Here is an 818243-nt window from a genome sequence, read left to right as displayed (position 1 = left end):
TGAATATTTTTGTTTCTTATTCTTGCATACACATACATGCCAACATTTTAGAAGAGGAAAGTTGGAGATATGTAGAAAAGAAATTGGCAGAATACATTTCCCCATTGGCTTGTATTGAAGCAGAGGCAATTTCAGGCTGGAGACAGTCAAAATAAAGCACTATTTTGATGCAAAAATCAGGAGTCTCCTGCCTGAGTCGAGTATATTGGCATGTATGCATACAGGAGAACATTTTGTAAAAGGAAAGCCAAGCGGGAGATGTACGAAAAAAATAATCAGGGGAATGTATTTCCCCCTTAGACTTATATGGATGCAGAGATAATTTTAGGTGGGAGACAGCATAAATAAAGCCATTTTGGAATTTTTTTTAAACGCAGGGAGATACGTTATTTGCCCAGATTGTCCCAAACAATTACAACAAGCATTGGCATAGCCAATAGGTCTTGCCTTTGGGACCTTATAAGTGTTTAGTTATCCAGCACAATATCCTTGGTGCAACAACATCAACTGTTGCATGGCTAAACACTTATAAGGTCCCAAAGGCAAGACCTATTGGCTATGCCAATGCTTGTTTAAAAGGTATTTGGTTCACCAATGGTGGGCATTTTTATTTTGGACTATTGTTTGTCCCTGTCCGACCCTCAGAGTAAGGTAGTGGTCTTTTAGAAGAGCTGAGGTTGGTGGGATTTCATATAGAAGCATGCAAAGATTTGTAGGTGAAGCCTTTGGGGTGTGGTGAGGTGATTGAGGAGGTGTTCTCGAGGCAGCACCCCCGGGGGTGTACTGCATATGCTCCTAAACAGTTATAAATTAATCTGGTGTTTGGTGCAGGTTTGAAACCTCTTATAGAATTTTGTTGGTAGAAACATTTGATCACTTTCTTCTGGGCAGAAGCACTGGCGTCCTCATGAACTACTGCAGTAGATTCTGGAATTAAAATGGAACCCGCCACTGCAGGGCTGGACATAGCTAAACTAATGGAGTCCATCCAGCCTGAGCCATAACCAGAGTTTTAGGCATCTGTATGACACCAAAACTTCGCACTGGGAGGGAGTCGGTGCATCCGAGTTAGCCTGCAGCCACAAGCATGTGCTCGGCTCAATAAACCCACTGGCCAGACACAAGCATTAGCTAGTGATGTTAATGTATCCAGGTCTGGATCACAGTTTGCACATTAGTATAGCTCAGGTGACGTCCAGAAACAATGCATCTGGGGCAACATAAAAGCCTCTGAAGAAGTGGTAAGGCCTTGGACTTCTTTTCCACGATGAAGGAAGGGGAAGGAGTATTTCAGCCAATGCCTTTCTTGCTGAGGGAGTGGGGGTACAGCAGAGTCTGGGTCATTCCCCCCTGCCCTTGAAAAATTTCTCAGGAGGGTGACAGCTTGTCCCCTTTCATGTTTTATCAGCCTTCTCTCTTCACAAGGCCCAGAGACCTCCAGAGGGTTCCACCAAGGAGACCCTTTTTTCACAACTTTACCGTCGTAAAAAATAGAGGTAGGAGGCCCCAGCCCAGGAGAAACCGGAGAGACTCCACACTTTGTGGTCGATTTTCCAGCTAAATTGCTAAACCAGAGGAAATTCCAGGGCGCCGGCTCAGCTTCAAACAACTGTTTATAACATGTAATAAAACGTTTTACGGCCAGAGCCCTTCCCACCCATTTGTTCCCCCTTGGCTACATTCCAGGCATTTTGTGAGGGGAAGTTGCCACCAATATGACAGCTAACACCACTTTTTGCGCCCCCAGGCTACAGGCCTAGGAATGGTGGTCATTACACTTTATGGGCCACAGAGATCTATTCATGTGGTGCGAGCAGCTCTCTTAGAAGGGGCTTCATGGGCCCAGTATGTATTCAGTGCACAGAAGGGATGAGAGCCCGGGACATTGGTGTAGAAAAGAAGCAAAGGTCCCAGTCCGACTGTGGCACACAGCTTTTAGGCTTCGGGCTACATATGTTCAAAACCCCCACTGCTGGTAACGAGAACTCCAAAAAGGCATAACCCCAGACAAAAGGAAGGCGTCCGGAGAAAAACAACCAAATAAGAGAAAGCCGGCGAGGGGCCTCAGTCGACAAGTCATCGACTGTTCAAGTAGGGGAGTCCAGCTCTAATTCAGCGTCCAGCCACGTGTATTACTTGTGTGATCCTGGGCAAATTCTCATTGCCTAGGTTTCCTTGCTTTTAACAACCGGCATTAAATGCTTGTATGAGACATCGTACTGTTACAGAGAAAAGGAGGATAGAGTCCAAGCACCAAAAAAATGGAAGTTGGGGGAGGGGGAAACAACGGGAACAGCATGGACAGAAAGGACGAGATCACAACTGTGAAGGGCCAGCTCCTCCACTTTCTTTCTCACTTGGGAAACTGAAGCAGGAAAGGCGGTAAAGAGCAAGAAGAGGCGGAGGGGCAGCAGAGAGCCACGCCTCTCAAACATCCGCCCGCCACCCTCAGCAGAAACACAACCCAAAACCCGGTGCCACTTACACTGCAGGCTTGCAGGCTGTGGCCATCCGAAGGGGTCGAAGCCGCCGAAGCAGGGGCTGAGCCGGGCCTTGCGCAGAATGTAGGCACCCGGGTTGGTGACATCGTAGAGCGTGTGCGGCGCCAGCATCAAGGCCTCCATGCAGTCGTACATGGTGGGGCTGTGGATGGGCTCTCTGGAGGCGTCGGTTAGCCGACCTCCGCTCTCGTTTCCCCGGTCCTTTTATCAGTCGCCCACCTCCTCCTCCTGCTGCCCCTCTGTTTAGTACTGAAGATTACCTTTTGTAAGAGTCACAACCCTTGGGCCCGGGGTGTGGTCTAAGGCTGGAAAGGGGAGGGTAGGGGCTGATTCCAAACAGGCTGCGGGTATGCAAGGGGCGGACCAGAAACTGTAGGCCGTCCCTCCACATGCACCTGGGCGGAGCTTAGGGCTGGCCGTCGCCCTGCCTCCTGTGCCCAGGACGCTGACGGAGTGGGCCAGACCCTCCTTTCACATAGGCTGTATGTTAACAGAGGCGGGCTGATCAGCCCCCACCTTCACTAGAGCCCGGAGAATCTGATCTAACTCCGCCTCCACATAACCCAGCCTACCGCCCATTGGAACAAGTGGGAGGGGTGGGGGAGTGCGGCCGAGAGCACACACAGCGTTTCCCTTGGGGGAGCGAGCAGGGGCACCATCTGTTTGAAAGTTAATTACAAACAGATGGTTTCAAAGCTCGCTCCCGTAAGGGATTCGCGAAACGTGCACGCGTTGTCATTGAAAGCAATGCAATGCGTGCACGTTTTTGGCCGAAAAACGGAATCGATTCCTAAAGGTCTCCTCCCATGTAACGCATGCGCACTGCGTAGGCGAGACCTAAAAAGCGGCAAGCAGAAGAACTTGCACACACCAGTTAAAAATTGGGAGTCTCCCGCCAGAATCGGGTCTATTGTAATTTATAAGTGCTTTAAACGGGCAGTTACTGTCCGGTATTGAGTACCTGCACTTCTTTAATTTGAAAAGGAGAGTACCTGCACCTATCAGCACTACCACCATACATTTATTGGGAGACAGCCCTTCAAATGAGAAAACAGGTACACTAGATAATAAGTACCTGCATTTCTATATTTCCATTTAAAGCACTGCCTAGCAGTAGCACTTATGAATTCTGACTCCGGAACATAAATGCCAATAGACTCAGGCAGGAGACTCATGATTTTTGGAGGGGGGGGGGGAGTTCAAGCTGTGCTGCCTGCCGCTTTTTGTAGTTTGGGACAATCTGAGCAAATCACAAAATCTCTCTGTGCCGGAAAAAAAATATGAATATGACCCTGTGTAATGTAAGTGGTCCTCATGGAAAGCACCCTAATAATACCTTTGGGTCAAGCTTGCGCTACATAAAACTGCAGAAATAAAAATAAATAAAAAATAAAACAATTTACAGACCATTTTGCTCTTTTAGCCATTGCTTCAGGATCACAGTTCCCCTAATTTTACTTATGCCCGTCAACTGCTGGGCATGATTGGGGGCATTGCATGCTTTGCATCTGGGGTGGCAACCTGTTTTCTTTTTTAAAGGCAGGACCAGGATATTAATGTCCCAACAAATAAAAACAATACAATGACTAAAAGCAGGTATTTTCCCCCCTTTTTCAATACATACTTAAATAGTAAAATATAGGAAGAAAGCCCTTTAAAATGGTTTTAAAACTGCCTTATTAAGCCATGACTGATAATGAAAAAGTAAACAAAGACAGAAATACTGGTGATATTTTACAAGTTCTATGTACATGGCATATCCGGCTCTTAAAACAGAATTGTAAAACGTGAAGAAATGGATGGTATTTTGCTACGGAAAAGGCAGAAACCCTATTTGTTCAAATACAACCATCATGTCACACACACACATATACAGCAGAGCTGTCTTATTCTGATTAAAATCTGGACATGTAGGATTCATAAATCTTTGTACAACGCTCTTCACTGAAGAGCACAACATGAAACAACATTTCCATAAATGAGCTGGGAACCAGGGCAAGTCTGTTTTTATAAGTTTCTATTGAAAAGATGAACCCCAGAACTCAACTGGTAACACCCATACAGTACCTCTGTGCCAAACCACCCATGCATTTTCTTTTCTCTCACCATTATTATTATTATTATTATTAATTCACATGTGATAGAGCGCATGGCTACCCTTAGGCATCCCAGCGCTAGCGGCAGCAAGTGAAGGAGAACAATCTCAAGGCGGGTTCTGAAAGAGCCATGTTTTTAGTTGCTTCCGAAATGAGAGATGATGGGTTAATCAACGGAGACCAGTTGGGAGCGGGTTCCATAGTCTTGTCGCATTGTAGGCGAACATACGGCCTCCGGCTCGTGCTCTTTTGATTTTAGGTACTGTTGCCAGGAACAAATTAGCTGAGGGACGGTGAAAGGCCATATGGGCGAGATTGATTTTAGGGCCAATCCCCCATAGGGTTTTGTGCGCTATGCATATTGATTTGAACATTATGCATTCCTTTATTGGTAGCCAGTGCAATAATTTCAGCGCCGGCTTAGCAGACTGTGATCTGGGGATGATGTGCAGCAGCCTGGCTGCACAGTTCTGCACCACCTGCAGTTTTCTGGTGGTGGCCTTCGAGGGGGCCCAGGTAGAGAGAGTTTCCATAGTCTAGCCGGGACAACACTAATGCCTGTACCATGATCCTACGTGCGGTTACAGGAAGCAGTGGGAGAATTTTCCGCATTTGTCTGATGATGCCGTAACAAGAGGCTGCTAATTGTACTGCTTGGTTGTCAAATTTAAGTGACCTATCCAGCCATACTCCCAGGATTTTAATCCTTACTTTGGGTTTTGGAGACAGGCCAAGACATTTGGGTCAACTCAGTGCGGGAGTAGTGATGGAATAATTACCAAGGATTATTAGCTCCGTCTTGTCTCCATTGAGCTTGAGACACTACTGGTCCATCCAAGTGGCCACCGTTCCCAAACATGATTCCAAGTTGGTTGGCGCCTTCTTTGGGTGGCTTAAAGCTACCACTAGCTGTTTGTCATCTGCATAGGTCACAATCTGGATCCCATATGGCAGGACTATCTCAGCAAGGGGCCTTAAATAAACATTAAAAAGGGTGGGGCTCAATGAGGAGCCCTGTGGGACTCCACATGTGAGTGGTACCCTTCTTAAGGTGTGGTTGCCTTCAAAGACCTGATATGATCTATCTTTTAAAAATAATTTGATCCAGGTGAGGGCTTTGCCTGACACTCCCACCATTTTGAGTCTGTCAGAAAGGATATTGTAGTTGACTGTATCAAATGCGGAGCTCAGGTCACACAAGATGATCGCCACAGTGCCTCCCTGATCAAGGATTTTCCGTGATTCCTCCACAACTGCTAACAAGGCAGTTTCTGTGCCATGGTTAGGTCGGAAGCCTGTCTGGGGAAGTATGTAAAACCGAGTGGAATTCCAGGTACTCAGAGAGGATTCTGTTTACATGTTTCTCTAAGATTTTACTGGTCATGGGGCGGAGCGAGACTGGCCGATAGTTGCTCCACAGTTCAGGGTTAAGGTTGTTTTTATTTATAGTTCTCTTACCATGGCATGTTTCCATGACCTGGGCACTTGGCCGGAGATTATGGAAGAGTTTAGTACTTCCAATAGCACAGGTAGTATGACGTACTCCCCCTTGCGCAACATTTGCAGAGGTGCTGCATCAAGGGGGGATCCTGATTGGATTTTAGTGAAAATTTGGGATAGAGTAGCTGCGTCTATAGTGGAAAAGTCTTCTAGATGTGTGGAGCTGCCCCCCGAAGTTTCTACTTCTATGTCCAGGTTCTCGGGGTCAGAAGCGTGGGGAAACGTGTTGTAAATATCCAAAATTGTATTATTAAAAAATTCTGCTAGATCCTTGCAACGTTGCGGTGCAGATTCTGTAGGTAATTCAGGTGAGGGGCAGTTTGTCAGTTTTTTCGCGATTCAGAAGATTTCCCTTGGAGCGTTGGCTGCCACTGTGATTTTCTCCTCATAGTATTGTGCCTGTGCTCTCTTTGTTTCTGCCAGATACATTTTGATTGCTTCTCTAAATTTCAGTTTTTTTTCTAAGCTGTATTCTTTCCTCCAGGCTCTCTCTCTAGTTTTTACATTTTTGTTTAAGTTCTCGTACTTTAGGGGTGTACCACGGTGATCGCTTGTCCTTAGGCCTTTTTGACTCCATTTGTGTGGTATAAAGGAGTCCAGGGAAGATTCAATCCATAGATTACAATTATCAGAGGCTATACTGGGGTCAGGGTCTTCTAGAGGTTTAGAATTCAGTAAAGTTGTGGACCAACCCTCAGACAAAAGTTTCGCCCACGCTCGGTTCCAGCTCTTTGAAGGTTGCCTGTTAGTACTTGGAGTTGGCGACTTCCAGTGCATCGGGATTATAAAGTGGTCCGACCATGGCATTGGAGAGGGACTGTCTACTGAGAGCTTATCATCATTTGAGAATACTGGATCTAGGATGTGGCCCTTATCGTGCGTTGGGCTCATGACTTTTTGTATTAGTTGTATGGCTTTTAAATTTTATATAAGGCTCAGAGGCTCAGAGCCTCATATTTGCTAGGGTCCTCTAAGTGCAAGTTAAGGTCGCCTAGAATAGTAAAGTTAGGTGTGGTACTTGCAAGTGTTGCCGCAGTATCTGTAAGGGATTCTAGAAACCTCCCACATGGGCCCGGGGGGCGATAGATCAGAATTCCTGATAATTAACAGGTGGGGGAAAAGGTGAGTGAGAATGCCATGCTTTTGCAGTCTTGTATGATATCGGCCTCAATGCACCCCTTCACATGATCCTTAAAAATAACGGCAATCCCACCACCTTTCCGTAACACCCTATCTTTCCTTAGCATGTGATTACCAGGGGGTAGTGCTTGTACCACATCAGGCTCGGCGTCTTTATGCAGCCACGTTTCTGTCAGAAACAGAGCATCTGGCTGTTCTCCACTCAGGAGTAAGTTGATTTCTGGGATATGTTTTGGCAAGGACCTACAATTGAGGAGAAACAGTTTGAGCTCTGTCGCACTCTGCGTTATGGCATACTGCTGCGGGGCGTAACCTAAATTAAAGGGGCAGTTGGAACAAGATCTGGGCCCACTGAGTAAATTAATAGAGTGCCTGCATATGTCTTTGTGGGATGTGCGCAGTGCATACAACTGGGACGCTGAGTATCTTAAGAAATCTTTTGTTGGGACAGCGGTCCTGGCCCCTGGGCCGGCACGAACGGGCACAGACTGGCGCAGACAGGCTTGCCTTTGGCGCGCCCACTGCGCACGTCCGCTGCGCGTCCGCGCTGCCATGCGACTGAAGTAGTCAGTGGCTCCGCCTGTCTGACCTGTGCCCCGCCTCCTCTCGCCGTCTCTCTCCACACAACCGGAACTTTTCGTGGTGGACCAGGGATTGGCGCGAACTGCATGAAACGGAGCATTTACTGAAGGTGATTAATGCCTTAAAATGCCTTTAAAATTAACAGCCCCTTTTAGGTCAACGTTAAAATATGCTAAAACACTTCACAGCCGATTTAAAAGAATTGCCTAAAGTGCTCTGTGCCGAAAGGAGCGTGTGCTCTGTGCAAAAGTTGCAGCGTGACTGTACTCAGCGTGCTTGCTTGTCGCATGAAGCTTCAAAGAACTGCATCAGGTCCAGCCATAAAGTGTACTACACGCATCCTATAGATTTGTTAATTAACCTACTGCACACATTTATATTTCTTTCAGTTAGCAGACAACCCGGCAAGAAGGTTTTTATTTTCTTTAGCGCTGTCTTTCTTTTCAGCTTACATGTGCCCCTCCTTTCTTTTCAGACCAGTTAACTCAGTGTGAGCATTAACCGTTTGGGAACAGCTGTTTTCAATGAAAGCCCTAAACATTATGAACAGATGTAGCACCAAGGTGCCTAAGTTCACAAAATGTTTGGTGGGACCCAGTTCATATGATCAATTCCATGGGAAGACGAGAAACCCAGCTTGTCCGCCTGGATGCCTCTACTCACAAGCATGATAGCAATACCTCTGGAATGAAAGAAATTAAATAAGCAACATATTTATGAATTTTGTGTAGCACCAGACAACCCCTCCTTTAATGCCCAAGCTTGTTATCCCTTGAATTCTGAACGCAGGGACTAAGTCGTAATGAACATAAAAGGGGGGAACCATTGGCATAGGCAATGTCCATCAATGGCACTTTATCACTGTCACATCCTTATTGTGACTTCCATTACACCAAGAGGTGAAGTAAAAACATACCAATGTATATGTAAATATACAGTTTACAGAACATGTATTAACATATAAACCACATGCAGGGGTCCAAGACCCTTACGTTCTTGTTTGGTTTTTATTTGTGCCCTGTAAAAGGCTTAATCACTATTTGCATTCTAACAAGTAAACTAGATTGTACCCCAAACTGAAAAGAACCTAGTTAAGTTGCTTTACTAATGTAAATCACATATTATTTTTTTATTTATAGAGTTTTATATAGTGCGAACTTGACCCGAATAGGGTATCAGAGCGCTTTACATAGCACCAGTTGCATTACATGAGGATACGTTCATTTTTTTTTTGATTGTTAGGCACGGAGAGATTAAGTGATTTGCCCAGTATCACAGGATGTTCAGCGTTATTACCGAGACTCGAACCCAGTTTCCCACATTGGAAGTCGACTACCCCAGCCGTTAGGCCAACTCCTAATGAGGAGCTGACATTATAAATAAATCAAAATGACATTTCAAAACAAGGGTCACAATTGTTTGGTGCATTTAAAAGGCAGTTTTTCAAAAAGTAAAGAATATGTTTTGCCTTAATTCTTATAATGCTTGGGTGCTAAAGCCATCAGAAATGAGAGACGGGTTTGAATTGCGGCCTCATATGTCTCTAACACCTCACCTCAATCCTCTTTAAAAATACCGAGCACTCTTTCACACCTTGTCTTTCTGAAAAAACTTGCCTGACAATAACATAAGAAATGCATACGTTCAGCCAGTAAACAATGTGAATGTCCTGGCCCAACCATTGTGCTCTTGTCACAAATCATTGGTGGGCCCAAGCCTCATAAGACATTATGACTTGGCTCCAAAGTCTGGGATTGCACAGCGCCACGCCGCCCCCCTCCTTTCACCTTCACAGACCTGCTCCGGTAAGGTGGTGGCCCCTGGGCACAGCAAAACACACAAGATGATGGACGGAATGATGCACATTGGCAAAACATTCACCCCCAGTCACAGATCTGGGTTTAATCCATGTTGTTTTGCTCACCACGCCACCCCAGTTCAGACATGGCCATATGCAAATCAGTCTTGACCCTGTGCCTCATGGGAACAGTCCAGCCCGAACTGCCAAGCCATATCTTCCCTGGACCGGAATCAAGCATCCTAGGACCGGTTTCGGGGTTTCACCCCTCTTCAGCCAGGATAGCTTGACTCCAGTGGCGCAGTGAACACGGGACCCACGTCTGGGCATCCCCTTCCCACATAGAGCGAACAGCAAAACACACAAGATGATGGACGGAATGATGCACATTGGCAAAACATTCACCCCCAGTCACAGATCTGGGTTTAATCCATGTTGTTTTGCTCACCACGCCACCCCAGTTCAGACATGGCCATATGCAAATCAGTCTTGACCCTGTGCCTCATGGGAACAGTCCAGCCCGAACTGCCAAGCCATATCTTCCCTGGACCGGAATCAAGCATCCTAGGACCGGTTTCGGGGTTTCACCCCTCTTCAGCCAGGATAGCTTGACTCCAGTGGCGTAGTGAGCACGGGACCCACGTCTGGGCATACCCTTCCCACATAGGGCGAACAGCAAAACACACAAGATGATGGACGGAATGATGCATGTTGGCAAAACATTCACAGCCACCCGAAGCATTTTATTTTAAACTTGGGGAGGTGGTGGTCCCCGGCAGGACCGGTTGACTGAAGCAAGCACCGGGCATTGTCCCGGTGGGACGGAAGGGTGTGGGCCGGTTTTGGACCAGTGGGGACCGTTTTTGATACAAGGGGGAAGAGTTTTGCAGCAGTGCTGCAATTTCGGACCCCAGTACCAAAAGCAGCAGCAGAGTTTTCCACGTGCACCCTACCTCTGCGGTGGTCCATGTGGACCCCCAAGCATTTAATATGTAGCCTCAGGAAAGTGGTGGTCCCCGGGGCCTGGGGGTCCGTCCGGCCCCCGCGCTTATTAATATAATTAGCCCTGGGAAGCTGGTGGTCCCTGGGGCATTTTTAAGACCATGGAGGGGGGCCCCATGTGCCCCTTCTATTTTTTTTATAATCCCCGCATTCCCCGGGACCTGGCCCACCCGGTGGCTACAATTAAAACAAGTGCGCTTTTTAAAAAATTCACGGCGATATTTGAAAATATTTTGCAAATATCTACATGATTAAAAAAGAAAATGCTTTCAGGCCAAGGCAGGGTTCCAGGGGAACCCCAAGGCATGGGGGTCAGGGTAACTACTAACCTGCCCCCTTTTCTTTTCTTTCCTGTTTTTTTGTGAGACTCGGCTGAAGCCGAGTCCCAGGATGGCTGCCAACACTTCCTGGTTGAAGTGTCGGCAGCCAATCAAAGCTCTGTATTTCCCTGCACAACCTATTATTATTCGTGAAGTTGTCACAATCACAGATTTCCTTAAATTTCTCAACAACTGCTGAACATATTTACACCAAATAACAAAAAGCACAACCTGTGAACCCAAAGCTAGCTTTCTGCCAAATTTGGTGTCATTCTGTCCAGCGGTTCGGGCTGCAGTCGTCTCTAAAGCTCCTATGGGAATTAAAATAGGAAACTCACTATTTTAGACCACACCCCTTTTTCTCTGCGCACTTTGGGAAACTTTTGTGAAGATACGTCAAATGGCGCCAAAGATATAGGCAAGTCAGAATGCGCTTTTTCTGTGTAAACATGGTACTAACTATAACTACACACTGGCAACCACCAGTAGGTAGTAATGATATCAGGCTGAAAATTACAATGTAAAATAATAGACATTCACATCAATATTTACAGAAACAAAATATGATACTTATACTTCATTCCGTATACATACAATGATTTACAAACACAGTAAAATCCTATTATTTTCATTCCCACACATTGTTAAAAATCAAGTGAAAATTCTTTTATCACTCATACCAATCGTATCCCTCTTCAAGACCTCACATATTTTGACATCCTGATCTTTTTTATTGTTGTTTCTCTTCAGTACATTATACAGTATAATATAAAAAGTAGTAATGGATCTATGCAAATAATTGACACAGAATTTCAAAGGTTCTGTTGGTTAACCCCATATTCTTCAGGACCTTACCAAATTTAAAATTTACTGAGAACAATTGCATTCCCACTACAGAATCTAATTAAACATATCTCACTATGGTGCAAATCTCCTCCCCCGTTTTCATGCTTGTGGGACTCAGGCAAATTTATTGGTACAAGCATAGGCTTGGCAGAAGTGTAGGCACTAGTAATTATCCCAAAGATTGGCCCATAGCTCCGTCCAATTCCCTTTCGGCACAACAATTTAATTCTGGCAAAGATTAGCACTAACAGCAACTGTTTCCCTCTGCTCACGTTCAGGCACAATCTTACAGTTTGTGCAGACACAGTACAGCTTAAATATTCAGTGATACTGGTGAATTCCAAGTATGGGCCAGTGTGATCATCGTCTTCTCACACTTGAGCTTCACACCAGGATGGGCGATCACTGATCGTGGTCTAGCGTCCCTCAGGATCACAGGCGCTGTGCAACACACTCAGTAGGCTTGTCGTTGGTTCTGGCCTTTGGGCTAACACAGGTAGGCTTTCTTCTTTGGTAGTTTGATCCTTTGGGGTCAGTGACGGTAGACACTTCTCTTTGGCAGTTGTGGCCCTGGAGGCCGATGTAGGCAAACATTCATTTTCTGCAGCTGAGGCCGAACCAACAGTTCCTCTTCACTTTTAGTTTATTGACAGTTTGATGTTGTGCCTAAAAAGGCAATACAAATAATTCATGCACACACATAATACAGAAAAGCACAAATTGTATTTAAAAGCTTATACTTTTACAATAATCTTTTTGTTGCTAAAATAGTTTACCAGCCTCATATTAGCATTAAAATCAACAACTATTCAGTTTATCCACTACTCTTCCATATCTAAAAGCATTAAAATCTCTCCTGTTTCCTGTCCATAATAAAACAACACACTTGCCACTGGAGTTTTCATTCAATCTTAATTCCATTCAAGGTTAACATTAACTTTGTGCAAATTACAATCCACTTGGGTGCAAACTGGAGCAATTGTATCATGGATACGAGTATTTTTATCTCTTAGGCAAGTAAGCAAACTGAACATTAGATAAACGATTCATCAAGTGCAAAGAGCAATTTCTTATATTAAAAGATATTTAAAGGGTAAATACAGGAGGAGTTATAATTCAGCAATCATCTCCAGACCATACGCCCTTAGTTAAAGCAGACATTACAAATATCCATACCAAAGATAATCACTTATGGATGTGCAAAAAATGCTTTTTCATTTATGCAAAATAAGACTGCAAAGTGCATGGTGCAATTATACCCAATACTATTAAGAAGAATTACCTTTCCACCCAATTACCTTGTATATAGATAAAAAATGGTGACTTCCGTATACTCATTCCATATCCCTAAAGCAGCAAGACAACAGACAAGAATTTCACTACTGCATATCTGAGTTGATCTGAATGTCGGTAGCAACAACGTTCTTCTACTAACTGCAAAACTATGGCAAATTCTAAGTAAATGCAAAAAGGTCCGGGGTACCCTTAGCCAGAAGGGACATTAGCTTCATCCAACCCGACTTGCTGAACCAGCTTCCATCGTATGAAAGCTGGTACCTGCCCCAATATAACCTTCAGTGTCCACCTCCTTATGTGGGTACTCTTTATATTCCGTGGGTAAGGTTGAATATGCCCCCCATACCTTACCTTAGGTGACAGATTGTCTTTCTTACACACGTCTTCTAAGTCCCTCCACCTAGAACCCTCCTTTACCAAATTCTCTACAGTTTGCTTCTGCTGTGTAAAAGACAACCCCTTGAGTTCCTCCCCTACTCCACCATCTAGCAATACCTTAATATCCAATACGTTAGTCACCAACCTGTCGGCATACTTCTCCTGCAGGCTGGATTTTATAATTTGCCTTAAAGAACTCTCATCCGTTCTAAGACCGAGCCAATAATTAATGAGCCATTGCCTGTACATTAGTTACGCCCAATTCAAGCCTCAGAGCACTGTTTACAGTCCCTCTAGGTAGGACCAACCATTTCTTAAAAACATTCATTTCAATGGTTTGCATTCTTCTTGCGTATCTTACAGGCAACACCTCGGACCCATACAGCCGCATTCTAGCAATTTTTGTATTATATCTCTCTAAGCACTTCAGTGGCTTTATGGCCCAATGCAACATCCATCCTAAATAATACGTCTGCGATGGCCTTAACCCTCCCCTTCTGTGTATCTCTAGCCGGCGAAAAATTAAGTTTATATCTGAAAAGGGGCCAAGATAGCGATATTCTTTTATCTCTTCTACTGGGACACCATTTAGCAACCACTTAGGCCTTCCCTTCTGTTGTAATAACCATTTCCTTAGTCTTGGCCCTATTTATTAAAAAAAAATTAGAAATGCTTTACTCAGCTAATGCTTCCAATTGTCTCTGCAGGCCAACCAACAATATATCCAACAAAACCGTACCATCAGCATTTTTTGGTGGAAATAGTCGGACTGTACTTAATCCTACCACGGCGTCTGCTATGTATCAACAAGCCACCCCCGGAAGCCTGAAGCAAAGCGGGCTGATGTCCGAAGATGCTGCATCGTGGAATCTTGGGGTATATAGAGCGAGATGATGTTGATGGTTTTGCCCTCCCACTGTCCTGTGAGCACCACATATCTACTATGGGAGTCAGGCCAGGTATTTTGTATGATAAATAGGAGGGATCTACGCATAAGGATGCCCACCCCCTCGGATCCTCATGTGCATCCTGCATGGCCAACCATTTTATAACCCCATCAAATCTAAGGCACTGTAGGTGTTCCACTTTAAGTATGTATCCAGTAATAGGACTACGTCAGGTGATTGTCTCTTAAGGTCAACACCACCCCTATTTTGATTCTATCTCCCAACCCCTTGATGTTCCAGGAGAGGATCTTGAAACTAAACTGAGTGCTGAAACTTTTCAAACACTCACCCCCAGTCACAGATCTGGGTTGAATCCATCATCATTCTTTAGCTCACTTTGCCACCCCAGTTCAGACACAGCTATATGCAAATCAGTCTTGACCCTGTGCCTCATGGGAACAGTCCAGCCAGAACTGCCAAGCCATGTCTTCTCTGGACCGGAAGCAAGCATCCTGGGACCGGTTTCGGGCTAACAACCCTCTTCAGCCAGGCTAGCTTGAATCCAGTGGCAAAGTGAGCAAGGGACCCACATCTGGGCATACCCTGCCAACTTAGGGCGAACAAAGCAAACACAAGGAGATGATGGCCGGAGTGGTGAAACTTTTCAAATACTGACCCCCAGTCACAGATCTGGGTTGAATCCATCATCATTGTTTAGCTCACTTTGCCACCCCAGTTTAGACCCAGCTATATGCTGTGCCTCATGGGAACAGTCCAGCCTGAACTGCCAAGCCATGTCTTCCCTGGACCGGAAACAAGCAACCTGGGACCGGTTTCGGGCTAACAGCTCTCTTCAGCCAGGCTAGCTTGAATCCAGTGGCAAAGTAAGCAAGGGGCCCACGTCTGGGCATACCCTGCCAACTTAGGGCGAACAAAGCAAACACAAGGAGATGATGGACGGAGTGCTGAAACTTTGGAAGCCATGAGTAGTTGATAGCAAGAGATCGTGGAGGCAGCCCGTGGGTGAACCCCCTGGGGTTGTGCAATAAGCAGTAGATGGAAGTAATGCCTTCTAGAGGTCATTGAGATCTGTTTGTGTGGGATGTAGCAAAGTCCCCCGAGTGATGGGGGCAGCCAGTTGATGTAATGTTGATATGGTCTTTCCGAGCTGCTGCTGTGTAGATGTGAGAACATCACCACAACACTGATATGACAAAAAATTAACGAAATGTTCAACACAAACCCCAATAACATACAATTTTCCTGCACACCAGTACGACGGACCCAAAACTGTCTGCCCCCCCAACTTTGAGAAGTGCCTGTCCTCCAAATACATAAAACAAACTAAAGGAGGCTGTCGATCGCACAATAATGCCAACCACCTGCCCTCCCCACATGCAAAAAGACGTAATGTTACCACTGATATTGTCAACATTTGAAGAGTTCCAGTCCCAAGTTGTGAACTATATCGTGCAATCAGGCAGAGAGTTAGTGCCCCCGCTGTCTCAGTGTCATCTCCGGACAATCTGGGGGAACAAGGAATAGGTTATGAGCTGTCCCAGCCCCTCAGTGTCAAGCAATATCCTCCGGGAAGCCCAGGAGAGATTCTCACTCCTGGTCAGGTCATTTTGTCGTCTCTAGCTGGCAGTGTCCTATGGCCCATCTATAGTCCAAGGGCCAGTCTGTTTTTTTTGGTCAGGAAAGGGGTCCTGCACCCCCAACCACTCTCCAGACATCCAACCAGTCACAAACTTCCTCCGGGCGGTAAAATACCAGGTTTTATCATCTGCCACTACCCGTAATTTAGCCAGGAATATGATGGAAGTACTTTATTTCACGGTCCCTCAGTGCTTTTTTGACGTCAAGAAAGGATTAACGTAGTTATTGCACTCAGAGTGTAAAATCCAGGAATAAGGTGACAGAGGAATTGTTGAATTTGACTGGTGGAGCACTGCGAGCGGCTTGTAGAATAACGTCTCAATCACGGTAGTTAAAGATGCATGTTATTATAGAGCACAGTGGTGCACCCAGTCTTGGTGGAGCACCAGGAATTCTGGCCACGCTCCACAGAAAAGTATTTTGAGAGGCCGCAAGGCTGCAACTGAGAACAAGGTTTTAAACAAAGAAATCAACTACTGGCCCCTCCGAACGCCAAGGGACTCCTATTATGTGGACATTGTTTCACCTTGACTGCCCCTCAAAATCTTCTAGCTTGGCTTTGGGGCAATGGTGATAGCACGCAACTCCTTGACATGGTTTTTCAAAGCTTGAGCGTCCGCCTGCAGGGTGGTGAGCGATTCCTCTGCCTCCCTGGCACGGGCACCCATGTTGCAGAGATCCACACGCATTAGAGTAACCTATGTGGAGACTTGTGTCTATTTTACATTTGAGGGTCGTGCAAATTTTGTGTACCACCACCATTACATCTGTGGGGGTGGGAGTCTCTGATGTCAGAGGGGCTTGGGCATCAGGAGTCTAATGGTCCTCTGCCATTGGTGCTGAAGGGTTCTATCGCCTGGGTATATTTGTTCAATTTGGTTCGATGGACAGTACAGCTTTCCTTCATGCTAGCCATTGCTAGTGGGTCACCTTGCACACCTCCACGCCGCTTCTGTCCACGTTGATAGAAGGTAGTTCAGTACTTACTGCCGCCTGCCAACTGAGGCCTGTCTCAAACAGACTATCTAAGAGGCACCCTGCACTGTGACCCACTCATGAGAATTCAGTAGCCACATGTGAATGGCGGCTCAATGAAAGGAAGCAGATGCTTGTTCTTGCCAGCCCCTCCATAGGAGGATCATCGCTCTACAAGAGTCGTCCCTGCCCCTCCATGTCACATTACAGCATTGCTCATAGATGACGGCTGCCCAGCAAAGGGAGTATGTATAATTTACATGCGTCATCACAACGACAGGTGCTGTGTATGGGGGACAGCAAGGGAAGAGTTGAGCCACTGCGTCAGGGTGCCTCGAGTACGTCCGCAAGGCAGGCGGCGTGCCGCACTGCTCATGTGCCCGAGGAGCCAAAAGGGTTGTGCCGTGAAGTCTATTGCAGGGGGGAACACATACTCTCTCACCTCCGGTGTGATGCCCGACGATCACCAGTCCTGCAGTTAAAGCCCAAGGCCTCATCGGACCTTTTCCAGAGCACCTCTCCCTCTGCTTCAGTCCAATGGGGATATAAGCGGCAGGTGACGGGAGCCGCTTCAGAAAGAGGCCAACTTCCTCTGCGCCTGGTCACGCCCCTCTTGTCCATAAATTCTTAATCCTTCAGGACCCAAAGAATAAAATAATATGTATTTTTTCTTTCGGATGCCAATTTGTCCTCAAACTTATTAGTCGCGATGCAGTTTAAAAAATACTCGTTCCATTGTAGCCATGGTATAGAAGGTTCACCTGGACTGCACAAAAATTATTTAAGAGGTTTTACCATAATATTAGTCATGTTAGAAGTGGAGTGTTGCTTTGACTTCCTTCACCACTTCTCTTAAGGTGCCAATGTAAAGATAATACAACACTCAGTCTGGAACATACTAGTACAGAATTAATACAATACTAGCTTACTCAATTCCTTTCAATTATGTAGTTTAACCTGACTTATGATGTGCAACCATAATCGCTTGTCACTGGTGACTTTAGCTTAAATATTGTTACAAATTATTAGCATTAAAGGTATTAACATTAAAAACGTAAAATTGTTAACTATAAGGAGTGTGAGTAATTGAATCACTGCGTATTCTCCACATTGAACGCTTAAGATATTTACTTATGCTTTAAGGTGACTGAATCACCAAGTATTATCCCCAAGTTTTGCTTTAAGGTGTGTGAATCACCAAGTGTTATCTGTACCGAATACTCAAGGTGAGTGGATCACCGCTCGGTACACTGTTACTCACTGAGCCTCTGTTGCACTGTGCCCTTGTTACTCCCGCTACCTCCAGTATGGCGGTTGATGCCTTTCAAAGCACAGCGTGTGCGCTCACCGCTGTTACCTGCCTCAGCATGAAATAGTACATGAAATGGCATTTTCCATTTAGATGGTGTTAGACATTCTGGAGATAGTCTCAGTATCTGCTGACAATGTGACAATCCTTGAATGGGAATGGGAGCCTCGTAGGCTTGAGAAGCAGGATCCAAGTGGAGCAGCAGGTGATTCAAGAGGGGATACAAATGGAGACGGGCCAAGGGGAGGACATGCAGTGTAGAGGCAATCTCCCCTCTGACCCCGCAGCCAGAGCTGGGCAGACACCTGAGACTGGGACAGTACCCTAGAGAGATGCTGAAAAAAAGTCAATTGTCTTTCGGGAGTGTAGTGCTAGAGGCACTCCTATGTTTTGAAACCACGTGATGACCTTTGACTACCAATGTTTTAATTGACTTTCGGCATTTTATTTTATCCTAGCTTGAATGTCCTGCATGTGCACGTTTCCTTGAAGATTTCTTTAGTATCTCTTTGTAGTTTTAGAGTGGGATCTTTCACAAAGTAGAACAGCCTTGCCAGGAACAGAACGTGTGGGATGTGCATGAAAGAGAGAGAGAAGAGAAGAGAGAGAGTGAATAGAGAGAGAGAGAGAGAGAGGAATGTACTTTTTGGTCTCGAAGTGCAGTGCTATAAGCAGTGGTGCTCAAATGTGCATTTTGTTGTACATTGGGAGATGAAGTGTGCAGTGTTATAGGTGGTGGTGCACAAATGTGCATTTAGTTGTACATTGGGAAGTATTATGAAGTTCTTACTATTGGCTTTGACATGCCCTCATTTCATCTTGAATTCTGACTCTGTCTTGCTTGAGCTTTTTGTGCGCACAGGCAGGCCCCAGATTACTCAGGTTGTTTAGGGTATTCACCTTCAAGGTTGTTTTAGGCTTTGTGAGCTTCGCTGGGATAGAGTGTGGGGAGTGTGGGATTGTTGTTGCCAGAGAAATGTGCGTAATGTACAGCTCTGTCTCGGAGTCAAAATACAGGCGCCTGGCCAGCTTCTGTCTTTACCTTGACACAGATCAGTACAGTCAGCTCGGTTTTTCGTAACAGAAAAAGGGGGCGAGATTTCTAGAACCTTCGCCTCAGTGTGGGTAAAGGTATTAAAGGCGTGGGGTCTTGGTACCCAGATGGGAGTTCACTTGTGGGGCAAGACGTGTCATCACAAGGGAACTTGGATCCCGATCAAGAATCCTGCCTGGGCTGTCAAATGGCTCCTTCAGCTTGAGTTGGCAAGGATGTCGAGTGAACGATTGGTGAGATGTTTTGTTTTTGAGTATTGACTTTGTGATGTGTGGGTGAGGTTGTGTGCATATCCAAGTCTCCAGTCGCTATAATCATCTAATGTATTTAGTGTATATATCTTTCTGATTTCTTGCTGGACATCCAGTGTTATCTGCTTGAGTTTCATATCATATTATCATCTGCCTGCATTTAATATTATTATCCATGCATTACTTATAAGTGTGATATTATTGCTTGCACATATATGTACATATATCTACATATATATCTCTATATACATTTGAATGTTGTTCATTTGACATCTGGGAAAGTCTTTTTGTTAGAGCGTGTTGCATAAATAAAAGCCCATGCCTTATTCTGAGAACTGTGTTTGATGTGTTTCATTTTATAAAAGTGAAATCCTTTCCCAGGTGGTGTTTTGTTTTTATTGCTTTATCGTGTTTGAGTCTCCGTGTGGGAGGGCGGTATTTTCTATTACCTGGGAGTGCGAAGCAATACAGGGAGATAGGATCACCAACCCCATATCTGTCTAGAAGAGGGCCCGAGGAACTTCAAAGTCTGTGAGGGCCAAAGGGAGGACTTCCTGTGGTTTATTAGGAACGCAAAAGAATCCAGCAGATGACAGACCTGATGCACATCCTCCGATGCCTGAGAGAAAGGAGAAACAACCAGCCAATCATCACGGCAAGGCTACACCTGAATTCCTCAAGAATGGAGACTACCCTCCGGGGGGGGGGGGGGGGGGGCAACAAGAGCATGGAAAGTGCAGAAACTGCTGATCTGCAGGATGGATGGGAACATGCAGGTAAGCGTCCCTCAGGCCGAGGGAGGCGAGGAAGCATCCATAATGCACCAGCTGAAGGATCAACTGCAAGGTTACCATCTTGAAATTACCATGAGGATCCAACACGGGCAGAAGTCTGTGGTGTCCTTCTTTGAAACCAGAGAAGCCGAACACCCTCCAGCAAAGCTGCCCGCTTCTTAGGATTCCATGAAAGAGGAGTCTCCTTGAAAAAGATGCAAACTCGATCTGGTTAATGGAGGTCACCGTCTGAAATGCCCAGACATCAGAAAGACCCTTCAAGTGGTGACAATAGAAGCAAAGGCGACCTCCAACTATAAAAGGCAGATAGTCATTGTTTTGGAGAAGGAGCAGAGGAGGTACCAGTGGAATGAGACCAAGACTTGTTACCTTCAGGTGCCCCCAGCCACGATCCCTCCCATGAAAGGGGTGGTGAGCATCCCTGGTCTGAGGAAAAGCAAAAGTGTAGCAATACTCAAAACCCCTACCATGAGAGAGAGGGAGAACGGGAGCCACCAGCTTCCGATTTTCGCCGACTGCTTACCAGCTCGTCGAGCTGGGGGCCAAACACCTTTGAACCTTCAAATGGCAATTTCAGCAGAAGGACAGACTTCTGAAAGGCCTCCGTCTTTCAAGTCTGCATCCAGATATAGCGATGTGCCGCAGTGGAAGCCCCTGACTCCGCAGCAGCCAAACACAAGTTATCGAAGGCGATGTCGGACAAGTTGTGAACCTGGACCTCCATCAGAGCCAACAGAGAGGAGGCATCCCCCACCCTCACTTAACTGAAGAGTCAGAGCCTGGAAATCCTTCAAAAGGGATAGAACCATATAATTGGTATAGGCCCTAGTCTTGAAGGAAAAGTTGGAAGCGGCGTAAAACCATTTCAAAGCACTTTCCATATTCTAGTCAACAGGGTAGGAAGAAAGGGCATCATCCGAAAGAACCATGCCCTGGGAAAAAAGCCAGCCATCAGATTATCCACCTTGACAGACTGTGAAAATTATTCGGAATACCCTTTCAAAGCATAACGTTTTCCCAAAAAGCGAAGGAATGCAGATTTATCAATGTCCCAGCATTCATGGGCAAGCACCTTGCGGACTGCACTGTGCAAAGTCAGAGTCTGTATCAGGCTGGTGGTACTGTGTACAAAGAATTGTCCTCCAAGACGTGTGCCACAGGAGAAGGAAAACCCAGATAGCCCCTGACATGGGCAAACAGTTCAGAGAGTTCAGCCCGCTGCACAAAGCGACCCCTCAGTCCTTCCTCCTCATAAGGGTCATCCAAGTCTGCCAGGGGATTAGGTCTAGGAACCTTGACAGGAGGACCTTTAGCCTCCCTAGCCCTGAACACTGCCTTCACAGTCTCATTAATCGAGAGGCACAGTGCATCCATTTTCGGAACCCCCGCATCAGACCTGTTTCTAAGGAAACAAAGTCTCATAGCCCCCAACCTCTCGCAGGAGCCGCCGGCATTCAGGAAGCGACCATACACCTAAAAGCAGGACATTCAGATGTGAGCTTCAACAAAGAAAAATGTGGAAGCAAGAATGAACATCAACAACAGCGGGGGCCGAAACGGGTGTAAAGACGCTCCGCGCCATAACCCACAGTGTGAACCAACACACGGTAAGCTGGGCGGTCAGGTTCCATGATGAAGAGCAATCGCTAGTGCAAATCACGGTAGGCAAAAGCAAACTTACCTGACCTCGCTAGGCAACTGTTCTGCAGCCACAAAAAGAAAAGAACAGGCTGACATGGTGACTAATCCCCCTTTATGCATGCTGGGTAGGCAGCGCCATATTGGGGGAAGTATTTGACCTCTGCTAGGTAATAGATTTCTGTGGAACAGACAAGCTGCTCCTTTGTAAGGAATGGGACTGGAAGACGGATGAGAAGGTAATATCATTTTCCAAACTTGAGCCCTCCACTCCTTCTCATCCCTGCTTTCCTCAGCTGCTGAAGTTGCTACACCAGCCTGTGCTAGTACTCCACCAACAAAGGAGATCCTCAAGGCAGCCAAGCAATCCCTGTACAGCTGCCGCCACAGTCTGCGTCCAACTGCCTGCTGAGTCGCGAATCAGTTCCTGCGTATCATCAGCCTTCACTGGAAAAGAGTAATCTTGAACCGCTAGCACAGAGGGTAAGAGAGGAACCAGCCATTAGTACCTTTGTGGTACAGGGGCCTTCTAAGCAGACGACCTAATAATATATTCCACCAATGAAAAAGAATATCTTTGCAACTCTGAATGCTTGGTTAAGGACTTAAAGGCAATATCGGGATATTCAATTAATCAGGATAAAATAGGAATTATGGTTTGGAATCAAAATTGGCAAAATAAATTGATGAAAAAAGAATTGAGGTATTTGGGAATCTTGATAAATCATAATCTGGACATAATAACAAAAAAAAAACTTGAAGAGTGTCAATTGAGATAAATAAAACACAAACTATGGCAGAACCTATTCCTCAGGAGCTATGGCTCTACTGCTGCAATCAGACCAAACGCCTCTCCCCCAACTACCTCCTGCGGCTTGTACATTTTAAATATTTGTACAGGCTCTATGCTCTCTTGCGTCACTACATAAGATGGGCCTACTCAAAAGTGACAGATGTGTACGTTGCTCTGCTCCCGGTGCAGACTTTGCCCACTTGGCCTGGTTATGCCGCAGGGCTCCGCCTTCTGGCAGGGAGTATGCGCAGCCATAAGCGACATTCCACTTGTACACATCATTCCCTACCCCCTGGTATGCCTCCTAGGGTACGTAAAACATGTCTCAGACGTTAGCTGTAAACTTACCGCGATGCTTCTGGTGCTTGCTAAGCGCAGGGTCTCCATCCACTGGGGGCATAACCCAGCGACCATGGTAAAAAAAACTGTTTGGATGATGCAGCTCACTGTCAGACTCTGCTGGGTGAATTTTAGGATTTGATACCGGCAGCCAGAAGACCCCCTGACATAGGGGCCCCTTTCACCTCTTACCTGCTGCGTTTAGCTATCCCCAGACGATCCACCAATGTGGACCCCCATCACCGACACGCAAAACACCAGAGACAATGCCTCAGATAGCCCCCCTCATCGAGCCTGCCTATTCGTGAATCTCTTAATGTGCCCTAAACACCACCTCTAAAAGCTGGATTATGTATTGTGCTTTTTAGGTCTGTCATTCTTTTCCACTGTGTAAACATTTTAGTGTAAATGTGACTGCATTAATGCTGCAATGACAACCTGTACCATATTGTGATCAGAACCTATCTTTGACTATTTATGGTAGAGTTAACTTGATTAAAGCGAACATTCATCCGAGGCTAACATTGCTATTTAACTGTATTCCCTTAGTATTATTTGGAAAAATAGCTAATTCATAAGATACAAGGTAACATCAATACCTTTGTATGTGCCACCAAAGGGACAAGGATATCTTGAAAGAAACTTAGAAGGGGGGGGGGGGTCTGCAGCTGTCAGACGTTCAGCTATACTGCATGGCATTCCAATTCAAGTCACCCAGGTTCCTTTTAAACACTCTTGAAGAGGAGGATGTGACAAACAAAGACTGGATGTTCAGGATATGTTAGGGGCCCATGGGAGTGAGAATGAATAACTCTACAAGTATTTTAAAAAGGTGCAGTTGAAGGTTTTAAAGTTGGAAGCAATCCTATAATTAAGGTTTCAGGAGAAGGGGTCAAAACTGTACTACTCTGCATTTGCACCTATTTGGGACTCATCCAGGACACCAGAATGTCTGAGGGATGGGTTGTGTCTTCCATTTAAGATAGCAAGTGTTGGAAACAAACAGTTTAAAAAAAAAAAGATAACGGGGTTTGGAAGATGGCGCAATGTGTTAGATGGTAACATATTCAAATAGTGGGATTACTTGAATGAGGAATCGGGTGCAAGCTGTCTAAATGTAAGTGTCTTCAATTACTATCTTGGCCAACAGCAAATTAATGTGAACTGCAAAACCCTTCTGACACTGAGTCAAGTTTTCATCTCAAGAAGATAAATAAGCAAGATGAGGAATCAATGATGTTGCTGCCTCACATAATCTGGGGCGGATGCTTGCTGAGCGACAGGTAGGAGAATTTATGGCAAGTATCTTTTGATATTTTCTAAGACATTGTGAATCCTACTGCACTTAAAAGGTACAATTTGTTTGTTTACTGTATACTGGCCATCTTGGACCCCTTATAAGCTCTCAAGGATAGCTGCCGTAAAGGAACCTTGGTGCAAGAAATGCAGAGCGGATGATTTTCATATGTTTGCAGTATTCTTTAAAGATGTTTTGTGATAATGTAAGTACTGAACTCTGTTATTGAGGTAAGTCCCTTACTCACTATATTCAGAGTGCTACAAGAAGAGGTGGTGGAAGTGAAGAATAAAAAGTGGCGAAAGCTTGTTTTCTACATAATACTGATAGATAGGCGTACAATCTGTAGGAACTAGATCAACCCCTCTCCACTGAATATACTGAATGGGTGGCACAGGTAAGTCAACATGTATGCTGGACTCATAATGTTTTGGTAAAAAGAAAATGGCTAACTTATGGTTCCCCGATTCAGTGGTTCTGCTCTAGACATGAATGGGTCCGATGATTCTAAAACCTTATAAGATCTGCCACCTTGGGTTGAGAAATACAAAAACAACAGTTGATGGACAGAATGCAGAACAATGTCATACATTCACCCCAGTACAGAGAGCTGGGCCTAAATCCATCGTTTTTTTGCTCACCATGCCATTCCAGTTTGAACCCAGCTATATGCAAATCAGTCTTGACCCTGTGCCACATGGGAGCAGTCCAGCCTGAACTGCCAAGCCAGGTCCGCCCTGGACTGAAAACAAGCATCCTAGGACCGGTTTCGGGGTGTCACCCCTTTTCAACCAGGATAGCTTGATTCCAGTGGCATGGAGAGCACGGGACCCACGTCTGGGCATACCCGTCCCACTCGGGGTGATAAATGCAAAAACAACAGTTGATGGAAAGAATGCAAAACAATGTCATACATTCACCCCAGTACAGAGATCTGGGCCTAAATCTATCGTTTTTTTGCTCACCATGCCATTCTAGTTTGAACCCAGCCATATGCAAATCAGTCTTGACCCTGTGCGTAGCACTTTTCACCCTATGTGGGATGGGTATGCCCAGACGTGGGTCCCTTGCTCACTGTGCCACTGGATTCAAGCTAGCATGGCTGAAGAAGGGTGACATACCCTGAAATCGGTCCCAGGATGCTTGTTTCTGGTCCAGGGAGGACCTGGTTTGGCAGTTTGGTCTGGACTGTGCCCATGAGGCACAGGATCAAGACTGATTTGCATATGGCTGGGTCTAAACTGGGGTGGCATGGTGAGCAAAAGAACGATGGATTTAACACAGTTCTCTTGACTGGGGATGAATGTATGATTCATTCAGCATTCCATCCATCATTTGTTTGCGTACCACCCTGGGTTGAGAAAAGCAGAGTAAGAAAGTCCAAAAACTCATTTGACAAAAGCGTGGGTCTAGGCGTTGGTACCGGTTAGGAAGTACAGATCGTTAACATGATAATGAGGACTATACCAGGAAAAAAATTGGTGTAGTGACATGAAGATACGGAAGGTGGCTGATGCTTTTAAATCTCTATGTGCACCAACCTCTTTAAAACTGGTTTTAGATGTGTAATAAAGAATTATATATTATCTACTGGCGGTCGCCAGTAGATAGTTATAGTTAGGATCGTGTTTCCATCGGTTTACGAATCCTCACGAAATTTTTAAAACTAATGGGGCGCTCCGCTCAGCTACTACCCTGAAAGTCTCGGGGTGATTCGTCAAGCTGGGGCCGAGAAAAAAGGGGGGTCCCAAAACGCGTTTTCCCCATGCATTTTTCCATAGGACCTTTAGTCGAAGGTACAGCCCGAACGGCTGAACAGAATTACTTGAAATTTGGCAGAGAGGTAGTCCTCAGGTCAGGGAAGTGCCTTTTGCAGGTCTGGTGTCAATCTGTTCAGTAGTTCCTGAGAAAATAACATTTAAAAGCATATAAATATCTATAAGCGCGTACCGTGCGCGCACCGTAACGTGCGCGAAATTCTGATTGGTTGTTACATGTCTGTAAACATTCGAATCGGTCGAAATCAGGAAGTGTCGGCCGCCATTTTGTCTGTCACACTGAAAAGGAAAGGTGGAGAACGTGAAAAGGGGGCAGGGTAGGGAGTTCCTGACCCCCTAGCGTTTGTCAGGGGGTCACAGTGGGACCCCGAAGGGCCAAAAAAAAGATTTTAATATTTTTAAAAAATTCGCGAGGTGCACGCACCGTGCGCGCATGGCAAAAAATGTTTTTAAAAAAAGATGTCAAAAAGAAGATTAAGTGTTTAGATATTAGGTGGCTCTAAAAAGAGCCGTTGTGTGTTTTTGGTACCTACAAGTAAGTACCGATGCAGAGTCTACAGTTCAAGAGGAAGACTCTGTTCCCTTCATCATTGAAATGTACACCGCCTCCTCTATAAATGCCTTGCATGTTGTAACGCAAGTTGTTGTGGTATATAGAACCCATACCATAGTCTCTGAGGAAAGCAGAAACAGACTTATTGACGTGCTTTCTTGCTTTGTCAATCTGCGGACAATGTTGGTTGGACCAGTTCCACTTTTGCCTTTGGCATATATTAGAATATACAAAGGCAGTTTGTGGAAAAAGTGACATCAATTGCACAAAGGTGTCCTTAATAAGCATTTCCAGACCTACCCCAGTTAAAGTGCCTAGGTCATTTCCACCACAGTGCACAATAATAAGGTTAGGCTGTGGGAGATGTAGAAAGGTTTTCACCAAAGGCATTAATTGGTGCCACTTTAACCCTCTTTGACCAATCCATTTAATGTCTACATTTGGCAAAGCAAGATCTTTCACAATACCTCTTTTTTCTGCAAACTTTTCACTCCAGAAGACATAGCTGTGACCTATAATCCACACTGTGAACATCTTCCAAGGAGATCTGGATGCACTCAGAAGGTGTCTTTCAGTAGAATGGCAATATGAAAAGAAAGATAGTTGTAAAATGGAGGCTTACATACTTTTTTTAAAATAAAAAGAAATCATTGGCTGTTTCAGACCATTCAACAGTAAAAACTAGGCTGTATGTTTAAATTTTTAAAAGCATGTTTTGTATTGGTTCAGAAAAATGTGTTCCCACAGAACATTAGTTTGGATTTGCTGTTAGGTTTGAAAAGTCAAGCACTCTTGCTCTTTGGATTTGAAACATCGTGTGCTGAACTTCTGACCTCTCTGCTCACACCAGTGTTCCATGACCTGTTGCTATGGTAGCAGGCAGAAGTCATGTTGGGGGAAGGGATCATTTGGAAAGGGTTGAAATTTGCAACCAATAGAAATGTGTGATTCCATTTGAAAAAATGTGGGAAACACTGTGATTTGAAGTTAACATGTATATGTGTGAAAAAAGAGAGGGAAACATTGCCATTTACTGGTTCTGCTGAGAGGTGTACAGTTCAGAGATTCTGGCTCTGATAATCTGCTGTGTGAGTGGCACATTTCTTTCTCAACTAACTACTTTTAAAAGGTGAGTTATGAATTAATTTGAGAGGGGATGTATGTGGTGTAGTTGGATATAAATAATAGAAATGTGATTCTTCTTTTAAAGTTTTCACCATAAGTTAAGGTGTACTGGTATCAGCCAGAAATACTGTTTTGTGCCTAGAATCACACCATGAGTCTGTCTGTACACAGGAATTCTTCTCAGAGATTTAATTCGTGTTGCTCTTGCTCTGTTAGCCTTGCACTCGCAGGAAAGGGACAGCTTGTTTTCAAGAACTGTGATGGTTAGCATTCAGCAGAAATCACTTTCTCACAAATGAGAGGCAAATGCTAACACATTTGAAATTAGCATGCTACATTTTCCTACCACTTTAAAAGTTGTGTTTTACATTTTATGTTAAGGAAGATATTTAAGTGCCTTGAACTTGAAAGATATTATGAAGTATGTCTAAACCATAAGTTAAGGTGTACTGGTATCACCCAGAAATACTGTTTTGTGCCTAGAATCACAACATGAGTCTGTCTGTACACAGGAATTCTTCTCAGAGATTTAATTCGTGTTGCTCTTGCTCTGTTAGCCTTGCACTCGCAGGAAAGGGGCAGATTGTTTTCAAGAACTGTGATGGTTAGCATTCGGCAGAAATCACTTTCTCACAAATGAGAGGCAAATGCTAACACATTTGAAATTAGCATGGTACATTTTCCTTCCACTTTTAAAGTTGTGTTTTACATTTTATGTAAAGGAAGATATTTAAGTGCCTTGAACTTGAAAGATATTATGGAGTATGTCTTCACCATAAGTTAAGGTGTACTGGTATCACCCAGGGAAACTGTTTTGTGCCTAGAATCACACCATGAGTCTGTGTGCACACAGGAATTCTTCTCAGAGATTTAATCCGTGTTGCTCTTGCTCTGTTAGACTTGCACTCGCAGGAAAGGGGCAGCTTGTTTTCTTGAACTGTGATGGTTAGCATTTAGCAGAAATCACTTTCTCACAAATGAGAGGCAAATGCTAACACATTTGAAATTAGCATGGTACATTTTCCTTCCACTTTTAAAGTTGTGTTTTACATTTTATGTTAAGGAAGATATTTAACTGCCTTGAACATGTCAGATATTATGGAGTATGTCTTCACCATAAGTTAAGGTGTACTGGTATCACCCAGGAATACTGTTTTGTGCCTAGAATCACATCATGAGTCTGTGTGCACACAGGAATTCTTCTCAGAGATTTAATCTGTGTTGTTCTTGCTCTGTTAGACTTGCACTCTCAGGAAAGGGGCAGCTTGTTTTCTGGAACTGTGATGGTTAGCATTTACCAGAAATCACTTTCTCACAAATGAGAGGCAAATGCTAACACATTTGAAATTAGCATGGTACATTTTCCTTCCACTTTTTAAATTGTGTTTTACATTTTATGTAAAGGAAGATATTTAAGTGCCTTGAACATGTCAGATATTATGGAGTATGTCTTCACCATAAGTTAATGTGTACTGGTATCACCCAGGGATACTGTTTTGTGCCTAGAATCACACCATGAGTCTGTGTGCACACAGGAATTCTTCTCAGAGATTTAATCCGTGTTGCTCTTGCTCTGTTAGACTTGCACTCGCAGGAAAGGGACAGCTTGTTTTCAAGAACTGTGATGGTTAGCATTCAGCAGAAATCACTTTCTCACAAATGAGAGGCAAATGCTAACACATTTGAAATTAGCATGGTACATTTTCCTTCCACTCCCGCAATGGGTGAGGTAGTTTTTACATGTTCAAAACTCCAATTAACCTTTACTACACATGTACTCTTACATACATGTCTGCAGTCTTCATGCAGTTGTGCAAGCGTCCATGCAGATCTGTGTTGCACCTGACAATACACGGTCTCCAGAAGCACGCTCTTAGCACACAGACAGGTGCTTCTCCTGCACTCTCATGCTTACTATTCAGCTCTGTGTGGTATTTCAGACAGCAGTGTGTAATGCTAACACATTCAACGTCACCAAGGCTCATTTCCTTTGCTCTACTCTAATCACTCACCCTGTAACACATGCTGATGGTCTCAAGTAGCTGTTAGGACATGTGCTCTTTTCTGCCTCTCTAAAATATAAGGAAAATGTGTCAGGCTGCCATAGTAATTATCACTTGCCCTTCCACAGTAGTAAATGTGCTTTGAAATTGCAAAACCAAAATCGTTTTTTGCCTAGAATCACACCATGAGTCTGTGTGCAAACAGGAACTGATGTTAGAGATTTAATACGTGTTGGTATTGTTCTGTCAGACTTGCAGTTGTAGGAAAGGGACAGGTCATATGATAGGATTTGAAAAGCTCAAACAAAACAAAAAAAAATCGTAATGTATTAAAATTACATAAAGGTATTTTTTTTTTAGTTTCTTTCAGGTATTGCTGAACAACAGTGAAATTAATTAAAGATGCCTATAAAGTCAAGAAAGAGAAAAGAACAGCAACAACATCTATATTTGAAGAAAACTGGACCAAAAAAAATAGTTGAAGAACATCATGTTGGAAAAAAGAAAAAGTCTTCTGGTAAGCAGACTAAGCAATTTTTTGTTAAATATCTTCAAACAAAGAAAAAATGTTAAAAATATATCCACTGCAAATAGTGTTTCAAGTACAAAACAACAACAGAGTCGACAGAAAATACTAAAATCCAATGTAGAATCAGAAGTAAGAAAGAGTGACTTAACACGAAAAATAGATTTTAAAAACATTTGTCAAAAAATGTTTCAGACAAGAGTGATGTGAAAAAATATAAGAAGAAAACCAAATTTTATAAAAAAAAGAAATATATTGAAACAATTGTTGCTAAGGCTTTGGAAATAAAACGAAAACTATTCATTTTAATTTTGAACAGGATGCGTAGATTAGAAAAATTAGTCAAAGCAATGAAGTCACAAAGCAAAAGGAAAAGAGTAGTGAAAAAAATTACTTTTGTAAAGTGTTCTTAGGAGAATGGAAGCATAGTTCAAGTACTGAACCATTTTTTAATGAAGAGAGTTATCTTCAAAGTAATAGTTTATTGCATGCAGTTGACACCAATGGTCGAGCTTATGAAGTTAAAGATGGTTGTGTAATGGAAAAGGAGAAAATGGTTCCAAGAAATGAGGAAGAAGTGTTAGCTGATGAGGTTATGGGGAGACGTCCTAAAGCCCCAGTGTACACTTGGAATTGTAGTAGTATTTGCACTGTGCAACAGGAATCTATTGATAAATTACGTGACTTCCTAAGAGAATATAGTAAAAAGAGTGTTAAACAGAAGATTAAGGTGCTTCAAAGACTAGACCCATGCAGAGTGAGAGAGAATACTGGTTTGCAAGGACATTCTCTTGCTTGTTTATCTAGGAAAGTTTGCCAAAGTGTTTTTCACCATTTTAGGATGCCGGCTGTTCATCATACTGAAATGAGAAAGTTTGTGAGGACATTGTATTTTGCTAAAAGTCCAGCACTAAAGTTAAATGAGTTGAATAGTGCTCTGTTCCGTGGATCTGTATCAGATGTAGTGAAGGTTACTGATGATATTCAGTTTTGTTACTTTGGTCCAGAGCAAGAAAGTGCAGGAAATGACAGTTATTGAGGAAAATGTGGAAGAGAATGTAGAACTCACTGTTAGTAAAAATGTTGAAGATGAAATGACAAAATTTGCTATCATCTCTAATGAAAGACCAAATATTACTTGTATTTGTTGCCGGAGAAGCCATTATAAAATTCAAACAAGGAATGTTGATCTCTATAAAAAAAGTGAAAATGAAGATAATTATAAGTGGAAGGATTTTGCAACATATATATTTCTGGAAAATAGTTTTGATTTGGGTGAAGATCAGCGTATTTGTAAATACTGTTATAACAAGTTAGAAGAAAATTGAATGCCAGCTAGAGCTGTACATAATAATTTAGAATTGGTTGATATTCCTGCAGAACTTTCTGATTTAAATACGTATGAGTCTATACTCATTCAATGTGTCCATCCTTTTCAGACCATAGTGCGTATGGAGCCCAAAACAGGTAAATTACCTCCTTCGGATTTACCAAGAGGTTTAAAAGGAAGAGTTGTCTATTTGCCATTGGATTTGAAAAAAAAATATGGAAACAATTGATGCAGATAGATTGGAAACTGAACCATTAGTTATTGTGGTTAATGGAGTACCAACAAAGAATAAGAAAATTTGGCAGGAGCTGGTAGATGTACGAAAAGTACAAAGAGCAAATTTATATTTGAAAAGAAATAATAAATGGTATGAAACAATTTATATGGATGAGGATGAAGAAGTTTTACTAGCAGACTCAGGAATACCAGCTGGGCAAATTGAAAAAGTGGATAAGTCAAAAGAAGAAGAAATTTATGAACATTTCAGCATACATCCTCTTCATTCTAAAGAAGTTATGGGAAACACTATTGATCTGTTTCAGATGAAAAAAGCACAAGGAAGTCCCGTGAGTGTATGGGAGGAGAGCTTGGAAGCTTGTTGTTTTCCCCTGCTGTTTCCTACAGGAAAAGGTGGACGATATGATGAACGTCCAGTACAGATTCCTGCTTCTGAGTATCGGACTACAAGGTTATATGCAGAAGATCCAAGATTTCGTCAAAAAATTCCTTATTTGTTCCATCTTTTATTTGAAAGTGACTTGTCTGCACTATCTTATGCAGTAAATCACATTTTAAAAACTGGAGTACATCTACATAATGTGTCTGCAAAGGATTTTATGAACAAAGTGCAACAGCGAGATGATCATTTGGAATCTCAATTGATAAATTTGATGGCTTGTCAGCGAGGAACTAATGAATATTGGTACCAACGCCATGGAGAATTGAAATGTATGTTACGGAATTTAGGAACTCCTACATGGTTCCTTACCCTAAGCTGTGCTGAGTACGCTTGGGATGATTTACTGGATTTTCTTCGAGAGGCAAATTCAAATATTGAAAACATCCAATACAAGACAGCAGGAGAATTGTGCTCATTGGATCCGGTTAATGTTTGCAGATATTTCAATCATAGATTTGAGGCTATGATGTCCTTCATCTGCAATAAAAAAAATCCACCTCTTGGAGAAGTTGCGGATTTCTTTTGGAGAAAAGAGTACCAAGCAAGAGGTGCTCCTCATATTCATATGCTGTTGTGGATCAAGGATGCCCCAACATTTGGAACAGATTCTGATGATGCAGTTTTATCTTTCATTGAAGAATATGCAACATATGCTATACCTAAAAGCACAGAAGAAAAAAACTTAAAAGAGCAAGTTTTACGTTTCCAAAGTCATCGGTGTGGAAAATACTGTCGACGAAAGTACAAGAGTAAAGATAAATTCAACACAAAATGTCGATTTGGATTTCCACGACCAGTTCTTTCAAAAGGAAGAGTAAACAGTTTTATGTCAGCTGCGCGACATACTATTACAAGAAAATCGCCTAAGAATACCTACAACCTAAGAAGAAAAGAAGAGTCAAAATATATAAATGACTACAACCCAGTCATTTTATCCATGTGGAATGCTAACATGGATATACAGTATGTAGCTGACAATTCTATTACTGTTGCTCGGTATGTCACATCTTACATCACTAAATCTGAGAAAACAGAATTGAAAGAAATGTGGGAAGAGATTTCTCACGAGAAGACTGTCAGTAAAAAGCTATACAGTTTCAGTTTAAAGATGTTATCGCATCGAGAAATTGGATCCTACGAATGCTCAGATAGGTTATCATCTGCAAGTCTGTACTCCAAATCCAGAAGAATAATTTGGGTAAGTTTAGGCCTTGCAGGAATGAGAAATCGGGTACAGAAATCTGTTCGAGAAATTGAATATTTAGCAGAGTACGAACCTGAAAGTACAGACATTTTAAGAACAAACATGTTGGACACATATTACCCACAAAGAAGTCATCATCTTGAGAACATGTGTCTATATGAAGTGCTGCAGAACTACATTTATAAACGGAATACCACAGAAGACATCAACAATGGAAAATATAAAGTCACTGGTGAGGAAGGATGTTTGGTAAAACAAACAAAAGGAAGTTTGATTAATCACCGGAAGCTGAGTTGCGACACTACTGACAAAAAGGAATTTTACTACTTGGCACTTTTACAGCTGTTTAAACCATGGCGTTCAGAGGACGAACTACTTGGAGATTTTCAGAGCTATGAAGATTCCTTTAATGCTTGCAAAGATAGCATAGAATGCAGTACTTTCTCAACTTATGTTCAAATGTTAAATGAAGAAATTGAACAAGAAGCAACAATTGCAGCTGAAGTAGCTAGAGACAGTTCTCAAGACAGTCAAAGTTCTGGGACGTTCAGTCAAGATCCTCTAGGACAATCAATCGTAGAAAATGAAGCTGCAATAGCTATGACTGAAGTCGAAACAGCTATGAATCAAGCTCAGGAAGATTTTATAAACTTACCAAATATGGAACAACAACTGAATGATGAACAACAACAAATTTATGAGGAAGTCAGAAAAAAAATTGATCACGGATTACTACATGAAAATAAAGAGTGCTCATGCACATCGTTTGAACCAATCAGAATGTATGTGAGTGGACAAGCCGGAACTGGAAAAAGTTTCTTGATTAAAGTAATTAGAAGCTATCTACAGCAAAAAACAGATTCAACTTTGTCTTGTGTTGTTACTGCTCCAACTGGGTTAGCAGCATATAACATAAAAGGAATTACCCTCCATCGTTTGCTAATGTTACCAGTAGAGCACGAGAACAAAATACAATACCACAAGCTAACAGGAGAAGCATGTTTTGAAGATGCAAGAGTATTGAAAAAAATTAAAGTTCTCATCATTGATGAGGTAAGCATGGTATCAAACTTAATGCTTGCCTTTGTGCATTTAAGAATGCAGCAAATTCTAAAGACAAACTATGACGTGCTATTTGGAGGAAAACATGTTATAGTTTTTGGGGATCTTCTGCAGCTCACTCCAGTTAAAGGACAACCAGTATTTCAAACCCTTACACATGAAGACACGAAAAAGTCATTAGGAAGTATAGGTAATGTGAATATTTGGACATACTTTGAGTATAAAGAACTCATTATCAATATGCGGCAAGCCAATGATGAGGATTATGCAAGTATTCTCAAAGATATCAGAATTGGACTACTCACAGAACATGGCAGAAAAGCTTTACAGAGTCGATTGCTATGTAATGTGTTTCCAACAGAACAAATAGTTCCAGAGAAAATATACAAGAATATTGCTGAAAAAAATACTGTAATCTGCTTAATGCCAACACTACATGAATGCTCTATATTCAATCAAGAACTTTTGAAATTGGAAAATGAAGAGATTGTCAAACTGGAAGAAGTGGATAAAATACAACATGAAGGAATAACTATTATATTGACAAGCAAATTGACAAGTAAATTGGATTCTCTAGAGAAAAACATCTCAAACAGCCGGTTTAGAAAATAATCTTTATGTATGAACTGTCGAGTAATTTTAAGACGTAATTTAGATGTAGAGAAAGGTTTAGTGAACGGAGCTATGGGTAAAGTTGTGGGTTTTGTTAATTACCAGAAAAAAGTTGGAATTGAATTTTTAAAAATAAAATTTGATCAGATTGAAGAGGTTAAAGACATTTGTCGTTGTTCAGTTTGATTCTTGCTTGTGAAAGACTTATATGTACGTAGGAAGCAGTTTCCGTTTTCTCTAGCATATGCTGTAACTATTCACAAATCTCAAGGATTAACTGTAGATAGTGCATTTGTAAACATTGGATCTACTGTGTTTAAAGAAGGTATGGCATATGTTGCTTTGTCACGCGTGAAAAAAATATCTGGTTTATTCATGATAGACTTTGATGACTCAAAAATTAGTGCTGATGCAAACTGTGTAAAGGAGTATAATAGATTAAGAAGAAGCTATGCTCCTCATTTAGGTCAGTATCCTGTGTTTGAAAAACGTGTTTGTCGGAAAAGGAGATTTGAGAATATCTGTAATGAGGATGTACAGAAGAGAAAACAAAAAGAGAGTGATGTGACTGCAAGCAAAAAGAAAAAGGACAGTGTTGAAGAGGTTGTTGGTTGTCATTTTGAAAATAGCTCTGGTGCCAACTGCTACGCAAATGTAGTGCTGAATGTTGTATTTTATCTTCAAATTTTGCAAGAGCAGATAATACTAAATCATGAAAAAAGATTCTGTTCTCTGCTGAGTCTCCTTTATGAGAAGCTGAGTAATGATAAAACTAAAATAGAAAGTGCTTCTGATGTTAGAAATCTTTTAGATGAATGTTCTGGATGTACACAGTTTACACAAGATGTCCAGCAAGATGCACAGGAATTCTTGATGTATATGCTTATGGTACTGGAAGATGAAGGGGTAGAAATAGAAAATATATTAGGTGTCTCATATAAATGGGAACATTGTTGTGAAAACTGTATGAACACATGCAGCAGTAATGTTTATTCTGAAAGATTCATATATTTAACATTACCAGAGAGTAAATCAGTGACTTTTAGTAAATTAGGTAAAGATGCCAATCACAACATGGAATGTTCTCAATGGAAATCAGACATGTTATCAAAGTTATTTCGTTATTTTTAAATAAATATGGACAGTATGTAATTTTAATGATGCAACGTTGTAGAGCAGATGGAACTAAAATGGAAACTTTACTAAAGAAGTTTGTAAGAAATCAATTATCGATATCAGGTAAAACTTTTGTTGCAGTTGCAATTATTTTTCATGATGGACCTTCTATAACTTCTGGTCATTACACAGTTTATCTTAAATGTGAAAAAGGATGGACACTGTGTAATGATTCTCAATTGATTTTCAAGCAACGTTTGCCTTATGATTTACCAAATTGTTACTTAATTTTTCTAAAACCAAAATTTTAGATACAAATTCCAGCATCTGAAGAAACCATTATTTCAATTTTATAGGATTAACATTGGATATTTCACTTACAAAGGATTTTAAAATTACCATTTGGCCTCATGGAAAGGTAAAGGTAACAATTGTGGACTTGTTTGACAGATATTATTTTGGTGTACGTGCTTAAGCAGCAAGATTTACACACGTTATTTATTGCAAATAGTTATTGTTCGAGATTCAGGGCTTTTTTTAAACAATCTTTGAGATTGTTTTTTTTTTTTTTGCCCGCTGTTAAATGATGAAAACAATTGATATCACTATTTTCAGTGAAATTCAATACATTCTGAAAACAGCAAAAAAAGGGCAAAAAAATTGCTTTGTTAAATATGAAAAAACATGTACTGCTTAAGAAAATGTATTGTTGAATATTAATACTTTTTTTCTTTTTTTCAGATCATGAAAGAAAATTTAGGAAATGTAATCCATTTTACTTGCAATTTAAAAAAAACATTTAAAAATGTGTTTAAATTTAAAACAAAGGTGGAGAACATGGAAAGGGGGCATGGTAGAGACTTCCTGACCGCCTAGTCTTTGTCAGGGAGTCACTGAAGGATCACAAAGGGTGAAAAAAACGATTAATTTAAAAAAAAAAAAAAGTGCGCGCACGGTAAAAAAAAACGAAAAATACATTTTAAAAACAAGTTTTTGTGTTTTGATATTAGGTGGCTCTAAAAAGAGCCCTTGTGTTAATGTAGGGACAGAGGAACAGAAAAACGAACAAATGAAAAAACTATGGCCGGGTGCATGAGTGCTGCTCTAACTTTCTCTCAATGAGATCAATACTGGTTTCACCAAGAGAAATAAGAGTATGACAGTCAACGCACCGTGTATACAGCCTCCGAAAAGCAGGGCGTATATCCAGAGGTAAAGAAGTAGGTGAAGGCGCCACCGCAGAGGAAGTACTCGGCTGAGCTGCCAATGATGTGCTCGGCTGAGCTTCTGCGGATGTGCTCGGCTGAGCTGCTTGTGAGTTTTCACTAGCAGCTCGAGCAAAAGACACAGGATGTTGTCCTTCAACATGCCTCAACATCGTGTGAATACTAAAAGAGTATTTCTTATTAGCATTTCCACGTGATAAGGTCCGCTTGCAAATAATGGAGGTGACTTTGGGAGCATTTACCTTCTTCTGCCCCTCTGGAAAAGTGAAAAACTGCCATATGAAAGAGTCTTTCTGCTTCCTCTGTCTCTGTGGCACAAGAGTCTCCTGATCACCACTAGAAGATGGCTGCTGCTCTGCCATTGTATCTCAAAAACAGATCAGCTCCTTCTCCCAGAGAATCAGAAGTAATAATGAGGGGAGTGGGTGTGGTATTGGAAGAATCTGGAACTGAAAGTAATAGGAACCAATGAAAAGTGTTGTTTCCTAATCACATGACTTGCCTGGGTGTGGTGTTGGAAGACTCTGGAAATGAAAGTACTATGAACCATTGAAAAGTGTTCTTTCTTAATCACATAACTTACCGTGCGCGCACGGCGCATGCGTGGAGCACGTGCGCATGCGCGAACGTACTACGCACGCATGCGCGAACTTAGTACGCGCGCATGCACAAACGTTCCGCGCATGCGCAAATTTACCGTGCGTAGTACGCGCGCATGCGTAAACGTAGTGCGCGGAGCACGCACGACGTACGCAGGCGCACACGAACAACGTACGCATGCGTACGTAGTGCACGCACCGAACGCGTAACGAAGCACGCGCGCATGCACGAACGTACCGCGCGGAGTACACGCGACGTACGTATGCGTACGTACGCATGCGTACAAGAACAACGTACGCATGCGTACATAGTGCACGCACCGAGCGCGTACGAAGCATGCGTGCATGCGCACCGCGCGGAGTACGCATGACGTACGCATGCGTACGTTGAGAATGTATGTACGCGCACAGCACCGAGCGCGTACGATGACGTAGCAATCACCGTGCACGCACCGAGCGCGCACGGTAAAAACACATCAAAAAAAAAAAGATTTAAAGTGTTTATACGTTAATAGAAGATATTAACTATGCTGTTCAACTTTATCAAAAAAAAATTTTTTAAAAGCAGTGCCATTCCAAATTAAAGGATAGAGGTAATCTATAACTATATACATAGGTAACTTTTTATAAAAGAAATGTATAAAAAATATATTAAAAAATACATAAATTAGCATTAAAAAAACCTTTGAAATTCACTGAAAAAACCAAAGGCTTCACATACGTTATAGTTAGGAATTAACATTTAAAAAACCTTGCAAATTCACTGAAAAAAACATAGGTTTCACACACGTTATAATTAGCTGGAAATTTCACTCGTATAAAACCATTGAAATTCCACCGTTATAGTTAGTTCAGCTAACTATAACTCGCGCGCCCGCAATCCACTGCTGATGACGTCACATATTACATCACTCATGACATGGTCAGCGACATCACTGATAACATCTCAAATGACATCACTGATGACATCTCAAATGACATCAGTGATGACGTCATCCATGTGATAAATTAGTGCATCTTCTCACACCCTAATATAACCTTTGATACACCGACTCAAAATTTCAGAAGGCCATTTTGACAACCATAGATAATCCAAAACCAATAACTACTCACCCTTCACTCATTGACTTTTAGGTCTACATACATGTAAACTCACTCACCTCTACGGTCACTCATACTTACAATCACTCTGTGCATTTATACACATATATAGACACTCACACACCGCCAAACATCCATTGAGGTACTGACACATCTAGTCAGTCATGCAAATAATTAATCACAGTAAAATTTACTCACCTATTTAGTTAAAAACACTCAAGTTCACTTACTCATAAAAATACTAACAAATTATGTGTCTTCCTGCAGAAAAACAAACAGCACATGACACAGATATCCTTGCACTATGGCATATACAGCCACTCCCAAAATCACACACTCTCACATATAGATAGTTATATACTCTTACACACATATACACTGCGTTTCACATATGTAGTTACTGACACATGTACAACTGAGATATACATTCAATCACTAACACACCCATACATACACTCACCCAACCATACAGTGCATCACAGATGCACTCTTAAAACCATGCACCCAATGAATCACCCACTCACACATCTAGTCACAGAGTCACACACACCTTACCCACACAAACACTCAGGCACCCATACAGATACTCAGACAACCAATCAATTAGCCATATAGACAATCATATAGCTATTCACAAAGCAATGCAGCCACTTATACACCAACACACAGACACATACAGACATTCACACAGTTTAGTCACTAGTCTGCAGTAAGATACATTTATTGACTCACTTATAGTCAGTTATGCACCTAGAAAATCATCCTTTCACACACTTGTACACCCACTTATTTTTCAACAGGCCTTTCCCTATATATATTAAACATATTAAAACTGTTCAGAAACACATACTCACAATGATGACGTCATCAGTGATGTCATTTGAGATGTCATCAGTGATGTCATCTGTGATGTCACTGACCATGTCATGAGTGATGTAATATGTGACGTCATCAGCAGTGGATTGCGGGCGCGCGAGTTATAGTTAGCTGAACTAACTATAACGGTGGAATTTCGATGGTTTTGTACGAGTGAAATTTCCAGCTAACTATAACGTGTGTGAAACCTATGGTTTTTTCAGTGAATTTGCAAGGTTTTTTAAAGGCTAATTCCTAACTATAACGTTTGTGAAACCTATGGTTTTTTCAGTGAATATATATATATATATATATATACCCTTAGGTGTAATACAATTTAGGTGCAAGCAGCTTTGGGGACACGCTCTAACTTTGGACCTACGTTCGCCAAAGATCAGGTGTTTGGCTGTTTTCAATATGTATTTGTTAATATGGAACCCCATACATGTGATTAGCATTTTAGAGTGTTCCTCCTATCCTCTTCCTTGCTTGACCCCCGCCGTATTTTAACATTATTTTACTATTTGCACTTTTCTCACTTCTTGATTAGCTTTAGGATCTTTTACATAGGCTATTGGCTTTAACAGCAATGTCGGGTCTTACATATAGGTTTTATCGTTAGATACTATTTTAACATCTGTTGAAATGTTGCAATGAATTCTGATTGTGCACTATTTAAGGACATCAATTATGGTCTGTAACACAATTACCATATGTATACATATGCATTTGCTTGCACTTTGCACTATTATTGCGTATTTTGCACATTTGCATTTTGTTGCACCTTGGTGGCACTATTTGCACTTTATATATCAGGATTTGCACCTACAATTTGCGTATTTGCACAATCTACAATTGCACCTTAAACCTTTGAAAACCACCATGTATTTACAAGGTTGGGATTTTTCCGTGAACAAGGAAAGATAGTTATAATTAGGTATATCTAATGATATAACTATGAAATGTCCCAGACCCATGTTGTTACAATTACTAATGTATTTGTATATGTCATATGTTCTTCATCACCCAAAAATTATTTTGTTTGTTATATAGACCAATTTATTTTTTCTATGTCTATCGTCACAAGCATCACGAGATTATAGAGTGCTCTCAAAATATAAAAGCTAATGAATCGGCAGTTACTTCATGTGATCAAGGCCATCTGGTGGCCGAAACGCGTAATGGCGTGCTGTGTGGGTGCTGATTGTCATTAAAAACCTGTGAAGCACGAGTTGGTGTCCGTGTGCTTCTTCCTCGCCGTTTGGAGGTGGGAGACAGCCTGTTGGATTTCATATATATATATATATATATATCCACACAAGTCAGTTGCTCCTTCCGGAATTGCCGGGACCCAAGAAAGGTGGCGCACATCCCGGCGGAGCACGCCGATAACAACAATATCCAAAACCACAAACAAAATATATCGTGCGCTCTCAGCAAGAAACAGGCGAACAACCAGGTAGCGAAGTCCAAGTGTTTAATTCACACAACGCGTTTCGGCGACAAGCCTTGTTCACGTGTGAAAGTGCACGTAAAAGCAGCCATTAAATAAAGTTTTCAAGAGTTGATACTAGTGGTAGTCACAATCAACAAAGGACTCACAGCAAGGGTTACATAGCTGTATACATATCAGCCATCTTGGAACGGTTAGCATAGATGAGAAATATCGTGAGGAATATCTTCCTAGATGGATACGAAACATAAATGAACATATATGCACAGTATGAACCCGCATGTATTAAGTCTGAAAACACAAATGAATATATCATGATACCAAAGTTGGTAGTCAGTACATTTTAAAATAGAATTCATAATGCAGTCGTAGCACAGCGGTTCAAATAAATGTTGATAATAGGCAAGTGCACCAATTAATAAACTTCATGTGAGGATACTAAAACAAAAGAAATGTGCCTCAAGTGAGGTGTCAGCCACAAGAGAAATAGCCCATGATGAGTCTCAAACTAGGCTCATGTTGCCATCAAGAATAGATGAGTACTAGTAACAAAACATAGTGTATAGCCAAGGCAGTGCAACTGACAAAAATCTCTATGTAGTATCCAGGTCTACGTGCAAGTGCCCCGAAAATCTACATCCATGCTATTATCTCAGATAGACAAGTCATATAAATGGCCGTAAAAATTACTGTTCTGGTTGTGGTGGCTCGCAAAGTGGCGTGCTATAGGGTACTGTTTATCGCCATGCTTGTAGAGCAATTGAACCTACACGTGTTAACACTTTAGGAGTACAAGGCTTCTACACATGCAGGAAATGTAAAGCATGCAAACACAGCAAAAACTGTAAAGAATGTATGCTTTCTCCGTTTGACAAACCATATAAGATCCTAAAACATACCACATGTAATACTGATTTTGTAGTATATGCTCTATTTTGTCCGTGCAATAAAGTATATATAGGGAGTACGATTCATAAATCTAAGATCAGAATCTTAGAACATCTACGCGCCATCAAGCATGGCGATAAACAGTACCCTATAGCACGCCACTTTGCGAGCCACCACAACCAGAACAGTGATTTACTGAGTTTTTGTGTTCTTGATTCAGTAAAGGCAAATGAAAGAGGAGGCAATAGAGTTCAAGATCTGAGACGCCTTGAATCTAAACTCATTATTCAGTATAGAACTCTGGCACCTATTGGACACAATTGCGATGAAGAATTAGCTGTACACTTAGGATGATTGTGAAATGTATACAGTTAAAATGTTCAAGTGTTTCGGGGAATTCATTAAGTCCGATTGAGGACTAGCTGTTTTGAATTCTAGAATTTTAGGCAAAAAAAAGTTTTTAATATTGTTGTTTTAGTGTACAAAGTCAGGTTTTTTGTATTAAGTGGTCAGTTTGAGTGAATGTCTATTGATATCTCTGTTTTTTTCTTTCAATTGTAGATGCAAAGAATTGTGGCTAACGATGAGGAAACGCAAGAGAACTAAAGTATCTTATCTAGCCCACTGGGGCAGAATTCTTGAGTGTTCCCATAATCATGTGGCTGTTTTTGGATATGCACTTTATCTTCGCCCACTGGGGTGTTATAAGATTAGTCAAAAATTCTAATGTTATGTAATTGATTGCCACATTATTGTTCACTCCAAATATGCTATTTATTGTCTCGAGTTTTGTTATATGAACACGCATCATGACAAGATGTAATCAACAAATACTTGTTTAAAGTTTTATTGAAAAAACAGAGCAATGCAATGAAATACCGCAAAGTATGTTTTCACTTTCTATTATTTTGAAACCACGTGATTGTTTTAAATACTTCCTGATTTTTGCACACTTTACTCATGAGCAAGGGATTGCTATCCCGAAACGCGTAGAGTCGGTCGTTTGGTCAATGCTCCAATAAAGGACTATTTTTGAAGCTCAAGAGTTGTCCGTGGCTGCTGTGTGTTTCGAGTATGAAGGAATAACAGCGTTTGGTATATATATATATATATATATATATATATATATATATATATATATATATATATATATATATATATATATATATACATATATATATATATATATATATTTATTTATAATTTTTAATTACCCTATTTAAAACCAGTTTTAAAGAGGAGCAGCAGGATATATATAATATACATCTTCTGCTGGCGGTCACCAGTAGGTAGCTATAGTTGGAACCAAAGTTTCCACAGGAAATGCATTTTTTTTTGCCAATAACTTTGGCGCCGCTGGACGAATGTTAACAATTTTTTCACAATACCTCCCCCTTTTTTGTTCAGCTACTATATTGAAAGTTTTGGAGTGATCCGTCAAGTGGGGGCCGAGGAAAAAATGTGGGGTCCAAAACGCGTTTTCCCCATGTTATGTTTATGGGGATTTTTCTTTTCTTCAACACAACTACAGCTTGAACCACTTACACCAAATTTGGCAGAAAGCTAGATGTTGGTCCAGAAAGCGTGCATTTTGTGATTTGGTATAAATCGGTTCAGTAGTTTTCGAGATGTTTAAGTTAAAAAAAATATACATATCTGGGACTCGAGTCCTTGCAGTGGACTTGCGTATCCAAACAAAATTTGATTGTTGCCAACACTTCAACCAGAAAGTGTTGGCAGCCATCTTGGCACTTAGCTTGAAGCTGAGTTCCACAAAAAAAGTTAAAAAAACAAAAAGGGTCATGGTAGGAATACCCTGACTACCAGATATGGTGGGGGGAGGGGTCCCATGGGGACCCTGCTGGGGATTAAAAGCTTTTTTTATTTGAATTTTGCTGCATTCTCATGGGTAGACCCGCAGCTCGGCGGCAACATTAAAATAAAAAAGACTTGCGGGCTGCGGCGCTTCTTTTTCATTCAGTCTCAGGGGGGGACAAATCCTGGAGGCAGTTTTTATAATAATGCTGAAGAGGCCTAAATGGCCCCCCAACTGCCCTGGGGAGCGTCACTTCCCCAGGGTTTTGTGTAATAAAGAAAGCGAGGGGGACCCGCGCAGCCTCGGGGACTGCCACCTACCTGGGGCTTTGTGTAATAAAGAAAGTGACATCCCCGGGGCTTTCAATTTCAATAATGCGGGGTGGGATTGCTGAGAGGTCTTCGAAGGCCCTGCCCCCTCTTTCTATCACTCTGCAAATGCGCCTCCTGGCGCACTACTGGTTGGGAAATGAATTTGACTTTCTCCTGAAGGTATCCGGACTAAAGTGGACTTTCTTCCACAACCAGTAGTGTTTCAGGAGGTGTGTTTGCACAGTGGTGGAGAAAGGTGGTGCGGTCTCTGACAACCTCTTAGCAATCTACATGAGATGTAGTTGTCCCCAAGGAACCTCAGGAGTAAAGGGGGGCTTCATCCCCCAACCAGTAGTGCACCAGGAGGCCTGTTTTGCTTTTTGGTGGGAAAAGGGGGCAATGCCTCCGAAGACCTTTCAGCAATTCCGGTGTGTGGGACTTACTGGAGGTAATAGGTGGGCTTTTTGGCCCCCAAGGATCCTCAGCAGCCAAGGGGACTTCATTCGTCAACCAGTAGTGGGCTATTAGTCATGCTTGCAGAGTTGTGGAGATAGGGGGCGTGGCCTCCAAAGACCTCTCAGCAATCGTGCTGTGTGGGACTTTCTGGAGGTAACAGGAAGAGTTGTTGACCCCTAAGGACACATACTTGGGGGCCACTGATGTTGTCAGTGATGTCATCAGTTATGTCATCAGGGATGTCACTGACCATGTCATGAGTGATGTAATATGTGAGGTCATAAGCAGTGCATTGCGGGTGTGAGTTATAGTTAGCTCAGCTAACTATAACTGCTGAATTTCACTGGTTTTGTACAAGTGAAACCTGAGCCTAACTATAACATCCCTGTAACCATTGTTTTTATATTATTTATATATATATATATATATTCACTAAAAAAAACATATGTTTCAGTGGCGTTATAGTTAGCTGGACATTTCCCTCATACAAAACCCTAGGAATTCCCCTGTTCTAGTTAGTTCAGCTAACTATAACTCGCGCCCCCGCAATGCACTTCTGATGACGTCACATATTACATCACTCATGACATGGTCAGTGACATCACTGATGACATCTCAAATGACATCACTGATGACATCACTGATGACGTCATCCAGTGACTGTGTGTTTCTGTAAAGTTTAAATATGTTTTATATATTTATAGTGAAAGGCCTATGGAAGAATGAGTGGGTGTATAAGTGTGTGAATGGGTGATTTTCTAGGTGCGTAAGTGAGTCATTAAATGTATCTTACTGCAGACTAGTGACTAAACTGTGTGAATGTCTGTATGTGTCTGTGTGTTGGTGTATAAGTGGCTGCATGGTTTTGTGAATAGCTATATGAGTGTCTATATGTGTTATTGATTGGTTGTCGGAGTATCTCTATGGGTGCCTGAGTGTTTGTGTCGGTAGGGTGTGTGTGACTCTGTGCATAGATGTGTGAGTGGGTGATTCAGTGGGTGCATGGTTTTAAGAGTGCATCTGTGATGGACTGTATGGTTGGGTGACTGTATGTAAGGGTGTGTTAGTGATTGAATGTATATCTCAGTTGTACATGTGTCAGTAACTACATATGTGAAACGCAGTGTATATGTGTGTAAGAGTATATAACTATCTATATGTGAGAGTGTGTAATTTTGGGAGTGGTTGTATGGATGAGTGAGTGCTTGTATCAGTAATTGTATAAGAGCGTCAGAATTTGTTAGTATTTTTATGAGTAAGTGAACTTGAGTGTGTTTAACTGTATAGGTGAGTAAATTGGACTGTGATTAATTATTTGCATGACTGACTAGATGTGTCAGTACCTCAATGGATGATTGGTGGTGTGTGAGTGTCTATATAGGTGTATAAATGCATATGATAGTCCTGTACAGAGTGACTGTAAGTATGAGTTACTGTACAGGTGAGTGAGTGGATATGTATGTAGACCTAAGAGTCAATGAGTGGGTGTGTAGTTATGGTTTTCAAAATGGCCGTCTGAAATTTTGAGTCAGTGTATCAAAGCTTATGTTAGGGTGTGTGGGTGCACTAATTTATCACATGGATGACGTCATCAGTGATGTCATCCGTGATGTCATTTGAGATGTCATCAGTGATGTCATGAGTGATGTCACTGACCATGTCATGAGTGATGTAATATGTGACGTCATCAGCAGTGCATTGCGGGGGTGCGAGTTATAGTTAGCAGAACTAACTATAACAGGGGAATTTCTAGGGTTTTGTACGAGGGAAATGTCCAGCTAACTATAACGCCCCTGAAACCTATGGTTTTGTTAGTGAATTTCTAAGGTTTTTTAAATACCAATTCCTAACTATAACGCCCCTGAAACCTTTGGTTTTTTCAGTGAATTTCAAAGGTTTTTTAAATGCCAATTCCTAACTATAACGTGCATGAAACCTATGGTTTTTTCAGTGAATTTCAAAGGTTTTTTAAATGCTAATTCCTAACTATAACTTATCTCTAAAGATATCTTGTTTAATGATTTTCATTGGATTTCTATATTTGCCAAATTCAGTGTGTCAATTACATTAATTATGTTTTTTTTAAATTCTTTTTTATCACCATTTTTTAAATTTATTTTTTTAATTAATCCTTTTAAAAACTTAAAAAATATTATTTGTTTTTATTGGGGTTTTCAAACATATTTTTTTATATTTTTCAAAATATTTCTTTATATGTTCAAAACTTTATTTTATACATGTGCGTCTATGACGCGGTAGGTGCACGGATCCCGCGAAATATTTAACATTTAAAAAAACATATATATATATATATGTATTTCATGTGAATATTAATTGAAGACAAACTCTAAGCTAGTCTTAAAACTAATATATTTTTACATCTAATCCTATATTTTTTTTAAATTCAATTTTGCGGATGCGCGCTGGGTGCGTGCTGCCTATGCGCAGGGTGCGCGGATCCCATGTGACCTGCAAAAAAAGAGATATGATTGGTTCATTACACTTCCTGTTCTAACTATTGGAAGACCACACCCAATTCAATCATTCTTCTTTGACCTTCTTTGGAGGAGCATCTCTTTGCAGAGGAGAAGATTTTTTAGACTAAGTTCACACTTAGCTCTAACTTTTTTCAACTAAAAATGGCTTCAGGGCAGCAGGCATCACCTGCATCTCCTCATACATCTGAGGATGAATTTTTGGAGGAGGCACCACGCAAAGAACGTTTTTCTTCAGTGGTGTGGAAATGTTTTACTTTTCCCGAGGGGCAGAATAAGACCAATGCCACCTTGGTCACATGCAAGATTTGCAAAAGAGTGCTATCGCGAGGGGATCCTAACAAGAAATACTCGTGCGGCACGGCTAGTATGATGAAGCACCTAAGGACCCTTCATCCAAACAATCTTGCACGAGAAGAGTGTAAACGGATGAGAAACACTCCTGCTCCTGCTCCTGCGCCTTCCACCTCATTGCAGCCAAGCACTTCAAGAGTGCATCCATCAGCCCAAAACTTGGACATCCGTCCTCAATTTCAATTTTTAAAAGTGCTCTGCACTAAGTGCAATGCGACTTTGTGCTAGGGTGAGCAGTCGATCGATCTGATCTGCCGCCGGCAAGAAAGTCACATTTGCTAGGTTATTTTTTTTTTATTGTTCCCTGAGGTTCATTGTTTGGTTCCTCCTGTTTTGTGTTTTGTTTTTTTTTTTTTTTTTAAATCCAAAAAAATCACAAAATTGTTGGGAACTAACTTTCCTGGTTTAAAAAAAGAGCTAAATTTCTTTGTTAGTGTGTGAAAGTTTAGATGAATGTTTGTGTAGTATGTAATTGACTGAATGAATGCATTAGTAGCGTATGGTGAATGTATAAGTGCAGAATTATGAGGAAGTGCTGCAGCATCACACAGTAACCTCTTTAACTGCAGTGTGCTGTAGTACTTCCAAAGCACAGGGATGCAACATATGTACATAAATATGTTGCAAATCTATGCTTCTTTCTGCATGGCTGCTTACACTGAAGCCATGTGGTGACACAGACACCCTTGCACCATAGGGCAAGGATATCTGTGTCATGTGCTGTTTGTTTTTGTGCAGGAAGACACACCTTCCTGCACAAAAACATTCAGTAAAGGCATTTTTCTCTCTCAATGTATGCTGAGCATTGTAGCATGCATTGAAGATATAAAAATGTGGAGAAATGAAAACAATTCTCCTTGTTGTGCTTTCCGACACCAATTTTAGAATGGTGCAGCATTCACAATCATATCGAGATTTATGATTTCTGATAAATCTAGACATGTGTCTTGTTCTATGAGTATTCAGTGCAATCATGCACAACAACACTTATAGAACACCCTTTCAACGCAAAGTGGTGTGCATAATGAGGTTGTATTTACATGGAGTATAAAAAGTGCACAGAGTGCCTTTTCCTCTCTTTGTAAATATGAAAGAGTGTCTTGCACAATAACTATGTTACAAAAAGTGACATATTTCCAGTTTTAAAATTCCTTGCGAATGATGGAAGGTAAGCACAGAGTTTTGTCTGCAAAGATGTCCAGAGAAGAATGATTGAAATGATTGTGGTCCTTCAATAGGTACAATGGGAAATATTATGAACTCCTCAAATCTCTTTCTTTGCAGGTGACATGATATCTGATTATGGTCAGATTTCAAAACTACATAGGTATAAACCGAGTGTTTTTAGAAACGTGTTTCAACTTTGTAGCTTCTTGCAGAACTCATTCTGCATATTGAGACTTAGTAAAACTTACCTTTACAGTAATAGGAAAAAAAAATGGTATACATTTTTTTCAGATTTTCATTGCAATCTAAATTCATATAAATTGCTTATTTTAAAATTTGGATATGTGAAAGAAAAGGAAAAAAAAATTATAACATGTAGCAATACTTTTTCTACAACACAGCATAATTTCCACAAAGTAATTTGTTTGCCTTTTTTGCTGTTCTCAGAATATATTGAATTTCACTAAAAATAGTGATTTCAATTGCACTCATCACTTAACAGCGGGTAAAAAAAAACAATCAGAAAGATTGTTAAAAAAAAACAACATGCTATTCTCAGCAAAATACCACAAGATACAAATCACAGATATATAAAATGCTTACGGCTAACAAAATTTTATAAGTTTAACTTACAAAAACTGTAAATGTTGCCGCTTTAAATATTCACCGAATCTGAGGATACATTTTTGGAGAAGGCACCACGCCCACAACGTTTTTCTTCAGTGGTGTGGAAATTTGTTACTTTTCCCCGAGGGGCAAACAAAGACCAATGCCACCTTGGTCACGTGCAATATTTGCGAAAGAGTTCTGTCGCGAGGGGATCCTAAAAAGAAATACTCGTACGGCACGGCAAATATGATGAAACAACTAAGGACCCTTCATCCGAACAATCTTGCACGAGAAGAGTGCAAACGGATGAGAAACACTCCTGCTCCTTTCTGAGATTCTTTTCTTTTTCTTTTTTTTCTGGCATGATTTCTCTATTTTTACGTTGAAAAACAGTATCTGTAAAATAGAATCACAAATAAATGTATATTAATAACTTTCAAATTTATACTATTCCATTACTGTACAAACACATTTTATATAAAAACTGACTAAGAAACTATAGCCCTGAACCACAAGTGTGACGATGGTTAAAAGTCTACATGCATAGTGCATACTACTTTGAAGCAGTTCATGCCCTAAAGCCTACCTCACTAAAAGACTACATGCTAACTGACTGAATGATTACAGTACTATAAGGAGACACACTGGGTGAGTGACAGGGTGTTTGCTACAAGTGTATGAATACTGATTGGGGAATTGAAGGTGTGAAAGACAACTGTGTAGGTGATTAGAGGACTGCATCCATAGTGAATAGGCATTTGAAGCAGTCTATGTGCTAAGGCCTGGCTCACTGCATGAGTAGTTGGGTACTGACGGAATGATTAGAGTACAGCAAGGAGAGTGCCTGGGTGAATTTATAAGTGTTTGGCTTTTGACACAGTGAATGGATTAGTACTTGGTACTGAATGGGTCACTAGAGGAGTGCAAAGGGAGTGACAGGATGTTTGCTGGACTGTATGGATACTGACTAGGGACTTGAAGGTGTGAAAGACAAGTGTATAGTATGTTAGAAGACTACATGCATACTGCATAGACATTTGAAGCAGTCTATGTGGTAATGTATGGTTCACAACATGAGTACTTGGAAACTGACTAAATCATCAGACTACTGCTAGTACAGTGCCTGGGTAAAACTTTTAAATTTTCAGTTCTGGCACAGTGAAGAGAATAGTACATGGTACTGCACTTCAGTGTCAAACCCTGACTCATTTTATCAATGCATAAGCAAAGAATAGTTTCTAAAGCTACTACAACTTGACAACATGACCGGTTTTAAAACAGTTATCTGTCAGCAAATACATAATGTTACCAAATGCTTCTATCACGATCCTTACCCAAATGCACACAGACTCACAGTGTGATTTTAGACAAGCAACACTATCCTAGGAGTTTACCAAAACTCATTCACTAGTCTAGAAGAGGTAAGGGTACTGCACACAATCTACATATATAAGTACAGCACATTAGTGTCAAAACATGACTCATTTAATCAACGCATAAGCAAAGACTGGCTTCTAATGCTACTAAAACTTGACAACATGACAGGTTTTAAAAGAGTTATCTGCCAGAAAATACACGATGTTACCAAATGCTTCTCTCACAGTGGTTCCCAAATGCACACAGACTCACAGTGTGATTCTAGACAACAACCACTATACCTAGGAGTTAACCAAAAATCATTCACTACTGTGGAAGTGGTAAGGGAACTGCACACAATCTACATATTTCAGGACTGCACTTTTGTGTCAAAGCCTGACTCATTTAATCAACGCATAAGCAAAGACTGGCTTCTAATGCTACTAAAACTTGACAACATGACAGGTTTTAAAACAGTTATCTGTCAGCAAATACACAATGTTACCAAATGCTTCTCTCACAGTGGTTCCCAAATGCACACAGACTCACAGTGTGATTCTAGACAAGCACCACTATCCCTAGGAGTTTACCAAAACTCATTCACTACAGTGGAAGTGATAAGGGAACTGCACACAATCTACATATTTCAGGACTGCACTTTTGTGTCAAAGCCTGACTCATTTAATCAAAGCATAAGCAAAAACTGCCTTCTAATGCTACTAAAACTTGACAACAAGACAGGTTTTAAAACAGTTATCTGTCAGCAAATACACGATGTTACCAAATACTTCTCTCACAGTGGTTCCCAAATGCACACAGACTCACAGTGTGATTCTAGACAAGCAACACTATCCCTAGCAGCTTACAAAAACTCATTCACTACTGTGCAAGTGGTAAGGAGACTACACACAATCTACATATTAAAGTACAGCACATTAGTGTCAAAGCATGACTTATTTTTATCAATGCATAAGCAAAGACTGGCTTCTAATGCTACTAAAACTTGACAACATGACAGGTTTTAAAACAGTTATCTGTCAGCAAATACACAATGTTACCAAATGCTTCTCTCACAGTGGTTCCCAAATGCACACATACTCACTGTGTGCTTCTAGAAAAACAACACTATCCCTTGCACTATACCAAAACACATTTCTTCATCTAGAAGGAGTACTACATTTTAGTATAGAAACATAACTCATTTCACAAATTCATAAACAATGACTGGTTTCTAATTCTACCAAAATATAAAAACAGCACAGATATCTGTCTACAAACACATGAAAAATACAAATGCTTACCACAGAATGGTTTCTACATGCACACACACTGTCAATAAGATTGTAGAGAAAGAAGTACTCCCTACACTTTAGCAGGAGAAATACATTAGTCTGATTAAAATCAAAATAGTCTACATACATCCCCTCACAATTAAATAACTCCCCTTTCAAGTTGTTTTGTAGATTAAGAAGAATATCAGTCACACACCAGATTTTCTTCTACAGAATCTCTGCACTGTGCAGCTCTCAGCAGAAACAAAGAATGGCAAAGTTTCCCTTTCATTTTCCACACATATACATGTAAACATCAAATCACAATCCTTCACACATAAACTCAAAAGCAAACACACATTTCTATTGGTTAAACATTTCAACCCTTTCCAAATGAAATACATTTCAACCCTTCCCCCAATCTGCCTTCTGCCTGTTACCATAGAAACAGGTCATGGAACACTGTACTGAGCACACAGGTCACAAGTTCAGCACACAATGTTGCTAACCAAGACCGCAAGTGTGCTTGACTTTTCAACATATCAGCTTATCATATATAATGTTCCTTACAATCAGTTTTTGTTAACCAATAAGAATCATGCGTTTAAAAAACAGAAATATACACCCTACCTTTCAGTGTAGAAAGTTGTCATACAACCAATGATTTCTTGTCTTTTTTCAATTTTTTTTCCCTTGGATCCGCGCACCCAACGCGAGAGGATCCAGGCACCAAACGCGATAGGATGCGCGTACCCTGCGCGCATTTCACCGTTTTTTATTTTTTAAAGGGGTCCCCAGGGGGTCCTTCTGGGACCCCCTAAGCACCTCTAGAGGGTCAGAGTAGTTCCACTCTGCCTCCTTTATATGTTTTACACACTTATTCTCCTTGCTTCTTCAGCCTCGCTTCTACCGAGGCAGAAAATGACCGCCAACAGTTCCTGGTTTCGAATGTAGACAGACACTCGACAGCCAATTAGCATTCAGCGCGCGATTGGGAGGGTGCGCGCTCGATTCAGGGAGGGTGCGCTTACGGTGCGGGTAGGGTCCGCGGATCCTCCCCGGCCATAGATATCACTAACTTTTTTACCCTAATTTTCTCAGGAACTAATGAACAGATTCACACCATTTATGCAAAAGGCACGAGTCTGAACTGAGGACTACCTCTTTGCCAAATTTGGTGTCATTCTGTTCAGTGGTTCGGGCTGTAGTTGCGACAACAGATCCTATGGGAAATTGCATGGGGAAAACGTGTTTTGGGACGCCCCTTTTTTCTCGGCCCCCGCTTTACGAATCACCACGAAAGTTTCAGGGTAGGAGCGGAGCGGAGCTGGCCAAAAGTTTGGAAAATTTTGCGGGGATTCATCAACTAGCGCCAGACTTATTGGGAATAGAATGTTGCGGATTTCCTATGGAAAATAGGTCCTAACTATAACTATCTACTGGCGACTGCCAGTAGATAATGTATATATATATTCCTTCTCCACTTTTTGCTGACTGCAACCATGGGTTCAAGAGTGCATGTGGAAACAGCTGTATGGGTAGGTAAGTGTGTGTATGGGTGTGTTGGTGAGTGAATGGATGTATCAATGGTACATGTCCAAGTAACTATGTAAAAGGCAGTGTATGTGAAAGTTGAAGTATATAAATGACTATATGTGAGAGTCAGTGATTGTCAGAGTGGCTGTATGGATGAGTGTGTAGTTGTATCAGTGATTGTAGAAGAGAGTAAGTATGCATTTGTTTCTGTTTGAATAAGTGATGTGGTGTGTGTATAACTGTATAGGTCAGTAAATAGAAGTGTAATTGATTCTTTGCATGACTGACTAGTTGTGCGGTTAACTCTGGATGAGTGGTGGTGTGTGAGTGTCTGTATAGGTGTAAGAGTGCTTATGATAGTGTTGTATGGATGAGTCACTGCATGTATGAATGGCTGTATGGGTGAATGAGTGGATATGTTTGGAAACCTAGGAATCAGTGAAAGCGTATGTAGTAACTAGTATTGGTGTGTCGATTGTTTCGAAAATGTTAGTCTGTATTTTACAGTGGGTGTATCAAAGGTTATATTAGAGTGTGAGGAGGTGCATCAGATTTGCACGTGGATGATGTCATCAGTGATGTCACTGACCATGTCACGAGTGATGTAATATGTGATGTCATCAGCAGCGTATTGCAGGGGCGCGAGTTATAGTTAGCTGAACTAACTATAACGGGGGAATTTCTCTGTACGAGTGAAATGTCCAACTAACTATAACGTGCCTGAAACCTATGGTTTTCTCAGTGTATTTCTAAGGTTTTTTAAATGCTAATTTCTAACTATAACATGCCTGAAACCTATGTTTTTTTCAGTGAATTTCAAATATTTTTTAAATGCTAATTTCGAATTATAATGTTCATTAAACCTGTTTTTTTCAGTAATTTAGATTTTTTGTGATATTTTGTAACTTTAATATCTAAAAAATAGTTTTTGTAATTTTTTTTATTTGTTTTTTTGATAAACAAATTTTTTTTTGTTTTACAAAAAGGGTGCACCAGCCACAATTTTTTTTGTTTGTTAATTAAATAATATGTCTTCTGTTTTCTTAAATATTAATATATTTTTTTTTTGAGAAAAAAGTAGTCGCGCACCTCACCCATTGTGTAGCTATCTTGGTGGGTGTGCGGATTCAAACCGTCATATTGGTAAAGTCATGAACGATGCGCATTTCAGCCAGCCCACTCCGCTTACGCTTACAGGGAGGGAACTACAACGCAACATGTACCAGGTCTTCCTTATAGTGATCTCCTGATCACAGGTCTAGTTGTCAGCATGCCACAGCCACTCCCTCATGGCTGCTTTACACCCACACCACACCCATGCAGCAGAGGCATCCCAAGACATGTGACCCTACCAATTAAAAGGGCCGGGCGCACGTGTTTGACGCCATTTCCACTCTCTATCTGGGTGTATCAGTGTGCTTATTATGTTGGTGGCAGCCGAGACAGTTTGACCGACACAGGCCTCCCGCAATGTCGCGATGACTTGAGGTGCACAGAGTTGGTGGCAGTCAAGGCATTTTGGCCGACACAGGCCTCCCACCATGTGGCGATGACTTGAGCTGCACTGAGTTAGTGCCACCAGAGCTGAGTGGGTGTACAGCTTGCGATGATGCGTGGCCTCGATAGGCTATCCTTGTAATCAAGACCCGATTTGAATTGTGAGGTCGGCTGGACCGCGTGTATGCCAAAGGCAGCTGGCTGTACAGATATCACTCCTCGGCGCGGTGCAGCAGGATGTGCTGGGAGCCTGTGCTGCGGAATCCAGTGACGGCTGAGGAGGTTGCTCCGGCACGTAGTGGGCCCTCTTGGAGACACGCCAGTGGCAGCAGGTGAGCATTGAGGTCTGGGTGTGCAGGGTCTGGCTGTCCTCGCTGGGCGCCGGACTGGTCTGGAGACCAGGGCTGGGATGCTTGCATAAGATGTAGGAATCATGCACACTGCCTGAGAAGTTTGCGACAACATTAGTGTAGAGGCCCCAGTGGTCCAGTTTTGCCTGCACATTATTGGAATGCATGTGGTTTCTGTTGTGGTGATTTTGTGCAGTGTTGGCAGGGGGGCACAAGTAGTACATGTGTGCAGTCAGTTGCTCCCAACACGTGCAGGAAGGCCGCTATGGCGTTGTTCCCTTGGTTGGTCTCCAGCTATTTCTGCGCAGTGTAGGTAAAGTGAACATGCAGATGTATCAAGCTGAAACGAACCCTGATGCTTACAGGTGTGATAAATCCTGCATAATGAGACCGTAACAGAAGTTTGTGTAGTTGTAACGTTCCTTTTCTTTACTACGAAGGTTACGACCACACAAGCTTCTGTTACGGTCATTTTGTGCAGGATTTATCATACCTGTAAGTATTCCGGTTTGTCGAAGTACAATACATTGTACCATATTACGTTTGTGACCATACTAACGCTTGACCATTGTCTTTATTTATCCAACAGGTTTCTGAATACGGAGTTTGGGGATTTTTAGGATGATCTAAAATTATTTGAGCCACAAGTTGATGTTCCCCATTGGCAATGTCACTCGTTGTTTGATGTTTTGTATTGTTACTTTATATTTTTCTAATAAAGTACTGTTTTTCTACTACTGTTGACTACTAGACTTCATGACCAGGCACATCCCCATTTCAGTGACTACAATCTTGGATCGGGAGCTTAGAGGCGGCAAACAACGGCTGAGGTTGGGTTTGGATGTGCAGGAATACTATGAATTGGGACAAGCGGGTGGTGCGAATGCAGGGGCCCTACGTTGCTTTTGTAGACATGCATCCAAGATGTGTGAGGAAGTTTAATAGAGCGGGCTGTAAGACTCCTCCGACTCTCGCAGTTGTTAGTTGAAAGATTCCAGAGGCCAACAGGTGCAGCACAGCCAGCAGCTTTATCTGCGTAACGATGTTGATTGTCTGCTGTGTTGGTACCGTCAGCCTGTGGACAACGTCGCAGTGTGCACCAACTTGAGAATGGGCGATAATTCTTTCGACACTTTTGCTGCACTAAACTGCCGATAACTCGTCGATAATTCCCAACTGTTGGGTTATAGGGTGACTCTAAAATGAGCCCTTGTGTTTATTAGGACTTTGTTGTAGCTACATGCGAATCACAAGAAAAAAGATGAAAAAACAAGAAAGTGGGCAGGGTACAAACACCCTCACCCCCTAGGCCTGCTCAGGGGATCCCACAAAAAGCCCCAGGGCCCTAAAAATATTATTATTTTTTTTTTAAAAGCAGCTGGGTGCACAAATCCGGATGAAAAAATATTTAAAAAACGATCGGGTGTATTCTCAAGAACTTATCGCTGAGTTATCGGCATTTTACCGCAGCAAAAGAATTATCATCCCATTCTCCACCTAGTGAAAACTGCCAATATCGCCAGTTTTCCAGCGATAGATTGGGCAAAAAAACATCGCCACCAATGAGAGCGACAACTAACGCTAATGATATACAGAATAGGCGTTCCCGTGCAAAAAACCACGAAAACACCACTTCCCGATATTGTCAACGACCAGCGAAATCTGTGAAGCGATCCGAAATCAGGCGATAAGCCGCGTTAGCAGTAGGAATTTTACATCTGCCTTCTACTGGTGTAAAGCAGGACGACTACCTACAGTGTAAAAGGGAGCCCAGCCCAGAACCACATCTGAAGACCAACACATGTCATAGAGCTACTGATCATGCAGCTCCGACACCCAAGAAGGCCACAACACCCACCGCCACCACCCCTAGGACCTCCCCCTCGGACCACCCCCCCCCTACTACCACCAAGGCAGCGCAGAACAGAACAGCAAACCTTCCCAAAACGGCATAGCCCTTCAGCCACACAATAGCTGAATGCTGGTAGACGTGGGAACGAAGTATTTGTGAAGGATGCAAGTCACCCATCAATAACAATGCACCTCATGCCAAGTGTAGTGGTAATGTGCTGGACAGACCTCACTATGCAGAGCACAGACCTCTCCATATGTACATATACTGCTGGTGCTTGTAGTGTTGTGGACAGTGCACGCAACCATGTTACCTCAGGCAGTGGGGAAGCTCTTGGTCATGTAACTGTGTCGCCCCCCCCCCCCTGTAAGAGGAACCAGAAGCGGAGTGGGCTGGTCCAACGTACGCCACTCCAGCGTAGAAGTGTGAATAAATTGGCCGGGGCTCTGGGCGTGGTTCACTTTTGTGAAGACCAACGCGTCTGCCAGAGCAGCGACCCTCACCCTGCCACGAGGCCGCCGCCATGACCGCGGGCTTCTTCGACACAGGCCCACTGCGAACCCAGCGGCACAGCACCACAGAGTTATGTCTGTACAGACTACTGCCTTCGATGTACACTGCAGACAGCAGGGCTCACAATTCAGAGCGATTCCGAATTGCAGATGACGCAGTCCAGTAGGCAAGAGACATTGCTCCCAGTGCGGCCTGCCCGGACCACACATTATCGCAGGCTGCGCACACGCTCAATGCTTCAGCAGGTACCACTAACACTGTGCACCATAAGTCATCGCCACGTAGCCTTATTAAGGCAGAATTCATTAGACAAAAGACATTGCTTCCAGTGCGGCTGCCTGGACCACGCGTCATCGCAGGCTGCGCACACGCTGACTTCTTCCTGTGCCCCTAACTGTGCAGCTCAACTTTATGCCACGTGCCTGTGGCCCCTTGCTGACCACTGTCTCCGGCATATACTGCAGTGAGCAGTGCTCACAACTCAAATTCCGTCTTGATTCATTAATTTCAGAGTCCAGTAGGCAATTAACATTCACATTTCCTTCACATTTCGACAACGTATTCCATACATATTTCATCTTTTGTTCCATACACCCACGCTGCGGTCAGCAGAGCTCACAATTCTAATTCAGTCTTGATTTATTAATTGCAGAGAGAATTGTACTCTATGTCCTCGGATTTTGTCAAGAGGAAGTGACAGAAAGCATTCATCGATGTCTCCGCTGACTACTGCCTTCCATCTACACTGCGGACAGCAGGGCTCACAATACAGATCGAGTCGCGATTGCAGATGACGCAGTCCAGTAGTCAAGAGACATTGCTCCCTGTGCGGCCCGCCCGCACCACGCATCATCGCAGGCTGGGCACACGCTGAATGTTTCTGATGCCCCTACCTCAGTGCACCACAACTCATGGACCCTTTATGATAGAATCCTTTGTGTATTATTTCAGATCTGGTGCCCCTACCTCAGTGCACCACAAATCATGGACCCTTTACGATAGAATCTTGTGTGTGGTATTTCACATCTAGTGCCCCTACCTTAGTGCAGCACAAGTTATGGACACTTTATGATTGAATCTGTGTGTGATCCGATGATTACTGTTGTACTTGTTGCCAGCACCAACCATTCCCTGAGGGCTGGCTTACACTCACCCACACGCATCCAGCACAGACGTCACTGGACATGTGACCCTGGTAATAAAAAGGGGCCGAGCGTGCCCTTACCCAGTTCCACTATCTATCTAACTATGTCCGTGTGTTCATTATGTATGCATGTTGCCCCTGGAACCTACCACATTACATTGTGCTGTGGACAGCGCACGCAACCATGTTACCTCTGGCAGTGGGGAAGACTTCGGTTGTGTAACTTTGTCTGGGTCATTGTATAAGTACATGTGTATAGACTGGATCATTAGAGTACTGCAAGGAGAGTGTATAGTGAATTTATAATTGTGGATTTGCGGAGTCATTGGATAAGTACATATGTTGGCGGAGCCTAACCCCCAAGCACGAGCTTTCCTCTAATTGGCTGCCCTCCATGTGCCAAAAACTGAAATTTGGGCTTTGCATGGCCCTGTATTGCTACAGCTGCAACACTCCACTGAATGTGCAATAAACATTTATATCCACACAGATGTGTCATGTTCACGATCTTTCATGTGTGGAAGTATGGATGAATGTAGGGTCAGTGATTCCTCCTACCTTCCATGTTGGCCATGTTGTGGGACTTGGGTCACTGGGTGACATATTGGCGCTTGCGGCCCGGGTGGCGGCAGCACTACAACAGGGTCACCCGCATCAGTTGATTCCTTATACAGCCCAGGACGGAACCACGCCCAGAGCTCCGGAGTCATTCTTCATAGCCTAACGCAGGACTGGCATAAGGCAGACCAGCCCACTCCGCTTACGCTTACAGGGAGGGACGACAACGCTCTGTGGCCCACGTTTTCATTGTAGTGATCTGCTGATCACAGGTCTAGTTGTCAGTAAGCCACAGCCACTCCCTCACGGCTGGTTTACACCCACAACACACCCATCAAGCACAGGTGTTACAGGACATGTGACCCTGCCAAAAAAAAGGACGGGGCGCACGTGCTCCACGTCATTTCCATTTCAGACTTGGTGGCACCGGATGCACTGCGGCCGGCACAGGCACACCGCCACGGGACGGTGACTTTCGGTGCACTGAGGTAGGGGCACCATAAGTGCTGAGCGGGTGTGCAGCCTGCGATGATGGCCCGTCCCGGCGGTCCGGACAGCTCAGCTTTTGTGTGCCCTGCTGGACCGCAGTGTAGGCCTGAGCCATTGGACAGCGGGGGCCTAACGCCAGGTGGCGTGGCCTCGCTGGTCACAGAGTTAGTGGCACCGCAAGGGCTGAGCAGGTGTGCAACCTGTGATGATGGCGGGTGCACTGTTATGTCCTCTGCCATGGCAAAATCGAGACACAGCACCAAATGTGAGACCTGGTGGCCTGCGGAGCGGGGCTGCATGATGTGGAGGGTGCCCTGTCCGCGGGCTTTGGGATTGCAGCGGCACGTGGTGGGCCCTCTTTTCTACATGCAGGTGGCAGAAGGTGAGCAGTGAAGCCTGGGTGCGCTGGGACGGGCAGACACCTCTGGGCGGTGGGAGTGGATGGATGGTGTGCAGTAGCCTGTGTGCGCAGGGGGGGGGGACAGCGATGAAGGCGTGTGCAGTTGTACTCTGCCATTACTGATTCTATACTATGTTTCAGATGAGTGAGCTTGAGGGCTGCAGTATGTCCCGGCACGTGGTTGTAGACACACCAGTGGCGGAAAGGTGAGCAGTGACGCCTGGGTGCGCAGGGGCGGGCAGTCAACTCTGGGCGGTGGAAGTGGATGGTGTGCAGCAGCCTGGGTGCGCAGGGACGGGACAGCGATGAAGGCGTGTGCAGTCATATGTACTCTGCCATTACTGATTCTATACTATGTTTCAGATGAGTGAGCTTGAGGGCTGCAGTGTGTCCCGGCACATGGTTGGAGACACACCGGTGGCGGATATGGGAGCTGTGAGGGTTTTGTCCACAGTGTCGGAACTCACTCTCCCTCTCCATCTCTTCCTTTTTCTCTCTCTCTCTCACTCTTTCTCTCTCTGTTCCTCTCTCACACTCTTTCTCTTCCTCTCTCTCTCTTAATCTCTTTCTCTCTCTCTCTTTTTCTCTCTCTCTCTCTCACTTTTTCGTTTGATGGGCGCATAACACACAATCTTATCTTACTTTTTGTCTTGCAGGCTGTGATTCACAGATTGTCAAGGGATGACATGCCATGGCTGTACCTACCTTTATTTTGTTGTTTAGTGTAAATAAAATGTTTTATATGTAAATCCATAGATAACTGTCATTCTCATTTGTCCAACCTCACATGCATCTTGATTGTTATAATTGTGCGACATCAGCAGGGGGGGTCACGACTACAAACGTTTTTTTTTTTAAAGGTTTATTTTCATAAATGTTTTTTAAAGGGGAAGGGGGCCGCATGGCCCTCCTCCATGCCACTTCTGGCCCCGGGGACCCCATCCCCCGGGGCCTGGCCTCTCTGTTGGGGACCGTGAGGGGAGCCCCAATGCCTCCACGGTCCCACCAGCTCCTGCGGAAGCCAGCATTGCTTTTGGACAACGGGAGCTGCTAACATGCAGCTTCCCTTGCCCAAAAGCAATTCTCCTTTCCTTTATGGAAGCGAGAAGAGGTTTTCCTCCTCTCGCTTCAACGAAGCAAACCAGGGTTTGCTATCACTGGGTGGAAACCATGATCCCGCCTTGTCATAGCAAACGGCAATGCCCCGGGGGCGCACACCCCGGGACATTGCAGGAGCCGGCCCTGGGGGGGTGGCGGTCCCAAGGGCCATCAAGCACTCCAGGGGGTGGACCGCGCAGCCCCCCTCCCTCTATTTTCAAAGTCCCGGGGAGGAGGTAGTCCCCGGGGCTTCAGGGAGCCCACGAGGCCCACCCTGCATATTTATTAAAAGCCCCAGGGGGTGGCGGTCCCCGGGACTTGGGTGGCCTTGGAGGCCCTCCAACAATTACAAAACAAGCCCCGGCGAGGTGGCAGTCCCTAATTTACATGGGAGGTGGCAGTCCCTGAGGCTGCGGAGGCCCCGCAGGCCCCCGCAATATAATTATAGGATTGCCACCGGAACCTGGTCCACCCTGGGGCTCATTTAAATGAAGTGGGGGAGCCCCCGCTTCTTTTTTATTTTTTCGTCCGGATTCGTGCACCCAGCGCGCATTCTGACTTTTTTTTTTTATTTTAAAAAAAAAATGTTGGCCTGGGGGTCCTTGTGGGCCCCTGTGAGCAGGACTAGGGGGTCAGGGTGTTTCTACCCTGCCTCCTTTTCTTTTTAATCTTTTTCTGACTGTTTTCTTGTAACTCGGTTCTACCGAGTCACAAGATGGCTGCCAACACTTCCTGGTTTGGAGTGTTGGCAGCCAATCACAGTGAAGCTCGTGGTCGTGGCACCCAATCACAGTGAAGCGAGTGGTCGGGAGGGTGCGCGAACCCACCGCTTCCCCAGATATCGAAAATTTTATTTTTTTAATTTCTCAGCAACTACTGGACGGATTTACACCATTTAAAAAAAATGTTGCTTTCTGAATCAAGCACTACCTTTTTGCCAAATTTGGTGTAATTCTGTTCAGCAGTTCGGGCTGTAGCCTGTAATAAAATTTCCTATGGAAATTAACATGAAGAAAACACTTTTTGGGACCCCCCTTTTTTCTCAGCCCCCGCTGGACGAATCACCTCCAAACTTTCAGGATGGGAGCTGACCTGGATAGACCTTATTTTGTTTTTTTTAGAATTTTGCAAACATTCGTCAAACGACGCTAAAGTTAGTAGCAAATCACAAAATGATTTTCCTATGAAAACTAGGTTCCAACTATAACTACCTACTGGCGACACTCTCTCTCTCTCTCTAGAAAAGTGTGGGAACTGTGATCCTGAGTAAAACAAAGGCGGGGTCGGTGATGTGGCTATTAAGCACAAAATATTCTATAAGTAGTCACCTTCAAGTAATTGCATATACAGCATAATCTACACACCTTTAATGAAAATAAAGGCAACTTAAATTTCTTGGTGGGAAATGCATTTTACTTGTTGGAAAGATCAGTTGGTGAATGTGATCACTTCGGAGGTCTCTGCGTGTTGGGCCATATATTAATGTCCTTAACTTAACTGATGAAAACACATTTGGATTTCAGTACAATTAATAGAAAAAAGTTAAGGTAAACTATGTCCGTGATTTAGTTCCTGTTTACATTTCACCGATTTTACTTAATTGTGCATTACTGGTGGGGTGGCACACTACGGGAGTCACAGAAATGTGGTTATTGTCTTTAAGCCACGCCCTGATTTTATAGGGCAATGGCACTTTTGGAGTCCCTCCACTTTTTTCATCCCACTTAAAGACCTGGGAGCAGGGACCCTGGAGAAAATTATTGCTTCTTCTTTAGCTGCCTCTCCCTTCTCTCACTTCACGGTAGAGGAGACCCTCTTTTTTGCCATTTATTGAGCAGCAACTTGACTGTCCAGGAAAGGTTGATTGTTAGATAAAAACTATGGGAACTGTTTTGATAAAATTAATAAAGCTTGGGAAGTCATTCCCCTGCCCACTTCGAACTTGATTAGACGTAATGGACATGATTTCCAAAAGTTGGCTCAGCACAGACTGAATTCTGACATGATTTTGCCTAATGTATTCGCTTGCTCCCCAAAAATCAATAGAAGAGATTAGCCCTATGACTTTAATATTTGAATGTACTGCTAGGATTCTTATAATTTGTGATTTCCAAACCAGGATTACATTAGGTTTGGCGTCACTAGGACCACCATTTAGCAAGGACTGGTTTTCCTTTAACTGTTATTATTGATGCAGCACAATTATAAACATCATAATACACAACATATTGGTAAATTGAAAACATAAAAAGCTGAAAGTGCACATTGCACACGTTAGACACAGTGACACATGAAAAAGAAACAAGTGTAGTAGAAGCACTGTAAAAGCGAGATTTTAAACGAGGTATTAAGAAAACACATACAAATTAACACTGACACATAAATGGGTAGTATAAATGAATTTCTAATGCATATGTTGCTTATTAACGTAGATTGATGGAATTTTTGATGTTAAAGTGAAGTGGCCTAGTGAATCAAATGCTTTCTGTTGTAAATGCACCATTTAGACAAGTTGGTGCAGATTTGTGTAGAAAGTAGATATGATTTCGAAAACTTGCAAAATGATATTTGTGAACATGTAGATCATGAAAACCTGCAAAAAATGTTTATAGCATACAGTTATAAAATTACGTTTATATCAATGTTGTGAAATTTTGAGGTAGTAGGGTATTTCTAACGTTATCTATTTTTGTGTAATAATACTTGGTGAACATTTATATAATATTATTTTGGAATAATTATACTTGATTATATTTATTTTTTGATTTAAAGTACATTTCATATAAATGTGCAATTCTAACTTAAAGGCCTCCTCGAAATTATTTTTCTCCAGTACTGACCTTTCTGCTGATTTAATACAAGGGGTCATTTTCTACAAGTGAAATGTTGCTTTATGTGTTCTGTACATGTGTTCTCCCTGACATTCCTGAATGTTTCAACGTTCATAGTGAAATATTCTCGTGGGAATAGAATTTCAGCTATTGCAATAAGTCGCAACTTTGTATTTCTTTTCTACCAATGTTAGGCCTGTGAGGACTCACAAATGTCTATTTTTTATGACTAGCATGGGAGACCAGCTTGATGTTTCAACCATCTCAGGTGACATGATACGAATATAGACATGTGATGGTCTTTTGATGGTGGTGTGATGCCACGCACTGGACATTGCTAAAAACTTTATAAAAGAAGAAACTTCAAACGAGGGGCACCGAACGCCATATTTTTTCTTTCCCCATGTGGAAGGATGATATGCTGATCGATCTTTTACTTTGGACTGTCTGTCGGTGCTAAAATTGGTAGCTGATGGGCTGAGACCACTTTTCTGAACCACTTCTATTTTTCAATTTTCCATTTTATCTTTAACTCTAAGGTAATGGACTCACCCATAATGGACTTTAAGTCTGAACCTTTTCCCTTTGTTTGTAGGACCTGAGCTGTTAAAAATTGTAACCATCCTTCTGCCTTAAATGGTAGCGGGACTCTGCAACTATGCAAACTGAATTTTTATAACTACTCGATAAGTATTTGCCTAAATGTTTGGTGCTTTAACCCCTTGCATGCCCGCCCCTTTCCCCGCCCAGTGCCGCGCTTTTTATTAGCGGGCGGAGTTCATGACGAGCTGGACTCGTCATGGGCACAGCGCCACCGCAGCCCATGACGAGTCCAGCTCGTCATGGGCACTGAAGGGGTTAATGTAAGCTGTCTGTTCTTAACCGAAGTCCTTAGGAAATTGTTTATTTTAATTAATTTTGAATCTTTAATACAAAAATCAAATTAATTATCAGTCTGAATCCGTTATTGGGTCTTGCCAGTTCCTTCTTTTAAACTGCGCTATGGTTATGATGTTTTAGTTGCTTTGTAGGGAGAAACAGCGAGCCTTTACCGAACACCAAGTTCTGCTTCTCTTATTTTGTGTCGCAATAGCAGAGCTATTGGTTTGTATGATCTTAGTTTGACTCAACTTCTTCAGGAGGTTGGGTCTTCACGTTGTGATTTTTTTATTTCTATAGCATGGTTTTGAGGGTGGTGTACCTAAATTTGCTTTCTAATTTGTGAGTTGCCTGTCCATTAACGGTCCTCATTGCACAGCTAATGTGGAGTTTGGACACCCTAATTTTCACCCCTCCTATTGGAGGAGAAAGGTTAATCAGAGAGTCATTGCCTCTGTGGTAAATGAAAGATTTGTGGTTTGGAAAATCTTAAGGGCCCGGTGCGATTAGAATAGTAAGGAGAGTAACTATAACCAGGAGAAGCGTCACCCCACTCAAATGCCCCCCCCCAAGCCCCGCAGATGAAAAATAAAATCTTAATTTATTACTATTTTATTTTTCATCCTCCCGTCCTGAACCGAGTGTCAGGACAAAGAAGGGCCTACTGAGTGGCAGCAGGGAGGAGTGGTAGGCAGAGGGGTGGCTGTGCACTGTTTAAAGCGTGCATGTCTCTTTTGCCAAACAGACATGCGCACTTTAAACCTGTCCACTCAGCTGTCTTAAAACAGCTGAATTGAGAGCAGGAGCAAGCCTCAAATGTGCTGGGGAGCGGCGAGAGAGGCCACTCCCTGCAATAAGGTCGCTGCTCTCCTGCTGTTAAACAGCATCAACCAATCAATCAGGGATTCGTGAAGTACACTTCTCACCCATGACGGTCTCAAGGTGCGGGGGGATAGCATGTGAGCAGCGCCAAGATTGGGCCAGGGAGTTTGCTGGTGCCCGCTCAGCAGTCGAGGAAAGCAGAGGTCTGGAGCAGAGATGGTATCCGGTAAGTATTTTAATTTTTTTTTGTGCACACCCTCTCTCCCCCCGAAGATGCCAGCAGCCACTGGGCACAACCTAAATTTGTGACCACACTTCCTCGTTCCCCTGCCCACTTCGAACTCGATTGGGCGTAATGGACGTGCTGTCAAAAAACCAGCACAGCGCAGACTAAATTCTGACATGATTTTACCCCAAAAATTAATTGAAGAGATTAGCCCTATGACTTTAATACCTGAACGTACTAGAACCGTTATTATAATATGTGATGTCCAAGGGGTGTGAGTGGGCCCTAACAACTGGTGGACACTTCAAAATTTTCGAACATACGTGACAAGAATTTTCAATTCTATTAAGGACACGGAGGCGAGGATTATGCTTCTCTTTTCTTTACTAGGAAAAAACTCAGCAGCCAATCAGATTACAGTAAGAGAAAAATAAACTACAATACCCATGAATACACTGGGTATCACCTGACAACCATAGAGAGTCCCTCTATAAAAGGTCCATTAGAGAATACCAAATCCTCTTTCTTTGTTAAGCAGAACAGGTAGAATGAAGAACAGTCCAACATTTGTGAAGAACTTGGAAATTAAAGCAGCTTGATCCTTGAAACAGCAGTCCAACAGGCTGGAAACAGAAGGCTTGATGCGTGCATCATCAGAAAAATACGGAACCTGCAGGTATCCATAAGACAGTCCATGGAGGCAGAGTAACATGCCTTACTTAGGATCCGAACCTGAAAGGAAATATAGAGTCGTACTACACCATTCCCTCATGGTAGAAAATTACAGTAAAGGGGAGGGAAAAGAAGGAATTTATCCATAATACAAATATACAGTAAAAGCAGACGATATAAACAACCATATGAAACAGTACTGGGTGGGATAATCCTCACCTCCGTGTCCTTAATAGAATTGAAAATTCTTGTCACGTATGTTCGCAAATTTTGAATTCTATGTCAGGACCGGAAGCTCTGATTATGCTTGTTCAAAGCTGTGCCACCACCACAGATGCAATATTCACAATTGGTTTATAATAAAGTTTTAAACATAGAATCAGTTGACCAATCAGCGGCTTTCATAATATCCATTAAACTAACTCCCATAGAAAAAGCCTTGGAAGCCATAGCTCCACGAGCTGTGTGCGCACCAAATTTTGTAACATCAATTCCTGCCTCACCCATGAGCCATCTCACCCATCTTGCCAGTGTAGCTGAGGTGACCGGGTGAAAAGGTTTTTGCAAAGCAATCAACAACTAACCATGCATATCCTGTCGAAATTCAGCAGTACTTACCTCATAATCCTTAATACATTGAACTACACAAAGTTTAGGATTATTAGGAAAACTCGGGTAAGTAATAGAGGTAGTATTACACTAAGTGCGTCTGGATATGGCAAAAGTAACACCTTCTGGTGAAAATCTACGACATGCAAGATCCAGAGCACGGATATCCGAAACGCGTTTACAAGAAACCAAACATAACAACATAGTCAATTTTGCCGAAAGCTGTTTGCGGGACAGATTATTATTGGAGGGCCAGGCTTCCAAGAATCGTAAAACAGTAGAAACATCCCATAAATCAACATATTTAGGGCAAGGCGGTTTTACCAACCTAATACCCCTGAGTAATTTGCACACTAAGGGATGCTCACCCACAGGTTTGTCATTGATGGTAATATGGACAGCCGAAATGGCGGATCGAAAATTATTAACCGTTCTATAAGCAAGACCGGAAGAAGCAATTGACGCAAGAAAATTCACAATTAAAGAGATATCTGCTGAAGCGGGATCCACCTCCCGTTGATCGCACCAACTACACCATCGTTTCCAGGCTGCGGAATAACCTTTGTGTGTGTTGGGAGACCAAGCCTTGCTGATAAATTTGATAGTGTCTCGCAAAAGGCCTGGGATTTTCCAGCGGTCCCCGAAACACGCCAGGCCACAAGAAGAAGTTGACCCGATTCTATCAGTGGATGCGGGTTGTTGAAAGGGTCCAGCAACAGATTCCAACGCTGGGGAAGAAGGAGCGGCACTGCACAAATCATCTCCAGAAGAACCGGGAACCAAGCCTGAGCCCTCCAAAGAGGAGTGATCAGAATCAATTCCGACTGATAATGTTTCGTGCGAGCCAATGTAGTGGAGGCGGAACTACAGGTACATACATTGCTATGTTAGCATAAGCGTCTTGGGAATTAAAACGCCATCTTGCTGCTTTTGCACACGACACTGTAGATAGATGTTATTATATGAAAACTGCTTGCTTGCCTTTTCTTCACATGAGAACGGTCTGTTGTTTGCATCCCTAGACGTGCACCGCGACCTTGGTCTGAACATTGTGTGCAGAAGCAGTCAGGGTCAACAAACAATGTATGCTTTTGAATTCAGGTTGATCGGCCCACGCTCTAGCCATAACACGCACACAGCTGCAAATATCTGAAACTCGAACGCTTTTAATATTGCAGTTTGCATGCATGAGACACACACTTTGGAGAAGACTTTTTCCAGACACAGAGCAAAGCTGATCCTGTGATGTGATTCACCTAAGCTGATATTTAGGGTATGGGTTTCCCCATTCAAACCTAAGAGACCTTCTATTAGTTTAATAATACTAGCTTACTAGTGAAGGGAGGGTGGTTGTATTCCACTATCATTTGTAATATGATTTCTCCCTTCATTTTCTATGGTATTGTAACAATGCTGATGGTTTCCTTTTTAATCATTTGTCTGCTTATGTTAGCCAAGGTACTGCATCTTAGGACACGTAGTTTATAAAATAAACATTTTAAACTTTACTGTGTCTCTGATTACTCTTGTTGTGGACTGATATGAGAATAATAACGAACAAGTATTTCTAATTCCCACCATTCCTGAGAGTACTCTAAGTCGCTTGTTCTGGGTTGTCTAATCATTGGTAGCTTCGAGATGATACGGAGAACGAATGAGACACTGATGCTAGTCGGATAGGGGTTCTAGGTACTGAGGTGAGTTTTTGGTACAGCGCAATTCACTGAGGTCCTGGTTTCCTGCGCATAGTTCTGTGCATGAGCAGAATCCCTGCAACTCCAAGACCCTGGGGATCATCACGAACGGGGGAAAGGCATAACACAGATGAGATGGCCAGTCCTGCAGAAATGTATCTGTGGCCAGAGCTTCCGGATCCAGGCGCCAACTGAAAAACATTGGAAGTTGCCTGTTGAGTCGAGAGGCAAAGAGATCTATCTGACACTGACCCCAAACCCGAGTGAGAGACTTGAAGACACAAGGATGAAGCCTCCAATCGTTGAAATCTCTGAGATGACGAGAGTTCCAATCGGCAATCAGATTGTTGCACCCCGGAAGATATTCCACAACCACTGAGATTTGTCTCTGAAGACAAAAGTGCCAGAAATCCTTGGTGATCTCTGCCAGGATCTTGGACCTCGTGCCCCCTAATTTGTTGACATACCGAACCGCTGACACATTGTCCATGCGGAGAAGAATGCAACAATTCGTCATGTGCGGTGAAAGACAACGAATCGCAAATGATCCTGCCAGAAGTTCCAGACAATTTATATGGAGAGATAATTCGTCCTGGGACCACCGGCCCCCCGTGGCTACCGATCCCCACCGACTGGCATCGGACTATCACCACTTCCGGAGTCTTTCCGAATAGGGCTCGACTATTCCAAGACTCCATGTGTTCTAACCACCACAACATCTCCCACCTCGCCTCTTCCAAAAGAGGGATTTGATCTGAATACTTGAGGCCTTTCTGGAGATGGCGGATTTTGAGTCGTTCAAGTGCTCGGTAATGGAGAGGACCCGGGAATATTGCCTAAATTGAGGAAGCTAGTAAGCCAACTATCCGGGCTACCGATCTCAATGACACAATCTGTTTGTGTAAAATCAATCTCAATTCCCTCTTGATAGATCTGATCTTTTGATTGGGTAAGAGGAGCTGGCAACTGAGGTAATTGACCAGAAAACCCAGGAACTCTATCGATTGAGACGGGATGAACACTGACTTCTGAGGATTCACTAGAAATCTGAGCGACTGTAAAAGATGTATTGACCATTCCAAATGAGTCATTAGTAGACTAGGGCAATGGGCCATGATGAGAATGTTGTCCAAGTAAATTATCAGACGAACACCCGGGCTCTCAGAGACTCCACGACAGGCCTCAGAAGTTTCGCGAAGCACCAAGGTGCTGACGAGAGGCCGAAAGGGAGAACCCTGTACTCGAACCAGGCTCCCTGCCATTGGAACTGTAGAAACCGACGATGAGGACCGAAAATGGGGATTGACAGATACGCATCCTTCAGGTCTAGACGGACCATCCAGTCCCCTTCCTGAAGAAGATCCCGAAGAAGATGGATGCCCTCCAGCTTGAAGTGGCAATAAACGACCCAGCCATTGAAGTCTTTGAGGTTGAGAACCAGTCTCGATCCGCCCCCCTTCTTCTGAACCAGAAAGACATTGCTGGAGAAACCTTGAGGATGATGGGTGGTCCGAACAATGGCTCCTTTGTTCAGAAGAGAATCTATTTCCGCGGAAATGACAGCTTGATCTTGAAGGGAAAAAACTAGGGGCAATGGAGGATGACTGACTGGGAAAACTGAAGAACTCTATCTTGTAACCCATCACGGTGTCTAACACCCATGCATCGTTCGAGATCAGTTGCCAACTGGGAAGAAAAAATTGAATCCTGCCCCCCAACACAACCTCCGAAGCTGTTAGTAAGCTCACCTGAAGCTGAGGAATCAGGATGTCCTCCTTGATTGCCATCATAACGTCCCTTCCTGAACCTGTTGCGGGCTCTGCGACTGGGATATAAGTTGAAGGTGTTATGATATCCGGAGTCTTGATAACCTCCACGATAGGACTGGGAACCACGCTGGACACCCTGAGTATTATCGCGGACGATCGATCGTCCTCTATATCGTCCGGCCCGTTCAAAAACCGGACAGAAAGCTCACCTAAGGGATGACTGAACCTTGTCCAGACCGCTAAAAGTGGCAACAAATTTGGTCAGTTCTTTAAGAAAAGGTTGCCCAAACAATAAACCCTGAGTCAAAGGGCAAGATTCGGAAGATGACAATTCCGCTAATTTTGGGTCCAACTTTAAAGGAATAGAACGTCTACGTTCACAAGACATGGCACAGTTGGCATTGCCCAAAATACAGACGGCTCTCTGAGCCCACTCAATCAGTTCATCAGTAGCGATGGCAGAAGATGATTCCTTAGCCCGAAATCCCAATTCCAAAATTTTTGTAAGGGGGCCCAGCAAGTCTAATAACTTGTCCTAGCAAGAACGCCATGCTCTATCAATTCCCTTTTTGGGATCCTTAGCATACTTTTTCAGATAGGTCATCATGGATGGATCTACCTCTGGCGTGTCTGCCAATTTATCAGCGAGATCTGGTTGCGGACATTCAGAACGCAGACGCGTCCGTACATCTTTATCAAAAGGTTGGCGAATATGAGCCTGAACATATTCCGCAACCTCCGCGGACGGGAGCCAAGCAGAAGAATTAGGATGCACAATGTCCTTAGGATCAAAAGTCAGAAGGTGAGGATGCGTGGGTGCATCAACAAAATGCTCTTTACGAGCCTTCTTAGCAGGAGGAGGAGAATCGTCATGGTCAGAAGACGTGCCAGAAGACGTATCCCCATCATCCACCTGGCAAGAAGGAGAACCTGCCGTAGCTTTGGAAGAATGAACATAAGAATGGTCATGGGAGAGAGCCTTGGCCAACTTTTGCAAAATCATATTTGTGAGGATTCGCAGCCTTCGCAGAAGAAGAACCCGGCAACCAGCCCTGTTGTACAGCATAAGAACATAAATGGCGCTTCAAAGGGTGAATAGCGCGGACCAGCTCTTTAATAATAGATTATTGGACACCCACATCAAGTGCCTCGACCAACTTTTGTTCCACGGACCCAGAGGCCCCTTATTCATAGTAATATTCCTCCTCGTCGTCAGCCATAATAACACTGAAAGTGTAATAATGCCCACAGGAGGAAGGAAAAACAGTAACCAAACGTAATGCCGAACGGCAAAATAAGGGGGGAGTGAAAATACCCCAGGCAAGCCAAAAAACACAGATATAGAGGAACTGTGAATTAATGCATTACATGTGGAGGGAGAGGTTGTCAAGAAACCACTCTAGGCAAAGCCTATGCAACAATTATACAGCCCAAATCCTTAAACGGTAATTCGGGCGTCAATAGGGGCATGAACTAGGCTGTGGGCAAAATGAGCATTAAAAGCGCTGCTCCCGCGCTCCAAATTCAAAGAAAACCGGCAAAATACGCCGTGTAGACAAGCAAAATGGCCCCCGCGCATGCGCAGTAACGGCCGCCTAGTCAACAGTGAAAGAGGACAGCACGATACACAGACGCGTGTCCTCAAGCCCCGCTCTCCCGCTCCACAAGCTGAATTGAAGGCGCGGCCCAAAACACCCGAACCAGGGCGGTGCCAAACGCTCCTAAACGGAAAGGAAAAACGGCGAATGCACCGCAGAAACACACAAGTGCAAAGCGATACCAGCACCACGCAGCGAAGCAAAGAAACAGCTATTAACACAGCAGGCAGGAAAGCGACAGCAGTACAATGGATAAAATCATCAACAAAGGAAGTAAAAATGGGAAAGCACTTAACTGGCTGCAGAGCAGCAAAGAAAGAGGATGTGGTATTCTCTAATGGACCTTTTATAGAGTGACTCTCTATGGTTGTCAGGTGATACCCAGTGTATTCATGGGTATTGTAGTTTATTTTTCTCTTACTGTAATCTGATTGGCTGCTGAGTTTTTTCCTAGTAAAGAAAAGAGAAGCATAATCGGAGCCTCCGGTCCTGACATAGAATTGGAGGGGGAATGCTATCAAATGTGACTCAATGTGTTTGCAAAATGAAAGTGTCATGCCAACTAACTCTCTGTACACCAATGTGTGCCAAGCACTAAATATGGACATTGCAAGACAACTGTATTTATGTTTCCTACAACGCGTATTGTACGTTCATATGTTATTATGTACTGTGCATTGCCTTCTTTTTCATGTGAAAACTTAATAAAAACATTTTTTTTTTTTAATAATATGTGATTTCCAAACCAGAATTACAATAGGTTTGGCGTCATCAAGACAACCATTTAGCAATGGTTGGTTTTCTTTAACTGTTATTATCATCAGGAGCAGGAGTTCAGTCTGTTTAATGAATGTGTAACTAGATTACTGCTCCCACAATGCATTAGTTTCTTGAATGAACATATCAAATTTGAAGCACACGGTTGCCATGGCACAGAGTTACCTGCTGCTAGAACAGTGATACTCTTTAGTGAGGCCCTTTACATTTAGAAGTGGCTCCCTATTCAACAGCATGCTGCTGTTTACTCAACTCAGCACCAACATTACAAATATGTAAAATGAAAATTCAAGCATTTATTTTAATAGAATGGAAGATTTAAAAAAAGAAAGGAACTAGGGTGTCCTGAAGCGCCTAACATTAGGAAGACATCTTGCGAAAAACTTGTAAAAGCACAGATAAATTCTCTTCAAATTCAAAAAGCGTATTTAATAAACATGCAGAACTGTCTTAGCACATCAGATTATAATAGAGCATTGATAAGTATTGTTTAAAAAAAAAAATCAGTTTTCAAACATGGATTTAGAAACATTAATGCTTTCACCCACCCTGACAACAATGCTAATAGTGAACTAAGAGGCAAGTCTGTTGTTAAATGCACCCTGTGGGAGTATGCATGGACAACATAATAATTTATTAAATCAACCCAAGAGAAGGTTTCGTACAGCGCACATCTCGACGTCATGCATTTAAGGTCCTCTTATATGTGATAATGAAGCAAATGGAGGGAAAGTGAAATAAAACAATTGCCCAGGACCACACAATTTGGTCAAGTAGGTAAGCCGGGTTGATTCCGGGTTTTCTGGTTTCACATTTTACAATTGAGCCACTAGATGTGATAGCTTTGCTTTACCCCTCCTTCCCGACCGCCATCCTACTGGCATCAATGCGGCAAACGGTCACACCGCAGACCAAAAGTTTTGGCACCTGGGAAAATGTTTGCTCGCACCCATGTACTAGATCGACTAACTGTCCCCCGTGCCGCACATGTGAGACTGAAAATCTTCGCTGTCATTTCTTCGTTTGCTATAGTCTTCAGTCCCATGATTCCCACGATTACGGCAACTTCAGAGCATGAAGTACCAAGCTGCTTACACCAACCCCGTAGGAGGACACATTTTCTACTGTTAGTGGAAAAGATTGAAGATAGTGGATTAGTCAGTACAATGCTTATATTTCTATTGACTATGGAGTTCTCCTTGTTCATTGGCGGTTAAGCCTCGGGGACTGTACCACAGCTTGGTATTGGCTGTCAAAATACTTGCCAGTGCTGTCATTGGCTATAGTGTCTTGGGCATTGCACGTTCCCTGGCACAAAATTATGGCTGATGTATGTCCTAAGAAAGGGATACCTGATTGTTTTCGGTGTGATTTTACCTGTTCCCGGGCCTGAGGCATCAGGGTATCATTGGTGACTCTGATGATATGTATTTGCGCTGGTAAGTATTCTCTTCATTAAGACGCCCTAGGTCTTGCGGGTCTCATACTCTGTGCAGCAGCTCTGGAGGTGCTTTCTACCCCCGAGAGCCATCCGGGCTGTTTTCTCACCACGGCGCGTTGCCTCCTGCGGGCCCTCAGTCCCTCCCTCCCGAGCACCTTGTGTGCGCAGGGATCAGGCCGACTGGTCACCTCCGGCTCCAACAACCCACGTAGGGTGCAGTGCCGCTGCCTGGACCCGCTAAGAGGGTGGTGAGTGTCACGCTTAGGGCAGTCAGACACCTTCGTCTCCCTTCCCTCTGCAGTTTGGAGTCCCTCAGGCTTCGCTCTCAAGCCTCAGTGGTGGACGGAGCTGGGCTGCCACCCTCACACCTACCCTACCTCGAAGCTTCAATGGACTTGGTTTAAAGCCCACTCCGAGGGGCAAGAAGCCAGCGCGCAGGTGCTAACTATCGGGGATTATTTGGGATGCATTGTAAATGAGAGAGTGTTTACACCTTCTTGTTAGCAACAACACGTTTTCGCTTGTTAAAGTGCCCCTGTTTGCCTCAGTTAATAAACACTGAGTCTGGGAAAATAAATTCACTTAGTGGTCTTTGCTACTTTCAGAATTCTTATTGATTACGAAGTAAAATGTAAACGCCGGCATCATTTAGATTGGGATGGAATGGCCCATGTAAACGCCAATATTTGTTTGCCAGGCCCTGCTGATTGCTCACATGATACCAGTATAGTGTGTTAGGAATTCGAAGAAGAGAATCACTTTTGGTAATCAAGCTACGAAGGATCTGTGAGTGTGATTGCTTTAGTGCTCGGTTTTGCCACCGATAGCATGTCTGTGGTGATCCCCGTGCTACTGTTTCAATCTGGCTCGCTGTATCTTTTTAAACCCCCTGGGTCTCCACGTGAAAAAAATCATGTTTTAGGGGAGTTGTAGGCATCGCGGCTTTAATTTCACTGAAAGACCTGATAACCGTGACTTGTAACCGAAAAGCCCAAAATTGGGGACATGCCTCTTTGACCAGGAAATGGCTAATAACCCTGGAGCAGCGGCACAGCAGCCGAGGGAGTTTCTGTCCCATTTTAGAAAATATTTTGTGTGGGAAAGCTGTCTTCATGGGGAGATTTTTGGGAGGGTAGTGGTTGAGCAGGGTGATACCACATGCAACTGTTTTGTTTCACACGTTTTGTTGTTTTCCTTTCCCAAGGAAACAGGCATCAGCAGCTGTAAACAGTGGTAGCCATTGTCCAAAGTAGCAGCCCACTTCATGTAGTCCACTCATTCCTTAGACTTGGGATACAGGCATTCATCATGCATATGTAACTGCTTGATATGTTTATTAATAAAACATACACAAGTCGAAGGAAATGGCTAAACTATTCATTCTCCCTTACAAGTTCATCCAACTTTTCAGTTCAAACAGAAATGTCAGGTTTGACGAGCATTTTAATGCCAAAGGACCCCTTTCACAGTGTTATATAGGATAACTTTGATGGATGTAATTTAAGTCTTATGCTTCTTGACTACAGTATGTGCATGATTGTCTAAGTGTTCTTGCTGGTGTACAACGTTTCAGGCCACGTGTTACAAGTAAGCACATGCTGTGTCATAACGTATGGCACACTATCAGTTTATTAAATGTCGTTCCCTTATTGTGCTGTTGTTGGATATTACTCGTTAGAATAGACCATGTGTACTCGAAACATTTTCCCAGGGGCCACAAAGTTTGGTCTGTGATGTGATGGAGGGCAACATTAATGCCAGCAGGGTTGGAGAAATCTGCAATAAGGTTGGTTTAGGGGAAGCGGAGCACATACTTCTATGTCTAAATTGCACAGTGTGAAACCAAAAAGTTGCCATTAATCCCGGATTCTTCACTTAACGAAATTGTGTGAACCTAGGCAATTTTTTATTTAACTCTCCCTCCTTTTTCATTATCACATACGAGGATCTCAAAATACATCACTTCAGGATGTGTGCTGTACACACCTTCTCCTGTGTTTGATGTAATAAATCATAGTGTTGTTCATGTACAATATAAACCCAGTCTACTCAGAGTGCACACGATAACTGACTTGCCCCATAGTTCACTGTTGGCATTGTTGTCAAAGGGCGAGGGGTCAGAGGTAGAGAATTAAAGCTTTTAAATTCATATTTGAAAATCATCATTTAAAAAAAAACCACTTCTGAATGCACTGATATAATCTGATGTACTACGACGAAACAGTTCTGTATGTTTATGATGTACACTTTTAGAATTTTGAACAGACTTTATCGTATTTTTATGCTTTTGCTGCAAGATGCCTTTAAAAATAAAGGTGTTTCTAATTTTGAGCAGTGCAGGATACCCTAGTTATTTATAACCTTTAATAAATGCTTGCTTGTTTAACATCTTTTAATGTTCATCAAGTCAGTGCTGCTGTTGACCAGGATGCCGCATGTAAAGGCCAGTGGCCCCTGGGCCGTACTTTGAGTATCACTGGTATAGGTAACTGGGAATTGCTTAGTGTACTAATGGTTAATGTTGGTTAATTTGAGAGTAAAATAAGTTATATCTATGTAAAGCTGTTTGTTATGTCAATGAATTGGCGTGCAAAAGGGCTTTCCTGCCTTTTTCCGTTGTGCTGAGTGGCCAATTGTCCAGTATATAGCCAATAAAGCGTAGATTTCTGGAGGAATATTTCTTTAAACATATAATGCAGTGTTGTGTGCTTGGGGTGGTGCTATGTTTAAGATAACATTTTCTGAATATCTGTATTGGTGTATTATGGAAGAATAAAGTTGGCCGCCCATTGCCAAGTATATTGTTATGGTACTCTGTTACTTACTTTAAACTATCAAAATTATGTCTTGTGTTCTATTTCGAAGTTGAAATGTTTTGCTTAGTATGTACTGCTGAATGGAATGGAAAGGGCTATTAGATGCCTGATGATAGCTAATTTGAAGGCGAGTTGGGTGTGTGTTGGCATGTTGTATTTTATACGGACTGGGTAGTTTGTATGGTGCATTTCGATTTGGTCAAACATAATGCTGTGTTTCAGGCATCTAAAAAATGCCAGTAGATAGTTGGGTGCTTTAGTGACAAGCAGGACAAGACAAATAGTAAATAAGACAAAGAGAAAATTCCCCTGCTCTGGACTCCAGGCACATTAACCACTACTTTGGTGTAACCATTGCGGCCTTCATTCTTGGGAGGTGTAGGCAGTAATTCCCCATGCAGTAGAACACATCTGCAGTGGCACTGTTTTCCTGCCAGCAGCCCCTTTTCACAAGACACCACTGGCCCGAACTGCAGTAGTTTCACTTGGTGCATACAACGCCAAACAGCTCTACATCTTCTCATACTGTCCAGACTCCATCCCACCTTCATCAGCTGCTTCTGACAAACACAGCAGCAGATGAGGTGGGGTTGAGCAATGTGTTTCTCTATAAGGCCGGGTCCAGGCCTTTGTTGGATTGTCCTTTTCTGGTTCTGAAATTTGGGGTAACATTTGTGTGCTCCTGAACAGCCTTCGACTGCTTGCCCTCGCTATCATGAGAGTCAAGTACAGACAGGGCTGTACTTGGCCCAGTTTGCCGAGACATAGTAGGATGGACACTAGTGGCAAATAACCTCAGCCGCCATGATGGGAGCACTTAAACCCCCAGTGGTGACTGCTGCTTTACAGGGGTTAGGAAATGGAAGAAAAAATCACTTACCTGCAGGCTGGCCACTGCCTCTCCTCCGTCCTTCTGTTCGGTCGCCGAAGTAGGAAGCACACAGGCCCCCAGACTCCCCTAGCCATTCACGACTCTGCAGTCACCACAGTGTCGTGGCGCTCAGACAGGGACTGGGAGCCTGTGCATGTTCTCCACCCAGGCTGTGCAATACAGCCGTGTGGAAAACATGCTAATTGCACATGATTGTTGGCTAGCCCAAGATGGCCAGCCATACTGTCATGCGCACTTAAGAGTGTGTCCACCACTCCTCCCTCTGCTCTGGGCAGCCCAGCCCTGCACCTAGAACTGAGCCAGTTTAGAAAATAAAATGATAATTACATTGCATTATTAGCATTTTATTTTTCCTTTTTGTACTGCTCTCACAGCAGTGGGGAAACACTCCTCCACTGTAAACCACTGGGTGTTCTGAGGCACCATGCTTCCCCTGCCACACCTGAACAGTCCCATCACGGCTCTTAGCTTCAGCGTGACATGGCTTTTGTCTGCTTGTTCACCACACCACTCCCTGTGGCAAGTTGCCTGCCTACCCAAAAATACACAGCATAGTGTAATGTTGATATTATTTGTTCATGAATAGTGCAGATAGACCTGGGGGTGAGAGGGTTCATCATAGCACTAGTCACCCCTGGTTTGCTCTCTTGGGTTGTTAGACTTCTCTGGGTGCTCTGCAGACAAGCTTGGCTTCTCCTTCTGGACAACCTTTCCTCCTGCAGGGCTTGGTAAGGAAGCTGTCTGCTTCCCGTTCTCTGTAGGGAGGCATACTTCCAAACTGTTTAGGCGGACCCTCAGGTCCTCTAACAGAAAGTTTTGTTGGCAGGTGATGTCCCCTCACTTCTGGGAAAATGTCACTGGGTAAGGAATCAGATAGCTGGTTGCACAACAGCTTTTCGAGTAGCCTGCGAAGAACCACTGTCTTGGTCAAGGAGAACTTTGGACTGCAACAAAGGAGGGTGATTTAGATCCCACTACAATACACATTTTCCAGACCGAGCTTCTGGATTCACTGTTTAAGACGTAATTACTGGTTTGGGTTTGTTCTTTCAAATGTCAATTCTAGGGTGCTCTCCAGTCGTAGCCTTTGTGCATAGTTATGCTGCGCACAGCAGGTAGCAGTGAGGCTGACTCCATGGAGTATCAAAAACATAGTCACAATGAAGTGAGAGTTCTGTGTGCTTGTCTGTCATCAACCTTTTTGAGTAGTAAGACGAGATTGACAAAAGAGCAGGCCTCACTTAGAAACTTTCTCACCTTGAACAACAGAAACTGCAGTCTACTCCTCAACCCTACCATCAATTAAATGGCACTATTGAGAGAAAAACCTAATGAGCAGCCCCTTTCTAAGAAGATCTCCATTGAATTTCTAAAGGTTACCCCGTCTTGATCTCAATACTCCAGCCACAGGAATGAAGGCAATGCACTTCAACTGTCTGACGAAGCTGTCCTCATCCTCTATTTTATGCCATAATAAACCAGTAGCACTAAAACGAATCTCGCTGTCCCCGGTACTCTGACTCCCGGAGCACACAGAATCTTACTAACAAACATATGCTGCAGTGAGTCTACATACTCACATTATAGGATGTCCGGGCTGCATTCTGGGCTTCCCATCACAGAGGAACTTCACACGAGAGGGGGGTCATTATATGGCACTCTCACTGACACAAGAAAAGGGTCAAGTGACACTGTAAGCTTGAAAAACATGGCACACTGCCACAATTGCTTCATATGATAAATCTAGGGAATGCCTTGTAGTCCACTGCCTACTATGAAGGCAAACTTGGCGTGCCCCTCCAGTCACAGAACAAGTCCTTAACATCACATTTTCAGAGACGGGAGTAGGCCTCTGTACACTTGTTAGATTAGCGCGTCACCACGGCCAACAAAAGTCGGGATACCAAGTTCACTTGCAATCAGGCACTTGAGGAAGGAGTATTGACCCATTTACCATATAGTGAATATTCCTGCCCCAGCACTCTGCCTCTGTGGAAACCTGTAATTGACAACTAAAGTAGAATGATAGACTGTGTGGGAAGCAGTTGATCACTCATACCCTCCTGTTTCTTTTGCCTCGCTGCTTTTGTTGAGAGTGGATCCTCCAGCTGGGAGCAGGATACCCCCTTTGTGTACTGTGTAAATTATCAATTGAGGATGTTTGTAAAAACCACAGGCGCTATCATTTAGTTTTCTGAATGTTGTTATGGAATTGGTAACTTTTGTAGTCTGCATTAAGCTAAAGAATGAATGAGTGTTTCAAAAGCCCTGTTCCTTTTCTTGATAACTAGTAGTGGCTTGGGAATGACCTCAGGGTAACAATGATATGCTAATCTGTGACTGATAAAGTCTATATTGTAGCAAGTGTTAAGTGACTTCCTGTCTAGTAAGATGTCTTTAAATGTGTTCCTAGGGGCGTGGCCAAGATGGCGAGGTGAGCGGTCGCACTCTCCGCGAGCTCCCGCACCCTTTGGCCCCTGAACCGCTCGTTTCTGCAGGATCTCCCCCCGTTCTGCTGGAAACGGGCATGGTAGCAGTGGAGGGCGGACGACGGCACCTTCACGGCTCGTTGTGGGCCGCATAAGTCCAGCCAGGACCCAGAGACACGGCGGAGGCCGGGAACGGCGCTGGGACGGAGCCGAGACCTGCGGCCTAGCGGGGCGACCCGTGTAGTGCAGCCGGGGTGAGGACTGGGACCGCACCACGCAAAGCCCATCCGCATGGTGGTATCGCCTGCACTTGAGTCGCGGGGAGAGCCGCGCCGTGAAGAGGCTCGAGGAAGCGGCTGGAGGCGGGACGAGACGCATCCCTGAGCTGGGCCGGACGGGCGGCCTGTAGCGGAGCACCCTTACGTCCGTGCACGAGCCAGTGCGGAGAGGGGTCCAGCAGCGACCCGGGTGCAAGTGGGGGCCGACGGCCGGGAGGCTCTAGGTTTCGACCCCCTTAACAGCGCGGACGGCGAGACGGCCGATCCGGGGAAGGGAAGACCCCGGGGACACCTGGGCCAGCGTGGGATGACGGCGCTGCCGCTGGGGTGGAACGCCGAGGCCGCCCGCTGACATCACTGCTGTGGAGACACGACGGAGGGACTAGTCGAGGACGGAGGAAGGCCCCAGTGCCCCGTGGGGTGAAGGCGGTGCGGCGGAACCTGGTGGCTCGACTCGGACGAGGGGACTGGTGGAGGCCATGTGCCCAGCAGCGGAGGGGACGGGTCCCCCAGAGGACGAGTGGCGGAGAGGCCCCGCAGCGCACGGAAGTGACCGCGCCTGGTAAGGGCTGAGACGCTGCCGGGGTGGCCTGGCAGGGGGAGAGGGAACCCTAGACCCTTGCGGAGCCCCTGCAATAAGGAGAGTGGTCACTCCTTTCATCAGCGCTCTCGCCGAGAGCGGCTTGCAGAGCGGAACCCCCGAGCTAGAGGGGGCCTCGCGGCGAGGCTTCGCCCCCAGAGGAGTGAGGGAGTTACGACCGGAAGGGTGGACATCCCTGAAACGGCGGAGACTAGCGGGCCTGGTGCGGGGGAGGCGAGCACGGGCCGAAGGAAAGTGGCATAGGCTAGCGGGACCCCAGAACATGTGACTGCACGGCGCCCAACTGACCTGCACGGACTGGCGACGTGGAAGCGGGGGTACGGCGCCAGGGATTGGAGCGGGGCACTGCGACGGCTGGCGGACCTGTGTTCTCCCCGCGATGGCAAGTGGCAGAAGCGGTAAGAAGGGGGATCGTACCCTCCCCGAGATGCTCAGCAAGAACCACCAGAGGTCGGAGAAGGGGCAGCCATCGCCGAGCTCTTCCGGGGGCTCACGGACCGCACATGACGTGGAACCGCCGGTCACTAGATCCTTTCTGGAGTCCCTTTTCAGCTCCCTCAGAGATGACTTTCAAACATTGAAACAGAAAGTGGCCGGTGAGGTGCGGGAGGTGCGGAGAGAGGTGGATGGCCTGGGGGAACGGGTGGCCACTGTGGAGGGCGCAAGCCAACGGAGAGACGAAGAAATCGAACAGCTACAGCAGGAGGTGCTGCGCCTCCGGGACCAACAGCTAGATCTCCAGGCACACAACGAGGACCTTGAAAACAGGTCCCTGAGGAACAACATTCGGGTCCGGGGAGTGCCGTCTTCGGAGGAGGGGGCCGATGTGGCAGGCTACCTACAGGCCATGTTCAGGGAGATCCTGGGGGAGTCGGAGGACTTATCTGTTCGGATAGACAGAGCACACAGGGTGGGGCCGCCGAGACGGGCGTCGGCCCTGCCGCCGGACATTCTGGCCTTCCTCCCGGATTTCCCGTTTAAAGAGCGCATATTGGCTGAGGCACGGAAGCGACGGTCTCTGACCTTTCGCGGCCACCCTGTCGCTTTATTCCAGGACTTATCGGCAATTACCCTACAGAAACGTAAGGCCTTCAAGATTGCCACGGACGTCTTGAGGGAACACGAGACACCCTATGCCTGGGGTCACCCTTTCCGTCTTATCTTCCGGTGGAACGGTGCCATGCATCAAATGCGCTCATTGCAAGAGACATGTGGGGTCCTAGGCATTACCGCAAAGGAGGAAGAGGGGTCTACGCCGTGCCAGGGGCGCTCGACTAGAGATGGCTGGCAGAGAGTGGCGAGGCGGCGCTCCCGCGGGCGGGCCGGGAGGCCGGACTCTTCTACCGTCAGAGCCGGCATGGAAGACGCGTTGCTCGAGGTCGCCAGGGACGCTGCCAACAGTGACACTGCAGTGACGGCATAAGAACACTCCGGGGGGAGATCATCACAGCCTACATCATCTTGCAGGTTTGGGAGATCGGGGGGAAGTGGGGTGGGTCGCGGGGAGGGGACAGTGGCTGGACGTCCACTCAGGTACTTTACCACGGACTTGTCCCTCTGGGACTCGACTGGGACTATGGTTTGTGAGCGTTTGGGGTTGGGTGTGGGGAGGAGGGTACAAGGGGTTCAAGGGTTGTTGGTATTTCGTTGGGGTGGGTTTGTGGGGGTTAGGGGACCGGTTAGAGGGTGCGGGATGGGGGGTGGTCTGGGAGCGAGATCCGGGGGTTGGGGGGGGGAACCGGGAGGGGAGGGAGGGACGTCCAGTGCATCGCAGGGGTACTGGCCGCTGCGGCGGCCTCTTTGAGACGGCATCCGAGCACGCGGAGGCTCAGCACTACCTTCTTTGTCACCCACTATGCCACCCACCACTCTTAAGATCGTGACCCTGAATGTTAGGGGTCTCAATAACCCGCTTAAACGGCGAGCGGTGTTGTCTTTACTGGAGAGCACCCAAGCAGATATTTGCCTCCTCCAGGAGACCCACCTGGTGCCTCGGGACTACCACCGACTGCGCTCCCACAAATTCCCGATACAATTCTTTTCCTCTTGCAACACTAAGATGGCGGGGGTGGCGATTCTGGTGGCCGGGCGTTTTCGGGGGGAGGTCCTCCACAAGCACGCAGAACAAAGAGGCCGGTTGCTGGTGTACAGATTTCGAGTCGGGGGGCTTCCTTTCACGGTAGGGTCCCTGTACAGCCCCAACGAACAACAGGAGCGCTTTCTCTGCTCGGCGTTGGTGGATGTCGCGGCAACGCAGGACAGACATATTGTCCTCGGAGGCGACTTCAACATGGTCTTTGATTCCGCACTCGACAGGTCAGCGACTCGCTTTCCACAGACGGGGAATTCTCGGCCGGGTGTCGGGCGCGCCTGGCGGAGCTGGGCCTCCACGATCTATGGCGTTATATGCATCCCACGGATAGGGACTATTCATATTACTCCCACGCACATAAAACCTATGCGAGGTTGGACCATCTCCTGGTCACGGGCCCGGTGCGTGCGCTTACCGCCGCGACAGAGATAGGGGTGATTTCCCTATCTGATCACGCCCCGGTCTCCGCTGAGCTTTGCCTGCCACCGATTACCTGTCCGCCCAGGGTCTGGCGTTTGCGGGACACCTTATTACATAGGAGGGAGGTGGTCAAGCGGGTCGCGGACGCGATTCGGGACTACTTAGCCCATGATGACAACTCCGAGACCTCCCGGGCGACCCAATGGGCTGCCTTGAAGGCTGAACTGCGGGGGGAAATGATAGCGATCTCCGCGGCCGACAACCGAGACCGACGGCAAAAGAGGGACGAACTCACCCAACGGGTTAGCGAACTTTAACACATGCGTAGTAGAACAGGGGCCCCCCGTATCTGGCGGCAACTCAAGGAGGCGAGGAAGCTCCTGGCGGCGCTGGACATGGATCGGGCGGAGTACGCTGCGTTGCGCTTGCGCCACGCCTATTACACGGGGGGGAGACAGGTGCGGCCGGTTGCTGGCGAATAGACTCAGAGTGGCGCGACCGCGGCAGCTAGTGAAGGCGATTTCTGACCCCACGGGGGTAGAGGTCTCGGAAGATGCTGATATAGCGGAGACCTTTCGCACGTTCTATGCGAACCTCTATGCGGGGGAGCCCCCGGATGTGCCAGCGATGGCGGCGTACCTGGATTCGGTTTCGCTCCCCTGCTTGGCGCCTTCACAGGCGGAGCACTTAGACAGGGACATTCGTGTTGAGGAGGTTATCTCCGCTATAGCTAATCTTAAGCATGGCAAAGCCCCGGGGCCGGACGGCTACACATCCCTTTTTTATAAAACATTCTGTGCAACGTTAGCCCCGCTCCTCACGCGCCTCTTCAACTCGTTCTCCGCGCCCGGTGCCATCCCCCCGGACCTGCTGCGAGCCTCTCTCTCGGTTATCCCCAAGCCAGGGAAGGACAGGGTGCAATGCGGTTCGTACAGGCCAATATCACTGCTGAATATAGACCTCAAGCTATACACCGGGATCCTAGCGGCCTGATTGGCCCCACACCTACCGAGCCTTATTGACCCGGACCAGGCGGGCTTCGTCCCGGGACGGCAGACAGTGGACAATACCAAAAGAATAGTTCACTTGCTGGAAAAGGCGTCGCGGATTCCCGGGGAGAGGATGTTGCTCCTGGTGGACGCTGAGAAGGCGTTCGACCGTGTCCACTGGCCTTATCTGGAGCGGGTGTTGCTGAAGGTGGGTATAGGGGATACATTCCGCACTATGATTCTCAATTGCTACAAATCCCCGACGGCGACGGTGTGAGTGAATGGATATAACTCTAGGAGTTTTGACATCGAGAGGGGAACGAGGCAGGGATGCCCGCTGTCACCTCTGCTCTTCGCCCTATATATGGAGCCTTTTGCCCAGAGGATACGCGACAACCCAGCAGTAAAGGGGGTGAAGTTTGGGGGCTTTACCCATGCCGTCAGCCTTTATGCTGATGACGTCATATTGTCACTGGAGGATCCGCTCTCTGCCGCACCAGCGTGTATCGAGGAGTTGAACTCCTTTGCCACGGTCGCGGGCTTCAAGATGAACATGGGGAAGTCAGTGGCCTTAGATGTGTCTCTCGCGCCCGCTACCAAGACCTACCTGCAGGGTCGTTTCCCAATGCTCTGGTCGACTGATCTGGTTCACCCTCACTTGTCTGGAAATACTTTTTGACTTTTCTTTGTGACGGTGGTGGTTGTTGGAGGGCTGCTGTTGTCTCTAACGTCTGAGGGGATTAGGACCACAATTTTCTGGATATAATACCAGTAGTAGAAGACATACAAGTATTGTCTCGAAGTCTTGTGGGTCCTTAACACTGGTAAAAATCAGATCCCTCTATAGTGCCTAACCCTATTTGATTTATTTATTCACAAGGAATGGGAACAGGTCGCATATAGGGCTAGACACTCGGCTTATCATATGGGGTTGACTGAAACGTTCACCAAAGTGTCAACATATTGGTACTACACACCGGAGCGGATACACGACATGGACCGCAGCAAAGATAGCTCCTGCTGGCGGGGTTGCGGGCAGGTGGGCACGCTGACGCACATCCTCTGGGGCTGTCCGCTTCTGGCCTCCTACTGGACGGCGGTGATAGATGATATTGACTCCCACTTTGACACTGAGTTGCCGCGCTTCCCAGCGTACATACTACTGGGCCTCCCGAACGGATTGATGTACCCATTACGCTCCCGCAGGGGTCGGCAGATAGCCATCTCGTTGGGGTCGGCGATGCAGAACATACTTACACACTGGCGCTCCCCTACACTACCCACGATCACGGGCTGGCTTCATAGGTTATGGCATGTACTGGGTATGGAGAAACTGTCGCTTACAGTGGCGGGGGACGCGGAGCAGTTCAACGACCTTTGGCAGCCGTTCCGGTCCCTGTTGGTTACTGAATTCAGGGAGCAGACCTGCCCGAGATATCTCCGCCTCTTGCGGCTCACGACGCCGGAGATGTAAGCCTCCTGTGGGGACACGTGCTGGGGGGCCTGCCTGGGGGGGAGACGGGAGGGGGCGGGGTGGCACAGACCCATGCACTGGACGAGGGGAGGGCGGGGGGGTTGGGGAGGAGGGGGGGTGTGTTTTGATTTTGCATCGCCCCTTACCGCTGAGTGTTATAGCGGACTAGGGTCTTGTCTGAGTACTCACTGGAGGGTCTCCCTCCTGGACTATGGCGGTGCTGCTCTGTTGGGAGATGTTATTTGGTTTGTCTGTCTTAGCACTATGGGCCCTGCCAATCCAATACCTTACTTTTCTCAGTCACGGCGATTCTACGCACACCTGGCCTTAGATCAGTGCTATAAGGGACGGTCCCTTGACGAATTATAATGTACCTGAAGCGAATGCGGGGATGTTTACTTGTGTGTTTGTGTTGACAAAAAACAATAAAACGATTTAAACTTAAATGTGTTCCTATTCAGGTGCTCCTGACTACAATTTGTACGCAAATTGTACTGAGACAGGGGCTCTTTTTCTTGTATTTTCAGATAAGGTTTGCAGAAGTAACCACCTCTCAAATGAGTAGGAATTGGGCTGTATAAGGCATTGGGTTAACGGGTATTGCAGTTTAATGGAATGTAGGCAATCACATTAAAGGAATATTACAATAAATACCAGAACACTATTGGGTGGGCAGATGACTTACCGTTTTTATAAAATTTTAATTACTTGCCCTAGAAATAAGTCACTAGACTTGTTTTGTTGCCCTTTTCTTGGCAAAACATGAAGCAGTTTAGTGGCTTCTACGAGGAAATCTGTATTTTTGTTTTAAACTGTGGTTATGGCGGCAGCAGAGATGACGTAAGTGTTCCATGCTGTTTAGCTAATCATCTTATATTGGACTTTGGTTTCATTCTGTCAAGAGTCATCTTCACTGACCTATCAGTTGCAAAGAAGACATCCTGCCGCATCAAAAGTGTGCTTGCACGTTTATTAGCAAAGGAAGCCTAAGAAGACAAGCCGCAAAGATATTTAGCTGTGTAAAGCAATAATTCTAGCAAGACAAATGTAAATTGTAATTGTCTTTTGTAGATTAAATTCTGTGTGTGGTTCCAAATCACAGGCAAACCTTCTTTCCAGACATTAATAGACAATTACAGTCATGGGCAGCAGTAAAATCATATAAAACAGTTACTCTTGGGTAGTCGCCATGGGAAGCATGTTGAGGTTTATTTAGAGCTATCTTGCACCATGCCACTTATTTGGAAAAGTGATGGGAGTTTTTTTCTAAGCACTTATTATTTAACTCTATTTTATTTTTAATTGCAGTTTGCAGTAACGTTACACCAACACATTCCAGCAAAAGTCAGGTCACAGACGTTCATAAATCTAGACACACAGCATCTATATTATTTGATGTTTTTCAACTGCTACATAAATAGTTAGGCTTATTTAGTTGTTCCACACATTTGTACGTCTCTGAAGGTCGGTTTCAAGATATGCTCTTGGGTTCCTATATATCCTTTGAGTTGGCTTTGCGCGGCAGTAGTGTTGCATATGTTTCTAGTTGGTCAATTACAATAAGTTAGTTTTTTTTAAATCCAGTTTGCTGTTTTTGGAGTGGGACCTATTCCCAGGCATATAGCCACTCTTCTTTTAGCAAGTAGCAACGATAGTGCAACAAGTTTCCTACTTGATTTAGTGAAATACACTTAAACCTTGTTTAAAAGTTGCTTCATATTTTCAATAATGGTGCAAGGCATCTGATGCTTTAAATTCCACGGTTATGCAGTTTTGTCCTTTATTTCTTATGTGCAGTAGCAACTGGTGATACACATTATGCTCAGAAATGGTTAATCTCTTTGAAAGAGTAGTAATCTTTGAACACTAGCTCTTTTGAGGTGTGCATTGGATCTCCTTCCAGTAGTGTACTGCAGTTCAAATAGAGAGAATGTTATATTGGTGCACCATGAAAATACTATTGGTATAAGCAGATCCGACTTGTATTTTGTCTGCTGGTCTACTCTAGTGTTGTGCCCAAGACCACCCAGTGCAGTTTCTAGTGCTCGGGTGTGAGCGACTGGTCTCTTACATTGTCAATCAACGTGGATCACTTCCCACCCCACATCTGTGCATAGTTGTTGGTCGGGTACTGACTACAACATTCATCCACTATTTGGATTCATCCATCGTAAACTAATGTGTATGTTTTGTACAAGAAGCAGTATGCCACTCAGGCGATCGCTAGTGCAGTACCAAGAACCCACACACCAGACTTCTGGTTTGCTACCTTAACCCTAAAAACGCTGATTAATCATACTAATTAAAATACAACACTGACGACATAAAATCTGGGTACCATAACACTTGAAAATTAACCATCTAACATAAACTATTGAAACCCTCACAAACCTAATGCAAAGTACTCAAAGACCTGCAATTTTAATCTAAAACAAGCATTAGCAATGCAATAGGATTCGCATTGAAACAAGACCTATTGCATTGCAAACGGTAGTCATCATGGACAATGGGAGGGAGGGCGGGGAGGCATGGACAACGGGTGTGCGGGGGAAGGGAGGAGAAGGCACGGACAACGGGAGGGAGGGGGGAGTAGAGGAGGCAGTAGGCGAACCCGTTTAAAGAAAATGGCGCTCACAGTCTAAATAACACATACTGTGTAACACTCAAAGTAAAGGGGCCAGTAGCCATGGGAGGATACAAATGACGACTTGACCCTAACAAGGAGGGTCTAACAAGCCTATAAACCAATCCTAAGGCAGCATTTACGAAGGACAAAGACACAAGTCAATGAAAAATATGGGCGGGGAAGTGGGCGGGGCCTCCCGTACCTACTGAACTACAGCAGATCTTCACCAGAGCAGCGCTTGCACGCTGACTCAAGGCTCGACCTAAATGGTGATTAAGTATAGATTTAGAAATATGAAAGTATGAGATGTGTCTATGGAACAAAGGAAGAGTTCCCAAGACTGACTTTACCCACTTTGAGGTTTACCTCGAAGTTTGTCACAGTGATGTGTTATTTTTAATTTAGGTTCTCCAGCAGTCTGAATCACAAAGAGGCACACAATTATCTGCAAGTTCTCTACCGATTGGCTATAGGAAGTTATGATTTAGGCTCTATGAGCCCATGAAATTGATTTTCGGGGTGGTCTCGCCAGCTCAGACCAGAACCTAATTTTTTAAATTTTTCCCACCGAAGAATTTTACAAATCATCATCAATCCAGAGCTGCAGCTCAAATAGACATTTTCCTACATAAACGACTTTATCTGAATCACGGTTATTGTTGGTGTACATTTGTCACACTAGGTCCTGACTTCAATCAATCCTACTTAAAAGAAGAAATATTAAGGTTGAACCCTAACTCAACATGTTAGACGCCACCACTCCGCTTAGAGCAACCTTATGGAAACAACCAAAGTTGTACCTGACAGATATGTATAGCATATAATAGATGTATCTAGTGGCTGGTTTTATGATCCCTAAACTGAGTGATCTGCATATTAAACGTTCATCGCATATCTGTAGTCAAAAAACAACATTGCTATATTGCAGTTGGTGACCTCTTCTATCTAGCAAGATGTCTTAAACTGAATAGTTTGTTGGGTAGTGTTGAACTTCGAGAACGGTTAGTGAGATCGCATTCACCTTTAACCGAGAATGTCTGTTTTTCAGTTGACTTGCTTTTGTAACATGTGCTTGTAGTAGTTCCTAGTCCAGTATTACGGATAGGTAATAGTTTGATTACAATGCGAGCCCTCGCGCAGTCCAACTAAGTCTGCCTGTAAGAGTTATATGGTGTTGAACTTTGACCAAAAATTGTAAATGTGTTGCCCAATGGAGGGGCGATAATGAAAAGAGTTGGGTGCCACGATTAAAAAGACTGCGTGTCTGGTGTCCTGGTGTGTCTCTCCTTTGCGACTGCTGTCTATTAAAAGTGTGGAAAAGTGTAGGATTCCATGCTACTTAGTTTTTGCTTTTGCCGGACGTCTAATCTACCACCAGCTTTTTGCCACTGTATCATGAAAATTTTAACTTTGTATCTAAATTTCTTGCTAGCCATTTAGATAAAGGAGCAACTATGCAAGGAAAACGAACGCCAAAATAGCCTTTAGTTTTTGGTTAACTGTATGCCAGCATTTTATAATAACATAGGGGAATACATTAAACTCGTACATGGTGGCACTAAAGTGTAACTGCTGAACTAAGAGCAGGCATAATATCTTAACGTTTATTTATTAGTGCTGGTGCTTTTTCTTGCGGTGAAAGTCACTTGCAAACTCTGACTCTTGAATTAAGTGGTGGTCACGGATATTTTTATTTTTACATCTACAATGTGAAATCCCCTGAAAGCTAGGCATAATGAAGTTTATAAGATGCGAGCATGAACATAGACACATAAAAGTAGTAACAATACTAAAATGACGGTGTAGTAGATTGAAGGTGTTCCTGTGCAGGTGAAGCATTATAAGAACGTCACCTTGCTCTATTTCTTGAAACTTTACAGGTGTGTGGGATAAAAATTAGTTATAGAAAAGTTATTTTTTTTATTTTTATTTTTGCATTGTCAAATTCCAAAAAGCAGCATGCACGTGCGCAAACTGTGACAAAACAGGATAATATACAGGATACAAGTTTTTATCCCATCTCCCCTTGCTTCAGCTTGTACATAAACAGCTAGTCGCGCAGAGCAATGTAAAGCATTCACAGTTCAGGCGTATTGATGTGCATTCAGAGGTCCTGTAGACATTACAATCATTTAAAGGAGCCAAGTACACAGGGATATATACCAAGTCATGGCGTTCCAGCAGGTATGCAGTCAATGGTGACCAAAAATCCTTGAGTCTGGACGCCTCTGGCAGCTCTTCAGTATCTATGTCCATTTGTTCTTTACAGTACACCAGGTCTTTGATCCAACTGACCAGAGTTGGCACAGTTTTACCCCCCCAATGCATTGCGACCGCACCTTTTATGAACAGGGTGGAGATAGCAACTATGCATCTATTGCTGGGTTTTAACTGCCTTACCAATTTCAACAAACAGATTTCTAGCTTACATTCATTCCATTATCATATCTGATAGTACATGAGTAACTTTCAGCCAAAAAGTATGAATAGCATCACATCTCCAAGCCAGGTGTACAAAGTTTGCACCCTCAGCTCCACATCTGACACACTTTGCATCCTCCCCTAGGCCAAACCGGAACAATTGTTTGGGAGTATAGTACAATTGATGCAGGTATTTAAAATGTATTATGCAGAGGTTGCAGTTGGTGGTCAGTCTCCCAGTCAATGCACAGCACGCCACCCAATCCTCCCATGACATGGGGACCACCAGCTCAGTATCCATTTCTCAAGGGATGGAGAGCTAGTCACATCACTTTCTCGCTGGGATGCACAGTATAATTTAGTTATCAGCCCCTTGCCATCGCCAACAGTCAACACCAGTTGCAATGCTTCCAATATCTTCGGTTCTTGGGGGAATTCAGGGTACGAAGCTCTAACTGCCATTTTTAATCTGGTGTATGTGAATGAGTTGTGGAAATGTTAATGTTGACAATGAAAAAATGTTGGAGCACCATGACAAATTCCCACCCTATTTACCTAAAGAAAAGCACTTTCAGTCTGAAAATAGCTGTTTACCGCTCCAGTTTTTTTAGTATGGTTAAAAAAAGGCAAAAGTAAAACAATACAATGAAAAAAAACACCTACTGCAGACACAAAAGGAAGCCATTGTATTTCATTCTCTTATCAATAAACCTTAGTGTTTGTTGACCTAGACCCAAAGTTAATAACAAGCATTTACAATGCAATGGTCTCGGCATTATTAAAGGTATTGGCATTGCTCATGACATTATTTTTGTTTGTTTTTGTTTTTAAAACATTTAAAGAAACGGCATTGTTATTTACAATGTCAATAGCACCGGACAGTGCAATGCAGCGAAGGCAGAAGCGAGAGTTGGTGCCATCGTGGGACGCAGGATTTACACCATCCTCAAACTCGAGGATGTTGAACAGGGAGTAAAGTAAACACCAGCGCGTGCCTCTCCTACCGGGCATGATAGCAGAGTTTTCCCAAGGCACAGCAGCTGGGCCGGGAGCTCTGGTTGGTCCATTTCCGTAGCACGCCCTGGCCATGCCCCGGGGTCATGCCTGGATCACCCTCACAGCTTGAGGCCGCACTAGGAGCTGAGATGAGCCCGCTCTACACCCACGAACATCTCCATGGGGGGGGGTGGTGCTCATGTGCCTTGAAGACCACCCTAGCCAGACCTCAGGGAGGTGCCTGACTGACTTAAACAGACATTCAGATACATCCAAACAAGTGGGGCCTTCGAGGGGCGAGCAGGATTGGACAGAGTCAATCACACGTCACCCTCATCTGGCATGTGACATGGTCTCCCGGCCCTTCTGGCCTCCTGCTAGCTTCCCAATGAGATGCTCCTTTCCTGGGAGATACCTTTCCATGTATTTGTTGTTGTCTGCGGTGGTGGTGTTGGGGGGGGAGGGGGACGGGGGGGAGGGGGCTGTATTGCCCCCAATGCACAGCGAGGTAGAGAGCACTCCGTGAAATCGATATGTGCCTTCTGTCCATACGGATAATGTGTGTACCGGGACCATCAATATGGAAATGTACACCCCATCCGACCCTCCGTCGTTATATTCTTATGAATTTGACCCATTTTATTATTCGCTAATACTGTTCATAACAAGTCCACATAGTTTCAAATTTGCGTCGCTTTCACTGAAATAAATTTAAAACCACGGACTTCCAGTAAAGGAACAGGCTGGGATTTTAAATGCATTCTTTGTGGTGCCTAGATATGAGTGTACTGAGGGCCTCTAGGCATTACAGAATACTCACAAAGAATAGCGCCAAGACACCACATGGGCTGTATATCGCCACAGACTTCAATTTCTGGGTCGTGTACGAGCTCCAAGATTCTGCCAGAGCCCACCACTTTGCCAACTCCCAGGCGTGCCCACCTACGGATAAATCTCGGCGCTGCGTACCGCGTGATGGAGATTAGCGCCCAGGAGCAGGGAGACCCCCGGTCCTAGCACAGCCGCTGGGATTGCCTGTTTAAGCCCTACAGTTTATTAGAAAATCCTTTAACCCACCGACTATTCCTCCCCGGGGAAAGCGTCATCCGCTCAGGCTCGGGTCAGCAGACTGTTAAAGGGGTGGGGGCAGAAATTGAAGCGGCGACGGCGAAAGCCTCAGGCGTTGGACATTGTAAGGACGGGTTAATGACCGGTTCCCAGCTAAGAATCCACCGGTAAGGTTGCGTGGCCGCTCCTAGCGAGAGGGGGGCTGTGGCGCACAGGGGCTGTGGAGAACAGCCTTTGCAGAAAGTACTGCACCGTGGGCAGGAGGGGGAGGCATGGGATGAGAGACGGGGGCATCCTCGCTATGGTCCCCCGGGGGAGGGGCTGGAGAGGAGCTACTGTAAACAGCACAGCGTTGCCACACTATGTGGTACCCAGAGAAAAGGGTCAAGGGGAGGAGAAGCGCAGACTAACAGCATCGCTGTCTGGTCTCCAGAAGGAGAGTCTGTAAAGACCGGAGAAGGGGGTGGGGGGTGTTGCAGGAAATCCCGAGGGGCGGGGGCACGGACAAAACCAGCCCCAGGCAGCAGAACAACTTCATTGTGCTTCCACGGAGAAGGGCAGGAAAACCTCGGCGCAGGGGCGGAAACTGGGGTACAGAGGTCATTCTGAGGAGCCCACAGCAGGGGGAGAGGAAGCCATGAACACCGCCGCCTTTCTCCGAGGCGAAGCAGAAATGCCTCGGAGAAAGGCAGCGGCGGTTTCGAATTCGGGGGCGTGTTTTTCTTTACTCTCCTCTTGCCATTGGCTGGAGGAGATAATTAGAAAAGTTGCAAAAAACACGCCCCCGAATCCGAAAAGGACGGGGCCTGTTCGGAGTGACGAACCTCTTCTCCAATGGCTGGCCAGCATTCAAGAGGCCAGCCAATGGAGAAGAGGGGAGAAGAGGGACGGGTTCAAGCCCCTCTTCTCCAAGTCATTATCTCTCGCGAGCGAGACTGCGCAAGCGCAGCCTTCGCTAGCCGAGACCTAAAAACGAGACTTTTAAGCAACTTGCTGTGTAATAGGTGAAAGGTCCTAAATACTAGACGAGTAGATATACCAAAGACCAGTTCCTATGATTACCCCACACTGCTCACAGGGCCTGGATTATTGACCAGATCCTGCGGCCAACTTCCTCTCTGTATGGCATTTGGCCGTGCACAGCACAGTTTGTACACTAGCGTCAAGGTGGCTGCTTTACCTGATCCTATCCCAGTCTACAAACACAAAAATAATATATTCCTACTAACCTAACATTGCGTAAAAATACAACTGACAGTCAAGAGACCCGTTGTTATATAGCGCGAATGAGCTGAGGAATGGTTTAACTTTAGTGAGTGCATGGATGAAAGAAGAAATACTCAATTGTTTTATAGACAAGACCTATTGGCTTTTGCCAGGGTTTGTTTAGATGCACATTAATGTTCAAGCTTCCTACAATTTCATGTAATCTTAAGCATTGCTGGAGTATTAGTTATAGCAGTACTTCAATATTAAAGTTGTTTTCAACTATTCTTAGTTTTTCTGTCCTCCATGGTGGTTTCTCAGATGCATTCATGGCAAAGATGATACTCTTACAGCCGTTACTACCATTGGAAAGGGAAGTTGGAATTTTGAAATGCTTCTTTTAATCTCCCTAACCTTTAATAAATTACCCAAATGCTGGAATATTACAGTTAATCTTTACAAAAAGAAATTTCTACAAAAGGGATAGTAAAACGATTTGAACAATCGTGTGCGTGTTTAACCTTTATATTGCATGGATGCTGAGCAGCAGTGCTCTGTTGTACTACTTTGGACCAATGTAGGTGATTTGAGTTTGTGTACCTATAATAGGGAAAGCGGCAGTGGTGCTTTTTAGGTCTCGCCGAGCGTTGCTGCGCATATGCGCAGTTCGCTCGGCGAGATTTATTGCTAATGAGGAGTTTCAGTAGAGGACTGGAATCCCCGCCCCTCATTTCCATTGGCCGGCGTCACCGTTTATGCAAAACGGTGGCCTGCCAATGGAAATGAGGGTTTTCGGTTGCCGCCTTTTGGCTTGTGATCCGGACTGGGTCGCCTGCTTCACGGCTGTCGTGAAGCACTTTCTTATCTTTATGGGGCCATGTGTTTAAACACATGGCCCCGTAAAGACAAGAGATCCCCATGCTCTGGCTGCAGCGCGATCCTCTTTCACTTTCGGGACCGCGCTTGTTATGTATATAGCTGTCGCCACACCCTGCGTTTCATTTTCACTGAAAACTAAGGAATGCATTTTGAAAGCAACTTGAGCAAGAAGAATAAACATCCCTGAACGGTCGCATCAGCGCGCTCCACCCACTCGCAGCCAGAGGAAGCCGATGTGTAGAGGCTCCGTATATATGTCTGTGAATCTTGTGAAACGTTAAACAACAAGTGTCTCAGCATCACTGACAAGCGTGTCATCAACCCGACACTGTGCGCCAGTTTAACAACACAAGTCTCTAGCTCTGGGTCATGGTCCCTTCCGCCCAGTGGAACTGTTGTGTGCGGGTCTCTGCTGATCATTGCTGTGTTTATTGCGCTACAGCCCTCGCCACACCTTGCCTTTGTGATGCCTGAGTGCTTGTGGAATGGAATGGGATGGCCTTGTGTACGCTTGTGGAGTATGTCTCAATCCACACAGGTCCGTGTTGCACTGGAGGGGTGCGGTGCACTGTGCACACAACCCGTGGCCTTGCTTGCCACCTACTTGTACTTATGATGTAGAATGCCAGCCAGGTGAGTGTGCGCACATTGCTGCTGTTCACAGCGAGTGTGGCTCTCCACACACATTCTGACAGAGCGTGTGTGCACAAGATGCCTTGATGTGTGGATGAGTTGGTGACTCGTGTGTGTGTGACGTGACACAATAGTGCCTTGGAGAGGCTTTCTCCACACGCCGCTTTGCAGACTCACATTTGTGCCTTGGGTGTGGTCCGTGTGTGAAGAACAGTGCCTTGGAGAAAGGCTCTCTTCATGCACAACCGCGTGCGTTTGGGCTGTGCAGACAATAGCGCCAAATACACGGTCTTGCTTCCACATGCGTGTTTCGTATGTGTACACATGTTCCCTGAATTTTGACTTTCTCTACGCACTGTCACACTGATCCCGTGCACAGTCGCACACAAAGGTAATTTGGAGGAAGTTTCTCTTCACTTCCAGCCTGTCAGTATGTTTGAGGTATAGAATGTGTTATCGGTGTGCATCGTGTGACGCAGTGGTATGTGCTACTAGCCAGGCACTAACTTGCTGGTTCATGTGTGTCTTTTCTGCACACACAATGTTGTCGTGGAATGTGTAGCTCTGAATGGACAGCCTAACTGTGAGCTGATGGGGTGCACCCTTTGGCGTCTTGGAACAGGCTCTCTTCACGCACTGATTTGCTGTTGTGTGTTTGTAGCCAGTGCGCACCTATGGCGCTGTCAGTTAATTGCATTTTTTTTATTTAGTGCAAACTCGATATGTAGGTATTGCAGCGCTTTGCACACCACATACGTTACAGATGAAAACATTTGTTTTTGGTAGGTGTGCGGGCATTGTTATTCCTGATGACTGTGTGGGCGGAGTCAAGGCTGCTCTCCTTAGGTCCGTGACTCTGGTTGCCGTGGAGCTAATGACGCCGTGCCATGTTGGTGCAGGGACGATGGCCAAGCAGGTTCTTGTCCTGTCCGAGGCAGCTGCCTTGGTGCAGGTGCTAGAGGTACGGCCCTCAGAGCTGTTGCATTTTTCTGTAGAAGCTCTCCGGGGCATGACCCAGGGTGAACCGGAGGCACAGAGCTGTAGGGTAGTGGTAGATGGTATGCCATTGCTGTATGTGTGCGTGGTGCCTGTCTGCAGTGTGTGTTTGGAGTGCCTGTCTGCGGTGTGTGTGGGTGCGTGCGGTGACTGTCTGCAGTGTGAGTGCGTGCGCATCAAGTAATTAGTATTAACTGAACAGACACAAATGAAATAAAATAAAAATACATTTTAAATGCATCTTTATTGCTCAATCACGTTCTAAACTCCAGCATAGGTATTTTGGGGTGCTGCAGCTCCACCTGAACCCTAATTCCAGTGCCTATATCTGGATCATGTTAAAAATAATACTCCAAATATTTCTTCTGCAAAAAGCATAGATTCTCTCAAAACTCTGCTCCTGAAAGTGTCGAGATTCACTCACAGCTATGCTCATGTGTGGAAGAGAAAAGTGTGTGACTGGATATCTACTCACAGTATCTCTTGTAGAGGCATAGGATGCCCATTCCCACAGGCACATAGCTCACAAATAAAAATCTGCATGTTCTTTTATTGCTACATTAAAACCAAGATAACTCATTTTTTGTCTATAAAATATCCCATTAGATACTGTTCATCTTCCAAGTCCTTCTTTCGATCTGCTCCTATTTTGTTTCTTTTTCTTGGTTTGTTTTTCTCTGTTTCTGCCGGTCTCCTCAGTCTCCATAGCTCCTGTCTCTCATACCTTTGTTCTACCCAGGAACTACATATGTACCCTAACTCCACTCTGGCCTCCCAGCTCATTTTCCTCCCATGTTATGCCCATTTTTTCTCTATTTTTACTTTCACTGAATCTCTCATAGTCTCCCGCTTTTCTGTTGCAACTGTTTTGTGCCTGACCTCGCTCTGTTGCTTTCTCTTTCTGACAGTTTTCCTATTTGTCACTCATGCTTTTTCTATGCTCATTTTATCCACTTAACTTTCAACATCTTTCTGTTTTCCGGTGGCCTTTGCTCTTCATTTTTCTCCAATGTCGAACTGTACATATTTATGTATTTGAATGTATACAGGGCAAACGTAGCTAGAAAGCAACGCAGCGCCGTACAAGAGGCAATAGGCTAATTCTGAATCATGCACATAAAGAATTTCAGTAGGGACAAATAAATGCAGATCAATGGGACGTTGCTTTAGATGAGGCGAATGGGCCTCAGAAGCTCCTCACTGCTGATGTTGGGTGTGTTGCTCCTAGGACAGGTGGTTGCTATTTTCCCGGCGCCAGATAATCAGAAGCATCCGGTCTCCATCCTCTAGGTCTAGGAACAGATCATGGGCTCAGCGAGGGAACGGCGTCCGAAGTATGTTTAGACAAGCATTTGCAATACGATAGGTCTCACATTTGCGAGAGTTTAAGCTATAGGATTGTAAATGGCAATGCCTTTTATTTACGTTTTAAAACTCAAAACATAAATAAAAGGCATTGTTATTTACAATGCCAATAGCTCAAACTCATGTGAATGCGAGACCTATTGCATTGCAAATGCTTGTTTGTGTGGTCTAGTCAGGCTTTTGAAGGCTTCTGTTCATTGACTAATGAGATGCTCCTTGAAGAGGGGTGCCTTCAATGTCTTTTTAAAAATGTTTTCTTCACACTGCAAATACTATTAAGAGAACGGAATTTCCAAATAAGGCGTTATATCATCCAGGAAATGTTATGCCAAACTTAAGAAATATCTTCCACTATTCAATGGGGATTTCTTTTGAGCCATCTGTTCTTTTTGTAAGATGTTTAAACTAGAGACAAGTGCATGTTGTATGCATATTTATTTAGTGTTAGGCAGCCCCGTGGGTCTTAGGAGCCTTTCTGAGTAGTGAGTGTTTCTGAGAAGTCAGCAGATGGTCTTTTTTTTGGAGTCCTTTACACTCAGAGTATGCCTTTAAGTTCAATTGAGGTATTGCAGTACCCACAATTAAGGCACTAATATATTCCTGGTCTACAAACAGTCAGTGTGCTACAAGTAGTGGCCATGCTTTTGAAACATAATAGAAAAGTTATTATAGGCCCTAAAACGAAGGATACTTTTTGGTGGAGTATTTATATTGCAAAGGCATGCGTATTCCGAACTGAATTTGGCTCTTGACATAACAGGAGCAGCAACTTTAGATGGCTAACCTAAATAGACATGATAAATGGTCTTGTTTTTGTGTTTTTAACACCCATGTACTGCTGTGATGTGCATCATTTCTTAAAGGTATAAGTACCATACCATTAATGTTCTTTCTAGGAAATGGGGGTAATTTATTGTGCGTTCAGCCTTATAAATCTCATTTGGATCATAACTCAACAGGCCTCTCTGTTGTGTACTTTGCTAAAAAAGATTGATCATTGTATAGTGTGGGCGCATTGGGTTGAGAAATGGACTTGCATTTTTAAGATTAATTTTCCCGTATTCAATTATGGAAAGTAGTGTGTATTTCAAAGTACTACTATTGCGAGAATGTGTCTTACAGTTGAGTTGCTAAAAGATCACACATTTCAGAAAACTCACTGGTTTAAAATTATGTAATTGGTGGACAGGAGCTAAACGTCCATGCCATAATCAAGCCTAAGGAAACATGAGTTCCCTTGGTGAAAGAGATGATGATCTGTTGCAGAAATTAAGTGAATTTTTTATTGTGTATCCGTATGACTCCTATTAAGCTATTGTGTTTATTCTTAGCAGCTCACAACATAGTACTTTTGCAGTTAAGGGACATTATAGCAAGACATTGCTGGACACTAGGATCAGAATGAAAACATGGGTGACCAATCTGTAGTGAACCGATTACCCTTGCCTCCAGCTAAGGTAAAGAGGTAAAGCTCTAATACTGCCATAGTATCTGAAATATTCACATAATCTGTTAAAAAATAATTTATTTCTAAACCCAAACTGCAGGGCTGCTATACATCAACGCATTTTCTTGGAGTTTTCAGACAGCCAATACAGATCTAATTGAAGAGGTTGTTGCATGTGTATATTTTTATGGCAACAGTTGCTGTGGAGAAATGAATGTAGCTCCTGGCAGCAGTGTGTTGTAAGACGACCAAGCTCATAAGTGCTTTAAGCAGAATCTAAAATTATCACAGTTCTTGGTTACAAAGATTCTTACGACCAGGGACCAGTAATTTGGATTTAAGCGCAGGCCCTTTATTGAAATTTATTCAAATACGTTTGAAATTATTTGAATTTTTTTTGTTTTGTGTAAACCAAGTACAGTGGGGTGAAAAGTGTGTGTTTTAATTCAGTTGTATCTATAAGTATACTTATATTGATACTTTGTTTCTGTCGTAGAAGATAAATGGAGCTATTTGAAAGTTAATTATTTATAGAGAACATGTATTATTTGTGCTGCAGAAGGTAGTACAACAGATACAAACTAATTAAACCTAAATTTATTTTTATGCTTCTGTTGACTGAAAAGAAACGTCTTCAAGTTATTACATAAGGTCAGCACAGAAGAGTGAGTGTAGCTCCAGTAGAAATGTGTTACACTCTTGCTGTTCAGGAAAAACTTTCTGCAAAAGTGGCAGTTATAACCTTAGCAACGTAGAGCAAAAACTAGCAAGTAGAACTTAAAAGCCATGGAAGAAGGATCATTAACATGGACTACATGATGGATCATTACAGGTGCCTTGAAGAGAACTCTTCTCTTTTTAGGTAAATAGCATAGATCTACCTGGTTGGGAGAAAGATCATCCCTGCATAACGTCCCTGTAATGCTGTGCAGTGGAGATTTACACCAATAGGAGCCGGCTCCTGAGCTTTTCTGTAAGGACCATATAGCTGGAGTTAACTTAGTTGAGTCATGATTGCATCATGGCCAACAGTACTGAAGCATGGTAATCAGGGGCAATATAGGTTACATCAGTTTGTTTTGCCAGATGCAAATGCTAGCAACTTTGTAAATATGATACTTGAGGGGGAGAGATCTCTGTATACGCTTCTGGATTGCATAGTTGTTTTAGGGGTGGTAGTGGGGGGCATTTACCTCAGACTAGCTAGCAGAAGTGAACAACACTGAGTGAAGAAGCTGGGCCAATAACGTCATAAAGACATTGAACAAAAGGAAGAGGACTGAGCCCCAATTATAGGCCTTTCTCTCTGCTCCTGCTGGCTCTTATCTGTTTGTTTTTCCTAGTGCTCTTCTGTTTTCCCTCTATTTCCCTTCTGCTCCCCTCATTCCGCCTATTCGCCACGCTCTTGTATCTCCTGCCTATCCTTCCCTCACCTGTGCGCCCCTTGTCCCCAAGCCTGTGACTGCTCATAAGTGGTGGTAGTACTGGATATGTTTTTTTCCGTTTTAGAGAAACAAAAGGCGGGCTCTGTAGAAGGCTTCATTGCCTTCAATACCATTCTTTTTGTTTCTATTCCAAAAGAAGGTTAGACGGCAAGGAAAACTCAATTTTAGTCTTTCCTTTCTTTCTGTGTTGTAGAAAAAAAAAAGGAAGACTATAATGAAAGCTCTCATGCCATCAGATCTTTATGTGAAAGAGAAATAAAAACCGGATGGTATCATGGTCTAGGGCACCTTCAATGCAGTTAAGCTTTTGTTTTTGTCTTTTTTTTAGTGTTCTTGTTAGACATGCATCAACACATTAAACCCTGATCTTTTGGTTAGGCAAATGTTTAAATCTTTATCATCGATTTTATAATGAGCCTCTTGGTACTACCAGGTGTGGTAGAATTAGTGTTTTTACTTTAAAACTCATTCTGATTAGACTTGTTAAATTAACATCTTCCTTTTTGTGAAAAGGTATTGCCAGTTCCCTTATGGATAGGAATTTGTTTGAATGGAAATCACCAGATGCTTAGCTCATACATATACTTTGCTACTCGTGCATCAGTACCTCATTCTCTTTCTTCTCATAAGTTCTTAGGGCTATTCTCAGCTTTTCAAAGTGCGTATTTGCTCGTCCCCTCCCAAATACGTGATTTTGTATAGCATGACTTGTGCGTCCACTAACTGATGTTGATTCTTGTTCAATGATGTTATCCTCTCAAAATGAACTGGGAAGAGTTGAGAAATGCTAGTGTTCCAAATTTCGATAAGACTGTTAGCCTGACTGATGTTATATACTTGTGATATTCAATTCTGTAATATTACTATAGCTTCTAATGCAGAGAAGGGCCAGCATGTAACGTTCCTGTGTTAAGGTGGGAGAATGATTCCCACTTTTCATTGTGCTGCAGAAATATACTCCTTCCTTTACACAAATCATATTATGGTGGCACAATTCTATTTATGTTCTTCTCTGTCTCTTAAATTGTTAACTGGACCCTGCAAACTTTGTTTCCTCGATCTGTGAGTATGCAAAGTGTGGTTGTATGAGTGTACGAAAGCAAAAAATGTACAGTATTGAACATTTTAAAACCCCTCTAGCCACAAATCCTTAACTATGTAGTTGGTAATATTGTTTTTTAGCGATGCAGAGGTAACGCTTTATGGCAACAAGATGGCAATCGGTGTTTTTGCTGGATTTGGAATTCTTGTTTTCCCAGTATTATGTGGTATAGAAGACTATTGTATGGCTGCGAAACGCTTCACTTCATAGTGATTTTAGAGCTTTGGTGTAATTTACCCTAATGAATTTAAGATCACTCCTTAGATGTTAATAGTCCTTTGTGGAATGGAAGTTGAGAGCATTAGCTGTTTATTTTTGGATGTTGGTCAACTCGCTCTTACTGCAAACTGTAGCACGAATGAGTTATCTAAAACCTGCGTTTTACAGAAAATCCTTTTGTTTGTTGTCCTTTGATCTTCTTGCACATTTAATTGCTTGAGTGTGGTGGACAACCCATTAACGTCAACCAAACTACCTTTACAATGCTGTGGACATTAGAGGGTTGTCCACTGTTCTTGAAACACTAGATTTATTCTTTTACAATCAAAGTCTGGCTGCTCGCATCCAGAGTTTTTGTAAATTATTTTGCCGTTAGGATCACTGAGCAGATAATAAATGCAGACCTTGCAAATGGTGCGGTCTGATTTCAGCACCGATTAACACAGGAGAGGCAGTGTTGGAAAGGGGCCAATGTCCCCTTTCCAGAACTGTTTATCCTTAGTGGATCCTTGCTTGCATGGTTTCTAGTTTAATGTGTTCCGTTCTTCACATTCCAGAGGTTTCCATCACAGAAATGTGAGGAAAATACTTGATTTTTATATAAAGTTATAATGGTTTGCAGGGCATGTGGTTAAGAAAACATCCTGGGATCTATGCAAAGCACAACACCCTGGACTCCCCAGTGTATCTCATTAAAAAAAACATGTGTGATTTTTGTAGGTTTCTCTGGGTGGCAGCCGATCCCAGGCTCAAATACTGCATCTCATCCCATCACTAAAACAGGTAATTAAAAAAGATGTTTTTTGCAATAAATGTTGATGTCTTCATGTTGTCCGTTGGGGCTTTTTGTGTCCTTGCAACTAGGCGGAACCACGCAAATGGAGTAGCGGTCTAATACGGAGAAGTGGGGAAACAAAGACGAGAATAACATTTGTTGTTATTGGTTGAATTCCAATTATTGTCTTACACATGTAAGCCTGTGTGCAAGAAGTCACATTTTGAACTATGTTGAGTATCGTTCACAAAATCGATATTTTTCCTAAGTTATATGTTACATAGCCATTAAACTAAATGTGAATTTTCAAAAGATGACACATTTATTCATATTAGCAGCCTATCTTCTAGACAGCCAACACTTGTTTTGCGGTGTTCCATTCATGACCTCTTCTTTAGGGCAAAGATTTCAAACCATGTTAATTCTATTTATTTTAGTGTCCCTTTCAGAATGTCGCATGTAAATTCCTAACGATAAGCAAGCGCCTTTCCATCACAGTAAATGAATGAGCCCAAACTTAACCATGCGCTCCTTCTAATTAAACTATTTCCTATCTCCATTGTTTTATTAAGCTTCCAATCTGAGATATGTCAGTCACAGTTTGAATTCAGCATAACTGTTTGAAATATACACTCACATACCACCATGATAGAATATTGGAGGAATTTGAAACCGTTAAGTTGATTTTTGTGTGTTTGATTAACATGCTACTGAAACACACAAGTTACAGTGACTAATTCTGGACTCTTGTGATCATGAATGAAATTATGGTATAGTGAGTGAATATTTCAGTCATGCTGAATCCAAACGGTGACTGATAGATCTCAGAATATTTGAATTCACTTAACATAAATAATTTAACTTGCAGCATACTGTGTATTATATCACAAATACATGTCTTTTTCATCACTTTTAGGGCCTTGCATTGTTAAGGCACGTAGTTGGGTAATTAAGCCCTAACTGAAATCTGCTGCTCGCTGGCTCTGATTGTATACTGTAGGGACCCCCCTTCCACAGCCCATTTCCTTTAAATGTCTTACTATGTTCTCAAGATAAGTCTCTATATTAGTGGTTGAAATCTGGACTCAGAAAGACCTCTGCCAAGGATTTCTTGTTTTTGGCATTTTTCCTTGTCCCCCATCCCTCCTTGTGCCACTGTCTTCCTATCCATGCTTGTACAATGCTACCACTCTTTGTGAGCATGTCACTGGAGAAGTAAGTGCAACTAGTCAAATGTGTTGGGTCTCTTGATTGTCCATCCTAGGATCTTCTTGTATACATACTGTATTAAATCATTCTTTGCCCATTCTATTCATATTGACTGTAACTGTATTTTCGAAGTGCTTTGTGTGGTTCTAACCCTATTCACGGATGGTGCTACTTGTGATATTTGTACCATCAAACCATGAGTCCGATTTCATGTATCATGCCAATGCATGACTTTATCATGGTTCTGTGTGTAGAGATGGATGGAGAGTTGTCTCCTTTTGTAAATGGCCATCTCTGAACCGCTTCTATTTGTTTTCTTCTCATCTTAAACTTTGCTCTTTTTGCTGTATACTGTCAGACTAGGGGTCCTCTCCCTCCATGACTGAGCATGTGATTTTGCCTAATAGTATTACCAGGCTATGCTCACATTTGCCAGTTTGAGTGACTTAACTTATAGCCGTTTATTTATGGGAGCTCTGTCTGCAGAAACAACCTTTTTGACTGACTTGTTCACCAAAGATCCTAAGACACTCTTAAAATTTACCTCAGAGTACACATCTGGAAAACTTTTTATGACTCATTACTGTGTGTTATGGATTCAAGTTTCAGAAAGCAACTGACAATGCATTCATTCAGACTATTGGACCGCAGCCCATAGATTTTAGTCGGGGTACAACGCAGTACATGTAGAGACAGCTTCAGTGAGTTGCTAAAGGAAGGGACGCCAAAGCCCCAAAGAGCAGTTTTCTTGACAGACCTGCCCAGATGTTTTAACAGGGCCATGTGTCTGTTAGATCCTGGCTTGGACCACAATTATGACATATTTTTCTGCTAAAACAAACGCTACTCCCTGGTCTGAGTGACTTCTTGTGATTGCCACAAGTCAGGCACCTCTGGTATTGTTTGTTTTTGATTCACGGCTACCCTCTGAGGTCTTACCTTTTATTTGCCCGACTTGGGAAATCTCTCTGCTTTGTCAGGTGACTCTAAGCTTTGCCATTATTTTCAGCAGGTTATCTTTGATTAAATGGAATTGGATCGGGGTTAGACTGTGGTGTGTCCACATGGAGCTATTGTTGGATTTTAGTGACCAAATTGGGGAAAACAATCAAGATTACGTGACTGTCGTGTTTAGAGCCAGGTGTTTAATTTTTAGCCCTTAATGACTTAAGTCTGCCCAGTTACCTTTTGAACGTCTTCCACGAATAGCCTTATATCTGTTCCTTTCTAATGGGTACTTCTAACTACAGATTCCTCACCTTGTGAATCTCGCCAGGATCTAGACTGTAACTTGAAGCAGGACACATCACTTGATCAGCTACATAGAGTTTATCGTCTCACTCCATGATGGACTCCGCTGCATCAGGGGGCATTTATCGAAGGACTTAGACATATGCTTGGTTTCAAGGCACCAAAAAGAGACATTGTGTGGGTCTATGACTTTAATATGTTTGCTGTATGCGTTGCATGATGTAAACCCTATTATTTTGAGCTGTGACACCCCTGCACACTATCAAGTTGAGTAAAAAAAAACTGAAAATAGTAGCAATGAAGTTCTGGGTCTGTGAACTGCACTGAAAAAAAGAATCAACCTAGGCTTTCATGGGTGATGTCTATTTATTGATCAATATCCACAGGCAGTACAGCATTACAGTGAAGGTGATCGTGCAACCTACTGTTAAGGGTTACTGTATCCTTCTGATGCTTGTTGAGATTTACAAAGAGAGGACTCTGCACTTGGTAATGTATATATTAGAAAGACCATTACTGACAAAGTATCTAATACATCGGACTTGGGAGGGCACTGCCATTCAGGCATTGCTTACGTTTCCACAAAATAAGCATCAGAAAAGAACCTCTGTGTAAAATGATTTCAGTCAGCATAAAATCTTGTATAATTCTGCCCAGGGATGAACTGAGAAAATATTTAACAAATAATCTTTTAAGTGCTTAAAGGTACTCAATCTAGAAAGTGAAGGATTCCAGACTGTGTTTAGGAAAAGTGGATGCTCATGCAGACAGTCAACTTTAACATTTACCAACATACCAACAAGGGAAGACTTCGGACAGACAGCCTTAATTTGCAACTGCAAATTATTTATATAATTTCAACGAAGCACACTTTCATTTACCTGTGTCAGCCTTTAAAAAAAGTTCTTAACCAGAAGTGTATATAACATTTCAAAGTGTACCTGCTAAACGCAAGACCTGATTGCACCTAGATTGCAATTTATCCTACGTCCTGAGCTAGTAGACCCAATAAGAAGCCGTTTAGGCACAAATGTCTTTCTTCAAATCCTTTTATGCACATACGCAGGTTGGGATTTTGAGGGGATTTTCTGCGTCGTTAGCTATGCATTTCAAAATCTACACATCAGTAGCGTGTATGTGAAAAAGCATGTTGCATGGACTGATGATGGCAAATACTTTCAATGACTAAAGAAAAAGGGCTGATCCTTCTGTGTTCCTACAGATAATGTTAGGTTTTTGGCTGGAAGGGGAATAACGTCTTGTTGTGCTGAGGAATGGTCGCATGGTACCACTCATGATGTGTTGCCACTGAAATCCTCATACTGCTGTAATCATTTTGAGTGTGTGGAATGATGCATATAGTAATGATACTACTTCTCCACATTCATCGAAGAGAATGTATAACTACAGTCCTGCATTCATTCCACTGTCTACCTGTAGCTAGAATGGCAATGTGTTAAGTACTCTATATTGTCCACAGAGCCTCCAAGAAAAACGGACCACTATATCTATAAGTTAAATTCAAGCAATACAAACCAAACAGGAGACTGCGCTCCAGGTTTGCACAACTTATCATACCACCTTGCTATAAGAAATCCTGCTTTCTCAGTACAAACTGCCAAGCTCCGAAACTCTCTACCTGCAACATTTGAATCTTCCAGGACGATACACACTTAAGAAGTCTTTTAGAAACATGGGTGTGGGAAGGAGTAATCTGCCAATATAAGAGAGCATGCCATTTAGAGCTTGCAAGGTAGTATTGCTATAGGACCAACTAATTACAACACATTCCCCATTTAGATGGTTTTCTTTGGGTCCAACCCAGAGTTGCGAGACAACCAATAACAACCTTTGTTCTTGAGTTCTGAGGCGTGTTCCTCTCTGGTAGTTTGCAAAGGTGGCACATCAGTTAACACAGCTACATAGGAACTGCATTCAGGTGGAAGGTTAAGACAGGACTTGGTGGATTCAATTATGATTCTTGTTTGTCGGACTTCGGCTCGGGCCGCTAGGTGGCGAAGTTACCACACATTCGAAGTAACAGCAGGCGGACACCTCACGTTGCTCTCGAGAAGGGGCTGCACAGCCGAAGCATGTGGTGCTCCTTGTAGCAAGGTAGAACCAGGGGCAATAACAGTTGTAGAGGTTGGCACCTTTGCAGTGGTATTTGCGAATGTCGGCATAGTGTTTAACTGGGTAAAATATTTTGCCTGTGAGGAGGATATCAGCAGAGGATTGCGGTCGCGTGAGTTATAGTTGACTGCACTAACTATAACTGGGGAATTTCATTGTTTTTTTACGAGGGAAATGTCCAGCTAACTATAACATGTGTGAAACCTATGGTTTTTTAAGTGAATTTGCAAGGTTTTTTAAATGCTAATTCCTAACTATAACGTGTGTGAAACCTATGGTTTTTTAAGTGAATTTGCAAGGTTTTTTAAATGCTAATTCCTAACTATAACGTGTGTGAAACCTATGGTTTTTTAAGTGAATTTGTACGTTTTTTTAAATGCTAAGTTATGTATTTATTAATATTTTTTTTTTTTTCAGGTTTTTCACAGTGCGCGCACCGTGCGTGCGCTGTGGGCACTCGGTGCGCTGTGCGTGCCGTGCGTGCACCGTGTGCGCTCCGTGCGTGCACCCCGCGCATTTTTGACTAAAAAATGTTTTTTTCACCCTTGGGGGTCCTTCAGTGACCCCCTGACAAAGGCTAGGGGGTCAGGAACTGTCCACCCTGCCCCCTTTTCACGTTCTCCACCTTTGTTTTTCACTGCCTCAGACTGCGAGAGACAAAATGGCGGCCGCCACTGCCTGATTTCGACCGATTCGAATGTTTACTGACATCTAACAACCAATCAGAATTGCGCTCGCGCACGCACGCACAGCAGGGTGCGCGCACGGTGCACGCGTATAGATATTTATATGCTTTTAAATGCTATTTTCTCAGGAAATACTGAACAGATTTACACGAGACCTTCAAAAGGCACTTCCTTAACCTTATGGCTACCTCTCTGCCAAATTTCACGTAATTCTGTTCAGCCGTTCGGGCTGTACCTTCGACTAAAGGTCCTATGGAAAAATGCATGGGGAACACGCGTTTTGGGACCCCCCTTTTTTCTCGGCCCCCGCTTGACTAATCACCCCGAGACTTTCAGGGTAGGAGCGGAGCGCCCCACCTATTTTAAAAAATTTGCGAGGATTCGTCAACCGGCGCCAAAGTTATTCAAAATAGAATTTTCAGATTTCCTATGGAAACACGGTCCTAACTATAACTATCTACTGGCGACCGCCAGTAGATAATATACTAAATCAATTGTATATTATTGATTTAGTTTTTTTTTTTTAAATATGAAGAAAATAAGGATAAATAAAAAATCCGCTATGTTAATTAAAGCAAGAAAGTGTTAGAAATTAAAGATATGTAAAATGAAAGTAAGTTATGAATAACTCAAAAAATATTTGAAGGAACTCTTTTGGGTCATTAACTATGTTGAATTAGTTCCATTTCTCAATGATTGAAGTTTTTTCCTCTCCTTTTCCTGAACCCAAAATTGTCTATTTGGGGGTGGGGGGGGGTGGTGGGGAGGTACTCTTCTTGTTAGAATTTCACACTAATGCCATAACACTCTGCAGTCATTGGCAACTGCAAATTGCCCCCTTACTCTTACATAAGAGATTCATGCAATGGGCTTGTTGATCATCAGTACTGTACCAGCCAGTAAACTAGCCATCACGAAATAAACGGGCATGAAATAATTGAAGAGATCTGTCACATACTGCTGGTCCGAACTAACCACACACACTGACCACTTTTTTTATTTTCCCTGCATTATATTTTTCCTCATGTTTTAGTGAGGAACTATTATTTTTTTAATTTTTCCCCTCAATATACTAGCCTATAGTTGGGATCGTGTTTCCATATGAAATGCATTTTTTTCTGGGGGTTTTAAAGAAAACTGTTTTATTGATCAGCTTTCAAGAACATCCCACCAGTTCAGCAATGTTCAACATGGTATTTGGCAATTTGTCGAGTATGTACTCTTCCGAGTACTACAGAGTCTTAATTCATTTTGCATCTACAATCCCCTGTTCCCCCCCCCCCCCCCCCCCCCTGAAATACATTTTTTCTGTTGCTAATAACTATGGCACTGTTTGACGAATCTCCACGACACCTTACAAAAAGATGCTACTTTTTCACTAGTTTGGGCGTGGAAAGTTTTGGGTTGATTTGTGAAGGGGGTGCCAAGAAAAAGGGTGGTCCCAGAACACGTTTTCCTCATTCATGTCCCTTTAGGAACTTTGGACACAGCTACAGCCAAGACTTATGGATTTGCACCATATTTAGCAGAAAGCTAGACCTTGGTCCAGAGAGAGTGCTTTTTAGGTCGAGCTTAGCGGCAGTGCGCATGCTCTGCGAGGCATCCTATAATAGTGAGCACTATTTTTGTTATTGACACTGATGGGGACAATGGCGGCTGTTTTATTTTGTTGTATTTGCATGTTGAGCGCGGCACCCGCTTCAGGGACACCGCACTCTGATTCATTATTTTTTTATTAACTTTACTAATGAGTGCGGCACTCGCTTTACAGGCACCGTGCTCTGCAATGCAATAGGTGTTGCTTTTGGTATTGTAAATGACAATGGCTTTTAATTTTTTATAAAAGGCATTGCCATTTACAATGCCAATAGCGCAAAAACTTGCAGTTGCGTGACCTATTGCGTTGTAAATGCTTGAGTTTTGGTTCAGTTCAGAGGGCTAAAAGTGTTTTTTCTTTTTTCAACAAAATCTTGCAGCAAATTCGTGGAGGAACTACGCAAATTAAAAAATATTCCCCTCCCCTGGTGGGCCAGGCCCGAGGGGAAAGGTGCGGCATTAATTTTCGGGGGAACCGGTCATGCCGCCCATCTTCCCAAGCCTCCACGCAGGCCCCCTGGGACCTCCTCTCCTGGGTCTGTTATTTAATTCAAGGGGAGGGGGGCTGCATAAAATGTCCTGGGTACTCCATTCCCCGGTTCAGGCTCAGGGATTGTGTCCCCAATCCCCGGGACACCGTGGAAAATGCAAGGTTCTCCCATAGGGTGGGACCACGAAGCAGCAGGCAAATGCTCTGAATTGTTCCAACCCTGCGGGAGCAAAAGCAGACTGCTCACGCGGGGTTAAACTAATGCTGGCTCACAATGCTCCCATGATGGATGCAAGCAGCGGAGCTGGTGGGGCTGCAGGGGCTCTAGGCCTCCCTCTGCAACCCCCAATGAATGACATGCATGCTAAAAAAATAAAAACAAATGGAGAAATTGTGGCATGCACTGGGGCATGGCCCTTTGTTTTTTTTGTTTTTTGAATTTTTTAAAATTATTATTTGCATCAAACATAGCTGATTACAATCACATATATTTTTTGGTTCATATAATATACAAGATAGTGCCACAGAGTGAACAGCGTATACGTCCTTTAGCTTCTCCACCTCACCCATGAGATCCGCCTTTACAGTACATAAAAATTCTCCCATGTAGAACGTCGTCTATGTTCGTCAGTCGGCACTTTTTAAATACTTAAATAAATGTATTGTTGGTAGGGTGGAAGGGACCCTGGGCATCCTCCCTGTCCTCCATAAAAAATATAATGGTTGGGTTGCCCTGGGTGGACACCGGAACATGCCACGTTACCTAAAACAATGCTGGCTCCTGCGAGTCCTTGGGGCGGGGCTGCCCCACGCCCCACTACCCTTTCTAAAAAAATAACCACATCTGAGGCTGTCATCGCTGGGACCTGGACCAACACAAAAACAAAAAAAATAATAAAGTGAATAATAAATTAGCTGCATAGCTGCTCATTTATTATTTACTGTGCCTTCCTAGAGCGCACCATAATGGCCTGGGAGGGCTATTAAGAAATATTTCGTTTTGGGGATGTCCATAGAAGGGGAAGAGAAACCACAAAATGTTAATGTTGGGGAAGGGGGGGGGGGGTTTGAAGCACCCCCCCCCCCCCTCCCAGCAAAATTCAAAAATAAAGTGGGATTCCTGGTTCATTAGAACCATGACCCCAGGATAACTTACTTTTTTTTTTGTATGCATTTCCCATGCTTCAGCTTTTGCTCTACAGTTGGGGCTGCACTGCCACCTAGAGACTGCTTGTATGGTTGTAATTTATGTGATACATTATATCACATAAACTATAAGGCCTGTGTTTACTTTTTAAAACTACACATGACCAAGGGAAGATCACCCATAAAATTACGTTTTAATGAATAGACAGCTCAGATTCACACAAATGTTGAGTGGGGGACATGAGGGCTAAATATCAAAATGACTTTGACGGACTTACAAATCCAGCAATCTAGGTGCATGATACAGAGATCTAATGTAAGAAAATGTTTAGGCATTGTACCATATCCTCAGTGGTACAACTGCAGTTGGCATGTTTGAATTGTTGTGCTGAAACCGTTCTCTCACAGTGTAGAAGTCAAAGTTCTGGTCAGAGAATTATTTGCTGGAAGGTCTTCGGGGATGAAATTCAGCATGCAGATGAGGGTCTATAATTATTCCAACTCTCCACAGAGGGCTCGGGAAGCAATCAGTTTGAGGCTTCTGGTAACATAATTGTCTAAATGAACTACCAGAGACAAAAAGGAGGCAATAAGGAACGCCGTGCAGACAAAAAGAGTAAATTAATTCTGCTTGATAGCTCAGTACTTATCTTCCTGGACCTATCCCATGCAGCCTAACTGAGAAAATGAGAACTCCAGATAATCGAGAACTAACTGAACGCATAGGACTTTGAAGCCTCATGTGGGCCACAGCTAAATTATGAGTAGCTGCAGATGGTGCAGCCTGAATTTTTACACAGCCTGAAGCAGTTTGTATTTTATATAGCCTCCAGTAAAGGACAGATAGCTTCTGAAAACATAAATCCATCCTCTACTTTTTCTTTTAGTAACTCCGGCCTCGGTGACACACGGGGGGGGTGGCAGATAAACTTATGTATTCATAATTGCTATGTGTTAGAGGAGCATTGAGGGAGGGTAGAAATGGTAGGAACTAACGTAGCGACATCGATTATGTAATTGTCTATTGCTGTCTTTGTTTCAAATTAAAAAATTAAAAAAAATGTTATTGAAGTAACTCAGGCCTGATTACGATGCCGGTCAGACCGGGGTCCTGTCTGGGTCAGTCAGTCCATCGAAGGTCACTTGAGAAGCAGTCTGTCTGATTGCCGGATTATGATACATGCATCGTGTACTCCGACTTACTGCTGGAAGACCACCAACTCAGACAGCTTTTCTCCGACTGCCGAGATGGTGGTGGGAGACGAGCTGCATCCATAGTGCTGTACAGGCATCTCCAACCGCTGTCTGGATTATGATGTGGGTTTCCGACCACCCGACCGCGGGAGTCCGACCGGATGCCTCGAGTCTGACACTAAGGAAAAGGGGTGAATAATCAGCCAATTCATCTTCTCCCTGATGAACTCCGGCGTAGATCCCTTCCTCCAGGTTCCCCCTATACCTCAGCAGCTGCACCCTGAAGTGGGCGGAGGAATCCATGTAAGTACTCATGTGACATGTATCCCCATTGACTGAACTGTGCACATATTGCCATACCCCATCAATGGGGTTCATAGTGCACAATGAATATCCCCACATGTGACATATGTGTACAACTGCACATGCTTCCTGTGCAATTGTACCCACTTGCAGCAACATGTCCGGGGAGCGGGGCACCACATACGATGAGACATCGGCGGTAGCAATGGCTGCATTGTAATATGGCGGGGGGAATCGGGCCACAGTGTTCAGACGGGCGGTCCGACTGGCGTTGAAATAAGGCTCTCAGTTTTTGGAGAGATGTATATCATAATCTGGAGGTCGGTCCTGACGTCGTAAATTGTGCAAACTCAGATTCCTGCATTGCCATTGGCCTTTTTTGAGTTGTTCAGTTTCTATATATCAGATATGTACACCATGTTCCTTTGGACTGTGGCATAGCCATTAGATTACCGTTAAGGTTTACCCTAAACCCTACCCTTCTCACCTCTTCATTGCGTTATCCCAGGCCTCATTAACGCAATGAATTTAGGGGGCTGAAGTCTCTTGCTGTGTTTGGTTGAGACAATCATGTCATATAATGATAACGCTGTTAGCATTTTTAACTTTTTATCTTGCGTGCCATTGTTCTGGGAAATCATCGATGGATGCTGTAGGTATATTTTACCTCACAGATTTAATTTAAAAAAATTAAAGTGAAATTAGAAAAGAAAGCATTCCTTTTCTATAATCTGTGTGTGTGTGTGTGTGTGTATATATATATATATGTGTGTGTGTGCGTGCGTGTATATATATATATATATGTATATGTATCTCCAAACAAAGGGACCCAAAGTTCCGGGGCACACAATGGCAGCGGGTGCTCTGCATACGGGCCGGATCCAGGCCCCAAAATCAATTATAAATCCAAAGATGCGGCACTCGGGAAAGAGATTTTCAAAGGATTATTTATTTTGCAACACAGCTCCACCAACGCGTTTCAGCCATCAAGGCCTTGATCACGGTCAGTAAGTCCTTTCTTTACAACCATTAATATATGAAATGTCTGGTACTATACCATAACTTAGCTTACAGTGCCTTTTCCTGTTATTTAACAGTCGTAATTGAGTTTCCTTTTGGATAAAAATACATTTTTGTTTTTCACTGCACTACATTTCCCACAATGCAACATTGAGGCCAAGTGGGTGTATAAATGGTGCAATAGAGAAAGGACTTACTGACCGTGATCAAGGCCTTGATGGCTGAAACGCGTTGGTGGAGCTGTGTTGCAAAATAAATAATCCTTTGAAAATCTCTTTCCCGAGTGCCGCATCTTTGGATTTATATATGTGTGTGTATATATATATATATATATATATATATATTCACTGAAAAAACCATAGGTTTCACACACGTTATAGTTAGGAATTAGCATTTAAAAAACCTTGCAAATTCACTGAAAAAACCATAGGTTTCACACATGTTATAGTTAGCTGTACATTTCACTCGTAAGAAACCAATGAAATTCCCCTGTTATAGTTAGTGCAGGCAACTATAACTCACGCGACCGCAATCCTCTGCTGATGCTAATACTGTATTTAGACACTTATTTGCCCATGTCTTCTTCCATTAAATTTTAGCTATACATATATTACAAATATTTTTTTTTCATAAAGACACATATGTCATCAGCAGAAGATTGCGGTCGTGTGAGTTATAGTTGCCTGCACTAACTATAACAGGGGAATTTCATTGGTTTTTTACGAGTGAAATGTACAGCTAACTATAACATGTGTGAAACCTATGGTTTTTTCAGTGAATTTGCAAGGTTTTTTAAATGCTAATTCCTAACTATAACGTGTGTGAAACCTATGGTTTTTTCAGTGAATTTGTACGGTTTTTTAAATGCTAAGTTACTTTACGCCATTCGTGGCGTGCGCGCCGAGTTAACGCAGTTCGTTCCGTGCGCGCACGGTGCGCGCACAGTGAGCACGCGGTGCGCTTCGCGCACCGCGCGCCCACTTTACGCAGTTAGTGCCGTGCACGCACGGTGGTCACGCGGTGCGCTGCGCGCACCGCGTGCCCACGTTATGCGGGATGGGCCATGTACGCACGATGCGCTTCGCGCACCGTGCGCACATGGGGGACATATTATGCGCATCTTTGTGAAATTTATTCTTTGTTTATTTCTTATCTGTAATAAGCCATGCACAAATGGTGTGCTTCGGGCACCATTTGCACACGGGGTGGGGAGGGTGTGGATAATTTTTTTTTTAAAAAAATTTTTACCGTACGCGTACGGTAAGCTTAATCGGCGATTTTCCGCATTTTTTTTTTTTTTTTATATGGGCTTGGGGGTTGTTTGGGGACCCCTATATCAATGCTGGGTGGTTAGGATCTCAAGAAACTGCCTATTTAGACATTTTTTGGCATCGTTTTTGCTGCCCAACTCTGAGAGCGAGAGAGAAAATGGCGGACGCCGCTTCCTGGTTTCGACCGATTCGAATGTTTACTAAGATCTAACAGCCAATCAAAATCGCGCACGCCACCGTACGCGTACGGTAAGCGCACCGTAAGCGCACCGTACGCTGGCTCAGATATATATATTGATTTAAAGGCTATTTTCTCTGAATCTACTGAACAGATTTACACCAAACCTACAAAAGGCACTTCCTTGACCTGAGGACTACCTCTCTGCCAAATTTCAAGTAATTCTGTTCAGCCGTTCGGGCTGTAGCTGTGTCTAAAGGTCCTATGGAAAAATGCATGGGAAAAACGTGTTTTGGGACCCCCCTTTTATCTCAGCCCCCGCTTGACGAATCCCCCCGAGACTTTCAGGGTAGGAGCGGAGCGTAGCGCCCCACCTATTTTGAAAAATTCGCGAGGATTCGTCAACCGGCGCCAAAGTTATTCAAAATAGAATGTTGCGGATTTCCTATGGAAACGTGGTCCTAACTATAACTACCTACTGGCGACCGCCAGTAGGTAATATATATATATCTATATGTATATGTGTGTATGTATGTATATATATATATATATATATATATATATATATATATATATTCTGCTCCAAAGGTTGTCCACCTGGTGAGCAGCACTCGATCAGCAGCTTTGTTTATGATAGGCATGGACGAGGATCCGCTTGTAGGAGCCGCTCCGTAGTGGAATTGCCTGACGCGTTTCGAAGCTCCATATGCTTCTCTTCAGAGGCTTTAACGGAGACGGTGTGTGCAAGCGCGGAACCTACTTCGCCATTTTCATATTGCACTCCCACCAATGGGAAGCTCGAATGAGACTGTGCATTGTGGGAAATATGGTCCGGATAGCACACACATCTTGTCCTGTATGGACCCTGCAAGTGGACTCGTCCTCAATCCTGTTTGCCGCTGCTGGCCCACATTACTGACATGATGGTTACCATGTCAGGTGGCCCCCGTAACGCTGCGGGGTGGTGCAAGCTCCGCGGCAGGACGGCCGCGTGTTATATTCTGCTCCAAAGGTTGTCCACCTGGTGAGCAGCACTCGATCAGCAGCTTTGTTTATGATAGGCATGGACGAGGATCCGCTTGTAGAAGTTGCTGACATCAGTTGCTTTCTTTCCTGCTGATTAGGATATGGCGCTCTTTGAATCACAGAAGTTCCCCACGTAATTTTAAACAAGTGTGCAAACTGTCAGCCTCCTAAGATTATTGGATCCAAATTGTGCCCTGAACTGGCTGACGTGTGTATGTTAACCCACGATTTCGGTCTATGGAGCCTCTGCTCCAGGTATGACTGGCATGTCTGTGCTGCGCCAAGATGAAAAGGAAGCAGACCAGAGGTAACACTCGTTCCATCGGTCGAAAAAGTGATCGGATGGAAGTAAGGACACAGATCAGTTTCAGAGGCAGCGCTCTGAAGTCAAAAGTCCCATAAGAAAAACGTCCTATACTTCCACCATTCAAAGTTGTGACACTGAAGGCAAATGAGTCTCAAATCACGGAGCAAGTTGTGACGCAGGTCCTCTTTCTTTCAAACCTACCCAGTGCAAACAGGTACACTGTAACAGCTCCATCAGCAAAGGTTGGGCATAGTCAAGATTTTGGGTGCATCATCTCGACCCTTATGTAGCACTTCAGGCCCCATGCTTTTACTGGTCACTAATCTGTTTCCAGTGCATTGTGCTCCTGACTTGTCAGAGGCAGCCGCTTTCCCGGTCTTTGGGGCAACCCACAATTTTACCATTAGTGCCTTGATTGACGTCACTGGCGCCAACGGCTACAGATACCAACATCACATATACCGTAAATGTAGCAGATCGTTTTATTAGACTTGGGAACCCACGCTCCACTAACTAACTAGATATAATGACCAGATTATGCCTGTGAGCAGTGATACTTGAAAGAATGGCCCGGGGACCCCATGCTACCCTCTTGACCTTTACATGCGCCCCTCCCCTGCGAACAACAGCACGAGCTGCTGTTTAGTTGCTGCGCACTAATATTCAGAAAAAAGTGTCACATAAATAGGGAAGCATTTATTAACCTGCAAACAAATGCTTGCCTGCTTATTAAACAACAACAAAATTAGATCTCATTAAACAATCCCAGACCCCCTACAGCCACCCTGCTGGCATCATTGCAGCAATCGGTTACACCACAGACCCTACTTTGTGGCCCCTGGGAAAATGTTTGCAAGTACTCCTGCCCTAGAGAATACAATTGAGAACAATGATGTCAATCTTTTTGATAACTTCCAGGATATATTGCCAGATGGGGAAGCCGTAATCCCACTATGGTAGTAACTCTGAAAGTAGCTGAGGTACTTGACCTTATTCTGAGGTCAAAACTAATGTTATAGAGATCCTAAACCCAGAAACCTAAGCTCCCCTTTAATTAAGACCCTGATTGATGTGTCTCGCATTTACGCTAGTTTGAGCTATTAACATTGTAAATAACAATGCCTTTTTTTCTGTTTTTAAAACGTAAATAAAAGACATTATCATTTATAATGCCAATAGGTCAAACTCGCGTAAATGCGAGACCTATTGCATTGCAAATGCTTGTTTCTTTTTGATCAATTGTCCTTAGAAAAATCATTCAGTCACGGTGGCTAGTGCTCATACTCAAAAGTTATAAATATGTAAAACTCAGACTTTTTACAATTTAAAATGTAAAATCGTTGATCATGAAGTGTGCATTATGTTTTTTTTCTTGGTGCTCTCTTACATTTAGTATTAGGGTTACAAGTAACAGTGAATGCAAGTGCTTGTTCGTTGCTACGTTATGAATTTTTTAGCATGGTGTAACTCTTGACATGAATATATGGATTAAGTAATGCTTCCAGTTGTTACGTCAATTGAAAATCTCAGTGAGGCATTCCAACTTTTTGTGGCAAGTATGGGTTCCAAATATGTACAAATATCGAATATGGTACAAAAGCTGTGCAAATCAGACGTTAGTTACTTAACTCCTACCGGCTTTGGACCCATAGGAATTTGATTGCTCCAAAGTAAAACCCTGCGAGGACATTAAATGTTAATGGCAAAAATGAGCCTACGTTTCTTGGCAATGAACTGCAACTGGGTGCGGGGGAAAAAACGCAAGAACACGTAGTTATGGGGAGGGCAACAGGCGAGGTAAAACCCTTGTCAATGCAGCTCTCCCACTTTCATAGCCGAGCTGCTGGGTGAAAATTTATCCCCAATAAGAGGGCAAGAATCCACACATGGATATCTCACCAGATTCTACTCCTCATTATACTCGGCCACGCATAGCGCACCTCACCCAAACTAGGAGAATACCTAGACTCAATTGAACTACTCTGGCTCAGCGAAGCCCACAGAGAGAACTTAGACAAACCTTTTTCAGTTGGAGTCATAACACGTGTCATCAGCAGTTTGCCAGGCGAAAAGGCGCCTGGGCTTGATGGGCTAACCACCACATTTTATAAGACATACGTGGAAGAGCTGGCGCCCCGGCGGCTCGGTGTATATCAGGAATCGTTAGAACAGGGTATTCTCCCACCAACTATGCGAGAAGCAGTGATTATTTCCCTTTTAAAACTGGACAAGAATGCAAATCTTTGTGACTCATATAGACCCCTTTCCTTAACGTAGATGCAAAGATCCTAGCAAAATTAATTGCCAACAGGTTGCAACCGCTCCTTCCGCTTATTGCCAGGCCAGACCAATCTGGATTTATACTGGGCAGGTCAACAGCTCATAATACGCCCACCTTCTTTGCCACTGTTCACTAAATAGACCCCCAATTGCCGGCCATTGCAATGTTTCTTGATGCAACCAAGCCTGGAATGGGCGTTCTTATTTACCATACTATCAGGATAGGATTCAGTCCTAATTTTATTAAACTAATAAGCTTGCTCTACACTAAACTCACAGCCCGTGTCAAAGCAAATGGCTTGATATCTGAACCATTCTTCATAACCCGTGGCACTAGACAAGGATGGTAATACACAAAACTATCCACAGGTCTGAAAAAAAGGAGGTTCTGAAAAAAATAGAATCCACCTCACTATCAAATGGAAACTAGTCCAAGTCCTAGGCAAAAATTGAGAGACCTACTTAAGAGGACGGATGCCCATCAGTCACCTTTGATGTAGTCTTAAATCATCATCTGGGTTTCCTCCTTGTCATTCTCTTAACAACTCAACCCCAACAAAAGGAGAGGGGAGAGAGAAAACTCGTGGGTCATACAATACGGACCTGTTGGTTGTGTCCTGACAAACTCATGAGAGAAGTGCCCTGCAGACGTAAGTGACTTTTAGAACATGATGGGAAAAGGTGCAGTGCAAGAAATGTATAGGTGAGTGAGATAAAATTGGGCAGTGAGAGAGAAAACTATTTAATGGTATCCCTCAGTCCTCAAATCTAAAAACAGTGCAAAAGGACAGTTTTCAACAAATAACTGTCATGATAATTCAAGGGGTCAACATGTGTCAGCAAACGAGGAAAGAATTCATCCTCCGCTTTCTTCAGGACCTCAAATTATTGCTACTGCAACGTGCACAATTTTTTTTAAAACAAAAAAAACAACTCCATGAAAAATATATAGGTTGAACCCCACCTCTAGGACGGCGTACCGGCCGCTCTCCATGCTCTCGGTTGACTATAAGATCCTTAGCAAAATCCTGGCCACGCGACTCCTGGGTCACATGTGCTTCCTGGTGCATCCGGATCAGTCAGGGTTCGTCCCCACTAGGAATACGGCGACGTGCATCCGGCGGTTAGTGTGGATAATGGGGGAAGACGGGGAGGAGATGCCGGAGGCAGTGGTGCTCTCAGTGGACATTGAAAAAGCATTCGATAGTGTGGAATGGCCGTATCTGTTCCGGGTGCTGAAGGAGTTCGGACTGGGCGATAACTTCGTGCGGTGGACCAGACTGTTATATAGCTCCGCCTCCGCTAGGTTTCGCACGGGGCGCACTGTTTCAGCGGCCTATCAGGTGACGAGGGGCACTCGTCAGGGCTGTTCATTGTCCCCGCTGTTGTTCGCGCTGGCAATTGAACCCCTGGCGGCTCATGCCCGACAGGGGCAGTGTTACGGGGGCATCCGGCTGCGGGAAGAGCTACATCACATATCGCTATATGCGGATGACCTCTTGATGTTTCTGGCCGATGCGGGGGGCTCTCTGCAGGGCGCCAGAACCCTCCTTAGGGAGTTTGGTCGATTTGTCGGGGTTACAGGTGAATTGGGCTAAGACTTGCCCGTTTCCTCTGTCCCCTGGTGCCCGGCCGACTTTGGAGCCCACAGACTTGAGGTGGGAGCCTTCCTGCTTGCCGTACCTGGGTGTCCGTATCTTCCATGCCCCAGCTGACCTTTTCGAGGGGAATGTGGGTGCTGCGCTGAGGGGGCTCAAGGGTAGCATGGTGTTCTGGCGCACTCTTCCTCTATCGGTAGCTGGGCGGGTCGCGCTGCTGAAGATGATAGCGCTGCCGAGATTACTATACTTTTTCCGTACTTTGCCGGTATGGATCCCGATCACCTTTTTTAAGACGCTTCGGACTTTGCTGACAGGATTTATATGGGGAACTGGGAGGCGGCGGGTGGCCCTGTCCACTCTGATGAGGCGGAGGGAGGAGGGGGGACTGGCGGTCCCGGATTTTGAATGGTACTATCTGGCGGCGCAGCTGCAATGGCTGACACAGGCCGTGGCGCGTGAGTTTCGGGGCCCGGAGGGCCCGGGGGGTAGGATCATTCCGCGGCATGTGCTGTCCTTTATTGTGCTTCGGCAGAGCCTCCGGCTGGATCAGCTTACCCTCGAGGAGCGTACACTCCGCTTGTGCTGGATTCGGAGTCAGAAGCGAGCAGGCTTCGCAGCCCCGTATGCCCCGGAGATTCCACTGGGCATGTGTACGGCCCTCCCTCATGGTGGGGATTGGTCGGCGTTGGCTGGTTGGGAAGAGGGGGGGGGGGGTTCACATGATTGGGGATTTATATAGGGATGGCGTATTGTTGCCGTTCCAGGACTTGCAAGGGGCGTATGATCTACCGAGGGGGGATTATCTTCTGCACACCGCCTTGGTGGCGGCGATCCAGAAACAGTGGAGGATGGGGCTTTCGGAGCCCCCGATTTCTTTGGGGTGTCAGTATGTCACTATGGAGGCGGGTACGTTCAAGGCTATCACTAGTCTATACAGGCGGCTGTCTACGGAGAGGGTGCAGCCTATGGATGCCCTGAGGGGTAAATGGGAAGGGGATCTGGGTAGGCCCATTCCTGAGACGACGTGGGCGCAGCTGGTGCGGCGGGCCTGGAAGGGCACGCGCAATGCCAGATTCCAACTGGTCCAATTCTATACCTTACACAGGGCTTACTTAACTCCGGTTAAACTCCTGCAGTACTTCGGAGGCTCCCAGTCACCGTGTCCTCGGTGCAGCGTGGAGGGTGCTGATTTTGGTCATATGTTTTGGTCCTGTGTGGGACTGGGCTCTTATTGGATAGATGTGGTGGCGTGCCTGAATCAAGTGACGGAGCGAGAGCTGGAGGCGGAGATGGGGGGCTTGCCTGTTGTTGTGGTTTCCGCACACCCCCAAAACCAAAATTACGAGCAAGTTTTATGATCTAGGATTGATAATGGCGAAGAGGGAGCTCACTATGCACTGGAAGGCTAGATCTGGGCCGAGCTTTCGGAGATGGAAGGCGAGCTTCTTGTCCTGGGCGGGGAGCGAAGGGACACTGCGCCTGCAGATGGCCAGACGCACGTCTAATGACAAAGCGCTGGAGGCGGCACGGGGAGCTCTGGTGGAAGGGCTTAGATCCTTGGAGGAGTTGAATGAGGAGGATAGGGATCCTGTGGACAGGAATAGGAGTGTGGAACCCGGGGTGGGGCCCCCTGGGGCGACTGGGGAGACCGCCCTGGATAGGGCCATTTAGGTACACAGGTGGAGGACTCCGCGTTTGCACAATGTATTGGTAACTGCCGAATAGTCGTGGTGGGCGGCTGAGATCTGGGGCGGGGGGGGGGGGGTCTCCGGTCTCTTGAGAACAGTGGACAGGTTCTTTTGATTACCCTAGGCTCGGATTTCCCGGACCCTGGGTCCCTCCCAGCAGAAGTGCAGGAGGGGTTGACGCGGGCACACTGACGGGGGGGGTGGGGGTAGAGAGGGTGGAGGGTTGGGGTATTAGGGAGGAAGCGCGGTAAGTACGGATTTCTCCTGATATGTAAACCGAGGATTGAGTCCTTTATTTTTCCCTGTTGTTGGTTTCACTGCGCTGATGGAAAAATTTAATAAAAATGTGTTTAAAAAAAAAAGAAATATATAGATTGAAACGAAATTTATACAACCATGTCACCTGGAATCCTAGGTGTACATCAAGTCCTCTGCAGGTGGCGCAATGCAAATGGCCACTGTAACCTAAAAAATAAATCATGTTTTTAAGACATATTCCCATTATTTGTGAGGTGAGCACATACTAACTCTCAGAATTCTTAACGTCCCAACTCGACTTTGTATACATTATTTATAGCACTGATGTATTTCATCATAATGTGCATCATTATTAGTAATGAACCATCACATGCTTACCTGTTGAGCATGAGGACCAGACCTCACCTCACCTGGCTGCAGCTCAGGGAGAAGAAGCACCGCTCCAAAAAAACAAGAAATAAACAGGACCACTATAAATCCAGTGCCCAGATCATTAAATTTGGCTGCGGGTTTTTGTTATTTGCAGTGGCGATGGAGCCCTTAGCCGCCAGAATCCGTCAGCACCACACAATCCGTGGCGTAGGATTCACAGATAGAAGTCGTATAATCTCAATGTACGCTGACGATATTACGTTGTACATTCGTAAACCAGCTGAAAACCTGAACCCTGTACTGTGGGAAGTTCTCCGATATGGTGGAATGTCTGGCATAAAAATAAACTGGTCCAAATCTTCAATTTTACCACTAACCGCTTCCCCATTAGAAATTGAATTGGAATTTCCGTTCACATGGGCAGATGGCGCAGTTAAGTACCTAGGTGTGTGGGGGGGGGGCGTGGCCTGCTGAGCTGCGAAATGGGCACCACCTGAGCGAGCTCCGCCGGCCGGAAAAATATCCTCCAAGAATCCTGAACTCTCGGATCGACTGAGCCCGCCCGGACCTGCTGCCGAGCTGGCGTGGGATATGTGGCACTGGCTGGCGAAAACTTGAGGATGCAGGGTGACAGGGAAAGGTGATATCGCCTGCCGAAGCCTTGGCCGCGAGGGCACCGGACGCCTTCCTGGTGCGTGAGCGGGGCCGTCCAAATCGAGCCCGGGGCGACCGCGCCACCTAAGGCCTTGGAGCGGGCGAGATTATCCTGCACCCGCGACTTGGGGAAGGCCTGACTGGGCGACCTTGTGGGGCCCGTGTGCCAACGCCGGCGTGGCTGATGCGACCCCGCTTACCTGCTGGAAGATCCGACGGAGACGCTTGGGAGGCCGCTCGGGCCCCGGGGCGGCTGAGGAGTGAGAGACGTACTGCCGGGTCGCCTAGGGATACTTCTGGTGCGGAGCGGTGAGATTGCGGGCGCAGACCTGGAGGTGCGGGCGCTGCTGCGCCGATGTGTGCTGCTGATCCGGTGGCGCTGCGATACCTTTGAGGGGGCATTTGGATACCGCCATTTTCTCTGGCGCAGTGGATGATCTCCGCGAGAGCACCCTGTTCGGAGGGGAGGAGGAGGTGAGCTGCCGGACTGTAATGCTATACCTGCTGTGAAATCGGATGGTGATTGATGCGGAACGCAGGGCCTGCTGTGAGTTGTGGAGGGGATTAGCTGTGTCGCTGTGCTGCCGGTCCCCCCCTGGGTGGCATGTGTGCATATCGCGCTAGCATGGGTGGATTGTATGGCACGGTTGAACCTGCCTGCTGAGCCGCCTGTGCTCGAGACTTCTGTGGTCACCTGGCGCCGTGCCGCTGGCAGTACTATCATTGGGCAGGAGAGGAGCCCAGTCTGGACTCTAAATATTGTGGATGGGGCCCGGATGTGCTCGCTTAAGCACACACTGCTGCGCTGCTGGGGAGCCTGCACCCGGTTGTTCAGGGCGCGGGAGCTGATAAGGTGGATGTGAGGCCTGGTCCGCCCGCGGCGTGGTGGATGATGCACGCTTAAAGGTGGAGGGAAGGTCGTGACCCAGTTCCACCGTGCTACTTGGAGGATGCCTTACCTATCCTGCGCACCTGGCCCCACCCGACGGCCTGCTGTGGTTGATTGGCAGAGTGTAGGAAGGTGAGATCTATCTGTGTGGCGGCGGATTTCCTTTATCATGCAGCTCGTGGGGGGGCGTCACGTATCTGCCGAAATGGGGGAAGCACGACGCGAAGCAGCCGAAACTCACCTTCGATCATAAAGGAGCGACGAGGCATGCAGAATCCGAAGCTGAGACGCAGGCAGAGGGCCGGCGTGAACCTATCGCAGAAGATCAAGGGGAGGATTTGAGGACCCTCATGCTGGAGATGAGGTCTAGTCTCCGCAACATTGATACTAAATTGGACACCCTCACATCGCAACTTGACTCTGTTAAATCGCAGGGTGCCACATACGAGTCGCGACTGGACTCGCTCGACAATCGTACCACTGACTTCCACGAGTTTCAGGTTGAAACTAAGGAGCAACTACTACATATGGATAAACTACTGGGAGTCATTAGAGCGAAGAACGATGACTTGGAAGCCAGATCGCGACGCAACAACCTCCGAGTTACGGGTATTCTGGAGACAACCGCTATATCCAAAATGGAGACCTACATTGCGGACTTACTTCATGAACTATTCAACCCGCATCTCTCTGCAGTTTTTGTGGTGGAAAGGGCGCATAGATCGCTGGGTCAGAGACCGCCGGTTGGGGCGCCGCCCAGGCCTATCATTGCAAAGCTTCTTAACTACCAAGATAGAGATATTATCCTAAGGCTCGCTAGAGAGAAGGGCAAGATTACGCATCAGGGAAACACCATTTCGTTCTTTCCAGACTTTACTCCAGCTGTGCAGGCGGCGAGGAGGGAGTTCCTCCCGGCCAAGAGACTTCTCCTTCAAGCGCAGGTCCCCTACTCTTTGCTGTACCCGGCGAAACTACACCACACATTTCTTCACGGATGCCAAATCGGTGTTAAAATTTGCTAAACACGTGGGTGGCAGGAGGCCCAGGAAGCAAATTGAGGGTGCGGAGGCAACAGAAGGCCATTTGAGTGACAATGATTAACAAGGGTATCGTATTGCTGTATATTGACTCAGTGGTTCTGCTACTTGGGGAACCTGTGCCTTACTTTTGCGAATGTTTGCTCCTTCTTTAAAAAGTCCTAGCCATGCTGCAGTGCGCCTGTCTTTGTTGGTGTGGTCTTGGGCGGGCCGTGCCGTCCGCAGATCTTCTGGCCACCCTGTTCTACACGGGGTAGACGCTGGCACAGTCACGTCCCCATGGGAAGGTTCCCTGATTTGTTGTATGCTTTTTGTCTTGGGATGGGTAATCCACAACCTGATTGGGGGTTGGAGTGGGTGGTGGGAGGATAGTTGGGGTTTTGTTTTGTTCCTTATTACCAGTACCAATGCCATCCGATCTGTGGTTGCTGTCATATTTGGAGGATGTGGGTGTTGGTTGGCCTATTGATTCGTTATAGGCGAAACGCACAAATCCACTAATGTTTTAAACTGCTTAACATGGAATGTTCGGGGTCTGAATGATTGCAGGAAGGCTAGATTAGTACTCGCCTGCTTAGCCCGCCACAACATTGATACATGCCTCCTTCAAGAAACTCATCTGAACGCCTCCCCGACTTCGCCATGCCAGATGGGGTCACATATACTCTGCCACGTATTCAAACTATGCTCGGGGGGGGGTTGCTGTATTGATTAAGCGAGGGTTGGACTGGAAGGAAGGGATGGCACAAAGAGATCCGGAGGAGAGATATGTACTGGTTCAGGGGCTCTTATGTGGAGTGCCAGTGACTATCGTGGCTGTCTACGGCCCGAATGTGGACTCCCCCGAGTTCTTTCACAAAATCTGGGCGATGGTGGGGGCAACTGGGTGTAATACCATTCTCTGGGGTGGCGACTTCAATGCTGTTCTGGATTATACACTTGATAGACAAGGCACTGCCCGTAGCCTGCACCCACTGGCTGGCGCCGCCCTGGGGGCGATTGTAGCAGATGAGGGGTTGGTTGATGTGTGGAGGGACAGGCATGGCGGGCTGAGGGAGGGCACCTGTATCTCTGATCACCGCTATGCATGGTCCCGCTTGGACTATTGGTTACTATCTCGTGATGTGGCTCTGTGGACAACGGAGGTCGAACATATGCCACGCTCTCTGTCTGACCATGCGCCATGTCTGCTGCGGCTGTCGATGTCTGGTCTGCCCCCACGCGGTTTCTCTTGGCGCCTCCCACCGCATGCCTTGCTAGACGAGGCTTTTAAAGAAGAGATTAGGGGGGATATTACCGAGTACTTTGCGCTGAACACAGGATCGGTGGATACCGAATCCCCCCTTTGGGAAGCATTTAAAGTTGTTATTAGGGGGCCAATGCATCGCCCGCCAGGCGGGGGTGCTGAGGGCAATACGAGGCACGCTTGCATCTCTGGAAGCAAGCATAAAGGATCTTGAAAAAAACCTTTATGAAACAGGCACCCCCGACACCATAGGCTAATATGCCTCCTCAGCATATTAGACTATGCTGAGGAGGCACAACGCGAAGTTAAGTTTTTGGGCAAATATGCTGAGGCCAGGAGGTATGGAGAGGGGGATAGACCAGGTCGCACACTGGCAAATATGATAAGACCTTACAGATCCGCGACATACATTCACGAGTTGCACATGAAATCGGGCGCCACGATTAGAGGACAAGGTGACATCCTGAATGCCTTCTCGGGCTTTTACTCCGGCCTGTACACTGCCACTCTGGAATCTTTCTTGGAGTCCATAGCGCTGGTCTAGTTTAATAACACAACACTCATAGGGAATATATGGACCTCCCGATTAATGCGGAGGATGTGGCCCAAGTAATCAAAAGCCTGCCTCTGGATAAGGCCCCTGGACCAGATGGCCTCACTACTGCCTTTTATAAGGCATAAGCTGAGGAACTGGCTCCCCGACTGCTGGCAGTCTACGAGGAGGCTTTGGAGGTGGGGATATTGCCTGCAACAATGCGCGAAGCATTGATAATTACACTGCTAAAACCAGACGGAGGAGATGGACTCCTACAGACCTCTCTCTCTGATAAATGTGGATGTGAAAATTCTTGCCAAATTGCTTGCCAACAGAGTACAACCTATGCTACCTCTGATAGCTCTTCCAGATCGGTCGGGGTTCATTCCGGGGCGTTCCACATCCCACAACATCCGTACGATTTTTTCTACCCTACACTATTTGCACCCAGACGTACATGCTGCGGTGGTATTTTTAGATGCTACCAAAGCCTTCGACACTCTTGAATGGCCATATTTATTTGCAATACTGAGTCGAATAGGTTTTAGCCCGCTACTCATTAAAAAGATTCGCTTGTTATACACTATGCCAAGTGCCAGGGTCAGGGTGAATGGAATGGTTTCTGACCCGTTCCCTATCTCGCGAGGTACGCGGCAGGGGTGCCACTGTCCCCGCTGCTGTTCGCAATAGCGATGGAACCTCTAGCAGCCCGCATTAGACAGCACCACATGGCGCGGGGCATAGGGTTCAGCTCCAGATGTTTGCTGATATCGCTATATGCGGATGATGTGACACTTTATCTAATAAACCCGGAGGAGAACCTGGACATAGTACTGCGTGAATTTATCCGGTTTGAAGGTTTGGCTGGGATCTCGGTGAACTGGTCCAAGTCGGTGGTCTTTCCGTTGACGGAGAGTACCCCGAGGGTCACTTCAGAATACCCCTTAAGGTGGGAAGCGGAAGCTGTGAAATATCTATGAATTTGGTTGAGTTGTGACCCTCCGGAGATTTGGAATCTGAACTACGGCAGGGCTGTTGCGTGGCTAGAGGAGAAGGTGAAGATATGGGTGAGACTACCTCTGTCCCTTACGGGCAGGATCGCGTTGGTTAAAATGGTTATATTGCCTACATTTTTATATTTATTTGCGAATATCCCAGTTCCCTTGACATCGCAATTTTTTGCGATGCTGCGTTCACACCTGCTCACGCTGGTGTGGGCTGGCGGCCAGGCGCGGGCATCCTGGGACATGCTGACCTTGCCTTTAAAACAGGGAGGGCTGGGGGCGCCGGACATGCGCCTATACGCCCTTTGTGCACAAGCCCAATTTTTGCACTTTTGGGTGCACACGATTCCCTTCCAACTTCATGTAGCTGTCGAGCAGGACATTGTGGCGCCAGTCCCGCTGAAAGTGGCCATTTGTGTGAGGGCGCGCCGCCCTCGGGGAGTCGTAGACTCTGCTGAGATGCTGCGCTGGATCTGGGAGGAACTGTGACGGAGGGCAGATGTGCCGCTTTTGTATGCCCCATCTCTGTCCCTGACGCGAAACCCGCTGTTGCCTTGCATCGAGGATGGAATTGGCCCGCTTCTGATGCGGAAGATGCACCTTCAAACATTCGCAGATTTATTTCCAGATAATAAATCTACGCAGCCCCTGGTGGCGGCGGAGGGGTGGAAGGTGCACTTCTCCGAAATATTTTTATATCACAGGCTGCGGGCGGCATGCCGCGCGCTGAGTGAGAGCTTATCGCCCCCCCCCTCAGGTCTTCCTAGCGCTGGAGGGCCTGGTGAGTTCCCCGTATCCTCGGAGGTTGGTCACTAGGCTGTACAGACTGATGCAGAACACGGCGCCAGTAGTCCGACCACAATCCCTTTAACACTGGAATGAGGAGCTCAATCCTCTGCTATCAGAGGAACAGTGGTCCTTTTGTTGTGGGCAGTTAGTGGAGCTCTCTCCAAATTATAAACTACGGCTAATACATTTTAAATATTTACACAGATTGTATAGGACGCCGATTAATCTACATAGGATGGGGATCAGGGAGGATGCTGGATGTTGGAGATGCAGAGGTGAGCCTGCCTCTTTCTTGCATATGGCGTGGTCCTGCCCCAGCCTTGAAGGATTTTGGTCCCAGGTTTTTACACTGGTTAATCAGATTGTTGGACGCTCTGATGCCCCATCCCCTGAACTGGGGATACTGGGCTACGTAAAGAACACTCCACCTAAATCACGCAAATTGCATGCTTTACTTCTTCTCTTTGCTAAAAGGCAGGTGGAGCTTTATTGGTGTAGAAGCCGGGTGCCCTCAGTGAAGGGATGGTTGGCGGACGTGACTTATGGACATGCGCAATTGAACACATTTTGGGAGTTGATGCCGCTGACCTCCCGCCCACGGGACATTTGGGAACCCTTTGTGAAGTGGGCTCAAGCGCGGAGGGGAGTGGAGGAGGAGGGGAATGTCTCAGACGTGTGAGACTGAAGATGAAGGGCTTTGAGCTGTGTCTGTATGTGGGAGGGAATGGTTATTGTGTCTGACTAAGGGCACGAGGGAAGGGGGGCATGTGTAGCCACTTTTTGATACCATCATTCCTGTCGCAACTAAATGACCCAGCAATACGTAAACATGTTAATAAGTAGGCATACAAGTCAAAACTGGCCCGAGCATAAACTGGGGGATGTATTATGTGTATGTATCTAAATATACCAGAGGGTCCCACTGCTAATGATATATGTATACGGAAGACATGTCAAGCACCACAATTGTCGATTGGCTGTAACATTAACTGGCCTGTTTTGTTGGTTGTTATGTAACTTTATAATAATTTCAATAAAAAATTGGGAAAAGAAAGTACCTAGGTGTGTGGCTAAGCAGAGATTTACAGGACATTTGGCGTTTAAACTTTGGCAAACTGTTGGATTGGCTTGATCGTAAAGCGAAACTCTGGGCTGCTTTCATTGAGTGGCAGAATTGCCGTAACTACAATGATAGCACTCTCTAAATTCCAACACCTATTTGCCAACATTCACATTCCTCTAACCAAAGCCTTTTTCAAATCTCTTCGCTCAATAATATTTGCCCTGGTGTGGGCTGGAAAACAGCTGCGTATGAACTGGGAACTGCTGACGCTTCCACTATCAAGGGGTGGAATGGGAGCCCCCGACTTTGAACTGTATGCATTATGTGTGCTGGCCCAATATCTCAAGTTCTGGATACACCTCATTCCCTTTCAACCGCATGTGGCCATTGAAAAGACGTGGCCGACCCCACTCCTTTGCACATAACTGTGTATAAGTCCTATCATAGAACGGTCAACGAAATAAACAGTTGAAACTTTACGTTGGGCTTGGGAGGGCCTTAGGAAGCAGGTTGAGACACCATCACTATACGCACCCTCCACACCACTTGCATATCATCCACATTTTCCCTTTCTCATGATAAGGGCTCTGTAGCGCATGCCCACAACATGGGCATCTCTACTTTGTGACCTGTCCCCTCAGGATACATTCCTAGAACCGCCACTAAATCAGGATGGTGCTCCAATACCTATCTTATAATTGTTCTTATATCACTAACTCCGAAACGCTTGCAAAAAAATACACCTCACCTTCCCAACATCTCCCGCTACCATGAAACCACTAGAGCACTTATTAACTACTCCATCAAGCAAGTATATGGTCGCACGCCCTGGTACCATCTGTTTAGCTTTCATGGACTTATCTTCCGCGTTCTATCACATGAATAGGACCAAGCTGTGGGTGGCAGTCCATGAAAGACATAGGAGTAGATAGTAACATCGTTCCCTTTCTTGAAGACCTCCGTCACGCAACTAAGGCCAATGTCAGATTCTCGCAAGACCTACGTGTGTCTTGTGATTTTGATATCCAAAGAGGCAACCGCCAAGGGTGTATCTTGGCCCCTTTTTTGTTTAATTTATATATTAACGACCTAGATAAAGTCCTTTTGTCTACAGGGGTGGACTATCCGCACGTAGGTCAACGTGGCCTCCCTGTATTACTTTATGCGGATGACGCAGTCCTTGTATCTAGGACTGCGAGGGGGTTACAAACCCTACTTGATGCTTTTTCCGCTTTTATGGCGGATCGGGACTTATCGATCAATGATTCTAAATCTTATGTCATGCAAGTGGGGATACGACCCCAAAAATTATTTCAATTCAGGGTTGCCTGGCCAAGGTACCACGCACAGATGTCTTTGTCATACTTGGGGGTCGTCCTGGATGCGTGTGAAAATTGGGGCCCACTGAAACGAAGAAAGATGGGGGATGTGATGTGGGTGAACACGGCTATTTTTAACTTTGCATCAAAGATAGGAAAGAGACCCATTGCAGCCCTGTTGAAGATTTATCAAGCAAAGAGTGTAGCAATAGCTTCCTATGGAAGCGAAATATGGGGGCATGTTTCCACAGATGACCTTCAGGTAGTCGAGAATAGTTTTTTGAAATGCTTATTGGGTGTTCCCCGTGGCACATCTGACATGATGGTACACGAAGAACTTTTATAAATGATATTTTGGGTCTCCGTCCCTTAACGTTTTGGTTAAAAACTTGGTTGAATAAGGAATTAACCCTGAGCCACATGATTTTATAAGAGTGTATGACCCTCGATCACGCGCTTGACATCCCATGGTTCAGATACATCAAGGGCAGCTTCGAAAGGTTAGGTCGAGGCGAACTGTACACTAACCCTGATCTAATAACCAAACAGGATGTGGGGATAATAGGGGAGTCTAATAGGGGAGTCATTTGGCAATCTCATTAAACTGGAGAGTGAAGAGCGGGAATTGCGTAAACCCAGTGTATGTCAATTTATAATGATAAAGACAACATTTATTAACCGAGCCTTACCTCCTGGGGGCTTTTACTATTTATGAACGTTTTTTATTGACCAGGTTTAGACTGGATCTCTTGCACCTCCTGCTAGCCGTGCCAAGGGGGAGCAGTAGAGGGCAAGTGTTGGCACCCTGTGGCTGCGACGGAGAGTCTCCACAGGATTTGCTTCACTTTGTATTATTCTGTAGAGTTTATGAGGTCCTTCGGAAGTTTTTTATTGTGTCGATTTTGAACAGGATGGATTTTATACAGGCTCGCCCAGCTCTCCTGTATTTACAATTGCTGAAGGATAAGTGTATCTTTTTTGTTCTTGGGTACCTGAAAACTGCGGTAAAATCTAGGGCCTGTCTTGATTAAATATTAATATGTGTTAGGGTTTTTAAACTCAATTAAAGGTCTGGGATGGTGCAATCCAGCTGGTATGGTTTTTTACTGATGGCCTATGCTTATTGGTATACGAATCTTGTATTTTAAACCACTGATTTTGTATGGAATGTTGCTGAATGGGTTTTATTTGTGATAGAAAAATGCTATTTTATGTAATTTTATGTGATAACTGTTATGGTTTTATATAATTAAAACCGAATAAAGTTGAAATTGAATTGAACTACTCCATCGCCTCGTAGATTGATCACTAGATTATATAACCTTACGCAAACAAATGCCGCATGTATTCCCCCCCCCCCCCCCCCCCTGGCTCTGGTTCAGTGGAGGGATGATTTGAATGAACTGCCTACAGGCGTACAATGGTCACTCTGCTGCTCACATGCTTGCACTATTATCCTTAAACTATAAACTGGGACTTATACATTTCAAATTCATACATGGGCTGTACCGCACCCTCTTGCAATTACACAAACTAGGGCTACGCCCGGATTAGAGATGCTGGAAGTGTAAATGTGAGGAAGCTACATTTTTACATGTCGCGTGTGACTGCCCATCTATAGCTGTGTATTGGGCGGAGGTATACGAAAAAATACATGCTGTCATCGGTCTAACGCTAGAATGTATACCACTGGGGGCCTTGCTGGGTTATGTAGAAGTTATTCCTCCCGAGTAACGCCGTCTTACGGCTAAATGCTTCTGCTAGCGAAGCGTAGACTAGCTATACACTGGGGTGCACCTGCCATTCCCAGAGTAGCTACCTGGGTGCAAGACATTGCTTATTGTCAGGAGCAATTAGCTGCTTTCTGGGATCTTATGCGTACGGCATCGCGCCCGAAAGACCTATGTAAACCATTTGCGACCTGGCTAAGAGAAAAAAGCGAGTCTGCTCCGGACATCTCTGTGCCAGTTCCAACTACAATATTACCGGCTCACCCCCGGTGACTCTCTAAATACAGGCTAACTTGTGAAGTTTACCCTCCTATACACGGAGAACACCCACTCTGAAATACTAGAGTGTATACCGCTATTACCTCCTCGTTAATCATCCTCGCCACATGACTAACGAAGTGAGCTTCAGCCTCACCACAGAACCCTCCAAAGCAAAAGTTAGCCTCCCCTGCCTCCCATCCCTTCTCAATATGGCCCACCCGTACCACTATGGTCACTAGAAGAGGCGGGCCGGCCCGCCCCCAAAGCCTGTGTTTTTTTGTTCTGCACACGTCTCTCCAGAGCGCGTCAGGTAAGTGGTGCCTGCTGTAGCAGGTACGTGGGTCTCGGGTTGGAGGTCCTGCTCTAGCGGACCCTAGGGGCTTGGACTCTGTTTGTTTCCCCCTGCTTTTGGCCCCCGGTATGTTTGGGGCGTTTTGTTTATTCGCCTTCGAGCCGGTTAGGCTCTGCTTTAGCGAGCCGTGGGTTTTTCAGGGGGGGGCGGACATTTTCTAGGCATTGTTCTCGAGTGTAGGGGCTCGCTGTGTGCTCCCCCCTTCTTGAGGCGTTTTTTTGGGTCCCGCTTTCCGGGTCCCGATGTGCTGTACGGGTTCAGTTCACGTTTATTCCGCCGCCGCCTTGCCTTGCTGTGCGGGCGGCGGCTGTGCGGCGATGTCCGTGTGTTTTTACTCCCGCCGGAGTCTGTATCGGGCGGGGGCTTCAAACATGCGGATTTCGGAGCCGCATTGTGCCTCCCGCTTCAGCGCGGGGGCAGGTGGCGACTCTGCGGGGTTTCGGCCCGTGATTTGGAGGTGCCGCCGCCGCCTGCCTTCCCGTCTGGGTGCCGTGGCGGGCGGCGGCTGGGGGGCCTGGCTTACCTGCCTTCCGGGTGTTTTCTCCGGTTTCAGGGGCACGGTGGAGTTGGTCTCGGCGTAGTTTCTGCTCTGGTCCTTCCTGCTTGGGTCTCCCCATGCCGTTCTGTTACGGGACTACGTGGCGGCGTGGCTTCATGCGCGCTGTTGGTTCGTCAATTTCCTGCCCGGGGACCGGCTCGCTGTCCCGGGGGCGGGGGTTTGGCTTGTCCCGTGCTGGTTCTCCCAGGTGTTTTCTCCCGCCTTCTTCTCTGCTACTTAGGAGCGGGAGTTTTCATTTTCGTTTCGCTGTCCTGGTGTACTGGCTGTACGAGCGTTCTTACTTGTGTTTTGAGATGGAACGTGGAGATGTCCTGGTTGGGGAGGACCCCCCCCCCCCCCCAGGTTCCTCCTGAGGCGATCACCCTGCAATCTATTCAGGATATGATTCAGGCTGCGGTGGCGGCTGCTTTTGCGCAGCGCACGGGGCAAGGTCCCTCCTCTCCTAAACGTCCTTGCTTGGATCCATCTTCAGTGTCTGACGCTGAGGGGGAGGAGGAGGATCTCCGGGAGCGTTATGTGCAGGGGCGCAGGAGTTGCGGGATGTTCTTCTTCATATAAAGCAGAACTTGGCCGCTCCGGTGGCTTCGGACCTTTCGGAAGATTTTTTTCTTACAGTATCAGCGTAAGGAGCCGGAGTCTCTGCCTCTTCATTCCGCCATGAAAAGGGTGTTGGAGGGGGAATGGTTGGAGGTTGACAAGCAGGCCTTCCCGAGGTACCTGGCGAAGCGCTATACCATCCAGGACTTTGCCAAGGAGTACCCTTCCTCTGTCAAGGTGGACTCTCTGATGGCGGGGCTTTACTCTCAGGGTTCCATCATTTCCGAGGATGCCTCGCCCTCGGACCCTGTTGACAGGCTGGTGGAGGCTGCGGCCAAGCGGGCTTATTCGGCCGCCAATTTTTCCATTCGTGCCTCTGCCTACCTGTCTTACACGGTGCAGTCCTTGTTGAAGGATTTCCAGTCCTTGGCGGAACTGATGCACCAGGGGGCGGATGTGGTGCCTACCCTGGCGCTTATGGAACAGCAGACTCGACATTTCTTTCGACACCTTGGGGGCTTCTGCTGCTGCTGGGGGTGCTGCTATTCAGGCCAGGCGCCAGATTTGGTCGCGCAACTGGAAGGCTGAGGCTGCCCAGAAAACCTTGCTGATGAGGATTCCCTTTTCCGGACTGAAGCTTTTTGGGTCTTCCCTGGAGGACATGATCAAAAAGTCGGCTGAGGACTGGAAGCTGCTAGCTCCCCTTCGATCGTCCAAGGCCCGCTTTCCGGGTCCCAAGAGGGCGTTTTCCACCTCTTCCGCGCCCAGGGGGAGTGCGCCCTTTCGAGGTAGGGGTCGTGGCCGGGGCGCTCCCTTCTTCTCAAAATCCCGGTCTCAGCCTGCTGCTTCCACCTCCGCCCCCAAGTCCTGACTATCTTCTGGCCCCTCCGGGTGGGCTCCCGGTGGGCGGCCGTCTCCGCCACTTCCTTCCAGCTTGGGAGTCCTCTGTCACGGACCTTTGGGTTCTTCGGATCGTGAGGGAGGGTCTCACCATCTCCTTCAGTTCTCCTCCTCCGGGCGCCTTCCGCGCTACCCCGCTGCCTTCCTCTCCGGTCAAACGGGCGGCCTTGCTCGCTGGCATCCAGGACCTGCTTGTGAAGGGGGCCATCCGGCCTGTTCCCACATCTCAGCGGGGCCTCGGCGTTTACTCCATTCTGTTCCTGGTAAGGAAGGTGTCTGGGGATTTTCTGCCTGTTTTGGACTTGAAACGGGTGAATTCGTTCATTCCTCGCGCTAAATTCAAAATGCTTTCTCTGCAGGAGATTCTGCCGCTGCTGGTCCAGGGGGAGGTGGTGGCTTCTCTGGATCTGTTGGATGCCTACCTCCATGTGCCGGTTCACCTATCTTCTCAGCCCTTCCTCCGATTCTGCGTGGGTTCCTGCCACTACCAATTCCAGGTACTCTCTTTTGGTTTGTCTTCTGCCCCGAGGGTCTTCACCAAGGTTCTGGCGCCCTTGGTGAGCGTTCTTCATCGGGAGGGTATCAGGGTCTTTCCCTACCTGGGTGACTGGTTAATCTCTGCTTCTTCTTTTTCGAAGGGGAGGCTTCACTTCCAGAGGGTCTGCGAGGTCCTTTCTGCCCACGGATTCCTGATCAACCTGCGTAAGTCCCACCTCGTTCCCTCCCAGGACTTGCTCTTCATTGGGGGCCGGTTGGACATGATTCAGGGGAAAGTGTTCTTGCCCCTTGATCGCCGCAATGTCTTGTGGCGGGATCTGGGGGCTCTTCTGGGGCGAGAGTCTGCTCCTGTGAGTCTGTGGTTGAGGGTTCAGGGGTTAATGTCTGCCACAATCAATGTTCTCCCCTGGGCTCGCCTTCATCTGTACCCCTTGGTCAATCACCTGCTGTCTCTCTGGGACCCCCGCTCGGAGGACTACGAGGTCCCGGTTCCGGTTTCCCCCCAGATCAGGTCCGACCTGGGCTGGTGGCTTGTGGCGTCCCATCTCTCGGAGGGTCTTCCCTTTCTGGTCTCCCCTTCACGGGTGGTCACGACCGATGCCAGTCGCTTGGGCTGGGGGGCAACCTTGGGGTCCTGGTCGGTTCAGGGTCAATGGGGTCCTCTTCTGTCCCGCTGCTCCTCCCAACTACCGCGAGTTGGTGGCGGTCCTGCTGGCTTGCCGGGACTTTGTTCCCTCTCTCCGGGGTCGTCATGTTCTGATTCGGACGGACAACCAGGTGTTGAGATGTTACATCAACCACCAGGGGGGTTGCCGGGTGCGCTCCCTGTGGTTGCTGTCCCGGGAGCTGTTGTCCTGGGCGGAGGGTGCGGTCTTGTCTCTCAGAGCTGTCTATCTTCCGGGGTTGGAGAATGTGGTGGCGGACCGTCTCAGTCGGGTGTTCACTCTATTGGGTGCCCTCTCCCTGTCGCCTACGGTTTTTCGGCTTCTGGTGGGCCTGTTTGGCCTTCCCCTGGTGGACTTGTTCGCGGAGTCGGACAATGCCCTCCTGCCCTGCTTCTGTGCTCTCCATCCGTGTCCGGGGGTCTGGAGGGTGGATGCTCTGTCCTTCCCGTGGCCTCGGGGTCTCCTTTATGCCTTCCAGACGTTTCCCTTGATTCCTTGGGTCCTTTGCAAGATCCGGTTGGACCGGGCCCTGGTGCTCTTCGTGGTTCCCGGTTGAGTGCGCCGCTCCTGGTTTCCTCTCCTGGGCGAGCTGGCGATTCGGTCTTGCTGGCCGATTCCGGATCACCCGTTCCCCTTGCGGGGCTCTCCTCTGCCCGGGGCGGTGTTGCGCCGGCTCCATCTGCAGGCTTGGCTGTTGAGAGGGTGACCTTGTTGGCCCAGGGGTGTTACCCGGGGGTGGTTGCTTTCTTGCAGGGGTCCCGGCGGTCTTCGACCTTGATGTCCTATTCTCGTCACTGGTCCTCTTTTTCCCGTTGCTGCGACCTGCTGGGTTCTGACCCGGTGTCAGTGGATCCCATGAGGGTTCTGGATTTCTTGGCGGAGGGTTTTTCCCTGGGGTTGGCTACCTCCACACTTGGGGCTCAGTGGGCTGCCCTGCGGGTCTTCCGCAGTCCGGACCTGGACCTCCTGGATTCCTTGGTGGCCCGCTTGCTGCGCAGCTTTTCTCTGAGGCGGCCTCGGGCTGTTTGCCTCTCTCCTCCTTGGGACCTTACTTTGGTCCTGCGGGCTCTGCAGGGTCCCCCCTTTGAGCCCCTTCGGTCAGTGGATCCGAAGTTCCTCACCTTCAAGGTGGTTTTCTTGGTCGCCATTGTCTCGGCCGGCCGCATGGGCAAACTGGGGTCTTTTCTTCGGTCTCCCCCCTTCTTGAGGGTCCTGCCGGACCGGCTGGTCCTGCGCCATGATCCCCATTTTCTGCCTAAGATTCCCTCCTTGGCTAACCGCTCTCGTGAGGTTTCCTTGCCTTCCTTTTCCCCCCTCGGTGGGTGTTCCTCTGTCCTTGTTGGATGTCCGTCGTGCGGTGGAAATTTACTTGGATCGCACCGCCTCTTTTTGTCAGTGTGACAGCTTGTTTGTGACCTTTTGGCCCGGTGCGGTCGGGGCACAAGCCTTCCGTTTCCACTCTCAGTCGCTGGCTGAAGCAGGCTATCCTGCTGACTTACAGCTCCCAGGGGTCTGACCTCCCGGGTTCTGTCCAGGGGCGTTCCACCCGGGGTGTCTCGGTGTCTCGGGCCTCGTTTAAGGGTGTGTCCACTGAGGAGATTTGCCGGGCGGCTACGTGGTCCTCTCCCCACGTGTTCATGGAACACTACTGGGTGGTCCTGGGGGGCTCTCTTCCTGGGGATTTTGCGGGGGCTGTTCTGAGGGCTGGTTCTGCCGCCCCTTGATTTGTCCTTTATTGGGCTGTGTTTCTTCTGTGGTTTTCATTACACGTTGGAATAAAGTTGTTTTGTTAACCTTTTATCGCCTTGGTGGTGTTTTGTTGTATACCATGAAGCCGTTTGGCTTGGGTATGTGCTCACTTCGTTAGTCATGTGGCGAGGATGACTAACGAGGAGGTAATGCCCCGATTACTTACCGGTAATCTTCATTACTCCGAGTTAGTCTTCCTCGCCACATGAGTTCCCGTCCCTCCCTCCCTGTCTGGCTATCGGCTTCATGTTTTGCTTGGTAGTTTCAGGCTTTGGGGGTGGGCCAGCCCGCCTCTTGCAGTGACCATAGGGGTAGGGGTCGGCCATATTGGGAAGGGATGGGAGGCAGGGGAGGCTAACTTTTGCTTTGGAGGGTTCTGTGGTGGAGCTGAAGCTCACTTCGTTAGTCATGTGGCGAGGAAGATTAACTCGGAGTAATGAAGATTACCGGTAAGTAATCGGGGCATTATCACCCCTTGTTTCCTTTTTTATTAAAGTGATAGATGTTTATCTGCCTAGACCATATTTGCTGCAACTGACTCCTAACCATGATAACCTTGTAATACCTTAGTGTATAATGTGTTACCTCTAGGAAAGAACAGAGTGAGTTGGTGCAATATTACGGTCTCTGCTGTATACTGGTATATGACAATTAAGGATATGACGCAAAGATGTAAGATGCTGTGTGGTATACAACTGAATATTTGTTTATCTTATACGTGTGTCTGTGCAACATTTCAAAAAAAATTAACAAAAAATTAAAACTTCGACTGGGTGCAAAGACGTCATGTGGACATAGTGATAAGTTTTTAAATGTTACACCTGTTTCCCTTTCGAGTTAAATTAACACCTAATGAAAGGGTGATTCATTTCGAGATTGGGCGATTTTAAGAGTAGTTGTGCAAGTAAAAAAGGTTTTCACTGCAAGCGATGATTTTATATACATCCACTGTTTGTCAGTGTTAAGAATGATGACCCTCATAGTTCGATCTCATACAGGGAATGTGGATGTGTTATCTTGCGTTGTTTTAATTGGCAACTTTTTACTGCCATTTTATTATCGGAGAGAAGCAAGTCGCAGTAAAATTTGTATGTCGAACATAAAGTACATTCCATGCATGAGGAGAGGTCCCCATTGTGGGGAGAGGAGAGAAAATTAAAGCTGGAAAAACGTTGCTTGAAAACAGCTCTGTGCCATTGAAATCACCCATTTTTATATTTACAGGCGTCAGCCGCTAACATTTACAGGAAGACTTCTGCCATATCAGCTCATATTTTACGATGGGATTAATGATTAGAGCAACACGTCAAATGCTGCCAGCCTATTTTTTATGGCACATCCATTGTTTCGCACCTCTTCTTTAGCACTCCTTCCTGAAATGTTAATGAAGCTCTTTTTTTAGCCTCGAATGTGTCAGGTTTTTTTTCGGTATGGTGGGCGAAGTGGCGGTGACATCACACCGTACAGCTGTTGTTTCCGAGGCTTTTGAAAGTGTGTGCCTGCTTAGCAGACTCTGCACGTGTCATGATGATGTCAGGCTAGTCGGGTATAATCTGGTACCGGGCTCCGAAAGGGTCCGGGTTGGTACCGAGGAAAAGATCGGTTTAGAAATCTGTTGAAATGAAGCTTCCGTATTTTACAGAATGCTGCAGGTATGTTAATTTTAGAATGAATGTAAATGTGAGCAGGGAACCCTTTATGGAATTGATGCTACTTGCACTACAAAATATATTGTATGTAAGAAATAAAATTCTTACTGTTCTGTTTATTTGATTTTCCGATCCTCTTATAACAAACTACCTGATTTTGCACACACTACACTAAAATTGCAAAGGAAACTGCTTCGACACAGTTATTCTGTCGTCTATTTGATTTTTAAATATATGCTACTTTTTTGGGGGTAGGATCTTTGTCTGTAATTTGAATCTATTGTATAAAAGAGCATTAACAAGGATGTAATTGTGTATAAAAAATAAACTTGTGTTTTTTTTCCCCTGCTGACGAACACATTTTTTATTTTTTAACATTTTGAATTAGGCGTGATACTTTTCTTACTCGTCATAAAATATCAGTGGTAGTAAAGTTTATCAGTTTGGCTGAAAAGGTTTGCTATGTTTCGAATACAAATATATTTTGTATCTATGTGCAGTTGTAAAAGTGTCATCATAGTCTTTTGTATACATGGATCCGTTAATCTTAAAGATTAACTTAGGTCGTGAAAGTGGTGTTTTCTTTGGTCTGGCATCCTTTTAAAACTTAAATAGTTTTTTTAATTGCATAGTGACTACAATTAATAAGGAATGATGTACAGTTTGAGTCAGGCTTATTTAAACACTAGGCAAAGGAGCATTGAACAATAGGAATGTTATTTAGTTGTGTAATTCTCTTTGGCTTTTCTTGGAATTCAAGATTGTTTCCAGCTGCCATTACATGTCCATCTGATTATCAGGTCACATTCTTAGGTCGAACAGTGATAAAACCATCCACTTTCCCATGCATGTAAAAGGAAAATAATGTATCTGCTTTCAAAAAGAATTACTGGTAATAACGAACATGGGCAATCAAATTGACCTACGAATGAGACGTGGTATCATCACTCAAGACAGATAAAAATAAAAGGAAAATAATGAAATACAGCTGATAAACTTGACCAGAATGACAACAGTAATGGGGACCACATTTCCCATTGTGCTAGAACAGGAATATTCCAACATGAATAATCAGATGGACAAGCATTGGCAGCTTGAAGCAATTTTTCAAGATACGGGTAGCAGTAATTGCCAAAGAGAATTGCACAAATAAATAGAATAAGGAATTTCCCCAATCTGAATATTAATGCAATTTAATTAATCATGAGTCGAAAATTCCAGGAAACAGAAAAACGAAGGCGATTCAAAAAACGTTGCAGATCTCATGATGTGCGACTTGACTAGAACATGAATTTAAGAACTTGTGCTTCCTTATGCTACTGACTTTCATGCACTTGTTATCAAGTTAGCTGCACCGTTTACTAGCATGAGCACTTTATTGATAAGTATGAACGACAACTCCAAGAAGTAGATCAACACTTGGGTGATGCCGCAATCGTGGCGGGACTCTTATGTTGAGAGTTGAAACAGTTTGTCAGTAACCTATGACCAAGGGCACGTCAGGGTGAAATGCACCAGGGTTGGGTAATACCATGTGATTTGCAGAAATTAATTTTCCTTCAAGTTTAGATGTATTTCTGTTATTATGAACAGTCATTTCATGTGGATTGGTAATGGGTGAGTTTCTCTGCTTATCAGCACCCCTGAAACAGTGCACTCCAACAAGAAAACAAGTATTGACATAGCCAATAGGTCTCGCCTTTGGGACCTTATAAGTGTTTAGCCATGCAACAGTTTATGTTGGGATATTGTGTTGCATAACTAAATACTAATAAGGTCCCAAAAGCGATACCTATTAAGTGGGATGAAAAAACGGGGGGGGGGGGGGGGGGTGTTCTCAAAGGGGCTTGGTCAATGTAATAAAGGGCGTGGCTTAACAACACATAAGCAAAAAATGTGTGCTTGGCATAGTGTGCCACCAGACTTGTATTTTGCTGTTTCTGTCATTGCATCCTGATATGCAGTGGGGGTGGGGGCACGCTGTGTCAGTTGCAATCCTCCATTGGTGGAGACAGGCTGCCCATCTGATTGGTCTGCCTGTGGGAAGAAAAAGTCATGCTTCAAATCAAAAGGGAAACCGAGACCCTTCTTATCTTTTCATCGGCCATTGCACAGTGAGGATACTGCCTTGTCAAGGTTAAACGCGCTGATTGTTACGTTTACCGCAGGTTTACAAGCAAAGCTAAATTTGTAGAGCAGCGATTAATGACTGAGCCCCGGAAATCAAAAGACAAACCACATTATACGCAGCATGTTGTCTGGATAAATGCTCTATCAAACGATAGCGGCCATCTTTGTATGGGAACGTGATTCTTAAAGGTCTTTGTAGTCTCAATGTTGGGTGACCAGATTGCTGTCCTCCCTCCTTCTGATGTAGCAAGTCAACCCCGCCATATAATTTTGTCCTTTGCCGCATAATTCAAGTGGATTTAGCTAATAAACAAATTAATAAAGCAGCATTGAACAGAATCGAGAAAAGCGATGGAAAGATTAAAAGAGACATAAAAACATCCAGAGGCGGGGGTTGGGGGGGCAAGAAAGAGGGGGAGGACGGTAAAGGGAGAGAGTGGAGAGTGAGTGAGGGAGGAGAGATGGAGAGAGGAGGAGAGCAAGAGGGAGAGAGAAAGAGAGTGAGAGAAAAAGGGGGAGAGAGAGGAGAGGGAAAGAGATAGAGGGAGGGAAAGAGAAAGATGGAGGGAAAGAGAGAGAGCGGGAGAGACGGAGAGGAGAGAGACCGAAAGAGAGGGAGGAGAGATAGAGAGGGGGAGGGAGAAAGAGAGAAAGGGAAAGAGTGAGAAAGAGAGAGCGGGAGAGGAGGGGGAGAGAGCGAGAGAGAAAGTGAGGAGAGATAAAGCGAGAGGGAGAGAAAGAGGGAGGGAGAGAGAAAGGGAAAGAGTGAGAAAGAGAGGGGAGAGAGAGAGAGAGCGAGAGAGGGGAGAGAGAGCGAGAGAGAGAATGAGAGAGCGGGAGAGACAATGAGACAGAGAGAAAGCGAGAGGAGAGAGAGAGAACCCCCTCGTGCCTCTGACCTTCCAAACAGAGTTAGTGGGACCCTCGGTGCTGTTCTAGAGAGACCCACGCGGCTGCCGTGCACTCATCTCTGGCCCCCACCTCTCCTTACAGAGTGCCTTAAAAATAAAGACTGGAAACACGGATCACTACCTGCTGTAGCCTGTACTCTTCTTTTAGAAAAAACACAGCAGACACTTACAAAATGTCAACTTCAGACTGTGTAAGTGACAAAGATATTGTAGAGTCTACTTAGTGCGCCGGCGAAGGGGTTCTGAGAATATTTCTGTGCCCTGATTGAAAAGAGTAAAAGAGCAGCTGCAGCACCTCCATAGTTATAGCAACTCTCCTACCCTTTGTGTGGATGTGCCTCTGTGTTGCTTCTCCACATACTCTCTGTCGCCTTGTTTAATTCTGCCAGAATGGCAGTGTTACACACGTGTGTTTGTGCGAAGTGTGCCTATTGTGTTCCACATCTCACTTCCAGACATTGCACACCCTACCCTTAACCAAAGAGCGTTGCATGGCCGCTACAAGAAATTGCATTTCTTTATGTAGCAAAATGAAGTTGAAAAGAGAGAGCAAGTGAGTTAGTGATACGCATGAACACATGGTCCCTGTCAGTGAAATCCGGCACGCCGAGTAGAAATAACCGTGGGCAACAGTACAAAGCATTCAGTATTCACACACGTTAGTCAATGTCAGAACTGAAATATTTGCTTTGAGTAAAGCGCCGCTGCTAAGGGCTTCAAAGCATGCCGACCAAAGATCGGCTAAAAGTGAAACTAAAACCGCAGTACACAGTGGAACAAGCTGCGAGGCAAAGAAGCCCACACAGCGTTTCCCTTGCAGGAGCGAGCAGAAGGAACCATCTGTTTGAAAGTTAATTACGAACAGATGGTTTCAAAGCTCGCTCCCGCAAGGGAATCGCCAAACGTGCATGTGTTGCCATTGAAAGCAATGCAATGCAATGCATGCACGTTTTTGGCAGAAAAAACGAATTGATTTCAAGGGGTCTCCTCCTATGCAGTGCATGCGAGACCTAAACAGTAGCCAGAGTGCGAGTGTGTTCTTGTGTGTGTGTGTGTTATTGTGTGTATACTCGGCATCTTATTAACGCGGTGGCGTCACGGAGGAGATTTTCTACATTGGTGCGAGGTGCTGCTGCTGCTGTGAAGAGCCCCGGAGAAGAGGTGCAGCTGGTAGACTCAGCGGGAGCCAGAGCGCCGGACCGGAGCGATCGCCTACTCTCACATCTCAGGGTGAAGTCGGACCCATCGGAGATGGCCTGATAATCGGAGGTGCGGTGAGTGCGGAGCGGGGGTGTGGCGTGGGCAGACCTGGCCGGCAGGTTCAAAATCGAGACCCCGGCTGAGGCCTAGTGTGCGGTCTCACCGGAGGCGGACGCCCTTCCCCCCCCTCCGCCCCCCCCCCCCCCTCCTTGAGCACCCTTTAAGGATCGGTGGGACAGAGACTGAGAGCTGGTGGCATCTGAATAGCAGGCGCAGGAGAAAATCGTCAGGGGCCACAAATAAGAGACGCTACACTCCTTCAAAAAGGGACATTCCACATTCCACGCATGCACAATACGGGGAGTGGGAGCCGCCAGTGAAGTTACAGTCACCAAGGGAACAGGGGAATCGAAGAGGCATTGAGAACCCTGACTCAGGAGGGGGCCACGAGATTACCCTACTGCAGAGAAGGGGATCCCGGTGGAAAGTAGGACCCTGACTAGCATTAATTGGGGCCACAGCGTGACGCGTACTGGTGTTACTTCAGCGAAACCTGCAATTTCCTATTCGCCGTGAGGGGAACAGGCTGTTACTTCCATTTGCCCACCTGCATTTGCCTGCTGTGAGGGGAACGGCATTGAATCTACCGCAACTCCGCTAGCCCGGACTCAATATTCCAGGGGGCTCAGCGCTTCCAGCGCAACGGACGACATCAGAGGGCACGGGAAGCCCTCATAAGCTGCGGGAGACTCCCGCTGCCTGTTTGAGCCCGTTCGAGACGGGGAGTAGAGGTTGGGCTGGGCCACCCCTTGTATTTTTGGTGTATTGCTAGAAGGCTCCTTTTGTACGCCACGCCTGATCTTATTATATAGGATTGTTAGTCATTTGAGACATAACCACCTCACTTTTTCCCTTATTTAGTGTTGTGTATCCAAGCTTGACCTTCCACTTCCTCCTTTACCATGAATCTGCGGGATGGCAGATCCACAAAACATCATGCGCGAGGGAGCGTTACGGGGACCTTGGATAACTTTATAGTAAGGGCAGCTTCCCTATTAGAACGGGAAATCACTTTAACCGATCGGCGGTTGACCCTGGATCCCCAAGGTAATAGTCGATCTTCCTTGGGTCCCCAAACGACTGCCAGAACTCCTGATAGGGCACTTGTTTTAAATACAGAAACAGCTTATCAATCTCCAGGAGACAGTGTATCTGCCACATTGTACTCTCATCGTGTTGAAGCGGGGGATGTGGTTACTGTTCCCAGCCTAAATGTAAGATCATTATCACCTAGGAATTCTGAACTATCATCTGCCCAAATATTGTCCTCGAGGTCTACGTCCCTAAAAAAGACAGTGCCATTAAGTTCATGTAAGGACCCTGTTAATGTTAAAAGGAAACGTGGGGGTATGCAACAATCAGGAAAAGCTGCGAAAATCTCTAGGTCTGCAAAAACTGTAGTTGGAACTACTTTGCCTCCCCCTTCTCCCTCGGTGGCTGATAGTCATTATGTGACTACCAACGTCCCCGAACCTCTCTTGCTGAGTACCAACCTGTCAAGTACTAATGGGGAGCACCTCTTACTAAAATTAAGGGAAATGCTAACTCTTACGTTGAATCCGATCTTGGATAAATTGGTTCAGATTGAGCAGAAACTTTTGCTTTGTGATCAATGCGCTAAGGTTAAGATAACCTCTGGGGCTGCAAAATCAGTGGGTCTTCAAACTATTCCTGAGTCTTCCCTTGTCCCTACTAATAGTCTTTCTAGTGGAATTGTTTTGCCCAACCCTTTTGTTCCGTTACCTTTTATTGCTTCTCCTTTATCGAGTAACCTACTGGAGGGTTCGAATTCGTGTTCCTTGGTTAATTGTGCACAAGATGAGGGTACGAAACCAGTAAATTTGTCAGGGGAATCAGCGTTGTTTATTTCTTGCTCTCCCCCTTAAATTATGGATGATTTTTCAAGAGAGCCAAATAGAGATCACGAGGCCAGGCAACCATGGATAAGGGGAAATACCGCCCAAGCAAGTATGTCTAATAATCTGGGCCAAGCTAGGTTTGTCCGCGGTTCTGTGCCGGGAGTTATTGATTTGCCCCCGGCAGCAGCCCCGCTGGTGGTAATACTAAGACAAGTGCCCCCAGTGTAAGAGGGACAAAGTGAAACGACTGATCAGTTAATGTTGAAGGTGATGCATTGGCTCAACACCCAAATGAAAAAGAGTAAGTCCGGAGTGGGACATTAGTGAGCATCTTATAATGGCGAGGCGGTGCTCATGGCTGGGCCCGACAGCCAAAATAGAGGGTGGTAACTGTGTTGTGGCTAATTTCAATAATTCCGGAGTAGCCAGTATGATATTAGATTATTTAAGTAACAACACAGGGGCCTGCTATCCGTCAAAAGTAACCGTTTGCCCCTTAAGTTCCTTTTATAACTACCCTAGTAAATTCACGTCAAGCTATAGAAGGCAGGGTGCTCACATAAGAGACCGAGGGGTGTTACAGGTAGGATCCCTCGGGGTCCCAACTAAAAACCGGTTTGCACCACTATCAGGGCTAGAAGATTGTGACTGACTTTTGCAGGAGGGCCGGGGAGTCGCGAAACTAAAGCCGTCATCCATTAACCGGGGAGAATCTACCGAGATCTCTGCTGTTGACTATGTCAACTTTAGTGTTCCTCTAGTTGCCGAGAGAGTTGGCAACTGTGGGTCAACTAGTCTATCTGAGCCTAGCCCACTTAAAATACTTTCATGGAACATAGCGGGTTTAGGTTCTAAAGTTGCCTCAGAGGATTGGTCTTCCTTTATAGAAGAGGCCGACATAATAATGTTTCAAGAAACCTGGGCAAGGGAAATGTATTTCAGGCCAGGCTTCTTGTCTTTCGGGAAACTAGCTACCCCAGCTCCTAGAAACAAGGGCAGATTTTTGGGAGGTCTCTTAATTTGGGTACGACAACGGGCTGATATTGTAGTTAAGGAGGTGGAAATAGCAGATTTGGACATTTTGGCTTTCTATTTCTGTTGGATGTGGTCTCAAGTGCATCCTAGTGAATGTTTACGCCAGAGGTCAGGTGGGTGGAAGAACTTCACCCACAGTGGCTGCTCTTGATATCTTCCTGCAGTCCCAAAAAAATCCTATGGATATTATTATTGCTGGAGATTTCAATTGTACCTACGAACCCCTTGGTTTTGAAGCTGGAAATCTCACGTGTGAGGAGGATTTAGTTCGGGGTATCCCGACCTTGTCATTATATCCTGTTAAAAATTGGTCGGCAGCCGCACTTCAGCTAAAGGCACTCTCAATGGAGTATGGGCTCCGGGCAGTTAATGGTAGGTCCAAATCAGACCCCCAGGGCAAACCTACTTATTACATGGGTACAAAGCATAGCCGGATAGACTATTTTATTTTAAATATTGAACTGTGGTCCAAATTGATTGATATGGAGGTACGAGTTAGGACAGAGAGTGATCACGACGCACTTTTAGTTCAGTTGGAAGGCTTCACGGAAGAGAGAGTGGAAATAGAGAAAGTTGGTGTTCCGTCCTCTATTTTAGTCACTAATAACAGTCGTAGAGTTAAGTGGGACCACATTGTAAATGATGAAGTAAGATGCTCTATGATTAGGCACATTTTATCGGATACCCTTGCTGCTGTCACCCAGTTAAATCTAGATAATGCAGGAGTCAATGTTCAAGGGTGAACAGCACAGCATTAGTAATGGTTAAGAAGCTGAGGTCAATCCTTTTTAAATCAGGCCCAAACCCCAATTGTGCCAATAAAAAAAACCAAATATTTAAGTTGGCTAAGTGGTACAATGGGGACTGTAAGAGGGCTTTTAGGGCTTTATCTTGTGCAATTAAAGTGGGGCAAGTTCCAGAAATCAGGAGATGTCGTGCGGCATATAAGCAAACCCAATATTCATCAAAGAGGATGTTTGACGAGTCACGTTGGAGGGATTTGTTGTCATCATGTTGGGATAGGAATTGGAGTAAAGTCTGGCACCTTATTAAATGGGGAAGCGATATTGATAACCCTAATCCGGTAAATCATGTATCCCCTGACGACTGGGTTATCTTTTTTGAGACCCAGTTCGCCAGCACTAATCCGATGATCCCGTTTTCCTCTTTGTCCTACCCAAGAGTGGGAGCATTATCTTTTTCCTATGCAGAGGTGGAGCATGTACTGGAAGGTGTACCGGCCGGGAAAGCACCAGGCCCAGATGGGATCCCTTCAGATATTTTTAAAATTGATCGTGTAAATTGGGTTAAATATATCCAAATATTGATTAATGGTATTGCAGGAGGTGCCCCCATACCAGATTCATGGCAGGGGGCTGAAATAATCCCTATATACATAAAGGGCGATCGGGCCCTGCCATCCAATTATAGGCCTATCATCCTGATTGACACTACCCAGAAGCTGGTGGCCAAAATTGTACTCAATCGGGTAGCAGAGTGGATATATGAAAATGATATACTTGCAAATTATCAGGCGGGTTTCCGGAGCCATGTCAGCACTATTGACCAGGTATTCAGATTTATGATGCTGTATTGGAATACAGTAGTGCTGGGTGGTGGTGTCCTATATGCAGCATTTGTGGACCTTAAATCCGCCTTTGATTTGGTTCCACGGAACAAGCTTTGGGAATCTTTGGAAAGGGCTGGGATGCCATTAGAGATTTTATCATTTATTGTTAGGCTCCATGAAAACAACTCTGCTTGTGTGAGATGGGGAGGGCAAGGGGAGATCACTAAAAGTTTTAAAGTGGTTAAAGGTGTGCGTCAGGGGTGCGTGCTTGCTCCCACTTTATTCTCCCTTTTTATTAACAACGTCTTCCCCTATTTCACAGATTACCCCACGGATGCCCCCACACTTGCTGGGTCAAGAATACCGATTTTAATGTTTGCGGACGATACTCTTTTATTGTCCAAAACTAAAAAGGGCCTCCAACGTGCTCTAGATCGCTTCCAACTTTTTTGTAGTGATAATGAGTTGGAGGTTAATGTTGGGAAGACAAAATTTATGGTCCTACATAAGAGGAAAAAAATTAGTATATCACTCAGAATGAAAAAAACCACTAAAGAAGGGGAACCCCTAGGTAGATGGAGGTAGAGCAGCAGGGGATAAATCACAAGTAAACACGAAAATATCTGCTGTACCTATAGTTATTTAATTAATGCATCTAAGTCATTTTTTAAGGCAGAACAACCACTCTATCTAGACCGTGTAAGGATTACATAACAAGTCAAAATAAGGTGTTAATCCGTTTTTTTAATTTTGAAATTAATTGAAAAAAACCTGCTTAATAAATACGCAGAATTTATAAATTACAGCAACAGTTCAACAAAGCAAAGGACCTAATAGTCCTACAATACATTGGTACCCATGGACAGTCTGTGATATAAAATTATTCAAACATTCTCATTCATACTAAGATCCATTCACACCATAACAACAAGTAACACATACACCCTAAAATCTTGAAGGATGAACAATATACAGGCCCAAAATGGTAGGCGAGTCTTCTTAGGCGTAAAGCATACACAGATAGGTACAATCAAGAATGACCGAGGATGGAAAGAAGAATGGAACAACAAAAGAATTGTTCTTGTGATATTGTAGGGTCTTAGTGGATCTGTGTAACGAACAGTTCAGTTCGAGACGCCGACGCGCGTTTCGGTGTAACACCCCCTTTCCCCGGGGTAACACCTTCTTCAGGGCAAGAAATTATTCAAATGCGATTTCCATGGGACCTACCAGGTGATAAACAAAAGTTATAGACAAAATACGCTAATTCTAAATATATGCGTTTGAGAATCTGATTTTTTAGACAATTACAAATAACAATATTCATACTAAATAGGCACTGGTCTAGACAGATGAGTGGTTGAGCATTGGATACACGATTTATATTTTGGAAGTTGCACACATAATGAGAATAAAATAGAACAAATGGAAAGAATACATGAAACAAAGTAAAGAATAGTTTTCTCAAACTAACAATCAAAAAGACTTCTAAATGTATTAATTCATCTAGATACCATTATATAAAATCTGAGGAAGGACATTCAGTTGGAAACAGTTAATCAAAACACACATATGTTGGCCATAATTGTGTAACCGATGAAGCAGTTTGGGGGATAATTGCAAGCAATCTGGAAGCAAGAGAAAAGGACAGTTTGATTTAGAGTGCCAATACATGAAATAAGGGCACTACTTCTGTATGGAACTAATGGTTCAGCGAGAGGGAATAATAAACATGCTCACCAAGAAACCAGTTGAGAAGATATATATATATCTCTCCTCAAGTTCAATGACACGACTTCAGAGGTTCTTACAGGGGGCGAGTATAACGATAGAGTGGAGCTCGTCCACTAGAGGGAGTGCTGGATCTAAAGATGAATACAGACCGAAAGGAGTTAGCATTTCAATTGTTAAAGCATATTTTGTAAGGCTTATGAGTGAGACATGAGCCACGTCCCATGGACCAAATCTACCTGGGGTTAGCGGTTCATGGATTTTCTTTGTTGGTGCTTCTAGGCCGATAAGTAGAAATCAAATGTCTAAAAAACAACGAAAACACACAGACTGGTAAAGACCTGTTCTAACAGATGCTCCGGATGATGTACGACCGAACTAATTAGTGTGATGGATCACCTACTTGAATTAGGAAAAGGCATCTCGCTGCTCTGACTGGGCGTGCAATCTGCTGCAATGCTCCAGGGCTGATACGAAAATGGAATGGACTATGGCCGCAAGGTCTGGGAGCGAAACAAAACAATTAGTGTTAGCGCTCGAGGAATATGCATGGGGTCGAGAACACTTATATTTTGGCCATGATGCCGGTTTTCGAAGCGCTTACCGTAAAGGGGTTTCCTAATCGTTTCGATCCTTTGTCTTAGTTCGTTCAGGATGCAAGGAATGCTGAAGCTTCTCCGCTGTCGGTTCGCCCCTCTCCGTAGAAAGAGAAACGAACAGCCTGATAGAACACAGCTGGTTAAATACCGTCAGAATGAATAATCCCCTATTGAACAAACAGACCATTTTGCATATTTAGGGGTGACTCTGGGACGGAGACTTAATTGGAACCATCAGTTGGATCTCTTGGTAATTAAACATAACCAACTAGCTGGAGCACTCCTAAAAGAACACAGATCCTCTTTAACTAAACCTATAGCTCCAGTAATGAAGATGTATCATGGGAAGGTCCAAGCGTCAATACTCTATGGTGCGGAACTTTGGGGTTTTGAAAACCTGCAACCCCTGGTACTTGCCCAAAATAAGTTTTTGCGATCCCTAACTGGTCTACCTTAATCTACACCCCTAAAACCATTGCTGCAGGATCTGGGGAGTGTAACATTTGAAGAGATAGCAGGGTTTAGACCACTGGCTTATTGAAGACGCTTGTGGACCACCCCAGAGTTAGCACCCTACGCCTTGGCTCTCAAACATCTTATAGGGGTGGATTAGTCCCGCCAAATCCCTTGGCTCAGAGCTGTCCTTATGGCTCTGAACCTAGGACAACTTTGGCTAGATCCAGTTGGGAATTCCTTCCCGTCGAAGATAGAGCTCAAGAGACTGTATGTTGAGATGTCCCAATCTAAATCTTACGCGCAGATCACTGGGGGCTCACCAACTGATCTCTTTATGGACCATAAGGTCGATTATTCACTGGACCCCTACTGGGACATTATTATTGGAATTGGAGACAGGAAGTTGTACCATCAATTCAGAGTTGGATGCTTACCTTAAAAATCATTTACCAAAAATTGGGGTCAAAATCTGGGTTTAAATATGGATACTTCCTGCCACTGTTGCCCAGGGATTCCAGAGACTATTCCACATGTGCTATTTGTTTGCCCAGCATATAGAGTACCCCGTATGAAGTGGATTAAGCCCCTGTGCAAACAATTGGGTATAAGTTCTGCGCAAACAGCTTTGCGCATTTTTAAGTGCGACACAAAGGAGGTTATTGTAGTTGCTGTGGCGAAGTTCTGGTCCTTGTGTTGGGTCATAAGAAGGAAACATTTGCAGACTTAAAATCTATTATTGGGTTCCATGTTTTGTGGATTATTGCTTTGTACTGTTTTATTGCTACCATATTAGTCTTGGAATATTTAATATCTTTTTATGTAATTTATTGATGTGGGTTTTGTATATTTGTTGATGCTGTGTCTTTTATGATTTTTAATCGAATAAAGACTAATGAAATGAATGTGTGTGTGTTATTGTGTGTGTTATTGTGTGTGTGTTATTGTGTGTGTGTTATTGTGTGTGTGTTATTGTGTGTGTGTTATTGTGTGTATATGTATGTGTGTATTTATGTATGTGTAGGTATATATATGTGTGTGTGTGTGTGTATGTATATATATATATATATATATATATATATATATATATATATATATATATATATATATATAGCTGTAACTGTGTAGTTGCAGTTAGGATCATGTTTACATAGGAAATTGATTTTGTTTGGGTGTGCTTACAACTTTGGCGCTGTTTGACAAATCTCCATGGAACGTTTCAAGGTGATCTGTCAAGCAGGGGTGAGAAAAAAGGGGGGGGAGGTCCCCAAACACATTTCCCCCATGCAATTTCATATTGGAGCATTAAACACAGCTAGAGACAAAACAGCCTAACAGAATTATACCATTTAGCAGAGAGCTGTGTCTTTCTTGTGATTAGGTCTAAATCTGTTACGTAGTTTTTGAGGAATACATTTCAAAATATACATATATTTCACGCAGTGGTAGTACTACAAAAAGGGCAGACCAAAAGATCTGATTGACTGCCTCACATCAACAAAGATGTTTTTGTGTATTTGTAAAGCGCAGTACCACCCGCTAGGGTATCCTGGAGCTGAGCAGATGTGTTTGTCTAGCTCTTCCTCTGAAAAGCCAGGTCTTCAGATTTTGTCTGAATCCAGGAGGAGAAGAGGAGGCTCTGATGTGGAATAAGAGAAAGCCCGTCGTCCTGATCTGGTTCTGTATATGTATTGGATGTGTGAGAGTAGGAGTTATGTCGAGCGGAGGTGTCTGGGTGGTTGGTGGCAGGAGATGCGTTTTTCAGGTAGGTGTAGCCTGAGTTGTGTAGTGCCTTGAATGTGTGTGTGTAAGGAGTTTGAATTGAGCTGCTTTGTGTATTGGGAGCCAGTGGGGCTCCCTGAGGTGTGGTGTGATGTGAGTTCTGTGTGGGAGGTTGAGGATGTGTTTGGCTGCCCAGTTTTAGAGGGTTTGTAGTCTTGTAGTGAGTTCCTTGGTGATACCAGAGTAGAGGGTGTTCCCATAGTCCAAGTTTCTGGTGGCCAGGGTGTGAGTGAGTGAGTGACCGTTTTTCTAGTTTTGCTTAGGAGCCATTTGAAGATCTTCCTTAGCATCTTCAGGCTGTGGAAGCAGGATGCAGTGATTGCATTGACTTGAGCGGTCATGCCTAGTTAGCTGTTAATGATTTTCTGGGGTTCCTGACTGTGGTCCAATTGTAGCTCCCCCACCAGTTGAAGTCCTATGGTGAGGAGTTCTTGCTGAAGATCACTACTTCTTGTTGGTGTTGCACCGGAGACAGTTGACTTTCATCCAGTTAGTGACTTCAGTCAGGCAGGAGGTGAACATTTTTCTTGTGTTGGGTATCTTACCCGAGATGGAGAGTATTAGTTGCATGTGGTTGGATTAGGAGAGGTTGTTGATGTTGAAGGTGATCTCGGCCAGAGGGATCATGTATGAGATTAAGAGGGTGGGGCAGAGCAAGGAACCTTGAGGCACTCCGCAGATGTGTTTGCGGGGTTCCGTGGAGTTGGGTGCCATGCTGGGAGCTTGTGTTCTGTCTGTTAAGAAGGAGCAGATCCAGTAGAGAGGTTCTTTGGACCCCAATCTTGTGCAGGCGCCTGATGAGGATGGAATGTGAGACAGTGTCAGATGTTGCAAGAGAGGTCTAGGAGAATGAAGGATGTCAAGTCTACTCTGTTGAGGATTAAACAGATATCATCTGTGGTGAGCGATGAGTGCTGTTTCTGTACTGTGGTTGGTCCTGAGCCTGGACTTCGTTTAGTCAAGGAGCTGGTGGTTGCTGCGGTGGTCGATGGGGTGACAGTTAATTAGTTTCTTTAAGACCTTTGCCAGTTAGGGTAGGAGGGCGTTGGATTGAGTGGCCTGGTCAGTGGATGGTTTCTTGAGCAGGGGCATGTTTCCAGGTGCAGGAATGTCGGGAATGTGAGTCGATGGAGTAGTTGAGGACAGGTGTTAGTGGTCCACTGATCACTAGAAGTCTTATGGTGAAGGTGTGGTGGGGCAAGGGTGAGATGGAGCTCCTGAATGGATGTTCTTCATGGTAGCTGTGATTTTGACAGTTGTGATGGCAGGCCATGAGTTCTGGCTTTGTTCATTGGTCCTGATGGGAAGTTGAGTTGCGACAGTGACCAGGTCCCATTGAGGGTCAAAGTTGCTATAGATGGTGGTGATTTTGATACAGAAGGGTTCCCAAAGCTTATTGCAAAGGTCTTGTCAGATGGTGCTGTTGCTGGAGGCAGCAGGAATCGCAGTGAACTCTTTGAGCCTGATTTCCTTGCTGCTGTTAGTGCTGGTGTCAATGTGTTATGCAAGTGCTGTGCACTTGGTGTTCCATATCTATTGATGGTAGTGTCTTTGGGCCACTTGGCAGCCATTTTAAAACTCTGGACTCTGTCCCCATGTCCTAAAAAAGAATTTAAATAACACATAACGGGCAGGGTAGGAATACCCTGACGCCCCTAGGCCTTTGGTTCATTAGATAGGCCGATGGGGTAAATGTAGATGCTGGTTTTAAATGGGTGGCTGTTGGCAAAGGGTCATACGTATGTCTGTTGAAGTAGTATTTGAGTCTAATCTTCCTAAAGAATCTTTGTAACTCAAGTTTTGTCTTGAAAGCATCAGGTCGATTCGTAGGTACAAATGAAAGTCCCTTTTCAAGTAATTGTCTTTCAACTGTAGAAATCTGATGACTGGATAAATTGATGATGGGGTCCAGTTTTTCAAGTTGAGTGGGAGGGGTCGCCCTTACCATCTGTAGGTCTGTCTGCGAGTGGATATCTCTCCATGTGTCTCTGGACCAAAACAGACCCTGGGGTTGCCCTGCTGGTTGGGCTGTGGGTTCTGGGGATTGAACTGGGGGTTGAACTGTGGATTGAATTGGGGATTGTACTGGGGGTTGAACTGCTGGTTGTTCTGAGGGTTGTATCTCCCTTTGTTCCATCCCCTTGGGCGGTCCCATATTTGACTTGTCCCCCTGCCCCTGCCTTGAGGTCTCAGACCTTCCCCTAAAAAAATGTGCCCCCTAGTTTTTTTGGTAACTAGTGCTAGGTCTCTCTGTATCCGAATCAGAACCACTGCCAACTGAGAAGTCAGAGAAATTGGTAAAGCGTCTTGGGCCCTGCCTACTTCTATTTGTGTAGAAGCCCTGGCTGTCCTGTTGGTAATAATCATCAGATAGGTACGGGTAAGTGAATTTTTTGTCGTAGTTGCGGATATCTTTAGAGAGTTTGTCAAGTTTTTTACTGAGCGTGATGGTGTTGGACTCGGCCAAAGTTTTTTCCGCTCTTTCTAGGGCCTCTTTTGCACCTGAGTACGTTATCATTTAGGATCTCTTGTTTGAGAATAGTAATATCTTGTATGAGTTTTTTAACGTACTCAATTGCCGTTTCTATCCCTAGCACCATCCAGTGCCTAGAGCAATTGTTCACCACAAAACTGAAGCCTTCTCTAAATTTAGGAAAATCAATAAAAATAGCCGGTTCGTTACGACCCTGGAGTCCCTTCGGTATTATGTTTGCCTGCAAATATTTGGTCAAAATGTGGCCATGAAGGCGGGAGCGAATTAATTTTTTCTCTAGTCTCTCTATCTTAGCTAATTTTTCATTGAGGCAGGAATTTAGTGTGATTTTATTCTCACCCAACAAGAAGTTCGATGCACCCTGGTCTTGTATGAGCTTAGCAATATATTCTTCTGTGTATGTTAGGTTTTCTCTATCATACATCCTGTAAAAACTTTTTCATACACAACTAGTAATTAGCACGTACAAATACCTTATTTTTCACAGACATGTTGCTAGAATAAACCAACCCCTTCAATCAATTGCCTTGACCGCCCTTGAAATTCTAGGGTGAGTCCATAATACAATTCCTTAATTTAATTACTTTTGAACAATGGGAACTTGAACACTCATTATTATAATACTCCTTCCCATATGCGGCCTCTCCTCCTCCACAGTCCTGATGAAGACCCGCTTGTGACACTCCACCAAGCGCCCATAGGGTTGAAACGTCGACGATCTATTTTGGTACAGATTGCAGGACATAGTCGCTATCAACTATATAATTTGTTTAACGTACTTGTCACTGCCTCTTGAATTTGGCCCTCCAAAACAAACCGCATCCCCCCACTACCACCTCACTGCACTGTGTATCTATATCACCACTGAGCACTACTATCTCACCATTGCGTATCACTGTATGAATTTGGTTCGCATAACGAATGCTATCAATTCTGATACATAAATTAATGAAAAACCCTTTTTCTGTGTTCTTGTTCCTTCCCCCCCCATTTGCTTAAGAAATGTTCTGGCTTTCAGAAATGTATCATATGTTATGCTGAAGTAACTACGGCTAACCGCAATACGCATTGTTTCTACCCAAGGGAACCCTACCTGAATACAGCATGCCTCGGAGAGCAGTGCATGCGCTGCCCAGACTCGACCTAAAAAATTATTTTCGCATTTTGATAGTAGAATGAAAAAACAGAGAAAGAACAGTAGTATTTTTCTCAATATGAAGTCACAGTTTCTACTTTTGATTTTTCAGATTTGGCATTTAACAATCAAATGCATTCCTTTCCTAGGTCATTGAAATTAAAATTTCAAAGTAAAGTTATTTTGTAAAGTCACTGTCTTAAAAATAAATACTGTTATTCTTTATTATAATTGAACTATATTTTACTATAATTAAAATGAAATGTTTACAAAGAAGCATAATTAATAGTTCAGTTGTTCATAACTTTTAGGCGACATTCAATCAAGAAAATTGATTTATAATTGTTTGTACATATGTGGTATTTCTATAGCGTGAACCTAGCTAAAAGACAGCACTGCGCTGTACATTGGCAAAGGCAAGCTTATAGTCAGCAAGTAATATGGGAGGAAGATGAGTTTTGGGTGGTTTATGCATGGTGATGCAGTGTTTTTTAAAGATGTGAACGTTCAACTTTTTCCTAAATTGGAAAAGCGTTGCACCTTCTTGATGGATGGAGATGTTGTTCCAGAATCTGGGTGCTTAAATGGGAAAGACCGGTTTTCTTTTTTTTCATTTTATACTTCTTTGTGTGCAGTCTGATAGTGTCCCGGCTGTGGGTATGTGGAGATCCAACAGAGACTGTGAGCTTGTCTGCCAGATAACGGGATTGCTGGTTGTGATGGCTTTGTAAATGATGCAGCTAGTTTTGAAGATGCTCTGGGCAGGCAAGAGAAGCCAGTGCTGTGCTGTTTCATCAGAAAGGGAGTGATGTAAGCCTATTTCTTACTTTTTCTCTAGACGGGTATGAAAGAATGTGTCATCAAGCCTCCTAAAGTAGATGTACCCTATGGTAGAAGTTGACTTACCATTGTTGTAGCCTTTATGTTGTGGTCGGAGTGGGTATCATTTGAGTAACAACTGACCTCTTTAATGGATAGAGGTGGTTGACAAAATGCTTATATGCATATACGTATAAATTACTAATAGTCATTAGTAAATTTAATTTACTTCAAACTAAGCAAGCTGGCTTTTGAGTGGCACTATAGATGTACGCTAATCATCCCAGCTGTCGATAACTTTGGCGATCTTTGATTCTGCACAAAGCTTATCCATCACCGCTCCTTCCTGGAAAGTTTGGGGATGATGTGTCAATTGGGGGCCATGAAAAAAGAGTATTATCAAACAATGATTTCCCATGTTAATTCCCATAGGAAACCTGTGTCACAGATTTTTTTGTTTAAATTTGTTTATTGAGTTTTGACATTTGAGGTACATTGAATCAGTATTTCTTGTTTCGACTTACATGCATTTGTATATTCGCATTGTTGCAACTAGCAGTTTTGCTTTGGCATTGGACTTTGTACATCGTTGTTGCACATCTATATTACATTCTGAATGTTACATGTCCATCGATTCAGTCCGTATTGATAGTATGCTCCCCACGGTACACCTGTGAGCATGTACCTCTGCTGTGGGGGCTGTATCTGCCTTCGCTATCGTTGAGGGTCGCAATGTAATGTCCCGGCGATAGGGTTACACTTCTTACCAATTAGTAACAATGTCAAAGCTGTCGGATTGTATCCATAACTCATAATGTGACATTGAATTAGGGTGAGATTTAGGGGGTCAGCGGGGGGATGTGCAGGCAGGATGGGATTCCTTGTTCGATGGCTTGTGGTCATTTAGCAGTTCCTAGTTGTGCGTGTAGGGGGAAGTTATAGGTGCACTTTAGTGATCATGGGGTTGCGACAAGTGCGCTGATTCTGTGATGTTCTCTCTGATATGTGTTCGGCCCAACCCGCTGTGCCTGTCCACCTAATGTAAGTAGATAGCGAGCTCTGTCTGGGGAGGGGGTGTCACAGGAGGCTCCACTCGTGTGGTTTGGTATTTTGAATTGATGTAACAGTTGTGCCCATTCCATGCATATGTATGTGGTGCTTACATGTGCCCCAGCTCCTCAGCCGTAGTACTTCCTGCTCTGCCCCACCCCACTTTTTTTTTTTTTTTTTTTTTTTTTTTTTTTATAGAATTTTATTGAACAATAAATCAATTACAAGCATGGGCCTACAACCACCAGGGCCGGCCGCTAGATTCAGAAAGGATCATACAGTTGTTAAGGCAATAGTCGGCTCCCGGGGCCCAGCCCCGTACATGGCTCCGGATAGTCCTAGGGAAGCAGGATACATAGGATTAACATAAATAACAAATAAAAACAAAAGGCGAGGCATAAGGGCAAAAAGTGTGGGTCAGGCTACCTCCGGGGGACTCTACTTCAGACCTTCAAGTAGCTATCAAGAGGAAGGAGTACTGATAGGTCGGGGGGGGTCACAGGAGAGGAACGTCTATATTCGGTTATTCCAAAAACCCACCCCACTTTTTAACCGCCCCCACCTAGGCGTCTATTGGGGGACCCTCCGGGGCTCGCCAACACATGGCTATTCCTCTCTTAGCTAGTAGAAGAGAAAGGGACACAAACCGGATCTGTACCCTCGCTGTTTTTAGTCTTCGGAACACACCCAGTGCACATGCTTCCCATGAGTTCACTCTGTTTTGTTCATTGTTTCGCTGAGCACCTCATGTATGTGATCACAGTACTGTTGTATTGTGGGGCACCCCCAGAACATGTGTATACAGTCTGCTTCAGGAGCCTGACATCGGGGGGGATAGTAACTGCGTGTCTGGGTAGAGCCACTGCAGGCGCTCTGACGACAGATACGCCCTATGTAAAATATTGAATTGTATGTTTTTAAATCGTGCGTTCCTAGACACTTTTTAGGGTGTTATATGGCCTGCTCCCATTCTTTGTCATGCAGCGGTCAGCCTATTTCCCCCTCCCATGTTTGTCTTAGTGAGGTTAATGGTTTGAGAATAAGTTCCTGGATGGCTTTTTTCAGCCAAGTAACTAAGTGTCTGCCCGCCCCCATGTGCAGTATTGTGTGTATTACTGGATGTGTCGGTGGTTCCCCTTCGGCTGGATCCCAATATGGGCGGCTGCTAGCTATAATTTGTCCATGTAATAAAAATTGCCCGGGGGAAGGTCATACTCTTCCACTAACTGGTCGTAGGGTCTGAGCTGCCCATCTTCGTAAAGGGATTCCATTTCGGTTAGTGAGCAATGAGTCCACACCCGCAGGGCTTGGGCTGTGTAGTATTCCTCCTGTTTGGGGAACCCTATCAATGGAAGTAGTGGGGAGTACGGGGGTCTCTCTCTGGACATGCGATGAAACCTCAGCATGCAGGTGCGGGCTATCGATACCTGAAGTGGATGAGTGCGTTTGGTGCCCGGCAGCAACATGCGCTCTAATGCCGGCAGGGGTACATACCCCGCATTCGAGGGCATTTCTCCCATATGGCGTTCCTCAGTCCAGTGCGAGAGCCATTGTAGTTGTGCCGCTAGAAAGTACGCCTCGAAGGCAGGAGCTCCTAGTCCCCCCTGGTTTGTTGGTAGGAGCAATTTACGTAGGGCAACCCTATGTTGGCCCGTGCCCCAGATAAGGGAGGTGAGCAGCGTGTCCAGCTCTCGAAAGAAGGTGCGAGGAGGGACGACAGGGAGATTAGCAAAGTGATATAGTAACCTGGGGACTATAATCATTTTGGCTATCGCCACTCGCCCGATTGGGGCTAGGGGCAGCGTCTTCCAGAAACCCAACCTGACCGTATTACTGCCAGTGTCCTGTGATGGTTCCCTTCATACATATCACTAGGGGAATGGTACAATCGTACTCCCAAGTACCTTGGTGCCTCCTCGCTCCAGGCAATTTTGTGGTTGCGACTGTAATGTCACAGGGGGCTAGGTGAGGGCTTAATGGGTAGACTGTAGATTTGTCCCAGTTCACTCTGAGACCTGAAACATTCGCAAATTCCATCAATGTCGCCCAAATTGGGGCTAGATCGGCGGAAATGTCATGAACTTATAGTATGAGGTTGTCCGCCTATAATGACAGCGTGGACTGTACCTGCTATCGGGATACTCCATAGCGCCCCCTCTCACCTTAATAGGATTGCTAGAGGTTCCACTGCCAGAGCGAACAGTAGTGGGGAGAGGGGACACCCCTGTCGTGTGCCTCTCTCTACCTGAAATGGGGAAGAGATGTATTTGCCCAGTCGCACCCTCGATGTAAGTTTTGTGTATAATAGTCGTGTGTACGCCAGTGTGGTCGCACCTACTTTAGTCCGCCGGAAGGCCCTTTCTTAAGTAAAGGATCAGACACGCCGCTCTCGGGTACTGGGGGTGCGCTCCGTCCTGTACATGAAATGTCCTGCGTAGGTCCTGGGACGTGTTTCGCCCCGGCACAAACCCGCACTGATCCGGGTGGATAAGTGACTGAAGGATTTGGGAGTACCGGTCAGCCAGTATTTTCCCCAGTATTTTACAATCTGCGTTTAGCAAGGTTATGGGCCTGTACGAGCCCGGGAACTTTGGGTCTCGATCTGGTTTTGGTAACATCACCAGGATGGACTCTCTAAGGGATCCCGGCAGTTTGCCCCGTTCCAGTGCATCCTCATACTTGCCTACCATCCGGGTATCAGTTGGCCTGAGAATGTGCCATAGTATTCACGGGGGAAACCATCCATTCCCGGGGCTTTATTATGCGCCAAAGGAAACCTGTGTCACAGATACTAAAAAAAAATCAGAATTACACCACATTTGGCAACATGTTAGAACTTTAATCTAAAATATGCTCTTTTGTCATTTAATTTAAATCCTTTCAGCTGTTTACAGGAAAATAGTATTTAAACAGATGCTCTGGTGGTCACGAAGGAGTTACAAAAAATATATATCTGCACTGGAGGGGTCCAGATATACTTGTGATTGACCACTAGTCAATCCTAATTTACTGGCTACAACATGAACTATATGTTGTGGTAACCATTACTGGACTCTCTGTCATGGTCCTCGTTGAAATTTAATGTATGAAATGCCAGGTTTTGAGGATCACTTAAAAGGAGCCCATAATACGGCTAACAGATCTTAGTTGCAATATGAATCGTTTGTAAGCAGGTGACTTTACTGCGTGAAAAATCACCCCTCTCCGGGATTTGATGAACCATGTTGGAGAGAACATGGTTTTGTCTTATGATTTTCTCATAGGTTATGAAAGGTGCTCCAGAAGCTAAAATGAGCGCATATTTTCGTTAAATTCACATAATTTTCCTCAGCCGTGTGATAATAAAGACTGATACTCTGAGTAAAACATGCACTTTCTACAGCAGCAGACAATCTGTTTATGCCCCAGTTTTCGACTACGGCTTCCCATACTGTTTTAATGACCTACAGGGCTTACATTCTTTATTTATGATAATAATTTGGCGCACTTGAAGCCATCTTGATGACATCAAAGTTGTAAATTGTATAGCATTTCCTTTAGATATCAACAAAATAAGGGGGTTTATTTTTTCAAATAAATTGATTGCTGCTCTGCAAGGCTAAAATGAGGACACATTTTCTACGAGTTTTCAAATATCTTTCTCATCCTGTCAATGAAGCATTTGAAGATGAAGACTGAAACATGTACTACCAACAACAGCAGCACTCCCTGTTAATCTCTAATAATCAGCATCAGTGTCACCACAGAGTTCTAAAAAATCAACTTGATTGTTAACATTTCTTATTAACCCCTTCGCTGCTAGGCCTTAAACCCCCAATTTGCAATGTTTTTTTATTATGTTCCAGGTATATAGCAATTATTGTGGGAAAATGTATACATGGAAAAATCGGTATGAAAGACACCTATGTATTTCTGAAATGGGAACAAATTATAGAGTTTAGAAACAGTACATATTTGCACATTTTCTAAATTGGGAATACTCCTACTAGCATGAGAATTATCGGTCATTTTTTAAAAGGACTTCTTTTTTACACAATGTCTTTCATTTGGAAGGCAGAAATGCATCAAAAATCAATAGGTAATAACAGTTGCTTTACAAATCTGAATTACTCGAAGTCTCCCGATAAAAATGGTACCTCACTTGTGTGGGTAGGCATAGTGTCCACGACAGGAAATGGCTCAAAACCCAACGTGAACACACCACATTTTCACAATGAAAATGTACCCTTTTTTTGCGAAGTGTCTAGCTTCAGTTTTTGAACACTACCTCTGCCGGCACCTAGGGAAACTTAGCAAACCTATACATTTCTGAACACTAGACACCCAGGGGAATCCAGGATGGGGTGACTTGACTGCCTCCCACCAGTTTCTGTTACCCAGAATCCCTTGCCAACCTTAAAAATTGTCAAAAAAACCACAGTTTCCAAACATTTCTGTGGTGGAAAGTTCTGGAATCTGCGTGGATCCACAAATTTCCACCCACCCCGACGTTCCCCAAAGTCTTCCGAGACCCAGGCCCAAAACATTTTTTGATAGGCAATGTTGATGTTGCCTCACTACGTTTTGGGCCCTTGCCTGTCACGGGTACTTAGGCCTCCAACACAAGTGAGGCACCATTTTTATCGGGAGACCTGGGGGAACGCTGGGTGGTAGGAAATTTGTGTGAGCCCGGTGATGTCACACTTTCCCACACACAAACGTGTGAAAAAGTGATTTTTTTCAAGTTAAAATTGAGATTTGCAGGGAGTTCTGGGTAAGGAAACGTTGGGTTATCCACGCAAGCCATACCTCCCTGGAAGCCCCCGGTGTCAACTTTTAAAAAATGTGTGGGTTTGGTAGGTTTCCCTAGATGGCTGCCGAGCACGGGGCCAAAAACACAGGTGACCCCCCTTGCAAAACCAGATCGTTTTGACATAATTAGTTATTTTTTTTATACAGCGTGAGAATTTTGGCACAATATTGCAAGCAAAATGTGATGGACATTTTGAGGTTGGCAGGACATTGTGGATAAAATAACTTGTTGGAATTCGCAAGAGAGACTTCACCATGAACTCCCATGGGTTTACGACAATATCTACAGTTGGTAGGTTATTCTTAGATGGAATGTACAACTTGGCAGAGAGACTAAAAAGACAAAGATTCCTGCACGCCATCTATTCCTCAAACACACACACACACTGGTTGGATTTGGCACGAGGGCGAGTGATAGTTCAGTATATAAAATTTTATTAACAAGAGATTTCACAAAAATGAAATGCACTGTCAATAATTTAAAGGACAAAAAACCAAACCAGTGACTTGCAGCTCGTGAGCTGTAAAGCCACGGCAAGGCACCAACCGCTTTACAGGCCATTCACACACCCTTCATACGTGATACACACAAGACCATTCACACCACCAGACAGAAAAACAACACATTACAACATTCACAAAAAGGGACAAGGTACACCCTGCTCCAGAAAGACAAATATTACTGCACAGCCATATAATCCTCAAGCGCACACATACTGGTTGGATTTGGCACGAGGGTGAGTGATGGTTTAGTATATACAATTGTATTAGCAAGTGATTTCACAAAAATTAAATGCACTGTTAATGATTGAAAGGATGAGAAACTGAACCATTGACTCGCAGCTCGTGAGCTGTAAAGCCACGACAAGGCACCAACCTCTTTACAGGCCATGCATACACCTTTCATACGTGTGACACATACAAAACCATTCACACCGCCAGCTGCGGGCTCATCACATTACTACACTCACACCAGCAGACGGCGCCATTCAAGGGCCCATCACTTTCACACGCCCACATTCCTGACACAGCAGCCACACAAGCTGATGGATTGCGTGGAGTGGCACTCAGCTAGCAGTGTGTGTAGTGACCAGCAGCAAGTCACTACTCACACACCGCCAGCCAAGCGTCAGTCCACGCACACCGCCAGCCAGGCGCCAATCGACGCACACCGCCAGCCAGGCGCCAATCGACGCACACCGCCAGCCAGGCGCCAATCCACGCACACCGCCAGCCAGGCGCCAATCCACGCACACCGCCAGCCAGGCGCCAATCCATGCACACCGCCAGCCAAGCGCCAGTCCATGCACACCGCCAGCCAAGCGCCAGTCCATGCACACCGCCAGCCAAGCGCCAGTCCAGGCACACCGCCAGCCAAGCGCCAGTCCAGGCACACCGCCAGCCAAGCACCAGTCCACGCACACCGCCAGCCAAGCGCCAGCCTACACACACCACCATCACATTTAGGATTTTTTTAGACAAAAATAAAAACACAAACAAATTGCAAATAGATACAAATCTACTAACACAAAATCTGAAACTAAATACATTTCACTAATGCCAACCTTGAAACAGAATCAAATTTTTTAAAGAATACAGACCAGGCAGTTCACTTTACCATTCATGGATGCTCCCAAAAATTATTTTGCGTGTGGTACGCTATAAAACAAGCAGGGACACACAGCCCAGTGTTAGAAGGACACTCGGGGCAGTACATACGAGTCTCCTTCCGCGTACCTCTTCGCCAACAGACTCTACATCTCCTAGTGGGAAAGTCTTTTGAGGATGTGGGAGGAATGTAATCAGGAAAGTGGCGATCTTTCAATCGATCCACATCCTCCACCACTCCAACTCTAGGAACACTTGCCTGTTCCACAACAAGGCTGCCTATCACAAATTGCTGAAATTGAACAAAAGTCAACTTTGATGCAGGAGAACACTCCTTGAACACAACAAAAGCATTGAAAGTTGCTAAATTAAAGAGATGGATTGCCAACTTCTTATACCAAACGTAAGCCTTATGAATAGCAGTGTAAGGTTCCAACCTCTGATCTACTCTATCAACACTACCCATGTGCTTATTGTAGTCTAAAATACACACAGGTTTGCGCACTTCAGAAATCTCACCCCAAACAGCCACAGGTGAAGTACTCTCATCATGAATGGTAGTCAGCATGTACATATCCCTCCTGTCCACAAATTTCACAGCTAGTAGTTCATCACTACGCAAGTAACTGCACTGTCCCCTCTGAAGTTTTCTGCAAACAAGCTCTTTTGGATAACTTTTACGGTAAGAGCGGATTGTGCCACAAGCAAAAGTGTCCACTTTGAACAATTCCTTAAACAATTGCACAGCAGTGTAGAAGTTATCAAGGTACAAATGGTGGCCTCTGTTAAACAGTCCTCTAGCAAGATCCCACCCAATTTTCTCAAACTCCAAAAGTGGACGGACAACCAGGGGGTTCAATAGTGGAATCCCTACCAGTGTACACACAGAAATTAAAAACACTACTCTCAGACAACATATACAGCTTAATTCCATAGCGTGCCCTCTTGCTAGGGATGTACTGCCTAAATACCAAACGGCCCTTGAACAAGAACAAAGACTCATCAATAGATATTTCTTTCCCTGGAGTATAGATCTCTGAAAATCGATCTACAAAGTGGTCAAGAACAGGCCGAATCTTAAAAAGACGGTCACAGTCAGGGTGATCTCGTGGCAACGCCAAAGAATTATCAACAAAATGCAGCATCCATAGCAAAAGTAAATACCGATCACGAGTCATAACTGCAGGAAATATGGCCGTTGCCATAAAGGAACTGGTAGACCAATATGAAGCCATGGACGGCTTCCTTATCAAACAAATCAATAAAGTCAAACCCAAAAACGTTATCTCTTCCAAATTTGTGGGAGTCCAACGGGTAGCTCTCGAGTGGGGCCTAAGTTTGTCACTGTTGTCCCTTAAAAACTGTTCAGCATACAAATTAGTCTGCTCAACAATCTAACCCAAAAATACATCATCCATAAACAACTGAAAAAACTGTATAGGCAAAAAATGTTCACAATCCACTCTACACCCTGCATCACCACTAAAGGCAGGCAACACCGGCTGCACCATGTTTGGATCAACCCAGAGTCCAACACTTCCAGTAGGAAGCCTAGCAGCCTCAGGCTGCAATCCAGATGCCTCTTGCACCATCGGCACAGCAGTATCCTCCTCTAAAACAGGCACTTCATCCGCACTGAGAGTACCTTTATCATCCGATGATTCCATGCGGGGAGAAAACTCACTGCCTGAATCTTCCCCTCGTCCTCTCCCTCATACGCACTGTCAGTCTCATAATCCTGCTCAGAGGAAGATTCAAGAAGCATACCAACCACCTGCTGAGCAGTCATTCTATGGCTAGCCATACTATTTACTAATAAAAGTAACTTGTCAACAACAACAAACACTTTGTAAAATAAGTATGAAACACAATGCACCTTTATCAGAAATACCTATATACTCCAAAACGATACCACTCACTTGCCAGAAGCAGCTAACTTCACCACCACCTACTCTGCACAGACACAGTATGGATCAACAATATCCCACTAAAAAAGAAAGAGAAAAGAAAATTACACATAAGACAATGCAAAACACATCGCAAAGAATTCCATGCACAAAACACTAACTAAATAAGCTGCCATTATGACACCACTTACAAAAAAATTCATTCATACATGACAAAAATACACATTTGGTGTAAATACAACAAAAATGTTTTTCTTACCAAAAAATGCAACTACGCAAAACTGCAGAACACCACTGTCGAAATCGCAAACAGGAATCAAAAGCTTTACACTAGAATAAAAAGGAGAAAAAAACATTACGTTCACATATGCAAATAATGCACCAGTTCTCACACAATCCACCAGCCAAGCTAAGGGGTAGGTGGGCCTAAGAGTATAAATAAAATATTCACCCCCGTAAAAGGGGAGCAACCCTTGCCCTTGAGGCCACTCCCAAACACACAAATTAAAAAAAAAAACTGGTGTCTAGTGGCTTCTGCCCCACTTGAGGGCAGATGGTCCTAAAAACATAGTGCTATTCTGTCACCCAAAGAGGGCAGAAATGACCACAGTCATCCTCCCATAAAGGGGAGCGACCCTTGTCCAAGGGGCCGCTCCCCAACATAAAAAAAAACGGGTGGCCTAGTGGCCCTACAAAAAACCAAATCAGCCGATCTGCCCTTCAGGGTGGCAGAAACTGACAAATTAATGCTCACCAAATGGGAGCAAGGCCACCCCCACAAAAAAATCCCTGGTGGCCTAGTGGGGCCCACATGAAACAAGCATTTGCAATGCAATCGGTCTCGCCTTTGGGACATTATATGTATTTAGCTATGCAGCACATTAGCCTGCGCCCTGAAACATCTGCTGTTCTTTGACATGGAGGGAAAGTAAGCACCAAACTGCGTGACACGCCAAGTATTGGAACACACGGGGAGAAATATTGCCTTTCAGCGGGAAATGGTATAGTCCAAAGCTCTGTTTTTAATATAAAATCTGGGCCTTCGGTGGTCATATCACTGAAAATACAAGATTTAAAAAAAATATTATTGTCTATGGGTGCTCGTGGAAGACAATTTCTATGGACTGAAATCTAGAGAATGCTTTAGTGAATCTGGTACTTTACTGTCAAGAAAGTTAAATAGAGGCAGTTGCCAAAAAAATTAAAAATATGAAAGTCCATCAGCAGAAAACAATTCTGGTATTATACTGACCTCTGCTGGTCATTTTCTATCGACAGTTAAATAGTCAGTTGAACAGAAAAAAAAGTCCGTAAGTGGAAGCAGACAAGTCCAAGGGCTGATCTCCAGAGCCCACAAACCATATAAACATTCAAGTATATACAAGAGGTCTTGAATGCTTGACCTAAAAATGGTGAAATCTGCCCCCCCATGGGCAGTCAGCCAAAATCATAGCCCCCAATGGGAGTGACCCTTGCCCAAGGGGCCACTCCCCACTAAACACTCCCTGGTGGTCCAGTGGGCATTTTTTTTTATATAGAAAATCTGCCCCCCCGGGGGGCAGACAAAGCCTAAAATATACCCCCATAGGGGGTGCAACCCTTGCCTAAGGGGCCGCTCCCCCAAACAAAACAAACATACATGGCCGCAAAAAAAATGGCCCCCAAAGGAGAGTCCCCTTGCCCAAGGGGCCACTCCTCCAAACATCACAAGACACCATTTCCCCAAAAAATAAGAAATACCTGGCGCCAGTGGGCATTCCTGCTGCAGAAATGCACAAAAGAGGCATCGAGGGAAAGGAAAACCCTTTCCTTTCCCTCGATGTCTCTTTTGAGAAAATCCCCCCGCCCCAAAACGTACCTCTTTGTTCACAGACACGTTGGAAGCAAACGGCTTCCTGCGCGTCGGTGATCAAAGGGAAACCTCCAATGACGTCAGCACACCTCGCGCGCTGATGTCATTGATGACGCGGAGGAGGCAGGGGAAGGTCTTCCCCTGCCTTCCCCGGTTACGACGCCCTGATCGACCGCCCACGGGGGTGGGGGGGGGAGCGCCAGCGCTTCCCCCGTGGGTGGGTGTCATGACGAGCTGGACTCGTCATGAGCACACGGCTACTGTGTGCCATGACGAGTCCAACTCGTCATGAGCACAGAACGGGTTAAATATAAAAAAAGGGAGGCACTCCTGAAAGCAACTTTGTGGGAATTGTAGCTGTTGAATTAAAGGAGCATTGAGATGCTAATGTAAGCGGACGTTAGGGAAGGTATGGATTTTTAGTAATTTAAGACATAAAACTAAAAATAGAGACATCTGCATAAGAACAACATGCCCTTTCCACATTACTTTACTCAGCCTACCTATTTTCTCAGCCACTTAATAGCTCTCTAATCTTATAATAGGACCTTTTTGGTAGAAAAATATATAGGGTTAAAGTGAGATTATAGTTAAGTACTGAGACCTTAACCTGTGTCCCCCCCCAAAAAAACACAGATATTTAAAGAAAAAGGGGGCGCTATGTGGTGCACATCCAAGATGGCCGCACACCTGTGAGGCTCGGGAAGCTTGGTGAAATCATCCGCAATTAATTCTCACTTCTACCATGGCGGCATAATATCTACTGCTGTCTAATTGGTCCTTGAATACTCCGCTACCTTCAGGGCAAAGAATTGCGGCTCCCGAGGCTTCCTTGCTCCGGCTGTGGAGAGGTGCGGGGGTTGCGACGGACGTGCCAGCTGGTGCCCTGACTCGGCCACTGTCTACTCGAGCCCCGCGGTTTACCACAAGGTGATTAACTGTGTTTCACGAGGAACAGGGGGAAGAGATCACGCGGCCCCGTCGCCTCAGATCTACTCCTCACCTGCTGGTATTGCTCCTTATACTGCCGCTGCTCCTTTCACCTGCGGAAGCCTGGGGATGACAGGGCGGCGAGGAATACGGTAAACTGCAGCACGCCCTTTTTCTCCACTACGGATCGGCTTGGAACGCCTGCGCTGCATCTTGGCCCTTCCCTGCTGGCCCCCTCTATTATCGGCCGCTGCCCTCCCCGCTTCAGAGAATTGTGCTTCCCGCCAGCGGTGAGAAGGTGCGGTACGCGGCATCTCTGAGACGCTATACGCGGCCACAAGGGGCGTCACTTGTACGGGCCACAAGGGTTATGTGGTCACGGGAGTACTGGCCCAAGGGGTGCTTTCCTGTTCTTTTGGACTCATTGCCGTTTGCCTTGCAAGCTGCCCACATTGCGCCACACACCGGGGCCCATGTTGCCGCTTGCCTGCCTGATCTTCAACATCCTCAGCGCTGATCTGGACCCCTGAATTTTGCTAACGCGGCTTTTAACCCCCCCCCCCCCCCCCCCCCCAAGGCTCACGGCACCGGCTGCTGTGTAATGCGTTGTGGCCCTGGCCCTCATTGCGACCTAATACTAAAAACGCTGCCATTCATACTGCTGCCACATCACTGGATGGTCCTATCTTCGGCATTGACTGTCGCACATACTACTATCTACGGGGAACGGTACTCCTCAAATGTCCCTTCACGCTGCTGCGGTTAGAGTCCTCTGCCCACCACGGAACTCTGGGCCTGGATAATCTCCTCTGAGGAATTCCCTTAAGAAGCCATCTGCTTTGAGAGAGAACTCAATTTGACGGACGACCACGCACCATAGCGCACTGACGGCTCCCCCTCCTGACCCAGCGCTTCCTGACACTACTTTTCTCTCCACAGACAACCCAATCCGACGTCTATTTGTGCAGCCCTACAGACCCACAACCTGCGTGTGCTTGTAACTGATCGGCGTTTGCTCCTTCATGCTGTGGGGTTGCTGGTGCGACTGCTGGCTGCGATGGGGAAACCTGATGGACGTCAACCACGCTTAACCTTCGAATCCAAAAAAGCTGCGACGAGGTCCACCTCTGTTGATGCTGAATCTGTAACTATGGACCAAGCACAATCCTCCCCGCAATCCTCCGAGGATGATAAGTCGTTGCTCCTAGCGGTACAACATAGCCTATCGGATTTATCTGGAAAGATGGGCACTATGAATAATCGACTGGACTTCTTGGTGCAAAAGGTTGACAAGCATGATGGGCAATTAAAGGAGGCGGAACAACGCATATCTGAGAACGAAGACGTCACTAGGATGCAGAATCAAGTCACTCAAATGGATAAACTTCTAAAGGTCATTGCGGCTAAGAATGAAGATATTGAAGCCAGGATCCTCCGCAATAACGTCCGCATCCTAGGTATTCCTGAGAGCACAAATACAGGGCGTATGGAGGAATACATTGAACGTCTTCTGAAGAGCTCCTTTGGTGAGAATTCATTTTCGCCTCACTTGGTGGTTGAACGTGTACATCGCTCCTTGGGCCCACGACCCCTCTACCCAAGGAGAGGCCCCGGGGCCCATCATTGGTCGTCTTCTCAATTACCGAGACAGCGATGTGGCACTTCAGAGGCCCTGTAAACTGAAGCCGCTGCAGTTTGAAGGAAATACTTTCACCATCTATCCGGACTTTACGCTGGCGGTGCAGGAGGCACGCCGGAAATTCCTCACTGTGTTTTTTTTTTTTTTTAATAAATCTTTTTTATTAGTTGCATAATACAAAAGAACAATATGGTCAATCATTAAGCAAATGAGTCGCTGCAGCACCGGTTACATGCATGGACAGTGTAAAGCAACGAGTCTTACATAACAAAATGAAGGAAGAGATCTTTCAGCCCATATTCTCCAAGACGGAGCGGCAGGCCTGCGGGGGCTCACATATTTCCCCTCTGTATTCGTTCCACTTTGACCACACCTCCCCCCACTTTCGGGGGCACCCCCGCGCCGTGTACACAGTCTTCTCTTGCAACATACACCAATCCATGTCTCGTTGCCAATCTGCCAGTTTCGGCGGAACGGATGCACCCCAAAGGCGGGCTATGTTTCTTTTTGCCACTATTTGCCCTAGTGTGACCCAGAGTTTCACTCTCGCAGATAAGTCTGTGGGTTCCCAAATTTTCAGGAGACATCTTTTTGCCTCCGGGCGTAAGTCTACTTCCCATACCTCCTGCATGCAAGACACAACCCTCCTCCAGTACCGCTGTACACACGGGCATTCCCACAGCATATGGAAGAAAGTGCCCTCGGGGAAGCCAGCGCCGCCACCCACTCCTCATCATCAATCTCCAGTCCGTCAGCCACCCATTTCTCTTTAAGGGAGCCGAGTGGGTCAGGCGGATTATTTATCAATTTCTTATATGTAAGTGAAATGGCGTGCTCGGGCATGTATCCGTCGAGTAACCTGTCCTCAAGAGGGGAGGCCTGTGGGGGCTATGTCCCTGGCGGTATGTTGGCTTGAAGGGAGTGCCTGATCTGCAGATATCTGAAATATTCAGTATGAGCTAAATCATATGTTTCCTGCAGGTAAGCAAAGGATCTAACCCCCTTGGGCCCCCACAGGTCTTTGACCTGCGAGATACCAATAAGGTCCCTGCTACGGAACCCCTTCGTATGACCCAGGCTGCCCAGTCTCTCCGACGCCCACAGTGGAGTGGCCATAGTCAGAGTACCGGACCAACCCAGCTGCGGATGCGCCACGTGCCATATTTGCACCGAGTGTTTGGTCGGCCCAGTGAGCTGATGTTTCCCAGGTTTAGAGAAGAGTGCGATTTCATAATTCCCACCTGGGAGTAGCCATCGATCCATCCCGTACCCTGGGTCATTCCCGTCCCTGTACGCCCCTTTGTTGATTGCCGATAAATGAGCGGCCCAATAGTATTTGCGGATGTCCGGGAGGGCAATCCCTCCATCATACCATCCCAGTGTGAGCTTATGCAATGCTATCCGAGGTGTACCTGCCCAGAGGAGGGTCCGCTGCGCCGCCTCAATAGCCACGAAATAAGAATTCGGCACTAGGTCCGGATAGTATTGGAGGGCGTCGAGAAACCGCGGAAGGGCCATCATTTTGAATAGGGCCGCACGGCCCAGCAGGGATAATGGAAGCCTCCGCCAGACCTCGGAGTCCCACTGGAGCCGTCGCAGGGGTGGCAGTAGATTCTGTTCGTATGTAAGTGTCCTGTCCACTGAGACAAAGACTCCTAGATAACGGAATCCACCCTCTGCAAAGGTGAGAGGGCAGTCGCTGGGAAGCCTGTTGGGGCTGCCGTGGAGGACATAAATTAGGGACTTGCCCCAGTTGATGCGGAATCCCGAATCCCGAATTTTTCCCGAAACTCGTAAAAATATCCATGGCTGCTACAATAGACCTCAGAGGATGGGATAAGTAAAGAAGGACATCATCGGCATACAGGGAGATTTTGTTCTCCCATCCGTCCGCCCATTGTATTCCTTTGATGTAGATATCTTGCCTAATCCACGCCGAAAGAGGCTCAAGGGAGAGCGCAAATAAAAGGGGTGAGAGCAGGCAGCCCTGTCTGGTCCCCCTCTCAAGGGCGAAGACCTCCGAGACCCTATTATTTACCACCACCTGGGCCAGGGGCTCCGAGTAAAGGAGACAAACCCAGGCTATGAAGTTGGGGCCAAAGCCCAATTTACGGAGCACCGCCATCATATAGGGCCATTCTAGGGTGTCAAAGGCCATGGTGGCATCAAGCGACACCACCACCGCGTCCTCCCTTATCGTGTGGCACCTCCCCAGCACACCATTCAGGCGTCGTATGTTGAGAGCCGTATTGCGATGTGGCATGAAGCCGGACTGGTCCGGGTGGACCAATCCGGGTAGTACAGAGTGTAACCTATTGGCAAGAGTTTGAGCCAATATTTTCGGTTCTGCGTTGAGCAGAGAGATCGGTCTGTATGAGGAACACAACTCTCTTGGTTTCCCTTCTTTTGGGATAGCCACTATAGTCGCAATGCGCTGGTCGCGCGGCAGTATGCCTGTAGCCTTGCTCTCTTCAAACATTCGTTGGAGTTGTCCACTAAGGGCGTCAGGTTTTAGCTTGTAAAGCTCATTTGGGAGACCATTGGGTCCAAGAGCTTTCCCAGGGCGGAGGTCGACTATGGCCCGCTCTAGTTCGGCCGCGGCAAGTGGAGCCTCAAGGGCCTCCCTGTCGACCTCCGAAAGGCACGGCATACGGATATCCGTCAGCAGGGCAACAGAGTCCTCCTCAGGACGGTCCGATCCCCTACTGTACACCTGTCGGAAATGCCGCGCAAACTCTGCGACGATCTCCCGGGGCTCCGTAACCACTGCCCCCGAGGTTGTTTGTATTTCCGGTATCACTTTGTGGGCCCTCTGCTTTTTATCGAGCCAAGCTATAAGTTTGCCTGCTTTGTCGCCTTGATCGTAGATCCTGCCCGCCTTGTGCAGGGCCGCAGTGTGGGCAGTCTGCGTGACCAGCTCACAGTATTCCGCAGTTTTTAGTCGCAGCCGATGCTGCACCTCCGGTTCCCGGTCCGTGCACGCCGCCTCCTCCAGCGCCCGTAGGTCTGATTCAGCGGCGTTCAACTGTGCCACCCTGTCCTTACGGCTGCCTGATATGGCCGATAGGGCCTCACCCCATAGAACTGTTTTAAAAGCTTCCCACAGAGTTACTGCGGAGCCCACAGATCCGATATTCTGCTCGAAGTAGTGAGTTATGGAGCGGGTCAGTTTTTCCCTGAGATACTCGTTTTTAAGATGCCAGGCATTAATCGGCCGCACACAGCCCTCTCGGCCCATACCCAGCGTGATGTGCGACCAAACGGGCGAATGGTCGGAGATGCCGCGCGCCAGGTGTGAGGCTTCCCGTATCACCATGTCGTGCTGTAGCGGTGTCAAGATATAATCTAGGCGGGAGAAGGAATGATGTGGCCCGGAGTAGAATGTGAAGTGCCTGTCCGTGGGATGCATTAGGCGCCACAAGTCCGTGAGCCCAAAGGCATCGAGGAAATCAGCCAACCACTTATGCCCTGGAGGTGTGTCCCTGGGGGGGCTGCCTATCCTGGGTGCCCGAAACCACCGCGTTGAAGTCTCCCCCGACGATCAGCAGACCATCCGCAAGGGAGAGAAGGAGTTTGCCCAGGTCCGTATAAGATTGAGTTTGTAGACCTGGGGGGATATATGCGGAAAGGAGATTTGATCTACGGCCCTCCCACCTCCCCGACAGCGCTGCGAAGCGGCCCAACGGGTCCGTCTCTGTTCGATCAACATGGAGGGGCAGGGAGCGACGCAGCAGGATACCCACCCCCCTCGAGCCAGAGGTGAAGCCGGAGTGAGCCGCCAGAGTATATCCCCATCGATTGAGGGCCTGACATGCATTCCCCATGAGGTGCGTTTCCTGCAGGAACACCACATCAGGGAGGTGTCTTTTAACAAACTGCAGGACAATAGTGCGCTTGAGCCCATCACCCAGCCCATTAACATTCCAGCTGAGGACCTTCATACTCCTCTCCCATTTGCTAGCCATATCCGCTACTGTATGAGCTGTCCTGTCCCTGCGCACCGGCGCAGCCATTGACTCTGAACACAATACCAATACAAGACCATAGAACCTTTCCAACTCGCCCCCCCCCAACATTCCCAAACCTGGCATATAGTGCGTGGGACCCCGAACCACGGGCCCGTTACATTCTGTCATACAAACCTGTACGAAGTTTCCCCCCCACCCTATTGAACCAAACCCCCCCCCCCACCCTACCCCCTGCTCTGTAGGTTCCAAACTACCCACTGCCCCAATTAGCGGAGCGCCTGTCGCCCGATTCCCCCCCCAGAGAGAGTGATCTGCCCTTCCCCTGGAGAAACCTCTGTTAGGGGGAACGTTAGCCGGCCCCAACTTCAGCCGCCAAACCTGTGTTACCCCAAACTATAAGTCCCTGAAGTTTGTGATGCGTTCGAGGGTCAGTCACTGCGCCACTTAAATGAGGGGGGGATGGGTCCTCTTCCCCCCCTTCCCCACCAGTGACACCACCCAGACCCCCGTGCACGTCTCCTACATTACTGTTCGGTGAGGCATTGTGTCGCAGTCTGAGTCCTCCTCATGCCGCCGTGCCTTGGAGCGAGTCCCAGCGGGGACTGCTCTGCTCGTCGTCCACTGTTCTCTCTGCTGCCGGGCCCGATGTCGCCGTGTCAAGCCACTCCTGTATCGCCGGCGAGGTGAAAAAAAGGGACCTTCCCCCCCGCAATGATCTTCAGTTTGGCCGGGAAAAACATCATGTATTTGATGCCCCGTTCCCTGAGAGCCGCCTTGACTCCCAGGAAGGAGCGTCGTTCCTGCTGGACTCGCAACGTGAAGTCAGGAAAGAACCTGATGGTGGCCCCTCCATAGTGCAGGTCCCCGTGCTGTCTTGCCGCCTGGAGGATGGCGTCCCGATCCCGAAAGTTCAGAATTTTTGCAATTATTGTTCTCGGCGGAGCAGGGCTCGATGTGCACGTTCAATGGTAAATAACTTTGAGAGTCTCTTCGGTTTTAAATGCCTGAGGATCAAGTCTTCAAGAAATAGCTCAACACTTTGCTCCTCCGTTCCTTCCAGTACACCAACCACGCGGATATTACTCCGTCGGGCCCTCCCTTCCTGATCCTCGAGCCGGAGGGCCATTTGGCGGTGCTGGTGGACAAGCTCGATTATTCGCCCCCCGAGCCGTTTTTCGGAGGCCTGCAGTGCCTGGACGGCCGCCTCGTTAACTTTCGATCTATCCGTGGTTTTGCCAAGGTCTGTGCGGAGCAGGTTAACCTCAATGGATATCTTGTCCATTTTAGTCTCTAGATTTGTGCCCAGCGTCTGTATCGCGGCCATTATGGAGGTTAGGGAGGGCTCAGCTTGGTCCGTGGCGTTTCCCACCACCGCCCCAGACTGCGGCGGACCAGTGGGCACCGCATACTTGTCCAAATTGTTGGTTTGCGTTTTCGTTCCCACCTTGGGCCGCATGTTGGCTGTACGCCGCTTCACGACCAGGGTCAGCGCCACAGCCCGGGCAACGGCACTTGCAGACCGGGCCCCCGCACCCGGTCTGAGTTGTAGTTCCGGACCGAGGGCCGGTCCCGCCTCTGCGCGAGAAGTCGTGGTACACCACTCCCAGCCAGCCGTCAGGGGCACCCCCCACGGCCGGGAAGCACTCAGTCCGCCCCTCGGGACTGCCGGACCAGGGCCCCGCCCCCCGGCACGGACGGAGGGCAGAAATCTGAGCCGTGGACAAACCCGGCCGGAATGTCCCTTGTAGGTCACCACCACCAGCACACAGGCTCATCCGGCAGGCCCACCGCCAGGGCCCCTCGTACATCCGGCTTAGTCAAGTCAAGTCAGATAATTTATATAGCGCTCTACATACCCAGAGGGTCTCAAGGCGCTTGGAGAAGGGTGGGGAAATTACTTGTCGAATATCCAGGTTTTAAGTTGCTTTCTGAATGCTAGGTGGTTCTGAGTGAGGCGAAGGTGAAGTGTGTTCCAGGTTTTAGCCGCTAGGTAGGAGAAGGATCTTCCCCCCCATGGTGGTTTTGTTGATGCGAGGTACAGCAGCAAGGGCTTGGTTGGAAGAGCGAAGTTGGCGGGAGGGGGTGTAGAAGGAGAGTCGTGTGTTGAGGCATTCTGGTCCAAGTTCGTAAAGTGCTTTGTGTGCGTGGGTAAGGAGGCGGAATGTTATCCTCTTATTGACGGGGAGCCAGTGGAGGTCTTTCAGGTGACCAGAAATGTGGTCTTTACGCGGGATGTCTAGTATGAATCTGGCTGATGCGTTCTGGATGCGTTGGAGTTTTTTCTGAAGTTTTGCGGTGGTACCGGCGTATAGGGTGTTTCCATAGTCCAGGCGGCTTGTAACCAGTGCGTGGGTGACCGTTTTTCTAGTTTCGGTGGGGATCCAGCGAAATGTTTTTTTGAGCATGCGAAGAATGTTGAAGCAAGATGATGAAACGGTGTTGACTTGTCTGGTCATCGAGAGTGAGGAGTCCAGGATGAAGCCCAAGTTCCGTGCGTGGTCCGTCGGGATGGGTGCTTTTCCAAGGGCCTCTGGCCACCAAGAGTCGTCCCAGGCAGAGGGGGAGGTACCTAAGATAAGGACTTCTGTTTTGTCTGAATTCAGTTTCAGACGGCTGTGCTTCATCCACTCTGCTACTTCTTTCATTCCTTCATGTAGATTGGTTTTGGCGGTGTTAGGGTCTTTGGTGAGTGAGAGGATCAGTTGGGTGTCATCAGCGTAGGAGATGATGTTGAGGTTGTGTTGGCGAGCGATGGCCGCAAGGGGGCTCATGTATACGTTGAAGAGGGTGGGGCTGAGTGAAGATCCTTGTGGCACGCCACAAATGACTTCAGTGGCATCTGACTTGAATGGTGGGAGGCGGACTCTCTGAGTTCTTCCTGTAAGGAACGAGGTGATCCATTCCAGAGCTTTTCCTTGGATACCGATGTTTCTGAGGCGTTGTAATAGGGTGCTATGACAGACTGTGTCGAAGGCTGCGGAGAGGTCGAGGAGGATGAGGGCGACTGTGTCTCCATTGCGCGCGAATGCATCTGTCATAAGTGGATGGGGAGGGGCGCGGGAGGGTCAGCAGGGAGGCGGGAGCGGGGAGGAGCCACGGGCTGGGAGTGGAAGCAACAACAACAACAAAAATGGCCTCTTAATGAGAAAACGAAACGGGGCACAGCCGAGGGTCGGCAAGCACAATTAAATAGTTATCAATAGCAGTCTCATGCACAGAGCAGCGCAAACGGCACCAAAAGCGAGCACCTTCTTCACTAATGAATCAATATCCAGCTGTCGAGCAAAGAGAAGTGAAAGTTAATTTAGCGCAGGTAGGGCACTGAAAAGCGCTTAGCGGAAACGATACCAGGCGGGGTCCAGCAGGGTATCAGGCAGCAATGAGGTAGGCAAGCTGGCAGCAGGCGTGGGAGCGTGGGTGAGCGACCGCTTCGGGACAAGCCCAGGTGGTGCCCTGGGCCGCCTCGCACTCTTCTGCGCCACCCACCTCAGAGGCGGCTCCCCACACCAATCTTCAGGGCCTCTCCCCTCGTCCGGGGTGTACCAACAGCGGGGTGCGGCCGGCAGTGCCAGTTCAGTCGTAGATCGGCCGCCCTCACTGTAAGCCGCGACGCAGGCTGAGGCCCACGCGGCTTCCTCGTCAGCTCCCGCGCCCCTCCTCCGGCGCGTTCGTCGGGTCCTGTAGTGTGGAAGGCCCCGGCGTGTCTCGGCGTCTATTGCGGCCCAGCCGCAGAGCTCGGGTCCCGCTTCGGCCCTGCACCATGTGTAGGCCTCAAGCCGGGGCCTCTGGTGATATCTCCTCCGGCAACAGGCTCCAGGCCGCATTTGCTGGCAAGCCGCTGTGAAGCTAAGCGCGGCCCCCACCGGGTGCCCAGACTCCGTTCGACTCACCGAGCAGTGGTGCACATTCCAGGGAGCTGGTGCCGCACCAGGGGCGCGCTCCAACGAGGAGTAGATGTCGGATTTTACGGGGACAACAGAAGTCCCGACGGAGCTCGGTGCCTAAGCGGCCATCTTCGTCGGCGCCTGGCCACGCCCCCCCCAAAAATTCCTCACTGTTAAGCAAATACTTCGGAAGGCTCAGATAGAATACGCTCTCTTGTATCCTGCACGACTCCGGATTACGCACAATGGAAAGCATATCTTCTGTACAAATCCACAGCACGTAGACGACTTTCTGAAAACCATCGCAAGACGCTGTCCACGCGAAGACTGTACTTCCAGATCACCTTCCCCATCTATTGGCTAACCATGTACAGGATGTCCACCCTACATACACTGTATTTGCTCTCAATGTTTCACACTCACTGTGTAATAAGATATTGTCAATAGCCGCATCATCACCTTGTTGCAGTTGACTCCTCACCAATGTGTCTTCTGATACACCTATACTACTGTACCGACACATGAATAGATAAGTGCCCAAAGAACCTCTTTCATTGACTGGGACCCAGATTATATCTTTGTATTGCCTGCTACATGTTAAGTAGATGTAAATGCCACGCCACCAAGCACCCTTCCCCCATGCGCCACTCTTTCCCGTTATGAGTTGACACCCAGGGACTGCGATGCAGTTAGTTAGGCCCGGGAAGAGATTACTGCACCTGGTGACCCCCTTTGGGAGCTCCCCTATATTGCTGTTTTCTTCTTTGTAGTCTATTGCTACGAAATGCTATCGCTCTGCTGGCCCCAGCTGGGTGCAGCGAATCGACTGTCTTTGTTGACCTTTTTGGGTGGGCTACAGTATTCTGGCACGTTTGGAGTGCCGTTGTGGGTGGGGGTGGAATGGGTTGTGCTGAGTCCCTGCGTGGACTACTTGTTGAAGTGTTTTGTTCTAGTGGGAGGGTATGAGATGGGGATATTTTTAACTGTTGTTGTATATATTTGATAACTACAGCTAGACAAGGCCATCATTATGTGAATAAACACACCTATCTGCGATATTGGCAGCTTCAACAAGCAACATCGCTACACCTGCAGTGATGACACAAACTGATCTCCCTTGCCTCAAATTGCTCACATGGAACGTCAGGGGACTCCGCGACCCTCGCAAACACCGACAGGTATTAGCATACCTAGACAGGCACCACATCCAAATAGCAATGCTTCAAGAAACACATATGGACCCTAGGCGTCCTCCCTTCTTTGGCACGAAATGGGCTTCTACATGTGTATACTCATCTTATTCTACCTACTCACGTCGCACGCTTATACTACTTAAGAAGAACACGCCGTTCGTAGTGGGAGGTACATATAATGACTCCTCTGGCCGCAGCTGTATACTCTGGGGTACACTGGCAACACAATCAGTCACTCTTGCTTGCAGTTACGGGCCTAACACAGACGATCCTGTCTACTTCACCACCCTCTGGGGACAAATACAAAAAATAAGCTCCATGCACGTCATATGGGGTAGAGATTTCAATACCGCTCTTTGCCCATCCATGGACCGCTCCAATCCCCTTCCGCATCATTATACCAGCACTCTGGAGACCTTATCTGGCCTGTTTGAGGAACATGGACTTGTTGATGCGTGGAGATATGTCCATCCCACAAACAGAGAGAGCACCTTCTATACGGCGGGACACTCCATTTGGTCTAGACTGGACTATTGGGTTTGCTCCCGAGGAGTGACACCCTGGATTCGTAATGCCACTAACTTAGCTTGCACACACTCTGCCCATGCACCGGTATACCTTGAATTGCTACCCCCCAACTCTATTGTCACCCCGTGTTGCTGGAGACTCATACCTGAGGCACTACTAGACACTGTGTTTCACGAGGAACAGGAGGAAGAGATCACAGCTTTTTTTTGCTAGAAATAAAGGTTCTGTCAAAGACTTGGGCGTACTCTGGGAGGCTTTCAAAGTCACGGTCAGGGGCATTTGCATATCAGAGTTTTGGAGTACTCCGAGACATTAGGAATAGATTGCGACGCCTTGAACTCGAGATAAAGCAACTAAAAGCAAATATGTGGGCGGCTAACTCAAATGTCCAACGGGCTTCCCGCCGTGAAGAACTTAGACTATACTGACACTGCGTCTAGGGAGGTAAAGTTTAGAGGTAAATACTTCACCGCCCGCAGATACGGGGAGGGTGAGAGACCCGGACGGGCATTGGCGAACGCCATCAGGAAACCCAGGTTTTCTAGTTATGTCCTGGACGTGGTGGACGATGATGGGGAAAGGCACAGAGACCGTCTTAACATACTTAATGTCTTTGTTACATATTATATAGACTTGTATAGCTCACAACGCTCACCCCCCCCCGATTTTGCTCCTTACTTACAGGATATAACTCTTGGATGGCTGGGAGAGTCACAGGGCAAATTCCTAGCAGCACCTTTTGAAGACGACCAACTACGTGAAGCTATAATGCAAATGACGTCAGGGAAGACTCCAGGCTTGGCTGGCCTTCCCCATAACTTTTACAAAACATATATTGATCAGTTGCTCCCTGTGCTGAAGGCGGTTTTACTAGAGGCCAAAGAGGCGCAGATCTTACCCACATCAATGAGAGAGGCGTTGATTACGTCATTGCTGAAACCGGGCAAACCCGCAGATCGATGCGAATCTTATAGGCCACGATCTCTTATAAATACTGATACCAAAATTCTGTCAAAACTGTTGGCAAACCGTCTTAGTCTGCTGATGGAAAAGCTGGTGCTCCCAGACCAGTCTGGGTTTATCCCAGGGAGAGCCACATCCCATAATCTTAGAACATTGTTTTCCATTCTACATGCAGTCGACCCCAGATTGAAGTTAGTGGTGGTGTTCCTTGATGCCTCTAAGGCCTTTGATTCCGTGGAATGGGATTACCTCTTCACCATTTTGCAGAATATGGGTCTTCCAGTGGGCTTTATCTCGTGGATTCGGCTCCTGTACACTGCACCCACAGCGAGGGTCTTGATTAACGGACATACCTCCTCCTCAATTTCTTTATCCCAGGGCACACACCAGGGATGTCCACTTTCTCCCCTCCTTTTAGCCTTAATTATGGAACCTCTTGCAGCAAGACTTAGGCAGCACTACAATCATATAGGCCTTAGGTGTCTGCTATGCCCGTTACTTATCTCGCTCTACGCGGATGATGTTACTCTTTATGTTAAAGACCCAGATCATAATCTTAATTCCTTATTGCTGGAATTTGTCAAGTTTGGTGGTCACTCTGGTATCCATATCAACTGGTCCAAGTCACAGATATTCCCATTGACCAATTTGGTTCTTCCCTTTGATACAGACTATCCACTCCGGTGGTGTGATGCTGATGTCAAATATTTAGGTATCCGCGTATTGGCGGATCGGGATGAGCTAATGAGGACAAACTATGGGTGTGCAATGGAACACGTCAAAAGTTGCATTACTCGGTGGATTGCCCTTCCGTTGACTATGGCTGGACGTATCTCCCTTATAAAAATTGTGGTCCTCCCCAAAGTTTTATACTTTTTCCTTAACAGCCCTTATGATCCTGGACGACATTTATTTGCCACATTGTGGTCGGAATTGATTCGCCTAGTCTGGGGCGGCAAGCAACTACGCATACAATGGGACACATTAATGAGGCCCTACTCCCAAGGGGGCTTCGACATACCTAACTTCGAATTGTATTATCTTTGCACCCAGGCACACTATGCACACTTTTGGTTCCATCAACCTCACTATACTCCCCATGTAGCCACTGAAGACTGGCTGTCTGACCCTACCCCACTTGATGGTGTTCTCCTTTCTAGCACCTCCCCTCGGGCGCGCTGCCCCTCCTCTGTGGATTGCACGATCATAGCCTGGTCCCGTATCCGTGATCATATGCGCGCGCCTTGCTTATATTCCCCTCTCCTACCGCTCACTTATCATCCAGATATATCATTGCTACAAGAAGGCATCTTCAGAAAGATAGCCCGTGCACGGAACCTCCGTTGTTGGGGAGACCTGTATATTAATGGGAAATTTTACACACTCCAACAATTATGCCCTGATCCACCGCCATCCACCATGGAACATTTTTATATGCCCACCTTCGTATTGGCATCCAAGCTATCACCACTACATACCCTTCTGAGCCTGCAACACTGGCCCCTCTACATCATATTCTACTGGCACCCCCTGCCTCACACTTCGTGTCCACGCTTTAACACACTCTATATAGTGATGTTGAGTATCCTTCCTGCGCGGCGTGAGCTAAGTGGGCGCTGGAACTAGAGCAAGACATTACTGATACACAATGGCTGTTTTGCTGCAAGCAGACGGAGCAGATTTCCTCCAATAGCCGGCTTCGAATCGTTCATTATAGATTTTTGCACCGTAGCTACCACACCCCGGTTAAGCTTCGCAAATTTGGGTTGAGGGACACAGATGGATGCGACAGGTGTAAAATGGAGCACGCCAACTTCTTGCATCTAGCTTGGGAATGCTTAGATATACACTCTTATTGGAGTCATGTCCTCACAGCTTTGGATGCAATGATTTCGCTGCCCATCTTAAGGTCCCCCCTTGTGGCCCTGCTGGGGGTATACTGAGCAAATCCCAGCTAAACACCGTAAATTTGTCTCCTTCAGCCTCGTCATAGCCAAACGGCGTCTAGCTTGCAGATGGGGAAGGGGCCGGGCGCCTAAATTTAAAGACTGGCTGTCAGATATGATGACCATTTAGGTGGCAAATAGGCATCCGCATTTGCGACTTCGTTGTTGTTTTTTGATTAGAGCTCAGCCTTGCTGATTAGAGCCAGACCCTGTGTCGTTCCACAGAGATTATATTTTGGCAGGATCAACTCTGCACCTATGCTGAACTGCTCCCGCGATCCTCCCGCCCACGTGACATCTGGGGCCCGTTACGGACATACTTATTGGAACACTCCGGTAGCAATGCACACTTATTATAGAGTCTAATCTCGCTTCCCACTGTGTGTATTTAGCTGTGCATATTGTGTCCCTCCCACATGGCAGCCATATTGGATCATAGCTGACTCCTTCAATAGAGTTGTACCCCCTGATGTTCCAAAGCTGCTACAGTTTGTGATGACGTATTGTGAATGTGTTGGCTTGACTTTCTTTCTGTTTCACCTTGAATTACGGTCACTCCTCTGTAATTGTATGATTGTCCACGCGACTGCTCTAGATCGTTGTTTGATGGCCATTATGTATCGAACCATTATATAAGACACATGCTTTCCTATGCTCTAGCTGTATGACTCTTGCATTTGCTGAAATGTACTGTATGTTCTTTATGAAAATTCAATAAATAATAAAAAAAAAGATCTATTCAAAGAAAAAAATAATAGTTCAAGTGACTTTATAGTTAGGCGTTGTAATGAAACAAGAGATAACGTTGAACCCAAAACACACACAGATACTCCAGTTATAGTTTAGTGAGCTAACTATAACTAGGGCCCACATCCTGCTCTGCTTATGATCTCACCTATTGCCTTAGTCATGACCTCTCAGTGATATCATTGATGGCATTACTCATGACATCTCGGTCATAACCTCCGGTCAGACCTTGCATCCAATCTGCATCGGGTCTTGGACCCTGTGCCTAAGCTCTTGCAAGGCCCTCCACCAAACCCTCTGTAAGTATCAAGTCTCCACTCCTCACGATCTTCAGCCATCCATATGACAAGGTTGACACAGGCTCAGCTAGTAGCCAGGGTCTGGACCCAGCCCACCTCAAGCTGCCAACCCCCACTATACACAAATTTTAGACCTAACACAGTGGAGGTTTTCTGCACGGTCTGGTAACACAACAGACCCTGAATCCAAAATACAATAGGGGTTGGGTAGAGGGCTTGGGCTATGACCAGACGCTATGTTCAACCCTCCACTTGCCCCCCCCCCCCCACTGTGTATGACTTTCGGCCATGTGCAGTGGTAGTTGTCTGAAGGGTCTCTGCTGTGGCCAGGCCCTGCTCCCGCCCCTCCATGACCATCTAACACCTTACTTGCTCAGCCTTCATCCCTTCACAGCAGTGGTTGACCAATGGGTCATTTGTTCAATGATGTTCAGCAGCTAGCGATCCGCAAGTGATCTACCTCCACTACACCCATCCAATTGGTGAATACAAGAAAAATGAAAATAACCGACATCAAAAATGCTTTACTTCTGCATTATTCAATATATTTTTCATATTTTGATAGCTTACAGCCAAGCTTACAAGAGTCAAATCATCAGTCTATGTTGTGTTACTCCTTGTTCAGAAAGGCTATAGCACGCTGTCAGAATCATTACTTGATTTCATTAGTAATTTCAACAATGTTATTTAAATATCAGTGTTGTCATCAATGATATCAATTAACATGTCATGAGTGAAGTAATGTGCGAGGCCATATGTGGTGCATGATGGAGCAATTTATAGTTCTTTAAACTATAACTGGTGTATTTCAGTGGTTTGAGTTTTTTATTTTTTATTTTTTTTAGGTCGAGCCTACAGAGTAGAATGTAAGCTGAAGCCACAGATGCTGTACTCTGAGACATTGCAGAGGACTAGCCAGCTGTTTAAATAAAAAAGAACAAATGTAAGCCTCATCTGAGACACAGCATCCACTGTTACTTGCAGAAGATTTTGTTTACTTACAGGGGCATAGAGCCCATCCATTGCTTACCGTTGGTAGGCTTCGTCACACTCGTTTGCTTGCTACTCTTTAGTCGGTGCCTGCCATCTTGAGTTCCTCTTCTTGAGTTTGGCCTCTAGTGAAGCATGACCCAAGCGCTAGTTCCTTGCTCAGTGTCCATCCTCTGCTTGCGCATTCTGAATCACTTTTTTCTTATTGTGGAAGCACTCCGTAAAATGCTTGTTGATGCAAATAAAGATGTCACATAACACGCTGGAGCTTTCCTTTACTTCAGGTAAGTTTATTCCAGAGGAACAGATGAAGCGTACACCACTCCAGCTGACTGAACACCAACTGCCTAGTTTAGAACACCGCTTGCCACCCGCACGTAATTAGAACCCCACAGATGTTCTACATAAAGAACCCCAGCAAAGCATAGAGAAAAGACTAGAACATGTGATAACTATTTACAACACATCTTCTTCCCTAAACATTGAACAGTTAAACTACCATACAGAGATTACACATACAATAAGCATGAGCATAAATAATAAATCAAATACATCAACATAAATAATCATTCAGATAGACAGGAGGTCTGCGGGACCTTACATCTCTAATCACAACAGATTGTTGAGCAGATGGTTGAGAATCATGACTATGAGAAACCCCCACCTGTGAGTTATCAGCCATGGTAGCATCTCCACCACCCTTCTCCCTACAATGAATTACCTCTGAAGAAACCGAAGACTCAGAAGTAGCCAACAAGTACCCACTACTGGGTAGACCATGTTCCACCAACTTACTACAGCCACTAGATGATGTTGACCTACAATAAAGTGCTACCCTGCGAAGATTCCACTTTTCACCATTATCCAGTACAACATAATGTGGAAAAACTTCCTTGACAACATATGGCCCTCTAAATTTTGAAAGACCCCTTATTACTCTCCCAGGTTTCACCTTAACTAAATCACCAACAGAGATTGTTTTAGAGATACACCCCTTCAACTCTGAAACCGTGCCTTCAACAACATCATTTTTAATCCAAGAGGGAGTAAGCTTAGTACCTGGACGTCTTCCACGCATGAGCTCAAATGGAGATTTGCATCCCATCCTCGTCGCCAAAATGATGCAAATAAAGATGTCACATAACACGCTGGAGCTTTCCTTTACTTCAGGTAAGTTTATTCCAGAGGAACAGATGAAGCGTACACCACTCCAGCTGACTGAACACCAACTGCCTAGTTTAGAACACCGCTTGCCACCCGCACGTAATTAGAACCCCACAGATGTTCTACATAAAGAACCCCAGCAAAGCATAGAGAAAAGACTAGAACATGTGATAACTATTTACAACACTTGTCCACTGTTGCTGTACTCCTGCTGTCCTTGGTGTTGCTTGCCTACTCCCACCTCCTGCTGTCTGTCCTGTTGCTTGCCCACTCCCACCTTATGCTGTCCGTCGTGTTGCTTTCTCTTTCGCACTCCTCCCGCTGTCTGTCATGTTCCTTGCCCCTTCCCGCCCTCTTCCTGCCCTCATCTTGTTGTCCCTCTTTGCTGCTTTCCCCCTCCCACCTTTCTCCCCGTCAGTGAAGCCCCGCCCACTACAACTTTATTTCATGTTCACCACCCTATGTAGTATTGCTTGCTCCACCCCTGCGTCCTATTGCTTGCCCCATCCCACTTTCATTGTTGCCTGCCCTGGTACTTCTGTTCCTCTCCACGTTATGTAGCTTGACCTATCTCCCTCCACCTCGTTGTGTAAACTTGCCCGGTCCCCCTGGATCTTTTGTTGTGTGCTTCCCCCTGCTTCTTCCTGCATTGTTGTTTGGCCCATTTTTTCCTGCGTTGTTGCTCATCTCGGCCCTCCCACCCGAAAAAGTACAGTGAGTTTGCCAGAGTTGGCCGCGTCTTAGTGCTTATTTTTCTAATTTTAAGACATGCTGCATGGCATGGCTAAAAAGACATTGACAAAGCCAATAGCGTCTGTATAGGTGTCAAAACCCATTCCCCTATAACACATGCCATTCCACTAAAACACATGCCATTCCACAAACATTCAAACCCATTCATAGCCTGAACCATTAAACCATGTGTGTTCATTTTGCATAATAGTTTGCAATACATAGCTGCCAAGCTAAAAGATAAACTGTAAAAGATAATGCGTCATCCTATTCCTCATTCTCATTATTTTTAATTAAAAAAATATATATGTCAGAAGTTAAGTACCTGCCTGTAATTGGAGAAGTGGGTGGGGAAAAGCTATTGTCCACATCTTCAATAAAATCAAGATTCTCCTGCCGTACTTGAAAAATCATATTTTGATGTCCAGAACCACAGAACTTGTGGCCTACATTCCATCATCCTCTTCTTACACTAATTTGAACGATTTACCACACGCAACAAACTAGGTTAGTAAGGTATGAGATTAAAGCTGTCAACATCTTGGTCCTTTTACTAACCATAAAAGTGATGCTATCTAAAGTTTAAAATAATAAAAACTTGTACTTGCCACTGACACACTCTACCCAGCCCTCTTCAAAACGATATCAGTATAGGCTGTAACTTGATATACTTAATTTGCACCCACTGGTTATTGTGTTAGTTTTTTTTTTTTTTTAACAACAGATTGTATTCGTCATTTGCACATAAGAGGCAGGGCTCTGTGACCCCAGACGCCACTACCGCACAGAATTACAGAGAGAGACATTGCAAAGGACAATTTTCGTTTTGTGTTTTTGAAAAAAGAAGACACAGAACACCAGAAACAAAACAAGCCATTACATTCTTTGATCTAAAATATAACCTCGGATCTCCCCCCCCCCCCCCCTAGTTTTGAGGACGTTGCATCTGACTCATTTGTAAATAAATGAGTCTGTTTGGGCTCGCAAAACTCAAACTTTTTCTCCAACTTTTACAGTTCATCCAGAGTTTGCATGTTTCATGTTACCATTTGAAAGTGATGGTAGTTAATCACTTGTTCATTTACAAGTGATGTAGTCAACTTTGAGGCTTCGGAGACTTGATGTCCTCAAACCAGTTGCTGCTAGCTCTTTCTCAGTAGTGGACTTTAAGCTAATGGAAAATTCGTTCATATTAGCCCTTCAATATACTGATTTGGGGTTGGCATAACTCGCGTAATATGCTGCAGCGTAATTACATGAGAGTACAACAAAATGATGTGGTATTACGCAAGGAGTGTAACTATGCATTTATCTCTATTCGTGTAGAGTTCACCCTTGCATTCAAAATAGACCCAAGGATGCATTTTACTCTAAGAAAAAAAGCGTTAATGGCATCTGAGCATAAGAAACAGCTGCCACTCGTGCTTTGTTCCTGTGCTATTCCAGAAGGCATCCCCCCACACCCGAAATTACTCTAAATTATGTGAGTGGGCATAATCTTTTATTATTTGTTTGTCAATAAAAAGATTTATAAAAAGTATTTAGAAATGCAGACAAAACATGGCTGTGCATCGACATGGTTGTCAAATCAAATACCATTTCTGCATACTTCATTATCAACATCTTCTCTCCCCCTCCCTGCTGTAGTGACAATAATTGGGTTCGATCCCACCTTTTGAATTATAGATCTTTGCAAAGCTTCTGGAGCAAAAGAATCATAGATGAAACCTCAGTATTCATTTTAGTGTTCCAAAATTTTAGTCAATTTATTAGGGCACCCAGAGCCCTTTACACCACCTTCTCCGCCCGCATATACCAGTCCATGTCTCTCTGCTACTCCGACAGTTGCGGTACCTGGCCTGGCCCCCAGAGTTGCGCAATGTTCTTTTGATTATGGCCATCCCCAGAGTAACCTATACTCACTCCGTGCAGTTGAGATCTGTTTCCCTCCATTTTTTGAGTAAACACCATTTAGCAGAGATGACAACTGTGCTATGGTAGAGAGAACCCATACTCCTCAGAATCACATCCCAAAATCGTTGTTTCAGTGGGCAGTCCCATTTTTTTCACAGCCTCGCCTACAGCTCTCATCAATTGCCCTACCCACTTTGAATGTAGTGTGCTCTGCATAGTAGGAGTGGTGCAGTATCTTTAATTGAATGAGCCGAAACCTCACCTGTATGGTCACCTCTCTTAGGGACGTTTCAGCCTCTGCCCACTCGTCATCCTCCAGGTGTCACCTAAATCTTGAGTCCATCTTTCTCTTACCTATAGCAGGGCATCAGGAACGTTGTTGATCAACTTTATATATGTCGGTAATATGGCTTAGTGCGGCATATTTTCATCTAGCAGTCTGTCTTACAGGGGGTGAGCATTCAGGGTGTTCGGTCCCCTTTCGTAATGCTTCCCTAAGAGCATGTTGTATTTGCAGGTAGTGAAGGGTCTCATAGGGGGCCAAGTCGTAGTCTTGCTGTAGATATATGACCCTTGAGCCCATAAATCGACAACCCTTAGAGAGACCAATGAGATCCCACTTGTCAAAACCTGGTTGTGTTCCCAGGGAGCCCAACTCCGCCATCTCACAGAGGGGTGTTGCTTGTGTGATTCTGCCTTTCCATCCCAGTGCCCTCGTGGCTGTGTGCCAGAGGTGTATCGCCACTGTCGTTTGATTTTGGACTTTGTGCCTTTGAACCATGCCATAAAGAGCACTCCGGTGTCTCCTCGGTTGCATCATCAGCCTGTCCATTCCTTACGCAGGCTCATTTGGTGGCTGAAAAACCCAACTCTTTATGGTAGTCAATTGCGTCGCCCAGAAGTGTTTCTGGACATCAGGAAGGGCGATTAACCCCCTCCCCCATCGTATCCTACCTCATGAGCTAATGTAGCGATATGTTGGCTTACCCCCTTCTGAGAACAGCATCCGGATTTAGACCTCAAGTGTCTTGAAATATGAATTGTGTACCGCATAGAGAGTGTTGTGTAGAGCATACAGGAAATGAGTTAGGGATATCATCTTAAATAATGCGGCTATACCGAGGAGCGATAGCAGCAGGTACTGCTAATGACTGACATCCCTCCTAAGTCAGACCAGTGGGGGAGATAGGTTTTTGTCAGAAAAATAGGTGCGGGTCAGTTGTGATGTATATTCCAAGGTATCGGAACCCCTCCGTGGCTAGAGGTGCCTTGCAGTCACAGGAGAGTTGTGATGTTGCACCCTTGAGGATGCAAATTAAGCATTTGTGCCAATTTATTGTGTAGCCTGAGTACCGGCCATAGATAGAGTATCTGCAATGGCCTGTCAAGCTTAAAATATGGGTCCGAAACATAGAGCAGTACATCGTCTTCGTACAGCGATATTTTGTCTTCCCAGTCATCCGTCCATCGTAGGTTGCGTACCAATGGGTCCTGTTGAATCCAGGTCACCAGAGACTCTAGCACTAGTGCAACTATTATCGGCGACAAAGGGCATCCCTGCTGCATGCCTCTTTAAAGTTGGAATACTTGGGATCACCCCCCAATGACCTTCACTTGAGCTAGCGGGCCAGAATATATGAGGTATATCCATTTCAGGAAGCGTTGACTGAAACCCATCCTGGCTGATACTTCAAACATATAGGCTCTCTCCAAAGTATCAAATGCCATGTTGGCATTGAGCGAAAGATCTAGGGTGTTTCCTCGCCTGACTAAGTACACTATAAAGGTGCCTCAGATTGAGGGAGGTACTTCTGTTGGGCACAAAACTGGATTGATCCATATGGATCAATGTTGTGATCACTTTTAGTCTTTGGGAAGCCTACACTTTAGCCAGGATCTTACCCTGTGCATTGAGTAGCAAGATGGGTTGGTATAAAGAGCATTCATCAGGGGGTTTACCTTCCTTGTGAATAGTCACTATGGAGCCCAACCTTTGATCTCTGGGAAGTGCTCCAAGCTGAAGACTGTCTTTATGCATGCGGAGGAGGTAGGGGGCAAGTTTCGCGGCCACTAGGTGAGTGGGGATAAACGCACAATTTTCTGTAATTTCGCCTCCGAAGAATTATGTAAAATTACCAAACTTATTCTGAAAAATGTGCCCAAGCGAAGTACTGAGTGAGTGTAGTGAGTATGACTGTCTCCTGGAGGATTTAGAGGTGTTGGGGATCATCTATATGTGATCTTTCTTGACTATTTGTCTGAGTGGAAAGCTGACGATCCTTCCATCCATTCAACCCTAAAAGTAGCCCTCTGCCTACTGTTTTTTTTCTCTGTACCCCAAACTATTAATCCAGCCAGTCCTGCTCTCTCTCTCTCTCTCTCTAAAAGAGTTGCTACCAGTTTGAATTAATTAGTTTGGGTCGGAGGAATGTTTCTACCTCTCTTTTGTGAATTCAGAGTCCTAGAAATTGCCTGCTCTGTGGGAGAATTTAGGATGATTGGTTCTTCGTTTCAGCTGGTGAACACTGTGTGCTCAGATGTGTTGTTGCTTGCATTTAGAGATACTACGCTTTCATAGATGCTGTTCTAGATTGTAAACTACATTTTCCTTCCAACTCTAAATATGAGGTTCTTATTAGGTGTGGGCATAACTCGTGTAATTTGCTGTAGTGTAATTATGAGCTATTACAGCAAAATTGCACGAGATGATTAAGAATTATGCGAGGAGCGTAACCTAGCATTAACACTATTTCCATGGCGCAAAATGCACCAGAGGAAGCATTGTGCACAGCAGCAGCCAGCTGCCACTCATACTGGCTAAGTTCGTTCTTCCTCTGTTATTGCTGCAGGGGTTTTCTGCCAAATTACGCATAATTACGAGAACTTGCATAATTGTTGGTAATTTCTCATCAAGCGTAACACAAAATTACCGAAATTACTCTGATTACTTTGGTGAAATAGAAATTTTGCCCCGTCCTAGTTCCTAAAAGAAATTAAGATGTAGCTTTGTGAAGGCACGACTTCAATAAAGAAAAATGTTGTGCGCCTGATATGTTCTCATTTCCAGTGAGTAAATCACTGTGCTTTGTTGTATCCACAAATGGATAAGCATTCTCCTGTTTTGACATTGGAAGCAATGATGTACATCTCCCATTAAAGCATCCCTGCTGTAATACTGGGACAGTGCCGCGGCGTCCTTTCCCCAGCTTTTATTTATGCTCACTGGGTGACTGCCTGCCTTTTTTCCACTCGCCTATTTTAGAACAGTGTGACGCCGTCCTGTTCCTCTTAGGTACAACAACATTCCCAGCTTGTTTTAAGCCTGCGCTCAAAGGTTTATTTATATTGAGAACATGGGCAGTCCACAGCTTTGACAAAAGAGTACTCAAGGCCGTTCGAACAAAGTACAGGACACCTGGTAAACTATTAGTCATCACTTTAATATTCAGCCCTTTAAAACCCGAGAATTGCCTAGCAAAACCAGCACATTAGCTGTTGCACATGAGTTTTGTTTTCTTCTGGTCAGTAAACTAACCTAATTACGAAGAGTTCTGCCAGGGGGAGTATGCCATTTACAATTTGACCCAGATCACTTTTTTTGGCGCTTAAAACAAATTGACTACATAATGCTCTGTTTTAGGCAAATGTGACTTAATGTATCTTTCGGTTTGTCTTGGCTGCATTATCTTGGTACTTACTATGTCTATTCCTTAAACTGCGCTGCAGGTTTGCCATTGAATAAATGCCATGCCCAAAACATTTCAGCAGAGCAAGCAAGGTCAAGCGGCTCTCCTTTGAGCTTATTAGTTCGAGGTCCCACTGGAATGGGTCGGAAAGTGCGAAGAGCCTTCCCTTCTCCAGTAACATTGTGACTTTAGACTATTTCTTTGATGACTGAGGCATTATCGATTGCATTTACAGTGGCCTAGCATGGATGATAGGATTTAGTTTCTTAAGGTTGTGTACTGTTGCCAACACCCCAGGCGTTGGAGTCAGAATGTTGTGTTTATATACTGGATCTAGTGCACCAGTTTGTACATATTACATTATTTCAGTACACTTTATTTCCTATAAAATGCTACCATGTTTACGAATGAAGATATATTTTTTGTTCTAGCTTGATTGATGCATGCCGTTTTTGCTGGTTCATTAGGTTTGCGTATCATTCAGTAAATTTGTTTCATATGACGCATCCACTCTTACCGTTCAACACTATCAAAACTCACCTTCTCGTGTTCAATAGAATTGATTACTGCATCAGACTGTTGGGTGGCCTCCCTAACTAATCTTATGTTCCCATTGATAAAGTCTTCAACTACACTCCATCTCATACATTTGAATCGACCAACAGAAGCCTCCTGTCATCTAAACCATATTTCTGCCACACCCAGTGTTTGTAAGGATGAATGTGGTTTAGTCCTTGTGTGGCCTTGAAGAGGGGAATCGGGCGGGGTGGACCTTTGGATCCAAAATCATATAGAAATTAAATTTCTTGGCCAGATTTTGAGAACATGTTATTAAAACAAAACGATAATGACATTATTTGTACTTGTTTTGGGCATTCTACCTTTTTGGATCCTGCAACTGAAATTTCTTACAACCTGATATCCATGCCTGTGCTTTATATTAAAATATCAATGAAAATTCATCTATTCATCTGTTGCAATGAGCAAAGCAAAGAGTTCAACACCAGTCACCTATGAACATGTTTGACAGTGTGCATGCACAACCTTTAAGTACCCTGAGTGCCTATGTGATTGCTTGATTGTTGCCGTCAACTTCCTGGGTCTCTGTGGGATGTGTTCTTTACCAATCTTGCCAGTTTTCAGTGCGTGAACCAATTTTGCGCTTCTATAGAAAAGGTAAGCAGTAGACTGTTGAGTAATCTGGCTACCTTTTTCTCTCTTAGCTGTTTAGCAATAATTTATTTTGCTCCACTTGGTGTCTTTGTGACCGTTTTGGTAGTAGTGTTTAAGCACTGACATTAAATTTCTGTGCACAGAAAGATGATTTAAAACCGTGGAAACCTTGGATATACTCTCTGAATGGCTATTAAGGCCTGTATTTTCGCTATTGGGGCAGTGGAGTATACTAATGCCTTGGTGTATACCTGTATTGGCTGAATGCCGATGCCTCCGATTTCTCTTGAACTAGTGCAACAAGCAGTTAATTAGGAGTCGTGTTGGACTGTTCCGATTAGAGCAGAGTCCAGCCTGATTTGCATATGGTTGTGTCCATACTGAGGTGGCATTTTGTGAGAAATAACAATGATGTAGCAAGCCTCGAAAAATCATTAAAATGTTACTAGACCTGCTGGTCTTGTGACTTATATAATCTACTCAACCTATTTGTAATGCTCTTGACCCACAAACGGGTGTCAAATGATTTGATCATGGGCAAATATTTTAATTAATTGAGCCGCCATTTTCTTCATTATCACATATGAGAGCACCTGCAAATGTGCGAGTTCAGCATGTCTGCTGTACAAAAAATTATTTTGTTTGATTTAATTAATAGACTTACGTTTTTTCTATATATGATAAAAATCTAGCCACATAAAGGATACACATGACCCCTGACTCGTCTCTTAGTCCTGTAACAGCATTGTCAGCAGAGCAAAGGGAGGAATGTTTCTCAAATCATGTTTAAAAACGATCACTTTTAATAAATAAATGACTAAAGCATGAAGTATTAGAACACTGTCATTTGTAATCAGCAGATTTTACATTGAAATGGCCACAAACATTCCCACTGACATGCGGCATTACTGATAAAACTATATAGTGTAGAAACAATAATGTTTGGAAATAGAGTTTCTGCAAATATGTGTGTCATTTGCACATCATCAAGTAAAGTGTTCTGGTTTGTTTTGCTCCTGTTTAACTCTTTGTTTGTATCTCACTTCATTAATTACAAAAAATGTAATTTTGTTATTCCTGATATATATTGAAATATTTGTAATATTAATGATAATTTACAGGTTATTATATAAATGTTAGGTTTTGAGAGCAAAATAACCGACCTCTTCAGACAGCTCACTTGACAAAAACCTCTAACTAGCAGGAGGGAGAAAAATAAACTTCATTTTCCAAGCAGCAATTAGTTAAAAGAAAAACTGACAATTGACCTCTTTCCTTGAACAGTCAGCAAATGTGTCAAGTTAAAAACAGATTTAATGGCATCTTTATTGCTCATTCACTTTCTGAATGAACAGAACACCTGTTCCTTTCCAGCCTAAGTTTACTCACCAGATGGGACTAGTAGGTGCTAAAAATAGTTATGGCTGAGTAGATTTTTTAGGCCTGTCTAGGATGTGACCCAGAGTAATTACAAATGGCTGAGAATAAATCAAGCATTCCATCTCAACTGTTTAGTATACTTCAGTGCGCTGGGTATCCTCGAACTTGGATCTCATGTTCACTGTGCCGCTGCACCCAACTGAAGATCCCCAAACAGGGTGAAATTTGTCTGGGTTTCTTGTTTTTCTGTTCAGGAGGACCTGGCCTGGCAGTTCGGGCTTGACAGTTCCTACCAGAGCAGGGTCAAGGCTGAGATGCATATGGCTGGGTCCAAATCGAGGGGTATGTGGGATGAAAAACAATTGCTTGTGATGCGCTCTGAGCGATTGCCAGTGGCTGAGATTAATTCATGCTTTCCATCCATCACTTTGTATTTTTGATGCCCTTGGTATGAAAAAGGTGCACAGCACCAGTGTAATGATTTGATGCACACCTTTATCATTAATATATATCTAAATATATTGCTTAGAAATGCCCTTACCTGGAGTCAGAATACAGCGATTTCAGAAATTCTTAGCCAACCCAAATGAACAATTTGCTTCCCTCTGGGAATTATTTTTCTGGTTGATACTCTACCTGCAGATTCCTCACCTCTTGAATCTCAGTCAGATTTGGCATGTGAATGGAGTCGGAATTTGAGTCAAACAAGCTTGTGCTCGTAGCATCCAAACTTACCCGAAAGCAGGAATTCAAGCTCCCTCCTCCTCGATCCAGATCCAGCTCCCGAGTGACTTCACGCTTCCGGTCCGGTCTTCTAATCCTTTCCCCGTAGTTCTGGAAACAACACAGGCTTCTTCGGGAGCGTCGAAAAATGCCTTCCCTCGCTACAGAAAGGAAACAAAAGGCATTAAAGAACAGTGAGTGACCGGCTGGCTACATGAGAGTCGACAACAAGACCTTTCCTGAAGAAAGCAGATAGGAAAATAGAAGCAAGCAGTGAGTGGCAGTGTTGGGTAAGCTGTGCTTGTAAACAGTCAGTTGAGCCCAAGGGAAGTTCTTGGGGGAAGTCGAGAACATTCTACGCATCTCTCAAGTTGAACGTCCTGCCTTTCAGGGTAATCCCTTTGGAATTTGAGAAGAGATGGCGAAAGAGCGACGGACTCCAGGGGATTATCGAGGATAATTTTTGCAGCATCATCATCGGGCAAGCGGTAGGGAACAATTCCGCTTTGGGTTTTCAAGTTGGGACAGAAAAGCACGGCTTTAGTTAAAACTGGATTGTTGACTGTGATTTACCTACCTTCTAAGCCCAGAGAGCCTGCCGTGAGGGAAACGGCCCTGTGGGGAGTAATACACCTGCCAGCCAACTACCGGGACTCCTCCCGCACCGCCGTGAGGTGAACGGCCCAAGGACCACAATACCCAGCAGTCTGTGTTCCGGGCGCCTGCCGCTGACGGTATCAGGCAGCGCCCGGGCTCCTCTTAAGCCCACCAGGCTTCACGCAGCGCGGGACGCGCTTTACCTACCTTCTAAGCTCAGAGAGCCTGCCGTGAGGGAAACGGCCCTGTGGGGAGTAATACACCTGCCAGCCAACTACCGGGACTCCTCCCGCACCGCCGTGAGGTGAACGGCCCAAGGACCACAATACCCAGCAGTCTGTGTTCCGGGCGCCTGCCGCTGACTGTATCAGGCAGCGCCCGGGCTCCTCTTAAGCCCACCAGGCTTCACGCAGCGCGGGACGCGCCCGGGCGAAGCCCGGGCCAAGGGCGGGCCCGTCCTTGCCCGTCATCGCCAGGAAGAGGCAGGGCAGGGCCCCCCCCCTTGACCCTCACCACAGGTATTTAGCTGCTTGCATAAATCTAAGTGTTGAACTGTATATTCTGAGTGGACAATGGGGAAAACTACACGGATGGCTACTCGCTCATCTGTTAAAACTAAAGTCCCTGCTAAGACTCCTCTCCCAAGTCTAACAGCAATAGACAGGATGCTGCAAAAAACAATTGGAGTCGTCGCCAATGCTATTGAGAGCACTGAGAGGCGGCTATCACTACCTCCTAGTCTTTGTTTGTTAGCGCAACATCAACAGGATACAGAGGACCGCTCTAATGCTATGCTGAGTATGCAATTGTCACAAGAATCTATATTAATGGCCTCTTATGCGGATTTTCCGGTCAAGGACCCGATTTGTGTTGTAACTTCACAAAGTACACCTCCTGATGAGTTCATGAATCGAGACAATAGGTTGTCTCTAACTCCTAGATTAGAACTAAGTGAGGGACAATCTAATACGAATAATGTCTCCAATCATAGGGAGGAGATAATTATCTGTGAGAATGAAGATACAAACTCTATGGGTTCGAAAATTGGTGTAACCTCCTTGCAGGAGGTACAGGATAGTAGACCGAAGACTAAAGTGGCACAGATTGTGCGTAAGAAAGGGAAACTAAAAGGGAAAAATAGGAAATCTGTTTTACCCCCTCGCCAAGAGAATGGAGCTAAAAGAAAGCCACTAAGTAGTATTGAAGAAAACTCCACTTTACAAGAAGCCATTACACTGAGTGATTTGGTAGATTTTATGATGAAAATAGAGCAGGTAATGAAGTCCCTGATACTGCCAGTGGTAGGAAGATTAAAGTCCCTCTTTGATAAAATTGAGGGCTTAGAAAAGCAAGGGGCAGGTATTGTAGAATCTTTGGAAAACCATGGCGCACTGATTAAATCTCAAGTTGCAGTAAGCACTCCTAGTGCAGATGATGTTGCTATTAATGTACCGCATACATCAGTAGCAGTGACTCTATCTGAAAGGAGTAAGAAGGATGATGCACCCCTTATTATATCTAGGGGGGAAAATATGTCGAATAAAATAGATACTGGTGAAAAAAGAATTGAAAAAGAGAAAGGTAAGGGATATGGAGATAAGGAGGGAATGATAAACCAAAACATTGAGGAACAGAATGACAAGGTTAAGAAAATACATATTGACCTCCCTCCACAGTCATTACCCTATACAGTAGTGTTAACCGGGGTACCAGAATTGAGTGACGGAAAGATAGAGAATTATCAGGAACTCAAGAATAAGGTAATTTACTGGCTGAATCACAATAGGCCATTGCCTGGACAAACTCGTGTAGAAATTTTAAATGTTAGGAGGGTACACTGGATTGGACAAAGGCATAAAGATATCCAAGGAGATTGTATTATCATAAACTTGAGGGACAGAAGAGCTGTGAGTTACATTTGTCAATGGGAACCAAACTATAATATTGGTAGAATTCACACTCTAGATTTAACCTATTTTTACCCGTTATTGGATCTAAGGAGAGAAAATACCTGGTATTCTGGGAATTATGGGTACAGACATAGAGATAATGTTAGTCCAAATTTTACAATCCCATTAGCAAATAGATTTCAGAGCCTGCAGGGGTTAGAAGATATTGACTGACTCAAGGGAGATAATAGACCTACTGATTTGAATATCCCCAAAAGATATCAGACAAGGGACCAAGGGCTTCGGAATACCTCCACCGAAACAGAGATAGTTAAGGTGGCCCCTATTAGTGATAGTTCACAAATTGAGGCATTCCGTGGTGAGGAAATGCCTCTTGATAGTAGTAACACTCTAGATGATGATCAACCTAGCGGGGAAGTTTGGTCTCTTATGAGTTGGAACATTGCAGGACTGAGGTCTAAAGTGGGTAATGAAAACTGGGAAAAAATGGTAGGCGATTCTGATGTAATTAGCCTCCAGGAAACTTGGACAACTGAACCCATACATATTAATGGATTTAAAACATTTTTTTCCCCAGCGGTCAGTTCTGTTCATGGTAGGGCTAAAGGAGGTTTGTGTACGTATGTTTCGAACCTCCTTGTAGGAGTTAAAACCGAGTTAGTTTTTAATAATGTATATTATCATATTATAAGGATCACAGTTAACAAGGGGTTTTCCATAATTTTGATTAATTTTTATGATAACATCCAAGGTGAAGACCCAAGGGATGTTTTTAGACTATTAGGTAGTAACATCACTTTGGCAATTAGGGGGAGGTCAGAGGATTACTGTATTATTTGGGCAGGAGATTTTAACTGCCAAATATGCAGGAGTGGCGAGAACGGGTTGTGTGGGATACAACTGGATAGAGACAAAGGCTCTAGTCATTTTGAGCATTCTGTACGAGGGGATTGTCTAAATGAAATAATATTTGAAAATGATCTGGACTTTGTAAACAAGTTGATCAGTCCGGAAATCCCCTTTTTACCAACGTTCAATGGCAGAGGGGCAAACACAACTATTGATTATGCCCTAATGACCACTAGACATAGGGACATGATCTGGAAATACGGAATTTTGGATTGCCCACTTAGTGATCATTTTCCATTAAGCTTTAAAATAACCATGGGATGTAAGAACTATCGTGGTAGGACCAAAACTAAAGTGATAATAGACGATATTGCTATGGTCCGGAAAAATGGTTATGCTCTGAAGTGGACAAAAGTTTGCCCCGTAGAATTTCAGGAGAAATTAATTATAAACATGTTGCCAGAATTTTATGTATGTACAGATGTAAATGCCAAAGATATAGATTTTATTAGTAATTTTACATCAATCACTGCTCAAATAAGAAAGTTATTGTGGGCTGATTCTAAAGGAACGAACACAAGGAAGAAGAGATGGTTTGATACTGAATGTACGAAGGCGTATAAAAGTTTAAAATATGCTATACATGCTACTGAGAAGGATGTTGACCTAATCAGGAAGTGCAGGAGTGTCTATAAGCATACCCTTAAAAACAGGAAAAATGCACTAAAAGTAGAAGCATGGGATGCTTTATGTGATGCCTCGTTAAGTAAAGATTCCGCCTCATTCTGGCGAGTTGTCAATGCCCCCTTTTTAAATTTTAGTGACACGGACCCACTAGATGTAGCAATCACTGAGAATGAGTGGGCCGAGCATTTTACTAATTTGTACTCCATTGTACAGGATCATATTGTTAGTATCCATGATGATAGTCACCTGAGAGATCATGTACAGAGGAGTATTCAACTCGAACCTAAAATAACAATAACAGAAGTGCAGAAATGTATTGATGCAAGTTTGGCAGGGAAAGCACCAGGCCCTGATGGAGTCCCTGTTGATTTATTCAAAAACAACAAGGAACTCTGGGCACCAATCCTCACACGTATGTTTAATGCCACTCTGAAAGAAGGCCTCCTGCCATCGTGGTGTGAATCCCTGATAGTACCAATTTTTAAAAAGGGCGACCGTGAAAACTGCAAGTGTTACCGCCCAATATCACTCCTGGATTCTACCATTAAAATTCTAGGAAGGGTAATCTTAGATAGGCTACATATATGGGCTAATGAAGCAAATATTTTAAGTGACTTGCAGTACGGTTTTAGGAAAGGTCTTGGTACAATTGAACAGTGTTTGAATTTGCATATTTTAATTGAAAAATATACCAAAGTGAAAGAGGGACGAATGTTTTTAACTTTTGTAGATCTTACCTCCGCATTCGACTCAGTAACACATTGTAAACTTTGGTTAGTAATGGATAACCTGGGTGTGGATAAGCAGATCATTGACTTCCTGAGAGACCTTTATGCAGGGGCATCGGCCCGAGTAAGATATGGGAAAAATGGTGAATGTACTAGATCATTTGCAATCAGAAGGGGTGTAAGACAGGGCTGTGTCCTGGCGCCGTTTCTCTTTACACTTTATATCAATAACGTGGAAAAGACTCTGATAACAGAGTGTAGGGATGTACCAATGGTAGAAAATAGATCAATCCCAATTCTGTTATATGCAGATGATGCGGTACTAATGGCTAGAACACCGCAGGCCATGCAAAGAGTAGTTACTTCCTTTTCGGATTTTATGAACCAGCTAGATTTAAGCATAAATTGTTCTAAGACATTCACCATGCACTGCGGGGCGGGTGCACAGAGGAAGAAAAAAGCAATTTATATTGGAACCACCCCAGTTGAGGACACCTTAACATTTCCTTATCTAGGAGTCTTAATCGATAGCTCTGGGCTATGGAACAATACCATTAAGACAAGGAAACTGTTGTACTGTAAATCCATTATGGCTTTAAAAATTTTTAGCCGGAAAATAGGGAAGAAACCAATTAAAGAAATGCTGACTGTTTACAAAGCAACTTGTGTAGCAATTGCCACTTATGGAGCAGGCCTATGGGGATATGCTAACGTCAGCATATTACAAGTTGTCGAAAACAATTTTATGAAATATCTCCTGGCCGTCCCACAGAGTGTGTCAACATACTCTTGCCATAATGAACTAGGGGAAATATATTTAGAAGACACAATAAAAACTGCACCAGTTCTTTTATGGCATAGAATATGGACCGTAGATGAATCTGGTTTAAACAGAATGATCATGAGAAATGCAATGGGTCTAGAGAAGTATGGGAAAATTAAATGGTTGCACTATATTAATAATTTTCTCACGCTACTAGGACTACGGGATTACTTTACTGACCCTCTTTCCCTTTGTAATATTTCGAGGAAGTGTTTAAAAGATAAATGTATGACCTATTTGCAAGAGACCAGAGTAAAAACAGAATTTAAGAAAACTACGGTAGTAGCTCACGAGCAAATTATAACCTGCTATAGTTTACAGCCATATTTAAAGCTACAAATGAGTGATTATGAAAGGTTTTTATTGACACGTTTTAGATTTAATCTATTATTTAGAGCACTCAGCTTTCCAATTATGAATAATTGGTCAAAAATCATGAGTAAATGTCCCTGCGATGATTTATCAGTACAATCTGACATGCATATACTTTTCTTTTGTAAATTTTATACTAGACCAAGACAAATGTTTGTTGTACCTTTGCTAAAAATGATGGAAATTAATCGCTGTCGCCCTGCTTTTTTAGCTGTACAGAAATTGGACAATATTTTAACTGTCGTATTTATTTCCTCATTCCTCAAAAATGTTTTTAAATTGCGGAAAACAATTGAGATCTGAACTTACTCGGTTTTTATCATATGTGGCCCTATGTAATTTTATATAAATGTGATTTTGTTTTTGTACTTTTATGGTTATTTTGGTATTAATAACCGAATAAAGAATAACTTGACTTGAGTCAAACAACCCCTCCACCCTGCCAAAGTATTCATCACAGGAACAAGGGTTTGTAGGGGAATAAGTCCTTCATCAGCTGCTTTGCTTCAGGATCTTACTAATGTGGCCATGTTTTCAGAAAGTTTGCTTTGTTCTGTATTGAATCCAAAGCTGGTGCTAGGGGTTGTGCAAGCGGCGAAACCTTTGGCAGTGGAGAACAGTTGGCTGGCACCAGAACAATATCAGGAAGAGGGGGAATGGGTTCACACAGTGCATGATAAGTAAAAGCTGCTGGAACTGGGCTATAATGGTTTTTTGAGAGCTAGTGAGGAGTTTAAGAGGGCCAGCATTGCCGGTGTGAAAATAGCAAACTGTGTTGAATCTGCAGCAGGCCCTGGAATTTCTATGAAGTGAACAGGTGGATCCAGTTCCGGTGCTGGGTTGACTTTCACCAGGTTGGGCTCTTAAGGTGATGTTGAGGCAAGTCTAAGAGGTTCGCCCGTATAATCTTTCTTGTGCTTCCTCCTAGATGAGTTGTTGTTGTTCTTGGCTCTCTTTAGTGACATGCTAGTCAAATGTGAGCTGGAACATTACCTATAGTGGAACCTAGCCAGACGGTAATTTTAAAACCAAGCCATGAAGAGTTTGGCCTCTTGTTGCTTGATGGCTTTGGTTGGGTTTTGAGACCTAATTTTGTGCACGTGTAGGAGTCCTGCTTGTGCTCCAGGCACCAGCTACTGACGTGGTAATCCAAGAACACCATGTTGTTCTGACAAAAGTGATACATTTAAAATTTTGACATTTTCGGGAAACATCCCTGAAAACACTTCAAGTTGTATAATTTGGTCAAAATATTCAGATGAGAAAAACTCCAAATCTATGGAATGACATTGGGCATATGGCCAATGTTAGTGAAAATCTAAAACTCTGTTAAAGATAAATAGAAAAATGATAGGTGCCTTTTCTCTGCCTGCAGGGTGGTAGCACATTCTGGTTTTGTTAATGCTCCCTTTTTTAGATCAATTCTGTTTTATTATTTATGTTAAAGAAACATGAACAGCATAAATACACAGTTTTGTCACCTACAATCTGGAGGCCGGGAGCGAGATAAGTGCTCTGATAAACTTTATCTTAACTCAACTCCCCCCCCTCCCTACCCCAACCCCCACCTCCTGCCCTCCCTGAAGATGCTCAGTAGCAAGTGTGGATTCGGATTAGCACTCGATGAAATCTCTGCACTTCCTCAGAGTATAAACAGCCCTTTTAGCTCTATGGGTCTTTCAGAATATGTTATGTGATGCATGTCTCCGTTCTCTGTGGCGTGGAGTCTTATGGGCAGGAGCTTTAAATACTTGGGGAATTCAGTGGATAGAAGGGCTATGGGGAGCCCATACTTCCTACTGAGTATCCATTTTGTGGTCAATAGATAGTGTCAGCTTTTCCATACTAAGTAGGTGTCCTAGACGATGATACCAGTTAGTGTACTCAGGGACCTTATCTGAGTTCCACAGCAACAGAATGGCCTGTGTCGCTGTTTCCAGGGACATCGCTATCTGACATTCCTTTGGAGGCTTTTTATTCTTTAAAACACATTTTATTGATTTTCTTAAAGTTATAATTTGCCGTTTCTTTACAGTATATATTATATCCGCACAGTAATTGGAAAACCAATTAAGCAATCGTAGACCTATAAAGAAAGAGCAAGTTGTGATGGTGATAATATCCAACGGTTTGCATGGTCTATCTTTCCCACACTGTCATACAACGTCTGTGATATTTCCAATGGTTCAGTCTACACAATATAACATAGTGATTATAATAAAATGAGCATTTCGCACACCCCAATACCATTAACAAACCAACTAAGTCCCTCCTCCCGCCCCATTCCCATACACAGCTCTGTTTGCATTTGGTTAGTTCAGTCAGCATTGCAGTACAGCACACTCACAGGTATGAGGTACATATACGTGAACAAACTCCTACATGATAACAGAATGAGGTATCAACCCAATCACATCTCCCATGCTGATAACCCGTGCTCAGTAATTGTACAATAATGTCATCCCTAGATTATCTGTGACTCGGTGGCTATAAATTCTAATAGCATTACATTCCAGTCCAACGAAATAGGTGTTTTCCGTAAGCCCCTCCGTTCCTCCCATTTGAGTTCTGCATTTTCGGCTCTACCCCATCGGACCATCTCATTATACCAGTCTAATACAGTGAGCGGTTTCGCTGCTTTCCAGCGCGTTATTGTACGTTTAGCCAACAGCAATGCCATATTGGCACATTTCTTTGTAGGTTCGGTTTTCTTACATCTGGGGTTCAATCCCAATATACAACATTCTAGTGTGTCTCCTCCGCCCCCAGGGGCTACCGTGTTTAATATGGTTTGTGCTGTTGCCCAATAGTGTCCTAGTCTCGGACAAGACCATAACATATGAAGCAAGTTAGCATTTGGGGCATGACATCTAGAACATGTCTACTGTATCCAGAAACATCAAGCTTAGTTTACGGGAAGTCAGGTATGCGCTCTGCGTTATCATGAGTTGTATGAATTTTAACATTTTGGATTAGGGGACATCTTTTTCGCATATTCCATTATATATCCCCACCGATTGTCCGTCAACTCATGGCCTATATCTGCATTCCACTTATTTCGCAGTATTTGTAAGGAGGTAGCAGCATGTGTTCGGATTCCCCAGTACAACCAACGGGTCAGGTGGCCACCATTCCCCATGAGATACTGCATGTGTACTAGTTTGTGTGTCGGGGGTTCCGCCCCAGTCAGTGCCCATGTGGTCTGTACAGATCTGCTAATATTTGCATAGAGTAGGAATGACAAATTAGGTACACCTTGTTCCCTTACAAATGTGTCCTGATTCATTAAGGTATTATCCAGGAACAACATCCCCACGGTGTTCACGCCCTCGTCCCCCCTTTTGGTTATATGTTGCAATGTTATTGTACCCAGTGGTAGAGGAATGTCCAGCAATGGTATGTTGGAGGCATAGGGGACTAGTGCCTTCGTATAATGAAGTGCTGCCTTCCAATGCAATGGTTAGTAATGGAGGCACATTTGGTGGTATTCTGCTATCTGGTAATAGAAGCTTATGCAGTTCCCATCTCTCCCATTCGCGTTTAGACATTGCTATCTCCTGCAGATAACGCCATGCTATCCAGTACGCAAGCCACTGCAGTTGGCCCGCATAGCAGTAGGCTTTCAAACCAGAACCCCCAGTCCCCCATTTTTGGTGCCTAATTGAAGTTTCGACAGACCTATTAGTCTGTGTCCACTTCCCCAGATCAGTTCCACCAGTATAGTATCTCGGGGTTTGAATATGTGGGCTGGGACCACGATCGATAGATTCGTAAAATAATAAAGCAATCTGGGTAGCATCACTTTTTTTGCAATCGTCACCCTCCCTGCTATGTATATTGGCAGTGTCGTCCAAAATGGTATTTGCGCTTTGAGTGCAGCGACTACCCAGCATAAATTGCCATCCAGGATGTCCTCCGGTGTTCTATATATTTGAATGCCTAGGTATCGGAAGGTTATGGCCGCTGTTTGGAATGTCCAGCGACCAAACCGTAACTGGTCCACCTGTGTGACGTCTGTAAAGAAGTATGCTTATGACTTGTTTTCCTTTAGTGCTAGCCCAGACATTAAATGGAATTTATGGAGTGTGGTAGGGATTAGTTCATGGTCTGCTGTAAGATCCTTCAAGTATAAATTCCTTTGGAAACTTAAGGGAATACATCTGTGGATTGGGCTGGCTGGGCAAGACCTATGCAAAGAACCGTGGTATCTATGTGTCGTAGTGTTTGTCTGTATCATTCAGGACCATGGTCCAGTGTCGGAACAGTTTTGGGCAATGCTTGAGGAGATGGATCAAGTTGCCCGTGCCCCCCTCAACCCCTCCAGTGTTCTTTGCTGTGTGAAGAGCACTTTGTATTCTAGTGGCTGTCCAATAGAAGGAGGCCACCTTAACTGTGGTCTCCGTATTAGACGTGTAATGTTCAGTGTGCCAAATCATATAGATGTCCTCCCATCCTTTGTGTGTAAGTGCCCTATCCAGCTCCTCCTCCCAGCATCTCTGCCCCGCGGCTTCTCCGCGGGGGCTGGTTGTACCATCAGTGCTTAGAGCTCAATCTATCTGAGTTCTTTGAGACGATCCATTTTTCAAATAATGCCAACGGACTCTGTGTCTGGTTTGCATGTAGCAGAGGCGCGCCAACCTAGGCAGGCCATAGTCTTGCTGCAAAACGTCAAAGGGATGATACCAGCTAGGTGAATAGATGCACCCCCAGGTGGCTCCCTGAGGTTTGCCATTGTTCGAACATCTTCTCTTTGAAGGCCAGTGGTGAAGTCAGTGTTGGTACGGATAGGAGTCATCTGGGATGGGAAAGATGTCAGCCCCCTCTGCTCTGCCAGGCTGTCATAGTAGCCTTTGTTATCAGAGAATAGGCCCCAGGGTCTGTGCTTCTTAGAGAGCCAAGGCACTTTCCACTTGCATATCCGTTACAGCCTGGTCCATGAAGCACCAGTGTTTCTCGAATGCATTCCGGCCCTACTCCACCAAGCATCCGAGCTGTTACCCCTGAAAATATTGAAAAATGTTGGGCACCCCCAAGCCACCCTCCCTCGTTGACCAGGAGCTGAAGAGACCATTCATGTAAAACCTTTTGCCATCCCACACAAATCTATTGATGTCAGATTGCAGTTGTTTGAGTGTTGTACCGGGTAGTCAATGGGGGCATTTGAAACAATTCAGTCATCTTTAAGGCTGCTATACAGCCCATCCAGGAAAGCTGGAATTTGGGTCGCAAAGAGACAGGTCTGTTCGGAATTGCCGAAGGAACCCTCTGTAGTTCATCTCTGCTGTGCTGGGAGCCGAGTGATCTGAATTCCCAAGTAGAGGATGGATATATCCGTCCATAAAATTGGGTACTGGGCACTGAGCTGCTGTTGATGGGTGCGAGAAACCGTGAGGTTAAGCAACTGTGATTTTTTTAATGTTTGTTTTGTTTAACTCTGTTTTTATTATTATTGGTACGATAATCACTGTATACAGTACATTTACACGAGGGTGTGTCACCATACAGATTGAATCTATGTGTGAACTACTAATACAGTTGTGATGTTCCACATTTCCATCAACAACAACTTTTCAAGGCTCCAATTGTGGGTCCTTAGCATGATACCTTTGCTTACAGATTTAAACCATGAGTAAGTAAATAAAAACAAATCTACAACTCTAAACAATGTACCCCACCGCCTGGAAAACTTAATATGAATCCCTGGGCCGTTGTGTGGCCTACATCTATGACCCACCGCTGCGCCATAGCAGCCCTCCTAACTATGACTGGCAGCGCGCACTCTAGCGTCCCGTGCCTTCCAGTATATTGTGACCACCATGCAGACGGTGTGTTGGTGCTCGGGGGCTGAATATCTATCCGGGCAAAGAGAGCAGGCCGCACGCCAGGGAGAAGGGGGAAGGAGGGGAAGGAAGAGGGGGTGTGGGGAAATGGTAAGGGGCAGGCAGGGGGGAAGGGGAGGAGAAATCAGCACAACCAAACTCCACATGCATGAGCTATCAAACTGAACAGTCGCGCGGCCCCCCCACCTGCCTGCGGGTTATAAGTTAGTAACTATTGCTCAGTCAGTATCCGCAGCAAGTTCGTCCTCCTGTGTCTCCAAGCATTCACGCCAGGCCACACGGAAATTAGACAGTATTGTGTCCCACGCCTCTGCTATCAGCTGTTTACGCAACCCCGTGGCGTCTTCACAGCGGAGCGCCACACTTTCCGCTTGTGCTCAACATAGTAAGGAGTGATACCAAGCTATTGCTACTGGGGGGAGAGGAGACTTCCAGTGACGCGTGAGTAGAGGCTTGGCGACTATAATGCTCCAATCTATGAACCTAGAAGTCACTTTGTGTCCTTTGGATCTTGGGAACAACCCCAGAATACACACCTCCCACGACCAGTCCAGCCTGCGTTCCGTGGACTGGGCTAGACAGTCTGTAACGGTTTCCCAATACGGTTGAATATTAGGGCATGACCAGAGCATGTGTAGTAAATTCATGACCGCCTCTTCACACACTGTGTTGGTGCGGCCAAAATATCTATTTATACGATCCAGCATCAGGTAGGCTCTATGGACAGCATAATACTGAATGAGACGAAATCTGACATTGCGTGGGACTCTCCAGTATCCTCTCCCACTCCTTGGCAGTTGTGGGTCGTCCGAGATCTGCATTCCAGCGGGCTCGAAGGGGCAGGAGACGGTGACGTGTGGATCCTGAGGGACTCCGCAAACCACTTAATCAGGTGACAGCCGGTGCTCAGCTCATGCAGGTTTTGAATAGTTAGGTGGGTAGGATGCTCCTGCATCACATCGCCCCATAACAGGGTGAGTGCATGGGTCACTGCGGTGTGTAATAGGAACTGACCCTGTGGTAAGTCCGAGCTCTCGCCGAGGTCTGCAAACGGGACAAGCTGGCCATCATTGTACAGATCGCATAATGTGTGTATACCAGCCTCCTCCCAGTGTACCAACTCCGCACTTGTTACAGCCCTTAGCCTCCTGGGTGTGTCTAATAGAGGGAGCTACGGTGCATATGGCACTACATGGTGCGTAATGCGTAGGCTGCGCCGATAACAATGATATGCCACTTTAACCAGCAGCTGCGTAGGTGCGCCTCCCGTTCGATCGGGATGAAACAGTGCGACGATTTGGGGATGGGTGAACCCGGGCATCTGCTCTGCGGTGTCCTCAAGGTGGCGCGCACTGAGACAGCGCGCCACCCATTGGAGCTGGTGTTTTTTTAATGTTAGCCTTAAACTTGGAGACATCCTCGAAACTTCGCAGCTCGGCTAATTGGACTGTGAGAGACGTGTGCAGCTCTGTCGGGGCCACTATCACGTTGTCTACTTATAAGCGGATTGTGTGTGTCTGCACCAAAGCGCATACCGGTGATATCTTAGTCTGCCCTAATGCGTTGAGCCAAGGGTTTATTTATATATATGGCAAACAGGAGTGGCAAACAGGAGTGGCAAAAGTGGTCACCCCTGTCTAGTTCACCTTTGTATACGAAAGGGGTTGGAAGATACCCTTTACTGAGGCCCTAGGGGAGTTGTATCTATTCCACTCTAGACCCAGCGACAAAATTCATCTCCAAACCAAAGGTGTCTAATGTGTGTGACAAGTATGGCCAAAGCGCCCTATCTAATGCGTTTTTAGCATTGATAGTGAAGAGAAGTGTCTCCTTTTGGGAACACACCACCATGTCTATAATATGCAAAATGCGTTTGGTGCTACCCTGCATTCCTGTCTGGGATAAAGTCTGCTTGGTCAGGATCTATCAGTTGGGGCATGTAAGGGCACAGTCTTGCTGCTAAAATGCTGGTGAAGAGCTCAGCATCTATGTTCATCAACGAGAAAGTTGCTGTTCTTCCCTGGTTTGGAGAGGACTGTGATGGAAGCCTTCAGCATGGACTTAGTAAGGGACCCACTTTCCGCAAACCCATTGTAAAGCTGGGTTCGTAACGAGGAGTAGGTGTGTCAAAAGTTTTTATAGAAAAGTGGCGTAAATCTGTCTGGTCTTGGAAATTTGAGGGGCCTAGCTATAGCGGAGATCATCTCAGCGACAGTGATATGTCGAGTACCTGCCTCTCAAAGGTGTTCTCATGGTTGAGGAAGGACCAGTTAAATTATAACCCAGAGAAATTTCAATTCCTCTTTTTCAGCTCCCCACCGGTGGACAAGCATAAACACTCGTGGCCCACGGATATGTCACCTCCTATCTCTGCATGAATGCTCTGTCAATAATCTGGGCATCATGATGGACAGCACTCTCGATGAGAACTCCGGTCCAGTCGGTAGCGGATTCCTGTTTTGGGCTTCTGCGGATGCTTAGAAAATGTCTCCCCCCTCTTGCCTCTTGAACACAGGAAGACCGTAGTCCAGGCATTGATTATCTCCAGACTGGACTATATCAATGTCCTGTATCTAGGCCTCCCAGAATATTTGATCAACCCTGGGTGCTCCTGTGCGTTTGTGAATAGCTTTTAGATCCCTGTCTGCCTCCTCTAGCTTCCGCTTTTTCTCCCTTCTACTGTGGTGCACACTAGAACAGAGGGCTATAAGCTCCCTTCAAATTACCACCTTCAGTGTCTCCCACATCATGTCCATGGTGTCTCTGGCCAATTAGCGAAGGCAGTATTGATCGCCTCAACACCCTGCCTCTGCTTTATAACTGTCTCCAAGTCTCCATCCCTGAGTATCCTCTGCAACATGAGCGCTCTGAGTACCGCAGACAGAGGGGCATGGTCTGACAAGAACATTGCCTCTATTTCTACTCTCTGCAAGAGTGCCTGTCTTACGGGCATACCCAATAAGTGATCTATTCTCGCATAAGTTTTGTGGAAAGCGGAGTAGAAGGGTGTTGGTGTAAGCACCATAGATCCTTAAGGCTGCATTCTTGTAGCCAGGCAAGGCCTCTTGAGGAAATGGCCTTTGTTTGGCCATATTGAGGACCACATCTGTCCAGAGTGTTGTCCATGACCAGTTTGAGATGGCCTCCAATGAAGACTGCAGAGTCTGGGGATTGCAGGATGCCAGGGAGAGCATCCAAAAGGAAGCACTATTGGTGAGAAGTTGGTGCATACAACTTGGCTATGGTGAGGTGTAGGGTCCATTGCGAACCCGGTAAGCCAAAAGTCTGCCCTTGATATCAGCTATTTTGCCAAGGACCACCCCCACCGTTCCCTGTGCAAATTTCCGAAAGAGCAGGAGGGCCACCCCTGTGCCAGAGGAGAGGTATTTCCTGATGATTCATTTGTTCCTAATCCTATGTTCCTCTGTGGGCAACAAATGCACCTCCTAGAGAAGACTTGTATCCCCCCCCCCCCCCCTCCCCCGCTCTAGGAGGAAAATCACGTCTGATCTTGTAGTGGGGTGGTTTAAGCCCCTCACGTTGAAGCTAATCACTTTGACCTCAGTAGTATTGGGTTAATGAGTGTAAAGAACTCTGACCAGAAGTGTGCTAATGGTGGGGTAAAAGACGTGTGTCCATTTGCCATTCTGAGTGCGCTCTGAGGGCATATTTTACATAGAACAATAACAAACAAGAACCAAACAACCTGAACCAAGAACATCCACGATGTGTAAGGAGTGAAAATATCTGGCATTGCTCGCCTGGGCTCTGGTGTAAGTAACGTCCATCTAGAAGATTATTGGACTCCATTGGCCCCTCCTCCGCTGCGCCTTACTGGGGGTAGGAGTAGTGTCCAGTTTGCCTCCGGTCGAATGTTCTCCAGTTATCCTGGGAAGGCGGTCTCCCAAAGACCAGTTATATTCGGAAGCTCTTTCAGTACGCTCGCCTCTTCTGAGCGATCTCCTCCTGATCTGGCCAAGTGCCTCTTTTGGTTTTGGTGATCCTTTGCCATTTACAGTTCTGTCTGTTCGAGCCCCGGTCCGTCTTTGGTGTGTCACTCTGGGAGATTTCTTCTAGGAGGCTTAGGATCCTAGCTGCCTCGGAAAGATTTCAACTGATGCAGGCAGCCCTCCCAGTGAAAGATGATCCTAATGGGGTGCTCCCAACTATAGGGGGTGCTCCTTGCCCCTTAGGAAGGTCTGTTATTGATCTAAGTATGCTGCGCCGCTGTAGGGTGATGGAGAGGTCTTGGAACAGAACGTCTTGTGTCCTCAAAGTTAGTGGGCGGGCCTCCCTGGCTTTGTTGATAATCTCCTCCTTTATCTGAAAATATTGAACACAGACCAGTATGTCTGGAGGCCACGTAGCATCCTTTCCATGTCGGTCGACCCAATGTACTCTGTCCATCTGGATGTTTGCCTGATCCTCCTGACCTAGATATGTAAAAACAAAGCTGGTTACGTCTGACCCCTACGTGCCAGTAGGGATTCCTCTAATTCTGATATTGTTCTGACTGTTGGACATCGTGGGGACAGCAGTAGTAAATTACAGCACTCATTCTTGATACTAACCTGTAACCCAGGACCACAGTGAATGCCTTTCTCTAAGTCAAAGAAAATCAGGTATGGTCCTTGTGTATTCTATGCCAGTAAGAGGCTAGTGGATACTTTGACAGTGCAAGGTAGAGGGTAGAATCTTACAGAAACCAAAGACAGTTCTTGGTACATGGTGGAGTATGTTAACCAGACAATCTGTTTGGATTCCATTAGCTGGTTAAGGACTTCCATGCAGGCAATGCGGCAGCAGCAGAGCATTTTATAAAAAACTGGTTTACAGTCTCTGCCTGTTCCATTCAACAGAAGGGGTCTTTAGGCGGAATCTGAGTCGGTGTTCAGCAGGTCTCATAGAGTATGGTGTCTCACAGACATGGGCAAAAGGAATAAAAATGTAGAGGAAACTTCACAGTGTGAAAAATGGCGGAAAGGTGCAATTGGATATCTTTTTGTCCTTAGATGGCGCATATAGAAGTGACACACTGTGCACTAGTAATCTCCAAAATGTTGTTACGTCTACTGTCTCCTTTTTCATAGATATAGGTTTTATCTTGAAATGTGTTGTGAACTAATTTTCTTTTGTGACAGCTCTATTAATGGCATTTTCTCTTGCAGGTATTTGAAAGGCATGGTATACCTGATAAAGGGCAATATTGTTCAGCCCAGAACTCTGCACTGGTGACAAGGACATGGGACGCCTCCTGCCAGGTTCCAGACGGTTCTTTGCAACTGACACCCTGGTCTACCACTGTGAAAAAGGCCCTTGGGTTAATTTATTTTATCTTTGTGGAACTCCACAAGCACATCACTGTAGAATACTTCAGGTAATTGTTTTTGTCTACACCTCATTGTGTTTGTGTTTCATCCTAAATCCAAGGGTGATGTTGTGAGTGAAGAATATATTAATACATTAACATACAATGCTTAGTTTGTACATTATCACCCTTCACATTTGAGTTAGTTTGTAGTTTCAGCTGTATTCCTCTTAAATACTCTTCTCATCTGTACCCATCATAAAAACCTGAATCATTTGGAAACAGGATGATACTGAGGGATTAACCGTAGAGTAAACTTTTTGAAGTGTAGAGTATATCTCTGTCCTGCATTTTAAATTGTGCAACCAGTTCAAGTCAGTTGGGCTATTAAGTTTGGCCTATGTCTGGATCTATACTTTTAAGTTAAGTTCTTGGATTTTTTTTTTCTATTTGGAGCTGGCCAGTGTTGCACCTATAGATTCACCTATTGCCCCTACAAGGTCAGCATTTTGTTCTTTGTTGCTGGATAGGGAAAAAGCTCAACTATTTGCTCAGCTGCGATTTACTGAAACTGCATGTGTATTTTCCCCCACATAATCTTACATTTTAAAACTGTAGTGCCAGTCCGAGTGCGTTAATAGTTTGATTTGGCATTCTCTTGCAACCTGGTGGTGTTCATAGCTCACCTCAGTTTCTTCTGCTTCCTATAAAATTTATAAAGATAACTAGATTGCATTTGATACAAAATTGTATAGCTCCTAAAAGAAGGACCTGAATGACTCTGGAAACCACAAGAAAAATCATCTGCTCAATGGAAAGTGGGGATTGGCTAAATAAGGGCTGTTGAGTCCCTGCTCCTCTATTCTAAACTTTATTCATAATTTGAATCAGTTTTTCTAGTGTTGGTGTTTTACCCTTTGAGGCTGGGGAATGTGAATATCTAGCACTCCTGCTGGGCTATACTGATCCCTGATCGCAAAAGACAATTTTGAGCAAAACCACATTTACAAAGCAGTCAGTCAGTTGGTGTCAAAGTGACTGTATGGGTGTTTGAATGGGTACATGAGTGGTTGTATGGGTGATTGATTGGTTGTCTGAGTACCTTTATGGGTGATGAGTGGGTCGGTGAGGGGGTGTGTGACTTCCTCTATGGATGAGTGAGTCTGTGGCTGTATGGGTTAGTGATTGCATGTGCGAGGGGATGTATGGGTGAGTGAGTGTTTTTATGGCTGTGTGGTAGAGTGAGTGGATGTGTCAATGGTATATGGGTGAGTAACTGGGTATGTGAAAGGCAGTATAGGTGAGTGATGGGGTATATGAGTGACTGTATGAATGAGTGAGTGAATGCGAGAGTGGCTGTATGGGCGAGTGTGTGCTTGTGTAACTGCATAGGTCAGTGAGTATGTGTAAGTATGAGTGAGTGTGTAACTGTATGTATGAGTGAGTGTGTAACTGTATCTGTGAGTAAATGGCTGTGTGATTGGTTGCAGGGGTGTATGAGTATCTCTATGGGTGACTGACTTATTGTGTGAGTGGCTGTATGGGTGTAAGTGGATTGATCAGTGGCTGTATTAGTGACTGAGTGGGTGTATGAGTGTCTATAAGGGTGAACGAGTGGATGTGTGTATAGATCTATGAATCAGTGTGTGTGCAAGTGCTGGTATGGATCTGTGAATGGTTGTGTGGAAGTGGTAAAGGGTTTATGAAAGGTTATATGGGAGTGCGAGTCTGTGATTCTGTGGATGATGTCATCAGTGATATAACTGACCATGTCATAAATGATGTAATATGTGATGTCATAAGCAGTGCATTGCAGGGGCACGAGTTATAGTTAGCTTAGTGAAATCGAACCTAAATATAACATCCCCGGAACCTTTGTTTTTTTCAGTGAATTTTTAATTATTTTTTTAAAGTAGTAGTTGCGTTTCTAGAGTGGTGGAGAAAGGAGGTGGGATTTCGACCAGCTCTCAGGAATCCCGCTGTGTAAGACTTACAGGCGGTACTAGGAGGGCTTCTCTGCCCCCAAGGTCCCTCAGGAGTAAAGTGGACTTCATCCCCCAACCAGTAGTGCACCAGAAGGCACGTTTGCAGAGTGGTGGAGAGAGGGGGCATGGCCTCCGAAGACATCTCCGCAATCTTGCTGTGTGGGACTTACTGTAGGTAACAGGAGGGGCAGTTGGCCCCCAAGGACTCTTCAGACATGCCTTCTGGCACGCTGCTGGTTGGGGAATGAATTCCTCTTTACTCCTTACCGCCTCAGGACTAAAGTGGACTTCTTCCCCCAACCAGTAGTGCACCTGGCGGCACGTTTGCAGAATGGTGGAAAAAGGGGGCAGGGCTTCCGGCAACCTCTCCGCAATCTTGCTGTGTGGGACTTACTGTAGGTAACAGGAGGGGCAGTTGGCCCCCCAGGACCCAGGTACTCCATCCTCCAGGACCGGGCCTTTTTTTTTTTTTTACATAGTTTTTTTTTCCCACTAGAGGAAGGGAGGGGGGCGCTGCCCCCCTCTTTGGCCAATCTCAGCCCCCATCCCCTGGGTACTGGCCATTTCCTTAATTTTGTTAATTATCTGTAAGAGAGGAGAGTGGACCACCCTGATTTTGGCCCCTGGGATCCCCTCCCCCGAAGACCGGCCTTTTACAGATGAGGGAGGGGGGCTGTACGGCCCCTCTCCCCGGGCCGAATTGGGGCCTACGGACCCCATCCCCCGGGGCCTGCCCATTTAACAGGGCACACACTCACCAATGGGACTGCGGGGAGCCTGAAGGCCCCAGCCATACCTGCCGGCTCCCCTCCTGCGGGAGCCAGCATTGCTTTGAGAATCAGGAAGCTGCTAACATGCAGCTCCCTGGATCCCAGAGTAATGTGACTGTTTCCCTACTAACTTGACAGCGGGCAGGGAAACAGACATGCTCTGCTTTCAACAAGCGAGCTGAGTTTGTTATAGCTTGGCGAAAGCAGTGCTCCCACCAAGATACAGCGAACTGCAATGTCCTGGGGGTGGGCACCCCTTGACAGTGTTGGTGCTGGCCCTTGGGAGGTGGCGGACCCCAGTGCCATATAGTGCTCCAAGTGGGTTCACGTTTCCCCTCTCCTTTGTTAACCCCTTCAGCGCTGCGCGGATTACCGCGCTGTGCTGAAGGGTTCGTGCGCGGGCGGGGCCATGACGGAGCGGTTCCGTCATCCGCACAGCGCAACCGATGCGCATGACAGAACCGCTCCGTCATGCGCATCGAAGGAGTTAATTAGGCTCCACGTAGGAGGTGGTGCATACTCTGCCATAACAATGTTTATGCACAGTCCACAGAAATCACTTACATCGATTTATGAGCTTAAGCTTCAGTTTGTATCTCCTCACCTTCATAATTCAATGGACTATCGGGGACAGTGCTAAGCTATTGTGAGTTGTATCACACTTTGCATCTTTTTTATCAGGAAATTAAAATTTAACCCAACTGCTTAATCTTCCAGTTTACATAGACTTATCCTGGCTTAAAGGTTTGAATACCTGTCCAGCAGTGTATCTCTGATAATATATTTCACTAGTATCCCCCTTTTTTAATTGGAAAAAAAAAGTGGTTTTAAAGTGAAATGTTTCAAAAAGTCGAGAATAATATAGGGCAGAGTTATACGTGGAAGGCGTCATTGAAGCCCTGATTCACAGTTTTTTTATTTTATCAAACTTATTGGGAGTTTCATTGGGGCATGGTTCTTGTCTATTGTTTTGCGACCAGAATTGGGTTGTAAAACAATAACGCAAACCATTCCAGTTTGGTATTTGTAAGGGACACCCTCCTAAAGGAATTGTGTGGAGGCAGGCATTAGTAAATTTTAATGTTCTTTATATATTAATGAACAACCCTTGTTCTGCTCGTTTCTAAATTATATGAGTAGTGCCACCATGTGGCAGACGGTCATATGTACGGTGTTAACAATTAAGTGCCGGTGCCGAGCACCCGAAGCCACCGCTCAAATTAATCACTGGAAACCCTAAATTTGCACCTTCCAAGTAGCAAATCGGTATTTATTCTCAATCCAAAAAAGTGATTCGGTAACATGTTACTGAATTGCAATTTGGAGATTAATACATACCAAAATGCCTTTATGCATTTGCAGACTCGCTGAATCTACGAATCAGGCCGTTTGCGAATGCTAATAGGCTTAATACATCTGGCCCATGGTCCCCAAGGCTCCTCGGCATATACTGCTCAACTCTGCTCTTGAGAGACATCGAGCAAAGGGTCCATGCCTTAAAGCCTCAAAACACCCTCTGAACCCAGAGACTGAGAAGTAAACAGATTTGGCAGTGAACTCTGCTATGAGGTAGACCTAGACGCCTGCATAGATATGTGGTGAGCTAATGCCTTCATTAGAGCTGCCTGATTTCAGGCAGGTGACATTTTTTGCATACATCCTCAGGTATGACCGATGCTAACTCATCCTCTACAACACAAAACAGGTGCACCACCACCTAAAAAAAGAGTACGATTAACTTTGAGGTGGTCACATCTTAGGGGTGCAGAACGTGTCCCAGACCCCAAAAAGCACTTTAGTTATAATGCACTAGTGCTAGTCCTGTAAGTTCACTACAATCACCAACACTCTCTCCTGGTTACAACACAGTGAATCGGACCATGAACATGAAACAGACCAGCATGATCCTTACTATGAGCCTATCCCAACTGAGAGGGAAGATAATCCGTCGCATTATTATATATTGGACCCCCAGGAATATCCCCTTTTCAAACCCTGCCCAGCAAAGGCTTCACCAGAGCATGACACAGAAGCAAATCACAATCATCCAGACACCTATAGATCACCATAAGGTGATGCTGCAGGTTATAGAAGAGGAAGAAGTCTTTCTGGTGGAGACCATATCTAAGATTTATATTTCGGTTTTGTTCCTGCCAATGCTCAAAAGCACGTCCAAGTGTTCAACAGAAAATGTCAAGCCCCTGTAAAAATTAGGGTGGCAACCCATAGTGACAAAAAATAAATATAAGGTGGCGCTTGAGATCCCCTTAAATATCAAGAGGCCAGGTACCGCCTGACTCTCTTGTAGTTCACACCGCTCGAAAGAGGCTTATGCACAAGGTAATGGGAGGCTCTTCGTCTCGGCAAAGAGTGTCACAAAATAGATGCTGCAAGCAAGAAAGTGATTGTAGGGGTACTACTGGGTATGGAGCAGCTGGTGAAATATCTGCAACAGGCCAACCAAATGAGAGTCAAGAAATAGTCGTAGACAAGAATGATAATTTCCAGCTTCAAAATAAGAAGCAGTCTGGATGCAGCCGACACTGATTTATATGAGATTAAAACAAGTCTTCTATTCGGAAGACCAGTGTGGCTTAGTCTCTCAGGCCTCTGCCCAGACATACAACAATAGTTCATCAAGGTCTACTTCCATGGACAACACTGTTTTGGGCCTCATGTCGACACAATGCTAGAAAAGGGCAAGTGGGGCACACATAGCTAAGGCTGTGGGGTACCTCAAGCCACCAGGCCTGCATGCGAGTAAGGCGGGACAGCCTCACATAATGTTGTCCAAATGAGGCTTTAGAGGCAACAGATGAAGGAAAGGTAGTGGAGTTCAAGGAAAGGGTGCATCTACTTCCAAGCAGTGACTTGCCCATCATTCTGTCTGATCACACACCTGTCGGGGGAAGCATAAGTTTATACCTTCCACAGTTGGAGGAAATAACGCCAGATAATTAGGTCTTCACAGTCATCCAATTAGAATACTGCCTGGAATTCCATACCACCTTGTGGTTGAACAATCAGTCAGGGGGATCAAAGACTGCTGCAGGAAGCGGTACACTCACTTTTTAACCAGGGAGCACAATAACCTGTTCCATTCCCCCGAAGGGGGCAAGGAGAATAATTGTAGTCCTTCCTAATCATAAACAAGCATTTGCAAGGCAATAGGTCTCGCATTTACTAGAGTTTGAGCTATTGGCATTCTAAATGACAATGCCTTTTATTTACTTGTTGATTTTTAAAACATAAAAAAATGCATTGTTATTTACAATGCCAATAGCTTAAACTCTCACAAATGCGAGACCTATTGCATTGCAAATGCTTGTTTTTTTACTGGTGGTAAAAAATAGGGCAGTTCCATTTTCAGCATTGTTGAGGCCTCTGCATTACAGAATTGAACGCACCGTTTTTTTCCTCCACAGGGGAATTTATGTACCAGGCACCAGTGAAACAAGTAAACTGAAAAAGCAGAGACTTTAAAACCAAGAAACGCGTTGCACAATACACATGAATAAAAACATTATCACGAATAATGACCTTTTGCAGCATACATTGCATGCCATTCTCAAGAGAAACAAAAAAAGTTAAAAATTGAAAAATAAAGAGCTACTGAAACTGGCTGTCGGAACGACCAGGAACGGATGAGAGTGAAAATAAGGAGAGTGGATTGATTTGTCATGGAATAGCACCCGTGAAGCTGTCAGTGGCAGGGCTCACACTGATTTAATGTACTAAATCCACTTTCCCCACTTACTTTGCGGCACTGAAGTTCAAAGCCAATGTAAAACACAGACTTGCCTTTCTGAACTGCAGTCCAAGGTGTGAAAGGGATGCTGCCCAAGAAAACACACCCTTCTCTGCTTACTGCATGTGTTCAAAGATTGAAAAAGAAACAAGGCACATGGATGTGGATGGTTTGGCACCGGGGGCACCAGAGAGTGCACAAAGAGCACAGGAGCCCTCAAGGAGGTCCCGGCTTGTGCACTGGGGAAACTCATGCACGCTCATTGTGTGCTAACTTATCTCAGTCTAATCTTGTATTTATAGTAGGATAGGTTTGAGGGCGCGGGAAAAGTACTATATATCACGTATAGCTGCCAAGGTTTGAGATTGCTATGTGTGATATTTGCATCATTTAAGTGTAATTATGAGTGGCATTTCAGCAGCTATGAGCAAAATCAAGCAATGAAGACGAGGGAAACATACAAATAATTATCACAATACACCCATTTGTGCTATGTGACTGCGCCAGGAAAATCACATTTTAACATAGCATAAGAGTCAGTGGAGCAGTACGAGATCTTGACTTACATCATCGCTGCCACGTTTTCAAATTGGTTATGTATGACATTTCCATTGTTTCAATGCACTTCTGAGTGGCATTCAACTGCAAATAAGTGAAACTGAGAGTGACATTGAAAAAGCTAAATTAAGAAGAAACTTCAAACTATTGAGCAGTGCGAAAACTGTCGGGGGTCAGATTAGAAAAATAAAGTTGAAAAAGCAGAATGTGGAAAGAGTGGCTAGTGGAAGAAAGCAGAAAAGGTTAACAAGGATGTGTGTGACGTACATTCACAGCAGAGGTAACAATTTTTATATGGATGCCCCTAAGCTAAACTATTGTACACCACAAAGCGTTCATTGGACGCTCAAGAAAGTTGCAAAAAAAACATGTAAAGCTAATTGAACGACTAAAAATACAAAAAAAAGAAACCCCCAGCTGTTGCTGGTGTGAAGACTTTTAAATGTCGTGCAAAGAACAACATTGGGGTTGAGACGACTGCAGTTACCACAGAAGGACGGTGTATCGTGCTTTGAGGAAAATAGGTATTGTTACTGAAAAGCACAAATTGACATGCACTTCATTATCCATCTGAACTGTGAGAAATTTTAGATTGATTCAGTGCATGTTAATTTTTGCTTTCAGTAACAATAATAACCATTTCCTTCAAGGCGCAATGATAGCTTTTTCGTTGGATTAAATAACTTGCACACACTATGCTAATGACTCAAACTCACTAACATCGGAAACACGGCGCAGCCAATTGAGTATATGACTGCAGGATGTCTTATTAAAAAAAACTTTAGCAGTTTGTTGCTTTTAATAAAAAAAAATACACTGACCTGGATAAGAACAACGAACTGAGTACAAAATCTGTTGCTCATAGTAATTTAAAACAGGGAAAAAAAACACCACTAAAAGCACAGTACGGTTCAAAGGGAAAGCATGCAAGCTCGAACACAAACCTGCAGATACGCGACGTCCATCGGACACGAAATTCTACTCAACAGAAATATTAAAATGCCCTGTTATGCACAAACTGATCTAATAATGGCACTTTCCCGTTTACAGCAAAGTTTACATGTCGCAACTAAAAAGACTGCTGACATTGCCTGTGCGAAGAAGACATTTGCAAAGTTAGTTCGCTTCCTCCGTTTCCGTAACTGAAATAACTACAGATGGGGCTGACTACACTCTTGACCAATCAATGGAGTATACTGAAAGACAAAACCGAAATAGCAGCCATTGGGGCATCGGTTTACATCTCAACCAAATTTAGAGTCTGTTGCACTGCAGCCTTCTTTTTGCAGATTGGTTAAAATACCTCTGCTGTCATTCTGAGGGTATGATCCGCTCTTTTTCTCGAAGTGTTGTGGTAGCGGTCTAGAGAACTGTTAATTTGGTTTTATCACATTATTGTGCTTGCCAGATGTAATGAACAATTTAGTTATGCAAGAATAAAAGAAACATAAGGGCGCCATAAATAACCAGCATTAGCCGCGGGGCCAAAGTGAAAGTGATCGCGGGGGAAGCGCACATGCACTGCAAGCTGTAGCCGGCGGTAGCATTTTTTGAAGCCCTTACTTAGTCTCGCCAGACCAGCGCAAGCGCTGGGTCAGGCGAGACCTAAAAAGGACAGGACACTAATGCCAATACTTGACCTGCATCTCCTCAGTCATTACATACTGTCTGAGCACTTCAAGATTGCCTCTTTTCATGTCATTCGCCTTCTTTGCACAGGAGATCATATGGAGACCCTCTATCTCAAGCATGCCTACTTCCACATGACATCATCCATCCTGTGCATCCACACTACCTTAGGTTCATGATAAGTGTAAAACACTACCAGTTCAAAGTACTACCCTTTGGGGTCACACTTGCTCTGAGGGTATTTGCCTAATGCCTAGTGGTGGTTGCAGCGCGTCTGCAATACTGGTCCATTCATGTCTTTCAGTATCTAGATGACTGGCAGATTAAAGAGCAGCAACCATCAGCAGTGTCTACACACATAAGTAATTTTGGCACTACAGAAAGTGGAATTTAAGATGAATAACAAAGAAATCAAATGTTTGACCCCAGCAGGTAAAACCCTTTATGGGAGCCATACTGGACACAGTGACATTCAAAGCCTATCCCAAACAGTAGAGTGCTGGCATTTCGACGCTGCTTCCCCTTTACCAAAAGTTGCTATCTCCAAGAGTGGGAACAATAATAAATGTTTGGGGGATGATGGTATCTTCGATTGTGATAGTCCCAAATGCTCAACTTCAATTGCACAATGGTCACAGGTGAGGGGTCTCGGGAAAATTTAGTGTTGGTAAAGTCGAGAGTTCATTACAGTCTGAAATGGTGGAACAATAAAATTCTGTTACTGGGCAGATCATTTATTGGCCTTCAACCACAGTTGGCCATTTACATGGTTGCCTCCCTTATGGGGTGTGGGTGTATTTAGGTGGCCAGACCATTCATGGTACATGTACTCAGCAACAATTGCAAATGCACATGCATTTATTAGAACTGAAGGCAGTGCAGCTGGTACTAGAAACATATTGTATGCTAATTTGCTATAAAATAACACTTGAGCGGACAGATAATGACTACAATGTATTGAATTCAGAAATAAAGGGTCATCCGCTCACCCCACTTAACAGCATTAGCACAGACCATCTGGCACTGGGTCATCCTCTGGCAAGTTTTACTTCTAGTTTAGTATGTGATGGGAGTGGACAAAGACTTTGCGGACCAGCTAAGCACATCAACAAACACACTAGTGGGAGATGAATCCCCAAATACTTAAGAAATAGAAAACACCCACCGTTGATCTGTTGGCCACCAGCTTCACCTCCATGTACACAATTCAAATGTCCCTGGGCAGTGTTTTGTGGTTAAATCGGTCCTGCGCTTTTTACTCCACTGCAACTGATTCTGTATATATTGAGGAGAACAATACCAGCATCCTCCAGGCTCATCATGATCACTCCTACATGGGCTTAGACAATCATGGTAATAAGTGCTATCGGACATGTTTGTTCACTCGCACAAAACGCTACCCCCTACATGTAGATTTCCAAATTCCACATCAGGGACAGCCAAGACGCCCAAATCCCAAGACCCTGAATCTTAATATCTGCCACATGAGATCTTAGAGCTTGGATATCTACAAAAGTTTGAGGGACATATGTTCGTTTTGCGAGACATTCGCAAACCTACCAGAAGAGCTTGTTATGCAGTAAAATGGAAACACAATTGTTGGACTTGGCCCTTTTTACAGGGTTATCCCCAAACGTGTTGTTTCTTCCTCTTTTTTTGCCTGACCGGTTTTTGTTGGCTATAGGACTCTGGGCAATTTACCACTGCTAATCAGTGCTAAAGTGCATATGCTCTCTGGGTAAATTGTGTTTATGGATTGGCGTTTCCATGATTGGCATATTTGATTTCCTGGTAAGTCCCTAGTAAAGTGCACTGAGTGTCCCAGTGCCTGTAAATCAAATGCTACTAGTGGGCCTGCAGAACAAAAGGGGGTGGTGATGGACGGAGCATCAGAACCAATCAAACACTCACACCCAGTCAACAGATCTGGGTTTGATCCATCACCGTTCTTTAGCCCACTCTGCCACCCCAGTTCAGACATGGCCATATGCAAATCAGTCTGACCCTGTGCCTCATGGGAACAGTCCAGCCCGAACTGCCAAGCCATGCCTTCCCTGGACCGGAAACAAGCTTCCTAGGACCGGTTTCTGGCATTTCGGCCGTCTTCAGCCAGGCTTGCTTGAATCCAGTGGCAAAGTGAGCAAGGGACTCATGTCTGAGCGCCTGCAGCACTGATTGTCCCACTCACATGAGTAGCCCGGAAAAGGTATCTCAGGCCAGCCACTGCAGTGTCTGTGTGCAGATTAACTGCCTTGTCGACCTGGCAGGCTCTAACATTCCCTTTTCTTACATGGAAGACACCCCTATGATAGGCCCAAGTTACCCCCATGGGCAGGGTGCAGTATATGTGAAAGGTAGGACATGTACTGGTGTGTGTGACATGTCCTGATAGTGAAATACTGCCAATTTAGTTTTTCGCTATTTTAAGGATGGGAAATGCTTCCTATCATCCTACAAGTATAACTACCCATTGGGTCAAGATAGAGAAATAAAGTTTAGGTTCTCTGAACTCACAATTTAATACCACATATTTTAGTAAAGATTGTTTTTAAATTGTGTGTTTGAAAATGACACTTTTAGAAAGTTGGTTTGGGAGTGACAGGGGCTGATGTTAATTCACTGTAGACAGCCACTGGGGGGATGGGGGAAGGGGGTTGAGGTGTGACTGGCACTTCCTGGTTGACTCATAGCTGAGCTGAATGGGGCTTGGCTGCATTTAGAGTAGTGGGAGGAGATTTCCTTGTGCCCAAAAAGGGCCGGTCTCCCTTGCACAATCCATTCCTGCTGTTGGGAGCTGAAGAAACCTAAAGAACTGAAGAAACCGACGCATCGCTCTTCTTGTGGCTGTTTTTCCCGCCCTGCGAGAAGAATCTCCTAGCTCCGCTCGAACCGACGCTGCACCTGTCCCGGCTGCAAGAACAGACGCAGAAACTGACGTGCCGCCGCCGCATCGATCACCGCCGCAACCCTGATTTCCAAGCATCGTACCTGTGTGGCAAGTTTTCCTGATGCCTCACTCGCGTACCAGAACCATCTTGGTGCTGACGCATCACTTCTCCTGCGTGCATCGCCTCCCAAGGACTCAGGAACTGATGCATCTTTGTTTCTCTGTGCTTCCCATCTCTGCGGCTGTTTGGCCTTGTGAATTTTGACGCATCTACTGATACTTTGTGTAGAATCATTCACCCTTACTTTCCATGGACCCAGTTACTTGAAACCTTTGAAAAGTCATATTCTTATTACATGGATTTTTGTCATTTTGGTCTTGTTGAGTTTAGATAAAGATACTTTATTTTTCTAAACTGGTGTGGTGTCTATTTGTGGTTTTATCACTGTATTAGTGCGTGTTTTGAGTACAAATACTGTACACATTGCCTTTGGGAGAAGTCTGTCTGCTCATGCCAAGCTACCCAAGGGGTGCGCACCGGTTATCTAAAGTGTGTATCTCCCTTGCCTTGACTAGAAGCAAGTGTCCCTATTTGGACAAAGGTACCTATCTCTGCCAACTAGAAACCCCCATTTCTAACAGAACTGTACACTAATATTTTACACAGCTCTTGGGACCATTGTAATCTTCAATGCGGTTTGTTATGGAAAGTAGCTTTCCTCGTTTAAATTACTACTTTATGTAGCATTAGTGAATTGCAAGCCTTAATGATGGAGGAGCCTTTCATTCAGGATCATAAAGATTAGGTCATCCTGAGGACCAACTTGTACTTTCTTCCCAAGGTTGTCTTCCCTGTTCTTTGTCAGTCAAACTATTGGCTTACTGTTATTCATTGCAAAACCTCAGTCGGTTGCAGAAAGAGCATTACTCTCGTGATAGATGTATTGTATTGATGTGACCATATTATTTGGAAAACCAAGCTACCGTTTGTTGCTTTTGCTATACCCCACTTGAGTAGTCCTATTTCTAAGTTGATGGTTGAAAGATGGATAGTTAAGTATATTCAAAACTCGCCTGAGCTGGCACTGGCCCCGTCTCCCTAGTCTGCTTGTCGCCTTGGTTCTGGGAACTGAGTCCACTTTGTTTCCGCCCCGGCCTATCCCCCCCCGCTATTCCTGTGGATCGGTAGGGTCCTCCCCAGGGGAGCTCGTACTGCTGCTTTGACTTTTGCTGCCTTGTGGATTTGTTTGTTGTTTCTTATATAAAAATGGAACCGCCATTTGGGGGGTCCGGACGGTGTGGCCGCCAACGCTTCTTTCAACTCCTGTGATCTCTCTCACGCTGCAGCGTGTGTTTACTAACTGTATTTTATGCTCTTACTGTTTGTTAGCGGCCGGCCCGAAGGTTGTAGGCCCATCTTTGTATATCTTTTGCATTCTGTAATAAAGGTTTAAAAAAAAAAAAAAAAAAAAAAAAAGTATATTCAAAACTGATATGCTAAAGCAAAACTGACATGCTAAAGCAAAACTGACACTTCATATCGAACCTAGAGCACATTCTGCTAAGAGAAAAGGAGCCACTATACCCTTTTTTGGAACTACACTGCTTTCAAGCATCTGTCATGCAGCTTCATGGTCCACACTGTCTACCTTCACAAAGCATTACTGTGTTGGCATTCATGTCACATGAGCATCAAGTCAGCAAAACAGTTATCAGAACATTGTAGCAAACATTTTTTGCTTGTTTTCCGTGCCATGGGTGTAGTTTCTACACCATATTCCTAACAGAAACATGGCTTAAACCACTCTCCACACATGCTATCACTCTTGCTCTCCCGTAAAATCGAATACTAAATCTAAATAGAGATAGCAAAGTGGAAGGAGGAATTGCGATTGTTTGTAAAGCATCTCTAAAAATAGTCATTACGGAGACAGTCTCGGATGATTCTGTAGAGATCTTTATTTTTAAGATGGAACTCTCACCCCAGGACTGCTGAAAAGGTTCCTTAGTATACTGTCCTCTGGATCTACTTAAGGATTTTTCCTTAAAATTGATGGCAAGAATTGCTCCCCATGTCATCTCTTCCAAACAATTTCTTTTATTAGGAGACTTTAACATTCATACTGTGAAAGTAGTGTGAATATGGACTCTGTCCATTTCCTTGAAGATATGGCTTCTCTAGGTCTGGAAAAGATTAATGCAAGACCTACGTACTCTGCAGGTCATACCTTAGATCTTATTCCCACTAACTCGCCTCATATACACTCTGGCGCCCACTGCCCTGTGGTTTGGTTAGACCACTCCCTGATTAATTTTCAGTTAAATGGTACCCAATTGACATACATGCCTACCCCTCCCATCTACATTACTAAGAGACTATGGCATAAAATTACAGAGGAGGATTTTGCTAAGGTGTTCGTACCCCACACTTTAGATAAACCTGGTGATATTAACACTAGGCTAAACGAACTGCACGAAGCCATAAAATCAGTTTCTGATATTCTGGCTCCATCCAAGAAACAGCATTCTAACCCCCAAAGAAAGCATGCAGCTTGGTTCACTCCTGAACTTCGTAGAGAGAAATCTAACTGCAAAAAACTGGAAAAGATATGGCGAAAAACTCAGACAAGAGAAAGAAACGTTTAAAAACGCTGTAGCTCTATACCATTAAAAACATCAGGACTGCTTGGAAAGCCCAAATCTCCTCTCAATTAAATCAAGCTGGCAACTCTTTGAAGGAACTCTAAAAAAGTCTTAAATCGTTTACGACCCCTAGGGACTGTGCTAATTCAATCGCTCACTCCCAAGATTTATGTGATAACTTTTTCTTCAAAAAAGTTGGAGATGTTAACAAAATATACGATCAATTTCCAAGTGAGTCTGATATACTAGTTTCTTCTACCTAAATCCCCCTAGTTTTAAGAGGAACGGAAGCTGCCCTAATGAGCTTTCCGTATTAGCATCTCTTCTAATTTAGAAACCTGGAAAGAACAGCTAAGTCTCTAACTGCTTAATGCAAACTAGCATGTTTGCCTTATTGGCTGAGCACCTCGCTCCTTCCATCTGCACTTTATTCAACTTACCCTTGAGTGAGGGGATACCCCAGGCATTGATAGCAAAGCAAGTGCTCCCGATTCGTAAAAAAGGCAAAAATATACCCCCAACAGAGTTATCAAACTACCGTCCCATTTGACTTCTTTCGCTCATGAGCAAACTACTTGAAGGACATATTAATGGGAAGCTCATGGAGTACCTAGAATCCCAAGGCTGTCTTGACTCCTCGCAGTCTGGGTTTAGAGCAAATTATTCCACTTAATCTACTCTTATAGGTGTTACAGATTTTATTAGATTAACCGTGGAAAATAACAAGGCTGTATCGTTAGTGCTGCTGGACATGTCCGCAGCTTTTGATAAAGTATTCCACCACAAGCTATTTCAAAGACTCTAAGAAACTGAAATTCAAGGGCCAGCACTTTAATGGCTTTCAAGCTTTTTGGAGCAGCAGACACAGACAGTTAATTTGGGTCCCTTCCGCTCTTGTGTCAGACCTCTCATGAAGGGGGTGCCACAGGACTCTTGCCTTAGCCCCACATTATTCAATGTGTACGTGACCCCTCTTGCTAAAATTATTAGAGACCATGGGTTTACTCCCTTCTCGTATGCTGACAACACCCAGTTTCTCTTTTCATTGGATAACAGATCGACTGCGACCAAAAATCTTTTCTCAGAAGGCATGAGATTAATTTCTGGCTAGCTGATGAAAAACTGTCTCCAGCTTAATGCTGATAAAACCGAAATTCTAATGTTAGGGAATTCACAAATACTGTGGTCCCCTGACTGAGTTAGCCCCTGCCCCATCCCTACAAAGACTGCAAAGAACTTTGGAGTCCATCTAGATCAATCTTTATCTATGAGAGACCAAGCAGCATCTACTTCAGGCACCTGTTTCTATACATTGAGGATCCTAAGGAGTGTGTTCCATCCCCTCCCTTTATCAATACGTAAGACCCTGATTCAAGCCTTCGTAATCGTCCTGACTACTGTAATGCCCTTCTAGCAGCAGGAAACGGAGCCGTGCTGAACAGGTTGCAAGTGGTTCAGAACACGGCAGGGCAGCTGGCCATCAATATGCCGCCTAGAACAGTTTCTCTCCCGTTTTGAAGAAGTCTCCACTGGCTCCCTATTCGTAAAATAATAAAATTTAAAATCTGCTGTTTGGTCCATAAAGCACTTTATGACAGAGTCCCTACTTATTTGACAGGAAAAACTCACTCTCTACCTACCGAGTAGATCATTGCGCTCGGGGAAGGGGGCCCTTCTTATGGTCCCTCGGGTGAACAAACTTCTCTCTGGTGGCAGAATCTTCTCTTACCTTGCTCCAAGATATTGGAACTCGCTCTCTATCCATTAGTGTTCTAATTACCTGAAGTTCAGTAAACTCCTGAAAACTGAACTCTTTAACAATTGATCCCTTTTCCTAGATTTCCTACCTCTGTTCACAGCACGGAGATACCCCTGCGCTCTATAAGTTCTTTCATTCATGCATTATACTGTGGCCTTATATGAGAGTTAAATATGCCAGACGGTTATTAGCATGTTTCTGTATGTTTTAGCGGTCAGAGCACATACATTGGAAACTGGGCATAAATTGTATTGCTGCTTTTAAGACTCTGCATACTGGGGGACTTAACAGAAAATGGGGGTGACCACTGAAAAAGGACCATTGTTTCATATCTGGAAGTTTATGATTTAACCAGTAATATTGTTCTTGAAGTTCTGTAACTCTTTCTTTATGAGCAGAAGTTAAATATTTTAATGGCTGAAAGGTGCTATTTTGCAAGCAGAAGTTGGAAAGAGACATAGTATGTAACAAATGTAACTTTTCATGAAAAGAATCCGAGCAGACTATAAATAATTCAGTCGATATAGGAAGCCTGACACACAAGCAATAGATTATTGAAACAAGACATTGCTGTAGAATGGAGGTTGACAAAGGCCTTGAGGGCAATGGGACTTGGACCCACATTCCTAAACTAAATGAGGGCAAGCTATTGTTACCTGTTGTCACAAATGTGCTTCAATGGGCACCAATTCCAATAGGTGCCAGTCCAGTAGTTTCTCTGCTTTGCCCTCCGCTTGGAGCCATTAGGGGAGTGCATATGATCTAATGAGATGTTTCTTTTGATGACCACACTTTTTAACCTATCGATATTTGCAAATGATATGACTTTTCTCATCACTGATTCATACTCATTAATTCTGACCCACTTGGAGCAACTCCAGTTCTTTCAGATAGTTTCAGGCTTTAGGAATGAAGATTCCAAGTCCCAGCCCCTGGATAGTTTGAAGAATATGTGACTTCGGTTAGATTCCTGGGCCTCCATCTGATTCCCACAATTGGGGGCCTCCTTGGTGCAAAATACCCCACCCACATCGGATTGATTGGGTCTGACCTTGTCAGATACCATAGCTTGGTTCTCTCCAGGTTTTAAAGCACACCTATAACTAAGAAGAGGATCCTGTCCTGAATGCTATTTTATTTCTGTCAATTAAAATGTATGTTGAACTACCCATGCTAAAACCTATGGAGTGCCTGCGCTTAATTTCATAGGTGGAGGTATGTGTCCCCTAGTATCCTCAGTGCAAGGAGTTCAGCATACCAATAACCAGGGGCTTGCAATTCCTGACTTAATGGTACATTACCAAGCTGCTGGGATTCGGTTTCTTTTAGAGTGGTACAAATCAGAGACTGCACAGTATTGGGCTTTATTGACCATACATTGACAGACTTGCTGTAACTTGGTAGAGAAAGAAGTATATAATAATCTCTATACACTTCTATGATTACACACTCTCTGATCATAGACTGGGACACAGTTGTGATAGAGAGGGCATCCGTCGATGGAGGGAGGGAACATTTGTGATAGTGAACAATAAGTATTTGAAGATCAAACGGTTTGAACATATGTTTCAGAACTCCAGGTTGGGAGAGTCTGTGTATGTTTTGATATTCTCAAGCTAGGCATTGGGTGCTCTAACCCTGTGTGGTATAGGAAGGCACTAGGGCCTTAACATTTGCAAAAATCTCTCAGAGTTATCGGATGACAAAAATCCTATTTCCCATATTTAAAAAACAATCTTTGAGGCAAATCTTGTCTGGAGGTGGCTCTTCTAGTTGCATTGGAGAAAGATTGGGGATAAATGTCACATAAGTGCAACAGGCAATGGGTGCAACAAAAGGTCAGACTGTGACTTGTCGCTTTAATGTCAAGTATTCCATGGCTTTATATAAAGTAACATGTTGTAAAATATGTTGAGTGTATTTAAAAAATGTATTCCATATTCCAAAGCATTCAGTAACGTCCTTCCTCAGAAACTAGGGAACAAAAGAGAGTTAGGCCATTATTAGACACCTGGCATATATAAAAAAAATGTGATCCAATCTGTATGCTTGCATAGTGACATTGTTGGAATAAGAACACAGTCCTTGTTAAACTGAATCTTCAAAGACCTGCCATAAAGAGAACCGTTTAAAATTCAGTCTGGTAGAATCTGAAAGATGACATAATCAGACTCTTGTTAGCATGCAAAGATTGACACAATCAAAGCTGCGATATGAGAACATTGCTATAATCTATAACCTGTCTGGATGAGAGAAAATGGAAAGAGAATTGTTTCCCAGAACAAGTAAATATTTTTAGCATCTCAGCCCATGAACAAGCAGAATTCTTCAGAATTTCCATACCCATGATATATAGTTATTTGTAATGATAGCATTGAACACTTTGTTTCCAATGTCTTTTGTCACACACCCTCTTATTCGTTCATGATTGAAGCAGGTCTATTGTGGAATGAACTCCCAGCCGCCCTGAGATTTTGAGATTTTCAATTGATATAATGCACTTCAGGCAAGGGCTTAAAACTTGGCTTTTTCCTAAAACCCAGACTGGATTCTGAAGATTTTTCATGAGCAATACCCCTGCTCATCGGTAGGTGGCGTCAGTCGGCTCCACACACCATCCACACTGGAAGTGACAGCCACGTTACTTATATAGGCACGCTGATGTCAGTTCTTTTCTCTCTGTGCCAGCCTGTGCTAATACAAGAGACAAAAGCTACCCCTATTTTTGTGACCGGATTTTTTGTTCCATTTTGTTGAAATGTTGAGGTTATCCCCCCCCCCCCCCCCCCCCCCCGGGTTGTCTAGGATGCCTTTGAGGTAAACCGGCTTCAAACCCTGTGGCACCGGTCAGTGTGCCATATCCGTGATGGATCCACACTGCATTTGTTTGTGGTGCCTGGAACGCAACCATGATCTCCTAGTCGTGCACCGATTGCCAGGCCATGGCGCTAACTGCTTTGAGGGAGAGGTTCCTGAAGCTGCTAGTAGCTCGGCATACGAGACTGCAGAAGGCACGGTCTCAGTCCAGAGAAAACTCTCAGGACCGTTCTAGGAGTCCGAGGCCCTCTTTGTCTCGCTCTAAATCATTGGGGCATTAAGGTAAGAGGCACAAAAAACACATGAAGTCAAAGCGTGCTTCGCCTTCTCATCTGTTGGCCGACATGACGAAGGAACATCGGCGTTTGATGCACGGTTCCTCGGAACCTGTGCCAACTCCGTGCCTCCCTAATTTTCCAGAAGTCGGAGCAGCCCTTGCTCAAATTGGAGTTTTGTGAGACCATGTGTCTTATATTTGAGCAGCCCGACCCCTCAGACCTGCCTTTGGGCCCGTGGGGTCAAAGGGGACCCCATCTGGTTCCGCTCCAGTGGGTTCTCATGGGTCAGGTCATGGATCCGGACTGGCACTGGTCGTGGCTCTCCAACCTTCCCAGGTGCCGCTGGCACCCACTGATGGCGCCAGCCCAATTGTCCTCCCCAAACCCGACATGGAGCTGCAACAGCGGAGATTCTGTTGCTGACAGGACCCCATTGTCCTAGAATGGAACCTGTGCCCTATTCCAAAGTGCCAGGCTAGGGGAGGACTGGGAGGGGTCGCTGGGCCCTTTAGAATACCAGCCACATGATCAGGATTTGGACATTATGAGGAAATGGGTGTTGCCAGCATCCTTGATATGCCTCCAGATACGGCATGTATTCTCCCCCTGCCGTGGCTACGGAGGAGGAAACTACATGCGCAATGGTGGTGCGGAGGGTGGCTGAGGTCCTCAACCTTAAGTTGCCCTTAGTGGCAATCAAGACCAACATCTGGACAGAGGTCCTGCAACCAGGAGTCTCCTCCTCTGAACCGCTACTCCAGTTCAATGAAGGCCTTACTAACTTCTTCTGGGTCCAAACCTAGCACAGGGGCTCCTGTGAATAGGACGATTCCCTCCCCCATCACCCCGCTACATGGGACCCACATTTCCTCACCCAAGAGCTTGGTGGTCCAAACTTGCACTTCCCATGGTGCATTCCCTGATGCTCCTGCGGACAGGGAAACCAAGAGGCTGGACTGCTTGGGGAAGAAAATGTTTTCTTAAGCCAGCCCTGCATTAGGGCCAGTGAACACCGCTTGCTTATTGGGCCGCTGTGGGAAACGATTGCACAAGTGCTGCCACAGGTCCCAGAGGAGGCCCAGGCCATTATCCTTCAAGCAGTCACAAACGGGAGAGACATTCAGCAAAGTTCACTATAAGCTATGGATTGGACACGACCGACTCACTGGGCAGAGTGGGTTTGTTGACAGTGGCCCTCAGATGCCACGCCTGGCTGAGAGCGTCTGGCTTTTTGGGGTATGTCCAGGCTTCCTTAATGGACATGCCCTTGGATGTCACCTGTCTCTTCAGAGATGAGGCAGAGTGCTTTAAGGACTTGAGGGCCATGGCCAAGACTTTGGGCCTTACGGCTGCCCCACGTCATCTCCAGTCTGCTTTTGCTTGTTTCGTGGCCACAGGAGGGGTTTTCAACCATGTCAACCGTATCCCAGCCACGAGCTGCGCAAGCTTCCCAGCCTCTGCATGGATGAGGTTGCGATTTCTACCAGCCTTGTGGGTCAGGTAGCCAGCAGTCTGGTCCAACCACCACTAGCCCCCTGGCACCTGCAGCCTCCAAACCTTCTTAATCCTGCCCTTTTAGATCATTGGCGTCCAGTTGATGACAGGATCCGCCATCACCTCCACCTATGGCAGTCCCGAACATCGTACAGGTGAGTTTTGCAGATGGTTCGACCCTCCTCTTTAAGATTACCCCACCCTTCATGCCACCATCCTACAACCGGCTGATGGAGGATCACTTGTCCCCGCTCTAAGAGGAAATCATGTCTCTTTTGGCCAAGGGAGCCATAGAGAGGGTTCAGGTGCTAGAAGTAGGCTGTGGTAGCTATTACTTCTGGACAAGGATCTTCATCCTATTCTTGATCTCAGAGCCCTCAACTTCTCCCTAAAAAAGGAGAAGTTTAAGATGCTCACATGGCTCAGGTCTTGTCTCCCCAAGACCCATCAGACTGGATGGTAGTGTTGGACTTCCCTGTCCTGCCTGCCCAAGGGCGCTACCTGCGGCGTACTGTAGACCACAAGCATTTTTAGTTCACCGTCCTCTCTTTTGGTCTTACTAGCACCCTTCAGGTGTTAACCAATACATGGTAGTGGTCACAGCTCGGCTGCGCAGGTCAAGGGTGCAGTCTTCACCTAATCCGACAACTGGTTTCTGAAGGCGGGCTCGCCCCAGTCCGTTGTTACCCACCTCCAGGCTACAGTGAACCTCCTGCATTTGCTAGGGTTTACTATCAACATGCCAAAATCACACCGTAGCTGTTTTGGACACCGTGCAGTTTCGGGCTTATCCTTCTGAGCGGCGATTCCAGGATATTCAGTCTATGATTCTGATATTTCAGCCTGTATCCTGGGTTCTGATGAGACTGACTCTGAGGCTGCTGGGCCTAATGGCCTCCTGCATCCTGCTGGCGACACATGCCAGATGGCATATGCTGGCTCAGCAGTGGGACCTGAAGTTAAAGTGGGCACAGCATCAGGGGAATCTCTCTGATATGGTCCAGATGTCGGAGGAAACTGCAAAGGACCTTCAGTGGTGGCTAATGACCTCTTTCCCTTCCCCAACCAGATCTCACAGTAGTGACTGATGCCTCACTCCTGAAATGGGGTGGAGATCAGAGGATTCTGGTCTCTGGCAGAATCCGGGCTTCACATGAACATGGTGGAGCTCCGTGCGATCTGACTGGCATTGAAAGCCTCTCTGGACATGGCTGGAACAGCAGGGCATATCTCTGGTGGTTTAGTACCTGGCAGGTTCCAACTCAGCCGCTGATGCTTAGCGGATCACGAATGACCTCTCCACCCGGATGTTCCGCCCATAACACTCCTGCCCAGAAGACTTCTCTGGAAGGATCAGGAACAACCGTCATCCTTGTGTTTCTGAACTAGGCATGGAGAGTCTTGTTCAGAAGCTTGTGATACATAACTGTTGAGCCTCTGCTCAGGCTACCACTTCGGGAGGATCTTTAGTTGGCAGCAGCAGGGGAGGATCCTCCAAGCAGACCTGTCAACTCCACCTTCTTCTGTGGAGATTGAGCGGTAGCAGTTGACAGCTTTCGACCTTCCTCCTGAAGTCTTTAACGTTATTCGTACAGCCAGGCGTCCCTCCACCAAGATGGTATATGCTAGCCATTGGAAAAAACTTGTAGCATAGTGTTCTTCCAAACAAATTGACCCCCTTTCTGCCCCTCTTTCTGAGCTACTGTTATTCATTATTTCCATTGCCCAGCAGGGCTCTACACTGGGCACTCTCAGCAGGGATCTACTCTGGGCACTCTCAAGGGCAGTCTTTCTGCGGCTGCCAGACCAACCCTCCCTTTTCAAAATCTCATTGTAAATTGGATTTTGAAGGGTCTTGTACATGTGTTTACCCCTTCACATTTCCTTATGCCTCAGTGGGACCTTAACTTGGTTCTCACATTCTTGATGTGCGCTCCTTTCAAACCTTTGCACAATTGTCTCCTCAGGCTGCTCACCATCAAAACAGCCTTTCTTGTGGCGATTACATCGGCCAGATGATGTGTGAACTACATGCTTTATCTTCCAAGCCTACATTTTTCTCAGTTTATCCAGACAAACTGTTGCTTTGCACTAGAGCCTCTTTCCTTCCAAAAGAGGTAATACCATTTCATGTTGGCCAATTTGTCACCATGCCCACTTTCCATGCTCCTCCACGTCCTTCTGAGGACGAGGTGCATCTCCACCGTCTGGACCCAACAAGAGTGTTGTCGTTCACCTTGACCGCACACGTGCTTTCCGGGTGGACGACCAACACTTTGTGGGGTATGTTGGTGCGAAGAAAGGACAGGTGGTGCAGAAACTGACAATCTCTCAATGGGTTGTTTTTTGCATCAAGATCTGCTATGCAGTGGCCATGAAGCAACCTCCTAAAAGTTTACAGGCTCATTCCACCAGAGCTAAAGCTGCAACCACTGCATTAACATGTAGAGTCTCAGTCCTTGACATCTGCCAGGTAGCAGCGTGGGCTTCCCTGCACACGTTTACCAAGCATTACTGCCTGGAGAGTCAGGACTTCCCAATTTTTCTTCAGACCCTCCATCGGAAATGGTATTGCTTGGGTATCTATTCAAAGGTAAGGAATCTGCGGCTAGACGTCTCTATTGCATGAACAAGTTATTTATTTTCCTTTGGTAGTGGCTTATCTGGTAGAGACTATATCTAGCCACAGATTCCTTACCGACCCACCCATCCTCCCTGCTTTGCAGACAGATCTCTATGGTCAGGCTGATTCCTTTAAGGGCCGTACTTTGGACACACTAATGTCGGTGCTCTTCATGGCTCTGCGCTTCTGGTGTGGAAAGCCGTGAAACGTAACTGACGTCAGTGTGCCGAGGTGGCGCCTGTATAGTTGATACGGACGTCACTTATGGCGTGGACAACGCTGTGAGTAGCCAACAGATGCCACCTACCAGTGAGCAGTAGTACTCCTCGTCCAAAATCTTCCGGATCCAATCTGATGCCTGGGTAAATTCAAAGATAAGGAATCTGCGGCTAGAAGTCAAGGTAAGAAGTCAGCGGCTAGATATAGTCTTTGCCAGATAAAGTGTTGCCGAAGGTAAGTAATTTGTTCATATATGTATGTGTATATATACATGTGTTTGAATCACTTTCTAAAATACCAAGCACAGACACCGATAATCACCAGCATTAAAATTTCATTTTGTGTACTTCATCCATGATTACTCGTTTCGGACCTTGCTCACATATTGTGGCGCACTCATGAGTCCATTAAAATACAGGTCACGGGACACTTAAACCATTGAAAGACTATGCCTCTCAACATTTTCACCGTTGCATGCGCGAATCACATCTCGCAGTCAACATATAACAATGAATCAGGATTATTGACTAAATGCAATTATTTCATTGATATCAAATCAACATTATACAAGGATGGATTATCAAAACAAAAAATTAATAATCATTTCTGACGATACGAAAACCAAAATTAAATTTTCAATACCAATGATATGTACATAAATCATTCTAATTGTCACTGCCTAAATGCAGCTGTGTTCATTCAACTTGTCGATTTTGTTTATTTATTTATGTTGTGCTCAAGTCACCCATTACTGCTCCATAACACCCTGCCATAATCCTTAATATTACACAATTATACACTGCATTTTTCTTGTGTTCATTTGACATGCTCTACCTCCCTTAATGAGCCTACACTGAGTTTGTGTGTGCCTAGTGCTCACTTACTTGGTTGACCTGCCCCCCGGGAGGCTGATATGTCCTGAAACCTGATGGAATTTCAAGGATATTAAAGTTTTTAGTGTGACTGGGTGCTTCCTGTTCTTGAACTACGTACGTTAGCTGTAGGTGAATTGTGATGTTCAAGACATGTGTGGCTGAAGATACACATGCTTTGCATAAGTCCGCCATCTAGTGTTGGGCTCGGATGATTACAAATTATTTTTCTTCAAAGACTTCTTTTCGAGTCACAAGACTATATGACTCCTCCCTTCTGTAACATCGTGCATGGGCACTGACCCCATTGTTAGAATGTTTCTTTCCACCGACGGGTTTCGGAAGTACTCTCTTGTGCCTCAGTTGGATATAGTTTTCGGCCTCCATACCGTTAGCAATTTATATGTATGTTCAACAGTATTGTTTCCATTGGGTAGTTAACTTCTATATCGCGGAATTTCAATGGGCCAGGATCATCGACTCGCCTCCTCGGCCTACAGGCCATGCCAGACTCCACCGGCAAGGAAGATGAGCTGCTAATGAACCACATTTGTTTAGTTTTTGTCCGCAGTGCCATTCATAATCCCCTTTTATAGATCTTCACTTGGTCTGTAACTTATTCCTCTCACCCCATCGTCAGGAAAGTACATGTTAGGCTTGCAAATCATTCCTGTCGAAGAAAATTCTATGCGACCAACGTCGTTTCGAGATGCAGTGCAGAAACACCAAGGACACTCCTGACCAGCCGACGAAGAATCCATCTCCATACACCATTTCGGTTCCAAATCCGAACAGGAACAAGATTAGGACATGGTGGAATCCTTCCAAGCTTGTCGGGTTGTGAGTACTACTGCCCTCTGATCCAAAGCATACAAAATCACTTTCCACTGATAAAACTGCTCATAGGCTGCCAATGCAAAAAATCCTTGGCGCGCACCAAAAAATGCCTTTGGGTGCCTCGCCTTCGGGCTTGGCACTGAAGCCTCGACTTTCTGCAGAAGCTTCCACCTCCACCAAATCATACGCCATCTCCCAAAACGGGTGTCTTTGACTGAAACAAAAATGATCTACTGGTTCAGTACCGAGCGGGCATGCACGGAAATTGAATGGCATTCCCAGACCATAATGTTTTACTTTTGGGCCCAAAACTTTTACTGTCTGATCAAAATCACCACCTCAACCAATTCTCGGGGCGATGTCCGAAAAACTTGATCTGAAACAGAAAACCTTCCTTATTCAGCCTGGTACAAAAAGGATTATTGTTCAGCCATCAAAGCCTCAACTTCCCAAGAAGCTCCGGACACTTGACCTCCCCCTCTTAAAAACCTAAGTGACAAAGAAACTAGTCCTGCACAATCCCATTTACTTATGTCTCCATCACAACCTACAACACCACATCCTAATTGTTCACCACATTCAGTGGAAGAAGGCATCTCACCACATCAATCCCCTTCACACATGGAAGATACTGATGAAGACTTTATAGACCATCCACATCCTCAAGACTCGAAGGAGGACTATGACATAGAACCTCAGGACAATACTGACCCTGACCTCTCTCCTTCATGCCCTTCAGCACCAGATTATGGTTCAGCTTTCCAAGATGTAATTGCTAGCGCAGAAGCCTTCCATCAGGCCCTTTTACATAAGATCCCATTGACGATGACTTCCTCTTTGATAGTCTCACATTATGCTCAAAGAGGAACACAATATTTACCAATGCTAAGAGATTCTCCGTCATGCCGATTAACTTTTTAAAGACCCAGTTAAAGCTCGCATTATCACACCTAGATTAGACAAAGAGTACAAGGCTGCACATTCAGACCTTATGAATATTATAGGTCAGTTAACACCAGACCCTCTAGCTGTAGTAAATGCTATGAATAGAGCAAAATCCCAAAACACTGGGGTTGCTCCTCCATCAGATAAGGAGTCAAAATTAATTGAAGCCTTCGGCAAAAGGGTTGCTTCGCAATCAGCAAACCAATGGAGAATCGTTAATAACCAAGCTCTATTAGCTTTCTATGATAGAGCACACTGGGATGAGATTGAGGGGCTCCTTCAACATCCCCCACAAGAGTATAAAAAGAGAGGACAGGAGTTAGTTGCAGAAGAAAAACTAATTACCAATAACTCCATTAAATGTGCCCTTGATGCAGCTGACACTACAGCTAGATGTATAAATACAAGCATTCTACTCCGTAGACATGCTTGGCTTCGTGTGTCGGGCTTTAAACCAGAAGTCCAACAAGCTGTCGTAAATTTACTTTTTGATAAAGAACACCTATTGGGCCTCGAGTTGAGAGAGCTCTTGAAAAATTAAAAAAGGACACAGATGTGGCAAAATCAATGGGGGATTTCAAACCAACACATTCAGTGGTTCCTTGCACTGCCCCTCGTTTAGACTAGGCGCTCGGTCTGCTGCTACTGACACATCAGCAACTTCCCAAAAAATCAAAACTTATTACTCACCTTCTAGAGGTTTTTACAGAGGGTCATATAGGGGGAACAATTTCAAAGGGATGGTCGTGCAAATTCCATCCGTACACCCTGTAACACATGACCCAACACTTACAAGGACTCCACTGGCTCCCCATCGAGAAGAGGTCACCTTCAAGCTCCTCACCCACGCCTACAAAATCCTCAACAACATCGGACCCAAATACCTCAACGAGAGCGTGTCCTTCCACGTACCCAAGAGGAACCTTCGCTCCACAGACCTCGCCCTGGCCGAAGTCCCCCGCATCCGCAGAAACAGAACCGGCAGAAGAGTCTTCTCTTACATCGCGGCCAAGATCTGGAACAAGCTCCCTGTGAACATCAGACACTCCCCGACCCTGCACTCGTTCAGGAAGGACCTAAAGACCTGGCTCTTCGACTGATCCGAAGCCGCTCTTCTCCCCTCCCCCCCTCCCCACCCCCAGCGCCTTGAGACCCTCACGGGTGAGTAGCGCCCTATACAAACCCCTGATTGATTGATTGATAGACCTCCTTCCACAGCTGATCATTGCCACTGGTGTTTCTCTCATGGGCTGAGGTGTTTACCCGAATGACATGACTGTACAGGGCACCTGGATGCATCAGTACAAGGGGCAGCACATCACTTATCTGAAACTGCTAGCCATTCGTCTAGCCATGTAAGCCTTCTTTAAACTGATTTCAGGCAAGACAATCCTTATAAAGACAGACAACATGACATATATGTATTATATCCAAAAGTGGGGCAAACCACTGCTACAGCTGTCTGCACTGGCTCAGGTTATCTGGCTGTCCCATTGCTGCATGCTGGGGTGAGTGGCAATAAAATGTGGTTAGCAACAAAACACACAAGATGATGGACGGAATGTTGCACATTGGCAAAACATTCACCCCCAGTCACAGATATGGGTTTAATCCATCGTTATTTTGCTAACCACGCCACACTAGTTCAGACATGGCCATATGCAAATCAGTCTTGACCCTGTGCCTCATGGGAACAGTCCAGCCCGAACTGCCAAGCCATGTCTTCCCTGGACCGGAATCAAGCATCCTAGGACCGGTTTCGGGGTTTCACCCCTCTTCAGCCAGGATAGCTTGACTCCAGTGGCGCAGTGAGCACGGGACCCACGTCTGGGCATGCCCTTCCCACATAGGGGGAACAGCAGAACACACAAGATGATGGACGGAATGTTGCACATTGGCAAAACATTCACTCCCAGTCACAGATCTGGGTTTAATCCATCGTTATTTTGCTCACCCCTCTCCATGCCACTGGAATCAAGCTATCCTGGCTGAAGAGGGGTGAAACCCCGAAACCGGTCCTAGGATGCTTGTTTCCAGTCCAGGGAGGACCTGGCTTGGCAGTTCGGGCTGGACTGTTCCCATGAGGCACAGGGTCAAGACTGATTTGCATATGGCTGGGTCCAAACTGGAATGGCATGGTGAGCAAAAAAAACAATGGATTTAGGCCCAAATCTCTGTACTGGGGTGAATGTATGACATTGTTCTGCATTCTGTCCATCAATTGTTGTTTTTGTATTTGTCACCCCTAGTGGGACGGGTATGCTCAGACGTGAGTCCCGTCCCGTGCTCTCCTTGCCACTGGAATCAAGCTATCCTGGCTGAAGAGGGGTGTAACCCCGAAACCGGTCCTAGGATGCTTGTTTCCAGTCCAGGGAGGACCTGGCTTGGCAGTTCAGGCTGGACTGTTCCCATGAGGCACAGGGTCAAGACTGATTATGCATATGGCTGGGTCCAAACTGGAATGGCATGGTGAGCAAAAAAACGATTGATTTAGGCCCAGATCTTTGTACTGGGGTGAATGTATGACATTGTTCTGCATTCTGTCCATCAACTGTTGTTTTTGCAATAAAATGTGGTTGGCAGCAACAGAGCTATTGATGAAAGCGGCTGGCTGAAAATATTGTTGTTGACCTTTTTTCTTGAGTGCTACGTACTACGTTTTACCTCAGAGCTCTGAGGCCCCTTTATTTACACATTCTTGGAAACCCATCCTCCTGTGTTAAATTATTTTGCATTAATCAAACTGAATGTAGATGTTGTGATTGAGGTTCCTGTGAAGGATGTAAAATAGAGAGTAATTTCAGATGATCCAAAAACAATTGGATAGATGCCACAGTGCTGTTATTGTTTTTTTGGGTGTACAATTATTTGATTTTGCAGTTAAAGATCCAGCTATAGCAAGCTTAAAAAATGAATTCTCTATCTTCTCATCTTTCCCAAAGGTTGTGTATTTGCTGTAGAATTTCCAAGTGACCTCTAATGAGGATGTCTGATACTGCCACTGTAAAGGAACAAACAGAAGCAATGAAGGGATCGGTGGCAGACATGAAGGACTTCACTCCATCTGAAATACTGATCAAATCTGAAAGCCAAGAGCAAATACAAGCTGAGAAGGATGATAATTGCACTGACAAAAATGATTCACAGGTAAGACACTTTTTTGTTTACGTCCTTTTTAGGTTACAGCCTTCCAAACAGCACAGCTGTCTGCGTTCACTAAAGACATCTTGGAGACTTTCAGAAAGTTGACCTAGGAATGCATTCTGCCTGTTGCTTGCTATTGACTTTGTAACTCACATCTTGCTTTTACATTTGCTGGCTTTATTTGCTATAAACTGTCCTCGTTCTAAACACTAGACGATTACACTATATTATGACTGCAGGCGCTGACGCGTACCCTGCCGCAGGTTTCCTGACCCTTGATTTGAGGCAGGCGTTTGATTGCATCGCGTGGCATTACATGTTTATGGCTCTTCAGCGGTTTGGACTCCCGGAGGACTACCTTAAACTAGTGCGGCTACTCTATACGGACCCTACGGCTAGAGTACGCACCGGTAATCATATTTCTAATGCATACACTATACATAGAGGCACCCGGCAGGGATGTCCTCTCTCCCCCTTATTGTTCGTCTTGGCGCTTGAACCGCTGGCGATAGCGCTGAGAGCCAGAGCACCCCACATCGGTATACCGTGGATGGTACTACTCATGTCCTCTTAATCTATGCGGACGATATCCTCCTTTATATACGGGATCTAGACTCGGATATCGAGCCAATTCCGTCTCTCTTCCGTACCTTTGAAAACATCTCAGGATTGGCCATTAATTATCGGAAATCAGGCCTAGCACGCAACCAAGATGGCCGCGTAGGTGCGAGGCTCCCGAGGACCTCCGCGACCTCCTGAATTAATCCTGGCGATATCCTGTCCTTGTTAAGGGGACTGTGTTGGGGAACCGGAGCTGAGGCGCCACCCGTTTTTTGGGCTCGAATCGGACCCCGGACGCCGGTGGGAGCATCGATCGAAGGTCGTGGCCTTCCCCTCGCCGGCCCCCCGGATTGGAGTAGTGGGGCGATCCGGGGACAAAGTGAATAACAGCGGCGAACGGGGCTGGGCGACTGGCGTACCCCACGCTTTCGCTTTCGCTTTTGCGCCCTCCTAGCTCTCAAGCGGGGTCGGACTGCGGAGCGGGGTGTGGTGGTGTGGCCTTGTCCAGGAGCCCGGCTGACCCGCCGGCGGTGGGTTGACCCGCGGTTCGGTGGTCGCCCCTGCCCCCCCCTTGGCACCCGTGACTTGGTATAGTGGCCCGTCTGGGGTGCTTGGCACGACGGTGAAGGAGCCAGCATGTCCACCAAACAAGATGGCGACCGGGCGAAGGTGAAGACGACCCGCCGTGGCACGGCGCACCAGGCCAATAGTATGGACCGCTACACGCTCCAGAAGGGTTCTCCGGAGACATCGCGCACATCCCCGGTGGGCCCGACGGAGGCATCCGCTCATCCGGTGGATCTGACCCTCCGGGACGTCATGGGCGCCATCGCAGAGATGAAGGCCTCGGTGGACCAGCGTTTCGACACCTTGGCGCAAAAAATAGACTCGGTCCTGGTGGATGTGAGCCTTGTGAGGGCAGACTTGTCCAAAACAAACGACCGAGTCGACTCCCTGGCCCACACCACAACGAGCCTCACGACAGACGTGGTGGCCCTCCAGAAGGAGGTGCGCCGGCTTGGCCAGGCGAGCGCCCTGATGGACCGGCGACTGGAGGACTCCGAGGGTCGGGCCCGGAGGAATAATGTCCGTATTGTGGGGGTGCCGGAGGGACGAGAGGCGGAGGCGGCGGATCTCTTCGTGGAAGAGTTGATCCTGACCCATCTCCAGCCCCGGGGGCTGAGTAAGCTATTTGCGGTGGAGCGTGCTCACCGGGTCCCCGGGGGCAGACCTAAGACTGGTGCCCCGCCGCGGCCTCTCATTGCCCGGATTTTTAATTTCCGGGACAGAGATGCTATCCTCCAGACCTCCAGACAACAGGGACCGGTCAAGCTTGACAACATGGAGGTACATTTCTACCCAGACTTTACCCCGGCGGTCCAGAAGCAGCGGCAGAGCTTTCTTGGTGTTAAACGTCGCCTAAGGGACCTGAACCTCAAGTACTCAATGCTCTTTCCAGCTAAGCTGAGGGTGGAGGTGGATGGTCGCACGCACTTCTTCGACCGGCCCGAGGCGGCTGGGAACTGGCTGGACACTCTGCCGGGAGATCGGGGCCGGGGGGGCGGGGGGGACGCGGCTGGCGAGGAGGGCCCGCCGGAGCAGAATTGAGGGGTGACTGCATAGGCCGTGCTCTGGACGTTGTTCCTTCACCATTTATTGATTGCGCATTTTCCCCTCCTATGGAGGTCGTGCGGGGTCTGTTGGGGGCTTCCCTCCTCCTCTGGGGGACTAGTTAGTATTTTAGCTATGGGACGACAGGCACACTGCACTTTGGGGGGGGCTGTCTGGGCTCATGCAGGGGTGCAGGGAGGGGGGAGTTTTGTTGGGACCGGGGGGTGGGGGGGGTGTGTTGTTTGTTAGCACCGCAGGGCAAACCCGCTACTATATTGTTGTTTTTAGGATGCTCGATGGGGGACGACCGATTGTTTCGACGTATGATGGGGGGTAGGGATTTGGCTGTGTTGTCATGGAATGTTAACGGCCTGGGGGATAGGATTAAGCGTGGTGTGGTCCTGCAGTACTTAAAACGTATTTCGCCAGATGTTGTCTTCCTGCAGGAGACGCACCTTATAGGTAACTCCTTTCATGCAATGAACCGGCGGGGATATCGTTTGGCGGCCCATTCTGGCTTCACCTCGGGCTCGCGGGGGGTGGGTATTATGATCAAGAACTCGCTCCCGTTGGAGATTGATGAGGTGCGCCATGATGAGAGGGGACGTTTCACTGTTCTGGTGGGAAGAATGGAGGGTAGAGTGTTTATTTTTATATCAGTGTACGTCCCGCCTGGGTTACAAGCCACCACATTTGCGGACCTGGGGCGCCTCCTTCTGGACCTTCCGAGTGGCCTGCTGGTGGTTGGAGGGGATTTTAATGCGGTAGCCTCTGGGTCTATGGATCGCCATCCCCCTAGGGACCTCCCCCGGGCACAGACGTGGCTGCCCGGCCTTCTGGACACGCTGGGCCTGGTGGATTGCTGGCGATTAAAGCATCCTGCATTGCGACAGTACACCTTCCACTCGGGTGCCCATGGTAGCCTCTCGCGGCTTGATTACATCCTTGTCCCGGCGGCCCACGCAGGGAGGGTGGGGGAGGTGCGCCATCTAGAGCGGGGTATCTCAGACCACTCCCCATTGTTGTTGCATCTCGATGTCTTCCCGAGGGGGGATGGCAGGGTGGCCCCAATCAATGCATGGTATTTGCGCGACCCCACCATTCGTGCTGATTTGATCAAATCCCTACAGCGATACTTCGATGAGAATGTGGGGTCGGTCTCTTCGGCCATCTCCCTGTGGGAGGCTTTCAAGGTAGTCCTTAGAGGGGAGGCCCTCTCCTTTATCTCCCATGCCCGGCGGCGCGAGCGGGAGGAGGTGACCCGGGTGGAGGCCGAGATTGCAGACCTGGAGGGTGACCTGGGAAGCGGGGTAACAGACGACAAGTTGCATGTTCTACACCTAAAGCAGGCGGCCTATCGGGCCCTCGTCACGGAGGCGGCCAGGGGCCTCAGTAGAGAGCAGCAGGGGCGATTGTATGATGTGGGTGATAAGGCTGGCAAATTGATTGCGTGGTTGGATAAGAGGGAGAGAGCGAGCCGTGTGGTGCCTTTGATTGAGAGTGTTGATGGTGCGTGTGTCACTGAGCCGGAAGCCATTGTCTCCTGCTTCGCGGATTATTTCCGCGAAGTCTACTCCCCGGTTTCCCCCTGCTCGGAGGCAGACTCCCATGCCCTGCTTCGGGACATCGCACTGCCCTCCCTAACGGTGGAGGACAGGGATTCGCTGGACGCCCCTCCCACCTCGGACGAAATTGCCCTGGCTATTCGCTCGGTTGCATCCGGCAAGGCCATGGGCCCCAATGGTATTCCCATCGAGCTCTACAAGCTACGCCCGGATGTGTTGGCGCCCCACCTGCGCGCGATGTTCCTGGCGGCCCACTCGCGGGGTTCCCTCCCGCCGGACCAGCGTCTAGCCACAATTGTGGTGATCCACAAGGAGGGGAGGCCCCGTGAACGGGTCACATCCTATCGGCCGATTTCGCTTTTGAACGCGGAGCCCAAAATCCTCGCCAAGGTGTTGGCCAACAGGTTGGTTGGCGTGGTGGGCGATTTGGTCCACCAAGACCAATCTGGCTTTATACCGCACCGCAACACGGCGCTCAATCTGCGGCGCTTGCACGGGGTGCTCGCGCGTGTCCCATTTGTGCGGGAGCCGGCCATCTTGGCGTCCTTGGACGCCACCATGGCGTTTGATACGCTTGAATGGCCATACATCTGGGCGATGCTGGCAAAATTTGGGTTTGGCCCGGGTTTCATTAGCTGGGTCAAATTGCTATATTCGGGCCCATTGGCGCAGGTGGTAGTGAATGGGCGAGTCTCGGCCCCATTCGCGCTGGGGAGGGGTACGCGACAGGGCTGCCCCCTGTCGCCTCTCCTGTTTGCCCTGGCCCTGGAGCCCCTGGCGGAGTGGCTGCGGTGGCACCCTTCTATCCGTGGTCTCCGCTGGACCCCCGAGCATGAGGACCGTGTGTCCCTCTATGCTGACGATATCCTTCTGTATCTCGCCTCCCCGCGTAAATCACTGATCGTCCTGGTTGATGTTTTGCGTTCATTCGGTCGCAACTCAGGCCTGGTCATCAACTGGGCGAAATCCTGTGTGTATGTGCTTTCCGGGGAGGCTCCGGCCCTACCACGGGACTGTCCGATCCAGATTGCCTCCCAAGGTTTTCGGTACCTGGGTATCTATATCACTCTTGACCCGGAGGCCCGCTACGAGCGGAATTTGTTGCCCCCCCTCCGGCGTTTGAGGGAGGACGTGGTGCGCTGGCGGCGTCTGCCGCTCTCGCCGCTCGGCCGAGCGGCCTTGTTTAAAATGATGTCCCTGCCACGCTTCCTCTACGCCCTCCAGAATACTATGGACTTGGTCCCGGCACGCTATTTCCGTGAGGTGGAGGGCCTCCAGCGGCGCCTGTTCTGGGACGGGAGGCCGCGCATTGCTCTGGCTAAATTGACGCTCCCGTGGTACGATGGGGGGGTCGCCCTCCCTGACATTAAACGGTATTACTGGGCCTCCCAACTAGCTGCAATTAATCATGGCCTTTACGGGCCCGCCTTGAACCCGGCATTCGAGATGGATAAGATGCTCCTGCCCGGTGGCGATTACAATCGAGCGCTCTACGCTGGCGCGCCCGACTCCCGTTTGACGGGACCGACGCGTGTCATGGTGCGTGTCTGGCACGCGGCTAATGCAGCTATGGGGTGGAAGGACCGTTTGACCCGGGCGTCACCGCTGTATGCGTCTGAGAGGTTGGGCTCCCTGTGGACGTCGAAGGGCTTCGAGAAGTGGGACACGATCGGAATCAGCACGGTGGGAGATCTCTGGACGAGGGGGGGATTCAAAACTTTTGAGACGCTGCAGGCGGAGTTCCAGCTGCAGGGCAGTGAGTACTTTCGGTACCTACAGGTTCGCCATGCGCTGAGCTCCGTCTTCCCGGATGTCGCATCCATTCCGGAGTCTTCCCCCCTGGAGGACAGAGTCCTAGATGGCCATGTCCCGGACAGCACGATCTCCCTCATATACAAAAAACTGATCAACGATAGATCGTGCCTGCTGACTAGTCTCCGCGAGGCTTGGGTTGCCGACGGGCTGGAGCTGGACGATGAGGATTGGATTTCCGCGGTGGCCTCTCCGAAAGAGGTGGCCATCCCGGCTCGCCTTCGTTTCGTCCAGCTCAAGATCCTTCACCGGGTTTACGTGACGGGGCCAAGGCTTCTGCGTATGGGCTTTGCTGGTGACGGAATGTGTAAGCGTGGCTGTGGTGCGTTGGCGACTTTCATGCATATACTGTGGGAGTGCCCGAAGGTGGAGCGATTCTGGCGTGGTGTGCATGAGGTCCTGCGTGTGGTGACGCGTGTTGCGCTGCTGCCTGAAGCGAGGAGATGCTTGCTGAATGTATGGGAACCGAATGACTATTCGGTCCCGCAGACGCGGTGGGTGACTCTGGGATACATGATAGCCAAGCGCGACATTGCCCAATTGTGGGGATCCCAGAGGCCCCCGGCGGTGTCGGACTGGAAAGAGCATATGGATTGGTGTATGTTTCGTGAAAAGGTGGTGTATGTGGCGAGAGGTAAGCCTGGGGCGTGGGTGAAAATCTGGGGCCCCTGGAACGTCTACCGCGGGGGTATTTGTGAGCCACCACTGCTACCGGCTGCCTCGCCTGCTCCGTCTCCCTAGACGGCCCCCCCTCCCTCAGCCGCGGGCGCGCGGTCCCCCAGTCCCTGATCTATTCCCATTCCCCTCTCCAGAGTTCTGCTGCTGGTTTGGATCCCCCACTTATGGAGCACGTGCTGTTATTTTGGATCGCGGGTTGCCTTGCGGGTGTGGTTTTTTGGTGTTGTTTTGTTTCAAGAAAAGGGAACCGCACTGTGGGCTTGGAGCTGTGTGGCCTGCACCATTGACTACTCCTGTTTTCACTGCTCTACACTGCCTAGAGACTTTTACTGTATGTGTGTAATATGTTTTTTGTCATTCTAGCGGCCGGCCGGATGGTTGTAGGCCCATACTTGTAACTTCTACGAACTGCAATAAACGGTTTCAAAAAAAAAAAAAAAAAAAAATTATCGGAAATCACATGGCTTCTACTTCCGGGAAGGAGTCCACTCAGACACGATCCCATTTGGTGGCGCTACACTATCGACTGCACACCACACGTTTAAGTATCTTGGGATTCAGGTCTATCGAGAACACAAGGACCAATTAGATGGTAATCTCATGAGGGCCGTTACGGCTCTGCGATCTAGCGTGGCATTCTGGACCTCGCTACCACTGTCAGTGATGGGGCGGATAGCCATCTCAAAAATGGTGATGCTCCCCCGGCTATTACACTACTTTGTCAATTTGCCCTTATTAATACCACAGGCCATGTTCAACCTACTTGACTCCATTCTCTTGGACCTCATCTGGGGAGGGGGCAGACGCAGGATTAGCCTTAAGAAATTGCAACTATCGCCACGGATCGGAGGATTGGGGGTACCTGACTTTAAAGCGTATTACCTGGCCAGTGAGCTACAATGGCTGTCCTACTGGACGGCAGGGCGGAACATCCAGGAGATAGGGTACACTCCAGACGACTTGCCACGAGGTTCTCTGCATATGCTTCTCCTGCCTGGGGCACGGATACCACGCAATGCCCCCCCTCTTCTATTACTAGCGTTGCACTGTTGGAGAAAGGCCCTACAGTACACTGGAAAGTACACCCCATATGCTCCAAATATACCACTGTTGGGTATTCCTCTTTCTACTGGCAGACTGACAACAAATCGATTGCGGGTCTTGGAGAAAGCTGGGGTGGAAACAGTGGGATCCTTCTTTGGGGATGGTACCCTCCTGGACCATCACAATTTTGTGCGGGTCACGGGCACCACAGACCGCCACTACTTGTTGCACGCCACGACAGTACACTATATTAAAAACACGTGGGCTCCTCAACGTGCGGAACCGACACAGCATGAACTGGTACATTTGTTATACTATATGGGGGCAGGGGGACATTTAATAAAATGTCTTTACGCCGGAATCCGTGCCCAGGTGGGCACCCAGCTGAACGATCTCCGTGCTAAATGGGCGGAAGACTCGGACAGGGAGATCAGGGACAAAGACTGGGAGTGCTTGGTGGAACACCCAAAGAAAGTGTTGCGTAACGCCAAACTTAGGTTCATTCAAACGATGATCCTACATAGAGCCTACCTCACTCCGAAGAGGCTACACCTTATGTTCCCGACGGCACAAGCTACCTGCCCTAGATGTCGCTCTGAAGAGGCGGGATTTGCCCATATGGTTTGGAACTGCCCACGCTTACGAATATACTGGCAAAGCATTCGACAGATATTACACGGAGTCACACACATAGAAGTGAAAGACGACATCCTGGACTGTCTCTTAGGCCTACGTAAGCGCACCAAGACTCAGCGAGCACAACTGCGCTTCCTTGACCTGTCTTTAATCCTTGCGATACGTACAATCACTAGACAGTGGAAGGCCTCTAGGTGCCCCACTCTAACGGCTTGGCAGACCGATGTGGTACTATGGGGGAGGCGGAGAGTGCTGCGTTGAGACGGGAAGAGGAGAAAGGAATGCGGGAACACCCCATAGCAATGGACTGGGACGTAATGCTCTTAGGCCTAAAAAATATGGATTTACCCCCCACGGGCACAGGGCACACACAGTAAGGGGCACGGCCCCTGACCCCAGCAAGTACTAGATGGGTAGCCCTAGCAGTGTTTGCCCTACGGCGTTCGAGAGGGCCGCAACGATTCACCACACAATACTAGACACATGATAGTATGTATGACCAGGGACCTTATACACTGTTACTATAGGGAGATTTAGAGACCGAGGAGCGGGGTGGGGGTGGGTGGGGGTGGTTATTAGGTTAAATGTTAAGAGTATCTTCTACTTCTGGAGGTTAGTCGAATGGTTTAGGTCTGTAGGTACCCTATGAAGGGCACTACATATTTCTAAAATGGAAAGTGAGACGAGACTAGGTTTTACTTGCATATGTACGCCCTGAAGGCCGTGCTTGTACACAATGGGTACAATGTATTTTCTTTTTCTTGTGGCTTGTTCCTCCTTTCTATTGGCTTATTTTTTTATTTATTTATTTTTTATTTTTAACGATCATTAGTGGATGCCTATCTGTAATGCTGATGTGGCTGATACCCTGCCGACAAAACAATAAAATAATAAAGTGTGTTAAAAAAAATAAAAAACTGTCCTCGTTCAGTTCATCCCTCTTGTTCTCCGCTCCCGTGGCATAAACCGTATTTACGGTATTCTTCCACAAACTCATTTTTTGTAAACAGGCCTTTTTCAATTCAATTTTCAATCTTTATTCGATCAAGTTAAAATGATCATAAATGCACAAATAAATACATAATCATAAACATTTTCTTATAAACAGCAAATAATTCATCATAAATTCTAGAATAAATACCCTAAAACAATAAAATCATTTCATATGGTAAAACTATACAATTGAGTTATCGCATTACTGGCTTGCAGGTCTTCCCTTCCTCTTTCTCATGCAGGCCCATAGGAATGTCGCTACTGAATAACAAACCAGGGGCTCAAGTAAGGATTTGAAAAAGTATAGTGCCACCCGGCACTGTTTAAAATTCCTTTGTTTTAAAATCGGGATTAGGTAGTCTTTCCTTTCTTTCTCGTAGAGCCTGCAAAATAAAACTAGGTGTAATTTATTTTGAGGTGAGAGGTTATTGCATGGACACACGCTTAGATCCGAGTGGTTACGTGTTTTTCCTGGGTACCCTAACATCAAATGGATCATGTGCATGCAAAACCTCAGTAGTATGAATCTGTGTTGGGGCCAAGTGACATTTATTAAGTACGAGTACCCCCCCTTTTAATCTTGTTCTTATCTCGTCATGCTTGCTGGGCATTCAAAGCCCGAGGTCAAATGTCAGACGCGGTCTTATCCTTTCGAGTGCTCACTTTCTGTAAATAGGCCTGTAAATCTTGTTCTTATCTCGTCATATTGGTTGTGCATTCAAGGATAGAAGTCAAATGTCAGGTGCTGTCTTCCAAGGGCGCTTGTTTTGTTTACTTTTCTTTCTCTGACAAAAGAAGGGAGAGGATTTATGTGACCGTCTTGCTGGATACTGAGGGTAGGTAGGAAAGAGTTTCTTTTCTTGAACACAACATTTAAATGAACTGTTTAAGTAATTCAGAATATTTCAGAATTAGGAACACAATTGAAGCTCATTTTTTCTTATTTCTGAAGTGAGTTGGAAACAAATACTTTAATATGATCAAAACAAATCATTACACTGAGGTGGTGCAATTTTCACACTTCTTTTGTTTGTGCACTGTACAGTTTTATTAGTAGAAGTGTATGTCTGTGCAAATGTAATGGTTATTTCAATTTAAAATATGTTGTCTGTAATGACAGTGTTACCACACCATGCATACTCTACGACACTCCACTCTGCACCACTCCACTCTGCACCAATGCACTTTACATCACGCCACTGCACTCTACTTTGCACCACTGCACTCTACTTTGCACCACTGCACTCTACTTTGCACCACTGCACTCTAATTTGCACCACTGCACTCTAATTTGCACCACTGCACTGTACTCTGCACCACTGCACTCTACTCTGCACCATTGCACTCTACTCTGCACAACTCCACGCTACGCCCTCTGCACCACTCCACACTACGCCTCTCTTCTGTACCCTGTACCACTGTACTCTACACCACTCTACTCCAGCCTAGGCCACACCAATCTACTGTCCACAACTCCAATACTGCACTCTATGCCACTGCACTCTGTGCCACTTCACGCTACTGCACCCTACCCTGCACCACTCCACTTCACTCTGAAACATTCTAGTCTACCACACTGCACTCTACCCCACTCTGTGCCACTGCGCTCTGTGCCACTTCATCACTGTACTTTCCGTCACTCAACTCTACACCAGTCCACTCTATGCAACTTCACTTTATGCCACCGTAATTTACTCTGTATCTCTCTGTGCTACTCCACTCTGCATTACTCCACTGCTCTCTATGCCACCCAACTTTACTCTGCACCACTGTCCTCTGCATCATTCAGCTCTGCGCCACTGCACTCCACTGTGCACCACTCATATGTGGGTCAGATGTGACTGGCATTTGCATTGTTGGTTAGTACCTCCACTGTTAGCAATTGTTCCCCAAATGTCACAGTTATGACTAGGAAGGGCTGTTTGATTCAGATATGTTTGCAAAGATAGTACTGGATTGTGCTGCCCATTCATGGTAAAATCCTCCTGTCTATCTACTCTAAGTTGCATCTTGCTTTTTAGTTCATAAGGCTTTGGATACTGAAAAGTGTTATGCTAATATTCTTACTGTGTTACCCGTTGAATACTATCACTTCAGTCCCCCTGTGATGTATTGTTTTTTTTGTGTGCGCCTAAAAAAAAGAAAGCCTAATGCGTCATTTTGTACGCATGAACACCAGACCTGCACACACGTTCAAATGGCACAAACAGTTATTTTTCCCCTCCCATTTGACCCGCTCATCTGCGCTAGGAGGCGTTTAAATCTGCGTGTGGCCCCGAGGACTTGGTGTGCTGCTGTGGGGGTTCCTGAGTGCGGCCGGGCTCTGCTCCGCTGAGGCACTAATCCTCTACCCCTCCTTAGATCTCCCGACGACCGGGCTTTGCTCCACCGGCAGGGAAACTACATTTCCCAGCAGCCCCTCACTGGCGACGCTGTTGTTGACCCGCTCATCTGTGCCAGGAGGCGTTTAAATCTGCGTGTGGCCCGAGGACTTGGTGTGCTGCTGTGGGGGTTCCTGAGTGCGGCCGGGCTCTGCTCCGCTGAGGCACTAATCCTCTACCCCTCCTTAGATCTCCCGACGACCGGGCTTTGCTCCACCGGCAGGGAAACTTCATTTCCCAGCAGCCCCTCACTGGCGACGCTGTTGCTGACCCGCTCATCTGCGCCAGGAGGCGTTTAAATATGCGTGTGGCCACTTGTCCCGCGAGGACGCACGTGGGACAAGCCGGTACAAGCCGGGCCAAGCCCGGGCAAAGGGCGGGCCGTCGGAGGCCGAAGGAGGTTGGGCTGGGCCGCCCCTCTAAGCTGGGCCTGAAGTGGGACATATGAGAAGCTACACCAATCGTACATCTTGCAGATTGTGTACACGGCCCAACAGTGATATTCTAGGACTAAAGGTAGGGGGAGGTTTTCGTAAAATACTTGGATATGGCAAGGCGCCGAGCCAAAGTACTAGCTGACACAGCATGCAACACTATCGATACATATTTGGTAAAAGCAGTTAGTGTTCTTACCCAAGAAATAGATCGAACAGAAAGACGATTATCTATGGGATCAAGTGCACTACAACCAATAGATCAAGGAAACCTCAGCAGAGCAACTACACATAATAGCGAGGCGGCCATTGGCATGATCACTCCAGATGGAGTTAATACCAACGACAGTATCCAGTCTAAAATTTCGAATACTCCTAGATTGTTTGATACAGACGATAGCTCTATCCTTCCATTATCCCCCTTGGCTAACTCAAAAGGCGCACAGAAAAAAAACACAGGGCAGGGCAACATAATGAGGAAAAGGGGAAAATAATTAACTACAATGGAGAATATTGTCACTACACGCACAAGGGCTAAGCAAAACTCTGTGGGCACATTTAACATAGAAGCAATTTTCGATAAATTAGTTGAGTTGATCAGGCCTTTACACAAAAAAGTGGATAGCTTGGATAGGGAGGTTCACAAATTAAGAGGTTCCATTGATATAAACGGGTTGCATGAACTACAAAGAGCAGGTGTAGAAGCAACCATTATATCGGAGGGTACTATTGAGGGAAGTACTGGAAAACGTAATGTGACCAAGAATAAACCTTCCACGGTTCCTACCACAATCACTAGTAGCATCCCTGCTGGCAAACAACATGTTACATGTCAGCCCCGTGGAGCTTCTGTAATAAGTCCTCAATTACCTGTGGGAGGAAATTCAACAGCCAGTATAAACCAGGGAGCACAACTTAACGTAAAAATTACACCTATAGAGCAACTATGTAGGGATAATGAAATCCACACGACAGCAATAACTACTAGACAGCCCTTACCTTGTATCAATTTGCCCCCGGAATGCAGTGCTTATGTGGCAGTACTCACTAACATACCCAAGCTAAGAAATGGGCAAGTAGAGAATCACGAGACACTAAAAAATAAAATCCTTCACTGGTTGGCTAACAACTGTAATTTCCCTATGGAGGGGGCTAGCCAGATTATATTAACACAAAGGGTGGGTTCGGTAGGCCCCCTCAGGAAAAACTTTGAGGGGGATTGCGTTAATAAATTTCAAATCTTGTTCATGGGCCAAAAGTACTCTTTAAATGCTCCACTACCATCGGTGTGGGAAATTAATACAACTTTATTACCACTAGGCTATTTTTATAGGCACCTATCGGAACCCAGCCATTCAACCAACAAGAACTCTGTAAATCATCCAAGACTCTGTTCTAATTTTTCTATTCCAGCATATAATAGATTTAAGGCCTTTGAATCCCTAGAGGAAATTGATTGACTTAATTTGCCAAAAGGTATAAACCAGGATAGCTATTCTATAAGCCCCATACCGAATGTAACCCCTGAAGAATGTAAGGGAGAAAAGAGATATGGTAGCCAGGATACCTGCCACCTACCTAGCGCAGTAATAGTCGCACAAACACCCACTGTGTTTAAACGTAACGCAGACGAAGCTGCTAGCACAATAGAGGGACTGGAACCCATCAGCATACCAGTCAAGCTATCTATGAAAGATACTCCCCTATCCACAGAAATTCCTGTAGTAGTACCAGTCAAGCTATCTATGAAAGATACTCCCCTAGCCACAGAAATTCCTGTAGTAGTAAATAATGGATATGCAGCTGCTAATTTAGACCTGGACTCGGGTTATAGTGTTGTCACTTGGAATATAGCAGGTATAAACAGAAAACTGGACACCCCATTCTGGAGGGATTTTATAACTACAGGCTATGATATAATATGCCTCCAAGAAACTTGGCGTAAGGAGCCTATTTTTATCGAGGGTTACACCTCGTACTGCTTGAATGCAGTCAGCTCAGTCACTGGTAGGGCTAAGGGAGGCTTATTACTTCTAATATCAAATAAACTTAATACCTGTAAAATTAGAAGTTGCACCTCAGTGGATATTTACTCTCAGCTGTTACGACTAGAATTTAACAGAGGCAAAGATTTAATACTGATTAATTTTTATAATAATGTTTTTAGTGCTGACAGAGGTAAAATCTTAACTCCGTTGGAAAACGAAATTGACTGGCGTTATCATGTAACCAGACTATTATTTTATGGGCGGGAGATTTTAATACTAGCCCATGCCCTTTTGCTATGAGTGATTTGTGTGGGATTAGAAGAGAGAGCGGAAACATGGAAGATGTTGACTATTTACACTTCCCACATTGCACCTATGGTACAGCGCTAAATAATATGATAGCAAAGTTTGATCTGGAAATGTTAAGTTGCACGAAAAACAGGGAAAATATCAACTGCCCAACTTTTACAGGGAGAAATGCTAACACTTACATTGACCACATTCTGCTCTCCAATAATACTGCTTACTCTGGGTCAACGAGCAAGCGTTAAGCGACCACAATAGCATATCTAGAATATTACAATGCTGGGGTAATAAACAAACAAAGGGAAACAACTGCATTAACAACTTCGAAGCCGTGAGACCAAATGGTATGAGGATTAAACGGTCGAGGATCGTCCCATATAAAATACATGAGGAGGTGATAAGAAAATGTAGCAAGGAGATGGACTACTGTCTTGGCGAGGAAGTTAACCCCAACATTATACTTACTAGCTTTCTCAGGATTAATGAAACAATAGAAAGCCTGCTCACTAAGAAAAATAACTGGAAAAAAGAAATTAATTCAGGATGGTTTGACAAAAGTTGTACTCGCGTCCTACATGATTTAAAACAAGCTTTGAGTACTAAAACACGTAATTCCACTAGTATTAAAATTTTTCGCAGTATCTATAAAGTAACCCTTGCTAATAGGAAAAGAGACCTTCAAGAAGAGGCCTGGAACAACCTTAACTTAGCAGCAGATACAAATAATAGCAAACTCTACTGGGAGACTATAAATAGCTCCTTTTTAGGTCTCGGCTAGCGAAGGCTGCGCTTGCGCAGTCTCGCTCGCGAGATTTAATGACTTGGAGAAGAGGGGCTTGAACCCACCCCTCTTCTCTCCTCTTCTCCATTGGCTGGCCTCTTAAATGCTGGCCAGCCATTGGAGAAGAGGTTCGTCTCGCAAAACAGGCCCCGTCCTTTTTGGATTCGGGGGCGTTTTTTTTCACTACTTTTCGCTGGGCGTGTTTTTCTCTCCTCCAGCCAATGGCAAGAGGAGAGAAAAAGAAAAACACGCCCCCGAATCCGAAACCGCCGCTGCGTTTCTCCGAGGCATTTCTGCTTCACCTCGGAGAAAGGCAGTGGTGTGCTTGTCCTCTCCCCCTGCTCTCGGCTCCCTCTGCCGCTCACCTGATAGATTTCCTGACCGATCGGTAACTATTCTGCTTCTAACAGACATTTGTTGTCGTTAGTTCTCACTGCGAAACTTTCACTATATCCTCACTCGCTCTCCTCCATCTTTTTTTCCTCTCACCCACCCCCTCTCACTGTTCAGGTAGAGATGGCCCCTCCTCCCCTCTAGGCATTGAAGCTCTGCAGAGCACCACTGACAAGTACATTGTTCGCAGGGCGCCACGCCTATACTGGCACCTCCCCCTGTTTACAATGCCCGAGGCAGAGCCATGTGGCGCCCTGAGCTGCTGCTGCCAACCCCTAAGTGTCGTCCCCTTCACACCGGCACCGTGTTTACAGCACCCGAGGCATCTCCCCTTTTTACAGTGCCCGAGGCACGGCCATATGGAGTCCCTGAGCTCCTGCATGGTTTATATTACCTCTGCGTCTCACTCAGCAGAACTCGGGATTCGTTGCTGCTCTCCACAAGAGCCGCTTTTGCACAGCCAGATTACCGACAGCTCGGTGGTGGTGAGAGGTGGGGGATGGGGGGAAGATGGCAGTTAAATAAATCCTTGCTTCACAATGCAGACTTACAGTTCAGCCAAGGAGGCAACCCCCTTGGCAGGGATATGTTGTTCTTACTTGGGCCATTGCCCGCGTCTTCCCGCTCATGTTTCTGCATTCATTAGTTTTATTAGTTGTAATTCCTCTTGCTGACCCTTCGACGCTTTCCTTTTTGAAACAGTTGCATCTGATTGGCTCATGCTGTGAGATTGACTCCACAGCTCCCAGAGGTGGCAGGCGTCGGAGGCGCTCGTGGGACAGTTTCTCCCGGCAAATTAGTTATTCCGTTGCTATGCACCACCAACTGACAATCACTTTCAGAAATCGAAAGTAATACAAATGGAGATATATCTCATTATTAAGTATTAATGTGCAAGTGGCAGTGAAAATAGTTCGGCAGCATAAAGCGCGAATATAGTGCCCGCATTGTGACTAAAGCAAACGTCTCTGTTTAAGCAAGGAAAGCTTTACAGAGAGTTTAGGGTGTTAATGTAAAAAGATATCTGACAATTGTTCAAGAGACAGTCCAACTAGCCAACTGACTCGGTAATAGCTCTGTGAGCTGCAGTTCCCATAGAGACATTCATTAGTGGCGCCAAGACGCTATACTCACGACTTCTAAGCACATAAGCTGTGGTAGCTGAAATCAGGCGTTCCGCTGTATGCAGGGTTTTTTAAACAGATTAAGCCCAGAGTACTCTTGAGTTTGCTTGAGCCATCCGGCCAACTGCGACCACTTATCTCGATTGGTGGTTGGAGAGCCTAATTATTTTCTTTGATTTCAAAAGTAAGCAGCATGTGTGGGAATAAATATATCCTCCTAGCCTTTAAAGTTTGCACGCTATGATAGAAGATATTGGACAGGGGGAGGCCGAACAGCTTGATGTGGAAATGTTTTTTGAAACATAATTTTCTGCACATTTCCTTCTTGCTGCACTGTGCAACGTTAACATATAAAGCTATGAGATTGCGAACATTTTGTATTATTTTTATTATTACATGGGTTCATTCTTTCAGAAGGAGTGCGTGATATTATATCCTTCTCATTTGAATTCTTTTATTCCCCACAATTTTCTGACACCAGTGGTTGGGTCATGTCGGGCTGTTACCATTGACCCTTGTATGTTGGTGACTTCCCACACCCCTTTTCGAGGGGAGTGTGGTATTCCCAGCCTGAGTTTCCATCCTTCAAGATTACCCTGTAGCTGATGTAGAAGTCTGAGATTATGGCCTTTCGATCTTTGCTGGCCTGGTCATTTGTGGCTTGTTGTTTCTCCTGTATGGGTTGTATATCTATTACTGCTGGGCTCCATCTAGGACCTGCAGGAATAAAGTCCTGGCACATCTTCTCATGAGCAGGTCGCTTGGGGCACACCCTGTGGCACTGTGTTGTGTTTGGCATTTGGCTCTCATGAACCGGGGTAAGCAGCACTCCGCGTCTTCTCCGCACTCTACCCTGATTCAGAGTGCTCTTTGCAAGGTGCGCATGAAGCACTCTTCCATACGACAGCCTAAAGCCACTGTCGGGTTATCTTACAGTGATTGTATGTGCAAACTCTGCAGGCTTGAAACTCTTGCCCTTGAAAGGAGGCCCCATTCTCTGTTTTTATTTCTTCTGGGATCCCTAGTTTTGCAAATATTTTTTCAAGCATGGGCTTGACATTCTTGAATCTTGTGGAGCACACCAGTTCTACCAGAGGGTATTTGGTGTGACTGTCTAGCATTACAGTAGTCAGCCTGCCGCCGGGGAGACTACCATAGTCCATGCTAACAGATGACCAAAGTGTTGTGCAGGCCTCTTCGGTGATCACTACTGCACTTGGCAGGTCTCCATTTGTGATGGAACAGGAGTAGCAGTCGGGGACCCGTTCATCGACCCATTTGTTCATCGCTGGGAACCACACCTTGTCTCTGAGACAAGCCTTCATTTTTGCAATCCCTTGGTGCCCCTAGTGCCTTAACTTAACAACTCTTACCCATAATCTATAAACATAAACAAAAATAATGTAATGAGCAATGCCAATAGCTTTATCTTTAACAATGCCGAGACCATTGCATTGTAAATGCTTGTTAAAGAATGACAGAGTGCCCGAAATAACCTCATATGTAGATTGCAACTCATGGACCGAACATTTTTTAAACATTTTTAATCCTGGTAGGTTAGTTCTAGATTCTTTAATGTATAACGATTGCACATGGCCAAGGTTACCCCTAGAAATAAGTCTAGATGAGGTATATGAGAGCCTAACTAATGGTAAAGGAGGCAAAGCCCCTGGACCAGATGGGGTCCCGCTGGACCTATACAAAACTGAGTTACATCTGTGGGCCCATATTCTGACTAGGCTTTTTAACGCGACTGCGGAGGGACAATTACCTATTTCATGGGGCCAATCCTTAATTATCCCCCTCTTCAAAAAAGGATCCAAATCTGAGGCAAGTAATTATCGCTCCATCTTTCTTTTGGACTCCTCAATTAAAATGAGTAGAATTATGCTAAAAAAAAAAAGACTAGAAACCTGGGCCATGGATAACACAATCTGATCAAGGGATAACACAATCTTCTCAAGGGCACAATATGGTTTTAGAAAAGGTCTGGGGACATTGGAACAGTGCGTAAATCTTGACCTCCTTATCAATAAATACACAATTGCTAAGGAGGGCAACCTGTTCCTCTGTTTCGCAGACCTGAGCAGTGCTTTTGATCTTGTAGATCATAAAATTTTATGGGAAATTTTATTAGAACTAGGTGCCCCAAAGGAATGTATATATTTTTTAGCACGGCTCTACTCAAGACTGTCATGTAAAGTTCGCTATGGACCATCAGGGGAATGCACACCGTTCTTTAAAGTTGCCAGAGGAATCCGACAGGGTTGTGTTTTAGCGCCTTTTTTATTTTCATTATTTATTAATCCAATTGATTCTATTTTAATTCAGCTACCCTCGGATGCCCCTATTATAGACGGGAGTGCTATTCCGATTTTATTATATGCGGATGACGCTGTTCTTTTATCGCGAACACAGGTTGGATTACAACGTCTTATCGATAACTTTGTGTTATTTATTGAAAATCGAAAATTGATAGTTAACAAAACCAAGACTTTCGCCGTGATTTGTGGCAAGAAAGTAAAGCCGGTTAGCACCTTCTATATTGATAAAGTTAAGATGCAAACTGTCAGTAGGTTTTGTTACCTAGGAATAACATTCTCCGGAGATGGGAAATGGGCAAATGAGGACGAGAACGTGAGACTGAAGATGAACAGAAACACCAACAGTATATATAGATTCTCCGCCAAATTGGGGCAAAGAAGAATAAAAGAAATGATGGCCATTTATAACGCCAGGTGTGTTTCATCGGCACTGTATGGGGCGGGAGTATGGGGCCACCATTGGGTGAATTTTTTACAGAGCGATGAAAATAAGTTTTTAAAAAATGTAATATGCGTCCCCCCCCCCTCAGCATCCACTATGTTAATTCACGAGGAAGTAGGAATAGAATATGTCACGGATATAGCTGCATTACGTCCATTATTACTCTGGCGTTCTATTTGTTCTAAACCTGAGACACTATTTACACAAACAATCATCAAAGACTGTCTGAGGCTTGACCATTCATCACGTATACCCTGGCTGAGGTATATTTATCATTGGTTTAATCTTCTATATGATTGTAATACCTGCTTGAGACCAGAAGCTGCAGCGTTGATATCAAAGAAAGATCTAAAACTGAGGTTTTTATCATATAAGAGAGCGGCCAGAGAGAGACAGTTTAGAAACCTACCAACTGTAATATTTTATTACGGTTTAAATTTAAATAAAGGTTTTCAGACATATTTTACCACTGTAACATGCAATTCTCATCGATTTGTTCTAACCCGTTTAAGGTTGGGGATTGTTCATCATTTAGTGTCATTCCCGCATATGAGAACTAGATCTAACTCTATGTGCCCTTGTGACAATATTTCTAAACAAAGCTGCTGCCACTTTTTATTGTTTTGCAAGTTTTATTACCATTTTAGGAAATTTTACCTTAAACCTATCTTTCTAAAATATAATGTTCGGTCCACTAAAACAGGAATGAAGTTAATATCATCTTTAGGAAGCTCAGATATTTGTTTTTTTACTGCATCTTATGTGTTAAAATGTGTAACTATAAGGAAGTCAATGATTTGCCCTGTGTAGTTTTTATTTATTTGCTTATTTTGCACATTACCATGCACTGATAGCAACTTTTCTGTACTTCTAATTTTGAGGAGATTGTGGATATATACTGCACTTTAATAATGCCTTCTTTGCACTTTGCATTCATTGCACAGTTACTATACATTTGTCACTTTATGTGGAAATTTGCATATTGCTAAATAATGTTATTGGAACATTTGCTTGGCATCGAAAGGGGTTAAACCTGTACACTATAATGCTTTTTGCTCATTGTATATGGCACCTTTTTTGCTATGTAAACTAATCTCTTTGTGACACAATTTTTACTCCATTTGTTTTGCTTATTTGGTTGTATTGTACAAACCGAATAAAGCTTTTGAACTGAACTGACTTGCTTATCTTATTCAAATTGGCAATTAAAAAGAAAAAACAGGGAAAGCTTTATTTATTTTAAAGCTTTGAGGAGGCTACATGGGCAGGGGATGCTGCAGCAACACGTGAAACAGAACCAACAAAGCAACAAGGGGGGTTTGGAAGCAACACTGAGGACGTTGGTGGAGCCTACACTTAATCATTTTCTGCATTTTCTTTTCTTTAAAAGAAAAAAAACATTCCTCTGCTTTGCTTGCTTCTTGAGGTCGTTTTTTATCTGCAACAAATCCTTTATTCTATAGAATGGATTTGCCTGCACGTCTCTTCACGGTCACCCTAATTCATTGCCCATATTTCTATTCAGACATTTCGCTTTTGTCTAAACATTCTTTCTATACCTGCTTCTATGTTACTCCTTGTCATTATTTTGCTAAGCCTTTCCAACAACAAAGGTCTTAATTCTAAGTGATGCTCTTAAAGAATAAAACGATAGGGGGATTATGGTTTAGTTTGTTAAATGTTCTTCGAAGTAAATATTTTGAAGAGGTGGGGAGCAAAACGAGTCAGTTATGTGGGTGCATTTTCAAACACAAGCAACTTTCTATCGACTCGTGGTAGAAGTTTATTTTTATTTTTCCACAATTTCTTGAAAATGTATTGCGTAAATTTGCCATTGCTTGAAACAACAGTTAATTTTTGTTACGACTGGTCAATGTAACCAAGTACTTGTTACTATTGTCTGCAGATTTTTCAGAAGCTCTTGCTATTTTTCTGTGGTGGTTATCACCGGATGGTTATTTTGATTAATCCAGTTTGATGCACCTGACTGCCAATTATGAATGGCTGGGCTTTCAATAGAAGAACTGTTGTACTGTTAGCACATAAGTTGCAGCGATATTGAACTTTAAGGTTGTGTCTTCCACTCTGAAATACTTCATTAGTTCGCCATGCAGACATGTGCGGTGTTGAGGTTGTCTGCCTCTTTCAAGAACACATCTTTGGTTGTGACCCGACTGACTCCTCATCAAAAATTCTACTTTCCTTATCTGGTAGGACCCTGCACTCCACAGTCATGCTGCTAAATATTGCAACTGCTGGTGCACCTCAGAAGGAGACGGTCGGTTTGAGGTAAATTACTAAGGACTATACTAGTTAGGAGGGGGGTTTGAAGTTAAGCATTTCATTTTTGTTTTTGCTAGGTCCTGTGAGTGTGCCTTTGGCAGCTTATCATGCATTGTTAAAGGTTGCGTGGCATTGTTTGGAAAGGGAAAATACATTTTACATCAGCTTCTCTGATGTTCAACTTGAATAACCCATGCTTCCTTGCTTTGAAAAACTGCTTAAGCATTGAGCTGCCCATAGATATTGTAACTTTAATCATTCTTGGGTGTTCTGGTGCAGCGGTATACTTTTGTTAACACATTTTAAATTTACTTTGGTAGAATAAAAGCCAGGATTTGCACGAGATTGGGTAAACTGTCTGTTATTTATTAGCGACAAACAGCAAAAAAATGGAGCACTGGCTGCAGGCTATTAAAAACCCTTTCCCTTATGACCTCAACCCAGAAAACCCCTACACCTATTTATTTATACAAACCTACATCGGTGGGGCCCATGACACCGAATACACAAATCTACTCATTTTTCTGGATTAATGATAAGTAGACGAGCTGCAAGATGAATGGGGTACCTTATTAAAATGACAGAATGTACATTATACACATTATATACATTAATCTTATAAACTGTCGGTTCTAAACATCAAGGTACTACGCTATTCGGTCGATGGACCAACTAGTAGAATCACTTGAAGGGGATTCAGTCCAGCTAAATCACGATTAAAACCTTTAACATTTATTGATCATGCTTAATTTAAGAATCACAGACTCAATCTTAGAGTTACAAAAGGGGGTGGTGATGGACGGAGCATCAGAACCAATCAAACACTCACCCCCAGTCAACTGATCTGGGTTTAATCCATCACCGTTCTTTAGCCCACTCTGCCACCCCAGTTCAGACATGGCCATATGCAAATCAGTCTGACCCTGTGCCTCATGGGAACAGTCCATCCCGAACTGCCAAGCCATGTTTTCCCTGGACCGGAAACAAGCTTCCTAGGACCGGTTTCTGGCATTTCAGTCGTCTTCAGCCAGGCTTGCTTGAATCCAGTGGCAAAGTGAGCAAGGGACTCACGTCTGATCATACCCTGCCAACTTATGGCGAACAAAGCGGTACAAAAGGGGGTGGTGATGGACGGAGCATCAGAACCAATCAAACACTCGCACCCAGTCAACAGATCTGGGTTTGACTGGAGTCAAGCTATCCTGGCTGAAGAGGGGTGAAACCCCGAAACCGGTCCAAGGATGCTTGATTCTGGTCCAGGGAAGACATGGCTTGGCAGTTCGGGCTGGACTGTTCCCATGAGGCACAGGGTCAAGACTGATTTGCATATGGTCATGTCTGAACTGGGGTGGCGTGGTGAGCAAAATAATGATGGTTTAAACCCAGATCTGTGACTGGGGGTGAATGTTTTGCCAATGTGCAACATTCTGTCCATCATCTTGTGTGTTTTGTCAATCTTAGAGTTAACATATGATTTTATCTGAATTCATTGAATCAAAGTAAATAAGTAGAGTTTTATTAGACAAATACATTTAACATTATCTGTAAGCATTTAAGTAAAATTAAAATAGAAATGGACAATACTCATTACCCTTGGTCATAGGGCGATGAAAAGAATGGTTCACTAGAAAGAAGAATGAACCGCATATCACAGGATAGATCGCCCAACACTGACTGTCTGTCCCTCGAACCTCCTCTGATGCAATCTCCTCCCGCGGCAACTCCCGCGATGGTCTCGTTCCGACTCCCCATCAAAGTTCGAGGTCCAAAAATGACAGTCTCTGGTAGCATCAGGATAGATAAATGAAGAAATGTCGAATCTAATCTGATGGAACCAAAACGAATCGAACCTCAGGACTGGAGCCCTCATAATGTAAGTGCAGACTCATTTATACCTTTTTCTCTAACTCGCTACACTCAAAATTAAACTCTTTAGGGGCTAAATTCATTCTAATTGGTCCATTGGAGGGATAGTGATGGTCACCTCATCGCCCTCCTTGTTAGAACCAGTTTGCAAACAATAAGTGCATACAGTAGTTCTCGTGATACACAATGTCCAAGGGAAATTTAACTTGTTAATGAAATTTGTAACAAACTCCGATGGTCATCCTCTGTAGCTCAGTTCTCCCATTCGTTCCCATGCATACATGCTGAACTCTTGGAACGACTCTCGTTTCAGGTCAGGCTGGCCTTGACATCTCTCACTCCGGGCATAGGCCGCATACACGTGACTGGAGCATCCACTCTGCTCATGCGCGGGACCATCTTATTCGGCGCACGCAATCCCATCCCTCTCCGGCAGCCATTTTCAGGCATGGCCTACCAGGCCCGAACGAAACTAATATAAGAACAAACACAATACAATTTAGACATAGAAAAATAAGCCTTTCTGTTTACCACCCGCCATTCTAATAACCTGTGTTAGATACTACCTAGCAAAAGCGACATTTAAAGCCATTTTACATACCATCTGCATTCTTTGCCACAGTATAATTTTACTACACCACAAAATCCATGTAATTTTACTCTATTTATTACGTAAATCACAAGACCTATGTTATTTAATCCACACTTGTAAGTAAATTAGATTTTGCAAAGTCAGTTAGTTTTCCCATATGTAGTGTCTAATAAAGGTGCATTTTGTTGATTAGTACATGCGTTCAAACAATTAGTGTCATTAAAGTTATGAGGTCATTAATTTCGAAGAGGTACAAAAAATATTTTGTTTTCCCCTGCTCCATCACTATCCATGGGGGGTTGGGGGAGGGGGGTAGGATATGGGATGTTCTCTTTTTAGGATATATGGAATTTCAGGAAGCCTGCCATAGTAAATGACTTTGAATGCTTTTGCCTCGTAGTTACATCACACACGATCTGCTCTGCTGTGGATAAAACCATGGGGATTTCATCACTGCCCCAGAGCAACGTTCTAGTTGCTATGTGGCAAGAAAGCAGTTGTATGCAGAAAACAGTCGCAGAATTTAATTAGAAAGTATAGGAAATGCGACATAAAGGTTATATTAGCACTAGGAAAAAGTCTGGGAAATGAGACAGTCTTCAAATTCGTGTTCTGCATGACTTGCAAATGTCCATGGTGGTTAAGTGGATTAACCCCTATGACTTGTCTTAGTGGCCTTCTGTTCTTGTTGCTTTTTAATGTCCTATCCACACTTTTACTTAAACTATATTTTCCTGTGGTCCACCTTTCTTCCCTCATGTTTTTAGTTCTTCTGTCCAGTCAAGTTTTCAAGAAGATCATAAAAATGGTAATCATCGGAAATATTGTATAATTTTGCCAGTTTCTCCTTGTAGTCTTCATAACATAACGTGTATTTGTAAAGTGTACGTTCACCCAAGGGTATATTGGCGCTGAATAATAGATTTTTACTGTTACCCAACTCAATGTTAAGCTTTATATCAACCTCAGAATGATGAAAGGCTGAGTTGACCCGTGGGGAACCTGTGACCATGAGGAACCTGTGACCATGAGGTCAAACACAGGCCCCTACTGTGGACTCAGTAGTCCACTAAGCCACCATATCTAGATTCAGCAGTTGAAAATTAAAACCGTTTTTAAGCCGCTCATGGTGTTTAGCTTGACTGTTTTAAGCTTTCCACTCCTAACACTTGGAGGCGCTTGTGTGATATACACTTGTAGATAACTTTAGTCCTGTATCTGATGTAGAATAAGTGGGAATTGGTTCATATAGTTCACCCTGGAAACTTGTCCAGCTGGGCATTCTCCAAAGCTCTTTGCTTTCATCGTTATTATACAATGCCCACTTGGACGGACTATCTCCATTTCCGAATGTACACTGATGACTCTTAGATCTTTCTTTGTCTGGAAAGTTCAAGAACATTAATCGCTGCCTAGGATATTTTCTCTCTTTGATGGAAAGCTTTCGAAGTTTGAAAACTAAACTGAAGTTTTTGTCTTTGATAATGGGTCCAATAAGAGTACAAACATAGATTTGCTCTGCCTATGACCCTCGGCAAGCCCCTTACTCAACATCAACAAATAATGAAAACCAAACAAGAATTACTACTCATGAGATGGAGCACTTTCCAAATTACTGTAAATATTTCAGTCCCAAAACAGACCAAGAATGTAGTCTATGAAACATCCCCAAAATAAAATGGAGTCCATCCATCTTGCTGCTCTAATACTCCAGGCATGCTCCCTCTCAAACCAACCCATGAAGAGGTTGGCGTAAGAGGGAGCATACCTGGAGCCCATCGCTGTACCTCTTACTTGGTGGTACCATTCACCATCAAACATGAAAAAAGTATTATTTAATATCCACATACTCATTTCTGCTAACATGTTGGAGTGTTCCGATAGACTCACACTTCTTTTACCCGAAAAGTAGTGTAGGGCCTCAGCACCTTTTGTCATTCCCTATGCAGGTATATAAACCTACTACATCTAAAGTGACAAAAAGCATACTCTCATCCCAATCAAAATCTTGTAATTGATTAAAAAAAATCCATAGTGTCTGTAATATAAGATGGCAAATTATCGACCAAGGGTTTAAAAAATGTATCTACGAATTCTGACAGGTGTTCGGTCAAACTCCCTATACTAGACACTATTGGTCTACCTGGTGGTGTGGACTGAGACTTGTGTATCTTAGGCAATATATAGATAAAAGGAAAAGTGGTATTAATAACTTTAAGATATTTGAATTCTTGTTCATCCAGTAAACCTAGTTCTTTCCAATTGAATAATCTGTTGTTATTCCTCCTGCCTCATTAGTGGGATTGGTGCTTAATTTCCTGTAACAGCTGGAGTCTCCCAACTGTCTCTTAATTTCATTACAATAATATACTCTGCCCATAACCACTATGTTTCCGCCCTTGTCGGTTTCACAAATAACTATTGATGGATCATTTTTGAGAGTAGCTATTGCCATACGTTCCTCTCTAGATAAGTTATCCTGATACAACTGGTGTTTTTTGCCACTTTTGATCGAATCTTCCAGTTTATGTACATCTTCCATGGTCTTTTTTACAAATAAATCGATTGCTGCAAATTGGGGGCCTTGCGGAATAAACTTGGAGGCAGGTTTTAAACCGCTTGTACAATCATAATCAGTTGGTATATCCAACATTGTTGCCACATCTCTTATGATCCATTCATCCCCTTCAGTCAAAGAAACCAGAGTATGCACATTCCTCAAATGTTCAATAGACAATTCTGAAACCCCCTTACTTACAGTAGACTCGACAGATTTGTCAATAGTTGAAAAAAAGCTTTTTAATTTCAATTTTCTTGCAAATTTAAATAAATAAATCTCTACATCAGTAAAGTTACAATAATACGTTGGACAAAATGATAAGCCCCTTTGCAAGACTGAAAGCTCGTCTTTACTCAACACCCTTTCTGAAAGAATAATCACTTCTAAGACCCCAACCGAAGCAACTGATTCATTATCAACAGAAACTGTGTTTATTTCTTGAATTTGTCCTGACTGCGTGTTTCAATTCCTATATTTTCTGTGTTGCCGCTTGCCCCGCCTTGTAATGGCACCATTTTTTTCTTGCCTCTCCTGATTCTCTGGATTTCGTCAGAAAAAGAAGAGCATTTACTTGGTTTAGGACCTGTAGTGCTCTCTGCACCCAATTCTTCTCCTGACGAAACATCCGAACTTGTGTAATTAACTGAAGTCATCCTGAGCTACTGAGCTAGAAATGAGTATGTTGATATTAAATAATCATTTTTTCATGTTTGAGGGTGAATGATGCAAAAAGAACTATTGATGGACAGAATGCAGAAAAATATCATACATTCACCCCAGTACAGAGATCTGGGCCTAAATCCATCGTTTTTTTTGCTCAGCATGCCATTCCAGTTTGGACCCAGCCATATGCAAATCAGTCTTGACCCTGTGCCCAATGGGAACAGTCCAGCCCGAACTGCCAGGCCAGGTCCTCCCTGGACTGGAAACAAGCATCCTAGGACCGGTTTCGGGGATTCACCCCTCTTCAGGCAGGATAGCTTGATTCCAGTGGCATGGAGAGCACGGGACTCACGTCTGAGCATACCCTTCCCACTCGGGGTGACAAATGCAAAAAGAACTATTGATGGACAGAATGCAGAACAATGTCATACATTCACCCCAGTACAGAGATCTGGGCCTAAATCCATCGTTTTTTTGCTCACCATGCCATTCCAGTTTGGACCCAGCCATATGCAAATCAGTCTTGACCTTGTGCCCATTGGGAACAGTGCAGCCCGAACTGCCAGGCCAGGTCCTCCCTGGACTGGAAGCAAGAATTCTAGGACTGGACTGTTTCCATGAGGCACAGGGTCAAGACTGATTTGCATATGGCCTTGTCTGAACTGGGGTGGCATGGTGAGCAAAATAACGATGGATTAAACCCAGATCTGTGACTGGGGGTGAGTGTTGCATATGGCCTTGTCTGAACTGGGGTGGCATGGTGAGCAAAATAACGATGGATTAAACCCAGATCTGTGACTGGGGGTGAGTGTTGCATATGGCCTTGTCTGAACTGGGGTGGCATGGTGAGCAAAATAACGATGGATTAAACCCAGATCTGTGACTGGGGGTGAGTGTTTTGCCAATGTGCAACATTCCGTCCATCATCTTGTGTGTTTTGCTGTTCGCCCTATGTGGGAAGGGTATTCCCAGACGTGGGTTCCGTGCTCACTACGCCACTGGAGTCAAGCTATCCTGGCTGAAGAGGGGTGAAACCCCGAAACCGGCCCTAGGATGCTTGATTCCGGTCCAGGGAAGACCTGGCTTGGCAGTTCGGGCTGGACTGTTCTCATGAGGCACAGGGTCAAGACTGATTTGCATATGACCTTGTCTGAACTGGGGTGGCGTGGTGAGCAAAATAACGATGGTTTAAACCCAGATCTGTGACTGGGGGTGAGTGTTTTGCCAATGTGCAACCTTCCGTCCATCTTCTGTGTTTTGCTGAGGGTGAATGATACCACCAAGTAAGAGGTACAGCGATGGGCTCCAAGTTTGCTTCCTCTTACGCCAACCTCTTCATGCGTTGGTTTGAGAGGGAGCATGCCTGGAGTAGAAGAGCAGCGAGATGGATGGACTCCATATTATGACGTTTCATAGATATTCTTGGTCTGTTTTGGGACTGAAATATTTACAGTAATTTGGAAAGTGCTCCTTCTCATGAGTAGTAATTCTTGTTAGGTTGTGTGGTGTTGGCGGTGGACCACGAGTAGTGAGCACTCATTTGTAATTGATTATTAATACTATAGAGAATTGTGATTTTGTGTGCACCAGTTTTTTGCCCTCATCGCTAAAAGGATAGTGCAAATAATGAAAACCTTGCACCTGTCTGTCTAGGAGTTAAAGGGCATTCTATTGTGATAGAGTTGTGAAACATTCAAGTCTCCATTTATCTAGCCTCAGAAAAATCATTAGACTGCTTCACTTTGTTCTCCTTATGGAAATTGCATATGTGCTGATCCCCTGCAGTTTAGACTGTTTCAATGGGGATTATGCTGGACTGGCAGAATCTCAAATTTAGAAAGTAAAAAAAATCCAGAATCAGGTGGCTAGAATATGCCTGAACCTAAAAACTTTTCATTGAATCATCTGTCCATGAAAAGTTATAAACCACCTTCAGAAATACTTTCCACACAACTGGATAAAAATCGTATCTAGAATTGGATCTTCACCACCTATTCTCATGATCCATTGTATTGCTTACTTGGATTATCTTATTTGTTTCTTTCATTAGTCCATCTGCATATTCCCTGCTTACTTGGTTCCTTTGTCTCTCTCCTCGCAAGGCCTCTGAAGTGGTGGCAAAGGAAAGGGGCCACTTTGAAAACTTGAAATTTCATTTGATAAAGATTGTAGAGCATTTCACAAAAGGGTATTCCAAACAGACTTCATGTTTCTTATGATTACGTTCCAATTCGACTTGTTCCTGTGAGATGAGCCTTTTATGGTTTTTTTACCAGTATAAGAAACTCTGCAGTGACACTTGATGAAATATATGCTGTACTACCTGCTGCACGATGAATAACTCCTTAACCTTACAAACATGCCTGTATGTGGATTGTGCATCAATTTAGATATTGTTATACCATGGCAGCTACTACAAATAAGGCATAGAAGAGTGCCAATCTTTATGTGCTAATATGGGATTGTTTGCTGAAAATCCATTCTGGATCAGAGGCTGAAACAATAGTTCTTTTTTTATTGCTCCTTTTTATAGGATGAGGGGTTTGTCTTTCAATAAATGTTGGATAACTGATTGTGGCTTACCTTTAGAGATGATCATCTTACAAACTTTACTAGCCTTTATTTGGTGTATGTTTTCTTTTATCAGTTGTTCCCTGCCCCATTTCCAGTATCTTCCTGACCCAGTGGCTGTATTTTCTTCTCTGACTAGCAGTGTAACCCCTCTCTGTATGTGTCAGTGTACTAGCGTTTTATCACAGATTAGTGGTTTGACGTGTCAATAGTAATGGTAATTCCTATTTCAACTATAATATTTTATTCAAATTTGTGAGGTTTAGTGCAGGTTCCTATGGACATCTTCTCTTCATTGATTCCAACTGTCTCATCTCCACCCTAGAGAACTGCTTCCCTCCAGAAGTTCTCAAAATCCTTGTTACCTTTACTTATTGTACCTGTCAAGCTGTTTTGATCGTTTTAGAATCCATTCCAGCCCGTCTCTGCTACAGAGCTTGATCTCCTGTAAAGGCTTTGTAAGGAAGGTCGTTTTTTTCTGGCATTGTTTCACTGTGCACCATTTTTAATGGCTCCTGAAAATGGACATTAATTCTAAATCTATAAACATAAACTCCTATTTTTGAATTGTATCGTTTAGATCCTACTGGGGATATTGAATCACTAATTCGTCAAGAATAATGTCCTTTGTAAAATGCTCATGATATATTGGTAAGCCCTTCAGGTTGCTATATTTAAGGGCATGGTTTCATGGGCTGCCAATCTGTTATTTTTGTGTAGCTTAGTGAGAAGATGACAATTTTAATGACAGGACAATTTAAGGCTATTGTCATGAGATGCTTGTTACCTTCTCAAGAAATTTTGACTTCACTGCCTGGCATTCAACTCTGTTCCCTCTGAAAATTCTGAGCTTTCAAATTGGCAGTAGTCTTTTCTAATGCTACTGTCTTGCAGTGGCATAGATCACAACTACCCTACTGTGCTTCATCTGATGAACTCCAACCACTGAAAAACAAACTTTGGCAAAGCCATTGGGTCTCACCTTTGGGACTATTGCCATTGCTAATGGTTTTTGGTAGTGCTGTGCAGCGTGACGAAAGGATAAGGCGGAATAACTGGCACTTACTATTTTTATTTTCCGTTCTAAGACAGATTGGCAAGTATAATTATGGCAAAGTGTTATTTAGTCTCTCAATGGAGCAGTTTGGGTGGTGGAAGGAAGCACCACGGAAGCAAGAGGTGTGGCACCATGGCCAGGGCGACTGACTCCGGAATCTGGGGATCACGGTTCGATCTCCAGCTCCGGCGGCAGATTAGCCCAGCACCATGTGACTCTGGGCAATAGCTTGCTTAATCTTCCCGACGGCCCCCAGCGCCTGGAGACCCTTACGGGTGATTGTTCGCGCTTTAAAAATGTCGATTATTATAAAGGTGAGGTTGTGCGACCCAACATAAAGGGTGGAGAAAGCATAACGGAGGCTACTGGGAAGCAACATGATTGGTGGGGGTGAGGACAAGAAGAACAACAACACAGGGCTAAGGGACAAGCACACACATGAGAGAAAGCAATAGAAAGAGGCCCCGGGGGGATAGGTAATGGAGACGAGCACAGATTAGAGCGAGCAGTGTGAAGCACCTTGGGGAGGGTGGGGGGGGCACACATGGGTGAGAGTGTAACACGAGGAGATGAGAGGTGGGCCAGAGGAGGCCCAGTAGCCCCTGCTTTCCCAGTGTACCCCTGAACGGGGCTGACAGTCCCCATGTTAGTTGTTCTCTCGCTGGAGCATGCAACTCTCATTACCACCTCCATCGGGAACAATTAACTAGGCCCTATGTCTTTACTTGCCAAAGTTCCCAAATAATCGAATCACACATCATCTCCCTCATCCAAGTCCAGTTCAAATAATGAGTTTAAAGAAACAGTCTAGTGTAAGGGTGAAGAAAATGAAGGGAAGTAAGCTGACAATCACCAGTTAATAAACCTGATTTAAAGCATAGAAAATCTTAAAGGTGCTTATAGGGTAAGCAGGGTTATGAGACTGTCTGGATTAAACAAGAATAAATCATATTAGCTTTAGTGGCGGAGATCAAGACTGGCTGGCTATCGATGGCATGGCATGTTTACCAGTGATCAGTGACTACAGCGTCATACAGTGGTTTGTCTAGATCAAAGTATATCTGTTAATGTGCATGCCTACATTTTGCACCGGAGGAGGATTGAGTAATATCAGATGGATTATGCTTTGCTTTGTAGATAATGTGATTTTTAACAAAATACTTTCTTTGTTTATTGGTTTTTAAACTAGAGAAATGACTATACTGTCAACCGGTTCAAATGGTGTTCTGCTGATCCCTTTGTTTACTTGTATTTCAATTTAATATAGCCCCTTGTTAAATTTTTTATACCGCAAAGAGTATGTAAGAATTCACTTAACTTTACATTCCTTAAATTCTCGATTATTGAAGTGAAGCATTCTGGTTGGGCGGAAGGAAACAATGCTGCAACCAGCTGTATTTTTTATTGTACCCACAAGTTTTTGATACTTAAACAGCTCCATAGTATTTATAACTTTAATACATTTACTGAATAATGTAACCAAAGTTGGTGTGCGCTCTTTTTCTGTGATATCCAGGACAGAATTTGTTAAAATTTACCTCTGTCACTAATTTAGTACCTCCATCACGACAGTATTGAACAGTATCCAAAGAAAATAAACAATCTTCGTTCGTATGTTCACTATATGGAATATCTAGTGCTGTGCCAAAAATGTGTTTCTATGTGGATCTATGCTTCGCAGTGTTAGTTATGTTTTAAGGGACCTTCTACAAAAAAAGAAAACAGGATGATCGTACGGATGTCTTAAGGTTTGCGATGAATACAGCTGCCCAGCGGATTGTTTACTGTTCAGAGGATGCTTCATTCTGGACTAACAAATGTTGCCTCATGAGTGGCCAACCTCTGATGACCTCTGGCAGGCTGTGAGTGCTTGAACCTGGCTCTTCTGTGCTTAAAGCTGTAGACACTCACTGCTTCATTCATTCTAGACCGAGAGCTCTCTTAACTATGAACCTGGCGACTCAGCAACAATGCACATTTTTCCATCTTAGGACCCCAGAGTGCTCGTAAGATTAGGCCGAGTGGCGAGGAGAGACTGTTGTTGCTTACTCCACTTAGGTTTCATGTTTTACCATAACTCGTTACATGTTGCAAACTAGATGTGCACCCTGAATGATTGATTAACAAAATATGAGTGGCAATTCATAAGGTCCCGTCATGCTCCTTGCCTAGGAGGTCACTTCTGGTTGAGGCCACTGTGCAATGGTGCGATGTATCCATGAGTTTCTCTCCCCTCTGGTATTATCCTACAGAATGTAATTTCTGCCGCTGGGAGGCATTTACATGGTCCAAGCACTGAAGCGCTGTAGCACTGAAAAGGCACAAGGGCACGAGCACCAGCATTCTCCAGTTGCTGTCTCCCAATACAAGTTGTGGGAGACGGAGCATCGGCTTCGGTGCGGTGCGGGAGAAACACTGGGGAGAGTGGTGTGAAGAGGACACCGAGCAGTGAGATTGAGTACTTCAACCTAACCGCTTCAAGGCAGACAATAGGAGGGGAAAAGGGGGAATCTTGTTAGAGAGTACTTTAGGCATCCCTCGAGTGGGGGGTGGGGCTTGGGTGGTAGTGGAGGTGGCCCTCCCAGGTGTGGGTGCAGCTTGCTCTCATCTGGCCCCTTCCCCCCCCTCTCCCTTCTCTGATAACCCCCGATAGCTGGAAGACAGACCATGACCTGTGCAGACGCTCAGAAGGGCTGTAGGAGACTGAACGCTTCCCTCAAATGGGGATTACTACCCCAAGCCTGATAAACTTCCATACAGTGTGAGAGGGAGTAGGGAAATGTTGCAATCTAGCAGAGATCTCTGGAGCTGCCAAAGTGACCAGAGCCCAGAAAAATCAGGCTGGACAAAGTGGTGTTGGAGCACCCGAAGAAGATATTGAGGGAAGCAGCTCAAGCATAAATCTGAGCAAGACTCGATAGGGTTCACTGAAGTCTGAGAGAAGTTTTTATTCCGGGGTGGCACCAGAAACAAATTAACCGGCGCTCCCCCATAATAATCCATCGGAACAGGGCGAACTTCCCCCTCTAGATCCAGAGCTTCTACAAAATGGCAAACTTCGAGAAGCTGCATCAGAAGTGTCAACATGCAAGCGTCCTGGGGGGAAACCCTTGTACCCACTATTAGGGTTTAAAGAAGTTAAGCTGACGGTGGAAGATGGTCAGAAACCATCAGTAAGTAGACTCAACCTAGGACCTGGGGCGCTAGAGGTATCCGAGACATCAGCGATTCCTGCGTCCCTGGAGAGTATTGAACCAGCTTCGATACCAATAATGAACCTGCTTAAAGAAATGGTAGCATCTCAATTTTTCCCCGGAGATGTGAATCCTCAATTGCAAGCACCTGTTCAGATTGAGCCAAGGGCTGACATGAGAGAAAAGAGAAACAAAATAGCATGAACGGGACGGGGGTTAGGCAGGCAATGCCTCACTTATCGGGTAAGGGTGTTTTCCGAGGGGGCACCGGGATTCCTGAGGGTGGGCTGGTGGCTGGGGTCTAGAGAGGGGTTACAACAAACAAATGATGGACGGAATGCTGACAATGCAGACATTCTCCCCCAGTCAAGAGATCTGGGTTAAATCCATCATTCTTTTGCCCACTACGCCACCCCAGTTCAGACATGGCCATATGCAAATCATTCTTGACCCTGTGCCTCATGGGAACAGTCCAGCCCGAACTGCCAAGCCATGTCTTCCCTGGACCGGAATCATGCATCCTAGGACCGGTTTCTGGCTATCAGCCGTCATCAGCCAGGATAGCTTGACTCCAGTGGCGTAGTGAGCACGGGACCCACGTCTGGGCATACTCATCCCACTTAGGGCGAAAAGCGTTACAACAAACAAATGATGGACGGAATGCTGACAATGCAGACATTCTCCCCCAGTCAAGAGATCTGAATGTATGACATTGTTCTGCATTCTGTTCATCAATTGTTGTTTTTGCATTTGTCACCCCGAGTGGGACGGGTATGCTCAGACGTGAGTCCCGTGCTCTCCATGCCACTGGAATCAAGCTATCCTGGCTGAAGAGGGGTGAAACCCCGAAACCGGTCCTAGGATGCTTGTTTCCAGTCCAGGGAGGACCTGGCTTGACAGTTCGAGCTGGACTGTTCCCATGAGGCACAGGGTCAAGACTGATTTGCATATGGCTGGGTTCAAACTGGAATGGCGAGCAAAAAAACGATGGGTTTAGGCCCAGATCTCTGTACTGGGGTGAATGTATGACATTGTTCTGCATTCTGTCCATTAATTGTTGTTTTTGCAGGGGTATAGAGAGGAGCTCTTTGGTAAAAAGAAACAAATAGCAGATTCATGATGAACAGGAATTAGTATCATAAATAAAACAAAATGAGCTTTTATATTTTTTTGCTGTAGGGATCGAACTAAGGCAAATTCTTAAAGGGTTGAGGTTTTAAGAGGGAGTTGAAAGGACCCTGCAGGACGTCTTCTCTTAAGAGGTTGAAGGTTTGGATTCTCTCGTGCAATGTTAATGGTTTGCCTAGCAAGTGCAAATATGTTAGTTTATTAATTTGGCTCTCTTCTTTTTCACTACAAATGATATTCCTATAAGAGACCCACCTCGAGTAATACCCCGAAGATGTCTATTCCTCATAAATATTATGTTCGAGGCATATGAGCTGCAGATCACACACGAAGGATAAGATCGCCATCTGGTGTTGGGCTCCGATGATTGCAGGTTGTTGTTGTCTTCGGAAGAAGTCTTTGGTCACGAGATTGGTGACTCCTCCCCTGGACAACAGTGCGCATGGGCATCCACTCCATCCTCAGATTGTTTTTTTCCGCCATTGGGTTCGGATGAACTTTTTTCCGCTCCAGCAGAAAACTTATAGCAATCACTACAACTCTCTAAAATTGAAAACTCGACGTCGAAATCCATATCGGACCGACTCCGGACGTGGTTGATGGAAAGGACACCTTTTAAAAAATGCCCCCAATGTGGAGCAAAGTTTCCTCATAGCGATCACCACGAGGTCTGTAATTTGTGCCTTTCACCAGACCACAACGAATCCAGCTGTCCAGCCTGCGCCGCATTCCGTTCAAAGAAAACTATCCGGGACCGAAGAGCTCAACGCCATATCATGGCCAAGCCGGTTCCGGAACCAGAAGACATCTTTGCACAGGATGTCCCTGACGACGACTCCGAAGATCTCCAGATCGTGTCCGAGGCTGACGATTCTGATCCGGGGAAGCTTGTCAATATCAGCCCCCCTACCCCAACACCACCCAAAAAGACATTGGTCAAGACTCTGCCAGCTGGGCCCAGTCGCGATCCAAAAACATCTTCAGAAGCCCCGCCCTCGGGCCCGGCTCCGAAGAAAAGTAAGCCTGCAGGTGGCTCGGGCTCGAGCAAACCTCATGTTATTGTGCCTATAATACCTTCGGCACCGAAGCAGGCTCCGAGACCGAAATCTCCATCTGCCCCGAAACGTCACTCGGCACAGACATCTCCACCGGCACCGAAACGTTCTTCGGTGCCGAGGTCTCCACCGACACCGAAAGGCTAGTCGGCACCGAAAAGTTCTTCGGCACCAAGAACATCCTCGGTGCCAAAACAAGTCCATAAGGACAAAAATCAAAATCAGAAACAAAACAGTCGGCGCCAAAGCCGCCTTCGGACAGCGAGGAACTCTTTCGGCCTGATCCAAAGCAAAAACGGTTTTACATAAATTCAAAAAATGGACATGTCACAGCGGTGCCCTACAAGAAAAGGAAGCTGGACACAACACCTCCTCCAGCACCTCCAAAGAAGAAGGACTGTGCCACTTCACCTATACGTCCTTCATCTCCTACATTACCTTCTATTCCATCCCCCCTACCCCCACTGCCTTCACCTCTACCATCTCCTTCTCACACACCACCTCCACAGGATGATGATGATTTAGGGGGAGGGGGAGACCCAGATTTCTTTACTTATCCCACTGATCCTACTGATCCCTTTACACTCCCGGACACAGCACCAGTAGATGACTGGACTTACCCTATGCCTGATATGCCTGACCCCACTCCATACCCCTCAAAACCCTCCCCTCCTGATGACCATTTAGGGTTCGGTCAGCTTATAAACAGAGCAGCATCGTTTCATGGCGTCACCATGCACATCGACACTCCTGAGGAGGATTTTCTACTCGACACTTTTGAACAGTCGCAGAAGACAGTTCACATTCTACCCATGATTAAGGGAGTGATAAAGCATGCCAATGAAGTTTTTAAAGACCCTGTCAGGGCCAGGGTTCTCAACCCCAGAATAGAAAAAAAATATAGACAAGCGCCACAAGATCCTGCGTACATCAAGGCGCAACTCCCCCTAGACTTCCTAGTCGTATCAAATGCCAGAAAGCGGGCTAACTCCCAAACAACCGGAGACAGCCGCCCCCAGACAAAGAGTCTAAACTCTTGGAGGCTTCCGGCAAAAGGGTTGCCGCACAAGCTGCTAACCACTGGCGTATTGCCAATACACAAGCCCTATTGGCTCGTTATGATAGAGCCCATTATGATCAACTAGAGGATCTCTTGCAACACCTGCCTGAACCATACAAAACACAGGCCACTGACCTCATCCAAGAGGGCAAACTAATATCCAATGCCTCCCTTAAATGTGCATTAGACGCAGCGGACACCGCCTCTAGGGCAGTCAACACGAGTGTATTGCTTAGACGCCACGCATGGCTGCGCATTTCCGGCTTCAAACCGGAAGTCCAATCCACCATCCTTGCTCAACCCTTTAATCAGGAGCAACTATTCGGGCCTGTAGTAGACCCTGCCCTAGAAAAAATGAAGAAAGATAATGAGACTGCCAAATCTATGGGAGCATTGCAGTCTACTCAACCCAGAGGCTCTTTTCGCCGCTCCTTATATAGAGGAGCTTCCAAAAATGTGGGAACAGACAACTCTTCCACCTTCAAAGCATCAGGTCAAACATCCCCTAACAGAGGATATTTTAGAGGAGGTTATCGGGGAAACAATACTAAAGGCCGAGGACGGGGCAATAACAACAACACCCGCACCTCTACAGCCACCAAACAGTGACTTGCCACCACTCCCCCCAGACCATTCCACTCCGGTCGGGGGAAGACTTCAACAGTTCCTACCTGTCTGGAATACCATCACTACAGACAGGTGGGTAATACAAATTATTCTATCTGGCTACTGCCTCGAACTCATAAACCCACCCCCAAACATACCACCCAGGCACCGTCCCATGACGTCTCACCACCTCACGCTCCTCAAGCAAGAAATACAGTCTTTGCTTCAAAAACACGCAATAGAACCTGTCCCACTACAACATCAGGGCACAGGAGTATATTCCCTATACTTCCTCATTCCCAAAAAGGACAAAACCTTAAGACCCATACTGGACCTCAGACTACTAAACCAGTACATACAATCGGATCATTTCCACATGATCACTCTCCAACAGGTCCTTCCATTACTTCAACAAGGAGACTTCCTTGCCACATTAGACCTCAAGGGCGCATATTTTCACATCCCTATGCATCCCGCTCACAGGAAGTATCTACGATTCGTGGTAGACGGTCAGCACTATCAGTTTACAGTTCTCCCATTCGGAGTAACAACTGCACCCAGGGTATTCACCAAATGCTTGGCAGTTGTGGCAGCATATCTCAGGAGACAAGAAATCCATGTCTTCCCCTATCTGGACGATTGGCTCATAAAAGCCAAACACTCTAGACAAATGCGTTTTCCACACTCACCGCACTATTCAAACCCTACACAACTTGGGATTTACCATCAACTATCCCAAATCTCAACTACAACCTTCCCAAGTACAACAATACCTGGGAGCCACCATAGACAAATCCAAAGCCGTAGCTTATCCCAGCACAGCCAGGATAGCCAACATACAAAGTCTCATCAAAAAATTTCAAACACAACACTCTCTCCCCGCAAGAGTGTTCATGCAACTCTTAGGTATGATGGTGTCATGCATCTCCATAGTACCCTACGCACGCCTTCAAATGCGTCCCTTACAGGAATGTCTAGCACAACAGTGGAACCAGGCCCACGGACAACTTACCGATCTGGTGTTGGTGGACAGCCGCTCACTTCGCTCGCTGAAGTGGTGGAACACCATCAACCTGTCCAAAGGGCGGCCGTTCTTAGAGCCTCTTCCACAAGTTGTGCTGGCCACCGACGCATCTCACACGGGGTGGGGAGCCCACCTCCTTCAACACACCACTCTGGGAAGGTGGACCACTCAACAAAAACCGCTCCACATCAATCACCTAGAACTTCTAGTGGTGTTCCTAGCACTGAAATCCTTCCAAGTGCATCTCCAAAACAAGACTGTCCTCATCCGCACGGACAACATGACCACAATGTATTACATACAGAAACAAGGAGGGACACATTCTCTACAACTGTCCCAACTGGCGCAACCAATCTGGAGATGGGCAATTCCCCAAAACATCTACCTGCTAGCAGAACACCCCCCAGGGGTTCAGAACCAGGTGGCCGACCTCCTAAGTCGCCACACACAGCAGATACACGAATGGGAACTACACCCCAAAGTCTTACTCCCATTCTTCCAAAAGTGGGGACAACCAGACATAGACCTGTTCGCCACACAAAACGCAAAATGCCCAACCTTTGCCGCCAGGTTCCCACACCCACGGTCAAAGGGCAATGCAATATGGATGAACTGGTCAGGCAGATTTGCGTACGCTTTTCCGCCTCTCCCACTCATTCCATTTGTGGTACGCAAACTGAAACAACAGTCGCTGACACTCATCCTAGTGGCTCCCACTTGGGCACGTCAACCCTGGTTCACCCCACTTTTGGAACTATCGCTAGTTCCACATCAAAAACTGCATCTCTCCCCGGATCTTTTAACCCAGAACCATGGAGAAATCAGACACCCAGATCCTCAAACACTGAACTTGGCAATCTGGCTCCTCAAGTCTTAGAGTTCGGGTACCTCAACCTTCCTCCAGACTGTATGAATATCATTAAAGAGGCAAGAAGACCTACTACTAGAGCATGCTATGCTGCAAAATGGAAACGATTTGCCATTTACTGCGCTAACAATAACATACAACCACTGAATGCTTCCATCCAAAACATCATTTGCTATTTATTACACTTGCAAAGATGCAATTTAGCGTATTCCTCTATACGTCTACATCTAGCGGCATTAGCAGCCTATTTGCAAAATAGACAACACCTGTCCCTCTTTAAGGTACCAGCCATTAAAGCATTTATGGAGGGTCTTAAAAGAATTATTCCTCCAAGGTTACCACCTTCCCCGGTGTGGAACCTTAATATTGTTCTAACAAGGCTCATGGGTCCCCCATTTGAACCAATGCACAAATGCGAACTGCAGTTCCTAACATGGAAAGTGGCTTTCCTCATCGCAATCACATCCCTGCGAAGAGTAAGTGAAATACAAGCCTTAACTCTCGAAGAACCCTTCCTACAACTACATCGGAACAAAGTGGTTCTTAGGACGAATCCAAAATTCCTCCCTAAAGTTATTTCCCCCTTCCATCTAAACCAGTCAGTCGAACTGCCAGTCTTCTTCCCTAATCCAGACTTAGTAGCTGAGAGGGCACTTCATACCTTAGATGTTAAGAGAGCCTTGCTCTATTACATGGACAGAACCAAACCTTTTCGGAAAACCAAGCAACTGTTTGTTGCTTTCGCTCCACCACATAAAGGCAACCCTATTTCCAAATCGGGTATTGCCAGGTGGATAGTCAAATGTATCCAAATATGTTACCAAAAAGCTAAACGTACTCTTACCGTTCCCCTAGGGCGCACTCCACGCGTAAAATAGGGGCTTCTATGGCATTTTTAGAGAACATCCCCTTAGAAGACATTTGCAAAGCAGCCACATGGTCTACTACACACACCTTCACTAAGCATTACTGTGTTGATGTGCAATCCAAACAACAAGCTTCAGTAGGCCAAGCTGTCCTAAAAACTCTATTCCAAACTGCTGCAACTGATACAGTTGACCACCTCTAGTGGAGACACTGCTATATAGTCTATCCTTAGTGTGTGATCTGCAGCTCATATGCCTCGAACTGAATATGCTACTTACCAGTATGCATCTGTTCTTGGCATGTAGAGCTGCAGAGCCACACACGCCCACCCGCCTCCCCGGGACCTGTATCCGTTCCAGCACTGTCTTAATTAGACACTACACATGGACATCCTTTCTCTTTACTTCTTATACACTCCATCATTTCCCATCATGGCGAAAAACAATCTGAGGATGGAGTGGATGCCCATGCGCACTGTTGTCCAGGGGAGGAGTCACCAATCTCGTGACCAAAGACTTCTTCCGAAGACAACAACAACCTGCAATAATCCGAGCCCAACACCAGATGACGATCTTATCCTTAGTGTGTGGCTCTGCAGCTCTACATGCCAAGAACAGATGCATACTGGTAAGTAGCATATTCCTTGCATGTGTTTTTTGCATCTGCACAGGCGGCGGTCAGAGTTGTTGCAATATTTTTAGGTCGTAGCATCTATTGGGAGGTCCGAGAGGTGATCTGTGATCCACAAAGCAGATGGTTGTGGGTTAAAGCAGCAGCCAATAGGAGGGGGTCTGATTTTAATTATTACTATGGCCCTATTATTGATTATATTGTTTTTCCCTCCCAGATCTATGATGTTGCCTTGGGGTCAGTAGGTCCATTGATTTGCTGAGGTAACTTTAACTTTATTCAAGATTTGGTCATGGATACAGCAAATAGGAATATGAAACAGTTAAAACCTTGGACTAAAAGAATATTAGAAGATTTTAAGTTCAGCTATTAGCTAATAGACAGATCACCCAGATGTCAAACATGATACTTGTAGTGATTTAAAACTGCTTCACGATGTTTTTTCTTTAGTGTCCAAATCATTTAGTAGGGGCCATACTGATATCTGGGCCAATGATTTTTTGCATCGCTCTCTGGTCTCCATGGTATTAGATTTTGGCTCAATAAAAAGGAATAGACCTAAGTGGCAGATAGATAGTTCTTTGCCTTCAAATCCCCAGTGGGTCGCAGAAATGAAAGTTTATCCCAGAGTTTTTCTCCATTAATAGCAAAACGGCCTAATTGTTTACAATATGGGAGGCTTCTAAGGCAACATTACAGGAAAGGATTATTGCCTTTAGAGCAAACCAAGGTAAAGAACGTACCCAGCGGAAAGTGGACTTACAGGCAGCACTAGATAATGCCGCAAAAGTAAGGGAGCAAAATATTGGAACTGAGACAGAGCTCTGACTACTAGCAGCAGCAAGACAAAATCTTAGAGATTTTTACATGCTGAAAGAGATTTATAAGTCCAATGCCTATCAACAACAGCATGTACGAAGAAAACCAGCATATAGGCAAGTTTTTAGCCTGGTCAACTAGAATAAAGAGTGAAAAGGTTACGATAAAATCTGTAGAGAATTCCAAACTCTGAAAGACTAGTAACAGATCACAATAGCAGATTTCACTCAAATTGGAGGATACAAGATGCATTAAAAAGCAAAACTTCTGTTTTACTTTAAGTGCCACGGGCCTTCCAGGCTCATTTCAGTCACAAGCAAGGTCGCAAACCACAATAAGATATCTTGGGATATCAGTCACAAACACATTTTCCAGTCTGTTTCACTTGAATTATGAGACCCTGTTATGAAAAATAAAAAGGGTTGCTCGAGAGGGCATCACTGCTCCCCTTGACAATAATAGGGTGCATTGCAATGATTAAAATATCGGTGTTACCATTGTTAGTATTTCTTTTCTCTAATGTTCCAATAAAAACCTCTAATAGTATTTTTCAGGAATTAGATTCAGTATTAAAGAGCATTATCTGGAACAAGAAATCATCCAGGGTAAAGTTGGGGGTATTACAACTTGAGAAAGCACAAGGTGGGCTTGCATTTCCCTATATGTAAAGTTACTATCAGGCAGATTTAATGGATTTCTTTATCTAGACATTTGAATGGATTCAGAGCATTAGATATTTTTGTGTTTATCAAGATGATTCAGGAATTCGAAATTAGCCCACCAGCTTTTATTAAAATAGCGAAATTGCCAAAAAATACCAGATATAAGTTTCTACGGACACTACCGGGCGGATGAGCGCTTTGAGTAAACACTTTGTCACATTTTGATGGATCTTCACTATTGCTTCAGGAGGATAGGTGTTTTGGACATTTTTTTAGCAGATAGCGAAGTCAGATTCTGGAACTCAGTAGGTTTTAAAACCTTTGGTGATTGTCTTGCAGGGAAATGTATTTCTTGGGAAGAATGACTAGCTAGGTGGCCCACAATGCAAGAAACATTTTTTTAAGCTTCGACCAGATGAAACTTTTTTTGCACGCTATTATTAAGAGTGAGAGGCAGGAACCGCACCTGATTAGCAGGTCATGGTTAATGAGTTGAGTGCTAGGAATAGGAAACTGGTACAGACTGCTACATAGTCGATCCCCGCAGGTAGACCTTGCTAATTTCCTTTGCAAGATAATGGAGAAAATAGTGTCACCAGTCAGAAAGTGACTGGCATTCCATCGCCGAGATAGGGAACAATTCTCTTTGTGCTGCAACCTTTAAAAGAATGTAATTCCTGTCTAGATGGATGGCATATTACACCCCGGAAACTCTTCATAAAATGTAAGCAGCAGTACCAGATAATTGTTTTCGCTGTCATCAACAAGGTGCAGGAGTTTGGCTCCATACGTTCTATACATTCCCGCATTTGTCCAAATTTTGACAGGAACTGTTATAGGCTGTTAGTCAAGCTATCGGGTTGCCTTTATTTCCAGAGGCAAGTCTCGTGCTATTTGGGGTTTCTAAAAGAAGCCAACAATGAATAAAGGGTAAACAAAATTTTTTGATCCATAGCTTTGACGATTGGAAGCTCTTTTATTCTTCAGAATTGAAAACGGATGAGAGCCCAATAGTCCAGGGATGGAAGAGCAAAATGATTCATACTATATATTTTGAGGAGGCATATGCAAATCGAGTGGAGGGACTTAAAAGGTTTAATTGATCATGGCAATTCTTGGAACAAGATTGAATGTTACTTAAAGCTTTTCACTATATTTTAAAGAGATGGTCTCTCATTTTTTATCATTAATGTACCAGCATCTGGACTCTCAGTTTATATGATTAGGATACTTGTACTTGGTAATAGATTAGAGGAGCTGGAGTTGAGCTATTGAAAAGATGTTATGAATTTGAATCTATTTTATGTATTGCACGTTATATTGCACTTTTGACGCACAAATGCACTTGTTCGTCAAAAGCACTGTAATATAATAGGAATGTGATTGGACTCTGAATCAAGTACAACTGTTGCTCTTTAAATCACCTATTTGCACATATTATAGATGATGATCAATGGCTCCGAAAAAGATGAGACTGGAGTTTTTATAAGTCTTTTACCTCTAAAGAAAGTTGTGGTTGTAATTTTCTGTTCTATTCAACGAAGCTTATTGTATTTATCTATCTTTGCGTTATAAAAATGGCCTCTCAATTGATATCATTAATATACTAGAATATGGCCTTTCAATTTATATCCTGAATATACTTGAACTTGGCGGTAGATTAGAGGAGCTGAAGTTGAGCTATGGAAAAGATGTTCTGAATTTGAAACTACTATATGTATCACACTTTATATTGCACTTTCGATGCACGAACACACTTTTTTCTTCAAGGCACTGTAACATACTAGGAATGTAATTGGACATGTAAGAGAAGTCTGGAGAATTAAACTTAACTGCTGCACTTTAAATCGCTTATTTGCACATTTCGTAGATGATGATTAATGGCCTGGAAAAAGATCAAACTGGAGTTCTTTTTATAAGTCTTATACTTCTGTAAAGAAATAAGCTGATGCAATTTTCTGTTGTATTTAAAGAAGCTTAATGCATTTCTGCTCTATAAAAATAAAATAAAAAATAAGTGGCAATTCATAATCATTTGCTTAGTGCTGGATTTAAAATGCCCCTTTTTTTTACATTTTAATGTTGGCCTTTCTTGTTGTACCCATTGTTTAGCGGCCAGTGCAGACCTTTGGACAAACGGGAAAAAGGTCAAAGGTATAGTACTTGCCTGGTGTTATGGCATGCTTTAGGAATCCCGACATGCTTGAGGATTGTTTTTGTCAATTTGTGAGCATTGGGGTATAGTCCTTTTTCTTAATTTAGTAGCTGTGTGCTGGTTTTTCTTTTTCTTTTTTATTTTTTTTTATTTTTGTCTTGGCTGTTTACGTTTCTGCTTTGCCTAAATAGTTTATTTATTAGCGCACCTTTTCATTAAAGATTTAGTAAAGATGTTTTTTTGTTTTGTTTTTCATCTCAGACTTGTTCAGTTTGTGCTGTGATTCCCAGGCTATTAATGCTTGTGTACCTTGTGACGTATGTCAGTTATGTTTTGTAGTTTTTGTTTGCTGAACTACATGTGGAACTTTTTCATGTCACTGGTTTGACAGTAAATGTGGAAAAGCATGAACTATTTATACTTCAACTGTAGTTTATAATTTTGAATACTTTTCTTTAGTCTAATTCAAAGTTAAAGCTAGTTCGGAGCCTGGCTGTGTGTGAAGAATCTCCTCCTCCTTCCGCTTTTGACACACCGCAGGACAACCAGGTAAAATACATTTCTCTCTGTACTTCAGGCTCTCCATGTGAGTGCACATTAGACCAGCTAAACATAAGGACAAGATGCAGCTTATCAGCAAGTATTACAGTTTGTTCTCCAGGTGAGGGAGTAGGAACCCTTAATGGCCTGTCTGTTCTTATGAGCTGATTCTAGCAAAGTGGCTAGAAATTAGATTGGTGTATAGACCACTTCCATTTTACATTGCGAAGAAGCCTCCTGTTTTTTCCCTACGAAAATGTTATAGAGAATGTACCTTCAACTTTAACAATGGTTTTCTTATGACTCATAGCCCTTGCTGCAATGTCGTCTTCTTTGTACATCACTGGCAATTTTTTCTTTGATTCTATTTCTATTTAAGCTTCCCTATGGGTAACTGATTAATAAGTAAAAATTGTTTTTAAATTAAAAGCACCAAAATTAGTATATTTTTCCTATTAAATATTTCCCTTTCCGCAAATTCTTGGCATTCAACATACACATCTGTCCTATAGGCATGTTTCATTTTCATGAATTGCCAAAAATGACTTATTTTTTAACCAAATATGGTTATCATGCAAAGTGCTCTCATTTCAATTTAAAATAGCTTTACTCTGTTTTGTGTTTGAGATCATAAAAGCACAACATACAATTCTATTAATAGATAAAAGACCTAAAGTTAAAGCATAGATGTATATCATTAACTAAAATAAATATAAAAACATTGAGAAATATAAAAAAAGTTCATGATACTTAAAAAAATATCTGTATATTTCCAGATCTATACTGTAGTGATCAATTAATAGCTATTTCTTTCTGAAGAGTCACAGAGTACCCTATATAAGTTGATACTGCAAGACAGATTTTTAGATTCGGTAATTGCTGGAGAAAGATCATAGCCAGTTTATGCCGCCTGAAGTTATGCTCACACAATATATGTAAAATCAGATGCTTCCTTGGGGTAGCATAATATTTACATGAAAGAATCATTAGTTTTCTAAAAAGCTACTTAGCGATGAGTATTATTGCACCTAAACCTTGTTAAAATGTCTATATTGCACATGGTATCCAATTTTATTTGGCAAATGTGTACAGTCATTAACAAACATTTCCTGATAAATTATATTAGGTTTCCTGGGTTCCCTGTTATACTGCTCTTCCTCCAACACGTTCAGTGCCATAGATTTTAAATCCGCCTTTCCCACACTACCTAAAGAAGCCCGGACATTGAAAATGTTGTTTTTACCCAGTCTAATAACAATTCTTTATGTATCCGATCAAGGAATTTTGACACAACGGTTTAATATTCGGCAATCTGTGATGACCTTTGTCTTCAGGTTGGCCTCTGACTTTGTCCAGATCCTATGCCACAGGAGTATTTGGTTAATCTTAATAAGATATTCCAAAAACTTAAAGCCCAGCTCTCCGTGGCATACATAGGTTGAAGTACTTTGAGAAACTGAGAGATAATTTCTTAGACATGCATTCTCAACCAACTGTAATTTTGCCACGTTTGCATGCCCCAAACACCCACCCCATACATCAATGTACACCGAAATTTAGCTTTGTAAATAGTAATTTCCTTGTAGTAATCCGCTGCGACCATGTCCCTAGGGCATCAACCAAAAGACACAGGTACAAACAAGCATTTGCAATGCAATAGGTCTCGCATTTGCAGGAGTTTAAGCTATTGGTATTGTAAATGACAATGCCTTTTATTTATCTGTTTTAAAAAACCAAATCTTAGATAAAAAGCATTGTAATCTATAATGCCAAGAGCTCAAACTTGCGTAAATGCAAGAACTATTGCATTGCAAAGGTTTGTTTTGTTTGGGGTGGATGTAGGTGGGTTGGATTGAGATGGCGCCTCTCTAAGAAAACGAAAGGGATGGATGCACACTAATGGCTCCCGAGAAGGGTGGACAGCCATAGTTATAGGGGTTCTGCAACACACCAGAGCCCACTAGCTCTAAACGGAGAAGGGGTCCAGGTGAAAGAGCGCTACTTGAAAAGGGAAGGAGTAACTCTAAGGAGGAACGATAGGTGAAACTGGCAAACAAGAAGTGTTGAAAGTCCACAGCGGAAAAGGGTTGTAGAAAACATTGGAAAGAAGCAGCACAGAAAAGACTTTATGAAGACGTGCCGAGTAGGGGAACGGAAAGGCAAGAACTAACCTGCCTCTGAAGCTAGACTGCAGGTGTGGGAACAGGAGTTTGTTCCACACTTGAAGCTGCGTGCCGAAAGGACATCGTTAATAAATGTTAATGAGGCGCCAAAAGATGCTGAACAAATTGATTTACTCCTATCTGGTCCAACAACCATTTTAAGAGGGGGAGCGGAAGTGTTTAACGCTAAAGTAAATAACTGAATCTGTACAAACATCTCAGCAATTATTTAAAGCATTTTTCTCTCGCCTTGCTACCCCAACTTTTAAAATGTGGATCACCCACATGTTTCCAAAACATTTACGCTTTCAAAAAACGTTTGTCAACAACTTTATCACAGACAAAACATTTAAAACCTGAAAGTCCGAATTCAGAGGGCAACAGGGTGGGGGGACCAGAGGAAAATAGCTCGCTAGTAACTGCCTAAGTTAGCTCAACTGCTTTGTTAACAGATGTTATTTTGACAATCCCTGCCTTAACCCCTTCGATGCTGCACAGATTCCGCTGCTGTGCTGACGGAATCTTGCGCGGGCGTGGTCATGACGGAATGGTTCCGTCATGAGCACAGCTCAACCGTGGGTCATGACGGAACCATTCCGTCATGAGCACCGAAGGGGTTAAACGTAAAAATATGTTCAAGGCAAAATTTATAGATCGGAAACGCCAAAAAGCGATTCCTGATCACAAGTTTCTGGACATTAGATTCATTGTGCGTAAAGGCAGTTTTCAAACTATTGTTGCTACATTTGCAAAAGAAAGTCGGACCGTCCTTGCCTTGCATTCTTAGATATTTATTGTTCCTTATTTATGTAACATTTGAGTGTGGTTAATGCTACTTACATAGTGCAGGCGGATTTGTGCCCTGGAGGAGCGGGGAGACCCCCCTGGGAGTGGAGGGAGGCGAACGGCCAGAGCAACAGAGGAGGAGTGAGTACTGAAGAGGCGTTGCCGCCTCACTAAGGGGAAGGTTGCGTGTGTGCCAATTGGGGGGGTGGGGGGAGGGCTCTTAAGGAGCAGTGGGAGAGGGTAAAGCAAATAGTGCTTTAAGGAGCACACCACAGTGTGCAAAACTAACAAAAGGCAGTCCAATAGGAGAGAGACACCAGAGGAGGTTTGCAATCCGTCGGTAAAGAGAACAAGCATTGGCATAGCCAATAGGTCTCGCTTTTGGGACCTTCTAAGTATTTAGTTATGCAGCACAATATCCTTGGTGCAACCACATCAACTGTTGCGTGGCTAAACACTTATAAGGTCCCAAAGGCGAGACCTATTGGCTATGCCAATGCTGTGTGTGGTTGTGTGTGGTTGTGTGTGGTTGTGTGTGTGTGTGGGTGTGGTTGTGTGTGGTGTGTTTTTGTGGTTGTGCGTGTGGTTGTGTGTGTGTGGGTGTGGTTGTGGGTGTGGTTGTACATGTGTGTGTGTGTGTGGTTGTGTGTGTGACAGTAATACTAAACGCATCCAAAATAAAGGAACACAAACATCGAGTTTGTGGAAAGAGAAGGCACGTTGTAAGTCAAACGGGCGCAGCAAGGCATTATCACAACAACAAAACAAACAAGATCACTTAGCGAAGACTGAGTGCTGATAATGGATACACACAGCCCATCATCTTAAGAGTTCGATTGCAGCCAATGTGCACTCAAACCTGCCCCCTCCTTGTGAGTTGCACCCCATATTTCATGAGTTGTAACTGCTGCACCCACCATAGCGCTTTGAGATCTAAAGCGCTACATAGGTCTAATCGGTTAACCAGTCGCCAACATGCTGTGCTTTTAAAGAGAATGTGCCAAAAGCTTCCAGTTTCCTCACCATGTCCTCATGAAAGCGCCAACGAAAGGACTCCCTGAATGGTGCAACGGACATGAAGCAACCGCTGCGATCAGAAATAAACACTGTGAATGTTGTCCAGTTTCACAGTAACATTTCCTTAATGTTCTTTAAGTCACAAAACAGTAATACTAAAAGCATCTCAAAATAAAGGAACACAAACATCGAGTTTGTGGAAAGAGAAAGCACATTGTAAGTCAAAGGGGCCTAGCAAAGCATTAACACAACATGTTCTTTGATGTTTGATGTTCTTTGAACGAGAACATCGAAGGTGCGCCGTGATCGTGGGCGAAAGTGATTTTAGGCGCCTAATGAGCATGACGAAGTTTGCCAGCCTCTGTTCTTAAGCGCGCACCCGCGCACATGCACTGTAGCGCTAGGCTGGTAGCATGTTTTTTGAGCCCTCACAAAAAGTCTCGCCAGACCAGCGCATGCGCTGGGTCAGGCGAGACCTAAAAATAAGACAGTACTATGCATTTTAAAGATGTTGCTTAGTCAAGCGAATTCAGCAAATGTGTACATTTTGAAATGTTCAAGGGGACGAGGACTCGGAGTGGTACTCACCGGGAGTGAAAGGAAGGTTGAACTGCTCCTGGTACAGCCCCTGTTAAGCTAACATAGGCGCAAAATTTACACCTGCTCAACAGACAAATATAAGTCCAACACAGGGACAAACACTTGTTTGCTCCTCAAACCCATGGGTCCCTCACCTGCTCATGAAGCGGCGCCTCGGGTGACTGCTCTGCCCATCAATGGCATGGGTCGCAGAGAGCAGCTCCCCCAGAGTCTCCTGCTTCCGTTGCTGCTGTTTGGTGACTGCTGAGCCCATCGATGGCGGGGAAGCGGAGAGCAGCTTTACCCAAGCCTCCTGCTTCCGTTGCTGCTTTCGGGGCCACAGCACCAGAACAGCAGAAGCTACAGGTGCCATAATTATTTTTAAAAAAAGAGTGTAAGCAGGCCTGCTCTGCCCGCCAATGGAGGGGGGCCGCGAAGCCACTCTGCCTGAGCCTCCTGCTTCCGTTGCTGCTTTCAGGGCCACACAGCCAGCGCAAAACGGAGCAGATCAACAGCGAGCAGAAGCTACAGGTTATGATGGGCCCATGATCCATGTTGTGCCGCTGGGCCTGCCGAGCGGCACTGGGGGCTTAGTAAAACGGGTGCTGTGGTTATAATAAGTATAACAATGAAAGTAGGGGGGTGCTAAAATATAAAGCGCAGCGCCCGTTCATGTTTCACTTATGTGCATGGCGACCCGTGAAGGCATGGTGAAAAACAAAGAAGAGACCAGGCGCCTTGCTAGGTGCCGTGATAAAAAACAAGTAGTCCCTAAACATAACATAGGTACAGTTGCAGCGCAATAAAACAGTTGTTGGTCGGTGCTGCTTCCGATAACACGGAAGTGATGAATCGGAAGCAGCAACCAATAGGGAGCCCGGAAATCAGAGTAACGCATAAATTAACCAATTGCAAGCAGCAGGCAGGATTACTCTCGCTATACTGTTTACATCCGGTCTTGTAGACAGCCCATGCGCACTGCCTAGGCTCGACCTAAAAAGAATCCACAGCGGTCAAGTTGCCCCACTTTGTGGATAAATTGACCCCCGAGATCCATCTTGGTCATAAACTTAACAAATACGTCTATGGTGTTTGGAAACCTCTTGACGTACGTGCCATAAGGACTACGTCATCTGCTTGGAGAAGTATGGGAACTGGATGCTGCTCGATCTTTGGGACATCCCTATCTTGTTCAACTAACATTTTATTTAAATGATTAATTTAAAGTGGCAAGGACACCACCTTGTCTAACCCCTTTCTTTCAATCCTAAAGTCACATATGCACTCCCAGTTAATGCCATACCTCATCGAAGCATGGGCTCCCATATAGAGTTCTCTTATGAAGTTTATCATCATGTGGTCACTCCCCATCTCAATCATCATGCTCCGTAATTTGCTTTCCTTTACGCAGTCAAAAGCGCTTGAAAAATCCATGAATGACAAATACATGGGGCCCTGCTTGGCTACTCATTCAGGGGGTATGGCAACCTCAATCCTCGGGACCTGACATGTCCTTAAGGGATTATTAACTATCTTTCAAAATGATGACCTATCATTTGACTTGTTTGCTGCAATTAATGTTTGCCAAACTTAATTTCTTAAAATATGTGTCCTGGATGCTAGGGTCGCCTTATATTCACATCTAAAGGCCTGTACCTCCTCTCTATTTCTCACTGATTTATTAAGTGCCACCTTTAAGGTTCTAAGGGCATTAGTGAATCTTGACTCAAACCAACCCTTAGTTATATCTTCTTTATTTTGTGTGGGTGTCCTTATCTGCTCTTTAATTTTAAAGAAATTATCATTAATAAATGCACTTTTGACTTTTTCATCCTTGGCGGCCTCTTCAAGACAAATGTTAAATTGCTTAAAACTGTCCCTAATTTTCATAATTTTGAGGATTAACTTTACTCATTTCAAGGAAATACCATTTACAAAGGCTAGTTCCATATCTGTGACTTGATCCATATCATTAGACTTTCCATGGCTACTAAAAGGAATGACTTTCGTACTTTGGACATTATGGTCTCCATGTCAATTTGAGTGCGTTCTAAAGTTGCACACCAATTGTCCCAGATTGTTAGTAATTAGCAGATAATTAATTGTTATCTTACAACCTCTCCCCTGAAAGGTATATTTAAACGGTGCATATGGAATGCTCATCTTGTTAGCACCAACCCATTTTTTTTATTTAGACGTATTGTTTATCTGCTCTTCAAACCTATCGTGGGTAAAGTGTCATCTCCTTGTCTAAATGATCATCATAACCACAGACTTCCTTTGGTGAGTGTTGCAACCCCTCTCCCCAAATCATGTACACAGGACCACATTTCACAGTGTATTACATCCATGACTCTTATCAATAGAATCAATCACATTAACTTCCTCTGTAGTAAAATCATTGTTATAATAATTAAGTAGCTGTGAGTCTTTCGTTGCAAATTGGAATCCCCTTAACCTGAAAATATTGAGAAGCCAGAATCTTATATGTCACAATACCAGGGAATAACGTTGAGACATAATTTAACAGCCCCCCCCCCCTTTTTTTTGCTCTCCCTGCATGCTGGAGTGTCGGATGTCCTATAACCATTTATGTGGAGGCGGTTCACTGACAACGTTTCCTGTAATCAAATTATCCTGTACTTAGTAATGAATGCATACCAATCTGGGTTTTGAATTTTCCTTGCAAGGCTGCAAAATTTCAAAACACAAGTCTACACTTATTTGAGACTCTAATGTTATCTGCTGTTTTATTTTTACTTGGGGTATTATTAATGTTCGTTTGGGATTTAGGTATTGCCATGCTTTCGCCCATTTGTTCATTTGACGACAATTGACCAGCTTTGTGTGTTAAAGTGTCATAAGAAAGAAACTGGTCATCCAATAGCACTGATGTTTCGGATGTAAAAGCTGTAGGCAGTTTGTTAGTCACTCATTCTCATCTAGTGAGCCAAGCACAGAACCACAGAGAATTTGTACTTAGTAGGGATAGGTTTCCCCTGAACCCGGCTACTTAGCAGTCCTGTATAGTCCTTAGGTTTGTAGAAATATCTGAGTGGGACTGCCATGATTCTTCAGTTGTTAGCCGAAAGGGAGCCCAAATTATGCAAAATCGTTTTAACCAGACTAAAGCCTGTATTACTGTAGTGTCCGGGAGCACAACAGGCATTTGCTCAGCTTTGTGTGCCCCGGGGGCACTTTGGTATTACAGAATGGGCTGCAGAAGATTGTACGGCCCCATCAGTAATACAGATGGCGCTGGAGCATATGTTGCGCCTTCGCTAATTCAAGAGAACGTTCCCTCTTTGCATGGGGTCTTGGCCCCACGCAAATGAGGGAATCTCTTTACCTCCGTGCCTTATTGTGGGCGCAGAGGTAAAAAAGCTGTCAGGAGGCCCCCCTGATGGCAGCCCCATGGAGGAGTCAAGGTGGTCCTATGGACCCACCCCAGACATCCCCTTTCAGGTGGGTGCAGTCACTCACTGCACCCGCCTGCAAGGGGATCTCTCTGCCCTCTTACAATTGCCACCTGAACAGTAATAACGAATTTGAGCGGCTTTGAAGCAGCCACTTCGTATTTTACTTGAATGTGGAGCCCTAGGGCAGCACGAATGTGCGGCTGCCCTTAGCACGTTCAATCTAATAGGGCACTCCTTCCCTGTTTGTGCACAGTGCACCTGTTTGAGGGTGTGCCGTGGCGCAAACAGGGAAAGTGTGCCCTATATGTAAATAGACCCTAAGTGTTCTAAAGTTCATTACTATGCAGTCCCTTTGATCACAATTAAATCTTCTCCCCAGCCAATTCACCCTGCGGACCAGGATGCCATCTTCAAATAATTGGTTTATAAGGGCTACTTTATGGGATAACCGATGGATGGATCTGTTTTTCAAATTTTCCTAGGATTCTTGCTGGTCATCCCTCAAGGGGTGACATTTTTCAAAACCATTATATATGGAGTTGCCTTGGGAGGACCCAAAATTGTTAGATTTCTATGACCAGGTGCACTAATTAGGTTACTATTGCACTTTGTGTAACAGTTGGAGTTGCTTGACTCCGGGTCATCACATTGTGTGACAACCCCTGTTTCACAGATCTCTGACAAATCATGCCTCCCCTCGAGTATTGGCACACACTTTTCAGCTTGATTAGACATCCGTGGCTTCCCCTGATTTTTTTATCATTGTTTTTAACTCTTGAGTTGTACCCAGGCAGTTGCTTGCAGTATCTTTAACTACCTAGAGTCTAGACATAATTAAATCCATTGTAGTTTGGAACAATAATCCCCTTATGGCAAAACCAATTCACCTTCAACATTTTCTGGGGTTAACTGATGTTTATAAGCGTTATCTTTGGCCGGTTGTGCAGCCACCTTGCTACCTTTTATGGTTACATCTCTTGACTCTTCATCTAAAGATTTAACCGTTAATTTTTTTTTCTTTGGATTGGGGTGGGGGGGGAGGGGGGTAGACTCTTTAATGGCTGCATTGGGTTGTGAAAGGATTTGCACATTTAATGGCTCATTGGATACACAAATATTTTGAGTAACTGGATTCTGTGTCACCTTCTCGCTCTTATTGTTCTTTCAATCACCCAGCAAATCCGCCTTATCAGTAGGAATTGGTCCACCGAGTGTCTCCGCCACAGCACGTTGTGCAGATGGAATCACCTTCGCATTCAATATTTCTCTATTAATCACGCCCATAAGAAAAATTGGTATTGACCTAGGCATGTACCTGGACCACTTTCTGGATGGGCCCATGACTTCCTTTTCCTCATACTCCAGCAGTAACGGGTCAAGAGTTGCCGTTTTGCTGAACCAAGACCGGGGGCTCTGCCCAGCCTCGACCGCCTACAAACGGGCTCAGATGGGCCCACCCTTGGCCCAGTCTTAGCCTGGGTGCGTACCACACTTCAGGCAGCGAGTGCTGCTCTTATTCACCCACTGCTGATGTCCCCTGCCTCCTGGCAGGTAAGGATTCTGGACAATGGAGTCTGGTTGAGCGCGTCCTGCGCTGCACGCGGCGAGTGCTACACTTTTGCATCCTCTTCTAATGTCCCCTGCCTCCTGGCAGATAAGGATTCTGGGATGTGGGGTCTGGTTGAGCGTGTCATGCGCTGCAGGTGGTGAGTGATCCTCTGATGTACTCAATGCTGATGTCCCCCGCTTCCTAGCAGATAAGGATTCTATACAGTGGAGTCTGGTTGAGCGTGAGTGCAAAGTGTTCTCATTTGTGGACTATGTACATGGTCATTGCCGTAAGACAGCGGAGTGTGACCACAGCTACATTATCAGAAAGGGAACATTTGCCATGAAGCAAATAGAGCAGATGTGGCTCAGTCATCCTAGCAGTAATAAAGTACTCATGTCATCATAAACTTTAGCAGCTGCTGGCCTGAACATTGGCATTTATTTTATTTGATATTCCACAGGAACATCAGTCTGAATGCTTCTGTCAATTGACAGCCTTTCCGAATGTTTAACACTCCACAGTAGTAGACTTCGTTAGCAGTATATTTTGGAATTTCTTTGAATTAAATTCTGGAAAGAGTGTTGAGAATATAGTCTATCAGTTCAGAAAGGCACATGCTGCTACTTACCCATGTGCAGCCATCTGGTTTATATGGGTGAAAGATGAACAGGCATCCAACACTCCGCGTGTGTTGCTATGAATGTGTAAACCTTGGGCCACATTTGGATTAAAATATTATTTTATAAAGAACTGTGACAAATGAGCAAAGCTTACAAGTTCTTCCAAAGTACTATCCCAAACATGCAAACCTGCCAATAAATACTTTGAAAGCTATTGTTCAAGGCATATGAGCTGGAGATCACATGCTCATGCATAGATCGCCATATAGTGTTGGGCCCGGATGTTTGCACTTTGTTTTTCTTCGAAGAAGTCTTCTTAGTCACGAGATAGGTGACTCCTCCTTTCGGTGATAGTGCTCATGGTCCTTGACTCCATCTTCAGATTGTTTTTTTTTCTACCATCGGGTACAGATGTTTACCGAGGCCCTGCACTAGACCGTCCACAACAAATAACACATTTCCTACGTCCCTGAACCATTCCGCAAATCCCAGCGGAAGACAGGGACGACATTGATGACAAAATAGGGTCCGCAAGTGTCTCCCACGCAATTCGAGCCCTGGCCTGCAATTAAGCCCCAGGCATGGACGACTTCCCACTAGAGTACTACAGCACCTTCTCAAACCAACTGGTCCCTCAAATAGTAGGCATGTATGAGGATGAGGATGCACTGGAGCGGGGTGAATTGCCCAGCTTACTTAGAGAGTCAGTTCTGGTGGTGTTGCCAAAACTGTATCGCGACCTGAGATTTCCAGGCTCGTACAGGCCAATCACACTGCTGAATGCAGACTGTAAAATCCTGGGGAAAATTATAGCGGATCGGTATTCCCAAGTTCTCCCCCCACTGATCCAACCAGATCAGTGTGGGTTTGTCTCAGGACATAACACATCCCAGAACATGCGCTGGCTGTTCCATATACAGGACAGAGCAGGTTCCCACTTCCCACGAGTGGCGTGCCTAGTTCTTGATCTAGAGAAAGCCTTCAACACCCTCCTATGGCCTTATCTGTTTGCCGTTCTCCAGCGGAACGATGTGGGTCCGACCCTACTCGCGTATACGCAACTCCTAAAGAACCTCATGATGAGGGTACGATTGGGCAAATATATTTCTGCCCCACTCCGGGTAGAGAGGGGTACATGATGTCCCCTCTACCCGCTTTGGCAATCGTGCCCTTAGCGATACGGATGTGTACGGAGAGAGAGACCTGGGGTATCCCGATAGCTGGCACAGTCCACAGTGTATCATTAAACGCGGATGACCTACTCATATACTTACGTGACATAACATCTGACTTGACCCCAACATGGACAACGCTGCGGGAGTTCGCGGAGGTTTCAGGCCTCGAAGTCAACTGGGGCAAATCCACGATCTACCCGCTTAGCCCACACCCTAGCCCCCCTTGACATTACAATTGGGACCCAGTGAGTTGCCTGGAGCTCCCAGATGCCTCGGAGTTTGACTGTACCATTCTCCGAAGGACGTGTACGAGGGGAATCACCGCAGAGCATTGGCAGGTATAAGGGCTGCAGTAGACCTTTGGAAGACGCTACCCCCTAGCCCCCATCGGGCTGGTGGCTCTAGCTAAAATGATTTATTGTCCCAAGGCTACTATATCACTTCACCAACCTCTCAGTTATCTCTCCTCGCCCCTTCTTCCGGGAATTGGACGCCCTCCTCACCTCCCTCATTTGGGGAGCGGGTGGGCACAGAGTAGCTCTGTCTAAGCTGTATCTCCCAACTGACCAAGGAGGGCTAGGGGCTCTGGCCTTTGAAGCATACTTCCTAGCGGCACAGCTCCAGTGGCTCTTGCACTGTACAGCGGAACGCCACATGGGCAAGACAACCTCCGTCATGGAACATACATCTCTGCCAATAATCCGGCGCATGCTTATATCTGAAAGAAACACGTTAGTTAGATTCCTCACCTTAGAATATCCCCAGGCGTCAGACTGGATCCGGAAGATTTTTCGTCAGCAATACCCCTTGCGCGTCGCTAGGCGTCGTCTGCGGCTCCGCGTCCGTCGTCGGCGTCGTGCGCCAGGATGACGTCGTCGGAGTACTTAGACGCCGCCCTCGCGCGCTGACGTCAGTTCTTCTTTTTTCCGCGCCAGTAAGCGCAGATCCGGGAGAGCTACCCCTTTTAGTCTTTTTTGACTAAATCTTTTTGATGATTTTTGATCCTTGTCTGTCGACATCTGGTGCCGGTAGGATGCCTGGGTTCAAGGCTTGCGAAGATTGTCATCGACTGATGTCGGTGACCGATCACCACCGCCGGTGCCTCTACTGCTTAGGCCTCGACCACGACGCGGAGTCGTGCAACGACTGTCAGGCCCTGACTTCGAAGGCTAGGCGGGAGCGGTCCCGCAAGCTTCTCGAGCTTCGCCACTCGGCTCCGCGTCGTGCGCGATCCCGGTCCAGGAGGAGGTCCAAGGATCGCTCGCGGAGCCCTAGCCGACGCCACCATCGATCGTCGGGCTCCAAGTCGTCGGGTAAGTCCAAACACTCTAAGAAGTCCAAGCGGCGACATCGCTCTTCGGACTCCCCTCGCCGGTCGCGCGACTCGGCCGAGGGTCCAAGTGGTTCCACCCCCGCGGCTCCGGCGGAGCCGCAGGTGCCGCGTCCGCCCCCATACCTTCCGGTCCCTGGGGCTGACGCGGCGCCGGCGGAGATCAGTGCCTTCCTCTCGGCCATGAGGAGCCTGGCCCCGCCGTCGACGCCCGCTGGCGCGCCTTCGGGCCCCGCGGACTCGACTGGGCGACCTCGCGTGCCGGCGGCTCCGGCCCCGGCGCCGTCGACGACTCCGGTCTCGACGCCGCAGGTCCCCGCGGGGCCCTTGCCTGGGCCCCAGTCGACGCCGGTTGACCTTGTCACTCCTCCACCGGCGCCGACGCCTGAACCACCGACGCCGTCACCGGCGCCACCGACGCCGACGCCTGTGACGCCGACGCCCCAGTTTAGCCCTCATCCGGACCCGACGCCGGCACGGCGTCCGCCGACGCCGCATCCGACGCCGCTTGAGTCCTACCATCTCTACAGTCCGGTTCCGATCATTCCTCCTGTTTATCAGGAATCGGAAGAAGGGGGCGACTGGGAGGGGTTCGAGGACCCTCTGGCTGTTCAGTCACAGCTTTCTCAGGACTGGGCAGATGAACTGGGGGAGGCCAGCGGGCTGGACACCTCGCCAGACGCTGGATTCACTTCTCCTCCGACCGTGGCTTCGGAGGAGGGTGCAGCATTTTCTGTGGTGCTGCGCAAGGCGGCTGAGGCCCTTGGGCTCGAGTTGCCTGCCGTGGCTGTGAGGACCAACATCCTCACTGAGGTGCTTCAAACCTCAGCAAGCTCCACTGAGCCTCTGCTGCCGTTCAACGAGGCCCTCACTGACGTTCTGCAGGGCACCTGGTCCAAGCCCTCCACAGTTCCTCCTGTGGATAGGAACGTTGCCAGGCGCCACCGCCCTGCTCCGGGCGACCCCAGTTTCCTGTCCCAACACCCCACCCCCGAGAGTCTGGTTATCCAGGCCTCTACTTCCCAATCCTCCTTCCCGACCGCTCCGCCGGACCGGGATTCCAAGAGACTCGAGCAGTTTGGCAAGAAACTGTTCTCGTCCCTTAGTTTGGGCCTGCGGTCCTTAAATACCGCCTGTCTCTTGGACCGTTATTCCCATTCCCTGTGGGATACGGTGGAGGACGTGCTGCCCCTGTGTCCGGAGGAGGTCCGGACGCGTCTTACCCAGGCTTTGGCCGATGGGAGGGATGCAGCACGGCACGCCATACGATGTGGGCTTGACACCACGGACTCGCTAGGTCGGGCGATTTCCACCACGGTGGCGCTCCGCCGCCACGCCTGGATGCGGTCCACGTCATTTTCCGGGGATGTCCAGAACACCCTCATGGACATGCCCTTTGATGGCACTCGCCTGTTTGGTGAGAAGGCGGACAGTGCGCTGAACCGCTTTAAGGACTCCCGGGCTACGGCCAAGTCCTTGGGCCTCTCGGCTCTGCGGGCGCACACCTCCGCTTTTCGCCCCTTTCGTGGCCAAGGAAGGGGCGCCTCCTCACGTCCGCAAAGCCACCAGCCGCAGAACCAACCTGCGCGCGGTCGCGGACGTGGCTTCCGCCGTGGCGGAAATGGAGGCCGACGTGGTCAGCCCACATCCACCCCGGCAGCATCCGCCTCAAAGCCTTCCTAGTCCGAGCTTTCAGGCCCATACCACGCCAGTGGGCGGCAGAGTTCGCCATCACCTGCTCCACTGGCGGTCCATAACATCGGACAGGTGGGTGCTGCAAATCGTCCGAAGGGGCTACTCCCTCCCCTTCGAGACGACCCCTCCAGCCATGCCACCGCAGCACCACCGTATCTCGGGGGATCATTTGGATCTTCTCCGCGAGGAAGTTTCGGCTCTCTTGGCCAAGGGGGCCGTCGAGCGCGTTCCGAGTCCAGAAGTAGGTCGTGGTTGTTATTCCCACTACTTTCTGGTTCCCAAGAAGGGCAAGGGGGGCCTGCGCCCTATCTTGGACCTCCGGAACGTCAATGCCTTCCTCCGAAAGGAAAGGTTCAAGATGCTAACGTTGGCTCAGGTTTTAGCTGCCCTAGACCCTGGAGACTGGATGGTAGCGTTGGACTTGCAGGACGCATATTTCCATATCCCCGTCCTGCCGGCCCACCGGCGTTACCTGCGGTTCACGGTGGGCCAAGAGCACTTTCAGTTTACCGTGCTCCCCTTCGGCCTCACCAGTGCCCCTCGGGTGTTCACGAAAGTGATGGCGGTGGTCGCAGCTCATCTGCGCAGATCAGGGGTCCCAGTCTTCCCCTATCTCGACGACTGGTTGTTGAAGGCGGGCTCGCCCCAGGCAGTCGTCTCCCACCTCCAGACTACGGCGGATCTCCTGCATTTGCTGGGGTTTTCCATCAACGTGCCGAAGTCACACTTGAGTCCCTCTCAGAAGCTCCTCTTCATCGGAGCGGTTCTCGATTCGGCGCAGTTCCGGGTCCATCCACCGGAACAGCGGGTCCGGGATATACAGGCCCTGATTCCCATCTTTCGGCCTCTATCCCGGGTTTCGGTCAGGCTAGTGTTGCGGCTTCTGGGGCTGATGGCCTCCTGCATCCTACTAGTGCATCACGCCAGGCGGCGCATGCGGGCTCTGCAGTGGGACCTGAAGTTTCAGTGGGCCCAGCATCACGGCAACCTGTCCGACCATGTCTTGATCTCGGAGGGTACTGCACAGCAGTTGCAGTGGTGGCTCACGGACCGCGAGTGGGTCAAGGGCAAGAGCCTCTCCCTTCCCCAACCGGAGCATGTCGTAGTGACGGATGCGTCCCTCCTGGGATGGGGTGGCCATATGGGAGAGGCGGAGATCAGAGGCCTCTGGTCTCCGGCGGAGTCTCGTCTCCACATCAACCTGTTGGAGTTGAGAGCGATCCGGCTTGCACTGAAAGCCTTCCTTCCCTCTGTCAGGGGAAGTGTCGTGCAGGTGTTCACGGACAACACCACCGCCATGTGGTACTGCAACAAACAGGGCGGGGTGGGGTCGTGGACCCTTTGTCAGGAGGCTCTGCGCCTCTGGACATGGCTGGAACACCAGGGCGTCACCCTGGTGGTTCAACATCTGGCGGGCTCTCTGAACGCCAGAGCAGACGAACTCAGCCGCCGGTGCATGATGGATCACGAATGGCGTCTGAACTCCGAAGTGGTGCAAGGCCTCTTTCAGCAGTGGGGAGAGCCTTGGTTAGATCTATTCGCCACCGAAGAGAACGCGCAATGTCAGCAGTTCTGCGCGTTGGAATTTCCAAGGCGGCACTCGCTCGGCGACGCTTTTCGTCACGAGTGGAGTTGCGGTCTGTTGTACGCCTTTCCGCCTATACCACTTCTGCCCAGAGTGCTGAAGAAGATCAGGCGCGACCGGGCCCAAGTCATCTTGGTGGCTCCGGATTGGGCACGAAGATACTGGTATCCCGAGCTACTCAGTCTGTTGACCGATCCCCCGATACGTCTGCCCCTTCGGGAGGATCTTCTGTCGCAGCAGCAGGGGACGGTCCTCCACCCGAACCTGTCCAGCCTCCACCTCCATGCGTGGAGATTGAGCGGCGGCAGTTGATGCCATTTGACTTGCCTCCTGAAGTCTGTGATATCATTCTGGCAGCCAGGCGTCCCTCCACAAAGTCGGTATACGCCTGCCGGTGGAACAAATTTGTGGCATGGTGCACAGCAAAGGCTGTGGATCCCCTTTCCGCCCCTCTTTCTGAGGTTCTCCTCTTCCTTCTTTCTCTGGCCCGGCAGGGCTCTGCCCTGGGCACCCTGAAAGGTTATCTTGCTGCCATCTCCGCCTTCTTGCGGCTTCCTGATCAGCCTTCTCTTTTCAAGTCCCCTGTGGTTACACGCTTTCTCAAAGGCATTACACACACGTTCCCTCCTGTCCCTTTTGTAATGCCTCAGTGGGACTTGAATCTGGTTTTGACATTCCTGATGTGCGCTCCCTTCGAGCCTCTTCACAATTGCCCTCTTCGTCTTCTAACTCTAAAGACTGCTTTTCTGGTAGCCATCACCTCGGCTAGACGGGTGAGTGAGCTCCAGGCTTTATCTTCAAAGCCTCCTTTTCTATCTGTTCATCCGGACAAGGTTGTCCTTCGGCCTCGTCCCTCCTTTCTTCCTAAAGTGGTGACTCCATTTCACCTTGGGCAGTCTGTCACCTTGCCCACCTTCTTTCCGCCTCCGCATCCTTCCAAAGAGGAAGAGAGGCTCCACCGTCTGGACCCAAAACGTGCGCTCTCCTTTTATCTGGACCGCACAAAACAGTTCCGGGTGGACGACCAGCTTTTTGTTGGGTACGTGGGCGCTAAGAAGGGGAAAGCTGTGCACAAACGAACCATCTCTCGGTGGGTCGTTTTGTGTATAAAAATCTGCTATTCCTTGGCTAAAAAGGACCCTCCTGTTGGGCTGCGCGCCCATTCTACTCGGGCCACGGCGGCTACTACTGCCTTGGGACGGGGAGTCCCTTTGCAGGACATCTGTCAGGCGGCGACGTGGGCTTCGCTACACACGTTTGCCAGGCATTATTGCCTTGACAGCCAAGTCCGGAGGGATGGCTTCTTTGGCCGTTCTGTCCTCCAGGACTTTCTGGTGTGATCTTGGTTCGCAGACCCACCACCGGGGATGGTATTGCTTGGGTATCTATTCTAAGGTGAGGAATCTAACTAACGTGTTTCTTTCAGATGAACAAGTTACTAACCTTCGGTAACGATGTATCTGTAAGAAACATTAGTTAGTTAGATTCCTCACCGACCCTCCCATCCTCCCCGTTCTGCGAACTGACATCTAGGGTTAAGGTTGTCCTTTCAGGCCCCTAGATTTTATTTTTGGCACCAGTGTCAGTCTTTGCATGGCTCTGCGTTCCTGGCGCGGAAGGCTATGTACAAGAACTGACGTCAGCGCGCGAGGGCGGCGTCTAAGTACTCCGACGACGTCATCCCGGCGCACGACGCCGACGACGGACGCGGAGCCGCAGACGACGCCTAGCGACGCGCAAGGGGTATTGCTGACGAAAAATCTTCCGGATCCAGTCTGACGCCTGGGGATATTCTAAGGTGAGGAATCTAACTAACTAATGTTTCTTACAGATACATCGTTACCGAAGGTTAGTAACTTGTTCACCCGGCACTAAGCCCCAACGCACATACCCGCTGCAAGTAATGGTAACTCGCACCTGCATGTTACGCATACACCGAATGTCCAGAGGGAAGCCCCCATACACTCCATTACTCACGTTAGTGGGGTTCCCTCATCGAGAAAAACATTACACGGCTCGAACCCTACAAGTATGGACAGACAGCTCGTTGACAGAGTGGGAATCCCTCTTTGAGGAGGGCCATTTGCGACCCTACGAACAGTTAGTGAAACAATACAACCTCCCCGCGGGACAATTCCTATTACATTGACGGCTTTTGGCTAGTAGCCACCCATTCTGGGAACCGGTCACAGGAGAACCGCCAACACACCCAGTAATACACACCATACTACATATGGGGGCGGGCAGACATCTTGTCACATGGCTGTATAAAGCCACTCGATAATTATTACTCAAGCTGCTGACTTCATTGCGGCAAGCATGGGAGGATGACCTAAATAGACCACTGCATGACAAGGAGTGGGCGCAGGCTCTGGAATACCCCAAAATAGTCTCCAGAAATGCGCGATTCAAAAACATACAATTTAACATCTTACACAGGGCATACTTAACGCCGAGCGATTACAGCGTTAGTACCCAGCTACAGAGTTTCTCTGCCCCAGATGCCAAGCCCCTGCTGCGGACTTCCAACACATGTTCTGGGGATACCTCACATTGCAGCAATACTGGAACTACATCCATGAAACACTCCGAGCAACCTCAAATACCCCCGGGATTAATACATGGGAGGCATGCGCGCTAGGGGTGTTCCGAATACGAAGAACTGATAAAGTACAGGTGCGCTTCACGTCCCTTTTATTACACTTGGCAAAGAGAGCTATAGCCATGCACTGGCGAGCTCTGGGGGGACTCCCGGTGGAGGCTTGGGTGGGAGCAGTCAAAAAGTGGGGCGCTGATGAGGAAGACGTGATCCGGGGTAGGAAGCGAAGGGAACGCGCAAACACCAAATATCCATGGAATGGGCGCAACTCCTATTAAAGTTCAGTCAACAGTTTCCCGAGCACCCAAAGAATAAAATATGTCCAATTCTTCTTGTATCCACAAAGATTTATTCCTTCAAAATTCTTCGATTTAAAAATGTTCTCATCTTCTAATATATTCTCCAGATATAGCCAACACACGTTTTGTCAGTTATTCGATGTTCTCACATCTCTGACTTCATCAGGGCTTCCCAAATAAGTGTTATCAATAAAAATTCAAATAGTCTTGTTCATATTCCATCTGTCTTCTCCGTAGTGACATTGTCATTTCTCCACTTTTTAATGACAAGGAAAATACCCCGCTTGAACTAAATATATCTGAACGTGAATGGCTAGACCATTTTGGGAAAATCTATGGCAGTGGCCTCCCAGCAGATGTTTTTGTTCCGATAGTGAGCGACCAAGTGGAGCCCCCACTGAGATTTACAATTAAAGAAACACAAAAGGCTGTTGAGGACACGGTTGCTCATAAGGCACCTGGCCCAGACAGGGTACCGGCTGACATGTTTAAAGCACATCCTAATATATGGTCTGTAGTTCTCACTAATGTCTTTAATATGGCCTGCACTGATAATAGTAGATTGCCTACTTCCTGGTCACGGGCGATTATTGTCCCGATTTTTAAGAAGGGCCAGAGGGGGGACCCTAGATGCTATCGGCCCATATCATTATTGGACTCATCTTTTAAAATACTAGGGAAGGTTATCCTGTCTAAGATCTCCTCTTGGGTTACTAATAATGACATCATGTGTAATGCACAGTATGGCTTCAGAACTGGTCGAGGCACCGAAGACCAGTGCCTGAATTTACATCTAATAGTTAGCAAATATACTGTAGCGACAAAAGGGGCAATCTACCTGGCTTTTATGGACTTGTCCACAGCTTTTGACCTAGTTAATAGGTCGAAACTGTGGACAATGCTCCTGGAGCTGGGTTTAGATCGGGCTCTGGTGAGCTTCCTGGCAGAGCTACACAGAGATTTAACAGCGGTCATTCGTATGACACAAGACGGGAAGTGTACCGCTGGTCTCAAGTCCGGCAGGGGAGTCCGCCAGGGGTGTATCCTGGCCCCAATGCTATTTTCTCTATATATAAACTCACTGGGTTCTACCTTGGCGGCTGCATCCGTTGATGTCCCATGCATGGGGGGAACCCCAGTGCCGGTCTTACTATATGCTGACGACACGGTGCTGCTGTCAGGGACCCCAATAGGCCTACAACATCTGCTAAATTCTTTTGGGGACTTTATGCAAAATCTGGACCTAGTGAAAAACGTAGAGAAATCGCATGTCATGGCCATAGGGAAAGGTAGGAAGAACATGAAAACCCTCTCTTATAATGGCTTAGTAATAACGAGAGTGAAAGTGTTCACCTATCTTGTCGTAGTGTTTGATGACATAGGGTCTTGGGCACCCCAAGTTGCTAATAAAGTAGCAGCCGTGAAAAGATCATCGGCGGCTATATTAGGCTTTTCTAAAAGATTGGGTGGCAAACCAGCTGAGGCCATATTAACGATCTATAGATCAAAAACCCTAGCCATAGCAAGGTATGGGGCAGCAATTTGGGGATATAAAGATCTAGCCCCGATACAGAGAGAAGAAAATAAATTTCTTCGATCTGTCTTGGGTCTCCCCCAATCTACATCATCCTTTGCAGCTCATATGGAGCTAGGGATAGGGTACATTACTGATATGCTAAATTTGGCACCACTTTTACTATGGATCAGAACCTGGCTGAACCCCAACCTTACACTAAACCACAAGATTATTAGTGATTGTATGGGGAGGGATGGAGTGGCGGACATTTTGTGGTTGACATTTATTAAAACATCTGCAGTACTTCTGGGTCGCCCTGAATTAGATTTGAATCCGGAAAATCTTACCAAGGAAGATATTACATGGGTAAAAACACAATTCATAAAATTACGAGAATTAGAACGAGAAGCAAAGGAAATCACAAAGCCAACAGTTAGGTCACACTTTTTGTTGATCTCGTCCTTGTCAATCCAACCCTACTTGACTACTGTTACCAGACCCTATCACCGGTGGCTTCTAACAAAATTTAGATATAATCAAGCCCATTTTCTGTTGGGTACTTACGATAATTGGTGTAACCCAAAGGAAAATACACCTTGTGACTGTGATAATTTTTCCGACCAGGACCAGACACATTTTGTGTTTTTCTGTTCTTTCTTTGCTGAAAGTAGGATAAAGTTCATTAGACCGCTGTTAAGGGAAAAGGGGTTTGCACAGTTTAAACCGCACTGTATTATCTTCAATTAATGGAGACCCCTTTAGTGATGTTTGGTGTAGCCAATTTTCTGATTGCTTCAATCCGTGCTAGAAGGAAGAGACTCAAGATGAATGTAGGAGCTGGTTTTGTAAATGTTTTCTCTAGATCGAATGACATAATTTAAATCAATTCTCTTGTAATAAATGAAATATTGGGGTTATGAATCATGACACATTTGCTACTATAAATTTTTAGTGTATATTTGTGTGGATTTATATGTATATGTCAAAGACCTTTTATATATTTAAATTTTATTTGTATAATATGCTCTGGAAATTTTTAACTGTATAGTATACTTTTTAAATAATAGAATAAAGTGCTTTTTGACTTGACTTGACTTGACTTCTCCGTAGTGACATAGATGGGACCAAACCTTAAATAACTCGGACGTGCGGAGAGGTCTCCATATTCAGTGTCGACTGGCGTGGTTCCAGTTCAGTCAGCAAACCACACGAGTAGAGCCAGCCGAGGCCCCCCATTCCCAGACTGCGTCCTCCACACTGACAGAACTAGTTGGCAGACGTAACGAGCCAGAGCACACATCTGCCGCAGAAACCCCCTCACAGTCCACACCGTAGGGCATAGCCCAAGAGCCCGACAGAAGAATTAGCCAAGTCCTCCCTACTCCCCCCCCCCCCCGTACCGATAGTCGCCAGCTACAAGAGTAGGCCTACACACCTACACAGGGAACCTACTTACTCCCCTCCCGTCTGCACACCCACCTTCCCTCCCCGCTGATTGCAAACTAGTACCCCAGCTCAACACCCAGTTTTTTCAGTTCAGGAAACAAACCAGCAGTTCAGATAACGTCAACAGGGGACAGGGACCGTCACCCACTCACTTGAGCGGAATGCTAAAATTCCCACAAGAACCATAGGTAGGCGTAGCCCCATAACCAAACTATAGACATATAGAGACATCCCAGGACACAGAAGTCTGCCACAGATAGCCTCAACACATGTGCAATACCGGGATTGTGATAACACATAATGGCAGCTCAGAAGGATAGCAATTACGAATGTACACTCAAGTGCCTGAATTGTCTCTGTCTACCTATGCGTGTAACTCGAAATTGGAACCGTATTCTATGCTTCATTGTATCTAAAGTGTTAAAAGTTAATTAAAAAAATCTAAACAAAAATCGAGTTCGGATGTTACTCGCTGCGCTCTGGTTCGACACCGATTCTTTGGTTTCCCTCTGTGCGTAAAACACGCACCCTCGGCGGTATTGTTTCGGATCGCTTATTTCATTCTTCATGTATTGTTTGTTTCGAAAGAGTCCTCTTTCAATCAGAAAACTAGCGGTAGGCCGTGGGGCCTAACCGCCTCCATTCGACTTGCAGTCGAAGGAACAAAGTCCCTTTAAATACTGCCCTCTGTGCCACGCAAAATACGCGCGCACAGACTCGCACAAAGTGTGCTACCTGTGTTTGTCACCAGAACACAAATAACAGGACTGTGACGCGTATAAGGCGTTCCGCTCCAAGAATACACTTTGCGACCGTCGGGCTGGACGATGCGACATGCAGAGCCAACGCATAGCCTCCATTCCGGACCACTTCGGACCTGAATCGGAAGAAGAAGCCGGCGACGCTATCGGGCCGAGGAGGAGCAGGATCCGATCTCCGTTTTGGAGGAGGGCTTAGACCAGGATGAGGACATCCCGCATGGACAACGTACTGTAAGTACAGTCCCTTCTTCGCCCGACTCCCAAGTCAACCAGTTAAAAAGAAGGCTCCGGACCAACCCGCTCCCTCAGGCCCCGGTCGGCACAGAGAACAGGCTTCCGACACCCAGCCTTCAGGCTCGGTACCGAAGCCCTCCAAAAATCTTCTGGCTCAGAGAAGCCCCACTCCAAGTCGGGCACCGGGTCAAAGCCTTCGGGATCGAAGCCCAATTCCGGAACCGAACCTCACCACTCGACTCCGACAAACACTTTGGATCCGAAGACACCAACCCCTAAGCCGCCGGCACCGAAAACTTCCACGCCGAAACAGACTGATACCCCAAAATGACCAAAAAAGGACCGTTTAGACGATCCGCTCGACAAACAGGACCCAAAACAGAAGGTGCTTAACATAAATCCTAAAACTGGACATATTACCACCAAGGGGACCTTAAAGATGAGGAGTGATACTCAAGAGGAATATCACATTTCATTAAAGAAGAGAACTGTTGGAATTAACCCTTCCCCTCCTCCTCCTGCTCTTCCATCACCACCTTCTCCTCAGTCTCTACCTGTACCAACTTCACCTGAGCACTCATTACCACATACACCTGACAACCAAGGTGACGGGGCTGGGGATGATGATGGCCAACCTGGACCTACAGGCGACAACACTGACTCGCCCATGGACAGTGACCCTGACCTATATCCTACTAGATCCTCTCCACCGGACGACAGTGTAGGTTATATCGAGTTACTAGACAGGGCTGCCAATTACCATGGGGTGCAGCTCCACAAAGAAACCATTAAAGACGATTTCCTCTTTCAGACAATGAACAGTACACAAAAATCTACACATATGTTATCCATGCCAAAGGGAATGATCAGGCATGTAGATGACATATTTAAGGATCCAGTCAGGGCGCTTATCCTTACCCCTAGGGTGGATAAAAAATATCACTCACTTAATCTTTATTTTCGATCATTTAGATCATCAAAGATATAAATACATAGCAATTTTAAAATTGTAAAATTTTCGTTATTTTGGCATTTACATGTAAACAATGGCTTTCGAAAATTTCATAATACAACCATTAAAAGCATGAAAAAGTATTCTAAAATCTTTCGGCATTTTGCAACCCCCCCTCTTTTAAAAGGCGGATTCGAACATGCCACATAGCCATTAAGTACTTTGCCACTGCAAAAACAATCGGAGGTGACAGATCGGTTTTTAGAATTCTGAACGCAGGCAAATATTTCCTGAATCCCATGTTTTTAAGAATGGGTACGAGCCAATACTTCCTCGCTCTTAGGTAGGCTTTACAAAAAAGGGCCACATGTTAATCACTTTCCTGTGGATATGCACAGGCTGGGCATTGCTCTGTTGTTGGGGGCTGGGACCAAGAGCTGGTAAAGGCCCTCAGAGGTAGAGAACCATATCTCCACTGCAAATAGAGCTTTCTTGCCATCACAGGAGCCATACCATCCAAAACACTTTCCATTAGGTAAGAATCTTTCAATTGTATGAATGTATTAGTCCATGAACCCACCCGCATACTGTCTAAAGCAGTGGTCAGCTTTGACTGGTGGTAGAGTTGTGAAAGTACCTTTCGAGGGGTCCTCCTGCTTGAGTTTACAGGGTCGGTCCATAGATCCACTAAACCTAAACTCTCACATGATCTTTTTATATATCTTAACCATGGGATGTTACTGATGTTTGGTAAGGTTAGGAAGTCCTGCAGCTCGCTTCTGTAGTCACTAAGTTCCTGGCTACTCCAAAGTCGTTGCCAGAAGGTTAAAGGTTTTAAACCAAGTTCCTCGGAGATTGGCCTGAGGCCTAGGTCCAATCTCAGAGGAAGCAACGGCGTACTCGGGGGGGGGGGGGGGTTGGGGGGGAGCCACCAACTGCCTGAGAAATTTGTTCTCTGTGCTTGTTAGGTTTTTAACAGGAGTATGACCCCATAGTTCACCCCCATATGTAACTGAGCCCCGAGCTTGAGATTTATAGATCTGTATCAAGAGGCCCAGCGGACGATATATGGATTTGCCCACCATTCTGGTAATACCACCCACTTTCTGTGATAGTTTCATATTTGCCTTGATCATATGTGTCCCCCGTGTCATTTTCTCGTTCAGGGTTACCCCCAAATATTCGAATGTGGAAACCCTCTCCAGTCGCACTGTACCTAACAAGGGGTTAGGACGTGTTGAGGGGGTAGGGTTCAAAATCATAAATTTTGTTTTGGAGGCGTTAATTTCGAGGCCCCTCTCGGTGCAAAATTGCAAGAACCCGTCCACTATCCGTTGAATTCCCATGGGGGATTTAGACAGCAGCAGGGTGTCATCTGCAAACATTATGGCGGGCACCCTGCTGCCATTCAGTTTAGGAGCGTCGATATCTTCTATCCTGGTCAGGTGGGCGATTACCCCGTTGACAAAGAGGCAGAACAGGGTGGGTGCAAGCACGCATCCCTGCCTCACCCCCCTGTCAACGGGGAATCTTTCGGTTAAACTCCCCATCCTGCCACACCTGACCCGCGCAAAGTTATCCTAGTGTAATTTAATCAGAATAGCCAGAATATCTGGCGGGACTCCCAGGTCATCAAGGACACTCCAGAGTTTGGATCTCGGCACCAAATCGAAGGCGGCACGCAAGTCCACGAACACCGTGTACAAGCTGCCCCCCTCGATAAGTGCCGTCCTCCAATAAATAAGGTTAAGGTGGAAAATTTGGTCCGTAGTAGATACCCCCTTTCTAAACCCGGCCTGGTATGGGCTCATGGTGGCAGTTTCCTCTATCCAGCTCTGGAGACTATCTAGGATGAGCCTTCCAAAAAGTTTTTGCGACACATCTATCAGGCTAATGGGCCTGTAGTTCGATGGGAGCAGAGGCGAGCCTTTCTTAAAAATCGGAACCACCTCTGCGCCCAGCCAAGTACAGGGCACCTCCATACCCTTCAGAACTGCATTAAATAGTACCAGGAAATAAGGGGCCCATATGTCTGGCTCCTGTTTAAAAAGGTCACCCGGGAGACCATCCAACCCAGGTGCCTTGCCAGTTGACAAGCCTGATATAGCAGCCCGGATCTCCTTTTCAGTAAATGGATCCCCTTCCAGATAGTTGTATATAGGTGGGGTTGTACAACCTCCATGCCCTGCTTCCACTGTATAAAGAGACTGGAAGTGCTCCTGCCATATCTTGGGAGAAATATTTGGTTCTATTGCCGAAACAAGTTCCTCGGACCCTGTATTAACAATTCGCCAAAACTTACGGGAGTCCATGGTGGCTAGGGAGCTAGTGAGTTCTTCCCATTTGTTCTGGTCCCACTCAATCTTGGCATTAACAACCAGCTTCTTATATACGCGTCTCCTGGCTTGTATCTCAGGCCTACTTTTGCGATTCTTGATGCTCGACAAGAGATCCCTCCTTGCCTTGCGGCAAGCTGCATTATACCATGTGCACTGGTTCTTTCCACCCCCCCTCCTTGGTCCATTATTAAATAAGTCTGCAGTCAAAGTCTTAACGACTTCTTCATGCGCCAACCAAATTTGTTTGTTTTTTTCCCCTGAGCTGGGTTCATCACTTAAAGTGCCTATTTTTTCCAGTATAGGAATGAGATTATTATAAAACCGAGGGAGCTTATCTGTGCTTGCGACTAATTTCTCCCACTTAATTCTCCTCCTATTGTTTTCAAGGGCTAGCTTCGGATTTGTCTTAGGCGGTTCTACTTCCCCATGATCCCGACCAGGAAGGAGAAAGTCCAATTCCAGGGCGTTATGATCGCTGTCTTCTTTATCTATTACCCTAAAGTCAATGACATGCGACCACGAAGATAATTGCACTAAAATATAGTCTAATCTTGACTCCCTTCCCTTCCGGTTGAACGTGGGTTTACTCGGGATATCAGATTTAACACGCCCGTTACATGCCCTCACCCCATGTTTCAGAGTTAGGGCGGTAATCTGGAGTGCTAATGGGGTCCAAGCTTTAGGCGATGTAGATACTGTCGGTGGTACTAGCCATCTTGCATCTTCCTCTAAGGAAGCCCCATCTAAGAGACCAGCTAGGGGCTCAAAATGTGAGTTCAAATCCCCGCCCACTACAAATGGGATCCCCTTGGGGAGTTCGCCAAGAAGATCCGACAGTTCGTCAATGGTGGAGGACTCCTGCGAAATGGTAACCGGCCTTGAATATACATTTACCACTGCTAGTCTGCAGCAGATGGACCATTCCAGCAGAACCACAAGTATGTCCTCTGAGGCCACTGTGAGACGCGTGGCCTGACATCCCAAGTGGACTGCGACCCAGGTTGCAAGGCCTCCCGATGGGCGCCCTCTGCCCCCCCCCATTTCGCGGGAATTGAGAATACTGCAAAACCCTGCCTCGAATGTTCCTCCCTCTCCCAAGTTTCCTGGAACAGGCATAAATCTTTAGAATCAGTATATTCAAACCATTCCTGACATTCAAACTTGTTTCCCAGGCCTGCCACATTCCATGACATTATTTTTAGTGGCGGAGGTCTATTGTTCGAGATAGTAGTGTGAGTGAAGACATTCCCTTTTTCACTAACCATGGTCACTGGATGTGTTAGAGGGTGACTTATTGCTTCCCCCACGTTATTTCGTGGCTCACCAATAGAGTTACCCAGATCGCCATGATGTAATAGGACATCGGGCAACTCAGTCTCTAAGCTATTTCCATCCACACCCTCGCATGATACAGAGTTGTACTTCATGCTTGTACGTGTGAACAGTCAATCTACCATGTCTAGCTGACTATACCTGTTCGAAGTTGGAAGGTAAAATGGCTGGAGAAATCTCCGGGGATAGTAGTCTTGCTCACTAGCCCCCCAGTTGCCTCCCCTCCTATGACAAATTTCCCATCCCTCATCATCCAGATTTGTGGTGTGATGGGTTTGCTGCTGCCTTCTGTAGTTGGGGAATTCTCTCCATCCTCTTGCCAACCCCCCACCCACTCTCTCTGGATAGGTGCCCTGTGCATTAATTTCAGGGTGCCCTTGGTATTGGCTTCTGGGATGATAGAAGTCTCCCCTTCTTCTGCTGTCTCCCCACCCACCCGGTCTTTGCGTCCGAGCCCCCCAACTCTCATCCTCTCTACCATGTACCAAAGGGGGGTAGAAGAAGGAAAGGGGTAAAGATTGGATGGTAGTCCCCTCGTCCTCTGAGAACCATCCGCATATGTGCGTGACGGTCCTATGGTCTTTAAAGCTGACTATAACACAATCACCATTAATGGATTTGTTTGAGCTACCCAGCCAGGGCACCCTTCGTACCATAAGGACTGTGCTCAATATGCCTTCCGGGAGCGGTCTGTACGTACATAGCCAATTTATCACCTTATTCTTAAGAGAGTCGGTGGATTCATTGGAGGTAATGTTAAGTTCTGGTACCCCTGCTAAAACTACAGTGTATGGAGCTGCCTCCGGAGGGAGGTGTACTGGTCTAGGCTTCTTCCTCTTATTAATAGCCTCGGTCATTTATTCTCCAGTATTCGGTGGTTTGTTAGGAGCAGGATCGTTTTCCCTGACTTGCTTTGCACTAGTTGAGGGAGAGGATGGATGAGTATGCTGTTCTACAGGGTTTTTGGGAGCATTTGCCTTCGGGTGTGTGTTATTACTGTTAGACGGGGTAGGTTTTTTCTGCTGCACTATGGGTATAGCGCTTTTAACCTGATTTGTAGCCTGGGATGGTCGCTTTTTTGCCTCTCTATCGGCAACCTTGGTCCCACCATTACTAGTTGCTTTAAAGCTGTCAGCTAGTTGTACTGTCGACTTTTCTATGGACACTAACCTAGCTTCAATTTTGATTAACCTTGCTTCCAGGGGGCTTAAAAGGTTTCTTATAAGGGCACCTATATCTTCGAGGGTGACATCCTCCTCGGTGGGCTCGGGTGGATTTGGATTGGCGTGGGTACTTGTCTCCCCCGGTAGATAGTCTAAGGGCATGACCTCAGCTCTATCAATTTGCGTGTTTTCCCTAATGTTTAAACAAGAGCTGTTTAATGCCGGGCACGGGGAAGATTTTGAGGTGTTCTGCTTTCGTCCACCCTCGTTCTTGGGCCCTCCTCTCTATCTCGGGATTGCTCCTTCTCTAGTCCCCTTCAACTTGTTCACTTCTGGGCCTGCGAGGTTAACATTGTCGGGATCAGGGTTAAGAGTGGTGGTAGATACAGGGTAGGGTTGAGCAGGCGGGAGAGTTAACATACTAAGGTCTACAAAATCTCTAAGGTCCTTCGTGCTTAACTGGGAGGTACAATTTGAAATATCCAAAGTCCCAGGGGGGTCACTTGTGCCGGCTACCCCCATGTCCAACACAATGGGTTCTGGCCTTACCTCAGGAGACTTAGCCTGAGCCAAGGGACCCATAGACGATCTCCTCACCCAGTCTAGTTCCTGCGAAATTCGCCTCTCCAGGAGCGTAATATCCTCTATTAGTAGGGACCCAGCTTTCACAAAGTAGTTGTCCAATGTTCCCTTTGCTGCAGCAGCGGCAGCCGATGCGCTTTTACTCCTTGTTTCCCTGGTCGTTATCTCTGATGGCAAAAAACGTCAGATACCCTATGAATCCAGATGAATTCCCGGAGTGGGCCAAGGGGGAAAGCCCAGGCCCAGCCTCTCCCGGCCTCTAACGGCCTCAAACGGCCCGCCCTTTGCCCGGGCTTCGCCCCGCGCGCTCCCGCGCAGCGGAGATGGAAGTCACAAATATAGTAAGTATGCCGTACAGGGGGCGGGGCTGACAGGGAGAGCGGGCCAGGTGATTCCAATCGGCCTGACAGGGACTCCTGGTACACGGAGTCCCTGCAGCAACGCTCGCAGCCCTGCCCAAGTACCCCAAGACACCAGAAACTTCAAAGGCACTGCGCCCGGATTCCAAAGTCAAGACACGAGGGACGGCAAAAGGGCTTCCAGTTCAACAGATTGTCCCATCACCACTGTGCTAAACTGAACCAGGTTACACAACAATAGAATTTTTAAATGGTAACAATTAACATGGAAAACGAAATTTAAAAGCTTCCTTCTAGAATATGTGCGTTCGCCAGTATCAAGAAAAAAATATAAGCCTGCCCCATCTGATCCAGTGTACATAAGAGGACAGTACCCTTAGACTCGTTGGTAGTCTCCAATGCACGTAAAAGGGCATACTCCCAAACTACTGGAGATGCTCCACCCCCAGATAAGGAATCAAAGCTTCTCGATGCTTCAGGTAAAAGGGTAGCCACTCCGGCAGCTAACTTCTGGCTCATAATTAATACACAGGTGTTACTGGCAAGATACGACCGTGCGCATTGGGATGAAATGGAACAACTCATGCAATGTCTACCCCAAGAACATAAATCTTAAAGTGCAAGACCTTATACGGGAGGGACAATTGATTTTAAACAACCAAATCAGGTGCGCCTAGATGCTGCTGACACATCTGCTAGAGCAGTGAACACTAGTGTACTTTTACGAAGACACGCATGGCTGCGCATATCTGGCTTCAATCCTGAGGTGCAAACCTCCATATTGAACACACCCTTTGATAAAGAGCATCTCTTTGGGTCAGTAGTAGATTTTTCTCTGGAGAAGATGAAGAAAGATACTGAGGTGGCTAAATCAATGGGAGCCCTTCAATCTATACAAGGCCGTGGTTCTTTATGGCACTCCTTCTATCGAGCAGGGTCCAAAACATTTCCACGGAAACTGCATCCACTTAAGAGGGCAATAATCAACCCTCTGGCTCCAAAAAGTACTTCAGAGGGGGTTACAGATGGAACAAAGGCAGAGGTAGAGGTTCTAGCACACTCTCCTCTCCCTCCAATACAAAGCAGTGACGTGCCAACACTTCCCCCCGACTATCTAACACCAATCAGGGGAAGACTGTCACATTTCCTACCAAATTGGCAGTCAATAACAACAGACAAATGGGTTCTTCAAATGATCCATTCTGGTTATTTCCTGGAGTTCATCAACACTTCTCCAAACATTCATGCAAAGTCACACAAACTTTCACAGGATCACCTTTACCTCCTCAAACAAGAGGTACAATCCCTACTACTAAAAGGAGCCATAGAGCCCGTGCCACCACAACATCAAGGGTCTGGCGTGTATTCCTTTTACTTCCTAATTCCCAAAAGGACGGCTCTCTCAGACAAATATTAGATCTCAGAGAACAAAATGTTCGAGGCATATGAGCTGCAGATCGTACACTGTGCATTAGATCGTCATCTGGTGTTGGGCTTGGATGCTTGCACCTTGTTGTTGTCTTGGAAGAAGTCTTTTGTAGTCACGAGATAGGTGACTCCTCCCTTGGACGATAGTGCGCATGGGCATCGACTCCATCATCAGATTTTTTTTTCAGCCATTGGGTTCAGATTTAACTTTTGCGCTCCGGTTCGAAACTTTGTTTTCAAACTTTTCGACGCGCAATCTCTCCGGTATTGTTATCCATCGCGTGATCGTCGATGCGCAACTCAACAACTCGATTCTGGTCGTTGATGCGGGCCGTTGGGCCCATCCACGCCGTCGGGCCTACAGCTCATGGAAAGGACACTCCCTCAGTGTGGAGCGAAATTCCCAGTCAGTGACCATCACAAGGTCTGTAACCTGTGTCTCTTGCCAGAACACGACGAGAACAATTGCCAGGCCTGCGCCTCTTTTCGGTCGAAAAAGACCATCCGTGATCGTCGGGCCCGACGACACATCATGGCGCAGAAAGCAGCTTCGGCACCAGCGGACATCTTCGATGAAGGCCCAAATGTCCCAGAAGAAGATTCCGAAGACCTAGAAATCGTGTCCAAGCAGACGACTCAGACGACCACATCACTCCTGGTCAACGAGTGAGTACAATTGCCCCTACCCCCACTCCACCCCAGAGAAAGAACGCCCTGGTCAAGACTTCGCCTGCTGGCCCCAGTAGCGACCAAAAACAGACTTCAGAAGCCCCGCCTTCAGGCTCGGCTCCGAAGATAAAGGAAAAGCCTTTCGGTAGCTCGGGACCAAGAAAACCGCATATCCCCATCTCGAAAGCACCTTCGGCACGGAAACCGAGTGACCACCCCACTCCCAAAAAGAAATCGGCTCCGACCACCTCGACGCCGAAAGAAAAACCTTTGGATCCAAAACCAAAGCCTTCGGCACCGAAGAAGATTTCAGTCTCCATAGCCAAGCCAAAGGACTCTAAAACAACTCCTAAGGCCTCGGAGCACAAAACTCAACCCCGCTCGGACCCGAAAAAGTCAGCGCCGAAAGCGTTTGTCGAGGAGGAAGAACTTTTCCTACCGGATCCTGTCGATCCAAAACAGAAAAAAATGCATATCGACCCCCAAACAGGACATGTGGCCGCTGTGCCACAAAAGAAGAGGAAACTGGACACAACAGACACTCCTGCAGTGCCTCTGAAGAAAAGACTGTGCCACTTCACCTATAAGACCCTCTTCTCCTGTTCCCCCTACTCCTGTTCTTCCTCCTATACCTCTCTCACCTCCACAGCCTACACCACTTCCAAATACATCACCACCACCACAGGATGATGATGATGATGATGACGACGTAGGGGGAGGGGGGGCAACAATGACTCTTTCACTGACCCTGACAATGATACAGACACGCCACAGGATGACTGGGACGATTATGACGACCCAATAGATCCCCCAGACCTCCCAGATCCCCAGCCATATACAACAAAACCATCTCCCTCAGATCAGATGACAATATTGGATTTTGGCAGCTTGTTAACAGAGCTGCTATTTACCATGGCATTCACATGCATTCAGACCTTGCAGAGGAGGATTTCCTCCTAGACACTTTTGAACAGTCGCAAAAATCTGTACAAATACTGCCAATGCTCAAAGGGGTCATTAAACATGCCCCAGACATATTCAAGGACCCAGTGAGAACTAGAATTCTCAATCCCAGGCTTGATAAAAAATACTAACATGCCCCCAACGATCCTGCCTGCATCAGAGGGTATCTACCCATAGACTCACTAGTAGTGTCTAACGCTAGAAAACGCGCCAACTCACAAACCTCCGGTGACGCATCACCTCCGAACAAGGAATCTAAGCTGCTAGATGCCTCTGGCAAGAGCGTTACCGTCCAAGCAGCCAATCACTGGTGCATAGCTAATACCCAAGCATTACTTGCGAGGTATGATAGGGCTCACTATGGCAGACTAGAAACCCTATTACAACACTTGCCTGATCAGTACAAGACTCGGGCAAATGACTTGATTCAGGAAGGCAAATTAATAACCAATGCCTCAATCAAGTGTGCCCTTGATGCAGCCGACGCAGCCTCTAGGTCCATTAACACTAGTGTGCTGCACAGAGGACATGCCTGGCTACACATTTCAGGCTTTAAACAAGAGGTACAAACCACCATCCTCAACCAGCCGTCCAATCAAGAACAACTCTTTGGACCGGCTGTAGACACCACCCTGGAAAAAATGAAAAAGGACAGGGAGACTGCTAAGTCCATGGGAGTGTTAGTCTCCATCCACACGTGGTTCCTTTCGTCGCTCCTTTTATAGAGGAGGATCCAAAAGCATTGGAACAGACACTACCTCCACTTCTTACAAAAATACAACAAAAACATCCCCCAATAGAGGATATTTTAGAGAAGGATACAGGGGAAATAACAACAAAGGAAGAGCCTAGGTAACAATAACACCCGGACCTCCCCCGCTGCTAAACAGTGACTTCCCTCTACTCCCCCACAGACCATTCCACTTCGGTCGGGGGAAGACTTTCACAGTTCCTGCCTATCTGGAACTCCAATACAACAACCAAGTGGGTAAGACAAATTATCCAGTATGGTTACTGCCTGGAACTTACAGCAACCCCACCCTCCCTACCACCCAAACAGCGTTCAATGTCCCCAGAACATCTTGCGTTCTTAAAACAGGAGGTTCTCTCACTGCTTCAAAAGCAAGTGATAGAACCAGTTCCCTTATGGCCTCAAGGAACAAGGGTTTACTCGCTGTATTTCCTTATCCCCAAAAAGGACGGCCCCCCCAGGCCAATACTCGACCTCAGACCGCTCAATCTTTACATACACTCAGATCATTTCCACATGATCACTCTTCAACAGGTTCTTCCACTACTTCAACCAGGCGACTTCCTTGCCACACTAGATCTCAAGGACGCCTACTTTCATATTCCCATTCACCCTGCTCACAGGAAATATCTAAGATTCATGGTTGACGGACAACACTACCAATTCACAGTCCTTCCATTCGGGGTTACCACCGCGCCCAGAGTGTTCACAAAATGTCTGGCGGTAGAGCAGCACACCTCAATAGACCACAAATCCATATCTTTCCATACCTCGACGACTGGCTGATAAAAGCCAAGTCACAAAAACAGTGTGTTCATCACATTTACCAAACCATCCAGCTGCTACACAACTTGGGATTCACAATAAACTACACCAGGTCACATCTCCAGCCCTCCCACATACATCAGTATCTAGGGGCCACAATAGACACCTATAGAGCTCTGGCATATCCCACTCCAGCCAGGATAGCCAGTATGCAAGCCCTAGTTGCCAAATTTCAACAACAGCACTCCCTCCCAGCAAGGGTATCCATGCAACTCATAGGAATGATGGCCTCTTGCATTTTTATTGTACCTCATGCAAGACTTCAAATGCGCCCCTTACAGGAATGCCTAGCATGTCAGGGGAACCAGGCCGAAGGACAACTAACAGATCTAGTGTTGGTGGACGGCCCCACACATCGCTCTCTGCAGTGGTGGAACATACAAAACCTGTCCAAAGGGCGGCCGTTCCTCGAGCCAGTTCCACAGATGGTGCTAACAGCAGACGCATCACTCACCGGTTGGGGAGCCCATCTCCTAAAACATACAATTCAAGGCAAATGGACCACTCAACAAAAAGTGCTCCATATCAATCACCTTGAATTACTAGCAATATTTCTAGCACTCAAATCATTCCAACTACATCTACAACACAAGACTGTCCTAGTCTGGACGGACAACATGACAGCCATGTATTACATACAAAAACAGGGGGGCACACATTCTCTGCAGCTATCCCAACTCGCACAAAGCATTTGGAGATGGGCCATTCCACAAAACATATACCTGCTTGCAGAACACCTTCCAGGAGTTCACAATCGGATTGTGGATCTGCTCAGTCGACAGATACAGCAAATACACGAATGGGAACTTGATCCCCAAGTTCTTCCACCATTTTTCAGTTGTGGGGTCCACCAGAAATAGATCTGTTCGCCACACATGCAAACGCAAAATGCTCAACCTTCGCCGCCAAGTTTCCAGACCCGTTATTCAAAGGCAATGCGATATGGATGAATTGGTCAGGCAGATTTGCGTATGCTTTTCCGCCACTCCCACTGATTCCCCTAGTAGTACGCAAGCTCAAACAGTCTCTCAAAATGATCCTGGTGGCTCCCACATGAACACGTCTACCTTGGTTCACGACCCTGTTGGAACTTTCAGTAGTTCCACACCAAAAACTACGCCTCTCCCCAACATTGCTAACGCAGAACCATGGAGAGATGAGACACCCCGACCCAGGTCAGCTGAATCTAGCAATCTAGCTCCTGAAGTCCTAGAGTTCAGTTATCTTAACCTTCCGCCAGACTGTATGAATATTATTAAACAAGCCAGATGTCCAACTACTAGAGCTTGCTATGCAGCAAAATGGAAAAGATGTGTCATCTACTGCAACAACAATCATATTGATCTGCTGGATGCTTCCATCCAGGACATCATTTGTTACTTGTTACACTTGCAAAGATGTAATCTGGCATATTCATCCATAAGGTTACATCTCGCAGCACTTGCAGCTTATTTACAAAATAGACAACACTTGTCACTATTTTGAGTGCCTGCAATTAAAGCGTTTATGGAGGGCCTTAAAAGAATAATTCCTCCCAGAATACAACACTCTCCGGTGTGGAATTTAAACATTGTTCTTACCAGGCTCTTGGGTCCCCCATTTGAACCTCTACATAAATGTGAACTTAAATTCCTCACATGGAAAGTAACTTTCCTTGTCGCAATTACCTCTCTCAGGAGACTAAGTGAGATCCAGGCTTTAACCATACAAGAACCATTCTTACAAATACATCGTAACAAGGTGGTTTTCAGAACAAATCCAACATTCCTTCCCAAAGCCATCTCTGCTTTTCCTCTAAACCAATCAGTTGAGTTACTGGTGTTTTTCCAAAACCCAGACTCAGTAGCAGAGAGAGCTCTTCACACACTAGACGTTAAAAGAGCACTGCTATATTACATCGACAGGACTAAGCCCTTTCGAAATACAAAACAACAGTTTGTAGCCTTCTCTACACCTCATAAGGGTAACCCCATCTCCAAAGCTGGGATCGCCAGGTGGATAGTAAAATGTATTTAGATATGCTACCAAAAGGCTAAACGCACATTAGCAATTCCCTCTAGAGCGCATTCAACACGCAAAGTAGGGGCTTTCATGGCATTCTTAGGGAACATACCCTTAGATGACATATGTAAAGCAGCAACATGGTCAACACTGCACACCTTCACCAAACACTACTGTGTTGACGTGCAGGCTAAACAACAAGCTTCTGTAGGCCAAGCTGTTCTTAAAACACTTTTTCAAACCACTGCAACAGATATAGGTGACCACCGCTAGTGAGACACTGCTGTACAGTCTATGCACAGTGTACAATCTGCAGCTCAAATGCCTTGAACGGAAAATGCTACTTACCAGTATGCATCTGTTCTTGGCATGTAGAGCTGCAGATTCGTAGACGCCCACCCGCCTCCCCGGGACCTGTATCCATTCCAGTATTATCCTAATTAGATACATCCACATGGACATCTTTTCTATTTCTTACTGACTCCATAATTTCCCATCATGGCGAAAAACAATCTGAGGATGGAGTTGATGCCCATGCGCGCTATCGTCCAAGGGAGGAGTCGCCTATCTTGAGACTACAAAGGACTTCTTCCAAGACAACAACAAGGTGCAAGCATCCGAGCCAACACCAGATGGCGATCTAATGCACAGTGTACGAGTCTGCAGCTCTACATGCCAAGAACAGATGCCTGCTGGTAAGTAGCATTTTCCTTTTACATACAGTCAGACCATTGCCACATGGTAACACTTCAACAGGTACTACCTCTTTTGCAAAAGGACGACTTTCTATCTACTCTAGACTTAAAGGACACCTACTTTCATATTACAATCCACCATGCTCACCGCACATTTCTCGGGTTTATAGTAGCAGGTCAACATTACCAATTCAAGGTACTCCCATTCGGAGTCACCACTGACCCCAGAGTCTTCACAAAATGTCTGGCGGTAGTAGCTGCTCATCTAAGAAGACAAAGCATCCATGTCTTCCCATACCTGGACGATTGGCTCATCAAAGCCAGCACGTATCAACAAGAACACTTCCGTAACCATTCAGCTACTTCACCAACTGGGGCTTACAGTCAATGTGTTAAAATCACATCTTCAGCCCACCAAAACTCAAAACTATCTAGGAGCCACCTTATATACTCAAAGGGTTCTGGCGTTTCCCAATGTAGTCAGAATTTGAAACATTCAGGCATTAATTCACCAGTTTCAGGCCAATCAGTCACTTCCAGCTCAAGCTTTTATGCAACTGTTAGGAATGATGGCGTCTTGCATCATGATCATTCCCCATGCCAGGCTACACATGTGTCCACTTCAAGAATGCTTAGCCAGTCAGTGGAACCAGTCACACGGTCTATTAACCGATCTAGTGTTGGTAAGCGGCCGTACTCCTGGCTCTCTGCAGTGGTGGAACACCCAAAAGTTGTCAAAAGGAAGGCCGTTCATAGACCCGGTTCCACAGACACTATTAACAGTGGACGCGTCCCTAACTGGCTGGGTAGCTCATCTTCCAACAACACACAGTGCAAGGTCTGTGGAACTACCATCAAAGGTTGCTCCACATCAATCATTTAGAGCTGATGGCAATCTTTCTAGCTCTCAAAGCCTATCAAGATTACCTGTACAGCAAAGCTGTCTTAGTTTGAACAGACAACATGACAGCTTTGTATTACATACAGAAACGGGGGGGGACACACTGTCTCCAACTGTCCCACTTAGCCCAAGACATCTGGAAGTGGGCTATTCACCACAATATCTATTTCCTAGCGGAAGACCGCCCAGGAGTCAACAACCAGATTGCTGACCTCCTCAGCAAGCAGAGGTATCAAATACACAAATTGGAACTTCACCCTCAAGTTCTCCAGCCCTACTTCCAAGCTTGTGGAGTCCCTCACATAGATCTGCTTGCAACTCCCCAAAACGCAAAATTCCAAAGCTTCGCCTCCAGGTATCCACACCTGTTATCCAAAGGCAATGCACTATGGATAAACTGGTCAGGAATATTTGCTTACGCTTTTCCGCCTCTCCCTCTCATTCGTGGTTCGGAAACTCAGGCAAACATCTCTCACACTAATCCTAGTAGCTCCAACATGGGCACGTCAACCCTGGTTCAACACCCTGTTGGAACTCTCTCTGGTGCCGCATCAAAATTTGCATTTAACTCCCAGTCTCCTCACACAGAGCCATGGAGAAATCAAACACCCAGATCCCAAACAATTGAACCCCCCCGATCTGGCTCCTTAAGTCAGAGTTTGGTTATCTGATCCTTCCACCAGACTGTATGCACATTATTAAGGAGGCCAGAAGGCCTACCACAAAAGCCTGCTACGCAGCCAAATGGAAACGATTTGTTATCTATTGCAATAACATCAACCCTCTTGGTGCTTCCATACAGAACATTATCTTCTACCTGTTACATTTGCAGCAGTCATCATTGGCCTATAGATCCATCAGACTGCATCTCACTGCAATTGCAGCCTAGCTCCAAATTAGGCAACAGTTATCCCTCTTTAGAGTGCCTGTAATTAAAGCATTTATGGAAGGACTAAAAAGAGTTATACCACCAAGACTTCCACCTGCCCCAAACTGGAATCTTAATATAGTCTTCACAAGGTTAATGGGCCCACCATTTAAACCCATGCACAAATGTGAACTACAGTTTCTTACCTGGAAAACAGCTTTCCTCATTGCAATCACTTCATTAAGGAGAGTTGGTGAACTTCAGGCACTAACTATAGAAGAATCCTTTTTCCAGCTACACAAAGATAAAGTGGTTCTTTGTACCAATCCCAAATTCCTACCTAAGGTAGTATCTGCATTTCACATAAATCAGTCGGTTGAATGACCTGTTTTTTTCCCTCAACCTGACTCCATTGCAGAACGAGCTCTACACACCTTAGATGTTAGAAGAGCGCTGTTGTATTACACTGAAAGAAACAAGTCTTTTCGTAAGACCAAACAACTCTTTGTCGCTTTTGCACCACCTCACAAAGGCAATCCTATATCCAAATCAGGTATTGCTAGGTGGATCGTTAAATGTATTCAGATTTCCTATGCAAAAGCCAAAAGAACTCTTAATAGTACCCCCAGAGCACATTCTATTCGTATGGGGGCTACTATGGCTTTCTTAGGAAACATCTCTATTACTGACATCTGCAAAGCTGCAACATGGTCCGCACCACACACATTCACCAAGCATTATTGTGTAGATGTGTTAGCAAAAGACAACAAGCTAATGTGGGCCAAGCAGTACTTAAAATGCTTTTTCAGACAACTCCATCAGTTACAGGATATCCACCGCTTAGGGGAGACTGCTGTATAGTCTATGCATAAGCATGTGATCTACACCTCCCATGCCTCGAACGGAAAATGCTACTTACCCAGTATGCATCTGTTCTTGGCATGTAGAGCTTTAGAATGTCATGCGCCCCCCCACCCCCACCCCTCCGGGTACCTGTAGCTGCTGGAGTTCTCTTATTACTATTCATGCATACACATGGACATCTCTATTCTTTACTACTACTCCATTCTCTCACCCTCTGCTGGAAAACAATCTGAAGATGGAGTCGATGAGCATGCGCACTATCACCGAAAGGAGGAGTCACCTACCTTGTGACTAGGAAGACTTCTTCGGAGATAAACAAAGTGCAAACACTGGATGGCAATCTATGCATAAGCATGAGATTCTACAGCTCTACATGCCAAGAACAGATGCATACTGGGTAAGTAGCATTTTCCATATTGTTTATCAATGGTTTTGAAGTAGGCTGAAATAAGCAAGCTTGTTCTTTTTTTTTTACAAGCTATCTCCTAGCCCACTACCTTTCTTCGCTCTTGCCCATCGCCCCTCACGGTAGAATTGCACCTCGCAGAAAGTTCTCCATGTGACAGCGTTGCTTTAGTTCAATGCATTTTTTTTTTCACTATATTCTTTAAAGTATTATTTCCCCAAAGGTCTACATTAGACTTTTCTGGATATCTGAGTACCATAACTGTATCTAAATTGTTCAGTTCTTTCTAGCTAACCTCTTTTGGCGCAAATCAGGGGAACTCAGATTCCCAACATATACCTCTTTCTGCATTGTGGCCGTTTGTTCCTATCCTCCTTTTCTGAAAGAGACTTTTTACTGCATATTCCTCACCTTTTGAAAATCCCCCAGGCGTCGGACTGGATGGTAAAACGTTTGAGCAGTTCCTTTGCTTGCTGGCAGGTGAAGCCGTATGTCTTGCCACAAACTCTGTCCCGCTCTGGAAATTACGTGGTGGGCCTATATAGGTACCAAGCCTGTGTGCAGAAATCAGTTGCTTTCTTTCTGCAGCACCAGATGTGTATCCAGAGGTACCTCTCTCCTCTCAAGGGACGTGTTTACCTCAGAAATTCAAAAATCCGGTGTGCAAAGGAAAAATCACCTCCCAATGACTTATTTTAAACCCTGTAATGACAGATCCTCCTCAGGTTTGCCTGTAGCGCTTGGGGTAAAACCATGACTCTAAGGTCGCGCTTCAAATCTTTGGGTAAGTTGAAATAGAAACACAAATAAAATCCAGCCTGGACTCTGCCCCTTCCCGCCACTGAACTACTCCTGAGAAGGCACAATGCCTCTCAATCTTGCTCCAAAGGTTGATAGACGGAGCCTATCCCACAACTTGTCCCGACACATTCGGAGTTTCTGTGACTATCTACGGCACAGAGGCAGATCGAATAGTTCTAAGAGGCCATGCCCAACTCCTTGGATCCGTACTGACTCCCTCTGGAGCAAAGAGGCCCTCGATCTGAGGTACCACCTGTGGGTACACCCTCTGAGCCAGTTGGATCCTCTGACTCTACCATTGGGCCTCCTCTGACTCTTCCATTCCGACTCTCCCTCCAGTGCCATGCTCCATACTGGTGCCTTGATGCCGACTCCCCCTCCAGTGCCATGCTCCATACTGGTGCCTTGATGCCGACGTCTGCGCCATTAAAACAGGAAGACTAGTTGCTCATTGTGCTCTGTGAGAGTCTGTGCCACTTGACTGAGGCCATGCTTTGCTTCCATTAAAGCTTCACCTCCCTCGACTTACCACCCCCACTAGGAAGGACACATACAATTGCGTTCCTTATTTGGCACAGATTCAGACAATGATTAAGCTTCGGATGACAAGATTGGGCAATCATACCACAAGGAAATTTGTTATGATGACCTTCAAAAAGCCAGTGGCCCTCATACTTACCCTGAATAGGATTTCCTCACACTACACCTTGTCTTGCTACTGCGGAGAGCAATGGTTATGCATTGGGTGGCTTACGTTCTTGACCTCCAGCTCCATGCCTTAGAGGTCATAACCAATCTCTTAACGAAAGTGCTCCAGCCAAGGCATACATCTAGTGAGCACCTCTTGCCCTTCAATAAAGCCCCTACAGATACCCTTTTGGGGGCTTGGGCCAAACCTTGCTCTGGCTTCCAGTCAGTTGCCAAAGTGCGAGACACCACTGCCCTGCCTTGGGCGACCCTGCATTTTTGTCTCTGCACCCCTCCCCTGACCGTTTGGTGGTGTAGGCATCTTCCAGTCAGATGAACCTGAACACCTTTCCGACTAATGCCCCCGATGGGGAGTCCAAACGAGTGGATACCTCTGGGAAGAGGGTATTTTCTTCCATTAGCTTGGCCCTTCGATCTGTGAATGTCAGTTGCCTCTTGGGCCACTGTTCCCCTGCTCTTTGGGATTTAGTGGCTCAAGTCCTGCCAGATTTCCTAGAAGACCTCCGACCTGTCCTTTTCCTTACCCAGGCCATATATGACAGTCGTGATACAGCAAGGTTCACAATTCGGTGTGGCTTGTGCACCACTGATTTAATCAGTCGATCCATTGGCACTGCGTCATACCTGGCTGCAGTCTACTGTTTTTAGGTCTTGCCTAGGCAGCACATGCACTGTCTCTAGAGACATGCTGTGTCTGTTGTATGGGCTTTCAGCACGCCCATCCGTTTCGACTTTTTCCTTCATGTGCCACATAAGTTAGTTTCGGCGCACTACTTATTCTTTTACCTTGGCTTGTTTTGACTTTACGGACACGCACAGCCGAGGAATGTAAATCATGTCCTTATCTTGTTTTCCACGGTCTTTAGTTTCACAAGGGCTTTTTCAGTTGGTGACTGTTTTTCATCCTTTAACTTTTTTGGTTTCAGTAGCTAAAACGTCCAAACCTTAAATAACATACTTACTCAATGGAGGTATAGTTTAAAAAGACATTCGAAAGTAGGATCAACCTATTTACATTGTGCTTTTGACAGCGTGATTATTTGGATACGATTAAAGAGGTAAACATGCTGTTATTGCTCCATATTTTTTTTAATGGAAGCAGCTTTAAGATGCATACTTTCAACTTTTGATGCTTTCTTTTAGGTTTCAATCATTGATGAAATAAAACCAATATCAATAAACTATCCTGCAAAGTAAACAGTGAAACACCACCTCAGCGCCACCTCCGCATCAGAGCAGCACCAGTCAGCGTCACTCAGCACCACTTCAGCAGCACTGCCTCAGCATCACTCATACCCAGCGCAGCACCACCTCTGCACCAGCACAGTACCACCTCTTCACCAGCACAGTACCACCTCTTCACCAGCACATTACCACCTCTTCACCAGTGCAGCACCCCCTCACAACCAGTGCAGAACTAACTCAGAATCAATGCAGCATCACCACCTCCGCATCAGCGCAGAACAAGCACAGCATCACTCAGCACCAGCGCAGCGTCCGCACAACACCACCTCCGCATCAGTGCACCAGTGCAACACCAACTCTGCACCGGTGCAGCCCCACCTCAGCACCAACATAGCACCACCTCAGTACCAGTGCAACATCGCCTCCGCACCAGCGCAGCACCAAGGCAGCACGACCTAAACACCAGCAGGGCACCACCTCCGCATCACTCGGCACCACCTCCGCATCACTCGGCACCACCTCCGCATCACTCGGCACCACCTCCGCATCACTCGGCACCACCTCCGCATCACTCGGCACCACCTCCGCATCACTCGGCACCACCTCCGCATCACTCGGCACCACCTCCGCATCACTCGGCACCACCTCCGCATCACTCGGCACCACCTCCGCATCACTCGGCACCACCTCCGCATCACTCGGCACCACCTCCGGATCACTCGGCACCACCTCCGGATCACTCGGCACCACCTCCGGATCACTCGGCACCACCTCCGGATCACTCGGCACCACCTCCGGATCACTCGGCACCACCTCCGGATCACTCGGCACCACCTCCGGATCACTCGGCACCACCTCCGGATCACTCGGCACCACCTCCGGATCACTCGGCACCACCTCCGGATCACTCGGCACCACCTCCGGATCACTCGGCACCACCTCCGGATCACTCGGCACCACCACAGCATCACTCGGCACCACCACAGCATCACTCGGCACCACCACAGCATCACTCGGCACCACCACAGCATCACTCGGCACCACCACAGCATCACTCGGCACCACCACAGCATCACTCGGCACCACCACAGCATCACTCGGCACCACCACAGCATCACTCGGCACCACCACAGCATCACTCGGCACCACCACAGCATCACTCGGCACCACCACAGCATCACTCGGCACCACCACAGCATCACTCGGCACCACCACAGCATCACTCGGCACCACCACAGCATCACTCGGCACCACCACAGCATCACTCGGCACCACCACAGCATCACTCGGCCCCACCACAGCATCACTCGGCCCCACCACAGCATCACTCGGCCCCACCACAGCATCACTCGGCCCCACCACAGCATCACTCGGCCCCACCACAGCATCACTCGGCCCCACCACAGCATCACTCGGCCCCACCACAGCATCACTCGGCCCCACCACAGCATCACTCTGCCCCACCACAGCATCACTCTGCCCCACCACAGCATCACTCTGCCCCACCACAGCATCACTCTGCCCCACCACAGCATCACTCTGCCCCACCACAGCATCACTCTGCCCCACCACAGCATCACTCTGCCCCACCACAGCATCACTCTGCCCCACCACAGCATCACTCTGCCCCACCACAGCATCACTCTGCCCCACCACAGCATCACTCTGCCCCACCACAGCATCACTCTGCCCCACCACAGCATCACTCTGCCCCACCACAGCATCACTCTGCCCCACCACAGCATCACTCTGCCCCACCACAGCATCACTCTGCCCCACCACAGCATCACTCTGCCCCACCACAGCAGCAGCACAAGACACCACCTGAGAACCACCTCAGCATCAGCCCAGCACTTCTCAGCATCAGCACAGCACATCTCAGAATCGGCACAGCAGCACCTCTCATTATCAGTGCACCACCACCAATGCAGAACCAACTCAGCACAGCACCGACTTAACATCAGTCCAACACCACCTCCGCATCACTGCACTAGCACAGCCCCAATTCAGCATCAATTTAGCACCAACGGGGAACAACTTCAGCATCAGCGCAGCACCATTCAGCACGTCTATTTAGCACAGCACCAACTCAGCATCACTCGGCACCACCTGAGTAGCATCACCTCAGCAGAGCACCATCCCAGCATCAGCACAGCACCACCTACTCATCAGTGCACCACCACCAGGACAGCACCACCTCAGCAGCAATTCAGCACAAATACAACACCACGTCGGCATCACCGCAGCACCACCTTAGCCTCAGTGCATCACCTCAGCAGAGCACCACCACAGCATCACTTGGCACCACCTCCGTAACACTCCGCATCTTCTGAAAGTGTTTTTCTGCTTTTTCGCATTTGTACCTTTTCACCTATTAACCCCCCCCCCCCCCAATGCCCCTGCCTCCACTCCTCTCTGTTGCCATCCCTTCCCTCCGCTACACCCCCTCGCCCGCACCCTTTGTCACAATTGCTCGCTCGTGGTTATCTACTTTAAGGATGTTTTCTGTTTTTTCTTTCCCCTCCTCCTTCCACCCCGTCAAAAGACTCTTTGGTGTCTGCACCACCGTGTGTGACTTCTAACCACTACTGGCATACATACCCCTTCTTGTGAAACTGCACCTCCCTTGGCACAAGCCCCTATGATTCACTGTGTGTATAAATTCAAAATCTTCAGAGCAGCAGTAATAACCGCGTCCTATCTGTGCCTGTGCTAAGGGTTCTGGCCATAGTCGTTCAGGCTTTCGATATGTGAGGTTATGAAATGCCAGGTTGCAATAGTGACGCTTAGACCTGCGGAATTGAAGTTCTGAAATGCCACTCCTGCATGGAATAAATGCTGCTAGACCTACACTTCGTGTATGTCATTTGTCCACTGTAGGAGAGTAGGATCTGCACTTATGTTGCCCCCACTTTTTTCCTGATGTTAACACTGGTTTCTGGCTATAGTCTGGCTGGGACCCTGCTAATCAGGGCCCCAGCCTCTCTGTTTTCTCTAAACGACTTGGAGTGCATATTAGGTGCACTAGTGATTGGATATTGTGGTACCTTATGAGCCCCTAGTATATGGTACCTTAGGTACCAAGGGCATAGGTACTTCACAGGCCTACCAGGGGCTGAAGCATGTATTCTGCCACCCCTGGGAAGCAGACTAAAGCTGACACCACAGGCCTGCTACTGCAGCCTGGGTGAGGTAGTGTTAGCACTCTTCACTGAGATATAGGTACACTATATCTCTACCTCCACACACATATAAACCTATCAGTCACCCCTAAGGCAGGCCCTAACAATCCTGAGGGCAGGGTGCTTGTTTTCCATGTGAGGGGGTGCCTCTGCCTGAGCAGGGCCCCTCTGCAGCTCTGAGTCCTTTCTCTGTGGCTGTTTGTGGATGCGGTTAAACCATATACTCTTAAGTGCATTATAACCTAGCGGTAAATGCTAACTTTGGAATGACTGCATCAAAACATGTCGTGTTTGGTGTCAAACGCTTTGGAATCATACCCCCACACCAGTAACTGGTGTGGGAGTATGATCCCACCCTTCTAGAGGGATTGACATGTACCCACTGTGGAAACACGGTAGAATCCTGAAGATCCCTGGCATCACAAAATGGATGCCATCAGTCAGACACTGGGCTGCCCTCCTGCTGCTGACCGAAACTCGCAGTGGAGGAGGCCCAACAATAGGCATCCTGTCACAGGAAGGTGTGTTCACCTCCCAGACAGGGTTTAGTGTATTGGGGCTGGGTGGGTTCACTCCTAGAGTGCTTTGAAGTCCTGCACTGGGGGAGCAGTAGGCTCCTCTGTGCATATTCCAGCTCAAACCGGTTCAGGGGCTACCAGCCCCTGCTCTGGGGCAAAACTGGACAAAGGGAAGTGGGTGTAGCCACCCACTCCCCTGACCCTCCCATAGGTGGTGTCATAGAGCTAGTCCCTCCCTTCCTTTTAGTATAAGTTAGGGAACCCTTGAAAACTAGATATCCCTGGACGATGCTCTGAAGAAGAATCCTGGACCTTTGACGTTCCACTACCTCTGGAAGACTGAAGAATCTCCCCTGGAGCCAAGGAGTGACTCCCCTGCTTGGCAGGCACCCTATCTTGCAATCAACGGTCGCAAACTTTCCCGCTGCCGCCGGAGTTCGAAGTCCCTGCATCATAGGAAGAGGATTTCCTGACTTCTCCAAGGCCATCGTGAGTCCCCAGCGACGCTGAGGCAAGTGGAACCCATGAGTGACGAGGAACCGCAATCCCTGGGTACCGTGCACTATTTTCGAGTGCAACCCCTCCACGCCCAAGCCTCCAGCAGAATTTCCACCGAAGATCAGAGGCCTACCCCGTCCCGAGTGACCATGGGTCCCTGTTGAGTGAATCCCCCCGAGGCGTCTTCGTGAGCCCTTGCCGGTTGGCTTGTGGGTCCCCAGAAGACTTTTCTACAAAACCAAAGGGCTCCCCTGGTTGCTCTAGGCCTGCCCTGATTTATCCTCGCTGGGTGAGTCCCTCAGACCTTGCTGATCTGCACCGCTGACTTTTTACACTTACCACAAGACTTGCTGTTGCCAAGGCTTGTTGGCTCCAATCTGGTCACCGATACCTCAGTAAGCTGCAGACTTCGTGGGACACGCCGAATCCAGCTCCTGGTCATCGTCGACGCCTCCTGGACCTCTTGGCTGAAGAGTCAAGACACCCGTGATCACCTGAAATCACCTGACGACTGTGGGCATCCATCTTCCTTGCCCCGGGTCACTGCCAAGTGACTTTGAACACTTCCTTCTTCTGAATCCAGCCTTGGATTCCACCGGACACTTCTTCTGTCTTCACAAGCAGCAAGTCTTCTTTGGTTCCCATTGAAAACGACGCCGCGACCCGACACCAAAAGACATCTATGCACCCGGCTTCCCTGGGTGAAGTAACTCCAGCACTACGGTGCTCCTGTGTGTGTTGGCTCTAGAACTACTTACCCTGTAAGTGACTTGCTTGTAGACTCTCCCGAAGTATCCTAAAACTTTAAAATTCCAACCGCGACTTGCTCCATTGAAGTCTATTGGGATCCGCGGCTGTGTTCTCACACTGCATGCGTCTCCCGTGGGTCCTTTACTTACCAGCGCTTCTGAAGGCCCTAGGCCTTGTCCCCTCGCAAGTCAATATTCCTAAGTCTCTTTTTTAGTATATGGTCTGGTACGCCCCTAGGGCCCCAGCCATATTTGTGCTTAACTTGTTTTGAAATGTTGATTTGTGCATATGTCCTTGACTTCTAATCGCATAAAGAGATTAATAGAGTGTGTCTAGTAATAAATACATATATATTTTATATATATACCTGTGTGCTGTCCTTTCATTTAGTGAGTCAAGAGATAAGGTAAAACAAGTTGCTTTACATTCCTCTAAAGACTTAGCCTGAAGGCTGCTCTCCACAGCTACCACTAGGATAGCTTTCTTTAAAAGGTTGTCTTAAACCTATCTACCATAACAGTCGAATTGGACTGGTGCAAGGTGGCCACTTTAACTAGTGACCAGCATATACCAGGCCAACTTCTCACATCCACGTACTGCAAATTGTTTCAACGTCACCCTGTATCAAACCGCACACTGAAGAGTTGAAGTACAAAATCAGCGTACAGCCTTTTTGGCTTACCGATACAATTATTACCACGCTTAATTTTGGTCGTAAACTCTTGAATATTGCTGGATATCTAGCTTGGCTTTATGGGTGGGGGGCGGGCCGTAATTATGTAGAAATTCTGAAGGTGGCAAGGGTCACCTTTATGCGGGTCCAGGAGCATGTGTGGGTTTGCACCTATTCAGGTACTCCTGCTGTCAGCCCCCACGCCCGAAGGCACCCACCATTAGCATAATAGTAAAGCTAGCTTTGGATTTTTGATGTCCCAGCATGGTCTCCACAGATGGAGCTTCCAGTTCCCGATGCGCGGGGCCTTGGCTGAGCATCTCTTTCGGCTCCTTTTTAATTCCCCCTTCCTATGTAAAGGGTTACAGAGCCTAGCATGGGGGACAAAAGACTTGAGGGTCAGGTTTAACTTTCACACGGAGGCCCTCCCGTGGTAGACACCTTTGTGGTTGTGAGGTTTCACTGACACCTAGGGACCCCTGGTTCTAAATGACAAATACCCCAAACAGTTGCACTCTGGTTCAAACATGAAAGGTCCCCTTTAAAACGCCTTTAAAAGCTACTCTCTCCCAAAGTATGTCAACATTGTAGAGATTGTTCTATTTGAATGCTTGGTCGGCTGAGCACCTGCTGCAGAGATCTGTATTAGGCGCCTATTGAAAGTTTGAATCTCGGTATGTGCTAACAGAGATTTACCTGTGCTATCTCTGCACTGTGTTGGATTTATTGTGAACACCTTTGCCGTGCCATCCTGCTTTGTACTTAATTGTGTTTGGTTTGCGGGCAGTGCACTACCTACCTTTAAACAGGCATCCTGCCCTGCTGCTCTCTCGGGCAGTGTCACTTTGCTTTATAGTTCATTGTGAGTGGTTCATAGACCGTGCAGTTCCTGCCTGCATTGCCCAATGACCTTTCAACAATGAGTCCTGCCTTGTTTCTCTAAAGTTCACCCATGCTGCTGTACAGCACGGCTAAAAGACCTTGACAAAGCCAATAGCATTTGCATATGCAAGACCTATTGGCTTTGCCAATGCTTGTTTGATATAGTGTCACTAAATAGATGGTTTTAATTGTAAGTAAAGATTTTGCTTGTGTATTTTTTTATAAGCAATAATGAAGTCACATTATGAGGACAAAACGTATTGGCTGGACTGTCGTCGTACATGTTGACCTTCGTAAAGAAAGATGGAACTAAAGGAAGAACCCGGAATAAAGGGCTTGAAAAAAGATCCTTGACTTGGATGCTCCTTTTCCTTTGATGAACTGTGTGGAATTACCTGGCCATCACGAAAGGAACTTCAGTGGTGGACTTTATTCATACTAAATATATGAAATTATTTGACTTTTGGGTGCCATCCTTTCATTTGTTTAAAGGCCCATCAGGGCTATCTGCAGTTTATGGTGGGACAGGAACCTTTTCAGTTTGCTGTACTCCCCTTTCGTCTCACAAGTCCCTTTTAGGTGTTCATGAAAGTGAATGCCGTGTGAGCAGCCGACCTTCGAAGGTTAAGGTTCCCAGCCTTCCCCCTACTTTGACGACTGAATGTTTATAGTGGGCTCACCCCAGGCAGTTGTCAGCAACCTTCGGACTACGACGAAACGTCCTGATTTCTTTGGGGTTTACTATCAACATGCCAAAATCACACCTGACTCCTCAGACCCTCCCCTTCAGCCTCTTTTCTGGATTTCAGTGATGTTGACTCGGAGGCTACTGGAGCTGATGGCCGCCTGCATCGTGCTGGTTAAGCACGCTAGGTGGCATATGCAGGCTCTGCAGTAGAATCTAAAGTCTCATTGGGCTTAACATTAAGGGACCTCTCTGACAGTCTCCAGATCTCAGAGGAGATTGCAAAAGATCTGTAGTGGTGTTTACTGGGCCGCGATTGGATCAGCAACAGATCCTGCTCCTTACCCCACCCAAAGCTGATCTTGTTGACCAATGTGTCCCTTCTGGGTTGGTGAGGCCATATGGGAGAGGTGGAGATCAGAGGCCTCTAGTTTCTGAGGGAGGCTCGGCTCTATATCGACTTCCAGGAGCTTTGCACCGTAAACCTTCCTTCCATCCCATGAAAGCGAGGCTGGTGCTGGTGCTTCTGGGCATCACCACCGCCAATTGGTATTTGTAACAAGAAGGGTGGTGTTGGGTCCTGGACCCTGTACCAGGATGCACTGTGCCTCTGGAAAAGGCTTGACCATTAAAGGGTTCTTCCAGGGGATGAACTACCTACTAGGTCTTTTAGTGCAATGGCAGACGAAAGGAGCTGTGGATCCTGAGTGACAGTTACACCCAGAAGTAATGCAAGGTCTCTTCTGCGAATGGGGAGAACCTTGTCTTGATCCGTCTCCACTGCAGACAACATGCAATGTTGTCAGTTCCGTACGTTGCTGTTTCCAAGGCGTCTCTCGTTGGGGGGGCGAATTCCACTGAGAGTGGAACTCTGGACTCCTGCACCCTTTCCCGCTGACACCACTCCTGAACAGTGTTCTCATGAAGATCAGGAACAACTAGCCCAGGTCCTCGTAGTGGCCCCGATTGGACACGGAATGTATGGTGTCCAGAAATCGTGGGCCTGAGCATCTGTCCTCTGATGAGGCTGCCCCTCAGGGAGGACCTGCTGTTGCAAAATCAGAACAGTATTCTGCACCAGAGCCTTCATTGTCTCCACCTTAATGTATGCAGATTGAGCAGCGACAGCTGAACACCTTTGACCTTCCTCCGCAGGTGACTGATGTCACCTTGGCAGTGTGGCACCCCTCCACTAAAACAGTATATGCTTGTCGTTGGGACAAATATGTGGTTTGCTGTGACACTCTCCAGATTGACCCTCCTCCAGGCCAAGTTATTTGATGATCTGTTTATTTTGTCTCACATAGGACGGCTTTGCTTTGGGCACAGTTAAAGGATACCTTTTGGCTCTTTTGGGCTTTTTCTGGTTGCCGGACCAGCCCTCATTATTTAAGTCACAGATTGTGATGCATTTTTTGAAGGTCTCCAACACTTGTTTTTTCCCTCTACTTTTGTCGTTTCTCAGTGGGACCTTAGCCTGGTCCTTATATATATTCATCTTTTTTGCTGCTTGGCCCATTCCCCTGTGCTAAACCTTATTTGGCTAATTGGGGTAGTTTGCGCTTAGGCCGTGTAACTTTTTGTCCACATAAGGTATCAATGTCAACGGTTCGGAATGCATGAACTGTGAACTATCACTATCCTGCCAGTGGCTTTAGCCCGGAATCTGGTCTTCGCTCGGTGGCATGCCGAGGGGGAGGGGGGAGAGGGAGGAGGGGTTAGTTGGGGTAGGGAGGTGGGGGGACGGGTGAGTTCCAGGCTGCAGCAGTTCATCGGAGGGATACCTATTAATAGATTTCGTTAACTCCTACCGCCAGACGGCAAAAGAGGCGCTGGGGTTTCCCCCCAATTTGATTACATTTCCCTATGGTAGGCGGGAGTGCCTTTCTTTGTTGCTTGCAGTTGATTGGTGCTGCCTTGTGGTGCTGTAATATCCTATTCAACACTAAGTTAGTACTTAATCTGTCTATATGCAGCTTTCTTTGAGTATGTGTATGTGCCTATGTCCTTGGCTAACTCAATAAAATTTATTTAAAAAAAAAAAAATAAGGTATCAATGTCAAATTTACAAGTATGCAAGTTTTCTTATATGATTGTTTCCTAAAAACGCAGATACTTCTAATCTATTGAACTTTTCGGACCACTGAATAGAATTTATTCAACCCTAGCTTTAGCTTAGTCATTTTAAAACATTTTACTTTCAGGACAGAAAGTGTAGGGGTTCTCCACATCAGTGTACTTGCAGCATCGACCTCCTATGCAGTCTCTGCAGTTGCAAACTTTCCTTCCTTTCAGGAGCACAAGATTTGGATGTCTAACAACTACTACATGTTACTTTAATTCCTTAATGCCAAGAGCAACAAAACCTGTCTGAGTGCTCCCAAAACCTGTCTGAGTGCTCCACCACTGTGGAACACATTTCCGGGCGTATGGCATCCTTCTTTCATAGCTGTGCAGAGATAACCTCAGAATAATGAGTCCTTCAGATTTTAAATCTAGGCTGCTAACTATTTTTAAATACGCTGCCAAATCCCAAACTCTCCTTAATTTCCCACCACAGAACATCTTGATGGGAGAGAGAAAACTATGCTGCAGAAGGAATCAATCAAATAGATCATCTCAGAGGGATCTTAGTGCCTTTAGATACTTATTAAAAATCGTTGAGGTCACTGTCCACTTCGATCCAGGGGATTGCCTGGTGCCCGCTACGGCCAGTCCGGCCCTGATTTGCTCTCCAAAATGTGAATATTTATCCTTTACTTCCCTTTTGCTCTCTTTTTCAGTTTTGAAAAAGTTTTATTGAAAAGAAAGGAGGTGTCATTATACAATATAAGATACTTATTTCACGTCAATACATTGCAAGTTTTACTTTAAACATTTTAACATGAATTGGATTCATTGAAAAAGAAAAAAAATACATAAGGCGAGGCGTTATAGGGAATGCAAATTACACGTTAAGGGATTAAACATTGGGAACATTTAGGGGTTCAGGGTGGTTTAGAAACTTCTTGTTGTATTGGTTGTAACTGAAAAGCTTTTTTGGCATTTGCATCAAAAGACGATGTAACAGGTAACTATAATTCGAAGCGTTTCGTTGTCATATGTACAAGATAAACAAAGGAAGTATCTAACCTGTGATTATGGCATACCGCGTACCACCATGCTTTGTAGGACATTTTAGTGTAATCTTTCCAATTTATAGTGATTTGCTGAAAAGCAACCACTAGTAATAGATCAATAATTTTGACATTAAGGGTAACCTTTTCCCAAATAGACGAGAGACTTCCTAAGAATATATGTATAAAGGAAAAAGGAAATTTAGTTCCAAAAATTAAATTAATTTGGGACCATACTTGTTTCCAGAAATTTTATACATGTGAACAAGAGAAAAGCATGTGGAACAAATCAGCATGTGGGGATGAACATGTCCAGCAAATATCCAATACGGACTAAAATCTTTTGCTTAAGGTATTTGGGGTTAGTAGTAGTCGATTATATACAAAAAACAATGTTTGCGTTTTATAGGCTGCTCTGGACGATTTTCGTATTTTAGTCCAAAGTTCCAGAATTTTGGTGGCCAAGAGATCATGAGGTCAAGTTCCCACGCTTCCTCAGTTTTGGACTTCAGTCTATTAATGTCCGAACCTTGTAAGTAGCTATAAATGGTAGAAGCTTTGGGTCTAGTTCGTAGCAGAGTATGGAGACTATGAGAAACATCGGAGGTGCTTGTATTGGCATGACCGCTATTAGTGTGGCTGTATACATCTAAAACAGCTGTTTTAAGAAGGTTCTATTTATGAATAAAAGAGGCAGGCAAACTAAATCACTGACTGAGTGCAGAAAATGATATAAATTCCGATTGTGAAAATAGTTGGTGAACCCAAATTAGACCCTTTTGCCTCCAGGTATTCCAATAAAAAGGTTTATTACGGATAAGCACGTTTTTGTTATGCCAGATTGTTGAATTTAGAAAGGGATGCAAATTATCTTGTACTAAAGAGTTTGATTCTAAGAGCTTGGAGGTAAATTTAATTATGGGAGTGGAAAGTGATTGTGGTTTGCGTGAAAGGGAAAGATATTCAAGAAAAGAAAGGGAGATATGTGTGAAAGTTCAATAGAGGCCCATAAGGGGGGATCCTCTGTGGAATCAATCAACCAAAATGAAGCTTGACGAAGTAGGAATGCTCGTTGATAGGCCAGAAAATTGGGAAAGTTAATTCCCCCTTAATTTTTATGTCTTAACAATTTTGATAAAGAAGTGCTGGATTTTTATTACTCCACAAAAAGGAAGAGAAAACAGAATTGATTTTTTTTAAAGAATTTAGCAGGAATAGGGACTGGAATATTGGAGATGGTATATAATACTATAGGGGAAAGCATCATCTTTATAGTGTCTAAGCGGCCCCACCAGGATAAATAAAGAGGATGCCATTTGGTTGCTAATTCTGAAATCTTTTGAATACATTTGTTCATACATACAGTTACAGTGTCCGAAATTGAAGAAGTAAAATGTAAACCTAAATATTTGATATGATCAGGGCTCCATTTAAAATTGGATTGGGTAAAGTCCGATTTAAAAGTGTATTTGGTTAAGGGCAAGATTTCGCATTTATCATTATTTAGTTTATATTCAGAGATAAGGGAGAACAACTGCACTTCTGCTAAGAAAGCCGGAATTGAATCATCTGGTCTTGATATGAAAAGCAAAATGTTGTTGGCATAGGCTGCAAGTTTAACATGGGAAGTTGTATGAAAACCGTGTATATTTGGATCTTGACGCAGTCTGGAAAGAAATGGTTCTAAAGCCAAATTAAAAAGAAAAGGTGATAATGGACACCTCTGCCGGACGCCTCTACCCAAGTCAAAGAATGTGGAGATTAGTCCATTAGCTCAAACAGCAGCGCGTGGGTTGGAGTAAAGGATTGTTATTAAAGAGATGAATTTAGGACCAAATCCAAACCATTTAAGGGTATAGACTAAGTAAGGCCACTCCACCCTATCAAATGCCTTTTCAGCGTCTAGTGCTATGGCTGCCAGGGGTTGTTTTAAATAGGAGGATTTTGAGAAAACGTTAAAAAAGAGTTGTGTGTTATCTGTTAGAAATCGCCCCTAAACGAAACCAGATTGTTCTTTATCTAATAAATTTGGTAGATAAGAATCCAGACGAAGGGTGAGTGCTTTGGAGAAGATTTTATAATCAATGTTAACAAGGGAAATAGGTCTGTAATTTTTACAATAGTTTGGGTCTTTACTATCTTTAGGGATGAGGCATATGTGTGCTTCTGTAAAAGAACCAATAGATCCACTCTTGGAGCAAAAGGAATGTAATAAGGAATGTAATCTAGGTAACAAAAGTTTGGAAAAGTGAAGAAAAAACGGTGAAACCATCAGGGCCTGGTGCTTTATCTTTTTTAAGATGTTGGAGTTCTTGCTGTGTGAGATCCGATTCTAAGGAAGATAAATCAGGAAGGCCTTGTTGAGGTGCTTGGATATTGGAGAACAATTATGATAAGGAATGATCTGAAGCCTGTGTTTTGGAAGTATACAATGATTTGTAAAAAAGAGAAAATTCGTTCAGTATTTCATCGTCTTTGTGTTTTAGAATAGAGTGGTCATCAAAGATAGATTCAATATTTAGTTTATTGTGCCTTATTTTTAGGTAGTTGGCAAGAATTTTCCCTGCTTTAATTTTGCCTCCATAGAATTTCGCACTAGATTTTAAAAGGTAAAGTGAAGCATTATCTGTCGACTGTTGATTTGGAGTTTAGCCTCTATGAGAGCTGTAAGACAATCTTTCGAGTGTGAGGTGTAATATAAATGCTCCCGTCTTTTAATGTCTTGGAGAAGATTTTTAGCTTGTGCACATGCAGTTTTGCGTTTTTTGGTCACATATCCAATGATGAAATCTCTTGCCGAGGTCTTGAAGGCATCCCACACAGTTGAAAAGGGCAAGGACTCTTTTTGGTTTAACACAAAAAAGTTGTTTAAATAAGTGGTAAATGAAGAGGTAAATACCGGATCTGAAAGAAGGGTATTATTAAAACAGCATCTTCTGGGAGCGTTAACCTTGGGTATTATGTTGAGATTAATTGAAACAGGGGCATGAATAGATAACAAAATTGGACTAATTTCTGCATTTGTAAGGGCTTGCGAGATCTTGTGAGAAACAAAAAAATAGTCTATACGTGATTGAGTGTATTGAGTTGGGGAGTCAAAAGTGTATTCCCTTGTCATGGGATTACATAATCTCCAAGCGTCTAAGAGTTTGTTGGGTGATAGTATGGACAAAGGACTTGTGGGGTTTATTAGGAATAAAAGAGACTTTGGAGTTTCTATCAATAAACGGATCCAAAATCTGGTTACAATCACCTGCTATTATACAATTATCTTCGATACAAAGAGATTTGTTTAGCGAATGCTGGCCAAAAAGAAGAATCCTCACCAGTGGGAGCACAGACATTAAGCAAGGAGACTGAAACATTTTTCAATAATGGTCTAACGTTAAGCCAACGGCCATCTGACTCTAGTGATATAAACTTAGCTGGAAGTGATTTGTGGGAGAGTATCATTACACCATTATGTTTACCATCACCCTGAGAAAAGTACACTTCCCCCACCCAACCTTTTTTCAATTTTAATAACTCAACATCAGTAAGATGGGTTTCTTGGTGAAATACAATATCCGCATCCAATTTGGCTAGGTGAGTTAAGACTCTCTGCCTTTTGATAGGAGAGTTTAAACCCCTAAGGTTCCAGGAAATTAGCTTCAATGGCATAAAATATTAAAAAGAGTAAGGAAGAATAACAACACTAAACCATAATCCAATTCATTTGAATAGCAATAAAAGATATAGATACGCATTGATAACAAATAAGTGAAAAGGCCAAACAAGAAATAAAGAAGAGGACAAGGAGTACATACTTTAGGCCGAAGAAAAAGACAATACGGGAAAATATTTAGAAGAGTTTACATGACAGACATAACGTGAGTGAAAAAAGGAATAAAGAGAATTATATACGTAATGACGGTAATATTTGCGAGGAGAGACAAATAAGAAAAAGTGGAGATATTGGAGACACAGAAGAAAAGAAAGTAAGAAAATGCAAAAAGAGACATAAAGAGAGGAGAGACAATATAAATGACATACCTACATGAACAGAACATAGAGAAGTATTTAGAAGAATTAACATGTGAGGCATAATGTGAGTGAAGAAAAGAATAAAAAGGATTGTACACGCAATGATAGCATGAATTGCATAGAGAGAGGAATAAGAAGAAGTGAAGATATTTTAGACACCGGAAGAGCAAAAAGTAAGAAAATTCAAAGAGAGAGATGAAGAAAAAGAACACAAAATAAATAATACACCTACATAAACGGAACAAAGATGTGGGGAGGGAAAGAGAAAAGAGAATAAAAATGAGGAAAAGAGAATGTAGAAAACTAATATACCTACACAAAAAAGATTCAGGGAAACGTGGGGGGGTGAGGGTGGAACCACATGGAACAGATGATACATCCAGGCAGGATCACACGGCGAGGCGGGGAGGAACACGTCACAAAAATGAGACATCTGTGGAAGCGAAGAATAGCAAATATTGAGAAGGGTAATATAACTTGCATTGAGCGATAAAACATTAAAGCTCAACAGGGTGACTCGGCGTACACAAAAACTTGACTGAGATGTCAGAACTTTTCTAAAGCCAACGGAAAGCATGTTACATTTCAAACCATTTAGATTGAGGGAAAGATGATCCAGGAATGAAAAAATGCTGCAAAAACAGAAAACGGAACATGTAAAATCTGCAAGGGAATGCAATTAATTAAGCATTATGCAAAAACTAAGATCCTGATGCTTCCATGACCTCTGTCTTGCTTGAGTTTATGAAAATTTGTAGGCGCAGCGGATCTTCATACGTTGTTGTTTTGTTGTTGTTGTACGTGACTTTAAAAATACATGGGTGAAAGAGGCCGTAGTGGGCTTTGATCGAAGATCAGATCTCATGTTGAGAAATGCCTTACGCCTATTTGCAGTAGCCTTTGGCATAGTCCTGTGCAAAAAATTGTGTAGAGCCAGACCAAACGATTCGTTGAGCCGATTTGACCGCTGACAAAACTTTTAACGGATCTGTGTACTCCAAAATGTATAAGATGACTCCTCTTGGGCGCTGCGTAGATGAGGCATAGGATGAAGGACGACCCAGTCTGTGAGCTTGCTGAATATTGAGAGCTGTATCCTCTGGCATATGAAGCAATTTGGGGAGGAAAGATTTAAAGAAGATGAGGATCCGTCCCTTCAACTCCCTCTGCCAGACCATAAATACGTAAGTTATTCCGCCTGTTGTGATTTTCAAGATCTTTGACTTGCTTTTGAAGCAGCGAAACTTGAAATTTAAGTTGAGAGACGTTGTCGTAAGTTTCTCCGAATGAGAACATGCTGCGTTCAACTGTGGCAAGCCTTGTGTCGAGTTGAGACCATTGGTCAGTAAGAACTTGTATTTTGGCATTAGTTTCTTCCACAAAGGGTCGAAGAGCCCTTATTTCTTCCAATAACTACTCAATGGAGACAGGCGAGACTGATTTAGGCGATGAGGGGGGATCTTCTTTTAGGCGTTTAGAGAATGTTTTCCCTGATGGCGTAGGAATGGAATCCATTTTTACCTCAGAACGCTGTTGCGAGTAAAGCCAAGAAATTCTCTAACTTGGAAAATTCTGAGAAGTTTAGAGTTTTTCACGAAAATGTGCTTTGGTTTTGAATAGGAAGAGAAATTTCCTTTCAATCTGCCCATAGGTCACGAAAGAAGCGCTGCACTTGACAATAATGAGCACAGAGCTAAACTTGGTGTTGACAAGCGTACAGTCGCCTAGGCTGTGAGTAGTGTGTAGTGTGTAATTTCTTTGATACCATTCAGGTAGGGAAATTACATGTCCATTCCGCATAGATGTAGGTGAAGTTAAATATGAGAATAGGATAAGAGAAGAAGAGAGTGGCTACATAAATGTTCAGCGTCTTAGCATAACGTAATATTCCTTTTTATTTGTAGAAAATGTAGAGAGCGGTCACAAATCCGTATAACTACACAGCTAGGTAAGTCCTAAAAGTCCAGAAGACTATGATGAAGTGGCCGGAGACTTACCAGCTGGTAGAAGAGAAGGAAGTACAAAATGGCTGCCACAGCATTTCTCCTCAGCCCTTGCATGCCATGGGACAAAAAACTGGGAGCACAAAGCGTTTCTACAAAGCAGAAATAAGAAGCAGTTTGTCTATAGCGTTTCCAGAAGTTGTGAAAAACACAGGGGCAATTTAAATGAGTAGCCCTTCAGTTTGAGTGACCTCTGTGACTCTGCAGATAAAAACAAAATGGTGGCCGCAGTAGCGCGTCGCCACGAAAAGGGAATCACTCGCGGATAAAATCCTTCCAACAATGTATGTGGAAATGCCGAAGGTCGCAACTTGTGCAGGAAACCTTCCGACGTGTGTGGAGCCTGAAATCTTCGTTGAAAGTGTCCTGACAGCGTGAAGCCTCCGCGCCGCACCGGAGAGACTCACCCGAGAGCCGCCATGCTCCTCGGGTGCCAAGCCACGCCCCCCCCCCCCCCCCTTTTGCTCTCTTAAGACCATTATTTCTACATTAGCCTTCTCTTGGGTACCTCTCTGTTCTTGAACTCATTGTCCATTTTCACTACCCTTTAGGTCTATTTTAAACTCCATCATACTAATATTCAAACCTAGGTCCAATTGGTCGCACACTGCTCTACCTACCAGCGAGTAGCCCCAAAGACTGGTGTGACGAGCAGTGTGCGACCAACCTTTGCATAATTTATTACGGCTCCCTTGAGCCAACGGGCTGACGAGCCTTGGATCTGCACCTGCGCGCCATGAGAGGTACTTGACCTGTTTTAATTACATTTTGGCAGTCCACGCGGCACCCCTTTACACTGACCTGCTCCCTGCTGACGAGAGGCAACTACCTCGAAACACGTGTCCAGGGATGGCTAACGCAACACATACTGTTCTTTATACATTGTGGCATAGGCGTACCCGCCGTCGCCACTACATCTACCACAGTCCCTTGGGGCAACTTGCTGGTGTGACGAGCAGTGTGCGACCAACCTTTGCATAATATTCAAACCTACCCTAATTTTTGTGCATTGCCCCTGCATATCCTTATTGGCTGTCTCAGCATGCTTGCCTCATTTAGTTCTGTCTAAATGTGTATTTGGCCTAGCACAACATTACCTGAAATGCCTTCTGTCTGTAACGGACTTCATTTTTTCTTTACTTCTTCTCACTCTGTTTGGCTAATCTGATTCCGCTCATTGTGCACTCTCGTATCAGTACTGTGGAATGTCGTCCCCCATAGCTCTCCTCCTACTGATTGTTCTCAACTCATTTAAAAGGATGCCTTCTTTACAGTTCTCAGCTGGTCTGTTGATTATGTTATTAAGGTTAACAAAAATGTGTATCACACTTTTTGCAGATGTTTTCATGAATCTGAAGCACTTTGGTGAAATTGGTCCACCAACACCAAATAAGTTAAATGAGTGATTCTTCACTTGTAGTAAATGATTCAAGTTGCCTGCATCAGGGTTAATCGTAGTCTTGATTGCCTGGCCCTTTGTACAGTCCATGGATCTTCTAGAACCCATGGTCGTTTTACCCATGTTAAATGACTTGGCTGTCGAACATTTTAAACCCTGAGGAGAACCAGTTTAGCAGCCAGCACAGCTGAAGTCCCATCCTGCCACGCTGCTGCATAATCTCACCAGGGAGGTCTAGCTATTGCCTTCCCATCCACATACCCTTGTCGGTTTGCGCTGTATACCTTCTAGTGTATACAACCTGTCAAAATGCCTGCAATCATGCTCTTTACTTGGTTTGTTCGAGGTGCTTGATCTCAAGGCTGGCTTCTGCTCGGTACCCCGTTTTCCTTAAAGTCTGGTACCCGATCTGAACTTATGAAGTAATCTTTGTAACATGAGCCCAGAGATGGGAAAAGCCACCTTTTGCTACTATCGCCGGAATAAGTTCAAGCCTGGAACCAAATCTGAAGGCTAAAACTGCTCCCCTTGCTTTAAAGACTAGGAATTCAACTGCATGCTTTTCTTGGTCAGTAGAATGCACCAGGGTCCAGCTGACTGAGAAGTGGATACAGGATCACTCGAGGAGCAAGACCGCTCAAGTTCCTGAATCCATTATGATACATCATATGATTGGCACATTTTTATGGTAAGATGTTTAATTGTCCCTACTGATTAACCGGGATCCCCCTGCTTTTGATGGTTTTCACCCAGAATGGAGTCTCTTGACCAGTACCAACCACTTTCTAGGTTATTCCCCCAAAACGTTCTTGGAACACTCATGAACATCAGTCTCGCAGTACCATCCCAAATCCCAGTATTATGTGCTATGATAAACTTGCTTGATAATGTATTGTTGCAGCACCAGACAGGCATGTACATACCAGATATCCCACTGACTATTTTCCCTTTGCCAACCTAGTGCCTCCTTTTTTAGTGGGTTTGAACTCCTTTGTGGTTTATTTTTGTATGTGCTCAGACCTAGTGAGCTTGTTTTTTTTCTGACTAGATAATGGAAACTAATTTGCTGACAACACACCCTGACCTGAGAGCATCACAGAAAGGCGTACTCTTCGTATTTTTTTCTGTAGACTGACCTAGTCTTCCAGCCCCAATGTTAAGTTTTAAAAAAAATATATATTTATTGACATTTTCCGGACTGCGTTACAATACATGTAATTTGACTTCATTTTTATGCATTTTGCACCATTGGACATTTCTGTCCTTGCACTGGGTGGTCGCGTGTCTTATGTTTATGCAATCCTGTCAATACCAGCCCCAATGTTGAGTTAGTAAAAGAACCTAAATATGTGATCTCTAGAATGTTTTTTGGGTTTTATCTTCTCAACCAAAAGTGCTGGTGTTTTTCGGCTTTATTAGAATGTTGTATTTGTACTGCCTTGACTATTCCTTTTGTAAATAAGGAACTGTTGTTTCAAAAAGAAATTTAATTTTTTGTGCGATTACTGTTATACCATTCCTGAGTTGTCGACGACATGACTGCTTTATGAATCTACAGTTGGAATGGTTAGCAGGAATTCTTAAGAAGTACCTGGTCAGTCCAGTTGATTGCAATAGTGTCCAATGCCCTGGAATACCACTATTGCTACCCATTATCCACTGCAAAATTCCTTGAAGTTGGTGCTCCACTGATCGCTTCATTTCACGAGTGTTGACATTCTGCTGTGTCATTATAATGTAACCTTTTACTGACTCTTTTTTGTGTGACTAGCCTTTGGTTGGTATTTTAATAAAATTGAATAAAAAGGAAGCCTTTATGATTTTGCATATGCCATTGTTCAAAACATATCACTTGTAATAGTTCATGTATGTGCCTAATGTTTGATTCACCTATACAGATAGCCAGATTGAAAAAATTTAGTTAAGATATATCCTGTTGTAATTACAGGATTATTCTGTTAACAGTTTTAGTACCTGATTGAACCGCAACCACTAAATTACAACTGTTGGTCTGTTTTATTAAACTGGCAAGTTGTATATAGATCTCTTCTGCTTTCTACTTATTTATGTTTGCCTACACTATCAAACTGGTGTAAAGTGCAGTACGTCATCATATGTTAATCAGCACCACAGTGGGAAATAAACATTTTTCTCTCTTTGCAGTGCATGTTTTGAAGTTTTACACCAGCAAGGATAATACAAGCAGTAGAAAGCACACTCTTACTACACCTTGGTGGATAGCCTTTTTTTATATCAATGATGTATTTACTTGTTCGACTTTACCACAGAAAAATAATGGGATCCATGATATTAAACCTGGTCTTACTGACTATTCTGAACCATTTTATTTTGTCAGATTTTAAATTTGACTTGAACAGTAAGTTTTTTAAAGTGATAGTGGATTTAATGCTGTTACGTATTCACTTTAAATTTTGTTGATTTGTTTCATGTTCAGCCACTATCAACCGGGTGATAGAATATATAAAAGTAAAGTATGCCACATTGATCTGTTCCAAGTTTGTATCTTTCTAGCGTGACAAAGTCTGTAGACCAATTCAGTGATTTGCTACTGTAATAGATGAGCTTACTGTCCCTATTTTTTTCTCGGCAGGAAACAATTCAAATTCAGTTAACAGAGTCATTTGAAAACGAAGACAAGCCCATAAAAGATGAAAATGAAAAGGTCACTGAAAAGCAACCCCGTAAAAGTTTATCACGAGGTTTGCATTGAACATTCATGCTCTTTCCATATTTTGTTTTTTGTTTGTCTAATGTCCCAACGTCCTTTTAGTTTTTGTTATTCAAGTAAATAAGCACAGCTTGATTAATATCAGTCGAACAAACTAACTAAGAATTCCTTGCCAGAAGCACCCCAGTGCTTCAATTGATGCTATATGTGGACAATATTCTTCATTTTATGCTATACTGTCAATGGACCAGGTAGTGATAGCTGATCTTGGTTCCAATCAGGGCAGCAGTTCTGCATCCAACTGGCAGCCCAAGCTATCTATTGTGTCTAACAAGTTCCAATATGTAGGTATTCAAATTACAGTGGCGGAAATGTTTTATTATGGTTACCCCTGTATGATTCAGGGCTTCACCATATGGACCATTAATATTCTGAGCTGAGGAGTGTTGTACAAATATTAACCTATTCCAAAATTCTTTGTGCTTCAAAACTATACTCGCAAAATTCCTCAACAGTTTACCAACCTGGTGCCTGCATACTTACACAGCTTTTTTTCCAGCAAATATACAGCTGCAAGTTGGGTTTGATAAATGTTCATGATCGGGCTGGGAATGGAGAATATCCGTCTTTCCTGTTCTGCTGCCCTGTTGGCTATTGTGACTTCGTTGACCTTTGGGCATCAGGAGAACTTGACCATTTGTGTCGAACGAGATTTACGGAGAGATGCCTGTATAGTAGATATTCTTTATAGTTCTCCAACGCCAGAGGATTCCTCCCATGCTTTGGGAGTTGCTTTGGTATTGGTGCACGGCTGTGCACTGGAAGGGATGAGAAGGTAAACTAACTCAACCCTGTTTTGTGAAGGACCCTGCTTGTTCAGTCTGCCCTGCTAGAAGGATTTGGGAACTAGTATTATATTGGCTTATTTTGGTTTCAGGATGTTTAGGAAGGGGGTCATATGAAGTCCTTTTAACTGTTATAGTAGAAATTTGAATTTCATAAGCCACAGATGTTTTTGATTTCTTCAACTGCGGCATATGCTTGAGGCTTGTGTATGTCCAGCACAAACAGTCCTTGAAGTTGACCCACTAGAAACCAAACTGATCATGAGCAACTACGCAATGGTGAAATTAAAAAAATGTACTAATCCCTCATCTCAATTCCCCAAACAGTCTGATAGTGCAGAGGACGTGTGGGGTGGGGACTTGGCCCATTAGATGGGGATGACTAAAGGGGTACGTTGATGGCCCAATAGGGTGGTAATTTCTGATATGTTGTGTTTAACAAAGATTAGCCACCTACACAGAATTTACTTTATTCAAGAAGGCTAAGAAAGATGGGCAACACCCAAATGTGAAGTGCCCTAAATGTTACATAGGAATAGGGCGCTTCTTTCACATGATATTGAACTTCCCAAAACTTCAAAAATACCAGGAAAACATGATTCAGACTTTCTTAACTAATGGGGAGCCTATTGACCTAAAACATTGGTCCTGAGGATGAAGAACTACTTTGCAGGGGTGGTGTACAGATAAAGTGCCCGATTAAGAGTATGTGCTCTTGTTGCAAGCGGGACAATGCCAACAATTGGAAGTCAGGAGCAGATGGATGAATAGTCAAGAGGCGTTGACTGCTGTGCTCAATTTGAGGCACACATGTATAGGTTTTGAGGTTTCCCCTCTAAAACACTATTTGGGTGACTTTGTTGGATCACCTTCATATAGTATACAGCTAAAGAGTAATGGTATATACATCCCATAAACTAAGTGTGTCCATGATGCTAACTCTTTCATAATTTTAGCAGCGTTATTGTGTCCCCCTGTACTTCGCCATGTCTTTTAAAAATCAATAAAAATCGCTTTATAAAAAATATTAACAAAAAAAGCTTCGCTACCAAGAGCCAGTAAAGCATGCAGTATGATTCAGAAACATGGTCACGTATACTAAGTTTGAAAAATTTAAACACCATTTTCCGAACTCGCTGCTCACTCTAGTTGACACTACAAGGGAACCCTGTCTACCATATCTTCCCATAATTGAAGTTGAAAAAATTCCTTCCCCCATCTCCAGGACCTACAAGTGCTGAGGTATAAACAAGTCACTGGAACAAGGACGTCAGACGCACACCAAGGAAAACTCTGGAAAAACATCCGGATAGCTGAAAAAGACAGCATGGAAATCTGTGGCGGCTCCTCCATTATGGCGTGGTAGCGTCGCCCCACCCCCCTCCCGCTGAAAGCCAGCAGAGACAATGCCCAATGCTGATGCGCTGCTCAAGAGGTATGAGCTTCAACAGTGGGAGGAGATGGAAAACCTCATGCAGCACCTTCCAGAGGGGTGAAAAAAAAAGAGCAAGGGCAGTGTTCAACAAAGTCCACACCATCGCCATAACATGCCTCAAATCAGCACTGGATCCTGATGAGACAGCCAGCAGGCAATTATGCCCAGGCTCCACCTTAAGAAGACATGCTTGGCTATGGGTGTCTGGTTTGAACTAGGAAGTTCAGACTGCATCAATCAGCTTGCCATTTACAGGGCAAAGCCTTTTTAGTAAACAGTGGATGTTTCTCTGTGGAGAATGACAAAAGACCATGACCCAGCTTAGTCAATGGGTGCCCACAGTTCAGATTGGAACTCAGCAGAGGAAAAGGATTTCGAGAAGAAGAGCAAATCCTGCCACCCCTTTGGACACCTTCACACCACAGGTCAGGACGCAGGCAGCAGCACCGTAGTGGCAGTTCCTCAGCGTCCCAAGGCAGCCCTTTTAAAGGAGTGCCAGAGGATGAGGCACTGCTCCACATTCAGGCCCAATAAACAAGTGACTCCATAAGGGAGACCCATTCAAACACAATTCCAATAGGAAGGAGGATGGTAGGGTTTCTTCAGTAGGGGAGGACAATCACCTCTAACAAATAGATTCTTGAACATTATCTGAAATGGCTGTTGCATAGAACTGTTTAGAAAACCCCCAGCGATCAGGCTAAAGACCAAGACTTGCAGAAAACAGGAAGCATCTGGCTGCAACATGAGGTGGTAGACAATACAGAAAAAGGCCATAGAGAAGGTACTAACAGCAGAGAAATATCAAGTGGCCTACTCTGTCCACTTCCTGGTACCAAAATCGGACAAGACACTCCGATCCGTACTGGACCTCTGGAGGTTGAAAAGATTATTCAAGATGCAAAGATTCAAGATGACCGTGCTGCAGGACTTCATTTCAAGCTTGTGAAGGTGAAACTATATGGAAACTATAGAACTCAAACACTTGCACATGCCTATGAACAACATACACAAGAACTTTCTGAGGTTAGTCATAAAAACGGCACCTGCATTTGGCAGCTCAGTCTTTCTTTAACATCTTCTCTAAACCCTACTGTGCGAGCATACAAGCTATCAAGTAGGCACATGTGGGACAAAAGGTACCTGGACAGCTAGTTGCAAACAATCTGTTCGAGGCATATGAGCTGCAGATTGTACACTTTGCATAGATCGCCATCTGGTGTTGGGCCCGGATGTTTGCAGTTTGTTTTTGTTCTTTGGACAGTCTTTGGAAGTCACGAGTTCGGTGACACCTCCTTCAGTCCGTACTGCGCATGGGCTTCGGCTCCATCCTCAGATTGTTTTTTTCCGCCATCGGGCTCGGATGTGATACTTCGTGATCCGGCTTCGAACTTCTACGGTTCCAGCCTCGACGGAAAATCCTCGTTTATCGAGTTTCCTCATCTATCTTCATCTCTCGAAGAGGCACTTTTCTCGATTCCACACATCGGCACCGGCCTTCGGGCCCTCCTCGACTCCGGTCCCGGCCGATGGAAAGGACTCCGTTCAAAAAGTGCCCAAAATGTGGGTCTAAATTTCCCCACACCGACCTCCATCAGGTGTGTAACCTTTGCCTCTCTCCAGAACACGAGGCTAGAGACTGCCCCGCCTGTAAGTCTTTTCGATCAAAAAAGACCATCCGGGATCGAAGAGCTCGACGCACCATGGCGCACTCATCGACCGCGGCTCCACCGGACATCTTCGGAGACGACACCGAAGCTTCGGGGCAACACCACACCGAGCAGGAGGAAGACATCGTCAGCGCTTCCGAGGCCGACGACTCCGACCTGGAGGACATCACACCGGCGCAGAGGGTCGTGAGTACTCTACCCCCTCCCACCCCCGTGCCCAAATCCAAAGAGACTCAGGTTACACCCTCGCCTTCGGGCCTGGGGAAAACCAAACACACAGCTTCTATCACCCCACCTTCGGGCCCGGTGTCGAAGCCTCACAAGTCTCACGGCAGCTCGGGCTCGAGCCAGCCGATTCCTGGTGCCGATAAACACCGTTCGGCACCGAAGAAAGTGCCGCCCAGCTCGACTCCGAAGCCACCGGTGCCGAAGCCTGGACTTTCGGTGCCGACGAAACACAAGCACAAATCCCTCGGCACCGACGCTCCGGCGCCGAAGCCTACCTCGACGCCGAAAAAACCGGAGGTTCCAAAAAAACATGGCGCAGAGAAACCACCCAAATCCTCGGCTCCGAAAACATCGGCGCCACCGGACCTTTTTACACCCGATCCTTATCAAAAAACTTTATCCAAGGATCCAAAGACTGGGCTATTGACTTTGACTGTCAAGAAAAGACGTCTTGACACACCAGCTCCTCCTCCACCACCCAAGCGGAAGGACTCTGCCACATCTCCTCTCAGAGTGCCCTCCCCACCACCTCCTACACCTCCTCCTCCTCCTCCACCTCTTCCACCTCCTCTCCCTCCCAGGTCTCCGCCACCCTTGCCTCATCATTCCCCGACCCCGTCCCCAGATCCGGATTACGGGGATCCAGATTATGACCCGGCGGACGCCCCAATGGACCCCACACCACCGGGGACCCCAGACCCATGGGAAGATTACCAAAACCCTGACATACCAGATGTGCCTCAAGATGACCTATACCCATCCAGGCCATCTCCCCCAGAGGACTCACTAGGGTTTCACCACTTAGTGCAGAGAGCAGCACACTACCACGGGGTGGAACTACATAGCGAACCAGTGGAAGACGACTTCTTACTGGATACATTTGATATTCAGGATAAGTCCACAGCCATCCTGCCCATGCTTAAGGGTGTCACCAAACATGCTGCAGAGGTGTTCAAAGACCCTGTCAGGGCCAGGGACTTAAACCCCAGAATAGAAAAAAAGTACAAAGCAGCACCCACAGACCCTACATACATTAAGGACCCTGCTCCCTTAGATTCCCTAGTTGTATCCACGGCTAGAAAGCGGTCTAACCCATAACGATACGAATGGAGATGGATTTACTTATGACCTAACAGGTTATACTTTGGGACACAACCGGTTACAGTACACCTAACGTAACGCACCATGTTTGTATCAGTTATACATTGGCGCCTGACTACAAGATTTATGTAACAATGCTATTTGATGAAGTATGATGTATTGTGTGGTTTTACCTGCAACGAAAACTCTAATAAACAGATTCCTAAATAGAAAGAGGTCTAACTCCCAGTCCTCAGGTGAGGCCCCACCGCCAGATAAGTAATCAAAACTCCTAGATGCGTCTGGTAAACGCACTGCCTCGCAAGCCGTGAACATCTGGCGCATTGCAAATACACAAGCGCTGCTTGCGCGTTATGACAGAGCACACTACGATGAGCTTGAGGCTCTTATGCAGCACCTCCTGGAAAAACACAAACGTAAAGCTCATGACATAATACAGGAGGGAAAGCTCATTACTAACACCTCCATTAAATGTGCCCTCGATGCAGCGGACACTGCTTCTAGAGCCATAAATACTAGTGTCCTGCTTCGTCGTCATGCCTGGCTCAGGATCTCAGGGTTCAAGCCAGAAGTCCAGGCATCCATACTAAATCACCCCTTTGACCAGCAAAATCTCTTTGGGCCAAAGGTAGACGAAGCATTAGAAAAAATGAAAAAGGACACGGACACATCAAAATCTATGGGGGCATTACAATCACAAACCCCTAAACGCTCCTTTCGGCGTTCGTCCTTTCGTAGCACAGGCAGAGGCTACTCCACCGATAGCGCCTCTACCTCCTACAAAGGGGTGGATACAGGGGCAACAACAATAAGGGCAGGGGCAAAACTAACACCACCCGTTCTGCCACCCCGCTCGCACAATGACTTCCCTCCGCTCCCCCCAGACCATCCCACTCCGGTCGGGGGCAGACTGCGACACTTTATCCACGCCTGGGAGTCCATAACATCGGACAAATGGGTGACCCAAATTATTCGGTCAGGGTACTGTCTCGAGCTAACATCTACCCCACCCAATATCCCACCAAGGCACCATCCAATGTCTCAGGAACATTCCACACTGCTCAAACAGGAGGTGCTCTCCCTCCTCCAAAAACACCCTATAGAGCAGGTCCCCGTCAATCAGCACAATCTAGGGGTCTACTCTCTGTATTTTCTAATACCGAAAAAAGACGGGACCCTGAGACCCATTCTGGACCTCCGGCCTCTAAATGCATACATACATTCAGACCATTTCCACATGGTCACCCTACAACAAGTCCTCCCGCTCCTCTGTCAGGGAGACTTTCTCACTACCTTGGATCTGAAAGACGCATACTTTCACATTCCAATACACCCTTCTCACAGGAAGTACCTCAGGTTTGTGGTGGACGGTCAGCATTACCAATTCACGGTTCTCCCCTTCGGGGTCACCACCGCCCCACGGGTGTTTACCAAATGCCTAGCGGTAGTAGCAGCACACCTCAGCATATTCACGTCTTCCCTTACTTAGACGACTGGCTGATAAAAGCCGCGTCCTACGACCAATGTGTGCAACATACAAACAGCACCATCCAACTGCTCCACCAGCTAGGCTTCACGGTGAACTACCAAAAGTCCCACCTCGTACCATCTCACACAAAGCAATATCTCGGGGCCACTATAGACACCTCCAAAGTTATAGCCTATCCCAACGCAGCCAGGATCGCAAGCATACAAGCCTTGCGCCAAACGTTCATTGCTCAGCACTCTCTCCCAGCGAGAGTGTTTATGAAGCTAATAGGGAAGATAGCATCTTGCATTTTCATAGTGCCCCATGCAAGACTCCACATGCGTCCACTCCAAGAGTGCCTAGCACAACAGTGGAACCAGGCCCAAGGACAGCTGACGGATCTGGTGTTGGTGGACGGCCGCACCCATCACTCTCTGCAGTGGTGGAACACCACAAACCTTTCCAAAGGGCGGCCATTCCTGGACCCGGTTCCTCAGGTGATTCTAACAGCAGACGCATCGCTCTCCGGCTGGGGAGCGCATCTCCTACACCTCACAATGCAAGGTCTATGGACGCCACAGCAAAAGTCGCTCCACATCAACCATCTGGAGCTCTTGGCGATCTTTCTAGCCCTAAAATCTTTTCAAAACAGATTTCAGCCAAAGCAGTCCTCATTCACACAGACAATATGACTGCAATGTATTATATTCAAAAACAGGGGGGGACACACTCTCCCCAGCTCTCCCGCTTAGCCCAGAGCATATGGAGATGGGCAATTCCACAAAACATCTTTCTCCTGGCACAGCACGTCCCAGGCATACAAAACACCATGGCAGATCTGCTCAGCAGACAAATGCAACAACTACACGAATGGGAACTGCATCCACAAGTTCTTCGCCCATTCTTCCACAAGTGGGGGCATCCTCAGATAGACCTCTTCGCCACCCACGAAAACAAAAAATGCCCAAGCTTCGCCGCCAGATACCCACACCCATTGTCCAAAGGCAATGCGATATGGATGAACTGGTCAGGCAGATTTGCATACGCCTTTCCACCTCTCCCACTAATTCCATTAGTGGTCAGGAAACTGCAACAGCACTCCCTCACGCTCATTCTGGTAGCCCCAACATGGGCCAGGCAGCCGTGGTACACCACACTATTACAACTATCAGTGGTACCACACCAAAAACTGCACCTGTCCCCATGCCTCCCAACTCAGAACCATGGAGAAATCAGACACCCGGACCCAGCGCAGCTCAACCTTGCGATCTGGCTCCTGAAATCTTAGAATTTGGGTACCTTAACCTTCCCCCTGACTGCATGAATATTATCAAGGAAGCCAGACGTCCTACCACTCGAGCATGCTATGCCGCAAAGTGGAAGAGATTTGTTGTTTACTGCCGTAACAATACAATCAACCCTTTAGATGCATCCATACAACACATTATATGCTATCTGCTCCATCTTCAAAGATGTAATCTGGCATACTCTTCCATACGCTTACACCTAGCAGCGATTGCTGCTTACCTGCAAAACAGACAGCATTTATCACTGTTCAGGGTGCCTGCTATTAAAGCCTTTATGGAAGGCCTTAAACGCATAATTCCACCCAGGGCACCGCCTTCTCCTGTATGTAATCTAAATGTAGTTCTTACAAGGCTAATGGGTCCGCCCTTCGAACCACTGCATAAATGCGAGCTACAGTTCCTCACCTGGAAAACAGCTTTTCTAGTGGCCATCACTTCCCTTAGAAGGGTGAGTGAAATACAAGCGTTCACTATACAGGAACCCTTCTTACAAATACATCACAGCAAAGTGATACTTCGTACAAATCCAAAGTTTCTGCCCAAGGTCATTTCCCCCTTCCATCTCAATCAATCGGTGGAATTACCTGTTTTTTTCTCGCAACCTCAATCTGTTGCGGAAAGGGCTTTACATACACTTGATTTTAAGAGGGCTTTACTGTACTACATACAGAGAACGCAACCCTTCAGGAAAACTAAACAATTGTTTGTTTCCTTCTCTCCACCGCATAAAGGCAACCCCATCTCTAAATCAAGGATAGCTAGGTGGATTGTAAAGTGCATACAAATTTGCTATCAAAAGGCAAAAAGAACATTATCTGTTCCACCTAAAGCCCACTCTACTAGTACGTTAGGGGCTTCCATGGCTTTTCTAGGGAACATACCCTTAGATGACATCTGCAAAGCAGCCACATGGTCAACACCGCACACCTTCACAAAACATTACTGTGTAGACGTGCACTCCAAGCAACAAGCTACTGTGGGCCAGGCTGTACTAAAGACACTATTTCAAACCGCTGCAACGGATACCGGTGGTCGCCGCTAAGGTTGGGTACTGCTATATAATCTATGCAAAGTGTACAATCTGCAGCTCATATGCCTCGAACGGAATATGCTACTTACCAGTATGCATCTGTTCTTGGCATGTAGAGCTGCAGAGTTGTACACACCCACCCGCCTCCCCGGCTACCTGTATCCGTTCCAGTCTATCTTATTTAGATACAACACACATGGGTTTCTCACTGTTATTACTACGCTCCATCATTTCCCTGCTAGCGAAAAACAATCTGAGGATGGAGCCGAAGCCCATGCGCAGTACGGACCGAAGGAGGAGTCACCGAACTCGTGACTTCCAAAGACTGTCCAAAGAACAAAAACAAACTGCAAACATCCGGGCCCAACACCAGATGGCGATCTATGCAAAGTGTACAACTCTGCAGCTCTACATGCCAAGAACAGATGCATACTGGTAAGTAGCATATTCCTTTCAACCCAACCTCCTGGCATGGGGGAATATCGGCTACTAAAGCAGTACACAGCTTGTGAATCCAGAAACTATTAATGCTGTAAGTAGGGGTAGATTCGCAGCTGAAGAATTTTCTGGATTTACATGTGACCCACCCCGCCACCTGGAAAAGGTCATAAATTTGCAACAGAGAAGAGGTACATCAGTACACAAAAGTGGAAGCCAAAACTTCAAAAGTGGTCGTCAAAGGGAAAGAAGAATTTGAAGATGACATCCATGCACAGACGATTCTGGGGCACACGTTTGACTTCATCCAAGGAGGGACATAGCACCAAATGATCAACGTCTCGACGATAATCAAGAAGCAAGCATTTGCAATGCAATCAGTTTTGCCTTTTGGACCTTATATGTATTTAGCTACGCAGCACTTTACCCTGGGTGGTGAAACATCTAGTGTTCTTTAACATGGAAGGAAAGTAAGCACCAAACTGCGTGACACGCCAGGTATGGGAACACATGGAGAGAAATATAGCCTTTCAGCGGGAAATGGTATAGTCCAAAGCTCTGTTTTTAATATAAAGTCCGGGTCTTCAGTGGTCATATCACAAAAAATACAAAATTTGAGAAAAATATTATTGTCTACGGGTGCTCGTGGAAGACAACTTCTATGGACTGGAATCTAGAGAATGCTAAAGTGATTCTGGTATTTTACTGACTTCTGCTGGTCGTTTTCTATCAAGAAAGTTAAATAGAGGCAGTTGCCAGAAATTTTTTAAAAAGAAAGTTTCTCAGCAGAAAGAAATCCTGATATTTTACTGACCTCTGCTGGTCGTTTTCTATCAAGATAAATAGAGGCAGTTGAACAGAAAAAAATGTCCCTAAGAGGAAGCAGAAAAGTCCTAAGGCTGATCTCCAGAGCCCACAAAGTACATACACATATAAGTATATAATAAGTATATACTAAAGTATATACAAGAGGTCTCGAATGCTCGACCTAAAAAAGACTACAAGTGGCACTTCCAGATACAACCCGTAGGTGGTGGAATAATGCACCGTATGTGAATCCAGAAACATTTTCAGGCTTCCAACTACTCCTATAGGTAAGCAATACTTTGGTTACTTTCTGAGGACCTTATTTAATTGAAAGAAACCACAGAATTCACTTGCTATGCCAAAGACAGCTCCTTATCAAACAGGAACCCACTATTTTCAATCTGTGTAACCAGAAATCTCAGAGATCTGAGCTTAGTATAATAATAATAGTAAGAGTGGCTCTACTGAGCGTCTGGCCTACAGTCAGCACTTTTGTCTTATTGTCATTGAGCTTTACTAAGTTACTTCTCATTCAGACCTTTAGTCCTCTACCACCACGCACCAGCTTGTCTGTCTCAGGGATCTGTCCTATGATCTACAACTGTATCTCATATCGTCGCCTGATATGGTCACTGGAACAGAATTTGGAGATATGATGCAGGGAGATTTTTCTGTTTGTAATGAAATCAATCACAGACCGTCTTAGGGTGGAAAGAATGGTTTGCTAACTTTATTTGCTGTTAGCTTCAGTAGGCAATCAGCTCTCATTGAACCTCAAAACTTGCAAGACCGGGACAATACTTTTTGAAATTTCTATATGGCAGTATCCCTTTAGAAAATATGTTTAGATTTTCTTGACAGAAGTAGTTTCCTACTCATTATGACTTTAAACAAGGTCACAGTGTGACGCCTTGCAAATGGTCGGCCATTTGCTTCATGTATAATTCAAACACAGATAAACTGTTGTTTTCGAGGCCCAATATATAGCGCTTGCACCTTTTGCAATAGAATGGACAGGTGGTTATGTGAAATTTCATGTATAACAATTCAGCTGCAGGATAGTCCCACGTCCAGCAGGCAAGTTTATTATTTAATGATGATAGTGTCCTGTGTGCAGCCTTCCCCCAAGTCCTCTTTTGTTTAGCTCAATGCATGTACCTGTTCAATTTGGTGGAGTAGCACTTCCTTTTGAAATGCCATCTTGCTTCTTTGAGATCCTCCAGAGTTCTTGGATATCGGCGTGGGTGACCAAACTCTTGAGTCCTCAGGAGCCATGCTGCTAAGCTGAGCCTTTCTGGTTTTGGGCGATATACATGGGCTCCTCTGTAAAGTTGACAGATCCTGATGCGCTGGCAGTCTCATAACTGTATCTTGTGCTAATCCCACCAGGTCAAAGAACCATCTCTCTTGCACCAATAGTTTAAGTGGGATTGGAGGTAAAGCATATGCAAATTTTCCTGACCAAGCTGTCAACAGGGCATTCCCTTTTGAGTCTTGGTTTGGATACCTGGATGCAAATCTTTGGCATTTCGCTTTCTCCCATGTGTTGTGAAGAGGTCTATGGGTAGAGTACCCCACATATTAAAAAAGAAAATTCCCACTATTGCTTGTTTTAGCTCCCACTCGTGTGAGGCATTTGATTAACCGGTTTTCCTCATCAGAATCATACCAGCTCATCACATGAATGAACTACAGGTACTTTCAGTGCAACCACCTGACACTACCCTTTTCCTAGCTAAAAGTCATGAGTCCCTTTCTTGTTGGGCAATCCATAACTCTGCTAGTGTTCTATGCTCTCCCTTACCCCTCGAAAGAGGAAAGGCTACATCAGCCAGACTCCAAAAGAGCTTTGAGCTTTCACATTGTTTATATTATGGAACACTTTGTGGACAATCAGCTTTTTGTAGGTTTCTGTGGCGTGAAAAGAAAGGCTGTGCAGAACAGGGCCCCTTCGAGGCTGGTATTCCTCTGCATCAAGATCTGCTAGGCACTGGCCAAGAAGCAGCCCTTGAAAGGTCCATTCTACCAAGGCTCAGGCTGCTACCACTGCATTGGCTCACGGAATGCCTGTCCTTGACGTCTGCCAGGCTGCGACATGGACGTCCTTAAATGCATTCACAGACCACTACAGCCTTGACATCTATGTTCAGTAGGAAGGGCACTTTGCCCGCTTTGGTTCTGCAGGACTTGTTGGTCTGAGTACACTACACAGACCCACTACTTAGAGAGATACTGCATATCTATTCTATAGTGAGGAACATGTGGCTAGGAGTATTCATCAAAATAACTAGTTACTAACCTTTAGTAATGCCTTTTCTGGTGGATACTCTCCAATCCCAGATTCCTCACTGCCCTCTCTGATCCCTGTTCTGTGGAGTGGCCTCTTTAGCATCCCCTGTTAATATTCAGCACATTGTCACTGACCTTTATTCACACTTTGTGTCTGAGAGCATGGAAAGGGAAAAATAAGAAACTAACATCAGATTGTTGGGGTGGCACATATATGTGGTTCCACTCTGTCACTTTCAGGGCATATGGAGCCAACTCGGAGCTGCACAGTGCCACCTAGTGACAAACAGTAGCACTGCTTTGAAAAGTTTCCCTGAGCCATTCTGGCACCTCTGGAGTATTATTTGGTGAAGAATCTGCAGTTAAGTAGAATATCTACCAAAAAGGGTGTTACCGAAGGTAAGTAACTTGTTCACAGTTTCTTGTGAGCACCCCCTCTGCTCCCTAATCCGCCTATTTGAAGCAGATCTAGAAGACGAGCAAAGATAATGGGCTATGTTGAGGCAGTATATACTTTCGTTGAATGTAGTTGAGTTCTAGCAGTGAATTAGTTTTAAGTCGTAGCAGGCAAGTCACCATGGGGAGGCTCTGCGAAAGGACCGCAAAGACATTTTAAGACATTTTGAGTTCCTTGTCTTCGGTGTGAAGTTTAAACCTGTCATAATGTCACCTTTATATCTGACCCTTTACCAGCTCATTCAAAAGTTGAATTAACCCCAAAAGATGAGTTATTAAAAAGTCTACTGAGATGTAGACACGATGTAAAACAATATGCTAAGTTTCTTCTGGTGGGAAGCGTGATCTTTCTGTTGATGACCAACGGTATGCAGTAAATAATTGTTATCATAAATGTCTAATAATCTGGACATACATTTGCTTTTTTGTCCAAATGGTGTAGGTGGGACGCGACACGTAAAAATATTGTGACAGAATTGTGTTTAAGGGAAGTGGGGAAAGGTGAACTCGTGCATTTTTAGAAACATTTTTCCAGTATAATGGAAATGCAACATAAAAGCACTGTTTAACAAATCTAAGAAAAATAAATCACTTTACTGTTAGCTTTACCTGCTTGCAGAGTACATAGGTTTGGTAGAGATGCCCTGCTGCCGATAGGGGTCGGTGCTTAATTTGTAAGAAGCAAAAAAAGAAAGAAAAATAAGTGCTGGTGTCAAAAGTATAGATAAAATATGTATTTTAGGGGGCTGCTGCCCACATCTAACATTGGCTCCTCCCACTTTCACAACTAAGAGCCCCTCTTCGAAGACTTGTGCCGCCTATTGTGTTCTTGGACACCATCAAAGTATGGTGTGATGAACTGTGTGCAGTGAGTTAAGTGAGCGAACCTGCCTTTCCTAGTGTGTTTTTGGGGGTAGTTCACTCAGAAACAAATTGGGGAAAAATGGGTCAAATGGTGCATTTACCTCCACAGTTTTCACTTAAATTTGCTAAAACTCCCTTTTCGCATCTTTGTCTGGGAAGTCTTTAAAGCTTGCGTGCAGTCCATCATATGCCAGGCCGCCTCAGTATCAGTAATCCCTCAGGCGGAGAGTGACTCTCATACCTTTGTGATGGCACAAGGCCCGACTGTGCTAACAGATAAGCAGTTAGGCTCTCTTTGGCTTTGCTGCAGATTTCTACTACTGCAACAAATCTAAAGTGCTTATCTTTTCTGTGGGATTGGTATTGTGGGCTCGCCTAGGGAGGAGTGACTGAGATCGGCGCGGTGCTTGATATGTCTTGGGGGGTGCCCTGATATCTAGATGCACAAGAACACTGTGGACTGTAATGCGCAAATAAAGGCACCGTAGGGGGAGATAGATCTTGTCTAAACTGATTCACTGCTCCTTACAACATCAGCACAAAGCGCCTGTTATGGAGCTACTTGTTAGCACTTCACCTGGAAAGATGAAACACTGATAACCCAGCAGGATTGAAACTTTTGACATAAGGCTTTTTATATTCAGCCCGCTGAGCTACGGAACTACTTTATGTACATATGATATTGGTGACCTGCTCATCGTGAGGTATATATTGGTATTTCTATGGAACCAACCTAGTTGGGTGGCAACGAGTTTTGCACATTAATGGGAGCGTGGGAAGGCTATTTAAGATTGGGTAGATCAAATTGGGATTCACATTTTGTGTGCAATTTTGAATTTGCATTTCAGATAATTGCAATATCTCTGAAAAATAATTGCAATTTTACGCACAGGTCATTAGATGATTTAATCAGAATCGCAAGATTTTTAGTCAAGTGCAAGAGATCAGTTTAGAAAACAGGTTACAAAGGGGCCAGCGCAGTCACTAGACCATATGAGTGTCAGCAGAACACTACACCTCGAGGGCGTTGCTTTTCATGCACCTTCATCGTGTAAAACACACCGCCAATTCATTTTTACCACTCAGATTATACTATTGCTATGCGTCGTTATAAATAGGCAAAGATATTGGTTGTCATTCTCCTTACCACAGTGGCTGGATTATATTGTCACTTTGCTAAACGGCCTAGGCCCCTCTGAAGGGGCACTTTTTAGCTAAATATTCACTCTGTCCAAAAAACTACAAATGATCAGCATGATGGGGGGTGCCCATGCCCATATTTCGACCTGGCCATATCCAGCTACCGTTCCTTCCATTGACGCCACTTGATCTCTGCTGGTGAAAATTGCTGTTCATGGGGCCTACTATTTTAAGACTGTTAATCCAGAGTGCTCCTTTTCAAATATACGTCCCTGAAATGTGTTCCGTAGTTATACATTTTTTTTACAGTGTTCTGGCATTCAAGGAGAGGCAAGCTAAAGAATCAATAAAGCTTATCTCGTAGGATGGGTCCCTTTCACATATCTAGCAGCGGCACAGATCCAGTAGGGTTCTTACGGCTCCTTACTGTATAAATAACGTTGTTAGCAAAGAAGAGTTTTCTAAATTATATTGTTTTCAGAGAGCAATCACAAAACGTCTAAGCAAAATTAAATGTTTGCTCTGTAAAAATATTTGTTCTCCAGTATTGAATCTTTCATAGATTCACATGCTTGTATCTTCCCCGTCATCATGGTGGGAGTCTCACGGTAACAGAATGACCATAGCAGTACTAGAAAAACTGCATAGAAAAATCCCATAGGTAATCTCATTATTTGGTAACCAAACCTCATCATTATTTGGTCGAAAATTCAGCCAATCAGCTGCTAGCCCTGACATCACACTCCCCAGCAGAGCCATCATACCTCAGATTTCCAACCGCCTTCGTGTGAGGAGTCCCCCTGAGCCTTGCTCAGTTTTGTTCCTAAGTGAACTTTTGACCTTTCCAACTGAAAGTTCTTTCTTCTGGATTTAAGGTACTGTTTTATATCTTATACCTATTATGGCTGAAAGCTCTAAAAAGAGGCTTTTCGGGCCCTGCAGATCCTGTGGGAAACCTAGACTGTATTCTGAAGATCCCCACAAGGACTGCTTGTACTGTCTTCATCCTAAACATGTGCCTAAAGACTGCAAACACTGCAGAACCTTTTCCGCAAAAACTCTAAGAGACAGGGAGGCACGTTTACTGTTGTGGCTTAAAAAAAAGAAGGTCACTTCAGATTCTGACTCTGAAGAGGAGTTTAATATTCAGTTTTCTAAGAAGAGGAAATCTTCTGCTCCTGAGGAAAAAGTGGAACCTAAAAAGCAGAAAACCAAAGACAGAGAGGCTTCTTCGTCTTCTCTTCTCACACTCCTCTGAAGAAATCAAGGGAGTCAAGGGAGGTGTCTTCAGCTCAGTCTACGAAGGTTGGGGCGTCGCCGGCACTGATTTCTGTGAAAACGTCAACAGCTCTGTCGACGACTACAATCTCGACGACGATAGCTGCGTCGACGACTAAAACGTCGTCGAAGAAGGGTTCATCGACGACCCCGTCGACTGGAAGAGCAGCGACGACCTCGCTGACGACTCAGTCGACGACGACAATACGTATTTCTTCATCGACGAGAACTCCGTCGAAGGGAGCTCCATCGACGACGTCTTTTAAGTTCCCAAAGGCAAAATCATTGATTAAATTGAAGTCCCTTCCACCGTCAACTGGCTCGTCGATGGTGAAGAAATCTACAGATTTCACAGGCTGGACAAAAATTTCTCCGCTTCCTCCATCAAATCTGCTAGAATTGCAGTCAGAGGATGAAGAGTCGTCAGGAGTGGCTTATAGCCCTTCCCAGCTTCAAATAAAGAGTCAGGAAATGGATGAAGAAGAATATCAGGAGGTTCAAGAGGTGTTTTCACTCCAAGATCGTCCAGTGCACGAATCTAAAAGGTATGAGTCTTTTCAGCAATCTTATGATTATGAGGATGAGGAAGAAGCACAGCCTGATGTGAGAGAAGAATCTGTCTCAATGCCAATTTCCCTGGTGACTGACTTGCGTCTCATGATCAATGACGATTACCGTTGTTTTCCTGACGCTAACGCCCCAGCCTCGAAGTCTTCAGCTGGTCCTACTCAAGTTCAAGTAAATCAACCTCTACCTCCTATTTTAGTGCAAAAGGTTCAATCTCCTCCAATTATTACAATCAGGGATGATTTAGCAGAGAGTGATGCAGAGCAACCAGAAAAAGGAGAACTTCTTCAGGAAAATCCAGTTGGGATAGAATGGGATCAATATATTCTACCTACTACGCCGTCTCCACCAAACTCTCCTCCACAGGATATTGGAGGATTCCTTGATATTATGGAAAAAGCCTCAAAGAGATTTAAACTCCCACTTCCAGTACAAGAAACTGAGTGTTTTCTCTACGATTTTAAAGAGGAATCCAGAAAATCCATCAGAGCGATTCCTATTATCGATCACATTTGGGACGAGGGATTGAAAATAATGAAGTATCCGGCCTCGGTCGCTGCCTCGGTACCCAGGATAGAGAAAAAATATTGAGCCCCAGAATCATCTCCAGCATGCTGTCTGTGGTGATGCAAGCCGCTCAAAGACAGTCAAAAAACCCAGTTTCAACTTCTGCAGCTCCTGGTAAGGAAGGAAAACGAATGGATGGTGCGGGGAAGCCCTTTGCGATGGCAGCAGCATCCATTAGAGCTGCAAATGCTTTAGCTCTCATCAGTAGGTATAATAGGCAGATGTGGTCAGATATAGCACCGTTGTTGGCCCATCTGCCTGAGGATGAGAAGGAAGAAGCGGCCGCCATTTTACAAGATGGGGCTAGGGCGGCATCTGAATCCATAGATATTGCATTGGATATGTCTTCTGTAGCATTTAGGCAAATGGCGCGTGCAGTGGCTCTCCGAAGGCAAGGATGGCTTAAAGCCACTTCTTTTAGACCGGAAGTCCAAGCGAAAATAATTGACATGCCATTCGAAGGAGAAAATCTCTTCGGAAAACATGTTTATGATGCTCTCCAAAGTGTCAAAGCTGATACAGACACTGCGCGAGCGTTGGGCTCTGTGCAGCAGGGCAGATTCCAGTCCTTTCGAAAGAGAGCAACTAGAGGACAATACAATCAAAGATCCTCGTATCAGTCCAGCAGATACCAGCCATACAGTCAGCAGGGGTATCGTCAGTTTTCAAGCAACCAACAATTTCGATCCTCAAACATCCCGTATCAGCAGCAGTTCAAAGGGAAGTCTACTGCGAGAGGTAAATCGCAACAATCTAATAGCAGACAGTGACTCTGTCAAAGCGCCCGCCACGTGCTCAGACCTCAAGGATCATTACCTTTCTCTCTTTTATCAGGAATGGCTGTTGATAACAACAGACAGATGGGTACTGGACGTGATACATCAAGGCCATACCCTGGAATTCATACAGAATCCTCCGAATCATCCTCCTGGTACCACAGGTAGCAAGAACACCTGTCAGCCCTCAAGGCGGTAATTTTATCCCTTTTACAAAAAGAGGCAATATAAGAGGTTCCGTGTCTTCAACGGGGGAAAGACTTTTATTCGCATTTCTTTCTAATATAGAAAAAAGACACATCGAAATGGAGGCAGGTAATGGACCTGAGAAGTTTGAACAAATTCATCAAAAAGATATCTTTTCGTATGCTAACCCTGCAAGAAATACTCCTACTTCTCTGCAAAGGAGATTACATGGCATCCCTGGATCTTTTTAGATGCTTATTTTCATATCCCGATTCATATAATTCACAGAAAGTTTCTACGTTTCATGGTGGCGGGGTGCCACTACCAGTTCAAAGTCTTGCCATTCGGCCTAAAGTCGGCGCCAAGGGTCTTTACGAAATGTATGGCGCCAGTAGCAGCACACCTGAGACTTCAATGTCACCAAATGTTCCCATATCTGGACGATTGGCTCATAAAAGGTTCTTCGTTCCAGGAAAACCAGCGCTCTCTGCAATGTTGCATGGATCTCTTCAGTCGTCTGGGTCTAAGGATCAATGTAGAAAAGTCGTCCCTCATGCCATCTCAGTCCCTTCAATTTCTGGGAGCCATGCTTCGCACAAAGGAAGCAAAAGCTTATCCTTCAGAAGAGCATGCTCAGAAAATCATAAGCCTAGCGTCGCATCTACAAACAAAAAAGTACGTTTCTGTGAGAATCTTCAAATCCTTATTGGGGATGATGTTGTCTTGTATCCCCTTACTTCCCAATTGCAGACTGCACATGAGGCATCTTCAAGAGCTTCTAGACAAACAATTGATTCAATCTCAATGGTCCTTCGAAGATCGGATCTTTATCACTCCTCAGATCCAAAAGGCCCTGTCATGGTGGAAAATCAGAAAATATTTGACAGAAGGTCTACTCTTCGAACCTCAACATCACAGCTATGTTATGATGACAGATGCATCGCTACAAGGTTGGGGGGCACATCTCCAAGACCTCGAAATACAGGGTCATTGGTCAGACCTCGAACCTCAACTTCACATCAAGGCCGTTTTCTTGGGGTTGCAAGCATTTCTCCTCAGAATTCACGATTCGACAGTACTAGTCAAAACAGACAGTACAACATCGATGTTTTACCTGTTAAAACAAGGGGGTACAAAGTCAAAACTCCTGTCGAAACAAGCGCAAGAGATTTGGAGGTGGTTACTGCTTCACAACATCTCACTTCAAGTCCAGCATGTTCCAGGTGTGAACAACACAAGAGCAGATGTCCTGAGCAGATCATCCAGTGTTTCTCACGAGTGGAATTGGCTCAAAGTCAGCTTCTCAGAGTGTTTCGTCTATGGGGCACCCCATCGTTGGATCTGTTAGCGAACCACCACAACTCAAAATGTAAACACTTTGCAAGCAGGTTTCCTCAAAAGGGATCGTGGGACAATGCACTACAGATGCGCTGGACAGGGATGTTCGGACTGGTCTCACACACCACCTGGTGTCATGCTTCATCATTGACCAGTCCTCGCCCTCTAAAACCTTGGTTTGATAGAGGGCGGGCACGCACCAGTCACACACAGAGCAGACGTGTACTTCTGCCCCTTCTGCAAAATCTCGCCCCTCTGGGCAGCTAAACAATCTAGGTAGAATTTCACCTTGCATCACAGTAATTGGCCGCCCACCCGTTTCCACATTGGGTGCCTTGGCAGTCACGCACCAATAGCACACAAGAGCATGCGTGTACTTTTGCCAATTTAAAAATAGGCACTGTCGGATAGGGCACGGACCACCGTGCACTTTTCCTCAGTTATTTACGTCACGCGCTTCACTTCTCTAATCTGAGCATGTGCGTAACTCCACCATTTTGAAACCAGGCACTCGTGCTTCAGGACACAGGAAGTAGTGCTCCGGGTTTATTCACACTGAGCATGTGCACAGTGCAGCCATGGATGAATCTGGCTTCCCCTCCAGGGACACAGGAAACCACGCACCTGATTTCACTTAGCACCACTTAAAACCAATTTGCTTAAGTGAGCAGACTATAAAAGCACAATGGCTCTCCACCCAGTCCTACACCGGGGAGGAACAGGAGCAGTCGCCTAGGATCCACGCAGGAAACTTTCCTTGAGGCAGTAAGGGTGTGAATGAGATCGGATTGAATGAAAGTACTTTGGGGCAATTAGCACAATTGAGGATGAATGTTCTGTGTGTTTGTACTTGAAAAATTCTCACGCCAGCTGTGATCAATATGTTTTTTCCACAGGTTCTGACAAACAGGGGTTTCCCCTCCCCTCCTCCCATGGGGCCAGTAGCTTTGGTTTTTAGGGTAAGAACAGTGAGACGCGTTCTCTCACCTTTGCATCCTCATCATGTACACAAATTGAGTGGCACATGTCACATGAGTAGTCACACAGAAACTGGATCAGTGCATGTATTGAGTTCAGTTATTCGCCACTACTACGGTCTGTTGTTATATATTTTTTCTCTCCCTACATTTTCTTTTACAGGCTTGAATCTAGGAGCCATCCAATTGTGGAGTGTGACAGTGATCACGCCCACACAGTGGTACACTCTTGCCACTTTTGGTAAGAACGGAGCCCCCATTTACATATTTAGGTCCTGATGAATGCCCTGGACCCCCCTGGGCCGAGACGGCAGAAACATGTCGACCTCTAAACACAACAGTTAGGGGACACTAATTCCCCCACATACCGTCACCTGCTTTTAAACATCATATAGTTACCTTTCACTTTAAAAAACACAATAAGGATAACTATAATGATTTTTAATCTCACTCACTCATACACGGGCCCCCACTTAGTTTAGAAGTGCATCCCTGTCGTCAGGTGTATGCCCGCTCTCTATCAAACCACGGTTTTAGAGGGCGAGGACTGGTCAATGATGAAGCATGACATCAGGTGGTGTGTGAGACCAGTCCGTTACTTTTTGTAAGATGTCCCCACTCACAATATAACTCAAACCTTATAGTGGTTATCACTTTAGGAGCAGCTCTTTTGTGGTTAAACACCCAGAATACAGTTCCCATTATTGCAGGACCTGATCACTATGAACGAAGGTCAAATTCTCCACCCAAATTTGAAATCGCTAAACTTGTCAGCATGGAACCACACGAACATGAATTCCAATCTTTAAATATTTCTCAGGAATGCCAAGATATTCTTTGAAGATCTCGGGCATTCTCTATGAATAAGAAATATACGGCAAAATTGAAGAGATTTTGTCAATGGTGCGCATCAAAAAATCTGCATCCCTTTAACGCCTCTTCAGAGCAAATTCTTCCGTATCTTTTGCATTTGGCTAAAACAGGACTTTTACATACGTCTATAAAAGTACATTTGGCCGCTATCTCAAGATATAGGAGGGTTCCTAACCATCCATCTCTTTGGTCACAAAGAGTGATAAAAGAATTTCTCAGAGGGCTCTTCAGAGTGTTTCCCCCCGGTGCAACGCCCAATAGTCTCTTGGTAGCTTAATACGGTTCTTATGCAGCTCATGAAACAGTTTATTTCATTGAAGACAGCCTTGCTGTTAGCTCTCACGTCAGCAAGAATGGTCAGTGAAATTCAAGCCTTCTCGATTGCAGAACCTTTTCTCCAATTCCGACCGGCTAGAGTTATCCTTAGAACGAATCCAAAGTTAATTCCTAAGGTCCCGTCTATTTTTCATCTCAATGAGCCTGTAGTGTTACCTACATTTTTTAGAGATCCTTCTTCATCTGCGGAAAGAGCCTTACACTCTCTAGACATTAAGCGATGTTTAAAATTCTACATTGACAAAACGAAATCTTTCACAAACCAACTTTTTGTGGCTTTTTCTGGTCCCAGTAAAGGTTTGGCGCTGTCCAGATCTAGCATTTAGAGATGGGTAACTTCGGCCATTTCCTTGTGTCATGTCAAAGCTGGAAAACCTCTACAATCCAGGGTACACGCGCATTCTACGAGAAATATGGCAACTTCTACGGCTCTGTTTGCTGGAGTGTCTCTGCCAGACATTTGCAGGGCAGCGACGTGGAAAAATGCGCACCCCTTCACTAGAAACTATTGCCTAGACACAGCATGGAAAGAGGATGCAGCAGTGGGATAAGCAGTTCTACGCCATTTATTTCAATAAGGTATTTATCAAGATATACATATTTGTTCTTGTATACATATTGCAAATATATCGGTTTATTTAACCATTTTATTTTCTTGCAATATTTGAATACTATCTTGGCATAAGTATACTTATAAGATTGTTAATATCCTGGAAATAGGAGCAGAGCCTGCAGAGAATATGGGGTTCTATCCTGGAAATGCAGTTTGGTACAAATACTGCTCGCTATTCTGATGCATGTGAATCTATGAAAGATTCAATACTGGAGAAAAAACTAGTTACTTACCTGTACACTATGGTTCTCCAGTATTATCTTTCATAGATTCACATGCGGCCCGCCCACCTCCCCGTTTCTCAGGTAGAACCTTTTTATCTCTAGATATATCCTTGTCTCTCACTCGGGGCTGGAAATCTGAGGTATGACGGCAGGGCTAGCAGATGAATAGCTGAGTTTTGGATCAAAGAATGATGAGGTTGTGTTACCAAATGTGATTCCCTATGGGATTTTTCTATGCAGTTTTTCTAGTACTGCTATGGTCATTCTGTTACCGTAAGACTCCCACCAAGACGACGGGGAAGATACAAGTATGTGAATCTATGAAAGATAATACTGGAGAACCATAGTGTACAGGTAAGTAACTCGTTTTTTTTTTGTACATAGAGTATATTGACTATTGACTATAGACTTTATTGAGTAATTTGAAAAAATGCGTGAGTAATCCATGAGCCAAAATCAAGGAACTGAAGTCTGTTTGAGACTGAAGAGGTTTGCATAAATCACGCTTACCCTGAAGGCACTGCACTTTGTTATAGTGCCATTCATGAACACCATCCAACTCTTTTGTGTCGTCTATAAAGCCTTATGGGCCAGTCGAGGGCAAGTAAGCAAAGGTTTGGGCCTATCTCCACCACCAAGCATTGTACTAGGCTTTATTCACTTGAATACTTCACCAACTTCTCACAAGACAGTAACTTTCACAGTGGCACATATGCGACTTGGGCTCCATACTAAAAAGCCTAAAAGCAAGCAAAGGTCTAAATTCCGCCATGTTTTGGAATCCAGTATGCCACACTGCATTTTTTCAACAAGAGGATTCCGCCCTCAAAATCTGTGTTGACACACAGGTGACTGCTAGGGGTGACTCTAGAGCCCTAAGTAGTGCATGAGATGATAAACTAGGAACTCTATAAATCATTAAAATCAAAAAGTGACGGTTCAGAGAGCAGCAGCACCTTAGTTTACTCTCATATGGTACATGCTAGAGGTTCTCACTCAAATGACTCTTAAGTTTTGAAAGCCTTGATGAAAAGAGCCTGTAAAAACTATATATATTCAAATTCATTGTACAGGTTAGCTTTAACATGGGAATTTCGATTTCAAGTATTTGTGGGAGGTGGATTGTTATATTTACAGTCGGACTAGAGTGAAAATCAGTAGTAATATTTGCTTTCAGTAAAACTTATATTTTTGTTTTAGATTCCAGCCAAGAATACACAGATTCAACAGGAATAGATTTACACGAATTTTTAGTGCACGCGTTAAAAACTAATCTCAGGTAAAAAGACGTATATTTTGATGCTTTCAATGTTGTCATTGTTAAACGTTTTTTTGTATCTCATGTTGGGTGAAGGGTTAGATAATTGTGTTAATGGGTTTTTTGTTGATAGCCTTCTGGAATTAAGGTGCAGTAAATTATATTTAAGTCATACAGTACTATAATTTGCTTTGAGCTCGACGTAAAGCAAAACGCTTCACAAAAAAACGTTCTTGTTAACAAATAGAAGGGGAAACACATTTTTAAATGCCGCATTGTCCCTTTTGCACAACTAAGTGCCGAAGCACATCGGCACAACATATACACATTTGGTATTTTATGTAGATGAACAGTAAATATTTACCAAAAAGGTGCAGTTTAGGTGACGTGCATTGAAGAAGCCTGTAGTTCAAATGTAGATACTTGAAGCAATGCAGAGGGTGATGAGGGATGCCCCGCAGTTAAGTTCCACTTTCCAGTTGAAATATGCTTAAGTGGTTCTCATATTGAGCATATGCCTCTCCAGCCTATTGCTAAAAATGCTTAGTGTGCATGTTTTTGGTGGTCCTTCTCCCCGTTAAATTATTACAGAGATCATCTGCATACGTGATAACTATCGACCTTGAGGCAGTGAGGAACCAGAGGAACTGGTGCTCCTTGCTGAAGGTACCACACAACTGGTGGTGGTGGTGCTCTTTAGAATCCAGATCTTCCTGCATATGATTGGTTATACAGGATAATACCGCCCAAACCGCTTCACCGACTAGATGCAGGTGTCTGGGGGACTAGATGCCTTGGCCTGTGGACTAATCATCCTCAGACAGCGAACATCCCATAATGCCCCCTGGATCCAGGCTCATGATTGTCACAGATGCTTGACTGGAAGATTCATTAGCACTGCTAGGGTCATACTTAACCAGAGCACCTTGAAAACAGCTCGAAAAAAAGGCTATCCGTCAATACTGCTGGAGCTGCAGGTGGTCAAATATGCACTGAGAACGTTTTAGAAATTTGTCACCGAAAGGACAGTGCTGATTATGGCAGGCAATACTGCAGTCAATTTTAGAACATCTTGAAGCAAGGTGACCCTCATCTTCTCAGGATATGCCTAGTACTTCTAAAAGTAGACTGCCAAGCTGAACAATCTCCTTGATTGAAATGCACATGCCTGGAATAAATGACGGTCTGAAAGACCTCCACATTTCGGTTTCTGAATCGCACAAATTGTTCGACCAGTAGGGCATCTTGAGGACAGACCTTTTGTGGCAAGGAGAAACTGAAAAATCTCTGCCGACCTACAGGTTTCAGGATGTTGAATCACTGGTAATGTTGAAACATGCTATTTATCTGTCAATGAGCATACCCTGGTCAGTGATGAGTCTTACAGGCCATTCTATGGTGTGTCTCACTTACTGCTCTGATTCATATATCAGTCTTAGTTTAGTAGGTCCTTTTACGATGGCTGTGTCTGTGTTTCTTGTTTTTCTGGTTAGATTTTTCTACTTTTTTATTTTAACTCTGCATAGCATGGTATGCCATGGCCTGTCATTGTATGCTATAGTATAGTATGCTATGGTATGACCTACCATTATATGGTTTGACCTACCATTGTATAGTATGGTATGACCTGTCATTGTATAGTATGGTATGGTATGGCCTGTCATTGTATGGCATGGAAGCATATGGCCAGTCATTGTATTGCATCCTTCAGATGCTGCTTATTACTCTTATTTGAGGGGCTGAAGTGCATGCCTACGTAATTAGTAGCTACACAATGTTGAGTAGGTGGTTGGAAGGATGTTGTCTTTGTTTTGATCCTATGTGGGAAGTGTTTCCATGTCATATGTTACGACCACCAAGATGCAGTTATGTGAAGCAGCACATTGGATGGTGAAGTGTCAGACAGACACCCAGTTTTATGGTTTTCAGGATCTTGGGAGCTTTGAGCAGCTCTTTAGGTCCTTTTGTGGTATTTCATTTAATACATTTAGCTGGTTACCGCCCTTGGTTGTCCTATAATTTGAGATGTTGTGTATAGTTGTGGTCCCGACATGTCATGGTTGGAGGAAGAGAGAAGTAGAGAATTTTTTGGGGATGGGCATTTTAATTATCATTCCAAATCCGAGTGTCTTTGTGAGATTATAGAAGTGGTGAGATCGGACAGATATTTGAGACCAGCAGTGGTGGACAATATTAAAGTTCTACAAATTGTCCAGTAATGTGTGACAGATCTCTTCAGTTATTTAATGCCGCTTCATATGGTGATGACTGTTATTTTGGCTGTACAGTGCTTGTGATAGACAACCTTCACACCAGATATGTTGTATGTGAATTTAAGAGGTATAGTATGGCATGGTCTGTCATTGAATAGTATGGGATGGTATGGCCTGTCATAGTATAGTTCAGTTTGGCCTGTTATTGTACACTATGGTGTGGTATGTCCTGTTATTGTATGGTATGCTATAGCCTGTCATGGTGTGGTATGGCCTATCATTGTATTGTATTGTATGGTATGGAATTGTATATATTGGAATGGTATGGCCTGCCATTGTATTGTATAGTACAGTATGGTATGGCCTGTCACTGTATAGTATGGTATGGACTGTCATTGTATAGTATGGTCTGTAATTATTTAATATATAATGGCCTATGTAATATGGTATTGTATGTTATGGCCTGTCATTGTATTGTACGGCTTGTGGCATAGCATGGTATGGCATTGCATTGTATGGTATTGCAATCTTTGTTACAATGTACACATTCGCAACAGCGAGCAAAACCGGTAGTAAGACTATCTATACAAACATTGTGAAAATCTTGTTTTTGTGCTGATCTGTATTTCTGATCTATAAAAGCGATATGCTAGCAAAATGTATATTTTTTCTTCAAATTGTGGAGACGCAACAAAGCTTCACATCTGATTTGCAATGTACACATTAATTTGCTGGAGTAAACGCAGTGTGAGCTGCCAAACAACCAACAAAAAATCTTTACAATATAGTGTTATTTTTATGCTAGAATTTTCTATCCAACTTGTGATCATGTGAACAAACATAAACTGATTTATTTTTCCAGCTTGTTGCAAATCAGCACAGTTGGGAACCTTCCAATCTAGACTGCTGTGTGAATGACTTTAAAATAAAATGCACTGCATCTCACTAACGTGTTGTCATTGGATGTGAGTGTGAATATTTGCATTGATCATTCAGCCTTCCGCTCTTCTGAGGTCATTGAATTTAGTACTACTAAATTGCGCAGTAGAAACTCTTACAGCGCTTGGAAATCTTGTGGCATGAAGAGATGTGCAATTAAAGTACTGTTCAAGTCCACACTTTAATGCTTTGGATGTCTCTCCAGTGGAATATAAAGTTTCTTAGCTATTGTAAAGGAAAGTTTCAGTTCTATTAAGGACACTGAGGTGAGGATTATGCTTAACCTTAATTTATTTTGCTCAGCTGCCCATACTTCTGTATTGAAAGTATTCCAACAATGTGGGACTACAAATCCCATGAGTAACCAAAGCAAGATGTCCACCAATCAGTGATGACATTCATCTGATAGACATCTAGCCACAGATTCCTTAACTTAGACTATCTCCCCAGGTGTCAGACTGGATCCGGAAAATCTTTTTCCCTCAGCAATACCTCTTCACACCGGGAGGCGGCGGCGCCCGGCTCCGTCCTGACGTCGTCCACGGAAGTGACGTCAGTGGAGCCATCTAAGCCCCTTATGGCATGCTGATGTCATTTTTCTTCTTTTTTTGCGTCCTAATTCGGTTCCGGGAAAGTGATACCTCTGGCCTTTTTTTGTTCTCTTCAGGCCTTTTCAATGCCTTTTTGCGTCCAGGAACAGTGTATTCAATGCCCTTTGCGGGCTTCAAGCCGCGCTGGACCTGTTTGCGACGCATCTCAGCGACGGACCCTCACGAAATCTGTATGTGGTGCTTGGGCGAGCACCATGACTCGGTGGAATGCGATGCTTGCCACCAGCTGCGGCCAAAATCCCTGCGGGAACGCCGCATGAAGCTGCTGTCTGCCCGGATGTCCCGAACGGACCCCTCGCGATACCGGTCTCCTTCTCCAGCGCAGACGTCCACGCGGCGCCAGTCCTCACAGGAGGACGTTCCTGTTCGGGGCAGGTACCGGGACTGTCGCCGTCATTCGCCTACCTCAGGTAAGCACAAATGGAAGTCGTCGGCTTCGCGTCGACATCACGTCGGGGCCTGCGGCTCCCGGTCTTTGTCGGACTCGGGCCCTCAGGAGTCGGACCCGGCATACCCCTCGTTTCCGGGCGCTAGGGCTACTCGAGCTCAGATGGAGGACTACTGCAGGGCCCTGCAGTACTTTCTTGCTTTATTCCCCCTTCCTGGTGCGCCTTCGGGCCCCACAGAGGGGTTATTGACTCAGGTTGGGACTCCGCCGGCGGGTTTACCCTTGGCTCCGACTGAGTGCCCTGACTCCGACTCCGGAGTCGCCGCAACGTCGGAACACGGCCCGGAGGAGCATCCCACGACATTTAGCCCTTCCACAGCGCTGCCGCACAGCCCCCGAGGCTCCCTTCGGTGTCACTGGAGATGGCTGCGGTGCATGACACTGCTTCGGCGCACTCTCCCCCGCTCGTTTCCACCTCGGGGATGTTGAGTCGACGTCGGTCCGACTCTGGCTGGTCGAGGCCTTTTCGGAGGTCGCCAACGCTTGCTCCACTCAGCCAGTCGATGCCTTTTCAGAGGTCGCCGATGCCGGCTCGATGTCGCCTCGACGCCGGTACCATCTCCGGCTTTATTGGTGGAGGATGTGGTCCCAGTGGATTCCCCACCCCCTGAGTCATTTCAACGCTCTCCGGAGCGGAATGCCAGTGGGGCATTGGCCTACTCGTCCTTTTGCTGAGCCTCTGTTAGGTGGCCGGATTAGCTTGCGTCTGTCACCTACTGATGACTTGCTGTCACCGCCTCGCGGGCTAGTGGGACATTTGTCAGGGGTGTTTGCAGGGCTGCAGACATTTTGAGGATGCAGCCGCCCTCATTCTCTAGACCTTCGGAGCCTTTGCTGGATCTTCTCCACCAGGGCGCGGGGGACATGGATCCATTGTTACCATTTGCGGAGTCATTATTTGACATCCTTCTCGGTACTTTGGCAAGGTCCTCTTTGGGGGACCCCGTGGATCGTGCTTTGGCGCATCGCCTGGCTCCCGATGACCCCGCCTGTTTGACCCTCCATCCTGGGGCTGGAGGACTTGTGCTTCAGGCAGCTCTTTCTACCACTCCTGTTCTGTTGCATCCTCCCACTTGGGAGTCTCGGTGGTTGGAGTCATGTGGCCGCGATGTGTTTGCATCCGCCAGCTCGGGACTACGATCCCTAAACACGTTGTGTGTTTGCTCTGGCTACATTTCCCCTGTGGGACTTTGTCGAGCAGCTCCTCCCCTCCTTGCCGAGGAGCTCTTGTCGATCAGGCCAGCCTCATCCGTGATGGCCATGATATGGCGCAATTTTCGATTCGGTCTGCCCTGGACACAACTGACTCTGTGGGTCGTGCTATGGCCAGGTCGGTTGTCATGCGCCGCCATGTGTGGTTGTGCGATGGCATTTTTCCAGAGCATGTTCAGGAGCGGCTAAGAGATCTACCATTTGATGGCGTCACTCTTTTTGATGCCCATGCTGACTCGGCGGTCAGGCGCCTCCTGTCTGTTTGTCTTCCCAGGTTTTAATCCTTGTGGAGGACTTTTGGTTTCGTGGCGGTGCCGTCACTTTCTTTTCTGTTACCCGTTGTGGGTTACAGGTGTTCTGGGTTGTGTGGCTGTTCAGCCGTGTTATTTCCTTATTCTGGTACAGCTAGTTAAGCTGTGTTTACCTTCCTTTTGAGCCTCTGCCTACTAGCTTGTCTCAAGAGGGACCCATCTTTTGTAGGGCTGTGCCTTACCCTATGTGGGGTATTTGTTGACTGTTATATTGCTACTCTTCCTTACCCAGGAACTTTTGCTGAAAGGTGACTCTTCCTACTGTTGTTCGATGTCTCCTCTGGTGAGATCCATGGGGTTGGTTTCTCTCCGGGGGTTACAATTGATTGTCTACGGTTGGTCCGTAATACATCCCTGCCTCCTTAGGGGCGTCTTTCCCTGCTGTTTCGTTGGTGTTTTGTCACGCCTGTTCTTTCCTGGTGTGTTCTTGCAGCATCGCTGTGCCCATGGGGGGCTGGTTCCTCTGTTCCATTCTGGAACAGTCTCTTCTGTATTCTGTGAATACTTGCCGTATTTGTGCATACAGGTTGTGCTCTGCATCTTTTCTTGTGGCTCAAGCACTGTCGGTGTTCTTGCCTAAGGCAAGGGAAGTTCCCGCCGGCTCTGGCTCAGCTGTGTGTTGGCTCCTACCCCACTTCCCTAGCAGGGTCTCCCGGTCCCTTGCTTCTTGCAGGACAGGGGGTCCGGTTTGTCCATTCCTGCCCTGTGCTGATTTCTTAGTTCTTCAAGGAGTGGCTCTTGTCTGACTTTCTGCCACCGGAACTGTGCTCCACCCCAGGGGTTTCTCGGGGTGTGGGATTTTACTCACATTCTGGCACAGTTGCTTCTTTAGGTAGCATTACTGTGCATGTATTGTTCTTGACATTCTCCTATTTGGTAGATGATGTCGGTCTATGGCGGTGTATGCTGTTTGGCGACAGGCTTCTGTCTGCGCCTTCTCTTAATCCTTTACTGGCAGTATCGTAGTCTATGTTTCCGCCTGCCTCACGGGAGACCAGGTTTCTTCCCCCTCAGGGAACTGTTGTTTTTTCTGCGTTCTGTGCCTGTTACGCCGCACACTGGGACAGTGGTACCGATTGAGCGACTCCCCTGTTTAGGGTTTCGTCACTTCACGTATGCATGGCAACATACCGGTCTCTTTCTGTATATGTCATAGGTTCTACACGCCACAGGTGTGCTTGCATACTGGGTTCTTTTTGCCCTAGCATCAGGCTTTCTTGCTCACTCTCTCCTTCGGGATAGAGTCCTCTGTGTTCGTGGCTTTGCAGGTTATTCCCTCACAGTGGTACCTTTTTGGTACATTTGGCTGCATGCCTACCTACTGAGCTTTTGCTCAATGGTGGCTCTTCTGTCTCTGTTGGCACTAGACTCTGGGTTCTGCCCTGCCATTGTTGTCACATGTCCCGGGGGTGCTCATTTGATATGTGGTTTTTCTTACACACACAAGCCTCCTGTTGTGGCTCCTGTTCTTGGCCGGACAGTCTTCGGACTGTCCCCGGTTTCATTTTGGCATCCACTGTGTTGTATGTTCAGGCGGTATGCTCTACCGTTGTCATGGCGTTTTGCCCCTTTTGGGGCTTTGTACCTCATGGATCATGGGGACCGGTCCTGGGATCCTTCTTCGAAGAAGTCTTCGCAGTGTTTCTTATGTTGGCACTAATCTTTCGAGTTCTGTATTCCTTTCGTCTGTGTCTGGGCGAGAGAGGTCTCACACCATCCCTCGTCGGATTTTGGTGTCTTTGCTGTCCCTTGTTCATGTCTCTTACGGAGTTTCCTGGGTCTAATGTCAGTTGCCCTGGCATTGCGGTTCCCACCGTGTTTTGTCGGCCTTTTGACGAATATTTTCTCCTGGAACTTGGTGGTTGTTTTGCAGACCCTCCTCATATGGAGTATGGCTTTGGTATCTATTCTAAATTAAGGAATTTGCAGCTAGATGTCTCTATCAGATGGAAGAGTTACTTACCTTCGGTAACAATATATCTGGTAGAGACGCAGTCTAGCCGCAGATTCCTTAATGCCCATCCATTCTCCCTGCTCTGCGAAGGCCTTTTCATATGGTGTTTTTCCACCTAGCCCCATTTTCTGGTGGCCTTGGTCTTCCGGAGGTTTGCTCTCGTACCTCATTTTGGGATAGGGTGTGTTGTTCTGCGTAGGGCCCTTCGGACTCCCCTCCGTCCTAGTGTTTGGGTGGTGGCATGTTCTCGCACCTTCCTTTGGTGCAGGGGGTGCGGTTCGGCTTTCGAGCCCTTTGACTCTCCGCTCCGTCCATGTTTTACGGTGGTTCAGGTCTATACTTTTTACTACCTTCTCATGTTGTTCCACCTGTGCTCCCCACACGTGGAGTTCTTCTGTTTTTAATTCCCTACCACCGCCCACACCTAGGCCTCCTTCTTTCTCTGTCACTCGGTTGGGTTCTCTTTGATGCTACAGTCCTTCAGTCTCTGGAGGGTGTGTGTAGTGAACTTTCCAGTGGTTGTTCACTTCTAGTCACTTGTCTTGCAACATGTTGCTTCTATATTGTGGTATTTTAATTTCCCTCCTGTGGTGACCAGCTGTGCCTGGCTTGTCATATCTTTTGTGCCGCAGTCGTTGCCCCCTCGAGGTGGGGCACGGCTTGGCAATTTGTTGGGCCCTTGCTCGCAGCAAGTACTCTGTGAGCTCCCTTCAGTCCCTCCGTGTACTGGGTGCTTTTTCAATGATTTTGTTCTTTTTTAACACGTACTGTTCCTATGCTATCGCAGTTTTTTGCACGGCTCCGCGTTGTGGCACGGAAAAGTTTCCTGTAGAAAACTGACATCAGCACGCCTGGAGGGGCTTATATGGCTTCATTGACGTCACTTCCGTGGACGACGTCAGGACGGAGCTGGGCGACACCGCCTCCTGGCGTGCAGAGGTATTGCTGGGGGAAAAAAGATTTTCCGGCTCCAGTCTGACTCCTGAGAAGATATTAAGTTAAGGAATCTGCGGCTAGACTGTGTCTCTACCAGATATATTGTTACCGAAGGTAAGTAACTCTTCCTTCTCATATGAACATCTTCAAGGAACAGCACGTTCCCTTTTTGTGCAAAACTCCATTGGAAATTCTTCTACTGGTAGGCTTGTTTCTGTTCCCACCTATAAACCAGACACAATATTAAAGCTGCAGTGTCACATCTCTTAAAGTACATGTCTTAATGTGACATGCATTCTAACGAAACAAGTAAACTTCAACCTTAACCGACATTCTAATACAATTAAAAGCCTTTAGCAATTATGAAAGGAAATCAATGTACCTGTAACTTGTGAAGCATTACTTCTATTTTCATTTTCCTGGAGGGTTTTGATGAAATTCAGATTTGGGATGGATAATCCTCACCTTTGTGTCCTTCATAGAACTGAAACTTTCCTTTATAATAGCTAGTAGATTTTATATTTTACCTCCGGATCAGAGGCTCAGATTAAGCTTCTTCAAAGCTTACTTATTGCCATTTAAGTGACACCCCCTGAGAGAAACCAACTACCAATCTGCAATCCTCAGGATCTCTTCTAGTTGACCTCCCACTGCAAAGGTTTTAGATGCTGTTGCTCTCCATAGCGCGTGAACTCCAAAAGATTGCTTGTCAGAGAATGCTTGGCTCATCACCCAACGTATCAACATAACTCTTGTTGGGGAAGAGATAGTCTAAAATGGTTTCTTAATACTCAGTGGCTGCCAAGTATAGATTGGTTCTCCTTCATGGCCTCGCAGGCTCTGATACAACTCACAACACAAAGCTTGGAATTATCCAGAAAAGCTGGATAGTGAACTGTCCGTAAACTAGACTTGGTCCTAGACACTGTAAAAGGGATCCCTTCCAGGTTAGACACCCTGGAAGATGTATCGAGTGCTCTAACATCTAACACTTTTTTTTTTCTCCATGAAACCAAGCTTAATGGCATGACAAGCTCACCTGTTAAATAAAATCCAATGCAATTCTTATACACTCAGTTTATTCTCTGAGCTGTTTCTCTAGTTTAATAATACTTTTTTTTTAATAGGGCCCCCATATTGGAAGGTAAAGTTGTAACCATAAGCGAGTCTTGACTGCCTTACCACAAATACTTCCCTTTTACATTTTAATGACTTCTACTTACCCCCCGTGTTCTGGAATTCAATCGGCATTGCTCAGTGTCATGCTTTCTTCAGCAGCCTCTTGTATGGGTTTCGTTTGCAAAGGGCCTTTCAACTGGTTCACATTTCTCCCTTCTGTTTGTATTTTCATGCCTGTCATATAGCAGACTTATTGTAAGGGGCTATTGAGTTAAGAACTAGATTCAAGTGCTTTGTTTGTGTCCTCTGCCGTTCTTCTGACCTGTGGGCGCACCATGCATGTGGCCGTAGCAAAGGGAATTTATCGATGCCTAGTAATTTTGTATCAAATATAGTCTGTGAATGCTAGACATGTTACCAGTGGTTAATATGTTTTTAAAAAGTGTTGGAGCCTAGAATTATTCTTAAGGTGCTGCTGCCTGTTGCTACTAGCTCTGCAGACCACATTGAACCCTGAGACCATCAACTTTCACCACTGGTGATGCCCACTGCCTTTGTAGTTAGCACCACGCCTGCCTGCAAGTGTTTCTCTTTTTTTTTTTTTTTTTTTTTTTTTTTGTTGAAACCGTTTATTGCAATCTCAAATATATACAAGTATGGGCCTACAACCTTCCGGCCGGCCGCTAAAGTGACAGAAGCAAATGACATACATACAATAAGGCACCTGACTTTGCAGAGACAATAAAGCAGGAGGTATCAACAACGTGGGCCACATGACTCTGAGCCCACAATACGGTTTCGTTTTATACCACACAACAACATAAAATCACACCCGCAAGGCAACCCGCGATCGAAAATGACGACACGTGCTCCTCCAGTGGGGGACCCCAACCATCCAAAGAAATCCAGAGAGGGGAAGGGAAACAGATCCGGGACTGGGAGAACAATGTGCCCAAGGCTGAGGGAGGGGGTCAACTAGGGGGATGGAGCTGGCGAAGTGGGAGGCAACAACGGCGGCTCGCAATCACTTTCTTTTTTTAATCATTTTTTTGCACATTTGCTGCAATAAGTGTTGTTGTTCTGAGGCCTTTTGGCTTACTTTGTTGTAGTTTTGGGTAATGGAACTACCCCATGTTTGATAGAAGTACATCATCCACCCACCATTATCCCACATGTTAGTCGACATCGGTGGTCCCAGGTCTTTTGGTGCCTATTGAGCTTCAGGTCATCTGACCAGGGCCTGGGGTGAGTAGTGTAGTATTTGACCTTTTAGTCCAGTTCACTCTTCCACCCTAGGTACCAGGAACATAACACCCTTAAACTGCATCCCATACATCCGTCACAAACAGCAGGATATGCATACCAGTACCACAAATCTATTCCTGAGCTCATTTTCATGGAAGTTAAGCCCAGCTAACATGCTGCCAGTGTATGGATCCCAGTTCTACTCAGTGATTTTGTAAATTGTATGATAATGTCCAAATAGTCATCAGTCATTTGGCAATCGTACACCATTTGATACAAATCTCTTTCCTCCTAAGTGCGAAGTTTGGGGCTTAGGGATTCTGTCGTCACAAATTGTGTCTCTCCATATGCGTGGTCCACAAACCAATTGTCCACTCACTGCAGTTTAACTGCTATGTAATAGAGCTCATTGTCGGGAACCCCCAGTTTCCTTTTTGGCATGGGTAGCCTTATCATGCGTAATGCCACTGCTTGCTGGTCACTGTTCCAGATCAGAGACAACGGCAAGCCATTCAGTTAATTAGAATTGATATTGGCTGATCACCAAAGCCATGTAAAAATCCCAGGAACATTACCATCTTTGTTAAAGCTAACATGCCCATAAATGTGATTAGCAACTTCCGTCCTGAATTAAGTAGAACTCCTGGGCCCTTAATTGTCTAAGTTATGTTTCCCTGTGCAATATGTTGCATCTCCTTGAAAATTTACCCCTACGTACTGGAATGTTTGTTGTTCACATTTGCGTGTGTCCAGCTTAGTGGAGAAAGACCGTGCACTCTGTGTTGGCCTAAGAAGAAATATGCATGAGTTATGCCAAATTAACCCACCATTCTTAAATGTTCTCAGACATCTCTATCTCCTGCATGGCCAGTTTCAGTCCCGTTGCAGCATCCGTAAGAGACAGCAGTTTATCATCTGACTAGAGGGATACTATGCATGTTTTCATTAACATGGTTATATCCCCCCTTCCTTATCCTACTCACTAGTGGCTCTATGGCCAAAGTGTTAATAGGGCAGTGTGGGGGCAGGGGTGAAAGGGTCTTGTCTGTCTTATTGCTATCCATATGCTGTACGATTCAGACATCGCTTGGCAAGTTCTGGAGTCTGGCAGTCCGCTTAGCATGAGTTAATCTATAACACCCACCCATTGTGAAGACCACGAACAAATGCTGCCAATCAGCCGTGTAAAAGGCCTTTTCAAAGTCCACAGATGGCACCAATTGATCGAGGGCTATCTTAGGAGAACTTGGACGCATGAGGGACAACATATATGCTGTGAAGTGTTCCCTCCAGAATGAACCTGTTTTGACCTGGGTGAACGAGTTCTGGTATTATCAGCATTATACCATTAGCTGTGATGTTGCTGAGGATCTTATAGACCATGGGACAGATATACGACCCTTCTAATTTGCCATCTGCAAATTGCGTCATTTTGTGATTCGCAATTTGCAACTCGCAAAATGGATTTTACAACAGTGTCTCAGCGATTCCTAATGGGGTCGCAAATTGTCTGCCTCATTAATATTAATGAGGCAGGTGCAATTTGCGACCTCATTGGGAATGGCTAGCACTCTCAAGGATAGGTGTCCTGCTGTGGTCAGCAGACCACCATGTCTGTGACTGCTTTTTAAATAAAGCAGTTATTTATTTTTATAAATGCAGCTCATTTTCATTTAAGGAAAAAGGGATGCAAAAAAAAAGAAAAATTCAACTTTACTGTTCGTTGGACCACTGCCAGCTTTTCAAAAATATTTTCAGTGCCTGTCACAAAGGTGAAGGGGTCCCCTGGGGACTCCTTTCCGTTTGCGAGTGGCTTACCATCCATTTGAAATGGGTGGAAAACTTCAAGTGTTTTGTGGCCGCATTTGCGGCTGCAAAACAATCTTACATTGATGTGCGAGTCGCTATTTGGAAGGGATGCCCTTGTCACGCCCCTTTCTAATAGTGGGCAACCCTATGTGGCTAGTCGGTAATATGTTACCTACTTCCAAAATAGGTTTCATAAATAGGGCAGACTTATTTTGCGGTTGCAAACGGGCCGATTTCCTATTTTGTGTTGAACATTTCTGGAGTGCAGTTGCTGAGGTAGCAAGTGGAAGATTTATCCTACCTTAGGAAATGGGTTTGTGCTGAAGATTTGGAACTTTACGTTGTTGTTTCTGATTTGTCAGTGTGTCCCTAACCATACTCATACCATGCTGGATTTCCAGGTTCTGTTAATCTGTCTTTTAGACTTGCTATTACGATGCTATCAGTACTATTTAGGAGTTTGACACTTAAACTTTTTGCTTAGATTTTCCCTTACCAGGGATTATTAACTTTTATGAATTTCCTTTTTTTTTTTTACTTATGTATTTGGGCCCTCATGGCATTTCATGCATTTTTCTCTGTACCGCATTTTGACTATTCTGTAGTAATTTCACTTTTTGCTCATTTTGATCTAGAACTCAGTCATTTATGCTTTCAGTATTCTATTCTGTTTAACTCTTCTATATTGTGTTCTCCTTCTGAGGAGTGTAGTCTTTAACCGCTAGATCAACTAGAGATACTTGAACCAAATTATTTAGTTAAATATTGGGATGACCAAATACTGGTGTTCAGGTGGTTATTGGGGTTTGACTCCCACGCCGTGTTGTCATTTCTCCATACCAGGGCTCACTGCTGCTTTAGATTATTTATTTTTGCTTGTTTGGTCTGACTGGTCTGGAGATCAGTGTCCTTACCTGCTCACTGTTCACTTCTGTTTCTCAGTCAACGGAGATAGACTCCAGAGTCTGCAGTTACCTCTGGTGATTAACTGCTGATATGATGTGAATTATGTCCACACCGCTTCTTGTTCCCTCTTCGCTTGGGTCTCTGCGGGTCATTCATTACGCTGTTTTCTTGGTCTTCCTCTCCATAGACAATGCTTGGGCCGCTGTACTCGGTGGGTGTTTTAGCTCATTAAGAGTGGCATGATTTTTAACTCATTCCAAATCTCTAGGTTTCCTAAAGAACAAGGTTTTCCCATTGTTCATTTCTTTGATTGGTGCTGGTAACAGTAGAGCTTAATTCACCCTCTTGTCTCTTAAATTGCATTTGCTGTATTAAATGAAATGATGTTGTACCACTAAAGTTTAATCTGGATAATCATGACCTTATCATTCACTGCTTTGAGGTTTCTCACCCTTGTGGTCCTCTTTAAGATCAGATTGTTGTTCCTGAATGGAGGCAGGTCAAGATAGATGTATGGCCCGTGAAAGGCCAATTTGGGCAGCCAGGGGCTACCCCAGAAACACAGGGGGGCTTTGGTGGACTGGGCCTGCCATCGTGGGATTGTATTCCAGGTCTCGCACTCTGTTGCTGAATATGAACATGCAGCTGATGGAACAACTTTAGGAGGCTGGGAGGGCGATGTAGTCAGGATGGGGCAGGAGAGAGGGCACCCATGGGGGAAGTGGCAGGTATTGACATTCAGAACCAATGTGGAGGAATATCGTGCACTTCTATGTTGTTTGTGTGTCTAATGTCTCTTTACGTGTGTGTGTGTGTGTGTGTGTGTGTGTGTGTGTCTGTGTGTGTGTCTGTGTGTCTGTGTCACACTACACAGCCTAAACTACCAATAAAGCCAAAGATTATGTTCTTTGGACCCTGCGAGCCCAGCTGAATGATTTTATCACTAAATATCAAACTCTTCTCATAAAATAATCACCCCAAAACATCATGCTATTCTGTGATGTCCTAACACATACATCTCTACTTAAATACCATCTGACAAAATGCCGCATGTATATACATTTTCATGAAACATTACAGACTAAATCATTCAGTTGTTGATAACAAAAATTTCAGTAGCCCAATGCATTTCGGGATGCACTCCCTTCTTCAGGGCTTCTTGAGTGAAAAAATAAATGAATGAAACACACAAACATTTTTAACAGATTGCAAATTGATTCATCTCATGCGTAACATGTATTGTTTATATGAAATAGTCCCATGACCATTCAGCATCACAGAATAGCATGAGGTTTTTGACAAATACATATGACATATATGTTAACAATGTTTTGGCGTTATTATTTTAGGAGAAGACTTTGATATTGAGTGATAAAATCATTCAGCTGTGCTCGCAGGGTCCAAAGAAAATATTATTTGGCTTTATTGTTAGGTATTGACATTCAGACAGGATTGATAGATGCCTTTACTTTCATCTGCTGCCTTTGTACCATCTGGATGGGAGGGCACTAAGCTGCATTGTGTTTTGCTTTCCTGGACAGGGTACGTTTAGGGTTATTGTGAACTTGAGCAAAATGCCCCAAAAATATTTTATAAAGAAAAAAGGTTTGCTGTTCCTATAGTCTTGCTACTATTGGCATTAGGGTTGACCTGGCACCCGTGGCTTCACGGACACTCAACGTGCTCTTTCCACTGCACAGAACCAGACAGGCCCTGTGGTGCCACACTCTGACACAGTTTCTCTAAAAAAAGGTCACCATGTCTTGTCCTACTGTGCACTTGGACAAGCTATCCACTCCCACATTATACCATTTTTTAGCTTAACCGTCAAGGGGCCACATCATTTCTGCGAGGTTCTTCATCTGGCCACTTATTTCCTTTTGTTGTAGCTGTAATTCCTAGTTATGCTTGACTTCATCTGCCAGTATCTTTTTGTCTTGTTGCTGCAGCCCTACATTAACCACCTCCAAATGTACTTTGTGTTTCAATGTGTCTCACGTGTGTCTAATGGCAGCGAGAATCATGTCCAATTTGTTTTGGCAGTACTTGTGCATACTACCCCCCAAACGTTGGTCATAGCCAGCTGTGCTTGCCTGTCTGTTTTAGCGGTCTGACCCTCCAGTGACTAGTCATGGGGTATGATTGCTGTAGATTTTCCCCTTGTCTGTGGAAGTGCTGGTCGCAGATAACCGTTCTGTGGAATGAGGTTGCCCTATTTCTCTTCCATCCTATTGGCCCAGTATGCCTGCTGAAATCTAGGGGCCAGACTGCCTGCAGGTGCCACCTTCTAATGCCATGTGCACCGCCCTTGTTCACTGTGTTAGGGGTGCGGGTGAAAATGCCAGAACTGCTGGACCTGCACTAGAAGCCAGATTTTTAGGTCGAGCCTGGGCAGCGAACGCGCTGCTCTGCCAGGCATGCTGTACTCTATGAACTTGGAGCTCCGGCCATTCTCCGAACATCTTTTCAATTGGCTCCTGTTATTGTCCTTTCTAAATAGTTGCTTCCGATTCATTAATTAGCTTGTTAGTGCCTCCTTAGTTTAGACTGTGAGAACTATTTTCTTTCATTATTTTGTCCTACTCCAGACACAACATGCTATCCTGCAACGGCTGCGCACCGGCCTTTATTTATTTTTCCAGCGCGTTCTGCTTTGAGAAGAGCGGCAGCGCTCCTTTCTTTATTGATTAAATGTTTTCATTTTAATATCAGCCAGGCACCTTTCTTTACACGAGCAGCGTCTAAAGAATGGGCGTGGCTGGAATTAAAGTGAAAGCGTGGCATGGGGCGCTTTTAACAAAAAAAATATTGGTTTGTCAACTTAACAAAAAAAATGTGTTTGTCAACTTGACAAAGAATGCTTTTTTGTTGTTTTTGTAAAAGTTCTCCTTGCCGCGCTTCCACTGCAATGTCGTACACTCCAATTTCTTTGGATGCGGCTTTTCTAAGGAAACAAGCATTTGCAATGCAGTAGGTCTCGCATTTACGAGAGTTTCGTAAATGCGAGACCTATTGCATTGCATATGCTTGTTTTCTCCTCTGAGTGGGACTTGCTCCTCCACAGCCCCTAGTTCCAGCCTTTGCTCGCAACTACACTCCACAAGCTCAGGCAGTCCACAGCATGTCATTAGCCTTGGGCCCCCAATTAGGTCAGGCATCTCTGCTCAGCCACCACCATGTCAATTCCACCTAGGGTCTAATTGTCTCTTTTGCCCCCATCCACTCCTCACTGGTGCCATGTGGCTCTCACCTCTGACACAGATCTTTTGAGTTTTGCTGCACCTCTAGTGCATATTGTAGTTCCTCACACAAGCCTCACTGTTTGTTGGATGTCTGGCCTCAGCGCAGAGGAGCATCCAAAGAAGAATTCAGCCCTTTCAGTTCCCGTCAGTCATATTGCCTCTTTATGCAATTGGCAAAGCCCCTCGCTTCGTGGCATCTACCTCCATTTCCTCCACTTCCAAATCATCCAAGATTCCATTGCTCGTCTGGTTTGTGTCAACTGGTTTAAATGCGGGGTGTCTGGCGGGGAAGCTTCGCTCACCATGTTTTCTTGCCGATGACACATCAGCGGTCAGGTGGTTGAAGAGGACATCCTGTGAAAGGAAAGCATCCCGGTTACCGTTCTTAATAGTGGATCACAATCTAAGAACAATAAAGATTCCAAAGTGTCTTTATTTCACTATGTGGTATGATTTACCGTGTGCCCCCTTCAACACTTGCTTATGCGAAAACGGTTATTTTGAAAGTCTCATAATGGTTTACTTTACGCGGTGCAGTTAATTATGATAGTACAGGAATTGTTCAATTACAATATTTTCCTGTAACCTTGTAATTATGCATTCTTTTACATGCACAGCCCTTTGTTTCTTTTTTCAGGGACAGAATGATGCTGCTAAAACTAGAACAAGAGATTTTAGACTTCATCGGTACTCATGAGTAAGTACTTCTGGCTTAGGAAAAGGTTAGTAGTTAAAAATATTCATTAATTGTGTCTAATAAACATGCATTCTTCATTACAGAAGTCTACGTAAAAAGTTTCCTCCCATGACCTCCTATCACAGAATGCTGTTACACAGAGTAGCTGCCTACTTTGGATTAGATCATAACGTTGACCAAAGTGGAAAGTCTGTTATAGTAAATAAAACTGGAAACACAAGAATGTAAGTATGCCATTGTATGTACACAATTTATGGATATTTTTATGTGCTCTATTTATACTGTATAATTGAGTATAGAAAAAGTGATCCTTTTTAATGTCATGCAAATGCTACAAATGAAGTAAAACAAAATCAAATGATATCCCAAGTTTTCAAATCACGCATGTGGCTTTTCATAATGTAATGTGCGGATTGTTTCAGACCTTTAAAGATTTCTAAATGCCCGGGTGTACATTCAATAGCCTAGTAACCAGTAGAGTACTTTTCACCAAATGCACAAGGTTTTGGGTGAAATGTTTGTGCTTTGTCTGACTGCAATTGGAATGCTTGTGGTCCGGTTCAGAGAGTACCTGGCTTGACAGTTCGAGCTAAACTGTTCCTGTTTGAGCATGCCCAAGGCTGATTTCCATATAGCTCGGTCTTGTTTGACATGGCATAGTGGATAAAAGAGCAGTTGGTTGCAATGCGGCCTCGAGCCATTGTCAGTGGTTAGACACATTGCAAGCATTCTTTTCATCACCTTATATGTGTTCGAGTACTTTTACTCACCACCAGTAAACTCGAATGAATTTGTTTAATGAAACACAGCTGCCAAGGTTTCAGATTGCTATGTGTGACATTTTAATAATTTGATGGTAATTATGAGTGACATTCAATTACTATGAGGGACACTTTCTCGCGAGCAAAATCAAGCAAGGAAGATGAGGTAAACTTACAAAAATCAGAAATTACACTCATTTGGGCAATGCAAATCTCTAAGAAGTTCTTGAAACTACTGCTGTAGTCTTCTATATCAGGAGAATGTTTCAGATGCAAGCATCTTATGGGGATTGGTTCCATATCTGTTTTGCATGTCCGGTTTCAGCTAAATTTTGGAAACAAGTACATCAATGGCTTACCAACAAGCTCGAAATAAACTTAGTACCCGAACCAAGTACAGCTCTTCTCGGAATGATTAATACACTTGGCCTACCAATACAACAACAGTATGTTTTTATTGCATCACTTGTTGCTAGATCACTGATCTTGCAAAGATGGAAGGAGGCTGATCGCCAACATTTTCACAATGGCTGTTTTAAGATGTCTCGAATCAAGGTGAAAGAAAAGTTATACTCGCAAAGAATAGGAGCTTTAAGTAAATTTTATTAAATATGGTGTAGGAACTAGGTCTATGCTTGCTCTCATCCGCAAAAAGTCAGCTTAAGTACAACCAAGTATAGATTTTGCATTTATGTTAATAGATGAATATTTATCATTCATATTAATATTAATTCTATTCTGGTGAATTGTTTATTTATGTTTGCCTTTACTAACTGCAAATAAATACATTTATCAAAAAAACTAAAAGAAAAAAACTTTTTCGATAGGTCGCTAACCCAGTGCCCTTGTGACCTAATCGTACTGTAAAACAAATAGCTAACCATGCTATTAAACCTTCAACTCTGACCTTAGCAGGAACCTTTATAATGTCAGCAGCTTCATTTTTAGGTTGAACCTAGAGGTGGCGCGCATGCGCTGCTCTGCCAGGCTTGCTGTAAACCCTCTGGGGGGCATTGAACCCGCCTCACTTTTTGATTGGTTGCATGGTTTGCCTTTAAAAAATCTATTTTTTTCAATGGTAAACAATGTTCATTTGACCCGCCTTTTGGAGTTTTGTTACTGCCCAGGCTACTGGTCCTGCTACATAGCTCCTTTCATTAGTGGCAATATGTTTTCTTTTACTGCACTACTTTTTCTTTCCTCCATCTCCTTTGAACTTGTGGGTGCACAACGCTGCCTCCAGAGTCTGTTCCCCTAATCTACCCGAGCCTTTCACCAACACCTTATGCCTACGGCTTCAGAAGCATCTTTTATTGTTTAACAATTTACGCAGGCTTTATTTATTTATAAACTGTGCCACTTTAACTTTACATTTAAGGAGCAGAGCTGTGTGCCGTACTCTGCACTGCGCCGTGCAACTCCTCCCCTTTTTGCTGCTCTACGTAGTGCTGCAGCTCATCGGGTTTCTTCGGGCGGATTGGGATTTCTCTGGGCTGAGATCTTGGGATCCTCTAATTATTTGTATACGCCCATACCGACACCATGTGTGATTCGCAGTGAAATGTGATTACACTCCACACATGCTCACGTTGTTCAATAAATAAATAGAATTTAATACCAGAACTGCAGCTTTGGACCCTTTCCCCTGTATGTATGCCTGAGGCTCATTTCTAAAAGGTGGCAAAAAACATGGCTTTTAATAGCGCTTAGTGGATGGTGGTGTAGTTATATTTTTTAATACTTAAATTGGAACTAAATCCTCGATCCGAAGCGTTAGACCTCAGCCCCTTTTTTTGGTATATGCAAGAGCCAAACCATAGTTTAAATAGTGCCTATGGAGGTTGATGTGCTTGTACGTTACTGAATATTTAAAATTAATAATTTCAAGCCAGAACATTTCACCTCTGAGGGGTCCCAGATAGGGTGTTTAAAGGCACCTTACAGCGATTGCGATTGTCACATTATAAAAAATATTTACATTATAATTACTCCCCTGCACCATAAGCTGAGTGTTGGACCACAACCACGTGAGTTTATGCCCGATGCCTTTTTTTGCTAGTGCACAAAAAACTTGGCTTTACATAGTGCCTTGTGCAAGTTTGTGCATTTATTTTTACTGAATATTGAAATTATATTTTCTATAAGCGCGATGTGCGCGCTTCCATTGGGATGTGTATGCATAAATAACAGTTCTTTTCTAAACTAGCCTACATGTTGTTTAGTTTAGTAATGATTTTGCCATCCCATAACATCATGAAATCCTCGGTATCGTGTTTTGTGCGTGAATTCTTCTACTAAAAAGTCTGCCTCTCACAAAGTGTTTTGTTTTAACACCTTGTTTTATTTTTGTTCGTAAAATTGTTTATCTTTATTAACTGTAGATTTCTTCGTTTTGAACTTTCTTTTATATATGATCATGACATACCCTTGCATTCCAATGTACAATATTTTGCTTCTTTATTTTCGGTGTTTGCCTTGGCGCTTCCACAGTCGCTTCTTTGAACCGTGGGAGTGAGGCCACACCCCGAGCTCAGCACACAAGGTCAGACATTTTGGGACAATAAAACGTGGGAAGAAATTTCACCTGTTGGCGGCCGGACACGCTTCCGGTTCACCCTCTGCTCTGCTCTGCACCGTAGGAGTCCGGCTGCCTCCGAGGACCGGACCGGCGGAGATGACGCGGACTTATTGCACAAGTGTATTTTTTGTCTGATCACGATTTAATCTTTCCATGCTACTGCCTATTTAATTACACGCTTTCACTTTTTTGAACGTGCATTTCTTTATAAGTAAATGCGCATTTCCTTATTGTTTCCAGGGTGATTAGTTTTTTAGGTCTCGCGTGCGTTGCAGCGCAAAGCGCTCCTCCGCGAGAGATTTTGTAGAAGAGGATATTCAGAACAGGGCTTGAAGCCCCGCCCCTCATTTCCATTGGCAGGCATCACCGTTTATGCTAAACGGTGGCCTGCCATTGGAAATTAGCTTTCTGGGTTGCCTCCCTTTGGCTTTTTGGGCCGGCCCACCCGGAATGGCTCGCCTGCTTTGCGTTGGTCGCAAAGCAGTTTCTTATCTTTATGGGGCCATGTGTTTCTAAACACATGGCCCCAAAAAGACAAGAGATCGATGCTTGTTGTTCATAACGCAGCTGATACGCTTTTGTGCAGCTTAGGCGACAAAACGGATGAATAAGGAGAAAAGTCTGCTGAAATAAGCTGGCAGTCGTTGTCATGGCTATAGTTATGTGGCGGGGAGGCGGACACGCAAGGGGCTGTGCGGATCGTGAGCCCCGGATAACACGGCTGCGAGCGCCGGCCGGGTCTCGAACAAGATGTGCGCGAGGCCCTGAGAGAGCATGGGCTGCACGGCTCGAGCCTGCGGTCCCTGTGTCCCGAGCACGCGGACACGCCGCAGTCCGGCCGCCGCATGTGCCCGGTGAGCCGGTAAAGCCCGGCTCCTTCGCTGGTCAAAGCAGCCGCGAGAGGAGAGAGCGTTTCATCCTAAAAGTCTGTTCGTCTCAAACAAAGACAGCTGGGCCGGCTACACGCAAGACCGCAAACGGGGGTCAGTTTTCTCTCCTTTTAATGCCAGCTTCAGTGCAGAAACATGCATGTTTCTCCACATACTGCGAGACATGAAGCATGTTCTTTGTGTACGTAGAACCATACTGCATTCTATGTAGAAACCTACATATCTGGAGGGTTGTGTGTGCATGTGAGCACACAAATCGCACTCAAGCAACCACACTCACATGGACAAACGCAGACGGGCATGCTATCTGACAAACACACGAGATATACAGAAGACACATGCGCAGACACTAACAAAGTTGTGGACACACAGGTATGCACAGATATGTTTCCACATAATTATGTTCACATACTCGAATACACCCACAGTTAAATGTGCATATAAGCACACACCTAAGTGCGCCTTAACATATGCACCTAAAACAAACGCAGGCTCAGATACATGACCACAAACGCACGCACACAAATACGTGCGCGCACACATACTCTGATAAATGCACACACACAGACTCGGATACATCCACACAAACACACACAACACACTCGCGCATACACACACACACAACACACACGCTTGACTTTTGTGCCCTGTAATTGGTCTGCGTCTTTCTTAGGTGGACCCCAGGTAAGACTGCAATGCATGTAAAACCACAAACTCAATTAGCTGTGGGGTAGTTGTCCACAAGTCAACAGCTACACGTCCTCGAGCTCATGAAAGCAAACCATTGGCTTGCACAAAATGACTATTGATTCAAGGAAAAAGCCCTCAAGACGGGATAAGGGACATGCAAGAGTAAAGCAGACACGCATTATCCTAACCACTGACTCCTTCCTCGAATCCTATTTATCGAATCATATTTAGTTTAATAGCTGTAACACTGTTGTGCTTCGAAATACCATTGGGGAGTGTTGAGAATTGTGTTTGCATATTATTATCAAATATATCACGCTCATGCTGTTCTGCAGGCGTCTTCAGACATCTCCAATCGGTGCACACTCAAACAAATGCTCAACTTTAACAGCCCCTGGAAGCTTGCCCTGCTATCTGAAGCGGTACGAAAATTAATAAAGCAGTAACTATTAGTAGTTATAGATTTTTTTTATGAAGGATATTTTAATTTCAGCTGCTCCTGTGTCAGTGGTGTGGGGGGGGAATTGTGCATAATTTATCACCAAATATGTAAAGCAAGGTGCATTGGGGGGGGGGTGTTATCTTATTGGAGTGGGAGATATGCGGCCACACTTCTGAACCAGTTTTCCACAACAGTTATTCTATGAATAATGAGGTGAGGTTTGAAACACGCACACACAGACACACACAGACACACACATGCGCGCACACGTTTACAGACACACGCACACACACACATTCACAGACACACGCACACAGAATGAATAATGAGGTTTGAAATGCATACATATACACATCACACAAAAGCACACACACACAAGCACACAATGAAGAATGAGGTTTGAAACACACCCACACCACACACACATACACGTTTACAGACACACACAATGAATAATGAGATTTGAAACACATACACATCACACAAAAACACACAGGCACACACACACAAACACACAGACACAATGAAGAATGAGGTTTGAAACACACACAGGCAGACACAATGAATAATGAGGTTTGAAACACACCCACACACACACACACTTTTTGTATGTCTCCAATGGAATTGTCAGGTCTCTGAAGACGGCAGAGGCTTCACAGGGTTTCCCGGCCAGCCACGAGGTGTCGTTGGTCACTGGGTCGGACAGGCCACCGGCAGCAGTGGCGCCACATCTTTGCCACCTCAATGCATTGAACGTCCCTTTGCCCCGCCGGTCCGGTAGGTGAATCGGCGCACAGTGGAACCAAGCCGTACTTGACCCCTGGCTTTATGAGCACCTCAGTGTTTGCCTAAACACAATTGGGTCTAACCAGACAGCCTGCTACCATGTGACACAGCCCATTCAACGGATAGATGTCCACCGCCACACACCACCGCGGTGGCATCGCAGCCAGCTTAGGTATAGTTATTTGTTCGAAAAACAGAAAAAACGGCATAGATAAATGTCCGAAGGAGGGAGGAAGATAGGGATGCTTAAAAGAAAGGGTGGTAATGTTTACATTTGCTGCGTGTCTCGAGACATCTTTCCTGATAACAACATGTGGCTCAAACAAAAGAACGGGGACAAAAAGTGTGAAATCAAAATATTCCCACATGGTTCGCACTAATTGTATGGTGTGTGGCAAACATTTGGAAGACAACGATACTGTTCATAACTTGAAAAAGACAACGCAAGGTTGCACAGAAACGCCCCATTAGGCAAGTGACATTTCAAGGAAAGCAGGAACACATTACTTCCACAAAATATTTACCTATATATTTTTAAAAAATCGAAATTTGAAGTGCAGTGTAATAATGAACCCGGGCCACTGGTATCAAATTCACTGGACCAACCCAAACAGAAGCTATTGGCATTGTAAATGACAATGCCTTTTACTTATGTTTAAAAACCAACACGTAAATAAAATACATTGCCATTTACAATGCCAATAGCTCAAACTCTCACAACTGCGAGACCTGTTGCATTGCAAATGCTTGTTCTTTGTGGCACTTTTGTCAGTAAGCCTGGCAAGCATATGCCCATTGACCAGCATGAAGTGGGAGTGCCCCGCAATGTTAGAGTTATACACTGCTGCCTCCTACACAATAATAATGCCGACTCTTAACAGTAGATGTTGCAGCACCCAGGATAATGTGCTGCATGGCTAAACACCTGGTGGGACCCAAAGACGAGACCAATTACCTATGCCAGTGCTTCTTTACACTTACCAAGTCTGAGTGACAGTGTTGCAGCTGGGAATATAAAGCCTACTGGCCATGGGTCTCTGTAGTCTGTCCTGCTCCTTTGTTGCAGACAGCTGCTGGGACACTGGATCAATTCTCACACAGTGATGAAGGGGAGAGGAGCTGTTAAGTGGTATGGCTCGCTGTCTCGAGAGCCGTGCTTGTGCCTTTTAAAGACCCTCAGCACCTGCTCTCAGACTGCCAAGACCCCCAGGACAGGGGCTGGGCAGGCAGCAAGTGTCGAGGTCAGGAGATGACAAGTTGAACACTGGTGCCCTCCAGTGATTATTTAACTCATTACATGGGTTGCAATTAACTCTTGAGGGGCCAGGCGGGCAGCAGGAAATTCAGATTAAAAACATCACTCAGATTTTTAGGTCTTGCCTATGCAGTGCGCATGCGCTTCATAGGAGGACCTTTAGCCATCGCTCAGCTCTTTTTGGAAGCACATACTCGTGCAAACACCTTGAGGGAGCACGCAGGGGTATGCCACAAGCACGAGTATGTGCTTCCAAAAAGAACCGACTGTGCACGCACGCACCACTCCCGGGCTTGCAGTTAGCTCCCTCACTCTTGTTGTGCCTTTGTCTTAGTTCTTAACTCTCTCACGGAGCCCTTTTGCTTATCTGCCAATTCATGCTCCTCATTTTCGTTTCTTGCTTTTAACTATTGGTTGTCTCTCTTTTCCTCAGCTATTTTTTTGGCTCCTCTTTGCTCTTCTCGCTAGTTTTTCTTTTTTTCCTTACTACACATTTTTTCTTTCTTTGCATATTGCTTGTTTATTTCCATTCTGTTCTTTGTGCCCGTTTTTTTTTTCCCAACCCCCATTTCAATGTTTTTTTTCCGCACTTTTCTGTTTTCGTTTGGCCCCCCTGTACACTCCTTACATACACTGCTTCTGCCTTGGCCCACTCTCTCGCTTCCCTCCTCCATCTGCCCCTGCTCTATACCTTCCTTCAGGGTACTCTTGTTGTTTTTCCCGCTCGCTTGACTGACCAAATGTCAACAGTGCGGGACAAGAGATACTGGTTGTCTGTGGTGGCGCGCGTGTGATGACCTCAAGTATAGCACCCGGCTAATCTCCGCCATCTTGTGTCTGACGGATTGAAGTAAACTAATGGGTTAAAACTAAGAAGAGTACAACATGTATTACGTGGTTCATGATGTGACATTTTGAACTTTGAAGCCACATAGTACAATGCATTGCTGGCACCACATTCTAACTGGCAACATGCATTACTGAAGGAGTTCCTTTCCGCTGTGTTTTTGCTTGAGGACTCTGTTAAAAATATGATCTGGAAGCAGTAGTTAGCACGAACATCTGTTTAATTAGTGAAGCGGTAGACAGAGCAACTCCTCGCCAGCTGACCAACCGCTAACTGGCGTTGTTCCAATCCCGAGGGTGGAACTGGAACATAAGTAAACATTCTCGAGGTAAGAATGCGGTTTCACAAACAATAGCATATATTTACAACATATCTTCTTCCTTTGGGAGAAAAACATGAATAATCAACTAAGAAAACAAAACCAATAATCAAACCAAAGCCATAAGAATTTATTACATTCTTAACAATAGTAGCACATGTAATAAATTACGCAGAAATCCAAACCAACTAGGATTCCTTGATGATAACATTTAAAACGTTAATCACAACAGTAATCATTAAGATAAACTGGAGGTCTACGATTCCTAGCAACTCGACCATGGTGAGATGCAGAAATACTCTCTGTAGAAGAAGGAACCACACTGTTGTAATCAGAGGCATCACCTCCCCCGGAACAGCTTCTGCTGGTCGTAGGAAAAGATGAATTCCCGTCTGATGTAGTGGACAACATTTAACCACTATTAGTGTTGTTACATTGAGAATGTGAAGATTCCTGAGAAAAATCCTGATTAATGATGGAACCTCTCCTTTGATACAGAGCCACTCTCCTCAGATTCCATTTTTCACCATTGGTTAAAACAACGTAATGGGGAAAAACTTCACTAACACAGAAGGGTCCCTTGAATTTAGACAACCCTTTGGAGATCCGACCCGGTTTGACTTTAACCAAATCTCCCTCAGATATATATGGAGTAGAAGTGGAAGGAGAAAAAGTAGGGGCTCCCCCACCATTATTGGGCATTAGATTTTTGATCCATGAAGGGGTAAGTTTAGTACCAGGTAGGCTACCACGCATAAATTCAAAAGGTGACTTTCCATCAGACCCATGGACTGTGGTACGATAACCATTAACCATATCTTGTACAATATCTTGGTCAAAAACACCATTTGAACAAGCCAGTTGAATAGTGCCCTTGACTAACCTATTGATTCTCTCACAAAGACCATTACCTTGTGGATTATATAGAGATGTGCGATGATGTGTAACGCCAGATTTGGAAAGAAAAGAACACATCTCATGAGAAACTAATTGTATGCCATTGTCAGTAATTAGCATATTAGGATAACCTTCATCCTGAATTTTTTTTTTTTATAGTACTCTCGGTGGTAATGTCTTTTACAAAAGCAACAGTAAGCCATTTCGAGAAGACATCAACAGTAACAATGGCAAAACGTTGACTTGCAGGTAATTCTTCCATAGGCCCAATAAAGTCAAGGCAAATGCTGTGCCAAGGAGTATTAGGATTGGACAAATGACCCATGGAAGAACCAACAGCAACTTTAAGTCTCTTCTCTCCTTCTTTACATAGTGAACATTTTTCCACCCATGAAGACACCTGTGAATTTAATCCTGGCCACCAGAAATTTGCCTTAAGCCTGCGCTGGGTCATGGTCTGTCCAAGATGGCCCTCATGAGCGATGTTTGGTAATCTAGGCCTTAAGTCTGAAGGAGGAATTATTTTGTCACCACGCATGAGAATACAGGTATCATATAAAGATAATTCTTCAAGAACTTGAAGATCAAGGCGAGCAGAAATGTGTACACAACTTTCCCGTCTTGAACCATTTTTGACAAGGCGAAAAGCTTCTTGTAACACATGATCATTGGCCTTGGACCAATCATCATGTGTAAAACTTCCTTCACAAATAGATAAAATATCATTTACCCAAGCAACAGCTTCATTTTCGTAATCTAAATTAAAGGCACCAGCATCTGTGTCTTTATTATCAATGGATAACCTAGATAAACAGTCTGCGTGAACATTTAGCCAGCCATGAACATGTGAGATTTCATATTGGTACTCCTGAAGTCTGAAAGCTAGTCTTTCCAATCTGGGAGAGCCTTTACCAGCACCTCCCGGAGACAATTTGCGAACTAGGGGTTTGTGATCAGTTTTAGACAAAATTTAGTACCCCATAGATAAGTTCTAAAATATTGGACACCCCAAGCAGCGGCTAGAGCCTCTTTCTCAATAACAGAATAATTCTTTTCTGATTGTGTAAGAGTGCGAGAAGCAAATACTACTGCTCGTTCACCCTCCGTATGCCTTTGAAGGAGAACAGCACCTAATCCAGTAGCACTGGCATCAACCATGACAGTGGAGGTGCGTTTGGTGTCAAACGGAGCTAGAATGTTAGCTTCACAGACTTCTTTTTTAATTTGTGTAAAGCAAAATTCTTTCTCTTTGTCCCACACAAATGTTGTCCCTTTATTAAGTAAAAGTCTGAGTTGTATCGTTTTGTCTGAATTTTTTTTTTACATATTTCAGATAATATTCAATTAAACCCGTGAAAGATCTGAGCTGATCTTGGTCAGTGGGATTTGGGGCAGAATGAATAGCTTCCAAGAGATTTTTCTTAGGCTTAACACCCAAAGCAGATATTTCATAGCCTAGGTACTCGATATGCCGTACAAGGAAGGAACACTTTTTTCCTTACGTAAAGTAAGTCCAGCGTTCATGATTCTGAGTAGCACATCCTTAAGTACAAAATTGTGTTCCTCTATGGAGTCACCAAACACGAGAATATCATCCTGAAAGAATACAACTTTGTGTATACCTTTAAAAATTTCTGTGACCATGCGCTGAAACACACTAGCGGCAGAAATTAAACCGAAGGGAAGACGCGTGAATTGAAAAATGCCCTCAGTAGTTATAAATGCAGTGAGATGTTTGGAATCCTTGTGAAGTCTGATTTGGTGGAAAGCACTTTTTAAGTCAAGTTTTGAGAAAAACTTTGCACCCTGAAGTGTGGATACTAGTTCCCCAATATTGGGTAAAGGAAAAGTGTCTGCCACTACACATTTGTTGAGTGACCTCAGATCAACACAGAATCTCAAATTTCCGTCCGATTTCTCTGTGATTACAACCGGAGATACCCACGGGGAAGCTTCAACCGGCTCTATGACTCCATTCTGCAACATTTCATTTAATAATTTTTTTTACGTCGGTTCGAATTGAGAGAGGAATTCTTCTTACTTTGTGTTGTATAGGTACACAGTTTTCTGCATACACTTGTAACTCTCCTAAGTCATCTCTAAAAACAGTATCACTGACATAAAATGTCATCTAGAGAATGATCTTCGATGAACATGAATTGATTTGTAGCTCTCGGGTTTATGATGATATGTAAATCATATTGATGAACCCACCCTAGTATTGGAGGACCATCAACAGAGACATAAATTTTACCAACGATAGACCTATTTTTAAATACAATATCTAACTCAAAATAGCCTATAATATTAATAGTTTCACCCTGAAAATCCCTGGGCGAAATGTCACTTTATAATAACGATTTTGTGCTCAAGTATCCCTTCATAAATGATTGAGGAATGATGGTATATCTGGAACCTGTGTCTACCATGAGGGATACTTCTAAGCCATCAATGGTGAAAGTAGCTTTAGGTCTGTTCTGTCTCTTGTCGTCATCTTGAATGATGTCGATGTCGTCAACAACTAGCATTTTGTCTCTCACTAGATCGTCGTCATCATGTACAACTCCGATTTTCTGACGATATTTTGTCCTGCACATTTTTGAAAAATGTCTCAGATGACCACATTTGAGGCATTCTTTGTTGGATGTAAAGCAGAATCTCGCTTCCGATGTGTGGCTGTTGCTGCCGCAGCGTGAACAGAATTTGATTTTGAGATTTTTTTAACAGGTGGTTTTGTTCTGTTCTTAACAGCAATGGATTCCTCGCTGGATTGAACAGTTGCGCCTTCTGGACATTTCTCAGAGACTTCAGAGACATCTTGTTGACTAATGTTCTTCTTCTGTGTTTCAATAACTTTCATGCAACTCTCAGATTCTTCAATCACTTAATCGATAGCTACAGTCAGAGGGGTTTTTTGCTGCCCACAATCTCTCTTGAATCTTTTTATTGTTGCATTGGACTATTAGTTGATCTCTGATGAGTTCATCGTTCATAGCTTAAATTTGCATTTAACTGATAGTTCTCTAAGATGAGCAACAAAATCATCGATTGATTCATCGCTCTTTTGTCGATGAGTATAAAATTTATACCTGTTCATAACTAGATTTTCTTCTTTCGAAAACCGTGCTTCAAGTCTGCAAATAGCTTCTTTATATTCATCAGGAACAGGTTGGCCATTGGCTTGTAGAGCTTGGGGTAAAAATCTGAATAAGCGTTTACCTTCTTTCCCTAAGGTACTAAGTAAAATTGCTTTCTTGCGTTTACCTGAAAAAATCTATCCCATCCTCTTCGCCAAATTGTTAAAAATATGATCTGGAAGCAGTAGTTAGCACGAACATCTGTTTAATTAGTGAAGCGGTAGACAGAGCAACTCCTCGCCAGCTGACCAACCGCTAACTGGCGTTGTTCCAATCCCGAGGGTGGAACTGGAACCTAAGTAAACATTCTCGAGGTAAGAATGAGGTTACACAAACAATAGCATATATTTACAACAGAGTCCTCTCTTTTCAGGGGAGAAAGCCACGCCCCTAGAGCATGCAAGCGTTCCAAAGAACTGCTGTAACCCACCACGTCTGCCCTGCTGCCGACTCTCAGCGTGGCACGTTGGCTGTCCTGAAGGCGAAGAGTTTGCGTTTCTGAGCCCCTTGCACCTACCCCCTACCATGGCGGACACCCGGCTTCCCCGGCGTATGTTTTTAGTCGCACTTGCCGGCATGCTCGTAGCAAGTAGAGTGCTGTCCCTGCAGAAACAGGAACAATGTACTGCTCCAAGCTCACTGACTTGCCAAGTTCTTTCGTTCATAGTGCAGCTGTCTGTTTACGAAAAGACTAATTGGGGACATGTCAATAGCTGATCTGGAAAGCAGCTCTGCCCATTACTTTTTGTTGCTTTCTATTCAGTGGTTTTATTTGTTTAGTCTGTCCAACTAGTCCCCCCACCCTGAAGCTTTGCATACTTACCATGTTTCTGATTGACTCCTTTTATCCTTCCAAAAGTGCTTGTTTTAAACCATTTCATTTAGGGCCTTTCCTATATTCCTGTGTGCATATTTCATTTCCTACCTTTAATACCACCATCATTTTGAAACATTAAACTACACTTTAATACATTTTCTGTGTTGCTTCCAACGCCTTATGTTGCTTCCCCACCCTCAGTGATTCAGCCATTTGTGTTCTCCCCTCCACCCTAATTGTTACTCCAACTGGGATCGGTAAATAAAAAGATAAACGTCTGTCATTTTGTAGGCTTACACATGCTTGGTACGCACGCCAGCAGAATAACAAATCCAACTGTGTAGCCTTCTTTCCCTGTTTATTAGCTATGCTGTACAGCTTATTGATGCGGTGCACGATGGCTGAACTATTGGCAAAGCTAATGGGTTCCAAAGGCAAGGCCTATTGGCTTTTTCAATGTTTGTTTATGAAGGCCCTTTCAGATTATTGAAGCAATCAGTCAAGGCTTGCTCTTGACAGTGGTGTCTATCAGAACAACTAGGAATCACTGAAATAAATGCTCTGGACAGCCACTCAGACATATACACACACTTACACTCCTCGTGCTCACCTCTTGCGCAATTCCCATGTGTTCACTCGCACATGCACTTGTTCTTACACTAGTCACTTTTACACTACTCTCGCTTCTTATACCCCTACATTCACACATCACTACCCACACCATCCTGACTTTTATTCACTCCTAAGCCCCTGCCATACGTTCAAACACTCTTCTCTTGATACCTGTCACCAGCTGTCTATTTTGAGTGCTACGTTTCATTAGCTGTCGCTGCCTGTTGTCATAGTGCAGAAGCAGAGTGTGGTACACATAGTGTAGAACAGGGTTCTGCAGGATCGGTCCCGGAGGGCCGCATCTATGCCAGATTTTTTGTATACCCCCATTTATATAAATGTCATTTTCTTAAAAATCTTGCGTGGATCTGATACAAGTGTAAAAGAGCTCAAGTGAGTGGCAGGTAAGAACAGTGTTATAAAGACTACAAGGAGAGCAAGGACTGTCAAGTACACTGCAGTAGCAATAATCATTGTAAAAATTGTGCATGTACATTAACCCAAGATCTTGTAAGGGCAGTCCATGGGCTTTTGTGTAATTTAATCCCTTATTAAGTATGTGGGAATTTCTTTTTTTCCTCCCCTTACATTTTCTACTACTTGTTTGCATGCCCCTTAGGAACTACTGTTTTTTTCCACTTATATGTTCGCACAGGTTCCTAAATTTGAGCTCTCCAAATCATTTAATATACTGTGGGTGTAGCAGGCACCACTACAAGGGAGTGTGCCTGAAAATCTTGGAGATAGACAAGCTGAGGGAGAGCACAATTAGCACTATGGCACACCCTTCAGGCAGTTCATACTCAACCACTGAACTCCCAGCAGCCCATGTAAAGGTCACTATCTCTTGGAGGCATTTCAGAGAACAAAGGGAGACCTTGCTACCCCTGAGGGGTCAGGACGGTGAGAACATATCTCCCTGCTTATGTAAATGGAGCACAACTGTCCAGAACTGGAGGAAGTTACATTTTTCCCCTCTTTTTTTCTATGACCTATAGCATACTGGGGGAACTCAAACGCAGCCACATTATTTCAGATCACTGCTTCCCTTTTCATTAATTAAGAGCTCCACAATGAAAAATGATTTGCAATTTGTGCCCTGTATTATGAGGCATTGGAACTTTAAGGTCATTCTACATTTTTAGACCAGGAAGCAAAAACAGGGAAAGAATCCTAGAACTCAAAATGAGTAACTCTCAAATCATCATCACTCCTTCTATGCACGAGCCATGGTCAAACCTGCTGCTCCTTCACTTCATGGCTTTTACAGTATTTTGTTTTTTTGTCTAGGCTGCAGTCTTTTTTTCTCTCTCTTCTGTAACCATTTGCCCTTTCAGCTTACACCCCAAAATCCTCCCAGGCTTTTGTGACTGCTCGCCAGCCTTACCCGCTCCTCTTTCACAATGTTACTAATCTCTGAAGCTCCGTGAAATCAGAAATTGAGCATTTCCCTCAGAAGGTCATGGGCTACTGGATCTGTTGTACTAAAGATGTCTAAGCCCCCTGAGTTTTTCCAACTAAGCTCCTCAACTATCTAAGAGCCCCGACCACTTCACCCAAGTGCTCCGGGTAGGTACAGTAAAATTATTGATGATCCTACTGTGACAGGAGAACATGACCCCTTCATATGTAGTTTCTATAGCCACACCACCTGTCTGGAGGATGATCCCTGAGGCTTGGGGCAACGAGGCCCTACCCTGCAGTAGCATTTTCGACCAGTTGTATCATCTGTATAGCATAACTCACTATTTATGCTATCTGAAGCACTTTCAGATACTTAGTGCTACTCTGAAAGTTATAGAATTAGGCCCAAAGATCAAATGCCGCCGAGACGCGATCATTGTCGGGCATCGTTTGCCCGTCCATTAATTACACATGCTATTTGCTCATGTGTAAATTGTCGATCCCGTGCTTCTTCCTCAAATGCTTCCAGCAGGTAAAATGTATTGTGAATCTTGTTGGTAAATTTGTGACAGGTTTTACCTGATCTAAAGCCTGACCTGTTATCTTTCAGCTGTGACAGAATGCTCAGTCACCTCATATATAAGAATAACTTCACCTCCATTAATGTAGATGGGCCATCATTTAACCTGACATTGAGGTATTGACTGCCAACTCTGCACCAAAGCTCGGGTGCTTGTTCCTCCGCTACAACCACATTTCAATAATACTGTTGTACAGTGTAGTGTGCTTTCCACAATTTCCCATGGAGCCTGAATATCTGTGCTTGGCTGGCTTAGTAACAAGCATTGGCATAGCCAATAGATCTCGCCTTTGGGACCTTATAAGTGTTTAGTTATGCAGCACAATACCCTTGGTGCAACAACATCAACTGTTGCATGGCTAAACACTTATAAGGTCCCAAAGGCGAGACCTATTGGCTATGCCAATGCTTGTTTTTTCTAGTGCCTGCGTTTACATTGGCTTCATGTTTTCTTTTTGAGCTGTACTAGTAGTTAGTACAGCGAGTAAGCTTGCAGCATGGTCTGCATACAGCAGACCTGTGTCACTTTGGAAAGGATGCGAAGAGTTTCCAGGCACTTAAAAGGTGAGGAGGCGGGACTGCAACAACTGACTGGAGCAGGAGGGGTCCCTGTGCACTTAATTGATGGAATGACGCGCTTCGAAGCTGGTGAGCTTGGTTTTCAACTGTGGCAGAATGAGGACATGTTTTAGAAAAAATACTAGATTCAGGACAGAGGGAGATTGTAATGGATCTTCGTACACCACATAACAACAATAACTATCCATTTATTCAGGAGAACAAGTTGCAGCCTTCCAAGTGACTCACATCACACGTTGGTCTAATGCATTTGAAGGCAAGTCCCCCCCATCACTGCATTAAAAATAATGTGCACACATTATAGTGCCTTCTCGGCTGTCAAGCGCTGGAGCACTGCAGTATACTAATTAGCACTGCCCGAGCAAAGCTGTCAGCGCTGGTCTGCGCCTCTCGCATCTTGAGGGCTGGCTCAGCTGTGCTAGCCCTAGATACATTTACCTGCAGCATTCTGATGCACATGACGTACGTCACGAGAGCGACAGTAATGATTTTCCCAATGGCTACGCAGCCAAGACAGGACACTTAAAAGCGGGCCGGGTTGGCGGCAGTTATGTGCAGTTTGCCTGCCGCAAGTCCACCGCTGTAGTGCTACCAACCTCTGGTGTCCTTGCTGGCTGTTTTCTGCCAGCCTGCCACCCGAGACGTTGTTCTGACCTCCTAGGGTGAGAGCCTTTTGCTTTCAGGAGACCCAAAACAAAACCCTGCCCAGTAAAAGGGTGTAACATCCCCTCCCACTGGATAACCTGCTGATTAGCGTCCTTGGTCCGGCAAGCTTCAAAGAAGCGGCCACCCTTGGAATGCGAATCTCGCTCTCCTCACAGGGGGGGAAGCCCTCTATCCAGAGCCCCCTAGTCACCATGACAGGCGGGAAAATTAGCTAGTGTGGTAGGTGTGCCACCTCTAAACTAGTACCACTCCTAAGGTGGGCTACTATGAGGTCGATACGATTTTTCAGAAGTAGCCTTCTTTGTGATGGCATACTTGGGAATTCTGGTACTGGGTTATGCCCACTTCCCAGAAGAAGTGGTCATTTTGAGGTGTATTGACCCCAAGGATCCTTAGCCCATTGGCTACTACTCTACACTCCCCTAACACCCTTAAATTCAGTATTTAGGGAAGCCCCTGGCATCAGAGAAGCAGATCCTACCAACCAGGGAAGAGCGAGGACACCATAGAGCTGCAAAAGCAGAGGAGAGAAGAAGCAGCTGCCTTCGAAAAAGACTCAAGACCTCCTGTGAACAGCAGACCTGTTCTGAAGAATCTCCAAAAGAGAAGGCTCTGAGGCCTTTGTAACCGATAAAACCCATCACCCAAAGCCATCAGTGCACCTGCCGCCTCCGGCCTGGGTTGAAGTTGGCCACCGGTGTCAATGAGATCCCCCAACCCTCTGGAGCTCGAGCCCATCGTGGTTTCACCCCTCCTGGACTCCTGACAGCGCCTGTAGCCTCTGTGCGCAGGCCCTATCAACCGCGACTGCTCCGTTAAGGAAAGTCCTGACACCTGAGGACACCCCTGTACCTGTTGCCACTTGTACTTGGAGAAGAGGACCAAACGTCTCTTCCCCACTTTCCCTCCCTGAATTTTGAACCTCCCTGCTGGTTCAACCCGAGTGGCCTCCTGGCTTTGAGCCTAGAGCCTCTTTCCACAGTGACTGATCTCCATTGAAATACATTGGGCTCCCGAGGCTGTTTTGCACCCTGCACCTGGTCCCTTCGTACCGCTGGTGGTGTATTGCTGGTGCTGCTTTAGACCTTGCCCACTACTCACCTTAACTCCTGGAGAGTGGTCTTGTAAGTCGCTGTACTATACCTGTTTGCAGAACTTGTTCTCCCTTCCCTAGGATAACATCACAGAACTCAGAAATAGCAGTGTTCAGTTTTTAAAGTCAAAATAATTTATATTTAAAAACGTACTTACCTGAACCATTTGTCTCTTGATGCCTAAACATATATAAAGATACTTACTGTTTTTATAAATTAGTGTGGATCTCCTTCTTGAGTCGTATGTGTCATCTATTAATCCATTTTAAGCATTTACAAATATCTTGTACTCCTTTGTGTTAAGCCTAAGGCTGCCCGACCACATTAACCATTAACAAAGCACTAAGGGATTTCATAGCAATGCCCTGTCCACTCATAAGGGAACCCCAGTGCTCTTTACACGATATCAGATTTTTGAAATATCACATAAAGAGCCAGCTTCATACAATTATTAAACACTGACTTGAAAATGTACACTAAAATAATAGCTATGACCTAACATATCTTGTATTTGTAAAGCGTACATTCACCCGGAGGCATCTTGGCGCTGAATAACAGATGTTTCTTGTTACCCAACTCAATGGTACTCATTTTATCGACCTCAGATGGATGAACGGCTGAGTGGGCCTACCGGGATTTGAATCTGTGACCATGAGGTCGAACACAGACTCCTGCAGTGGACACAGTCCACTGAGCCATCAGACCCGGCTTAGCCATAAGACTTTAACATAATGCCCAAGTTATTCCATTCATCCCAGTCTGGTTTCATAACGGACCAACAGACGTGACGATATTGGGGGAGGGGAATCCCTCTGCCCGATCAAAAAAGCCAGAAGAAGACACATCCCCATGACTATGGTATCTATCGATAGAGAGAAAGCATTGGATTGGGTGGAGTGGCCCCACCTACGTGATTTTGTGGTAGAGATGTGTTTTGTCCCAATGATTTAGAAAGCTCCAAAAGCCAAATTGCTCATAAACTGGATTAGGTTAAGAGACTTTGATTTGACAAGGGAAACTGCCCTCCCCACTTCTGATTCCCCTCTCAATGGAGCCGTTCACTCAAATGATAGAGCAGTTCCCAGAAATACATGGAATGAAATTTGGGATGATGAAGCAAAAGGTGCACTTAATTTGCAGATTATATTCTGCGGACAGTGAAGGACCTAGACAGCTCAGCTCCCAACGTTATCCCATTACTGCAGGAAGTCACCTATTCATATTTAGTTGTACCTGCTCTTAAAAGTGTTTTTGATGCAGATATTGAGTCACATTATGGGGATGATGAGATTCCATAGGTACAAGGAGCCTTTGGTGATAACCGTGGAATTGAAACTGGAGGGCGAGGAGACTTATGAGGAGTAAGTGGGCTCTAATTACACACTTGCTGTTGTAAGCTTAATTGTAAATAGCACTTAATTGGAAAAAGCCTTTCTAATGGTGATATAATGGTTCCACATACTCTGGTCACTGAATACAATGGAAAAATAAACACTGGACCCATGACAGGAAGACCAGAGATGTATAGACCCATGGATATAGCTGCTGTGTGTATATGGTATTTCTATAGCGCAAACTTAACCAAAAGCCTGCGGAATGCCTTGTAGGGTCAAAGACCCAGAATAAAGTCTGTGTGTTTGAGGAGACGAAGCTGGTTTGCGGATTGTAATGTATTGTGATGTAGTGGTATTTAAAGAGGCGAGTTTTCAACTCTCCTAAATTGGAGCAGTGTTGGGGTTTTCCTGATGGATAGATTGTTGTTCCTGTTCCTAGGTGCATAGTTGGATAACACCTGTTCTGTTTTTTCTTTTGTACACTTCTTAGTCTACTGTGTGCTCTTGGCCTGGCTGCAGTTGTGCCGTGATCTAACAGAGATGAAAAGCTTGTATGCAAGATAAACAGGGGTGCTGGTTGTGATAGCTTTGTAAGTGGTGCAGCTGGTTTTGAAAATGGTGCGGGTTTAGTAAGTGGAGCAAATGGACTACTACCATCAGGATGGGGATGATGTGATCATATTTCTTCAGGTCTTGGATGAGATGTGCTGCAGCGTGTCGGATTCCCCGGACGGATACCAGTGTGAAGTCTAGGAGGCTATAGAGTAGGGCAGTCTAGGAGGCTATGGAGTAGGGCATTATGGTCATCCAGATGATAAAATACTAGGGCTTGAATAGCAGTTATCAAGCTGCTTTTAAGAGGAAATGTTTTGAATCTCTTTAGAAGAAGGAGGTTGGTGTCCAGTGAGAATCCAAATGACTTTGGATTTGGTGAAAGTTGGGGTTCCAAGCCATAATATGGGAGTCCATGTTTTTCCTTGGTCTCTCCCTAGTTTTATTGTTCTCACTAACAATTCTGCCAGTCTACTCTATTTCTGCTTTCAATCTCCCCCACATCGCCCAATGTTCCCCCGTTCCTTTTTTCTTTATCTGCTCTGTCGCACACCCCGCGATCTACATTTCTACTCTTTCCTCCTCCCCTACTGTTGCTCCCCATTTAATTTTTTTTTCAGTTTTCTTGTTACAGCTGGAAAGTGCTACCATTCTCGTGCTTACTTTTTTGTGGTTCCTTGCGTATAAAATTTTACTTTTAATGTACTGCTCGATATTGTCTTTCAGCCATATTGGAACGGTAAATTAAAAATGTCGAAATTGCCTCCCTTGTGTCACAAGGCATGCATATGCCTATGTGCGCATGGACTGCCATCTTGGAATTGCTTTTCTTTAATGGAAAACTCATTCAAAAATGCTGCCCATGTGTCTACATGCTTGTGCAAGCGTCCTGGTGCGCTGTCGGCCAGTTGAGCATTAGCTTATGACAGTAGATCGACCTTTGATAAGCCAGACCTATTGGCATTGCAAATGATCTTTCTTGTTGGAGGGCGAGGGGGGTTTGCGGGACCTAACATTAACTTATGATGTTATGTATTGGCACGTGCGGTAGAATGGCCGGTCGAATGAATGACTCTTACACTTTGCAGCGTTCACTGACTTGTTGTAATGATCAAAAAAGAAAAATGGTGGTCAAGACAACTTTAATGCAGTGTAAAGCTGTGAAGGGTTCCTAAAATGTTTTTAGTCCAATTGTAGGTCCCAGAATCGTCGCTCTATCAGTTTTATATAAATATTTCACATCTTCCCAGCAGTAGGCGTTAATGTAATGCACTTATGTGTGAAGGAAGCTCATGACCTCTCCTCTCAGAGTCCGATATTTTTGCATGCAATTTCCTTAGACTGATTCCCTTGGTAATGTTTGAAAATTGTTTACTGTTTTATTTTATATTAATATAATGTGCATTTGTGACCCTTTATATGAAATATGACCACCTATAAATTAAATCTTTTTTCTCTTTAGTTCTTTTTTTTAATAACAACTCACTAACATCAGATAAAACAATTTTGTTTTAAACATTTTGCTTTACATTTTTTGTAGACCTGATCAGAAATTTTGTGAGCATGTAAAGGATGACAAAGGAGTTGACTTTCAGAAAAGATACATCCTCAAGAGGGACAGTTCTAGTTTGGATAAAGAGGATGCCCAAGTAAGTTTATAATATTAAGCTTTTCTAGAACTAAAAGGTTTATTCATTTTGCATGCACATTATGAAACCTCATTGTCAGATGGAAGAAATCTGTTGTACTATTTCGAGTAATATCAATCTTTTCTAAACTGTAAAGTTTATAGTTGAAATTGGTCTCAAATCACTGCTTCGGCCCTAGATGCGGATGCGATTAAAAGATGACAGAAGAAGTAAATCCATAGAAGAACGAGAGGAAGAGTATCAGAGGGCTCGAGAACGAATATTTGCACAAGATGTAGGTATACAGTGACTTTATTCCCTCCATCCCCTTTCCTGCATATTTGCTTGCATGTGAAGCCAGAATATTCTTGTCAACACCCACTCTTGAACATACTAAGAAATAATCTTAGTGATCATCTGCTTTTTTTCTCATGCTGAGTTTGGTTCCTGCTCAGCGATGAGACAATATCTATATTTAGAATCTGAATGGGTTTGCAGCCTCGTTCTAGCAAACCCGTCCAAAGACTTGGTCATAGGGGCTTTGGCTGTCACTAATAATAGGAGAAACGTCATATGGGATGATATTGTTTCAAATCCTGATGCCTTAAGTAAAAGATACTCACTCAGGGCCCTTTCTTATATTACTGAGTTATCACTACATCAGCCCCACGGATGTAGTAAAGATCCATGGCAATTGTTACACCATTTTTAGGACCACTTGATTCACCAAAACCATAGGAAACACCAACCATACGCATACCAACACTCACTCTTGGTGTGATAAAGAGTGTAGAGAGGCAAAAACCTCCCTCGTTAAAGTCATAAAAAACGGCCAACAATCATTAATCCAGAAAGCAAGGGCCATGTATAAAGTAACCCTCAAAAATAGCAAGAGAACCTGGGATTCCCTATTTTGGGAGCATACCCTCCTAGTATATATACAGTATGCCCTCGAAGCCATTCGAACTAAAAATCAAGTAATCTTCTGGCATATATTTTGCCATGGAAGTAAATTGAGTATTATTAGACCGGAAATTAATATCCTACCCACGGACTGGGCGGCTCACTTCCAATCCCTCTATAGTAAGAGTAAATTAATTTATACAGAGCAGGACTTGTCTGCCCTGGAGCCGCTGTCCTAAGACCAACCCATCACAGGCGAGTTTTATCTTGGCCATGGCAAGAGCCCGCAAATGACATTTAGATTTTTACCCTGGGAAAAACACAACAGGCTATCCTCGAACTGAAAGCTGAAAAGGCTCTTGGGGCAGACAAAATTCCCAGGGATCTGTTTAAATCTGTACCTGAAATCTGGGCACCATACATAAACCACATCTGCAACTTTATTGCAGCAGGTGCACCTATCCCAGATTCCTGGAAGGGATCGGTAATAGTCCTCATATACAAGATTGGCGTGAGATTGGCCCCGGGAAACTACTGGCCAATAAGCCTGATGGATATAGCCCAGAAGATCTTTTGCAACCAAATTCTGAGACCCCTAAACACATGGTTGGAGAACAATAATTTTTTATCCCTTGATAGACAGGTTTCTGCCCAAATATAAGCACCGTAGATCAGGTTTTTAGGTTCTTGAAGCAGAGGTGGAAAACCGTAGATCTCAGTGGAGGGAGCCTTTATGTAGCATTTCTAGACCTCAAGGCTGCCTTCAATATGGTACCTAGAGACAAACGTTGGGCCGACTTGAAGGATATGAATACCCCCCCGCGCTACTGGAAATTACTGTGAGATTACACACTGGAAATTATGCCCAAGTAAGATGGGGCCCCTTGCTCTTTTTTGACAAGCATACACCAGACAACGAAGATGCTGGTTTGTCCCCTTGTGCAGACACCTTGGAATATGGCTTCACAAGCAAGCTTTGAGTATTTGCCCGTCAGAAACTGAGTCTTTTGTGGTTTTTTCAATAACCAAATTCTTAGAAGCAGTCTGGCCTGTTCATACTAGGAAACTCATGCAAGCATTAGAATCTAAACATTGAGTATATAAATCGACTGTAACTACGATAGCTTCAATTGAACACTGCTGTCCTGCTATCAAACACAACCTGCCAAGAAAGCATTTATTTATAGAAAAATATTGATTTTGCGCAGTTCTGCTTTTAAAATTGTGTTTTAAACTGTGAGACTGACTTTTTTGTATTGATTTTATTCAATTTAACAAATTTAGCACTGGCTCATTTTCATAAGGGCTATCCTGTCATATAAAGACTGAGAAAGTCGGATCTATTTGTAAACTTGATCATACAGCTTCGATGTGACTATTCCATATTTCTCTGTACTCGCGGCGGCCCTGTCTTGATTTCACTTGCATACCCAGGTATTTAACAGATGCATGGCCCCAGGGAAGAGGGAACTTGAGTGGTCAGGGTTAAGTGGCAGTCATTAGCTGGAATATGTGCAATTTATTCCAGTTGATCGGTATACCCGAGAGCAGCTTGAATAGAATACATTTCCTAATCACAGGGGTGAGGTTTTGGGTTAGGTCTCGAGTGATATCATCTTCTTATGGTAAAATTATGTTGTAAGGGAGAAAGAGAGTTCTCGTTGTCCATGAAGCCAGTGTATCGCAAAGGCCAGAGGCTCAGAAACCAAAGCATACATTATGAGGGTTAGTGGACAGCCCTGGTGGGTATCCTGTTGGATGATAAATGGTTCAGATAGTAGCACATTGAGGTGCGCTCTGCTGGTAGGGGTGGAGTATAATATCTTTATAAGCTCAGCAGCATTTTGGGGAACTATGGGTAATTGCTGCGAATAGGTGGGTAATTGCCGCGAATAGGAGGTGCTGTTCCAAAGAGCCGTACGCCTTGGAGGTGTCCAGAAAGACAACCACTGCCTCGTGATATGGCTTCAGTTGATGGAGGAGCGCAATTAATGTCCTTAGATTGTGATGTTGATCTGCCTGGTAGAAATCCAGATTGATCTGGAAGGACCTGGTTGGGAATTAGGAGTAGTAATCTGTTTGCTAGTAATTTAGCGAATATTTTGGCATCAGTATTTATTAAAGAGTGGTCTTTAGGAGTCACTTTGCATGTGTGATTTACCAGGCTTTAGGAGCATGACTATTATGGCAGAGCCTCCTTAAAAATATTAACTGTAGTCTTGGTGCTTATAAGGGGGCAAATGCTTTATAGAACTCTGAGTGTAACCCATCGCTACCTAAGGTTTTGCAGGTTGGGAGGCCAGAGATCGCTATAGTCATTTCATCTATCATAATGGGTTCCTCAAAGAACTGCCTATGGGGAACTCAATCCATGACAGGGCCACGCTATCCAAATATGCCGCACATTCAGCCTGTGTACTAGTTGTGTGACTCGAATACAAATGTGTGCAGTGATTAACAAACCCTGATTGTATTTCATCCGAATCATATAGTAAGTCACCTGAATTTCCGGTCAGTTGTGTTACCGTCCGATGTGGATATACTTGGCTCAGCAGGAGTGCAAGAGACCTGCTTGGCCTGTCCACTTCGTATGATCTAGCAACAGCGCGTTTGACTTCCTGTTCAGTGTACCCTTCTGCTCAGACATTAGTAGACATGTAACGCTGTTGCAGTGTATGGAGATTGTGCTCCAGTCTGTCCACTCTATTTCGGAGGATTTTTCTTATGCCATGTGTTGAAATGCAGATACTCCATATGTATGCTTTAAGTGCATCCCATTGGAGTTCCAGAGATTGGACAGACTATTCATTGAGTTGAAACAGTCTGGATTTCTGCTTGCACTTTTCCCTTAAAGCTGTTATCTATTAGTGATCGCGGTGAGTGGTGCCAGTTTGATGCACAATGTTTGGGTGCAGGAATTTCTATTGATTGTATAACAGATGAGTGTTTTGAAAGTGTGCGTGTGAGGTGTGCATTGTATTTGATCCAGACACAAACATCGCAGGAACCAATCCAATAGTCTAGTCTGGTCCAGAACTCATGAGCTGTTGAGATGTGTGTGCTAATAGCCACAACATTTTTTTACTCTTTTAACTGTCACTCGTAGTTTTCCCCACATTCTGGCTACCAATGTGCTCAAGCGCTGATTGGTTGGTCTTTGACCAATCGGAGGGTAGCCTGGGGGGAGCCAGTTGTGCTACTTTATGTATGCTGTAGCGCAAACCCGCTAAAGGCAAGCCCGTCTGCGCCCATCCGTGCCTGGACGTTGCTAGGCACTCTGCCCCTTCTAATAGCCACAGGATAGCCTATCCCCGTGAGGAGCTCCTATCAGTTAAGGCTCAGTCCAACCCATGTACCAAACATGCCTGGGTTCCAGCGGCTGGCTTTTTCTACTGCAAACCATGTAAGCTCAAGTTGCGGGTGGGCAGTCGGACCTCGGCACTTCCCCCATCACATTTCTAAGTTCAAATTCCTCAGTCTACACTGTCGGTCCCTGGTCCAGCACCATGCAGAACTGTTTGACCTGTTGTAAGAGGAGTCCCCGGATGTTTTGTTTCTAACAGAGACCTGGCTGATGCGGACTCTGTAGCTGCGTCACGGCTGGCTCTATCTCAAGGCTACACTATGAAGTAAGTTAACAGAGTTAATAATAAATGGGGCATTGCTGTAATCTTTAAGGAGCACTGCTCCTGCATTTTCATCAGGGAGAAAATTCCAGACTGTGAAAACGCCATTTTTAAAAGTTTCCCTCAACTGCATTTTCAGAGTTTACGGCCTGCTAATCTATCCCCCCCGGACCCATCTAAAGCATTTGGGGTAGCTTTGGTTAACCTGGTCGCCATATTTGCTGGTAAATCTGCCAATTTTAACATTTTGGGGGAACTTAACCTCCATTTAGAAGATTGCCACAACAAGGAGATCGTCAATTTCCTGGCTGATCTAGCAACCTGCCAGATGTTGCAATGCGTTCCTAGCTCTACGCATTTAGCAGGGCACCTGTTAGACCCTGTATTCTCTAACCTACCCTCAATGAAGGGTAACCCACCCACCCCCCATTGCCTGGTCGGACCATTTCCTATTTGCTACATCTCCACGCGATCAAGGCCAACCACAGCGGATTCGCCCTCGTCCTACTGTGAAACACCTGTGGCATAAACTGATCGCTGACCATTTCAGCAACTTACTGCTAGCAAAATAGTCCCAACTACCCCCTAACTTAGAGGCAGCAAATTATCTTTTTCAGGCTTGGCTTACGCATGCCCTTGATAGCTGTATCCTCGTCAAACTTAACCATAGGAAAAGACCTCAGACCAATCCTTGGTTCAATGAGTCCCTGAACCTTACGAAAAAAACTGCAAGGTGTTGGAACGTGCCTGGAGACGTTCCTAAGATCCAGACTTAAAAAGAAAGTTTTGCCCTTCCATTAAAGCTTATCACAAGCTAATATGGAAGTCCGGCGCAATTATTTTGCAGCCAAAATCAAATACTAGCAGTAACCCCACGAAGACCATTTTCTTCCTTCTTAATGACCGGAAGAATCACATCTCGGGAGCCGAACCTTCTATCATCTCAAATACTCAGTACGATGAGTTGGCTATCTACTTCATTAACAAGGCAGAGAACATCTATGAAAACCTTTCAAACACAAGTGGCAGTATGAGTTTTAAGGTAGAGACGAGCCCCAAGGGCCACTCATTACTCTCCTTCCCTCTACTATCTCTGGCAGAGGTAGGTATCCTCTGCAATAAAATTAAATTTGCCGACCCTATGAAACCTGACCAGTTCCGAATTTTCCAAGAACACCTTTTGCCGGTGTGTTGTGAGCTGATTAATATATCTTTGGCTATGGCCACAGTATCTGCCCATGGAAGAATGTCAAAGTTGTCGTACTACTGAGGAAACCTTCTTTAGATGCATCTAAACCCGAAAATTATCACCTCATTTCTTTGCTCCCTTTCCTGGCTAAGTACACCGAATCCTATGTTAATTTCATCCTAACAAAATACGTAGAGTCCAATGAGATACTGGACTCTTCACAGAATGGTTTTAGATCACATCACAGCACTGAATCGGCCCTGTTGGCAGTTACGGAACACCTACCGAGCTTTCTAGATGAGGGTAACACCACAAACTGAATGATTTTCAGACATGTTATATTGCAGTCCTATGTACAGGGATTCAAGCAATATGAAGGAGTAGAGTCAATTTCGTAAGCAGGGGTCTAAGGCATGAAAACAAATGGGGCCTCATCAAGTTCCATACCTAATGGTGCACATCACAATAATCATCTATTTAGATCAAATTATATTCTCTGGCTTTGTCCAATTTTTATTTTGTGTGTGTTCCAACAGTAATCCAAACTTTTGCAAACTTTCATATATTCAGTCTTTTAAAAGTTTCACGAGTGCCAACGCCAGCTTTGCTCATAGACACAAAAGGTTTACAATCCATATAATTCAACAATGATGACAATCCTTGTAATTCAGCCTGAAGATGGTATTCCCAATGCATTTCAGGCACATAAGCCCTTCCTCAGGGGTAACTACGGTGTAAAACAGGAGTATTAAATCGAAAGCAGATTTATAAATATACAGTTTTTCATTAAAAGATAAAGGTCGTAAAACACTTTCTATTATCTCTGTAAAAATTATAATAAAGAATAAAATATATAGTGGTCTGATGTGATTTCCCTTGACGGGGCACCTTGGTAAGTTTCGATTTTATTTACTCATAGTTGGAAAGGCTATTAAATAGTGAAGAGTACCCATTCTTAACCTTGTGAGGTAAAACCTATGTTTTAAGTTATTTACCTGGAGTTTGCCCGAGGCAATTGGCCCTTCTCAGTAGGCCCTGATCATCTGTTTTGAATTTGCATCAGTTTTTTTTTTAACAGTTCTCTTTATTCTATAAGACAAGTTGTAATTTTGTTAAATTTAAAAAATTTTTTTTTTTTTACTATAACCAAGGATTTGGTTTGGGTCATTAAAACTAATATTCTCAGTGCACTCGTTTAGAAGGTTATTAATATGTCCGCCAAGGGATGTTTTCTACTATACGCATGGGCAAGAGAATCCTTTGATTTCCTGAGTAAATTTCGTTCCATCTTTACTCCAAATCCCATATTATACAGTTAGAGCTGCTACACCAATATAATCGCCAATATAAGGAACTGCTAGCTCTTTGTGTACTATGTATGAGGGAATTGAATTAAGGATTGCTAATAGGCTTCTTAGAAAGGTGTTTTCTTGGGTCTTGAGCATAGCGTGATTAGCTGTTCCCCATAACGGGTTCCTGTAAGGCACTCGCTCCTATAAATAATCAAAATTTTCCTAATTGGCTTGTTCCACATTTTCTTTTGAGAATCTAAAGTTGGCTTCTGTTGACCATAAATTATTTCATTTACAGGAATCAATGTGTGCTCCCCAGTGGCCCTTAGATGTAAATAACAGGCCCAGGTACGAGAATGAGTGCGTTTCTGCTATGAGCACCCTATATACATTGTGTGTCCGGGTCTTAGGTTTCCCTTTCCCACAAATCATTGTAAATGTTTTCTTTAAATTGTTTTAAATCCTTTTCTTGCATATATTCTGCAAATCTTTCGATTAGACACTGAAACCCATTGGCAGTTCTAGACAGCAAAACCGCATTATCCGCATACACGAAAGACAGGGTGACGCGGTTGCCAACCCTGGGAGCGTCGTCATTCAGCTTTTGCATACATTTGCCAACACCATAATGTACAGCGAGAATAAAAGTGGAGCGAGGACACAACCTTGCCTAATCCTTTGTGTGTGTGTGCGTCTCTCTCCGTCTCTCTCTGTCTCTCTCTCTCTGTGTCTCTCTCTCTATGTGTGTCTCTCTCTCTCTGTGTCTCTCTCTCTATGTGTGTCTCTCTCTCTATGTGTGTCTCTCTCTCTATGTGTGTCTCTCTCTCTCTCTCTCTCTCTCTCTCTCTCTCTCTCTCTCTCTCTCTCTCTCTCTCTCTCTCTCTCTCTCTCTCATTATTTTTAGATGAGTCGGGTTGAGCATAGTGTATTTGATGTTTGCTTGCAGCAGTTTCTTTTTCAATAGGTATTTGTCAGGCCTCTTACACTGCTACTGTGAAGTCCTGATAGATTGGCACTGAAAATTGATTGTTGGGGAAGGGATTCTTGTGCCAAGTGCAGCGCTACGACTCGATCTCTAAAGTAGTCAAGCTATAATGGGGCGCCGAGCTGCACCAGGAGGTGGCTGAGGCCCCAAAGATAGGGTGCTCGACTTGGCCGCGAACATATGCGAATGCTGCAGTGAGAAGTTTTCCAACATATTCCATGAGTCCCACAGTACTGGCTGATTCCGGGATGTCAATTAAATATAGATTGCGGCGAAAGCGTGTCTCCAGGTCCTCGTTCTTAACCTTGAATTCTTCCATGTTAAGTAGTTTCTCTGTCGTATGGGAGTCGTTCTCAATGGATGAAATCCACTGTTGTGCTGTTGTCAGGCAGCCTTGTTGCTTCTCTAGGACTTGCTTTATCAGGTTTACCCTGTCTGTCAATGAGTCCAGTTTGGTATTAATAGTGAGCAGGCTCTTTTGCACAGTGATGAGCAGTGCCTTAATATCCATATTCCTCGTGGTCCGCCTTCATTTGAGTTGCCTTACACTCTGCATGAGATGACGGTCTGGGGGTGCGCTCGGCGTCAAATGAAGTTGCGCTGCAGCCTAAGCAAGGTGTTGGAAGAGGCACAATTATTTAGCTACACAGTGTGTTGAGAGTTAGATATGAGGTGATCCAACTCCACAGACTAGTGACTCAGATGCTTAACGTAGGGTGTAATCAAAGCGAGGAGCAGGGTCCAAGCCTATAGAACTTAGTGTATGTCAAGGCACTGACAGAATCAGAAGGCAGGGAGAAGGGGCCTGTGTTTATTCCAGGGCACTCTCAGTGGTAAATATGTGAGTCCACAGGCTACTTTCTGTTAGGAGCTGAGTAAGCAATAGTCAGTGCTGGTAGAGCAGGGAAATCTACTGTGATAGTGCACAGTTCCACAAGGCATGCTGGTTCCCCTTTAGTTCAGTGTCGACCGCAGCAGTAGTAACCTTGAGCAGAGATTTTTAGGCCCACCCAAATGGGTCAGTGGTACTGAGTCTAAGGCATGGTGCAGTCACAGCACCAGCGCATCACTAAGTTGAAATAGGGAGTGAAGGGTAGTTTTGATGTTGCTTCTCAGCTCATCGCAGGTGGATTCCCTCAACCCAGGAGCCAAGCCACCTAGCTGGTAATAGGGGCCTGCCACATCCCTCCCGCCTGGATCTCCAGGCCCCAGACAGGTCAGTGCCGGCAGAACCTTGCATAGTGCGCAGCTCAGTCAGCTAGCTGTCAGAAAGCTCCACACACAGGAGCACCACAGGGTGAGGCTCAGCGCACCGTGCCCTCCTAAGACTGTCAATGCCGGCACATCATGGAGGACAGGGCCACCCCACCTGACCGTTGGAGTAGGCCCTCAGAAAGGCATGGTGACTCGGCACCCCTTCCTACGTGAAAGTCACAAAGGGGCAAGTAGGTGGGTCAGTCCTCCAGGTCCTCAGGCAGTCCAGCACCAGTGGAGCCTGCCGCAGTATACAGCCGGTTTGGTATGTGATCGGCGCAGGGCAGAGCACTTCACAGCAGACCGCTCCAGGTCATCACCGCCAGCCCAACAGGATGATATGGCAATTTTCTGGGCCACACACACAGCATCCGATGCAGGCTTCCCTAAGACGGCCTGTCACCTCCGGTGCTTGCCATGTGGCGCAGGCCGCATAGTATGCCTCAACCTCTCTGGTCGCTGTGGGGTTCCCAACCAGTGGGTAAGTGGGAAGAAATGGGTATTGCTGGGGAGCTGTCTAAACCGCCCACTGATGCCCTATGGTCAGCTCATAGCTAATTTTGCGGGTTTAATGAACCTTGTTTCTGAAATTGCTGCAGCCACTACCTAAGTAATTGGTGGCTTTCCACCAGTCAAGATGCCTGTAGACAATATGCTAGAGTATGGTCCACAAGTATCAGTCTGTGTTCCAGTAGAAATACGCTTGTACTCTCAATTCCCATAGCTCTTCCTAACAACCCAGTGTACCTTGCACAGATTAAATAAAATAAGACCTCACTCAAAAAAATGTCAGCTGACCCTGAAGGAATATAAGCACATTCCTGATGGAATTTCATTGGCCTCACTTGCCGACCTCCATCATCATCAAAACCAGCTGCATGATTTACAAAGCAATCCCAACAAGCACCCTGGCTAATATTGCAGACAAGATGACCATCTCTGGTTGTTCTTGGCACATCTGAAGCCAGGACACCTTCAAACTGCACACAATTTTATTGTACAGAATACTCAGAACTGGCTTATGCTCAACCATCTCAAACTTAGTGCAATCAAAACCGAATTCCTCCACATTACCCTACCCAAACACAATCTTAAGATAGACCTTTAAATGAAACATCTAACTGCTCTCAATTGTACTCCTCAATTGGTAGACTCTGTGAGATCTCTGGGAATTATACTAGACAAACATCTGCACATGCAGAACCACATCGGTAATGCCACTAAAGGAGCAAATTACCAGATGACCATTCTAAGGAAATGAAAACCCTTCCTCCCCCAGGATGATCTTAAATCGTCGGTCCAAGCCCTGGCCATCCCTAGCAGTCCCCAGGCACTTCCAGGCTTGATTACGGAAGTGCCTTCCCAGATACAAACTGGCCCCTTAACAGGCCTCGCTTAACCCTGCGGCCAGACTCATTACCGGAACAAAAAGAAACAATCACAACTCCCCTGAAATCCCTAAACTGGCTCCCGTATGAAGCACAAATTCATCTAAAAATTGCTTGCATGACCCATAAAGCCATACCTTTCAACACCCCCAGATACCTAGAACAAAAGCTGGAAATATCTGGCGGATGTAGATCATCGCGAAGTAACAGCTCCATTCTGCTGAAACCACAGATCTTCCCTAGAAGAAAACGTGCAACAGAACATTTTCAAGCATTGCGCCCAAAATCTGGAATTCTCTTCCGAAGGAAATCCATCTGATTCACTCTACCATCTCCTTCAAGTTAGTAGTGAAATCATTCCTGATGAAGAAATGGTTAGACTAAAAGTAGTTATCATACTATATATTGATCGACCTTACCTATTGAACTCTTATTTTGTTGGTCACAACTACCTCCTTCTGTTCTCCTAAGGAGATCACACTCCCAGGTTTAATATTCTTCTATGTTTGTATTTATATCGTAAATGCACTTTATTACTGTCCTTTTACTGATGTGTTTACTCCTCGCCGCACCCTACCCGTAAAGCGCCCTGATACCCTCATGGGTCATGTTTGCGCTATACAAAACTTTATAAATAAGTGTATAAAAAACAAAAGAAAAAAGAATGCAGCAGGCCTTTACCATGCAGGCACCCAGGGTAAGGAACAACATCCTGGTAACCATATAGACCGCCTCAACACTGCTCCTATTTAGGAAAGAGTTGGAGGTGCACTGCTTAAAAGGGCTTCATCACAGTGTATTAACCAACTACCTTCCTCTGACTCACTGACTTTATGCTCGTCTTTGTCATGTAAAGCGCTCCCCAGCCTTTTGGCTTGGTTGGCACTATAGAAATACCACATACATAATACATACATACATACATACATACATCATCTCCAGACTCAATTAAAACAGTCTTGAGAAGGGGGAAGATGCTGGGGAAACAATTGTAGGGTTTTTTTTATTAACATTTTCCAAATGTAATAACTGTTTATTATAAATTGAATTTCTCCAATATTGGTATAGTCTTCACTATGGCCCATGCAGAAAAAATCCCACTTAAGCTTTGGAAGTAATGGATCAAAATTCCTCAATAGACATTGTATATAGCCTGTATCTTTTAGAAGATACTAATGATATATAGAAAGCATCTCAGGTCTGGTTGGAAAGTGCAGCTACCTTATAGTTGTTCTTACCATTTATTTTTAAACCTACTCGGAGTGGGCTGGTTTTGGCTCTGCCCATAGGAGTATTTTATCACCTCATGCTGTTGTCTGTCTGGGGTATCAATAAGCCTCCTATCAAGCGCTTGCATTGGAATTTATGATTTGCTATTATACACCAGAAGGTACAATAAATCGTCATGTTAAATTATTTATCTCACAAACGCTTTCTTGACCGAAAGTAATCTTTTTTTTCTTCACTGCAGTAGGCTTTTTGAAAGTTAAGTCAACACTCAAAATGCGAGTCGGACCCAATAGCCTTTGCTTGTTCATTTCTGCTTCTTTAAAGCCTTTCCACACTCTTAATACTCCTGCTTCATCTATAACTGTGTATTGTCATCATATAAAAACCTACCCTTCAAGCTCTACAATGTACTGCTGTTGAGTTTTGTGTTAAGACAAGACCCTATACTGCACTTTCAAAATTTGCATTACCCTGGATGACCTCCCTAGACACCAGATGTCAGGTATGTCCCAGCCTGGCATCCAAAGATCAACATCAACCATTGTTGTGTCATTCATAGATACTAAAAGTAACATTTCTGAAGACGAAACTAAGCTGTCTGTATGTAGACCTGGAGTGCTGCGCCAGATCTAGTCAAAGACTGCACAGCTGCTGCCGCTTTCATCAAAAACTAAAAACTCATCTTTTCAATCACACTTCTTTTCTCCCTTCCCTCTACAATTTTTGTCACATCCGCTGCTCTGCCACCCTCCATACTGGCTTGTACTCTCAGGTGGATTGTTCTTCATGAACGCCCTGCTAAGGTACAACGAATGAAGTTGCTATTTAGTTTGGCCTTTACTTATTGTTTTTGTAAGAGATTTGGTTATCACAAGACTGTGATTATCATGATCTAAACTCTGTTGTGGATGGCTTCTGTCCCCCAGTGGAGTCAATTGAAACAGTAATAGAAAAGATGTAGAATGATGGCTTTGGCCTTGTCTTGGATGGTATATTTATGCCCCTTGTCGAGTTAAACAGTGCTGTGAATTGAATAGAATGTGCATGGTGTTCCTGCACTTTCACTTTGAGCTAACACAGAGGCTTACTCAATATGTATAGGGCTATGTTTCCAAGGTAATAGTTTTAATGTTTCAATCTATTGATGTATTCTTGATTGTTTTGCTTGCCTACCTGCTATCATTAGCTTCAGCTGATTTTTAAGCGTTGCCATTTTTTTGTGCAGTGTATGTGCCTCAGTGTTACCTGGTGTTTTTTTTATAGTCGTTTCAAAGGTAATTAATCTCTTGAATTCCCTTTTTTTCATTATCTTTTCAGGAAACCTACCTTATAGAAAAGAGGTAAGCTTCAACTTGAATTAACATGTTTGGTTAACTTTTTTGACGTACTAATAATTTGATGTTTCATTAAAACTGCCAACAGAGTTCTCGATGAGGAGACTAATAGTACACAGCAAAGGCGGCAGATATTTAGGTACCTTTTTATATGTTTTTTTTCTGTATGACTTTGATAAATATTTTGCTATTTGTTCTTCATCATATTGATGATGTACCTAAAGCTTTGAAATGTCACTTACAGGATTAACAAAGACACATCAGGAAGATCAGGCAACAGTCATCATAGCAGTACAGAGAACGACATGAAGTACTCCGACCCTCGTCCGTGGAGCAGCACAGACTCAGATAGCTCCCTCCGCAATCTGAAGCCGGCTGTAACCAAAGCTAGCAGCTTCAGCGGGATTTCGGTTTTGACTAGAGGGGACAGTTCTGGAAGCAGCAAAAGCACTGGAAGACTTTCTAAAACGGGTACACTACATTTGATCAAAGTCCTACTTGTGGAATAGCAGTTTGTTGAAGATTAGGCAGTATGTGAACTTGCATGGTTTTCTCGTTTTGTTATGCTTGAGCCGCAACATTGCAAACGTTAGAATAAATTCCAAATGAAGTCCTCTTAATATTCAAGTAAAAAATACTTAATTGTTATTCCTTCATAGTCCTGCAAAGGCCATTTATATACCACAGCCTGATTTCGTATTAGTACCTGAATTGGTATAAAGGGCAGTAAAATGAGACAAATAATACTGACAAAAGATGATTATAATGCTATATAGAATGCATAATCCAATCCTTCAACCACTCCTTTGCTAAATTGTGATGTTTGGTGACACATTGTCAATTTGTGTGCTCTAAAACGACTTAAAAGAGGAACCTATCAGATAATAAATACATCTATATCTTTAGCTATAGCTATCTTTCTCCATATATGTGTGCGTGTGCGTGTGTGTGTGTGTGTGTATATATATATACATATATATATCCACTGCTATTGCTTACTTTAGGCTAAAAAGCAAGCTGGACACAGCTCCGGAATTTGAGACAAGAATTTATTGAGCTTCTCAGCGCTGGCTAACAGTCCGTGAAACTCTTGGGCAGACGCGTTTCTGGCCGGAATGGGCGTCTTCAGTGCCGGTTTCAACGACTGTTGATTTCACCATTGGCAAAGGAACCACTCCTTAAAGCAGTCTCTCGGCTCCTCCTACTAACCAGGTGGTTATCGTTAGTGTTGCTGGGTTCAGGTAGGTTGCATGATGGTACTTGCAGTCCAACGAGGTACCTCATGTAGTAATGGGGATTCCCAAACATCAAGTGATGCCCCAAAAGTTGTTTGGCACTGGATTGACAATGACGCAGCCTTCCCGAAATATGATAATCCGGCTCACATTTGTGTCAATTTCCTTTTCAGGCAGCCACTCGCTGCCTCCTCTCTCCCCTCGCGCTGATCACAGCCTAATGGCAGTATTCGCTAGGGGGGGCTCCGCATTTGTACTCCTCGTACTGCACCATTCGTTTTGCTGAAAGACGCGGTGCACCAGATCGAGAGGGCGTGTCCTGGGCCGGTCACAGCAAATACCGACTATACCTCCACTGCTATTGCTTACTTTAGGCTAAAAAGCAAGCTGGACACAGCTCCGGAATTTGAGACAAGAATTTATTGAGCTTCTCAGCGCTGGCTAACAGTCCGTGAAACGCTTGGGCAGACGCGTTTCTGTCCGGAATGGCCGTCTTCAGTGCCGGTTTCAACGACTGTTGATTTCACCATTGGCAAAGGAACCACTCCTTAAAGCAGTCTCTCGGCTCCTCCTACTAACCAGGTGGTTATCGTTAGTGTTGCTGGGTTCAGGTAGGTTGCATGATGGTACTTGCAGTCCAACGAGGTACCTCATGTAGTAATGGGGATTCCCAAACATCAAGTGATGCCCCAAAAGTTGTTTGGCGCTGGATTGACAATGACGCAGCCTTCCTGAAATATGATAATCCGGCTCACATTTGTGTCAATTTCCTTTTCAAGCAGCCACTCGCTGCCTCCTCTCTCCCCTCGCGCTGATCACAGCCTAATGGCAGTATTCGCTAGGGGGGGCTCTGCGTTTGTACTCCTCGTACTGCACCATTCGTTTTGCTGAAAGACGCGGTGCACCAGATCGAGAGGGCGTGTCCTGGGCCGGTCACAGCAAATACCGACTATACCTCCACTGCTATTGCTTACTTTAGGCTAAAAAGCAAGCTGGACACAGCTCCGGAATTTGAGACAAGAATTTATTGAGCTTCTCAGCGCTGGCTAACAGTCCGTGAAACGCTTGGGCAGACGCGTTTCTGGCCGGAATGGCCGTCTTCAGTGCCGGTTTCAACGACTGTTGATTTCACCATTGGCAAAGGAACCACTCCTTAAAGCAGTCTCTCGGCTCCTCCTACTAACCAGGTGGTTATCGTTAGTGTTGCTGGGTTCAGGTAGGTTGCATGATGGTACTTGCAGTCCAACAATATATATACACACACAATCTCTTATTTAAAAGCAAACATTGTCAAAGGAAGTGTAGGGGGTGTGGTAGGTGGATTGCTTATAAACGGTGAACCCAGTGGCTTTAGTAGTTTCATAGTAGCTTGTTTTTCTTTTGACTCATGGGAATTTATTTCTAATTGTGACGTGAATTTACAGTGGGAGGTTCTGGTGTTATGTTTGTTGAGTTTTAAGGTGGGAGCTTAGATGCCCTAATTAATCACCGGATAGAGCTGCTACAGAAGTAGCAGTGGCACTTCGTGTGAAGTTCAGAGAAGGCATTGCTTACTGAAACCTGCCGCCTGCTGAACTGACCAATAGAGAGCGTTTTATTTTGTTTGTATTTCTAGAGTATTGTGTCTATTGAAAATGAATTTGCACCAATTGATTATTTCGGTGAAGAAATTAAAATTTCCCTTTCTGGAGGTTATGGAACCCCAGTAGTTTTAATTAAAGGACGTTTTAGAGAAGTCAGGTATACTGGAAAAGAATGATCTATAAATTGTAAAGATAAGCTTACTCTGTATTTTAAGATCAGTCGTTGGTTTTGTTGGTTAATTCACTTTAGTATTTTTACCTTGTCTTTTTTCTCCACCCTAAAATTCAGCGTACTCTTAAGTATTGTTATTATAAACCTCAAGGACGTGTTTGCGTTCAGCTTTCAGGTGTCCCTGCCACTAGAGACATGTTGCCTCATTCATTTAATATATTCATTTGAAATGTTATATCCGTTGCTATCAGCTGTTCCCCATGCAGCCCACCCTTTCCAGATCCCGGTTGAGGGATGTCAAGGTTGAAATAGAAGGATATGTTATGGATATGTAAACTCGGTCTGGAAACTTGCCTTTTAGCACATGCACTTTCCAGTCGTTATTTATTCATCTATGCGGCATTGAGCTTATTTATTGACTGACACGTCTAGCCTGTAGGAACCTGCAGAGAGACCTGTAAAATAACCAGTTATATGGACATTAACGGTACATTTGGAAAATAAAATAATTATATTCAGTTGGAGAAAGACCGACCAAAGGAATCAGCAATTAAGGCGGTTTTTGACAAAGGAACCCTGAATGTACCAGTAGTTTAATCTGCAACAGTGTTTCACTGTGCAAGCTACATAACTTGCTGACTAGAAAGCCATTGTTTCACTTTTATTATTTTCTGTTTGCTAGCTATGTTCCATCTGTCCTTGTAAGCATCTTCAAATCCTTGAATTCAGCCTAATCCTATTACTCCTCCACACTTTAAATATGTCCATGTAATAGTTGGCTGTTTCCAATTCCCAAACTGTATACTTTGCCCTCATTCACCTTGACATTGTTACTAATAATTTTCTTAAAACTGCTTTTTAATACCAAGCATGCAAATAAATCTGGCTAAATCTCCGGAGTTAAGCCTACCCTCCTCCAGATAACCTTGGTAAGTCAAATATGCTTGTTACCCCAGAAAGCATAAAACATATTTCCTTTAGAAATCGGAAATAATACAAATCTATTTTGGATGAAATGATGCAGGAGTGGGGCACAAAGTTGTTTCTTATGTTAAGTCTTGACACCAAATGCATAAAGACTGCACGACAGATGGACACCAAATTTGACATGCTCATAGAGGAAATCTGCTGTACATTTGTTCAGTTGGGTTTGTGGAGTTGCAAAAATAAAAGTGTGTTTCAGTACTGGAAAGCCTTGTATGTCATGGAAAGTACTCTAACTCTACTTTTTTAATGAATGTGTGTGGAATCCTAGTGGCTTTTCACAGTGGAATGTTTTGCATCACCATTTTGTGGCATTGGTTGATATCTACAAACCTCTACAAACTATGTAGACATGAATGCAGGAAAATATATTGCTGAGACTATTGAGTACAGTGTTGGTGCACCACTGTCAAGGTGGACTTGGTTGATTTCCACACAGTTAGAAAATACCTTTTTTCAACAAAATAGTCTTTGACCTGGAGTTTATCCGGTTCTGTACACTTGTATCGCTGTATACCTCACACATTGCCGAGGCCAGTCTCCAGTAGCAGTATAATGAATCACAGCTATCCATGCTAGATCCTGAAAAGTTAAATGTTGATTCGTCAAGGGACGGACAAAGTTAAAAGGCAGGCGAGTCTAAAGTACTATTTTCTATCAGAATTCTCACAGTGAAATTTACGCAAGAAAAAGACGAAAAAAACTAACAAACAAAAACCAAGCCTAAGTTGTACTGGCCAAAGGAAGTGGACCTCATGCCATTACAAAGGACACTCTTGGTGCCTTGTTCATGACTGCCAGTGATGTTTTTTGGTTTATGTACATTTTCTGAAGGGTGCAGCTGCAGAATATTCTCACTAAGGTGCAGGAGCTCTGAAATGGGGGTAGGGAACATTACACACCAGGTAGACTAACTTAATAGTGAGACTTGGAGCTTGATGGGGCTAGGGGTCATTCAATGTGCCCAAAGCATGCAGCACATTGCCATGATGTTAACTGTGGTGTCATGCCACCATTATCACCAGTGTTTTTTGCAAAGTCTTCCATGAGGAAGTGGGATTTATAATACACCTAGATTTCACATGAATCTACAATGAACTGTTCATTCTTTTCACAGGCTAAAGATATAATACAGTTTTTTTTCTCCTAACAATTGATCATATCTTATCCAGCCCCACAAGCATGCAGGTCAAATTTCCATAAACTATTTGTTCGAAGCATATGAGCTGCAGATTACACACTGTGATGTTTGCACTTGTTTTTGTTTTGGAAAGTCTTTGGAAGTTACGAGGTAGGTGACTCCTCCTTTGGATCATAGGTCGCCTGGGCATCGGCTCCATCCGCAGATTGTTTTTTTCCGCCATCGGGCTCGGATGTGTTTCTCACGTTCCAGTTCAGAACCGTTAGCGGTTTTCTCTTTTGGCGCACAATCCTTCCCTTTTCGATGTTATTGTCTCGATCGTGTTTTCCCAATCCACGTGACTCAAAACAACTTCAAAGTCTTCGATTCCGGTCGTCGACGAAGGCCTTCGGGCCTACCTGGGCCTCATCTTCTGGCTCATGGAAAGGGCGCCATTCAAAAAGTGTCCTCGATGTGGGTCGAAGTTTCCCCACACTGACCTGCATGAGGTGTGCAACCTCTGCCTCTAACCGGAGCACGAGGCCAGAGACTGTCCAGCTTGCGCCTCCTTCCGCTCCAAGAAGACGATCCAGGACCGACGAGCTAGAAGAACAATGGCTCGCTCGTCATCTTCGATCCCCAACATCTTTCAGGAAGGTGTCGATGTGGCAGAGCAGGGGCGGGTCGAAGAAGGCCTTATCAGCATCTCCGAAGAAGATGACTCTGACGTCGAAGACATCACTCCAGCTCAGAGGGCCGTGAGTACAGACATCGACCCCAACCCCCCCTCGACACTATCAAAAAAGGCTTCGGTCCCAACTTCACCTTCGGGCCCAGGTGCACACCGAGAGACTGCTTCCCATGCCCCGCCTTCGGGCCCGGTAAAGAAGCCTACTAAGCCTTCAGGTGACTCTGGCTCGAGTCAGCCTACCCTTGGTGCCGAAAAACATACACAGGCCCCTAACAAGAAGTTGTCCTCTTCCTCAGTCACGCCGACCGCTGCTTCGACATCTAAGCACTCGGCGCCGAAGACCAGCACCGGCTCCTCGACACCGACAACACACTCGGAGCCGAGCAAGAAACTGCCACCAAAGGGCCCGACTCCCATGCTTTGAAGCCGAAAAAGACCTCGGAGCCGAAGAAACAACAAGTTCCATCGGACAAAGACACTGCAAAACTGCATGGTTCCAAGCCCAGAACCGCTACCAAGTCGGCACCCAAAAAGCCTACGGCACCAAAACCGTCGGCTCCGAAGGATCTGCCTCCCACAGAGGAATTGTTTCGCCCAGATCCTACCCAAAAAACTCTTGTGAAGGATCCTAAGACTGGTCACTTAATGCTTAGCATCAAGAAGAGACCCCTAGATACGCCTGCACCGGCTCCACCACCGAAAAAGAGAGACTTTGCTACCTCTTCCTTAAGGATCCCTTTTCCTCTTCCTCCTCCTCCTCCCCTTCCCCCCCTCCTCCACTACACCGCTCTCCTACACCATCACCTACTCCAGTAGATGATGATGATGATAACATCTCAGATGATGCAGGGGGAGGTGTGGACGATCAACCCCTAGGGGACCCTACCCCTACTGGCTCCCCAGACCCCTGGGATGATTATAGTGTCCCAGATGTCCCTTACACCCCACAAGATCTATCCCTCCAGGCCTTCCCCTCCAGAGGACAATATCGGCTTCAACCAGATCCTCCACAGAGCTGCCCAGTACCACGGAGTTGCCCTTCATACAGACCCCGTTGAGGAAGATTTTCTCATGGACACTTTTGACACCACACAAAGGTCCACCTCAATTTAACTCCTGCTTAAAGAGGTCTTTAAAGACCCAGTCAGGGCTCGAGTCATCAACCCGAGAATAGAGAAAAAGTATAAGGCTGCCCCTACTGATCCAGCCTACATTAAAGGCCCTGCACCTGTAGACTCCCTGGTAGTCTCCAATACGAGGAAGAGAGCCAATTCCCAAACATCAGGTGACATACCACCACCAGATAAGGAATCTAAACTCCTGGACGCCTCTGGCAAATGAACGGTGTCACAGGCAGCAAACACATGGATCATTGCCAATACCCAAGCGCTGTTAGGTAGGTATGACAGGGCACATTATGATGAGCTTGAGTCCATAATGCAGCACCTCCCTGACAGGTATAAAAACGGGGCCAATGAACTCATACAGGAAGGTAAAACCATCACTAACACCTCCATTGGTTGTGCCTTAGATGTGGCAGATACCGTCTCAAGGACAATAAACACCAGTGTCCTTCTGCTTAGGCATGCCTGGTTACGCATCTCAGGTTTTAAACCTGAAGTCCAGAGTTCCATACTCAATCAGCCATTCGATGAGCAACACCTATTTGGCCCTAATGTGGACGTATCACTTGAAAAAATGAAAAAGGATACCGACACAGCCAAATCTATGGGAGCCTTGCAGTCCCAAGCTCCCAGACGTTCCTTTTGTCGCTCATCCTTCAGAAGCACCCACAGAGGCTACTCCTCTGATAGCCCCTCCACTTCTTACAAGGCTCCCACCCAATCCACCTTTACTAGAGGTTACCAAAGAGGTGGTTACAGGGGGAACAACCACAAAGGCCGAGGCAAAAATAACTCTGCTCTGCCTCCACCCCCACCCCATGACTTCCCCCAGACCATTCCACTCCAGTCGGGGGAAGACTTCACCAATTCCTCCCTGCCTGGGCAAAAATCACTTCAGACAGGTGGGTGCAACAGATAATTCAATCAGGCTACTGTCTCGAACTAACATCTACCCCCCCAAAGATACCACCCAAACAGCACCCAATGTCACAAGAACATCTGTCACTGCTAAAGCAGGAGGTAATCTCCCTCCTACAAAAAAAATGCAATAGAACCAGTTCCCCTGCACCAACAAAACAAGGGCGTTTATTCCCTCTATTTTCTCATACCAAAAAAGGACGGCTCTCTAAGGCCTATTCTAGACCTCAGACCCCTAAACCTATACATACACTCAGACCATTTCCACATGGTCACACTTCAGCAGGTCCTCCCTCTGCTTTCACAGAACGACTTCCTTGCTACCCTAGACCTCAAGGATGCCTATTTCCACATTCCCATTCACACCGCTCACAGAAAATATCTCAGATTCGTAGTGGACGGTCACCACTATCAATTCAAAGTAATCCCATTCGGAGTCACCACAGCACCAAGAGTATTTACAAAGTGCCTAGCGGTGGTGGCAGCACACCTAAGAAGGCAGCACATCCACGTCTTCCCATATCTAGACGACTGGCTTATAAAAGCCAGCTCATACAATCAGTGTGTACAACACACTCACTCCACTATTCAACAACTTCACGACATGGGGTGCACAGTAAACCACGCCAAGTCCAAGCTGTAACCGTCCCACACGCAACAATACCTCGGTGCCACAATAGACACCTCAAGGCCGCTAGCCTATCCCAGTCCAGCCAGGATAGCAAGCATACAAGCTCTTCTCACCAAATTCCAACCGCAACACTCTATTCCAGCTTGAGTGTTCATGCAACTCATAGGGATGATGGCCTCTTGCATATTCATAGTGCCTCATGCAAGACTCCAGATGTGTCCTCTCCAAGGGTGCTTAGCACGCGAATGGAACCAGGCTCAAGGTCAGCTAACAGATCTGGTGTTGGTAGACGGTCGTACCCATCGCTCTCTGCAGTGGTGGAACACCAAGAACCTTTCCAAAGGGCGACCGTTCCTAGAGACGATTCCTCAAATAGTTATGACAGCGGACGCATCACTCCCTGGCTGTGAAGCTCACCTACTACATCACACCATGCAGGGCAGGTGGACACCTCAACAAAATTACTCCACATCAACCACCTAGAGTTACTAACCATATTCCTAGCCTTAAAAGCATTTAAAAAAAACACATATCGGGCAAAGCTGTCTTAGTCCGTACGGACAACACGACAGCCATGTATTATATACAAAAACAAGGCGGGACACACTCTCTGCAGCTCTCTCAGCTGGCCCAGAACATATGGAGGTGGTCTATACCTCAGAACATTTTTCTCCTAGCCCAACATGTCCCAGGAGTCCAAAACACAATAGCCGATATGTTGAGCCATCAAACACAACAGATCCACGAGTGGGAACTTCATCCGCAAGTTCTTCAACCGTTTTTTCAAATGTGGGCGCAACCACAGATAGACCTCTTCGCCCCCCAAGAAAACGCCAAATGCCCAAGCTTCGCCTCCAGATAGCCTTCCATTGTCCAGTGGCAATGCGATATGGATGAACTGGTCAGGCAGATTTACGTATACTTTTCTGCCTCTCCCACTCATTCCACTAGTGGTGCGCAAACTACAGTAATACTCCTAAACGCTCATCCTAGTTGCTCCAACTTGGGCCAGACAACCATGGTACACCACATTGCTGGAACTCTCCGTAGTTCCGCACCAAAAATTACACCTCTCTCCACGCCTCTTAACCCAGAACCATGGAGAGATCCAACACCCAGACCCAGCTCAGCTCAACCTAGTGATCTGGCTCCTGAAGTCCTAGAATTCGGTTACCTTAACCTTCCTCCTGACTGTATGAACGTCTTTAAAGAAGCTAGACGGCCTACCACTAGAGCATGCTATGCAGCCAAGTGGAAACGATTTGTAATATACTGTCATAACAATAACCCTGATCCCCTAAATGTGTCTATCCAACACATCATAGGCTACTTACTGCACCTCCAAAGATGCAACTTAGCCTACACGTCTATCAGACTGCAGCTTGCTGCCATAGCAGCATATCTACAAAATAGACAACATCTATCACTTTTCAGAGTACCTGCCTTTATGGAGGGACTCAAAAGAATAATTCCCCCCAGAGTACCACCTTCACTTGTGTGGAATTTAAACATCGTTCTCACAAGACTAATGGTGCCTCCATTTGAACCTCTACATAAATGTGAACTACAATTCCTAGCTGCTTTCCTAGTAGCCATTACTTCTCTACGAAGAGCTAGCGAACTACAAGCACTAACCATTCAGAACCCTTTCTGCAGTTGCATCATAATACGGTTGTTATCCGAACTAATCCTAAATTCCTCCCTAAAGTCATTTCTCCCTTCCACCTCAATCAATCGGTGGAGCTGCCTGTATTCTTCTTGCAGCCACAAACAGTCGCAGAAAGAGCTCTTCACACCTTAGATGTCAAGAGAGCACTGCTGTACTACATAGAGAGAACACAACCTTTTCGTAAGACCAAACAACTATTTGTGTCTTTCTCACCACCACACAAGGGCAACCCATATCAAAATCTGGGATAGCTAGGTGGATTGTCAAATGCATACAAATTTACTACCACAAAGAAAAACGTACATTATCTGTTCCTCCTAAAGCCCACTCTACACGAAAGATAGGGGCTTCAATGGCATTGTTAGGGAACATTCCCTTAGACGATATCCTCCCTGGCTACCTTTATCTGTTCCAGTATTATCTTACTTAGATACAGCATACATGGGCATCTTTCCTGTTTCTTACAAAGCTCCATCATTTCCCTGCTGGCGAAAAACAATCTGAGGATGGAGCCGATGCCCATGCGCACTATGATCCAAAGGAGGAGTCACCTACCTCGTGACTTCCGAAGACTTTCCAAGACAAAAACAAGTGCAAACATCCGATGGCGATCTATGCATAGTGTGTAGATCTGCAGCTCTACATGCCAAGAACAGATGCATACTGGTAAGTAGCATATTCCATTTTGCACATAAAATAGTAGAAATAGTCTGCAAACTAGTTTACTAGGCCGAGGGCTCTCAGACAGTAAGATACAGTAAGAAAACTAGACTATCAACAATCACTGCTATCTTAGAGATGACGATGAGACTGCTGTCTTAAAAATGTGTTTGTAGATTATTTTTTATTTTTTTTATTTTATTTTTTTTCCAAAAATTTTTATTGAAACAATAAATCAGTTACAAGCATGGGCCTACAACCACCAGGGCCGGCCGCTAGATTCAGAAAGGATCGTACATTAGTTAAAGCAGTAGGCGACACCTGGGGCCCAGCCCCGTAAATGGCTCAGGATAGCTCGAGAGAAGCAGGAGACATACATTTAACATAAATAACAACAAAAAAACAAAAGGCGAGGCATACGGGCAAAAAGCGTGGGTCAGGCTATATCCGGGGGACTTTTACTCCAAACCTTCAATTAGCTATCAACAGGAGGGAGTACTGAAAGATCGGGGGGGGTGACGGGAAAGGAACCTCTATATTCGATTATTACAATCAGTTGCTAGGAACCATCAAGGGTCAGGGGGACAAGGCAATATCGGTGTCCACTAGGGGGGGCGTACAGATACCCCCACGATACACGTTCCATTGCCCCCAAATTCTACCCCATGCCCCGGGTTTACCGCGGGCCACATATACAGTCTTCTCCCTGAACATACACCAGTCCATGTTTTCCTTCCATACTGACACGGTGGGTGGCCGCTGGGAGCCCCAAAGCTGCGCTATATCCCTCTTAGCAATCATGTAGCCCAGGGCCGCCCACCGAGTCTGCGCCGCGTTATAATCATTGGGCTCCCACACATTCAAGACACAGCGACGCACCTCCGGCAGCAGCGCCATCCCGGTGACTTGTCCCATGACCCCATGAACCCGACGCCAGTATTCCGCCACCTCCCGGCACTCCCAAAGGATATGGAGAAAGGTGGCACTGAGCCCACACCCCCGCCTGCAGAGCCCATCTTCCGAGAATCCCATCGAGACCAGACGGGGGCCCGTCACATACACCCGGTGGAGAATCTTTAACTGGACCAGGCGGAGACGGGCTGGAAGGGCAACTTCCTTGGGGGACGATAGTGCAGACTGCCAGTCCTCGTCGTCTAATTCCACCCCGTCCCCCGTCCACGTCTCCCGAAGGCGCACCAATAGGTCAGCCCGATTATTAATGAGTTTTTTATAGATTAAGGAGATAGTACTGTCGGGAACATGACCATCAAGTATGCGGTCCTCGAGGGGCGAAGAGGCCGGGATCTTGGTCCCCTCCCCAAAGACAGAGAGCAGGGCATGCCGAACCTGGGCGTATCGGAAGAACTCCTTTTCCGTGAGTTCGTATTCGCTCTGGAGCGCCGCGAAGGTCTTAACCGCGCCCTTCATCCATAAGTCTCCCACTCTACTGATGCCAATCGTGTCCCAACGGTCAAACCCCTTCGTTGTCCAGAGGCTTCCCAGTCGGTCGGAGGCAAATAAAGGAGTAGCGCATGTTAGTCGCTCACTCCAGCCCATGGCTACATTGGCCGCCTTCCAAATCCGTACCGCGATCTTAGTGGGGCCCGTCAGGGTCCGTCCAGCCGAGCGGGAGTAAAGCGCCCTGTTATAGTTACCGCCGGGAAGCAGGAATTTATCCATCTCATACGCCGGGTTCAAGCCAGGCGCATAAGTGGCATGATTAATGGCTGATAGCTGTGAGGCCCAATAATACCTGCGAATGTCGGGAAGCGCGATGCCCCCGTCGTACCAGGGGAGAGTGAGTTTAGCCAGGGCGATACGCGCCCGTCCGTCCCACACCAGTCTCCTCTGCAGGCTCTCTACTTCCCGAAAGTAGGCCACTGGAATGATGTCGAAGGAGTTCTGAAGTGCATAGAGGAACCTGGGAAGGGACATCATTTTAAACAATGCGGCCCGACCCAGTGGGGACAGGGGCAGCCTACACCACCGAGCCGTGTCTTCCCTCAAACGCCGAAGTGGAAGCAGGAGATTGTGCTCATAGCGAGCTACCGGATCCAACGAGATGTGTATCCCCAGGTATTTAAAGCCGGACAGAGATATTTGGATCGGAAGCCGAGGCGGCAGGAGAGGGGGGCCACCGGAGATAGGATAGACACAGGATTTAGACCAGTTAATCGTGAGACCTGAATTTCTCCCGTAGGAAGTCAGAACATCGAAAAGAACGTTAAGCGACTGCCGCGGCGAGGTAAGATACAGGAGGATATCGTCAGCATATAACGAGACCCGATCCTCAAAGCCCGGGGCCCACCGGATCCCCCTGATCGAGGGCTCCCAGCGGAGCCAAGCGGCGAGTGGCTCCAGGGCGAGAGCAAAGAGCAGAGGGGACAACGGGCACCCCTGCCTCGTACCCCTACCGAGAGCGAAGGGCCGAGAGACCCGCCCATTAACCACCACCTGAGCCATGGGTCCCGTGTAGAGAAGCTTCACCCAGCCAAGAAATCCCTCCCCAAAGCCGAATTTGGTCAAGACAGCCCAGAGGAATGGCCACTCGATGGTGTCAAAGGCCATCGTGGCATCTAAAGAAACCAGCACGGCCGGTTCGGAGAGGGACTCTGCCCTGGCGAGGGCGCCATGGAGACGCCGCAAGTTGAGGGCGGTGTTGCGATGTGGGATGAAGCCGCATTGATCAGGATGAATCAGATCGCAGATGACGCTTGGCAAGGACTTTAGCCAGGATTTTAGGCTCTGCATTTAGCAGTGAGATAGGCCTGTAAGAGGCACAGCGGTCCCGTGGCTTACCTTCCTTGGGGATCACGACTATCGTGGCCAGTCGCTGGTCGACCGGAAGGGAACCGGCCTCAAGGGACTCCTGAAACATGCGACGGAGGAAGGGCGCTAGTTTATCCGGGCGCAACTTATATAGTTCGATAGGTAGACCGTTGGGACCCATGGCCTTGCCCGAGCGAAGGGACCGAATCGCAGTCGCGATTTCATCTACCGACAAGGGAGCGTCAAGCTGCTCACGGTCCTCGGCAGAAAGGCCAGGCAAAGCAATGTCCCTCAGGAGAAGGCGAGAATCTTCCTCATCCCTATCAGTCACCGGGGAGTACACAGTCCGGAGGTGGTCGGCAAAACATTCCACAATCTCACCAGGCTCAGTCACACACACTCCATCCGAGACACGCAACTCCGGGACCACACGATTCACTCTCTCCTTCCTGTCCAGCCACGCAATCAGCTTTCCCGCCTTGTCCCCGGCATCATACAACCGACACTGCTACTCCCTATACATAGTTTTGGCAGCGTCGGTGACAAGAGATCTGTATTCAAACTGTTTCAGGCTGAGGGCATGGAGCCCGTCCGGAGTGACACCCGCCTCCAAGGCCGACTCCAGCCCCGAGATGTCAGTCTCCAGCTTCACCACCGCCTCACTCCTGAGCTTCTTAGCAACCACTATCTGGGATAGGGCGTGTCCGCGGATTACGGTTTTAAAGGCTTCCCACAGGGACATTGCAGACAACACAGACCCCTCGTTTTCAAGAAAGTATTGGTCCATAGCCTTAACCAGACTCTCGCGGGTCGTAGGGTCTCGCAGGTACCACGGGTTAATGGGAGCGATCCGCCCTGCAGACCGCGACTCGGTGTCAAAGAGAAGCCAAAGCGGGGAGTGATCGGAGATACCCCTCGCCAGGTGCCTGACCTCTCGAATTCGACCCGTCTGCGCCGCGGGCATAAGGAAATAGTCTAACCTAGAAAGACTCCCATGTGCCCCAGAGTGAAAGGTGTATTGACATTGGGTCGGATGCATTAATCGCCAACTATCCACCAGGCCGAAGGTCTCCAACAGACCACCTAGCCAAGCCTGGGCAGCGGGGAGGGCCCTGGGTGGGTGACGATCCAGGTCACCCGAAACCACCGAGTTAAAATCCCCGCCCATAAGCAAAAGGCCATCCGGAAGTTCAAGCAGCATTCGACCCAAGTCCGCGAAGGTGGAGTTCTGGAGGCCCGGTGGGACGTAGATTGAGACCAGGGCAAGGGGATGCCCCTCCCACCTCCCAGTCAGACAAACATAACGCCCTCTGTCATCTGAGACCACCCTCGTGATCTCCAACGGAAGTGAGGATCGCAGGAGAATGCCCACCCCCCTGGAGCCAGTTGTGAAACCAGAGTGAGCCACCAGGCGGTATCCCCCCCTGTTCATTGCATGGCAGACATTACCAACCAAATGCGTCTCCTGGATAAACACCACATCAGGAGTCAGACGACGCAAATACTGCAGAACTACACCCCGTTTGATACGGTCCCCCAACCCATTGACGTTCCATGACATCAGCTTCAACCCGTCCCCCCCCATCCCCTCCAATAGATCAGAGGTCCCCCCGCAAGTAGCACAAGTCCCAAAGGTGGCAGAAAATCAATACCTCGCCCTGCAAACAAAAACCACACTACAAAACAACCCCTCCTTCCCCCCCACCCCCCCCAACACCCAACTCCCCCCACCCTGCACCCCTGCGGGCCAAAAAACCCCCCCAAATTGCAGTGTGCCTGTCGCCCAACTAACCCCAGTCTACAAAAAGACCCCGGAGGAGGAAAGGGACCCGTCCCCGCCCGCCCCCCATACAGGTACTAGCAAAACACACTGAACCAAAGAAGTACAACCCAGCCGAGCAGTGCAAATTGGCAAAATCAAGGACCAAGAGTCACTCCAAAGGGGACCCGTCACCGTTGGCACCCGCAGAGGGCCCGGGACGGCCACCTCTGTCCGGCAGCGAGTCCAACCAGTCGCTCACGGCCACAGGAGAGTCAAAGAAGGCAGTCCGATCCCCATGTTCCACTCGGAGTTTGGCAGGGTAGAGCATAGAGTACTTTAGGCCCAGCTCACGCAGACGACGTTTCACCCCCTGGAATCCCATCCGCTGTTTCTGGACAAGTTGAGTAAAGTCCGGATAAAAGTTAATGGATGAGTTCTCATGTCGAACCGGGCCATGGGCCCGCGAGGCCTGCAGAATCGCATCCCGGTCTCTGTAGTAAAACAGTTTGGCCACGATAGGCCTCGGGGGGGCCCCCGGCCGTGGCCGCCCGCCCGGAACTCGATGAGCCCGTTCAACGGCAAAAAATTTACTCAAGCCCGCAGGGGTCAGCTGTTGGAGGATGAGTTCCTCGACCAGGAGGTCAACCGGGCGGTCGTCGGAGGACTCCGGTACGCCGATGACACGGATGTTGTTGCGTCGGGCCCGTCCCTCGAAGTCCTCCAGCCGCCGGGCCATCTGCTCATTGACCACCTTGATGTCGCCAAGCGCGGCCTGCAGGTCCGACACATCCGCACCCAGGGTGGAGGTCCGCGCATCGAGAGTTTGAACCCTCTCGTTTGTTTTGGAGAGGTCCGCCCGTATTAAGGTGACATCAATCGCCACCGTATCGATCTTGCGGGCCAGGGCCTCGTATTGCGTGGCGATGGTCTCCCTGATGCCATCAATGGCGCCCATGATGTCTTGTAGGGAAAGTTCCGAAGAGATGGATGTGCCACCACCGGCGACGTCTGAGGGGGGACCGGCCGTTCCAGGAGAGCCTCTGCCCTGAGTGTAGCGGTCCATGTTGTTGGTCTGGACCGATCCTCCACGGAGGGAGGATTTAGTCTTACGCCCCTCGGGGCCCCCCTTGCCCCCCATGCGGCCACGGACTCCGAGGGGGACCGCCGATCAAAAGTAGTTGGGATACCGGCCCTGGAAACCAGCGCCTCACCCGAGGCCACAATATGGCGGTGCGGGGGGACCCAAGGCGATAGGCACTCTAGTGGCAGGTGGAGACAAAGCTTTGTGCAGAGGTCAGGGAAACACCCCGCCACCTCAATCGCTCCACCGGCCAGCCCCCTGAGGTCTGAAAGTGAAACCGAAAGTGGCCGAGCGGCCCCCGGCACCGCGCCGCAGCCGTTGTTGTTCAACTGCGACACGGCCCCACGGCTCACCTTCGCCCCGGGCACCTCCGTCGGGTGGGTCCCAAAAGTTCAAACAACGATAACTCAGGATTCCCGGGTCCGATTAAATTTCTGAAAAGAGATACGTGCTCAGCCGGTCGTCATCTCCCAGATTCCATAAACCAAATCAGGATATTGTCAGGATAAATTCCGAGGAGCAGCGAGGGTCCGGGGAGCCCTGTGCTCACGCGACCATCTTGGATGCGCGCTAGGCTCCTCCCCCCCTGTTTGTAGATTATTGATATATTTTGAGGCAATATAAGTGAAAGAAATACATTTATAATATGAAATAGCCCTCTTAGGTGTGCCCTAGAATCAAATTTAAAGACTAGGGGGTCACATCTACTGAACTCAACTTCATAAAAGCATGCTCGGTCCGCCGTCTTCGCACCAGACCTTGGACCTGGCACATCAAGTAAAGAGGGCTGGACTTCCTGTGATGTTCACAGATGTTGGCAGACTGTTGGAGAATTCACAGACCAATATGTGTTATTAATTAGCTGACATACTTGAAAATCTCCCTTTTGACAGGAACCTGACTAAAGATCCCTCCTATCCACTTCAAGAGGCAAGAGCACTAGTTTGGATAGGCATCACTTGAAAAATGGCAAAGTAGAACCAGCAGATTTTGGCACAACCGCTTCTGTTGTGGAAGGGGCAGAGAGTAGGCAAGAGGTGGTGTGCACCAGTGAAATAATGGAGCAGGAGATAAGCTTGAAGCTCGAAGAATTCAGTTTCCTGGGAATTCTTATGTCACCCCTAGGGCACAAAGAAACTTGGTCCCTTCATTGTTACGGGCAAGCTCTGCTTGGAGAAGTTAAGCTGGGGACACTCATCTAAAGACTAAGAATGAGAACAACTACACACCAACAGTATGAGAGCAACCAGGCACAGGTGGAGCCAACTGGTGGCATTCTGAGGAGTGTTCAAGAGTTGCTGGTCCGACAGGAGGAAGATGTGAACCCATACCTGGGGTTCTTTGTTCTATATTGCATGGAATGTGTGGTGCACATCTGGTGCAGCAAGAAAAATAAAAATGTTATGGATAACTGCAAGAGTGTTACAAAAAATATCAGTTAAAAATAAAAAGTTTAAAGTGGCGCTTTGCCAAACAGCTTGAAAGGGGGACAAGAAAGAAATTAAAAAACAAAAGACCAAAAAAGGAAAACCTAAAGATCCTCAAACCCCCACCTCCCAAAGATAGGTTTCTGTGAGAAATGCCAATTAAAAAACATTTAAGGTCTGTGGCTAACCCCCGTCATCTATGTGCGGCTTTGGGTGGATGCCTGGTGAGGTTGGGCACAGGGCTTGGCCACAGTTCAGTCTCCCTGTGTCCAAGGCCATGCACGGTGGTGGTTGGATACCAACAGTGCGTAGGGACCGCACCCAACCCCCGCTGTAGACAGGGGTTGGGTGCAGGGCTTGGCCGTGGCTAATAAATTAAGTACAACTTAGAAAAAGAAATCTATGAAAAATACCACTGTTAAAAAAGTGAGTTATGGTTTTGGCTTAAACATGTAAAACCACTGTCATTCTTCCCATTCCATCCCTGCCACCGTTTTAGGATTTAGAGCTGAAAAATCAGGACTGGATGTAACTTGCTAAGTGCCAGCCACATTTGATGCAGATTCATCAGACAATGCTAAAATTATAAGCAGCTGAAAATGTTATTGCCTCTTACCTTTTGATTTGATTTACCAATAGAAGACTTCTTTAATAGATTCTGACATATTTTGTGCAGATTCATCAAAGTCAAACAGTACCAATGTTATTCTATATAAGCAATTTCTGCCCTCCTTTTTTTGTGTTTTTTGTATTTTACTCTGCCCTTTTCCCCGACGGGTCTGCACAAACTTAAAAATACCACGAGAAGGATAATTGTAGTAGTCTTTGCCAAATTTGATGTAAACCCATCGAGTGCCACAGTTCATAGTGACTCAAAATTATAGTTTTTCCTACTCCCCATTTGATCGCCTCATAACCTAAAATGCCTGCGCTGGCTGCAATTTACTAAGTGCTAGCCACATTTATTGCAGATTCATCAAACAGAACCCAAGTTATAAGCAAATTAATTTTTATTGCCTCCCCCTTCACATTGTCCCTGCTGATAGATTGGCTGAAAACGTCGTAGTAATAGAAAACGAATCCTTCCAAGCCTCTGCCAAATTTTGTGCAGTCTCATTACACGGGTGACAAATTTAAAAGCAGATAAACATTGTTTTGCCACCGCCCCTCTTTTTAACTGACTCGCTTGATGGATCTACACAAATTGACAAATGTTTAGACTACTGCTATTTTTCATGCAAATTCATAAGTTATAAGTATATCAACAAATGGCTTTTCAGCTGATGAATGTAGTATAAATCTGCTCAGTGGTTTTGGCTGTAGGTGTTAACAAATTTCCTAATAGAGCTAAATTGGGAAAAATACTTTTTGTTTTAAATACTCTCCTTAACCTTTTTCTCCCATACAAGGAAAAGCAAGAGATTTTGCTTGACTAAATTCAGTTGACTATGTTAAGAGGATGAACAAAATTGTGTAGCCATTTGATGGGAGCCAAAGCAGGAACAATTAAAGTGCATTTTTAATGGAAAGTGCAGCTGCTAAATCCTAACTATACAGTGACATCTCCCACTGTGTAAAAATCTATATATACTGAAAAACTACAAACCTGACATTGAAATGCAGTTTACTATGTCATTTAACATGCCATTTGTGATGTCTTAAGTGCGGTCATGAGCCTTGCATGACTGAGGCCCGAGTTATGGTTAATTTCCTTTCAGTTTTTTCAGGTTTTGTTTTGTAATCATCACTGCACATTAACTGTTGCCGTGAATTTTGGAGGTTTCTGTAATCATATATTAAGGTGTTACAACCAATGCTAATCATAACTGCACTTTAACTTGGTTTTCTGTAAATGTCTGGGGGTAATTGGGTGTTGAACATATAGTCCCCCTAACAAATATATATGTGCTACATAGATTAGGTAGCTCATAACTGATTTGGAGAGCCAGATATGTATGCTTTGCCCACCTGCTTGCAGGTAACACGGCATGCAAAATATGTCCATAGGCCTCGGAGAAGCAATAGTACATTGTTTCGAAAAGACAATTCTAAGATAGGGATATGATTGCAAAGACACTGAACCAACATATGTGAAATGAAAAGTAGGATGAAGTATATGAACCGATTTTTTCAAAATTTGCATAATGGGTTAGGTAAAGTGGGGGGGAATTGAACATTGCTTTTACTGTAGAAATTAACACTGAAACAAAATCAAGATTTTAAAATTTTCAAACGATCTGCAATAATTATAGGTGTTGATTTGTTATCATTGGTAATACTACATTTTTCCTCTGGGTATTTATGCATGTCTAGATGACAATGGATTTTATTTTAATTGATACAGTTATAATTTATTCATGTTAGTACAGCCAACCCCTTAAAGGGATTTATGAACTTTTTTAGTAATCTAAGCATAGGTCTTGGGGCCAACAAGCCACAGATGCACAACCCCATTGCACACAGCCTTGCCAAAACTAAATCTGGTTATCTTTGTTTTAGTACTTTCTATGCAGATTCGTTGAATGGCATCAAAGTTATGGAAACAAAAATGTTTTTTCATTCGAAGCTGTGACATAACCACAATCAGAAACTGGCTGTCACCATTGTTTAGCATGCGCGCACTCACACACACACTCCTTATTGTATTAAGGCACTTTCCATTGGAGCTCAGCAAACCAATATCTAAAACAAAATACCTTTGTATCCATATTACTCCTACTAGTTGAACTTTACATTGAAAAGGAAAGATACATGAGGCTACCAAATTATTGTCCTCATAGTGGAAGTACAGAGGTGCAATTTGTTTGGTAACTACCCTGTTTTTGTAAAATGTTGCTTTTTTGTGAAGGTGCAAGTTATGTTTGATTGGTAACAGTTCTCTTAATTAGAAATCTATATCTTATTAGTCCTGAATTGTATGTTTGATGCTTCAAGGGAAAGTTCCCTTCCAAACACAAAAGTGTAGGGTATCTGTGAAACACTTTTTGATAGCTTCCTCTTTCAACATGAATATTATTGTACTTATCATGCCAAGCTCATTGGTATTAGACAACTTAATCATAAACTAGCAGTGTATAAAAGGCCTTTGCAATATATATATATTTTTTGTATTTGTAGAAATTGTAACATGCACATTAGCAATAGTCTCTGAACACAACCAAACTTTTTGATGAACCAATCTTACTGTACATTGATCCGTAGTAACGCCTATGCATATCACACTTGTCAATGTTGGTATGTGTTCAATTTGTTTGGGTCATCCCTTTAGCTTCTTTGGTCCATGGCTCTTCCGATAACAATCTCCTTGGGTAATCCTCAATGCATGAGAATGTAGCTGTGAATTTGTACTGTAAAGGATCACAAGAATTGAGGAGTGTTGAATCACCCGCTCTCTTTTGCGATGAAATGGTGAAGCCTATTGTGCAACTTGTAGTGGAATGAACCTGTTTTCATTATTTTGTACATGTCCTTGTTCTGTTTCTGCTTGGAACACTAGTGGTGGCCTGCCGGTGCTTAGTTTTTTTTTTTAGTTTTTTTTTAAATACCTACCATGTAATAGCCTAATATAGACCTCAGCAGTACTTTTATCTGCTGTAGAACATTTAGACTGTTCATTTTTTAATGTCTCATTGTTTAGTGCAGCTGGAAAAAGAAAGCATTTTAAATTTGATTTGGAGAGTTTTCCAGTGAATGTTTTCATCCAGAATCATTAATTGAAAACCATTTGGGAGATTTGGGAAAGGAGTTGCGTTTTTATTTCAAATGCAGAAATAAAGACCTATCACCCTAGTTCCATGTTCCTCTTTAGTGATGACAGTTGGTCATGGGTTCAGAACCTGTATTGCTTCCATAGAGAAACATATCACTTCTGTGCATTCAGTGTCAGTGCGACGGTTAAGAGGTGTGCCATTGTAACATGCTTTGTCTCCATGCCTCCCTGAATTTATAACCATTTCTCAAAAATGCAGGCCAGTTCTTATGAATACTTAATTTACCCCCTATATAGGATTGACTCAGTAGTAGTCTTTTCTTTAATTTAGCGCACTTTATAAATCCCTGATTGAATTTAACTTGGAATAATGAATGGTGTTTTACTTGGTCATTCTAGAATCTGTATCAGCAAGACAACGGCTTGGATTTAAAAAAGTTCTTTGAGTGAATTTGAATGTTTTAGACCCTTTTTAGCTCCTCACATCATTTTGAGTTGTGCGTCATTGTTTTGAAACATTGTGCTTGTTGTGCGTGATCATTTCATTCTTATGTGATATACATAATAGGGTAGACCTTTGATTTGTTTGCTTGTGGCGTGAGGCTCCTTGTTTTTTGTAAATGCACATCAAGGGACTTGTGCTGAGATGCTTCTTCAGGTACTGCAGTTTTACAGGTGGAAAGTGGCTTGACGTTGTTTGCATGCAGTGTTTGCATTGCTGAGATATGTCCTTTCTGAGATATGTCCTTTCGTTGTCTATTCTTTACAGTTCAAGGAATTTGAGCATCTGCATGTTACAATTACGTTCTTTGTATTCTACTGAAATAAGAATGATATTTTTATCTGTAGGTAAATGCTTTCTCATTACTCCTTTCCTAGGTTCAGAGTCTTCTAGTAGTGTAGGGTCGTCCACTGGTTCTCTCTCCCACACCCAGCTGCCTCTTCCAGTATCAGCTCTAAGCCAGCCTTCTCATGGCACATCTGCTGTCTACCCACCTGTCAGCACTAGTAACTCTCTTTCCTTTGATGGTGGTCTGAGCGGGCAAGTGGCACCTACTAGCACTAGCTTCTTTTTGCTTCCGTTGGAAGCCACAGGCATACCACCTGGCAGTATTCTGATCAACCCACAAACAGGTTGGTAACTGGTGCTGGATGTTGTGTTACCCATGTAGAATTCCATAAGTTGATGTATAAACATCTGCATGAACAAATGTGCTTTGTGTTCTTACAATGCTTTTATTTTTAATTCTGTTCTCTTTAAAAGAAAGAAAAACTCTTAATTGATTAATGTGCCAGTTTTTCCTCCTAAATAAAAGTATATTTTATTCAGTTGCAAATGTGTTGGTCAGTGTCAATGTTTTCTGTCTGCAGTTCAAGACAGTCTTTTTTGGTAACCATGTACCAGGGTACTAACAGTGGTGAAATGTTTCTCTTTCATCCTACGTAAAAGCAAATGATGTTCTCAGGGTTATTATATTTGACGGTCTTCTCGCTCGCCTAAGGGTTGGCATTCTAATTTCTTTGTAAATACTGTGGTATTCGGTCAAAAATACATGTCTGAAAAGGAATGCCGCTATTACTTCTTCACTACAGAACATTAACCGTAAGTGATATTCTTACTGAATTCAGTATCTAAAATGCCAAAGCCACACCTCACTGCCTGTCAACATATAATTCTTAACCAGCCACAAATAACACTGTTATCATTTTATTTTAATTCCAGCTGCTCTGCCAAAATGTCCTGTTTTTGCAATTGAGAACATTGTTACACTTTTCTAAAGTTTCTTCTTTTGGCTTTAAACTACACAGTAAAATGGCATACCTCCAGTGTGTGCTTGAGCACGGGAGAAGTTAATAATTCGTATCTGAAATACTAACCTGGAGCACATCCACTCTGCCCCTGATCCTCACTTGAGCTCAAGACAATGAAACAAATGTCAGCTATTGTAAATTAAGTTTGAGAATGCTTTAGGTAAAGGCACACATGATGCATATTTGTCCTGAAAGCCCAAACCTGTGCATATTTCCAAGAAGCTTTTCGAATAACAAAACAATTTTGTTAGTCCTCTACACTGTAATAAAAGTAAATAAATAAAGCATCACTCAATAAGTCATACTGTGTGTAAGAAAAAAAGTTTGATAGATTGTCCTAAAGTTGAATTTATCTTGCCACATCCCCAAATTAGTATATGGAAATTATAGACCAGGGATAAGACCAACTCCCCATCCCTGATCTCAAGATTTGAGGACTGGAAATGTTCTGATGTATATATGTCAGAGAAGCTGGGGTTTCGGGGTCTGTGTGCTGCCCTAACACTGTCTCCTGTTTAATTTCCAGGGCAGCCAGTGTGCCTCATGTGGTTTTAAGTTTATCTACGGTATAACGTAGTACGTAGTAAGCAGTGTGCAATTCGCTTTGAATCAAAGGTTTTCTGGTGTGCAAAATATTTAGCTTTCTCTTTGTGCTCACTCTACCACAAAACGGGCAAATTCAACTGCAAACTGTAAGTCCTTCGCTGAAAAAACAAATCCTGTTTATGAGCCTACATTAAAATCCAGTTTAGACCACTGTATTCTTTAGAGAATTCCTGATACATGGCTATTAAGTGCTAGATGTGTAGAACATTGTCTTGCCATCATTGAGATTTGCATTTGCCTTACATATACGTTTTCCCTAAAGCCGCATAACCTTGCCTTCCTGCTTTGCAGGAAATGAATGAAAGAACCTTCAATTGATCCATCTGCTACATGTTTTTGATTTAATTAGATATGGCGTTCTGTTTATATATGGTTCCAAATTGCTGTTTTTAAATACCCATATAGAAGTACCTATTGCCTGTAAAAATGTGAATTTAATTCCACTTCATGGTCATAGTTTTCAGTTTAAAGATATGATGTGAACTGATTTAATTTTTGTCACACAAACTACAAGGTTACCACAGCGTATATTTCGGTTGCCGCTTTACTTCTCATCGTGTGCATTAATTTCATTGAATGAGGTTTTTGTGTCATATGAAGTCTGTTTAGACTTCATTTGTTATCTGGTATAAACAGTCCCCATGTAAACATGGAAAATGTGAACAATATACAGTGAAGAAGTATCGTGTCCATCCAGAAATATGCCTGCTTCAGACTTGTGGTCATTTTCAGTAATTGTTCTATGTTTTAACGTGTGTGTGTGCATGTGTTTCTGACGATGTTTCTTTCAGCATGTTCTGTATTCCTTTTAAGTGCTTTTGTACATAGGATAGATCCATTTGTGTTTAACATTGCACATTTCTGTCTTTCTATTAAATAAATGTGCATTAGGTTAACAAATGTTAAAATTTAATCAGACTAACAGTTTATTGTGCTTCTTACTCTGGCCATGCAATACTTATCCCACTATGAAACTACAAATATTCTGGCAGTGCGGATTACGGGCTCTAGTAACAACCTTTTTCATCCAAATTTAATAATAAACCTACTCGTCTACAGTATGTCGCTCACGCGATGGATGACCACAAATATGTCTTGTAGCTGAGGCCTATATGTGAATATTAAAAGTGTATTCTAAAGAGTTGGTGCCAGCCGAGCTCCAAGATTGCCACCTTTTTCGGGAACTCTAGCATATTGTTGAAGGGCCACATGGGGAAGTTCGAAGAGGACCTTTGAGCATGTTAGCTCAAGGCTGAGATGGGGACAACCCATTTGTGTACTTTCATTAGTTGACTACTATGTTCTTTTCTGAGACTCAAACATAGACGATCACCCCGGCAATCCTGGTGTCCCAATTTCTCTGACTTGGGATGGAGTGTTGCATGAGCACAAACCAGAGTGGCGGATCCATAAAGTTTTGGAAGCATAAGGTCTGAAGCTACTGTGTACGCCCGTAAGCTGCCCAAGAAAGAGTTAACCCAAGCAAGGACTTGTTATCTTCAATAAATCACCTCAGTAGAAGATTGTGCACAAAAATGGAGGCCCTTTTTTCTGTAGGCCCTGAAAGACTTGAAATTCACAACATCTAAGCAAAACTGCTGTAGAATCTCTCTCTTAGGACAATTTGAATTGGTGCATTCAAGGAATCAGCACTTAACTTAAAGCAGTGGTCGTCCAAAAAGAAAGACCCGGCATAGAGTGCCCACATTGTGCAGACCAATTAACGAGGAAACTAGGGAGATTTAAAAATAAGGCGGGCAGGTCTCAAGTTGGCAGTCGTACTTTAGTAGAAGGAACTGGTGCAGTGTTTATCCTACAACTTCAGAATAATGCCATTTTTATTTAATTACTGAAACTGTGTTGATTTTAAAATTGTATTGTCTTCAGAGATGCTAATGATGCCGGCACTGCATATAGTTAATGCAGTCTTTAAGAATTTAAGAGCAGGAAAATGCTCTGCGTGTGTGTGTTAGTTAAGGTTTGTGGACCTTGTCTGTCAGTCTTGCAATACATCTGAGTTGTTGACTATGCATGTGGAATGTTTCATTTGGTAACCCATTAGATTGTTGGTGACATTTGAAGTAAAGCAGGACCTCTTTATACAGAAAGTGACATTTGAAAGTAAAGCAGGACCTCTTTATACAGAAAGAATCCTAGCAAAAATTACTGTATATCCTCCCAGAGTTTAACCCCTTAGAAGCCAAATTGACACCTGAGCGCGAAAGAAGTTTCAACGACTTACTATCCCAGGTGATAAATACCCCAGATCTCCATAGGTGAACTCCACGTTCTCTGGAAGGAAGATATATGGTATGGTTCATAGACAAAACCAAATAGTCGATGGTAGTACCCTGAGAACAGCTAATTTCTGCCAGTCTGCATCTGGGTTTGTGAAAGGTTAAGTAAAGTGTACCTCACTATGTACTTGTTTGTGTTATAATAAAAATAAATACTCTGATGGCAACAGTGCAATGGCCAAGTGCTCTTTACCAGAAATTGGGGACAATGAGAGGCTTGCTGTGTTCTCGTACAGTGTTTGGTATGGATTTCCTTCTAGCTAAGCTAGATGTAGGTTGTCTTTGAAAGTTGTGATAGAGGACCCCATATATGTGAAGGGCTGTGAGTTGTGCATTATTGCTCCCACCTGGAAGAGGTAGTTTGAGCCAGTGTGTTTCAGTACACCATACAGTGGCATTGGTATAATTACATTCAAGATCATAGGGCTTAATTGCTAATCGATACATGTGTTGGGGCATACTCCCTGAATATGCTGTTGATCTGCATATGAGACTGTAGGCATTTTGATGTTGTTGAAACACCATGAAAATTAATTTATTAAAAAAAAGAATTTCATATTTTTACCAGAACAAAACTTAGTTGTCAGTCCAAATTCTTGGTCATCTATAATCACTTAAACCTCATGAAAGCTTTAAAGAGGTCTGAGGCTTGGTTATGTATGAAAAAGGGCTAGGCACGCGCAAAATCGGATGCAGTACAAGCCTTGATTCATTAAAGCTACATGTGATTGAATTGATTTCTTCTCTGGACTGGAATGATGTAGACATTGACATGAAGGTGCAACATATTTTGTGCATCTCAGCTACTTGTTCATGGTCTTTTGTTGGTCTGTAAAACTGCAAACTTCTTTCACCACATTGATGTTAATGTTCAGGTACTCTTGATAAATTATTTTTGTACCTAGTGATAGGTGTGTTTTATTTTATTATTGTGTTAAGAAACAAGTGGGGTGGACTCCCAGTAAAAGCCAATTTGAATTGTACTTGGCTTGATGCTGATGATGTTTGGTATTGTTGATGCCCAGGCTCTCCTACCATTTTTCTTAATAGTTTCCTGTAGCTATTGATCGGAGTTGAGTGTTAGAAATTAGCACTTATTTTTTCTCCACATAACCACGACAGGAGGTTCAGCCCTTAGTCAAATGTCAAGGAGTAGTTCTGCAGAGTTACTTTTCTCTTGCACTTAAGTCGCACTGTGCAAATTTTGCATTGAGTCAACCGGTGATAAAGTGATCTATCAAAACTAAATGGTGGTGAGCGGAATGCTTGCAGAGTTCTCTGCCAATAATAGTTACTTGGGGATGCATTCAGTTGCATCGTTTTTCCCCCCGCTATGGCACATCAAATCGGAAACGGCCTCATGCAAATCAGACTTGGTACCGCTCCACTAGGAACAGTTCATCCCAAAGGCCAGGTCGCTGAACCTGATTTGAGGTTGATTGTGTTAAGAGTGAACCTAGCCTTCCAGTTTGGCCTGGACTTTGCTGGCCTGTCCTTATTGGACTATAACTGTGTCTCATTTGTGTATGACTTGACCTTGTCTGGAGTGGTAAAGTTGGCATAAATCTTCGATGCACAGAAAATGCTTTCTAAACCAATTGCCAGTAGCCGAGTTTTGCAAGGATTTTATCCTTCACCTGGGCGCTTCGTTGGACAAGTGTTGCCAGAAGTATCTTGTATAGCAAATGGTGAAATCTACGACAAGCTGTGATGAACTACAGGTATGAGTAGCTTCACATTGGCACATGACTCTGTCAATGCTGTGCTCCCATAATCCACAATGTGGCAGTGAGAAGTGTTTTAGGGCAGCATGGTTCTTGTACGTCTCCTAAAGTGGTGTGTCCTGGCAGGAGATGAAAACATGCCGTTGGATTAGTACTGGCTTCAGGTTCCATACGTGGTCCATCATTGGTCTGAAGCAGGTCTATTCCTCGTTCTGTACTCCAGCTGGAGTTTCCACAAACTCTTCTGCCTCTCCACAAACTATTTGCCTATTGAGGAGAGGTGTGTTTCCTTCTGGAAAGCTTAAGTGAACTCCATATGCCTCCTTTATACGTTTTGACAGATTGGAATGTGGGATTGGTTTGAACTCTAGGAATATTTACCCTTTATTTACAGAATCACAATTTCTCTCAGACGATGAGCTACAAATTAAGGATGTGGTTGGAAACTTTCTAACGGCAAACGTTAATAACAGGTGGTTTCTCATCTCAAGCCTCTGACGCTGCCTGAAACAAAAATTTGAAAGGGCGATTAAGGGAAAGCATACAACTATGGTTCCAGTAGTGGCATTATCAATTTTATTTCTAGTTTTTGCGATCATGGCATGGCTAAGGGCAAAGTTGCAATCTTGTTGATTTAATTCCTTTTGGCTTGCACACAACCTTTTGCATGTGTGCACACAAAGGAAACTTATGCCCCTGCACACAATAGAAACCTAATTTGATAGTGAGGCAACACTTAGGATAGAAAACAATCTTCAAAAACTGAATTATCTGGGATGTCTGCGCAGATATTTGGATGTACCTCATTAAGAGTACTTCTATTCGATGTAGTCTTTGCAACCCATGCTGAGGAGTTAGATAACATACCTTTACTTGGGTACAGCCCAAAACATCATGGTGAGTGGTGGGTCCTTCGCTTGTCATATCCTTCACTTGTCATATGCAGGATGGAAGAGAGATCGTGATGGTGTAGGAAAAAGAAAAGGCAGCTTTTAAGTGCCAAATTTTGATTGCAGGAGACAAGAAAGGGGACTTTATGTGGGTCATAAGGTAGTAGGTAAGAAAATGGCAGAACTAAATGTATTCCAGTAACCTCCGGCTATGGTTACTCTGAGAGAATATTTTGCTTCCCTGTTGCTTCTTTTTAGCGCCTGGTTTAACAAGGTGCATTAGCAAATGTAAACATAATGTCCAGGCCCTAAATTATATGTGGATTTTTTGCTTTTATATTAGGTTTGCAATGTAACTGTAATAATTCTAATTGTGGAAATATGTGAAATTTCAAGATGGATTTATGCAGTTTGAAGCACCACTCTTCGCCTTTTCTCCATTGCTGTGTTTTTTTAGACTATGGTAATATGCACATGTTTAAGATAAGCTGTGCTAGTACACACTTTATCTATAAATACACTTTTCAGCTGTGCAATAAGATAAAACTTCCCTGGCTGTTCACCTGCACACATCAAGACTGAATGTGGAGACTTCTTTGCAGCCAAAGCCACTGGATACAAGGCAGAAGTGATTGTCTTTCATCAGAGTTTTTTCTGATAGAATTTGGAAACTGGTAGCTCAGTTCCATCACAAAGTACTTTACCCATTCTTGGAGCCGTTTGAGGTCAGAACATTGTATGTTGTTTCGAGTAGAATTTAATGGCTGGGATTTTTTGACATGGCCCTTCCACGTCGGCAAAAATCATTTTTTTCCTTGCAGTTGCACCTTCTTTTTAATTCACTCACATTTACCTAATTATTGAATGACCGTTTTGCCTAGCTTCCGTCCTTCCACTGCGTGTAACCAATGGCTCATAGTTTACTTGAAAATCAAGGATTTCTTCCCCTGTAAAAAATAAATAAAATACTAAGTTTGGAGTCACCTGTTTAATTTAAAGTGTGCAGCAAAAGGGCAAAGTAAATGACTGCTGCCCCACCCACCCCCTGCATTTAGGAAATAAATAATTTAAAGGAAGGCTTACGGTCAGTAGCTGGTTGTTGACGGATATTTTTCCCCTCTTACTATTTTTTTTATTTTTTTGCAGAAGTTCATTAGGGTTTTCTCAATTGGCAGTGGAATCTTACATGATATATCTGTCATGGCAAAAAGTTTGACTTCTGTGGTGGAAAGCATGGTCAGAAATACTTGGACCAGGCACCTCCTTGGTTGGACATGGAGGTTTGTGCTAGTTATGAATCACATTTTATTAATAAGCTACAGTCTCTAATTTTCAATAAAGATGACTTAAGTAGTTATTAGATGGCACTTCACTTAAGGTAGTCAGGTGGTGTTAAGAGTATATTGAACCACTCTAGCTACTCTTGTTATGTTTGTGCAGTGGAATCAATTTTTCCACATTTCTCCAGGAATTGCACGTGTATTATGAATTAGAGAATGTCTATAGTTTCAAGGAGAGAGGTATTCAGGACATGTTCCTCTTATAGTAGTCATATGTAACCAAATCTCCGTGGTCTTCCGGCATCTAACATCAGATTCCTTCACTTCACCAGCTAGTGGATTCTTCTGAACCCAGTCCTTTTCTTAGGGCCTTGTGATAATCTCAAGTGATTTCTTCCTTTATTTCTAAGAAACTCCTTTACAAATTAGAGATTCAGGTAGAGTGTAAAGAGTGGTGAGTAAATTAAACACTTTCTGCTGATATCTTTTGTGCACGGCAAGACCAAATTATTCCATACCACTTAATGGTGTAATTATATCAATTGCTATCGTATAGCACGTAAAGACGACTAAAGTGCAGTGTGAAACATTATTTTAAAATGTATTCAATTGGATGCATCCAAGGTGCCTCAGGACCTACTATTGTAGATTAAGATCTTCTCAGCTTGAAACATAGTTGGAGAGGGAGGGTCACGTGTTCCAGCCTACAGGGTCTCACATGTTCCAACATCCTACCTGTCTCTTGATTCATGAGTACCATCATGTGGCCACTTCCTTTTTTGGCTATTTCCTGGATTGCATTTACATATCTGGAACCGGCTTGTTCACTCTGCACACACGATGAGTAGGATATCTAATTCTCAAACTTTGATCTCTGCCATTTCTCCTGTCAAAATTTAGAAATGACGCTTCCTTACTTCCTCCTCCGCCGCTCACTGCCTGTTGTTTTCCTCTTGCCTTTATTTTCCTTCAAGCCTTTTTCTCCTGTCCCATCTTCTCTTAAACTTATGTCCTCCCTCATCTGAGCACATTTTCTATACCTCCTTTAAGGTCTGAATCTCTTTGGCCCATTGTACCATCTGTTCTTTCAAAAAGGGGAAGAGATTTATGTCTTTGGCCCTCTTATTTTCCCTATTTCTTTCCTAAAGTATGTGCCTGCATGTGTACTACTATTTTTGAGTTATGACAAATGTACACTTACTGTGCATTTTTAAACTTGTTCTAGGAGTTGAACTTGATCATGTGTGAATAGCAGTTATTTTCTCGTGTGCCAAAAGACCCCATCAGGTGTGTCAACAACCTTTATTGGAACTGAGAATGGCATTGGAGTTCAAGTGCTAGACCAATCCACCCAAATAAAAACCTACTCAAAATATGACCGTAGTCTGTGCTTTCCTCATGGACAATGAAGAAAGGCCATGGAAAGCTTAAGACAGGAACATGGAACACATTGGAAACCTAATCTTCTATCGGTCTAGTGGTCTGTGACTGTGGTTAGCTTAGACTGAGTTTTAGAATAACTCTTCTCCTAGATGTGTGGAGATCTCCAGAAGGCAGATGAACAAAGGGCCTGGCCAATTTAGGTAGCACCTTAAGTGTGTATGTGGTTTTATGTTACTTTACCCCGAGTGTCTGTCTTGATCCATTTAAGATTGATCAATCCTCTTTCTCGTTTGTCGCCAGTAACCAGGTTTCTTATAGAGAAGTTCCTTCTAAATTCCTGGCTCTCATCTTTACTTCACCAAGTTCTCCATACATCATAATTACACAAACCCACTTCTTTTTCAACTTTCTTATTTTTGTCTGCTCAGTTACTGACTGTTTATAAAGCTGGTGTAGCTACTAAGTGAATCGGGAGAGTGGCTCCTACCGTGAACCAAGTTGCTGCGAATCTCTACTTTCAGTAAAATATTTTTTTTTATCACTGAATATTTTAGAATTCAGATAGTATTTTTCTGTACTATTGGAAAACACCACACCTTGCGTATTAACAATAATGCCTCTGCTTTAGTGCTACATTTGCATTAATGAGTTAATGTGAATTTAACTTCATGGCATGTCCGTATATCAGTCAATAACTAAAGAAAGTGAGAAGGAAGATTACTCTCCTAATAACACAGGTTCTCTTTTCACCCAGTGGGTATTCTACTTCCCAGTGCACCTTCCACCATCATTTTCTCAGTTCCAAGCAATGTCTCTGTCCATGTGTTGTAGGTCTGTAGAAAGTGAGATGCAGTGGATTGAATATCTCAGCCTTCTGTTCTTGGTGGTTCAGGAGGAAATTAGGTGCCCGTCCAGTACTCATTTATAGAGATAGATTTCATTACTGGATTTACTAAATTGATTGGGTATTCAAAGAATTTGATAATCAAAAGTTGTCTGTATACTTTTAAAGAAACCTGCCTTTCCTAAATTTGTTTGTTTCATTTTTATCTCATATGTCAAGAACTGAACCTTCTCTGAATACGGTTTCATAGTTTTCTGATAAAGTGGTTTTCATCTATATTGTGAATGTCTAGGGAAATAATTCTTCAGTTTATAGTTTCCCGATATTGCTGCATATAAAATTACTCTCTATTGACACTAATTGGAATATCTCTTTTCTGTAGGTCATCCCTTTATAAATCCGGACGGCACCCCAGTAGTGTACAATCCTCCCATGTCTCAGCAACATGGTAGGACACAGTTGCCTGGACCTGTACATCAGCAACCCCCTCCTCCGCCACCTCAACAACAGCCAACCGCTAATCACGTTATGACGCAGGTGCACATCTCCATATGTTATCCTTTTAAGTAATATGAACCTTTTCATTGAGCAGTTGCCTGTAGAAATGTTCCACATAGGCAAATTAAATTTCACAATCAAATTTGTATTTTGCACAGTTTATATTGAATTCCATCAATATTTAAGATGGATAAAATTAATTGATAATCTTTGTGTGGCTCTTTGCCCTTCTAAACTAGTTGGAAGTGTGACAATCTTAGTGCAGCACAAAGGTTTTTCTTGTTAAACTTGATAGGTGGCACTACATGTCCCTCTGCATGTTAATCCCTGTAGCCCATCTGTGTTCCTTTCACACTCCATAGTTACCTGTGTTTCACTATACATTGTCTTTCCACTTAATTATTTCGCATGGGGCTAATTGTCTGTAATTCGTTTCATTTTTGTTTTACTTCATTTAGCTGCTAGAGGCATACCTGCTCCATATTAAGTGAAAAATAAACAAAATCATTTTATGAACCCATATTTGTATCTTGCCACAGCATCCCATCTAATACCTGACAATAACCGCCCACTTCAAGTTGTGTCTGATGTAAAACAGCGATCTGGGCTGCTCCTACCCATTTTCATTTGTTCCAAATTAAACACCAGATCTTCTGCTTGCTCTACAGCTTCACGTAAAGGAGTCTTGAAGCTATTGTAAATCAGAATTAGGGTCAGGTTTTTGTGTGTTGATGTATCCAAGATCTGATACTTGTTACACTGTTGAGAATGTGGTAAATAACATAATTAGAAAAACAACGTTAAAAACCTGGCTTCACTAACATAGCAACCAAACTTGTTCAAGGATTAAAAAGTTCACACTGGTCTACAGGAGTTCTACGTATCTCATGAGTAATTGTACTGCACACACAGTTTTAATATTTAGAGTAAATGCTGTTTGCTTCCATGTCACTTTCTCAAAAGAAGCTTTGAATGCAGTGTTTCCCCCCAATTGTTCACTACCAAACACTATCACGCAATCAGTATGTGTTTTTAGATTTGTCAAATAGTTTCATAACCACTTCCTTACAACCACCTTACTCTTTAGCCCTCCTCACTCAACCTTGAAAAACATACTTTGTCAAGCAAGTTGTAGCAAGAGCCTATCAAGCAAATTGCCAACTTCATTCATGTGACCTGTGCAGTCTCAATTTTTATATTCTTTGCCAGATCTATTTAAAGTGGTACATCAATGTCAGCATTCTGCTATCCCACATCTTTTTTTATTTTTTTTATAGTTTTGTGTCCTATGGTGCTCACCTTAGCACCAAGAAATTGTTAGGTGAACGTGTACTTAAAGTAAATAGTAACATAATATACATTGTCTATTCAGCCTGATAATGTTTTTATACTTCTAAGGAAGATCAGAAAATTGGATCTAAGAGTGAAGAAAATTAACCTTTGTGGTGACTTGGGAATCCTTAGACCCTAAACACTCTAGCATTACCAACATTCACCTTCGATCCTATTCTCATGGACAGCACCAATATTTCGAAATTAATTGTGATTGAGGTAGTTTGCCAAGAAAAGTGATGCTTGCCACAAAGGGGGAATCAGTGGCACTGGCAGTTAACATTTTAAAAAAAAAAACACTTTTGAAAACTTGTTTGCTAGATTGGTATGGGAGAGAGCCTATGATCTACGTATATATTTGACCTGCCTTTCAAAGTAAATTTTCCTTTACATAGTGATTTATATTAAGTAAAAAATCATTCACAAAACATTTCATCATGCTAATCGGCGTGGTAATCATAGATGTGAGTAGTGTTGCTTTGAAATACCATGATGTGCCATACATTACAATAGTAAAAGGTTTGTTTGTAAATTATTTTGAGTTCATTTTTTACACTTGTCACATTGTGTCCAGTCTTTAACCGTAACTTTAGTAGAAACTTGTTATCCCATATTAAATGTTTCGATACAGAACTGTTATAATTTGTATGAATGCCATTACCTTTTCAAAAACTGCTACGCACTCCCTCTGCTTTTTGACATTGTACTTAAACTTGTGTAAGGTTTACAAAGTTTTAGAATATCCTTATTTCTGCTCTTTGACATAACGCCTGTGTGAATGCAAGAAGCTCTTAAATTCTTACTTGAGTATGAATCTTATTTGAAATTTTCTGACTTGTGTATCCTTTTTCTTTTGATATTAACATGTCTGTCAAACTGTTACTTCTTCAGCCTATTCGGCCTTTGCAGCCTTCTTCGCAGTCTGTTCAATACTCTGCAGTCTCTTATCCACCCCCGCTCCTGCCAGTCTCACCTACCCAGCAGTATACTGTGGTACTATATTTTCTCCTCACATCCAATATTATTGTTTGTGCATGAGCGAATGTTGTGCAGTTATTCCTCTTCCCCCCCTGTTTCTGTGTTTGATCCATGTATTTGTATCTATTGTTTGTTCCAAAAACCAACCAAAAAAAATTACTTTAATCGTTTGTGGATGGGGGTTAATCAGATGCTTTAGGAAATATAGTTACAAGAATACTTGCTGGCTGCACTACAGGAGACGTTTAATTATTCTCTTGGTTTTGAACTCACACAAGCAACCCAAGCAGTCCTGGATACCTGGTCTGACTGTGTTCAGATGTTTCTTAAAGTTCAATTTTGGTAATAGAATACTCTAAACACATTCACTTTTTAGGCATATATTATCCAATCGCTGTACTATTTGAATTTTCTGTTTTGAAAGTATGATCCTTATTGGAATCAACAAGACTGCTTTTGTCAACAGTCTGTTTTTCATGAACAAGAACGTTTGCATTTGAGCCCAAACTGTAATGCTTGCAATTAGTCTGCCGCATTCTATGAGCATGTTAATCTGTTGTAGTCTGTTTTGAGACAACTGTTTACCAGTAAAATCACCTTGTTTTTTTTTAAGGCCTGGTGTTAGCCAAAACAGTATGATTTTACTTTTTTCATCCATTGGTCTGTTACTGTATCATTCATAGTTTCTTCCACCCAATACAGCATGGGGCAATGTGTCAGCCCACTTTAGCCATTGGCTATCTTAAATGTAAGTGACTGCATTCTACCCTTTCCCAAGGAGTGCATCCACACACACACAAGTTTAATTCAGTGCAAGGTACTACTCTGAGACCAAACAATATATTTTTACTTTTTGCCCCAGTTTTTATTTTTTAGATTGAGGTCAGTTAATTAACTTCCCTACAGTAGTTTGACCTTGACAAAGCAAGCATACACAAAGCTGATAGGCTGACAGCCAATGCCAGACCTACTGGCTTTGTCAGTTCTTTTTGTTTAATGAAATTGACCTTTGGGAGATCAATCTGTGAACCTTTTTGTATTTAGTTAATATATATTTCTAATAACCTGTGCTAAAACTGATGAAGCTTCAGTGGTCCCAATACATAACGAAGAAAACAAAAATCGGGTGATTTTGAGCTTTACCACATATGTGTGTGTTGTACACCAGCTATCCTCTTTGAGAATCTATTTTTATTATCCATCCCAGTTTTCATTTCTTGTATACACATATAGATGCATTACATAGTAATATTGCAAGAGTTTGTGCACCAACAACAAATTCTTTCCTATTGTTTAATTTATTAGGTTTGCTTTATTTATTATAAATGAATGAAGACTCTTAGTTAGAATATTCTTTTTCTCTTTTGTGAAACACCTCAGCCGCCTGGTCTAGACATAAGACCTTTATTGTTTTTCTCACAAATTAAAGCAAACTTGATACAGTATTTTTATGGGTCAGCTAGCCAAGACTGAATCTGAGTTTTTCATTTACTCAAAGTGGGTTAATCTGTAACATTAAACTTAAAAGGGGAAACTATTGCTCACAATGTTTGGCGTCATAAAAGGGCTGGGTTTTTCTCTACATTTGCTCAAAAAGTGGATGACATAAGTAAATTCTTAGATACCATATATGTAAATTTTAGCTAAGAAAAGGTATTCCGGTGATTATAAAAATTTTCAGGACTCAGATTTCGTGTTTGTACCTCGACAGCCATGTTACGTAAAGGAAAGGTTGGTGCCTTCTGTTGCATGATTACTGTCAGTTGTGCAGCAGGCTTTCATTCACTTCTGACGTGACTGTGAGTGCTGCAACAGTGAGAAAAGCAGTGGTTCCCCCTAAATTATTGCCCTTTGTTGTGACAGGTGCAACTCCAGTAAACAAACTGTATTGTTTAATTTGCGTCAGTCCCCTTAAGTGAAACTAAGCTTGAAAGGTATAGGTGCACGGAAACTATCACATACCTCTCCTGCGGCAATACTTTTGGAGGTTTTTTCGCTTATGATCGCCTGTTTTTAGGCGTGCCACTTGATCTACTGGTTTGAATAATGTTATTCACTGTCACAGAACGTCACTTTTCTCTCTTGTTCGCTTATGACCGTACTTATGTCACCTTTCACTCTTGATTGTTCATTGCAGTACTGATACTGTTGCTATTTTGACATTAGAGACAAGTGAAGACCATTTTGACTCACCTTTTTAGTCTCCTGTGGAGCTGTGGAAGCAAATCTTTCCCTTCTTAAACTTGTCTTTAGGCCACTGAAAATAAACATGGCTCCTTTGTGAGGTCGTGCTGTCCCAGACTTTCATTGATACACCACCCAGTCCTAAATATTTTGCCTCCTTGGCATCTCTTCATCGAGATAGTAATTGTCAGGACCTGGATGATTGATGATGGAAACACCTTGCTAGAGTTCTTCTGAGATAAGAAAAATATTGTTCTCCTCTATTTAGTATGACAAGCTTGCTTTGTGAGGGTGCTTGTGTGATTTTCTGTCAAGTCTTTTAAGGATTTCTTCATTGAGTATGTGAACATGAGAAGGCACACAGTTAGGTGGTCTTCGGGCACATTTAGTCTTGACTAAGCATGCTGGATGAAGACTAATCACATCATAATTTATTAAAATGCATGTGAATTAGGGTCATCCTTAATCAACCATAAGCTGATTGTGTAATACAAGTGTACTGATTTTTTTGTTGGGCTCGTGAAACTCAATACAAACCTATGGTTTCTCAAAAATTAGCCAGTGTAGTAGAGTTGCTTACCCAAAGTTCCTTATCATGTAGTTTGAAGCTGCTCTTGAGGTTCGTAAAAAGAATTCTACTACATCTTGAGGTGGAGTATACATTTTTTGTTACTGTTTGATTACGTCTACATACGACACAAAAGTGCACAATATCATTGTCCGCGGTTTCACAGTTCAGATGCGCACGAGTTTTTATTCGGGCCATCGTGCACTGTGCTCATCCAATGCAAAGTATTTTGGCATGCTATAGCTACACCATATGGGACTTGGGCTGTAAGGTTTCCCCTTGTTGTCTGAGTACCTTCATAGTGCATTCACACAATCGGTCCAATATGGACAAGAGGCACCCCAAAAAATTCTTCATTCTGGACTGATCATCACTGATGATGAAAGTAGTGGCCATAGCACAAGTTACTTCACTAGAAGTCACAACAGGAAGCTCTGCACCACATTTTCTGCTGACATCCAGGCATCATTTACTGGTATGCCCTTTGATGGTGCTAGACCTTTTGGGACTTTGGAGTGCTTGAAAAAAAGCATAGCTGGCACTTGCTTCTTGGGGTTATTATGCCTTGCCCGCCAGTTGCACCAGGAGTACAATCAATTCAGGCGTTAACCTAGAGGCCTGGCCTTCTGGCTGCAGCAACCTTCTTGTTAATATCTGTGGCGCTCAGACCTAAGAACAAGGCGGACAACAGAAACATCGCTCCTCTTCAGGGCACTTTGCCAGACCTCTTTAGTTGACCCTTGAGCCGGATTCTTGATTAAATATTGCCTGTCCTACTGGTGCTCAATCACTTTGGAACAACATGTCCTTAAGGATGTGCACGTTGGGTCTGCCCTCCCCTGTTAGCACCCAGATGCCGGTGGATCACGCAAGTGTCCTTTCTAGGAAGGTGTTGATGTTGCTATTGATTGTGCCCAAGGTAGAGCAGGAATGGGTTGCGCTAATTCCTGGTCCCCAACAAATTCTGGATGCTTTAGACTGACTCAACCTCAGGTTGCTAAATTCAAGAAGGAAAGGTCTAGATGATGACTCTTGCGCATTTTCTGCTGGCTTGGACCAAGTGGATTGGATAATGACTTGGGACTGCAGGGTGTGTTACTTTTTATTCCAGACTAGCAGCTCCTCTGTAAATATCTCCTATGTGTAGTGAGATTATTATAATGAATCCATCCTGCCTACCGACCTTATAGTGGACCCTGCAGTTAGTAGTTGTGAAGTTGAGGCTATGCTGTTGCCGGACACTTCATGGGATGTCACTGATGGTTGACCATTTGGTAGGATCCCTCCACATCAGAACAGATTAACTCAGTAGCCATCATCTGCTGACCATGAATGGCGTCTCTCGATTTTCTTTATTTCTACCTCAGAAGATTGTCAGTGTCCAGAGTTTTGTGCTCTGGCATTTCACGCCACTCAGTCTATGGAAGACACATTCTAACTTTGAGGGGCCTTAGTCTCCTCTATGCATGCCCACTATTCCCTTTGATCCTACAAGAATGGAAGAAAATGGGGTGTGAGATCAAGCATAGATCACTCTGATTGCTCCGGACTGGGCTTGTAGGGTCTGGAATACAAACTTACTGACCCTCAACATATGCCCTGTACTTCAGCTCCCTCTTTAGGAGGATGTGCTATACCAGTAACCGGTCCAAGTACTACTCATGAAGCTCTAAACCCTCCAATTCATGCAGGAAATTAGCTGTTCTAGCTGAGAGGTTATGACATTCTGTCAGAGGTGGTGGGAATCATTCTGGGTGCTTGCTGCACTTAACCGAATCTATATATTCAGCAAAATGTGTTACCTGATGTGTGGAGATGCAAGATGAATCCCTACAGGTGAAAAACTGGCTGCAGCTCTTTTGCTTGGATTATGCTTGGATTGCAAGGCCTTACTGTAAGCATACTTGTTGCTCTTTTTGGATTTTTTTTGTTTGCCTGATCAGTCCCCATTATTTAAATCATCGTTTGTGATGTGTTTTTAAAAAAAAATTACTAACATATGTATCTGCCTGCTGCCTTCATTATGCTACAGATGTACATTTATTTGGTCTTGACCTTTGATGTGTACTCCTTCGAATCTTTTTGCTGCTTTAGTATGATACTTTTGAAAGCGTTTCTCATTGCAATCAGTTCTGGGCTTCACGTCAGTGAGTAGTAGGCCTTTCCAGTTCAGCCTCTGTATGCTACCTTTTTTCCATGGCAAGCTGGTACTTATGACCCCTTGCATCCTTTGTCTTGAGTGTCAGCTCACTTTCCACGTGGGACAGTCCAGCATGCTCCGTGAGTTCCTTTGTCCACCTCGTCAATCTAAGGAGGAGGCGAGGCTTCACATAATAAGACCCTTGCATGCTTTTAGGTTCTGCATTGATAGGACTAAGGCATACCTCATTTGAAGATTAGCTGTTGGATTTGCCAATGCAAAAAATAAAGGTTGTCAAAAAAGTACCATATCATGATGGATCAAACTGTGTTAAGCCTTCATCAAATGTGAGTCTCCAGAGGGCCTCTGTTCTCATGCCACCTCAGTGGAAGCCATCTATTACATCCCTCACTTCCTGTCTTGGACATCTGACAGGCAGCTGCATGGGAATCCGTCCTTACGTACAACAGGCTCTCTTGTATCCATTCCTTGTGCCTTCCAGTGTTCAGTACTCCGACTCACCTCCTTGTAGGGTATTAACTCACATGTTACTAGCTCGGAGTGTTATAATCAGAAGTGTGAGCCAGTCTCCAGAAATCGACGTGTATGTCTCACATTGTTTAATATTGTGAGGACCCTCAACACTTCTACCATGTCTAGGGATGTTGACTTCGGGTGCCATTTCTAGTATTTTTTATTGACCATGCCACCGTGGACTCATCCTCCCTCATTTCCTTTCCGGGTTTCCATATTAAAACCCACTCACCTGTATAACATATATTGCATAATGCTGTCATAAACGCAGCTGATGGTAGCCATAGGCTGCAATGAAGCAATGATCTGACACAGATTGAAATGCTGTCAAGGACCTAAGCAACAGCCGTCTAGTTAGCCAACATCACCCCTTGATGCAGATCATTTACAGTCGACGAACCTCCAGATCCTGTGCAGATATACCAAAAAAAAGAGCACTTAACTGACTCCACACAGAAAGGCACAACTACCTGAAGATGTGATTTACATTGTGGAGCAGTAAATCCCCTCTTACTTTACTATAGCTACTCTAAAGAGAAGAGCATGCATCTCTTATCCATTTCCCAAATGTAAGCTGAGTCACCCTCAGTACATGATACAAAGTCTGAAAAACTCTTCACCTCTCATCATTCTGTCCCCTCACAAACTCATCTCCGAGGGGGCTGCCTTGTCCCTGCCCATGTTGCACATCAGTCAACCTCTTCATCAGAAGAGTTCTGCATAATCTCCCGCCGCAGGGCGTCCAAATATTCCACTCACATAATCTCTAACGCACCCCCAGACAACCTAATATTATGTGTTTATATATCCCACAACGCATCGTTTTACTATAGTTTCCAGAGCTAAATGTCTTAAACCTAAAGGTAATTTGCACAGCAACTGTAGAAGAATTGTTTCAGCTGCTCACATTAAAGTCTTTGCCGTTGACGCTATTTACTCTGTCGCACTTTCTTACCACTTGCATATAACATGTTATTACATCCTCCACCCCAGTAGGATAAAGAAACTGTGGTGGAGTGCATCTTTCCACTGACGTTCTCTAGATGCAAACTGATTAAATAAAGTCTTCTCTCCTATGAATCATTCTGTAAATTACAAGCACTACACTTAAACCACTAAGCTGGCCGTCTTCTACCACACTTCTGACAGCAAAATATTTTATTGATAGATTATTTGATTACGAGAGGTTGTGTGTTTAGTGCTTTCATCAGATATTCAGAGAGATTTCAGCCTCAGGGGGGAAAGATGAAAACGGCTACACAACCTAGGCAACTCTTCCCATCAGCCAACAACCTATTGCAAAATTGCACCTTTCTCCAGCCTGCTTTAAGTAAAGAACCCCCACATACAAGTCTCAAACCCTCTCACTTTGGAATGGCCAAGATACTTATTCCTTTCAAAATCTTGACCTTAAAATACCTTCCACATGCTAAATTGGATTCAGAAATGGTAAGCTCTGGAGCCAACAAACAATTAACAAAATGTATTGGCAAACAGTTCTAGTTTTAATTTGTTAATGCATGCAAAGACAAGCATGCACAGTGGACAAATGCAAGCGATTTCTTACGTGTCTATGTAAACTGGCATGTTTGGCATTGTTAGCCTATTTCAGTTTTGAAGATTTTATAAAGCAAAAAGATGGTGGTGGGGTAGGTCAAAGATTGCAGTAAGGTCCTTAGATTTTTTTTTTAATGATTTTTATTAAGAAACAAGGCATGTAACCCTTACAAGAGAGTAGCAGGGAGAGAGCCATCGGAAATCGTTCAAACAATACATCCTTAATAATGATGCTCAATAACATAGGGCTGATAACATTCACTGAATACAGTCAGTCCCCAGCAGCAATATCGTCGCTAATCCTCGGTGGTACACAAATGTCCCCCCTGTAAGCATTCCACAGCCCCCAGGCCTGCATCCACTTTTTCGGGCACCCTCTCGATTCATAGATGGCTTTTTCCATTACCATGCACCAGTCCATATCCTTGGCCCAATCAACAGACTTCGGTGGGCCCTGGGCCCGCCACAATCGTGCAATATTCCATTTAGGAACCATAAAACCTAGAGCAACCCAAATTCTCTCCTTGGCGTTCCAATCTGTAGGGCCCCAAATATTCAACAATGCCAGTTTAATGTTGCAATGAATCGGACGCCCCAATGCCTTCTCCATCTTGTGGACCACCCTCTCCCAGTATTCCTGAATCACTGCACACTCCCAAAGAACGTGGATAAAGGTACCCTCTTGCCCACATTGACGCACGCAGCCACCGTCTTGGATGTAGCCCATACGGACCAGCAAGGGCCTGGAAAAATATGTTGTGTGGAGAAGTTTTAGTTGGACCAGACGGAGACGGGAGGAAATGGCCACCTCACGGGGGAGGCCACCGCTGCCCTCCACTCTTCATCATCCAAGCTGGCCACATAATGGTCCCATTTACTGTGCAAACGGGTTAGGGGATCTGTCATGTTGTTGATAAGCTTTTTATAAATAAGAGATAAAGCTTTTTCAGGGAGATCACCATCTAGGATCCTGTCTTCAAGAGGGGAGGACTCAGGGAGGGCAGTACCCCTGGGGAGAACAGTGAGCAAGGCATGCCTAATTTGAGATTTGGCCATCTCGTAATCGTGCTGAAGTCGGGAAAAGGGAATTAAGTCACCTGTTTTCCAGAGATCCCCCCACCCTGGAGATATCGATGAGGTCCCATTTATCGAAATCCTTGGAGCAGGACAGCTGACCCAACATGTCACAGTGCCAGAGTGGCGTGGCTTGTGTGAGCTTACCCTCCCAGCCCAGGCTCCGGTTCGCCTCTTTCCACACTTGTACGGCATGACCGGTTGGGCCGGACAGGGCGGGCTTCAATGACCGAATATATAACGCGCCCCCTCGAAACCACCCCCAGGAAGGAGCCACCTATCTATCCGAAAGGCTGGGTCATCTTGCGATCTATAGCTACATTGATTGATTGCTGCGAGGCCCAATAATACATCCTAATGTCCGGGAGTCCAATGCCCCTGTCAAACCACCCTAGTGTAAGTTTGCGTGTAGCGATGCGGGGGGGGGGGGGGGGGGGGGTTTCCCTCACACAACAAATCTCGAACAGCACAATCAATTTCCCTGAAATACGATGCGGCTACTCGGAGTGGGGTGTTCTGTAGTGCGGATAGAAGTCGGGGAAGGGACATAATTTTAGATAGGGCTGCGCGTCCCAGGAGAGTCAACGGAAGCGACCTTTAATGTTGGATATCAGATTTAAGACCTAGCAACGGCGGTCGAAGATTCTTATCATGGAATCTGGTTAAGTCTTTGGAAACCCAGATCCCCAGGTATTTAAAGCCCTCCGCCGCCTCAGCCAGCTGACAATCCTGAGGAAGGGAAGGCCGCTGCCCATAGAGGACATCGAGCACAGATTTGGACCAATTAATTGTGTATCCAGCGAACCTTCCAAATACATGAGATATCCAGGACCACGTTAAGAGACGCTGCTGGGGAGGCCAAATAAAGCAAAATATTGTCCGCATATAATGAAATATGGTCCTCCCAGTCTGGTGTCCATTTGAGGCCCCTAATTGTGGAGTCCTGTCGGATCCATGCCACCAAAGGCTCCAAGGCCAAGGCGAAGAGGAGCGGCGACAAGGGGCATCCTTGTCTCGTACTTCTACCGAGAGAAAAGACTGGAGATTTCCTATTATTGACGACCACCTGGGCAAGCGGTTGATGGTACAAAAGCCGTACCCAGTTGGTAAATTCAAAGCTAAATCCCAGTTTGTGAAACACTGCAAACATGTAAGACCATTCAATGGTATCAAATGTGGAAGCAGCATCGAGGGATACCACAACAGCATCTTCCCTGATGGTATCTTCCCAGCATAGCACACCATGGAGCCTGTGGAGGTTGAGGGAGATATTCCTCGCCGGCATAAACCCGGACTGATCCGGGTGTACCAGGCGGGTGACAACCCGGAGCAAACGACTGGCAAGGACCTTCGCAAGGATTTTGGCTTCGCAGTTGAGCAAAGAAATGGGCCTATAAGGCGAGCACTGGTTAGCGGGCTTGCCCGCTTTATGAATGACTATAATGTTGGCCAATCTGTGATCGCGGGAAGTACGCCTTGTTTTTTACTCTCCCGGAAAATATCTGTAAGAAAGGGAGCAGTCACTTTTGCCGTAATTTTAAATAACTCTATGGGGATCCCGTTGGGGCCGGATGCTTTCCCCCCGCGTAGATCATGTATGGCTGTTTCAACCTCAGCTACTGTTATATCGAAATCAAGGTCGGAGCTTTCCTCCGCGGTGAGGACTGGCATCTTAATATCGCGTAGGAGAGAGGAAGCCTCCTCCTCCGAGTATGTTGTATGGGAAGTATAAAGTGAGTGGTAGTACCGGCCGAATGCCTCTGCGATGTCTTGTGGCGCATGGACAGTGGATTGCGAGTCAACAATTTCAACCACCACACGCTGCGCCCGCTCTCTACGATCCAACCAAGCCAATAGCTTGCCCGCCTTATCACCCGCATCATATATCCTGTTAAGGGCTGCCCTGTAGTGTGTCTGGGCCGCATCTGTGGCCAGGTCAGAGAACTCCTTGGTTTTTATGTGGAGCTTCTGACGCGCTTCCTCCGAGTCCTGTATACGGACGGCATTTTCAAGAGCAAGAATTTCGCCTTCCAAGCGCACCATGTCTGCTGCTCTCTCTCTGCGCTGCCAACCTTAGATATTCTTAAGGCATGTGGGTAGTAGTCTATGGGCATGGTCACTTTGCTTATAAAGAGCAAAAGATCTGTTCAGTGCTGGAACCAGTAAAACATTTAAGTCTTCAGGTCATAAACGAAGACCAAATCAAAAGAAAAATGTGATTATCCAGTGGTTTCGTAAGTCCACACACTAAAGCAACCCAGATATGAAAAGCACTTCGACATATTGCAAATCTGAAATTTTTATTGAACAATAGCTGATAGTTTCGATGTTGGTTTAAAGCAGTTGCCACGATGTACGTTATTGTCATATATGAAGCACCAAATGTGAGACGCTACAGCATAACTTGGCATGTTGGAAGTGACAAAAATGTCGTCTTTCTGGAAGAATTGGTTTAAGCACTGTATAATAACTAGCAACATGTGCTGATCTACTATGACTGAAAACAAAACGCCCGAACGTGAGCCCCTGGGTCAATCCTACTAATTCATTTGTTAGAATACTCTCCGATCTAAATATTAGTAATGGGGACATGTTTTTATAATCCCTTGGTTCGAAAGTGTACCTATGAAAAATATGACTTTTAGGGCAAAGACCAGAGGTGTGTAGCCTATTGAGGGCAGAGCTGGAAATGGAAAATATGTACCTGTAACTTAACGCTGTGTAAGGTAGACTTAATTTGTTTGTCCCCTAATAACATATATGAGCCTGTATGAGCAGGGATTAAGATCTTGATATGATTTGTAGAAAGCATCTTTGATTATAATCAAAATATGTCATAGACTGTATGTGAAGACCATAAAACACTAAAGTTTATCTTTAACTCTTTTTATATTCAATTAATCAAATTGATGACCTGTTGCCCAAATAAGCACAGTAGGTTTATGGCTAGACGCAAAAGAATTATCTTGATAGCCTTAAAACCCTTGGTCTGGAGCATAGTTGCCACCTTGTAGCGCTGGGGTTGAAAAGGCTAGTAATTATATTTTGTTACAGCTCGAAGATGTGCATAAAGAAGAGGATTTTGAGGTTTTCCGTCCTTAGAAGGTGTTCAAAAGATGGGGTTATTGTGTTGCCCACAAGAAAGTAAGACAGGAAAGGGGGAGTTCCGCATCTTCATCGGACTCATGTTTTGCACTTTGAAGCTCCATGCAAGGGAAAAATTCTAAGCCTAGCGTTTTGGACTGTGAAATGCCCACGTACATCCAGCCTGCAGAAATGCTTTTTCTAATCAGTTGATAAGTTTGTTCATTTGAGTTACTGAGTCCGAATGTGACTTTATTCCAACCTGGAAAGGGTGATCTGCAGAAATCAGAGATAACAGATTGAATTGTATATTACCCAATTCATTCTTGGTATGGTATCGGTATCTGTTTGAGGTCTTCAAGGAGAAATGCAGGGTTGGTTCAATTACAGTGATGCAGGCATACCGCGTCGCTTTTACCAGGTCTGAGGAAACCTTCCACTAGTTTTGCCAGTTTTGTCTCTGACCCAGAGATGTTCACTGCTTATGTTTCCATGAATCACAGTGTTTATTCCATCTTTGATTAAGTGTTATTTCATGTATGTAAAGGGTGTTTCTCATTTATTCCAATTACTTCTTTGCTGTGTTGGACGTTATGCCCAATGCAGAAAGATGGTTGCCATAAAGAGAAGGATAGCTCCATTCATTGAACTAAATGTGTTTTTCATCCCCAATATGTCTAAAGCTTCGATAATAAGTGAATAATTAAGTTACCCTCATCTTCAGTTCAAATTAATTTAAAATTGCATTCCATAGGTGCAAGTCCAATCAATAAGGGAATTGTGAGGCACGCTACTCACCAGTGTAGGTCTCAAGGTGCTGGGGGGAGGGGGGTGCAGCTCCTGGTAGGCCGAAGAGCCAATTGAGGCTCTTCCTAAAGTTGTGCAGAGTGGGAGCGCATCTTATGTCGATAGGGAGCTCGTTCCAGGTCTATGCTGCGATGTAGGAGAAGGCTCTTTCACCCATTCTGGCTCTGCGGAAGGGCGGGCTTTTGGCGAGGGCGGCAGATCGGAGATTTCTCTTGGGTACGTGGAAGTAGATTTTTTAGTTGAGATATTGGGGTCCGGTGTTGTGGAGGCATTTGTAGGCGTATGTGAGTATCTTGAAGGTTACTCTTTTCTCGACGGGGAGCCAGTGGAGGTCTCACAAGTGTTGGGTGATGTGTTCATGTTGAGGGATGACGTGGACGAGTCTGGCTGAGGTGTTCTGTATGGTCTGGAGCTTGTGAAGCAGGGGTTTGTTGATCAAATCAAATTTAGTCTTCCATTTAAATCAAGAGTACACCTTGTGCATCGCCCAATGGCTCTCAAAGCCATTAATGACATGAATGCAGCCTATCTCCAAACCAAATTCTGCAAACTATTGCATGTCAACATCTGATTCAGTTAGTCAGTTAAATATGTGTGTGTGTATGTATATGTGTATATATATATATATATATATAATCTACTGGCGGTCGCCAGTAGATAGTTATAGTTAGGACCGTGTTTCCATAGGAAATCTGAAAATTCTATTTTGAATAACTTTGGCGCCGGTTGACGAATCCTCGCGAATTTTTCAAAATAGGTGGGGCGCTCCGCTCCGCTCCTACCCTGAAAGTCTCGGGGTGATTAGTCAAGCGGGGGCCGAGAAAAAAGCGGGGTCCCAAAACGCGTTTTCCCCATGCATTTTTCCATAGGACCTTTAGTCGAATTACGTGGCCATAAGGTCAAGGAAGTGCCTTTTGAAGCTCTCGTGTAAATCTGTTCAGTATTTCCTGAGAAAATAGCATTTAAAACCATATCAATATCAGGGTGCGCGCACTGTGCGCGCACCCTGCCGTGCGCGAGCGCAATTCTGATTGGTTGCTAGATGTCAGTAAACCTTCGAATCGGTTGAAATCAGGAAGTGGCGGCCGCCATTTTGTCTCTCGCAGTCTGAGGCAGTGAAAAACAAAGGTGGAGAACGTGAAAAGGGGGCAGGGTGGACAGTTCCTGACCCCCTAGCCTTTGTCACGCGACCGCAATCCTCTGCTGATGACATCAGATATTACATCACTGTATTTAGACACTTATTTACCCATGTCTTCTTCCATTAATTTTTAGCTATACATAGATTACAAATATTAATTTTTCAGAAAGACACATATGTCATCAGTGATGTAATATCTGATGTCATCAGCAGAGGATTGCGGTCGCGTGAGTTATAGTTGCCTGCACTAACTATAACGGGGGAATTTCAATGGTTTTTCACGAGTGAAATGTCCAGCTAACTATAACATGTGTGAAACCTATGGTTTTTTCAGTGAATTTGTACGGTTTTTTAAATGCTGAGTTATGTATTTTTTTTTTTTTTTTTTTAAGGTTTTTTTAAGGTATGTGCACGGTGCGCTTCGCGCACCGTGCGCTGGCTGTGGGCGCGCGGTGCGCTTCACGCACCGCGCGCCCACGTTACGCAGTTCGCGGAATGTTTCCGTTTCCACCGTACGCGCACGCTACGCGTACTCCGCGATTTTTCGCAAAAAAATTAAAGGAAATTTTGCCCCTTGGGGGTCCTTCTGGGACCCCCTGACTAAGGCTAGGGGGTCAGGAACTGTCCACCCTTTTCACGTTCTCCACCTTTGTTTTTCACCACCCTCAGACAGCGAGAAACAAAATGGCGGCCGACACTTCCTGGTTTCGACCGATTCGAATGTTTACTAAGATCTACCAACCAATCAGAATCGCGCTACTTTTAAATGCTATTTTCTCAGGAAATACTGAACAGATTTACACCAGACTTGCAAAAGGCACATCCCTGACCTGAGGACTACCTCTCTGCCAAATTTCAAGTAATTCTGTTCAGCCATTCGGGCTGTAGCTTGGACTAAAGGTCCTATGGAAAAATGCATGGGGAAAACGTGTTTTGGGACCCCCCTTTTTCTCAGCCCCCGCTTGACGAATCCCCCCGAGACTTTCAGGGAAGGAGCGGAGCGCCCCAACTATTTTGAAAATTTCGCGAGGATTCGTCAATCGGCGCCAAAGTTATTCCAAATAGAATGTTGCGGATTTCCTATGGAAACACGATCCTAACTATAACTATCTACTGGCGACCGCCAGTAGATAATATATTATTATTATAGCTCTTCAGAGAGGTTTAGCTTTGTCCAGACACAAGGAAGTACCCAGTATAGTCAAAACAATACCCTTTAAAGATATACATTTTTACTTTATATAATGGTGAAAACTCCACTATCTCCCCCATCTGAAAACAACCGAAACATTACTATCTCACTCATCCCTGAACTTTAAAAACTCCCTAATTTTTAAGTTGTCATTTTTCAATATATATTTTATTTGTGTATATTCATATGTATGTTTATATAAATATATACATTTGCTTGTCAATCTGTTTATGGCATGTGTAGCTCTAAATATACATGCTGTTCATACTACTGCCATCTAGTGTTGGGTTTGGATATGTACAACTTTTCCTTCGAAGAACTCTTTCGGGTCATGACGTATTGTGACTTTTCCCTTAGTTGGCAATGTGCATGGGCATCGACTCCATAGTTTTTTTTTTTTTTTTTTTTTTTTTTGAAGACCTTTATTGATAGAAAAAGGGCAAATACAAGTCAACAAGGAGCCCGGGGGGGCTCACACATACGGTACATTACAACTTACTGAAAACACAGAGGATACATTACAGAAGGACTGAGGTCTAGTTTTAAAAGTTTTCCTTGTAGGATAGACATAAGCAGGATATCGTAGCACAACAAGTCAATACTGGTGTTAAACAATCAGGATAGATAATCTTATAGCAGTAGAAAACACCAGAGTCGCTGCGTGGCACCCAGAAAGGAACGTCTGAACCCCAGGGAAGGAAAAAGGACAAAGAATAGAAGGCCCATAGAACAAAAAAGAAAAACAAAAAAGAAAGCAACCCCACCCCCCAAGTGCCCCCCACCCTGCACCCCTGCAGCTGGCTACGGCCTTTCCCCCCCTAGCAGTGTGCCTGTCGCCCAAGAAAAGGAGTCCCGAAATATAGAAAGTAAGAAAAAGAGAGAATCCGAAAACTCTCATAAAATTGAGAAAGGTGGGGAGGAGCCCACTATTCGTCCCCCAGCTCCGCCATCTCGCACCCATAATAGCAACAGTAGTCTAACATCCAATAGTAATAACATGCCCGGTATGACGAGAGAACTGGGGTCACAGCAGCAGCGCGCAGGGTAAGTAAGGCAGCAACACCCAACCGAAACATCCAAAATATCAACAAGGAATCTTCAAGCCATGATTGATAAGCGTAAGCCCCCGCAATAGTCTTCTAGCACCACCGATACATGTCCCGGTCACTCAGAGAAAACTAGTTCCCCGGCTGCCCCACCCACAAGAACGGTGCAAAACATTTATCAACGGAGGAGGGCCAACCCAAGAGAACAAAAGAAAAAATCAACAGAAGTGTATCCGGCCATCACCTCCCGGACCCCCATGCAAACCATACCCAAAGTCCAGCGTTCTCGTCAGTCCAGCACAGTCCCAGGAATGTAGTTACCGGTATCAGGGCAAGAAAAAGACAAACTCAACCCTGACCCCTACGTGCCAGTGCGCCAGCATAATGCAGTTGCGGCGTAGCCCCGTAGAGTAGGAAGAGCATCCGATGTGAACACCCAGAGAGATGGCAACAGCCAGTAATCGCCATCCAAAGCAGGACAGTGTTATCCCCAAGAGTGCAGTACGGGTAGGCGTACAGTGATAGTCCACCAAAATTGGGCAATTCACTCCCGGGCAACATGTTCAAAGTAAGCAGAGCGATCTTGTCAGCAATACCCGCTGGCGGTGGTAGTCCTGGCATCCGACGGCGAACCTCTAGGTTCCGTCCAAATATAGAATGCACTGTGTCCTCCATAGTTGCGACAGTCCGAGCGGCGGTGATGTTAAGTTCACTCACAATCAGTTCCTCTACGTCTCCCCGGAGAGGTTGCACACGACTGCCGAGTCCTGGGCTCGGCGATCCGCTCCGCGCACAGCCGCCCGTCCGGTCAGCCAAGGAGAGAACGGGCACAGCGTCGTCCAGCCGGCGCTCCAGGTCACGGGCGTTGGAACAAAAAGCAGCTCGCATAGCAGCCAAAGCTTCCAGGACGTCGCCGATACTCACGGGCATAGCGTGAGAGGAAGAGATGCCAGCTCCCTGTCCCCGGAATCCGCAAGCGTGTGGCGACCCTCGAGCCCAGTCTTTAGCATACATGTCCAGGCGTCGTTTAGTAGGTCAGCTCCCAGAGAGGCAGCGCCAAACCACAGGGACAGGGCAGCAACCCCCAGCCCAGCGCCACGCACAGGGACAGCACAGTGACGGTCCAACCAGGCGCCGTGTATAAGCGCCGATCACTCAATAAAGATGGCACCTTCCATTACACTTCGTAGCGAGAGATCAAAGAGGAACTTCCAACAGGGGGGATACATTTGTTGCATCGGTGGTGGTAAAGCAGCGTAGCGGCGAGACTCCAAAAGAAACTGTTGCGCTACTTCTGGGAATCTCGGTGGCCTGTCGCGTCTCGCCGGCGGTTTCAGATTCTCCTGTAATGGCCGCTGTTGTTGCCCTCCAGCCGGACGCCGCCGAGAACAAAGGACCGGACCCACTCCGTAGGCGTCTGCGGGAATTCAGGGCGTTGCTTCACCCCCGGTGCAGGAGGGACGACGGGGAGCCCACCATCGGATGCAGCGTCGCCTCCCCGACCCGTTACCGCACAACAGGCACGATTCAGCAATCAGGAGAGGAAGCGGTACGGGAGGGAAGCGGACGAGTCGGCGGAGCCGAGGGCTCAGGCGGCCATCTCTATTGCCGGCTAGGCTCCTCCCCATCGACTCCATAGTTATATTATTTTCTAATCTCCGCTCTGGGTATCCCTCAAACAATCTTGTGGTGTGCCTATGTTTCTTCTTAAATTTGTGGCTTGCTGCTTTTGATTTGGGTCGACCGTGTTCGTGAAGCCTGCACGTGGCCTCTCCACTGTCTGGACCCTTTCATCGAGTCTTAACGCTAGAGAATGTTTAAAACGTGATGGAAAAAATTCCTTTTCAATACTGTCAACAGTGCCATTGTAAGTATTCCTGGACCGACCAACAAGGTTTCTGCAAACTTTTTCTGGTCCGAACCATAATGAGGCCGCCTCCTCTGTTAGTTGCACATTTTGATTGAAACAACCATTTTAAATCGTCGAGACCGTTTACCCATGCGGATCGCCATGGAACATCAGTGCAGTGATGATACCCCTGACATCTTTGGGGAAGAGGTCGAAGGGGAGGAAGACTTTGATGCCGGGCAGGCATCTGCCTTTAGTCCGGAACCCGATTTCCCATCAAACTTCAAAAACTCAGATCCTCAGCCGACCAATGCTCAACATCAGAAGATGCCCACTGTGATACCAAGGTACTCCCCGCTTATCCGGGGGCCAGTCTTTGATCCCAAATCTGGGGATACAGCCTTCCAGGCTCCGTCTGCCTTCCAGCCATGGCTGACACCGACCTAAGGCTTCGTAGCTGACACCGAGCCAACCACACAAATCCCAGCCTGACTTGATGCCTATCGCACTTGTGGTGCCGTTTAGCAGTTTGGCACCGAAGGACTCTGAGCAGAAAAATACACATTGACGTTTAGATTGACCTCCAGGCCGAAACAGACTTTAACACCCAGTTACCCTCCACAGCAGACTCAGATAGCCGGAAGCTCCCAATTTTACAGCACGTTCAGGAGAAACTTGACTCTCAGCAACAAAGGTGGTTTATTCACCCTAATGTGGGCAAGATTATTGCCAAGCGTCCGCCACAAGTGCATCAGACTCTCCCTTGCAAGAGACAGCTTACATTTGGGGACAAATTGGTGTTGAAGTCTCCACCGCCTCCAACGCAGAAAAAGTGACATGATATTGGTACCAGTCCTCTTCCCCAAGACCTCCTCCTCTTTCTCTTCCTCGTTACCCTTCTCTGCCTCCTCCACCCCCACCATCACCACCACTGCTACCACCTTCAACACCACAAGTGCCCTCTTCGCCACAGGGGTCTACCCGTTCATTATATGGAGAAGAAAGCTCTCCACCCGTAGATTCCTATAATATACAGTATGACCAAGATCCCAAGGATGACCACTTGGATGATTATGCAGTGGTTTCTCCAAGGCCCAAATACCCTGACCTATACCCTACCAAATCCTTTACTCCTTATGACATTATGAGGTTATTCAGGGGGAAGCCACCTTCCACAAAGTGGATTTACTCTTCATACCAGAAGAGAAGGACATCTTAATGGAAATACTCTCCCACATGCAGAAGGTCACCCAATTCCTGCTAATGCTTATGGGCATGCATAAGACAATGCAGGAATTGTATAAGGACCCAGTGAAGGTCAGAGTTGTCACTCCAAGGGTTAACAAAATATAAACCCTCCCCATCTGACTCACCCTACATTAGAGGCCAACTCCTGCTGGACTTGTTGGTGGTACATGCCGCCTGCAAACGAGCCAATGCCCAGGGTACCGGGGACACCCCTCCCCTGGATAAAGAAAGTACAAAGGTTGACACAGTTGGGAAAAGTGTTAACAACCATTCGGCGAATCACTGGCAAATTGCCCATTCTGTAGTGCTGTAAGCAAGGTATGACCAAGCTCAATGGGATGAAATGGGAGAGCTCATACAACACATCCCTGATCAGTAAAAAAGGCAGGCTCAGGAGATTGTCAGAAGGGCAGACCATCGCCTACACCTACATTATATGTGCCCTTGTTGTGTCTGGCACTGCCACAGGAGGAGTAAACACCAGTGCCCTCACGCAGGCATGCTTGGCTTCCTATTTCAGTCCCCCACCCCCCAAAAATCACACAACACCTGTCGGAGGCGTTTTCAGGTGTTCCTTTCACAGTGCCAAAACACCACCTCAGACCAATGGGTTCTGGCCATTGTAGAGCACAGCTACTGTCTGGAGGTCAGTGCCACACCACCAAGCTTACTACCATGCAAACACTCCCTTTCCTCTCGACACCAACAGCTCTTCCAAGAGGATATGGATGCGCTTTTGCTCATGGGAGCCTTAGAGCCAGTGCCGCCTTATGCACGTGGCTTAGGGTGTAATCATTGTCATTTCTAGTTCCCCAAAAAGACAGTTCTCAAGCTCATTCTAGACCTTCGCCTCTCAACAAGTAGATCCTATTGAAGCATTTCCACGTGGTCACGCTCCAAGCTGTCATACTACTTCTGCGGCAAGGCGATTTCATGATCGCTCTCGACTTGAAGGAAGCCTATTTCGACATCTGAATCTACCCTGCTTATTGCCTCTACCTCATAACCGTGGTAACTGGCCAGCATTTTCAATTCCAGGTTGTACCCCTTTGTGTTACTGCTGCACCTAAGGTTTTCACTAAATGTCTGGTAGTGGCCCCTGCTCATCTATGGAGGAGCGACGTCCACGTCTTCCCTTACCTCGACGACTGGCTGAAGAGTGCAAGCCGGCAGCAGTGTCTCGTTCACTTACAGATCACTTTAGATCTCTTACACCATCTGGGCTTCACCATCAATGTGGGAAATCCCATCTTCAACCTCACCAGATACAACCCTTCCTATGGGCAATATTGAATTCAGTCACTGGAGTGGCTTACCCCAGTCCAGGTCAGGTACAGGCCTTTCAGTCCCTGTTGCCTCTTTTTCAGCCAGTTTGTCAGTTAACGGTACGCATAGTCATGTGCCACGTGAGTATGATGATTTGTTGCATCGCCATAGTTCCACATGCCCGGTTGCGCCAAGTCTGTTCCAAGAGTGCCTAGTGGCACACTGGTCACAAGCGGAGGGTCTATGGGAGGATCTAGTGTTGGTAATGGCCAGCACTCATCACTGTCTGCAGCAGTGTAACAACAACAATTTGTTGCGGGGCAGGTGCTTTCCAGACCCTGTTCCACAAGTGACAAACACCACATGCCTCCCTCACGTATTGGGGAGCGCTTCTGCAGTACATAACTGTTCAGGGTTTGTGTACTTCTCTACAACAGACTTTTCACATAAACTATCTGGAGTTGTTGGCAGTCCAGTTGGCTCTCAAACCATCCTTCTGCAAAATTCACCACAAAACCATCCTGATCAAGCCAGACAACATGATGCCATGTACCTTCAGAAACGGGGAGGCACTCGCTCCTCTCAGCTGTCAAGGTTGGCGCAGGGCACTAGGTGGTGAGCGTTTCACCACAAGTTCAATCTCCTAGCGGAGTACCTTCTGGCAGTGGACAGCAACTTTGCAGACTTACAACGGTGGAGGGTTTCGTTAGGTTCGAGGAAGAATGGCGCTCAAGCGTGTGCGACGTGGGTCTCACTAAAATTGGGTAAGTACGGTGCTGACAGTTGCAGGGGTTATTTCCTTGGGTTTGTTTCCCCTGACCTGAGTGGGTCAAGACCCACACCAAATGACAAGAAATTAAGTCCTGTGCACACGTGTAGGATAATGCTCTGGGTGTGCCTGGTAAAGATCAAACAGATATCAAATTTTTTATGTTTTCGAAATCATGAGGGTCGACATCAGGTGTATCCTAAACAAATTTTCTTTATATATGTAAATTCAGACCAATACAGAATAAAAACAATTCGAGAACATGAAATATTTGATATCTGTTTGATCTTTACCGGGCACACCCAGAGCATTATCCTACACGTGTGCACAGGACTTCAACTTTGCAGACTTGTCCAGGAGGATACATCAACAAGTCCATGAGTGGGAACTCCTCCCAGAAGTCCTGCTCCCCTACTTTCAGTGGTGGGGTTTTCCCGACATAGATCTCGCCACAACCACCAAAAATGCCAAATGCCCATGCTTTGTCTCCAGTTTTCCACACCCACTGTCCATAGGAAATGCACTATGGATGAATTGGTCTGGGATATTTGCCTATGCTTTTCCACCTCTCTCAATTCTTCCGTATGGCATATAGAAACTTTGGTAGACCTCCCTCACCTTAAAACTGATGGCTCCCAAATTGGGCAGATAAGGAGTAGTTTCTTACCTGTAACTCCAGTTCTGTAGTAGGGGTATCTCTGTTATAGTCATAATCTATGAATAATCCCCGCCCATGTGCGGGGACCCCGGAGCAATCAAAAATATCTCTTAAGCTGTCCCGCATTTGCAAACCTGCAAAGACACTTAAGAGACAGTCAAAATAATACAGCCTAATCACAACAAGGCTGCACTGGCCAGCACTTCCTCTGAAGTGAACACAAAAGCCAAAATAAAGTTGAAATGTCATTTTTATTCACATTTGACATGTTCCTTTATTATCACACACTCCCTTCACCAAAATCCCTTTAAACAATAGAGAGGAAGGGGTGGACAGACAAGCCCTATAGGCTGTCATTATGTGTCTGCTAAAGGGATACCGTGCCTTTAAGAAACTCTCCAGAGACCCCCGGTATCCCAGGATGCACAGCCAACACAAGTTACTTTCAGTTCTTTTTGAAGGTGTACAACAACAGGCCTGATACTGTCAGTTTACTCCACCGGGGAGGAGGGAGGGTCGCTTATGACTATAACAGAGATACCCCTACTACAGAACTGGAGTTACAGGTAAGAAACTACTCCTTCTGTAGTAGGGGATCTCTGTGTATAGTCATAATCTATGAATAGAATGGCAAGCCCATCCCAACCAACAAGCAGCGGTGGAGTAAGCCCAAACACCAACAAATCACTGTGCAAACAAATTCCTCAGCGAAGCCTGTCCAACCTGCGCATCTGCCCTAGCATCAGAATCCAGGCAGTAATGCTTCGTAAACGTGTGGACCGACTTCCAGGTGGCAGCCTTACAAATGTCAGCAATGGGAACATTCCTAAGCAACGCTGTAGTAGCAGCCTTGCCTCTAGTCGAATGTGCCGTAGGCTTACCCCCCAATGCTTTGTTAGCTTTTTGGTAACAAAGCTGAATACAAGAAACAATCCATCTGGAAATGGACTGTTTTGAGGTAGCTAAACCAGTTCTCACCGAACCATAATTAACAAACAGTTGATCCGACCTGCGGATATCTTTTGTCTTATCCAGATAGAATTTCAGTACCCTACGTACATCAAGTGAATGCAGAGACCTCTCCGCCGGAGAGGAAGGATGCTGAAAAAACGTAGGCAAAGTTATCATTTGATTTACATGGAAATCTGATCTCACCTTAGGCAAAAATTTAGGATGGGTACGCATCACTACTTTAGAAGCATGGAAAACAGTATACGGCTCTTGACAACACAGAGCCTGAATCTCACTCACCCTCCTGGCCGATGTAATGGCCACAAGGAAGGCAGCCTTCCAAGACAAATGCTGCAACGAAGCCTTATGGATAGGCTCAAAAGGCTCCCTCATTAATGTAGATAACACCACATTCAACTCCCATGGTGGAGAAGGTCTTCTAACAGGGGGAAACACCTTACGCAAACCCTCCAAAAAATCCTTAATCACAGGGATTTGAAAAAATGAGGTTTGAGAAGGGCCTTTCCTATACGCAGTCAGAGCTGCGAGATGAACCTTAATAGATTGAAAATAAAGCCCAGACTGAGCCAACTGCAGCAAATAAGGCAAAATAACATCTTCTTTACAGGATGTAGGGTCAATGTCCTTTGCCTTGCACCATAAGCAGAATCTCCTCCACTTATAGGCATAAGAAGTCCTTGTAGACGGTCTCTTTGCCTCTCTCAAAATCTCTATACAGTCCTGAGGCAGGTTCAAATGTCCATATTGCACTAGCTCAGGAGCCATGCTGCCAAACTCAAGGACGAGAGATTGGGGTGAACCATCTGTCCTCCGAACTTCGTGAGAAGGTCCGGCCGACACGGCAGGCGTCTGTGTGGCAGAACAGACCGGTGAAGAAGGTCGGTGAACCACCATTGCCTCGGCCACTCCGGAGCAATCAGGATCATTCTGGCTCTGGATTGCGACAGCTTGATCAGCACCGCCGGAATCAGGGGAATGGGTGGAAAGGCGTAGAGAAAGCTGTTGGACCAGCTGATCCATAGGGCATTCCCCAGCGTCCCTGGCTGGTAGTACCTGGACGCGAAGTCGCGGCATTTGCTGTTTTCTGCCGTAGCGAACAGATCTATGTCCGGCGTGCCCCACTCTGCGAAGACGTCTCTTAGCACGTCGTCGTTTAGCACCCACTCGTGATTCTCCTGAACGAGCCTGCTGAGCGCGTCCGCTTGGGCATTCTGCACTCCCGGCAGATGGGTCGCCGTGATCGTCAGGTTCCTGGCCACCAGCCAGTTCCAGATCGCCTGTGCCTCCCGATACAGGGTGCGTGAACGGGAGCCCCCCTGCTTGTTGAGGTAATACATGGTCGTAGTATTGTCCGTCTGAACCAGCAGGGAGTTCGTCCTGAAGGAGGGATGGAACGCCTTCAAGGCCAAGTGTACCGCTCTGAGTTCCAAAAAGTTGATATGGTAAGTCGTCTCCATCTGCGACCATATCCCCTGAATCTGAAGAGGGCCCGAATGCGCTCCCCAGCCCTGGAGAGACGCATCGGTCACTATGGTCTGGACCGGAATATCCTTGTGAAAAGGAGTCCCCTTGCAGACATTCTCTGGGGCACACCACCATTTCAGAGACTGCAGAGCGTGTTGAGACAGCTGGATCTTGTCCTCCCAACGCCCCCGCCTCTGGTCCCATTGATCCTCCAGACATTCCTGCAGGGGCCTCATATGCAGACGTGCATTGGGGGTGAGGAAGATGCAAGAAGCCATCGACCCCAGCAAGGAAGACACCGTCCTCACCGTAGGAGAGCGGGCTGAGATGAAATGCCGCGCCTTCCCATGGATCGATAAGCGTCTCTCCTCCGAAGGACACACGCTTGCGGTCAAGGTATTGACTGAGGCCCCCAAGTACTGGAGACACTGCACAGGGATCGGCACTGACTTCGACATGTTGATGTGCAGGCCCAGGCGATGCAGCAGGGCAGCTGTCCTGTTGAAATGGCACTGGGCTTCCTGGTAAGTGGACGCTTTGATCAACCAATCGTCCAGGTAAGGATACACAAACACCTTGGTCTTCCGCAGGTGTGCCGCGACCACCGCCATGCACTTGGAGAACGTCCGTGGCGCGGACTTCAGGCCAAACGGGAGTACTGAATACTGGTAATGGTTGTTGCCTACCAGAAACCTCAGGAACTTGCGATGCTTCGGTGCGATCGGCACATGAAAGTAAGCGTCCTGCAGATCTATGGCGCACAGCCAGTCTCCTCGATGCAACTGAGGGTAAATCTGATGCAGAGACAACATACGGAACTTTTCTCTGCGGATCCACTTGTTGGCTTGACGCAGATCTAGAATAGGCCTGAACTCGTTCTTGTCCTTTTTTCTTACGAGAAAGAACCGTGAGTAGAGACCTCTTCCTTTTTGCTGCAAAGGAACCGCTTCTATCGCCCTCTTTTTTAACAGAACGTCTGCCTCCCGCTGGAGCTCCCTTACCATGTAGGAGGAGCGCACTGGTGGAATCTGTGGAGGAGGGCTGGTGAAACGAAGACAGTACCCATTGCAAACAATATTCAGCACCCACTTGTCCTGCGTTATTGTCCTCCACTCTGCCAGGTAGTGTTGAATACTTCCCCCCACCGGAGCGGGTAACGGATGAGGGGGAAGTAACTTTTCAGGGCTTCGACCCGGCCGGGCCTTTATTCCCCGCCGAGGACTGATGCTGGCCTCTGCCCCTCTGGCGCTTCTGAAAGGACTGCCTCGGGTACTGCTGCTGTTGCTGGGGCTGTTGTTGGTGGCCCGACTGACGCCCTTGACCTCTCTGCTTGGCGTAGCGCCTGCCTGAGGAGCGGAAGGACCTCCTCTGCTCCTTGGGCCTCTCCAGCCCCACCGCCTTCAGAGTTTCCGCCTCAGCCTTCATGCGGGCCATCTCGTCATCCGCATGTGACCCGAACAGCGTCGTGCCAGAGAATGGTAAATTGGCGATCTTCTGCTGTGCTTCAGGCTTGAGCGGGGTCAGCCGCAGCCAGGAATGCCTCCTCATGTGTATGCCGTGGCAGTACCCATGGGCCGCCAGCAGCGACACATCCCCCGCCGCACTGATGATCTGATTAGAGACCATCATGCCCTCGTTCAGCACCTCCTGATAGTCCTCCCTCTTGTCTCTAGGCAGGGAGGCAGCGAACTGTTGCAGGGAGCCCCAAAGAGACCTGTCATAGCGCCCCAACAGAGCGGAGGCGCTAGCGGCCTTCATCGTAGTGGCCGACGTGGAGCACATCCTCCTCCCCAAGGAGTCCATTTTGCGACTCTCCTTATCCGGAGGAGCCGTGGATGAAGGCGTCGTAGAGTGTTGCTTACGAGCCGCCGCCACGATAACAGAATCCGGTGGAGGATCCACTCTGAGGAACGCCGGGTCCGAGTCAGGAGCCCTGTACTTTTTCAGCAGTCTCGAGGGCGCCGGTTTCACCACGGCCGGCGTCAAGAACACCTCCATTGCAGGTTCCTCCAACCCCGGAACCAACGGGAGGAGGGGGCGCGACAGATGAGCCTTATGCAAAGTCTCAAAGATCACAGAAGTAGTGGGAATAGGGGTAGTGACTGATATCCCCAACTTCGCAGCCCCTCTCATCAGCACCTCCTGGAACGTGGCAATGTCATCCACCGGCGAGACGCGGGTAGGAGGCGTCTCCGACAGCGAGGGCGAAAGAGAAGAGTACGTGCCCCTCGAGACTCTGGAACGAGACCGATACCTCCGTCGTCCATGTCCAGAGCGAGTGGACGATCTGCGCCTACTCCGTGATCGCCTGCGAGGGCGAGAGCGAGATCTCTGCCTGTGAGGAACCCTCGGGGGCGGAGGCGGTGGCTGTGGTGGCGATGTAGGCAGCCGAGGCATGGGCAGAGGCAGCGGAGGAGGGGGCGGAGGGAAAGGAGGAGGAGGAGGAAGGGCCGGCACCGGTGGAGGCGCCGGTGGAAGGTCGGGCACAGGAGGCAGAGGCGGCTGCTGGGTACGCAGCGGGGACAGATGTTCCGAAGCCCCATCACTCCTAGCAGGCGAGCCCCCACCAGAACTGTCCGGGCTCGCGGCCACTCTCCTCTTCTTGGCGGGCCTGTCCCGCGTGAAAGCCACCGACGGGGGAACGTCCGCGCCTCCCCGACCCCCGACTGGAGATCGTAATCACTGAGGACGTGTTCCCCGATGTCTGTGACGTCGAACTGTACGTCGACCTCGTCCGGCGTCTCTTAGCCCTCGACGTCGAACGCCGTCTCGCAGTCGAGCGTCCTCTCGACGTAGAACCATGCCTCCTCGACGTCGAACCATGCCTCCTCGACGTCGAACCATGCCTCCTCGACGTCGAACCATGCCTCCTCGACGTCGAACCATGCCTCCTCGACGTCGAACCATGCCTCCTCGACGTCGAACCACGCCTCGACCTCCGTCGCCGCGGTGTCGACTTCTGCCTCGACGTCGACGTCTGGTGTCTCGACGGCGGCGACCTGTGCCTCGACGGCGGCGACCTGTGCCTCGACGGCGGCGACCTGTGCCTCGACGGCGGCGACCTGTGCCTCGACGGCGGCGACCTGTGCCTCGACGGCCGCGACCTGTGCCTCGACGGCGATCGCCTCTGCCTGGACGGCGGGCGCCGGGATCTCGGCGTCGACTCCGTCAGCGTCGAGCCGTGGGTCGACGGCGAAGGTGGCGAGTGAAGTCCATGGGGCTCGGTACGACGTCGATGTGTTGTTGACGTCGACCGTGACACCTGCGACGGCGACCCGGTCCCGGGTCTCACCGGCCCCTCCCTCGACGTCGAACGCCGAGGCTGCCGCGACCCAGAGCCCTGGATCGACGGCGAACATACCGGTGCCTTCTCTCTCGCCGTCGACGTCGTCGCCTTCGACGTCGAACGCGACCTACCAGCCGGTAGGTGCCGTTTCTGCTCCCTGCTCTGCCCGGAGGTCCCTCCAGGGGCTGAAGCATGGGCGGAGGAGGGGGAATGAGACCCTCCATGCCCCAAAGTCCCACCGGTCCTCTGCTGCTCCTGTCCCTGAAGGCGAGTCTTCTCCCTGTCCCTCAGGGTCCTCCTAGAAAAGGTTTTGCAGATGTCACACGTAGCTGGGACATGTGAGGGCGACAAGCAGAGGATACACACATCATGTGGGTCCGTCTTAGCCTTTTTCCTCCCACACTCAGGGCAGGTATCGAACAAAGCCATGCTAAGAGTGGGCCAAAACTGCTCCAGATTGCAGGCAGTAGTAGAAAAAGGCTCTAGACGTCGAATGAAAACACTATTTATCCAAAAAATCCAATTTTAATCAAGTAAACCACCCAAAAGGGTAGAGCTCAAGCTCCAGGGTCCTGCTAGCAGGAGCCGGAAAAAAGAACTGAAAGTAACTTGTGTTGGCTGTGCATCCTGGGATACCGGGGGTCTCTGGAGAGTTTCTTAAAGGCACGGTATCCCTTTAGCAGACACATAATGACAGCCTATAGGGCTTGTCTGTCCACCCCTTCCTCTCTATTGTTTAAATGGATTTTGGTGAAGGGAGTGTGTGATAATAAAGGAACATGTCAAATGTGAATAAAAATGACATTTCAACTTTATTTTGGCTTTTGTGTTCACTTCAGAGGAAGTGCTGGCCAGTGCAGCCTTGTTGTGATTAGGCTGTATTATTTTGTCTGTCTCTTAAGTGTCTTTGCAGGTTTGCAAATGCGGGACAGCTTAAGAGATATTTTTGATTGCTCCGGGGTCCCCGCACATGGGCGGGGATTATTCATAGATTATGACTATACACAGAGATCCCCTACTACAGAACCTTGATTCACAACTCTCCTCAAACTCTCCGTAGTTCTTCACAAGAAGCTCCCTAACACGCAACAAAAGGGTATCTTGAGACATCCCAACACTAGACAGCTCAATTTAGCGATCGGACTCCTGAGGTCCTAGAGTTTGGTTATCTAAGTTTACCCCGAGTGCATGATCATCCTCGGGTAAGCCCTTCACCCTACTAATAGGGCCTGTTATGCTGCAAAGTCAAATGGTTTATCCACTACTGTTTACCCAAACACATTGCAACAGTGCAAGATATTGTCTGCTACCTATTGTACCTGAAAGCCTGGAATTAGCTTACACATTTGTTTGCCTACATTTAGTTGCAGTGGCAGCATTCTTACAAAACGGGGAACATGCCTCTCTGTTTATAATTCTTGTTATTAAAGCTTTCATGGAAGGGCTCAAGAGTTATCCCTCCCAGGATGCCCCCAGTCCCATCCTGGGATCTCAATATAGTCCTCACAAGGCCTATGGGGCACCTCTTTATTCTTGTCCTCAACAATTTGTATCCTGGAAGGTGGCTTTCTTAGTGACCATCATTTCCCTTAAATGGGTAAGCGAGATTCAAACACTCATGTCAGAGTAATCTTTCTTTATGGTGCACACTGACAGGTTAGTCATTAGCACTAGTCCAAATTACCTACCCACGGTGGTCTCTTCTTTCCACCTCAACCAGACAATAGAACTACCAGTTTTCTTTCTGTATCCAAACTCCGTAGCAGAAAGGGCACTTCACACACTAGATGTAAAAAGGGCCCTCATGTACTACATTGATAGGACACAATTATTTAGTAGAACGCAACAACTATTTGTAGCCTTTTAAAAACCACACAAAGGCACTGCCATTTCAAAAGCAGGAATAGGTCGCATGTTAGTAAAGAATTTAAACCTGCTATGCCAAAGCCAAAAGGAAGCTCCTTCCTCCTCCAACAGCGCATCCTTCATGTAGGAAAACGGCCTCAGTGGCATTTCTAGGCAACATTCCAACAGCTGATATCAGTACAGCAGCTAACTGGTCCACACTATACAGCAAACATTATTGTCTGGACATCCTAGTGAGACAGCAAGCCCAAGTGGGCCAAGCTGACCTGCATACACTTTACTGATGTTCTGCAACACCCTCCGGCTAGCCACTGTCTTTTAAGGGGAACTGCTTTACTTTCTATGTACAGCATGTATATCTATAGGTACACATGCACAAATGGAAAATGTTACTTTCTATGAACATATGCTTACAGGATAAAGTAGCATTGTGTGTGTGTTTTTGTGTTGTACACATGCACATATGCTTTGTCATTATTATTATTTTTTTCAACATAACTGCGTGGGAAAGTCTAGCATTGTGAAGTAATGAAAAATGGCCTGCGTGGTACTTAACTGTGTGGGAAGTCTGCATAGTAAAGGTTGGGTTGTAAGGGGAACATATTGTTAAAGGAAACAAATCAAATCTTGCTACGCCAAAAATGTGGTTTCAGCTGTTGATGATCTCAGTACAAATTGCTTGTTTAATTTGAATTATATTGTTTTCCATATGTGCAGTTGTTTTCATTCAGGAGTGTTCATGATGATGCTCATCATTTACTTTTTAACATTACCAATAATCAGTTGAATAAAGCTTAGGACTGTAATTTAAGATTCCTTGTGCAAGGTGTTGTCCTGAATTGATGCTGTAATTACTGTACACATTACAGTGTAGTAAACCAGTGACAAAAATAAGTAAATCATTTTTTCACTTCCTTTAAAATGAAGTGGACAAAACCGACCTTGCTCTAAACTTTACCTTGTCCATAGGGTTTAAAACAGGTCAAAACAAAAGAGCAAACTCATTTTGCAGAGGCTTCACAATGCACTTCCTCTGTTTTTAGTCTGTTAAGAAAATCTTTGATATTTTTTCGGGGGCTAAAATCTATCCTCACAATTCCTTATTACTAAGTAGCAAAAGGGTGCATTGTGAACTTGCAAAATACTCTTAACGCAAACTGCACATAATGTAACCACCAGTTTATGAATGGAAGGCAAACGTTGCATGTATTTTATGCAGAAAGCCTCAGCAGCTTATCTGATGTGCTCAAATGAAGAGTTATTCTGTACGAGTTGTCAGTTTTGAAGGAAAAATAAGTTGCCGGATGTCTCTAAAGGGTATTCTGCAGGCCTGGATTTTAGTGCATGTGCAAAACAGACTTATGAATTCTTTAGATGACTGTTTTTTTTTAAATACAATTTTTCTAACCTTTTAAGTAACCAATTTGTTTAGTTTGAGAGTCACACATAACATTTTTGTCTCCTGAGTTTGGTAATAGTGGTATTTGTTTACTGCTTGTTTAGTGTGCATCTGCTGCTTATTTTCTTGATATGTATGTATTTCTATGTTATCTAATTAAGTATTCTTTTTCAATATAGTCAGATACCCTAGGGAACCAGTTTAGCCATATGAGTCTTTCCCGGCAGCCGTCTGCAGAATCTTCTGATCCTCATCCTCCCATGTACCAGTCTACAGTAGTGCTTCAGCCTCCTCAACAGTCTGGTTATATGATGGCACCTCCACCCACCAACCAATCTGTTCATTCTTCTGGCTACTCTACCTCTGGTCATCCTGTCAGCCAACAGGCCCTCCAGCAGCAGGGATTCATGCAGCAATCTATTCCACAGGTGCAATGATTTACTTATACTATTTTGTGCAGTTGTGATTAAGAAATGATTTCCCTTAATGTCCAACATTTAGCTGCAATCTCAACAGTCTGTGTTTGACGATAGATTAATGTGTACAGGAGTTAAGTAATGTCATCCCTTTAATTGAGAAGTTCAGAACTTTTGTTTAGCATGATCAGGCCACTAAGACTTTTGCTGCATGAGCAACGCGTGTAGGCCACCACTTACTATTACAATTTTTTTTCAAATCAGTGGAAAAGTGAGTATGACTGTAGGTTTTAAGTGGAAGGGGACAGACATTAGTGACAGTTTCCCATCGGAGCTAGACATGAGTCTTAGAGTTGTGGGCTAGATCCTTCAAAAGGCTACTTTTGTTCATAAGAGGTAACAAATAGTATTATCCTATTCTTACTTTTCGTTGGAGGTAAAGAAGACGGACTCAGTATAATTTTCAAATTACATATTTTTCTTGCCAATTGGTATGAAAGTGAATTAGTATTCTCCACAGGCTAATAATCCCATGGGCCTCTCAATTTGAATTCTCTGCAGCCTCCTGCGATCATAGCCACAATATTCAGGGACTAACTTAACATAATATAATGTGCATTTGTAAAGCGCACATTCCCCCAAGGGTCTCTTTTGGTGCAGAATAACAGATGTTTATTGTTACCCAGCTCAATGTTACTCATTTTATTGACCTCAGAAGGATGAAAGGCAGAGTGGACGCGCCAGGATTTCAACCTGTGACCATGAGGTCAAACAAAGGCTCCTACAGTGGACACATTAGTCCACTAAGCCACCAGGTCTATCCTATTCTCTCAACCATAAGTACATCTAGGTTTTTGTGACATTTTCTTTTTGGGGAATTTGTAATTTTGATAGGTCTTATTCTTCTAGGACCATGATCCTCCGATCCATCACTATCTCCATCAGTGTTTTGCACTTAACAATGGCAGTTGCATTTAGTAAGGGCAGATCACTGGAAAGTTTTTTGAGTCAACACTTAATGAGTCAGGTTGTGCTTTTTGTCATCTGGAGAAGGTCTTTGAGGCAAATATTGTCTTGCAGGTTACTGCCAGTGGTTGTGGTAACAAGAAATCAAGTTGGGGGCGGTGACATTTCAATAGATTTTTTTTTTGAATGCTGATTGAATCTGCACAGCTTAAATGATTCAGCTCTTTGCCAAATTTACTTTGGAGTGAAGATTTTGACCTTTTGAGCGGCTACTCGCCAACAAGTATGACTTTTTTTTAATCTCCACGAGGGCTGTTGACTAGATAGCTTTAATTTCCAGGTTATTGTTTCACTATTGCTGTATTCTTTTACTGTGTGTAAAAGCCCAAAACACAAACTGTATTCCTCAAAGTCGAAAACCTTTCTTGTGCCTTGCAGTTCTACACCATGCAGACCAACATGTACAACATTGTTTTTTTTTTTTTTGTTTTTTTTTTGTTTTTTTTAATTTTTATTGAACAATAATTCGATTACAAGCACGGGCCTACAACCACCAGGGCCGGCCGCTAAGTACAGAATGAAATATACATTTATCAAGGCTGCAGTCGGTTCCCGGGGCTCGGCCCCGTAGTGGCTCCGGATAGTTCTAAAGGAACAGGAGACTTAAGTCCAACAGACACAAAAAACTAAAAGAAAAACAAAAGGCGAGGCATAAAGACAAACAGCGCAGGTCAGGCTTCCTCCGGGGAACTCCAGTTCAGACCATTAAGCAGCATGCAAAAAGAAGGAGTACCGGGAGGCTGGGGACGGGGGGGGGGGGGCCAAGGGAAATGAACGTCCATATGTAGTCATTCCAAAAGATGTACAACATTGTTGTTAAATAAATTTAAGTCCACGCCGCCACCTCCATCCTCAAATAAGGTTAGCAATTTCCAATTATGAAAGAACTACAGACACGAACGTCAAGTCATGATGTTGAACATACTTATACTTAGCCATATGAGGGGTTCTTCAGAGTATAACGTTTAATTGCCAGAGTATTATGGAGGTCTTTGAGTATAAAACCTCTGGTTGTTCAAGGCTTAGAAGAGAAAGACAAATGTATGGCGAGGCTTGCCCAGTGTCTAGTAGGTATTCAGGACTAGTAATTCAAGGTATCCATTGTCCTCTTAGGATATGTCCTTCAATTACTTGTCTTGCCTTCATACAGATACACCCATGCCTCGTGAAAGAAGTGCTTTCTGCACATAATTCTCATGTTCTGCTACACTTGCAGTAATAATAGTATTGATGCCTGCATATTAGTGATGCTGCATGCTCTCTCTTCACATCAAATCAGTTAGTCACTTTACAGACGTTTAAACAAAGAAGAAATGCCATGAGTAGTCCTCATTGTTGCCATTTCTAAAACTGGTCTGGTTTCCTGTTAGAGAGACCTAGGAATGATCCATTTAATCTGCACCTTTATCATCATTTGAACTTACAGGTTGGTACATCTGAACTGCATCTTGAATCATGTAGTATGTTGAAGAGGTGTGGAGTGTTAGCCTGCCTTGGTCAGCTGGTTTTGTAGGATTTTGCGTAATATTTGATATTAATCTTTTAGCAGTACCATAGCTAAGTGTAAGCTACCTGAAAGCTGAAAATAGTTTGGACACTGTATTAGGCCTTTCTTTATTCAGGGGGTGGGTCAAATGATGATTTGGTATTTGGAGAAAAATTCCATTGGAAAGGGAAGAATGCTAGCTTGTTAGCTGTGGTACAAGGAGCTTACACTTGGTCTACGTTTGACCAGGAACCACATCTACATTTTTTTCTGCCTCCACATCAAACCTGTTAAAGTATGTTTGTGATATTTGACTATTTCTGTTTACGTTTCAATCAAGTTTAAAGTTTTTAATGCAAATTTTAGTTTATTTGCGGAGTAACTTAATACAGTTTTAGGCCCTTTGTTTTCCTTGTGCTTTATCAACATAAGATTGCTTTTGATTTTTACAGTACGGCCTGTTTCCAGAAATTAATACTCCATATTGGTTCATTTGCAAGATGGATCGGATATTTTTGGTTCTATAGGTTAAATAACTTGTTAACTAGTATTTTGTTTATCTGCTTAAAATGTGCATATGCATAGAAGATGATGCATGCTGACAGGAGGACAAAGCATTAATTTAGGGAAGCTGTTGCGTTGTTTACTACCTAGAATTCAGTTAAGCGTTATCAACATTGTTTCTCAGTATCTTACGTGTTGCAACAAAAGCATAACGGAGAACCTGTTACGTGAGTAATAACTGCCCACTGTACTGTAATTTCACCCATTTACTCAGATAACAGTGCTTCAAGTGTTGAGTCTGTATCATAATTTCAGGGTTTCCTACATGAGAACTTTGCAGATGTTTTTGTTGTTTATTGTATCGGGGTCACCGTGCGCAGTATGTGTGCCGTATTTTGGTTTTTTAAAAGTGGTTCTTTGGTGTTGTAGAAATCGAGCAATTCCAACCATGTAGACGGTCATGAGAATGGTTTGGTGCTGGGACTAGAATAAAAAAATTCTGTTAGCAGTTTTGTATTTCGGTCGTTGCAATGACCTGTAGTCCTTTTGTTTTGCTACTGACCTGTCTGTATAAACCGATCAATTGCAATCCTGCTCAATGATAAGTATGATGTACAACTGACACCTGGAACCTTTTGTAAAACCCAATAAAGATTGTATTTCTAATTTTGGATTTTCAGTAATCCTCCTTTGTATATTCCCTTACACTGGATTTTTAGGGATGTTGGTGGTCTGTTATCACCTTTTAAGTGAACTGATATCACATGAATTGGTTTCTACAATGCAAACTGAAGAAGGAAACAAAACAGAAGCTTAAAATTTTTTATTTTTCTCCTTAGGTGTCAGGCTGTTACTGTGCTCCTGGCCAGTATCCTCACTCTAGTCAACAATATCGGCCTGTAAATTCCGTCCATTTTAACTCTCAGCAAACACAACCACTGCCACAACCGACGCAGCAGACAGGTCAGTTGTTTTTTTTCTTCTATTTTATATGTAAATACAAACTAACCAAAGCTATTGGAGGAGAGTTAGGATAGTTACATTTTCGTTTAATTCTGGATAAGTATTTTTTCTGATTGTTGCATGAAAAAGCTTCTAAAATCTTAAAAGGTAGTGTATAATTTATTTTTTATAGTAAATCATTATTTGTGACTCCGTTTTTATAAAAGTGGGATTGTAAACGACTGGAGTCTTAATGAAGTTGTGTGTATACATTTTTTTTTTTTTACTATACGTAACTGTTCAGGTGTATCCTATAACTCTGTTGTGAGGAATTTTGTTGGATATTGTGGCTATCGAGGTACAAAGCAGGTTTTCACGGGCACCATGTTAGTATGTCATTGTTTTAACAATGCTATGAATTAATCACTATTTTACTTGTATCATATTTGTTGACTGTAATATCTATATTTGGTATCAGTTTTAAAAAGTATCTAGTGTCAGACTTACAGTGGCGGCCACTCCATTAGGGCATTGGAGCGCCGCCTCACTGCTTTCTCGCAGTGCGAGAAGCAGAAAATAAAATGGTATTTTAAATACCATTTTATTTTCCTCTTCTCGCGCTGCGAGAAAGCAGACTGCACTGGGTGTGCCTGGTTGAGGCGGGAGGTTATGCTTGTTGGGGGCAGGTGGGTGGGCGGGTCAGGGTGGAGTATCCTGCACCACTCTGAGTGCCCTAACTGCTTGGTTGGGTCTGGGGCCGACCAAAGCAGTCAATGCTCTCTACAATTTCTCTATGTAGGCTGCATTCAGCCTACAGAGAGAAAATGGCCTCCCTACTGGTGCCCCGCTGGGCGCTGTCCGGGACTCCGCACTAATCACAACACTGCCATTGCAGCGTTGTGATTGGCTTACAGGAGGGGAGGGAGCTGCAGCATTCCTGTTCAGAACGCGGGACAGGAGCAGAGGCGGCACGGACTCAGTCAGGTAAGTTTCCTTTTCATTTTAACACCCCCCCACCCTGTGAGTATTGCGAGCCGCGACCGTGTCTGAGTGTGTGTACATGGATGACCGAGCATTGCTTTGCGTAGGCATGCATTGATGTTCATTTGCTGCGTCATCTGTGTGTATGCTGTATACTATTAAGTTGTATGCTCATATAGTCATTTGACAATGTTTTATACTTTGTACAAAATGTTATTGTGTTCATAAAATGCAACACGTACAAACCTGCATCCTGTCTCTTTCACATATTCAAGTGTTTTATTCAAAAGCCAGGCTAATTGACTGGGATAATATAATTTGTTCGAGTTGTTTGTCTTCTTTTCTGAGCAGCATATTGAGGTTGCCTCGGTTGAAGTGTGACATGGTGGTCCCTTTTCTATGTCGTTGGCAGTCAGTAGTTGGTCCTTTTTGCTGGGTTTGCAGAGGAGGACCGAGCCGCAGCACACTGTATGTACCATGTTCACTGCTCTTCTTCCCTCTTTGCAAATTCTGTCCAGTGAAATGCAACTTTCAGAGCAAAATTAGATGCTCCTGTGGGACCTACCCGCCCACTTTGGAGGGTAGAGTGACGTGTAGATATGCCCTAAAAAACTGAGCTTAGTCTGTCGATTAAAAGAGCAGCATTTAATTTCATCCTATTTGAAACAAATTTTTCTATTTCACAGGACCCTCTTTGTCTCTTCAAGATATCTTATCGAACTTTACAATATTGCTTTATTACTGAATGCGTTACTTTTAAAATTGTGTGTGCGTAGGCTGGTGTACCATCTCCGGCGCTTGAAAGAACCTTCTCCCGGGACTGCTTGTTCCTTCGCCGTTTAGAGAAAGTTCACATTTGCTCTGTTGCCTCTGAAGTTGGTGATTTTATTTTTGGTTTTGTTGATGAAGAACAGGGTCCCTGTGTTCTCTCTCACCCATTCCTTCCTGAGGACAACGTCACTCTGAAAAATCCAGGAGCTTGCCCTTCTGAGAAGTTTAGGTTATTTTTTTGTTTATTTTTAGGATTCACCCTGTATTTAAGTAACTAGCCAGACCTCGAAATTACTTGCTTAGTGTTATATTATCCAGTGCTCGTTTGTGTGTCACACGTCCAGTATTTGACAAACTGTAGGATTTTGAGAATTTTGCTGAGGGACATAAAGGTGTGCATTTTGGGTTATCTGTCTTGGAAGAGGGAAAGCCATAACATTAATAGGAGATGCCTAGCCAAAGTTCTGGCTTGGCTCTTAGAGTCAAAGGACTAGCCGAGCAACTGAAACATTTGGCATTTAAACCACTTAACCAATGTTCTGTAAAACGACAAAGACTCTTTAAATTTCAATTTTTTTTTAAATTTCTTTAGCACTTGTGTTTGAATATACTAAATTACATTATATCACTGCATTCAGTGGCAGTTATTGGAAGTAATAATTTCTAACATGATTTAGAAACATCCATGAGAGCCCCAATGTCCTGATGCCATTAGTGAACCAAGAAACAACAGTTTGTCATGTGGTGCGTTTGTGTAGAGCAAATCTTGAACAGCATTACTTAGATATGCCTGTGACTATCACGGAAAGCTATGCTTAGTGAAGGAAAGTAACTGCCTAAGTTCACACAGTTTGGGCGTGTGTGGAAGCCAGGATTTAAACCCAGGTCTCCTCGTGGCACACTGTGCATTTCAGCTACTAAATGTCTCCTCTTTTCCTGTTAAAAAACAAAGGGCACTGCTTGGTGTTCAGTTATTTCAAGCGATAAATGAGTGCATTGTATTCAGTATATATGCATTCAATATGTTTAATCATCATGGGAGAAGAACTTGGGCACATGCATCAAGTGCAATTCGGGCCTCACTGAGAACTGTTGGTGTGCAACTTCTCCTTAGATTGACGGGTAGGCGGTGACGAGCCATGTGAGTTTGCATGTCAACGGCTGTGTAATCAGGCTATTGCTTGTTTAATGTATGCTATTTAGATGGGTTCAGAAGTGAAAGATGCGGTTTGCATGGCTATGTGGTCGCTAACTACTGGGGTGTGTTCCTTTCACTGGTGAGCACTGACTCCTGTTCAAGCAAATAGAGTTGGCACGGGATGTAAATGTCAGTGAATACCACAGTCTCACCGGCACTCAGGAGACAAGGTCTCAGTGTTAATAAGGCAGGGGAGCCTGAGACGTGGTGTGCAGGCCACAGACACCAAGCGTGTCTGCCCAGCATTATCCGCAGCCAGGTCTGAGAGCAGGACTTGTCAGGTGAATGGTGGGAGTGAAGCACGGAGAACAGAAAAGGGCGTAGGGACTAGGGGTCTGCAATTGCTGAGGAGCTTTGGACATCCACAGAGGAACACTGTAAATAAAGGGTCATAGTGGAGAGCAGAAGCGCGTGGGATATGTGTTCCCAAGACATGCACGCCTGCACAGATCTGCTCCATGAGATAAATGCTTCCAGCTGTATGTGTTCTATGACGTGTGCTCCTTGATATATGGGAGGCCCATTTTGGGGCAATTTTTAATCCCAATTCACTAGCGCTTTTAGGACTGCAGGATGAAACAAAGGATATGGAGTTCTCGCTGACAGCTTCTTTGCTTAGTTCTTCGCTTACATTGCAGGAAGTTGAAGAGGCCTTGAGGAAAGGTGTCCCACTAAAAGCCCCTGGCCCAGATGCAGTGCCATTGGACTTTTTTAAACATAACATTGTTGTATGGGCCCCATTGCTGCTAAATGTATTTAAAGCGGTTATTGTTGGTCGTATTCCCCTATCCTGGAAGGAGGCAGTGGTGGTGCCGATTTTCAAGAAGGGTGATAAGAGCGACCCTCGTTGTTATCGCCCAATATCATTAATTGACGCATCATGTAAATTACTGGGAAGGATAATCCTTATTAGATTGGAGACGTGGGCAGACTCTGAGGGCCTAATTGTAGATTCCCAATATGGATTCAGAAGAGGAAAGGGAACAATCGAACAGTGTCTAAACTTGGAACTGATTATGAGTAACTACATGAAGGCCAGGAATTCTTCTGTTCATCTGGCCTTCATGGACTTATCCAGTGCCTTTGACACTGTTTGCAGAAACAAATTATGGCGAATGATGGAGGATATGGGTTTTGAGGAACCCTTGGTTACCCTGCTCCGCAGATTACATGCAGCTACAACCGTGGCAATAAGGTTTGGGCCAGGGGGGGGAAAAAACAAAATCCATCCCCTCAACTGAGGGTGTGCGACAAGGTTGCATTTTAGCGCCTTTTTTGTTCCTAGTTTATACAAATGGCTTGGAAAAGTACTTGTTGGATCATTGCTCTCATTTCCCAAAGGTAAACGGCAAGAAGATACCTATGTTATCTTATGCCGATGATACGGTATTAATGACCCTCACAGCAAATAGCATGCAGACTTGTCTGGATGCATTTAATAACTTCATGTTGGACCTGGACCTAAAGGTAAACTTTGCAAAATCTTTCACACAATGGTCTGTGGTCCAAAAGGGACACAAACCCGTAAGTTTATGGTAACCAACAACACCATTGAAAAAGTGGATAATTTTAATTACTTGGGAAATCTTTTTAACAGTAAATTGAGTTGGGTCCCCTTGATGAAGGCGCAAGTACAAAGTACTAGTCGATCCATAGAGGGTCTTTTTCGCTTTTGTAGTAAACTAGGGCAAAAACCGGTCGCACAATTAAAAAGCTTGTATAGAGCAAAATGATTATCTGTGGCCACTTATGGGGCAGGGGTCTGGGGTACAGAAAGCCCTGCCATGATCCAGGTCATGGAAAACAAATTTATGAAGCGTTTGTTGTCAATCCCATCAGGTTCATCTAACAGTTTCTGTCACACTGAGATGGAAATGGAATATGTGACTGACATCATTCGCATTTCGCCCTTATTATTATGGGGTAAAATATCAGAAGACCTTCAGCTTTCTAAAGATATCCTCCAAGACTGCAAAATTTTTGACCATGCAATGCAGATCCCATGGCTTTCATACGTCAGCGATACTTTGCACAGAATAGGTCTGGGCCACTTTTATGACAACCCCGAAAAAATACAGGGAGACATAAAAACTCTAATTAAAACAAGTTATCGTAAAAGTTTAAGCATGTCATGTCTAGACCAGTCAATAAACTGCTTGGGCAAACTACAGCACCAATTTTATCTAACATTTACCACTCATGTGCAATGGCGTTTTTACCTGACAAGGTTTAGACTAAACACACTTCATTTCCTTTTTGCCTTTCCAAAACAAGGGGGTTGGTGTGAGAGGCTGCCCCCTTGTCCTTGCATTAACAAAGTTAGTCAAAGTACTATCCATATTGTTCTTTTTTGTCCTTTATATAAGGAACCAAGGAGTAGGTTTATTAAGCCTATTCTAAAAGAACAGCAACCATGTAATTATAAAGAAGGCTATGACTACTTGTTATCATTATCATCTCCTGGAGTATGTTGTGCTATGTTAAGTTTTATAAGATTGTCTTTCCAGATCAGGAAACGGTATAGCTAGTTTGGTCTAAAAACCTTTTATGGTTCCCATTGCTTTCTGACAAATGATGTAAAATTGTACACATTTTTCTTTTTATTCTTTTAATGTACAAATTGTAGAATGATTTTCTAGTGGTGTTCTGTATACTTTTATGATTCTTTCTTTTTGAATCGAATAAAGTTTATGAATCGAATCGATATATGTGCCCTATGACTTAGGTGCTCAAACAGTAGGCTCTGACTTCGGAGGGGGTTTACCAGATAGACAAGAAGGGGAGAAAGCCCATTTGGCGAGGTGTAGGGCAGGAGCTATGTAATTGTACTGTTCTCAGGGTGGAGACTATTTCACAGCAGGTGTGTATCTCGCAAGTACCAACAGATACACAGTGTGCCCTCACCTGCGGAGGCAGTTCACATTGGAGATAAAGAGAGGGGGGCAGTGTCTGATATTGCTGAGACACAGAGGGACACTGCTCCACTGCTCCAGGTGCTGGCAGGCCACAGAAGGGCTGTGCGCCGTGCTGCAAAGAGAGGTCGGTAGATTGTTCTCCTGCAAGAGGACCCGACGGGACAGTGTGTCCTGCTGCAGGAGACACAAGGGCAGTGTGCCCTGCCGCAAAGAGAGGCAGGTAGACTGTTCTCCTTCAAGAGACCGACGGACAGTGAGTCAAGCTGCAAAGAGAGGCCAGTAGACTGTAGTAGGAATAGAGGTACAATGTGCCCTGCTTCAAGAGGCACTGAGGGCAGTGTGCCCTGTTGCACAAGACACAGAGCACAGTGTCCTCTTCCGGGAGGCACAGAGGAACGGTACGCCCTGCTGCCTGAGACACAGACAGGGGGTTGTGTGCCCTCCTGCAGAAGGCACATTTTATCAGTAGTCCGTGATACAGGAGGCACAGTAGGGCAGTTCACACCGTCACAGAAGGCTTCGAGGAGGGTAACACAGCGTGTATATTGCCCAGAGGTTCGTGGCCTTCGCAGGGCCTAGCCTCAGAAACATTTCTATCTACATGTTGTTATATGACATCCCTTTATCAATGTATAACCTTCTTGCTTCTCAAATTTGCTTGAAAATGCACCATTTACCCACTCTTTTTTCAAAATTTTCTCGGGGGGGGGGGGGGGGGGGATTACCCCCCAGAACCCTCCTTAAGATGTTCGGCATCACTCGCTCGCCACGGTGCATTACGACAAAAGTTTACGCCTCACCACTTTCAAATGTCACCAGCCACCACTGCAGACTTCTACATGTTTATTTATAGTTGTGGCTTGGCAGTGCAGCTCTGAAACTATCGCTACCAGTATTTTAAAATATGCAGTTTGTGTATTTCCTTCTCATTTCATACTAGTGAATGTTTTACGCATAATTCCACCTCCTATCTAATAATTTTACTTAAAGCAAGTATGCTCGTGCATCATAATTATTTAATCTAATTAATGCATTGTATACAGAAGTCATTTCTTTTATTTACATATTTTTCATTGCAGTAGCCTTTACCATTACCACTGCCATTACCAGCTGTTAACATCCACACCTTGACCGCTAACACCATTACTACACTACAACTTTTATCACTTCACCACTGTCACCATCAGAAACTTTACTACAAACGCAATTGAAACCATTATCACCACGCAAATGAACACTCACTTCCCTTACTGCTGCCACAGCATTTGAGCATGCCTGTGTTTATATGCTTTACCACATAAAAGCCAGACCCACTGGCTTTGCCAATGCCTACTTTAGTCAGCGTCTAGCAAATTGGAGTGAGTCAGCATTCATTTTTCATAACGTTTCTCCCTTGTGGCATTAAGTAAGGCGGCAAAGATTCTGCTTGTTAATTATGTTTCTTCTCTGAGAACCCAAATCCTAGTTATTGGTTAGCCCTTATGACTGCTTTGGTGACCCAGATGTAATATGTCATGTATAATATAATTTTTTTATATTATGTGTACTGCTCTACTGTTCCTAAAGGCTTCATTTCTCTCTAGTACAACTACAAGTCAATTCATAAATCATACCTTATTTGTGTTGCTCACATCTTTGAGCGAGTCTCTTAGAAGAAACTAGCTTAATGGATCTATCCAGTGGTTAAAAGCTGAAGAGCTCCATCTTCAACAGGCCATGAGATTTTCGACTGATTTTCTTGACCTATGGTCCGAGGACCCCAGGGGTCTGCGAGGCCAACTCGGGGGGTCCGAAACTGTTCGGCAAAATTAAATAATAACATTAATATATTTAAATTAATAAAGTATATAAAAATATAGAAGCAAAGTGGAAAATGTGAAAACGTTTTCTATATTTGATTAGGAATAAAACAAAATATTTCCCAGATTTGAGCATTTGTTTGGTGTATGCTTGTTTTAGTATTTTTAGGTCTCGTGAGCCAAAGGCTCGAAGAGACATTTTATATGTGGGAATTTCAAAGTGCTACCCACAGTCTTTTGGCTGGCCTAAACCTTGAGTGCACGATCACATGCACGTGCACAGCTGCTCCCACTCCCCCCCCCCCCTTCTCTATAGCTTTCTTTCACTTTAGCCGCTTTGATCCTTGCATTCCCCCCTTCCTTCTCACCCAGCCCTTTGATGCTCTGCTCGATTACTTTCACTTTCGCCGCTTTGATGTTTGATCCTGTTTTCCTGCCTTTCGGGCACTCACGAATCAACAGGAAACATTTGGCAGATCGGTTTGAAATGGAACTCAGTAACCCACTAATTCACAAATGCCTCGTTGTTTAACCACTACTGCTTATTTTACTTTCAGTGCGAGGCGCGTGCGGCCAATGCTTGTTTAATTATCATGTTGGTATGCGCTGTACTTAACATGCCTCCTGACGAGATCCCTGGCACTTAATTTTTTAACAAATTAATCAATGGGAGTTCACAAGCCCCATCACCACCCACTGCACGCGTGTACATGTAGCACAGAATTCCATGGAACTATAATTACACGCTGAAATCAAAATCCTTGCTTTGTATCGATTTTACGAGTGGACAATCCCGTCCCACCCGGTGCAAACTCCGGGCGCAGACAGTATTTCGTGTGGGACAGGCCGTTCAGTGTTACTTGTATCATGGAGTGTGCCAGATGTTTACTACCAGATTTAAGTTTTATGGACATCACGAATATTGGCCTTTTCATAGATCAAGTTTTTCCCAAATGTACAACTTGAACACAGCAATCCGCCACAAACAAACAATATTTCCTCGAAAGTGTGCTACTTTCTCGCGAGTTCCCTTTAAAAATGCTTTCCGTCCCATTATCAAAGCCGGTACGTGTTAATGATCTTTTCATATTGGAACAAATTAAAAGGCGCAACATTTAAAATGTTAACATAATAACCCAGGGCACCGGTGACGTATCACGCACTGCTGGCAGACAGTTGTTCTCAGACACTACCTGCACTCACTGTCCCCTCACAATCACGCAGCAAACACCTTCACCGAGCAGCCCCCCATTGCTGCACACAGCCCGCCAGCAGACTCTCATTACACACTGGTTCACCCTCTCCTTGCTTCCTCACCACCTGCTCGGATGCAACCTTCACACGGTGAATCCATACATCCGTGCACACATCCACTGTCCCCACAGTGACTTCTTGCAGTGTACGCCCTATTCACACCTCAGCCACACGCCGCGTGCACACACAGTCCCGGTACACAGGGACTTCCCCCATACAAACTCACTTCTTTCAAGATCTCACTATGACGGCTCACTACCAGACGCGCACCTCTGATCACTCCCCGAGTAAGTATAAAGTGATAGAATGCTTTGAAATGAATCTTTTTATTGTTGATGATTTTAATATTAAAAATGACTAGCATGTATTTGTATATGTGAACAATTAAATAACTTTGAAATAATATGGTTTATGTTTTGGTTCTACCTCACTGAGCTGAACACTATAGAGTGAGATTTAATTTTTACAATTGCCTAGGAATTTACCTTCTATTATATAATTACCCTGTATTAGGAATTGTCCTATCAATTTATACAGGGTGTCCTTGTTTTCTACATTCACTCCCCGAGTTACACCTTCAACCAGTCACACGCTGCCCAGCCTCCCTCCGTGGGGCATCCAATCTCACATCCGAGGAGAGCCCGTTTACACACTTATCACGCTATCAGCTCCATCCTTTTGCTATTGTTAGCCGCTGCCATGGCACTCCTCACTCTGGTAGTGCCCCCAGCCTCGCCCTCTTCGATGTCCTCGATGAAGTCTGCGGCGATCCCCTCTCGTGCACAGCTCCCAGGCACACATCAGTGCCCTTCTCACACCAGAAGTGTCCCCTCCCCCCCCCTTGCAGGGCATCCCTTGCCCCCTGCAGCCCCTGTCCCCGAACCCCTTAGTACCCTTCTCACCCCCGAAGTACCGCTTGTCTACTACACTGCCCTTTCGCCCCCTCTTCAGCACATCTGTTACCCCCACCAGGCCCTCTCTCGCTCGAGCAGTGCCGCTTTCACACCACCTGGACTTTTCTCACCTCTAGCAGAGCCCCTCTCACACTTAGTAGCGCCCCTCTCATCCCCAGCAGCACCCCTCAAAGTGTACACTCACCCCCCCAGTGCCCCCCACACCCCCGCAGCACCCATCACACCCTCGCAGCGCCCATCACACCCTTGCAGCGCCGCTCTCACACCAGCTACAGTTCTCTCACCCCTCACAGCGCCCTCTCACCCTTACCAGCACCCCTCTCAAGCTTTGGCAACACTTTTTCAGTCTGACACGTATTGGAAAAATATAAACCAGTGACGAATAATGAAAACCTGATGGGGCAGTATGATGCTTACGTTTTCAAAATGATGTACATCGAAGCCATCGCTGTTGCATATTTATCTTATGCAACTAACAACCATTGACAAAGCCAATAGTCCTGGCTTGTAGTAGATGTAATGTTACTTGTTGTATATGGATGGAATGACGAAGCAGCAAAATGCCAGTGGGGTGACACACTATGCCGAGCATGGATTTTCACTTTGGGTTTTTCAGCCACGCCCTTCATTACATCGACGACGCCCCTCTGGGACCCCCCACAAGTTTTTTTATTCCACTTAAAGCCCTTCCTCCGGTATAGTGACTTCCTGCTGAACAGGGAGAACAATTTCACTCAGGCCATCATACTTGCCAACTTGAACAACCTCATCGGCAAAAGGCAATAGGTTTCGCCTATATGAAATCTATTGGGTCTGACAATTTTTTTAACATATTGCATAGCAGTTGAGCTTTTGTGAAACATGGCTTAATGTAAGAAAAAAAGGTCTATGATGCGCGCACCATTGACTGCGTCACAGTGTTTTTTTTAATTTACCATAAGCTATGTTGCTCAGCAGCTGTAGTGCTGTGTAATATGTAAAAACAATTGACAGAGCCAATAGATTTTATAAAGGCTTAACCTGCTGGCTTTGGCAGTGCTTGTTGTCGATGGTTGGAAGGGGGCAAGAGTGTCTTGAGCAGCCTGGTTAGAACGCGGCTGCAACTCATTTAAAATAAGCTTTTGCTTTGCAAAAGGTCTCCCATTACTGAACGTTTGAGTTATTGGTGTTGCATTATTATTTGCAACGCCAATAGCTCAAACCTTCATTAATGCGAGACCTATTGCATTGCAAATGCTTGTTGTGATATGTTTTGTGGTTCAAATCATGGAAATTGCTTAGGCCAGGGGTCCTCAGCTTTTAATGACGACTCTGGTAGTGGTCCCGGATACCAGCAATGATGTAACGGGATCTACAGAACTAGTGTGACAAGTTTTGTGTACCAGCATATGAAATGTATAAAAGGACTAATAACCTAGCAGCGATTGAATTCAGTTGGTGCTGCGTCCAGCTTAGACCAGCTCCGGAAGCCTGTGAGTACTGAACAGGAAGAAGGAAGATGCTCATCTGTCTGTTTGGGGAAAAGCTTTGATTTTTCAACAAAGCAGGTCATTTCTTTGGCACAGGCATCCAGCTCTGACCACCAGAGGCCCAATGTTGTCACCTTCAAACCTGTAGATTGTACTTTTGGGTAGCCCAGAACACAGCCACTGCCAGGGACAGACACTATCCTGGGTGGCTGCTCCCTTATGACCATAGGTGAAGAAACAATGGCAGCTGGGAGATGTGGACAAGCCTGAGCTGACTGGAGTCCTTGCATAAATGATACACTTAGAACCAAGACCACCCAGGAACTTCATGATCATGTCGGGGAACTTTCACCAAGAAAAGCCTTAGTTATCCAGTATTGGGGTATCTTTCATAGATTCACATGCCGACAAGGTGGGAGTCTCGCGGTACAATAAAACATATACATAATAGTCATAAATAACATTATACAATAGGCTACTATGGACAGTAAAGTCACTACATTAGCCTATCTTAGTCCTTTTGTAAAAAGAACCAAATTTGGAACACAGCCAATCAGGCTGCAGCACCCTCTTAGAACCCTCCGCAGAGAGGCAAACCCTCAGATTTTCTACTGCACGTCGTGTGCCAGGGAGTCTCCCTGAGCTCTGCTCAGCTTTTCTTCACCTTTGGCTGAAGTTTGTGAGTAGCTATGTCTGATTCATCAAAGAAAAGCTTGTTTTTGCCTTGTTCCTCCTGTGGGAAGAAGAGACTCAATTTTGAGGATCTCCACAAGGAATGTATTTATTGTCTTTACCTAGCACACAAGGTTAAAGACTGCCGGATTTGTAGAACCTTCCCGGCCAAGACTTTGAAGGACAGAGAAAGAAGATTGCTGGTTTCGCTGGAGAAATTGAAGGCTACATCCGATGTCGTTTCAGGAGATTATGGCAGCGTGAGTCCTCAGACATCCACCCCTCTGGCCAAAAAGAGGGATAGATCTGGTGATCCCCCTGAGCGACAGATTAAGACCTTGAAGAAGCCTCACTCTGAGACTGGTCACTCTTCCTCTAAAAAAAAGAGAAGCTTTCATTCTCTTCAGAAGTGAAATCTGGTGAAAAAATTAAGATTTCAGTGAAAACTGCCTCAAAACAGCAGAAAACTCATTCTGAGACTGTCAGGATCCCGTCGGTGTCTAAAAAAGCCCTGTCGATTATGAAATCTCCTCAGATGGTGAGTGATTCGCCGACGAAGAAAATCCCTTCGTCGACTATCGCTTCATCAGCGATTGCACCGTCGACAATTATATCATCGCCGTCGACGATACCAATCTCATCGACGCCTACTTTGTCGTTGCGGGGACACATGCAGTTGACGCTTTCGACGACGATACAACTCTCGCCGACGGGTCCACTGTCGATGACGATACTACTCCCGTCGGCGGGTCCACCGTTGACGACGATACTACTCCCGCCGACGAGTCTACCGTCGACGACGGCAGCGGCTTAGACGACGTCGACAACATAGGCGACGATGGTAGCTTCTGTTATGGCTATCTTGGCTGATACTGACTCACCGTCTGTGTACATCTCGTCGACGCTGAAGCGTAAAAGGCCTACATCTTTACAGATTACGCCAGTTTTGACGTCAAAATTATCGTCGTCATTCTCATTTTCAAGAAACTATTACCAGGACGTTTCTCAATTTTCACCTTTGCCTCCTAGTCACTATCTGGAGGAGTCAGATGATGATGGACTTTTTAGCCCAGCACGTAACCCTTCTCAACTCCGGATCAAATATCAGGATGATGACGATGAGGAAGAGTACTATGAGCCTTGTGAGTCTCTGCGGGGTCCTCAAGAGACTTTATTTCAGCAAGGACCTATGGTGCAGATGCCTATAGCCTTGATGCAAGATCTGACTGCTATGCTGATGGATTATCATACACGCTTTCCACCAACAGCGCCTGTTCCAATACAACCTACTACGCCTACGGTTTTGTAGATGGCAAGTCCTTCTGCCCCTATCAATGTACCTCAGGAGGTTGTACCTGTGCAACATTTAGTCCAATATGATGATGGCGATACTGTGGCTGAAGATGGGGAATTACCAAACTCACCCACAACTGTGGATGAATGGGATGAATACTTGATTCCTACGCCATCCTCACCAATTGCTCAGGCAGTAGATTCCCCTCCTTAAGATATTGGAGGTTTTCAAGCAATTATGGAAAGGGCAGCAACCAGGTTTCATCTTCCTGTATCTGTGAAACAAACAGATTGTTTCCTTTACGATTTTAAGGACCAGAGTAGGAATTCTGTGCGTTCTACCCTATTATAGATCACATCTGGGAAGAAGGGACTAAAATAATAAACTTAATTTTCAGTGCCTGCGATTCTCCCTAGAATCGATAAAAAGTACAAAGCACCGGATAATGCTCCTGCTTGTCTGTCCGGACATCCTAGACCAGATTCCGTTATTTCACAGGCGGCTCAGCGTAAGTCTCGGAATCCATCCATTCCTGTGACAGCACCGCTGAATAAGGATGGAAGGTGCCTTGATAACATTGGTAAGCGTTTCACTACCATGGCGGGTGCTTCAGTTCGTGCTACTAACTCTTTGGTGATTCTAGGGAGATATGACCGCCAACTATGGTCTGACATTTCTCCATACCTTGATTGCCTACCTGATGACAAGAAGCCGGAGGCAAAGAAAATTCTTCTTGAAGGAGTAAGGGCTGCATCGGAAATTATTGATATTTTTATGGACCTAGCCTCCTTGGGCTTTCGTCAACTTGCCAGAGCAGCAGTCCTTAGACGTCGTGGATGGTTGAAATCTACCACCTTTCACCCAGAGGTCCAAACGAAGATTTTGGACATGCCATTTGATGGTGATATGTTATTCGGGAAATATATTGATGAGGCTTTTCAGAATATAAAAACAAATACTGACACTGCCAGAGCCCTTGGCACCTTACAATATCGGAAGACTCCTTATCGGGGAGCTGGGGCAGAGGATCGTATTCCTTTCGTGGTGGCTATCAAAGATACCTAAACCAAGGCAATCAGGGAAGATATAATTATCAACAGCAGCAGTCCTACAGAAACCCTCCAGCTGCCGCTTATAGAAAGCAGAATAGAAGACGTCAACCTCAAGGCTGGGATTCAGCTAGAAAGCAGTGACGACTTCTTAGCACCTGCAGCAGATCTGCCACACCTTATTTACAGGATTCCGAATGTATCCCGACATCTCAACAATTGGAAAAGATTAACCACAGACAAGTGGGTCTCGGATATTCTCAAATTTGGGCATACCCTGGAATTTGTCAGTACCCCCATCCTCATCCACCTTTAAAGAAACATCCTCCACATCTTGCTCTTCTCAGGAAGGAAGCAAAAACCATGCTCTCGAAAGGAGCGATAGAGTGCCTCGCTCTCAAGTGGGGAAAGGGTTTTATTCCCGCTTTTTCCTAATAAAGAAAAAAGTCAGGGGAATGGAGACCTATCCTGGAGTTAAGAAAGCTGAACAAATATCTTCAAAAGAAATCCTTTCGCATGGTCACCCTTCAAGAAATCCTTCAGCTTCTGGACCATGCAGATTTCATGGCAACATTGGATCTCCAGGATGCATACTTCCACATCCCCATTCATCCCAAGCATCGGAAATTCCTTCGTTTCACTGTGGCAGGTGTCCATTTCCAATTCAAAGTTCTCCCCTTCGGCTTATGCTCAGCCCCGGGAGTCTTAACGAAATTCCTGGCTCCGGTGGCGGCTCACCTCAGACTTCAACACATACAATTATTCCCTTATCTGGATAATTGGCTAATAATAGCTCCTTCATTTCGGCAGGCTTCTCGAGCAACGTCCACATGCCTACAGCTATTTCAATCCCTGGGGCTGTCCCTGAACATTCAAAAATCAGTTCTTTGACCTTCTCAAAGAATTCAATTTCTAGGGGCAGTGTTGGATACTACCCGGGACAACGCATTCTTGTCCAAAGAAAGGCAATCACGTCTCATTTCTCTGGCATCAGAACTCCTAAAAAGAAGGTTCGCTTCTGTGAGAATCATCAAATCATTCCTGGGAATACTATCATCAGCAATTCTGTTAGTACCTCACACCCGTCCTAAGGATTTTTTTTGGGAAAAACTTTCTTTATTGGCATTTATAGATGGCGATATCGCATGTGCCTGTGTGTTTCACTATTACCACATAGATTTACATTTCAAGTTCGCCCAGTCACAGTTCTTACAGTCTAGCAGTCTCGAGCTCGCCGCTCCCTCAGTTTCCTGCATGAATGTGTGCATTAGCATGGCCCAGGGCATGGAGATCGGGTGTTTGCGCATCCCACGGGCCTCCTCCGTTCTGAGTGTGGTTTCCTCCGCCTTGCCCCACTTCTTGACGGCCCCCACCCATGCTGCTATGGGGGGCCCCCCCGGCGCCTTCCAATGCATAGCAATGCATCGTTTAGCGAGGATCAACATTAAGAAGGCAAACCTCCTCTCCACCTTCTGCCGACCATGAATTCCCAGCGCACACGCCTCCCATGTGCCCAGGTCCTGGAGCCCTGTAACCGTCTCTAGGACAGCGTGAATCGTGTGCCAGTAACTGTAGAGCGTCGGACAGTCCCAAAACATGTGCCTAAACGAGGCATCAGGCTCCAAACATCTAGGGCAGCCAAACACCCCCTCGGGGAAATATTTCTGCAACTTTTCAGGGGTTAGATACGCCCTATGCAGGATATGCAACTGTATGTTCTTAAACCGATAGTTGCGGGACACTTTCTTAGTGTATTCTAGAGCTCTCGTCCACTCCCTATCATGCAGGGGCCGTTGGAAATCATCTTCCCAGTGTTCTCTAAGGGTCGCCAGCATAGGACTCGGCAGGGCTCTCACTGCTTTGTATATCCATGTGACCACATGGATGACCGGGTGTGAAGGGGGCTCCGCATCAATCCCCCCCATTGCCTACGGCAGTCCATGAGAAGCTGTCTATGCCGCAGGAATTGGCCCCTGGGGAGCTCGAAGTCTCCAACCAGCGCCTCGAAGGGCTGCAGGCTCTCACCAGAGAACAGCATCCCCACCTCTGTTAACACATGATCCGTCCACACCCGCATCATTTGCTCCTTATAGTATGCCCGACCCCTGGGTAGCCCCACCAATGGCAACAACGGGGAGTACAGGGGAATACCCCGGCTAAGTCGATGAACACGCGCCAAGCAGGCACGCGCCGTCATGACCTGGAGGGGCCGGGACGTCGGCGGTGCCGCCCCCGGCAGCAGCATGCGATGGACAGCGGGGATCGAAATCCGCCCTGTCGCTGTGTACAGCTCTTCTTGCGCCCTGCCCGCCGTCCAACGCGACACCCATTGCAACTGGGCAGCAGGGAAATTAGCCTCGAATGAGGGAGCCGCCAACCCGCCCTGATCAAGGGGCAATTGCAGTTTCGCCAGGGCTATCCGCCGGCGGCCGTTGCCAGATGAGAGTCCCGAGCAGGGTATCAAATTCCCGGAACAGGGATCTCGGGGGAACCACCGGGAGATTGGAGAAGAGGTAGAGCAGGCGCGGCACCAGGAACATTTTCGCAACGACTATCTTTCCCGGGACAGCCAAGTGGAGACCCTTCCAGAAATGGACCAAGGATCGGATGTCACCCATCAACTTGCGGTAATTCCCCTCATATATGTCTTGCGGCGGATGATATAGCTTAATGCTGAGATATCGAACCGCTTGGGGACTCCACAAGACTGCAATGTCTCCGATTCGAATCGGACCCTGGGGCACGACTAGTGTTAAGGGGTAAACAGTGGACTTGGCCCAGTTCACCCTAAGGCCCGTCACTTCTGCGAAATCGTGCAGAATGCATGATATCGGGGTCAGGTCCATCGTGATGTCCCGGACATATATGAGTACGTCATGCGCGTACAGTGATACTGCATGGGTATGATCACCTATCGGGATGCCCCACTCCTCGCTCGCCCCTCGCAGCAGGACCGCCAGCGGCTCCATCGCCAACGCGAATAGTAGGGGGGAGAGGGGGCACCCCTGTCTAGTACCGCGCCGGATTGGGAAGGAGTCCGAGGTGAGAGGGCCTATGCGCACTCTGGAACTGGGTGAGGAGTAGCTGAGCCGAGTGTAGGCCAGCAGTTTGGGCCCGACACCCATGCGTAACAAGACCTGAAACAGGTAGGCCCAAGAGAGCATGTCGAACGCCTTTTCGAGGTCCAGCACCAGACACGCTGCCCGAGGGAACCGTTCCTGCACCTGGTCCTGCACGTAAAACAGCCGCCGGATATTCGAAGAGGTGTGCCTACCAGGCACGAATCCACTCTGATCAGGGTGGACAAGCCGCGGGAGGACCGTGGTGTACCTGTCCGCCAGGGCTTTCCCGTAGATTTTATAATCCGCCGACAATAGAGTTATGGGTCGGTAGGAGCCTAGCTGAAGCGTGTCTCTATCCGGTTTAAGGAGGGATACTATAACGGATTCGCGCATGGAGTGCGGTAGGACTCCCACGTCTAGAGTCGCTTGGAACTGCAACTCTAATTGGGGGACCAGCTGGGACGCAAAAGTCTGGTAAAAGTCAAGGGGGAAACCACCCAGCCCCGGGGCCTTGTGGGCAGCCAGCGCCTTCATGGCGTGCCGAATCTCTGTCGCCTTGAAAGGGCGATCGAGGTCCAGGCGCGTATCCCGGTCAATACGGGGGAGCTGGACACGGTCCAGGAAGTCAGCCGGGGCGGCAGTCAACCCCGAGGGCCGGGGGCTAGCGTACAAGCGCATGTAATGCTCTTGGAAGGCCTTGAGTATCTGCCCCTGCGAGTACACCACGGTGCCCCGGAAGTCTCGTATGGCCGTGATGGTCGGGAGGCTCGAATCCCGCTTTATGAGCCAGGCCAGCAGGGCGCCTGCCCGATCGCCCTCCGTATGGGCCCTAGCCGCGTATGCCGCAAAATTAAACCGACGCATGCTTGCCAACGCCGCGGCGTACGCAGTCTCAGCACTAGCTAACACAGCCGGCGTGGCTTTCGCAGGGTCCGTCTCCTTAGTAAGTGCGGCCAGTGTCCCTTCCGTCCGCTGAATGTCCCCCTCCAGAACCCGCCGGACCCCCGTAATATGACGAATGCAATTGCCACGCATTACCACCTTAAAAGCATTCCATTCTGAGGCTCGGCTGCTGGCGATGCCAGCATTCTCCCCGAAATAATGACCGATTTGGTCTGCTAAGGTTTGCCGGAAGACCGGGTCTTCGAGACTGTCCCTGGGGAGGCGCCAGGCTGGAACGGGGGGGTGCGGCGGGCGCCATTGTAGGGCGATCGTGTGGGCATCATGGTCGGAGATAGTTCTACCCAGGTAGTCAGTGTCTAGAACGGCAGGGAGGATGGTGGGAGAACAAAGGAAACAGTCCAGGCGCACTCTGAGGTTATGTGGTCTGGAATGGAACGAATAGAGTTTAGCGGTGGGGTTCCGGAGCCGCTAAGCATCTGCCAGGGACCAGTGACTCACCCAGGTTGTAAACCGTTTCGCCTGCGTTACAATGGGGGAAGATGGGAGGGGCGGGTGAGATCTGTCTAAGGTGACATCTTGCACGCAATTGTAATCGCCCCCCAGGATCCATGGTACCTGCGCGTATGTGCCTAAGGGATTGGAGAGCGTGTCCCAGAACTTGGATTGGTCGACATTCGGCCCATAGATAATGCCCAGTAAGACCGTCTGGCCGTCTAATCGGCCCAGTATCAGTACAAAGCGACCCTCCGGGTCAATTACGTGTGACACTTCCTGAAAGGGGACTCCCGGGCGCACCCATATGAGAGCACCGCGGGCGAATGCAGAGTAAGTTGTGGCATAAAGGGCCCCCCGCCAGTGTCTGCGCAACTTTGCCACCTCCCCCGCCGCCAGGTGTGTCTCTTGCAGGAGTGCAACCTGTGCTTGGTGGCGCTTAATGTATGCGTATACAGAGTACCGCTTGCGCGCTGTATGCATGCCTCGCACATTCAGTGTAAGGTGTGTAAGTCTACCTGCTTGCGCCATCAGGATCTGTGTCTAGTGCACATCTCAGGACTGGGCGGTCGGGACCCCCCGGGGCCCCCCCCCGGTATCGATCTCCTCGTCCCACCCCCCCGGGTCCGGCGCAGCGGTGTGGCATCGTAGCGACGTGTGGGCAGGGACACAGTGCTGAAAGTGCACGTGGAAGGGGAAGGGGAAACTAGGGTGAGGCAAACGTAACTTGCCCCAACACAAGGGACCCATCGCCAAGCGCGATACGTCCAAACTGACTCCCAAGTTGCAGGGGAGCATGAACCTATTAAGAAAGGGGTGTCGGCTAACGTCTGCTGCAGGCTCTACAAGCGGGCTGTGCGCGGTATCTATGGCTAGCCACTGGGGAAAGTGGGCACCCCCGGGGAGGAAATTGTCCTGGGCCGCAGGGGAAACACCAGGAGCGCCGGGCCTGCATTTGTATGTGGTGGGGGGCTGCACCCCGGGTCGCGAATGTGTGGCCCTCTACACAGAACCAATCATATCAGGTCGTCCGCTGTCCGCGGGGTGACTGAGGGTAGGGCCCCCGAGTCTACCCTGGACTGTGTCGCCTCACTGTCCTCTTCCTCCTCTGACGTGAAGATATGGGGGGCCCGCTCCAAGTCCGTTGCCGGGGAAGTGGGGCAGAGGCCCGCCGCCGCTTTGAGGGCCTGGCGCCGTTCCTGGACGATCTGCTCTAAGTCCGGTGACCGCAGAATGCGTGACGGCCCCCCGGGAGTACCTGGGCGGTGTCTCTTCCGCGAGCGCTGCCTCCTGCGTCCTCCGCAGCCGCTCTTTGGTCTAGAAGATGCACGGTCCTCCGGTCCCCGGTACAGTTCTGGTCCGCCCAGTCGTGCGCCTCCTCCGGCGCCGTGAAGAAGTGTGTGACGCCGCCGTGGATAATCTTCAGACGGGCCGGGAATAGGAGAGAGTATTGGATGTTTTCTGCTCTAAGGCGCCGCTTCACCTCCAGGAAGGACGCGCGTTGGCGTTGGACTGCTTGCGAGTAGTCGGGGAAGATCATCGAGTTTTATTCTCGATGCGTAGCGGGCCCGCCTGCCTGGCTGCTCGCAGCACCGCATCCCGGTCCCTGAAGTGGAGGAACTTGGCCAGCAGCGGGCGGGGTGGGGCCCCCGGTGGTGGCCGACGAGCCGGCACGCGGTGCGCCCGCTCAACCGAGAAGTAGGCTGTGCGGTCTGCGTCAGGGGTGAACGACTTTGTCCACGTTTCCACGTACTCCACCGCGTCTGCCCGTTCGATCCCCTCCGGCAGCCCGAGGACTCTGATGTTGCAGCGTCGAGACCGCCCCTCCAAGTCATCAACGAGTTCCTCCATGGTGGCCACGCGACTCATCAAAGCTTGCATCGAGTCCCGGTGTGTGTCCACCATTGGTTGGATGTCAGCGACTGCTTTGGCGTTGTCCGAGACCCTATCGGTGAGCTTGTGGTGGTCATTTTGGAGGAGACTGACGTCCATGGTTAGGGTGCCCAACTGTTGCTCCAGTGAGAGTCGGGACTGTTCAATCGCCACCAGGACCTGATCCAGCTTGGTCGACAAGGGAGGCTCCCCATCCGATCCCGCGGTCACCTGGGTCCCTCCACGCGTGCCGGCCTGGACCCCCGCCGCCGTTCCCGGGGCCGACTGCCCCGTCCTGGACTTGCCCATCACGTCCACCCAGAGGGCCGTCGTAGGCGCTGAACAAGCGCAGTATCCGGACTAGATGTGGCTGTGGCCGGTCCCGGATCCCCCGGCTCTCCACCGCCTCTCGCCCCCAACCGGCGGTGTCTTCGGGCCGTGCCACCCGCGGGGCAGGTAGGGCCGTAGAGGGCAGAGCAACCGCTCGAGCGGCAGAGGCCTCCCACCAGTCCCCTGTCCGCCACGGCCAGCGCTCTCCTCGCCGCGCGTCCCCTGGCCGGGCTCCACCGCCGGGTCAGTGTTGCCTGGAAGCCCCAGACAAGCTCCATACCTCTCGGAGCCCCCGCCGTCGTCCGAGCGGGAGCCGGGCAGCACCGCCGGATCCCAGCAGCAGGCGCGCAACCCCCCCTGAGCTCGCCGATCCTCCGCTCAATTCAATAGGCCGGGACGCCACAGGCCGCCATCTTAGAGTCAGGCGGGCACCCTCGCGATCTGCGCCGGAGGCCTCCCCACGTGGGAGTCACCCCCCCCGGGGAGTACCGCCACCACTCCGGATCACCGCCGCGAGGGCCCACCTGTAGTCCAGCCGCCGGGGTCTCACGGCACGGCCGCTCCCTGGTCCTCTTCGGGTCGCCTCACCGCTGCATTGGTTGGCAGCAGCGGCAGCCCACGCCGATCGGCGCCTGCAGTCTGCGCGCCTCTCGTCGGCTCTCTCCACCTCCCAGCGCCGCCGACACTCTGACTCGGCGCCAGTTTCCACCATACAAGGGGGAGGGGGGGACTCACGGGGAGCCCATCGGCACCAACGCAGCCCCGGAACCTGGAGTCCCCCGCAGTCTCGCTCTCATATCAGGCACTCCGCTGCCCTCGGCATGCCTCCGGGGAGCGAAATCGCCGCCACCAGTGCCTCGTTCCCGGGCCCGCAGGTCGGCAGCGGCCGCGGCAGCGTCAGGCGGGCGCCATGTTGGGACCAGCGCCTCCTCCTCCAAGCAGCTCCCGCGCCCGGGGTCCGGCACCTAAGAGTCGCTCCGCCACCGGGTCAGCAGCGCTGGGCTCCCCGCTTCTTAGGACAGCCCCAAAGGGTCCTGGGGTTCCCCCAGGCGGGCCGATAATGGGCGAGGGTAAAGCCCGATCCCGGAGCCTTAGCAGGACGCGTCCGTCTCGGCGGCCATCTTGGCCACACCCCCTCCACACCCGTCTAAGGATGCGGCCGATTCAAGAGGAACTAGACAGCCAGTGGCTGCAGATCTCGGGGTCATTCGACGACCGAGTGGAAATAACTTGTTAAGCGAGAAGCGCTTTTCTGGTGGGTGCGCTCCAAGAATGTCTCAATCGGGCTCACTTTTCTGCCTTCCGTACTGGACTTCATCCTCACTAGAGATGCCTCCCTAGAAGGGTGGGGTGCACACCTTCAGGATCTTTGCATAAGAGGAAGGTGGTCCGCTGCTATGGCAAAAATGCATATCAATTTCTTGGAGCTTCGAGCCATTTTCCTGGCGTTGCAGTCTTTTCTCCCAAGGCTTCAAGGGTCAACAGTTTTTATCAGAACCGACAACACCACTTGCATGCATTACTTAAACAAGCAAGGAGGTCCCCGTTCTCACATTCTGTCTCAAGAAGCTCAAAGCATTTGGGAATGGCTGCTTTCTCACAATATCACGATCAAAGTGGAGCATTTGCCGGGGATTCACAACACTTTAGCGGACACTCTGAGCAGGACCTCCAAGTCCTGTCACGAATGGGAGTTGGATCAATCAGTTGTGGAACCCATATTTCAGATGTGGGGCAAACCAAATCTGGATCTCTTTGCCTTCAAGAACAATCTGAAGTGCCCATTCTTTGCCAGTTGGGAACCGGAGAAGGGCTCGTGGGGCAAAGCCTTCATGATGAGATGGACAGGGATCTTTGCGTACGCATGTCCCCCTTTCTGTTGATCCCAAGACTTCTACGCAAGCTCAAGATGGAATCATGTTGCATGGTTCTCATTGCTCCGCGGTGGCCGCGTCAGCATTGGTTTACAGAGCTTCTCCTACTGTCCAAACGCAGACCATACCGCCTTCCTGCAGTTCCGACCTTGTTATCAATGAGCAAGGGCCGGATACTTCATCCTCGTCCAGTCCAATTGCATCTTCATGCATGGTTTCTGGATTCACAGAATTCAAGGAGATAGATCTACCCAGTGCTTAATTTGTAAAAAACTTAGTGCCGGGGCTCTCGACAGGAGGACACTAGAGCTTGCACCATCGGCTGCCCCTGGCAGCACTGCCAATGACAGCACCAACCTACTACTAATCATCACACTCTTAAAAGTGTGACAATTCATACTATTACAGGCCCCTAAAGCTATAAACATGGCTATGGAGACAAATACTAATAATTGGAAATTGAAATTAAAATAAACAGTAGTTGTTGTGCTCATACCTAAATTGGCAGACACCACTACCATGTGGTAGACAGTCATAAGCCCCGGTTGTGGCAGTTAAGTGCCGGTGCTGTGCACCGGAAAGCACCAGCACAAATTAAGCACTGGATCTACCTCAAGATTGTAGAGATATTCTTGCAAGGGCAAGAGCTCCTTCTACCTTAAAGATGTATGCTTTGAAATGGAAACGATTCTGTGCCTGGAGCGCTGACAGAGATATACATCCTGTACGATGTTCTCCAGATAAAGTTCTGCCTTATCTCCTTTCATTATCTAAGTCTGGTCTTGCGTTTACTTCTGTCAAGTTGCATTTAGCGGCAATCTCGACCTACAGACGTTCTGCAGGATCTGCATCCCTTTGCTCTAATCGCTTGATCAAAGAGTTTCTAAAAGGGCTGTTCAGAACTTTTCCACCCGTCAAAGCCCCGCCTCCAGAATGGAGGCTTAATCTGGTGTTACAACAACTCATGAAGCATCCATGTGAGCCTGTTCACAAGGCTGACCTCAAATACCTCTCTTGGAAAACTGCACTTTTAGTCATTTGCTTCCAACAGAGACTGGTACCTTCTCAATTACCGAGCCCCGGTAATTGAGAATGTACCAGTCTCTGTTGGAAGCAAATGACTGAGAGTAAGACTACTTACAGCCAACAGAACGCTTGAACGTTTGTTACACCAACTCCTTGGTACGAAGCAGACTAGAAATCGTAGGCTCCGGCTCTAGCTGGTTGAATCGTCTTCAGACGCAAAGCTGGTCAAGGTTACATGCTGACGCTTATTCTTAAGAATTTATTGGTCCTAAGGAGAACCTCACAAAGATAGAGGTTCGAAACGCGTCGACCAGTCGGTCCTCCACACACTCCATACAAAAGTCTTGCCCTTAATGTTTATGTGGGTTTTGAAGTGTATATTAAGAAAGTAAATGTCTTAATACTCATGAAATACGGACAACAATCTGTGCCCAAAAGGGAGTAGTGGTTAAAGGACCATTTAGTTTAGTTTAGTATGAGTCAGTTTTTGGTATGAATGGATTGGCCAAGTTTGTTTGATGATTGAATGTTTAAATCTGCTAGGGTGTTGTTTAGTATATTGTCATTTATATTGTATATATATGTTTGAATTATGTACAGTTGTTCTGTCTTTATCACACAAAATAAGGATGTGAAATAAACAAAGTATTTTGAAGAACAGGCAATTCGTAAAGCCCTCTTTTCGTGTCTCACTTCACGAAAGTGTTTGAAAATATTCTGTTGTTTAACTAAATTCAGTTAGGACAAGGTGTTTTGTTTGCTAGTAGGAATGTGGCAGCAGGACTAGGCGTGGGCGTAATTTGCGTAGTTGCGCTACGCAAAGCTCCACGGAACGGTCAAAAATCTCCGCGAGCATTTTGAAAGCGCGAAGAAGCAAAAAATGTCGCGAAGCCGCGGATTGCTGAATTTTTGCCAATTTCGCGTTCTCTGTGGAACGCAAAATTACCCAAATTCCGCGAGCGGAACGGAATTTACCGCCCAGGCATAAGCAGGACCCCAGCAACAACCTCCCCCCGCCACCCCCGACAGTGATACCGACCCCCACCGTGCTCTCTCACTGCAATGTCCAGTAGTCAGTCCGACCCTGTTTGGGGCTCATAATGTCGGTATCATCACAAGTAAATAGGAAATTGGTTTACCAAGCAAGCCATTGATTCTGGCACTGCACTTATGATTTATTGCCGTTAGATGGCGCCAACGTAATATAAGCAGGGAATTTGAGTTTATTCAGGTTTCCAGTTCAAAAGCAGATATTGCTGTAGGTAGAGTTTAGCCAGTAATTCTAGGTTTGAAGCAAAATCCAGAAAACATGTGGCAAGTGGTGTAGCTGAAAAGATGAGTTTGCTAGTAATGTATGCCCGACCCTAAGTAAGGCAACAGATGGTAATTGCCTGTTTTTAAGATGACCGTTCATATCACACTTCTGCTGTTTCTAAGCATTTTAAGTGACACATGTTAATTCTATCCAGTATAACGGTGCTCCTTGTAAGACAATCTGTGTGAAACAGCAGGATTTAAACTTCATGCATTTGAAGAAATCTCTTCTGAATGGAATGTGGAGGTAGCAGTTGCTTTCAGAACTTTTTTGTAAAGTACCTCAACATTTCTTCTGCGGATACCTTCATATACACCATTCTCATATTTCAACCAGATATTGATAAATGTGTTAGTCATTGCCTAGTCAGAAAAGGACAATTTATGTAGAAATCAATCAATCACCCGATAGTGTATCCTGCCACTAGGATCGTGCTGGGATCAGTCGTAGAGCCAGGTCTTGAGTCCCTTTCTGATTTCTGGAAGGGAGGATGCTATTCAGAGGTGAAGGAGAAGGTCGTTCCAGGACTTGGTGGCGAAGTAGGAGGATTGTCCTGCATTGTAGCTTTGGCGGATGCAGAGAGTATGTGCACGAATGTGAGGGAAGCGGAGCGCAGGTGTCTTGAGGGTTGATGGAAGTTCAGGCAGTGGTTGAGAATTGTAGTTCTATGTCACACTGCTAAATTGTAATACCTGGCTATGTAGCAGAAATACTGTGGGGCATTGATGGACTGCACATCTGGAATTTCAATAGCAACTAAGATATTTAGTTAAAAAAAAATACCCCTTGGAAGTTAGCCAGGTGATCGTTACATTGGAGCTAAAAGCTATCTTCTCATCATCCTGCTATTTAAGCAGGCCTTATATCTCTTAGCCTAGTACCTCTGTCTGCCACCTTAGGAGATGAAAATATGTGATATTTGTAAATATCTCCTAGCTTGTGTTTGGTTTTGCTTTTTTATTGTGAGTTTTAATTTTTGTCCCCATTGATCAACTCAACCCCATGCATTATCCTGTTTAACCTGTGCAACGTCCAAATCTCTATGCATCACTTTGTGCTGACTTGTCACTGACCTTGTCACCACCCCCTTTTGTACCGCTTTGTTCGCCATAAGTTGGCAGGGTATGCTCAGACGTGAGTCCCTTGCTCACTTTGTCACTGGATTCAAGCAAGCCTGGCTGAAGACTGCTGAAATGCCAGAAACTGGTCCTAGGAAGCTTGTTTCCGGTCCAGGGAAGGCATGGCTTGGCAGTTTGGGCTGGACTGTTCCCATGAGGCACAGGGTCAGAGTGATTTGCATATGGCCATGTCTGAACTGGGGTGGCAGAGTGGGCTAAAGAATGGTGATGGATCAAACCCAGATCTGTTGATTGGGTGTGAGTGTTTGATTGGCTCTGATGCTCCGTCCATCACCACCCCCTTTTGTACCGCTTTGTCACTATGAACAGTACTTGTGTTTAGTGGGTTTCAGATACTAATAAATACAAATAGTTAATTAGTATAAAGTTGAAAACAATTTACATTTGAACTCCCAAAAGGTTTCTAAGGTATAGCACTTTCATAATAAACTTTATCCGGAAATAGCACTTTCAGCACTTACAAGCATGAAGAAAATACATTCATTTGCGCCTTAAATGTGCATTTCCCATAGAGATTTGAATATATTTGCTTATAAAATCAAAAACAATTCAATGTCTGCAACCTAAAATTGATGCTCTTTTTAAATCACTGCACTGTTTGATTGTACCAGTGTCATGGTGCCAGCACGACTAGTTCCATTTGTCATTTTGGGTTCCTATTCAATACAATCTTATAGGGGAAAACATTCAGTTTAATTTTTTTATGATTACCCGCAATGATTTGTAGTCCTGTGCCTTTGTAGGTCATACAAACACATGCACTGTTTTAAGTAAAACCACGTTAGTTATGAAACTGGAAAACATTATTGATTAAGATTTTTCTACAAGTTTATGAAATGGAAATCTATGTGCTCTTTTAATTTCCTTTCCTAACTCCTGATCACAATAGGTACAGCAATAATTGTCTAAAGACCTATTATGGGGTCCCAACACTAATTTTGTAGATTAGAACAAAAAATCTAATGGTATTTTAAGAGTATATATACATTTGTGTATGATTTACCTTTTTTCTTCAGTCAGACGTGCTAAGGGAAAGTTGTATAGTGCTTTACTTTGACACTTTGTAGTTGGGTCTTCTTGAAATGTAGTTGGAAGGGTGAAATAAGGAATCTCAAAGAAAGATATTTTATACTTAAACTTACAGTGGTCAGTGCTTAATTCTTCTGATTAACAGTTTCACCAATCCTATCTAGATACACTCCATGTATCTATCCCCCATTTTTAATGTTTTGGCTGCTCATAACTTCCAGTTAGGAAGCTGTGGAAGTGAGCACCTAAGCGTTCTAGATCCTGCCTTGTCACAATGTAAACACAAGGAGATGATGGACTGAGTGCTGAAACTTTCCAGACACTCGCCCCCAGGCACCCACCCCCAGTCACAGATCTGGGTTGAGTCCATCATCGTTCTTTAGCTCTCTTCGCCACCCCAGTTCAGACACATCTATATCAGTCTTGACTCTGTGCCTCATGGGAACGGTCCAGCCCAAACTGCCAAGCCATGTCTTCCCTAGACCTGAAACCAGCATCCTGGGACCGGTTTCGGTGTAACATCCCTCATCAGCGAGGTTAGCTTCAATCCACTGGCAAAGTGAACAACGGACCCACGTCTGGGCATACCCTTCCAACTTAGAGCGAACAAAGCAAACACAAGGAGATGATGGACGGAATGCTGAAACATTTCAGACACTCACCCCAGTCAAAGATCTGGGTTGAATCCATCATCGTTCTTTAGCTCACTTCGCCATCCCAGTTCAGACACAGCTTGTCACAACGTATGCCTAGGAACTTCATGCTCTCCTTCAAGTAATGACCACTTTAATCTGGAAATACGTTACATATGTAATAAATGGTGTTAGTAGTTTAAATTGTGTTATTTTGTCTCTTGAGCGTAGATTGCTTATATTCTGTATTTTCCCTCATTCAAATTCTGCTAAGCGTACGCCAGATGACTGCTAATCTTTAACATGTTTTACAGAAAGCCTTAAAGGTGCAAGAATTAGAGCCCTATAAAAACTGAATAAAGTCATCATTCCCATTAAACACTGAATAAAGAGATCATGTCCATTTTTAAATCCAACGTTTCATTGCGTGTAGCTATTGAAATGTTAAAATATTTAGATTTTGTTTGTGACACAGAATCGCCCTTCTTCACTCCAGCTTTCTCAGCCCCTTTTCTGATTGTTTTTAAAGGGCACAATAGGGCATTATGCAGTATATATACATAAAGCGAAAACCCTATGTTTGCATAAGTTTTGTATTGCTACCCAAGTCATTAGTTTATATATTGCTTAATTATAGATTGGCCACAACTGTTGCCTGATCTTCTGACAGACTGTACTACTGAAGATTGAGACCATATAAAACATTACTTGTATGCTGCGTGTCAGGTTTAATCACCTCGCACCTTTAGGTATATTTACAGGTTGTTAGTTAAGGACTATCTAGTTGATTGAGAATGGTCTTACATGGTTACATGTATGTGAAATTCTTCACTCTTTTTCCTGGGCTGTTGGATTCGGGGCCGTCGCACTGTCTGAGAGGGTTGCAAGTCTCACAGTGAACCGGTCTCTTTTGCAGCTGCTCATTACGTCGGCAACAAGGTTCCTGATTGTCAGTATATCGAAAGTTTTCATTTACATCTAAAGGTAACATTTTACCAATTGTAGTACAATAATTTTAGAAGTCCATAGAAATGCTTAGATTTCAACCTTGTTTTTAACTTTGTCTTTATCCATTGTCTTTGCTGCCTTCCAAAGATGATGTTGCATGTATGGTTGTGTTCATAATCTTTTTTTAATGACAAAATGTTATTATTTTTCAAAGAGAAAACGTAGACATCCACAGTAAACAGTTTGGCCGGTCTATAAGGTAAATGCAACATCAGATGATACACACCAGATCATACATCCAGCCCATGATGTTCCCATCACCTGCCCCAAATCTTGTTGTGCTTTTGCAGGCACCCTCGTAAATAGGTTGTTATTGGTGAGCATACCAGTCCACATCCCTCCTCCACTCACCTAACGAGTGGCAGTCCGGAGACTTCAATTTACATGCACTCTCTCATTTGGTCCCCAATGTGGTTTTCCCACAAAGGACTGTTCCATACTCCTTCCCTCAACGTCATCCAGTACACTTCGCATTGCAATCTTGGGGGTGAGGGTAATTGGACGATCCTGGACCATAGAGAGTTCCCCTTCAATCCCATCCCAAAACTGGTTCAGAGACGGACAAGCCCAGAACATGTGAAAAAAGTCAGATTGCGATAGGGAGCATTGCACATACCGAGCTTGAGGGGCCTTGCCTGCTCGGTGCAGTCGCCGGGGCATCAAATAAGTGAGATGTAGGTCATTGAGTTAAATCATGTGCAGGTGAGCAGGGATGTCTAGCTCTCTGGGGACCAGACGGGCTTCACACCAGTCATTGTCACCAAGGTCTATTAGCCATGATATTTTAAAGCTGAATTTCCTTTTTTTTCAATAAAGACAATTTTGAATGGATAGCAATAAAAATCAAGCAAGTTTAAACATCCTTACTAAATTTTTTTCTGGTTTGATTTTTCTCCTTTCTCTCCATTGTGTTAAGTCCTTTTCCACCTCAATTAAATGTACATTCTGCTTCTATTTCCTCTACACTGTTTTTTTTCTCCACTTGAGGTTATGGTTTTTATCCTACCTCTGGCCTAACACATGAACTTCTGGTTTGGACTCAAGTCCTTACACTCGAGGTTTACTACTACAGACTCATGAATGTTTTGGCCACAGATGCCTTTTCTTCCTTGAGGTACCCATGGAAATGGAGTCTTGAGCAGCTGCATGGTGACTTTCATCTGCATTTGTTATTTTTCACCACACCCAATAGATTGATGTACTGAACAATCCAACCAACATGTGTTACATTCAAAGAAAAGTTCTTGGTGAAAGTGTCTGTTTTTTGTGGTCTGTTTAGAGAAAGTCAACGATTTTTTGGCAAATTCTTTTATATTCTTACATGCGGCATTGTTGGTTGCATTTGTATCCAGTTTTAGAACGTAGTTTGGTGTAAGAGTATACACTTTAGTAATGCTTTGACGTTAGTTCTTGTTAGATGCAATTGCCATTATTTAGTGACCAGAGAGCAGAGTTCATAATCTTATGTATTATGTTGTAATATGTAATGTGTCTCTGCTATGCTCATTTAGAGAATTAAACTAGTTTCACTTCAAGAAGGGCCTTCACTGACTCAATATTTATGTACTATTGCTGCATTATTAAGGTTTGTGTTTTGCATCTCTAATGTGCAGGGTCTTTGCTTCATGTTTAAACACATTTTTAGTCAGCTGGCCGAGAATATGCCTGTACTCAATGGCAGTCCAGAGCTCATAATATGTGCTTGATGAACTACCTTAATGGATAATCTAAAGATAAAGCGTCTACGTTGGATTAGGGGTGGAATTCTCTACAATATATGAGCTAATGTGCGACTTCAATGGAATAAGATTTTCAACAAATATGGATAGTCATTCATAATCCAATAAACTAGCATGGGGCTTGACATAAGGACTCAGTGAGTCTGCTCTGTATGAATCCGAGAAGCAACACTGGCTCGCCTCCAAAATTTGTTACAAAGGAAGAGCAACCCAATAACCCCTTGGGAGCTTGGATAGCCGCAGTGCTTAATTTGAACTGGTGGCTTACGGTGCTCGGCACCAGCACTTAATTATCAACACTGGCTCTTGTAACAGTCTGTCACCAGGTGGCGTTGTCTGAGATGACCAGAACAGTCCATTATTAATTCAATATACATTAGAAATGACTATTACCTGCCTCCCAAACCATTCATATAGCTTTAGGGACCTGTAATAGTCCGAACTGTTACACTTGCAGGAGTGTAGTTGTGTTGTTACTATCATTGGCAGCATGGCAGGAGCAATGTATGGTGCAAGCTGTAGTGGCCTCCTGATGAGAGTCCTGGCACTTTTTGTTTTAATACAAATTAAGCACTGGATCCCAGTTTTTAACACTAGAGCCTTCTGATTGGCCCAGGGGGCTTTTTTTCCCTTTGGCCAATTCGCTTCCATGGGAGGCATGCTCCTGTGGTAGTGGCTGCCTGCAGAATGAAGAAAATGTTACATGCAGCCATTACTGGTCTAGGGTACTTAGTCCCCTGTCTTGAGTTTAATTGTCGAAAAAAACATATAAAGGGGCAAGGTAGGGATATCCTACCCCCTAGGCCCTGTGTAGGGGGTCCCAGGAGGACCCCCCTGGGAGATAGATATATATCCATTGAAAGGTTACAGAGACGTTCTAGTTAGGTTCAGATTTTGCATACACAAAACCATAGAAATTGAGCAGTTACAGTTGTTTTAAGTACCTATAACTCCTCTCCTAGGTAACTAGAACTCACACCCCCGCCATGCACAGTTTTTTCAACAATAATTTCACTGCAAATGGTGCATTGATATTATCAATGATGTCATAGAGGATGTCATGAGTGATGTAATGTGTGCGTCAATTGGCACCTCGTGGCGAGGGTGTAAGTTATAGTTACTTGATAACTACAATTATAACTTTCTGAATTTCTATGGTTTTGTGTGTAAATTCTGAATCTAACTATAATGTCCCTATAACCTTTGTTTTTTTCAGTGAATTTCTATGTTTTTTAATGCTATTTCCTAACTATAACATCCCTGAAACTTGGGTGTGTGAGTGGTTGTGTGGATGTCTGAGTGTGTGGTGGGTGTGCAAAAGTGTGTGTGACTGGCTGTGTGGGTCTGTGAGTTGCCATGGGAGAGGCTGTGTGTTGGTCTGTGAGTAGGTGTGTGAGTGGCTTTGCAAGTCTAAATGCATGTGTGAAAGCTGTGTGGGTCTGTGAGTGGGTGTGTGTATGGGCCTGTGGGTTTGTGAGTGGCTCTATGAGTGTGAGTGGGTATGTAATTGGTTTTGTGGGTCTGAGAGTGGATGAGTGAGTGTGTGTGAGTGGTTGTGTGGATCTGTGAGTGAGTGTATATATTTTTTTTAATTGGGATATGGATCCCCGGATCCTCCCCGAGGTTTCGTACAATTTCTTGCCCATGAGTGGTCCCTCACAGACCCCTTCATTAGTCTCATGGGGTCAGAGTACCTCTAATGTGATCCCTTCTGCCTCTTTTTTCCTCTCTGGGAACAGAGTCCCTTTGAACAAAATGGCAGTTGCAGCTTTCCTCGAAGGTTGCGGCCAGCCGATCCCTGCAAGGATCCGCGTCCTTAAATATACAAATTTCTTTTCCTTTCAATATCTCAAACTACTGAACATATTTACACCTGGTAACAAAAAGCATGCTTACTTCACCAACCGCTACCTTTATGCCAAATTTGGTGTGATTCCATCCAGCAGCTCGGGCAGTAGTCACATTGGAAATGCACTTTTATTGAGTCCCCTTTTCTCTCAGCCCCAGCTTGACTGATCAGCCCGAAACCTTCCATGCACAAAAAGACACACCAGCACACTTTTGGGGGGAAAATTTAGTGAAGATTTCCAAATAGGCGCCAAAGATATAGGCAAGTCCAAAACCTATTTTCATACTTTTGTAACACTCCTGAGGCGGAAGCCGGGAGGTCTGCTCTCACTTTATTTTAAAATTGTCACTTGTTGTGTTTTTAACGAGCACTTGCACCCTCTGAGCACCCACTGACCTGGTAGTTGCTGGGAAGTCGGGAAGCTCAGCTCAGCTGTCCTAGCGCTGCTGCAGGGAGGGAAACGCGCTGACGCCTTCGCGCGCCCGATCCCACAGACACGCCTACTCGTGAGGCCACGCCTACTCGGAGGCCACGCCCCCTTCTCCCGGCCATATAGTCGCGCTGACTTACAAGTGCGCCATAACTTTTGTAACACTCCTGAGGCGGAAGCCGGGAGGTCTGCTCTCACTTTATTTTAAAATTGTCATTTGTTGTGTTTTTAACGAGCACTTGCACCCTCTGAGCACCCACTGACCTGGTATTTGCTGGGAAGTCGGGAAGCTCAGCTCAGCTGTCCTAGCGCTGCTGCAGGGAGGGAAACACGCTGACGCCTTCGTGCGCCCGATCCCACAGACACGCCTACTCGTGAGGCCACGCCCCCTTCTCCCGGCCATATAGTCTCGCTGACTGACAAGCGCGCCATAACTTTTGTAACACTCCTGAGGCGGAAGCCGGGAGGTCTGCTCTCACTTTATTTTAAAATTGTCATTTGTTGTGTTTTTAACGAGCACTTGCACCCTCTGAGCACCCACTGACCTGGTAGTTGCTGGGAAGTCGGGAAGCTCAGCTCAGCTGTCCTAGCGCTGCTGCAGGGAGGGAAACGCTCTGACGCCTTCGCGCGCCCGATCCCACAGACACGCCTACTCGTGAGGCCACGCCTACTTGGAGGCCACGCCCCCTTCTCCCGGCCATATAGTCGCGCTGACTGACAAGCGCGCCATAACTTTTGTAACACTCCTGAGGCGGAAGCCGGGAGGTCTGCTCTCACTTTATTTTAAAATTGTCATTTGTTGTGTTTTTAACGAGCACTTGCACCCTCTGAGCACCCACTGACCTGGTAGTTGCTGGGAAGTCGGGAAGCTCAGCTCAACTGTCCTAGCGCTGCTGCAGGGAGGGAAACGCGCTGACGCCTTCGCGCGCCCGATCCCACAGACACGCCTACTCGTGAGGCCACGCCTACTTGGAGGCCACGCCCCCTTCTCCCGGCCATATAGTCGCGCTGACTGACAAGCGCGCCATAACTTTTGTAACACTCCTGAGGCGGAAGCCGGGAGGTCTGCTCTCACTTTATTTTAAAATTGTCATTTGTTGTGTTTTTAACGAGCACTTGCACCCTCTGAGCACCCACTGACCTGGTAGTTGCTGGGAAGTCGGGAAGCTCAGCTCAACTGTCCTAGCGCTGCTGCAGGGAGGGAAACGCGCTGACGCCTTCGCGCGCCCGATCCCACAGACACGCCTACTCGTGAGGCCACGCCTACTTGGAGGCCACGCCCCCTTCTCCCGGCCATATAGTCGCGCTGACTGACAAGCGCGCCATAACTTTTGTAACACTCCTGAGGCGGAAGCCGGGAGGTCTGCTCTCACTTTATTTTAAAATTGTCATTTGTTGTGTTTTTAACGAGCACTTGCACCCTCTGAGCACCCACTGACCTGGTAGTTGCTGGGAAGTCGGGAAGCTCAGCTCAGCTGTCCTAGCGCTGCTGCAGGGAGGGAAACGCGCTAACGCCTTCGCGCGCCCGATCCCACAGACACGCCTACTCGTGAGGCCACGCCTCTCCGCCCCCATATCAATGTGCCCTTTCCGGACGCGCAGCGGGCGAGCGCAGCGGGCGCGCCGTCATCGCGCCGAAGTCGCGCCTAAGTCAAGCCCGTCTGCGCCCGTCCGCGATCGTACGCGGTCCAGGGCCATACCCCATGCCCCTCGGGAAGACCACATACGGTGGAGCAAGCAGGCATTATATGCCTTACGCCGCAACGTTAACGTGTCATGCATGCACAAGCTACACGTAGAAAATACTACAGGCTGTGAACACTGCCAGTTTTCCTTTGACCTTGACAAGAACACATCCACCATGGACCACACTATACACTGTGGACTACTGAACGTGCGATCATTAAGGAAACATAAGCTGGACCTATATGATCTTCTCACTGAGACTAAATGGGACCTTATGTTTCTTACAGAAACATGGCTAGACAGCGACTCTACAGTCGATGCCCTTGAGGCACTCCCAGTAGGATACACTATACATAGACAAGACAGACCCACTGGCAGGGGAGGGGACATCGCAATTGTAGTCCGTGATAGTCTGCAATGCCAATTTGAAAGCGCCCCTATCTTGGACAGCGAGGCTGGGAGTTTCACTATTAAAGTGAACAACAGCTACACGCTAAAGGGCATGCTAATCTACAGACCCCCTGGTCCTATTGCCAAGTTTGAGGAAAGTCTAGTTGAAGGTATCATGGAGACCGCTTTATGTAACAACAAATTTTTGGTACTTGGTGACCTCAACATACATTTCAATAACCCTTCAAACAGTACAAGCACGAACTTCAGTCAGGCATTAGGTGCCCTCCAGCTGACTCAAATTGTGAGCGGTCCAACACATCAGTTGGGTCACCTTTTGGATCCTATATTTGCTAACTGGGGGGAAGTAGAAACCAAATCCCCTATTCCTATCCCCTGGTCGGACCATTACCTAGTTCCCTTCACCATTTGCATCCCCGGAAATAGACCTCCGCAGCCGGCTTTGCTGTATCATCTTAGACGGAACTGGGCTACCTTTTCCCAGCATAAATTCTGCGAGGCACTGATTAAAGGGGGGAGCCCGGGGGGGGGTTGACGCTGACACAGCCAACACCAACCTGTGCAATCGTATTACTGAGGCACTTGACTACACGGCTCCTCTTCAAAAAACCAAATCTGGGGGCCGTGTTCAAAAAACAGCTCCATGGTTCAACGATGAACTTAGAGCCTTAAAAACCGCACTGAAGAAACTCGAAAGAGAATGGCGCAAGACTTTCTCTAAAGAATCTAGAGCCACCTACTTAACTGAGAGGCGACTCTACCATGGTCTGATTAGAAAGTGCAAAACAGCATATTACACGCTTAGAGTTAGTGAAGCCAGCAATTCCACAAAAGAGCTGTTTTCGCTCTACAAAACTCTCTCGAGTGGGAATTCATCCAGTGTCCCAGATGACTGTTCCCCCGACGCGTGCAATAAAATTGCTAACTTTTTTTCCGAGAAAATAGCAAAAATATACGCAGCGTTCCCAACACAGCCCATAACGGGTGCAGAATTCATCGAAAGCCCCAGGTAATGGGGTAACAGACTCAGATTGACCCACTTCACCATCCCTCCACCTGAAGACCTCGTAAAAATTTGCAAATCCGTGAAGTCGGGTTCTCCTCGTGACCCTACTACACCTAAACGTCTGACAGACAGTCTAGCGGTATTAGAACCCTACATCAGACACCTACTCAACACATCCTTTAGTAGCTCAACTGTACCTAAAGACTGGAAAAAGGCGGTGGTCCTACCCCTAAGGAAGAAACCGACCATCAGTTTCGAGAAACTAGAGAACCTACGTCCTATTTCACTTCTTCCCTATTTTGCCAAAGTAGCCGAAAAACTAGTCAACTCTCAACTGATGGACTTCGTCGAAAAAGCGGCATTACTACATGACACTCAATTTGGCTTCCGTCCCCGTCATTCCACAGAGTCCGCACTCTTAACAGCAGTGGAGGCTCTCCGTCAGGGGGCCGATGAGGGTCACACCATGGCCCTCATCCTACTGGACCTGAGTGCAGCATTCGACACTGTAGCTCATGCCAACTTGCTACAGTGTTTGAATAATGGAGGGATATCTGAAGCTGCACTCCTATGGATCCAATCCTTCCTGACTGGGAGAAGCTTCCAAGTCCGCCTTGGCGACCACTACTCGAGAGACATGGGTTTGGGACAGGGCGTTCCCCAAGGATCGTCCCTGAGCCCAACCTTGTTCAATCTTTACATCTCCCCAGTGGCTTCGATTGCCGCGAGCCATGGTCTGGATATCGTGTCATACGCAGACGACACGCAGCTGGTCATCTCCCTATCTCGAGAACCCGGACTTGCTTCAAACAGTTTCAAGGCCTGCATGCAAGACCTTGCTACATGGATGTCCACCAATTGCCTTAAACTAAATGGAAGCAAGACAGAGGTACTCGTGGTGGGGGGGAGCCCTTCCGCGTGGTCGTCGGCGTGGTGGCCCCCCTGTCTGGGGGAGGCTCCTTTGCCTCGTCAGGAGGTCAAAAACCTTGGCGTATGGTTTGACACTGATCTGTCTTTTGGACCCCAAATAAATCGAGTGGCCGGCGTTTGTTTCAGCGTCCTAAAAATCGTACGCAAGGTCCTTGCCCTCCTCCCTACATCCGCCCGAAGAACACTGGTACACGCCCTTGTGACATCACGCCTGGACTATGGCAACCTACTGTACCTAGGTGCCACCTGTAAGGCAGTAAAACGTCTCCAGGTATTGCAGAATGCGGCAGCTCGCCTCATCTTAAAACTCCCCAAAAGATCAGATACCAAAGCTGCTCTTCATAGCCTTCATTGGCTGCCAGTAAGAAGCAGAGTGGAATTCAAGGCCCTCTGTACATGTTATAGCATTCTGGCGCGGAAAGCGCCGGCACCTCTCCAGAACCTAGCCATCAAGTATGTACCCTCACGTGCTTTGCGCTCTTCTCATAGAGGTCTACTGGTGGTCCCTAGAATCAAAAAGGCCCGCATGGGTGGACGCTCCTTTCGCCATTTGGCAGCGAAATGCTGGAATGCCCTGCCTCTTAATCTCCGCCTTGACCCTTCGGAATCCAGCTTCCGGAAAAACCTAAAAACTCACCTTTTCTCAAGGTAACTGAACCCCTCCTCACTTCTGCTTCGAGTTTGCAAATGTAGCGCGGGGACACGCTTCCTGCGTAACCAAGCGCTTTATAAACTTCCCTAATAAATATAGAAATGAGGGCCTAACTATAACTACCTACTGGTGACCGCCAGGATATTTACTATGCAATTAGCAAATATAGCGTGTTCAAAATGACACTATTTAGGTGACAAAGGTTGTTGAACAACCAAAACGCGTCCTATCCGGAGTGCTTTGATGAATTAAATCTCTGGCAACACTTTCATCTTGGAGTGCCATCTTTCTATGAAGGGGAAAGTGAGTGGTGTTATATCTATCTCTATCCAACTGTCTATCTCGCTATCTATCTATCTATCTATCTATCTATCCTATCTATCCTATCTATCTATCCTTCCTATCCATCTATCCATCTATCCCATCTATCCCATCTATCCCATCTATCCCAATCTATCCCAATCTATCCATATCTATCCATCCATATCAATCTATCCCTATCTATCCATATCAATCTATCCATATCTACCTTGTCTACCTTATCTACCTCTTAAGGTTAACCAGGGACATTCGAGATAGGCTCAGATTTCACTTTTGGAAATGCAGGGAAATGCAGTGAAATTCAGCAGTTCTAGTTAGCTGAGCTAACTATAACTCGGGCTCCCGCAATGCACTGCTTATGACCTCGTATATTACATCACTGATAACATCCAGTGACTGTGTGTTTTCAAAAAGTGTTCATTATATGAACCAAGGTGTATTGGTGAATCAGTGGGTCTATGAGGGCCTATAGGGATGATTCATTGGGTGCGGGACTGACTGTATAAGTGAGTGATTAGGGGTGTCAGTAAATGTATGGGTGAGTGAGTGACTGGTTGTTTGAATGTATCAGTCTGTCAGTTGGTGTCTAAGTGGCTGTATGGGTGTGTGAATAGGTACGTGAGTGGCTGTATTGGTGAGTGATTGGTTGGGTGTTCATGTGGGTGGCTGCTAACATGCAGCTCCCTTTGTCCAAAAGCAATTCTGCTCTGCTTCGAGTAAGCAAGAGCATTTTCTGCTCTCGATTTTTCAAAGCAGAGCAGTGTTTAAATGGCTTGGTGGGACAATGCTGAAGCCGACCCGGAGTGGTGGCGGTCCCCAGGGCCATCTAGTGCTCCAGGAGGGAGGGGGTGGTCACCGGCATGCGTGGTCCCCAACAGTAATTAAATTTGACGCCCCGGGGAGGTGACGGTCCACGCGGCTGTGGGGGAGCCTTGTGCCCTCCCTCATTATTTTCAACTTTAGCTCCAGAGAGTGGAGGTCCCTGGGGCTGGGAGGGGTCCTAGTGGACCCCGCATTTATAAAATCATAAGCCCGGGGAAGTGATGGTCCCCGGGGCAGCGGGAGAGGCCGTACAAGCCTCCCCACATTTAATTGACAGGAAGCTACGGGGAGGTGGTGGTCTCATGTGCAGTAGTAAGTCCCAGGAAGGGAGGCCCATGCACCCCGCCTTCCTCCTAAACCTGTATAATTAGCCCGGGACCTGGCCCACTAGGAGGCATATAATTAACGAAGCGCGGTAGACGGTGCTTCATTTTTAAAAGAAATTCTGCAGGATTCACAGATCCAGTGCGACTCCATGTGGGAAAAAAAAATTTCCCTAAATAAAATATGCTTTTTTTAGCCCTGGGGCCAGTCCCCTTTTAAACAAACAAAAGATGGCTGTCAACACTTCCTGGTTTGAAGTTTTGGCATCCAATCAGATCTCAGCACGAGATCGGGAGGGGTCACCGATCCTCCGCGTCCCCAAATATACAACTGGAAATTCTTTAAATATCTCCGAAACTACTGAACGGGTTTATACCATTTAACAGAAAAAGTGCTTTCCCGACCAACAACTACCTTTCTTCCATTTTTGGTGTAATGCAGTTCAGGCTGTAGCCTTGTCTACAGTTTCCTTTGGAAATCAACATGTAGAAAAAGTGTTTTGGGACCACCCGTTTTTCTCGCCCCCCCCCTCCCCCCCCCCCCCCCCCCCCCCTTGACCGATCACAGTGAAATTTTCAACACAGCGGCTGAAGTGATTGGCAAATTCGTTTTGAAAATTGTGAAGATTGGTAAAATGGTGCCAAAGTTATTGGCACATGAAAAAACACTCTTCCTATGGAGACTACATCCTAACTAGTGGCATTTTACATTTTAATAGTGGACCCTGGGGTGGGCCAAGGCCTGCGGGTATTCATTTAAAATATTTGGAGCTGAATACTTGTAAGAGGGGAGGAGGCATGCGGCCCGATACCAAAGCCTCTAGTAGACCTCGGGGATCTTATTCCCTGTGCTGAATAAAAAAATAAAATAAGGGACAGGGCATGCACTCCTCCCCTAGTCTTAGTGAGGCCCCAGAGACCCCATCCCCGATTTCACTTTAAAGGGGAGGGGGGTATTGTTTGCGCAAATCAAACAGATTTAAACCATAAAGGGGAGGGGGCAGGTGCCCCCCCCCCTCTCCCAGAGCCTTTATAGGTTTGATGACCCCATCCCCTGCGACCGGCCCAAACTCTGTCCCGAGGTGTCCACTTCAGGTACATAGGTGCTTCCCTGCACGCAAGAATGCTGCCCCCCAACGTATTGTATGTTGGGTGCCCTAGGTGGGTACAACGGCACCCACCAAGGAGTACCGGAGGCTCTAGGTATGGTGTCCTTGGGGCCACTAAAATCTATCTGACACTAACATTTTAAACTCAAATATCCTCTGAAATTCACCAGTTATAGTTACCTCTAGTAACTATTACACATGTCCTAAGGTAACAATAACTTGCGCCCTCGCCATGCACAGTTAAGTACCCCACAAATTACATCACTCATGGCATGTTCTATAAGATCATTGCTAGCATCACTACAACATTTGAAATAGCATTATTAATGAGAAGACTGTGCACAGCGGGGGCATTAGTTATAGTTGCCTTTGGGCACATGTTATAGTTACTTTAGATTACCGTAACTGGTGAATTTCAGAGTTTTCTTTAGTTTCAAAACATTATGCAGTTTTTGAAATGTTTACTTAACTGTAAAATTACTTTAACCTTTGTGTTTTTTTACATAGTTTAGGAGGGTCCAGCAGTTGCAATTAGTCACTTGGCCTCTCCTGTTGATTCAGCATATGGCAAAGCCAATAGGTCAGCTAAAAGCTTTCCATGGCGAGACCTATTGCCTTGGACAGTGTTTGTGATTTTAGTATTCTTGCTGAAGATTTAATCTGTTAATAGTGCTGCTTTACCCAATAAAGAAAGGTAAAATGCTGAACATCCTCCTTGAATCTGTCTTAAAGTATGATCAGGATAAGTTCCTAAGAATGTTAACTATGTGTTGTGATCTTGCATTCATTCCTTCATGGTGACATGTCATTGGAATGTGGAATGTACTGTGTGAGCTTGTAGCTCAGATTCCAGATGTTACTGTTACTCTGACTGCAGCAGCTGTGGCTAATAAACATACGTCTTGAAGTATCCTTATCTGATGTCCTACATACCTTCATACTTCACTACAATTGGGCGACGAGGATGGGATAAACTATAACCAAAAAGAAAATTAGAGATAGCTATTGGTGGCCCTGCTTCAAGATCTTAAAGGTCCAATGAGAAAATGTTCTCAGTCATTGAAAAAGAGCTTTTGAGTTGTTGCTGGGCGGTTGAAAGGTTTAAATGTTTTATTTGGGGAAGGAAATTCGTGCTTAAGACTGACCACAAACCTTTAGTTAGTATCTTAAGTGGAACAACTATAAAATATCACACCCCCAGAATAGCAAGATTGAGCTCTAAACTTTTACAGTATAATTTCACCATTGAATACATCCCAGGTGGTAAAAACATAAGAGCAGGTTACTTATCTCGTTCTCCTCTAAGTTTTACAGTTTACCCAGAATTTGTATCTAAAGAAATGGAGAGCTTTCTTGGTAGCAATGCCATCAAACACAAGTGTGTTGCTTTATACCACCCACAGGCAAATGGTCTCGTGGAAAAAATGAATCTCACATTAGTTAAGTGTATTCAATGGGCCATACAGAATAAGCTTGATATCTGTAAATCTGTTGAGGAAATGCTGTGGTCACATAGATGTTGTCCAAATGCTGTTTCAGGTTTTACACCATTCGAAATGTTAAGAGGACGCCCACCTGCTTCTAGATTGTGTCCTGCATGGTTGAGAGAGTGTCAACATAAAAGTGACCATATGTTAAAAATGGACCAAATTGTGAGGCCAAAGGTTGAAAATTTTCAGAGTAAAATGAAGGGTCATTTTGACACTACCCATAGAGTCAAACCTGTAGAAGACAAACTGCAGATAGGAGACTGGATTCGTGTCAAGGATCCCAGTCATGTTCTCAAGGGAATGTAGAAATTTAGACCTCCTGTCAGAATTGAGGTTGTGACCAGGAATGCAGTGAGGACTAGCAAGAATGAATGGTGGAATAAGGGAAGAGTGGTGAAATTGCATAATCACGTTGTTCTTCCCAATGATTCTTCTGTTCCATCCAAACCGGTCTTGCATTCCTGTGTTTCTCCTTCATCTTCTTATTCTGATATTGATGTGTTAGAATCAAGGTGTTCTTTTCATCCTGAACCCGTACGTAGGACTAATAGACGAAATATTATCAAACCTTTAAGATAGCGCAATTGATGTTCATTCTTATTAGTTATCTACGGTATGTTTATGATTTGATGTATTGATACTGTGACATTTTATTTGTTGTTTTATCTGTTTTCATTTGTTGTAAACAAGGGAGATATTGTTGTGATCTTGCATTCATTCCTTCATGGTGACATGTCATTGAAATGTGGAATGTACTGTGTGAGCTTGTAGCTCAGAGATTCCAGATGTTACTGTTACTCTGACTGCAGCAGCTGTGGCTAATAAACATACGTCTTGAAGTATCCTTGTCTGATGTCCTACATACCTTCATACTTCACTACACTATGGTTAGTAATTTCCATAATCCAAGTCAGTTACATGAAGCAGGGGAGTCTCATTTTCAGTTTCCAGGTGCACCCAAAAATCATATTACTTGGGAGCTGTTTCGTTCTGATGAGCACCACACTTTTAGAAGGAGTTAAACAGTCATTATTTCAGTTGTGGGGATTTATGTGGCAAGAGTCAAGATTGGTCTGTGTGTATTTGTGAGGCAGTGTTCTGCAGAATCCTGTTAGTGAATCTATGCCAATGTCTTGGTTTCTATGTTCGAAAAAGGAAGATGGAGCTGTAGGACTTGCAGACATCAGCAGGATTTCTCTGCTTAGGAATTAATGTGGCAAGTGTTTCTCATATGCCCTGACAAAACTTTCTCAGGTTTTGCCTCTTGAAATGCACCTGACAGCCTGGGGCACAGTGCACCAAATGCCTCTGAAACAGTTCATCTGTCTGATCGTTTTGCCCTGGGACCTTACCTGTTTGAAGCCTCATAATCACTATTCCTATCTCATCCGGTGAGAACTCCTTCCCTGGTCTTGAGTAGCCACACAGTCTTACATTTTATGTGGTTAGTACAGCTATGAAGGTTTCTAAAGCCAAGTTAGTAGTTCATATTCAAGCGAAGTAAAGTTTTGAATAATAACCCCAAAATGTTCCTGACATTTACGTGTCATATCACCATTACCACTTGAAATTTTGAACTCGTTTAGCTACCTGGATGGCTTCTCATGTTCACTTAACCAGGCGATCAAGATTCAAACCTTGGTTTTATGCTCATACACTCTCCTCTGTATCCTGACATAGTGCTCATTGGAGGCCATCACCACTTTCCTATATTAATCTTTCAGCCTCTCCAGGAAACCTGCCGATGTGTCAAGAGTGGGCTAATTTGCGTCAGAGTCCTAGGCTAAGTATTCGGAATAGCCTCCTCCAAATCTCTGACCCACTGAACCATTTGTCTGCTTTTAACAGTGAGTAGGCATGCCGGCAGTCCTCTAAACACAGTCTTATTAGCCTCACACAACGTAACCATGGAAGCAAATGAACCCTCTGGAGTAGAGAGGAGTGCTGCTTGTCAGTAGTGCAGGATTGTTGCTATTTATTCCTTGGGCTGTATACTGTTGTAAATTTGGTCAACACCTGGAGAGTTGACTTCAGTCGACCTCATCTGTCCATGAAGTCCTTGAAATCTCACTCCGTTAGAATAGAAGCTGAGGAAGTGGTCCAATAGTGACCAGATTTTTCTTTTTGACCTTTGTATTATTTTTATATTCTGTAGTATTGTCGTCCTCTAGCATGTTGTGTCATTTTGCAAATAATTTTTAAGGAGGAAATGACAGAATGCTTTAGATAACGAGGAATTTTGTTGAATGCAGCTTTAATATTCTTACCGGTCAGTGCTGAGGTGAGAGAGAGTATCTAAAAATATAAACCTCTTTGAACTCTACAGGGATTTATCTTTGCCGTCAATGCATTTTGTTCTAGTTTTTTCAGCTTGCAGGAATGATTATGGCAGTGGCGTAAGAATTGAAAAGCAAACAGTGTTCCCTTGTGAATTAAATACATATTTCACTAGATTACATTAATCTCTGCAAGAAATGTAGATAATGATGTACCCATGTTTGAATATTTTAATACAGGATCTTACGAAATTATCCAGACAAACGGAAAAGTAGAATAGCATGGTGAAAACTTTAATTTGGCTGTGCATTGCTAAATATACATTGTGCAAAGCAATGGGGTAACCCAGTATCCCTCAGAACCTGGGCATGTATACTATAAACAACAATTGGTTCTGTCGGGTAGACAGCAGTTTCTTTGCTTTGATTTGAATGCCGCCCCCTTCTATTAAAATCCTCACCCTTAACATGAGGGGCCTTAATAACCCGATCAAACGAAGGGCACTCCTTTCTTATCAGGAGGGTACAGAGGCGGACATATGTCTTCTTCAGGAGACTCATCTTCTTCCCAAAGACTGTCACAGACTTCGATCCCGCTCCTTTCCAACCCAATTTTACTCTTCCGGGCCTGCTAAGAGAGCTTGGGTAGCCATTTTGGTTTCAAACCATTTCCAAGGTAGGGCGGCGCAAAAACTGGCGGAGATTTGGGGTACGCATATCAATTCATTATAGGGGGACATTAGTTTGTGGTGGGTTCCATTTATGCACCTAATGAAGGCCAAGAGCGTTTCCTAGATGAGGCACTGTTAGGGGCGTTGGCCACCCAGGACCGTCGGGTACTGATCGGGGGGGACCTCAATTTGGTGTTTGATAACGTCAAGGACCGCTCAACACAATGCACTGGCCAGGTAGACTCCATTTCCCCGACTTGGCATGCCAACTTGCACGACCTGGGTCTTAGGGATCTCTGGCGACATCTCCATCCTGACACGAGGGACTTCTCCTTCTACTCAAACGCACACAAAACGTACGCCAGACTAGATTATTTCCTGGGTACCAGACCAGTTCTGGACATCACACCCTCAGCTGACATTTTAGTGGCCACCCTTTCCGATCACTCCCCGGTGGTACTCACCTTAGCTCTCTCGCAAGCATGTCCCCCGACTAGACACTGGCACTTCAGATACACGCTCCTGCTCTGCCAAGACACGGTCACACGCATACATCAGACGATAACCAATTATCTGTAACACAACGATAACTCAGACACTGCCCTTTCTACAAGATGGGCTGCTCTCAAAGCGGTCATAAGAGGTGAGGTGATTGCCATAGCCACAGCGGACAACAAGGAGCGCCAGAGAAAAAGGGAGGAACTGAGTCTTAGGGTGCGGGAGTTGGAGCTGATGCATCAACGTACTGGAGCCCCGCGGGCATGGAAACAGTTAAAGGCAGCTAGAGGGCAGCTCACGGCCCTGGATAGGGATAGGGCAGAATATGCAGCAATGCGCCAGCGACACTCTTGCTATGTGGGAGAGGACAAGTGTGGGCGGTTACTCGCGCACAAGCTACGTGAGGCCCGACATCGAGATGGAGTGCGGGAGGCCAGGGGTTACTCAGGAACGCTACATACAGACGACTCGGCTATTGCCGAGACGTTCCGGGAATTTTACACACAACTATATGCTGAGTAGCCCTTGGAGGCGCCAGATATTGATTCTTAACTGGCACAGGCTCGTCTCCCTTGTTTGTCGCCTGACCAGGCGGCCCACATAGAGAGAGAGATCAGGGCTGAGGAGGTCATAGCTGCCATATCCCGCTTGAAATTGGGTAAATCACCTGGGCCCGACGGCTATACTGCAGCTTTTTTCAAACCATTCTGCACTACGCGGGCTCCCCTCCTCACCCGGCTCTTTAATTCCTTCTCCGAGCCTGGAGTGATCCCAGCATCCATGTTGGGAGGCAGCCGTAGTTGTTCTCCCGAAGCCGGGGAAGCGCAAAACACTGCGTGGGTCCTATCGACCCATTTCCCTATTAAACATTGACCTGAAACTCTACACAGGGTTCCTGGCCGCCCGCGTCAGACCCCTTATGCAGGTACGAGTGGATCCTGATCAGGCTGGCTTTATACCGCAGTGTTAGACAAGCGACAACCCTAAAAGAGTCTCACACCTAATTGAAAAGGCTTCCAGCATCCCCGGAAAATACATGCTTCTAACGGTGGATGCGGAAAAAGCATTTGACCGCGTCCACTGGCCATATCTAGAGCAGACGTTGATCCGTGCTGGCATCCAAGAGAAGATGCGCACACACATTCTAAACTGCTACCGTTTTCCCAATGCCACAGTCCCTGTGAACGGCTACACCTCCACACCGTTCCCCATTAGTAGAGGCACTAGACAGGGGTGCCCGCTGTCACCCCTGCTCTTTGCCCTATACATGGAGCCTTTCGCTCAAAGGGTTCTGGACCGTCCTCAGATCACCGGAATCCGCTTTGGCAGTGATACCCATACGGTAAGCCTCTGCGCGGACGATGTGCTGGCCACCCTCACACAGCCTGAGATCGCCTTGTGCAGCATCTTGGAGGAACTAGAGACTTTTGGGAGAGCCTCCGGCTTTAAAATCAATGTTTCGAAATGAGTAGCGCTCGTTTTGTCCATACCACAGGCTGTATTGGCGTACCTCCAAACCCGATATCCTCTCCAGTGGTCAGATTAATCTATTCCTTACCTCTGCATACGGTTGGCCCCGAACATACAAATTATGAGACAAATTAATTACGCCCTTTTGCAAACACATATCCGGGCTGGGTTGCTGAAATGGAAGCGTTACCCAATATCGTGACTGGGGCGTATCGCGGCCATCAAAATGACCATTCTCCCCAAGTTCCTGTACCTTTTCCAGACCTTGCCCCTCCCACCCCCCACCGGTTGGCTGCAAAGGATCCAGTCTGACCTTTCCTCCTTTATTTGGCAGGGGCGGAAGCCGAGAATGAAGAGGCTGGTGAGCTTTCTTCCTCCACCCGAGGGAGGCCTCGGAGTCCCAGATTTAGAGCTCTATTATTATGCCGCTCAGCTGCGGTATCTGGTTGAGTGGAGTAGGGAAGAATCTGAGAAGCATTGGCTTTTTCAGGATCGTGCCATCGCGGGCACGTCACGAATGAAGATCCCCCTTCATGCCCCAGCACCATCGCCCGCCCAATCTATATGCTTCCCATGTGACGGGCACCATTCTCAAGGTATGGGATCGAGTCCATATACGGCACGCCCTCACCATTTCACCGTCCCCACTCACCTCCTTTTTGGACCAACCGGATTTTGGTCCTGGTGTTGGCCCCCAGGCCTTTGCTCGGTGGCGAGAGGCGGGCTGTCGGGCCCTAGGCCATTTGTTCCATAGAGGGGACGTGATCCCTTTCCCGCAAATTCGGGCTGACTATGGCCTCCCGGAAACGGAGCGTATGCACTATTTACAGGTCCGACATTGGGCTCTCCACCCTGACAACCAGGTGCCAGCTTCGCGGCTTCTTACTCTCCATGAGCGTTGGCTCATCACAAGATCCTCTGATAAGAAGCTTATCTCCGATCTCTACAAAATGCTCTTATCTAGATACACTCACACCTACCACGCTGGGAGAGAGATCTGGGACGTGACCTTAGCTCACGGGAATGGGACGGAGCGTGTTACAGGGCCCGCCACACTGCAACGCACGTAGACCTGACTGAAACCTTCACCAAACTAGTATATTATTGGTACTACACCCCAGAGAGATTACACCAGATTGACTCCACCCATAGGTCCGACTGCTGGAGGGGATGCGGACAGATAGGTTCCCTGGTTCACCTCCTCTGGGACTGCCCACACATCCAATCCTACTGGACACACGTCCTCAACGAGATTGATAGACCCTTGAACACGGAACTCTCTCGGTTCCCCGCATACTTCCTGCTGGGAGTGCCCAATCCTATCACTTACCCCTTAAGATCCCGTAGGGGGAAGCAAATAGCCATTGCTCTTGGCACGGCCACACAGAACATACTTGCACACTGGAAAATAGCTAAGCTTCCCACCCATACTGGGTGGTATCATCGTCTCTGGCACGTGCTGGGCATGGAAAAGATCTCCCTCACCCTGGCCGGCAAGGGCTCCTCTTTTGGCGAGCTTTGGCAACCTTTATTAGCTCTGCTGGCCCCAGAATTCAGAAACCTGTACTGCCCAAAATATCTACGTCTCCTGCACTTTTCTGCTCCAGACCCCCATGCATGAACCCCCCTTCAGTTCCACCAAGAACACACTGGCCCAACCACTCCGTGTGGACATAGGGAGGCTTGAGTGGGAAAGAGTGGTTTCCTTCCCCCTTCTACGTGTTTCCTCCTCCTTTTTTCTTCCCTTTTGTTCTAGTGTAAAGGGGGATGATATTTTTTCTGTTATATTGTAAGTCGCATGGCCTCGCATTTCTATTTGAACTTGCCGAGCCCTGCGTGGCTCGTTTATTCTGCATTTCTTCTTGCTTGACCTCGTGTCAATAAAAATATTTCATCCTAAAATGTAGTACAATATGTATTATACTGTCCTATAGGCTTAGATAGCCTAAATGAATAGTGCATAGAAGAGTTGACTTACTTCAACAAGACACCGAAAGCATAGAATCAACAGTCTAATTGCACCCTGATGTTTTTTTGTTGTTTTTCTCTTATATGCTTCCTTCAACTCCTCTACAAGCTACACCATGTGTTTTACCAATGGAGGCATTTTTCAAGTGTGAGTCATTGCTTCCAGTGACCTATCCTGGTGTGTCACTACTCTTGGGTGTTTCAAGCGTTTTTTAGTTTACCAGTGGCCGTTCCTTCTAAGCCTGCCCATGATATAGTACAAAACAGTACCACCAAGCATATTATTTCCAACATGTATATTTCTTTTAGCTAGGTTTGCAATGAATCTAAATTCCAGAACTAGAAGTTAGTCTAAACTAGGTCAGCTAAACAATGGCATGTGGACTGCAGACAAGTCAAATAGGGTTTCTTGAATTACAGCAGTGAGATTGCTATGTTCACAAACCTAGTTTTGGACTTCCCTCCCGCTATCTATTGCTGTTTGTGTAGCCATATCAAAATTGTAATGCTCCCTTACCTCCTTTACTTTGTCACTAAAATCCTGGACCTCGCCCCTCCCATCCTAAACATTTTGTGAGCTTGATTCTCTTTTGGCAGAAGATATATCAGGTAATTGCAGGAAAAGAATGGCATTATCCAAGCAAAAGCTTCTGAACAGTGGAGCATATTACCTCACTGCACTTCTTCACTAGATAGTGTGTTGGTTGGCTGGCCACCATCAATGGGAGAGAGAGCTCACACGTGCACTTATAAGGAACGCCTTACTTCCTGGTATAAGCTGACATGAACTCACTCTCTCCTATTTAAAACTGCCCTGAGTTTCCTTAAGCGAGGCTTTCCCTGTAACATGAGATCCAAGTCCCTATACCCCAGGTCTACCACTCATAGGAATACTGATCGGACGCAACATACTTCTATCGAGATTACTATTTGCATGAGGAGACGCTGGTGTTAATACAATCAGTGACATATTCTCCGACGGAGTCTTGCTACGTTTTCAAGACTTAAGAGACCAATACCGCTTGCTTAATGGCACCTTCTTGCTTTACATCACCATAAAGCATGTACTAACTACACATTAGGATTTAGGGGATCAGGAACCCCAAACTAACCCACTCCTTTATACATTACATACTATTGGACACGCGAGTTGCTAGTCACATGGCTTTACAAGACATTCCAACAAAACCCATTGGTGCCTCTGACATAGCTATGGTAAAAAAATGGGAGTCTTTGGAGCAAGTATTTGATGATTCAACAGGGTAAAAAAACCCTTTAATAGTCCGTCGAGTGCCCAGGAACACCCACTTAAAGTCAATTCAGTGTCTTGTTTTGTATAGTGCCACCACAGATTACACCTCATATTCCCAGCTGTGAAGGACACCTGCCCCTGTTGTCATGCGTCTCATGACAATATCATTCACATTTTTAGATCATCCCCTACATTGTGATTATTTTGAGGGATAGTGTTCTCTGATATCAAACAGCTGACTGAGTGGACAGATGTCACCAATGCTCAACTCTGCCTACTAGGGTCATTTCCTAGACCCAAGTATGCTACAATCATTTCTCACTACAGAGAATGCATGTTCTTAATTGGGCACACGGAGAAAGCACAGCCATCTGCAAGGAGGAAAAGAGGCCTACGAAGACGACTCCTGGCGATTTTCTGGGACACCCTCTTTCATGACTAAATAGAACACTCAAAAAATGCTTTTAGACCGCAGCTGTGGCTAATAAACATACGTCTTGAAGTATCCTTGTCTGATGTCCTACATACCTTCATACTTCACTACACTATGGTTAGTAATTTCCATAATCCAAGTCAGTTACATGAAGCAGGGGAGTCTCATTTTCAGTTTCCAGGTGCACCCAAAAATCATATTACTTGGGAGCTGTTTCGTTCTGATGAGCACCACAATTTTAGAAGGAGTTAAACAGTCATTATTTCAGTTGTGGGGATTTATGTGGCAAGAGTCAAGATTGGTCTGTGTGTATTTGTGAGGCAGTGTTCTGCAGAATCCTGTTAGTGAATCTATGCCAATGTCTTGGTTTCTATGTTCGAAAAAGGAAGATGGAGCTGTAGGACTTGCAGACATCAGCAGGATTTCTCTGCTTAGGAATTAATGTGGCAAGTGTTTCTCATATGCCCTGACAAAACTTTCTCAGGTTTTGCCTCTTGAAATGCACCTGACAGCCTGGGGCACAGTGCACCAAATGCCTCTGAAACAGTTCATCTGTCTGATCGTTTTGCCCTGGGACCTTACCTGTTTGAAGCCTCATAATCACTATTCCTATCTCATCCGGTGAGAACTCCTTCCCTGGTCTTGAGTAGCCACACAGTCTTACATTTTATGTGGTTAGTACAGCTATGAAGGTTTCTAAAGCCAAGTTAGTAGTTCATATTCAAGCGAAGTAAAGTTTTGAATAATAACCCCAAAATGTTCCTGACATTTACGTGTCATATCACCATTACCACTTGAAATTTTGAACTCGTTTAGCTACCTGGATGGCTTCTCATGTTCACTTAACCAGGCGATCAAGATTCAAACCTTGGTTTTATGCTCATACACTCTCCTCTGTATCCTGACATAGTGCTCATTGGAGGCCATCACCACTTTCCTATATTAATCTTTCAGCCTCTCCAGGAAACCTGCCGATGTGTCAAGAGTGGGCTAATTTGCGTCAGAGTCCTAGGCTAAGTATTCGGAATAGCCTCCTCCAAATCTCTGACCCACTGAACCATTTGTCTGCTTTTAACAGTGAGTAGGCATGCCGGCAGTCCTCTAAACACAGTCTTATTAGCCTCACACAACGTAACCATGGAAGCAAATGAACCCTCTGGAGTAGAGAGGAGTGCTGCTTGTCAGTAGTGCAGGATTGTTGCTATTTATTCCTTGGGCTGTATACTGTTGTAAATTTGGTCAACACCTGGAGAGTTGACTTCAGTCGACCTCATCTGTCCATGAAGTCCTTGAAATCTCACTCCGTTAGAATAGAAGCTGAGGAAGTGGTCCAATAGTGACCAGATTTTTCTTTTTGACCTTTGTATTATTTTTATATTCTGTAGTATTGTCGTCCTCTAGCATGTTGTCATTTTGCAAATAATTTTTAAGGAGGAAATGACAGAATGCTTTAGATAACGAGGAATTTTGTTGAATGCAGCTTTAATATTCTTACCGGTCAGTGCTGAGGTGAGAGAGAGTATCTAAAAATATAAACCTCTTTGAACTCTACAGGGATTTATCTTTGCCGTCAATGCATTTTGTTCTAGTTTTTTCAGCTTGCAGGAATGATTATGGCAGTGGCGTAAGAATTGAAAAGCAAACAGTGTTCCCTTGTGAATTAAATACATATTTCACTAGATTACATTAATCTCTGCAAGAAATGTAGATAATGATGTACCCATGTTTGAATATTTTAATACAGGATCTTACGAAATTATCCAGACAAACGGAAAAGTAGAATAGCATGGTGAAAACTTTAATTTGGCTGTGCATTGCTAAATATACATTGTGCAAAGCAATGGGGTAACCCAGTATCCCTCAGAACCTGGGCATGTATACTATAAACAACAATTGGTTCTGTCGGGTAGACAGCAGTTTCTTTGCTTTGATTTGAATGCCGCCCCCTTCTATTAAAATCCTCACCCTTAACATGAGGGGCCTTAATAACCCGATCAAACGAAGGGCACTCCTTTCTTATCAGGAGGGTACAGAGGCGGACATATGTCTTCTTCAGGAGACTCATCTTCTTCCCAAAGACTGTCACAGACTTCGATCCCGCTCCTTTCCAACCCAATTTTACTCTTCCGGGCCTGCTAAGAGAGCTTGGGTAGCCATTTTGGTTTCAAACCATTTCCAAGGTAGGGCGGCGCAAAAACTGGCGGAGATTTGGGGTACGCATATCAATTCATTATAGGGGGACATTAGTTTGTGGTGGGTTCCATTTATGCACCTAATGAAGGCCAAGAGCGTTTCCTAGATGAGGCACTGTTAGGGGCGTTGGCCACCCAGGACCGTCGGGTACTGATCGGGGGGGACCTCAATTTGGTGTTTGATAACGTCAAGGACCGCTCAACACAATGCACTGGCCAGGTAGACTCCATTTCCCCGACTTGGCATGCCAACTTGCACGACCTGGGTCTTAGGGATCTCTGGCGACATCTCCATCCTGACACGAGGGACTTCTCCTTCTACTCAAACGCACACAAAACGTACGCCAGACTAGATTATTTCCTGGGTACCAGACCAGTTCTGGACATCACACCCTCAGCTGACATTTTAGTGGCCACCCGTTCCGGGAATTTTACACACAACTATATGCTGAGTAGCCCTTGGAGGCGCCAGATATTGATTCTTAACTGGCACAGGCTCGTCTCCCTTGTTTGTCGCCTGACCAGGCGGCCCACATAGAGAGAGAGATCAGGGCTGAGGAGGTCATAGCTGCCATATCCCGCTTGAAATTGGGTAAATCACCTGGGCCCGACGGCTATACTGCAGCTTTTTTCAAACCATTCTGCACTACGCGGGCTCCCCTCCTCACCCGGCTCTTTAATTCCTTCTCCGAGCCTGGAGTGATCCCAGCATCCATGTTGGGAGGCAGCCGTAGTTGTTCTCCCGAAGCCGGGGAAGCGCAAAACACTGCGTGGGTCCTATCGACCCATTTCCCTATTAAACATTGACCTGAAACTCTACACAGGGTTCCTGGCCGCCCGCGTCAGACCCCTTATGCAGGTACGAGTGGATCCTGATCAGGCTGGCTTTATACCGCAGTGTTAGACATGCGACAACCCTAAAAGAGTCTCACACCTAATTGAAAAGGCTTCCAGCATCCCCGGAAAATACATGCTTCTAACGGTGGATGCGGAAAAAGCATTTGACCGCGTCCACTGGCCATATCTAGAGCAGACGTTGATCCGTGCTGGCATCCAAGAGAAGATGCGCACACACATTCTAAACTGCTACCGTTTTCCCAATGCCACAGTCCCTGTGAACGGCTACACCTCCACACCGTTCCCCATTAGTAGAGGCACTAGACAGGGGTGCCCGCTGTCACCCCTGCTCTTTGCCCTATACATGGAGCCTTTCGCTCAAAGGGTTCTGGACCGTCCTCAGATCACCGGAATCCGCTTTGGCAGTGATACCCATACGGTAAGCCTCTGCGCGGACGATGTGCTGGCCACCCTCACACAGCCTGAGATCGCCTTGTGCAGCATCTTGGAGGAACTAGAGACTTTTGGGAGAGCCTCCGGCTTTAAAATCAATGTTTCGAAATGAGTAGCGCTCGTTTTGTCCATACCACAGGCTGTATTGGCGTACCTCCAAACCCGATATCCTCTCCAGTGGTCAGATTAATCTATTCCTTACCTCTGCATACGGTTGGCCCCGAACATACAAATTATGAGACAAATTAATTACGCCCTTTTGCAAACACATATCCGGGCTGGGTTGCTGAAATGGAAGCGTTACCCAATATCGTGACTGGGGCGTATCGCGGCCATCAAAATGACCATTCTCCCCAAGTTCCTGTACCTTTTCCAGACCTTGCCCCTCCCACCCCCCACCGGTTGGCTGCAAAGGATCCAGTCTGACCTTTCCTCCTTTATTTGGCAGGGGCGGAAGCCGAGAATGAAGAGGCTGGTGAGCTTTCTTCCTCCACCCGAGGGAGGCCTCGGAGTCCCAGATTTAGAGCTCTATTATTATGCCGCTCAGCTGCGGTATCTGGTTGAGTGGAGTAGGGAAGAATCTGAGAAGCATTGGCTTTTTCAGGATCGTGCCATCGCGGGCACGTCACGAATGAAGATCCCCCTTCATGCCCCAGCACCATCGCCCGCCCAATCTATATGCTTCCCATGTGACGGGCACCATTCTCAAGGTATGGGATCGAGTCCATATACGGCACGCCCTCACCATTTCACCGTCCCCACTCACCTCCTTTTTGGACCAACCGGATTTTGGTCCTGGTGTTGGCCCCCAGGCCTTTGCTCGGTGGCGAGAGGCGGGCTGTCGGGCCCTAGGCCATTTGTTCCATAGAGGGGACGTGATCCCTTTCCCGCAAATTCGGGCTGACTATGGCCTCCCGGAAACGGAGCGTATGCACTATTTACAGGTCCGACATTGGGCTCTCCACCCTGACAACCAGGTGCCAGCTTCGCGGCTTCTTACTCTCCATGAGCGTTGGCTCATCACAAGATCCTCTGATAAGAAGCTTATCTCCGATCTCTACAAAATGCTCTTATCTAGATACACTCACACCTACCACGCTGGGAGAGAGATCTGGGACGTGACCTTAGCTCACGGGAATGGGACGGAGCGTGTTACAGGGCCCGCCACACTGCAACGCACGTAGACCTGACTGAAACCTTCACCAAACTAGTATATTATTGGTACTACACCCCAGAGAGATTACACCAGATTGACTCCACCCATAGGTCCGACTGCTGGAGGGGATGCGGACAGATAGGTTCCCTGGTTCACCTCCTCTGGGACTGCCCACACATCCAATCCTACTGGACACACGTCCTCAACGAGATTGATAGACCCTTGAACACGGAACTCTCTCGGTTCCCCGCATACTTCCTGCTGGGAGTGCCCAATCCTATCACTTACCCCTTAAGATCCCGTAGGGGGAAGCAAATAGCCATTGCTCTTGGCACGGCCACACAGAACATACTTGCACACTGGAAAATAGCTAAGCTTCCCACCCATACTGGGTGGTATCATCGTCTCTGGCACGTGCTGGGCATGGAAAAGATCTCCCTCACCCTGGCCGGCAAGGGCTCCTCTTTTGGCGAGCTTTGGCAACCTTTATTAGCTCTGCTGGCCCCAGAATTCAGAAACCTGTACTGCCCAAAATATCTACGTCTCCTGCACTTCTCTGCTCCAGACCCCCATGCATGAACCCCCCTTCAGTTCCACCAAGAACACACTGGCCCAACCACTCCGTGTGGACATAGGGAGGCTTGAGTGGGAAAGAGTGGTTTCCTTCCCCCTTCTACGTGTTTCCTCCTCCTTTTTTCTTCCCTTTTGTTCTAGTGTAAAGGGGGATGATATTTTTTCTGTTATATTGTAAGTCGCATGGCCTCGCATTTCTATTTGAACTTGCCGAGCCCTGCGTGGCTCGTTTATTCTGCATTTCTTCTTGCTTGACCTCGTGTCAATAAAAATATTTCATCCTAAAATGTAGTACAATATGTATTATACTGTCCTATAGGCTTAGATAGCCTAAATGAATAGTGCATAGAAGAGTTGACTTACTTCAACAAGACACCGAAAGCATAGAATCAACAGTCTAATTGCACCCTGATGTTTTTTTGTTGTTTTTCTCTTATATGCTTCCTTCAACTCCTCTACAAGCTACACCATGTGTTTTACCAATGGAGGCATTTTTCAAGTGTGAGTCATTGCTTCCAGTGACCTATCCTGGTGTGTCACTACTCTTGGGTGTTTCAAGCGTTTTTTAGTTTACCAGTGGCCGTTCCTTCTAAGCCTGCCCATGATATAGTACAAAACAGTACCACCAAGCATATTATTTCCAACATGTATATTTCTTTTAGCTAGGTTTGCAATGAATCTAAATTCCAGAACTAGAAGTTAGTCTAAACTAGGTCAGCTAAACAATGGCATGTGGACTGCAGACAAGTCAAATAGGGTTTCTTGAATTACAGCAGTGAGATTGCTATGTTCACAAACCTAGTTTTGGACTTCCCTCCCGCTATCTATTGCTGTTTGTGTAGCCATATCAAAATTGTAATGCTCCCTTACCTCCTTTACTTTGTCACTAAAATCCTGGACCTCGCCCCTCCCATCCTAAACATTTTGTGAGCTTGATTCTCTTTTGGCAGAAGATATATCAGGTAATTGCAGGAAAAGAATGGCATTATCCAAGCAAAAGCTTCTGAACAGTGGAGCATATTACCTCACTGCACTTCTTCACTAGATAGTGTGTTGGTTGGCTGGCCACCATCAATGGGAGAGAGAGCTCACACGTGCACTTATAAGGAACGCCTTACTTCCTGGTATAAGCTGACATGAACTCACTCTCTCCTATTTAAAACTGCCCTGAGTTTCCTTAAGCGAGGCTTTCCCTGTAACATGAGATCCAAGTCCCTATACCCCAGGTCTACCACTCATAGGAATACTGATCGGACGCAACATACTTCTATCGAGATTACTATTTGCATGAGGAGACGCTGGTGTTAATACAATCAGTGACATATTCTCCGACGGAGTCTTGCTACGTTTTCAAGACTTAAGAGACCAATACCGCTTGCTTAATGGCACCTTCTTGCTTTACATCACCATAAAGCATGTACTAACTACACATTAGGATTTAGGGGATCAGGAACCCCAAACTAACCCACTCCTTTATACATTACATACTATTGGACACGCGAGTTGCTAGTCACATGGCTTTACAAGACATTCCAACAAAACCCATTGGTGCCTCTGACATAGCTATGGTAAAAAAATGGGAGTCTTTGGAGCAAGTATTTGATGATTCAACAGGGTAAAAAATCCTCTAATAGTCCGTCGAGTGCCCAGGAACACCCACTTAAAGTCAATTCAGTGTCTTGTTTTGTATAGTGCCACCACAGATTACACCTCATATTCCCAGCTGTGAAGGACACCTGCCCCTGTTGTCATGCGTCTCATGACAATATCATTCACATTTTTAGATCATCCCCTACATTGTGATTATTTTGAGGGATAGTGTTCTCTGATATCAAACAGCTGACTGAGTGGACAGATGTCACCAATGCTCAACTCTGCCTACTAGGGTCATTTCCTAGACCCAAGTATGCTACAATCCATTCTCACTACAGAGAATGCATGTTCTTAATTGGGCACACGGAGAAAGCACAGCCATCTGCAAGGAGGAAAAGAGGCCTACGAAGACGACTCCTGGCGATTTTCTGGGACACCCTCTTTCATGACTAAATAGAACACTCAAAAAATGCTTTTAGACCGCTTGGCTCCTTCTAGGCCAGCCCTCTTTACCCCCAAGAGACACTTCACTTGGGTAAGTCCTTTGTGGTTGCAATATTTACTTATTTTTTATGGAGAGGAATACACCTGTCCTCTCATGGGGTTAGGTTCAGGGGTGGAAGGTTTGGGGGCTGAATTTCTCTTCTTATTGGCTCATCTTTAATGCTTAGGTTTTCTTAATTAGCCTGGAAGGTAAACTTCAATCATTACCAAGTCAATCCTCCAATACATTTTTGCAGTGTTTTTCTCATTAAATGCATTGCTCCTGAGCTATATAACGGAACCAGTTAATGTATAATGTATTGTCCAGCTTTAATGTTACAGTTCAAAATGTTAATAGAAATGTATTAAAAAAATAGCTTTCTTTGAATTATAGGCAAAGACTGCAACAATTCATAACTCTGTCAGGATAATTCCACAACATATACACCTCTATTTGGTGTCATCAGAAATGGATCAAAAATGCAGGTCTTGTTCACCTTGGTCAGAGTGTGTCCATGTTAACCAGAAGCATTTCTGTGATATTTGTTTTCATGAAATGATTGATGCAATTGAACTTCCTTCTCGTAGAATTTGACAAACTTGTTTGACAGTAAAAGCAATCTCAGAAGTCATGGCTTTTGTCTAACATCGCTGGGGCCATGGAGAAGAATCTCAATTGGATTTTTTCGAAGCGCTTTTTCCAAGATGTTATTTATGGCTGGTTGTTTTGAATTGATGTAATGAACTCTGGAAGAAATGTATTGTGTACCAATTGCTTACTAATTGTCAGACATTATGGATCTTGGTTGAAGTAGATTAAACCTGACTTAAAAGGGTTTGTAAATGAGTCTTCTACCACCAGAATAGACTTGGGGACTGTGAGTGGCTTGAACTCTGACAATATAGAAGAGGGGGTGACTGAGGCCATATCACAAAGGAATGGTGTATTGGCTTCAGGGCCGACTGGCTTCCCAGCAGATTTGTATAAAACGCTGTTGAATAGGCTTGCTTGGCATGCTATATCAAAGTTTTAAGATGAAAGGTAGGTTGGGTGTTGATCTGAAGTTTGTAGAGCTTCCAAAAGTACTGATATGCAAAACAGTTAAACCAGTGTATAATTGTGCCTAATATAGGTTTGCATCTCTGTGAAATACAAAAGCCAACATATTGGCAAATATTCTTGCATACCAATTATGTAGGCTGGTATTGACCCTCATATACCTAGATAAGTCTGTCTTTACGGCGGGTAGTTCAGAAGAACTTCATCTACACTGTTTACTGTGATGTTGGAGTATCATGGGACCATTGTGAATCTTCTGTAAACTTGAAAGAGACACGTTAGTGATGTATTCCTTACCTTAGAATATCCCCAGGCGTCAGACTGGATCCGTAAAGTTTTTGTCAGCAGTACCCCTGCGCGTCCATAGGCGGCGTCGTGCGGCTCCGCGTACGTCGCTGGCGTCGTATTCGCTGAGATGACGTCATCGGAGCTACTTAGACGCACCCACGCGCACTGATGTCAGTTCTTCATTTTTCCACCCCAGCAAGTGCCGATCGGAGAGAGCGGTACTCCTAGGTATTATTTTTACTTTCTTTCTTAGACTTGTTTCTCTTGCTTATCGAGTACTCGTCTTCTGGTGCAGTGGAGATGCCCGGGTTTAAGTCCTGTAGGGCCTGACGTCGGAACATGTCGGTAGCGGACCCGCATGACGTGTGTCTCTTCTGCTTGGGGCACGCCCATGACCCCGAGATGTGCCCCGATTGTCGGGTCATGGCGCCGAAAGCTTTGCGGGAGCGTTCTTGAAAGTTGTTGGAGGCCCGGGAATCGGTTCCGCTTCCGTGGGAGGTCGAGGGACAGGTCGCGGGGCCGACACCACCGTTCGTCGGAATCGGGGACAGGTAAGTCAAAGCGCCATAAGAAGTCGAAGAAGCAACGTCACTCTTCGTCTTCCCCTCACTGGTCGCGGGGCGGGGTAGAGGGGGCAGGTGGTCAGTCCCCCGCGGCTCCGGTGGAGCCTCCGTTGTTGCCTACGGCCTACCTGTCTTTCCCGGGGCCGTACGCGACTCCGGAAGAAATACAGGTATTCCTGTCAGCCATGGGCCGTTTATTTGCCCCATCGGGCCCCTCCGTCGCGCCTTTGGGCCCTGTGGACCCGTTGGGTGGTTCTGCACCCAAGCGGCCGCCTTTAGCCCCGGCTACGCGAGCAAGATACCCTGCGGCGCTGTTGGCTCCGGCCTCAGCGCTGGGTTCGACGCCGCCTCCGGCGTCTGGCCGATGCCGGACATAGCGCCGTTGCCTACAGGGCTGGACTACGTCGACCGTGGATTGGTCTATTATCCTCCAATTCCTATTCCAGGTGGGGAGTTTATTCCCTTTCCCCGGATCCCTCGTCCTTACCGGCCTCTTAAATAGCCGGTGGACGAAGGGGAGTACTGGGAGGGGTCTGAGGACCCTCTCGCAGCTCAATGTGAGGATGAACTGGAGTGGGTGGGTGATATGGAAGGTCGAGGTGATCTGTATTTCTCTCCGCACCCTGGTACACTGTCCCCTTCTTCCATGGCTACGGAGGAGGTTGGGACTTTTTCTGTGGCATTGCGTAGGGCAGCTGAGGCTCTTAACCTCGAGCTCCATTCGGTGCCTATCTGGACCAATCTCCTGACTGAGGTGCTGCAGCCGGCGGCCTCCTCGGCGGAGCCGCTACTGCCCTTTAATGACGCGCTTACAGACATTCTGTTAAGCATATGGACCAAGCCTAACACAGGGGTTCCTGTGAATAGGGGTGTGGCGCGACGTTATCACCCGGCCGCAGGCGACCCCAGTTTTCTCACGCAACACCCTACGCCTGAGAGTCTGGTTGTCCAGGCCTCTGCCTCTCCGAGCGCATTCCCTTCCGCACCGCTGGACAAAGAATCAAAAAAACTTGAGCAGTTTGGGAAAAAGATTTTTACCTCTGCCAGTTCTAGGTTGCGAGCGGTGAATACTGCGTGCCTGTTGGGCCGCTATTCCCACTCTGTGTGGGACACTGTCGCACAGGTGCTGCCTCAGTGCCTAGTGGAAGTTCGAGCGGTGCTCTCCCAAGCCTTTACCGAGGGGAGAGATGCTGTAAAATTCACTATCCGTTGTGGCCTTGACACAGCCGACTCCCTCTGCAGGGCAATTTCCACAACAGTGGCGCTACACCGTTACGCCTGGCTCAGGACAACTGGCAGGGATGTCCAGAACACTTTGTTGGACATGCCCTTTGATGGCACACGCCTCTTTGTTGACAAAGCAGATAGCACTTTGGAATGCTTTAAAGACTCCCGGGCTACAGCCCAGTCCATGGGCCTTGCCTTCATGCGATCTCCCTTGGGGTCTGCCTTTCGCTCCTTTCGTGGTCAGGGGCGAGGCACCCAAACGCGTTCCTTTCAGAGCCGTCGGCCTGCGCAGCCACAGTCTCAGCGCAGCCGCTGTCGAGGGGCCCGTCGATGTGGGGCACGGGTCTAGCGGACGGGTCAGTCCGCCACCGCCCCTGTTACCACTGCCTCAAAACCTTCCTAGTCCAGTGTTTCAGGCCCACCAAACGCCAGTGGGCGGCACGATTCGCCTTTACCTCCCCCACTGGCGCACCATCACTTCAGACAGGTGGGTTCTGCAGATAGTCCGAAGGGGCTACTCCCTCCCTTTTGAGACTTCCCCTCCATCCATGCCGCCTCACGTCAGGAGATCATTTGGCGCTTCTCCAGTAGGAAGTTGCGGTCCTCTTGGCCAGGGGGCCATCAAGCACGTTCCGATGCCTGAAGTAGGTCGTGGTTGTTACTCCCACTACTTCCTGATTCCAAAGAAGGACAAGGGCCTGCGTCCTATCTTAGACCTCCGGAACGTAAATCGCTTCTTCCGGAAGGAGAAGTTCAAGATGCTCACGCTTGCTCAGGTCTTGTCTGCCCTAGACCCGCAAGACTGGATGGTAGCGTTGGACTTGCAGGATGCTTATTTTCATATCCTCATCCTGCCGGCCCTCCGGCATTACCTGCGGTTCACGGTAGGCCATGAGCACTTTCAGTTCACCGTGCTCCCTTTCGGCCTTACCAGCACCCCTTGGGTGTTCACGAAAGTGATGGCGGTGGTCGCAGCTCATCTGCGCAGATCAGGGGTCTCAGTCTCCCCCTATCTGGACGACTGGCTGTTCAAGGTGGGCTCGCCCCAGGCCGTCGGCTCCCGCCTCCAGACTACGGCGACCTCCTGCATTTGCTTGTGTTCTCCATCAGCGTGCCGAAGTCGCACCTGATTCCCTCTCAAAAGCTCCTCTTCATCGGACCGGTTCTGGACACAGCGCAGTTTTGGGTTTATCCTCCTGAACAGCGAGTCCAGGGCATTCGGGCTATGATTCCGATCTTTCAGCCCTTGTCCTGGGTTTCGGTCAAGACGACTTTGAGGCTGCTGGGACTCATGGCCTCCTTCATCCTGCTAACCAACCATACCAGATGGCATATGCGGGCTCTGCAGTAGGACCTGAAGTTCCAGTAGGCGCAGCATCAGGGGAACCTGTCCCACTACGTCAAGATCTAGGAGGGCACTGCACGAGACTTGCAGTGGTGGCTCACGGACCAGCGTTGGGTCAGAGGCAGATCCCTCTCTCTTCCCCAACCGGAGCACACAGTGGTGACGGATGCGTCCCTCCTGGGATGGGGCGGCCACATGGGAGAGGCGGAGATCAGAGGCCTCTGGTCTCCGGTGGAGTCCAAGCTCCATATCAATCTTTTAAAGCTCAGGGCAATCCTACTAGCACTGAAAGCATTCCTTCCCTCTGTCAAGGGGAGGGTAGTGCAGGTGTTCACAGACAACACCACTGCCATGTGGTATTGCAACAAACAAGGCAGGGTGGTGTCGTGGACTCTGTCAGGAGGCTCTGCGCCTCTGGACATGGCTGGAACGTCAAGGCATCTCCTTGACGGATCAACACCTGGCAGGTTCCTTGAACGCCAGGGCAGACAAACTCAGCCGCCGGTGCCTGATGGATCACGAATGGCGTCTTCACTCGGACGTGGCACAAGGTCTCTGTCGGCAGTGGGAAGAACCTTGGTTAGATCTATTCGCCAGCGAAGAGAACGCGCAATGTCAGCAGTTCTGGGCGTTAGAGTTTCCAAGGCGGCACTCACTCAGCGACGCTTTTCGTCGCGAGTGGCGATGCGGTCTATTGAACGCCTTTCCGCCTATACCACTTCTACCCAGAGTGCTGAAGAATATCAGGCGCGACCGGGCCCAAGTCACTCTTGTGGCCCCGGACTGGGCTCGAAGAGTTTGGAATCCTGAGCTACTCAGTATGAGCGTGGATCCCCCGATCCGACTGCCTCTTTGGGAGGATCTTCTGTCGCAGCAACAGGGGATGGTCCTCCACCCGAACCTGTCAAGGCTCCATCTCCTTGCGTGGAGATTGAGCGGCGACACTTGATTTCATTTGACTTACCTCCTGAGGTCTGTAATGTGATACTGGCAGCCAGGCGTCCTTAAACTAAATCTGTGTACGCCTGTCGGTGGAACAAGTTTGTGGCATGGTGCACAGCGAAAGCTGTAGATCCCCTTTCTGCCCCTATTTCTGAGGTCCTTTTGTTCCTTCTATCTTTGGCCCGGCAGGGCTCTGCTCTGGGCACTATTGAGGGCTACCTTCCTGCTCTTTCAGCCTTTCTCAGACTGCCTGATCAGCCCTCTCTTTTCAAGTCCCCTGTTGTCAATAGATTTCTCAGTCATTACTCACCTTTTCCCTCCTATTCCTTTTGTGATGCCTCAGTGGGTCTCGAACCTGGTTCTCACATACTTAATATGTGCTCCCTTTGAGCCTCTTCATAACTGTCCTTTGCGGTTATTAACTTTGAAAACTGTCTTCCTGGTGGCCATCACCTCTGCTAGGTGTGTGAGTGAGCTCCAGGCTCTTTCATGTAAACCTCCTTTCATGGCGATTCATCTGGACAAGGTTGTGCTTTGACCACGTCCCTCCTTTCTACTAAAAGTAGTCACTGCCTTTCATCTCAGGCAGACTGTCACTCTGCCCACTTTCTATCCGCCTCCGCACCCTTCAAGAGAGGCTCCACCATCTGGACCCAAAACGTGCGCTTTCATTCTATCTCAACTGCACACAGCAGTTCTTGGTGGATGACCAGCTCTTTGTTGGCTACATGGGCGCCAAGAAGGGCCGAGCTGTGCACAAGCGGACTATCTCCCAATGGGTTGTCTTGTGCATTAAAGCCTATTACTCTCTGGCTAAAAAGGACCCTCCGGTAGGGCTGCGCGCCCATTCTACCAGGGCCACAGCAGCTACTATAGCATTGGGACGCTGTGTCCCCCTGTAAGATATCTGTCAGGCAGCCACGTGGGCCTCGCTGCATACTTTCACTAAGCATTATTGCCTTGACAGTCAAGTCTGGAGAGACGGCTTCTTTGGCCGGTCGGTTCTCTGTGACTTTCTGGTGTGATTTCACTTTGCAGATCCTCCACCGGGGTTAGTATTGCTTGGGCATGTATTCTAAGGTAAGGAATCTATCACTAACGTGTCTCTTTCAGATGCATAAGTTACTTGTGTAACGATGTATCTGTAATAGACATTAGTTAGTGATAGATTTCTTACCGCCCGCCCATCCTCCCCGTTCTGCGAACTGTTATCTAGGGTTCAGGTCATCCCTTTCAGGGCCCTAGTTCTATTGCACCAGTAGTCGGTCTCTGGCATGGCTCTGCGTTCCTGGCGCGGAAAGTCGTGTACAGAACTGACGTCAGCGCGCGTGGGCACGTCTAAGTAGCTCCGATGACGTTATCTTGGTGAATACAACGCCAGTGTCGTACGCGGAGCTGCACGACGACGCCTACTGACGTGCAGGAGTACTGCTGATGAAAACTTTCCGGATCCAGTCTGACGCCTGGGGATATTCTAAGGTAAGGAATCTATCACTAACTAGTGTCTCTTAAAGATATATATCGTTACACAAGTAAGTAACTTGCGCTTCTCTGCCTGAATGCCGAAGAGGCATTTGACACCATGGAATTGCCCTTCATATAGGCTGTCCTACATAGGAGTAGTCTGGTCCGGGATTCATAGCTTGGGTTTCTCTGCTGTATACATGTCCAAGGGAAAGAGGGTAAATGGCATGTCATCCTAGGGTCGTCCTTTGTCCGTTCTTCTTTTTGTGTCCTTGTTTGGATCACTGGCTAATTGTATCTATGGGAAAGCCCTGTTTATGGCCCAGACTTTATATTGTGCTTAACTATTAATTTCAGATACAGGAGTTCTTTGTTAAGTTTGATGCAAATATATGCGTCCTTTATGGGATGGAGGCAGTCTGAGAATTGACACCTGTAACGCCCTGAACGTCTCAGGATCGTTTAACAGACACGACAATGAGGACGCAACCACTTGTGAAGGGTTAGTTCTTTTAATGAAGGCAAATAAAATGCAAAGAACAAACAAAAGTTATAGTCACTGGAATCCTCCAGGCTAAGTACGTTACCAGCCCACAGCACGGATGGTCCTAACCGTCCTCTACATATACGCCGATCCCGGCGTATGCCAACAGAGGGCAGAAATGAAATGGCCGACAATGCCAATCGGTAGGCTGTGAGGGGCACGAAGAGTGTTGGGGAGAATCGAGGAGTCAGGGAAACACCCAGCCGGGGTCTCTACCTGAAGGGAGCAGCCGCTCAACCTCTTCCTCAGACTGCACCGGGACGCGGAGTCACCTCCTGGTGATGCGTCACCGATACCCCAATCACAAGCAAGAAGACTGAACCGAGAGCAGCCGCTCGATCGATCCTGTGGACTTCCGAGTCTGTAACGCGGCAAACACCTCCTGGTGTGCGTTACAGCTGGCAGTCCCTGTGTCTCTGGTCGGGCTGGGAGTTACGACTCCAACCAGCAAAAGCGCCACTGCGCTTGGACTCAGCCGAGTCAAAAAGCGAAGCTCAATGGTTGACCGGTAGAGCTTCCGGGTCCTTCACAGGTGACGATGGGGCAAGACACGGCCCAGGGAGTAACGACTCGACCTACCTCCGTTCTTGCCTTACTGGAGCACCACTCCGGAACACTGCTCTTCACGAAGCAGGTACGTCGGTGTAAACACAATATCCGACAGCCTTGTACCTCCCGGTTCCTCACTTTATAGGGCGTGTTTTCCTTGAGTTATGTAACAGCTCTCCTGTTTACATAAGGGCGTGTTTCCCTTGAGTTATGTAACAGCTCTCCTGTTTACATAAGGGCGTGTTTCCCTTGAGTTATGTAACAGCTCTCCTGTTTACATAAGGGCGTGTTTCCCTTGAGTTATGTAACAGCTCTCCTGTTTACATAAGGGCGTGTTTCCCTTGTATGACAGGAATTCTTGACAGTACATCCTCCCTCTCAGCGGCTCCCCACGGGTCCAGCGCTGGCAGGAAAACGCCGATGGAACAAGGAGACCAAGCGCGGAGCATGAACCCCTTCAGCCGGTTCCCATGAATGCTCCTCCGGGCCATAGCCTTTCCACGCAACCAGGTACCACAGCTTCCCCCTGCGCCATTTGGACGCCCGTATGCCCGACACTTCATACTCCACCTCCGACTCCACGCATACCGGCCTAGGTGTCCCAGACGGCTTGGAGGGTGCTGGTTTGAGCAATGATACATGAAAGACAGGGTGTATCCGCAATGACTGGGGCAAGCACACCTTCACGTTCACGGGACCCATACACTTGGTAATTCGATAGGGGCCCATGTACTTGGGATGGAACACACTGTTCTTTCGAAACCTCATGTTTCTTGTGGATATCCAGACGTAGTCTCCAGTGCGGTACAGTGGCCCGGGCCTTCTCTTCCTATCTGCCGCAGCCTTGTATCTTCTCTTGGCCTCTATTAGGACAGCCCTTGAGCGCATCAACGTGTCTTTTATGTGTGCCACCCTGTCCGCTGTGGCGGGAATCCTGTCCTCTCTGAACGGATGTAGAAATGGCAAGAACCTGGGATGTTGGCCATAGTTGCTATAGAACGGAGATGACTGTGTGGAGCTGTGAGTGGCGTTGTTATAGGCTATCTCTGCAACCCATAGCAAGTCGACCCATTCTTCCCTGCCCTGGTCCACAAAACATCGCAGATACTGTTTGAGCGTTTGGTTCAGGCGCTCGGTTTGGCCGTCCGTTTGAGGGTGGTAGCTGGTGGACAGGGCGGTCTTAACATGCAGCGCAGTGCACCAAGTCTTCCAGAATTGCGCAGTAAACTGCGACCCCCGGTCCGACACGATCACCCCAGGTAATCCATGCAGTCGTACCACATTCTTTAGGAGTAGTGACGCCAATTCCCCGGCCGTAGGGACTCTCTTGCAGGGGATGAAGTGCCCCATTTTCGTCAAGTAATCCACCACCACCAGTATTGCCGTCATCCCCTGGTCTACCGGTAGGCCCACCACGAAGTCCAGTGATATGCTATCCCATGGTCTATCCGGGGTCGGAAGTGGATGTAAGAGCCCTTGGGTTCGGCCATGGTCGGCCTTCATGGTAGCACACGTAGGACACTCCTGTCCCCACCTCCTGACATCCACTCTCATGGTTGGCCACCAGAAATGCCGTCCCATGCTAGCCACCGTCTTTTCAAAGCCCAAATGACCTGCGCATGGAGAGTCATGGCACCAGATGAATGCTTGTTTCCTTAGCCTAGGCGTGGGTATCAATAGGCACCTGCCCTTCAGGGGTATCCCGTCCTTCAGCTGCCATTCTCTGTGACTGAGGAGCCACCTCCGCCATGCGAATGACCTGATCCCTCTCTTTATTCCCCTCAGGAAAGTATCCGGTTGGATAACCCCCAATACCATCCTCGGGGAAATGATGGAACGCTCGGTTGCAGGCAATGGTTCCTTAACTGCAGATTGACGGGACAGGGCGTCCGCCTTCCGGTTTTCCGTCCCCGGCCGATATGTGATGCGGAAGTTGAACCCCGCAAAGAAGATCATCCACCGCAGCTGCCTGGGAGAAAGGTGTCTAGTGGCCGTCATGAACTGTAGGTTCCGATGGTCCGTGTACACCGATACCACATGTCTTGCCCCCATCAACCAATGCCTCCATTCGGTGAAGGCGTCCTTGATTGCGAGAAGCTCCTTCTCCGCAATATGGTAGTTGCGTTCGGCGTCGTTGAGTTTGCGGGACATGTACGCAACGGGATGAAGCACCCCTGTGTCGTGGTTGCGTTGGGACAAGATAGCCCCCAGCGCCACATCCGACGCGTCCGCTTCCACCACGTAGGGGAGATCCGGATCGGGGTGAGCCAACACCGGCGCCTTACCAAAGGCGCTTTTCAGGGACTCAAAGGCTTTGTTCGCTTCAGGGGACCAGACAAACTCCTTGGACTTCCTCAGTAGCTGTGTGATTGGGGCCACCACTCCTGAAAATCCATCTATAAACCGCCTGTAAAAGTTGGCGAAGCCAATGAAACTTTGGACGTCCTTCACGCTTTGGGGCACCGGCCATTCTTTCACCGCCTTGATCTTTCGTTCTGCCATCTCCTGTCCCTCTGGACTCAGCATCACTCCGAGGAATTCCACGGATGTGACGTGGAAGTCACACTTGCTGAGTTTACAAAACAGCATGTTTTCCCTCAGCTTTTGGAGCACAGCTTTGACGTGGTGTACGTGCTCCTCCACACTGGACGAATAGATGAGGATGTCGTCGATATATACGACCACGAAGATATCCAACTCCTCTCTGAATACCTCATTCAAAAAGTACTGAAAGGCTGCCGGGGCGTTGCACAGACCGAACGGCATGACGAGGTACTCAAAAAGGCCGAACCTGGTCTTAAAGGCGGTCTTCCACTCGTCTCCGTCCCTCATGCGCACCAGATGGTATGCCCCTTTCAAATCCAACTTGGTGTAGATACGAGCTTTCTTGACCTGTTCCAGAAGTACACTGATGAGAGGCAAGGGGTACCGATTTTTTATGGTTATCGCATTCAATGCCCTAAAGTCCACACAGGCTCTCAGCTCCCCATTAGCCTTTGGGATGAAGAAGAGTGGCGAGGCGGCCGGAGACTTGGACGGGCGGATGAATCCTAGCTTGAGGAGTTTATCCAGGTACCCCCGAAGATGCACGTTTTCAGGCTCCGTCAGGGCATACAGCCTGCCGCTGGGAACGCTGGCCCCTGGCACCAGGTCGATCTGGCAGTCAAACTGTCTATGTGGTGGTAGCACTTCCGCCTTCACCTCATCAAATACATCCTCAAAACTGTGATAAGCCTGGGGGAGAGCCACATCTTTTTCTGCCGCTGTAGCCACCGTCTGACTCCCGCTCTCATCTGCGTCAAGGGATTCCGTTCTTATTCCACAATGCAGGATGCAATACGGTGACGTCATTTCGATGCGATGTGTTGGCCAATCCACAAAGGGGTTGTGTTTCTGTAGCCACGGCAATCCCAATATGACGCCATATTGGGGTGCTCGGATGATGTTAAAATCGATTTGTTCCAAATGGTTCCTCCCATATCTCATCGGAAGGACCCCCGTGTGCTGTCCGATGGGCCCCGTCACCAATCGCCTTCCGTCTACAGCATAGACGTCTTCGGGTACAGCTTTGGGAAGAAGCACTAGCCCTAGCCTGCATGCCTCGTTGTGGTCCATAAACATGCCAGTGGCCCCTGAATCCACCATGGCCACAACGGGTATCCACTGGTCATGCACTCCCACGTGCACCGTGAGAAACAGGTGTCGTTGTCCCTTAGTGACCGAGTTGGAAAGTGAAGGGATGGATGAGTGACTCCGAGATGCCCCTTCTCTGGTCTTGGAGTCCTCTAGTTTTCCGCCGGTATGTCCACCACGGCTGTTACCGACCGGTTGGCCCGATAACGTGACGTCTTCGGTTTGGCAGGGCATTCACGTACGTAGTGGCCTTTTTTGCCACAATATAGGCACAATCCTTGTTTACGGCGTGACTCTTTCTCCGTGGCTGTGAGGCTCGCTCGTATTGCGCTGATGTCCATGGGTTCTCCCTTGGATGCGGTGGAAGTTTCAGGACTTCCCACCGTCACATAGGATGGAAGGGATTTTCCTTTTCTCCCATGATCCCCCTTTCTTTCACTTAGCCTATGTTCCAGCCGTAATACCAGGTTGATAAGGCCCTCACATGTCTTGGGTTGAGGGTCAATATGAGCCACGGCGTCCTTGAGCTCATCGCACAGCCCTTGATGGAAGAGCGCCGTCTGTTTAGCAACAGGCCACTTGGTTTCCGCAACCAGCCTTCGGAACGCGTTGAGATACTGCACCAGGTCGTTGGATCCCTGTCTCAACTCAAGCATTTCACGGTCCGCCGTGTACGAGTCAGCCCTTCTGTCGAATACCTTCAGGAATTCCTCGCGAAAAGCACCCCAATCACATAAGAGGGGGTCGTCCCTGCTCACCAGAGGTACGGCCCATTGTGCCGCGTTTCCAGCCAAATAGGATATAAGGAAAGCCACACGAGCCTGACTCGTGGGGAACGCCTTTGGTTTGCACGATAAATGTAGCGCCACTTGTGTGAGGAATACCTGCACTGTGTTAGGATCCCCACTGTACCTCTCTGGTGTTGCCAAGGGGATGGCTACCGGCATTTCCACCACTACCGCAGGGGTCTGGTTCGTGAGGGAGGTGCTGGGCGTGAGCGGGTCCAATTGGATAGCATCCAGTCTGGCTTTTACATCGGCTGTTTCTTGCCTAGAGGCAGCCACTTCAACTTGCATGGCCGCTACAGCAGCCAGCACATCATCAAGTGTTGCCATGTCTGTTATCGACCGGGAGACAGTTAGTGTTATTAAGGTCGGATATTTTGTAACGCCCTGAACGTCTCAGGATCGTTTAACAGACACGACAATGAGGACGCAACCACTTGTGAAGGGTTAGTTCTTTTAATGAAGGCAAATAAAATGCAAAGAACAAACAAAAGTTATAGTCACTGGAATCCTCCAGGCTAAGTACGTTACCAGCCCACAGCACGGATGGTCCTAACCGTCCTCTACATATACGCCGATCCCGGCGTATGCCAACAGAGGGCAGAAATGAAATGGCCGACAATGCCAATCGGTAGGCTGTGAGGGGCACGAAGAGTGTTGGGGAGAATCGAGGAGTCAGGGAAACACCCAGCCGGGGTCTCTACCTGAAGGGAGCAGCCGCTCAACCTCTTCCTCAGACTGCACCGGGACGCAGAGTCACCTCCTGGTGATGCGTCACCGATACCCCAATCACAAGCAAGAAGACTGAACCGAGAGCAGCCGCTCGATCGATCCTGTGGACTTCCGAGTCTGTAACGCGGCAAACACCTCCTGGTGTGCGTTACAGCTGGCAGTCCCTGTGTCTCTGGTCGGGCTGGGAGTTACGACTCCAACCAGCAAAAGCGCCACTGCGCTTGGACTCAGCCGAGTCAAAAAGCGAAGCTCAATGGTTGACCGGTAGAGCTTCCGGGTCCTTCACAGGTGACGATGGGGCAAGACACGGCCCAGGGAGTAACGACTCGACCTACCTCCGTTCTTGCCTTACTGGAGCACCACTCCGGAACACTGCTCTTCACGAAGCAGGTACGTCGGTGTAAACACAATATCCGACAGCCTTGTACCTCCCGGTTCCTCCCTTTATAGGGCGTGTTTTCCTTGAGTTATGTAACAGCTCTCCTGTTTACATAAGGGCGTGTTTCCCTTGAGTTATGTAACAGCTCTCCTGTTTACATAAGGGCGTGTTTCCCTTGAGTTATGTAACAGCTCTCCTGTTTACATAAGGGCGTGTTTCCCTTGTATGACAGGAATTCTTGACAACACCACAACTTGTACTCCTAAACAAAAACTGAGACTTCAGTTAATATTGAGAGACATGCATAAAAATCCACAAACACCTACCAATTCCTTTTAGAGTATTCATACAGGCCCAGAAGAGGGGCATAATGTCTTTGTTGGAAGGATGCTGTGACCATGGTGACTGTGGGTATCTATGAACCGGGGTGACTTGTGGAACCTGAAGAGCTTCCGGGATTAGTACCAGATAGCGATTTCAAAGGTGGATGAACAGGATGAAATGCTTTGAATGCCTTTGAGAGGAATTCCAATTGATTGCACCCAACCCTTGAAATACATTCTGCTATGGCATGCACTATGTAAATTAAAAAAGAATCGACGACATATGGTGGCCTCTTGTTCCAAGCTGAAACCTGTATGTCTGTTAACTTAATTCCCAGCTTGATATCTACTTTGTCACAATGTTAATAAGTATTTCAGAAGGTGCCACTTGATGCCAAGGTGTAGTTTAGAGGAATGACCATTACCTGTAATTATTATTGCTTTAAATTAAAATATAAAATGATTGGTGTAGTTCATTAGTGGATTTCCTCTTATGTAACATAAAATTGAGATGTATGTTTTTAATTCCAGGTTACCAGGCTGTTATGCCTAACCAGCAGCAAACCTTCCATGGGTTAGTTGGGGTTCAACAGTCCCAGAGTCCAAATATGGCCAGTGGCCAACACAGCAACCTAGGAAATCACATTCAGGGTGTGATGGTTCAGTATCCGTCTGTGCCATCCTATCAGGTGGGTAGTTTGACTGTATTCACAGATATAGTTTTTAATTTAAAATGTTTTCATTGGTTCACTTTGTAGATCTTTTGATGCATGCTGTTGCTACATGAGTCTTGATCGGTGTCATAACTCAGAGCATTTTTCAGATGCAACTTCTGACAGCAACTGATTGGGCAGGGAGAATAAAACATTTCAGAGTTGAGAAGACTGCAAAAGCCATATGTCTTAACACAAACTGTATGGAAAAACAAAAACCGTGGCATACACATATCCCAAAGAGAAAACCCTGCAACAAGGACAGGTTAGCATTGGGTTGACTCCTTTCTGAGGCAAATTACTTCTTTTAAGTACTGCGTGTGCTATAATTTATTTATTATATTTACGAAGCATGAAAGTACTGGTAAGGTGCTGGCACTGATCACCTATCAAGCTTTCTTAGACAATGGTAGGAGTTTGGTATCCAAGTGGTTAATAAGTAACCACAATTGAGCATTTTGCAAAAAAACAAGATGGTTGCATTTAATATGTATGAGTTCCCACACTTTCCAATTAGGAAATTAAACATTGCAGTGAGACACCAGATTCAGAGTGCAACCAACCACTGGATTAAATCATAGTGCAGTGCGCACAACCAGAGCTTGGGTCTCAACCAGATTTTCTTCATCCACTCAGCTATTGCATGTATGCAGTTCTGGAATCTGAGTATCAGCTGTACGTGCCATCAAGGAAAATCCAAAAGATTGTATCAGGAAAACCAAAGGGGTGGTGCAAAAATGGAGCAAAGTCAAACTCTGGGATGTACGCCACAAAACACTGAATGAGTGTTGGATGTAAGACTTGAGGGGAGGGAGTGTGATGGTTTCAATCTGACCAGTGAGAAAGCAAGGTATCAAACCCAAAACCTTACTGATTCCAAAGTAATAAAGACTTGAAATAAATGTGATGTGGTATCAAAAGCAGTCAAGAGGTCTCACATAATCCTGGAATCTAGTCACCCTTAATTTGTAATTATCCTTGGCCGATAGAGGACTGATGCAAAGGCAACCTTTGTACTGAGATGGATTGGAATTCTAGGTATGATCCAGAATGTCATTGTCATCAATGATTGTGTAAAGTTGCTGATTCACTTATTTCTCAAATGCTTTAGGAAGAAATTTAAGTCAAGAAGTAAGTCAAACCTGCTAGGCATAGCTTGATCGACAGCAGGATTCCATAAAAGCAGTCCGCTATACTGTCCTTTAGTGTCCCTGTTACAAGCTGCTGTAACAGAGGCATGGCCTAAGGATTAACTACACATGAAGCATATGTACAAAAATCTAAATAAAGCCTTTATTTGTAAAGCGCAAACTACTCACCCCTAAGGGGTCTCAAGCGCTGGGGACCATCGGCGAGATTAAGTGCGCTATTGCCTTGAGTTACATGGTGCTGAGCTGCCGCCGGTACGGGGATAGAACCATGAGCCTTGCGCTCCGGAGTCAGCCGCCCTTGCCGCTGTGCCATACCCTCTCCATGAAGCTTATATTAATGCTGAGTCCCTAACAGAGTGCCCGCCACCAGTCCCCTGCAATCATCAGAGTCTGTTGACCTGTCAGGACCAAGGTGATCCAGTGAAACACAGCATATTGACCTACCAGTCTCCAAGTCAGCAGCTCCCAGCCACATTGCAAATTTTGTTTTACTTTGACCTACCTTACTGCTGCTCTCCACCTCTGACTCTAACCCAGGTATCTCCAACCAGTCGATCATGAGCTACCATTAGCTCTCAGAATACCTTCAGAGTAGCTCACAGCCTTGAGTACATTTTTGAATAAGCACAGGATCACATTTTTCTTTTAAAGTTAAAGGAAGGCTAGGTTTACATTATTATCCTCAGGCTGCAGCTAGCTGGGCCTGATGAAGAGCAGTGCTCAATGCCAGGCTGGGGCACAAAGACAAAAATCTGAAGTATTTAACCTTTAATGTCCTTGTAGACTCAATATTGGAGCATGAGAACAAAACCATGTTCCTGAATGATTTTAAATGGAAGAAAATTAAAATGAAAAGTAACCTTAATGATTAACTCTTCATTTTAATTTCCTCCCATTTCAAAGTGTCGCATTTACAAGCTGCAGGCCTTTTGCTCCCACTGGCCAATAGACGCTGTGTCATATTTATATCTGAAAATTTGTCATTTTTTTCAAATGGGAGAAATTTAAAGTGAAGAGAACTTTTTGTATTACATCTTAATGTTTTTCTTCACTTTTAATTAAGCCAATTATGTCTTACTGTTTTATGAAGCATGTTTGTTCACTTAAAATTCCTCCCATTTAAACAAATTTATTTTTGTGTAATAAATGTCACCCTGTTTGCAGGCCGCAGGGAGCAAGATGCTTGGTGTTTGTAAATGTGGCACTTGGAAATGGGAGAAAATTTGAATGAGTTTTATAAAATCTATATAAACCAAGTTAACTGTTCAATTTAATTTTCTTGATACAGTATCATATTTACAAGTACATAATACAGCCATTATTTTCAGTGGTAGGAATTAAAATTGCTGAAAAATGTTCCAGATTCTGAACATTTTTGCAGAACATTTTTCTGCTATTTTCTCCCATTAGCGTTATACATGTAATGGTGCCACATATGGCGAAAGGTATGTCCGGTGCCACAAGTACATACAGCAGAAACTCTGTCACTCATAAACACTTAGGGCCTTTTTATGACATTAGCGGTCATATCCTATTCATACACACATGTTCATACGTCCCCGAAGACCACGCTCACACATGGCAGTCCTGCCATACTGTCCGTAGTCAATTTTTTTTGTTCAAACCATAGTATCTGGCTCCATGGACATTGGGCTTAAAGTCAATTAAACTGGGTGTCTATTAACAATGTGCGAGTTGCTTGGCCTTCAGTAGCTCATAATGATTTTCACTGATCAGAAGTAGCTCTCACTATAGAAAAAGTTGGAGACCCCTGCTCTAACCAATTATTTATCATGCCCACTTGCATTGCATCAGCCACCATTGAAGGTCAAGTCTATCATTACTTTTCTCCTTCTTTCTAGTATTTGGTTCTCGCTTATGTTTCATCATAGGTGTGTCTGATAATAGCAAGGTAGAATACAGAGAACAGGTGGTAAAGCGAAGAAGCAACTTTATTAACCTCCATGTGTGTCCTGTTATCTTCCTTAAGCTGCTGCCTATACACTCGCTCTCCCTCAGTGTGTAGCAGTAGTTTGCTGCCTTCACTTAGTATTATTAAAAGTGAACCTGCACCACATTATAATACAGTGCAGCTGTTGAAACCCACTGTACAATGGAGTCAACATATATCCCTACAAATTAATCTTTATACAGATGCATCAGGATCTAAGCATTTCCCCCCTTCTGAATTACTCACATGTGGTGTCCCCATAAGTCAGCAGAACATTTAAGCTTAGATTAAAATGTGTATATTAAACAAAACATGTGATGTCAGCACAGATTCAAGTTGCTCGGATAAGCATCTCCCCCAATAAAACACAAGTGCCAGGAAAAATTGCAGGTATTGTAGGGACATCACATGTCTTGGGCTGATTTTTGTTATGGTTGCCCTCGCCAGTGCAGTTTCTTGTTATGTTTTGAATATACAGACTTTTATATTCTTTGCTCGATTAGGTTTCCATGCAGCAAGGTTCACAAGGAATGCCTCAGCAGACGTATCAACAGCCTGTTTTAATCACCAACCACCAGTCCAATCAAGGCGTATTACCCACAACAGGGATGCCAGTTTATTATAGTGTGCTTCCACCTAGTCAACAAAATAATTCAAGGTGAGTTCGCTTCATTTACTATTGTACAAGCTTGTTCATTTTCTGTTATTTCATGTTAAATGTGTTTCAATTCATACTTGTAACATGTGTGGGTTTAGAAGTTGGAATTGTTTTGTATCAAAAATCACTATACACAATTTCCAACGCCTGCTATTCTAAAAGTACAGGCAAACTAAAAGGCGACTTGGGAGTAAAGAATTTAAACAACATCATAAGTGGTCTTTTGCTGTAATAGTGCTTCCCCTTTAAGAACTTTTGGACCAGCTGAAGTTCGATGAAGAGGTGGACCTTTTTTACCCTCAACTACTTTAATTTGTGGTTGCACACCACAGGGATGCAGCAGATTGCTTTCCGAGGAGTTCTTTTTTAAATTGTTTTGATATTCTTGCTGTCTTCCTTGTTTTGTGAACTCTGACCTGACGAGGCTTTTAAAAGAAAGGTCTCGGGGGCGTGGCTAAGATGGCGGCGAGATAGGACGTGTTTTCCTATCCCTCCAGCGCCGCCCGACATTTGCCTTGATTATCGCCCCCAATTCTGCCCATCTGCGCTTACAGGCTGGTGAATTGTTGCCTGCGATCATCCTGGCATAAACGGCGGGCTCCTTTCTTGCTGTCCCGGTGTTTATCCCAGAGAGCTGGCCTGCCCGGCCCCGGCCTTGCTGCGGCACGGCGGACCCTGGGGTGGACTCGGCAGCGTTGAGGTTGGCTGCTGCTTCGCGTGGGGGCCCCTGGGAAGACGTTGGATACTTGGGTCCTCCTTGCGCTGCCCTGTAGGTGGACCGCCGGCCGGTGATAGCTTCTGGAGCGCCCGTCATTTTCTGCTTCCTCGGTGGCGCGGCTGCTCTGTGATGGCGGCAGGCCCTCGGGCCGAGAAGATCTCCGGGTGAGGAGGGGGCCCTCCGCTGCTATTGGAGGAGTCCTATTGCACCCGCACTTGGGCGGCTGAGGTGAGGAGCGGAGGGGCGGTGAGTGTGATGGGTCCGCAGACCGGCGGACGGCGCCCGTGCTGGAGGCGGATGAGAGGAGGGGGCAGTGGGCAGAGTGCAGAGAGCGGCGCTCGGCCGGCAGCCCTGATTGCTCCGAGGGCCTCCGCATCTACCGTTGTGCTGCGCTGCTGGTGGAGGTGAGGAGCGCGGGCTGCTGCCTGTGGTGGGGCTCGGTCCGCATTTTGGCGGACGCCGTTGTGGCTGATTGTGGGGGCGGGGGCTGTCGGCTCCTGGGCCCCCCCAGTCCCTCCTGCTTGCATAGGAGGCTGGTGCCGGCTGGGGACGCGTGCTGGAGGCGACACCTGGAGTGACGCGCGTGGCCTATTGCCCATATGGATTATGCCTGCGACTTGGGGCTCATGATCTGCCGCACTCCGGTGAGGTTTGTGGTCGGCCCGTAATTCGGCGGGTGGAGGTGGAACGACGGGCCGTGTGCTCTCTTCTGCTCGCTGGTGGCTGGGGCCCCCCTGGTGGGACTTTGGGGACCAGGTCTGGCTATTACCACATCGTGGTGCACTCTTCGGGGGTGCCTCCTCATTGGATTGCTCTTGCTTGTTCCCAGGCGCTGCGGTGCTGGGGTAAATGCTCCTTTGCCGGCTCGGCCCTCATGGTCGTGGCCTGCTTCACCCCTCCGTGACTCGCTTCCCGACGGCCTGCCCTGTGGGGGGGGCCCTGTCGGGGGCTGGAACGGCTTCTTCCCCTTGCTTGAGTCTGGGCTTCCCTGCGGCAGTTCGCCGCCACTTTTCTGCACCATGTCGTCCAATAAAGGTAAAAGAGACCAGGCCCTGTAGGGCCCTTTCCAGGCCGCCCCTGGCCCGCCCGCTTCGCAGCCCGACACCAGGTCCCCTGCACTGGATGATGAGGATGCGCCAGCGACCAAAGCTTTTATGGTTGAGCTGTTCTCCTCCATGAAAGAGGACATTCAAGAGTTGCGCTCCCAGCTCTCCTCGGATCTTAAGGATGTCAGGCGGGATGTCGACGCAAGAAAGAGAGCGGGTTGTGACTTTGGAGGAATATGACCTGGGTAGGAAAGACGACTTGCACCAACTTCAACAGGAGATGATCCGACTCAAAGAACAGAATCTGGATCTCCAGGCGCACGCAGAGGATTTGGAGAATCGCTCCAGACGAAATATTATCCGCATTCGGGTGGTTCCGTGGAAGGAAGAGGGAGATGATCTCCGTGCCTACATCAGTGCCCTGTTTCAGCAGATCCTGGGTGATGAGGGGGGTCGGGAGGTCCAGTTGGACCGGGTCCACCGGGTGGGTCTCCCGCTCGGTGCTAAGGCTCCCCCTCCGGATATCCTTGTCTGTGTACACGATTTCCAAATTAAGGAACGAATCCTCCGCAAAGCCAGAGACCTGCATCCGGTGCAGTTCCGAGGTCATCAGCCTGCTATCTTTCAGGACTTGGCGGCTTCCACGCTGGCTAAGCGCAGAGCGTTTAAGCTTGTTACCAATCATCTCAGAGAACGGGGTATACCTTACTCTTCGGGTCATCCATTCCGCCTCATCTTTAAGCTCAACGGCAAGCTACTGCAACTTCCCTCCCTAGAGGATGCCTGTTCCGCGCTGGGCTTGGACCGACCTTCTACTCCTCCTGAGCCTGCTCATGCTCGCACTCGACGGCGCAGGCGCTCCTCGGACTGGCAGCGGGTTGGGGGTTCATCGTCTAGCTCTAAGCCGGATGCATCTGTCAGGCGGCTGGTAAGAGAGGCGGTCCTTTCGTCGGTGTCGCAGGTGGCCGACAACACTGATGTCCCTTGGTTCACGTACCTTGGCATCCTTTTGGGCTCAGTTGTTGGCGCTGGAGGGGAGGAGGCGTTCGGCGGCACACACTTTCTCTGCTCCCTGACGTGCTGGGGACTTGTTAGGTGCCCTATGGTTCCAATTAGGGATGCGCCGCTCCCCTTTGAACATTTGTTCAGTGAGACGAACTGTTGTCATTTCCTTCGAGTTCCAGTTTTTGCCCTTTTGCTTCAGGGGTTTTTCTTTTTGGAGGGCGGGGATTTTCTTAGGAGACAACCTTCAAACTTGTTTCCTTGGGTGCTCACTGTTTTGTATTTTTCTTGTCTTTTTTTTTTTTTTTTTTTTTTCCTAGAATATTGCTTTATTAGATTATATATATATTTTTTTTTTTTTTTTTTTTTGAAACCGTTTATTGCAGTTTGAAAAAGTTACAGGTATGGGCCTACAACCACTCGGCCGGCCGCTAGAGTGACAAAAGCATATTGCATACATACAGTAAGAGTCTCTTGGCAGTGCAGATTAGCAAAACAGGAGAAATCAATGTTGCAGGCCGCATAGCTCCATGCCCACAGTACGGTTCCCTTTTATCAAAACAAAACAACACAAAAAACCACACCCGCAAGGCAACCCGCAATCCAGAGTGACAGCACGTGCTCCATAAGTGGGGGATCCGAACCAGCAGCAGAACTCTGAGGAGGGGAATGGGAGTAGATCAGGGACTGGGGGACCGCGCGCCCGCGGCCGAGGGAGGGGGGCAGTCTAGGGAGACGGAGCAGGCGAGGCAGCCGGTAGCAGTGGTGGCTCACAAATACCCCCGCGGTAGGCGTTCCAGGGGCCCCAGAGTTTCACCCACGCCCCAGGCTTACCCCTCGCCACATACACCACCTTTTCACGAAACATACACCAATCCATATGCTCCTTCCAGGCCGACACCGCAGGGGGCCTCTGGGATCCCCACAATTGAGCAATGTCACGCTTAGCTATCATGTATCCCAGAGTCACCCACCGCGTCTGCGGGACCGAATAGTCATTCGGTTCCCATACATTCAGCAAGCATCTCCTCGCTTCAGGCAGCAGCGTGACACGCGTCACCACACGCAGGACCTCATGCACACCACGCCAGAATCGCTCCACCTTCGGGCACTCCCACAGTATATGCATGAAAGTCGCCAACGCACCACAGCCACGCTTACACAGTCCGTCACCAGCAAAACCCATACGCAGAAGCCTTGGCCCCGTCACGTACACCCGGTGAAGGATCTTGAGCTGGACGAAACGAAGGCGAGCCGGGATGGCCACCTCTTTCGGAGAGGCCACCGCGGAAATCCAATCCTCGTCGTCCAGCTCCAGCCCGTCGGCAACCCAGGCCTCGCGAAGACTAGTCAGCAGGCACGATCTATCGTTGATCAGTTTTTTGTATATGAGGGAGATCGTGCTGTCCGGTACATGGCCATCCAGCACTCTGTCCTCCAGGGGGGAAGACTCCGGAATGGATGCGACATCCGGGAAGACGGAGCCCAGCGCATGGCGGACTTGTAGGTACCGAAAGTACTCACTGCCCTGCAGCTGAAACTCCGCCTGCAGCGTCTCAAAAGTTTTGAATCCCCCCCTCGTCCAGAGATCTCCCACCGTGCTGATTCCGATCGTGTCCCACTTCGCAAAGCCCTTCGACGTCCACAGGGAGCCCAACCTCTCAGACGCATACAGCGGTGACGCCCGGGTCAAACGGTCCTTCCACCCCATAGCTGCATTAGCCGCGTGCCAGACACGCACCATGACACGCGTCGGTCCCGTCAAACGGGAGTCGGGCGCGCCAGAGTAGAGCGCGCGATTGTAATCGCCACCGGGTAGGAGCATCTTATCCATCTCAAATGCCGGGTTCAAGGCGGGCCCGTAAAGGCCATGATTAATTGCAGCCAGTTGGGAGGCCCAGTAATACCGTTTAATGTCCGGGAGGGCGACCCCCCCATCGTACCACGGGAGCGTCAATTTAGCCAGAGCAATGCGCGGCCTCCCGTCCCAGAACAGGCGCCGCTGGAGGCCCTCCACCTCACGGAAATAGCGTGCCGGTACCAAGTCCATAGTATTCTGGAGGGCGTAGAGGAAGCGCGGCAGGGACATCATTTTAAACAAGGCCGCTCGGCCGAGCGGCGAGAGCGGCAGACGCCGCCAGCGCACCACGTCCTCCCTCAAGCGCTGGAGGGGGGGTAGCAAATTCCGTTCATAGCGGGCCTCCGGGTCAAGAGTGATATAGATACCCAGGTACCGAAAACCTTGAGAGGCAATCTGGATCGGACAGTCCCGTGGTAGGATATTTTTCTTGTCTTGTTTTTGTTGTGTCTTGCTCAGGGATTTTTTATGTCATCGACAGGGGTTATTATGGGGTGTTTTTTTGGGGCTCCGCATCAGTTCATGGCCGTGATCGGCTGATAGTCCAAATGGTGAGGCTGATTTCCTTTAGGGTTGATCCCGGGGGTCTGGGGTCGGTATATAGATGCTCCCTTCTTTTCTGTATCGATGAGTAGGGACCTGACTATTGTGAGTTTGAATGTGCAAGGGCTGAATAATCCGGTCAATCGGTTAGCCATACTGTCCCTCTAAGAGAATGCTGGGGGGGATATCTGTTTACTGCAAGAAACCCACCTTCTGCCTAAAGATACCAAGCGTATGTGGGATAGGGGCTTCCCACTGCAGTTTTGGTCCTCGGGCCAGTCCAAACACAATGGGGTGGCAATCCTTTTTAGCGCACGGTCGCAGTGCAAGTTGGTCTCTACGATAGCAGAGATGAAAGGGCGGTTCCTGGCAGTCAGGGTGCAATGGGGGGACATGCATTTTATGGTGGGGTCTTTATATGCCCCGAACGAACGGCAGGAACCCTTCTTGCGCTTGGCCCTATCTGAGGCTCTTGCTTCCCCGGATTCAGCGCTTCTGATTGGGGGAGACTTAAATCTGGTAATGGATCCGGAGGTTGATAGGTCGGGGCTGCGGTCCAACCAAGCGGGGGCATTGTCAAGGGCTGGGAAACAGTGGCTTTCTGACTGCGGATTAGGTGATGTGTGGCGAATACAGCACCCAAAAGACCGCGACTATACCTACTTTTCAGCGGCACACAAAACATACGCCCATCTTGATCACTCTCTGGCCTCTACATCTCTTCTCCCTCATTTGCGCACTGCGGCTATTACTCCTCGATCCCTCTCAGATAATGCCCTCCTCTGTGCACGTTCTATTCCTCTGGGCTGGCGCCTTCGTGATTCCGTGCTTCACTCCGATGATATCATTCAAAGGATCCGATCCGTTATTAAGCACTCTATCTTTCAGAACACGCCCATTGCGTCGGTCTGGGAAGCCTTGAAACTCGTAGTTCGTGGGGAATTTATTGCGGTTGCTGCGTCTTTTACGCAACTCTGCAAACAGAAACGTGTGGAGCTAGAGGCGGCGGTTGAGGAACTGAAAGCGGTTCACAAGTGCACCGGGGTGTGGAGGGAGTTGGAAACACGGAGCCATATGCTGAAGCATCTGGATCTGGATAGGGCTGAACATGCGCTCCTGCGGCTGCGGCATAAATTCTACCTCAGTGGGGATAAGAGTGGGAGGATGCTGGCGCATCGATTACGAGCACAGGCACAGATGTCTGCCATCCCTGTCATCCGGGGTACGAATGCAGTGGAACATACCACGGATGCCCTGATTGCTGATACATTCTGTCAATTTTACCCCAACCTTTACTCGACGGAAGACGCCCCTTTGCCCGATCCAAGAGACTATCTGTCCTCCAGTAATATCACCCCCTTACTTAAGTCATCGGCCGATGATCTAGACTCTCCTATCCGTCTCGAGGAGGTGATTTCGACAATTGCGCGGCTCAAAGTGGCTAAATCGCCTGGCCCGGATGGCTTTTCAGCCTTATTCTATAAGCAGTTCTGTGTGACATTGGCTCCTCTTTTAACAAAGCTTTTGAATTCCTTCCTCGATACCAGGGAGGTGACTCCTTCCATGTCCATTATTCATAGATCGCGTACCCCGACCTTTCTGCTGTCAATAGACGCGGAGAAGGCCTTTGATCGGGTAGACTGGAATTTTTTATTTGCGGTGCTTTGTACATTTGGATTTGGGGACAATTTAACTCGATGGGTGCGCGGTCTATACGCCTCCCCCAGGGTGACGGTGCGGGTTAATGGCTGCAAATCCGCCCTGTTCCCTATTGCCCGGGGCACGCAACAAGGCTGCCCCTTATCTCCCCTCTTATTTGCGCGCTATATGGAGCCTTTTCCTCAGCACATTGGTTCCAAACCTGATGTGGTGGGTTTGAAGTTTGGAACGGACACCCATAAAATCAGTATGTATGCTGATGACGTCATCCTCTCTCTTACGCAGCCGCGGACGACTCTGCGGTACTTGGCGACAGAGCTCTCTATCTTTGGAGAGTTGGCGGGGTTTAAGGTTAACTTCACAAAGTCACAAATTCTTAATATCTCTATCCCGGAGGCAGAGATTCAGGACCTCCAGCAAGAATTTCACTTTCAGTGGGTATCCACGGGTATTACCTATCTAGGCATTCGTTTGACCCCTTTCATTGCTAAAACAGCCGCTCTTAACTACTCTCTGTTGCTGGAACAGGCGGCTAAGGCCCTGGTGGCCTGGTCTTGTCTCAAATTGGCATGGTTTAACTGGCTTGCGGCAGTGAAGATGACGGTTCTACTGCGCATCCTCTATATCTTCCAAATGCTCTCTTTGGGCACGCCGCCAGGTGCCCTCCGCAAACTCCAGGGGCTGCTTAATAGATTCCTGTGGGACAATGAGAAACCACGCCTTGCGCTTGCGCATGTGACCTCCCCGAAAGCGCAGGGAGGGCTTGGCTTCTCCATCGTGCGCGCCTACTACCAGGCAACATGTCTTTGCTTCATCACGGAGTGGAACAGACCGCTTTCCAGCAAGAATTTTATGGATCAGACAGTGGCTTGCCGGAACATATTGCGGGAGCTGTGGCTTCTACGTCGGCACAGAGCTTGGGGGCTATACTCTTCTCCGATTACTTCCCCGACTCCTAAAGTGTGGGATCGATTTGCGGGCCCGAAGGGGTGGATGACGTTTCCCTCTCCTTTGTCACCCATAGTCGATAACCCCAACTTTCCGCCAGGTTGCGCATCCCATCTTCCAACGATGGCGGGAGGAAGGTTGTAAGCGGGTAGGTGACCTGTTTGATCACAGGGCTGTGATCCCCTTTCCTCAGTTGTGTAGGGATCATGAGTTGCTGGAGGCCGATGCCTTTCACTACGTGCAGGTTGAACACTGGGTTACGCGGCCGGAGAATTTCGGGCTAATTTCCCGTCCCCTGACGTCCTTCGAAAAATGGCTGGGGTGTAAAACGGACGATCGGAAACTCATCTCTGAACTCTGTGCCCTAATCACCTCACAAACGCAGAGGCGCCGCACCAAAGTGCAGGTTCGATGGGAAACTGACCTGGGGAGGCCTTTATCGCAAAAGGAGTGGGACCACATTTTTTACAGGGCAGATCATACTGCTTCCAACACTGCACGGGCCGAATCTGCCTATTACTCACTGGTATTATACACCAGTGCGCATTAAGAGGTGGGACAATTCCAAGTCAGACCTCTGCTGGCGGGGGTGTGGTTCTGTTGGCACTCTGCTTTGGGGCTGCCCCAAACTAGTGTGCTATTGGACTGCAATAATTGATGATATTGATGCAGCTTTCCAGATCACTTTGCCGCGTACGCCCGAACACACCTTGCTAGGTCTTCCCCATCCTAAGTTTTTTCCGCTGAAGTTGCTGAGAGGTAAACAAATAGCCATGGCATTGCTGGCAGCGCAACAGGTGGTCTTAGCTCCCTTTTTGCAGATCCTCTCTAAAGATATGAGGGAAATTACGTGCCCGAAATATTTGCAAATTTTGCGCCTCGTACCTCAAGAGCCTCCGGGCGCATCGGGGAATTGACTAACTGGTTCTGCGACCCCTGTGTGGAGACTTGAATGACGGCCTTGTCTGATCTGAACTGATGCGGTGGGTGGGTGGGGGGGTTTGTTTCTTTGTTCCTGTCTTTTTTGTTAGATAAAAGTGGCACTTTCATTTTGTGCCTACCTGGCTCACTCTGGCTTCCTCTCACTGCGAGGTCGGCCTCAGGGATGTAGACCTATACGCTGTGTCTTTCTCTACAGTTCTCGCTCTGCCGGCGCTCAGATATAGGCAGTATAGTTGTGTATTTGCTTCTTTGTGACCACATAAAAACATGATTCATTCTAAAAGAAAACTAGGGAGTCTTACTGCATGACCTCAGGTTCAAAAATTGTACATAAAGACCTTGTTGGCCTCTGCTTCCAGCAGTGACAGACTTCCATGCATTATGATTTATCCTCCCCTTCCAGCAGCTCGGTAAACGAAAGCGCTCCAATTCTGAATGGTCTGCCAGCATTTTCTGGGTGTTCAGTGACTCCGTCTCAAGGCACACCATAGCACGAAATAGTCCTTAAAGGATGCATGCTGATTGTGCGTCTTCTGCATGTGATCTGGGTTTGGGACTTCATTGCTTACATTTACTTCTCAAGACCTTGCACCCAAGGCAGTGTTTTAAATGTGGCCACAAATATCCTAGTTGTCAATGGGAACTTGTGTTTATTTGGTGACATTGTTTTTAGGATCTCTTCCTAAGCTATGTCTACTGTGATCAACAAGGGCTCCACTGCAGCCCAACATTGGTATACACTGTTGTCCAAACTTATAATCACAAGGTGGATGAAGCAAAAGGTTCTGCATCTAAGTGCCGCCCTTGAGCCTCTACAGAGGTCTTGAACCTATAGACCTATCCTCTGCCAAACTGGATGAGCTGCATTAGGAAGAATCACTGTGCCACTGGAATCAAGCTATCCTGGCTGAAGAGGGGTGAAACCCTTAAACCGGTCCTAGGATGCTTGTTTCCGGTCCAAGGAGGACCTGACTTGGCAGTTTGGGCTGGACTGTTCCCATGAGGCACAGGTCAAGACTGATTTACATATGGCCAGGTTTACACCGGGGTGGCACGGTGAGCAAAATAATGATGGATTTAACCCAGATCTCTTGACTGGGGTTGAATGTTTTGATTTGTTCTGCATTCCGTCCATCAATTGTGTGTGTTTTTCATTGGGGAGACTTGGCAGTGTCATTTTACCTCATATACTCTATGCTGCAGCATATATAAGCCCTGCAGGGGTCCTCTCTCGGTATTCACACTGGCCCTTGCAGTTCTCAGGCCAGCACATTATTAAGCTCTGAGCCTCAGGACTGCTGCATTTTCTGTGAACTCCATCTTGCTTGGATAGAATCATGAGGAGAACCAGGTCCTCATTCGACTGGTGTGTCGATGGATAGTTCTTCCTGCAGGTTCCTCCCCTCATTAAAGTATCTACAGGTGGTCTGGAAACCAGGTGACTCAGTGCGACTTTAGCCTGCTAAACTGACAACACTAGAGTATATTAGATGAGAATAGGCAAGCTGGCACCCGTTCCTTTTTTCCATACCTTATCAAAGTTGATCCAGTGCTTTCTTTGTTTTTCTATGATGAAATTCCTCAGTACTTTGTTAGCGATTAGGTCAAATGTCTCCTCCTAAAATTCCTGGGTTAAACCCTGTTGCAGGTGCTGCAAGAGAAATTACTTTTTCAGGCCCACGTCACCTCTGAATGTGGTCTCTGCGTTTGGAACATAATGGAGTGGTCTGCAACGCCTGTTCTTCATTGCATTTGACTGCCATCAGGGGGCAGGAGTAAATGGTGCCAGTCCCTGCCCTTTGCAGTCACAGGCTTCCTCGGTCGAAGACGTCTCCTAGTTGGGCTACTGTGACCATCTAAGCACCTTGATGGTATGAGGCCTTTCATCCATATCAGAGTAGTGTTTGCCTGTTAGAGTACTGGCGTTGCTGTCGGTTCTTCTTGCCCTGAAAGCATTTCTGCCTTCCATTGTAGTGAGCACCATTCAAGTTTTATCAAAGCAGAACCACCATCTATTATATCAACAGAAGGAGTAGTTTGGGATCTTACCGTCTGGTATGGGAGGCGATTTTTCTGTTGCAGTGGGCACAGTGATATATAATTTTCCAAGTAGCAGCTCACCTTGCAGGTTCCCTCAGTCTGAGATTGGATGCTTCTGTTCCTCACTTTGAGGTATCAAGACTTATAACTACATTCTAAAATGTCAAAGGTAACCTTCTCCAGTTTGCGATAGTCATATGTGGATCTCACATGTAGCAGAAAAGTTACTTGTGCCATTAATCACAAAATTGTTTCAGTAGGAAATCATAGATTATTAATGGTCCCTCCTGTTGAATTAGCTCACCCATTGATAGACATTTAATAAGCAAACTGCATGCTGTACTTTGTTCATACCAAACCTTTTGTCGAAAAGATACTTCAAGGCAAACTTTAAACAATACTTTTCTGTCAAATCAATCAATCCACAATATACAGCAATGAAAATAACTCATGGATTTTACATTGGTTAATGAGAATGCACAAAGACCATATTTTGTCTTCACTTTGCCTTATGAAAAACGACAGTCTTTCAAGCAACAAGGGAGAACCCACAAAATGTTTGCTCCCCTCAGCATGTGAATGCCTCATTGGTAGCTACTCAGTTTCCTTGTTTTGGGGTCCTTGGTGGGGACTTAGGAGTAATCCAAATCAATCCAGAAAACTATTATAAGAAGGTTTTATTGTGTCTTTTTTGCATAAGTAGGTTTTCTAAATGTCCTCCTCACATTTCACACCCAATCCAGAGGGGGGATTTTAAGAAAATGTACTGGTTCAAAAAGAGCGATGCAAGAAAACCTTAGTAAAATAATTTTCTGGATACATTTGCAGGAAGTTGTATCCTTCTGAAGAAAATAAATAGCAATATTTTTGGTGAACATAAAATCTTCCTCACTGGCCTTTTACCTCCCCTGATGAGTTAATACCATGTAGAATACTAAGGTCCCAAGGTTTGCAAACTTGTTATGTGCTGTTATTGCTGCTGTCTTGGATACTCTCTGCACTCATTGATGGAACGTGCCCTGGTTGGCACCTAATAAACTAACATGTCACACCTGGTAGTGGAGTGGTGGCTGGAGCCGCATGGCACCACCTAGCAGCAGTGGAGAGTCATTGCTGAGTAAACGTTTCTGGACCTGTCTGGCACCTGGTGGGATATCCATAAGGTGATGAATCTGCAGAGATATTATGTATTGAACAGAAATAATGTTACAACAGCTAAGTAACTTTTTCTTCTAACCCACTGGGTCTCCTTCTCTGCAAAACATTCACAAAATGTTCTACTCTGCTTCCGATGCACAGATCTGCAACCCCAATAGCATACACAAGCCCCATACTGCCATGTCAAGCCTTTGAAGTGATCTTCTCCTATTTAACATAGGATGAGCTTTCAAAGAAAATGAATACATTGGATAAAGATTTCTGACAAGGACTGGATTTTCATTCAAGATGATTGAAAATCAACTGCTTTCATGTCTGATTACGGTTGTAATTAATTCAAAGCACACTACCACAATACCTACCTCGTTCGTGTACAAATAAAGCTGCAAAATTGGCTCATTCCGTGGTCAATAAACCTTCATGTTGCTGCAAGAGGAGCTTACCACCCCTTCCAAAACAGTTCTAAGGAGCAATTAGATTCACAGAGAACCCACAGCTTGCTTTAGGATACTCAGTCAATGTGTACAAGGCACTACTTTTCTTTTAGCAGTGAAACATATAATTTTTAATTTCCCTGTGCTTGTAAGAGAAAAGGATTTTATTTTCATTTCTTCTAGGAGTCACTTATATAACCAATGTATGAAAATGCCTACAATTTAGTCTTTTACAGTAAAACAAAAAAACTTGATAAAGTATATGGTTGTTTACTTTATTTTAGATATAAAAATATCTATTAAAAGATCACCTCAAAGTTACACAGCAAAACATTTTAAAAACAGAACCTTAGCATAAAAACAGTAATTAATAGAACTTCAAAACACAGTAAAAAACTTCACCAGTCTATCAATGGAAAAGGACTTAATGTGCAAAGTGCAATGACCGGTATAACATTTAAAGTGCATTTAGAATCAAGTCTTTGGCAAGGAAATGATTACTGACAATGGACCATATAGTGACAGCCAATTGTGCAAAGCAACAGTCCAATAAAAAGGTATAAGCAGCAGTTAAGAAATCACAAAATAGAATGAAAAAGCATAAAAGTGAACCAGCCCGTAACTACTTAAGAGAGCGGTAAGCATTTCGTATGAAAATTGTAAAAGCAATGTTTAGACCTATGTTTTCTGGCATTAATGCTGCAATAATTGCTTGTCTGCACGTTCGGATTCCCAGCCTGTTCCACTCAATTTTCAATTTATGTCTACGTTGTGACAGAAAAAATGGGCAAAGACAGACTATATGCTCCATGGTTTCGGGAGACAAGCCGCACCCCCTGCAGATTACGTCCTCTGACGGACGGCGCCAGACGGGAAGATCTTTTAGAAATTGCCATTCGCCTAGTCTGGCGGCCATAAAGCTAGTTTTTAGGTGCAAGGAGTAGGTGCAGGATAGGTAAGAAGCGGGAGCTAACCGACCATATGAGGACATTGTAGCCCAGGCGTGTCTGCGTTTGGCAAATTGGGCTTTATCAATAATCAGGGACCTCATGCGAATACAGTTCTTAATGCTAGTTTTAAATGCTGATTTACTAGGGTTGAGGTCCCATAATGCACCAGCAGACATTTCACGGATCGAATCCTTAAAAAGGCGGCTGTAAGGGCCGCTTCGATTTGTCTGGGAAATATCCAGCCAAATTAAGGACTCCAATGATCCTGGCTTTGCCTGTCTCAGTTTGTGGCACAGGTTTAGATACAGACCAGTGGCTGAAATTTCATAATTTAATAGACCGAATTCTAGTCTGATCTGAGCAGCAGAAGCTGATTTGGGCAAGTGGAGGATTTTTTTGTACAGTTTTGTCACGTGTTGGTTAAAAGAGGAATTTAGTTTCCCCCTAAAAATCTCAGCGCCATAAGTCAAAGTGGGCCCAATTTTTGCTCTCATGACTTCCAGTAATGGGGACAGGCTTGGGCCAGACAGATTTCTTGAGAGCTTACAGAAGCTTACCTGAAGGTTCATGGCTTTTACTGAGATAACCTTACGTTGTTGATAAAGTATATGCAGGTGGCATGCAGCATTAGAAACAGGCAGATTAATAATTATAGACCTATGTTTTTAGCGTGTGTGCTTACTCCTGTTGGCTTCAAACATTTACAACTTGTTTTTCTTCGAACAAGGTTTTCTTTTTTTTTTTTTTTTTTTTTTTTGAAACCGTTTATTGCAGTTTGTAAAAGTTACAGGTATGGGCCTACAACCATCCGGCCGGCCGCTAGAATGACAAAAGCATATTGCATACATACAGTAAAAGTCTCTCGGCAGTGCAGAGCAGTGAAACAGGAGTAATCAATGGTGCAGGCCACACAGCTCCAAGCCCACAGTACGGTTCCCTTTTCTTGAAACAAAACAACACCAAAAAACCACACCCGCAAGGCAACCCGCGATCCAAAGTGACAGCACGTGCTCCATAAGTGGGGGATCCAAACCAGCAGCAGAACTCTGGAGAGGGGAATGGGAATAGATCAGGGACTGGGGGACCGCGCGCCCGCAGCCGGGGGAGGGGGGCCGTCTAGGGAGACGGAGCAGGCGAGGCAGCCGGTAGCAGTGGTGGCTCACAAATACCCCCGCGGTAGGCGTTCCAGGGGCCCCAGAGTTTCACCCACGCCCCAGGCTTACCTCTCGCCACGTACACCACCTTTTCACGAAACATACACCAATCCATATGCTCTTTCCAGGCCGACACCGCAGGGGGCCTCTGGGATCCCCACAATTGAGCAATGTCGCGCTTGGCTATCATGTATCCCAGAGTCACCCACCGCGTCTGCGGGACCGAATAGTCATTCGGTTCCCATACATTCAGCAAGCATCTCCTCGCTTCAGGCAGCAGCGCGACACGCGTAACCACACGCAGGACCTCATGCACACCACGCCAGAATCGCTCCACCTTCGGGCACTCCCACAGTATATGCATGAAAGTCGCCAACGCACCACAGCCACGCTTACACATTCCGTCACCAGCAAAACCCATACGCAGAAGCCTTGGCCCCGTCACGTAGACCCGGTGAAGGATCTTGAGCTGGACGAAACGAAGGCGAGCCGGGATGGCCACCTCTTTCGGAGAGGCCACCGCGGAAATCCAATCCTCGTCGTCCAGCTCCAGCCCGTCGGCAACCCAAGCCACGCGGAGACTAGTCAGCAGGCACGATCTATCGTTGATCAGTTTTTTGTATATGAGGGAGATCGTGCTGTCCGGGACATGGCCATCTAGGATTCTGTCCTCCAGGGGGGAAGACTCCGGAATGGATGCGACATCCGGGAAGACGGAGCCCAGCGCATGGCGGACCTGTAGGTACCGAAAGTACTCACTGCCCTGCAGCTGGAACTCCGCCTACAGCGTCTCAAAAGTTTTGAATCCCCCCCTCGTCCAGAGATCTCCCACCGTGCTGATTCCGATCGTGTCCCACCTCTCGAAGCCCTTCGACGTCCACAGGGAGCCCAACCTCTCCGACGCATACAGCGGTGACGCCCGGGTCAAACGGTCCTTCCACCCCATAGCTGCATTAGCCGCGTGCCAGACACGCACCATGACACGCGTCGGTCCCGTCAAACGGGAGTCGGGCGCGCCAGCGTAGAGCGCTCGATTGTAATCGCCACCGGGCAGGAGCATCTTATCCATCTCAAATGCCGGGTTCAAGGCGGGCCCGTAAAGGCCATGATTAATTGCAGCTAGTTGGGAGGCCCAGTAATACCGTTTAATGTCAGGGAGGGCGACCCCCCCATCGTACCACGGGAGCGTCAATTTAGCCAGAGCAATGCGCGGCCTCCCGTCCCAGAACAGGCGCCGCTGGAGGCCCTCCACCTCACGGAAATAGCGTGCCGGGACCAAGTCCATAGTATTCTGGAGGGCGTAGAGGAAGCGTGGCAGGGACATCATTTTAAACAAGGCCGCTCGGCCGAGAGGCGAGAGCGGCAGACGCCGCCAGCGCACCACGTCCTCCCTCAAGCGCCGGAGGGGGGGTAGCAAATTCCGCTCATAGCGGGCCTCCGGGTCAAGAGTGATATAGATACCCAGGTACCGAAAACCTTGGGAGGCAATCTGGATCGGACAGTCCCGTGGTAGGGCCGGAGCCTCCCCGGAAAGCACATAGACACAGGATTTCGCCCAGTTGATGACCAGGCCTGAGTTGCGACCGAATGAGCGCAAAACATCAACCAGGACGATCAGTGATTTACGCGGGGAGGCGAGATACAGAAGGATATCGTCAGCATAGAGGGACACACGGTCCTCATGCTCGGGGGTCCAGCGGAGACCACGGATAGAAGGGTGCCACCGCAGCCACTCCGCCAGGGGCTCCAGGGCCAGGGCAAACAGGAGAGGCGACAGGGGGCAACCCTGTCGCGTACCCCTCCCCAGCGCGAATGGGGCCGAGACTCGCCCATTCACTACCACCTGCGCCAATGGGCCCGAATATAGCAATTTGACCCAGCTAATGAAACCCGGGCCAAACCCGAATTTCGCCAGCATCGCCCAGATGTATGGCCATTCAAGCGTATCAAACGCCATGGTGGCGTCCAAGGACGCCAAGATGGCCGGCTCCCGCACAAATGGGACACGCGCGAGCACCCCGTGCAAGCGCCGCAGATTGAGCGCCGTGTTGCGGTGCGGTATAAAGCCAGATTGGTCTTGGTGGACCAAATCGCCCACCACGCCAACCAACCTGTTGGCCAACACCTTGGCGAGGATTTTGGGCTCCGCGTTCAAAAGCGAAATCGGCCTATAGGATGTGACCCGTTCACGGGGCTTCCCCTCCTTGTGGATCACCACAATTGTGGCCAGACGCTGGTCCGGCGGGAGGGAACCCCGCGAGTGGGCCGCCAGGAACATCGCGCGCAGGTGGGGCGCCAACACATCCGGGCGTAGCTTGTAGAGCTCGATGGGAATACCATTGGGGCCCATGGCCTTGCCGGATGCAACCGAGCGAATAGCCAAGGCAATTTCGTCCGAGGTGGGAGGGGCGTCCAGCGAATCCCTGTCCTCCACCGTTAGGGAGGGCAGTGCGATGTCCCGAAGCAGGGCATGGGAATCTGCCTCCGAGCAGGGGGAAACCGAGGAGTAGACTTTGCGGAAATAATCCGCGAAGCAGGAGACAATGGCTTCCGGCTCAGTGACACACGCACCATCAACACTCTCAATCAAAGGCACCACGCGGCTCGCTCTCTCCCTCTTATCCAACCACGCAATCAATTTGCCAGCCTTATCACCCACATCATACAATCGCCCCTGCTGCTCTCTACTGAGGCCCCTGGCCGCCTCCGTGACGAGGGCCCGATAGGCCGCCTGCTTTAGGTGTAGAACATGCAACTTGTCGTCTGTTACCCCGCTCCCCAGGTCACCCTCCAGTTCTGCAATCTCGGCCTCTACCCGGGTCACCTCCTCCCGCTCGCGCCGCCGGGCATGGGAGATAAAGGAGAGGGCCTCCCCTCTAAGGACTACCTTGAAAGCCTCCCACAGGGAGATGGCCGAAGAGACCGACCCCACATTCTCATCGAAATATCGCTGTAAGGATTTAATCAAATCGGCACGAATGGTGGGGTCACGCAAATACCATGCATTGATTGGGGCCACCCTGCCATCCCCCCTCGGGAAGACATCGAAATGCAACAACAATGGGGAGTGGTCTGAGATACCCCGCGCCAGATGGCGCACCTCCCCCACCCTCCCTGCATGGGCCGCCGGGACAAGGATGTAATCAAGCCGCGAGAGGCTACCATGGGCACCCGAGTGGAAGGTGTACTGTCGCAATGCAGGATGCTTTAATCGCCAGCAATCCACCAGGCCCAGCGTGTCCAGAAGGCCGGGCAGCCACGCCTGTGCCCGGGGGAGGTCCCTAGGGGGATGGCGATCCATAGACCCAGAGGCTACCGCATTAAAATCCCCTCCAACCACCAGCAGGCCACTCGGAAGGTCCAGAAGGAGGCGCCCCAGTTCCGCGAATGTGGTGGCTTGTAACCCAGGCGGGACGTACACTGATATAAAGATAAACACTCTACCCTCCATTCTTCCCACCAGAACCGTGTAGCGTCCCATCTCATCATGGCGCACCTCATCAATCTCCAACGGGAGCGAGTTCTTGATCATAATACCCACCCCCCGCGAGCCCGAGGTGAAGCCGGAATGGGCCGCTAAACGATATCCCCGCCGGTTCATTGCATGAAAGGAGTTACCTATAAGGTGCGTCTCCTGCAGGAAGACAACATCTGGTGAAATACGTTTTAAGTACTGCAGGACCACACCACGCTTAATCCTATCCCCCAGGCCGTTAACATTCCATGACAACACAGTCAAATCCCTACCCCCCATCATACGTCGAAACAATCGGTCGTCCCCCATCGAGCATCCTAAAAACAACAACATAGTAGCGGGTCTGCCCTGCGGTGCTAACAAACAACACACCCCCCCCACCCCCCGGTCCCAACAAAACTCCCCCCTCCCTGCACCCCTGCATGAGCCCAGACAGCCCCCCCAAAGTGCAGTGTGCCTGTCGCCCCATAGCTAAAATACTAACTAGTCCCCCAGAGGAGGAGGGAAGCCCCCAACAGACCCCGCACGACCTCCATATGAGGGGAACATACGCAATCAATAAATGGTGAAGGAACAACGTCCAGAGCAAGGCCTATTCAGTCACCCCTCAATTCTGATCCGGCGGGCCCTCCTCGCCAGCCGCGCCCCCCCTGCCCCCCCGGCCCCGATCTCCAGGCAGAGTGTCCAGCCAGTCCCCAGCCGCCTCGGGCCGGTCGAAGAAGTGCGTGCGACCATCCACCTCTACCCTCAGCTTAGCTGGAAAGAGCATTGAGTACTTGAGGTTCAGGTCCCTTAGGCGACGTTTAACACCAAGAAAGCTCTGTCGCTGCTTCTGGACCGCCGGGGTAAAGTCTGGGTAGAAATGTACCTCCATGTTGTCAAGCTTGACCGGTCCCTGTTGTCTGGAGGTCTGGAGGATAGCATCTCTGTCCCGAAAATTAAAAATCCGGGCAATGAGAGGCCGCGGCGGGGCACCAGTCTTAGGTCTGCCCCCGGGGACCCGGTGAGCACGCTCCACCGCAAAAAGCTTACTCAGCCCCCGGGGCTGGAGATGGGTCAGGATCAACTCTTCCACGAAAAGATCCGCCGCCTCCGCCTCTCGTCCCTCCGGCACCCCCACAATACGGACATTATTCCTCCGGGCCCGACCCTCGGAGTCCTCCAGTCGCCGGTCCATCAGGGCGCTCGCCTGGCCAAGCCGGCGCACCTCCTTCTGGAGGGCCACCACGTCTGTCGTGAGGCTCGTTGTGGTGTGGGCCAGGGAGTCGACTCGGTCGTTTGTTTTGGACAAGTCTGCCCTCACAAGGCTCACATCCACCAGGACCGAGTCTATTTTTTGCGCTAAGGTGTCGAAACGCTGGTCCACCGAGGCCTTCATCTCTGCGATGGCGCCCATGACGTCCCGGAGGGTCAGATCCACCGGATGAGCGGACGCCTCCGTCGGGCCCACCGGGGATGCACGCGATGTCTCCGGAGAACCCTTCTGGAGCGTGTAGCGGTCCATACTGTTGGCCTGGTGCGCCGTGCCACGGCGGGTCGTCTTCACCTTCGCCCGGTCGCCATCTTGTTTGGTGGACATGCTGGCTCTTCCACCGTCGTGCCAAGCTCCCCAAACGGGCCGCTATACCAAGTCACGGGTGCCAGGGGGGGGGCAGGGGCGACCACCGAACCGCGGGTCAACCCACCGCCGGCGGGTCAGCCGGGCTCCTGGACAAGGCCACACCACCGCACCCCGCTCCGCAGTCCGACCCCGCTTGAGAGCTAGGAGGGCGCAAAAGCGAAAGTGAAAGTGCGGGGTACGCCAGTCGCCCAGCCCCGCTCGCCGCTGTTATTCACTTTGTCCCCGGATCGCCCCACTACTCCAATCCGGGGGGCCGGCGAGGAGAAGGCCGCAACCTTCGATCGATGCTCCCACCGGCGTCCGGGGTCCGATTCGAGCCCAAAAAACGGGTGGCGCCTCAGCTCCGGTTCCCCAACACAGTCCCCTCAACAAGGACAGGATATCGCCAGGATTAATTCAGCTCGAACAAGGTTTTCAAGTTACAAGGCATAGTGAGTCCTCCTTTAGTTGGTAATGCGCATGGGAACCGGCTCCATTGTTAAATTGTTTTTTTCTGCTATCGAGTTCGGACTCCATGTTCATTGCCTTATAGCGCTCACCACCAGGACTGATCGACTCCTGTTCTATGTTAGAACTGTATTGCATCCTCAATCCCGCTTCTATTTCGATCCATGAACACTGAACACTGAAAACCAAACTAATTTTGGCACCTTATTGAGCTTTTCTTCCATCATCTCCGATCCACGGCCCATCGTCTCCGGTCGATAAGAATGCCTGGTCAGTGATGTTAAGAACGCCCTTCTCATACGGCCCCTATGCCATTCCAAGTTCCTCTGGACCGATCACCTTAAGTCTGCAATACCTGCCTCTTTATTGAGCACAATGACACCATGTGCCAGGCCTGCCTCATCTTTCGGTCAAAGAAAACTCTTTGGTACTACCGTTAGCCCCATTGGACCCATCAGACTTTGATGGCTAGCTCAGCCTCTGAAACCGAGGAAGAACAGCAACAAGACCCCAAATATCCACAATTGCGAAGGACGTAGTGAGTATGGTTGGCACCCAACACAATCCACAGTTGCACAGCAACTACATGAACGGTCCAGGTGAAGCTCAGTTTGTCCAGTCCAGTTCAGAAGCAAGCTCAACCTCTGAAACAGAAGTCGAAGAAGAACAGCAACAAGACCTCGAAGCTTAACAATCACGAAGGACTTCGAAAGTGAGTGTGGTTGGCACCCATGCATAATCCACGGTTGCACAGCAACTATGTGGATTGGCACAGCATCGCCCCACTGGGGGTCAGGGGTTGAGCGCAGTCTTAACAGCAGTCTGCCTGGCCACCACTACCTTTATGCTGTGGTCGGCACAGGCTGAAGCCTTTAGAGCTGATAATGTTCCCTTCCCTGGCTACCAAGGCCGCAGCACCTTCGGAGCCAACAGACGCCTGGCATTGCAAACATCGGCACTGAAGGCCTCTTTGATACCAAAGACCCACTCTGTGCTGAAAAACTCTGTTGACGACGAGCTCCGTAGATTCAGATCAAAATATTCTCACAACGCCTGTAGGAGGAATTATATTCTTGCTAAAAGCATCTGTTTACACAGATTTACACAGATGTACACTTGCAGAATCTCCACTATGCTGCTACCAAAGTACCAGAAAACTTTCAGGGAAGTAAAATCACCTCCAAATTGTTTTGAAACCTCCACCTCTTTCAAAGCATAAAAATACATAAGGATAAGGGGCACTAGACCGCTCCCTGCTTTACCTCTTCCTCCTTCTCCACCTCTACCATCCACCACTACTTCCTCCACCACCACCACCTCATGCCCCACCTCCTCCAGATTCACTGGAAGGGTCACCATACTCTTCCTATAGACAGGGCAGCCCACTGTATTCAGCTGAACTTTATGATCCATCCTGTGACTCTGACCTCGGGGATGAATTGTAGGATGACTATGATGTCAATCCCGTGAGTGATACCGACCACAATCTGTACTCGGACATACTTTCTGCTCCTCGTGACCCTACTGCATACACATTGCTCCTCACTCGCGTGTTTTCCATACAGCATGTAAGCACACCAACGCCAAGGGTACATGAGACGCTCCGCCACCTGACAGGGAGAGTAAAAAGCTAGACACAGCAGGCAAAAGAGAGGCAGTACAATCGGCCACAAATTGGAGGTTGCAAACTGTGTTGGCCTTCTCTCCCGATATGACAGGATGAGATGGAGGAACTTCTGAAACGTGAAGTATAGGCAGCGTGGGCAAGAGCTGGTTACAGAGCGTAAGACAGTTTCAAATGCCACCATCTACTGTACCTTAGACACGGCCACCACTGTAGCCAGGAAAATTAACTCCAGTATCCTGGGCAGGTGTCATTCTTGCCATGTGTCTCTGGCTTTATGCCAGAAATACAGCAGCATCTGTTAAACCTGCTGTTCGATGGTGAATACCTTTTTGGACCGCAGGTAGACCAATGCTTGAAAAGCTTAAGAAAGTCATGGACACAGCCAAGGCTATGGATGTGTCCCAACATTGCCAACTAGGAGTTCCTTTTGGTGGCTGCATTTCAGGGTAAGCAGTAAGACCAGGCCAATCCCATCTCCTTTTATAGGCAGCAACAACAACTCCACCTGCCCACAGAGATGAAAGCAACAGGAAGTGAGGAGCTGCTTTCACCAAGCATTGACTCCCTTCTGCTCCCCCCCCCCCCCTCCCCCGGGTTGCACTACACCTGTTGTGGGGGAGAATGCAGGGGTTTCTTACTCATTGGGAAGATTTCACCTCCAACCAATGGATTTTTTCCAGTATAAAGCACAGCTACTGCCTAGAGCTCACCGCACCCCTACTAAACATTCCACCTCGCAGGCTCACCCCCTCCATAGAACACTAGCACCTTATTCGGGAAGAGGTTCAAGTTCTCATTCTCAAAGGGACAAAAGAACCAGTATCACAGCAAGGGGGTGTACTCTCTATACTTTCTAATCCGTAAAAAGAATGGGACTCTAAGGTCCATACTGTATCTCAGGCCCCTAAGCAAGTACATTCTCTCAGTACGTTTCCACATGGCCACTCTGCAGGATATTATTCCTTTGCTGCAGGAAGGCTACTTTGTGACTGCACTTGATCTGAAGGACTAATTCCACATACCCATTAATCCTATTCATCGCCTCTACCTAATTTTCACGGTAAATGGTCAGCATTGTCAGGTCAGAGTGTTACCATTTGGTGTCACCAGTGCCCCCAGGGTGTTCACAAAATGCCTTGCAGTGGCAGCCGTCCATCTCTGGAATGGCATTCACGTCTTTCCCTACTTAGACAACTGGCTTATCAAGAGTGCAAGTAAACAGTATCTCGCTCACACCCAACCAACTATATCCCTCCTCCACAGTTTGGACTTCACCATAAATGCTATCAAGTCCCATATGCATCCCCTTTAGATCCAGACCTTTCTGGTAGGCCTTACTCAGTACAGCCACTTGCAAGGCTTACCCCAGCCGAGCAAGGGTGCAAGCGTTCCAGAAGATGTTGCCAAATTGTCAGTTAACAGTCAGAACAGATATGCGCCTTCTCAGAATGATAGCCTCATGCATACCAATAGTTCTCCATGCCAGACTCCACATGTCCACTCCAACAATGCCTATCAGCACAATGGTCACAAGTGGAGGCTGACTGGAAGGATCTAATGTTGAAAAGGGCCAGCACCCACTGCTGTCTGCAGTGGTGGAAAAGCAACAATCTGTTGCACGGCCTGCACTTTATGGACCCTGTTCTGCTGGTGGTCATCACCACAGGTGCTTCACAAGGCGGGGAGCAATCTTGTGCAACTGACCTTTCAGGGCATGTGGTTGCCACAATAAAGGGGCCTTTCCATCAATTACTTCGAGCTCCTGGCCATCCAGTTAGCTCTCAAGGCATTTTTCCTGGAGGTTATCTCCACAAACAAGGCAGCACACACTCACTGCCGCTATCAGCACTAGCAGAAAACATTTGGCATTGGGCACTTTACCATCTGGTTTACCCCCGGCAGAGTACCTTCCAGGAGTGAACATCGACTTTGCAGACATGCTAAGCAGGATCCAGCAACAAGTCCAAGAATGGGAACTCCACCCACAAGTCCCACTCCCGTACTTCCGCCATTGGGGGTATCCCCAAGTCACCCTATTTGCCATTGCCCAAACTGCCAAAACGTTACCTCCAGGTTCCCACAGTGCATGGGCAGTGCTCTGGATTAATTGGTATGGGATCATTGCCTACTCTTTTCCTCTTCTCTTACTCCTTCTGTATGTTATCAGGAGGTTTTGACAACAAAGCTTCCTCTACGTTCATCCTGGTGGCTCCCACGTGGGCCAGAAAACCCTGGTTCTGGACTCCTCTAGAGAGATCAGTTGTCCCCCCACGAGAAGCTCACCAACAGGCCGGACTGTCTCACTCAGAACCAAGATACAATCAGGCACCCCAGACAGGTCAGTCTACCAATCTGGGTCCTGTGGTTCTAGAATTCAGCTAGCTCAATCTCCCTCAAGTGTGCATGTCTATCCTCAAGGGTGCACACAGACCCACTACACAAGCCTGCTGCACTGCCAAGTGGAAAAAGTTTGTCCAGTACTGCATTCCCAACCACCTGGACCCTCTGAATCCCTGCAGTTGAGAACATTATCTGCAAACTTCTCCAATTGCTAGATAGAGGATCATTGTAAGGCAGGGATGTTGAGGTAAAGGTGCACCCAGCGGACACTCAGATGGAGCCCCTTTGCAGTGCTTTTTCTTAAAGACGTAAATCTGTAAAAGATGAAAATGCTTTCGAACCACACGAAGAGATGGTTAGCTTAATGAAATGGCACACTTATCTTGGTAGCAAGGTTGATAAGTACTATTTTGGGGTCAAAAATAAAAGAATAACTGTTAATGTCTCTTCCTCAGCAAGATTTAGTTTCAGTAGTTAAAGTATTGCCCAAATAGAAACAAAAGCTTTACAGTTATACAAAAGCAGCACCCTTACAATGGAATTGTTTTAATTCAGTAAGCTTTTATTAATATGTTTGATGTGACCAGCAGACATCAGTTCCCCAGTAGCCCCACCCACGCGTGATGTGCCTTCAAATATCACTGTTTTTGTAGTGCCAGTTCGCTTAGAGGAATCCTCTTTGACAGACCCCGGGTGGATACCAGACACACTTGCATCTTTAAATATTTGAAAAGCCCTTTGAATTATTGGGCATGTCCGCAATCTGTGGTACTCCAATGTATAGTCCAAGAAGTAGGTACCAGCTTGAAAAGGAGTGTTGCAAGCCAGGTATTGCAGATGTAGTCTTTTCCATATGACAATTAATGAAATATCTTAGAATATCAATCTCAAATGTGAGGAGTCGAGGGAGAGCTGCACCTAGCTAAGAGTGATTGCTTAGCTGTCAAACGCACATCTGATAGAGACGTCTAGCCACAGATTCCTTAACTTAGAATATCCCCAGGCGTCAGACTGGATCCAGAAAACTTTCAGCAGCAGCACCTCTGCGCGCCGGGGGCGGTGCCGCATGGGTCTGCCCTGACGTCGTCCACAGACGTGACGTCAGCGGAGCCATATATGCCCCTCCCGGCGCGCTGACGTCAGTTTTCTTCTTTTCCGCGTTCGAACGTGGATCCTGGAAAACCACCAGTTCTTTTCCCTGGTTTTTGGGCCTTCTCGACACTGTAAGTGTCGGGGTGGGGGGTGAGGAACAGTGTGCAAATGCCTTCCGGCTTTAAGGCTTGTGACTCCTGTGCGCGTCAGATGTCTGGCACTGACCCGCACCTCATATGTATGTGGTGACTTGGCGTGCACCATGACTCTAAGGACTGTGACGCATGTCGACGGATGAAGCCGAAGTCGAGGGAGCAGCGCATGAAATTACTGGCCGCACGGATGTCCGGTCCAGCTCCCTCCCGTCGCTGCTCTTCTTCTCGGGATCGGACTTGTTCCCGAGATCACTCCTGCGACCGCCGTGTGACAATAGGTAAGCGTAAGCACAGGCGTCGCTTACGGAGATCTTCTTCCACTACCCGTGCCACTGCCGCCCATTCCTCTCGCAATAAGCCGGGTAAAGGCGTACGGCATCCTCCGTATCCACCCTTTTTGGGCCGCTGCCTTCTGGCAGTTGGGTGCTTCTGGGCTGCTCTGCTGCCCAACACAAAGTCCTTGCGTCCTTCGTATGGCTCCAGGGTCCACTCAAAGTGCTTGGGTTCCTTCCTGACTTCGCTCTGGTTGGTAACACCCCACGGCTGGTAATCTGCCTTCACATATTATGCCACCATTGCTTGGTCCTGGCGTGTCTTCTACTTTTGTGCTACCGGCATCTTGCACCATAAGTTGGCATTTTGCCACTTATGTCGCTCCTGTCTTACTGGTGTTGGTTTCTGCGTAGCTCCTTTTCTCTGTTTTGCATATTAGGCCAGTATGCGAGGTCTCTGTCCTACCAGCTGCCGTCTCTCATGACTTGGCTGCCATCGCTTCCTTCTACAAAACTCGCCATATCTGGAATATGGTTTCTTCTCCATGTTGGCGCTTTCTGGGTAAGGGACAACCTATTGCCTCTGCTGTCCCACGTGCCTTTGCGGGTACAGGTTCCTCAGTGTTCTTTCACACAGTTTTCTTGGTTGACCCGTACTTGTTTAGGCTTCTGTCGCCACTTCAGATCCTGGAGATCTTTCCCACTCTGGGTAGGTTCATCACCCTCTTTCAAGTCATTCACTTTCACTTCGCAACGGCCATTCTGGCTCTGGGCTTCTTTCTCTCAACCTACTTTCCATATATGGGTTCTTTCCTGCTGTTTGTGACAGCTTCTATTGCTTTTGCCTCCCACTGCTTCTGCTCCTGCTCCATTTAGAGCGTCATGCTCTGGTGGTTACCTGCCCTCTGTCCTCATTATGGGGTTAAGTCAACTTATGGACCACTAAGTTCTTTCTAGAACTTCATGGGATTCAGTCGCAGACCTGCCTCCTCTGTGGGTATGGCTTTGATATCTATTCTAAGTTAAGGAATCTACGGCTAGACGTCTCTATCAGATGTACGAGTTACTTTCCTTCGGTAACGATGTATCTGGTAGAGACATAGTCTAGCCGCATATTCCTTAACGCCCGCCCATCCTTCCCGCTCTGCAAGGACCTTTTCAGGTTTGGGCCTTCTATTCTCGCCTCCCTTATGGTGGCGTGCCCTTTTGCAGAGTGTCATACTCTCTTCGTTCTAACACAGACTTCACCCCTTCTCAAGAGTGGGCGGTGTGTTCATACTTCGTGTGTTCTTCCAAGCCATCGGCCTGGATTATACGGTATGGAATCCGTTTCCGGGTTTTTCCCACCGTCCCTCATTCCCCTTCTCCGTTGTCTTGGGGTTTTTGCCACTCCTGCGCCCTTTTACTTCAGATCTATTGGCTCTGTACATTTATGGGTCTTTGATTTAGGTTCCGCTGTCTCTCTCTGGTGACAAGTTATGGTGAACTTTCATTATTCTTCTGTTCCACACTTGTTCACCGTAACGTTTTCCATTCTGGATGTGGTCTTTGTTTCCCTGCCAGGCTGTTTTCCACATCCTTGTCTTCCTTTAACGTGGAATATACCTTCGGTTGTGCAGGATGGCTTTTCAGAGTTCTGCTCTGTCTCTCCTGTCCATTTCTTCTATTTATTCATCATTTTTGCGCACTGTTCCCATTTTCTCAGTTTTTTGGTGATGGCTCCGCGTTGTAACGTGGGAATGTTTCTCTGCCGAAAACTGACGTCAGCGCGCCGGGAGGGGCATATATGGCTCCACTGAAGTCACGTCCGTGGACGACGTCAGGGCGGAGCCATGCCGCGCCGCCCCCCCGGCGCGCAGAGGTGCTGCTGTGGAAAGTTTTCCAGATCCAGTGTGACGCCTGGGGATATTCTAAGTTAAGGAATCTGCGGCTAGACCATGTCTCTACCAGATACAATGTTAGCAAAGGTACGTAAATCGTACATCAAGTAGCTTTGTGTCCCTCTTTTCCCAGTAAGATATGTTGAGAAGACTTGAGCATCCTAAAGGCCAGGAGTACTTCTAAGGCTCCCATTGTTCCTGTCCTGAAGTTCTGTACGCGTGTTAATTCCCAGAGGTGATAAGATAGATTGCTTACTTCGCTGCATAACTTCCAGCAAAAGGCGGAGAAGTTCTTACATAACACATAATGGATCTGAAGCGTCAGATATCACCGGAACAGAATCTTGCTCTTTGCCTCTGTCTGTTGGGTGATATCCCTGGAGTAATTGTTGCACATTTATTTCCCACTAAAGTCAATAAGAGGGACAGTCACAACTTATCCTCCAGCCTGACCTGGATAGTCCTCCCTCGCGCTTCTTCCTTTTCTAGTGGTGTGTTAGAGATTATGAATGTCAGAGGAGTTTCATCAGAAACCCTTTGAAGCAGTTTCTCAAACGAAGTCAGAGGGTGAGTTGCTACTTCTCAAATAGACTGGTTCATTACCCACTGTCTTACTTGGAGACCAGAATCTGCTTTGAGTTTTTCAAAAGTCTTAACTGTGCCTTTCTAATACATGTCACCCAATGTTTATACTTTTTGCTTCGTTCCAGCCCTTCAATGTCTCTTAAATACGGCCAGACCCGAACTTGCAATTTTTAACTTTTTTTTTTGGAGCGGGTTCACACTCCCTTGTTTCATCCTGTGGTGGCCACAGTTTGATAGGCCGAAACACGTTGACCATGCTTTGAGAAGTCCATGCTGAAGTTATTAAAGGAAAATTCATTTGCGGACCGTCGTCTAAACACTTTTACACACTGATTCACTTGACTGCCCAAGACATGGTTGTACAACATTATAACACATGCTTTTACCACGAATGCCTTTACCACACTTTATTTTTACAACGCATGCCTTTACCATACATGCCTTTTCAAAGCTGGTAAGTATAAATAAGGTAAATGAAATAAATACGTAAATACATTTACTTTTTTGGGGAAGGGAGATTCCCCATATCCCCAAACTTTTCAAAAGAAATTAATTAGAATTTTATTTTTATTGGGGGAGTTCCCACAAACCCACCTCTATTAAATGCCGTTACCACCCCATGCCCATATCCCTACAAATACCCTTATAACCCTTTGCCTAGTAGCGTAACAAAACTTGAGAGGGCGCCCCTGCAAAGTACATAGAGGGGCCCGATCCAGACTCACTAAGGAGCTCCCAGGCCAGGGTACAGTACTGAAGGAGCCCTTAAACACCCCAAAACTATAAAAGCATCCTTGCAGCCCAATACCCTAACCCACCCAAACCCCAAGAATACCCTTACCACCCCATCTCCACCTTTAAATCCCAAAAATATTCTTACCACCTTATACTCTTACCGACCCCTAAACCCTAAAAGCACCCTTACCACCTTAATCCTTTACCTACCCCCTACCCTTACCATCGTATACCCCTATAGCCCCTTAACCCTAAATACACCATTACAACCCAATTCTCTTACCTACCATTGTCCACAAGTGTGTGTGTGTGTGTGTGTATATGTATGTATATATATATATGTGTGTGTGTGTGTATATATATATATATATATATATATATATATATATATATATATATATATATATATATATATATATATATTAATCTACTGGCGGTCGCCAGTAGATAGTTATAGTTACAACCTAGTTTTCATAGGAAATCTCAAAATTCTATTTTGAATAACTTTGGCGCCGGTTGACGAATCCTCGCGAAATTTTCAAAACTAATGGGGCGCTCCGTTCAGCTCCTACCCTGAAAGTCTCGGGGTGATTCGTCAAGCGGGGGCCGAGAAAAAGGGGGGGTCCCAAAACGCATTTTCCCCATGCATTTTTCCATAGGACCTTTAGTCGCAGCTACAGCCCGAACGGCTGAACAGAAATACGTGAAATTTGGCAGAGAGGTAGCCATAAGGTCAAGGAAGTGCCTTTTATAGGTCTGGTGTAAATCTGTTCAGTATTTCCTGAGAAAATAGCATTTAAAAGCATATCAATATCTATACGCGCGCAGCGTGCACGCACCCTGCCGTGCGCGAGCGCAATTCTGATTGGTTGTTAGATGTCGATAAACATTTGAATCAGTCGAAACCAGGAAGTGTCGGCCGCCATTTTGTCTCTCGCAGTCTGAGGGGGTGAAAAAAAAAGGCGGAGAACGTGAAAAGGGGGCAGAGTGGACAGTTCCTAACCCCCTAGCCTTGGTCAGGGGGTCACAGAAGGACCCCCAAGGGCGAAAAAAAATGTTTTTTTTTTTTTAAATATAAATCGCGAGGTGCGAGAACGTTGCGCGCACGGCGAACCGTGGGTACTCGGTGCGCAAAGCGCACCCTTCGCCCACAGCGCACGCACGATGCGTGCACGGTGAAAAACCTGAAAAAAATAAATAAAAAAATACATAACTTAGCATTTAAAAAAACCGTACAAATTCACTGAAAAAAACATAGGTTTCACACACGTTATAGTTACGAATTAGCATTTAAAAAACCTTGCAAATTCACTTAAAAAACCATAGGTTTCACACATGTTATAGTTAGCTGGACGTTTCACTCGTAAAAAAACAATGAAATTCCCCCGTTATAGTTAGTGCAGGCAACTATAACTCACGCGACCGCAATCCTCTGCTGATGACGTCAGATATTACATTACTGATGACATATGTGTCTTTATGAAAAATAAATAAATATTTGTAATATAGCTAGAGATTAATGGAAGAAGACATGGGTAAATAAGTGTCTAAATACAGTGATGTAATATCTGACGTCATCAGCAGAGGATTGCAGTCGTGTGAGTTATAGTTGCCTGCACTAACTATAACGGGGGAATTTCATTGGTTTTTTACGAGTGAAATGTCCAGCTAACTATAACATGTGTGAAACCTATGGTTTTTTTAAGTGAACATATATATAACACATCAGGAATCAAGCTGACGGTGGGGGAAGAGCTGGACGTTTTAAAACAATGGAGAAGGGAGACACTGAGGCCAAGACCGCAAAACATGATGGCACCACAAAATGCCAAAGAAGACGGGCGAGACGTCGGGCAAATAAGCAACGGCGAATCAAGGAAGCGAGGTCGCGGTCGCTCCCGAAGATATTCGAAACCGAGGCTGGTGACCATCAGGCTCAGGAACTTAAGACAATCATCAATCTGGGGCAAACTGAACTCACGAAAGCAGAAAATCAATTACTGAGCCTGGGGTTAAGTTATTGCCCAGAAACAAATTTTCATTATACCCGTACTAGGGCAGACGTGTACCTATTTATTAGGAAGCTTAAACTTAAAAAATTATATCTGCAGAAGCCAGTATTGGAAATCGACAAAAGGTCAGATAATAGCACCAGCCTTAACAACCTTCAGGTTTCTGATGCAGCATTGTACAATGACATATACCAACTGGCAATGGGCGACCCTGTGGAACCAGGTGAATCAATCTCAGTTCACAATCAAAAGAAGCCTGATACTCCCTTCAAACCTAAATCTAAATTCATCCCTCTATCCTCTCACGACGGGTTGGATACATTTAGTGACCATGTGACAGTTCAACTAAAAAAACTTATGTATACGAGCAATTCAGCAAGGAAAATGAAATATTCCAATCAACAAAGAAAATTCAAACAATTTATTTCGAAATTACAGAAGGCAGACTTAATAATCCGCAATTCGGACAAGGGAGGCAATATTGTACTCTGGCCCACAGCGGATTATCTCAGAGGCCCACAGGCAATTGGATGAAGCAGGGTGTTACAGCAAAAGTACACCTTTCAAATACAAAAATGCACAAGAGACTCTATTCAAAAATTTATTGGCGTAGAAAGGCATGGGTCTCCTCAGCTGGGAAGAATTTAAATTCATTAAAAAAGAATATCCATTAACACCTCACATGTACTTCATCCCCAAGGTCCATAAAAGTTTGAGTCTACCTCCGGGCCGACCAATCATATCTGCCTGTGATGGCCCCTTTGAGAATCTTTCAAAATACATTGATTACTTCCTGCAAGACCATATGGAAAAGTTGGATTCGTATATCCAAGACACAGGTGACTTTCTTAAAAAGATTGACAATTTTAATTGGAAAGAAGATTATCTGTTAGTTACCTTGGATGTATGTTCGTTATACACCGCATTCATCAGCCAGCCCCAACAGCTGCAGGACGTCTCTGACTGCTCGGCCTCAGGCTCCCATTCACTGCCCTGTCGCCCCTCTAAAGAAAATTACATTCTCCAGGCGGATCTATGTACTGCCAAGCTGCTTGTTTTCAATTAATTAACCTTTGAAGCCCCTGCCTCCCACTTTGGAGACTCTAGGAACTTTACGGGCAGTTTAACTTCAAAATACATGCTCACCACTGTCCTGAAGATGAACCCCAATAATTGGGTTCGAAACGCCGTCGACCACCCCACAACATGAATTCTTTATAACTTGTAAAGATCAATTATGGAATTCAACTACTATATTGTTGTCAATGCGATGTCTTTTTAAAACTACTATCACTATTTCACACCACGCTTTTCTTATTTTGTGAGCATTCTAAAATTGACTTTGTTTAAATAAATACCTGCTATCTTTTGACCTACATGACCCTTTACGTACTTTGTCTCCTGCTCCCTACGGAATTGATTTCACTTATCTTAAAAAACAAGTGACCCTGCCTGGGTCACCTTTTCTATTGGACCCTTTTGGGCCATCCTTGAACCATTGTTCTTAACTCTTCATTATCACCCCAGGTTCACATATCGGGGTACCCTTGTCTCCTAAAACCCCTGTTCGTTATACACCAGCATCAAACATCAAGATGGTCTGAGAGCGGCCGAGTTTTATTTGAGTACCAGAACAATTGAATATGCTGATCATACCAAAATGTTACTAAGTATGCTTTCCTTTTGTTTGGAGAACAACTTTTTTTTATTCAATGGTTGTTTTTATCAACAATTGCGAGGAGTAAGGATGGGCGCCAGCTTCTCCCCCAGCTATGCCTGTTTATTTATGGGCTGGTGGGAGGAGCTGGTGGTCAGGCGCAAATATCAGCATGTTTTTACTCAAAATGTGATGCTGTGGTTCCGTTACATCGACGACCTTTTTATCATATGGCAAGGGTCTAAAGAAAGTGTGCTGGAATTTGTAGAGGATATTAATTGTAATGATTTTAATCTTTCTTTTACATCTAATGTGAATAATGAGACAGTGACATTTTTAGATGTACAGGTTTTAGTAAACAACAACATTTTAACTACTACCCTTTTTAGAAAACCTACGGCAGGTAACACACTCCTTCACGCAACTAGCTAGCATCCCCCACATCTTATTAGAAGTATACCCTATGGGGAGATGCTCCGTATCCGACGTATATGTAGCAACCCTCAGGATATGGAAACAAAACAAAAAGAATGTATGATGAGGTTTCTGGCCAGAGGGTTTAGCTTTGAAGTAGTAGAAGCTGCCATGAAAAGATCCCAACTAAAACCGAGAGAGGAAATTTTGGAATATAGAAAAAAAGACAAAAAGGAGGCATTAAACACTGATAAGGAACCGGTACGCCTCATTTTAACATATTCCAAACAAGAAAAGGAATTGAGGAATATTATGAGAAAGCATTGGCATTTTATACGTGAAGACCCAGTGATAGGGGGCTATATGCCACTCAATCCCTCTATTACTTTCCGTAAAGCTAAGAGTATGGGCAATATGCTGACTGGTAACAGTCAAGATACTTTTAAAAAACAAATGTGGTTGCCTATAAGAAATGGTTTTTTTAAATGCTCTACATGCAAGGCCTGCCAATTTGGTATAAATACCAAAACTTATTGCACGACATTCCCTGATACACAACGGGAAATTAAACAACATCTTATGTGCAAAATGGACTACTGTGTTTATGTCCTGGAATGTGACTGCTCTTTGAAGTATATCGGCAGCACAAAGCTGGCAGTGCATAAACGCATTTTGCAGCATATTAGAGCCATTAACAATAAGGATCGGAATTATCCCGTGGCCAGGCACTTTGAAAAGGTACATAATAGCAACCCCAAATGCCTCAAATATTTTGCTATCGAATCAGTACCATTGAGGAAACGAGGTGGCAATAGGGAGGCAACACTTCGCCGTTTGGAAACTCAATACATCTTAGAGTTCGATTCCAAATGGCCGGGTGGCCTCAATGCCACGGAGGATCTCTATACCTTTCTTTAAACTTTATATGTATATAGGCAACCACCTTTTTAACTGTTGATATTGCCCCATCTTCCATTTTTACTCTTTTTTTTTTTAAACCGTTTATTACAAGACTCAAAACAAATTACAAAGATGGGCCTACAACCTTCCGGCCGGCCGCTAGTAGACAAAAGGAGCATATGATACACATTATAAAGCACATGTTGCGGCAAGGAAGATGCACAGGAGTTATCAGCGTTGATAGCCACACCATCCGGACCCCACTGTACGGTTTCATTTTAAGCTTAAAGAACAACCAGAAAAACAAACCCACAAGGCAATCCACAATCTGAAATAGCCACATGTGCTCCCCTGGAAGGGGGACCCTACCAGTCCATAGGAGTATCAAGAAGGGGGAAGAGATCAGGACTAGGGCTGGGTAAACTCGACGCCCAGTACCGGGGAGATGAGTCGGCTAAGGGGACGGGGCAGGCGACGGATCAGGCAATAACGGCGGAGCACAGATTCCCCCGCGGTAGGCGCTCCAGGGGCCCCATACTTTCACCCACATCCCAGGCTTACCTCTCGCCACATACACCACCTTTTCCCGAAACATGCACCAGTCCATATGTTCCTTCCAAGCCGAGACAGTCGGGGACCTCTGGGATCCCCACATTTGAGCAATATCACGCTTGGCCACCATATATCCCAGGGTCACCCACCACGTCTGTGGCGCCGAGTAGTCGGTAGGTTCCCACACATTCAACAGGCATCTCCTCGCTTCAGGCAGCAGCGCCACATGCGTAACCACTCGCAGGACCTCATGCACACCACGCCAGAATCGCTCCACCTGCGGGCATTCCCACAAGATATGCAGAAAGGTCCCCAAAGCACCACACCCACGCTTACACAACCCGTCCAGAGCATAGCCCATACGCAGGAGCCTTGGCCCCGTCATGTAGACCCTGTGGAGTATCTTGAGCTGGACGAAGCGAAGGCGGGCCGGTATGGCCACCTCTTTCGGGGAGGCCACCGCAGAGGTCCAGTCCTCGTCGTCCAGCTCCAGTCCATCGGCCACCCAAGCCTCACGGAGGGCAGTCAGCAATCCCACGCGATCATTGATCAGCTTTTTGTAGATCAGTGAGATCGTGCTGTCCGGAACGTGTCCATCCAGCACTCTATCTTCCAGGGGGGAATACTCCGGGATGGAGGGAACGTCCGGGAAGACAGAACATAGTGCATGACGGATCTGCAAGTACCGAAAGTACTCCCTGTCCTGCAACTGGAATTCCGTCTGCAACATCTCGAACGGTTTAAATCCTCCCCTCGTCCAGAGATCCCCCTCTTTGCTGATGCCTATCATGTCCCACTTCTCGAAGCCCTTCGAGGTCCACAGGGAGCCCAACTGCTCGGACGCGTATAGTGGTGACGCCCGGGTCAAACGATCCTTCCACCCCATCGCAACGTTAGCCGCATGCCACACTCGCACCATAACACGCGTGGGGCCCGTTAGCCCAGCGTCGGGCGCGCTGGAGTAGAGCGCTCGATTATAGTCCCCACCCGGGAGTAGCATCTTATCCATTTCGAATGCTGGGTTTAAGGCGGGCCCGTATAGGCCGTGATTAATCGCAGCCAGCTGGGAGGCCCAATAGTACCGTTTGATATCCGGGAGGGCAATCCCCCCGTCATACCATGGGAGCGTCAGCTTCGCCAGGGCGATAGGCGGCGCTGCAAACTCTCCACCTCACGGAAGTAGCGCGCTGGGACGAGGTCCATAGTGTTCTGCAACGCGTACAGGAAACGCGGCAGCGACATCATTTTAAACAATGCCGCCCGGCCGAGCGGCGAGAGCGGCAAGCGCCGCCAGCGCGCGACATCCTCCTTCAGGCGTTGGAGGGGGGGAAGCAAGCTCCGATCATACCGGGCCTCCGGGTCCAGAGTAATGAAGACACCCAGGTACCTAAATCCCCGCGGGGTGATCTGGATCGGACAGCCCCGCGGGAGGATAGGAGCCTCCCCAGAGAGAACATACACGCACGATTTAGCCCAGTTGATGACAAGACCGGAGTTACGACCGAATGAATGCAAAACATCAACCAGTACTATGAGTGATTTACGTGGGGAGGCTAGGTACAAGAGGATGTCATCAGCGTATAGGGATACGCGGTCCTCATACTCGGGGGTCCAGCGGAGACCACGAATGGAAGGATGCCACCGCAGCCACTCCGCCAGGGGCTCCAAGGCCAGCGCAAAAAGGAGCGGCGATAAGGGGCAGCCCTGCCGCGTGCCCCGGCCCAACTCGAACGGAGCCGATACTCTACCGTTCACCACCACCTGCGCCAATGGGCCCGAATACAGCAATTTGACCCAACTGATGAATCCTGCGCCAAAGCCAAACTTCGCAAGCATCGCCCAGATGTATGGCCATTCAAGCGTGTCAAACGCCATGGTGGCGTCCAAGGACGCCAAAATGGCCGGTTCCCGTATAAACGGGACACGTGCGAGCACCCCATGCAAACGCCGCAAGTTAAGGGCTGTGTTGCGATGGGGAATAAAGCCGGACTGGTCCTGGTGAACCAAGTCGCCCACTACGCCGACCAGCCGATTGGCCAGTACCTTGGCGAGAATTTTGGGCTCCGCGTTCAGTAGCGAAATGGGCCGATAGGATGTAACCCGGTCCCGAGGTCTCCCCTCCTTGTGGATAACCACGATTGTAGCCAGCCGCTGGTCCAGCGGGAGGGAGCCCACCGAGTGGGCCGCCAGAAACATAGCTCGGAGATGTGGAGCCAGCGTATCCGGTCGCAACTTATATAACTCGATGGGGAGACCATTAGGACCCATGGCCTTGCCGGAAGCGACCGAGCGTATGGCGAGGGCGATTTCGTCGGAGGTTGGAGCGGCGTCCAACGACACTCTGTCCTCCTCCGAAAGGGAAGGCAGCGCGATATCCCTGAGCAGGGCACGGGAATCTTCTTCAGAGAGGGAAGACTCCGGGGAATACACCCCACGGAAATAATCCGCGAAGCAGGAGACCATTTCTTCCGGCTCAGTAACACACACACCGTCCGTTTTCTCAATCAGCGGAACTACACGACTCGCTCTCTCTTTTTTGTCCAGCCACGCAATCAATTTACCAGCCTTATCACCCACATCATACAGTCTCCCCTGTTGCTCTCTACTGAGGCCCCTGGCCGCCTCCGTGACGAGGGCCCTATAGGCCGCTTGCTTGAGTTGGAGAACATGTAATGCGGCCTCCGTCACCCCATCTTCTAAATTACCCTCCAACTCGGCTATCTCAGCTTCCACCCGGGTCACCTCCTCCCTCTCGCGCCTCCGGGTGTGGGAAATAAGGGACAGGGCCTCACCTCGAAGTACTGTCTTGAATGCCTCCCACAGTGAGATAGCCGAAGGCATGGACCCCACATTCTCGTCAAAATAGCGCTGGAGGGATTTAGTCAATTCAGCGCGAATGGTGGGATCGCGCAGGTACCAGGAATTGATCGGGACCACCCTACCCTCACCCCTCGGAAAAACATCAAAGTGTAACAAAAGCGGGGAGTGGTCCGAGATACCCCGCGCCAAATGGCGCACCTCTCCCACCCTCCCAACATAGGCCGCCGGGACCAGGACATAATCTAGTCGTGAGAGACTACCATGGGCCCCCGAGTGGAAGGTATACTGTAGCTGCGTGGGATGTTTTAAACGCCAGCAATCCACCAATCCCAAAGTGTCCAAGAGGCCAGGTAGCCACGCTTGGGCCCGGGGGAGGTCCCTAGGGGGGGTGACGATCCACAGTCCTGGAAACCACCGCATTGAAATCCCCCCCCACCACTAGAATCCCCCCCGGGAGGCCAAGGAGGAGGCGCCCCAGGTCCGCAAAGGTAGTCGACTGCAGCCCCGGCGGGACGTATACTGACACAAAAACAACCACTTTGCCCTCCAGTCTTCCCACCAAGACCGTGTAACGTCCCCTGTCGTCATGGAGCACCTCATCAATCTCCAACGGGAGCGAGTTCTTAACCATGATGCCCACACCCCTTGAGCCAGACGTGAAGCCCGAATGGGCCACTAGGCGATAACCCCGCCGATTCATGGCGCAGAAGGAGTTGCCAATGAGGTGTGTCTCCTGCAGAAAAACTATATCGGGCGAGATTCGCTTCAAGAACTGCAGGACCACACCACGTTTAATCCTGTCCCCCAGTCCATTCACGTTCCAGGACAACAAAGTTAGTTCCCTACCCCCCATCATAGACAGAAGCCATCCATCGTCCCCCCGAGAGCACTATAGAGCTAACACAATGATACCTTCGCCTTGTGGTAAAAACGAAACACACCCCATCCCTACCCACCCGCCCCAACAAAACTCCCCCCTCCCTGCACCCCTGCATGAGCCCGGACAGCCCCCCCAACGTGCAGTGTGCCTGTCGCCCCATATACAGTGAAACTAGCTAAACCCCCTAGAGGAGGAAGGAGAACCCCCCAGTAGACCCCACACAACCTCCGTAGGAGGGGAAATTATACAAACAGACGCCTAAGCGAAAGTGGCATCATTTTGTCCAGAGTGAGGCCCAATATTAACCCCTCAGTCCCGATCCAGCGTACCGTCTCCCCCCGCCGCCCCCCCCGCCCCCTCGATCACGATCCCCAGACAGTGTGTCCAGCCAGTCTCCGGCCGCTTCGGGACGATCAAAAAAGTGCGTGCGACCCTCTACCTCCACTCGCAGCTTGGCTGGGAAGAGCATAGCGTATTTCAGGTTTAGGTCCCGAAGACGGCGCTTGACGCCTAGGAAGCTCAGTCTCTGCTTCTGGACCGCTGGGGTGAAATCAGGGTAAAAGTTCACCTCCATATTGTCAAGTTTAACCGGCCCATGCAGTCTGGAGGCTTGCAGGATAGCGTCCCTGTCCCGAAAATTGAAAATCCGGGCAATGAGAGGTCGCGGAGGGGCTCCGACCTTCGGCCTTCCCCCGGGAACCCTGTGGGCCCTCTCCACGGAGAAGAATTTACTCAGCCCCCGTAGCTGGAGATGGGTGGCGATCAGGACCTCCACAAATAGGTCCGCTGCCGCTTCCTCCCGTCCCTCGGGCACCCCGATGATGCGGATGTTATTCCTCCGGGCCCGACTCTCGGATTCCTCCAGGCGCCGATCCATAAGCGCGCTCGCCTGACTAAGCCGGCGCACCTCTGTTTGTAGTGCCGCCACCTCAGTCGTGAGGCCCGATGCGGTGTGGGCCAAAGAATCCACTCGGTCGTTTGTCTTAGAAAGATCGGCCCTCACCAGGCCAACATCCACGAGGACCGAGTCGATCTTCTGTGCCAGTGTGTCGAACCGCTGGCTCACCGAGGCCTTCATCTCGGCAATGGCGCCCATGACATCCCGTAGAGTCAGATCCGTGGGCAGGTCCGGGGCATCAGGAGGGCCCTCAGGGGACTTGTGCGGTCCGCCGGGAGATCCCTTCTGGAGGGTATAGCGGTCCATACTGTTGGCCTGATGGACGGTGCCACGCCGGGTCGACTTGGTCTTTGCCCGGTCGCCATCTTGTTTCGTGGCCATGGCCACCAGTCTCCCAGTCGCACCAGCCACGTCGTAAAGGGCTAACAATCAGGGCCACGAGCTCCGGGGGGGCCACCTCAGGTCGGCGGGGCGGGTCACAGCCGGCGGGCAGGCAGGGTCTCCCAGCGAGGCCACACTAACACCAAGAGCCCCGCGACCCAGCCCTGCAGAAACGGCAAGGGGGGTGCGAAAGCGAAAGTGCGGGGTACGCGACTCTCCAGGCCCGGCCCGCCGCTGTTGTTCACTTTGGCACTGGGTCACCCCTCAGCGCAAATCCGGGGTCTGGCGAGGAGAAGGCCGCAAACTTCAATCGGTGTCCGAGGTCCGATTTGAAAATGAGAAACGGGTGCCACCTCAGCTCAGGCTCATCAACACAGTCCCCTCATCCGAGACAGAATACATTCAGGATAGTCGTAGGAGGTTGCGGAGGTCCCCGGGAGCCTCGCACCTACGCGGCCATCTTGGTTGCGCGCTAGGCTCCTCCCCCCCCATTTTTACTCTTAACAACATAGGCAATATGTACCTTGGGACCTTTTTTGCTAATTTTAATGATTGGTTTTAAGGACATTGCAGGGTAGGATTCAATTTTATATACCCAGTTCTTTTTATTGATCATTTTAATTATGTCACTGGTCTTTTTCTTATATATATTCTCAACATCTATTCGCCAGTCTCACTTCGATGAATATGACTGTAACTTGCTTTTTTGTCGTATTAAACTTTTTCTCCTTTTATATATTTATATAACAGGATTATTTTGTACCTTTTATTCTTAGTCTCCATCAACTGACTGCCCCTTTTATCTTGCACTAGTAGCACTTGTCACTTTATGTTATCAAGTACTGTTGCATTATGCACTTTATCTGATACTGTATTTAGAACATAGAGTTCTAGAGTTGGACTAGCACTAGTAGCACTTGTCACTTTATGTTATCAAGTACTGTTGCATTATGCACTTTATTTTGATCTTGTATTTAGAACATAGAGTTGGACTATTGCAGCAGTATGATCGCCTCGTTTTTGTGTACCAAGTAGCACCAGTCACTTTATGTCCTTCTAATATTGTGGCATTTATGCACTTTAATATATTATTCTTTTGAATTTAAAGTTGGACAATCGTGGACGTTTTTGTAATCTACCATCATGATGGTTTCTTTTTCTTTAATTATTATTATTATAACACGGTGAGCACTTTATAAAAATAACAATATGGCATATGACATCAGGTTTCTTGACGCTAAGGAAAGAGATACATGTGAAATATATTCTACTGATATTATCATAGGCATTTAGGCTTTTATTTGTCAGTTACAATGTGATATAATGTATGGAATTGGAAAAATTGGATTTCCGTCTTAACGCATTGTTTGTACATGGCATTTCCTGATGTTAAAATATGTTTTCTATGTCTATTGTATATTCATTTGCGCATGCACTTTAAATAGCGGGCCTGCACTAATGCGTGGTCAGGTGATCAAGGCCGCTGTGACGGCCGAAACGCGTCCTGACATCATCGGTGGGGATAATAAATAAATAAACTGTTTGGCACTCAAAGAGGTCTGCGCCCGTGATTCCCTTCCAGGGAGCTTTTATTGCGAGTTGTTGAGTGTGAGATATATATATATATATATATTAAAAAAATCATAATCTACTGGCGGTCGCCAGTAGATTGTTATAGTTAGGATCGTGTTTCCATAGGAAATCCGCAACATTCCATTTGGAATAACTTTGGCGCCGATTGACGAATCCTCGCGAAATTTTCAAAATAGGTGGGGCGCTCCGCTCCTTCCCTGAAAGTCTCGGGGGGATTCGTCAAGCGGGGGCTGAGAAAAAGGGGGGTCCCAAAACGCATTTTCCCCATGCATTTTTCCATAGGACCTTAAGTCCAAGCTACAGCCCGAACGGCTGAACAGAATTACTTGAAATTTGGCAGAGCGGTAGTCCTCAGGTCAGGGATGTGCCTTTTGCAGGTCTGGTGTAAATCTGTTCAGTATTTCCTGAGAAAATAGCATTTAAAAGCATATATACATCTATAAGCGCGCTCCGTGCGCGTACGGTATAACTTACTGTACGCGCACGCTGCCGTGCGCGAGCGCGATTCTGATTGGTTGTTAGATCTTAGTAAACATTCGAATCGGTCGAAACCAGGAAGTGTCGGCCGCCATTTTGTCTCTCGCAGTCTGAGGGGGTGAAAAACAAAGGTGGAGAATGTGAAAAGGGGGCAGGGTGGACAGTTCCTGACCCCCTAGCCTTTGTCAGGGGGTCCCAGAAGGACCCCCAAGGGCCAAAATTTCCTTAAATTTTTTTGCGAAAAATCGCCAAGTACGCGTAGCGTGCGCGTACGGTAGAAACGGAAAAATTCCGCGAACTGCGTAACGTGGGTTTGCCGTGCACACAGCGCGCACGGTGCACGAAGCGCACCGTGCGCGTACGGTACGCGCACGGTGAAAAACCTTAAAAAAAAAAAAAATACATAACTTAGCATTTAAAAAAACTTACAAATTCACTGAAAAAACCATAGGTTTCACACACGTTATAGTTAGGAATTAGCATTTAAAAAACCTTGCAAATTCACTTAAAAAAACCATAGGTTTCACACATGTTATAGTTAGCTGGACATTTCACTCGTGAAAAACCATTGAAATTCCCCCGTTATAGTTAGTGCAGGCAACTATAACTCACGCGACCGCAATCCTCTGCTGATGACGTCCGATATTACATCACTGATGACATATGTGTCTTTCTGAAAAAAAATATTTGTAATATATGTATAGCTAAAAATTAATGGAAGAAGACATGGGTAAATAAGTGTCTAAATACAGTGATGTAATATCTGACGTCATCAGCAGAGGATTGCGGTCGCGTGAGTTATAGTTGCCTGCACTAAATATAACGCCAGTAGATAGTTATAGTTAGGACAGAGTTTCCATAGGAAATCTGAAAATTCTATTTGGAATAACTTTGGCGCCGGTTGACGAATCCTCGTGAAATTTTCAAAATAGGTGGGCCCTCCGCTCCGCTCGTATCCTGAAAGTCTCGGGGGGGATTCGTCAAGCGGGGGCTGAGAAAAATGGGGGGTCCCAAAACGCATTTTCCCCATGCATTTTTCCATAGAGACCTTTAGTCCAAGGTACAGCCCGAACGGCTGAACAGAATTACTTGAAATTTGGCAGAGAGGTACTCCTCAGGTCAGGGATGTGCCTTTTGAATATCTGGAGTCAATCTGTTCAGTAGTTCCTGAGAAAATTTCAGTTAAACGTACATATATATCTATAGGCGCGCACCGTGCGCGCACCGTGTGCGCACCCTAACGTGCACGAGCGTAATTCTGATTGGTGCTTACATGTTAGTCAACGTTCGAATCGGTCGAAATCAGGAAGTGTCGGCCGCCATTTTGTTTGTTTTCAGTGCGCGAGTGAAAAAGTAAGGTGGCGAACATGAAAAGGGGGCAGGTTAGAGAGTTCCTGACCCCCTAGCCTTTGTCAGGGGGTCCCTGAAGGACCCCGAAGGCAGAAAAAAACATTTACATTTTTTTTTTTTTTAAATCGCGGGGGCGCGCGTACGTAGTTTATTGTAAAATAAATTTATAAAAAAATAATAATACATACATAACTTAGCATTTAAAAAACCGTACAAATTCACTGAAAAAACCATAGGTTTCACACACGTTATAGTTAGGAATTAGCATTTAAAAAACCTTGCAAATTCACTTAAAAAACCATAGGTTTCACACATGTTCTAGTTAGGTGGATATTTCACTCGCAAAAAAACAATGAAATTCCCCCGTTATAGTTAGTTCAGATAACTATAACTCGCGCGGCCGCCACTCTATCACAAGGATGATGTCATCAGTGATGTCATGAGTGATGCCACTGACCATGTCATGAGTGATGTAATATGTGATGTCATCAGCAGTGGATTGCGGGCGCGCGAGTTATAGTTATCTGAACTAACTATAACGGGGGAATTTCATTGGTTTTTTGCGAGTGAAATATCCACCTAACTAGAACATGTGTGAAACCTATGGTTTTTTTAAGTGAATTTGCAAGGTTTTTTAAATGCTAATTCCTAACTATAACGTGTGTGAAACCTATGGTTTTTTCAGTGAATATATATATATATATATATATGTATATATATGTTCTGCTCCAAAGGTTGTCCACCAGGTGAGCAGCACTCGATCAGCAGCTTTGTTTATGATAGGCATGGACGAGGATCCTCTTGTAGAAGCCGCTCCGTAGTGGAATTGCCTGACGCGTTTCGAAGCTCCATATGCTTCTCTTCAGAGGCTTTAACGGAGACGTTGTGTGCAAGCGCTGAACCTACTTCGCCATTTTCATATTGCACTCCCACCAATGGGAAGCTCGAATGAGACTGTGCGTTGTGGGAAATATGGTCCGGATAGCACACACATCTTGTCCTGTATGGACCCTGCAAGTGGACTCGTCCTCAATCCTGTTTGCCGCTGCTGGCCCACATTACTGACATGATGGTTACCATGTCAGGTGGCCCCCGTAACATTACGGGGTGGTGCAAGCTCCGCGGCAGGACGGCCGCGTGTTACATTCTGCTCCAAAGGTTGTCCACCAGGTGAGCAGCACTCGATCAGCAGCTTTGTTTATGATAGGCATGGACAAGGATCCGCTTGTAGAAGCCGCTCCGTAGTGGAATTGCCTGACGCGTTTCGAAGCTCCATATGCTTCTCTTCAGAGGCTTTAACGGAGACGGTGTGTGCAAGCGCTGAACCTACTTCGCCATTTTCATATTGCACTCCCACCAATGGGAAGCTCGAATGAGACTGTGCGTTGTGGGAAATATGGTCCGGATAGCACACAAATCTTGTCCTGTATGGACCCTGCAAGTGGACTCGTCCTCAATCCTGTTTGCCGCTGCTGGCCCACATTACTGACATGATGGTTACCATGTCAGGTGGCCCCCGTAACATTACGGGGTGGTGCAAGCTCCGCGGCAGGACGGCCGCGTGTTACATTCTGCTCCAAAGGTTGTCCACCAGGTGAGCAGCACTCGATCAGCAGCTTTGTTTATGATAGGCATGGACGAGGATCCGCTTGTAGAAGCCGCTCCGTAGTGGAATTGCCTGACGCGTTTCGAAGCTCCATATGCTTCTCTTCAGAGGCTTTCACGGAGACGGTGTGTGCAAGCGCTGAACCTACTTCGCCATTTTCATATTGCACTCCCACCAATGGGAAGCTCGAATGAGACTGTGCGTTGTGGGAAATATGGTCCGGATAGCACACAAATCTTGTCCTGTATGGACCCTGCAAGTGGACTCGTCCTCAATCCTGTTTGCCGCTGCTGGCCCACATTACTGACATGATGGTTACCATGTCAGGTGGCCCCCGTAACATTACGGGGTGGTGCAAGCTCCGCGGCAGGACGGCCGCGTGTTACATTCTGCTCCAAAGGTTGTCCACCAGGTGAGCAGCACTCGATCAGCAGCTTTGTTTATGATAGGCATGGACGAGGATCCGCTTGTAGAAGCCGCTCCGTAGTGGAATTGCCTGACGCGTTTCGAAGCTCCATATGCTTCTCTTCAGAGGCTTTAACGGAGACGGTGTGTGCAAGCGCTGAACCTACTTCGCCATTTTCATATTGCACTCCCACCAATGGGAAGCTCGAATGAGACTGTGCGTTGTGGGAAATATGGTCCGGATAGCACACAAATCTTGTCCTGTATGGACCCTGCAAGTGGACTCGTCCTCAATCCTGTTTGCCGCTGCTGGCCCACATTACTGACATGATGGTTACCATGTCAGGTGGCCCCCGTAACATTACGGGGTGGTGCAAGCTCCGCGGCAGGACGGCCGCGTGTTACATTCTGCTCCAAAGGTTGTCCACCAGGTGAGCAGCACTCGATCAGCAGCTTTGTTTATGATAGGCATGGACGAGGATCCGCTTGTAGAAGCCGCTCCGTAGTGGAATTGCCTGACGCGTTTCGAAGCTCCATATGCTTCTCTTCAGAGGCTTTAACGGAGACGGTGTGTGTAAGCGCTGAACCTACTTCGCCATTTTCATATTGCACTCCCACCAATGGGAAGCTCGAATGAGACTGTGCTTTGTGGGAAATATGGTCCGGATAGCACACAAATCTTGTCCTGTATGGACCCTGCAAGTGGACTCGTCCTCAATCCTGTTTGCCGCTGCTGGCCCACATTACTGACATGATGGTTACCATGTCAGGTGGCCCCCGTAACATTACGGGGTGGTGCAAGCTCCGCGGCAGGACGGCCGCGTGTTACATTCTGCTCCAAAGGTTGTCCACCAGGTGAGCAGCACTCGATCAGCAGCTTTGTTTATGATAGGCATGGACGAGGATCCGCTTGTAGAAGCCGCTCCGTAGTGGAATTGCCTGACGCGTTTCGAAGCTCCATATGCTTCTCTTCAGAGGCTTTAACGGAGACGGTGTGTGCAAGCGCTGAACCTACTTCGCCATTTTCATATTGCACTCCCACCAATGGGAAGCTCGAATGAGACTGTGCGTTGTGGGAAATATGGTCCGGATAGCACACAAATCTTGTCCTGTATGGACCCTGCAAGTGGACTCGTCCTCAATCCTGTTTGCCGCTGCTGGCCCACATTACTGACATGATGGTTACCATGTCAGGTGGCCCCCGTAACATTACGGGGTGGTGCAAGCTCCGCGGCAGGACGGCCGCGTGTTACATTCTGCTCCAAAGGTTGTCCACCAGGTGAGCAGCACTCGATCAGCAGCTTTGTTTATGATAGGCATGGACGAGGATCCGCTTGTAGAAGCCGCTCCGTAGTGGAATTGCCTGACGCGTTTCGAAGCTCCATATGCTTCTCTTCAGAGGCTTTAACGGAGACGGTGTGTGCAAGCGCTGAACCTACTTCGCCATTTTCATATTGCACTCCCACCAATGGGAAGCTCGAATGAGACTGTGCGTTGTGGGAAATATGGTCCGGATAGCACACAAATCTTGTCCTGTATGGACCCTGCAAGTGGACTCGTCCTCAATCCTGTTTGCCGCTGCTGGCCCACATTACTGACATGATGGTTACCATGTCAGGTGGCCCCCGTAACATTACGGGGTGGTGCAAGCTCCGCGGCAGGACGGCCGCGTGTTACATTCTGCTCCAAAGGTTGTCCACCAGGTGAGCAGCACTCGATCAGCAGCTTTGTTTATGATAGGCATGGACGAGGATCCGCTTGTAGAAGCCGCTCCGTAGTGGAATTGCCTGACGCGTTTCGAAGCTCCATATGCTTCTCTTCAGAGGCTTTAACGGAGACGGTGTGTGCAAGCGCTGAACCTACTTCGCCATTTTCATATTGCACTCCCACCAATGGGAAGCTCGAATGAGACTGTGCGTTGTGGGAAATATGGTCCGGATAGCACACAAATCTTGTCCTGTATGGACCCTGCAAGTGGACTCGTCCTCAATCCTGTTTGCCGCTGCTGGCCCACATTACTGACATGATGGTTACCATGTCAGGTGGCCCCCGTAACATTACGGGGTGGTGCAAGCTCCGCGGCAGGACGGCCGCGTGTTACATTCTGCTCCAAAGGTTGTCCACCAGGTGAGCAGCACTCGATCAGCAGCTTTGTTTATGATAGGCATGGACGAGGATCCGCTTGTAGAAGCCGCTCCGTAGTGGAATTGCCTGACGCGTTTCGAAGCTCCATATGCTTCTCTTCAGAGGCTTTAACGGAGACGGTGTGTGCAAGCGCTGAACCTACTTCGCCATTTTCATATTGCACTCCCACCAATGGGAAGCTCGAATGAGACTGTGCGTTGTGGGAAATATGGTCCGGATAGCACACAAATCTTGTCCTGTATGGACCCTGCAAGTGGACTCGTCCTCAATCCTGTTTGCCGCTGCTGGCCCACATTACTGACATGATGGTTACCATGTCAGGTGGCCCCCGTAACATTACGGGGTGGTGCAAGCTCCGCGGCAGGACGGCCGCGTTTTACATTCTGCTCCAAAGGTTGTCCACCAGGTGAGCAGCACTCGATCAGCAGCTTTGTTTATGATAGGCATGGACGAGGATCCGCTTGTAGAAGCCGCTCCGTAGTGGAATTGCCTGACGCGTTTCGAAGCTCCATATGCTTCTCTTCAGAGGCTTTAACGGAGACGGTGTGTGCAAGCGCTGAACCTACTTCGCCATTTTCATATTGCACTCCCACCAATGGGAAGCTCGAATGAGACTGTGCGTTGTGGGAAATATGGTCCGGATAGCACACAAATCTTGTCCTGTATGGACCCTGCAAGTGGACTCGTCCTCAATCCTGTTTGCCGCTGCTGGCCCACATTACTGACATGATGGTTACCATGTCAGGTGGCACCCGTAACATTACGGGGTGGTGCAAGCTCCGCGGCAGGACGGCCGCGTGTTACATTCTGCTCCAAAGGTTGTCCACCAGGTGAGCAGCACTCGATCAGCAGCTTTGTTTATGATAGGCATGGACGAGGATCCGCTTGTAGAAGCCGCTCCGTAGTGGAATTGCCTGACGCGTTTCGAAGCTCCATATGCTTCTCTTCAGAGGCTTTAACGGAGACGGTGTGTGCAAGCGCTGAACCTACTTCGCCATTTTCATATTGCACTCCCACCAATGGGAAGCTCGAATGAGACTGTGCGTTGTGGGAAATATGGTCCGGATAGCACTTGCAGGGTCCATATAGGACTTGATTATGTGCTTTCCGCACTACACTTCCTATAATGCACAGTCTCATTTGAGCCTCCCATTGGTGGGTGTGTCATTTGTTAAATGGCGAAGTGGGTTAGCGGTTGTGCACACCGTTTCCGTTCAAGCCTCTGAAGAGAAGCATATGGAGCTTCGAAACGCGTCCGGCAAATCCACTACGGAGCGGCTCCTACAAGGGGATCCCCGTCCCTACCTACACATAAATCAAGCTGCTGGTCGAGTGCTACTTACAGGTGGACAACTTTGGAGCAGAATGTATATATATGTATACATATGTATATTTATATACATATACACACACACACTTAAAAAACCCAAAGATTCCAGGAACGTTAGAGTTAGGCTTAGATTTCACTTGTACAAAAACCCTAGAAATTCAGAAGTTATAGTTACCAGAGCTAACTATAACACACGCCTCCATATTGCACTGACTAGGACCGCATATATTACATCACTCATGACCTGGCCAGTGACATCATTCATGACATCACTGACATCTCAAATGGCATCATCAAGAGAGTGTGTTTTCAAGAGTTGATGGGTGCTAAATATATATACTAAATTACTACAAAACTTAGATTAGTATACTAGTTGCACTACTAATGTGTGATACTATCTCTAACATGTGATCTGAGTGGGTATGTGACTGGATCAGTGTGTAAGTGGGTATGTGACTGTATCAGTGTGTGAGTGCATTAATGAGTGACTATTGATGAGTGAGTGGATATCTGAATAGGTCTGTAGATGTGTAAGTAGTTGTGTCAGTGGTTGTATGGGTGTGTGAGTGGTTGTATGGGTGTGTGAGTGGCTCTATGGGTGTGTGAGTGGCTCTATGGGTGTCTAAGTAGGTATATGAGTAGCTATGTGGGTGGGTTTGTGAGTGACTATGTTGGTGAGCTTGTGTGTGACTGGGTGAGTGAGTGGCAGTATGAGTGACTTAGTGTGTTTATGGCTGTATGAGTGAGTCACTGGGTGTGTGAATGGCTGTATGGGTGAGTAAGAGGCTGTTTGAATGAGGGGTTGGTTAAATGAGTTGGTATGTGAATGGTTGTATTGAAGAGTGACTGTCTGTGACTGACTGTGTGGGTAAGTGAGCAGATATGGGAGTGCTTGTATGGATGTGGGAATGGGTATGTAAGTGGTGTGAACGTGTGAGTGCTTGTATGGGTGAGTGAGTGGCTTTGTTGAGAGGCTGTATGGGTGTTTGAGTGACTATATAGGTGAATACGTCTGTGAGTAACTGTATGGATGAGTGTGTTGGTGTGTGGATGAGCGACTGGTTGTATGAGCGGCTAGGTGGTTGAGTGACTGGTTATGTGAGTGGCTGTATGAGTGAGTTGGTGTGTGAGTGGCTCTATTGAAGAGTGAGTGGGTGTGTGAATATTGATATGGGTCTGTGATTGGGTATGCGAGTGTTTGTGTGGGTGAGTGTGGTACAAGAGGTTGTATGGGGGTGTTAATGGTTCTGTGGATGATGTCATCAGTGATGTCATCAGTGATGTCACAGACCATTTCTTGAGTGATGTAATATGTGAGATCATAAGCAGTGCATTGTGATTGTGCTTGTTATAGTTAGCTCAGGTAACAAGAACTGCTGAATTTCTATGGGTTTGTACAAGTGAAATCTGAGCCTGAGTATAAGTCCTAGTAACCTTTGGTTTTTTTCAGTGAATTTGTGAGGTTTGTTTTATTCGATTTCCTAACTATAATGCCACTGTAACATTTGTTTTTTTAAGTGAATTTCTAAGGTTTTTTGAATTCTATTTCCTAACTATAATGTCCGTATTTTTAATTGAATTTCTATGTTTTTTAACTAGTAGTTGCATTTCCAGGGCAGAAAGGGGGCGGGGCCACCAACCAGCTCTCAGCCGTCCCACTTTGTTGGACTTACTGGAGGTAACAAGAGGGCTTCTTGGCCCCCAAGGACCCTCGGCATCCAAGGGAACTTCATCCTCCAACCAGTAGTGGACAAAGAGGCACGTTTGCAGAGTGGTGGAGAAAGGGGGCATGGCCACCGACGACCTCTCAGCAATCCCTCTTTGTAGGACTTACTGGAGTTAACGGGAGGGGCTGTTGGATCCAAATAAGCCTCTGCATCCAAGGGGACCTATTTTAAACAAATTGTGCACAGAAGGCCCCTTTGCACAGTGTTTAGGAAATGGGGCGAGCCTCCTGTGACTGGCATTTTTTTTCCTTAATTTTATTTCGTAAGATGGGCCACAGGGACCCCATTTCCTGGGGCTAGGCATTTTCACAGTGGGGGAAGGTGGCTTTGCGGTCCCCTCCCCCAACTGATTTCTGCCTGGGTAACCCATGCCCTGGGGCCGGCCTTTAGAAATAGTTTTTTTGTGAAAGGGGAGAAGAGCCACCTGGCCTCTTTATTATTGGGGGGTGGGGAGGGGGGCGTGAGGCCCTCCTCCCTGTGTCGATTTCAGCCCTGGTGACCATATCATAAGGGCCCAACCATTTTATATATTGATTATTGGGGAGGGGGGGCGCGCGGCCTTCTCCTCTCCAGTTTACTGCCCCAGGGACCCCCATCCCCCGTCTTTTTCAAATGGAGGAGGGGTCCGTGTGGGCCCCCTCCACTGACCTGTTTCGACTCCGGGGACCACATCCCCCAGCGCCTGACCATGTCTCCACTGGGACCCTGGGGGGAGCCTGAATGCCCCCGCTGCCCCTGCCGGCTCTGCAGAAGCCAGCATTGCTTTCAGACACAAGCAGCTCCCAGTATCTGAAAGCAATTGGTCTGTTTCCCTGCTCGCTTGGCAGCGAGCAGAGGAACAGACAAATGCTCTTATTCCAGCAAGTAAGAGCATTTTGTGAGCTCTCACTTGCTGGACGTGGAGCATTTGCTGTAACATGGCGGGAGCAGTAGAGCTCCCGTTAAGCCACAGCAAACAGCTATGTTGCAGGGGTGGGCACTCCTGGACATAGCAGGAGCCGGCCCTGGAGGGGTGGCGGTGCCCAGGCCCATATATTGCTTCAGAAGGGGGTTTTGAGGCCCCCTCCTTTCTTGTTGTAGAGCATGTAGAGCATGCCCTGGGAACGTGGCGGCTGCGGGCCGAGAACAGCCCAGGACGCGGACAGCGCGGCTCCCCTCCCATTTTTAAGAAAATTATTTGGCCTCTGCGGGGTGATGGTCCCCGAAGCTGGGGCCCCTCAGCCCCTCTTTTCTTAGTGCATTGGGCCCTTGTGTCCCCCCTCCTATACTTTCCGTATGACCCTGGGGCATATTAGTAAAGAAGTGCGGGAGCCCCCACATTTTTTTTTATTTCGGCAGATCTATCTGAAAGAGACACGTTGGTGATAGATTCCTTACCTTAGAATATCCCCAGGTTTCAGACTGGATCTGGAAAGTTTTCATCAGCAGTACCCTTGCGCGTCGGAAGGTGGCGTTGTGCAGCTCTGCTGGTGTCGTATGCACCGAGATGACGTCACTGAGACTACTTAGGCACCACCCATGCGCGCTGACGTCAGTTCTTTCTTTTTCCGCGCCAGCAAGTGCAGATCCAGTTAGAGCACGTACGCTAGTCACTTTTTGACTAACTTTTGAGACTTTTTAGTCTTTCATTTTTGAGTCTTTGACTCCTGGTGCCACGTAGGGATCCCTGGGCTTAAATCCTGTGGGGCCTGTCACCGTACGATGTCGGTGGCCGAGCCCCTACTGTCTGGAGTGCAACCATGACTCCCGGTCATGTTCCGACTGTCTGGCCATGGCTCCGAAAGCCTTACTGGAGCGGTCGTGTAAGGTGCTGGAGGCCCGGCAGTCGTCTCCGTGCCGTTCGGGGTCCAGGGGTCGATCGAGGGACCGACCGCAGAGCCATCATCATCGCTCCTCGGGGTCGAAGTCTTCACACTCTGAATCAGGTAAGAGACGTCATAAGAAGAAGTCGGACAAGCGTTTTCGCTCTCTGACGTCCCCCCGTCGGTCTCCGGACGAGGAGGCCGGGGGTACCTGTAGGAGAGTAGGGTCTGCAATCCTATGATCACCCCAGATTTTTGCTTTTTGCTTCATTGGTTTACGACTTTTCCGGGCTGTGGGCCTGCTAATCAGACCCACAGCCTAGCTGTTCTCTCTCTAAAGTGACACATGTACCTTAGGTGCATTTACTAATTGGAACTGGGCCACCTTATCAGTCCCTGTATCAGCATACCTTAGGTATCCAGGGCCTAGGTGTACCCAGGGCCTACCAGGGGCTGCAGCATGTATTATGCCACCCCTGGCTGGCCACCCAAATCTGACACAACTGGCTGCACGACGGCTGGGGCAAGGTGGTGTAATCACCCTTTGCTTTAGGTATAGTATTCCTATATCTAACCCTAAACTGGACACATGTATTCCTATCAGTCACTCCTATGGCAGGCCTTATCAATCCTGAAGGCAGAGTGCTTGGAATCATGGGAGATGGTGCTCGGGCGTGAGCTGAGCCCGTCTGCAGCTTGCGGAACCAAGTCCTAATAGCTTTTCCAGGATAACGCGTACCATATACTCTTAAAGTGCATTATAATCCTCGTGGTTATTTGCTAACTTTGGTATCGCATTATCAAAGCATGTCGAGTAAGGTGTCATACGAATTGGGATACTAGCCCCTCGCCAATTCTGGCGACGGGGTTAGCATTCCACCCTTCTAGAGGGACACGACATGCATGTAACTGTGAACCCCGGTTAAAGTTGACTCGAGCCTCAGCATCACAAAATGGATGCTGCCACCACCGACACAAGTCTGACCTCCTGCTGCTGGGAGTCCTTCCAGCGGGGAGAGCTTGGACAAAGGGTTTCCTGTCGGGGGCGGTGCCCGCGCCGTCCCAGACAGGGTTTTGTGTATTCCAGGTAGGCAAGGCTGAGAGGAAGGTGACTGCAAGTGGCACCCCGGTGCTCACTGTGCATAGGCCGGCTTGAACCAGTTCCAGGGGCACCCCAGCCTCTGAGCCGGGGAGAGACCGGACAAAGGAGAGGGGTGTAACCACCCCCCCCGGTCGCACCCATAGGCAGGACCTAGTCACGGGCCAGCCCCTTTTCTTAGAATAAAGGTAGGAGCGGGCCCCCTTCCCAAATTGGATAATTCTGAATCTTGAACTACTTTCCACGAAAGGAACTCTTGACTTTTTCTGAAGACTCTCCCTTGTGGCTAAGGAGTAGCCACCCTGCACCAGCAGGCACCACCTAAGCGCTTGCGGTTTGCTGCACGTCCATCCTCCGGATCCAGACTGACCAGCTCGACGAGACCCGGGTTCCCTGCCATCTCTGACCTCTACCTGCATCATCAGCTCAGCTGAAATTCGTGGGTGTGACGAGACCTGCGGGACCGGCCATCATCAAAACCTGCACGACGCTTGCCTAGCACGACCACCGAGGGACCCTCGAGTGAGTGCTCCTGGGGTTTGAGAAGCCCCAACCCTGAGCAGCTCCAGCACCGAAGACCAGCCTCCCAGCATCCCTGAGATCTGCGTGGGGGCCCTTCTGCTCTTTGCCGCTCACCGCGTTATTCGGTCACTTGCCGTTGGCTAGTGGCCCTCCTAACGATGCACCACGACATTTCCGTCACTGGGCTGGTTGCTCCAGACTGGCCTTGGCTCCCCTCCAATAGAGGAGCACCCCGGACCCCCCTGGTCCACTCCAGACGCCATCTTGACTCCACAGCGTGGGCTTGCCCTTGCCAAGGGTTGTTGCCCCAATCCTGGGTCCAGCATCGCCGACAGCAGCCACCTTCGTGGGACAGCTCGCCCCTTCTGCCAGGTCGCCGACAACGCCTCCTGCACCGAGGGACAGCAGAGTCCAGCGTCACCCACTCACCTGATCGCGGTGACTACCGCCGGTGCCATCCTGGTGCCAACTCAATCACTGGCTAGTGATTAAGAACTGAGTCCCCTCTGCTTTCAGGTTATCTCCATCACCGATCCAGGCCTGGATCCCTCCGAATATCGACACTGGTTGCCTGCCAGCAACTTCTTCTTTCAGGCTCCTGAGACTACAACGAGGACTCCCGACATCTTGCTGAACCTCACGCAGCCGCAGCCTCTGGGCTAGGTAACTCGAGCATTTCGGTGCTCCATCGCAGGTTCGCTCTACAAGTGTCCAGCTCCTTTTTCGTTTAGTCCCACTGAACGGATTTCTCCGGAATCAGTAACTGTAGACTCTAACCATTCGCATTCCACTTTTAGTGTAGATGGTTTTTCGTGCCCCTCGGGCATTTGTGTAAATTGTGCAACTTGAAGTATTTTCATTAGAGTTTTGTAGTGTGCTTAGCTCCCTGACTCATAAAGAGCCAGGGTAGTCTTGTTATAAATAAATATCCTTTATTTTCATAACAACTTGTGTGGTGTCCTTTCACGTGATGTTAAAAGGGTAAATGTGGTGGTAGAACAGCTGGCTTAACACGCCCTCTAGAGTTTAGCCTAAAGACTGCTCTTGTCCACGCTACTAGGATAGCTGGTCTATAAGGTTGACTTACAACCAATCATCAATAAGGGTCGTTTGGAATGATACACAGTGATCACTAGAATAGTGAGCACTACATATCAGGCCAACTTCTCACAGTACCTCCCCCCGCGGCTCCTTTGGAGCCTGTGAGTCCTGCGGCCTACCCACCTTATCCAGTCTGTCTGCAATTTCTGCTGAGGTGCAAGCTTTCCTTGCTGCCATGGACTGCCTTTTCAGGCCTAGGGCTCCTGCCGGCGCGCCTTGATGCCCCACGGTCCCAGCTGAGGGTCCTCCCTTGCCGCAAGGTCCTCCGCCGGCCGATCCGGCCCCGGCGCCGCCCGCGGCTCCATGCCCGGCGCCGCAGTGGGTTCCGTTCGTTCCACCACCGCCCTTGCCCGGTTTCCCGGACAATTTTGTCCTTAGTTGAGACCCTAATTGGGACACGGAGCCAGACCGGCGCCATTCGACCATTTTCATTCCCCTGCCCCTCCCCCACCGCCGCAGCCTGTTCCACGGACAGTGGAGGACGGGGACGACTGGGAGGGGTCTGAGGACCCTCTCGCACGGCAGTGCGGGTCGGAACAGGAATGGACAGAAGAGTTGGAGGATGCAGGTGGCCTTGACCTCGTCTCTGAACCTGGTTTTCTTTCTCCTCCTGCTATGGAGGAGGGCGCACATACACTATGGTGCTACGTAGAGCGGCTGAGGCCCTTGACCTTGACCTGCCTACGGTGACCCTCAAAACGAATCTCCTAACTGAAGTACTTCAGCCGGGGGCAAGCTCTATGGAGCTCCTGCTACCATTCAATGAGGCGTTAACTGACGTTTTGATGGGCACCTGGTCTAGACCAGCAATGGGGGTTCCCGTGGATAAAAACGTAGCCAGGTGTCATCGCCAGGCCCTGGGTGACCCTGCCTTTTTTGAGAGGGGAAAGATGCAGCAAAATTAGCCTTCTAATGGATACATCTGCCAGTGGATTCCTCACCTTGTGACTATCCCCTGCGCCAGCAACATGCGGATTTTTTTTCGGAGCTCTCCACGCGGACGATGTCACAGAAGCACGGCTCCGCACACGGATCTGCTGACGTCACTGGGTCCATAAGAGGACCTTGTCGGCGTGATGACGTCCGTTCCCTTTTTTCCGCGCCGTCGCCGCTAACGGTTTTCTGGGACTCTCCGTAGCTTGTCTGGTTACTTTGTTTTTCTGGATTGTTTCTACTCCTCTCTTGTTTCTTCCTGAAGATGTCGTCGAGGAAGTCAGGGTTCAAACCCTGCAGAGAGTGCGGTAAACATATGTCCATCACGGATCCGCACGAAGATTGTGTCTGGTGCCTGTCGTCGGATCACGACATCGTGGGGTGCTCTTGCTGCCGTAAGATGAACCCGTAGGCTTTAAAGGAAAGAGAGGCCCAGCTGTTCATCGCGAAGATGAGGAAGGAGAAGAGAGGTCGAAGGCGATCGAGGTAGAGGTCGGAAACTTAAAGAGTCAGATGACTTTTTTGAAGAATTAAAGGAGGCAAGTGGCCTTGATATGTCCCAAGAATGGGAGCTTTCTCCTCCATCAGATGCTCCCTCTAAGGATGTGGTTCCTTACCACACAGTCGTAAGGAAGGCAGCGGAGCTCTTAGACTTGCAGATCCCAACGGCTGAATTTAAGTCCAACATCTTGACGGAGGTTCTTCATTCCCCCTCCACTGTGGTAGAACCTTTGCTTCCTTTTAATGATGCTATTTATGGAGGTTTTGCGTAAGCCCTTTTCGGCTCCGGCAGTGTCTAAATCTGTTGCTAGGAGGTACAGGGCGGCTCCAGGAGATCCGGACTTTCTAACATCCCATCCTTCTCCTGAGAGTCTGGTGGTTCAAGCTACCTGTTCGAAAAAGTCTTCTGGAGCTTTTCCTCAAGTTCCTAGCGATAGAGTCTAAAAAGCTTGACCAGTCGGCCAAGAAGGTGTTCTCCTCGGCAAGTATGGCCTTGATGTCCACAAATGCCACCTGCCTTATGGGCCGTTACATCCACGCCCTGATGGATTCTGCAAAACAGCTGGCTCCTAAATTGTCAGAGGAGGACAGGCAGAATTTTGATGAGGTCTTATCAGACACTCAGGCTGCTGCACAACAGGTTATACAGAGTGGTTTGGACACTGCGGACTCTGTTGCCAGGATCATGGGCTCTTCGGTTGCCACAAGAAGAAGTGCTTGGCTTAAGTCATCGGAGTACTCTGCAGATGTAAAGGCAACACTTCTAGGTCTACCCTTTGAGGGTTCTGGACTGTTTGGGGAAATAAGAAGATGCAGCCTTGGAGAGGTTCAAGGACAGCAAAGCCACAGCTAAGTCTCTGGGCCTGCAGGCTCAGCCTAGAGATTCCTCACTCAGAAGGTACAGCGGTTTTGGGAGGTCGTCCTTTCGGACCTACAGGCAGCCTCAGCAGCAGCAAAATTCTCTGTATAAAGACCTACAGGGGTAGTAACAGAGGTCGTTCACGAGGTCGTCAGCCCTCCTCCTCTTCCTCCCTCCCTCCTACCATTGCAAGGCAGCCCTAGATCCACCATTCTGGATTATGTTGGTCCTGTGGGGGGTCGGCTTACCCATTTTCTGCAAGATTGGGAATCGGTCACTACAGACCTTTGGGTTCTAAATCTTGTGGAAAATGGGTATGCTCTTCCCTTTCGGGAATTTCCTCCAAATTACCCTCCTTGCCAAGGTGCTTGCTCGGAGGACCACCTTCTTCTCCTGCAGGAGGAAGTCCTAACATTGTTTAAAAAAAAAAGGTGCGAAAGAGGTGGTTCCAGAACGGGAAAGGGGTCAGGGATGCTACTCCCGGTATTTCCTGATACCCAAGAAGGATGGCAGGCTACGTCCAATCCTGGATCTCAGGATCTTGAACCTTTTTCTGAAGCAGGAGAAGTTCAAGATGCTCACCTTTGCGCAGGTTCTTCAAGCGCTGCCACAGGAGGACTGGATGGTGTTGATCGACTTGCAGGATGCATATTTTCATATTCCGATCCTGGAGTCGCACAGGAAGTATCTCCGTTTTACGGTAGGGTCGCAACATTATCAGTTTGCGGTTCTCCCGTTTGGTCTTACTACTGCACCTCGAGGCTTCACCAAGGTGATGGTAGTGGTGGCAGCCCATCTCAGAAGGTCGGGGATTCCAGTTTTCGCCTATCTGGACGACTGGCTGATCAAAGCGGAGTCGCCAGAGAAGGTGCTTCATCATCTGCAGGGTACAAATTGGGTTTCTCGATTAACGTGCCCAAATCTCACCTGGTGCCCTCTCAGCGCAACCTGTTCATAGGGGCGGTACTGGACACTACTGTGTGTCGAGCATTCCCACTTCCACAAAGGATTCTCGACATACAGGAAATGATTCCCTTGTTTTACAATGGAACGGTTGTTCCAGTCCTGAAGGTCCTTCGTCTGCTCGGTCTGTTTGCTTCCTGCATTCTGTTGGTCAACCATGCACGCTGGCACATGAGGGCGCTCCAGAGGTGCCTCCGCAGGCAGTGGTATCAGCACAACGGGGATCTCAGGGAGTCTGTGAGGATCTCCAGAGAAGCTGCAGTGGATCTCTCTTGGTGGAGCGTGGAGGGCAATGTGTCTCAGGGAAAGCCCTTCCATCTACCTCCATCAGTGGCCACAGTGATAACGGATGCATCCACTTTAGGGTGGGGTGCGCATCTGCGGGATCTGGAGATCAAGGGTCTTTGGTTTCCAGAGGATAGGTTGCTTCATATCAACCTTTTGGAGTTGCTGGCGATACGTTTTGCACTCATGGCCTTCCTCCCTTCCCTTCGTGGTCAGTCGGTTCAAGTCCTGACGGACAACACTACCGCGATATGGTATGTTAACAAGCAGGGAGGAGTGGGGTTGCATTGTCTCTGCAGAGAGGCTCCGTGTCTCTGCAGAGAGGCTCTGTGTCTCTGCAGAGAGGCTCTGTGTCTCTGGTTCTGGGTTCAGGATCATCAGATTTGTCTGATGGCAAATAATCTTGCCGGAGTTCTGAACCTGCGTGCAGACAGTCTCAGTCTGCAGTTCTCTGCCTACCACGAGTGGAGGCTCCATCCGGAGGTGGTTCGTCTCGTCTTTCGGACGTGGGGAACTCCTCGGGTGGACTTGTTTGCCACTCACGAGACCGCTCACTGCCTGTCATTCTGCAGTCTCCAGTATCCGATGCAGGGAGCTTTGGGGGATGCGTTTCAGTTGAGCTGGGACTCACATCTCCTTTACGCATTTCCTCCCATACCCTTGATTCCTCGGGTTCTGAGGAAGATTTGCCAAGACCGGGCCCAAGTCATCTTGATTGCCCCAGATTGGCCAAGAAGGGTGTGGTACACAGATCTTCTCCACCTCTCCTCCTGCCCTCCGCTTCGTCTCTCTCTCAGGGCAGACCTCCTCTCGCAGTCACAGGGGCAGGTTCTACACCCCCACCTCCAGAGCTCACACCTTCATGCCTGAAGATTGAACGGGGCAATCTGAATTATTTTTCTCTCCCGCCTGACGTGGTAGACGTGATTTTGTCTGCCAGGCGTCACTCCACCAAGTCTATCTATTCCTATGGGTGGTCCAAATTTGTCCTTTGGTGTGGGGGAGAAGTCTATTGACCCTTTGAGGGCTTGTTTATCCAACATCCTTCAGTTTGCTCTCTCTAGCTCAGCAAGGCTTTGCTGTGGCTACTGTGTAGGGTTATTTATCGGCTTTGTCGGCATTCCTTTGCTTGCCGGATCAGCCGTCCTTGTTTAAATCACCAATTGTATTACGGTTCATTAAGGGCCTTACCAACCAATTTCCGCCCACTCCATTTATTGTGCCTCAACGGAACTTAAATCTTGTCTTAACTTACTTGATGGGTTCTCCCTTGCACAAGTGTCCCTTAAGGCTATTATCTTTTAAAACAGTCTTTCTCATTGCCATTACCTCGGCAAGGAGGGTAAGTGAGCTTCAAGCTCTGAGTTCGAAACCCCCGTTCTTGACCATTCATGCTGAAAGAATGGTACTCAGGACCAGGGCTGCTTTTCTGTCTAAGGTGGTAACTCCTTTCCATCTGGGGGAGTCCATTACCCTTCCAAGGAGGAGGAGCGGCTTCATCGCTTGGACCCTATAAGGGCGGTGAGTTTTTACCTCGATAGAACTAAAGACTTTCGAGTGGATGACCAGCTCTTCGTGGGCTTCATTGGCTGCAGGAAAGGCAGAGCGGTACACAAGCGCACCCTTTCCAGATGGATTATCTTGTGCATCAAGATCTGTTACTCTTTGGCCGGTAAGGAACCTCCAGAGCGTACAAGAGCTAATTCTACCAGGGCAAAGTCTTCTACATCTACCTTATCTAGAGGTGTTCCTGTGGAGGACATTTGTTGAGCGGCAACTTGGGCCTCCCCTCACACTTTCGCGAAGCATTATTGCTTAGATACCGAGGTGAGGAGGGACGGACACTTTGCACGTTCCGTCCTTCAGGACTTTTTGGTATAGAAGGGTGGACACCCTCCTCCGGGAGTGGGGACTGCTGTGGGAATCTATTCACAAAGTGAGGAATCCACTGGCAGATGTACCCATCAGAAGAACAAGTTACTTACCTTCGGTAACGCTTTTTCTGGTGGATACAGTATCTGCCTTTGGATTCCTCACTGACCCACCCGCCTCCCCGTTGTCCACCCTTGTATACCTACAATAGTGATGATGTGACAAAATGTATCTGTTGCTGTCAAAGAAAGTGTGTTATTTCTTTTGCTTTCATGCATTGACTTCACACTGTGTGTGTTGGTTTGAATATTATGTACTGTGTACACTGTATATATATTGTTGTCGGTCCGTCCATGTGCCTTGAAGGCACGGAAAAATAGGGCGGAACTGACGTCATTACGCCGACTAGGTCCTCTTATGGATCCAGTGACGTCAGCGGATCCGCGCTTCTGTGACGTCGTCCTCGTCGGCGTGGAGAGCTATGAAAAAAATTCCGAATGTTGCTGGCACAGGGGATATTCACAAGGTGAGGAATCCACAGGCAGATACTGTATCCACCAGCAAAAGCGTTACCGAAGGTAAGTAACTTGTTCATTCGGTGTGGACTGGACACCGCGGACTCACTGGGTAGGGCGATTTCCACGACAGTGGCCCTCCGTCGCCACGCCTGGTTGCGGTCCACTGTGTTTTCAGGGGATGTTCAGAGTTCTCTTATGGACATGCCCTTTGATGGTACTCGCCTGTTTGGCGATAAGGCAGATAGTGCGCTGGAGCGTTTTAGGGACTCCCGGGGTACGGCCAAGTCCTTGGGTCTCTCCACCACAAGCCCAGCCACGTCTGCTTTTCGTTCCTTTCGTGGCCATTGATGGGGAGCCCCGACACGTTCGTTCAGCCAGAAGCCTGTGCAGAACCAAACTCAGCGCGGACGTGATTCATGCCGTGGCGGGACAGGGGCCAGCGTGTGGGTCAGTCCACCTCCGCTCCCGCAGCATCTGCCTCGAAGCCTTCCTAGTCCGAGCTTTGGGGCACACCCCACGCAAGTGGGTGGCAGGATTCGCCATCACCTCCCCTACTGGCGTTCCGTTACCTCGGACAGATGGGTTTTGCAAATCGTCCGAAGGGGCTACTCCCTCTTCGACCTTACCAGTGCCCCTCGAGTGTACACGAAAGTGATAGCGGTGGTCGCTGCTCATCTGCGCAGATCAGGGGTTCCAGTCTTCCCCTATCTCGACGACTGGTTGTTGAAGGCGGGCTCGCCTCAGGCAGCCGTCTCCCACCTCAAGACTACAGCCGACCTCCTGCATTTGCTGGGGTTTTCCGTCAACGTGTCGAAGTTGCACCTGAGCCCCTCTCAGAAGCTCCTCTTCATCTGAGCGGTTCTGGATTCAACACAGTTTCGGGATTATCCTCCCAAGCAGCGAGTCCGGGATATTCAGGCTATGATTCTGCCCTTTCAGCCTCTATCCCGGGTTTCGGTCAGGATGACCCTCCAGCTCCTGGGCCTCATGGCCTCCTGGATCCTGCTAGTGCAACATGCTAGATGGCATATGCAGGCTCTGCAGTGGGACCTGAAGTTCCAGTGGGCACATCATCGGGGCAACCTGTCCGATCACGTCCCGATCTCAGAGGGCACTGCATGACAATTGCAGTGGTGGCTCACAAATCGCGATTGGGTCCAGGGCAGGTTCCTCTCCCTTCCCCAACCGGAGCATACAGTGGTGACGGATGCGTCCCTCCTGGGATGGGGCAGCCACTTGGGAGAGGCGGGGATGGAAGACCTCTGGTCTCCGGCGGAGTCCCGGCTCTATATCAACCTTTTGGAGTTTCGGGCGATCCGGCTTGCACTGAAAGCATTCCTTCCCTCTGTCCGGGGAAGTGTAGTGCAGGTGTTCACGGACAACACCACCGCCATGTGCTACTGCAACAAATAGGAGGGGTGGGGTCGTGGACCCTCTGTCAGGAGGCTCTTCGCCTCTGGACATAGCATGAACTTGGTGGTTCAACACCTGGCAGGTTCTCTGAACGCCAGGGCGGATGAACACAGCCGCCGGTGCATGATGGATCACGAATGGCGTCTGAACTCAGACGTGGCGCAAGGTCTCTTTCTGCAGTGGGGAGAGCCTTGGTTAGATCTATTCGCCACCGAACAGAACGCGCAATATCATCACTTCTGCACATTGGAATTTCCAAGGCGGCACTTGCTCGGCGATGCTTTTCATTGTGAGTGGAGCTGCGGTCTATTGTACGCCTTTACCACTTTTGCCCAGAGTGCTGAAGAAGATTCCGTGCGACCGGGCCCAAGTCATCCTTGTGGCTCCGGATTGAGCACGAAGATACTGGTATCCCGAGCTGCTCAGCATGGCAATCGATCCCCCGATCTGACTGCTTCTTCGGGAGGATCTTCTGTCGCAGCAGCAGGGGACGGTCCTCTACCCGAACCTGTCCAGCCTCCACCTCCATGTGTGGAGATTGAGTGGCGACAGTTGACAGCTTTCGACCTTCCTTCCGAAGTCTGTGATGTATTCTGTCAGCCAGGCGTCCCTCCACTAAAACGGTATACGCCTGCAGGTGGAACAAATTTGTGGCATGGTGCACAGCAAAGGCTGTGGACCCCCTTTCTGCCCCTCTTTCCTAGGTCCTTCTGTTCCTTCTCTCTTGGCCCAGCAGAGCTCTGCTCTGGGCACTATCTAGGGTTATCTTTCGGCCATCTCCGCCTTTCTACAGCTTCCAGATCAGCCATCTCTTTTTAAGTCCCCAGTTGTTAATCGCTTCCTCAAAGACATTACACACATTTCCTCCCGTGCCTTTCATAATGCCTCAATGGGACTTAAATCTTGTCTTGGCATATATGATGAGCGCTCCCTTTGAGCCCCTTCATAACTGTCCCTTACGTCTTCTCACTCTCAAAACGGCTCAAAACGACTTTCCTGGTAGCTATCACCTCTGCCACCTCCTTTTCTTTCTGTTCATCCAATCCGGACAAGGTGGTTTTACGGACTCGTCCTTCTTTCTTGCCGAAGGTTGTCACGCTCTTCCACATTGGGCAGACCATCACTTTGCCCACCTTCTTTCTGCCTCCGCATCCTTCAAAAGAGGAAGAGAGGCTCCACCGTCTGGACCCAAAACGTGCGCGCTCATTCTATCTAAAGCGCACACAACAGTTCCGGGTGGATGACCAGCTTTTTGTTGGCTACGTGGGTGCCAAAAAATGTTGGGCCGTGCACATACAAACCAACTCTCGGTGGGTCGTTCTGTGCATCAAAGCATGTTACTCGTTGGCTAAGAAGGAGCCTCCTGTGGGGCTGCGTGCCCATTCTACCAGGGCAACGGCATCCACTACTGCCTTGGGACGCGGCGTTCCCTTGCAGGACATTTGTCAGTCAGCTACGTGGGCCTCGCTGCACATGTTTACCAAGCTTTATTGCCTTGACAGTCAAGTCCAGAGGGACGGCTTTTTTGGCCTTTCTGTCCTCTGTGACTTTCTTTTGTAATCTTGTTCGCAGACCCACCACCGGGGTTGGTATTGCTGGGGTATCTATTTTAAGTTAAGGAATCTATCACTAACGTGTCTTTCAGATGCACAAGTTACTACTTGTGTAACAATATATCTGTAAGAGACATTAGTTAGTGATAGATTCCTTACCCCCCCACCCATCCTCCCCGCTCTGCGACCTGATTTCTAGGGTTAAGGTCATCCTTTTCAGGGCCCTAGTTTCATGGCACCAGTGGTCAGTTTCTTGCATGGCTCTGCGTTCCTGGCGCGGAAAGTTGTGTACAGAATGGATGTCAGCACGCATGGGTGGCGCCTATGTAGTCTCCGTGACGTCATCTCGGCGGATACGACGCCAGCGACGGACGCAGAGCTGCACGACGCCACCTTCCAACGCGCAGGGGTACTGCTGACGACAACTTTACGGATCCAGTCTGACGCCGGGGGATATTCCAAGGTAAGGAATCTATCACTAACTAATGTCTCTTACAGAAATATAGTTACACAAGTAGTAACTTGTGCAACACTGCTCCAGCCGAAAAATAAAACCAAAAAAACATTTATTTTGGGCTCTGCGATGCCCCTGGCTAGGGGGTCAGGGTATTTGTACCTTGCCCTCTTCTCTTTTTTTGTGGGGCTCAGCCCAAACAGAGTCCCCAAGTGTCTGCCAACATTTTCTGGTTTGAAGTGTTAGCAGCCAGTCAGATCTCACCACGAGATCGGGAGGGGTTGCTAAGCCTTCAAGTCCCTGTATATACAATTGAAAATTTACTTTTAATAACTTAATAACTCCGCAACTATTGAACGGATTTAAAACAAATGACAAAAAGGCACTTCCTCGGATCAACCTCTATCTTTGGAAATGAACATGGGGAAAACGTGTTTTGGGACCTCCCCTTTTTCTCGGCTTCCACTTACCGGATCACCCTGAAACCTTCAGGGCAGCTGCTGAAGTGAGTGGCAAACTAGTTTTGAACATATTGCATGGATTAATTTAACAACTCTTAAGTTATTGGCAAATAAAAAAAATCTTTTTCCTATAGAAAGTACACCCTAACCATAACCAGTGGGGAGGGCAATTTCTGCAATACGCTAAGATAGCGGCAACGGCGCAGCAATTATGGCCCTCGTTTCCAGAGGCTCCGGGGCACACCCAAACCCTGGTCACCATGATCACTTTGGCAGGGGGACGAAAGTTTGTTACCCACCTCTACAGGGCGTTGAGGGAAGATAATAAGATTGGCCCCCTAAAGACAGAACACAAATGGCAGCGGGTGTGTCCTCAGGAGGTCACAACGAGAGACTGGGAAAAAATACACGAGAGTGTACAGAAGGTGTCAGTAAGTAACCGCTTCAAACAAATCCAGTATAATATCATACATATGGCTTATCTCTCACCCAGGAGGCTCTATGCTATCGATAGCACCAGGGATCCACATTTCCCTAGATGTCACAACGATCAGGTAGATTTTCGGCATATGGTGTGGGAGTGCCCAACGATTCAAACGTACTGGGTAGCGGTCCTCGAGGATCTGACCAGGATAGGACGATTGCCCTGGACCCGCGTGCCTGTCTCCTGGGCTTGATCCCTCGAGATCCTAAGCGAAAGATTAGCAGGCGATTTCTGATGCTGGGCCTGGTTATAGCCAAGCGGCGTATTGCAGTCCATTGGCTAACCCAGCAAGGGCCTTTATTAGCTAAATGGAGGACAGACCTAAGGGAGTGGGCTCTGGCAGAGGAGGGACATATACGGAACACCAGGAGAGATGATAAACTGACCGAGGTCCTAATGGTGTGGGGAGCGATGATTCAGGAGATAGCAGGACAGGCCTCCCAACCTACACCGGAAAGCTCGGGGGAGACGTCTTCTATGAGGGGGGAGGCCCCAGGACAGAGATGAGAAACACACGGAGACCCAATATGAATATTGTGATGCATAGACCTCAAGTTACATAGACCGGGGGGGGGGGAGGGGATTAGAAGGGGGGCAGGGAGGGGGGTTAGGGTGGGAGGTGGGGGGGGGGGAGTTCATTTCTGTTGAGTTATGTTTTAGCACGAAAAGAGGATGAGAATACGGACGATTGCGGAATCTCCACGGGTGTGACCTTCGGTCTAGACTCTGGCATGTATTATTCTGGAAACATACACCACCTAGAATGAGGTGGACAACCTGTATGATCGTATTTACACGTGCTCTAATGATTTGGAGAAATAAATCTAATAAAGAAATTTAAAAAAAAAAAACATAACCACACACATTTCCCCCCCACACACACACACCATATACACATATCCACCACCCACACACACACCTTTTAACTATACTTAACACTTAACATACGTGGTAAAGGGTTCTGCGTAGTAGAATCTTGCAATGTAAAGGCTGCGCAGTAAAGGCACTGTATAGGTAAAACATAGTTGTAGCTGGTGTTTTCCCCCAAGACACAATGGACTATTTTAGACAAACCATTCTTGGAATGTAGCCGTGGTCGTCATATGGTATAGCTACGTATTTCATGCAAGGATTGTGTTATCTATGTATTTAAGCTTTTGGAACCTTGTGATTCATACATGTCCAATAATAATTCATATGTTATTGCCGACTAAAAGTACAAGGCAAATCTGCCTTTCCTTTATGTACTCTTATCAGGAGGCCAGGTGGTCCATTGTTTTAAATGTCAGGTACTGTTGTTTGAAGGTTTCTGTCTAATTCATTGTCTGGCGAGTCGTCTCCGGAAATATCCCTCAATATTGTTAACCCTCATGAATAATAACGCATACCATGCCTCTAAAATCATTTAAGCTAGCATCCAGTGAGTGCCACCCTTTGTTTGTTTTTAGTGCTTTGTAAGTATTGGGGGATGATTATCGATTTCTGTTTTCACCTTCCATCACTTGTGTTATAACGTTCACTTGTGTTCTGATGTTTGTTTTCTCTGCACAGTGGGTGTCTCCTAACCAAAGCGAGGTATGTGCTTTTGTTCAGTAGTATTGAAGCTTTGTTCCATTTCATTAGCTGGAGAAATGTTGTTAATCGGAATCCCTATGTTTTGAAATAGGAGATTGCAACTTCTTCACCCTCTGTTTTATCGCATCTCATTAACCTGTCCCTTCCTTTGATCATGCTTTTGTTCATTTTGTAAATTATAATGGAGTAGTGCACCCTACTAATCTATGTGTCTTTTAAAATGTTATTTTCTATTCATACCTACTTACGTTGTATCTGTGTTTGACCACTGGTAAATAGAAATGTAAAACCATTGATACATTGATGGTTGTGCTTCAATAAAGCCTGCACATATGTTTGTCTGTGAAAGCCCATTATTCAAACAGGTGGGTCAGCCTTTAATAATGAAAACCCTTCTGATAAGCTCAAACGTCTGGGTAAAAAAGCATTGACATGGAAACGCGGAAGCTATATTCTTTTCTTTCTGAGACAGCTCTCCAAGCTTGAAGGGAGATTGGCAAAAGCAAAAATTTAAAAAATTACACTTTTTTTTAATTTGAGTCATTGTTCATCGATCTTAATCCATTCATTTTCAGTTCTGCTTAAAATGTGTTCAATCAAATATGAAGATTTGATGGTGGGTACAAGCATGCCTGCTACCAGCAGGTGTCTTGGCGCTAGATACAAGAAGGGACCGATTCACTACACAGAATTAATCACTATTGAAGAGCAAAATCTTAAGTTGAGACCTGAACTGGCTTTTCTTCTCCATGAGCCGTAGAGCAAAGGGTAACAAATTTAAGGCCTTGGACGCCCGGACATTGAAAGAACGACTGCCTCTGGTCGTCAAGCTAAAAGGAGTGCATTATAAAACCTGTGCCTGTTTAGATTTTAAAGCGAGCCCTGGCTGATAATGAAAGACCCTGTTACAGAGATATCTCGGAGCCATCTGATGAAAAGACCGAAATGTGATGACTAAAGCTTTGTAAGCGTTGTGCTTTTTGATAAGAAGCCAAGAGCGTTCTTTCAATTGGGGATTTACGGATTGCATTTTAGACAGTCCCAAAATCCGCCTGACTGCTGTGCCACGCACTGTTTGCAATAGATTTAACAAACAGGATGGTAAACTCTGATAGATTGCATTGGTATAGTCCAGTCATAATGTGATAGGTGCCTGCCCATTAGTTTTCTATGTGTCTAAGGGGACAATTTGCAATCTTTTCTTTAAAGCACGTAGCAGAGCAAAACATGTCCCTACCTCTGTAGAAATCTGGTGCCCAAATATATGTGTCTAAGGGGACAATTTGCAATCTTTTCTTTAAAGCACGTAGCAGAGCAAAACATGTCCCTACCTCTGTAGAAATCTGGTGCCCAAATATATGTGTCTAAGGGGACAATTTGCAATCTTTTCTTTAAAGCACGTAGCAGAGCAAAACATGTCCCTACCTCTGTAGAAATCTGGTGGCCAAAAGAGAGTATTATCGAATTTAACCCCTAAGTTTCTAATGACCAAAGTTGGCAAAAGAGGGAGCCACCAACTCCTCTCGCCACCAGCCTTTGGACCATCCAGCGAAAGTACGTCCAAAGAGCAAAATCTGTCTTGGCGGCATTGCATTTTAATTGTTGAATTATCCATCCACTCCACCACCTCCAGTAAACATTCTAGAGCAAAGTTGGTTCCCCCTTGGCTTGTTTCCCAAATGACAAAATATGTTGGGTGTCATCCGTGTACAAAATCGCTTCAAAGCCAACTTGTTCTATAATATGGGCTAACTGAGTCATAAGCACAAGAATCAGTGTAGGGTTCAATGAATAGCCTTGGGGAACTCTGTACTTGAGTTCTTTAAGGGCTGAGAAAAAGCTCCCAAAAACTGATTCTCCTGTGTAAGATAAAAATGATTAAAACCATCTCGGAACTGTGCCACCAATCTCCAAATCAGCAAGTCGAGATAACTGTAACTGATGAGATATGCAAGATGGTGTTGAAAGCCATCAACAGGATGATCTGATCAAGGCATATTTTGATCTCCTCAGTTACCTCAAGCAGGACCGTCTCTACACTTTGCTTAGAGTGAAAGCTCGATTGTGATGGATGAAGTAAGCTGTTTACTTCCAAATAGTTACTCAGTTGTCGATTTACCATTTTTGCCAAAACTTAAGCCGCTTCAGGCAGTAAAGGAATCAGATGAAAATGTTCCAACTTCGTAGGATCTGCTGCCTGCTTAAGTAAAGGGATGACTACTGCCTGTTTCCAGCATTTTGGTACGGAAAAAGTCACAGGAGATGATATAAGAACCAAGTTAAAAACTGTATAAATCACCTCAATTTCTTGGGCCGGAGCACTGGGAGGACATGGATCAAATGGAGACCCCGATTAATAATGAAGAATCGCTTGCCACGAGTCCTCTAGCGAAATCTGGTCTAAGCTAGATAAAGTACAGATAACATTGTTTTTTTTAAAAAACATACCTTGAGAGCGAAACCACATCCACTTGAACAAAAGAACCCTGAATATGCTCTATTTTATCTGTAAATAAAGGAGGCTAACGTATCGCACAGCTCCTGAGATGCCTGTAGCTTTAGGATCCAAGCCTTAGGATGGAGAAACTTTTTGACAATCTCAAGTCTTAAAAATCTCACGTGCTGAGTTGTCTGCTTTTTTAAATCTAGCCACGAAAAATTCCACATGTTATATTGATCTTTTTGGTATATTCTTTTAAAGCGTGTTTATAGCTAACTCGATCTTCTGGGTTGAATCTCAAATGCCAAAGCTTTTCTAGTTTGTAGTGTTTTTTAACATGTGCAAGGTGAAGAGAAAAGTGCTGATACTGCTCTGTAAGGAGAATAAATAATTTGACAACGAACTGTTTGATGCTGCGCATAAGTCAGTTGGACACCGAATACCAATCCTCACCAGTAAATAAATAAATGTAAATTTGATACTTGTATAGCGCACTACTCACCCGCAAGGGTCTCAAGGGGCTTGTACGAATACCGCTGTGGAACCCATCCTGGCTTTCCCTGTGAGGCGTCCACTCCTGGGCACCCCCAAGGTGGAGGCCAGGCATCCTTAGCGTTGTGGGGGCCGTTGTGGAGATTAAGCAAGCTATTGCCCAGAGTTGCAGAGTGGGACTCCATGATTGGAATAGGCACCGAGGCGAGAATTATCAGGTCCGTGGAATTTTTGAGCCCAAGACCCGCCGAGGCGAGGAATTGAACCCTGGTCCCGGGCTAGACCTCTCCATCAGGGTCTGCCGCTCTAATGATTGAGCAACACTTCTCCACAGTGGGACCCAAGAGATCCTGCATGGTCATATTAAAGTCCCTTTTATTGGTTGTCTTCCAAATGGAAGCAAGCCTGCCCTCAGCTCGTTCAGTAGGCTTTTTACCCATGATGAAAAATGTAAACAAAATAAGAAAGTGATCCGACCAGACTACAGGATAGGGAGAACCCACTTAAGTCAGGTCAAGATTAGAAAACACAAAATCCAAATTATGACTTGCCTTATGAGTTTTGATGTAGCGCCTCTACCAGACAACCAGCCACAGTATCATTCGGGTTGTCCAACTGCAAGTTAAAATCCCCCAGCACTGAAAAATTGGCAAATTTCACACAGAAGGGTGCCATAGCTTCCCCTGTTGTGTTCACAAACTCTGCACTTGCACCAGGGGACTGATAAATTGGAGCGCCAGAGAAGGAAAGTTAGGCAAGATTTAAAGAGAAACCCCTATACCTTCTGCTTGGCTGAGCTTTTCAGTGGGGAAAGTGCTGCATTCATAAAGGTCGCTTTAAAAATGACCACTCCCCAACCTTTCCTCGCAGATCTGTCTTGATGATCAATAAAATAGTCTGCAGATACGGCTAAAGCAATAGAGGGGTTAGCACAGTCAGACAGCCACTTCTCTGTAAAAAATATACATCCGGTTTTAACTCAGTAACTGAAACCCATCCTACGCATGTTCAGGGAGTGAGTAGGCATTAATAAGGTAGTCGTTAACAGCCTCTTGACCCTTTTGGAAAGAGTTGTTAACATTTGCCTCCAGGGCAGAAAACGCCCAAGCACATTATACACTGGAAAACGGACATTTGAAATCCACATGCTGCTGCAGGCAGTTCTTACGTAGCTGATTAAAGGCTAGCAGCTCCATCGAGGAGCTCATTATCTTTTTAGCAAAAATCACCTCACCAGCAGAGTCACTGGCGCTGGCCGTGATCAGGACATGGACAGGTGTAGATGGGCTTGCCTTTAGCACCCATGCACCAGCCTTGATAATGAAAGCTGCAGGATATATCTGGTCAGTCAGTCAAAGAACTTTATTCGAATTGAACAATGCAATTCATAAAAGTATAAAAATATAAATGCATTGTATAATCACACCACAATTCAATAGGAAATATTGACAGTAAATATATACAATAAAAGTACATCTTAATGTTTTGATCTTAAAACCCCGGATAAAAACCATGTTAAAAAGAAATGTACATGAGGAATAGCTAAAGATAGTCTAAACAATAAAGTAGGACGCACTTGCCTAAAATTCAAAGGTGTTGAGGGGCCCAATATATTTGTAACATAGAGTATTAAACCTAGGGCAAATAAAAACAATCTGAATGGTATCCGGGATCGAAACATTATCAGAGGTACATAAAGGCAACTAAGAGGCTTTAAGCCACCTATCGACAGCAAACAGAAATTGGGGAATCCTATTTATTCTAAATACAGTTAGCAAACGTTTTTGAAAGACAGTCATCTCAGGAGCCGAATAAAGTTAAAAACCACGCAATAATTTTATCAAATAATAATGGTTCAACATGTGCTCGGTCTTCATGAAAGCCTCCCTCCTTGAGTCTGCCTTCGCGAACAAGGCCTTTTTGACCCACACAATATATGTTCTAGTGATGTTGTCAATAATGGTAAAAAGATCGGTTTTGCCGAGGTCTCATGGTATTCTTTTTTTTTTTTTTTTTTTTTTTTACCGTTTATTTCAGAATCCAAAAAATATACAAAGTTGGGCCTACAACCTTTAGGCCGGCCGCTAGCAAACAGAAGGAGCATGTAATACAGACAATAGAACGCACGCTGCGGCACAAGGGAATTCACAGGAGTTGAACAAAGCATTGGCAGCCACACCTTCCGGACCCCACATGACGGTTTCATTTTTATATAAATAAAAACAAAAAAAGCAAGTCCACAAGGCAACCCACAGTCGGAAACAACAGCATGTGCTCCCCTAGGGGGGGGACCCCACTGATTCATAGGAATATCGAGGGGGGGAATAGGTCAGGACGGGGACTAAGTAAACTCATTTCCCAGAACCGGGAAGACAAACAGGCTAAGGAGACGGAGCCGGTGACGGATCCGGCAGTAGCGGCGGGGTACAGATTCCCCCACGGTAAGCGTTCCAGGGGCCCCATACTTTCACCCACGTCCCAGGCTTACCTCTCGCAACATACACCACCTTTTCCCGAAACATACACCAATCCATGTTGTCCTTCCACGCCGAGACAGTCTGCGACCTCTGGGAACCCCACAGTTGCGCAATGTCACGTTTGGCCACCATATATCCTAGAGTCGCCCACCACGTCTGCGGCACTGAGTAATCGGTTGGCTCCCATACATTCAAAAGACATCTCCTCGCCTCAGGCAACAGCGGCACATGCGTAACTACCTGCAGAACTTCATGCACACCACGCCAGAATTGCACCACCTCTGGGCATTCCCACAGAATATGGAGAAAGGTCCTCAAAGAACCACACCCACGCTTACACAACCCGTCCACAGCATAGCCCATACGCATCAGACTCGGCCCCGTAACATAGACCCTGTGGAGTATCTTGAGCTGGACGAAGCGAAGGCGAGCCGGTATGGCCACCTCTTTCGGGGAGGCCACCGCAGACACCCAGTCCTCGTCATCCAGCTCCAATCCATCAGCCCCCCACGCCTCACGAAGGCCGGTCAGCAGTCCCGAACGGTCATTGATGAGCTTTTTGTAAATCAATGAAATCGTGCCGTCCGGGACATGCCCATCTAGCACTCTATCCTCCAGAGGGGAGCACTCCGGGATGGAGGCAACGTCCGGAAATACGGAGCACAACGCATGACGGATCTGCATATAACGAAAGTACTCCCTGTCCTGTAGCTGGAATTCTGTCCGCAGCACATCGAACGTTTTAAATCCCCCCCTCGTCCAGAGATCGCCCACCCTGCTGATGCCTATCATGTCCCACTTCTCAAAGCCCTTCGAGGTCCACAGGGAGCCCAGCCGCTCAGATGCGTATAGTTGCGTCGCCCGGGTCAAGCGGTCCTTCCACCCCATCGCCACGTTAGCCGTGTGCCACACCCGTACCATGACCCCCGTGGGGCCCGTCAGCCGCGCGTCATGCGAGCTAGAATAAAGCGCCCGATTATAGTCACCGCCCGGCAGTAACATTTTATCCATCTCAAAGGCCGGGTTTAGGGCGGGCCCGTAAAGGCCGTGATTGATCGCAGCCAGCTGGGAGGCCCAGTAATATCGCTTGATATCTGGGAGGGCAACCCCCCCGTCGTACCACGGGAGCGTCGGCTTCGCCAGGGCGATACGCGGCCGACCCTCCCAAAACAGTCGGCGCTGCAAACTCTCCACCTCGCGGAAGTAGTGCGCCGGGACAACGTCCATTGTATTCTGCAAAGCATACAGGAAACGTGGCAGCGACATCATCTTAAACAATGCCGCCCGGCCGAGCGGCGAGAGCGGCAAGCGCTTCCAACGCGCGACATCCTCCTTCAGGCGCTGGAGGGGGGGAAGCAAGTTCTGGCTATATCGGGCCTCCGCGTCCAGGGTAATGAAGATACCCAGGTACCTAAATCCCCGCGGGGCGATCTGAATAGGACAACCCCGCGGAAGGATAGGATCCTCCCCAGAGAGGACATATACACACGATTTAGCCCAGTTGATGACCAGGCCGGAGTTGAGGCCAAATGAGTGCAATACATCAACCAGTACTATCAGTGATTTACGTGGGGAAGCCAGGTACAGAAGAATATCATCAGCGTAAAGAGATACGCGGTCCTCATACTCGGGGGTCCAGCGGAGACCACGAATAGAAGGTTCCCACCGCAGCCACTCCGCCAGGGGCTCCAGGGCAAGCGCGAAGAGGAGCGGTGATAATGGGCAGCCCTGCCGCATGCCCCTGCCCAGCTCAAACGGAGCTGACACTCTACCATTCACAACCACCTGCGCTAGCGGTCCCGAGTACAACAATTTCACCCAACCAATGAATCCCGGGCCAAACCCAAACTTCGCCAGTGTCGCCCAAATATATGGCCACTCAAGTGTGTCAAACGCCATAGTGGCGTCCAGGGATGCCAAAATGGCCGGTTCCCGTATAAACGGGACACGCGCGAGCACCCCATGCAAGCGCCGCAGGTTAAGCGCAGTGTTGCGATGGGGGATAAAGCCGGACTGATCCTGGTGAATCAAATCGCACACCACGCCAACCAGCCGATTGGCCAACACCTTGGCGAGAATTTTGGGCTCCGCATTCAGCAGCGAAATAGGCCGGGAGGACGTGACCCGGTCCCGCGGCCTCCCCTCCTTGTGAATGACCACGATAGTAGCCAGACGCTGGTCTAGCGGGAGGGAACCCGCCGAACGGGCCGCGAGGAACATCGCACGGAGATGCGGCGCCAGCGTATCCGGTCGCAGCTTGTACAATTCAATGGGAAGACCATTAGGACCCATGGCCTTGCCGGAAGCGACCGAGCGTATGGCGAGAGCAATTTCTTCAGAGGTTGGGGCGGCGTCCAACGACACTCTATCCTCCTCCGAAAGGGAAGGCAGCGCTATATCCCTGAGCAAGGCATGGGAATCCTCTTCCGAGCGGGAGGACACCGGGGAATAGACCCCACGGAGATATTCTGCAAAGCAATCAACTATTTCTTCCGGTTCCGTGACACACACACACCATCCAGTTTCTCAATCAACGGGACAACTCGACTCGCCCTCTCCTTTTTATCCAGCCACGCAATCAATTTCCCAGCCTTATCACCCACATCATACAGTCTCCCCTGTTGCTCTCTACTGAGGCCCCTGGCCGCCTCCGTGACGAGGGCCTTATAGGCCGCCTGCTTGAGTCGGAGGACATGTAATTTGTCCTCCGTCACCCCACATTCGAGGTCACCCTCCAACTCAGTTATTTCAGTTTCAACACGGATCACCTCCTCCCGCTCGCGCCTCCGGGAATGGGAAATAAGGGACAGGGCATCCCCCCGAATCACCGTCTTAAATGCCTCCCATAGCGAGACCGCAGATGACACCGACCCCACATTCTCATCAAAATATCGCTTAAGGGACTTAACCAACTCTGCGCGAATGGTGGGGTCACGCAGGTACCAGGGATTAATCGGGGCCACCCTACCCTCTCCCCTCGGGAGAATATCGAAGTGCAATAAGAGCGGGGAATGGTCTGAAATACCCCGCGCCAAATGGCGCACCTCCCCGATCCTCCCCGCATGGGCCGCCGGCACCAGGACATAGTCTAGTCTTGATAGACTGCCATGGGCCCCGGAATGAAAAGTGTACTGTTTCTGCGTAGGATGTTTCAAACGCCAACAATCCACCAGCCCCAAGGCATCCAATAGGCCAGACAACCACGCTTGGGCACGGGGGAGATCCCTAGGGGGGTGACGGTCCTCAATTCCGGAAACCACAGCATTAAAATCCCCCCCAACCACCAGGATCCCCTCCGGAAGGCCAAGGAGGAGGCGCCCCAGATCCGCAAAGGTGGTCGTCTGCAATCCTGGCGGGACATAGACAGAAACAAAAATAATCACTCTGCCCTCCATTCTACCCACCAGAACCGTGTAACGTCCCCTGTCATCATGGAGTAACTCATCAACTTCCAACGGGAGCGAGGTCTTGGCCATGATGCCCACACCCCTTGAACCCGACGTGAAGCCCGAATGGGCCAGAAGGCGGTAGCCCCGCCGGTTCATAGCACGAAAGGAGTTGCCAATGAGGTGCGTCTCCTGCAGAAAAACTATGTCAGGTGAAATTCGTTTCAGGAACTGCAGGACCACAACTCGTTTTATCCTGTCCCCCAGTCCATTAACGTTCCAGGACAAAAGACTCAGTCCCCTACCCCCCATCATAAACGAAAGTAATCACTCGTCCCCCCGAGGGCACTTTGGGAATAGCACAACAATACTTTTGCCTTGTGGTACAAATGAACAACACCCCACCCCAACCCAACCGCCCCAACAAAACTCCCCCCTCCCTGCACCCCTGCATGAGCCCAAACAGCCCCCCCAACTTGCAGTGTGCCTGTCGCCCCTATATAGTTGAAACTAGGTAAACCCCCTAGAGGAGGAAAGAGTACCCCTTCGAGACCCCGCACCACCTACAAAAGAGGGAGAACGAATACAAAAAACGAGAGACCCTAAGCTTGGCCGAAAGCGGCAGCATCTGCGTCCAGAGTGAGTCCCAGTATCAGCACCTCAGTCCCGGTCCAGTGGGCCTTCCCCTCCCGCAGCCCCCCCCGCCATCCCGATCCCGACCCCCAGACAGTGTCCAGCCAGTCCCCGGCCGCTTCAGGACGGTCAAAAAAGTGAGTGCGACCATCCACCTCCACCCGCAGCCTGGCCGGGAAGAGCATGGCGTATTTTAAGTTCATGTCCCGAAGCCGCCGCTTGACGCCCAAGAAGCTCAGTCTCTGCTTCTGGACCGCTTGGGTGAAGTCAGGATAAAAGTTCACCTCCATGTTCTCCAACTTAATTGGCCCTTGCAGTCTGGAGGCTTGCAGAATTGCATCCCTGTCCCGAAAATTAAAGATACGGGCAATAAGAGGCCGCGGAGGGGCTCCGACCTTCGGCCGTCCCCCGGGAACTCTATGAGCCCTCTCCACAGCAAAAAATTTACTCAGTCCCCGAGGCTGGAGATGGGTAGTGATCAGGTCCTCCACAAAGAGATCCGCCGCCGACTCCTCCCGTCCCTCAGGTACTCCGAGGATGCGGATATTATTCCTCCGGGCCCGGCTTTCGGAATCCTCCAGGCGCCGATCCATGAGCGCACTCGCCTGACGAAGCCGGTGTACCTCCGTCTGAAGGGCCGCCACCTCAGTCGTGAGGCCCGACGCGGTGTGGGCCAAAGAATCGACCCGGTCGTTGGTCTTCGAGAGATCCGTTCTCACCAGGTTGACATCAACGATGACCGCGTCGATTTTATACGCTAACGTGTCAAACCGCTGGCCCACCGAGGCCTTCATCTCAGCAATGGCGCCCATGACGTCTTGCGGAGTCAGATCTGTGGGCAAGTCCGGGGCATCCGGGGGGCACTCAGAGGACTTGTGCGGTCCACCGGGAGATCCCTTCGGGAGGGTGTAGCGGTCCATGATGTTGGCCTGATGTGCGGCGCCACGCCGGGTCGACTTGGCCCTCAACCGATCTCCATCTTGTTTAGTGGCCATCGTCGCGGGTCTCACTCCCTCACCAGCCACGCAGTAGAAAGCGAGCAATCAAGGCCACGAGCTCCGGGGGGCCACCCCAGGACTGCGGAGCGGGCCACAGCAGGCAGGCAGGCAGGGTCTCCCAGCGAGGCCACCCCAACACCAAGAGCGCCGCGATCCCACTTGCGAAGAAAGCAAGGGGGCGCGAAAGTGAAAGTGAAAGTGCGGGGTACGCGACTCGCCAGGCCCAGCCCGCCGTTGTTGTTCACTTTGTCACCGGGTCGCCCCCAAACGCGAATCCGGGGTCAGGAGAGAGGCAGGCCGCAAACTTCAATCGGTGCTCACTCCGGCACCCGAGGTCCGATTCGAAAACGGGAAACGGGTACCACCTCGGCTCAGGCTCACCGACAGTTCCCTCAACCGATGCAGGATGAAGTCAGGATAAACGTAGGAGGTTGCGGAGGTCCTCGGGAGCCTCGCACCTACGCGGCCATCTTGGTTGCGCGCTAGGCTCCTCCTCTCATGGTATTCTTAATGCATAACAACCAGGGGATGTGAGACATATGATCCAGGCAATCCCTTAAGTTGCTAAATCTAAGCTCCTCCTTTAGGGACAGCCTCAGGAGCAATGGGCACATAGGGGTAAAGCCTGAAATGTATCTCAATCTTACTTCTTCGTGCACAATCTCAGAAAAGGTACATTGCAGAATCTTTATTACGTTTCTCAGGCTGCAATGTATATAGGGTATATATGGAAGAGTACCCCAAAATCTCACACCCATAACTCACAGTGGGAATGCATTTGGCTTTACAAATTCAATGATCGTCTTGACATGTGTCCCACCTATTCGCAGAGAGAACTCTCCAATGCTAAGTTGTCCCTGTTAAAAGATAATATATTATTTTGAATCAACCGTTGCCAATTCAACTTGGAATCCAATAAAATACCTAAATAACCGACATTTTCTACCCTGTTAATATGATGTTTTTAGCCATATAATTCCTGGACTTTGTACTCTTGGGCCCAACCTGCATAGTATAGAATTTTGTAAAATTGGTGTTAAGGTCCAAACTACCCATGAAATTAATAAAATAATTGAAGAGGTGCTGTAGACCTTTAGCGGTTCATGCAATGTGTTGTCCGCGTACAGCAAGACGGGCACAAAACAATCCTCCGCCCTAGGAACATCCTGGCATCGCTCAAGTAAAAAAGGATCCAATCTGCTGATATAAAGAATCTAGTCAGACTAGACCACCAACTCTCCCAAGATGGTGGCCATAGGCGGCGCCACAGAGAATAAAGAGATGGCTGGCCTAGTAGCAAAGGGCGCCCTGCTAGCACACTCTTTCCGACAATTGGTACGCAGACCGTAGAGCATGCTGTACAATAAGTGAGGAACAGAAATCAGAAGTGCTGAGAGTCTTTAACTAAAGTTTAAATCCATGCCAGTAGATAAAACGATCCAGTTAAAAATATATCCCTTCAGGCCAGTTCATATTGGAGCACCAGAGTCACAATTAGCGAACAGCCCTTGTCACACCTGCATTAAAAACAAACTTAAAAACCCCCAAAGAGTAGGATCGCAGTCTTGTATCCTCCTGTGTTGCTTTCTTTCATCTGTGTGCTGCTCTCCCACCCCTAACACGCGGTGCTCTCTAGTCCGTAGTGTTTTCTCCCACTTGTGCTTCACTCTGTCCTCTGTATGCTGCTTTTTTACTTCATCCCTCACCTGCTCTTCTGTAACCCCAACACCAGTGGTGCCTTATTTTTTGTAATTGGAGCTGTATTGCAAGAAAAACGTTCTTTTTTTAATTAACCGATCCAAGTGGCATCTTCATCTTAGATCAGTAAATAAAAATAAATTAAGCAAATGGCATTCCTGTCATACTGCTAGTTGCTTTTGTGGTCGATAATCTCCTCTTTCACAGATTCATATTGTTGTACTGTAACTGGCAGGCAAGGAGTTTGTTCTGCAGGAGATTGAGTCCATTACTCCACAGGACAAAGAAAAACATACACATGTTGTCCTTTATTCCAAATAATGTGTCCTGGGTGTCAGCCATATCAATTGCACACCCCAGATTTATTTTTAGGTTTAAATCTGTTTTATTGAGTTTCAGGAAATAAACAATACATTACAATATGCTCACCTACATCTGTCAGCCTCACCTACATCTGTCAGCCGGTAAGGTGCAACATAGGCAACAGGAGGTTAACCGGGGAGGGTAAGGTGGGAAGCTGGGAGGGTGAACTGGTGTAAGAAACAAGAGGGATAAAGGTAAAGAGGAATGCTAAAGGGAGGATGTTCCATGACTCCTGCTGTCAGGAAATGCAATGAGTTCAGTGCAAGAGGTAGATACTACAGTTTAAATCACTACTTCCACACCTCAGTCAGCGTCATGGTCCATTTGTGTGAGGTGAAGTACCCGCAAGAAGGCTGGGCGGGAGAGTTCCCTGAATTCTTGAGTTGGATACCGTATACAGGGCTCCCAAGTTTTATCAAATTGCGGCAATTTGTGGTCTACTGTCATGATCAGCTTCTCCATGGCAAGTAGTTCCTATAGTTTATGCTGCCAGTCCGGCATTCTATCTGTACCGCACTTGGACATTATGGCTCGCTTGGCTGCACAAAGGGCAAGCCTGATAGCCTTCCCCCTCGTCGTTTACAGGGAGTACATCTGTATAGTGGGGAAGCCCAACAGAATGTAACTGGGGCACCTGGATGTAGGATAGTACTCTTTTTGACATGGCTATCCCCACGTTTTCCTTAGTATTGAATGCAACTTTGACGGAAAGTGTACTGGGTTCATGCTAACCAGGTCCCAAGTATCAGTGTTCTTTCCCTACACTGTAGCATCGTTCCACAATTGGCACCACTTTAGGCACCATGTAAGTCCCTAGTAGAATATATCCCTGGTACCTTGGGCCCAGGGACTAAAGAGGGTCCCTAAGGGCTGCAACCTAAGGAATTGTGCCACCCCCACCAAGCTCATGCAAACTGCCATTGCAGCCTGTGTTTCTTGGTGCAGAGAGAAATGAAGAGTCAATATGCCTGCAAAACACTACGTGTGGTATATGTGAGCCACCCCTACAGCCCTATGGCAGCTTGCCCTATACCCCATGTGTGGGCATATCTGAGTGAGTGGTGTGTCTCTGTGATATTCTAGGTAATTCTTAGATATCATAAGTGCAGAGGGAAGCCATAACAAGTACATGGGTTGGTCACTCGTGATTAAGAGTTCCCAAGCTACATGATGGCTTCACTGTACCCCCAGATGTTTGGTACCAAACATCTCGTATTAATAAACCCGCACTGATGTCAGTGATAAGTTTATTAATAAATGCACCCAGAGGACACCTTAGAGTTGTCCCCTGAAAATCTACTGATTACTAGTGTGTTGACTGACTGGGCTTGACCAGCTGACCACCAGACTAGTTTGTGACCCCCATGAGGTGCGAGCCTATGCTCTCAGGGTTGAAGAACTAAGCCTGCTCCGGGCAGAGGTGTTTAGACCTCTGCCACACAGGATCTGCATTCCAGGGCAGGAAGCTTCAAAGGCTCCACCGTCTTTTTTATGCAAGCCCAGCCTCTCCAGATAGTTTAGATGCCTGCCTCCCTCTCCAGACCCCACTTTTGGTGGTAAGCCAGGTGGGAAAATGAATAAGTTAGGAGGTGTGTCCAACACCAAGCCAGCACCACCCTTAAGGTGGACTAGCTGGTGCGGACACCACCTTTTCAGATTCCTCTCTTGTTTTGGATGGAATTAGCATTCTTGGGTTGGGTTATGCCCACTTCCCACAGGAAGTGGTCATATAGAAGGTTTAGACACTCTAAAGGTAGACAGCCAATTGGCAACTACCTGTCACTCTCTAACGCCCCTAAATTGAGTATTTAGGTGGCACCCTTGAACCCAAGAACTGAGATTTGACGGATCAAGAGAAGGACGAAGAGTCACTACCCAGCGATAACTGCAGAAAAGCTGTGGACTTTGCGGTGCGAAACCCTGCCGGCTCGCAACTCTCTTGACAATTGCGACATTGTGACTCGACTGGCAGGCTGATCTACCACAAGCCTTGGGTAGCCTGCCAGCACTTTGAAAAACACCTGCAGTCTCCCTTGGAGTAGATGAGCTACTCCCCTCCAGTCCGCATGCCCTGAAAAGCATTGTCTGGACCACTGCCTTGCAGCTCCCTGGCCTGACTAATGCCGCAGACTACCAGGAAGAGGTACCCATGCTCTGGAGGGTCAGATATTTCTCCCCAAAGAGTGTGAAGGTACTAGGACCAACCGGAGACGTGGGGGTACAGGACAGTCTGCACCTAACGCCAACAGCGAGAGTCCAATCCTGATTCTAACTGCACTACGACCGAGCAGCTGTCGAGGCATGTCAACATCACTGAGACCCACTTTGTGAGTGGTCCAGCAGTCCTGATTTTGCCCATTCTAGCTGTTTGTCTCTAACCGCAAGGATCACCTTTGCACACCCAGCCGACCTATCAAGCTGCCCAGCCTGGGTACCGAAGAACTGGCCGTGCCCCCTTGTTCCAAGGACCCTTGAACCCAAGCCCCTGTTTGGGAGCTGTTGAAGTTGTCCCACACTACCCCTTTCCTACCTGTTTCCAGGTGCTCTCCCTTTTTCCGTAGCACACAGCTACCAACCTCATCAGCACCCTGTTTCCGCTAAACTCAGGCAGTTCCAGAAGAACTGCTGGTAATACTTGTGACCTTGGCCCACTATAAGCGGAAACCAAGAAGGTGAACCCCTGAAACAGATTTTACTTACCATTATGCAAATGTCTTTCCTCTCGATAGGACTGCTTTGTGAGTAAAGGTGCACTACTTTAAAATGTTTACTTACCTGTAAAAAATGAATTGCTACCGAAAACAGTACTTACTTTTCAACTAAGTTCTTGGTTTTACAAAATATAGAAGTGATGTTATTTTTCTAAGTTGGTCTCGGATTTATTCTTTGAGTATGTGCTTCATGTATTGCCTCTGTGAGTACAACAGATGCTTAGCACTACACTCTGTTAGTGTTAACTACTTTAGCACGTGTAGACCAGCTGGGGACCCACTGAACTCTCTTCACAGTGTACTTCTTTTTAGTACACTATATAGAGAGCCAGTTTCCTACACTGGGTAGGTCGGTCTTGTACATCTCATTTTTGTCCGCCATAACATCCGCCCAGTATTGTTGTAGTTTAGAGCAATGGCAAAGAATGTGTGTCAATATGCCTAGATGTCTGGTTGGCTCCAGCATCCAGCATCCATCATCCCCGCCCTGCTTCCATGTAGCTGTTCTGGCTGGGGTGTTGTACCAATAATGCATAATTTTAAGTAAAGTCTCATTTCCAGAAGCGCTATAAGCAGACGTGCACGCGTGGTGCAGAATATCAAACCACTGTTTAGGGGTAAAGGGGCATTCGCACTCCAGTTCCCATCGCTGCTGTGCTGGAGATATAGTGTTAGTCATCGGGGCATTAAGGAGGGCATAGATGTCAGAAAGAAGTCGTTTTCTCCATGTGGCAGGAGAGGAGCCATTTCGCATAGGCTGTGAGGGACCAGCTAGCATGTGGGCATATGTGTGGCTGGGTAACCCAGTACCGAATGGCAACATATTGCCAGTGTGCGTTGGGAGGGATGCAATAGTTAGACTGGACCGGTGCCAAGGCCATCATGATCAAATAGGTTCCCCACCCTTTTACAGTTGGCCATTTAATCTAGTGAGGCTGCTATCCCCTGTAGAGCTGGAGGGAAGACTGGTTTTCCTATTATAGGTGTCTGTGGTGATGTGTTACGAAAGATGAGCCACACATGGTTGTGCTGATAGCTTTCTTTATTCTCGACTTTAACCTGGTACACAGCGCAAGAAAATAGACATACATCCACCTCCTCCCGGCTCCCGTCTTCTTGTGGTCAAGTGACCTCGTAGCATTCTAAGGTTGGAAGGACACGTGCCATAGAACCCCACGAGCTCGCTGTTGATATTTCTCACTGGACCAAAAATGTAAATTCCCACTCTTTCCGAGAGCATGCTTGAAATAGCAATAGGGTGTAAAGGTGATTTGAGGGTAATTGAACGTTTATCAGAATTGGTGCACTTTACACATTTTCTGACAACCCCCTCTGTATCTTTATCTACTCCAGGCCACCAGTGTGAGTGTTTAATTCTACACTTGCTCTTCACTATTCCGAGGTGTCCATCGTGGAACAGGTTAATCACTTTAATGCTGCCACATAGTCTTCAATATTCTCGTTGGGAGCCTTGTTTCCGGTGATAAAAACTAAACTGATGTACTGCTTTACACACAGTAGGTGCAAAATACTCATGCAAGTCTGCTATTGCCTGTGTGAATATGTTCCTTTCATCACCAGAGCGCGGCTTCTTCTCTATGCGGTTATACACCATTAATCCACCTGTCCCCAAAGAATTCAAACTGCAGAGTTGTTAACGAGCCCCAAAAAATCCATACTGCAGATGTGTTAACGGGCAGCCTACCCAATCCAAAATGGCTGCTCTGACGTGAGTGGCAACGTCACACGTCCTACGTCAGTGCTATACACACACTGTGATGAATCCAAACTCGATGCTCCGCACACTCCTTGTTGGTGCTCCCAGCTCCTCTGACGAAACAATGGGACACATGCATACAGACCTCATGCACTTCCTTGTGAAAATCCACACTGCGCAACCGTCAAAGGGCTCTCCAGTAAAATTTCTTTTTTTATTTAGAAACTTGCCGATTTCGTTCCAGTGAATTTTTTGAGTTTGGAGCAGCCTTGTTTCCCCAGAAGTCTTCTCTTCACGCTGTACACGTACAACATCGTCCAATTGAATACCATTAAAGGTGGTAGCTGTTAAGTCGGTGGGTTCGTTAAGTTTCAAGTCGCTCGTCCCCATTTTTACGAAGGATAAGCCACACACTGTTGTGCTGATAGCTTGATTTATTCTCGACGTGAACCTGGTACAGAGCGCAAGAGAAGAGATAGACATCCACCTGGCCCCTGTCTTCTTGTGGTCAAGTGACGTCGTAGCATTCTAAGGTCGGAAGTACAAGAGCCATAGAACCCCACAAGCTCACCTGCATCCATGCTCACACAACATAACAATATGCAGGTGGAAAGATTCTGTGGCAATTGTACCTTGTCCCAGGCTCCTACTGGGGCCCTAACTACAGGAGAGAAATAAACCCCTGGTGTTTGGTGTGGCTTGGGTAAGCATGGCACTTTCCAAATGTGGATCCCGGCTACTGCTCAATCGATAAAGCACCAGTGCTCCTAAGTGCCAGACCTAGACCATTCTACCAAATATTGGTGTTGCGCTGCCTGGCCTGACAGTACCGTACCAAGTGGGAAAAGCCCAACCCACCCTTCTTTGCAGCCAGGTATGCTTGTTTCTTTGTCATGCTAGCTTTTTGACCATCCCATATGTGGTCTAAATTAGGTGCTGTAGCTAACATGGGAGGATGGGTGCAGTGGTAATGTCTAGATGACCTAGAGTATCTTTGGTAGGAGGGCAATTTTAACCTTCGCCAACCTACCCAGCCAAGTAAGGGAGCCTCCCTTCCAGAAATGTTGATCGGATCAGTCAGTGAAGAACAATGCAGCGTAATTACGCTCCTCTGTTCTCTGTAGCATGGAGTATATTTGCTGGCCTAAATAGGTGACTCTCTGAGTGGCCCAGGTAAAGAGGAAGAGGCATCCTAGTTGGAGTTGGGCAGCTTACGGAATGGTTAGGTTAAAAGCCTGGGATATCTGGAGGTTTACCTTAAAGCCAGAGGCCCTCCCAAAGGCTTCTAATTCCTGCATCAGTGGGGTGAGGGAGGTGAAGGGTTGTGTAATGGCTATCATCACTTCGTCAGCATATGAAGCAGGTTTATGCTCCGACTCCCCATGGTGATGCTCGCTATGCGTGGGTGTCTGCGCAGTCTCTCTGCGAACAGATCCATATAGAGGGCAAAGACAAGTGGTGACAAGGGTCGCCCTTATCCAGTGCTGCCTGCTACGTTAAAGAGTTGCGACATCAGCCCATTGACTGACCGCAGCCCCAGGATTGGAATACCTGCACCATATCCAATGCTGGAATCTAGCACAGAGTCCGGCTTTGGCCAGCACCACCAGAGATATGGCCAGTGCACCCTGTCAAACACCTTTTCGACATCGACTGAGAGGAGGTGCGCTGTTGAGAACAATTTATTGTACCTATGTAATGGAAACCCATTTGGTGTTATTGCTGCAGCCCCTCTCTGGAATGAATCCGGCCTTGTCAGGATCTACCAGGCCCTGAATGTAGGAAGTCTGGCAGGCTGCTGATATGTTAGTGAAAATCTTAGCATCAACTATAACAGTGAGATGGGGCAATATGCAGAGCAAGGCGTCGGGAGTACTTGAAAAGTAATGTAATAGTGGCCTCTTATAGTGTCTGTGAGGGACCCTGACGCACTGAAAGAGTTGTAGAGACTGACAAAGAGGGTGCCATGGAGGCTGCGAATGTTTTGTAAAAAGTGTAACCATCTTGGCCAGGTGCCATCGGGAGTGGCAATCACCTGGCCCATAGCTTCTAGAGGGAATGTCTCCTGATGGTCATTCAGTGCATAGATGTTAGCAAGTGTAACTGTGTATGCATGCATCGAGATTTGTAAGAAAAGTAGTCTGTCCGGCAGCTCGGCTTGTGCCTGGATGACCTGACCTGGGAAGTGCATGGCTAAAAGGACTACTACCCTCGCCCGTTTCCCCGGACCAGAGGAAAAGTATTGTCAGTCAAACCAACAGGGCTGCAAGCATTTCCAGTCAACTTTAATACAGTGAGTTTCTTAGATGAGACAAATATCGCAACAGCAGTCTCTAAGCATGGAGAAAACTCCCAGATCCTTTACTGGAGCATTGAGGCCTCAGATATTTAGGCTGAGTATTTTAACCATTTGCTAGAATTTGTGATTGCGTTCACCCCATTGGGCCAGCTTAGCCATCACTGCATGAGGCAGGGGCACCAGTGTGGGTCGTCTAGCAAGAGGAAGGGAGCGTAACACAGAACAATACAACTGGAGTGCTCCCCTCTTGCAAACCTAGTGAACGAAGTAGAAGGGGGGGCCATGTCGCTGGCGAATGATTGTCTCTGCACTAGAGTTTAGATGAGACCGGAGCTCTGCCTCATTAAAGGGGGAGTGTCGGTAAAGACCGGGTAAGGTAGCCGTAGTTTGTTGGATTCGCGCAAGGGGGGGGCCCCCCTAGGGACCTCGATTTAGGTTACCCGGTTACCCGGTAGGCGAGGCGCCGGAAACCAATCTTTCTATCAGTCATTGTCCGGATCTGATGCACTGTCCCAGTGCTGGAGCTGGCGCAGTACCAGTACAAAACCAGTCTTGGTCATGGAGCTTCAGAGACACTTTACTAAATCATTACTGGTGAGTCTGCATAGTCACGACCCACACCTTTGGGCGTGGCAGTCTTGGAGGGTCCTGGTGGTTCTATGCCTTCAAAGCGTCCACCTGGGGTCTGAACCTTTCGGCTGAACCTGGCTGTCCTGTTTCCTGAACCATTTGAGCTGGATCTCAAGCAATTGCTGTTCTAGAGATTACATTTTTTCGGTCTCTCATAGACAGCGCATGCGCTGCCTCTGCGAGGCATCAAGTAATCCGTATTACTAGTCAAACTCCACCCATGGTGTTTTTCCTTGTTTTGTTACTTGCCATTGGTGAAATCTGCCATTGCTGTTGTTATCTTGCTTATTGTTGGCTGGTGGTCCGATACGTCACTTCCGTTTTCTTACGTTTCTGGAGGAAGCAGCATCGACCAACTACAGTTAACTGACGCTGCAGGGCAGTATCTTTTAATGTAGGGACTACTTTATTGTGTTTTTGACATGGTGCCTGGTTTCACATGCGTTTAATATGCACGCGCCACTTTTCACGGTGTTGCACCCACCACCACCACCCGGCACTTGCTCATTGTTTGTCAAGCCAGGCGTTGCCCAGTAATCTGGATTCCCTTCAGCTGCGTCACCGCTGGAGAGAGGGGCCGCCCAGCAGGACGTCAGCGTTGAGCCGAGCGGTGCGCTCAAAACCGAAAGGGCTGCCTCGCTCATTCTCCGTGCAGCTTCACCAGGAGCCTAGTGTCCCGAAGACCGGAGGAGCCCCAGGCCGGTGCCAGCCTCGCCTCTTCAACCCCAGGTAACGCTTGCCGCTGTGTACGCGCTGGGGAACTGCTTTCCTGTTCATGGACTGGCTCAACCAGGACTCTATCCATTCGGTAATCTGATTTGTATCCAGTTTACCAGGCTTAATTACTTTAATCCATGCTCATTGCAAAATGACAAAAGAAATAATCACTCGCACATTAAATACCAAAAGATGCAATGTAATTTTGCTTTTTGGATTTGACCATTGTTTGACCATATTTCACTAACCTAGCGATTTTGGAATAAAACGTTGCTATTAGACACGGGATAACAATGTATCACCGATTCATACTTCTCTTAACAGATGTGCGGCGGCAGCATGGCTCTCAGCTTTAACATGACACAAGGCACCAGTGAGAGGAATCCGGATTACTCTACGCATATGTAACTGGTTCCACATGATCGAGATTTACAGCAGTTACATATATTGTGCTGCTTCATAATATTGTACACGCCTTATTGTCAGGCTAACGACATACATTTCACTCAGGCTAATCCCACCTTAGCTGGGGTGCCCTGAGAGAGGCAGCTGATATTAGTCAATAGAACACAAAGACTTCTAAGACTCGTCTCCACAGCTGAGGTAAAACAAGCATTTGCAATGCAATCGGTCTCGCCTTTGGGACTTTATAAGTGTTTAGCCATACATTATATTATCGCACATTACTGCAATGGACTGTGTGGCAGTGATTATAACTGTGGCCGTAGATTAGGCAGAGAACGTGGTATGTGAGCTGTTAGGAGTGGTCTGAAGATTAATACATTAAATTATTGATAAACTTTAATTACATTTATAATAAGTGGAGCCTATAAAGAGGTTTGTGTACGTTTGTGTAAATTAACATGCATATCCTGCAGTGTTTGAGGTGCACAGAGAAAGAGGAAGGCAGACATTGTTAGAGAAGGGGGGCGTTGTCTGCGGGACAGGTGTGTGAGAGGAGGGTGTGAAAGACATGAGGAAAAATACAAGAGAAAGAGAGTGGGTCAATTAAAGTGAGAGAAAAGACAGCATATGATTGGGGAAAAGTGGTGCGTCTTATTGTAGTGAGGGCAGTGCCCACTGCGAGGTAAGGCAGTGATGCATGCAATGAAACATACCTGGGCAGTACAGTAGGTTGCACTAATCGTATAAAACTTTCAAACTGTTAGTGGGAATTTATCTGGTCTGTGTTTGGTAAATCCGGGTGTTGCTGATGACTAAGGCTTTGTTATGACTTTGAAGAAAATAAAACCTCTTGGTGTCAAATTTTGATTTTTAAAAACCACAGAATTTACGTTTGTGATGCTACAGGTCGCCCTAGATTTTCAAAAACGTACTAAGTGGAGTCATACTCAGTGAATGAGTGATAATATGGGTTCTATTTATGGATGTGTGACTCCGGCTCGACCTTAAACACCAGGGCAGTGTTAATGAACACATCAGTTATTTTGACAACTACAGCTTGGGGCCTTGATTTACTGCCACCTGTCATCCAGCAGCCAGTTAGAAAGGGATGCTGTAAGTGGAGAGGGCCCCATTGAAATGCTGAAATCCCCACCTATGCCATTGCCAGCAGCTCGCCAAAACCCGACCAACTAAGAAAATATTTCTAAAATTGCCTGGGGGACAGACGGATGGCAAGAGGTAGCACTGGAGCCGGAGAGCACAGAGCCAGTTGCCCCTTCCCGCTCTCCCTGACTGGGACTCAGGGAATGCATGCAAGGTATAGGAATTTGCAGGAATTTCCTAAAGGTTATGAGAGTCCGCTCTCAATGCCCCAGGCCCAAAGGCACAATGATAATTCCTTGGATAACCTTCCCTAGTGTTTACAAACACTTCCTACAAAAGTGAAGTCTCAGGGATTTCCTTGATGATATTTTACAGTAGTGACAAGGCAATCCACTGGAAGGCATATTTGTCTAGAAGAGGGTGCATGCTCACCCCTGAGACACTAACTTTGGACCCCTGGACACTGGAGAGTTTCTGGAATTTCACTGTAATGCATACACAACAGTGCTGGAAGGAAGAAATTGAGTTTTCCACAGGAGGAATTTGAGACAGCATAATGGTTGGACCGTTCAATCTATGATGTCAATCGAAGTAGTATGAATATAGGTGAGAAAATGTAACTTTTGGACACTTCTTGAATTTGAAGTTTGTGTTTTGTGTACGACTAAAAACTGATTAGGAGTTGTTCATGCTTAGAATTTTTGCTCGCGTTTGTGTGACCACCTAAGCAATATTTAACTATGGTGCATGATGGGTTTATTGTGGACAGCATGTTTGGCTTGCCATAAGGGCAAATACAAATCTGCGTTCAAGCCAAGGAGCTGCTCTTACGGGCAACAAAGCACAAAACTTAAAAGTTCATTGTAAAAAATGAGTCATCACAAATAAGTCAAAACCTGACACCCACGCTCAGTTTCAATATACCTATCTATATGAGCTTATTTTCTTATGTTCACCTATAAGCACTAATAATCGTATACGGATTCATGCATAAAGTCTCCCTTGGAAATCCACATTTTCTCCTCTTCATTTGTTAATTAAGGCTTCAGAGATATGGGCATATGTGTTCATGCACAATGGCTATGTACTTCTCTCATTTCGAAAGTAGAACATAATACTACCAATGACAATTACGAATTCGAAATTGCAGTGCTCAGTGCTCTCGAGTTCTCATTTGGTGAGACATCAATATAGGATACAATAGGAAGGCAGTAAATTCATGGCAATGAGCAGTCCTCAATATGTGTAGTTTCAGAAGTGAAAGTCGTGCATTATTGGAACACTTCTGCTGTTCTTTCCGTGTGATCAGTGATATTCGTAAGAGAGGACAGGGGCCATAAAGGAGCAGAAAGCACCAGGTTCACTCATTAAACAAGTAGGAGGCTGAAGTAAAAGCTGCGGGTAGCAGACTTAGTTGCAGATTGAATCGTTTGACTGTTCGACACGGCGTGGCCCACATGTTGGAGGAGTCCGAAGGCTTTATGCTATATTAACTTCAAATAAGCTTCTGTCAAACCGCACTGGACCTGAGTTTCGTTCCAGTGATGGTTCACACAACCCACTGTCAAAAATAAACAATCAACAAAAGAAAAGCACATCCGCCATTATCCCAGCTCAGGCGGCCGTGCAGCTTAAATAAACAAGTGACGGGCTGCTTGTAAAACAAGGCATGCGGTCTACATAGAACTGTAGCACAGAGGCTCTCTTTATGATGGGCCCAGAATACAGACTCGGAAGTACACTTGTGTGTAACAATCATGACTTAGGAATGTGCAACTGCGCAAAAAACACGTGTGTGTGTGTGTGTGTGTGTGTGTCTGTCTGTCTGTCTGTCTGTCTGTCTGTCTGTCTGTCTGTCTGTCTGTCTGTCTGTCTGTCTGTCTGTCTGTCTGTCTGTCTGTCTGTCTCCGAGCGGCTGGAAGTGGAACAAAACGGTCCAGTTTCATAGTACGTCGTCCTGCTTGAGTTAGGAGAAACTCAATGCACAAGATCACGCGCTTGCCTCCAAGTAAAACAAGGCAAGGGGAAGAGAGGCCCTAGTGGCGTCACCTGCAGCCCCCACCAGCACAACAACAGATGGCCAGCCGGGTTGCTTTCGATTCAGCCTGCTCGGCCTCACATGATCCACGTGATAGAGAGGCAGGCCCTGAAGTGATGATGCTCGCTCCAACTGCAGCATCTTTTAGAAGGGCGGAAGCGCCAGTGTTAAATAAAGGTGCGGACACGCTGTGTTGGGAGGTGGGAGGGGTCTGCTTTGGAGGAAAGGCAATAAAGAAGGAAAGGCAACCATCACGCTGCTAGAGTACATCTAAAACGAGAAAGGAAAGGCAGCCATCAGCTGTGCGCCAACGCTGCTCGAATAAAGCTAAAAACAAGCATCGATCTCTTATCTTTATGCGGCCATGTGTTTGGCCCCATAAAGATAAGAAACTGCTTTGCGACAGCAGCAAAGCATGTGAGCCAGTCTGGCTCGGAGAGGGAGGGCGTGAACAGAAAACCTTAATTTCCAATGACAGGCCACCGTTTAGCATAAACAGTGACGCCAACCAATGGAAATGAGGGGCGGGGCTTAAAGCCCTCTTCTGAAAGTCCTCTTACAATATCTCTCGTGGAGGCAGAGCAGGGCTCCGCCCTGCAACGCCACGCGAGACCTAAAAAAAACAAAGGTCCAGACTAAAGAAATACGACGTCCACTTCATACAAATAGAAATATTCATATTGCTGCTTTACTGGCCGTGCAGCATTGACTTTAGAGCCTGAACTCTGGGAGACCAGAGTTGTACTGTGTTAGGCATTGCTTGGTCACATGAGGCACGGGTACCCCTCTGGGAGGCGTGAGGCAGTGGAGTGCTTGAGGCTGATGCTGTATATGAGCCTGAGCCTCAACCTTTCCAGCCACAAAAGCAGCCTTAGATGAGCCGTGCCCAGTATCCTCCTGGGCACCTCCATGATTTGATGCAGTCAAGAAATGCCACTAGGCCCCAAAAGACTGGAACATTTTATGAATGTCTCTTAAAAGATGCCTGTATCCTATGTTTTTAACTAACTAATTTGGGAAATTGTACCGTAAATCGAACCGTTTAGCTCCATTTATAATGCATTTTAAAAGGGAGGTGCCAAGAGCCTTCCTCCACCTCACAAACCCCCTGAGAAGCTCAGCGCGAGTGCTCCTCTCCCTCTCTTCGTTATGTGTTAGTCCAGCTGTGGATTTATCCACGCTTCAACCGTTCTTCCTCTTGGCTCATTCATTAATAATACTCTGGAATGTCTGAGCCTCATTCGTCACCCTCTGGACTTGTCACTTTGCCTTTCAGTACGTGGCTCAGTCTGATTGGCTCCACACTCGCCACACGCTCACCTCTGGAGCACATCAAAGTGTGGCACAGAGGAGCAATTAGTTTAAACCCCTCACCCCACTCACCCCCCTCCCCAAACCCGTAAGAATCTCTTTCAACACAAAACAAGCATTGGCATAGCCAATAGGTCTCTCTTTTGGGACCTTCTAAGTAATTCGTTTTGCAGCACAATATCCTTGGTGCAACCACATCAACTGTTACGTGGCTAAACACTTATAAGGTCCCAAAGGCGAGACCTATTGGCTATGCCAATGCTTGGTGTGGTTGTGTGTGTGGTTATATGTGTGTGTGTGTGTGGTTATGTGTGGGGGGTTGCGGGTGGGTGTGTGTGGGGTTGTGTGTGTGTGTGTATGTGTGGGTGTGTGGTTGTGGGTGGGTGTGTGTGTGTGGTTGTGTGTAGTGGTGTGGTTGTGTGCGTGTGGCTGTGTGGGTGTGGTTGTCTATGGTTGTGTGTGGTTGTGTGTGTGACAATAATACTAAAAGCATCTCAAAATAAAGGAACACAAGCAACGAGTTTGTGGAAAGAGAAAGCACGTTGTAAGTCAAACTGGTGCAGCAAAGCATTAACACAACAACAAAGCAAACAAGATCACTTGGCGAAGACTGAGTGCTGATAATGGATACACACAGCCCATCATCTTAAGAGTTCGATTGCAGCCAATGTGCACTCAAACCTGCCCCCTCCTTGTGAGTTGCACCCCATATTTCATGAGTTGAAACTGCTGCACCCACCATAGTGCTTTGAGATCTAAAGCGCTACATAGGTCTAATCGATTAACCAGTCGCCAACATGCTGTGCTTTTAAAGAGAATGTGCCAAAAGTTTCCAGCTTCCTCATCATGTCCTCGTGAAAGCGCCAACGAAAGGACTCCCTGAATGGTGCAACGGACATGAAGCAGCCGCTGCGATCAGAAATAAACACTGTGAACGTTGTCCGGTTTCACAGTAACATTTCCTTAATGTTCTTTAAGTCACAAAACAGTAATACTAAAAGCATCTCAAAATAAAGGAACACAAGCATCGAGTTTGTGGAAAGAGAAAGCACATTGTAAGTCGAACGGGCGCAGCAAAGCATTAACACAACAACAGGTTCTTTGATGTTCTTTGAACGAGAACATCAAAGGGGCGCTGCGAAAGTGATCGCGGGCGCTTACTGAGCATGACGAGGTTTGCCAGCCTCTGCTCCTAAGCGCACGCCCGCGCACATGCACTGTAGCTCTAGGCTGGCCATGGTAGCATTTTTGTGAGCCCTCACAAAAAGTCTCGCCAGACCAGCGCATGCGCTGGGGCAGGCGAGACCTAAAAATAGGCTAATTTTCCTCTCTCTCTTTTCCATGAATTTGCCATTTCCATATTGATCATTGCCTCACACTGTCCTTCGTCCCTGGGTGACCCCCAGGGGAATCGGTGAATCCCGCTTCCTGAATGCAGCTGCAATGATGCTCGGAATCACTTCAGCCTTCATATCACTTTGGCTTTGATTCACCGTCCCTCCATAACAGTGCTGTTATAAATAAATCCATTTAAGATCCTCATGTCTGTCTTCCAGTTTGGTTTACGTGCCCGCTATTAGCTTTGTTGACATATATACTATTTATAAGGCACAATGTTTTCGAGCATCAGATACTTGGTGAGGAGCAGCACCACATATATTTTAATAACCGCTTTCAGTTCTGCACTTGCCTCTGCCACCTACTGACAACTGTAATAACACATAATAAGGAAAATTACTTTTCCTTGGTTTTGTTTATTTGTTTTTCTGTTTTTGATCTCCCTCTGTAATCTTATGCTCCAACCTAGGTATTTTACTGCAATACCACTTAACTTCACAAAGTGAAGTAACCGCCGTGTACTGTAGTCACAGTTCCAGTATTTAAACACAAGTTAAAAAATCCAATATGGCTGATGGTGTGAAAAAGAACAAAAACCCACTATTTCTGCATACAGTGCATCTTCGAGAAAACAGAATTTCATGTGTGATGATTCAATATCCTTTTGCGATATAAAACAGTCCCTCGTGCATTACATTGCAAGCAATCTGTAGAATATCAGCAGTTTGCATTTGCAATACAATAGGTCTACGCCAGTTTAAGCTGTTGGCATTGTAAATGACAATGCGTTACATTTGTTTCGAAAAACCAATACATAAATAAAAGGCACTGTCATTTACAATGCCAATAGCTCAAACTAACATAAATGCGAGACCTGTTGCATTGCAAATGCTTGTTCTTTGTTTGGTTGCTAAACCCCAATGTTCAATTTCTGGTGGAAACTTGTAAAATCTTGAGATCGAGTGTATGCCAAGCCAAAAGTCATTGAATTCTGGGCCGTCCCTGCTTCCGTTTGCAAAGGTTAAAAATCACTTGGGACCTTAAAGGGTTTTTAAGATCAGTTAAATTATGTTAATCCCAGACACTGATTTCTGGACACCCGATGGCCACTGTAATTTCATCAAGCACCTAGCGGACTTCCACGTTGACACTGAATCATCAATGAAAATTACCTTTTAGTTTGAGAAACTTAAACTTTTGGTTCACTTCTCATGCTAGTGGCACTGAACCAGTGCCAGAATGTAATGTTGGACCTTTGTTTGCCGTAAGCCCAATAGTTGTCATTAAAAAGACCAATTCTGTTATATTAACGCTTTGTTATATTTTTGTAATGTTAAGGTTCTTGTTTAGGCAAGCACTTTTCGATAAAATGTTGCATTTATGTCCTGTTATGTAATGAAAGAATGTGCCTTCTAAAAGAATTCGAAATTGTAAAATCCAGTTAATTTAAGTGTGAATCATGTGTTATGTACAGTTGTTCAGAGTAGTTAATGGTTTGGAGGGAAGCCTCTTTAGGACAAGATTAGTCCCTGCAAATGTGGTGTTTATATCATTCAGAAGCAAGACTGTAACATAATAATACACACTACTTCTGTTTCTCTCCTGACTTTTCTCACAGTTCATCGGTAGGATATTTGCAGCCTCCAGGCTCAGAACAAATGCAGTTTACTCGCACATCGCCACCCTGCAACGCACAGCAACTGCAAGGACAGCACTGTACAGGTTTGGAGGAACTAGTAGCACATATGACAAGTGTTAATAGTTACACGCAAAGGATGACGAAAGCAATGCAAAACAGGTTTATGGGCACATAGCATCACTAGTCTGTAACCAGAAACGAATAGTGTTTATGGAAAATAGTAGCATATATAGTTTCATTAACAAGCTTTTTGATTTATAATATAGGGCTTCCGGTTTTATGGTATTTATTGTTTTGACATTTCCGTCTGTATTTATCCATATTTATTTGTTGTCGTCATTATCTGTTTTTATCCATATTTATTATGCGTTTTATAAAAACAGTAAGGTTGAAACTGGTAAATTTCCCCATGTATTTAACCTATAAATATGCAGTCATTCTTGATTGCCTGCCAGGTTTCAGTGATATGAACACCCACAGAAGAGAAATCAATGCACTTATACGAAAATGAGCACATTTCAGTACTAGCCTTGTGCATATCTAGTGCTGTTTAAGTCTCTTTACTAAAATTCCTTTCTTTTTTAACCCCCTTATCTATCAATCCACATAGTTATTGGCCTGGCAGTCATGGCAAAGTGTATTTAAAATCACTCAAAAAGCACCCAATTTCCGTTTTTAGCCACATTTAAAAATAAATACGGACAAGAAAATAAATGTTTTTCTGTCTGTATTTATCTGTAAAAATCAGTAAAAACGGAAAACAGGGAGCCTTATTTATAAAGATGAATTTCCCAAAGAATGGTGAATCGCCTTACCTAGTAACATAATGATCTTAATTTCAGTCTGTGTTGCAAACCTAAAGCTTAATGACATGCATCCTTTATGTACAACGCATGTCAGATAGTCGCCGGGTAATTATTTGTTTCAGATAGCGTCAATATCCAGCATGCGAAGTGCTGTTGTGTGCGACAGTAGCTTTTATGAAGGAGTGATGGGGAAGCTGGGGTACAAGTAGATGCCTGTCTAGAAATGTTGTCTAGTTGTGTGAGATTTCAAGCTATGTTCTCCATGAAGTACAGTTGGAGGGAGGTTTGAATTGATTACGTTTTTGTGTGTTGTTCTACCTGCATGTGGCCTGGTTCTGCCCAAAGGACCTTGTTCAGTGCATTCGACAGCATGATTCCCTGTGCCATGTCTAAGGCATCAGCTCACTCATAATATTTGTGTTTTTTTATCTCCCGCCGCTGCTTGAGACCTCTGTTAATTGCGATTGTTTCTTACTCAGCATAATGAACAGATAAAAGACTGCCTTGGCCCATCATTGCTAAGGATCACTCTTTCTAGGGCTTTGAAACACACAAGCTACATACATTGTGGACTGATGATGGCATCCTATTGAACTGTTTATTTCCTGTTTTAATTCCTTAGGTGTTCCTCCCCCTCCTCCAGGGGGAGGGATGGTGATGATGCAGCTTAGTCTACCTAATAATGCCCCGCCGCGACCCCATTCACCTCCACATTGGAAGCCAAGTAAATATTATTGTGACCATCAAAGAGGACAGAAATCCACAGATTTTAGTAGTATAGACCCATCTACGCAGGTATGCCAAAGTTTGTGCTTTTGATATATTTTGGCTTAGTAAAATTGTGTATAGTTTAATTTTAAAAAAGTATGTTTATTTTGATACATTTAGTTTCCCATGAACTTAACAATTGAGTGACATTTAGAATTACTTCTCAATGAGTTAGCAAGCTAAAAGATTTTACGTTCCGTGTATATTTGAATCCCTATTTATTGTTTTTTATGTTTTTATGTATTGCCAATAATAATGCCTGAAGGCAGCTTTAGAACGCCTTTCACTCAAATTATAAAAATGTGGTCTCTATCAAAATTTTTATTTGAGTCAAGAGATGCTTCATTCCAACTTATTTTTAAGTGGAGCAGTTTCATCCAAACAAAAAGTTTCCAGATAAAATTTCAAAGAGCATTTCCCTACAGCTGCAAAAAATAAATGTAAAAAACGAACTGCTCACGGTTGTTGCGTCAATTATTGATAACATGACTATGAAGCTACCTCATGATGGGAAGCGGTACCTGAGATGAGTGAGGTAATAAACTAAAAGATTATTAGAATTGTACACATTCTGAATTAAATATGTTTGAGAGGTTTAGCATTCATTTTATTTGAACAGTCCTTTCGCTATATATGTGATGCCTGCCTTTGGAATTCATGTGTTTCCGATTTTTCAGCATAGCCCACAGCTACCCAGCCCAGCAACGTCTCCAGTTCAGTCACCGTTACCACTCCAGTTATCAAGCATCAAAAATATCCGCCCTGGACTAACATCGATTTCTGTCATGCCCCAGTTTTCTAGACCATTTCTCCCTGGACAAGGTAAGATTCCTCGTAGAAGCAATATGTGTACATGGCACCCCTCAGCATAATGTCCATCATCCAGAATTTCCAGCATTGTTGAACTTAGTAAAGATCACAAGTTGGCATGATTCCTAACCGATTGTTATGAAAACAAATGCATATTATCAGAGGTCGGGGTATGTCTAATTATTACGGGTCTGACTTGTGCAAGCCTGTGCCAGAACAAGAATGTACATTGGTTTACTACGTCGAAAGCATAACCTTCATGACCATACATTACCTTGTTGTTTATTTATATCTCATATTATGGTCAACAGAAGGCATATTAGCATTGTGGAGTGTGACATTTCGTGCTTAGTAGTTGACAATGTCGTCTGCGTTATAAACCGCTTAACTTGGTAAACTAAACAGCCCCCCCCACCCCACCACCCCAACTGATTGCATACATCATTTAGACTTAGAAACGAAAGTTCGTCTTGCTTTGACACTTGATCCTTCTATCAAACATTGTACATACATGATCACCCATTCTACTGCATTTTGGGGAATCTGCTCGTGTGTTAAAGTACACCTGTTTTTATACATCCGTGTATAGGACACTCATTCCATTATGCTTGGCTTGTACATAAAGCAAGTCCACAAAGGTGTTTACGGTGTCCACAGGCAACAAGGAGCTACAGGTTACATCGGTCAGATACTGGGCAGGTCCATGGCTTTCAAGCATTGCAGCAGCGTAGCCCAGTCCATGGTTATTGGTCTTTTCCGCAGCCCACGATATTCCTCTCGGTGGAGCACATCACTTTACACTGTATCCCATTGTTTCCCTTCTTCCCTCCGAGTTAATATATCAGAAGGGGATGTCGTTTCCACCTTCTAGTTATCAGGCGTTTAGCTAGTCGGAGCGCCAAGTCTGCAGACCTCGCTTGTACCTTTATAGCCTTTTGGGCATGGGTATAGCCCAGAAAGACACCTTTCGGCTGTGCTCCAATTAGTCCCTCTTGTTTATTCCTTCAATGTTATGCTAATCCGCGTCCAGTAGGAGGAAACGATTGGGCAGGCCCATAACATGCGCATCATGATTAGGGCATCCAGGACTTGCTGCAGAGACATTAGGAAACATAGCGTGCAGTCTGTGGGGTGTGAGGTAGACTCAATGTATAATCGTATATTCTATGAATTTGAATCTGGAATTGCGTGAACTTGTTTTTAGGAAATTCAAGAGCAGCATTCTATTCGTTATCTCGCAGTTCCCTGGCCATGTCCAGCTCCCAGTGGTTCCGCAATTGTGATAGTGATGTCGCGGAGTGTGTTCAAAGGCCTAGTTATAACCACTGTATCAAGTGTCTACCATTACCCATTAAATATATCAATTGTATTAATTTGTGTGTTGTGGGTTCTGCTCCTTCAGTGGCCCAATGTAGTTTAGCATATTGTATAATATTTGCATGTGTTAGGAACAGTCAGTCTGGCAGTAAACTTGCTCGCTCACAAAGTCTGCATGGCTCATCATCAAACCATTCCCCAATAGTGCCCCACCGTTGTCACACCTGCTAGTTCCCACATGTGTAGTCGACCCTGTGTTAGTGTGCCGGTTGGGATAGGGAGACCTAGTAGAGGTATATTGGGGAGCGTAGGGGACTGTCTGCCCAGTATATTTCATGGCCATTTTCCACTAAATGAGGGCAACTTTTAGTAACAATGTAGCCTCCGAGGGGGCGCGTACCACAGGGCAAAGTAGTTTGTATAGTGTTCCCTGAGTGAGCATGCCAGGCATGTAGGCTATTTCTTTCAGATTTTGGCCAGCTTGCCAGTACGAAAGCCACTGCAGCCGGCCTGCTATGCAGTGCGATTTGAAATCTGGTGCCCCCATTCTTCCGCTGTCGATGGCAACTGCAGCTTTGCAAAGCTTATACGCCTTCCGCCACTTCCCTATATTAAGTCTGTCAGGATTGTGTGCAATAATTTGAAATAGTGCGTTGGGACTACTACTGGCAGATTAGTGAAGTACAGTATGGGTGGGAGCATCACAATTTTCGATATAGCGAGGCACCCGGCTACGGAAAGAGGAAGCAATGTCAAAAATGATACCAGGGAGCATAGTGAGGTAATCGCTTTCTGGAGATTCCCCTAAGAAAGAGCCTGAGTATTCTAGCACACTTGAATCCCTAGGTATCTGAATGTGTTGGATGCCACTTTGATTATCTTGTTTCCAGATGTGACAGTCCGAGTCAGGGGATTATCCTCAAATAAAAATATGTAGGATTTTATCCACATTTACTGCCAGAACAGAAATTTTCTCGAAGAGTCTGAAAGTTTGGACTACTGTTTGTTAATTGTCCTGGAGGTTTTTGGCCTATAAAATTGTCATCTTCACACCGAATAGATTGTAAGTCCAATGGGGATACCTCCCGGGTACAGTGCTGCTTTGGTCCACATGTATGAGTCTAGGCAAGAATGGGAGGAGTCAGCAAGCCAGCACCTTACTCAATACTTTGTATTCAGTATTTTATTGCGATAGGGACCTGGGAATCACTGCGAGGCTTTGGCAGCGAGGTCTCCAGTGCCTGTACCATAGTAGGAGGCAGCACCCCTTTGCCCGGGGTTTTAGTGCAGGGAAGTTCTCTGATAGCCTTTCGGAACTCTGTGGCGGGCACCAGTGCTGCAAGTGTTTGCAGCCGTAATCTGCGGGAGATATAAAATGTCTAAATCATCAGCAATTGCCTGGGGCCCGCCACATGAATGGCCGCATATAGGGTCTTGTAATAATCACAGAATGCGTCATTAATCCCAGTTTGGGTGGTACCATTGTTGGTGTATTAATTTCAAGTATGGAGACCGAGGAAGGGGGGGCGTTTTTCATCAGCTGGGCAAGTAGAGTGCCTGATTTATCGGCTTCTGCATGCAATTAAAATCGGTGATCAATTACGTGCAGGCACTCCTGTAGTTCTGCTTATTCAATCCGTTCTGTCTGGAGTTCTGTTGCCCTGGCTGTTTGTATTGCCCGGCCTGTTCCAGTGTTCCCAATCTCGCCTCCACCCGCTTCAGCTCATGACATACCGTTTTGCGTGCTCTTACTATTGTACTGAACAATGTCGCTCTTATTACAACTTTTAAATGCTTCCCTCTCTGTCAAGGTTGAGTATGCTGTGTTGGTGTTCTCCGTGAAGTAGTTGTCTATGGTGTTGGCTATAGTATCACGGAATGCCCCATCCTCTAAAAGACAGGGGTAGCCTCCATGTGGGCACCGGTGTGGGTTTCTGACCCCAGGACAGAGTGAGTTTCAGGGGGTTGTTATCCGAGAGTGTTTTCCCAAGGTAGATGGTATGAGTTATGTGAGTCAGGAGCGTGGTGGTGCACAGTATACAGTCAAGTGGGTATGCAGTGCATGCAGTGGGGAATAATAAGAGTATTTACGCATGCCCCTATTCTGGCTGCACCAAGCATCAGGAAGTGCCCATCCTGAGTCCAAGTCTGGAAGGCCTTAGCCTGGTGAACCAAGGCCGTGCCCGTCGGGGGGTGGGGGGGGAGGGGGATGAGCAGTCTAATTCGGCGTCTAACACTGCATTAAGATCCCCTCCCAAAATCCATGGGTACATTGCCCAGTCAGCCAGTACCAAATTAAAAACATGTCTTGCTCTTTATTTGGTGTTTAAATGATTCTGAGCAGTACGTCCGACCCCTGCTCTTATCGATACAGCCCCTGTGCAAATGCTGATTATGATGTGTAAAATATTTCCCCCTCCATTTTTCATGAGTTTGAGAGCCTCGGAGTTGGTTAACTGTGTTTTTTGTAGATATACTATATGTGCCTTGCATCTGCGCAGTTGGGCATATATTCTGTGGCACTTGTGAATTGAGCCCATTCCCCGGACATTCCAGGTGGTTATATTCTATTGGCCAAGTAGAGGCCATGGGAGTGCATCTTATGTTGTAGTACTTCCAGGTGTGAGCGTAAGCAAGACTCTATGTATGACCATAGCAATTTAGAAATGCCTGTCATGTTAACAAAATTAGAAACTATCTGAACCCCCAGTCCCAGGTCCAACCTCAAAACATCGTTCGACCAAACATTAAAAGTCAACTATATGAACTTTGGTATAAAGTGTGCATTTGTTCGTGGGGCTAATTTTGGCGTATCAACTAACGGCTTCTGTTGATCTACTTTTATTGTGAGTTTTTCAATACTCCTTGCATGTGCGTGGGTGCCTTGTTCTTTTTTCTATTCCTTCCATTCTCTGTACTCCTCAGTCGGTGTGGACATAACTTTGCGTAATGCATATTAGAACTATGGCTTAAAAGCTTCATTGTTGTCGCTGTTCAATCTTTTGAAATTGTTGTGTAGTTAAAACCTCTGGCACTAGTTTCTCAATTATTTTACCAAAAACGCTTTGGTCTGTTTTGAGTAAAGATTGTCGCTCCATTTACAGCTTCCGTGATTGCAACAGCAACAAGGGAGCTCTTCCTATGAAGACCATGCATGGAATTGCTGACTTCAAGGGAACAGACTCTGGTTAAATGGGACCTGGTGCTAGGTGTGCAATATTAGCCAACACAATTCCATTTGAGTGAAACAGCTGTACATTTTCGTGAAACTGAGGAGGAATAACTGGTCTACATAAGTTGGATAGTCTCTTGCCAAATTCCTTTATTATCTTGTTACTGCTTTGGTCCTGTTGGATTCAGTGCTTAAGTTGAGCTGGTAGTTTTCCTGTGCTCGGCACTGGCCCTTAATTCTCAGCACCGGCTCTTATGACGGTGAGCCACATGATAGCACTGGTGTCTAATCTTGAGATTAGCACAACAGTTGTTTAATCATTCAATATACCTGAAAAAATATTACCGGTCACCACACTATTCCTATACCTTTAGGTCGCTGGGATACTGTGAATTATCTCACTTGTAGGAGTGTGCTGGTTCGTAGTTGTGTTGTTACTGTCATTGCCAGATGCAGTGGGTAGTACAAGAATCAGTGGCTTCCTGAGAAGGGCCCTGGCACTTATCTTTTTCCAAATTAAACACTGGTTAGGTTTATAGGTATATCAGGCTTCTGCTTGATCTCTAAATCCTAATTGTCATCAAGTTGGAATAAGCTTAAGACCCCAAATGAGATGTGTAGTGGTTTGCTTTCATTTTTTTTTATTGAGGCCTAATTGCACTAGCCACTCCAGCATACAGTTTGAAAGTTGGTAGTGGGTAAAAATCTGGTTGAAGGTTAAGGAGGAAAGAAAGAGGGGGGGGGGGGCAACCACTCAGGCTTCAAACATTTCAAGATTCTGAATATTTCCATTCCAAGGACCAACTAGTTGTAAAGCCATTTCTTCCTGTACGTCCCAGAGGTGAACACACTGCAGTCCAACAGACTCAGGTTTGTCATGGCCCACCTGAGAGTTAACTATGTTTCTTTCTCTTCCCACAAAATTCTCCGCTGCCTCCCTTTGTTTTCTTTGTTTGCCTTTAAGTTGGCAGGGTATGCCCAGACGTGGGTCCCTTGCTCACTTTGCCACTGGATTCGAGCTAGCCTGGGTGATGAAGGGTGTTACCAAGAAACCAGACCCAGGATGCTTGTTTCCGGTTCAGGGAAGACCTGGCTTGGCAGTTCGGACTGGACTGTTCCCATGAAGCACAGGGTCAAGACTGACTTGCGTACAGCAGGGTCTGAACTGAGGTGACGAGGTGAGCTAAAGAATGATAATGGATTCCACCCAGATCTGTGACTAGGGGTGAGTGTCTGAAAAGTTTCAGCACTCCGTCCATCATCTCCTTATGTTTGCTATGTCTGCCCTAAGCTGGCAGGGTATGCCCAGATGTGGGTCCCTTGCTCACTTTGCTCCTGGATTCAGGATAGCCTGGCTGATGAAGGGTATTACCCAGAAACCGGTCCCATGATGCTTGTTTACGGTTCAGGGAAGACCTGGCTTGGTAGTTCGGGCTGGACTGTTCCCATGAGGCACAGGGTCAAGACTAATTTCCTTTTTGGTTTAAAGTTTTGTTTATAAAAATAGGAAGAGACACAGAGACTACTCTCTTGTGTTTCAGTATGTATTTGCTTGAATACTTTGGCGCCAGTTATCCTACACAATCAAACTGTACTTATTTTTATGTTTCTCGGAGGTAATTGGGAATTGAGGGTTAATAATACAGTGACTAACGAAGCCTAGACATGTAACACTGCCACTCCCGCATGTACAACGGGCTCCTACTAATGGAATGGCCTAGCCTTCCTTACTGCTTGACGTTTTGATCTTCCTTTCCTTAGAAAAGTGGGTGAGGCACATGTCGAGCTGTGAACATTACGAGATATTATGGGGTACCTAATATGCTTAGGATATCTGATGTAAAGACGAACCCATGATATGTTATTTAATTTTCAATGTATGTGTCTATTTTCCTCACCCAGCGCCAATCCCTGAAAAGGTGTACCATATGTATTGTAATGTGGAAAATATGACATATTTGTTTGTGAAAATACCAAATGCCAATAAAAAAAGATATTTAAAAAAAAAAGACTGATTTCCATACTCCTGGGTCTGAACTGGGTTGGCGAAGTGAGCTAAAAAACGATGATGGATTCAGCCCAGCTCTGTGACTTGGGGTGAGTGTCTGAAAAGTTTCAGCACTCCATCTATATTCTCTTGTGTTCGCTTTGTTTACTGTCATGTATACAGGAAATTAGTTATGATTTTATTAATAAAACAAAATTATGTAAATGTAAACAATACATTTTAATTTATAGTTAGGATTTTAATAATTAATTACATTCATTTTAATTTATATAGCATAGTAGATAAGTTAAAATTAAATCACATAACCTGGTAGATATAAATTATTTGATTTATTGTTAATAGTATTGATTACGTTCTAAATAATTATACTAATTTAGTTCAAAGTAAAGATAATTATGCAATTAAAATATATAATAAAATGGAATGAGGCTAGAGCAATATTTCATTTAAATATACATATTTTTTTAATAGAAACTAGATTTGTAAAATTTGAATAAAATATACTAAATGTAACTTTATAAATATGGAATAATTTATAAAACAAAGAAAATTAAAGAAGGAAGTTAGGGGTATACCTTTCACGCTACAAAAAACGGTGGTTAGGGGGTTCGCTACATATAAACATGAAAAAATAGACCAAAATGCATATATGTAAATACATGTATGTGTGTATGTATGTGTATATTATCTACTGGCGGTCGCCAGTAGATAGTTATAGTTAGGACCGTGTTTCCATAGGAAATCTGAAAATTCTATTTTGAATAACTTTGGCGCCAGTTGACGGATCCTCGCGCAATTTTCAAAACTAATGGGGCGCTCCGCTCAGCTCCTACCCTGGAAGTCTCGGGGTGATTCGTCAAGCGGGGGCTGAGAAAAAGGGGGGTCCCAAAACGCATTTTCCCCATGCATTTTCCCATCGGACCTTTAGTCGAAGGTACAGCCCGAACGGCTGAACAGAATTACTTGAAAATTTGCAAAGAGGTAGTCCTCAGGTCAGGGATGTGCCTTTTGCATATATGGTGTCAATCTGTTCAGTAGTTCCTGAGAAAATTGCAGTTAAAAGCACATAACTATCTATAGCCGCGCACCGTGCGCGCACGGTGCCGTGCGCGAGCGTAATTCTGATTGGTGGATTCATGTCAGTCAACATTCGAATCGGTAGAAATCAGGAAGTGTCGGCCGCCATTTTGTGTGTTACAGTAAAAAAGAAAGGTGGAGAACGTGAAAAGGGGGCAGGGTACAGAGTTCCTGACCCCCTAGATTTTGTCAGGGGGTCCCTGAAGGACCATGAAGGGTGAAAAAAACATTTTTTTTTCTTTTTAAATCGCGGGGTGCGCGCACGGTGCGCGTACGGCAGAAAAAAAATCATTAAAAAAATAGTATTAAAAATCTAATTTAGGTGTTTAGATGTTAGGTGGCTCTAAAAAGAGCCGTTGTGTTAATAGAGGGACAGAGGAACAAAAAAAATGGCAAAAATTATAGGGTGCCGCACGTGTGCTGCTGTATCTTGCTCTCTATTAGGGGAATGCTGGTGTCCCCATAAGAGAGAAGAGCATTGCACGCATTGCACCGTACATGCACCCTCTTAAACAGAGGGTGTATATCCAGAGGAACAGAAGCAGGTGAAGCTGCCGCCGCAGATGAAGTGCTCGGCTGCACTGCCGATGATGTGCTCGGCTGAGCTGCTGCGGAAGTGCTCAGCTGAGCTGCTGGAGGGTTTTCTCTAGCAGCTCGAGCATAAGCCACAGGATGCACATCTCTAACGTGCCTGATCATAGTGAAGATACTAAAAGAGTATTTCTTTTTAGGATCTCCTCTTGATAAGACACGATCACAAAGAGTGCAGGTGACTTTTGGAGCATTCACCTTCTTCTGCCCCTCTGGAAATGTAAAAAATTGCCATATAAAAGAGTCTTTCTGTTTCCTTTGTCTCTGTCTCACAAGGGTCTCCTGCTCACTCCCAGAAGATGACTGCTGCTCTGCCATTCTCAAGTACTGGAGTACTGGAAAAGCTGCTCAGCTCCTTCTCCCAGGGAATCAGAAGTAATAATGAGGGAAGTGGGTGTGGTGTTGGAAGTTTCTGGAACTGAATCTACTATAAACCAATAAAAAGTGTTGTTTCTAAATCCCATGACTTGCCGTGCGCGCACGGAGCACGCACGCATGCGCGTACGCATACGGAGCATGCACGCATGCGCGTACGGAACGCGCGCGCATGCGTGTACGCGCACGGAGCACGCACGCATGCGCGTACGGAGCACGCGTGCATGCGCGTACGGAGCACGCCCGTACGGAGCACGCACGACGTACGCATGCGCACATGGAGCACGTACGCATGCGCACACGGAGCACATACGCATGTGCGCACCGTGCGCGCACCGTGACACTTAACAAAAAAAATAAATAATTAAAAGTGATTAAAATTATAGAAGATATTAAATATGCTGTTCAACTCTATCCAAATAAAAAATAAAAAAAAATGAGCCATTCCATATTACAGGATAAAGTTAATCTATAACTATATATATAGGTAGCTTATTGTAAAATAAATATTTTAAAAATATAATAATACATAGATAAATTAGCATTTAAAAAACCTTGCAAATTAACTGAAAAAACCATAGGTTTCACACACGTTATCGTTAGGAATTAGCATTTAAAAAACCTTGCAAATTCACTGAAAAAAACATAGGTTTCACACATGTTATAGTTAGCTGGACATTTCACTCGTAAAAAACCAATGAAATTGCCCTGTTATAGTTAGTTCAGCTAACTATAACTCGCGCTCCCGCAATCCACTGCTGATGACGTCACATATTACATCACTCATGACATGGTCAGTGACATCACTCATGACATCACTGATGACATCTCAAATGACATCACTGATGACGTCATCCATGTGATAAATTACCACATCTTCTCACACCCTAATATAACCTTTGATACACCGACTCAAAATTAAAGAGTTCCATTCTCAAAACCATACATACTGCAATACCAATAACTACATACCCACTTATTAACTCTTAGGTCTACATACACCTCTACTCATTCACCTGTACAGTCACTCATACTTACAGTCACTCCATACAAAACTATCATATGAATTTATACACCTATATAGACACTGACACACTACCAATCATCCATAGAGGTACTCTCAGACCTACTCAGTCATGCAAATAATCACACTCCCATTTACTCACCTATGCGGTTATACACACTCAAGTTCACTTACTCATAAAAATAGTATCACATTCTTATGCTCTTATAGAATCATTGATACAAGCACACACTCATCCATACAGTCACAATCACACACTCTCACATCTACCCACTTATATACTCTTACACGCATATATACTGCCTTTCACATATGTAGTTAGTCACAAATGTACCACTGAGCTATACATTCAATCCCTAACACATCCATACATACACTCACTCAACCATACAGTCCATCACAGATGCACTCTTAAACCCATGCACCCATAGAATCACCCACTCACACATCTATGCATAGAGTTACACACACCCTACCCACACAAACACTCAGGAACCCATACAGATACTGAGACAAGCAATCAATAACTCATATAGACACTCATATAGCCATTCACAAAACCATGCAGCCACTTATACACCAACATAAAGACACATACAGACATTTACACAGTTTACTTACTAGTCTGCAGTAAGATACATTTAATGACTCACTTATAGAGTCAGTTACGCACCACAGAAAATCATCCATTTACACACTTGTACACCCACTCATTCTTCAACAGGCCTTTCCCTATATATATATTAAACATATTAAAATTGTTCAGAAACACATACTCAATGGATGATGTCATCAGTGATGTCATTTGAGATGTCATCAGTGATGTCATGAGTGATGTCACTGACCATTTCATGAGTGATGTAATATGTGACGTCATCAGCAGTGGATTGCGGGCGCGCGAGTTATAGTTAGCTGAACTAACTATAACGGGGGAATTTCATTGGTTTTTTACGAGTGAAATGTCCAGCTAACTATAACATGTGTGAAACCTATGGTTTTTTCAGTGAATATATATATATATATATATATATATATATATATCATTGCTCCAATTTGTCCACGCTTGAACAGCACTCGAACACAAAGGTAGGTGGCAAACATTTATTTTCAGGGTACAACCGGTCTGTTGCTGACCGCTTCAATCAGACAGTCAGTTTGGCAGTGAGCCTGACGATTTCAAAAGATTCCTTTCTTCTTCAGAGGCATTTGCTTAGCTGATTGGTGCACCTGGCCCCGTTTTTACAATGTTGATGCCACGCCCCTGGATGGGCCTGTCACATGACAGTGGGGCATTGTGGGAACCGCAGTCCAGGTTGATTTCGTGTCATATGGTGGCACTAATGTCTGTCACTCTTTCAAGCCCCGATTCTGGGGTGGTCCAAGTTCGGCGGCTGGACCGTCGCCCAAATATCATTGCTCCAATTTACCCACGCTTGAACAGCACTCGAACACAAAGGTAGGTGGCAAACCTTTATTTTCAGGGTCCAGCCGCCGAACTTGCACCACCCCAGAATCGGGGGCCGCGTGGCTGATATTTATCCAGCTGCAATGCGGAGCACAGAGGAGGGATTGAGACTGGTCGTTGCTGGCGGCGGCACATCCGAGGGCTTAAAGTGTGACAGACATTAGTGCCACCATATGATACGAAATCAACCTGGACTGCGGTTCCCACAATGCCCCAATGTCATGTGACAGGCCCATCCAGGGCCGTGGCATCAACATTGTGAAAACGGGGCCAGGTGCACGCAATCAGCTAAGCAAATTCCTCTGAAGAAGAAAGGAATCTTTTGAAACACGTCAGGCTCACTGCCAAACTGACTGTCTGATTGAAGCTGTCAGCAACAGACCGGTTGTACCCTGAAAATAAAGGTTTGCCACCTACCTTTGTGTTAGAGTGCTGTTCAAGCGTGAGCAAGTTGGAGCAATGATATATATATTATTTATACTCTGCCTTCTGGCGGTCGCCAATAGGAAGTTAGTTAGGACCATGTTGCCATAGGAAAACCTTGTTTGACTTGGCTATATCTTTGGTGCTGTTTGACGAATCTTTGCGAAATTTCCCCCCAAAAAGTGTCTTGCTGATTCTAGTTGCATTTGGAAAGTTTTGAGGTGATCCCTCAATTGGGGGCCCAGAAAAAGGGAGGATCAAAAAGTGTTTCCCATGTTAATTCCTATAGAGATTTTAGACATGACTACTGCCCGAACTACTGAACAGACTTCAACTAAATTTGGCAGAAAGTTAGCACTTGGTCCAGAAAGTGTGCTTTTTGTTATTTAGTGTAAATCGGTAGAGTAGTTTTCAAGTTATTAAAGGAAATTCTATTTTGTATATCTTGGTGGAGCACAGATCTCATGGTGGGATCTGATTGGCTGCCAACACTTCATCCAGGAAGTGTTGGCAGCCTTCTTGGGATGAATATACATGATAGTACACTTTTGAAATGCATTGTGAATCGCAGGTTTTGAGGGTCACAAAAAGAGAACATATAAAGGGTGATAACAGATTTTAGTTATAATGTAAATCATTTGTACCATACTAATTTTAGGAATTGTGTTGTGTTCTAAGGTGATTTTACTCTGTGAAAAAGCCTTCTGCTGAGGTTTCATCATTCAAATGAAGGTGCTCCAGAAGCTAAAATGAGAGCATTTTTTCCGTAAATTCATACTACCTTTCTCACCCATATGAGAATGAAGTCTGGCATTCTCAGTAAATCATGTACTTCCAACAGGCGCAGCCTGCCAGTTCATTGCCTTGTGTTCTACTGCAGCCTCCCACAGTGTTTTAAAGAACAACTAGAGCGCTGACAGTCTTACTTATGAGAAAAGTATGGCACGCCTGAAGTGATTTTGATTGAATCAAACTGGTAAATCTTAAAAATAAATTATTTAGAAAGGAACAAAATGAGGGCGTTCAGTTTGTAATAGAAATTATAGTTAATGCTGTAGAAAGAAAAATTAGAACATATTTTAAGTGAGTTCTCCAATATCTTCCTCTTCTATTTCATTAAAACATTCCGACATGCAGACGGAAACATGCACTTTCAACACCAGCAGCAGACTGCCAGTTAACTTCCTGGTGAACCGCAGCTTTACTGCAGTGTTCTAATGAGCAACTAGAGTGCTAACATTCTGAATTTATGCCAAAACTAAGGCACATCTGAACACCATCTTGATGGAATTAAAGTGGAAAACTGATAGCCTTTTTTACTAAGGATACTGCAGTAATAGAGGAAATTAGGGACCCACATAACAAATAGGTCTCCCAAGATGGCCACCAGTGATAAAGGAGGTCAAGTATAGCCCAATGACTGAAGTGTGCAGAAAAATAAATTCTCTTTTTCTTCAGTTTTATATAGCTCAGACTTGACCCAAAGGCTTTGGAGTACTTTACATGAGCATCCGTCAAAATTACACTAGGACACATTCATTTTGGTTATAGGCATCTGGAGATTAAGTCATTTGCCCAGAATCGCAGGATGTGGAGCTAACGCTGAAACTCAAACCTAGCTCCTAGTTGCAAAGTCTGTAGCTCTGGCCTTAATGATGCATATCCTCTCCCTTAAGTGTAACATATAATCAAGTGATCAACTGGATAAAAAAACATAAAGATAACAAATTATTTAAAAGTGCTTTGTCGCTATTTGGGAACTCAGAAAATATGTCCTCATTTTAGTTGCTTAGAGCACTAACCATAGTTTCTTTGGGAATAAGACCAGTTCATGGAGGAGGGTGCAGCGGCAACAAGTTAAAGATGCTGGACAGGCGAGAGGGGCAGTGGCAGCACACTAGCCGATGGAGGGTAGGGGAAAGGGGGGCAGGGGCAGCAACCAACCATGCAGGCAAGAGAGGCTGTGGCAATTTAAAAGACCATTGAGGGCAGAAGAAGGAGGCAGTGGTAGTACAACCATACATGCCAACAGACCTGTTTCAGGCAGAAGACTCCTGATGTTTATAAGACATAAAGGGTTTTATTTTATCTGTCACCTGCCTAAAATCTCCTCTTTTTCAATGTAAGTCAATGGGGGAAAAACAATTCCCCAGATTTATTTTTTTCAAAATCTCCCTCTTACCAAGTTCAAAATGTTGGCAAGTAAGGTACATTGCATCACGGAGGGCAGCAGGAATGGGGTATGGACATTGACTCGGATAACAGAAGGCAGGATTGACCTTACAGGGCAGGCGTCCGTGGTTGTAGCAGCACAATACACCACACATGGCAAGTGGGATGGCAGTGCAGCCCAACGGACCATGGAAAGCAATCGGGGGGGGGGACAGGGCCATGCACATGAACAACGGAGAGCAGAGGGGAAAAGGCATGGGGAGTAAGCTGAGCATACAGGACAGGCAGAAAGGGACAGTTGCACGATACAGCCATGAAGGACAGGAGGGAGGGGCAGGGGCAAGGTAATGGACAAGGCAGGAACAAAGGGATCTGGGTCTGCACATGGAAAATGGAGAGCAGGGGGAAGGCAGGGCAGGGGCAGCAAACTGACCATGGATGGAAGGCAGGATGGGCACTGGAAGCACAATACATCATGGAGGGCAACAGTCAGACTATAATAACATACACGAAAAACAATGGAGGGAAGGTGGGAGGGGTCAGGGGCAGCAAGCTGACCACACAGGGCAGATAGGAGCGTTTGTTATGTTCATAAAATGTGTTAATAGCACAAATACCTGGAGGTGTCAAAGGCGCTAGCCCTGAAAGTATAAGCAAGGATCAATATACAAATTAGACAAAGAGCCATGTTTTGAGTGCCTTTCTAAAAGCTAATAAGCTAGGCATGGCTCCGATATTTAGGGGCAGTTTGTTCAACAGTTTGAATGTACCTAATACAAAACTTCTCCCTCCCCAGTTGGTGCTCTGGCAGCACAGAAGACCATGCATGTCAAGCGAGAGGATCAGTGGTAGCACAACACCATGGTGGGCAACAGGGAGGGGAAAGGTGCATATACAAAGGACCATGGAGGACAGAGGGGAGGGGGTAGGGGCTGGAAACAGATGAAAGAGGGCAGGGAAAGGGGCTTCACAACGGACCATGCAAGGCAGGCAGGAGGAGCAGTTGCAGCACAACAGAGCATAGAGGGTAGAAAGGAGTGGTGGCAAAATGGGCCATGGAGGCAGGAGATAAAGGCATGGAACTCAGGCAGGGTGGAGGTGGCAGGGACAGGCGGCAGCCTTCCGACCATGCTAGGCAGGTAGGAGGGGCATAGGCTGCTCAACAGAACACTCAGGAGTAGATCGGAAGGGCAGTGGCAGGTCCATGGAACATGGTTGGCAAAAGGAGGGAGCAGATGCATGCACACAGACATCTGAGGGCAAGGGGAAGGAGAGTAGGGGGTAGCAAGCTAAGCTCAGAGGTGATGTTGGGGCATAGAATAGGGCAATAGAGGGCAGGAGGCCTGGGCAGGATCATCAAGCTAAATGGAGGGCATTGGCAGCACATCGGACCATGCAGGGCAGGAGAGAGGGAGATGGTGCATGGACTTGGACAACAGAGGCTAGGGAGGAGGTGGATGAGGCTGCAAGCCAACTGTTCAGGGCAGGCGGCAAGGGCAGTGGCAGAACAGCGTCCCCACAGAGCTGTAATGAGGGAGCAGGGGCATGGATTTGGACAATGGAGGGCACGGAGGGTGAGGGGGTGCAAAATGCCAGGCCATGCCCTGCGTCCAACCCCCCTCACCGTGCATTGGGCATCTTACTCGACATTAAAATAAACCCTAGAAATTCACTAAAAAAAACAAAGTTTACAGGGACGTTCTAGTTGGGCTCAGATTTCACTCATGCAAAAGCAGTGAAATTCAGCACTTAGTTACCTGAGCTAACTATAACTTACACCCCAGCAATGCGCTGCTTATTACCTCACATATTATGTCACTCCTGACAATATCAGTGACATCACTCGTGACATCTTAAATGACATTACTGATGCGCCCACCAACCGCAGATCATATTGGAGCTCTTACCGTTGTGAGCATTACAAAGGATAAACATAGAAGGTACTAAACCTAGTTGGTACTAAAATTGTTCTGCCACCAATCCCTGCTACTACTGCTGTTGATAGATGCTACAGGTACCTGCTACTGATGCCAAGTATATTCACTAAGAACTTACCAGGCACCATGTCATATTAGCTGTTAATGCTGCTTTGACACTACATTTGAGTGGCTCTTTACACTGCTCTGACACCAAATATAAGGGGCTTAGAGCTATCCTGTACCCAAATGCGGTAGGTTGGTAGAACTTCCCTGACACCAAAGAACTGAAATGTCCAAACTACCATTCCATTTTCCCCTTGGCCCCACCAAGTCTCCCAAAATGTGTTTCCTGTGAATGGAGTATCTTGAGAATAACTTTTTTCCGTTTCAGAGCGTTTAGAGCGTGCATGACTTTTCCAAGCACGTCTGTTCTTTGCAATTTCAAATCACAATTATTTTTGATATAGTTGTGTCTTTGGCTCTGTTTCTTTTTCTATACTATAAAAAGGATGGCCATGTTTTATGGGGATTCTTTCATGGTGGCCCTAGATGTTATACATTGAAACGGAATATTGCTTTCTGCAAAAATAAATCCCTGTGTACTCGTTTGCAGTTAAAAAGTGTCTGCAAATTTGTGCCCTAACGTTATCTCCCCGTTATTGAATATTGTTTTCCAGCTTGCTACTCACATCCCTGTTTGTGAGTTACGACCCTTAAGCTGCTGGAGTGAATTTGCTACTACAGTCTGTTAGAGTTGAGGTACACTGCAGACATAAAGCTGGTGGATATTTGTGTAGTCTCCTTGTTGACTCAAGATAGAAAACAAGCACTGGCAAAACCAATAGGTTTTGCCTTTTGTCCGTGTCATGGCGTTTTTTTTTGTTGAAAAGTTATATTGCACTGTAGCTCAACTGCTTTGCAATATGTAAAAAACTAATTGGACAAACTGTAGAAATTGCGTAGGCGTAACCTATTGGCTTTGCCAATGCTTGTAGTAACACATCTCAAAAAGGACTGAACTATTTGCAGCAACAAAAAGCCCTACTATAAGTCATGTTCTAAGGTCCTGTCTAGTTTGGTGTATTCTGGTCAGTAGTTTTAAAGTAGCTCAGAGCAAACATTACTATGGGAAATGAAAAATGCTTCACTTCGTCCAGAAGTAGTGTTTTCTGTTCAGTTCCCTTTGCTTTCTGCCACAGCAAAAACTACTGAACAGAATTAGAGCAAACTTGGTACAGCAGTAGAACATTTAAAAAGAATATGTGCTTTTTGTAGTTTGGTGGAAATCTATTCACTAGTTTTTAAAAAAAAATTAGTATTACATAAAAGTGTTGTGAACGCTGTTATATCTTGACAGATGAGATGGCCTTTCTTTGATTGCCTAGTGCTTTAGCACTATTTAACAAATCTTCACGAATTTCAGCATGCTCAGTATATTGCTGGTATGTCAAGATTTGTGCAGATGCTCCAGGCAATGCAAAGTTAAAAGGGGTGGGGCACAAAGTGGCTTTATTTGCTAGTAACATTGGCCCAGTTTAACCAATTCGCACAAACGTTGAGAAACTAGAAGTGGGCTTAATGTACAAACGCTTTGTGTGACACGTTGTTTGCCACATGCTGGAGTGAGTGCAGAACTCTGCAGTAGGCCATTGGGGATATAATCTATGAGCTCATGTGTGGTGTCATGCACATTAAATTCAGGATGAGTTATGGTTGTGTAGGAGCTGTAGCTGATAAACATCAGAGATTCTGACTAAACTTGTATCCATAACTATATTTCTGCATTGTAGGATTCTCACTGATCAGTCATGAACATAGAGCCCCGCCCATGTGCGGGAACCCCGGAACACTACTTTATTTGTATTTTTCTGATGTTGGAGGTAGCCACCTCAATGAGTCTGGTGACTCCTCCATAGGCCTGTGACAGGCCAGCTTTAACAGCTTTTTCTATCTGCAGAAAACGTTTGGTATATTAGTAATCACATTGCAGCATTTAATGTCCAAATTTGCCATATAAAACTTAGTCAAAAAGAATTGCTTTAATGGCAGGAATAAATAGAAGAAAGGGGTCTGTCAGGTTAAAGGTGCTTAAGCTAAATACAATGCACACAGAAGCTTTAAGAGTTTTATCAGGTTTAACTACCCAGCATGCACAGTACTGGCAGTTTGGCTCAGATCTTTTTTCAGCTCATGCTGACTGGATCTCAGGACACTTCAGGGTGATAAACCCTTATATTTTCTGAGGGTTTTTAGTCCAGAAATTATATGTTCGAGGCATATGAGCTGCAGAATACATACTTGTGCGTAGGTCGCAGTCTGGTGTTGGGCTCAGATGATTGCAGTTTGTTGTTGTCTTGGAAGAAGTCTTTGTAATCCACGAGATAGGTGACTCCTCCCTTGGACGATAGTGTGCATGGGCATCGACTCCATCTTTAGATTGTTTTTTCCCCTATTGGGTTCGGATGTAACTTTCGGCGCTCCAGTTCGGTACCGTGTTTACAAACCTTTTCGACGCGCAAACCATCACTACGCGACGGTATTGTTTCATTCGCGTGATCTTTGACGCGCTAACTTCAAACTCCTATCGGTGCCATTCGGGCCTACGGCTAATGGAAAGGACTCCATTTAAAAAATGCCCCCAGTGTGGAGCTAAATTTTCACACAGTGACCACCACAATGTCTGCAACCTTTGTCTCGCGCCACAGCACGAACAAAAGGATTGCCAAGCTTGCGCCTCTTTTCGATCTAAAAAGACTATCCGTGATTGCCGGGCTCGACGACACGTCATGGCTCAACAGGCTTCGAAGATTCGGAGGAACTCGACATCGTCTCCCAAACTGATGACCACATCACTCCAGGTCAACGAGTGAGTACACACGCCCCTACCCCGGCCCCCTTAGAAAAAAAGAAGGCTCCGGTCAAAACTTCGCCTGAAGGCCTTAGTCGAGACTGAGGGCAAACTTCAGAAGCCCCGCCTCAAGGCCCGGCTCCGAAGACAAAGGAAAAGCCTTCCGGTAGCTCGGGACCGAGCAAGCCGCATATTAGTACCGTTGGTACCGAAATCGGGAATACACCCTACTCCCGTTATGTCCAAGAAGGCCTCGGCATCGAGCTCTTTGGCACCGAAAGACCATAAGGCCTCGGATTAGAACAAACACCGAAAGACTTTGGATCCAAAAAAGATTTCCGACTCAACATCGGAGCACAAGACCCATCCTACGCCTCCAGGGCACTAATCGAAACCACGCTCGGAACCGAAAAAATGGGCACCGAAAGGAGACAACATGGAGGAACAACTGTTTCAGCCAGATTCTATTGATCCGAAACAAAAGACATTACATGTGGACCCTAAAACAGGCCATATTGTCAGCCTCCCAACTAAGAAGAGGAAATTGGATACCTCACACTCTCCTGAGGTACCTGTGAAGAAAAGAGACTTTGCAACCTCAGCTCTAAGACACTCTTCTCCTGTTCTTCCTACTAAACCTTTGTCTCTGACAAACTCTCCCATACATTCTCCTAGACTCTCTCCATGCTCACACTTACCACCACAGGATGAGGATGACCTAGGGGGCGAGGGTGCACACCATAATGATCCTTTAGATGACCCTGATGGTGACAACACTATACCACAGGATACATGGGCGGATTACAATGATCCTTCAGACCTTCCTGATCCAGATGCATACCCAATAAGACCATCTCCCCCAGATGACAATATAGGGTTTAGTTAATAGTTGGGCAATATCATGGCATTCAACTACATTCAGACTCTATGGAAGACTTCCTACTAGATACTTTTGCCCAGTCACAAAAGACAATAAATACATTGCCCATACTCAAAGGTGTCATTAAACATGCACCTGACATATTTAATGACCCTGTCAGGACCAGGATTCTCAATGCTCCGATTGATAAAAAGTATAAACCTGCCCCCAACGATCCCACCTACTTTAAAGGACAACTTGCGTTAGATTCTCTGCTGGTGTCCAATGCCAGAAAACTTGCTCATCCACAAACCTCTGGTGATGCTCCACCTCCGGACAAAGAGTCCAAACTGCTAGACGCATCAGGCAAACGAGTTGCCTCCCAAGCAGCCAATCACTGGAGGATAGCTAATACACAGGCACTACTTGCCAGATATGACCGGGCTCACTACAATGAGCTGGAAGACCTAATTCAACATTTGCCTTACCAATACAAGGCCAAAGCCAATAATTTGGTCCAGGAGGGCAAGTTAATTACAAACGCATCCATCAAATGTGTCCTCGATGCAGCAGACACCGCATCTAGATCTGTCAACACCAGTGTCTTAATACGCAGACATGCTTGGTTGCGCATTTCTGGTTTTAAACAAGAAGTGCAAACAACTATCTTAAATCAGCCGTTCGATCAAGAACACCTATTTGACCCATCTGTAGATACAACTTTGGAGAAAATGAAAAAGGACATAGATACTGCAAAATCTATGGGAGCATTACAGTCTCAATCAACAAGAGGTTCCTTTTGTCGCTCCTTTTATAGGAGCGCATCCCAAAACATTAGTACAGACACTACTTCCTCCTCCTACAAAAGCCCCACACAAACATCCCCAACAAGGGATATTTTAGAGGTGGGTACAGGGGAAATCATAACAAAGGAAGAGGTTGAGGTAACAACAATCGAACCTCCCCCACTACCAAACAATGACTTCCCTCCAGACCATTCCACTCCGGTCGGAGGAAGACTCTGACAGTTCCTACCTGCCTGGAACTCCATCACTACAGACAAGTGCGTAAGACAATTTATCCAGTAGGGTTACTGCCTGGAACTTACCACAACTCCCACAACATACCGCACAAACAATGTCCACGGAACATCTAATGCTCCTCAGACAGGAAGTTCTCTCACTGCTTCAAAAGCATGCCAAAAAGACAGTTCCCCTCCAGCATCAAGGTACAGGCGTTTACACCCATTACTTTCTCATCCTGAAAAAGGATGGTACTCTCAGACCAATACTGGACTGCAGACCTCTCAATATTTACATACAGTCAGATCATTTTCACATGATCACTCAACAAGTCCTTCCACCGCTCCAACAAGGTGACTTCCTTGCCTCTCAAGGACGCCTACTTCCATATTCGTATACACCCTACTCACAAGAAATATCTACGGTTTACAGAGGATGGTCAACACTATCAATTCAAGGTCCTCCCATTCGGAGTAACCACATACCCAGAGTCTTCACAAAGTGTCTGGCGGTAGTAGCCGCTCACTTGTGGAGACAACAAATTCATGTGTTTCCATACCTCGACGACTGGCTGATAAAAGCCAAGCCATACAACCAGTGTGTTTATCACACTCAACAGACAATTCATCTGCTCCACAACTTTGGGTTCACGATAAACCTCATCAAATCACATCTCCAACCCTCTCACATACATCTGTATCTAGGGGCCACAATAAATACTTCCAAAGCTCTTGCACACCCCAATCCAGTCAGGATAGCCATTATGCAAACGCTCATAACAAAATTTCAACCCCAACACTCACTACCAGCTTGAGTGTTTACGGAGCTCATAGGAATGATGGCCTCCTGCATTTTCATAGTACCTCATGCAAGACTTCGGATGCGCTCTTTACAGGAATGCTTAGCACGTCGTTGGAACCAGGCGCAAGGTCAACTTTCAGATCTGGTGTTGGTGGACAGCCGCACACATCGCTCTCTGCAGTAGTGGAACACACCACACCTTTACAGGGGGCGGCCGTTCCTAGACCCAGTTTTACAGATAGTGCTAACAGCGGATGCATCACTCACCGGCTGTGGAGCCCATCTCCTAAACTACACGATTCAAAGCAGGTGGACCCCTCAACAAAAAGTACTCCACATCAACCACCTGGAGTTACTAGCAATCTTACTCGCATTAAAATCATTCCAACCACATCTCACCAAAAAGACTGTCCTTGTCCGCACAAACAATATGACAGCAATGTATTGTATACAAAAAGGAGGGACACACTCTTTGCAGCTTTCTCAACTAGCACAAAACATATGGAGATGGGCCATTCCACAGAAGATATACCTTCTAGCAGAACATCTTCCACGGGTACACAATCGCATTACGGATCTGGTAAGTCGTCAGACACAGCAGATACACAAATGGCCACTTCATCCCAAAGTTCTTCATCCATTTTTTCACATGTGGGGCCATCCAGACATAGATCTGTTCGTCACACACGTCAACGCTAAATGCCCAACCTTCGCCGCCTGGTATCCACACCCATTGTCCAAAGGCAATGCGATATGGATGAATTGGTCAGGCATATTTACGTATGCTTTTCCGCCACTTCCACTCATTCCATTAGTAGAATGCAAACTCAAACAACAGTCTTTCAAAATGATCCTAGTTGCTCCAACATGGTCCCGGCAAGCATGGTTCACAACACTTATGGAACTCTCGGTAGAACCTGGCAATCTGGCTCCTGAAGTCCTAGAGTTTGGTTACCTCAACCTCCCACCGGATTGTATGAATATTATTAAACAAGCTAGACGCCCTACTACTAGAGCTTGCTATGCAGCCAAATGGAAAAGATTTGTCATTTACTGCAATAACAACAAAATTGACCCACTAGATGCTTCCATTCAAAACATTATTTGCTACTTACTGCATCTACAAAGATGTAATCTAGCATACACGTCCATAAGATTACATCTTGATGCCCTTGCCGCTTACCTACAAAACAGACATTTGTCATTGTTTAGGGTACCTGCTATTAAAGCGTTCTTGGAAGGCCTTAAAAGGATAATTCCTCCCACTATCCCACCCTCTCAAGTGTGGATTTTAAACATTGTCCTTAAAAGGCTCATGTATCCTCCATTTGAACCTCTACACAAATGCAAACTGCAGTTCCTTACATGGGAAGTAGCTTTCCTAGTTGCAATCACCTCTCTCAGAAGAGTAAGTAAGGTCCAGTCTTTAACCATACAAGAACCATTCTTACAAATACATCAAAGGAAGGTGGTTCATAAAACAAATCCAACATTTCTTCCCAAAGTAATCTCTGCTTTCCATCTTAACCAATCTGTAGAATTACCTGTTTTTTTCACAAAACCAGATTCTGTAGCAGAAAGAGCTCTTCACACACTGGATGTCAAAAGAGCTACACTTTAATATATTGACAGAACTAAACCTTTTAGAAAAACAAACAAACTGTTTGTAGCTTTCTCACCACCTCCTAAAGAAAACCCCATCTCCAAAGCTGGCATTTCCAGGTGGATAGTCAAATGTATTCAAATATGCTACCAGAAAGCAAAACGCACATTAACAATTCTCCCTAGAGCGCATTCAACACACAAACCTAGGGCTTCCATGGCATTCTTAGGGATCATTCCCTTAGATGACATTTGTAAAGCAGCAACATGGTCTACGCCTCACACCTTCACCAAGCACCACTGTGTAGACGTGCAGGCAAAACAAGAAGCTTCTGTAGGCCAGGCTGTTCTTAAAACCCTTTCAGACCACTGCAACAGATACAGGTGACCACCGCTAGGGAAGAGCACTGCTATACAGTCTATACACAAGTATGTATTCTGCAGCTCATATGCCTCGAACGGAAAATGCTACTTACCTGTATTCATCTGTTCTTGGCATGTAGAGCTGCAGAATGACATACGCCTAACCGCCTCCCCGGAACCTCTATCTGTTCCAGTGTTACCATACTTAGATACATTACACATGGACATCTTATCTGTTTTCTTACAAACTCCATCATATCCCATCATGGCGAAAAACAATCTAAAGATGGAGTCGATGCCCATGTGCACTATCGTCCAAGGGAGGAGTCACTTACCTTGTGACTACAAAGACTTCTTCCAAGACAACAGCAAGCTGCAATCATCCGAGCCCAACACCAGATGGCGATCTATGCACAAGTATGTCATTCTGTAGCTCTACATGCCAAGAACAGATGCATACTGGTAAGTAGCATTTTCCTTTCAATGTAATTTGACATTTTTTGCAGACATTGATATAGATCTGATTTTTTTTTTAAACCGTTTTATTTTTTTACAGCAAAATGCCTTCACTGTTTGTGAAAGGCCTCTCTTGTGGGAGACAAATTTTCCATTTCTGACTCGTGTGCCCTATGTGTGGTTTGTCTTCCTACCTCTCACTCTGTAAAATGATGTCCTTTTTGTCAAAAAATGTGAAAAGGCACCCTCAAGGATAGAGCGGGAAATTGCCTGAGAGAGTAGCAGGAAAATCTCAAGACTGAGGAGGAAGAAAAAAACCTGAGAAAAGAGGGACTTACCTCAACTGCTCCAGTCTCTTCTCATGAAAAGGATGTTCATACAGGGCGATCCAAAGAAACAAAACATAAAAGGCGACATCGCCGTCATTCAAAACACACCCGCATTCAGCAGGAGCTTCAGTCGCCATCAAGGGGATCGATGCAAAAGTTACCCTCTTCTGCTATACCATTAAAGTCGACCCCTTGCAGGATATTTCGCTTTCAATCTCGTCAAGCCATCCCTTCCTGTAGGTCTGGCTCTCCCAATGACCCATACCCACCAGCCATCTCCCACATGGTCATCGATACAGTCAACCCCTTAATCAGTAAGATTCTCAACAATTCTTTTTCTACGGCAGAAGTCCTGCAGCTTGGAATTTGGCTGTTGTGAAACCCCTATAAAAAAATCCTCTTACAGACCCCACTACCCTGTCAAACCTTTGTCCCATCTCTCCACTCCCTGCATTGACCCAAATGCTGGAACAAATTCTAAACAGTCAACTCACTATGTTTCTAGAAAGCTCCAACTCATTACACCCCTGACAATTCAGTTTTAGACTCAAACACACTACAGAGTCAGCCCTAGTAGAAGTTTCAGAGGCAATCAAAATGACACTGGACGCTGTTAATGCGGTTTTGATAATGCTTGATCTCTGCAGCGTTTGATATCATCTCCCACTCCATACTCCTTCAACGGATCCAAGAAAGTGGCATCTCCCATAAGACTCTTTTCTGGATCAAATCGTTCCTGACTGACTGGAGACAAATGGTAGCACTAGGGCAGTTCTCTTCCGCAAAAAGACCAGTGGCATTGGGACTCCTGCAGGGCTCATCCCTTAGCCCGCACTATTCAATATCTATATGGCTCCCCTGATAGCCTAATTTGGAATCGATACCACATCTTATGCTGACGATACACAGCGAATTGTATCCCTAGAAAAAGACTCTCTGTTCCGAACACAATTTCCAAAATTGCTTTACCTGTGTTACACATTGGATGCATAACAATCAACTTGAATGCGACATGGATAAAACCGAAATCTAGCTATTCGGCAAGTCAAACCTGTGCTCCCCAATCCAATGTTGGCCCAGCTCCAATTCCCCACCCCAGTCAGAGTTGAAGTGGCAAAAAATTTTGTGGTCCAATTAGACACCGCCCTCTCAGTCCACCCTCAAGTTCTCGTGGTAGCAGAAATGTGCTTTAATCTAATCAAATCCCTAAAAAAAACTTAACATTTCTTCCTTTGGCCACCAGGAAAACTTTTGCCTTCGCTCTAATCACCTCAAGACTGGACTACTGCAATAGTCTTTACACAGGATCCTCCAGGCAGATCCATAAGCTCCAGATGGTACAACATGCCTCTTTGCCAGACTGGTGCTGGAACTTCCTAAACAGAGTGCAGCCTCCCCAGCCCTGACAATATACACTGGCTACCAATCCATAACAGGATCTTATTTAAGATCCTCTTATTGGTATTCAGAGCTTATAAGTCCACTGGACTCAAATACCTAACTGCGAGTTTCAGCCATTACAAGACCAAGAGGGTGCTGAGATCATCCAATGCTAATCTTTTAAAGCTTCGACTCTTTAGACTTACACCAATGAGGTGGAAAGTCCTTCCCGGTGCTAGGCACCAAAGCTTGGAGCCAACTCCCAAGCTCTCTTCGCTTCATAGATACTGAAACCAAATTCAATAAGAGTTTGAAGACCTGGCTCTTTCTTGCTCCAGACTCGCTTTGTTATTCCTTAATCTAGCCACTTTTTCAGTCCCTTTCTCTTCCAGTGTCCGCACGTATGGGTGTAGGTAGGTCCCAAGCTTAGCGTCAGGATGCTCCATTGCGAGTGACCGTGTGCGCTGTATGTTCACTATTCATTCATTCCCTGTCGAACTGTTAAACCACTTGGGATTACAAATAAATCTGGAGAAATTAATTGCAACGCCAGTTTAAGTCTCATCCTACCTGGGGGCATCTCTAAATACTATAACTTAAGGAGTGTGTCTTTTGAAGGAAAGAGTAATAACATTTCATAAAAATTTGTCCAGCTACTACATGGCAAAAATCCAACAGTAAGTAGAGTGTCTTAACTCCTATATTCCGTGGCATCATGTATTTTTCTGGTTCAAAATACTCTGCAGGATTGCCAGCTGTAATTTGTAAAAGGCTATATTAATTTGGAATGCCACCTCTACATGGTTAATACATGACAGCCCTAGCTGCAGTGCTCCTGGCACAAAGGTAATAATATTAGTAATAAGCTGCCTCGGTGCCTCATGATTTATCACTCAAATATTATCTCTATATACATTTTAGAAATCCAACCATTTTTCTTCAAACACACTTCAGTTTCTGTATACACATGTAAATTCAACCAAGCAAAAGCTTCTAATTTAGTAGGCTGGGTTGCGCACAGGAGAGCTACTTGCATGTAGCTGGAGAGCTACGTTTTCCTCTGCGCGCGACCCCCTGAAGACCCTATGTGTACCCCTATAACTTCTATATGCTGCTCTGTATTGCCCCTAAAACCACCGTCTCTTCCTCTGACCCAGCAGCCCCTCTCACTGCTGAATCTTGTACCCTATGCCCCCTTGCCATTCTGCGTGCCCTGCATACTCTACACCCTCTCTTTGCCACCCTGGCGACCCTTTTCACATCTTTATCCCCTTGTAGCAGCTCTTTGTTTGCCCATGCAGTCTCTGATCCCTTCTGTGTGGCCCTGCCCCCTTCAGCTTCTGTTTGCAATGCTGCCCCTGCTGTCCCTTTTTGTCTCTCCAAGCCACAACCCCTTTGTGTGGCTGATCCTCCCTCCAGGTCCTATGTGTCGCTCTGACGTGATCTTGCTCCTTCATAGCCCACTCAATGCGGTGTTCCTTAGAGAGAGGGGTGAATTGTCGCCCACTCCTAAGCCCTGTGCAAATTCTTGTGCAGGGACAAGTGGCAAGTGACCCACTTCTCTGTGGCCTCCAGCATTGTGTGGCTAAATAAGGGCAGGTCGTTGACCAACCCTTCCTTGGTATTGTTTGTTTTGTCACCCCTTGCACTTGCTGAAGGCACGGGGCATTTCGACCCCTGCTCCTAGACAAAGCAAGGCGCTGTAGTCTATTTCTCCCTTAACCTTGGGCAAGAGTTTCTGTAAAATTCCCTCTACATTTTAGGAGGGGACACATATTGGGACAACTATCCCTGCTCCGGTTAAATATTTAATTGTCTTCCCAGCCTTCGGCAATGCTGTAGTAGAGTGTCAGTAATTTCTGACTGAACCTTGGCCTTAGGCAGGGCAGATGAGAAATTATCTGTGCCAAACAAGGCTGTGGAGAAATATTCCTAAATGGGCTGGCTTACCTTTGATGCAGCGGAAGCAGTGTTAATTTTATACTCCTTTGCAATATCTCCAACATCATATATCAAACTTCTATTTCAACAGAGTTTGGGCACATAGAAACTCAATAACCACTTACAAACATCTGGTCCTCCGATAGATCTTTGGAGAGCTAATAGGGATTCAGATAATAAGAGACGGATGCTATTTCGTTCATGACCTATAATGAAGGAAAAGCCTAACTAAACATAAGTCATAATATGCATCATCAATGTCAAATAATTCACAAAATAACACAAACTCTGTATACTTATCAAGTTACTGTTATTTAACTCATCAAAATATGAATGGTCATTACATCAAATACATTAGTGTTGTCATTTCAATATTATTTCAAATGTTACAGGTTCATTGGCAAATACATCAAATTCAATAACAAGCGTGAGAGGAGAGAGAGCAAAACAAAAGGAAATTCTACGTTACAATATCAGTATGCATTTCAAGATTCATACGAACCTAAGAATAATGAACTAATGCACAGCGTGCAATAGTCCGAAATAGGTACCCCTTCAGCCGAAAAGGTGTAGCCTGAGCAACATCACAAGCCAATGAAGTGCAAGGTAATCAGGATAGATTTTGTTAAAAGAGGCAATTGGGTTCAGACTGACAGCATGTCACGCCCAGTATTTGCAAGGATTATAGCCAGCAAGAGTAGCATAGAGAGAATACAGCAGTAAAAGGCACCCTTCTCATAGAAACTGCTACTACTAAATTATTTTCCCACAGAAACAATTATACCCCAAAATGTTCAGAAACCAGCCCCCAGATGTTTCATTTTCACAGTTATACACAATTACATTGGTTAAGTTCATGAGGTGATCATTCTCCAAGCGATGTCATCCAGAATTTCTACAAGACAGTCCATTGTTAATTTAGAAAGATGTCATCACTCCATGGAAGCAGGAAAATAACTTGTACGTATGTCCTGTTCGTTGAAGCTCCTTTCTTCGAGTAGTGTTCACTTAGTTATTTAATTTCTTTCTTTAATCTCTTGCTTTTTTTTAAATTAAAGGTTTGTAGTTCCTTAGAAAAAATTAATTTACACTACCTGTACACCAATTCAATGTTGTGAATTTTGTTTTTCTCATGCATCGTTATTTTATAATTTTTAATTTTTTTACTAGTATCGCAGGGCTGATTTTCTGCAGTCTACCTAGAATATGAAAATGCATGTTAAAAAGTCCATGGGTAAAGGGTATTTTAAAGTACTGTATACAATCTTACTCTTAGTTAACAAGTTATTTTCATCAGTGCTTGTATAATCCAGTTAGTCTGTGAATCTAAATTGGCAACTTTATTTTACATTCAGCATCCATTGTGCAGAACTATTGTATTTCTGAAATGCATAAATTAGTTTGATATTGTTCCATTCAGAGATTTCCAGACCATTTGTTTTTTTCTTCAGGAGAAGCCAGGTATCCATTGCTTGGGCAGCCTTTGCAGTACAATCCATCTTTGCTACATGGACACATAACTACTCAGCAGGTACAAGATGCAGTTTAAAGTATTTGTTTTAGAAATAGTGATCACAACTCCAAATAGCATTGACAATGCCAGTAGTTCTGGATTGAATGTGCTTCAACCTGCACGAACAAAAGTACACCTCTTACCCTTCACTCACACATGGGTACCACTCACCCTCCGGTTACATGGAAGTACTGCTCAACTCTCATTAAATGGGCATGCTGTTCACCCTCCGCTCACAGTATATTGCACCACTTCTCCTCTAATCACAAGCACAATGCTCACCACCCACACACAAGTACTCCACTCACACAGGAACATTCCTCAGTCTCCTCTCACACACATTGCACATTGAGGAAGTATTTAGGATAACAGTGCTTCAAACATAAATGAAATGTTTAATTTGTAATTGTGTAGATCAGTTGGAAATAAGTAGAAGCATTGACAAAGCCAATAGGTCTAACTCATAAATGAAAGTGCTTCTTCAATCATTGATGGGTTTAGACACTCAGTAATTTGTCATAAATGTGCACAGCCTCTCATTCTTGCACTCGTACATCTATTCATCCACCTGCTACCCTATTCTTGCATTCTCCACGTATACAACTACAATAAAATACAAACACAAATACAAAACAAAAACAACTGCAAAATACATTGTAAAAATAAAGTTAGAAAAAAATAGATGGTATTTTACACAGCGTATTGTTGTTTTGAAGTTCCTTCATGGTATTCATGTTTGGGACCAAAGTGTCAACTTGGAATGGTGAAACAAGGAAACATAATGGGCAATACCATTCTTTGTTTTTAGACTGCTTTATAGGTATTGGCTATATGTAATGTGATGCACTGAGATCAATTGAGCAGCAAGCTGTCCGCTTATTAGCACTGTCTGGGGAGCTGTAGTATGTTCTAAAAAACAATGAGAAGGACAGATGTGTCTTATAAAAGGAAAACGTTGAAAAAGACTGGCCCACCAGCCTTGGCTTTGAATTGAAGGGACCAGCTATAAGAAGGTCGCTCTTGGTCCTGCTCCAAAACGAATGGTCCAGCCAGAACTGCTGTATCGGCTCTGTTTTTTAGGAATTTTGTGTCTTACTCCTGAACTAATGGTATGCTCTGACGGGTCAGGCAGAACAGCAGATGAGCAGCAATTAACCAAATGGCCATATTGTATGCTTAGGAAGTCCACCCTGGAGGTGCCGGGAGCATCCATTCAATTGGGTACCACAGAACAAGGTAAAAGGAAAGAATATGTTAGAGCTTAGATTTTTTTTCGCTCTGCAGCTACACGATTTCTGAGCCCTGGGTGTTGTTGAGGTGCTTTTTGAGAGGAACTATTTAATCATTCTTAAAATGACAACATTTTGCATTATGTATTCCTGGTTACATCAGAGCAATATCTGCTAGAGTCATTTTGCCGCAGATTTTTCATCTTAGCATCCTCCCCAGGTGCCAGACTGGATCTGGAAAGTTTTCCAGCAGTACCTCTGCTAGTCGGCAGAGGTAGTTGAGCGATGTAGTCTCCTAATGTTACTCCAACTGAGTTATTATAAGCCCTTACCCGACACAGTCATTTCATTTTTTTCCATGCTACAATGCGGACCCGCACTGTAGTTTCTCCGGTCTTTTTTCGGCGAACTTGATGTTTTTCATCAACTGAGCAGTGTGCCCTTTTTTCACTTTCTCAATGTCCTCGGGGTACAAGCCTTGTGAGTCCTGTGGAGGACAAATGTCAGCCCCCGGGCCCTCAGTCGGTTTGCCAATGGTGCCTGGGTGAGAACCACAGGGTCGTAGTCTTTGGAGTTCAGCTGCCGCAGTGTAGGGGGGACCTGGAGGAAGAGATCTACACTGCAGACTGTCGGGGAGAAGCTGATTTGGGTGAGTATGCATCCCAAATCCATCATTTCCGATGACTCGAGGCAGGCGAACGGACCGCCACGGTCGCGTCGTGGGAAACCCTCATTGTAATGTGGACGACAGTCCGAGATCCCAGTACTACCCTATGGATGCTGTTCTTCTCTATATAGGCTTTCGGAGAAAGGCTGTCAGAGTCGGCAGTATTTCAGCGGTCAGTCGAAGTACAGGAGGCATGCATCGTAATGTGCAAATTGGTTGACTTAAAAAGGTCGCCAAAATGTGTGCAGAGGTTTATTATTCTATTACTAGCAAAATTGACTGATATTACGGTTTAAAAATAAATATTTGGATTTTTTCAAAATAAATGTGTTAAATATTAGCAGGCTGTCTCAATACCATCATAGGAAAACGCCTTTACCACATTTTCAGTGAATCATCCAGTAGTGTGTGTCGTGCATCTTTAAAGCTTCCTTGTTTTTGTAGTATAAAAAGGGTTATTTTTAACATCTTGCCTTCTATTTTGAGCCATGTTGGAACAGTGATTTATCTGTATTTTAAGTTGAAGAATGATAAATAAAAAGTGCCCTGGGTTTTGTATTGTTTAGTTAGTTTTCTTGACATTATATTTTTTCAGCTGTTTTATTTACACCTTGGTGGGCGTAAATACCTTAGTAATGCAGGAAAATGTAAGAACCCAACACATTTAGTGAGTTCAACAGACAGTACCCTCCTATTCCTTAAGCAAGTGCTAGCAACCTCTTTGGCAAAGGTAGGCATTATTTCTAAATACATTATCGTCTTGTTTGCTGTTTTCACTTTTAATCATAGAGGGCTATTCCCAGGCAGCAGACCATATTCATGTCAGTCACTATGCTTTCAGATCACCAGTAGACAAAGTTACCTTTCAGATAAATCAACCAATTACAGTTCATGATTTCAAAACAAACTTGCTTTTGTTTGGGATAAATGTGATGGTTTCCTTATCCAGCCATTATGGGAACTAACTGAATGTACTTGAGTGCAAAATAAAACACATCACATTAGTGGACATTACAAGACGTTTTTAACATCTGTTTGAATATTAAGCTTTGTTAAAATGTGATGTTTGAGTGGAATCTATTATTAATGAAATTAGTTTATATCGTATATTTAACATGCCTGGACTTAACTTCATTTAAGTTTGTTATGCTTTTCGGACTCTTCAGGGTCCGCCTGGAAACCGGCATGGCGGTAGAGGGAAAAAGCCTGCCAGAAAAGCTTCCTCAACTGATCTTGGAGCTGGAGAACAAGGTATGTATTCAAGTTACCTTTGTAATGTTCCGGTGTTACATTAATTAAATCACGTAAAGATAATGTCAAATTTCCCTTGTAATGCGTTAAGTTGAAGTTTGTCCAGAAGTGATTCTGGTGGGGTTCAAACTTGGCATAGACAGGATATATAATAGAGTTCCAATGTGAGGAGACAGTCATGCATAGTATAACATAAGAAAGAAATATGAGTTCAATGTAATTGCTGTCAAATGTATAACTCCCTGTTATTTTCCAACTAAACCAATGCGGTGATAGGATTGTTCCTTTACTCATTTGTTTGCCCTTTTAACAAATCCTATCAAATGCATCTTATAGGGAAATGGTAGGTGGCTTCTGTTTACCAGATGTTAAGATAGTCATTTCATCATCCAGTATAGTCTTCTGATGGAGGCCAACACAATCTCAATGATATAAAGCATTAACATAACTTTGTTTTTCTTAAGTGATAATTTTTCAATATCCTATATCGGCAGTGATACGTGAACAATGATCTGTTTATTTTTAGACCTCCACTGTTGAATACACATTTTCAGCCTTTCACACCTTTTCGTGCCTTAGCCGATCAATGGCTCTGCGTTAATTTGGCCCGCTTTACCACTAACCGTGTTTGTCAATAGTTTTGAGAGTATCATACTGAACAGCAAAGAGAAGATCAGGGCACTAGAGAACCTGCACCAATCAGATAAATACAAAAAGTATAAACAAGAATGTGGTGCAAAGAGCCAGGGATGTGACCTTCCTGCGTCCCTAATATTTGGTGTCACCCAAAGAAAATACAAAAGACAGAAATGGCTCAGCACACAACTCAAATTCAGATGTAATAGACAGAAATATATGTCAAAATCAATAAACAACCAAAATTGTAAAGTATCCCCAAGGATTCACGGTAGACTTCAGTATCTGAATGTTGACATTTTCTTAATTTTGTTGTTCAAGTTATTCTCAGTTAAAAGCACAGCATACAATTCATAGCCGACGCGGCGCGTTTCGTCCCAACGGGACTTCTTCAAGGCTATAAAGATACATATGCAAAACATACATTACTATATACAATTAAAAAGTACATAAAAGAAGAAACACAATTATCGCTTAAACGTAAGAGTACATTCTTACTACATTTATGTGTACAGTCAAATCAAAGAATCTGAACAGACTTGGGGATATATTGAAAAACAAAAGGAGGATCTAACAGAGTTAACCTGATCTTTTTAAATTATATCAAGACTAGTTGAATTAATGTTCAATTTTTTCTAAATTTTGTATATATGTATTTCGATTTTGATCAGTTTATTCTGTAAGTATTATCAACAGCATATCTATAATAGATATACAGGCAAAACGTTTCACCATTGACATTGCTCAATAGTATCAAACTTGCAACAGAGTCAATAAATTTATTGCCTGAGATTGCACATACCTCACAGAGAGTGCTTATACGGTCCAACGCGAATCAATATTTTCCCTTTTCCTTTCTGTGATTAGTATTTTCAAAGGTCTACAAACTATGATAAAAAGCAGAGATTTATTTGTCTCAATTTATTGTACTAATAAAGGTCAAACCTTACACAGTATGTAAAGTAATCTTGTTTTATCTGGAGAAAAGGATTTATATGGTGTATATAAGCAATAAATGAATGGTTGTACCCTTGCTAGAACCACAAATAGCAGCTGAAACTCGCTTTTACTGTATTATTTGAGGCATTTAGACTAGTTAGTTTGTAAGTTCGATAAATATGTGATGTCATTCATTAGGACTCTAATGTCAGAACCTTTACTTAAACCAATTAAGTGCATGAAATATAACCTCATAATAGTAAGAGCCTCTATATTTGTATAACACTTACTCAAACAAATAAGGTGCTAAAACATACCTTCTTACTGACAGACACCTCTATATTTGTATGATATGGAGGTGGAAGGTTCAAGGTACGATGGCCTTGGTCCTACAAGAAAGCAGGGACATTTGAGATTTTAATTTTAATATTTTTAAAATTTTAATTTTGTAAAAATGTTTATGTTGTTTTGATTACACTTCTCTATACAAAAATGGAGGCCAGGTAGTTCTAAAGGATACAACATGTAAAGTCTGCGAGGCAAGAGGCCATTTCCAAATTAAATATGGCAAGGAAAACATTTATTAGACTGATGGTAAAATAAGCCATAGAGAGAAATGTATATCCCTATTTGTACAGAACGAGCTATTCTCATCACAGAAGTCGTGTTAATACACTGTCCTATTATGCATGCAAAAGTATACATTACACGGACACAATGCTAATACTAGAAAAACGCTGAGAGTGATGGTACGCTCTTCAAAAGGCTCAACATACACGGAGCTTATTGTTCGATGAAAGTCAAAATATATAGACTTAAGTAAACATCCTTTTATTGGAGGTAACCCTCCATACCTAATCTGTAAAGGCTTAGTGGACAACAATGATCCTAGTGAGATTCCAAATTATACATCGAGCTTTTAAGTGAGAAGGTGAGCGGAACCGCACTCCCGTGAAAACATTAGCGCCATATTAGCCAGTTAAATAGGCACCATATAATAGCTCTCTGATACAAAAACACAGCACTATCATAGTTTAGGTATTAAAGAAAAACCCTAAAAGGGTATAAGAAATAAAAAATAAAAGTAAAAGTCTAACGTAACAGTTTTAAAACAACTTACGTGATATATGGTCGGAATGTCACAGGGTCCGTACTCTGCGTGTTCGAAAAAGTAGAGAGAGACCAAACAACGCTGTAGCCCTATATATATATGATGAATTTAACTCACTACACCTGTGTGGTGTGAGGCAAGGCTAGAAGCCCAAAAGAAAACCGTATGAGGTTATAGAACGTTTACGTAAATTAGTCCGCCATCTTAAAATGATTTGGCGATCCTAAAGAAAGATATCTTATGATCTAAAGAGATATCTTAAACACACAAAATTATGTGTTTGAAACAGCCAAAGGAATATTATAAACTAGTTTTATGTGAATAAAATAACCGCAAAGTAAGGCTCGAACAGTTACAGGTTAGTCCGCCATCATGAAGTGGTGTAACGAACCTAACGAGAAAATAATAACGGAGAAGATCTTAAATGTAAGAAATTTATATACGACAGCAAGAGAAGGATAATTATGAAAGCTAAATATGAAACTAAAGGGGTTGCCAATTTTAACGATTATTGAACACAAAAAGGGTTTGAAAGCTCAGATAAGATTCGTTTAATGTTGTTAAAAATCTACGCAAACTAGTCCGTCATCTTGAAATGTTTAGGCGATCCATACAAGAGATAGATTTGTAAACTTAAGGAATGTCTAAAGCACCTAAAATTATATTTAGGACAGCGAAAAGCTGAATAATTAAAGTAACTTTCAAAGAGTAGCAAGAACTCAATAAAGGATATGAGCAGTAACCAAATTAACATTAGCTGAACACGGAGAAGAAAAAGGCGCCCGCCATTTTACATTAGTTATTTGTAAACAAAATGAGAAAATAGCAACGTCGAGCCTAGAATAACATATATACCTTTTATGCAGAGGTTTCCTGTGTACCATGATCATTGTCTGCATAAAGTATACATGTGTGACATTACCACCATATTAAAATGGTCATTTGAGCCAGAAAAATGTTTTGGACATTATTCATTAAATCAAATCACAAACAATAATACAGATGGTAAGTTCATGTTGTGAGCAGAAAGCCCTCAGAGATGAAGTGAGATGTTGTTACCTCACCTGAAGCGGAATAGCGCCTATGGTGAACCGTAGAGAAAATCTGCTCACGCAAACCATAGTCAAAGGTAGATGTCCATACTACCTAATTGAACATCTAACCTATGTTGTCGCAAATCATAGAGATTAGTCATAGCCACTAGAAATCTAAGACTGAAAAATTCAGACAAGAAAAGAGAACCAGGGTTATACTACCCAAATGACATGACTATGGGATGTAATGATCCTATTTGATGATAAATTATTTTTGGGGACATATCTCAAGACGACAAAGGCTACTACAGAAAATGGTGAAATTCATTATTGGTGTTAAGACCAAGTATTACAGTCCGTAAACGGCAAATCCAACATGCCTCTGTTTGTCTTAAATGGGCAGTCCTGTCCCCCCCCCCCCTTTCATTTTTGGTGACATGGTCTATAGCGTGGAAAGTAATCTTGGTATTTTCTGGATGTGTTTCATGTATATGAACAGAGACAGGATATTTCTCATCTCGATTTTTTATAGCCCTGACATGTTCCTGTATTCGTGTCTTTAAACTGCGAATGTTGCTTCCAACATAAGCTTTTCCACACACACATTTCAGAAGATAAACAGTGTGTGTGGTATTGCAGTTGATAAAGGACTTAATTTCAAATTTCTTCGAGTTGTTATATTGAAAACTAAAGGTCTTGTTGGTCCCCAATTTACAGATATTACAATTACCACAAATGAAAAAACCACAAGGGTTTTCAGGTAGCCAAGTTTGTTGACAAATTTTCAATGGTTTAACATAGCTGGGGCAAATGATATTCTTAATGGTTCTTCCTCTTTTGTAGATTACTTTTGGTTTAGGAGAAACTATATTGACAGATGAAGTGTTAGATGTAAGTAAGTGCCAATTTTTTCTCAGTATGTTAAAGATTTGTCCACTGAATGAATTATATTCAGTTATGAATGACAAATCCACATGTTCAGACTGAGCCTTCTTGCTTTTGGCCTTGGAAAGAATAGATTTTCTGTCTTTTTTGACAATCTTTTCCTCAGCCCTTTGTAGACAATCCTTATCATAACCTCTTTGTGTGAAATTTTTCTTAATCTTTTGTACTTGTGTTAGAAATGTGTGATCCTCGCTGCAATTGCGGCGAGCTCGAACCATTTCCCCAAATGGGATTGCTGAAATGGTTGCTTTCGGATGACAGCTCCTAGCGTGGAGAACGCTGTTGCAGGCAGTCGACTTTCTGAAGGTGTCACTATGTATTGTGTTGTCTTTAATATACAATCTTAAGTCCAGAAAGTCTATCTCCCTTTTGGAGCTCTTGATTGTTAACTTAACATTGAATTCATTATTATTCAGATAATGATGGTATTCTGAAAGCTCTTCCTCACTTCCTTTCCATATGAGGAAGATATCGTCAATGTATCTACAGAAGAAAAGGATGTTATTTATCCATTTCCCTGCACCTGAGCCCCAGGCATGCTCCACCTCATACAATCCCATAAAGAGATTAGCATAAGATGGAGCAAACCTGGAGCCCATGGCGGTCCCCTGTTTTTGGAGAAACCAATCCCCACCATGCATGAATGTGTTATGTGTCAGAATCAGTTCAGACATCTGTAGTAACATATGTGTGTGGTGCAGATGTTTTGCATTCCGTTTGTGCCAATAGAATTTCAATGCTCTTAGACCACATGACATCTGTATACACGTGTAGAGACCTTCCACATCCATAGTTACGAACGTGAAGGTATCCAGTTCCCATTTAAAATCTTCCAATTTACAGATTAGATCTTTGCTATCTCTTAAGTAAGATGGTAGATTTAATACTATTGGCTGTAGAAAATGATCTACATACTCAGCAATTCTCTCTTAGAAAAAATTGAACATTAATTCAACTAGTCTTGATATAATTTAAAAAGATCAGGTTAACTCTGTTAGATCCTCCTTTTGTTTTTCAATATATCCCCAAGTCTGTTCAGATTCTTTGATTTGACTGTACACATAAATGTATTAAGAATGTACTCTAAACGTTTAAGCGATAATTGTGTTTCTTCTTTTATGTACTTTTTAATTGTATATAGTAATGTATGTTTTGTATATGTATCTTTATAGCCTTGAAGAAGTCCCGTTGGGACGAAACGCGCCGCGTCGGCTATGAATTGTATGCTGTGCTTTTAACTGAGAATAACTTGAACAACAAAATAAAGAAAAAGTTTTGAGAGTATCAAATGATAAGAATGAAATCAAATACACAGAGTTTGGATGAGCTATTAAAATGTAATTACGGTACTGCAAGTAGAAAATCAAAACTAAATTAAATAGGTCAGTTTGTGGAGCAATATTTGGATATAGCGATGTAAATTCAGTATATTTGTTTAACTCTTCATACATTATGCTGTAAACCGGAAACACAACTATAAACACAATTGGTTTGGATGGTCGGAAACCTTTAAAGTCTGCATGTGCCGTGCTTCGAAGGAATGCTGTGCCTGTGTTAGAATGTTAGCTCATCAGTGTTGTCTTTTGTTGATTTTTCATGCTCATCAGTATGAAACTTTTGCGGCTAATTTCTTAGCACTGAAATTAGTGGTTTATTGCTGGCTGCAAGTTTGATGTTTCCAAACGTGAAAGTATTTTTTTATTTATTTTAAGAGGGCGTTCTGGCATCATCCTTGAGTAGGTCTTGGACTTTTGTTCTTCGTAAAAGCAAATAGCTTTGTTTATGCTTTCTTGGAACCTCTAGGTCACATTGATCGAGGGAACATCAGTACACTTCATATAGTTCAATAGAAGCAGATTAAAAATACATAAATGTACATTACTTGATTGGAAGGCCAAAAGTAAAAACAAAACGTATCTTGACAACGGCCTAGAAATATGAAGGATGTATATAATTGCCTTTATTGTATTTCAGTATATTTATTGATCCTAGTATAGTATAGGAAAGCTGTATGGACGAGCAAAAAAGGAGATTTTTATTTAGACCATTCCCACAGTCCATGTCTGTGAAAGGCATGAGCTACAATTTCAGATGTAGATATGATGGGAGAGTGACTTATTATTTTGGCCCCCAAAAAATGAAAGTTCCTGATAACTGTTGCTCTTAGTACATACATTTCTAATAAATACATCTTCCAGCAGATTCGTTACTTTATTCATTTTCCTTCTAGGCTACTGACTGGTCATGAAAAGCTTTTCCCAGCACCATCTCTCCAGCGCACCAACTAGTGCTGGTGAGAATTCCTGTACTTCGTAACCTCATTGACACATGTCTGGATGGTCTGTCAGTGTCTGGACATCGAAGTTCCTCAACATTTTAACAGCAACTACGTCAAATGTCTGTTTCAAATGTTTTAGGGTTCAACCTTTGTCGCAGATGCTGATAGGAAGTATTGCTTTCAGTCTCACTTGACATCTGCATATGATGCTTTGGATCGGAGTAGGGCATGGTTGCCTGCAATTCTCGGGCCTCAGTGCACCTGAAGGCTGCAGGGAACTAGAAGCTCAAGCTGGTTTTTGCTAAGGCTCACAAAGAGACTCCAAAGCAATCTCTTTCGCAAACAGGTAAATCGCCTGTAAGGAAGCAATCTTCTCAAAAGCCTTTCCATTTAAAAAGAAAAAACACAAAGAGCACCTTGAGGAGGAGCCCTTTCCTCCTGCTACCGTTCGGAGTATTTGCACCATTTTCTGACCAGACTCATCCTCATTAGATTCCAATGTTTACGAAACAAAATAACACATGAAATATTCAAAGTCCATTGACTGACCCCATAATATTCTAAGTCTTCTGGTTAGATATGGCGGATATGTTCCAAATGCTTTGTATATCATCCATCCCCCCCCCCCCCCCAATAATGTAGGGTTCTTGAGGGTTTGGTGACTGTCTTTCGATTTTCAAACCTTCCTCATTTACAGAGTCATTGCTTCCATTTAGTGAGGCCATGTCATGGTTACATAGGCGAAACCCTTTTCGGGCCCAGGAGTCCACAGATAGCAATGTCACATAGTCCTTCTCTCGATGAGACCCACCTTTTGTCCCATCACTCACTGGAAAGTCTGGTTGTTCAAATGTCCTCAAATCTAAATCTAAATGCCTTCCTCATGGCATCTCCCGCTAGAGACTCGAAAGATTAGACTTTACAGGTTGAGAAATCTTTGCTTCTGATTGCCTGGTCACCTTCACTGCTAATGCCACCTGCATCCCGGGCTGATGTTCATACCTTGTGGGAATTTGCAAAACCTAAATTAACCACCTTGCCAGACCACGTAAAAAAGCTGTTTACAGACCTGGTCAGTCGCAAATTGGATTCATCCAAACCGTTTTTGCTAGGAGGATACCGTTGCTTGGTCTATGGCATGGCTGTTAAGCTGTACCAGCACCGTTGGATGCGTTCCTCTAACTTCTCCGGAGATATGCAAACCACTCTCATGGACATTGCCTCCAAACCTGAGCAGTTGTTTGTAGAGAAAGCAGACTCTTCCTTGTACCACATAAAAATCTGAGATACAGCATAAAGGGGTGGCCCTGGCATCCCCAGTGTAATAATTCCACTAACAATATAGAGTTTTGTTTCTGTTCCAGTGGGGTATAAGCAGTGCATCATTCACACCATGTGCAGACAGCCCAACAGCTAAACCTCTTCTTTCTGGGCAAAGATGGGTCTAGTGGTACACATCAGCAGCAGTTGCAGACTCCTCCCTGCTTTGTCAGCTCTGCTACTTAAAAAACTCTGACTCCCACACCATCATCTTCTAGAAGGTGGGAGTGGGTGTGGAGGTGCAGGCAGGGTTTCCATTTTTTCAAGTGCTCTCTGGCACATGCCTCAGTTTTGAAAGCCTTTGCCCTGTGAAACAAAGGTGTCATTGTGGTAGTGTTTCTGAAAGCAGGGTACAGTATTATTTCCCTTTACATTTTGGTCCCCCAAAAAGATGGGGGGCCCAAGGGGGTCTGACTGCTCTTGGTTTTCGGGAGATTGATTGGCATCCCTGGACCTTCAAGACACCTGTTTTTTATTACAGCCCTCCCTGCACATAAATTTCACTTCAGGTTCACAGTGGTATCCCAGGACTGGTTAAGTGCTGGTCATTGTAATGGGTTCACTATGATTGTCAGGAGCCCATGTATGTCTATACTTAGACGACTGATAAGTGGAAGAATATGCTCTGGCATTGGTCAGATGATATCAGACAATGACTCTCTTCCACAAAACGTTCTACCTCTCTCCCATGCAGTCTACCCTCAGAGGAGCGGTAATGAACATGAAGTGCATGAAAGCCTTTCTTTCTCCTCCGAGGATCACGAATATTCAATAGATGAATCTGAGGTTTTGCGCTCAGAATCTCATCCTGGTTTTACAGGGCTTGGTTTTCTTGGCATTATGTTCTCATGCATCCTGTTGGCATCAGATGAAAGATGAGGGCCATTCAGTGGTGCCTGAAGAAACAGTCAAAAGTGCTGTAGAAGTTACTGGAAGATCAAGTACAAGTGATTACAGTTGCCCTCGGCAGGATGCAGAGGCACGGGATCACTCCATCATTTTCCCTAATCTGACATTACTGGGGCTGCATGAGAAGATATTGAGCAGTGCAGTTATTACTTTTACCTACCTGATGATCCCCACTACAAATCTACCTATTCAGGTCGCTTGAACAAAGTAGTTCATCTGTGTGTTTAAATGCTCAACCCCTTCAAATCTTGCCTTTCCAACTTCTTGCTGTTTGTTTTCGCTCGCACAGCAGGGTCTCACAATGGCTACAGTTGAGGGCTATCTGGTAGCCATGTCTACTTTCATGTGTTTTCCTGATCAACCTCTGTTGTTTAGATCGCCATTAGTGGCACTTTTGTAGAAGTTTTGTATTATTTGTTTCCGCCCACTCCTATTGTTTCTTATTGGAAATAAACATTATGTTGACCTTCTTGATGGCATCCTTGTTAAGCGTATACAGAGTTGCCCAGTTCAACTTCTTACCTCGAAGACTGTTTTGTTCCTGCTAGTAACGTCGGCATGGAGGTTGGACAACCACGACTTGCACCTCTGGCATAGCCGTTCTGAGGATACATCCAAGAAGATTTTGTCTCCTTTCATGTCTGTGGGAATCTTTGATCAGATAATTTAATAACCTCCTTGCCCAGCACTAGATATGGCAAGTGTGTGTCTCTTGCATGAAAATAGAAAACATGGGCTCATTTCGAACTGCTCAAATATTGTGTTAGAAGTCAGGGTTTGGTAACCTACCTACTAGCCTCGAATTTCATTTTTGAATGTTCTTGACGAAATGGTTTGCACCTGGTCCCTGTCTTGAGGAGACAATTAAAACCGTGGACTTGAAACATGTCTACAGCTCCGCCCAGAGGAGAAGGCCAAATGAGATGCAACATCTAGGGCTTTTAAAAATGGCGCGATTAAACTTGTTTGCTGCTCTTCTGGATTATAGTTTCCTTTTCCCCTGCTACAATTGAATTCATTGGGAACAATTTTTTTCAAATACATTTTTCCGAAATCCTAGCTCTATTTATTAACCAGTGTTCTGATCACAAAAAATCCTTCAACCCGCTTTTTGAGTATTCTCATTGTGTGCACTCGTGACGGTCTTTCTAAGGAATTGTTTGCCTTGCTTTTATTTACTTGTTATCAAAAACTGTTTTTCAAAAATAAGTGTCCTTCTTATTTACATATATCATTGCTAATAAAATAGTAAAACCAAGTGAATACTTCCTTTTGTTCTCCCACAGAAACCTTTTAAAATGTACTGGGTATTGAGTGCATTTTGATTATTGGATTCCATCCTTCCTTAGTCTTATGGACTCAACCATGTATCTGGAATTAGTGTATATATATATATATATAGATATATATCTCCAAACACACAAAAGCGTAGTCTCAAACTTTTTAAAACAACAAGTCTTGGCCCATAAGTTTGCATTTCGGAGTGTCCGCTCCTTGCTCATGAGTAGTGTGTATGGAGAAACAAAGTTTTATACAATCATGTGACATTCAAATAATTGAAAATGAAAACAGACTTCTGTGTCATTGTCTCATTCCTTTGTACAATCAAGGCACATTAAGCTCATCTGCCATAATCCAAAGCATTGGCATAGATTCAAGTTGTCTATATTTTGGTAACAATATACGCGCTATATACAATATGTACAAGTGTGTGATTTGAGTGGTTTTCGGGTGTAGAAACAACCCCTCCTGGCTCAGGAGAACTACACAGTCCACCATGCACCACGACAAGCATTCAAGCATTACAGAGGCTCAGTTATTCCTTAGAGTGTCAGAATTGCAGCTCGTCTACAGGCAACAAAAGACCCAAGCATCACGCCCCAGTGGGCATAAGGATTGGACCTATTCGGCATATCGTCCCCGTAAGGTCAAATCAGATAGTGGCTCATCTGCGGGCGACATAAGACATTAGAATCAAGCCCAAGTGGGCATGAGGATTCGACCTGTACATTGAGCAGGTCGACCCCACATCTTCAGACCAGTTTCCATCCCGCCCAAGTTGGCATATTTAGAAACTAAATCACATGTGCAGGAAAACCCACACCTACCAATACACTTAAGCCCAAGTGGGCCGAGGCCCAGGTACATAGAAGTGTCAAATCAATAAATAATCATAGCGACAGCAGGGACCACTATATCGATCAATATATATATATATATATATATATATATATATATATATATATATATATATATATATATATATATATATATATTCACTTAAAAAACCATAGGTTTCACACATGTTATAGTTAGCTGGACATTTCCCTCGTAAAAAAAAATGAAATTCCCCCGTTATAGTTAGTGCAGGCAACTATAACTCACGCGACCGCAATCCTCTGCTGATGACGTCCGATATTACATCACTGTATTTAGACACCTATTTACCCATGTCTTCTTCCACGGTGCGTTGTGCGTGCCGTGCGCGCACAGTGCGCGCACCTCGCGCTTTTTCGGGAAAAAAAGTTTTTTTCATCCTTGGGGGTCCTTCAGTGACCCCCTGACAAAGGCTAGGGGGTCAGGAACTGTCCACCCTGCCCCCTTTTCACATTCTCCACCTTTGTTTTTCACTGCCTCAGACTGCGAGAGACAAAATGGCGGCCAACACTTTCTGATTTCGACCGACTGGAATGTTTACTGTCATGTAACCACCAATCAGAATTACGCTCGCGCACGTCAGCGTGCGCGTACGGTATGCTTACCGTACGCGCACGGTGCGCGCCTATAGAAATATATGTACTTTTAACTGAAATTATCTCAGGAACTACTGAACAGATTGCCTCCAGATATTCAAAAGGCACATCCCTGACCTGAGGACTTTCTTTTTGCCAAATTTCAAATAATTCTGTTCAGCCGTTCGGGCTGTACCTTGGACTAAAGGTCCCTATGGAAAAATGCATGGGGAAATCGCGTTTTGGGACCCCCCTTTTTTCTCGGCCCCCGCTTGACTAATCACCCCGAGACTTTCAGGGTAGGAGCAGAGCGGAGCGCCCCACCTATTTTGAAAAATTTGTGAGGATTCGTCAACCGGCACCAAAATTATTCAAAATAGAATTTTCAGATTTCCTATGGAAACACGGTCCTAACTATAACTATTTACTGGCGACCGCCAGTAGATAATATATATATATATATATATATATATATATATATATATATATATATATATATATATATATATATATATACACACATTATCTGTAATGATATCATTATCAATATTATTGAATAGCTCTTTTAATGCTTTTAGAGTATTTATACATATTTATATTTGTTTTATTTCTTGCCTTGTTACAGATGAAATTGGATTCATGGACTGTATCAATTTGCCGTCTGCATAACTGTTTTGTGTTATGAGATTTAACTCTGGACCTGATTTGTTATGACTCCAAGAATGTATCGAATTGGATTCTATAAGGACAACATATGTATTTTACATATGTTTCCCTGCTTTGCTCTACTACTGAGATGTATTCTAAACAGCAGTCATGTACAATTAAGGGCACTCCTTGCAATGAAACAGATGAAAGCAATAATTTAGTGCTAAGACGGAAGTTTTTGTAGTTTTGTATGCACTTGAAATAATTGTATGTACATAGTATTTTGTCTGTTTATACTTGGTGTGTGGTCACATGGGTTAGGCATCACTATTTAAAAATGGTTTAATTACCTAGCCTCGTTGATGTGAACAAGGGCGAGTGACGCCCGAAACGCGTCTTCAAGAGGACTAAACAGCTTCAATAAAACATCTTGTTGCTTCATATCGGTGGTTCGTGGTTCCTTGGTGCAAAGGCTGGTGTTATGGACGCTGCTTACTAACTGAGGACCAGGTGTGTTTCGATATATATACACATATACACATACTTTGACATTTATTTGAAACAATGGTATCACCGTGAAGTGTGCACCGTTGCTGGCAGTGCAAGCAGGTCTGTGGTCCATTCATTTTTTTAAACTTATGCAGAATGCCAAAATGGGATGTGATATGCTGTTTTATGGCATAAGCACAGACCCACTTGGGCAATGGGAATGTATTTATTCTGATAGATCTATATATATCTCCAAACAATGACCTTCCGCCACGGTCATAAATTGAGGCACACACTGGGGAAATCTTTCTTTCTTCAATTTATTTGATCACCACAGCACCAGACAGGCGCGTTTCGGCTTTACGCCTCTCTCAAAAAAAATATGTATATTTTCATTCTTCCCCACACGATCCAAGGAAGAAGAGCCAGCCACTCTGGAGTTCTGCTACAAATAGCAGTTTCTGTTCAGTGCGAAAATGCTTTTCATTAACAGGAAATAAGGAATAGATATAGACGTGTATATGTATGTATGTATATGTGTGTGTGTGTGTATATATATATATATATATATATATATATATATATATATATATATATAAAAAAACCATAGGTTTCACACATGTTCTAGTTAGCTGGACATTTCCCTCGTAAAAAACCAATGAAATTCCCGCCTTATAGTTAGTGCAGGCAACTATAACTCACGCGACCGCAATCCTCTGCTGATGATGTCAGATATTACATCACTGTATTTAGACACCTATTTACCCATGTCTTCTTCCATTAATCTTTAGCTATACATATATTACAAATATTTATTTTTCAGAAATACACATATGTACTCAGTGATGTAATATCTGACGTCATCAGCAGAGGATTGCGGTCGCGTTAGTTATAGTGGCCCAACTTAGTCCAGACTAATGGAGTTTGTCCAGTCTGTTAATATTTATTCCAAGCAGGCACATCGAGCCAATTCCCTTACTCAGGATTTCTGAATGAAATAATTGCGGCTAGGTTCTGTTCAACCACGAACAGTGACTTTTGAGTGAGGCTTTTTTTCTCCTAGTGCTTTTGCTTTTTCCCATTGCCTTTTGCCCAAAAATGTAAAAAATGTATATCTCTAGTTTGACCGATTACATTTTGATAATAGTTTGACCATTTTTCTTGTTACTTTTTTCATGACTTTTAGGTCTCGCATTGAGCAGTGCATGCCCTACCTCTACGAGGCATCAAGTAATCAGTATTACTACTGAAACTCCAGCCATTGCATTTCTCTTTGTTTTGTCCCTTGCCATTGGTGGACCAACTACAGTTAGCTTACGCTGCTGGCTGTTGTCTTTTTATTTAGGGACTACATTTTAGGTCTCGCCTGACCCAGCGCATGCGCTGGTCTGGCGAGACTTATTCAGAGGGCTCCAAAAAGTGCTACCAGGCCAGCCTAGAGCTACAGTGCATGTGCGCGGGCGCGCGCGCCGCGCTTTACCGCGACTACTTTCGCGGCCGCTTTGATGTTTACACGTGATCGGGATCGCTTTCGCGGCCGCAGGGCCGCTTGACATAGCCAATAGGTCTCGCTTTTGGGACCTTATAAGTATTTAGTTATGCAACTGTTGCATGGCTAAACACTTATAAGGTCCCAAAGGCGAGAACTATTGGCTATGCCAATGCTTGTTTTCTTTGCTGCTCGTATTTCCACATCTGGCAGCTTCCTGCCCTTACCCAAGGCTGTTTATTTAAGTTTAGCTTATTCATAATTAAAAGACGCTTAAATGATGTAGCCCACTCAAAGGTTCGAACCCTGTTTTCCTACTCCAAAGTCCGCAGCGTTATATGTTGAGCCACCTCCTCGCACTTTGTATAATTTGTTTGTTTTTTTAATGGCTCTGCTCCTGTCTCTGCTTCCGTCCTCCCACTACTCTCCAACTATCAATCAGCTGCTTTAGACAAGGCCGCCCTCGAAGGGGGCTCGAGGGCCGGCGCCATAATGGCCGCCAGAGCCCAACAAGGAACGGAACTGGCTCTCGCCAGCGGGAAGCGCTGCAGGGCAAAACGCCCTGAGGCCCCGCCCCCCCCTTCCAAGAACAACAGGAAAAGAGGAAGGGGGGATATAAGACGACGCTCACCCTGGGGCAGCCACTTGCACATCATGGGAGCTGGGGGAGCGGCGCCAACGATTTTCGAATCCCACCCACCCACACCTAGGGAGCAGCAGCGTCACAGTGCTGACGAAAACGAAAGGAACTACGGGTACAAGGGTTGTATATGGAGACACACCGACGAACGGTGTGTGGGAGTAGGGCCACTCACTTTGGGATGCCGCACGGCAGGGTGAGTTGGCGGACAAAGGGGGCAGGTAATGGAGACGGTGCTTGCAGCCCAGCCCCCGCCAGTTGGCAGGGCACAAAACAGTCTTAACAAGGTAGCGAGTTGAGGCCTAACTCCGGGTGGAAACTGCCCCCATGCAACGAGAGCACACAGAGAGTGCAAATTCAACGGCAGAAACAACAAGTGTATTGGTTTTGTATGGGAGCACACCGACAGGACAGTGTGTAGAAGGAGGGCCACTCACTTTGGGATGCCGCACGGCAGGGTGAGTGCGCCTGATAAAATCGGGGTAGCAAACGGAGACGGCGCTCGCAGCCCAGCCCCCGCCAGAAGGTGGGGCACAAAAGAGACTAACAAGGTAGCGAGTTGGGGCCTAACTCCAGGGAAAAGGCTACCCCCCACAAGCAAATTGGCGTGGTAAACATCAAAGAACAATCTACGAGCTGTCAGGGTGATTTACGACCCTAGGAGTTGCAAATGAGCAAAAGACAAACCTGTGATTTATGACCCATGATTTATGGCTGATGATTTATGATGCTCATGCAGAAGGATTTATGACAACGGAATTATGATAGCTTGTGACAGAATGATTTATGACATACCGATGATTTATGACCCATGATTTATGGCTGCTGATTTATGGTGATCAGGCAGAGTGATTTATGGCAACAAAATAAGGACCAATTGTGGCAGAATGATTTATGGCACAATGATTTATGACGCATGATTTATGATGTCCAGCTGACAATGCGTGACATCCAAAGTGTAATAATGTGTGACAATGATTTATGACCCCGGCCCCCAAGGGGTGTCCAGGGGAGTTGTCCAAGTGTGATGTATGTAATAAGTAATAAAAACTGCGGCCAACAATGACCACCAAATACGACGACTGTTGGCTGTGTTTAGTAATGCAGATGCACAAGTATGGTACGGTTCCTGGAATGGGCGCAGTGCGGCCATTATCCGCCAGCAGCTATTGATCTCCGCCTGTCTCTCTCTCTGTTTCCAGCTCCCTGCTCTATGTAATCCGCATCCCTCTGTCCGCGCTTGTTTGTTTGGGTGATGGCTTGTTTACCCCCCAGCGGGTGAAGCTAACATTTCCCTGCTAGATTGCTGCTTCGTGACTCCGTCCTTAGTGGATGTTAAAAACAGTGCCAATTTAGATTTGAACGCTCATGTTTTCATTTTTTATTTTAAACGTGTTCTACAACTTGTTTATTTTCAAACACAGCGTTTCCCTCCCCCCAACCATACCGTGTGCATCGAGTGAGGCAGCACAAGCCCTGGGCACCCTCAGCAGCCTTTATTCTTTATTTCGGTGATGGCTTGTTTATCCTGACTTGCTCCAAGAGCGCCGTTGATAACAGCGCTGTTCTTATCTGGACTGTTACTGCTCCATACTCAGCAGGCATTGGAGGCTTCAGGGTGAGAGCGGACAAGTACATCAGCCTGCTCGGGCGCGATGCTTTCCTTCCTCCTACGGCCCATACTCTGTTCTGCAGCTGCTAGCATTCCCACAAACTGCCAGCCGCAGCCCTTCATGATATATGCGCCGTAGATAGCAGGCATGGGAAGTCGCCTAACGCCATCTGGTGTAGTTTGTGAAATGTGAGACGGCCGCCTTACTGTTTCCAACACTGCTTGGAGAACTGTCCACGAGGAGGGGGAGGTGGGTGAACTGTGCTTTCTATTTGCGTTGTGTGTAAAAGTAATAAGGTGGACAAGCAACTTTTTTTCCTATTTATTCACTTTTGTAACAATGGCAGCTCGCCGCACTGCGAGCCCCCATTACTACAAAAGTTGTTTGCCCGCCGGATTACTTTTACACACAACGGAAATGGATCTCGTTATAGCGGAGCTATTAAACTAACTTTCTCCCACTTGGAAATCTCTTTTAAATCGTTATCCACACACATCATGCATATAGCATTAATTACTTGGCAGGTAGCACTTCAATTGCTGAGCACTTGCACACATAATTAAATGTACTTGTTAAGCCCATCCACTTGTGACACAACAAAGAAAAGTTGCGTGTATACACGCCGTTGGTGCACCGCCCTGTTGCTGGGGGTGTGTACCCCACTGCCTTCTAAGTTCAACCTTCACACTTGAACTTCCTGCTGGTAAGCATCTGGTGATTTGCTTGTTTTTCATGGCTCATTTAGGAATCCCCTCCGCCCCGGCGTGATAAAGGTGACAGCATAAATATTTGCAAATGAAAGTGGTGCTATCACATACTTCACAAGTATAATAATCAGGGCTTCAAGTGGAATGAAAGGACTTGGGAGGGTCTCTCCAAGGGACGTGGTCGATGTAGTTAAGGGCGTGGCTTAAAACAAATAAGCTCAAAGCCTGTGCTTAGCGTATTTTTTCCTTTCCCTCACTTCATATGTCAGCAGGGCACCTGTTTTTTTGTCCGACGTTGCGCTTCATGTGCTATGTTACCATTGCTTGTTTGTTGAGCTTCATGCAGCACCGTGTTTAACTAATGGCATTTTTTATTTATTTGTGCTAAAGCGCCACACATCGCGTGCTTAGCTGATGCATTCCTTGCTTAATTTACTGTTTATTGTAGCGCTACAATGTGCGTGACAGCAGTAAATCACCAGAGAGGAGCGGTGTTTCATCAGCGCCTCGGGCAGAGTAGAGAATGCCAATGTGCAGCAGCAGCACATTGGTCAACACATTACACACTGGAATGTAGTGACAGCTGAACAGCCAATAAAAATCGCACGTTCTTAAACTAAATGGTCAAATTGTTTTGAGTAAGCGACTGGAAAATTTTGAAATGGGTTATGTGTTGTGTCTAGCAATCTAGTGCCAATCGATTACCTACTTGCACACTTTGTGTTATCCTGGGCAAACTAGTCTACTCTATCGCCCTCTACTTTAACTTCCGCTACAATGATCCTAGTGCACAACCAGCGTGAGAGCCGACTAGTTTGAGGTTAGCTCGATCTTGTCTGTCACGACAAAGTTTATCTCTGCGGATGCGTGTAGATTTGACACCTTAATATTTGCAGGAAAGTCCATCAATAGCTGATGCTGGTGTAGAGCAGGGCAGTGCATTTAATAAGCACCAAAGAGTCCTGCAAGGCTGCGGAGTCTGACTCCCCCTTGTGCTCCGCATAAATCTTAAGCTCAAATCTCACTTTAGTAATTTAGCCTGTCTTGTGCCCTTGTAATTCGGAATTTTTGTATCTTCCCATGCTCAGTTATTGAGGATGCCGCTGTCTGTGTGAATGATTGCTCACAGTCCAAACATTCCACCATCTCTCATTTAAAATGTAGTGACAGTTGAACAGCCAATAAAAACCTCATGCCCTTAAACGAAATGCTCAGCTACTTTCACCTAGTTTTCCCTTGGGCATTGAGACAGTTCACATTTTGTACTGCAGCCTCAAGTGCCAAGAGAAACAACGTAAATTCTAAAACTTACGAATTTGATCCCAAATATGCGTTTTCTTCATAAAATATAAAGATCATTGCAGACCTGCACTGTTATGTAAGGCTATAATTCACTTGAGCGTTTTTATCGTTTGCCTTTGGCTTTAGTGTTTTTCACAGCCATACAGTGGAATATAACTTTTAAAACATGGCAGCCTTTCAGCAGCTTCTGTATTATACTGTGCACAGAAGGAACAGGAGTCGCCTAGCTTTGGAGTGATTGTAGGTGTGCCTTAGAGCGACCTCTTTCTTCAAACCAAATGCCAAGATATGTACAGGATGATGCATTATATATTTTTACCTTATCCATAAACCAGCTTTCAATTGTATTTAATTTGCAACCAAATATTAATATCTTAGAATTAGGGATGTTTATTTTACTGTTAAGTCACAATGCGCAATAAGGCGTCCAAGGACCATCGAAGTCCGATTGTGGTCTGGTCCAGTAAGATAGTATCATCAGTGGCGGCTCACAGAGGGTGGGCTGCGGACGGTGAGGCTGGGTGGGGGAGGGGCAGGGTGGGGGAGTAGTGTATTCGGATATACGACGGCATGGAGTAAGGTAAGTAAATGTTCGAGGCATGTGGGCTGCTGAATTCATATCTGTGCATAGATCGCCGCCTAGTGTTGGGTCCGGATGTTTGCACGTTGTTGTCCTGGAAGAGTCTTCGAAGTATCCTTGGATAGGTGACTCCTCCCCTGGACTACAGTGCGCATGGGCATCCTCTCCATCCTCAGATTGTTTTTTTCCGCCATTGGGTTCGGATGTGCTATCTTAGCTCAAGTTAGGAAAATATTTGGTCGAGGCCAAAAGGCCTTTAGTTCGCGTCGGTACTGTTTATCGATCGGGTTTCGATAGCATTTTGTTAGTTTACTAACTTTCAGCACCGACTTCTTTCGCATTTACCTGTCCATCGACTACTTCGACGATGGAATCCAGGACGCCATTCAAAAGGTGTCCGGTATGCAATGCGAAGTACCCACACATCGACGTCCATCCGGTGTGCAACAAATGCCTTTCGCCGGACCACGACGAATCGACATGCATGGCCTGTGCCCGGTTCCGTTCCAAGAAGACTCTAAGGAACCGAAGAGCGGCGAGACTCGAGGCGCGGCACGCGGCACCGGCCCCAACAGACATCTTCGACGAGGCCGACGTCGAAGAATTAGAAGTCATACCCTCCAGTCCCGTTTCCGAACACGACCCCGGATCGGACGAGGGCGACGAGTCACTCTTCCACAGAGGTGAAGACGACACCGAGGTAGGAGACGACGAGGAGGCCTTAGGGGCCGAAGAGAGTAGCTCCAATGATGAACAAGGCCTACCTGTTCAAACCGAAGAAACACCAGCGCCACAGCCTTTGGCTCCGGTCGAGGGATCGCCTTCGGGCCTTACCCGAGACCCATCCCGTAGTTCTTCGGCCCCGCCCTCGGGCCCGGCCTCGGACGTTCAGCGGCAGCCATTGCTGCATAAGCCAGCTGGTTTCCCTACCACAAAACCGAAAGCTGCTCCGGTTCATACGAAACCGAAACTGAAAGTGGCGCTGGTCGGGTCGAGGCCTTCCGCGCCTTCGACGCCAGCGCAACGCGTCGGCACCGACCGCACCAAGAGGGACTTCGGTGCCGAACTGGAATCGGGCGACATCGGAGTCGACAAACGGAAAAAGGCCATCGGCACCGAGAAACCTACTCGGCTACCGACGCCGACGACACCGAGGGCAATACCGCCTGCTTCGCCTCGCGTCGCTCCCTCGACGACGCCGATGCCTCACGTATCGAGGACGTCGACGGTGACCTCCACACCTCGACTCGAGGACCCGCCGGCACCGAAAAAATCCACGCCCGGCTCTACGAACCTGCCCGGTGCCAAAGCCTCAAAGACGCCCCAAGTGCGGCCTGCTTCGACGCAAAGCAACAAAACCACGGCGGCCCTCAAAGACCCGTCGGGTTCCGGCCCGATCGGAGCTCCAGCAACCTCTACGGGGCCAGCCAACATTACCTTCGGCTTGCCTCCGTCAACAATCCCGAAGATGTTCCAACTCAGGACACGGGTTACCCAGACTCCGGTTCCACCGGACGAGACGTCTCCGTCACGTGTCATCGACGCCGACACTGGCAGGATGATTCTCCACGACCGAAGAATAACTTCGGAACCGCAATTGGACCCTTTCAGGATCCCATTAAAAAGGAAGCTGCCTGTGGAATCAGAACCTCTCCTTTATGAACCGTTCCATTCCTCCTACCAGGATCCACACCGGTTCTCCCCCACGCGCTCCGACACGGATGCATTGGAGGACTACATGGATGACCAAGCACCCTACCATGTAGGCACAGACCCTGATGACCAGCAGGACCCTGATCAAACTTGGGGCGACCCTGCAGACCCCAGTGCACCTCTCGATACACAGGACCCACAACTCTATGGGGCAAAAACATCTCCCACGGAGGATACTGCGGCGTTCAACGCTCTTATTGAACGTGCTGCGAATAACCATGGGGTACAGCTTCACTCAGATACCATCGAGGATGACTTTCTAATGGACACTTTTGCATCCTCAGAAAGACATGTAAAAACTCTGCCAATGCTTAAGGGGGTCCTCAAACCAGCTAAGGACATTTTCAAGGAACCCACCAGGGCACGAGTGATAAACCCCAGGATTGATAAAAAATACAGATCAGCACCTGGGGATCCTACTTACATCAAAGGACAATTACCACTCGACTCCATCGTCGTAGCGAATGCTCGCAAGAGGGCACACTCGCAAACGACAGGTGACGCTCCTCCCCCGGACAAAGAGTCCAAGGTGCTAGAGACCTCCGGCAAGCGAGTTGCCGCCCAGGCTGCCAACATATGGCGCATAGCCAACACTCAAGCGCTCCTCGCTCGCTACGATAGAGCGCACTATGACACATTGGAGCAACTACTCCAACATCTCCCTGACCAGTTCAAAGAAGGTGCAGAAATTCTTATCAGAGAGGGGCAGCTACTCACAAATGCTTCCATCAAATGTGCACTAGATGCTGCAGACACGGCTGCCAGGGCCATAAACACAAGCGTCATGCTGCGACGACATGCCTGGCTACGAATCTCAGGATTCAAGCCTGAGGTACAAAATAACATACTGAACCAGCCCGTCAACCCCGACTATTTATTCGGCCCAGAGGTTGACACCACCCTCGAAAAGATAAAAAAGGACACGGACACTGCAAAGTCCATGGGCGCCCTCCAAACTCAGTCCTTTCGGAGCGGCTCCTTTCGTCGCCCCGGAAACAAGGGGGCAGGTAGAGGACAGGGGTCACAACAAACGTATAACAAAGGCAATACACAGACCACCTACGATAAAAACACCCGAGGTGGATATCGTGGCTCCAGTACAAAGGGCAGAGGACGTGGCTACGGCAACACCAGGTCCTCCCCCAAGAACAAGCAGTGACGCCCTCTCCCTTCCTCCCGACCACATAACACCTGTCGGGGGAAGACTACAAAGGTTCCTGTCCACGTGGAACTCCATCACCACGGACAGGTGGGTCAAAGATATTATAAAATACGGTTACTGTCTGGAGTTAACATCCACTCCACCCACAATACCACCAAGAAACCGTCCTATGTCCTCAGAGCACTTAACGCTCTTACAGCAAGAGGTGCAAAGTATGCTTCTAAAAGGCGCTATAGAGGTCATCCCCACCCACGAGCAGGGTACAGGGGTGTACTCCCTCTACTTTTTAATTCCAAAGAAGGACGGGTCGCTCAGGCCTATATTAGACCTGAGACCCCTGAACCAGTACATTCTTTCGGAGCACTTTCACATGCTCACCCTACAGCAAGTCCTTCCGCTTCTCAAGCAGGGAGACTTCCTAGCCTCACTGGACCTCAAGGATGCGTACTTTCACATACCCATCCACCCCTCGCACAAAAAATACCTCAGGTTCACTGTTCAGGGGCAGCACTATCAGTTCAAAGTCCTTCCCTTCGGCGTGACAACAGCGCCCAGGGTTTTCACGAAGTGCCTAGCTACGGTGGCGGCACATTTACGGAGGCAGCATATACACGTCTACCCCTACCTAGACGACTGGCTCGTTCAAGCGAAGTCAGCCCAGCAATGTGCAAGCCACATGTCCCGCACCATTCACCTTCTTCACAGTCTGGGATTCTCACTAAATTACCCAAAGTCCCATCTCCAGCCCGCACACGTACAACAGTACCTAGGTGCGACTATAGACACTCTGGCGGCCACAGCTCAGCCAAATTTAGTGAGGATCAACAGCATACAACTGCTGATCTCCAAGTTCAAACCCTATCACTCGCTTCCAGCGCGAGTGTTTATGCAGTTGATAGGCATGATGGCCTCCTGCATCTTCATAGTCCCGCACGCGAGGTTACATATGCGCCCACTTCAGGAGTGCCTAGCACGTCAGTGGAATCAAGGACAGTTGAAAGACCTAGTGTTGGTGAGCGGTCGGGCATACAACTCTCTGCATTGGTGGAATCCACAAAACCTTTGCAAGGGCCGACCGTTCCAAGAGCCTGTTCCGCAAATAGTACTGACAGCGGACGCGTCTCTCCAGGGATGGGGAGCTCATGTACTCCACTACACAGTGCAGGGACTATGGACGACACAACAGAAGAAGATGCACATCAACCTTCTGGAACTGATGGCAATCTTCCTGGCCATGAAGGCATTCAAAGTACATCTGTGCAACAAAGTCGTGTTGATCCGGACGGACAACATGACTGCCATGTACTACATACAGAAGCAGGGAGGAACACACTCTCCACAGTTGTCTCATCTGGCTCAGAGCATGTGGAAGTGGGCCATTCAGAGGAACATGTTCCTCATGGCGGAACACCTCCCCGGCAAGGACAACCAGATGGCGGATCTGCTCAGCAGACACAGCCACCAGATGCACGAGTGGGAGTTACACCCATCAGTACTCCAACCGTACTTCCAGCAGTGGGGTCATCCAGAGATAGACCTATTCGCGACAAGCGAAAACGCAAAATGCCAAAGCTTCGCCGCCAGATTCCCACATCCGCAGTCGCAGGGCAATGCGATATGGATGAACTGGTCCTGCAGATTTGCGTACGCTTTTCCCCCAGCGCCGCTGGTGGCTCGCAAACTACGACAACACTCCCTGACACTCAGCCTAGTTGCTCCCACGTGGGCACGCCAGCCGTCGTACACCACCTTCCTCGAACTTTCCGTGGTGCCGCATCAAAGGCTGCGGATCAAACCCGCGCATTTGACGCAGAACCATGGAGAGGTTCAGCACCCAGATCCGCAACAGCTGAACCTGGCGATCTGGCTCCTGAAGTCCTAGAGTTTGGCTATCTCAACCTGCCACCTGACTGTATGGACATCATCAAGGAGGCCAGGAGACCCACTACCAGGGCTTGCTATGCAGCCAAATGGAAAAGGTTTGTCATTTATTGCGGTAATAATGACATCAACCCGCTGGACGCATCCATCCACAACATCATCTGTTACCTCTTACACCTATACCAATGCAGTCTGGCGTACACCTCTATACGTGTCCATTTGACCGCAATATCAGCCTACCTGCAAACCAGGCAGCACCTCTCTCTATTCAGAGTGCCTGCCATCAAAGCATTCTTGGAAGGGCTCAAACGAGTCATTCCACCTAGTCACCCACCGGCTCCAATGTGGAACCTCAACTTGGTCCTCACACGCCTGATGGGTCCACCCTTTGAACCTCTACACTCCTGCGAGATTCAATTCCTTACCTGGAAAGTGGCCTTCCTAGTAGCGATCACTTCCCTAAGAAGAGTTAGTGAACTCCAGGCACTAACCGTTCAAGAGCCATTTATTCAGGTTCACGCCAACAGGGTCGTACTACGTACCAACCCCAAATTCATGCCCAAGGTAATATCGCAGTTCCACATGAATCAGACTATTGAACTGCCCGTTTTCTTCCAAAACCCACAAACTGTTGCAGAAAGGGCACTACATACACTAGATGTACGGAGGGCCCTCATGTACTACATCGACAGGACTAAACCATTCAGGAAGACAAAACAACTGTTCGTTGCCTTTGCCCCACACCACAAAGGTAACGCCATCTCCAAAGCAGGGATAGCCAGATGGATAGTTAAGTGTATTCAAATCTGTTATCAAAAGGCAAAGCGCACATTAACTATTCCACCACGAGCCCACTCAACACGTAAGTTGGGGGCTTCCATGGCCTTCCTAGGAAATATTCCCCTGCATGATATATGCAGAGCAGCCACATGGTCCACTACACACACATTTACAAAACACTATTGTGTAGATGTGCAGTCAAAACAGCAGGCAGCTGTAGGACAGGCTGTTCTCAAGACACTTTTTCAGACCGCTGCAGCTGGCACGGGTAGCCGCCGCTAATAGAGGGCACTGCTATGTATTCTATGCACAGATATGAATTCAGCAGCCCACATGCTTCGAACTGAATATGCTACTTACCAGTATGCATCTGTTCTTGGCATGTAGGGCTGCTGACATTCATATCGCCCTCCCTCCTCCCCGGCGCCTGTCGCAGCTGCAGCTCTCAGAATTACTGCAAGCATGGTCATCACTTTCTGTATCTACTCCATCACTGCCACAATGGCGAAAAACAATCTGAGGATGGAGAGGATGCCCATGCGCACTGTAGTCCAGGGGAGGAGTCACCTATCCAAGGATACTTCGAAGACTCTTCCAGGACAACAACGTGCAAACATCCGGACCCAACACTAGGCGGCGATCTATGCACAGATATGAATGTCAGCAGCCCTACATGCCAAGAACAGATGCATACTGGTAAGTAGCATATTCAACATAAATACAACTATTTACCTTGTGCTCACTGCATCGGCGAGTTGGTTTGGTTAACAAGGTTACATACATTCCTGGAATTCTTTGCTTTCGTGTCTTCAAACAATTTGATCTATTGTTTCTTCCAGTTTCTTTCGGTTTCCTTAGCGCACACTCTGAAATCTTTTACTTTTTATTTTATTCCAATCAATCAATCGGGGGTTTATAAAGCACGCTATTCACTAGTGAGGGTCTCAAGGCGATAGGAGGGGGGGTGAATCAGCTCCGAATCAGTCGAAGAGCCAGGGCTTGAGGTCCTTCCTGAATGTGTGCAGGGTCGGGGAGCGTCTGATGTTCAGGAGGGGCTCTTTCCAGGTCATGGCTGCGATGTGGGAGAAGGCTCTCCTGCCTGTTCTGTTTCTGCGGATGCGGAGGACCTCTGCCAGGGCGCGGTCGGCGGAGCTGAGGTTCCTCTTGGGTACGTGGAAGGATACTCTCTCATTGAGGTATTTGGTTCCAATTCCACCATTGCTTTTGACACATTTCTGGCATCTTATGGTCATATTTAGTCGTTTTTTAAATTTTTTTTAGAACATTGATGGCTGGTCCTTAAAATTGTTGGAGGTGCTACCCTGGACCGATAGGGCTTTTATCTGTTATTAAAGCCTCTAATAAAGAGGCAATGAAACAAACCAATTCATGGGGAGTATATAACTCCTTATCATAGGTGCCAAGTTTTCATTGTGCTTTTGTGTGACATTTCCACAGTTTCAGTCAGATTTGTGTGACATGTCAAATCAACACTTTGAATGACACTGTTGCGAGTAGAGCAAAGTCGTCATGTCCCTGTAAAGAGATACATTAAAAAAAAAAAGCATTTGCAAGGCAATATGTCCTGCATTACTGAAAGTTTAAGCTATTGGTGTTGCAGGTAATAATGCAACGTCAATAGCTCAAACTTTCCGTAATGCGAGACCTATTGCATAGCAAATGCTTGTTATATTTGTTTGTGGGATTTTTGTTTGACTTTATAATTGTCTTTTTACTGCTAAATCCTTTTCCTAAAGTTAATCCTGTCCTGTGCTGCCATGGATTGTGCCCCTGTTGTGTTATTGAACTTACTACGCATGCGATACAACGCAGTCATTACAACGACCTCGCTATTACATCGCATACCATTACAAAGCAGGTCATTGCAACGACTTGCTCTAGGGGGCAGAAGGTGTTGGATTTTAAATTCAACATCTTCCCTACTGTTGCTCAGACTGGAGTAGGAATAGTAAATTATACTATTCCAAAATCGAGCACCCACCCGACAGCACGTCGTTGTAATCACTTGCGTTGTAATGGAATGTGAGGTAACAATGCGATTGTTGTGATGATCGCGTACAATGTAACGTGGCCTATTCAACTTGGGTATGTATGTGTATGGTATTTCTATTGTGCAGACTTAGCCAAAAAGGTAGCGGAGTATTGGACGTGATTGGACCTCACAAGGTTTTGTGCTTATTACTTGGGGAAGGACTCCCATCCTCCCCACCTAATAATAACCTATTTTCTTACACCTGTTTTTTGAAATTTCAGCTGATACTCACAATATTCCTATTTCATTGACGTTTAACAGACCAAAATAGGTTAACACTAAAAACCTGAAAGCCTACTCATAAAGCAGTAATGTGTCCTCAACTCAATTATCTTGCCATTATGCTCCGGCTATGTACTGTTCTGCTGGAAGTGGAAGAAGCATAATCGCTCTATTTTGCGTCCTAGCCTCTCCACCACCGGTCCGTAGTTAAGTTGAAGGATACAATCCGCATCTCGGTGAATATGGATTCCGAGGTACTTAACGGAATCTTCACCCCAAGTCAAAGGATACTCCACCCTTTTGCCACAGGGCGCCATGGTCAACGGGGAAACCTCCAACTTCTCCGAGTTGATGCAAAGACCCGGCAGGGTGCCATACCTTGTCACTTCATGTAGAAGCGGTGCAAGATTATCATCTGGGTGCCGTACATAAAGAATGATATCGTCCGCATACAGCGTGAGGAGTAAGGGACCTGTGTTTAACTGCAGGCCACAATGACTGTGCCGCTCCTGCAAGTGCCGCACCAGAGAATCCAGTGCCAGCACGAACAGCAAGGGGAGGAGTGGGCACCCCTGCCGCATTTCCCGTGTAAGTAGAAACGCAGAGGTTAAAGTGCCGATAAGACGAATGCGCGCCTCATGTTGTGTTTATAGTAGTTTGATGACTGCTAGGAACCGCTCCGGCACCCCTAGGTGACCCAGCGTGTCATACAGGAAGGGCCACTCAAGGAGTCAGATGCCTTATCCACATCGGGCAGCACGGCCGCCGCAGGGACCAACAGTGAAATTCTATGCAGTGTAGCAAATAATATGCGGAGATTAAGGGCAGTTGATTTATGGGGGATAAATCAGTACTGAGTGGGCGCGATCAGCTGCTCAATAATCAGGACGTGCCGCGTTGCTATTATCTTGACTAGGATCTTTTTGTTAAAATTTAAGAGTGACAGCAGTCAATATGAGCCACATTTCAGTGGGTCTTTCCCGGGTTTGGGGGAGAAGGATTATCACCGCCTCTCTCAGGGTGAGGGGAAGCACACCCGACTCTACCGCCTCCTGGTACAGATCTGTGAGATATGGAGCAAGGATTGCTTTAAACTTCTTATAAAAGCGTCCAGTGAACCCATCGAGCCCTGGGGCTTTAGAGCCATCCAGTGCATCAATGGCTTTGATTACCTCGTCTTTGGAGAAAAGTTCGACCAGGAATTCATGATTTGCTTTTTCCATCCAGACCATGGAAATCTCATCTAGATAGTCCCTGTATGCCATTGGGTTTCCTGTAGTACTGGATGTGTATAAAGTAACATTATAAGTGAGTACCTCCTCGAGGACACCTACATTGCCCGTTATTCGCGAGCCCTCTTGCCCAATTAGTTCGGCTATATAGGTCAGTTTTCGAAATTGTTGCATGAATCTAGCAAGGGTTCTACCCGGTCTTTCGCCCTCTCCATATCGCCTGGCCACTGCATACTTACAGCTCTGACCAAAACTGAAGAAAAAACTGAACTGGGCATGGCTATGCACGATGGGTCACAGGACTATCATTGTTCTTAGCGACGACTTTAACTTTTTTAACTGGCCTAAAAGAGGTCCACACTTGCACCAGAGTCAGGAATGTTTTGTGATTGTTTCGGGAAGGGTGTTCCCCGCTGCCGCCCAGATCTGAAATTGGCCTGACAAAATTCCTGGGTGTCGTGAAGGGGGTCGAAGACACGTGAGCGGCCCTCCATATCCACTTTTAGTTGGGCAGGGTATAACATCCCGTAGCGCAGCCCCAATTTCTTCTTTCTCCATTGCAGTGAAGTCTGGGTACATAGATATGGAAGAGCCCTGCCACACTAGGGGACTCCTCTCACGCGCCATCCTCAATGCAGTGTCCCCGTCTTTAAAATTTAGCACGCGGGCTATAATTGGCCATGGCGGGCAGCCTGGGTTGGAGCGTAGCCCATAGGTACAATACACGCGTTCCACCACAAAGGTAGAGGTGAAGGACTCCTGTCCAAAGAGTTCAGACAGCAGTGTCTCCATGAACCCGTCAAGCCGCCCCGTGTTGGTGTACTCTGGTGCAACCACTACCCGTATGTTGTTTTGCCGCCCCCGTGCCTCCAAATCTTCATTCTAAAATGGCGACTGACTTGAGTAGTTTCTCCATACGCTCAAGCTTTTTGGTGGTTTGGGTGGCGCCATCCTCAAGGTCGGAGATCCTGCCCTCTGCAGTGGTTAAGCGCTCCTCCTGCTGGTCAAGCCTGACGCCCATGGTATCCAGCCTCTTATCTAGGGCATCAAAGTGAGTGTCCAGGGCTTTAAAGCTCGCCCGGAGTTCCAGCAACATGGTGTCTTACACAGCCACCACTGCCTTTTGTGTTTCTCCTCCGTCTGCCATGCTACTCTGCTGTGCCTCTGCGCCTCGACCTGGCATCCTAAACGAGAGTGTTCTCTGTTTACGGTCTCTCCAGAACATGCCCCAAACCAGGGAGGCAAGCTGGGCACCCGTGCGGTTATGATCTCTATGGGCTGCTCTGCCTTCTTAGGGGGCGGATTGAGCCACCAAACTGCCTCTGTCGGTGCCTCAGGGTTCACTGGCACCTGGCCTGCGTCTATGCCCACTCGTCGGTGTGTCCTGGTGTGGAAAATTATGAGTGTCACTGTCTTGCCCCCTATTCAAGTGCGGGAAATGAAGCATTGGGGGGAGCACTGGAATCCTGCTGGTGTACTCCAGGTTTCGTGTAAGGCGGGGGGCTCTTATACCGCCCTACATCTCACGGCCCGGTGGCGGGCCCCAAGGATTGCCCATTGACCCCGTCACCAAAGGTCCTCCGAGGAACGCCTTCAGGACTCACTGAGTCATGGTTAAGGAGTCTGGATGCCCCCACCGCCACCCCTAACCTCGCTTTTGGAGTGCGACAGGCCAACCTCACGGTGGATTCCCCTGGCCTGTCTGGAGTGCCCGCTGGCTTCCTCTCAATAGACCTCCTGGCTTCACACGTGGTGATAGGCCACTCCACCTGCGGGCTCTCCGCATCGATGCCGACCTGCACTGCGGGCGCCCCCAGGATTGTGCTGTGTGCCAACCGCCTCTACCACCACTCCCACACCATTGCCAGCCTCTTTGATGCGGCCCACGCCACCCGGGAGGTCGGATTCCAAGGTATAGCAGCAGAGCTGCAAGCCTTCGCGCCAATTACGGTTGGCGGCTTGGCCATGCCCCCTGCGCTAAGTTATTCTTAAATGAAATCTTTAAATAGATAAAGAGTTTGAAATCTTTGCCCCCTGCTTTATGCTTCTCTCAGATCAAATACCTCCCAAGATTTTCTTTGAGTCATTTGTAGCAACTTTGAAGGGCATGCATATGTCCATTGTTGAAGTGTTGCTGCACTGCTCCTTTTGTATTTGTTAGCAGCATTCAATACAATTGACAAGCAGCTGTTTCTGGTTATCTTCCATTGTTATGGAATTTGCAGTCTGCCTCAGTTGTAGATTTCTTCCTTTGATAGCATAAATTGTCATTCATTTTCTTTCCTACCTTTCAACTGATTACATGAATCAGATCTGTCGCCTGTTTTCCTTAGTATTATGTTTACACACTCCTACTCACTCTCATTTAGCTTTACATTTTAGTCATTGGCTGAGGTAAAAAGACCTCTTCTCTTGAACCGCAGTCGGATGCCATTGTGATATCCTAGTTATAGCTGGCATGTGGGGGCAATGGACTTCATTAAATAAGGCTTAGGGTAACTTTTAAGTGCGACCCTGTCTAAAAAGCATAGGACAAAACAAATAACGTAGCAAAATGCAAATTCAGTGATGTCCTTGAGTCTATTGTTAGAAAACACAGGACATACAAATGTGCAGTGTGACTCTTTCAGCAGCCATGCACTGGGATTCGTCTATACAGCCCACCAATCCTTTTTGTTACAAGAAAGTTCTAACCCTCCCTCATTTGTAAATGCATAATATGTTGCATTGATTTCACAATGAAAAATATCAACTTCCTGCCCAAGTGTAGGCCACCGACTGAGGCCTAGGTGTTAAGAAGTGTCTGTGGTAACTGTAGAAACATCCATGTGTACTAGTGAGAGAATCAATGATTATCTAACTTCAATATTGGTAGTGGAAGGAGCCTTAATCATCATCCTGGATGGAATGGAGCCCCTTGATGTGGAGCTGAGAAGTTTTGCTTAGCCACAGGGATGCCAGTATTAGCTTCTTTTGAGGACCGGCGCATAGGATTGGTATTGCCTCGGAAACATTTGCTTCTAAACTAGGACGCCAAGCCCAAGGAAAAGGAAACAGTTGTCAGAGGACTGCTGTGAAAAAAGCTCTCACATTTAAAACCCTTTACTGGTTGGAGAGAGGATTAGGATCTTGCCATTACTTACCCATACATGATGAGACCAGTGTTAATGACACTGATCTAGGAGTTAATGAGACCCAAGTACATTAATAGCTTCTGCTCAGCCAGGTCATAAAAGTGTACTGCTCTTAGGTAGGCATAATCTGGGAAGAAGGCGGCATAGCAGGGTACCTCTTGCCAGAGTTGTTGCCCTTATTTCTGTGTATTGCATACATGCCAACATTTTAGGAGAGGAAAATGGGAGATTAAAAACAGTAATCGGGAGGATGTATCCCTCCCATTCACTTCTATTGAAGGAGAAGCAATTTCAGGCAGGAGACAGCCAAAATAATGCAATTTTTGGCTAAATAAATCAGGAGTCTCCTGTCAGAATCGAGTCTACTGGCATGTATGATATTGGGATTAGCTTGCCCGAGCAAGAGACCTGTAGGCTGATACACTTTACAGGCATATACACAAAGGCATTTGGCTTCCTGGTCCATAAAGAAGCATCCATCACCACCAGCATAGGAATTCCTGTAGATGTTCATGAGAATGCTCTTGAAACTCTTGTATTTTTCCCCCCAGAGGCCTTGATGTGTATTTTAGAGTGTGGCCTCTTACTGATCACTTGAGCCTCCATGAGGAACAGCAGCTTCAGTTTAGGGGAAAATGTGACTACCAAAGTTTAGAGGTCCTTGTTCTTAGTGCAACATTCTATCCTCCAAATCAGTGGTTCTTAGCAATTCTGTGCACCACCACTTAATCATTACTGGAACCCGTAGACCCCATTGAATCATCATTGGAATCTGGGGACACTGAGTAATTACTGGAAGCCAAGGGCCCGGGATATATATATATATATATATATATATATATATATATATATATATATATATATATATATATATATCCAAATTAAGCGCACTCTCAGGCATGCAGCAGATCAAGAGAAATTGAACTGGTTCTGTAACACGTTTCAACTGTTTGCACAGTCTTGTTCACACAGTGTGTGCAAACAGTTGAAATGCGTCACAGAACCAATTAAACTTCTCTTGATCTGCTACATGCCTGAGAGTGAGCTTCATTTGGATTGACTTTGTTGATTGAATGTCCGGTGTGTCCCGCCAGCATAGCGCGCCACCTCTCACGGGCCCAGGGTTACAGAAGGGACACCTTTTCTGTGGATATATATATAATAGGGTTTGTATCTACCTGTACAGTTCTTTAACAACCACATGCCTTTAGCATGCATGCTTTTACAAAGGAAATGTCAGTATTTTACAGGAAAGCATAACCCATTTATATATACATATAAAGGGTTTATACTTACTTGTAAAATACTTACGTTTACTTGTAAACTCCTTACCACGCATGCGCCTTTACCATATATGTTTTTATAATTAAATTCATTGTAAAGGCATGCATGGTAAAGGCATATGCGTGGTAAAATCCTGAGTGGTAAAGGTAATGCATGATAACGGCCGTGTTGTAAAAGAATGTGTGGTAATGGCATCTGTTGTTCCGTCATACATCCATCAAATATACAAATGATAAAATAATGTATTCAAATCACAGATAATACGAAAATAATCTAAATTTGAATGGGAAGGCTGCTGCTTTCCGAAATGCATTTAATTCCACTGATCATCAATACTATATTCTGTTTGATGCACTTGTAGTGCTCTCATAAATCAATCTGAGGATACATCCTTAATTTTTGGTTTTCAGTTTAAAATTCCTTCACATTTACAGATTGTTTTAAAATTTTGAATTGTACATTTTGCTTCTTTATTTAAATACACTTATTAATCTTTTAATATTGTTTAATTTTCTAAGCAGTCTTGGAACCACTTAGTCAGCTTCGCGGACACCCAGGGGTCCCCAGAACTCAGATTAAGAACCAATGGTATAAATTAACAATATCTTAAGGGCCTACAAGTACAAAAAAGTATATGTTCGAGGCATATGAGCTGCAGATTGTACACTTAGCATAGATCGCCATCTGGTGTTGGGCCCGGATGTTTGCAGTTTGTTTTTCTTCTTGGACAGTCTTTGGAAGTCACGAGTTTGGTGACTCCTCCTTCGGTCCGTACTGCGCATGGGCTTCGGCTCCATCCTCAGATTGTTTTTTTCCGCCATCGGGCTCGGATGTGATACTTCGTGCTCCGGCTTCGAACTTCTACGGTTCCAGCCTTGACGGAAAATCCTAGTTTCTTCGAGTTTCTTCATCATCATCTTCATCTCTCGAAGCGGCACTTTTCTCCATCCCGTACATCGGCACCGGCCTTCGGGCCCTCCTCGACTCCGGTCCCGGCCGATGAAAAGGACTCCGTTCAAAAAGTGCCCAAAATGTGGGTCTAAATTTCCCCACACCGACCTCCATCAGGTGTGTAATCTTTGCCTCTCTCCAGAACACGAGGCCAGAGACTGCCCCGCCTGTAAGTCTTTTCGATCGAAGAAAACCATCCGGGATCGAAAAGCTCGACGCACCATGGCGCACTCATCGTCTGCAGCTCCACCGGACATCTTCGGAGACGGCGCCGAAGCTTCGGGGCAAACACACACCGAGCAGGAAGAAGACGTCGTCAGCGCTTCCGAGGCCGATGACTCCGACGTGGAGGACATCACACCGGCGCAGCGGGCCGTGAGTACTGTGCCCCCTCCCACCCCCGCGCCCAAAACCAAAGAGACTCAGGTTACTCCCTCGCCTGCCGGCCTGGGCAAAACCAAGACCAAAGCTTCGATCACCCCACCTTCGGGCCCGGTGTCGAAGCCTCCAAAGTCTCACGGCAGCTCGGGATCGAGCCAGCCGACGCCCGGTGCCGAAAAACAGCATCCGGCACCGAAGAAAGCAACATCCAGCTCGACTCCGAAGCCACCGGTGCCGAAGCCTGGACTCGCGGTGCCGACCAAACACAAACACAAATCTGTCGGCACCGACGCTCCGGCGCCAAAAACTCCTTCGACGCCGAAAAAAACGGAGACCCCAAAAAAGCATGGCGCACACAAACCATCGAAGTCCTCGGTTCCGAAATCACCGGTGCCGACGGACGATTCGGCGCCATTGGCTCTGTTTACACCAGACCCTTTACAAAAGACTCTGTCCAAAGATCCAAAGACTGGGCTATTGACTTTAATTATCAAGAAAAGACGCCTTGATACTTCGGCTCCTCCTCCACCACCCAAACGGAAGGACTCTGCTACTTCTCCCCTCAGAGTGCCCTCCCCACTACCACCTCCCCTACCTCCTCCACCTCCTCCACCCCCTCCCCCTCCCAGGTCTCCGCCACCTTTACCTCACTACTCTCCGGCCCCGTCCCCAGATCCGGATGACGGGGACCCGGACAATTATCCGGCGGACGCCCCAATGGATCCTACTCCACCAGGGACCACAGACCCGTGGGAGGATTACAATAACCCTGATGTACCCGATATTCCTCAGGACGACCTATACCCATCCAGGCCGTCTCCTCCAGAGGACTCCTTAGGGTTCCATCATTTAGTGCAGAGAGCAGCACACTACCATGGGGTGGACATGCACACTGAACCAGTGGAAGACGACTTCTTACTGGATACATTCGACATACAGGACAAATCCACCTCTATCTTACCCATGCTTAAGGGTGTCACCAAGCATGCCGCAGAGGTGTTCAAAGACCCTATCAGGGCCAGGGTACTAAACCCTAGAATAGAGAAAAAGTATAAGGCGGCACCCACAGACCCTGCATCCATTAAGGGCCCTGCTCCCTTAGATTCCCTAGTTGTCTCTACAGCTAGAAAGCGGGCTAACTCCCAGTCCTCAGGAGAAGCCCCACCGCCAGACAAGGAATCCAAACTCCTAGACGCGTCTGGCAACCGCACCGCCTCTCAAGCTGCAAACATGTGGCGCATTGCAAACACACAAGCACTACTTGCGCGCTATGACAGAGCACACTACGACGAACTTGAGGCTCTTATGCAGCACCTCCCCGAGAAACACAAGCGTAGGGCTCATGAGCTAATACAGGAGGGTAAACTCATTACAAACACCTCCATTAAATGTGCCCTCGATGCAGCCGACACTGCTTCTAGAGCCATAAATACCAGTGTCCTGCTTCGTCGCCATGCCTGGCTCAGGATCTCAGGGTTTAAGCCTGAAGTCCAGGCGTCCATACTCAATCACCCCTTTGACCAACAAACTCTCTTTGGGCCCAAGGTAGACGAAGCGTTGGAAAAGATGAAAAAGGACACAGACACAGCAAAGTCTATGGGGGCACTCCAAACACAAGCCTCTAAACGTTCCTTTCGACGCTCCTCCTTTCGTGGCACAGGCAGAGGCTTCTCCACCGATAGCACCTCTACCTCCTACAAATCCCCTCCTCAAAATACCTTTTCAAAGGGCAACCAAAGAGGTGGTTACAGAGGCAACAACAATAAGGGCAGGGGCAAAACTAACAACACCCGTTCTGCCACCCCGCCCACACAATGACTTCCCTCCGCTCCCCCCAGACCATTCCACTCCGGTCGGGGGCAGACTACAAAACTTTATCCACGCATGGGAGTCCATAACATCGGACAAATGGGTGACCCAAATCATTCGGTCAGGGTACTGTCTCGAGCTAACATCTACCCCGCCCAATATCCCACCAAGGCACCGTCCAATGTCTCAAGAACATTCCACACTGCTCAAACAGGAGGTACTCTCCCTCCTCCAAAAACACTGTATAGAGCAGGTCCCCATCAATCAGCAAAATCTAGGGGTTTACTCCCTATATTTCCTAATACCAAAGAAAGACGGTACCCTCAGGCCCATTCTGGACCTCCGGCCTCTAAATGCCTACATACATTCAGACCATTTCCATATGGTCACCCTACAACAAGTCCTCCCGCTCCTCTGTCAGGGAGACTTTCTCACAACCTTGGATCTGAAAGACGCATACTTTCATATTCCAATACACCCCTCTCACAGGAAATACCTCAGGTTCGTGGTGGACGGGCAACATTACCAATTCACGGTTCTCCCCTTCGGGGTCACCACCGCACCACGGGTGTTTACCAAATGCCTAGCGGTAGTAGCAGCACACCTCAGACGTCAACACATTCACGTCTTCCCTTACTTCGACGACTGGCTGATAAAAGCCGCGTCTTACCACCAATGCGTGCAGCATACAAACAGCACCATCCAACTGCTCCACCAGCTAGGCTTCACGGTGAACTACCAAAAGTTCCACCTCATACCATCTCACACAAAGCAATATCTCGGGGCCACTATAGACACCTCCAAAGGTATTGCCTATCCAAACACAGCCAGAATCACAAGCATTCAAGCCTTACGCAAAACATTCCTTCCCCAACACTCTCTTCCAGCAAGAGTGTTCATGAAGCTCATAGGAATGATGGCGTCTTGCATCTTTATAGTGCCCCATGCAAGACTACACATGCGTCCACTTCAAGAGTGCCTAGCACAACAGTGGAACCAGGCCCAGGGTCAGCTGACGGATCTGGTGTTGGTGGACGGCCGCACTCATCACTCTCTGCAGTGGTGGAACACCACAAACCTTTCCAAAGGGCGGCCGTTCCTGGACCCGGTTCCTCAGGTGATTCTAACAGCGGACGCATCGCTCTCCGGCTGGGGAGCGCACCTCCTACACCTCACAATGCAAGGTCTATGGACGCCACAGCAAAAATTGCTCCACATCAACCATCTGGAGCTCTTGGCGATCTTTCTAGCCCTAAAATCTTTCCAAAAACAGATTTCGGGCAAAGCAGTCCTCATTCGCACAGACAACATGACCGCAATGTATTATATCCAAAAACAGGGGGGGACACACTCTCCCCAGCTCTCCCGCTTAGCCCAGAGCATATGGAGATGGGCAATTCCCCAAAACATCTTTCTCCTGGCACAACACGTTCCAGGCGTACAAAACACCATGGCAGATCTGCTCAGCAGACAAACGCAACAACTACACGAATGGGAACTGCATCCGCAAGTTCTTCAGCCATTCTTCCAACAGTGGGGGCATCCTCAGATAGACCTCTTCGCCACCCACGAAAACAAAAAATGCCCAAGCTTCGCCGCCAGATACCCACACCCATTGTCCAAGGGCAATGCGATATGGATGAACTGGTCAGGCAGATTTGCATACGCCTTTCCACCTCTCCCACTAATTCCATTAGTGGTCAGGAAGCTACAACAGCACTCCCTCACACTCATTCTGGTAGCTCCGACGTGGGCCAGGCAGCCGTGGTACACCACGCTACTACAACTATCGGTGGTACCACATCAAAAACTGCACCTATCCCCATGCCTCCTAACCCAGAACCATGGAGAAATCAGGCACCCGGACCCAGCTCAGCTCAACCTGGCGATCTGGCTCCTGAAATCCTAGAATTCGGATACCTCAACCTTCCCCCTGATTGCATGAACATCATCATGGAAGCCAGACGTCCTACCACTAGAGCATGTTATGCCGCAAAGTGGAAAAGATTTGTTATTTACTGCCGTAACAATACAATCAACCCTTTAGATGCATCCATACAGCACATCATATGCTATCTGCTCCATCTTCACAGGTGTAACCTGGCATATTCATCCATACGCCTACACCTAGCAGCGATCGCTGCTTATCTACAAAACAGACAGCACTTATCTCTCTTCAGAGTGCCCGCTATTAAAGCCTTCATGGAAGGCCTTAAACGAGTAATTCCTCCCAGGGCACCACCTTCCCCTGTATGGAATCTAAATTTAGTTCTTACACGACTAATGGGTCCGCCCTTCGAACCAATGCATAAATGCGAGCTACAGTTTCTCACCTGGAAAACAGCTTTTCTCGTAGCTATCACTTCCCTTAGAAGGGTTGGTGAAATACAAGCGTTCACTATACAGGAACCCTTCATACAAATACATCACAGCAAGGTCATACTTCGCACAAATCCGAAGTTCCTGCCCAAGGTCATTTCCCCCTTCCATCTCAATCAATCGGTGGAATTACCGGTCTTCTTCTCGCAACCTCAATCTGTTGCAGAAAGAGCCTTACACACACTCGATGTAAAAAGGGCCTTGCTATACTACATACAAAGAACGCAACCCTTCAGGAAGACTAAACAATTGTTCGTCTCCTTCTCGCCACCACATAAAGGCAACCCCATTTCTAAATCAGGGATAGCTAGGTGGATTGTAAAATGCATACAGATTTGCTACCAAAAGGCTAAAAGAACATTATCTGTTCCGCCTAAAGCCCATTCTACAAGAAAGTTAGGGGCTTCTATGGCCTTTCTAGGGAATATACCCTTAGATGACATCTGCAAAGCAGCCACATGGTCTACACCGCACACCTTCACAAAACATTACTGTGTAGATGTGCATTCCAAGCAGCAAGCTAGAGTGGGCCAGGCTGTACTAAAGACACTATTTCAAACCACTGCAACGGATACCGGTGGTCGCCGCTAGGGTTGGGTACTGCTATATAATCTATGCTAAGTGTACAATCTGCAGCTCATATGCCTCGAACGGAATATGCTACTTACCAGTATGCATCTGTTCTTGGCATGTAGAGCTGCAGAGTTGTACACGCCCACCCGCCTCCCCGGCTACCTGTATCCGTTCCAGTACATCTTATTTAGATACTACACACATGGGTTTCTCACTGTGATTACCAAGCTCCATCATTTCCCTGTTGGCGAAAAACAATCTGAGGATGGAGCCGAAGCCCATGCGCAGTACGGACCGAAGGAGGAGTCACCAAACTCGTGACTTCCAAAGACTGTCCAAGAAGAAAAACAAACTGCAAACATCCGGGCCCAACACCAGATGGCGATCTATGCTAAGTGTACAACTCTGCAGCTCTACATGCCAAGAACAGATGCATACTGGTAAGTAGCATATTCCCTTTGTAGGGTGGTATTTCTCTTACCCCTTGCTGCACACCCACCAGCTACTGGTCTTGCAAGCCGCATTAGTTGAAACCTTCTCTGGTCCTAATGGACCAGGGATGTTCTGTCACATACAGCTGGGCACCGAACCAAGAACGTGCTTGTGACTCCAGAATTTGGTGCATGATTAAGGAATAATGCTTTTGCCTGCGTCCACTGTCGGAGCTCATTCCTAGAAAGACCTGCTAGAGGCAGTTGACTGGAGATGTGAACTCCACAGTGATTGGTGCCTTTTGCATTTGCTTCCTCTTTCGTCTCTTGTGATAAAGGGAAAGGTGAGATCACAATTAAACATTAAGAGATGTAGGCTTCTTTTGCTTTCATCTTCTCTCACTAATATATCAGCTTTCTTTATGAAAACAACTTCTGCTCCAAGTGCAAAGTAAATTTAACTACATAGGAGATGTCAAGAGTATTATTTGCCTTGTCAGATTGTAACTATAGTTAAGAATGCCCATAAGACCATTAGCTTCACACCCCGGTGCACCCACCGTAATAACTTAAGCCAACAGACTGGATTCCTTGATTTGTGCCCATGCATAGAGGAGTATTTAACCTCTTAGTGTAATACATCTCAACTACTAATTCCAGAAGAAGAGACGTTCTGAATCCCTCTATCTCTGTGGCCTTATAGGGAGTGAGAATCAAACGAACACTTCAGCACAGCTCTCAAATCATAATACATTTTGGTGCTGAAGGACCCTCCTCTCCCTGGCATCTGGCATATCTTCTTATGTGTGGGACAACTGAATCAAGCTGAAACAAGTTTTCAGGTGCTGTGAAGAAGATGGCTGCCTTACAGTGAACTTAAATGCTTCTCCGGGATTTCGTAGGGACAATCGGTGTGACTCCTACAGTGTCCAGGAGGGAAAGAGTCTCTGGGTTGTTAGATGTCTCAGTGCTCAATAACTTGCATTGTCTGGTCACAGTGCTAAGTGACTGATTGCTTGCATGTTGAGACTAGGAGGGAAGCAGGACATAGTATGTAGTTGGTGCTGTTATGAGCTGAACCTATTGGAATGTACACATATGACACTGAAAATCAGAGAATACACCCCCATCATTCCTTTATTAACAAAGAGGTGTGTGTGTGTGTGTGTGTGTGTGTGTGTTAGCAGTTTTAGAAACATGCATAGCATTGGCAACTCCTTTTCATTGTTTGACCAGCTATGAAATTCATTTTCGTTAGTGCTTTATTTTTCTGTTAATTATTTTCCATTTCTGAAACTCTGAATACGATGTTCTTTTTGTGTTGTGCTGGTCACCAAGGGTCTGATTTCAACGTAGACATTTCTGGTTTCTCTGTGATCTTTCAGCACCTTGAAAGCCTTGGGGGATGGGGTGCTCTGTAACAATAACATCTAACCTAAAAATATTTTGGAGATCAAACTCTAATCTTTGCTTGCAACATTTGTTGGTACATATTGCAAAACAATGCTCTAAGGGGACAAACGTTAATGGAATAAATAAGTATAGTTAGATCATGCTCATGTTTCGGTTCTTTCTCCACAGCTGATAAAGTATTTAAGGAATCTGGTGTGTTCTCTTGCAAGAAAATGGTACAGAGGTCTATGCAGGCAATGCAAATTTTGAAGTTGATTTATGAATTTATTTTAGTAATTACACATCAGAAGACTCTTAGGTTCAAAGTATCTACCAAGTATTCCAGAAATTATTAAAGCGAAATGCATGAAATTATCCAGCTCGTTGGGACTTTGGGTGCTTCCAGCAGCACCCAGTCATCATTCCGTCTGTCCTAAGATGCTGAAGGATTACATTTACTGTAAAAGCGCTGAGTGGCCAAATTAGACATGTGCTTTGCCTCAGAATCCACCTTCTTCGCTGCTAGCACATTCCATTGACATTTCCTGTAGAGTGAATGGTCATCCTGTAATCTGAAAAATGTCATTGGCTTGCTCTGGTGAACCGAAAATGCTGGATTGTCACAACTAGTACCCACCAACAAAAGACATTGATTCCCAATATCTTGCAACTTGCCCTCCGGGTAAAACTATGGTGCACTTGTGTTACTGTTGATGAGCGACAAATCCCTGATGTAACATTCCACCGTCTTTAGAAGCCACCTGCAATGCCAAGTGTTGCTCACCATATGAAGCTGTTCAGTTGCTCAAGGCTCTGTCTGTTTTCTCGGGATCCAATGTTTGCATATTTTGGATTCAAAACACTGTCGGTGTTTTTGGTAGCCTTCAGCTCAGCATTCATCTCATGAAGCAGTTAATTGATTCTATGCCATAATTTAGCAAATGTGATACATATTTTCTAATGTACTTGATATAGTATCAGCCTGGCTGATTTAATTTTTTAAATCAGGATCTTGATCAGCATGTCTTATCATAAATGGATTCCAATTGAGATTGGGTAACCAGAACCACTAGTTGATGGGGATGGTGCTAGGAAGCACTTTGTATAATTTTGTTTTATATAGTTATATTACTGATATATTATGGCATCATGCATAAGAAGAAAAATGTCCTTATTGCTTAATTATTCATTATGCTTTTTCATATTGACTAATTCAAAATCCTTTACAAAATTATGATGATTTAGGAAATTGTAATTTGTGGAAGTAGGACTAATCACTTATTATTTTTATTATTACAAAAATGTGTGCAGACCATTATCTTATCTGGAGGTTGGGAATTCTCTCACTTTAGGTAAATGTTTCATCAAATAGTTCGTAATCACAATTCGATGGTGAGATACGAGAAGAACTTTAATGCAAATTTTTGTTTCAGTTTCAGGAAAGGTTTTAGAAATCACAGAACTCCCAGAAGGAATATGCCGTGCAGATGCAGAAAAACTATTTGGTGAACTATTCAAAGTGGGTGCCAAGATACGTTGGCTCCGAGACTCACAGTCACAGCAGCATCATCATCACTATTGTGGCAGTGGAGACAGCAACGCAAACACTGAACACTCCAAACCTTCTACTGACTTTGCCTCCACATACACAGTTCTGGCAACGTTTCCATCAATATCGTCTGCGCAAAATGCATTAAAGAAACAAAATAACTCCAAGTTCAGACTTAGAACGAGCAGGAAGCACTACGATTTTCATACTTTAGAAAGGGCCAGTTCTCAGTAGCATTCTGCATTGTTGGACATTCAGCCTGCTCCCGTAACCCAGTTTGGCTTCATGTTATTGGTTTTGTGATTGGAGATACAGAACATGTGGAGATATGCTATAATGTGACAGTATATTCTCAGGTGAACAAGAATGGATCAGTCGTAACATGAAATCCACTTTGTCCAAGATGCCAGTTAAATCCCCACCAATGCAACATAATTTGATTGACGGTGTCGTTAAATTGCGTCATTTGTAATGGGTTTGTTTCATGTTCTTGATATCTTGTATCTAATCCCAAACTCTATTGTACAACAATTTTTTAAGCAAAAAAAAAAAAAACAGATGCCCGTACTCCCTTCTTTCTAATTCTGTCCCTCTTTATAGCCAGCACATACCCATCCACTTCTTCAGGAAAAGTTTGACAAAATACTGCTGTTGCACTTCAATAAAATTAGATCAACTGCAAGCGTTCATAGGGTTTTCATGGTAAGATATTCCTCTTCCTTTCCTGTGAATCTCCTTTTGAAGGAGGGAGGTTTCAAAATAAAAACAAAGTCACTGCGTCCTTTTTAGTGAAATATATTTAGACTGTGTGAATGTTAATTGTAAATAAATTATGTTCCTAAAATTTTTTATCAAACTATTTTTCGTGATAACATTTAGAGGGGAACAGGAATATGTCTTAGAAACCAAAGAAAACCTTAAGCATTTTGCTACTAACAAAAACGCATTTCATTCAATATCACACCTTAAATGTGTTGTTCAGATTGATTGTGCAAGTTTGCAGCCTCACAAAATTAAATGTTTCTCCCTTTTATTTATTCTTCCAGGATAATGACTTCAGGTTAGTGCTGGAAAAAGTTTGGGTCTTTCCACATTTTTACACCATTTTGGAGTGGTATCACTGGCAACAAAATATTAATTTATCATTTGAACAGGATTTTGTTTCCAATTTGTGTAATTTGCAAGGCTGTACAATGTGTGTGATGAAGGCCTTTTCAGTAAAAAGAAATAAATGTTTACAAATCCATAATACTCAATAGTGCACTTTTTTAACCATGCCAACCAAACAGATCATTGACTATATTGGCCAAGCTCAACTCAAGTGCATAGTGAATATATTTAAGTACCATTGGTTTCAACAAAAAACGCCTGCACTATTCTGTTTTTAAAGGATAATGTTCTTTCATGTACCATAGTGTGTGAACTAATTCAGATAGGTTTCTGTATTTTTAAGTTGTGTATTTTTCTTTCTACATGTGTACCTGCAGACGATGTCTTCTCTTTGTAAGTGTTCTCTTGCAGGAAGCATCCACTTTGCTACGGAAACTATTAATTGAGAAGTCATTACAATGTGATTACAAGCAATATACTGTTGGCATGTAACCTGAGGTTATGGGTAAATGATTCATCATACAGTGAAATTGATAAAACTGCAAATTGTTTTTACTTGCGTCTACTCTTTCCCACTCCCTGCCCAGAAACCAAAACTGCATACATTTAACAGCAGGAAAAATGTCAGTGCTTTAGATCTCTTTATGTTGTGAAAATTTATAAATTATTTGAGAGAATTTAAACTAATACAGATTGTTTTTTCTACAAATTGTGGTCTGCTTAAATTCCGAGTTTCTTTTGGTTTGCACAAGCTAAATGTCTATTTAGTTATAGTGTTGCAATCAAAATCGTAATCTGTTATGAAACTAGGAGAGGTGTCTGTCCACTGCTGAATGTAGAAAATACAAGATGTGAGGGGTTTGGACAACAGCTCAAGCCATAATGTTGAAGATCAAATTGTTTCCAGACACTGTGGTGGATTTTAGCCTTTATTACATAGACATATGTCCGTAGCATATTTGGCTGTAGATACGCATTCTCTGCATACTCACGCCATCTAGTATTGAGCTCTGATGTTGCAAGTTGTTTGTGTTTAGAGAAGTCTTTTCGAGTCATGACGCAGCCTATGACTTCTCACTTAGTTGGCAATGTGCATAGGCACTGCCTCCAATGTTAGATTGTCTTTTGTCCGCCATCTGGTTTGATTTGTTCCACATTCGTATGTATGTCCTCATGGTTTCTCCTCCACTCCTGCCTTTGAGGAACACCATTACACTGAATATCGCTTCTGAGAGCTTTCCCCTCCAATTATGGAACAGAAAAAGGAACCACCAAAGCAGGTCAACTACCATCTGCCTTTGGATCTGAAGACACCGTCTGGCAACGAAAAGCCTCGGCAGCCTTCAAAGCCGAGGCTAAACCTGCTTAGGCATTAAAAAAGCATGGGCATAGAGACCTACTTCCACAGCTGGTTCCGATGACTGAGACTAGTCCCTGAAAAGCTGAGATATGTAATCAGCTATTCCTTAAACCCTGCAGAAGAAAAAAAAATTGCAAGTCACCCCTACACCCTGGAGATTGGGAGCACCTTCCTAAGGAAAAGGAGAACTTGCTTCACAGATACCTTCGGGGGCCATACCAGCCCCAACGTGGTTGAAGGAAACATCTACTAGTCCTCATCTTCCACCACTCTGCATTCGCGCCTCTCAGATTACTGCTGGTGGGGGATGAGGTACCCTTGCCTCCTGAGGGTCTCAGGACTAAAATGGACTTTATCCTCCAAGCAGCAGTGCACCAGGAGGCGCGTTTGCAGAGTGGTGGAGAAAGGGGTGTGGCCTGCAACCACCTCTCAGCAATCCCACTGTGTGGGGCTTACTGGATGTAATAGGAGAGCTAGTTGCCCCCAAGGACCCTCAAAAGCCAAAGGGACTTCACCCCAAAGAGTAGTGCGCCAGGAGGTGCGTTTGTCCAGTGATGGAGAAAGGGGGTATGGCCTACTATCAGATCTCAGCAATCCTGCTGTATGTGCCCCCCCAAGGACGTCCTTGGGGGCCAACTACCCCTCCTGTTACCTCCAGTAAGTCCCACACAGCAGGATTGCTGAGAAGTTGAGAGGCCATGCCCCTGTCTCCACCACTCTGCAAACGTGTCTCCTGGTGCACTACTAGTTGGGGGAGAATGTTGCCTTGGCTCAAGAGGGAACTTGGGGGCCAAGAAACCCTCCTGTAAGTCCTATGCAGCGGAATTCCTGAGAGCTGGTCGGAGGCCCAGCCCCCTTTCTCCCCCACTCTGGAAACATGATTGCTAGTTATAATCAACGTAAAAATTCACTAAAAAAACAAAGGTTACAGGGACGTTATAGTTAGGAATTCGCATTTAAAAAACCTTAGAAATTAACTGAAAAAAACAAAGGTTAGAAGGTTCTTTTAGTTAGGATCAGATTTTACTCATACAAAACCAGAGAAATTCAGCCATTATAGTTACCTGAGTTAACTATAACTCGCCCTCTGCAATGCACTGCTTATGCCCTTACATATCACATCACTTATGACATGGTCAGTGACATCACTGATGACATCTCAAATGACCACTGATTACATCAGTGATTACATCATCCACAGCACCTGACAGACCCACTCTCACCCCATAGAATCTTTTATACACCCACTGCCACACAACCATTCACAAACCCATTCACAGAGCCATACCAGTACTTACACACCCATAGATCTACACACACATCCACTCGCACACCCATACTGCCACTCATACACACACTCACTAATACAGCCATTGACTTATCCACTCATGCACCCATATAGGCACTCGTACACTGAGTGAGTCAGCCATAGAAATACTCACACACCTAGACACTCACCCATAGAATCAATCACACAGCCACTTACTCACCCACAGTTACACACACCACTTACTCATACAAATAGTAACGTATTCACTCACCGATGAAGTTAGTGACAGAAGCACACATTCATCCATTTAGCCACTCTCATATTCACACTCATGCATACAGTCACTCATATACCCCATCAATCACCTATACTGCCTTTCACATACCCAGTTACTCGCCCATACTGACACATGCACTAAATCACCCACACAGACATACAGACACTCACCGATACTGTTCCTGAAACATGCACACAGTACCCTATACGCCACTGATTCACCCACTCACATAACCAGTCACTCACCTATACATTCACTGATAAAGCTAATCACTCACTTATACCGTCATACGCCCACTGAGTCATCCAAACAAATGCTCATACACCCACTAGTTCACAAATACACCTTAGTATACATTTTTAACACTCAATTTTTTTTTAAAAACAGTCAATGGATAATGTCATCAGTGATGTCATTTGAGATGTCATGAGTGATGTCACCGACCATGTCATGAGTGATGTAATATGTGAGATCATAAACAGTGCATTGCGGGGTGCAAGTTATAGTTAACCCGGGTGTAGGAGAGTAGGATCTGCACTTATGTTGCCCCCACTTTTTTTTCTGATGTATACACTGGTTTCTGGCCCTAGTCTGGCTGGGTCCCTGCTAATCAGGGCCCTAGTCTCTCTGTTCTCTCTAAACGACTTGGTGTGCATATTAGATGCACTAGTGATTGGATACTGTGGTACCTTATGAGCCCCTAGTATATGGTACCTTAGGTACCTTGGGCATAGGCACTTCACATGCCTACCAGGGGCTGAAGCATGTATTATGCCACCCCTGGGAAGCAGACTCAATCTGACACCACAGGCCTGCTACTGCAGCCTGTGTGATGTAGTGTTAGCACTCCTCACAGACATATAGGTTTCTATATCTCACCATACACACACATATAAACCTATCAGCCACCCCTATGGCAGGCCCTATCAATACTGAGGGCAGGGTGCGTGGTTTACAGTGTGAGCGGGTGCCTCTGCCTGAGCAGGGCCCCTCTGCAGCTACCAGAGTCTATTCTCTATGGCTGTTTGTGGATGCGGTTAAACCATATACTCTTAAGTGCATTAAAATGCTAACTTTGGAATGACTGCATCAAAACATGTCGTGTTTGGTGTCAAACAACTTGGAATCATACCCCCACATCGGTCCATGATGTGGGAGCATGATCCCACCCTTCTAGAGGGGACGACATGTAAAAAGACAGAAATCCTATAGAGCCCTGGCATCACAAAATGGATGCCACCAGCACAGACACTGGGCTGCCCTCCTGCTGCTGACTGAAACTCGCAGTGGAGGAGGCCCAACAATAGGCATTCTGTCACAGGGGGGTGTCACCACCTTCCAGACAGGATTTAGTGTATTGGGGTTGGGTGGGTGCACTTCTATAGTGCTTTGAAGTCCTGCACTGGGGGAGCAGTAGGCTCCTCTGTGCATATGCCGGCTCAAACCGGTTCAGGAGGTACCTGTCCCTGCTCTGGCGTGAAGCTGGACAAAGGGAAGTGGGTGTAACCACCCCCTACCCTGACCCTCCCAGAGGATTGGTCATAGAGCTAGTCCCTCCCCTATCTTCAGTATAAGATAGCCAACCTTGCCATTGCAAAGTAGATAACCCTGGACGACGCTCTACAAAGAAGAATCCTGGCCCTTCGACGTTCCACTATCTTTGGAAGACAGAAGAATCTCCCTTGGAGTCAAGGAGCGACTCCCCTGCTTGGCAGGCAGCAAAAACTTGAATCAACGGTCGCAAACTTTCCCGCTGGAGTCCGAAGTCCCTGCAGCCCCGGAAGTGGATTGCCTGACTTCTCGACGGCTATTGCGAGTCCCCAGCAAAGCTGAGGCGAGTGGAACTCACGAGTGACAAGGAACTGCAATACCTGGGAACCGTGCACTATTGTCGAGTGCAACCCCTTCACGACGTTCTACGGACTTGTGTTTTGGACCACTTGTGGCCCAAGCCTCCAGCAGGTTGTGCAGCGAAAATAAGAGGTCTACCCCGTCCCGAGTGACCGTGGGCACCTGTGAAGCATTTCCTCAAGAGGCGTCTTCGCGATCCCTTGCCTGTTGGCTTGCGGGTCCCCCAAAGACTTTCTTATCGACTCAAAGGGCTCCCCTGGTTGCTCCAGGCCTGCCCTCACTTACCCTCACTTACCCTCGCTGGGTGAGTCCCTCAGACCTTGCTGGTCTGCACCATCGACTTTCTTCACTCTACACGAGACTTGCAGTTGCCAAGGCTTGTTGGCTCCAATCCGGTTGCCGACACTGCCATCAGCTGCAGACGTCGTGGGACATTCCGAATCCAGCTGCTGGTCATCGTCGAGCCTTCCTGGACCTCGTGAGCGAAGAGTCAAAACACCATCGACGACCTGAAATCACCCGACATCTGTGGTCATCCATCTTCCTGGCCACCGGTCACTGGCAAGTGACTTTGAACACTGTCCCTTCAATTTTCAGGTCTTCAGCATCTTGAATCCACCCAAGTCGACGCAAGCAGCAAGTCTTCTTTGGTCTCCATAGAAAACAGCGACGCAACCTGACACCAAAAGACACCTATGCACCCGACTTCCCTGGGTGAGGTAACTCGTGCACTCCGGTGCCCTAGTGTGTGTTGGTCCTCGAATTACTTACCTTGTAAGTGGCTTGTAGACTTCCTCGAAGTACCCTAGAACTTTAAAAATCAAACCGCGACTTGCACCATTGTAATTAATAGGGAACCCACGGCTGTGTTCACACACTGCACGCGTCTCCCGTGGGCCTGTTACTTACCTGCTAACACTGCAGTAGTGAAGCCCCAGCGATTCCCCAGTCCCTAGGCCTTGTCATTTTGCAAGTCGACATTCTTATACCATTTTTTTAGTATATGGTCTGGTACGCCCCTAGGGCTCCAGTCAGATTTGTGCTTAATTTATTGTGAAACGTTGACATTTGAATGTGTATCTGGCTTTTAATCTCATAAAGAGATTAGTAGAGTGTCTAGAAATAAATACATATATATTTGATATATATACCTATGTGGTGTCCTTTCATTTGGTAATTCAAGAGATTATAAGGTAAAACAAGCTGCTTTACATTCCTCTGAGACTTAGCCTGAAGGCTGCTCTCCACAGCTACCACTAGGATAGCTTTCTTTATAAGGTTGTCTTAAACCTATCTACCATAAGAGTCGAATTGGACTGGTGCAAGGTGGCCATTATAACTAGTGACCAGCATATGCCAGGCCAACTTCTCACACCGGGTAACTATAACGGTAGAATTTTTCTGGTTTTGTTTAGGAAAATCTGACCCTAACTATAATGTCCGTGTAACCTTTGTTTTTTTGTGTGAAAAAAATATATATGTATGTATACACACATATATGTATATATATGTATGTTAAAACACTTAAAACTAAAAACCATTAATACATATACTCACCTTTTAAACTTTTACAATGGATATGCTTTTACCATTCATGCCTTTCCAACGAAATTCGTTCTAATGGCATGTGTGGTAAAGGCATATTAATTAGTTCTTACGGCATGTGGGGTATCCAGATGAGTGGTTAAGGCTGTTTCCCGTGCAAGCCACATGTGATGCCCCACAACTTGATAGAGTAAGCAAATTGATGCAACACGCATAAGAGTAACATGCAACGTCTCACTGGTGCACTGCCAATTCCTTAGGCCATCTTGCACACTTTGATAGGGATCAGTGGGACAAGATGGAGGAGCTCCTCCAGCACCTTCAAGAACTATTCAGGAAAAGGGGCCACAAAATTGTGCAGAAAGGAAAGACCATTGGCAACGCCATAATTTGACGCTGCTGCCTATGCTGCCAGGAGTGTGAAAACCTTCATTAAACTCTCATATCAGGCTCTAAGCTTGAGGACCAGCAGCATCTCAGTAACCTTCCATTTGATGGAGAACATCTCTTCAGACTGCAGATGGATGAGATGCTCAAAAATTAAAAAGGACACTGATAACACAAATTATTTGGGTGCCTGCAGATGCCAGCTTCCATGGGGTATTTTTGAAAGCAGCAGTAGAGGAATGGGGCCAATGCCACCTCTCCTGACCATACTCAATCATACCAGAGGCAGCAGCAGACATACCGACATTAAGAGCATAGGAGATACACACATGGCTTGTTCAGGTCAGCAATTCCAACAAGGGCACATTATGAACCTCCCAGCAAGGGAGCCTCTACTTACCAGCGGTGACTGCCCCCACATCCCCAAGCTCACCCAGCATCTGTAAGGGGAGACTCCAAGGTTTTCTTCCACGCTGGGAGGAAATCACCTAGGACAGATGGCTCCTCAACATTAGAATACAGTTTTTGCCTAGAAATCCTCTCAGCCTCACCCAACATCCCTCCCTGTCCGCACTCCGAAGGCGCATAGGTAAGCTACAGGCACGTATTTTACTAGTTCATGCTGATAGGGTTGTCCTTAGAACTGACCCTAAATTCCTTCCCACGGTGGTCTCTCCACCTCAACTAAACAGTTGAGCTACCAATCTTTGTTCCTCACCCAGGCTCAGTTGCAGAAAGGGCCCTTCACACCTTAAACGTTAAGAGTCCTAATGTACTAAATAGACGGCACTAAACGTTTTTCTTTTTTCACTTTTGCTACACCTCATAAAGGCCATGCAACTAGCCTAACTAAAGGGATTTTTAATGTATTCAGAAATGCTACCTTAAAGCTAAAATGGTTCACCCCACTTCCCTAGGCCACACGCTGCTTGGAAGGAGGAGGCAACATTGACTTTATTAGGACTAATCTCATAGCTGACCACTGTAAAGGTTCACCCTACTCCCCTAGGCCACACTCTACTAGGAAGAAGGGAGCACCGGCTCTTTTAGGGTCTATTTCCACAGCTGCTTTCAGTAAAGCAGCTACGTGGTCACCTCCACACACCTTTACTAAGCATTACAGTGTGGATATTCTTGCTCAACATCAGGCTAGAGTTGGCCAGGTAGCATTAAGAACTTTATTTCAGACATCTACATCATGCGCTGACTAGCAACCACGTTGGGGACCACTGCTTTACAGGCTTTGCAGACTGTGCATCTGCAGCCAACACTTTCTACAAAGGGAAAAAAGTTACTGTATAAGCATTTGGTTGTAGCTTTCATATGCGCCCGCCCTCCTCCCTGAAGTCTGTCTTGTTGAATATCTTTGTAATATTAACATTTATTACTTTTATACATCATTCACATCGTCACCATATCCTCACCACTCCATACTTACTCGCACCTGCTGTGCGAAATACAATCCAACATTAGAGTCTTTGTCTACGTATATTGCCAACAAAAGAAGTCATAGGCTACCTGGTGACCCCAAAATACTTCTTCTAACAAAAAAACTTGCTATGTCTGAGCCCAACACTAGATGGCAGGAGTATGCAGAGCCTGTAAATCTAAACGCAAGCTAAAAACAGATGCTCGCTGGTTGGGTAACATTTTGCTTTCTGATTATCTTGGCAGTCTGTCTTTTATTTATGGCATCTGAAACCTCAATGTTCTGTTGAGCATGCTCAAGGTATGTACTTGCTTGTTTAAGAATCCATAGTATTTGTTTCAGCACAGATCCTTCTTTTTTTCCTCCGTAGCAGGCATGTCCGGTACATTCACTGCTGGTAGAATCCTTGCTTCATGGTACTGGTCATATGAATTTTCCTAGATGGCACTAAGCACCGTTCCAATTTAAGGACAGGGAGGTGAGGATTATAGTTTCTCTTTACTTTTCTTGCTGGCAACAGTTTTCCGAAGATACCATCTCAAAAATCACAATCCCTAAAAATCAGTTTGATGAAAACTACCAATCTAATGAACAACCATGTATCAGCATTGCATCAAGAGTACTTGGCCTCTTTGTTTGCGCCCAAAATACCAAACGGATTTGCAGAAACTTGAATGTCAGAGTCAATATCTTTTTGCATGCTTTCCATCAAGTCCTTCAAGAACAGTCTTAAGACCACAATCTACTAAATGTCTCTATGTACATACTGTTAATCACCACTTATTAAAATATATCAAAGGAAGAGAAAATGAGTTGCAGTAATGCTAGGTGACTTCATTAACGTGAGTACACATCGTTCACATCTAAGTAAACTTGTGAAATGTTTCTGAAAACATGTTCTAACCCATCCCAACAGTGATTGTCTCTTTATTAAAGCTTGGTGTTGGGATGCATGGTGATGAACATGTAGCCCTGAACTGAGTGGCCATACTGCGGATTGATTTTCTGTCATGTGAGAACAGGGATTATGCATGTTGCGCCATGACATATGCTTGTTTCATGGATTGCGGTCTTTTTGAACAGGGAAGGGCGCCCAAAGTGCTACCCTCTTGGTCATAAAAGGCTACTGCCTATGCTAAGAGGTAGGAAATTTGAGGGCGATGGTGGCAGCATACCATGTAGTGATCAGTAGAAGAGAACAATCCTTTTTATCTGTCACAGGAGTGAGGCCTACAGGCTTACCTATGTAAAGTTTTTCTACTTTGTGCTTAACTCTTGGCCTACATCCGGTTAGTATGTAATCCTGTGCAGTGCGTGTTATATACAGGTGCTGAGTGTGTGCGCTTATGAATCATACAATACATGGAAGATATAATGCAGTGCAGTGTGTGTGAGTGTTCTATGCATGTGATGGGTGTATATGTGCCTGTGAATGGGTTAATACATGGACGTTTTCAGGTTTCATTTCGGGAGAGCCAGGGCGGACTTAGAAGCACATGAGGAGGTAAGATGCCCTTAGACAAATTTGTGGATTGCTGGATTCATGTGAGCTGTACACTCACCAATTCCAGGAGTAAATCCCTTGTATGGTTCGAGTCTAGCAGAGACCCTGAGATTGTAGTTGGCACTTCAGAACGCTATGGTTGAAAAAGATGAGAAGGCCAGAGCGTTTGAGAGGGAGATGCTTAGACTAGTTCAGCGGAAACAAGAGCAGAAGCAGAGACGTGAGGAATAGGCCTGTGAAGAGAAACAGAAGGAAAAGGAAAGAGAGCTGGAAAGGGAAGAGAAAGCCCTTGAGAGAGAGCAACTTAGAATGGCAGCAACTACAACTTCATCTAGGGTAAGTAACTCTATATACAGTTATGATTAAAAAAAAATCTCGCTCAGGGTGAAAAGAAGACCAACACCTTCCAAAGGGGAAAAAATAAATCTTGAAAAGTGGTGAAAACAAAAAGACTCCCAAGTGGGCAAAAATCAATCTTGCAAGGAGGAAAAAGAAGAATTCCCCCGCCCCCCAAAGGAGCAAAAATAAATCTTGCACTGGGGGATCATGAAGAGGACACCCCTAGGGTGAGGAAAAAAATTTGCCTGGGAGAAAAGAAGAAACCCACTAAGGGGGCAAAAATAAATCTCACACAGGGGAACAAAGAAAAAAACCACCCCCAAGGGGCCAAAAATATATCTCGCACAGGGAAACAAAGAATACTTTCATCCCCCCATGGTGACAAAAAAACAAATATTCCACAGGAGGACCAAGGAGGAGACACCCCAAAGGGGGTGAAAATATATCTCGCCCAAAAGTGAGAAAATAAAGAGGACCCCCCAAAAGGGGCAAAAGAAATCTTGCACTGGTTGAAAATGAAGAAAATTCTCCCACAGGATGAAAAGAAGAAAGTAGCAGCAGCAAAGATGCTATCCTAGTGACAGCAGACGTGGAACAAGAGGTTAGAAAATTAAACTTCTGGAGTAACAAGGCACAAACCATTTAAGCACAAGTTCACCCGAGCACAGAAGCACATTCCATGTTTAGGCTTTATACAAGGCCAGACAATAGACCGGAAACTATCTGCGATGTTAAAAAGCCTAACTATCATTCCACCCCAAGACAACAGCCGTCTAACCACTATAGGAAAGAAGGCACTTATAATACAGTTGACTTTAGCGACTCCTGGATGGAGTCCCAATCAATGCTGAACGATAAGGACATACTATAGGCAATAGGTACCACCTTTAAACCCCCTGTACAACTCTGTAACTCACCAACGTCCCGACCGAAAGTGCAACAAACCACAGTAGAAACACCACATTCGCTGGAGCGAGCAAAAATTGTGACCAACTCAACAAATAATAATACCATACAAAATAAAAACCAAGTACAGTAACCAAGAGGAGAAACCAGTAAAAAGTCACCAAAGCCCCCCCCCCTCCCCCCCCCCCCTCCCACGGCAAAAAACACCAACTCACCACAAGAAATGGGTCAAATTGATAAGAGTCCAACTAAGGTTCAATAAAGGAACAAGATGACACCTTGTCTTACAGACCAACAGCAAACCATAATAGATATATCAAGTTCACCAAGCAGTCAAGTAATGAGGCCTCTCACTTAGCAAATGCCAATAACAAAAACAAAGCCACCAGTGAACTCCAGCCCAACGCGGAAAATACAACCGATAAAAATAGTATGTACAACCCATTCTGTTGCATAATGAATGTAACGAGCAGGGTTACCTCAATAATACTAATCCCAATGGGGCAAAACCAAGGCGGAAGTCCTTTTAAACTTGCACACTTCTTTAGTAAAAGCACTGCAAACTTTAATTTGCACCCTTAATATGCAGTCAGATAAACTTGAATTTCAAATCAACCTGATGAATGTCATAGCAGATTACATCTCTGGAATATACACCAAATTTGACTTAATGATGGGCCAATTATCTACAAATAAAAACAAACCACCTACACTTGTACAAGCACTCAAAGAACTAAGTGAACTACCAGCTATACTAACAAGTATCTTTCAGGAGTGCAAGCAGTCAATCCATCTTTCAGCATCACATAGTGCAACCATGAAAGAGTCACTGAGTGGGGAAGGTACCCCACAACTTTCCGCACCGGTAAACACTCAACAGAAAACTCTTCCAGCAATTAGAAAAGGACCAATGCTGTGGAAAAAAGTGATGAGGTAACTGTTCTAGAATCAACCTCACTACCACCTGCCACCCAGAACGACGCCTTCCAAACTCAAGCGGACCAACGAACACTATCCTGAGTCGACCAAATAACTAATGGCAGCCATACCAACTCTAAAGCATTTGTCATCAACAGACTTGTGGGAAATAGAGTTCATCAGCCAGGCAAACAATAATGAAATAGAAAGGAAAACACTCTTGCAATCTGGAAGACAGATGAAATGGTCTCAGCCATCTTAAAAACAACCTTGAACTTTGAATATTGGGCTATATCTCTTTCTATTCCTCTGAAACAACGTTACCCTCTGCCCCATCTATCTTCAAATAACCCCATAAACAACAACCCAAGCACAAGTTCAGTTTTTTCAGTATTATGAGGCGCAAAAGGCAAAGAGGGCAACAGTACAAAATCACAAAAGTCACAAAATACAACATACTTCGGATCTCGAAAACAAGACTAACAAAGAGAATAACGTGCAATGACGCAAAGTAAACCAGAGATCCTTCCAATTAAAATCTTGTATTGGAACATAGCAGGCGCTAAGATATACCTTAAGGATAAAGGGTCCCCCGAGACCTGGGATAATTATGAAATTATTGCTCTCCAAGAAACATGGCTAACCGCTCCAGTGGAGGTCCCAGGGCGCATTCTTCATTATGTAAATGCCACACGAACGCAGCAGTATGCAGACCTAAGGGCAGCCTCGCTGTTTATATTTCTACAGCACTAAATATTTCTTCTGTTCCGTTACCAACCACAACAGCGGATATGCAAATAATAAAAATGGAGTTGGGATCTAAGCAATCAGTAAGCACCATTATTTTTATCAACATTTATGCATACCCGAAACAAAAGATCAAAAAAGAACTATTCTAAAAACGTATTGCTACCATTGCAGAACTCCAGTTTGAACAACGACCTGGGAAATTATCGTAACTGGTGATGTTAACTCAAATTTATTACACACACCAGAAGAAGACGATAATATAACTGCAGCAAATGCAATCTGGGCTGTACAAACGCAATCCTATTCCATCCCTAAATGGTCTGACACTGGAGGACAACAACTAGTAGCATATCTTGAACATTATTATTATTATTACTAATATATACTTAATATAGCACATGGCTACCCTTAGGCTTCCCAGTGCTGGCTGCGGTCACTACCCTAGAACAGTTTATGCCATATTCTGGCAGAGCCAGGTCTTTATTTGCTTTCTGAATGTGAGATGGTGTGTCAGAGAGTGCAAGTGGAACGGGAGTTTGTTCCATAAGGTTGACGCATTATAAGAGAACATGCGCCCACCCGCTTGTACCCTCTGGACTTTAGGTACACTTGCCTGAAAAAGTGTGGCCTATCTTAAGCCACACGAAGGCTGATAAAAGGACATCAGTATGCAGTTAATTTTTGTGCCCGTGCCCCACAAGGTTTTATGTGCTATGCACAATGATTTAAACATGATGCGTTCTTTAATGGGAAGCCAATGTAGGGCTTTAAGTGCTGGTTTGGCCGACTGTCTTTTTGGGGTGTCAAGTAGTAGCCTTGCTGCACAGTCCTGCACCACCTGCAGCTTCCTAGTGGTAGCCTTCGGGGTGCCCAGATACAGGGACTTACAGTAATCCAACCTGGGCAGTATCGGTGCCTGAACCATAATCCTGTGTGAAGTTGATGGCAGCAGTGTCAGAATTTTCCTCAGTTGTCTTATGATGCCAAAGCAGGTAGCTGTGACTGCGATATGCCTGTCTAATCTAGTTTTAGTGCTCAATCTAGCCATATTCACAGGCTTTTAATCCTCTCCTTCGGTTTAGGAGGGGGTCCTAAGCATTCTGGCCAATTCATAGAAGGAGAGCTGATGGAGTGACTACCTAGGATCATAATCTCTGTTTTATCTCCGTTGAGTTTGAGATGCGACTGATCCATCTGAGGTTCTGTAGCGATCCGAACCCGTGTGTTCGGTATCGTAGTACTGACACGATTTTGGTACCAGTGAACCGTAAATGATCCATTTAGTAGGTTACAGTGTTTTCGCTGTGGGCCGAGCATGGATTCACTGAGAAGGAGGGCATTCTGTTGTAAATTCATGGCAGCCATCTTAGATACGGCATCCATTTTGTTTCTTGCCCTCACATAGTCAATGGACAAGCAATGACCCTGGCTGAATCACCTTGTTAAGGACACGTAAGCTTTAGTCCAAGGAAGCTGATGCTGCGTGACTAGGCAGAAGCTACCTCCCTTGCCTGAGGCCAATCATGCTATACTGGTTCTTGTGTTCGTTGGCCTGATCACGATTAGGAGGCCGAAGACAGTAGCCATGCCCGTTTATGACCCACAAGCATCTCTTATCCTACTTATCAATCTTTCACATCTGGCTCCGCTCCTCTCCTTCTGGGCTTTTACTATAGGGAGGATACAATTTTTATGATGGGGAGGATCGGTCGAAGAATGGAAAACTGACATGAAGACTTGATCGAACACTGGAAACTTACAAATAATTATCGTTTGGTATATGTTTATTGTTTGTTTGGGATACCGGGCTAGGCATGAAAGATATTTTTGCAACACTGCCTGAGGACCCATTTGGTGTATTTAAGGTGCGACCTACTTTATACAATTCGAACAGGCTCCTAGATTCTGCCTTTGTGTGGTTCCTACGACTTCTGTGTCCCTGCAGTAAATAAACCTTGGTCTCTGATGCCACCATCGAGAAGCCCGTGTCTCTGTTTATTTGTGCACCAAGGCAGGAAGGAACTCAGGGGTCTTTCGGGTGTTGTTTCCCTGACACCTCTGGACTCTAGAGTAGTCCAGAACCTCAATTGGCGCCCAACGTGGGGCGACGGTCAACCGGTACCGGTCCAAAGCCTGAAGATTTCAAGGAGCTTCGTGTGAAGATTCCGGAGGGGGGTACCCCGCTTCATCGATCCCTGTATGTCGTAAAAGTGGCCCGACGATCTCTTCCACGAAGGTTCCCGCTCCCAGACGGCTACAGAGGACCGCTGCCCTGACTGTCGCCCTGTCTTGGACCCGAGGTGCAGACCTTAGTACGGCGAGACGTAGGCGGGTTCTCCTTGGTGACGTCTTCGACATTTCATTTAAGTATTAAGTGGGTCGCGCCCAGTTTGATTGCTCTTAGTTACTCTTGTAAGGATTTATCACTGGTTGCTCTTGTTCGGATAATCCTTGTGCTCTCGTTTTGGATTTGTAGATTATCATTGGTTGCCCTTGTTAAGATAATCTTTGGTTTGGTATTGGTTCATTTGGTAGGCCTAAGTTCTTTGCGCATTTTAGTTAGAATTTGTCTTTAGTTTGTAATGACTAGCCGTAGTAATTGTTTCCTGTCCTGGTTAAGTTGCAACAGGGATTCCTGGTTGGAGGACTCGTGTCCGGTTCCTCCGATCGGAACTCCTACATATGAGCTCTATTGTAAACATGGTGTGGGTCCTATCACTTAAAATGGAGTGTGGGTCCGTTACACCAGGAAAGATGGTGTCCTTAGTTGGCCACCACATGGTAGCTTCGAAACTACAATTCTAGACAATCTAGAAGTGAAGCTGTTTAAAAAGAAAGCCCGGCCGGCAATGTTCGATTCTTTTCGCTTTTGGTGTAAAGAAGCTAGACAGAGAAAAAATGAAGAAGGAACAGAAAGAGAAAGGGTTGACTTTAATGCAGTCTGCTAAGCAGTTGTATGTCAACGAAACTGAAAAAGCGATAGAGGTAGCGAATAGAGAAGATAATTTGGCGATTGATAAGTGCTACCCTGCCTTGCCATCGTGTCCTGCTAAGCCAATAGAGGACTGTGAAAAGGATCCCCTGTTGTCTTACCTATTGAGATCACCTCCACCGTATGCACAGGGTATTACAGCACCACAGTTACCACCTGTTGTGCAGCCGGCTGCTGGTCAGCCTGGAATAGTTGTTCCTTTTCCTTTGATTCAAGCTCCTATTCTTCCTGTGGTTAATGTTCCTCCGGCACCCCCTCTACCTGGGTTGCCTATTCCGCCTTTGCCTGACGTTTCGCAAACTGCTTTACCTACTACTTCTACCCTTACAATTTCATCTGCTCCAGCTTCCTTGTCCCCGAACTCTGTAGACATTCTGACTCCGCTCTCTGTTCGTCGGAAAATAACTGACTCTGTAACTAATATCTTAACTCCTCTCTACAGGTCTTTAATTAAGGCACCCGTTTCTGACTCTACACAGAGACGTAGTCAGCTTCCTGGTCCCCAGGAACGAGGAATATTCGATTCGACAGCTCTTAGGTGGATGTCGAAAGCTGCGAAGTATGATGCACGAAGAGTGTTAGATACATTTATGCAATGGAATGAACCAACTCAGCGTTATGTCTTTGACGTGATGTGTTCCCTTTTGCGTGAGGAATGGGATGATGATGACTTAGATTCCGTTCCCGCTGACTTGATACATACTCAGAGAAGGTTCGCTGCAGGAATGGTAATAGGTTCGGAAGTAAAGGAAGCGATAGAACTGATTTTAGCATACAGGTCTGATTCTCCTCTTCGAGCACCAAGGGACTCTGATGGTTCTCCGATTACTAGGAAGAAGCAAGGTCAGTATCCGATAAGGGAAGTTCCGCCGATATGGCGCGATGCAGTTCAAGCTGATGCGGCTAATAATATTTTAGCTGCTCCAGCACATTTCCATAGAGTGTGGATACATATCCCTTGGAAGCGGGCCGAAGTATTAGCAGTAAAACAGGCGTTGCCGGACCCGCGTAAGAATCCTGCTGGGTATTATAAAGAGTTAACCCAGACAGTTCAAGCGTGCGTCATGAATTTGGCAGACATCGAAATGCTATTTGGCAATGTAGTGCCACAGCCTATATGGGCCAAAATTCGCCATGAGAATCACCAAGTTGCTTTAGGAGGTGATTGGCCAGCTATTATAGCGGCAGATGCACAACAAATTGGTGGTGCTAAACCTGAGCCTCTGATTGCTGCTTTGCCTGGCAGAATAATCAATTTGATGAAAACGCTGATGCCAGCGTTACGGGTCAACTGGGATAAATTATCAGCGTGCAAGCAAAAGAAGGACGAAAGCGTCTCTGATTTCTTCACTAGATTTGAAGAGACATACGTAGACCACAGTGGGCAAGATATGAGTACTGAGGGAGGTCAGAGGTTGTTTGTCGACAAATTTGTGTTTAATTTATTGCCTGAGCTTAGTAACAAGTTAAAGGATTCTGAGAGTGCATGGGCGGTGTCGACGACAGCCCAGATACTCGCAACTGCTCAGTACTACGAAAATAGAGAAAAAGAAGAGAAGGAAAAGTCAGAAAAGAAGACAAAAGACTTGAAAACTAAAGTTCTTTTGCAACAGGCGTATCCGCCTCGCTCGAATCAGTCAGATTCACAGCAACGACCCCAGTTTCAGCAACAGCCACAATTCCAGCAAGGGATGTCCCAAAGATTTGACTATGGTTTTCCCCGACAACAGTTAGCATGGAATCAGTGTGCCTATTGTAAAAAGGAGGGTCATTATAAGAATGAGTGTCCAGTTCTGCACTCACAAACTAGTGGTGTCCCAGCTCAGAGAGGTCGTGGTGGGTCTATGCAAGCTCTTAGAGGTAGAGGACGTGGTGCTATGCCTCCACAGACTGATCGCCCATCTAATTATTTCGATCAGCGAAATGTACAATCTACACAATCAGGTAGATCTCCCCAATACCATGTCGAGGATTATTATGAAGGTAGTGAAGAAGTTCAGCAAAGTGAGTACTAGGTCAGCCACAGGCAGAGAGAGGGAGTAGTATCAGTTCCAGTTGATCAGAGTGGACCTCATTTCGCAGTAGCTACATCAGGCGTGATTGAACCGTTTCTGTTGGATACTGGTGCAGCAAAAAGCTCAATTATGCACGCGAAACTCCCTGGCGCACCTTTGTCTGGCTCAACGAACATTTCAGTAGGTTTCTCAGGCACCCCTGTTCACAACCCTGTTTCTGGTCCTTTGTCAATTTCTGTGGGGCCATGTCAACTAGAAGCACCCCTTATTCTGACGACCGGTTGTAATGAGAATCTGCTTGGTTTAGATCTGTTGAAACGCCTGCATGCGACATTGTACTGTTCTCCTTCGGGAGTACAGCTCACGTTGGGTAAGAGAGTCATCTCTCCAATGTACTTGTCGATGGATAAGCTCCCACCGGAGCTGCGTTCTCTCCCTGATAATCTTTGGGCGACTGGTCCTAATGATGTAGGTCTTCTGGAAATTCCCCCTTATGTGGTGAGTCTGAAGGCAAATGTTAGATTCCCACGAATCCCACAGTATCGGATTTCAAATGAAGGTGAACGTGCGCTTTTACTGATCGTGCAAGATTTGATACAGAAAGATGTGATAGAAGAAACTAGAGGAAATGTCTGCAATAGTCCTGTCCTGACGATTTTGAAACGCACTGACCCTTCCAAACCCCCAATCTACAGATTTGTGATTGACCTCAGAGAGGTTAATAAAATAGTGGTTCCACAGTTTCCTGTGGTCCCAGATATCACTGCAGTATTGACGTTGATTCCTGCCTCAGCTACATGGTTTACAGTGATCGACTTGAAGAATGCCTTTTTCAGCATTCCGATAGCCGAGGAAAGTAGGGATATTTTTGGTTTCTCCTTAGGTGGTCGTAGTTTCAGATTCAAGCGCGCCCCACAAGGTTATTGCGAAAGCCCTTCAATTTACAGCCAAGCATTGAAAAGTCAATTAGATGCTTTTGTACTTCCACCTGGTGTTGCTCTGATCCAATATGTAGATGATCTTTTAGTGGCCGCTGACGACAAGGAAACTTGCAAAACAGCTACAATTTCTTTGCTGCGTCATTTATGGGACTTACATCACAAGGTTTCACCTTCTAAACTACAATATTGTTGCCAAGAAGTGACCTACTTAGGTCATCTTTTGTCAAAGGAGGGAAGACGGTTGACCCCAGAGAGAATCAAAGCAATTTCACAGATGACTGTACCAAGCACACAGAGAGAAGTACGTGCGTTTTTGGGTATTACGTCATATTGCAGACAATGGATCCCACATTTTTCTCTCATGGCAAAACCATTGGTGGCTCTGACTGGAAAAGGTGTTCCGAGTCCTTTGCCATGGTCTGATGAATGTCAACAGAGCTTCTCGGAATTGCGTGATGCGTTGTGCTCAGCTCCTGTGTTAGGTACTCCTGACTACAGTAAGCCGTTTACACTATATGTCCATGAAAGAGAGGGTTGTGCGTTGAGTGTCTTGACGCAACAATTTGGTGACAAGCAGCGACCCTGTGCGTATTTCTCATCCACATTAGATCCGGTAGCCAGAGCGTTGCCAAGTTGTTTGAGAGCTACAGCAGCAGCTGCAGTGTCTATTCGACAGTCTGCTGGATTGGTCATGAACAACATGTTAGTAGTCATGGTTCCACATGCTGTGGATACACTCATGAATCGAACGAAAACTCAGCACCTCACCAGTGCTAGACTATCAGGCTATGAGCTGACACTTTTGGCAAGTCACATTCAGATCAAGCGATGCAGCATATTGAATCCAGCAACGCTGTTGCCGACTACTCAGGATTCGAGTGATTCAGAGCCCCATGACTGTTGTTTTAGAACTGAGGAAGAGACAAAAGGTAGGATTGATTTAAAAGATACTCCGTTACTAGATCCAGATGGTACTTTGTATGTCGATGGATCGTGTTTCAAACTACAGACTGGTGATGTGACGGCTGCGTATGCAGTTACGACTTTGAGTACGGTTGTCGAGACTGCAAGAGTGAGTCAGAATTCTGCCCAAGCTGCAGAATTAATTGCATTGACAAGAGCGTGTATTTTAGCTGAGGGAAAGAGAGTGAATGTGTTTACTGACAGCCAGTATGCCTTCGGCGTAGCACATAGTTTTGGTCGCTTGTGGAAAGAAAGAGGTTTTCTCACGTCCCATGGGACTAAGATCCAACATGGACAGTTAGTCAATGACCTGTTGGAATCTCTGACCTTACCGAATGAAGTTGCGATTGTGAAATGCAGTGCTCGCCGGAGGATTACGGATGATGTTGGCCGTGGGAATGCGTTTGCTGATGAGGTCGCCAAAGAGACGGCCAAGAACATGATGAGCCGAATGTACGTTGCAACGTCTGCAAGATGGATTGCTGAATCAGGAATGTGTGAGAATACGATTGAAAGTGTGAAGGCAAACCAGAATGAAGAAACTGAAAATGAGAAGAATGCATGGAAGGAGAAAACTGGTAAAATGGATTCGAGTGGATGCTGGATTGATTTGTCCGAGCATCAGCGTTGGATACTACCTGATGCGTATGTACTTGCGGTAGTCACTATGGCGCATGGAGCGGCGCACATCAGTTCGAAAGGGATCTGTAAGATGTTAGCTCCAGTATGGAAGAACGATGGAATTACTAAGTGCGCGGAGAGAGTGGTGAAAAATTGCATGGTATGCCTGATGCATAATCCTGGCAAGGGAACCCCAACCCCAGCTGGTCACTTTGCTCCCCCTTCTTGTCCCTTTGAAGTGATTCAGTTGGACTTTATCCACATGGACAGATGTAATAATCTCAAATATGTCCTAGTGGTAGTCTGTGCTTTTTCGAGATGGATTGAAGCGTATCCGTTAAAGGATAACTCTGCTATGTCCACTGCCAAAATCCTCCTCAAAGAGTACTTCCCCAGGTATGGTATGCCACGGATTGTATGGTCGGACAATGGAAGTGAGTTCGTAGGGAAAGTGATGCAGAGTGTGTGTACGGGTTTGGGAATTAAGCAAAAATTCCATAGTGCAAATCACCCACAGTCAGCAGGTTTGGTTGAGGGGTACAATGGTACCTTGAAGCTGAAACTTGCTAAAATCCAAGCTTCCACTGGTTTATCTTGGCCAGACGCACTGCCTTTGGCTTTATTGTCCACCAGAGCGACTGTACACTCTCGAGTAGGGCTTAGCCCATATGAGATTGTGTTTGGTTGCCCTGCTAATGTCTGGGGAGTCCCTAGGCCCAAGGAGTTCAAACAGATCGCATATCCAATGTTGATTGATTACCTTTTTGACCTGACTGCTAAATTGAGTCTTATTCACCAACAGGTATTTGAATCCTTGCCTAAGCTGCCAGAGAGTCCAGGTCACACATTGAAACCCAGTGATCTGGTTGTGGTGCGGAACTTTGGACGGACCCGGAACCTCCAGCCAAGATTCGTGGGTCCGTTTCAGGTGCTCCTGGCCACAAGAACTGCTGTACGCCTGGCTGGCAGGAAGAATTGGGTGCACGCTACCCATACGAAGCGTGTGCCTCTCCCACTCCCCTACGACAACTGGGTTAGACAGGTATTTGGTGTATCCGAGACAGAACCTGTTCCTAGGCTTATCCCCTTCAGTGATGCAGAGTACATGAGGGACAAATGATCTGAAACACAGAACTCTGATACTGCACCAGGAACTGTTCCTTTGAACCCTGAACAGAGTGTTGTACAAAGTGAACATTTGCCACCTGTGGATTTGAACATTACTGCACCTACAGATCAGCTGTTTCAAGATCAGACAAGGCCCGGAAAGTACAGATATAACCTACGTTCTCATTCCATGAACCAATAACATTGCATAATCACCTTTCCGTGTGATAACTGTTTTGATCTTATCACATCACATTGCATTCAGTCAGGAAGTTTGCTCTATAATTTTTTTGTCCTTTTGTTTTTGTTGTTCTCTCGCCTTGCCATCTGAGTTGCCGTAGGGTCGTAACGTGTGCCTTGTTTTAACTTGCAGGGGGCCAGACACAAGGTCGGTCTCTTCTGTTTATTTTGGGAACTCCCAGGGTAAACAGAGGCAATTTTTCAACAGGTACAAAACATCCATTGCGAACATTTGTAGAAGATGGAGCTTCCTTAACTGCGACGAGCTAACGTCATAAATGCTCGTAAGAAAAAACTGTATGAAATCTTGCATAGCAAATGTTTCATGATGCAATGCGCTCTGACCTTTCTGATTGTTTTGATAACTTTGGTAGGCGGAATCGTTTTTGGTATCCAATTGATTTTTGCACCTGTCACATCTACAGTACCTCCCCATGTTTCTGTTTCTCCGACTGTTGTTTCTCTTCATTCTTTTCACCCTTTTCCTGCACACGAGCAAGCTCGACGCTCTGAGTTTATAAATAACACTTTCATTCAGCTCTTGCACCAACACCAACTAGTAGTAAATACAACGAACTGCTGGGTGTGTGGTCTGATACCACATACCATGAACAAGGGTATCCCCTATCTGGTTCTGCCCTTTAGTTATAATGGATCATTTTGGGCATTCCAGTCCATGTTCGCCTATGCTCTAGAGACCTATCCCCCGCGACCTCCGCGTTCCACTAGGTATAACTCTGCTAATAGAGCCTTGGTAGAGGGAATTACTGACATGGTTAGAGATGTCAATAACACTCCGTTTATTCCCAAGGATGAGTTACGAGTTTATATGGGTTGGAATGCTACGGAGTATGGCATTAGTTTGGGTGAAAACAAGCGTAAAAGCTCGACTCTGATTTGGGTCGTACCCCACCAAGGTCAGGTCTGTTTACAAGGGAATGGGAGGAATCCGAGAGCTCGACTAGGGAAGAGTGTCTGTACTGAAACGTACGTTTTTCCATCACAGTCTTCCCCTGCATTCTTAGCTGCTAAGGGTACCTATTTTGTCTGCAAAGACAGAGCATATACATGGCTGCCTGCTGACTTTTCAGGCTCATGTTATATCGCCCGACTATTACCTCCGACATACACTGCTGCACCGGATTATCACAAGACTAGAGTTGTGAGAGGTGTCTTCGACAAGGAAGATACAGCTGGCCAAGAAGCAGGAGACTTTTTCGAAGGTTTCCTTCCGTTCTGGGGGCCCATGGCCAATAGTTGGAACTTGCGTCAACTAACACGGGTAGTTGAATCCACCATTACTGAAACTGCTGGTGCCCTTAGTAACCTGACAGCTGAGCTTCAAGTGGATCGCCAAATGACGTTGCAGAACCGTATGGTCCTTGATGTATTACTTGCAGATCAAGGTGGAGTATGTAAGATGATCCAATCGAGTTGCTGTGTCTTTATCCCAAATAATGCGCCAACAGTATATGAGGCCATTTCTAAGTTACACAAGATCACTGACTCTATTCATGTAGACAAAGGTGATTGGTCACTGATGGGATGGCTCTGGAATCTGTTATCTGCGTGGGGATGGAAGGTTCTGATAGTCATTGGTGTTTTGTTGGTATTTTTATTCTCATGCTGCCTCATCGTTCAGTGTGGTCCACCTGATGAATATAGAGATGGATTCTGACTAGAGTAAGTTATTGCCTATGTAAGGGCAAAAGGACGGTCTGAGGTTCTGTAGCGATCCGAACCCGTGTGTTCGGTATCGTAGTACTGACACGATTTTGGTACCAGTGAACCGTAAATGATCCATTTAGTAGGTGACCGTGTTTTCGCTGTGGGCCGAGCATGGATTCACTGAGGAGGGCATTCTGTTGTAAATTCATGGCAGCCATCTTAGATACGGCATCCATTTTGTTTCTTGCCCTCACATAGTCAATGGACAAGCAATGACCCTGGCTGAATCACCTTGTTAAGGACACGTAAGCTTTAGTCCAAGGAAGCTGATGCTGCGTGACTAGGCAGAAGCTACCTCCCTTGCCTGAGGCCAATCATGCTATACTGGTTCTTGTGTTCGTTGGCCTGATCACGATTAGGAGGCCGAAGACAGTAGCCATGCCCGTTTATGACCCACAAGCATCTCTTATCCTACTTATCAATCTTTCACATCTGGCTCCGCTCCTCTCCTTCTGGGCTTTTACTATGGGGAGGATACAATTTTTATGATGGGGAGGATCGGTCGAAGAATGGAAAACTGACATGAAGACTTGATCGAACACTGGAAACTTACAAATAATTATCGTTTGGTATATGTTTATTGTTTGTTTGGGATACCGGGCTAGGCATGAAAGATATTTTTGCAACACTGCCTGAGGACCCATTTGGTGTATTTAAGGAGCGACCCACTTTATACAATTCGAACAGTCTCCTAGATTCTGCCTTTGTGTGGTTCCTACGACTTCTGTGTCCCTGCAGTAAATAAACCTTGGTCTCTGACGCCACCATCGAGAAGCCCGTGTTTCTGTTTATTTGTGCACCAAGGCAGGAAGGAACTCAGGGGTCTTTCGGGTGTTGTTTCCCTGACACCTCTGGACTCTAGAGTAGTCCAGAACCTCACATCCATGTGGCCACTTTTTCCAGACAGGTTTCTAAGTTGACTGACACTTCCTTTGGGTGGTTCACTGCCACCACTGACTGGGTGTCGTCTGCATAGGTCACTATCTGGGACCCGAATGGGAGGACTATCTCCGCCAGAGGTCGTAGGTACACGTAAAAAAGCGTAGGGCTCAAAGAGGATCCCTGCGGCATTCCACACATTAATGGGACCTTCCTCGATGAACAGTTCCCTTCAAATACTTGGTACGAGCGCTCTGTTAGAAAGGAGTTGATCCAAGTGAGGGCTTTACCTGCTACTCCCACTTCTCTAAGTCTCTCAAGGAGGATTTTGTAATTAACAGTATCAAACGCGGCACTCAAATCAAGCAAGATGATTGCCACTGATCCTCCTTGATCCAAGACTTTCCTTGTTTCCTCCATCACTCACAGCAAGGCCGTTTTAGTGCCATGATTAGGCTGAAAGCCAGTCTGCGTTGCGTGAAGTGTCGAGTGCTTTTCCAAAGTGATTAATTAATCATTTATTTATATGTTTTCCCACTATTTTGCTGGTGACGAGCAGTAGTGAGACTAGTCGGTAGTTGCTCCATACCTCTGGATTGAGGTTGTTTTTTTTTTTAACAGTGCTCTCACCATGGCATGTTTCCATGTCTTGGGCACTTTAGAGGTCATAGATGCGTTTAGTACTTCTTGTAGAACCGGTAGTATGGTCTCCTGTACTCTGTGCATCATGTGTACCGGGGCAGCATCATACGGTGAACCTGATTTTATTTTGGTAAAAATTGGGGATAGCATATCTAGATCTAGAATGGGAAACTCTTCGACAATTTCCAGGGCTCCAACCCCCTTCTCTGGTTCAGTATCTAAATTAACTGAGCCATCGGTTGGTGGGAACCAGTTATATATGTCCACAATCTTTTCATTAAAAAAATCTGCTAATTCCACGCATCGCTGTGGGGCCGACTCCATGGGCGGCTCAGGCTGAGGGCTGTTGGTCAGTTGTTTTGCAATTCTCGCAATTTCCCTGGGTACGTTTGCCGCTCCATTAATTTTCTCCTTGTAGAAAAGCGCTTGCGCTATTCTAATTTCCGCCTGATAAACTTTAATTGCTTCTCTATATTTGTGGGGTTTTTTCTGCACTATAATCTTTTCACCATGATCTCTCCAGTTTGTTACATTTCTGTTTCAATTCCTGTACTTTGGGGGTATACCAGGCCGATCGCTTTTCTTTGGGCCTTTTTTACTCCATTTATATGGAATGATGGAGTCAAAGGATGCTTTAATCCATTCGTTAAAGTTATTCGATGCTCTGTTAGGGTCAGGATCCCCTAAAATGGGTAGGTTTAAAAGTGTGGGTGTCCATTCTTCTGGATCAAGTTTTGCCCATGGTCTCTCCCAGTTTTTCTGGGGATGACTGTTAATAGTTAGTGTAGGAGGTTTCCAGCAGATTTGAATTAAAAAGTGATCCGACCGTGGGACTGGGGAGGAACTGCCTACCTCCAATCTCTCCATATTAGAGAATACTTGATCTAAAGTATGACCCTTATGTGTTGGGCCTGCAATTTTTTGGTTGAGCTGCAACCCTTGTAAATTGTGAATGAGCTTCAAGGCCTCCGATTTATTTGGATCTTCAAGGTGAATATTTAGATCACCCATGATAGTGAAGTTCGCAGCCGTACTTGCCACCGTTGCAGCTGTATCAGTCAAGGATTAGATAAACGACCCGCAGGGGCCCGGGGAGCGGTAAATCAGAATTCCTGTTAATGAGCAAGTGGGTGCGAAAGTGAGTGCAAATCTCATACTCTCACAGTCCTTCACAACGTCTGGTTCAATACGTCCTTTTACATGTTCCATAAAAATAATTGCAATCCCTCCGCCCTTCCGTACTCCCCTGTATTTCTTAAGAGTGTGGTAGCCTGGGGGTAGGGATTGAACTATGTCAGGTTCTGCATCTTTGTGCAGCCAGGTTTCTGTCGGGAGCAGAGCATCTGGCTGTTCCTCCCAAAGCAGAATGTTGATTTCTGCAACATGTTTGGGCAAGGATCTACAGTTCAAAAGAAGCATTTTGATCTCTGTAGGCTCTGGATTACTAGCAGATCTCTGTGTGGGTTCACTTAAGTTAAAGTGGCAGTTCGGGCATGTTTTTGAGCCGGTTGTTCAGCTAATACAGTGGTGGCACTTGATATTAAGGCCTCCATTTAGTTAATGGAGTTGTTGCGCCGAGTATCTCAGTTGTTCTGTTTTGGGACCAGGGTCCCTGGTCCCGGTCGGGCGCGGTCGGGCGCAGACGGGCGCAGACGGGCGCAGGCGGGCGCAGGTGGGCTTGCCTTAGCCCCGCCTTCGGCTGCGCGCGAATGCATGTACTAAACGGCAGAATGGCACAGGACAGACCACCAACCTGCACATATCATGATCATCATGCAAGCTCGGTCTTAGGCTACACAATAGTAACTCTTCCACTCTTCGCGCAAATACAAATGTTTCTGATAAAATATACTACTGAGAGCGATCATTTGCGTCAACATTTAGAACTAACAACATTTCTAAAACACATAGAGGCCCCGACTGCCGTTGGGTCCTCATCAACAATAAATCTGAAGCGATTGCGATGGACAAACAACACATTATCAAGATCTTATGGTAACCCTTGAGTCACAAACAAGCTGGACGATTGACACCTGGGGCACCTCCCTAGTAAACCTTTCTCAATCAGTGACACCGACAAAATGGCAATGTAACAAGAGGACAAGCCATAGCAGATTCCTAAGTCAAACAGCCTAAAGTTGACGAAAAAAACTAAGAGCTATAAGGTCTGCAAGGCAATATAACGCATCAACTAACACATGGGAGCAAGTAGGACAACTGAAGAAGCTGTACAAAGCGGCTTTCGCCTGGATCTTTTTGAGTATTTCGGCTTCCGCCACGGCACAGGTACAATCACTAACGCCCTTGCGCTAGGCCTAATTGCAGACAAAAGCCTCTGGCAGCGACAGAAATTACACCTATGATTTGTTGATTTCAAGCCGGCTTTCGACCGAGTCAGTAGATGCATTTTATGGTGTAAACTGAAGCAGCAGGGTTTTCTGGAATCGATATTGAAACCAATAATGGAACTGTATACTGACACTTGGATGCAGGTAAGAATAGCTGATGGCAAAAAGCTCACTAGGAAGATCTACACATGTAAGGGACTAAAGCAAGGCTGTGTCTTGGCCTCATTCCTGTTCAACCTATTCATGGCCGATTTATCACCAAGGCTGGATGAGGTCAACTCACATCCTCCACGATTGGGTACATTGCCAATAACACACATGTCCTACGCGGATGACATCGTGCTCCTAAGCTACACGAGAATAGGCTTGCAAAAAGCAATTAATGAGCTAGGTAACTTCGCTACGGCCGACCTGTTGGAAATAAACATCATAAAAACAAAAGTCATGATCAGAAGTCACTGTCTCGATAAACAAACATTGTTCACAATTAACAATGCGAGGTTGGAAGTGGTGAGCAGTTATAAATAACTAGGGATACACCTGTATAGAAGAATATTGTTTCAAAAGCCGAATGAAGCCACATAAAAAAAGGGAAATGCCCTAATATTTGCATTCTGTAATCTATCGAAAACCCTAAAAGGCCCAGTGTTCACGCCACTACTATCTATCATCAAAGCCAAACTTCTACCAACTGTAGCCCATGGAAGGGAAGTCCAGCATGGGAATGATGCTGCGATTCTGGACAGCCTTCAAACAGGAGTGTACAAAACGGTATTTTCCCTGCCAGGACACGCCTCGCCGGCCCAGGTCCGGTTAGAGTTTGGGCTATAACAACAACAACAACTTTACACAAGGTATGTGGCGATAAAGTCCTGGTATAAAATCTGGATCAATCTAAGATGAAGCAACGCTCAGCAAGCAAGCCCACGCATGGATGGTATTGCACTCTTAGACAAAGTCAGAGCCAGCTACACACCTGGACTTTATTCATTTAATATGTATCTGCCCAGCCTTAGGTCTGCAGTGTCGTAAACTGCTGAAGAGGCAGTTCAATGAAAGAGGCATTTGCTCCAGGAGAATTGCTATATTAAAATGCCTTGACCCGCAGCTTAGTTGCCATTTAACAAAATTTTTAATCAGCTGGAAGAAAGTCCTAAAACATTGGCTCTGGTCAGGCACAGAGTCATTTTATTGGCTAGTCCCTGCCTCTTTTAACACCGACTGCACTGTAGGAATCAATTATTTTTCACGTACTGTATAAACTAGGTGGTGTATCACCCACTCATTTCGACCTCACACCTTCCAACCGAATATTTAAAGAAATGGATATAAACAGGAATTTTAACGTATTTATTTTTGCGTGCATTTTAATGGGACGATGTTATTTGTGGGGATAATTTTACGTGAAGGAATCTGCGGCTAGAATCGTCTCTACCAGATACATCGTTACCGAAGGTAAGTAACTCGTACATCTCGCACAATGGGATAAAGAAGAAGAGCCCTGACAAGGGTGCACAAACATCTATCATAGAGGAAAAAAGAGGACACCCTCCCCACCCCCCCGGGGGCAAAATGAAATCTTGCATAGTCAGAAAAAGAAGACCCACCCCAAGGGGGAAGAATGATAATAGGACTGTGCCTCCAGGGGCTAAAAATAAATATTGCACATGGAGAAAAAGAAACTCCCTCCACAAGGTGGCAAAAATAAATCTCGCAGAGGAGGAATAGAAAGACCGCAAAAGGGGTGAAAATAAATCTTCTACAGGGGAGGAAAGAAGACTCCAGGGGGGCAAAAATACATCTCGCACAGGGGAAAGAAGAAGAACCCCTACAAGCTGGTGAAAATAAATTTCACACCGGGGACAAAGTAGAAGAAAAAGAGGAACATAACTCCCCCCAAAACATTGCATTGATCAGTTGGAAAACCAAGACGACCCCCCACTGGGCCAGAAATAATATCTTGTACTGAGGGAAAAAGACCCCCCCCCCCCCCCTGCAAGGGCAAAAATGAATCTCGCACAGGAGGACACTGAAGAAGACCCCCCGAAGCAGGCAAAAATAAATCTTGCACATGGGAAAAAGAAGACAACCACAGGGTGAAAATAAAATTCGTATTTGGGGACAAAGAAGACGAAAAGGGGGGTGAAAATACAATCTCACAAAAGGGGAAGAAGAAGCAAAAATAAATCTAACACAGTCAGAAAAAGAAGAAGAACCCCCAAGGGGGTGGAAATAAATTTCACATAGGGAAAAATAGAAGAGCCTCCCAAGTGGGTGAAAATAAATCTTACACGGGTAAAATAACTCACCCAAGGGGACAAAACTAAATCTCACACATGGGGGCTGTGAGAAAGGGCCTCTTTTGACATGGCTACCCCCCCCCTTTTTGCTTGGAAAAGGATGAGGTTTTGGTTGAAAATGCACAGGGTCATTGCGAAGTAGTTCCCCAATCCCAGAACTCCTTCCCTAAAACTGTACCATGATTGGGTACTTCAGACCCCTTTATTTTTATTTCGGAGTTTTATATAGTCCGAAATTGACCCGAATTGGGTATCAGAGCGCTTTACATAGCACCAGTTGCGTTACATGAGGACACATTCATTTTTGTTAGGCATGGGAAGATTAAGTGATTTGCCCAGAATCACAGGATGGTCGGCTTCATTGCCAGGACTCGAACCCAGTTCCCCAGATTCAAGGTCAACCGCCTTAGCCATTAGGCCAACTCTTCTCCGTGTAAGTCCCTAGAAACTGGTACCATGGTACCTAGGGCATTAGGACTGAAGAAGGTCCCCTAGGAACCTCTTACCATGGTCATGCAATAAAGTCAACATGGCACACTGTGTGCCTTGCCAAGAAGCACTGCCTAGGGTATAGGTAAGCCACCCCTCCAGCAGGCCATACAATCCCTAAGGCAGGGTGCTCTACATCTCAGGTATGAGCAGAACTGCAAGAGTAGATGTACTCCTACAATATTTCAGTCTATTCTTAATAGTGCCAGTAAAGCCACAGGGATTACACGTGCTGGAAACTTGACGACTCGAGTTACCCAGCACTATGATGACTTTACTGAACTCAGGAGTGTTTGGTACCAAACAACTCCTCTCAATAAACCCACACTGATGCCAGTGTGGGATTTATTGAAACATGTACCCAGAGGTGCCTGCTGATAACCTACCAACCTTGCTGTGGCCTCTGACTGGCTTTAGGCAGCTTGCCACCACCAGACATTTTTCTGGACCCCGGGGTCGAGAGCTAACGGTCTCTAAGACATGAAACAATGCCCATCCTGGGCAGAGGTGTCCCATCTCATCCCCCAGGGTGAGCACAGTGCTCGAGAGGGAAGCTTCAAAGGCCTTGCTGCCTTTGTAATGCAATCCCAGTCTTTTCTGTTTGCAGCAGATGGCAGCCCTGGTTCAAACCCCTACTTTTGGTGGGAGAACCGGCGATAAAGAGAGAACAGGAGGTGCGCTCCCTTCACAACCTTCACCTCTCAGTTGCAGGAGGTGAAGTGAAGCACATTTTTCAGCACTCATCTTGAAGATGGCGAGACTTCTCCAATCAGAGCCAGGGCTATGCTCCTTCCCACAAGTGGCTGGCATAATAGTGGGTGTAGACACCCCAGGTGCGAGACCCATTGGTCCCTACCTTAACTCCCCTGTAACACCCCTAAATCTAATATTTAGGTGGCATCCCTAGACCCTGAAATCAGATTTCTGATGACCTTAGAGCTGGACACTGCAGCATCACACCAGCAGAGAAGACTACAGGCACAGGTCTGTCTGCAGCCCTCAACGATCCTGTACCAAAAGATGACCGGTCCTTTAGCCCAGCGACCCCCAAAGCCTTGGGATGACTGCCTGCCTTTGACAAAGACCAAGATCTCCCGTGGACAGCAGAAGAACCGCAAAACCACTTCCGGACCCACCTCTGCACCTGATGTCCACGGCCTTAGTCCAAATGGCCCACTGGCCCTGTGAAGGTTCCCCATCTCTTCTGCCCAAGAGTCCACCATGGGCTGACCACTGGTGGACTCTGCCTCGACACCTGCAGCCTCAACTTAAAGACACCCCCTGACCGCAACATGCTTGGTAGGACTTTTTCCGACGCCTAAACACCCGAAGCCCCTGGGCATTGGGGATCAAGACCAATGGTGTCCCTATGACTTCAAACATCTCTACTTACCAGGACAGCTGTGGGTTTTATTTGTCCGAACTCCTGGCCTGGGCATCCTTTCTTCAAAATTGATCTCCCCCATTAGTTTGCAATTGGCACCTGAAGTTGTGTTGACCCTCTGCACCCAGCCGCCCCTGTGCTGTTGAGGGTGTAAGTTTGGTGCTGCCTCATGGGGCCCTGTGCTTACCTTAACCCTCTCTAGACTAGACTGGGTTAACAAACTGTGTTACTCACCTGTGAGCAGCATCTCTTTGATTACCCCCTTTCTCTGTTGGATAACATTGGTACTCGGTTCGGAATTTGAACCCTGCACCCATCTTCCCCTGTGTTTTTGGAGATGCAGATTTGCTACTTACCTGAACCTTGTCTGGTGCTGATTCTTCATCCTGAAAACCAAGACCCTAAGTTGTATACTTACCTGCAAAGCCACATTCATGTTTTTCTCCCATAGATTAAGAAAAACGTACTTACCTTACCTGTAAAATAAATCTTGAAAGAAGCTTATTTTTACAAAATTGGTGCGGATCTCCTTTTTGAGTTGTGTGCCATTTATTAATCACTGTATGCCCAACAATTGTCTTACACTCCTCTGTGTTAGGCCTAAGACTGCTCGGCCCCACTTCCAAAAATAGAGCACTTTGGGGGCAAAAATAAATTTTACAGAGGTGGAAAAGAAGAAAACCCCTCAAGAGGGCGAAAACAAATATCACACATGGGAAAAAGACTCACCCAAGGGCTTGAAAATTAATTTTCCTTATGGGGACAAAGAAGAAGACCCACCCCAAGGGGGTGAAAGGATATCTGTCTCATGGGAAAAAAGAAGAAACCTTCCCCCAGGGGCGAAAATAAATCTCGCACAGAGGAAGAATAGGAAGAAGAAGCCGCCTCAAGGGGGGGGAAATAAATCTCACACAGGGTGGAAAAGAAGACCCCCCCTCAACCTCCCCTGTGGGCTAAAATAAATCTTGCACTGTTGGAAAAAGAAGACCCCCTCTACCCCAAGGGGCAAAACAAAAATCACACATGTGGACAAAGAAGGCCCCACAAGAGGGCTAAAATAAACCTTGCACATGGAGAAAAAGAAGATTCCAAAGAGGGGTGAAAAAGAATCTCACATAGGGGAACAGAGAAGGCCACCACCCAAGGCCCAAAATAAATCTCGCACAGGAAGAAGAATGCCACCCCCCAAAGGAGGGAAAAAAATCTCGCACAGAGGGGAAAAAGAAGACCCCCTCAAGTGGGAAAAATCAATCTCTCACTGGGAAAAAGTAGCAGATCCCCCCCCCCCTCCCCCCTCCCCCCAGGGTGGTGAAAATAAAAATTGCAAAGGGGGCAAAGAAGAAGACCCCAACACCCCCCAAGGGGGTGAAGAGAAATCTCACACATGTGGAAAAAACAAAAGGCCTCCCCAAAAGGGCGAAAACAAATCTTGCACAGGGGACCCCCCCCAAGAGGTCGAAAACTAATATCACACAAGAGGACAATGAAGAAGAAACCCCCCCCCCCCCCCCCGGGGCAAAAATAAATCTTGCACATAAGAAAGAGAAGACCTTATGGGGACAAAGAAGACCCAAGGGGGTGAAAATATATCTCACACAGGGGGAAAATGAAGAAGAATAAGACTTCATAAAGGGGGTGAAAATAAATCTTGCATGGGGGAAAAGAAGACTCCTAAACAGTGAAAATAAATCTCCCACAGGGAGACAGAGGACCCCCCCCCCAAAGGGTTCAAGGGGACACAAGCATGGGGAAAATGAAGACCACCCCCCCAAGGTAGCGAAGAGAACTCTTGCACATGTGGAAAAAGAAGCCCCCCCCCCACCCCCCCAGAGGGTGAAAATGAATCTCGCACAGGTGGACAAAGAAGACTACAACCCAAGGGGGCAAAAATAAATCTTGCACAGGGGGAAATAAGAGAACCCCTCAAGTGGGAGAAAATCAGTCTCGCACACAAGAGAACAAAGATGGAGACCACCCAAAGGGGGTGAAAATAAATCTCGCACAGGTGGAAAATGAAGAAGTCCCCCCCCCCCCAAAGGGGGCAAACCTAACTCTCTCACAGGGGATAATAAAAGAAGACCCCATCCCTCACCCAAGTGGGCGAAAATGAATCCCACACATAGGGCCTCATTGCGATGCCGGTTGGACCTGTCCTCTCTGTCCTGTCGAAGGCGGTCGGACACTTGAATCTCTCATTGGAAGTGGTCAGACCGTCAACCGTATTACGATGCGTGTGAATAGAGTGAATCCAACTGCAGTGGTCCTGCTGACTCTGACAACAAATTACCACCTTGGCGGTGTCAGAAAGGCCCATCGGAGCGAATCGGAGAGCGGAACAGAGGTAGCACCGCCCACCTATTAATGCCCGTTTCTGATGAAGCGGCCAAGGCGGTCCAACCAGCTTGTCCGAGGTGGCAGAAAGGGAGGCACATAAGGCTAAAATGCTGGGACCACTTTTAAATACACATATGTGCTGAAGATGGAGATGAGGGGGCCTCAGGCCGATACAGTGGACTGAGTCCAGCCGGTGCCAAGCACCAGAAGACTAAAAAGAATGTGGTGAAAAGGGTATCCATCAGACTCTCCATTGTAGCCATCAGAATTCACAAATACACAACTGACGTCAGCAACAGTACCACCCTGCATTACCTGTGCTGTCACTCCAGAGACTTGTCACAATACACTCCGTCTCATCATTTCAGAACATAAGCTCTACCAAAAAATACAACTAAGCTATTGTTGTTGTGCATTGATCCTATGTAACTTAGAACCTAACACAAAGCCATTTGTCCTGGATTGGCCCAGGTGTGAGGTCAGTTGTATCAGATATCTAGTAGATGCTTAAAAATACACGTCAGGTGGCACACTTAAGATAAGCACGGATGCATAGTGCAGGTGTCATTGGGCACGGCCACAATGACATAAGGCATGCCCCTCTCACTGACCCACCCCCAGTTAGTATAAACCCACTGAAAGGCCTGGGTGGCCTGAAGAGACTGAAAAAAGAGTGAGTACTGTGAGCTGTGTAGCAGCCTTTGAAGTGTCCCGTGGTATGTCTGTCGTCAGTCCTGGCAGGTCGCTAATACAAATGCCCATAAGGTCCCAATACAAATTCCATAGTGCAAAATTTTCCTAAATCAGCAGCAATACCACGTTCCTCTGCCATAGATGGAACAACAAACACGCTCATAAAAGTCCATACCCACTGTTGGCAGACCAGTACAGTAGCATCACCAAAAGTTCCTGGAAGTAAGTCAGAGTAAGGTCTTCAATAACTGATGAAACTAACAAACATTGGGAAAAGGCAACTGTCCTTGTCACCTGTTGAAGCAAAGTAAGTTGTAGTCTCAGATACCAAGATGTAGTGCTATGTGACAAGGAGGGATATAGGTCACTGGGTGGTATAATATGCCAACCACCGAGGTACAGGTGACATATGTGGAAGTTAGCCCCTCATGTACATCAGTCACACACCAGTGATAGACCCCCCCCTCCCCCTCCCCAGTCCATTCAAAGTCCTCTTGTGGAGCACAAAAGTAACAGGATTCAAACCTGCAAGTACACAATACTGTACACGTCTACCACAACATAGAAGACAGACATTCTGTGTATGTGTCAGGGTGGGTAGCACAAACATCCCAGTTGAACATCTACAGACACTATTTGCATTACTTGACTGAAGGCACTCATAACCAACTCTGTCACCCAGTAAACATAAAACAAAGTGGGGAGACACTGCACCCCGCTCCCCACCCGCCCGGAGCCACAAGATAGTGGACAATGTTAGGGCCGATGGATCCCTAGTCTAAACCTTCTAGTGAGTCCTTGTACGCAACATCACATGGAGTCTGTTCTCATCACATCCTATTGGTTACTCCTAGGTACAGCTCAGTGACTATGTACAGACTCACATTTACAAATCTTATATGTGTGGAGATCTCAGAAGCTGGTGTAATGCTGTGAGCCACAGACATTGTCAACATACTGCACATCCTCACGATTTCCACAGCAAACATCATCAATGACAGCCTCAAATACTTCATTAGCTATGTCATGGTGTTACATCCAAAAATGTCAGTAAGCATTTCTCAAGGAATTACAAATTTTCTCCACTGCTGATGCACTATCCTGGGTTTACACACAACACACACATGGAGTTGAAAAGGTTGCTAAATGGGTTAGTCACAAACCACAGTCAGATATTTGACAATCAAGATCCCAGGGTATGCAGTTCCTAGTAAGTATGGTTTTGTCTGCTTAGATCAGTTAAGTTCCACAGAGTCTGCAGGGAGCATTACTCTGTACGGACAAATGCCCTCACACAACTAGATAGGTGTCATGCTTCATCATTGGGCTTTTGCTCCATGTCGGGCCGGTGCTGCAATGTCCGACTGGCACTCTCAATGGGAGCTCTTTATTGGGGATCTTTTCATAAGCCGTATGGTGAAGTGTGGGTAAAATAGTAGATTGGTGTATTTTAAGTAAATAAGTGCAAGAGTGGAATAAAAACAAGACAGGGGTACTCTACAGAAATATTTAAATGAACGAGTCCTTGTGTTTATGTTAAAATCTGTGGTGCTACCTACTAGAAGTGATTATCTAAGAAAGCTGAAGGTCGACATGTTTCAAGCCTAATTTAGCCATGTGAATGATCTAGCGGCTTTTCTTCAGGACCATAAAAACCTAATCTCCACAGTGACAGGGGTTTCGATATATGAGTTCATTTGTGCTACTCCCAGCCACCTATACTTCTTCATATTTCAATCTTCGTGATTGAGACACACGAATCATATAGAACCGAGGTATTCTATTCATGGGTTAGATTCCCACAGGCAAGTGCACAAACAAAAACATTTCATTACTATATAGAAGATGACATACCGAACTAATATTGTCTGTACGAGGGCATTGAAGTTCTGCTCACTTACCAGGAGCATATATACTGGTTTAAAGGTGCCTCCCCCAGACAAGAAATAAAGTAAGACTCGGTCCACGCGGAAGTGACGGAGCAACATGTCTGTACTAGCGGCCTTCACACCACATTGAAATAATGCCAGCAGGAGACTTACACTTCGTAAAGAACTAATAGGACTTTACAGAAACATGACACAGTTTGTGATGAGAACACTGACACTCCAGCCAACAACAACTATACCAACAGGGCCGATTCACACAACAACTAAAATGACACCACAAACGATACACGCAGTGATGGGTAAAATGCCCACTAAACATGAACAAATGCCATTCTGGATAGCTAAAAAAAATAACACAGGTGGAGGCAATATTTCCACACACTGGTCCACAGGAAAAGCATAGAATGCTAACAATTTGCTTGCTAATGGGGATAGCTCCCCCAATAGAGGATTGTACCTCTTAGGGTACAGTCTTCGCTGCAATATATACCAGAACTCATGGTATCCCTTGATTAGCAGTAATACCAGATGTATAAAGACAAATACAGAACGAGTATTGCACAGACCCTGCTCTGAACTAAGGGATGAAGTTACAGGTATCAGCTATAATATTAGCAAACATTGAAGGGGAGGCAGCAGCAGTGGCAATACGCCAACGCCTAAGAGACTTCACTCCTTTACAGCAGGAGTCCGAATTACCTAAAATTATTGAAACTGCCTATGCAGAAATAGGTAGAGATAGTTTGGGAGCTAGAGCAGTAAAACCTCAACTAAAGGGAGGTCCAGAAATAGAAAAGGCCAAGCAAACACCAGCTTCTTTAAAAAAGAAATGGGGATAATAACAAACAACAAAAGAATAGATCTCAATCCAGAGGTAGGTATCCTCAGCAGGAGTCCTCCGAAAGGAGGTAAAACCTTAAGAATAGAGATAACATTAAAAAACCTGACCGGTATCAAGACACTGATACACGTTCCTCTCGTTCCTTACAGGGTTCATCAAAAAACTCCGAGAGGGAAGGATGGTCAGAATGCAGACAAGAAGAGCATACAAAGTCCAGAGTCACGCAATGCACTTCAGACTACGCTTCCAAAAAAGAAAAGCCTAAAGCAAAACCTCAATTCAAAAAGAAGAAAGTAGAAGGTCCCAAAGTTAGACATGCCCGGATTTCTGAGGACTCGACTACTGAACAGGGAATGGGCTCTGACGATACTAGACAGTGCAGCAGAAGTAACAATAGTCACCAGAACCTGATAGAATTTCTGGTGATAGCCGAGTTGAGTGAATATATCACGGTGGCAACACCTGATCCTAGGGTAAGCTTCCCACATAGGTTACATGAAATTATACTCCAAATTTAAGATTTCTTTTGGGAGAACCTGACTTTTGGCTACTATGGCACTCTTTCAGCTGAAAGAGATTGGCCGCCTACTATTGTTATGGATTGCCCAAAGGGAGAAATGGTAATTATGCCAGCTCTTTCCAACCTCGTTCTCCAATATTTAAAACACACATACGTGCGGGAGTGGGCGGTGGCCCTTGCTCCTGCACTATATCGCAACCATGTTGGGTGGGATGAAGAGTCAACCCACCACTTGATACTGCTAAAATCTACTCCAACTCCACAGAGACAGTATCCAGTAAAACAGGACGCGAAGAAATAGGTCAGGGAGATTTTAGATCAACTTGAATACCAAGGTGTGATTGAAACTTGCATCTCTTCAATTAATAATTCTTTGTTTCCCGTAATGAAACCCGATAATTCATATTGTCTAGTTTTAGATTACAGACATCTGAACTCATTCACAAAAACATTTGCACTACAGAACGCACACAGTGCCGCATTAATGAATAACATTGTGAGGAAAAAATACAAAACAACACTAGATATCTCAAATGGCTTCTTCTGCCACAATATAGCACCTGAGAGCAGATAATTGCCAGCATTCTCAGCGCGGGGGTCACAGCGTCAATATTGTCGACTACCCCAGGGGTATAAGAAAAGCCCGGGGTTGTTTTCCGCCAGACTAACTGAGTTACTTCAGAATCTGGACAAGGAGGCATTGTCCTATGTGGATGATATTTATCTCACAGATGATGACCTGGAGAAACACTTGATCAGGGTGAGCACCATTATTTTGGGATTTGCCTCAGAGGGTTAAAAATGTAACTTAAAAAAAATTAAAAATAGCCCACCTCATTGTCCTATTTTTGGGATATAAGCTTTCAAGTGAAGGGAAAAGCGAGGCAGCGAACCTTTTAGAAAAATGTGCGCTGCTCCAACCTCCTTAATCATTAAAAAATGTACAATCCATACTGGGATTCCTGAATTTTGGCAGAACATACATTTTGGATTACGCAGAAAGGGTTAACCCTTTCTATGACCTCATAAGACCTGATTTTTCAGTTAGACAATGGACACAGGAACACAGATATCCTTCATTCCCTACAAGCTGACATGATAGCATACAAATACGTACAGACACGCGTAAATGTCCGCAATCTAGTGATCCGTATAGTTGCGGGTCAATCTGCGTACACCTACTTAACATACAATGAAGGCGAAACGTTACCCATAGCATACAAATCACACTTATACATAAACACTGAGATGCGTTTCGCAACTACCGAAAAAATTCTGACAGCCGTACAGACGGCTGTAGTGAGAAAAAGAGCACTGGCTCAGGGAAAACGAATAATTGTTGTCACTCCAGTACTGGCCTTAGAGGCTGCTACAAAGGCAAGCGTTCCAAATGATATAGCCTTAAATCCTAGATGGATACAATGGGCTAATTCACTCACTGCATCAGATGTAGAATACAGATATGACCAAAGTCTTAAAACAGAAGCATTTTTGCAATAAGAACAAGAATATCCTCTCCCCAATGAAATAATGCCTCTAGATCAGTATGAATACATAATTTACACTGATGGATATGCTCAGCTGGTCTTTAGAAGTAAACAACAATACAGTGCTGCATGTGTGATTGTTAAAGGTCATATGCAGGATGGCAAGGTCCGTCCAAGCTGTACAAAAACTCAGTAGGAGACTGCATGGCTCAGCAAGCAGATTTAAAAGCTCTTTTACTGGCACTGATTAATACGGATCGAGAATTTTCCACACTAATTGTGTCCAGTCATACAACGAATGTCTTCACTATTGGGGACAAAATGGGTTCAAGGACTGAAAAGGTGGCACAATTAAGCATAAAATGCTGTGGGAACAGGTAGCTGAGTTGAAAAACGAGCTACCAATGGCTCACCTGATACACACCCTGGGTCATCAACGTGATGGCGTTCACGTTGAAGGAATTCATTGGCTGATGAAGCCGCAAAGGGGGCAGTACGAACTGCGTCCGTAGCTGCAATCACTCATTCAAAAACTAAAATAGACAGACAAATAAGGGTAGCTGTCATTGCATCACACAAAGACAATAAGGCATTGCCGAAAGGTTTTCCACTCAAGTACACCTACAAGTTAGATGCAAATAACGTTCCATTTGCTCAGATTCCCTTAGTGGGGGATAGAGTAATACCAAACATGGATCGCAGATTAGGCTTAATTTTAGCTGCACATGAGGGACATGGTTTTCCGCACGCTGGAGTGTCTGCAACAGTTTCTTTACTGAAACAATGCTTTGGTGGCCAGGGTTAATGAAGCAGACCAAAGATTATGTATTAAAGTGCGACATCTGTCAACAGATGTAGGGTTCCACCATAACATTTCCAGCGCAGACACCATTGCTAATATCAAACAGACCACTCACATTAGTCTATTTCGATCACTGCGGCCCCTTACAATCTGACAGGGTTTGCAAGTACATAATGGTTGCAGTGGATATCTGCTTGAGATTCCTATAGGTGTGGCCTCAGCACTCGGCTGACGCTCGAACTGTTATCAAAGATTTGAAAGTCTTTATAGGGACATATGCAGTTGGAAAGCACCCCCAATAGTATGGGGTGTGTCCCCCAGGCACTGGCTGATTGCCGCAGGTGCGGTTTTTAATTTGTTAGGCGAAGATAGTTCATCACGAGTTGAAATATTTCACCATTGAATCCACGCTTCTGAATCCCGTACACGCGATCTCCCCTGATGAAGGCAAATTCTGCCGAAATGCATTGGGAACGATTATGGGAATGATCATGTTATTGTGAATTACAACGGAACTTTCGTCAGTCAAGGAGTAAAAATGCTGTTCGTTTTTCTATGAATGAATAGAAAACAATAAAAACTTTACCTTGAAAATATTTCAACTCGTGATGAACTATCTTCGCCTAACAAATTAAAAACCGCACCTGCGGCAATCAGCCAGTGCCTGGGGGACACACCCCATACTATTGGGGGTGCTTTTCAATGTTCTTATTTTCACTCCATCTCGGAGAGTGATACCCCGTGAGCACGGCACAACCTTGAAAACTTCATGAAATTTTAGGAAGTGCGCGTACTACCCCTTTTCTTCACATATGCAGTTGGCACATTGCATTCTGACCGTGGATGTGCGTTTAGCTCTAGGGCTTACAAGGAAGCCATGGGGGTTTGGGTGTAGCATTGCGGTACTCCTCTCCGTACCATCCCAAGGGAAATTCGGTTGTGGAGAGGACGTGAAGCAATCTTTACGAGCTAGAGTATTAGGTTAAGGTGGTAGTTGGGTCAAACACATATATGCGGTCCAGTGGGCCCTCGGTAATCTGCCAAGAAGTTCTCGAGGGAGTGTCACTCCTTATGAGGTCCTATTTGGGACGAGAATGTGGGTACCTGATCTTGATTGTGAAGGCACAGTGGCAGTTGAGAAACCTTTTGGCATCAATAAACTTTTGGCTGTTTTACAGGATCTGAATAAATCCAGAGCACTACAAAGCAATGTTCAGGTAAAACGGACCGCCACTGGGGAAGTTAAGTCAGTCATGGCAAGACGTGTCTGGGTCCCTAAAGTCGGGGATCTGGTCAGAGAAAAGATAACAGACAAAAAGGAATTTGGACCATCATACAGAATGCCTGTACCTGTCCTGGCAGTTGAAGGAAAAAGAACTGTACTTCTGCCGCCTCTAGCCAGAAAAAAGGAGAAAAGATTCATCTCAATTGCGCTGATAAAACCACACTATGCGGCCAATACTGAATAGTAGGCCTTGTGGGCTCCTGGGTAGCCGATGTCCTCCTCTCGCTACCATACAGGAAGTTCAGACGGAAAGGCTCATCACGTTTGAAAAATCACCTTTACGAACGATGGACTATGCAACAATGCCATGGAACTCGTTCCTCTTGAAACAAATTCAAAATCAAAATGAAAGACAAATTTCAATGCAACCTCACACTGATGTCTATATAAACATGCCTCAACAAGAGCCATCTACAAGTTCAACAAAACCTGCTGAGCTACCAAAAATAGATCAAACTGAATTTGGCTATTTCATCAACTTTGATACCTTTTTGTTGGATCCAAGTGAACCTGAAAAGACGCCAGCCCCAAAATCTCGTCAACAACAAATGAAAGACTTATTCATTTTTCTTAAAAAGATTTACCTGGTGTCACCTTGGATAGAACTTTGAATAATCACCTGGATTCTTTTCTTTCTTTCTTGGATAGGCTTTGTAACTGTCTTTTGCATACTTGTTAATGGAACTTACCTTCGCCAAAGCTCTGCAGCATCAAAAGTGAACTTGATCTTGAAACCTCATCTCTCATCACATCGTGAACAAAGAGACATGTCATCAGTGAATATTACAGCAGTTCCCCTACCTGATGGTATAGTGTGGGACAAGGTTAATTATGGCCTGACTGAACTTTTAAAAATACCACATTTATTAAAAATGTCCTTAAATTATATCATTACCTCCAGTAAATTCTCCGATGATTGGGGATTTTGAAACTGTAAACAAAATGTTGTCTGATTTAGAACAATCTGCTGCATTTTCTAGCAATGAAATGTTAGAAGACACATCAGATTTTAACACCATGTATTGCTATCAACATTATGGTCTTAATTTTCTACAAAAATCCAGTACCCCTAGGAATGTTTTCACATATCACCAATGGGAACATTGCCCTAAACCACTGAAAAGTAGTTTGAAAACGTTGGCACAGAAATGTTAATATTTTTGACGGTTCAACGTTTCACACCCGACCTCATACTACTATAAGGTTGCACCAACATCCACACATAAAAATATGCTAACACCAAACAGATTTACTCTGCTTCCTTTATTTTCCAACTGTCTGAACAGGGTTTTGACTTATGGAAGGACACTATATACTTAAAATCAGTCTGGGGTTCTAGAGATTGGCAAGTCCAGGGAACAGAAGTGCTATTTAGGGCATGCCTCATTCCTCAGCAGTAAATATTTTTAAATGAAACTGTGCAACAGACATCCTGTCTTGGGATAGCCAAGAACTAGGATTTGAACACACCTCAGATTCCAACACCATCACATACAGAGGACATTTGTAAATCAGAAGTAGGGGCTACAATAGATGACATTCTACAATACAATAGATCAGACCCCAATTGGAAGGGATGGTTTGGTTGGCCCACAGACACAAACAGATGTCAAGGAAGATTCAGGGGTACCACCGAAGGGTTCAGTATCCATAGGCCATACCCACGCTATATCCAAAGAGAACATCCGGAAGTGGTGACATCGTACAGTGTTGGGAAGTTATGCCTCGATTGGCTAAAAACCTCAACACTACCACAAGTGAAACAACACTTATCCTTACTTACAGAGGATGTGAAACTACAGGATTTTTTCTTAGGGCCCAGAAAGCCAGGTCAAAAGCTTTTTTTTTTTATGCTGTTTATAATGAAATTTGGAAAATCTCCAAACAAGAAGCAGCGGAAAGACTTCGAGAAATAGATAGGATTTACTTAGAAAAGGTGTTAGCCGTAGTTGACAATGGTATGACTATGTTAAAATCCAGGATTTATTCACTGGGCAACATTGTATCTTCTGCTATTGATGTACTAGAACAAGATTTGTCCACACTACAGCACAGGCAATTGCAATTATGTTCTATTATGTTATTGAGCTGGACGCTGCGATCCTTGCGCGCTGGGTATGTGCCTTGGTGTTTTATTAACAGTACGTCACTGTTTTCTGCATACAATCTAACGGAAAAACTGATGAAAATGGCACAGAGGGGAGCAAAATATACAATGCTGCGTATTGAAAAACTGGACCGATTACCTTTTACTATGGCAGAATCACTGTCCACAGAGTGGTTAATCCACGGCCTTATAACTTTACTAGTCACAACTTACCAGTTTCAGTATTGCCTAGAACATGGGTACTCACAAACTTTCTATCGGGGGCCAAATTTACAGTGTGGTTTGTGGCCGAGGGCCGCACTGGTGGGGGCGGGGTCAGTGGGGGAGGGGGCGGGGCTAAAGCCACAAAAAAAACTGTGACCACGAGGTTGAACACAGGTCCCTGCAGCGGACGCCTACATCCACTGAGCCTCCAGACCAGATATATATATATATATATATATATACACACACACATATACACTCGCTCTCTCTTTCCCTCCCTCTCTCTCTCTCTCCCTCCTTCCTCCCTCTGTCACCCTCTCTCTCCCTCTCCCTCCCTTTCCCTCCCTTTGTCACCCTCTCTCTCTCTCCCTCCTTCTCCCTTTCCCTCCCTCTGTCACCCTCTCTCTCTCCCCCTCCCTTTCCCTCCCTCTGTCACCCTCTCTCCCTCCCCCTCCCTTTCCCTCCCTGTCACCCTCTCTCTCTCTCTCTCTCTCTCTCCCTCCCTCCCCTTCCCTTTCCCTCCCTCCGTCACCCTCTCCCTCCCCCTCCCTTTCCCTCCCTCTGTCACCCTCTCTCTCTCTCCCCCTCCCTTTCCCTCCCCGTCACCCTCTCTCTCTCCCTCCCCCTCCCTTTCCCTCCCTGTCACCCTCTCTCTCTCTCTCTCTCTCTCTCTCTCTCTCCCCCCCTCCCTTTCCCTCCCTCTCACCCTCTCTCTCTCTCTCCCTCCCCCTCCCTCCCTCTGTCACCCTCTCTACCTCCCCCTCCCTTTCCCTCCCCGTCACCCTCTCTCTCTCCCTCCCCCTCCCTTTCCCTCCCTGTCACCCTCTCTCTCTCTCTCTCTCTCTCTCCCTCCCTTTCCCTCCCTCTGTCACCCTCTCTCCCTCTGTCTCCCTCCCTCTGTCTCCCTCCCTTTGGCTCCCTCCCTCTCAACACCTTTTGGCTCCCTCCCTCTGTCTCCCTCTCCCTCCGTCTCAACCCCTTTTGGCTCCCTCCCTCTGTCTCCCTGTTCCTTCCTCCTTTTCCCTCCCTCCCTCTCCCTCCGTCTCCCTCCCTCTACCTCCCTCCTTTTCCCTCCCTCCTTTTCCCTCTCTCCTTTTCCCTCTGTCTCCCTCCCTCTACCTCCCTTTGTCATCCTCTGTCATCTCACACTGCGTGTGTGCCAACCGGCTGACGCAGCTTCCAGGGCACACCAACAGCCGCACCCGAGCACTTCACAGGTCTTTAAAAGACCATTTGCATATCAATTGTTGTTTTTCACCTCTTCTGAGGCCCCGCAGCTCCACTCGGACTATCCCTGGAACGCCCGGCCCCCACAGAGCAGAGACAGAGTTGCGCTGGTGCAACCGGACAGTGTTTAGGAACACTCATTATTTTAATTTTTTTTTTAACCACGGGTACGATGTCATTAAGGTCCGCGGGCCGCCAAGGGAGGCTTGCCGGGCCTCAGGCGGCCCGCGGGCCGTACTATGAGTACCCGTGGCCTAGAACAACAACAGGCAGGCAGATTTGAAGAAATGGGTAGGGAATTCATCAAGGAATCTTGGGAATTACTGTATAGATTTTGATGCAAGAATGGGGACCTAGAAGTGTTTCTAAGCGGTACAAACTGTGAGAACGCTTTAAGTGGATCTCTCATATGCCAGGATATCATGCTGCACGGGGCCTGCTATGGTTCAGTAGCGAACCTATCCTGTCACTTGAGGGGTGCCCCAGCAGCCGTAAATATCCCCAGTATTCAGGCTACTTTTAAATGGGAGTTACTTGATGCTGAACGATCAAGGTTGTTGTGGGATGTTTCCGGGCATCGCATATCTAGTCACAGTGAGCTCCAGGGTTACTTGCTGTATGCAGGTATTGTTTCCACCGACACACACAATCAGGTAGGCGCTGCTATGGCCTTCATTGAATGTTTCCTTTATACTGTTTGATACTCTGAGCAGAATGAAAGCCATGCTTCTACAGAAAATCGTGCCCTTAACCTCCACCCGGGAGACTTTTGATCTCCAAATAGCAAGGTCCTCGGCAGAGATACAGGCACTCATCCATACGAATTGCCCCTTCCATTTCACAGAAATGGTAAATCGTATCTTTAACATGTCTGATACGATGGGTATTGTCCACCTATTTAAGACCATAGGTTCAGGACTTTTAAGCATCTTTCAGACGGTCCTCAGAGTTATATCAAACTTTATACACTCCGTATTCGGAAGCATTTTTGAAGGACCTCAACTGATCCTTTTTCTAATAGCAGGTATTCTGATGGTAATTTTTCTGCTACCCAATGTACTTCCCAGTCACCAAGGAGAAGGGAAAAGCACTCCTGTAGCACAAGTACCGTGATCGCATGGTACAACATCTGGGCACACCTCGCCTACGGGATCGCAGTGCCTCTAGGTGCCTGTCATTTAGACCAGTCTGGATGGACTGCATCTTACCTGTTCTCCAAAGCCTGTTCTACGGAGAAGAATGTGTGTTGGATCTCTGTCTGACACTTCCATCAGTTGCTCAACCGGACGTTGATGCATTACTGGACCCGATAACTGCCCATGTTCTACAGTGTCCCCAGCGTATGCCCATATTGATGGCGGCATTCTTAGTGCCAGCACAAGAAGTCTCTGCTCCTGTTAGAATGGATACCGGCTCCTCCACTAATACCCAGATCTTGAATGACGCACAGGCTGCCCCATCATCGGCTGCAGGCAGTAGAGAAGTTCATTAGTGCTAAATTGACGTAAACTGTGAGGTGTTTCAGGGATCGTCGTCTGCAAAGGCAGTCAACAGCGATGTTGCGTCTACCAGCCAGGACACATAAACGTTTGGCTGGTTGTGGGCTGGGAAAAATGTGGCCTTTTTAAACAAACTCAAATTGGTGTTCCAAAATAAATGGACACTCTTTATGACCTGCATGGCTTTCCGATGCTTGTAGTTGTTCAAACTATATATACGGACACATTAGAGCTATTGCTTGAGTGACAAACTTTTGTTTTTACCATTTTTTAGAGTTTTTTTAAAATATTGTTTAGCAAAACTATTGTTTTACTGTAGTTGCTTACATACTAGTACATAGACACCCTAGTAGTATGTTAGAATTTTATTATGTCGTCCAGTTGGATGAGGAGCGGGTGTTATATTCCATATAGGTACCCCAATAGGCCGGGATAACATCCTAACCTTTTACCTATATTCTTCCCTACATTACATACATAACGGGCTGCTAGGACTGACCCTTTACCTAGTTACAGTACTGCTTACAGAGCATGGGGTTTTCCCTGAACAATAGCCTCATACATTATGCATGAGGATTCTTTGATTCTTGGAAGCTCAGCAGGACTACCATCTCCTGCATAATAACTATGTACAAGGTTCCTTCCCAATGTCATCCTAAGTCCGACAATGACGCAGCAAGGTAGAACCCCTGGGGATACCTTTGGGATTATATAAACATCATATGTTGCTGAAATAGTCAGAGGAGATGACAACTTTCATGCTGAAACACTGGCGCGAGACACTGAGGTTCCTGCATGCAGATACTCCAGCTCGCAGTGGTCTGACAACCCTTGCGGGGTGTCCAGCTTGAGACCAGGAGGGGGTCCCACAGTCTCTCACTTCAGGTAATGGGGTTGACTTTATCCTAGAGGGATTCTTGGCTTAACACCTACATACATGCCAGGTACACTTAGGTACATCTAACTAGGATTGCATCGTGCGAGTACGCATTTTATTATCATGTATTTTATACACCTGTCTGTATTCATGTTTATAGTAAAACAGTAGAAATCTACCATCCTTTTACTTTCTTCGTGCTTCTAATCATTTATATCTGTTTCTGTCTAGTGGTTGTTTCAGCACACCTATTTTACGCTTGAATGACGAATGTTCGATAAATGCTTATTGAAAACGTCCATTTCCTTTATTCGAGTGACTTAGTGAAAAGTAGTACACTTTTTCCATGGTCCTGAGGGATCAGGGTTGTCATGTTCGATAGTTGCCAAGAACTATTCTCTCCTTGGTAAGAGGAGTTTCTAGTGGCACTGTGAGCTATCTGGTATACAGGCTAACATACCCGGTGGGGGTGTCTGAAATCAATCCGGACACCAAGCCCTCAGTGTATGTTGACTAAATGTGCAGATCCTGTATAGGTTTTATAGGAACTACAGGACAGAAGGAGACTCTCCTCTGCTTAGAGGAGCGGGCCCGGACAGCAGTTTGGAGAGCAGCAGGGAGGATGGAGATGGAAGTGGGGGTGGCAGACATAGATGTAGAGGATAGTGTTTCTGCTTGGTCAGCCACCACCTGGGAGAAGCCACCGGAGGCTGACGAAGAAGCTGAGGGAAAGGTGTTTTTGTCTTGCTCCTCCAGGGCACGTCCCTCATCCTCCGGGAATGTGGTCACTTCAGAGTCACTGTGTTGTTGGCAACCACTGTGGCCAGCTGCAACCCCAATGGTCTCTGTCCCGTCTCCTTTGCTGCCCTGTGTAGATGCTGTAACAAGAGTAGAAATGGATTTTAAACAATTGCTTACGACCAACATGCAAGCATATCATTACACCACATATTATACATCACCACAGATGAGTACTTGTACAAGGGTCAGTACGTCATCTGTGCCAGTGGTCTGGGAACATGCATTAATGCCACATAAACTGAGCACAGTCAGTCATCCGGCTGTCCGAACAACTGTCATCTCAAATTGCCTTTGTGAGACTGCACATATTTCACCTTCATGTGTGTAGCAAGATATTACATCACCCTCTCAACCTAGGCCCTTGTACCATGGAATTGGTAGCTTAAGTTATCTAATGCAATGTCTAAATGAATGTATCAATACTTATTCAACACAGCACCTGTTACAAGCAAAAGGCCAGGAGTCCTAAATGTACTACATGTAGTACTTCAGGGCAACTACTGGGGATAAGTGACATCAAATTGTGAATTAACAATTGACATGGAAGTGCCCATTCCACACAGCTAATATTTCCAAGTTACTGTCTCACTTCTGTCCACTGCCAGATGATGCTGTTGACAGATGCACATGCGTAGGCTAGCTACGTGTTACATGTAAGACAGAACAGTAGTATGGAAGCATACAGGCACAAAGTTGTGTGAGATAGCAACATAAATGACCATTGTACCTGACTATGCCTAGGTACATCCACATTTAAGATCAGTTCTTGTGAACACACCTTTTCCACATTCAAATTGTCTATGCCATTAGGTAACTGACAGAACATGAGGCATTGTAATGAGGCCATCCATGAAGATGTCAGATTGGCCTCCACAAGGGCAGTGGGTTCAAAGTACATTCAATGTATTTGTGACACATGTATCTATGAGGCACTGACTTCTGACACACAGGTCACACCAACATGTCAGCACATCACTACCAAATGCATGTCACCACCCACAGACTGATGGCTCACTGAAGCTCGTATTAGCATACTACATAGATCCTTTCCATTGACATGCTTAAAAGCAATGGCTGAGACGATTGTAACATCCCTAACATATGTGTCATATCATCAACACATTTACCTGCAAGATGTCAACCATCAATGTCATTGGGTAGGCGTGACTCATCTACCCATATCCTAACCTCACACAATTTTGGCTTTCGCAGACTCTGTATGTTCATCACTCTATTATCATATAGTCATGCACACATTGGCAAACTGAAATGTCTGATGCATACAGATAGTGACCCGTCTATATCCTCAGATAATGTATGCCCCAGGGGTACTTGTAACAGTGCAACACGTAAAGGTACACATGGCTGCATGTAGGCATCCAATAAGCTGGCATAAGTGACGTTAGCCAACTCTTACTATTGCACACTACCAACTACCAAGGGGATGTGGTACACAGTCACCGCACTCAGAGTCCATTGAATACCATGCCACAAGAATGTGATACACCATCGCATGAGACACAGTGGTGAGGCAATTAAACTGTAGACACAAGGCTCACAAGTGGCCTTTGTAGGACCACTCACACACATTACATCATGCTGCAATGTAGGATAAGTAGAGACATTACGCTGTCATGTAGATATGCCACAGTGGTAAGACATGTTTTGTTGGCCCCTGCTTAGTTCCAAGAAGCATGACCTTTAGTCAGTGGTGAACACCATGCACCTACTCCCATGCCTACACATGCAACAACGGTCTTGTTGTGAGGGACATGAGCCAGCTCCAAGCTTGTGGGGGCAAAGCTGCCTATAACAAAAGTTAGTTGTTCAAGCACAATGTCACACTCAGGACAATACTCACCCCCAGGACAATACTCACCCCCAACTCGCTGCTATTGGGCTCTCAACTGCCCATGAAGGTCTGTGTTGGCCACCACCAATATGCAGTCCATCGGGGGGTGGGTGGGGGTCGTGCCCCTACCACTCTTTGAGGCCAGCTCCAGCTTGAACTCCGCAATCTTGACACTACACTGGTTTGAGACCCCAGGGTCCGCATCTTCCGGGCGATGGCATTCCCGAGGATCTTCTTTTCATGGGCGGTGATCTGTAGATGTAGAAATAGTTTTGGAACAACACATTTTTGGACCTCTGTATGGTAGCTATAACATGACTTGTCATCTAGCACTCACATAAGTCCATGTGGGACACTGTACATGTGTCCATGTCACATGCTAAGCCTAATAGGTGCATGGAAAGGACCTTTTCTGCTCATGTTATAGTAAACCCCAAGGCTGGTCATGACATACGCAGACCGAAGCAGCCCACTAACATCATGCTGATCAAAGCAATCCTAGATGGAATGTGATGTGAGGGACTATTACATATAGTACATCATTATAGAATTCTGAAGGGAACAGGACCTGTACATGACTTCCCAGACACCTTTACTGCCAGTCCCAGTGCATTGATGCACATGGTACATAGAGGAGAGTAACATAGTTTACATAACATTAAAGGACTAAACTCAAAAGGTAGGGGCTGGTATGTTTGACACTCAGGACTACATCTCATTGACGTGGTGTGGAAGTGTGAACCACTCTAATGAACTACCCAGTAAGTAGGCTAAACTTCATCTTGTTTGTACTGCTGTCACAGGACACCCTTTAAGCACATGTAGCACTGTAACACGGATGACACTAACTCTACATTTGTTAGTGGATTGTGATTGGGGAAACTTTAGGCAAACATGTGTTCCACACTTCTATCTCCCACCAATAGTGTGTGTGTAGCCTCACTGTACATATCTCAGATGTGCAATAGATGTTTAATAAGGAGGTATAATGGAAGCTATACAAAAATTAACTGTCTACAGACTAGTCTGAGTCGGGGGACAGTCATTAGTGACAGGCACACATTGACACTGTGGATCAATGTGAAAAAGTATCAGGTGAGGGCATTCACCTCAGTCGCCATTCCCCATTTTAGCCAATTAACAGCTAACAAAGTAGGCAAGGTTACCTAGTACCGTTGCCAAGAACAACAAAGGAGCAGCTGGGCAACAGGAACATGACAATTTGCAGCACTTCTCATACTATAGTCAGGCCTTGTTTCCTGTAGGCTAAGGCTGAATATGCCAAGTTCACCTCCCAATTCCACCACCCCTAACCAAATACTCGATCCTCATCCCATTCCATATGTGAACATATGGTTAATTTGCACTCTGAAGGTGTTTGTGAGTTGTTTATACATTCCAGTCAACAGGTCTGCAAAGTCTGATATGGGCTGAGTGTACAGTGTAACTCAACAATTGGATAACATCATCTTAGATTACTTACTCGTGGTGAGATGCCTGTGCAGATCAATGCACATATACCATGATGTGTGTATCCAAGACAATGGAGCCATCATTAACTAGAGTGATGCATCAAGACATGCCTGTGACAGATCTGGAATTACCAACTTCCCACATTCCAATGGTGGCCTCCTCTCCACAAAGTCCCGGGGCCCATAGGCCTTCACATGTGTGCCCCATGTAAGGACCATACAATCTATGCAATTAGCCTAATGCTTACACTCAGAGGCACAATGTGGCCAATGGGTACAGAAGGTAAGCAGTCAAGCAGAGTGCAATGAGTATTCAAGACACGTACGGTAACCCTGGTGAGCCATAGAGGGGGAAGGACCTCATCAACCAGAGTTTCCAGCTCCTCTGGGGTGAAGAAAAAAAGCCCCTTTCCCTACAACGTGTGTCATAACTGCTCCCAGAGGTCACAAGCAGCAGAAGGTGATGGGGAGATGAAGCAATTAGCAGTGTCTGGTGACTAGTGAAAACCTTCCAACAATGTAAGGTGTATATGGACCACATAGGGGGACTTCGGTGTACATGGCCACAAACATTGACTATGGCCTTTGCAATTTTCTATTGCAGCCTATTACTGTGACGGGCAGGGCTGACCGCGTGGTTCAAATCAACTGGCGGTCGCAGAAGAAGGCTGTCCCATTGGTGATGTCCGGCATCCACATAGGCGGCCAGCTCTGTCAGCGGGCACATCCCTTAAACCACGACGTCCGCATTTCACAAAGACAGCCAATGAATGTGACTGCCTCAGATGTCCCCACCAACTGCGCGGTTTAGAACTGCCGTTGGCCGGCGATCCTGTAAGCCACATTGGTTAGATGAGGCCTCTACCAAGTCAGTCCTCATTACCACATTCAATGTGGATCCGACAGTGAGTCTCCCAAACAACATTTCAATTAGTACATGTAACCTGATGTATGACACCTTTCCTAGTCCTATTGCACTGATCACAGGTCCGTGTTGTTCACAAGAGTGCATCAACACATGATTACTGTGGTGCTGGATTCCCCGGTGGTGAAAGTGGTAATGAGATGAGTAAATATGATGTTCACTGTACTGTTACAGACTCATGTGTTGTCAAGTTGGAGCACATAGGTGGAAATTGTGATAATGGCAGTGAATCTTATCCATCAGTATGCCACACGTATAAATCTGGCCTGTTAATGTAATGCCTAATGCTGTGTGCCGGCTGTGACTGTCTCGCACACAGCAGTGCTCACTGTCGCTATATTTTCATCCGCACAAAAGCAGCCGTCTCTTCCACTTTCCTCATACTAGGACTTGGTATGTATGTCCACTGTCATATATACATGCTGTTCACTGCTCACAAAAGCACTACTATTAAGTCACATGACTGTTGGCTACATCTTGGCATGTGTGAGTGTGGACTCTGTGACCAACAGCAAAACAAAATTCCATTCCACACATAGGAACCATGGCAGAGGGAAAAGACAATGTGCTCCAGTATTCAAGCCTTTTCCAGACCTTATGGCACCAGGAAGTTTCATCTCAATAGGCAGACAATAGAGCTCTGTGTGTCCAGTTGGAGCCTCACTTGCGTCCTTGTTGGATGTATCAAACTGCTCTGACACTAACAGTTAAACTGATGGCCACACTACACTGCCTGACACTGAATGATTTTAGTACACCATGGCAATATCTGGTGGAATGTCCCAACCGATGTTTAGTATGGTGCTACGAGATGGGCTGTCAGCACTGCTGAGGCACATGGATGCCTACATTCAGTTTCCCAGACATGAGGATTTGGTCACTCTGAATGGAGACTTTTATGCCATAAGTCTCATTCCACATGTGGTTGGAGCAATTGGCGGTGTGCATATTGGCCTAGTCCCATCGCAAGCCTGTGCACAGGTGTATAGGGACAGGAAGAACTTCCATTCTATCAACATGCAAGTGGCATGTCTAGCGAATTTATACATCTTGCACGTCTGTGCAAAATTCCCAGGATCTGCCCATGACGCCTACGTAATGTGGAACAGCACCATGCCACAGTTGATGTCACGACTACAACCAGAGAGGGCTTGACTTGTTGGTGAGTAAGATGTGTCAGAGGCTTTGTCTGTGTGATGGATTGTGGCATCTTCTGTAGATGTCTGATTCCTAAATGCACCTCTGTGTGTCTCCAATCTAGGTGACTTAGCGTATCCCAACTGCCCATGGATGTTGGCCCCCGCTGAGGAATCGAACAACACCAGGAGAAGTCTGCTTCAATGAGGCCTATAGTAGAACACGGCAGCAAGTGGAGTGGGGTTTTGGACTCCTGAAGGCCAGATTTAGATGTCTGGACACGTCTGGAGGAGTCCTCCTCTACTCACCCAGGAAAGTGTGTAAGAGCACCGTTGCCTGCTGCATGCTCAACAACCTCACATTACGCAGGAACATACCTCTGATCGTAGATGGAGACCAGCAGGACCCCCATGTGAGGACCCTGAACTAAGTAGATGATGATGATAGTGGCAAAGAGGAAGGAGTTGACATGTAGTGACAGCTCAGTCAGATGTCATGACAGTGACAGTTACTGTGGTTGTGCAGCTGTGAGAGTGTAGTTGATGACTGGCTGTTTGGTGTGTACAGTTGTGGGTACTCTGTGCTGGTCTGTCTGTGGAGGAGCTCTTCACAAATGCACGCAATGTTGATTTGAGCACATTTATTTTATCAATGTATCATGTACTGCAGATGTAGACTAGGATTTTTAGCCATTTGTATGATTTGCCTACCTGATATCTGACTTTTTGCATGTTGTAGGTAGCTTTTCACCTTCCCCGTCATTTGGACATTTCAAGGTAGTGACATCAGCAGGTGTGAGATGCTGTTCTGTGGTACAAATTGGACATATCTGGGAATGTCTGGCACAGTCTTCTGGTGTATGATTCCGGTAGCAAGGCAGCTTGCACAGCGATAGGATGATAAACTGCTATTACATCATGGGTTTTTTGCCTCTTTATCGTGATCCTTTGGCAATATGTGTGGCATTATATTCAACTACACAATGTGGTTGTTTGGTCAACACATGTTCTTCTATCTTCACATTGGCTTGGTACTCATTGTCTATGAGCTGGATGTAGATGTTCATGTGTGTCATCATCTTATGACACAGAGCATATTGGACACCACTGGCAAGTGTTTGTGACATTCCACCAGATGCTGCTACACTTGTTCGGACTGTACCTGTGCTCAGTTGCTATAGTGATGCTCTGTTGTGGTACCTAGTGATATATGATGTGGGATTCCCATTGTGGGTTAGTCAACGTGGCACTAGCTGATTCCCTGAAACATTTGTAACCTTACTTCTGATTTTGACATTGACTGATGTATCCTCTCCTAACCTTTTTTTAAGGTCTGGCCATGACTTTTGTGGTTACTGACAGTGATCATTTCACAGATGTGTCAATTTACTCTGTGGACAATATCATGACCACCTAAGGTATGAACACTGTAATAAAGATGTGTTGAGATCATACTTCTTTGTGTGTGTCTTTATTCGATTTAGAAAAAAATCATATAAGACACAAACATAAATCCAAACATTGCAGATAAAATACATTAAAATATTTAAGTCCATCAATAAATAGGTTAAAAAGTTCTTTTTAAAAAAGACATTAAACTAGTCAAAGTGGCAACAATTTTAACAATGCATAATTAATAAATCCCCATCAACTACAGTACTATGGAAAAACAATTAATAGAATTTCACACTAGGTAACAGCAGGTTGGGTTGTGTGGTAGGAAGTATTCTGGTGCTTGGCACAGGCTTTCGCCCTTAGAGACCATGCCCAACCCCAAAATTTAGCTATTGGTATAGAAATAGTTGGGGAAGTGTTAGTGCATAAAATTCTCAGAGCAACAACACTACTCCTAGTACCCAAGTTTCTACACAGTGGTGATAACCACACTCGTCTAGGAGCAGCTAGCACAGGGCAAACAAACAAGAAATGGGCAATAGATTCTGCCTGTAATCCACAGGCAGGGCAAATTTCCTCTCGTGGACTAGACCACCTGCCTGTAAGGGACTTGAGTGGTAGAGAACCTGCTCTAAGCTGAAAGTAGAGCTTCCTGTCTCTGGGTTTCGCAATGAAGTCCCAGTATTGTTCAAGGACAGGCGTGGTCTTGGCCTCTAAATAGCGACCAGCCATCCCGTTGGGGGTAGCTCGACTCCACACCTGATGATCGACACATTCCCAATAGATAGCTTTTATAGTTTTCTTTGTGGGAAACTGAGCAGATGCTGGATCGCGCCATAACCCCACCATGCCCATGAGTGTCAAGGTCTGGCGGAGCTGCCTCAACCATTCGATCTTGTGAAAAACGTCTAAATCTATGACATCCATGAGCCCTTGGGCATACAAGGAGAGCTCAGGAGTGGTCCAGAGCCTACGCCAGTATAAAACCGGGCGAAGCCTAGCAATATCCACAATGGCCTTCCTACCCAGCTCATACCTGACAGGAACCATAGGGGAACTCTGGGGGAGGCTTGTTATGCTGCGGAGGAATGAATTTTCGGCTAAGGCTAAAGGAACCAGCCGATTAAACCCCCATAGTTCTGCCCCATACAACGCTGAACCCAAGGCCTTAGCCTCATAAACTTGGAGTACAGGTTTTACGGGCTTAGTGAAAGATTTTTTATGTTCACTAATTATTGCGCCCGAAATTTGCCTAAGTTTCAGGGCGGCTACCTCTATATGCTTGTCCCATTTATTACTACTAGTTATATGTATGCCCAAATAAACAAAATTGGAGACCATTTCTATTGGTTGTCCGTCCAAAAAAAACTTTCTCCCTCTAAAGCTTGGATGCAGGTTGAAGGCCATGAATTTCGTCTTAGCCACGTTTACCTCCAAACCGTGGCCAAGGCAGAAATCCTCAAAAACTAGTAGCGCTTTCTGCAAACCACTTGGGGTTTTTGATACGAGAAGCGTATCATCTGCAAACATTAATATCGGAGTGGTAACTCCGGCAAGCTTTGGAGCATCAGTAATGGCGCTGAGCATAGATTGGGCTATCCCATTAATAGATAGGGAGAAGAGGGTAGGAGCCATAGTGCAGCCTTGCCGCACACCTCGTTCAACCGGAAACTCTGGGGTGACTTCGCCCACTCCTCCCCACTGGATTTTAGCGAAATTAGACTCATGGAGCCTCTTTAACAGAGTCAAGATTTCTACTGGGAGCCCTAATTTTTCGAGGACTACCCACATCCGATGGCGAGGGACGAGGTCAAAGGCAGCTCTTAGGTCCACAAAGGCTACATAGAGACTGCCTTTCCCCAGGGTAACTACTTTCCAGTGGAGTTGCACAAATCGGAAGACCTGATCCAATGTGCTGGTTGACTTGCGGAAACCAGCTTGGAAGGGAGACAGAATCTTATTATCATCAACCCACGTTAACAACTGGTTCAGTATCATTCTCCCTATGACCTTCTGCATAGTATCAATTAGGCTGATTGGCCTGTAATTCCCAGGGAGGGTTCTGTCACCCTTCTTAAACACGGGAATTATGACAGCCCCCCCCAGGATTTAGGAACTGGGGCGCCAACAGCAATAGCATTTGCCAGTAAGGTTATGTATTCGCTCCAGGACTTTTTGTTATAGAGGAAAAGATCAGATGGGATTCCATCGGGTCCTGGAGCTCGCCCAGCTGCTATGGATCCCAAAGCTATTAGGGTATCTTTGGTACTAAAAGGACCACTAGCGAAAAAAACAAGGGGTATCTCCCCTACGGGATTTATCTGGGAATCACATGCATATTGGGGTCTGAAATAGTTTACCCAGTCTTCTTGTGAAACGTGGTTTAGGGGTCTGTCAGGCAACCCTCCCCTGCCCCACTTAATAATATTCCAGAATAGCCGAGTGTCCCTCGCATCGCTAGCATTCTTTAGGTCAGACCAATAGAGCTCGTCCCATTTCCTTTTAGCCTGAGCTATACATTTCTTATACGATTGGCGGGCTTCTCTCACACAATCAGTACTACCATTGGAGAGGGCTGTGATAAGATTAGTTCTGGCACTCTTGCAATCCTTATCATACCACCGTAGGCGCTTTTGGGGGAGTCGTGTGGACTCATGTGGACATTTCACAAATTTGATAAGTCCATGCATAAAAAATGTGGCTATACTCACATTTGGTGATACACAAGTTGTTGACTTCATTGTTTGACAGATGTGAATGATACAACAAGAGCAACTGGATGTGTGAAAAGGGCATTTATTGAAGTGCATTTTGTGAATTTTTCACAGAACATTTACAGTGCAATGGTGAACACACAGGGATAAAGTTGTCAGTGGCGATGGATGAAATCATTTTAGTTGTATCCACATTGTCTGAAGTCCAAAGTCCTACAACCTCCTCCCATCAGAACTGAAATGTGGATAGGAATATTCAACATAGTCAATATGTTGCACACAAAGGAGACGTCAGAGGTGACTCTTCTTCCTGGGTTGGGTCGTTGCCTTACTACACAAATATCCTGAATTTTGTTTTGGACGTCCTGGCTAACCTTTGCAGGAGGGATCCACTGCTGCAGGCTCTGAGGTATCTGAGGACTCATCTTCTTATCAGACCTCCATTCATATGGCAGCCTCTGATGTTGATGGCCCAGATGTAGGTTGGCCACAAGAATGTGAGCTAAAGAACAATGATGGATTCAACCTAGATCGGTGACTGGGGGTGAGTGTCTGAAAAGTTTCAGCGCTCCGTCCATCATCTCCTTGTGCTTGCTTTGTTTGTCCTAAGTTGACAGGGTATACCCAGACGTGGGTCCTTTGCTCATTTTGCCACTGGTTTGCTGATGAGGGGTGTTACCCCGAAACCGGTCCCAGGATGCTTGTTTCCAGTCCAGGGAAAACCTGGCTTGGCAGTTTTGTGCTGGACTGTTCCCATGAGGAACAGGATCAAGACAGATTTGCGTAAGGCTTGGTCTGAACTGGGGTGGCGAAGTGAGCTGAAGAACGATTATGGATACAACCCAGATCTGTGACAGGGGTGAGTGTCTGAAAAGTTTCAGCGCTCCGTTCAACATCTCCTTGTGTTTGCTTTGTTTGCCCTAAGTTGGTAGGGTATGGCCAGACATGGGTCCCTTGCTCAGTTTGCCACTGGATTCAAGCTAACCTTGCTGATGAGGGGTGTTACCCTGAAACCGGTCACAGGATGCTTGTTTCCGGTCCAGGGAAAACCTGGCTTGGCAGTTTTGTGCTGGACTGCTCCCATGAGGAATAGGGTCAAGACTGATTTGTATATGGCTGGGACTGAACCGGGTGGCGAAGTGACCTGAAGAATGATGATGGATTCAACCCAGATCTCAGACTGGGGGGAGAGTGTCTGAAAAGTTTCAGCGCTTCGTCCATCATCTCCTTGTGTTTGCATTGCCAATGTCTCACCAGTCATGTAGGTTGTGTTACCTTCACACATTGATGACATTTCTGTTACACACTTCATTGACGGTCTGTTGTGTTGTTATTCTTTTAATTTTTGAGGAACTGGTGGATTTTAGGCTGAGTAGGAGGACATGTGCCCGAGCAGAACTTTGTGTGTAATTTGTGTAGTCTATTGGACACGGAGATCAGTGTTGCCATGGCTGCCAAGTAGCTATGGGGAAAGGAGAGCAGTACATGTTATTAGGTTCTCAGACAACAGGGCCTGTTGGTAGTTGCTGTCCTGATTCTCTCCCCCAGCCCACACTTGTAAAATGGCTACCTACTTGTGAGGTGAGGCTGAGTAGTGATATGGCTGCCAAATGGCTATGAGGAAAGGAAAGTAGTACATGTTGTTAGGTGCTCAGACAACAGGGCCTGCCCACACTTGTAAAATTGCTGTCTACTTAAGATGGGTACACACTCTCAGTGTTAACACAGACGCATAGAGGAGCCCAAAGACCTGTGGCTTACTTCTCTACTACCCTTGATCCTGTGTCGTCAGTACTCCCCGGCTGCTTAAAGGCAGTAATCACGGTGAGTGTGAGTCTGTAAAGAGCAAAAATATAGTGATGGGACATTCTTTAGTGAAAATTGCACCACATTCTATTGAACAGTTGCTTACCAGAACAAAACACAGTATCTGATGCACAATGGACTCAAAATATATGAACAAAGTCTACTTGCACCAGATAATGTTACATACAAGACCTGTAATGTGTTAAATGTTCAACTCTATTGCCTGTAATTGAACCAGAAGACAGAAATGATGATTTTGATCATGATTGACTGTCCCTGTACGATGCACAAAACCCTGTCCAGACATTAAGGATGAACCTCTAAATAAGCCCTCTAATGTAGTATTTGTTGATGGTTCATGCCTGCGAAGTAAAGAAGGTACACTGAGAGTAGCATATGCTGTGTATACTATAAATGATGTGATTGAAGCCTCCTGGCACCAAACAGTTTTCTTCGGAAAAGTTGCTGAATTAATTGCCCTTTCAATATTGAAGTGATGAACATGTACTGCATTACAGATTGAACAAAAGTTACACTTCAGTTACAGACCAGAAGCGCCAGGCATAGTTGAACAGATTAAAGGAACAATAGAGTCCAGGTTGGCAAAAGTATGTTCTTCAACATCACTGAAATTACCAGATGCATTACCATTGGTACTGATGCGTGTTCGATGCGTTCTGAATAGGAAGACAGGGCTATCTCCACATGAAATGCTCATGGGAAGAGCTATGAGGTTACCTGCTGTTCCATCCAACACCTTAGTGAAAATTGCTGATAATATGATTATGGACTACTGAAAGACCCTCGCTGATGTGGTTTATTTATTTTTTAATAAAGTTTTGTACAGCGCGAACAAGACCCAGGTGGGTATCAGAGTGCTTTACAATTTGGATGGGTAGGAAATAATAGTTGGAAAGAACTGCTACAGATCAGGGTATCAGAAATATGCCCACTACCACAGATAGAGTAATTTTACAGTTACACGCACATACATTCATCATACACTAGGGCCCATTTCACTAACATACGCTCCAATACTCTACCAGCAGCAAACCTGTGGGAAGAAAACTCCTAAAGCACCCTGCATCTGTATCTAGGCGATAGGACCAGTTTAGTGGTTGCCTGACATAATATAAACAATCTATAAACAATAATCAAACATAATTCAATAAATGACAAGTAAAGAAACAACCAACACCATATTTAAAAGTTATATTGCTTTATCTAAAACTAGTCAGAGTAAATCAGAATAAATCATTTCTCATAGTTACCTATTCTAACTAGTGTCAGAACGGGTCAGGACCAGTCTCTCAAAAGTCTTTTCAGGATAAGGTCCTCAGCATCAGTCCTCAGCAACGCAAGTTCACACAGCAAGGCGACGAAAGAAAGTGTGGGGGGAGCCCTCCCTAAGCTAACATATTTTATAATGCAAAATACAATGGAAACCCACATGAATTTGACAAGTAAAATTGTATCACTGAGCAGAATGAGAAGGAAGGGATGTAACTTTGCAACATCTTGAAATCTCCGCTCAGGAAAAGTCATAATACATAAACCACGGAACAGGAACCAAGAATTTGAAACTATTAAAGTATCCATCTTGTTCACTTCCCTCGGCAAACCGGCTTTAGCACAATGTTCTTTCAGAAGCCCTTTGTTCACCAAGGACAACTCATTTCTTTTGGAGATCCTCCAAACTTGCTGATGTCCTCCCGGAAATTTCCATATAAGGACTACGGTCAGTTGTCTGTAACCGAATTCCAGCAGGGGTCTCCCTTGTCACATCACAGATTTCGCCTGTACCAGAGCTCAGCCAGGCTTCAAATTATTCTCAGTTATTTTCATGAAGGCCTCCATAGGCCACAATAGACCATCTTTAATTAAAGAGACAAAATAAAGATTACTACATCATAATGATTAAACAGTGTTAACCCCACTAACACCCTTATGTGTATGCATTTATCTAGCTTTGCGACATATAGAGCATTAATTCAGACAGCGTTTTGTGCTCAAAATAAATAGCACACAGCAACATTTAAACATGAAAACTTGCACGTTATTGTGAATACATAAACAGCACACGCATGCTGACCCTCGTGTAACCTTCTCTTGTGTTAGGACAAACAGGTTGATTAGTGAAACACACTTGCACAAGACTAATAATTAGTTGTTAATTATTAATAATTAATAAAACGCATAGACATGCCAGAGCTTCAAAAACCCCAGAATTTTCTAACAGAAAACTCTGCTCCAGCAATCCCCCCTTTGGTGATTTTATCACCAAATAAACCCAAAAAAAAAAAAAAAAAAAAATTGGTGAAAATTTAGTCCCATTTTAGGAGATATCAGAAATGTCTTTTCCCCTTAGACAACATTACACACCAGTCACTCTTTCATCATCTCTCTTTGTCTCTAGATAAACACTCTCCCTCAATTCTTCTAATTCAATCTCTTCTGGTTCTCTTTTCGAATTTTTCGAATTCTTACTTTTCTTTTCATTTTTCGATTTCTCTTTCCCTCTCCTGTTTTTACAACACACACACATTAATCTCAGTATCAACAAAGCAACAATTATACAAGACAAAGGAAACAATATTCTACCTATAATAGTATTACCTATTTTTGCAATAAAATCCTTAACAGCTATCATCTTATTAGCTAGTTTAGTCCATAAACTCCCAGTTTCAAGTGGTACTAAATCTTCCTGCAAATCAGTAATATTTTTGATATAGACCTTCAGGTCTTTACTTTCATCAGGAATGTAAGTGCAACAATGTTGAACTTTCAAAATTCCACAAACTCCACCCTCCTTAGCCAAAAGAATATCAAGGGCAAGTCGATTTTGCATAGACATGGCACGTACGGCACTTAACTCTGTATTTACCAAAAGAAATCCTCCTGCGGTATTTGTCGATAAGCGATCAACCACTGTGGACAGTTTCCGAATTCCATAAGCATTTAAAGAAATTCCCACTGCTGGAATCAAAACCCCAAAAATATCACCCACAATTTCAGACCAAGTTTCTCTCTTAAAACGCTTTAATAGGTTAATATCTTCTACATCACTTATTTTATCTGTATGAAAAATCTTAGGAAAAACCAAACCCACATAACATGTGCCATACCAATGGTCAGGCAACTTGTAATAAGCCTTGTTCCCACACACATAGTACACTCCTGGAAAAATTGTATCTTCTCCACCTCTGAAACCCCAACCAGTCGCAACGAAGTATGTATCATGGCACTCACTAGTCCCCACAAAATATGTATCATATTGGGATTTCCTTCTGGTAATGCATAGTTTACCCTTCTGCGGTGCATCTAGAGCCAAAGTTGGACTAGCCCCATTTCTCAACTCTTTTCCCATTTCAATGTCCCAAATTGTCTCACTCACTTCATATTTCCCTGCTTTCTCATGCATGTTCACTCTCCTTTCCTCTACCATATCCAGGAAAGCTTTCTCTTCTTCTTTCAAACTGCAAGTTAAATTATTCTTAAAAATGTAATCCAATGTTAGTCCTTTTTCTTCAATAAAAATCTCACCAAAAGTGTTAGCTTCTTTAGCTGGATTCAGTTCTTTGTTCATTGGCAAATGCCCAAAAATACTATCTCTGTTAGACATCTTATAATCTATTTTCCCTAACAAATAAAAAACACTACTTAAAATACTACAAGAAATACCATATGTAGCTGGTAAATGGTGATAAGTAACACCCTCTGAAACGGATGCAGGTAACTGCATGCAGACATAGCAATCCCTCACTTCCATTGTCTTCACATATTCATATAACAGTCTAGAAAAAACATTACTAGAAAAATTGTTAATTGACCTATCTTTGTGTATGTAACTATTTCTAATTGGAATTTCTTTTTGTGAATTTTTCTCTATATTAGTCATATTTTCTGTGTCCATCACAAATTCAACCATAAAAGTAACTAATAAAACTAAAACACCCCATAGAAGCATTAATATTCCAGTACAACAGCAGCACATCTTGCACCACCTTTTTAAGAAGGCACATCTATTTTGATTATCCTCTATGTTAGCCATTCTGCTTTAACTTCTACTACTCCACTACTGAAATTAGAACTCTTCAAATCTCCAACGTTTATTCCAAACTCTTCAGCTTCTTCAAAGATCTTTCTGTTCACTCAGTCCAAGTGAATCCTTCTTTTACTCAGTTTGGATACTCATCGTTTTTCACTCCAATTTCTTCAACATCAAATTGTATCAGATCTCCAACACTCGAATCCTCAGTATCTGACTCTTCTCCAATGTCAGTCAGGAGTACTTTCAATATTTCACCAGTATCTTCCTCAACCACTTCTCTCAAGACCACTTCCGGATTATCTTGAGTCACTGTTTCTTCTTTTCCTTCTTCAGACAGTGTCACATAAGACCATTCCGGTGATCTGTACTTTTGGTTGGGTCTTTTAACTCTTTTTATTTCTACTGGTTCCTTTGTTCTCTTTGATTCTTCTTCTTCAGCCTTTGAAGTTTGACTGGATACCTCATTCACTTGTTCAGCTCCCGATGTATTTGCTCTTATTATCCTGTATCTCAGTCTTTTCACTCTGTTGTTAGGCCAACGATCTCCTTTCACAACCTTTTTCGGCTTTTCCTTAACATTCCTTTCTCCAATCGAAGTTCTCTTTCTCAGAACTCGACCTTCTGTTTGTTCATTCTCATCATCCGATTCTGTTTCAATTGCCCTTTGCTTTCGTTTCTTAGCAGTTTTCTTTTCTTTCACAGATTCTTTCACCACTATTTGAGACTTCCCTACTTCTGTCCCTCCTCGGGTCTCCGACACGCAATCTTCTTGCTGTCTATTTGTCCCTTTACCTAGCTCCTCATCAATGTTCCCTACACCTCCTCGGGGGTCTTCCGCAATCTGTCCCTCTCTATCTTCTTCTGACCCTGTTTTTTCAAGAATAATCTCAAGCGGCTCTTCAATCTCCTCCTCTTCTGATTCAGGAGTAGTCTCAATGTGTTTTCTCTTTTCTTTTCTTTTTCCTCCACTGCTACTCGAAACTTCAGGCTCTTTCACAGAATCAGAATCTGATCTTCCTTCTGATACTCGCAGTGAATCTCTTGAAGCTCTCTCTGCTTCTTTTCTCACTGATTCTGTATCTTCAGGATCTTCCCCATCACTAGAATCTGACTCTTCATAATACTCTTCACCAGTTCCCTCTCTCGGACTTGGAATTCTCAGAGTATGACTTGCATGTACCCAGTGTCTTACTCCAGCACACTTTACTGCAGTCGTTGTAGTCAGAATAACTTGTCTCGGCCTTCCCCACCTTGGAATCAAGCAATTTCTTCTTCTGTGGACCTTAATCCTCACCCAGTCTCCTGGACTTAGATCATGGGCTTGCTTCTTCTCAAGTGTGGTAGCTTCTTCTCCAACCTGGTGAAACACAGAATGAACTGCGTCAGCCAGGCCTTTACAGTAATCCAAAATCATGTCATCAGTTATTGTCATCAACTTATTCACAGGCACGAATGCATGGCGCATTGCACGTCCCATAATGATTTCATGCGGACTCAATCCTGTAGTTCTGTCTGGAGTAGATCTCATAGTCATCAAGACTAGAGGCAGAACATCTGGCCATTTCATGCCAGTGGCCAAGCACATTTTTCCAATTCTGTTTTTGATTGTGCCATTAATCTGCTCAACCACACCAGAAGCCTCTGGTCGGTATGCACAATGTAGCTTCTGCTGTATTTTTAATGCTTCACAAATCAAACTAATGAGTTCATTTTGAAAGTGTCTACCTCTGTCAGATTCAACTGTAACTGGAAACCCAAACCTAGGAATCAACTCCCTCAACAGTAATTTTGCCACTGTCAATCCATCATTCCTCCTTGTCGGGTAAGCTTCCACCCACCTTGAAAATAAACAGACCACCACTAGGACATACCTCAGTCTATTCACCTGGGGCATTTCAATGAAATCAATTTGCATTCTTGTGAAAGGACCTCCTTCTCTGCCAATAGTCCCTAAACTCACCACTGTCTTTTTTCCAGTGTTAAATTGCTGACAAATCAAACATCTTTGACAGATGCTTTCCGCAATTGTCCTAAACTTTGCATTGTACCAGGTCTGTTTAAAGGACCTAATCATCGCGTCCCTCCCCAGATGTCCCTGACCATGATACATCCTTGCCATTGACGACAAAATTGAGTTTGGCATCACTGGTCTGCCATCTCTGTAGACCCAAACATGGTCTGTTTCTCTTGGAGCACATCCTGCCTTAACCCAATCTCGTTTTTCTTCTTCTCCTGCCTCATCTTGTAACTGTTTTACTTCATCCCACGTTACATATAAATGCAAACATGAGCAGGATCCTAGAGGGTATCAGAGTACATCAAATTAAGAGTAAGACATATACCGTACTGGGAGAAAAAGATACATCACTTAAAAGTGCATACCAGGTGAGGGTGGGATTAAAAGGTGAACACCAACTAATAAACAATTCGGGGACAGTGAGTGAGGAGTGGAGTCGTGGCTAATTGAGGCAAGAACTTGTTCATTAGGATTGTTTTTACTTCCTTTTTGAAAGAAGTGGAGGAAGAGATCCGGCGGACTGCCAGACAAAGAGAGTTCAAGATCTTTGGGGCAGAACCTGAGGAAGCTATGTGGCTCATTCTCTTTTTGCGGAAATTCTGTGGTTTCCGAAGCAGTGAACTTGCACTTCGTGACGGTCTACCCCTTCCAGATTATTCAAGCTTTTGAGCCAAATAAAATGGGGTCTTAAGATAGAGGGCTTTGTGAGACAAGCAGGCAATCTTTAGCTGAATTCTTGCTTCGTAAGGCAACCAGCTTAGAGATTTTAGCACTGGGGATATGTGAGCGTTTTTTTTCTTCCAGTAATCAATCTGTCTGTGGCATTCAAAGAGGCTCTTGGTGGGGCCAAGGTATATTTGGGAAGGCCACAGAGCGTCGCACTCCTGTAGTCTAGCCTAGAAGTATGAGCGCTTGAACCGCCTGCTTGAAGTTATCTTGTGGAAGAGATGGTTTGAGATTCCTGAGTATACTCATCTGGTGTTTAGCGCACTTGCTTATATTGCTGATATGATTCTGCATATTCAAGTGCATGTCCAGTGTGATTCCTAGGGATGTAGCCGATTCAATAATGTGGGGGGAGCAGTTGAAGGCTGTGAGGTGTTTCAACCAGACGTCGTTCTTGGGCGTGTGATTAGGAGGCGAGATGAGAAGGAATTCCGTTTTGGAGGTGTTGAGCAAGAGGTGATTCTCAGTTAGCCAATTTTGAGTATTCGTCAGGTTAGCGTTGAGTGAAGTCAGGTCATCAGGGAAGTTAATTTTCAGATACAGTTGAGTGTCATCTGCATATCTATGAAAAAGAATGTTTGCGGAATTTAGTGCATTTGCTAACGGTTCCAAGAATAAATTGAAGAGGTTGGGTAATAAGGCAGACCCTTGTGCAACCCCCATGTATACTTCAGCGGGCTGGGATAGGGAATGATTTACCTTGACTCTTTGAGATCTGTTGTGGAGGAAGGAAGCAAACTATTGTAATACCGGTCCTGAGAGGCCCATCCTGTGTTCTAGAATGGATAAAAGGTTGTCGTGATTGACAGTATCAAACGCGGAGGAAAGGTCGAGGAGAATCAGGAGGCAGAATTTATTTTGGTCTAGCATTTTTAAAATGTCATCCAAGATGTGAGTGACAGCCGATTCTGTGCTGTGACCCCTCCGAAATCCAGACTGATGTTGATCCAGAAGTTGGAAATTCTCGATGAAGTTTAGCCAGAGTGGGAATGTTGGAAATAGGACGGAAGTTATTAAGATCAGATATGTTGGCATTCGTTTTTTTTAGGATGGCGGATACCTGACCAGCTTTTAGGCAGTCGGGGATCATGCCTTGTGACAGTAAAGCGTTGCCAATCTTTATCCAAAGGGGGATGATGGTGTCTGATTTCTTTGAAGATGGGCAGTGGTAGTGGGTCGCTAAAGTGGTTAGATGGATGGATCATAAGGAGAATGTTGTAAATGTCTCTTTCGCTGAAAGGAGTAAAGGTATTCCAAGTGGCATTGTTTGTGGTGCTAAGTCTCAAGGGATCGAGGTTCTCATGGTTGCCAAAGGGAGAAGTTAACCCCTAGGATGGAAGAAGAGCCCTTTTAGAATCCAGGTCACTACTGATGATTTTTGATTTCTCAATGAAGAAGGCAGCCAAATCGTCGCATGATGGAAGGCAGTCACCAGGGTCAGGGCGGTAGGGTGCTTTGACGCTGATGTGGTTCGTTCTGTCTCTCATCAGGTGTCAGCTGCTACACCAGATCCCCATCACAAATAGTGTAACAACCTCAACCCCGGAGATTGGGTTGTTGTCAAGAAGCATGTTCAGAAGAATTGTCTTGAACCCAGATGGAAAGGCCCCTACCAAATTTTGCTCATGACAAACACTGCTGTTAAATTTGCCAGAGTTGCAAACTGAATTCATGCCACACACAGAAGAAGAATGAGCAATCCGGAAGTAGCATTGTTGGTCTATGATTCTGAAAGAAGAGCACTAGTGGTTGCACCACCAGTGGAAAGACCAGTACGACCTGTGGCACTGGCACTGAATGATCCTACTACGTGAATACAGCACTGAATGTCATTTTGGAAGACCTGTGCTAGGTGAATCCTGAACTATTAGAACCTCTCTGAAAATACAATAATTCATTACGGTTTACAGTTTATACAGGGACAGCTTGTGGATTTTGGGGGTCCTGGCCAAACATAATTTAGGGCCCCCTGTTAGGAACAGCTCTGAATGTATTATCCTAATTCAGCTCTTTCGTGCCCTCTTTGGCCAGGTCACAAACACTGCACGGGCAGACTGGTCTAAATTTTAAACTTGTTTACATCTAATATTCAGGGATAATGATATGTGTTTTCAATATTGTAATATAGCAGCAGTGCACTAATATTATTCCAAATAACCTCTGCGACCCACTGCCATTTCTCATATGTGATGTCCCGTTTGATCAGAAAGGAGCTTGTAGATGGATTTAAACCCAGATTTCTGTACTGGGGTGAATGTATGACATTGTTCTGCATTCTGTCCATCAAATGTTCTTTTTGCATTTGTCACCCCCGAGTGGGACGGGAATGCCCAGACGTGGGTCCCGTGCTCTCCATGCCACTGGAGGCAAGCTATAATGGCTGATGAGGGCTGAAACCCAGAAACCGGTCCTAGGATGCTTGTTTCCAGTCCAGGGAGGACCTGGCCTGGCGGTTCGGGCTGGACTGTTCCCATTGGGTTGTAGGGTCAAGACTGATTTGCATATAGCTGGGTCCAAACTGAAATGGCATGGTGAGCAAAAAAACGATAGATTTAGGCCCAGATCTCTGTACTGGGGTGAATGTATGACATTGTTCTGCATTCTGTCCAACAATTGTTCTTTTTGCATTTGTCACCCCAAGTGGGATGGGTATGCCCAGACGTGGGTCCCGTGCTCTTCATGCCACTGGAGTCAAGCTATCCTAGCTGATGAGGGCTGAAAGCCCGAAACCGGTCCTAGGATGCTTGTTTCCAGTCCAGAGAGGACCTGGCCTGGCAGTTCGGGCTGGACTGTTCCCATTGGGGGGGCAGGGTCAAGACTGATTTGCATATGGCTGGGTCCAAACTGGAATGGCATGGTGAGCAAAAAAACAATGGATTTAGGCCCAGATCTCTGTACTGGGGAGAATGTATGACATTGTTCCACATTCTGTCAATCAATTGTTCTTTTTGCTTTTTTATAACATAACATGTTTAATTGTAAAGTGCGTGTTTACCCAGTAGTTTTTTTGGGAACTGAATAACAGGGGCTGCATTACACATGCGGCGCATTTTCCTTCATTGCACTGGGCGCACCTTTAAAAAGGAGCGCCAGGCGTAATGAAGGAAAGTACGCTGCATTATGGGGAATGCGTTGCCCCTAGGGCGGCCGCCAATTATTGCTGCCCTGGGGGCAACGCATTCATGTGAAATACGGAGTAGCTGCTTCGAAGCCGGTCCGTGTTTCACTGTGCAGGTGGCAACCTGCCTGCACTTTTAAATGGGAATAGAGATCCACTTGCAGGTGGGTGCAGTCATCGACTGCACCCGCCTGCAAGGAGATGTCTGGGGGGTCCATAGGATCCCCTTTCCCCTCTCCAGAGGGCTGCTTTCAGGGGGGCGCACTGGCAGTGTGCCACCTTTAAGGTGGAGCGCTGTCAGTGTGCCTCCTGAGGACTTCTTTGCCTCTGCGCCCGCATCGGTAATACGGTGTGGGTATAGAGGCAAAGGGGTTACCTCATTTGCATGGGGCACGCCCTTTTTCAAATGAGAAAACGTCCCCTTGAAGATAGCGCTGGTGCTTTATGTGTGCCATAGCTATTGGTATTACAGAAGGTGTTGCACAAGCATCTGCGGCCCCTTCTGTAATACCAAAGTTCCCTGAGGGCGCGCAAACCCCGGTTTTGCTCCCGGGGCACTTTATGTAATAAGGCTCCAGATGTTTATTGTTACCAAAGTCAATGATGCTCATTTTATGGACCTTAGAAGGACCATAGGCTAAGTGGAACGGTCGGGATTTGAACTGGTGACCATGAGGTCAAACTTAGGGTGAACAACCAAAATATAGAATCCAAAATATAGACAGGACAGAATATCGACTCTGAAATATAGATAGGACAGAATATCGAATTATCAAAATATAGATAGGTCAGAATATCGAAATTGGGGTATGAAATATCGATTTCCATAATATAGAATTTAAAAATATAGATTTCCATAATATCGAATTTAAAAATATAGATTTCCATAATATCGTTTTTTTTTAAGTGTTATGTATGGTAGTATATGTGTTAAAATTATGTATTATTTTTGTAATGTATGTTTAATTTTTTCAAACTAATGAATGTTCTATAGTTACATTTTTGCGTAATTTAATTCCGTAGCGGGTTGTGGGTTTATAGGGGAATAGGGTGGGAAGTAATTTAATTATGATAAATTAAATATTAATTATATTGATATGTTTTGATAATTAATTGATTGATAATTAATTATTAATTGGTAATACATTTTTATTAATTGGTAATTAATTTATATTAATTGATAATTATGTTAATTGTATTTTTTATTATTAGGAGCGGGTAGTGGGTTTATTGGAGAATTGGGTGGGAAGTCATTTAATTGTAATAAAGTAAATATTAATTGTTTTATTTATGTGTATTGATAGTTAATTGATAATTGATTATTAATTGGTAATTAATTTGTATTAATTGGTAATTAATTTGTATGAATTGCTAATTGATTTTTATTAATTGATTAATTGATAATAATGTTAATTGTATTTTTATTATTGGGACTGGGTTGTGGGTTTATAGGGGAATTGGGTGGGAAGTAAATTAATTGTAATAAAGTAAATATTAATTTGTA

At 45.7% G+C, this 818243-nt stretch overlaps 1 protein-coding gene and 1 long non-coding RNA gene across 14 annotated transcripts; both read left to right on the top strand.

The window, feature by feature from the left end:
- The first annotated feature begins 75209 nt into the window (after positions 1-75209).
- Positions 75210-215660, top strand: LOC146861451 (uncharacterized). 2 transcript variants are annotated; one of them, XR_014978962.1, is made up of 4 exons: positions 75210-75593; positions 104270-104332; positions 187698-187795; positions 215589-215660. It is a non-coding gene; the product is annotated as an uncharacterized LOC146861451 (long non-coding RNA). The 2 variants fall into 2 exon arrangements; XR_014978961.1 differs by having other exon boundaries at positions 75211-75403.
- Positions 215659-747912, top strand: R3HDM1 (R3H domain containing 1). Of its 12 annotated transcripts, XM_085645749.1 has the most exons (27): positions 215659-215797; positions 244735-244939; positions 289627-289668; positions 290129-290218; positions 353117-353225; positions 377208-377286; positions 394848-394907; positions 394991-395131; positions 416688-416796; positions 416975-417070; positions 429960-429982; positions 430065-430115; positions 430221-430447; positions 452391-452645; positions 462730-462884; positions 465069-465170; positions 495439-495687; positions 499531-499654; positions 571620-571777; positions 575407-575561; positions 641761-641784; positions 670160-670263; positions 671609-671781; positions 672432-672576; positions 701160-701239; positions 704284-704368; positions 746551-747912. In XM_085645749.1, the coding sequence occupies exons 2-27, from the start codon at positions 244772-244774 to the stop codon at positions 746898-746900; spliced, it is 3354 nt and encodes a 1117-aa protein (XP_085501875.1). In that variant the 5' UTR covers positions 215659-215797; positions 244735-244771; the 3' UTR covers positions 746901-747912. The 12 variants fall into 12 exon arrangements, with proteins under 12 accessions (XP_085501875.1, XP_085501877.1, XP_085501881.1 ...); XM_085645751.1 differs by lacking the exon at positions 430065-430115; XM_085645755.1 differs by lacking the exon at positions 452391-452645.
- The last annotated feature ends 70331 nt before the right edge of the window (positions 747913-818243 follow it).

The sequence above is a fragment of the Triturus cristatus genome, chromosome 3_1 (genome assembly GCF_964204655.1).
Source record: "Triturus cristatus chromosome 3_1, aTriCri1.1, whole genome shotgun sequence".
Lineage (NCBI taxonomy): Eukaryota > Metazoa > Chordata > Amphibia > Caudata > Salamandridae > Triturus > Triturus cristatus.
Note: the sequence above shows the minus strand (reverse complement) of the source record. Positions and strands in the feature narration are given on the sequence as shown.

Coding starts and splice junctions, on each gene's coding strand:
- R3HDM1 (XM_085645749.1), top strand. CDS start 244,772: ATGAGGATGTCTGATACTGCCACTGTAAAGGAACAAACAGAAGCAATG. Junction 353,226..377,207: donor CCGTAAAAGTTTATCACGAG/GTTTGCATTGAA, acceptor TTTTTGTTTTAG/ATTCCAGCCAAGAATACACA. Junction 430,448..452,390: donor TGGAAGACTTTCTAAAACGG/GTACACTACATT, acceptor CTCCTTTCCTAG/GTTCAGAGTCTTCTAGTAGT.